Source organism: Budorcas taxicolor, chromosome 2 (genome assembly GCF_023091745.1).
Source record: "Budorcas taxicolor isolate Tak-1 chromosome 2, Takin1.1, whole genome shotgun sequence".
NCBI classification, from domain to species: domain Eukaryota; kingdom Metazoa; phylum Chordata; class Mammalia; order Artiodactyla; family Bovidae; genus Budorcas; species Budorcas taxicolor.
In genome coordinates this window covers 77,655,174-78,789,154 of record NC_068911.1, presented here as the reverse complement: position 1 = coordinate 78,789,154, position 1,133,981 = coordinate 77,655,174, and the positions used below count along the sequence as shown (strand labels likewise).

At 37.8% G+C, this 1,133,981-nt stretch overlaps 5 protein-coding genes and 1 non-coding gene across 6 annotated transcripts; 1 reads left to right on the top strand and 5 right to left on the bottom strand.

The window, feature by feature from the left end:
- Positions 1-78,892: 78,892 nt before the first annotated feature.
- Positions 78,893-84,724, bottom strand: GCG (glucagon). The gene is made up of 4 exons (XM_052636205.1): positions 84,633-84,724; positions 83,009-83,170; positions 80,612-80,749; positions 78,893-79,040 (listed from the first exon to the last, which is right to left on the bottom strand). The coding sequence occupies exons 1-4, from the start codon at positions 84,722-84,724 to the stop codon at positions 78,893-78,895; spliced, it is 540 nt and encodes a 179-aa protein (XP_052492165.1).
- Positions 84,725-110,516: 25,792 nt separating this feature from the next.
- On the bottom strand, positions 110,517-190,952 carry FAP (fibroblast activation protein alpha). Its single transcript, XM_052663568.1, is given in 25 exon segments — positions 110,517-110,888; positions 112,322-112,395; positions 112,656-112,728; positions 113,199-113,263; positions 114,423-114,522; positions 121,815-121,869; positions 127,464-127,658; positions 128,400-128,469; positions 128,934-129,032; positions 138,754-138,801; positions 143,137-143,261; positions 145,029-145,082; positions 147,544-147,614; positions 147,713-147,817; positions 154,484-154,528; positions 158,216-158,351; positions 160,150-160,253; positions 162,351-162,505; positions 163,399-163,519; positions 164,208-164,280; positions 168,111-168,163; positions 169,910-169,984; positions 170,894-170,988; positions 171,950-172,048; positions 190,862-190,952. Coding segments are annotated over 25 exon segments (2,283 nt in total). The 3' UTR covers positions 110,517-110,786.
- Positions 190,953-228,733: 37,781 nt separating this feature from the next.
- IFIH1 (interferon induced with helicase C domain 1) lies at positions 228,734-288,400 on the bottom strand. The gene is made up of 16 exons (XM_052635782.1): positions 287,945-288,400; positions 281,318-281,486; positions 275,657-275,797; positions 261,401-261,505; positions 256,250-256,470; positions 247,091-247,301; positions 245,843-246,060; positions 244,573-244,689; positions 242,454-242,577; positions 241,631-241,903; positions 240,114-240,373; positions 237,571-237,720; positions 233,185-233,346; positions 229,595-229,785; positions 229,013-229,106; positions 228,734-228,913 (listed from the first exon to the last, which is right to left on the bottom strand). The coding sequence occupies exons 1-16, from the start codon at positions 288,398-288,400 to the stop codon at positions 228,734-228,736; spliced, it is 3,072 nt and encodes a 1,023-aa protein (XP_052491742.1).
- Positions 288,401-313,833: 25,433 nt separating this feature from the next.
- On the top strand, positions 313,834-328,911 carry GCA (grancalcin). The gene is made up of 8 exons (XM_052635657.1): positions 313,834-313,860; positions 317,456-317,572; positions 320,084-320,153; positions 324,531-324,574; positions 324,858-325,005; positions 327,752-327,865; positions 328,182-328,240; positions 328,885-328,911. The coding sequence occupies exons 1-8, from the start codon at positions 313,834-313,836 to the stop codon at positions 328,909-328,911; spliced, it is 606 nt and encodes a 201-aa protein (XP_052491617.1).
- Positions 321,479-321,581, bottom strand: LOC128044008 (U6 spliceosomal RNA). The gene has a single exon (XR_008199001.1). It is a non-coding gene; the product is annotated as a U6 spliceosomal RNA (small nuclear RNA).
- An 11,941-nt stretch (positions 328,912-340,852) lies between the features above and the next one.
- KCNH7 (potassium voltage-gated channel subfamily H member 7) lies at positions 340,853-853,731 on the bottom strand. The gene is made up of 16 exons (XM_052662434.1): positions 853,656-853,731; positions 851,776-852,006; positions 494,820-494,975; positions 477,715-478,143; positions 472,430-472,450; positions 462,912-463,126; positions 415,754-416,179; positions 396,223-396,622; positions 388,564-388,763; positions 369,382-369,634; positions 365,991-366,196; positions 363,995-364,091; positions 354,729-354,992; positions 349,898-350,066; positions 342,473-342,665; positions 340,853-341,122 (listed from the first exon to the last, which is right to left on the bottom strand). Exons 1-16 carry the CDS (start codon positions 853,729-853,731, stop codon positions 340,853-340,855), a joined length of 3,606 nt encoding a protein of 1,201 aa, XP_052518394.1.
- Positions 853,732-1,133,981: the final 280,250 nt, after the last annotated feature.

Genomic DNA, 1,133,981 nt, shown 5'->3' with positions numbered 1-1,133,981 from the left:
TAGTTGCTTATGACACATCCACTTACCCACACCCACCTTCAGAGGCCCAAACTGAACTCTTTATCCTTTCCATCAGTCTCACCTCACCTTCCTCTGATGATTTCTGTCTTCATTAAAAGTACCCCCACTCACCAATTACATTAAAAGTGTCCCCACTCATCAGTTCGAAAAAGAGAAAGACTTGAGTCATCTCAGTTTTTCTTCTCCATTCTCCTGCTATATCCACGTGGCCATCATTTCCTCTCAGTTCTGCCTTTTACAAGTATTTCTCAGATCCATCTCCTGCTCCCTCTTCCAGCTGCTGGGAAAGGTGAGTCAATAGTGTGGCTGCAGCCTGTGAACTGGAGCTGGAAAGAGAGGTCATCCGACAAGGACTACAGGGAATGGCTCAGCGCTGGCCTCAGCTCTCACCAGTTTGTGCACTCAGCAATGGAGAAGGGAAGTCTGTACAACGGCCCACATGCTTAACCTGCATACCCTCACCGTGACACTATCCTTTCAGCAAGCCCCAGGGAAGCTGGCTGACATCCATGGGCAGATCATCTTGTTCTCTGGGAAGTATTCCACAAAACACAAATATCTCTACACTCAGTCAACTTCAAGAGATTCTTTCCTATATTTCTCCCACCTGACCTCTTTGTCACTAGTCTTTCCATCTTGCTCTTCCCAAGTTCCTAAGACACCAACTGGCCAACACATTAGCCACCACCTGTAAGTCAGTGTAAATCTTATGTTAGGCCATCTCTCTTTTCATGCACAATGGAAAACAGATGTACTACTCCAACTTTTCTCTGTTAGGAAGATTTCTCTTTCTACTCTATTTCAGAGTATCCCTGAGAGGGGCTATAATGTAGCAGCCATCATTTGTGACTGGTGCCAGCTTACTTTGCATAAGGCTGACTCTTCCCTTCTCTGTTGCTTGTTTATGAGAAACTGCTATGCAGTTATAGGTGTGTGTCTAGGGAAAAACACCAAGCAGTGGGAGAAGCACCATGGCGTCCAAGCTCATTGCTTATGTAATTTTCTTATGTCATCTGAACCACTTGTGCTCATCTACTGTGTCTATAGATACCATTTTCACTTACTCATGGGACATGGCTGAACATACTCAGCTTTATCATTTGGTGGGCCAGGTAATAACCAGTTTGTTATTGAAGTTCATGTTGTATAGTTATGGGTTGAATTGTGTCACCTCCAAAAAAGATATGCTGGAATCCCAATCCCCAGTAACTTTTCAGAAAGTTACCTTATTTGGAGACAAGGTCTTTGTAGAAGTCATCAGGTCAAAAAGAAGTCATTAGGGTGGGACCTAATGTAATATGAGTGGTATACTTATAAAAAGAGAAAATTTGAAAACAGAGACAAGATACACAGAGAGAGAAAATGGTGTGAAGAGACTCACAAAGAAGGCTATGATCTACAAGTCAAGGAGACAGATTTAGAACAGATCCTTTCGCTCAGGTCTCAGAAGGAGCCAACCCTGCTGATCCGTTGATTTCAGTCTGTCAGCCTTCAGATGGAAAGCATCACTGTCTCAGTGGACAGGCATTTGAGCAAACTCTGGGAGATAGTGAAAGACAGGGAAGCCTGACCTGCTGTACTCCATGGGGTCGCAAAGAGTCAGATACATCTGAGCAACCGAACAACAGCAACCCCAGCCTCCAGAACTGTCAGGAAATGAAATGCTGTTAAGCCAGCCTATCTGTGGTACTTTGCTACAATGGACCCTGCACGCTAATATACCAGGTGTTCTACGATCATGTTTTCAGTGTCTACCAGGGCCCTATAGAAAGAGAGGAACTGATTTTCATATAGTGAATAGTCATTGACTGTTGTAGCTCACATCTAAAATGAGCCCCAGAGTTTGGGTGTTACCTTTGTGCATGTGTGCTAAGTTGCTTCAGTCTTGTCCAACTCTTTATGACACTGTGGACTGCAGTCGGCCAAGCTCTGTGTCCATGGGATTCTCCAAGCAAGAATACTGGAATGGGTTGCCATTTCCTTCTCCAGGGTACCTTCCCCACCCCGGGATCGAACTGCAGTCTTGTGTCTCCTGCATTGGCAGGCAGATTCTTTACCACTAGCACCATCTGGGAAACCTTAATATACATCAAAAGATAACTAATATTTTGGCGAAGAGCATGACATTTTTCTAAAAATCCTAGGCAGATTATCTGTGATTTTCCTATTGGGGCTTGCCAGAAGCTTGCCTGCCACAGACACTTGTAATAACTATTATCTATTGGGTCATTAAGATCCAAGGATCAGGGCAGCTTGCACTATAGCCTAGACCTAGGGAGCCCTCTGTTGTTCTAGGTTCCATTCAAAACAGACAGCCATAGGTACTACTGAGCAAATAGTTTGGAAGCACAGCTGGTTGTGGTATATGGTGTCTCCAAAATCCAGAGAGTTCTGGCAAACACTATTCCTCTTTTTGGTGGGCACAAAGAGTGTAGTGACTTACCCATCATTTTAGGGGGGATATCGTAACATGTTCTAGATTGTTAAATCCCTTGAATCCTTGCAAACATTTTCATGGGATTTATCCTCTATTCTGTGGTCATATTTGTCTTGCTGAAATACATAAGGAACTTGCTACTTACTGTTCCCAAGGTCCAATTAGCTTGTCACCAATGTAATGGACCCATGTGATGTTCTATGGGATTTCAAGATGATCAAGATCCCAGGAGGCTATATTATGATAGAGAAGAGAGCTGGGGCTTCCCTGGTTACTCAGCAGTGAAGAATCCATTTGTCAATGCAGGAGACACAGGAGAAAATGCAGTTCTATCCCTGGAGAAAGAAATGGCAATCCCCTCCAGTATTCTTGCCTGGGAGATCCCATGGACAGAGGAGCTGGGAAGGTTACAGTTCATGGGGTTGTAAGAGAGTTGGACATAACTTAGTGATGAAACAACAAGATAGTTGACATTACCCTGAAAGTAATATGGTAAAATTATACTGCTCACCCTTCCAGGTGATGGCAATTTGAGATGGCCCTGAAGAAAAAAGAAAAGTACTCTTCAAGTTAATAGCCACAGATACTAGGATTGTATTGTCTGGTCCAGTGAAGTTACCATGCTGGTACAATGGGCATGGTTCCATAATCCATCTTTTGTCTGGGCTGAACAGGAAGTTAACTGAGTATAGGGTAGGGAACCTGCACTCTTGTCCCTTTTGGGTTTTTAAATAGTGACACCAATCTCTGTCCTTGTCCAGGGACACAGTATTCCTTTTAGCTTACAATATGGATGTAGAAGAACAGTTCCGGGGGCTTCCACCTAGCCTTTCTTACCACCAGCTCTCTCTGTGAGTGAGCGGAGAAATGAGTCAAGGAATGCAGCAGACTCTTAAAGCCGGAAAAGGTGAGGAAATGAATTCTCCCCTAGAACCTCTAGAAGGTATGCAGCTCTGATGACACCTTGACTGTAACCCAGTAGGACCTATTTCAGACTTCTGAGCTCCAGAAGTATAAAACAATACCTTTGTGTTGTTTTAAGCCACTGCTGCTGCTGCTGCTGCTGCTAAGTCGCTTCAGTCGTGTCCAACTCTGTGCAACCCTATAGACGGCAGCCCACCAGGCTCCCCCGTCCCTGGGATTCTCCAGGCAAGAACACTGGAGTGGGTTGCCGTTTCCTTCTCCAATGCATGAAAGTGAAAAGTGAAAGGGAAGTCGCTCAGTCAGGTCCGACTCTTAGCGACCCCATGGACTGCAGCCTTCCAGGCTTCTCCGTCCATGGGATTCTCCAGGCAAGAGTACTTTAAGCCACTAGATCATAATAATTTGTTACAGCAGCAATAGAAAAATTAATGTACCCTGGACACGACTGATGTTTTAACTCCATATCAATGGATGTTTTAACTCCTAGAGCCAGGATTTAATAACTCCCGGGAGGTCTGGTCATATCCCTTCTCACCGAGCATTCTCAAGCGTAGCTGCAAGTCCCATGTCTTTCTGAAGGAGACTCGGGAGAAGATTTAAGGATGTGCTGCAGGAGCATTGCGGGCTCTGGCCTCTGCTTCAAACAGGGCGTTTTGGGTCTATGGACTGATTTGAATCTGGAAACGATGCAAAGCCATGAATTTCTATTATGGCAACTTAAGTGAGATTTTTGACTCAGATCTAGAATTTTTCTAAGTGCTGAAATCAAACCATAACTTAGAACGCTACCCATGAACTTCGTTCTTAAGTACCCCATGATAAATGAAACACCACCATGGCAGGTTACACGTTTTGATTACCGTGTTATCCCTGGAGATATTTATAGTAATAGCTTCTTTAAAGAAACTGAGCCTTTGAAGTAGGGTCCCTGTGAGTTATTGCCCTGGAAGGATGCAGCCAATGTCAGATTGCAGCACAAAGCAGATAAAAAACAGACAGAATAAATACTCTGGCCTCTTTCTTCTTGTCTTTCCTGCTTCTATGTCCCAACTGAAGGCAGAGGACAAAGGATCCTAGATAATAGAGGATGTTATCTGCAGGCGTCATTTTCCTGGGGCAATGGGCAGGGAAGATAAAGGTGAAGGATGGATAGGAGGGTCTAAATTAGAAATAACCAAACAAACAGCCCAACACTACATATTATTTGTTAAATTGCCTCCTAATAAAGATTGGAGATGTTCCATTTGTTCTTTTATCTCTCTCTTCCATCCTTCTCTCCCCAGTGCCTCATTAAATGCCTGTGAAAAATTAAATGAGTAAAAAATAACACTGGGTCTTTCTCTGTGTTCTTGGTGGCTGCAACTGAAAGTGAGGAAAAAATGGGATCTCATGTGTGGCAAGAAAGGAGAGAGCGAGAATAACAGGGCTGAGAGCAGTGAGGGAGCTGAACAGATCTTACTCCTGTTCCTCTGCTCTGCAAGAGAAGTAAAGAAAGTACAAAGGTATTTATTCTTTTGCCCACTGCCCTCCTTGACCTCCACCTAATTACTCTGTCCACCTGTGTGGGAATGACTTTTTCTAGAATGTCCTTTATATTCCAGGTCAAAAGTCACTTCTTCCAGGTTACCTTCAACAATAACCCCATGTGTTTCCATACAATTTTCTGCTTTCCCTACCAACCAGAGTTTGGCAGATTATTCTGCTTGTGTTGTTGTTCAGTTGCTAAGTCGTGTCCAACTCTTCACGACCCCATGGACTATAGCCCGCCAGGCTCCTCTGTCCATGGCATTCTCCAGGCAAGAATATTAGAGTGGGTATCCATTCTCTTCTCCCAGGGATCTTCCTGACCCAGGGATTGAACCTGGGCCTCCTGCACTAGCAGGTGTATTCTTTAACACTAAGCCACCAAGTGAGTGTGTTATTTACAACCAAATTAATTTCCACCTAGAGATACAGAGAGGATAGTTAGCTAGGTGGATAATCCTATGGATTTAGATGTATGGAAAGAAGAAATTTCAAGCCAAAGGAATAACTGTACACAAAGGCTGAGTGAGAAACCTGGAGATCTTAGGGACTATCTGTTAGTTTAGTTTCACCAGGATATAGGGTATAAAGGTTGATCCTGGACATATCCTTTAGTCTTAAATTCAGTATCCAGTGTGTAGTAGGGAGCCACTTAGAGTTTTTGCCAGGTGAAGGAACACAATCAGACTTGACTTTAGATATAAAAAACAGGCAACAGCATAGGCTGGATAGCTGAGAAATGGAAGAACTAGAGATGGGATGAAAATCATAAACTTGGATGTTGCAAAATTAATTGGTCAGGTGCTTCTCTGTGTGGAGCTTGTCATAAAAGAATTTAAATCATGTTGATCTGTATTTGTTTACATACGAGTCTCTAAAAACTATTTCCCATGTGTAGTGCAAAATGTTTTCCTTGCCCCAATGATCAGTAATACCAAATAAGTAGTTCATCTTACACTTAATACATAATTAAGGTCTCTTGCTTCCTATTAGAACAGACATTAGCCAGAGAGGAGGCTTTTGTGCACTTCTTTGATTGTTCTTTGAATAGTCTATGGGTTTTTAAAAATTTGAACAGTTTGCTTATATTAGCTACTGACTTAAAGAACAATTATATGGTTTTATGAGAAAATATGTTTAAGATCCTTGGAGCTAGATTCTCACAAAATGGCCGTGGTTATGATCATTCCTTTATGGCTTGGGCTTCCCAGGTGGTACTAGTGGTAAAGAGCCTGCTTGCCAATGCAGAAGGCTTTAGAAGCAACCCACTCCAGTATTCTCGCCAAAGACAGCCTGTATTCTCGGACAAAGGAGCCTGGTGGGATAAGGTCCATGGGGTCACAAGGAGTCGGACGTGACTGAAGAGCCTGAGCATGCACACGTGCAGTCTGTGAGGTGATGTGGTGATGGTCATACATGTATATGAGGCTGGGATAGAGAAGGAGTGGAGAGGCTGACTAGTGGCTGCTCTCATTTTAGGAAAGAGCAAGAGCCAATAGCACAAAGCTAGGGACTCTAACTAACCTGAGATATCTAATTTGCCATGGGAGGGAACACATACTCTCTTCTGAGTGGTAGATAATCAGAAAGTTTTGTGCAGAAAGGCCTTCAGATTCACTGTACGCTGTTAAGAACGATAAGACAGGAAAAAAGACTTCATGTACACAAGGGTCTTTGCTATATGCAAAGACCCTGGCATTGGACTAGAGTGCAAAGTTAGCTTGTCATTTATTAAAATTGTAGTCAAATATACATAATATAAAATTTACCATCTTAACCATTTTTAAGTGTACAGTCGTTTCTTTTTTATCCGTAGTAGTCCAGTGATTATAGTGTAATTTTAGGGGATCAAACATACAGTGTAAAATTATATGACTCTCCTTTATCTTGACAAAATGGTGGAGTAAAACCACTACTCTCATTGTATATTTTTTGAACTAACATCTGTTTTCTGGCAATGGAAAAGAGTGACTATGTGGGAATTGGATCTTTTTATTGATATTACAGGGGAGTCTGGGATGGCTGTACAGACCTTTATTCTGGCAATATACCTAGTGCTTTGAGAGAAGGGACAGTAGTTGTATTTAGAACAGAATCTAAACCAACTGGGGAGAAATTTGAAGAGCCAGAAATTACCAGACAAAGATACTTCAAAAGGGAAGATCTGATGCTATTTAACTCCCTGGCTGAAACCTTTGTTTTAGGTAGAAGTATTTATCTAGGCTCTACAGCAGGTTTCTCAAACTCTTTATTTCCTTATTCTCTACCCTCTCCCCACCCTCACTTCTATTTCAGACATTGTTTTCCTGAGCCCCACATTCAACCTGAGTTCTGTATGTCTGTTTATGTATTACATGTTCTATATAAATACATATAATTATATGTTCTACATAAATCTGTGCTTCATACATCAGAAGAGAACATTTTTTTTGCCCCCAAGAACCACTCCCAAGGGGGTGATATTGCCCTCACTGAGAATGTATGCTCTATAGTGACACTGATTTCAGAGCGGACGTGGCAATTACTCAGGATCACCAGAATATAACTACTCTTTTAGAGTGCTGGTTCTAGCATAGGATAGAAATACTGAGTTCACTCTGGTAAAGCTAACGTATGAAATCTTAATGCTGAGAGACTGAACATGCAAATAAACAAGGGCCAGACAACTGAGTTCTCACTCACAGCCTCTACAGCAATCTGTCCAAAGTGGTCAGGTCTTCACTGATTGTCAGCTTCCCTATTTTTGCCCTTCTTTCCAACCCAGAACCAACCAGAAAAAGATGAATATGCTCATTAATTCAATCTTGTCAGAAGCTCCACTTCTCATCAGCCTGCCTCCTATTTCCCACAGGAGACTCATCTCCAGATCCAGCACACTGGAAGCCCCCACTACTTTTCACGGTAAAGCACTGCTACTCACTTGCTGACCTTTGACTCCAAATGTCGTTATGGGCTGGTTCTTGTTATATTAAGCTCTGAAAAAAATAGCCGTGGCTTGTTCTCATTTGGGTGATCTTTGTTTATTTCCATAATACAGAATGAAGATTGCAGCCAAGGAAGACCATACGTGTTTAAAGAGACACCACAGGTTTAATAATTAACTTCTCCATTTCAATGTTTCAGTAGCATGCATGGCTCCTCTGTTGATCTCTGTTTTCTTCAACCATCCCAAAGGCTGTTATTTATCTTATCCTTTATCAGTCGCACTGTGTGAATAATTTAAGTGATGTTTTGGCTATTTAACTACAGCAGTCATAACATTCAAAGATATTTGGAAATGCAGGCAAGTGCCAGAAGAGTTTAGTAAGTCATTCGATGGGAGTCTTATACATACAAAGACACTGTTACTTAGTTTCTTGAATATTTACGTGTTAACTTCGATTTTGATATGGTCTAGAAAAAGGCTCACTGCTCAAATGACTACTTCTTGAGGGTTTTACTACAAATGCTTTCTCTTTAGAGTTAAGACTTTTCTGTCATATCCACCAGTGGGCTGATAAGCTAAAAAAAAAAAAAAAATTCAGCAGTAACTAAAAGATGAATTGTGAATTCATGCGAATTGTGAGTAACAAAGCAAAGACCATCCAAAGACTTTTAGATAGAAACTAGGCAATGGCCATCAATATTGGGAAGAAAGCCTAATTGGTGGCTGCTCAAAGGTTAGCCTAGGAGTCTGGCTTCTACTAATGGGAGACCAAAATATTTCAATATGCCAAGTCTATTATGTAAAATACAAAATATATTTTAGATTTTTATTTTATTACTTATTTATTTACTTGCCTTTTCTTATTGTTATTGACTTCTAACTTAATTTTGTTATGATCAGAAAATAATTTTTAAGTTCTTAAGACCTACTTTATGGCTAAGCACATGGCCTACCTTTGAGAATATATAATGGGAACTTCAAAAATAAATGGGTATTACTAGTTGGTCTTCTAAAAATGTCAACTAAATCAAGCATTTTCCAATCTTATTCAGACTTTGAAGACTTATTTTTTATACTTTTATTAGTTGGGTACTAAACTATTCTACTAGATTCTTAAAAAATATTTTTACTGTGGCTGATTATTAATTTACATTTAACTTTAATTCAATCAAGGTTTGTACTTCTTGATGTGCTACTTTGCCAGGCAGTGTACTGGAAAAAATCACAGTGAACAAGTCAGATTTGATAGGGGGATCACAGTGTTTACAAAAACGTTTATCATTGTGAATCCATCCAAGCTTGTCAGCAAAACCCAAGACCAAATGTCAGAAATGATTAAGCTTTCATTCAGTTCAGTTCAGTCTCTCAGTCCTGTCTGACTCTTTGCAACCCCATGAATAGCAACACTCCAGGCCACCCTGTTCATCACCAACTCCTGGAGTTCACTCAAACTCATGTCCATCGAGTCCGTGATGCCATCCAGCCATCTCATCCTCTGTTGTCCCCTTCTCCTCCTGCCCCTAATCCCTCCCATCATCAAGGTGTCCAATGAGTCAACTCTTCGCATGAGGTGGCCAAAGTATTGGAGTTTCAGCTTCAGCATCAGTCCTTCCAGTGAAACACCCAGGACTGATCTCCTTTATGATGGACTGATTGGATCTCCTTGAAGTCCAAGGGACTCTCAAGAGTCTTCTCCAACACCACAGTTCAAAAGCATCAATACTTGGGTGCTCAGCTTTCTTCACAGTCCAACTCTCACATCCATACATGACTACTGGAAAAACCATAGCCTTGACTAGACGGACCTTTGTTGGCAAAGTAATGTCTCTGCTTTTTAATATGCTATCTAGGTGGGTAATAACTTTCCTTCCAAGGAGTAAGCGTCTTTTAATCTCATGGCTGCAGTCACCATCTGCAGTGATTTTGCAGCCCAAAAACATGAAGTCTGACACTGTTTCCACTGTTTCCCCATCTATTTCCCATGAAGTAATGGGACTAGAAACCATGATTTTCGTTTTCTGAATGTTGAGCTTTAAGCCAACTTTTTCACTCTCTACTTTCACTTTCATCAAGAGGCTTTTTAGTTCCTCTTCACTTTCTACAATAAGGATGGTGTCCCACTCCAGCACTCTTGCCTGGAAAATCCCATGGATGGAGGAGGGAGGAGCCTGGTAGGCTGCAGTCCACGGGGTCGCTGAGGGTCGGACACGACTGAGCGACTTCACTTTCACTTTTCACTTTCATGCATTGGAGAAGGAAATGACAACCCACTCCAGTGTTCTTGCCAGGAGAATCCCAGGGATGGGGGAGCCTGGTGGGCTGCTGTCTATGGGGTTGCACCGAGTCGGACATGACTGAAGCGACTTAGCAGCAGCAGCAGCTTCTGCATATCTGAGGTCATTTGCCATTCCCTTCTTCAAGCTTTCATTCAGTTCAGTTCAATCGCTCAGTCATGTCCGACTCTGTGACCCCATGAATCGCAGCACGCCAGGCCTCCCTGTCCATCATCAACTAGAGGAGTTCATCCAAAGTCAACTGGCCCCTAATACTGGATGAATCAAACTGGAATCAAGAATGCTGGGAGAAATATCAACAACTCAGATATACAAATCTGATACCACTCTAATGGCAGAGGTGAAGAGGAACTAAAGAACTTCTTGATAAGGGTGAAAAAGGAAAGTGCAAAAGATGGCTTGAAACTCAGTATTCAACAAACTTAAGATCGTAGCATCCAGTCCCATCACTTCATGACAAATAGACGGGGAAAAAATGGAAGGAGTGGCAGACTGGGACTGCAGCCACAAAACTAAGACACTTGCTTCTTGGAGGAAAAGCTATGACAAACCTAGATAGCACATTAAAAAGCAGAGACATCACCTTAACGACAAAGGTCTGAATAGTCAAAATCATGGTTTTTCCAGTAGTCATGTACCAATGTGAGAATTGGACCATAAAGAAGGCTGAGCACCGAAGAATTGTTGCTTTTCAACTGTGGTGCTGGAGAAGACAATTGAGAGTCCCTTAGACAGCAAGGAGATCAAATCAGTCCATCCTAAAGGAAATCAACCCTGAATATTCATTAGAAGGACTGATGCTGAAGCTGAAGCTCCAATACTTTGGCCACCTGATTTGAAGAGCTGACTGATTAGAAAACACCCTGATGCTGGGAAGGATTGAAGGCCGAAGGAGAAGGGGGTGACAGAGGGTGAGATGGTTGGATGGCATCATCAACTCAATGGACACAACTTTGCCCAAACTCTAGGAGATAGTGAAGGACAGGGAAGCCTGGGTGCTGCAGTTCATGGGGTTGCAAAGAGTTGGACATGACTTAGTCGCTGAAAGACAATAGTAGGCCTCTAGAAAGCATTTGGAGGGGGAGGGTGGGGTGGGAGAGGTTAGCCCCCCAGGGACCACAGGAGTGTGTTGGGCTGTGGATCCGATGTTTAGAGTTTGGTCGTCAATCCTCATGGCTTGTTCTTGTAGGTGCTCTTCCTTCTGTTTCCCTCCCAGGTCTTGCTGTCTCTTCTCTTTCATTTGCTCTTCTGTGCTATGGTATTCCTTTCAGGAATATCTGTTTTGAACCAATCCCCAGAGGCAGAGGCCCTCCTCCCCTTTCTCTTCTCTCAAGTTCCATCTATTCTGTAAGCAGCTTTTACTGGAGGTTGACAGGATTGACATAGGCATTTTTTCAGGACTTCTAAGGCCAGAAGCCTTCAAAACATTTTGGCAAATACACCTGCACATACCTCCATCACTCCCCTTACTATGAATGAAGCAAAAATTCATATTCTAAGGCAAGTTAAGTAAAATTTAAGCATACTATTTTTCTCTGCCCTCTGGCCATGTCTCTCCCCTCCACTATGCATTGTCTCTCCCCTCTACCTGCACATGCATCAACCAAGGTTCCTCATTGGCAAAAAAATACCTTCTCAGCCATAAACAGCAACATTTTTTGAACATCAATGAGATGATGTCCTAGGAGATAAGCTTCTTAAACTTGTAAGGGGCTTCAATGGCCCATGACTCACTACTCACTTTGTACTTACAGATCTGGGTTGTGCAAGCTATCAACATGATTTAATGTATAGCCCTCTGTCTCGAAAAGTTATACAACTATGCTTTGACCTCTAATGGGAAGAATAGTTCTCCGAGCTTTCTAAGAGGCTGTTCCTGGGTTATAATCCTCAATTTTGCTCGAGTAAAATTCTCTTATTACTTTCTTAGATCAAAAGATTAATTTTTTTCATTGACACCATATTGCGTTGACATTATCTCTTGGCTTTCTATTTCTCTTATCCTGTTTTGACTGTGGCAGGTATGTATCATTAATATTTATATTTCGAGAAACTACAGAAGTTGGACTTGGGTGAATTCAGCAAAGTACCAAAGCTAAGAACACAGAAATACCAGTTTCATCCAGCCAATCAATGTACAACCTGGGAGGCAGCTTGGAGAAGAGACAAGAGCAAGGCTTTTGAAGTCAGACATGCCTGGGTCTGTCATTCAATTACTACATGCCCAAGGGTCTTTTTTTGAAAAAGCTACTTCACAGAGTTGTGGAAATTTAATGAGATAATAACTAAGTAATCTCGGCCATTCTCTGAACCTTGCAAATTTATCTACATGCTGATGTATCTCTGTAGTTGGGATCTCTAGGCTGGATTCTGAGTCACTTGGATGTCCTGGCCTGGATGACTCAGAGGCCTATCAAGTGCAATTTATCCAAGAGTAAGTTAATTATTAATTATTGTTGGCACTACCCTGCTCATCCCCAACCCCATCTACAAAGTTCTGGCCTTTCCCTCATGCCCCACTTTGCTAAGAGGTAGTGCTGCCACATTGCCCAAGCCAGAAACCCAGGGGTCTTCCTCAGTGGCTACTCGGCACCCCACACATCAACCTCATTAGCATCTCTTTTATTTGTCTGCATCCCCTTAAGGTCACTCCATTTTTTTTTAGGCCTTTTTCTCTTCCAGTTCAGACCATCCTTCCAACCTCCTCTGATCTATTCAGTTGCTCAATCGTATGACTCTTTGTGACCCCATGGACTGCAGAACGCCAGGCTTCCCTGTCCATCACCAACTCCCGGAGCTTGCCCAAATTCATGTTCATTGATTCAGTGATGCCATCCAACCATCTCATCCACTGTCGTCCCCTTCTCCTCCTGCCTGCAATCTTTCCCAGCTGGCCTCTTTTCTTGTAATTTCACTCCAGTGCAGCCTCTATTACTTTCTTGTTTAAAAAGTTAGTGGCTTCTGATGCAGAATAAAGTCCAAATTCCTTAACGTGATCTGGTCTCTTCATCTTCCTTCTAAGCTCACCTCCTTAACCTGACACCTATATCAAGCGACTGGCATTTCTAAGCATTGCTGTCCTCTCCTTTACTTCCAGATCTTCAAACAGGATGCTCCCTCTCCCTGGTATTCCAGTTCCCTTGTTTTTCATCTGGCTAAATTCCAGTTACCCTCCCAGATTCCAGTACCATCCTCTCTAAGAGGCCTTGCCTACCACTTGTCCAAGTGAAGTGCTTTGCCTCTGTGCTCCCAGGGAACTCTGTGCTTACATCTTTTTAACAAAGCATTTGTCACTCAGTAATGTAATTATCTAATATAATAATTGTGTGTGTGTGAGTTCGTGCTCAGTCGCGTCCAACTCTTTGCAGCCCTACGGTCTGTATCCCACCAGGCTTCTCTGTCCATGGGATTTTCCAGGCAAGAATACTGGAATGGGAAGCCATTTCCTCCTCCAGGGGATCTTCCTGACCCAGGGATCAAACCTGTGATTCCTACATTGCAGGAGCAATCTTTACAGCTGTGTCATCCGGGATTTATGGACCCTATTTTACATGTTGGATGTTCCTTTAAGTTCTTGACTTGTATTAGCTCATTTAGTCTCATAAAAATCCTATGAAACAGGTACTGTTATCATCCTCACATTGCAGATGGAGGACATGGAGGCATAGAGAAGTATTAACAAATATTTTTTTCAGTATCACACAGCCACCATTTGAACCGAAGAGGTCTGACTACAGAGTCCATATGATTATCCAATCTACATTTTAAAAAATATTTTTAAAGATTTTTTTATGTAGATCATTTTTAAAACTTTTATTGAATTTGTTACAATATTCCTTCTATTTTATATTTTTGTGCTTTTTTTTTTTTTTTTTTTTTCTGCCAAAGACATGTGGGATCCTAGTTTTCTGACCAGGGACTGAACCTGTACCACCCTGCCCTGGATAGTGAAGTCAACCACTGGATGGCCAGGGAAGTCCCAAACATGCATTTTTGTATCCAATAATCTCCAAGGATTTTGTCTATGTGATTCACTGATGTACTCCCAGGGCTTAGAATAAAGTCTGGCATGTAATCAGTTCAGTTAAATAGCTCAGTCATATCCGACTCTGTGACCCCATGGACTGCAGCACGCCAGGCTTCCTTGTCTATCACCAACTTCTGGAGCTTACTCAAACTCATGTCCATCAAGTTGGTGATGCCATCCAACCACTCATCCTCTGTCACTTCCGTCTCCTCCCACCTTCAGTCTTTCCCATCGTCAGGGTCTTTTCCAATGCATCAGTTCTTCACATCAGGTGGCCAAAGTATTGGAGTTTCAGCTTTAGCATCAGTCCTTCCTATGAATATTCAAGACTGATTTCCTTTAGGATGGACTGGTTGGATCTCCTTTCTGACGAAGGGACTCTCAAGAGTCTTCTCCAACACCACAGTTCAAAAGCATCAATTCTTCAGCACTCGGCTGTCGTCATAGTCCAACTCTCACATCCATACATACTACTGGAAAAACCATAGCTTTGACTAGGTGGACTTTGTTGACAAAGTAATGTCTCTACTTTTTAATATGCTATCTAGGTTGGTCATAGCTTTTCTTCCAAGGAGCAAGGTTCTTTTAATTTCATGGCAGCAACCACCATCTGCCGTGATTTTAGAGTCCCCCAAAATAAAGTTTCCATTGTTTCCCCATTTATTTGCCATGAAATGATGTGACCAGATGCCATCATCTTAGTCTTCTGAATGTTCAGTTTTAAGCCAACTTTTTCCCTCTCCTCTTTCACTTTCATGAAGAGGTTCTTTAATTCTTCTTGGCTTTCTGCCATAGAGGTGGTGTCATCTGCGTATCTGAGGTTATTGATATTTCTCCCAGCATTCTGGATTCCAGCTTGTGCTTTATGCAGCCCAGCATTTCACATGTACTCTGCATATAAGTTAAATAAACAGGGTGACAATATACAGACTTGAGGTACTCCTTTCCTGATTCAGAATGAGTCTGCTATTCCATGTCCAGTTCTAACTGTTGCTTCCTGACCTGCATACAGATTTCTCAGGAGGTAGGTCAGGTGGTCTGGTATTGGGATCTCTTGAACAATTTTCCACAGTTTGTTGTGACCCAAACAGTCAAAGGCTTTGGCGTAGTCAATAAAGCAGAAGTAGATATTTTTCTAGAACTCTCTTGTTTCTCTGATGATCCAGCGGATGTTGGCAATTTGATCTCTGGTTCCTCTGCCTTTTCTAGAACTAGCTTGAACATCTGGAAGTTCATAGTTCATAAACTGTTGAAGCCTGGCTTGGAGAATTTTGAGCTTTACTTAGCTAGCATATGAGATGAGTACAGTTGTGCAGTAGTTTGAATATTCTTTGGCATTGCCTTTCTTTGGGATTGGAATGAAAACTGACCTTTTTCAGTTCCTGTGGCTACTACTGAGTTTTTGAAATTTGCTGGCATATTGAGTGCAGCACTTTCACAGCATCATCTTTCAGAATTTGAAATAGCTCAACTGGAATTCCATCACCTCCACTTGCTTTGTTCATAGTGATGCTTCCTAAGGCCCACTTGACTTCACATTCCAGGATGTCTGGCTCTAGGTGAGTGATCACACCATCGTGGTTATCTGAGTCATGAAGATCCTTTTTTTAGAGTTTTTCCATGTATTCTTGCCACCTCTTCTTAATATCTTCTGCTTCTGTTAGGTCCATACCATTTCTGTCCTTTATTGTACCCATATTTGTATAAAATATTCCCTTCAGTTCAGTTCAGTTCAGTCGCTCAGTCGTGTCCAACTCTTTATGACCCCATGAACCACAGCACACCAGGCCTCCCCGTCTGACACCATCTCTGGAGTTCACTCAGACTCATGTCCATCGAGTCCGTGACGCCATCCAGCCATCTCATCCTGGGTCGTCCCCTTCTCCTCCTGCCCCCAATCCCTCCCAGCAGCAGAGTCTTTTCCAATGAGTCAACTCTTCTCATGAGGTGGCCAAAGTACTGGAGTTTCAGCTTTAGCATCATTCCTTCCAAAGAAATCCAAGGGTTGATCTCCTTCAAAATGGACTGGTTGGATCTCCCTGCAGTCCAAGGGACTCTCAAGAGTCTTCTCCAACACCACAGTTCAAACGCATCAATTCTTCGGCGCTCAGCCTTCTTCACAGTCCAACTCTCACATCCATACATGACCACTGGAAAAACCATAGCCTTGACTAGACGGACCTTAGTCGGCTAAGTAATGTCTCTGCTTTTGAATATACTGTCTAGGTTGGTCATAACTTTTCTTCCAAGAAGTAAGCGTCTTTTAATTTCATGGCTGGAGTCACCATGTGCAGTGATTTTGGAGCCCAGAAAAATAAACTCTGACACTGTTTCCACTGTTTCCCCATCTATTTCCCATGAGGTGATGGGACCAGATGCCATGGTCTTAGTTTTCTGAATGTTGAGCTTTAAGCCAACTTTTTCACTCTCCTCTTTCACTTTCAGCAAGAGGCTTTTTAGCTCCTCTTCACTTTCTACCATAGGGTGGTGTCACCTGTATATCTGAGGTTACTGATATTTCTCCCAGCAATCTTGAGTCCAGCCTGTGTTTCTTCCAGTCCAGCGTTTCTCATGATGTACTCTGCATAGAAGTTAAATAAGCAGGCTGACAATATACAGCCTTGATGTACTCCTTTTCCTATTTGGAACCAGTCTGTTGTTCCATATCCAGTTCTAGCTGTTGCTTCCTGACCTGCATACAGATTTCTCAAGAGGCAGGTCAGGTGGTCTGGTATTCCCATCTCTTTCAGAATTTTCCACAGTTTGTTGTGATCCACACAGTCAAACGCTTTGGCATAGTCAATAAAGCAGAAATAGATGTTTTTTCTGGAACTCTCTTGCTTTTTCCATGATCCAGCAGATGTTGGCAATTTGATCTCTGGTTCCTCTGCCTTTTCTAAAGCCAGCTTGAACATCAGGGAGTTCACGGTTCACATATTGCTGAAGTCTGGCTTGGAGAGTTTTGAGCATTACTTTACTAGCATGTGAGATGAGTGCAATTGTGCGGTAGCTTGAGCATTCTTTGGCATTGCCTTTCTTTGGGATTAGAATGAAAACTGACCTTTTCCAGTCCTGTGGCCACTGCTGAGTTTTCCAAACTTGCTGGCATATTGAGTGCAGCACTGTCACAGCATCATCTTCCAGGATTTGAAACAGCTCCACTGGAATTCCATCACCTCCACTAGCTTTGTTCATAGTGATGCTTTCTAAGGCCCACTTGACTTCACATTCCAAGATGTCTGGCTCTAGATTAGTGATCACATCATCATGATTATCTGGGTCGTGAAGATCTTTTTTGTACAGTTCTTCCGTGTATACTTGCCACCTCTTCTTAATATCTTCTGCTTCTGTTAGGTCCAGACCATTTCTGTCTTTTATCGAGCCCATCTTTGCATGAAATGTTCCCTTGGTATCTCTCATTTTCTTGAAGAGATCTTTAGTCTTTCCCATTCTGTTGTTTTCCTCTATTTCTTTGCATTGATCACTGAAGAAGGCTTTCTTGTCTCTTCTTGCTATTCTTTGGAACTCTGCATTCAGATGCTTATATCTTTCCTTTGCTCCTTCACTTTTCGCTTCTCTTCTTTTCACAGCCATTTGTAAGGCCTCCTCAGACAGCCATTTTGCTTTTTTGCATTTCTTTTCCATGGGGTGGTCTTGATCCCTGTCTCCTGTACAATGTCACGAACCTCATTCCATAGTTCATCAGGCACTCTGTCTATCAGATTTAGGCCCTTGAATCTATTTCTCACTTCCACTGTATAATCATAAGGAATTTGATTTAGGTCATACCTGCATGGTCTAGCGGTTTTCCCTACTTTCTTCAATTTAAGTCTAAATTTGGCAATAAGGAATTCATGGTCTGAGCCATAGTCATCTCCTGGTCTTGTTTTTGTTGACTGTATAGAGCTTCTCCATCTTTGGCTGCAAAGAATATAATCAATCTGATTTCAGTGTTGACCATCTGGTGATGTCCATGTGTAGAGTCTTCTCTTGTGTTGTTGGAAGAGGGTGTTTGCTATGACCAGTGCATTTTCTTGGCAAAACTCTATTAGTCTTTGCCCTGCTTCACTCCACCTTCCAAGGTCAAATTTGCCTGTTACTCCAGGTGTTTCTTGCCTTCCTACTTTTGCATTCCAGTCCTATAATGAAAAGGACATCTTTTTTGGGTGTTAGTTTTAGAAGGTCTTGTAGGTCTTCTTAGAACCATTGAACTTCAGTTTCTTCAGCGTTACTGGTTGGAGCAAAGACTTAGATAACCGTGATATTGAATGGTTTGCCTTGGAGACGAACAGAAATCATTCTGTCATTTCTGAGATTGCATCCAAGGACTGCATTTCAGACTGTTTTGTTGACTATAAGGGCTACTCCATTTTTTCTAAGGGATTCTTGCCCACAGTAATTGATATAATGGTCATCTGAGTTAATTTCACCCATTCCAGTCCATTTTAGTTTGCTGATCCCTAAAACGTCAATGTTCACTCTTGCCATATCTTGTTTGACCATTTTTAATTTGCTTTGATTCATGGACCTAATATTTCCGGTTCCTACCGAGAGGAGCTACCCCACATCCAAGGTCAAGGGCAGAAGCCAGGAGGACCCATGCCCAAAGGGTGGCGGCCAAGAGGAGCTACCCCCCATCCGAGGTCGGGGGCGGCACCCAGGAAGAGCCACCCCATGCCCGAGGCCAGGGGCGGAAGCTGGGAGGAGCAACCCCACGTCCAAGGAGCAGTGGCTGTGCGGTTGCAGGAGAGCCTAGAGGAGCTATCCCACGTTAAAGGTCAGGAAGGGCGGCGGTGAGGAGATACCCTTCGTCCAAGGTAAGGAGCAGTTTCTGTGCTTTGCTGGAGCATCTGTGAAGAGATACCCCACGCCCAAGGTAAGAGAAACCCAAGTAAGATGGTAGGTGTTGCAAGAGGGCATCAGAAGGCAGACACACTGAAACCATACTCACAGAAAACTAGTCAGTCTAATCACACTAGGACCACAGCCTTGTCTAAGTCAATGAAACTAAGCCATGCCCATGGGGCAACCCAAGACGGGTGGGTCATGGTGGAGAGGTCTGACAGAATGTGGTCCACTGGAGAAGGGAATGGCAAACCACTTCAGTATTCTTGCCTTGAGAACCACATGAACAGTATGAAAAGGCAAAATGATAGGATACTGAAAGAGGAACTCCTCAGGTCAGTAGGTGCCCAACACGCTACTGGAGATCAGTGAAGAAATAACTCCAGAAAGAATGAAAGGATGGAGCCAAAGCAAAAACAATACCCAGTTGTGGATGTGACTGGTGATAGAACCAAGGTCTGATGCTGTACAGTGCAATATTGCCTAGGAACCTGGATTGTTAGGTCCATGAATCAAGGCAAATTGGAAGTGGTCAAATAAGAGATGGCAAGAGTGAATGTCGACATTCTAGGAATCAGTGCACTAAAATGGACTGGAACAGATGAAATGAACTTAGATGACCATTATATCTACTACTGCGGGCAGGAATCCCTCAGAAGAAATGGAGTAGCCATCATGGTCAACAGAAGAGTCCAAAATGCAGTACTTGGATGCAATCTCAAAAACGACAGAATGGTCTCTGTTCCTTTCCAAGGCACACCATTCAATATCACAGTAATCCAAGCCTATGCCCCAACCAGTAATGATGAAGACGCTGAAGTTGAAAGGTTCTAAGAAGAACTACAAGACCTTCTAAAACTAACACCCAAAAAAGATGTCCTTTTCATTATAGGGGACTGGAATGCAAAAGCAGGAAGTCAAGAAACACCTGGAGTAACAGGCAAATTTGACCTTGGAAGGTGGAGTGAAGCAGGGCAAAGACTAATAGAGTTTTGCCAAGAAAATGCACTGGTCATAGCAAACACCCTTTTCCAATGACACAAGAGAAGACTCTACACATGGACATCACCAGATGGTCAACACTGAAATCAGATTGATTATATTCTTTGCAGCCAAAGATGGAGAAACTGTATAGGGTCAACAAAAACAAGACCAGGACCTGACTGTGGCTCAGATCATGAACTCCTTATTACCAAATTTAGACTTAAATTAAAGAAAGTAGGGAAAACCGCTAGACCATGCAGGTATGACCTAAATCAAATTCCTTATGATTATACAGTGGAAGTGAGAAATAGATTTGAGGGCCTAAATCTGATAGACAGAGTGCCTGATGAATTATGGAATGAGGTTCATGACATTGTACAGGAGACAGGGATCAAGACCACCCCATGGAAAAGAAATGCAAAAAAGCAAAATGGCTGTCTGAGGAGGCCTTACAAATGGCTGTGAAAAGAAGAGAAGCGAAAAGTGAAGGAGCAAAGGAAAGATATAAGCATCTGAATGCAGAGTTCCAAAGAATAGCAAGAAGAGACAAGAAAGCCTTCTTCAGTGATCAATGCAAAGAAATAGAGGAAAACAACAGAATGGGAAAGACTAGAGATCTCTTCAAGAAAATGAGAGATACCAAGGGAACATTTCATGCAAAGATGGGCTCGATAAAAGACAGAAATGGTCTGGACCTAACAGAAGCAGAAGATATTAAGAAGAGGTGGCAAGTATACACGGAAGAACTGTACAAAAAAGATCTTCATGACCTCGATAATCTCGATGGTGTTATCACTCATGTAGAGCCAGACATCTTGGAATGTGAAGTCAAGTGGGCCTTAGAAAGCATCACTATGAATAAAGCTAGTGGAGGTGATGGAATTCCAGTGGAGCTATTTCAAATCCTGGAAGATGATGCTGTGACAGTGCTGCACTCAATATGCCAGCAAGTTTGGAAAACTCAGCAGTGGCCACAGGACTGGAAAAGGTCAGTTTTCATTCCAATTCCAAAGAAAGGCAATGCCAAAGAATGCTCAAGCTACCGCACAATTGCACTCATCTCACATGCTAGTAAAGTAATGCTCAAAATTCTCTAAGCCAGGCTTCAGCAATATGTGAACCATGAACTTCCAGATGTTCAAGCTGGCTTTAGAAAAGGCAGAGGAACCAGAGATCAAATTGCCAACATCTGCTGGATCATGGAAAAAGCAAGAGAGTTCCAGAAAAAACATCTATTTCTGCTTCATTGACTATGCCAAAGCGTTTGACTGTGTGGATCACAATAAACTGTGGAAAATTCTGAAAGAGATGGGAATACCAGACCGCCTGACCTGCCTCTTGAGAAATCTGTATGCAGGTCAGGAAGCAACAGTTAGAACTGGACATGGAACAACAGACTGGTTCCAAATAGGAAAAGGGTACGTCAAGGCTGTATATTGTCAGCCTGCTTATTTAACTTCTATGCAGAGTACATCATGAGAAACGCTGGACTGGAAGAAACACAAGCTGGAATCAAGATTGCCGGGAGAAATATCAGTAACCTCAGATATGCAGGTGACACCACCCTTATGACAGAAAGTGAAGAGGAACTAAAAAGCCTCTTGCTGAAAGTGAAAGAGGAGAGTGAAACAGTTGGCTTAAAGCTCAACATTCAGAAAATGAAGTTCATGGCATCCAGTCCCATCACTTAATGGGAAATAGATGGGGAAACAGTGGAAACAGTGTCAGACTTTACTTTTTGGGGCTCCAAAATCACTGCAAATGGTGATTGCAGCAATGAAATTAAAAGACACTTACTCCAAGGAAGAAAAGTTACGATCAACCTAGATAGCATATTCAAAAGCAGAGACATTACTTTGCCGACTAAGGTCCGTCTAGTCAAGGCTATGGTTTTTCCTGTAGTCATGTATGGGTGTGAGATTGGACCGTGAAGAAGGCTGAGCGCCGAAGAATTGATGCGTTTGAACTGTGGTGTTGGAGAAGACTCTTGAGAGTCCCTTGGACTGCAGGGAGATCCAACCAGTCCATTCTGAAGGAGATCAACTGGGATTTCTTTGGAAGGAATGATGCTAAAGCTGAAACTCCAGTACTTTGGCCACCTCATGCGAAGAGCTGACTCATTGGAAAAGACTCTGCTGCTGGGAGGAATTGGGGGCAGGAGGAGAAGGGGATGACAGAGGATGAGATGGCTGGATGGCATCACTGACTCGATGGATGTGAGTCTGAGTGAACTCCAGGTTTTGGTGATGGACAGGGAGGCCTGGCGTGCTGCAATTTATGGGGTCGCAAAGAGTTGGACACGACTGAGCGACTGAACTGAACTGAACTGAATGAAGATAATAGCAACCTCCTTCAAAAGGTCCCTGGCACACTGCCTCATTCAGTACCCCCGACCCTGCAGCAGGCCACCGCCAATCGATGCCTCTGCAAGAGACTCCTGGCCACTCATGGATCATTCTGGGTCAGTCTCTTTCAGGGTCACCGTTCCTTTCTCCTGTGTCCTGGTGTGCACAAGGTTTCGTTTGTGCCAAGAGTCTGTTTCCCCAGTCCTGTGTAAGTTCTGGTGGCTTCATGGTGGGGTTAATGGCGACGCCCTCCAAGAGGAATTATGTCATATGCAGGTCTGCTGCACCCAGAGCCCCTGCCCCTGTGACATGCCACTGCTGATCCGTAGCTCCAGGAGACACTCAAACACTCAAAAGCAGGTCGGGCCTAGTTTTTGTGGCACCTCCTTGTGCACACAATGTTTTGTTTGAGCCCTCTGAGCATCTCTGGTGGGTATGAGGTTTGAGTCTAAACTCGATTTTTCCCCTCCTACTGTCTTCCTGGAGCTTCTCCTTTGCCCTTGTACATGTGGTATGTTTTTTTGGTGGGATCCAACATTCTCCTCTCAATGGTTTTTCAGCAGTGAGCTGTAATTTTGGAATTCTCACAGGAGAAGATGATTGTATGTCCTCCTACTCCACCATTTTCCAGTAAGGATTGGCACGTAATAGCTGTTCACATAGTGTTTACAGATTCACTGAATGAGTAAATGCTAATACATTTGTGTCTCTTCCTACTAAGGGCCAGGGAGAAGGTTTTATTCCATGTATTCCCAATAAGTAGCCTGGTCCATGGCATGTAAAATCAATAAACTTGTCTCTCTGTAGAGCCTCAGTGTCTCTCTGAGTTCCAAGATTCCACTTCTCCTCTGTGCTCTTTTTGAGACCTTGCATCCACCCTGCCACGCCATAGCCCACTTGCTGCATGTGAATTTTCAGCCTGTAGAAAAGATCTGGCCAGCTGCTGCTTGACAGCTGGAAAAACAGAGCCACAGTGGAGGCAAACAGTTTTGTGTCTCAGGGCAGCAGGGAGGAGAACCTCCTGTCTCATGTGGGCATGTGGGTGGAGAGCTGAGTCACAGTTCTTCGAATTCCTTGGAAAAAGATAACTCAAAGGAATATTACACAACACAGAGAAATGGGAGAAAATGAGCAGAGATAACAAAAGGACCTAAATGTTGAAAAATATGATCTCCAAGGCTAAAAAATGGTTGCAGTTAAATTTGGAGAGAAGTAAGCTAGAGTCTGTATTCCAGTGCCCTGAGTAACTGTGCATACCCAAACTCCAATTTGCAGGCTTTTGAGCAGATGTTTCCAGGTGTCACGCTCTGGAGAGGAGTGTGCAATAGGGCTAGACTGCCCTTTGTCAGGCTGAGATATGGGGAAAGGGCCCGCTCGGGGGATGACAGATGAAACTTCTACAAAACATTATACAACAGTGTCCTGGAATATCCCGAGTGCTCTGGGATCCCACTCAGCTGGATGGTAGGTGACAAGTATTGATAGTGTTTCCTGGGTTGCTGTTGTTTAGTTGCTAAGTCTTGTCCAGCTCTTTGCAACTCCATGCACTGTAGCCTGCCAGGCTCCTCTGTCCATGGGATTTCCCAGGCAAGAATACTGGAGTGGGTTGCCATTTCCTTCTCTAGGGGATTTTCCCAACCCAGGGATCAAACTCATGTCTCCTGCATGACAGGTAGATTACCACTGAGCCACTAGGGAAACCCTTATTTCCTGAGTATTAGGTGTATTTTACATTTTTTCCCCTAAATGCCAATTGATTTTTAAAAATGCGTTGCAGAATTTTTCTAGAAACTTTTAAAACTGGATGGAACGAGGGTGGTGAACCTGTCAGACTTTCATAGTCGTGCCACCAAAAAAATCCAAGACAATTTCCATGTCTTAATCTCTGGCTCATTTGGTAGTTATTACATGGGAGACATGTCGATACAGTGAGAGAAAGGGCAAGGACTTACTCAGGCTATACCTCTTTGTCTTTTTTGAGCAGCACTTTGGTGCCTTAGATGGTAAAAAATCTGCCTGCAATACAGGAGACTCAGGTTCAATCCCTGGGTCATGAGATCCCCTGGAGAAGGGAAAAGCTACCTACAGCAGTATTCTTGCCTGGAGCATTCCATGGACAAAGGAGCCTGGCAGGCTACAGTCAATGGGATGGCAAAGAGTCAGACATGACTGAGTGACTAACACACCTGCAAGCTGTACTGTAAGCCTGATGTAAGAAGATACAGAAGATATGAAAGGGCAAGTGGTAGGCGCCAATGAGAGTGAGTTTATCATTAGTGCTTTTTGCTAGCATTGTTTTGTTAATATTCCATCTAAGACTTTAGAAGTATTGCCTCATGAGGAAAACTGGCTAAGGTAGATCCCAAAGTCAGTGGAACTTACAATTAGTATGAAGACACTGCATTGGTTTCCCAGATGGGCTCACTGGCTAAAAAGGGATTGTGAGAAGTGTTTTATCCAAGTTTGTTCCACAGCCGGTGTTTGAGCTCTTGAGAAAGGGGGTGGTGTAAGTGTAACTGAAATATTTAATGTCCCAAGAGAGGAGGGGAATTGTAAGGGAAGATGTATTCTCTAGTTCTTTTGTGTATAGTTCATCTTTTCTGCCCAAGAAAATATACACCCTTTATAAGCAGAGACCATGTCTTCGCATTTGTTTTTATAACCTTTTTTTTTTCTTTCTCTTAGTTTTCAGGAACTAAGAAGGCACATATGGATAAAACAGACCCAGAAATTCAAGTTACTTGTGTTGCTAAACATGTGTTGAGTTTCGTATAAATACAATTCATAAAACTATATTTGGCAAGATTTTGATACAATTGTCAAGAGTTTCTATCCAGTGACTTTGTGCAGTAGCAAAATACAGCAACCCTTGGCCCTGCAGGGACCTCCGCTCTGCACATGGAATCTCCTTCCTGGATCTCTGACACTCAGAGGCATGGTGTGCCTCTTGTTCTAGCCATGATGACCTGCTGTCTTCTCCAGATCCAGTTTTTTGAAAGAGGCATTCTTATTTTTGAAGGGAGTGAAATGAAGCAGCCTCGACAAACCAGGTTCTCTGATTAATGTTCATGTTTTCCCAAGAAGAGCTTCTGTTTTTCCCTACACTTTTTTATGAAGTCATTGCTGGTAGACAATTTTCAGTAGCTTTCTCTTTTTATTGTTTTGAAAGGTGTAATTGCTAAGAGATCATTTATGTTTAACAACTACCCTTTGAAGTTTCAGCCAAACACAGATTTACTGTAAAACAAGTAAGTCTTCATTATTTTAGTCTAAATCATGAGGTTAACTCAAACATATACAAAATCAGATTTCTGGACCTCTCATCCACTGAGTTTTTCTTACAAGTAGTTGATTTTTATGTATGGGTGAGATGGTGTGATCACTCACCTAGAGCCAGACATTCTGGAATGTGATGTCAAGTGGGCCTTAGAAAGCATCACTATGAACAAAGCTAGTGGAGGTGATGGAATTCCAGTTGAGCTATTTCAAATCCTGGAAGATGATGCTGTGAAAGTGCTGCACTCAATATGCCAGCAAGTTTGGAAAACTCAGCAGTGGCCACAGGACTGGAAAAGGTCAGTTTTCATTCCAATCCCAAAGAAAGGCAATGCTAAAGAATGCTCAAGCTACCGCACAATTGCACTCATCTCACATGCTAGTAAAGTAATGCTCAAAATTCTCCAAGCCAGGCTTCAGCAGTACGTGAACCGTGAACTTCCAGATGTTCAAGCTGGTTTTAGAAAAGGCAGAGGAACCAGAGATCAAATTGCCAACATCCGCTGGATCATGGAAAGAGCAAGAGAGTTCCAGAAAAACATCTATTTCTGCTTTATTGACTATGCCAAAGCGTTTGACTGGGTGGATCACAATAAACTGTGGAAAATTCTGAAAGAGATGAGAATACCAGACCACCTGACCTGCCTCTTGAGAAACCTATATGCAGGTCAGGAAGCAACAGTTAGAACTGGATATGGAACAACAGACTGGTTCCAAATAGGAAAAGGGTACGTCAAGGCTGTATATTGTCAGCCTGCTTATTTAACTTCTATGCAGAGTACATCATGAGAAACGCTGGGCTGGAAGAAGCACAAGCTGGAATCAAGATTGCCCAGAGAAATATCAATAACCTCAGATATGCAGATGACACCACCCTTATGGCAGAAAGTGAAGAGGAGCTAAAAAGCCTCTTGATGAAAGTGAAAGAGGAGAGTGAAAAGATTGGCTTAAAGCTCAACATTCAGAAAACTAAGATCATGGCATCTGGTCCCATCAGTTCATGGGAAATAGATAGGGAAACAGTGGAAACAGTGTCAGACTTTATTTTGCGGGCTCCAAAATTACTGCAGATGGTGACTGCAGCCATGAAATTAAAAGACAATTACTCCTTGGAAGAAAAGCTATGACCAACCTAGATAGCATATTCAAAAGCAGAGACATTACTTTGCTGACTAAGGTCCATCTAGTCAAGGCTATGGCTTTTCCAGTGGTCATGTATGGATGCGAGAGTTGGACTGTGAAGAAAGCTGAGCGCCGAAGAATTGATACTTTTGAACTGTGGTGTTGGAGAAGACTCTCGAGAGTCCCTTGGACTGCAAGGATATCCAACCAGTCCATTCTGAAGGAGATCAGCCCTGGGAATTCTTTGGAAGAAATGATGCTAAAGCTGAAACTCCAGTACTTTGGCCACCTCATGTGAAGAGTTGACTCATTGGAAAAGACCCTGATGCTGGGAGGGAGGGATTGGGGGCAGGAGGAGAAGGGGACGACCAAGGATGATATGGCTGGATGGCATCACAGACTCAATGGACGTGAGTCTGAATGAACTCCAGGAGATGGTGATGGACAGGGAGTCCTGGCGTGCTGCAATTCATGGGGTCTCAAAGAGTCGGACACGACTGAGCGACTGAATTGAACTGAAAATTACTGCAGATGGTGATTGCAACCATGAAATTTAAAGATGCTTACTCTTTGGAAGGAAAGCTATGACCAACCTAGCATATTAAAAAGCAGAGATATTACTTTGCCAACAAAGGTCCATCTAGTCAAGGGTATGGTTTTTCCAGTGGTCATGTATGGATGTGAGAGTTGGACTATGACAAAGCCGAGTGCCGAAGAATTGATGCTTTTGAACTGTGGTGTTGGAGAAGACTCTTGAGAGTCCCTTGGACTGCAAGGAGATCCAACCAATCCATCCTAAAGGAGATCAGTCCTGGGTGTTCATTGGAAGGACTGATGCTAAAGCTGAAACTCCAATACTTTGACCATCTCATGCAAAACTCATTGGAAAAGATTCTGATGCTGGGAGAGATTGGGGGCAGGAGGAGAAGGGGACGACAGAGGATGAGATGTTTGGATGGCATCACCGGCTTGATGGACATGAGTTTGAGTGAACTTCGGGAGTTGGTGATGGACAGGGAGGCCTGGAGTGCTGTGATTCGTGGGATCGCAAAGAGTCAGACACGACTGAGCGACTGAACTGAACTGAACTGAGCTAGTATATTTTTAGGTATCAGTTAATGAGCTATATGCTATATGAACAGTACTTCCTTTATGCATTCATTTAATGAATGGGTAAAGGACTTTCCTGGTGACTCAGTGATCAAGAATCTGCCTGCAATGAAGGAGACATGAGTTCAATTCCTGGACTTGGAAAATCCCCTGGAAAAGGCAATGGCAACCCACTCCAGTGTTCTTGCCTGGGAAATCTCATGGACAGGGGAGCCTGGAGGGCTACAGTCCATAGGGTTGCAAAAGAGTCAGACAGGACTTAGCAACTGAACAACAACAAAACCACTGCAAATTCCTCCTGATAATGAAAATGGATGAGAAAATCTGTATGGGAAGATTTAATTTGAACCATATGATATGGACCTTGACCATTTTTGATCTACGTAATTATGGTTTCACATAGTATAACTTAATATGACCAGAGTTTATTCATAATTCATTCTATACTCATGTAAAACTAGTGTTCTGATAGTAACACAATACACTTCAAAAAATTTTTAAATCTCCAAAATTCAAAAACTGTTTTAAGTACAGTTGCAAAACAGGAACATGATACCATAATTCCATAAGATAATAAACCAGTAGCTGACGAAAGAAGATCCAATTATGTTATTTTATACCGAGTAATTAAATATGAGCCTTATAATAATAAAAAATATATTGGTTTACTATTAGCTAGCCCTTAAGTCAATAACATTTTGTGAAGCAACTCGTTATTGTGTTCTTTGAGTCAGAGGTGAATGATGTTGAGGAGGTTTGGGAAATCTCCCTTTATCTCACTAAAGACTATGTATTAAAAAAAAAAAAGCTTCATTTTAAAAAAAACTACTTTGTACTGAATACAATGTGCTAATATACAGTGTTAATCAAATACAAAAGTTAATAATAATTTTAATGAACTATAATAATGGGAATTTCAAGAAATAGATGAAGCATTTTGGGGTTGAAAGTTTGACTAATGTTCAAAAGTAAACTCATTCGCTTATATTTTAGTCCCTGTACAGTGAGAATTCACAACTTTAAATTATGCAAAAGAGCTAATGCTTCTTCAGCTTGTGTGCATCCAATAGACAATCTTAATGAAGGAGATAATGAGTATCTGATGGTATGGTGCAGCGCAAACATAAGGAGGAAACTAAAAGGCTCACTAATTGTGGAGTAAATCTCTTTATATGGAAAACAAGAAAACGTTCCACAATTATAGAATGACTGCACCTTGACTAGAGAGGAAAGAATTGTTCCTGTCCTATCATAGGAAGTTAGATTAAGACCTCTGGCCCCTTCAAAGATAAACACCTTAAAATACTTGAGTCCTTCTTTACTAGAGATATTCCCTCTGGATGCTGCAGTTGAAGATTTTTAAAGGAGGAGTTATACTTCAGAGCGTCTGAGAAGTCTCCACTTTCACCCATTGGGAGTTTTCATTAATACTTGTTTCCTGTGGAGTTCTCTGTGATAGGATTTCACCTGCATTAATTGTTTTAGTTTTCTTGGGCTTCCCTTGTGGCTCAGCTAATAAAGAAGCCGCCTGCAATGGGGGAGACAGAGTCAGACAGGACTAAGTGACTTTCACTTTCACTTTCCTCTCAATTGTCCTGAGAAATTTAACAAAACGTCATGGACAGCCTACAGGGCTCTCTCCCTCCCTCCCCAAGAGTCCCTGCTCCCAGTTCCCAGGGCCAGTCAGAGCACAGCCACCACCCCTTCTCTTAGTGGTCCCTCGACTCCAGGCTCCCTGCCCTCCCCATCTGCCTCTCCTTCTTTAGTTCTCTAAACTCAACTCAGGGAAGTGAAAGTAAAAGTCGCTCAGTCCTGTCCGACTCTTTGCGACCCTGTGGACTATACAGTCCATGGAATTCTCCAGGCCAGAATACTGGAGTAGGTAGCCTTTCCCTCCTCCAGGGGATCTTCCCAACCCAGGGATTGAACCCAGGTCTCCCGCATTGCAAGTGAATTCTTTGCCAGCAGAACCACCAGGGAAACCCAGCTCAGGGAGATTATATTCAAATGCAATACTGATCCTTTCATTTCCAATCCTTTGAGCACGTCTATACACTTCTTTGTTACCTCGATTCCCTTCCCCTTCTTTCCTGCCACCTTCTCAGTGTGGTCCTGTTCTTCCTTCCCAACCTCTGCTTGTTCAGTACTGTTTTCTGGGAGCTCTCTCCCCAGCAGCATCCCCCATGTCCTGCATTACCAGAAGTTAAATTAAGACCACTAGCCCCTTCAAAGATTAAATACCTTACAATGCTTGATAACCTGGGTTAGCCCTCCTTGTTTGTTCAGTTCAGTTCAGTTGTTCAGTTGTGTCCGACTCTTTGCAATCCCATGGACTGAAGCACGCCAGGCCTCCCTGTCTTGTCACCAACTCCCAGAGTTTACTCAAACTCATGTCCATTGAGGAGAAGGCAATGGCAAAGCACTCTAGTACTCTTGCCTGGAAAATCCTATGGACAGAGAAGCCTGGTAGGCTGCAGTCCATGGGGTCGCGAAGAGTCGGACATGACTGAGCGACTTCACTTTCACTCTTCACTTTCGTGCATTGGAGAAGGAAATGGCAACCCACTCCAGTGTTCTTGCCTGGAGAATCCCAGGGACTGTGGAGCCTGGTGGGCTGCCATCTATGGGGTCACACACAGTCAGACACGACTGAAATGACTTAGCAGCAGCAGCAGCAGCAGCAGCAGCATGTCCATTGTGTCAGGGAAGCCATCCAACCATCTCATCCTCTGTCGTCCCCTTCTCTCACTTTCAATCTTTCCCAGCATCAGGGTCTTTTCAAATGAGTCAGCTCTTCGCATCAAGTGGCCAAAGTATTGGAGTTTCAGCTTCAGTTTGAAATTCCTCATTTGTTGTCTGTGTTTAAATGCTGCTTTCTCCAAGTTGCCTTCCCAGATCCACCAAATGTGAATCCCCCTTGCATATCTGTTCCCCTCTCCCTGTAGCGGTGACCTCTCTATATTACCACTGCCTTTCTGCTTTTCTGAACTTTCCATAGTCTGCGAGCTCCTTAAGGACAGGACCCCTTGTCTGTCTTGTTCACCATTGTATTCTCAGGGCCTAGGACAGTACCTGGCTCAGAGTAGACACTGACTGTATACTTATGGAATTAATGGATGAAACAGACAGACGGACAGTCAGATTCACAATGGTGCTTTGGGTAGAGCTCCTGTCTTTGAGGAGCTTGTAGTATGTAGTATTTCCTGTACATTGAAAGAGGATGTGGAATGACAGAAAAAAAAAAAACAAAAAAACTTTTTAAAAGAGATCTGGATTTATATCCCAGCATTATTATTTACCAGTCCTGTGAATTTGGGCAGTTTATCCAACCTTCTTGAGATCTAACATATGAATCAGTATAGCAATAAATGCCAACTACTTCATTGGGTTTTTATAGGTAACAACATAGGAGACATTAAACAAGTACCATCATAGACACAGGATAATGTTGGCTACCTTTTTCTCCCAACATATAGCCCAGCTTCCATTTAACATAAATCTCTACTCAACTTTCCAGTGGACTCAAGATGATCTTCCCTCGTGTGTATGATCACAAGTTCACATGATTAAAAAAAAATTATATTGGGTAAAGGTAAGAGAGTTTGTATTTATTAAAAACATTCATAAGTATAACACATTAAGAGAATATGTATATATAGTTTATAAATGTTTAAAACACTATGTGTCAAACATCCTATCCTAATGTACAGGATAAGTAAATTAAATATTAGATTTTGATGGGTAGAGCTCAGTTTTATGATGTGGGGGCTAAAATTTTAACTAGCTATGCAATTTTATAGTGCATTATTTTAAATATTGTTTATAACAGAATAAACTCCAAAAACACATTTTAAAATGTAACTTAAAAAATGCAATGGCATTATGTGTTTATACTTGTAATGATGACATAAATTTCAGATAAAAATTTTTTTGTAAATAATAATAGTAATTATTCATTTTACTTGACTGTGTAATGATTTAAGAGATATGCAGAGAAAAGATTTTTAATTCCTTCATTGTTATTATTTTTTCAGTGAAAACGTATTATACTCAAAACTAGTTCACATCAGAAAATACTGAGATAGTCTTTATTTCCACAAAATTTACAACCCAAGGGCTAGCTTTGTATGTTTTCTTCTTTGGTTGGATTGTAGCTGATCATGGCCAAGTGTTTTGATGCTGTTGGTTTGGCTCTTAAATGAAACTGGATCCTGACAACAAAGTTCAAGAATTATTGTCGGCTTCTCTGCATAACTTAGAAGCATCTCCAAAGGCATATGTACTATTGCCCTGGCAGACATATATACACGAGTACAGTATAACACCTCCAGCCTCCATGCTTGGCAAGTTAATGTGGATGTTCATTTTTATAGCCGCTAACTTATTAGCTGTGGATTACATTGTCACTCTGTGTGTTACATTTCCAAGCATAAGAAGTGTGAGTGAGTTCTAAGACATGTGAAATGAAGGATCAACTTGCAAAAGCTGGTCTTGAAGGCATCAGAGAGTAGGGATAAAGATTCATCATGCCGTTCACAGAGCTTGCCAATTCCTTGATTGACAGCTCTCTGTATGGCAAGTCTTGAGGGATTGGGTATTTAAATCTTAATTACAAAAAAGTGTTATAGAATACTAAAAATCATTCAAGGAAACTGGAAAGCTTATAATGTAGCATCCCTCTATTAATCTCTTATACAGAATAAATTTGATTGACAAGATCCATACAAATAGTGTAAAGGAATTTAGGAAATCAGTACAAAACTGAAGGGAAAATTTTAAACTATGTGCCATAAATGTGTCCTAGTTTATAAATTAAAATTGTCCCACAATTATAACAAAAATAAAACAGATTAAAATGAGTTTTATTATAAGATATCATCCTAACTTGTTTAAAGAACTAAAATCTCACTAACAAGATTCAAACAAACAAAAATACAATACAAATAGCTGCTTTACTCAGGAAAAAAAATCACAAAACTTATTTTAGGGAAAAAAACATGGATTTCAAAAAATAGAAATAAACTAATAACTAGAGAAAAAAATTTTAAAATAACAGTTGGGGAATATTCAAGAATAGAAGTAATGTTCTTGGTATTTTCATCCACGTCATTTTCTTATTAATTCATCAATTCAATAAATACTTATTAAAATGTTGTTGTTGTTGTTTAATCACTAAGCCATGTCCATCTCTTTGTGACCCCATGTACTTACAGCCTGCTAGGCTCCTCTATCCATGCGATTTCCCAGGCAAAAATAATGGAGTCGGTTTCTATTTCCTTCTCGAAGGGATCAAACTCAAGTCTCCTGTTTTGCAGGCAGACTCTTTACTGTTTGAGCTACTAGGGAAGTCCTAGAAGGCTTTTGCCAAACAAAGTGCATATGGAGATATTAATGGAGGGTGAATCCAAAAGGAAAGTAATCATGAGAAAGATCATAGCGTAGAATGTTGTTCAAGAATAAATTTAAAAACCCTGGATATCGTCTGTTCCCTTGCCTCCATATTCAATCTCCACCTTGCACTTTTCCCTGGGGAGGCTGATCTGAGTGGGCTATATCAATGGGTTCTTTTGCCCTTTGGCTTCTGGTTAGGCTCAACCAATGGGGACCCCGGCAGCAGATTGGAGGAAGGGATAGCTGAGGTGAGGTATCGAACCCCCCTTCTCCTTTCACGTGGGGCTGCCTGCATCTGTCAGCCAGTCATAGCTGATTTCAGCAAACGTCCTCGATTTATTCTTTCGACTGTGCCGTCTATTTCCTGCCAGACCCTACTGACACACTGTGGGAACACAGAGGAGAGGACTCTTTGGGGAATCCAGAAAGACTTTCACAGAAGTGGCACTGAGGATGGGTCTTTTAGAGAGAAGGGGAGTTCCTAAAGAGATGGGGGAGAACTTCAAGGTGGCTAGAACATAAAGCAAATGGATAAAGGGAAGACAGAAATCAGGATACTTTTGGAGTGGATACTTGTGTTTCCTATAGAGGTGTTTGGACTCAATCCAAAGGCAACAGGTTAATGGTGGGTTATTAAGCAGAAAACAGTATTTCCCAAATCTGGTTATTCCACGCATCCTTTTAGTAGAAATCTTTTTTGAAGACTTTTTCAGGATTGACATGTATTTTTATTATGATAGATATCCTATATGTATAAGCTTTGGCTAATTACATATAAATTCTTTTCACTTATAATTTTTATACAACTGAACCAAAATTGATTGATACAATAAAAACAAAACCATATGAATTCTAAAGTTCACATTCTCATTAACATGAAGGAGTATGTTTTGCTAAAATTAATTCATGAAAAAATTAATGTCTTTAATCATGAGATCTCAGCATGCTTATAATACCGCATGTTTTAAGATAATTCAATTCTTCCACATCTTTCTGTTGCTCAAGCTATTGCATATCTTTCATCTATATCACATGCTGTGAAGTTGTTTGACCTCCATTTGCTATAAGTTTCCCTCAAACTTAGCTGCTTAAATAGTCATTTTATTGTGCTGATAGATTCTGTGAGTCAGGAATTCAGACTGAGCTGGGAATGGCTTCTCTTTTCTCCAGGATACCTGGGGCTTAGCTGAGAAGACTCAAGGGCTGGCGATAACTCAACATCTTCACTCTGGTGATTGATCCTACCTCTGGGCTGGGACCTCAGCTGGGCAGTTGACTGGAGCTTCAGTACGTGCCTTTGCGGGTAGACTCAGCTTCTGCAATGCGTGGAACCCAGGGTAGTCATATCATTGGGAAAACTCTGTGGTAGCCCCCATTTCTTACATGGCAGCTCAGAGCTCCCAAGTGTCCCAGCTCACAAAGTAGAGCTTGCTTCACATTTTCTGTTCTGGCCTCAGCAGTCACACAAGGTAAATTCCTCTGTATTCTACGGGTTACAGTGAGACCACAGTCTATCTAGATTCAGGGAGTGGAGGCATAGACCCCACGTCATAATGGGAGGAGTGTTGAACAGGTTTCAGCCACATTTGAAAACTAGCACAGCTATAAGAATAACACAAGAAACAAACACGGAACATTAAAAAGGTATCTTTATATGGTAGTCATCTGGATAATCCAGAATATGCTTATTCATAGAATAATAACTAAGTTTTTTCCCTTAGGCTCTAAAATTAGCAATTAAGTTCCAAATTTGAGGACAAATAGGTGGTATCTCTCATTTTGGAGGGCTTACTATTAAACGTTAGATACACCGATCAGGACTAAAGAAACGGCCGAAGGCTTTGTTTTCTTCTTTCTCATGGAACCGAGAGTGTCATGAGGTCCCCATGGAAAGCCTCATAACACTTGTCCCTCTGCCACTATTCTGAGTGCTCAGCACAGCCAAGGTGGCACTCTGCCCTCTGTACCTGTACCTGTCCACTTCACCAGCCAGATGCAGACTACCCATCCTTGACAAAGTGCCAATACTGAGCACCATTCATGTTTTTATAGGAAATATCAATATCAGATTTGCTAAGGGAAGAAATACCATTTAGATTAGTTTATCATTTCAGCTGTTGGAAATGTTTGATTAGTTGAAAATAAATGAATTAAGTTTTTCTGTTGTCAGATCTCAAGAATGTGAAGAGATAATCATTTCAAAGTCTTATTCAGAGCTAAGGAGGAGTGAGGAAGACTAGGGGATGACTGCTTATAAATATGGGGTTTCTTCATGGGCTGATGAAAATGTTTTAAAATTTTAGATTGTGGTTATGGTTGCACAGTTCATTGATATATTAAAAGCCACTGAATTACATAATTTAGATGATTAAATTATATGGCAATATGAGTGATATCTCAATAAAGATGTTATTCAGGCATAAATCATCTATGAGGTTAGAAGTCAGATAAGATTTTCCTCTGTTTTATTATGCTGATAGATTATGTGAGTCAGGAATTCAGACGAGAATGGCTTCTCTTTTCTGCTGTAAGTGACTAGGAGGAAACACAAGCTAGACCGTGATGTTGGATTTTTATCTGGCTTTTGGCTGCATGGATGTTGCACTGTATGAAAATCTATCAGGCATTCTTCTGTATACATATTACACTTTAATAAATTTTACTTTCCAAAAATCATACAAAAGGGCTCTGCTAGTGGTTCAGTGGTAAAGAATCCACCTGTCCATGCAGGAGACATGAGTTTAAGCCCTGGTCCAGGAAGATCCCACATGCCGAGGGACAACTAAGTCCACTGGCCACAACTATTAAGCATGTGCTCTAGAAGCTGGGAGCCACAACTTCTGAGCCCACGTGCCCATGTGCCACAGCTACTGAAGTCCATGTGTCCCAGAGCCCATGATCTTCAACAAGAGAAGCCACTGCGATGAGAAGCCTGTGCATGGCAACTGGAGAGCAGCCCCTGCTCCCTGCAACTGGAGAGCAGCCCACACAGCAACAGAGACCCAGCACAGCCAAAGAGAAAGAAAGCAGCCACCACGGCTGTTTTCAAGCTTACCGACAGATTAACATCCTGCTCACAAAATTTCTAAAAATTTAACAATTGGCCAGTATGAACTGATTGCAGCAGATAATGGGATAAAGAGATGGGAATAAGTCTACCTGGATCAGATCTCCTATCCCCAGAATCAAATGGTGATGTGGGCCCTCCAACAAGAACACACTATGCCCCAAACTGAATTTCACTCTGCCCCCCGAAAGAGGCATCAGTTGGATTCCTGCTATACTGAGGGAGTGGATAAGTAACCAGTGTGGCCGAGAGAGAACCACAACAGCATCTTCAAGTAGTCCCCAGTCATCCCTTTCCATAACTCTTTTTCCTCCACCCACCTACACTTCCCAGAGAAGAGGCAATAATAAGGGCACCCTTGTGCCCTACAGATTTCAAGCCATAAAAGGTCAAGCAGCATGAGCTAGGAGTGGGAGGAAGGGAGCTCTATGAGAATAAAGTTTTAGCGGGGTTAAAATGAACTGGATTAGAAATTATCTGAAAGTAACTGGAAGACGGGTTTGTGTCCATGCATACTAAGCCGCTTCAGTTGTGTCCGACTCTTTTAGTCTCTAAAGAGACTCCTCTGTCCATGGGATTATCCAGGCAAGAACACTGGAGTGGGTTGCTGTACCCTCCTCTAGGGGATCTTCCCAACCCAGGGATCGAACCAGCATCTCTTATGTCTCCTGCATTGGCAGGTGGGTTCTTTACCATTAACGCCACCTGGGAAACCTGAAAGGAGGGTTTATCCTACCACAAATGAATGTGACAATTGGAGAAATAAATAAAACTGTTCCCAGTACAAATTTGTGTCAGGTTTAAGCTATTTGATAAGTCAATTATGCTCATTAAATAATTTGAAATTTATCATTGAAATAAAAACTAAAAATTTAATCTTCTGTATAAATCGCAGAAAGATACTTTATGAATAGACTAAAATGGAAGGATGAGTCAGGAAATTATTAAATGCCAGAATTCCAAGTTGATGACCTGATCTAAGGATGATCTGACCTTGGATGAGGACTGCGGCCAGATTCAAGAGGCAGTTACCTGATTGGGTAGCCAGTTTTTTATGGTGCATAATAAACAAAAGATATCAAGAGTGATTCTTGTTTTCAGCTTTAGAGGTCTAAATATAGTTTCACGGTTTTGGAACTAAGAGTTTTTAAAACTGGCATGAGTTTAGAAAACATTATTTTACATGTATGTATGTTGAAGTTGGAAGAGTCCTCTTTGAATAATAAACTAAGATAAAGATGATGAATATATCATAGTGCTAACATTTATTAAGATTCATGCTAATAATTTTGTTTTGCTTGTTTTAGAGCTTTATATAAATGGCATCATATTCAGTTTGGTCTTCTGGGACTTAATTATTCTACTCATTATGTTTCTAAGATTTCTCCATGCTCATTGTGTATTGCTATAGTTCATTCATTTCCACCAAATGAATATTCTATGCGGTGAATATTTTGTAATTCACTTATCTATTCTTTGTTTGATGGGTATTTATGTTGCTTTCAGTTTTGTGTTGTGATTATGTGTGCTATCATGTACATTCTCCTGGCGCACATATCAGGGATACAATGAGAAAGAGGACAGAGTATTCAAAATGTTTCAATTCTTAAGTTGTGGTGAACTTTTATTTTATTAATATGATTTATTATTTACATGTATATGTATATCATTTTGTATGCATTAAAATATTGCACTTTAAAAGAATAAAATAGGACTATGGATAACATAAGCAGAAATAGGGAATAGGGAATGTTGGTTTAGATAGGGAAGAACTGCGATTTTATCTACTTATTTTTTGACTGGACTGAGTCTTCACTGATGTGTGGGCTTTTCTCTAGTTGCACCAAGTGGAGGTTACTCTCTAGTTGTGCTTGGGGTCATCATTGTGGCTTCTCTCGTTGTGGAACATGGGCCCTAGGGTGTTCGGGCTTCAGTATTTGCAGTGCATGGGTTCAGTAGTGGTTCCCAGACTCAGCACAGGCTCAATAGCTGTGGGGTACGGGCTGAGTTACTCCTCGGCATGTGGGATCTTCCTGGACTGGGAATCGAACCTGTGTCTCCTGCATTGGCAGGTGAACTCTTCACCACTGAGCCACCAGCGAAGCTTAGAGCTGTAATTTTGAATGGGGAGGTCGGAGAAGGCTCACTTGGAGGGGCCATCTGGGCAAAACCTGAGGGAGGTGAGAAACTGGCCATGAGGAGATCTGGAGAAAGAGTGCTAAAATACAGAACTCATGTCAAAAAGCGAAAAAACACTAACAGCTATTAAAGGAATCTTCAGGGAGGAGCGAGAGGCATAGTATCAGTTATAATGGCTGTTTCCATCTTGCCTTTTGCATTTCTCCCCTGGCTGTCCAGTGAAAGCAGCTGCCGCTACAGGATTTTACAGCATCTAGAAACAGATTTCTTCAGCTAGCTTTGCCACAGTGAGGAAAATCCCCTTTCTTCTTAGCTTTTGGGAAACACACACACACACGGCTTTGCCGGAACACTTAAACATAGAAATGGATCCAGTTACAAAACACAGTCAGGTTGTTCTGTAGCAAGTAAAATATCACCTTATCTGGCTTCGGTGTCAATTCCGTACCGCACGTCAAACCTGTTTGGCAAATGCATGTTACTCCTTTGAATCTTTGAGTTGTCTCCTGTTCCGGTTTCTAACCCTCTTCGTTTGCCTTCAGACTTCACTCTCTTCAGGACTGGGTCAAATATCTAAAGTGTGGGCCCCCTACTTAGACAAACAGGTTCTTAGTAAGTTTACAGAGACCTTTCAAAGAAGGTTTCTTTGCCACAAAAACATCAGAAATGTATCCGGGCTTTTTCTCCACATCTCCTCATATCACTTGCCCTGGTACAGATGTTTTTCCATTCAGTTTACTATACTTTAGGGTTTTCAATAAGCCTTAGAGGAAATGAGTTTTTAAAATAAACTTTAAAGGAGTTACTAAAATCCATAATGGCTCCAAAAAAATAAAAGAAAAGTCAAACAGTAATTTTCCATAAAACTGAAAGTGATGCAGTTTTGTTTCCTTATAGATCTTGAAAATGTCCTCATTATTCTTTTATAGCAATAAATGATGATTGTGTTGACAGTGACATGTGGGAACCTTCATGCAGCTCAAAGGCATAATGAGTAGCCCATGTATTTGTTGGTGGTGGAAAAATATTTTTAGCAACAAAGCACCTGCTATGGCAAATACAATCAGTGTATTAAGTGAATGAAAAATAAACTGTATATCATGTTTTTCAGGCCACAGCCACCTTAGAGAGGATGACCAAGTTGTGTCCTACCCAGCAGGATTTCCATGACCCTTAAGCTCCTGTCCCCCAGCTCTCAAGCTGATTCTTTGCCATGAAATCTGGGGATCTTGGGTTTTCCTTGGCAGCCATGGCAGCCACAGTTGAGGTGCTAATACAGTTCATGACAACAAAAGATTTAGAATATTACACAAACCTATTACACTACTTGGTAAAGCAGCAGTAGTATTTGAGAAGATTGACTCCTATTTTGAAAGAAGTTCTACTGTGGGCAAAATGCTATCAAACAGGATTGCATGCTACAGAGAAATTCTTTGTAAAAGGAAGAGGCAATCAACAAGGCAATGTTCATTGTGTCTTATTTTCAGAAATTGCCACAGCCACCTTAACCTTTAGCAACCACCACCTTCAGCATCTTCAGCAGCCATCAACATCGAAGCAAGACCCTCCACCAACAAAAGGCTTATAACTCGCTGAAGGCGTAGATGATGGTTATTATTTTTTTAGCAACAAAGTAATTTTTAACCAAGGCATTACATTGTTTTATTAGCCATAGTGCTGTTGAATACTTAATAGACCACAGTATAAGGTAAAGAAAACTCATATGCACTAGGAAACCAAAAAAATGCACAGGGGACATTCTCTTTACTGAAATGGTCTGGAACCAAACTCCCATTATCTCTGAGATCTACCTGTAGATTGGAGAAATTCCAACCATGAGAGAAGGGGGATGAGATTGGGTAGATAGTTGCCTATAACTCCTTCTGCTCTTTGGGTCCTGCTGGAATGTCTGGTGGTGCTAAACAAATACTGCCTTAAATAGGATGATCTTTCAGCCCCAGGATTTTTACTCACTCACTTTGTACATTGATCACCTTAGTCTAAATTAAATGACAGGAATAAATGAGCCACAAATAAACATGGTGTTCTTTCGTGCTCAGGTTACATGTGCATTGTGCATCGTCTGGGGCTCAACTCTGAGAATTTGATCAATGACCCAGCAGTTACCTGGGGCATGCAGGTCTATGCCAGGAAAAAGAGGGTGGAAGAATTGCTTTAAAGCTTGTGTTGGGAGTTGACACTTGGCCTTCGGGTTTCCCAGGTGGCTCAGTGGTGAAGAATCCTCCTGCCAATGCAGGGGAAGCAAGAGATGCAAGTTTGATCCCTGGGTTGGAAAGATCCCCTGGAGTAGGAAATGGCAACCCACTCCACTATTCTTGCATGGAGAATTCCATGGACAGAGGAGCCTGGTGGACTACAGTCCACGAAGTCATGAAGAGTGGAACACAACTAACACAACTCTATTAGTCAACACTTTTACTACTTTCCTCTACTTACATTTCATTGGCCCAAGCAGATCATCACAGTGTTAAGCCTGATGTCAAAGAAGTGACAACTTCTAATCCTACAAGTGGTGCCAGGCAGCCAATATTGGAGAACAAAAAACACAACGTGACATATTACATGAACTTGAGCAAGACATTTTCTCTCTCTGAGCCTCAACTTTGTCTTGTGTATAGGGGAGGGTAATAATATTCACCCCTCAGGGTTGTACAGAGGTAAGATGAAGTAATGCATTCAAACGGCCTGTAAATGTGAGAGTGGAAAGGATTTAATTGCTGCCCCAAGCATGCTCTTTCTCAGATATCATCTCAAAAAAGTTATGCAATTTTCCCCTCTTCAATTTTTCATTCCAAACAGAAAATAAAAATTACATGTTTCAATAAAGTTATCTGCACATGTAAAAAAGTCTCTTGTTAACAATGACATTTTTTCTTCATTGGTTTACTTGAAAATAGTGGTGTGATTTAGCAATTAGAGTATGAATCTTCCTACAGCTTTTAATTCCTTATCCCCCTCCTCCTAAAGAGAGGTTAGGCTGTGCCTGCTTGTTATTTCCTCCTCCTGTTGCCCACCAGGTAGGTGGAATGTGGGTTGCAGAATTTGAGAATGAGGACAGGCAGCTAGAGCCTCAGGGCCTGGAGGAAAGGAGGGGGCGGAGTGGTTAGAGGCTTCCCTCTAATCATCAGACATTCCTTTCATCAGAAAGGGGAGATGTTTCTCTCTTGGGGCTGGGATTCTGGAGACTGCATGTAGGGAGGTGTTTCTCTCAGGGATTTTAGGACAGGAAAATGCAGAATGTACAGATTTGACTTTAAATTAGTTAAGATTATGTTTGGCTGCAAGCAAGAAAAACTTCTAAACAATAATAGCTTACATAAGATAGAAGAGATTGTTCCTTGATCACTTACAAAGTCCAAATGTAGGTAGTTTTTCACCATCATGGAAGTTCCAGACCATCAAGGACTTGTGATCCTTTTCCTGTTCCATTATCCTTAGCGTGCTCTCCCATGGTCCAAAATAGATGTTTCAGTTCCAGCCAAATCGTCCGTATTATTGCCAGCATAAAGGAAGAAAGGACACAGAGGGCCTGCCGACATTCTTTAAGGAAATTGCTTAGTCACTTAACCACTCCTGGGAACTGTCTGATTTTATTCTAGGTGTATATGTCTAATGAAGGAGAGGAAAACGCACATTGGAGGGGAGGAATAGCAGACATCCCATACAGAAAGAGAAGATAATTTTAAGGTGGTGCTGGGGACTGTGTAGCTCAATGTTTTTAAGAGTCCTTGAGATGTGAAGTGAAGAATCGGAGTTATTTTGAAATAAAACCTTGGTTTCTGTACTGAATGTCATTGTCTCTGACCTAGATTGGAGGCTGAGCCACATGAGCTGCGGCTCAGTGCTCATCTGGCCTCCACATTCACCAATAAGTCTGTGATTCTGGTTACCATGCCTGGGCTCCTGCCTCTGAAATGCCATCCTATTCCCATCTATATAACCATCTGAGACAGGAGAGCACTTCCTCACCATCAATATTTCAGTTCATTGAATCTTCAATGGGTGGCCTTGATCTCTTGCTCTCATACACTGTGGAGTCATACTGTATTTAATTATATTTACTCTTTCACCTTCTTTTATTCTCACAGTCCTTTCTGGAAACTTGGGACACACTCTCTTGGAACTAGTTCAAATGGTATCGCATAAGTAGTAGTACCCCATGGCCAAAACACTTCTCTTGAGAACTTTAGTGTTGAGGACAAGTCCAAGCCTTTGACTTTCTCCTTTGTCAAGATGTGGTTTCTGCCTTTAAGAGAATTTAGGAAATACCCTGTCGCTTTACTCCTCTTTCATAAGACTGCTGACACTGAAGTCCTGTGAACTACACTCCTGGCCACCTTGAGTCTTCATTTTTGCCGATCATCGTGCTAGTATTCCATGCTAATTTATTATCCTCTGTGGTGATTTTAGAAAGCCCAAGTCCCAGAAATAAGTATAAGGATTAGTTGTTCACTTTCCTTTTCTCTCAGCATGTTAGTTATAAATATAGTATACTTTTTCTTGTTACAGCAATACGTGTTCATTATAGAAAATTTGGATAAGTGCCAGATCAGTTCAGTTCAGTCACTCAGTTCTGTCCAACTGTTTGAGACCCCACGGACTGCAGTACGCCAGGCCTCCCTGTCCATCACCAACTCCTGGAATTTACCCAAACTCATGTCCATTGAGTCAGTGATGCCGTCCAGCCATCTCATCCTCTGTCGTCCCCTTCTTCTCCTGCCTTCAATCTTTCCCAGCATCAGGGTCTTTTCCAGTGACTCAGTTCTTCGAATCAGATGGCCTAAGTATTGGAGTTTCAGTTTCAGCATCAGTCCTTTCAATGAATATTCAGGGTTGATTTCCTTTAGGATTGACTAGTTTATCTCTTTGCTATCCATAGGACTCTCAAGAGTCTTCTCCAGCATAACAGTTTAAAAGCAACAATTCTTCCACAATAGCATGGCAAAACCAAAATTAGTAGTTAAAATTACAACTCTTATTTCAGAGTGTATTTAATTACTATAAGCTACTAGAGGTTAGGGACCATGCTTGTTTACCTTGGTTAGTTTCTAAAGACGACTCCCAACAAACCATGTCTCCCTGCATTCAGGATCTTGGGTAGTTATCTCCCGCAGTGAATCCAGTCTTGTCCTATGTAGCTAATACAATTCACTGGAATTGAGTCTGCATAACTTCTGAGGCTGCTGCTGCTTCTGCTGCTGCTAAGTCACTTCAGTCGTGTCTGACTCTGTGCGACCCCAGAGATGGCAGCCCACCAGGCTCCCCTGTCCCTGGGTTTCTCCAGGAAAGAACACTGGTAGGGGTTGCCATTTCCTTCTCCAGTGCATGAGAGTGAAATGTGAAAGTGAAGTCGCTCAGTCGTGTCCGACTCTTCGAGACCCCATGGACTGCAGCCTACCAGGCTCCTCTGTCCATGGGATTTTCCAGGCAAGAGTACTGGAGTGGGGTGCCACCGCCTTCTCTGACTTCTGAGGCTAGATCACAAGAAACCTTGCAATGTTTGCCTTGGTCTTTTGGTGCTCCGGAGTAAATTGATAACTCTGGTTACCTGAGACTGCCTGGCTATAAGGAAGCCTAACTTGGCTATGAGCATAGATCAGATGGTGAGAGAGCGATTTTGAGAGAGAGAGAGACAGGCAGATTTGGCTAGCTCCAGCTGTTCCAGCCATCCAGGTTGCAAGCAAACACCGTGTACTGGGCCGGTACATCCAGACCAGTCAAGTATTCATGTGACTTCAGCCCCAACCAGTATCTGATTGTAACTACATGAAAGACCTACATGACAACTACCCAGCTGAGCCTAGTCAACCTACTGAACTTATGAAAGATCATAATGAATTATAGTAGTAAGGTTAAAATTATGTTTGGGGGTGGTTAATTATACAGCATAGATAGTCACAACCCTGTTCTATTAAATACTCTATCTTCAGCCCCTAGCATGAGTTGGCAAACTTGGTATGTTGTAAATGATTGAAAAATGTTTGCTAAATGAGTAAATAAACTTACAAGATAACTTTCACACAAATACACATACACACACGATTGTGTTTAATTGTGAAAATTCCTTAGAATGCTAAAAAAAATGACTTTTTATTTTGTTGGTTTTTGTTTTTAAGTCTCATTTCTCACTGGACTGGATCAGTGATGACTGATTTGGTGTTTGTAAAACAGAGTAAAGCCAAATGTCATAAATGGCTTATTGGAGAATTTCCTGTAAGAATCACTTGTTTATGTAGTTTGGAAAACTTGTTTTTTTTTTTTTAAAGTACAGTTTGGTTTTGCTTTGAAATTCCAAAATTAAAAAAAAAAAAACTAATTGAGCATCCACAAAGTATGGAGACGGCGCTGCGTCCTCACTCATGTTTTTAGCGCAGTGCAGGGAGCACTGGTGAGGTGTGGCAGTAGAGGACTCATGGAGCCAGTGCTCCCTGTTTGTGCACCGCCATAGTTATGGCAGATGCTTAGATAGGGATGCTAAATACGAGAAAAGTTGTGATTTTTCATGGTTTGTGGAACTTGAAATAAGGAGAGAACTAGAATTGTTTCAAACATCCTTTGCCCAAATCCACTCTTTACTCTCTTGCGGTCAAAGATGGGTTTTAGAAAAAGAGCCAAGAAAATAGGGTGGAGGAAGAGAGATGTAGAAAGAGGGGGAACATGACCTTCTTGTGCAGCTTGTGCTTTCTTCAAGGAAGAAACCTTCACAGGCGTCACATGGAAAGCCAAGCATTGTTTTCTTGGTTCCTCTTTTCTCCCACTGCTCCCCTCTGTGTGAAGTTCAGTAGAGTAAGATAGCACACTAGCCTTCCCGTGAACCGTAGAAAAGAACCAGGACTCTGAATGAGGGACAGACATGTGTTCCTGTTCTGTCCCGAGTCAGGTGCCGTAGGGACAAGTTTGCAGGCAACGAGGGTTTTGTACTTCTGAATCAGAAAGTCCTGCTTCTCTGCCAAGATAGGAAATAATTAATGTGAAGAGGCTAGAACAGAGCAAATACTCAACAAATCTTTATCACTATTCAGACTGCGGCAAACAGGAGTCTTGGTGCAAATGCAATCAAGCCCCACAGTGTCCAAGGAGTTGACTTGTAAGTATGAAGTATCATCTGAAATAAGGAGGATTCTGTGCTATGGGCTATCAAAGCCTCTTTAGATGTTAGAATGGGCCCTGTCTTGTCGAGGGCATCCCTTCCACCTCAAACTTGTGCTATCTTGCTTCAAACACTTAAAAACATGACAAGCATAAACAAACCTTAGAACTCCTACAATGTATTCCCAGGACTGCCAATTTTATCCTGAAGGAAAGTTTTAGAAGGGATTACCAGCACCCATTTGAGACTTCTATATGTGTTTTGACATGAAATATACTGAAGAAGTGGACCTACAGAGGCTGTTGCCAGATTTCTAATTCACAAGGGGGTGTGCTTTTCTCAAGATTTTAGTGGAGGTCTGGCTGCTGCTGTGCACAATTGGAGATACGTGGAGATGTTTCTTCTCAGTTAAATTTTTTTCTAACTAATCTAATTCTGACTTCCACTTCAACAGTCCTCTGCTCAGATTATCTACTTTAAACAGACAACCCGGCTGACTCTTTTCTGTTCTCCAGGGAAATATGGGGACTGAGTGGCTTTCTGTGGTGTGTGCTACTTGACTTCACCCTGGTTCATAGATGATTTTGCCTCCTGCAGCTCCAAAAAGCATCTTTGATAAATTGATTTTTTTTTCTTAAATAGGTGCCCTCAGGGTCAAAATTTAATTTGTTTGTCACTGAAAGAAAAGGTGTGGCCTTGGGAGTTTTGACACAACCCCGAGGGCCTCAACAGCAACCTATTGCTTATCTAAGCAGAGAATTAGATGTAATTTCGTGTGGGTGGCCCCACTGTCTAACAGTAATTGGGGCAGCGGCTTTATTAGCACTTGAAGCTTTAAAAATAATTAATGGACGAAAACTTACTGTACTGACTTCTCATAATGTGAGTGGAATCTTAAATTGTAAGGTTAATATTTGGATGACAGACAGTAGGCTTCATAAGTATCAGTCATTGTTGTTAGAAGGACCAGTAACTAAGCTTAAAGTTTGTGGAAATTTAAATCCTGCCACTTTCCTTCCTGAGAAGGAAAATGAAACACCTGATCACAACAGTTTCCAATTTCTAATTTTAAACTATGCAGCTCGAGAAGACCTAATGGATACCCCATTAGACAATCCTGACATTGAAATATTTACAGACGGAAGTTCTTTTGTTCAGGATGGAAAGCATAAAGCAGGTTACGCTGTGGTGACTGCTGAACAGGTTTTAGAAGCAAAATCTCCCCCAGGGAACCGCTCAGTTAGCGGAGCTTGTGGCTCTGACCCGAGCTCTAGAGTTAAGCAAAAGGCACCGGGTAAATATCTACACTGATTCTAAGTATGCTTATTTGACTTTACATGCTTATGCTGCAATATGGAAAGAAAGACAGTTTAAAACGGCAACAGGAGCACCGATTAAACATTTCAGAGAGATCAAGAGACTTTTAACTGCTGTATACTGTCCTAAAGAAGTAGCTGTTATGCATTGGAAAGGACACAACAGAGATGGGAGTAAAGTAGCCAAAGGTAATCAGCTGGCTGACTGTCAAGCCAGAAAAGTGGCACTTTACGAAACCCCTTCACTACAGACGCCTTTGATCTGGACAGGTCCTGTGGAACAGGAAAAACCACAATACACTGAGGAAGAGTTAGAAAGACCCAAAGACTGAAAAGCTAGCAAAATCTGGATTACAACGAAGTGGAAAGTATCCTCGAGAGGACTGGCTAATTGATTTTACTCATATGCCAAAATCTAATGGATATTCTTGCTTATAAGTTTGGGAAGATACTTTTACTGGATGGATTTAGGCTTTACCCTGTCATAGTAAACAGGCTAAACAGGTTAGAAAGATTTTAATCCATGAAATTATCGCCAGATTTGGGCTGCCAAGGAGACTTCAGAGTGACAATGGCTCCGCCTTTAAAGCTGCTGTAACTCAGGGGGTGTCTAAAACTCTAGGAATAGAATATCACTTACATTGTTCCTGGAGACCCCAATCCTCAGAAAAGGTTGAAAAAGCTAATGACATTTTCAAAAGACATCTGTGCAAATTAAGAGATGTAGGACAATTGGATTAAAGTCCTATCCCTAGCTTTAATGAGGGCTTGAACTGCCCCCAAAAAGGAGGGACTATCCCCCTTTGAATGTATTTATGGAAGGCCTTCCTTATGCACAGAAATTATTATAGACCCTGAAGCCTCAAAATTAACTAGTTATGTAACTCAGCTCTCAGATTTCAACAGACATTAACAGAACTCCGGGAGACGACTCCTGCCTGACCCAGCCTCTGAGTCAAGCAAGCCTCTATTTGAGCCAGGAACCGAGGTCCTCATGAAAACACAGGGGCCTGGGAGCCCATCCTTTGAGCCCCTCTGGGAAGGCCGTCACCGGGTTATTCTTTCTTCTCCCACAGCTGTCAAAGTGCCAGGGATTGATTCGTGGGTACATCACACTTGAGTTAAGAGATGGCACCCTGACCAGAACAAAGTGACTTCATTTTATGTCTTTATTTTTATGCTCTGACTTTGTACTTTTCAGATGGGCCTGATAACCTATGTGAGCTTACTTCTGCTGACTCCAAAAATCCTGTGTCTGCTGTTTGATCCTCAAGACAATGCCTTTCTGTCCTGGGCTCACTCCTACACAGCATTTCACAATCAGTCTAACTGCTGGGTCTGTGGAGCACTCCCCTCTTCATCAGTGAAAGGCTACCTGTGGCGGACATCTCCACTTCAAGGAAAATACTTTCTCCAAGTCTTCGAATACCTTCCATAACAATCATATGCGATGCCTCTTCTTAAACTGATGACATCTAACAACATTAAGATGGAATGTAACTATGGACATAATGTGACTTTCCATTTTGATTTTAACTCGGTTTAATGACTATTTTGCCTTACGTCTGTAATTGTATAATGGAGTTTTCTAACCATCTAAAAGCTTTTAAGTTACAGATGGTTGTCCAAGCTCCTATGAGTGCCACAGACTCCTCCAAATATTACTTGGGGCCCCTGGATCCGAGACCCTCAATATGAGGGTTAGGAGAATATGTTGCTTCAACAATTTAGGGACTACACTCCTAAACAGCAGGAAGTGGTTATGGAATGAAAACAATGCCCCTTTCCCTTGGCAACATAATTCTCCTAAAAGAAAAGAGGGGAATGAGAGAGTCATTTCCGAGGCAGGTTGATAAGAAGTCTAGGGGTCCCCAAGGAGAGAGGGGGCTGGAATTCTCGAGGAATAAAGGACAACTTTTTGTCCCTCTACATTTCTTCAGTTCAGTTCACTTCAGTTCAGTTCAGTCGCTCAGTCATGTCCAACTCTTTGCGACCCCATGATCGCAGCACGCCAGGCCTCCCTGTCCATCACCAACTCCTGGAGTTCACTCAGACTCACGGCCATCGAGTCCGAGATGCCATCCAGCCATCTCATCCTCGGTCGTCCCCTTCTCCTCCTGCCCCCGATCCCTCCCAGCATCAGAGTCTTTTCCAATGAGTCAACTCTTCACGTGAGGTGGCCAAAGTACTGGAGTTTCAGCTTTAGCATCATTCATTCCAAAGAAATCCCAGGGCTACATTCCTTAGGATTACATAACAATAATGTATCCTGCTTGAGGACAGTCTCTGGAAAAAACTTTCTGGCTGATCCTGCTATCTTAAGGTGTAAATTCTGGGAGTAGGTCTAGTGAGGTCTTTACAACCTCCAGACATTCTTTTGTTTCACTGTAATAACTAATTAGAGAGTATATAACTCCATGGCTAACACTAGCTAGGGGGTACTCTTTCTGCCCACTTCTGATGCCTATGTCAGAAGCTTTCTATATCTCCTTTACACTTTAATAAAACTTTATTACATAAAAGCTCTGAGCATTCAAGCCTTGTCTCTGGCCCCAGATTGAATTCTTCTCCTCCGGAGGCCAAGAATCCCGGTGTCTTTGCATGGTTCAGCAACAACCTTTCATCACTTCTGGCTTGTTTTTAAATAAATTATTTTTTAACCACACCCACTAAATTCATCCAAAGAATGTCCAGTTTCCCCTTAAGCAAATAAGAAAAGCTACCCAGAGTATTAGCTCCAGGAAGGCTGAGAATTGTGGTCAGATGCAATGATACCACACTTGTTCTAGGATGTGCCTTCATCCCACCAGGTCAGAATAGTCAGCTATGAGCCCATCTGTGGAGTCTTATTGCATAAATGAGCCAGTTCACGTTGGGATAATTCTAAATGATCAAATTCAGCAGGTTCATTGGTGAAACAGTAGGCCAACTTTAGTTATTGACAGTGAATGAAATGCTAAGTCAGATCACAGGGTAACTGCTGCTAATAGGGATATTCCATCATCCACAGGATATTTATTGATATTAAGCCCAACATTAGTGTTCCTTTGAACAAAGCTTGAGAAGTGCTGAGTTAGACAATATGTGGATTAAAACAGTTTCACTAAATTATCTCTACTCAGGGTTCAGCAATGTATCACCTCTTCCAGGGAGCCCTGAACGCCTCCACAGCTGTGTTCCTGTATTGCACCACTCAGTCTGGAATGCAGTGTTCAAGTTCCCCATCTGCTCCCATCGGGACTGCATGCTCTTCATATGTACTAACCACAAGTTTGGCTTTGAAGAGTAAGTGAATGAGCAGATGGATGGATGAGTGCAGTGTCTGATTGACTGTCATATTGAAAGAGTGTCATACACAGCCAGTAGCTCTTGAACACAGGACTTCTTTCCAGTAATGGTGGATAGTATTACTCATCTTGAGAGGTTGTAGAGAGGAAAAAAATGAGATAAATAAGATGATTTTATTTAGCAAGTCTACAACAGTGAGTTAATCTGGAGCTAAATATTGTGAAAACATTTCCAGTCCTTAATCAAATGATACTGTTTCCATTTATATCATGACAGAATTTGGTTGGCCAGTCGCTCTCATCATTCATATACCAGTAGGCAGGGCAGATTTTCATTGTTCTTGAACATCCTGTTTTTGGATTTCCCAGGAAGGAGTTCACATTTTCTCATAGTTTACAGCTACTTCTACTTTGTAGTGCTACAGTGATATGGATGGTCCCTTAGAAAATCTGGACTGTGAGTATTTTGATATGCCAACTTATGATCCTGCTTGGTTCAATTTGGATTGGTCCAGGAAAATGAAAACAGAAAACAGAAAAAAGAAATTCACAAATTTATTTTTTAATAATGAAATTTAATCCCTTAAGTATACAGTGCCATTTTATTTTAACTTTTATTATGTTTGGTGTGTCCCAAATAATTGCATTTTCGGTATGGAAAACAAGTTTGATAAAATCTGAATTTATGTTTGTTTGGCAACTGGATACCAAAGAGAAATGTAAGAAATTTTTTCTTTTTTTAAAATTTATTTTTTGACTGCTCTGAGTCTTTATTGCTGCATGTGGGCTTCAGTAATTGTGGCGCATGGGCTTAGTTGCCCTGTGGTATGTGGAATCTTCCCGAGCCAGGGATCGAACATGCATTGGCAGGTGGATTCTTAACCACGGGACCACCAGGGAAGTCCAAGAAATCTTTTCAAGGTTGGAGATTATTTAGATTTTTTTAAAGTGTGTATTTATCTAGGTTAATGTTTACATGGCGTTGAAATGGTACATGCACTAATATATGACTGACATGAAAAGTCAGGGGATAAAAGACATCTTCACTGAGGAATGACTAAATATGGGAATTATCAAGAGTAGAGCAGACAGATACTTCAGTGACTTGTTGCACTGAATAACTTACTATGGTAAAAACAACATTTACTTTGAGAACATTCCTATATTTTTCAAAATAACTCATGACATCATTTTGTATAATAGATGAGCTTCTTTATGTGGTCATGGTTCCATAATTTGTAAAACCTAAAAAATGTCTAATGCAATAACACTAAATTGCTTTGGGTTGAGTGTTTTAAATTCTAAGAGATATGACTTCCAAAGTCACTAAACAAACGGGCGGAAAGACGAAGTCATTGGCCTCCAACAGCTGTTTAAGTCAAATGATGGATTGTACGTGATTACAGACTGGATTGTTGTTTTTAATTAACGAAAAGGTAGACCCTCATTTGCATAGAAACCCTGATATCAATATAAATAAAAATCCCTGATCTAAGTTCTAAAGCCACTTCCTTGGGCCAGTTTAATATACATGGTTGCTGGAACAGTAACCCCAAAACTGCAGTCGGGAAGGTTGTCCCATTGGTGAATGTACCTGAAAGGCTGCCTGTGGAATCAGGGCTGGATGTTCTGAGTGGCCCTCCTGTCTTGAGGTTAAAACCCTGTGAAGGGAGCTCTAATGTGAAAGATGATTAAGCTCTTTTTTTTTGGCCACTCCATGCAGCACGTGGGATCTTAATTCCCTGACCAGGGATTGAACCCATGCTGCCTGCATTGTAAGTTCAGTTCAGTTCAGTCCAATCACTCAGTTGTGTCCGACTCTTTGTGACCCCATGAATCGCAGCATGCCAGGCCTCCCTGTCCATCACCAACTCCCGGAGTTCACTCAGATTCATTGTAAGTGCAGAGTCTTAACTGCTGGAGAAGGAAGTCCAAGGACGATTATACTTTGACGGCGGCAAAGGTGCTAAAAGGCAGAAGCTGCTTTAGGAAGAGGGGAGACTTGCACTTGTTCTGGCCCTGTGCTGGTGTGGTGGTTGAAGCTTTCTCAGCAGAGCACAGGAGGACTCTGGTGTCTGAGGAGACAGGTTGTGTGCAGATGCTTGAAGAGCAGAGAAAGGGCAGGTGTGGCTGGTCTGCATGTCTTTCATCTATTGTGTCTGTAAATCAGGTTGTTGTACTTAACATGGCTGTGAAACAATCTCAAAATATAGTGGCATTAAAAAAATAATCTATAGCTATATTAACAACGAAGGCCGCTTGTTTCTATTAGGTCTGGAGTTTCATCCAGAAGATTGGAGGCCTGGTGGCTGGAGTTGTCTGAATGTTCCTTTACTCACGTGTCAGGTGGTCGACGTGACTATTGGCTGAGGGTCTTTCTAGGGCTGTCAGCTAGAAGAGGTAGACACAACTGCTCTGTTTAGCCTAGACTTTCTCTCCACATGGTGGCTGGTTTTCAAGGGTAAGCATCTTCAGCACATCTGGCTGGTGACCTCTGCATCGCACAAGGGCCCACACTCATCTCATGCTTGGTGTAGCGTTCTGTGGTACTTGTCTTAAAATTTTTAAGTTTTGCAAAAGGGGCTGCTTATTTTCATTTTGTATTGAAAGTGAAAGTGAAGTCACTCAGTCGCATCCGACTCTTTGCAACCCCTTAGACTGTAGCCTACGAGGCTCCTCTGTCCATGGGATTTTCCAGGCAATAGTACTGGAGTGGATTGCCATTTCCTTCTCCAGAGGATCTTCCCAACACAGGGCTCAAACCCGGGTCTCCCGCATTATAGACAGACGCGTCTGAGCCACCAAGGAAATCCCATTTTGTATTGGGTCCCACCAATTATGTAGCTGGTCTTGATTGAGAGCTAGAGAAAGAGAAGTTGCCAGAGGCTATATCGCCCTTTCTGACCTCATCTAGGAAGTCAGGCTCCCGTGACATCGCATTTTTTAGAAGTGAATCACTGAGGTTTCCCATATTTGGAGAGAGAAGGATAGATTCCACTGCTTGATGGAAGGATGTTAAGGTTATATGAGAACATAAATATTCCTATCGCATTTGGTGGAAAATACAATCTGCTACAAATATTCTGCACATATTTCTGCAGGTGCCACTTACTGGGTACAGTTTTTATTTTGGATAATCTTGTATACTAGAATGCTCAAATTAAAGTTAGAGACTGAGACTCCAATATAGACTTGAGATAATATTCCATAGCCAGAACACAATGTGAAAAGTTCACATCCTGTGTCTGAAACGCCTCAGTCACTTTCATATGGAGAGAGCTGATATGGAGGAGAATTTTGAAATGATTTATTTGGGAAGAGAAGTTGCTCCATTATAGGAAATGGTGAAAGTGAAAGTGAAAGTGTTAGTCACTCATTCTAGCCTGATGCTTTGCCACCCCATGGACTGTAGCCCACCAAGATCCTCTCTCCACGGAGTCCTCCAGGCGAGAATACTGGAATGGGTAGCCATCCCCTTCTCCAGGGGATCTTCCCGACCCAGGGATTGAACACAGGTCTCCTGCATTTCAGGCAGATTCTTTACCATCAGAGCCATCATCATTTCCTTTACTGCAACTTAAGTAAGAAGAGACTTCAGTGTGTCTCTTTGGAGAGTTTTGAACCATATTTCATGCAGTTGCAGTTCTCAGTAGACTAGTGCCCAATTCTCAGAAGACTTACAGTAATGGCAAGAAGACAAAGTGTTGTTTATTTTATTAAAAATCTTATTATATTAAAATTTGGTATTGGTTATTACTATTTTGCTTAAAATAACATTTTTATTTTATTTCAGTTCAGTTCAGTCACTCAGTCGTGTCCAACTCTTTATGACCCCACGAACCGCAGCACACCAGGCCTCCCTGTCTACCACCAACTCCCAGAGTTCACTCAGACTCACGTCCATCGAGTTGGTGATGCCATCCAGCCATCTCATCCTCTGTTGTCCCCTTCTCCTCCTGCCCCCAGTCCCTCCCAGTAGCAGAGTCTTTTCCAATGAGTCAACTCTTCGCATGAGGTGGCCAAAGTACTGGAGCTTCAGCTTTAGCATCATTTCTTTCATAGAAATCCCAGAGATGATCTCCTTCAGAATGGACTGGTTGAATCTCCTTGCAGTCCAAGGGACTCTCAAGAGTCTTCTCCAACATCACAGTTCAAAAGCATGAATTCTTCAGCGCTCAGCTTTCTTCACAGTCCAAGTCTCACATCCATACATGACCACTGGAAAAACCATAGCCTTGACTAGACGGACCTTTGTTGGCAAAGTAATGTCTCTGCTTTTCAACATGCTATCTAGGTTGGTCATAAATTTTCTTCCAAGGAGTAAGTGTCTTCTAATTTCATGGCTGAAATCACCATCTGCAGTGATTTTGGAGCCCAAAAAAATAAAGTCGGACACTGTTTCCACTGTTTCCCCATCTATTTGCCATGAAGTGATGGGACCAGATGCCATGATCTTCGTTTTCTGAATGTTGAGCTTTAAGCCAACTTTTTCGCTCTCCTCTTTCACTTTCATCAAGAGGCTTTTTAGCTCCTCTTCACTTTCTGCCATAAGGGTGTTGTCATCTGCATATCTGAGGTTATTGATATTTCTCCCGGCAATCTTGATTCCAGCTTGCGCTTCTTCCAGCCCAGCCTTTCTCATGATGTTCTCTGCATGTAAGTTAAATAAGCAGGGTGACAATATACAGCCTTGACGTATTCCTTTTCCTATTTGGAACCAGTCTGTTGTTCCATGTCCAGTTCTAACTGTTGTTTCCTGACCTGCATATAGGTTTCTCAAGAGGCAGGTCAGGTGGTCTGGTATTCCCATCTCTTTCAGAATTTTCCACAGTTTATTGTGATCCACCCAGTCAAAAGCTTTAACATAGTCAATAAAGCAGAAATAGATGTTTTTCTGGAACTCTCTTGCTCTTTCCATGATCCAGCGGATGTTGGCAATTTGATCTCTGGTTCCTCTGCCTTTTCTAAAACCAGCTTGAACATCTGGAAGTTCACGGTCCACGTACTGCTGAAGCCTGGCTTGGAGAATTTTGAGCATTACTTTACTATCATGTGAGATGAGTGCAATTGTGTGATAGTTGGAGCATTCTTTGGCAATGCCTTTCTTTGGGACTGGAATGAAAACTGACCTTTTCCAGTCCTGTGGCCACTGCTGAGTTTTCCAAATTTGCTGACATATTGAGTGCAGCACTTTCACAGCAGCATCTTCCAGGATTTGAAATAGCTCAACTGGAATTCCATCGCCTCCACTAACTTTGTTCATAGTGATGCTTTCTAAGGCCCACTTGACTTCCCATTCCAGGATATCTGGCTCTAGGTGAGTGGTCACACCATCGTAATTATCTAGGTCATGAAGATCTTTTTTGTACAGTTCTTCTGTGTATTCTTGCCACTTCTTCTTAATATCTTCTGCTTCTGTTAGGTCCATACCATTTCTGTCCTTTATTGAGCCCATCTTTGCATGAAATGTTCCCTTGGTTTCTCTAATTTTCTTGAAGAGATCTTTAGTCTTTCCCATTCTGTTGTTTGCCTCTATTTCTTTGCGTTGATAGCTGAGGAAGGATTTCTTATCTCTTTTGCTATTCTTTGGAACTCTGCATTCAGATGCTTATATCTTTCCTTCTCTCCTTGGCTTTTCACTTCTCTTCTTTTCACAGCTATTTGTAAGGCCTCCTCAGACAGCCATTTTGCTTTTTTGCATTTCTTTTCCATGGGGATGGTCTTGATCCCTGTCTCCTGTACAATGTCAAGAACCTCTGTCCATAGTTCATCAGGCACTCTATCTATCAGATCTAGTCCGCTAAATCTATTTCTCACTTCCACTGTGTAATCTATGCGGGATTTGATTTAGGTCATACCTGAATGGTCTATTATTTTATTTTATTTATTATTTTACTAAAATTACTACTATTTTTAAAAGGTGACAGTAATTATAGTTTTTATTATTCCACCATAGAGTAAGCAAGGTAGGTAGGCCCAGGGTAGTGTTATTTACGGGCTCGTCATATGTATCATAACGGTTATATACAGACATGACCAACATCGGTGAGGAACGTGTATCTTTTTGAGAAGCCCAAACCCAACACCTGTTGAGGCCTCTTGGCCATCACCAAACCCTCCCAGAGGCCATGGGAAGGAATCTGTTCCAATGGGCCCAAGACACACTTAATTCCTCTTGGGAACGGGAAGGGAAGTAAAAGAAGCTGCTTTTGGAGAGGACCACTGCAAATATTTGGATTCAGGCAGGATGGAGGGTTTATACCTCCAGATTTCAAAACAGCCAAAGAATATTTTCTATGGACCAGAGATGCGAATCACTTGTGTGGGTGAATCAATGTATGACTATCATTGATTTTATCTAATGCCCTAACTGAGTGAAGGACCAGAAGCCAGCAGTTGGAGTTGATATCAGATTCATGAAGGGGTACAGGGCACCTATGACTAGAATGCTCCAGCATTTTTGTTTTTCCAGGACTGAAGGGTTTCCTAGGACATGGGACAGTAAATGCTGAAACAGGGGTGCTACCAAACAAACTAGAATGGTTGGTCACCCTTTGCTTGACAATCCATAATAGGATGCATCTGCCTGTCTGAGACAAGGGAATCTCAGGGGAGGCATTCGGGAGAGATCCCACTGGAGACCTAGGAAAGTGTCCATGAAGGAAAGACTCACTTGTGAACGTTTTGATAATCATGAATGTCGATTGATGTCGTCAGTGGATTTTTCTCTAGGCATGTTCAACCAGGAGGGTGTAGGCACAGAGTAGGCAGACATTGTATTTAATCAGAATAGGGCTTTAGTTCAGGAGAATGTGATGAAGCAAGAGTAAGGCAAAAAAATTGGGAGCAAATTTACGGGAGTGATTATAGAAAGTGACCATGGAACTTAAACTGGATAATGGGAAAGTGAGTGAGGATACAAGGAGAACCAGTGAAAAGTTTGTAGGCTCAATGGATTGGAAGTGTTTGTGGAGTTGAGAGATTGTTGAAACTGGGGTATAGGAAGTGAACTGGAGGAAAAAAAACAAAACACAACAAAACAGTAGCTATTGGCCAGAAAGTAGGTTGTTTAAAGTTGAGACTGTGAAGAGTTTGCAGTTATTTGAGGGTATATTCATGGGAATGAGTAACCAGGGTAAAGGGGAGGGCAACATCAATGAAAGCAGGGAGAGCAAGGAATTGAGAGGCAGTCATGGAAAACAGCACATTTATGATAATGAACTCATCGAGAAGTATAAGAGGAGCAGAATTAAAAGAGTGAATCTTAAACTATCTTCCGAGTGGAACAAGGAGTAACTGAGCAGTGGTGGGTTTAGAGGGTAGGAGATGACGTCAACAAACCCAGTCACCTCTAGAGTGCCACACAGGTCTAGCTTAGAAATAGTCCCATTTGTTCCATGTAATCAAGTGGACAGTGAGGGACTGGACTTTATATTAGTGTTTTCACTCTCATCATTATTTTTCAGTTTCAGCTGAGTACCTGAGTATTATAACAGAGAGAGGAAAGAATTTGATGCTTGTTTTAATCCAACTTAGTAATGAATTTCAAAGTATAGACTGGGGTTGGGGGGCCCTGGAATTCCTCCAGAACTTTATCAAGTCATAACTTTATGCTTAAGGATACTAAGATATCACTAGCCATTTTTTCTTTTTGTCTTGCGACTCTACAGTGGAGTTTTCCAGAGGCTATGTGATGTATGAGAGCACAACAGATTGAGTTCAGAAGCAGACATGAGAATCCAGCTGGTTTATATTAAGCTAGAAATGAAATACATTTCAAAACATGGAAAATGACACCATTTGGGGAACTATATTTTTGTTGTTTTGGAAAATAAAGGATTTTTTCCCTCATATAAATTTGTTATTTATGTTAACTTGCAATGGGCTTAGTTTTAAATTTTTATTTATTTCTTTAAAATTTCACCCTTTTATTAAGTAAATTTGCTGATTGTCTACTGTATAATAATGTTGAAGATCCTGAGATAATTAGTTTTCTGTTGTTGTTATTGCTTAAAAATATTTATCTATTTGTTCGGCTGCTTTGGGTCTTGGTTGCAGCAAGATCTCTGTCGTGTCATGTGAAATCTTTTGCTGTGGCACGTGGACTTCTGTCTAGCTGTGGCATGTGGGATCCTAATTTCCCCACCAGGGATCAAACCTGTGTTCCCTGATTGGAAGGTGTTTTCTTAACCACTGGACCACCAGGGATATGCTGATTCTGAGATATCTTGTGCAGAGCATTGGATGATAGAGAAAATAGACACAGAAGCAAAATTCAAAGTTAATTATATGCCATGATAGTATGGTCTCTCTGTAGGTATAACTACATTTCCCACTTTCTGTTCCTTTTTTTTCAGAATGCTCCTAACCTCCATCTTCTCATGGCTGGTTCCTTATTATCTGGGGTCTTAGGGAAAATATCCTCTCTTCAGGAAGACTTTGCTTCATTCTATCAGATAAATTATTTGATGTATCCTATAGCCAGGGTGCTCTATATACACACATCTGAGACACTAACCAACTATGCCAAACGTAATGGGGAATAGGTGATTTGTGATTCTTTTACATAAGCTAATTTTGCTGGAGGTGCTCCATCTCTCCTTTGAGGAAGCAAGTGGCCATTTGGGGAACCCCATGTGTCAAGGAACTATAGATGCCTCAAGGGGCTGAGGATGGCCCCAAACCCACAGCCAGCAAGAAACAGTTCTGCCAACAACTCAAGTGAGACTGGAAACATATCCTTCCCCAGCAGAACTTCAGATGAGGCTAAAGTCTCAGTCACAATCTCTTTTTGTTCAAATTTCTTGTGGTATAATTAACAAATAAAATTGTAAGTCTACATTGTGGATAGTTGATACATGTCCACATTGTAAAAGGATTCCTTCATCAAGTTATCATATCCATAAATTCACATGTTTACCTTTTTTGGTGAGAATATTTAAATTATACAATCACAGTGTTATCAACTATATTCACCAAGTTATAATTAGATTCTCAGATCCTATTCATCTTCTATTCATTTTATAACTGAAACTTTGTGCCATTTTACCAGTCTCTCCTTATTCTGGTCACACCCCAGCCCATGCAACCACTTCTCTACTTTCTTTCTGTTCCTATGATTTTGTGCTTTTAAAAAATTCCACATGTAACTGATAACATGCAGTATTTGTCTTTCTGTGCCTGGTTTATTTCACATAATGTCCTCCAGGTTCATACATGCCACAAACCACAAGACACACACACATGCACACACACATTTTCTTGATTAATTCATCCCTTGACAGACACTTAGATGTGTCCATATCTTGGCTATTGCGACTAATGCTTTAGTGAACTTGGGAGAACATATATCTCTTTGAGATATGGTTTTGTTTACTTTGGATATATATCCAGAAGTGGAATTTGTTTTTGTCACATGGTATTTCTATTTTTCATTTTTTTGAGGGAACTTTGTAGCATTTTCCATAGTAGTTTGTATTCCTACCAAGAGTATAAAAATATTTCCTTTTCTTCACAACCTTGACAACATTTGTGATTTCTATTTAATAAAAGTCATCCTGACAGGTGTGAGGTGACAGCTCATTGTGATTTTGATTTGCATTTCCCTGATGCTTAGTGATACTGAACATCTCTTCATGTACCCTCTTGGCCATTTGTGCGTCTTCTTTGGAAAAATACCTATTAATGTCCTTTGCCCATTTTTATATTGGGTTATTTGTTTTTTTGTGTGATCGAGTTGTATGAGTGCCAATCTATTTTGGATATTAGCCCCTTATTGGATATGCAATTTGCAAGTATTTTCATTTTGTTGATGGTTTACCTTGCTGAGCAAAAACGTTTTAGTCTGATGTAGCTTCTCTTGTTTTTTTTGCTTTTAGTGTCAAACCAAAAAAATTATGATCAGGACCAATGTCAAGAAGCTTGCTTTCTGTATTTTCTTACAGGAATTTCATTGTTTCAGATCTTACATTCAGGTCTTCAATCCATTTTGAGTTGGTTTTTGTGCATTGTCCAAGACAGGAATCCAGTTTCACTCTTTCACATGTGACAATTCAGTTTTGTCAACATCATTTATTGCAGAGACTGTTCTTTATCCATTGTATGCTTTTGGCTCCTTGGTGAAAAATTAATTGAACATATATGTATGTGTTTATTTCTGGGCTTGGTATTCTGTTCCATATTGATTTATGTATCTGTTTTTGTTTCAGCACCATACTCTTTTCATTTCTATAAATTTGTAATGTAACTTAAAATTAGGAATGTGATGTGTCCAGCTTTATTCTTCTTTCTCAAGATTGCCTTAGCTATTTGAGGTCTTTTGTGACTCCATAGAAATTTTAGAATTGCTTTTTTTCATTTCTGTGAAAAATGCCATTGTCTTTTTTATAGGGCTTACACTGAATCTGTAGATCACATTGTATCATATAGACATTTTAACATTATCAATGCTTCCAGTCTATGAACACAGAATATCTTTCAATTTATTTGTGTTTCCTTCAACTCTGTTCATGAACATCTTAAAGTTTCCAGTTATAGAACTTTTAAATTATTCTTGTTAAATTATTCTTAAGTATCTTACTTTTTTCATGCCATAGTAAATGAGATTGTTTCTTAATTTTATTTCTGTTGTTTGTTGTTACTGTATAGAAATGCAGCTGATTTTGTATATTTAGTTTCATGTCATGCAATTTTACTAAATTTGTTTTTTTTGTTCTAATATTTTTTGGTTAAGTCTTTAGGTTAAGTCTTTAGTCTATATGCAGTTTTATGTCATTTGCAAATAGAGATGCTTTTATTATTCTTTTCAGTTTGAGTGACTTCAGTTTTTTTTTTTTTTCTTGAATAACTGCCTTAATCATTACCTCCAATACTATGTTGAATAAAAGTGGTAAGAGTATGCATCCTCTGGTGACAATCGCCACCAGCCCCTAGATGTATGTTACATTAGAAGCCTGACCTTCAAGCAGGAACTTTCAAAGTTTGCAGATGGACCCCTTTTATCAAAAGACTGGGAAATGGGCACTTTTTCCTTGCTCCTTATGTGCTGACCCTTGGGGAGGTAGCTGCAGTGAGTGATTGCTTGTCCCTTAAGAACTGTTTTGTTAGTTCCTTGTAGTCTCAAGGATCTCCACAAGCCTCATTGGCCTTCAGAGCTAAATTTGGGAGGCCCATCTTTCAAGCAAGAGTCTTAAAAGTTGGAGCACTAGGTGTGGGGTCCAAACTCTTCACTCTTCAGAGAGAAGTTGAGAGTTGAGTGTTCCCTCAGGATTGTATGCACTGTACCAAGGGTGAGGTTTTTCGACAAGAGTTTGTCTCAGCATTTCCCACCCAATCCAATGTAGGTATTTTCTAATTCACTCAGTGTGTAGGGCTTTTGAATTTCGTTCAGAGATGCTTTCTCTGTGTGCAGCTACACTTCATGTTCATGGGAGTAGGGGCATTCAGGAACCCCCAATGTCATCATCTTGGTCAACCTCCTCCTTATTTTTTTTATTTAAATGAATTAAAATAAATGTATAGAAATGTGTTTCAATTTTGAATATGTTAAATATTGATAAATATAATCTAAATTAAAAAATCTCTTTGGCATAGTCAATAATTTTTAAAAATATAAAGAGGCCTTGAGACCAGAAAGTTTGAGACCCACTGATTTCTACTGCTTACTGGAAGGTGAAGACCTGCTCTCAGGGAATGGTTGAAAGGTTGGACCTGTGCAAAAGAAATCAAAGTGGAGGGACTTTCTGGAGACAGTGACCTACAACTTGAGATTATGTCTCTAAGGGGATGGCAGGGAAACATATGGGAAAAAATTAACAGAAAGTAACTTTTTGAGCTATGGGAAACTTCTTGACTTTGAATAACACAAGAGTATTTTTACTAAAAACTGGTCAATAAATCAATCTGTATATAGATATAAAAGAAAATGATATACATTTGAAATCTCCATGAAATCTATTTGCTTTAAAGATTTAGAAGGTTTCTTTTTCTGATTATGAAATCAATACATGTTCACTATAGGAAATACAGAAAAGTCTGGAAAGTGTTAATAAAATATGAAATAGTTGCAATTCTACCTCCTAGATGGGATGAGTTAGCATAGATTCTATTTCCTTCTGTCTCTATTTTTAAATTGTTGTATGTATAATTTCACATCTACTATATTTACTTAACCTTTTATTATGAGCATTTTCTCATTTGACAATCATTTGAAATCACTATATGTGGTAGAGCAAAGTATTCCACTGAGATTATACAGTAATTTATTTAGCCCATCTGCTACTGTTGGACACAAGGAGTTATTTTTCTCCATTTAAAAAGAATATTTGAATGTGTCCCTCTCTATTTAATCATTTATTCTGTACACATACACACACACTCATGCATATGCCAAGAATTCTGCGTATGTTCTTATCTACATCTTTGGTTCAGAAACATTTATTGCATGAAAAGGAATAAATACTGCAAGGATGTAACCTCCTCAAAAATTAGCCTATACATTTATTGTCAAATTATTGTCAATTCCAATAAAAATGCTAGTAAATTTTTTAAGGGAATGAAATCATTCCAAATTTCATGTGGATAAATTAATGGATCAAAAAGATTTTGAAGTTGAAGACACAGTTGAGGAGTAATGGTGGTGATAAAAGATGTTAAAATGCCTTGTAAAACTAAAGTAATTAAAACAGCATGGTGTTATAATAAGAATTGACAGATAAAATAATAAAATTGCCTGGAAACGTGTAGCATATATAGAAATTTAGTATATGATTAAAGATAGTATTACAAATAAATAGTGACATTAATGAACACTCAATAAATGATGCAATAATTCTATTAACTCTCTGAAAAACAACAGGTAAAAGCAAATCCTTTTTCTCAAAACTAGTTTGAGATCAAATTAGAAGGAAAGATGTATGATGCCATCTAGTGGTGAAATAGGTAACTGCATATATATTGCTTAATGTTACATCTATTGACAGAATTTGAAAACAAATGGAAACAGGAGGGAGGTAAATTAATAAAAAAGGCTTATAGTTCATACTTCACGAATTTAAGAAAAGTTTTGTGATACTGATAAGATGATTTTACTGTTTAAGAGGGTATTATAAATGGTAGCCTATATAGTGATCATAAGTTAAGTTGTAAGAAATTACAGTTGCAGACATTCATGAACAAGCATGCCAACCTGTCATACTTTTTTTTAGTAACACGATGAAACAAAAGAACAATTTGAGTAAAAGCATACTGGTTAGAAATTCACATATGAGAGTAGAACCTGCCAGTAGTTATATCTTTGAATATGAACACATTCCCAGAAACCTGTTCTCTGGGTTGTAGAGCTTGATGGAGGTCCCAAGCTTGCTCTGGGCTTGTGGCTTGTGTGGCCATGTAGTTCCTGGGATTAATGGAGGCTTCAACTCTCCTCATGGACCCTAGATACAAGCTCCACCTTGTGTGCAAGGACATGTATGTAACCAAGTCCACACTGGCTGTGCCTCCAGGCTTTCCATTAATCCATCTAAGTTGTAGCAAAGCAACTCGGATAAATCTGCAAAGCTGCACTTACATATCTAGGAGCAAGTCCTCCTTCGCCTTCCAGGTGGCTGAAGCGCAGCTGCCTCGTTGTCATGCAGCTCTGCTCCCTGTCACAGTTTTGTGGTCAAGAGGTGAGCTCCTAGATTAAAGATGAGCCCGGCTGTCCCCTCCATTGACAAGTAGGAGTCATACTAGAAAGAACTGGCTCAGTCTGAAAGCTTACAATTTAGGAGATTTTGGTGACCATTAACAGAACTGGAGGAACAGAAAGAGCATTTGGAAGGGACAAAGCTCCAAGAGGCAATAATAGGAGATGAATGACGTACCGTGTTGCTCCCACACCAGGCTCTGTGGCTCCCAGCTAACCTCTCTGCCCTACACTCAGCTTGCATGTTCAGTTCCTACCTGGATTCCTTATATTCCCAGTATTCTTCTGAGAAACTCTTCCTTTTGCTAAAACAAATGTCAGTGTTTTCCTGTCCTTGGATTCAAAACCATACCATAATATATCTTTTGAAAGGGCAAACCTGATCCATATCTTTTAATAGCAGCTCATTACTTTTATGTAAAAGTCCCAATTCTTTAACATGGTTATGAGAGTTCTCATGATCTCTCAAGCTTCATTGCTGACTTTCTCTTGCTGTCTCCTTCCTCCCATTCACTTTCAACCTTCTCTTTACCCTCCAAGCTCCAGCCATATGCTAGGACACTCGATTCCCATACCATGGCACTACCAGCCTCCCAGCCAGACTGTTCCCTTTCCATGAAATATGCTTCCACCACCTTCTTCCCCAGTAACTCCCATTCATCCTTCAGATCCCAGCTTAGGCTTCATTTTCTCCAGAAATCCTCTTGCATGCTAAGTTGACTCAGTTGTGTACGACTCTTTTCAACCCCATGGACTGTAGTATGCCAGGCTTTTCTGTCCATGGGATTCTCCCAGCAAGAATACTGGAGTGGGTTACTGTGCCCTTCTCCAGGGGATCTTCCTGACTCACGGATCGAACCTGTGTCTCCTGCAATGCCTGCATTGCAGGCAGATTCTTCACCGCTGAGCCACTGGAGAAGCCCAGAAATCCTCTTCAGTTCAGTTCAGTTCAATAACTCAGTTGTATCCAACTCTTTTTGACCCCATGAACTGCAGCACACCAAGCCTCCCTGTCCATCACCAGCTCCTGAAGTTTACTCAAACTCATGTCCATTGAGTTGGTGATGCCATCCAACCATCTCATCCTAAAGGACCTAAGGGTCTCCTCAAATTGGGTTGGTTACTCCTTTGAAGTTAGCACCATGTTCCTAACCCCATTATAGCTTTTATCTCTCTGCAGCAAAATGGGCTGTTAATTTGTTTCTCCCAGAAGACTCGAAGCTCCATGAGGGAAGGAGTCTGCCTCACTGTTGCATTCTAATGTTTTGCATATAACCTAGAATGCAGTCAGTACTCAGATAATCTTTGAACGAACAAAATAAACATACACAGAGAACTGTATCTGTTACTTAAGTGACAAACACTGAGGTCCAAGTGAGTCATGAATCTTTTCAGAGCAAAGTGTCCAATTGGTCTAATTTCTGCTCAGAAGAGCTATTGCCTCAGATTTTAAAACCAGACAAATACTTCTAACATATGCAATTTTCTCTTATGCTAAATGAAAGCTAAATGCACATGAATCAATATAAAGATTATCTGTATTTTGTGGACATGGGTGGTCCAGACACCCATGAGGAGATAAATAAATGTTTGAGGTGGGTCCTTCAATGATTTTTACAACCGATGCCAATTTGGCAAGCTTGACCGGGCCCTACCAGTACGAGGAACCATGATTTTGGTATGATGTTGGGGAATTCGTGGCTTCCATCTGCTGGGTATCTCACAAAATGTGGAGCTGAGAAAAAATCACATACTGATTAAATCATAGAATCCCACACTTGGAAGGGACTTCATGAGATGATCTGGGCCCGCCTCCTGAAGGTCAATGCATAAATCATCTTGTGCAGATGGCTGTTTATACTATTTTTAAAGCTCTTTAAGGATGGAGATTACACAGCTTCCCTTGGTAGTCTGATCTTCATGGTCAAGAACTTCCTTTTTTAAAAGCCCAGCTTCTCATTGCAGTTTGGCCCATTTCCTTTTTCTCAGTTCTCTGTGAGTATGGAGAATACACGATCAACCTTTTCTGTTAATTATCTCTGGCTGGCACTCCTACTTTCACAATTAATTATTAAGATGTATGTTGTACCTCCCCCTCCCCCCACAAGCTAGAAAATTCACTTATTTTTCAGAAGACATTTTCCCCTTCTATGTATGATGATTTTTGTAATTAAGAATTTTCCTCCTTGGAGTCTATTCTATACTTTGCTATATAAAACTGGTAATGGCATTTATTCTTAAGTCCAAATCAGCTGTAAATAAACAGCATAGTTTTCTTCCTATCTTACCCCAGTATCATATTTGCTGTTTAAATTACAGCATTTCCTTTCTGTTTCTGGCACATATTATGCTCCACAATAAATCCCAAGCCTTTTACTGTCAAACTGCTATTTTCTCTATGTCATATCTGTGTAATTTGTCTTGGGTCTTGCTGTAGGCTGATGAATGGGCCCCTCAAAATTGCCACATCCCAATCCCCAGAACCAGTGACTATATTACCTTACGTGGAAAAGGGGACTTTGCAGATGATATTGAATTAAAGACCTTGAAAGACAGAAGTTATCTGGATTATCTAGGTGGACCCAATGTAATCAAGGAGATCCAACCAGTCCATCCTAAAGGAGATCAGTCCTGGGTGTTCATTGGAAGGACTGATGCTGAAGCTGAAACTCCAATACTTTGGCCACCTGATGCGAAGAGCTGACTCATTTGAAAAGACCCTCATGCTGGGAAAGATTGAGGGCAGGAGGAGAAGGGGACAACAGAGGATGAGATGGTTTGATGACATCACCGACTCAATGGACATGAGTTTGGGTAAACTCTAGGAGTTGGTGATGGACAGAGAGGCCTGGAGTGCTGCAGTTCATGGGGTCATAAAGAGTCGGACACGACTGAGTGACTGAACTGAACTGAATGTAATCACAAGTGTGCTTACAAAAAGGAGATAGGAGATTAAGGCTCAGCAGTATAAGAGATATGATGACAAGAGTAGAAATTGGAGAGAGACATTTGGAAGATGGAGAAAGAGGCAGGAATGCAGAGGAACGCAGACAGTCACTAAGAAATTGGAAGAAGGAGGGAACCAAAATTTCCCCACGGCCACTGGAAGGAGGGTGGTGCTGCCAATACTTTTGGCTTCTGACCTGCAGAAGTGTAAGATAATAAATTCGTGTTATAATAAGCCACGGAATTTGTGGTAATTTGTTACAGCAGGAATAAGAAACTAACACAGCTTTATTTATATATCTGTGCTTGTCTTGAAATTCATGATTTTATTTAATAGACCAGTTTTGGACTTATCAAGGTTGTTTAGTATTATGTTCTCACCATCCAAAGCCACAACAATACCAGTGGGTATTTACTAGACTATTGGTAACCTTAACAACTATTTTGAAATAATTTAAGTAATAGAGAGTCCATCCTAAAGGAAATCAGTCCTGAATATTCATTGGAAGGACTGATGCTGAAGCTGAAACTCCAATACTCTGGCCATCTGATGCTACGAACTGACTCATTGGAAAAGACAGGAAGGCAGGAGGAGAAGGGGACGACAGAGGATGAGTTGCTGAATGGCATCACCAACACGATGGACGTGAGTTTAAGTAAGCTCCAGGAGTTGATGACTCCAGTACTCTTGCCTGGAGAATCCCAGGGATGGGGGAGCCTGGTTGGCTTCCATCTATAGGATCGCACAGAGTTGGACACGACTGAAGCGACTTAGCAGCAGCAGCAGCAGCAGGAATTGGTGATGGACAGGGAAGCCTGGCACGCTGCAGTCCATGGGGTTGCAGAGAGTCGGCCATGATTGACTGAACTGAACTGAACTATGTGCCGGGGACAGCACCGTGAGCTTGGAATGTGCTATCTCAGTTAAGTGCCAAGACATAACCGTGAAGTAGGGGTTATTATACCATTTTATTCACCGACAGAGCTGTCATGCAAGTCTCAGTCTGCCTGATTTTAAAGCTCATCTCCTTTCAACTTGACCTGCCACTGCTCTCTGCTCTATTTCTCTCACTGGGATATAAAAATGTTAAGAATGCGAAGCACATGAATTTTCGAGGAAGATGTGTTACTCTAAATGTAACTTTTTTTTGAGGAAAAAAAAGGAAAAGTTAGTTTCCTAGAAATGCCACGCATTTGTTCCAGATGTCAGATAGAAATGATTTCAAACATCAAAATGCAATGAGAATTGTTGGGAAAGTGAGAGATCATTCAAAAACGTTAGAGGGAAAGTGAGAACTCTGCCTTAGCAAGAACTTGTGATTTCCTAGGGGAAACAGCATCTCTAAACAGCAAAACTTAAGCATTAGTTTCCAGAAAATTTATTGTTTAAACTGATGTTCTTCCCTGTGAAGGTAAGTCTGTGAACTCATGTTGTTTGTTCTTCAGTCATTTTTTGGTTACCTGTATAATTTGACCAGTTAGGTTAGGAAAGGTGCTATTTTATCTCTGTGTCTGCTTCCTTCTCCCACTTCTCTCTGTTTAAAAGAGAAGAGAGTGCAACTACTTTTGAATACCAACCTTTCCCAATTCTGCTTTCCATGTGGTCTGCACAGGCTGGGAGGGAGGGGATGCAAATTTGTTCTAAAGTCATCGCATCTTAACAAACCAACCAACAAATATTCTGACTCAATGGACATGAGTTTGAGCAAACTCTGGGAAATAGTGAAGGACAGGGAAGCCTAGCATGCTGTCGTCCACGAGGTCACAAAGAGTCAAACACGACTTAGCAACTGAAAACAACAACCACTCCTTGGTTCTACTAATTAGCCGTCTCCTTCCTCTTTTCACCATCTGAACAATTAGTAAATTTTCTCTGTTCCCTGGGGCTTCCCAGGTGGCTCAGTGGTAAAAGAATCTGCCTGCCCATGCAGGGGACACAAGAGACACTGGTTCGATCTCTGGAGGAAGTTTCCTTGGAGGAGGAAAAGGCAACCAACTCCCGTATTCTTGCCTAAAGAATCTCATGGACAGAAGAGCCCAGTGGGCTACATTCACAGGATCCCAAAGAGTCAAATACAACTGAGTAACTAAGAATGCATGTATGTTCCATTCTGCATAAAACATTATACAAAGATAGCATTAGCAAGCGTTTCCTCATTATTCCCCTCCCACCCCTTGATGATGAGCCAGTGAACGTTTACCAACACATTACTGTTCAACTCAGAAGTGGCAATTTCGGGTGTGGAGGTATTGCCAAAAGCGGGGGGAGGGAATAATGGGGGAGCAAGGTCTCTCATGGATGCCTCAGGAGGGAAGAAAGGCTGTAATCTATTAATAGGACACTGAGCAGGAACACAGTACCCAGAAGTTCCTGACCTTGGGCTCCAAGCATGTCAAGCTAGAGGCGTTTTGAGGAAGTGCCTTACTTCATGATTAGCATGATTTCAAATACATTGTTTGGCTTGAAATTGCTAACTTAAAAGAAAACACACAAAGTGAGAGTTGCAAGGTAAGTTTTATTTGGGGCAAAATGAGGGCTACAGCTTGTTAGACAGCATTTCAGAGAGTTCTAAGAAAACTCCGAAGAGGTAGGGAGGAGGTTTAGTCTATATGTGCTTTTGGTGAAGGGGGAGTACAGGCAATCAAGCACACATTTTTGCAGAACGTTTCTGCTAGTCATGAGGAGCAGATGTCACCGTGAAGGAATTTAGTGTTTTTCTAGATAGAAAGAGATGTAAGAATTGGGCTCATAAAATCAGCTCCTGAAAAATCCTGTCTGAAGACCTGTTCTGCCAGTTTTCCTCAGAGCACAGAGTGCCTCATTTCTGCGTTCCACCCTGAGCTCCTTTCAAGGGGGTGTTGAGGGTCAAAAGCTGTAGCAGCACATGATTTAATCCTTGTAGAAGTAGATGGCAAGTGCCAAATCGTGGTTAACAACATTGAGGTGAACAATGTTTAGTGCAGCCAAGCAGTTGGTGGGGAACTTAGGTTTTGCAAATGTTTTGATAGAGGCATGGTTCTTGAGGCAAGCAGATAGATATTTCATAAAATATCTATGTCTTCTGAGCTGACAGCGCATGTTCAGTCGCTTGAGTCGTGTCTGGCTCTTTGCGACCCTATGGACTATTGTCTGCCAGGCTCCTCTGGCCATGGGATTCTCCAGGCAAGGATGCTGGAGTGTGTTGCTATACCCTTCTCCAGGGGATTTTCCCCACCCAGGGATCAAACCCGCATCTCCTGACGCTCCTGCATTGCAAGCAGATTCTTTACCACTGAGCCACTGGGGAGGCCTATGTGATCTGAGCTGACCAACTGGAGGCGTTTTTGCAACTCATCCTCCAGGCTGATAGTCCCCACAGCCATCTCCCACCTGGCAGGGTGGATGCAAGAAGGGGGGCATCCAAAAGTCTAGTGGAGTTGAAGTGTGTTGGCTGAGGTGCTGGTGTCTCCAGTAGCAAGCTCCTGGGCTGGGGCTATGTCCTCTGAGTCTCTGGTGTCTTGGGGATGGTGGAGGCCAGTTCCAGGGAAGGTGACCTCCCTGGGGAGAGACTCATGGAGTGGCTGGCTGGTGTCATGTTCCGAGTGTGTATGCTAGAGGCCTGTCTCAGAGTGAAATCACAAGTGCAGGATCTAATGCTAGTTGAGCACATCTCAACGAGCTCTGTAGGATCATCAGGGGCACCTTGCAAAAGAGAGTGTGATATCTGTGACTCAGCTCTGTGGGGAGTTCCTCCATAATGTGTAGCTGCTGGGCACACTGATGGGTTAATTGTAGGAACATTTTGTCAATGGCAGCTTCACAATCCAGAGAGTGTCCCACTGAGATTACATATATAGTAGGATCATTAGAACACAAACCTGCCAGCCAGATGGGTCTCGTTTGATTACACTGGGAGGCCATTCTGCCTAGGATATAATCTGAGGCTTGGTATAAGGAGGGAACAAACGGGCTTCCCAGGTGGCTCAGTGGTAAAGAATCTGCCTACCAATCCAGGAGATATGGGTTCGATCCCTGGGTTGGGAAGATCCCCTGGAGAAGGAAATGGCAACCTGCTCCAGTATTCTTGCCTGAGAAATCCCATAGATAAAAGAGCCTGCTGCTGCTGCTGCTAAGTCACTTCAGTTGTGTCCAACTCTGTGCAACCCCATAGACGGCAGCCCACCAGGCTCCTCTGTCCCTGGGATTCTCTAGGCAAGAACACTGGAGTGGGTTGCCATTTCCTTCTCCAATGCATGAAAGTGAAAAGTGAAAGTGAAGTCCCTCAGTCATGTCCGACTCTTAGCGATCCCATGGACTATAGCCTACCAGGTTCCTCCGTCCATGGGATTCTCCAGGCAAGAGTACTGGAGTGGGTTGCCATTGCCTTCTCCAAAAGAGCCTGGTGGACTACAGTCTGTGGGTCACAAAAGAGCTGGACACCACTGAGCGACTGAACAACAGCAACAGTAGGAGGGAACAGCTCCTTATGTGTCACTTCCATTGGCGCCATTTAGTGTAGAGGGAGGTGAGCTCTGGGTCAGAATCCACACCTGGTGGCTCACTGGCTGAAACTCTTCTCACAGGGCTTGATGCTCAGCCACCCTCCCTGCAGCTGTTTACCTGGCTGATTTCCACAGGTCTCAGGGGTCTACTAACTGTAGGGATGCTATCATATAGGCTGTATACAAGTAAGAGCAATAACCATAACGAAGGAGAGTATTTGCATTGGCCCAGCTTGCTGGGGCCTCCTTCAGGGCAAGCAGTCTAGATACCATCAAAGATAGAGTTGCTTTGGCCCAGCAGCTTGTTTCGTCAACCCCCAAGATGCCTTAGTAACCTAGATTCCTGGGTTCCAAAGTGGATTTCACTTCCTAATGTGACTGGCATCTGGTCCCATCACTTCATGGGAAATAGATGGGGAAACAGTGGAAACAGCATCAGACTTTATTTTTTGGGGCTCCAAAATCACTGCAGATGGTGATTGCAGCCATGAAATTAAAAGACGCTTACTCCTTGGAAGGAAAGTTATGACCAACCTAGATAGCATATTGAAAAGCAGAGACATCACTTTGCCAACAAAGGTCCATCTAGTCAAGGCTATGGTTTTTCCAGTGGTCATGTATGGATGTGAGAGTTGGACTGTGAAGAAATCTGAGCACCGAAGAATTGATACTTTTGAACTGTGGTGTGGAGAATTCTTGAGAGTCCCTTGGACTGCAAGGAGATCCAACCAGTCCATCCTAAAGGAGATCAGTCCTGGGTGTTCTTTGGAAGGACTGATGCTAAAGCTGAAACTCCAATGTTTTGGCCATCTGATGAGAAGTGCTGACTCATTGGAAAAGACCCTGCTGCTGGGAGGGATTGGGGGCAGGAGGAGAAGGGGATGACAGACGATGAGATGGCTGGATGGCATCACTGATGGACATGAGCTTGGGTAAATTCCGGGAGTTGGTGACGGACAGGGGGGCCTGGCATGCTGTGATTCATGGGGTCACAAAGAGTCGGACACGACTGAGCTGAACTGAACTGAACTGAACTGAACTGAATGTGACTGACACCTACAAGGCAGAGGGCCTGTGTTCCTCTCTCTGAGATCCACACAGCTTTCCGCTAGTGGCTTCTGGAGCTATAATTTCCACTTGTTGTAAGACTTTTGATGATTTTGTTTAATTAATCAGCTTTTATCACCTGAATTATGAGGCAGAGTCAGTGACCTGAGCCTGGTGGCTTATACTGGGCTATCATGTGGGCCAATGATGACTGTATAATCATGATTTCTAAGCAGTTCGTTCCCTTAGTTTTCCTGTAATTACGGAGTCATACTGTACAATCCACCCTCAGTAGGGTTGCCAGTACCTGGAAGATGGCGAGATTATGGCAAAGTCAAAATGTTAAGGGGAGCATTTATCTGTGATTGGACGAGAGTGACATCGTCTCTAAGATGAAGGAAGTGAATGTTCCCTGGAGGTACCATCGGGGAGAGTCTTTGGAGAAGACTGTCAGTGATATGAGGGATTTAGAGACCAGGAGTGACTGGCTGGCCAGGAATTAAGCAGTATTAGAACTTGGGGTAAAATTTTTGTCCTTTAGGGAGATCATTTATCGTTTCAAAGCTTGAGGAACATGTCTCTGGGTAAGCCACCTCTCTATAAGTCTGGCCACTTGGGATCAGTAGGCTAGGTGGAAATTTCATATGATTCCACGTTCTGGGTGGATGTTAGCTAGATGTAGGATATGACTGAACAGCTTGGGAAGCAAAACGTTACCTTGATCTGACTCTACAATGTCTGGTAGGCCAAAGAGGATGAGCACATGCCTGCTGAAGAGGGAGATGACATGACAGGAAGCAGTGTTTCTGGAGGGAGAAGCCGGTGGGAGTCTAGTATGTATGTGGGGTTCCTGAATGTATGGAATGACATTTGATTTTCTCCTGTTAATCTTGTTAATTTAATTGTGCTGTGCTACACTTTGCCACCCCATGCAGCCCACCAGGCTTCTCTGACCATGGGATTTCCCAGCCAAGAATACTGGAGTGGGTGACATTTTCTTCTCCAGGGGATCTTCCCGACCTGTCGATCAAACCTGCATCTCCTGCCTTGGCAGGTGGGTCCTTTACCACTCAGCCACATGGAAAGCCCCTAGATCTGGGAAGCCAGGAGAACTTAGAAGGGTACAGGGTAGCAATTTTCCTCCCCAGCAATTACACTAATACTTCTGGAAACAAACCTATGTTTATGAATTGAAAATTTTTTCTTTATTCAGTGGCTGTACAGTTCTATTTCATGGATGTATCTTGATTCATTCAAAGGGTATTTTGTGGGTATTCAGATTGTTTTTAATTTTTTACAATGAATAATAAGTAATAACAAAGAATAACCTTGTACACAGGTAGATTTTTATTCTAAGTATGTATCATTAGGGTAAATTTCTGGAACTGGGGCTGCTGAAGAAAAGCGTAAATGCCTGAGTATTCTTGCATATATTATCAAATACTCCTGCAGAAGGGGTAATAACATTTTGTATGCTCATATGCAGTGTTTGGAAGGTTCTATGTACCCACATCCTTGTCAACAGAGTGTATTGTTAAGCTTTCAAATTAGAAATAATATCTCAGTACAGTTTTATTCACATAGATTTTTGCAGTTTTTAATTTATTTATCAAGACATTATTTATGTACACATGCACAGATCTTGAGTGCACATTTTGCTGATATCTGATAAATGTTCACATCCATGTAACCCACATGTTAATCATGAAATAGAGCATTTCCATCATTCTAGGAAGCTCTCCAGTGTCCATTCTACTCAGAACCCCACACTTTCCTCCCCAGAAACACCTACTGAGCTATTCTACCATCATTGCTTAGTTTGTGCTGTTCTTAAACTTCATAAAATAGAATCAAGTAGTATGGTCTATTTTGTATCTGGATAATTTTGTATAACATAGCATTTGTGAGGTTTATTTGTATTGTTGCCAGCATTATAATAATTTATCCTTTTATTGCTGTGTAATATTTTATTGGATGAACATGCCAGTTTTTCTGTCCATTCTTCTGTTTATGGACATTCGGATTTCCAATATTTTGGCTGTTATAAAAGTTACTAGAACAACCTGGTTCAAATCATATACACACACACACATTTTTCAATGGCTGTGCAGTTTGTCCATTTGTTGAAGCAACTTGATTCATTCAACCAGGGTCCTATGGATGGATGAGTATTTCGGTTGTTTATAAGAATCTTTTTCTTTAGGTAATATTTATAACACGCATATATTAACTTTATAACAAATTGCCAATTTTCCCACGTGACCATCTCATTTTTACTATCACTCAGAATATATGAGACTTCCAGTACCACATCTTTGCCACCATTTAGGCAGCTGGGTTTTACAAATTTGTTATAAACAGGTAATGCATTAAGTGAAAGTGGTAGTCGCTCAATCGTGTCCAACTTTTTGCAACCCCATGGACTAAAGCCCACCAGGTTCCTCTGTCCATGGAATGAATTCTCCAGGCAAGTATACTGGAGTGGGTTGCCATTTCCTTCTCCAGGGGATCTTCTTGACTCAGGGATTGAACCCAGGTATCCTGCATTGCAGGCAGATTTTTCATTGTCTGAGCCACCAGGGAAGCCCAACACTCTAATTCTATATTATTATATTTTTATATGCAGCCTGTGTGGAGATAAATAATAATTTTTTTCTTTTCAGATCTCTTAATATGGTATATTATATTAATTGGTTTTCTAATATGGAACCACTCTCGATAATTTTGGAATAAACTAAATTCAAGCATAGTGAATTATTTTTTTAATGTATTTTTAATTGGAGGATAATTCCTTCAAAATATTGTGCTGGTTGCTGTATAGCAACTTCCAATTAGCTATCTAATATTTTTAATATGCTGTTGAATTCTATTTTCTGGGATTTTTAGGATTTTTAAATCAGCCTCATACGTGAAATTAGATTATAATTTTCTGGTTTTTTTTCTTCTATCTTTATCAAGTTTAGGTATCAATTTTATGTTCTTTTTATAAAAAGACTTTGAAAATTCTTTTTCTTCTTTTCTCCCCTTAGCCTCTGGAATAAGTTATGAAGTATTGTGACTACCAGCTTCTTTGGAAGTTTGATAAAATTTCCATGCAAAACCATCTGGACCTGGTGACTTTTTATGAGATGGTTCTTTGATTTCTTTTTCCATTTCTTCTATGAAAATTGGTTTATATAAGCTCTTGTATCTGTACTAGTGTCAATTTTTACAAATTACTTTTTTTTTCAATTTTATCTATCTTTTCTAGGTTTTCAAATATATTTTATGTTAATATATCATAGACATTCTCAACCGTCTAATATTTGTTTCAATTTCATCTGTTTCAATGGTTGTTTCCCAATTCATTTTTACATATTGCTGTTTTCTCTTACTCCTTATTTGTTTGTACTGCAGTATTTTTTTTATATATTGCTAGATTTGATTCATTAATGTTTTGTATAGAATTTTTTTTAACCTATGTCCATGAGTCAGATCGATCTATTGTGTCCCGTTTCTATAAACTCTTTGTCAGATTTTTCACCAAGGTTATACTGGTCTTATAAAGTGACCTGGAAATATTTTTTATTTGCTCCTTATTTTGAAGAACTTAGGTAATATCGGTGTTTTTCTTCCTTAACTATTTAGAAGAATTCACCTGTTAAGCTATCTGGGCCTAGGGTTTTTTTTCTGGAAAAGTTTTTAAAATAACAGATTCAATTTCCATAACAGAGGACAATTAAGGTTTTCTTCCTATTTATGTCTATTTAAGTAACATTTTTCAAAGGAACTTGTTCATTTTATCCAGTTGTCAAATTTACCAGGCATATAATTTTTATGTACAATATACTTATTATTCTTTTATTGTTTGAGAGCTCTTTAGAGAGGCCCACTTTCATTATAGATATTTGTAATTTTTCCTCCTTTTTTTTCCTTGCCTAGTCTTGCTAGGGGTTTCTTAATTTTATTAATCTAGTCAAAGAACTAAGTTTGGCTTTGCTAATTTTTAGTGCCAAATTTTCTCCATTTTATTATTTTTCTCCTATATTTTTAAAAATAATTCTTTTACATTTTGAAGCTTGCTGTCCTTTTTTCCTTCAACTTTTTGAGGTTAAAAACTGAGGCTATTGAGTTTCAAATTTTCTTCTTTCCTAACAAATACATTTGAAGCTATGTTTTATTCCTAAATACTGTTTTAGTTATATTATCATTTGTATTTATTATGTTTTCATTATAATAGAATACAAAAGCATTTTTGATTTCTTTTATGATGTCTTTGATCCATGGTTTATTTAGAAGTGATTCCCCAGTTTCAAGTGGTTGTAAATTTTTAAGCTCTCTTTTGTTTTTTATTTCTAACTTAATTTCATTATGGTCCGAATGATTCCAAACTTAGAAATTTATACAATTTTTTTAACTAAGGTTTTCTTTGTGGCCAACTGTGTGGTCAATTTTTGTGACTTTTCCATTGCATTTTGGAGAATGTGTATCCTCTTTCATCAGAATTTATAGTTCAGTTTAGGCCTATGAGATCTATCTTATTGATTATGCTATTTAGGTCTCTGTTGCTTTCCTGACTCTATCTTGTGTTAAGGGAAAAAAGTTCAGATTTCCTTTTATCAGTTTATCTCTATTGCTTCTTGAATCTCATGTAGTTTCTGCTTTATGAAAGTGGTTAGTGTGTTATTGGGTGCATAAATATTAACATCTGTTATAGGTCTTCATTATGATTCAGAACACTTGGCATTTTAAAGTGTCCTTCTTTTCCTTAGGAATTTTTTGCTTGAGTTTTAACTTTTGGTGTCAAGAGTGCAACCCCATCAGATTGACAAGTTTTTCACCATAAATATACACAATATTATGTGATTATTATATCTATGTAATACAAGAGAGAAAGACAGTTGGCAATGTTGTCTGTATACAGCAAAAAAATACCCCTAACATGGCAATGAGCACCAGACTGGCCCAAAATACTGGACATTGCAGGACAGGAAGATGAAAGTACAAGCTATGATAGACAAACTTAAATGTCTGCAGGTGCCAGGCAAATAAGATATAAAAATAAACTGGGCCGGGGAAAGTGGCTACTTATGCGTATTACCTGAATGTAAATGTGTAACATACATAGATGTGTGTGTGTGTGTGTGTGTGTGTGTGTGTGTGTGTGTGTGTGTGTAGGGGGCACAATAGTGAGTTGAAAATAATGTGACCTTTCAGAAGGAGGCAACTGGTATTTATCTTTAGAAGAGATTTGGTTTGTGGGTCTAATATTGCCTGATGATCTAATTTTTCAAGAAACATGAGAAATCAACATTTTAATATAAAGTACCTTGGTTTTTTGATGTTGGCTGAAGGCATTAAAGTACTGTGAAGCAATTTAAAACATGAAACCATATCTGTGCATCAGATTTGGCTTATGGCTTACCAACTTAGGAAGCCAGAGTATTTGGAAAGAGTGGGACCATAAAGAAGAGAGAATACAGACACTGATGAAGAAGCTTGAAATTTTATTTAGTTTATCTTTTATATACTGAAAGCTGAGCATTTTTATGACAAAAGTTTCAAGGAGAAAATTCTCTTTCCCATCTCACAACTGTGGCTACCAGTCCTCCCCCTTATCTTATTATAATGCAAATATGTTGTGATTGGAGTAATTTATATATACAAATTATATCACAGAGAAATAATTTCATTGCTAAGCAGATTAGCAGAGGAAAAGAAATAGAATCTGAATTATCATATTTTAAAGCTGATATTTTAGCACTATTTTGACAATGGTGTATTCAATTTATAATCTTTTGGTTATACAATATTAAAAGGAAATTTATTTATTTGCATGCAAGCAATATGGCTTTAGAATACAGCTGTTAAATTTACAGAACTTAAAATTTTAAACATCCCACATGGCTGGCAGGTGATATTGTGAAGATGATCTTGAGTAATGAATGACACACTTACTTCCTAGAAATTAAAAAAAAGAGAGAGCAATGATTATTTAACATAGTATAATATATAGATGATACAGTTAACTTAGCCAGAAAATGTTTCAATGATTTATTTTGATAAAGACTGTTCATCTTCTCATTTTATGCATCCGTTTGTGTTTTGAACTCTTCAAATATTTACCTTCAAAGATGGCTTATCCTAACTTGTCCCTAGCGAGAAATATAAAGTGTATAGATAATTATAAAAAGTAATTACAACCAACCTATTACATACCTATTAATCCTGGCATTTAAATTTTACTTCTATACTTATTGCATTAAGTATTTAAATATCATATATACTGGTATTTTACTTTGTGCTATAATTTCAACATATAGAGCAATTTGCAATATTATTAATATATGACCAGCGGAACATCTCCATACCTGTATTCCTAATGACTTGTCCCTTACCAACATTCAGGAAAAGTATTTGGAATCAATGAGTGAAAGGATGAAATTGTAATGATCAGAAACAAATATAATAATATACTCTTGAATGATTCATAATTTTGATTGTATACCAAGAGAGTAAAGACTCTCTCCTTCATGTAGCAACAACCTATAGCAGTATGATAATACCTATGAAAGTTTTGATGGTTTCAGGGATGAACCAAAATACAGTCACCTGTCAGTAACTTTCGTCTGAAGCAACCAGTTTATAAAGTCTCGGGTAGCAAGACTATCGAGAACGGTGTTCATCTCATCAGAGAAAGAGCCATCGGCGTGTCTGCGGCGGAGTTCTTCAACGATGTTGACTTCTCCTGGGAAACTGAGAAATGGAGGGGTAAGATCAGCATTTGGTTAAACATTTCAAAGAAATGCTTATTGGTTGCCTGCTTCTGGTAACCTGTGTAAGGGTAACTGAGAAAACCATATGTTTCTATTTACAGAGGGCTTACCACAAAAAGCCTCATAACCTGAATGTCAGAAAAGGAATTAGGTAGACAAGTGCAGAGCCAGGACCTGAAACAAAGCCCTTTTCTGTATTCCAGCTGCTTCTAAGATTTTAGTGTATTGTCAACATAAAACTTATTATTGAAACTATTGATTTGACTGTATTCAGAAAATGGAGAAGGAAATGGCAACCCACTCCAGTGTTCTTGCCTGGAGAATCCCAGGGTTGGGGGAGCCTGGTGGGCTGCCATCTCTGGGGTCACACAGAGTCGGACACGACTGAAGGAACTTATCAGCAGCAGCAGCATATTCAGAAAAATATAATATATCCTATAAAACTAATGGTGAGCAAAACAGCCTTGTCAAGTACAGTCTTAAGGGATTAAACCTTAGTCTATATTAGATATTTCCTCTGGTTTGTTTAACAGAATTTGGGGTATCTCTTTAAAACACTATAAAATAATCTTGTGTGACTATTTTCCCATTGATTTTATAAATTTTATTGCTGCTGTTTTAAAGATCAGTGACAATACTAGTTCCCTTTTGTCTTGAGAGCTCCTTAAAATCTCAATATGCTTACTGAAAATCGCACTAAAGACATCCCTGATGGTCCACTGGTTAATACTCTGTGTTTCCAACTTCAGGGGGCCTGGGTTGATCCATGGTTGGGAAACTAGGATCCCACATGCCATAAGGTATGGCAAAAAAAAAAAAAAACCCACTAAAGATAAAAATAGAGTACAACATGAATTTCTTGATTTTCATAATTCGATCAAAATGGTCACAAGAAAATGAGATGGTCTGTTTGGTCTGTGGGTCTGTTTGGCTGTGGTAAGATCCAAGGAAGTACCTCAAGGTCTTAGGCTCATTTTCAACTGTAATAATTTAATGATTATCTCTATGGTAGTCTCATAAAAAATGGATACATCATTAAATAGTTGAATGTTTCCACATATTTTTGTTTTGAATGTCATTTCATTAAACATCTTTAGTTCCTTCATCGCATTTTTACCTGAATACTTACTAACACATAAACTATGTAAATATTTAAAATGAAACTAAGTTTTCAGCATTATTTCTTCTCTTCCCTTATCCCTAGTTTTTTTGGACAGTCCTAATTTAAGCTTATTTTCCTAGTGTAGTTATCAGAAGTACTCTGTTTATCCTCAGAAGTATCCTGGACTGGTACATTAATACCTAATTTTAACGCAACTAATAATGGAGGATAAATAGTAACCTGTGTGATGCTATCGTTAATACTTGCTCTCAAAGATAAAACAGATGAGACTTTTATAAACTGTCTCCCACCAACAGGAGTTATTCCCTTACTTTGTGAGACTATATTAATGGCTTCATAATGCAGATCCATTTATGGATAACTGTAATCTAAGTTTTCAGCATCAAGCAAAAAAAAAAAAAAAATTAAATAAGAATGTACAGACTTACTCTCGCCTTCCTCGGCCTTTCACCAGCCAAGCAATGAATTCCTTGGCAGCTTGGCCTTCCAAATAAGAACTTACATCACTGGTAAAGGTCCCTTCAGCATGTCTCTCAAATTCATCATGACGTTTGGCAATGTTATTCCTGAAAGAAATGTGAAAGTTAAATTGAAGATCTGTCTCTTTAGCAATATGGTTCTCACCTATAAGCAATGGCAGCTTCGGGTTCTGGATTCTGTGTGGAGGGGGCTTAGAGGGAGATTTGGGGAGATGAGGGTGTGTAGGAGACTCATCAGAAAGCTACATTAATTATTGGGAGTGAAGGTTGATGGGGGCAATCTAATGACAATTAAGGGAAGCTAAGCTCCCTCACTCCACCCAGTGACCCATTTTCACCTCTTCTGCTTGTCTGTGTCATTAATTCTTAAAGCTGCCCTTACTTCAGTCCAAAAGTGTGGGGGCTATCTACTGTGCCATGCCACTTGCTAACAAAGCGGCAGCTTGTTATTTGTACATCTGGGGTCGTGTGTGCGTACTCTGTCACTCACTCTGGGACCCCATGGACTATAGCCTGTCAGGCTCCACTGTCCATGGAATTTTCCAGGCAGGAATAGTGGAGTGGGTTTCTATTTCTTTCTCCAATACATGGGGTCAGAGTTAGTTTATTGAATCAAAGGAAAGCAAAGGAGTGTCACAAAATGTCATTGAAAGGACCACAGGATAATGGATTAAAGGAAATGTATGATGGTCTAGCAGTGAGGAAAGCTAAGAGAATGACCTTACATCACCCTCACGTGTGTACAGAATGCCCCATGGAAGGGGTTGACCAGAAAGATGGTCAGCTGCTCCATCATATATAAGCCCTGGAAGGTTTCATCTTAAACACAACAGAAACCACCTGGGAGCTAGGATTATTTTACGTTCATTTGCCAAGTTGTGACGTCGTCTCTCTAGAAATGAAGACAGTTTGCATTTTTTCAAATTTGCGATTTCTCCTGTTTCACCAATGCATGCTCAGTAGCTCAGTCATGTCCGACTCTTTGTGACCCCATGGACTGTAACCCGCCAGGGTCCTCTGTCCATGGAATTTTCCAGGCAAGAATACTAGAGCAGGTTGCCATTTCCTCCTCCAGGGGATCTGCCTGACTCAGGGACAGATCCTGCATCTCTTATGTCTCCTGCATTGGTAGGTGGATTCAATACCACTGAGCCACCTGGGAAGCCCCATCTGTAATCCTTAGCAAGAACTTCTGGTGTCTTCTTTGACGATGATCACCATCTTTCCTGTACTCTCCACTTTACGAATTTTTGGTCAACAATCCTCTTTAATTCTTCTTGCTGGTTTCTCTCTTTCTCTCTACCCTTCTCCATTCTATCCAGACAAATATATTCCCTTTTCCTGATTTTTAGATTCCTTCAGCTACTTTGCATGCATAACTCCCTCCCTTTGTGGGCCACCCTCCAAAGAAATTGTGAAATTCCACCATCCCTGTGAAACCCTGGTGGCTGATTTCCTCCAGTAGCCTCATGCAGCAAAAACCCCAACACTGTCAAAGAAATTCAACATTAAAATGTATGCCTTACGATAGGCTTGTGTTCCTATGTGCCTTCTTCTCTCTTTATGCTGTGCTGCTAGGCTGTAATTTTAATGTGTATCTTGGATTGTATTCTACAAGAAAAAGACTGCATCTGTTTCCATTTCTCACCGTGATGAACTTGGCTAGAGGATATTTTGAATGTGATCATAGTCATGAGTTTGAACCCTACAAGAGAATGTTGAATTTGCTCTTGTCTTTCGGTCAGGAATTAGATTCCTAACCTTGCAGTTTCACAAAAGTCAGCTTTCAGTTTTAAAATAAAATCGGCAACAGAGTAAATATTGCTAAGACCAAAGTTGGGAAAACTATTTAAAGTCTATGTCCCATTTGAGGGTAGGTAATGAAGGCAATGGCACCCCACTCCAGTACTCTTGCCTGGAAAATCCCATGGATGGAGGAGCCTGGTGGGCTGCAGTCCATGGGGTCGCTAGGAGTCGGACACGACTGAGCGATTTCACTTTCATTTTTCACTTTCATGCATTGGAGAAGGAATGGCAACCCACTCCAGTGTTCTTGCCTGGAGAATCCCAAGGACAGCGGAGCCTGGTGGGCTGCCGTCTATGGGGTCGTACAGAGTCGGATATGACTGAAGCGACTTAGCAGCAAGAGTTTTGAAGGGGTGATGGGTGGGACATGCAAAGGCATAATATGGAGGTTAGCACCACCAAGCTTAAACATTATCAGAATCAAATGAGTTTATGGGCATTATTTGATACGTATGATAACTTAAGAAAGTCAGGAAGAATTTTAGACATATTTAAGTAATACATTTGAGCGTACACTTCTGATGAGGTTCAAATTCTTACTTGTTTCTCTTGGTATTCATCAGCCACTGCACGAAATCCTGGGCGCGCCTGGAGTCCAGGTACTTGCTGTAGTCACTGGTGAATGTGCCCTGTGAGTGGCGCTTGTCTTCACTGATCTGATCCGGATCGCCGAGCGGGTCGGTCTGGGGAGCTGGGAATGAACTGTGAAGAACAGTGATTGGTGCAACTACATCTCTCCTCAAGAGCAGATTCACTTGAGAAGCAGCTTCTCTACAAAATATGGAACCACATGAAGCTGGAAGGCAGGTTCCCTGAGCATTTTAGTTGGCAGTTCAGAAAGACCTTAATTTGCCATGGGAATCCCATGGTTTTACCAGGGTTGAATATACTCTGATTTGGAATTCTAGCAACTGATTTTTCAACTGGCTTCTCTTTTTCTGAAATAGGATTAAATAAATCTTTTTTCAACAAATTCATCTACTCATTATGTTAATAATGCCAGAAGAGAGCAACACGCCTTGAATATTTTAAAAGAGTGAAGCGTCCCAAATCATTTTTGTTTGGGCAGCAGATTTATATTCCAAATTCTGTTTTGCATATATCACTATAAAAAAGTAGCTCCATCACCTGGCTATGTGGCAGCTAACGGAAAGACAATTGAAAGTTCAGAGAAAGAAAAGAAAAAGCCCACTTGCTAATTTGAAACTGTGTAGTGGATAATCCACATGCCAATAATCAACAGTTGGCTGGCATGGCTATGTGGGGAAATATTCAATATGATTAAGACTCAAAATAGAAATGAGATACTATTTTTACCTGTCAAATTAGCAAGGATTAAATACCGGGGAGGATATTGTGAGAGGAGTATTTCTATAATGCCAGTGGGAATGTGCATGTGTATTAGTTTTCTGGAAAGCAAGTTGGCAAGATATTATAAAAAAATTTAAACTCATTCAAATCCTTTGACATAATTATTTTACCACTAGAAATAAATCCTCAGAAAATAGTAAGAAATGTAGGAAAAATGTTATTGGCAGGCTTTTTGTAGGAAAATTTGAAGAACGCTTAAGTATTCAAAAGAGGAGGGGTAGCTAAATAAATATTGTACATTTATAAGATGGAATAGTATGTAGTCGTTAAATATCATATGTTTAATAGATATTTGTAATGTTATAAAAGTAATCTAACAATAACATGCTAAGAGAAGAAATACAATGCAAAGCTGTAACTGATCTGGGATGTATTTATATACAGTACCTGCATATTGTCTATCATGAATGTACATGTAAAATTTCTTACTAATTTTATAATTAGTAGGAAATGATGTTATTTTTTAAAATAAAAAGAAAAAGTTGGTGAGAATAATTAAAATGATCTACCATGCAGTGTGAGTAATGAATGGACAGACAGGATCAGCCAAAGATTTCAAAGAGCTATAATTTCCCATGTATCATATTTTTCAACATTCCCCACTCCCTTGGTTATGAAATAACCTACTCCTATATGTACTCCAGAAAAGCCTTTATCACAATGATACTTTAAACATCTGACAACTGTGCAGGGCGTTTATTCCAAATTACTGAGACCTATTGACTAGTCACAGTTATCTTGGGCTGTATAATAAGCATAGTGCTATGTTAGTTCAAATCTAAAGATTTAATACCTGGATTTCTCCTCTGTGTTCTGAAGGGAACGTTGCCAGCTGCCTTGTGCCAGCATTACAAGCAATCCAGCCACAAAGTAAAGGCTTTTCATTTTTGCTGCCTGTTGAAACACAGAGTCAAAGGAGACATAAAGACACTCAACCATATTTACAAGTGTCAGCTGAATTAGTTCAGTTTTCACTAAGTAAATATTGAGAGTAGAAAGAAAAAACTAGTCACCAATTTTATTCTGATTATATTTCTAGCTTAATTTAAAATATTATATTTTTCTTGCAGTTTTTTTTTTTTTTGGTGGCTGAAAAGAATACAAAAGATGTGTAGCACTATGAAACTTCTTCATTAGTGTAGGACACTTCTGTTAATAATTGGAAGGCTCATTTCCAGACTTGAAATTAAAAATGTCCATGATAAACATTGAAAATACCCACTGTAGATGATATGCTACATATGGTTAGCTTGAATGGCACCTTATCCATGATCCCACCCTCTTCACTATCAGTCTGGCTTTCAATTAATAGTCCTTCACTTCCAAGCGTTTACATTATACTGCATTTCAACCATCTTAAAGCAGCCTCAGGCTACAACTTGGCATACCAGCTGTCGGTTCAGATGTATTATTCATTTATATTTTAAATAGTGTAACTTGGTCTAGACTTTGTAATTATAAAGCGGCCAACAGATTTGAGGTATTTTAGGGTGCTTTGACCTGTTCTAAATTAAAGGAAAAAAATCATTTTAAAGACAAGCAATTTGCAACAAGAACTAATGCTTCTGGCAACTTGAACAATCACAACTAAGAAACTAAGAGATCACTGTCATAAAGAAAATTAATGCTTGCTTCTGAAGTCTTGAAAGTCCCCAGGTTGTTTTATAATTGGACTGAGTCCAGGATGTGTCATTCACTGCTAGTGACACCCTAGACCATGTTGCAAGATACCTTGCATCACAAGCAGATGCCCCGTGAGGCCATAGGATGCCAAGGACATGATGATGTACTGTGGATGGGGTGGGGTGGAACCAGCCTGAGTGTGGGGCAGAACGACCCCATAGGACAAGCACCTCTATTTTCTGAATGAAAACCTCAAATCCAGTGTTTGTTGTAAACTTCTCTCTGCTTCTTTCAAGTCTGACCATATTTACTTTGAGAAATGGGGATTTCAATCCAAGTTTGATTATGCTTATTTGCTAAAAATTTGACTGAGTATTTTTAGCAAATGGCATTTGGCTTGAAATGAGTATTTTACAAATATTATCATTTTAAACTATCAACCTTGTCTTTAACATCTTAGCCATATTTCCTATCTTTCTTTGGCACTAAAACATGAGGACTGTAAATACCTGGAGTGGTGTTTTTTTTTCCCCTTTGAAATATTGCCTTTAAGATTAAGTGATCAATTAGATAAAGCAACACAATAGGCATTACATGTTCATCCTTTATTTATCAATATTCAATTACTAATTTGGTGTGTTTCTGTGCTTCAGTTTATACAGTTGGCAAACTTTGGAAATCTTGCCAAATATATAGGCAGGGTCTTTGACTGCAATTTTTAATTATAAATTCATATTTTCAGAAACATAAAAAATTAAAGCAACCATTCCTCTTTAGGATTACATCACTATTGGAAAGTCAACTGAAAACTATAATTGCTTTCATGTAATGTCCCTAAAGGTTTTACAATATCTTCTATTATATTCTCTGGAGGCAGATATGGAACAGGTAGTTTCTGGGAGAGCTGGTATAAGAAACAACCACAGAGAAGTCAGTGTTTGAAGTCCTCCCCAAGCGGTAGAATATTTCTATTCGAATAAATAATTGATTTTTGAAACTTTATTTATTCATTGTGTAAAAGTCAACAGAATTGTGAAATATTTAAGTATAAGGATTTTTGAATACTGCTACTTGAGAAACCAAACATTTGCATCATTTTGTTATCAAAATCTTATTCATTAAGGAGAGACTTTCCAATTACTCTCTCACCCCTGCTTTAGCCTACAGAGAGAGTCTGCAGTTTAATAAAATCTACATTTCCACTCAAATTTAAAAGGAGATGTGGTACCAATCATATTTCCTAAATAGGAAGTCTTTTGCAAAGATTAATCTTTGATCTAGGCAAGGTGCCATATATTATATAATATATCCCTAAGTATACTGGTGCCATAGGCCAAATAAATTCTTTTAAAACTGGCTAGATAATTGCTTCTCACAGGTATTAATTAGTATGTGTGAAAGAAAACATACCACATGGAACTTCCCTGGTGGTCCAGTGGTTAAGAGACTGTGCTCCCAATACAGGGGCCACAGGTTCGATCCCTGGTTGGGAAACTAAGATCCTGAATTTGACAGGGAGATGTGAAAACCAAGAAACACAAAAAACATGATGAGATCATTTTCTCCACTGAAGATCTTTGTAAAATTGTTCCTTGTCCTTAAGAGTTTAAATAGGTACTTTAGAACATCTGATATTTTTTCTTAAGGTATTTACTAAAATTTCATTTTGGAATTTAGACATTTTAGATAGTTTATTTATTACTATTGGTCCCCCAAACATAGTAATTATTAATCTGTGCTTTTACTCAGCTCCATCCACAGAATTCCCAATAACTGATGACATTTCTTCTCTGCCCTAAATATGCTATGTCTTATCTACAAAGAGCTGATTTCATGGACTTTGATTTTTGATAGCCTTATCAGAAATTTGAATATTTGAATGATGATGTTGATTTTGCTCTTCTGGAAAACCATACGTTTTCATTGGTAAGGCTCAATTACTATTATAACCTCTTTAATGGGCACATTTCTGCTGTTTAAAAGGCGCCTTCTGTTCAGAATAGTATACACATTTATCAAATCCAAAGAAAAATAGCTGTTTTTCAAAGTGTTACCACTGATTTTTAAAATACAATTTTCATTAGTTAAATTTTGTATTAAGTGACTTGATTTGCATCTTTGTTTTTCTTTCTATCTTATATCTTTTCATTGACTTATTTCTTTGACTCGCTTTGAGCCTTTATTATGTTAACGTTTATTTAAATGCATTTTACATCACGTTTTCATTTCAATTCTGCCCCACATATTATAATAACAAAGTATAAGTTGAAAAAACAGCACTTTAATTCATAATACTTTGCCCCCTTATGAACACTTAACTAAATAGATGTACCCTAACTTAACTAACTGTACCCTAAATAGAATGTACAATCTTACAATCACTCAATATTACTCTTACCTTCTGACACCAGGAGGTGGAACAGAGCAGGTGGAGAGAGAGTGAGCCCTCGTTTGGGTGTGCAGTGTCTGAGCTCTGTAGTTGTGCACCAAAGCTTACTGCCTTTATATATTCTCCAGTGGTGTTTAGCCTTGCAGATATTACGCTGACAATATAAATTTTTCATCTGTGAATAATGGGTTTTTGTTACAAACGATTTCACTCGCCCACTCACTTTGCTCATCTGCATAATAAGCTTATATTGGGTGGGAACTCAGAAACCAGGAAACTTTTTATTTACTCTTGCTTTTTTTTTTTTTTTTGGCTGAGAATGGAAAGGGAAGTTTGGAAATTCACCTTCACTCTTGATCAGGAATGAAAATCACTTAAGTACTCTGATGTGAATTTTTATGTTGCAGACAAAAGAATGTGAAATTATATAGTCCATGGCCAACCTCTTTGAGCATAGCCTTATTTGAGGGTCTTATATGCCCTTCTTTGCTATTTAGTTATAATGAATTTATCTTAATAGAATAATTAATTCATTCTTTCATCTACCGAAATAATAAATCACTCACTCAAAACATTAGGGATCCTCTCATCAACACTATGTGAAATTGATTTGTATTATTTTGGCGAGGAATTTTAAAGAATATCAATTAAGACTTTTCAATTAAGAATGCCAATTAAGACTGTTGTTTAAAATGGGATTCGGGAAGAAAAGATAAAGCAAAGTGAGGATTAAACATCCAAGATGCTAATAAGACAAGGTCTAATATTTCTTTTTTCTTCCAATGCATATTTAAAGGCTAACTCTATTGATAAGAGACCCGGACACTAATTTTCAAAAGAATGAGTTACTAGGTATATGTCATATTACTGAGCTTTGTGATCTGCCACTTAAGACTTCAATATCTATGGGATTTAGCAGATTTGAGTCTGATCACCTTAGAGAAAGGGGAAAATGGGAAATGATCTGGACAGACAGCATGAGACAGTGTTAGTGTAATTAGATTTTAGTCTGGCTGCTGTCAATAAGCTGTGTGGCCTCAGTCAAGTCACATACTCTGTTTAAGCCTCAGCTTCCTGTTCAGAAATGAGAGTGTTGATTAAATGAATCTTCTAAACTAAAAATTTGTTTTCATTCAACAAAACCCTTGCAACCTTTGCTAACTAGATTCCAACACGCTAATATAATCAATTGCATGATGAAACTTGCACAGAAGTAAATCAGAGACAACTATAGAAATAGTCCCAATGAACTTAAACAGTTCCCTTTGTGGATTGGACCCACTGTTGGATGTAGAGCTATTTAAATAAGAGATCAGTTCTCTGTGAAATTAGGTAACCTCAGGAAGGGGCATTCGTGCTGGTAATTGCTGGTGGTGTATCATTAATGTTAGCTTTGCTATTAGAAGTGTGGTCCAAGCATCAATATAACCTGGGAGTTTACCAGAAATGCAGACTTTCAGGCCCAAGCCCAGACTTACCAAGTAATTTGCATTTTACCAAGCTTCCCAGGCAATTCATGTGAATGTTAAAAGTTTGAGAAGCACGACTGTATAAAATACCTGTCTCATTTTTTCACCTTCTCCCCGTGCTTGCTGGTGTTTTGACCTGAGGACTCCTTTCACCAGCAGAGGGGGTGAAAGAGCAGAGAACTGTGGCACACCTCAGGGCCTGGATTATCTCTGATACATCCTGTAATGACTTGAAAGTGTGGATTAATTTGACATAGGAGCAAATTGTTCCTCCCTCTGGCCTCAATCCTCATGAGTATATCAGCTATATTTCTCTTAATTGTTTGACATTCAGTTTTATTTTTTTCCCTTTGCCTCTTTGAATAGAGGTTTCTTACCCTCTCTCTGTCTCTGCCAGTCTGTCTCTTTCCTTTGCAGATGCTATTTGTTTGTGGGAGCAGCCCTAAGAAGGGGGCCCTGTGATGCTGTACGTAAGGGCCTTAACATGGCATCTGCATCTCAGTAAATTCCCTCTTCCAATAGCTCACCACAAAACTCCTTTTTAGCCCTCCACTCTACTTGCTTTCTATTATTTCAGAAGTGACTATCCTCACTTCTTTCAGGAAATTTCCTCTAGTGTCATCTATGTCTAGCCCAACAACATGGATTCTTGGGGGTCCCAATACCATTAATGACAAGCATTCTGAGAGTATAGAAGCACCAAGAGTCCAACTGGTTGCTCAGAGGTTAAAGCGTCTGCCTGCCATGTGGGAGACCTGGGTTCGATCCCTGGGTTGGGAAGATCCCTTGGAGAAGGAAATGGCTACCCACTCCAGTATTCTTGCCTGGAGAATCCCATGGAGGGAGGAGCCTCTTGGGCTACAGTCCACAGGGTCGCAAAGAGTTGGACACGACTGAGCGACTTCACTTTCACTTTCTCCTCCCCTGGAAGGGGAACTCAGGCTGCCTCATGGACATTTTATTGTCAGAAATTTAAGACAAATATCAAGTGCCGCTTGGGCTAGGAGATCTTCCAATGACTGTCCCAATATCAACCTCCACTTGGTATTCAGTTCCTATCATTGCAGTTATTCAGGCAGGAAAAGTGGTTACCTTCTATTTATGTAACTAGTATTAAAAAGCTTCTCTGGGAGCAGGAAAGTCCTGGGAGATGTCATCTAGAGTTCTCCCATCAGGCTGTGTGGGGGTGCCCGGGTATAGCCACAGGATAGCTACAATATGCCTTCCTGAAACATCCTTTAACTTGATGTGAGTCATTTCAAATATGAGTATTATATGGAGCAGTGTGCAAAAACACACATCGAGTTTTCAGGTAAAGTAAATGTCTACTCAAAGATCTCTTGTTTTCTTTATGATGTTTAAGGTGCTCAGCCTGGGCCATTGCATGGAGCCACACCCTTGGCCTAATGTTCTACTCATACCATCTTGAAATTGTTAATAATTTTTGAACAAAGACTCCACATTTTTGTTTTTCAGTTGATGCCACAAATTAAGTAGCAAATTCTTCTTAGGATCTCAGCTCACAAAATCATAGGGTGCAGGGGTTTTGCATGTTTGGTTTCATCAGTTGCCCATGAAACTTGGGTTGAAAGGTTTGCGAATGGCAAAGATCCAGGTTCACAGTGTACTCTGGTGGCAAGCTGATGGACCAGGGGAATGCTCATGCATTGCTGATGGGAGTCAAACATGTCACAATATGTTTGGGGCACTATTTGGCAATAGGAAACAAAAGTACAAATGCCTATCATCCTTCAGCCCAGTACAGCTGAAGCACCATTCTGGAAATTTATCCCATCTATATTCCTACATATATATGTAATGATATATATATATATATATATATATATATATATATATATATATATATTTTGCCACATGATAGAAGAACGATTTATTAGAATAAATTCTATGACAACTCATATAAAATAACCATTTTTTGAAAGACATCCGTAAGACCATCTGAAGACAAAGGCACAGAGGTGCCTTCAAGAATCCAGACAAATAAGTTACCGATCCCCCAAGGTGAAGGCTGAAGGGGAGAGGAGGACGAATTTGTGAATAAAAAAGTTGTACAGTGATCACCATGGGGGCGGGGGACAGGTGGTGGTGAGGGGGGTGTGGACCCAGGTGAGGTGAATGGACTGGTCACTGCTTGTTTCCAGGGGACAGCTGTGGGGGGCATACGGGAGGGGCACCAGGACTAGCGCCTTCTCCATGTGGGCACGGCAGACTCGCGGGTGGGGCAGGGCATAGGCCCCACTGACACACACAAGCAGCGGGGAGGGCCACAGCGCCTGGACCTTGGGCTCCACATCCGTTAAAGGTGGACACAGGCACACAGCATCACCCACCAGTGGCCTCTGGCCCAGCCTTGGTGACTCCACGCTCAGCAGTCAGTCCCTTCTCTCAGTCAGCATTCGTGCAGATGCCAGGCGGGGTGGGGGCACCCCAAGATGGTCTAGGTGGAGTGGCCCCACCCCATCTGCCACAGCCAATGGGCTCTTTGGCTTAGAGGCTCCAGAAATATCAGGCCCCCCAGGAGGGAGGGGGCCATGCTCTGCTCCCTGGCTCTTTCTCAGCTGAGAGAATCCTGAGAAATGAAACTGTTCCTGGGGGGCTGTCCCCACCACAACCCCACACCCACAAGACTGGGGCACAGAAGCCTGAGGTGCACCCAATTAATGCTGACAGAGACCAGAGGACTGGGGAGGGTGCGCTGTCCAGGGAGCTTCTGGAAGTCCGGGTTTTGGCCACTTTGGTCAACTGCTCACTCCACCTGGTGGTTCCCCAGAACCACAGGAACCAGGTGCAGGGCCTGCATCCCTCCCTGGACGTGCCTGGGGTGGAGTTGTGCCTGGGCTCACCGTGAGCGCAGACGTGTGCCTGGCACGTGTCTGTGTGCATGGTCGCCTGGCCCATATGCTTAATGAGTTTGGCAGTTGTGTTGCCACCAAAGGCTCAGAGAGGTGGAATTCCTGCCCCAAACATCTCCACAGGTTGCACCCCTGCCCAGGTCACTGGACTCTGCCCAGCCCAGCCCGACCTCTGCCAACCCCAAGTCCTGGGGCATCATGAAGTGTCCCCCGACCCTTGGCCCTGTGTTTGGCACTGAAAGACTGCACTGCCTACTCCCTCTTCCCCAACTTGGTCCGGGCCAGCACAGAGGCAGCAAGCACGTGTCCCGCCAGCCATGAGGGAGCACAGGGCCCTTCCAGGCCCAGGGAGCTGCTGCAATGGCACAAAGTACTCTTTCCTTGAAGCTAAAGACAAAATGACAGTGACGGAGGGGCATTGACATGCTGGCTCTTGGCTTTGGCCACAACTGGAGCTGGGCTAGGAGGCCAGTGGGGAGGGGGTGGGGGGCTACTGTGTTCTTTATTGCAGCATATGTATAGTAGAAAAAGGTTGGAGGTACTACAAGGGGCCATCAATAGAGCAGTTTCTAGAAAGAGAAAGAGGAAGCCATTTATTATTAATGTTTAGTCAATATGGAAAGACTCTAAGATATGTTGTTAGGTAAAAATAGGACGGTTTATGGATATATAGTAGGTTACCTTTTTTTGTGTGTTAGAAGACAGAAAAGGACAAATAGATATTTATTTACTCATCACTGTGATTTTAAAAATTGGAAGGATGCACAAGAAATTAATAAAAGTGCTTACCTGTAGGAGGCAGTGTGGAGTAGTGGGCTAGACAAGACCAAAGTACAAATAATACTTCTAAATACTGATTTTCCCACTTTAGGAAAAGGTTAAGCTTTAAAGCTAAATGTACAGCTACGCTTTGACCTAGTAATCCTACTTCTAAGTGTTTTACCCAAAAGAAATGAAAAAATATATCCACAAAGAGACTTGTACAAAAATGTTCACAACAGCTTTATTTAAAACAGTTAAAAGCTGGAAAGAACCAAACTATCCATCAACAAAAGGAAAAACGGACAAATTGTGGTACAGAATTCATAACATGAAATTCTACTGAACAACAACTGATATTGTTTGCAACATGGATGAATTTCATAGATATGATCTATGAATTTCATAGATGAGTGAAAGAAGCTGGACTCAAAACACTATATACAGTATGAATCCATTCATAAAAGTTCAGAAGCAAAACTAAAGTTAAATAAAATGCAGAATTGTGGTTTTCTCTCAGAAGAGGAGAATCATCTGGGGGTAACTTTCTGGGGAGGTGGAAGTATTCCATGTTGTGAAAGGGCAATGCTTTACCAAGAATGCCCAGTTGTCAAAATTGTGCAGCCAAGAGTTGTGATTTCAATTTATGAAAATTCTATCCAAGAAAAAGAATGGTAAAATTAAAAAGGAGCGTTATAGGTGGGTAGAGAGCATGGCAGAATATCGATAATTTTTGAAATTGATGAGTTATTACTGTGAAGTTTTATTATGTGATTGTAGTTATACCTGATCGGAATTTCCAAGCTAAAAAGTTAAATCAAAACAATAAAAAAATAAGTGTGGTGGGGAGCACCGGTTACTCTGGGCTTCCCCAATGGCTCAGTGGGTCAAGAATTCATTTGCAATGCAGGGGACACAGGAGATGCCGATTGGATCCCTGGGTCAGGAAGATCCCCTAGAGGAGGAAGTGGAAACCCACCCCAGTGTTCTAGCCTAGAAAATCCTATGGACAGAGAAGCCTGGTGGGCTGCAATCTGTGGGGTCACAAAGAGTTGGACTTGACTGAGCACAGCACAGCAGCAGCAATCAGTTACTCTGGAAGTAAAGGAGCTTGACCCTTCGTTATCAGAAATGAGCTGGGTAAAGTAAGTGAAGTTCAGAGACTCATGGCGGCCTCAAACTTGAAGGTAAAATGCTGGCACAGGCCCAGGTCTTGGTAACAGAAAAAACACTGCAATGAGGGTAGGACGTGAGAACCACCATTCAGAGGTAATGGAATAGTGATCCCAGCTCCTTCTCCACCACTTTTAAGGCCTGTTCTGAGAGTATGCCTCTGTTCTGTCACAAAAGACTCAATAGTGACCACTAACACTTTCTCGATGAGGAAAATTTAGGTTTGAGGTCCATTTTGGTTTCTCAGAGGTAATCCTCTCAATATGCATGCTATCCTCTTCGCCATAACAAGGATCTTCTGAAAATAGTCTGTGAGCCTGCAAAAAAATCACTCTCCCCTACCCCTCCAAATTGTCTATAGCATGTGAAAGGAAACTTTACATTAACTCAGATTTTTTTTTAACTTTGAAGAAAAAAATGTAGCCATTTAACAAAAGCCTTTGAAACTTTTGAAATTAAGTATATAGCATGTAATGATCAGATGCCTTTCAAGTCTCCTGAGTATCTTGATGAGTTCAGGGGTCCAGGGGCAATAAAAAAAGAACACCTGCCGGGTGTTGGGGGGTGTTGTTGCCAAAGGATGTGAGATATATTGTTACTGAGAGATATTTAAGAAACAGTCGGTGACCCATTATTCATCTGGAGTGATTCTGTGGAAGCCTGCTGGGTGGGGGAAAAGCAGACAGTTCCTCAATCCCTGCCCCCCACCATCCCACTACAACCCCAAGGTTCCGAGACCCTGTAGACAGCCTAGCTCACAAGTTGGATGAGGGGACCAAGCAACATCATGGCTTTGCATACGTTGATTTTATCTTTCGTTAGATCCCGGGTATAATGAGATGTTTAAAATTGTTCTAAGTTTCAGTTGTTATTTTTATTCATAAAGGGAACAAGAAAGAGAAAAACAAAATCACACTGATACAAAATAATCATATCTCATAATTTATATCAGAATATATATTTATATATATAAATACATATATATCATTGAATACATGTGTTATGCTTCTATTTTTTGCATATTGTAGCTATAAAAAACAAACCATATGTCATTACATTTATCCAACCTCTTGCTCATCTGGAAAGACTTTTTTCCCTCTAGCTTCTAAGAGTGTTTAATGTGAACCAATTAAACATTGCAATTTTTCAAAGGCTTCTGTAAAAGGAAGTAACTTCAGTCATTAAAATATTTAAAATTTGAAATCTCTATACTAAAAAATGCAGAAAATGCAAAATGGAGTTATAAACACTTTTTCTTATTCATGATGTCTTGTAATCATTCTTGCCCCCTGCCTGAAATTTGCTCAGTGCTGGTGCTGCCAACTCATATTTTATCAGATATATTGTAAAGATATGCCCAGTTTTGGGGGGTTTTTTGGTGATATTGAAATGATATAATCATAGACCAAAGGCTAATTTATAAAGTCCTCTAGGCTATTTTCCTATTTTTAAGTAGAATTTTTATCTAATTTAGAAGAATTCATTGTTTCACTATTTTATTCTTCAAACACACAGAATTAATTTCTACAATTTCATTTTGTAATAAATCACCCCCCAAATTTATCTTTGCTCTCATAAACAATTCTATGGCCTCAGTACTGTGTTCTCATCCTAACTCTTCCTGGCTGAAAAGTAAAGTGTTTCTTTGTTGCCATGTTGTCAGAGGAAAGGAAGTAAACACTGATTTCTCACTTCCATTTTAATTAAAGATTTTTTAATCTTTATAGAGCACACCAGAGCATTAACTGTGAACCCCTTGCTAATGTTGAAGAAAGATAGATTCTCCCTTGCTGCTGCTACTGCTGCTAAGTCGCTTCAGTCGTGTCTGACTCTGTACGACCCCATGGACGGCAGCCCATCAGGCTCCCCCGTCCCTGGGATTCTCCAGGCAAGAACACTGGAGTGGGTTGCCACTTCCTTCTCCAGTGCAGGAAAGTGAGAAGTGAAAGTGAAGTCGCTCAGTCGTGGCCGACTCTTCGCGACCCCATGAACTGCAGCCCACCAGGCTCCCCCGTCCTTGGGATTCTCCAGGCAAGAACACTGGAGTGGGTTGCCACTTCCTTCTCCAATGCATGAAAGTGAGAAGTGAAAGGGAAGTCGCTCAGTCGTGTCCGACTCTTCGCGACCCTGTGGACTGCAGCCCACCAGGCTCCTCCGTCCATGGGATTCTCCAGGCGAGAGTACTGCTTTCTCATAAATCTAGTCCATGGTCATCAGCATCCTCTATCATAAACATTGATCAGAGTCTGGATCTTATACCTTTTTCTCCACCTCTTTCTCTCAACACTAGGCATAATACATTGCAGAAAAGGTGACTGGCTGAATATCTTAACTTTTGCTTTGATTTATTAAGCACCAATTTGATTTAATGTTTTTCTGGACAATTATCCTACATAAATGTATCCTTTAGGATAGTTGGCATTAATGAAAACAATCATGTATAAATTATGATTTCAGGGCAATGTTTGATTTCACACCTGGATGAAAGTGTAATAGGCATTCATTTCGATGGGTTACCAACCACCTGATTAGGTGATTGCTTTCTTTTTTTTTTTTCATTTTCACTCGAAATTCTGATATAGGCTTAATTATAGGCAACAGATTTAGAAAATAATGATAATATGAAAATATTTCTATTGTTTAAGGACAGATTATTTTTAATATTTTAGAGATGAGGAGCAAGTCCTCTAAGATAATAGAGATAGCTACCATGTATGAATGTCTACTAAAAGCAAAAATCTCTGAATATATCACTGTCTAATCCTCATAATACACAGTAAATTAAATATTTTTGCCTCTGTATTACAAATAATGATCCAGGGGCTTAGAATAGGCAACCAAGTTGCTTAAAGCCACTTGCTATGAATCCAGATCATACGGCCTTTCTAGAGGGAGACTCTGCAAAGCAGTGGTGGGAGTCCAGGCAGGATCTCCTAACCCCCAAGAATCTGCCTTGGCTTCTGTCTGAATCCATTTACAACCACCAGATGGCCAAGACAACAAGAGGTCTAAAAAATAAACAATTGGCAATTCCAGGTATTTTATAGTTTAGCTTTTATTTCGAAACTGTATGATTCACTGGTTTTTGGTTTATTCACTGTGTTGTATAACCATTGCTACTGTCTACTTCCAGAACATTTTCATTACTCTCAAAATAATCCCTGTACCCTTAGCAGTTGTTCCCCATTTTCCCTTTCCAAGCCCTTGACAACCACTCATCGACTTTCTCTCTGTATATTTGCCTGTTCTGTGAACATCTTACATAAATAGAATCACTCAGTACGTGGACTTTTGCATCAGATTTCTTTTACTTAGCATAGTATTTTCAAAGCTCATCCATGCTGTAGCATGTATCAGTATATCATTGCCTTCTATGGTTGCATAATATTCCATTATGTGTTTATAACACTTTTTGTTTAACTGTTCATCAATTGATGAAAACTTGGGTTGTTTCCACTTTTGAGCTGTTATGAATAATGCTGCTATAAATATTTGAGTGCAAGTTTTTGTTTGGTTCTGTTTTTAATTCTCTCAGACAAAGTAGAATTCTAGAATTCTAAAGAAGAAGTCTAGAAGTAGAATTGATGGGTTATGTTTAACTTACTGAGAGACTGCCAAATTGCTTTCCAAAGTGACTGTGGAGGTTTCATTTTTTAAGAATCAGATCCATGAGTTTTGGAGATGTCACCCAATTGACTTTTCACCCTTTTCAACAGCTACAGATTTCACTTTCTGGTGAAGAAGCTGAAATACTGAAAGAGCATAGGGTTGAGAGCAGAGTGTGGAAATGGGACAGGTCTTGGCAAACAGAGCTTGTTCTTATAGTTTTCTGTAGATTGATGTGAAAAAAGAATGGGAGGAGCAAAGTAGGAGGCAGCTTGAGGTTGGCTATTTGCAAAAGTCATTTTGGAAGAACTGCTATGCTGAGTGCAGTTGAGCAGGAAGTTGGAAGAACAGAATTTAAGATGCAGAGAAGCGAATATCTGGTATTTGGAAAGTCTAAGTGTTTTGAATGCTCATAAGGTGTAAGGTATGACTGAAGGGAGTGAATTCTATGGGTTCCTCTCTTCTGTGTCCAGAGGTATGGAGGTGTGAATGACAATCAGTTAAATAAATATAACAAATTTTAATTTTTTAAATTGAAATTAGGAATATTCCTTTTATCAGCAATGGTGATGAATCAAAACAAATATTTATAAAGTACCCAAGAGCCTAATTTCCTGAAATATACTCTTCTCTTTGATGAAAAACTTGAGTCTATTGATTCTAGAAAGGATGTCATAATTATTATGCCACGCTGAAAATCTTTACAAATGGAGTTTCTTAAACTAGATTTTTAAAGCATTTATTGAAATTAAATTGTATGACAAAATCAAACTGTTTAAAGTGAACGATTCAGTGGCATTTAGTACATTCCCAATGTTGTGCAACCACCAACTCCACCCAGTATACCAAAACATTTCAGTCACTCCAAGAGAAAATACGCCTTATTCATTAAGCAGTTTCTTCTCATCCTCAGGCAACTACTAATCTGCATTCTGTCTTGTGGACTTACCTATTCTGAATATTTCATAAAAATGGAATCATACAGTAGCCTTTTGTGTCTGGGCTTCTTTCATGTAGCTTGTTTTTGAGGTTCATTCACATTGTGACATGTATCAGTACTTCATTTCTTTCTATGGCTGTGTTTCCCCGGTGGCTCAGAGGGTAAAGCATCTGCCTGTGATGTGGAAGACCCAGGTTCGATCCCTGGGTTGGGAAGATCCCCTGGAGAAGGAAATGGCAACCCACTCCAGTATTCTTGCCTGGAGAATCCCATGGACAGAGGAGCCTGGTGGCCTACAGTCCATGGGGTCGCAAAGAGTCGGACATGACTGAGCAACTACACTTACAGTAATTCTAGGTTTAACTTTTAGGAGAGCTACTAAACTGTTTCCCACAGCAGCTGAACCATTTTACATTCCTGCCAGCAATATATTAGGGTATCCATATCTTTGCTGACACTTCTTTTCTCTTCTTTAATAGCCAACTTGGTAAGTATTAAGTGGTATTTCATTGTGGTTTTGATCTACATTTCCCTAATGACTAAAGATATGGAACATTTTTTTCATGTGCTTGTTGATCATTTGCATAACTTCTTTGGAGAAATGTCTATTCAAGTCCTTTGCTCATTTTTAAATTGTGCTGTTGAATTGCAAGTGTTCCTTATATATTCTACATACTGAACCTTAAAAATATAGATATGTATGTATATACATATACATATGTGCATATGTATATTATACATATAAACACATAAACTATGTATATGATATATAAAATTCTTTTTTAAAAATGAATAAGATTTCAATGAAAAGATTATGCATTTCAATAAATTACACATATTAACAGTTGCAGACATAGTTTCCATGACTTTACTTATTTTCTGGGAGCTATGACACAGGAATATGTGAATATTGAATATCTAAGATATAAGGTTTACCACACATCTTTAACACTTTGATGATAAATTACTAATACTTGTTAAGAGGAAACACTTTGCAAAGACTCTATGTCAAGGAAATGATACTAGGGTAGCAGGTTTCACTAGGCACAGCTTTTTCACCAAAGATTATGTAAACAGTGTTTTATGGCTCCTGATACTGTAACTTGAGAAAGTAAATAACGAAAGTACTCCGGATATGTTGAAGGTGCTTTGGCAACCTGGAGACCCATGTGATTCTTTTTTTTTTAAACATACACTGAGAGCCACTAACTAAAAACAAAAGAGGTATACAAAATGCTTATTTTCATGGAACTTTGAAGTTTCCACATTTTTTTTGTTTCCTTAAAACCTAATCTGAAGGAATAAAACCTCAGGTTTAGACTTCCATTGTTTATTTTTGGAGCCTCTGCTTTGGCCACCTGAATGCTGTTGGCAAGATACACCCGATTCCAATTTGGGGCCCATTCCTCTGTGGTCTCTTAGAAGCTTCCCCCTTTCCCTTCCCCCTTCTGCGGCTCCACGGCCATAGTGTGGGCGCTGGTAGGAGGACAGTTGTGGGAAGGTACAAAGCAGGGGTAACGGCAGAGAGAAGACATCCAGAAGAAATTCTGATGAGTGGAGGAGAGGGGATGGGGAGATTGGAACGCTAACGACATTCTGAGTCCAGGCACGAACTGGATTTACATATTGGATGGCTTTCCTCTACATACACAAAATTTTGCTGGGGCCAGAAACAAGATGCAAACACTGTAGAAATCATCGAATTCTAGAGAGGGGCACCATACTCCATTTTCCAAGCCACCCTAATGTTTATTTAAGCAGTCACTTAATGGCTACTCCATTAACTGTACTTAAATTCTAATAGTGACTGAGGGCCTGCTGCTAGGGTTGTGTTTATTGATAATCTATACTGAACATTGACTGATGGCAGTAATATGTAACAACGCCACCTGAAAAGGCATTCTGCTTGCTCCTTTGGAATACCTGATAAAAGGCACTGTCCTTGTTACATGGAGTTGTAGGAAGACCATAGTCCAGCAGATTTGAATTTAGGAATCTTCAGTGGACTCTGTAATTTGATATAATTTTCCTAATAAGAAATACACATATTTTAATTTTTTAAATTTAAAACTATAACTTTACAGTTTGGAGAATTAAGTGGAATAATGTATATGGAGTACTTGATATGTAATTGACATTCAAAAATAGGCAATTAAACTATTACTTAAAATAGAAATTAATACCCATAGACCAAATCTGGCACACAGATGAATTTTCTTTACTCATAAACTAGTTATCAAGGGTTCAAAATTGAGAGAGAGTTTACATTTAACAGTTCAGTTTTCTGGCTTCTCTTGACAAAAATCAAATTGGGAAATAACAGGCCCATATTGTCACTAGCAACAGTTTGAGTCAGTACTGGTTATCCTTTTAGAAGCACTTGCCAGCTTGTTTGAGTCCCATCCTTAGGTTACTGAGACTCTGATGACCCCTTCTTTGGTTTGCTTCATTTATTCTGATTGCCTAGCTGACCTCAGCAGTTGCTTGAGATGCAGAACTCTACTCCAAGGCATCTGTCGCACTTGTCCAATACAAGATTCTCAACTATCAATTTAATTCATATAAAATCAATCTCACTAAGGAAGATGGTGAGTGGTGATGGCAATTCCTTTGTGAATATTACCATATTGTTGTTGCTGTTCAGTTGCTAAGTCATGTCTGACTATTTGTGACCCCATGGACTGTAGCATGCCAGCTCCTCTATCTTTCACTATCTCCCAAAGTTTGCTCAAATTCATGTCCCTTGAGTCAGTGATGCTACCTAACCATCTCTTCCTCTGCTGCCCCCTTTTCCTCCTGCCTTCAATCTTTCCCAGCATCAGGGTCTTTTCCAATGGGTCAGCTCTTCGCATCAGGTGGCCAAACTCTCGGAGCTTCAGCTTCAGCATGAGTCCTTCCAATGAATATTCACAGTGATTTCCTTTAGGATTAACCAGTTTCATCTACTTGTAGTCCAAAGGACTCTCAAGAGTGTTCTTCAGCACCACAATTAGACAGCATCAATTCTTCAATACTCAGCCTTCTTTATGGTCCAACTCTCACATCCATACATGACTACTGGAAAAACTTTGACTCTATGGACTTTTGTCCGCAAAATGATATCTCTGCTTTTTTAATACATTGTCTAGGTTTGTCATAGCTTTCCTTCCAAGAAGTAAGTGTCTTTTAATTTCATGACTTCAGTCACTGTCCACAGAGATTTTGGAACCCCCAAAAATAAAATCTGTCACTGATTCCACTTTTCCATTTGCATAAAGTGATGAGATTAGATGCCATGATCTTAGTTTTTGAATGTTGTTTTCTTTTTTTTATGCTTCAAAATATGATTTTATTGTGCTCTGTACATTTAAATTACTTCATTAATAGGACTCCATTAAACAAAGGGTTGTTGAACTTTGAAATATATGTCATTTTGCATTCCATCACACTGAGAATTTTTGTTCAGTTCTAGCTGAGATCAAAAGGAGAGCGATTCTCTGTGGTTCCACAGGGTCTTTCAGGAAGCCTCTCTGAGGGTGAACAATGCACCACTGCCATTGCCACTGCCGTTCAAGCTCTGCTTACTAGGAGCAGACCTCATACACAAACTGTCTATCAATCTATCAATGGGATGTGACTCAAAAGTGAATGAGCAGGTACTCTTTTGTATCTGGCTTCTTTCACTCCGCATGCTTTTTGGAGGTCAGTATTATGGTCAGTATTATCACATATAAATGATATCATATAGCATTTGTCTTTCTCTGTCTGACTTATTTAGTTACTTAGTGTAGTAATCTCTGGGTCCATCCATGTTACTGCAAATGACAGCATCTCACTTTTTTAACGGCTGAGTAATATTCCATCATTCCATATTGTGTGTGTACATGTGTGTGCATACCATATCTTTATCCATTCATCTGTTGATGGACATTTATGTTGATTCCATGTCTTGGCTATTGTGAATAGTGCTGCTATAAACAATGGGGTACATGTATCTTTTGGAATTAGAGTTTTCTTCAGATATATGCCCAGGAGTGGCATTGGCAGATCATATGGGTCAGTAGGGAACCTCCATACTGTCCTCTATAGTGGGCTGCAGCAATTTGCATTCCCACCAACATTGTGGGTGGGTTCCCTTTTTTCAACACCCTCTCCAGCGTTTATTTGCAGACCATGTCTACCTTTTAATTCTCTCTTTTAAGTATATGGAAGTGCAAAATATGAGTGTCCACAAAAAGCCTTCCACAGAGATATGTATAATAGGTTTTTTCATAAAAGCCCCCCAAAAACCCCTAACTAGAAATAACTACCAACAGCAGTATGGATAAACAAGTTGTAGAGTACTATATTCATACCATGAATGTTGTTTTCTAAGTCAACTTTTTCACTCTTCTCTTTCACCCTCATCAAGAGGCTCTTTAGTTCTGCCATTATACTGTATTAGCACCAATCAAAGTGCTGTGGTGGGTCATTGACTTTACTTTCATCATCCAAGTCAGGCAGAACACTTCAATCTCAGTGTTTCTAGGGGATATGATATTGTTTAAAAAAAAAAAAAAAAAAGGACATCCCTAGCAGTGAAGTGGTTAAGATTCTGTACTTCCAGTGCTGGGGACATGGGTTCGATCCCTGTTTGGGGAGCTGAGATCCCACATGCCATGTGGCCAAAAATAATAAAGCATGGTTATCTCACCCCATCTCTACAAATAGAGCCTGAAAACAGACCATGAAAACTCTATATTGAGAGGAAACAAAAATCCTAAATGTAACTACTGTAATCCCAGAAGGAGATAAGATCCAGGGGAGGGAAGAGTGAATTAAAACACAAGATTGACTCCAGTTGTCCAATTTATGGGTCTCAGTTTTAGGAATATGATTTGCTGCTGCTGCTGCTAAGTCACTTCAGTCGTGTCCTACTCTGTGTGATCCCATAGACGGCAACCCACCAGGCTCCCCCATCCCTGGGATTCTCCTGGCAAGAACACTGGAGTAGGTTGCCATTTCCTTCTCCAATGCATGAAAGTGAAAAGTGAAAGTGAGGTCGCTCAGTCGTGTCCGACTCTTAGCAACCCCATGGACTGCAGCCCACCAGGCTCCTCCGTCCATGGGAGTTTCCAGGCAAGAGTACTGGAGTGGTATGCCATTGCCTTCTCCTAGGAATATGATTTAGCACTTAGCAATTACCTTGTACTATCACCTAATGGAATACAGATTAATTCTTAGGGCTTACAAATCATGGATTTAGCCCAGTGACTGTGGCACACAGAGAGAAATGAAACTCAGGAAAAGAAGGAGCTTGTCCAAATCATAAGAATTAGAATTCGGTTGTCTTGATTCTGTTTGGCAGCTTTGCAGATATACAAGGCCATACTCTGCTGTATCGATAGGACCCTAGAAAGTTCAATTCACCCATGTTGAATGATCAACTAGAAAAATATGATCTTTAATTTACAACTTTTGAAAGACATATTTCTTTGGCTTACTTTTGATAACACCATGTTTATAATTTGAATTTAAAAGAACCAACCAGTCAAACGTTCTGGGTTTGAACTTATGATTTATCTGATCAGGAGAAAGAAACAGTGTAAAACATGCTTGTTTTATAATGCGAAAGAAACCACTAGTACTTAAAATATATTTACTAAGTAAAGTAAATTCTTAAAAACACTTTAAAAAGTGAAGGATGCTAAAATAATCGATAGCATTCCAGAGACTTCTATGACTTTTTTCAGTCTGAACATTTTGTGTTAAACTTGGTCTGTGGTGTCATCTAGGGGCAGTGAGAATTGGAGGTAGGACAGTGCACTGGGTTGGTTTCTATTTCCTAAGCCAATTAATTTTTGTTCCAAAGGCCAGCTCTTTAGATCTCTGGCTAAGATTCATGTCCTCCCTAACTGCATTCTCCTGACTGTGAATCACCTGTGACTCAGGGATTTTTTTTTTTCTTCCTTGCTTTGAAGGGGAAAAGACAAGTTTCTATTACACTCATTTCCAGAAAGGGTGAGATCTGTTTCCACGTGAGATCACACATAAGGATTCTAGTTTCATAGGCCTTTCTATCTGCAAAATGTGGAAATACATTCAGCAACGGTTTATCAAATTCCTTCCACCTTATTCCAAAGGCTATCAAGTTCCTGGGTGCAGAGAGGTGAAAAGACAGATAAGGTCATTGCTAACAGAGAGCTTATATTTGAGTAGGAGAACTAGGTTCCAAACATACATCTAAATAAATTTCTGATGGTTATATATGCGATCAAGCAAACAAAGTTAGATATTGTGATTGGAAGTCTGGCTGTGGAAGAAGAAACATTAAATCCAGTGACTGCTGAATCCAGAGAAGTTCTCTCTAAGGTTGTGATACTTGGCCTGAGAAGTAGATGGCAAGGACACAGCCAAATGAAAAATGCAAGAAATCCACAGTTGAGGCCCTGAAACAGCAATGAGCTTGGACTACATTAAAAAAAAAAAAAAAGAGAGGAGACTTTGTGCGTGGAGTTTGGAGGGCAGCAGGTAAACAGAACCAGAATGGAAGGAATGGTGTGGTGCTTTGCAGCTGTGTGTGAAGCTGGCTGAGGGAACTGTTCGTGTCTTTCAAGCACACTTTTCCCTGGTGGTCTGCTTTCCCCAAAGGTGTTTTCATTACTACTGTCAAATATTGACAATATTACTTATTGTCAAATGATTCATCAGGGTCGATGAGTTTCCCCATCATATTGGTTTTTTTTTAAAGGGCCGTATTGATTCAGAAAAAGACAAGAGATTCATTTTTAACTGATGGATGATTCTGATATTTCTACTAAACTCACTAATACTGGGAAGAAATTATAGGTTTCTGATTAAACTATTAATTTATTGAGAATTAATTTACTGAAGAAGCCAACTAAAAAGTGGTTTACTTTATGTATGTAGGCAGACTCCTACCAAATACTTACTATATGCCACTCTATGAACTGTAGCAATAGCAACTAAATTAAATCTCCAAAATGCCGTGGAGTAGGAAGTATTATTATCCTCCACTTCACGTGTAAGGAAGATGAAGCAGAAAGAATGTATGAAAGCTGACAACAGTTAGGCAGCTAGTATGTGGCTGAACTAGGATTCAAATCAGGTAATCTAACTTTAGTATTTGTGCCCTAATCTGTTACAGTCAATTACCTCTAAAATAAGTTACAATGAACATATTATTTTTAAAAGAAATGGCATGTGAGCCAATTCATTTGAAAGGAAGGTAATATTGCCAAGTGAGCAGCATTGTCTCCTGTTGGCATAAAAAGCACTTGCATATAGTAAAACATTGTCCCTTAAAGCTGGAAATTCAGCAAAATGTGTATGATAAAAGCAAATTTTTTGGCCTATATAAACTTTCTATTATGTCTTTTATCAGAAAGGATGTTTCCATAACAAACTGAATCATGAGTGAATAGATAGTAGCTTTTTAGCAAAGAAATAACTTTTATATCCTTTTACATGTTTCATTAAGACATTTCTTTCAACAATTTGCTTTCTATAACATAGGAAAAAATGCCTAACCCTATTAATTCATGGTTAGCAAAGATGCTCCTGTCTTTGCTGGTCTGTAAACAGTAATTATGAAAGAAGGAAGATGAACTTTCAAACCATGGTGGCATTATCTTGGCTTGATTACCCCTCCCTCTTATGCACATAATATGGACTCTATAACCACAGAGCAAAAGATGTAATGCTGCACCAAAGAATATTTGTAAACCATGGTATCTCAGCTGGTAAAGAATCCACCTGCAAAGCAGGAGACCCCGATTCGATTCCTGGGTTCAGAAGATCTCCTGGAGAAGGGATAGTTTACCCATTCCAGTATACTTGGGCTTCCCTGGTGGCTCAGATGGTAAAGAATCCACCTGCAGTGAGGAAGATCTGGGTTTGATCCCTGGGTTGGAAAGATCCCCTGGAGGAGGGCATGGCAACCCACTCCACTATTCTTGCCTGGAGAATCCCCAAGGACAGAGGAACCTGGCAGGCTCCAGTCCATGGGGTTGCAAAGAGCCAAACATGACTGAGTAACTTTCACTTCACTCACATATTGTCAGGCCATTTTTCAAGTGGGTGGAGAAAGTAATGGAGTATGAATTAGAGGCCAATAGAATGAAATCACACTGCTCTATCTTGCCAATGATATTACCTGTGTGTCAAAAAGAAGTGTCTGTGACCAGCATGCTAGTACTGCACGCCAGTAATCTGAGCAGGTGGCCAGTAGAGACTTTCGCTAGGAGCCAGATCTATTCCCCCGTGAATGGCTTGGTAAGGTCCAGGCACTAATTTCTCCCTGAATTAGAAATTATTTCACTTCAGATTGCCAGGATACCTGTTCCTAAAGCCAAGGAAGTGTTTTAGCAGTTCTTTCACAAGGTGGGAATGACTGCCTGTGTTCAGAATTTTTTAATCTGTTTTATTAGATAAACTCAAAATATCTACTTTACGGGATACATTTAAAATATCTGTTAGGTGCCATCTTTCTTCTTTACAAACAGGATAATTGAAAGCATTGTTTTCGTAGAATCTTCTCAGAAGACCACATAATCACCATTTAAATTAGCCTTACTTCATTTCACATTTGCTTATTTTACTGTTAAGTTTCCCAGAACTGTATTTTTTTTTTTTACAATTAGAACATCTGAATTTTAATTATATTACCATCAAGAAGCTCATTAAAGTCACTTAATTGGCAACATTTCAAAGAAAACCTTAGCTGGGTTTAATGTATTTTAAAGAGTTACTGTCAAAGTATAATTTCACCATTACAAACAGCTTGGCAACAACATTTGCATAAAGATCTGTCAGTTTCTGAAAAATGCTCAAATGTTGGGAAAATCAGATTCGTTAGGTTGCCTTCACTGAAACAGTCTAGAAATTGAGAACTTGTCACAAAAATTCATCTTTGTAACCCCTGCAGGACACAGAATACTGTCGTGCACAGCATAAGCACTCAAAAAATGTTTGTTGAAGGAAATAAATCATACATGTCATACTTTGAAGAAGATTTGAAAAAAAATTAAGCCTCAAAAAAGGTTCCCTCATTTGTATTAAATTTAGTAAGATACCCATTTTCTTATTGCTTCTTTCTCATTCATGCTAACAAATATATGATGGTCACTCAGAATTTTGAAACCTTTTGAAATACCTCTAAGGCCAGCATGGCAGGATTAAAATTCGAGATTATTTTGAAATGGCATCATTTTTTTATGGTTTTCCTCTAACACATACAAGAATCCCACCCCCAGAGTCCTGATCTCATTTAAACTTGAAATGTAGTTACATTCATTTCTTATCTTTACAGAATTTAAGCTCTGCCTAAAGATATGCATGCTGTTTAACATACATATCTTTTCTGGGGAGAAGGTCACCTATAGTACTTAAATCAGGGACTTGCAATTGCATTTGTTGAATGAATGCAGGAAAATCTCGAGTTTGCAATATATGAAAGATTATTATAACCTGTAGCTGAAACTCCAATACTTTGGCCACCTCATGAGAAGAGTTGACTCATTAGAAAAGACTCTGATGCTTGGAAGGATTGAGGGCAGGAGGAGAAGGGGACAACCAAGGGTGAGATGGCTGGATGGCATCACGGACTCAATGGACATGAGTCTGAGTGAACTCCGGGAGATGGTGATGAACAGGGAGTGCTGGCGTGCTGCAATTCATGGGGTCACAAAGAGTCGGACACCACTGAGCGACTGAACTGAACTGAACTGAAGGGTGAATTAATATGGTGGGACATCCTCCTTCCCAAATCTCATATACAAGAATAAAGTGTGGCGAAGGATAGTTATTATTCTAATTCACTTCCTGCAAATAGAAATGATGTGTAATTATCCCTTTTAATTTGGTATTTTCTACTAAAATCTTTGTACTTTATGTACTTCTTATTTTCCAAGCCAAAAGAAAAATCTGGTAAATCTGTACAAAATGTGAATGTTAAAAAAAAAAATTACAAAATAACCCTGTCACTCTCATTGCTTCCTTGCTCTGCTCTACATCCTCAAAGCCTTGCATAGTGTCAGGTATATAGACAAACTGGACAAATGTTTTTTGAATGGATAGATAAGTACATAAACACACACAGTCCCAAGGAGCTGCTGGATAATTCTGCCTGAGTTCTCGAAGGTTGCATTAACAGTGATGTAGAAAGCCTGAGTCTCCCATGAACACAGAGTTGAGTTGTTCAATCATTCACCAGTTGGCGAGCCTATGCAATATGCTATGTTCCAAGATATGGTCTGTGAAGATTCCTCTAGGACAGCACCACTGAATAGCACTTTCTGTAATGATGACAATGTTCTACATCGAATATCCACAGTATTATTTCACAGACCATGGAGAATCCTTAGAGATTTCTACTTGGAGAAAATGGCAATCTGTCTTATAGAAGTTACCTCTATAGTAGTGGTAGCCAAGGCTTGAGACTGGAGATGACTTTTTGCACATTGATATTAAATGCCAGCTTCACATATTTCACAAAGACAGAAAATAAGTGAAGGTAACAAGACTTCCTTATTATTTGTAATTGTCCTGGTATCTCCCTTGATAGAGTGTCAGGCAATGACTGTTGGCTAGTCTTCATTTCCTAGTTGTAGAGAGCAAATGGGGAGTAAATTATGCAGAAATGTCTTGGGTTTGCTTTGCAGACTGCTCCCTGTGGAAGAAAAAAGGACAGCAATAGCTTCTCTCTGACCCTCAGAGCATCAGCTGTTGTGTAGATGTGCAGAGGTGCTATGGCCAGTTCCGAATCTGTAGGGGTGTTGCCCAGGCCCCCTGACATCCACAGTGTGCCCTTCCTGACAGGTTAGGTGGGACTCTGTGACCTGAACGGGAGCATGATTTCAGAAAGTCATAGGAGAAAGAGTTCTGGACTGAGAAAGATCAGAAAACCCTAGAGGATGCTATGGTATATGACCTTTAAGGCCCCTTGCTGTTGTAAGTTTCCATGCCTCTTTTGGTTATATAGCATGACAGAGGTTGAGGGTCTCCCATCTACCACCGGGAAGGATCAAGCCAAGGGTGGGGAGAAATCATCCAGGGTAATCCAATGCTGGGAACCATGTCAATGAAAAGTCCCCTCAGTGGTGGCTTGGTGGATACTTTCAACATTCATAGAAGAGATACCTTATGGTGACCTGGTGTGGACCTTTTTAATTCTATGGTCATCACAGAGACGGCGCACTGTCTGTCTCTAATTGACAGGGGCAGCTCCTGGCAGAGCGTTGCCTTTGGGATTGCAGGCATTATGGTACTTCTGGTATTTTTTTCTTTTTCAAATAAACTTATAGAACAAAAACCCCAGAATAATCTCATAGATGTAACATTTTCCTTCTCTAGCTATTGATGTCCATTTTGTTTAATTTTTTGTTTTATTTAGTTTGGTGTGGCGTAGCAATCTGAAAACAGTTACCATTACTCATTCTAAAAAGGAATCTAAAATAGGAACATTTCCAAATTTGAAGCATTTCTTAAAAGGAGCCTGGATTCAAAATTCTGACTTTATCTTTATCAAATGCTTTTGACAATAAGAAACCTTCTGGGAGAAATTTAATAAACATTTCTTGGAGGGACAGCACAGAGAGCAAACGTCAGGGTGCCTCTACAAAATGTATTGCCAACCTGATTTCTGAACAATGCTTTCGCACACTCTGAGCTATTTTTTTTTCCCCAGCATTTCGAATTCTATTTACAAAAATCCAAAACTGCTTCTAGATTCTTCTCCTCCATGACCACCCTATTATTCAAGCACTTGTCTAACAAACCCAAGCATTTCTTTTTCTGATAGAAACTGGAACCTGAAATGAATGAACACAGAGAAAATAATAGCATTTTAACTTCTGATTTTATTCTTTTCCCCTCAAATGAACAGATAACAAAGCACTGTTTGTGTCCAAAGCAAAAGGCAGGGCCTCTTTTTCTCTTCTTTCACAGAGTGCCAGAAAATGTAAACAATATTTAGGTTGAACTTCTGAGTCCTCTGAATCTTCTGTCAGCCTTCAGAACAACATTGGTGTGTTTGTTTATACCAACATTTAACAGCATTAAGAGTGAAACAAGCAAACGGTCTGAGGCATTCATAGGAAGTGTTCAGATTGTGATACAGTCTTGTATCTGTATGGTTTTAGTCTGACAAAGAAAAACACTGCTTTAGGAAGTGGGTCATGTGGGTGTATAAGTGCTTCGTAGACAGGCCGGATAGGCCATGGTTCTGGTCCGAGTACCACTGAAACACAAAGGGAAGAAACTTACTTTATTCCTGCAACCCCACAGTGCCTCCGGCTTTGACTTTTTTGCGTTCTCAGAACCTGGTAATTTTTCTAATATTACCACTGAAATACCTAAGAATACGTGCATAAATAAAATAATTTACATGTATATGTGAAGAACAAGAAGATTTAAAGCCCTTTTACTAACTTTCACCATTGTTTCATATTTTTTAAACCTATATGTGAGATCACATTGGGGTGGTTGAGCTTTCACAGTGGCCAGAACCCTGGAATTCCGAGCCTGGATTCCAGAACTGGGGTGCTGGGTTGGTTACTTTGAATTTCCAGAGTTTGGTTTCCTCATTTGAAAAATGAGGGGGTTGGATTTCACTTCCTCTAAGGCACCTTCTAGCTAAAAAATTCCATGAAGCTTTTAGCTTCTGAATCTAATTCCTCTCTATTGTAGAAAATCCATAATACGTATAACCATAAACATCCTTCATAGGAGTTAAAAATAGTATTATTAAAAAAAACAGGGAGATGGTATTATGGATTTAAATTTTATTGCTGGAGAGATGTCAGTAAGATGATTTTCACTGAATAAAGTTGGCTAGTGGTTATTGATGTAATACTATATTCTTATGAGTTGAATGCACTTTAGGAGTCACAGTTTAAAAAATGGTAAAGGGGATAAAAAAAGACCAGAAAAGTCTCACCTCACCCTCTGTAAATTATTTTAAGAAGCCAAATTTCTGAAAGAAGGAGGGTTTCCTTTTCTAGGTTCTTGTGCAACATAAGCAAGTAAGGGAAAAGTGGAGAAGGGGGATGGAACCACCAAGGATTGTCTCCCTCGACTTGGGTTTTGCCTTATTTTCCTCTCTGTCTCCATTTCCCACTCCTCAAGCAACTGGATTTCACAGCTAGCTCATTCATTCATTCAGTCAGTGAAAATATGAGCTTCTGTGGTGGGCCAAGCACATGTCAGGCATTGAAAACACAGAGATAGAAGGATTCTCTAGCTCTGAGTGGAACCGCATGATTTCTGGGAGACTCTGAGGTCTCTGACAGCCTTCTGCGATGGCTTCTTACTGAATAAACAGAATCTTCTGGCTGCTTTGAGGTTTTACAGGGATTTGAAGCACGAAGCTGCACTCAGTATGCAGGACCATAGAACTGTTGGATGTTTGAGCTAGAAGAGCCTCTAATCTTGTGGAAGCCTTTATTTAATATATGACTCGACTGGGGTCAGCAAAGGTGGCGTGGCTTGCCTAGTGCCCCTCAGGGAGTTCATGGAAGATCCAAGAGTCATTTGCTAATGTTCTGCCTACTCTATTGAATAGCCTTCTTGTCAGGTTTCAGCAAGAAAAAAAAAAAAAAGGAGAAGAAGAAGTGTCCTCCTTTTAGCTTAGGGATCTAAAGCCATCAACCTGAATAAAATGAAATTATGTACCATTGCCTGGAAATCCACTTGTGCATTAACCAGAGCTTTAGCAATCTGCGCTGAGTTTTGAAAGTGCACATTATCTGCAACAAAGAGAGAGAGTTAAAGTGCTGCTAAATACCAGAAAGCAGAGTGACAATGTACTGCCTGGAAATGAACACCAACAATTGTCTAGTCATGCAGTTGACATTGTCAGCAGTGAGTAATCACACTCACTTATGGAAATGTCCCTGACTCTTAGGTACTGACCCTGAGCACAGGCATAGGAGGATGCTTAATGTTTCTTAAACAAAGTGATGCTGGCTCAGTATTTTTATGTGTAAGAGTCTTGCTTAAACCTCACCATCTGCTGTTCCGTGGATGAGAAGATAGTCTACATTTCTGAAATATTCTGCTCTTGCCATCACAGTTGAATTCTGGAAAAGGGGAAAAATTAACATTTTAGTTGCTGCAAGTTCTAATAGAAAACTAGCTAAATCATTGTGCAATGGACTTAGCACCAATACTGAAATTATGTATTGCTTTGGTTGATAAATATTTAAGAGTCAGAGCAACACATTTTCATCATCATTTGCATTACTTCCATCTGATTCTTAGTTTGAAAAACTGAAAGTTTATGTGTCATATGTTACATATGAGTGAGACCTTAGGCATAAACGATGCCCGCTCAAGCTGTGTGGGGGTTGGGGGTGGGGAGGAGGATGAGGAAAGAAAAAGTAGAATCCAAAGGGAGTTAATTCCTTCTAGTAAGGTGTTTTACAGCTGACAAAAGATCATCATATTTGCTTGTGGACCCAGCAGAAGTATAAACTCTGAATGACTGCTTTACAATTATTTAGCACATATGAAATAAATTAATGACCTAAATAAAACAGAAGATGCTTACTTTATAGTGCTTGAGATTATCATCCTTTGTTGGGAGCCCCATGAATCTCTCTGTGTAGACAGATGCTGTAAAATATGTAAGAGCATGAGGTTTGCATGTGATAACTCAGGCCGGATAGTGAATGCATTAGTCTCTCAGTCAGGTCTGATTTCTTGCATCCCTGCTAGGCTCCTGTCCATGGAATTCTCCACTGGAGTGGGCAGCCATTCCCTTCTCCAGGGGATCCTCCCAATATAGGGATCGAAACTCTGATCTCCTCCATTGCAGGTAGATTCTTTACTGTCTGAGCCAGCTCCTCAATCTCCCAGGGGGAGCTGCTGAGGAAAGGTCTTGCTTTCCTTTCTGTAATGCTCCACCCTAGTCATTTGCTCTGCTAGTTGTCTCTGGAGAAGAGATGCAGGAGAAGATTATGGAAACAGGAGCACCTAACAATAGAATGGACAGCTCTGCAGTTTTTTCACTTCTGCCCAAAGTTCTTTGATGGGGGAAATGTTGAGCTAGGAATGACCTCATTACATTTTTAAAGAAATCACAAATGCAGCCACCTCTAGTACTCTCATTGGTCTCTTATTTTGGGATAGAAATATGTCCCCCAACTCCTTCTCACCCCACAACACACTTTTTTCCTCTGAATAAAGATTCCCAAGTCACAATTGCCTCATTTTCACTTCAACACAGGGAAGAGGATCTAATGAAAGCTAATTTTTGTGCATTTATTATAATTAATTCCAAATAGTCATCCTGCATTGATGTTAATCATAAAAATAAGCACACATGGAAGATATACTTCTTGAACAAATTTTTTGTTTCTTTGACTTCTGGAGTAATGTATCAGGCAGCTGCAAACTGTTGTGTGGTGGTGAATTACTTGGCTTGGCCTGATTTTCCCTAAGAACTGCTTAAAAGCCAGTTTGGCTGCACCTGTGTGTCTGCAAAAACAGAGTTAGCTCTGATTTTTAAAGATTTGGTTTATCAGGGTGCACAAGGTTTCTAGGAGAATAACATTCATTGGGTTTTGGAAGAGTCCTTTCTTGTCTTAAGATTTCTTTGATTGTTGCAACATGATTATAATGAATCATATAAGCAACCTCTTTTATAGATTATATTTTTCCCAGTGATGCTGGGGTGAATTTTACTGCATAATTTGTTTTCCTAGCAACCTTAAATATAGAGTAATTATGTGTTAAATGTTTTTGCAGCAACATTTATGAAATGTTTCCATACCATAATATTCCCAGCTGGAGACCGGAGCCACAGCTATCCCACATTTGAAAAGACCAGTTCCTGAAGCAAGGGCCAGCGATGAAACATAACCTCCATAAGACTGTAGAGACATTATTAGGAGTCAGTCCCAGATTCACTCTCCTAAACTCTCCAACGTATTTGTATAATGATTCTACTCACAATAAGTGCTGATGGGAGCTGGGGAATATGGATTGGGTAGATTAAATGTCTATCTTGCACTCTTGGCAATAAGTTCCAATAATTTCATCCTAGTCAATTACAAATACCTGGTGTGCTGATCAGAATATGGAGGGGGCAGTTTAAGAGATAGATACAACTGCAATTTTTCTGCAAGAATTTCTTTACCCATGCCTCTATGTTTTTCCAACCAGGACCTTGCTATGGCAAAAGCAGAATTTTACTCTTAAAAAGTTCTCACACAAAAAGATCTTTTCCAAATGTAAAAGCAAGATACATTCCACAATGTACAACAGTAATGTGAGGCAAAACTTCTATCTGTGTATTTACTTAATCTGTTTTCAAAAGAGAACATCAAGGGAACGACACAAGAACCTCTTGTGTAGTTTAAGAGATGGCCAGAGTTTGTATATACGTATTCTATTTTGAGGATTTCTGGCATAGCAGCTCAAAGGAGGAAAAGCCATTCGTGCCTTAACAATCTTGCTTGCCCCTACCTCCTCAGGGAACACAAACACAAAAGGAGATACAAATTGCAGAGTCTGAAGCAGGTTTAGCACTCATCACTTTGCTTTACCAGGGAATCGGTAGGTGATTCAGAAATGTGACCCTGATAACAGAAGGAGATGTGTGTCTGTGTCACTCGGAAATTTGAACCTTTTCCTGAAAATGAAGAAATGAACAGACAACTTCATAAGAAAGCTGCATCTTCCCCGAGAAGGCAAATTTTGTCTACCTGTTGGGAGAGAGATGCTTCCTCTGGGCACATGGATTAAGCAGTGTCCGGGATTAAGCGTACCCCCACCCTCACCCGCACCAATGTCTGTGCTAGATTAGGATGTGATTATTCTTGCCCCAACACAGGAACGAACGTCCCTATAAATCAAAAGAGGGCAATATGGCTTTCTAACTAACGGGGTGCCTTGTTATTACCACAAACTTCTGGGGATGATCTGCTCTCAGGTCAGGAGAGATCATACCGTCTTTTGCCACAGAAAAGTCAGTCTTAAGAGAGGGTGGGAGTGAGAGCCCTACAGAGCAAGGAAGAGACAGAAGACAGACACGGTGAAATCAGGCAGCAGGTCCGTGGCCGGGGTCTAGTCTTAATCCACGAAGTACGGGGCCCGCAGGGATCAGCTAAAGCCTCTCGCTGAATTCAATTGTTAGAGAAAGAATGCTCGAACTGGTTTACAGTTTTATGTTTCCATCTCCGGGGAATCTTGCTGAGGACCCTTGGCTACAAAACACAGACTAAAAGAGGCAGCTCCAATTATACCGTGGCCTCCTTTCATTATACTTGGAGGAGAACTAAACGTATTTTAATAGAGGAAAAAATATATTTTAAAAACAGAAGGAAAATGTGGGTTTTAAAATCATTTTGATAAGTGAAAATTCTCATCAGGATCAAACTTTTACTTATAAAAATAATCTGTTTGGATTAGTAGGTTAGCAACAACTATTACTGAAATGAAAGATTTTTTTCTTCGTTCTTAATTTTAGATTTAAATGCATGTAGAGTAAGCCTGAGTCCTTTAGAAATTTGATCGTTTATGGTTTAATTGGAAAAGTATGTTCACTGCAAATTATAATACTGGGTTCTGCTTTTCCTCTTGTATGCCCCATAACACAAAATAGCACAGAATGATATTTGAAATTAGAGCATTTGCATATAGTAAAAAGGGTTTTGAACATCTCTGTCCCAAATCCTAGAAATTATAAAAATATTCATCTGTATTTGTTCACTGAGTAGATAAGAGTGTGGTATCTGAATAAAATCTTCACCTTTTCGATATGAACACATTGTCTCCAGAAATTTGTAAAAGCAAAACTAGTATAGCAGCAGCACAACAAAAGAAGGTGTACTTTAAATTCTCAGGCAGCTTAGAAAAGCTGTTTCTATTGTAGAAATAAAGAGAGGGGAAAAAAAAAAAAACAAAAAAAAACCACCCGAGTTGACTTTTTTCTGCTCTCCCATGGGTGGGGCTCCAAGGCAGAGTGGGTGGATGCAGTAAGAAAAGAGCCCACGGAGCAGATTGGCCATGAGAATTCTAGAATTTTGTCCTTTGCACTTAGATGCCTTGCCATTTTGTTTAAATGAAGAATATCTTTAAAAACTTTCTTAGAAGGGCACAGAATTTTGAGGGATTTATGGAACAGTATTCTGATGGAAGCTATAAATCAGACTGGACTATTTTGCCTACAGGTAATAATAATAACTAGTTAACATTTGTAGGGCTAAGGTCATTGCAACAGTCTCTGTGGTCCTACAGGCTGTCTCCTTTCTCCCCTACCTATCCCATCTCTCTTTGCTCACTGGCTCTCTTAGTGTTCTTTGAATTCTCCAAGCATGATCTAGCCCCAGGACGTCTGCAAATGCCACCACCCCCTGCTTGGAATTTCCTTGTCTCCACAATTGGCATGGCTTACTTCCTTCCTTTTTCAAGTCTTAACTCCAAAAAAAAAAAAAAAAAAAAAGTCTCACCTGTCCTTCTAATCTAAAACTGCATCAACCTTGTATGATGCGCCTTACTCCTTTCTTGTTTTGCTTTCCTCCATTGCATCAATCATTATTTAACATTTTATCTGTGCTATTTATTTATCTTGCTTATTGCCTTTCTCCCCAACCATTCCCAGCTTGATAAACGTAGAGATTTTTGTCCATCTTGTTAATGAATGTCCCCCCTAGCACTGATGATGCAATCTGAAACACATTGGGAATAGAATCAATATTTGTTTAATATATGACTTTCCTATTAACTCATCTAACTCTCATAGTGACTTGGTGGGGAAATTATTGTTGCATTTCATGATGAGGAAACTGAGGCTCAGAATAAATTTAGAGTAAGCGGTAGAGCTGAGGCTCAACAGCAGGACATCTGACAACAAGCTACTTCCTCTATATCCCTACATTAGAGCAACCCTGTTTGGAAGTTGTTAAGTTCAGAGTCTAATATAGTCTCATTAGAGGTGCATTTGTCCTACTTTTACATCGTTGATCACACATAGCAATTCAAATTGCTTATAATTAGTCACTGGAAGAGAAAGGAACTAAGATTAAATCACGAACTAATGCTTATTCAACACCACCTGGCTAGGTCTATATTAACAAAGCAAAGCCCATAAATGAGGTTGTTATTCTAATAATTTAGCAAAACCCCTGCTGCTCTTCAATTGTCACAATAATCGCTTTAATTTTTCTTCATATAAATCAAGGTTTTTCAACCTTGGCACTATTGACATTGGGGGCTGGATAATTCTTTTCTGTTGGAGGCTGTCCTGTGCACTGTGGGACATTTGACAGCATCTCTGGCCTCTACTCACTAGATGCTAGTAGCACTCCCCCAGTTCCGACAACCAAGTGTCTCCAGACATTGCCGAAGGTCCCCTGAGTGGCAAAATTGCCCAGGTCAGAACCACTGACATAACAGACACTTCCTAAGCATAGCGCTGAGTACATAGTACATAGTACATATCTATTAAGTAGCTAAAAACCAGGCTACTAGAATTTAGTTTGTGTGCCAGAAAAATGAAAGGGTACAATGAAAATGCCTTCTCTCCCCTTCTTAATCTGGATAATGGAGGGAAATGTATGATTTGTAACTTACTGACCAACTGGCCAAAGAAAAACTTGTGTAGTTAGCTTTAGTATATTTCTCAGTTTAGCAAGGTGTCTAATACTTTGTGGAAACAGATGTTTACAGAACACAGTAATAGGTAAACAAACCCAAATGGTCATTCTCAACATCTTTCTCTTTCCCTTCTCCAATTTCCCATAGGTCTCTGTTTATTATATTATAAAAGAACACACAAAACTATGACCTATTTTTGCCCCTTTCTTCACTGCATAAATTCAGGCCCTTGGTATTTGTTGCCAATATTACATCCCTCCTAATCCTTTGAACCACTCCTTCTCCCGACATCAGGCCATTCTTCATTCTGCAGCCAAGAGTATCTTCCTAAGACTCCAGTTTCACTCCCTATTGACTTCAAGACCACTTCTCAAAGAGGTATCCATGGAATCAAATACTTCTTGGTAATACTATATTAAAAAAAATGAACAGATTTCTTTACTGTTCTTCATGGAACCTATATGCACTATTATATAGAGTTCATAATTTACCAAATTATTAGACCAGAGAACGTTTGCCCCCAGATTTCACAGTACAACACATTGGAGGAACGTGGACTTACAGGATTAAATTCAGCTTAAACAGCCTCATAGATATGTGAGATGGTGAATACTGCACTAAGCATTTGAGAAACAAAGTTGAAAGACAAAGTCCATTCCACTGATGAGCTTACATCCTTGTGAGAGAAGACAATGTGCAAATAAGATAAAACGGTAATTCCTATAAGAGCAGTAATAAAGAGCTACTGGAGCATACAAAGGTCATATCTGAGTTGGGTCTTAAAAGAATAAGTAGAAATTTTGCATTTTGGAGAGAGGAAGACATGGGGCATGGAAGAAGAGGGTGGTCACTGAGGTGCATGAAACGGGCGTGATAGACTCATGGGAACAAGGAGACACAGACAAATCAAATTATTCATAAGGTGTGGGCAGAAGTAGAGGGAGATGAGACTGAAAAAGTAGGTTGCAATCAGATTGCCAAGGGCCTTGCATGCAAGTAAATGTGTCTGGGCACTAGGCTGAAGTCAGCAGGTAGCCCTAGAATATATATGAGCAATATAAGCAAAAAAGCAACATGGAAAGAATTGTGTTTTAGAACAATAATTTCATCAGCAACATTGGCGCTTATGAAACTAAAGCAAGGAGGCTAGCTAAGGGACAACTGCAAGATTTAAACCTGTACCTCCCAACCTATGGTCCATGCAAGTGGACTTTCATACACCACTCGAGTACAGAATCAGAAGCTCTGGTGTGAGGGCCCTGGGAACTGCTTTAACACGTTCTCCAGGTGATGCTTATATAAGCTAATGCTGGAGAAGCTCTGGTTTAAATTACATATAAAGAAACTTGAACTAAAATAATGTCAGTGAGGATGATGAGAATAGACTCAGATATATGGAGGCAGAATTGACAGAATTTACTAATCAATAGAATATTGGAGTCAGGGAGCTGGAGAAGTTGAAAGCATCTCTAGAGCTGAGAGCATCTCACCAGTTTGGGTGACTTGGTATACGCTGTGCATACTCAGTGGCTTCAGTCGTGTCTGACTCTTTGCAACCCTATGGACTGTAACCTGCCAGGCCACTCTGCCCATGGGATTCTCCAGGCTAGTATACTGTAGTGGGTCACCATGCCCTCTTCCAGGGGATCTTCCCAAAGCTGTGTTTCCTGCATCTCCAGTATATAGGCAGATTCTTTACCACTGAGCCACCTGGGAAGCTCGGGTATGTGGTAAGGTCCTTATTAAAGGTGAAGATTTGTTTTAAAGTAGACTATAATCTGTTTAGGGTTTCCCTGGTGGCTCAGTGATAAAGAATACACTTACCCAATGCAGGAGATGTGGGTTCAACCCTGGGGTTGGGAATATTCCCTGGAGAAGGAAATAGCAACCACTCCAATATTCTTGCTTGGAAAATCCCATGGAGAGAGGAGCCTGGCAGGTTATGGTCCAAGGGGCCACAAAAGAGTCAGACATGACTTAGAGACCGAACACCACCAACATAGTATGTTTAACTTCAGGAAATTAAGCTTGAGGCCTCGGTAAGACATTTGGGAAACATGATCAGCAGGCATTTGCAATGTGGCGCGCAGAAGAGAGAGATGGGGCTAGTGGCAGGCATCTGGCAGTCGGCCTCGTCTTTGACACCATGTGGATTTCCCCAAGAAAGTGAAGAACAATGAGAATCAAGACCAGATCCAGAAAAACACCAACATTTAAAGGATGAATAGAGTATAATGGTCACAGAAACAGAAAACTCAGAGGAAAAACATGTTACAGAGTCATGGATAAAGCCCACTCTCCTTCATGTGATGAGTGGGTTTCTTAAATCATCTACATATGTGGTTCTCTACCAAAGTACTTCAACCTAGAATGTTCTAGAAATGAAATTAAAAGTTCACTCTATGGTTATTTCAAAGCCTGAAGTAAAAGCAAAGTGAGAAATGTTCATGATTATATGTAAGTGTTCAGTTCAAAATGTGAATCTTTCAAGAATTTACTTTAGGAAATTTTATAAAAATGGATGGTAAGAAAAGTCTTATCTGAAATGTTTCACTATAAAATATTTCATTTATTTCCACCCATTTGAATTCCATTCTGTTTTGATACTTAACACTTGATAGTTTTAAGAAGGACCAAATGGCTCAAAGTAACAACTTTTTACAAATTCATAACAGCTCTTCATCTGGTCACTGAGCTGAGAGGAATCCTGCAGATTCCCTTCAATATTGGGTTTCATTCCCTCCATCTTGTGCAGGCCGCTCTCAGAAAACAGCCAAGAAAAACAACCCAAGCACAAATGGCTGCAAATTGACTTGCAAATGTACAAATTCAGACCAAAAAGTGAAACAGGAAATCTTCTTTGAAGGGTGATTATCATAATTTATAATAGGCGATTCTAAACTCTTTCCCATAATTCTCTGAACTTTCCAGTGACTTTATTGCCCAAGACTGGTAAATGTCACCACTTTCTTTCAGTATGTATTTAGAAAACCAGTATAGTTTCTCAAACTTGAGAAATGATTTCCATGACCTATAACTAGTAATAAGTAATTATTTCTTCCAGTTAGCAGAAATTAACGTTAGTTCAGGGAAAAAATTTGATTACAAAAATAAGAATCAAATAGCCAAGATATGACTAGGATAGACTGGGTCCTAAGGAATTTATACTTTGAAATTTCCTGTAATTTTCAACTTTATCTTAGCTTTTCATTAAAATGAAATGATGAAGTATAAAAAAATATGTTAACTCTAAAAAAAACAAAGGGAATAAAACTTCTGACAAATATGATTCAGTTTTATATACTCTAATGGCTGAAATTAAGTGAAAGAGTATCAATTATGAGTTAATTTTCTATACAAGGGAGAAACAAAATGATTTTTAAAAAAGGAACAAACACTTAAAGCCACCACTTTGAAGCCCAGATTATCCAAATTGACTGTTTCCATTGACAGATCAAATTATGTTGCAACATTAACATTTCATGAGAAATCTTATAAGCGAACACTTTAGAAAATGATGATTGCTGAACCAAATAACAGGCATAAAACATATAAAACAACTCACCCAGCCCCATATGGCTATTCTTTTTTCATCAATGAAACCCATTTCTATGAATTTTCTAAAGTAAAAGAAACAAATTTTTAGAATTTTAAGTGTGTACACATGACATTTACTTCATTACACAAGCATATTTAATCCAAAGATTTAATAGAAACGCTACATTTTCTTTGTTTAAACACATGCATAATAAGGTTGCATTTACAAATAATTAAAATAATATTATCGTTTTTCTGCAAAAGAATAAAGGAGCTGTTAAACTCTATGGTACATCTATTGAGTAGTACGCTCGTGGCTGTAAGGCCTCCTAACCCTAATTGTCCTGGTGAGTTACTTGGGGCTCAGATGAAGAAGCTCGTATTCAGCAAATGAATGTTGATCGAAAGGGGAAATAATTTTTTAGTGCACTGAACAAGTAAATGGTTAGTTCAGGTTCTCAGACTACAGCTACCTGTTTTTGAGTTTGATATTAAATGTAGTTAAGTTATTTATAAGTAAAAAAGAGACAGAGACAGGCTCATAGTAACACCAGAAGAAATAGCATTTTGAGTGGGACCAAATTTCCAAATCTGCAGGTTTTGGAAAAAAAAAAAAGTTTTGTTGTTCCTGTTTTAAATTTTATTAATTTCTTATGATTTTGTTTGCTTACATGTTAATGTGAAAGAATTTCAATCTAAAATGGGACTGAAAAATAAAAATGAAAAATCGCACACGGGTGCCCTCAGGACTTCGAGAGACTGATTTCCATATATGCCTGATGTACAGAAAACTGATATTACTGAAATTTTCTTAAATGATAGGGAGTTGGCCTCATATCAACCTTGGAAAGTTTTGCTTATGGTTTCCAGAGACCAGAACAAGAAATGACCCAAGTCAGGTTAGTTCTTCAAAATACATTGAATTGAGCTTTGTATGATGGGACTAGTTTTATCTGCCCAGGTAGTAGTCAAAGTTGGTCTCTGTTTGTTTTTGATTTTAACAGACTCTCACTGAACTCTTCCCTCTTTATATTCCCTGCCTATAATACAGCCTATCCCAAACCCTCAATGAACTGGCCTATAGCTTGCTATAGTTTGTGAGTCCAGAACTGCAATTCCTCTGCTTTACTTGAATAAACTCATTTTTAAACAATTTTGAGTTTGCCTCATTTTAACCTTTTATTTAAGTTGACATGCATTATAATTGGAGAAGGGCAGGGCAACCCACTCTAATATTCTTGCCTGGAGCATCCCATGGACAGAGGAGCCTGGCAGGCTACAGTCCATAGGGCAGCAAAGAGTTGGACACGACTGAAGCGACTTAGTACATACTCACACATTATAATCACTGTCTCATTTTTGGTCACATCCATCCATGGAAAAATATCTATCCCTCTCTCATTTCGTATTTAGATACCCTCTGTTTATCATGGTTTGGACAACTATATGTATCTTTTAGAATATGAACATGATTCATTCAAGCTCCATCACAAAAGACCCTTCATTTGAAATCAAGTTTGAAGACAAATCTCTCCTTAGGAGCAAAGGGCCATGCTTAATGGTGACCTTCAGAAAGTCCTGGGAAACTCTCAGACATCTAAGTGCATTGCTGGTACAAAGCAAGAGTGTTTTGGGCTAATTTACTCCATGCTTACCTGAGGGCTGGTGTTCGAGAGCCATTGTAATTTATTTAGGGAGTGATTTGATAGAAGAAACTCTCAAAGAAACAGAAGCAGTGGAAGGAAAAAGCAAAGTGAATGAGCCACTACCGAGGCCTGGATGGGACAGTGAAGGAAAAGAAGGGGGTGGGACCAAAGTGACACTCATGACCAGAAAAACTCTTTTTTTTCTGGTTGCCTTAAGTGACGTTAATGTCCTTCCTCATTCTTCTCTGGAACTAGGATGGAGTGATTTGCGTTAGTTGAATAATGGAATTTCTTAAAGGGATTTCACAGCAACCATTTTGCTCGTTGCATGGATTCAAAATGCACGTTTCTGCTGCACAGAGGAGTTGGGCAGATGCCCGGGACAAGCAGATGGGAAGAAGCCCCGTCAGTCACAGCTTACTCGACACTAATTCTGAAGGACACTGAGGCGTCTTCAGGGGAGAAATGCAGTAGTGAACGCAGAGTTGCTACCTGTGTGGATGCTTGTTCACAGTAGGTAGAGAAAACGGGCTGTCAAGTGTGGTATTTTGGCAATTCGCCCACAAACTTCAAAAGCCAAATGGAAGAAAAGAAGGTTCACTTTCTTTGTCAAAAAAAAAAAAAAAAAAAAAACCCAAACAAAGCAGTCTTGCTGCTAGTGCTTGAAACCAGTTTGAAGCCATAAAATCAATCATGATTTTATGATCTCCCAGAAGCTAGCAATCATATTGCCTTGCATCTGGGGTAAAAGCAAATAACAGGTGATACATGGGAACAGGAAATTCTTAACAGCTCCCTTCCTAGGTTTATTCCAAAAGGATGACATTTACAGGAAATGATAGCGCAATAGTTAACATGGAAATGAAACATTAACACTTAATGTGGCAAGACTAGGTTAAAGGTTAGCTAGATAATCTGAGCACTTTGAGACCAACCAGGCTTTATAAAATTTACCTCCAAAATTCTGAAGAGCTTTCAGGAGGGTTACCAGAAATACTGCCAATAATGCAGTTAAATCAACAAAATGTTAATAACAGGGGAAAAAGCATGTTTTTCTAATTTTGGAGACTGGCCTGGACTTTACAAATTTTCTCTCTTAAAAATAACCCTAGGCTAAAAATCAGTTTGAAACCCTATTGATTGATTATTATTCTATTTTGGAAATGTTTTTATTGGTATCATGTATAACAGTATATTGTTTCTCATATAATTCTTTCTTATCACTATCCCTGAAGTTATATAAAGTTTCAAAATTATGGGAATGTCTGAAGTGCCAAACTTACCCCAGATGAGCAGATTTGACCCTGTAACTACTGAAGCTTTAAGGGACTCACATGTGTACCACTTGCGAAGGAGACTGAAGAATGTAGGGCTCAGTTTTCCTTAAGCTTTGACCTCAAATGCATTTCATTTGGGACATTCAAAATTTGTGCCGCTGTAGGGCTTTTTTTCCCTGCTTTACTTCATTGAATTTATTTCTCAACCTTGAACAGTATTTATTAGTATTTTCAAATATGTACATATGATTTTTTTGCTATGTAAAAAATTTAGCCTGATTGCATTTCCTAAGAGATTCAAGGAAACAAATTTCTTTCTTTTTTTTTTTTGCAGGATGCGGTAATTTGAGGACCATGGACAGGGAAGCCTGGTGGACTACGGTCCGTGGGGTTGCAGAATCAGACACAGTTTAGTGACTGGACGACAGCAACAAGAGCTGGAGGGCTATCATAGAGGGATCCCGAGTCCTCAGGTCAGACATTCAGGGTCTGATTCCTAAAACATTTCTCTGGAAAATATGTGACTGAATTCTTTCCAGAATTATGACTACAAATCTATCCTCTAGCTTTTGTCTTCTCAAAACATCGGGCTTTAAGGCCTCCCTTATACTTTTGCAGAATAATGGTTGCAAGCAAGGTGAAGGCCAAACCCAGTTGGCATCTCCACTGCTGTAGATGCACTTTGCATGGGCCACACAGACACCCCTGTTCACTGAGGTAAATATAGAAAGTTCCATGTGGTTTATTTACTCTTCAGAAACTGTAAGTGCACTGAAAGTTGAGATTGTAAATTGCATGATTTTATACAGAGTATTGTAATTGCATATACTACTTCACCTGCTCTTGAATGGCTGAGTCAATGAGTGAACATATGTCTGATCTATAGTACAAAAACTTTCTTCAGGTTCCATCCAAAAATGGCTCAGAGGAGGTAAAGGTAGATAGTTACGGCCTCTGGTCCAATCTTCATTTCAGTTCTAAGCATCATTTATGTTATTGTGAAAAATCAATAGAATTTGTGGCTTCCTGTTTTATGTGTTGAACAGAAATAACAATTTATATTAAGGTCAATGCATGGATATCAGGTTTAAATTTTTAATTCATCCAAAGAAAAACATTAAGAAGTTATCTGTTCTATCTCTTCTGTTTCTTGAGTTATTCCTCTTAAATTTGAATGCCACATTTTTGGTGATGAATAATGCACAAACATATAATGATGTATGATGGTAATGATTGTTTTTAATCAACACCAAACAAATCACTTTTTAGCTCTACCAACTTTGGAAAGTCGAATTATAAACCACAGTTTCCATCTCTGTCCTTTGGATTACATGTCCCTGGTGTTTTATTGCATGGTTTAATACAAGCAAGTGTGACACACAGCCAGAAAAGAATTAAGTCTATAATGCTGGTAGCTGCGTTAATGTTTTTAAGGCATACCATAGTCTTATATGAGACATTGTATCTTGGGATTTTTCTTTGAATTACATTTCCTATGACTCTCTGTCACACAGAAGTATCTCTCAAAAAAGTTGAAATAGTGGAAAGGCCAAAAATCTGGGTGAGTAGGAAAGACAGAGCCTCCTAGAAGTTAAGTGTGAATGATGTCTACAGATTGTGTAACATTATTTAATAATTTACTTATTAATTTGTTAGATTTTATCCAAATAGACTTTGCTTTTAATTGAATGTTTTGTGTGTGTGTGTGCAATTAGTGTCCACAGAATGAAAATTTAAAAGCATATGATTACTTTTCTATTAAAAAAAAATCACTTGTGAGTCTAAACTCTTCTGTTTTGATTAGAGACAAAAAATACAGAAAAGTATTGTCTGGGCCTGGCTCCTAGTTGTTAAATACAGTCTGTGTTATGCACGCTACACTGAAATCAATAATCATTCGTGATATTAAGATGGTAAAAGAAACATACTAGTGAATTTTCTAAATTGGTCTTTTCTGTGAAGCATTGTTTGACCTTCAGCTGTCACGCATGCACGTATATCCACAACTAAGAGTGCAATCAGACTGTGTTAGTTTTTACATTTACAAGCTACTGTTCTCTAAGGTCACCTGCCTGACAGCTATAAGAAATATCCAGAGGAATCCTGCACAGTGCTGCCAAACTAGGAACAATTTTGGTGACTCTTGTTTTTGTTTCAGGAAGAAATGACTGAGCCATAAAATTGTGGTTGAAATTGTAGTTGGGAAGAAGTCAGATTATAAATTTGTATTTCTTCTAAATGTTTTCATAATGTAATTTCTATTGCATAAAATAAATTTTTTTTGGTCAAATGAAAGTAGGAAAACACTTTCTTGCTAATATGATAGCTTAATCATTAATGAATGTCTGATATCTGAAAGTACATAGTGCCGATGAAATCTTGAGCCATTTCTGAATTTATGAGGTAGAATCCACAAGGCTTGAGCACTCAGATGTCCTGTTTTCTACAGACCATTCCTAAAGTTATACAAATTTTTCTGTTAATTGTGAGCCATGTTAATGAAAGGCTATTAGAATGACTAAAACATGGAAAGAGAGTATTTATCATCTTTCACTATGAATTATTTTTCTACTCTTTTCCGTGAATAATTTTTTTCTCACATTGGGTAAAAATATCCCTTGATGATTAATGATAGCTTTAGATGACGTTAGGAAAACAGACAAAAAGAATTAAGGCATTAAGGATGGAGAAACCCAAAAGTTATTGCATAACTTTTCTTGACATCAGTTTCTGTTTGAATGAGAAGGCGCTCACCTGACAGCTGTGATCTGGTCCTCAACTTCATAAACACCCAGTTTTCGATACACTGCATACAGGAGTTTGTCACCTTGGAAAGCTGTTCCTCGACCATCCACCAAGGCAATGACTATCCCTTCCTTACTTGCAAGATAAGATATCCAACTAACAGCGAATATAGACCTTACACTCTGACTGCAGGGACCACCATACCTAAAGGGAAAAAAGAAAGAGAATCTCTGATGTTTTTGTGAAACTCAACTTCCCATTGGGGCCAAGAATTGCCTTTAGTATTTCCCAGTACATTCGTATGATAAAATTTCAATAACAGCGGCATTAGAACTGGCTCAGAATCAAGAGAGGACCAGGCTTTTCCCAGAGGTTTGCTACAAGGAAGTTGTTCTGGGACACAGCCCCTCCTATTCCCCAAAACGGATACATCTAGGGTTGGCATTTCAAGGAATATGTGTGGGTTTTTCGTCATTTCTGCCACCTGCCACTTGCTAAAAGCAGGCATAAGATATACTAAAAAAAATGCATGGTGTTTTAAGCAAATTGTGTGTAGGTCAGCACTGATTTGGGGTGTGATTCCACAAAATGTATTCCATTCCCTTATTTCATTTCTAACTCAATTACATAAGATGTGAAGATGATTTACAATATTTTTTTGGCTGCAATTTCTCTATCTCAAAGGTATTCTGACACATTAGGCAATTTGCCACACAAAGGAAATTCAAAACAGCAAATGCAAGCAAGTCCATCTAAAAATCTCAAAACTTTCTCAAGCTATTTTAAATAGCCATATTTTATTTACTCTGATTAGTTGGGGAATATATAAAACACCATCAATAGGAACTGTTACCAAGGAGAATGGTTCATTCTATCTCACAAATGTGTATTTAATACAGCATGCTTTCAATAAATAGTTTTTAAACCAAAGAAAATATTACATACACTTGAATTAGCAAGGGATACTTCTTTGATTTGTCAAACTGAGGAGGAAGAATCATCTTGTACCACAATGCTTGAAAAACAAAAACAGAGAAAAATCATTCCACTATACTCAGCATTACTTATTTTCTTTAATAATAATATATAACATAAAATCAACTTATAATTGGTAAATTGTGAAGAATCAAGACTATGTTTTTCTTGATTTTTATGTATTTTGTCTAATTTACAAGTTACTAGAAATATCGAACTATTGTTTTTCTAGAAGCACACATTCTAAAATTAAAATTAGATAAACTTTAAAAACAATCAGTGTTGAAATGGAGCTATAGAAAAAATATCAACCCTATTCACAAACATATGAAAGATATTTCATAAAACCTTATTGCTATAGTAAGATTTTAAAATTACGATCCTGTAATATTATAGGGTTACACTATTATAGCATTATACTTAAAACTATACAATTTTGTTTCTAAAAAGCAAGATAAGTGCTCAGCTTCATATTTATTCATGAGAAGCTTTTAAAGATCTTACTAATATCATCCACTTTAAGTTTCTTTATTTCTTCTTTGGGCAGCTGAATATTTTTCAAAGCATTTTCCAATTCCTTGTTGTCTTCCAGGATTTTAATTTCTTAAAAAAAGAAGTTCATTTTTAATTAGTAGAAGTTCTATAAAAGGTTTCTTTCTTAAAATGTCTTTCAATTTACTATGGATGAAACTGAAATGGTAAACGGATTGCTTAAGTATTTTCATATTGACAAGCAGATTTTTAACACAGGCTTTAAAGCAGGGATGAGCTTGTAAAAGACATCAATCATTGTCTCCTAAACTGACCCTGATGGCATCAAAACACATTTTGAGCAGAATCACAGAAGTAACAATGCTTATTCAGCCACATTTTCCTGTGTCCAACCTTTTTTTTAATAAGTGCCCTGAGTAGGTAGCATTTTGAAAAAAAATTTGCTGAAACAAAAGTGGTAGAAATAAAATCTATATTGCTGATACTTCATATTTAAAGCAATTAAGTATATAGCTATAAAGTTTGTTTTAAAATCTTCAATGAACAAGATCAAATATTAAGTCTGTGATTTTTTCATATCTATTTCTTTCTTAAACTCTTGCTGCTGTACCTGCTTAATATAGGATATTCTTTTTTTTTTTTTTTTTGGTAATTGAATTACTGTACATTCAATTCCTTCAAATCCTTTCCTTCAAGATAGTTATATATTTTAGTAGGACAACCATATATACACACTACGATCTTTGTCTTTCATCATAAAGTGTTAGTCACTCAGTCACGTCTGACTCTTTGTGACCCCATGGATTGTAGCATTCCAGGCTCCTCTGTCCATGGAATTCTCCAGGCAAGAATACTAGAGTGGGTTGACATTTCCTTTTCCAAGGGATCTTCCCAACCCAGGGAGTGAACCTGGTTCTCCTGCATTGCAGGCAGATTCTTTACCATCTGAGCCAACCTGAGACTCCTAAAGAGAACTGTCAAAGGGAGCACCTGGAAAAGATCTCCTAAAAAACTGCTGTTTAACTGAACAAATCCATTGATCTCCTGAGAAAAGTTAGGTTTTTGAATAATAAGTGATGCTTGTAGCTTTATTTTTAAAAAGAAGGTCTGGATGACTTCTGAGATACAGCAGGCCTGTGGACTCCTTGTTTTTGTGCTTTTTTAAAAAAGTGGACCTTGAAGATGGGGAGCTGGGGGAGTGCTTGTAACTACACTAAGTTTGCCAAACCACTTCTCTTGTAACTCTCAGTTTTCATGTACTCATGGCATTTTGCTCCAACGTGTTACATTTAATCTTAGAACAAGGATAGATGTTTTGGTATGAGTTGTATAAGATACATAATACATTTCATTTTAACTTTGGATAATCCATCAGGAAAGAGATAGTTGTGGCAATTTAAAAGTTAAAACTAGAAAAGGGAATAGCAGAAGATGGGGAGAGATAAATTAGGAGGTTTGGATTTACATACATGTACTACTGTGTATAAATAGATAAACAACAAGGACCTACTGTATAGCGCAGGGAACTATCAATACATTCAGTATCTTGTAACACCCTATAATGGAAAAGAATCTGAAAGAGAATATATGAATATATATGGACTTCCCTGGTGACTCAGAAGGTAAAGAATCTGCCTGCAATGCAGGAGACCTAAGTTTGATCCCTGGGTTGGGAAGATCCCTGGAGAAGGGAATGGGCCCCTACTCCAGTATTCTTGCTTGGAGAATTCCATGGACAGAGAGTCCTGGCGGGCTACAGTCCTTGGGGTCACAAGACTCAAACAGAACTGAGCGACTTTCACTTTCACTTTAAGGACGTTCCAGGTGATACTAGGGGTAAAGAATGCTCCTACCAACACAGGAGATGTAAGAGGTGTGGGTTTGATCCTTGGGTTGGGAAGATCCCCCTGGAGGAGAAAATGGCAACCCACTCCAGTACTCTTGCCTGGAGAATCCCATGCACAGAGGAACCTGGCAGGCTACAATCCATGAGGTCGAAAAGAGTTGGACACAACTGAAGTGACTTAGCATGCACACATAACTGAATCACTTTGCTATACACCTGAAACTAACACAACATTATAGATTAACTGTATTTCAATTAAAAACTCAAAACTAAAAAAAAATAAGTTAAATGAATACTCAGTTCTAAGTACAATGGAGCCAGTCCTTCATTCTCTATGTGTGGATTCTGATTGTGGAACTGTCAAGGATAAAGGGAATCTATGTGGAGCAAGCACACAGAGTGGCTGTAATATTTACTTAGACCATGTTTATCATTTTGCCAACAGATGCTGGAAGTCTGAGACAATACACGGATGTTGCCTGATTGGGTTGACCTTGATTCCTTCTCTAGTCTGTTCCCAGTTAAGGACTTACTGAAATGACAAGTTGAATAGAAAAGCTTATTAATGCTTCTACAGTCCAGAGTTGCATCTTTATGGATAGTAGATGAGCAATTTTCCTACCTCTTGGAGCAAAATAGAATTTCATAGGGCTGTGAAGAGAGGGAGGGGTTGCAATTGGGTTTCTCTGTGTGGCTTTGCATTAGGAGTATATAATATGGCAAGGCTTGCTAGAGCCCAGACTATACCTTTTACCTTCTTTTACTCATCATTGCATACTTGATGCCCAGCATGCTCAGTACCAAGTACATGATATGTGGTTGTGTTCTCCATATGTTTGGAGACTCTTCATTATGATGAAATCAAGGTGTAAGAATGATAGATTTCATCTGATTTATTTGTTAAAATCATATTAACTATGATATGTTATTCACTGATTAAATTATGTAAAGAATCTTCAGGAAACCTGATAAATAAGGCTATTCAATCAGCTGAGCAATATTAATGAAAATCTGCTGTGTCTGAAGTTCCTAAGCCTCAAATGGATCCTCCATGTCAAGTGTCAACTCTTCTATGTTTTTATAGCGTCTGGGTCAAGTGCTATCTGTTATTGTCCAATGACTTTACTTCACTTTGCAAAGAAAATATAGCCATTGCACTGTGTTCTACAAACCGTGGTAGGTGGATTCTTTACCAGCTGAACTATCAGGGAAGCCCTGTTTTCTACAAACTTTCTTAGAACTACATCAAAAATTTCCTCACTCTCCCTCATCACAAGGCCAGAGATTAATTTCCTCACCTGTCTCTGGACTCCACTTTACCCCGAGTGGAGGGACATCCACTCCTTTATGCCTTCAACCACGGTCTCCACATTTCTTCCATCAGCATTCAACCATTCTCAAATGTTTATCAGCTTTCAAAAGCTAATTTAAACCTCTATCAATCTCCTCCAGGATTATCCACCTCTTTCCTCCACTCATCAGTCAGACCTATTGAAAATAGTCTCTTTTTATTTACCTACCATCTATGCAAACCTAAATTTACTTCAATCTTGCTTCTACCTCCACTGCTCCACTGAAACTGTTCTGACTAAGCTAATGCTCATCATTACTTTGTTAAGCTCATTGATTTAGGGCAGGTCTTGTTTCACTCTGAAGTGCTTGATGCAGACGAGCACTCCCTTTTCTTGAGATCCTCTTCTCTGCTGCGTGCCATGAGTCCATACTCTCAAGGGTGTCCTTCTCCTTCTCTCCACCCTCAGTCTCCTTTACAGGTTCATTTTCTCTTTCCATTTCTCATGTTGGTGTTCTGCACAATTTTACTCTAGGCTCATTCTTTACTACCCTTGCCCACCCTCACTTTCCCCCTCTGCTCTCTCATGCATTTCCACAAACTTAGTAACCATGTATTCCATAAATGAATAACTTCCCGATAATTATCTTCAACTCAAACTAATCCTCCAACATCCAGATCCAAAAGTATGTCGCTCCAGGACAGCTCTTCTTGGATACGTGTCATCAGTACCTCAAACTCAATATTCAAAACAAAATTCATCACCTCTCCAAAAACGTTTTCTCCACAGTGGGTCCTATCTTTCAATAAAAAGCATCAGTGTGAATCCGTTTGACCAAGTTAGACATCCAAACAGCATCAACCTCTCCCTTATATTTATGAGTCTGAAGGTTGACGTAGTCATCATTAGGAAACATTTCTTAACCCCCTATTCCAGAGGAGGAGCCCTGCTAATATGCTCTCATGACTCTCTACTTTCCCTCTCTTAATACTTTAATCCCATTGTGTTGTAACTGTCTGTTCACACATTTGCATTCCCCACTGACCTGTAATCTCCTGAGAACAAGACCATGTCTAATGCAATATCTGTTCACTTTTAGGATGTATTTTCTAGCAAAGTGCCTGGTTTAATGTAATAGGTGCTTAATAAATGAGTATTGAATGAAAAATTTTGGCACTAAATGCAAAGAGAAACTACAAATAAATAGAAGACATAGCATCTGCTCTGAAAAGCTACTCTGAAACTTATCTGGACCCCACTCCAGTACTCTTGCCTGGAAAATCCCATGGATGGAGGAGCCTGGTAGGCTGCAGTCCATGGGGTCGCTAAGTCAGACACGACTGAGTGACTTCACTTTCAGTTTTCACTTTTATGCATTGGAGGAGGAAATGGCAACCCACTCGTGTTCTTGCCTGGAGAATCCCAGGGATGGGGGAGCCTGGTGGGCTGCCTTCTATGGGGTCGCACAGTCAGACACGACTGAAGCGACTTAGCAGTAGCAGCAGCAGCCCAATATAAGACTTATTAAACTGGAATTTTGAAGGCGGACCTGAGAATCTGTATTTATAATAAACCTCTCTGGAGAATTTCATCATGGGGCAAGTTTGCAGAACTGCACTATAAAAGAATTTTCATTGGTTTTGAGAGTTAAAAACATGTAAATACATATAACTGTTGGGACCTAACAAACGCCATGATAGGCTTCAGGGACTAAGGTAGGACTCACGGGAAAGGCTGAGTCATTGCCCAGTGAGTCATCCCTGCGGATGCCAGGACTTGTCTAATCAGCATACTCCCCGTAACCTGGTTTGAGTTTATCAGGATGTAAAAGACATCCCCCTGCAGCCAATAGCCAATTAGTAAATACCAGGAAACCCCTGCAGCCAATAAAGATTAGCCAATTAGTAAATACTAGGAAACTCCTGCAGCCAATCAGCCCTTGCCAACGCTCTGTTCTAAAACCTATAAATACTGCTGCAAATCTGGGCAAGGGGCTCCTTGCTCCACTCCACTGCATTGGATGTGGCAGGAGCCCCAGCTCAAACTAGAAATAAAACCCCTTCACGCTTTTGGATTGCTGTGGACGTCTTATTCTCTCAGTTTTGGGGACTCAGACTCTAGGCATAACATTTGGGGGCTCGTCCAGGATCCCTTTAACTGGGAAGAATAACACTCTCCCGGTAGAAGGGGTTTCCTCACTAGGAAGAGAGATATCTGAACACCGGTGTTAGTTCTGGTTAAGACCAGCGTAAGGCTGAGGCCCGGCATCGTGCTGGGGAGGCGGCTGGCTCTGTTCTCTGGTTAAGACCAGCGTAAGGCTGAGGCCTAGCATGGTGCTGGGGAGGCGGCTGGCTCTGTTCTCTGGTTAAGACCAGCGTAAGGTCAAGGCCTGGCATCATGCTGGGGAGGTGGCTGGCTCTGTGGACGCCTTGTTGGTAAAACTACCTCGAGGGAAAGAAAATTTCAGGGGGGCCCAGGAAGACCTAGTGCTGTGTTCTCGGCCAATGTGTATTTGTTATCTGTTTGTTGTGTCTGTGTGAGTGCCGGCATTGTCTCTGCTCTTTGTGTGTTCATTTTGTCTCCTGTGTTCTCTGTAATCATGGGGCAAGCGACTTCTACTCCTTTGTCCCTTATGACTGATGTTAGTACTTAGATCTGAAGTTCTGTGTCTCTATAGGAGGTTTTCTGAGAGACTGTATTTTTGTATTTAAGGGCTTCCCTGGTGGAGCCGAGGTTAAAGCGTCTGCCTGCAATATGGGAGACTTGGGTTTGATCCCTTGGTCGAGAAGATCCCCTGGAAAAGGAAATTTTGCTCTGTCTGGCAACCATGTGGTTTAGACCTGCCGCCATTTTGTTAGAACTTGATTTTCTTTCCCTGTGCCTTGAGACCAGGGCTCTCAGGAACACTTATCTGACACTGAGGAAAAAGGAAAAAAAAAGACTTGAAGCTAGATCTTGCACTGTGTCTGTCTAAATATGTCTTGGTAATATTTTTGTACATGAGCTCTATTTATTTGGCTTAAACAATAAATTCCAGGTTCATGCGAACTGGGAAATATTCAATGTTAAATATCTGATATTAATGTTTGTTTGTTGACCTATCTAATATAGACATGTCTTAGAATAATTAACGTTAAGTAGAATATTTTCATTGTACCTAGGATTAATCTGTTATGTGATATTAATGTAAAATTTAATTGAATTCTTGAAGAACACCCTAAGTTTGTTTCTGAAGCTTATCTCAGTAATCTGTCTTTGGATGAAGATCAGACGCCTCATGACCTGCAACCAGGACTGGAAAAAGACATAATTTAAGGGACTGTCTCCAACATGGATGGAAGGACTTTTATCAGCAGAAACTACACTATACCAGGATGAGAAGATGACAACATCAGAGGTAGCATATAAGTCAAATGCTTTTCTATCATAGGCCTGAGCCTATACTAGTTTTAAAAATCAATCCAACTGTTGGGTTTGTGACCAATTACCTGTGTCTAGTTCTGGGTTACCTTGGTAAATTTCTCTACTACCAGACTCTAACTGGTTGGCCCTGAGAAAATTTACTTAAAAAAAAAAAATTAAATCATACTAAAGATAATCAGTCTAGTAACACTAGAAAACTGGGCTATATGCCTTATAGATGGTGCCTATATAATTTCCCTGGAAGATAAAGATTCTACAGGACAGACTAAGTCAGATGACCTGAAGATATACTGGGCTACATCTAATGGAAGTTCTTAACATAAGTCTTGTGACTTTACTAATACTGCTGGCTGTGTTATTTGTATTTCCCCTGTCTTACAAAATTGCTGTTTCTTACACTGTCAAATGTGTGTATGAGGCCTCTAATAGAATAATATATAGTCCCATATGAGATCGATGATGGTAACAGTGTAACTCTAGATATGGCAAGAAGCAACAAGAGGGAATATTTTCCTGGACCAAGAAGCTAATGACAGGTGGTCCAGAGAATTTTGGATACTGTTTTATGGCCTAATCCAGTAACAGCACATTGAGTGGCCTGTCAACAAAATCTTTGCCAAACCTGAGAATGGACATTCTCAGCACCATGGGATAAAATGGTCATGAAGTGCCCCCCCTCATAATTATGGTCAAGTTTATGAGCAAAAAGGGGCTCTGCCAACTGAAGACTGACACTCTCCATCTGCATCTACAAAGATTAAATCATGGCCGCTGCAACTGCTGACTTTCAACGCCCCTGAAAGGAGTTCAGGGTGAAAATCGGGAATGAGGCACTCTGTGCTCTGGGAAAACTGGCAGAACAGGCCTTCAGATAGTTAGATCTTTTCAGGAGAAAATTTTATGAGTCCCAATTCTTGCATCTTCTCATAACTAGAGAAACACTGACGTCATTAACGGTAAAAATCTGCTTTGGCTATTAAGAAATAGTTTCCGGAGACCAGAGATGACCATCCTGGTAGGTCTCTTGTTTGGCCCTTGTCTATGTCATCTCTGAGAGGGGCCAACTAAATTGCTGCAACTACAAGGGTAAAAGCTGGTCTCAGATGTGGAAAACCCCAACTTAGATCAGGTAGAGAGACTTCTGCTCTGCTAGGCAGGCCTACGCCCATGCACAGCAGAAGAAGTTACAGAAGAAAGAGACCTCTGCCCCAATTCCCAAAAAGTATCTTGAGTATGAAGTCTCTCAGGGGGCCTATGTGCTGTGTTAGGGGAAGAACGTTGTTTTTATGTGAATCACTCAGGGGTAATCAGGGAGTCCCTGGCCAAGCTCACTCTTGGCCCCTGTATCCTAAATAGACTTATCACATTTGTTAAGGAGCGCATCAATACAGTCCAGGTACTAGTACTTAGGCAGCAATATCAGGCCCTGCCCCAAAATGCTGAGGAAGATTCCTCAGTATAACAAAAGACAGGGGGGAATGTTGGGACCTAACAAACACCATGATAGGCTTCAGGGACTAAGGTAGGACTCACGGGAAAGGCTGAGTCATTGCCCAGTGAGGTCATCCCCACGGATGCCAGGACTTGTTTAATCAGCATACTCCCCGTAACCTGGTTTGAGTTTATCAGGATGTAAAAGACATCCCCCTGCAGCCAATAGCCAATTAGTAAATACCAGGAAACCCCTGCAGCCAATAAAGATTAGCCAATTAGTAAATACTAGGAAACTCCTGCAGCCAATCAGCCCTTGCCAACGCTCTGTTCTAAAACCTATAAATACTGCTGCAAATCTGGGCTCCTTGCTCCACGCCACTGCGTTGGATGTGGCGGGAGCCCTAGCTCAAGCTAGAAATAAAACCCCTTCACGCTTTTGCATTGCTGTGGACGTCTTATTCTCTCAGTTTTGGGGACTCGGACTCTGGGCATAACAATAACATATATAGACACATGAACATTGTACCTATTTTGTAAGTATTGAATGAAATGATAAAAGTTTTGTAAGCAGTACAAAAATTGGTATCTAGCAGGAATATGAGAAGAATAGTAAGAAAGTGGAAATTCATTTAAAAAGAGAAACTGACCTTTATTTTGCAGTCATGCAATTACTTTCCCCAGATTCAAATGGCTAAAAGTTATCAAGATTATTTTATGCAAATCAGAGATTGTGTTCTCTTTTGAGAACAAATGAGAATTACACATTTATGGTGATTTCCATTAAAACAAAGACTTAGAAATTTGAAACTAGTCTTGCTTTAAAATTTCTCTCACTGAAGGTTGAAATGAGCCAAACTCAGAAATACAATCTGTTATTCTTTAAAGTATTTCATTATTAGACACAAGGTTAAAAAAAAACAACAAAACCCCCAAAACTTCAAAACGAAACTAAATTCACAGTTTCATTATTACAATGCTTGTCCTGTCCTGAGCTCCTGAATGGACTCTGATTTTCCTCATTGCCTTATTTTCACCTGTACGTAGGCCATTGAGCTGGCAGCCAAACTAATTCCAAAGCAGTCAGTCTCCTGACTTGTCACCAAAGCTGTCCAAGGACAATCACAGGCTTGAGTGCTGAAGTCCCTTTTCATCCTTAGATTCCATCAACTTCAACCCCACAACGTTTCATAGTAAATCAAAAGGTAACAGAGAACCGCAGGAAGAGCCTCAGGGCAATTATACACTTGTATATCTCCGTCGAGAGTAAAAATGGTCATCTTTGAGCTGTGAACTATTTTTGAACCAATATCACGAATACAGGATGGAGGAGATCTGCCTTGATAGCAGCTGAAAATGGAAAGAGCCTCCAAATTTCAGGGCCCTCATACATGGCAACAGTGTGATGTAGCTGTTAAAACAAAAAAGCTAGCATGATAGTCACCCTCTGCTTCGAACTGGAGTTATATCCGGAACTCATCTCCAGTTCAGGATGTTAAAAAAAAAAAAACAGGCCTTCTTATTTGGGAGGGAGAGTGTACTAAAAATCTTCAGTTTCCTTCCAATTTTAAGCTTCTGTGTTTTTATAAGGGTGATTGGTGAAGACAGGATTAATTCATCTTATATAACTAATCTGCTTTATGCCAGGTTCTTACTGCAAATAATAATTAACTTTCATATGATCAGGTTTGACAAAGAATAGGTTGATCAATATAATCATAAGCTATGCACTAAGCTATATGTCACTGCTCCCCTTGCTGGTGTGGGGAAGCTGTCTTGCTTCCTCTGGTGTCACAAGAGTCCAGGATTTCTTAAGACAACAGCATGTGGGAGACAGTACCTTGGTCGGTGCGGCCATCATGAAGGGTGGAAATGGGGAGGCCTGGGCCTGTGCACAGGATGAAACAAAAGCATGGCTTAGTTTTAAAATAACATTTAGCTTTCAATAAGAATTGCTGGTTGTATTTATGATTACTGTCAAGCTCAGTTACCTCTTTTACTTATGCAACTATTTTTTTTCCTCCCATAAAGAAGTAAACATCCCCTTTTAAGTTGCATTCAAACAATACATGAGACCAGAGCCCAGTCAAAGAACAGACATAAGAGAAGTATATATTTCCAAGAGTGATCCTAAATAGTCAGTATCTAATTACACAAATGGGCCCCAGAAGCTGCAGTGATAAATGGCCTTCTGGGAAGGTAGGCTATATGGGCCAGTTTTAGCTGTGTCTTTAACTTGACCAATACTCAGATTATATTTTCAATTTTGCTTCTTGGTTCAATGTTCAGTTTAGTTTGGTAGGTATAACTCAGCAACTTCTTTTTCTTTCACTTAATTGCTATGAAAGTTAGTCACACAGTTGTTTCTGACTCTTCGCAATTCCATGGACTGCAGCCTGTCCAGCTTCTCTGTCCATGGAATTCTCCAGGCAAGAGTACTGGAGTGGGTTGCCATTTCCTTCTCCAGGGGATCTTCCTGACCTGGGGATTGAACCCGGGTCTCCTGCATTGCAGGCAGATTCTTTACCAACTGAGCCACTAGGAAAGCCCCCTTAATTGCTATAGGCAGAAATATATCTATACAGAAAATATTTCCTGTTCAATATGCTGAGACAGGACACATTCCCTACGAAACAGAACTAGAAGGAGGTCTGTTTTGTGCACCAAAAGTTCATCTGGGATGCTGTATTAGGATCCCAGCTGTGGGGGAAGAGAAAAAAAGGTGGGATACTGAGGGAAAGTGGGTCGAGGTGCAGTCACAACAGAGACCTCAGCCAACCTCACTGGGAGCTCTGGAGCTGGCTGGCCTTCAGAGTTGTCTTGAATGGAGCCAACTAGTTTGCCTTTTATCTCCCAGAATGGAGTGATTCTTGATTTTGACCTGAGAGAAGAGCGATCTCTGGCCTGGGTGCAGGGGGCCCAGCTGTAAGCTTTTAGCCACCAGCTGTCTCAGCAGCTGGAGAAATGAGGACTCAGTCCTGAAGGTAGGGGATCTGAGTGGCAAACCAGTGTCCACCATATATTTCGACATGGAATTCAGGTTCTCTGTACAGAAATTGGCCTTTTTTTTTTTTTTTTAAATCTTAATTCCCCAGTCAGGGATCTAACTTTTGCTCTCCTGCAGTGCAGTGGAAGCATAGAGTCCCAGTCACTGGACTGCCAGGGAAGTCCAAAAATTGGTCATTTTAACAATATCTGTAAATATTTAAAAAACTATTACTTACTAGAACTATAGAATAAATAATACCTGGAAATATGTTTGTAAAGTTATTAGAAACCCTGGATGTGAGTAGTTCCTTCTTCTGCCTTGTTCCTGACATCTTTCGGCCTTCAGAGAAGATGCTTTGGACTTGCTTCTCAGTGTGCTAGAAGTGTTAAAAGTGGCAGGCCCCATGGGTGAAGCCAGAGGCTGTCTGGTTATACCCATATTTGTATGAGTAATTGTGATTCTGGGGTCTTAGTCCCATTTTCCAGTTAACCTTTATAGGCAATAAAGCTGATATTTTGATTTCCTGCCTGACTCCTCAATCTGACCTGAGAGCGAGGAGAAAGGATATCATTTAATAGGCTCCCTCAAAAACCAGCAATGCTTACTGTGTGGAATCTCAATTTGATAGAATTTGATTTCAGAGATTTTCATTTTGACTAGATTTTCTTCAACATTATTAAAATGTACAAATACATACTATAATTTTTGTTAGCATGTAAGGCAATGAGACATTAATCTGAATTTCTAAACTTTAGTCAAACAGCACCCACCTTATGGGATGTTCGTAGGTGTGCAGTTCCAATAGGGATAACTAGCTTATATCTTTTGTCCAAACTATGACACAAACTAATGACTGACTGCCCTTGAACAAGTGGCCTGAGGGTGTGGTCCTAGTGGCAGAAGTATTCTTTGCACTGCTTTTGTTCCATCAGCATCATCAATATGATTTTACCTACTTCAATCCTATTATCTGGGATTTACTCACCATCTCTCTCGGAGAGTTTGAAGTTACATAATGAAGCTTTACTCTTAGTCCTAAAGGGGAAGATTTCAAGGTTTTTCCTATGATGGTGCAGTGACTCATTTTACTGGAGCTTCAAAAACACCAGACGATGTGATGCTTCCCACACAGTATATTTTTTGCTAAATGGGAAATTACCATACTGCCGAGGAAGAGTGAGTGTGGAAAAGTCAGGCGATTCAAGTTCCAGAAAGGAGTCTTTCACCAACTTTTGATGAGAGATTAGTATTTGATTTTTTACTCTTCAGGGGGTACTTAGGCTCAAGCAGATCTTAGGAAGACACTAAGAAGTGGTATAGTGCTTTCAGAAAGCATTAAAGTACTGTACAAATGCGGAATACATAGAATATAAATGCGTTTGTATGAGTAGGGTCACTGATGTCTTTATCAGTAAATATATCAGCATAAAGGGCTTCCCTGGTGGCTCAGAAATAAAGAATCTGTCTGTCAATGCAGGAGATGCAGGTTTGATCCCTGGGTCGGGAAGATCACACGGAGAAGAAATTGGCAACCCACTCTAGTATTCTTGTCTGGGAAAACCCATGGACAGAGGAGCCTGGTGTGGTAGTCCATGGGTTGCATAGAGATAGATACAACTTAGCAACTGAACAACAACAACAACAAATATTAGTGTAAAAATGAGGCTTGGGGTACGCTTTGCAAAAAGCAGCAATGTTTCGATCTCCCCTAGTTACCTATGTTCATTCCACAAACATTCTACGTCTATCATGCACTAACCATTCTTTTTTGGCCTTATGAATATAAAGATGAAAGGAAAGTTTATTCTGCCTCCAGGAGAGAAAATAGACAACCAGATGATTCAGGACAGTTATTTCAATGATACCCTGTGCCTGGCATGTAAGCTTCAATATATGCTGCATGAATACGTAGCTTGAGATGAAAAATGTTGCACAGAAATTGAGAGGGACATTTAACGTATACCTTGAAATGCTGTAACCACAATTAGCACGTATGGTCATGAACAACAATCTTCTGACTTTACAGAGATGCCAAAGACCAAACCTTTTGTGAAAGTGTTGTATTAAAGTGGTATCTTGTGCCATCTTGAAGGAAGCATTTGAATTAAAATGCTTACTCATTTTCACATAGTCAAAAGCGCTGGGGTGAGGTTCTGGGCCCAGATGATTGGACTGAAGAAGAGGCATGTCAGGGTAACCTTTCTTTTGGCAAGTAAAGGGAACCTCAGGGTCCTCTACACTGAGCAGGGATTGAAATCAGTCAGAGATTCTGTTTATATTCTGAGCTGCCCACCAAATACCAGTGTCTGGTGTCACACCAGAAACAAGAATGGGATATGTTTTTTAATAGCTCCCTTTTGTTTTCTGTCCACCCTCAACTCACAAGGAAACTCAGGGATTAATAGTGGTGGGGGAAGGGGTGTCAGAACAGAGAATGGAGGAGTAGATATGTTTCAGATCAGTTTTCCAAAATCCCCATAATGACTAGCAAGGACCTAACATATTTCAATGATTTACTGGTTGCCTAACCCAACTTTGCTATGTGTTCAAGATACAGATGAAAGGTTATGCATAAAATAAAATTATCTGGATAGAAATTATTTGTTAAATGGACATATAACCAAAACAACCAGGAAACATCTAGTATATTTTATGAGCTTTTTTTTTTAATCCTTGGATGAATTACTTATTATGTTTCTCAAATTTAGAAAGGATATACTAGGTGACAAAAGCTTATTTTCCATACCCATGGAAGCTACAGTTCAAAGAATTGCTGGCCTCCAAGACAAACAGCTCAGATTTCTTTCCCTGGCTATAGGAGACTGTCATTTCTCCAAGCAAATGGGGCTGAAATCCAGGAACCATTTTATCAGAGGATGCTTCTTTTTATGATATTGCTCTCACAATACAATGTCATGGTGCTGTGGTACATGGTGGGTACGAGGTTGGGATTTACAGCCAAGGAACTCTTACTCCCATCTGGCTCTGATGCTTACCAGCAGTGTGGACCTTTTACAAAAGGTCTGTTTCCTCAACTGCAAAAAATGGAGATAATAATGCGTTCCTATCCTCCTTACATTTTTTTCCCGTAAGCATTAGATAAGATAAGGCAGATAAGGTCCTCACATATAACAGGTGCTCAATAACCTGTAGTTAAGGATTGATCAGATAATGATGACAAGGACAAGGAAAGAGGCAGAGAAGGGTAGAGCCTGTGTTAGGTCCGTTACCTACCGTAGCAGACGAGTGTGTAGTACTTGGCATAGTCGCTGAAACTTGCTGTGTAATATTGGCACCTTTTTCTCCTTAGATGGCAAGTAATGCACTTCTTACTTGGAGAATGGCTTCCAATGCTAATTCTGGAGGGAAATGAAAATAAAACTAAAAGCTGGAATTTTGAGATTGTATTTATCAAAATGTACTACTCCGTGCAAAATGACTGATTTACATATTAACATCAAGCTCACTATTTTTCTGTTGCCAATATCATTTAAAGTAAAGGGGACAACCACAGTATTTTGATTTATCTGATCTTCAATCCGTCTTCGCCTGAATAGGCACAGATGTTGACGGAGAAGCCCTTGGCGGTTTTCTGGCGGTGGGAAAAATATCTAGCACCTCAAACGGGAGCGAGGTAGCCACTTCTTATAGCTATCAATCTCTTACTTTACAAAGTGGCTGAGAATGCATAGTTCTTTCATATCTCATGTACCATCTCTCTCCCATCGGCTCAAAGCAAGTCATGTTAAAAGAACTCACACATTATATGAATAAATACAATGCCTGGTATACAGTACTAACTTAATGAATGTGTATTACATGAATTTTCTCAATTACCTCCACACATTAGTGTGCTCCCATGGCAAAACAGACAAAGATTTGGGCAGTTTTACCAAAAAAGGGATCTCTTGTCTTTATCATATATCTAGAAGGGGAAATTAGTAATAAGCCACAAACATGATTCTCAATAGCTCTCATGCCCTTCATTTTATTTGGCAGGAAATCTGGGTTCATGGAAGCTCTTCTTGGAAATGCCCCCCCCCCCCCCCCCCACCCAAATGGCCCTACACAAGCCAACCTGTACCTACCACACTGGCCCAACTCTCTGAGTAACTGGCTTTAACATACAACTTCCCAGACCTTACCCCAAACCCTCAGAGTCTCATCTGGGGAGGACCAGGTGGTTTTATGCCAGGATGCAGCCAGAGGCGGAGTCCTGATGTGGCTGGTAAGTGTACCTGCGGCCACTGCAGTGTTCCTTCTGCTGCTGCCCCTGACATTGCCTTGAGCATGGTAGAGGGTGATCAGAGTCATTGCTATCATCAGAGGGGGATTCTTCTCAACATATGAAAAGCTATGGTCCAGAAGCAAACAGAGGAATGCAGCAGAAGGAAGAATTCATTTTCTCACTACAGTTAGTAGCATTCACATTTATATTTTGGTGTGATCTTGGAAAACATTAGTAGGCGGTTAGCAATAAAGGGTCAAGTTCAGAATGCCCAGGTATAAATCCTGGCCCAACAACATCACTGACTGCATAGAGTTGTTGTTGTGATTAAATGAAATTACATATATAAAGCAGATAAAAATGTGCAAGGCCTATAGCAGACCACCAACCCATGGAAGCTATTGTTTTCACTTCCATATCCAGAAGGGACTGTTAAGGGCACCATTTCAATCACCAAGAGGGCCATAAACTAAAACACTAATATATGAACAGAGATGACTTCCTTCTAATCATAATAGTCTCAAAGCAAGTCATGTTAAAGAAATCACACATTACAGGAATAAACACAATGCATGGTATACAGTAGTAACTTGATGAATGTGTGTTACATGAATTTTCTCAATTGCCTCTAAATTTAGTTGAAATGTTTAAGGCCATGTTTATATCAGCATTAAAATTTCTTAATTTTTCTTTTTGAAAACATTTGGTTAGCTAGTATGTTAGGGGGCATATATTTTATAGTGATGTAGTATACACATTCTCTGAATATTTTAATTCATAAATTAATTTTATTACATTTCAGCTTTTTAAAAATATTTTATACATTCTGAGGACTCTGATAAGATTTTTACTCAAATTTCAATATATGAAAATATTAGAATGACTTGACATAAATTACCTATAGATATTTCTTCTTCCAGGGTAACCTTCAAATTCATTGCTAGAATAAAACCTGAAAATATATTCAGAAGTTATCAGATAATTATTGATGGCTAAATGGTGATAGAATTGTTAATATATTACTAATATAATAAATAGTATAGTCCAACTTTAATGGAATGAAGCAATTAATTGGCACTTATGTACACAGATTGCTGCTGTTTATACTTCTGAATTTTATGTACATACTCTGACTTATATATATATAATATATTTACACAAATATATTTATAAATTATAGGAGAAACATTAAATTATGTTGAGTATTCTTTTTTGGTTAAGCTAGGATGTTTGATTAATATCACCTCTTTCCTTTCCATAATTAACAGTTTACTGATTTCTTTGTGCTAAACTATTTAATTTTGTCTATGATTTTGAACATGTTTAGAATTTATTTTACAGAAGCACTGACAGTAGATCACTTTTTTATAAATCAGGAAACTCATCTACCCAAGGATTCCACACAAAGGGGCATGCTAATTTACCCAGAAGCAAAACAAGTCACAAGAGAGCATGCTTATTACTTGAGTATCTCGGTCCCAGTTCTAACCTGTCTTAACAAAGTGGGAAATCCAATTTAATGGGCATGATTTTCTCCTCTGTGAGTTCATCTGAATATAACAAAATAACTGACATTTAATTTTTAGGAAGAGCACAATAAAGTGTTAAAATTTTTAGGTTTGGTTTCTTATTTTTAATTCTCAGAACTTTTCATTCACCCAAGTACTTATATATCCTCACTGAAATAACGACTTTGTTATTCCCAGTTAAAGGCACCAGTGTGTGTGTTCATTGTGTCTGAATCCTTGGGACCCCATGGACTGTAGCCGCCAAGCTCTCTGTCCATGGGATTTTCTAGGTGAGAATACCGACGTGGGTTGCCACCTCCCCTTCCAGGGGATTTTCCCAGCCTATGGATAGAATTTGTGTCTTCTGCATTAGCAGGTAGATTCTTTACCACTGAGTCACCTGGGAAAACCCCCAGTAAAAGGAAAAGGCAACAGAATACACCTAATTCCTACTATTAACTTTACCTTCTAAACCAGCATCCTGCTAAATGTCTTTACTGACTTCATAGGATTCCAAACATCACTATACTTGCTCTTCCCACATCATCTCAAACTACCTGTGAATAAACTACTCAGATTTTTCCAAACTGCCTCCTACAGGTTTTTGTTACGTCAAAGGTTTCACAACTGTCTCTGTCTCTAACACTTGGAGCCCACATTCCCTCTTTCCCTTCCCTTTTCCCTCACAGCCACTGACTTACCTTTCCAGCCTCTGTCTCTCTTCACTGTCTGTCTACCCTTCCGCTCATTCATTTGACTATGCGCCAGGCACTATCCCATGTTCCAAAGATTTAAAAAATAGAGACATAATTTTCCCTTGGAGTCTGCGTTTCATTGCCACTATTCTAGTTCAGGCTTCCGTCCCCTCAGGCCTAGATTATGACCATACCAGGGTCTTCCTGCCTTCAGTTTCCCCCTACCTCCTAAATATATTATTCCTGAAATCTCCCATTAGGTTTTATCTTGTTGCTCATCTTACACGGGCAGTTTTAGTGGCTGCTCCATGTAATGGCTAAACTCCTTTGCTGACAGTTTAAAGAATTCCATGGATTGGCAACAAGTTTCTAAAAAAATTTTATCCAGTGAAGCTGGACTAATCTTTCTCTTTTGTTCTTAGAATTCAAGCTAATGGCAGGGAAGTTACAAGAGAGTGCCCTAGATTTGGATTTTATTAGAAGTAAAGGGGGGAAAAAAACTATACATTCTTGATTAGAGATGTTTGATCAAAAATGCTTATTTTAAGATGGTCTATTTAGACAGTACACAGGATGGACTGAAAAGGAAAGACCTAGAAGAAAGAAGCCCCATGATGAGGTTAATAATAAGAATCTTAGATTTAATATATTTTAGGTTTAAATCCTAGTTCTACCACTAACTAGGTAGCCTTGCCCAAGTTAATTAAATTTCCAAGTATCAGCTTTCTCATCTGTAAAACTGGGATTATCATTTCTATTTTATATTATGTGGTACACAGCAATCACTTAATAAATAATAGCTATTACAGATAATCTCAAACTTATACAACAATGAATCACTGCAAGAATGTTTCTTATCAAGGGGCTGCCCTCATGGACTTCTGAATCTAGCTTATTGCTTCAAGTGCTAGAGGGAAAATTTGTCTTTAGGACCAGTTATTATTCTAAAACTTTTATACTTTTAATGTAATTATATACCAACTATCAGAAGAGAAATAACCACCTACTAAATGTTCTTTCCAAAAAAGGAAATTGTGTTGACTAATTACTAAAGAATGTGTAATTTTAATGAAACCACAGCTGTCTGAACTACACTTTAGAATAAGTAACGAAAATGCTCTTAACTGGAAGCAGTGGTGCTGTAGATTTCATCCGTCCATCAGTGCCAATTAAAACCTGAATGGTGCATCAAGCTTCATGCAATACTTACAGTGAATCCTGTGTTACTCTGAATATATTTATGGCCTCCCACTTGCCACTTGTAATTTGAATAGCATTTTCCTATAAAAAGACAAACATTATGTTGTGTGAAGCTGAGCGTTATTTGAGCAACCTCAAGTGAATGATCTTTCAGGAGATAAATCTTGGAAGGAACATACCACAGTGTCTTTGATATAGTGAATATGTTTGTAGCCATCCTTGTCGCTAAATATTTTGTAGTATGAAATGGTATCATGGCTGAACACTGGTGTTGAAACAAAGAACTGAAAGAAATGAACAGAGGTTATATTCAGGAGACAAACCAAACTAAAATGATTGATTTTTTTTAAAGCCATGTGTAGTTACAATTATCGGGACCAGAAAGTCTTGCCTCCCCTGCCTTCCAGCACTCACACCCTAGATGCCTTCCTTTCAAATGGACAGCTCTTCTCATGCTTCTAACAGGCACTTATACATTCCAAATACTGCTTAATTGCTACTACATATCCTTGGGTTTATATTGCTTAGTTTGAATTTCTGTATTCTGAGATTACATGGTTTGACCTAGTTAAATAAAATTCACAAACGAATGTTGATGTTTAACCAAGTCAAACTTCAAAATGTTATATTTGACCAAAATGTGACTCTTCTGAATGCCGATAGCCTCTTGTAATTCTTGATTTGTTTGATGTCAAGCACCTAATACTGACGATGCGATAAAGACATTTTAAAGATTAAAATATCACGAACTGCTAGTCACAGCTTTTAATGGCAGAAAGGGACTTCTGGACTTGAGAGAAAAATGTAACCAATGACAAGACAACGAAAGGTGTACTCCTTGAGCTTAGGGAACAGACCAAACCTCACTGTTCACCTCTGACCTCTTCCCAGGGCCCATGCTCACCACCTGCAGGGAACTGCTTAAGAACCTACGGAGTTTCTGCCACAGGTCTAGTGTGTCCTGAACAGAGCAAGCTACAACTCAGCTTCCTGAAAGGTACAGATATTTAAAGTCCTGTAAATGTCCTGACATCAGATTTTAGATTTTTTTTCTCCCATTAGAAAAAGAGATTCATTATACATTTGCTGGTTTCCTTTTTTTTATCCTGGTCATTGAGTGGAGGAAGGATAGTAACGTGGTGAAGGGGCTCCATGAGGAAAGAGCTATTTTACATCATCAGATCAGTTCAGTTCAGTTCATTCGTTCAGTTGCTCAGTCGTGTCCGACTCTTTGCGACCCCATGAATTGCAGCAGTAGATATTCCCACAGTTATTCCAAACTAGATTTCTTAGCACGAGTGCTTCCACATGACAGTGTTAACACATTCAGATCCTTTACAATTGTCCAAGCAACAACAATCAAAAGACTACAGGTATCTTTCAGCTACAAACACCCAATTTGCTGACACTCATCTTGCTGGGACACACTTTACAGCAAAGTGAGAATAAGGGAAGTAGTTGTAGGTATTTTTAATGATGATCCTATATGTAATTTGACATAATGTTTTTTAATACAAGTCATGATTATGATTGAATGATATTAAAATGTAACTTTTTGATGTGGTATCTGTGGGGTCTAACTGCTGCTAAGTCACTTCAGTCGTGTCTGACTCTGTGCAACTGCATAGACGGCAGCCCACTAGGCTCCCCCGTCCCTGGGATTCTCCAGGCAAGAACACTGGAGTGGGTTGCCATTTCCTTCTCCAATGAAATGCATGAACATGAAAAGTGAAAGTGAAGTCACTCAGTCGTGTCTGACTCTTAGCCACCGCATGGACTGCAGGCCACCAGGCTCCTCCATCCATGGGATTTTCCAGGCAAGACTACTGGAGTGGGGTGCCATTGCCTTGTCCAGTGAGGTCTAACTAGTGTCCCCCAAATTCTTTTCCACCTAACCCAGAAGATAACTGTTATGGATTGAACGTTTCTGTTCCCCCAAATTCATATATTGAAACTCAACCCCTATTAAGATAGTATTTGGTATCAAGAGGTGGGGGCCTTGGGAGGTAATTAGGATTCGATGAGGTCATAAGGGTACAGCTCCCACGAATGGGATTAGCCCATTTACGAGAATTACCGGAGAGTGTCCTCCCGCTGCTCTGCTCTCCGCCATGGAAGATACAACAAGAAGTTGACAGAAGAGCGCTCTCACCAGAACCTGACTATGCTGGCATCCTCACCTCAGACTTCCAGCCTCCGGAACCGTGAGAAATGACTTTCTGTTGTTTATAAGCCACTCAGTGTAGGATACATTGTTATGACAGCTCAAACAGAGTAGGATAATGACCTATTTGAAAATAGCATTTTCACGGGTGTAATCAAGGTTAAGAACTGAGATGTGATCGTAGTGGATCCAAGTTGGCCCTAGAGCCAATGATTGGGGTCCTCATAAGCAGAGATGAAGGTGCAAAGAGACCCAGGGGAGTAGGTCATGTGAAGATGAAAGCAGGGGTTGGGGCTGGTGGAGTTCCAGCCAAGGAAGTCCAAGGATTGCCAGGAGACCAGAAGCTGGAAGAAGTGAGAAAGGATTCTTCCCTGGAGACATCTAAGTATGGCCCCACCAACCCCTTGACTTTGGACTTCTAGCCTCCAGAATGATGAAAGAATGAATTTTTGTTGTTTTAAGCCAAGTTTGTGGTAGTTTTTTACAGATACCCTAGGAAACTAATATGGTGTCCCTATCTCTTTGGCATAAAAATGATGTTTTTAATAAAATAAAAAATGGAATAATGAGAAACTTCTGCTCCTTACATGAGACACTAATCATAAGACCAGTTCTGGTAGGATTCTGGGTATTGACTCAGTGAAATTGAAAGCCAGGAGGCCCCTGAATAGGAAATTCTGATTTGCAATTTTGTGGTAGGAATTTCATTAGTAGTGGCCTGAAAAATCATTCTTTCATTTTAGAATGACGCTTCACCCTCTCAGCCAAGTGATTCCTTATTAGTAAACACTTTACAGTGTCCCCCTCTCCCCATCAAGATGAAAGATGAAAATTGGCTCCACATTTTCTCAACCACTGTAATGGAACTGGGATCACAAATACTATAAGGTACCTTAGTGAAAAAAACACTCAACTTTACATCTGCAGAGAGTTAAGGAACTCTAAAAATGGCTTAGTTCCAGATTAAAATAGAAAATTTCATTTTCATTGAAAACAGAAAATAAGAGGGCAGAACATTATGTTTCAAGATAGTAGAATCAGGCAAACAGGAAGAATATTTTTGTTAGGCAAAGTCTGTTATCTTCTCCCCTTTAATTGCACACATCCAGGACAGATGCTTTAGATGAACAGGTAACTTGGGTGAGGTAAAGAGAGTGTAAAATATTTCCGCATTCACTCTGCCAGAGTGAGATCCATAATGCATCCTGAGTTAAGTGCTCTGGCAGCAAGTCACGCCTGGGCCCTAGATAACCACATGTCACTAGGTGGTCCTCAGTTTAACAAGACATCCTCACGGCTCCCTTTATCATGCTTAGATGTGCTGATAAACTCCTCATCTCTACTTACAAAGTCATTTAAAATATTTTTCTTGGAAGGTAAAATGATTTAACACCAGTTAATTTTTTGCCACAGATGGTAAATAACCTGCTTATGGAAGGCTGATGCCTAAACTGAGTCCACATTTAGTCAAAGGCACAGACTTTCAAGCATCAAGTAGAGCATCCATTTATCTAAGGCACAGGATTTCACTAACCACTCAAATGTGATGCGGTGTATGGCTTAATTATTTTTAAATGATTTAAATGTGGCTTTGCATCCTAAACATTATGTGTTTAGTATTTGTTCTTCACATTTTAGTGGTTAAACACTATTAATAGAGTCTTTGATTAAGTCTTCCTTGTCTGCTCTCCACAGGACAAAAAAAAAAAAATTATTTGAAGTGAATTTGTTGTTATTTTTCTGATAAAATACCAAAGAAGAAATTAGAGTATTTCCCCCAAATTAAGACACAATATTTCATGCGGAAGAAAAGGAAGTGACAAGTAAAGTTCTCAAGGAAGTATTTGCTAGTTTTCTGCCTGAATTAATAGGTAAACTGCCATTTAGTCTCTTTTCTAGTTCATAGGTGATCTCTGAAGGGCTTTTTCATTTTAAACCTCTTTGACAAATACTAAAGGAAAAACTGATCTAAAATTGCTCTTTAAATTTATATTAATATGACTAGCCTGTACACTTTATCTAAAACCCTCATAAATATTATTTGAACAGATGTCTGAAAAACAAATATTTCTAGGTTACTTCTGGGTAATTTTATTAAGCCACTGGTTTGATTATGGGTCAAAGGAAGCTATGCAGCACATTATGACATATGAGCTATGACTATATAAAGTCATGACTCCAAAAGGCTTGTCAGGACTTATAAAATCTAATGAATGGCCCCCTTGAAAATAGCTGCCTTGGGGAAGTGTGGACTTACTCTTGAAAACCGTCACTTCAAAAAATTTTCCACAATTCTTCTAATATTCAGAAAGTTAATGACTATTGGATACATTTGGAGAGATTGAGATTAGCACACAGGAAAACTATTTTTTCCCAATAGAATTCTAAAACTATAGATTTTATAATGATCTAGTGTAAAATCATATTTTGCAGATACATATTTCATTTATTCACTAGATTTATTTTGGCATAATTTTTGATTTAATGTAGAGACCTCATTCTCCGTCAAAGGGCATGTATGCGCTTCCACTGAGGGTATTTAAAACAATGTTCAAAAACTTTAGAAGGCAATTCATTCATTCATTCAGCTATTGTTTGCTGGGATTACAAGACTGGTGCTATACAGACTATAAAAATTTATAAGATACAACTGTCCTCAACTTGCTTATAAACAGATTTCAAAACATGCATTTTAAAGTAGTTCAGAGTGTTCTGAATGGTGCCAGTATTTTCAGAATAAATGTGTATGGATTCCTAAGATCATGTCTTTGATAAGATTGCTGGTATCATGGTTTATCTATTTGTAAAATCACATCATTCATATTACTTTATAGAAACTCTAGCTATATCATTATCATGGAGAATACAACTAAAGATATTTTCAAGTATTCTTTCTTCTCTCATTCTTTACAGGAAATCTCTATAATGACAGTGAACTCATAAATTAAATTTTTCCCTTTTCTCAAGTTTTCAAATGCTGATTTAGGAATTATCTTTCTGGAAGGCAAGCTTCTGGTTGACCTAGAATCCAAAAACTTTAGAAAATCCTGTTCTTTCACTGACTTCTTTTCTTTTTTCCTGTTACTTATACAATGTTAAAGAGTGAAATAAAATAGGATTTTTTTTTTCTTTTTTTTTTTCCTGAATTACACACTTATCCTTGTTACCTTGTTAGGTGGTGCTAGTGGTAAAGAACCTGCCTGCCGGTGCAGAAGACATAAGAGATGCTGATTTTATCCCTGGGTTGGAAGGATCCAATGGCACCCCACTCCAGTATTCTTGCCTGGAGAATCCCACGGATGGAGAAGCCTGGTAGGCTACAGTGCATGGGGTCGCAAAGAGTCGGACACGACTGAGAGACTTCGCTTTGCTTCGCTTCGCTTTTGGAAGGATCCCCTGGAGGAGGGCAGGGCGACCCACTCCAGTATTCTTGCTTGGAAAATTCCATGGGCAGAGGAGCCCGGTGGGCTACAGTCCATAGGGTCAAAAAGAGTTGGACATAACTGAAGTGACACAGCCTGCACCCATGTACATTTACTTGCATAAAAAAATCAAGTGATAACTATTCTGTAGTTAGGGGCTTCCCTGGTGGCACAGACAGTAAGAATCTGCCTGCAATATGGGAGACTGGGGTTCAATCCCTGGGTCTGGAGGATCCTTTGGAGAAGGAAATGACTATCCACTCCAGTATTCTTGCCTGGAGAAGACCATGGACAGAGGAGCCTGGGGGCTACAGTTCGTGGTGTTGCAAAGAGTCAGATAAGACTAACCCCACAAAATTCTCTTAATGAAAAAAACTGAAGTACCTTTAACTGAAGATAGAAAGTGAATATATGTAAGCTAAAATTACTGGATCTAGGAAAGTATACAAAAAATAATTTTCAATACCTGAAGATGTTTACTTCACTCTCCATCTTAATTTAAATTTTTACAAGACTTAACATCTCAGAATTTACTTCTGAATTCTTTATTGTCCCTTGTCTTGTGTTAATGTGTTAAATTAGATAAGAGTTTCTTTTTTCTTTGCATGTGTCCAAATCTCAGAAGTAGCTTTTCTTTTTTTTACCCAAATGTTAGTTGAATTCAAACACATATTTGTGATAAATGGTAACATTCATACAATATTCATTTATTATTTGTCTTATTTTGTATTCTTTGTATAAGATATAAGATACAATTGATGTTTTCCTAAAACATGATTTAGTTTTGCACAAAATTGTTATAAATCACTGAATAAATCTATCCAAAATAATCCAGATATATATGATTACAAACTGTAACAAAACACATACTTCCCTAACTGATACCACTTTACTTAAAAACTAGAATAAATATGAGTATGTATGAGATTAATCTCCTCATTTATTTATATTAAATATAATGAGAGGTAGGGTTGTCTCTAAACCAAGGATAGCAAATGTAATTATTTTCCCTGGATTCAAATGGCTAAAAGTTATCAAGATTATTTTAAGTAAATCAGGGATTGTGTTCCCTTTTGAAAAATAATATTTATTACATATTTAAAGAAGCAATATTGGCTATAGATATCAGTTGGTTGAAAAAGTTAAGAACAGAACATGAAGTATATGATTCATTCTCAATAGAATTCTAGATATATGGACATTAAAACTGTCTGGCACAAAATTGCTGAAGGGATCACTACCTTTGTGTTTTTTACCTTGTTATTTTTCTATAAAATCAAGTAGTGTCAGTTTGGATACATTTCAAATAGTCCTTTAATAGCTCAGAATTTCATTAAAAGATAAGGAAAAGATAGCAATCATACTCCACCAGCCCATCCAGTTCTGCTTTCTTCTATATGTTCCTGGGTCTAAGAGGAAAAAAGAAAAAAAAAAACATCAAATGAAACACAGTATTAAGAGGACAGTTTTTCCTAAATATAACCTGGACATTTGAACAAGTTAAGCTGGCTGGTCAGAGTGTACTACTGTTGGTCAACCAACTACATACTTGAGTTGAAGATGACTAGATTCAAAATCTTATACAACATCACTGTCGCATACATAAGGATGATCTGAGGGCTGTATCTTATTGCAAATCATTCATAATTCTGGCTAAATTTTCCATAAGTCAGTGACTGGAATTATGACAATATCCATGGAGACCTACCACAAACCAAACTGTTGTCATGTAGGTAAAAAGGCATTTCCCAGTGGAATTTAGGTTAAATATTTTTGCCTTTCCTCAATCTTACAAAGTAGCTAGAAATCTTAAAATTTGCACTGAATCTTATTTTTGGTATATACTTGAGGATAGTACAATAAATCCTTTATTGAACAAATACTTAATAAGCCTAAAAATGAGTAGAATTTTATAAACAGTTAAATGGAAAATATTCTAGATGAAATAAATAGCATAGAGATGAGGCTAGCTTAGAAAACCACAAGTGGCTCAAGCTGAGTGGGGCCTGACTGTGGGAAAGAATTAGAAGATAAGGGAGAATGTAGGGGCATCAGCAAAATCATGGAGGAAATTTTATGCCACAATTAGGAAGTTTGGATTTCTCCACTGGATAATACATCCTTTGAAAGTTTTCAAAATCACAATTTGAAAAATATAATTGTGAACATGATACAGAGAATAGATAAGAAGTGGGTAACATAGTGGGAGGCTTCCCTGGTGGCTCAGCAGTAAAAAAATCTGCCTCCAATGCAGGAGATGTTGATTTGATCCCTGGGTTGGGAAGATCCCCTGGGGAAGGAAATGGCAACCTGCTCCAGTATTCTTGCCTGGAGAATCCCATGGACAGATGAGCCTGGCGGGTTACAGTCTTTGGGGTCACAAAAAGAGTCAGCCATGATTTAGCAACTAAATAACGACATTGAAATGTTTGGAAAAAAGATGCTGAAGACCCAAATCTAGACAGTGGTAGTGAGGGTGGAGTAGAGCAGATGTAGCCAGAGATATATAAAAGTTCAAATCCTCAGAATGAATTTGTGGGGCAATTTTCTTGTATTAGATAAAAATCACCTAGGAGAGTAACAGGGTGTTGGAACAGAGACTTAAGATAATTAGCAATCATTTACCTTCTGGTTTTGCTAGAACTTCAGGTAGGCTACATTTCCTAGGCCCCCATCCACTTGGATGTGGTCATGTGTAAGTTCTAACCCATAGCTTTCAAGCAAAAGTAACTGGTACTACTTCTATGTCTTACCTATAAAACCCTGTCATACATATCCTCCATTCTTTTTTCACTCCCTTGCTGGATGTTGATGACCAGCTCTGAATAACCTTGGAATATCCTTAGAAGTTACTGGATGAAGACAGAAATGCTATCAACCCGGGTTCCTGAATGACTCTGTGGAGCAGAGCACCTTTCCTTACCCTCACTCTTTCCAACTTACCTGGACTCACTATTAGATGGTTACATGAATGTGCAAACCTATTGTATTAACCCGCTGAACTTTTGGAAGGGTTAAATGCATTAACTTGGAGAATAAGATTTCTAGAAAAGTCAGAAGAGGAAGGGCTAGAAAGAAACAGTAAACTAGAAAGAGAACCATGAGAGAGTGTATTGTCATAAGAAGCAAAGGAATAATAAATTTTAAAAGCATAGTTTGGATTTTTCTTATAGGGATAGGCCAGTGTTTCAGAAAAAACAAGATAAGACTTGATAGAGTGAAATGTTTTATTCATCATTTCTAGCTATTAAGATAAAATTAATTTTAATTCTCTTGCAGAGAATAATATGATGAAGGATGTTCCTCCCCCAAACTATAAATTTATTAATATAGTTATATTACAATTAATTATTGCCAGTTTCTTTTGCTTCTTTATTTTGGGTATGACTCCCAACATGAATAAAGTGTTGCCACGTCTCTTAACCTTAAATGTTGTTTGTTTTCAAAACTAAACACACACACACACATATCAGTCATAAATATGGTTACTGGAAAATTCAACTCTGTTGTTCTTAAATTTGAAAAATATATTCCATGTACTTACCAGACTATTTTGAAACTGCAGTTGTTTTGAAATTTTAAGGTTATTCAAACCTGGTATTTTAAACTTAATCACTGATTTTGGCCAGAAAACTAAAGTTTATATTCCAGGGAATTCCACATCTTATTGAATGAGCATCTTACATGTTCTGTCAGTTTGGATTAAGTTGTCTCAGATTTGATAAATTAGAAATTCAAATTCCAAAGCAATTATAGTTTTAAATGCCTAGTTTTAAGAGCTAAAAATTTTATCTAAATGACCAATCTTATAAACTAATATAATTAAATCAATAATTCCTAGTATTGAGATTCAATGAAGACATTAACAATATATTCACCCAATTGTTTCTATTTAACTAGAAAAATTAAATTTATTCTATCTTTTCTTTTTGTCTATGACACTGCATTAATGCCAAAAATCTTCCTGCTTTGTATATCAAAACATAAATAAGATAAAAATAAGCTTCTAGCATATTCCATCAAAATTAGTCAAGCTTCTTACAGACACAGTAGTGATTTAAAAATATTTTTAGCCTGAGTAATGTTGACTATTATAGTCCTGATATATTTCCAAACAGATTCATATGACTTTCTTCTTGCAAAACATAATGTCCTAATTTCTAGATGGAATTTAGTGTTTTACTTTGATTGCTCTGTGCTTTTTTTCTTACTTTATAAAATAGGTTTATTCTATATTTGGTTTAATGAAACATTTCTTCATAATTAGATGTCTCATGAAATGTACCCATCAAATTTCCTATTTAAAGAAAACATTTTGTGTTTCTTAGTTTCTAATATGAGTACTTATGAACAGGCCTATTTTGAAGCTTTCCGATTGGAGAAGTAGCTTTCTGACTCATTAATTCAACAGATTATGTTTGGATTTGAGCAATAAAAACAATTAAAACTCAACAATAAATCTGTGCCTAGTTTTTTCTCCCTAAAATTAGCACAGTATTGAGCACTCTGCAAAGATAACAGGATAGCAGGATAATTAAATCTGTTTCATATGATTCTCAGTTACCTACTTTTGATTTTCAAATAGAAGTGTTTGGCTTTCCTTTGATAATATTTGTTTACTTTGGAATTCTTATTTTTCAATTTTGACATTGAATAGAACGTTTGCATTCGCAAATGCAAACATCATTGTTTGCATTTTTCTCTAATTCTTTTGAATAGAACACATATACTTCTTTAATGGATCCATCTTATGTTTTCATCATCATTATTTTGCTTTCTTGGACTGATACTTTTATAATCTCAAAAAGGATGGACTTCCATCGTAATTCAAAACCAGATGCCTGATTTTTGCAGCATGGCATCGTCATTTAATCTTTTTCTCCATTCACTTTCAATGCTAAAGTCATTCGAGAAAACAGAAGGTATCTTACTTGTTTAATAAAAATAATGAATCTTCAAATAGTGTGTTTTGCAAAGAAATCAGGAGTTGAATGCAGTAATTCTGCTTTATAATATAAAATGTTAGCTATAAATAAGTCCCCACTCTTGTACTTTTATCTTCAGAAATACACCTCTGTGGTTTTAATACAACATACCTTTGGACAGTTCCATGTCTGCCAGTCTTCCCTGAAATCACATATAGACAAGACTGAAACATTTTGGATTCTTTTTAGCCACTGCAAACATATTCGATCATCAGTAACCCACGTGAGCCAACTGAAATAATAATCACTGCAAACAAATCAAAACAGAAAGTCAGAACTATAAATCAATATCACATTCAAATAATTTCTTAATTTGTGTCTTCTAAAGGACATATTTTATTATTCTGAAGCACTTAAGCCACAGGTAAGGAATGCAAAATATTCTTTTAAACACTAAAAAATTTAAATACACCTGCTGAGTTTTAGAGAACATACAAGAGTCCACTGATCTAATAGAATTATTTTATAATTGAGTTTTCTCCCCAGTTGGGATTTTAATATCTTAGGAAAAAAATTAAGATACAAGGCCAAAGTTATTGGCCAACCTAGAGGACAAAAAGCATGAAATTGCCTACTTTTCCATAGCTGAACTCAAGTTTTCACTTTTTAACTAATTAAAAAAGAGCTAAGTGGATAAAAGACCATCTTTCTTTCCAGGCAGGTTTGTGTTGGAAGCTAAGTTTTAGCTACAGGTCAGGGGTTGAAATTTGGGTTAGTATAATAATCAGAGATAGTGTATGCAAAGTAACTCAAACAGTGCTTGGCACAAAGTGGATGTCGGTGAAAGGAAGCAATGATTACTTGGCTCTGAGGGTGAACGTGTAGGGAACAACAATGTAAATAAACCACAAAATGTTGGACCTTGTTACAAAAGGAATCACAGAGCTACAAGGGATCTCTGGTTCAGAGTCTGGCTTTATCTCCTACTAGTTATACTACCTTGACTAACATATCTGTGCCTCTGTTTCTATATAATATGGGAATAATAACATTACCAGTATGAAAGCTTGCTGTAAAGATTTATAAGAATGCTTAAAATGCTTACAAACTATACATACAACATAGTGAGTATGTTAGATATTATTACTATATTGTTAGTGTATTACAGATACACAAATGATGCTTTCTTTCATTCCGCTTGACTCTTGAGAAGAATGATGCATAAAAAAATCAGGTATATTTAGTCCAGTTTTCATCAACTAGATTAGGGTGGGGAATAATGAATAATTGAAAAAAAAAGAATTTTTGATTATCCGAGAGTGGATTCGCCTTGGCAAAGTCCGGCAGAGGCCTCTGATGAGGTGTTTTTTTCCTATTAATCAATCATCTGGCCCTGGCTGACCTTCCTTCCTAAAGCAGGAGAAGAGGAGTCAAGCCTTGTTCTGAGAGGATGTGGAAAGGAGTAAGGAGGCCAGCCAGGCAGGGCTTATGGACCCCTCCCCATTCTCCATGTCAACCAGAATGACCAGGATTAATCAGACAAGACCTCAATGGGTACCATGCTGGTACCTTTCACAGAAATGAAAATGCTTCTGTCCAGCTCTGCCTGCAGTTCATCCACAAACAGATAATGCTGCAACCAGATCACTTCAAATAGAGTGCATCCTAGTGAAAAACACTAATATTTGGAGGGGGTTGGCTTATCTTCTCCTGTTTGCCATGCACATATAATAAGCATGACCCACAAACGCTGAGAAAAAGTAGACCAGACTTGAAGCAAGCCAGGCTGAGAGCATGCATACATTTTACTGTCTCCTTCTTCGTCCCTAGCTTACACTCACACATCCAAGGGAAGCACCACTTAGACTGAGTACTCTGGTCATCTGTACATGTATGTAAAGGGTTATATGTTCACATCAATTTAAAAAACTTTTTTGTGAATTTTAATTTTGCTATATATTTAGCTTGACATGCTAATTCATTTATTTATTTTTGTTGTAGCATAGTCATTCCAAACTTGCTAGAAAAGAAATGCAAACCCTGATGAAAAAATTTCAGTGCTAAAATTCAGTTTGAAAGGTGGAGAGCGTCAGAGATGAATATACCTTGAGGCTATCATTGCTGGTACTGGCACTTCTCTGGGACCTACATGCTCAGGGTAAGTGGCATCAATGATAAAGATCCGAACAACAGGATTCTTAGCTCCAGCCTGTGAAGAAAGTGGAGATAGATAAACACAAAATTCTAATTATCACCAACATTTTAAAGACACTTTGGAATTTAGGCGCATTTTTATAAGCTAATAATTGTTAGGTATATTACTGTTGAAAACATTCTAATTATAACGTTTACAAATTTCATTGCAGTGTACTTACAAATATTGTGCAACCAGAGTGAAAATACATACTCTTAGTGATTAACGGGAGCTTTAATTCATAGGGAAAACTATCAGGGATTTTAAAATGCAGTTCCATAATTGATACTCTATTTCCTGACTTTTAAGACAGATAGTTTGCACTATTATTGTAGTTATTAGGATAATTGTAATAATATTTCTCCATGTGCCAAAGGGAGTGCAGAAGGAGCTTGATTTGGGGAAGGGAATGTAAAGAATAAATAATGAAAGATATTTTTTGCTTTTACCCTATAATTTGATCTAGGACAATTACCGAACAGTCTACTAGCTGCTTAAATTATTACTGCTTTCAATGCTCCCAAATTAGGAAAATTCCACCTCAAAATAAAATGTCATGTGATTTCCACTGTTCTTGCTTTGTGCTTTTTCCTTAGTATATGCCCTAGGTTTACACGACAGTGTAGTTCATGTTCACATATCTTCTTAAGAGTTCTGTTATTTAGCACAGAAAAGGAGAACCTTAAAATTGTCAAATAATTTAAATCCACAAAAATTAGGCATATAGGCTATATATATAGTTGCCTCACTTCTCAGTCCAGGGTCAGATGTTCAGCAGCTTCAGCTTCAAAGAAACGGGAGAATTTGGGTCCTGACTTCTCTGTCAGTGTGAGTTGCTCCTGACTTCTGGGTTTCTTCATCTCTTCCTGCTCCACACAGCCTTCTAAAGATCCAGGTTCTTTTCCATCTTTTGGGTTCCAAGGATCATACCTCTCACTTCCAATACCTCCAGCTTTCAGACTTAACACACAACCTTTGAAGGATCTTCTACCTAAACAGACACCCTCCCCCATACTCATTTCCTTTTCTCATATGATTTTTAATATAAGTTTTAGACTATCTGGAATTTCTATTTCTCTCACTGTGACCACTTTGACTTGCTTCAGAATCCACTTGTGATCATGCATGTCCTTCCCATCTTTGTCAATATAGGGACCTCTATAACAGGGTTCCCTTTGGCAAGGAAAAACAACAGTGACTTAAGAACAAAGAATTACATTCTAAAATCACTTCTACTCCTCATGCCAGAGAAGAATTTGTGATTTGATCTTTCAGATTTATTTTCTAAGTTAACTCAGAATACGACATTTCTTCACTGTGACATGGCCATTCTGGTGGAATTTATTTTCATGAGGCCTCTTATTTTCAGGAGGCCTCTCTTGAGACGTGAGACTGTATGTGAAGTACATAAGCTAAGAATTTTAGAATGTTTATGTAAGAAACATCGGTTCACAGCATGTCTAATTCCCTCAGAGAAGAACCTAGGCTCATAAACTTAAACTAACATGCTGATGCTGCTGCTAAGCCGCTTCTATCGTGTCCGACTCTGTGCGACCCCATAGACGGCAGCCCACCAGGCTCCCCTATCCCTCGGATCCTCCAGGCAAGAATACTGGAGTGTGTTGTCATTTCCTTCTCCAATGGATGAAAGGGAAAAGGGAAAGTGAAGTCGCTATAAACGTCCAGAAATGACCATAACTCCTACTTGCTTTGACCTGACAGGAACATCACATTCAACGTCTCAATTTCCCATTCTAGTTTGCATTTAGATCAGAATTCAAAAGGAATTGCAAAACAGAACTTTACCCTGAATTTGGAGCATGAAGTAAGAAAAAAATTAAAATTAAGTTAAGCTTGTTTTTCCTCCATGATCTAGACCATATGTTTTTCAAAGACTGCAATGGATTTTGCAAAGACTACTTCATCCAGCACAACCAGATGTCCAAAGCAACAGATGTCCACATAAATAATAGAGCACAGTACAATGTTTGCCTTACAATGCACAAGGATAAGAAGCTCTCCAAACTTGTTGATTCCACCTCTATTCACGGTATTGGTTGCTCATTTTGACAGCAGGGAAATGGAAGCATCTGCTAAAAGTATTCCACATACCTTTGGGTATGGAATATTTATTGTTCTAGGATATTGTTCATCACCATAATAGGAATAGGCAATAACTGGTATCTCTGTGTCATTAAATTCTGCATACGCCAAAAATTTTCCATTAGGAGACCACCAGAGAGCATATTTTGTAGCAAGCATTTCCTCTGAAAAATAAATACTAGCATATTATTATTAGTTACTGAGACGGCTTACTCAAAATAATTGTAAATACTTCAAAATACATTGTAGACAGCCATTTACTAACTGAAATAATTTATTTAATGTGGATGTGATATATATCATGCTTTGGTTATCAAAAGATGAATAATCTGGGTATAGAGGAATATTTTAACCTTATACCCTATATCAAACATCAATTAGTCTACTGGGGAATTGACATTAATCAGGAATGTATTTTTTTAAATAAAATCTCAACAATAATTAATTTTCCCTTTGGGGGGAGCTTCTTTACAGTCATCTAAAGTAGCCAAGACAAGGAAAACCATACTTATACTACAGAGCAACATAAATTTGAAAGTTAACTTTCTGTTCTGGGAATATTAAAAAAAAAAGTTTATTTAGTTATATATATATATATTTTTAACAAAGGCAAGGACTAGAAGACCTTTTAAAGTCCAGTTAAGTCCTGGATAATACATGAGCTAAGAAAGAGGACAAAATTCACGACAGCATTGAGAACTAAGACTATTTTCCTGCACAATAATATAGACAGCTCTTTAGTTTTGGATAAAAGGTTTATTTTGCAAGAAAAAATAAACCTGAGAAAATATACTCACACTGCTTCTAAGGACCATATACTTCTTAGAATATAAATTATTACTACTGCTTTATAATGCTCATGAAAATAAATTCCACCAGTCTGATAACAAGATTTCGTTCTTTCAGAATATGCACGTCCTGTTCATAACCTGATAACAGCTTTCAGAAATGCCACCCTCATCACAGTAACATACCACTCATTTAAATGTTACTAAATGCGTGTGATTATTTTCAATTAAAAGCCTAACTGCAGCAGAAGAAAAAGAATATGACGTACCTTCATAAACCCAGTCTGGGATACCATTAAATATTTTATTTTCTTTTCCATTATATGTTATTTGAAAAGGTGGGTTTTCTGGTCTTTGTTTCAGATAGATATTGTTTTGATAGACATATGCCTAGAAGTGGTGGTAAGTTAGTTAACAAGGAGAAATTTCATAAGAAACACAATAAAGTTTGCATATTTGTGTTAATTATTCACCTAATACTTTTTAAAAAGTGATAATCCAGATATGAAAAGACTCACAACTAAGATACCATTTTAACAGGTCAAAAAATACCAACCAACTCACATTAACATTATTTTTAACATATAAAAGTTATGATTTTAAAGTCTATATATTAAAGAATAATGTCTGCTATGATATTAGTTGCTTTTATTAACTAAGTAAATAATTGTGTATATTAACAGAAAGTCAAATAAATCTCTGAATATTAATAGCTAGCCAGATCTAATCTTTATTTAGAGTCCTTAAATAAGAGCTTGGACAAAATTTCATGTTGTCTGAAGCTAGTCTGGGAAACTTGTGAAAACCATATTTTTCCTGAGCTTTCTGGCACAACGCATTCTGGCTGAGTATAAGGATAAAGTTTTTGACTGCGATATTTAAAGAAGTCTATCCATGAGCTTGAGATTTTGCGGAATTCTCAGATGGGTTTCAATTTATCTAAACTCTTCCCATTTTTAACCACTTAAAATAGTCATAAATGTATTTTTTTTCAGGCAGGGAAATTTAACAAAGGCCAAAATCAAATGGCTCCTCTTTTATTTAAATGATTAAACACTTCTATAATTTAAACACTTACTAATTTACTCCCAACAGGCGACCAGCATAAATACTGAATTGGACGAGGAAGCTCATTTCTTCTTATAAACTCCCTAGAAGAAAAGAAAGAAAGAAAAAAAAAACAAATAAATGAATTTTGCTGTTCAGTGCAAATAATAGGTATGAAAAGAAAAAAATTTTAAAAAAATAAAAATAATGCATCATCATCTATGCTCCTGCAAACCTAATAGAAAGAATGTGATATAACACGAGACAGAAGACATGGGGTGGTAGTTGCAGTTCTTCACTAGTTCAGAGGTCATTTAACGTCTCTGGATCTCAGTTTTCTGACCTTTTATACTGAGGTGAATGGATTAAATGTTTATAGACTAAGTGGAAATACCTCGAGAAATTATCTAATTGAATCTCCCTAGTCTTGTGAAAATAAACATAAGATTAGAGAAATGATAGGACTTAAAAAAAATAATATTGCTGGTTCTTGGCAGACCCCTCATTAAACTCAAGTCTCTTAACCCTCAGAACTGTAAAATTTGTACACACCAGGCTGAAATGGTCGCTAAAGAGACTTCCAGCTCTGAAATTCTATAATTGCGCTAAAGTTTAATATGTACTCTTCCACATTTTCATTCACAACCCCCATCCCTGTGAATGCATATGCATTTCAAATTTTTGAAAATAAGATGCCATTTGACAATCTCCCCAGGGATCTGACTTGAAATCAGAAAAGGAAAGGAACATCTGATCTCAAGCTAAACTGAAAAACAGATCATATACTGGGCAGTATGCCTTAAGCTTGAAAGTCCTCCACCCATGGGGAAATTTCAAATATGCATGCTTGTGTGCTAAGTCGCTTTAGTCATGTCCGACTCTTTGTGACCCTGTGGACTGTAGCCTGCCAGCCTCCATCTGTCCATGGGATTCTCCAGGCAAGAATACTGGAGTGGGTTGCCATGTTGTCCTTCAGGGGATATTCTCAACCCAAGGATCAAACCCGCATCTCTTATGTCTCCTGCGTTGGCAGGCGGGTTCTTTCCCACGAGCGCCCCCTGGGAAGCCCAATTTCAAATATACTGCTGCTGCCGCTGCTGCTAAGTCGCTTCAGTCGTGTCCGACTCTGTGCGAATCTCACTTTGATGCTTCAAGTCACCCTGAAAATACTCAATTGACTGACTTGCACCGTGGAGATTTTGTAGTTCTTCAGCAAGAATATGCTCAGACTTTTATAAGTGTTAAAGAGTCATAGGATGTCGTGTTTAAATTTTGACCATTATCTTCTTGAAGATGAAATGAATAGTTTCATCAAGAATGCTTGTGTGGAGATGCAAAACAAGACTTGCCTCCAAGGTATAATGTGAGGCACCTGAAGGAAGACTCCGTGTTTGCCTCCTCCAAAAGCATCTCTCCAACCTGACATAGGCTTGCTATTTCTATTTCTCCCATCATTTTAAAGTTTGGACACTTGTGAACACTTATAACACATGTTACCTTGATTTAACTTATTACATCACAAAGTATGATGCGGCCTAGCAAACTTAAAGTATATAGAGGCCTAGCAAACAACGAGGGAACATGGCACTGGACAGATCAGCTTTGATTGTAGAAAAAGTGATGGCCACAGAGGAAGAATGTTGGTGTTGCAGTGGGAATCCTGATCGTAGAAGGCATTTTATGAGCACCAGGCCACTAGAATGTTCTGAACAGATCATCATAGGAGGGCAGAGGAAAAAGAATGTCCCAGAAGAGAAGACATTCGCCCCAATTTCCTGCTGTCTCAAATCAGTGTCCATGTTACCTTAACATCGTAACATTGCTTTAGGTTTCCATATCCCATGGAATCATCTATGCAATCATGCAGACAAGCTGAAAATCTCAGCCTATAGTCTCTTCATGGCTGGCAAGCCACCACAGCAGCCACTGTCTGTTTTTACAGTATGAGAGAAAATGGAGGACGGTTCTTTACAAAGGCTTTCATCTCTTCAGTTACCCTTCCCTTGCTTGAAACCAGAACTATCCTCATCTTCTCAAAGGTAGATTTTTTTAAATAAAACTTTCAGAGGGACATAGAAGACTTGGAATGAATGATATTCAGTCTTGCCTTGAATTTCAACAAATTTGTCATTCTTCACTCCTTAAATTATGGTGTATTTACCGGACCAAAAAACAATCTGGCAAATTAGATAGCTGTGCAGGAAAACAAACAAAACAGTGGTTTGATTAAATTCACTGCACAAAAGCTAAATATTTAAAATGCTTCTAGGCTATGAAGTTTATAGAGACCATGATTAAAATACTAGTATTGTCATCTTCTTTTGGAATGTTATTTAATTTGGTGAACCTCCACAGAGATAGGACTTGGAGAATTTTTAAATGATTAAAAGAAAAATAAGGAAATGATTAAAGCCTTGAGAAATTCTACTGAAAGGGTAAGGTTTCCATCTCACTAGTCTAAAGATTTTGATATAGAGTTACAACCTATAGGTTACCACCTATTTGTGTCTCCCTGTCATATGTCTGTCTGTGCTTGAGCTCACCTGCATCTGATCCTTTTCCACCCTTTGAACTGTAGCCCACCAGGCTCCTCTGCCCATGGGATTTTCCAGGTAAGAATACTGGAGTGGGTTGCCATTTCTCTACCCAGGGGATCTTCCCTACCCAGGGACTGACTCTGTCTCCTTCACTGCAGGCAGATTCTTTACCCAATGAGCCACTGGGGAAACCCACATAAGAGTTGCTCAATAAACACTTCTTGACTTTCGCAACAATGTGGATACAGAGGAAAAGACTCAGAGTGTATTGGATGGATTTAGAGTCTACATTATATAGCAGATCCATTTCTTAATTTGACAGTTTAAGAAGATCAGAGTTATTCTTTTCTGAAAGAAGTAGAAAGAATTTAAAAGAAGTAGAAAGATAGTTGTCTTTAAATTTTTGTGCTTTTGCTGGACAACAGGGGAAATAGACTGTAAGATTTTTAATACCTTTTCAAGCCATATAATTATTTTCCCTTTTATATAATAGCAAATAGGATATCACATTAAGATGAGTAACTAAACCAATTCATTGTCCATATTTAGAGTGATTTTTCTGAAGTGCAAATCTGATCATGTCATTTCCCATTTAAAACCATTCAGTGATTCCCTATTGTCATCAGGATGAGAACTAAACTCTTCTTAATGGTTTCCTTATTATTATTTGGCGTGTGATTTCTGGCCTCAGTTCCTTCCCAACCTTACACCACCTCCTATTAGTAAGCATGCCCTCCTCCAATTTCAACTCAACTGACCTACTTTGAATTTCCTGAACACTCTGTGCTCTCCCTTTTTTTTCAGGTCTTTCGTGTTGTTGCTTCTGTCGGAAATTCTCTCCCTCAGTCCTTTGCCTACCTACTCATTCTTTTAATTTTTTTTAAGCTGTAAATATTTCAAAAAATTAAACAGAGATACAGAAAATAATATAATAGATGATAATTTACTCGTCTAAATTAAAAGTATTAACATTTTACATTTAAAAACAATTTGCATAATATTAATTAAATTTAGGTTAAATGCTACATTTCCCTCCCTTCTGCTTCCTTCCATTGAAGGAGCCCCTCTCCCCAACACTGTGTATCATTCCCATGCATTTTTGGTACTTTTATAGATATGTTTACTTTCATAAATTAGAAATTTATAATTAGGTGTTCAAAAGTAGGAAAAACAAAACTACGTTTTGTATAAAAATGTTAAGATATCAGTCAAATAAAAACAGGTGAGTATTCCAAGGAAGTATTTCTTTGAATTTCTCAAGTTGCATAGGTATATGTTTATTATAAAGACATAAGAAACTAAGATTAGAAATGAGATAACACAGTCAATCTCAAATTAGAGTCTGGAGGCTCTATATGAGATTGAAGTTGTGTTAATAAAAAGACATGACATTTTACCCGTTTGTAAGGTCGTAGATGTGATATGTTGCTGTGTAAGAGTATCTCCAAAGCTGTCAGGAAGAAAAGAGGCAAAGACAAATTATGATTCACAAGAGGCTCAGGTCAATAAGGTAGAACCATAGATCACTGAGTTCAAGGTTCAGAATTATAAAAGAACTGTTTTCACAAAGCAATAGGAAAGAGATGTTTCAATTCCAAATGAGTGTCATTTAAAGAGTTTTACTGTAGACTTCTGTGCTGTTCATCCAAATTCCAGAACTAATCTCAGCAGTGATTCAACCCTTACTCCATAAAAAGTATATCCAAAGACATTTCTTAATATAAAAATCTTTTCTCTAACACACTCTATTCTAAAAATTGTTCCCTTTCTACTTAACCTTGATTGAAGTAAAATTACTACAATTTCCAAGTCCTGTAAGGATTACCCTGTACCTGAGTAATGATTATAATACCCTATAAAACTGGGTAAAGCTAATTTTATCCATCATATAGTTTTCTTGTAAAATGCTTGCTTTTTTTGAGCATAGTTTTTTAAAAATAATAGATATTGAAAAAATTAATTAAAAAGAAACAAAGAAAAAGAAAAAAAAGGAAACTGCTCTTTTTAACATTTTTTATCTGTACTGTTCAGTTCAGTTGCTCAGTTGTGTCTGACCCCATGGACTGCAGCACACCAGGCTTCCCTGGCCACCACCAACTCCTTTGAGTTTACTCAAAGTCATGTCCATTGAGTCAGCGATACCATCCAACCATCTCACCCTCTGTTGTCCCCTTCTCCCCCTGCCTTCAATCTTTCCCAGCATCAATGCCCTTTCAAATGAGTCAATTCTTCACATCAGCTGGCCAAAGTATTGGAGTTTCAGCTTCAGCATCAGTCCTTCCTATGAATATTCAGGACTGATTTCCTCCATGTCCAGTTCTAACTATTGCTTCCTGACATGCATCTGTAGTGTAGTTAAGTGAACAAATCAAGTATTATTTTGGATTTTATTTCTTAACGGGCTTTCAACCTTTTGGCAAAGAAACTCCAGCATGTTGAAACATGTCTTTCTGAAGATTGCAGGTGACCAAGACCTGGTCCAAGGGAAAATAACCAGCTGTCTGAACAATGAGGGAGGGGCAAGCTTGACTGTTCATTCTCTGCATTTAGGGAGTTTAGCATCTCAACTAAATTTGAAAAATGGCAGTTAAAAAAAGGTTCTTGATCTCAAAGTAATTATTAGAAGTTGAATTTGGTATAAATTCTTTGGCCAGTAAAAGTAAAAAAAAAAAAAGGTAATTATCTTCCCTCTACAACCTCATTCAGGAAGGGGAAATTAAGTAAGCCTAAATAGACCAGCTATGGATACTGCTACACTACACTAGGCTTTCAAAGACACAGATTAAACCGTGGTCTAACCACTGACTGTATATTATTGTGCTTGAGCAAGTGAGTTAAATAAGCTACATTGTGATAGTTCCATTTTCAATAATAATAAATATTTAAAAGGTTAAAATATGTGAGAATTGACTAATGATTTATGATGTCAAATAACATTTTTATGATGAATGTCAGTGCCCCCAAAATAAGTTTTTCCCTCAGGATGAAAGTAATTTTTAATACTAGATGATAACCAGATAAGAATGCCAAATTCTGAATTACTTGTATGTTACTGTTATGCTTTAGGGATTCAACTAGAATTGCATTAATTTCTCAAATATTTAGAGATAAAGAGACTCTTGTTTCCTCTTTTATAGACCAGTCTGTGGGTTAATAGGAAATATAATCAGACAAATCCAAATTAAATCACCAATACCTTTGAATAATCACTTTCTAGATATGCAAATTGCCGATCAGGTGATAAACCATAATTTGAAGCATTCACACTTTTCTGAAATTATGAAGAAGTTGATTAGAATACAGAAAAAAACAGAGCCATATACATTTATAGTTCAAAGAGAATATTATATCATTGATATACTCCCACATATACATTAAAAGTAATTTTTTTAAAGTTTCATTAATACCTACCATATACAAAGAAATTTACTACACTTTAAGGGATGACAGTGTGGCTAAATAAGATACATTTTGTGGTTTCAAGAGGCTTATAATATTAAACTTGTAAATAAATAACATTATAATTTAGACAGTTTTATAAGAGAGAGGTAAATACAGCATTGCAAAAATTTTGAGGGAAAAGTGATTAAATGCAAATGAGAGGATCATTTGTTGCTCAGAGAAGGAGAAATATCAGTCAAGCTTGACTAAAGATTACTAGGCTATTGAGGGTGGAGAAAGTAGGAGGTCCGAGGGTCTAGGACAGAAGAGTATGTATCATAGGACTAGTCACTGAGCACTTACTGAGCACTGTTCTAAGCACTTTCAAATGTCCCTTTATTTAATTCTTGTACTAACCCGAAGTGGTGTTGTTATTCCTACTCCACAGAAGAAGAATCTGAGGCACAATGAGGATGGTAGAATGTGGAACCCCCAAGGCCCCATAACTAGTAAATGAGAGCGAGGATCTGAACTCAATTTGCCTGGCCAGAAGAGCTGAGTGTGTACCTCTTATCTCACGGGATACTAGTTCTACAGAGGAAGAAAAATGCTAGTAATTGAGGAGGCAAGGATAGTAACCTAGTGTGGCTAGAAGAGAGAATTGGAGGATAACTATGGTGGGAGACATCTGAGAAGGCAAGCTGGGTCCAGATCAGGTGCTCCGAGTTGGAACTCTGTTCCTTGGTCAGTGAAGAGCTGGCAGCGGTTTTTGAGGAGGAAGATGATGGTGGATACATACCATGGTGGTATTACTCAAAATGGTATATGATTCTCCTGTTTCAATATTATAAAATACTACATTATTATCTGTAGATTGATGAAGATATTCTTGTCCTTTAAACAAGAAGGAAAACAAAACTTGAAATGATCTCCCTCGCAAGAAATACATTTATAACAAAGAACACCTCTCTTTTTTTATAGACAATTTTTTCCTCTCTGTCCAGTATACATTGCTTTGTCAAATTTAAAATAAGTTGAAAAAAAAAATAAGTTGATGGTGGAAGAGAGGAAAGGATGCTTTCCTCTACTTTATACAAAAATGCTGTATATGCCAGTAGAAGCTTTATTTTACCAGTTCAGGGTGATTAGGAATAAACTTGGATTTTCTCTGCATTATAAAGAGAATAAACTAGTTAAAATGGCATGTTTCTTTTGCAAATATATATATATATATATATATATATATATACACATTCCATTTAGGCTGTTTTTGCTTAGTTTAAAGACTATTTATATGCATGTTATTTTCTAAAACAAAAATATTCAACATTTAGTGGCATTTTGGATATAAATTATAATGTATGCAATTTAGTTTCTTTTACCATTTGTTTGATTAGATTCACTTAACAACACACTATTTTGAAAAACTATATGCAAATATCAATTTTATGGCCCTTAAAGGATTTGTCTTCAGGGTAGGATTTCTTCATTTCTTGGATTATCTAAGAATTTAACAATGGAATTAACAATGGAATTTCTCTTTGTAAAATTCTCATGACCTCTTTTAAATACGTGGTTATTTTCCATTCTGAAAAGCTATATAGCCTATGCTCAGCTTATTCTAACAATGCATTCTCAGATTTTACTGTTCTACTAAAACTACTACTGGCATCATTATTAGTGAGCAAATCCTGTCTAAGTAGTTCTGTCAAAAATGCTTTGGTGGCCACTTGACTTATCGAAATAATTGCTCTTTTAATCCATTTCAACTAAGGTGGTTTTGTTACAATAGAGATGTGCTGGCTAAAACACTAAAATCACACATTTAAAAACATATAAAAAATAATTCACTTACCTGAAATCCAATTTGGAAAAAATGTTTTGTAAGAAAATGTCCCATTTAAAATATCCTTCAGTGTAAGTGCTCGTGTTGTACTGTCTTCAGAGTTGTGAACTTTGGGGAAGGAGGAAACATATCATTACTTAAAAGAAGATTAATAACTCAGATAGCTCTCAGATATTATATACAGAAAAGATCGGCCATTGCTAAACCCTTGTTTTTTGTGTGTTTGCTCAGATGCTCAGTCATGACCTACTCTTTGTGACCCTATGGACTGTAGCCCACTAGGCTTCTCTGTCCATGGGATTCTCCTGACAAGAGAGAACCTGCTGTAGTAGGTTGCCATTTCTTCCTTCCGGGGATCTTCCTGACTCAGGGATTGAACCCACATCTCATGTCTCCGGCACTGGCAGGCAGATTCTTTACCACCAGCACCATTAACTCCCGTCCTAATGACTATGAGTATTATTTCCTTTCTTATAGAGAGGCTAACGAGGCTTAGAGAAGTAGTTTGATTGCCCGAAAAGAACATGTTGTAGGAAAAACTTGAGAAGTGTGAAGGAGATTATGCTGTGCAGCAGGGATATTATTCTTCAGGCAGTGAAGAACTTTCAGAGATTTTTAATAACGAAGGTGAGATGAGGCTCCAACAGCTCTAGGTCTTTCAAAACTGAGATTGCAGACCATGCATGCTTATTTGCTTCAGTTGTGTCTGACTCTGGAGACCCCATGGACTGTAGCCCACCAGGCTTCTCCGTCATGGGGTTCTCAAAGCAAGAATACTGGGTAGGGTTGCATTTCCTCCTCCAGGGGATCTTCCCAACCCAGGGATTGCCTCCACATCTCCGGCAGCTCCTGCACTGCAGGTGGATTTTTTACCACTGAGCCACTGGGGAAGCCCATGCACAGTTGACTAAAAACTCAGTCTTTTAAGCAGTTCTTTGTAGTTCCTCACACATGCTTGACTTAGATTTCTATTGCCTTATAAATAATGTATTTTAGCATCCCAATTGGTCAGGTGACATCAGCCAGAATCCTTACCTTCAGACATCTCAAGAGAGACATTAATGAATGCAGATAATTTCTTATCCTAGCTCGGGATTTTTATAAAGACAAAGTGGACCAGAAGAAAAGAAAACCACATCATCTATACAATAACTTTGGAAACTCCAAGAGTAGAGGTTTTCCATATAAGAACTAACTTAGAGTAGTTCGTAAACCACAAGCAAAACTCAGGTGTATTTGAACCCTCCAAGACAATTATATGTTTCAAATGTGATTTCCATTCGCAGACCAAATTCATTGTCAGTCAGTCAGTCAGTTCAGTCACTCAGTCGTGTCCGACTCTTTGCAACCCCATGAATCACAGCTCGCCAGGCCTTCCTGTCCATCACCAACTCCCAGAGTTCACTCAAACTCATGTCCATCGAGTCAGTGATGCCATCCAGCCATCTGGTCCTCTGTTGTCCCCTTCTCCTCCTGCCCCCAATCCCTCCCAGCATCAGAGTCTTTTCCAATGAGTCAACTCTTTGCATGAGGTGGCCAAAGTACTGGAGTTTCAGCTTTAGCATCATTCCTTCCAAAGAACACCCAGGACTGATCTCCTTTAGAATGGACTGGTTGGATCTCCTTGCAGTCCAAGGGACTCTCAAGAGTCTTCTCCAACACCACAGTTCAAAAGCATCAATTCTTCGGTGCTCAGCTTTCTTCACAGTCCAACTCTCACATCCATACATGACCACAGGAAAAACCATAGCCTTGACTAGACGGACCTTAGTCGGCAAAGTAATGTCTCTGCTTTTGAATATGCTGTCTAGGTTGGTCATAACTTTTCTTCCAAGGAGTAAGCGTCTTTTAATTTCATGGCCACAGTCACCATCTGCAGTGATTTTGGAGCCCAAAAAGATAAAGTCTGACACTGTTTCCACTGTTTCCCCATCTATTTCCCATGAAGTGGTAGGACCAGAGGCCATGATCTTCGTTTTCTGAATGTTGAGCTTTAAGTCAACTTTTTCAGTCTCCTCTTTCACTTTCATCAAGAGGCTTTTTAGTTCCTCTTCACTTTCTGCCATAAGGGTGGTGTCATCTGCATATCTGAGGTTATTGATATTGCTCCCATCAATCTTGGTTCCAGCTTGTGCTTCTTCCAGCCCAGCGTTTCTCATGATGTACTCTGTCATTGTAGAGCTTGGCAACAGTTTGCTACACCAGAAACTGTGGTGACCAACTCCAATCCTTCTTCACATCCATATTCCTGTTCTCCATTTCTCCTACCTTACCCCTTCTCCAGACCATCACTTATAGAATCAAAATGGAGGAAAGTGTCCTATACTCTGAATAGGATATACAAATCTGGTATTTGCTCATGTAAAAATAAAGCTGTCAAATATGAGCTTTAACTTTATCTTCCTGCTAAACTCTTCCACAACTTTCCAAGACTCTCAAGATAAATAACAAAACCATTAGTCTGGACGATAGGCCCTAGCTGATCTGGGATGACCTATCTCTCCAGCCCTTTCTTGCCCTTCTCTCACTACCTCTAGATTCCAAACATGCTGGGCTTTCTGTTCCTCAAATATTTACCTCTTTCTCTAGAGCCGTTGCACTTCTTTTCACCCTCTCCCTTCTCCGTATAACTTATTTTTAGCCCTTTGTGCTTAATATAAGAGCCACTTCCTCTAGCAAGCCCTTCCTGACCCCCTGGTTTAGGTCTGGTTCCCTTGTTATACAGTACCATAGGTCAGGTTCCCCTTTCAAAGAACATTTGTCTTGGTTTGTTATCTTGTATGCATTTGAGTGATTATTTTATTCACATTTTGTTACCTCCCACTGTATTCTCAATAGAGTCATGTAATGCCAGGGACCATGTCTAGTTTTGTTTACCACCATATCCCTAGGGTCTAGAACACAGTAGGCATTTAATAAATACTTGTTGAATGAATGAATACATGAAATGAAGGATTGATGGGCGGATGGATGACATTTGTGCACTCTTCTTGACAGAATGACTACCAATTTCCTATACTGGGTAAGACAATCTCTGGCATCACAGCTTGCTCACCTATAATGTAAAGGACTGGACTAGAAAATGTTGATAATACCTTCCAGGTCTACCACTGTAAATTTTGGTATTTGAGAAAAAACATGCTCTATTAACTATACAATCACATAAGTGAACTGCCATATGATAAGGTCCAAGGGACCAACTGGATAATAGCATTTTCGGAGGTTTTAACTGATTCACACTGAAGTAAGTATGCTTCAACTTTTTATTAGGACCATGAGTTATCTTAATTTACTAAACATTATCCTGGTAGCTAGAAGAACATGAGTGACTGATGAACCCCTTTGCAACCAGACACTAAATACTTAATGAATGAAATTAGATTATTCTAATAATCACATTTGTACAGGTACTTTGCATCCTAAGTAAAGTTCTACATGCTATACAATTGTTTGTAATGAAAGTACTTCTAATTAATTAAATGATCTTGTACAAAATTCATACCACTGATTTGTTAATTCCCATTCAATGAATAAAATACTGTTTTACTACAATAGCATTAGTATAATTGCTAAATATTTTAATTTGATTTTATTTAACTTTCAAGAGTAAATTGCAATGTTTCCAAATAGTCAAGGGAAAATTCTAGTACTATTTACAGTGGAAATTATTTTCTTCTGAGATATATTTAATTTGTGTCTTCACAATACTGAACTTACAGATGAAAAAAATTTACCTTAGTGAATCCCTGTATTATGAATACCAAGAAAACTTAGGTAATCACTTTTTAAAAACTTTTTTAGTTACTAATTCAATAAATTAATATAATCTTGGTGACATCTTTTTTTTCTAGCATGAATAATGCTTTGATTATGGCTAATGACATATAATATACTTTCTTATTTAAATATCCTTGAATATAATTTTCCTTATTTGCAATTATGTTTAATTGAGAAGTTCTTAGCTATAATTAGTCTTCATTTTTGTAGAAGGTTAAATTAAGTGAGCTAATTCAAGTGAAACATTTAACTCTATGCTTGGCAGTCAACAAATGTTAGCTTTTGTTATTGTCATAGCTCATCATATTCTTGAAATAAATATTTTTGAACTGTGTTTCCCAAACTAATTTGGCCACTGAGATTTTTAAAAATATCTACTAAAATCACAGCAAGGAGGGCATGACAATCCACTCCAGTATTCTTGCCTGGAGAATCTCATGGACAGAGGAGACCAGTGGGTTTCATATAGTCCATGGGGTCACAAAAAATCGAACGCAACTGAGTAACTAAGCACACAAAATCACATTATAGTGTTGCGGTCCTTTAATGGACCAGAGCCTGGTGGTGAGGAGTCAACAATAAGAAGCTGAAAGAGAGAAAGAGCTAGTATTCCCTGGGTTAGGCAGAGAACCAATAAAGCCCTAGGACAGGGCTTGTACCACTCACGGAGGCACAGGGCATCCTCTCGAAGAGGTCTTGAAAGCCTGGGCAGGAAAGTGAGTTTGGCAGGTTTTTACCCTCCAGAGAATTAGCCAGAGGGAGAGAGAGAAAGAATGACATGGGGACCCAAGTCTCTAGTGGAACAAGGGTATTTTATTAGCAGAAATGCAGGCTTATATATATTTAGTAAAATGATTACTCAGTCATTACAAAGGATGAAATCCCATCAACTGTAACAAAATGGATAGTCTAATACATACGAGGTCACTGACACTGAAAAGAGTCATTGAAGGGAGCCACTGAGAGGAATCCAGGCAGGTACCCTTTCCCATGATCTCAGTCCTGAGAACTGTGTGCAGCTCCACTTGTTCCCAGAATAGGAACTGATAAGGAACAGAGAATCCTTGAGAAATGGCACACAAAGGAAAAAAAGTGCAACATATTGGATTCCTTAAAGTTGAACATCCCCTGACAATATAGGAAATGCAGTTTCATATTAAACAATTAGTATATAAAGGTTAATTTTTATTCTAAAGTAATGGAATTCATCAGTTATACTTGGAACATCTTGGTCATCCTAGGGCTATAACTGAAATAGTCCAATCATGATCATAAGTACAGTTAGTACTAATATCACACATATGGATAAATAAATTTATTAAAAAACAAGAATTTCAAATTATTTTAAAATTCCTACTCATTTTCCTTTGTTTAACATTAACAATCACACTGATTCTTATCAGATTTCTCAAGAAGATTTCAAGGATTAGTTATTTACTCTTTGTAACCTCTAATTTAGATTATCCAAGAAAGTTATGTGAGAATAAGTGCATACGTCATATTACTTCTCAGCCGGTCATTTATTTTAAATGGGTGCCTAGTAGCTATGCAACTGTGGTGTTGGAGAAGACTCTTCAGAGTCCCAAGGAGATCCAATCAGTCATTCCTAAAGGAAATCAGTCCTGAATATTCATAGGAAGGACTGATGCTGAAACTGAAACTCCAATACTTTGGCCACCTGATGCAAAGAACTGACTCATTGGAAAAGAATCTGATGCTGGGAAAGATTGAAGGCTGGAGGAGAAGGGGACGACAGAGCATGAGATGGTTGGATGGCATCACTGACTCGACAGAGCATGAGATGGTTGGATGACATCAGTTTGAGTAAGCTCCAGGAGTAGTCAGTGATGGACAGGGAAGCCTGGCATGCTGCAGTCCATGGAGTCACAAAGAGTCAGACACGACTGAGCGACTGAACTGAACTGATAGTAGCTATAAATGCTAATGATCTAGAGAACTTAACATATGTCATATTGACTCAATATATATGAAACAATTTAAATATGCATTAACTATACTGCTAATTATCATAATGATAATAGTCCCACCAGCACCCAGGAAGAGATAAGATGTTATACTGAACACATCAAGAGGAGCCAGCTGTATTTATCTGGAAATAGGGTTTGTGGCACAGCTTTGGGATAGGTGATTACTCCTAATTTTGCATGGAGTGTAACCAGAGATCAAAAGGTGTCAGCCTGTCCTGGAGTCAGGCTGATTCTACTGAATCAGATGGGAAAATTTACATTAGGCATTCTTTTCTTCCTGCTTAAAATGACCACATGTTCATAATAGAATAGAGTAATATACCTGCTCTAAGATGATGGATTGGGTTACATATTAAGAGTTATAAAACATGTACTTAGAATTTCCAATCTAATCTCTGGTTCTTTGTACCAGCTAGGACCGTGCTCGGCATATAGTGGAAGAAAAATAAATATTTGTTCAATGAAAAAATAAATCAACTGTACAGATTTTATTTTAGGTGTTTTTTTTTTTTTTTTTTTTTTTACTAATCCTCCTCCAAAGATACACCTGCCCTTACTCTTTACCATCCTGTCCATGTTGTAAATTTCATATATAAACTCTTCTACCTGGACATCATTTTAAAGTATATCAAAATTTCGTCCTTGGAGTTAGCTGGAGCACTTGTTTGAAAAACAGATTCCTAGTTTTTATCTCAAATCTACTGATTCAGAATTGGGGAGAAAGCCCTGATTTTCATTTTTGTTCAAGCCCCACTGGTAAGTCTTCTTCAAAGAATCCAAATTTAGTGATTTCACTGAATCTACTTGGTTTAGTGTTTTCCTGTGCCTATCAGTTGAATTTCTCACTGCCTATGAACTCCTGGTAGGTGGCTAGATCTGGCCTGCATAGCAATTTACATCTCACAGACAGACTCCCCACAGCTAATGTTGATCACGGCTTTCAAGGAATGTTCAGAGTCTCCTAATGTTTCTGTCTCTGTTCAGTCCTCTTGCTCATTGCCAGATGGATTCTTCTTTAGGTACATTCCTTCTGCTGACTTTTAAGGAATAGAGAAAGGGCAAGGGGACTGATCTTGCCATAGCTTATATTTAAACAAGATAACAGGGAAACCAATGATAGGGGAAGGAGCCATTGTTTTCTAGTGTTTTGAATATGTGTGTGTGTGTGTGTGTTTGTAAGTGTAAATCAGTATAAAATGCATCACTGTGGCATCAATCACACTAAACAAGTTCTAGTCACCTAAAAAATTGAATGCGTGGATTTTCATTACTTTTTATAAATAATGTTTTAATACTGAATTATAATCTCTTGATTATTTTCAAAGTTTAGTTTTGCCATCTGAAATTTTTAAACTCAAAGTAGTTGAACAGAAGTAGAAATGAATTCTGAGAGCGTATCTTTCTTCCACTGGTAACTGACACTCGCTTAACACTTAATTCCTGATAGCGCCCTTAGAGTCAGTTTGGCTCATCTTTACAGTTACTCATACACTGCTTAAACACTCTAATTAACAATAATTATTTGCATTTTCAACTTATTAAAACAAAGATGGGAATTATTTCAATTACGAATCCAAGAACTTACAATTCACAGAAATAATTCACAAGTAATGATTCACTATTCTCCCAATTCTTTCTTAAAATTTTGTATTTATTCTTTATTAGGATTCTATTTCTGTCATTTAATTTTCTAGTCTTGAAAAACTGGCAATAACTGTCAGAGCAGAGACATCAGATGTCAGTTCTAATATTCATCACAAACTAAATGAGAAAACATGATTTATTAAGTGTGCTCATGAATGGCTGGTAGGTCTTTTTGTTCTCACTGTCATACTGATTTTGAAACTGATGCTTATGAGGCCATCTCAGCAGAGTGACATGGACTTCCAGGCACACTGCATCTGTCTCTCTGCTTGCTCTACAATGATACTGTCCTCAGTAGGCAATATGTCCAGCCATCTCATCGGGTCATGTTTATTTCTGGAGTGAGCACCATAGGCGTAAATGCTAGAAATAAAAGGGTGAGGAACAAACTATTTAAAACTAATATTATATTTGGGCAAAGGCTGACAACTTTGAAGAAATGGCACTGTGGTAGCTTTAGACCAGTAACAAAAAGTGGTATACTAAGTTCTGTGTATGGGGCACTCTACATGTATAGTCCCATGAAACACTCACAGCAAGTCTCTGATATATAAGTACTATTATCAACACCATTTTGAAGATTAGAAAATGGAAATTAAGAGAGTTAAAATAACTTGCTAATATATAACAGAGCTGGGGTTTAAATCCAGCTCCGTCTGATTTTAGAGACTGGGTGCTTTACCATTACCTTTTGATTTAAAGTTAATGCACACTGTAATAAAACAACAACAAAGCAAAACAAACACAAAAATCAAACAGCACACAAGGGGAGGTAGGATAATTATACCTCAAAACGAACATTAAGAGAAAATGAGACGATTTGATCTTCGTCAAATATTAGCAAAGAGGTTGCTATGAAGCTTTTAATGTCTCACTGAAGAATGTAGTAGCTCTTGGTTTTGAAAGAATATTTCAAGGTTCTCTCTGTAGATAACACTAAACAACATAAGTTATTCAAAGGAATTGTCAGGTTTTTAAAAGTTTATTTTGTGTATTATGTTATTGTTGTGCTATGTTAAATGGGGCTCCCCCCGCCCCGATCTCTAGAGCAGAAAGGGGCTTCCCAAGTGGCTCAGTGGTAAAGAATCCACCTACCAACACAGGAGATATAAGAGATGCGGGTCCAATCCCTGGGTCAGGAACATCCCCTGGAGAAGGGCATGGCAACCAACTCTAGAATTCTTGTGTAGAAAATCCCACGGTCAGAGGAACCTGGCAGGCCACAGTCCATAGGGTCGTAGAGTTGGACACAACTGAAGTGGCTGAGAACATATGCATGCACTATGTTCTTATGCTTTGTGTTGACCATACCCTGTGGTCTTCACTACTTTCCGTGCCTGCTAAATCACCTCAGTCGTGGGAGACTCTTTGCAATGCTATGGACTGTAGCTCACCAGGCTCCTCTCTCTGTGGGATTCTCTGGGCATAAGTACTAGAGTGGGTTGCCATGCCATCCTAAAGGGGATCTTCCCAACCCAGGAATCGAATCTTCGTCTCTTATGTCTCCTCCATTGGCAGGTGAGTTCTTTATCACTAGCGCCACATGGTGTTAAATGACAAATGTTTTGGTGACCCTGAAGATGAAAGTAAACCTGGTCTATATTTGAAGGCCCACTCAGTCTCCTTTGCCAGCTCATCTTCCTCTAATCTCTGTTTTAAATTGTAATGTAATTTTTATTGAATTTACTTGGATTTCTTCTTTGAATACTAGATGATATTTCCACTTGTGTATTTCACAAGCACTTCAAAATCAGTATGTCTAAAGCTCAGAAAAACAGGAATTCCATCCTGCTGCTCCAGATTTCTCCAAGTCAGTGGCACTATCATCCACTTCATTGTTCAATTTAAATACCTGTGAGTTATCTTTGCCTTCCCTCTTTGCTTACCACCTTCGTCTAGCATCCAGGTCTGACAATTCTATGTCCAAAATCTCTCTCTACCCTCTCTATTTCTACTACAACCTCCAAGGCCAAGCTATGTCTCACTAGGTAGGCTGTAATGGATATCTGTTTGCTACACCTGCAATTTCATTTCTAGTATTTCATTGCGGGTGTGTTTTTTTTTTTTTTTTTTTTTTTGGTTTTTATTGTTTGTTTGTTTGTTTTGGCCACATCTCTTGTCTTGGCACCCAAGATCTTAATTCCCTGGGATCAAACTCGGGCCCCCTGCAGTGAAAGCCCACATTCTTAACCACTGGATCACCAAAGAAATCCCTTCATTGTGATTTTGATTTATATTTTTCTAATGACTAATGATGTTGAGTCTCTTTTCATAAGCTCATTGGTTACTTTCATATCTTCTTTCCAGTAGTTATGTATGGACATGAGAGTAGGACCATAAGGAAGGTTGAGCAATGAAGAACTGATGATTTTGAACTGTGATGCTAGAGAAGACTCTTGAGAGTCCCTTGGACAGCAAGGAGATCAAACCAGTCAATTGTAAAGGAAATCAACTCTGAATATTTATGGAGAGGACTGATGCTGAAGCTGAAGCTCCAGTACTTTGGCCACCTGATGGGAAGAGCCAACTCATTGGAGAAGACCCTGATGCTGGAAAAGAAAGAGGGCAGGAGAAGAAGAGGGTGACAGAATGAGATAGTTGGATGGTTCACTGACTCAATGAACATGAGTCTGAACAAACCCTAGGAGATAGGGAAGCCTGGCATGCTGAGTCCATGGGGTCACAAAGAGACATGGCTTAGTGACTCAGCAACAAGCACAATATCTTCTTTAGGGGATATGTCTGTCCTTTGGCTTCCCGGATGCTGTGGGCTTCCCTAATGACTCAGTGGGTAAAGAATCTGCCTGCAGTGCAGGCAGATCCATTCTTCCATTTCAAGATAGCTAAGAATACACAGAAGAACTGTGCAAAAAAGATCTTCATGACCCAGATAATCATGATGATGTGATCACTAATCTACAGCCAGACATCTTGGAATGTGAAGTCAAGTGGGCCTTAGAAAGCATCACTACGAACAAAGCTAGTGGAGGTGATGGAATTCCAGTTGAGCTGTCTCAAATCCTGAAAGATGATGCTGTGAAAGTGCTGCACTCAATATGCCAGCAAATTTAAAAAACTCAGCAGTGGCCACAGGACTGGAAAAGGTCAGTTTTCATCCCAATTCCAAAGAAAGGCCATGCCAAAGAATGCTCTAACTACCGCACAATTGCACTCATCTCACATGCTAGTAAAGTAATGCTCAAAATTCTCCAAGCCAGGCTTCAGCAATACGTGAATCGTGAACTCCCTGATGTTCAAGCTGGTTTTAGAAAAGGCAGAGGAACCAGAGATCAAATTGCCAACATCCGCTGGATCATGGAAAAAGCAAGAGGGTTCCAGAAAAACATCTATTTTTGCTTTATTGACTATGCCAAAGCCTTTGACTGTGTGGATCACAATAAACTGTGGAAAATTCTTAATGAGATGGGAATACCAGACCACCTGACCTGCCTCTTGAGAAATCTGTATGCAGGTCAGGAAGCAACAGTTCGAACTGGACAGGGAACAACAGACTGGTTCCAAATAGAAAAAGGAGTACGTCAAGGCTGTATATCATCACCCTGCTTATTTAACTTCTGTGCAGATTACATTATGAGAAACGCTGGACTGGAAGAAACACAAGCTGGAATTAAGATTGCCGGAAGAAATATCAATAACCTCTGATATGCAGATGACACCACCCTTATCGCAGAAAGTGAAGAGGAGCTAAAAAGCCTCTTGATGAAAGTGAAAGAGGAAAGTGAAAAAGTTGGCTTAAAGCTCAACATTCAGAAAACGAAGATCATGGCATCCGGTGCCATCACTTCATGGGAAATAGATGGGGAAACAGTAGAAACAGTGTCAGACTTTATTTTTTTGGGCTCCAAAATCACTGCAGATGGTGACTGCAGCCATGAAATTAAAAGACGCTTACTCCTTGGAAGAAAAGTTATGACTAACCTAGACAGCATATTCAAAAGCAGAGACATTACTTTGCCGACTAAGGTCCGTCTAGTCAAGGCTATGGTTTTTCCTGTGGTCATGTATGGATGTGAGAGTTGGACTGTGAAGAAGGCTGAGTGCTGAAGAATTGATGCTTTTGAACTGTGGTGTTGGAGGAGACTCTTGAGAGTCCCTTGGACTGCAAGGAGATCCAACCAGTCCATTCTGAAGGAGATCAGCCCTGGGATTTCTTTGGAAGGAATGATGCTGAAGCTGAAACTCCAGTACTTTGGCCACCTCATGCAAAGAGTTGACTCATTGGAAAAGACTCTACTGCTGGGAGGGATTGGGGGCAGGAGGAGAAAGGGGATGATCGAGGATGAGATGTCTGGATGACATCACTGACTCGATGGACGTGAGTCTGAGTGAACTCCGGGAGATGGTGATGGACAGGGAGGCCTGGCGTGCTGCAATTCATGGGGTCGCAAAGAGTTGGACAGGACTGAGTGACTGAACTGAACTGATTCTGGATCCCTTGTATTTCCATGTGAATTTTGGAATCACCTTATACATTTCTGCAGAAAGTATTATCTGTGATTTGGATAGGGGTCATATTTAGTTTGCAGACATATTAGAGAATATTGCCATCTTTAAAATGCTGTTTTGTGATCTATAAATAGAGGATTTATTTTCGTTTATTTATATCTTTTTGTATTGTTTATTGCTAATGTATAGGAAACGATTTATATATATTAATCTTGTGTTTTGCAACTTTACTCAACTTGCTTGTTAGTTCCATTATTTTTTAGTGAATTCTTTAGGATTTTCCATAAACAAGATCATGTCATCTGTAAACAGAGATAGTTTTACTTCTTCCTTCCCAATCTGGATACTTTTTCTTTCTTTCTTTATCTAATTGCCCTGGATACAACTGCCAAAAAGTGAAAGTGAATGTCTCTCAGTCATGTCCGACTCTTTGCGACCCCATGGACTGTACAGTCCATGGAATTCTCCAGACCAGAGTACTGGAATAGGTAGCCTTTTCCTTCTCCAGGGGATCTTCCCAACCCAGGGATCAAAACCGGGTCTCCCACATTGCAAGTGGATTCTTTACCAGCTGAGCCACAAGGGAAGCCCATACAACTGTCAATAAGACATTTAATAGAAACAAGAACTAACATGCTATCTTATTCTTGATCTTAGGGGAAGAGCACTGACTTTCACCAGTGTGATATTAACTCTGATTTTTTTGTGTGTGTGGGTGCCCTTTATTAGATAGAGGAACTTCCTCCTATTTCCAGTCTGCTGAGTGTTTCAATAATGAAAGGGGGATGTATTTTGTTAAATCCTTTTTCTGTATCTATTGAAATCACCATATGTTTTTTTTGTCTCTTTTTCTATTAATATAACTCATTATAGTAATTGATTTTTGGATGTTAAACCTTATACTCTTGGGATAAATCTCACTTGATCTTGGTGAATAATCCTTTTTATACATTACTGGATTTGGCTTGCTAGTAGTATGATGAGGATCTTTCCATTTATATTCATAATAAATATTGTTCTGTAACTACTATTGGTCTGTAACTTCTTTACTTGTAACATAAAGAAGTATGGTTTTGGTATCACAGCATCTGGCCTTAAAGATGAATTGATAAGTGTTCTATTTTTTATTTTGAAAGAGTTTATGAAGGGTGGGTAATAATTCTTCTTAAAATGTTCTCTAGAGTTTACCAGAGAAGTCAACTGGGCTTGGGGTTTTCTTTGTGGGAAATTTTAGAATCATTAAAACAATTTTCTCAGTTGTTATAATTCTATTCAGTTTTTATGTTTACTCTTGAGTGAATTGTGGTAGTTTTTATCTTTATAGAAATTTGTTCTTTTCATCTAAGTTGTCTGGTTATTTTTTTTGACATACAGTCTTTCTAACCTGTTCCTTTAAGGAGTACTAGTGCATCAGTTTTTCTACCAAGTATAAAAATCATAATCTATTGGAGAAAATTTTAATTTAGATATGAAGCAACTCTATTTGTTTATTATTCACAGGGATAAAGGTTAATAAGGATTGTAAGCTATTCCATTTTTACTACATAATTTTTGTTAATTCACAAGGATACTGAAATTAAAAGTAAGTTCTTTGCTTTACATAAAATAAGAAATAAGTAAATTAATATTAATATTGATTATTAATATTGACTTATTAATATTGATTATCCCATGGAAATATTATTTTAATTTACCCTAGCATGTTCCTAGATTTTAAGGCTCAGTTTGATTGTCTCTTGTTGTTAAAAAACCTTTAGCCTTGATTCCATATTCCCTGTTAGAGCTTTAGAACCTGTTTTTTTCACGGTGTGTGTATGGCTATAAATTCTCGTGTAAGTTGTAACACAATTCACTTTGGAAATCAGAGACAGGTAAACTCCTCTGCAATATGGGAATCATCCAAAAACTTGGATTGTTTTCAAATTATTTAGAATTTGGCAAAACTGAAAAATAATTTGCCAAGATTCATCCTCTGTGATTTTAAAATCCAAGAGCAAAGTAGAGAAATATAATCTGCAAGGCTGATATATTTATACTCAACTCAAAAACTCTTTTAGGTCCATGAACTTTCTAAATCTTTTCCTCAGCCCTTTAGACTTCCCCATATTTCCTCCAAAAGAACAGTGAATAAATAAGCTTAAAACTCTTAAGATGTTTCAGGGAGTCTGTTTCACAGTTCTGAATGCTGATACTGGGAAAATTTTAAACCTTAAAAACAAATTCACATCTCCTTTGATGATAATTTGGTCTCATATATATCTTACTTTACAAAGAATGATTGTTGAGATTATAGTACTAGTAATAGTTACACTAATAGTAATAATAACAATGGATTTCTGCTGAAAATATAGGCATTCTAAATGATACTTGTCTTTATAAAATATTGATCCACATTCTGTCTAAATCATCTGTGAATTCAGATTCTCTTCTGAAATAATTATATAAGGTTATTACTTACCTAAGTAAGCAATCATTATACAGTTTATAAATGTGTATTATACTCATAAGTCTATATGTATATACCTATTTTCCTGTGTTCATTGGTTACATGATTTTGGCCGCACAGGTTGAACCTCCCAAATACTTGCTTACATCAGAGACTTTGTATCTGCATTTCCCTCTGCAGTGAGGATCTAGCCTCCAGTTTGCATCCTTCCTGCCCTTTAGGTCTTGGCTCAAATATCGTCTCAGAGAAGCCTTCCCTAGCCACTTTTGTTATGAACTGAATTTTGTCCCCTCAAAATACATACACTGAAGCTCCAATCCTCAGTGGAACTGTATTTGGAAATAAGTGCTTTAACAAAGTAATTACGATTACACAGGAACACACAGCGGAGCCCTAATCTGGTGAAGCTACTGGTGTCCTTACTGAAAGAGGAAGAGATACCAGGAGTGCACATGCACACAGAAAAAGTCATGTGAGGACAAAGCAATAAGGCATCCACCTACAAGCCAAAGAGAGAAGCCTCCAGAAAAACTAAACCCAGTCACCCCTTGATCTGAGACTTCCAGTCTCCAGAACTGTGAGAACAGAAAATTCTGTTATTTAAGCCACCCAGGCTTTATTTTGATTTTTATTATTATCACCCAGGTGATATTTTGTTATGGCAGACCTGGATGTCTAACACAGCCCCACTCCAGTTGTCTTCTGTAGCGCTTTTACAAATTTGAAATATTCTATTAATTCATTTATTTACTTGTTTATTGTCAGATTGTCCTTTTGTAAGGCCAGAGAATTGTCATTCATGCCTTATACCTGTGCCTGGTATCTGGAAGGTACTCAATAAATAACTGTTGAGCAAACAACCAAAGTATCCAAAAGTCACAGTGGACTAGGCATTGTGGATAATGGATAACTATGGGATGCTAATCTCTGTTTTCGTTTTTGTTTTATATTCAGTAGATGGTTATTTTTAATCACAAGAGGAACACTATAACTTCTTTGGCTCACGAGTTAAAAATCCAAGTGTTTATAAGGGTCAATTTGATGTTGTAAGTGAATATGTTATTTTATGCAAATAAAACTGAAAGTTTTTCTCCATTTTCTATTTTATATTGGGGTATGTAGCAAACTGGAGAATGCATTGCCAACCTAAAGACAACAGCTGCTTCTGGGTCCAATGTTGTCAGATCTAATATTTAAAAAGAAGTAAAAAAAAAATCTACATTTTTATGTGGAATCTTATGATTTTAAAAAATTGACAACTAATGCAAGTTTGTATAAAATACTGCAGGCCAAAACCAACAATAAAAAAATAATAAAAGGAAAAGTATGCAGAGGTCGATGAGAGGCCTTCAAGGAGATCTGAACCTACTCTAGCTAAAGGTGGCGCTCCTTTTACTGCAGGCACTGGAAGCCCTGCCTAGAAGAACCCGACTTCTCCACACTTCATAATCTCTCTTTCCTTTCTCCCTCACTCAGCCTTATTCTCTACTCCCAGCCACCTCAGCTTCCTTTTCCTTTCTTCTTCATTTCTTCTCTCCTGCTTTTGCCTTAGAGCTGCCAATATCCTTCCCTTGCAACCAAAATTCCTGAAAAAATTCATTTTTGATCCAAAGAGGTGGAAGATAGGAACACGGGTGCTACTCAGGGATAACTACTCCCTACTCTCAGACTTAAGAAGAGTACTGTTGAGAAAAAAAAAAAATACATCACACAGAGGGAGCTGTCATCTTTGTGTACTAGGATGAAGAACACAATGAAATGCTTCCTACCATTTATTAAGCTGCCACAAAATGTTAGCAATTTTTTTAAAAAAAGTTAATGTTTATTGAGTGTTTGCTCATGTAGTGAACTCTATCAGTTCAGTCTGAAATCAAGAAAAGTGCAGATAGCTCCCATAAGACCTTTCACAAAGGTTCAGGAATTCAGAAACTGTAAATCATGAAGCAAGGCCATATAGAATTTACTTGAGAAATTCTGGAGCCTCTGTTACTTTCCAATTCTAGTTTTTGCTTGTCTGGCTTTTATTTTGTCACTTCTGCATATCTCTCAAACCAAAAAGTCTTGTGTTTGTCCTCAGGGTTGGCGAAAAAGAGGGAAAGATGAGAAGCTTAGTTTCTACTCTTGGTGTGGTTGTATCTTCACATAGGATGAGGAATTATGCTTGGGAAGAAGAACCTCAAGAGAAAAAATAGACAGGAGAAAAGAAAGGGAATTGGTTGGAGGGGAGTAGGCCAATTAGGACAGCTTGGGTCTAAGGTGTGGGAACTCACGTGTGTTTCCCATTGGGTAAAAATAAAAAATGGGAAAATTAGGAAGCCCCAAAATAGTTATCTGTTATTTTTATTATTATGTGAGTGAGCTAAATGGATCTTTCTCATTTTACCATCCCATTGCCCTATTTGTTCCTAAAATCCTGCCTAATCCCCCCAAAGCTCTTTTAAGTTTCAGACTGATGTTCCTAGGACCTACCCTCTCCTTGGAAAAGCCCTTCCTCTTCTTATTTCACTTAGACCTGGTGATTTAAGTGACCAGTGGTCTAAGTGAATGCCTGATTCCGTATTGGTGGTAATGACTGAGCATCCATACTGCGTTCTTAATCGTGCTTTCAGATGAAAGTCTAAATGCAGTGCCCTTATTTCCCCAACTAGCACAACGATGGGCAGAGCTGAAACTCAATTAACTGAGTGGGACTAACTAGTGGGACTTCATTTGTCAATATATAACAATGATGAAGCTGAAGCTCCAACACTTTGGCCACCTGATGCAAAGAGCTGACTCACTGGAAAAGACCCTGATGCTGGGAAAGATTGAAGGCAGGAGAAGGGGATGACAGTGGATGACATAGTTGGATGGCATCACTGACTCAATGGACATGAGTTTGAGCAAGCTCCAGAAGATGGTGAAGGACAGGGAAACCTGGCATGCTGCAGTCTGTGGGATCGCAAGGAGCCGGACATGACTGAACAGCAACTAAACAACAACAAACACATGAAGGAATGTTTTGTAAGTGGGTCTTTAAGTTTCTCAAAATGTTCTTACTTTTATATACTATAACTGTCATATATTTCTTACTGAAAATAATGACTCAAATTCCAAAGTGCAAATGCAACTCACCCTTGCCTCTAGACACGGAGGCAGGTTCACCATAAAATCCACATACTTTTCCTTGACTGTTTTTTTTAGACCACCCTGAGCAGCATGCAGGATCTTAGTTCCCCTAAAATCCACACACTTGTGTTCCCCGCACATTTGTTTCTGATGGAGCAAAATATCCATTTCAAGTATTGGGGAGTTTCCTTTAAAAATTAGGTATTATTCTTGCATGTATTAGCATTCAAGGAATCAATAGGATAGGACCTAATCCACTACATGACCACTGCTGTTTTGAGAAAAATACGGCCCCAAAATGAGGTGAGACACTGGTCTGAAAACAATTTTAACTTGACAAAGTACAAAAAATACAGACTCACACAATCTCTTTCAATCAACAGCCTCAGAATAATCTTGTGCTAGCAGAGAGGAATGAGTATTGAAGATCTACACTGAAGACATATTGCCTTTATCTTATTGGTTAACTTCCTCATTTTGTAATTCTGTGCAAATCTCATGAGCATTTTTAATTTTTCAAAGTATTTTCCTATATTTCATTTTTAAAGCAATAAATAATTCAGAACTCATACTTTCTTCAGCTAAAGGCTTCTCACCGTTCTTCCATTATTGTCAGTTAGCTTTTAACCAGAGGTATTTCCCACTTCAGCTATCATAAGCTATCACAAGCTATCATAAGCTTTTAATGTTGGTGCAAACATTTTTCCTTTCCCTAGACTCCAAAGCTAGACATGTTATTATTGTACATTTTTCCTGTTTTAGATCGTAAGCTTCTTTACATAGTTTCATAAAAACCTATGTCCCTGATATCACAGAAAGGTTTATAAACAAAGTCTTAATTTAAATCCAAACTAGCCCCAGCATCAGTCTCCTGCATTTTAGCAAAGTGAGATCAATGTTATCTAAGCCTGTTTAAAAAGGGTCAATTTATAAACTAAACATAATGCTTGCTTAATAATATTTAGTCTTCTAATTTGATTTTCTTGGCTTTTGCATCTAGAACAACAATTTCACTTTTTTTATGCAGCTATTCCTGAGATCTCTATTCTTGACTGCCTCCCTAAATTTTTGGAAAGACTCATAATAAAAATTTCCATAGATTCTGTTTTAACTTTTCCATTCTTACTCATCTTTACTTTCCATGAGGCAATCCAATAATGAAAAGCAATGTTAGTTAAAAATACTGTCTCTAAAGGCCTGTCAAAGCTTGGAATTTAGCATGTATTTTGGAGAGACGTCGGGGTGTTACAGAAGAGTGCTCAGATTTTTCTATTGCAGAAGTAATACTGGAAATCTCTTGCTACCTATGCCTTCAATTCCTCAGTGATTCTGGTTGCTCAACAACATACCTGGGAGCTTATATGTCTTCTTAGAAATAGCAGAGTTACTCTGGAAAATAAGCACTTAGGAAATGTTCAATCTCTTGTCACCATGCTAGTGCTTTTTCCAAACTGTTCTAGGCAGACCGAGCAAAATAGAGAAAATTCTTACCTCTTGAAGGACGTAAGACAATACACATCACCAATAAAGCAAGCACAGCAGAGGCGGCAACTCCAAATACAATTTTTAACCATGTCTACATAAAATAAAGAAAATTAGACATGTAAATGGTTTCTGCTAAATAGTAGAAATGGCAAGATTTTGTTTACTCCTAAATCCTCTTTCTCCCTCCCCGTAAAGCTTTTGATTGTCTTCCACTGATCTGGCTATAATTGCTGGAATTCTTCCAGCTCTGCAAGGAGAAATGTTTCCACAGTATATTTAGAACAATTTCCCAATCCTAACCCACTCCAGGAAGTACATACTTACGTACAAATCCTCACCTTCTAAACAATAGAAAACTCTGATTGTGCTCAATTCAGCCAGCCCCCATCCTTTAGCAGTATCTGAGGCTGCATATACTAACCTTCATTTTTCCAGATGTTTTTGAAAGTTAGCTAATTCTGACTTCAGAGCGTGGGTCACCAGATCTGTGAAAACCGTTGAAAGAAGCAGGTCTGTCTTCGTAGTTGGAAGTCGAAGCTAGGGCAAGTTTCTTTTTTTTTTTTTTCTTTCCACGGACTTTCGAAAACCGTGCCAAATTTCAAAAGATTTCTGTAAAATTAGAAACAGATTTTGGGGGCGTTCTTGGCCTTGAAATGAACTGTGAGTGGCCCAAGGGAGGTTTTATAGCCTTCTTATCCTTGTAAATTCTACACCAACATCTGCTTAGGCTGACATACAGAGGTTTTTTAAAATATTTTTTTAACAAGTTTAGGTTTATGTTTCATTTTCTTCTAGAAATCACTTATGAATCATATTGGAAAGTCATGGGGTTTTGGATAACCTTTTTATGTGCAACCAAAAGAAGAATTTAAAATATAACTTTAAGGTGTGTATAATACACATATATCTAACTTTTAGCAGAGGAAGAAGATTAAAGCCACATAAGATTTTGTAAGACAGACTCCATGTTTCTGCAACTTTTCTTTCTCTGGGAGATTATGAGGTACTGCAGACAGAAATGTTTTTCTTTCAGCACAATTTCTTTGTCCATATAGCACCATATGCACTTTCAGTAAATACAGAAGTTTAAAAATTCAACTGTCTAAACCCACGACTGCTTTACTTTAAAGAATTAAAATGCCATCTGGTGAAATTTAGTATGGGTTAGGTGTGTATGCACAGGCCAGAAAGATGGAAAGATCAGTAAGAATAATTTACCAGCAGACCTTTGAAAGAATGAACATGGCTTTGCAAAAGTGATATTTTTGCTTCCCTCTCAGAATATATTCTGAGAGAGAACAGTTAGTAATTATAAAGCTTTTAAAATAAATAAAAAGCATTTGAAAAAAGAAGTAAGTCTTACATACAATTTCATTTTGGCTAAATTTGCATAAATCCCAAGCAATCGGTCAAGCTGACATCATCTGACATTGGTCTGAATTAAAACACACACACATCCACGTGCACACACACATACCAGTTTATTAGCACATGTTGGCTGGTTCAATGTAACTCTTTTGGATAGATTCTGTTGTTCCTCATAAATACAGTTGTTAACCTACTGTGTGTATTTTTCCCACTCATGGGTCTCAACCTGACTAAAACAAACTTCATGGTGAACTTTCATGGATTTTTCATGAATAATAATGAGGAAATGTTTCTGAAATCTTTTGCTGTTTGCTTTAGTCAACTAGTCTGACTACCATGGAAGGTTTTCTCCAGCAAAGTGCAGGACAGTGGCTTGTGAACTTCCTTTCAGACATTCTCCAGACATCCCTCCCTGAATTCCAGCCTTATGAAAATTCTGTTGAGGAAAATGAGTCATGAAGCACTTACTGGCAGCGAGATGTAGCCACCCTAGGTTGGAGAGGCGCCCCTCCCTCCTTGACAGTTGATGAGGCCAGCTCTTTGCAAACTGGAACAATCATTGAGATAAACATCCAAGTTGTGCTATATACATGTAGGCATCTCCGTGTGCTTGTGAAATCCTCAAATCCAAGATAAAAGCCACCAGCCAGGTTCCAAATGAACTGCTGCTACCATGTGGGTCCTCTCACATGTATTGCCTTCTTTGGAAAGTTCACACAGCGCATTCTCAGAAGTTCTGTTCCAGCTGCCAAGGCTCCAAAGTCTCCAAGTGCTTTTTAGTGAGTTATTTCCACTACTTTACATCCTGAAGAGAAACTGACTGTAGTAAATGATTAGGGCATAATTAAAATGGTTACTCTTGGCTTTAGCAATTAAAAATGCACTGACATGTGACTTACCTGGGTACCACTTAGGACTGCAGTCAAGTGTGGGTGTCTATAAAAAACTCATTTGACAGAATCTAAGAAGAAATCTGAGTGCTTTAAGAAGAAAAAGTTTTGATTGAAACTTTTAGTGAGAAGGGAAAATATGAGGCTAAAACATGTTTCTTTAATTTTGTTTGTTTTTTCCTTGGGTGGTTGGGTAATTCAAATTTTGGAAGATTCTGACTTGTTTGAAAGGTTTCAAGAAAAATGAGACTGACTACAGAAATAAAAGTGAGTTAGGGATACACTGCTTATAACAGAACTACACATATCCATCCCTTTGAGATAATGTGTAAGTGTTCTAATTTTCATCCAAACAAGTACTCCCACAAAAATAACTTACATTCTTTTAATATTATAGCATCTTTACTGACTTTTTCTCCTTTTAGAGTCAAAATGCAAATGTTTATGCTAACATTTTTTAAACATTAAGGAAACTCAATATATCCTTATTTTATATAGTTAGTTAACATCCAGTTAACATTTCTTGGGGAAAATAATTATGAATAAGCTATGTTCTGTGTCTTCAGGAAACTTACATTCTTCTACAAGCCTGGCAACTGTGTGTGTGTCTGTGTATGTGTGTGTGCACATGTGTGTGTGTGTGTATGCTTAGTCATGTCTGACTCTTTATGACCCCCTGGACTATATAGCCCATCAGGCTCCTCTGTCTATAGAATTTTCCAGGCAAGAAGACTGGAGTGGGTTGCCATTTCCTCCTCCAAGGGAATCTTCTGAACCCAGGGATTGAACCTGTGTTTCTTGCCTCTCCTGCATTGGCAAGTGTATTCTTTACCACTGCGCCACCTGGCAAGTAAATCCTTACATATTTGTTTCTTTTCCTTTCCTGGAGCCCTTGCTGAGAATGAACCTGAAGCTGGCTTTGTGTTTAGTAGGAAAAAGTGCCCAGGAGTGCCCTGGTGGGTTTGTTGATTGCTACATGGACCCAGGAAGAGAGACAGAAAGTCAACATGGCACATGTTTGTGATCCTTAATTCAAGTCTAAGTCTTATTTTTATTGAGACTGAGACTTTCCTCATTTAGCAATTCTGGACCTATTCATTGCTGATAAAATGGAAAGTATGACTTTGGCCTGTAAACAATTAAAAGCAAGTATTAGGTTACTAGAGACTAAAGTGAGCTTTTATCAGAGATGGAACTTACATGTTTTAATTCAAAATATGACTGCGTTTTAGTAAGCCCACTGGATAAGTTAACTATAACATAAATCCTTAGCTTGCTATTTAGTAGCAATAGAACTATTTACTAATAGCTACTGTGTCTGCCAAAATGATTTTGATTTAAGTGTTTTTCCAGAAAATATATTCAGCTGTATATTCCTTGAGTATGAAGGTTAAGACAATGTTGAAAGCATAAATAAGGATTTTGTCTTTTTAAGTTGGGGTAGGAAGATAAAGGGAGATGCTTTCATTAATCAAAAGCTAAAACATATTATTAAGGTTGAGCAATAACTCTAAAATAATAGTTTGCTCCCAAGAAGGCCATGCCTGTCCATTTGACTTCTCACATTCATTAAAAACTTCCTGTCAACTGTTTTGTACAAAGTGCATTAATACATTTCCTTTAACTCATGCAAAACCCATTTTAATGATCACATGCATGCATGCTAAGTCGCTTCAGTCGTGTCCGACTCTGTGCAATCCTATGGACAGCAGCCCCCAGGCTCCTCTATCCCCAGGATTCTCTAGGCAAGAATATTGGAGTGGGTTGCCATTTCCTTCTCCAAAAGAAAAGGATGAGCAGTATCTTATTAAAGATGGTATTCTTACACAAATTAAGTTCCCAAATGTGTTTCATACCAGTGTCCTGAATATTGGGGGAATAAAAGAAAGACCTCACATCTAGATGAAAACAAATGATCTGGAATTGGTTGCTAATATGTTACCAAACAAAAACTAGTTACCTCATTAGAATGATTCTCTAACAAGAGAACCAAAGGCAGAGAAGGAAATGGAGAACTGAAAAATTAGATAACTTGCCCAAGATTCCAGCAGGAACCATTGTTACTATGGTATACTGAGTCTTTGGGATAAGTCTTGAAGTTGATTCCAAAGCTTATTTTTTTTAATTTTAAAAAATATATTGATTAATAAACATATTCTTAAAAATTAAAAAAAAAAGTAAAATTTTTAATTAATATCTTACTGAGTTTTCTGTTGAAAGGCATCCAAGTATGATGGTAGAATAATTAGACTAAAATATGTATAGTCCTCACATCTTCAGAGAACACTGTTACACATGACTCCAAAGATCTCAGTCTTACTCTATAGGGTCTGCGTCCAAAATATCAGCTTGGTTAGAGTCTTATTAGAATTGAGGTCTAGTAATCAGAGCAATAGTTACAGAATGCCTAAGATCAGAAGGTATCCATCCAGGGATCTGTTTAAATTAAGGGATTCACCAGAATATCCATCATCAAAGATATGAGATCTAAACTAAGAAGAGCTAATATCATCCAAGCTCAGGGCAACTGTCACATAATTATAGATGTGGAAGATGTGATGTAACAGCATTGATGACAAATGATACAGCTTAAACTACTTTTGAGTCTGATCTATTTTCTAAAACTCCAGTTGTTTACATGAGGGGAATATGAAGCAACATGCCTTCTGGTTTGTAATTGATACCTACTTTCTTAATAAATGTTATAATTAGATGCCAGTGTTTATTATCCTCTAATAATTAGGGCAAGGTCTCCTTGGTGGCCCAGAGAGTTAACAATAAAGTTGGATTAGGAAATAAAAAGTAGAGAAACAACCTATTTCTTTGGGTGTTTGGATGCAGGTTAAAAATGCAAATATTACATTTTCCTAGAAGTAATAAATCAGTAGGCTTGATTATATTAAATAGTTTAAGTTGAGTGTGTGTTTTATACACTTTGATAAAACTTACTAGACAGAGCGACTGAACTGAACTGAACTGAACTAGACTGCTATTTCACTAGTATTTTTACAGTAGAGAATATTACTATTAATAGGTAATGCTTATTGAATATGTATTAATCCTGACATTTTTCTCAGCACTTTACTTGTACTTTCTCATTCCACCTTCAGAACATTAGTACCATTATGTTCTTCATTTGAAACACAAGGGCATGGATGCAAAGAAAATTTAAATAACTCCCTCAAAGTTACATAGCTTATGATTATGTGTTCATGAGCTATGTGGGTGGTAGAGACACCACATGAACCCAAACAGTCTTATCCTATAACACAATTTGATTGGCCCATGTTTAAGTTTCTGCTAGGAGGGTATATATACACAATATAGGTGTAGCGATTGGGGTGTGTGATCAAGACTGGATCTAGGAGAAGGTGAAACAGAAGGGAGAAATTAGGTGGTCTACTAAGCTGGATATCTTGATGAGACCAGTAATAGAATAGGACATAAAAAAGTTGTTATCAGAAATGAGCAGGTTTCAGTTTAAGATTTCAGTGCAAGGTGCTGACAAAGGTGTGGGTGTGGATACAGAAGTAAGTGGCTATGGTAGAGGAAAGAGGTGAAGGTATCTACACTATAGTTGCCAAAACAATGAGAAGTGAGGGAATCATTTGGGATGTATATGGGAGCTTAATTGATTCCATATTATGGCGATTATTGAGGAGGGGGAAGAAATACATGCAGTAACATTCTAAACTGTTTATAAAAGAATTATAGAGATTCTCAGGTCACTTCATTTCACGTCAGGTCAAAATGTTAGAATGAACATATACATCAATTATTTTGCTTCTAAAACGCGGTTAAACTGATTGGAAAAGGAAGAAAAGGATAAGACATATAACAATGGAGAGATGGAGAGAGCATGGGATTCAGCTCAGTTTAGTTCAGTTCAATTGCTCAGTCGTGTCCGACTCTTTGTGACCCCATGAGTCGCAGCACGCCAGGCATCCCCGTCCATCACCATCTACCGGAGTTCACTCAAACTCACGTCCATCGAGTCGGTGATGCCATCCAGCCATCTCATCCTCTGTCGTCCCTTTTTCCTCCTGCCCCCAATCCCTCCCAGCATCAGAGTCTTTCCCAATGAGTCAACTCTTCGCATGAGGTGGCCAAAGTACTGGAGTTTCAGCTTTAGCATCATTCCTTCCAAAGAAATCCCCTGATCTCCTTTAGAATGGACTGGTTGGATCTCCTTGCAGTCCAAGGGACTCTCAAGAGTCTTCTCCAACACCACAGTTCAAAAGCATCAATTCTTTGGCGCTCAGCTTTCTTCACAGTCCAACTCTCACATCCATACATGACCACAGGAAAAACCATAGCCTTGACTAAACGGACCTTAGTCAGCAAAGTAGTATCTCTGCTTTTGAATATGCTATCTAGGCTAGTCATAACTTTTCTTCCAAGGAGTAAGCATCTTTTAATTTCATGGCTGCAGTCACCATCTGCAGTGATTTTGGAGCCCCCCAAAATAAAGTCTGACACTGTTTCCACTGTTTCCCCATCTATTTCCCATGAAGTGGTAGGACCAGATGCCATGATCTTCATTTTCTGAATGTTGAGCTTTAAGCCAACTTTTTCACTCTCCTCTTTCACTTTCATCAAGAGGCTTTTTAATTCCTCTTCACTTTCTGCCATAAGGGTGGTGTCATCTGCATATCTGAGGTTATTGTTATTTCTCCTGGCAATCTTGATTCCAGCTTGTGCTGCTTCTAGCCCAGCGTTTCTCATGATGGACTCTGCATATCGCAGAGCAGAAATAGAAACTGCGTGTGACACACCTAGAATGGGACTTGCATGGAATGGTTCCAGAATTGAAATGACATTTACCACTGAGGGTAGGAGAGAGAACTGGCACTGGGAAAAAAGGGAGGCTGGAGAAAGAAATGGCAACCCACTCCAGTATTCTTCCCTGGAGAATCCCAGGGATGGGGGAGCCTGGTGGGCTGCCGTCTGTGGGTTTGCACAGAGTCGGACACGACTGAAGCGACTTAGCAGCAGCAGCAGCAGCAGTTAGATATGTATGTATGGATTCTTCACCTCTGGATGCGAAATAATCTGCAGCTGAGCATTTATTCCAGGCAAAAAAAAATAAAAGATTTAAGAGATATTAAACTATTTGTGGGGACTGTGAGAGGAACTTGCTGGGAGTCAGTGCAACAAAATAAATTCAGTTCTTTAATTCGATCGATTCCTGACCACTTATCCTTAAACAAAACCCACCAGCCAACAAGCTCCATCTGCATACCAAGTTCTCTCTGATCTTCCCTCATTCTTATATCTACTATGAAAACCAAGAATAAGTAGAGAAGAATAATATTTTAAAAAAAAAAAAAAAGATTCAAAATCTTAAAGAAAATGTAAAGACACTAAGAAAAAAGAAGTAAGAAAAAACAAAAAAAACTCAAGAAAAATAGGGGAAAATGACCACCAAGATATTTATGAGAACAGAAGACAACCATTTAAGCTTGAATTCAGTAATCCCTCTTCTGGTTCATGTCCAAAGGAAGTGAAGACAGGATATCAAAGAGGTATCTTCATTCCCATGTTCATTGCAACACTATTCATGATAGCCAAGACATAGAAACAACCTAAGTGTCACAGCAACAGATAAATGGATAAGGAATTATGGGTATACATATACAATGGGCTTCACTGGCGACTCTGACGGTAAAGAATCTGCCTGCAATGTAGGAGAACTGGGTTCAGTTCCTGGGTTGGGAAGATCCCCTGGAGGAGGGCGTGGAAACCCACTCCAGTATTCTTGGCTGGAGAATCCCCATGGACAGAGGAGCCTGACAGGCTACTATCCACTGGGGGGCTGAAAAGAGTTGGACATGACTGAGTGACTAAGCACACAACATATACAATGGAATATTATTCATCCATGAGAAAACAGGAATCCTGCCATATACAGTTAACAACGTGGATGGATCTGAGGGACGATATGCAAAGTGAAATAACCTCAATAAAGAAAGACATATATGTCGTGTTTTCATTTATATATGAAATCTTTTTTTAAAAAAGTCAGACTCAGAAATAGAGTAGAAGTGGTTGCTGGGGGAAACAGGGAGAGCTTGGTAAAGGATATAAACTTTCAGCTATAAGCTGAATAAGATTGAGGTGACATTTGTGCTTCCCATCTTTTGTTCCTCTTTCAGAACATTTATTCTGTAGCACAATAGGGAAAAGTGGATGAATGGTAAAACAAAACAAAACAAAGCAGTTTACTCAGGCAAATTCACAAGTGATAAAAAATATAAACCTGATGCTAAATTTGCTAGAAATCAAAGAAATGCAAAATAACATAACCAAATTGGATATTTTTAATTTTTTGTATTTGAGTCTGACTCTTTGCAACCCCATGGACTGTAGCCTCTTCTATCCATGGGATTCTCTAGGCAAGAATACTGGAGTGGGTTGCCATTTCCTTCTCCAGGGCATCTTTCCAACTCAGGGATCGAACCTGAGTCTCCTGCATTGACAGGTGGATTCTTTTCCACTACTGTCACCTGGGAAGCATTTATTGTATTCAGTTCAGTTCAGTCGCTCAGTCGTGTCCAACTCTTTGTAACCCCATGAATTACAGCATGCCAGGCCTCCCGGTCCATCACCAACTCCCGGAGTTCACTCAAACTCATGTCCATCGAGTCAGTGATGCCATCCAGCCATCTCATCCTCTGTCGTCCCCTTCTCTTCCTCCTCCAGTCCCTCCCAGCATCAGGGTCTTTTCCAATGAGTCAATTCCTTGCATGAGGTGGCCAAAGTATTGGAGTTTCAGCTTTAGCATCAGTCCTTCCAATGAACATCCAGGACTGATCTCCTTTAGGAAGGACTGGTTGGATCTCCTTGCAGTCCAAGGGACTCTCAAGAGTCTTCTCCAACACCACAGTTCAAAAGCATCAATTCTTTGGCGCTCAGCTTTCTTCACAGTCCAACTCTCACATCCATACATGACCACTGGAAAAACCATAGCCTTGACTAGATGGACCTTTGTTGGCAAAGTGATGTCTCTGCTTTTGAATATGCTATCTAGGTTAGTCATAACTTTCCTTTCAAGGAGTAAGCATCTTTTAATTTCATGGCTGCAGTCACTATTTGCAGTGATTTTGGAGCCCCAAAAAATAAAGTCTGACATTGTTTCCACTGTTTCCCCACCTATCTTCCATGAAGTGGTGAGACCAGATGCCATGATCTTAGTTTTCTGAATGTTGAGTTTTAAGCCAACTTTTTCACTCTCCTCTTTCACTTTCTTCAACAGGCTTTTTAGTTCCTCTTCACTTTCTTCCATAAGGGTGATGTCATCTGCATATCTGAGGTTATGGATATTTCTCCCGGCAATCTTGATTCCAGCTTGTGCTTCTTCCAGCCCAGCATTTCTCATGATGTACTCTGCATAGAAGTTAAATAAGCAGGGTGACAATATACAGCCTTGACGTACTCCTTTTCCTATTTGGAACCAGTCTGTTGCTCATGTCCAGTTCTAACTGTTGCTTCCTGACCTGCATACAGATTTCTCAAGAGGCAGGTCAGGTGGTCTGGTATTCCCATCTCCTTCAGAATTTTCCACAGTTTATTGTGATCACACAGTTAAAAGCTTTGGCATAGTCAATAAGGCAGAAATAACAGGGATTAAAAAATGGTAGCAAGGTCACCAAGAAATGCATTCTCAAGATCAGCTGCTGGCAGAGAAAAATACCACTCTCTGTGGGTCGAGCACAAAATGCTATTCCTGTTGTGGTCAAGCTCAAAGACCCGCACTTATTTCCACATAAGAAGCAGTATCCACTGAAACCTGAGGTTAAGGAAGGGCTAAAACCCATCATCGAAAATTTAAAGGAACAGAGACTATTAATTCCCTATAACAGTCCTTGCAACACTCCTATTTTGGGTATAAAGAAATCAAATGGTAAATAGAGACAGACTTTCTGGAAAGCAGTCTAGGAACAAACATCAAAATTATACATTTCCTCTGGGATAGCAATTCTACCCCGGGAGTATATTTTAAGGATGACATTGGATAAAATGCAAATACAAGAGTATTGTTGAAAGTCAGTTTACAATATCTAGAAACTGAAAAGCATCTAAAAGCCCATCTAGAGGGAATTGGACAAATCCATCATGGAACATAAGAAAGTGAATGTTGTAGGTCTAAATGTGTTGACATGAAAAATATCCACAATCAATCGCTCAGTGTGTATGGTATGGTTTTGTGTGTGTGTGTGTGTGTGTGTGTGTGTGTGTGTGTGTGAAAAGGAGAGAGAAAATGTTTATGTAGGGATATATGTAGTAGAAACTCTGGAAATGTATGTGTCAGAGCACTGGTTATGAAGTGGGGGCATGGAGGACATACTTTTCCCTGGAAGCAGAAAAAAGGGAATGCATATCTAGAACATATTTACAAACAACAAAACCTACTAAATCAATCTGCTTTTTCTTATCACCATACACAGCAGTTCTAAATAATTTTAGTAATAAAATTCTCCTTTCTCCTAAAGCAGATCATCTCACTCTCACCGTACCCCACTCTTCTTGTGCCATTCCATCAAAAGTTAAAAAGTGGACCACCACTTCCTTGGTGGTCCAGTGGTTAAGATTCAGAGCTTCCACTGCAGAGGGCATAGGTTCAATCCTAGATTGGGCAACTAAGATTGCTCAGGCTTCACAGTGCAGCCAAAAAAAAAAAATATATATTCAAAAAGTCGTATCCCAGTGTAAAAATAAAGTTACATCAGAGGGCCAACTGGCCAAAAAAACTGTGTAAAAGCACATGTCTTTGCAAGATCAAAAAATATATCTTGTGTGTTTACTATGCAAAGTCTATGACATGAAGTTTAAGACCCTATCATCCTTGTTCTGGTCTATATCTGTACTCTCTCTACTTTTCTACCCTACCTCATCACTGACGATTCAGCCCCTGGTCTATTTGGGAGACTTTCTGTCTACACACCTGCCAGTCCATGCCACAGACACAGACTTTCCCTTTCATGAATATAGGTTTTTTCTTGAGTCTTATGCCCATGACAAATTTGAATTTCAAAAGAGAAGAGATAATTATGCTGTGCTTTAATATAATGAATATCTTAATGGTATTGAACACAGGCAGCTTGTCTGATGGGGAAATCACATAGTTTCTTTAGGAAGTAGATTTTAAAACAGGAGAGGAACTGGGAGACAAAACAGGACTTTGGGGAGCACATCCTATGCCACACCATCTATGAACCAACCAGCTGCTACTATGAGTAAGGCCAGGTCTCCTAGGTTTTCAAGAGATAAATGATATGCTATTATTGAAAAAAAAAAAAAAAAGACACTGGCCTAGACCTGAAGTCTATGTAGTCTTAAACCCTTTTCTTATTTCTAATAGATAGCATCAGGAAAGATTTATAATAGAAAGTAAGATTTCTGGATCGGAGAAGGCAATGGCACCCCACTCCAGTACTCTTGCCTGGAGAATCCCACAGACAGAGGAGCCTGGTGGGCTGCAGTCCATGGGGTCGCTAAGAGTTGGACACGACTGAGTGACTTCACTTTCACTTTTCACTTCATGCCTTTGAGAAGGAACTGGCAACCCACTCCAGTGTCCTTGCCTGGAGAATCCCAGGGACGGGGATCCTGGTGGGCTGCCGTCTATGGGGTTGCACAGAGTTGGGCACGACTGAAGCGACAGCAGCAGCAGCAAGATTTCTGGATGAGAAAATAGGAAAGACATTGCCAACATGAGCTCAAGTTTTTGCTCATGTCACCTTGTCAGTGAGGCTGAATCACTCATTTAAAATGGATTTCTCTTAGCCTCCAGTTTTTCTTAGTTACTCTTCTTTTTTTTTTAATTTTTAAAATTTTTTATTTTTACTTTATTTTACTTTACAATACTGTATTGGTTTTGCCATACATTGACATGAATCCACCATGGGTGTACATGTGTTCCCAAACATGAACCCCCCCTCCCACCTCCCTCCCCATAACATCTTTCTGGGTCATCCCCGTGCACCAGCCCCAAGCATCCTGTATCCTGCATCGGATATAGACTGGCAATTCGTTTCTTAGATGATAGTATACATGTTTCAATGCCATTCTCCAAAATCATCCCACCCTCTCCCTCTCCCTCAGAGTCCAAAAGTCCGCTTTATACATCTGTGTCTCTTTTGCTGTCTCGCATACAGGGTCATCATTGCCATCTTTCTAAATTCCATATATATGTGTTAGTATACTGTATTGGTGTTTTTCTTTCTGGCTTACTTCACTCTGTAGATTTTACCACTTCCCAATATCATCAAATATGTGGCATGTATACATATATATTATTTTTATTGCTATTCCCCTTGATCTCATATTTTATCCTTAATTTTGGCTTGTTTCACTCATGTAGCCAAAGGACATAGAAACAATGTTCGGTGGATAGTAAGTGCTGAATAAATATTGCTATATGAATGAATGAATGAAGAAGAATATAGAAGATCAGGAGCTCACCAGCTCTCACTGTGGGCCCGAGATAGATACCGCCCAAGGGGAACACCTCTACATGTGATCAGTAAAGAGCCAAATGGAACCTTTCTTCTTCCAGCTAGACTCTACAATCTTTACAGCCCATGAGAGTTCTCCCTGTGGTCACCTAATTTTACTTAATTGAGTTCTGTTTATTAATCCTGTTTATTAATTTTTTTACACCAGGAACTTTTAGTTTAAAATACATACATATAATGCACTAATCGTAAAGAACCTATTTGTCAATTCAGGAAACATAGATATGTGGGTTTGATCCCTGGGTGGGGAAGATTCCCTGGAAGAGTGCATGGCAACCCACTCCAGTTTTCTTGTTTGGAGAATCCCACAGACAAAGCCTGGTGGGCTAGTCAGACACGATGAGGCAATTTAGCACCCATACACAATTTCATGGGTGTCAAAAATTATCCTCAATTATAAGAACCATCATTAGATTAACATCTAGATTTAGAAAAAAATCTTTGTGGGGTTCAGGGGCCAGATTTATGAGACTTTTTTGATGTATTATTGATTTATAATATTATACATTTCAGGTGATTCACTGTCTAAAATGACAGTATCCTCTACAGTGACAACTAACCACATGTATCAATCGAGTCCTTGAATAGTCAAGTTCAAGTTGAGATGTACTAGAAATGTAAAATACAGACAACAATTTGGAAACTTAATAGGAAAAAAAGTATTGTGAAGTATCTTATTATAATTTTATCTTGGAAACATCAATATAGTATTTTTGCTACATTGAATTTAATAAGTTATTATGGGGTCTGCAGTCCATGGGGTCGCAGAGTTGGACACAACTGAGCAACTTAACTGAACTGAAAATTAATCTCATCTGCTATTGGCAATATCAGTTCAGTTCAGTTCAGTTGCTCAGTCGTGTCCTACTCTTGCGACCCCATGAATCACAGCACGCCAGGCCTCCCTGTCCATCACCATCTCCCGGAGTTCACCCAAACCCATGTCCATTGAGTCGGTGATGCCATCCACCCATCTCATCCTCTGTCATACCCTTCTCCTCCTGACCCCAATCCCTCCCAGCATCAGGGTCTTTTCCAATGAGTCAACTCCTCGCATGAGGTGGCCACAGTATTGGAGTTTCAGCTTCAGCATCAGTCCTTCCAATGAACACCCAGGACTGATCTCCTTCAGAATGGACTGGTTGGATCTCCTTGCAGTCCAAGGGACTCTCAAGAGTCTTCTCCAACACCACAGTTTAAAAGCATCAATTCTTCAGCACTCAGTATTGACAAATTTTAGATTAATTGTATGGCTGGATGGCATCACAGACTCAATGGACGTGAGTCTAAGTGAACTCTGGGAGTTGGTGATGAACAGGGAGGCCTGGCATGCTGCGATTCATGGGGTCGCAAAGAGTCGGACACGACTGAGCGACTGAAATGAACTGAACTGAACTGTGTGCTTCACAGGTATTGGACAGGGCTGGTCTAGAAAAATCTTAAAGTCTAACAAAGGTGTCATGATCTCAAGCCATAGCCTCAGAGAGAGCAGCACTTGAAAGGGCTGCAGAATAAAGAGTATAGAACAATCTCCTCCACATTATCAGAAATTCATTTCCCTGGCCTCAGTAAAGTGGGAGGTGCCCCGAAGCACTTTATTTATCTTTTAAGAGACCAAGATGGCACATGGGGCATATAGCCAGTGTGTCCCCATTGGTAGAGTGGGAATGGATGGAGGAAGTAACCAAGAGGCATTGTGCTCTCCTCCATGGTAACCAGAGCCTTAGGGAAACAAAAAGTTTGCTTTATTCACAAATCAAGAGATTCTGACTCATTTCAAGCCTTTTCCTCAGGACAAAGGAATTGTATCCACCACAGCTCAGTGATATGTGTGGGTGGACCAGGGAACAGCTGGAGCCCAGTGAGCAAGTTCCTGGATGCAATGAAACAATGACTCCATATGCCAGGAACATGACCACACGTGGCACTAGATGCTGACCAAACAGAATTATGAGTCACACTGAGAACAAAAATAAGGTAACGTAAAGAAATGACTTGCATTTCTTTCTGTCACAAACTGTGTTGTCCTTTTGTATTTCTTTGCTGATTGCCATCAATTCAATGCCAGCCGTGTTTTCCTCAGCTCGTGACGTAATTTCAGCGTCATCTAGAACCAGTCATTTCTCTCACTCTCGCTGCCAAAGATCAAGTCCAGGTTTTCATCACCTCAGCCCGAATGACTGCAACCAGCTCCTTCCTTAATCTTTTTTCCTTCCAGTTTTTATTTCCTCAGGATGATTTAGCTTAACTCCCTGTAGATCATCTTGTCTAAAACATGTTACTCCACTGCTCAAAAAACTAGAATGACTTCATTTGTGCTGGTTACCCTGTCAAGGCCACACTCAGTCTGGCTTCACAATAGATGTACAAAACACATTCATTTTTCTTCTCTCTTCTTCCTCACTATCTCCATTTAGAAAGTATGCCCTACTCCTTCCCTTTTAAAATTATTTTAAAGAACTATGAACATTTATTCTACACAAGGCATTATTCAAATTCCTTATTACTCTAATTCAGAAGCTTTTCTCAATCCCTGACTTTTCAGAAGTCTAGAATATCTATAGTTTGTAAACCACACAGTTGTTGTATACCCGTATTTTTTCTGACAATTTTGTACCTATAGTCACTGAACTCTCAACCAATTGTTAACTCCCTAAGGTTGGAGATTACACCTTATATTAATACTTCAAGTCAGGAAAGGAAATTAATATTTATTGAATACCTGCTTAGTGTCAGTCACTGTAAAATATGTCCAGCGTTTGTTATCCAGAATTTCTCTGTCTCCACTTTTCTTTGTGTGTGTGCTCTCCCTTCATTGTTTCCATATTTCCCTGCCAGACCGCCCTGATGTCTGATGCCAAATAACACCAACTCAAGTATGTAATAAGCAGATTTACTGGTGTTTTGGGACAACGATGGTTGAATTTCCATTGGTAATTTCAACTCAGGCTGCAGCCTCCTGCCTTGCCTCTGGGATTCCCTCTCTCTTCAATTTTTTTTTTTCCCTTCCTCTTTAGCTCCTACTAAGCTGATTCTGTTTAATGCAAAACATTTGAACTATTTCTTTGACTCATTACCAATGACCTAAGAAGATCTCATCTTCAAAAATAAGCAAATATGTTAGCAAGGGTTCTACAAAAGTAGTTTTCTCTTGCTCTCTCTCTCTGAGAGTAATTCTGGTGAGTTTCAAGTATTTAAAATATATGTCATACACACATTTTCTCATTATATCCTCTCCACAACTCATTTCATGGTCTTTCATGTAAGATAGAGATTTGCAGCTCAGTTACTGGTATTATAAAGTGGATAGTTTAGATTCAGAAAATGAAATTATCTAGTTATAAAACACATTCTGTCCTGTTTCTAAATTTTTGGTTAGAGAATTGGTCAGATGCATTTGAGTAATTTCCAATGTGAAATTCAATGCTTAAACTTAAGAGAACATAACTGGATGTTTGAAAATGATAACTTCTTAAGAACTATTTCCAATATGCCTTTACATATTGTTGTGTGAATGTGAGTTTAGTCTGCTGGGAGAAAAACCACAGAGTAATTTGAACTTAGAATTTTAATATAGAAATGACTTATGACAATGGGTTTGGAATAACAGAGAATTAGCTAGGAATAAAGAATCCTAAAGAATATAGAAATAGTAGACCAAACCAGTCAGTCGGGAAGGAAATCAGCCCTGAAGATTTATTGGAAAGACTGATGCTGAAGCTAAAGTTCCAATATTTTGGCCTCCTGATGTGAAAAACCAACTCATTGGAAAAGACCCTGATGCTGGGAAAAATTGAAGGCAGGAGGAGAAGGGGGTGACGGAGGACGAAATGATTGGATGGCATCACCGGCTCAATGGACATGAGTTTGAGCAAACTCTGGGAGGTAGTGAAGGACAGGGAAGCCTGGCATGTTGCAGTCCATGGAGTCACAAAGAGTCAGACATGACTTGGCAACTGAACAACAGAGACATATGAAGCAGCTGCTTCTCTTGTGGTCGAGATAGAGCACCCAAGCTTGATTCAGACTATTGGAGAGGGCAATTGTAGGTTTCGGAAAGCAAGGAAGTTGCCATGGTGCCATCAGAACTTAAGTAGTCTACCTGTTAGAGCTTGCTGAAATTGTGCTCTCTGGGGACCAGGGAAAGCTGTTCAAGGGGACGTGTCTTATTGGAGGTACTCTAAACAAAGCTGCCTGGGAATATGCAGTTGCTGGCCACTGAGTACTGCTGGCTGCCATGCAACACACTGATACTGGAGAAAGTCACAGGTACTGCAGTAACTGGACACTGGAGAAACTACTCAGGTGGCAGAAGCCTGTCATATAAGCACACCAGAACCAGGAAATAAACCCTTTCTTCCTGTATTGCCTCTCCAGCATCCTCTCCAGGCAAACTTTAACGTCACGGCAGTAGGCAAATCAAAAATATTCAAAAGACCCAGATGTATCTTTAGGGAGCAGATAGAAAGGTTGAATTTGGAGATAAAAGGCAATACATTGATAATGGTCACTGTTACTTTCAGATATTCCAGGGACTAAAAATACTAATATGGATATTCACAAAAATTTCCCACCTCCCAATTCATACTTCCAAGGTGGAATAACCAATTGTGGTTCAGGCATCCATCAAGCCTAGGATAATAAAGAGAGGAAAAGAAATTGAGAGGAAAAAAAAAAATCCATGTTGATTTACACTAAAAAGAAGAGACTGGGAGAAGGAATAGGTGAGATAAAAAGTAATACAGGATGATTTAGGGAGATAATTTTGAGGAGTTTTGAAAAGAGGAAGATTGTGAAGCAGTTCTGATGTATAATGCAGAATTCTTAGGGAAACACCAAGTTTAAAAGGTTTGAAGATATTTTTATAATATGCAGTTTCCATCTGGATTTTTTGGGGGATGCCAGAAAAAATATTAAATTAATTTTTAATTAGTCTGGATATTGATGTTAGGTTTCTTGTAATATAACTTCATGCTAAGGGAAGCTACAAACAGAACCAGCTTTGTATTACACTGACCATAATATTTTAAACTTTTCAAATCTGTCAAATTTTTTAACATACAGATTTTTTCCTGTTACATACCAGAGAATAAACATAAGGGAACTTAGTTTAATATCTTGCACATAATTCTTTATTAAATTATTATTTCTACATTTATTATTTTCAATTCAGTTACTGAATGACCATCTTCTTGGTTTCTAATTATTTATTTTGCCTTCATCAAAGCATGTTTGAAAATCCCTTCTAGATGTCCCCATGTCCATCCTTAAATTCCAAACCCAGCTCAGCAGACAGTCTGATGATTGATGTCAGAGAATATTTCCATCAACCTCCTCCTTCTGTGCTAAGCTGTATCTTTTATTCATATTTACTTTCTTCCTGATTCAGAAGCAGCTGCAGCTCTCCTGCTGCCAACCTTTGTCTTTCCTGGGTTCTTGGTTTGATCTTTTTCCTCCTTCCTAGGCTTTTGTTTCAACAATTACACTCTCATTTATCCCTCTTGAGTCTTGAATCTCACCTTGTTTTTTGACTCTTACTCCTTGTCCTGTAAACAGGCTTGAAACTTTAGATTCCCTTTCAAAATGTCCTTCCCATCTCCGTCTTTTTGCGATTTTTTTCTTTTTTTTACCATCCCTATTCAGAGAGCATCTGTTCTCATTGCATCCATTCTTCCACCTCCGCAAACTCACTATCTGTTGAAGAGTGCCTAGTACGTTCACTTGTTATAGGTCAGTTCTCCTTCAGCCAAACACATAATTAAATCAAACTGAGCCCTCATCACAAAACATTTTAAAGAACATTTTTAACGCATCCCGATCACTGGATATTGTAAACAAAGATGTACGTGGCATTAACTATCCATCCCTTCATCCACCATCGTAGTCCCAGAGCAAGCTATGATTGTCTGGGCATTCTTTTCCTCAGAATGATTATGAGGTTATGATTATGACCTTACCTGGGCCAGAAGATGACTCTGCTGGTTCACTTGCTAAGCCCTTTGTCTAGGAGAATGCTGGAAAAGTAGGACTGCGTCTCTAGGCATCTTTTGAACAGGATGGATATGATCAGAACACAGGCATCTTACAATTCTTCTCTTGTATGTAACTCCATTCAGAGAAGTCCTGACCTTTCCCCATAAGCGCTATCCCAACAGTTCTCATCCTCTTAAATCAGTTCAGTTTCATTTCACACCTTTACAGAGGCACTGAATCTTTTGAAACAATTCAGCTATTTTATAATTACTTCAATAAAGCATAATGTTTTAAAATTAAATACTATGGTATCTATAAAAACTCTCTCAAACTTATTATACATTTTAAGCCAAATATATATTTTTTTCTGAACAGAACAACGTTTTGTTTTCTAATGGGAGGTTATCTACCCATGCTTGAAGGTACAATTCTCTTTCCTAAATTATTACGTGTTCTCCTTTTTTCTTATGTCTGCCCTACACACCCTTTCCGAGGTAGGCTAATCCTCAAAAAGACTTTGAGAAACCTCCTGGACTCGCCACAGTCCAGCGAAACCTGTTGGAAGTAATCTCTCTTCTCTGGCGTTGATCACTGTGCTTCGTATTGTTGATATTTATGATATGGCTAGTTTATGAATTTGTGAATGTGGCAAGTAAATCTCAAAAACAAAATTCTTATTTTACTCATTATGGAGTAAAAAATTCTTATTTTACTCATTATGGAGTAAAAAATTCTTATTTATGGAGTAAAAGATCCTTATTTTACTGTGCCTAAAGTATAATACCTTACAAATAGTCGGCTCTTATAGTTGCTTTTTTCTTTCTGCCATTAGAGTGGTATCATCAGCATATCTGAAGTTGTTGATTCTAGCTTCTGATTCATCCAGCCAGGCATTTTGCATAATGAACTTTCAGTTCGGTTCAGTTCAGTCTCTCAGTAGTGTCCAACTCTTTGTGACCCCCTGGACTTCAGCACGCCAGGCTTCCCTGTCCATCACCAACTCTCGGAGCTTATTCAAACTCGTGTCCATCTATTCGGTAATGCCATCCAACCATCTCATCTTCTGTAGTCCCCTTCTTCTTCCACCTTCAATCAGTCCCAGCATCAGGGACTTCTCCAATGAGTCAGTTCATCACATGAGGTGGCCAAAGTATTGGAATTTCAGCTTCAGCATCATTCCTTCCAAAGAACACCCAGGACTCATCTCCTTTTAGAATGGACTGATTGGCTCTCCTTGCAGTCCAAGGGACTCTCAAGAGTCTTCTCCAACACCACAGTTCAAAAGCATCAATTCTTTGGTGCTCAGCTTTCTTTATACTCCAGCTCTCACATCCATACATGACTACTGGAAAAGCCATAGCTTTAACTAGATGGAACTTTGTTGGCAAAGCAATGCCTCTGCTTTTTAATATGTGTCTAGCTTGGTCATAATTTTTCTTCCAAGGAGCAAGCATCTTTTCATTTCATGTCTGCTGTCACCATCTGCAGTGATTTTGGAGCCCAAAAAATAAAGTCTCTCACTGTTTCCATTGTTTCCCCATCTGTGTGCCATGAAGTGATGGGACCAGATGCCATGGTCTTAGTGTTCTGAGTGTTGAGCTTTAAGCCAACTTTTTCACTCTCCTCTTTCACTTTCAAGAGGCTCTTTAGTTCTTCACTTTTGGTCATAAGGGTGGTGTCATCAGCATATCTGAGGTTATTGATATTTCTCCCAGCAATATTGATTCCAGCCTATGCTTTATCCAGCCTGGCACTTCACATGATGTACTCTGCATATAAGTTTAATAAGCAGGGTGACAATATACAGCCTTGACGTACTCCTTTCTTGATTTGGAACCAGTCTGTTCCATGTCCAGTCCTATCTGTTGCTTCTTGGTCTGCATACAGATTTCTCAGGAAGCAAGTCGGGTGGTCTGATATTCCCATCTCTTTAAGAATTTCCCACAGTTTGTCATGATCCACACAGTCAAAGGCTTTGGTGTAGTCAGTAAGGCAGAAATAAATGTTTTTCTGGAACTCTCTTGCTTTTTCCATGATCCAACGAATGTTGGCAATTTGATCTCTGGTTCCTCTGCCTCTTCTAAATCCACCTTGAACATCTGGAAATTCACAATTCATATACTGTTGAAGCCCGGCTTAGAGAATTTTTACCATTACTTTACTAGTGTGTGAGATGAGTGCAATTGTGCAGCAGTTTGAACATTCTTTGGCAATGCCTTTCCTTGGGATTGGAATGAAAACTGACCTTTTCCAGTTGTGGCCACTGCTGAGTTTTCCAAATTTGCTGGCATATTAATTGCAGCACTTTCACAGCATCATCTTTCAGGATTTGAAATAGCTCAACTGGAATTCCATCACTTCCACTAGTTTTGTTCTTAGTGATGATTCCTAAGGCCCACTTGACTTCACACTCCAGGATGTCTGGCTCTAGATGAGTGATCACACCATCACGGTCATCTGGGTCATGAAGATCTTTTTTGTATAGCTCTTCTGTGTATTCTTGCCGCCTCTTCTTAATATCTTCTGCTTCTGTTAGGTTTATACCATTTCTGTCCTTTGTCAAGCCCATCTTTGCAAGAAATGTTCCCTTGGTATCTCTAATTTTCTTGACGAGATCTCGTCTTTCCCATTCTATTGTTTTCCTCTATTTCTTTGCATTGATCACTGACAAAGGCTTTCTAATCTCTCCTTGCTATTCTTTGGAACTTTGCATTTAAATGGGTATGTCTTTTCTCTTTGCCTTTAGCTTCTCTTCTTTTCTCAGCTATTTGTAAGGCCTCTTCAGAGAACCATTTTGCCTTTTTGCATTCCTTTTTTTGTGGATGGGCTTGATCATTGCCTCTTGTACAATGTCACAAACCTCTGTCCATAGTTCATCAGGCAATCTGTCTATAAGATCTAATCCCTTTAATCTATTTGTTACCTCCATTGTAAAGTCATAAGGGATTTGATTTCTGACATACCTGAAAGGGGTAGTGGTTTTCCCTACCCTCTTCAATTTGAGTCTGAATTTGGTAATAAGGAGTTCATGATCTGAGCACAGTCAGCTCTCGATCTTGTTTTTGCTGACTCTATAGAGCTTCTCCATCTTTGGCTGCAAAGAATATAATTAATCTGATTTCAGTGTTGACCATCTGGTGATGTCTGTGTGTAGAGTCTTCTCTTGTTGGAAGAAGGTGTTTGCTATGACCAGTGTGTTCTCTTGGCAAAACTCTGTTAACTTTAGACCTGCTTTGTTTTGTACTCCAAGGCCAAACTTGCCTATTACCCCAGGTATCTCTTGACTTCCTACTTTTGCATTCCAGTCCCCTACAATGAAAAGGACATCTTTTTGGGGTGTTCTAGAAGGTCTTACAGGTCTTCATAGAACCGTTCAACTTTAGCTTCTTTGGCATTACTGGTCAGGGCACAGACTTGGATTACCATGATACTGAATGGTTTGCCTTGGAAAGGAACAGAGACCATTCTGTCGTCTTTGAGATTGCATCCAAGTACTGCATTTTGGACTCTTTTGTTGACCATGATGGCTACTCCATTTCTTCTAAGGGATTCCTGCCCACAGTAGTAGATATGATGGTCCTCTGAGTTAAATTCATCCATCCCAGTCCATTTTAGTTCACTGATTCCTAAGATGTTGATGTTCACTCTTGCCATCTCCTGTTTGACCACCTCCAATTTGCCTTGATTCATGGACCTAACATTCCAGGTTCCTATGCAATATTGCTCTTACAGCATCAGACTTGACTTCCATCACTAGTGACATCCACAGCTGGGTGTTGTTTTTGCTTTGGCTTCATCTCTTCATTCTTTCTGGAGTTAATTCTCCACTGATCTTCCTTAGTATATGGGGCACCTACCAACCTGGGGAGTTCATCTTTCAGTGTCCTATCTTTTTGCCTTTTCATACTGTTCATGGGGTTCTCAAGGCAAGAATACTGAGGTGGTTTGCCATTTCCTTCTCCAGTGGACCACATTTTGTCCTAACTCTCTACCATGACCCGTCCATCTTGGATGGCCCTACAAGGCATGCCCTACACGGCATGCCCTACATGGCATGGCTCATGATGTACTTTGCATATAAGTTAAATAAGCAAGGTGACAACATATAGCCTTGACATACTCCTTTCCCTATTTGGAACCAGTCAGTTGTTTCACGTCTGGTTCTAACTGTTGCTTCTTGACCCACATACAAGTTTCTCAGGAGACAGGTAAGGTGGTCTGGTACTATAATCTTGTTAAGAATTTCCCACATTGTTTGTGGCCCATACAATCAAAGGCTTTACTGTAGTCAATGAAAGAAAAGTAGGCTTTTTTCTGGAATTCCTTTGCTTTATCCATGATCCAGTGAATGTTGGCAATTTGATCTCTAGGTCCTTTGCCTCTTCTAAACCCAGTTTGTACATTTGGAAGTTCTTGGTTCACATACTGCTTATGCCTAACTTGAAGGATTTTGAGCCTAACCTTGCTAGCATGTGAAATAAATGCAATTGTACAGTAGTTTGAACATCCATTAGCATTGCCTTTCTTTGGTATTAGAATGAAAACTGATCTTTTCCAGTTCTGTGGCCACTGCTGAATTTTCTAAACTTGCTGTGTATTGAGCGTAGCACTTTAACAGCATCATCTTTTAGAGTTTTAAATAATTCCACTGGAATTCCATCAGGTCCATTAGTTTTGTTCATAGTATTTCTTCCTAAGGCCCACTTGACTTCATACTCCAAGATGTCCAGTTCTAGGTGAGTGCTTACACCATAATGGTTATCTGGGTCATTAAGACCTTTCTTGTGTCATTATTCTGTGTATTATTGCCAACTTTTCTTCATCTCTTCTGCTTCTGTTAAGTCCTTACCATTTCTGTCCTTTATCATGTCCATTCTTACATGAAATGTTCCCTTGATATCTCCAGTTTTCTTAAAGAGATCTCTAGCCTTTTTCATTCTATTGTTTTCCTCTATTTCTTTGCCTTGCTCATTTACGAAGGCCTTAATCTTGTCTTGCTATTCTCTGGCACTCTGCATTCACTTGGATATATCTTTCCCTTGCTCCCTTGCCTTTCATTTCTCTTCTTCCCTTAGCTATTTGTAAAGGTTCCTCAGACAACCACTTTGCTTTCTTGCAATTATTTTTCTTTGGGATGTTTTTGGTCACTGCTTCCTGTACAAAGTTACAAACCTCCATACATAGTTCTTCAGTCACTCTGTATACCAGATCTAATCTCCTGAATCTATTCATCATCTCCACTGTATAATCATATGGGATTTGATTTAGGTCATAACTGAATGGCCTACTGGTATTCCCTACTTTTTCAGGGAACTAGAGAGCCTCTTAATGAGGGTGAAAGAGGAGAGTGAAAAAGCTGGCTTGAAGCTCAATTTTATAAAAAGCAACAAAAATCATGGCATCTATTTCCACCACTTCATGGCAAACAGAAGGGGGAAAGTGGAAACAGTGACAGATTTCACTTTCTTGGGCTCCAAAATCACTGTGGACAGTGACTGCACCCATGAAATTCAAAGACACTTGGTCCTGGAAAGGAAAGCTATGACAAACCTAAACAACATATTAAAAAGCAGAGACATCACTTTGTTAACAAAGGTCTGTATAGTCAAACCTGCAGTTTTTCTAGTGGTCATGCACAGATGTGAGAGTTGGGCCATATAGAAGACTGAGGGCCAAATAACTGATATTTTTGAACTGTGGTGCTAGAGAAGACTCTTGAGAGTCCCTTGGACTGCAGGGAGATCAAATCAGTCAGTCCTAAAGGAAATTAACCCAGAAAATTCATTGGAAGAACTGATGCTGAAGCTCAAACTCCAATACTTTGGCTACCTGATGCAAAGAACTGACTCATTGATGCTGGGAAAGAGTGAAGGCAAAAAGAGAAGAGAGCAACAAAGGATGAGATAGTTAGATAGCATCACTGACTCAATGGACATAAATTTGAGCAAAATCTAGGAGATATTGGAAGATAGATGAGCCTGGAGTGCTGCATTCCATGGGGTCACAAAGAGTAGGACATGACTTAGCAACTGAACAACAACAAAACAAATAGTAGGACTTAAAAATATTTGATTAGTAGATAAAAACAAGAATTGGCCATTTATTCAAACTACACATATCTCTCGGTAAATTCATTTTCCCTTCTTCCTTTATCATTTCTTTGTCTATGTGTTTTAGTGTGGGTGTCTTTTTATCTTCTTTGCTTCTGTCTCTATTGTTTCATTCATTTAGTTTCTACTCCATTTTTACCTTCATTTTCTCTTCTTTTTACTCTCCTGCTTGTAACACACTATTTTCCTTGGAATGAAACATTATTTTTGTTTGTTTCTTACAGTTATTTGAGTTCTATGTTTTATCTCTAAACAAGTGATAGAATAAAATACTAAACTAAGTTGTTTATTACAAAATTTGGAGAACCTTAAAGGATCTTTCCCCAAGATGTTAGTGGTTTTCAAAACAAGAAAAACCATTTAGTCTAATTAAACACAAGAAACATCAGTGTTTTAGAGAAAGATTTAAGATTCATTTGTCAAATGTAATAAATGCTTGGAAAGTCACATGAAGTTGCAGTTTTGAACTTAACAGGTTATTTAGGCATGAATTGTACAAAGTCAAGTCATGAAATTATAAATCTGGATCAAATGCCAAGGAAAAAAGTAAATTTAGTAGTAGAAATGTCAGTATGGTAGTGAATTGATATAAATCTCAGGTGGGCAACACTAATTCAAATGTTCAGGTCATTTTAGTGTTACACAAATCCTTAGAGCTTATTGAATTAAAATCATTTTCATGCTCATTAAGAGATTCAGAATGAATCTCTTTGAGGAAGGATTTAATGGCCAATGGATTTAACCATCCAACAGTCCAGTGATCCTGCGTATGTAAAATAAAATACAAGTGCTCATTAAAAACAGCAAAAGGCAGAGTTTGAAGGATATATTTAAGTTGAAAAAAGGCTCATCTTTGGTTCATTATTAGTTTACATATATAACTGAGTCAAACATTTAAATTTCTTTCATCTGTGTCTTAATGTCCAGTTTTGAAATTAGTGTGCAAAACCTTATATATTTCATTACGTATATTCAAGTTAAATAGTGCTTTAAATATATTCTAACAACTGCATAGCTAAATATTACTTCCTATGAACAGTCTGTTTCTCTTCTCACCCAGAATGTAGCCTTTAATTTGGATTTTAAATTATAAACTAATAGAGCTCAGCACTATCTGATGTCATCCTCAAACAAGATGCTTATGGAATGACTAATTTCCTATATAGAGAGACTTGGTAATACTCTATGTAGAAAATATCTAAAAATTATAAAGAATATCTGCAATGCTTTCCATATATATTTTATATTTTATAATCTATGACCTGAAAAAAATGTTTAGAGAACCTCCCCCTCAAAAAAAAAACAATTACAATTTGTGCTAGACAAAAATTACTGTTCATATGCTACAACAAAAATCCTTCTCTCGCTTGCTCTCATTTTTTCATGCAATTGCTGGCCTGCTCAGTATCAAATTATATTATTATTTTTAAATGTATATTCAGTTTAAAAGGTCATTTTCCATTTACTGTTATTACAAAATATTGGCTAATATTCCTGTGCTGTACAATATATCCTTGAGTCTATCTTAACCAAAAGTTGGTACTTTCTACTCCCTAACCTGTATATACTGCTCCCCTCTCCCCACTGCTGTAAACCCTAGTTTGTTCTCTATAGCATGAGTCTGATTCTTCTTTGTTATATGCATTTGTTTGTTGTATTTTTTATATTCCACATAAAAGCACTATTATACAATATATGTCATCTTCTGGTCTGACTTATTTTACTTAGTATAACGCTCTCTAAGTCCATCCATGTTTCTGCCAATGACAATATTTCATTCTTTTTTATGGTTGAATCGGAGAAGGCAATGGCACCCCACTCTAGCACTCTCACCTGGAGAATACCAGGGACGGCGGAGCCTGGTGGGCTGCCACCTATGGGGTCGCACAGAGTCATACACGACTGAAGCGACTTAGCAGCAGCAGCATACATACATACATATATATGTGTGTGTGTATGTACGTATACTCACACATAATGGAATATATGTGTGTGTGTATGTACCTATACTCACACATAATGGAATACTGCTGCTGCTGCTGCTAAGTCGCTTCAGTCGTGTCCAACTCTGCGCTACCCCATAGACAACAACCCACCAGGCTCCCCCGTCCCTGGGATTCTCCAGGCAAGAACACTGGAGTGGGTTGTCATTTCCTTCTCCAATGCATGAAAGTGAAAAGTGAAAGTGAAGTCACTCAGTCGTGTCCAACTCTTAGCAACCCCAGGGACTGCGGCCCACCAGGCTCCTCCGTCCATGGGATTTTCCAGGCAAGAGTGCTGGAGTGGGGTGCCATTGCCTTCTCCGTATATATGTATAGTATTTTTATACATTAGGTTGCTTCCATTATTATAGTCTCCTTGAAGATGAAGACAGGCTCTAATTATAATTGTTATTTATATGCTAGACCTACTTAACTCCTATAGTCACTTAAAAAAGTGTTGATCTTTATATTTTTCTCTTTGTGATTGATACCTGTCTTTGTGTTGTTGCATCTATAGAAGATTTGGCCATTAAATCCTTCCTCAAACTACACTGAATAGCATATTCATAGCAATCATGTGTCATTATAACTAATATTGTTGTTTAGTTACTACGTCCTGTCCAACTCTTTTGTGATCCCATAGACGACTGTATCCTGCCAGTCTCCTCTATCCGTGGGATTTTCCAGGGAGGAATACTGGATTGGGTTGCCATTTCCTTATCCAGGGGATCTTCCCAACCCAGGGGTCAAACCAGCATCTCCTGCACTAGCAGATGGATTCTTCACCACTGAGCCCCTTACTTCTTGAGAAAAGCCCTCTAGATAAATATTGAATGTTTATAATATTCATAATCAAACATAGGTCTCAAATTTACTCATTATGCTATATCCACAGCTGTGCTTCTACCACTGCTTCTGCTTTTCTGAAAACTCTTACTAATATATTCTATACATATATTATTTGGAAATATATACATATATATTTGGAGATTATACAAGAAACCAAATGCATTTAGCCCTTAATAGGTATGTTTTATGCAATATCCAAATTCTCCTGACAGTTCCTCAAGATTGGGATTAATTTCCTATAGTCTCAGAGATGTTAAGTGACTTGCTCAAGTCACAAAGCTAGTGAGGATCCACATCCAAGTTTGTCTCACTCCGTACTCTGCTAATAAAAACAAAGATGTAAAATTGTATGTCTAGTAGAACTAATTAAGGATAAATTCACAAACAGCAAACAAACTTACAGTCACTTCAAATTAACTTCCTAACTCTTAGAAGAAAATAAAATAATTTTCTTGTTTTTTCTTTGTTGCTATGACTCATGAAATTGTTTACCAGATTTTGGAAATGAACACTTTGTTATGCTCAGGGTGCATGAACATTGCTTTCCCTGGGTGTGCTCTCCATTCTAATTTTGAAAACGTGAACTGTGCTAAATACTGGGAAGTGACACACAGATTTTGTCTTTGAAAAATGTGAAGGATGTCTGCTGAAGAGATGGCAAAGAAGGGATTCTGCCTGCCTGCCTGCCTGCTAAGTCGCTTCAGTTGTGTCTGACTCTTTGGGATCCCATAGACTATAGCTTGCCAGGCTTCTCTGTCCATGGGATTTTCCAGGCAAAGACACTGGAGCTGGTTGCCATTTCCACCTCCGGAAGGGCTTCTATTTTTGTGCAAAGGCATCAGGGTGAAAAAGGATCAGGGTGACTAGAAAATTCTGTAGCAAGAACATTTTGTAGAATATATCATTAATACCCAATAAACAATTTACTTTTGAGCTGAACATTGCTAATTTTCTCACTTCCTCTTGTCCTTTTCTATTAGCACATAAACGTGTTCAAGACTCTTACATCTTAAAAGCAACAACAATGAAAAACATTGAATCCTCTTTGCCTTTAGGTTCAAACATTTGAAAACAATGTCAGAAGCCTTCCTTTCCCTAAGGCACAACACTCTGATATAGAGACTATTAAATTACAGAGAGGAAAATATTCACCTCTCTTATAGCGTTTTTCATTTCCAACAGTTGCTTGTGACATGTACTAATCATCCGTGGAAAACCATTTCTCATCCATTTATGTGTTTTCTCAATGCCTTACAAAAAAAATACCTGTATAAACCATAAGTTACTGTATCTTAATTTCATGGGATTTCACTGAAACGATCTGAAACTTTTGGTAGTAAGTCTTTACAGTTCTTATCCCCAAGGTTGACCAGTGATCTATTGGCTTGGAAATGCTGGTTGTTCTAAAATTTGCGGACCCTTTCAGACCTTTCAACCCTGCCTTGAGACGCATGACTCCAGTCTGTGAACCTGTTTAGTGAGACCTCTGCAATGCCCTTCAGCAAACAAGAGCTACCTTCAAAAGTGTAATGTAATGTATGTGGTAGATATCTAGCCCACAGTTGTTAGAGTGTTAATCACTCAGTTGTATTTCACTCTTGTGATCTCATGGACTATATAGCCCACCAGGCTCCTTTGTCCGTGGAATTCTCCAGGCAAGAATACTGGAGTGGGTTGTCATTCCCTTCTCCATGGTATCTTCCTAACCCAGGGGTCAAAATCTGGGTCTCCTACATTGCAGGCAGATTCTTCATCATCTGAGCCACCTAGCAAGCCCTAGTCCATGGTTGGTAATGTTAGGTAGGTAGAACAGGGAAAAGGAGTCCAAAATGGTGGTGGCCACAGACAAGGAAGGGAAAAGACCGCGAAAATGAAACAAAAGAAGGTCCGAGGACGAGGACCGGAGTGAGGACCTCAGGTAACACAAACAACACTCCTGGCTGGCCCAGTTTACATAGGACAGGCCCAGGGAGAGATAAACGTACAAATAGTGGAGCCAGAGCCAGCTCTCTCTCTCTCCCCGCACTCTGGGGCGCTCTTCTCCTCATCTCTTTAGATCAACGTGCCCTCATGCCTCGAAGATGGATTTTCCTGCTATCTTCTAAATAAAATAGAGCTGTAACACTGATTTGTCTAAGAGCTATAACACGGTCCATTCGAGACCTGAGAGCTATAACACGGTCTATCCAAGACCTGAGAGCTGTGACACGCCGAGGGGACTTTAACGTCCGTCACTCCAAATCTTTGTTGTGATGAGACAAAGAATCGAGGAACACACACTCGCGTGACAGTAATATCACAAATCACTAAACAAGGTCTCCATATGAGAGCAGCCAGGGAGCCAGAAGCATGAACAATGAGAATGCTAGAGTTATAAGGAAACTTCGATACCACTTAATACAACCTCTGATTTTTTAAGAAAGCAAACACAGGCTCTGTGAAATGAGGTTGCTCAGTTACCCAAGTAATTGAAGACTATATGGGGACAGAAACTCAGGCATCTGACATGATATCTACCTGTCATGAGGATAGTCTGTAAATGACCTTAAAATATTAAACTGTTCATCAACAATCAAAGTGTTACAATGATTACAATGGTTTTTGAATGCATCAAAGTTTGAGTTCAGTTACAGTGCATATTAAGTTTTATGTTACTTGAAACATGTATTTTAAAACTTTGCAGTAAAAATAATATCTCTTTATTGAAAACATACTGGAAAACATTGATGAAAAAACCTAATATTTGCTGATACTTCATAAACAGTCTACATATGTTGTGGTAGTATGTTTAGCTATTCTATGCATTTGATTTCTTGTATAATTTCCAAAATATTCTAGAAGAGAGCAATACTTTAAATAGAGTCAGCTGAAGTTTTAAAAATATCTTAAGAATAGCCTTCTTTTGTCCTCTTATATTCTGAAGAGCTCTGATTGGTTAATTTCATATTTGCTCAGGTCTTAATCAAAAGATTCAAAGATATTGTTAGATTGAATTTAATTAATCCAAAAACCACAGAATTTACTTTTTAGTCCCTCCAACATTTTGTTTCTCCTTAGTCATAGGAGGTAACTTTCTGTGAAGCAGACCATCTGTGAGACTGGGTAAGTGTGGGTTAAAATGGTCTATTGTGGTTCTGTCTCGATCATGTGGTTCTTCCATGACTTAAATTTACAAGAAATATGAGATTCTTTTCTGACTTCCCTTAAGATTTAATCTTCAAAAATGTAGAAATGACAACTTTTGTGTGATCTTAAAGAAATACAATAAGTGCTAAAGCTAAAACTCCAGTACTTTGGTCACTTCATGCAAAGAGTTGACTCATTGGAAAAAACTCTGATGCTGGGAGGGATTGGGGGCAGGAGGAGACGGGGACGACAGAGGATGAGATCGCTGGATGGCATCACTGACTCGATGGACGTGAGTCTGAGTGAACTCCAGGAGTTGGTGATGGATAGGGAGGCCTGGCGTGCTGCGATTCATGGGGTCGCAAAGAGTCGGACATGACTGAGCGACTGAACTGAATGCCCCTAACAAGGCCAGATAACCCACTCCTTTTTCATTACTTCTGTTATTACCTAAAGTGGGTCTATGACAATGAGATGTTTACTATTGGAGACACCCTAACCTGCTCTTAGGGAGGACTAGGGGAAGAAATCAGTGACTTACGATCCCTTAGAGCAGTAAGAGGACAAGGCTGATGACTGTCTCACTGGTTCCCAGTCTCAGGGCACAGGCTTGGACTGCTTTACATCAGGGTATCTATTCCCATCCATGGTGAACAAACTGGCAATGAGTTAAAATTTCAACCCTTTAGTCCTACCCAGCATTGGTCACGCTGGAGACTTTGGGGATACCCAACTCCCGTCCTGGGGTCCCAGGAGTCAACCTGCCTTGACCTCCTAGGGATCTGGTCCTCGAAAGGTTGTCATGCCTCAACCTGCTCGGGGTTCCACCAGTCCTGGGGTCCCAGGAGGTCATCATGCCTCGTTCTGCCCAGGGACCCAATTCTTGGGAGGCCGATCTGCCTCGACCTGCCTGGGGATTTGATCTCCAGGAGGCTGTCACGCCTCAGCCTGCCTGGGGATCTGCACCCTGACCCGGGGACGCCTGGCTCTCAGGTTGCAACAGTACTGGGTAGGATAAGCTTCAGAAAGACTCACCTCTAAGAAGTCCACCCATGAAAATAGAAGTCCCACAGCCTCGTAGGACTGTGCCCAGTCTCAGCAATAACTCAGGAGCCCAACGAGACCCCATTGCCTTTCTAGAAAGACTCAAAGAGGCCCTCCAAAAGTTTACCAATCTGGACTTAGACTCTTACGAGGGACAGGTGACTTTAAAGGACAAATTCCTGTCCCAGTGTGCATCAGATATCAGAATAAAGTTACAAAAGCTACAGCAGCAGGACCCTACTGCCTCTTTAGATGAGATGGTCCAGACAGCCACCAATACCTTTTATAACAGAACAGGAGAAGGAAGCCAAGGCCCAGGAGAGGGAGAAAAGGAAAGAGACAAGGCATGCCCAGATGGTGGTCTCCCTCCAGGGAAGCCCTATGGCAAGCCTGAGTCCTTGAAGGACAAGGCACAAGGCAAATGTATAATCTGTAGACAGGTGAAACATTGGGCCAAAGAGCATCCAAACCATGACAAGTCTCCTAAAATGGCTTGCTACAAATGCCATCAATTGGGACATTGGGTGGCACTCTGCCCTCAGGACTCAGAATTCTCAAAGTTAAGCACCAAGCCTTCCCTAATGATGGTTCAACAGGACTGAAGTGGGCCTGCTCCAGCCAGCTCGCCTGTCACAGATAACCATCACGGGGCTGGAGCCAAGAGTGCAACTGGATGTGGCAGGTAGGTCTGAAAATTTCTTGGATTGACATGGGGGCTACCCAGTCTGTCTTGATCTCCTACTCTAGAGGCTTCTCCTCCTAAATTTGTACCATTTTGAGTGCTACAGGAAAAACAGTTACAAAAAAATTCACCTGAGCCCTTTGTTGCTGAGATGGACAAATATTTTCCCACCAGTTTCTAGTGGTCCCTGACTGTCCTTCTCCCTTATTGGGAAGAAATCTCTCCCTGCCTTTGGAACCTTGCAGCTATTGCAGTCTTGATAGAATAGGCTTTAAAACTCTCTTTTGGGGGTAAACTAATTATTTTTACCAGCCACCAAGTGAAACAACTCCTAAATGGGAGAGGCCATTTAGGGATACCTAATAAAAGAATTCTCAGATATCAAGTAGTGCTGATGGAAAATCCAGGCCTCACTATATCCCCTTGTGAGGTTCTTAACCCAGCCACCCTCCTTTCTATCCCCAAGGGCTCTCTCCCCTTTCACTGTTGCCTAGAAATCTTCGCCCACTGGAAAAAACCCTGAGGGGGATTGTCAGAAGATCCTTTGACCAATCCTGAGGAAATCTGGTACACTGATGGAAGCAGCTTTGTCTTGGATGGTAAAAGAAGAGCCGGATGTGCAGTAGTCTCCAATTTTGAGACATTAGAGGCTAAGCCTCTGCCACCAAGTACTTCAGCCCAATTAGCTGAGCTCATAGCCCTGACTCGAGCTTTAGAGCTGGGAAAAGGAAAAAGAATAGCCATTTACACTGACTCCAGGTATGCCTTTCTGGTGCTACATGCACATGCGGCTATATGGAAAGAAAAGGACCACTTGACCACCCAAGGGTCCCCAATCAAATATGGTGATCAAATTCTTAGACTCTTGGAGGCAGTCCATCTGCCTGCTGAGGTGTCAGTTTCCCACTGTTCAGTTCAGTCACTCAGTTGTGTCCAACTCTTTGCAACCCCATGAACCGCAACACACCAGGCCTCCCTGTCCATCACCAACTCCCAGAGTAAAGGACAACAAAAAGGGAGCACTGAAGTGGTACAAGGGAACCAAGCAACTGATCAGGCAGCTAAGAGAGCAGCATTACAGAACAATGACCCAATAGGGGTTGCCACCTTAGTTCCGCAGACTAATTTGCCAGAAACTCCATCATATACTGAAGATGAGACTCTTAAAGCTAAGAGTGAAGGCTTTCAAGATCATATGGGGTTGTTCCAAAAGGAGAGACTTCTTTTTCTGCCTGGGAACCTCTAATGGAAGTTGGTTAACTCCTTATATGTCACCACTCATTTAGGGGAAAAGGCCCTCCAAAGATTACTAGAAAGGTCCTTCAGAAGAACAGGCCTCCAAACAACTATAAGGCAAGTGGTCTCCTCTTGTCCCACTTGCCAATTAAACAACCCCCAAGGAGCTCAAAGACCCCAGCTGGCCCAGCCTGTCCAATGATGTGGGGCCTACCCAGGAGAAGACTGGCAGATGGACTTCACCCAGATGCCAGTTTCTCAAGGGTATAAATACCTATTAGTCATGATAGATACATTCACAGGATGGATTGAAGGCTTTCCCACCTACTTTCACAGGATGGACTGAAGGCTTTCCCACCCAGACGGAGAAGGCTGAGGTGGTGGTAAAAAAACTGCTCCATGAAATCATTCTGAGATTTGGTCTGCACAGGTCATTACAAAGTAACAATGCAACATCATTTAAAGACCTCCCTGGGATGGAAGGAGACTTGCCCAATAGCTCTCCTCTGCACCCATATTGGCCCTAAGGAACAGGTTGGTTTTAGTCCTTATGAGATGCTATATGGGAGACCTCCATGTTAGAACTGGACATGGAACAACAGACTGGTTCCAAATAGAAAAAGGAGTATGTCAAGGCTGTATATTGTCACCCTGCTTATTTAACTTATATGCAGAGTACATCATGAGAAATGCTGGGCTGCATGAAGCACAAGCTGGAATCAAGATTGCAGAAATATCGATAACCTCAGATATGCAGATGACACCACCCTAATGGCAGAAAGTGTTGAAGAACTAAAGAGCCTCTTGATGAAAGTGAAAGAGGAGAGTGAGAAAGTTGGCTTAAAGCTCAACATTCAGAAATCTAAGATCATGGCATCTGGTCCCATACTTCACGGCAAATAGATGGGGAAAGAGTGGAAACAGTGGAAACAGTGGCTAACTTTATTTTTCTGGGCTCCAAAATCACTGCAGATGGTGATTGCAGCCATGAAATTAAAAGATGCTTACTCCTTGGAAGGAAAGGTATGGATGTGAGAGTTGGACTATAAAGAAAGCCGAGTGCTGAAGAATTGATGTTTTTGAACTGTGGCGTTGGGGCAGACTCTTGAGAGTCCCTTGGACTGCAAGGAGATCCAACCAGTCCATCCTAAAGGAGATCAGTCCTGGGTGTTCATTGGAAGGAGTGATGTTGAAGCTGAAACTCTAATACTTTGGCCACCTGATGCAAAGAGCTGACTCGTTTGAAAAGACCCTGATATTGGGAAAGATTGAGGGTGGGAGGAGAAGGGGATGACAGAGGATGAGATGGTTGGATGGCATTGCTGACTCAATGGACGTAAGTTTGAGTAAACTCTGGGAGTTGATGATGGACAGGGAGGCCTGGCCTGCTGCGGTTCATGGTGTCGCAAAGAGTTGGACATGTCTGAACAACTGAAGTGAACTGATGGGAGACCTCTTCCTAGATTCAGAGGTTCAGACACTCCAATCTTATGCCATGGCCATTGGTCAACCCAACAGGACATACGCTTTTGGGGTGTGAACCAGGACCCAAAAGGTTCTAAGGAATCACCACTATATGCTCCAGGGACTCAAGTCCTAATTAAAGTCTGGAAAGATGGGTTCCCAAAATCTCAACTCCAGCCCACATTGAAGGGCCCCTACCCTGTAATACTTTCTACCTCCACAGCAGTCAAGGTGCCATGACATGACTCCTGGATTCACTACTCAAGAGTCAAGCTGTGGAAGAAAGCAGAAGAGGACACTCAATACACCTGTGAGCCCCTGGGGGATCTCAGATACCTATTCAGAACTACAGATGAGTGTCATTCTAATAAACACCCCCAAATTCTAGTTTCTGGGGATAAGATTTCTCAGGACAGCTCTAAAGAGTCACCATAGCTTGGTAGCGGTTGTACTCCAAAACAGACAGGAGATAGATCTTCTGATCCCTGAACAAGAAGGGACTTGAGCCATCCTAGCGATGGGACTTTTGAGTTGGCTAATGCCCCTACTAGTCCTTGTTATGTCATACTGATGCTGCTTATGATTGTTCTATGTATTATCAATTATCTAATCTGTTTTGTCTCTGTCCAGGTCAATAAGCTACAACATGCAGTGCTGGTTCAACAAGGATATATAAAACTAAAGCTCACCATGGAAAATATCACTCACCCTTAGATGGACACCACTATAAGGACTCTGAGGCCTGAAACTAGCAAGAGGGGGAGGCCCAATAGTTGTCGCCATCCCAGTTCAGTAGGCAGTAGCCAGAAAGACCTCAACGCCCCTATTCCCAAAGAATTGGGCCTCCCATCTCTTAAGGGGGGGATGTTAGGTAGTTAGAGTAGGAAAAAGGAGTCCAGAATGGAGGTGGCTAAAAGGCAAGGAAGGGAAAAGCCCGTGAAAATAGAACAAAGAAAGGTCCGAGGACCGGAGTGAGGACCTCAGGTAGAACAAACAGCATTCCTGGCTAGCCCAACTACATCAGGCAGGCCCAGGGGGAGGAAAAAAAACATATAAAAAGAGGAGACAAAGGGCCATGATGGGTCTCTCTCTCTCTCCCATGCGTGCTCTTTCTCTCTCTGTCTCTCTCTTCTCTTATGGTCTTTTGGGTTGGCATACCCTCATGCCTTGAGAATGTATTTTCCTTTATTTGCTAAATAAAACTGATCTGTCCAAGAACTATACCATGGACTGTCCGAGAGCTGTGACGCGCCGAGGGCTTTAACGTCTGTTGCTTCAGATCTTTATTGTAATGAGACAGAAGTGAGGAGATTACAGTTCCCTGACAATACCTTGCCTTTCGTGGTACTTCATATTTTTCAAAATACTTTCATACATATGTATTTATTGTTGCTGTTGTTGTTCAGCTGCTAAGTTGTGTCTCTTTGCTACCCCATGGACTGCAGCACACCAGGCTTCCCTGTCCTACACTATATCCCAGAGTTTGTTCAAACTCATGCCAAACACATATATTACTTAATCATAAACACTGGGCAAGGATGTGGGAAGCAGAATTCTAAGAAGGCTTCCAGAATCTCTGCTGGTGGTATATATTCCCTGAAAATTCCCCCGACCTTGAATATGGGTAGGATTTGTGAATATGATGGGATTACAGTTAAAATTCCCATGATTGCAGTTAGACTGTCTTAGCACACTTGAGAGAGTCTCCTGCTGGCCGTGAAGAAGCAAGTAGCTGTGAAAGGCCCCGTGAGCAGGCCACATGATAAGGGTGACTTGTGGGGCTTAGAGTAGACAGTAACAAGGAAATAGCAGTAGACAGCTAACAAAAAAATAGCAATCCTATTCTTCAGTTGCAAGGAAATGACAGCCAACAACCTGAAAAGATTGGAAGTGATTCTTCTTCCAGAGTACCCAGGTGAAAACATCACCTGACACCTTGACTTTCAGACTTCTGAGGTGCTGAGCAACCTCTGGGCTACAGAACATGTGCATTAATAAATGGGTGTTGTTTTAAGCCACTTGTTGTCTAGTCGCTGTCATGTCCTACAGTTTTGTGACCCATGGACTGAAGCCTGTCAGGCTCCCCTATTCATGGAATTCTCCAAGCAAGAACACTGGAGTGGGTTACCATTTCTTTTTGCAGGGGATCTTTCTAACCCAGGGATCAAACACTGGTCTCCTGTATTGGCAGGCAGATTCTTTACCCCTGAGCCACCAGGGAAGCCCTATGAAGCAATAGAAAGCCAATAAAAGCAAAAGCAGATAGTACCATTACCATTTCACCAAAAAGGAGACTGGTTCAGAAAGATGAACTGATTTGCTTAATTTTATTCTGAAATTTAGTGACAAGACTGAGATTAGTACCTCAGATCCTTATTTATACTCGAACATCCTTCCCACAGCAATATACTGCTCCACACTAAAGGGTTTTGCTGGAAGGTTTTCATTTTTAACCTCTGCCCACCAACAAGGTAGAAATTGAAAGCATAATATATTGTCTTCTTTCATATAGCTCAATACAGAGTAAAGCATTGACTTTTATTAATGTTCACATAAGTTCTGTAGTATGATGAAAACAATCAAAATCATGTAAATGTCAAGTTGTTAATATTTTTAAAAGAAATCTGGAATCAAACATCAGTCCTCATCACTAAACAAACAATATTCCGAATAGTTAAGATCAGGAAATGTGATTGGTAATTCTACCCACTTTTTGTATTGTTTCTTTGGTAAATTATTTTGGAAAACCACTACAAAATTCTTTATTTTGAGACAAGGCAAATCTAAGCCTTTGTGCACCATCATCGTTCCCCAAGCCTGGAAAACAAAAGAGAGAGGGAGAGGAAAGATTAAATGCACATTCAATTAAGAATTCCTTTGGCCAAAGTAAAATTAAGCCCACAGCAATTTACTTACTTGGCCACATTTATTGCAGATTATCTCGCCATTTGTTTGATACTCAGCACACGTTGTTTGCAGTGCTTTGTTTCCTCTCACAAAGTACAGTTTCCTAAAATTATCAAGGAGTCAGAATTATCCCTGAGAATTCATAAAGGACCAGTACACAGCCCATGGCACACACTACTGGGCTTGCCAGTCATCTACATGCATGCACCGTTCTATACTTCACCCCTTCGGCCAAATCACTGGGCACACACCTCTCACGGTATGTTGCTTTTTATGGCTTCTTCCATGTCTGTTGATTATTTTAATTAGACTTAAGATGCTCAAGAAGTTGAAAATAAATATGAGCATTCACAAACTGATCTGGTTTGGATGAAAATGGCTTTGGGTCTTACACTTCTCCTTTCCTGCCTTTGTGTATATATTTGAAAAATGGACCCTTGAAATAAGGTTCATAATTTGGGGACTAAGAAGGGGAAGTTCTGGAAAAATAGTGAATCTCATGTGTACTATTTTGTTAGACCATTTACAATACAAACTGCTTTATCCCTTATAAAGAAACTTAAAAGACTTTAAGTCTTCTCTTGGACTTACTTGAACTCTGGTGTCATATTGACATGGTGCATCTTCTCAATTACGTAGATATCTTCTCCAGAGCAGGCTGGCACACTACAGTTTTTACACAGAAAATTTATTAATGATGGCTTGTCCTTGAACTGCTTTGCAATACTTCTCTTGGTTTTCATTTTCTTTTCCATTATACTTTGCATCTGTAATTCCAAAATCTGCAAAAGAATATTCAATGTGAGTTTTTTTTCATAGTTTCAATGAAGTAAGTTGCCTGGAATTCAGAGATCTTAGATAGTTATGAAAATATACACTTGACTTATAGTCTAAAAATAAAAGTGATGAGGTGATGGCTCCCAAAGAGTTTAGTATAGAATCTTCTCCTACAATCATGGAAATATGGAATCCTTAAGTGTGCAAAACATATCCCATTCCATTTTTTAAAACGCTCTACTGTGAGAAAATGTTTGGCAATATTTAATAAAGAAGAAGGAAACAATGACAAAAACAACGAAACTCCTTCTAATCCGCATCTCCATAGGTTTTAATTTTATCTCATAAAATAAGTTTACTCTTTCTTCCACATGAAGTCTCTTTAAAGAACTAAACATTCTTACTTCATCACCCTTAGTCGTTTCTTATCCATGATAAGCCTGCAGTTTCTTTCATTTCTCTTCATACAGTGTAACTTCCAGACTTGTCACTATTTTATCTCTATACAACTGTGACAGAAGATACTAGTTTCCCACCTAGGATCCATTCTTCATAGTAACAGAACTACAATTTTATTCTGAGTGGAAATACACCACTAAATAACTACATTTATGAGTCAGTGGCCTTTAAGACATAAGTCTATAAGATGTTGAACAAAATTTCCAGAAAGGATCTTTAAGTATCAGGTAGCTGGCATGGGCACTGTTGCTTTTTCCATCTTTCTCCTCCTTCCTTCTTAGAGTGAACATGCAGCAGTTGAAATTCTAAAAGCTTTGACCTTGAGAATGGGAGCCAAATAGTAAAAAGGCAGAGAAGAGAAAGGAATTTTGGCATCCTCATGACATCACGGAGCTATTGTGTTATGTCTAGATTACCCACAGTCTTCATATGAGAGAATAAAATCTTTAAATTTTTATATTCCCAATTCTGTGGCTAATGGAGAAACTTATTCATAACAGAAATAATATAATTTATGAGAGATATAAAACTTGAGATAGAGACTAGCCAGTTCTCATACTTATACAACTTCACAGTAGACAATTCTAGTTTTTAAATAATTTACCTCCAAACTAAACCTCTCAAAGATGACAAATTGATATCAAGTTGTGGAGGAAGCCATTGTTTTCCTTAAAATCAAAGGAAAGTTTTCAGGAAAAGTAAACTATCCGTGCTGATGAACAAAAACTGAATAGCCCAGTTCTCTGGCTCTCACCTCTGTTTTAGACCTTGACTTGAGGCAGCCATAGTTAGTACAGAAAACAGAACAAACCTTGCAAGTGAACCTGTGGGCTATAATACGATTTAATCAGATAAGTATGAAGACAAATTTCCTATGTAAATTATAACAGTATAATGAATTGAAGTATTCTGTTCTTTAAAAGTTTAATTAGGCTGTTCTTGCAGGATATTTACAGTTCAGTGAGCTGGTGAAAAGATGATCTGGCATAGGAACAGATACATATGGGCAATTAAGAAATAACTATGAATGCAACAGAAAAAAAAAGCAAACAAAACAAAGGTCAGTGTTTGGCTATGTAACCAGGACACTAGAAACCAAAAGAATAACTCTAAGCTAGTTAAGGATATGAAACAACTAAAAGGGCCAGAAAAGAAAAGAAATCATAACAAATATATGGGAGGCAGAGCTATAATCAGTCTGCATGCATGCTCAGTCGTGCCCAACTCCTTGCAACCTCATGGACTGCAGTGTAGCACACTAATCTCCACCATGGAATTTTGCAGGCAAGAATACTAGAGTGGGGTGCCATTTCCTTCTCCAATAATAATCAGTCTAATTCCAGCTAAAATGTAATCTGGCAAATGTTGTTGGGTCAAGGCCAGGGACAATGTTTAGTATCTTCAACTTACTCCTAGAAGTCTGATTTGATTGAAGAAGCTTGGGGTTATGCATAAACTCAGTATATAACATGGAAAATAGACCTCCCCTTATATGTCAACTCAAACTGTTTATTAGTGGTTGCCCCAATGTTATGTTGAGAAGGATTCTTAAATCAGTAGAAAAGTGTTTTGACCTGGTGGCAATGTGTGATGGGGCTTTGAACAGAGTAGTGGTGACACATACCCCATGTCATTGCCATCCCTTCTCTGGGTTTGTCTCCCTGCAGCAATTTTAAGAGAGTAGGTCTCTTAGCCAAAGGAGACCTAAATAAGATAGTCCATAGGGCCCCCAAAGAGACTGTGTCTTTTCTAGAGATTATCTGGAAAAGTGTGACTCACAAACTCCAGAGATGGTTCTAGAGTTTATACAAAACACTGGTCTTGAAACATCAATCTTTGAAAAACATCCCACGTGATTTATTCATTTAGTACTTTAAATGTAAAGTGCTAACTTTCCAGTGGTATTATATGGCTACAAATGTTTGATTTGACACCACAAAATGTTTGGTTTGCCTTATATTTAAAGGGGTTTTAAAATATAAATTCGTGTAGAAACCTGGCCAGGAAACCTTGGAGTTGGTTATAGCAATGCACACCAATTTGAAAGCATCCCTTCCGTGAAACTCTATTTAGGGTACAGCCAATTCCAATGTTAAGAAACTAACATTCACACCCATATGCAAGGGTGTGAATTTTCTTCTAAATGGATTGTTTGCTATTATAGTAGTTACAGTCTTTAATTCAGTGGTATGGGGGATTTCCTGAAATATTGTAGAAATACATTCTTCCTTTGCTGCATTCCTCTCACAACTCAAATGATTCTATGTTGGTAAACTGAGATGCAGCAAGATGGTATAGGATCTATTTTCTTAACATTCGGGGCTAGCCTCAATGTCTCTCCCTCTTAGAGAGGCCTTTCCCAAACACCTAACCTAAAGTGCCCAACTAGATGTTTGTTTCACATTGTCTTGACCTAATGCTTCAGCTCTCCTCTCCATACATGTATTACTTGCTTTATTTCTCTTTATCGTTTCTCCTCCTCAAATCTCACCATGTACTCACTCAAATACAAGTTTCATGCAGGAGGGATCTATCTGCGTTGCTTGCGGCTACATTCACTGTTTTTACAACAGTGTTGCCTGTTGCCTAACACGCAGTAGGCACTTCACAAATATTTCTAAAATGAAAAAAATTGTGCCTGTACAGATTAGATGGGACCAAAACAACCAGGTTGAATTGAATAAGTGAGTTGCACTAGTTTTTCTGGATCAGGGAAAATCTAAATTTATATTATCAAACTTTATAGAACAGCTCCCTGATGATTTCTGCCCACCACGGATCTTGAGTCTTTGTATGTGAATCTGGTCTCAAAACAGTCTTTCAAACTGGAATTTATAATTCAGCACAATTTCTGTTTAGATGCTTAAACACAAAGAGATATCATGGCAACCACAGACAGCCATTTAAAAGTGAAAACTAAATTCAGAGTTAGCCCAAATCAATACCTTACGAGCATACTCCTCTGGTTTCATATTTTGAACACGGTCTATAGCTTTATACATCATTTTCTCTCGGAAATCATTAACTGTTTCACGTTCAACAACCCCTGAGCCGCTTTGGGCAACCAGAACATAGGTGCTCTCATCAGCTCTGGCTCGACCACGGGCCTGAGAACAGAAAGAAATCAAGTCAATGAAGTCAATAAAGGGCTGTGCTTTCCTACAAATGCTCCTGTTTTTGTTCTGGAATGATATTCACTGCTCAATATCCCATCATCAAATGATTCCTCTATTCTCTGTAAGGTCAGTTATTATCCATTTTCTTAATAAGTTGGCTATTTGAAACTCAAAATGCACTTCAGTGAAAAACAATGTTGTAGAATGATGATGGTTAGGTTCCCACACGCATGCGTACATGCGTGCTATGTCACTGCAGTCGTGTCAGAGTTTTTGTGACCCCATGAACTAGAGCCTGCCAGGCTCCTCTGTACATGGGACCCTCCAGGTAATCATACTAGAGAGGGTTGTCATGCCCTTCTCAAAGGGATCTTCCCAATCTAGGGATCGAACCTGTCTCTTATATCTCCTGCACTGGCAGGTGAGTTCTTTACCACTGAGCCACCACGGAAGCCCACACTGGCCCTCAAAAGCCTCAACGACACAAGGCCATCCTGTCTTGCCCTTCTTTTCCCCAGGTACCCCTCTCAAACCCTACAAACCATCATCAGTGATTTGGGATGGGGAGCCCCATTGCCCACCTTCCCAGTAGGGGGACAACTGGGGAGAAGGGCCTCTCTGACTTTGACACCAGAGCTGAGGCGAGTGCCATTGTTTCTGGCATCTACCTTCAAAGTTGTAAGAAAACACATTCAGTGTGGTGGTACATTACTATGCTGTGCTCTGCTTAGTTGTTCAGTCATGTCTGACTCTTTGTGACCCCATGGAGTATAGCCCTCCAATCTCCTCTGTCCATAGGGATTCTCCAGGCAAGAATATTGGAGTGGGTGATAGAAGCAAGGTCTGATGCTGTAAAGAGCAATATTGCATAGGAGCCTGGAATGTTAGGTCCATGAATCAAGGCAAATTGGAAGTGGTAAAACAGGAAATGGTAAGAGTGAACGTCGACATTCTAGGAATCAGCAAACTAAAATGGACTGGAATGGGTGAATTTAACTCAGATGACCATTAAATCTACTACTGTGGGCAGGAGTCCCTTAGAAGAAATGGAGTAGCCATCATGGTCAACAAAAGAGTCCAAAATGCAGTACTTGGATGCAATCTCAAAAACGACAGAATGATCTCTGTTCATTTCCAAGGCAAACCATTCAATATCACAGTAATCCAAGTCTATTCCCCAACCAGTAACACTGAAGAAGCTGATGTTCTTGAAGTTCTATGAAGACCAACAAGACCTTTTAGACCTAACACCTAAAGAAGATGTCCTTTTCATTATAGGGGACTGGAATGCAAAAGTAGGAAGTCAAGAAACACCTGGAGTAACAGGCAAATTTGGCCTTCGAATACGGAATGAAGCAGGGCAACGGTTAATAGAGTTTTGCCAAGAGAACGCACCAGTCATAGCAAATACCGTCTTCCAACAACACAAGAGAAGACTCTACACATGGACATTACCAGATGGTCAACACCGAAATCAGATTGATTATATTCTTTGCAGCTAAAGATGGAGAAGCTCTATGCAGTCAGCAAAAACAAGACCGGGAGATGACTGTGGCTCAGATCATGAGCTCCTTATGGCCAAATTCAGACTTAAATTGAAGAAAGTAGGGAAAACCAACAGACCATTCAGGTATGACCTAAATCAAATCCCTTATGATTATACAGTGGAAGTGAGAAATAGATTTAAGGGCCTAGATCTGATAGATAGAGTGCCTGATGATCTATGGATGGAGGTTCGTGACATTGTAAGAGACAGGGATCAAGACCATCCCCATGGAAAAGAAATGCAAAAAGGAGAAATGGCTGTCTGAGGAGGCCTTACAAATAGCTGTGAAAAGAAGAGAAGTGGAAAGCAAAGGAGAAAAGGAAAGATATAAGCATCTGAATGCAGAGTTCCAAAGAATAGCAAGAAGAGATAAGAAAGCCTTCTTCAGCGATCAATGCAAAGAAATAGAGGAAAACAACAGAATGGGGATGACTAGAGATCTCTTCAAGAAAATTAGAGATACCAAGGGAACATTTCATGCAAAGATGGGCTCGATAAAGGACAGAAATGGTCTGGACCCAACAGAAGCAGAAGATATTAAGAAGAGGTGGTAAGAATACACAGAAGAACTGTACAAAAAAGATCTTCATGACCAAGATAATCACGATGGTGTGATCACTCACCTAGAGCCAGACATCCTGGAATGTGAAGTCAAGCGGGCCTTAGAAAGCATCACTACAAACAAAGCTAGTGGAGGTGATGGAATTCCGGTGGAGCTATTTCAAATCCTGGAAGATGATGCTGTGAAAGTGCTGCACTCAATATGCCAGCAAATTTGGAAAACTCAGCAGTGGCCACAGGACTGGAAGAGGTCAGTTTTCATTCCAATCCCAACGAAAGGCAATGCCAAAGAATGCTCAAACTACCACACAATTGCACTCATCTCACATGCTAGTAAAGCAATGCTCAAAATTCTCTAAGCCAGGCTTCAGCAATACCTGAATCGTGAACTTCCAGATGTTCGAGCTGGTTTTAGAAATGGCAGAGGAACCAGAGATCAAATTGCCAACATCCGCTGGATCATCGAAAAAGCAAGAGAGTTCCAGAAAAACATCTATTTCTGCTTTATTGACTATGCCAAAGCCTTTGACTGTGTGGATCACAATGAACTGTGGAAAATTCTGAAAAAGATGGGAATACCAGACCACCTGACCTGCCTCTTGAGAAACCTATATGCAGGTCAGGAAGCAACAGTTAGAACTGGACATGGAACAACAGACTGGTTCCAAACAGGAAAAGGAGTACATGAAGGCTGAATATTGTCACCCTGCTTATTTAACTTTATATGCAGAGTATATCATGAGAAACGCTGGGCTGGAAGAAGCCCAAGCTGGAATCAAGATTGCCGGGAGAAATATCAATAACCCCAGATATGCAGATGACACCACCCTTATGGCAGAAAGTGAAGAGAAATTAAAAAGCTTCTTGATGAAAGTGAAAGAGGAGAGTGAAAAAGTTGGCTTAAAGCTCAACATACAGAAAACGAAGATCATGGCATCTGGTCCTATCACTTCATGGGAAATAGATGGGGAAACAGTGGAAACAGTGTCAGACTTTATTTTGGGGGCTCCAAAATCACTGCAGATGGTGACTGTGGCCATGAAATTAAAAGACGCTTACTCCTTGGAAGGAAGGTTATGACCACCCTAGATAGCATATTGAAAAGGAGAGACATTACTTTGCCAAAAAAGGTCCATCTAGTCAAGGCTATGGTTTTTCCAGTGGTCATGTATGGATGTGAGAGTTGGACTGTGAAGAAGGCTGAGCACCGAAGAATTCATGCTTTTGAACTGTGGTGTTGGAGAAAACTCTTGAGAGTCCCTTGGACTACAAGGAGATCCAACCAGTCCATTCTAAAGGAGATCAGTCCTGGGTGTTCTTTGGAAGGAATGATGCTAAAGCTGAAACTCCAGTACTTTGGCCACCTCATGTGAAGAGTTGACTCATTGGAAAAGACTCTGATGCTGGGAGGGATTGGGGGCAGGAGGAAAAGGGGACGACAGAGGATGAGATGGCTGGATGGGATCACCAACTCATTGGAAGTGAGTTTGAGTGAACTCCGGGAGATGGTGATGGACAGGGATGCCTGGTGTGCTGTGATTCATGGGGTCGCAAAGAGTTGGATACGACTGAGTGACTGAATTGAACTGAACTGAACTGAGTAACAAAAATGTTATGGCCTTGGCCAGGAACCTCACCATCAATGCTATCATCCTCATGAAAAATTCATTCTGAGTAGTGAGGCATTTAACACATCAACTTCTGATATACAAGTATTTCTTAATTTGGTGGCTTTCTGATTATCTGGTTGATTTCTCTTTTTGTAAGAAAACAGATATATTTTTTAAACTACGTGTGCTGTTCTATTAAAAGAAATCAAAACACAGAAAAAAAGGGCTTCCTCTGTGGCTCAGCTGGTAAAGAATCCGCCTGCAATGTGGGAGACCTGGGTTCAATCCCTGAATTGGAAGATCCTTGGAGAAGGGAAGGACTACCCACTCCAGTATTCTGGCCTGGATAATTCCATGGACTGTATAGTCCATGGGGTCGCAAAGAGTCGGACACAAGTGAGCAACTTTGACTTTCCATTTCATGTGTGCTTTTACTAAAAGAAAACAAAACAAGAACACAAATTAAGAAATTAACATATTTGAGGTATCTGAATGTACCTGGACCATGGCTATTTCATTAGTGACGAGACCATAACGGATAACGATATTACATTCTTTAATATCCAGACCTTCTTCTGCCACTGTGGTAGCGATAAGCAGATTTATTTTTCCCGTGCGAAATTTACTAATGACTTCTTTTTGTTCATTCTGTAGAAACATTTTAGTAAATTAAATGTTATAATGCTAAACACATTAAAATCTTCTAATTAGGAAAAGAAATACTAAATTGCAACTGGTCAGTGTAAATGAAAGGATTAGATCATACACGGATTTGCTGCCATCTGTTTTTGGCATTGAACAAAGACATGATGGTGAGGCAACATTTGATTTCCAATCTGGGATTACCGCACAATAACAAAAATATTTCCATCCTCCAGTCTGGAGGTGGGAAGGCCATCATTTGTGCCAAGGAAACAAACTGATGGGTGACTTAGGAGGAAGAAAGAAGGAGATGCTTTCAGCTGAGAAGAGGATACAGCAATGAGAAACTAAAATAGGCTTTGCTTTTTACTACATTAACTTCAGAATCTTTAACAGTCAGAGAATAAGATGCAATGACACTTTTAAAGACAGTCAAATTTTGAGTCAGAGAGAAAATATACCCTGTATTTTGCATTTGGTCACTTTAAGAGTCATTCAAGCAAAGAAACATGAAGTATTCCTGGCAGAAACTGAAAGCGTTGGTTGCCTCCAGGGAGAGGAGCTGGGAGACTGAAGGACACCAGTGTGCCCTGTACCTTATTAATTTTTAAAGAGGTAAATATATTATCTGTTCAAAAGGATGATATAAATAAAAATGAAATAATAGGTTATTAAAAATGTAATTAAAACAGTTATATTTAAATTTTAAAAATCTGAATTTTGCAAGTTAACATAGGTAAAAGAATCAAATATTCACTTTGGCTCTTACATGGGAGGAACTGGTGAGCATAATCCTAGCTTGATGTAGCCAGTGGAGTTTTATTTTCATAACTATTCTTATCAAAGCTGTTGATCCAGTGGCCTTTGGTGTATATTTACCCTATCTTTTGCCTCCATACATTAAATAAAAATACAACTGTCAGACAGACTGTATGTTCTCCTATTCCCATCCAATTCTTTTCAGAGGCAGGATGACATATATCTTTCTTTTTGACTTCTAACTGCTGGAGAATCCTGCAGAAAGATCCCTCTCCAGTCTTCTCTGATAATTTCTCCTTCTTGCACTCATGCCCACTATTGATACAAACTAGACAGATCCTTGAATTTTAGATGTTTGTGCCTTCATTCAAAGGAGTAACTTTAATAGTGAGAATTTCAGACTCAGTGTCAGACCCTCCCATCATATTACATAAATGCCTAACTCCTCTTCCAATGAGTAAGTCCAAGTTAGTCTACAGGTGAGGATGTGGGGAATGATGAAGGGGGTGTGTTCTATATTTTGGCATTCAGCCACCTAGTCAAAACTGGATAAGCAAAAAGTGGCCTGAATGCATACTTGCCATTTGTAACCCATTTCTTTCCAAAGAGGAGCCAAGGCCAAATAGAATCAAAGTCTTAACACTAAAGCTAATAGAATAAAAACTAAAAAGTGGGACGAACAGTGAAAAAGTATAGGTATATGACTTATAGGAATTAAAACAGAAGCTGAGAGAATGAACTTCAGTTTTGCTATAAGTTTCCTGGCAGCTAGGGCAAAGAGGAAAACATATCAGGTAAAGCAGCTCTCATCATAAAGAAGGATGTAAACTCCTTACCTAAAGAAAACAGTGCTTTCTTTGGCATAAACTTTAGAGGCAACTCCAATATAAGTAGAGAGTTTACCAAGAGTTTTGGTGCACAATTTGAAGAACAACTTCTTTTCAATCAATGTTAAAACAAATTCAGTTTGTTCCAATGAACCAAATGATGATGACCTTAATGGAACTAAAGTGTCCCTTTGTCCAGAAAAACTCAGGACAAATAGGACTTCAGAAGACATTTTACACTAACAAGCCATTTCTATTTCACTTATATTTATAATCTCTATAAGTATCTTTTTTTCCTTCTTCCAAGCGTTTTTTATTGTTCACATAAGTAGTATAATAAATTAAAAGCAAAACAAAACAAAACTTGAAAAGAAAATCTCTCATGGTCCCAAATCTCTATCACATCAAATGTCTTAATTTTTCCAAGTTCCCTTAAAGATCTCATCCTATGCAAACATATTTTACATAGTTCTAATTATAATGCACACATTTTTGTGGAGATTTGACTTTTCCATTTGATATTATATTGTGACTGTTTTCCCATTTTGTTACTAAGTTAAAGTGTTAAGCATTTTTGCAAAAGAAACCCAATATAGAAAGTTCCTCCAAGATCATGGAGAAAGTGATTCCTAGAACAAAGTTCAGCCTATCAAACGCCACAGATTGATGGCTATTAAACTCACATTTTCTTTCAAGAACAATTGTTTCATTTTATTAAAGTATTTGTGGGTTGGTGAGAAGATTGATGAGAAAAGACTACAAGTGAAGAGAAATGACAACATAAGAAAAAAAAATCCAAAAGGATGTTTTCACCTGTGTCATGGGCTTGAACTCACTGCTGTGTCCAGCGCCAATAAGATGGTGGGCTTTGACTCCTACTTCTGAAAATTTTTCATTTTCAGTAATCCACTGGGAAAGGGCATATGCACTCTGTCGTGTTTTTGTGAAAATTATTCCTCGTGCTGACCCTTCAGTCCTTGAATATTGTTCCATTATGGTGTTTCTCAATTTGATGAGCTTTTCATTTTCATGTTCTGGGTTTTGGGCTAGTTTTTTCAACTTTTTCTTATTTCCTTTAAGAAATAATTCATTTATTTCCTTTTTTAACTCAAGCATACTCGATTTACAATGTTCTGTCAGTTTCAGATATACAGCAAAGTATACAGAAATATATATACATTTTTAAGTATTCTTCTCCATTATGGCTTATTCCAAAATACTGAATACAGTTCCCTGGGCTATACAGTAGGACCTTGCTCTTTATCTGTCTTATATATATATATGGATTGTAGTTTGTATATGCCAATCCCAAACTCTCAATTTATCCCTCTCCCTCTGCCTTTCCCCTTTGGTAGCCATAAATTTCCTATCTGTGTCTGTGAGTCTGTTTCTGTTTTATAAATAAGTTTGTATCATATTTGACTTTCCACATATAAGTGATACCAGATAATTAGTTGTCTTTCTCTGAATGGCTTACTTCATTTAGTATGATAATCTCCAGGTTCACCCATGTAGCTACAAATGGCATTATTTCATTCTTCTTTTATAGCTGAGTAGTATCTTTCATTGTCTGTGTACATGTATAGCTACAGACACAGATGATATAAATATAGATATAGATGTATAGCATCTTTATTATCCATTCATCTATTGATGTACATTTAGGTTGCATCCATGTCTTGGCTATTGTGAATAGTGCTGCTCTGAGCATTTGGATGCATGCATCTTTCCAAATTAGAGTGCTCTCTGGATATATGCCCAGGAATAGGATTGCTGGATCATATAGTAACTCTTTTTAGTTTTTTAGGGAGCCTCCATACTGTTCTCAACAGTGGCTCCACAAATTTACATTTCCATCAGCAGTGCAGGACAGCTCATTTTTCTCCACACTCTCTCTAGCACTTGCTATTTGTAGATGGCCATTCTGACTGTGTGAGGTGACATTTTATTACAGTTTTGATTTGCAAGAAATAATTAGCTTAAATTTATAAAATATATGAATAACTAACTGGAAGACTTCATATAATGAAGTACTAAGAAGTTCAGCTATAGTTAATCTTGTGCCATATCCAATAATCAGGCTAGTTTTTAAAATAAATTTATTGTGGTCAACCTAATAATAAAACCAGATGACCAAATGATAAATTAAGATAATACAGCTCATCGCTAGTTAATCTCATCAATTAGAAATAGCTCCAGTATGAATGGAGTTTCTTCTTTGAAAACGAGAAATTTTAAGAGAACTTTTTGAAGAGTTCTTAAGAAGCAGTGGGTTCATGCCAAAGTGATAAATGCATGAGTCCATGCAAAAATGTTACACTGATTCTTACCCAAAAATAGAGATATGAGAAAGTCATCTGTCTCGTGCAGCTTCAAAGGTGTCTTTCCATCACCCACATCTTCATTATCACCATCGTCATCACTCTCATCACTGTCATCTCCTAGGAGGACCGCAAACTTCTTCTCTTTCTCATCATTGTAGAAAGTTTCAAGGTGATTATATGCATCAATCATACGGATTGTGTCATTAATTTGTAGGGCCTCATTGTACTTCCTCAGATGTTCTGCACAAACACGATCTTTGCGATTTCCTTCTTTTGCAGCTATGAAAAATATGTTATGTACAATGAAATAATGGTAGAATACTCCCCCAAGTGTGCTGTGGACTTAAATATGTTAATATGTTTATGATACTGACTTGAAAATAGGCTTCACTTTGGTTTTAAAATGAGCAAATTAAGGCTCAAAATGTGCCATGAGCACAAAAAGGAGGCGAATTTCTGACTCCTAGGCTTGCTACTTCTATTCTGCATCAGCAAAAAAAAAAAAAAAAAACCACTTGATTCATGCTGACTCTGAGGAATAGCATGAAAAACACATTAGTTAAGTTTGCATGTGGAAACAGAGATGCTAATATTTATCTTAATACTTTAAATATATAATAAGTGAAAGACTCTGGAGATTAAGAGAAAATGGATGAATTTGTGCCTCTTTCCTTAGATAAGGAGTCAGGACATTTTTATCCTTGTCCTACTTAGAACACAGAAATTCCATTTGCTATTATATTTGCTTTCCGTTTGCTTGGGAACACGTGACCTGGAATCTTGGTATAAACATGGGATAAAGCAAATGTTATGTTAAAACCCAAATTACCTTTTTTTTCCATTTGAATGAGCCATTGTTCATAGGGTTGAGTTCCAAAATCTGACATTGGACTAATTTGGCAAAAAATTTGAATCTTTGTCATTATTTCTAGCAGCTTATCTTTAAATGGATCCTAAAAATAAATGATATACTTATTCTTATATGTTTATATTGTTGAATTAATAGCATTATCTTTAATAATTTATATGTTATAACAAATTTGATTCAGACTCATTGTCTAGACAAAGTAACAAGTTACTCTGATCACCTCTTTATGCATTCATTTTCTTTTTTTTTTTATCAGTTTCTATTTTACCTCAACCCTCAAGCCACACCACACCAACACTAGGTATCTGTGCTGGAATTTCCCGTTTAAAACTTAAAAAATAAAATTAATGAATGTCCTACATCTTGAATGCTCATAGCTATTTTAAAAATACATATTAAAGTTAATATCCCAATTATTTAAAAAGCCTGAACTTAATTTAAAAAAACATTCCTTGGTGAAGAACTGGTTTCAATATTATTTGTACCAAGATAAAATTTTAAAAGGTAGAGTTTTGAGAAAAGCCAGACATAGAAGAATACATACTATGGGGATTTCATTTTTTATTTTTGGCCACGCTGCTTAGCATGTGGGATCTCAGTTCCCCGACCAGGGATCAAACCCACGCTTCCTACACTGGAAGGATGGAGTCTTAACCACTGGACTGCAAGGGAAGTCCCTTGATCTGGATTTTGGTTATACAAGTGTTTTCAGTTTATGAAGATTCAGCAATCTGCACACTTATGAATTTGAACCTTTCTGTATGTGTGTTATATTAATACTTCAATAAAAAAAGTATGTGAAATGAAAGTCACTCAGTCATGTCCGTCTCTTTTTGACCCCATGGACCATATAGTCCATGGAATTCTCCAGGCCAGAACACTGGGGTGGGTAAGCCGTTCCCTTCTCCAGGGAATCTTCCCAACCCAGAGAGTGAACCCAGGTCTCTGGCACTGCAGGTGGATTCTTTACCAGCTGAGCTACCAGGGAAACCCAATAAAAAGTATAACTAAAGTTAATAAAGTTGGAGGAACCTGGAGGAGGGCATGGCAACCCACTCCAGTATTCTTGCCTGGAGAATTCCACGGACAGAGGAGCCTGGTAGGCTATAGTCCACAGGGTCGCAAAGAATCGGACACAACTGCATGACTAAGCACAGCATAAGTTAATTAAGTTAAAAGATAAGGTAGCAAATTCTTTGAGGATGCTGAGGATTAATTTTAATGATTATGATTAGAAACATGCATTTAAACTTATTAAGTAAAACTGAATGAAAAAAGTGAAGAAAAATCAGGTACAGTCAAACGTGCTAGTTCAGCTGGAACAGACAGTTCTATTTTTCAAAATTTCCAGAAAAGAATGACCTATGGAGATTTGTTGCTAACATTAGTTTGGTGCTTATATTTCAAACACAATATTATCTATTATGCATATTTCATAACTCAACATCCTTATGAGGTAGATTTGCAAAGATTACACTTACTATCAAGGACACACAGCTAAAATTTATGGTGCTTTTTATAGTTTACAAAAGAAAGTACTGGCATAATGTTCTAGTCACAACGTTCAAACTGACTCAGGTTGATTTTTATAATAAGATATTCATCACAAAAGCACTGTTAAAGTAAATATTTCACTTCTTTACTGTACATATTTTCCTAAGAAACTAAATAAGTCAATTAGGTGGGATACCTGTTATCATTGCCAACTGAAATCTGGTAGTCAAAAATGGCTCTGTTCAATGTTGGGAAAATCAATGCAGAAAAGTAAAACAAATAAAAGAAACTATGGTAATCTCTCTAGTTTAGCTTTACAACCTTCCCCACCCTTACCCTTTCTCTCCCACCACAACTGATACTTAGTAAACAAAACACTAAGCTACTCTGTACAAACTAGAAAACTAAAAGATTAAGAATTCACAGCAGTGTTTTGCTGCCTAATATCAATAAAAAAGAATAAAACAAACTTTTCTGCAAAAATTTAAAGTAATATTATTCAGAGTGTCAGTGTAAGATAATCTTTGCATCTTTCAGTTGAATATAGTATCATCAATCAAATAAATATAAAAATTTAAGCACATACTTTTTTGGTGTCATCTGCAATTACAAACTTTTTGCATGGCTCCTTTATTTGGTCTTTAAGTAGATTAATATTTTGTTTCACGGTTTTAATGGTAACTGCATCAAGATTGGCACATATCTGAAAAAGAGACACTTCAATATTCAAATACTATTCCTTTTCAATTGATTCAGTGTAGAATTTTTTCTTGTGTGAGAAATATGTAGCATGATTTGCTAAACACAGTATTTTAGTATTGCTTCACTGTGGGTCCAACCAGTAACATTCATCCTGATAGAGTAAAAACAGAACTTCTAAATCAAGCTGGTAGAAAATTCCAGAAAAAGTATTTCTTTTCATTTCTTACATTCCATTTTTCCAGATGGAAAAAGTAACATGGAGAGAGTACAGAAAATTGCAGAGATGCAAAAAGAATGTTTATAAGCTAACCATATTACACAAGGCATTTATGGGTCATCTCGACATCCATGAATCATATTACCACTTCCTTCTACACATGAAAGAGGACAGTGCAAAGATAGGAGCAGACAAAGCCCATGTACCTGGATTTAGATTGGAGTTAGTCCTTAATTCTAGTAATAAATAATATGTTGGAAAAAATAATTGTGCTTTTGTCTACTCTCTATGCTTTTTACCAACTTCAACTTAAAAATAAGGGACTTAAAATGCAAATACAATGCCTTCGTGTCAACATCTTCTGTGAATTACTCTGAATTCTTTCAGTGCTTGAGATCAACAATAGTACTATATGTGTTGTTACCATTTTGGGGCAGCAGACAAGAAATATGTTTTTAATTAAAGATTCTCATATCTCCATTTCTCATTTAATTTGAATTACCTGGAACCTGAGTATCACACAGAACAACAACAATAAAAAGGCACAGAAGAAACATGGAATTTTGAAATGCATAGAGTAGGTATGAAAATTAGAAACTTTCATAGTTTATGCATACTTCTATGAATAGATCGTTACATTTGACAGTTAGGGATAGATATTTAAAGGCAGGTATTTAATTTGTCCCCGTTTTTCACTAAGTTTGCTCTCCATAACGTTTTTGATATTGTTCTCTGTCACAGTAATTTATTAAGGCACTTACTGCTTTGTACAAGACTGAGTCTATTCACTTCAAAGCATATAGATTTCTTTTAACTCATGAGCATGGAATACCATCCTTCATGCATTCCACAGCACTTGGACTTAATCTTAACCGAGAAGCACTGGCATTTGCTCTAACTTTGGTTTTTTGACTCCTGCATAAAGTTAATGACTTACTTTTAAAATGTGTTCTTCTGCTTTGGCTTGCTTTTTGGCTCCTCCGACACCTGGTGAGGCTGTTAGTCCCACTATTTGAGGTAAGGGAATCACTGGTTTGTTTTCTTTCTTAAGTTTATTGTTTTTCAACTTCTGTTTCAAATAACGCCTCATGATGTTGTTATAAACCGCTTCTTTGTTGGTGTGATGGCATTCATCAATGATGATGAGAGAAAAGTCTTAAAACGAAATTAAAATGGTTTATTTGTCCATATTGGCAAAATATAGTGAAAAAGTACCTTTAAGTTAGTAAACTTAGCAGCCAAGTATCTCTCACTTTTTAAAGGGAAATGTAAGTATCCTAGCCACCTACATATACACAGATGTTTATGCATATTAACCATGAAACTATCCCTGTTATTATCCCCATTTAATAGGTGAGTTTCAGAAAATTTATAGATCTAAAAAGTGTTATGGGATGGATCAAATCCTGACTTACTCCACTCTCAGAATTACATTTTTGTTCTTTAACAAAATATTTAAAGTTGGCAAATTTTATCTTCATTCTATCAAATGAAAAACATTATTTAAAAAAGAATAATTTTACCTTATTTTAACATTGCATTTAATTATGATTTCATATACTTCCTTCCCTACTTTGCCCCTACCTTTTCTTCCCATCTCCCACAAAATAGAAAGGACTGTATTTATTCTACAGAGAAGAGGGCATATCTAACAGGATCCACTAAAACTTAAAAAGAACTTGTTGGTACTTAGAAATACTGAGCAAATTGGTTTGATTTAATAATGATATATTGACGCAGAATAAAGTGACCTAGTTAAAAACTTATCCCACTTTTTGCTTGCTTCCCCAAGGAAGAAGGTTTTTAATGAAAACTTAAGCAATGGAAGACAATCTAAGTCAAAATTATGGAGTGGGAGATTGGGGTTAGCAGATGTAAGCTTTTATACGTAGAATGGATAAACAACTAGGTTGTAGAAGAGTTATATTCAATATCCTATGATAAACAATAATGGAAATGAATATTAAAAAATAATGTATATATGTATACATGAATCATTTTGCGATACAGGAGAAATCAATACAACATTGTAAATCAACTACACTTCAATTAAAAATTGATAAAACATAAAAATAATAAACATTTAAATATTTAATCAACCTTTAAAAACTTATTTAACTAATACAGTCCCTGTTACTACTATCAATATTAATACTATTTTCTAAAAATAAACATTTTAACCAACCTGACAACTCTATACCATCATCTTCACCTTCTTCTGAGTTTAAAAGGGAGTTTTCAAGGATTTGAGCTGTACTGATAATAACATCATGAGACTTGACAACTTCTGGAAATGTTATTTTCAATTGGGTATCACCACTTAATCTAGTAACATGATACCATTTCTTCAAAAACGGTTCGAACTCTTTGCGGAAGAGCTGTTCAACTAATGGTACCTTTAAACATGCCAAAGTTAAAAAGAAAGAGAAAGTATTGTCAAACAAAAATAGTATTAATCAAAGGCCTACTATGTGCCAAGCATTAACAGAAATGTTTGCATTATAAGTTAATTAGATGTAACAGCCTATCCATCATTTCATTCATCCACACGTCAATAAGCATTTATTCAATGTCTTTTCATTACGTGTAGACATTGTGTCTGGAACACAAAGATGTTTAAGGTATAGCTGACAACTCTCAGGAACCCTTTCTAGCCGAGCACATGGATCAAGACTCAAGAAAACAAAACAAATGATCACAACACAATGTAATAATTCTTCCATGGAAACAAAGAAAGTGATAGCAAAATGGAAGAAGCAACTTCCATTTTGGAAGGGTTTAGAAAAAATTTTAATCTTGTAAACCGTGGGTTAGTGAAGAGATAAATAGAAATTAGGCCTGAATAAGAAACAAAATTTGAAATTTTAAAACAAAGTCAAGCTATAAAGGGCTATGAACACCAAGAGTATTTTAAATTCAATATAACAGTTCACAGGACCCTTATGGGCTGTAGAGTTGTTGGAGGATCATGCCAGAGCCAACCTGCCTAAGGAATTGGAGGATGCAGAAAACCAAAGGTAAGAAGGTTAAGATATTGTCTAGGAGAACAGGTGGAGTTGAAGGGATGGACTGCTAGACCAGCTTTGGTGGCTGAAAAAGAACAAAATATCAAGTTCCTTAAAAAAAATAAAAATAGAGTTACTAATGATTCAACAATCCTACTCCTGGGCATATATCCAGAAAAGACAAAAACCCTAATTTGAAAAGATACATGAATCTCAGTGTTCATAGCAGCACAATTTACAATAGACAAGACACGGAACCAAACTAAATGTCCATCAACATATGAATGCATAAAAAAGATGTTTTATGTATATATATATATGCATATAATAGAATATTACTCAGCCACAAAAAGAATGCAATAATGCCACATGAAACAACATGGATGGACATAGAGATTAACTTACTAAGAGAACTAAGTCAAAAAGAAAAAGAAAAATATCATATAACTTATACATGTAATCTGTCCTTGGAAGAAAAACTATGACAAAACTTGACAGCATATTAAAAAGCAGAGACATCACTTTCCTGAGAGAGGTCAAAGCATTCAGTCAAAGCTATGCTTCTTCCAGTAGTCATGTACAAATGTGAGAGTATGACCATAAATAAGGTTGAGCACTGAAGAACTGATGCTTTCAAATTGTGATGCTGGAGAAGATTCTTGGGAGTCTGTTAGATTGCAAGGAGATCAAATGAGTCAATCCTAAAGGAAACCAACCCTGCATATTCATTGGAAGGACTGATGATGAAGCTGAAGCTCCAATACTTTGGCCACCTGATAAAAAGACTCATTGGAAAAGACCTTGATGTTGGGAAAGACTGAGGGCAGGAGGAGCAGGGGGCAACAGAGGATGAGATGATTAGACAGCATCACTGACTCAATGGACATGACTTTGAACAAACTCCAGAATATAGTGGAGGACAGAGGAGCATGGCATTGAGGTTGGACATGGCTTAGTGACTGAACAACAATATATGTGTAAACTAAAAAAAATACAAATGAACTAAATGTAATCTAATGTAATCTAAAATACAAATGAACTTACTGACAAAGTAGAAACAGACTCACAGACACAGAAAACAAACTTATGGGAGCTCCCAGGTGACCTAATGATTACGATTCTGGCTTTCACTGCCCTGGCCCAGGTTCAATCCCTTGTCTGAGAAGTGAGACCTGCAAGGCTGGTACTGTTTTGCCCCTGAGCCTAGTGCTGAATTGGAGGAGTGCTGTCAGTTCTTCAGTCCTGCATTCACAATGCCCAGTGAGGTCATTACTCTGCATTCTACCTCACTTTACACTTAGAAATGTCCAGCCTCAGTAACAGCTGAACCTGGTCAAAGTGTTAAGGTTTTGTTGCTCAGTAGAGAACAAAGGAGTTGAGTGTATGTTGTAGTGACCTCTGAAGGTGACTGAGTTGACACCTCAAGGTTCTCACATCACCAGTCATTTAGAATAGCTCGATTACTAGGGAAAGGAATAACCGGGTCCCTGTTGTTTAGTTGCTAAGTTGTATCCATCTCTTAGCAAATTGAAGGACTGTGGCCCTCCAGGCCCCTCTGTCCATGGGGTTTCCCAGGCAAGAATACTGGAGTGGATTGCCATTTCCTTCTCCAAGAGATCTTTCCAAACCAGGCCATCTTGAAGGTTATATCCTACAAGAAGCTGTACAGTGGAAGCCCAGGAATGTGCAGCATGGCAAATAAAGTTGGCAGAAAGAGTTTCAAGGGCAAACATCAATGAATGAACATTACATTTCTCCTCATGCAATTATCTGATAATGTGATCAGTGGTTATCTTATTTAAAAAATAAGATTTTTAAAATGAGATTAAACTAGATAATGTAAGATTTTTAAATAAGATTTTTTTATCTTATTTAAAAATTTTAAAAATATTCATTTTTTAAATTTCGAGATGAACTCTGTTTATGTGAAAAATAAGGGCTGGCTGACCTTCTTAGTTGGACAGAACCAAGGAAGAACACTTCTTTGTATTATTATTTAGTAGAAATGATGAGGGCTTCTAAGAGTGAATGTAGGAGGGGAGAAGGGGCTAAAAGGAGCCCATGAATTCCAAGGAAACAAAGTAAATAAATAACAAAGTTTGGTAAATGAAATAATATAACACAGGGTTGAAAGAGAAAATTTCACTTCGTTGTTTTTCTCCCTCCAACGTGAGATCTCTTGTCTGTCTGTCTCTCACAAAATCAATTGAGAGATTTGGAGAACACAGACTCCCAAGCCCCGCTCAAGAACTACTGAACCTAGAGACTGACCATATTTAGGAAAGAGTCTTGAAGCCTGCACTTTATGAAGCTTACAATATGACATTTAAGTTTTCTCAAAATTTTTTTAAAAGAGAACCACAGCTCTTCTTTTCCTTCCACAAAGTCATTACTGATTCAGTTTTATAGGACTATTCTTTTCATTCTACTTATACGAGACAGAGGAAACAATCTAAGAAGGAAGTCAGCAAAAAAGAGTCTGAAGAAGTAAAAGAAGATTAAATGTAGTGGAGATTGCATGCTCCAGAGGAGAGAAAGTGAGCTCTGAAAACAAATACTCCAGCTACTTGCTTATTGTGTGACCTTGGACAAGCCACTTAAGCATCTCTTATCTCCAATTAACAAAGTCAGGAAAATATCAACCTGTGATGGAAGTGTTATGAAAAATAAATGAAATAGAGGCTGACATAGTGCCAGTACTCAGAAAACTTCCCTGGTATTTCACCGTCTTTTTATTCTAGTAGTAGAGAATGGTAGAAGGGAAGACCAGTTCCCTTCAGAAGAAAAGGGTTCAAGTCTCAGCTCTGCTGCAGATGACTCCTAACAGGCCAATTAAAGCCCAAAGCCTCAGTTTCCTGATTGCTAAAATGGTGATATTTATGGTTACTAAAAAGAAGCCTTGATGAAAGTGAAAGTGGAGAGTGAAAAAGTTGGCTTAAAGCTCAACATTCAGAAAACTAAGATCATGGCGTCTGCTCCTATCACTTCATGGGAAATAGATGGGGAAACAGTGGAAACAGTGTCAGACTTTATTTTGGGGGGCTCCAAAATCACTGCAGATGGTGACTGCAGCCATGAAATTAAAAGATGCTTACTCCTTGGAAGAAAAGTTATGACCAACCTAGATAGCATATTCAAAAGCAGAGACATTACTTTGCCAACTAAGGACCGTCTAGTCAAGGCTATGGTTTTTCCTGTGGTCATGTGTGGATGTGAGAGTTGAACTGTGAAGAAGGCTGAGTACTGAAGAACTGATGCTTTTGAACTGTGGTGTTGGAGAAGACTCTTGAGAGTCCCTTGGACTGCAAGGAGATCCAACCAGTCCATTCTGAAGGAGATCAGCCCTGGGATTTCTTTGGAAGGAATGATGCTAAAGCTGAAACTCCAGTACTCTGGCCACCTCATGCGAAGAGTTGACTCATTGGAAAAGACTCTGATGCTGGGAGGGATTGGGAGTAGGAGGGAAAGGGACAACAGAGGATGAGATGGCTGGATGGTATCACTGACTCAATGGACGTGAGTCTGAGTGAACTCCGGGAGATGGTGATGGACAGGGAGGCCTGGCGTGCTGCGATTCATGGGGTCGCAAAGAGTCGGACACGACTGAGCAACTGAACTGAACTGAACTGAAAAAGAAGAGCTGTGTGATTTCAGTGAGAGGATGTAAAGTGCAACACAGTAGTCATTATTATATTAATACACAGCTCTCATTTCCTAGACCATAGATTCCTTGAGGGCAGGCTCTGCATTTGATTTGTCTTTAAATAGTCTCATGCTGCTGAATCATTTAAGAATCTCCATACGATGGAGTAGAGAAGGAAACGGCAGCCCACTCCAGTATTCTTGCCTGGGAAATCCCATGGACAGAGAGCCTGGTAGGCTACAGTCCATGGGGTTGCAAGAGTCAGACATGACTTAGAGACTAAACCACCACCACCATGGTCTGGAGTGGCATAGAAACCTGAGGTTCTGCGCATAAAGGATGGGCTGAGATATTCAAAGAAGCAGCATATTTTGGTCTACAGAATAAAAAGACGTTGTCACAGGAGGTGGCAGGTGTTGGAAATCCTGAGACTCACTTTGGGTGGTATTGACTTCCTCCTGAAGGACACAAAGAGAGCCAGATGCAAGCCTGACATGGCTAATTGGGAGGTGTGTGGTCCTCTTGGAGCCTTTTCCTGAGATGTGACAGAGTGCCTGCCAAGACTAATCAAACCCAAATGCTACCCACTTCTGCTGAATCATATGGGGCTGTATTATAGCATGTAGGAACCTGGGATTTCTCTCTCATGATGTTGAAGTCCTAGATAGGAAATAGAAAGTCTGGGAACACAGGTGGTGTTTTCATTTCTCCCTGCATCTGAAGGCGATAACTTTGGAAAGGATAGAGAAAGGGAGACAAAAGTAAATGGTATTAGGAAACAGGATTTCTCCTTTCTAGGGTTATAATATTAATGCCTTGCCAATGGGCCAAATACAGAAAGCAGGTTATGTTGACTTACTGGGTCAAAGATTATCTGATTCAATTGAAAGAATTAAATTACTTTAGAATTCAAAGCAAAATTAATGATTATTAGGGAAGATCTAGTGGAGAGATGTCCAGTAATTCCTACGGAAAAACAAGAGGGAAGCAGATCAGAAATTGGACCCACAGCCTTAAATGTCTACAGAGCAATGCAATGGATATGAATAATTAATGAGGATAATTTCACATTTAAACATGGATGCAAATGTGAATTCATAAGTATCACCTTGATCCAACAGGATGAAAGATTCACAGCCAGAATATAGCATTGAGAGGATAAGGGGTTTTGAGATACACACAAAAATATGAGACTTGAAAAGATAAATCAAGATTAATAACATGAAAAACATAAGTGTAAACCTAAGTATTTGGATGTAGGCTCAAAATTAACCTCCAAAAATAACTTAAGAGAGGTCCAGTTTAACAGATCTTCAAATGAAAATAAGCTGAGACTTCTCAGGTTATGGAAAACTTCAGATGAGTCTGTGGGTGCCAGCGTTGGTGACAAAAAGCAAACCTGGTCATGGATCACATCTCATCTTTCCTGTATCGTGTACTGACTTTATCTATAGTATTTTGTCCAGCCCTAAACACTGTGTTTTAACAGGGTCTTATTGGCAATGGCACCCCACTCCAGTACTCTTGCCTGGAAAATCCCATGGATGGAGGAGCCTGGTAGGCTGCAGTCCATGGGGTTGCTGAGGGTCGGACACGACCGTGCAACTTCATTTTCACTTTTCACTTTCATGCGTTGGAGAAGGAAACGGCAACCCACTCCAGTGTTCTTGCCTGGAGTACCCCAGGGATGGGGGAGCCTGGTGGGCTGCCATCTATGGGGTCGCACAGAGTCGGACACGACTGAAGCGACTTAGCAGCATTAAGAACATATAAGAGAACTGGAGTATTTATCACAGGAAATTAAAAGAAAAAATCCCTCTGGAGTCATATGATGCTTGATGTCTTTTCTTTGTGAAGGGCTATCATAAGGCAGAAAAATTAAGATTTAGCTTACTCTGTATATTACAGAGGAAAGAATGCTAAGCAATGAGTGTGGATTATAAAGAAACAGATTTTGATGAATACGGGTATGTCTTTCTAACAGTGTCAGTTGTTCAAAGAGTGGATCAAGCTCTCTTGTTAGAAGGAGGACCTTCTTGATATTAGAAGTTACTCAGCAGAGGTGAGAGAACCACTTGGCAATAAATGAAAACCGGATCTTACAGGCTTCTTTCAACTCTAGTAGTCTATGATGCTGGATAAAGGAAGTAAAGGAAGCTGATAAATCAGAAGTAACTTCTAGGTTTTGAGGTTACATGCTTTGGAGGAGGTAATATAACCAACAGAGAGACAGACAAGGGAAGGAGAGGTCTTTGGGAGAGTAAATGAAGGGAATGAGTTTGAGGAAATGGAAGAATGTTCAGATTGTATCAAGAGCATCAGTTTAAGTCGGGTTGCCATTTCCTTCTCCAATGCATCAAAGTGAAAAGTGAAAGTAAAGTCGCTCAGTCATGTCCAACCCTCAGCAACCCCATAGACTGCAGCTACCACGCTCCTCCATCCATGGGATTTTCCAGGCAGGAGTACTGGAGTGGGGTGCCATTAAGGAATTGCAATGTATTAGTTGTTAAGGTGAGGAGGAAGGAAGGGAAGAAGTAACTAATATTCACTGAGTCACTCTTAGACTTTAAATAGATTATCTCATTTAAACTTCCAACCCTATATAGGGTAGTAGTATTTTACTCACTTACAGATGAGGAAATTAAAGTGAGAGAAGTTCATAATTCACCCAAGATCAAATTACTGGTAGGTAGAAATAGTATTTACACCTAGATTTGTTTTATTCCAAAAGATAATATCCTAAATAAGGAAAATATATGAAAAGCCATGGGAAAAAAATTCTAATGTATCACTATCACCACACATACAAACTGTTCTAACAGTGGACATGTAAGTATGAATAAATAGTATTTAGGCTTAGGGTGTATATACAAAATGCTTTTGGAGTTACATGATAGAAATCATTAAGATCATGGATTCTGAGTACATTTCTCTTATACTGAAAAGCAGACTACAACTAAAACTTTCAGCATGATAGAAATCCAAAAAATAGAGGAAAGTTACACATACAGTCTATAATTATTATTATTTTTTTTTTAAATTGCAAATAAAAAGTTTAATTTCAGAAACTGAGTTCACCATTTATAAATACACTAAAAACATAGTCAATGCAAATTCAGATTAATAATAGTACAGTATTTTAACAAAACAACAACTTTTCTAAAAGGTCATAGGCAAATCAGTGACTCGTTTCACCCAGAATATTTAACCAGTTTGAAATAAGAAAATGAATGCTTTTCTCTGTAAAGGAGCAAATGAGAATCTAGTCACCATTCATAATGGGAAAAAGATTGTTTTTGGTCATGGAAACTGTACTCAATTTTACTCCATAAAATGGTAAAAATTAATGTCCCCAAGTTACAAACTTATAAATTAATAAACTTTGATATGTCTGAATAAAGTTCAACTAGACTTTGTTTAAAATGGAGACTTATACCTGTTTATGAAGATAGACTTTAAAAATCCTAAGATAAAAATATTAAAGCAAAACCTCAGTTGCACTGAATGATCTATGTGTATATATATATTTTACATATATATAAACTATTTGAAAATTATTTCTCTATTAAACTTGATATAAATTAGTCAAATACTCACTTAATTTTCTCTTCATTTTCAGACCAAATTATATATATTCTGAATAAAGAGCACTTGCCACTTTTGACTGAGGGTCAGTGGTTACAAAGGGCTTCCCAGGTGGTAGCCCAGGTGATGCTAGTGGCAAAAACCTGCCTGCCAGTGCAGAAGACACAAGAGACACAGGTTCCACATGACTGAAGTGACTTAGCACACACACACTCATGCACGGTGGTTAAAGAGACTGTAGAACACAGTGTTAAAGTCTAGATTCTAGTCATATTTTGAGGTCATTTATGTCCATATGTAATGATAAGTCAGTACTAGTTCACCATAAAGAAAAGCTGGGTAAATACATTCTTTATACATCAGTATAAATTAGAGACATTATTAAAAATAGAGACATTACTCTGCCTACAAAGGTCTGTATAGTCAAAGCTATGGTTTTTCCAGCAGTCATGTGCAGATGTAAGAGCTGGACAATAAAAATGGCTGAATGCCAAAGAACTGATACTTTTTGAACTGTGATGTTAGAGAAGACTCTTGAGAGTCCCTTGGACAGCAAGGAGATCAAACCAGTCAATCTTAAAGGAAATCAACACTGAATATTCATTGGAAGGACTGATGCTGAAGCTGAAGCTCCAATACTTTGGCCGCCTGATGCAAAGAGCTGCCTCACTGGAAAAGATCCTGATGCTGGGAAAGATAGAAAGCAGGAGGAGGAGGGGATGGCAGAGGACGAGATGGCATCACCGACTCAATGGACATGAGTTTGAGCCAGCTTCGGAAGTTGGTGATGGACAGGGAAGCCTGGCGTGCTGCAGTCCATGGGGTCGCAAAGAATCAGACATGACATGACTGAGCAACTGAACAACAATACATTGGTTACGGCTCTTTGATTTAATGTTCTGGTTTAATAGGAAAAAAAATCTACTTTAATGGCTAATAATTTAGATATTAGAGAGAACTGAAAAAACAAATATTTAAAATAAATAACTCATTTTGACATTTTTCCTAATTAAATCCGTGTGATCCATTGTTACAAATATCACTATACAAATGCTTCAGAAAAAAATAATATGAAAATTAAGCATGTTCTATTTATGTGCTGTCTGAATACCTTATTGACGAGAACCATAACTTTTCCAGGTTCAGATGCTTTTTTCTTCTTATCCAAGTGATCCTTGGCAATGTAAACGGCCACTCTGGTTTTCCCACTCCCTGTAGGGAGGCATATAATGATGTTTTTCCCCTCCAGGGCAGGCTGGGCCACTTCCAGCTGGTAAGGCCTGAGATTCAGCTCTGGCTCGGGGGATGCTCTTTGAGCCACATTCTCATCATCTGAAGGAGGTTACAAGGAAGAAAATTAAGGAAACAGACAACAAAATAACGAAGACTAGGAAGCTTGAAATGGAACATGGGCCCCTTGCAGCTTAAACCTCCTTTCATATGGGGTCCAAACCAATCCATTTTCTGTTTTCTGCACCAAACGGGTCTCAGCTCTCTGTGTTTGCAGGACACAGCCCAAGCACTCTGGAAGTGGCCTAAGGCATGGGAATGGGGAGGGAAGGGATTAATAGGATGGAGGACTAGGAAGGGGCAACACAGAGAAGTCTTTTCAGAGAGTGAGCAAAGCCAAGTGGAAATGACTGTGGTGCAGGCTTGGCAGTTGATGATTCTTAGTGCTTCAGACTTGCCATTTCTTTGTGGAACCATTCTACCCCACCCAATTCTCTTTCACCAACAGATCAAGAGGGACGGGGAAAGTAGGACTCCTTGTTCCATATTCCCCCTCACTTTTTATTGCGAAGAAACACTAACGCTGATGCTACTTTCCTTCATGTGAAAAACTTTACCTGACAAACCAAATACCAAAAAGCATATCTATCTATCTTCTCTGTAGATCATCTATCTTAAATACCTAAAAATGGTTCCCCCAATCCATTTTTGCCATTTAAAGCAACCAGATTAAACAGAAGCTGTATTTAGGGAAAAGGTGCTAGCCTTTTCCACGCTAGCCTTCAATCTGTAAGTATGCAGTGAAAAATGAAAAACAATTTTGTTGGTTCATAACTGGATTGTGACTAACTTTGCTATTTAGCTTTGAATGTGATTTTTATCACTTTCTTATAGGTATGTCTCCACACATTCAAGTTTTCCTGAAACTCAAAGCACAATACATTAAAAATATTTTCAGCTAGCGTAGATATCTACATTTAAAATACCGATAAAATACATACTAACATACATTAATTTTATAAACATTAGAATAAAATCATTATAATATATCTTGGTTTAAATATACATTTTTTAGAAGTGAATGAGTTTATCCATATTAGCCAGGGGGAAAGATCTAAAAATGCGTAACTTATCATGTGGAATGCAGTAAAATAAATATTGTATCAATTTAAAAGCCCATCTTTTGCTTTATGCAATCACAAGGAAAAAAAAAAGAAATGACAGCACTTATCAGTATTGCATTACACATGAAGTAAGCATTCTCTCTCTTATCAATGAATGCAAGAAAATTAAACTAACAGAATCCCATTAACTTCAAAAAAAGTTGCTGATTGTTCCATTTCAGCAACTGGATGATTCTGTTTAACCAGGTTTTAACTTGCTGTGATAGCACTATCTGGACAGGTAGGAAAATTCACACCAAATACCACTTAGTAAGAGTCATCTACTAACCTGGCAGGAAATTTGCCTTCTGTATGGATGAGTAAACATATACACAATACATTTACCTTATCATTGGCTCATCTGCTGATTCATTTATTAGGATTGTCAAGAAGAGCTCATTCAAAATCACCAGCTTTTAAAAACACACATTGACAAGTTTTCTTTCCATGCTTGTCTTTGAACGCTACAGCAATTATAATAACCCATCCTCTATTATATTTACATAAGATTCAAGTTGACTTCAGAATATCATTGTGCTGTGCTCAGTCGTGTCTGACTCTGCGACCCCATGGACTGTAGACCGCCAGGCTCCTCTGTCCATGGAATTTTCCAGGCAAAAATACTGGAGTGGGTTGTCACTTCCTACTCCAGATGATCTTCCTGACCAAGGGATCTAAACCATGTCTCTTGTGACTTCTGCATTGGCAGGGGGGTTCTTTACCACTAGCGCCACCTGGGAAGCCCAGATAGCTCAATACCATCCATATTTTTTTGAGTCAAGTCTAGGAAACTTGATTGGTAGCCTCAAGTTTAAAAGAGAGGCACAGAGTGAATACGGAAAAAATCAGAGTTGGATTCATTGTGAGGATAGCATCCAAAGAAAAAGAGCTGGGTGAGTGCTAAATATTCAGCCTGATTCTTGCCTTATCACATCCTCTGACACAGGAATGAAAGAATATATCCACATACGCAATGAAAAGAGAATTTTCTCTTCTCTGTCACCAGAAGGAGAGAATTGGGCTGGTGTCAGGGAGCCAGGAGCCAATTTCCTTTATAAAAAAAAAAAAAGAAAAATGTTTGGGTTTTGTTTGTTTGTTGTTTGCTTCTTTTTGGCTCTCTTCAAAAAAGCAAAATTAATTAAATGCAATAATGAAAATGGTATTTAAAATATGCACAGGCTTTGAATAATATTGTGCCCATCCTCTACAATAAGTATTTATCAAAGACCTTAAAATTATACTATACCATACAAATGGTCAAAAAATGAAATCAGATAAGGCTTAAATAATAACATTCTATTGAAACTACACCATGTGGCAAATTTCATTCTCACATTGATTTTTGACAGCTGAGTTATTCTTGGAGAGAAAAGGTCTGTCACTGCATGTGTTTGAAAATGACAAAGTATTCCTTTACCTATAGTATGTAACCTCAGAAAAATATATCATTCCAGCTGGACAAATATTAATAGATATTACCTCAAGATAGTAAGGAAACACTTTCTACATATCAGGCCAATGTGCATTGCCAAAAACATTGCCACTTTGCAAGAAGCAGTATATCCCTCTGAGACTGAGGAACAGAAAAACAAAAAAGCCTCTCATGGTATAATTAAAATATTTAAACATCAAAAGTACCACTAATTATGCTTTACTATGGCATAATAATACTATGAAGGAACATAATGTCACATCCACGATTCTTATGCCTCATAATGTAACCTCTAAACGTGGACAAAGGGCGTGTGGAATAGGGTCCCTTTGATGTCAACTTCAGAAATTAAAATATAATCCCAAACACTGCAATGCTTTCAGTGAGTCAGTGCGTGTTTAACAATTTGCAGTTTACATAAATCTATCTTAAACTGATTTGTATGTCAACTTAGAGCATGCACATGAAAGAAAGGAATTTCACAATTTTATGATTTCAGAATTTTGCTATCCACTATGCAATCTTATATCTACTAGTCTTTATTCCTAAGCACTAACCATCCAGAACTTCAATGAGTTGCCCTTTAAAAATGTGTTTGCCTTCAAATGTATTTGCCTTTGGAAATGTATTTGCTTTTTAAAAGTAGGTTGCATTCAGATTTATCACGCCTTTCATGCCATATTGAAGACTGAAAATCAGTAAATAGTTGCATTTGCTAACAGTGCTAAACAGACAAAATGCCCTGCACATAGAGGATATCTATTAGATAGTAATTAAATGAATGAATATTGTTGAAAAGCCCTTACTCAGGCAAACAAAAATTAGGAGAAAGTCCAGAAGCTTAAAGCAATCATAAAAATGTTAAATATTAGCTAGAGTGTATTTTGAGTTCTAGTATCAATAGCATTTAATAAAAATGTTAATTATTAAATTTAACAGTTGTATAACAAGCACAGAAAAAACAAATAAAAGCCACAGAAATATGCACATGCCAAGAACTTAATATTAACACTGACTAAATTGAACGGAAAATTAATTAACCCTTTTTAATTAACATTAAAGTTATGACTGACATTCGGTGAATTGAGTTTCCTCAAATCAACTTGTTCTAAGTTATTTGGGGGTTATTAAGAGACAAGGGCATTTAAATAAAAGAGGTGGTACATTTCCTTTGGGAAAGCTTTTAGGGCAGATGCCATCTTTATGTAAACTGTCTTGCCCTTTTAGGCCTATTGTAGATGTAAATTTCTATAATCCTTCAGACAATCCAGGGTAATCTGAAGTACACAATATTTTCTAAGAGTTTTGTATAACTCAGTCACAGAATGAATTAAGAATAGTTTCTTAATCTGCCATTTTGCTGCTGCTTCTTTGCTGACCATATTGCTAAACACTGATTTTTGTTTGCACTAATTTGTTAATTTTAATTATAAAATATTTCAAACACACAAATATTAGAAAGACATGCAAGGGCCCATCGCCCATTCTTAACGTTAACATTTCACCTCAGTCGTAATAATGGAAATGCAAATTCAAAGGACAGAAAGAAGAGATAAGAAATGGATTAGACTGACCAAAGTTAGGGAGTCTGATAACAGGAAGTCTTGCTAAAGTGTGGAGATTGGGAAGAGGCCCTCTTATTTACTGTGTGTGTGTATGCTCAGTTGCTAAATTGTGACCGACTCTTTGTGACTTTATGGACTGTAAGCCTTCCAGGCTCCTCTGTCCATGGGATTTTCCAGGCAAGAATACAGGAGTCAGTTGCCATTTCCTTCTCCAGGAGATATTCCTGACCCAGGGATTGGACCTACATCTCTTGCTCGGCAGGCGGACTCTTTACCACTGCACTACGTGGGAAGTGGGTGGGATATTAAACTGATACAAATAACAATTTGGGAAATATCTAGTAAATTTCTCATTTAGTGATGAAAATACTTTGCAAACTCAATTAAAGGGATGTTTATAAATACTGAAATTCTTTTAACTATATGTGTATATTATAAAGCTTAAGAGGGACTCATTAAATGCCGTTAACTATAACTATCTCATTTATATTACCTTTATTTATAATGTATTTTAATTTCTTAAAATGCAGGGGTTGGAAATAAATGTATAAAATTGAGTATACAATTTAAAGGCAGTCAAATTAATTGAAACAGATCACATAAATAAAATAGATTACATGGTTCTATGGAGTGTGGCATATGCCAGACCAAAAAGCTATGTATCGGATCAAAATTAGAGACCTTGAGTCTAAGACTTGTAAGTTGTACTTTTCAAGAAACTGAATGGCAAAGTTCCAAAACTATTTCAACTGTAGAAAAGAATGCTTTAATTGCATAAATACATTAGGGAGGGTATGAACAGCCCCCATGCGTTCCACTATATGGTGTCTTATTTCACACTTTTTAAGGTTTACACAACAGTTAGGCAGTACCTGAATCACTTCCCATGGTGCCTGAATCACTGCCCATGTTGCTGTTATGTCCAAGACTTTCATCTAAGCAGCTGACACTTCCTTCTGCCAAACTTGTGTCTGATTCTGCAAAGGAAAACATTTTAAAATATTTTAAAAATATTTCTGAGAATAAACGTATTTTAACTGCACACCTCTACAGCACACAGTACATACAGTTCAATGCAAGTGGAGAAGGTACATCCAGACAATCACGAATAAAAGGTAAGAGTTTCTGGCAAGCAACGCTTAAAAACTCCACTGTGAATGAGCAGCTGTCGGGGACTGAATCAAATACATGTATTTACCTACTTAAAGTACCGTACATCCAATATGAGGGCTCATGCAAATTTGTAAGGACTTACAACTTTTGTTGTCCCCCTTTGTGTAAATTTTGTCCAAAAAAAAAATCTAAGCCTGATATTATCACTTAAGCATAAGTACTATGTAGAAACCATTGAGTCATCGGCATGTAAAATGGTAGAGAATTAATGTTACAGAACAATTAACGAATTAATGAAGAACATGGTTCTACTGATAAGTTATGAAAACAGCAACTCAGTGATACACATAACTAAAATCTTACAAAGAATTTACTCAGACTATCAGGCAAGCCTGACATCACAGGGGCACTAGAAGCTTACATGAGGTTGGAAATTATTTTTTTCTTTCTTGTAATTAAACTAAGCTTCCATCAAGAATGACAATTAATACAAGTGGCAAGGGCACATTTCACTTATTAATCCTGATTTTTTTCTTTTGTTCTTTATCAATTCCTTTTGAAAAACCTTAGGCTTCCCTCCTTATAGTTCATTTCCAAGGATTTATGCAATCCCATCCGCAAGGATCAGAACTATTGCTAAACTGGTAAAAATAAATGAAAGATGGTTACAGATGTTGGTTTTGGAATTAAAAGACTTGTGAAATTTGCTGTTGGCAATGCTATGAGCCTAACTTCCTTCCTCTTGTTTAAAATTGGGCTAGTAGAGGTACAAGTTATTATGTATAAAATAAGCTACAAGAATATATTGTAGAACACAAGAAATATAGCTGATATTTTATAATAGCTATAAATGGAGTGTAACCTTTCAAAATTGTGCACACCTGTAACCTATATAAGGTTGGTGGCCATAGTGGTAAAGAAACTGCCTACCAATGCGGGAGATGCGGGTTCGATCCTTGGGTCAGGAAGATCCCCTGGAGGAGGGCATGACAACCCACTCCAGTTTTCTTGCTTGGAGAATCTGCATGAGCAGAGGAGCCTGGTGGGCTACAGACCAAGGGTTGCAAAGAGTCGGATACGACTGAAGCAAATTAGCACACATGCACACATGTAACCTATATAAATATTGCACATCAACTATACTTCAATAAAATAAAAAATAAAATGGAGTCAGCACAATTTACTTCACAGTATTTGACAACCATGTAGTAATGTTAGGTACAACAAGTTCTTTGCACATACTTGTTGGTGATTGAAAAATGAAATAAAATTCAAGTAGTTGGTGGATTACTAAGGCAAGAGTGTCATTTAAAAATATTTGGGGAATTCCCTGGTGGTCCAGTGGGTAGGACTCAGTGCTTTCACTGCCTGGGCCTGGGATTCAATCCCTAGTCAGGGAACTATGAAGCCAGGTAGTGTGGTCTAAAATGAATAAATAAACAATAAACCATCTTTAAAATTAATATTTCAAAATATTTATACTTGTGAGATTATTATTTTATGCTAGAGTTCTCACATGCACTAAATAAATTATATTAAAGTAAGATTATCCTAAGTAAGGGCTTCCCAGGTGGTGCTTGTGGTAAAGAACCTGCCTGCAAAGGCAGGAGACACAAGAGATACGGGTTTGATCTCCTCATGCAGGTCAGGAAGATCCCCTGGTGGAAGGCATGGCAACCCACTCCAGTATTCTTGCCCAGAGAATCCCATGGACAGAGGAGCCTGGCGGGCTACAGTCCATAACATCGCAAAGAGTCAGACAACACTGAGCATGAACGCACCATGAAGCTAAGTAAAACTAGTCTGAATGTCACATACTTAAACTGGAATTAGAAACAGGTGATAAAGAGACACAGTATGTTATCAATAAAACATGTCTAAACATGGACAATATATAACTCCTTAAAACTACAGTATCTTCTTTTTCTTTAACTGGTTATTTATTTTTTTAAGTCTAGTGTGTTGAAATATAATTTCCATACTGTAAAAATCACTCTTTTTAGGTGGATAAGTTTGATGAGTTTAACCTCAAAATTTGTCCTCAAACCCCTTTATTGTCACTTCCCTCCCGCTGTTCCCTAGCAATTGCTGATTTGGTTTCTGTCCCTAGAGTTTTGTCTTTTCAGAATGTCATATTGATGAATTGAGGCAATATGTAGCCTTTATGTTTGGCTTCATTAATTTAGAATAAGACCTTCAAGATGCATTCACGTTGTTATTTATATCAGTAATTTGTTCCTTTTTATTGCCGACTACTATTCCATTGAGCATCTGTGAAGTGTGGCTGTGACATCTCCCTTCCAACTTGGATAAGCCTACTTAGCTTGGGAAACGTAATGAAATTACAGCCAATACAAATTAAATATATGAGATAGCTTTCTTAAAAGTTAAAAGAAAGCAGATAAGAAATTTATAAAAAAAAAATTCTCAATGGACTTGCATACTGTTTAAGTATATTAGCACAACACAAATATACTCATGTGAAAATACTGTGCTTATCAGTTGTCATAGATTAGCTCTGAAACTCAGATTTGAGGAATCCCTTATGATCACACGGGAAAACCTGTATATCTCACTGAGAGATTTTAAATATGGCACTTTGCAATTCCCAGAGGTATGCCTTGTTAGGAGCTCAGAGGCGAGTGTGGGATAGAACTGTCAAGTAGAAGAGCGTTTTGGGCAGATGCACTGATGAAAGAGAATATGAGTTGTAAGGAAAAGGCAAGGTGTAAAATGAGGTGGGGAAAATGTCATTGCAAGGATAATTCTAGATCTAGAAAGATAAATCAAGATTTTTAAGGCAAAAAAAGTGAATTTTGACATGCATTTTACTTGTTTTAAATGTGGTATAGAGAACTGAAGACAATGCCAAAAACACTGAAAAATACTAACAAATAACTGAACTGACTGATTATCTAAAATGAAACACTGTATCTTTAAGTTTTTCACTGAATATAATCCAGATGAAAATTATACTTGATTTTCATTTCATTTTCTAATCACTGGCAGTTAAGCCATTATCTTAAACATACTCCACGTATATGTAAAGTCAGGATTTTCCCCAAGCTTTCTTCTAGCATATATAAGGTTTGAGAGAGCTGCTTAATGCAATGTGCATGAATAATATATGACTATTAAAGAAAAATACTACCAAAATAGGATATTATTAATTACGTTCATTATCTGGATTATTTTGGTTTAGTAAACAAATCTACAATGTGTCAGAGGACACTGAGCTCAGTGCTTACACAGATGTAAATGATATTTTAAGCTCTCAGCATCCTCTGTGGTAGATACCTATTATCACCTCAGTTTCATAGGTGAGAAACCAAGTCTCAGAGAGGGTAAATCATTTATCCATATCACACAGCTAGAATGGAACAGAGCTGGGAATCCCATTTTCTGAATCCAAGTCTAATATTCCAGCGTTTTTTGCCCAATGCTAAGCATGCCGATGATCTGTTATAAGCTTTGTAAACAAGTGAACAATACTATATCCATAGAGTTAACTGGAATGATTTTTTTTTAAGCATACAAACATTTGCATTATAATGTCAGTTTTTCTAACAATCTTGAAGTAGCTTATCTTGCCAGGGAAAAAGTTAGAGATTATTTTATTTTGCTAACTACCATTTCTGATTTCATCCACAAATTTTCATTTGCTTTACTTTTAAACATCCACACTGTCTTTTCTTTTAAATTTTATATAGGAGTACAGTTGATTAAATATCTACACTAAGTTCTAAATATTCTCTGCACACAAATAAAAGAGGAACATTTCTATCCTTCTTGGATAAAATTAATTGTGGTAATTCTGCTAGATATCATTATTAAAATGAAAGTGAACATAGAGAGGTCTATATCTTTGTCATTTTAAGGATATATAAATCTCCAGTTTTTCAACACAAAAATAATTTTGTTTCCTCAGGAGCAATTTCTTATGCATTTGATATACTTTTCCTTTCATAGAAACAAAAGTACTAAAGGAAATAACCCTAATAATTAAAGAAAATATTTTGTTTCTTGATAACATTGAGAATGCTTTCTCCAGAGATTTTCTTCATGCATTTACCTAAAAAAATCATGTAACACACACACACACACACACCAAAAAGTCAGATCAAGAAAGTGTTATATGATGAAAAAATTAAACCAACCTATTGAATTTATAAACCAAGAGTTCCTGCAGTTGATTATATAGGATTATCATGTGTCATTCTTTGTACTTTTCACAGTATCAATCTGGATTTATGTCCTAATGACTAAAGTCATGTGTCTATGATTTTAAAATAGCTCAGATAAATAGTCAGTTGGAGACTGGGCATTCCCATGAAAATGTGCTGTGGAGTCAAACAAATTAGTCTCCAGATCTGAGCTCAGCCACTGCTAACAAGTGACTTACCCTTTTTACCTTTTTAAAATATAGATAGCAATTTCTACTTTCTCCTTTATTGTGAGAATGATTCTGTTAGATCAAATAAATAAATCTTTAAGAGAAAGAAATCTTAAATTCTCATGAAGTGGCTGTTTACATGAGCTATGAATATTAGAGTTAGATTATATAACAAGTTTAATTAACTTTTAGATAGGTGTCATTTCCTTTAGGAAAAATATCAAAGGTAGCCATGAAATGGATTAGAATATGCTGGTAATTTCTGTTTAAAGAAAAGCAGTTATTCCTATGAAACTGCTGGAATGAAGAAAAACAATATTTATTCTGTTAAAAGACAGGATTTTTGATAATAATTTTGTAAACAACATGATAAAGAACAGCTTTTCCTATAATAATAGTGTCTAAGACCAGTCTATAAAACATGGGGAAAAAAAAAAAAAAGCCTCATTTTACAATCACATCTTGAATAGTTTACTAATAAGGCAGAAATACTAACCTGAATCTGAGAAATTATATATTTAATGTCCTATGGAACTTTAAATACTTTAAAATATTTTTAAACCATTTAGAAGCCAAAAAAAAATTTTTTTTTTAATTTCAAATGGAAAAAAACCTCCTCCTTGAAGGCCTTTTTAGATCTATTTCAATGTAAAGTTTGCCCTCTGCTGGAAAAATGCTATATTAACAATGAGTTGATAAATACATTGTTTATTCAACCTAAGAACTGAGCTTCATTAGGTAAAACACCAATTGGTGCTTACTTCCATCCCTACCAGGTGGTGTTCCTCCTAATTTCAGCTTAAGATGCGTTTATAACTTCATAGAAGACTCCTCCTTTCTTACCCCTTGCCTCAGCCTTTCCTTCTCTTTGCTGGAAAGTGGTTTTTGCATCACATTAGGAAGGGGGCCAGAGCCTCAGAGCTACTGAGAAAGAAGGGCACCAGCAAAACCAATGGTTCTCCTGAGAGGCAGTGCTTCTAAAGTATGCAAATAGTCTGATTTCACTTGCCAGGTAATGGTCTATCTATTCTAGTTCTGACCTCTCGATGCACATTAGCTTCACTTCTTCAACTATCCCCTCCTTCCCTCTAGTTGCATAATCCCCAAAGTCTGGAACAGCAAAGATCATCCCAAGCTTCAAACACATGTGTATGTATGTGCGCTCACGCAGGACTCAGGCTCGTTACAAGTGTGCTTACTGTGCATACTACTAATAATACCAATCTCCTTTTCTTTTGAAATAACTATCTTTTCTGAAAGGAGATAGATGACTTTTATTTTCAGCTCTATGTATATGGATTTGTGCGTGCGTGTGCGCGCACACACACACACGATTACATTTTGGTCTGTCAGATTCTGCTCTCTGTGCCAGGGAACATGTGTTCCCGCAGAATGGAGAGAAGCCACCTCCACCCACCTTGCATATTCTCTCCTGGATCCAAGCTTCTAGGAAATGAGTTCCCCAAAGGAAAAAAAAAAATCTCCTAGAGCCACAGGCCCACATGGCTATCCACCGAGCGCCTCTGCTCCTGTTTATAGAATTCACTCTGCTGAAGTGTTTCAGCCAGAATTAAATTAGAATTGTGTATATTGATGTTGGCTTAAATTGTGTCATCTATGCCCTTTAGCCTTTGGACTTGAGTCTTAATGAGAAAGATAGTGATTTAAGTACAGGGTTGTAGGGATAGTCATACCCACTGCTACTGCTGCTGCTGCTAAGTCGCTTCAGTCGTGTCCGACTCTGTGCAACCCCATAGACGGCAGCCCACCAGGCTCCCCAGTCCCTGGGATTCTCTAGGCAAGAATACTGGAGTGGGTTGCCATTTCCTTCTCCAATGTCATACCCACTAGAGTGACCCATTCATTCACTGCTTGTCAGTAACAGGTAAAAAGTCTGAGAGCAGAGTCCGTTATGAGTGATAAGCATAATGACCACACGGGAAGTAGGTCTTGGCAATGCAGAGTGTAGGAATGCATGCTAGATGGGAAGTGGAAACCTCTTTGGTTGGTAGGTACCCTTCAGGAAAAGCTATTCAAGTTATGTGGATCTGAGGAAAGTATGGAGAGAGGTGCATTTAAAGGTATCCTGGTAGGGACTTTCCTGGCGATCCAGTGGTTAAGATGTTGCTTTCTAATGCAGAGGGTGAGGGTTTGATCCCTGGTTGGGGAGCTAAGATTCCACCTGCCTCGTGGCCAAAAAAACCAAAAACATAAAACATAAGCAATACTGTAAAAAATTCAATAAAGACTTTAAAGATGGTCCACATTAAAAAAAATTCTTTAAAACGATAAATAAAGGCAAATCCTGGTAAATATTCAGTAGTAGCTTTTGGGGAGGAAAAAAAAAAGTGACAATTTAAAAGTGTTTGCCACATTGATTTGACGACTTGATTTGTAAGTTCTATTTGATCTAATTTAATAAGACAAAGATCTAGTTCAAAAATAAAATAAAAGTGCTTGCCAGCATTGATGGTGTTCATATTCCCCACCATGACTGATTTCAAGCTACCAGCATGATGTCACCCAGTGGAGCTGGGAAGAGATGTACACGCTGGGCTCCTGCAAGCCAGAAGGAACCCGTTCCAGCACCCTGATGGATAAATCTCTGTAATGAAACACTCTCCTACAAACACCATCTGAAATCATCACACATGCTTTGGGCTAATATTCCATAACTGTCCGAATGATAAACATTTAAGAGGGCTTGTTTGGGGTTGTTTTTTTTTTTTTCCCCTCAGGACAAGTCTTTGTAAAAATTGTAGTAAAAGAAACCTGCTAATTTTCATTGATCCTAGAAATCTTACCTCCCACCCCCTCCTTCATAAATGCTCCTCTGGAATCCAACTGTTTCCCTACCCACATTTTTCACAGAATTTTGCTATGTTTATTATTAATACAACTGGATTTTCATATGTTTAATGTGTGGGAGCATGCTCAGACACTTGGTAGTGGCCGACTCTCTGCGACCCCATGGACTGTATAACCCACTGGACTCCTCTGCCCATGTGTTAATTATACCTGGATAAATTTTTATAAACTTTATTTTTTAGCAGTTTTAGGTTTCTAGCAAAATTGAGTAGAAGGCAGAGAGATTATGTATAACCTCCTCCATTATGAATACCCCCTAAAGCACATTTTGAACTTTCTTTATACCTGCTTTCCACACAATGGAAAGTGTTGGCTGCCACTTCTGTTTACAAATCCAACACAGGACCTTCAAAGCGCAGATGAACTGCCTTCCATTCCTCCTCTGTGGTAAGTCTTCCCAGGCTTCTCCTCTAACATATTCTCTTTTCCTAGAGACAGATTACTGTCTGTGTTTAGGGGCACGAAACTTGTTTTCTTGAACTGGATTATAAACTCGGGTGAGGACAGTACCCTAGTGCTTGGCCAGAACATATTCTCAGCTTCTGCTGCTGCTGCTGCTAAGTCACTTCAGTCCTGTCCGATTCTGTGCGACCCCATAGATGGCAACCCACCAGGCGCCCCTGTCCCTGGGATTCTCCAGGCAAGAACACTGGAGTGGGTTGCCATTCCCTTTTCCAATGCATGAAAGTGAAAAGTGAAAGTGAAGTTGTTCAGTCGTGTCTGACCCTCAGTGACCCCATTAACTGCAGCCTTCCAGGCTCCTCCGTCCATGGGATTTTCCAGGCAAGAGTACTGGAGTGGAGTGCCATTGCCTTCTCTGATTCTCAGCTTCTAGTCCTATTCAAATAGAGAAGATAACATCTAATGATCAAATTAAAATCACCACATTTGTTGAAACTCTGCTGAAAAAACTTTAAGCTTGTAGCCATATAAAAATCATGAAAATAAATCCAACACGTATTAGCTGCACAGCAGAGAGGTTTCTTTCCATCAAAATACTGATATTCTCACTCCTGAGATATGAACAGTAATCCTCCTAGAACTGTTATGCAATTGGGGGTCGTATAACTAACCTAGATGTCTCTCGGTGGGTTTCAAACAAAATACAATCCTAGATTTTCTTTTAACAAACACAAAACAGCAGTTGTAACAAACTCTCTCTCTCTTTCTCAAGTCAAAATAATATTTGCCTCTTGGATTTCTGTACTAGTATTTCTAGTTCCCAATAATTAATATAACTAAATTTAGAAGAGATAGAGATGTAAAGGAGAGCTATCTAAATTCAGAGCAATCCTATAATAATATGGGTGATCTCTCACAGTATTATTGAAGACTGCTGTATCAATTATCTTTCCCACTAAGCTCTCAAGTGCTATGTGGTATGTATTTCTAGAGATTCTAAAAATCTCTAAATTTCTAGAGGTTAGTACTAAAGAACATTATTCTGGTCCGCAAGTGCAAGGATAAATTTTGTGGCATTTTTACAGAGATTACTATAGACCAAGTCTAAGATTGGACTTTGGTCTATAAAAAGGCAAAACAAAACAACAACAAAAAGAATGCCCTAACAGATTGGGCCAGAAAGAAGGAGGCTGTTTTATAAAGGTCAATTTTTAAACCCCTCCTACAGAACATGATCTATGCAAAATATATCCACAATATATTCCAAAGCATAATGTCACCGGATAAACCTAAGGAGTGGAACATATGGGGGAATATGAAAAAGAAGGTATTAAAGTCTGAAAACAAGCAGGTTGGTAAGCTCATTAGCTGGGGTGGAATTTTAAAATCTTCACGTGAACGAATATATAAATCAAAATATACACATGCACTCACAGTCATGCGCACTATGTATTCACACATGGCACACTCATCCTGTTACATTATAATCGTTCACCCGGGAACAGTGACATTCTACTCTCTTTCTAAATGTCAAAGCGCCCTCTGCTGTCCAATCTGTGGAATTTGCATTTCCTAGTTTCATAACGGAAATCCAGCAAAGAATGGTAAAAGAAGTTTGGGGGATTATCTGTGGAACTCTGCATAAATGTAAGTTCATCCCAAACACAATAAATTTTATTATTTAGTTTTAAATCTCATTTGCTTTGTTTTTATATAATTATAGGGCACTAATTTATAAAATAGTGTATTAAAAAGGTCAACTTTTAAATAAGTAAAATAACTACTTATTTCCTTTTAACAAAGTTAACAGTAGAAATTAAAAATGATTGCATAACCAATTTTACCATAAGCCTATAAAATTAACATATATCAGATAACTATATTTTTATAGTTAAATTATTTTTAATAGAAGAAAATGAATGTGGGCTTTGTGTCCCTCTGATATTTTCTAGGGACATGTGGTCCAGAGAAACATCAAAGTTTTCCAATAGTTTCTTGTTAGAAAATGACCAGTGACTACAGAAGGCAGAATTATTACATCCAGCATGAAAATTCTATGAATAGTCTGAGAACTATTCAAATATCCTTTAGAAATTATTGTATTAGTGTGGGAAAAAAATAGATTATTGCATTAGTGTGGGTCTATCTTAATTATTAACCACTTTTTAAAGGGAAGCAGTTGAAAGGAGAAAGGAAGAAGAAATGCCAACCCCCGATGCAGAGGCATGACAAAAATGACTGTCCAGGACTGCCCAATAGGGAATTCTGATCTATCACCCCCAGGTTGAAGGACAGATGTGATTAAAATTAGTTTCACGGTGGGCTACTGTTACTAATGCTAGTGTGTCTTACCTGACAGGAGTTTAAGGAGTAAAAAAGGTTAAAAACAATATATAAAGAATCTTTGCCTTGAAACTATAAATATTTATCATTTGTATCCACAAAGACTATTGGGCACTGAAAAAAATATTTTGGAAATTGATTTGGAAATAAAACTTAGAGAAGTCTAATTTAAAATTAGAAATAATTCAAACCACATTTTTTTCTTTCTGCATATGAAATTTCATATTTATAGAATGTGTGTAGCTTAAGTAATAAGTTTCTTTCAATGCTACCTTGGTAACTGTACTTGAAATCTTAACCTGATGTACTGAAATTCAAACTAAAGATCATACATTATCAATATCAGTAAATGCACAAAATTATGTAAATTGGTATTATTGAATATTTTCAATATTGAATAGTTTCATATTTATCCTGATTGTTAAGCTTGCCAAAGAATAACAACGTAGGCAAAATCCTTCTACAGTTAATTTTGCAACAAAAACTTCTGTCAAAAGCATTCCAATAACTTCTTTGGGGGTAATGATTCTTTAAAAGTCATTTACATCAGTAATTCTTAGTTCTGAAGAACAACAACAAAAGCAACAAATAACTGGGATGATCTACATCTATCAGGAGCAGTGTCAAGGCCTGAAGCAGAAGGCATTATATTTTCGTAGCTCGGTTACCCATTCTTACTGTTCTGGGAAGGGCCAGAATGGATTGGATGAACCTGTTCCCAAGTCCACACAAGAAGTTCAGACAGCACAAGAACCTCACAGCCTAGTAGCTGTTGAAGTCTGAAGCTGATGGAGTCCTCAGATTATGGTACAGTTTGTTATACATGTCCTCAGACTAGTATACATCTTAACAGTCTGTACTTTTCTTCCACAGCACTTTGTGCAGTTACAGAGTGACTACTGCTTGGCTGACATGCCCATCATTGAAAGCTCCACTGGGGCAGAAGCCACTTCTATTTTGTTCCATCACAATATTTACAGTGCTGAACTGAACAGTGCATGCCTGGCACACCATAGGAGTTTAATAAAGATTTGTTACATGGAAGAAGTGAAAGAAAGGGAGGGAGGGGACCCCAAGAAAGAAAACAAACCCTTTCCTGTCCCTCAAGACCATTACTGTAAAATCCAGATTTTTTCACATGATGCAAATTTATGTTTTATATTAAATAGTAAGAAAACAGATTTTTTTTTTTTTAAGGCTGCACCATGCATGGCTGTGGAATCCTTGTTCCCTGACTAGGGACTGAACTCACACCCCGCTGAAGTGGACTCTTCTAGTCCTAACCACTGGATCATCAGGGAAGTCCCAGAAAACAGATTAAAAAAAAAAGTTTTGCATTTAATTTTGTCCTTGCTGAGACTCTGAATGTTCCACAGATACTGCCGGCTGACAAGATGCATTAGGCTGGCAAGTTTGATGAAAACCCTTCATTTGCGATGAAGATAGACTACCAGCCTCAGACCTGGGTTTAATTCTTTCTAGTGTGAATTTAGAAAATAGCCAGTAACCCACAGAGATGTCAGGTAGCCTAACAAGGAAGTTTATTAAAACGTGAAAAATCCACATTCAGGTAGTAATTTTGGCATTCCTATACAACCATGATTTCTGAAAGAAAGTTCAGCTGCTGAAATGAAAAAAAAAAATGATCCTCTAGAATTCAGGCTTGCTATTCTGTACATTAAATTGTGGTCCAAGACCAGCTGTAGCAGCATCACCTGGGACGAATAGGACAGAATCTCTGGCTCCACACAGAACCTATGAATCAAAGTCTGCATTTTAATAAGACCCCCTCCCCTAGGTGACTCATAAGCACATTAATGCTTCTGAAGTATCCCACTAAAAAAACCCAACACCTTAAATAAACAAGGCTAAATTGCAGGCAAGCTATAAAAGATCTTGGTACTGTTTATGACAAAGTATTGCTACCCTATATATTTAGCTAATTCACCTAAACCAGCAAGAAGAATATAAATGCCCTAAAAGAAAAATAGGCAATTAGCAACAACAACAAAAAGAATGAACTTGTAAATACGTTTTTCACTGGAAATTAAAAACTCAAATTCAGGTAGTAACATAGCAAATCGGTGAAGTTTAAAAACAGCATTGCCCACTCTTGTACAAGAGACTTCAGGACAGTAAGAATTCCCCTATATTGTTTGGTATAATTTCCTGGAGTAAAATATGGCATTAAATAGCAAGTGCTTTAAAACTATAGAAATCATTTGATCCAGAAATTTCAATTATGTAATATGTCTGTAAGAATTAAACTGAGTGGGGAGACAGATGAATTGAGAGCTTGGGGTTAGCAGACACAAATTATTACATAGAGAATGGATGAACAAGGCCCCACTGTACAGAACAAAGAACTATAGTCAATACCCTGTAATAAACAAACCATAAAGGAAAAGAATATGAAAAAGAATGCATATACATATATAAGGGAATTACTTTGCTGTAAGCAGATATTAAGACAACACTGTAAATCAATTATACTTCAATAAAGTAAATTTTAAAAAATAAAACATAAATTTAAAAAGAATTAAACTCAGATATAAAGACAAAGAGAGTTATTACAGCATTATTCATGATGTAGAAATTTGGAAACATCCTTAATGTTCAAAAGGTGGTTTATTAACTAAAAAGCATCTAATAGATGGAATTGTTATTCAATTGTTAAAAATCATGCTGTAGAAGAATATTTAATAAATACAGGAGAAATGCCATTGTATATAGACATCCAGGTATGTAAACAAATGAGAACAAATACCCAAATATGAAGAGCAATGTATTTTATTGGGAAAGGGGGAGTAGTTTTTTCCTTTGTTTTCTGTTTTCCAAATTTCCTAAAACACCAGCTATATTACTTTTCTGATTTGCAAACAGCGTATTTTGCAGTAGTGTGATAGAGTCAGCTTATACGGGCCCACAGGAACAACTGTTAAATGTTCTGGAATTTTGTGGAATTTTATTAATGTTAAGCACAAGCATCTTTACAAATTAAATGATATGGACTCACTAACTAAATTATATTAAAACAAAGGTAATGAATACTTAAAACTCATCATTTTCTAATCATTTTTGTAGGTTTTACAATCATCAGTGATGCTGAGGCTATTTAAGTCTATCGTCTCCATGTAATAAACGGCAAATAATGTACTGCACATCTATTCCCAACTTAGTGTTCTGTGACATTATGTGGACGCTTGAAAGTAGCCATGGTGCAAATATTTACACCGTGAAGATGGCATATCCTAAACATCAAGGCTTTTTCTTTTCCCTACAGGGCCCCTTGGTAAGCATTTACTAGTATATCACAGACTTCCAGCAACTATTTCTAGTGAAAAATGAATGTGGCCATTTGGCGGGGCAGAGCGGAAGGAGAGAAGGCTTCTCCTATTATGAGAAAACTAGGGAGGGAAAATGGTTAAATTTATTTCATTCTTCAAGCCTGTTTCATATCAAAAGAGGTGGATATGGTGGTTTCTAGTACCCACACCAATTAGTTACTGAAATTCAAGCAAACTCTTGTTTAGCACCCATTCATCTTCCTTTCTACAATCTTGGTTTTGGTTTCTACAATCCAGCCTAACCTTTCTGTGACACCCTGATCTATAGAAAAGGGAAAAGGTAATACCTTCATTTAATTCTCAGAAATTTGGATGAGTCAAACTGATTCATGTATTTGAAAGTACTTTGAAAATCATGGGATGCACTTATGATATTTACCATATGACAAGAACCATGGACATGTTTATAAAATAAAATTAGAACTGAGTGTGTTCATATTCATAACATATTAATATTGCATTAGCTTTAAAAGATTTTTAGCCACAAAGAGCAATAATTTTCATTTAATCTCCTCCAGAAATATTATCTGAATACAAATACAAAACCCCAAAGCCCAAATTTCCTCCTTCTGTTTAATAGACCCTAATGTTATCAATGCAAAAATTGATTTTTCCAGAAATCATTAATTAGTGCATGTAAAGTATGTGTGTGCACCAAGTACCTGAAACTATAGAAGAATCTGCAAGAGACGATTCCAATGAACTATTCTCTATGTCCCAGACCTCCAGATTTGGCTGATCCGTGGCTAAAAGGAGTGGCTCTTTGACTTCGAGACCATCTTCTTGTGATAAATTCTCAGACTCTGTGAACAAAAGTATCAAAAAGTAAACAATAGTGCCATGCAAGCTTTTATACAGTGTACATAACTGTCATTGTGTTTTGAAAACAAATAGGGGTTCCTAATAGAGATTAACCTGAATATACTTACATACTTTGAAATTCTAAACAGAATGCAAATTGCAATGAAATGCAAGTTTTTATACAATATAAAGAGCTGCTATTTTTATTTTGAAAACCAAGTGGGGTCTCTAGTAAAGATATGCCTAAATACACTTCAATGGTTTGACATTTTGAAAGGTTTGGAATATGTTTTTACGTTCTGACAGTATTTTTATTTTTAATATGAACACATTGGGTAATTCTTTTGTGATGACTAAATTTTATCTAAAAAGCCAATATAATATTAAGTATTATGCTAATCATAAGTGTGATGATTTCCTATCTGACCATCACCTTTAGCCACTTATTTCAGTGATACACAGTCACACATAAGACTGCATTAGTGAAAATGCAAATTTGGTGGTAGTTTTTCTTTAACTTGTGATCTTGCCATTTTTTTCTCTCACTGTGCATTCTACATGAGATGTACATATGCTTTAATGTCAGCCTACATTTATGTATTTTGAATTTCTGGAGATTTTTTAGAAATTTAATAAAATATTCTGATCATTCTTTTCTCTTTCCCTGTATTTCTTTCATCTGGCCTTTTTTCCCTTCAGCCAACACGCACTGAGTGTTTTCTTAAATGCTTTTGTGGGTTATGAAGAAAAACAAGAGTTTTGCCCTTCTTAAGTACAATCTGTCAGAGACTGCTGCCATAAAGAAAATGTCCTAAAGTATCATTTTTGATTAACCTGTCTTAAAGAATAAGGAGAAAATACGTGCTGTGTATGGAGAATTTCCTGAAGACAACTGTTCTGACTTTGGAGTTTGTCTTTAGACAAGATGATTTGATAATATTCATCAGTATATATTAAGCATATTTGGGGTTTATAATAATAATAGGCAATTTATTTTGTGCTTTACTAATGTTAAATCATTTAATCCTAAAAATAATCCTGATGGTAAGTCATATTATTATCCCTATTTCATAGAGGAGTAAATTGAGGCATAGAATGGGCAGGTACCTGGTGAAAGTCACAGATCCAGAGACTTGAAGGAGCCACGATTCAGTAAGTGTCAGGCTCCAGACCCCAGTCTCCTGTGTTAATCGGTGCAGGCCAGCTTGACAAAGCACCGTAGACCGAGCGGCTAAAGTAAAAAAAAGTATTTTATCATATTTCTGGAAATTCGAAGTCTATGGTCAATGTGCCAGCGTTTGGTCTCTGATGAGAGTTTATTTCTGAGATTGCTGAGCGTGACATCTTCACAGTGTCCTCGCATGGTGGGGAAAAAGAGACAGAGACCTCATTTTTCTTCTTCTTCTAAGGCCTTGGGCCCATCAGACTGGGTCTGCTCTGATGATCTCATTTAACCTCGATTACCTCCTAAAGACATATCACCAGGTACAGTCACAGAGGTGGTTGGGGCTTCAACCTCTGAATTTATGGGTTGAGGAGGGCACGATTCTGCCCACAGCAGCTCCTACCACATGAATAATCACAGCTAACTTTGTTCTGGGCATCAAGACTGGCTAAAAAATGATTAGAATCCCCTAATAAGATGTACAGATCAGCAAACAATAGTTAAATTCCTGAACCCCTGATTGGATTTTCTGAGGACATGAGAAGTAAGCCCTACTTGTTTAGAGTGAGTTTATCAGGAGTACCCTGACTGCTGGTAGGGGTAGTGAGAATATAAGAATGCTGAATCCCAGATGGAGATTGTAACTTCTATCCAACTTTTGAAAGAAGCATAGAGGACTTGCCTGGTTAAGTGGTTAAGAACCCGCCTGCTAATGCAGGGGACGTGGATTTGATCTCTGGGTCAGAAAGATCCCCTGGAGAAGGAACTGGCAGCTCACTCCAGTATTCTTGCCTGGAAAACCCAATGGAAAGAGGAACCTGGCAGGCTACAGTCCATGAGGTCAAAAAGAGTCAGACACATAGCGACTGAGCAGGAGCCAGGAAGATTCCATGTGCTACTGGGCAATCGAGGCTGCATACTGCAACTACTGAGCCCAGGAACCCTGGAGCCCGCGCTCTGCAACAAAAGAAGCCACTGCAATGAGAAGCCCCCAGGCACAGCAACAAAGACCCAGTGCAGCCGAAAATAAATTAATTCATTTAAAAACTTAAAAAAAAAGACGCTTAGAAACCCTAACCCTGCTCCCTGCCTTTTAAGAGCCCACATATCTGGGGCAACATCTATCATCATCCACTTTGGTTGAAAGAAGGAAAGCCCCAAATTTAAGAGGATCCTGTCAGGACACCAGGGAGAGTGAAAAGAATGAAAGACAATTAATTAGTGCCATATTTTTTTCTTTTCAGAAGGGCCTTTATTCCTTTTATAAAGTGCTTGACCTTCACCAGCCAATGTAAGTCCACAGGCAGGAGGCATTTGGATAAACTAGTCCCTAAGCCATTCTGAAATAGACACTTAAAGACAGTCATAGTCATGGCATATAATAAGGAAAGTAAAGAGGAAGTTTCGTGAGTATTAGATAGATGTATGTGATAGGTGCATTATTACATAGCTATTTCACGTGTATTCTTCATCTAGGGTTGCTATTGTTCAAAGAATTGGAATTTGAAAAGTCGAATTAGACTTCTAAAAGGCACCAAAATATCTTAGAAAGAAATATGTTATATGTAACTTGTTGCTCTGCCCCAACAACCATGCCCACAAAAAAAGAAAGCAATGCAGCCAGACATATTGTCTGTGTCATGAGAGCTGGAAGATACTTCCGAGCCAATCTTCTAGCCTTTTTCCTAAAATAGTACACAGCTGTAAGATGGGTAGTTACCATCTACTTTGGAGGATGGATGTAACAAGGTCTTTTGTGATCTGCAAGGCTGCTCTTTCAAATATCCATTGTCACACGGAGACCAAAATTTCCCAGGAAACAAAAAAATCGAGACTGTAGCCATTTCAAAGTTCAAGTCTAGAATGTCGTCATGGATGGAAATGATCCCATGTGGTCTTGAAAGGGAACTCATCATAAGGTGTGATGGAGTCTGGCTCATCCTTGAGGGATAAGGGAGACATCTGGCCCCATCATCATTTGTAAATTTGACCTGAAGTCCCTTTAGAAGTAGCAGATTGGCATTAGAGTTATGCTATAGAAATAATAGCTGGGCCATAATAAATAAATGCAAAAAAAAACACAACAACTATAATCTTGATATTGCAAGCAAGTAGTACCATTGAGCTCCCTCCAGAGTACTAAAGCAAAATCAAGATGCTTCCTATTGAGAGGGAATTTTCCTTATACAATTAAACTTTGCTGTGGAAATAGAGACAAATGACAGTAGGAACTAAGGAAAGTGCTAGTGGACAAATCATGGAATTACTCCCGGCTTTTGAAAGTTGGATTGACCGTCTTTGGCTGAATGAATCCCCTCGAACCCTTAAATGATTTCAGAGAGCAGAGGGAGCCTCTTGAGCTTTTCACTTTGTGGCTATTTTAAACTTATGACACCACACAGCATTTGTTTTGGGGTGAAACAAAAAGACCTTCCACAAATATGGAAGGCACTTTACTTCCCATGGTTCACTTACACACAAGTTTATTAACATCAACTTTATAGGGCTTTTTAATATCACATAGTAAAAATATTTGTCTGTCTATATATACACACAAATATGTAAACACTATTTTATATATATATATATACACACACACTGCTACTGCTAAGTCACTTCAGTCGTGTCTGACTGTGCGACCCCATAGACGGCAGCCCACCAGGCTCCCCCGTCCCTGGGATTCTCCAGGCAAGAACACCGGAGTGGGCTGCCATTTCCCTCTCCACTGTATGAAAGTGAAAAGTGAAAGTGAAGTCGCTCAGTCGTGTCCAACTCGCGACCCCATGGACTGCAGCCCACCAGGCTCCTCCGTCCATGGGATTTTCCAGGCAAGAGTACTGGAGTGGGGTGCCACTGCCTTCTCCATATACACACACTCCATCTTATTTTGGAAACAAAGGGATTGTCTGAGATTTTTATCAAGATAATTTTAACATTGCTTAGACAAATTGGAAGAAAATATTTTAGTGGTTATTACAATTATGCTGCAAAGTCTTCAGGACATTTATATAATACTTTGAGGAATTTATTAAACATTTGATAAAAGGTCTATAATTGCTAATGTATCACAATATTATTTTCTTTGAGTTTTTGAAAGTGTTCAACTATAATAATATAAATAGCATAGCTCTTTCACATATGTTATTTGTAAATACAGTATTAACTGCCACCTTATTTTTCTTTACAGAGTATGTATCCTATGTTTTAAAGAAGTATCAAATGACAGACAAATTAAAATATAATTGGCAATGAATGGTTACCAATATATAGTTGTTATAATTTATACACAATTATATATAATTTAAATGGATTGTAATCATTTCAAGCTTACTTCACTTCTTTTGTCCAGTCAAGCATTTAATCAACGTGTAACAAATACCAACAATATACCAGATACTGTTCCAGGTGCTGGAGATATGGAAATGAGACATAACGCAGTCTCTGTTTCCATAAACCATACTTTCTAATGGAATAAGAAACAGTTTTCTAAGTTACTTATACAAAAGAAAAAACAGATAATTACCAAATCATAAGAACAAAGAGTATATTATGATTTTATGTTGTATTATTTATGAAATAGCTTAATTTTGCTCAGTAGTTAGAAATACATGCTATATATATATGCACACATATATCTGTGTATATATATATATACATATAGTATGTATACACACTATACAAAATTAAGCTATTTACTATATATTGGTAACCATTCATTGCCAATTATATTTTAATTTGTCTTTCATTTGATACTTCTTTAAAACATAGGATACATACTCTGTAAAGAAAAATAAGGCGGCAGTTAATACTATATTTAGTAACAAATAACTATTTCACAAATAACATATGTGAAAGAGCTATGCTATTTGTATTATTATAGTTGAACACTTTCAAAAACTCAAAGAAAATAATATTGTGATACATTAACAATTATAGACCTTTTATCAAATGTTTAATAAATTCCTCAAAGTATTATATAAATGTCCTGAAGACTTTGCAGCATAATTGTAATAACCACTAAAATATTTTCTTCCAATTTATTTGTCTAAGCAATGTTAAAATTATCTTGATAAAAATCTCAGACAATCCCTTTGTTTCCAAAATAAGATGGAAAATGGAAAACATGTTGGATGAGGAGTCAGTGGCCAATATTCTAGCCCAGCTTGTTGAGTGTTATGGTCTTTGGGAGGGTCATCTTTTCCCAGGCAGCAGTTTCCTCATTTGTAAGGAGAAGAAAACAGATCTGAAATTCTGATTCTAAATATCCTTTTCTTTGGGCACTGTATCTATAGGCTTCATTAAACTCTAAATCACTAGGCAAAACACACAAAGCTGTCCTTTGCAGAATTAGCAATACCTGTATTGTCTTCACAGCAATTGGTGCCTGTTAACTCCCGGGCAAGCTCATCATTTCCCGTCTGCCTCAGAATAGTTAGAAATGTAGAAAACCAGTTTTCTTTCTGCACAATCCTTTTCAGTAGCTCTCTTACCCCTGCTTCATTTCCATTATTTTCTGCAGCAGAAACCTGTTTTCAGAGAAAAGCAGAATTAAAGAAGTCAAACATCTTACGAATAAATTTAAACAGATACTAGCATTTAGAAATATTGAACCATATGTATAAAGGTTCATATTAAAAGAAAACATCATTAAAGAAAACATCAATGCCACTTGCAGAAATTCTGGATTCTAGAGGGAGGAAATTTGCTGGGCCAATCCTCTTTTAAATGTCCACCATTTTTTAAAGCTTTTGAGATATTCAAACCTGACACAGGAAACAGATGTTTTACCTCTATCTTTCTGAATAAGGGGTGCAAAAGAAGGTGTCTTTAATCTCTACCTACATTATGTCTATTTGCATCAATTTCCTTCTGTATATCTAGGGCTTGCTATTTCTTTTCAACTCATGGAGTCTATAAATAGGAAATCAAACATTTGTTATCCAACCTCTCTTTCTTGACTCTTACAATTATGGAGTAAGTAATTACTATCACAGCTTTATATTCTTTAATATTTGTGCTATTTATCATTACTATAATATTTTTTGTGTTTACTTAATACTATAAGAAATGTATTTCTATATATCTTTTTTTAAAAATAGGGAAGAATTATTTGTATATCATGCATTCCTATCTTAAGCTTTCACTTAATTTCTTTTATAGATTAATCTAGCAAACCTTTTAAAATGTGAATCATTTGTGTAATCATTATTACAATGACTCCCCCCAATTCTTAATATAGACCCAAACATTTGGAGAAATGATCACATTTAGACCAGAAAGAAATTAGGCAGAACACAATCAGCTTGCTATGTCATTAGGCAAACCACTTCACCTCTCCAGACTTCAGTTTCTATGTGTGTAAAATTAAGCAATGGAAATGAAATTTCAGGGTTTGTCTGCCCTAGTTGCAGTTAGAATCACCTGAGAACTTTAGAAAATACTGATGTCTGAGATCTGTCCCCAGAGATTCTCATTTGTCCATGTTGGGAAACAAGAAATTTTTATCAAAAGCATCTCTTGATTCCAGCCAGCAGCTTAGGTAAGAAATACTGACTTACATACTCTCAAAGGTCCTTCTCATCATTTGTCTGTCTTCTAGTATAATATCGACCTTTCAACTAGATTGTTTCCTACAAATTTGCATATCTTCTAGTCCTATAAACATTCCCATAATCATCTAATATCAGGAATTTGCATTTTTGGGACAATGCTTGGTACAAATTCAGTGTTGATTATTATTATGGATAACCGGGAAAATCATCTGTCTTTATAAAGATGCTAGTTTCACCAGCAGACGCTACTTGGAACAAAATTATACTGCATATTTCTACCCAATGGATATGTTCATTTCATTAGCTAATAGTTAATTATAAAGGTTTTGCATATATCAACCCAACAACTCTGAAGAAGATACTGACATTAACCCATTTTACAGATCTGAAATCCAGGGCTCAGAGAAGTCCAATTACCTCCCTAACACCATAAAGCTAGTAAGCGGCAGAGGTAGAATTTGATCCCAGGCAATTGGCTTCAGAAGTTGAATGCTGCCTTCTTGAACTCTAATTATAGCTGGTAATTGTCTCTAATTTTAAGTTCATTTTTTGATAAAAAGTGGTTAAAATGACAATAAAGTTTAAGCAATGTTTCCCTCACAGCATTTCTAAGCAGATTCTCGCTCATTTCCTACTTTTCTCTAATTTCATTAACTTTCTAATGGAAATTATTTGCCTTCTCTTTAAGTGTTTGTAACATTTTTATTATTATCTACTAATTTAAGCAGTAGTCACTAAAGATCCTAAATGAGACTGGTTTGAGCACCTTCTTTTAACTCAACTATTTCCATTTTTAATTATTTCAGCCTTTAATCAGCTTTGAACTCATTCCACAGAAGTAATCAGGAAGCATTTCTCTAAAATGAACAAGGGAAGCACTGTAATAATACTTATATTTTAAAAAGCTAATATTATATTCACTAAATTTTCTTTGACTATTAATTAGTTATTTCTTTGAGTATACAATGATTTGTATTTGTCAAGCTTGCTGTGTCCTTACTCAGTTCAGGAATTTGAGAAATATTTTGCAATTATTTCCTACAAGTATTTTTATTATTTGAATGTGGAACCACATATAATACCTGTGCAAGTTTAGCAGCATCATCAAGGTTCCGAATTTTTAAGAAATCTTCCTAGTTTGGATGCTAGAAAGTATATCAATTTCCTTTAAAGCAACCATAAAATTTTTTTAAATTAATCTGTTCTCCTAAAACATAAGAAAAATATAAGATCCCAATACATACACTTGATTATTAAAATTCTTGGGAAGTGAATATTTCGATGAGACTGAAACAGGACATATAATGATTCCCACTCATATTTCTTCCCCATTTAATGTATTCTCTTGGCTATGAAATTAAAAATGTCTATGGATATATTATTAACTAATATATGGAGTGGAAAATAAATATGAATTTGTGGGTAATACAGTTCAGTGATTTCATATTCTGAATTCTTTGATCTAGTTTTTTCTAACATACATTAGTAGAGAAACCAATGATATTTCTTTTAAACCCTGGATAGCCAATACAGTTGTAAAGTTCAATAAAAATGGTTTTCTCCTTCAGAATAACCTCAGATATCTATTTAAAAGTAATGGTGACTTTTTAACATAGCAAAACTAACCCTCAGTACCAGTAATTCAGGAAGCAAACTCATATTAAAAACAAAGGATTTTAAAGAACAAGTTCTCTCCAAAAGTTAATGTCTTCGTGAATGAATAAGCATTGTCACACAGACACAACTAATTTCTTATTAGTACTTTTTATTGCTAAAAAAAAATCTTATCCATCTTAATTTAAGTGGCAATACAATGAGCTGGAAGGAGACTGACCCCAATACTCAACTTCATGTAAATAGAACTGGAGGGTTTCTAGCTAGACTGGTGATGCTATCTCTGATTCTTTGTATAAATGAAAGGTATATAAAGTCTTCCAGGACTATAGATGTTTAATGCTTTGAACTGGACAGGGCTGAGATATGCAGCTTACCTAAGCTGTTAAGGCACTGTGGAAATGTTTATATGATCCAGAGTTCATGGATATCTAAGTCATGGATGTACTAAGATGTCACTTAGCAGCCTAAATAGAAGCAGGTCAGTACAGGAGCACCCCTTTACTGTTAGGGATCATTCTATTATAACATTCTGTAAAGTCATTCTTGTATTTATTAATGAGTCTCCAGCATTTACAGTAGTGTCTCACATATACTACACACTTTTTACCTACATGTTAGAAGAATGAACATGGATCAACACGGCATCATGAACTCCGTGAAAGCACAGGCAGTATCTGTATTATTCTCCATTCTTTTCAGCACTAGCTTGGTGTCTGGTGCAACATGCCACTCCATAGTTTCAAAGGGAATGAATGAATAATTAATCAATTAAATCAATTTCTTTGGGTATCTGCTGGTCACAAAACTAATCTAGGATCACTTTTAGAAGCACTTGTGTAACAGGGACAGGGATTGGGTGGTGGAGGTGGAAATCCTAAACTAAAATACAGGCCAAGTAGAAAATGTCAACTGGAAAACAGGAAAAGAACAAAAATAAAATATTTTGGGAATTCCCTGGTGGTCCAGTGGTTAGGATAGGACTCAGACTTGCATTTCTGGGGCCCTGGGTTCAATCCTTGGTTAGCAAACTAAGATTCCACAAGTCATGTGGTAAAGCAAAAAATTAACTAATTATTTTTAGAAGTCTTAATTTCTTAGTTAAATGCTATTTTAAGATGTCAGAAAAGCAAACTTGGAGATCTTATATTCATTATCCAACCATTCTTCCTCCCCTCCCCCTGATGCCTGGCAAAGGAATTCATTACACCAAGCATTTTCATTTTATATTCTGGACAACTTCTTGGAAATTACTCCAATCAATTAATACTTATTAAGCACCAATATCATACTTAATTCTAACTAGGTCCTGGTTTCATCCATTGATGAAAAACAGTTTCTTCCTCAGCTCATAGTTTAATACATGGAACTTAGGAGGCAGATCTCAATTTCAACATAAGGCATTTACCTTAGTCCTTGAAACTTTAAATTCACAAGGAAATATAACCAAATAAATAATAGAAGTCATCATCATATCCAAACAGCTCTTTCTTATTAATAAAGCTTTTTCATAAACACTGTTTCTCACTCATGTTCACTAAAACACTGTGAATGAGAAGAAATTACTATTATATCCATTTTCATAGTACATTTAGGATCAGGAAACTTAAATAATTTGGCCCAAAGAAATAGAGATGGTAAGAAACAGAGATGTCAAAATCCAGGTCTTGCCATTCCAAATTTCCATGCTTTCCTCATTACACTTTTCTGTAATAAGATAAACATTCCTCAAGGAACCCATATCAACATGCTATGGATTCTTCTAAACCTAGTGTTTCCTTCCCATCGTCCGCCATTGCTTCCTTTTGTGACAGATGGTATCTTTAAGAATGATGTGCCAGGATCTCACATAGACACTACTGTTCCTTAGAAAAGCCTCCATATATTGCTCCTCCATTCTCCCCTATGAGGGAGAAATGGGGTTGCTTTGGCCTTAACTGCTACCAGTATACAAATGTCCTTTTACTGTATATCTTCTTTGTGTCAAATCCCTTGCAGTCCTGCTAGCTGCCTCCAAGCTTGCCAGAATCAAGAACTTGGATAAAATCTAGCTGGCGGAAATTCAATCCAGGCAAGACAAAAGTGATGCTGATAGGCAGACGTATTTAGAGTAAATAAGGAGAAGTGCTGTTTCACTGGCAATCGGGACATCATACCCACCAAACATAAACAGCTTTGTGGTGTTACTGGACTCTGTTGCTTCTGGACTTCCTAACAGCTACTGTGGCTGGAAATGCCATCTTCCATCTCCAGCTGGCTTGAAGGCTGCATACTGTCTTCCAAATTAAGATTCTGCCACAGTGATGTACACATTTGTCATATCCAGCTGGACTACTATAATGCGTTCTAGCTGGTTCTCAATACACAAAACTACATAAACCTTACTGACAACAGTGCAAAGTTATTTACTTGTTGGGAAAACCAGTCATCAAAATTAGATACACACTTAGGTCTTTGGACAGGCCCTAAGGCTGTCAAGTTGACAAAGGAGCATTAGCTTTAGTCACTAAAGATCAAGTCACATCATAGGCTGATAGGAGTCCTGTGCCCAGAACTTTGTAATGAGGATACAATTGATGAACTAAAAAGAAAGAAAGAAAATGTCAAAAATCATAGCATGTTAGACTTTGACCTCCCAAAATGGGTTTATTTGTCTACATGCCTTTCAAAATAAAACCTTCACTGTACACTCTTAAGTCAGATTTGAATAGGACAGAGTTTCTATATGCCACAGTACTTCCTTATTCACTGAAAATAGGACAGAGTTTCTATATGCCACAGTACTTCCTTATTCACTGAAAAACAATGAACAATAGAATGCTAAGTGTAATCCCCTGTAAAATTCTTCCTGTCAAAATGGCACCTAAAAAATCCATTATTTTTCTATTAAAATGGAAAATTACTACTGGCTACATATTTTTTCAATTAATTATCTCCAATTTTTGATTCCCAAAGAATGCTGAAACTTCTGTTAAAGAAAAAAAAGAGTGTGTGTGTGTGTGCGTGTATGTGTGTGTGTGTATGTACTACGTAATTTCCCCATTTGGACCAAAATTAAATGGCATAGTGCATAATACAGGCCAGAGATTGGAAAAATTTTTGTTTAAAGCCCAGATAATGAATATTTTAGGATTCTAAAAATATTAGAACATGGCTCTATGTTCAAATGCTCTTAATGCGCAGAAGCAATCACAGCATGTAAATGAATGAGCATAGTTGTTTCCAATAAAACTTTCTTTATGAACTGAAAAATTTAAAATTTAAACATCATTCTTAGCTTTCAGGTTGGATTTAGCATGGGTCATGGTTTGCTGATCCCGGTTCTATGCAACTACATATAATACAACATAAAATTTCACACCATCAGGAACTAAATCCTTACCTCTACCACTGTCTTCCTGGTAGACCTTGGGCAGGTTATTTAAACTGCCTCAGTCTAGTCATCTGTAAAATGGCACAGTTCATAATACTAGATTATTAACTAATAACTCAAGAGATTATTGTGAGCATGAACTCTGATAATAGGTTTTGCAAATGAATCTAATCGTACAGTGTTTAATAAATGCTGTCTATTAGCATACATTATTTTTCTAGAGTTCTTTCTTCTTTAGCTCATTTCAGTTAAAGAATTAGAAAAAATAGCTGTTTTGTTTTAAATTTGCAAAATTATGTTTTTAAAAGCCTAGACAGTCTCAAGGAAGGAGGGAACCAAATTTACCCAAAGATGTCAAAAAACGTTTGGAATGGGGCAAATGGAGGAACAACCCTAAGTAGCAATATCTGCCTTTAAGTCTAGCTCCATTTGAACTGACACCTACCCGATTTCTGTCTTCAACTGTCAACAGTTTCTCCTCCACACATTTATCCAAGACATCTGCAACCAGAAGCTTGTCCACCAGTGTGGGCTGAAGAAGGTTCAGCAGTTGGAGACACTCATCGTGAGCGTTCTCAAACGATGGAGAAGGCAAGTCCGTGAGCTCTGGGTTCACGTAGCGGGCGGCTAAGGGGTTGCCTGCTTGCCGGAGGGCCTCTACGAACATCGTAGCCCAGCCGAGCGGCCAGTTCCCCCTCTCCAAGGTGTTCAGAAGCAGATCAGCTGCCTGAATGTCCCCAGTGGTGGCGGCCGTCCTCTGAATATGCTCTTTCACTTCTGGAGATAGAAAAGTCAGGTAGTCCAATACTGGTTCCACCTGGATGTACCTTTTCACTCTGGCCCTGAAACACGAGATGAGATAGCAGAAATTCTTGTCTGCGAAACTCCCATCCGACGACATCTTTCTTCCTCAGAGGTGGGAAAAGATTCTCCCAGGTAGACGGAAAAGTTGTTCTCAACTCAGCGAATGATAGGTGTCTTCGCTGCTGCTTCGGAGCCGCAGGGCCTGCAGCAACGCACCTGACGACGGGGTTGCCTGCAGGACCCCCGGGCGGGCGCGCGGGGGCGCGGTGGCACCTGGGCAGGTGGGCAGGTGCGCAGGACACGGCGGCGGCGGGCGCTCGCGTGAGCCGGGGACCAGGGCGCCGGCTCTGCTCACTTGGGTGGGAGTTTCGAGGCCAACCCTCGGCCAGGCAGTTCTATAGTTGGCCTGACTTCGGTTTCTGTTTCGATTCTCTTCTTCAGGACTTTCCACACGTAATGCGCTGGGCGGGGAGTGTCTGTTTGGTCGGGGAGGAGCCACCTTTTGGTCGGTTCTGGTAAGGACAGTCCTTTGGCCCTGTGGGAAACAGAAACGGAAAGCGAATTCTCTCTTCCACGGAGTAAGACGGCAGCGCTTCAGCAACGCCAGCGGGTATTTTGTCGACTTTGCAGGGTTCGGCCTGAAAATTCAGACTTCCCTCCCCGCGACGGTCTCGCACCACCCCTTGTCAGCTAAGATCTGGAGGGCGTGCAAGCGTGATTGGGGACTTCCCAGCCCAGAGGTGAAGGGAGACTGCCACAGACCCTGATGGCAACAGGAAGTTAGTAGGCTTGACTGGCGAATGCAGGCAGCCCCCAGCCCCGCCCAGTGTGAGATTACAGGGACAAGCAGAGAGATGACACTAAGAAGACATCTCTTAGCGGAGATAAGTAGCCCCCCCGGGTGAAGTGAGCTCGTTCCAGGATAAACCTGCCCTCCTGTGGGTCCCCAAGAAGTAACTCTTTCCTCTGGGAATTTGTGGGTTGTTATGAAAAAGATGAAGTATGATAAACAGTGAATCAACTTTGTTACTTCACGCGTAGATTGTAATGTTTATTTGGCTTTGACCAAGGCCTGGTGACAAACGCGGAAGGACTTGAACTACCAACTCAGTTTAGGAGGAAGCCAAGACTGAAGGTTTTCTATCTCCCAGTATGTAAGTTCCCCATATTCTTTAATATACAACGTTCCTTTAATAAAACAAACAAAATCCCCAACAACTTATTTTTGATGTAGCTGCCATTCTTTTCTTGGATTCAATACAGCAAGTTTTGGCTGAAGCAGCCAGGAACTTAATTAGCAACTAATGTACCAACTTGTAGTAAACATCAACATTTGTCTATGTCATGAGGGAAAAAAAAAAAAGACACCCACACTGAAAAATGGCAGCTTTGGTTAAGTACAGAAGCCACATAAATGTGAGTCCTTCGAGTTGCTACTCACTCTGGCATTCTGCAGCCCTGGGTGACTATGGGTGGTAGTTTATCTGCTTCATAATGAGAACCTCGTGGTCCAGAATTATATGGAGGTGGAAGGGGTCATTTAGGCTACTGAAAAGATATATTTAGGCAATGTAATCAGTTGGTGGGCTTCCCAGGTGGTGCAGTGGTAAAGAATCCACCTGCCAACGCAGGAGATGCAAGAGACCCTCGGTAGGGAAGATCCCTGGGTCGGGAAGATCCCCTGTAGAAGGAAATGGCAACCCACTCTGGGATTCTTACCTGGAGAATCCCGTGGACATGGGTTAACAATGCACATTCAATGAAAAGTTTGGATAGGCCAGAGAAGTTTGGTTGTGTTTTGCACTGGGTAAGAGAAATACAGAATCTTTGTTTACTCGAGGATAGAAAATACCCAATTCAATGCGTTATAGCTGTTTTCTTAGTTTAGTTACTAACTACATTATGTAGCTAGTAATAGCTTTTTCCTCCCCAGGAATTGTAATATGCTTAAAGAAAAGACTTATTTACACAGGACCATTATAGTACTCTGCATATATGTAGGCCCTTACTGATTTCCCACCTGAATGGGAATTTTATTTGCCTTGACTATAGCAACTGGCTTAATGTCAAAACACATAGTGAAAGTTGCTGAGGTGAAGTAGAACATTGAGCTTACAAGTGAGCCTGGTTTATGCTTTGCTTTACTTTCTCTTCATAAAACAGTACCATATCTTTAGTTACTTTGGGAAGTTTATCTTGTAGGTAGAAGATAAACACATTATATGCTTAGTTATGTGTATACAAAATTATCTGTTAGGACTGTTAAGGTCCGCCTCCCCCTGCCCCCCGCCCTTTAGTTGCTTGCAGGTTGTATTCAGTATTTCAAAGCAAAAACAAACAAACAAACAAACCAAAAAACATTGTGTCCCATGGTACTCATCTTTAGTCCTTTAGTTTCAAACATTGGGGAATAAAAAGAGGTTGCTGATTAAATATAGAGAAATAATGTCATCTTCTTAATGCCACGAAATTGCTGTCCTGGTGAAACACGATCAAAAGTGGTTTAAGTGTTTGGCATTTAGATTATGTCATTCATTCATTCAATCACTTAAAAAAATAATTATTCAGAACTTACTCTATGACCAGTGCTACACTAGGGTCAGTTTATAAAACCTAATAACGTTCCTATTTTTCTGGATGTTGCATTCTGATGGGAGGAGGAAGACAGGAAATATGTAATAACCAGAAAATATACAATGTGCATGAGGACTTTGGTAACATCTAAATAATAATGCACATTGCAGTTTCACGGGTGCTTTTCCATATAGATGCCCTGTCCTGACCCTCACCGTTAGCATCACATAATACCCATCAATTATAATACATATTTACTCTCAGGGAAGAGTCGCCTTGCTGGATGAAGATTGAGTGATGAGAACTGATTTTGAGGGAAAATAGAAAGAAACCTCTATTTTTAGGAATCTACCATAGTCTTGATTGGGCCATTGCTGAAGGAAAGAAGTTGGGGTACAAGAAACCTAATCTCTCAAAATGTATCCTTTTTCTTCTGTATTTTTACAGCATGGTTTCATTTATTTTCTCCTTTTTGTTTTAATAGAGATTTTCTATGTCAAGTTTCTTCAAATAATTTTCATTTATCATCCTCCTCATTGCTTCTAAATGTAAGTTTCTGTTTTCTTTCTCCTTTGAGGTAGGAAATCATACTGACCTATATCTTTTCCTTTTTTCTTGAGCTGCCCTTTCTTTTTAAAGGCAAAATAAATATTTCCATCTCTATCAGTTTTAAAAGTCATCTTTTAGCATTTTGTTTTTTTAATAGTCACTCAGAAAGATACTAGATAACAAGTTCTTGCTGTTAACCACCTTACCATTTGAGTTTTAAGAAAAGTCAAAACTGCCATGTCTTCAACAAACTAGAACTATAATTTAATGGCCACACATGGCAGTCATGCCTTTTCCAAAGAAAATGACAACAATTTAATTTGATGAGGAAATACTTCTAGAATTGTCATTCTGTTTTTTTCACTTGTTTACTAAATTGTATCAAGAAAGATCCTACTCTGTGTAATTGAAAGTTAGATGCCCTTCCACTGGCAGAACAGTGTTGTGATTATGCTTAGAGACTGTGAGCTCAGGAGATCAGGATTTACATCTCAGCTGTTGCTGCTGAGTCGCTTCAGTCGTGTCCAACTCTGTGCAACCCCATAGACGGCAGCCCACCAGGCTCCCCCGTCCCTGGGATTCTCCAGGCAAGAACACTGGAGTGGGTTGCCATTTCCTTCTCCAATGCATGAAAGTGAAAAGTGAAAATGAAGTCGCTCAGTCCTGTCCGACTCTTAGCAACCCCATGGGCTGCAGCCTACCAGGCTCCTCTGTCTATGGGATTTTCTAGGCAAGAGTACTGGAGTGGGGTGCCATTGCCTCTTAATTGCTGTGTCACCTCAGGAAAATAACCTCAAATTTCTCAGTTGTAAAATGAGAATAACGATGATATCTGTACTATGTTAAAAGGTTGTTGTAAGCACTTAGCCCTAATCCTGGCATGTTACACGTGCCCTATACTTGACTGCCAGCAATTTTTTTGGACAAATAATGAGTAAGAGATAGTGCTAGCACTCAAATAATTCACAATTTATAGAGGAAACAACTTAGTTATATGCATAAACATTATACAATAACTGGCCATCTAACTGAGTTTTTACACAGTATCCCTTTCTGCAAGAAGCAGAAGCTGATAGGTTGATGCAGCAGAAAAGTTTGAAAGGATACTGTTTGTATTTCAAAAATATAAAGAAGTTGAAAATAGAAAAAAGAAACCAAGCTTACTAGGTCATGATAACCATTTCCCAATTATCTTCAAAAATTCAGTTTTAAAGTTTTAGTTTTAATAAAGTGTGCACTTTTGAAAGCTTTTCAACACAAATATTTGGGCAAAAGTATCAGGAGTCAGAGATACATTTTCCAAACATCCATTTTTTTCTAAATGCTTCCTCCATAGCTTAAGTCTTTTCAAATTTTACTTGCATATTTGCACATCTTTAAAATAACACCTTTGCTTCAAAGGCGTAGAATGACTGGGCTTCTTTTATTTTACAATAAATGTTCAAGAGCAAGCTACAGTCAAATGTTGGTAGAGTGCCTTGTCTTTTCCTTGAAATCCTGGTTGACATTTAGCTGATGGGCACTGTGGGGTTAGCAGTCTCAGCCTGGGTCCATTCTCACTGAAGAGTGGCTGTTTTAATTGCTTACTACCCATGCCATTCAGTTCAGTTCAGTTCAGTTTAGTCGTTCAGTCATCTCCAACTCTTTGCGACCCCATGAATCGCAGCATGCGCCATACAGCTAGTTAAATATTTTTATTTCTCTTCTGCTCTTATACAGATGACAAAGTCTTCAAATAGGCACAGAGACATGAGTTATTGCTGTAAAATGAATTATTGAAATCAAATATTGAGATAAATCCAACCACACTTCTGAATTGCTAAATAAGAGAGTTACACTAAATTTAAAAAATAAAGCATTGTCAATTACAAATTATTTTCATTATTAATGCACTGCTGCTGCTGCTGCTAAGTCGCTTCGGTCATGTCTGACTCTGTGCCACCCCAGAGATGGCCGCCTACCAAGCTCTTCTGTCCCTGGGATTCTCCAGGCAAGAACACCGGAGTGAGTTGCCATTTCCTTCTCCAATGCATGAGAGTGAAAAGTGAAAGTGAAGTTGCTCAGTCATGTCCGACTTCACTAGATTATATCAATTACTTTTAAAAATCTTGTTTCATTCTTATCTCATCCCTTACTTTTAAGTTTTCATTTGTATTTTACGGTATGTCATAACTGTACATGTAAAGGAAATGTATATTTATATATATATTAGGGGGTTCATGTTCAAAGATTTTAGCTGATAGGGATCAAGAATAAAGTACTTGACCTCAGCTCTAGAGAGCCTCCTAAGGGCTAGTTCAGTTCAGTCACTCAGTCGTGTCTGATTCTTTGTGACCTTACGGACTACAGCACACCAGGCTTCCCTGTCCATCACCAACTCCCGGAGCGTACTCAAACTCATGTCCATTGAGTCAGTGATGCCATCCAACCATCTCATCCTCTGTCGTCCCCTTCTCCTCCTGCCTTCAATCTTTCCCGGCATCAGGGTCTTTTCTAGTGAGTCAGTTCTTCACATCAGGTGGCCAAAGTATTGAAGTTTCAGCTTCAGCATCAGTCCTTCCAATGAACATTCAGGACTGATTTCTCTAGGATGGACTGGTTGGATCTCTTTGCAGTCCAAGGGACTCTCAAGAGTCTTCTCCAACACCACAGTTCAAAAGCATCAATTCTTTGGCACTCAGCTTTCTTTATAGTCCAACTCTCACATCCATACATGACTACTGGAAAAACCATAGCTTTGATTATATGGACCTTTGTTGGCAAAGTAATGTCTCTGCTTTTTAATATGCTGTCTAGATTGGTCATAATGTTTCTTCCAAGGAGGAAGAATCTTTTAATTTCATGGCTGCAGTCATCCTCTGCAGTGATTTTGGAGCCCCCAAAATAGAGTCTCTCACTGTTTCCATTGTTTCCCCATCTGTATGCCATGAAATGATGGGATGACACCACCCTTATGGCAGAAAGAGAGAAGAACTAAAAAGCCTCTTGATGAAGGTGAAAGAGAAGAGTGAAAAAGTTGGCTTAAAACTCAACAATCCACCATGATCTTAGTTTTCTGAATGTTGAGTTTAATATCTCAGGTTCTTGAGATTTCTCCTGGCAATCTTGATTCTGGCTTGTACTTCATCCAGCCCAGCATTTCTCATGATGTACTCTGCATATAAGTTAAATAAGCAGGGTAACAATATACAACCTTGACTTACTCCTTTTCCGATTTGGAAGCAGTCTGTTGTTCCATGTCCAGTTCTAACTCTTGCTTCTTGACCTGCGTTCTCAGGAGTCAGGTAAGGTGGTCTGCTATTCCCATTTCTTTAAGAATTTTCCACTGTTTGTTGTGATCCACACAGTCAAAGGCTTTGACATAGTCAATAAAAGGCTAGAGACTGTGATACGTTTGATGAGGAGTATTAACAAGAATGAAGGTGTGGAGGTGAAATGGGAGAGGGCTCCAGGAGGAAAGTGGAATGCAGCTTTTAGATTTTGGAAGTTGAACTTTCAAATTACTAGTGCTATTATTGCTTTGTGACAAATGTCAGTATATTAACACATGGAACCTGAATATATTTCAGAGCCTATTGCCAGACATGTGCTGTCCAGATGATTTGTTCCTGAATTGAATATTTTAATAAAATTAATTTTTATTTAAAAATAGTTTATATTTGCTGTAGAAATTTTAGGGGGAAAATCACGTCATATTGAAGACTATTATATGAATTACTTATAATTCCATCACCAAGAGGTAGGCATTATTAATATACTTCCTACCATTTTTTAATTGCATAAATGTATGTGTAAATGCATATGTGTGCATATATATATACACACTCAACATCTGTTAATTAGAGGGTGAACTGAGATGGTCTTCGCTGGAAGGAAGAGATCTCCAAGGAAGAGATCACCATAGCTAGATTGTATTGACATTCCAAAGGGAGAATCTGTGAGAGATTCCTGATGGCAGAGATGGCCAGAATATGACAAGTTCATTCCTATGTTTCATTTGCTGTACTGACCTTTAGTAGTCCCAGGTCTGGGCTTCCCTGGTGGCTCAGAAGGTAAAGAATCCACCTGCAATGCGGGAGACCTGGATTTGATCTCTGGGTTGGGAAGATCCCCTGGAGGAGGGCATGGCAACCCACTCCAGTATTCTTGCCTGGAGAATCCTCATGTACAGAGGAGCCTGAAGGGCTGCAGACCCAGATCTTCCATGAAAGTCTGCCTATGCAGGTCTTCCACATGTAATAGGTTTATATTGTGTTGCTTTGATATGCAGATGACACCACCCTTATGGCAGAAAGTGAAGAGGAACTAAAAAGCCTCTTGATGAAAGGGAAAGAGGAGAGTGAAAAAGTTGGCCTAAAGCTCAACATTCAGAAAAGGAAGATCATGGCATCCAGTCCCATCACTTCATGGGAAATAGATGGGGAAACAATGGATACAGTGTCAGACTTTATTTTTTGGGCTCCAGAATCACTGCAGATGGTGACTGCAGCCATGAAATTAAAAGACGCTTACTCCTTGGTAGGAAAGTTATGACCAACCTAGATAGCATATTCAAAAGCAGAGACATTACTTTGCCGACTAAGGTCCGTATAGTCAAGGCTCTGGTTTTTCCTGTGGTCATATATGGATGTGAGAGTTGGACTGTAAAGAAGGCTGAGTGCCGAAGAATAGATGCTTTTGACCTGTGGTGTTGGAGAAGACTCTTGAGAGTCCCTTGGACTGCAAGGAGATCCAACCAGTCCATTCTGAAGGAGATCAACCCTGGGATTTCCTTGGAGGGAACCATGCTAAAGCTGAAACTCCAGTACTTTGGCCACCTCATGCAAAGAGTTGACTCATTGGAAAAAACTCTGATGCTGGGAGGGATTGGGGGCAGGAGGAGAAGGGGACGACCGAGGATGAGATGGCTGGATGGCATCACAGACTCGATGGACGCGAGTCTGAGTAAACTCTGGGAGATGGTGATGGACAGGGAGGCCTGGCATGCTGCGATTCATGGGGTCGCAAAGAGTCGGACACGACTGAGTGACTGAACTGAACTGAACTGAACTGAGGGAGAGGGCAATGGCACCCCACTCCAGTACTCTTGCCTGGAAAATCCCATGGACGGAGGAGCCTGGAAGGCCACAGTCCATGGGGTCGCTGAGGGTCGGACACAACTGAGTGACGTCACTTTCACTTTTCACTTTCCTGCGTTGGAGAAGGAAATGGCAACCCACTTCAGTGTTCTTGCCTGGAGAATCCCAGGGACAGGGAGCCTGGTGGGCTGCTGTCTATGGGGTCGCACAGAGTTGGACACAACTGAAGTGACTTAGCAGCAGCAGCAGTGGCCCCATGTGGTGGAGCAGAGCTACATAGAAAAGTGTACCTGTAGAAAGTGAGAGAGGGAGCATAGATTGAGAATTCCATGCAGGGGAGACAATGAGAGCATAAGCCCTATAGAATTTGTCAAATATCTTATGAACTGTGCCAGACTTCACCATGCTCTGCAGGATAGGAGGGCCATTTCAGTAGGCATGCTTCCAGCTGTGAGGTAAAGATGACACTGAGTAAATGTGGCCCAGCAACAGAGAATTGACTTTTCACACTTAATAGAAAGAGCCAATAATTCACTGAGGTCAGAACTCGGGTGTGCCCTATGATTTTCTTGTCTTCTCTTTCACGGTTGCAAAATGACTGCTACAGCTCCCCACATCATTTCTTCCTACAACTCCAGTTCAAAGCAGGTTGTAACAAGATGAAACATAGAGTTTCTCCCATTTGCATTTTCTCAGAAAAAAGCCCCACGAGTCTCACGCAGAATTTTTTTTATATAGCTCATTGGCTAGAACTTGGCTGTGTTCACCTCCCCTAAAATAAAGTGATACCTGCTCAAAACACTTAAAAATTCTGATTTTTAATGCATTGGTTTTTTTTTTTAATAGGAGCTTAAGCCATTTTATTTCAAAAATAACCCAAGGCTGGCTAGAAAAATTTGTCTTTTAGATGCTTTCCTTATCCGAGCACACACATTGCCCTCCCAGAGAATCCCCAATAGGAAGTACCAGAGCAGCCACTCAGTTCCTTGTTGTGTGGCAAAGTGAGCTAGAAAGTTGCTCTCAAGCCTCGCTATATATTTGACTCACAGGCAAACACATATACAATTATCCATTGCATCAGAATCTCCATGATTGGAACTTTATTGTCAGTTATTTCTCTTTTCAATTCCACTTGTGAGACTAGTCTCCAGCCAGACTTGAGAACTAAGGATTAGGGCCTCTACTAGCATAGCACCGATGGAGAGTACAATGAAGTCTCATCGTCCACTATAAAATCACACTGAATTCACGAATACTGAACCACTGCCCCTGGGGAAGTATAAAATTAGGTTCCTGAGGTCATAATATTTCTAAAATCAATTAACACATAACCTTGTTTTCTGTGTGTTTCTCTTTAAAGACCGCTTATTTAATATATGTTGTTAATTCACTAATATTATACTCAGGGTCAACAATACTGTAACTCACCTGAATAAAGCATATCACATATTTCTCTTTGAGGCACATCACAGCCTTCCAGTGCTTGGATAAGCCAGGTTACACTTCAGGACTATGCTTGGGGTCATTTCAAACAGTGAAGTCACCAACTAATGTGCAAAACGATGAAACATTAATGCTGAACATGTGTTGAATAGGATGCTGGTTTGTAAGGTGAAAACTGAAACAAGAAGCAGAGCATCCCTTTTTTAAGCCTCAGCTGGGAAAATTAAATTTTATAACATTTTAAATAGAATAGCTCCTGAATACACCTACAAGAATTTAGTTTTTTTCCTGAATTCCTAATGAGAACAGGTGTATCCGAGTCCTGCATTTGTGTGTCTATTTGCACATTTGTGTTGAGGGTGTAAAGATCCAACAGTTCTAGGGGGCTTGCATGGTCTTTCCCACCCCTCAGAACTGGTACACAATCTTAGAACTTAATCAGAGGGTTCCATTTCATTGATTCTTTCTCCCTCAAATGCAGTAAAAATCTCAAGAGGGATATATTGTACTCTGTGGGAGATTTTTAAAATTTTAATGAAAGAGTAGTCCAAATTATTTTGTTAGTACAAATGATCTATTTAAAATACTTAAAGAATTTATGATTTTAATAGATAAATTAATGTTAATAAGGATGCAAACATGGACTATGAGTGTTAACTAATTTTCTACATCTCAGAAATGTTTTGTTTTTCAGGAATAGACTGCTTACATGCACAGGAATGTGCTGTGTGCCATTAATTAGGAATTAAGAATAGTATTTTCATTTAATATTTGTAGAACACCACATTTAGTATTTGTAGAACTGTAGAAAAAACCTGAACTTCCTCACAAAATGAAATTCTAAAAGCTGACCCAGGGTCTTAGGTGGGGCCAAACACTGCCTTTGACCTATTAAGTTCCCTGGAAGCTCAGTGACCCAGCTTCTCCTATGTGGAGCCGACAGACTCAAAGCAGCACCGAATCCTAGACTTTCAGCTGTAGGCATACCATTCACTTCCCTTGCTTCCTTCCTTAGGCTCTTCTGTACAGCGACTGATGGTGATGCCTCTGCTGCCACCTTGTGGGGACTTTACTATCAAGTCTTAATTGCATCACAACTGATTCGGCTGGTCTCAAGTCAAAAAAACTATAACTAGGTACAATTATAGATTTTTTGCCAGATTAAAAAAAAGGGAAATTATCTATATTTCCCAATGGGAAGATAATTTAGTATGAAGTATTATATTTTATAAAAACAGAGAAAACAGTAACAGGACTAATTTTTCTAGTAGTAGAGAATTTCACTATTTTGCAAAAGTAGACTGAGATTCATAGAGTTGTATTATTCTGCCCAGTGTCACACAGCCAGTAAATGAACTTGGAGTTAATGATCCGTCTGAAATATTTACTGCACAGTTCCTTCAAGAGTTAAAACAGACAATAATGACTAGAACCAATTGTTTTAAAATGTAGGTTTTATTGTTATTGCAATAGCATGAGGATAACAGATCAGGAGGTGATCGCCGAGTCGGTTACAGTTTCTAATAAGGGGGGCACACTAGACTGCATAGGGGAAGCACCAGGGTCAGTCAGGAGGTATAAAGAGCCAAGGAAAAGGATGAGTGGAGCCTGCATTTTGGTTTCCATGGGCAAGGCCAGGCCAGGCAGGGTAAGCAGGGTTAGAATTGGCTAGTTTGAATAATTTCAGGAGGCTCTGGGTCATAGAGGCTGTTTCTTCTAGTTGCCTGGTGTCTGGCCCCAGGGAGATTAGTACAGAGGATTCTGCCTCTTGACAAGACAGATCCAGAGAGAGGTGGTAGTTCAGAGTTCAGGCCCTAGATTACCTAGTTTGCCTACAAAAGACCATGTTGAGTCTTTTGCTGTCTTTAATAATTGGTTAGCCCCTGGGAAGGGCTTCCCTGGCATCTCAGTGGTGAAGAATCTGCCTGCAATGCAGGAGATGCAAGTTCAATCCCTGGGTTGGGAAGATCCCCTGGAGAGGGAGGTGGCACCCCACTCCAGTACTCTTGCCTGGAGAATCCCATGGACAGAGGAGCCTGGCAGGATGCAGTCTGTCCATATGACCACAAAGAGTCAGATATGACCGAGTGACTAAACACATATGCACAATTCCCTTTGGTAGGTTCTGGGCTTCCTTGATAGCTCAGTGGTAATGAATCCACCTGCAATGCAGGAGACACAGGTTCGATCCCTGGGTCAGGAAGATCCCCTGGAGAAGGAAATGGCAACCCTCTCCAGTATTCTTGCCTGGGAAATCTCATGGCTGGCTACAGTTCGTGGGGTCGCAAAAGAGTCAGATCGACTTAGTGACTAAACAAGTCCTGGGAGGGGCAGTTAGTCTGGCCCCAGATCCCAGAACTTCAAAAATTTAGGAAATAAGAAAATGTAGTTAGTGTACCAATTAACATATTCTCTTGAAATCAGAATGTGTATGTGAATGAATGAAATCAGTGGAGTTAATAAAGGGAAACTGTCCTAATTCTGTTATAGGTATTAATTTGTTTTCTGCATGATGTGGTTAGCTAATAGCGTTCTACATGAACATTTCTCAAATATCAATCAGAAGGAAATAGCAATATTGATCTAAATATCAACTATCTGGGGGGATTTCCGTGGTAGTCCAGTGGTTTAGAATCTGCCTTGCAATGAAGGGATGTGGGTTTGATCCCTTGTCAGGGGACTAAGCTCCCACATGCCTTGGAGCAACTAAGTCTGCATGTCGCAACTAGAAAGTTCGTGCACCACAGAAGATCCTGAGTGTGGCAACTAAGACCTGATGCAGCCAAATGAATAGACAGACACATTAAAAAATAAAAAATAAAAAAATATATAAACTACTTTTTCATTCTTGAATAACTATGATAAAGTCATAATAAGCTTGAAGATACATGTTTGCTTAGTTAATACTTAAGGTTGAGATTATAACCATTTAATTTTTCAAATTTATACTGAAAAAGCTCTATCTTAGGCACATGCTTTTCTAATAGAAATCAGTTTTTTATTTCCTTCTAAACAGTTTTTACTTTATGTGTACATTTATTTGAAATAATCTACAGAAAAACATTTTATACAGGAATTTTAACTTAAATAAATATTTGATCTTTCTTACCTACATATCTAAATATTTGCTATATCCCCACTCACCCCTTTTTAGTATACTTTCTCTTGATTTAATTATGTTTTCTGATATCACTAACTACCATTTTGACAATTATGAGCAAACTGTGGCCTAAAGATTCTGTTGCTAGGTTACATCCTCCTTTCTCCTCCCCCTCCCCTTTCTTCTGAGCTGGTTGCCATAGTGCCTCTTGTAATGGGTGGATCAAGTCTGTAATGGAATCATGGTGGCTGAATAAAAACCTAGGTTTTCTTTCATTCTCCGTCTCATCTCCATAGCCTAATTGCTCAGTCAAGCATTTGTTTTTAATGAAAGAGAAATTCACTATTCAATATAATCTTTCTATAAATACTAACTTTAAGCAATTTATCTGGATTTTTGCCTTACAGAAAAATTACATAAATTGAGTCTCTAATTGAAGAGCTGTTAAATTTTGGCAGGATTATAAATGTACTTTATGGAATTTGTTTCTCTTCACTATTTTTTATCTTTTCCACTTGCCTCTGAAGATTCATGCTCCACCCTCCCCTATACTGAACTACTCCCTGGGAGGCTGTTGTGTCCCTAAACTCCCTTTTTCTTTGGCTTTTGATGGAGATCAGTCATTGGAATTTCTGAAAGGAGATTGGAGACAGGGAAGAGAGACAGGGAACTCCCTTCTCTCCAGTGTATCTTACATACCTCCACTGAAGGTCATGTCAGGTGGCCCTCTCCACACAGCGGCTCTTTCCAGGTTTCAGTAGCTGCCTCCTTGCCTTGCCCCCACAGCCTAAGTGTGGTAATTGATTCTCACTGTTGCTTGCACTGATGAGCTATATTATCCCTTATTGGTGTCTCTTAACTATGTCAACAGCTTTGTAAATAGTGACTTTATTATAATCCCTCAATTACTGTTTGAGTATGCCATCTGCATTTTTAATAAATAAATGTACCAACAACTAGAGGGCTTCCCTAGTTGGCTCAGCTGGTAAAGAATCCTCCCGCCAATGCAAGAGATGCAAAAGCCATGGGTTTGATCCTTGGGTAGGGAAGATCCCTTGGAGAAGGAAACGACAACCATCTCTAGTATTCTTGCCTGGAAAACTCCATGGACAGAGGAGCCTGACAATCTACAGTCCATGGAGTCGCAAAGAGTCAGACACCACTGAGCACTCATGCACGGCAACAATTGAGATTTATGGGTAGAAGCCAGAAAACAAAGCAACAGTTTGAGATAGACTGTTGAGCAGATCTTGGATGGTGCATTAATTGAGTTTCTTATAACCACTCTGGTGGTTTTTGCAACATCACTGATCATGGATCCTCATCTGTGTTAGTATATGTCACAATTCCTATCCTCTGGGACCTTACAAGGGGTGTACTAAACTTTTTCTTTTACTTAATTTCTAATTTGGGAGAACTCAATAAAGTGCTTTATAGCTTAATTCTTAGCTTTTAAGCAACTTAGAAAGCTTAAGCCAGGAACTTCATTCATTTATTCAAAACCACAGGAGTGCTTTGGGTTATCATTTTCCAAACATGAAAATCAGTTAGGTCATGTTTTGTTTTAAAAATATTTTGTAACTGTTTTTTGGCTTGTGCCTACATTCACGATGCACCTTATTACTATCTTAGTTTCCTCTTAAAATTTATTGAATAACTGGTGCTATTTATTTCACAAGGTTGTTGTGAATATCAAATATAATATTCTTCAAAATAGCTGTGAAAAGTATCATGTGCTATATAAATACATAGATCGTAGGGGAATTCCCTGGTGGTCCAGTGCTTAGGACTCTGTGCTTTCACTGTTGAAGGCCCAGTTCAGTCGGCTCAATCTCTGATCTGGGAACTATGATCTCAGAAGCTGCACAGTGTGACTAGATTCATAAATATATAAACAACAAACATTTATGGAAAACAAGATTCTAATCTTTTCATTCATTCTTATTACCAGGTCATATTTCCACCAGCAATCTTATCTTCACACATGCATGTGTGGAAATGAGATGATCTCAGCTTTTAGGCAGCCGTGATCTATTTAAGAATTGGACCACTTTTATGGTTTCGATCAAATTATTTTAGGTTTTGGTAACTCAAACTCACATAATATATAAGTTACTGACTGAAGGGATAAGCACCAACCAAAAGTATCAGTCAATGATATTTCATTTCTATCTTTCTAGAAAGTCAGTGCTGTGAGTGTATGATCTCATGTTAATATGGCTCTGATATTCACAAGCATGAAACCTGTATTTAAAATTTAAGACAGGATTTCCCTGGTGGTCGGTTATTAAGAATCTGCCTTTCAGTGCAGGGGATTGGGGGTGGGGTTCCACTTCTTGTCGGGGAACTAAGATCCCACTTGTGGTGGAGCAACTAAGCCCATGAACCACAACTAAGTTTGCATGCCACAACCAGAGAGTCTGTGTGTCACAGTGAAAGATCCTGTGTGACCCAGTGAAGATTCTGTGTGCCGCGACTAAGACCCAATGCAACCAAACAAATTAAACAATAAGTAAACATTTAAAAATAAAATGTAAGACAGGTGTTTTTCCAGTATTACCTGAATCAGAGGTTAACTTCACCAAGGCGAATTATAGTGTTGGTGCTTTTATTGAGCATTAGTGATAGACACACACTGTGATTAACATTACACATAGCATTTCTAAAGAAGCTGTGTTGAATCCAGATTGCTTAATAGAGCTTTAGCAATCCAAGTATTGGAAGCTACCATTCTTCACCTTTCTGAAGAGCCCTGTTGATACTTTTCATATATGTATTACTGTTTATTAAATTGCTTTAAAGTTTGTGCTTCTGCCAACAGAGTACTTCATATTACCAGAATCAAAAACAGACAACTGTGCTGTTGAAAGCCTAGCTGAATAAGGTCAATTTGTAAAGTGGCTGGTTTCAATAATAAATGGTAAATAATATTCAGGTTTTTCTTACTTAGGAAGCTTGTAGCTCTCTGTCCTCCCTAGTGGGATGAACGTTAGGCAGTTGCTGAAAGAAACTGAACCTTTGGACTTTTAATGAAATTATTACCAGATGACTTCACTTTGTGCTGTCATATTTTTATACCCTGTGAAATTAACACATATAGAGCCTTCATTATTTCATGTTGAAAACACAATGAATAATTTCTGGAGAAAGTATGATAATTATTGCATGTCTATCAGTTAAAGCAATGGTGTGAAATCTATGTGAATATATTTTAGCATGAAATAAATTCTAGAGTGGAACCAAGGTGACAACGCAGCAGACACTTATGACTGTCCCCTCTTCCTCACCTTTTAGATGATTTATGTTATAGATAACTATGTTCCCTTAAAATTCATTTATTGAAGCCTAGCAGTGTGATGGCTCCAGCACTCTTGACTGGAGAATCCCATGGATGGAGGAGCCTGGTAGGCTGCAGTCCATGGGGTCGCTAAGAGTCGGACACGACTGAACGACTTCCCTTTCCCTTTTCATTTTCATGCATTGGAGAAGGAAATGGCAACCCAGTGTTCTTGCCTGGAGAATCCCAGGGATGGGGGAGCCTGGTGGGGTCACAGAGTCGGACTATGGGGTCACAGAGTCTATGGGGTCACAGAGTCAGACATGACTGAAGCGAGTTAGCAGCAGCAGCACCAGCCCCAGTGTGATGGTATTTGGAGATAGCATTATTGAATGGTAATAAGGTTTAGATGAGGTTATGAAGGTGTGCCTCTCAGAGTGGAATTTTTAGTGCTCTGATAAGAAACACTGAAGAATTCACTTCTCTGTCTCCCTCTGGCTAAAGGCCATGTGTGAAAACAGTGATAAGGCAGACAGCTGCAGCTCAAGGTGTCTCACCAATCCTCTGGCACCTTGATCTTGAGATTTCAGTCTCTAGAACTGGGAGAAATAAATTCCCATTGTTTAAGGAGTCCTGTCTAGGATGTTTTTGTTAAGGCAGCACGAGCTGTCCAAGACATTGGGTGTGCATAATTTCTCAAACTATGTGGATTTAAAGGTGGCCAGAATCACTTTGCATTTATAATAAGCTTCACCTTTAATTCGCTAGGTCATAATCTGTTTCTATCATTCATTAATTCTATGGAAAACAATGTCAAAGAGGCATGAATTTCTTGGGCCCTCTCACTTTCATTGCCAATAAGAATGATTTCCATTTTAAGGCCATTTTTGGAGGAATATCTCTTACAGAATTCTTCACTACTTCTTAACAGTTGCAGTGTATCAGGTGGGAAATAGAAAGGTTCAGTAAGAAGCAAATGCTGGGTGGTTGGTAGGCACTGTTCCCTCCAACCAGCCTCTTAGATCAACAACCTGCTTAACATTGTCACTTAGTCTCCTAAGCGTCTCAGATCTAACATGTTCAATATTGATTTTTGATTTGGCCATCCCAAATAGTTCTTCCTCCAGTTGCCACCAGTGGCAATGATACACAAAACTGGACACTAGTTAAAGTAGTAAGGGTAATTTAAATTGGTCATAGACTATTAATAATAGGGAAATTATAGGGAAAAGAATCTGATGTGAATTGAACTCAACTTTGATTTGTAGATAAGAGACTGTGTGTTTTAAAGGGAGGATGAGGGAATAAGGGGTGGGGGTAAGTGAGGGCCTTGTAGAATCTGGAAAGCAAGAAAAAATTACAAAGAGCAGGAAGAGGGGTCTAGCCCAAGCAAAATCCTTCAGGGTTTGCCAAGTGGCACTTATCAAAGTAGGCTCCTCCCCTCTCTCGGAGACTGGGAGATGGGACCCTATCTCCAGGTGCAGGCTGGAACAAGCCAGCCAGCAACAGTAAATTCTTTTGGAAGCTTTGAGTCTTTTCATATGGGCACTTTAAGAGGCCTAGGGTCATTCTAGGGATACAACCTTGAGCTGTTAGAAACTAAGTTAGTTTTTGTTCAAGTTTGTATGGGCCAGGGTTAAGAAGATTGCTCAGAAGAACCTGGCTAGAGTTTGGCCAAGACGAGAAACTTTGTCACCAAGCCAATAATGGTCAAATCCAAAGCATCAGGAAATCAAGAAGGCTATACCTTAAAAATTCAAAATTATCTGACCACTTCTCACCATCTCAACTGCTGCTCTATGGTAAGTCACCATTATTTCTAAATTACCAACAGATTGCTGATAGATCTTCTTGCTTCTCTACTAATCCACTTCAGTCTATTGTCAGCATAGCTGAAAGAGTGATGCTTTAAAACATAAATTATATTATGTCAGGCTAAAGCTCCAATCCCTTAAGTGGCCATTATCTTACCCAGAGGATGAAAGAATGTGCTTGCAAAGATGTATAAAGTCCTGATGTGATCTTCACCTATGTTCCTGCTCTGTAACCATTCTATGACTCACCTCTGGTTCAATCCACACCAGACTCACTGAGCTCCTTTCGTTGCTTTAAACAGGTAATCAGATTTCTGGATTATAGCTCTAGTTCTGCTTGGAATATACTTCCTACAGAGAATTTCATGTCTAACTTGCTCATGTCCTTTAATCCTTTGCACAAACATCCTTTGCTTTGCAAGGCTACTTTGGGCACCCCATTCTATACTGCCACCTACTTAGTCACCTCCCTGCCCCACCTCTCTTTTCATGTCCCTTTTGTTCCACAGCATTTATCATCTTCTAACTTATCTAGTCAAGGCTATGGTTTTTCCAGTGGTTGTGTATGGATGTGAGAGTTGGACTGTGAAGAAAGCTGAGTGCCAAATAATTGATGCTTTTGAACTGTGGTGTTGGAGATGACTCTTGAGAATCCCTTGGACTGCAAGGAGATCCAATCAGTCCATCCTAAAGGAGATCAGTCCTGGGTGTTCATTGGAAGGACTGATGCTGAAGCTGAAACTCCAATATTTTGGCCACCTCATGTGAAGAGTTGACTCATTGGAAAAGACCCTGATGCTGGGAGGGATTGGGGGCAGGAGGAGAAGGGGACGACAGAGGACGAGATGGCTGGATGGCATCACTGACTCAATGGACATGAGTTTGGGTAAACTCCGGGAGTTGGTGATGGACAGGGAAGCCTGGCGTGCTGCGATTCATGGGGTCTCAAAGAGTTGGACATGACTGAGCTACTGAACTGAACTGAACATACTATATATTAATTTACTTATTCATTATCTTTATTTATTATTATTCTTCCTTCTAGAATATAAGCTCCACAAGGGCAAAGACATCCTCCCCACTTCCACTGATGTATATTTTTTCCTTCTAAACTAGTACTACAATATAGATGTTAAATAAGCATTTATTGACTAAAATGAATTAGGCTATGTATGTGAAATTTCTTAGTGCTATAAAATAAGCTCCATTCATGCTGTTTTTCATTAGCTGGTATATCTTAGTATTTGGCATACAAATGATTTCTGAGAGGGGCAGATTCTGGCTCTGAAGTTTGCTGAGGAGCAGTAAATATTTACTGTCCCTGTTTTCTTATGTTTTCCATCTGTGAAGAGGGAGAGAAAGAAAAAATTCATTCAGAGAGAAAGAGAAAGTGAGATGGGCATAGATAGGAAAGGGAACCATCGTTATTTCACTGTTTATATTGTATTAGTAAAGGTACTGGTTAATTGAATATCTAAACTCACCCTGAGGCCAAGACCGCCAAGATTTGGAAGAAATACTGTAAGTAGACACAGTCATGAAAACTTTACACTTGTCAGAAAGCATGTATTTCCTGTGTAAGGGAACAAATTTTTAGCTCATCTTAGTCAAAACCATGAATTTTCTTGTTTATTTCTCTAGTTATTGGTGTGCCATTTTTTTCTGCTCTTTAAGACCTCTTCTTTAAGACCTTATGGTGCAAATAATTTTTGTTTTATTTTAAAATACTATGTGGGTAGAGAGAGAGTAAATGGGCGCTCTCCTCTAAAGCAAGGAGACCAGTGAATCTGGTGCGGATTGAGCCAAAGGTGAGTCATGGAGTGGTTACAGAGCAGCGGCACTGGGGAAGATCACATCAGGACTTTACAGGCCATAGCAAGCATATTCTTTCATCCTCTGGGTGAGATAAGGGCCACTTATGGGATTGGACCCTTAGCTGAACATGATGTAACTTATTTTTTTAAAGTGTTGCTCCTTCAGCTGTGATGTCAATAGACTGAAGTGGGTTAGTGGAGAAGCAAGAAGATCTATCAGTGAAATACAAAATTTTGTATTTTAAAATACAAAGCAAAAAAATGTATTGTTTAAGAGACCACATTCTGCAGCTAAACTTCCTGGGTTCTAACCTCAGCTTTGCTATGCTACCACTGCAATTATAGATAAGTGATATACAATCCTCCACCTTACTTTTTACATTTATAAAATAATAATTGTCTATACCTGATGGAGTTCTTTAGAGGAATAACACTTCACAAAACAGTGCCTGTTATATAGTATTTATTATTGTTGTTGTTTAGTCACTAAGTCGTGTCTGGCTCTTTGTGACCCTGTGGACTGTAGCCCTCCAGGCTTCTCTGTCCATGGCAAGAAAACTGGAGTCGGTAGCCATTCCCTCCCCCAGGGGATCTTTCGGATCCAACCATTGTCTCCTGCATTGGCAGGGATATTCTTTGCTACTGAGCCACCAGAAAAGTCCATTTACTCTATAAGCTATTTTTTTATGAAATAATGGAGTAATTTATGAAAAAACATGTACAATTTAAGATGGTTTTTATACATCCTATTTTCATAAAACGATACTGTTCATACCATACTCACTGAATCATGGAGCAAATTGTCATTACTGTTACTATTGAGCTGTACTATGAAGGCCTGCAAGCCTGTGCTTAACCAGCCTTAAGTCCAAAGAAATGTCTTTGATGTGTGCAACAGAGACATCAAAGGTTTAAGGGATGGGAGAGCTTGCACGTCTGACACAATATCCTTGAGAAATACCCTACCATGCCTGGAGGACTGCGGGCGGGACACCGGGCAGTCTTTGCTCCAGGGGCCGGGAGTTACCAATTATAGGGGGAATTGACATCAAGTTGACTCACTGGTTACCAGGGGAACCAGCAGAAGGCATGTCCCTTGCTGCCCCTTTTGATAAGCTATCGTGGTGGCTAAAGTAACAATTATTAGCCAGGGCCTGGGGCAAGTATGTGGGAAGGTCAGCCAGGTGAGCAGGGTGTAGGTGAAGCAGGCACTCACTGGTCAAGCAGGGGATATACAGAGAGGAAGAGAACAGCCATCTTGGGTTGCTGTATCATACAGTTACTTTTAAAAAATACTCCTATTAATCCATTTGAAATTTCAGTTCCTACCCTGGAAAATTTATTATATGAAATAATGGGTTTAGAGAGAGATACAGTAGACCATAGTGTTGAAAATCTTCTCTGCATCTCAAGTGATAGTGTAAGGGTGGTAAAATAATTTTCCATTTACCCTTCTGAGTTCTTGGCAGAGATCCCCATAATAAAAAACAGATGAGCAAGTGAAAAAAAGCCCAGAGGTTTACTAACACATATACTCATGTGTATGTTGGAGAAGGCAATGGCACCCCACTCCAGTACTCTTGCCTGGAAAATCCCATGGATGGAGGAGTCTGGTAGGCTGCAGTCCATGGGGTCGCTAAGAGTCAGACACGACTGAGCGACTTCACTTTCACTTTTCACTTTAATGCATGTGTATGTCGTTGTCATATGTGTGTGTGTGCTTAGTGGTTTCCAACTCGCTGCTGAGAGTCATTTTCAACTCTCAGACCCCACAGACTGTAGCGCACCAGGCTCCTCTGTCCATGGGATTTCCCAGGCAAGAATACTGGAGTGGGTTCCCATTTCCTTCTCCAGGGCATCTTCTTGACCCAGGGATCAAACCTGCATCTCCTGCAGGTCTCCTACACTGCAGGCAAATTCTTTACTGCTGAGCCACCAGGGAAGATGACATGGGAGATAATCAGAAAAATGAATAATTCTCAGAGGTGGCTTAGAACTTTGGCTTAAATGCCATCTTCAGCTAAAGAGAAAAGGAAGGTATGAGTAAACTACGTGTGGGGTAGTTACCAGGAAAAGAAGGATAAACAAGCATACGATTTGTTATATAGATTTAAGTCCCTGCCTTCGTTATGGTAAGGGTCCACACTTGTCTCAGAATACTCATCTCTGTCCTTCCTGGGAGAGAGTGGAGGAGTGTCACTTTAGTCCTGCTTTTACACAAATGGAGAACAGAGAATTTTTCTTGTATCTGCTTCTTCACAATTGCCTTCAGAATAATCCTTGTGCCAAGTGGCTTATTTTGGGGTGGGATATTCTGCTACCCTTCAGTAGGAGTTTCCCTGGGTAGTTCTTTCTCTAAGAAAGAAACATACTACCTAGAACTTCAAAGGGTCTGATATTTTATCCTATTTACCAGCTGACAAGTAGCTTGCCACAAATTCACAGAAGTTGACAGAAGAACAGACGAGGTTTCTCTGTCAGAGACAAAGGACTCTGTTACTCATAGCACAATAGGCTGTGGATTCCTCAGCCTGGAGGAATTCTCATGAATTCCTTTTGCTTCCAAGTTCCACTGAGTAAAATGAAGCTGCTAGATGGGTAATATAGAAGCAATGGGTTTGAATCACCATGGAGAAACTCTTAAGTTTAGGAAAATCCTGCTAGCATACACAAGCAAACTTTTCCCTGGAAGGAGAGTTTGTCTTTGCTATCCTGCAGCCAAGCTTCTCTCTGCCCTGGAAGAAAACAGTATTTCTATCTTGAAATTATGGGTTTCCTAGCTTTTGAACTGTGATGTTGGAGAAGACTCTTGAGAGTCCCTTGGACTGCAAGGAGATCCAACCAGTCCATTCTGAAGGAGATCAGCCCTGGGATTTCTTTGGAAGGAATGATGCTAAAGCTGAAACTCCAGTACCTCATGCGAAGAGTTGACTCATTGGAAAAGACTCTGATGCTGGGAGGGATTGGGGGTAGGAGGAGAAGGGGACGATAGAGGATGAGATGGCTGGATGGCATCACTGACTTGATGGACACGAGTCTGAGTGAACTCCGGGAGATGGTGATGGACAGGGAGGCCTGTCGTGCTGCGATTCATGGGGTTGCAAAGAGTTGGACATGACTGAGTGACTGAACTGACCTGAACTGAGGTGGCAATAGTGGTAAAGAGTTCGCTTGCCAATGCAGGAGACATAAGAAATGTGGGTCAGGAAGATCCCCTGGAGAAGGGCATGGCAACCCACTCCAGTATTCTTGCCTGGAGAATCCCATGGACAGAGGAGCCTGAAGGGCTACAGTCAGACATGACTGAAGCAACTTAGCACATCTTGAAATTATATACGTAGAAATGCAAGGGGCCCATGGAGTGTTGACACAATTGCAATGCATTGATAAGGCTAGTACAATGAAAAGAAGATGCACAAAAATTCTGACTAGAGATTTAGACTAAAATTGTAAATGTAAAACACTTGGTCCTTTCTGAGCATTTCCTCGAATATGTAGTTAATCAATTAGAATAAAACTTTGCAATGATTTTGATAGGGACAGAATGGACAAAGTAAGTGTTTAAATAGTGAATCACACTAGGGGATTGTAAATAGAAAAATACGGGAGACCCCTGTAAATTAAGAGGGTTGCTTAACCACAAAACCAAGCAGGCTTGTTTAACAACAAAACCATGAAACAGGATGGGATGGGACACGCCCCCAAACAATAAAACAATGGTGGTATGATATGCACATCCTGCCCTGTGAGCTCTAAATTTATGATCCCTAGGACATGCTCTCTGCATACATAAAAAACAATTTGTGGACCTAGTTTGATCACACAGGGACAAGAAAATGACCCTGTTCAACCTGGAAGAGGAACTAATGATGGAAGCATGACATCTACTCAAGAAAGACAAAGAAGGTCTTTTCCCCCTCCCCACCCTCTTGTAAGTCTCACAGGTGTCCTATTCTAATAAATCACTTCTTATTTACTTCTTTACTATGGCTGAATTCTTCTCTGCACTGAGCCATAAACGACTATGATTCCAGAGCTCTTTGGAGCCCCCTTGAAATGATATCAATTGGTTTCAATTTGTTTTGCTTTGTAATGTTTTATCACTTGATGCTTTAATGAGTCAAATGTTCTTTCCTGCTATCAAAAGGTTTTTACCATCCCCCTTTATCTATTTATGCCAATTGAGAAATGGCAACCCACTCCAGTGTTCTTGCCTGGAGAACCCCAGGGACGGCGGAGCCTGGTGGGCTGCCATCTATGAGGTCGCACAGAGTCGGACACGACTAAAGTGACTTAGCAGCAGCAGCTTAGAGGAGTGAAGAATTCGCCCAGGGTTATACGGTCAGCAGTGGAGAAGGCAATGGCAACCCACTCCAGTACTCTGGCCTGGAAAATCCCATGGATGGAGGAGCCTGGTGTGCTGCAGTCCATGGGGTCGCTAAGAGTCGGACACGACTGAAGCGACCATCCCATACCAACCTCATTGGACAAAGTATTTCTTATTGTGTTAGCGGAACCAAGGCACACTTTCTCAAGGGTGCTTTGTACCTTACCAATCTTCTTTTCTGTCTCTTTCTGGGAAAATTAGGTTTTACAATGTTGAACAAGTTCCTCCTCTGTAGGAGAGCTGAACAAGTTCCTCCTCTGTAGTTACTCAGCTTTGCAAGGTTAATTTCCCCTGCCAATAGGTAACACTTTCTTCCACATCTTTATTTATTTATTTTTTACGTCCTTATTTTTAAGAAACATTATAGCAGTTGTCTTATTCTTCAGAGGTTACTCAAAATAATATCATCACGATCTTTTTGTTTGTTTCTAAACTAAATTTACAGCTGTCCTTCCTATGTGTGTTTCCTTTTTTTCAGGCTGGAGCTGAAAATTCACTTGAGCTCCAGAGAAAAGCAGAACTGTTCAATGACTATTACTTAATAAATCAAAGTAATTCAGCATTTAACTTTTCACTGAGTGATTAAAAAACAAGCTGCTCCTTTCAATGGATATTATTAGGAGGCACAACTCAAGAGTTAAGAGTTTGCCCAAATGTTGAGTCATCTATTGGGTTACTAGATAATATATAGAATGCCTTGTATATTATCAGCCAATAAACAGCAAATCATTTTTTAGTACAAGTGTATATCTCATTCAACGTTTGGGACATACTCATTTTTTTTTTTAAATTCATTGTTTATTTGAAAATAAAATTGAACATCCTGTATTTTTTATTTGCTAGATCTGGCAACTCTTGTCACCATTTATCTACCAAACAAGCTATAATAACCTTTTTGTAAAATTTAGTGTCAAGAGCGTTTTAGCTTAGACGCACTATTTTTGGAGCAGAAGTCAGTTTCATAATTTTGGTGCTGCGGAAAAGAGATGTAAGTAACTCTGCAAGTTTTGAAATTCATATATTTCGTAGTCCATCTTTAAAAAAGTGGACGAAAAGGTAAAAAGAAGTCATGGGCGGGCTGTTCTGGGATTTCTAAGGTGAAAAGAAACCGGCCTAGAGAGCCTTTCCAAAAAGCGTGGAAGTTAACTACAGCAAAGGTTTCTTTGCAGTTTAGGAAGGCTAGAGCGCGAGACCTCTAAGCTAGTCAATAGGGGCGGAGTAGGAAAAGGCTGGGCTCGTGAAGCCAATCAGAGACGAGATGGGTGGGACTAGACGTGGGGGAGGGGCGGGCCTAGGCCGCATAGGCTGCGAAGGGCAGGTCTCAGCCAATCCGAACCGACTAGGGCGGGGCTGGACTCAGAAAAGGGTGGTCTCGAGGACATGAAAGGCGCTGCAAGTGCGTCTCTCACCCTCACCTGCGCCTGCACCTGCACCTGTACCTGCACCTAGAACTTTGCTTTTCTCCCAACCGGGCTGTCGCCTCGCAAGATTGTTATGGCATACCCGGGATACGGTGGAGGGGTGAGTCCTGGCCGCTTCGGCGCGGCCTCCACCCCCGCGGGATGTGAGGCCCCTGCGGCGGTTGCCGGGTTCACCCTCTGTCGGTCCTTGCTTACTTCTGCTTCTGATACTCGGCGGCGCCAGGACTTTGCGTAGTGTAGGAAGCCCGGGCTGGGGCCAAGCGGAAAGCCGCAGGTGTTCTGGTGCCTGATGGTCCCTTAGGCGAATCCTTGTGGATCAATGGGCATGGAGTGTTTTTAGAAATTTCTTTCTTAAGATAGAGGAACAGAGCATCCTCCTTGTTCCAGTATCTTCTTTGGTCCACCCTCCCTTCAGCCCTACTCCCCCGCCCCCCTTCCTCAGTTTTGCTAGACATCTTTTCCCTGAATTTTTTTGACCACTTCTTTTCAGTTCTTTATGTTGCTTATGAGTAAATTAAGATATGCTAAATGCCTTCTAATGTTTATTACTCTTCCAAGGGCAGTCTGTTCTAAACTTTGGGGGGCTGGGTTGTAGGGGAGAAGATTATACTTTCTTACCTAATTGTTTATCCTGCATCACCTTTGGGAGTTGGGAGTTGTAGCGTCGACATGGTAACAGCATATACAACAAAATTTATACGTATTTTTGAGGTAGTATTACAGTGTGGTCAGAATTTTCAAGCATAAGGATATATGTTAAGCATAGAAAACTTGTACAGACAAGCTATTCATGGAAGAAATAGAATGAAGAATAAGTTCCAAGAGTTAAAGAAAAAGGGTTAAGGGCTTCTCTGATAGCTCAGTTGGTAAAGAATCTGCCTGCAATGCAGGCGACCCGGGTTCAATTCCTGGGTGGGGAAGATCCTCTGGAGAAGGGCTAGGCTACCCACTCTAGTATTCTGGCTTGGAGAATTCCATGGACTGTATAGTCCATGGGGTCGCAAAAAATTGGACACAACTGAGGGACTTTCACTTTCAGTCATTTATAAATAAATGTTCCAGAAAAGCCTTTTCATCTCTCTTAAGAAAAAAAAAAAGGGTAGGAGCAAGTATCAGATCATTATACTATTTAGATAGCAAAGGATACTTACCAAAGAGTGATGTAAAACTTTATTTGAGATGCTACAGTAGAGGGTCTAGGTTCACTAAGTAATCCACTTGCCAATGCAGGCGACATAGGTTCAATCCCTGGTATGGGAAGATCCCCTGGAGCAGGAAATGGCAACCCACTCCAGTATTCTTGTGGGGACATCCCAAGGATGGGGAAGCCTGGCTGGCTACCATTGATGGGGTCTCAAAAGTCGGACACAACTTAGCGACTAAACAACAATAATATGCTTATACTTGGTTTGGCCTTCTTTCTTCTGTGAACCTTAAGGAGGGGAGCATCTCCAGTAAGCCTTAAATTCTTGAATATGCCCCAGGCCCTGATTGCCCTCCATGTCCTTGGAGGCCTTAGAACCAAAAGTCTAGGTGTTTGTTATTGCCTCAGAGCAAAAGTTGCTTTGGGAATTTTGCTAATCTTTTTACCTCTGGATCAAGACTTGTCCCCCAATACTGGCCTGAAACTTTCCCCCAATCAGTGAGGTAACTCAAAAAATAATATTTTATGCAGTTTTTAAATTTAAGGTTGATCTTTATATCATAGTTACCCTTATTACAAATAGGATTTTTCTTCCTTCAGTATGTTTTTGTAATTTAAAAATATAAAATAGTATAAAAATATACTGTAATTCAGTATAGTATAGAATTTAAATACTTTTTGAAGGTCCATTTAATTTACCTTTTCAAATGTGTTGGTAAAAAGGTGTTTATAAGCATTTGTTTATATATATATATATATATTAATTCTCTGTGGTTATATACACTTCTTTTTTTTTTTTTTTTCTGGAAACTGGCCTGTCCATCTTTTCAAAGAAGTAACTTTTATTTTTATTTATTTATTTTAAAAGATTTTATTTATTTGACTGCGATGGATCTTCATTACCGCCTGCAGGCTTTCTCTAGTTGCAGCAATCAGGGGCTTCTCTCTAGTTGCACTATGTGAGCTTCCCGTTGCAGTGGCTTCTCTTGCTGCGAGCATGGGCTCAGGAGCTCCAGCTCAGTAGTTTTGGCTTGGTCTTAATAGCCCTGTGGCGTGTCAGGTCTTCCCAGAGCAGGGATTGAACCCATGTCCCCTGCTTTAACAGGTAGATTCTTAACCATTGACTAGCAGGGGAGTCCCAAAGAAGTAATTCTTAAACAGTCACTTAAAAAAAAATTCATTATACTATTTTAACGTTTTTATTTTCTTTCTTGTACTTTATTGCTTTCTAATCTAGTTTTTGGTTGCATCCCTGAGCACATTTCCTGGAGTTCCCATATGTCATTTCTTTTGCCTTTACTGTTTCCCAAGCTGCAGCTTTTCAAACTGCTACAAAAAGGCTCCTTTTTGCCCCACCCCTTCCCCCAACCAGTACTTAGAATTCTTTTCCCTTTTTGCCTTCCATCAGTCTCTGCTCATTCTTCAAAGGTAGTCGGATATTTCTTCATTCTCCAGACTCATTAAAAACACTGAAAAAAAATGCCTGTCTGGACTTTCCTGGTGGCTCAGTGGTAAAGAATTCACTTGCAATGTGGGAGATGTGGGTTCAGTCCCTGGGTCAGGAAGATCCCCTGGAGGAGGAAATGGTAACCTACTCCCGGATTCTTGCTGGGAAAATTCCATGGACAGAGGAGCCTGGCAGGCTACAGTCCATGGAGTCGCAGTGAGTCACACGTGACAGAGCACCAAGTGCGCAAAATGCCTCTCAAAGGTATAAAAGAATGCATTCAAAGTTCCAGAGTAAAAAGGAAACAATCACCAGAGCCAAAGCAGGAAACAAACAGTATGTAGTCTCTACCTATTTTTGAATCATGGTTTACCTGGTACTAGCCATTTAACTTTAACTAATCCAGGAAACTGCTTGAAGTTTTATGTCCTCAACTGAAAAAAGGACATAGTACTTTGATACCTCACTGACTTGTTGGGAAGTGAGAAAGTAGTTAGAACAGTACTTAAGATATAACAAGCTCTCAGTAAGTATTAGCTATTATTATTGTTGGTATTCTTCTTGTTCTTATTTTGAAGATGACCTTGGTTTGAATTACCACCTGTTATTCTCTTCACTGGTGTCTTGCTTTATAAAACAATGCATGTTTTTTGGTGGATGTTTCAGTATGTTTCAGCCCTATGCACTTTCCCATGATTTGGTCATGGACACAGTTTCATTGTATTTACTATGTATTCTATGTATGTATCTTTAGGTTTACTTTTTCATTTTACTATAGGTGAAATTTTCTTATATTTTTTAACTTTTTGCTTCCGTGATGATGATCAACACTTTTTAAAAGTATGCCTCATTCTTAGAGGCTAGAGACTTCTTTTTTCCTTAAGACTTTAAAGAACATTGGATAATATTTGTTAGTGGGATGAATTAAGTAATGCAAGGCAACTAACAGTTTGTAGCTAACAGCTTTTGTGATGATTTGGGAAGTTTCAGTAACTCAATTTTTACTTTTCAATGGACTTCTCATAAATATGTTCTTTTAAACCAAATTTAGTGTATAATGGGTAATATTTATATTAATAACCTCCTCCCTTTCCTCTCTTTTAGTTTGGAAATTTTGGCAATCCAATGGGACAGCCAGGATACCCTGGAAACCCAGTTTATCCAGGCAGTATCTCAACAGGAGACCCCATGTGGAAATGCTTCCTTGCTATTGCTGGCCAGGTAAAATGCTAAGTATACAGCACAAATATCAGTTAAAAAAATTATTGCAATCTAAAACAACTGTCAAGCTCTTTTACTTAGTGTTTCATTTAAAATGTATATGAAATTTGTATTTTAAGCTAATTTAGTTTTTTTTTCTGAGATCAGAAATTAGGGTGGTCATAATTATCTTATTAAAAAGTCTGTTAGTTTGGTGTCTAACATGTTAGGAGAAACCAGGGTGGTGCATGGAGACTGAGCCAGATAGGATCTGGGAAGAAGTGATCTCTATGTAAATCTTCTTGCAGAAGCTAGGGCAGAGTATCACAGAGACTTGTACACTGTGGATGTTTCTGGGAGAGCCTTAATGGTAAAGCAGATCGGGAAAAGGTAAAGGAAATGGGGTGGAATGAAGGTGCAAATACCAAACTAATGAGCAGAGAGAGAGATTCACTCTTGAGTCTTAGACACAGACCATGTCTCTTTCCTTTTACAGTAGTCAAGATTTATTGAGTGGTTAGAATTTCAGAGAAGTTTGATAACATTTTCCATTCATTATTCATTCATTTAAATGTTCACTAGATCCCAAATGTCTTTCTAGAAATATATATACACAGAATTATTATATGTTGCAAACGCTTTGTTTTGACTACCCAAATTTCATTCAAAACGTCCTTTTCCCTTTTCATGTGTATTAGAGGTTGGAAAACCCTAATCCTGTCTCAGACACCTTTGTATAAAGGTAGCCATTGTGCCATAATACTGGCCATTGAGATGTAGGTGCAATTTCTTTGGGATGCTTTCCTTTTCCAAATGAGGAAAGCTTAGCTGAAACTAGTGTTAGCCCTTTTTCCTTCTTCTGGAAAGGGGAACACTTGGCTGGAAAGGGGACTTGAAGTATGGAAGTGCTGTAGCCATCTTGTGATCTGGAGGCCAGAAGCTTGAGAGAAAGGCCTGTGGATGAGGGATTTGGAAATATGAAAAGAGATTGATGGCTTTGTTAAGTCGCCACAGAGTCTAGATCTGCCTAGCCCCAGGAAGCATTTATTTCTTTAAGCCCCTTTGATAATATTTTCTATTATTTGTAGCTAAGTGCGATCCTGTTGCCTTATACCACTCTTATCAACAAGGAGCTCTTAAGTAGTATAATACTGGGAAAAAGTATGCAATCTATAGCTGACTATATAATAAACTCATTTTATAAAACTACAACTTAAAATATAAGAACCAGACATGTATATTTAGAGACCTTTATTTGACTTACAAACTATTTCATTGTAACAGTTGTCAACAATGATCTGCTATGATTGTACTATTTGACACTTTCATTAAATTTTTGTTTTACCAAATACTTGGGTTTATTTCCACAAAATAAGCAGATTAAAATGCAATAAATAAACTGGTATATACTTAAATATCTTAAACATTTCAGACCATCAGGTAAACCTAACAGGCTTGATAGACTTAATCAGGGTCAATATCAAGAGAGACAAATGAGGTGAATGGTACAAACAGGTTCAGAGCCTTTATTTAAAAACTGGATATTTTTTCACAGATTTTTTTGCATTAATTTTGTCTTTTTAAATATTGCATTAAAACATAATTTAATGTAACTACTGAGTTTTTTCTTCCTCAAATTTAAAAGTGAGTCTCTCACTTGCCTGATAATATTTATAATACTCCTTAGTGTTTATAATGCTCCTTAGATGTGTTTATAATACTTCTTAGTATTAGTTTGTGAAAGTTTTGTTTGTTTGTTTTTTTGGATTCTTGTAAATTACATGCTTCAAATTTGCCTCCTTAATCCTTTCCCAGAGCTGTTGTTTTGAATTCATGACCATGTATGAGATGCTTCCAAGTAAATTATTATACTCTTTATTTTTTTAGAAAAGAGGATACAGTACTGAAACATAATGAGAGTATTCAACCTGTTTCACTTTGATTGTGATTTCTTGTTCGTGATAAAAGATTTTTTTCTCATAAGAATGGCAAAGAATATTTGGACAAAACTCAGAAGTATAGCACCAAAATGTAGGGGGACTCTCAAGCTGAGAGTAAAGATGTGAAGGAAAATGAAATTTTCTCTTCCCAGTTAAAGATTCAGTATCCTTTAGAAATAAGCTCCCCTCAAAAGAAGCATGAAAGAAAAAATTAGAGACTTCTCTGAACGCATTTTAGGCATTTTTCTAACTTTTTATAGTGGAAGTATAATGATTCTCACAAGATTTTATATTGCATTATTATAGGACAGAGCGATTATGCTGTTTTTCAGAAGTAGAGAATATAAATTATATGTGAAATGCCTACATAATTTAATAGAATAAAATTTGATTGTGAAAAAGTATTCATGTTGTGTGATGTTCTCTAATGTGTCTTTGTCATCAGTAATTATCTCTATAATTTTGTAGATGATAATAGAGTAATATTTTGAAGACTGCATATTTATTTATTGGCCTTGAACAGCTAGTTAGCATTTTAGTATGCTTTTATACAACTTCTTTCATTAATCAGGTTGTAATTATTTTTTACCAGGATGGTGAAGTGGATGCTGAAGAACTTCAGAAGTGTTTAACACAATCTGGAATTAGTGGAACTTTTTCTCGTGAGATCTTTTTTTTTTTCTCCTTCTGTTGAAATTGCACTAGGAAATTCACTTTCTAACTTTTTTGTGTCCATACTTGAAATGTTTTTTAAAACTTTTTTTAATCACATACATTCACACACATAATGCAGAGTCAAATAATGCTAATCTTGTCAAGTAAATACTGTTCAGTGTGCATTCCCCCCCCTGACGTTAACCACTCTTAGAAAAAAATCTCTTTCAACTTCTTTCGGCTAATTCTTTTGAACTGTGCCTCCATATCTCAAACAGCATGCTTTTATTGCTGTTGATTTTCAGTTTTGATGATGATCAGTGATTGTGTCCTGCTGTGGACAATGAGGAAGGATGTAACCCTTTCAGCCGTGTCCCTGCTCTGTGCACAGGAGCCCTTCCCTTCCCGTCCATCCAGTATAGCTATTCAGTAATTTTCATTAGGTCAGTAATAAGCATTTGCTTTATTGTTAACTGTCTGAGTGCTCTTCCTGAGTCTTAGAATAATATATGATTAACTTTCCTTTTTCTGTAACTGTTTGCTTTTTCTGAAGTTAATCCCCATCCTGGGGCTTTCTGTTGTGCCTCGTTTTCTGTGCATTGCAGTCATGATGCTCTTATCTGGCGCCCTTTCCTCTCTCTCTTGAATTGGATCTCCCCTTCATTCCGTCGCTTGTTCTCATCTTAAATTTGATAAAATACATTATTAATAGATTCCTAATAAAAGTACATGAGAAACACATCTTTTGAGACTTCCTGTGAAAATGCTTTCATTGTGTCCTTAAGTGACTAGCCAGGTATAGAACTCCAGATTACAAAACATTTTGACTTAAGAGTTTTAAGCTCCATTGCTTCCAGCTTCCATTATTGTTTGATCTTTTTGTTTTCTGCCTGTATGTCATTTGTTTTTAGTGTGTAGAGGCTTGTGCAAGCTTCTCTTTGCCCTTGGTCTGAAATGTCATAGTGCTGTTCCTTGGTGTATGTGGGATGCAGAGGGAGTTTCCAATCGAGGCTCATTTGCTTTCATTCTGAGCAGTTTTCTTCAGTGATATTTTCTGCATTTTCTCTTTGTGGAAGCCTGCCATTTGGATTGGGTGATTTTTCTTTTTCTCTCCTGCCTCTTGGTTTCTTCTACTTCTGGGGAAATCCTGGGTGGCTTAGTGATAAAGAATCTGCCAGCAATGCAGGAGACACAGATTTGATCCCTGGGTCGGGAAGATCTCCTGGAGAAGGAAATGACAACCCACTCCAGCATTCCTGCCTGGAAAATCCCATGAACAGAGGAACCTGGCAGGCTACAGAGAACACACAACAACCTCAACTTTCTTTCTTTTTTTTTTTTATAACACTTCAGGAACTTGAGTGTCATCCTTGTGTAAAGGCCATGCTAATTGTCTCTGTATTGTTCCAATTTTAGTATATGTTCTCCTCAAGTTCTAGTGAGGCTTTCATTTCTCCTATCATGTTTTTAAAATCCAAAAGCAGTTGTTCTTTTTTTCATGAATGTGACATCTTTCCTTATCTCTCTGAGATTTTTAATCTTTTTTCCAGGTTTTTTTTCCTCCTGCGTAACCTACTTCTTCAATGTTTTTTCCCTGGTTTGTTCATTTGACTGTCTTTCATGTCAGCTGCCTTTCTCAGATGTCTGATGATGCTTGGTTGCTCATATTTAACTAAAATACCGGTTAGAAGCCCTGAGAGCTGGGCTGGGTGTTGACTCCAGACTTGAGAGCCTAGCGGTTCAGCTGGGCAGTTTTTCCTGCAACACTGGGTGTCAGGATCTTTAGGGATTTCTTTTGGGGCTGGTTGTCCAGTTGATCTGCTCTCTGGAGCCCAGGAGGGAGGACTTGGCAGGGTTCTCAGTCTTTTGTAAATTGTCACTTTATTTCCTTGTTTTAATAGATAGCCCTGTCTTCAACAGTGCCTGGTTTCCTGCAGTGCATAGAACCCTCCAGAAAATAAAACCCCAGATGTCTGCTGGCTTGGGAGTAGACATGGCAGCCATCCATGTGGCTGAAGCAAGATTAGGGCTTCAAAGGCACCTTACATAGGCATTCAACCAGTCCTTCTGTTTTTGTCTCTACATTCACACCAATTTGTAAAAGTTTGAAGTCTCCTCCAGGATAACGAGGCTGCTTCTCAGCTTTTCTTATTGCAGGGTCAGGAAGCCACTTTTCTCAGATGGAGGTTGTCAACTTATGTCCACCTACTTTTCAACTTGCAAAGTTTTGTTTCTAGGTTTCCTCTCTTATTCTCTAAAGGATTACAAATTGTAAAAATTCAATTTAATTCTATCCATTCTAATGTGGTATGGGGAGAGAGTGAAAATCTGTCGACTCTCCTAAAACTTCTCTTCTATTCTTTGTCAAGATTATTTACTTTTACATTTACTTGGTTCTATTTTGAAACTGATTGAAGAGCTGGTTATTTGATGACTGAATTTTTGTCATTTATTATCATCTATTCAGATTCTTCCACTTAACTTTATGTTAAGTGCTATGTTAACTTTAAGGCAAATTAGATCTAATTTACTGGACAAAATGATGGAATGCCATTCCAGAGATTTCTCCCTGTCCCTGCCTGAGAAGTTTTTGTATGAAAGAGTACTGGTCTCCAATCCTCTCTTTTCCACCTGTTAGCTCTCTGAACTTGGGAAACTTAATCTTTCTGGGCCGCAGTTGCTTTATTTGTAAAACTGGGACTAGTATAGGTTCAGTTCAGTTCAGTCGCTCAGTCGTGTCCGACTCTTTGCGACCCCATGAATCGCAGCACGCGAGGCCTCCCTGTCCATCACCATCTCCTGGAGTTCACTCAGACTCACGTCCATCAAGTCCGAGATGCCATCCAGCCATCTCATCCTCGGTCGTCCCCTTCTCCTCCTGCCCCCGATCCCTCCCAGCATCAGAGTCTTTTCCAATGAGTCAACTCTTCGCATGATGTGGCCAAAGTATTGGAGTTTCAGCTTTAGCATCATTCCTTCCAAAGAAATCTCAAGGTTGAATAGGTTAGGCATGTTTATGTTAAATCACAGAACATACACTACTGGTTCATAGTAACTGCTTATTCAGTGTCAATTGAATTACCAGTCTGAAAATACCATAACCATCTATTCTACAATTGATACTATGTGAAACATTAAAGAAAGTTTTTTTTTAATGTGTGGATTGTTTTATAATTTTCTTTAATGGATCTAAAATTTAGCTGAAATAGTTTTTTTCTTTATAAAAATTTCAAAATATTTTATCAAATAGCATAAATAATTTTAAGCATTTTTGCTTATTCATTTTTTTATCTTAAGGAGCTACTAGTAAGAATTTTGTAAACTTCACTGAACTGTACTGACATAAGATCTCCTTCATCAGGACTATGTATAATAAGTCTTGAGATAAATCAGCATGCTAATTGAATGTAATTATGATAAGGATTAGAAAAAATTAAATTTTGCCTAGTAAGTCCTCATTTATAGTTCTTTAAATATGGAAGTGTTAATATTTCTGATTTAAGATAGCCAACTATCTTATTATCTATATTTCTTCTTCCTTTCTTTCCCCCTCCCCCAAGAAAAAGCAGTTCCTTTCAGTTCTGAAGCTCATCTCTTTCTTACTTGGTTGAGTGGAGTTAACTTCCAAATGATTTACCTACATCCAGATTCATCGTACTTTACTCTCTATGTAGTCTTTCTTTGTCAACTACTGTTTCTGAAATGGAAATTTTAGAATTGCTCCTATGTTCCTTAAAATCCTTTGTTGTTGATTAGTCACTAAGTTATGTCCAATTCTCTGCGACCCCATGTGCTGTAGCCCGCCAGGCTCCTCTGTCCATGGGATTCCCCAGGCAAGGGTACCGGAGTGGATTGCCATCTCCTTCTCCAATCCATTAGTAACCTCCATTGGTCTTAAACCTGTAGGATATGGTCCTCATCTGAAGTCATTATATGCCTCTCCTTCCCATATGCCCTAAGCTTTAACCAAATCTCTAACAAGTTTTGTGATCTCAGTATGTGAGAACTACTTAAGCCGACTTGGCATTTGTGTTAGGAAGACTAAAGCCCTCTTTTCCCCTTGTTTGCTGCTGCTGCTGCTGCTAAGTCACTTCAGTCGTGTCCAACTCTGTGAGACCCTATAGATGGCAGCCTACCAGGCTCCCCCATCCCTGAGATGGTTTTCAGTATTTTATAACTGCTTATTTAATTACCCAAATCTCTTTAGTAGATGTATGAAGGTAGTAATTTTTTTCTTTTTTTTTTCTTTCACTATGCATGCCTAATAGAGTTTGTTCATTGAGTGATGTATAGTTTTGGCAGTCAGTTGGTAAATGTTTTGTTTTAAAAACAGAAATTGTTGTAATAGGGCAGAATTTAATTCAGATAATAAATATGTTTTATAGCCTTCAGTTTGGAAACCTGCAGAATTATGATTGCCATGTTGGATGTATCCTTGAGTAAAAACAAAAAATACTAGAATATAGAAAAATTACCCTTAAGGCAGTTGTTAGGTATAAATGATCATGGTAAACTAGACTATTTAAAAATACTTTGTAATATCCTTATTTGAATTCCATTCTTTTCCATTTTTATATAAGTCTATTTATATACTACATTGGCTAATTCTTGCAGAAGTGAGCTTACAATTTTTCAATCACTTATTTGGAATTTTGAGTCCAGGTTAAATTCTCTTTTGTATCAGAATTTATTTTCATTAATAAAACTATCAGAGAGATTACACAGGAAAAATGGGATTTAATGAATTCAAAGAACTCTGGGCAGCTCTTAACTCCTGGAAGCAAAACTTCATAACTGTTGATAAAGACGGAAGTGGCTCAGTAGAGCATCATGAACTGAATCAAGCCATTGCTGCTATGGGTAAGCATATTAAAATTCTTTAAATAAATCCAGGTTGTCTTTGTTCTTTGATCAGATGAATCTTAATTGTTTAAACTTGCTAAATAATAAAAGGGTATATTATTTCAGCAGCTATTGTCCAGTTTGATTTCAAGGTTATAGATACATTCTGATTAAATATCTTTAACAAAATCATTTTATTTGTGAGCTTTTGAAAGGATAACCTTTCATGCATTCTGGTTGATAAAAGTTTCTGAATTTCCTATGTTGAATATACTTAAATTTATTCTAATTGTTCGTACTCATCGTTTATATTGTATACTTTTGTAACTTAGTAAGATCTCTAATTTGATGGCAAAAGCTTATCTCAATAACAGGTCTCCATATGTAGTCTAGTTTTTCTTCTTCTTTATGTAGTATAGAACACACTGCTGCTGCTGCTGCCAAGTCGCTTCAGTCGTGTCCAACTCTGTGCAACCCCATAGACGGCAGCCCACTAGGCTCCTCTGTCCCTGGGATTCTCCAGGCAAGAACACTGGAGTGGGTTGCCATTTCCTTCTCCAATGCATGAAAGTGAAAAGTGAAAGTGAAGTCGCTCAGTCGTGCCTGACTCTTAACGACCCCATGGACTGCAGCCTACCAGGCTCCTCCGTCCATGGGATTTTGCAGGCAAGAGTACTGGAGTGGGGTGCCAGTGCCTTCTCCATAGAACACACAGTAGACACCAAAAAAAAAAAAGAAAACAACCCTCAAAATGAGAAATCTACATTTTAGAGTATCTCAAAAGACTAAATTTATTTTATCATATCTCTGATAAGCTAAAGTTCTCAGTCTGTTTTCTTTAAAAAAATGATAATATGAATGGTGTATAACTTGCTTGGGGCTTCCCTCATAGCTCAGTTGGTAAAGAATCTGCCTGCAATGCAGGAGACCCCAGCTCAATACCAGGAAGATCCTCTGGAGAAGGGATAGGCTACCCACTGCAGTATTCTTGGGCTTTCCTTGTGGCTCAACTGGTAAATAATCCACCTGCAATGTGGGAGACCTGAGCTCGATCCCTGAGTTAGGAAGATCCCCTGGAGAAGGGAAGGGCTACCCACTCCAGTATTCTGGCCTGGAGAATTCCATGGACTACATACAGTCCATTTAACTTGCTTACAATTTAAGTAGTTTTCATAATTGTATTTATGCTTGTGATTTTATGTACATTCATTTCTAAACAAAGTGCTTTCGTAACAAAACTAACTTTTGAAAGATTGTACTTTTCCGAAATCTGAACAAGTGTAAATTATCTCAAATTTCAGTTTAAAGTCAAAACCATGATTTTGTTTTATAAATAGACATTTTAATAAATTGTCATTTTAGGGATAGTCCTGTGCATATAAACTTGTGTAGTTTAATTATAGACTCTTAATTCCTAATGAATTAAACTTGGTTCTTAATTCTGTGCAATGTTGGAAAATTAATATAACCATTTAGAAAAAAGAAAACCACCAAAGAATTCACATAGGCAGTTGAGTGTAAGTAACAAAGAGACATCTGTATTATTCAAATTTTAGGTCTTCAGATATATTTTAATATATTCAATTTTTTTTTGATGAGAATGCTATGGAAAATCTTGTGAGTTTTATCAGTCCCATATCTACCCGGATCATAACTCTCTAATAGGGAGCTCAGGGTTTATTTGCATATAATAACATTTGCTTGCATATTTGACTTCTATTAATTTATACCTTTCCTTTCAATTACTTTTAGCAAGTTTCCTGGATTGCATTTCATTATAGTTATTTGTAGAATTATCTTCTATTGCGTTTTATTTTCATTATTTTTCCCTTTGCCTGGATGAATGTCTTTTGTCTACATCTAATCCAGTAATAAATAAAGACAACATTTCTAAGCCAGCATTCTTCACAGTGAAATATACACACCTCATTAAATACATAGGACCATCACTAGGGGGGACCACAAGTGAAATAAATTAATTTATATTTCTAATTACTTTTACTCCATTCTTTTAAATTTTAGTTTTTTATATATTTTAAAATGTAAATCATCAAATAGTCATACTTGTATAGAATTTAAGACTAAATAATATACATATAATGAGAGTGAATGATCCAAAACTTTTTACTCGAAGTATACATTCAAAAACTTTTGGAGACCATTGGACTAGACAGCAAAGAACCAAGGAAAGAGTAAAAATACCGGTTAAAAAAGGAAAAATTTATGAAGAAACATAATAAGGGTTATAGGCCAAAATGGAATAACATTTCACTATTTTTCCCCACTTTAAGTAACCATGTTGATTCTCAAATTTTCTTTGACTCTAAGACAATACAGTCAGTGGGAAATACAGATTTGAATGATATCAAAGATCACTAATAATCTTTGCTTTGATGTTTTTGAAGAACTATTAAATTACAGGGTTTAATAATTGATGAATTAAAAAACATGTCACTACATTAGACATTATTTCAAAACAAAAATATATTTTACAAGCACAAAAAGATAATTGTTTTCTTTTTCCTAGCTTTGACTTTTTATAGAGTTGGAATTGTGAAATTTATGTACCACTTTTGCTATTAGTAATGAAACCTTTCCTGATCAATTTCAATAGGAATGTGTTTTGTTTCTGATATATATTTTTATGTAATGAATTCTGAAAGTTAATGTTTTATAACTTTATTAACAAGAATACATTGTTGGTCAATGGTGTGCTTATGATGTGTAGTTTCAGAAGTTTTAATCTAGCAATCCCTTTTTCTAGGTTATAGGTTGAGTCCTCAGACAGTAACTACCATTGTCAAACGTTATAGCAAGAATGGCAGAATCTTCTTTGATGATTATGTTGCTTGTTGTGTGAAGCTTCGAGCATTGACAGGTATGGTCCATTTATGGGCACAGTATTAGGGGACGTTTCCTTCAGCAAAGTGATAGTATTATGTGTCTTCCCCTCTTTATTCACTGTTAAAATCTTATCAGAGTTCTAATGCTTCAAAACTTTAGGAATATAAATAGTGAAAAAATGTTATAGCTCAGTTTTGGAAAATTTTCTTCATATCTCAGTGGCCTGGGATATTTAAAAAATCACAAGATTTATTAGAGTATAAAGTTATTCCTTTTGTAATACCTGGGGGCACCAGTTATTTAAAACTAGATTTTAAACTGTAACACAGAAAATAACTTCTTGTTTAAAGATTTCTTTAGGAGAAGAGACCACTTGCAACAAGGGGTTGTGAGTTTCGTATATGACGATGTGAGTATCCTGTATTACACTTTTGATATTTATACTGTGTTCTATGTGTGTTCATAGTGATCAGAAAATGTAAATGATCTCTGGTTTCAGTAGTGGAGATAATAAATTTTACTTTTTCTATATTTTTCAGCATAACTCAAATATAAAATTCAGTAGTGGTATAAGTAACCAATTTGACTTGATATTAAACATAAAAATACTTTAAAATTTTATGACAGTGATTTTGGCAGTTTATGTTCCAAATCATTTTTAAGGGCAAATTTATAAAGAGTATTTTACTTGTGATGATCTTCCTTCTGAAAGAGATAGGAAATGTTCATCTATGATAGGTAATGGAACTATTCATTTCTGATTTCCATTGTTGCTATTTGGCTGAGTCCTTTTTTTTTTTTTTCAATTGACGCTAAAGGAAAGGTTATATTTCACATGTTCCTAAGTGTTTCAGGGTTTCATTTTATTTGTGTTATGTGGAAATTATAAGGTCAACTTTATCCTACTAGCATAATACTGGTTTGAGTTACAAACCTTAGACAGTAAACATTTCTCCTCTTGAGAAAATGCTTCTGTGGAATATAATTAGAGACAAAACATTAAAGACAAAAACCATATTGTTGTTACCAAACGATGATTTTGCCTGTTATTAGTTTTTGCAGGGCACAATGGCAGTTTGAATGTCTAGAATTTGAAAGCTGAAGAAATACTATGAGTTTCTCTGCTTACAAGAAATGAACTGGACTCCTTAGGATTAAAGCTTCTAAGGCTTTTCCATATTCCATATATTGAATCTCTTCTCTGAGTTTTTACTTTAGCTCACAGTGTAAAGCAATAAGAGAGATGTTTTTGTATTTGGAATATTATTGCTTTTAGTAAAGTTATAACTTTAGAGATATCTGCATAATCAACATAGGTGTATAATTAAGTGATATAAATACCTCTTAGCTTTAATTTTCTTTCTTAATTACAAGATAGATTATATATTTTAAAAAGATAGATTGTATAAGAAGCTAAATGATGCAAGCCTAGATAAAACTAATTTATACTTACCTGAAGGTTACAAATTATATTTTGAAAAATTTGTTTGTAGTTGTTGGTATTTGAAGGTGAGCCAGAAAGGGAGGCCTAGATTTTGTGCGATCTTTATAGTAGGTTTTTTTTTATTTGCTCACATAATCAGAAAACAGAAACTTGTGACTCTTTGCCTGTGAAGAAGAAAATTTTAGTTCCTAAAATTTTATCCTGAATCACGTTAGGTGGACCATAAATTAATCTACGGTGAAATAAAACTACAGGAGGCATTGTTTTTCCTTTTTAAATTTTTTTGCAATATATGTTTTTCTTCAGTGTGTTTTATTGTCTTCTGTGGAACAAAATTCTTAATGAACATAACTTCTTTCTCTGTATAGATAACCTAAAATGGCATCTTTGTTTAAATTTAGGTTTTCTGCAAATGGCATATTTTTAATGAAATCTCAATATTTCAGTTTGTTAAACTAAATTGTTTATACATATTGCTATTAGCTGTTTATAAAATTTTTAAAAAATTGAGTAATGTACCACTTTGTTTAAATGTTTAGAAATTACACGTTTGACTGTCTTGACAGCATTAGTCTGTGATTTTGACATTAGTAAACCCATAAGTCCTTCTCAGTAAGTGTGATGTGGGTCCTGAGCATGGTAGACAGAGTTTCTGAGTGGCATTACTATGAAAATTGAAAGTGGAGTCTGCAGGTTCTTAGCATTTTAAGATTACTGATATAAGTTGTAGTTAATCAGTCCCTTTCTTGGCAAACACGCCTCAGTCTTTCTAAATGAAGAGTTAGTAAACCACATACTTTTATTACACTTTAACTGAATATCTTCTAGCTTAAAGGTGAATACAAATTAACATAATTTTAATATGGTTTGTGATCAAATTAATAATATAGTTTTTCATAGAAGTTTCATAAAAATGGAGGATGAATGGTAGTATCTTAAAAAAAAAAAACCTTTTATAAAGATACAGAATTATAGATCAACTTTCACTTTAAAAGAACCTGGAAAGGAAGTAATGTATACTCTTGTTGATATTGATAATTTTATATAATTAGCTGTCAAATTCATTTGGTTAGATTTATAAAAATGTGTGAATGAATAAATCATGTAATTTTGTCCTCTCGCTGTTACCTTTTTTCATGAACATATATTTGATGATGTGAGAGCATATTAACTGGGCCATAAAAGATACAGAATTCTAATTAGCAGTGTTGTAGGAAAGAGATCACATAAACACACTGTGTATCCTTCGTAAGGGTGATACCGTGATTCAGCAGCATGGAATCTTAACATACACTTTGGACAGTTGGTTGAGTTATTGTACTATTCTGAGGTCAGTTATAATTTCCCTTATTTGGACGCTCATGGTTGAGGTAAAACTTTTAAAATGGTATGACATGAGTCACGTAAGTTTTGTCAAATGACACTTTGCGTTAGAACTTTTACACGCTTATCTTAACTCATCCTTTACCAAAGGTGTTCCTATGACTTTTGGTCATAGGAGGTCTGAAGAAGTTCCCAGCACCAAACATATTCGGGAAAGCCTTATCTTCCTCAGGAAGCTTAATAAAACGTAAGGTACAGAAAATCTCAATTTTATTTGACTCAGTTTTTTCTGAATTTTTTTTAACCTCAGAACCCTCCCTGTTAGCAAAACTGATGTTCTATGCCAATCCAACCTGGTTGTCAGACAGTTGTTTTGTACTTCACATTAGATAATCCTTTTTTTTTTAATCCATAGAATTTTATTTAGCCTCTTTTCAAATTTTCTTATACTAATGAGAACATAAATCTAGAAATAAGATTTGCAAAATCATCACTTTCTTTGCAAATTCCCAGATTAACATTATTTCAAACACTAGGGTCATTTTGGCTTTCAGGACAATTACATATTTTTCTAGTGCTTGGTTTTCTAATCTGTACACATTAGAAAATCTTATATAAACATTAGCCATAGACAATACATTACCAGGATTTTTCTGCTAAAATGCAATTCATATTTTTAATGCTTTTAAAATAATGTAAACAGAATCTATTACTAAGGTAAAAATTAAATCGTTTTATAATGAATGTGAATGTAGTGTGGTAGTTTGTACTAATTAACTCATGCCCCAGTTTTCTTATGATGATGTAAATTATTAAATCATGTACACTCTTAATGTCTAAGTGCTTTTATTTATACAATAAACATGTTTCCATGTCATTTTGAGAATTTTTTTAATAAACATTCAAATAGCTTGCTGTAAAGTTTTGCATCATACAAAATCTGTAACATATATATGTTAAGAGATACTTCAGTTCAAGTAACAGTGCAGTAATTCACCTATGCTTCAAAGACTGCCAAATGATTAAATGTCAGGTATTGCACTTCTATTTTGAGTGGCAGTTTACACATTTTAAATTACATCAGGGGGTGATCAATACTATTGGAATCTTAATTTGGTCCACTTTCAAGTGTAATTTCAAGGACTGTGCTCATTTGATCTATCAAGCATGCATTCAGAAACAAAATGTAATAGAAAAATGTCAAGAGATATGTTTATTTCCAGAGAAGGCATTTACCCTGGAAGAGAGTAAAATTTATTAATGTAGATAAAATCTGTGTAATTGAAAATATAAATTGTGATGATTTAAGTAAAATATATAAATCAAGGTCACTGTTATGGCATTACAAAACTGAACAAACAAATACTCTATGTCAGAAGTGTGCTTTTCTTTGTCCTTTTATGTTTGACAGACATAAATGATATGTTTTTTTTGTAGCAGTGTTCTGGGAAATTAATAGGAGTAAATTTGTTAAAATCTGGTAAATTAAATCTAGTGAGTAAAATTCAATACATTTTTCAGGTTAGTATATTCTTCTTTTCTCTTAAACTTTAAAATGCAACCAGTTTAAAGTAGTGTTTTATTACTTTGAAACATATTATAATATCACATTTTTGTTGGTCACAAATCATTTTCATAGCAAATTGAGCATTTTAAAATAAATGTATAATGCTAAGGTATCATCTAAGAGTCTGTCTTGATTTCATAATACTAGATGATACAAAGAAAAATATTTTGAATTTGTGTTATAGTGATGAATACAGGCAGGGCTTTTAAATGAATACTGTTCAAATAATTTATAGTCTAGAATAAGGTCATAAAATTACATATGTCTTTACTGAATTCAAATAGTCCTGTAATGTGGAGTTCTGAGCACAAAACTACTTTGCAGAAAACTGGGACAGTTAAGAAAAATTTCTCTGTCTCACTATCAGATCATTATTTGAATCCTGGGAAACTTGCGCTTTTGTTTTTTGCCATGTCTACTTATTTTAAAAAGCATAGTAAAGACAAGAACCTTATATTACTTAACATTCCTTTTCCCCATGTAGCTTGGTAATAAGCAGCTTTGTGTATTACTTTTTGAGCATTCAAATTTCAGATGTGCTTCTATATCTGAATACATAGTAAGTAGACATTGGCGGCAATTCTACATTGCTATGGTGTGCCCTACTGTGAGGGGAGCAGCAGGCTCCTTGCCTGTGTGCTACTTAGGTCTTTAGGTGTGCCCCTTCTGCAATGTCAGAGATGGTGGCAGTTTGGAAATCTTACAGGGAGTGAGAAGAATTGGTCTAGGTCATATTTAATAGCTATATTCAGAGACAAGTATGCCAGGAATCAGTACCCCTTCTTCTGATACAGTGTATGTGTATGTATCTATGTATGTGCCCTTGCATAAAGGGGGAGACAGAACCTTTTCTCAAAAGCATGAAGACACAAATATGTACTTTAGAGATACAGTTATTTGCATTTTAGTTGACTGTATTTAATCACATTTTATATTGTTATGATTACTGAAATTGCAAAGGATAACCTGAACATTGCTAATATGGATAGTCCAGAAACATACTAATTAAAGATCCATATTCTTTGGAAAATTATAGGCCATTTTAAAAAGACTTTAGGGTTAACTGAACTTGAGAATATGTATTTAATTTCCCAAAGCTATCTAAATGCATTACCCCTACATTTATCTTAAGGCAAGAGAATCTTTTAAAAAATATTTTGTTTTTTCATACTTTGATTCTTATTTTTTAATCAGCTTCACTTCTAGATAGTACAGTGCTTTCTGCTACTCTGTATTTGGTTTGGTTTTTTATTTATCAAATAGGGCAATGTTCTCTTGGTTTTTTAAACCTTAAAAGTGAATAGTGGGTAATTTCAACCCTAAACAGACTAAACAGCCCTTAGCTAAGAACATGCCGTGTTATGATCAATCGGTTTTATTTAAAAGTTTCCTTTAAAGATAGTTTGATTTTTAAAAAAATAATAGATAAATGATTCTAGGGGAAGAATTAAAAATGTATGAAACATAGGCAAATGACAATCATATCCCAGTATTTTCATCCTAGATGAAAAATATGTATCAAACATACATAAAAAAATTCATCTCATGTAAGTTAAAGCCTGATTAGTCATCGGAAAGTTTAAATAAACAGTAAGTATTTTAGTAAATTACTATTGTTTTCTTGAGAGGCAAAAAGTGAAGGGTTGTCGTTTGTTTATTTTGAAATTTAATGCTTTTACCACTCAGTCCAGCTTACTAGCGCCCCAGTGGAACTCAGTAAAACTGTAGCACTGTTAACAGTTATGTGATTTTGTGAAATATATCAGCACCACCATGCCTGTATCTATCTCTGTATCTAGTAAAATGTTGGAAAGAGTTGGCTTCCCTAATAAAAGTATCCTAAGTAGCTAATGAGATTTACTTTCTTTTTCCCCAAAATAATATCTTTTACAAATTCTTGAATTTTCATGTATAAATAGATCAGAAATTATATGCTTCATTCTTAAATTATGTATATATACTATATTTCAATACAACTTGTACACTTTTAGCTACCAAAATTTCGCAACCATTTTTACATGAAATTTACAGTTTTCTTATTTACAGTTATTTGTGGATGGTTATTGCAAAACTAGTTGTGCAAGTAGATTACATTGTCAATATCACATACCAATCTGAAGAAAATATTTGCTAAAAAATAAATATTTCTGCACAGAGTATTTCAAAAGCATCATGATTTCATGCTACATTATGTGCATAAAGACTAGGAAATATATGTGTTTTGGTAGATTGTTTCATTATGTTTAAAGCATTCCAAGGTACTTACTACTTAACCGACGTGAGCAAGCTTCTTTGTATCAGATGACTGACATTTTCCAGTAATTACACACATTGCTGTTTGAAATGTATTATTTAAACAGCAAACATTCTTGTATACATATTCCTACCAAAATTATAGAACATAAATTTCAGCTAAAAATAGGTAATTTGCCTTTAAATTTGGCAGGTGCCCAGATTAAAAACTAGGGATTCCCCAATATTTTTATCTGTTTCCTTAGTATTTGTTAGAAGAGTATCATATTTCAATGCTATTTTAATTATAGGGCCATTTTGATGAAACTATGTAAAGCAGTTAATTATAAGATTACAGATCTTTGAATTGTACTCCTGAATAACACAAAAATGATAGAATTATGTGGGATTTTCTCAAATACTCAATATATTGTCAGTATTTAAAAATACAGGTTAAATGCTAGCAGTTGTAATTATTTGATTATTTTCAACTCAAAAACAGCATTAAAATAACAGACAGTGGAAGTACAAAGAATACAGATTAAACATATAGTGCTTTAAAACCACAGTTGTGCTAAATTATTTTTTTTCTCTTAAAACATAAATTAATTAAGTCGCAGATGTTATGATTGCAATTCAGGAATGCATCTGAGTTTTCATATTAAAATTAGCTTTTCAAGAGTAACCATATTACTATTGCCACTTCTCAAAATAAAAATATTTTGTTGGGAGCATTTCTGTAGTATTCCTGGAATTCTCATTTGAAAGTTGAGTGATGATTAGTAGAACAATGAAATTGGTCAATTGTTCTAAACGTTGCATTTCTATAGATGTGTTATTCTACTTATAGTAATAATGTGTTACTTTTAAATAACTTATCTCTCTCAACCCCCACTTAGTAGTTTATATAAAGAAGTCATAATAATTTCTTTTTCATGCTGTCAATTATTAAGAATTCATATGGCCCAGAAGCTTAGTGTTGTGACCAGTTTTTAAAAAAGGAATAAAGGATCTTGACATAAAAAAAAAAAATTCATGTCTTCCTGTGGATTTTCTTTACTATATAGCATATTCTTACAGTGTATTTGTATCACAAAAGCATGTAATGAATTGTTATAAGCTTGGGCACTGATCAATCGCAATACCTAATACTTTATAAAGCATTTTAAAAGGATACCCTTTTAGTTTTTAAAAGGTTGAAATCATTTCATAATAAGTTAATGAGAACTACAAGAAAACAACTTTAAAGGAGAACACGTAAGTAAGAGGGACAAGGGGAAGCTATTGCATATCCAGAAAACAATGGCAATGTAGATATATTAATAATTTTATGGATCTTGGACAAAAGTAATATTGGACAAGTATTGGGGTACGCATGCATGCATTGGGGTGTTATGGCAGAGGAAGCTTCCTAATGCTGGCTTTCTCTTTTTCTGAGCAGATGGATCTTTGCAAGTTGCGTGAGAATCACCTTATAGATTTTTGTCATGAGGTTAAATTCAGGTAGTGTCAGGCAAGGGGAAAGGGCACTAGAAGGTTTTTAGAAGACAAAAGCAGTGCTGCGGCACTGGTACCCTAATACCACCATCTTTGTGATGATGCATTAAGTCTTATAGTTTTATTGTACCTTGTGGTTTACAAAGCACTTCCACAAATATATTTCAGAGACTCCTTAACACCCCTTTGAGGTACTTAAGATGTTATCTCATTTTTATAGTTTTGGATACTGGAGCTCACTGGGAGTTTGCTTTGACAGTGAGTAGAGGAGGTAGGATTTGAGTTCAGGCTTACCACACTGAGCCTCCAGCCATCACTCCTATTCCACACTAGAGTTTAGCAGGCTCATTCTGTACAATGTATCTGTGCCGTGAGGGAGTGGGCCTTGGTGTATGAAAAGAACCGTTAAGACCGTGAACTTCTATTTTCTGGAAAAACACATTCTTTCAAAATTGTATTTTGAAAACTATTTTAAAATAACTATTAGGGAATTATATGATGGATCAAAAGAGGCTTCATTAGGGAGCCAGTCTTCATGAAATACATACTAGTTGTACTGAATTCAACAGACCATTTTTGCACACTTGGCACTTAACATCCATTCAAAGTAGATATGTGTGTAACCATGAGATTCATACTCTCACAATTATTACTGTAAATAGTATCACTTTAAAGCTATAAACCTAACAGTGCAAACTACAATTAGAAGAAAGAAAACAATAGCTACACTTGGCATTTTTCTGAAACAAAAGCTTTAGTCGGTTCCAGCCATTTAGTTGGAGACGTTGCACATTGTGCAAAAGCTAAATTGTGGAAAATTGTTTATTTTCCTGATTGCTTTTAATGTTACGTTCCTGGATGAGAGCCAAAGAATCTAGCATTTTTGAGCACCTACTATGTGCCAGGCACTCGCCTACATGTTATCTTATTTCCTCCTCAGGTGTTTTCAGGGTGGGTACCATTATCTCTGGAAAAAGACTCAGAAGGGTTAATTAATTTGCTTAGGGTCACATAGCTATTAATGAAAGAACTCATGCTGAGACCCAAGTTGGTCTAACTGCAGAGCACTACATGAGTGATTCTCAAAATTTTCATGTGCATGAAGAGCATATGGAGGAGGGCTTGTTATAACAGGACTACTGGCCTCACTTCCCACCAAAGTTTCTGATTTAACAGAATGGGTGGGGTCCAAGAATAGGCATTCCTAACAGGTTCCCAGGTGGTTGGAGCTAGTGCTGCCAATTCAAGGGCCACCCCTGATGACATCCTCATCTAGTCTTCTAGGTGCCTCTTTGAACTCACTTGATACACACATTGGTTGTACAGCAAAACCAATTTGAAATTTAGTAACATTTAAAATTTTTGTAATTTATAATAATTTTGATTCACAATTAGAAATCTACTTAAACAACTGCTCTACTTTGGGTTTTTAACCATGGATAAGCATTTGAAAAACTCCAATTCACTTTTAGTAATTAGTTCTACCAGATTTCTTTTTTGACCATAAAAAGCATTCAGAAGAATATACTATTGTTAATAATTCCTATTTTAGATAGGCATTTCAAGTGATAAATTTTATCCTTAGATAACATATGATAGGATTTTACAATAACATTTGGATAAGGACCTTGTTCTTTTAGGCATTTAAGAACCATTGTTAATGATCAACCTCCAGAAGGACCGAGAGCAGCAGTCATATATACATTAAGAAAGAGAGAAAAGAAAGTGAAGTCGCTCAGTTGTGTCCGGCTCTTTGTGACCCTGTGGGCTGTAGCCTACCAGCCTCCTCAGTCCATGGAAATTTTCCAGGCAAGAGTACTAGAGTGGTTTGCCATTTCCTTCGCCAGGGGATCTTCCCGACCCAGGGACTGAACCCGGATCTCCCGCCTTGCAGGCAGACGCTTTGCCATCTGAGCCATCAGGGAAGCCCTACACACATTAAACCTGACACCAAATGCTTTTCTGCCTTAACTTAGTTTCCTTATCTTCTTATTGCAAGAGTCAGTAAGGTCATCAGAGTTAGCTCTAATGACCAACCTATTATAATGGACTTAAGAAGCTAAGCTGTCCCAGAGGTAACTCTTCCTTCCATATATGTTGAATGAGTGGTTCTTTTAAAACCCTGTAAGAATATGCTTTCTGCAGTTTTCATTCCTGGTTTTCTTCTCAACTAATTAAGAGTATGGGAGTCCCCTACAGGGTAGACTGGTAAGTCTTTCAAATTGATGCTCAGCAATTAATAACATCTAACCCAGATAAAATTTTAGATTAAGATGCCATTTTATTTAGACTTGGAGACCAGGTAATATTATTTTTAGGTGAAAGCCAAAAGGTGTTATGTTAATGCTTCTAATCACCTAGAAGGAGAGCAGTTGGTATACTGCCATTATTGGCTACAGCAGTTAACCTGGCTCTCAGCAGGATCCCACGATGGAGGGATCAGACTGTGAATGGGGAAAGTGACAGTGACTTTAGGGATTAGATATTTGGCTAGGACAAGAGGATGAATTTTGTAAATTAAGACAACTGCTTTGGTTTAATTCAATGTTAAGTCTTTTGATGTCTATACTTGACTCACCATATCTTTATATTGTTTGGGCTAAAAAGCTAATATCCTGTAGGAATGGACCTTCCTAATCCTGTCCCACCCTCTGAGACTTGGATTTTAATATCAAGAAATTCTTTTATGTTGAGGAATTACAAAGAAAAAATGTTCATGTTATACTAGAATTTAAACAAGCTGGATGCTTACACACCACTTCCCATCTTCATATTCCTTTATGCTTAGTTTTTATAAAGAAGTATAGAAGCTTTATGTGGGAGGCTGAATTTTATGTATGTCATACCAAATGTTGAAGCTGAAGCATTAATTAATCAAACAATCAGATCTGAATTCCTCACCTGCCAGATATTCTCTACAAATGAACATTCTCTAGTGAATTCAATCTGAACTTCCCTGGAGCTTGGACTGACAATCCTTCTGAAATTTGTTGCAGCTGCAAAAATCTGCCTACATACAGAAACAAAATCCCTAAGTTGTCCACTGAATCAGTTGGCCATTTCTCTTTCTCCTCTGCTAGACACCCATGAAAGTTTGTTGAGTGAGGAAAGGAAATCATCAGTTAGCCCCTAAATTTCTATCTGCATAACACCCAGCAATTTGGAAATCTGGCTAAAATTATTATACTTTTATTGAATTGACTGGTCTGTGTACACACACTGTTATGTGTATTTGATTGCTTATATTTTTCTTTTCAAAACCTAAGCAGGGATAAAATATGCCTATGCCTACAGATTGCCTTCCACACAGATTATCAATTTATGTGACCATTAAACAATATATAGGGAGCAATTTAAGGTCACTTGAATTATATTTTAAATAGTGCAAAGTTTTTGTAAATTTAAATAAGTTGCTTGTATTTGAAACTGATATACTAGCCAAAGGTAAAAGTAAATCAATAGATTATATTTCTATCATACAGGGACAGAAATAAATCCATTTAATAATATACACAGGTACAGTGTTTCTTTAAAAATATATGTAAGTGTAAAACTTAGTAAAAGACGAAGAAACTTTCAAAAGTTTTGAAATTTTGTTCAGAAGGAAAGTGTACAATGAACCAGTCCATAATAAATTTAAAGTTGTATTCAAATCAATTGAAAAATAAAACGTCTTAACTGGAATTTGGCTAATCAGAATCTTAAATTAACTTGAAACTTATCTGTATGCTGATTTTACGAGAGGCGTATGTCACCACTCTCCTAAAATATTCTAACAGTTGAATATATTAAAATATATTCCATCATATATTCTGATATTTTGAATCAATATATATTCAGCCCGATTCACATGTAATAGATTTTCAGTTACTCTTTGATTAGTAAATGTGTTTGAATAACCAAATAAAATTGAACTTCTTTTTCTGCTGGTTTGTCCATTCTCTTTATAGATAGGTGAATGCATACTGTTTTTCTATAGCTGGAATTAGAAAGTCACAGAACAACATACCCTTAATGGAAGCAACTTTTACCACATAAATCCACTAAAATTGCACAGTTTTTGGAAAGAAAACAATGTGTGCTAATTGGATCAAAAGTCTTACTGATCAAATTCAGTATTGCCCTACAATGTGAGTCAGAAGAAAGCTGTGGACATTAGTTGTGTCTGTAGCACTTCAGCAGTTCTTAAGATGACTCCCTTCCAACACCACCCACCAACAAAAAAGAAAATAAAAATTAGAGAAACTTGTTTCTAAGCACTTAAGGAAATGTGCCAATGGAAAATATTTTAGAGAATTTGTGAATACACTTGTGAATACAGTTGGAGAAAGAATTTTAAATAGAAAGGCCTTTTTGTCCTCATTAAAGCTGGCCTATATTCATGTATTTGGAAATGGTTTCCTATACTGTCAGAAATTTATAACTCTAAAACTGTATTTTTTTTTCAGTGTGCTAGAATGAATGTAATTATCTATAAACATCTCAATCCAGAAGGATATCTGTTCTCAAAAGTGACCAGGTTTCCTTTTGCCCCCTTGAACTTCCATGAGTTGAGGATCATCTGAGTTGCATCCATGAATAATTTTATCCTCTGCTTTCCTGCTTGGAAGGCATTTTCGTAGCAAAGTACTGGTTTAGTAAAAGCAATAAATAGGAGTCTCCATGCAAGAGAAATTGGAGTTTCCTAACATGCACATGATTCAAAAAATAAAAATAAAAAGTAAGGTGCCTTGAGATGCTGGCAGTTTTAACATTTGGAACAGAAGAGTTCATATATATATTTACATCCTAACTGCTCAATTTTACCTTACAAGCGTCAATTTAGGAAAATATACAGTACTTTTGCATATAATGGTAACTTGTGAGCCCCTGAGTCAAGTAGAGAGGATTTAAATACAAAAAGGAAAACAGCCATTAAAAGCACTTACATTGTATGTGGAATAAACAGTACAAAATGATTATTTCCCCGGAAGACCAGGATCAGAAACATGCCTATGAAGACCCAAGACTCCTACAGTGCTTAGGGATGAATCTGTCAAAGAGGGATGCCTAATTGGATGAAGGCAAGTTTTCCTTTGCCTTGGGGGGTGAAGCTCTAAAGAGAGATCACTGTCTTGTTTTAAAAGTGAAGTCAAGTTGTCTTCCGAAGCGGTGTTCAGATGCACTCCACTTGAGAGGGATTCTTTGGATTTAAGTTTGGATTTTTCAAGGTCTAGAAATTCAGGACACTGATGAAAGAAAAGAGATGAAAACACATTTTTATAATTCATTTGGACATATTTCTAAATGACACCATGAAATCTCAACATGCTTACTTCTCCCATAAATCTGTATTTGATTAGTGGTCTTAACCAGTCTTTCCCTCTCAAAGGTGGGTCAAGACATTGGAGGTCAAACGTTGGTTTAGATAATCTTACCCAGCCATTCCAAGATCTTTAATTTTACTCTGAAGCCATATCAGATTGTTATTATTATTTTAAACACAATATTTCACACTGAGTTTTCCAGATAAGTTTTAACTCAAAATTCCCAACGTAACTGGGATCAGAAAGGTGGGTCATTTGGTGAGTACAATTGGGGAACACAGAGAAACAAAAAGGAAGGACAATCAACCATTCCTTGGCAGAAAAAGTCATGTAAGTCCACTGAAAACAAAAAACAAGGTGCATGATTTCACATGTTTCCCAGTCATTCAAAACCAGTTAGAGATAAATCAATGTCTACCTTCATACTTTAGAGAGATTGCATTATTTTCCTTCAGGCACATTACTCTGTGCTGTTAAAATAGTTTCATTCCCCAGAGCATTTTCCGCTCAATCCCCAAACTTCTAAAAAAGTTTTCACAAGATTGTTCTGTAAATTTTTATTTAAATTGCTGTTCTTAAGTCCAGTTTGGCCACAGTATTTAAGTGATTAAGAAAGAGTCCCAAAATGGAATTCCAAAGGAATTACACTTTTCACATTAACAAAATCAGAGGGCTTCCTCACAGGACTTCAGAGGAAAAATAAAGAACACTAACATTTCTCCTACCATCATCAAGGTGAGAAACTTTTAGAGGTCCTTAGTGATGGGTGGGCACAGATGTGATTATTATCTGATTACTCCTGGTCTCAGGTCTTGTCTGGTCGGCTGCTATTTCTTGCCCCTTCCTTCCCCAGATCCTGTTCAAGAGTGTCTCTAGAGCAAATTACAAACCTTTATCTAAACATTTTTTGGACCCAGGGGTAGTCTTTAGTTTTCAATGATCTACCATTTATAAACTCAAGTAGATTATTAACTCTTGAAAAGGCTTTTTCTTAAATAAAAAAAAAAAAAAAAAAAACTAGTGTTTTAAGATCACTCTTCTAGGTCCACTGTTCTCAAGCTTTAAATGAGCAAAAGAATTGGCGAGAAGGGGTGGGATTGAGGGAAGCTTGTTTAAAACAGAAATTACAGGGCTCATTCCCAGACGTTCTAATTGAGTAGAGACAGAGATGGAAACGAGAGTGTGCGTTTTCTACAGCAGCCCAGGTTATTCGATTCTGATTCAGATGGTACCTGGAAACACCCCTCGGGAGATGCTCTAGTCTATACTCACCTGTGAGGAAGGACTGAAACTTCGATCTGTCTTGATGGACGCGACCGGATGACTGGTTCTCATCAGGCGGATGGTGGGTCTCTGATACTCTCCTCCTGCAGTGACCATACTATAGGCTGGTGGGACCACAGTGGTTTGTTTCTGCAGCAGCTGTAGGATGGTCTGGATGTCTGCAGTCATTTGGGATTCAAGTCTGCAGGACAGACAGAAATGGGGGAAGACAATCCTAAAATAGTTCAGGATTGCAAAACATTTGAAAAAAACTGCAGCACCACCACCAAACAGAATTGTGGCCTTGCTTTAAACAAGAAGGACAGGAGAGGGAGCACGGAGATGCTTGCTTGCTATTGCACAGTAATGGCTCTGATAATGATCCTTGCTCCTGTTCCTTTAATAAGATCCTAACAGAAAAACACCAGAATGAAAAGACTACATTTTCACAGTGTACATTGTATTACATTACAGTTAAGCTTTATTGATTTCAAAATGGAAAACACATTGAGAATCTATTTTTAATCAGTCATTCTCTTTGCTTTTAAGTCAGGTTTTGGTCAGTTTCTCATGAACATTTTATTTACTCTTTAAAAAAGAGATATTATAGCACATTTCTTTCATAATTGCAAAAACTGGATAATTTATTATGTGTTTCAAATTTATATTATCAATATTTTCTGTTACCTCTCTCCTATTCACATCGTGTTGTATATTATTCATTACATTCTTTCCTTACTGTTAAGTACTGTCAAATGCTAAATTCCTTTCCCATCTATAGTTCAGGGCCTTTGGTATTTAGAAACAGACCAAATATAAAAGTTCACTTGCTTTTATAGCCCATCTGGCTTGCAAAATACCAGCCTGATCATTTTTTCCCCAAAGTTCACAAGTAGCCAAATGGCCTGTTAATTTCATTTTCATTTTAAATTAAAATTCAAGAGAAAAAACAACAGAATACAATGGATCTGATTCCTCTCCTTTGCATGTGTTAACAGTATTAAAAAAGAATTTTGTGGGTATAAAACAGAAAATTTAGACCATATGCCTCTTGAGATAACTTTTAACTCTTTACTTGTTAGTGCTTACATTCTATTTCAATGGAAAATGCAAGAAAAAGGTAAATTTTACCAAAAATGTTAAAAGCATAGACTAATTTTGCCCAGTTATATACATGCTATATTTGTGAAGTTTAAAATGGAGAGAACTTAGCCTTTGATTTGAGAGAGAACAGAATAAACCTGGACAGCATGAGAAAAGATCATTCTTCTTCTAGTGTTTAATATTGACACTAGAAATTTTCCTTCTGAAAATCATGGTAACCTATACTTTGTTTGTACAGGTTTTCTATATTTGGTATATTTGGTATGCATAGCCATGTAGCTTAGTGTTTCTAAACAAATAGCTATAAATTATACATGACTGTACCTTACGGGTGTCAAAACCATACACCAAAAATTTGAATTATCAACTAGTTTATTACCTACTTGTTACCCATTGTTTTGATCTAATATTTTTATGGTGCTAACTAAACAGGGAAGACTCATTATTTTATTAAGCATCAATACTTTCTTTCATGCTTCAAAGTACGGCACAAATTTATCTGCACACCCAAATCTTACCTTATTCAGAATTAATTTCTCTCTCCTCTGAGTCCCCAAAGAAAATTCCATATTCATTGTAAATATTTCTGTATGAATTTATCCTATCATGAACAGCATTTAATATTTAGGGAGTAGCTTACACACTACATGTAGAAGGATTTGGGGGTGGACAGTGGAATAATAAAAACTTCATCAACAAATGAGATTAAAGACCCAACAGAGAATCACACAATATGATAATGATTTTGATGCCTTACAAAACCTTTGTCAAACAGTAGTCATCTTCAAGAAACAGCATCTCTATATCACAGATTCTGTCTGAGAAGGGAAAACCGATTGGAAGTGTGCCTTCAGTAACAGCAGCATGCGGCCCGTTAGTGGGACTCCTGAACAGAAGACCATCACGTGCAGGTGGGGCAGATGTTGCAGGGTGAGAACGAGGCTGTTTGTGCCAACATGACTTAGCTGAGACTGTAGACCACCTTTATCAACGTGACTTAGTTGCTTGTTTCAGGAAAACTTTGCCTGAGAAAAATAAGTCTAAGGGAATAAATAACTCTACTCCCTCAGGAACATTCTACAGATTAAGTCACTGGAGACAGCAAACTGATCTTGAGAGCAAATAACTTGCTTAATCAAATTTTATTTATTGATACTTGCTTTAAGATCCTCATGTCACTGTGTCCATCAATCCTGGACTATCATGTTATGAACTTAGCCCAAATCCCTCAGTTTTTTTGACCTGAAAGGCCCAAACTCCAAAGTCATATAAATACCCCACTTTTTACTTTCCTTTCTGAGATAATACTTAAGACTCTTTCTAGGTCAAGGTCTTCCCGCAGTGATTATGAATACTTAGTTTAGTTGTATTAATGATAGTCTGATCTTTTGCAATGGATTGAATGTTTATGTTGAAATGCTAATGGTGAAATCCTAACCACAATGTGATGGTAGTAAGAGGTATGGCCTTTGGGATGTAATTAAGTCATAAAAGTAGATCCTTCATGAATGGTATTAGTGCCTCATACGCCAGAGCCCCAAAGAGCTCCCTTCCTCCTCTCATGTGACACAGAGAGAAGACAGCCATCTATGAACCAGGAAACATGCTCTCATTAGATACAGAATCTCCCAGCACTTCCATCTTGGACTCGCCAGTCTCCAGAACTGAGAAATATCTGTTGTTTATAAACCACCCAGTCTACTGTATTTTTGTTACAGCAGCCCCCGAAGACTAAAACATTCAAGAAGAAGAATTTTAGTAAAGAATTTCTCTATTATGCATAGGTTGTATTTTCATGTTTAATGATTAGGATCTATCAGTTTAATTGGAATGGACTCTTCGGATGACACTAAATAATTCTATTCTACTCTGGAAGAATTAGAGAGAATTTTGAAAAATTCTAGCTTGGTCTTTAAAACAGAAAAGCTCAATTTTATAACTTTTTCTTTTGCCAGTGAAGGGTAGCAGCAGACGCCACCCCAAAATAAGCCACTTTGGCATATTGATTCTTCTGAGCTGTAGGCACTTGGAGAACAGCAAGTGTGGGGAGAGGCTTTCTCTGAGCTTCTCTTATCTGCCTAAAGGCAGATATTCCAGAAGGAACTCAGTTGTCATAAATCCCTTCCCTGGGAGATTCAACAACCAGGGAAGATTGAATTTTGTTACAGAATAGGCATCACACCAAGACAAACTTGGTCACAAACTATCATACCTCCCACCTGTTCTTTCAAGGGATCATTCATCTATCTTAAAAATCATTTACTCTCCTCTAAGGGACCTAAATCCCCCAGCTCCTTTCCCTATTAAGATGGTATTTAATCCTGAATTCTAAGGCACCTCAGGAAGTAACTCATTTTCCTCTGAGGATCTACCATGTGTATATGAGGTATACATGTTAATACATTTATGTTCATTTTTTTTTCTTGTTAATCTTTTATTATAGGGGGTCTCAGCCAGAAACTCAGAAAGGTAGAGGGAAATTTATTTTTCTTCCTCTCCATCAGCATAGCTAAACAGCTGTGTAAAATGAGTGTTTTCATTCACATATTATCAAAGGCTCACAGTGTACCAGGCACAGTGTTCTGCAAGGGATGGAGTCAGCACTGAAAGCTTTTATATCCACTCGGGCTTCCCTATACAAAGTGTGGTCAGATTTGGGAGCTTGTTAGAATGTGGATTCTGGACCTAGACTTAGAATCTACATTTTAACAAGATCCCCAGGTGATTCGAAAGCACATTAAAGTTTGAGAAGCATGGCTTTGGGATCAAGCGTTAGTGATTTTCCCTAAATATATATATCCGTAGGCATAATATATAAGTATGTAAGAACATTTCTTATATAAACCTTTAACACCATATAGAGTTTAATTGGCCATTAAAGCAAAAAGCAGCAACAGCCAGGATGACTCAAGATAGACTATTTATATTTGTTTTTATTGCACTGTGTACTTAATATGTGCATTTGGATGAAAGAAATGGGGTAGAAATTTACAGTTCTGCTACATTTGAACAGAATACTGAAGCTAAACAGAGCAGATCCAACTTAAGAAAGTATACCAGGATTCTCATCCTGCAAAGCTGAAGTTTAAACTGAGCTGCCTTCTTCAAACTTTTGCCTTCTAAAGTGGAGGAAACAGGTTCTTGGAGATGTCTGTGCAGTAAAAATGCAATATATTGGATTTTAAATCCAAAGAGGTTGAATCAGACAATAAAATGTTTTTGAGACCTACCTAGAATTTAGTAAATATGTTCAAAAACATACAGATGCTAGGACATGTCAAAAAGATTTAGTTGCAGTTTGGCCGTGAAAAAAAGTACTGTATAAAAGCAATTTTATAACTAACATAATAAAATGGTAACAGCTATTAGTATTAACAGTGTGTTAGTTGTTCAGTCATGCCCACATTTTTGTGACCCCGTGGACTGCAGCACACCAGGCTCCTTTGTCCATGGGATTTTCCAGGCAAGGATACTGGAATGGTTTGCCATTTCCTTCTCCAGGGGATCCTCCTGACCCAGGGATTGAACCTGGGTCCTGCAGGCAGTTCTTTACCAACTGAACTACCAGGGAAGCTCATTAGTATTAGTATTAATAGTAATACTATTAATGGTGATTGCAAACCAAATGGGAACTAGGTGTACATGCTCTTAAAATTTATACTTTCAGTTCCAGGACACATTAAAGGCAAGTTTTTTTCAGTGATCTTTGATTTACACCAGCAGCAATGATTGGCATCCATGACAAGGCAACAAGGGAAAATTAAAATCTCAAATTTCACCTTCAAGAAAAATCCAAATTAGGTAACATAGAAATATATGACGAGTAGAAGAATGTACTCAAACAAGTATCAGTAACAGAAATGAAGTTAAGTTCATCATTAATTATGTTTGGCCTAACCAAAACTCTTTCTATTTTGTAGCATATATACTCTCCACATGTATTAATTAGTCTTCACAATAATACTGCCAGTCAGAAGAGGTCGAAAAAGGAAACTGAGGCTAAAGAAATTTAAATGACTTGACCTAGTAATCCTGTTAGTAGTTAAGTAAGAGAGTTATAACTTTAAGCTGAACAATTGTTAAGTGCTGTGCAAGTACTGTGCTGAAGAAATCACTGTCCCTGTCATTCATCCATTCATTCAGTCATTTTTTTTCAATTACTCCAGGAATTGAATGCATATTGCATGGTGGCGCAGTGGTAAAGAATCTGCCTGCAATGCAGAAGATGAAAGAGACGTGGGTTCTATCTCTGGGTTGGGAAGATCCCATGAAATAGAAAATGGCAATCAGCTCCAGTATTCTTGCCTGGAAAATTCCATGAAAAGAGGAGCCTGGTGGGCTACAGTCCATGGGGTTGCAAAGAGCTGGACACGATTGAGCCACTGAGACACACACACACACACACACACACACACACACACACACACACCCACCCACCCAAACACACAAAGAAATACACAGGAATAGAGGAAGGTCAAGTTCAGAAATCACACTTTCATTTATCAGTTCTGTGTGTACAGTATGTATTTTGATATATATTATGGCTAAAAGATCAGTGTAGCTTGGTATAAATAGAAGAGAGAGATAGGAAATGTAGTAATTAACTAAATATGTTTCTCTGAGCAATAATAAGTATGATCATGTCAAGTTCTTATACCTTAAATAGGAATTACTGACTCTAAGTAAGTGATCATCTGTTTTAATTTTCTCAGATGCGTTTCAATTTTACAAGACTGATATTTGACACTTGAGAATGGGATATAGGTCTCAGTTTTTTAACTTTCAAAGTTTGATTAAATTGCATGAAAAAATACAAAAAATATCATCAGTTCATGCAGTATTGTCATACTTTTCTTTGAAATTAAGGCATATACATTTATTTAAATTTACAAATTAGTTGGTGTTCTAATTCCTTTTGTCTATTTTAACTGCTAATTCATCTTTCATGGTAATGTATATTTGTGTAGACACACATTTTTACGTTTATTGTATTATTTGACACTGCTCAATTCTGGCATAAAGATTTAAAAAAAAAACAATAAAACAACAAGCAACATCAAAAAAACACAAGAAAAAGTAAGCATAGTAGCTAGTTTATGTGTATAAGCAAAACACATAGAATGTGGTAAGTATAGATAATGAGTAAGCAAGTAGTTTGTTAGACATGGGCAGACTTCATAAGATGCATTAAATAAAAACAGCATGCTAGTAACCTGCAAGACATTCCGAAGATAGAACAGAAATGTGATGTAACAAACCAGAGTATGGCTTATACTGTGGCCAAGTGTACTTGACCTTACATCTCAGTGATGGAGTAAGTGTGTGTCATTGGTGTTGGGCAGTTTTTAATCTGTGGACCTTTTTTTGTGGAAATCTCGATTCTCATCCTCAGAACCACAGCATCAGCAGGGAAGGCTGATGAGAGAGAGATATATATAAATGTCATGTAAATCAGGATTCAGGTTGTGTGATTCTTTTACCAGGATTGTACGTATTGGAAATGTGTTAATTACCCCATCTGGCTCTCCTCCTCACTCACTGTGTGTTTTAAGTTGATTTAGTAAATCCTGTGATTTGAGCATCTCAGTTTAATCCATGCAGTTTTCCGTGTGTGACTATTGGAATACCTTGCCCAGTGGTGTCCTGGAGAATACCTTGAATCAAGGTCACTTTCCACACGTAACACAACTAAGACAGTATCATACATCTATTTTTCTTAAATCTGATTTATCAGTTTAATTTTAAGGAACTCACGTAGATTTGGGTTAAGGGGTTCTATCCTTTCTAAAACCAAAATTTATTCCTTATCTTAAAAGGTCATGGATCAAAGATGGAGGGAAAATGGAGAGGATCTGGACTTCAACTCAATCACATTTTTGCCAAGTTGGCTGAAAAAATAAATGTTTAAATAATTTTGTCAATATTAAAACAAATGCCATAACACATAACTAAGTTACCAGGAACCACCACAAACTATAAAAGGAGGATTGAAAGAGGAAGGGTGTTAGTCAACAAACTAAATATGAATTATTTGGGAGGATTAAAAAAAGGAAGTTTCTTAGGCAAGCAATGCTGATGAGATACTGATTTTATGACAAGTGAAGAAAAAATAGGATTCATGCTGCCAAAAGTGTGAAGTGTTCTAAATAAATGCTCCTTGCAAGACATTAATAATTCTGTCAACTTCTAGTCTTATTTTAAATGAGAAAGTGTATAAGGAAAGTGTATATGAGATTGATAGCAGGATGAATTTGCTATTTACAAAGCATAAAGCCAGACCCCACTACGGGCTTGGATTACGTTATTCCTTTGCCTGGTGATTGCTTATACCTGTTAAGCTGTTCCTGAAGCAAATCTAATCTTTGCTCCACTTCTCCATAGGTGAGGTCGCTTTCAGTTTCAGAGACTCCCCAGGCAGCTTGCTGAAGTGCTGAGGGACTAGGCTCATCAGCCTGAGTCCCAGTATTTTCTCTTTCCCAGCTTCTTGTGTCAGTGACATCTGTGGGAAACAGCAAAATAGATGTCAGCTTCTTTGAGTGCCCATTTATAGCTACAGAGATATCCACGATACAAGCAGGAAGAGATCCTGACATTTAACTGGAAGATAGAACCATAGCGGCTCAGGGACTGGTCGAGCAACTGCAGCCAATAGGTAGCTGACTCCCATCCACCCTGATCCTGACTGCCGCCTCCCCAACCTGTTTCCACACAGCTGGTTATGAGTCTTCAGTTCAATTTCCCTTTCTATTTTGTGCTAAGGGGAAACATGGATGGCCAACCCTAAACTCTAGTAAGAGAACAAAGACTTTGAGCTTTTACATCTGGGGAGAAACAGCACCGTATGTATGTACTGGTTCACCTCCCATTGAAGATTTTAAGGCTCTTTGGACATGACTTGCACATGGCACACCAATCCAGTGCTAGTGGAGTTGGGAGTTTATTTCAGAGAGAAAGGAGTATGTTTTCCTCACTCAGAGGACTGGTAGCAGAAAAAGACCGACTTCATTTTCACATGGAAATAACAAAAAGTGATTTTGCTGTGATAGAAAGACTTTTGTTTTTCCTTTTGGACAAGTACTTATGATTAAACACTGACAAAAGTTATGTAAAGTTATGGAATTTATATCTTTGGTTATTTAAAAAATTGGATAGAAAGTAACCCATTTGGGGAGAATTAGCTATGATTCTAGAGACAAGGAACAGCATTTGTAGGGTTTCTTGAAATCCCTTCCTTTCCTACAGTTTCTTCGAAAGTACCCCCTATCCACAGGTAGCAGACACAATTTCTGTGCCTCTTCTTCATGGGTTTTCTATCACTATACTTTTCTCTTTGAATGCACAGAAGTCTCTAATGAGGCGCCAACAATGTCTGCTTCACGTGGGTGAGGCTCTAACAAAGGGATTAAGACATCCAAAGATGGCATTAGGGAACATAAGGTCAGGGTTCCCTATGCTACTGAAATGGTTAACAGACCTTAGAGGAAATTAGAGTCTTCCTTATCTACCGAAGGGGCTTCCTTAGCAGCTCAGTTGGTAGAGAATCTGCCTGCAGTGCAGGAGACCTAGGTTCGATCCCTGGGTCAGGAAGATCCCCTGGAGGAGGAAATGGCAACCCACTCCAGTCCTCTTGCCTGGAGAATTCCTTGGAGAGAGGAGCCTGGTGGGCTACTGTCCATGGGATCCCAGATTCGGATACAACGGGTGTTTTGTTTTCTAAAGTGACAATATGTAATTTCCTATGAAATTGAACATCAAAAATGTTATGGCTGAACTTTTAAGTAATACATCAGCAGATTTTCACTGAAAAGTATGATTTCTTATTCACACACATGTGACTTTAAAATGCAAAACAATAATATAATGTTTTAGTACACTAGGTTTTCAATTTTGGAGAAGTAATGCCAAACAAATAGAACACTCATATAAATGGCTGGATGATGCCAATGTTTTCCCCTGTCTAGCCTTTTGCTAGACAATAAAACAAAAACAATAAAACTGACAGGATGGAAGTTACATATTATACTCAGAAGTTTTGTGCTGAGAAAGCTTACAGTATTTCCACGTATGCCTAATAGCTCTCTCATTCTCAAATCATATATAAGATATTGATTTTTAAATAACAGTAGTGAATTACATGCAATAAATTATGTAGGATTTTATTTTTTCTTCAGTGCTCAAGAAAAATACTAATAATCTCTTAGCAAAAAAGAATACTTGTAAACTATTGGGTAAAGCCTTCCTTGATTATAATTTACTCTTTTATTAAAATCTGGATATGTGTGATTAGCTTGTTTTAACAGCAATATGAAAAAAAAAGAGTTCAAAGGGGAGATCCTGCTTAGTGGTCTTAATCAAAATGAGCATCCTTTTAGATACTTTCTAAATATAGCTCAGAATCTGCACTTGGTTGCCTTGGAAAATGTTGCTATAGTTGCAAGACATGTTTCTGAAAATGGATGAATAGAAAGTAAACTTTCGTTTGGTTCTGGGTACACACTTTTCAACTTTTGACCTCAATCTAAGTAGGATCAGAGTGCATTTAGTTTGATTTTTTTCTTTTCAGTTCTGTCTAAAGGTGCTTCTCTGTTGGATTCAGCAGGACAAATGCTAGAAATGTAAGTGGCATTTCCTATTGATGATAAAACTAAAATCTCTGGGGGTTTAGTGGTTTGAATCACAACAGTTACAGTTACACCCTACACATTATTCAAATTCTTGAAAATTGCACAATATTTCACCTTAAAAAATTATTAGGGAAAGAAATTTGCATTAAATAAAGTTTTAATATTCTCCACTGGTTAGTCATATTAATTATCTAGGTTAACCATGTGTCACACTGACTGACTCTATGCAGCATCAATTATGCCTCTTCAATTGACGTGAATATTTAACTATGAGTTTTAAAGGCAACTGTTTTTTTGAACAGAAATGTCATTATATATTTTTGAAAATTAAAAATTGCAGATATTACTTCAGATTTTATAGACTACTGTCTTTTATCGTGCATGTAAAATAGCTAATTAAAAATAAGTGGCAAGGAAAAACATAAGATGAAGGGCATGAGAATTCATTGTCAGTGAGAGTCATCATCAAGTTGAATAAAATCTCCCAAATATATCTTTAATAACTAGTCACTTGAGACTTTAAAACTCAAGAGGAAAGCAACAAGAAGTATTTTGAAAAAAACCAGGCCCACTCAGTTATACTCTTTTGAAGACAGTAGGATGGTTCAGCAAGTTCTTCAGAACTTCTGACTTCCATGATGCAACCTTTTATTATTTTTAGCACTTCCCAGAATCCGTTTTCATAAATAACTAAAATGGGACATTTAGTAATCACATCTAATATTCCATTCTTCCATTGTGATAAATGAGGTACTATTTTCATTCACTTCATCAAGATTTTAGATTGTCCAGAGAACATTTGCATATATTCTTAGCTTACTTCAACTTGGGGTCATGGCAAAAGCTGATTTGATAAAATAAGGAAAGTAACTCTGGACAAATGTAAAGCCTAAACATCCTAGGTTCAATAAAACTTTTGTTATGAGATACAGTCACTTTGAAAAATGGTGACAATGGTAAGTAATATTTACTTACACTGTGCCATAATTTGTATCCTGTCAGTTCAGGAACATCCTATTTTGCCCTCATTTTTGTTATAGTTTCTTTATTTTTTTTGTTATACTTTCTTCATCTCTACATTTTTATCTGTCTAGGACTATATTCAATGATTAAAGTGTTTGAAAGTAAAAACTGTAAGAAAATACTAAACGGAGTTGGGAATTTTATTTCAGGGGAAGGAATGATGCTAAAGCTGAAACTCCAGTACTTTGGCCACCTCATGCCGAGTTGACTCATTGGAAAAAACTCTGATGCTGGGAGGGATTGGGGACAGGAGGAGAAGGGGAGAACAGAGGATGAGATGGCTGGATGGCTTCACCAACTCGATGGATGTGAGTTTGGGTGAACTCTGGGAGTTGGTGATAGACAGGGAGGCCTGGCGTGCTGTGATTCATGGGGTCACAGAGTCAGACACAACTGAGCGACTGAACTGAACTGAATTTATGCAATTATCTTTGTTTGATGATCACAACAGACTAGTTGGTTAGAACATATTATTCCTATTTTGAAGATGTTCAAACTGAGTCTTAGTAGGGTCTGTCAAGACATGTAGAGAGCATATCACAGACTTGGACCTGGAACCCTGGCAGTCTGCCCATGCCTGTTCTTACATATTCTTCGTGAGATAATAAGATCTGTAGATCTAGCTCCTGTTATGCTAAGCTAATTGTTCTTTCATGTAGTAGTCCACAAGTTTTCCCAAGTTTTCCGTCCTTTAGCATCAAATCTGGATATATCTATTGAACGCAGTTACACAGCTCATGCATATTGTCTAAAACACAGCCCATATATTTGGGTATCCCTAATAAACAAATGTGTTCCAATGAGTTGAATCAAAAGCACATTTTATTTAGGGTCATTTATCCCCATTTTCTCATAATTCCCAGTAAACTGAAGCTCTTTTTTAGTATTTATTGTATTTTGATTGAATTGGCCTTTCATGCTATAAAAACTGGTCTGGGGGTGGGAATGGATACAGAGGGCTTCCCTAGTGGCTCAGATGGTAAAGAATCTGCCTACAGTGCAGGAGACCCAGGTTCAATCTCTGGGTCAGGAAGATCCCTTGGAGAAGGGAATGGCTACCCACCCCAGTATTCTTGCCTGGAGAATTCCTCGGACAGGGGAGCCTGGCAGGCTACAATTCACGGGGTCACAGAGTTGGACATGACTGGGTGACTAATGCTTTCATTTTTATGGACACAGAAGATACATATAAGAAGCAATGGGTTAGAATTCCTCAAATACTCATTGGTCCCTCTCCCATGGAATCACTACAAAAGACATTCCTAGAATGTTCTATGTGGCTCGTGTTAGGCCTGACTGACCACACAGAACCTCTTATGTTGTAATTGGGAATAGTGACCACTATCCCAGAATCTTGCAGACACTTTGTAGATGATCTAAGATTTGATCTTTGCAAATACGTCATGAAATTGCAGATTCGATTAACATGTGGTATGGCTTTTCATTTGTACAACGTCAGCATTTTGTGATTAGCTCTGACATGAGACAAACCGATTCCTGAGAAACTTGGTTACCTTTGCAAGAGTGACTTCTTTTATCTATGTGAATCCTTCCTGAGGTGGGCCCTGTTTCTTCAAGACCGAGTCCAGTTGCTTTCCCTATCCCTGGAGGAGAATCAGCAAGTCCCGAGAAGAGAGGCTTTTGTTCATCATCAATGGAGGAGATGAAAGATGAAGACCTGCTTTTTTTCTCTTCGAAGTGCTTTTTGGAACTCTGGTAATGTCTTATGGTATCTACAGAGTCTTCAGGGTCATTTGTAGTGCTTCCTTTGCCAAAATCTATCAAAGAAAAGTTATTTTATAGAAGATAATCAAATATGAGACTCTACGCATACTACACTGTCTAACTACACAAACTAGCTTTTTCATAGTGTGTTTTTGAATAACTTTAACACAGAATTTTTTTAAACTTCCAGAAACGTTGTTCTTTTTTTTTATCCTACTGAAAATGTAGCTATTTAAGAAGATGTTTTAAAAATCTTAATTCACAGGGCATTAGATTACTGTCATGAAATACATTATTCATTTCAAAATAAAAGAATACCTGTGACAGTAATCACATTTATATCTCAGGAAAAAAAAACTATAGGGTAATTTAAACCTCATTTATATACACTCAACAGTCATTTGTATTCTTAAAATCTGATGTAGTATCTCTTTAAGGAAATGAAACAGTGAAGAAAAACGTGTCCCAATTCTAAAATATCACCACCATGGTGCTTATTGCTCGTTTGTTTTAACCCTCATGCCCTCTCATCTGTGGTGGTCATCTGCTCATTGTGAAGGTCAAGTCCAGAAGCCCGCTTACGGTAAAGGCTGGCAGGTGGAATTTCAGCCTTAGTTCGATCCGTATAATGGCCTTGACATACCATGCAGTTTGGTTGTGCAGCAAACTGCAAATAATATAAAACTTGAAAATAGTAATTAAGGTAGGTTTACCTAATTGCATTAAAGCCAGTAGTGTACATTGGCTGGTTTATACTAAAATGTCAGGATAATCTCAGCCCTGAACATTGTGTTGGAACATATTTCAGCAGGAAAAACTCTAAGAGACAAATCTCAGAACTTGTTTCCATTAGTGTCCTGGGGAGACAGTATAATTCTCCATCTGGTTACCACTAATAACTAACCAACATACTCCAGAAGGTATATCATTTTCTAGAGAAATGTTTAAGACAGTGTCTCCATCTACTCTCTGCCTGATTATACTTACTTTGTTATTTATAGAAGGCCAAATGAAATGATTTAAGGCCACTCCAGAGAAACTTCCAACTGTTTTTTAAAATTCCCATATGGCACAAAATTAAACAGAGATCTTTTTCTTTTATTTTTAAAAAAATCATAATTTAAAATTTGAGAAGCCAGAAAGCAGCCCAAGGTACAAATGGATAAAGTTCAAAAACCACCTTCATGTGACATGGTTTATTAAGGAGTTAGTTGCTTACATCCTGCCAATTAAAGTTGAATGCAATGAAAGCAGATTGCTTAATTTATTTTCTTTAAGATTTCTCACTTGCGCAGTGATTTCATCATTACTGAGAAGACTACAGACTTTTCTAGTCTCAAGCTCTGTAGACATCTTGATTACTCAGTGTCCCTCATATTTCTCTTTAGTGCCCAACCACTAATCTAGTTGGTTGTAAATTCGTCTTCTTACACAAGCTATCTATCTCCATTGTCAATGACACAGCCCTCCTTCATTCTTGTCATCTCCTCCTGTTTTCTTTGATTTTAACTTCTTCCCACCTGAAAATCTGATCATTTCTCTCACTTTATGAATGTACCATTTCATTCTTCAAAACATAATAGTTTCCAATTTTATGCAAGTAAATGTTAAAAATAGAAAATGCTTCATTTCTCTAAATTATCCTCATACCTGCTTAGTGGATTGTGTCAATTTGTTGCTTCTAAGTAAACCTTTGTGCAGTTTGGGCACCAGGAGGACTGAATCAGCAAAGGCTTCTCATTTTCCCTGAAATTCTCTTCTTTTAAACACTTTCATGCAATCTTTTCCGGCAGAATCAAATGCAAACTAAATTATCATTTAATTCATAATTCTAATCTAAGTAAGGATAATGCTAAGGTGGACACTTGTAATGAATGCACATCCCAAGTTATTAAATCACATGGTTTTTTCAGCTTAGGCAGTCTTAGGAGTCCTCTGTAGATCTGTAAATCCTCATACATAGTAAAATGTTCTGCCCCACCTACCACATGGACCTTGGTCTTAGTTTACTAACTTATGGCTTGATTTTGGATGTTTAGGTAAAAATTTATCAGTTAACATATACTGTTAGATTGAATTAGAACTTGCTGATTTCAACTTTGGATGTGTTTACAATGTGGTGAATGGGGAATTATTATTTAATTCTCGTGAAATGGAGCAAATTGTTCTATATACATGATATCTAAATCCTTTAACAAAAATCTCCAGTAAATGCAGGATCATGAAAGAATTAGAAAAAGTTTTATATTCTTGATTTTTTCAAGAATATAGGGGAAATTACTCCATATTTATTTCTGTGTTCCTTGCTACTGAATGATTAGCCAGATGCTTTTCGGAACTCAGGCCACATGAGCAACTTCTCTGACAATCCCCAACTGCAACAACATTTTTCTGTTCCATACTAGATAAAACAAAGCTTCAAATTTGATCATTTAAAACACAGCTGAAATGACAATCTATTTGTGGATTAACAGTGGAAACCACTCAGTCTTAGGCTGGAGGTTGGCTAATGGAATACATGAAATTAGACTGAAATGCTTTATAATTAGCTTCCAGTTACCTCTAGATTTCTATGGCATATTCCCTTTCTGCCTTTTTCTAGTTAAACTGGATTTTTTTTTTTTTTTTTTTTTGGCAGGGGGCAGAGCACTTCTGGCAGCATGTGGGAATCTCAGTTTCCCAACTAGGGATGAACCTGTGCCCTCCTGCAGTGGAAGCATGGAGTGTTAACCACTGGATCTCCAGGGAAGTCCCTAAACTGGATTACTTAATAGACATTAAATAGCATTAGGTGGTATTTTTTCTTAATGTTATTCTTAGTGCTATTTTATTATTATTATTTCTTAAAGTTGCTTTTTTGAATGCTATGTAGAAATAATGTTCTGAATAGCAATCAGAAGTTTTTTACATTTTCCCCTTTGCTAGAAATGAGAATGTATAATCATTCCTGTTCCAATCATTGTACAAAGGAAGAAGTTGGCCTGTTTAATTAAGCTTGGAGTTTTTCTGACTTAGATGACTGAAAACTCTAAACAAACCCCCCCAAAAACCTTGTTTCTGTATGTTGACAGTATATCTCTCCCCATCTCTTTCTCACAGGATACAATTCTAAAACATTTATGAATTGTCTTGTGGGTGTCTCTCTGGGTCTGGATGGGTTGAAGAGCATAGAGTGAATGTCTTGATGGAGAGGTTGACCCATCTATCTTCAGAATGATTATACAAAATTTTTACATTTCAAACACTCTGGGAACAAATGCCTGTGTTCTCTCCATTATTTATGGAGTTTTTCTCTCAACTTATTTATCATTTTTATTTGTCAGACCTAACAGGTGGGCCCAACTTTAGGTAAAAGAGAGGCATTTAATATGCTCTCTCATCATTTAAGATTTCCCACTGGTAACAATTTTGAGATAAGTTGAGCATTTTCCAGTCAAGTGCATTAAAAATTTTATTGCATTGGAACACTGGAATCTAAAATAAATGTCATTTGATTTCAAGTACTTTAGTTCCTCTCTAGCATCAAAGAAAGTTGAAAACAAATTAGCATCACTTTTCTACATAAATACAGATAAAAATCTATCTTAAAAATATAAATAAAGATATATTTATATATTACTGAAATGGATAACAAAAACTAATCATTCTTTATTATTGAAGAAGATGTTTCTAAGAGGTGCCAGATTATAACAGCAATATTGTTAAAGGTTAACTTCACAAAATTAGAATTTGACCCATTCCTATTTTGTAAAAATAAGTCTAACAATGTATATATTTATTCTTAACTTCAATAACTTTCATAGAAGTTATTTTGGAGAAACACTTGCTAGACTTTACCGACTTGTATGACAATGTGAAATCACTAAAACTAATATTAGAAAAAGATAATGTTTATTGCTATTCTTTGAAACATAGGTATATGAGTTAAAGACCTCTTTCCATTCTTATTTTCTGGAACATTAGATTTTTTTCAGTTGAATATATATAAAATTTAATAAAAAACACATGAGTGGAAATTGCTCTTAGAATATATATATATCTCTTAAAATGGGTTCTTTTTTTATGACGTGTAACAACCATCTAAATTCAATGTAAAGAGGATGTTGAACATTTAACACAGTTCAATTTTCTTTTTTGGGGGTGGGCTATTAATTGATGCTCTCATTGAATTAGTGTCTCTCAAAAGGTAACTGACTCCTTAAATTAGCGTTTAATAGTGACTTTGATATTGCATTTTCTGTTCATAGAAAAAGCTGAGCAGAATATTCCAAATATTCAATCACAAAAGAGCTATCAGTAAAAACATGTTTGTGTGTATGTATCTCATGGGCCATTATACATGCTATTGTTGTAAAATTTATGAGTATTATAAAATATACACACTATAACATTTTATTTTATTTATTTTTTTGGCCACGTCATGCAGCAACATAAAATTCCTAAAAATTTCACAGCATAACATTTTAAAAGAAATATTCTCATATTCAATAGACTATACTGGCACACTCTGAAGTAAGTACAATCCAACTTTGAAGAGTACTTGGACTATTTTCAACATGTTCTAAATGGTTATAGCTCATTTATTTCTGTTCTGTCCAACTATCTTTTCAATGCTTGTGATCACTAAGGAAGTCATTGAAGATACACTTTTATTCTTCACAGTCTGTAACAGTAACATTCTGCTTTCATCTCAGAAACTGTAACACCTCCCCCTACAATAACCACAGTCAAGTTGGGAAGGTCCTGGGTACCTCTATGTCAGAACTTTACGAAGGAAAGAGAACTTCTTGAAAATATCCTTGGGAAAAAAAAATACAAAGTGTCCTCAAATTTGGACTTGAACTGGCAATTCTTTCTATTCAAGAACCGAGTTTATTTCCTCGGAAGTGCACAGCCTATGAGGACAAACCACTTTCACTTACAAATGTATTTTAGGAGAGAAGAGGCCCAATATGTTAAGCTTCTATTTAGCTCAAATCAACCTTCAAAGTTTCTATATATATCTTTCATTTTTAATATTTCTTTTTGAATGTAAACTCATTAGCACCGCATGGTAGACACGGTGGGAGGGAGGTATAAGTGGGAACTGAAACCTGAAGAGTCCCGGTGTTTTGCTGGGTAGGTTGTGAGCAGTAATCGTAAGATTCAATGTGTCTGTCACCAATGGCCAACCATGTGCTCTTCCCTCTGGTTCTTGATGCCTCTGCTGATTAATGCACAGTCATCAGCACTCTTGGATATATGCCTTCAGGGTATGGTTTCAACTAAGCAGTAAACTAACTCTAAAGTAATCAATACATTTCATGGGCAGCTTTTAATTTATGTAACCTTCATATCATTTGGGATCAGTTATCTTCTGAACATTCTTTATTCTTTGTACTTGCTTATATGCGTTTTTTTTTTTTCCCTCCAAGATATTGATTCTATATCAAGAAGTACAGAATGGATGGCCCCTTCAGATCTTTAGATTGGGGTGATTGGGACTAAATTGGTTTCAGCAAATTTTAAACTTCCCTATAGCACTGTGGAGTCCTGAAGACTGGAATAGGCTCCCAGGCTCTGGATGGTGGTTTGGTTGCTAAGTCCTGTATGACTCTTGTGACTCCATGGACTGTAGCCTACAAGGCTCCTCTGTTCATCAGATTCTCCAGGCAAGAATACTGGAGTGGGTTGCCATTTCCTTCTCCAGGGAATCTTCCTGACCCAGGAACTGAACCTGGGTCTTCTGCATTGCAGGCAGATTCTTTACCAACTGAGCTACACTTTAGACTGGAGTTAATTGTGTTTTCATATTGACTTACTCACTGTTACACCAGGAAACTTCAAAAAGTTACAGGCAGGCAAATGCCTTATCATCAACATTTTATATAAAATGGGTCTTAGAGACTAAGCCTAAGATTAAAGGAAAAGTCTTCAGAATCAATAGAAATGTCTAGTAGCATTAGCACAATATAAATTGTGACATGCTTTTAAGGCCTTATCTGGAGATAAAAACGTTAGATTATTTAGCTTAAGAATGAGGAAACTAAACAAGATTGAAAGGAGATTTAATAAATCTTCAACTGTATGGGTGACATTATTATATAGACAGTATTGTTAAGCAGTGTTTTATTTTTAGTGAGATCAAAATATGAGATTAACTTCAGGATAAGGGATTTAGATTAAGTCGATAGAACAGCTTGGCTGTTATGGTTCTGGTTTTAGAAAAAGTCACCAGGAGAATAATTAAGGGCATTGCAGAAATAAATTATCACCTAGCTGCGAGTGGTTTATTGTTCTGCAATCAGCCAGAGGATTCAACAATTAGCCCAATTCAACAGATATTTATTCACCGTGCTTTGCTAAAGGAGTCTACTATTTGACAGAGAAAAAAACACAAATATGCCAATAACCATTGTACAGGGCATATTTTAAAAATAAAGATCTTCCTTGAGTTACTATGGGGTTACAATACAATAAACCCACTGTAAGTTGAAAATCATAAGTTGAAAATATATTTAATCTACTGAACATGATAGCTTAACCTAGTCTAAACATGCTCAGAACATTTACATTATGCTATATTGGGCAAACTAATTTAACAAAAGCCTATTCTACAATAAATTGTTGAGTATCTCATGCAATTTATTGAATACTGCATTGAAAGTAAAAAACAAAATGGTTTTAAGTATAGGGGCTGTTTCCCTTGTGATCATGTGGCTGACTGAGAGCTGCCACTGTCCAGCATCATAATAAATTACATTATGGGATATCACTAGCTGGGAAAAGATCAAAATTCAAAATTTGAAATATAGTTTCTACTAAATGGGTATTGTTTTGCACTACTGTAAAGTTAAAATATCACAAGTTAAACCATTGTAAGTCAAGAACCATCTGTATAACAAGATAACAAGAGGGAAGTGTCTTAAGAATTCATAAAAAAAGAAAACCTGTATTTTTGAGAAAATCAAGAAAGAGCTCACACTGAATATCCCTGAAGTTTAACCTTGAAAAAAAGTAATTTAATTGATTAAAATGTGGTGTGGTATAGTTTTGTTTGTATGTGTGCATATATGTGTGTTTGAGGACAGGGAGGTAAACTCTGACTAAGAAAAGAATATAATCAAAAACACAAAACTGATGTACATGGAAGAAAGGGCAGCTGAGTTCACTTGGAATAAAGAGCAAGTAAAAGCTTAGAGATGAGCTCCCCTTGGGAGAGAATTCAGAGGAAAGAGGACAAAGAAAAGAACTTTGATTAAAAAGGCAAAATGAGGAAAAGAATCACATGGAAGATGCTCAAATGCTAGTTCATGAATTCATTCATTCTTTCAGCAAATATTCGTTGAACACTTGCTGAGGCAAGCACTGAAGCTTTAGGCGACCAACTATTTCCCATGAGGTTTATGATTTACAGGCAGACATCACTGATTAAATAATGATGCAAATAATATGGAAGCGCAACTGGAATAAATGTTGCAAAAGAGAGGAGCTGGTAAAGGAAGGATGCTATGAAACAAGACTGAAAAGGTTGGGACAGACTCACCCTATGAAGAATTTAGGGAATGGGAAGTCCTTAGAGGACTTTAAATATATAGCTGGCATAAACCAAACTGGATTTAGAAAAAAAAAAAAAATTACCAGTGGTCCAGTGTGAACAATAGATGAAACAGGGGCAAGTTGGCAAGGTGAGTTGAAATATGTTTCAGCCACCCAGAGTTGTGATTATGAAGATGGAGAAGAGTGAACCAAAACAGACCTGGTCTGAAGAGTAAATGACTGTGTTGGAGGTACTAATAACAAGACTTGTTGCCAAGGCTGATGGAGAGGTTGAGAGAAAATTGGTTCCTAGAGAGAATGTCTAGTCTGTGCAATGTGTTGAATGGTGGTGCCATTTAGAGACATGGCAACTGATGGAGAGAGAGGTTTCCAGGGAAACTAATGATTTCAATTTAAGAAGTACCAAGTTTGAGTTGCTGTTGCAATTTCATATAGATGGTTTAATAGGCATTTGGATATAGGAGGCTGAAGTTCAGATGTTCTGGTATGCGCATGCTAAGTTGGTTCAGTTGTGTCTGACTCTATGCAACCATATGTACTGCAGCCTGCCAGGCTCCTCTGTCCATGGGATTCTCCAGACAAGAATACTGGAATGGGTTGTCATGTCCTCTTTCAGGGTATCTTCCCTACCCAGGGATCGAACATGCATCTTTTATGCCTACCTGCACTGGCAGGTGGATTCTTTACCACCAGTGCCACCAGGGAAGTCCCTAGATATTCTGGTATTAAGATGTAAATATGTACTTCTCTGGAGCTTCTGTGGTAGCTCAGACGGTAAAGAATCTGCCTGCAATGCAGGAGACTCGGGTTCGATCCCAGGGTCAGGAAGATCCCCTGAAGAAGGGAATAGCTTCCCACTCCAGTATTCTTGTCTGGAGAATCCTATGGACAGAGGAGCCTGGTGGGCCGCAGTCCATGAAGTCACAAAGAGTCGGACATAAGTGAATGGCCTAACACTTTCGCACTTTCACTTTCATGCACATCTCCTACGTGAAAATAGAATAGGGCTTCCTAGGTGGCACTAGTGGTGAAGAACCTGCCTGCCAATGCAGGAGACAGTGCAGGAGACGCGGGTGCGACCCCTGGGTTGGGAAGGAGGAGGGTTCTATCCCTGGAGGAGGGCATGGCAATCCATTCCAGTATTTCTGTCTGGAGAATCCCATGGACAGAGCAACCTACAGTCCATAGGATCACAAAGAGGCAGACACAACTGAATCGACCTAGCACACACATGTATGCAAAAAATATAACTGAACTATGGGTATAAATGAAATTACTTAGGGGAAGAGTATGATATAGAATAAGAAGAGAAGAAAAGGGCCTAGGACCGGATCTTGAGAAACACTGTTGAGAGTTATCAATCAGAAACCACATCATTAGCTACTGAAAAAAGCAAAGGATTTGCCTTCCTAAAATCTGAATTAAGTTTACCCTTGAAGAAGTACAACGAGCATTTAAATAAGCAGGACTAATATTCACAGGCTCCACACTTAAACTTTAGAAAAGAATGAATTACCTTTGTCTCCTTCACTATCAAATGACAATCTCCTTCGCAGTTTACAGTTGTCTGCTTCAGAATCATTCATGGACTGTGATCGTAGTAAGAGATCAGCCTTTGTTAATGGAACGTGAAGATAAAGTGGAAGATTATTCAGTTTGAACACAGTGTATCATCAGTAAACTCTACTATTTCATATCATTTCAACCACTAAGACTTAATTAATAGATTGCAGGCAAATAACTACAACACTTTGCTTAATGATTTTCTCTAAATTATAAAATAGACAGAGAATAATTCTAGTAGTTTAACCAGGGAAATCATAGTTGTAGAAGTTATTTATCAGAAATGTTTGGGCATGATGTCAACACTTGCAGACAACATATACTTCTTCCTGTGTAATATATTTTATGTAACTTGGAAAAGTTAAAATAAAAATAGCAATAATTTAAAAAATTGAAAAATCTGTATCATTGCAGAAAAAAATGTGTAATTATAGTTAGCTATGATGTTTAAATTACATGGTAAAGATCGCAAGGTTAAATTTCGCAATAAATACAAGGTTGAATTCAATTAACACTATGCTCTGAAGCCTATTTTGTTCCCCATTCTTCCTTCCTCCCTCTCTTGTAAACAAAACTGGGGGTTTCCAAATAAATAAAACAAATGGAAGCTTCTGTTTTGTTTATTTTGTGTCTGCCTATAATTTTTACAAAGAAGTTATCTGAGGTAGATGCTTGAAGCATCTTATTTTGAAACAAAATAAGAATGAGGTCAGTGATATTAAACTGCAACTTGATAAAATTCTTACAAAGATAAAATTTTTACAAAGAAGTTATCTGAGGTAGATGCTTGAAGCATCTTCTTATTTTGAAGCAAAATAAGAATGAGCTCAGTGATTTTAAACTGCAACTTGATAAAATTCTGAATTAAAATCATTATAAAAAGCATACACTCTTGGTAACTTGAACCTCTTACCACCTGATTTTTCAACTTTCAGCATTTTGTAAAGAAGTAATTATCTGAGCTGGTGCTTCGGGTTATCAAATGGTACTCTGGTGACCTTAAATTCTTTAAGTCTCTTCTCTCACAGTATCCTGGCAATGACTATAACTCTAGGGAAAATGAAATCTACCGAGTTTTACCTAACTATTGACTTGAGAATCTTACTTTCCACAGACTTTATTAGTTAACATTAAAATACATTTGCAAGTGTCAAAACATTTGGTTTCTGGCAAGAAATGTATTTAGAGATGGAGTTAGGATTATGAGTTTGGTGGGGAGGGTGAGGAGATAGAGAATGACCTAGTAATAAACTGTGGGCTGCAACATAAAATCTATTCTTAGAATACTCTCAGGGGATAAGGACACATTTTCCTGGTGGAGGAGGGTGAGTGAGGGCCTTAAGGGCTACGCTCTCGAAATTGATCCTATGTTAAATCACATGTAACATTATTTAAGATACTATTTCTACTAGAGTATATGTTATTCATTCTGCCTCAATAATTTTGACTTAGGTATAGGCCTGATTAATTTATACTTCTACAATTTAGAAACTGTGTTAAATATGTACCTAAACTTTAAGAATTTAGCTTCATGATTATTGAAAAGATACTGCTAACCAATATACAGTGTAAATAGTATCTGAGAGAATATTTTAACCTCTGTATAAGATAAATTCTTTTTAGGTGATTTTCAATAGCCTAGAATCACCCATTTGTAACAAATAACTGTCACATTCAATATTAAAAAAAGGCTATCATAGATCAAGTATAGCTCCTAAAAGTTCCTAAAAGGTCAAATTGAACTACTAAAGTTATTCCACATACTTGAGGGCAATTAGACCTAATTCCTTCTTTATAATTGAGAAATTCTAACATTAAGTTGGCTTTTCCTTTCAAATAGTCACAATTGTTTAACTGTTTTTGCTATTTCACTGGATCTTTCAGAGGTCCTTGGGCATCTAAGGATAAAATAAAATGTCAGAGTCCAAAACTGAGCAGGTAACATATACCTTCGCACTCTCATGCCTCAGGTTGAAAGTCAGCTCTAGGTTTGTGAGAAAGTGATCGGAAAACTCAGGATACATGTCCAAAACCTCTAGCAAATCTTCTCTCTGAATCTTATGCAAGTCACAGTATGTGAGTGCTCTTACATCTGCGTTAGACTTTCCAGGTTTGGCATAAAGATGGACCATTTCTCCAAATATATCATTTTTTCCTAAAAGATCAAAATGAGAAAAGAAAAAAAAAAAGAAATGAAAGAAATCTGAACTTAATGTTTTACTTCTAAAAGTTGAAGGGGACCACTGACCTATCCCTGAACCAAACATTTCCCATGTAAGACCTGACTGACAACAGACACTTGGGCAGCACAGTCCTAGAGCCACGTACGGACTGCCTCAGTCTCATTTGTTTGCTGACCAGAATCTTACCTTTCAGAGCCCTGGTCCTGGTATAATCCCCATTATTTCCTAGTTTTGATTCTAGGCTAAGCATCTGGAATGCAGCAAACATGGCTTTGGTCTGCTATGTTTTTGGCAGGAGTCTGCTGCTGCTGCTGCTAAGTCGCTTCAGCCATGTCCGACTCTATGCGACCCCATATACGGCAGCCCACCAGGCTCCTCTGTCCCTGGGATTCTCCAGGCAAGAACACTGGAGTGGGTTGCCACTTCCTTCTCCAATGCATGAAAGTGAAAAGTGAAAGTGAAGTCGCTCAGTCGTGCCCGACTCTTAGCGACCCCATGGACTACAGCCTTCCAGGCTCCTCTGTCCATGGGATTTTCCAGGCAAGAGTACTGGAGTGGGGTGCCACTGGCAAGAGTCTAGTGTGGTCTAATTCTGTCACTCTGCGAATAAAGGAAAGGCTGCAGTGAGTCACAAACTTTCTATCTCAGAATGGTCTCAGGAGGTGATGCCAAGCATGGGTTACGGTAGATCTCTTTTAACTTAGAGGACTAGGGGTACAATTTGAATATACCCAGTTGCCTTTAGTAACTACTTTTGGAACTACCCTTAATAATACATCTAGTTATATTTTCAAACTGTATGGCCTGTATTCCGAAGGTGTGTCCTTCCTGCTCTTTTGCCAAGCCTGGGGTTATTTCAGTGTCTGGTTTCTGATGGGCCCCTCCCATCCCCTCTGCCTAGCCACGTGTCACTTCTTTCCTAGGTCTCCTTCAACTGTGAGGAAGGGAATGACAGTAACAACAAATGCTTATTGAACACTAAGCAGGTGTCAGGCTCTGCCTCAGATGCTTAGCTGCAGTATCTCACTTGATCCCCAAAATAACCTAATGAAAAAATTACTAATTATTATCCAAATGTTATGAAAATGAAAGAGGATTACAGGGTGTAAACGGATTAAGTCAAGGTCACCTTCTTAGTTGGGTGAGACCAAGGTAGAGAGAGAGCAGCCATAACTACATCCCATGCATTCTGACTCCAGTTAAAATCTTTGCACAGTTGATATATCTCATCTCCTCCCATTCTTTTCCCTGAATGTCACGGCCACTTAGATCTTTCTGTCTCTGAAGCCAAGATACTTAAAAATTGTACCTATGAAATACACGTGCAGTAACTACTGATGGAGTATTGATTATGTAACTTTGAAAGGTAGGAGATGGCAGTGTAAAATGTACCTTCTTACATATATACATATATCCTAAAGCTACTTTTCAGATTTAGAAAAACCTTAGTGGACCTGTTACTTATCTTTTTGGTAAACAAGTCCATATATACCCAACTATGGAAACTACCAAAGACTTTTAAACAAAAAAATTCGAGGTAAAAGAAAAACTCTGTGATGTTCTTATTTTAAATGTGAATGTAATGGGGAGAAATCAGATGCCATATCTTTATAAGAAAAATTCATGTTGGAGAGAATACTTTAACTTTCATTTAAATAAATACTTAGCTTTTAAAAAAATTGAATGAGGAATCGTAATTTCTGAGGCTTTTAAGTGAAGATTTACATGGAAATGGAGACAGGAAAGGAGAATCTCTTGAAAGTCTTTATAGTTTTGATACATTAGTACAGATATTCTCAGAGAAAAGCTCTGAACTAAATTCAGCATGAGCTTTGTATTTGTATTTTACATGATTGTAAGTGAGCAAAGAGTAAGCCAGTCACCATGTACAGCCTAACTACATTCTAAAATTACTATTTTATAAAGCAAGACAGCTTGTTACCTTCCTGTAGAAGTTAAGCCTGGCTGATTTGAAGATCAGGAATGCAATGATGCATGCTTCTTCCTTGGCAACAGACTAGAACTGTCAAGGCCAAATCAAGTGAAAATCTCACTTTACTCTGTAGCTGCTAAGTGATTTAAAATATATTTTTATTCTTGGTCTGCTTATTGGATTATAAACCAAATTGTACCTCTGATCAAGCTTGAGAAAATTTTTAAAAAATTTCTCATCATAATATAATTACCAAGATATATAAATCTCTCAAACATCTTCATTCATGTATTGGGTTCTGTGTTATGCCCACTGGTTCTATACAATAGAGAAGAAAACAGACAATATCCTCATCCTTTGGATGTTAACATCAAGAGTCAAGTAAAAGGAAATCATTGAATTATGTGCTTTTTATTTAAATAGAACCAGATTTAATCCATGGGGAAAAAATGAGTGCACATGTTCCTAAACATTGGGAGTGGGTGCTCCCAGGGAGACAGAGCCTTAAACTTACTGGCTAGGGGATAGGAGAGAACAAAAACTGATCTCATTTCTCTCTGCTCCCTTGTGCTTTCCCATTGTTCTAATATTCCAAAGAAATCCTACAAGTTCACACTGACTAAATTTATTTTTGAAGAGGCAGACTGGAGAGATGGACTTTCTTTTGCACCCAAACCAGTTTAACTTATGAATTTTTATCTCCTCAACACCTTGATCCTTGTGTGTTGTTTATGGCCGTATATTACTCATAACCTAGGTAAGGACTCATATAATTCTATTTGATGGGACACAGTAGTAAAGTGTACAGCAAATAGATGAATTCATCAACATACAAACCCAGTTCATGACAGGCGTTGGCACATGCTAGCAAGTATGCTTATTACATATACATTTTATTTAAGGTGATGAGGACTCAGCATGAATCCACGATCCTGTAACATGAAAAGGAAAATGCCATTTTCATATATTTGGCCTCAAAGGCTTAAGTGGCTGCCAAGAATGGAAGCATTTACACACCAGAGAACAAGTGAGAGAGTCAAGAAAATGCATTTTCTGCAAGGTTAATTTGATTTGAATTGAATTTTAAGTAAAGCTTTAAAATTATTCATCAATCTTAAACAGTACTCATAAATAAATAGGAAAGTCCTGTCTTCTGTCATTTTAAACTATGCACTACACTGGCTAAAAGCTGAATTTGTGACTGTCCAATTTTAAAACACTCACCCAGAATAGCTACCACAATGTCATCTTTGAGGATTTCAATGGAGCCTCTGGATAAGAAATAAAGAGCAGTGAGGACATCCCCACAGTGAACCAGGGTGTCTCCTGGAGGTGCATGGGTGGTCTTGAACTTCATTGCCAAAGCTCTAAGGCAACCTTTACTTGCCCCCCGAAAGGCTTTGCAGTTTTGCAGCAAAGTCTGGTTGAGATGTAGACAAATGTCAGCTTGTAAACATTCTGGGAAACCCTTTAGGACCTGAAGAAAAAAAGAGAAAGAGTTTCATACTACCAGCACACAGAGGACCTCCACCTGAAATAAAGTATACTTCTTGTTCACAGCACTTCAGGTGTAGTAACTGTCACACAGGAGGTCTCACAATGCTTCTACTTCACCTAACTTGCTGCATATTTGGTTTGCTAAACATGTCAGAATTTGAACTCAAATATGTGTTCTCTGAATTAACTGCAGGCATTCAGACTCAACACAAATGCTGTCTCATTAAAATATAATGCCTACAACATTTCACACTGCTTCTCATTGCCTGCGTTATGTTATGTAGCACCATACTGTGCACAGAGATAATGCAATGTGACAATTAATAAGACATAATTAATGAAAGGTGGTACAACTAGAAAGACAGCCTTCTGAAGGAATCTCAAGTCAATTTGGACTGCTATCTCTGGTATACATCTCAGTTATAATTAATATAAATGATCCTGAAATAGCCATGGTATTTGCAAATGTCATATACCAGAGAGGGCTCTTAGCTAACAATACATTGAGTATTTACATTTCATAAGCACATTATTTTACACTAAATATTTTGATAAGTACTGAAAACAGAGAAAGGAAAGGAGAACAGCAAAAGTACTTTAAAAGTGCAGTTCAGTTTTCAGAAATGGAAATTGTGCCAGAATTTATGATGCATACATAAAGCTTCTAACATCTAACAGCTCTACGGTATTGACAACCTATTCAGTGACTAAATAAAAATTTGTAAAAAAGATTAAACAATAACTTGTGACAAATGTTACTCACTTTAAACTGAATAAAATTTTGTTATTAAAAAAAATGTCCCATATACAATGAGTCAAGGTACCCAACTCTTGCTTCTCTGTATTTCTTAGCTATTTTGGGTGGCATATAGAGATTTTTAACTCTCAGGTTGACTTTCCTCTGTCAGTAAAAATAATTCATTTAAATATTCTTTGGAGTAGAGGGAGGAGGCATTATAAGTGCTTGATAATATAATTTTAGGATTTCTGACCTTTTGGGGTCAATCTTGTTATTGCTGTACACTATAGCTAAAGTAATAATAAATTATTTGTGTATGTAATTCTAATACATGTGACCCATAGAAGAACTTCAAATTAAGTCATATTTTAGTTAACTTATATATATGAAAGCATCTGCAGGACTACTGTGTGAAGCAATTGGTCAGACTGGCTGTGACATGATACAAAAGAATCATTGAAAGCCCTGAAATACTACAGCCACTGTTTCCCATCTTGCTTCCTTCATTGTAGAGTCACTCACAGAAATAGCTCAGGAGTGTTTTAGAAGAAAAGCCACATTCTATGTGTTCTGGTCATGAATTTGCCACAGGTTGATGCTTGTGCAAGTCACTTTATCCATCTGTGTTTCTTTGACAGAGAATAAGAGCCTTTGCAACACTCAAATTTGTCGTAAAGTACCATCTATTGTGTGCCAGTTGCAAGACACGGCTTACCCAGCTGCAGAAACCCAGACTTTTATCCTGAAGTTCCTGTAGGACCTAGCTCAGACCCAAAGAATGAGCTCTCTCTCCCCTTAACTGTAACCTTCAGGCTTCACCTCCATGACTGGACTCCTGTCGCATTTCCTACTTAGACCAGAGATCTCTCCAGAATGATAACTCTGTCCATTTCTGCCTTTGGGGTTGGAGACCTTTTTCCTACTCTGTTGGGATTATAAGCAACCCAGCTCCTCTCATGGAAGTAGTCCTGAAGTTTGCTGATCCTTCTACCAGTCTAAACTAATCATATTGGCTTTGGCAAGTGATGTTAGACTAAAGATAAGCAGGTTTGGATACTGTCTTCTGCTATGGTAGGAACAGACTCCAGTTCACTGGCTTCTTTGCATATGATTTACTTTTCCTGGCTAAAGCCCACTATTGTGATCTCAGCATAACTCTCAGGTATCCTTATACAAATAAAAACATAAGGAACATTATTCCAAGAAACAAGTTGGATATGCCTATTTTTCTCTTAGGATTTATCTATAATATGGTACAAAAAGGCATTTTATATTTCACACAAATTGTGGAGATACTGGGCTTCCCCTGTGGCTTAGTGGTGAAGAATCTGCCTGCAATGCAGGAGACTCTGGAGAGGTGGGTTCCATCCCTGGGTCAAGGAGATTCCCTGGAGAAGGAAACGGCAACCCACTCCAGTATTATTTCCTGGAGAATCCCATGGACAGAGGTGTCTGGGAGGCTACAGTCCATGCGTTGCCGGGTCGTACACGACTGAAGCCACTGACCACCACTAGTGGAGATACTGCTGCCATTATAGTAGTCAGAATGAGGATGTTGAACTTACAGCTGCTAGCTTTGTATTTTTCCTGAGGTTTCCAAGGTATATTTTCTGAGTATAACCTGGTTATAGAAGAAAACATTGTGCATGCACCCATGTGTGTATGTGTGTGTTCATGTGTGTGTGTGTGCTTTGAGCTGGAGATGCACATGAGATCGAGGTAGGGGTTGTACACTTACTGGGTGTGATATGAGCTATGGAATCAGATAGGCATGAGTCGAAGTTTTAGTTCCATCCCTTACTAGCTGTGACTTTTATCAAGTCAATTACCTTTTCTTGAGATTCATTTTCCTTTACTGTAAAAATAATATCTACCTCACAGTGTTGTGCCCACAATTAAATGTGATAATGAATGTAAATCATCCTGTGCATTGTAGACATTCAATAGAAAGTTTACTTCTCACTTTTCCTGTGAGTTTTTTTTCACACATATTTATTGTTCCTAAAGAACTGTTACATTCTCTTTGCTAGAAATTGAGAGATACAGTGCCCAATGTATTTTGTTGGTCTCATTTGGTGACTAGGAAATGCACCACTAAATTTTGTGTTCCATTGCCTCAAGAGAGTTTTAATTATTTTTCCTTTCATCTAACTTTTGTTTCCTCTTTATGACTTGTGTTAAACATTTCGGCTTGTAATTTTGCACTCAGGTTTTCACTGTGAGTTGTCTTAAATCCTTTTTGAAAGTAGTCAGTTACTAAATCAATTTAGAACGATGTTTTTGGAATTCCAGTATTCTTAGAGTCATCCATGAAGCCTTAAGGGCACTTGGGAAAGTTTTTCAATATCTTTCTCTTATCAAGTGTCTTTCTCATGTGTTGTCAGCTCCTAACACCAATCTTAATAGAAGTGACAATCACTGGAGAAAATAACTCTAGTAGGAGGTACCATGGGGCTTCCCTGGTGGCTCAGAGGCCTAAAGAATCCACCTGCCAATGCAGGAGACGCAGGAGACAGAGCTTTGTTTGGTACCTGGATTGGGAAGGCTGCCTGAAGGAGGAAATGGCAACCCACTCCAGTATTGTTGCCTGGAAAATCCTAGGGCCACAGGAGCCTGGTGGGCTACAGTCCATGGCTACAGGCCATCACAGAAAAACTGGACATGACTTAGTGACTAAACAACAACTAAGGAGGCCCTAGAGAATTCTGTGGAGAGGCCTTTGTTTGTATGTAGCGGGGGTAAGATTCGCAGATCTTGGCGTGAAGGACTTGCTTAGATTAAGGAACCCTCCTATGATGTTAGCCCTTAACTGACTTCCTTAATTTTCTTAAGTCAATTACATAGAACTCAGTAGAAGCTAGGATTTATTCACTGAATCTCTTCCTAGCCCAGAGATTTGGAAGTCCTAAGTAAGTCAGCGGCGTTGGAATCTGGGTTATGCCTAAGTAAAGGGATTTTACAATGGGAGTTATAAGAGAGGGAGCTGTATTGAAACACAGGTAGCGGCACATTGAAAGGGTGGGAAGAAAGGGTAGGGTTTAAGTGGGTATTTATCCAAGGCACCCCTTTGGGCCCAGCCATGTTGCCTTTCTTGCTTCCAGTTGATTTCCTTTTCTGGTCAGGTGGTTCCTCTGCTGAACTACCTGATTTGGAACTTCCTCATTTAGCATTCGAATAGTGGCATTTTATTGAGCCTTAGCAGATAAAAGCCTTAGCATTTTATTTAGTCTTTAGCCTGGCTAAAAGAGAATCTATTTCAAATACATAAGTACAAACCGGGACACAGGTTGGTTTAATGATTATTGCAGTCATGCTGCTACACTCTACACAAGCTTCTTGTCTGTCAGGCTCTGGAGCTGCTATGAGGGTACATAACATCTTTTGCTGTGCAGATGGAGCCATTGTTGTACCGAGTTAGCCTGATGTCAGACTAAGGCCATTGCTCAGTTTCATGGCCTGCAGCTTGGAAAAGCAGTCTTCATTCTTTTAACAAATATTTATTATCTACTGTAAACCAGGCACTATACTAGGCATGAGTGCATAACAATGAATAAAACATTCTTAAAATATCTCTGGTCCTCAAGCCTCTAAATGCCCTGATTAGAAAAAATATATATAAGGTTACTCAGAATTTCCCACATTTTCATGCCAAATCAGACTTTTATAATGCAAGTTTTCAATACTAATGGCTGTTCAAAGGAACTATCAAGGTAATAGTTAATTTAAGGTGAGTAAAAAGTTCCTGAAAGTTTCAGAACATTTTTTTCAAGGCCGATAAAAATTCCATATCTTAATTATGATATAAAGTCACTTGAATATTTTATAAATGCAAAATTAACTTCCTTTTACTTGAATGTAGGTAGATAAAATTCTATGAAACTCTCAAATTATATAAGACAAATGACACATTTGTTCTTTTAAGTGAGTAATAAGTGCTTTCTGTGCCTGTGCAATCCATCCTATAACTTAGTACTAGAGAAATCAAATTTTAGGGACATTCAAACAGAACCACCCAACAACCACAAAACAAGATAGAAGTATTAAATCAAAGTCAGACTGAAGAAATGACAAATGGAGACAGCAAAAATGTAAATAACTATTCCATATTAACCATCTATCAAACGCTATTATTCCTTCCTCAGATTGAAGATACAGGATACAATGTTTGCTGTTTCTTAGCTTGCATTGCAAAACACTCTCTTTTTGTGGTGTGTATACTGTCTAAGTTCGGTTGGAAGAATGTCAACAATTGAGTTTTTACCAAAAAAATAAACCAAACCAAAACCCTCCTTCCATAGTGTTTTGAACTCTTGTATTTTATTTTGAAAAAAAAAAAAAAAAAGATCTAATAGAGGTCCCCTATTTAGATAGCATTGGAAAGCTGACCTATGCTGTAATAAATGGCTTTTGGTTTGTTTCACTTAGCAGGGCTCCAGAGAGGGCCATTCCTAAAGGCAGCCTGAAGAGGGCACATGGAGAAAGACAGTCTGAATGTGGCAAATGGTTCCCCTAAACAGCAAATTAATCATAGAAACAACTTTGATAACTGTGATAACTAACAGTAGGAAATCTCCTTGGGTCCTTAAATATACTTAAATCTTGATAAACTAGTATTAATCAAAACATAAATTAACACTCATTAATGAAACATTAAAACTCAAGTATGCTTATCAAATAGATTATGCAAGAAATATATCAAATCTTAAATCTCCACTCTAAATCACAGCCTTAATATTTTATAGCATTTAAAATATTCTAATATAATTATTACATACTATGTGAACATTCTAGATTTGATAACATCTTTAAAAGATACTAAACCTCACTTTACACTGTTTCTAGAAGATAATGTTCCTTAATGGATTTCACAATTTTGAGGTCATCCCAGATTATATTATTTCTATGATTATGGTTTATCATTAAGGGATAGGGAGAACACATCTTTCATCTTTCCTTGGTGATTACCTGTTTATCCACTGATCAAGTCAGGTACATTCTTTTAGCAGTTTTAAACATACAAATATATATAGTCTTAGTCTGAAATCTCAAACTGCTTTTTCATCTCCTTTCTTATTTTACTTTCATGTGGCTAATGAGAAGAAAGAATTGTTTTAATGCATAGCACTATCACATGTGGTCAGATTGCGGGCAAAGCAGGGTATTAGAGAATCCATGACTAAGGGTTTTTATAAGTCTTGTGAAAATTAACTAATTTTCTGCATGCAACTTTTCAACATATATCATATGGTTACATCATTTAGGCAAAAAACATATGAGCAGAACAAAATGCTGCTGCACACAGACATGGAAAACTGTCATAAATCCTGAACCAGTTGTGCTACAGGTAAATTTCCCCTGAAAAATGAAAACAGAGTCCTCCTTCCTGCATCTTTCCCTTCTCCCTTCCTTGGCCTGCAGTTCCCATCCCCAGTTAATAGCTTAATTATGATATGTTCCTTTGCTTTCAGAAGGACACTAAAACTTTAACCTGATCCCAGTTAAGTCAGGGCCTAGGATGAGCTGCAGTGTGAGTGATGATGTATAGGCAGAGGGCATTTACTACTTTTACATACATATTCTTGCTACTCCAACTCTGGAGCCCTTCTGCTAAATCAGCAACGGCCTGACTTAAGAGGCTACACTAGGATTTTTGAAATAAGGTCTCGGGGAAACCCTGGAACTCAGGAAAGTTTCCAAAAGCAACAGAAGGGATCTGCATCCTGAAAAACAATTTCAGGACCTTCCCCTCAACCTCCCAATTATTTGAGAGAGGGAGTGAAGGAAGGGATGAAGGAATACTTCATAAATACTTTTTAACAAATGGACTGATTTTAGATGAGCTGAGCTTGCCTACAAATTAAGGAAAAGGGAGGTGCAGTCTGCCATGTAATGAAAAAGTGATTTAAGTACCACTTCACATTTGATATACCATTTTGAACTTGAATCTAGCTTTATGTTTCAGAAAATTTTCTCATGTGTAATATGTTACAATCATGTTTTGATTTATCAGCTTTATATAAAGAATATAGAAGGGTGATTTCCCCATTTTTTCACATGAAACTAAAGAATAAGTGCATGAAGGGTTTCCCTGGTGGTTTCGTGACAAAGAATTCATCTGCCAATGCAAGAGATGCAGGTTCAGTCCCTGGACTGGGAAGATCCCCTGGAGAAGGAAATGGCAACCCACCCCAGTATTCTTGTCTAGGAAATCCCAGTGACCGAGGAGCCTGGCGGGCTATAGTCCATGGGGTCAAAAGGAGTCGAACATGACTAAGTGCATAAACAACAACAAAAAAGTTCATTAAGGGATTTTATTTGTGGAAGAATTAAGACTCTAAACTTAGTCCAGGATTCCTTCAACCCTTGTGACTTGCCATAGCTGTTCATCAGAGTGGATTTCTAAAGTTACTACTAGTATGGTGAAGTACAAAATGTTTTCCATTCATTCATCAGTTTTATCAATAAGCAACAAAGAACAGAAATGTGGCATAAACGCTATTTTTTTTTGTACTGGTTATGGTATTTGTTTCCCAGAAAGATTAAAACAATTCAGTTGTTTTCTAGGGAAAGTGATGGTTCTATTGGCAATTTTATAACTTTTTTAAAAATAGCAGAAGCTCTCAAAATAGCAGAAGTTTTCTTCCTCCATCTATTAGACTCCGCTTCTGTAAAATGTGTTTAGTCTTGTTACCCAACACTCCAAATGTTCCATATTGTTGTGTCCTTGTACATTCCTACTTCTACAAATTGAGTTTCAAACCAGCTGTGTAAGTTCCAAAACATATGTACGTCAGCTGTACTTGTTCATGAAATCACATAATTCAATTGTATTGCACATAAAAGAATGAAGTAAGTATGACTAAAGAGAGAGAGCAGGGTTCCCCCATCCCCATGAAAATAAAACGACATGTTTTGGAAAACTTCATAAAAGTGAGTCCTTGTAAACAAATGCAGTCATAGATTCATTTTGTATTAGGTGTGGGTACTTAAACATTTATAAAAGTGGAAATGTTATATAGACCATTAACTCCAGAAAAAATAATTAAAAAGTGACTAAAAATCAGAAACATGAAAATTAAGAACAACACTCTATGATAACCTTTGGATCAAAAAATACGTAATTTAGAATGCAGTAGAAAAATTCAAATCAAAATCCACAGAACCACAGAAAAATTTACATCAAAAAGAAAATATTAGTCTTAATGTCTTAGTTACTTCAGAAAGAAAGACTCAAAGAAACTTAAAACAAATGGTAAAAATAATAGAACAAGACAAAGAAATAAAAAAGAGGGTAATGAAGGCAAATGCTGAAAATGAAAAGAATAGTAGCAATAATAAATTAATCCAAAGGCTAGTTCATAAAAACACAGTGAAATAAGTGAATCTTTCAAAGGCCTGCTAAAGGAAGGAAAAAAGAACAAAACTAGGCAAATTTAGCAGTGATAAGGCAGAGGTATCTACTCATATGGAAAAGACTGAATAAATGAGTTAAAAGAGAATCTTTGAAGCCATTTTGTAACAACTTTGAAAGCCTAGATGCAATGCATGAATTTTTTCCCAAATATGAATTATCAATATTGACCAAGAAAGAAACAGAATAAATAATTACCATAGTAGAGATTGAATGGTGGTTAAAGAACTACTATTAAAACCACCACGACCACATAGTTTAACAGATGATTTCTTTAAAAAGCTTGTAATTATAGAATAATACCACTGTAAAATAGATGCACAGTTATGAATAATTTACAGGCTAATACAATCAACAAAATATCAAAAATATCTGTGACCAAGCAGGATTTATTTCAGAAATGCAAGGATTTTTTTAAACTAATAGTTTTAATGGTAAAGTTATTTTCAAAAAGTCCTCTACTACCATTCAAAACTATTTTGGAGAATCTAGTGAATTCATATGGAAAATAAATAGGATTTTTCCAAAAGAGAATGGATGTATCTCTTTTTGTTGCTGATATGATACTTAGAACATCCAAGAGTAAATCCTCAAGGACCTCTCCTCCTGTTCAAACAAAGCCAACCCAAATTAGACTAAAACAAACTAAAGGAAAAGTCCAGTAAGAGTGAGGCAGATAGGGAATTCCCTGAGAGTCCAGTGGTTAGGACTCTGCACCTTCAGTTCCCTGGGGGTTGGGGTTCAATCTCTGGTCAGGGAGCTAAGAGCCTGCAAATCGTGTGGTAAGGCAAAGAACAAATGAAAAAACAAGACAGATAATATGTTAGCATGACTATAAGGAAGAAAAATAGCAGGTAAAAATGGAAATGTATAATGTATTTCATTTGGTTGACTAAGATATATAAATTTAAGAATGAATTTAATAACAAAGGTAAGAATTTCTTAGAGCGTTAGAAAAATCTTACTGAAGGAGACACAATTATTTTAGGCTCTAAATCAGTGGCTCTCAATCCTGGATACATGTTAGAACAGACATAAAAATACTGATGCTCTGACATAGCTATAAGCAATTCTGGTAGAAGTGTTGCAGAGTAGGTCTGAAGCACTAACATTTATATATTCATATGATTTTAATGTGCAGCAAGGAACTTAATGTTGAAATTTCAAAGTCATGTAAAAATTAATATAAAATTCATAGAAAGAAAAGGGTTAGCAACAGGTATTTGATTCATTTTCTCTCCTTCCTGAGTAATACCTGGAAAGAAAAGTGATTAGATAATGACAAAGATTAATGGCCTGCTCTTCACAAGCACACTAAAAGTGTGGGGCAGCTCTTATCTATGGAGTGGCATTTATCTGTGGCAGTGTGTCTAGTTTAAATTGCTTACAGTAAACAAATATTTCATTGATTTATAGGACATTACTTTTTAGAAAATGTCCTGTAAGCTATGTAACTTCCAGACTCTAAAATGTGCATGTCTGATGACCAAAAGTGCTTCGTTCTGCTTAAGTGTTATGTTATCACACACATGGTTTAGGGTCCTCCTATGTTAAATCTGATTTGACTTTTATGCAGGATACTTCAAGTGAAGTGCTTGGCTGGATGAATCACAAGCTGGAATCCAGATGGCTGGGAGAAATATCAACCACCTCAGGTATGCAGATGATACCACTCTAATGGCAGAAAGTGAAAAGGAACTCAAGAGCCTCTTGATGAGGATGAAAGAAAAGAGTGAAAAAGCTGGCTTGAAACTGAACATTCAAAAAACTAAGATAATGGCATCTGGTCCCATCACTTTGTGGCAAATAGAAGGGGAAAAAGTGGAAACAATAACAGATTTTATTTTCTTGGGTTCCAAAATCACTGAGGGCTGTGACTTCAGCCATGAACTTAGGATGCCTGCTTCTTTGAAGAAAAGCTATGACAGACCTAGATTAAAAAGCAGAGACACCACTTTGCTGACAAAGATCAGTAGAGTCAAAGCTATGATTTTTCTAGTAGTCATGTATGGATGTGAGACTTGGAAGAGTGAGGCTGAGCACCAAAGAACTGATGCTCTCAAACTGTGGTGCTGGAGAAGACTCTTGAGTGTCCCTTGGATAGCAAGGAGATCAAACCAATCAACCCTAAAGGAAATCAACTCTGAATATTCATTGGAAGGATTGTTGCTGAAGCTGAAGTTCCAATAGTCTGGCCACCTGATGCTATGAGCTGACTCACTGGAAGAGACCCTGATGCTGGGAAAGGTAGAGGGCAAAACGAGAAGGGAGTAGCAGAGGATGAGATGGTTAAATAACATCACTGACTCAATGGACATGAATTTGAGCAAACTCTGTGAGACAGTGGAAGGCAGAGGAAGCCAGCGTGCTACAGTCCATGGGGTTGCAAAGAATCGGACATGACTTGGTGACTGAACAACAGCAATGTTAAACCTTAGAACACATACTAGAAGAAGGATCTCCATGCCTTGATTTGTCTGATGATTACATATATTCTTGACTAAACTTTGATATTGGTTACAAGTTCTGATTTTTGTGTGCTAGAAAAAACAATCTGATCTCTGGGTTATCTCAAAAGCTCAAATGGAATATGTCATAATTGAACTAAGATAGTCATATATTTTCTATGGAATAATAAATACTCTCAAATGCCCCCCAAAATAAGAAAAGCAAAATTAGTAAGAGTTGACTTGCCTTGTCAGATATCAAAGTGTGATATAAAGCTATTAAGCATAAATCAGAATTTATATTGCCATGTGCGTCATCGCTCAGTTGTGTCCGACTCTTTGTGACCCCATGAACTGTAGCCTACGAGGCTCCTCTGTCCATGGGATTTTCCAGGCAAGAGTACTGGATTGGGTTGCCATTTCCTTCTCCAGGGGATCTTCCTGACCCAGGGATCGAACCCAGGTCTCCTGCATTCCAGGCAGACGATTTACCCTCTAAGCCACCAGAGAATAGAGCAATATGGGAGTAAAGATATTTGTGCTGAGTTGCATCTGACTCTTTGAGACTCCATGAACTATATAGCCTGCCAGGCTCCTCTGTCCATGGGATTCTCTACGCAAGAAAGCTGGAGTGGATAGCTATTTCCTTCTCCAGGGAATCTTCCCTACCCAGGGATTGAGCCTGGGATGCCTGCATTGCAGGAGGATTCTTTACCATCAGAGCCATCAGGGAATATATATTGAAATTATACCTAATAATTTAATGTATAAATCGGGTGGTATTTAAAACCAAAAGTCCTATCCTCCATCCATGTGAAGAAAATTTATAAAACTTCAAACAGATTCAGAATTTTCTTCCTTGATCATATAACAGAGCTCAAAGCCTAGAAAACTACTTGTGTAATCCACAGGTTTAGTGGGACCTTTGTGAAACAGGACAGGATCTCTGAAGTATACAGGAAAAACTGACTAATTGGATGATACTAAAAAACAAAAAAATTAAAATCCAGACAATATCCTAAACAAACTCAGCATATTGGAAAGAGACTAGGGATAAATTGCAATCTAGATGAGAGACAGAGCATCAATGTCTATCAATGACAAAGAATTCTTTAAAAATGGCAAGGAAAGGGTAACCAAAATCTATACAAAAATGTTATGAATAAGTAATTCATAGGAGTGACATCTCAGTTAACCATTCTTGCCTTATTATAATAAAGCATTCTGAACTTGGTTCTGGTGTGGCCTACTCCAGCACAGCTCATACATAAGGCAGGTAAAATTAGAATTAAGACTCTGGGCCAATGTTCCCATCTTAGAAAACACGACTAAGCCCTGTTTTCCTAGTGTCCACACACTGACTCACAGATAAAACTAGGTAAGGCTAGCTGTGAACCGCTATGATTCAAGCACAATAATTACACTTGTATGGAGTGAGTCTTTGGTTTTCCCTCCCACCACGGTGGCTGTTTCTCACTACTGACATGTTTCAGTTCTGTGTGAATTGTCGAGCATTCTGAGTTAAGAAGATGGCCAGGAGAGTGAGGAAAATGATTTAGCATGACTCCAGAAGTGTTAAAATGCACTATACAAGGGACTGGGCCCAAAGTGAGGAAGATTCTTACCAGATGGTCGCTAAACTGAGTGTAGAGTTCTTGGGGTAGCACACCTGACTAACAGCAGCCCAAGATGCAAACGAAAAGATTCTTTTGGAATATCTGGCATGAAAGAGGCATGATTATATATCATTTTTTTCCATTCACACTCATCTTCATGGATAGTAATATGTCTAACCATGAAAAATAATTAAATGTAGTTTTCCTGAGCCTGCTGCCTTAAGGCTATATGGTTAATTGGCAAAGATGAACTACTTGTGCTTATTTTTGCCTTTAAAAAATGATTTTAAAATATCTGGTCTAGTGGGTGGAAATTTACATATCCATTTTCAATATAAATTCTCAAGCTCTTGGTAATGTCTTGGGGAATTCTTTAACTAAATACTGGACTTTTATTTTGGGATAAATTGTGGATGGTTTGATTCCATTAAGTTTGATAAGTGCCAAGTTCCTCTAATATTTGAATTTAATGGACCTAAATTCATGTTTCCAAAGAATATTTTAAAAGTGAACATTGATGTCTTTATTTTCCATTATTGGCTCACCTGCACTGATTATTAATTGATTCTAAACTGTACTGAGCTTGAATTATTCCTGTGTTCCAAAGAAAGCATCTAGAAACATAGATCACTCTTTAGCATAAGAGACTGTACTTGAATCCTGTTTGAATAGTACCATAAATTTTGGAAGTTGAAAAAAACTTGAAACATTATTTCCACCTTCCTACTACCATAGGAAGAACATTAACAAACAGAGAAACTGAAGCATAGAAGTGTGTTCATTGCCTCAGTGTGGTATTTCTGCAATGACTATTTTTCATGTGTAATGCCGCAGACCATGCTGCCATTATTTCTCTTGACTCAGGAATGGCTCAGGATCAGATCCCACTGTCGAACTTGATTTGCTTAAAGCAGTTTGGTGCTCAATGTAAACAAGTCTTTCTTAATAATGGTTGGAGACCAGCCTGAAGTGACCGTCATCATTTGTGAACCATGATTTAACATATACCATTTGTAATCTGAAAATACCAGATGCTTGTCTTAAGCTTGATATTGTTCATGTCAGGGGGCTCCAGATGGTATAATTATTGTGCTCTGTGGCATTTTTGAGACTTTAGGATAAAGAGCCTGGAGGAAAAATAAGAAGGACATGAGACTTGTCCTCTCTTAAACACCTGAGTTTCAGGTGCTAAATACAATTGTCAAGTATGTGTGTTAATAGTAGATTTCTTGCAAGTGGAAAATTTCACATATCTAGTTTCTGCTGATCCAGGCAATTCCTGTCAACTAATCAGCATGATGATGAAAATATCTTTTAAGGTTCATTGTAGACAGCCATTACTTTAATTCCACTCTTAAACAGCAACTATTTCTTTACAGAAAAATAAAAGATGTCACCAATCCTCAGTGTCATTATCATTTAAATGCAGTTTTGGTTTTTTTTTTGCCAATTCCCATGCTCCCTTTTTAAATATGTGGATTTACACTTTCCTATCTAAGTGTAGAGAAGGAGCATATGTCTTTCATATTAGGAGACATTTGTAATGCTCTCTGTACCTTGATTGCTAATTTTGAACTGATGCTTTTTTGTTAAACTATTACTGATCAAATACAATTATCAATCTAAATTGTAGGCTCACCTATGCAAGAATTGTACTATGCTGCTTATATCTTTAAACATGAGTGTTTTTATTTTCTGAAGACTTCTTGGTAACAGGGTCCCTGCCCATTGGATGGCTAGTCAGACTTGAAAGGCATCATATTTGTAATCATTTTATTGTAGCCTTATAATGAAATAATCCAAGGCTTTTCACTGACTATATCAACTTCGGTATATAAAGTATCATTAGAAAAAAGTGAAGGGTAATAAAAATATTATGGTAGAGACAAGATATGCTATTTTATAAATTTTGCTTTATATCCTGTGTGGCTTACTGTCACAAGGATTATTTTATCTGAGTTGCTGAATTAGACATTGAAAGAGCTCAAAATCACATTTCACTGCGGTGTATTAAAATAAGACATTAGTGGAGTATATTTGAAAGTGACAGTCTGGCACAGATGAAGTTATTTAAATAAGCATAGGGAATGGGTGCAACAATAGTTTTGATGGAATGCAGTTAGACTGTAGATGCAGGTTAGTGTTCGTAGTTTCTAGTTAAATAGATGGTAGTTAGTAGTAGCAGCAAGCAGTTAGTAGTAGTAGTCTGTAGTCAGAGTTATCAGATAACAGAGGAGCAGGAAAGGAGTCAAGGAAAGAAATGAAATCAGACTTTTATTAAAGCGTCCTTAGAAATCACATCAGCCCCAAGAAGTAGGACTTTCTATTAAACAGTATGTCATTCTTCATGATTCTCTTTTCTCTTTTCATCGGCTTTGCTCATTTGGTCCATTAGAAGTGTGTGTTTTGTCACTGAAAGAGTCCCACCCTGGGGCTTCCCAGGTGGCTTGGTGGTAAAGAATCTGCCCGGCAGGAGTCTTACTGTGATTCTAAGCAATTTTAGCCCACTAGGTTGTTCTTGATTGAAATCTCTAAATATTCTCCCTTGTTCAACTCTTCTCTGACCCTATACCTTCTTCATTCCGAGGAATTAGTCTCTGCTTGACCGAAGGGGCTGGACCATGTGGTACGTACGAGTGCCATTGAGTCGCCTTCTTTATTCCTCAAAACCAAAGCCTCCATCATTTTTCTTTCTTCTCCTACTTCTCTTTCAGGAAACTTTGTCTATCTGGCTGCTAAAGAATGTATTCTTCTTTTTTAGGTTCTTATGTCAACTCCTTTCTATATCTGTTTCTCAAATTTTTCTGCATCAACACCCCAGACTAAAATACTCAACTGTTCTCCCTTCTTCTTAAAATAAATTAAATAAAGTTGTTTTTAGATTATCTGCCTTAATTCTGCCTTGGATGTCTCAAAACAGGGCCTCTATTCCCGTCCTTGTCTTTACCTGAAATGGTCTCCTTGGTTTCTCTGCCATCCACAATTCTACCATTCACTGACTTCAGTGGTTTTTGAATAACACTCAACACAGAAATAACTGTTCCACAAAGGAGACTCAGAGGGAGCAAAACAGTGTGCAGCAGGTAGCTTAGACTCTACATCCTCAAGCAGAAAAACTCCCAGAATAACTGCTTCACAGATTTAGCAAGGGCAGTTCTGGTGCTTTAGAACTATTTGAAAATGACGTGTTTAATGAAATTACAGACAGGTTAAGTGACTTGTCCAAGATTAGTGGCATACTGATAGCTAGTACTTGGGTCCTCTGAATTTTTATTCTCTCTATATTTTTTCTATTATTCAGGCATTATTAGAGGGCCATTTTTAGGTAAGGAGTAACAGTTTTCATTGAATGTTCAAAAAGGCTTTTCTTCCATGCAAATATAATTTTAAATTATGGAGTGGTTTCTGTCATTAATGATTTATTTCTCTCCATCCTGAATGATGGATAAATCGTGGTTATTGGTGTCCTTATTCATCCAAGCCACGTTCCTTCAGGTGCATGGCTTGATTCTACAATGACACGGAAGGTGATTTTCAGTTTTTGGCAGTGTTGTAACTAAAATCAATGTTAGATAATGTCTGAAAGTTTCAGATTGGGTTATAAGACAGCTTTGATTTTTGGGGGGAAATCCATTGAGGAACCTTCAGGCCTAATCTGAAAAAGTATTGCAGAAAGAAAAGTATTTTCCAAACTTGACCTATGGACATTTCTGAGCTAATTTTTCTAATTCTAAACCTGACATAATTTGCAAAAGGACATCTTCCTTTCACTAGCTTCATTATTCTGACTACTTTCCTTTTGCAATCTGAACCATTTGGCTTAACTGAGAGGAAGCCCATAAATATTCCCAGAATGCTTTTGGTTCTGGAACATTCTGGTAATAGATGTTCCACTAAGAGCAAAAAAACAGGGAATAAGGAATATGGCTCCATGTTTTAGGTAACTTCTTTGTAATGTTTTGTGACCTATCAAGCAGTCAAATGTGTGGGGCTATGAAAAAGAATTTTCAGTCAGTTAATAGAGTGTGAATAAACATCTTGTACTTCATCTGGACATGGTTAAACAGCAAAAATGGCCTGAAATGTTTCATGATAAATCATATTTAAGGTTATACTCAAATGAAATAACATGGAATGCTGATGTAAAATACAACAGTTTGATGTATTTTTATGTATCACAGTACATAAAGTTAAGTTGCATTAAATTGTTATTAAATCACAATTTAGTTGACAATAAAACTAATAAGACACAGGGATTTAACAATGTGGTGTTAGAGGTAAAAAAAAAAAAGATTTTTTTTTTAACCTCTCAGTAGTCTAAGAGTAGGGTTGCTTTTTTCTAATCAACTTTCTTTTGCACATTGTGCTTAATTAGCAAGCATCTTCCATTCGCTGAGTTTTCAGAGTTATATTGCACTTAGATCTTTTACTCACATTGCAGTCACAAGATGAGAAATGTAGACACTGTGTACAAACAAGAAGTTCGTGCAAAGTCAAGCTCTCAAAACCACATGCAAGACTCAGTGGCACATGGTTTAGAGCTCACACAACTCCTGGATCATGTAATACAGGCATGCAGATGAGAGGAAAGAAAAGCACCTACATCATGAAAATAGAGGATGATGAAAGAGAATGACATTTTCTTTATGACAATTATCTAATGCAAACCGTATACCCATAACCTTTACCAGAGTGGAGGAAGGGGCAGATAAGTGACTTTTTGTGGGTGGGTTGGGGGGGAAACGCTATATAAATATTATTAGAGGTCAAGTTGTTCAAGTTAAGAATTTCTGTTCTGTACTTGGCCTCTTCCAGGTTATCTTCCCCAGTTTCTTGCTTTGTATTTCCTCTGCTACACCATGCAAAAAAGATCAGAACTAACATTGGAAATCATTTAACAAGCTCTAAACCTGACAGATCACAAGGGTGTTCTCCACAATTTACACGAGAATTAAATTGGATATAAATACCTCCTGTTCTTACCGGTGGGTGTTGTGATTCCATGTATTAAGGTGTGAAGCAGACAGGAAAGAGATAAATCTTTCATAAGTACATTGTAAATAGGCAAGTGGTATATAAACCAAATTCATAGGTAATAGAGTCAAACAATGAAAGGTAAATAGTTTTTACAAAATAGACTTTATCACAAAAAAAAAATGGTCACAAAACTAGAGTAATATGGAGAGGGGAAGTAAAATAAATAAATGTTTAACTATTGTTATTGAAATAATCTGGCAGAATGGAACAACAAAATTGAGTGACATGTGTTTTGATTAAAGGTTCTTGACACTGCTTGAGCCAACCCAGCTTTAGAGAATCCCCTGTAGTTTCTGAATGTTGATATCTTCATTAAACAATAATATGAATGGAAATAAACAAAAGTGACCAATTTGTAGGTACTTTCTTAAGAGATTAAAGTGTTACCCTGGTGAGATCAACTTTGCAAATGAATTTTCACAAGTAAATATGGGATAATTAGAAATAACTCATGGAATTAAGTTATGGTTTTGTATGAAATGTGCTGATTGATTAGTTCCTCAAATTAAAAATTTTATAATGGCATGCCATTATTTCTCAATCAAATAAATCATGCACAGCTATGATAAACCTATCATATGTAAATATATATTTCAAACTGGCAGTATTTGCAATGCTTTCTGTACCTTAACTGCTAATTTTGAACCTTTATTTTTTTTGTTAGGCTATTGCTGATGAAATAAAAAAATGTCAATCTCAACTGAATAAGTTGTATGAAAGAGTTGTATCATAATGTTACTGTCACTAACTTTGAAAGATTTCATTTTCTAAAGAACTCTTAGAAACAAGATCCTTGCCCAGCGGAGGAATAGCTAGATGGGAGGGTATCATAATTCTAATCATTTTTTAATAGGTCTATGATATGCTATTGAATTTGTATTTATCGTATAATTTATCTTTAGTAATCAACATCTATAGCCAAATAGCTAGGTCAAAAAGATATATGTAATTTTCCTAATAATAAAAGGAGCTCTTTAGATCAATTAATTTTATTAGTTGTATTGATTTTTAAGCATTGATAGAGGAGGGAAGGTTATGAAAAGTTGATGTTGAATTTGTTTAAGAGTTATGAAAGAATACATATTTCCCCCTTGAAAGGAAAGATGCATTATACCAGATACAGTAAAAGGGCACATATTTAATTCATGAAAATATAGAAAAATTGTCCTTAACAGAAAAATGAAACTTCCTATTATAAAATGTTTATGGTATACTTAAGTTCCTTAACCTCTCCCACAGATCCTTAAAATGTCATATTTAAAAAAAAATTTCTGTTTGGAGGCATTATAGTTATTATTGTTTACTTGTAATATCTTAATGCACATGGATCCATGTATTTTGCGGGCTCTGGCAGCTAGGCCGTGTGGTGAAAGCCCGAGTCCTAACTTAGCAATGCTCTCTCTGACCAGAAGTGGGCGCTCTACTACACACAGTTATATCAGTTTGCATCATGTTATGCCTTTGCCACACAGTATAACTAGATATAGCACCATGCAATGCCATGAGTTGAGAATGAAAGACTATCTCCAGGGGAGAAAATAAACATCCGAGAAAGGAAAACAAAAGCAAGGGGTTCAAAGCTGGTGAAACTGTTTTTTTCATTTTGGCTGTAGCTATAATGCCTGAGGGGCTCCAGTTTTGGAAAACAGTAGTACATACCATGTTCATGTCAATGCCATTGGTGTAAGTCCATGCGTGCTGGAAATATTCTTCAAGCCGCTGCCTCAGAGGGTTGGGGATTTGGTGAAAGCGAATGAACTCCTTTACTCGCAGCATCTGCATATGGTACCTGGCAGTTCCCGAGTACAGTCTTTGGATAATTGCAGATACATTCCCAAAAATGCTTGCATACATTAGTGCTGGATTGGATAAAAAAACAAAGTTATGGGGGAAAGACTGCACTTGGGGATATTATATCTTATCAGAATCTCAAAATGCAGATTTTTTTTTTTTTTTTTGTAATCTCAATCCATTTGTGAGGGGTTATTACTGGCCCGTGGGGAATAAAGTAGTTAAGTCAATACTGTTGTAAAGTTTATAATTTTGATGTTAAATCTGGAGAGGAAAAATATCCCAATTCATCATGGATTCTATATTAAAGTAAAAACTCAGACCGTTTACAATATTGACCTGTAACCAATCTAGACTATTGACTAGAATCAGCATTTTATTTGTAATGTAACAAGAAGGTACGTCATGGGGTTACCACAGATCTGTATTCTGGAAGTGGAGTAAAAGTTTTTAAATTGTGACAACTCTACCTCAGCCTCAGGCCTAACCTGGTAATATTAAAAGTTTACTATAAAATTTAGGGATTTGCTAAGGAATAACATTTTTTGAATTATTTACTCATTTATTTGGCTGTGCCAGGTCTTCACTGTGGTATGTGGGATCTTTGCAGCCTGTGGGATCTAGTTCTCTGATCAGTGATCAAACCCAGGACCCCTGCATTGGGAACCCGGAGTTTTAGCCACTGGACCAACAGGAGAGTCCCCATAAATTGTTTCAGGGAAATCACAGTTTCTTTAGAGTGCTTCTTCATATGTAATTTTTAATCTACTAAAATTTATTTTTATACTTTCTAGATGAGAAATATATCTTTGGCTTAGACTATGAGAATATAGTTTTATTTTTGCAGAGAAAAATAGAATGACTTCTTTGTTCTTTCACCTATGGGAAGAAAAAAACCTAACATTCATTACTTAGAATGCCATTTCTAAAGCTTCCTGGGCAAAATATTTATAATTTAACATAAGCTCTTTAAATATCTTGTCTTTCTTTTTATATTTGTGTTTAGTTTCTAATAATCCTAAAAAAATTCTGTATTTTATACAGAAAGTCACATGATGACAATGGCCTACATCTTGCTTTGGGCATATTCAGACACTTAGAGAGGAGGTAATGGAACTGTAATGTATCAAGCAGGTGGGGGGGAAGGAAAACAAAAACAACAGCAACTCCTCGAAGTATTTGTTCAACAATAGTCACCCAACATATTTTTTTCCACAACATATTTTACAAACCATTGCCTATATAAACCACTTGATCATTTTTAAGGTAAATTTTGGCCAGATTTAGTCTGTGTTTTAAAATGATTTATCTTCTTGGTCATTTGCTTTCTTTTCCATATTATTTCTGTCTCTTGGTTAGCATGGTCCTTGTTGACCATAGATGTCCCAAGTAAGAGAATGTCCCAGACAAATGGGTGGTGCTTTATCTATGTAAAGGGAAAAATATTGGGGAAATCTATAGGAAGGCTGAATTGGGGTTTGTGAAAGACAGTAAGTCTCATTAATATAGAAAACCTGTTTAGGTTGTATCTTCCACAGGCGTGAAAAAGAAAAAACAAAACAAAACAAAACTTGGGCATAATTTGAGTAAATGAACACTTAAGAAGGGAGCTAACAATATGTGCCTGAAATGGATTACCAAGATTCAAAGAGATTTATGTAAAAAATATGTTTTACTCTGCCTAACTTTAGTGTTGGAAATATTTATGCTTGCTGATAAGTGTCCAAAGTATCTATCATGTTCTCAGGAAATGGTTTGGTACAGATTTTCACTTGATTTAATTAGAGGGCCCATAATCAATGCTAGTTATTTTACTTAAACCACATAATTATGCAAAGAAGAGTCAGGGAAAACATTCTTTTTTTGTTTTTAATAAATACTGTGTTTTTATCTCCATACTGCCATAAAAATGAACCAAACATTAGTTTGATCATAGACAGGTATTTCTACTCATTGATAGGACAGCAAAATCTAGATCATAAGTACATAGTTGAATACATGAATAGCATATATTTCTCTAAGGAAATTCTATGCTAATGACTTTTTAAATTATAATAAAGGCATACATTTTTTTTCCCCATATTTTTAGGAGGCAAATGGAGCTAAAGGCAGTAAGCAAGAAAAAAAGCATAAAATGATTCTATTTTGTATATATTATTTAGCTAATGCCCATCAACTGGCATAAAATATGAATCAAAAGCAAGTTGGCAGACCATACAATCATTTCTCTCAACTCAGTATTTTGTTTAGCCTTCCTTAACAGGAAATTCTTCTTTCACCAAAATGATTTGCTTCACCTTGAGGTACTATACAAATAAAATAGGTATAATTTAAAACTTCAGCACGCCACACTCAAAATCTGAGAAGCTCACCAAACTAATGAATTTAGAAAGTGAAAGTGATGTTGCTCAGTCATGTCTGACTCTCTGTGCTCCCATGAACTGTAACCTGCCAGGCTCCTCTGTCCATGGGATTTTCCAGGCAAGAATACAGGAGTGGGTTGCCATTTCCTTCTCCAGAGGATCTTGCCAACCCACAGATCAAACCTGGGCCTCCCACACTGCAGGCAGACTCTTCACCATCTGAGCCTACCAGGGAATCCCAGTGAATTTAGGGTCATCGGGTAATAGTTGAAACATACTGATGAAATAAAAATGCTTTTCTACCTAGTATGCAAATTTAAAAAGATAAATGTTGATGATGTATAATTTAGGTACAACAAAATGAATCTGTTTTAAATGTACAGCTCAGTTAGTTGACAAACATACACACCCCTATTAACAGAATCAAGATATGGACCATTTTCATCATCCCAGAAGATTCCACTGTGTCCCTTGGGTGCTTGCCCACTTGTTTTCTAGGCTAACTCTAGACAATCACTGAGCTCCTTTACATCATTACAGATTAGTTTGCATTTCCTAGAGTTTCATATAAATAGAATCATAACGAACATATTCATCTATGTCTGACTTCTTTTCCAGTCATATTAGTTTTGAAATTCTGTTTTGTATGTGTCAGCAATTTGTTCTTTTTTTTTTATCATGAGTAGATTTGCATCACATGGTTCTACCAACTTCATTTATCTCTTCTGTTGATGAAATCTCACCATTTCTAGTTTTTGGCTATTAGGAATAAAACTGTTAGGAACATTTGTGTACAAGTCTTTGTGTGGGCATACATTTTCATTTCCCTTTGAAAGAATTAGAATTGCTGATCTGTGTGGTATGTCTGGACCTCCCTGGTGGCTTAGTGGTAAAGAATCTGCCTGCCAATGCAGTAGACGAGGGTTTGATCGCTGGGTGGGGAAGATCCCCAGGAGAAGGTAATGGCAACCCACTCCAGTGTTCTTGCCTGGGAAATCCCATGGACAGAGAAGCCTGGGGAGATACAGTCACTGGGGCTGCAAAGAGCTGGACATGGCTTAGCCACTGAGCACACACGCCGGTGGTTATGTTTAAGGAACTGCCAAGCTACTTCCCAAATTTGGTGTGATTTCACATTCTCACCAGCAATATTTGAGAATACCAGCTGTTCTCCAACCTTCCGAACATTTGGTGTTGTCTTATTTTAACCATCATAGAGCATTAATTGCATTTCCGTGACAACTAATAATATCTCTCCATGTATTTACTGGCCATTGACATATCTTCTTTTGTGAAACGTCTGTTTAAAACTTTTTCTCATTTTTTAAAAATTGAGTTGTCTTCTTATTATGGAGTTGTAAGAATTCTTGATATATTCTAGATAAAAGTCTTTTTCTAGATCTAAGTATTGAGAGTATTTTTTTCTAGTCTATCATTTGCTTGTTCCTCTTAACAGTGTCCTTTGGAAAGCTGAAGTTACTAATTTTGATGAAATCCAAATGCTTTGTTTAATTTTCTGATATTTAAAAGAGAAGTTATAGGAGTATTGTAAGGTTTCAGTTTCTCCATCATGGTTAGAGGCAGAAATCCAGTTACTTTGTTTCACACATTATAAAACCAAGAAATTCTCCTAAGATGTTTGTCAAGCAGGTCAGAGATGAAGTACATTTGCCTTTATATACTGGTTTATAGGTTTTAAAAAATCAAATGTATATTATATTTATAATATTTGAATAAAGATTATACTTATATATTAATATCAGAACAAATAGATATAAATATGTGATCTCAACTTACATTCTCACTTATTTAATTCCACTTATACTTTTATTTTTCATCTTGAATTGTATATATTTTTAAAAAGAATTCTATGGTTACTATTCTCTGTACATATTCAGCAGCAAAATTGGTGACTGCCTCTGCAAATAGAAGTTTTTAAAAATGTATCTATAGGTACCTGAGTTATTTGAATTTAATTAGATGATAGCCTTTAATATTTAATTTTTAGTTTCCTTGAATTGTGTTGCTGCTAAAGGGATTGCAGATTACTTTTTTTGGCTTAAAATTTTTATTTTAGAATGAAGATTAGTTTTAAAGAAGCTTTGGGAAAAAAAGTTCAACTTGATAACTGACGGTAACAACTTTAACTTGCAGTAGTATATATACAATACTTTACATTTATATTTGGATATTTTATTTTATTTTTAGGTTTAATCAAACCACTCATATAATTCAAGGGTATGTACTTAGTATAAAAATAGACCTAAATACAAAATATTAAATCATTTCTTAATACAGTTGGGTCTAAATGAAAATATCATGTGTAGATATACACAAATACATTAAATGGCTATGAAAATTTCAAGGCATGCTTATTATTGCTGTTTCCAATCTTATTTTACCTTTTATGGCATAATAGCTCATGATCCAATTCTCTAGGAATATGTATAATTTTTTTTCCTGTCTGATGCTAAGCTTTACATAATCCCATTTTGATTAAGTTTTGTAGAAGCAAGTCTGTTACTCAAATGAAAGATATTATGTGGAATATGGATATATCTTAGTCAACCCAATTAACTAGAGTGTTTTTTCTTAAAAGATAGAATTCCTCTGCAGGAAACAAATATTCTTCCTAAACAAGCAATAGAAATAGCATAATGTCATATTCAAAAAGGCAAAAATATAGGAAGGAAGGGAGGAAAGTAGAGAGGGAGGGAGGAAGAAAAGAAAGAAAAAGGGAAGGAGAAAGACACAAGGAAAGGAAGAAGAAAAACTGGCAGTAATCCCTGGTTTAAGGATTAGATGTTGGGACAGATGAGCCTGGCTGGCTACAGTCGACGTTGTCACAAGCGACTAAACCACCACCACCACAGAGCAAGCAAAGAACTGAGTCTCTAATTTAAAATAATTTACACGATAAATAGTACCATGCATTTTACTTAATCCTCATAAGAGGTGAGGATTCCTATGGGGTGAACATGTTAAACTTTAGTGCTCTTAATATAAGAAACGAATCGCCAGTCCAGGTTCGATGCATGATACTGGGTGCTTGGGGCTGGTGCACTGGGACGACCCAGAGGGATGGTACGGGGAGGGAGGTGGGAGGGGGGTTCAGCATGGGGAACACGTGTACACCCGTGGCAGATTCATGTTGATGTATGGCAAAACCAATACAATATTGTAAAGTAATTAACCTCCAATTAAAATAAATAAATTTATATTTTTTTAAAAAAGGGCTTCCCAGGTGGCGCTAGTGGGATAGAACCCTCAGGCCAGTGCAAGTTAGACATATAAGACAGTTCCATCTCTGAGTGGGGAAGATCCCCTGGAGAAGGGAATAGCAATCCACTCCAGTATTCTTGGCTGGAGAATCCCACGGACAGAGGAGCCTGGCGGGCTACAGTTCATAGTGTCACACAGAGCTGGACATGGACTGAAGCAACTTAGCATGGCACAGCTCTTAAAAAATTCTTCCTTGGAAATTCTGTTTCAAGATTCAAGTACTGTTTTCTTTTGAAAAGAGCATGCTAAGCTGCTAAGTTACTAAGTCAGTTCAGTCATGTCCGACTCTGTGTGACCCCATAGACGGCAGCCCATCAGGCTTCCCCATCCCTGGGATTCTCCAGGCAAGAACACTGGAGTGTGTTGCCATTTCCTTCTCCAATAATTTATACACAGATATAGAAATATATATCTATATATATGAAAAGAGCATATATATATTTCTATATCTGTGCATAAATAATTAAAAACATACTGTTTTTCTTTTCTTTGTTACCAATGCCACTAAAATTGATAGCCACTGTAAAGTATTATTCCCTGGTGGCTCAGAGGATAAAGCATCTGCCTGCAATGCAGGAGACCCAGGTTCGATCCCTGGATTGGGAAGATCCCCTGGAGAAGGAAATGGCAACCCACTCCAGTATTCTTGCCTGGAGAATCCAATGGACAGAGGAGCCTGAGCGGGCTACAGTCCACGGGGCTGCAAAGAGTCGGACACGACTGAGTGACTTCACTTCAAAAAGTATTTACTAGCAGCTGCAATCACAGAATGGTTGGGACTGTGTTTGTTCTGTAAGATTCAGTCTCTCTGGAATGAATTTTTCTTTTTCCAGTGGGCTCCACTTCCATTTCCTTCTGAGTGTAATTCTGCTTTTTGGTTTGTAGCAAGACTTAGCCTGAATTTTCAGAATATTTTAAGAGTTATTTAAATGTAATGTTATTTGCCTATACTAGTTATTTCAATATACTAATATGAATCTATTTAAGTTTCATAAATAAAGCTTACCTAGCACATTTTATTACTCAATATATTAATATTCAAAAATTAACTCTCTGGATCTATTTTCAAATTTGTATGCAACCTAAGGGTGATGATGCTCATTTTCAGACTTTAAAATCCATCATGCTTTTGTCAGTTGCTGCATGGTATAAACAAGGTTATTTTTAGTGGTTCCAAAGTGTGATTTTTAAAAATTAATATTAAAACATCTTTAGTTTTACACAGTTTTTTTCTTATTCCAAAGAATATAACTTTTAAATGATGCTCATAGCATTACCCTGGAGAAGGGAATAGCAATCCCTGTAGGGTAAAGGGCAATCACTTAGGTCCTTGGCATAATGTCACAGACAAAGGAATTTTTAGTCAAATGACAAGGAAAAATACATACATACATATATATATGTATGTATATGTGCATATGTGTATATATTAGTAGGGTGATATTTACATATCTATATCTATCTACCAATGTCTGTGTATCTAGTTATGTGATGTAAAACAGTCCTTCCTATTCTAATCTGGTCTCAGCTTGAAATATTACAGAATATAACCATTTGTAATAAATTACAGACACATTTTTTTTTAATATAATACAGACACATTTTTGCATCAGTAAAAGTGGACTTCAAGCCTCAATTCCTGAATCCCAAGGACCATGTTACTCTAGCTTTATGTTCACAGTTTCCTGCGGTCATGCAAGATCTTTGGTGTCTCCCCTCACAGAGAGAATCAGATTTGGTAAAATAAAATACCCATATATTTAATCCCATTATCTCTATAACTTTCTATAATTTTTTCTTTGCCTTCTTCTAAATGTTTTAGAGACATTGATTTTGTACTATTAGTTTATCCTAATAGATAACAAAAGCGAAATCTACTTACAGCCAATCAACATAACACAAATCGAAAAGATTTTCTCCGAATTGGTGTTAGGAGACACATTCCCAAATCCCACACTCGTTAAACTGCTGAAGGTAAAATAAAGTGCTGTGACGTATTTATCTTTAATGGATGGTCCAGAACTTGAGTCACTGTCATTGTAACGTTTCCCAATTTGTTGTCCTAAGGAATCCAACCAGCCGATTTTGTCAGTCAGGTAGGGCCTTTCTACATTCCCAATGGCATACCAAATGCAAGCCAGCCAGTGAGCAATCAGGGCGAATATGCACATTAAGAGCATTAGAACTGCAGCCCCATATTCTGAGTATCGATCAAGTTTTCGGGCCACTCTCACAAGACGAAGGAGTCGAGCTGTCTTCAAAAGACCAATTAATGTTGTTGTCTGTGGAAATAAACGTGCATGATCAGAAACAGTTGGTAGACAATTCAGTGTGTGCTCCTGTGTAGCAAACTAAGTAGAAATAGGTTACAAAAATATGGTAGCACTGAAGATAGTTGCGTATTTGAATTAAACATCAAGGTTAGCTTTTTTCTTTTTTTAACATTAGCTTTGGAAAGTACTTTGAAAGTGTGTGGTACACTAATTCACTATCTCGGCCTGTTATTCTTTTGGGACAGAGACCATGCTTTGTTTTGCACTTTAACCATTTGCCTGGCACAAAATGGGTACTCAGTAAATCATTCATTCACTGACAATCATCCCAGTGTGTTACTGGTGGGCCCAGCAAGTGGGATTATAGTGTTGAGCAAATGGACATGGTCATTTTTATAGTAGAAAAAGATATTTATTTATTAGACAAAGTGTCACTTTTTATAAAGAGAAACAAGGCCCACTGTCTATTGGGGAGGAAACAAACATTTTTAAAACAAATAATAAGATCATTGCAGAGAGTGAAAAGTGTGACAGTGATAATAAAAACAGAGCAATATGATAGAGGGTGTTCAGGAGCTTGGGTTGGGATGAGAACCGTTTTAGAAAGGAAAGCCAAAGAGAATCTTGCTGACAAGCTGACATTAGAGTTTAGCAGGGTTTCAATGAGGAGCCAGTCAAGCAGATTAACTGGGAAACTTCTTGGATGATTGCATGCATGCATTAAGTACTATGTTCAGATTCAGTTTTTCCTTTTTAAATGTGTTGAATCGATAAATTGTTTCTTGATATCCCAATGGTATTATGTATTTTGCTTTGGGATGTGATATGGGTAACTAATTGCATGACTATTATTGACCAGGTATCTAAAGATAGGACACTTCTAAATAATAACAGGATACTTAACTGGTTGTTTGGATTTGAAATCTGTAAACAAATTTGGATTTGAAATTTGTTAACAAATTGCAAGTTCATTTGTTAGGTTTCCTAAATAATGTCAACTATAAGTACTATATAATTCGCAGGGTATATAATTATTCCATGTTACATGGTATTTACCAATCAATTATTGAGTCATTTTATGTGTTCATTTTGGTGTTTATTTCTCAAAGCACATCCATTTTTGTTAAGAACACATATTTTAATTAAAGAAATAGCATGTGGCAGAACTATCACCGTATATCTTCATATTGATTTGGTGAGAAAAGAGCTCTAAATATCAAGAAAATACTTTCATTAACATTCTAAAATCAGGGTTACAGTTTTTTTTTTTTCTTTCTTATGCCAGAGTGGTCACAAGGGAAGGAAAGATTTCTGTCTCCCCTGAATTCTTTTCAGTTAGCATTCGAATCTTCTAGAAAGGAGTTTGGGTAGTTGTGATGGTCTTATTAAAATTTGGATTCTGCTCATTGCTCACTTAGAAATGGGAGAGGTGAGTCTTCTCTGTTCCCAAAACTGAGTTATTATTTTTTAGGGTGTAGTAAGGGAAACTGTTTTTTCATCACAAATTTAAAATTATGTCTCTTCAATGAATAAATGGTGAATTTAAATGAGTATGAGGTGGGTTCCTGGGAGAAAAGATAACTTTCTACTATTTATATTATCAAAGTTTCAGTGTAGCAGTTATGAGTTAGAACTTCGGAACAAACTTAAGTTTGAAATTCTGCTTCCATAACAGTGTCACCACAGACAATTTACTTATTTAATCTTTAAGCATCAATTTCTTCTTTTGTAAATGGGCATAATAATGCCTCCTTCTAGCATTGTAGGTAATACCCAGTACATTGTAACTGTGTTTTTATTTTAATATCTCATATGCTTTTATTTCCATCACTAAGCAGTAACTTTGTATTGTAAAATGGGTTGTTAGAGCTACATATTTCCCAAACTTGTTACACTGATATCAGGAATTTTGAGTGGAAGCTTTTGAACACTGGTCTTTCAGCTCCCCTGGGAAATTGTAGGTATTTTCCAAAGACAAGACTATCATCTAGATGCACTGACTGCTCAGACTCTTTAACAGAAATCAACCTGTTTCAGCGTAACTCCATTTCTACACTTCAGAGCTTAAGTTTGCACATTTATTTTTCCTCCAGTTTTGATTCCTATTTACTTATGTGGAGAAATCAGAAATACTTGAGGGTTATTGTTCAAAACTGCCTTTTTTTTGGAGCAATTTCTGAAACTCAAGATAAATGAAATATAATGAAATTTGTATAGGTATTTTGTTAATGAAGTGAAATGCTTCAGAATAAATAAGCTGTTTTAACAACATGCTGTGATAAAAAGTACTAACAACTCTTTTGGCTACAAAGATGGTAGAGCAAAATGATGCTATGAAAAGGAAAGGAATCCAATCTGCTGTATATTATGCTTCCTGTTTGCCCTCCTCTCAAAAGAAACCTCTGGTGTTTCTTCTACAATTATGTCAAAATGAGGTGAAATCTAGATGACAGTAAGTTTCCTGAGAAGGTAAATAAATATAATAACACACAGTGACATATTTTCTGTACCAAAAAAGCTAAAAAAGTAAGGTACATGATAAAGTCCCACAGGAGCTGACACAAGGAGCTGCAGAAGGAGGGGAAGAGTGAAAGTGTTGGGGGTAGACAGAACTTTCAGTTGCATTTTAAGGATGAGTGAATATTGGCTTTAACAGTCAAAGCCATTCTCTTTTGATTCTATAACTCGTACCAAGTAACAAATGCCTTTTCTGTGGTTATCAAGATGCTGCTAATATGCCTGGGCACTCTTCCTTAGCTGTGTACAGCACACCTTATAGATGACATTTAGGCTAGCAATAACTCTTTTTTCTTTCTTTAAATATCTCTTTAAAGATTTAGGGTGTTTTGCCTCAGATAATACAATAAAGAGAAGTGATTGCACCAAAATCTCGGGAAAAAATGGGCCAAAAAAAAAAAAAAGATCAATCCCTTCTTTTTGATTTGTCAGGCTATTAGTTTCCATTGTTTAGTTCAATGAACTATCTTTGTATTATCTGCAAGTCAAAAATGGGACCAACAACTACCTTATAATTGGTTGTTTTTGGCTTATTAGAATATTTTCAGAATGCATAGTTATCTCACAGTATATCTAAGTTCATGTAATACCCAGACATACTATGAAAATCTACCTTAGTGAGTGTTTTTTCAATTTTTGAAAATAGAAATAAAACTATCTTGAAACTAATGACAAGAACTTTGAAAATAGTAGAGGTAAAGAAGTTTCTCTTAGGTGGTATTTCTTGATTTTTTTCACTGGTTTTAGAAAAATATTCTTTGTTTATTGTTAACTTTTGGTAGAGAGTGAAAAGCATATAAACGCTCACTAGAGGTAAGAGTAATCATTATGATATAATATAAAGACAGAAAGACAATAAATAAGATCTAGAAAGAGGTGACCTGTTTTGCAGTAGGTCAAAGCAAGGTCCATTGTTTTCCAGTACTGTCTATTAATATATAACAAAAGAGATACAATACACTTTAACAAGTCAATTTTCCACCTCAACAGTACCTGTGCTAGTTCAGAATTCAACTCCTTTACCCTGATTGAACGACATCTCAAACTCTTTTTGCCTGAATACCACAGTAAAGAAGACCATCCTAATACTTTCATTTTGTCACAATTTTTAAAAAATGTAAAATGATTCTTCCCCTGGAAATTTAATTTTTCAAATTTCTGAGTAGCTGATGAATATCATCCTATTTCAGTTTTTTTAAAAATCTACCCAGATACTTTTTTTTTTAATATATTGAGGTAAAAGCTACTGTCCCTTATTAAGTACAACTTTCTTAACTGAATTTTATATTAAGAATATATACTTTAAACAACTACAATTTTGTCAATATGTTAGATAACAGGCCCAGACTAAAAAAACTATGAGTTTTTTTTTCTACTAGATATTTTACAGTAGTTCAGGCATTCTCTCTTAATGTAAATAGAATTATTTTTGAAGAAAAACAATGTTTTTTTGAAATTAAAATAGGTGAAGTATTTAACAACTCTCTGCTTATGAATAAGTCTGGCTATAGTTAAACTGAGAAAGCATCATCAATAGGAGGAAATCTCATGTTTGAGCATTTTTCAAAACAACTTTAAAAAATAATTCTCTTTAGTAAGCATTAAAAAAAATCTTACATTGAAAATACTTTATTTCAGGGTTTAATCTCTACAATCCTTGCCTATTGTAAATAGATAGAATTATTCTTCTATGAATGAGGAAATGTAAATATGTGCTCTTTGGTTCTGGCTGCTGGTTGTTAGATGAACGTCACTGAAACTTTCTACTTAATCCATCATTCTGTCCTGTTTATCAAGTGATGTATATTTTTAGTCACTCAGTTGTGTCCAATTCTTTTTAACCCCTGGACTGTAGCCCACCAGGCTCCTCTGTCCTTGGGATTCTACAAGCAAGAACACTGGACTGGGTTGCCATTTCCTCCTCCAGGGGATCTTCCTGACACAGGGACTGAATCTGTGCCTCGTGCATTATAGGCGGATTCTTTACCTGCATAATCTGGGAAGCATAACATTTGGGTTCAAATGGGAAAAGGGGGTTCCTGGGTGGCTCAGATCATAAAGAATCTGCCTGCAATGCAGGAGACCTGTGTATGATCCCTGGGTTGGGAAAATCCCCTGAGAAGGAACTGGCAACCCACTCCAGTACTCTTACCTGGAGAATTCCATGGACAGAGGAGCCTGGTGGGCTACAGTCCATGGGATCCCAAAGAGCTGGACATGACAAAGCAACCAACACACACAAGGTGGAAAAGGGAACACTTAATGAGTAATAAATTTCATAATTCCACACTCATGGTTTGTTTTAGATTTCATTTCTATTCCCATTAAGTTCTAGTACTTGCAAACATCATTCAATAAATTGCCCAATAAAACACAATAATACTGAAACTAATTTTTTTTTTGTTCAGCTTGAGTCATATTATTTTAATATCTCTAAAACACATTCACTAATACAAACAAACAGCTGTATTTTGAGTCTGTAAAAAACCATAGTGGGAGGGGCAACTAGCTTAGCCTTTCTTTATTTGTACCAAACCTCATACATTTCTCAACAACAGGCTTTTAAAAAGAAGATTTTACAATCTCCAATATGTAACATCCTTTACTCTCAAGATACTTTTATTTTTATTTTGTTTTAAAATTAACATTCTATGTTGCTGCATTTTGATCTTACTTTCTCTTTAGTTATAGTAACACAGAAAACTGATCATCAAATTATTCTAAATAGTAGTATGCAAATGCTGCAGTAAATAAACAATTATGAATAATATGTTATTTTTTATAAAACATATATACGGAATTTGGCTTGTTCTGGAAACATTTAACCAAAACTTATTTTGTCTTTAGCAAATGTTAGTCAGTGGATCACATATAAGTAATGGATAACTGAAGAACTTAATGCAACAGTTATTGATGGAATACTCTTATTATTCCTTAGTTCAAGAGGTATTCCATTGTGGATTCTTTGTCTCTTAATTGTCATGCCACAGACTTTTAAAAACATGACCAGACACCTCAAATACAATCAGTTGAAACTTCTGCTATAATTGCTAAAAAGTACCTAATGAGAGACATAGTTACTTTATGTGTAGACACATATAAGCATGCAGGCCTGCAAAATGTTCATTGTTATTTCAATTTGAACATGAGTATGTCTAATGTTTTAGAAATTCATTTCAAACAAACTAATGACAACTACTGTAGAGATCAGGTTCAAAAGGAATACTGACAAAATGATCAAAGTTTCTATAACAGAGGCCTGCTTTGCTTTCCCTTGTAACCATTCCATGATTTATGTATCACACTAATGAAGCAAACATATCAATGTGAGCAGAAACAACTCCTCTCTGTTAAAACTCCCTGTTAAAAGGCCTTGCCTGCATTCAGAATTCATGAAAAATAACAGTGAAGTGTGAAAGGGGAGAGGTCAATTAATTAATCAAAATACTACTACAAATTTTCAGGGGAGTAAGAGTTTAATGAAACATGTAACTAAACAGAGAGCTTTAGAGTCTAACTATTAATATCTCTGAAGTAACATTTAACAAAAAGAAGCACACTATGGAAACATTTGAAGCAGATAATGAAAAGTTGACTTTTTGGAGACAACCAATAATACTGTTGTTGAAATAACTCCAGAAAATTGAAGAGACAGAGCCAAAGAGAAAACAATGCTCAGTTGAGGATGTGACTGGTGATGGAAATAAAGTCCAATGCCATAAAAATAATACTGCATAGTAACATGGAATGCTAGGTCCATGAATCAAGGTAAATTGGAAGTGGTCAAACAGGAGATGACAAGAGTGAACATCACCAGGAATCAGTGATCTAAAATGGATCGGAATGGGTGAATTTATTTCAGATGACCATTATATCTACTACTGTGGAAAACAATCCATTAGAAAAAAATGGAGTAGCCCTCACAGTCAACAAAAGAGTCCAGAATGCAGTACCTGGGTGCAATCTCAAAAATGACAGATGATCTCTGTTCCTTTCCAAGGCAAACCTTTCATATCACAGTAATCCAAGTCTATGCCCCCAAGAAGTAATGCTGAAGAAGCTGAAGTTGAATGGTTTTATGAAGACCTACAAGACCTTCTGGAACTAACACCCAAAAAAGATGTCCTTTTCATCATAGAGGACTGGAATGCAAAAGTAGGAAGTCAAGAGATACCTGGAATAGGAGGCAAATTTGGCCTTGGAATACAAAACGAAGCAGGTCAAAGGCTAACAGAGTTTTACCGAGAGAACACACTGGTCATAGCAAACACCCTCTTCCAACAACACAAGAGAAGAATCTACATATGGACATCACCAGATGATCAGTACTGAAATCAGATTGATTATATTCTTTGCAGCCAAAAATGGAGAAGCTCTATAGAGTCAGAAAAACAAGACTGAGAGTTGACTGTAGCTCAGATCATAAACGGCTTATTGCAAAATTCAGACTTAAATTGAAGAAAGTAGGGAAAACCACTGGACCATTTGGGTATGACATAAATCAAATCCCTTATGATTATACAGTGGAAGTGACAAATACATTTAAGGGATTAGATCTGATAGAGTGCCTGAAGAACTATGGGTGGAGGTTTGTGACATTGTACAGGAGGCAGTAATCAGGACCATGTCCCAAAAAAAGAAATGCAAAAAGGCAAAATCGTTGTCTGAAGAGGCCTTACAAACAGCTGAAAAAGAAGAGAAGCTAAAGGCAAAGGAGAAAAGGAAAGATATACTCATCTGAATGCAGAGTTCCAAAGAACAGCAAAGAGAGATAAGAAAACCTTCCTAAGTGATCAATGCAGAGAAACAGAGGGAAACAATAGAATGAGAAAGACTAGAGACCTCTTCCAGAAAATTAGAGATACCAAGGCAAACTTTCATGCAAAGATAAGTACAATAAAGGACAAAAACTGTATGCACCTAAAAGAAGCAGAAGATATTAACATGAAGTGGCAAGAATACACAGAAGAACTGTACAAAAAAGATCTTTAAGACCCAGATAACCAGGATGGTGTAATCACTCCTCTAGAGCCAGATATCCTGGAATGTGAAATCAAGTGGGCCTTAGGAAGCATCACTACGAACAAAGCTAGTGGAGGTGATGGAATTACAGTTAAGCTATTTCAAATTGTAAAAGATGATGCTATGAAAGTGCTGCACTCAATATGCCAGCAAATTTGGAAAACTCAGCATTGGTCACAGGACTGGAAAAAGTCAGTTTTTATGCCAATTCCAAAGAAAGGCAATGCCAAAAAATGTGGAAAGTAACACACAATTGTACTCATCCCACACGCTAGCAAAGCAATGCTCAAAGCTCTCCAAGGAAGGCTTCAACATTACATGAACTGAGAATGTCCAGATGTTCAAGCTGGATTTAGAAAAGGCAGAGAATGAGAGATCAAATTGCCAACATCTGTTGGATCAACCAAAATGTAAAAGAGTTCAAGAAAAACATATACTTTGGCTTTATTGACTGTGTGGATCACAACAACTGAAAAATTCTTCAAGAGATGGGAATACCATACCACCTTACCTGCTACCTAAGAAATCTGTATTCAGGTCAAGAAGGAACAGTTAGAACTAGGCATGGAAAAATGGACTGGTTCCAAATTGGGAAAGGAGTACATCAAAGCTGTGTATTGTCACCCTGCTTATTTGACTTATATACAGAGTACATCGTGAGAAATGCTGGGCTGGATGAAGCACTAGTTGAAAGCAAGATAGCAGGGAGAATATCAATAACCTCAGATATGCAGATGACACAACCTTATGGCAGAAAGCAAAGAGAAACTAAAGAGCCTCTTGATGAAAGTGAAAGGGGACAGTGAAAAAGCTAGCTTAAAACAACATTTAAAAAACTAAGACCATGGCATCTGGTCCCATCACTTCACGGCAAATACATGAGAAAGCAATGGGAACAGTGAGAAATTTATTTTCTTGGGCTCCAAAATCACTGCAGATGGTGACTACAGCCATGAAATTAAAAGCCACTTGCTGCTTGGAAGAAAAGCTATGACGAATCTAGACAGCATATTAAAAAGCAGAGACATTACTTTCCAACAAAGGTCCATCTAGTCAAAGCTTTGCTCTTTCCAGTTGTCATGTACGGATGTGAAAGTTGGACTATAAAGAAAGCTGAGCGCCAAAGAATTCATGCTTTTGAACTGTGGTGTTGGATAAGACTCTTGAGAGTCCCTTGGACAGCAAGGAGATCCAATCAGTCCATCCTAAAGGAAATCAGCCCTGAATATTCATTGGAAAGACCAAAGAACTGACTCATTTGAAAAGACCCTGATGCTGGGAAAGATTGAAGGAGGAGGAGAAGGGAACAACAGAGGATGAAATGGTTGGATGGCATCACCGACAGGATGGACATGTGTTTGAGCAATCTCCAGGAACTGGTGATGGACAGGGAAGCCTGGCCTGCTGCAGTCCATGGGGCTGCAAAGAGTCGTACACGACTGTGTGACTGAACTGAACTGAGTAATATTGTTTGCATCAATATCATTTGCATCAATGATATTGAGGTAATTTGCTATGGATGGCATGATGTTTGATAATATAAAAATTAAGAAATAGAGAATCTTTTCCTTGATGTCTGGATGGCATTAGCATTAGGAAGATATTAATGACACTGGGAAGCCCCATTACTGCCACTATTCATTTTCAGTGGCAATAGATCTTGTGTTATTTGTATATTACATACATGGCACAGAGCACAGCTATATCAGTCAACATTTGTAGTTATCACTGTTCTTAGGTATATAAATATTAATATATGCAGATAAACTTTTCTATTATTTATATAAATGCATGTATATATGTGTATGCAATATACATGCATAGCTATGAAATCCTTTATTAAAATGCAAATTTAAAGAACTAACATTATCTTGTTTAATATTTAATTTATTGTTTCATTATGGGCTTCCTCATTATCACTAGGTACAAACATGAAATTAGAAGACCACTGCTTCCTGGTAGGAAAGCTATGACAAATCTAGACATGTGTTAAAAAGCAAAGACATCACGTTGCTTACAAAGGTTCATATTGTCAAGGCTATGGGCTTTCTTGTAGTCATGTACGGACATGTGAGAGCTGGACAATACAGAGGCAGAACACCAAAGAACTGACGCTTTCTAACTGTGGGGCTGGAGAAGACTCTTGAGAGTCCCTTGGGAAGCAAGGAGATCCAACCAATGAATCTTAAAGGAAACCAACCCTGAATACTCTTTGGAAGGACTGTTGCTGAAGCTCCAATACTTTGGCACCCGATGCAAACAAGTGACTCATTGGAAAAGACACTGATGCTGGGAAAGATTGAAGACAGAAGGTGAAGATGGTGAAAGAGAATGAGATGGGTGGAAGGCATCACGGATTCAATGGACATGAACTTAGGCAAACTCTGGGAGATAGAGAGGGACAGGAAAGCCTGGCATGCTGCAGTCCATGGGGTCACGAAGAGTTGGACACGGCCTGGCAACTGAACAAGAACAAGTATCTGATAACTTTGCTGTATCTTTTTATGCAGCCATGCCTGAAGCATTTACACAATCAGCTAGGTATTTTGTAATGAACATTTCTTTTGTTTTTCCTTTTTTATTAAAGATGGGTATTATATATTTATGAAATTATGTGTGTAAGAAGGCTATATTATCTATGACTTTCATTTAACAATAGTAGAAAGGGTCATTAAAAATATCTGTTATGTTGGTTCTGATAGGGCTGGGAACCAACACCTTATACCTTTATGCCTCTAATGGGCTTCTCTTCTAACTAGCCTGACCCTTATACCTGGAAAACTCCCACTGGTAATCAAAAACCTCCTCTTCATGCTCACATGTCCTCCTATACATAGTAATATTAGAGCTGCCATCAGATAATACTCTGGGGGTCATTTCTCACTCTTTCCTATAAACTCAGAAATGGCAACCCACTCCAGTATTCTTGCCTGGGAAATCCCATGGACAGAGGAGCTGCATGGGCTATAGTCCATGGGGTCGTAGAGTTACACACAACTTATAGACTAAACAACTACAACAGAAAGCACGGTTCCCAGTAAATGCTAATAGAATGAAAGAATCTACTTGAGAAGGGAGTTACCGTACCCTCTCCTGGAGATGAAAAAATTAATTAAGTCAATTCTTATTAAAATTTACTTGAAACTGTAATCGGTAAAGCAAAAGCAGATAAAATTGGGTTACTCTTTTTATAGTGGAGGTGGATGGTTCTGAGTCTTATCAGCCTGTCTTGCTGTCAATCCTTGAGGGCCTCTCAGACCCTCAGGCACCTCCATGAACCCTCAGTTTGAAAAACACTGAACTAGATTACCCCTCATCAGAATGACCTCAAGTTTAGTGATTTTAGATCTTATCATTCAATTTGGGGACCAAAATCCAAAGAAGTTTTTTCCTTCATATTCATATGATGAAACTTCCCAAATTAATCTTTTACTTTGAAAGTATTTCTTTTTTCCCTGGTGGCTCAGATGGTAAAGTATCTGCCAATAATGCAGGCGATGTGGATTTGATCCCTGACTCAAGAAGGTCACCTAGAGAAGGGAATGGCAATCCACTCCAGTATTCTTACCTGGGACCCATGGACAGAGGAGCCTGGTGGGCTATAGTCCATGGGATCTCAAAGAGTTGGACATGATTGAAACTCCAGTACTTTGGCCACCTCATACGAAGAGTTGACTCATTGGAAAAGACTGATGCTGGGAGGGATTGGGGGCAGGAGGAGAAGGGGACAACAGAGGATGAGATGGCTGGATGGCATCACTGACTCGATGTACGTGAGTCTGAGTGAACTCTGGGAGTTGGTGATGGACAGGGAGGCCTGGCGTGCTGCGATTCATGGGGTTGCAACGAGTTGGACACGACTGAGCAACTGAACTGAACTGAACAACAATATGATATATTATACCCTTTGGGGAAAATTTCATTCTGAAATATCATTACATCTTGAAAGGGCTGATTATAGTTATAAAATATAGTTTGCATAATAAGGAGTAAATGTATCATGCAGTCCAATCCATCACTGGTCTTGTTATCCTTCATAGTTGATTCTTTATGCTCCTTTCAGACCACCCCTCCCACTTGCTAGTTTTGATGCCCACATACTTCTCCCTACCACATACCCCAAGCTCCTGTGCTTTGCAAGACACTTTGAGTTGCTTGTGTGTGTGCACAGTTGTGCTGGACTCTTTGCAATCTTATGGACTGTAGCCTGCTGGAAAACTGTCCTCAAAAGATTTCCTTCTGTCTCCTATTTTTCCAGGAATCCTAACTGCAACTAGCTAATCTAAAGACTACTATACGATAGTAGACACCTGATAAATCTTTGTCGAATAAGTGGATAATTAAGGTATTTATGGATTAATGTGGTAACATTTAAGTTTTAAAAGGAATACTTCTTAAAATAACAGGGATTTAATCCAAAGGGATGGGAAGGATAAAAAAGTAACCTTTGGCAAGCGATTACTATGTACCTGGTACTGGTCTAGTCTTCTCACATACACTGCTTTATGTTTAGATATCACAAGAATCTACTTCTCATCATATAACAGAAGAGAAATGAAGTCTTAAATGAGTTAAAATATATGAGTTAAAATGCTTAAATATAGCAAGCAAGTGGCACAGAGGTGAATTAAACTCAAGTCTGTCTGACTCCAAAGCCAGGATCCTTCCCATATCATATCACATTTTAAGAGTGAGGAGCAGGTTTGGAGACATGGGGGGACCTTGGAAATAACATGTAACAGAGTAAGGAACTGGCATTGCTTTTCTTGATGCAAACTTCACTTTCTCTCTGATACTATACGAGAAAGGTTATCCAGACACCATTTTTTTCCCCAAGATTATTGCATCCTATACTAATGTGAACCACATAAATTTACTCTTGTTTCAGCTCACTTGAAGTTCTGTCTGAAACAGTGATAACCTGAATTACTTATTTTAGGAAATCTTTATTTTCAAGTAATATAGTAACTGAATCTAAACTGATCATGTTGCAATCTAGAAATTATCCTAGAATAATCAGCATATTCTAATATTCACTTGTTTGATTGCTACTTATTAAATATCATTAGTAAATTAACTTCCCATAACAATCTTGTTTGTCTATTTATTTGTTTCCCACTCTTTCATTTCACTAAGCTGAAATTTATTTAATGTTGGTGTACATATTTTAAAATTTGAAAGAGTGAGATTTTACTCTTTATCAATAGGAACTTATTTGGTATAATAACATGGATTTACCCATAATAAGAGGTTCATAAAGATAAATACTGTTAAAGAAGTATTTTGCTTTCTTGCCCTTTAGTTAAAAAACAAAGTTAGGAGTATCTAACATTAAAATTTCAACTAGTTTAACAGCAGCTGATTTTGAGTAGTTTGCTGAGTTTTACATATATTATATTTCATTAGAGTCTCAAATTAAAAAAAAAACTTAAGGGAAGTAATATTATCATCCTTATAGATGAGGAGAGTCAAGTTTGAGACTTTGTCTAAGTTTTGTAGAATCCAGGAAGAATATATTGTTTAACTAACCTGCTCTTTATTCATCCAGTTTGATGGGCATGTTCTATGGGAGACAATTTACCTCTAAACCTATTGTCCCCATAGCTAAGGAGGATTCTCTTGCCCTCAAGCCCTAATAGGTCAGAAGCAACCATCTACAGAGGGTGTTTGTTTATGATATTTGATCTCCTCTTGGGAAAAAGAAGATAGTGAGGTCCTAATGTACTTGGAACATGCTCAAGTTCCAAGCTGAGTCATACCTGACCAGGCGGGTGTGCGGGTGCAGAAGGGCTAAGAGGAGCTACTCCACGTTCAAGGTCAGGAGGGGTGGCTGTAAAGAGATACCCCTCGTCCAATGTAAGGAGCAGCAGCTTCACTTTGCTGAAGCAGCCGTGAAGAGATACCCCACATCCAAGGTAAGAGAAACCCAAGTCAGATGGTAGGTGTTGCGAGAGGGCATCACAGGGCAGACACACTGAAACCATAATTACAGAAAACTAGTCAATCTAATCAGACGTACCACAGCCTTGACTAACTCAGTGAAACTAAGCCATGCCGTGTGAGGCCACCCAAGACAGGCGGGTCATGGTGGAGAGGTCTGACAGAATGTGGTCCACTGGAGAAGGGAATGGCAAACTACTTCAGTATTCTTGCCTTGAGAACCCCACGAACAATATGAAAAGGCAAAATGATAGGATACTGAAAGAGGAACTCCCCAGGTCGGTAGATGCCCAATATGCTACTGGAGATCAGTGGAGAAATAACTCCAGAAAGATTGAAGGAATGGAGCCAAAGCAAAAACAAAACTCAGTTGTGGATATGACTGGTGATAGAAGCAAGGTCAGATGCTTTAAAGAGCAATATTGCATAGCAATCTGGAATGTTAGGTCCATGAATCAAGGCAAATTGGAAGTGGTCAAACAGGAGATGGCAAGAGTGAACATCAACATTCTAGGAATAGGCGAACTAAAATGGACTGGAATGGGTGAATTTAACTCAAGTGAAAGTGAAAGTGAAGTCGCTCAGTCCTGTCTGACTCTTTGTGACCCCATGGACTGTAGCCTATCAGGCTCCTCTGTCCATGGGATTTTCCAGGCAATAGTACTGGAGTGGATTGCCATTTCCTTCTGCAGGGGATCTTCCCAACCCAGGGATTGAACCCAGCTCTCCCGCACTGTAGACAGAAGCTTACGGTCTGAGCCATCAGGGAAGTCCTGAATTTAACTCAGATGACCATTATATCTACTACTGTGGGCAGGAATCCCTTAGAAAAAATGGAGTAGCCATCATGGTCAACAAAAGAGTCTGAAATGCAGTACTTGGATGCAATCTCAAAAACGACAGAATGATCTGTTTGTTTCCATGGCAAACCATTCAATATCACAGTAATCCAAGTCTATGCCCCAACTAGTAACACTGAAGAAGCTGAAGTTGAATGGTTCTATGAAGACCTACAAGACCTTGTAGAACTAACACCCAAAAAAGATGTCCTTTAGATTATAGGTGACTGGAATGCAAAAGTAGGAAGTCAAGAAACACCTGGAGTAACAGGGAAATTTGGCCTTGGAATATGGAATGAAGCAGGGCAAAGGCCAATAGAGTTTTGCCAAGAGAACACATTGGTCATAACAAACACCCCCTTTCAACAACACAAGAGAAGACTCTACACATGGACATCACCAGATGGTCAACACTGAAATCAGATTGATTATATTCTTTGCAGCCAAAGATGGAGAAGCTCTACACAGTCAGCAAAAACAAGACCAGGAGCTGACTGTGGCTCAGGTCATGAACTCATTATTGCCAAATTCAGACTTAAATTGAAGAAAGTAGGGGAAACCACTAGACCATTCAGGTATGACCTAAATCAAATCCCTTATGATTATATAGTATAAGTGAGAAATAGATTTAAGGGACTAGATCTGATAGATAGAGTGCCTGATGAACTATGGATGGAGGTTTGTGACACTGTACAGGAGACAGGGATCAAGACCATCCCCATGGAAAAGAAATGCAAAAAAAGCAAAATGGTGGTCTGGGGCAGCCTTACAAAGAGCTGTGAAAAGAAGAGAAGTGAAAAGCAAAGGAGAAAAGGAAAGATATAAGCATTTGAATGCAGAGTTCCAAAGAATAGCAAGGAGAGAGAAGAAAGCCTTCCTCAGCGATCAATGCAAAGAAATAGAGGAAAAGAACAGAATGGGAAAGACTAGAGATCTCTTCAAGAAAATGAGAGATACCAAGGGAACATTCCATGCAAAGATGGGCTCGATAAAGAACAGAAATGGTATGGACCTAACAGAAGCAGAGGATATTAAGAAGGGGTGGCAAGAATACACAGAAGAACTGTACAAAAAACAACTTCATGACCAAGATAATCACGATGGTGTGATCACTCATCTAGAGCCAGACATCCTGGAATGTGAAGTCAAGTGGGCCTTAGAAAGCATCACTACGAACAAAGCTAGTGGAGGTGATGGAATTCCAGTTGAGCTATTTCAAATCCTGAAAGATGATGCTGTGAAAGTGCCGCACTCAATATGCCAGCAAATTTGGAAAACTCAGCAGTGGCCACAGGACTGGCAAAGGTCAGTTTTCATTCCAATCCCAAAGAAAGGCAATGCCAAAGAATGCTCAAACTACCGCACAATTGTACTCATCTCACACGCTAGTAAAGTAATGCTCAAAATTTTCCAAGCCAGGCTTCAGTAATACACGAACCGTGAACTTCCAGATGTTCAAGCTGGTTTTAGATAAGGCAAGGAACCAGAGATCAAATTGCCAACATCCACTGGATCATGGAAAAAGCAAGAGAGTTCCAGAAAAACATCTATTTCTGTTTTATTGGCTATGCCAAAGCTTTTGACTGTGTAGATCACAGTAAACTGGAAAATTCTTCAAGAGATGGGAATACCAGGTCAGGAAGCAATAGTTAGAACTGGACATGGAACAACAGACTGGTTCCAATTAGGAAAAGGAGTACATCAAGGCTGTATATTGTCACCCTGCTTATTTAACTTCTATGCAGAGTACATCATGAGAAACGCTGGGCTGGAAGAAGCACAAGCTGGAATCAAGATTGCTGGGAGAAATATCAATAACCTCAGATATGCAGATGACACCACCCTTATGGCAGAAAGTGAAGAGGAACTAAAAAGCCTCTTGATGAAAGTGAAAGAGGAGAGTGAAAAAGTTGGCTTAAAGCTCAACATTCAGAAAACGAAGATCATGGCATCTGGTCCCATCACTTCATGGCAAATAGATGGGGAAACAGTGGAAACAGTGTCAGACTTTATTTTTTGGGGCTCCAAAATCACTGCAGATGGTGATTGCAGCCATGAAATTAAAAGACGCTTACTCCTTGGAAAGAAAGTTATGACCAACCTAGATAGCATATTGAAAAGCAGAGACATTACTTTGCCAACAAAGGTCCGTCTAGTCAAAGCTATGGTTTTTCCAGTGGTCATGTATGGATTGGGAGAGTTGGACTGTGAAGAAAGCGGAGTGCTGAAGAATTGACGCTTTTGAACTGTGGTGTTGGAGAAGACGCTTGCGAGTCCCTTGGACTGCAAGGAGATCCAACCAGTCTATTCTAAAGGAGATGAGTCCTGGGTGTTCATTGGAAGGAATGATGGTATAGCTGAAACTCCAGTACTTTGGCCACCTCATGTGAAGAGTTGACTGACTGGAAAAGACTCTGATGCTGGGAGGGACTGGGGGCAGGAGGAGAAGGGGTTGACAGAGGATGAGATGGCTGGATGGCATCACTGACTCGATGGACGTGAGTCTGAATGAACTCCGGGAGTTGGTGATGGACAGGGAGGCCTGGTGTGCTGCAATTCATGAGGTCTCAAAGAGTCGGACACGACTGAGTGACTGAACTGAACTGAACTGACCCTTTGTATTGTAACCCACCAAGTTCCTCTGTCCATGGGATTTCAGGAGTCAAACCCTCATCTCCTATGTTTCTGCATTGCAGGCAGATTCTATACCTGCTGAGCAATTGGAAAAAATCTCTTAAGTGGAAAAGGACCCTGAATTTTGGTTTCTTTTGTATATTTTCTTTTTGGCCATGTTTTGTGGTTTGTGGAATCTCAGTTCCCTGACTAAGAACTGGAATATTTCCTCCCATATCAATAAAGAAGAGTGCCATGGTAATCAGTAGCCATGAGGCTGCAGCCCATCCCTAAGGAAAGCCCTGAGGGACTCAGGATGTGAAACACACAGAAGATTGGCTCCAGACAGCTTTGATGCATATGAAAGGAATGATTTCAGTGAGCCCAGACTCTTACATCTTCCTATACATAGAAAAGTGCTAAATTCCTTAACTGCAGCTCCAATACTTTGGCCACTTGATGCGAAGAGCTGATTCATTTGAAAAGAGCCTAATCCTGGGAAAGACTGAGAGCAGGAAGAGAAGAAGGCAACAGAACAAGAAGAGGAGGCGATGGTTGGATAGCATCACTGACTCAACAGACATGAATTTGCCCAAACGCCAGGAAATAGTGAACAACAAGGAAGCCTCGAGTGCTGCAGTTCATGAGGATGCAAAGAGCTGCACATGATGAGTGACAACAACAAACTCCTTAACTTGGAATATCTAGTTTTCTTTAATTAACAATAATCTTTTGATGTTCAGGCTACCTGCCCTTTTTGGCAAAACTATATAACCTGGCTCCTCCACTCACCTCCTCAGAGCAGTTCTCTCAGGGTTACCTGACATGCTGTCTCTTGGGCATGATGTGAAGTCCTAAAAATTCCCACTGCATAAAACATAACTCTCAACATCTAGGTTGTGCATGTTTTTTAAGTTGACCATTACCAAGAATTGATCGCGGGACCACAGCGGTGAGACATCAGGTTGCAGTGACAGCATGCAGTCCTAACCACTGGACCACCAGGGCATTCCCAAAACTGAATCTTAAAAGTTCAAAACACCAAGCTTATCTTTCTCAGTCTAATCCCTTAGTCCTACTTTCACACAAAGTTTCTATAAAACTTTCCATTAGAGAATCCAGGAAATTTATTTACAAAAACTTAGCAACTAAGCACAGTAAAGAATCTGCCTGCAATGTGGGAGACCTGGGTTCGATCTTTGGGTTGGGAAGATCCCCTTGAGAAAGAAATGGCAACCCACTCCAGTATTCTGGCCTGGAGAATTCCATGGATTGTATAGTCCACAGAATCACAAAGAGTCGGACACGGTTGAGCGACTTTCACTCACTCACTCACTCAGCAACTAAGCACAGCACAACACATGCAGTGGCAATAAAATAGAGGAGATTTTAGGAGAACGTGATTTGTTTTGGTTCAAAGAACCATTTGAGAAGAATCTGATTAAAATTATGGCCTTTTTAACCCAGAAAATGCACATCCACTGTCAAATTTCCTTTAAATTTCCAACTTTATAAGATATTGGAGACACAAGAAGTATTTTCAAACCTAGATAGTATTTAAGAGAAAGGGTTCTGGATTAAACATCTCAGGAGATTCCTCTTACACATAATTTGAACATAAAACAAGTCCCTCCTCTCACAAACCACAATTATGAGTTAAGAAAGAAAGACGCATTTTCATCTTAGATAGTTTTATATCTATAAAGTTGATATGTAGAAATTATACATCCTGGGAATATGCCATGGTCTTCCCTGGTAGCTCAGATGGTAAAGAACCTGCCTGCAATTTGAGAGATCTGGGTTCAATCCCTGGGTTGGGGAGATACCCTGGAGGAGGAAATGGCAACCCATTTCAGTATTTTTGCCTGGAGAATCCCCATGGACAGAGTAGTCTGGTGGGCTATAGTCCATGGGGTCTCAAAGAGTTGGACATGAATAAGTCACTAAGCACAGAATGAAACACTTGTCTCAAAGTTTAATTTGTTTTTTAAAGGATAGTCTTTATGTTTCTTAGCAAAAATAGAAAAAAAAATGCTAATCATTTGCAGTGGCAAAAAGGTTTCATTTCATTTTATAGCATTTCCAGTTGAAAATGAATTTTATCTGTGAAATATAGAAATTTGTAAAGCAATAACTTATTTTGTAGTTAAAATAGCTTCACTTTATACTTTCAACCTTTTAGAAAATAAGATTCTTAAGCAGCTCTTACCTCATCAGAACCCGATCCAAAAATCAGCAAGTCAAAAGGAATTGCTGCAACCATGTCAATCAGGAACCAGCCTTTGAAGTAGTGTATTGCTATTTTGGCTGGATCACTTACCACTTCTTCATTCTGATTTACATATGTTGTTCTGAAGTTGATTAGAATATCTATGATAAACATAATATCCACAATCAAGTCTACCACATTCAAAGGGCTACAGGCATAGCCACATTCTCGTCTTTTCTGTTCTTCTCTATCGTTGAGGAGAAAGGCTGCAGAATAGGGCGTGAATATAGCAGTGTATATGACCAGCAGGAGGATAAGCCAATCCCAGACGGCCTTGAAAGGACTGTAGTGCAAGATCGTGAACTTGTTGATGCGTGGCGTCTGCAGCTTATATTCTGGTAGAACATCTGCTCCTAAAGAGAGAACCTGAATGAAGAAAAGAGAACCATACACTACATAAAAATGTGATTACTTAATCTACAAACCTATAAAAATATTAAGCTGATTATACAGCAAAATCTTTTAGAAAAACCTCATGTAATTATGAAGTATGTACGTTTAAAGGAACCCCACAATTTAGTATATTTGACCCCAGGAAACTTCATTGGCATTCCTTGATAAATATGATTTTTACTAAAAAAATAATGAATATTGTCTCTGAGGTACTAAGGAATGATTATTGGTTCCTTGGGAAATAAAAGACATTGCTATTTTTAGAAATTCATAAAATCAGTTTGATACATGGACATTTCAGTTTTCAAACTTAAGAAAGGACTGACTGCAATGATTAGAAACAGCCTACTTGGATCCATGGTCTTATTTAATTTAAATATATTTAATTTATAATTAAGCCTTGATAAATTAAACCTAATTCATTCAAATCTTCAATGAAAATTTCTCACTTGCAAATCTTTTTTAATATTAGAAAAAGTGACATGAGATTAAAATAAACAAAATGAGTCTTTTCCCTAAAAGGCTGAAGGAGTATTTTATATTCTGAGACAATTACACTTTCACTTGAACTCCTTCATCACATTTAGGGAATTGTGTAGAAAGAATGGTGCAAGGAGACATTCAGAATATTGATCTGGAAAAGCTGCAAGATTCTCAGCCACCAAGGCTACTTAAACTCTAAGATTTATTTTATTTAATAAAGCATTGCAAGGATTAAAATCGTTCACCTTTAGAGCTTCAGTTTCTATGAAAAAATGAGAGCTAAACTTGAATTGCACCCTACTCAGTAGAAAATTTCCATGTAGATTTTAACTTGATTATAATAATTTCAATTTTAAATCTTATTTTTATATACCATATGAAATTGTCATATACTATATCTTTTTTTCACACATAATGAACCATTTTAAGAATTTGAGAAGTTAAATAACCCCAACTGAGATACAACAAGACTTTTAAATACAACCATAGTTCAGTTAAAATGGACAAAACTGTTTTTAGATTAACAGCTATACTAATTCAATTAGCTTTGGAAAAAAATAATAAAGAAATGAGAGCAAAGCCCAGAGTAAATCTGAACTACAATTATATAGTGGAAAAGGTATTTTTTATTATGAGAAGTGATAGGAATTAATTATTAGTAGAAGAGAACTCTGAAAAATGTGTTTATGAAATACTAAATATCTTCAGAAACCAAGATTTTTATCAATATCTATATGTAACTCCCAATATCAAAATAAGAATAATGTTTAGAGAATCTGTCAGTTCATAAGTGCAGACAACTCTATCCTGTTATGCTTTGTATAAAAACCAGTGTATGATATTTTGGTCTGGAAGGAATGGATCATCTTGTAAGGTACCATTATGTCATGTTCCTTTTTCAAAAACAATGAACTACTCAGTATTTAGAAAGTAAAATCCGAAACCTTATTTTGACTCTCAAAGTCATCTATAATATAGGCCTGTTCTACCTTCTCAGTTCCTTTTCCTGTTAGATTCCTCTGTGCACTCAGTGTACTCTGGCAAACCATAACTAAAATTTCTGAGCTCTTCCCAACTCTCTGAAGTCACGAATTTCTCTCATTAAAGAAAGGGTAGATAATCATCCAAAGGAAAAAGAAAGTTATTTTTAAATATATGGGTATATCCTGATCTTGCTTCCTGTTTAAGTTTCATGCTCTTGATAGCGATTTTCCACATTGGACAATTTGAATACTTGTTTTAGCAGAAGTGTATGTTAGAGTACATCCAGCATCGTAGAGTTGCCCTTGAGATGTAAAAACTGTGGGTAGAACTCTTTGCATCCCAAGTATGCAAACTTTCTGTAACAGTTGGATGACTACTATGCTAAGAGGGGAGTCTGAAAAATTAGGAAGACATTGTTCCTGACATCATAGAATCAAGTGTTTATTGGGAGAAATATGAACAAGAAAATGGGAGCCCTACTGAGGTCCACCCAGCTCCTGAGATTGATGGTAGTGCTGATGGGATGGGGGAGCAGCCTTCATAGAGGAATTTCAGGAAAAGATAGCACTTGAACTGAGCCTTCAAGTAGGAAGTGGTTGGAGACGATGAAGTTGGAATGGGAAGGCACTTACAGGCAGAGGAAACAGAATGAGCAAAGGCAGGGATGCATAAAATGCTATGTTGTGCATTCAGGAGCTATAAGCGCCTTATCTTGTTGACGGATAAAATGCAAGGGAGTAGTGGTGAGATGGCAGCAGAAGTTAATGTAACGTGACTGGAACCTCAGGCTTTCGCCTTTAAGTTAGGGTTACTCACATTTGAATAAAACAGACTCCTTTCAAAAGGAAATACTTAGTACAGGACTCCAATGATTATTATATTATTCTTATTTATAATGTTAGGTAAATATGTACAAGGGGCTTCCCTGGTGGCTCAGTGGTAGAATCTGCCTGTGATGCAGGAGACTCGCAGGAGACGTGGGTTTAATCCCTGATCTGGGAAGATCCCCTGGAGTAGGAAACGGCAACCCACTCCAGTACTCTTGCCTGGGAAATCCCATAGACAGAGGAGTCTGGCGGGCTACAGTCCACGGGGTCATCAAGAGTCGGACACGACTGAGTGACTAACACTTTCACTTTTTTTTTCACTTTCAAGCTGTCTTATATGGATGTTTAGCACTCCTAAGAGAGAAGTAGAACTATCTAGTCCTCTTAAAGTCAAGGACTAGAAGTGGTAGAGCATTACTCCTGTTATATACTGTTGGTTAAAGCAATCATGGCCTAGCCTAGATTCTAAAAATGTGGTGAGTAGGCTTTACCTTTTGATAGGGGAATGGTAGGAGTGTGGAAAGAAGGGATCAACTGGAGCCATCTTGGAGATAAGCTGTCACAAAAACTGTTGACAAGTATTGTTTTTAGATGTGATCATGATACTGTGCTATGTTTTAAATAATAGTCTGAGATTTTAGGGATACATAATAACATATTTGTGGATGGAATACTATATGAGGTGTGTTCCAATAAACCCAGAATGAGGGAAGGGAAAGGTGAATGGAAAAGTCTGGTTATATGCAACAACAATAGATGTATGTTGACTTTCATTGAAATTGGGCGAAGGTATATACAATTCTCTCTACTTTTACAATATGTTTAAACTGTTTACAGTAATAATAATAATAATAAAAATAAATATAAAATCTCACTCAGAAAAGGCCAAGATATTGAGGATCGGTATCAGTTCAGTTGCTCAGTCATGTCAGACTCTTTGCGGCCCCTTGGACTGCAGAATGCCAGGCCTCCCTGCCCATCACCAACTCCTGGAGCCTGCTCAAACTCATATTGAGGATGGGCCTACACATATCACAGGGTCTCACTCCTATCAGAATTGAATTGTTTCCTTGTTAGACAATTAGGAATTCCTTTTTCTACAACAGAATGTTTACTTTGTTCTCCTTCTATTCAGTCCACGGATCCTATACATAATCGCAGTGATGCCCAGCCTTGAACTGTTTCTCCTTAAATGTTGTCAAATTGGTGGCTGGGACAAATTATGCTTTAAGATGATAGTTGGACATGCTAAGTCTGAAGATGCCCATTTCTCTGAGTATACTTAGCTACATTGCTCACCAACTTACATTAAAATACAGCCACTTTTCAAGACTCAACAGGTTAGGCCTCTTCTTAAAATACTTTATCAGTATTTTATATTCAAACTTTTTTCTGGATTGATACAAGAAGCATCTTTCTGCATTCTTTCCTCTTAAAACAAAATGTTTATGTTGTTTAATGTCATTTTTGTAAATATTTGCATTATATATATTTATAATTCATTTCTCTATCTCTTTTTTATTTTTTTACTTTACAATACTGTATTGGTTTTGCCATACATTGACATGAATCCACCACAGGTGTACCTGAGTTCCCAACCCTGCTCCCCCCTCCCATCTCTCTGGGTCATCCCAGTGCACCAGCCCCAAGCGTCCTGTATCCTGTATCGAACCTAGACTAGCTTGAGATATCAAAAGTTTTCATATCTTTTTATTTAAATGATATTGAGTTATTTCATTACTTTTTTTTTAATCTTGAGAAAACCTATATGAGTTTAGAATTTCAGTACTATTATTTCAAAGGCTTCCCTGGTGGCTCAGCGGTAAAGAATCTACCTGAAAATCCAAGAGATGCAGGTTTCTGGGCTAGGAAGAGCCCCTTGAAAAGGAAATGGCACACACAAAAAAACAAAAACACACACACACACACACCAAAAAAAACAAAACAAAAAAAGGAAATGGCAACCCACTCCAGTGTTCTTGCCTGGAAAATTCCATGAACAGAGGAACCTGACAGGCTACAGTCCATGGGGTTGCAAGAGACAGACAACACTTAGTGAGAAAACCACCACCATTATTTCTATTTCCCTTTATATTATTTTAATTGCCGTAATGATTTAAATGCATGTATCTTTGATAATGACACCTCATACTTACTTTGGAATTGGATAAATGTGTGAATTGTAAGTTCCCAAGAAAATAAAATTAAATATGACAGTGCCTGGGAGTCATTCTGTTGGAAATAAAATATTAGATAGGTAAGTAGTTGTTCTAAAAAAAGGTAAGTAGGACTCTAAGGGGTCAATGGTTGAAGAGAAAAAGTCTGCTACACAGTCTATTAGTCTATTACATTTCTTTAAGAGCCAACTTCTCCCACACATTTGAGAAATAGAACATTTTAGAAAAATAAAACATGATTAATTGAACTATTGTAAGGATTTTAAGAGAGAAAGCAAAGGAGGGAAGACACCTCACTGTATAAAAAAGGGGAACTCCATGGTCTCCAAAAAGACACATTTTCTTCCCTCAAACCACCAATTAATTGCACAGTATAATACAGCCTGAAATATGGTTTTCTTTACTAAGTACAGTTTTTCTCTTTGCTAGCACATTACTATTTGTTTAACCTCGAATGGTTAAAGTGTTATATAAAACCAAAATCTTTATAGGAAATAGCACTATTTATTCAATGAAGATCTACTGTGAAACTTTTGTGCAAACACCAGGATTAATAACCACTCTTCCTTTTTGAAAAGTGCAATAGGGAACGATTAAGCCTTCTAAAAGATTATACAGTACTCTGGCAGCTGTTAAACACCATGCTGAGGTGTTGGTAGAGACTGCTCGTCTGTTATTTATCCTTTACTCGGGACTCGCAGTTAACTAATAGGCCAGCTATATTTTTATCTATCAAGAATAGTCAGTAACAAAATGAATCAGATAGATTATATAGCATCAGAAAAGAAACTCCCATGGCTTTTAAGCATTTGACTTGAGAAATAAAGTAAAACCTGAGTATTTTCACTGAGTCGAGTAGTTCCACAAATGATTATCAGGATATTTAAATAAAAAGATGAAAAACAGTTACACAATAAATCAAATCTGTAGCATAGGAAATTTTTAAAAATAAATAAAATTCTAAAATCAGGTAGTCGGATCACTGTAGCATTCTGTATTCAAATAATTTTCTAAAGCTTAGACATTTAATCATGTGTGTGTTTATGTGTGCACACACACGTGTATCTCTGTGTGTGGATTGGATTCTGAAGATTGTATGAATTTGTGAAAATAAGAGTCATCTAACTAAATGCCAGGTTTAGTGCTTTATTTTTGTATGTTCCGTGTATGTTAATATGAAAAATATCTTTTCAAAATACGTGTGACTCTCAGAATATGAAAGAAATAGGTTAGATAGTATCTTAAACACTTGTAATACTCTGATGTTACTTCAATATATGCATATTAAAAAATGACAGGCTCTTCCAGAACCATAAACTCCTTTTAACTTCCACACCACAGCTAGCTGGGCAGTGGCCATTGGTTCTGGCTCCATATTCAATTAATTTTGAATCAGCCCCTCCCCTGTTGCAGCTCGTCTGAGGAGCTTGGGGTATCACCTTGCTGCTGATACCAAATGCTTTCTGGCCTAACGTTTGCTTCCTTATCAGCCTCTTCTCTCTTTTTTTTTCTCTTGGAAACTGTACGCATGCACTCTTCTCTCCATGTATTTTATCTTTCTTTTTAAATGGACACAATTTAAGAAAAAATGGAAATCTGGAAAAATGGAAAACTGGCACACCAGTTCAGAATCACAGAATGAATAGCCTTAAAGACGGGAGAGAGAGATACAGGGTTTAGATAGGACAGTTTGAGATAAACGTGCCAGATACCAGTTTAAGGAGGTGCCTGGTAGATGGTCAGGACTGGGCTCCAGAAGAGCTTGGAGGCTGACACTTCATTCTGTAGAGACAGAGGCTGAAGTTCTGGAAAGTGGACTCATTTGCCAGGAAGGTGTAAAGACAGAGAGAATCCACTAGAAATAATTAAAATGTGGGATGGAGAATAAAGGCAAGGGAATATTTCTGGGGCTTAGCAATTTACCTGAATATACATAGTAAACACTCAAAATAGTTGAACGGACATGTTTGTAGCTTAAGAAAAAGAGACAATGAAAGTGGCAAGACAGAAAGTTCATGAGAGAAAGGATTTTGATAGAAACAGCTGCTGTTGCCAAAATTTGTTGTTCTACCCTCCATAGAGTAGAGTTGTTGCTAGAATGTGTCTGTCCAGCCAACAGTATGTTACTCAGCTCCATCTGCATCTAACTATAGCCATCTGTCATGAATAGTATTTCTTGGCCAAATCCAAGCAGGTGTGTCCTTCCTTATTCACTCTCTTTTTCCTTCCATGGCATAAAGCCAGATGCTTCCAAGTCTTCAGGTCCTTAAATCCTATGGGGTAGGAGAGTCATCAAGTGTAGGAAACCTGGGTCACCCAATCATCAAGTGGAGGAAATTATTCATTGCACAGAGACACTAGCTTCTGCTATTGCTTGAGGATGAAATATAATATTGTAAGCCTCAGTGATATGGGCTTCCCAGGTGGTGCAGTGGTAAAAAAATCCACCTGCCAATGCAGGAGACACGGGTTCAATCCCTGGGTCAGGAAGATCCCCTGGAGTAGGAAATAGCAACCCACTCCAGGATTCCTGTCTGGAAAATTCCATGGGCAGAGGAGTCTGGAGGGCTACAGTCCACGAAGTCACAAAGAGTAGGACACGACTGAGCACACACACACCTCAATGATATGAGGGTTTATTACTTCCAGGAGCTAATATTACTCTAATACTTGAATCTCTAATAAGACAAAGATCTCAAACAGGCAAGAGAAAAGTATCAAGTCCACAGTGTATCTCATCTCTTCCCTCTGCTCTCCCTTGAGATTTAGTTTAATAAAGTCACATCACTGGTGTTAACAATGAGTGTAAACGTGCAAAAGATCAACAGAGCCACATCTAAATCTAGCTAAAGCACACGAACCAGCACACTCATTAGTTTGGTGACTTTTTCAAGGGTGGAGTGAGTAAGGAGTAAAGAAACCACAGTGCAATAGATAGGCTCAAGCTCACTTTGCTCAGTCAGACTCTTTCTGCCCAGGAACCCCCAGAATCATTATCACTGCCAAGAACACAATGGGGAGTGAGGTGCTTTTTCTAACACCTCCCTCGTGCAGGGGAAGACCACACTCCCAGCTGCAGCTGCCACCACTGCAACTGGGAAGGAGCAGAGCTGCCCCCCTCAACGTCCTCTGCAGCCTATTTGGGCCCCTGCTTTTCTTCCCTTGAAATATGATGCACCTGATGACACTGGATCCTGAGAGAGGACATGTTCAGCTCATCAATGCTATCTCTTGGAGAAAGAGGAGCGTTAACATTGAATTAGTTACCAAGGCGGGTATTGAATTATGACATTCTATTCTCTCAACAGCTCTTTGAAATAAACATTGTTATCTCCATTTTTATAGACATGGAAACTGACTTAGAGAGGCTGAATAATTTATTTGAGGCCCCAGAGTCAACTATAGTATTATCAATCATAATAACTCTTAACTTTACTGAATGCCTATTATTTACTAAAGGCTTAGTAGGCACTATCACTTTTAAATATGACAATTTTTATATTGGAGGTGCTTGTTATGAGTTCAATCATGTCCCCAGCAAAAAATATGCTGTTGTCCAAATGCCCAGTATCTGTGAGTATGACCTTATTTGGAAATAAGGTCTTTGCAGGTGTAACCAAGGTAAGATGAGGTCATACAGGATTGAGGGGAGCTCTATCTAAGGACTGGTGTCCTTAGAAGAAGAGGGGAAGAGAACACAGAGACAGACACACAGGAAATGCCATGTGATGATGGAGGCAGAGATCACAGTGGTGTGTCTATAAGCCAAGGAACATCAAGACTGCAAGAAACACAGGTGCTGAGACAAAGGCATGGAATAAATGTTCCCGGGGCCTCCAAATAGAGAAGGGTCCCCGTTAACACCTAGATTTGAGCCTTTCAGCTTTCAGGACTGTAAAAGAGTAAACATAGGTTGTTTTAAACCACCTAGTTTGTGATCATTTGTATGACAACAAAGGCAAGTAAGACAATGCCATTGTTCATTCCACTCTACAGATTGAGAAAACAAGGTTAGCTCACTTGCCAAGGTTGTCTGGTTCCGTGAGGCCTGTGTTCTGATCTGCAGCAGCATGTGTGCCTCTGTTCTCAGTTGTGTCCCACTCTTTGTGACCCCCTGAACTATCGACTGTCAGGCTTCTCCGTCCATGGGATTCTCCTAGCAGCAACGCTGGAGTAGTTGCCATTTCCTACCCCCGGGACCTTCTTGCTCCAGGGATGGAACCCACATCTCCTGTGTCTCTTGCATTACAGGCAGATCCTGTATCACTAGTGCCACCTGCCATGCTAGTGTTAGTTGCTCAGTCGTGCCCACCTCTTTGCAACCCCATGGACTGTAGCCGGCCAGGCTCCTCTGTTCATGGAATTCCAGGCAAGGATACTGGAGTGGGTTGCCAATTCCTCCTCAGGGAAAGCTTCCCAACCCAGGGATCAAACTCATATCTCCTGCATTGGCAGGTGGACTCTTTACCACTGAGCCACCAGAGAAATCCCAGATGGCCATAATGGGCACAAAAAATTAATAGAAAGACCATTTTAAGTTAGAAATCCACAATCTGTCAAATATTGCAGAATAAACAAGACTCCAGACTAAGACAACCCAGTTACATACCCCAGCTCTACCATGGCCATTTCAAAAATCTCCTGAGTATCAGATTTCTTAACAGCAAAATGAGGACAGCAATCTCCACCTCACAGGCATCTGTAAACTAAGTAAGGCAAAAAACATAAAGTTCTACATATAACTCCTGTCTCACTATAAACATCCAGTAAGTGAGTATTACTATTATGTTTTAGGCATATTTAACTGGAACAGCTCTCAATTTAATTATAAATAACATTCAATGTCAATTTAATTAATGACTGAACCCAGTTCTCTGATGTGATTCTTAGAGCAAGTCAACTATGTAAAGATAGATAGATGGTTAGGCCTCTTGCTTGTGTGTGTTTGCTGGTAAGATAATATTTTTTTCTTTATGAATATCTGTTATGCTATATTGGCCTGTGGATCAATACACAGAGTGGTAATTTAGAGAATCAACTATTTTTTAAGAGTCCTCAACACTTTGAAAAGACCCAGTTTAAGCAAGCAATTGGATATTTCCTCATAAAGTAGTACATGTTGTGGGACTAGGGAACATTTAGGTGGCCTTGTTGGAATGCCTGTCATAAAGGAAACTGAACATCTGATGGGCTGTTGGAGAAAATTACTTTTGAGATCTTCAGCAATACTCTATTTTGTTCTATTTTACTCTATTCTCTATTTTGCTATAGGTAAGGAAATGGTCCTCTTAAAAAATGAATCAGTAAGTATCTATGGAGTCCCTATTTGTTTTAAATTTTGAGTATACTTTCTGAGGATCCTGTAGAAATTATACATGCAACAAAATTGGTGCAGCCAATTTCTGAGATTCTATAATTCTACTATTTTGCTTACCTTGCACTGGTTTTTATTCAGTTACACTCAGTTAGATAAACATTAGTATGATTTTGCTGTATTTGATCATCTACAGGACAGGCTTAATATATTTCAAGGAAAAAAAATCAGGAAGAATCTTCATAAAACTCCAGGATAAAATTCTCATCACAAGGAGATTTCTTCTTATTGTATCTATATGAGATGATGGATGTTGGCTGAACCTTTTGTGATAATCATTTCACAATATATGTAAATTAAACCATCGTGCTATATGTCTTAAACTTGTGATGTATGTCAATTATTTTTCAATAAAATGAAATACAAATTCCAAGATGATGGAGAAATGAAAATGAGTGTGTTTGTATATGAGCAAGCACAAGATTATCTGATGAAAACTATTACCTTGGGATATATGAGTGGGTTTGAAATTATTTTTAAAAAATTAAGGTGCATGGTGTTGTTTACTTCTCAGGGACTATGTGTTTATGTTCCTTTTTGGGATTCTTAAAGTCATCCAGGACTTATAATAGTTAAAAATCCTGACTTAGGACATAAACTTCTATGTGCCTCTGAATTCCAAGAACCACAACACATTTATAATATCAAGTGAGTGGACATAAGATAGAAAGACAAAAGAGAATAAGAATTATTTAGACGGGAAAGGAAGTATAAATTGATGGGGGGTGGCACTAGCAGGAAATGTGCTCAAAGTTAAAGTCAAAGAAGGCGTCTTGACTGAAGCACAGGTGAGCTGTTTCTTCATCGACAGAGATTTTCTGAGTACAGTTGACCCCTGAACAATGCAGAGGTTAGAGGCACCAACCCTACTCCCAGTTGAATATCCATGTATAACTTTGATTGTCTATATTCATTGTTCCTCTGTATCCAAGGTCCCATCCAATGGCAGATTGTGCAGGACTGCACCATTTGTATTTCTTTTTTTTTTAATTTATTTTTTTTGGACTGTAGTATTTCTATTGAAAAAATTCTGCATAGTATTTACTACTAAAAAAAGAAATTCTGTGAATAAGTGGACCTACACATTTCAAGCCTGTATTGTTCAAAGGTCCAAATGTATTTACAGGATGAACAGCCTACTAAAAATCTAAGGCTTGTGCTTTGCCTTTAAATAACTTGGCTTCAAAGATGGTTTCTCATTCCTGCAAACTTTCCAAATGAGAAATGCTATTCTGTTGAGGTTGAGAACATCCAGTTTTCAAGTAGCCTTAGCAACTGTGACCTTCCTACCAAATTTGCAGTAGACAGGTTTTCCTTGGTTGGGGCATGTCTGATGACTAAGAGTCGGTAAAACTCGACTCTAATGGCAGGAATCCAGTCCAGTTGTTTACTTTAGAAACAAGTTCTTGGAAGGCCACGGTTTGCCTCCTGGATTTGTTCTTTTTGGAGGTCTGACAAGTTTCGTTAGGGACCCAGAAGTGCAATGAATAGAAAAAGACAGAATATCTATAGATCAGCTCAACACGACCAAAAGAAGTAAAACAAGATGGCTTCTGCAAAAACAGGTGTTAAATTACCAATTTTTCCTTTACTTCCTTCCTCCTTCCCCCGTATTTTTTCTCCTTTTTATCTCCCTCTCTTCTTTCTTTCCAAAATGAAAAGGTTTAACAGAAGTCAAACTTTTGCAAAGAGGACTTATGAATTACTTCATAAATTCTTTACTGTATTCTAAACTTCCTGATGGGTTTAACCATGTTTTCTATATGTATCTTTTTTTTTTTTTTTTTTTTTGCACTTCAAACCGCACTATATCTATCGCTGCTTACACAGTAAATACCCAATATGTATTTTTCCTTGGATGATTATCCTGTGACAGAAGTGGTCAAAAATACATAAGAAGAAAGTTGGTTATGTGACAAATTATTTTCTCGTTGTATTACATTCAAAAGGCTTAAGAAAAATGTCTTTCTAAGACTCAGAAATAGGTCCTAAATATGGTACAGTCAGCCCAGTTACTAAAATTGGGATTGTTTTCTCCATGTTCAAACAATGACAAAACAAACAAACAAAAATGAAAAAACTCCTCACAAACAGCAACAACAAAAAAGGTTGAAAAGAACATTCTATATACTAAAAATTACTGAGTAAACCTGCACAATAAGAAGAAATTTGAAAATGATAATAAATTTTAATTGTGATATATTCTCTCTTCTTCTAAGAGAGAAAACAGGCCAAATGTTTCACCAAAAACCATGACAGGTCTTGAAATTTAATCTGAGACTGATTCTATCATAGCTAAAAATAATTATATTTGAATGCTGGCTAGAAGTGGCAATGAAATAACTTTTTTTGAGAGCTAAGTATTAATCAAAGTCTTTCAAAGTCATGCAGAGGCATCTTGGGTAGTTCATTCAAGAAAATCACATTTGATTTTTTAAGTACATAACTTTAAGGCAATGGGCATATGAATTATCTGAAATAAGTGAAAAGAAATACATACGGCACTCTTGATTACTTAGGTGACTTGATGTGGAAGCATAATTTTGTAGCAGAGATTCATTAGTTTCTTATTTTTGTGTATCACCTGACAGGAATAACTTCCTAGGAGGTAATTTATCTTGATTTTAAATGGTTTTGAATTCCATTTTGAAATACTATACTTTATATCTCATTAGGAATTTTTCACCTTGACATTCTTTGAAAAACACCTACTATTTGACTCCTATTTATGTCTCCTGGGGTGAGGCGTGAATTTGATAATGTCAACCTGAAACAAAAAGGACTATGCAAGTGACACAGAACAAATGAAAACTAAGCCAGTTTATGCCTTCTGATGACAAGTATGACTTTCTCCATAACCTTTATCCTAATAAATATGTAGTAGTATGATTATATTCATGCTTTAATCGCCCTTATTTCTTTGTTCTTACAACTTTTATGTCTTATTGATAGATAAAATATGCCAGTTTTTAAAAACTTACATTTTCTCTTTTGTCAGAGACACATATGAATAGCAAAAGACTATTTCATTTGAGACTTTTTGTCACATTTTATATGGTAAATAGAAGCAATGTCCTATTAATGGCTCATTTCATATATAACCCTTCTTACTAAACTTGCCTTTTGATAAATTTGTGTATCTCATATATAAAGTGAAAGTTGCTCAGTCATGTCTGATTTTTTTTTTTTGTGGCCCCATGGACGGTAGCTTGCCAGGCTCCTCTATCCACTGAACTCTCAGGCAAGAATACTGGAGTGGGTTGCCAGTCCTTCTCCACGGGATCTTCCCAACCCAGGGATTGAATCTGGGTCTCCTGCATTGTGGGCAGATTCTTTACTCTCTGAGCCACCAGGGAAGAGACAATGGAAGAAATTTTATACTGGCATCTAAATCAGTGGTTCCCCAAGCCATGTATTTCACAGTTTGGTAAATGTTTTTTAAAAAATGGGGTGTATTACAGGGTTGCCAGGATTTTATTTAATCAATTACAAAGTTAGGGAAAGCAAGTGTCTTTTTCTTACTTTCATCATCACTTCAGAAGATATATTAATATATAAATTAAGGAAGGACAAAGTCTTAGAATAAAAGATAATAATATTACATAAGTAAATTTAATTATATGGAAAACTCACTATTCTGCTTCATCTTGCTTGTTTTTTTATGGACAGTGCAAATAGTGTCATCATCAAGTACTGCTCTGCAGACCAGGGTTTTGAAAAATTGTCATATAAATTATCTCAATTATAAAATACATGGGTCCAGTTAAGTGATCTCTAAAATCTCTTCCAGCCCTAACATACTCTAAGTTTCTGATTATTACTGCATTTTGGTACTGAAATTTACTCTACTAGTCAAGAGTGGTTATTGTGTTGCTGATATTGAATACAAGCTCTATTGTGAGCATAAAGATTTCCAAAATATAAATATGTTTTTTTTTTAAAGCTTAAGGATACATCTCTACACTTACTGCCTAGGCATTTGCTTGGTAGAGAAGGACTTGGTAGTAGCAAGTCATTGAGTACAAAGATTTGTGCCCAAATATATTTAGTGTTTAATCCCGCTGCCCTAAAGTGAAAGGTGCCTCAGATCAATAATTTTGGTCACAAAGATTATTCTGTATAGGGCCAACTCAGTGAGGTATGCTGAGTAATGTTGTGTTTATATTTCTGTTGAGGGTATAAGCAGGACATGACTATAGTTAACTGTATATTAATATTATGCATTTACTCCCAATCCACTTACTATCACATAGATGTACATACTGCCACATAGTCATGCATCTCTTCATTCCATTTTCATCTTTTCCTTTATGAATTTTTAAGTAGCAATGGATCCAGGAAGAGGCATTTATTTTCCTAGATAATAGACTGGTTGCAATTCAATTATTTCACAAATCTATCTCCAATATTTTTCTTTATAGAGTGTTCCTTTGAGTTAAACTCAATCTCTGAAGTCAATCAGAATTTACTCAGCACTGCACAAAGTCAAACATCTCACTAGTGTGATGTCTTATCTCTCTTTGCTTAACTGGATTCATCTACTTTGCCACTATAAGCACAGAAGATAGGGGTTAAACTTATAAAAGTGGATTTGAATGAATATATAAATATAATGTGCATTGTGTGTATTAATGTTAATATGTTGGCTATTATCTGAAAATAGCAAGAGAGACAGTACATGTTAAATGTGTTAGGGAACTCTTGCTTGGCAATGGTGTATCATGAAAGAAAACTTAGAAGATATCAAAAACACATTTCAGTAATCCATTGTACATGTTGTATACTTGGAATGATTAATTCTTGTGTAAAGTGGCAGCTCAGGCTGCCATCTTGGCTAGTATACTTCTCTGGTAACTAGTTTTGGTTTCTTACTCAATTTGAGGACTGGTAATGGGCTTCCCAGGTGGAGCTAGTAGTAGGAAGGAGCTAGTAGCTAGGAAGATCCCCTGTGCGAAAGCATGGCAACCCACTCCAGTATTCTTGCCTGGAGGATCCCATGGACAGAGAAGCCTGCTGGGCTACAGTCCATGGGATCGCAAATAGCTGGATACTACCGAAGCAACTTAGCACACACAGGTGCAAATGGACTTTACTTGATTGCCACTCAGCAAAAATACTCAAAATTATCTAATTGCAAGTCAATTTTAGAATAATTTAACTGGACACTAAGATTATAAATAAGCTGTGGAATAAGGACAAGTAATTCTAAAATATTAAATATCAAATAGAGTAATAATGAATAATAATAAAGGGAAGAATCACTCACAAATGAAGAGAGATGTTGTTTTATCAATCTGCTCTTTAGGGAAAGAAGTGGATTACCCCATAACCAGCATGTCATTTCCAAATAATTCTTTTTGACTTCAGGGTGGATTTTAATTCCTTCCTATGACAGTGAAAGGTTTTGTTCCGGGAATTCAAAAGATATTAAAAGAGAAACTATATAGCCTAAAGGATCCCGCACTGACTGAGGACTTGGAAGGCTATGTAAATTTTCTGTCTTTCAGGGAGAGTATAGTCAGAAGAAGTCATCATGTCACGGAGAAGCCAGAAGTGATTCTTTCACCAAAGCTGTGAAATCAGTGTCAACTGAATTCTAAGTATAATGAAACAAGCTTGATCAGCTGGTGGCCTTGCACATTTCAGCTGCTCAAGTGTTTTGATGCTACATTTCTTGGTCTTCTGCACCTTAAGAATAGCCACTTTGACAGTGGTGGGCTAAGCAGTGACTCCATTTAAAATGTGTTTGGTTATGCATCTTGACATTTGTTTACCTTAAATCTGAGAAATCTGCTTACTGATTACTTAATATACTCCAAGTTCTAGTTAGAGAAGAAAACTTAAGCAGCAATCTTAAAGCATTAAAATAATTTGGAACACCAAAATATAAATAAAAATACCAACACATTCTGACCTTATGCCTTTGCATTAAGAAATATAAAGCTATTAAGTCAACACAACTGAAAGTTGTAATTTGAAGTTAATTATTCCAAATTATGCAAGATTATTGACAAAATGTCATGGCAGAAGAATTTAATTAATTTAAAAGCTTTAAAAAAGCTATTCTTTTTTATAATGTATTGAAAAGTTAAAGTGGCATGTAGTGGCTAAATACTGTTGTATAGATGTTTTAGAACATTGAGAAAATGTCAAGGCAAACTTTTTAAAGACATTTTTCTTAGAAAGTATTTTTAAGACTTTTTTGAGGGCAAAAGTATATTTTAATAGTTAAAATTTCAGGAAACATAAACTGAGCAATGACTACTTTTGACCTTGTGCTAGAAATGCTGTCAGAGATGTCCCTGCACTCAAGTTGCTCTTGAACTGACCCAGGGAATGATTGTACAAACTAATAATTTTCATAAAATGTGCCAAGGGCCAGACAAGCAAGACCCATCAATTGCTGTGGGCCATCTAGGGATGCTTGACAAGGGTGCTATTTGAGTAAATTTTGAAGGCTAAATGGGACTTTCTTTTTTTTTAAGTTGGAAATGACATGATTTTCAGGAAGAGGTCATGACAGTAGTAAAGTCTGGAGACATGCTTGTCAAGATCATTCAGCAGCACAAGAGCTGTGGTCTTTGAAGCTTTCTGTGAATAGGAACTACCTAGAAAGCTTGTCAAAGGCTGTTTTCCTCTCCTTTGCCCTCTGAATCTAGGTGAGACTCAGGAATATGAACTTTATCAAGCATCTAGAGTGAATCTAAAGCAGTGTCTCCTGGTATATAGTTATGTGTTTGAAGATGCATGTATTTGTGTGTGCATCTATGTTGTATGTGTGTTTAGTCTGTGTGTGTATGCAGTTGAGAATGGGTAAGAGGATGCGGAGATGGTATGGATGAAGAGATCTGTGGGGGTACATCATGCAAAATGCCAGGCTGGCATCACGCACAATTCAGGGCTGGATGAAAAGAGAGCACATCATGCAAAATGCCAGGTTGGATGAATAATAAGCTGGAATCAAGATTTCAGGAGAAATATCAACAACCTCAGATATGGAGATGATACCATTCTAATGGCAGAAAATGAAGAGAAACTCAAGAGCCACTTGATGAAGGTGAAAGAAGAGAATGAAAAGGCTGACTTGAAACTCAACATTCAAAAAACTAAGATCATGGCACCTGGTCCCAACATTTCATGGCAAACAGAATGGGGCACACAATGGAAACAATAACAGACTTTATTTTCTTGGGCTCCAAAATCACTGCAGACAGTAACTGCAGCCATGCAATTAAAAGACGTTTGCTTCTTGGGGGAAAAAATATGACAAACCTATACAGTTTATTAAAAAGCAGAGACATCACTTTGCCAACAAAAGTCTATATAGTCAAAGCTATGGTTTTTCCAGTAGTCATTATGTATGTGAGAACAGAACCACAAAGAATGCTGAGTGCCAAAGAATTGATGCTTTTGAACCTTGGTGCTGGATAAGGCTCTTGAGAGTCCCTTGGATAGCAAGGAGATCAAATCAGTCAATCCTAAAGGAAATCAACCCTGAATATTTATTGGAAGGACAGATGCTGAAGCTGAAGCATCAGTTCTCTGGCCACCTAATATGAAGAGCCAACTCATTGGAAAAGACTCTGAAGCTGGAAAAGATTGAGGACAGGAGGAGAAGGAGGTGACAGAGGATGAGATGGTTGGATGGCATCACTGACTCAATGGACATGAGTTTGGGCAAAATCTAGGAGATAGTGAAAGACAGGGAAGCCTTGTGTGTTTCAGTCTGTGGGGTCGCAAAGAGTCGGACACAACTGAGCCACTCAACAACAACAGGAGACTATGCTCTGTGTATAAAGAATCTTGTATGCCCCATTAAAATGCTTAGACTTGCTCCTGAGGACAATTATCACCTTTTAGATGACATAAGATTTGCTGATTTTAAAGACCACTTTGCTACAGTAAGGATAGTTTGGTTGGAAGGGATCAAAATTAGGATCTAAGACTAATTAGAGGTTCAGTTCAGTTCAGTTCAGTCGCTCAGTTGTGTCCGACTCTTTGTGACCCCGTGAATTGCAGCACGCCAGGCCTCCCTGTCCATCACCAACTCCCAGAGTTTACCCAAACTTATGTCCATCGAGTCTGTGATGCCATCCAGCCATCTCATCCTCTGTTGTCCCCTTCTCCTCCTGCCCCCCAATCCCTCCCAGCATCAAGGTCTAAAATTAGAGGTAGTAGTTATAATTTCAGAGAAATGCTAAAGCCCTGAATTAAGTCCCTCAGTGTGGTAGGCAGCCTCTGTGATGGCCCCCAGTGATTTCTGTCTCCTAGGAATTAAGGTCTTCATGTGATCCCTTCCCCTCTATTTGCCTGAGAAAGGGATGTTACCCATTCAAGTATTCTTGCCTTGAGAATTCCATGGGCAGAGGTGCCTGGTGGGCTACAGTCCATGGAGTTTCAAAGAGTCGGACACAGCTGAGCAATTAACACTTTCACTTCCCCCCAGGTGTAGGCTGGACAAATCAATTTGCTTCTAATGGATAGAATATGGCAGATGTGAAGGGCTGCCTCTTTCAGTATTAGGTTACTAAAAGCCTGTGGCTTCAGTCTTGTGCGTGCTCTCTCATTCTCTCTTGGACTGCTGCTCTGGAGGAAGTCAGCTACCACGTGTGAGGTAGCAGTGTGGGAGGGGCACATGGTGACCTCAGCAGGGAATCTCCTGAGGCCAGGCATCAGCCTTGTGAGTTTGAAGCAGAGCCCTCTCTAGTCTAGTTTTGAGATGACTGCAGCCAAGACTGTCACTTCACTAAAGCCTCGTGAAAGACTCTGAGCAGAACCACCTCCTAATTAAGCCTTTCCTTGATTTCTGGCCCATAGAAGCAGTGAATAATACATGCTTATTGTTTTCAGTCACTAAAATTTTGTAATTCTTTTTTTTCTCAGCAAAAGATAACTAATACATTGAGAATTTGCATCCTAGTCATCATATATCCCACAGGCCCCTGGAGACACTTGGTATATATGTGTGGGGTTGACGCTGTTTAATGATGGCATTTGTGTACAGAATGCTCTGTAGGAGGATTTTTCCAGGAGGATATTACTGCCTCTAATTGACAGTAAAATTCTTTCAAATTGCCTTATAATAATCTAGTTTTGTCTATTATTCTAACAAAATATATTTTTGTAATTTCCAGTACAGTTCTGGAAGACCTTATAATGAACTTTTGATAGCTAGCATGGCAAGAGGCCAGAGTATGGGGCCTGCATTCCCAGACTCCGCCTAGCTTGTCCCTCACCCTGGATATCAAGCCAGTTCTTTATTTATGTAACAGGTGTTACAGTATAGCTGTTATTGGAGCCAGGGACTGTTGAGATATACTGCACATTCTTTATGATAAAGATGATATTATTATGTACTCCTATAGCTGAATTTCACAACTTTATAGGATATTTATAACTCTTAAATAATTGCCTTTTGTTATGCATCTCCCCCCAAACAGTTGACAGAGAAGAGGGCAAATTTAAAATGGAGTCCTTGAAGGCCCCCACCCGCCCTCAATGTGTACTTGCTCAGTCTCATGAGTCATGGACTGTGTGCATACAGTTGGCTTAGATGAGCTGGCACCCTTGAAACTGTAGCAGCTGCACTAAACAATTACCAGGCTCTGACTGAGAAAATTTCCCACGGGGGACAAACAGCCAGCTGGGCATTGCTGGTGCTGTCTGGTGGACGTTTGTTAGTTTGTATGAACACTGAAATTCCTAAGGCAGCAATCGATGGGTGAGATAATTCAGCCTAGAATACATTAACCCAGAAAACTGCAACTGGAGAAGACCCTTTTGTGGGGAGGGAGGAACTCTGCTTTCAGCAAAGCAAATTGCCAGGGCTTGTCCTGAACATTTAGAACCTGGATGAAACCTCTGAAACTTGGCATCTCATTAAAGGAGTCTGGCGCCCATTAATGAAATTCAATCTATCAGTCCTCAGCTTTCTCATTGTAACCTGCTGAAATAATGTCCTTAAACTTTCTGGTCAAAATTGCACTGGAATTTTATACACAGAGCAAACTTCTAGTGTTAATTTTCCAAGACATATTCATTATACCAAAGGCTGTATCAAAATATTAATATTTGCCTGGATTACTGTCAGATAAGAATACCTCAGAGCACCTTTAATGCATTTGGTAATTCAGAAAAACTCATTATCTTGAAACTATCATTTACATTGTTATGAAGACAGATGCTGAAATGAGGTGATTTTTATAGCAGATTTTGTATCTTTAATGTAATATATATTTAAAATAAAAGTTATAACTCTTCAAGTAATTAAGGATTTCTTACCAGTTCATTTTAAATTATTTCTGTTTTGCTAAGCTATATATCACTTGCTCTGTATCTTTAAAAGTACAATGCATCTTATTAGCACATTTAAAAACATCTTTAAATACAACTAATCTCAAGATCATCAGTGAAGCAGCAGTTAATGCCTATACTGTCTGCAGAAAACATTATGTATCATTACCTTACGAGTTGAAGAAAAAATACTTTTCTAGAGAATATTTGCAAACTTGAAGCTTCAAAAAAATAAGATCTAGTTGTTACCTCTAGTAGCAACATAGCTTCTCAGATGATAAAAGTGGTTATGCATATGACTGCATCTCACATACAAGCTTTTATTACAGCAATAAAAATGTGCATTGGTCAGGAGCAGGAGAGGCACCCCCTGAATCTCATTTACGTTTCATTTACCTCAGGAGTTAGGGAACAGGACAAGAAAGGCTTAGGCTAGCCACAGAAACCCTGTCAGTCACTAGCATCTATTAAAACTATATGTAAAGGTAGATTTTCTAATTTTAAGGAGAAGAAAAATAAGAGTGAAAGAAAGGTATAAAATTCCTGCCCCCGTGTTGTTCAGTCACTCAGTCGTGTCTGACTCTGCAACCCCATGGACTGCAGTACCTCAGGTCTCCCTGTTAAAGGCAGTATCTTGAAACCTTAGGAGTTTATGTTCATTCCTGCCAATGTATCTCTTAGGGCGGGGAGTTCACTTCCTCTCTTGGACTCACTCAGCAGGAGACTAGGGCCCAATATGCATCACAAGCTTTCAGAGCTTAATGAATCTTTGGGGAGTAGAGGAGCAGAGGGCTCAAGAGGCAAAGCCAAGCCATAGGGTTTGTGGAGTACAAAGGTGCCTGGCCGCGGCCCCAGCCACATTCTTATTCTTTTGGCTCTTTTTCCAGTTCCAGTTCTATCTTTCCCAGCAAGCAGACTTGAGGGGAAAAAAAAGAAGAAAAAAAAACCCAACAAAATAAAACTCCACAGGGTCTTCCCTGTAGGCTTCAGAGATAGAGTAGAGAAGGAAAGGTTTAAAATGGGAGACGTTCTGCTTTTTATATTTTCTTATTTTTTTGCAGTTGGCAAGCCCTAAAAAAAATCAGCCTGCCGTTTCTGTCTTCACAAGGAATAATGTACATATATGAAGTAAAAATAAACTCTACAATGATATATTGCTCTAATACTTCCTTATTTTCAGTCTCTTTATATTACTGGATAGAATATTGTTCAGCAATTAGAAGACAAATGGCATAACAGATTTAAGAGGGAGCTTAGCTGAAATCTGGTTCTACCTTGCCTCCTCATATACCATCTAATAACTCTTCCTATTAACCATCTAGCCACCCACCCATCCACCCATCCACCCATCTACCCGACATTTATTGAGCACCCACAGTGTATCAGATACTGAGAAAATCACGGAAAACAGAAAAGACCTCATCTCTGTCTTCACCGAGTTTACATATTAGTGGGGAAAGGCATAACAGAAAAAACTATACAAAGATTTGATTACAAATTGTGATACATGTAATAAGTGATAAAAGGAAGAGAGTGTAACACTGGATGAATTTAGCTTAATCTGGTGGCAGTTGAGGAAATGGTATTTAAGCTGAAATGGGTTAGGTATACCGTGGCACACAGATGACCCTAGAGACAGGTCAGAATCACATACCTGGAATAACTGCCTTGAGGCTCCCAATCATTTCCTGGACCAAAGATCTACACTTCTTCTGAAAGAAGCTGCCTCTATCTCCCATTAATACTTCACCTCTTCCCACTTAGTAGCTCTTGACAGCTTTGGGAACTTCAGTGGTTTTCCCATGTGGATTACAGTATTGCAGATTTTTAGAGATGGAAGTGGGCTAACAGCTTTTCCTGTGAACGTCATGTTCTGCCTTTGTGGGGGGCATCCTGTAGACTCCATCTACTTGCTTGGCATACAATTTTTATATTTAATATGAATTATTTGTAATTAGCACGTTCATTCCGTGGCTTTTCTAAAGTAATCCTTGAATGTCTATTTTGGCCTCCACTCTAATAAGCTAAACATTTCCTTAACTCCTTTTGCAAATTCTCTCCCACACTTCACCTCAATCCACTTTAGAGAATGCTGGAAACTATTTTGAACCAGGTTCATCATTGGAATGAATTCAAATTCTAAATTGCATAAGTCGGAGTGAATTTGGTTTTTAAGGCTTTATTACACATAGCTTCCAGTCCAATATGAAGCCACTGAGTCATGAGTCACTGCAATTTATAGTGCTGATTTAATTTCAAACCTGCTTACCTTTGGTCTAAGGTAGGCCCTTGGGCAGGTTAAGCTCCTGACCTACTTCAGAGTTTTTTTTATGCTTTGGAATTCAGCACATTTTATAGAGCAGGTAAATTCCAGAACAGGTCATTAATCATTGTAGCTCCCTGGGCTTCCCTGGTGTTTTTAAGAAGGAAGCAGAAGTGATACAAATAATACAGGTGGGGAATTTTTATTTTGAAAGCTTCAGATCTATTCACAGAAAGCACTAGGGAGGGGAGAGAGGTAGCGTACTCTAAATTTAGGTGAGTGGAGATGACTCAATTACTGGAAAACATTAACTTCCTCTAACAGTAATGGAAATGAGGATGCAAAAGTGTTCTTTTAAATTATATAAAATGTCATTCAATATCTTGGATTTACATCTAATATTTGCAAATTGAATAGAAATTATTTATCTTTTAAAACGAGTGCTATTTGTTAGCTAAAGGATACCCTTACACATCAATCAAGATTTTATATTATAGTAACAATCCGAACTTGAATTTTTCACGAAATGGAAGGCTTTATGCACTTTATATGGGCTTCCCTGGTGGCTCAGTTAGTTGGGAAAGAGTCCACTTGCAATGTGGGAGAGCTGGGTTCGATCCCTGGGTTGGGAAGATCCCCTGGAGGAGGGCATGGCAACCCACTCCAGTATTCTTGCCTGGAAAGTCCCATGACAGAGGAGCTGGTGGGCTACTGTCCATGGAATCACAAAGAGATGGACACGACTGAGTGACTAACACTCTATGCACTTCATATAGTCTTGTGGATTTCAAGGAGGCATATTTATTATTAATAAGAACAAATGATTTGTACCCAAAGCACAACTCAAAATTCAGTTTGAATGAGCAATTAGCTTTCAAAATGTAAGCATAAATCAAGTAATAATACATAATTTGATCCTTCATCAATTTTTATAGATTAAGTAAAATTTGTATGTACAGTCATAGGACAAATAAGCACTCCAGGGACATTCCTCTGAGGAGACTCTGAAGGACCTAAGATAATTTGGCACAGAAAATAAAAAGTAGGAGGTCATAATGACAATTATTATGAGAAAAGAGCTTTGTTCTGGATGCTCCCTTCTCAGTTCCACTGCTTGGCCTTGGCCCAGCCTCATCCTCACGTCCATAGCACCCTCTCCACTATTCCAAACACTGCTCATCATTCACGGTCCAGAACAAGTTCTCTATTTTCCATGAAGTTTCTCCTGATCATGCGGATAAAACCTTTATCTGAATGCTAATTTCAAATATAGCCCATACATGTTACTCTTTAATTATAGACAACTCTGTAATGTATTTTCTAATTATGTCATGTGTTACAATCTCCCTACCTAGACTTATCCGAGGAAGTCACTGTGGGGGACTGCTCATGCATAGCAGGTACGTAGTGTCTTGTGTCATGTACACAACAACTGATGTCTCCCAAGAACAGAGGCAGTGGAATTAAACTCAGAATATAATGTTAGGAATCATGTGTTTGTGCGTGCATGCGTGATACATGTGCGTCTTGTGAAAATTGTTCTGGCTTGTATAGAGTATAGACTGAAATCAGAACTTCAGAGCTGCATTAAATATTTTAACTACCTTGGGATGCTTTTGGAGAGATCTTGATATGATCCCTACTGATGCCTTTTTAAAGTTCTATTAATTCCTGACTTTTTGTCATTTTTAGAATGGAAATAAGTGCAGGCTGATCCTCAAGATAGAGGGACAGAATTCATTTTAATTTCTACTTCATGACAATGTCATTTTAGATTTTATTTGAAGGTATTGCAAATGAAACTTGATATTCTGTGAAGAATGATTTTGCCAAGGAGACCATGATTTCTCAAGGGTTTAATGAAGCTATTTCAAGACTTTAGGAGAGGAAAGAAAATCTCTAGTTGAAGGCAGGTTTTAGATTAAGCTACGAAAAATGGAATTCTGATTCATTAATATAAAATTTTTTTAAAAAAAATCTAGGTTTATTGAAATGCTATTATTTTAAATAGCCACTTGTGGTGTATGTACTTTTCTTAGTTTTCCTGATGAGTCACTATATTGCAAATGGTCCAGTCTATAGTGAACGCAGGAAGTCCACCACATTTATAATTTATTTTGAATCACTAATGCCCATTCTTAGGAGAAGCCTGTGTTACTGAACCCCTAACTCCTTCTGAGAGTACAGAAAGGGGAATAATTATGCCAAAGGGGATTGGGTGGTGGAGTGGTAGGAGGTTGGGGAGGATACAGATAGAACCAGAAGGCTTGCTTTTTAAAAATATCTTTTCTTTCACCACTCATCCCTTTACCCCCATCCCCCATGTTTCCATCAATTAAATATTCATTTGAGTTAATGAGTTTTGGTTTTAAGGCGCAAATATATCCCAGTGAGAATAAAATTCCATTTTCCAGGCACCTTTTATTTATTTATTTGGTGGCCCAGCACAGCTTGTGGGGTCATAGTTCCCTGACCAGGGATTGAATTTACCCCACCCGCACCCCAGTGAAAGTGCTGAGTTCTAACCACTGGACCATAAGGGAATTCCCTCATGCACCTTTTTATATGAAATACTCTAATCAAATTAGCGACATCCAGAAACGTGTTTTATTTTTTTTTTTAAACACAATGAGATGATCTGAGGGAATTTATTTTTAAATAGACTCTGTTAATAATATATTTATTTATACATAAGTTTAGAACATGTGGTTAGTCTATCAGAGAGTTATCCATGAGAGGGAAGGAGTGTAAGGGAGTGGAATACAGACCAGGTAGAAGGATCTACCTTAGAGAGCCAGAAGTACTAGGTTTAAAAGTCTCTGCACTGTTCTCTGTGTACACCTTGTGACCTTGCTGCGCATGTCTCGAGCTGGTTCCCATCCTATACCTTCTTTTGTGTTGCAGTGTGGGCATTCCCTCCTCTGTCTCCTCCAGACTAGATACGCTGTCCCTTCTCTGCTCACTGTTAACTCCTTTCTCCACAGTAGAGTCTATCACAATTCATTGAGGATCCTGCTAATCGTCCTATTTTTGCCCAGTAGATCTGATGGCAAAGATATGCCACCATTGTAACCAGACTTCCTAACACCATGGCCCGTCAGAGCAGACATTCCACATGTATCTGGAGAATGCCTTGGACCTAAAGAGTGCCTACATGAAGAAAAATATTATTCTGACTTAGAGGCTACTTAGGGATCCAAGACAAAGAAGGATCAAATAATGTAGCCAAGAACACTGGCAGTATTGAGTAACAAGGGCTAGAACTCGAATCCAGGCGACATTCTCTTATCTTCACTCAGAATAATGGTATCAGAGGCTCAGTCTCTCAGCTCAGTCCAGACTTTCCAACTTAAGGTTTGTTGTCTGGCATAGTATCTCCCCATTGTTTCTTGCCTTTTCCCTTATTCGTGAAAAATAAGAAAACATATGAAAGGAGAAATACAGTTAATTTTCAAGTGTCTTATTTGACCTGCTTAGCACTTATAAGAAACTCAGAAATATTAAATGAATGGCCAAATGAGGTCCTTATTCCTTCTTACCACAAAAACATCATAAGTTAGAATCTTCTCTTGTGAGTGCCAAGGATGTACCATGTAAAATGACGTTTTATTTAGCCTAATTACCAGTTGATCGAAATTCTAGGTTCTTTGGGGGCATATTTTTAAAAGATGTGATATGTTCTATTTCTCAAGGTATAGGGAGATGAAAGAAACTCATGCCCTTACACATACATACAAATTATCTATCAACTCTTTCCAACCCCAGAGGTTGTAGCCTGCCAGACGCTTCTGTCCATGGGATTTTCTAGGCAAGAATACAGGAGTGGATTGCCATATTCTCCACTAGGGTATCTTCCTGACCCAGGGATTGAACTCACATCTCCTGCATCTCCTGCGTTGGCAGACAGACTCTTTTTTTTTTTTTAGCACTGATTCACCTGGGAAGCCCATCTATCAGTTATCCATCCACTAAGAGATACAAAGCATGTGAAAATAAATTATTTAGTTGTGTGGAAATAAACCAAGTATTCTTAGAGTTTAAAGATGGGAGAGATTGGTACTTCCCTGGTGTGGTGGCCTGGTGGTTAAGACTCTGAACTTTCACTACAGGGGACATGGGTTCGAGCCCTGGTCAGGGAACTAAGATCCCACAGACTATTTGGTGTGGCCAAAAAACAAGAAGAAAAATGATGGGAGAGCTCAATGAAAGCTGTGAAGCCTGAAAAATTTACCTGGAGATAATACAAAGTTCAGGAATGGGTAGGATTTGATATATAAAGAAAAGGATGATAATCCTGCAAGTCTAGGAATCACCTGGAACAAACCTCCAGGCCTTGTCATAACAGGAGCAAGTGGAACTGAAAGGGGATTGTTGCCTAGTATGCGTCTGTGAGCAGTGAGCCTACAAGAGGCAGGGAAAGGGGGAAAGCACACATAGGGTTAAGAGGGCTTTGAGGAGAGGAAATATTCAAATGTCTTCTTCTGTGTGTGCCTGTCTTTGCTTTCCAGAAAGATCAGAAGAGTTGGTTCCAAAGGATATATGTTAAAGTTACTTCATGTGGGTTCTAGTACAAAAAAGGAATTAACCATTAAAATAAAGTTTTCTAAGACAGTGTTGCAAATAACTGTTTCAGACAATTCCAGTACTTTTAAATAGATACATTAAGCTACAGGTTGAACCAGAATCAAGGTGTGCAGCAGGTCACTCAGGTTAAGCATTAATCCAAAGCAAAAGAAGAGAACGCTATAATTGATGTCTGCTGCTTTCTACAGTTACAGAACCTTGGGAAATTGAAAATGTTACAGAAGCAGGTGCTCCTAGGCCTTTTAGATAATCAGGAAACTTTCTTTTCCTCTACTGGGTACCCACACTAAACTAAATATTTCCCTGAAAATATCAAAGTCTATTCTCAATGCTTTCTGGAACACAATCTGAATATCAAGTGCCAACTGAACATAATTATTGCAACATATTTCAACTATTATCAGGTTAATTTTTACATGTTGTAACTTAAAATTCCTAAAACTGTTATGCACTAGTGATTGTGCTCTGAGTTTATTCTCAAGAGTTGATGATGAGGAAAGGATAATAAGGAATTAACTCTCCATAAGCTGTGGAAATAAAAATAGAAGGCAGAACAAATAATGAAGCATATTTCTGATCTTAAAATGTTCTCAAATTTCATTTGTGAATTTCATAAATTTTAAAATAGTTAATTTCTATTCCATATGGATGAGAAGCAAAGATATGTGTGTTTACCACGTCAAACATATTTTAATAAAAATCTTATATTAAAACCAATAATTTCAAAATGTTACACTATAACCTTTTCAAATACTGTGGACAAGGGGCCATGGTGGCTAAATCAAGTTTCAGGTTATTTATTCCATGCACAAGGCATGTATTTCTGTATTTTGTTATTTGGTCTTCTTTTTCATTTTTATTAAACTTTTTATTTTGTATTAGTGCATAGCTGATTAATAATGTGAAAGTTTCAGGTGGACAACAAATGCTATGTAGTCTTTTGATATGAATTGTAATTTTACATACAATGAAAGTGATCAATGCAAAGAAATAGAGGAAAACAATAGAATGGGAAAGACTAGAGATCTTTTCAAGAAAATTAGAGATACCAAGGAAAATTTCATATGAAGATGGACACAATAAAGGACACAAATGGCATGGACCTAACAGAAGCAGAAGATATTAAGAAGAGGTGGCAAGAATACACAGAAAAGCTATACAAGAAATATCTTCATGAAGCAGATAACGATGATGGTGTGATCACTTATCTAGAGCCAGACATCCTGGAATGCAAAGTCAAGTGAGCCTTAGGAAGCATCACTATGAATAAAGCTAGTGGAAGTGATGGAATTCCTGCTGAGTTATTTCAAACCCTAAAAGATGATGCTGTGAAAGTGCTGCACTCAGTATGCCAGCAAATTTGGAAAACTCAACAGTGACCACAGGACTGGAAAGTTCAGTTTTTATCCCAATCCCAAAGAAAGGCAATGGCAAAGAATATTCAAACTACCACACATTTGCACTCATCACACATGCTAGCAAAGTAATGCTCAAAATTCTATAAGCTAGGCTTCAATGTACGTGAACTGAGAATTTCTAGATTTTTAAACTGGATTTAGAAAAGGCAGAGGAACCAGAGGTCAAATTGCCAATGTCCACTGGATCATAGAAAAGGCAAGAGAATTCCAGAGAAACATCTACTTTTGTTTTATTGACTATGCCAAAGCCTTTGACTGTGTGGATCACAACGAACTGTGGAAAATTCTTCAAGAGATGGGAACAGCAGACCACCTGACCTGCCTCTTGAATAATCTTATGCAGGTCAAGAAGCAACAGTTAGAACCAGACATGGAACAAGAGACTGGTTCCAAATTGGGAAAGGAATACGTCAAGGCTGTATATTGTTACCCTGCTAATTTAACTTATATGCAGAGTATATCATGTGAAAGGCTGGGCTGTATGAGACAAGCTGGAATCAAGATTGCCAGAAGAAATGTCAATAACTTCAGATACTCAGATGACACCACCCTTATGGCAGAAACTGAAGAAGAACTAAAGAGCCTCTTGATGAAAGTAAAAGTGAAGAGTGAAAAAGCTGGTTTAAACTCAACGTTCAAAAAAAGATCATGGCATCTGGTCCCATTACTTCATAGCAAATAGATGGGGAAACAATGAGAGACTTATTTTGGGGGGCTCCATAATCACTGCAGAAGGTGACTACCACCATGAAATTAAAAGATGCTTGATCCTTGGAAAAAATGTTATAGCAAACCTTGACAGCATATTAAAAAACAGAGATAATACTTGGTCGACAAAGGTCCATCTAGTCAAAGCTATGGTTTTTCCAGTAGTCATGTATGGATGTGAGATTTGGACCATAGGAAGCTGAGTGCCGAGAAACTGATGTTTTTGAACTGTAGTGTTGGAGAAGACTCTTGAGAGTCCCTTGGACAGCAAGGAGATCCAACCAGTCAATCCTAAAGGAAATCCTGAATATTCATTGGAAGGACTGATGCTGAAGCTGAATCTCTAATACTTTGGCCACCTGATGCAAAGACGTGACTCTTTAGAAAAGACCCTGATGCTGGGAAAGACTGAAGGCATGAGGAGAAGGGGACGACAGAGGATGAGATGGTTGGAGGGCATCACCAACTTGATGGACATGAGTCTGAGAAAGCTCTAGAAGTTGGTGATGGAGAGGGAAGCCTGGTGCACTGCAGTCCATGGGGTCCCAAAGAGTAGGACACAACCGAGCGACTTAACTGAACTGATAAAAATAAAGAGAGATTCTGCAACATGAATTACTGTTCTTGACAATAATTAGCAATTCTTTTTTCAATGATAAAAATAATATCTTAAGAAACAGAAACTCACTGCTTTTTCTGTTGCCTTTTTATATTCTTGTATATTGTGTCTCTCCTTGACATTTAATATTAAGTTTACATTTGAACCTGTTGGCATAAAAGTAGTGTTAGATTCTTTTTTTCTGAGAATATTCTTGGAACAAATGAGTAATAACAGTCTAAATTTTAGTGACTGTGTTGAGAAAAAAGTTGTTTGCTTCCCCACAAAGTTAATTTTATGTTATCAGTTCAGTTCAGTTCAGTTGTTCAGTCGTGTCCAACTCTTTGTGACCCCATGAGTTGCAGCACGTCAGGCCTCCCTGTCCATCACCAACTCCCAGAGTTCACCCAAACTCATATCCATCAAGTCAGTGATGCCATCCAGCCATCTCATCTTCTGTCGTCCCCTTCTCCTTCTGCCCCCAATCCCTCCCAACATCAGGGTCTTTTCCAATGAGTCAACTCTTCACATGAGGTGGCCAAAGTACTGGAGTTTCAGCTTTAGCATCATTCCTTCCAATGAATATTCAGGACTGGTCTCCTTGAGGATGGACTGGTTCTGGAGGCAAATAATAGACTGTTGATGTTCATAAGAGTAGCCTGCTGTCTGATTGCTTGGTTTTAACTAGTTATGAAAACTCTGATTTCTTTTGGTAGTATCTCTGTTTATACTTCTTGAGACATTCATCTTGTGGAGAAGAGGGTTGAGGTTTGAAGGAGTTGTATCAGCAGACTGATGGAATTCTGGGACTCTGACAGTTTTAATGGAAAGGAGAAGATGCAGGAATTAAAATGGTCTTGCTCCTGAGTGGGAGTGTCAAGTGAGAAAAACCCTGGAATCCAAGCAGAAATTAAAGTTCTAGTCTTGGGTGTGTAGTTAACAACTTGTGAGGCTCTGAATAATTGACTTAACTGAAAGTTTTCTATAAAAATGGGAACTTGATGACCAGAATCAATGAAAAACTCTAAGCAGTTTTGGTAATGGAAAGCAAAAAATAAATAGCAGAGCTGCTAAGTCGCTTCAGTCGTGTCCGACTCTGTGTGACCCCATAGACGGCAGCCCACCAGGCTCCCCTATCCCTGGGATTCTCCAGGCAAGAACACCGGTGTGGGTTGCCATTTCCTTCTCCAATGCAGGACAGTGAAAAGTGAAAGTGAAGTTGCTCAGTCATGTCTGACTCTTAGTGACTCCATCGACTGCAGCCTATCAGGCTCCTCCGTCCATGGGATTTTCCACGCAAGAACACTGGAGTGGGTTGCTACTGCCTTCTCCAAATAGCAGAGCTAGACCGAAGTTTGTTTAGAGTGCCTGGCCCTTTCTAGTTCTTTAAGATCCACACACATACCCTTAAAAGAAGGCTAATACATAAAAAGCTACTGAGAATGAAGCTGGTTTGACTGAATTGGGGGGTGGTATGGAAGTCCCAATGCCCCATCCTGCTTATTGGCACTTAGCACTCTAAAGAGCACTAGTTTCAAAACTATTGAAACAATCGCATTAAGGCAAGTTTTATATTATGTAAAGCAGGTTTCCTTAAAAATAGCATTAGGATATTTCAATTACATTGTTTTTTCTTTATTGCTAAGTCAAAAACATGGCAAAGAAACCAGAGAGACCACTGTCAGGATGGACCTACGTGATCTAATGTGGGAGAATTCTTTCCTTGGCAGTTTAATATGCCAAAAACACTGCATGGAAATGAAATAGGGACTATGGCATCTGTGTCTCTGTTGTTTTCCTGGACCTTAAAAAAAGGGAGTTTGACGATTCAGGATGGAATAAAACTGTCTCCAAAGTGAGAGTCTTTCAACCTCCCTGCACGGTGATTGTTTACGTCTCTTCCTCAGTGATTCTAAAGGAGTACTTTGGATGCAAAAGGAAGACAAATTTGGGATAATGTGTGTAAGAAACATATTCAAAATCTTAAAATGGCTAATCAGAAGAACAAGCCACACGGTTATTCTAATTTATTATATAAATAATATTAAACAATTCTAAAATGCAAAAATATGGTAATGAAGACTCTCTGTTTAAATATCCAGGTTTATTCATGCCTTAGCTTTTACTCACTTTTAAGTAATAGATTGCGTAGAGTGGAAAGGAATACTTATTCTTTGGAAAAAAAAAATTTTTTTTAAAGTTAGCTTTATACTGAAATTCCATGTTCGCAGTTGTCCGTTTACTAGACTTAAAGTGACGTGTTCATCAGAGTCTATTCATTCATTTCTAAGAAAGAAGAGCTAGGAAAGAGAAAGAAGTCTTTCTTCACAGGAAACAAGGAGTAGGCTGGTAGGATCTGACAATGGTAGAAAAAAAAAGGAGGGGGCATGAGAGGTAATAGAGTAGTCAGTTTTGGAGGTAATTGAGGTGCCTGCAGGTCAGAAAATGTAGGTGCCTGAAATCACTCTTTCCCAGTACCAACCCATGAATAATGGATATAGCTATGGGCATAGTTTACAAATGACAGCTTATCACCGGAAACAGGATTGTACAGCTCAACTGACAGCTGCCAGTTAACCATAAAACTAGATTATTTCTCACTCCTACATTCTTTTCCCCTTTTGACTTACATTGCTCAGTCTCGCCTAGTGTTGTTCCCATGACCTGAAAACTAAGCCTATGTTCCTCATGATGGTATAGGGGTTTCTCAGTTTGACTCTTCACTTCAAATGAAAGAAGGATCAACAGGCACCAGAAACTAAATCTGGCTGCAGACTTGTTTTTAGTATTTTCTGCAACATCTGAAATGGAGAACTGAGACACCCACAGGAAACTGAGGAGCCAAGGAAATGTGGAAAAAAGCATGGTTACGTCCTCTGGTTCTCACACTGCAGGTTCTCTCATTCTGGTTCTCTCACCTTGTCTCCGGTCCCACCATTATGGTAGCATCTTTAGTGCCACTGACCTTAGGACACGGCCAAGGAGCAGAAAAAGAGGGTTCTCCATTCTCAGCTCTATGGCCAGCTTTAGCTATGGTAATCTCAGAAAAAAGACTTAGACACTTTTTATGTGTGACTTTGCATCCCGTATTTTTCCATTTCTACATTGAGTAGGCTTCAAAATACAGGTGTACTTGTAACCAATACATTTAAAACAGAAAAAGATATTAAACATGGTGTTTAAAACAGAGAAGAAACTATGTATGGTGCTTTTTTCCAGGTATTTTAAACTGAGTTGTGTATTTGGTACATGGTTAGGAAAAAGCCTGAGTGGACTTCGTTAAAGCAAGGACGAAAAATGTACTTCCTATTACATACTGTCTACTTCACATCACCATTACCTCACGCTAATCCTAACCTTCTTTCTTTTGAAAGTTTTAAAATTTATAATATTATACATGCTTGTGTTGAATACAGCCCTCAAGTTACCTGCAAAGAAAACATTTTGTCTAGGCTAGTATTTCCTAAAAAATCCTCCCTCATATATGAGTTCAGGATATTGATAGATGTTATATAAAGAAAAAGACAATTAGAATGGATTCTGTTATCAAAAATGTTCAAAAAATGTTGGGTAATTTTTTCAGAGTTCTTTAATTTAGGACTTCACAGAACTTTTATTGTGTTAATTTTCCTAGTTTGCCTTAGGCAAATTGTCTTAAATGGACATTGTTTCTTAGAGGGTTTACCTGAGAAATCAATATGGCAGTACCATTTCCTGGACTCAGTAGCTCCCCCATGGAAGTAAGCCTACTTCTCCAACATGAATTGTGTAAATATGAATTAGTATGTTTTACTTAAAAGACTACTACTACTACTACTACTACTAAGTCACTTCAGTCGTGTCCGACTCTGTGCGACCCCATAGACGGCAGCCCACCAGGCTCCCCCGTCCTGGGATTCTCCAGGCAAGAACACTGGAGTGGGTTGCCATTGCCTTCTCCAATGCATGAAAAGAAAAGTGAAAATGAAGTCGCTCAGTCGTGTCCGACTCTTAGCAACCCCATGGACTGCAGGTCACCAGGCTCCTCCATCCATGGGATTTTCCAGGCAAGAGTACTGGAGTGGGGTGCCATTGCCTTCTCCGACTTAAAAGACTAGTAGATTGTAATTTAAACATCACAAAGATATATAACTGAGCCAGTTACCTCATTGAGAAATATATGGAAAGAGTAATAATGCACAACAATAATGAGGAAATAAAAAAACTAGGTCTCTACTGGGTTCTCTTTTCAGCTCTAACTTTATAGGCAGAATAAAAACATTTGGCCATATCCCTGTTTCCCAAATTTGCCTGATCTTAATAACGTGGAATGGGAATTGTTAAAAATTCACAGTTCTCAGGCTCCATTGAAACTGAATTTCCAGAGGGTGGCAGGACAGGGAGAGAGGAAGGGAGAGAGAACCAGATGATTCCATTGATCAAGAAGTTTCAAAAAATAAACCAAAAACCTAGGGAAGGTGATATTTAAGTTTCCTTTAAATTTTACAATTCTGTGAAGATTAACTGCTTTTTAAAGAACTCTTTTGGAGCAATTGAGTTTTAGAGGCTTTATTATCTAACTACATATTTTCCATTGTAAATGTGATTAGCATAATACAGAGAAGAAGAACTAAAGGGGAAAATATATTATTTTTACCACAATTTACCAGCAACATAACCAATGGGATCTTTTATTATTATTTTTATTTTTTTATCTTACTTTCTTATTTGGGATTTTCTTCAAATTAGATGCCATGGTTGAATTTCCTTACTCAAGGAACAGTCCACAACCATTAATAGTACAAGACGTTGGGTTGCTTGGGTCTGTGACAATTCCATGCCTGTTCTGAACTTCCATACCTGATAAAAATCCTTTAGTTAATTCTTATCCTATGAAACATGAAAAATTTACTGCTTCTGCCCACTCTCATTTGGCAACTCACCTTGAAGTATATTTGTCCCAAACTCTAGGCCATCAGGCAAAAGTACATAGGAACTCCCAGTTCAGTGCTTCCTTTCTGTCCCAGAGTTTGACTTTAACCCAAGGCTTATACTAATGGGGGGGATAAAAACTGAACCATCTCAGCAACAGATAACTGCAGTCTCTGTCTTGGTTGCCATAGGAACCAGGCTATTGCTCTGTATGCTAAGCTAAATTATTTTTACCTGTCTATTCTGGCCATTGGTATTTTACTTCTTTATTTCAATCATCTATTTTCAATCTGATTTCTTTGGCTAACAGAACTTTTTAAGTGGGTATTTTTCGTCCTTCCATTAAAAAATGTCTAATGAATGTAGAAAACCAAACAGGTGCTTTTAAAAAGCAATTATACATAAATGCTTCCTTTACATGGTAGGGTGAAGTGCCGATCAGTGATGTTATTCCTTCATCATTTAGAATATAGAGAAGTATAACCTTTGAGGTAATTTAGATGTTTAAAACTGAAATGAAATTTTATTTTAATTTTGAATATGTCAGCAAGTGATCGATTTTGACGTGCATATAGAAATTAGTAAAAATAGAAAATTAGGACTTCCCTGGTGGTGGTGTGGGCAGAAACATGCTTGCCAATGAAGGAAACATGGGTTCCATCCATTGATCCTGGAAGATTCTACCTGCCTTGGAGCTACCAGGCCTGCAAGTTGCAACTACTGAGCCCATGTGCTGCGACTACTGAAGCCTGTGCACCCTACGACCCATGTTTTTCAACAAGAGAAGGCACCGCAATGAGAAGCTTGTGCACTACAGTTAGAGAGTAGCCTCTGCTTTCTGCAGCTAGAGAAAGCCCACACACAGCAATGAAGACCCAGCAGAGACAAAAAAAAAGAGAAAATTAATGTTGCTTTTTAAAATTATACACTTTTTTCAAAGTAATGAACATCATCTTAATATTTAATATGTATATAACATACAACATGTTTGCACGAGTCAGTTGCTACCTAAATGCCTGGCTACATTATGTCTTCTCCTCATCATTGACTAGGTTATATAATATATTTATTTGCCCAGGGAGAACTAGAAAATATAATTGAAGATCTCAGAGATCCAGGCTTTGTATTCAATCAAAGGCCCCTAAAGGCAAAGACATTGACGTATACATTTCTGTAGCACCATTGTACATACACTTTGACTTATATTTAGTAAGCACTCACGAATATTGAATCAATAATTATCCTGATGAGTGTGCTTTACTCCTACTTACAATATTTACGTATATTGTTTTCCATTTCAGTTTAGACATAGACCAAATCCAGAATATGGGGAAAATACTAGATGGTGATTTCTGTTTTTCTGAACCAAGTCTGATGGCATTCTATAAACAGCAATAAGACAATAGATGCAAAACTAATGTCATACTAAACTGGAAGTGTTCAGAGGCACTTTGGGACTCCTGCATTACATTTCAAATTTTACTTGCTCTTTTGTGATTGTTAACTATTTATGGAGAAGGAAATGGCAAACCACTCCAGTATTCTTTCCTGGAAAATCCCATGGTCAGAGGAGCCTGATGGGTTACAGTCCCTGGGGTCACAAAGAGTCAGACATGACTAAGCAATTTCACTTTCACTTTCTTTTCATGGTAGCTCAAGATGATTGGTATGGTTTTTTTTGAGGTTTGCATGCTCCATGAGTTTAGGCAAAAAATGAGGTTTACGAAAACATTTAAATCATACTGTAGAAGTATTATGTATGTTGTTTTTGTAATTTCAAGACTACAACATCAATGAGGATTTATAAAAATACTGTTGAAAAATCGACTTTTCAATTAAGTGTTATTTTTAATTCATGACTGTGATAACTGATTTATAAGATATACATTTAATCATAGGCCCCAATCCTGGACCAGAACTCTTAAACCTTTGGAATTTCTTACATCAATGAAATGATTTTGAAAAGACTCTAAGTCACCTAAGAACAAAGTGGGGGTCAAGAAGGAAGCAATCACTTGATCAAGGGTTGGAATTTTCAGGCCCCCTCCTGTGCTCCTCACCTCCAGGGAGGAAAGGGCTGGAAGTTGAATCCATAGACAATAGTCAATGAAATAATCATTCATGCCTATGTAATGAAGCTTTAAAAAGAACCCTAAAAGGAGGGGGTTCAGAGAGCTTCCAAGCTGGTGAAACGGAAGTCTTCCTTATGCCATCAGCTGAGCCCAACCATTGCGGGGACAGTAGTGCCTTCATTCAGGGTCTCACCCTATGTATCTCTTCACCTGGTTGTTGATTTGTAACATATTTTGTAATAATTGGTAATCAAGTGAATAAAAAGGTTTCCTAAATTTTGTGTCTCTAGCAAGTTAATGTAAGTAAAGGAGGGGCTGTAATCCAATTTACATCCACTTGGTGAGAAACACAGGTAACACCTAGAATTATAATTGGTATCTGAAGTGGGGGGCAGTCTTGAGAAAGTGAGCCCTTAATCTATGGCATCTGACATGATCTCTGGGTAGACAGTGCCAGAACTGAGTTGAATTGTAGAGCACCCAGCTGGTGTCAGAATCTGAACTGCAGTCAGAATTAAAATGACATTATTATTGAAAAGTATTTTTAACTTACAGTTGCATCTGGAAGACATTTTTATTACTGTCATAGAAGAAAGTTTAGGGCTAAGTTTATCTAATTTGAGCAAAACTACAGAAAGCATTACCAAATTTTGTACTATTAAGCTTGAGATGATATATAATTTTTTAGATTTATGGAGGTATAATTGATATACACAAATTACACACATTTATCTTTTTAAACATTAGCTAATAATATGAAATCAATGCTGTCTCTCCATTATAAATCAATCTCCACTGATAAATAAGTACTGAGTTACAAATACTGTTTTGGAGTTCTGTCAAAAGTAAGTATAAACTGGGGGCACTGAATGACATGAAGAGATAATGAGCATATTTACAATGGAAAAGGTTCAGTGGAAAGTGAAATGCTATATACTTTGAGCTCTTTTTGTCAGTTTTATTAGTGTAATTTTGCTTTTCCTGCCACTAAGTGGCATGCCACCAACAAAAAACAAAACCTTTATCCTAACAAAAAATTAATTTAAAAAATGGGATATGAACTTAAACAAGAGATAATGAATCATTAAGGATCACTTTATTTGGCTTTTTGAAGAGTTTGAGGAATTTTAGAGAAAATATACCACATTCTCTTATTTCTATAGACTCACTCCTCTAATTAGTTACTAGCAAACTTTTAGATTATGATATTTTTCCATACTGCCAAATGTTACAGGCATTTTTTACAGTAGATTTAGGGGACAGTTAGGAAAACAAAACAGAATTAAAGAGGATATACTTTAGAGATTAAGAACTTCATTTTGGAGTCAGATGATCTCAGTCTGAAAGCTACTTTTGTCTTTTACTGTGTGACCTAGGCAAGGTGCTCCCTTCTCTCTAAGCTTGATTCCTCTTCTATGAAATAGAGATGATTATAATAGTATCAACTCATAGGACTTTCATGTGGATTAAAACTGATAATCTGTTAAACCACTTGGCATACAGTCTGACACAGTAAATGCTCAATCAATGTCACCTATTATTAAATCTATCTTAATTCTATTTTCATGCCAACAATATACTTAAATAAATCCCAAATAATGAGAATTTATTTTAGGTTTAAAGTTGAATGTATATTTCAAAATTATATGACCTTCCAAACATTCAGAAATTTCTTTCTTGTGATCTAAGTTTCTGTTGATTATTCTGAAAACTAATTATTTTGAGTATTCTCCTTAATAAAGCTCTAGGAAAACTATACTTGTGGACTAGTATTCTCCTCCTCATTATATGTTTTTTCTTTCTGATGATCACAATATGGGTTTCTATTAAGCTCACCAGATATTCTTTTTAAGTAATAAAGTAATAAGTTACAGAATAACTTGCTCATAATTTGGCCAGTACTATATATATAGGAAACTCAAACTACCTTTAGTTTCATAATATGGTCCTGTAGCATTTATCATACTAGCATTTGCAAATACTATTATCATATATTCTTGTATCATTTTTCTCCAGGTAGTACTTGACTGCTGGTACTAGGTTTTATGGGCTTCCCAGGTGACACTTGTGGGAAAGAACTCTACTACCAATACAGGAGATATAAGAGATGCAGTTTCGATCCCTGGGTCGGGAAGATCCCCTGGAGGAGGGCATGGCAACCCACTCAAGTATTCTTGTCTGGAGAATCCCATGGACAGAGGAGCCTGGTGGGCCACGGTCCATTGGGTTGCAAAAAACTGGACACAACTGAAGCGACTTAACACACACACACACACACACTAGGTTTTATACTTCTGTGTCTCTAGAGCTTATCCAACATATTTATTTATCAAGTATATGTGTGTGTTTGTGTATATGAGACACTGTTAGTCTGAATTCTTATCTTCAACAATGTAATGGGCCACTGTTGTTTTGTTTTCCTTCCATGGAGCCCTTCATCCCCCACTGTATTTTTCTGGTGTGGTCCTCAGTCAAGGAGCTACACTTCTTCCACCACAAGGATGAGCATAAGACTCAAGCTGGCCAATCAGAGTTCACTTTCTCAGAAACTGATGTGGACACTGGTGGAGGGAAAGCCCTTCGTATCAGATCATGAACTGTGAGCATTATATAAGACAAGAGAGTCTAAAGACATGCTTCCATCAGATGGAGAGTGAAGTTATTAATGAGGAAAGCAAGGCAGAGAAGAGAGAATTCATCAGCTATTCAAAAAATGAATGTAGTCATGGCCCAAAGCATCTGCCCCTGCACTTTTTGGTTATGTCACCCTGTAAGCTGACCCTCATCCTTTCATTTTTTGCTTAAAATGGTTTGAATCAGGCTTCTGTAACTTGCATTGTTACAGCATTGACTGATAGGTCGTATGAGACTAGTCAATAAAGTTTTAGAATCCACAGTGCCATCTTCTTAAACCTGACATTACAAAATTTTGTAACAGCTAAATCTGAAAATGAAATAGTACATTTTATATAAAATTTAGCCTAACATTTGAACTATAACTAGCCTCAGTAATAAGAGAATCATACAAGGTTACAAAAGTTCAGTTTGCTTTTATGGAAAAGGGGGCAGAAATAGTCAAGAATTTGATCTTTTACTAAGAACCACAGTGGAAGTGAGAAATAGATTTAAGGGACTAGTTCTGATAGACAGAGTGCCTGATGAACTATGGATGGATGTTCATGACATTGTACAGGAGACAGGGATCAAGACCATCCCCAAGAAAAAGAAATGCAAAAAAGCAAAACGGCTATCTGGGGAGGCCTTACAAAGAGCTGTAAAAAGAAGAGAAGTGAAAAGCAAAGGAGAAAAGGAAAGATATAAGCATCTGAATGCAGAGTTCCAAAGAATAGCAAGGAGAGATAAGAAAGCCTTCATCAGTGATCAGTGCAAAGAAATAGAGGAAAACAATAGAATGGGAAAGACTAGAGATCTCTTGAAGAAAATGAGAGATACCAAGGGAACATTTCATGCAAAGATGGGCTCGATAAAGGACAGAAATGGTATGGACCTAACAGAAGCAGAAGATATTAAGAAGGGGTGGCAAGAATACACAGAAGAACTGTACAAAAAAGATCTTCACGACCAAGATAATCACGATGGTGTGATCACTCACCTAGAGCCAGACATCCTGGAATGTGAAGTCAAGTCGGCCTTAGGAAGCACCACTACGAACAAAGCTAGTGGAGGTGATGGAATCCCAGTTGAGCTATTTCAAATCCTGAAAGATGATGCTGTGAAAGTGTTGCACTCGATGTCAGCATATTGGAAAACTCAGCAGTGGCCACAGGACTGGAAAAGGTCAGTTTTCTTTCCAATCTCAAAGAAAGGCAATGCCAAAGATGCTCAAACTACCGCACAATTGCACTCATCTCAGATGCTTCAAGTAATGCTGCAAATTCTTCAAGCCAGGCTTCAGCAATATGTGAACTGTTAACTTCCGGATGTTCAAGCTGGTTTTAGAAAAGGCCGAGGAACCAGAAATCAAATTACCAACATTCGCTGGATCATTGAAAAAGCAAGAGAGTTCCAGAAAAACATCGATTTCTGCTTTATTGACTATGCCAAAGCCTTTGACTGTGCGGATCACAATAAACTGTGGAAAATTCTGAAAGAGATGGCAATACCAGACCACCTGACCTGCCTCTTGAGAAATCTGTATGCAGGTCAGGAAGCAACAGTTAGAACTGGACATGGAACAACAGACTGGTTCCAAATAGGAAAAGGAGTACATAAAGGCTGGATATTGTCACCCTGCTTATTTAACTTCTATGCAGAGTGCATCATGAGAAACGCTGGGCTGGAGGAAGCACAAGTTGGAATCAAGATTGCTGGGAGAAATATCAATCACCTCAGATATGCAGATGACACCACCCTTATGGCAGAAAGTGAAGAGGAACTAAAGAGCCTCTTGATGAAAGTGAAAGAGGAGAGTGAAAAAGTTGCCTTAAAGCTCAACATTCAGAAAACCAAAATCATGGCATCCGGTCCCATCACTTCATATGAAATAGATGGGGAACAGTGGAAACAGTGTCAGACTTTATTTTTTGGGGCTCCAAAATCACTGCAGATGGTGACCTCAGCCATGAAATTAAAAGACGCTTACTCCTTGGAAGGAAAATTATGACCAGCCTAGACAGCATATTAAAAAGCAGAGGCATTACTTTGTCAACAATGCTCCATCTAGTCAAGGCTATGGTTTTTCCAGAAGTCATGTATGGATGTGAGAGTTGGACTGTGAAGAAGGCTGAGCGCCAAAGAATTGATGCTTTTGAACTGTGGTGTTGGAGAAGACTCTTGAGAGTCCCTTGGACTGCACACAGATCCAACCAGTCCATCCTAAAGGAGATCAGTCCTAAAAGAGACCTAAGTGTTTATTGGAAAGACTGCTATTGAAGCTGAAACTCTAATACTTTGGCCACCTGATGCGAAGAGCTGACCCATTTGAAAAGACCGTGATGCTGGGAAAGATTAAGGGCAGGAGGAGAAGGGGACGACAGAGGATGAGACTGTTGGATGGCATCACCAACTCAATGACATGAGTTTGGGTAAACTCTGGGAGTTGGTGATGGACAGGGTGGGCTGGTGTGCTGCAGTTCATGGGGTCTCAGAGTCAGACATGACTGAGCGACTGAACCGAACTGAGAACCACATAGTGAAAGCGGACCTTTGCTCTTTACCCACCCAACTTTTCTTCCAATCCAATTGTTTTCTCTTCATCATTCCATTGGAATTTGGTAGGAATTAGCCAACTAAGAGGCTTCCCATGTGATTCAGTGGTAAAGAATTTGCCTGAAATGCAGGGGGCTGCCTGCCAAGCAGGAGACACAGGTTTGATCCTGGGTCAAGAATCCCCTGGAGAAGGAAATGGCAACTCATTCCAGTATTCTTGCCTGGATAATCCATATACAGAGGAGCCTGACAGGCTATAGTTTTGGGGGTTGCAAGTGTTGAACATGACTTAGTGACTAAACCACCACCATCAATACTGTACATGTTAATCCTGCTGCTGCTGCTGCTAAATCACTTCAGTCGTGTCCGACTCTGTGCGACCCATAGATGGCAGCTCACCAGGCTCCTGTCCCTGGGATTCTCTGGCAAGAACACTGGAGTGGGTTGCCATTTCCTTCTCCAATGCATGCATGCATGCTAAGTCGCTTCAGTCGTGTCCGACTCTGTGCGACCCCACGGACAGCAGCCCACCAGGCTCCTCTGTCCATGGGATTCTCTAGGCAAGAATACTGAGTGAATTGCCATTTCTTTCTCCACATGTTAATACTAGCTCTCAATAAATGTTTGCTGAGTGAATAAAAAATACATAGATGTATGAATGAATGAATAGCAGTACGGTCCCTCTCAATGAGCTCACTCTATCTGGAGAGGCAAGTAATTAATTGGCTAACTAGTAATCAGCCAATGTATGATAGAGATAAGATCCAAATGGTGAGAGAGCATAACATGAGCAGAGATGAATTGTTCCTTTCACTTATGCCTTTTAAAAATATCTACCCTATTGTTTATGCTCAGGGGAGTGTTTAGAACTCACTACTGAATGACTGATGAACAAAACTCTGAAATCTTTTGAAAAAAGGATTGCCATACAAATTTATTAAAATAATAAAACAAATAAGAATGTTAGATAAAGGAAACACTTCTGGCTGCCTACAGCAAATAGGTTGAGAATATCTTGACATTCTACAATCCAAAGTGTCGCAAAGAGTTGGACATGGCTGAGAGACTTGTCACATAGGCAGGCACGTTGACAAAGAGGACTTCTACACAGTCATAACAAAGAGAATAGCAAAGTCTTTGAGTTGCTATCAAGTCATTTCTAGATACGGGGGAACAAGTGATACTACATTTGTGAATATGGGTATCCCAGTGATAACTATGATCAGGAAACTTCATAAACACCCAGTGAGGAAACAATTATAGGGTGTCTCTGCTTCAAGTGTGTGTGTTTTTTTTTTCCTCAGAGGCTATTGTTACAAGAGGAATATCTCAATATTTGATCTCCACCTTGTATTCTTGCCTCGAAAATCCCAAGGACAGAGGAGCCTGGTGGGCTATAGTCAACAGGGTCGCAAAGAATTGGAAGCGGCTGAGCATGCACACACATTTGTTTGGTCTGACATGTGCACAACAGGAAGGTTTGCTGCTGAGAGCAAAAGGGGGTACTAGTTTCCAGTCAGAGAAGGCAACGGCACCCCACTCCAGTACTCTTGCCTGGAAAATCCCATGGACGGAGGAGCCTGGTAGGCTGCAGTCCATGAGGTTGCAAAGTGTCGGACACGACTGAGCGACTTCACTTTCACTTCTCACTTTGATGCTTTGGAGAAGGCAATGGCAACCCACTCCAGTGTTCTTGCCTGGAGAATCCCCGGGATGGGGGAGCCTGGTGGGCTGCCGTCTCTGGGGTCGCACAGAGTCGGACACGACTGAAGCGACTCAGCAGCAGCAGTTTGCAGTCTCGACTGTTGTCCGGTTTCTCATCATTTCTGGCTAGATTCACAGCTACCTAAGTGTTCTGCCTCCAGAATGTCCTTCCGATCACTGTATTTACATTGGTAAAAATAAAGTGATCCTTTATAAAACAATATCCAATTCTAACCTCCCAGCATCTTAAAAGGATTTTTGCTTGCTTCTCCAACTGGGATATTTTGGAAACTGTGGGGATGGGCACACCATGATGATTTGGATGAGAAGTATGAGAAGCTGTTGGAAAACTATGGGGCCTTGTGAGCCTGAGTCCTTCAGTGGTAAGTAGTTTAAAACTTTTTTTTTTTAATGGTAAAACAAATAGTATAATGTTATAGATTTAAATATAAGAGTCTTGGAAATTTTAAAGAGAAACATGAGACCTTAAAAGAATGCCAACGTTTTGATAGCAGCTATTGCATTTTACTCAATCTCGGACGCAATTTTTGGGAGAAAGGTAATGAAGAATCAACTAGAGGGGAAAGTTCCAGCAGCTCCTGACCTGTAATAAGCCCCTGCTCAGCTGTGTATCTTCCTGGCCCAACCTACTCTTTCTGAGAAGACACTCAGACTTTTCTACCTCTGCAACTTTGTTCTTGTTTTTCCTCCACCTGGGGGTCTCATCTCTTGCCTCATTTGCTTGACAGCTTCTTTTGCCTTCCTTCCTTCCTTCCTTCAACATTTCATAAGCTCTACTCTGCAAGGTGTTTGACTAGATCCTAGCAAGGTGTGGATTATCCTACAATGATGGTGATGAAGGCAGGGGGAAGTCATACAAGAACACTGATAAACAAAATAATGGCTGATGTTGCTTGTCATGTACATAGCACCTTGGTGAACACTTTTCACATATCATTCTACTTAATTCTTATATCAACACTGAGAAATAAGTTGTGTCATAACTAAAACTTTCCTCAAAGTCACACAATAAATGACTCAGTCAGAATTAAAGCACAAGTACATGGGACTCTGTTATGCTTTTAAACATCATTTACCACCCAATTTGATAAGTAATCTTCTAGACTCATCTTAAGTATCTCATCTCATCTGTTTTTCTTCTCTGAAAGTTCCCCCATTAAAGTATAATGATTTTCCCCCACTCTGCTCCTGCGTTCTTTATCACCATGACTTCACTGGGGCCATTTGTATATGTTGCCTCTCTCACCAGGCTCAGAAAACGCCCAGTATGGGTGCCACCTCTGAGTCGTGGGTATATCACCTCCACCTGGCACAGTGGACCTGCTGAACATGGCAGGACAGGGTGGGCCCTGCAGTGAACCAAGCTCATGAACACTTTGCAAAGATCAAGCTTGTCTTCCCACAGGCCTTAAGGTGTGTTTTGTTTGGTCTGCAGAAGCATTTTGAACTAGCTTGCCAACTTTTAGTAATAAAGAGTTTATTTTCAAATCTGGATTTCCAGATTCTTTTTAGAATTGAAAGATTTGAAAACATGGGTTAATCCTTCCTTCATGACCACAGTTGGTTGGAGCTGAGTGGCAGCCATCTGCTCTGATGTGCTGTAGCCCCCACCATGCCTGGTCTGCTATCATGACTACCTCACTCATTTATGCTACTGGCAAGACCAACGGCAAGAACTGCAACCAGACTGCTGTGCAGTCTCTAAAACCTCTTACTTCCTATACATCCATATGATGACTATAGTCTACAAATAGGATAATTTTTAAGGTAAAAACAATTGCAAGTAAAATTCAAAGCTACTAAAATGGTGCCAATACAACATGAATAACAGTAGGCTATTCACATACCGGCCTTCCCTGGTGGCTCAGATGGTAAAGAATCTACCTGCAATGTAGGAGAACTGGGCTTGATCCCTGGGTTGGGAAGATACCCTGGAGAAGGAAATGGCTACCCACTCTGGTATTCTTGCTTAGATAATTCCATGGACAGAGGAGCCTGGCAGGCTACAGTCCATGGGGTTGCTATGAGTCGGACATGATTGAGCAACTAAGCACACACACATACATTCATTTACCACTGTTAAGTCCAATTTACTATGAATAAGTTAAGAAAAACAAAATGTCAAGTGTAGACAGCCTCATTACTACATAAATATCAAAATATGTATCTGAGTATAGGATGTATAAGCTCTTATCTCAAATAATCAGAGACTCTCAGGCTTATTTACAACCAACTCATGGCCTTTACATGGCTGTTTCAGCTCACACATAAGATGGTATGTACAAACTACTATAGTGTTGTTTTAGTAATTACAATTACAAAACCTTTGTTAACATATGATCTTCAATGATTGAGATAGATATTAGGGTCAAGTTTATCTTTGTATTGTGACAGTTTATAAAATGACTTGCTAAGCAAATATACTAGGTTCAATTGTTTATTAAAAAAAATTGTTTACTTGACACAAATTTTAGAGTCATGAATTCCCAACAATGTAAGTGCATTGTAAGCAAAAGCTGGGTACTGCTTAGGTTGGTATTTTGATATAATAAGTACAAATCATTTTTATCTATTCTTTACCACAGGAATCTTGCTAGACAGTGCTTTTTTTTTTTTTACCCTAGTTAGATGTGCAATATTTATCTAAAAACAAAATACTGTTCCTGAGAAACATATTGTTTTACTCTGACTTTTCTTCAACTCAGACAGTTCTTCCCCCAAGTCCAGTGACTTACACCTCACTCTACTTAGTGGCATAAGTGCAAAACAGAGGGCCACAGTTAAGAGTAAATCCCAATTAGTCAGCTAAACTTTCAATAGACATATCCATTATATTAAAATACCATGCTTTACTAATGCAAGGATTCGTAGCAAAACAATAAATGCCTAAATGTGATGAATAGCTGCTTAATCACCTCTGCAACATAGGGAACAAATAAACCAAGCCAGCCCATTTTTGCTTAGTCCTGTAATAGACAAAATTAGAGTCTACAGTTTTATTTATTTGTTACATTAGAGGGTCACCCAACATCTGAAGATAAATTTGAGTGCAAATAAATCGCTTACCTCAGAAAATAACCTTAAAAACAGTGAAAATTGATAGCAAAATAATGTCCTACCTGGGTAACTTTCTCTGTCACATTGTGTGTTCGATCTTTAACTTTGGGCGCAATAATGGTTTTATCTGAAGAAGGAGGGGATGCATTCTTTTTTTCAGCTTTGACATCTGAAAAATTCAGAGTGAGCTGTGGAATCTTGTTAATGGTGCTGTATTTGTTGAGGTTTGAATCCGACGTGGATCCCAGGAGGCTTGACTTGATATGATTAAAAGGCCCTAAAAAATTGGAAAGTATTTGTAAAAGCAATATCAGGAAAAATTAAGAAAGAGATGGTCTCGAATGACCTGTTGGTAATTCATGACCATTGTGACCCTGATTCAGATGGGACTAAATGCAGCTGGTTGATACCTGCTCACCATCCACCATATGGAGCTGCATGTGAATACCCAAGGATAAGATCATGCCCTAGGTGTGCACTCAGGGAGCAGATGGCAGCTTTAGCTATTAATTGGCTTCTTTCATTAGAGGCTGGAATAGAAGAAAGAACACTACTCCCTATTATTGTCTAAACTCTATATTCAAAAGTTTCTCAAGAACTTTTTTATAATTTAACAATTATTCAAGGAAGGACTTTTATAATTTATGAGTTAATCAAGGAAGGTGAAAATCATGTTGGCCATGAAATATCTGAATAGTGTCTAATCTGCTTTTATTTGTATTACTCCCCACTCTGCCATAACAAGTGACAAGCCAGTTGCATTCTTCATATGCTTCTAAACCTGTTTAAGATACTTCACAGTGATTCTAGAAGTGTTAAGACCAGACAGAGGAATTTCAGGTAACAATGAGAAGGACAAATGCCATCTGTGTGCATGTAAGGGGTCGCAAGAGAAGGAAATGGCAACCCACTCCAGTATTCTTGCCTGGAAAACTCCATGGACAGAGGAACCTGGTGGGCCCCAGTCCATGGGGTCACAAAGAATTGGACATAGCAACTGAGCATAAGCATGATGTGTTGCATGGACTGAATTCAATAATTTGGATCCTATGTGGGATTTTTAAATCTTTCCTTTCTTTTCACTTTTTCCCTTTTATTTAGAATTAATGTTGGCCACTTTTTGAGGGAAAAAGACACAGCAGAAGAGTGCTTTGGCAAACACAACTGAAATGATTGTCAGTGAGTGGGTTTGGGGTTGGTAGTACTTAGTTATTTAAAAAAAAAAACAACAAACAAACATGCTGTGTATTAGATACCCAGAACTTATTCTTGGACGTTTGGACTCTTTGACCAACTCTGGTCACTTCTCACATTCCTTTCTTACAAAGACAGTTTGGCACAGTGTCAAGATCCTGGACCCCTTCATTGACGATAAGTACACTCACCAGCTACATCTTCCTTTGAGACGAACCTATCATCTGTTAGTGGCTCAGACAGTAATGAATCTGCCTGCAATACAGGAGACCTGGGTTTGATTCCTGGGTTGGGAAGATCTGGAGAAGGGAATAGCAACCCACTCCAGTATTCTTGCCTGGAAAATTCCATGGGCAGAGGAACCTGGTGGGCTACAGTCCATGGGATTGCAGAGTTGGACATGACTGAGCTACAAACACACTACTACTATTGTCTGTTGGTTACGGAGAGCCAAAAAAAAAAAAAAAAAAAAACCCTCCAAAAAGTTTCTTATACAATTGATGATATTACTTATAAAACTATGTAGCTCTTGAAGATTAGCATTAGGAAGAATGCTATACAGACATTAACTTTCTGCCTTGAGAGTGCTTGAAACGTACAAACTGCATAAATGAACTTGTTAACACATTTTGCCTTATGCTGTTGTTTCCTCTATTTAGTATGAAACTAGTACATTTTGGAGATCAAAATGTGCTTTATGCACCAAGTGAGGTATAAAGCCTTAAAAATTAAATTTATAGATTGTGTATTTTGGATCACAACAATTAATCAACTCAGGTCAAAAATAATCCAAGAAAAAAAAATGCCCATCATTTAGTTCATATTCATCTTAGAGAAAAAAAATCACACTGCATTCATTTATAAAAGTTTTTATTTGGTTATTATAGAATACTGAAATGATTTTAAGAGATTTTTTTTATTTATGTAGGAAAGAAAGTATGTATTCTCTGAGGTGCATGTCTATTCATTCCATGAGTTTTACCCCTGATGATGACCAAGTCTATCCAAGTTAAAAATGTCACTGTGCTCTCTGGGCATATACTTCCAAGCATTTCTCATTTGAATATAGATTCTCATTCTCTTTTCTATTTCTACGACAAGAAGAGATATAAGAGCCCAAAGTTAGATTAATCTTTCCTTCAGATAGGTCTCTGGGAAACCCCACTGTTTGTAAAACCCTTCTATGCACACCACTAATTTGTTACTGTAACTTATGCTGAATAGTGTTTCCTTTTTTTGCATCATTCTATGGCTACATTCCAGACCTATAGCTTAATATTAAATTTTGAAAAATATTCTAGGACTTCAGATTTCTTAGATATTGCCTTTTCCCCAACTCTGATGTGATATTTTCACTGTTTAGGTAACTTTGTGGAGAAGGAAATGGCAACCCACTCCAGTATTCTTGCCTGGAGAATCCCATGGATGGAGGAGCCTGGTGGGCTACAGTTCACCGGGTTGCAGAGTCGGATACAGCTGAGCGACTTCACTTTCACTTTCAGGTAACTTTACGGCACACGTGAGATTGTAGAACATTGAGTTCAAGCATAAAGTTAAACTGTATTTCAAAACCTTAACCCCACCTTTCAATCCTCTTTCTCTGTTATCCTTCTATATGTTGGAATTTTGTAGCAGATGGCCTAGAAATATGAATCATCTGTAATGTTGTTAACACAGAAAGGTACTGTGGTACTTTGCTTGTGTTTGAGGCCACTTCAAATGAACTCCAGTGAATCTGCTGCACAGATAAGCAAATATTATCAACTGCGACAGTACTTCACCATCGAGGCATCTGTGGGGGTGTTTTTGTTTTAGAGATGGGAGGTGTCTATTCTCTTACCTTGAAAAATTGACCCAGATGCCTCATTGGGCATTCATGTAGGTGAAAAGCCTACTTATAATGATTTGAGCCTTGAACTTGTTTTACATATTTTAACATATTAATACAATGAACCTTTCAGAGCTGCAACTGCCATATAGAATGAATATTTTTACAGTTTTTCTTTCTTTTATTCAGAACTTTACCAAAAGTTGTTCACCATTTCAGAAAACCTAATCACTGGGAGCTACACTACTTATGTTACTTAAGTCACCAATACAAAATTTCAGACTTCAGGTTACAGTCTGTGTGTGTAGCTGTAACATGCAGACATGTAAATAAAGAAATCTGAGTATTTTTTTAAAACACTGTTGGAATCCAATATTATTAAATTTACAGATGATTATAGGAATCACACAAAATTATTGATTAAATTTCTTCTAAAATATTTTATATTATTGATCTCCTATATATGTAAAATGATGTATGATATAACAAAATAGTTATATATTAGTTTTTAGGTAAAAAAAATAAACCCTTGGAATGACTTAATAACTCCCTAGAGATTTGCCACAATGCCTCCATAATGTCTTTTCTTTATGGTAGTATTGTTGATTCACAATATTAGATTAGCTTCAGGTATACAACATAGTGATACAATATTTTTATAAATGATATTCCATGCTTCACAATAATCACTTTATTCCCCTTTGCTGTACAATATATTCTTGCTCATTTATTTCATACAGAGTAGTTTGTATCTCTTAGTTTCATACCCCCATGTCAGCCCCCATCCTTCCTTCTCCCTACGGGTAGCCACTAGTTTGTTTTAATGTCTGTGTTCTACAAATGTTTTGATTGCCATTTCTTCTTCTGATCCATCTTCTGGTTCTTATTGCTTATGAAAGTGAATAGTCTGCAAGGTCTTTCTTAAGTATTGGAGGATATATATATGTCCTTAGGAGTAGTAGGATGTCTTTCTCTTGTGCAATGCATTATTACTGTACATTATCCCATAGGGAATCATTTTGATACTCTACTGAAAAGCAAGGGCCAATTCATTTGTGAGGATATTGCACTTTCTCAATTTCTCCCCAGCTGATTTTGGCATTATTTATAATTTAATTTTGATTATTCACTATTTAAAAATGTATATATAAATAAGTCCCATCTGTCACTATTTATTCCAATAGTGGTTTTAACTTTTTTATCCCTTCACACTCCTGCTCTATCATTTTACCCAGTACTTATATGGAATGTTTTATAATGCCTTTAATGTTATTAAAACAAAATATTTTTTCATATTTCATATTATATCTTCTAGGGTAGCTATATTTGAACATTCAAATATTGATAGAAATATTTTATTATAAGCTGCTTTCCTTTTACTCCTCCTGTATAATTAAGAAATTATGTTGGCCTTTTAAAAATAGGTTATTCATCTCTGAATATCATTTTAGGATAGTCAAGTGAGCATAACAGGAAGTTGAAACAAGAGGACCTTAGTCTGATAGGGCTAAGAAACCACTGGCCAATACACATCACACTAAGATTTGGCCTCAGAATATTACAAGTTCATTGCAATCTGTATTTCATATTCTCTTACTTTCTAACAGAAAACATTTCTAAACTGTTAATCTATTCTGTTTTTAATGCTAGGTTTCCTTTTAAATTTATACATTTAAAGACTTCAGCAGAACTTAAAATATATTACTTAAAATAATTCACACATGTTTAGATTCAAAATCTATTTCATCTTGTATAACAAAGATCATTATGCTCTTCTCCACTCTTTTTGAAGCAGGTGTTTATATGCAGCAGTCTGTTAAGTGTCGGCAATGAGTATCAGGGTCAGTTTAAGTTTCTCTGAAATCTGTCTAAATTCTAATGAAAATAACTTCTTACATTTTAATTAAGGAAGGTATTAGTAATATCCTCATTTTTTTCCCAATTGTAAGCCTAAGCATACACAATAGGAGGCCAAAAGGGAATAAGAATCAAGCACCAGAAATTAGAATGCAGGGCTTCCTACCTCCTAGGTCTATATTAAGAGAGGCCTTGGTTGAGGATTTAAAGGTGAAAGGAAGCCTCCCTGAGAGTGATCATAAACAGATGGCATTTAAAATGCTAATGAAAGAAAGGAGAATAACCTGTAAAACAAAGTAAATGAATTTAAAGAAAATAGGTGCGCAGAAATAAAGGGAAATAGTAGATGTAATGGGGATTCAAGGGTGGCTCATGGTAAAGAATCTGCCTGCCAGTGAGGGAGACCCAGGAGATACCGGTTGGATCTCTGGGTCAGGAAGATTCCCTGGACAAGGAAATGGTAACCCATTCCAGTATTCTTGCCTGGGAAATCTCATGGAAAGAGGAGCCTCGAGGGGTATAGCACATGGGGCTGCAAAGAGTCAGACACCACTGAGTGACCGAATATGCACACACTAGATTCAACAGAAAATAATAAAGCTCAAAAGTATTTAGGAGGACTTGACAATTTTTAGAGAAACATTTGCAAAATGGATGAACAGACAATTTTCTAATATTCTAGTAGGATATGGAAAATAGGAGATCATGAAGACTAAACTCACCTAGAGTCAGACATCCTGGAGTGTGAAGTCGAGTGGTCCTTAGGAAGCATCACTACAAACAAAGCTAGTGGAGGTGATGGAATTCCAGCTCAGCTATTTCAAATCCTAAAAGATGATGCTGTTAAAATGCTTCACTCTATACGCCAGAAAATTTGGAAAACTCGGCAGTGGCCGCAGGACTGGAAAATGTCAGTTTTCATTCCAATCCCAAAGAAGGGCAATGCTAAAGAATGTTCAAACTACTGCACAATTGCCCTCATCTCACAAACTAGCAAGGTAATGCTCAAAATCCTTCAAGCCAGGCTTCAAGAGTACATGAATCAAGAACTCCAAATGTACGAGCTGGACTTAGAAAAGGCAGAGGAACCTGAGGTAAAATTGCCAACATCTATTGGATCATAGAAAAAGACTAAACTAACAGCTGGATCAAGATCATATATATCACAAGTGGCTGATTACATATAAAATAAGCCAGGTTCCAGCTACAAAGAAGTATCCTGCATTTAAAGATCAAGCTACAGGCTAAAGCAACATCTGGGAAGAATTTTAGATTAAAGGTATTTAAAATTTTTATGATGAGGTTATTTGAATTTATCATGAGTTAAAAGATGCTAATGGAGAGGGAAATGACAACTCACTCCACTGTTCTTGCCTGGAGAAACCACAGACAGAGGAGCCTGGTGGGCTGCAGCCCATGGGGTTGACTGAATTAAACAACCCCACTAAGCAACTAGCACGCATATGTACACAAGATGCTAAAGGAGAATATATTGTCCTCAAGATGCTGCTGGATTTCTGATAAACTTTTTAAAAAATAATGCTATTAAAAAAAAAAAGAAGATTATTGCTCTTGAGAGCCAAAGGGAACAGAAAAGGAAACCAAAAAGATTAAGAGTGTTTTCAAATCATCTTTATACAGTATTTCTTACAGCATGAGTTTATTTGGCTAAAGTTTAATAAAACCTAAATTGCTGAAGTGGCTTAACATTAAAGAAAATGCGAATGTAGTGTTTAGTAATCGGGTTTTGTAAATGACCACTGTCAATAAGCATAAGATAACCAGTTTGACGTTAAAAATATATCAGAATTGTTCACCAAATTATTTGTAATCAATATCCATATTGTTTGGTTCTGTGCATGACATACACTTTACAGAAGAAAACTGTCACAACTGAAAATCAATTTGCAAATTCTTGTAAGATCACAAACACTTGGTAACAGCCAACGTAGCATATGAGATAAAAGTTATATTAGATCGGTTGATTTCCTTTGTGTATCTGATAGCTTTTGTGATTAGAGGGGAGGGGGAAGGACTCATATGCCAGATTCATAGATGACTTAGAAACTGAACATACCATTGTCAGTGGAGTATAGAATTACTTGGGATAATGAAGAGGTGGAAGCTATAGAGAGCTTTTTAAAATGACTTTTAAAATGACTTTTAAATGACTTTTTAAAATGACTTACTAAGTGGTGTAAGTGGGGTTAAGTTTTATGGTGACTTCGGAAGTAGAATAAACAGAATAACCACTAGAATTGAGTTCATCTTTCGTATATTAGAAAAATTGTTTAAATATATGATGTACACATTCACACATACATGTAAGCAGCATGTGCAATTTATTCGAATTAGCTTTTTCACTCTTTGATAATGGGTTATACTTTTGCACACTCTGAAGTCTTACTTCAAAGTCAGAGTGTTAAGGGAATTTATTAAAGGAAAATAAAACTGATCCTAAAGAAAAGATTTGAATACCAATTTGCTGTTTTTACACTGTGATGTTACATAAAGAATAGAAGTAACCAGCTAGTATCTCAGTCCACTCAGGACAGATGAAGGGAAAACAATTACATTTCAGCAAGACGGATTTAAATTAGCTTTTGTATAGGCAGGAAAAATAGATTTTCCAAGAAAGTTAAAGAATAGGATCCTCTAGAGATAAAGATGCTTCTACAACCTGTGCAAGATATTTCACCAATATTCTTGCCTAAGGGGAATAAACTAGATGATCCTGAAGGCCTTCCAAGCACATTTCTAAATCATTTATTTTAGTTTGTTAAAGAAATTATTTTTGGTTAAGTCAATATAGAAAAAAACTATAATTATGTATTTGCATACAAAGATGTATGGAATTTTTTTATTTTTTAAAATTTTCATTTAAATACGGTTTAGTAACAAGGCCTAAAAATTTCTAAAAGGCACCCTTTTTATGCATTGTCCTGTGGCTAATTAGCATATTAATTACTCTGTGAAAATCTCAAAGAGCCAGGCACTTAAATATTTTTAAATAGTTTTCAAAATCAGAGCCTGAACAAATAATAAAGACACTGGAGGGCACATTTACATTAAATTTTTATTAAATTGCTCATGTTTTATCTTTTAACTTTATAAATATTAATATGTGAAAACTTCCTAGAGTGAGTTAGAGTTTCCCCATTCCAAATTCTGACTTTTATGATTTGTTTTTATTCAAACAGTGATGCTATTAAGAAATAGAGGACTGAAGGAATGGGTTAGAGATTAAACGGCTTAATCTATAAGGAAAAAATGAATTAATGTAGCTTGAATGACATGAAAACTATATGAACCACTAGTCTGAAAATTAGTAAGCTCAATTTCCTGTTTACTGAGGAAAATTATATTTGTTTCTTACTGCATTTAAAGATCACTAGAAAATTAATGTCTAATAATTTATTGTTAATTGCGAAATGCTAAAGCCAGTCAAGTTTCACACAGGCCAGTTGTCATGAGCTGTCTGTACTCTGTTTTTTTGAGGTTACGTTCTGAATTACATCAACTCAAATCACTACCTACAGCTGACACTAATTTGCTCCCTTTTAGAAATCTCAGTGGAAAGGCCAAGGATAAAATAATCACATATACGAAATTCCATCCTGTAATTGGAGGTCACCTGCACAGACCCTTTTTGAAATACTTAGAAAATAAAGTTAGGATGGACAGAAGCTGCCATGATTTCTCTTATTTTCAAATCACCTGGGATGCTGATGAGCAAACATCTTTAGTTTCTAGTGCTCTTAATTCATAATCATCACCAGCTCTGAATTAGTTAGGGAAGCATTTGAGCAATCAATATACAAAACTTCACAGTGATCAGAGTAAAGGGACACACGGAAGAGGCCAAAACAGTGAACTCTAAGTAACGATGGTCACTGATGGAGACGTGTCCATGCAACACACATGCGCAGATGAGCAGTCGTCACCATACGGACGCCCACGGCAGCATGCATAGCGTACGCTACAGGACTAAGTCCCACAAGTTTTCAACTGGATGAGAATAATACGATTTTCATACTTTGTGGTTTTTGTATCTAGTAAAATAGAGTAAAAAACTGAAGTGAATTTTCTATTTTTAGTCAGATCCAGGTTTATTCACAGGTATTGCCCAGTTAAACCTACATTAGCTTTAGGTCATGCTAGTGATTTCAGACTTATATAGGACACAATTAAAAATGATTGAAATGTTATATAGAAAAATAGGAAATGACCGTCATGCATATACAGTTTACTGCTACAGTAAGCTTAAAACCATACCCCCTGCCATCCAGGAACGTGAAACTAGTGTTAAGGAAACAAAAGAGGAACAAGTGAAGTGATGCTGTCATGTAGCACTTTGTTTATTTTATTTAATCTGGTACTCAAAAAAGATTTTTTTTGGCTAAAATATATTTAGCTTAATATTTGCTTCTTTCCAAATTATTCAAACATTTAGTGAGTCTTCATTGTCAACCTAGGCTTATACTCTTTGCAGGAAAAAAGAGTTCTTAATCATTTTGGTGACACAGTTGAGAAAGTAACAACATCTCCACCAAAATCAAGCCATGATGTCTCCACCAGGCAGCTGGACTCACTAAGGGCAGCATGATGTTGCATTGAACAGGGCATACAGCAGGCAAGTTAACATGCCGAGTAAGGGGGCAATTTAAGCATCAGATGATGAAACTTGAGTTCATACATTACCTTTAATATTGCGACCATTGTCTGTTTTGAGCACGTAGGGAAAAAAAAGAGAGAAATATGAAGACTACAATTATGTTATATGCACTGAATAACCTCTGTAACAACAATCAGAGAAAATAGGATGCAATGATTGAAAATGTATCTTTGAAGTTAACATTCTGTATTCTTCAACCAAGTAAGATGCATATGCTAAAAATAATATCTGCCATCATAAGCATCTGTGTTCAAATATGTGAAACATTAATCTCACTTAATTTCAATGGATTTCAAGATCCAGATATTATAATTATGACTATTTGGAGAAAGCCATATCTATATGCCTAGAATTGGGATAAAAACTTTCAACATTGTCAGAAGTCAATTTCAGTGTAGGTTCAGCCACCACGTACAAAGAACTACACAGCATTTTGTATGTTAAGTAATGTTTTTCATTATAAACTAAACTAGTGTGTTAATAAAAAATGGTGCTAAAACAATGGTTTAATAAACCAACTTGAATTATTAATCACAATTTTATGAACAATCCATCTCACAAATGCTCTTCAATGTATATTCTGAAAATACGAAGCAGCACTCTAAGAGCCATTCTTAGGCAAAAATAATTATAAGAAATCAGTGGAAGATTCTACTGTTTAAAGGTAACGTGAGATTTAAAAATGTATGCTGTCCACAATACACTTAGTGTAATACCTAGATTTTTTAGGAAATTTGTTTATAATAGGTTTGTCTTCAAATTTCAAAATGGAGTGTTTTCAGATTTATTTTGAGATTAGCAATCTGACACTGTTACATATTGCTACTAACAAAAATATTCATTACTAGTTTTGAAACAAAGAAGCTTAATATTAATGACATCATGTTAGAAACTTTCAAATATAACCAAGATTTGAAAAATATGTTGCCAACACATATGCTAATGCTATTCATATTTAAAATCATAATTATGATTTATTATTTAAAATATATTTGAGATATATCATAATTGTTTCAAATTCAACAATTCAAGCAATTTCAATAGTGTGGTATGCTGAATTGCTGTCATAGACATTATCTCACACACAGATGCACAAATAAAATAGTGACCTTATATGTCAATGCTCTGCCCTCTTTGAGGGACTATAAGAAGCAAATAGGGCTAATGGAAGAGACTTTGATTACAAGGAATTAATTATCTCCATCAGAAGCTGGGCTCAACAATCATTAGGAAAGTAATAACTGCTTGTGAGCAAGTAGTTAAACATTATAACTCCATCCATCAACCTGGAAATTACATGTAAAGAACTGTAAGTTCCAAAGACAACTGCCCCAAAGTGATACTATGCAGTTAATGCTGCACTGACATTCTGAAACAAAGCATGTGGTCTTTGCGCTGGTGCTTGTTATTCCTCCATGACAGTATAAGTACAAAAATTAGAGTAAGCATTTAGAGTCTTGTAGCAGTTTGACAGAATAATTTTACATCTGTTCAGTTTAATAATACAAGAATTGGAGCTTATATTTTTATGTCTATTTTTTAAAATTTCATTTTCCATATAGCACATTATTACTGTATTTACAAATATATTGGTTGGTATGTGGTAGATAGGAAAACAAAAACAAAACTTCTGGTCCTTCACCACAAATGGTTTGAGAACTATGGTTCTAAGGTATTTGGTAATTTAGATTAGGTGAAAAGATAATGTAAAATAATATGCACTGATATATTTGCAAATTATTTCAAGTTCTATAAAATAACCTATATAGGAGGGAATTTTCTTCTTGAGTGAAGAGACAACAATTGAAACCATTAAATAATTATATAGTCATAAAATTAAAATCAAGTTTTGAAAGCTTTCCATCTTCCCTATCAATGCCTCAGTTTCTAAAGCATATTAAATTACGTAGCTTTAGGAACTATAGTTTCTTCTATACTAAAGAGAGGTTTTGTATCTAAAATTGCTCTAATGGTGAAGTACAAAATACCTTCTGAATTATCAATTGGTAGTCAGAAGCCGACTTTAGCATCTGTAAAAAAATGATACAGTTTCTGAAAACAACATAGCTTGGGTAGGAGAAGAAAATTGAGGATGATCTCAATTGTCCCTCCTGTCCATAAATAGAACCTGAACTGAGAAACCCAAAATACTAACACATCCTTTTCCCATAATTGCATCAGTAAGTGTGTGCTAAATGAAGACTACATAAAATTGAAAACAATAAAGTTAAATCATGAAATCCGATCTAACTTAGTACTGCTGTCAAAACACAGGTTAAGTCTGTACCATGCACTGAATATGCATCATTTAATATTGTTTCTGAATGTTATTGCACTGTAACTCAGGTTCTAGGCAATAAGGCCAGTCTCTGAAAAGTCAGTATGTTTGCTAAAGAAGACTACACTAAGTGGGACTGACTAAAATATATGCTGGCCATTTGAATTACTATATTGGATTTACTGCTATTCAGCTATAGGATCTATTGCTTAAAGACTAAATTTCAGAAGTTTCTTTTAGTCAGGAGATAGTGAGCATGATGTGACTAGATGGTACAGAGTTTTAGACAATGATCGGGTTTGAAAGTTGTTCTTGACTTTATTTTCCTTTTTCCTTTTGACATTCTTTGGGCGACAGAATAAAATCAATGTGCTAATTGCTCTTGTACCATATCAAATCCATCTTACAGAAAACTGTTCTTTTTATTTCTGTGATACTGATTTATCTCTCTTTGAGCTTTTTCTTGTTAATTCATTTTCTTTCACCTCTTCTGTCTTCTCTACTTCACTGCACTCTTTAAATAGAGATCCCTCACATGATTCAATCCTATGATTTTTGCTTAAATTGCAGAGTACTAATGAATAGATAACTCATTATTGCCTGATGTGTATGCTTCTGTAACAAAATTCATGAGCACGATGCTCTTAAAGTCACATCAATGCTTATTGAGTTCTTGCCGCAAAATAGGTGACTGCTTGAAACCAAAGCCATGGAGACAACCATGCTAGAAGTTCAGTCCTAGAGAAGGTCTCAACAACATCATCATCTGTGTGTATATCTAATAGCATCGAAAGACATAAAATGTGGAATAAATGTAGAATAATAAGAAATAATAATAAGAAACGCTATCATATATGTAAACACTGTTTTATACACTTTTAGGTATGAAACCATTTGATTCTGGTTTGGAAAGGAGAAACGGGTCCTTATGGCTATGAGTAGCAGTGTGAGGAGGGACAAAGTGCACGTTGAGTATTCCCAGCAGAACAAAGCGATGAAGGAAGAAAATGCACGAGATATTTTTGGGAAAAGGTGATTATTTTTGTGCAGGTTTAGAATTGAGTATATAGAAGGGGAGGAGATCTTGCCGGGGCTAGAAATGAAGCTTGAAAAAACTATGGACAGCTGGATAAGTGTCTAGTACCCTACACTAAGGAGCCCCATGATCAGATTTATGTTTTAAAAAGAAAACCAGCAGCAGCATGGATGATGACAGGTGGTCACAGGAATAAATACCACAGAGAGGACAGTGGGCCTCTCCAGAACCCAAATCTGTAGAAAGTGAGACTGATATATCCATGCAATGGGTACTGTGGAGCCCTATACCAAGGTCAGAGGTGTGGAGCCCTGTACCAAAGTCAGAGGTTAAAAATCTCTGGAACTGACCAAGGAACTGTTGCCATGAGTCTCTGGATCGAAACCAGCCAGTTCCCTGACTCCAAGTTAGGTAAAGTACCTATCCTATTATCCGCCTTTTTTCATCTTGGCCAATCACCTAATGCCACCATTGCAGTAGAAACTTTATCTGCCTTGAGACTACAAAAATTGGCTGCCCAGCTGTGAAAGGGTTTGCCTTTCCCTTGAGCCAGCCACTGTTCTAACAGTGTCTTCCACTCTAATACAGTTTATTCTCCTCTCATTTTGCCTCCTGTCTGGAAATTTTTTCCAACACATGCACAGACCATGACAGGTACCCTGAACCTTGGCCCTCCCTGGAGAAGTTTCAGTGAGTCAACATTTCCTTGCAGTAAGGTTTCGTGAAGCATGCATCAAAGAAGAACTACATTGAATGGATGGATTGTGGATTCTGGCGACCAGTCTTGGGTTTGAAAGGGCTCCCCTGGTGGCTCAAATGGTGAAGAATGAGCCTGCAATGCAGGAGAACTGGGTTCGATCCTTGGGTCGGGAAGATCTCCTAGAGAAGGGAATGGCTACCCACTCCAGTATTCTTGCTTGAAGAATTCCATGGACAGAAGAGGCTGACAGGCTACAGTCCATGGGGCTGCAAAGAGTCAGGCATGACTGAGAGACTAACTCTTTCTGGTACTTCATAACCTAGGACCGGATATTTATGTAACATATCTAAGCCTTGTATGCTAAGTCACTTCAGTTGTGTTCAACTCTTTGCAACCCCTTGGACTGTAGCCCATCAGGCTCCTCTGTCCATGAGATTCTCCAAGTAAGAATACTGGAGTGAATTGCCATGCCCTCCTCCAGGGAAGCTTCCTAACATCCTGATGCAGGGATTGAACCCTAGTCTGTTTTGTCTCCTGCATTGGCTGGCAGATTCTTGAGCCACCAGGAATGCCTCTAAGTCTTAGTTTCCTCATCCATTAAATCCTGGACTTAATAATAGATTTTAATTCATAAGGTTATTATAAGAATTAAATGAGTTAATGTTAATGTGTGCATCTCACACATGTAAATACTCAACAAATGTTATCATTATCATGTTAATGATGAGTTGTTTTTTTTGTCCTGAAGAGGGCAGAGAGAAATAATGAATTTTGACTTTGCATTTCATGTTGCTTTTGGTTGAGCCCCTTCCCCCTTCCTATCTCCTCCCTACCCCCAATTAGCGTATAGCTTTCTTATCACTCAGTATATCATATTTCATACACCTTTTCTTTTCAGAAAGAGCTGGTCAGTAAAATAGTCCTATGATCGCGCACCAGTGATCTTTTTGACCAGTTCTTGACTATTTACTAAATGCAGCACAATGTATTATGTTTGAGATGATAGTGTTATCACCTAAACAGATCTTATGTTAAGCATTAGTTATTTAACACTCCATAAAGTAAGTAGATAATAGTTATCATTCTACCTCAGATAAAAATGCCAGAAAAAAAAAAAAGTCACTAGGATTCAAGGAGGAAATCAGTAACAATTCTGTAGAACTGGTATTTTTAATAGATTCTACTCACATTTCTTTTTCACAATATAAGGATTAATGTTGCAATTAAACACAATACAGAAATTACGTTTCCTTACCCCTTAATATAAGTTTCCGTATTAAAAAAATTACTAACATACCTTCACTGGCGTGTCGGTCTCTAAATATGTTCTTGGGATGGACACTGAATCCTTCTATATCATGAACCGAGGAAGCCCTCCGTATACTACAAAGGCTTTCCTTTGATCTGGAATGAGTCAGCTGGGAACTTGACTGCAGCATGTCAGGGTAGAGTCGGTCCCATTGCCTTTTAGGAGAGGAATGGTCAAGAGGTCCAGAGATATTCACCAAGGGGGAACACTTGCTGGGCTGTATCAAGGCTTTTGTGTCATCTGCTTCCGAGGGGCTGCAGCTTTCTTTTGTTGGAGACTTCAAGTGCTTCATGGCTACGGAGTCGTCGCTGTGTTTAGATGATTCAATCACTACCACATCAGGATCTTCCTGTGGTAAGGACTGCTTTCTGTAAGTGAGAACTCTCAGACCAGGGAATTTGAACCCAAAAAGTTTCCCTACAAATGGAGATAGGAAAGAGCATTATTACAGGACAAAGGATATATATCCCTTCAAACAAACAAATAAACATTGCTGACACATATTTAACTAGCATGTAAAAAGTTATTAACAAATGCTTAAGTCATTTAGAGTTGGAATGTGGTTTATGGTAGAAAACGTCTCTGGGACTGATATAAATTATCATATAAGCTGTAAGAAAATAGTGAAATGATTTTACCATGTTTCTGATGGTTAGATATACTCCACTGATACAAAAGCATTATTTGGATGATTTTTTGTTTTAATAAATTACAAAATATGTTCACTATACATCCGTTTTCTTAAAGGGAAACAGAATTAGAGTACAGTTTAGAAAGAAAAAGAAGGGATGGGATACTATGTGTAAAAGGGCCAGACACAGGAAAGATTAGAGTGCATGTGTGTGGGAGGTCTATGGAGGGGAGGATGCCACAGTATTGGAAGTGGAGGAAAGGGAATGAGGCTGGAGTAAGGAGTTGGCCCGACATATTCTAAAAGATTTATATTGGATGATATTGTTAGTCTAGCGTTGACGTGAAAAAGTGGAGTTAACTGTGTGTGAAACGGTCCTCATTCTGCTTGGAATTCCTGAAAAACATTGGGTTTCAGAGTGGGTTGTAAACATAAGAATTTCTTTGCCTTGATTAGTTTTTGTACCAATATCTAAGAATATGGCATGGAATGTTATATGTATCTCAGAATGGCTGATGCTTAGAAGGGCAACTAAATAAAAACATTAAAATATTAAACATTAAAATATTAGCTAATAAACACATAAACTTATTGGTAGTAAAATCCAACCCCTATTTTTTCAGTCAATGGCATCATAGTCCATCTAGTTGTATAAGCCTGAGATGAGTGCTACTCCAGTAGTTACTATTCCGTCTTACTCCATCCTTCATATCCAATTAATCTGCTGTGTTCATTTTACCTCCTGAATATCTTTTTAATGTTTTCACTTCTCTTTATCTCCATTGCTCTCACTCTGTGGAGATAATCAAGGTTCACCGGATTTCTTACAATAAGATACATATCATTTTCCATATTTGCATTATATTGTCTATCCTTTAAAAATTATATATTAAAAAAAAAAACTTTTGACCACATAGACTGTTGCTTAACCTTTTACTGCTCCCAGTAAGTTCTTGCTTTGGGCATGAAGATAATACTAACTCTACTATCTGGAGCTTGATTTTTCCTCTTTCCTTTCTTGGACCCAGCCACATGAACTTTATAATTCTTCCAGAGGTCTATGCTTCTTTTAGATTCAGGGCTTCCTTGTGCTTGATAATTTTCACTCTTCCTACTCAGTACATCCTTTAGGATTTTCTTTTTATGGAAATCTGTTGCACTTCTTTCTTCTTAAAAAATATTTTATACTGGAGTATGCATGTGTGTGTGCTAAGTCACTTCAGTTGTGTCTGGACTCTGTAACCCTGTGGACTGTAGCCCGCCAGGCTCCTCTGTCCATGGGATTCTCCAGGCAAGAATACTGGAGTGGTTGCCATGCCCTCCTCTGGGGGATCTTCCCAACCCAGGGATCAAATACTTGTCTCTTACCTCTCCTGTATTGGCAGGCAGGTTCTTTGATTAATGAAAGTGAAAGTGAAGTCGCTCAGTCGTGTCCGACTCTGTGACCCCACAGACTGTAGCATACCAGGCTCCTCTGTCCATGGGATTTTCCAGGCAAGAGTATTGGAGTGGATTGCCATTTCCTTCTCCAGGGGATCTTCCCAACCCAGGGCTCGAACCCAGGTCTCCCGCATTGTAGACAGACGTTTTACCATCTGAGCCACCAGAGAAGTCTTGTGATTAATAATGTTGTGTTAGTCTCAAGTGTGGAAAAGGCAATGGCACCCCACTCCAGTACTCTTGCCTGGAGAATCCTGTGGACAGAGGAGCCTGGTAGGCTGCAGTCCATGGGGTCACACAGAGTCGGACACGACTGAGCGACTTCACTTTCACTTTTCACTTTCATCATTGGAGAAGAAAATGGCAACCCACCCCAGTGTTCTTGCCTGGAGAATCCCAGGGACGGGGGAGCCTGGTGGGCTGCCGTCTATGGGGTCGCACAGAGTTGGACACGACTGAAGCCACTTAGCAGCAGCAGCAGCTGTTGCAGGTGTACAGCTGAGTGATTCAGTTATACATAATCTATAAAAACAACCTTCAGATTTTAGCTCCAAAGTCATTTCCTATGGGAAGCTCTTCTTTCCTTCAGAACTATTAGTATCACCTTTGTAATTTTCACAACAGCTCATAGTTGTACACTTACTGATTTCTGATTAACATTTCTCTTCCCTAGTGGACTGTAGGCAGGGCCTCTGTCTACTTTGCTCACCAAATCCCAGTTCTAACAGAATGCTTGAGCATGGTAAGTGAATTTTCACCAGCAGATCCTAAACTGATAATGTGCTTCAGTTTTGACTGTGGAAAAACTACGATATTCAATTGCTCTGACCAACTTATGTAGACCATCTTTGCCTCCTAGTAGACTTCCCAGGTGGTGCTAGTGGTAAACAACCTGCCTGCCAATGCAGGAGACATGAGAAGCAGGTTCAGTCCCTGAGTTGGGAAGATCCCCAGAGGTGGGCATGGCAGCCAACTCCAGTATTCTTGGCTGGAGAATCCCATGGACAGAAGAGCCTAGCTGGCTATGGTCCATAGGATCGAAAAGAGTCGGGCACAACTCAAGCAACTTAGCATATATACATAGCCTCCTGGAACTGTATTTACTCATATTCATCAAAATAACTGAGTAGAATCCAATAGCTGATGAAAATGGTGAAGTTTATATCATGCCCTTTATACCTGATACAACACATGCAATTAAGTCACCTTTTTTCCAGAGGTTATTAATTGCTATCATTCTGATTCTACAGCATACAAAGAAGTGTTTTCAAACTCCTCATCATCTAGTAAATTTTATGTAAAATACCGATTATAGAAAATTTTAGAATTAAGCAGGCTAAATTCTTACTGTTAGGTTTTGTGTGCTAGTAGTTAACAGTGGCAAATATAATTGAAATAGAATTTATCTTTCTGATAAAAGACAGGACACAGTGCACAAATTCCAGGTACATTCAACATTAAGCTCTGGATTAATTAGTAGGTGACAGTAACCAATGTCTGCATATATGATTAAATAACAGTACATCACAGTATCTCTTTTGCAAACATTCTTATATAATGCTACTAACAACTTTTATATGCTCAAGTAAATTGCCAAGTTAAAAATCAGTGAACTGCATCAAAGTCATTTGATTAGTTTTTAATGCACTTGGAATTGACTTATAAAGCAGTTTACAAATCAATTCTGCAAGCTTATTACAATGCACTGAGGTCAGTGCCTACTTTTATTCATTTTTCATCCATTACATTACCCTCCACATTTAAAAACAATTCCCTGCCTTTCTTAAATTAATGACTGCACAAGGCATTTAGATTGCTCCTACAGTTTAGTCATATCCAAGGTGGTACAGATGGTCTTTTCTGCATCACTAGGTTAATATGACCATGTTATATTGCATTACAGATTTAGTTGTCTAACCTCAGTTCATCCGGAAAGAATAAACGTTGAGAATTTTGGTCAATGCTAACACTTTCAGGCATCAAATATAAAACACAGATAAGTATAATCTTATGATTCTTAACACTAAAAAACCGCCTTGTAAGTTGCTTCCATATTTTAATATATTTGCTTTCTAATTTGAATAACTAAAAGAGATACTATTTAGCTTACTATCTACTAAAACGTTCAATAGGCCTGAAATAATAATAGAATCGGGGCAGGGGGGTTATACATCTTTTAACACATTCCCGAAAACAATTATATGTATTGATAAACTACTGACATGAACGTAATTTTGTTTAAAGGCATCATTTTTCACTTGAGAGAGATATTTCTACTATACATGAACTTATAATTAACTATCATGACAATGTCTTTCTCAGGACATGTACCTTCTATGAAACTGCTGAATATAAATTTGTAAGCTGCATCTTCATACACCCTGTGTTAACACTTAAATAAGAGCTGTTTACATCTCAACCAAGAAGATACAGATATTCCCAGTGTCCTTCTGTTTTGAAACCTATAATTATGACTTCAATCTATATATGAAAAAATGTTAAATACTTTTCCCAGGGTCAAATAGGAAATCAGGGTGGTAAAATCAAAATAAAACAGCAGCTTCCTTGATTTAATTTCAGTTTTACCCCAGATTTCATGCTTTCTTGTTCCATAAATATTCACACAACCATCTATTGAGAATCATAAATCTCTCCTCTAAATAAATGTAGATAAATGCATACACACATTTTTTATAATCCCAAATGTTGAATAACAAAATCTCCTCCATCTGAAATTCTTCCACTAACCTCCCTTAGAATCCTCTAGGGCTAGCTGACTCTTAAGAAATATTCCTTACATTTTTGAGTTTCTTTACATCTAGTTTTAGCTAATCATAGTTCTCACAGAATTACAATGATCACAACTAAATTTCTATCATCTCCTGCAATAATGGGACTTTAGGAAATGGTTTTATCAAAATTACCAAATTGAGAAATTTTTACCAATCTGAATTATTTCTCTGTCTCTCTCTCCTCACCTCCCTCACTCAGCCAGAGCTGATTCTAATCTAAAATTTGGAAGAAAACTATTGTGCTAATTTTGACATGAAATAAGATGCTAACTTAAGACTATACCTAGGAACATTAGAAATAGTACATTTCTTGCAGAAAACCCAAACATTCCTAAAAAGTTCTCAATATATTGCTAAATCACTGAATTTCCTCACAGTTATAGATTCCCCATTCCCTTGGTTTAATTTCACATAATTTCCACAAACTCTTAGAACTTTTGACTACTTAATCATTTTACTACTAAACTCAAGTTAAATATAAATTAAAAGATATTACCCTTGCTTGGTTCTGCTTAGCTGGATTATAAACTGAAAAGTGGGAAACATTTTACTCTCAAGAAGTCACGCAAACCAGAGACTAAAGTGGGGTACGTAGAGGACATGTGTGTGTGCATACGGGGCTGGGGGGCAGGGTTGTGAAGGTCACAGCCAGAGATACTTCCCCTCACAAAGCATTTGGAGTGCTGGGAAGTATCTTGATTGGATCTGTGAAAACAGACTGTGCAAAAGAGTTTTGGGGATGCGTCCTCAGGAAATACTCCTAAAAGGAAAAAAAGAAGACAGGATTGGTCAGAGGAAGTTATTTAAACTGATACAAAAACGCAGCTAAAACTTCAGCCTGTTCTCTTGGGCGCTGTGGAGCTGGACTTGTCCTTCAGAGTTACGCCAAAATGAAGTCAGGTATCTCCCTGTTGCAGCTAGTCACTGGTTACAGGTATCCCATGGGAAGGGCCATGACCTTGGATAAGGCAGGTGCCTGCCTTTGACTACAACTCCCAGTGAGGGATGGAGCTGTGTACCTGCAGGGGCCAATATTTTCTGCATCTGTCCCTGCCTTGAGCGGAGTGTCAGGCACAGTGCCTATGGTACAGATGGGGAAGGACAGTCAGTCTAGGGTCTGAAAAAAATGATGATCTGAGTAAGCTTCCCTGGTAGCTCAGATGGTAAAGCATCCACCTGCAATGCGGGAGACCCGGATTCGATCCCTGGGTTGGGAAGATCCCCTGGAGAAGGAAATGGCAACCCACTCCAGTATTCTTGCCTGGAGAATCCCACAGACAGAGGAACCTGATAGGCTACAGTCCATGGGGTCGCAAAGAGTCAGACACGACTGAGTGACGTCACTTTCACTTTCACTATCACACAAAAGAATTCATGAATTAATATCAATGTATCTTTCCATAACCAGGGTATTCACACATCTGGCATTTAAATTGGAAGCCTTAAAATCACTGTGGGACTTTTCTCCAGCCAACTAGCTCTGGATGTGCAGAGAAATATAATTTTAATCTCTGAGTCAGAGAGAGAAACATATCAAATTTGATGGGAGAAACAGGGAAAATAATTAAAATATCTGACTTTCCTTTTCAGGAAGAAATTTCCACAGAGGCACCCTGAGGGGAGATGTCTAACTTACTAATGTGTTAGGAGTCTATGATGACGCCCATGGGCTGCTAGAGCAACCCATAGTATTATCAAAGAAGGCAGCAGCTAGCAGTTTGACTGGGGGAAAAAAATAAAAAAAACATTATTCAGAGTGAACTCAGTACTGACCTGGATAACCTGATTAGTGGGTGACAAATGGGGCAGTGAAGCCAGTGCAGTCCTGGTGTTCGTGAAAACAAAAGGTCACCAGGTGTCCATCAACCTGGTAAAACTGCAACTAAATCTGGGACCCTTTAAAGGAGCAGATGTGATCTGTAATGCCTTGAAAGACTTAGACTTCTGGGACATTTCCTGGGGTGAGAGATACTGGAGAAAAAGAAACATTTCACAGTAAGGCATTAAGTACAGGACAAGACAGGAATCTTGAAGGAATGTGCAAAGATCATGTGTGTGGAGATCAGGGGAAGTTACTGATGTAGCAGGAGTGAGAATAGCCACAGGAGTCACAGCAGCAGCAGAGAACTTCTGGAACAAGTTCACAAAGGCTGACTATGTCTGAGAAGCACTGCTTCCAACCTAGCTAGCTCCTCCTGAGGGCGAAGAAGCAGAAAACACAAGTTTAGAATAAGGGAGATAAGGCAGAAAGTGGGACAGGCTGGTGGACTGCTCTTAGCCACCCAAGGTCAAAAATCCCTCCACAAGGAGGCATTGGAAATGAAATCAAACACATTAGAATTATAAATACCTAAACGGGTTTCCAGTATTAACTGCTTAATAAATTGATGTATGATTTACAATACTGCTATTTTGTTTCTCTTTTATAGAATTCTTTCTTTTCAAAATGCCAAGTTAAAGAGTCCATTCATGTTATGCAAAAGTAATGACATTTGTACCTAGTTTGACCCAAGATGACCATGTATTAATAGTTGTTGCAATCAACAGGAACTTTTTGATGGAGTGTTCTGAGCACAAATGGTACAGACACCTGTTACCCTCATGCTGTGTAAATAGGGACTGTCCCTAATTTGGGTGTTGCTAAGTAACAAATTCTTCCAAACGGTATGCACACAGGGACTTTGATGTGGACATGCTCATTTAGGCTGTCATTAACATTCATTGCTAACAAAAGGATAATGCATAATTTTTTCAATGATTAGTAATTATCTTGATCTTAGAAACATGTATTTTGCCCAAATCCTGGGGGGGGAGGGGGAGATGATATAAAGTTGATTGCAACTTATGACTGAACTTTTCCCAGATTTCTTTTAGCAACAATGTCATGGTTCCTTTTTCTATGTCAAATTTAATCTTTTAAAACAGGAAACTTCCAAACACATGATAATAGTAAACATTAGTTATGTTGTAAAACCTTTAATTAAATTCATCTGAATAAAGGATTGTTTCTATAGTAATGCTTGCTGAGTGGGAAACTCTATATTACTACCACAGCTCTTCATCTTTGAATTAAAGAATGACTTTCAGCTCCAATGGAGAATAGTAAAAACATTGTGAATGCCCTTTATAAACCAGCTTTACAGAAAATGTCTTTGTTCCTTAGCTTGAGGTCTGAGCACTGAAATACAAATATGAGGGAGTAACATAGCTATTCAGGAAGATACATGTTTTATGTGTCAATTGTTCAGAATACTGAGTCCAAAGCACACGAATACATTTTACTGGCTTAAATTAGCTAGATAATTGCCTAAATTACCAACTGTATTCTCTGTGTATAGACTTTGCTTCAGTCAAAGCTTTCAGAGTAATTCAAATTTTTATTTTAGTAAGCATAAAAGTAAAAATTCTCTTTGGATTTGGAGAGTATATTTTTAATCATTTCAAAGATGATGGAGTCCCTTTTATAGTACCTTAATGAAATTAAATGAAAAAGTTCACTTTTGAAAATAACTGTGAGAATAAGATACCATAAAATTTTAACTTTATTTTTATGTTTAGTTTCATTTAAAATGTATCTTTATATTTTTATCTAACCATTAATAACCTAGAACTGCTGCTGCTAAGTTACTTCAGCTGTGTCCAACTCTGTGCGACCCCATAGATGGCAGCCCACCAGGCTCTGCCGTCCCTGGGATTCTCCAGGCAAGAACACTGGAGTGGGTTGCCATTTCCTTCTCCAATGATGAAAGTGAAAAGTGAAAGCGAAGCTGCTCAGTCGTGTCCGACTCGTAGCGACCCCAGGGACTGCAGCACCAGGCTCCTCCGTCCATGGGATTTTCTAAGCAAGAGTCCTGGAGTGGGGTGCCATTGCCTTCTCCGAATAACCTAGGACAGTAGTTCTTAAACTTCAATGTGTCAGCGTGACCTGAAGAGTTTTTCAAAATACAGATTGCTGTATTACAGGTGTTCTACCGTAAGGGCCAACAAATTACATTTCAAACATGTTATAAGATGATGTTGATGGTCTCAGTACAGGAGAATCACTGACTAATGCTCATTCAGTAGGAAAAATGACTTAATTACTCAATACAAAGAATAACTTATTCATAAATTTATACATTCTACAAATATGCATTGTTATTGTTGTCAGTTGCTAAGTCGTGTCTGACTCTTTTGCGACCCCATGGACTGTAGCCCCCCAGGCTCTTCTGTCAATGGGATTTCCCAGGCAAGAATAGTGGAATGTATTGCTATTTCTTTCTCCATGGGATCTTTCTGACTCAGGGATTGAACCCATATCTCTTGCATTGGCTGGTGAATTCTTTACAACTGAGCCAACAGGTACTCACTATTTGCAAAATGGGGGATATGGAAGAAAATACAACATTCCTCCTATGAAGTAGAGTTTAAGTGCTCCTGGATACTTAAAATAAGGTGAACTTCTTTAGTTTTCCATAGTCCTCACCTCTCTTGCTCTTTATTTGTCACCAGGAATGAGATATATTTGTTGAAGGTGGGCTGATGAAAAGACTTCCTTCAGCCCTCTGAGATGTGGAAGGTGAGGTGTTCTGTCTGACAAAGGAGGTGGATTTGAGAAGAGAGTCATGAAAACCTTGGTGAAGTTTTGAAATACTTATTAATGGAAAGAGATGAAAATTATCTATAAAAATTAGGATTTTATGTGCAATTTTTACTTGTAGTGTAATCACTAAATGATAAAATTCATTATTTTTCTGTGACTAAAAAGACTTAAACATGGGCCTGTTTTCTTGTTGAGATATGTTTCAAGTTTAGTAAAATGAGGAAACTTCATGGATTTTTGCCTGTGATGGAAGCAGTAGATTAAGTAGACAAACAAAAAGCTATTTTAAATTGATAAGAGGAGTGAATGTGATTAGTTAAAATTTATCTGGGGATATGAACTTAAGGTCAGCATTTATAGTGGCTCAAACTGACTTTTTGGTTTTAAGACATGAAAAGAAGATGGAATGTACTTATTTTCTGTTGGCTTGTATATTGTTTTTGTTTAATTTAGGTTTCCCAAACACCTTAAAGAGATTTTTAACAATGAGAATGTGTATGTGTGTCTGTCTGAACCAGAGTGGTGATCCTAGATTTCTGTTATCAAATAGAAGAAATACTAGATTTAAATATACTTGTAAAATGAAACTTTAAAATATTTTATTTAAAATAATAAAAACAAAAACCTCCTAAACCTGATGACAATTAACTTTGAAATAAATAGTGTAAGCATGAACACATAATTTGGCTATCTTCCATGTTGTACAAATATTTCATAGCAACAGATATTAGAGCAGGAAAAATAGAGGACACGTTTTCCCATTGCTGCATTGCTATTATTTCCTTTAGATGTGATCCCCTTTTATTTGGTAGGAAAGTAGATTTTTATCCTGCACTCAGTATCATTTCCACTATTCAGATTACAGAGTTTAAACCATCAGTGAGAAAAGGTTTAATTATATATTATAATTGGTATTTATATTCATTATGGAGTAATTAATCAACACAATTGTGCAGTTTTTACTAATTTGATAGTTAGACCTACTAGATAATACTCTCTCCTGTACTTTCTTCTTTCCAGGAAAACTAAGTCATCTACTTATGGCTGGTTCTGTATCTTCAGCAGAGATTAAGTTGATGAAAAATTAATTCTTCCCAGAGAAAGCTGCTTACTTTCGTTGTGTTGTGTTCCTGATTCAGAAACTAGATATTCGTACTGAGAACTGATTCACCTTTTTATTCAATACAAGTCTCTAAGTTTCCACAGTTTACTCCACCCAATTTATCACAGTGTCTTTTCATGATGTATCTTTCCTATTGTGTATTTACTAATAACTTCTTTTCTATTACTTAATATTCTCAATTTAATACTTCATTTCCTTTTCATCTGTATTTCTTGTCACTTCACATTTTTTAAAAAATTTTGTCTATATTTCAGGAGAGGCAGTTAAATTTATAGACACCCACATCTTCTCAAATAAACAGTAGCCTTTTCCTATTATTTTCATTTAAATACCAATACTAAGGGCATGCATACACCCCCAGACACCCACTTAACACACACTTTTATATTCCTTATTTAAATAAGAAATTAAGCTTTTTGAAAGATGAAATTTTTCTGCAGAAAGGGGTGTATCAAAATTTGGTTTTCTCTTATTTTTCATTGGTTTATTTGTTTTGTGGCCACCAACTGAGCAACATGGAGAAGGCAATCGCACCCCACTCCAGTACTCTTGCCTGGAAAATCCCATGGATGGAGGAGCCTGGTAGGCTGCAGCCCATGGGGTCGCTAAGAGTCAGACATGACTGAGTGACTTCACTTTCACTTTTCAGTTTCATGCATTGGAGAAGGAAATGGCAACCCACTCCAGTGTTCTTGCCTGGAGTATCTCAGGGACGGGGGAGCCTGGTGGGCTGCTGTCTATGGGGTCGAACAGAGTCAGACTCGACTGAAGCGACTTAGCAGCAGCAGCAGCAGCAACTGAGCAACAATGTTTGATATAGCCAATATATTATTTTACAAAGGTAGCAAAATTATGCTTTAAGGAAAAAAAGAGGAATTTTCCAAAGATCAGAAATGATATAAAGTAGAACTTGGATAGTATCAGAAGCTACCAAATATAATTTGTCTGTCCTAAACTTTTCTGCTTGATTTAATAATCAACTCTTCAAAAATTGACACCAAGTAAAAAGAAATTTAGAGCATATAATGACAGAAGGTATAATCAAAACCAGTATAATGGTTGTAAATAATAGGCCTTTGTAATGCTCTGGAAACAACTGTATCTGCGTATTTGTACTCTCTCTAATGATTCCCTGTCTGAGTGACAGCTGCAGTGTAGGGAAACCACTCATGTTCACATAATAAGGAACAATCTCTACTGAATTTGCTGTGACTTGCACAAGAGATGCTATTTTAATCATAGTATAAAGTTGCATATATTATGTATGACACTCTGGGAGGCTACTGTAGAGATTATCTTCCATTCAAGAAATCAAAGCTTCAATTATCCGTTTGCATTTCAGTGTGAAATGAATCCTTTTTTTTTTTAATGCTTTTTTTTTTTTTGCCATACAACTAATACACTACTCCCTTTTTTCACTCTCATCCAATCTGATGGACCATGAAAGACAACTATTCTGGGGGAGAAATGAAGACTTTCTGAAGACAAAAAAGAAACAAAACTAGGCTTCCCCCAAAACAAATTATCTTATTGACATTCATGATCAAAATACAACCTGAAATTGCCTAAAGTATATTCTTGAGAACCATTCAATAGTGATGAAGTTTGTTAGCAGAAAATATAATGAAAGCAAAAATAGTAATCAACTTAAAGGAACAAATCTTGGTATTATACTAATTTTTTATAGTACTTCAGTTTTGTTATAAATGTCAACTGGGAGACTGACAAATTTGTGGTTTGATAGTTTTTCCCAAGTGTGATATCGTTCAGAGTAAAATATTCAGAATATTGGAATTGTATTACACTAATATATTATTTAACTTCTATGCAGAGTACATCATGAGAAACGCTGGGCTGGAAGAAACACAGCTGGAATCAAGATTGCCAGGAGATTTATCAATCACCTCAGATATGCAGATGACACCACCCTTATGGCAGAAAGCGAAGAGGAACTAAAAAGACTCTTGATGAAAGTGAAAGAGGAGAGTGAAAAAGTTGGTTTAAAGCTCAACATTCAGAAAACGAAGATTATGGCATCCGGTCCCATCACTTCATGGGAAATAGATGGGGAAACAGTGGAAACAGTGTCAGACTTTATTTTTGAGGGCTCCAAAATCACTGCAGATGGTGACTGCAAACATGAAATTAAAAGACACTTGCTCCTTGGAAGAAAAGTTATGACCAACCTAGATAGCATATTCAAAAGCAGAGACATTACTTTGCCAATAAAGGTTTGTCTAGTCAAGGCTATGGTTTTTCCAGTAGTCATGTATGGATGTGAGAGTTGGACTGTGAAGAAAGCTGAGCACCGAAGAACTGATGCTTTTGAACTGTGGTGTTGGAGAAGACTCTTGAGAGTCCCTTGGACTGCAAGGAGATCCAACCAGTCCATTCTGAAGGAGATCAGCCCTGGGTGTTCTTTGGAAGGAATGATGCTAAAGCTGAAACTCTAATACTCTGGCCACCTCATGTGAAGAGTTGACTCACTGGGAAAGATTTTGATGCTGGGAGGGATTGGGGGCAGAAGGAGAAGGGGATGACAGAGGATGAGATGGCTGGATGGCATCACGGACTCGATGGACATGAATCTGAGTGAACTCCGGGAGTTGGTGATGGACAGGGAGGCCTGGCTTGCTGCGATTCATGGGGTCGCAGAGAGTCGGAAACAACTGAGCGACTGAACTGAACTGAACTGAACTGAATTGAATATATTATGTCCCAGTATTGCCTTAACAGGATAACATAATGTCATTTAGATGCAACAAAGAAAGCAACTGATACAATGAAAATTTTTTAGCTGGTGTACATTTGATTTAGTATAGCTCATTTTGCAACATAGGCTTTGGGACTGGGTTTTTTATTTTACATATATTTAGCTATCTGATTTACATATAGTATAACAATTTTTTTTTCAATATTAAAGTTTTGGGATAAGTCTTCCAGTTTCCCACAGATGACAGTAACTTAAATTTTCATTTGCTCATAGATCCTCCTAAAAACTACAAAGATCAATAAGGGAGGCAAATAAAAATACTTATAAACTATGCCTAAAGAGTAATTAGAGCAAGACATTACCAACTTTAATTTACATGTAGCCAGGGAAATAACTGCCCCAGACCAAAAGAATTGCTTAAGAACACAATACAATATTAAGCAGAAAATAAGTGGAAAAAATGGGAGCACCAATGTCTCCTTAGAGTAATGGAACACATATCAAATAGAGTTTACTCTCAGAAGAAGACAGTTTTACACTGAGTAAGAAATACTGAGAGAAATTCTGTGACCTTAATGGAGAAAGCATTGGTTAAAAGGGGGATAATAAAAGTGGCTAGAAAAGTGCACAAGACCCAGATGTAAGCTTTGGAAAAGCACTACTTCTTGGAGAGAGGGAAGTATCTTCAAAGGTGGAAATGTCCCTTGGAAGCTCGGAAATAAGGAAGCAGATAAATATAAGTTCTCCATATTCACATACAAAGGAATAGAATAATCAGAAGACAAAAACAAGCAAACAACAAAATCAATTAGTGTCATATATTTTAAAGAACGAGAAACTTCCTCCACAAAACCCGCACATTTACAAACTCCTTGCTATACACAAATTAAATTTTGAACTGAAAAATTTAAGAAGCCACTCAAACAAGACCTATTCTCTCCCCCCCGCCCCCAGATACTTCTCATTAGTGATCGTCCAGGAAAATCCTTAATGAATGGATTATCTGTACAAAGATATCTCTAATATCTGTACAAAGAAAACTCTAATATCTGTACAAAGATATCATAAGAGAAAAACAGGAAACAGGAATAAAAACATGCAGAACAAAGTGTGTTATCTATCTGGCTATAAGACAGAATAGGTATATAGCACCCCAAAATAAATTTAAAATTTTATACCAGTAATTAGAGATATGAAATAAGATTATAAATTAGGAATTCAAGAACATAGAATAAAATCTGGACAAAGAAGAAAATGCAAAACAAGACTGAAAGAATACAGGCAATACATTCAAGACAGAAAAAAGACACAATTATCTAAAAAAATAAGATCAAATTACAAGCAAACCATAAGAATATAGGTCAGAAATGAAAGAAGTTAAGAAAATAAAATAGAACAAAGGCAGAAAAAAGGACTAGAAAGGAAGTGGTGGATATGGAAGATGGGCAAAGAAGGTGCAACATTACTTGAGTTTATTTGAGTCCCTGAAGAAGACAAATAAACCAAATGAAAGTAGCTATTAAAATTATAATTCAATAAAATTTCCTGAACTATAACATGAATTGAATGTACATATTGAAAGGGCCCACCATACATCTGGAAAAATTGACATAGAATGTCAAACCTAGACATATAGAAGCAATAGTTTTAGACTTTAAAAGTCTGTTTTCATTTGAAAGAAAAGTAACAAAATCACTTACAAAGGGCACACAAGGGTTGGCATCAGATTTTTCATTAGGAAAATTTGATGCAAGAAAAGTGGAACACTATCTGCTAGGTTCACAGGGCAACAAAGTGTGGACCAAATAGCTTATATCTACCCAGGCTGTCCTCAAAGCGTGAAGGCTACAGAAAAACCATGTTGATTTACTTATGAACATCTCCTGAAATGGATGAACTTTTCCATGAAGTTTGTTTGGCGAAACTTCAACAAAAAGCCAAGTGGTGAGCACTGAACACATCTCACTAGAAATTTAAGGCAAAACCAAAGTGAGAAGTATGTAAATTACATCCTCTGAGAAGCCAGAAGTACCGCAACCAAAGGAATGGAGAAGGAAATATAAACTCATCAAATGCCTTGTTGGTAAAAATGGGGAATGAAATAATATAATTTAAACTGACAAACTGAATGGTAAAAGACTAAGCATGCAGAGGAGTACAAAGGTACTGATGATAGTTGATTAGGATAATTTGAATAGTCTAATCTCTGGAGGAACAGTGACGGTGAAAGTCGTGCAGTCGCGTCTGACTCTTTGGGACCCCATGGACTATACAGTGCATGGAATTCTCCAGGCCAGAATACTGGAATCAATAGCATTTCCCTTCTCCAGGGGTTCTTCCCAACACAGGGATTGAACCCTGGTCTCCCGCACTGCAGGTGGATTCTTTACCGAGATATCAGGGAAGCCCCTCTGGAGGAAAAGAAATGTCAAAAAGCTACTCCACAAACAAGTACCAGGTTTACATGATTTCACAGGGGAGTTATACTTACGTTTTAAAGCCCATATAATTCTGGCATCACAGACTCAATGGACATGAGTTTGAGAAAATTCTGGGAGTTGGCGATGGACAGATATACCTGGTGTGCTGCAGTCCATGGGGTCACAGAGTTGGACAAGACTGAGTGACTGAACTGAACTGACTGATAATCCCCAAACTATTTTTTATTATTACATATCATAGAAAATAGAGAAGACATGACAAATAATTTTCTAATGTAATTATAATGTTGATGATAATACCTAATGAAATTGCACATATGCAGTCAAAAATTACAGAGCAATATTCCTGATGAGTATGGATGCAAAATCCTAAATTAATTTTAGATGAAATGAATTCAATATTACAAGATAAAATACATCATGCCCAAATGTGGCTTCTTTCATGGACAAAAGAACAGTTCCATGCTGAAGCTCCAGTACTTTGGCCACCTCATGCAAAGAGTTGACTCATTGGAAAAGACTTTGATGCTGGGAGGGATTGGGGGCAGGAGGAGAAGGGGACGACGAGGATGAGATGGCTGGATGGTATCACAGACTCGATGGACGTGAGTCTGAGTGAACTCCGGGAGATGGTGATGGACAGGGAGGCCTGGCGTGCTGCGATTCATGGGGTTGCAAAGAGTTGGACACGACTGAGCGACTGAACTGAACTGAACTGAACTGAACTGAACTGAACTTTATGAATAAGATTTACCATAAAAATAAGGAAACAGAATAGCAAATTTGTTTCCAAAGATGATGAAAAGGTAATTTACAAATTTCAACACCCATTAATAAATACAGGCACATGAAAACGTCCATAAAATTACAAAACATGTTCTACTCGGCCATATGTCATCATTTGAATTAACGGGGATCACTGGTTGCATTCACACAAAAATCAGGAATAAGTGATGTTCACTATCAATTTCTTTTTAATAATACGTTGTAAGGTAATAGCCAGCTCAATTAGACAAGAGAAAACTATTAGATGTATAAAAATTGGAAAATAAAATGCAGTCTTTATTTGATTAAAACAGTTGAAAAACTGAAGTGGTTATTTATGTAGCATGGAAAATAGAGAATAATTTCTAAATTATTTTCCAAAGTAATTATAATGTTGATAATAATACCTAGTGAAATTGCCACATACACCCTCAAAAATTACAGAGTGATTTTCCTGATGAATATCGATGCAAAATCCTAAATTAATTTCAGATGAAAAGAATTCAGTATCACAAGATGAAATGTAAAAATAGTTCCATGTTAGCAACTCTGTTAATAAGATTTACCATAAAATAAAGAAACATGTACGTGTTGTCATTTACTTACGGTTTACAGTTTTGACTGGTAATATTGGATTTACCCTCTCTGGCGAAGCAGCATTTTCTTCATCTCTCACATATTCAAAATTAATGATGAACATCATAGCCACGCCCTCTTGGTTTTTCACTGGAATTATGTGAGTATTACAAATGAAAGTGGACCCTAAGGAGATAAAAAATGAGTATAAGGTCAAAATTATGTCTTCATTTTGAAGTGTCAGTAATATTAAAATTCTAATAAAGCCCTGTAGAATTTTCTATCCTAAATGATCAGTGAAATTCAATTTAAAATTTAATTTCTCATTTCATATTTTATTGCATATATATTTACACAAAAATACACAAATTTGCCAGAAAGATTTTACAGGCAAATTGAACTACTACATTATGGAAAGACAGAATATCAAATCTCATTTGTTCTTATACTCACCACTTTAATTTTAAAAAAAGGACAATTTTTTTACATTTCTAGAAATAACTCTTAGCCTTTATATATTTTGATTAATTCTGAATCTATATACAGTATAGCTGTATAAACAATAAAGATAACTCAGTTTTTCTCATCTTGAAAAAAATCTGAAATTATTTCCTTTTTCTTCTTTAATTTCTTGAACATGAAACAGTAAATTATTGATTCTGTCTTAAATATGTCCTAAAAAAAAGAATTATTAGGACTTATTTAAGACAGAATAAATAATTTACTGTTTGATGTTCAAGAAATTAAAGAAGAAAAAGGAAATAATTTCAGATTTTTTTTTCAAGATGAGAAAAACTGAAATATGTGAACTGTGAACTTCCAGATGTTCAAGCTGGTTTTAGAAAAGGCAGAGGAACCAGAAATCAAATTGCCAATATTCACTGGATCATCAAAAAAGCAAGAGAGTTCCAGAAAAACATCTATTTCTGCTTTATTGACTATGCCAAAGCCTTTGACTGTGTGGATCACAATAAACTGTGGAAAATTCTCAAAGAGATAGGACTACCAGACCACCTGACCTGCCTCTTGAGAATCCTATATGCAGGTCAGGAAGCAACAGTTAGAACTGGACATGGAACAACAGACTGGTTCCAAATAGGAAAAGGAGTACGTCAAGGCTGTATATCGTCACCCTACTTATTTAACTTATATGCAGAGTATATTATGAGAAAAGCTGGGCTGGAAAAAAGCACAAGCTGGAATCAAGATTGCTGGGAGAAATATCAATAACCTCAGATATGCAGATGACACTGCCTTTATGGCAGAAAGCAAAGAGGAACTAAAAAGCCTCTTGATGAAAGTGAAAGAGGAGAGTGAAAATGTTGGCTTAAAGCTCAACATTCAGAAAACGAAGATAGATCATGGCATCTGGTCCCATCACTTCATGGGAAATAGATAGGGAAACAGTGTCAGACTTTATTTTGGGGGCTCCAAAATCACTGCAGATGGTGATTGCAGCCATGAAATTAAAAGACGCTTAGTCCTTGGAAGGAAAGTTATGACCAACCTAGATAGCATATTCAAAAGCAGAGACATTACTTTGCCGACTAAGGTCCATCTAGTCAAGGCTATGGTTTTTCCAGTGGTTATGTATGGATTGTGAGAGTTGGACTGTGAAGAAAGCTGAGCGCCAAAGAATTGATGCTTTTGAACTGTGGTGTTGGAGAAGACTCTTGAGAGTCCCTTGGACTGCAAGGAGACCCAACCAGTCCATTCTAAAGGAGATCAGTCCTGGGTGTTCTTTGGAAAGACTGATGCTAAAGCTGAAACTCTAATACTTTGGCCATCTCATGTGAACAGTTGACTCATTGGAAAAGACTCTGATGCTGGGAGGGATTGGGGGCAGGAGGAGAAGGGGACGACAGAGGATGAGATGGCTGAATGGCATCACTGACTCGATGGACATGAGTCTGAGTGAACTCCAGGAGTTGGTGATGGACATGGAGGCCTGGCATGCTGCATTTCATGGGGTCGCAAAGAGTCGGACATGACTGAGTGGCTGAACTGAACTGAACTTAATATTTCTTTCCTTTTTTGTGTAAAATTCACAATGTTCAAATCACAATGATTTTGTTTGGTTTGTATTTTGTTAGAAAATAAGAACAAAATATTTGTCTACATTATTGTGTTAATTCGATCTCTTTAACCAAGAAGATGACATTCTTTTAAAAGCACAATTATAGGGCTAAAAGATACATTTTATTAAAATCTCCTGGAAATTAAATGAACAAAAAGATGACTCAATTTACAGCTAACCACTGCCATCCATCCTTGAACAGAAAACCCAAGATCCAAGATTTAGGGAAGACAGTAAAGAAGCTAACTTTTCATATCAACCGACTTCTGCCTGATTTCTTAGCCTGATTACTCAGAGCAGTTTCCTCACACATTTACCCTCTGAATATTTTCTTTAGTTGTGGTTATGGAAATCTTATGTGTTAGGGATTTGTTTGGGGTAAAAAAATATTGAATGTTTTAAAATGCAAAAACTTCAGGAACAGTTCAATCATTCAGACAATAGAGTATTTTGATTGCTTTCCCTCTCTTAAACAATTATCTGGGAACATCTTGACTTTTGAGAATGATGGTTCAATGTAGAAGCAGGATCGAAGTGTGAAACTTCTAGTGAAGTCACTCAATTGTGTCCCACTCTTTGCAACCCCATGGACTGTAGCCTACCAGGCTCCTCCATTCATGGGATTTTCCAGGCAACTATACTGGAGTGGGCTGCCATTTCCTTCTCCAGGAGATCTTCCTGACTCAGCGATTGAACCCCGCATTGTATGCAGATACTTTACCGTCTGAGCCACCAGGGAAGTCCTTTTCACCAAGTGAAACTTGAAGGGAAGTTAAACTCTGAAGAAAAGATGTGCAAAAGTGAGAGTGTCACTGCAAACCCACAGGGTCCATAGGAAAAATAAGATGGAATCTAGGTGTTTATATAAAGTCTAAGCTCTTCTTTCGTGCTTAATTTAGATTCACTTGCTAGTAGGATGCCTCAGGCAGAGGCCTTACACTCAGCACTTCAAACCAGAGTTGCTAGTGCAAAATGGCTGCACCTAACACGGCAACTCCCTAGGCCTGTGCGGAGTCACTGTATCCCTAACACGACAATATGGAGGCGGGAGTAGCATAGCCCCGCCCCACTCACCAGAACTCCACCCCTTTCCCCTGCAGCCCCTGGGGCTGCTGCTGCTAAGTCGCTCCAGTAGTGTCCGACTCTGTGCAACCCCATAGACGGTAGCCTACCAGGCTCCCCCGTCTCTGGGATTCTCCAGGCAAGAACACTGGCGCGGGTTGCCATTTCCTTCTCCAATGCAGACAGAACCCTATAAAGACGTCTTACCCACAATGTTTGAAGTGGGTAGGGCTTGGACTCTAAAGCAGGTGATTGCACATCTCCATTCTTAGATCAAAGAATAAGTATTCCTTTGCTTCTGAACTGAACCTCAGTCTTCTTTTATTGGCTTGAATGACACTGGGCAGGATCAACCCAGGAGAGTTGGTAATAGGAGGAACCCAAGAGGCTGGAGACAGTTGCACTGCGGTATGAGAAAACTATTCCCTTTCTTCACATTTCTGAAACTTGTCTCTTGCTGCCAGAACTGAGAACAAAGGCTATTGCTAATATTGCTATAGATTGAGACATTACAGGTCAAAGGGCTTTTGAGGGTGGCCCTGGAGATCTAATTGTTATTTATGAATTATTTCATAAATGGGTTAATGTGCTCCAATTTCCAATGAATAGATACACAGATACACTTTTAAAAGACATAGTCTTTGTAGGTTGGGGAAGACTATGTGCTAGTTATATTCAGATTTTCAAATGTAGATAAGCCTCCCTAATTTGAAATGTAGAAGATCTTATTCATAATTAATTTCATTTTTTTCTACAGATTGGTCATAGTTCTGCAGTTGTCAGAAAATACGTTTTAAGAATGACATGCTGCACCTTCACAGTCTTCAGCTACATCTTCAATTCATTTAATAAAATAGTTAGTTGGAGCAGTTGTCATAGTTTCCATGGTAACAAACAGGATGACTTTAGTAAACAGAAAATAAGCAATTTAAGACTGTTCCATTAGAACTAAAAATAGAATTGCTTCAGGCCAGGCATCACAATACAAAATGGTTAAACAGAAAATCTGAGGAGATGCTAGAAATAGCCATTATGTATTTTGCTAATGAACCAAAATACATATTGATTTTACCACTTAAAATGACATTTCCTGGATCATTTAGAATATCATTGTGAATTCACAGATTTGTTACTTAGCAGTTTCGAATCTTTCAACATATGAGGTTTACTGCTGACTGTATAATAAAATATGAAGGACAGATTTTTGAGAAATTAATTAATAAAAGATGTAGGGATAGACATCTACTAGGTTTGCAATAGAGCAGAGTAATTTTGCTTTCGGTAATAAGGGGCAAAATCCTGTGTTTTGACACTAATGCTTGCACATTTACTGTCCAGTGCAAAAAATCATGAAATGATAGTGCTTTGTAAAAAAGTTTGGCTATATGAATTAGCTCTATAGCACATTGAGTAAATGTAATTAATCTAGGATTTACTGCCCACTATCATTGTTCCCTGAATGTTTCTATTAAGCAATATATCTCCTTTAAAGTCAACTGAAGACTCACATTACATTTTTTTCTCTTTTAGTTTTTGAATTTAATGTCTCCATCAATCTTGCATAGACTCCTGGAAAGCAGATATTGAAAGGAGATACATGGAATTTATAAGAGGAGAAGAATCAAATGCATTTTACAGTGCAAGAACAATTTAGCTTGCATAATGCTACAAACTCCAAGTTCTATTAAGACACTACTTTTGTAAAGCAACATTACCCTAAGAAGTCATTACTTTGTCATCCTAAATATTTTTGTTAAGTGCAACAGTGGAAGCAGAGAAATGGAAGCATAACCCAGCAAACACTAATTTAGCCATGAAGACAAAATAGACATTTTCTATAATGTTTAAATAAGAGAATTTTTAAAAAATCTAGAATTAAAGAGTTCAGACCTTGTTGAAAGAAAGTTATATTATATTGGTTATATTAAAATGAAATTAATAATGTTTTCTAAGAAACAGCTTATTTATAATAACATCAAATAATTATAAAATTATACATGCAATTATACTAATTTAGTAAGACTCAGGTTCATTTCCATGTTTTGTCTCCTGAGTGAAAACATTGTCAAGGCAGGAAAGGCTGCTTAGAAGGAATGCTGCTCATTTTAATAAAATGCCTAGAATATTAATTTCTAATGGTAGCCATAGAGTAAGCAAACTTGGAGTAATCTGAATAATTACTCTTTTATTAATAAACTCCTAGCCACATTTTAAAATAAAATGTCAAGACTCCTCCCTTTGAGCTGCTTTAGAGATGCTTTATTCTACAGTTTATACTCACGGGGCATTCTTACCCTGAAATAAAAAAAAATGTGTGGGTGTGTATGTGTATGCTGTCGCTTCAGTTGTGTCTCACTCTCTGCAACCTGATGGACTGTAGCTTGCCAGGCTCCTCTATCCATGAGATTTCCCAGGCAAGAAAATTAGAGTGGGTTGCCATGCCCTTCTCCAAGGGATCTTCCTGAGCCAGAGATGGAACCCACATCTCCTGCATTGCAGGCAGATTTTTACCCACTGAGTCACCTGAGAAGCCCCCCAAAAGGTACACTGAGCACCTAATATTGGGTCAGGTACTGTTCAAAGTTCTCAGATGGTAATGAGAAGAACAGCTGTGAGAAAACAGATCAAGGTCCTGAACTTGTGTAACATATCCAACTAAGGGAGACATATTAGTAAACATATAAGTATTCAGTCTATCAAGTAAAAAATTACAATGAAGAAAAAGACTGGAGAATAAGATGGTAAATAATAATAGTGTCAAGGGAATGTTTCTCTTTCAGAATGACATGTAAGCAAAGACATTTAGGAAATGGTAAAATGGGCTATATGACTTTGCCAGTGCAAAATCCTTTAGGTGGAAGCACGATTGTAAGCTAAAGGAACAGTGTGGAAGCCAGTGTGGTTTAGGCAGTGTGGTGTTTGTGGCATAGAACAGGCTTGAACAGCAAATAGGGTAGGGAGCCACACCTTGTAGATCGTGGGGAAGGGATAAAGGGTACGAAGTTCAAGCTGTTTTCCCATTGCTTTAAGACCTGAAGTTGGTTGGGAATTGTAATTTCATAATTGAGACCATTTTCATAACAAAAGCTGACCTTTTATTGACCTATTATCTGAGAGTGACCTCATGAAGGAAGGCTCTGCCAAACACCATCCAAAGTCACTGTTGAATTACTTGGGTGAATACAGTTTAACTGGAAGATGAAAAATAAAAGTAAGCTGCATTTTATTCACAGTCCAAGCTTCACACTTCTCAGTTGAACTCTTAGAACAGTACCTGTCATAGAGCAAAAGTGAATAATGTGAGCTATTACTTTTGCTCCTTGATGGAGGGTCTCCAGAGGGGCAAGCTAACTCTCAAGTCTCTACATGTAATTTCCTCTAGTCTTTTACTTTTCTAGGAACCACAAGCTACATTGTTTGTATTTCTCAGCACCTCGTGGAGATTTTTCTTCTCTGAGTTGAGAGGTTTGGTGAATGTCACAGAGTTTTAAATTCCTTTCTTTTCAGTAGACTGGTGGGGAAAGGTGGTCTTTGAAGATTTAAAAAAATACCATTTGAGACCTGTCCTAGAAGAAAAACTAAACATAGTGATCTTGGGAAACAGAGGCCTTATCAAATGGGCTTGTTTTTTAACTGAAAAGCCTATTAGAAAAGCAAAAAGGACTGTTACACTTCTTAGATGGAGAAAGCTACCCAGTCATGAATGATTTAAGATATTGTCAAGTGGAGGCACAAGTGAGAAACAAGCAAAATTTGTACTTGACTTTTCAGTATGTAATGCTTCCTATGGGGGCTTTCCCGGTGGGTCAACAGTAAAGAATCCGCCTGCAATGCAGGAGACATGGAGACCCAGGTTCGATCCCTGGGTTGGGAAGATCTCTTGGAAAAGGGAATGGCTACATACTCCAGTATTCTTGCCTGGAAAATCCCATGGACAGGGGAGCCTGACAGGCGACAGTCCATGGGGTTGCAAAGAGTCGGACACAATGGAGCAAGTAAACATTTCCTTTTATTTTTTTCAAGAACCTCTTCCATTTTCCTCTGCTCTCTCCAAGCCTCCAAGATGAAAATTATGAACCTCTTTTTATCAGTGAGGGGCATCATTAGAAATATTAACCTCTTATAGAACTCCTGATAACATTATGGATTACCACCTTCAGGATAATTTTTTTTAAGGGGAATAGTGAAAAACAACAGTTATCCCAAGATGAGTTCTAATGCTGCCTCAATATAGAAGAAATATTTTGGTTGTATGGATAAGACCTTTCATGTATCCCTCAATTCACATCTTATAAGTCATTGTTTGCTGATATCAATGCTGCTTTTGAACAATTTATGACCTAAAGAATGAGAGAAAACTATTATGGAGTCTTAGAATAAGACTTACCTCCAATGTGTCTATATTTAGAGATAGGGACTTACAAGGAGGTAATTAAGGTTAAAGGAGGCCATAAGCATGGGGTCCTAATCCAGTAGGACTAACCTTTTCTTTTTTTTTAATTGGAGGATAATTGCTTTACAATGTTATGTTGGTTTCTGAGCACAACATTATGAATCACTTCTTATAAGCAGAAGGAAAGATATAAGGAGTCTGCACACCCAGAAGAAAGGTCATGTGAGGACCCAATAAGAAGGCAGCCATCTGCAAGCTAAGAGAGCTCTTACCAGAAACCAATGTTGCTAGAACCTTGATTTTGGACTTTGATTCTCCAGAACTTTGAGAAAATAATCACCTGTTATTTAACCCAGTCAGTCTGCAATACTTTGTTATGGCAGCCTGAGCTGACTAGAATGCCCTGAGGTGGAACATGTCAGGGCAGGAAGCCAGTGTTGCTAAGACAGATTAAGTGGAGAGGAAAGTGGTAAGAGATCCAGGTCAGAGAGTTAGCAGAGCCGGGAGTGGGTGAGTGGAGGGTGGCTAAGGAAGCATCACCTTGTGGGGACTGCAAGGACTTGCGCTGATGAGGTGAAGCCACTGGATGGATTGAGACGGGGAAGTGGTAGGCTCTGGCTGCTGTGAAGACATGGACGCATGAAATATTTTGTGTTTGTTTGTCAAGTAACTTGGTTTAAATAGAGTAATAGTATACTAGAACATAGAGTGTCAGCTCTGTTCCAGGATGGACAAGGCTTGAGCAGTATAGGAGGTCATGGCCTGATGGCCTTCTATGTTCTTGAAATGTAGTTTTTGGTGTTGAGGATGCAGTGATTGTTTTAAGCATGAGAGTATCTTCAGAGAAATATTTTAGTGTACAGATAAAGACATAGCTATTATAGGTCCTAATGATGTGTTAGAGAAGTAATTTCAAAAGGAGCTATTTGAAGAGACAGAAGGCACATTTAGAAAGACTATTTAATAACTCTTATGGCTTTCCAAGTGGCTCAGTGATAAAGAATCCACCTGCTGATTCAAGAGATGAGGGTTCGATCCCTGGGTTGGAAAGATCCCCTGGAGAAGGAAGTGGCAACCCACGCCAGTATTCTTGCCTGGGAAATCCCATGGACAGATGACCCTCTGTTTGCCAGGTTACCGTCTATGGGGTCACAAAGAGTTGGACACAACTTAGTGGCTCAACAGTAGCAGCAACAGAGGAGTTCTTTGAAGAGACAGAAGGCACATTTAGAAAGACTACTTAATAACTCTTATACAATATCATATTAACAAGAATAGGTAGGTCCCATGAACTCATATAGTCTGGCTATGTGAGCGAACAGAAACACTTTATAGAGAAGCATTATTAGCAAAAGGACTGAGCTGTGCCTCTGCTAATGCATTAGCCTAAAGAAATGACCTTATCATAATAGTCACCAACAAACACAGACAACATAGCAATCACCAACATGATTAAATTGTAACAACTGTGGACATAATTAAACAGTCGAAGTACTTGATGGAATAACATGGGACTAGAAGTATCCTTTCCGAATTTCTAGGAGAGATTACATATATGCCTTTATTTGCAAAAGGAACTAACCTAATTTACACAAGCCTGGTTGCCACACTCGTGCTCTCTGTGGCAGTATTAGCTCTGTCTGAGATGTGAACAGCATGAATGATTTATTTTTAATTACCTCTTATTTAAAACAATTTTTAAACATTCAGAAAATGTTGAAGCAATCCCAGTGAGTAGTAAATTCCTTGGACATGTAGCTCTGTGTAGTCCCTGAAATTAGACAGACTTGAGTCTGGTATTCTTTGCTGAGTGACCTTGGACAGATTAATCTCTCCGAGATTCAGATTCCTCATCTGTAAAGTAATGAAAGGAAGAGAGAGTACCACACTTCACGGCATTGTTGGGAAGCTGAATTTAGACAATGCCTGTAAAGTATTTAGCAGCCTATCATGTAGAAAGTGAGCAATAAACAAGTTTTATAGTAATTAAATGGGGGAGGAAAAGCACTTTCTCAACTTGAACTGGTGGTTAAACTTCCTTCAAAGGTTTGATGATGAAATCATCATTCACCTCTTAAAGAACTTCAGAGATAAATCCATCAACTTAATCCCCTTGACTTCAGAGGAGAAATTACATCAAACAGCAATTTGAACAGAATGAGAGCTTAGTAGATGGAAGATTCTTTTATCTTCTAGTGTCTTAAAATATGTCTCCTAACTTTGTAGTGATGAGGCCCTTAGTTTGTTTCTCATATAGTTCCTGTCCCTGGTGGACTGGCCTATTGCCTTTAAAAAGTATACTATATACTAGGTAACTTTTGTGATTATAACAGAACTCTGCCTCTTTTGGCAAGCCCCATAGAGAGTGGAATCTGATATACAGTAGAAATTTGTGAAGTAATCTTTATTTCTGGATTTGCTTGAGAAGTACTATGATCAGTATTTGAAAGCACATTTTAGAAAGAAAGGTAATAATAATAGGTAACATCTATTGATATTTGCATGTCAGTCACTGTTCTAATGGTTTTCCATGCCTTAATATATTGGCATCTTAAAAAAACTCAACAATGGCACCATTATTATTATTGTGAAGATGAAAAGTAAACCATACACAGTCTCATCCTGCCCTTGATTTTTGGCATTTCTTCTCCTTTTTGCTGGGTTGGATGAAGCACAAGCTGGAATCAAGATTGCCGGGAGAAATATCAATAACCTCAGATATGCAGATAACATCACCCTTATGGCAGAAAGTGAAAAAGAACTAAAGAGCCTCTTGATGAAAGTGAAAGAGGAGAGTGAAAATGTTGGCTTAAAACTCAACATTCAGAAAACTAAGATCATGGCATCCGGTCCCATCACTTCATGGCAAATAGATGGGGAAACAGTGGAAACAGTGACGGACTATTTTTCTGGGCTCCAAAATCACTGCAGATGGTGACTGCAGCCATGAAATTTAAAGATGCTTACTACTTGGAAGGAAAGTTATGACCAACCTAAACAGCATGTTAAGAAGTAGAGAGGTTACTTTGCCAATAAAGGTCCGTCTAGTCAAGGCTATGGTTTTTCCAGTGGTCATGTATGGATGTGAGAGTTGGACTGTAAAGCTGAGCACCAAAGAATTGATGCTTTTGAACTGTGGTGTTGGAGAAGACTCTGGAGAGTCCCTTGGACTGCAAGGAGATCCACCAGTTCATCCTAAAGGAGACTAGTCCTGAGTGTTCATTGGAAGGACTGATGCTGAAGCTGAAACTCCAATACTTTGGCTACCTGATGCAAAGAGCTGAGTTACTTGAAAAGTCCCTGATGCTGGAAAAGAGTGAAGGCAGAAGGAGAAGGGGATGACAGAAGATGAGATGGTTGGATGGCATCACCAACTCAATGGACATGAGTTTGGGTGAACTCATGAGGGTTTATGAGTTGGTGATGGACAGAGAGGCCTGGCGTGCTGTGGTCCATGGGGTCACAAAGAGTCGGACACCACTGAGCACCTGAAATGAACTGAACTCCTTTCCATGACTCGTGGAATACATAAAGAAGATTCCAATTCTTTTTTTATGCCAAGCCCCTGAATTCCATGATTTTTAAATCAGTTAAGTTCTAAGAGATTTTTATATTTTATAAGCAATGGCCTGATAACTGAAACTCTTCCCACTGGCTTCACTCAGTCTTGGACTTTTCTGCGGCTCTTCTGGATTAGGCAGAGTCCCCTTCTGCCACCTGGGAGGCAGGAAGGCATCATCTACTTGTCCAGCCATGCCCAGCCCCACATTCCATTTGTGTCCATCCAGTCAATACTGCCTCATGAGCATTTTCTAGCTCTTCTTTTGATCAGCTCTGGGCTTTCTAAGAGTAAAGGAGCCCTACTCTGTTCCCTCAATCCTTGTATACTATATTTGTTACTATAATCAAAGCTATGGTTTTCCCAGTGGTCATGTACAGATGTGAGAGTTGGACCATAAACAAGGTTGAGAACTGAAAAATTGATGCTTTCAAACTATGGTGCTGGAGAAAACTCTCCCTTGAATGCAAGGAGATCCAACCAGTCAATCCTAAAGGAAATCAGTCCTAAATACTCATTGAAAGGACTGATGCTGAAGTTGAAACTCCAATACTTTGATGCAAAGAACTGACTGATTGGAAAAGACCCTGATGCTGGGAAAGATTGAAGGCGGGAGGAGAAGGGGATGATAGAGGATGAGATGTTTGCATGGCATCACCGACTCGATGGACATGAGTTTAAGCACACTCTGGGAGATAGTGAAAGACAAGGAAGCCTGGTGTGCTGCAGTCTGTGGGGTCTCAAAGAGTGGGACATGACTGAGGGACATGTACTGAAATGAACTGATTAGCAACTATATAATTAAATCATGGCTATTATTTTCGGAATGTCTTCTATGTGCCATGTTTCTCATAAGAAAACTTGATCTCGAAGTTTCTCAAATATGTAGTAGGACCAGGCTTTGAAATGAGACCTTTCTCAGATCTTTCTCCTATATCAGTGTTTCCCAAACAGTGAGATGATAATTGACTTTCCTGGAAAGGACTTTCTGAAATGATCATTTGGGAAATGTTCTCCTGTAAAAAAAGATGCTCAATGTACATTATTGTATTAGAAATTTTGTAAAAGCAAGTACATATTTACTTTGTTTAACACAGCACTTTCCAAATTAATTTGATTCTGAAATGCTATTTTAGAGAAATTGCAATAACATCCAGCTCCTTAGAAAGCCATTGGAAAACACTAAATTGGGTTATTTCCCTCCCTCTTTTAAAGACATCCTTCTGAGAGGGAGGAAAGTAAATATCAGTAAATATCATAGGTCGCCTAGACACTTATTGGAGAGGAAGGAACTATAGGCAACATGGGGCTGAAGCAGGAGGGGAAAGACAATGGCAAAGGTGATATCACCTACTCAATATACTCTGCTTGGTGTTGGTCCTTGTTTGAGTTCTCAGAAATCCAACTAAAATAGCATCAGCATATTTTATAATACATATTGTAGCAATTATTTTCCCCACAAACTAAAAGGTTACCACTACATGAAATATGATATAGTGTTTCACAAACAAGGTCCAGTTCATACTATATGAGAGAGATCACGTTTTAAAGCACAAAAGCCCTCATTTGATAATCCATTACTATTCTGCACCAGATATTGCATGACTGACATGTACAAGGAAATATTTTCACACTGTTTCCTCACAGTCTTTCTTCTTCCTTTTCAAAATGTGAACATATGTGAACTTATAATAGTTTGTGGACTCTTGCTCCTTGCCACTGACACATCCTCTTTTAATATTAATGCTCAAGCGTTAGGCTCTCATCATTCTTGTAAACTTGACTATTAGGGAAAAAAGCAAGTTCAACTGTGTTTCTAGACTTGATAAACCACTAAGAAATCATTTTGGAATTAAAATAAGGAAGAAAAACTTTTACACCATGTCTGACTCATAAATTACATAGTCTCTTTAGATGTACCAATAGGCTTTCCCTGTGGCTCAGCTGGTTAAGAATCTGCCTGCAATGCGGAAGACCTGGGTTCGACCCCTGGGTTGGAAAGATCACCTGGAGAAGGAAAAGCTACCCATTCCAGTATTCTGGCCTGGAGAATTCCACGGACTGTATAGCCTTTGGGGTAGCAGAGTTAGACATGACTGAACGACTTTCACTTTAGATGTACTATTAAGATTACCCACTCCTCAGCCCTGGCTCTCATTTAATTTTTGAGCATTTTGAATTGAATTACTGTATTGAGACAGATGAGTGTTAGAACAAGCTGAGGCTGATTTACAGGCTAACCAAGTCTACATTTGTAATCAGGAATTTTAGCCATGTTTGTGGTAAGTTTTTAGTACTTTGTGGCTTTTATACCCAGGTAAACGTTTATTTGGTTCATTTTTTTTTTTTTTTAATATGACATACTCATGTTAGTAAACCTCTGATCTACTTAAAGCAAATCCACTCACCAAACTGCCTTTTATTCAATAAAACTGCATGAACACTGAAGCAATTTGACTCAGAATTTGAGAAAATCTGTACATCAGCCTTGGTATGTATACACTACTATCAAGGTCAAACACAATTAGAATCCTGAGGCCAGTCGCCACCTTGAGGATGTCGTTGCTAATGAAGCCTGTACACAGCCATATGCCTAGAGTGCTCTGTTCATGGTGTATTCGTGGTTGTTGAAAGCAAATATTATTTGCTCTCACTGTGTTTGTACAGATCTTGAGAGGGGTTAAAATTAGGCTTTGTAGGCCTGTCTTGAACAAAAGGTGACAGAAGCAGAGAAGGTGAAACTGAAGGTATTGCTCTAGATAATTTAATCTTATCTTTTCATAAAAATTCCTATCCTATTTGACCATTATAACTTGGGATTTTCATTTTTATCTGTAAAAAGCATGGGATATTTTTTTACAGAATAGCAGAGGGAGAAGAAAGGATGTCCTGTCCTGGAAACCAGTGAACACTGGGCTTTTTCTTCCCATTGGCAGTGTTAGTGGGGAACACCCTCTCCTGGGCTTTGACACCAGGCTTTGGGGCATGTGGCTACTACAGATATTCTCTATTCCTGAAGGCTGCTGGAGGCATGGACCTTATTGAGGGACTGCTTTGCAATGGTTCATCTTGCCCAGCAACAGAGAGAGAGGTTCTATTTAAAAATCACCCAGACCACACTTCTTGTTGCTTCTGTGTTTTACCCATACCAGGATTCATGACCAAGACTAGTGCCCTTTTAAGGTAACAGAGTGGTGACTGCCTTGGTCCAGCTATAGACCGAGACCATAGAGAAAGATGCAGGGTTGGATGATCTGATTGATACACACAGCAAAATGCTAATCTGAGGGTTAAGATGTATTTTCTGTATTCATCAGTAAGTGTATAGTATAATGGTTAAGCATAAAGCCTCTCATCAGATTGTCAGGGGTTAATTGCTGGATCTGACTTTGACAGGGTTCGATATTAGAATAAGTTACTTAATTGCTCTGAGACTCATTTTTTTTTCCTATCTGTAAAATCAGGATGACGATATTATCTATTTCACAGTTATTGGGAGGATGAAATAAACCAACATCTGCAAAATTTTAAAATCTTGCCTTGCATATAGAAAAAAGTGTCATCTGTTGTTATCATAAAGAAATGATCAAAGCACACTTTTGAGTTTTGTAGCCAATAAGATAGAACAAAAGACAGAACAATCAAATTTTTAAGTTGGGGAGAAGGGAGAAAATGTGCTTCTAACACATCCATTTCCCTTGTGAATATCTGCCTACCCACACTCTGCATTTCCAGTTCTATTCTCCTCTAATTTTACAATTCTCTTCCCAGAACTGGACTCTAACTTGCCTTTATCCCTGAACTTCTCCTGTCTTACCTTTTATGAAAATTTACTAGCCCATGTGTTAATAATGGGTTGATCAAAAAATTCATTTGGGTTTTTCCATAAGATGTGCTGGGAAAACCCAAATGAACTTTTTGGTCAACCTGATATATAACCAAAGGTCTTGCCTAAGCACTTGCTGACAGAGAAAGATGGGACTTAATTTGCAGATAAATCTCAGCCCTGGTGTTTGAAATTTTTTGGCAGATAAACCCTCTGTTCTTTAGTTTTACCCATGAATAGAAATATGTTGGACATAAAAGCTGGGGTTAATTCCATTAGCCTAAGGTTAAGTCTTTAGCTTCTCTAAATAGGAACTTCCATCTAAATGTCAATGCCTCTTTCTTTTTGCCTGATGACTTTGAAGCTGATCAGTGATTCTGTATGTCAATATGTTACCTCTCTTAGTTAATCTAAACCCACTTAATGGGAATTTCCAGAAGATAAGGTCTTATATCAGAGAAGCTTCTTTAAAGATGGAAATTTCAGGCACTATGCTGAACCAAAGGTAGACACCTTTGGGTGGCAATGGAGACTTTTATCTCTCTTCAAATGGTAAAGAAGAACTGAAAAAGAAAATATTAGATTGAACACACTGGTGAGATTTCAACAGACATTATAAAACCATTAGCAAGGTTGATCTACCATGTATTACATTTGAGAAGAAAGATTCAAACTTTTAAGATTAAAAAAAAAGATTTTCTAAATTCCTTTCTTTTACTGTCATTGTAAATTTCTAAGGACAAAGAAAACAGACAATATTATATACCATTAATGCTAACAAGAACAAGGAGGGAACCAACATTGAGTCATCTAGCAACATCACTGAAAAGCACAGTAAGAAGGCCAAAAGCACAGTAAGAAATTCCAAAATTTTGATTGACAAGAAGATATTGGATTGATGCCACTGATAAATCCTTTAAAATGCTCTTCCTTCTAAGAACGGCCCCTGAGAAGCAATCATGTATTTCAAAGTGTCTTCTTGTGGATGTTATGGAAAGCTTCCCAGAGAGATGACATCAAGTTACATCTTAATGGAGAATGCGTACGTATTTCCAAACTCATCTCAGATGCCATGGTGATAGGGAATGCTTGGCAAAGTATACAGACAGTGAATGGTATTTTCCAGCCCAGCTGGAAGGAGCGTAATTGAAAAATGACACATGCTGCTCCTAAGACACAATGTCTCTAATAAGGCATTAAGAATAGCAGTGGTGTTTCTGCTGGATTTCTTCAGTTTTCTCTTCTAGGCTCCCTCTTCATCCTTCTCCTCCTGTTCAAGTGAAGAGAATATGCTGAAAGGACTCCCTTATCCTCTGGATTTCAGCTGAAGTTTATCTGGTGGAGATTTCCGGCAGGTAATCAGAGGAAAGGAGGTGTGACAGAGTATTTATTCCCTAGACTACAATTCTCCTGGTCTGCAGATGGTTGGATGCATCCCTCACTGAACTTGACTTTCTGGCAGCCCTCAGCTCTGTCTCAGGGTTTCAGTAATTATCACTCCCTCGGCTTGTCCCTTCCAGTGTCCCTCGGCCTGGGACACTGCATTGTCCCTTACTGCACATTTATAAAGTTATTTTCTCATTGTGTTCTGCTCAGTCATGTCCAACTATCTGTGAGCCCGCTAGGCTCCTCTGTCCATGGGATTCTCCGGGCAAGAATACTGGAGTGAGTTGCCATGCTTTCCTGCAGGGGATCTTCACAACCCAGGGATTGAATCCTTGTCTCTTGCATTTCCTGCATTGACAGGCAGATTCTTTATCACTCAGCTACCTGGGAAGCCCCTATTTAACTCTCTTCAAATTCCTCAATTTGAGTGTTCAGAAACACCTGAATACTGATTCATACATGATAAAAATACTACTGGACAAGGGAAGTAAGTGGAAACTTGATAAGCAGACATTCCATATTTAAGGAACAAAAACGTAGCAGAACACTGGGATAATGAGAATAAGTAAGAGATGTTAAATAAGACAACGGGAACCTAAAAAATTAGGCCAGATAATAGTAATAAGGCACCACATTTGTCCCCACACAGGTTGGCAGAAATCATAATCTTGACAAAAGATGGGTGTCAGGTATCTGGATATGATAAATGACTTTTCAAGATTAAATTCCTTTAGAACTTAAAAGGGGAATGAAATATAATAGATTTAGTTCTGAGCCTTGGTCAGAAAAAGTGGCAATTACTAGGTTATAATAGCATGATTAAATTCAACATTTTGAAAAAGTGAGGGCAACTGAAAATATCTGTCGGAAGGAGGATATCTAATGATGGGTGGGAAAACAAACACCAAAACTGACAGAACATTTAAAACATTTTTTTAAACTACTTGTTAACATCCCAAGGTAAACTTTTAAAGTTATTTCAAAGTACCATAATGTATTTCAAAGAAAGTAACTTGATCACAAGTCCTGCATGACTATGTGGTAAAACCACACCCTTGAAAGAAGAAAACCACAAATTAAGACATTTCCACAGCGAAGAAATTGTGAAAAAGAACCAGGGAACTGAGTAAGAGTTAAATGTCAAGTATAAAAAATTCAGCTAAAGGGCACTTCCCTGGTTGTCCAGTGGTTAAGAATCTGCCTGCCAATGCAGGAGACACAGGTTCAAACTCTGGTCTGGAAACTAACTACTGAGCCCATGTGCCCTGGAGCCCTCTCATCACAACTACTGAAGCTGGCAAGCCCTAGAGCCCATGCTCCACAAGAGAAGCCAGCACAAGGAGAAACCCGTGCACAGCAGCTGGACAGCAGTCCCTGCTCACTGCAATTAGAGAAAGCTTGTGTGTAGCAACAAAGGCCCACAGAAACAAACAAACAAAAAACCTAAAAGTAATTCAAGGGACACTTGCAAAGAATTTCTAAGCAATTGAGTTTAAATAAGTTACTGGACAATTAAAAAAATAAAAGAAGATGAACTGGGGAACAAATTTTATCCCTGATGTTCTACTCACTGTAGAAAAGGAAACTCTGCTAAAAATTCTACTAGATATGGAGGAGTCTGGAATCACATTATATAAGTAGAGTACACTAAATGTGTTAATTATAAAAACAATATAAATAAACCACCTTCCAGGATCAATATTTAAAGTGCTCAAGGTGTGCTGCTGGTATGTGAAGTATGCAATTTATTGTTTAGATGATCAGTGCTTTGGTCAGTGTGACTCCCATGATAAGAATTTTAACAGAGATCAATAGATTAGAGCTCTTCCCTACCAGGCAAGGTGTTGGCAATGGCAATAAACTGTAGGATACTATAATCTTGTTGAGAATAATGTGTTGGTGGAAAAGTAACAGTTTTCTGTAAGGCAAAATCTGATCCATTTGATCTACTGGAGACTTTTGTGTTTAAATGAAAACCAAGCAGAACCAAAATGAACAGATAAATAAAACAAAGGAAAATGAGAGAAATTGTTAGCTGGCTACTCTGGACCTAGCATTGTGGTAAGAATTTTGACACACTTATTAAATATTGACAGTTTCAGGGGTGGAAATTACTGTCTCCATTCTACAGAGGAAAACAGGCTGAAAAGTTTCCATAATTATATTGCTAACTGGCTAGAGTTGAATCACCATGCAGAAGGAGAATCCAGACTTTTGTCCAGGTTTGGCTGGTTCTAAGTAGCCTGTTTATTTAAGAAATTCATTTAGATTTTCTTTAAAATTTTAACAGAAATTTCTTTAAAATTTTAAATCTCTCTACTTACCAGAGATTTTAGAAAGTTTTAAAAATTGAATGACAGTCTAATTTGGACAGTATTTGACAAAGATAAGGAGTTGATGGGAAAATTAGAAAGAAAAAAAGGAGAGAAACAATCAGGCATTTCAATGCCTAGGACTTTTTAACAGTGTTTGGTGGGTAGAATTCTAAGATGGTCCCCAAGATTTTCTGCCTCTGGTGTACACACCCTTCATAATTCTAGCCACAGTGAATATCATGTTTCTATCACATGGCATAGATGAATTTAAACGGATATTATTTAGGTGAGTCTAATGTAATCAGCTGGGACATTAAAAGGCAGAAAATTTTCTCTGGCTGTGACAGGAAGGGAAGTCTTTGCTGGCCTGGAAGAAAGCAAACACCCATATTAAACTGCTGAGACCAGAAGCCCCTAGAAACTGAATGTGGCACCAACTGACAATTAACAGGCATTGCAGGGACACCGTCCTACAACCACAGGAAGTGAATTCTGCCATAAACCAGTACATTTGAAGAAAACCTGAGCCCGGGTGAGAACCACAGCCTGGGATGATATTAATAGCTTAAATTCAGCCTGGTAAGACCCTGAGCAGAGAACCCAGCCACGATGTGCCCAGACTCCTGACCTCTAGAACCAGAGGCTAATATGTAGGTCATTGTTTTTAGTTGCTAATTTGTAGTATTTTATCAGGCAGCTGTAGGAAACTAGTAACAGAGCAAAAACTACTTCTAGAATTTGTCTTATCTGACATTTTTTACAAAACTTCAGTAAACTTAGAAGAAACTTCTGCATACAGAACAATTTTGGCCTGTGGGGAGTATACTAAATAGAGATTTAGTTATGTTGACTGTGTGAAATGGTAGAAAAAGTTTCAATGTATGTTGGAAGGCAAGGCATTTTAGGAAGAATGAATCTAGATGATATGTACAGCATGATAGATTAGTCTCAACCAGCAATTATGATTCATTAAAAAGCTACAGTGAGCATTTTCATTGCTCCCCATAGACATAGGGTTAGCATGCTCCTATTGAGAAGACCAACAACATTTCTGAGCATCCTTGGGAAAGGTATTGGAAACTGACTAGAAACAAAAGGTCTGTAAAAATTACAGGGTTAATCCTTTCCCAGGATACTGTAAACAGTTACCCTTCTTAACGAGACAGCAGGAAGTGCATAAGTGATAGACACGGTTCCCAGATGTACAGCTAAAATGAGCAACAGGTCAAAATTTCTTAGGAAGTACATCTTACAAATATACCACTTTTCTGGAGAATTAAAGATTGAGGAAGTATTCTTAAGGTTTACAAAAACAAATAAAAGGACTGCATATTAAGTGTACTGGCAAGAATCTGAGAGTCCAGTTAGTGGGGAAACACTGCTTCTTTCCTTTCCAGATGTTTCATAACCAGGAAACACTGCTTCTTTCCTTTCCAGATGTTTCATATCCAGGAAGTGAGATTCACATAACACTTCTGAGTCCTCTTCATCCCTTTGGTCATCTTGCCCTTGAGAAGGTAGTGTGATTTAGCTCCTTGGCAGAATTGGGATAATATGTTGGGTGTGCTTGACTCACGTCTTCACTTTATCTTTCAAGAATAAACCTGATTTAAAAAAAAGTACATTTTCTTTTTTGCGTGTCTCTAACTAAGTAGATGGATGCACGCATGCATGCCAAGTCACTCGGTTGTGTCCGACTCTGCGACCCTATGGGTCATAGCCCTCTAGGGTCCTCTGTCCTTGGGATTCTCCAGGTATGAATATTGGAGTGTGTTGCCATGCCTTCATCCAGGGGCTCTTTCTGGCCCAGGGATCAAACCTGCAGCTACTGTCTCCTGCCTTGGCAGGCAGGTTCTTTACCACTAGTGCCACCTGAGAAGCCCAACCAGATACATAAGGCTGTTTTATTCTGGGGTTTGAATGTCTCAAAAATATAACCAGTAAATGCCATTCTAGAACTTTTTGAGTAGTAAAGGTGAAGTTTTGTTTCACGAATAATATTATTTTATTTTATTTTTCTGCTAGACTGAAGTTTGTTATATGGTAGTGAAAGAGGTGCTATTTATTGGGTCTCTTCAAAGGTCTTAACAATTAGAACAAAATCGTTCCTCTTAATGTTATAAAAAAGAATTCTTAAAATTGAAACTAAAACAAGGCATAATTTTATTCATAAGTATTAGCATATTTAAGAAATTTGTTACTTCAAGATGTGTAGGATGAAATTACAAAGGACATCAAAAAGTGTTTAATGAACTTAATTATTATACATTTAAAAAGGATTGATTCCCACATTTCTGAGGTCATATAACTGGGTTATTATATAATTATGTAGTATCTCTGGTATATTTTAATTCATTTGCTCATTATTCATGCAGCAGCCTAAACCCAAGTGGCATTTTTCAACATTTGAAAAAATTTCCAGCATTGGAAAGATTTTTATATTAAAATATAAAGAGTAAAAGTCACCCTTAAGCCTCAACATGGAAGATTTGCAATCCTAGTTCTCTTCTGTATTTTTTCTTATTCACTACCATTTTACAACTTCGATTTTTAAATTATTAAATACTTGCAACAGAAGGTGAATTTTACATTTCATAATTCTTCTAGAAGTTGTGTGCACTATGGAACCAATGGAAAAGTATTACAAAGAGCAATTAACCTTTTAAACACAAATCTCCCTAACAAGACAGTGGCAAAAGGAGGTCTAAAAGGAAGATCCTGACTAATTGGCCATGTTAGACATCTCATTCTCATCGTTTCCTGGAGAAAGATACATGTTGCTTTTACCTAGAAAACACAATTTAAGGTTGTTTCTTTTCTTTTCTCCTTGCAGAAATCTAAGGAGCCAAGGGCAATATATCAGACAATCCCAAAGGGCTCTAATTACCTTTTTATCTGAATCTCCTCAGCACTTTTAAAAAGATTCTGCACTTTATTATTCCATTTCATACTGATAGTCTATTTCACAGGATTCTCTTGCATTATTCCTGCATACGTTAATTTCCCATCTTGAGTATAAGATGAAATTAAGCCACTCTTGGCTTCTTTATGTTTATTAAAGCCACATAACCTTTCCACACAAAGGTTTGGATGCAAGTTTAATGAATAAATAAACTTCCAATAGTAGAAATAACAGAAGCCATATGGCTATGACTCACACTGGGTCGGATCTGATCTGAAATAACCATGCTTGTGTTTGTTTTCACGCCCCAGGTGTACTTCTCTATAAGGCTTAGGGAATATTTGATTATCAGTGACTTGGGGGTTCTAGCTCCAAGAAACAAGTCATTTCATCCTTGGCATAGCTACAGAGATAGCTTCAAATCATTATTACACAAAGCAATAAAAGTAAGATGTAGTTTACTCTGTACCCTTTGTGACATTTTGAAAGGATATAACTGGAATGAAACTTACACATGAATATGGAGGAAAATAAGTGAGGATTATAAAGAGAGGGGTAAAATATTTGTGTTCTCATTAGAATTTAGCATATTGTGAATACTTCTATGACAAGTATCTCTAGCTAGTCACACTCTTCTTAAATGTTACATATTTGCCTACTTTACTCTGAAGAAAGCAGCAATAGAATTCATCACAACATACTCACTGAAGTATATTAGTTTCTTATTGGCGCTACAACAAATTGCCACAAGCTTAGTAAGACAAAGGGCTTCCCCGGTGGCTCAGAGGGTAAAGACTGTGCTTACAAGGCAGGAGACTCAGGTTCAGTCCTTGGGTTGGGAAGATTCCCTGCAGAAGAAAATGGCAACCCACTCCAGTATTCTTGCCCGGAAAATCCCATGAACACAGGAGTCTGGCAGGCTACAGTCCACAGTATCTCAAAGAATCAGACATGACTGAGCAACTAAGCAGCAGAAGTAGTAAAACAAAACAAAAAGAATTGATTATTGAATAGATCTGGAGGTCAGACTCTAAAATGGATTGGCAAGGATGCATTCTGGAGGCCCTAGGATGAATCTGCTTCTTTGTCTGTTACAACTTCTAGAGGTTACCTCCTGGCCCCTTGCTCCATTTTCAAGCAAGCAATGCAATATCTTCTAATCATCTTCATTTCTGCTTCCTTCCCTCTGCTTCTGGGGTCACATAAACTTGACTGACTGTGACATTCCTGCCCCAATTTTATAAAGATTTTTGTGATTACACTGGGCCCACATGGAATTCCAGAAGAATCTCCACATTGCAAGATCCTTAACCTATCTTAACCTATCTGCAGAGTCCCTTTTGCAACGCAAAGTAATATACTCACAGGTTCTGGGGTTTATGGCATAGACCTCTTAACAGGGCCATTATTTAGCCAACTATAGGGGATGTACTTTATTTATGTGTCTTTGTTTATAAGACTCCTAGAAAGCCAAGACTTCATATGACACTGAGAATCCAAAAGCTTCTGGTAAAATATTTCATGCATGTGTCCACATGATTCTATGTAAAAGACTTATTGTGTTAAAGTTGTCAAACAGCTAGCAGTCAGGGGAAAACCAGAATTGCTAAATGAGACAAGCTTAGGTGATGAAGAGCATCAACGAGGAAAAGAAAAGCAAAAAGGCAAAATGGCTGTCTGAGGAGGACTTACAAATAGCTGAGAAAAAAAAAGAGATAAGAAAACCTTCCTCAGTGATCAATGAAAATAAATAGAGGAAAGCATTAGAATGGGAAAGACTAGAGATTTCTTCAAGAAAATTAGAGACACCAAGGGAACATTTCATGCAAAGGTGGGCACATTAACAGACAGAAATGGTATGGACTTAACAGAAGCAGAAGATATTAAGAAGAGGTGGCAAGATTAAATGGAAAAACTATACAAAAAAGATCTTCATGACCCACATAACCACGATGGTGTGATTACTCACCTAGAGCCAGACATCCTGGAATGTAAAGTCAAGTGGGCCTTAGGAAACATCAGCACGAGCAAAGCTAGTAGAGGTGATGTAATTCCAGTTAGCTATTTCAAATCCTATAAGATGATGCTATGAAAGTGCTGCACTCAATATGCCGGCAAATTTGGAAAACTCAGCAGTGGACACACGATTGGAAAAGGTCAGTTTTCATTCCAATCCCAAGGAAAGCAATGCCAAAGAATGTTCAAACCGCAAAATTGCACTCATCTCAGTTCAGTTCAGTTCAGTCGCTTGGACGTGTCCGACTCTTTGTGACCCCATGAATTGCAGCATGCCAGGCCTCCCTGTCCATCACCAACTCCCAGAGTTCACTCAGACTCACATCCATCGAGTCCATGATGCCACCCAGCCATCTCATCCTCTGTCGTCCCCTTCTCCTCCTGCCCTCAATCCCTCCCAGCATCAGAGTCTTTTCCAATGAGTCAACTCTGCATGAAGTGGCCAAAGTACTGGAGTTTCAGCTTTTAGCATCATTCCTTCCAAAGAAATTTCAGGGTTGATCTCCTTCAGAATGGACTGGTTGGATCTCCTTGCAGTCCAAGGGACTCTCAATAGTCTTCTCCAACACCACAGTTCAAAAGCATCAATTCCTCGGCGCTCAGCTTTCTTCACAGTCCAACTCACATCCATGCATGACCACAGGAAAAATCATAGCCTTGACTAGACAGACCTTTGTTGGCAAAGTAATGTCTCTGCTTTTCAATATACTATCTAGGTTGGTCATAACTTTGCTTCCAAGGAGTAAGCGTCTTTTAATTTCATGGCTGCAATCACCATCTCCAGTGATTTTGGAGCCCCAAAAAATAAAGTCTGACACTGTTTCCACTGTTTCCCCATCTATTTCCCATGAAGTGATGGGACTGGATGCCATGATCTTCGTTTTTTGAATGTTGAGCTTTAAGCCAACTTTTTCACTCTCCTCTTTCACTTTCATCAAGAGGGTTTTTAGTTCCTCTTCACTTTCTGCCATAAGGGTGGTGTCATCTGCATATCTGAGGTTATTGATATTTCTACCAGGAATCTTGATTTCAGCTTGTGTTTCTTCCAGTCCAGCGTTTCTCATGATGTACTCTGCATAGAAGTTAAATAAGCAGGGTGACAATATGCAGCCTTGATGCACTTCTTTTCCTATTTGGAACCAGTCTGTTGTTCCATGTCTAACTGTTGCTTCCTGACCTGCATACAGATTTCTCAAGAGGCAGGTCAGGTGGTCTGGTATTGCCATCTCTTTCAGAATTTTCCACAGTTTATTGTGATCCACACAGTCAAAGGCTTTGGCATAGTCAATAAACCAGAAATAGATGTTTTTCTGGAACTCTCTTGCTTTTTCCATGATCCTGCAGATGTTGGCAATTTGATCTCTGGTTCCTCTGCCTTTTCTAAAACCAGCCTGAACATCAGGAAGTTCACGGTTCACATATTGTTGAAGCCTGGCTTGGAGAATTTTGAGCATTAGTTTACTAGCGTGTGAGATGAGTGCAATTGTGAGGCAGTTTGAGCATTCTTTGGCATTGCCTTTCTTTGGGATTGGAATGAAAACTGACCTTTCCAGTCTTGTGGCCACTGCTGAGTTTTCCAAATTTGCTGGCATATTGAGTGCAGCACTTTCACAGCATCATCTTTCAGGATTTGAAATAGCTCAACTGGAATTCTATCATCTCCACTAGCTTTGTTCGTAGTGATGCTTTCTAAGGCCCACTTGACTTCACATTCCAAGATGTCTGGCTCTAGATGAGTGATCACACCATCATGATTATCTTTGTCATGAAGACATTTTTTGTACAGTTCTTCTGTGTATTCTTGCCACCTCTTCTTAATATCTTCTGCTTCTGTTCGGTCCATACTATTTCTGTCCTTTATCGAGCCCATCTTTGCATGAAATATTCCCTTGGTATCTCTAATTTTCTTGAAGAGATCTCTAGTCTTTCCCATTCTGTTGTTTTCCTCTATTTCTCTGCACTGATCGCTGAAGAAGGCTTTCTTATCTCTTCTTGCTATTCTTTGAAATTCTGCATTCAGATGCTTATATCTTTCCTTTTCTCCTTTGCTTTTCACCTCTCTTCTTTTCACAGCTATTTGTAAGGCCTCCCCAGACAGCCATTTTGCTTTTTTGCATTTCTTTTCCATGGGGATGGTCTTGATCTCTGTCTCCAGTACAGTGTCACGAGCCTCATTCCATAGTTCATCAAGCACTCTATCTATCAGATCTAGCCCCTTAAATCTATTTCCACCATCCAAGGAGTGGTGGCTGCGCTGGCACAGGAGGGCCTAGAGGAGCTATCCCATGTTGAACGTCAGGAAGGGCGGTGGAGATACCCTTCGTCCAAGGTAAGGAGTAGCGGTTGTGCTTTACTGGAGCAGCTGTGAAGGGATACCCCACACCCAAGGTAAGAGAAACCCAAGTAAGATGGTAGGTGTTGCAAGAGGGCATCAGAGGGCAGACATACTGAAACCATACTCACAGAAAACTAGTCAATCTAATCACACTACGACCACAGCCTTGTCTAACTCAATGAAACCAAGACATGCCCATGGGGCAACCCAAGACGGGCGGGTCATGGTGGAGAGGTCTGACAGAATGTGGTCCCCTGGAGAAGGTAATGGCAAACCACTTCAGTATTCTTGCCTTGAGAACCCCATGAACAGTATGAAAAGGCAAAATAATAGGATACTGAATGAGGAACTCCCCAGGTCAGCAGGTGTCCAATATGCTACTGGAGATCAGTGGAGAAATAACTCCAGAAAGAAAGAAGGGATGGAGCCAAAGCAAAAACAATACCCAGTTGTGGATGTGACTGGTGATAGAAACAAAGTCCGATGCTGTAAAGAGCAATATTGCATAGGAACCTGGAATGTCAGGTCCATGAATCAAGGCAAATTGGAAGTGGTCAAACAAGAGATGGCAAGAGTGAACGTTGACATTCTAGGGATCAGCGAACTAAAACGGACTGGAATGGGTGAATTTAATTCAGATGACCATTTTATCTACTACTGTGGGCAGGAATCCCTCAGAAGAAGTGGAGTAGCCATCATAGTCAGCAAAAGAGTCCGAAATGCAGTACTTGGATGCAATCTGAAAAACGACAGAATGATCTCTGTTCGTCTCCAAGGCAAACCATTCAATATCACCATAATGCAAGTCTATGCCCCAACCAGTAATGCTGAAGAAGCTGAAGTTGAATGGTTCTATGAAGACCTACAAGACCTTGTAGAACTAACACCCCCAAAAGATGTCCTTTTCATTATAGGGGACTGGAATGCAAAAGTAGGAAGTCAAGAAACACCTGGAGTAACAGGCAAATTTGGCCTTGGAATGCGGAATGAAGCAGGGCAAAGACTAATAGAGTTTTGAAGAAAATTCACTGGTCATAGCAAACACCCTCTTCCAACAACACAAGAGAAGACTCTACACATGGACATCACCAGATGGTCAACACCGAAATCAGATTGATTATATTCTTTGAGCCAAAGATGGAGAAGCTCTATACAGTCAGCAAAAACAAGACCAGGAGCTGACTGTGGCTCAGATCATGAACTCCTTATTGCCAAATTTAGACTTAAATTGAAGAAAGTAGGGAAAACTGCTCGACCATTTAGGTATGACCTAAATCAAATCCCTTATGATTGCACTCATCTCACACACTAGCAAAGTAATTCTCCAAATTCTCCAAGCCGGGGTTCAACAGTACATAAACTGTGAACTTCCAGATGTTCAAGCTGGATTTAGAAAAGACAGAGGAACCAGAGATTAAATTGCCAACATCCACTGGATCATCGAAAAGGCAAGAGAGTTCCAGAGAAACATCTATTTCTGCTTTATTGACTATGCCAAAGACTTTGATTGTGTTTATCACAACCAAATGTGGAAAATTCTGAAAGTGACGGGAATACCAGACCACCTGACCTGCCTCCTGAGAAATCTGTATGCATGCCAAGAAGCAACTGTTATAACTGGACATGGAACAACAGACTGGTTCCAAATTGGGGAAGGAATACATCAAGGTTATATACTGTCACCCTGCTTATTTTACTTATATGCAGAGTGTACCATGTGAAATGCCACACTGGATGAAGCACAAGCTGGAATCAAGATTGCTGGGAAAAATATCAATAACCTCAGATATGCGGATGACACCACACTTAAGGTAGAAAGTGAAGAAGAACTAAAGAGCCTCTTGATGAAAGTGAAAGAGGAGCATGAAAAAGTTGGCTTAAAACTCAACATACAGAAAACTAAGATCATGGCATCCATTCCCATCACTTCATGGCAAATAAATGGGGAAACAATGACAGACTTCATTTTCTTTGGCTTCGAAATCACTGCAGATGGTGACTGCAGCAATGAAATTAAAAGACACTTACTCCATGGAAGGAAAGCTATGACAAACCTAGACAACATATTAGAAAGTGGAGACATTAATTTGCTCCATCTAGTCAAAGTGAAAGTGAAGTCGCTCAGTTGTGTCCAACTCTTTGCGACCCGTGGACTGTAGCCCACCAAGCCTCTCCATCCATGGGATTCTCCAGGCCAGAATACTGGAGTAGGTTGCCATTTCCTTCTCCATCTAGTCAAAGCTATGGTTTTTTCCAGTAGTCATGTATGGATGTGAGAGTTGGACTATGAAGAAAGCCGAGTGCCAAAGAATTAATGCTTTTGAACTGTGGTGTTGGAGAAGACTCTTGAGAGTCCCTTGGACTGCAAGCAGATCCAACCAGTTAATCCTAAAGGAAATCAGTTCCATCTATTCATTGGAAGGGCTGATGCTGAAGCTGAAACTCCAATACTTTGGCCACTTGATGCAGAGAAGTGACTCATTTGAAAAGACCCTGATGCTGGGAAAGATTGAAGGCGGGAGGAGAAGGGGAAGATAGATGATGAGATGGTTGGATGGCATCACCAACTCGATGGACATGAGTTTGAACAAGCTCTGGGAGTTGGTGATAGACAGGGAAGCATGGCGTGCTGCAGTCCATGGGGTCGCAAAGAGTCAGACATGAATGTGTGACTGAACTCAACTGAACTGAACTGAGGAACTTAGGGGATGCAACTTGGTTAGAAGATGAGGGCTAGGAAACTTACTTTGGAGATGTGTTTTCATTAGCAAGCTTGATATTTTACAGGGATCTTATGGGTATTTGACGAAGCTTGAAATCAGAGACTAATGAAACTACTGGAGTCAAATTCCAGTAGTCAAATTCTTCCCTACCTGTCCTCCATCAAGCCAAACCTCTTGGCTCTACCACTGTGAATGTTTGAATATCCTGCTTACAGGAGCAGAGAAGAGATGATAGGCAGGTTGGTCCTGCTGTGTGAAATTTACTTGAGCTTAATACCAATTAAATAACTCGCTCTGTTTGACATTCTATTTTAATCTTCTTGTCAAATCAATGTTAGCATGCTAATATCTCAGTTTCACTCAATTTCTCAGTATCTATGATTTAATATTCTTAACCCAAATTCTGTCTTCAGATATTCACATATATTTGGAACTTACTTAGTCTTTAATTAAAATTTTACATGATATAATGAAATAAATATTCTCTTCATGATGTGCTGAATATAATGTAGGTGCCCAGAGTCTTTAATTAAACTTGACTATTTAGGGGTCCTGATAAAATTATGGGGATTGTATGTTTTTGGTTTTTCTAGTTTTTGTGGTCCTTAATATATATTGATTTTATTAGAATTTTATCTGAATGTAGACGAGCAGATTCATGGTTTCTATAAGAATTTAGAGCTAATAAAGCACATACCATATGATCAGAAACTATTCTGGTTTATTTGTGTGAAATGTTCCTTACATTTTAAGATAATTATTTTTTTTCCTGGCTTTCTTGTTCATAAAATCATTGCAGTGTTTTATATACTAGTTCATACTGTAAAAAAAAATTCAAATAGACTAGGGTTATATTTTACAAATATTATATTTTTATAAATTAGGATACAATGTGGTTGTGAGAGGAATGAGACTTTTCTATATACTGTTATAAAACCATATTCAAGTGATAGAGTGAAGAGTTAAAAACTAGCTTGAAAGCTGAGCATTTATGATTTCATAAAATTTTGCTAAAAATGTACACATGTAATTATGCATGCTTAAAATAAAAATCTAGAAGGAAACACACTTATATATCAAACTGTTACTAATTAAAACTAACATATTGAAGACATTTTATTCTAGGCTAGTTATAAATGTTTTGTATGTATCATTTAAAATAGTCCCACAGCAAGCCTATGAATTATTATTATCTTGATTTTGTAGATGAAACTGAATTAGAGAGATGACGTAACTTGCCAAAAACACTTCATTATTTAACACTATCTTTGGGATGTGAATATTCAAATGACTCTTACTTCTACTTTGTTTATAGTCTATGCTGGAATTCTCAATGATGAGTGTGTATTACTTTTACAATTATAAAAAGTAAGAAACATATTTTTCATTTGGGGAAAAAAGATTTCCACCAAAGAGGAAATCAATGAGAAATACCTGGTTTCAGTTTACCAGCTATGAAACATTGTTTAGAATGTAAGAAAACATACTTGAAAACCTATCTTACTGAGTCTTTGAAAATCCATTATTTTTTTAAATAAATTCAGTTTAGATCCCCAAATCTCCACACAAATAACTGAATAAAAACTCAATATATTTTAAGTCTTCACATGCTAGTTCTATCTTTTCCTAAAAACTTTTACAATGAGCTTCAAAGTATGTGAAGTCTTCATTTTAAAATTCGTTATACAATTTTTAAAACACACAGCATCAATATGATGAAATCACTACACAATTACAAAGATCATGTTGGTGTTAGTTCATTTGTGTTAATGGATTCATATGAAACAAAGGGCAATCACGTTTGGGGAACTATGCAATAGATAGTGTTCTGGGTATCTATTGCTATGTAGCAAACCACCCCCCAAAAATGAATCATTGATTATTATTTTGCATGGTTCTGTAGGTTAAATTCTAAGATGACTTGTTCAAGCTTATGTTCCTTCATGTTTCAGTTGGATTTCAGTTATGATTGCAGCCACCTAAAGGCTGAACTAGATTGACTATCCAAGATGGTGCACTTTACATGGCTGGCAGTTGAAGCTGGCTGATGGTTGGGAGCTTAAGTAGAGCTACTGACTGGAATGCTTACATGGATCTTCAAGTGGCTTGGGCTTCTCAGAGAATGGTGCCTTAGTTTATAGAGGAAGCATCCCAAGAATGAGTGTTTGGGTTGAGCTTTACAAGAGGCAAAATGTGGAAGCTGTCAGGCCAATGACAGGCTAAGTCTGGAACTAGGATAGCTTTATTTCTTTCAAAGAGGTCACAGGTTCACCTATATTCAAGAGAGTAGAGAAATAGGCCCCCTCTTTGATAGGATAGTGGCAAGAGATGGAAGATAGGAGAGATATTGGGGAAGCTATTTCTGGAAAATGCAACCTGCTGCAGTTGCTTAAAAAGCAAACTTCACCTAGTATTTGCAAAATATATTTGATGCGAAAAAAGTTATTCTGTTATTGACAAGTAAAAGTTAATAAACTCTGGGATATATGATCTTGGTTACCACAGGTTATCTCTTTCCAACTGATAGTGTTTATTAAAAAATAAAGCTGACTAAGCCTCTTTCCATTTCTGACTGTCCATTTTTCTGCCCTAGTTTTTTTTCTTTTCCTTTGTTTTGATTGCCGGTGATTGGGAAATGGAGTATGCAGATTGAGAAAAAACAGTGTTGGCAATAAAGAATGAATCCACAAACAGAAATTTCTAACTTAGCAGATACTTGCTGTTGACCTACAAAGTTAATAATCAAGAGGAAAGATCATTTTTTGTATATAACTGGGTCAATAGACTAAATCAGTGTACCTTATACTTTCTAAAGACCTTTCATGTATATTTCTTGTTTTGAACCTGAATCACACTCATTTTATGGCTCAGAAACCTGAGAGGTTTAGGAAAGGCAGAGGAACCAGAGATCAGATTGCCAACAAGTTCGATCATCAAAAAAGCAAGAGAGTTCCAGAAAAACATCTACTTCTGCTTTATTGACTATTCCAAAACCTTTGACTATGAAGATCACAACAAACTGTGGAAATCTCTTCAAGAGATGGGAATATCAGACCACCTGAACTGCCTCCTGAGAAATCTGTAAGCAGGTCAGGAAGCAACCGTTAGAACTGAACATGGAAAAATGAACAGGTTCCAAATCTGGAAAGGAGTATGTCAAGGCTGGATATTGTCACCCTGCTTACTTAACTTATATGCAGAGTTCATTATGCTAAATGCTGGGCTGGATGAAGCACAAGCTGGAATCAAGATTGCTGGGAGAAATGTCAATAATCACAGATATGCAGATAACACCACCCTTACGGCAGAAAGTGAAGAAGAACTAAAGAGCCTCTTGATGAAAGTGAAAGAGGAGAGTGAAAAAGTTGGCTTAAAGCTCAACATTCAGAAAATGAAGATCATGGCATCCATTCCTATCACTTCATGGCAAATAAATGGGGAAACAATGGAAACAGTGACAGATGTCAATTTCTTGGGCTCCAAAATCACTGCAGATGGTGACTGCAGCCATGAAATTAAAAGATGCTTACTCCTTGGAAGGAAAGCTATGACCAACCTAGATAGCATATAAAAAAGTAGAGACATTATTTTGCTGACAAAGCCCCATCTAGTCAAAGCTATGGTTTTTTACAGTAGTCATGTATGGATGTGAGAGTTGGACTATAAAGAAAGCTGAGTGCCAAAGAATTGATGCTTTTGAACTGTGGTGTTGGAGAAGACTCTTGAGAGTCCCTTGGACTGCAGGGAGATCCAACCAGTCCATCCTAAAGGAGGTCAGTCCTGAATATTCATTGGAAGGACTGATGCTGAAGCTAAAACTCCAATACTTTGGCCACCTGATGCAAAGAACTGGCACCTTGGAAAAGACCCTGATACTGGGAAAGAGTGAAGGCAGGAGGAAAAGGAGATGACAGAGGATGAGATGGTTGGATGGCATCACCGACCCAAGGGATATGAGTTTGAGCAAGCTCCGGGTGTTGGTGATGGACAGGGAAGCCTGGTGTGCTGCAATTCATGGGGTTGCAAAGAATCAGACACAACTGAGTGACTGATCTGAACTGAACTGAACTGAACCTGAGAGGTAAAGTAAGTTAATTGATGCCCTTAAAGTCATTTAGCTAGTAATGGAGAGTGAGACACAGGTCTTCTGTCTCTAAGTCCCTCCCCTTTGCATCACAGTACCTTTATGGGCTTTTACTGCCAAAACTGAAGAGCAGGGAAGAAACAAAATGAAGAGTGGGTAAGGGTGAAGACAGACATGTGATTTGGGGCAAATAACTTGATCTTTTTAACCTAGAAGAGAAAAATGCCTTCCAAGTATAATTGTTGGATAGATTAAATATAAAGTGTAATAAAATCAAAGAGAGGTGTTATTTCCTACTCCTATTACAACAATTACCATTATGATTATTTAAAGTGACAATTTGGTACAGTAGATAAAGCACAGAGTCAGACAGATCTAGTGTCTATTTTTCAGTGGAATCAGTACAAATTTCTACATTGTTTAAGGCAGAAAGCCACTGCATGAGAATAGTCTTCTATTAAAATTACCTGGGAAACTATTGTTGAGCTCTGACCATATATTAGTCATATTTGGGCTTCCCTGGTGGTTCAAAGGTAAAGAATCCGCCTGCAATGCAGGAGATGCAAGAGATGTCAGTTCAATCTCTGGGTCTGGAAGATCCCCTGGAGAAGGAAATGGCAACCCACTCCAGTCTTCTTGCTGGGAAAATACCATGGATGGAGGAGCCTGTCAGGCTATAGTCCACAGGATCCCAAAGAGTCGGACGTGACTGAATGATTAAACATGCAAACACAAAAAACAGTTTCTTCAACCTCAGAAGACTACGCTGCGGATAAAGCAACTTCCCAAGTCTCAGTAGCCCACTCCAAAAAATGGCTTACTTTTTGCTCCTATTAAATGTAGACTAAAGCAGCTGTGGGTTTTCATTTGCTCTACTTCTGTATCCTTCCTTATTCCAGGATCCAGGCTAAAAGGGACTGTCACTATTTGAGGCACATTGTTTTCACGGTATGGGAAAATTCAACAAGTAAACCACACAATAGCTTTTAAAACTTTTGTTCAAATGTGATATATATCACTTACACTCATATTTCATTAGCCGAAGATGTATTGTACAGTTAAGTTCAACATCAAAGTGACAAGCATGCTAAATTCTTCTGCAGGAAGATGATTAAATAATTAGAAACAACCAAACAGTATATTATAATGCAAGACAGGAATCTTGTGACTACTAAAGTGAAAATGTCTGGGGGCAAAGAAGTCTGAAATATTTTTAAGTATTTGTTTCTCACTGCCTAGCACACAGCTTCATACTCTGTATGTCCTCATTAAATATTAATAGGTGAATTCATGACACTCACAAAGATTCACATGCAGCAAAACCTTGCACTGTGACCCTTTATCTCTCCAAGCTCCAAATTGAAGAAGCAATGATTAAAATTTAAATTTTTGTTGTTAACCTAGATATGTATTAAAATATACTCAGAAAATGGGTAAGACACCCTTTATATGACTGCAATCATAATGGAGAGCAAGCTATTACATGTAATTAAGTGAAATTAGAGTAGTTAGTTTATTCATTCAGTTCAGTTCAGTTCAGTTGCTCAGTTGTGTCCAACTCTTTGTGACCCCATGGAGTGTAGCATGCCAGGCTTCCCTGTCCATCACCAGTTCCCAGAGATTACTCACACTCATGTCCACTGAGTCAGTGATGCCATTCAACCATCTCATCCTCTGTTGTCCCTTTCTCCTCCCACCTTCAGTCTTTCCCAGCATCTGAGTCATTCATTCAACAAACAGGTTATTAGAGCTTTCTACTGCCAGGCATTGACAAAAAATTGTATTTAAGGATGAGTAAGACTCAGATACAGCCCTTGCCCTTAATGAGTTGTAGTGACACTTTAGCAGGTTCATAGCAAGACTGATGGTGAAAAGTTTTGCAGATTAATTTGTTGATTTGATTTTGAATTTTCAAACTAAAGTGAGGGAGGTATGTTTGTGTAGGGATATAGAATTATTTTAATTAATCTGCTTTATTTGATGTTTTATTTGATATTTATTTTAATAAATCTATTTATTTTAGGTTAGGTCCACCTAATCTAAAGAAAATGTTAATTTTTTCTAATGTCCCTAAAAATAGGAGGTAGCATTGCGTAGAGAGATAGCTCAAGGATGCTTCTTAAATCATGAGCAAAATTATCTTTATATTATAGGAAGCAACTATTTATAAGCATATGTGTTGTAAACAAAGAGATTTCAACCTTGAAAATCTGCATCATTTTGTGAAGGGAATTTTAAACTATTTTGATAAGACATATGTATGTTCAGAAAGAATAACATGGAGTGCTTTAATTGGCACTTTCTTCTGCAAAGAGATAATATTCAAGAATTTTCCATTTCCTTTTCTTTTCGTAACATAAGAAGACATATCTCAGCTATATACCCAAGAGATATCCAGAGACTAATGAGGGTATAGAGTGAATACTGGTGGAAACGAAAGGAACGTTTCCAAACCTAACTTAAGCATTAAGAGCCAGAGAATTTAAGGAACTCGATTCCAGAATAATAGGCATTTTTAAAAGAACTCAATTACAAGACCACATTTAAAGAGCTCTGTATTAAACAACCTTATTTGAAGAAAAATCAAAGTGAAGAGTCAGCTGTGAATTGAATATAAGTTGATGAATAAAATTAGAGTTTCCAAAATCTCTTCCTAATTAACAACCTATTACAGAAAACAGGTGGGTTTTTTGACATTCAAATTGTTTAACACGCTATTAAAAATTACAAAAGACATATTAGTTCCCTGACCAAACAGTTTTACATTTAAAAAGTATTCTTAAACGTGGCTTATTGCTTTAATGGTGGGATTTATTTCTGTGGTTATTGACATGACATTTGATTTGCTGATAAGAAATAACACACACAATGCTTTTAAAATTACTGTAACTTGAGGTTATTTACTTAGATATAGATATCTTTAGCGAAGTTTATAAGCAGTGCCTTTAAAATAAATGCGTTTCCCCCTCATATACTACAGAATAACTTTGGACATAAAGAAGATCCAAAATTAGGTTATTCATCTTGCATGCCCACAACCAAGTGAGGACTGTGCTGGGGCTGGTATTCACAGGGACACTTGCAGTGTGTGTGCCACACAGGGACCCTGCACCCCAGCAGCTGAGCTGGGGCTGCTTTTCCTCCTCACAAGGGCTTGAGCTGGGTTCTACTCTTTCCAGTTGGCTCTCCCATCTCTCTACCATAAGATGACAGTGCTCTTGATCTGAGTCACCTGTCTATATTCTGGGTCATTTTTGCAAAGGCTTTAACTCTCTCCTTCCTTCTATCTCTCTGTCACCTCTGCCAGAACTGGAATGAAACCCAGCTTAGGTGAAAATCAGAAGAATCCCACTCTCTCCCTCAAGCTGCAATTACCCCCTGCAGAACATAATGTATTGGGTATTCCACATACCATGGGCTATGGTATGAATGTATGCTTTGAGTACAAAATCAAAATCTGAAAAGAAAACCCATATCAAGCTATATTAATTAGTGAGTAAACTGTGGAATATAAGTTAAATAAGCAGGGTGACAATATACAGCCTTGACATACTCCTTTTCCTATTTGGAACCAGTCTGTTCTTCCCTGTCCAGTTCAAACTGTTGCTTCCTGACCTGCATACAGATTTCTCAAGAGGCAGGTCAGGTGGTCTGGTATTGCCATCTCTTTTAGAATTTTCCACAGTTTAGTGTGATCCACACAGTCAAAGGCTTTGGCATAGTCAATAAAGCAGAAATAGATGTTTTTCTGGAACTCTCTTGCTTTTTCCATGATCCAGTGGATGTTGGCAATTTGATCTCTGGTTCCTTGCCTTATCTAAAAGGTGGAAGGAGAAGGGGATGGCAGAGGATGAGGTGGTTGGATGGCATCACCAATGCAACGGACATGAGTTTGAATAGGCTCCAGGAGTTTGTGAGGGACAGGGAGGCCTGGTGTGCTGCAGTCCATGGGGTCGCAAAGAGTCAGACACAACTGAGTGACTGAAGTGAACTGGCCTGTAGCTCACCAGGCTCCTCTGTCCATGGGATTCTCTAGGCAAGAATACGGGAGTTGGTTGTCGTGCCCTCCTCTGGGGGATCTTTCTGACCCAGAGATCGAACCTTCATCTCTTATGCTTCCTTCATTGGCCGGCAGGTTCTTTACCACTAGCTCCAACTGGGAAGCCCCTATGATTACAAATAATATATGCCTTTTAAAATTTTACTCAAACTTGAGTATCATTTTATGTACCCCACTTTTTATATGTCTTACTCAAATTTGGAGTTCATAAAAAATAAAGCTTGCTTTGAAATTCTTATAACCAAAGCTCTGTTAAACAAATCATTTTATAGATATCGTGAGGTCTTTGAGTTATTTTAGATAAAGTTTAGTCTGTATACAGGTAAAATATATAAGCAAAAGAAGTCAATAGTGTGGGGGTAGGAAATTCACAAATAAGAATTAAAAAATAACTATACAGAAATGAATTCTGGGGAGTTCATACCCAACCCTAAACTTTTTCTTTTTGCTTTGATCCACTAAAGGCAGGTGCAAGGGAATAAGAATAAAGTGCATGAAGTTCTGATACAAACCTAAAATACAAAACAAAGTGTTTTTGTAAAAGAGCTGTAGCAGTCTAAAAGAATAAATAGATGGTCTACAGGTAGGAAAGGTACAAAAGCCTTTTGAAGTCAAATGGCGCAGATGTCATGGAACCAGAGCATTTTAGAACTCATCATATTTAGGCTCTTTAACTAACAGATGAAGAATCTGAACCAGTGAATTTAAGGAAGTAAACTCCAGAGTAATGAACAATCCTTAAAGAACTCAATTATAAGACCAAGTTGAAAGAATTCCATATTGAAGAATCCTAATAAACTGCAGAAAAAAATCAATGTGAGTCAGCTGTGATTAGCAATGGCAGAAGTAGCAATAAAGGTGCTGAATTATGCCAGAAGCTGCCTAAAATACTTCTAATATTTACCATTACTCCGAGAACAAATATTGTTATTTGCCAACATTTTAGAATGTTGAAAAGCAAGGAATTAGGAAACAAAAGCTACCCTCTTTATTAGTTTATCATTTCTATGACTTCACACTTCACTACAAAGATACTCATGACCATTTTATAACATTTCCAAGTTGCCCAACTGTTTCCTTTGTGTCATCACCATTGTCAGTCTTTGTTGTAACTGCTTTAAAATTGAGACTTCATTGAATGCAACATGAAAACATATGGGACCAATGAAATGATGATGATATTTATATTGATGGGGTAAGGAAGCCATCTAAAATGTGACCACAAAGACTGTATAGCTGTATAGCTGAGTTACAGTTGTGTCTATTTGGACAATGGTAGGTAAATGGTGTGTGTGTATAACTGAAATACATTTGTCTCAATGATATTTAATATATGGAATTTGAATTGTGTGAACATAACTTATAATGCAGAATTGTTTCACAAAAGTGTATTGGTTACCAAAACAGGAAAGAACTTGTCCTGTTCTTTAAAAATGACAGCTACTGTGGGCATTTGTTATAGCTTTCTAAAATAATTTCTGGCATATAAACTTTGTCTGTGATGATTCTCTTTGGGGGTAAACTCCAAAAAATGGTGAGGATGCCTAATATAAGCATAATCCTTGTGTGGCAACTAGCCAGGACATCGTGTTTCCCAAATTCAATAAAGTCAATGCCAAATTTTATTGCCACAAAATTTATGAATCAAGGAACCAAGTTTTCCTCTGTGTTTGGAAGAGTTAACATTCCTGAAGCATGTTTCTGCTATTTCAATATTTCTTGTGAATGAAAGGCTCTGGTCTTAGAGATGTCTGAGCTGAAAAGATTTTTCACCTCCCTGCAAGAAGGTAACTTGTAACTACAACATCAGAGCAGCGGCAAAAGTAGCACACCACTCTGGCCTCAAGGAGAATTCATGAGAGAGTAGAAGCTGTAGGTCGGAAGGGAAGGCTGTTCACACTTGGCCAGGCTGGGGCCATCTGGGAATCAGCATACAGCTGGGTGACTAGCAACCAAGATTACAAAGAGGAGAGAGGGACAAAAGACGTTACGAGATGCTCCAGCTCTGTTGCACCTTTGTGTATAAAAAGATGCCATCAATATTCAAGGTTAGGAATATCATGCCTTTGAATTACTGAAGCCAGTCAAGTGTGAAAAAGTAGTTTTTTGAACACATAGTTTGAATGTCTATATCATACATTCAATACTGAAACTGAAGGAAAAAACAGATAAAACCAACTTGATTTCCTGAGCCGTTTGTTCTAAATAGAAATTCTACTTTGCAAGTAATTGTGACTTAGATGTTGCAGAGTTACAGAAAATTAAAGGGGTTGTAATCAGACTTCTTGGAAGGTGACTCTCAAGGCAATGGCTCATTCTCTGAGTCACCCTTCTTGAATAACTAAGTATGAGGCCATATTCTCCAGTATGTGTTTCTGTAAGGTTGTCTGCTCTTAAAATGGAATGATTCTTACAGAAAAACCAAGGTAATCAGGCAACTTCATACTTAAAATACAGAATTGGAATAATATTTTTTATAACTTGGAAATAATGATAGTTCTACTGACTCTTAATTTTCACAGCATCAAATGTTTTTGCTCAGTAGGCGATTTCTCTCAGATTCTGCAACTTTTATTTACATTCCAGCAAGACCATCCTTGGGCTTCCCTGGTGGCTCAGACAGTAAAGAATCTGTCTGCCATTCATGAGACCCAAGTTTGATCCCTGGGTCAGGAAGATCCCCTGGAGAAGGGACTGGCTACCTACTCCAGTATTCTTGCCTGGAGAATTCCATGGACAGAGGAGCCTGGCAGGCTATAATCTATGGGGTCTCAAAGAGTCGGACACGACTGAGTGGCTAACACACACACAAGATTACCTTATGCATCTAATTTATGTTAAAACCCATGTATCATATGATGTATCATATAATAGGTATGCCCTCCCTTCTCTTTTCCCTTTAAGCACTTCTCTTTCATTTATTTATATTTTTGCTATAGCTGTTGCTTTTTCTATGAAGTAGTAGTTGTCATTGTTGCTGAAAAAACAGAATCTCATTTCCTTTAAAACAATTCTAAAATTTTAATGTGAAAAATAAAAATTTGCCCTTTCATTGCCATTAATTAAAATGTATTATTGATTCATAATGTGGGTAATTTTATTAAAATATTGCTCATATACAATTAAAGAGTTAGGTAACTGAGACAGGCTTTAGTTGTAAGGATATGGGTTTCATAGTGTACAGACAGCTCCTTCAGTATATGTTGCTGCATGAACACTGAACCTGTCTCTTACATGGAGCTTGGTTGCCCTGGGTAGTATTCTGAACTGGCTCAGCAGTGGCTTGAGGGTAATTCTGAGCTGCTGTGCGAAGGCAAAATATAAAGGAGTGAATATTTTTGGTGTTAACTACCGAGAGAAAAGACGTCCATTCTCAGCTCAGATGTCACAATGTGGGAGGCAGACTAGTCTCTTTGTGGGCTTGGCCCCGGGCTTTGAGAAAGCTTAGAATATTGCCAAGTGGTCAGAGAAGGGTGGCCTCTGCCAAAGAGAAGCAGCTTCTTGGGAAATTTCAAATGGAAGGGGATCTTGCAAACTGGCAAGATCTTCAATGTCTATGTCATTTTCTTTGTGTTGCCCATGTTGCTGTTCCTGGGTCCTCAGTAAAGTCTAATTTAATTATTGTTAGTATCCAGGACTTCTCTGACGGTCCAGTGGTTAAGAATCTGCCTTCCAAAGTAAAGGACGTAGGTTTGATCCCTGGTTGGGGAAGTAAGATTTCACACGCTATCAGGCAACTAAGCTCACATGCTATAACTACTGAGCCCAAGAGCTGCAGCTAGAGAAGCTCATGCACCACAGCTAGAGAGAAGCCCTTGCATTGCAATGAAGACCCAGTGCAGTCAAAATACATAAATATAAAATATATATTAAATATAAATAAATAAATATTCTGCACAAACTCAGCCCTTTTAGAATCCATGTTTCAGTTGGGTGTCCACACCTGTGACACACAGCCCAGTGGGACCATGGAAATAGGAATGCTTGTCCTGGTGGAGATCCTACTGCTATTGCTAACATTTGAGGATAAGGGTAGAGCTTTGGTCTTTCTTCAAACTGTCACTTATCTGACTCAGAAACACAAGGTCACCTTTCACAGAGTAACTATTTTCAACGCTTGTAATTTAAGTGACTGCCACTAAATGAAAGATGGCATATTCACTGAGCTTAAATGTGCAGTGATAAGCACCTCCCAGGCAAGGACAACTGACAAGGATTTGAGTTTGGTCTCTGCCACATACTATCTGAGGAAACTTGCTTACTTCATCTAAGAACTCAGTTAATACTCCCTGGTGGGTGGTTTTCAGCATGAAATCATATAATGACTTACAGGAAAGTGCTAAACACATAAATACTATTTAGTAAGAAACAACTGATAAAAGTTCTAAGGCATGCATGCATTTACATTTTAATTACACTATCTCATATTATATTATTTATTGATTAACACAATATGGAAATTTATACACACACTTTTCAGTGATAGTTTTATTTGCATGGCTTAGCACATAAGGTGATTATGCTTCCTCTAGCTAGTAGTAAAGCTGGGATGAAATGGCATAAATCTATTAGATAAAAAAATGTCTTCACAAAGATTCAACAACTTCCTGTGCTGTGTCCTTGAATTTCCCAGATATGGCTCCTTACCTACTATTCTTTAAAAAAAGTAAAAACTCAGTTAAAAGTTCATAAAGTGCAAACTAGAAAAACGAACCCGCATGCTGTTAGATGAAAACATATAATTAAAGTTCAGCAAATGAGATTCTTTTAGATATTAAGACTTCATGGCATTGTCTCCTTATGGTTATAGACGTCAGTGTCCATATCTAAAATCTCTCAAGTTAAAAAAGGATTAATTCCTAGTTCTTTCTTTTTCCCTTAACATTCTCTTGTGCCTAGTGTTTACAACAATGATTTATTGTGGAATTATTTAATAAATATATTTTCCAAAAAAACAGCTACTATTATCAGAGGTTTAACAATTTATCTAGAATAAAGTTTTTATTTGTTAATAGCAATAAAGAATTAAAGTTCAAAATTACTTTCTTTCATAGCTTAAAATTTATAAATTGCATTTTCTTTTACAGCCTCCTCTCCAAGTACAATCTATTTTTAAAACAATTACTACTAACATATGATACTTCTTTCATCCTGTTCTTACTCCTCCATTTTTATCTTTTCTTTTTTTTAAAACTTCTTTTCCAGAATCCCTATGTACCATGGCTAGAACTTGCATTTTTTTCTACCTGATTTATAGATACGACCCAGAGAGTTTAAATGGCATGACCCAGGTTAAGGAACAGGGCAAAAATTTCTCAGAGGCTGAGTCCCAGTTAAAAGCATTAGTGCAGATCTTGAAAGAGAATTGTTCTATTTGCAAATTCTCAGTGAATTATTTTTAGCTCTGCCAACGTGAAACAGGCCATGCACACTTGAGGTCTTAAACTGAGGTCCAGAGAGGTGAAAGGGAATTCACCAATCCTTAAAACTGCTTATACAATTGATCTGTTCTGCTTTTCTTGAAAAACCTTGGGAAGACCCTTTGTGGTAAATTTAAAGAAACACTTATACAGGTTATTTTTCCTTATTAGATATAACAGAATATTTTATAAGTGACCTTGATCACTAATTCTTTGTAACATTAAGGATGAGAAGGATTATTGGTTTAGGATTAAGGAAGTACAACATAATATTTTAGCATCTGTAAAATTACTACATGATTTTACTTCCGAGGGTCATTAAGGGCTAGGTCCGCACTCTATTGTTAGCATCCTTGGATCAATACATTGTCTTCTGTACTGAATTTATTATTCCATATTTGATGAGCTCAGAAAATTTATAATAGCTTTCGACAGTCTCCCCAAAGACCCACCTGGTTAAAATAAGTTGAGCCTTAGGTTAAACATGTTACTGGGAGCAATTTTTATTTCTGAAGGCTAATTCAGCTCAGCAACAGATTAACTATAGCATATCCCCTGAACCTCCAAAGTAATTTGTTTTTATGTACTCAGCTTGGAACCATGCCTGCACTATTAATATTTCATACCAAAAAGTAGGGGCCTCAATACGTCCTTCTGTCAGACTGGCATAATTATTTAGTATATTCCTCCACTGGGATGGAATATGTTTTACATATATTAGTAGCATGCAAAATAACCCGATAAGAAATACCAAAGGATGACAATTTTTACTGAATGGCAAAGTAAGATGGGAAGGAAAAATAGCAGAATTATGCTGCCGTATGAAGGATCTTAACATGTCCCTCTAAGCAGTCACCTGTTGAATGGAGGTTCAGTTACTCTGATGTGGTAGAGTGGAGACTTCTTCCCATGATTCTAAGCTGTACTATGACACAGCAAATCTAACGTCAGTCCTTGGTCTTCCAAGATCACTACAAGGAATGTGGAATTATATTTTAAAAATTTCATCATCTGAAGAGTTTTCTTGATATTTTTAAGTTTGGAAGCAGAAGAGTGGGTAGGAATGTGCTGACACCTTGGATTTAATTCCTTTCTTTATTCTGAGGTGTTTGACCTTGCATAAATTACTGGATCTTTTCTGTTTCCTCATCTATAAAACACAAGGAAAATAAAGGTTTTGTGGGGATAATAAACAATAATGGTTATAAAGTGCTTAGTATACTAAATAATTAATAAATATTAGCTTATTATTTATTGCTTTAAGATATTATAAGTCACTTTCATCTATCTGGGAACCATGCCCTGCCCTATTAATGCTCACAGTGGAGAACAGAATGTCTTTGAAAGACATTAACCTAAGAGGTCACTGCCTTCTGTGGAGTCCACCAGCATCAATGTTTTCTTCCTGAAAAGAGTCATCTGGTTTGTAACTCTGCATTTTCCCTTTGCACCATATTTCAAATTGTTCACTAGCCTCACAGTCAGAACACCTATCTGGATTTATTATATTTTCTAAATCTATTTTTGTATAAAACATGGCCACTTTGTCTTAATCCAATTTTATTTAGGGATAGTATAATATTTTGAAACTTTTCAGGTGCTCTATAAAAGCTTCGTAGGTATTGTCAGCTCATTTATTTATAATAAGATGAGAATGAGGCTTCCTCAGACAGTCCCCTGTGGCCTAGCCTGTGGGCAAAAATGACCTGCCTAAATTGAACGGGTTGTCTTGAAAAATACAATCGCTAAGTACAGGAAGGAAAAATAAGAGACTGTCATTTTGCCACCTTATGTAAATATTTATTCATTAGCTTATTACACATTTAAGCAGGAACCATGTATTAAGTACTTAATAAAGACCAGGCACTTTTTGCTTGAAGCTGCAAAGACAAGGCAGTAATTGCCGTTGAAGGGTTTTCATTCTGGTGAGCAAAGCTGAGGGTCAGGAAGAGATCAAATTGTAAGCACCAAAGAGTAACATTTTCATTTCAGCAGCTCTGAGTGAATTAGAGCCATATCCAAAGGAAAAGTGGAACAATTCTACCTGGGTGGTTAAGTGTTGGGAAGTGCCTTTATTGTTCAAATAACTTTTGGGGAGCCTAGACTTAAAAGATGAGCAGAATTTTCTCAGTTGAAGGGAGACAGGGTAATCCAGGCATTCAAAAGATACAGTCTAACCAGGACATGTCAGTAGTGTAATTTTTCACTGAACAAAGACAGAACTATTACTGTATCTGTTTATGGCATGAACTCAACACATACCACAAGAAAACAAGATAACTGAAAAATATGATCATTCTTTAGGCAGAAGATGACAATTATAAAATTATCAGTTTAGCTATGTTCGATACTCCAAAATAACTCTTTACACTCTGAAGTCAAATCCTTTTCTAATAAAACTGGAGTTTACAGTGGGTTCTGGACAGATAAGACAACTCCTTTTAACCCTCCTTCCTGTCTTTCTGAATTAGGCAGCCCAAAAGCCATTAAGTGAGGTTAAGTGCAAAGTAAAAGAGAAGTGAAAATGTTAGTTGCGCAGTTGGGTCTGACTCTTTGCGATCCCATGGACTGTAGACCACCAGGCTCCTCTGTTCACAAAATTCTCCTTGCAAGAATACTGGAGTGAGTAGCCATTTCCTTCTCTAGGAGATCCTCGCAACTCAGGGATCGAACCCTGGTCTCCTGCATAGTAGGCAGATTCTTTACCATCTGAGCCACCAGGGAAGCGCAAGGTAGGCACCACCTATTACATATAATATTGGAAGCTGGAATTGAGTAAATTGGAGAATAATAGGTGTTGTCACTATCATACATGTTAATTGTTTGTACCCTCCATGAGGGCTGATTTTTTTCAGACTTCTTCCTACATCTGCCCACCCCCTCACCTCTAGCTGAAAACCAGTGTGGTTCACAGGAAGCATCTGAATGATTATGGTAAAAAACGCTGTAAGTTACACACACTCTTAAATTTTATTTATGTTTATTGTTAACCTCTCTTCTCTAGAATGTATGCTTTATAGTGTAAGAACTTTTACTCTTCTTTTCATTGGCTAGAACAGAACCTGACAGGCAGTAAGATCTTCATAAATAATTTTCAAATTTTAAAAGTGAAAAGAATGATTTGTACAATACACACGCATATGAAACACTGTCATTTCTTTTAAGGTCTTTAAGGTATTAAGTTAAATACTTTGTATAATTTTCTATTTCCGGTTAAGTAATTGCAGCATTATAATGAAACAAAGTTTAGTGACATCTCAAGAAGCATTTTTTTCTTTGTTCAGAATTTATTGTTGAGCTGCACTGGTGAGCAGACTCAGAGTTTTAGGTATCTATATTGTGAAGAATGAAGTGAAAGCTATTAGATAGTATAAAAAGAAAAAAAAAATCTAAAGGTATACAAGAAATAGGTAAAGGAAAGAAGTCTAGCCAGAGACAATGAGAAGAATGTAAGATTTTTAGGCATTTTATGAACATTAAATTAAATCAAATGTAAATAGATCTCAAACATCATAAGTCATACTTATCTTTAAAAAAAAATTGGCTTCTTATAGTATCTTTACAGCTTTTCACAGATATTGCACATATGACATAAATACAAGTGCAATTTTAAAAGAAACCATAACTTTGGGTTCTGAAAATAATTGTCATGATACACAAAAATAGCCTACAAGCTTTCAGATGATTTCTGAAACCAATACCTTCAAAAATATTGCAAACATTGTGAAAAACTATATAAATTAAATATCTTAAATGGTATACTACACAGAAGAGTCAAAAGGGAAATTTTTTAATATGAGAAGGAAGAATTCTGAAATCAAGCCATGATTGGGTGAGAGACCTTAAGGGTAAAGTTAATTTACCCTTAAAGTTAATAGCTCATTCCTGTCATGTGGCCTTATCTAGCTTCCAATGTCTGAAAAAGAGATAAATGAATATTTCCTGAAGACATAAATTAAAAATGAATGAAAGTTTCCATTTAACAAGGGTACTATAAATAACAGTTAAAATATAAGTAAAAATCAGGTGTAGAGATTCAAGGTGAAAAACCTTTGTAAACAGAAAGCTAATAAATTACTTTGCTTGGGAATTTAGACAAATTTTATGTACTAATTACATTTTCACAGAATTGTTATAAAATATTTATTAATTTAACATATATCTAGAGAATATTATTTTGTTCACCCAACTGGATAAGTACAAGTATTTTCATTACCTTTTATTTTGTGTCAACATTGTATAAATCTAAGTTAAAAAAGAAAAATTATTCCAGACTCTGGTTTGGAAGAATTACTCAACACGTTATCATGTTCAATAAAGGTTACTTAACTATTTTACAGATATTTTACTATATAGTTAATTACCAAGAAGTTTTTGTTTCAACTTGTAAGGAAAAGTTAAAGAGATATTTGGTTTCCTGGGTAGCGCAGTGGTGAAGGATCTGCCTGCCAGTACAAGAGATGCAGAGACCCAGGTTCAGTCCCAGGATCGGGAAGATCTTCTGGAGAAGGGAATGGCTATTCACTCCAGTAGCCTTGCCTAGAAAATTTCATGGACAGAGGGGCCTGATGGACTACAGTCCAAGGGGTCAGGAAGAGTTGGACACAACTGAGTGATTGAGCACACACACACACACACACACACACACACGGATATTTGTATCATAGTTTAATATGTATGCAACTACATTCCTGCATATGTTCACCAGGAAAAATATGACTGGGAGAATGAGTTGCTATATAAAGTATGAATATGTTATAAAAAGGGCAGAAGAAGCATATTTGTGAATAACAATTTGTCATTTGTTTAAATTATCATCAAACCTCTTATTCTAAATTGGGTAACTTTTCATGAATTTGAAATTTGTCTTAAATTTTGGTATTTAACTGTCTTCAATCACATAATTCACTGACTATCCATTGAACGAATCTACAAAGCACAGGTGTATTTTGCATCTCTTTGGCATGGATATTTAAATCTTTTATAGGATACTACAAACTACATACACTATAGAATAATTTTGAATGTTCTATACAGTGCAAATATTACTGATTGAGAGTGGACAGTATGTTCTGAGTTTTCATTAGCCATTCTTCAGTTTGACAGAAGAGCTTGTCACAGCTCATTATTGCAGGGTTTTAATGGTCTCTTTTTAACTTTAGCACAGATTTTTTTAGCCTTAATTTCTTCTCTTTAAAGAGAAAGGAACAAAAACTCAATCATATACCTGTTAGAGAGTTGGCTCAATAGAAATGTAATATTCCTTTATTATGGTCTCTTAATACAGTTATATAAATGCACTTGAAATCTAGGCTATTTACTTAATAAATTGTAATGACTTTCTGAAGCAACTGAGGACAAAGTCCTCTTTGTGTTCTTCATTTGAGCATTCAACGCTACGAATGCCATGTGAACTGTCTAGAAGAGAAAGCCCCAGATCCTTTAGTAGTGTTTAAACTTTCGAGTTTGGGAATGAAAATATAGAAAGCTGGGGCTGAAAGGAACCTGTGAGCTCACCCTGTTTTTGTCTCCCTGACAAAAACCAAGCTGGTTGGTGGCAGTGACACCACAGACAGCTACAGCAGGTCCAGGAAACCTACTCCTTACAGATTCAGTTCCATGTTTTTTTCTCCGCATAGTATTATTAGGCTGGTTTTACAAACGTAGACCTTTAACTGTTGTTTCTTATCATGATGGAATAGTTTTCAGCTAGAATACTAAAGGCTTGGGTAGATGGCAAGAGTAAATGTCACATGAGCAAAACTTGGTGTAGAATATCAGATGCCAGTGAAGCACTGGCATGTGAGAATTCCACTCCCCCGATTTTATCCTTATTGTGATAAAGTTGTAGTGCTCCTTCAACTCCAGGTAGTGCTCCAGGTGTGGCTTCAGGACAGCCTCAGTGCCTTCATCTCTAGCTAAGTCAGTAGGCAGGCAGGTTTAGCCCAGGATCCAGAGCTGGGAATCTGACCCGGGCATGGGAGGTTTAGAGCTGTAAAGCCTTCTATTCAGGGACACAGGATCAAATCACATCTGCTGCTGGTTTGCTCCTGACCTTGGAAATCAAGCAGAGTACCTGGCCTTCTGCCTTATTCTCCAACCCTGTGCCCTTTCCACACTTATCCCACGCTGCCTTCATGTCTGAATCCCAGCCTTTGTAACTTGCTTTGGTGTCTACTCTTCTAGGATAGTCCCCCACTGGGAACTCCTGCTTCTCTCTACTTTCTGGGGCTCTGCTGCTTGTAGACAGATTTGCCCAAGACTAACTACTCACCTGCCTGCCTGGAGTTCTCGACACTGTGCTTTACTGCCTGTCCAGTCACTGTCTTAACTTTGGTTAGATCCCCTCAGCCAAATGACATCCAGGATAACCATCCGGCCATATTTCCTGAATGTTTTCATTTATTATGGTGCTTCTCCCTGCACCAGAAGTGGCATCTGACACAATAGAGGGTGACATTCCCAGGGAATAAATAGAGCTTCAGGTCTGGCCACTATTGTCTGCCCCATTCTTTTATATGTGACTACACTGCCTGGCTACATCCCAATGGCCTCACCAAATATTTTCTTATGCCTTTTTTTTTTAAAACAATAGCATTTATTTGGGGGAAGGCAATGGCGACCCACTCCAGTACTCTTGCCTGGAAAATCTCATGGGCAGAGGAGCCTGGTAGGCTGCAGTCCATGGGGTCGCACAGAGTCGGATACGACTGAAGTGACTTAGCAGCAGCAGCAGCATTTATTTGTGAATTTACCAGGAGTAGGTGCAGTGGCAAAGAATCTGTCTGCCAATGCAGGAGATGCAAGAGATGTGGGTTTGAGCCTTGGGTAGGGAAGATCCCCTGCAGGAGGAAATAGCAACTCACTCCTGAATTCTTGCCTGGGAAATCCCATGGACAGAGGAGACTGGTGGGCTACAGCTCATGGGGTTGCAAGGACTCAGATATAACGGAGCGACTGAGCACTGCACTGCTGCTGCTGCTGCTATGTCGCTCAGTCGTGTCCGACTCTGTGCGACCCCAAAGACGGCAGCCCACCAGGCTCCACCGCCCCTGGGATTCTCCAGGCAAGAACACTGGAGTGGGTTGCCATTTTCTTCTCCAATGCATGAAAGTGAAAAGTGAAAGTGAAGTCCCTCAGTCGTGTCCGACTCTTAGGAGTATGCACTAGGAGTATAATATTTACTTCGAAACTAAGAAGATTACGTTTAGGTGACTTGAAACGGGAGAAATAACTTTAAAAAGAGCAGTCTTTCACCAAATCACTACTTTAGTTAAAAATAATCCAAAACTAGCTCACGAAGATATTTTACTTTCTCAGTTATCCATAGAACTGTAAAATTAATTTAAATCAAACAATTATTTTTGTAGTGCTTGAAGTGTTGTGAATGATGTTACAGACAGCTGACTCACTTGCAGGAAATGGGGTTTTGCTATGCATAAACAATTTTGAGAACTACATAATTTGGGTTGGATTTAAAATTGAACCCATCAGTTTTTGAAAGAGCTGTGAATTTGGCAAAAGTGCATTTTTCTAATAGCAACATTCATTCTTTGCATAAAGAGAGATCATGGCTGCACACCAAGTAACTGTTTTTTTTTCTTCTTCTTCTTCTTGATTGATGCGAAGAATTCAAATTTTTCTCATGGAATTTTCCCTGTGACTTTACTAACCATTGGTTTGTTAACTTTTTTCCTCTAACACTATTTGAGGGTAAGAATGAGTTCTTGAGGCAAAAGACAAGAAAAATTGCCACTCCTTTCACTTCTCTGCATCTTTGCTTCAGTTAGGTAACCTCTCTGGCTTTCTTTTTTTCATTCTTTAAAATTAGGAGCTTGAGGAGAGAGGGAAGAAGATGAAATGTCTTTCAACTTTAACATATGAAGATTTTGGAAGCTAGGGAACTTGAAATGGAACCCATTCCTTATTGAACTCTTCCATAAAAGGAGAAAACAAGAAAACCTGGGACAATTATTAAAATCAGCCACTCTTTTGTATATGGTCTTAACTTTTCCCCATCTCTTTCTTAAGTTTGTTTTTTTCCTCAACAATGTACCTCATTTCACTTCCCCTCAAAAGTCCATCATAGCCACAAAATATTTGTATTTTTCTCCCATTTTGGCAAGAGGGGATCCCAGGTGGCTCAGATAGTAAATAAGCTGCCTGCATTGTGAGAGATCCCAGTTCGATCCTTGTGTCAGCAAGATTTGCTGGAGGAGGAAATGGCAACCCACTCCAATATTCTTGCCTGGAAAATCCAAAAGACAGAGGGATCTGGTTGACTATAGTCTGTGGCATTGCAAAGAGTCTGACATGACTGAGTGACTAAGGCTTCACTTTCCCTCCTGGCAAAAGGGTATAAAGAAAAAAAGCAGTGTATCATAGATTTTTAGACCTAGCAGAGACTATGAGAATGACCAAAGAGGTATTGTAAACTATAGATGAGAGGTGAAAAAATTAGACTGGAAAGAACAGTATCTTTCTACCAGAACAATGTACTGTAATCTCTTCCTGCAATTTCTGCCCTCCCTCTCCCTCACTTAATGCCATATCAAATTATATTAATATCTTTAATATCACAGACAAGGGAGAAAGCAGGATCGGTTATATACTGAGAAACCAAAAGAGATTTCAAAGTTTGCTACTCTGGAAACGTCTCTGGAAGGTGGCCTATTTTGGGGAAAAAACAAAAACAAAACTGGTGGGCCTTAGGTCAAAAGCCTTGAACTTTGACCTTGGACTCTTGACCCAGCTTGGCCATTTGTATGCCTTTTCCTGAAACTTTAGCCAAGGCACTTAACCTAATTTCAATTATTTCTACAAAACAGAGAGAATATAACCAGTTCTTTTCCTCACAGATTTCAATGAACTTAGATGAGGAAGATTTCTAGGGAGAGAATTTTATAAACTTCAGAATATTCTTACATCAGTTCAGTTCAGTTCAGTCGCTCAGTCGTGTCCGACTCTTTGCGACCCCATGAATCGCAGCACGCCAGGCCTCCCTGTCTATCACCAACTCCCAGAGTTTATTCAAACTCATGTCCATCGGGTCGGTGATGCCATCCAGCCATCTCATCCTCTGTCGTCTCCTTCTCCCTCCCAGCATCAGGGTCTTTTCCAATGAGTCAACTCTTCTTACATAGAAAGTGAAAGTGAAGTCGCTCAGTCATGTCTCCTCTTTGCGACCCCAGGCTCCTCCATCCATGGGATTCTCCAGGCAAGAATACTGGAGTGGGTTGCCATTTCCTTCTCCAGGGGATCTTCCTGACCCAGGGATTGAACCTAGCTCTCCCGCATTGTAGGAAGACGCTTTGCCATCTGAGCCACCAGGGAAGTCCCTTTTACATAAAGGACCTTATTTAATTATTCTTCCTGGAGTAGAGTAGACTTGCTTAATCCTTACTATAGTAGTATGATTTTATTTAAAAGACTGTCTTTTCTAAAATTTCCTGCAAGCTCCTGACTAAATGAATTAACAACAACAACAACAACAACAAACTTCACATATTTATATTACCAGTGCCAGGTTCTTTCCAATGAGACACTGCTATTTTCATTTTATAATTGAAGCCATAGAGTAAGGTTAAGTCACCTGCCCAAGGTGATCCACCTTCAGAGCTCCTAAGTGGCTAAGATACGATTCCAATATGCCTAATTTAAAGTCTATGATTCTTCCACTAGGATTGTGCCCTTTGATTCCAGGGAATACTGAGATAAGTCCCGATGCTGCAATACAGACACAGGTCAAATGTGCCCTAGTGACTTGGGACATTTTCCACAGAAAGTGTTTCTGTAGCATCTCTAAAGCATGACACTCATTGGATATTCTTCCCCAGTCATTTTCACTGATTTATTTGGTGCTGACTCAGATCCTCTATAAGCACTGAGTGAAATCAAGATTGAGAACTGACCAGAACAAAAGGCAGAGACATTTTTATTTATTTTTTTAATTTTTTTTTTACTGGAGAAAGGTCTGTGATTTTATTTTTTTATAATTTAAATTTATAATTTATTTATTTTAATTGGAGGCTAATTACTTTACAACATTGTATTGGTTTTGCCATACATCAACATGAATCTGCCACGGGTGTACATGTGTTCCCCATCCTGAACCCCCCTCTAAAAAGATGGGGTATATCTGAGGGAAATTATCAAGGTGAGCATGTGTTTACTCTTGCCCAGGGATCAGTCTGCATTTTTTCTCTCTTTTAGTCCTTTTTTCCTTATGATCTTTCCCTCTCAGAACTAATTCTCATGGGCATCTGTTTTTGTTTATATTTTAGTAGGAGGAAATTTGGTTATTAAGCAACCTTGCCCTGGGAATATTCATTGTCTGTAATTTGGAGTGAAATAATTTGTTTCTGGATAGAAGAATATCATGAATCAAAGGAGTGGGAGAGGGCTTTGGAGTGATATGTGTGTGTGTGTGTGTGTGTGTGTGTGTTCATTCATTTATTGATTTACTTATTCAGTGAGTGCCTTCGAAATGCCAGGTCTTGACAAAGATGAACAAAATAAATATACTCCTGGTCCCCATCGAGCTTGAAGGCAAGTAAGTGGTTAGGCATGCATGCTCAGTTGTGTCCAACTCTTTGCGACCCCATGACAGGCTCACCAGGCCCCTCTGTCCATGGAATTCTCCAGGCAAAATTACTGGGTTGCTATTTCCTCCTCCAAGGGATCTCCCCAACTGAGGGATTAAACCTTGCATCTTGAGTCTTGCATCTCATGTAATGCAGGCAGATTCTTTACCCACTGAGCCACCTGGGAAGCCAAGAAGGCAATAAATAAGCAATTACAAATAAAAGGTAATGAATGTCATGATGGAATGTCATGAGAAAATACTGACCTTGCAAATCTAGTGTGTGTGTATGTGTATGTGTGTGTGTTTGTACACTTGTGTCTGTGTGATTTCTGGAAAATAGCAGGTTGTTCAGCATTATCTTAGACAATAGCAAAGGGGGAGAGATGAAAGTAACATTTCACGAACAATAACTTTATTTGGCAAACCAGTATCTATTGAGTCAGGCAGTCAATATAAATTATTACAAGGTGTTTAAATATTTATATTTATTTTGTTCTTTACACTTTCAAGCATGTTCCACACATGTATTGTCATTCCTCATTATAGCCCTGTAAAGTAGGTATTATCATTCCCAATTCACAGAGGTTAATGACATGCCTAAAAAGTGACAAACCAGTTAGGGACTCAACCAGGACTTCTGATCCCCACATTTGGACTCTTGCTAGTGTCTGAAGGTCAATTCAGTGTTCACGTATGTCAGACAAGGTAGGGCACTGCACCTAGGACCTCAGGAAGAAAAGGCTGAAGCTTAGATGACTCTGAAAGAAGAAACTGTAGTATTTTCCTCACATCAGGGATTTTCTGTGGACTGCCTCTGAAGGTGGCACCCAGAGAGATCATGCCATCTCACTTATGATATAGGAACTGAGGATTGGAATATATCCATTTACATATGGAAGAAAGAAAAGTAATTTCTGGATATGGAGGTGAGACCTACTTCTTTTAATAAGCATTCTTTGCTATCATTTGAGAAAACAAATAGAGTTCCTATGAAGGCAGTCCTAGCAAATTATATTTTAAGTTTTATTAAGAACAAAAATTAAATTTGCATTCAGTTTTCTGAGATTCTTTTTACCTAGCAAGGTATCAATTTTACATTATATATGCCTGTCTACTGAAATACCTACACTTGGATTGTTTAGAGAGTAAAGTAATTCTATGTTTTGGTGAAATTCCAGCCACAGCACTGAGAAAAACATATGTCAGACTTACTTTTGTCTGGGGTCATTTATGAGGCTTATGGAGGCTGTGTGAATCCCTGAGTGACATAAACTATTTGAGCAGAAAGCATTTCTCATCTGTACTGATTGAGGGGGAATGGAACAAAAGGAGGCTGTCACTGCTCCTGAGTAGGAAGCTCATTACCCACCAAGAACCAGGATTATATACAACTAGTCATGTGGCTCCTCTGTGGGCTTGAGCTCCTCTTTACCCATTCCTGGGCGATGGAAAGAGCATCATCAGCTCAAGTGTGGCTTTATTCAACTTCACTTCCTGTAGAGGGAGATGCAGTATTTCTTGGCTGATGGAAGTTTATGGAAAGAACAAGTGCAATCACATTTTCAAGGAGAGGATATTCTCCTGTTCCTCCGCTATGTCAGTGTGAAGATGTGGTTTCAGGGAGCATCTTGAGACACTTTAAGCTCCCTCATGTTTGATTTATCAATACCTGCAGAGAAGTCTGTCAGGTTTCTCATCCTTGGTGAAATGAAACAGCTGGGGAGCAAGTTCAGGGATGTTAACAGATAAACTGCTCTTGCTGAGCTCACTCCTCACGTGATGTGTGTATCTGAACAGTGCATAGCCTTTCTGGAAGTCTATATGACAATAGAGGTGGTCGTTTCATGAGGAGCTCTACCCACAGCAGATACATAGGGGATAGAATACCTAATCATTGATAGAAAACACTTTTTCTCCAGAAAGGTTAGCAACTGGAACTGGGAAAAAGTGTACAAAGAGACAATGATTTCTTACATGTGAAATATTCTGGAAATTATTTTTAAATGAGTATTTATGGAAAAGTAAACTTTGCTTTTTCTGGATGAAGAAAAAAGATAATACCCTCATGAGTAGCTGCTGCCACTTCATGTAGTAGTTCTCCTTCATTCAAAGTGGACTTGACCTCAATTACATGAACTCTAGACTGTTCTCTAGAAAGTATGCAGATAACGCAACTCTGTGAACTTCCCTGGCTTGTTATAGACACCACAGCTCAAAGCCAGGAAGGTCTTTCTAGGCTGCAATTGAACTCCTGTTCTCTGGCAGTGCTGATGTGTTTACACTATTTACGGTACACTGCCCATATCCATCACTCAGAAATGGTATAAGTTGTGTTTACAAACAGTTACCAAATGGCTATAAGGAATGAATAAGACCTGGTTTACATCCTTCAGGAAGATATAATATTTCATAATAGTGATTTTTTAAAAGTTAAAAGTAAGGAACTATGAACCCAAGAAGTGAATCTTAGCATCATAAGAGTACAAACATGGAAGGCTGCAAAGAGGCAGAGTTTAGGACCAAGTCATCCCATTCTAGTCCCTTCCATTGTAATCCAATCCATTCCATTGCACTCATGTCAATTTAACTCACTTCAATTTTCTTTGATCTTTAATTCTAAGAGCTTTCAAGTGTTGCTGTATAAAGGAGGTCCCCAGAACACCCGGTATCTTGGAAGATCAGTGTATGACTTGGGTGAGAAAACGAGTACCTGCTAGGAAAAATGATCCAACCATCCCACCATCAGAGATGAATCTCTTTTAGCAGAAAAGCACCAGGGAGAAGGAGACGAGACCTTGATTTGGGGCAGAAAGCAAAGAATATAGCCTGAAGCTATATTGAGAAGGATGTAGGAGAAGACTTTAAGATTCCTATATAGAAAGGGTCTCAGAGTGCCAAGAGGTCTGTGTGATATCCTTTCAGAGAAAGGACAGAGTAAAAGTAAGAGATTTTTCAAAAGTATGTAATTTCTTATATTAGCTACACACAATGAGAATCATGAAGTGTTCATTGTTACTGTGTACTATAACTAAAGCTCAGAGAGAAAAAAAAACACATGCAGCAACATGGTTTTCCCAAGTTTTGAAGAATGTGGAGTGATTAGGATGGGTAATGATAGCAGTCTTCAGTTAAGTGAATTTGGTAAATCCCTGAATTTTAAAAGCAGAACTTTCAGTTTGATTTTAAATAATAAAGTTGTGTCCTTATGTATGATAGATTCAAGTCAATAGACCAAATAAACTCAAACTATAAAGCCTGTTCTTTTTTCAAATTTCAATCCAAGTATGGTATACTATAGAGCTTACTTTTCTAGTTGCACTTTTGTATCCATAAGCAATAGAAGAGACTTTAATATATTAAAGAACAATGGATAGCTATTTTCAGAACTGCATGGAATATATAAATGGCTAATACAACAATCACTTCTATAACAGCTTAACAAAAAAAGAATCATTGTTTTTTTTTATATCCATTACCAAGATATTTGGTTCACATTTTTTCGGAGGTGACATTCTCTCTACTTTGTTATAAGAAGAGTCATTGCAGGTCATATCTCCTGCTTGTCCTTCAGGATGTGGAAAATAACCATTTGTTTTGCTGTGATTATTTTAGTTTTTTTTTTTAAGTATATTTAAATTCAGATTTTTTTCCCAAGATGCAAACTTTGTTCTACATAATGGTATTATTGGATCACTAGACTGATGGAAAATTAATATTGATTTTGTTGAGTAACATTTACAATTTTTGGGAAAAAATATGATCCTGAATGTCAGGAGTAAAACCACAATGTAATGTCATATATTTTAACTAATTAGAATTTGGTTTAATTTATAGTTAAGAAAACTGCAATAACCCAGAAAGATGCTCAAACCATTTTTATGGCAAAGGAACCCACCAGACTTGAGAAATAAAAAAGCAGTGATGAGGTGAGATACTCATTGTTTACGAATAAGACTGCAGTGTTGGAATCGTATTCATTCCCCACAGGCTTCTCATTTGAAGATGATGAGTGCAGCATCTGATTAAAGGACCAGAGAGATATCCATGTCCAAGCCAGCTTGCAAAGCAAAACAGCTAGATAAACTGAAGGACATTTCAGACAGGGTTGGATGAGCATGGCTGCACAATACCACCCTTTGCAATGCAATTTGAGATTTATGAGAAAGGTGGTTCTAAAAGGTTAGGAAGATCTCAGCCGGGATAGGACATGAGACACCATTTGGCCTCGCACATGGCTGGCTGCCTAAATGATTGGTTTGGGAGGATGTTAGGCTGAGATTTGCTGCCCTAAACAATTTGCTATTCTTTCTTAGGACTGAAGAAGGTATTCTGGAAACCTTTATAAAAATTTAAAATCAAACCTGAGAACCGTTCCCCTAAACCCTCTTACATGGTGTGATGATACTTTAGCACAGTCCTTACTTACCCTTTAGTGAGAATTAGCAGGGATAAAATGTTAGGATTGGTGAGAAGCCTGCTTAGAAAAACTCCTCTATTCAGTGATTTGGTTGAGGTTTCCTGTCCTTTCACTTGCAGGATAAGGCCAGGAACGCACAGTCCCTTTGCCCTGCAATCTAATTTTCAGTGACTCAGCTTCGAAGCCAGCCCTGCTGAAAGGGGGTCTGGCTGAGTCAGGCTCTTTGTTCCTGGGCTCAACTATTGCTTTGTCGTTTGGGGACAATTGATCTTAAGCTTTGGGGCAGATAAGTTCACTTCCTTCTTAGATTTAGAGCACAGCATTTCAACTGATAACAAAACTTCAAACATTTGGACTCAGAAGTGAGGGGATTTGACTCTGACACTAATTAGCTGCGTGATCATGAACAATCTAAGAAGCCTCTCAAAATCTCATTTTCTTTCTCAGATCAAAGGGACCAAATGAGATTGCTCTACCATCATTGCCTTGGATACTAGGTGACACCTGTATCTAGAAAGTAAAACCGGCACCAACTCAATGTGAGGTTGCTATAATTGCTTGCTTATAAATCTTCCCACAGGGAGGAGCATTTTAAATGTTACATTTTAGTTGCTTAGTAAGAGTGAGATATTTATCATCTATTTTTGGCATAGACAATGAAGATATATTCTGCAGTAAGTACTATATTTCAAAATTGCATCCCTGGTTGTATTTTTTAAATTTATTTATTTTTAATTGGAGGACAGTTGCTTTACAATGTTCTGTTGGTTTCTGCCATACATCAACATGAATCAGCCATAGGCATACATATGTCCCCTTTCTCTTGAACTTCCCTCCCACCCCAGCCCACCTCTCTGAGTAATCACAGAACAACTGGCCTTATTTTTGAAGTTTGAAAGCATCCAAACTATTTAAACAAGACTGATTGACTAATAGCTGTAAATTGTTTGTAATTACTTACTATATATTTAGAGAACTTTTCATTTCCCAGAATCTAAAGATGCTTCAGATAGGTGACCAGATGTGTAGCAGCACAGGTAGGCTGGATATTTGTTTGTTGCAAAGAGAAGATATAGATATCCTATAGTAGAGAGACTGAGATTTTTCAACAGTAAACAGATTGTATATAAAGTGTAGATATACCTTCATGATCATTTTACAAGCAGTAAAAATTGTTTTCCCTGATACACAGCAAAACATCACAGTTACACTTTAGGCCATAGCTACACTTCCCCCTGTGAAGAAGGCTGAGTGCCAAAGAATTGATACTTTTGAACTGTGATGTTACTTTTGAACTGTGGTGTTGGAGAAGACTCTTGAGAGTCCCTTGGACTGCAAGGAGATCCAACCAGTCCATTCTGAAGGAGATCAGCCCTGGGATTTCTTTGGAAGGAATGATGCTAAAGCTGAAACTCCAGTACTTTGGCCACCTCATGTGAAGAGTTGACTCATTGGAAAAGACTCTGATGCTGGGAGGGATTGGGGGCAGGAGGAGAAGGGGATGGCAGAGGATGAGATGGCTGGATGGCATCACTGACTCGATGGACGTGAGTCTGAGTGAACTCCGGGAGTTGGTGATGGACAGGGAGGCCTGGCGTGCTGCGATTCGTGGGGTTGCGAAGAGTTGGACACAACTGAGCGACTGAACTAACACTTCCCCCAGAGTAATTCTGTCAGTATATAAAGGTTTAAAATATTGAAAATCACTCCAAACTACTACCTTGTTATCCTTGTTCTAGTTAATAAGTATAATGTTAAACAAAGTTTTCCAACGATGATTAATATGCTTATTTTTAAACAAGCAAAGAAAAAAATCTAGTGAGCCTTTCAGTGTTGACCTAAAAGGCTTTTATTAAAACATTACAGAAATATATAAAGATATAAAATTCAGGACAAATTTCAAACTTCCACAATTCTTACCACATTTGCAACCCAAATGCATTTTTAAGTTTAACACAAACAAGTCAAAGAAACATCAAAGGGACTTCCTGGTGGTCCGGTAGTTAAGAATCTGCCTTTTAAGGCAGGGGACACAAGTCTGATCTCTGGTCCAAGAACTAAGATCTCAAGTGCTGTGTGGCAATGAAGCCCTCAATAACTGCTGAGCCTGAGCACCTCAACTACAGAGAAGCCTGCACCCACAGCAAAGAGCCCTCACGCCACAATTAAGACCTGATGCAGTCAAATATATAAATATAAAAAAACCACACACACACAATGAAAAGGAGCACCAGTAATTAAATATGGCCATTGGTGTTGCTGTGCTGAAAAACACCAGCGATGAGAATAGGACACTAATGTCTCAATAAAGCTGTCACTGAAAATAGAGAATAGCACATTGTCAAGCTGATGCAGATTCCTTTGCAGTATCACACCCATATGAGTGCATAACCCATCCTTTGAAACCACTTGGCAAGATCTATTTTAGAACAGTCTTTCAGATTTTAGAAAGAGACAGTACTCAATAATGAGGCATATTAATCTCTGCATAATAATAGTATGACTACTTATATACTCACAGTAGAAGATATAAATGAATGAAAATTACAAGTGGCCTTTTTTGTACAGGTCAAGTTTGTTAACAAATGAATCAAAAGAATTTATATTACTTGGTTTTTTTTTTGCCTTTTGGAACTTATTGCATCTAGAATTGTGGAAACATGTCTATTGTCCTCTGGATGTGAAAGCTGGACTGTGAAGAAAGCTGAGCGCCAAAGAATTGATGCTTTTGAACTGCGGTGTTGGAGAAGACTCTTGAGAGTCTCTTGGACTGCAAGGAGATCCAACCAGTCCATCCTAAAGGAGATCAGCCCTGGGTGTTCTTTGGAAGGAATGATGCTGAGGCTGAAACTCCAGTACTTTGGCCACCTCATGTGAAGAGTTGACTCATTGGAAAAGACTCTGATGCTGGGAGAGATTGGGGGCAGAAGCAAAAGGGGAAAACAGAGGATGAGATGGCTGGATGGCATCACCGACTCGATGGGACGTGAGTTTGAGTGAACTCCGGGAGTTGGTGATAGACAGGGAGGCCTGGCATGCTGCGATTCATGGCGTCACAAAGAGTCGGACATGACAGAGCGACTGAACTGAACTGAAGTTATGTGATAATCTACTTTATATTCTGTAAAACCTTCCTTCACACAGCACAATGTGAAATTGTTTGGTTTTCATAGGATGGGACCATCATATATGTATTAAGCAATACGTATATTGCTAATATAAAAACAATTTTGTTTTTATATTAGCAGTGTCAATATGGTCAAAATAATCTTTGTAGAGTATCTGCTTACACTCAAAAATATGTCCTTGAACTTCCCACACTTAGATCCTAGCGTGCGAAATGAACCAATGTCTAATAAATTTCAGAGACAAGAGAATCTCAGATACACCAAAAGTGATTCAGCTCTTGAAATAACCAAAAGGAGCTTGTTATAAAATGGTGATAGTTGGTCTTGTGGCCTAACTCTAAAGCTATGGTAGGCTTAAAACTCAACATTCAAAAAATTAAGATCAGGGCATCCACTCCCATTACTTCATGCAAATAGGTGGAGAGACAATGGAAAAAGGGACAGACTGTTTTCCTGGGATCCAAAATGACTGTGGATGGTGACTGCAGCCACAAAATTAAAAGACATTTTCTCCTTGGAAGAAAAGCAATGACAAACCTAGACAGCATATTACAAAGCAGAGACATCACTTTGGTCAAAGCTATGGATTTTCTAGTATTCATGTATAGATGTGAGAGTTGGACCATAACGAAGGCCAAGCATCAAAGAATTGATGTTTTCAAACTATGATGCTAGAGAAGACTCTTGAGGGTCCCTTGGACTGCAAGGAGATAAAACCAGTTAATCCTAAAGGAAATGAATCCTAAAATAAATTAACCCTGAATATTCATTGGAAGGACTGATGCTGAAGCTGAAGCTCCAATACGTTAGCCACCTAATGCAAAGAGCTGACTCATTTGAAAAGACTGATGCTGGGAAAGATGGAGAGCAGGAGGAGAAGGGGACAACAGAGGATGAAATAGTTGGAAGGCATCACCAACTCGATGGACATGAGTTTGAGCAAGCTCCAGGAGTTGGTGATGGACAGGGAAGCCTGGTGTGCGGCAGTTCATGGGGTCACAGAGAACTGGACACAACTGAGTGACCGAAAGACAATCGGAAGGGATGGAGGTATCTGAGAAACTACAATTCCTTCTGTTTAAAGACCTCTAGATAAGATTTGCCAACATGATCAATTCCAACACAAATCTAACCTGCTTAATATTAATCTAACAGTGTTCCTGAAATTGCTCTAACTTTGGATCAATAACATTTGGCACTGAAAACTGTGCATTATTTAACCTTTTATCCAGTTCTTTTTTATGTAAAGGTTTATCCAGTTGTGTCCCTTTACACTAGAACTCATCCTTTTGTCTTTCCACACATTACCTCATGGCGAAACTATTACAGCTGAGGAATCCAGATTTTATGGTCATATAGTGTGTTATTTCAGAGCCATTGCATTTTGCAGTGCTTGTGAACTAATAGATGTTTTTGAAAAATTAAGCTTTTACCCACTGATCATGCTGCTAATTTGCTCCATATAGAAAAATGAAAGCAATGGAATGAGTTCATGGCCTACATTTTGCTGTAATTCTGTCTTGTTTTAATTTTTCATTTAGCTCTGGGCAAGTTACTTTCCCTAATTCATCTCCAGTTGCTTCATCTCTTAAACAAGGGTTCTACCTGTATCACTGAATGCTGTAGGATTTAGTGAGATTATGGATGCCAACAAAAGTCCTTTGTGTAAAAAGACATGTGAGAATCTGAGAGAATATTTATCAACCACCACACTTCTAGGCACCAGCAAAGACTAGGCTAGCCCGTGCTCTAGTGCTCCAGACACTGATTTCAATGCTGGGAGTGGGCTTTTTCCTTGTTCTTTCAACTCATTCTTCTCAACAGGGTGATTCAAAAGTGACCAGTTTGGAAACATAAATAAATAACTTTCAGTTCAGTTCAGTTCAGTTCAGTCGCTCAGTCGTGTCCGACTCTTTGCAACCCCATGGACTGTAGCACGCCAGGCTTCCCTGTCCATCACCAACTCGTGGAGATTGCTCAAACTCATATCCATCAAGTTGGTGATGCCTTGCAACCATCTCATCCTCTATCAGTCTCTTCTCCTCCTGCCTTCAATCTTTCCCAGCATCAGGGTCTTTTCCAGTGAGTCAGTTCTTTGCATCAGGTGGCCGAAGTATTGAAGTTTCAGCTTCACCATCAGTCCTTCCAATGAACACCCAAGACTGATCTCCTTTAGGATGGACTGGTTGGATTTCCTTGCAGTCCAAGGGACTCTCAAGAGTCTTCTCCAGCACCACAGTTCAAAAGCATCAATTCTTCGGTGCTCAGCTTTCTTTATACTCCAACTTTCACATCCATACATGACTACTGGAAAAACCTTAGCTTTGACTAGATGGACTTTTGTTGGTAAAGTAATGTCTCTGCTTTTTAATATGCTTTCTAGGTTGGTTATAGCTTTTCCCCAAAGAACAAGCATCTTATAATTTCATGGCTGCAGTCACCATCTGCAGTAATTTTGGAGTCCAAAATAATAAAGTCTGTCACTGTTTCCATTGTTTCCCCATCTAACTTTAAAGCCTGTATAATTCTAAAGACTTTATATTTCTTGATTTCTATTTTTTGAACATCTTTGTACTATTTCTGTGCTCATTTCTTATCAGTAGATTGAAAACTCTTTTGATCAAGATTGGTTTATTATTTACTACATTTCTCACAGTCTCACTCCTGACCCATGAATATTAAATTTCTTCTCATACAGCACCAGTTGAGTAATTATCTCTGTTTAATAAAATATAACAAAATGAAGCATATAAAACCTTTAAAAACATCTAAAAACCCACTTTCCCCAACTTTGGAAAAATCTAATCATAATGAGATTTTATTCTAATAATTCAGATTTGGGGAGATAATCAAATTTAAATTAATTTTTGATGATGAATAATTTCTAAATAATTTCTAAAATGTCCTCTACTATATGACTGAATAATAGTCTTTATCTAGTGTAAGTGGACACAACTGGATAAACCTTTACATAAAAAAGAACTGGATAAAAGATTAAATAATGCACAATTTTCAGTGCCAAATGTTATTGATACAAACTTAGAGCAAGGATTTTCAGGAACACTGTTAAATTAATATTAAGCAGGTTAGAATTGTGTTGGAATTGATCATATTGGCAAATCTTATCTAGATGTCTTTAAACAGAAGGGATTGAATGTATTATATAATGCAACAGGTGTTTGAGTTCATAAAGCCATAGAAAGGTTTTTCCAGAAATCAGAATATTTAAAACAGTTTATCAAAACATGAAGCAAACTTTTATACAATAAAATTCTTTTATTTAAGCAAAAATTCAAACTTTCAGGATTTTCTTCCTATGTATTCATGTTTGGGTTACTATTAATATACCCAAGTACTATTCCTTTTTTAAATTTGTTGATTGTGATAGAGTATAAAATATGACCCTAAATTCCTCCTGTCCTTATTTCAAAGTGATGCTCTGCTCATCAAATGGTGGAGTCTCTTTCTTATCTCACCCCTCTCCCAATCCTTGAATCTGAGCTGGCCCTGCAACTTGCTTTGATCAACAAGAGTATGCCACAGGTGACTCTGTGCAATTTGAGATGAGATGTCAAAAGGCCCCATATCTTCTGTTTTATCCTTTTCGAATTCTGAGAGCACCATGCTCTGCAGAAGTGTGGAAGAGGAACCAGATGGAAAGAAAGCCCCCTCAGCCATTCTAGCCATCTCAGCAGAGGCCTCAGAGCTAAAGCCATGTTAGGCATCCCATCACCCATCAATCTATCTGATGACTGCAACTCTGTGAGGAATGCCAGACAATCCAGCTAAAAACTGCCCATGTGAGCTGAGCTCAAATTGAAGAATTATGAGCAAATAAATGATTTTTCCTTTGTTGCTACATTAGATATGGTTTGAAATGTCTAAATAATTGATGAACCAAATAACAGATATATTGATAATGATATCTTCTGTTTTCATTTCCTTCCTAAAGACAGAAAATTGGGGTTTGAAATCAGTATGAGTTGCAAGTTAATTTGAAATTAGAAATAGAATGATATGGATTTCTTAGTACAACTAATTTTCATCATGTCATAAAATCACTCTAAAATTTTAAGATGTAAATAATAAATATTTGTATCAACTTTATTTGCCAAGTCATCTATACTATACCTATTTGAATCTATTCCCATCATTATGATGAGGAAAATTTAGTCAAGACTGCATGCCCAATTTAAAACTTGATTTATACATTAAACGTACATTTTTCTTCCCCATAAAAAGAATAACTCTATGTCCTTTCATCTCAAATTTTACTGCTTAAATGTTACTTGTAAGCAAAGCTTTTGGTTGGTGTTAAATGAATTCATGTGCATGAATCCTGTCATGGTGTGGTTGTAATTTTTTTGCTTGTAATTTATGTATTTAATTTGCTGCTTCTTTATTATGCTATTTACTTCATATTTATGAGTGATCTGCCGGTACCATTAGGAAAACGTGTATAAGCTTCATCAAACATTTCGACTACGTTTGTTTTTCAGCTGGAGATATTTTAAAGTACAGACTCCTTTCTGGGAAACTGTCACTGAGATTTTGGACCCAAGAAAAGCTTTTAGAATACACTGTAATAAGTTCTTGTTTAAAATGTGTGTTTACCTCCTGCATTCTGTATGATGTGCACTCACAGTAACTTCTCTCATCTATTACAAGCTTGTGGTGACAGAATAAACACAGAATCAATTTTACTGTGGGGCCTTTGTCTTTAGAGCATTTAGATATTTTAAAAAATATAAAGTAGCAGAAGCAGCAGAAACTTTTATTTTTAGTTATACACATATTTGCTGTGTCATCTATATACCGTCTGTGTTCTTACGATTCTATTTTGGTTTATATAGCTTCCTTTCTCCAGCTTTGTTCAGAGAAGACATTAGCATGTGTGTTGATAAACAGCAAAAAAAAAAAAAAAAAATCTGTCTTTTTGCACTGTAGTGACTGGTAATAACTTTGGACTGTTCAAACACTTGATTCTTTCCTCAGTATATATTACCTTTCATTTGTCTTGCCTTTGTATCCATAAGATGCCAAATTTATTTAGCTATGTCTTTGTTTTTTTTTTTAATCCCCTAAGAACACATGAGGAGTCAGTGTACATAACAATACAGGGAAGCACAGCAGAGAAGTTCTGCTGAATAAACCAAAAAGAACATTTTCCAGGAAGCATCTTTACATCTGTAATTGCTGCCAAGACAAGGAAACCAGTCATACTATCAAACAGCAACAGAGATGCCATTGGCCAACCATCCCTTCTTCCTCTTACTGCTCTTGCTCTGAATGGGCTAGTAAAAGACCATGGAATGTAGACAAGGAGAGCACTGTCACGGAGGTATCACATGAAAAGAAGCATCAGTCAATGGCAACTCAATTCCTCACCTTCTCACTTCTGAATATAACCCAATTAAGATACTTGAAGGAAAAGTTAGGAAATAATTGAGAAACAGCACAAATCTAAACACAGTCATCTTCCTGAAACCAAAGATAATATATTTTCTTGATAACTTTACCCAGTAAGTTATTTGTTTGATATAGATCCTGGTGGTTTCATTATCATATATAATGTAAAAGAGATCTAAATATTAATGAATTTGTTACTATTCATTATCTGAATAATTAATATGCTACTATGATTAGTATGTTACTATCTCTATGGTCTTTTCCATACACCTCCCCAAATACAAAAGTTAGGTGTCTGTCAAATTGAGATCTGTGTAATAAAATTATGAACTCCTTGTTGAAGTCAAAGTTGATTGTCGTAATTCATTATTTATTTGGGACATTCTAGATTCAGTTGTCTGAGAATGATGATGAATTGTCACTTAACCTGTTTATCTTCTTGCCTCTCCCTCCACGTAATCAGTGGCAGGTACAATCCCAAACCTGCATCGATAAAGTCGAGAAGTAAAGCTTGCCTAACCAGGTGGTATGCCATGTGGTTTTTTGACACCCTGCCTCACCCCAGCCACATTTTCATGAGTAGATAATATGGAGAGTTAACCTTTCTCCATAAATGTGATCTAAAGTTCTTCACGTTTGACCCTGTACTAAAGATTTCATTCCTGTTTACCTCACCAGGCTGATGCAGACATAACTACTAGAAGCATTCTAGGTGGAGAGTGGCAAAGTTGCCATAGTGCCCTAGAACTTTCTAGGCTAAACAACCCTCAGTGGAGACCCTACAGTACATGAATCAGGAGAACCGTGGGGATGGCTCAGAAGGCTGGCCTCATTATTTATAGAACAAAACTCCACTTCTGAAGAAGGTGGGTCTTTTAGATGTTTACTGGGAGAATGTAACCTTCTTCTTAGTATTAACAGCATGATCTTAGGATTCAGAGGGGAGTGTGTGTGTGTGTGTGTGTGTGTGTGTGCTTGTGTGATATGAATCATCAGGATTATTGAATTTTAGTCACACAAACATAACATGTAGGGAAGTTTCCAAATTTGACATTTCAAAGAAATAGATCTAGAGTAATTTTTTTTTTTTAGCACTGAGGTATCAAACTGCATTTGTTGAGTGTGAATTTTCCTGTGCATGAGTGTCTCAAGCATAATCACAGGGCACACAGAGGAGGCTGAAAGCATGGCTCATCTTCCTCTTCCATCAGAGCAGCTCTCCTCCTGTTTACTTCTCACACTGGGAGTTGGGGCCCCACATAGGATTCTGTCTGAGAAACAATTCCAATGGTAAAGTAAGTTTCAGAAGCATGGATTTGATAGTTCTATTCCTAGTTTTTTAAAGGAATCTTCATATATTTTCTCCATAGTGGCTGTACCAATTTACATTCCCACCAACAGTGCAAAGAGAGTTACTTTTTCTCCACATCTCTCCAGCATTTATTGTTTGTAGTTTTTTTTTTTTTTTAATGATGGCCATTCTGACCAGTAAAGCAATTATCCTTCAATTGAAAAAAATCAAGCAAACATGGATGTAACATGAGAAGACACTATTCTCAGATTTCATACCTGGATGGGTTTTGATAGAAAAGATAACTATAAACATGATTTATAAATTGCCATTACTGCTATTAACTCTATTATTTACTGTGGTATATTCATGGACACTCACTATCCATTAAGCATGCAGTGTGTTGTTGTTAAAGTATTTGTATGTGCAGGTAAGAACTGATGCATTGAGGAATGAATAAAGGAAAAATGCAAAATAAAAAAACCCACACATGTAATATGGAAGCTTCCAGAGGTTAAAGCGTCTGCCTGGAATGCAGGAGACCTGGGTTCAATCCCTGGGTCGGGAAGATCCCTGGAAAAGGCAATGGCAACCTACTCCAGTACTCTTGCCTAGAGAGTCCCATGGAAGGAGGAGCCTGGTAGGCTACAGTCCATGAGGTTGCAAAGAGTCGGACATGACTGAGCGACTAAACTAAACTAAACTAAACTAAACTAAACTAATATGGAAAGCTAGACTAGCTATTCAATGCAAAAGATGTTGGTTAAATGATAAAATCCGAGATGGGCACTACATATGCAGCTCTGGATGGAATAGGAGAGTATAGGAGGGAAAGGAGACATTCAAGTATAGACACCAATGCAACTGGAGAAAATGGACTTTTAGAGTATTTTATAGGTGTAGAAGTACACCTGAAGATAGTGTGTCCTGGTAAAATCAAAGCAGCTTTGAAAGTTCCCAACCACAGCCTGGCAGGAAAGAAGACATCTTGTGCTAGGCATTTATTCTAGCGCATCTGTGCAGGAGGAGAGCTGCACCTCCTGAAATTCTGGTAAATGCAACAGCTAGGGTGAGGAAAGAGTGCAAATATTATAAAACCTGCAATGGGAAACAAAGTCAGAAGAAGACTTTGAGTTTTACGTTAGCTCTAACATAGGAAAGAGACTAGGGTTATACGGATCTAAATGAATCAATGCCTAATTGGAGGTGGATTGGAAGATGACAAAGAAGGGGACTTAGGTCGAGGAAAATAGCAAAGGGACACGAGTGAAAGGCTATGTTCTCTAGCCTTCTTCATGCTCATGGCAAACACTGGAGTCCATTCTTTTCCTGTCATCCAAACTGCCAGCACAAGGTTTCTGTTCAATCTATCAGCTGCAAATCTTTAGGTTATATTTCTAAAATACATGCTAAATCCACTTATCAATCTCCATTTCAACTATCATTACTCTAGTGACTACCTATGTAGCCTAGATGACTCTATAGCTTCACTTCTACTCTTCCTTCATTTGCCCTACTTTTCTAGAACATTTGCCAGAATAATTTTTAAAATATTTAAGTCTAAGTATGTCTTTAAAGCACTCCAATGGTTTCCCAATAAACCAAGAATAAAATTCAAACTCCTAATCCCAGTCCCAAAGGACCATGATCTGGCCCTTGTCTACCATCTGTCCTTATCTTAATTATGTTCATTCCTACTCACTATTTCAACCACAGTCAATGTTCTGTTCCTGGAACATGTCCAACCTCAATTTCCACCAATGGATATTTGCTGGTCCCTCTCCTTCAAATGCATTTCCTCAGCTCTTCAATAGCTGGTTCCATCTCTACCTTCAACACTCTGTTAAGACTTTCACCTTCTCAGGACAATCTTCTTGAACAACCAAAGCACCTCCCCCAATGGTTATTTTCCTTGTATATCATTCAATTTATTATCCACATGACATTACCTGAAAGTATGCATTTCTTTTAGTGTTATTTATGGGCTGTATCTCACACTGGAATGTAATTACCCCAGGGCAAGGATCCTCTTTCACATATGTCTCTGCAGTCTATATATCTGTGTCCAGCCATATTATAAGTATATAACAAGAGCTCAATAATTATTTATTTTAAAACATATATAACATCTAGTCATTCTGCTTATTTCAGAATCCCACCTTTACAAAAGTGATTTTTCTCCAGAATTAAACAACTACAGATATTTTATAGAAGATATAAAAAGCAAGATAGAAACCACATATGGTATGAAAAGAAATAGCAGGGAGGACATCATTATTGGAGAGTCCAGCCTAGAAAATATAGTCCCCTGGCATGTGTCGGGGAAAATGGAAAAACAGTGAGCATTCTCATTCTATCAGGTTTTCTCTGCGACTGGTCTTCCCACAAAAATCTAGTGTGTTTTGGAAAAACTGGATTCTTAGCTAGGGACAAGGGGCAAGCTTAGATATTTAACAGCAAGAAAAAGGATCAAGATCTGGCTCAATAGATGAATTTTTACAGATGAAAGCTGCAAAAATTGACTGCAGCTAATGTTTACAATCTTTCCCTGCAGTGATCTTTAGTTACTTATTGGACAATTTAATACTACTTTATTTGTATATCTGTAATTGTGATGATGTTCACATATATTTACACACATACATATATTTTATTTTGTGGCTTCTATTTCTTGACTTTACTGGCAAAGGTTTGCCTTATAAATTTTTTTCTTTTGTTGAGCCAGACAAGTTTACAAACACAAAAACTTATTTCTTCTGGATATCAAAATACAGGATGTCAAAATGTTTTTGACATTACATTAATGAATTCTACACCAGAAGCATATTATATAGCATTTTGTACATTAAATGAGTATCTGTATTCCATTTCTATTTTCTAGGTTTAAAAATTCCATTTTTATTCAAATCATTGAATTTACTAATAATCAACCACTTAAGTTAATTTTAAAGGCACTATATTATTAATAGCCCTGTAAAAGGCTTCAGAGTAAATATTTTAGTTTTTGTGGGTGACATAAAAATCTGTCACTGCATAATGAAATAATCCCTTGGAAATGTAAAAATCATTCATATTTCTAGGGCCATATAAAACAATAGGCTGCAGACTGAATTTGGCTCAAGGACCTTGATTTTCTGACCCTTGGCATAAGTAATGGGAATTATATTTAAAAATTTGTTTTGCTATAACCAAATAACTTTGCTTTTCTTCTTAGTATAATAAAGATAATAATGTAGGCAGACAGAATTGACAGGTACTCTGTATGGTGGAGAGAGTAGGGATGTTGCTGCTGCTGCTGCTGCTAAGTCGCTTCAGTCGTGTCCGACTCTGTGCGACCCCATAGACGGCAGCCCACCAGGCTCCCCCGTCCCTGGGATTCTCCAGGCAAGAACCCTGGAGTGGGTTGCCATTTCCTTCTCCAGTGCATTAAACATTTCTAAATGCCTATAGCAATGTAGTCAACCTTAGTCTAGCCTAGTAAAACCTGAAAACTTAGAAAAAATGTGGCCCAATTTGACACTGGTAGCAATTTTTTCTTTCCAGAAAAGCCATCCTATGTAATTCTGAAATATCATCTTTAATAGTGTTCTTTGTTTAGGTTTGAGTTGGTTGGGCAGGTATAAGAACTGTCACTTCTCATCTGTGATAATATGATTTTCCACCTCTTTTTTCCTGATTTCTGGCCAAATCTTCAGTCTTGATAACTAATCACAACAATAGGGCCACATTCCTATTTGATGTTTTTCAGTTTGCAGAGTTCTCATTCCTAAATGAAAATAAATCTGCTTTTGTTTGTTTGTTTGTTTCTCAAAGAGTCAATCTCATAGTTAAGGAGAGATAGTTGAATCAAATTATCTTCAATACATACCAATGTATATGTTTATTGACTCAATGTACCTCAGTATACCCAAGGACAAACTCAGATATTGGGCACTTTCATTCAATTATTGTGTAACTGTCTAGTGTTAAGTTTCCTGTCTTGCACTTGATTGGCTAACCCTACGTACGAAGAATGAGGAAAGGACTATGGCCTTAGTAGAATCACACTGAGCAGGAATTTCTGTCTCTCATGACCTTTTGAAACCTGTTTTTCTCTCATCTGCTGCAGTTTTCTCTGGTTGTATAGCATTCATCTACTTTATTGTACTCCAAATTGGACTTGTAATCTGTGAAGGCCTTGAGAATTGCAGGCGGGAGTGGGCACAACCCTATCACTGTCTTTCAGGAGAAGATTGTAGTTTAACTCACAGAGATGTTATCTAATAACCAGTGAATAGTCTTCTTGGAACTACCGGCTTTGTGCAGTTGCTTCAAACATGTTTAATCTTTGTCAATCTCTCTCTCTCTCATATTCCATCCCTTCTCAATCCGAGCAAGGTTTCTTACTGAGGGTGAACACTGAGATGAGGGCAAGGGAATGGGAAAGTAGCCCAACCTAATTAACATTTTAGGAAATCTATTTTTTCTTATTATTGGAAATAGGATACTGTCAGATATTCCTTGAATCAGATATGTAAGTTGTGATGAAATCTAAGTTAGAACTGTTTTCAGGTACTATTTCCCAGAGAGCATTTTGACCCCTAAATCCTAGTATTTCCAAGCAAGCCCCTGCCTCTTTGTCCACCCTTTACCAGTATTCATTGTTCTCTTACTCCTTCTTTCTTTTTACTCTCATGTCAAGGAAACAGCCGGTGCTGCAGATATCAATATTTCTCCTATGGTAAGGAAGCTAGTGAAACCAACATTGCACACACAAGTTAAATTATTCAGAATCCAGCTGTGTGCTAAACAGGAATTGTGGTAATTCCTTTAGAATACCTATGAAGTTAATGTGGAAGTTACCGTAGAGCTTTTCTTTGTTTATAAGCTAAGGATTACACAAAAGAGATGAAATCTTGTAAAAAAAAAAGTGACATTTTACAGCAAGTTAAGGACATAGTGAGGAAAACCCCTATAATTATAAAAAGAATCATCTGAAGGATATTAAATGCAAATACAACCTACAGATATTCAAATACATAGTCTTTTGAACTGCTAGAATCCAGTGTATATGTGTCAAAAAAAAAAAATCCCTATAGGTATTTTAGAAGGCTTCCCAGGTGGCTCAGTAGTAAAGAATCCACCTGCCAAGCAGGAGACTCAGGTTCCATCTCTGGTTTCAGAAGATCCCCTGGAAAAGGAAACGGCAATCCACTTCAGTATTCTTGCCTGGGAAACTGCACACAAGACCTGGCAATCTACAGTCCATAGGGTCGCAAAGTGTCAGACAAGACTTAGCAACTAAACACCAGGAACAGATATTTAAGAAATGCAGTATTTAAAAATCATGATATTAAAAAAATACAGCTATATATTTTATTTACATTTAAAGAAATTTAAACATTCCTTTACTGAGTTATTTGGCCAACTAAAAAATGTCACTGCCTCTGTGGGAGAGGAAGAGGGTGGGATGATTTGGGGGAATGGCATTGAAACAAGTATTATATCATAAATGAAACAAATCACCAGTCCAGGTTTGATGCAGGATAGAGGACGCTTGGGGCTGGTGCACTGGGATGACCCAGAGGGATGGTACAGAGAGGGAGGAGGGAGGGCGGTTCAGGATTGGGAACATGTGTATACCTGTGGCAGATTCATGTTGATGTATGGCAAAACTGATACAATATGGTAAAGTAATTAATCTCCAATTAAAATAAATTTATATTAAAAAATGTCACTGCACAAAGAAGAGAATTGTATGGCTATCACTTCATGGATTTAAAATTATTAAAAGTGTTGCTATACTATATTTGCCAAGTGAAGTGATTGATGGAGTTAGGTTAAAAGTCTTTTCTAGGTTTAAAGTTTTGCAGATAATATAGAAGATTCTACATCAGTTTTTCTTACCATACGTACCAGAGATATAATGGGGTATCAGCATTGCTAAGGAATGTCACATATTCTTTGTGATGTTCTACATCAAATAAGAGTAAAGATTTTATGAAAATTGTGAAAGATTTTTATAATTTTTCAATAGCTGGAGTAATAATTCTGTAATCACTTATTATGAAAGTTATGCAACTCAAACTATTCTTACAAATTAGCATAAGCATCTGAATGCAGAGTTCCAAAGAATAGCAAGGAGAGATAAGAAAACCTTCTTCAGCGATCAATGCAAAGAAATAGAGGAAAACAACAGAATGGGAAAGACTAGAGATCTCTGCAAGAAAATTAGAGATACCAAGGGAACATTTCATGCAAAGATGGGCTCGATAAAGGACAGAAATGGTATGGACCTAACAGAAGCAGAAGATATTAACAAGAGGTGGCAAGAATACACAGAACAACTGTACAAAAAAGATCTTCACGACCAAGATAATCACGATGGTGTGATCACTCACCTAGAGCCAGACATCCTGGAATGTGAAGTCAAGTAGGCCTTAGGAAGCATCACTACGAACAAAGCTAGTGGAGGTGATGGAATTCCAGTTGACCTATTTCAAATCCTGAAAGATGATGCTGTGAAAGTGTTGCACTCAATATGCCAGCAAATTTGGAAAACTCAGCGGTGGCCACAGGACTGGAAAAGGTCAGTTTTCATTCCAATCCCAAAGAAAGGCAATGCCAAAGAATGCTCAAACTACCTCACAATTGCACTCATCTCACACGCTAGTCAAGTAATGCTCAAAATTCTCCAAGCCAGGCTTCAGCAATATGTGAACCGTGAACTTCCAGATGTTCAAGCTGGTTTTAGAAAAGGCAGAGGAACCACAGATCAAATTGCCAACAGCCGCTGGATCATGGAAAAAGCAAGAGAGTTCCAGAAAAACATCTATTTCTGCTTTATTGACTATGTCAAAGCCTTTGACTGTGTGGATCACAATAAACTGTGGAAAATTTTGAAAGAGATGAGTGCTGGGAGCCAGCATGAGGAGTCCCGCCCATGGCAAAGGTCATGAGGTTAAGGGGCCTGACAGGCAAAGGCGAGTCGGGCCTTAAGGGAGCCTCGCTGGATCTGCTCCTGCATCTACCCCCAAAAGCAGAGTCTGCCTGCTTTACTGTGTTATGCTTTCCACCTACTCTTCTGACATTAATGGGGGGCTATCCCCCACCACCTCTCTCTGAAGAGGAGTTAACTTAGGACTCCAGTTAATAAATCTCCTGGGCATAATAAGAGCGTTTCAATCCAAAAACCTCTCTGATGGCTTTCTAGCCTGCCTACCGGACTCTTACAGCTGCGCATGTGATTGTTTGCGGCCTCCCAACTGTGAGAGGCACAGGAAGCTTAAAACATCTTAGGGATGTAGGGGCTTCCGAGGAGTCAAAATCATTAGAATAGGACTGATTAAGGGTTTCACTTGTTGAGCCAATACTTGCTGCCAAATTTTCATATCTTTTATTTGTTGATATAGTTGGTATGTAGAAGAAACAGGTAGTAGCCCTGGTATTAGCAACACTAGATCTTTGAGTTAAGTACTTTCTTTGTTATAACCCACTGCACCTTTGTTCTACAGGAATGTAACTAACTTTATTTAGTACTTTGAGGGTGATACAGATTAAAGAAAAACACTTCAAGGGAAAAAGAATTTTCTGGTTGATAGACATTTATCTAGGAAAACAGCCATAAAAACGTTAACAGGCCCCCCGGCCAGAAGATGATGTAAAACCACCTGAGACCTTTTGTATAAGGGAAGGTACGCAAAAAGAAAGCCTGGTCTCAATAAGGGTCAGGACTGCTGCCCCTGCATAACTCTGTATATTCCATTATTTCTTTATGTACAACTTGGGATATATAAGCTGCTTTTGAAAATAAAGTTGTGGGTCTGGCACTGATGCTTGGCTCCCCCATGTCGTCCTTTTCTCCCTTTTCTGGCTGAATTCCCATCTGGAACGTGGAGGCTCGCCTTGTCTACTTACTTGCCCTGGCTTCTAAGACCCACGCGAGAGGGAGCCCAAGGGGGGGCACCCTCCGCTATTCAAGCGGGCGCTGGTGGCCTACATAGATGGTGCAAACTCCTTGTCTTGGAGTTTTATTGGTTTTCCACATAAACCAAAGTTATTCAGCCTCTTTTCTCCACTTATTTTCCTACTACACTATTTCATTCTAATCTCCCTCCATGTCTTTAATTAAGCAATTAATTCCTCAGACACCGACGCCGTCGCTGCTTTGAATTCCCTGGATCTATCGGGGCTGGACCCTGGCAGATGGGAATACCAGACCACCTGACCTGCCTCTTGAGAAATCTGTATGCAGGTCAGGAAGCAACAGTTAGAACTGGACATGGAACAACAGACTGGTTCCAAAGGGAAAGGGAGTATGTCAAGGCTGTATATTGTCACCCTGCTTATTTGTCTTATATGCAGAGTACATCCTGAGAAACTGGAATCAAGATTGCCGGGAGAAACGTCAATCACCTCAGATATGCAGATGACACCACCCTTATGGCAGAAAGTGAAGAGGAACTAAAAAGCCTCTTGATGAAAGTGAAAGAGGAGAGTTAAAAGGTTGGCTTAAAGCTCAACATTCAGAAAATGAAGATCATGGCATCCGGTCCCATCACTTCATGGGAAATAGATGGGGAAACAGTGGAAACAGGGTCAGACTTTATTTTTTTGGGCTCCAAAATCACTGCAGATGGTGACTGCAGCCATGAAATTAAAAGACGCTTACTCCTTGGAAGAAAAGTTATGACCAATCTAGATAGTATATTCAAAAGCAGAGACATTACTTTGCCGACTAAGGTCCATCTAGTCAAGGCTATGGTTTTTCCTGTAGTCATGTATGGATGTGAGACGTGGACTGTGAAGAAGGCTGAGCGACAAAGAATTGATGCTTTTGAACTGTGGTGTTGGAGAAGGCTCTTGAGAGTCCCTTGGACTGCAAGGAGATCCAACCAGTCCATTCTGAAGGAGATCAGCCCTGCGATTTCTTTGGAAGGAATGACGCTATAGCTGAAGCTCTGGTACTTTGGCCACCTCATGCAAAGAGTTGACTCATTGGAAAAGACTCTGATGCTGGGAGGGATTGGGGGCAGGAGGAGAAGGGAACGACAGAAGATGAGATGGCTGGATGGCATCACTGACTTAATGGATGTGAGTCTGAGTTATCTCCGGCAGTTGGTGATGGACAGCGAGGCCTGGCTTGCTGCGATTCATGGTGTCTCAGAGTCAGACATGACTGAGCAACTGAACTGAACTCAGAGAGAGAAATTAAAAATCCACAGAAATATTACATGCTTACAAGATCACAGAATCCTAGTTTTTTTGCACTGTGGAATTCAGGCAAAGCTGTAAATTAATTTTCTGGATTGACGTCATCTCTAGAAAGAACATTTCCAAAGAAAGTTAGAGTTTATAGCATGCAAGACCTTTTTATTTATGGCCTAAATCCTTTATGATCTTAGTTAACATATTTTCTCACATCTCTTTGGACAGCTTGCACTCACAATATTTCCAAATAGTTTTTGTTAACATTTCCTTACTTTTTCTACTTTCCTTGCAAATATTTTCATCCTAGGCCTCTGATTCTTTTCCAAGGTTTCTAGGGTTTAAATACCTCATAAATTACATGGGAATGCTGTTGTTCAGTTGCTAAGTCATGTTTGACTATTTGTACCCCATGGACTACAGTGCCCCAGGCTTCTCTTTCACTATCCTGGAGTTTGCTCAAACTCATGTCCATTGAGTCGCTGATGTATCCAACCATCTTATCCTCTGTCACCCGCTTCTCTTGCCCTCAATCTTACCCAGCAGCAGGGTCTTTTCCAATAAGTTGGCTCTTTGCATCAGATGGTCAAAGTTTCAGAGCTTTAGTATCAGTCCTTTCAATGAATATTCAAGATTAATTTCCTTTAGGGTTGACTGATTTTATCTCCTTGCAGTCAAGGGACTCTCAAGAGTTTTCTCCAGCACCACAATTCGAAAACATCAGTTCTTTGGCATTCAGTCTTCTTTATGCTCCAAGCTTCACATCCGTACATGACTACTGGAAAAACCATCAGTTCAGTTCAGTTCATTTCAATCGCTCAGTTGTGTCTGACTCTTTGTGACCCCATGGACTGCAGCACGCTAGGCTTCCTTGTCCCTCACCAAATGCCAGAGGTTTCTCAAACTCATGTCCATTGAGTTGGTGATGCCATCCAACCATCTCATTCTTTGTCATCACTTTCTCCTCCTTCTTCAATCTTTCCCAGCATCAGGGCCTTTTCCAGTGAGTCAGCTCTTTGCATCAGGTGGCCAAAGTATTGGAGTTTCAGCTTCAGCATCAATCCTTCCAATGAATATTCAGGACTGATTTCCTTTAGGATGGACTGATTTGATCTTGCAGTCCAAGGGACTCTCAAGAGTCTTCTCCAACATCACAGTTCAAAAGCATCATTTCTTCAGTGCTCAGCTCTCTTTATGGTCCAGCTCTCACATCCATACATGACTATTGGAAAAACCATAACTTTGACTATACGGACCTTTGTTGACAAAGCGATATTTCTGCTTTTTAATACGCTGTCTAGGTTTGTCATAATTTTCCTTCCAAGGAGCAAGCGTCTTTTAATTTCATGGCTACAGTCACTGTCCACAGTGATTTTTGAGCCCAAGAAGATAAAATCTGTCACTGTTTCCACTTTTTCCTTATTTATTTGCCATGAAGTGATGGGACCAGATGCCATGATCTTCATTTTTTGAATGTTGAGTTTTAAGCCAGCTTTTTCACTCTCCTCTTTCACTTTCATCAAGAGGTTCTTTAGTTCTTCTTCACTCTCTGCTTAATAATTAATCTGCATTAGTTCATGAATAAAACTATATACTATACTTCATCGAATATTTGATTATACATTGTGTTTTTTGGTCAGCAGAACAAAGTCGACGTAGTACAGTTTACAACTCACTAGGTAACAACCACCATCTGCTCAACTATCCACTTCAAACTTGATTTGTGCAGTCTGGGGTGTTGTAAGTATGTTGCTGCACCGTTGATTTTAGGGAACTCAATTTCATTTGCTTATAATCATTTTTCAAACTGTCAAGGTCATTTTTAATTCTAATCCTGTCTTTCAAGGTGCTCACCCATCCTGATGATGTGATATACTTGGCAGATTTAATGACTACTCTCTCCAGCTCATAATCAATCACATGTAGAGATGTTAAATGCATCCAGGATTGCTCTCTGCAGAATATCACCTGTTAAGGGCTTAGGGGTGATGGTTCTATGCTGTGTTATTCTTAAATTTTCATGATTGCCTTATTTTCCATCATAAGCCTCAGAGAAAGAAAACTACAAGTTTCTCTAAGTTAAATGAGACCAAAATGATATAGGAATGTGATTACCCTTGGTGGGGGTGGGGGAGGGGGCATTTTCCTTCAGAGCACTTTATAAATCATGGTACCCTACTTGGATATTATTTCATGGACACACCAGGTAATTTGAGGGTGGAACATTTTTGCCTGTCCTAAATTTACTATTCTTTTGATTTGCAAGACAAGCAGCATGTTGCCCAGTATTTAGGAAAACTTTATTTTGCCCACATGAGAAGAATCAGTTTCAGTCACAATCGCCTAAATGCTCTATTGTGTACAGTAAAATGATAGAAGGAGTCTTTCAAATTGCTAACTCTGTATCAAACAATTCTACTTATATGGTTTCACTCAGGAATCTGAGCAAAGGTGATTAAAGTTTTACTTCCTGTTTAGAGAAATTTGCTTTCAAAATTATAGATTGACTCTCCAACCCAGCTGCAAATGAGATCTGGATCTCTGTTTCTTAAACTGTGAAATGGAAATTTGGACTAAATCAGGTACAGCAGGTGGTTTTTACCTGGAGTAACAACTGATTGGAAGTGGCTGCCCTTAAGTGCTCTGCTGCAAATTGTGAACTGGATTCTGTTTCATGGGAAAGAATGTTAGAGGAAGCAGTGACCTCTCCCATTAGAGGACGAAAAGAAGGAAATGATACTATGTATGCTATTTATTGTCTCTGAACTAGATGGTTTTCAAAGTCCTTTTTTGCTCTAAGATTGAATGAGAACATATCCAAAAGAAAAAAAAAAAGAAAGAAAGAAAATGTAACATATTATTCATATCAAAATGCTTGAGAGAATATTACTTAGCTGGAGTTCTGCTCCACCAGCTGGTTGAAGAAGAGTATGTGTTTTCAGTAAGATCAAGTAAAAATTTGTGACCTACTGGTTGCCAGTGGTGTACAGATGTAAGGACAAATGATATCAGCTGACCAGAGAACCTTTCATTTAAGATGACCCTGTGTGTTCACCCTCCTGGATTCTTGGCATTCAACTCTAATTTCTTTCATCAGCACTCATTTGAGTACATTTCCTCTTTCTGACTTTCCAATTAAAAATACTTTTTTTTTTTTTGGTGTTTTTAACATTTTTCAGGCTAAACATCTAAGTAAGGGCACAAGTGACCTTTAATGATCTTGCCATTCATTTTTCAATTTATTCTTAAATGTCACATTCTCTAACAAACCATTCAATTAATCTCTTTTAACTTTTTATTTGGCCCATCAGTGACAAAGTTTATTCTAACTTGTCTTCTTTGAAGGTTAATAATTCATGTAATTATCTGTACAATGAAGGATGCACTCAGTCATAGCTAATCAATGTAAAGCTTTGAACTTTATTTTATCAGTTAAATGAAATATTGCAAACGTTTGGGTGTATGTATTCTCCCTTACATGTGTTAAACAATAGATTGCATCTTATTTTCCATAATAACCTTGACATGATCTCTTTAACTTTTATCAAGAATGAACAGTTTGAAAGATTTTATGAATTTATGTTCACCGACAAGAAGATTAATGCAGAATTTAGGGGGGAAAAGTGAGAAAACTTTTGTTGTAAATTAAAAAAAATTTATATTCTAAATATTATAAACCAGACATGGAAAAATTAAATGCTCCTGGATCTGAATAGGAAAGGAACTAGAATTGAAAGTGTCCATGAGGATGTGGAGGTTGTTGCAGACGAGGGGACTGAGGTGACAGTGCAGCAAGAAACCCATGGAAGAATCTATTACAATATTTTGGGAAAAAAATGCAATTTCATTTTCTTTTATTCTCTACTTCCAAATGGGTGAACCAGGTTCAATAATTTGATTAGAAATTATATGGCTCAGAAAGAAACTTACAGCAGGAGTCTCTCAAGTGAGAGCTAAAACCCTACAGGTAGAAAGATAAAATATGACAATAAAATAGAACATGGTTATTTTACTCTTTATTGTTTTCAAAAAGATCTATATGGAAGCACTGACAATGCACCCAAATTTTCATTTTGTTCTCAGATTTGTTGTATTTCTGGAAGACTGACTTTTGTTTCTATATAAGTATCATACTTTTATTATTCATTTGGGCAAGAATGTCTTTCTACTATATGTTTTTAAATATTTAATGAAAGGTGTCAGAAGTGGTTGTGGAATATTATTTTTACTCTCCTCAAGAAAAATAACAGAATTTATAGAGGTTCTAGATATTTTTCCACAAATTTCCATTTAAGAAACAAACTATGAGCTTTCAGAAAATATCTCTATTCCAGATTACTCTTTTTCCTATTCTTTATGTGTTGTATGATTAAACCACATCTTTAGTCTAGTCTTCAGCTAGAATTTAAAAATTTAGTGCCAGGATTCATTAACTTATCATTCGTTAATAATTTTAGTACTGTTTAAAAATATATATAAAACAAACATGCAGTGCTGGCTTATATTTCTCATAGATAGTAGGATAATACTAACAGTTAAATATATATACCTTAAAATAAAATCTCAGTGAATTTTTAATTCTTCTTTCACTAGCATGAAAATAGAGGAATGGCAAACACATTCGTAAGTGAGAATTTACATACTTAGCTAGAGAAAGTTGAGTTTTACACTAGGCATTTTCTTTCAAATTTGACTCAGGAAGAAGGCACATATTTTCCCAAGTTATGCCTGTTGGCCTCCTTCTCTCTTTAAGAATTTAATAAATTTATGTTGTTCATGATTGGTGAACAAGAAAGATAGTAAGAACAAGATATGGACATTCTATAAAACCCACTTTTGGGTTCAAAAATGGATTGTTCATTGGCCCCAGAATTTTTTAAAAATATATATTTCATTGAGATAATAAGCAGTGATTTATAAACCATGGCTATTCTGCTGTACTGTTCCCATTCAATCCTATGGATTCACGACCTTTTAGGTGATGAGTTTTCCCAAATCTATTTCGTCACCCAGACCTCTCTCAGATACCCACCTGCCTAACAGACTGCCTCTTCCACGCACGCTTTGTAAACAATATATCCAAAGCTGAACTATTTGTTTTCTTATCTAATTTCTTCTCTTACTGTACTTCCTATTCTTACAAAAGGTGCCTTTAGCTGTCCAGTGTCTAAAACAGAAGCAAGCCAGTTACTCTGGAAGCATTCCTCTTCTTCACCTTTGCCTCACCTCAATTCTTAATGAATTTTTTATTTTACTTTCTCTAAATTCTTCATACCATTCTCTCTTTTTTTCAAGCTATTACTTGAGATATTGTTGCTTCAGCAAAAAGGAAAATCACATCAACTTGACCTGTCAAGCAGGAAAAGAGTCCCTCTCCCTAATTTTTTATACTAAGAGCTGGGTTTCAGGATCAGTATATCATAACCAAGTGCTGATGAACAGCTAAAAATATTGTTTTTACCTATCTATCTTAAAAAATAGTAGCACTTAGGGGAAAACAACCTCAAATATGTAGTATTTTTTTCACATGTTAGTCCTAAAATATCATCAATTTATTATTAATGTTTTTATAAGCTACCATAGAGGTTCCTGATTAATTCTTTTTTTTCCTATCAGGAAATAGAAAAGTATCTGATTTTACATGAAACTGAAATGAGAATTGCAAAAGGGAAATGCCTACCAGAAGCTTCATTTTCTTGGGAGAAGTTGAAAGTGTGTAAACATGCCAATCTCTCTTCATCCTGTGTGGTTGAAATGAACGAAACTCAACACATTCACATACCTAAATTATTACTAGTTTCTTGGGCTGAGGACAGAAAGAAAGCTAAAGCAGCATTAATTACTGTCACAGACTACATGATAGGCTAGAGTTCACCTTTATAGAAGCAGATTAATTTTGCTTTTCAATTTAGTCTGCTCTATAGCTATGACAAGATAAATCATTTCAGAGAGGGTTTGTTACATCTGATTAGGATTCTTGTTTTAGCAGCTATCAAACTTATAACTGGAGAAGGCAATGGCACCCCAGTCCAGTACTCTTGCCTGGAAAATCCCATGGACAGAGGAGCCTGGTAGGCTGCAGTCCATGGGGCCGCGAAGAGTAGGACACAACTGAGCGACTTCACTTTCACTTTTCACTTTCATGCATTGGAGAAGGAAATGACAACCCACTCCAGGGTTCTTGCCTGGAGAATCCCAGGGACGGGCGAGCCTGGTGGGCTGCCGTCTATGGGGTCGCATAGAGTTGGACACGACTGAAGTGACTTAGCAGCAGCAGCAGCAGCAGCAAACTTATAATGGTCCAGTGGTCAGCAGTAAACAGATGCCAAGAAAGTAACAACTAGAAATCTTTGGGAATGGAATACAGAATGCATTTTTATTCTTCAGATCCCTAGGAAAATGCAAAACCATCACTCTTTTGAAAGAATTTCTTTGTTGTGATTTCTAGGTGCCTAGAAGGTGACAGATGTGAGCACTAAAATCCTGCTTTCATTTAAATTCCACATCATTTCTCAAACGGATAATATTCTAAATGAAAAGACATTATGGTTGTTTCAAGTTTCAGTTTTCAGCTTTGACCCTTTTTCCTTGTAAGCTTGCACCATTCCTCTTACCTGGATAATTTGCTTTCCTCATTATTAAAAAAGACCCTTAACAAAGTCAGTGAGAAAAATTCCACAGAAATCTAGGGTTCCACTTAGAGCTTACACACACCTAGGATTTAGGATAATTACTCAAAATCTACTCCAATTTACCAAAACTTTTTGTATTGCTCTGTTAACATATTAGGTGGGCACAGTAAATGTCTTTCTAGCAAATTGCATGCATGGTAGTTTTACTTCAGTTGTGCTAAAAAGATTAATATTCTGTTCTGGAAAGATTTTATTAGCAATGGCTGACTATACAGTAGAGGGTCCCTTTCCATATAAATAAATTCCTCTCACTACCTTTAAATTCTAAAGATTTTTTTCTCTGACTCATGAATTTTTTTTTTTCAGATCTTTTTTGGCTGCTCCGAGGTAATAGGCTTGAATGTATGGCATGGGTGATGTAGTCTGGAACAAAAGGCATGAAGTGAAAGAAAGGTGTAACAATGTACAAATCTTCAGTGAGAATTGCAGTTTAGGATTTCAAAAGTAAAAGCCAAGCTAAAAAAAAAAAAAAGACCAAAATAAGTTAAAAATTGTTGTGTTAATTAAAATCCTCAGTGAATTAACTCAGAGCAAATTAAAACTTGATTAATTTTTAAGTATTCACTTAATTACAAGGTGGCATTTACTGTTATCATTTTTTAAATTATTTTTTCAGCTCAGTGTTTTAAATTCTAAATTCCATTCAGTTCATCCAAGAGACAGATGTACTAGATGATATGAACAATTAATAGAAGCAATGCAAATGACTTTTAAGTATGAAAAATGTTCCACCTCATTATTATCATATCAATGTAAATTTGAGCAGATGATCATTTTCTGACCACCATTATAACCAAAATAAATACATAGTGCTATTGAGCATTGCAGGTTCATACACCTGAGAATAAATTGTTAAAAAAAAATCTTCCTGAGAAGCAGATAAGATAACCTTTAACATTCATATATTTTGATTCAGTAATTCACCTAGATATCTTTTTAAAATAATCAGAACCTTAAACAATAGATGTGAATAAATATATCCATTAAATATTAATTTTAATAGAAAAAACTGATAGCCTGATACTACTAAAATTGCTAGTTTTCAAGAGTACATATTTACTTGGAATAATGTTCAAACACTAATACAAAAAGTTGTTAAAACATGAATATATAATGGCCTCAAATTTTAAATACAAACATATATATATTAGAAATAAGAGTAAAAGTGACTATAACAAACTATAATTACTATAAACGGTAATTATTTGTGGGTGATGAGATTACAAATTATGTTTCCTTCATGTCTTTATTTGCCTGTAACACATTTATTTTAAAATTGGGAAAATAAACATTTTTGAAAATTAATAGAAAAATGGTATACATGATCTGATTTGCAAAGCAGAAGTGGAGATGAAGAGAACAAACATATAGATACCAAGTGGGGAAGAGGGGTGGGAGGAATTGGGAGACCAGGACTGACACATACACACATTTGATACTACGCATAAACTAACTAACTAACAAGAGCATGCTGACTAGCACAGCGAGCTCTACTTGGTGTACTGTGGTTACCTGAACGGGAAGGGAGTCTAACAGGGAGGAGGCGCATGTATATGTATGGCTGATTCATTCTGCTGTACAGTAGAAACTAACAACATTGTAAAACAACTATACTCCAATAAAAATTAATTTAAAAAATGGTTTGTATATTATCAGGAAGGAAGCTGACTGCATAGCTGCTTAATTTGGAGTGAAAACAAGTTTGGTAAGAGAAAAAGCCTTGAATTATACCTAATTTTTAATTTGCGTCAAATAGACATTAATGAAAAATAATATAAAGTGTTTGATATTATCATTATTAACAATATTTCAATGCACTTAATTATATACTGAAGTTGAATGAAAATTCTAAATACACTGCAGTTTATTCAAATAATTTCCCAAACTTATAATGGTTAATATTTTATATTTCACATACCTTCAAATAAAAAAACAAAGTTTTAAAATACTAGACTTCACACACATACACAAAAACACTGATCTCCTTCCAGTCTAACAAATTCAGCCAGCTTGATAATATGAATATGATTACAAAGTTCTGAAAATATAGACTGTGCTGCCTTACAAGGTTTCTTAATTTATAAAATCTGACTCCTTTAGCTGTTTCTAAACCTAACAAATATTCCATACTTATATTTCTTAGGTTCATTCTGCTATGTTAGATCCCAAATTGAGTTAGTGTAGGGGGTTGGCTTGACTTGGGTGTTTACAAAAAGAACCATATTTCAAAGACAGAATGTGACTTCTGTTTATTGACCACATCTATACACAGGGAACAAAAAGGAATAGCCCAGCCCTTGGGACTCCACTTCTGCACTCAAGAGGTTGACATTCTGTGTGAAGGGTTGATGGTGTGATTAGCTATTGTGAAATAAGCAGCTGGCAGAATTCGGTACTCTCAAGTCCAAAGGAAATTTGTTTTAATAGTGTTAAAGTTTGTACTACAGGCTATAACCAGGGCACTACTAGTGTGGGCTGCAGCTGGGCATAAGGCGGCCACAGTTCTGTGCTGAGTCAAATTCAGTTCACTCTCATTTTCTAAGTTAGTGCAATTTCCCATTCTTCCCCACATGCAAATGGGGGACTTTTTGGAGCTACTGAAATTCTTCTTTTTTTATTCAGCAATAAGAGGAAGGTATATTTAGAGATGTCAAATTTTGACCAGTGAATTCCTATTCATACCCTGACTTTAGTCAAAGAGGCCTACCTACAGTTCACTGAAAAATTCATGCATTCTCTGATTGCCTTTGATCACACCATGAAATCTACTAGAAATTCCTTATCATTGTACCCTCCCCACATGTATTGATGCAGCTCTTTCCAAGTAACACATGTCAATCCACCTCTGAAGTTAGAACATTTTATTTACCTCACACCATTGGCCATTTCACTTGGTATTTTCCATGATAACTTCTGACTTGTAAGTGACTAGAAGGTTTTATACTGCTATTCCAATGTTCCCCAGGCAGACAGACTGAACTATTATTAGTTTTCTGAAAAGGTGTTCTTACTCTAACTTCTGGACCTTTACAAGTGTGATTCTCCTTGCTCATACCATTGTTCTGCTCTGACTCAATTTAATCATGGCTCAACTACATGCTAGTGCATACATGTACACACACACACACACACACACACACAGAGTTATGCAGAGAATCTTCAAATTCCAGCTAGGACACTTTTTCCAAGAAGACAACTCCTTTTTCCCACCTGGGAGTTGGTTGGGTACTCTTCCTACATGAACCCAAGTATCCTTTGCACTCCCTATTGTGGTTCCTTGCAGTTGTGAACCTCATTATCTTAAGTAAAGCCCCAGAAAACATGAATAAATGAATGACTAAACGAATGGACTCCTCAAATAGTATTTAACTTTTCTTGCATGTAGGTCTTCTATATCGAATATTGAAGTTATAGAGACTAGGGAATGTATCCTTTATTTATTTACTTATGTTTTTGAGTTCTCTCACTCATCACTTCACAAATAACAGATTCTCAAAACTTACAGAATTTTTTTGAGAACTAGATTGGATTTTTCTGTATGTTGTTGACCTCATATGAAGTCATAGAACTCTTCTCTAAAAGTGTCCTTAGAGATCACTTAGTCCAAACTTTTCATTGATATTTCTTTTGGATTTCGCTGTGAGGGTATTTTAGGTATTTTGGCCCAGAGGCAAGATGAGTTAGTTAAGGGAGAAAGTGCTAAGAGTGCATAAATGAAGTTAGGCAGACTTTTTATCGCTTTTTCCTCCTTTTGAAGGGAGATTAGGCAGAAAGGAAAGGAAAGGGAGAGCAGAATTGGGGAATGAAATAGCCACAACTGAAAGAGATGTGAATCTAAGGATGAGTCTGGAAGAATCAAGGGTTCAAGTGAGTGGAGTTTGAGAGAGAGGTGATATAGCTTCCATCATAAGACAATGGAGGCTTCCCTGGGCTGGGGACAAATCAGATAGAAAGTTAGAGTTTGTAAGAGTCTGAATGCAAACCTAATTCCGTCTAGTTCAGGCTCAAAGCAGACCATCCCCAGGAGCATGGAGATTCTACACTCTCCTTCAAAGAATGGACAGGTGCAGGGGCTTTGAGGGGACTGGGGAAAAGAGGGGGAGGGTTGGGGATGATTACAGTCACTGTGTGTCTCTTTCTCTCACCAGAATTTTATGGAAGAAAGACAGGTTAAACTGAACATCCAAATGAACTTGAAAGGAAAACAGGAACATACCATCCGAAAGTTGGAAACAGGGTCAAGAGAGTGCATGGGGCTTCCCTGGTGGCTCAAATGGTAAAGAGTCTGACTGCAATGCAAGAGAGCCAGTTTCAATCCTTGGTTTGGGAAGATCCCCTGGAGAAGGAAATGACAAGCCACTCCAGTATCTTCGCCAGGAGAAATCCATGGACAGAGGGGCCTGGAAGGCTACAATCCATGGGGTTGCAAAAAGTCTAATATCACAGAGGAGCATTGTTCTTAACTACTGGAAAAGTACACGGTAACAATATAACTTGACAGGTTATAGTGCCCAGGCAAGGAAGCCTCAATTGACTGCCTAGGAGGACATTTATGTTTTTATTGTATGTATCAGTAAATACACAGGTCCTTTAGGGACAGCTAAATGAGGTCTTTTTCCCACGTAGATCTGTCTATCCACATCGTTTTCAAGAAGCACTACCTCTGTGGAGTTCTGTTCTCCCAAAGCCTAGGATTCTGGGAGATCAGCTGAAGTCACTAAAATTGCCCTCGAGCCAAAAATAAAAGTAGTTACAGAATTGCTTTTATATGTGTATTTCTGGAAACATCAGACTCCTAATTTTATTAACTTACATGTGACCCACAATTTATTAAAATATCTTTCAATTTCCTAGTCCCAGTTTGCTGATAATATCATGCAAACAAAGACCAGTGATTTGGCAATTTTTATTTTCATTTGTCTTGTCACTGATAAGGTATTGATATAATAACTGGGCGGCTGCTGCTGCTGCTAAGTCGCTTCAGTCGTGTCCAACTCTGTGCGACCCCATAGACGGCAGCCCATCAGGTTTCCCCGTCCCTGGGATTCTCCAGGCAAGAACACTGGAGTGGGTTACTATTTCCTTCTCCAATGCAGGAAAGTGAGAAGGGAAAGTGAAGTCACTCAGTCTAATATTCTGAAAATTATTGATGTGCTTTCTCTTTTGCTTTTCTGAGTATGAGACCTCCACTTTGCTTGCCACAGGTAAGGAGTGAGAAATGTGGTAAGAATTAGGGTTTGCCGGGGCTTCCCCGGTGGTTCAGTGGTAAAGAATCCACCTGCTAATGCAGGAGACATGGGTTTGATTCTTGGTCTGGGAAGATCCTACATGCTGTTAGACAACAAGTTCACATGCCACAACTATTGAGCCTGTACTCTAGACCCTGGAAGCCGTAACTACTGAGCCCATGTGTCATAACTACTGAATCCTGTGCATTCTAAAGCCGGTGTTCCACAACAAGAGAAGTTGTTGCTACAATGAGAAGCTCGTGCACCACAGCTAGAGAGCAGCCCCCAGTTCGCCACAACTAGAGAAGAGCCCACACAACAATGAAGGCCCAGCACAGCCAAAAATAAATAAAATTTAAAAAAAGAATTAGGATTTGTCATAGAAGGTATTAAAAGACATGCAAAAAATAAGACTGCTATGTGAGACAACAGATTTGAAATCCAGGTTCACTAAAAGCATAGAAATGGCCAAAATAGGAAGGTGTGTCAGACAGCTGAAGCATAGGAAGACTTCAGATCCTACTCCCTGTAGGGATCATGAAAAGAAACCATACTAGTTTTTATCAGTGAGGAGTACAGAGTAAGATAGTAAAATTAATGACCCTGAGGTTTTAACTTTTCAAGTCATCTTCAGTCCCACTTGGCATGGATGCAAATTGGAGAACCGAGGAGCCTACCACAAGGCTCACTGTGATGGCACTGGAGAGACAAGATCTTAAGCTACGCAGGCCTGACCCACTATCTAAGCGTTCCAGCTCCAGCAGGGTAATCTGCAGTCGAGTGAACAAGAGACCTAGCCTGCCACATGAGATGGCATCACACCTCTAGACTTTGACTGTTGCTCTCTGATACAAGGTTCTGTAAGATATACTCTACTCTCTGATACTTTGACACCATTCTCAGATGGAAGTGAGGCAATAATAATGAGCTAAGTGACAGGAGATATTAAGAATGTTTTCCTGGACAATAAGATGCGCCAAGGCTTCGGTTGCGACCGCCTCTCCACGCACGTGTGAGCCTCGCCAGCCCCTCCCCCAGGAGACCGTTGCAGTCGGCCAGCCCCTGCTCCTTGGTAACCACGTGTGACTGAAAGGCTGGGATCAAGAATGCCGAGAATGCCGATATGTCAAAGGAGACGCAACAGGACTCGGCGGAGTGTGCTACTCAGGCATTGGAGAAATATCATATAGAGAAGGACACTGCAGCCCATATCAAGAAGGAGTGCGACAAGAAGTACAACCCCACCTGGCACTGCATCGTGGGGAGGAACTTCGGTAGTTATGCGACACAGGAAACCAAACTCTTTATCTACTTCTACTTGGGCCAAGTGGCCATCCTCTTTTTCTAGTCTGGTTAAAAGCATGGGACTGTGCCACACACTCAGTGATCCACCAAAAAACAAGGAATTTAGACTGCAGCTTAAATTCCAAATACCAGGGACTGAAGCCTTCAGCCTTGCCTAAGGGAACACCTCCACCTCTGAACCTTTATTGTTTTTTGTACAGGGCATTCTCTGTACTAGTTTGTTGTAGTTATAGAGCAATTAGCAAAATAGCTTACATTTGTATTTATTTTCTATTCCATACCTCCCTGCCTCATGTTTTTTCTCTTCAAAATCCATTCCTTTAAAGAAATAAATCTGTTGGAGAAGTGTGTGCTAATAACCATTTGTTCAAATAATATAAAGTTGAAGATGGCCTATTATTTGATCTTGGGTAAGTTGGTGGGGGTGATTCCTTGAAGTTTCTATGGGATGTAACAGACTAGTCTGTTCAACACACTTGAGTTTTATTCTTGCCCATCCTGTTCCTGTTGTGCATGGAAGAATACCGCTCAGAAGTGCATGTTGAGAAATGCATGGCAGAGAAACTACTGGATTAACTCTTACTCCTAATCTGATAAATACATTACTTAAGTGCTCCTTTGGGATAACTGCTATAGAGTGTTCTGGGCCTTAGGCCTCAGAGATGATGAATGTGTAGTGAAAAGTGAAAGTGAAGTCGCTCAGTCGTGCCCGACTCTTTGCGACCCCATGGATAGTAGCCTGCACCAAGTTCCTCCATCCATGGGATTTTCCAGGCAAGGGTACTGGAGTGGGTTGCCATTTCCTTCTCCAGGGAATCTTCCCGACCCAGGGATCGAACCCAGGTCTCCCGCATTGTAGACAGACACCGTCTGAGCCACCAGGGAAGTCCTTTAAGCTTTCTATGGCTGCAAAATGTAAATAAGCTGGTGAGAAAGTTGGGCTATTGAGAAATTTGTTGGGCTCTAGACATTTCCCTTCCCTTGCCTTGGCCAAAGTATACTCTAAAGATTAAAGGTGGTCTTAAAGGGAAAAAAAAAAAAAACTCTTGAACAGTGGCCCTCCATGTGATTCTAATAAAGTTTTCAGGAAGTTTTTTTTGTAAGAATGTTTTCCTTGACAATAAACATTATTTAAGGGCTTCCCTGGTGGCTTAGTGGTAAAGAATCCACCTGCAATGCAGGAGATGAGGGTTTGATCCCTGGGTCGGAAGGATTACCTGGAGAAGGAAATGGCAGCCTACTCTTGTCTTCTTGCTGGGAAATCCCATGGACAGAGGAGCTTGGAGGGCGACAGTCCATGGGGTCACAAAAGAGCTGGAAATGACTTAGTAACTAAACAACAATGGCAACAGCAACAAACATTATTTAAAGGGACTAATTGAAACTGAGATTTGAAAAAAGAGAATTGAATAGATCAGGCATCAAATTAATATTCTAAAGCTGTGGTATGCTTGAGGTTAAGGGAAAAGATAGTGTTTGTTATGGAAGAAAAAAGAGTTGTATTGTCTTTGCACATTTAAGCATAGTGTAAGTTAAACCTTTTTTACACAGTTCATGGGGTTCTCATGGCTAGTATACTGGAGTGGTTTGCCATTCCCTCTTCCAGTGGATCGTGTTCTGTCAGAACTTTACACTATGACCCGTCCTCCTTGGGTAGCTCTACACAGCATGGCTCATAGCTTCATTGAGTTACATATACCGATTCAATGGACATGAACTTGGGCAAACTCCTGGAAAGGACAGAATTTCACTTTCATTTTTGGCATTATGGCATATTAGATAATTCAAAAAATTCTGGGTACAAAATATCTAGGAATGTTGGATAAAATGTAGCAAACCTTCATTTTAGACTCAGAACTAAGCTTCCAAGAGAGGAAGGGGAATAACCAGGAATCAAGAGTGAAAAGGTAAGCTAAAATCCAGAATGAAAGCTGATGTAGACATCCTGGCTGCTTTGGAAAGGTTTCACAATCTTAATGACTAAGTATTAATGGTTCTATAAGCTTAGGGCAGAAAGCACCATGCAAAGAAAGATCCATGAAAGACTAGACTCCTGGTGAAAGATGGACTTGATGAACAGGTGAATTTATGTATCTTGAGCTGAGCTTGAGTGGAAAAATATGTCCTCCTGAAAATCCATTATTGTTAGCTTATATTCACATGGGTTTAAAGTTCAAATCTATACTCTATAGATGGTCTTAGAGGCCCTAAATTAAAAATTATACTCAGTGATTGGTATTCATTGATTCATATTATAACAGGACATTGGCAGAAGGAAATGAAATGTCTCAAGGATCCCAGAGATAAGCCCTGCCAAACATGAACCCAAAGTACACAATTACAAAATAGATGAGAACGAATCAGCAATGTGCTCAATTAAAATCAGACCTGCAAGTACAACAAATAATTTAGTTACTGAATGTAACAGCAAATTTGGAAAACACAACAGTGACCACAGGACTGGAAAAGGTCAGTTTTCATTCCAATCCCAAAGAAAGGCAATGCCAAAGAAAGCTCAAACTACCACACATATATTTAAAATGCTTAGAGAAAAATAGGGTGAAACATGGGACAGAACAATGTCTTTTTCAAAGACAGTCATAAATTTGAAAAGAAGTTATATGATAAATACCTATTAGGGATGTAATGTACAAAAAGGTTAATATAATTGATGCTGCTCTATATTGTGTATGAAAGTTGTTAAGAGTAAATTCTAAGAGTTCTCATCATAAGGAATTTTTTTTTCATTTTCTTTTATTTTGTATCTGAATGACATGATGGATGTTTACTAAACTTATTGTGGTACTCATTTCATGATGTATGTAAGTCAAATTATTATGCTGAACATCTTAAACTTATACAGTGTTTTATGTAAAGTATCTCATGAAAACTGGAAGACAAAATAACAAAGAAATAAAGAATATTAATAAATTAAAATTTAAAAATCAATTGAAGGCTTAAATAACAGGTTTACCAGATACTAGCTAAAGGGATAGCTAATAAATAAATAAATATTATGTTTCAAAAGAAGTATGCAGAATTTATCACAGAGGCACAAGATGAAAAATATGACAGAGTGCTTAAGGGATCTGAAAGAGTGAATGAGAATCGAATTGGGCTTCTGATAAAAAATTCTGCTGCTGCAGCTAAGTCGCTTCAGTCGTGTCCAACTCTGTGCGACCCCATAGACAGCAGCCCACCAGGCTCCCCCGTCCCTGGGATTCTCCAGGCAAGAACACTGGAGTGGGTTGCCATTTCCTTCTCCAATGCATGAAAGTGAAAAGTGAAAGGGAAGTCGCTCAGCCGTGTCTGATTCTTAGTAACCCCATCGACTGCGGCCATTCTATATAACGAAAAAAGGTAAAAGAGAGAAAAAAAAAAACATGTTTTGTAGAATTAAAAAACATGGATCTTCAGATTGAGGGAAGCTACTAAATCGTAATGAAGTAAATAAAGAGGAATACATAGTTAGGTATAAAACATCATGGTGAAACTACAGAACACTGAATAGAACAACTACTTCAAAAGCAGCCTGAAAGAAAGGCAGATTTTTCTCCAAAGGACTATAATTAGAGTGACTGTAAACATCTCAACAGCGTCATTAAGAATCAGGAGACATTGGACCAGTTCTATGTACTATGAGAAAATGCTGTCAAGTAGAATTTTACTCAAGGGAAAAATATGCTTAAGTCAAAACAGCACTAATAATTTGCTATCGAATTTTCATGTTTTTCAGTGAATGAAAAAAGTGCTAAAGCACTAAAATTTCTCAGTTACTAAGAATAAAATTATTTCAGAGAAAAGACATGAAGCTCAAAAGGTACGGGGGGCGGGGGGATGGTTAAAAAGGGGAAAAATGGTTAAAATTTAAGGTGATCCAGACAATCACTGATGGCACGAAACAATAACAACTATTGATTTCAATGGTAAAAAAATTGAGATGGAAAAATATACTAGATAAAAATAACATGGAGGAGGGGAGCGAATCATTGTAGATAAGTACACATATTAAACACTTGAAAGTCCATCACTGAAACAACAGAAATACAGCCTTTAAATTCTATGATAGAGAGGAAGAGAAGTAGGAACTGAATAATCTCTACACCAAAAGAAAGTTTTCCAAAAAACCATGAAAAAAAGAAAAAGAATATTTAGAGTGCAGGGGAACAGAAAGTCTTTCATGTTTCTAGTGTGAATCTACATCAGCACAACAATTCTGAAGCACAACTGGCAATATTTTAAAGATTAAGTATTAATCACTTCCTGGAAACACAATTCTATCCCAAGGTATGTAGACTAGAATAATACCTCTTCAGCTATCTATGATTTAAAACAAGTTTTACAATGTGTAATCCACTGCAGAACAATAATTTTGCAAAAATGCAAAATCATATGATGTTGCAGCAATGTCAAATTGCTGTAAAAGTTTTCACTTGCTTACTCTCAGTGCTTGTACTACCTCACCAGAGATAATTCACTGATACTGGTCCACACTATATTTTGAGGAGCACTGCTTTATACAAAGTCTTAAACACATCCGTAGGGAGAAATATATCACAGTAATCAATGTAGCACTGCTTGGAATAGCAAAAGAAAACAATATAGCTAAATGTTCCCCAAACAAAGAATGGATACATTGCAGAATATTCATATATCTAATAATCTTTAGTGATGTGAATAAATGATCTAGAAGTGAAGGTATCAGAGTAGATAAATGTTAAAAAGAACATAATGCTGAGTATAAAAAAGCAATTTGAGGAATTCATCTCATATGATAGTGTTTTGTAATATAAAATGAAGTCATGGTTTCTTAAGGAATATATATTTTTAGGGAGGTATAAAGACATGCATAGGAGTGATAAGCACCAAATTCAGGATAGTTACTACTTCTGGATGGTGGGAAAGAAAGAAAACACTACTGGAGAGTGTTTATGGACTCTATTTGTATTTTTGTACTTCAGTTGAGCAGAAGTCTCAAGTGTGTTCATTATACTACTCACATATTTTTGTATGTTTGAAGCATTTCATAATTTAAAAAGGAAGAAGATACATTGATAATTTTATTTATGGCAAAACCAATACAGTATTGTAAAGCAAAATAAAGTAAAAATTAAAATTAAAAAAAAATCTCTTAAATTGAGAGTAAAAATTACCACCATGTAGCTTAAATGTCAGCAATCATTCAGATCTGCTATTCTTTAACATACTTGAAGAGTTTTGTTTTCAGTGTGCATGCTAAGTCACTTCAGTTGTGTTTGACTCTTTGTAACCCTATGGACCATAGCCCACCAGGCTCCTCTGTCCATGGAATTTTACAGGCAAGAATATTGGAGTGGGTTGCCATTTCCTACTCCAGGGATCTTCCCAACCCAGGGATTTTTCACGTTTAAAAAGAAACTCAAATTGTGTTCATTCAGTATCTCAAGCTAGTATAAGTGTAATACCTATAGCTCCTGGGCACTTATACTCTGTGTTGAGTCCTACCTTTACACAGATCAAGTTTTTCTAGGTACTAGTGTGCTCGCAGACTGGAGGCCATCAGAGGAGATTTTCAAAGGGAGGAAGATTCTAATAACACAGCAAAGTGCTATGCCTCCCACACTGGGATTCAAGCTTAACTAATACACGCTTTTCATTTTCTTATTCAGCACTTATAAACATTGCCTACAAACATGTTAAGTGTGAGTAAATAGGCAATTGTTTTACTCTGTTGACTGTCTATATAAGAGACATTAAAAACATATGACTCGAGGGACTCAGTTAACAATTTAACACTAGTTAGGATTTGCCTCATTGGTCAGGATGACTTGCAAATTCTTTTTTCAATTCTCCTGAGACTTAAAATATGTAGGAAGATTCTCAAATGTTAGGTGATGAGGCAAAGTCACAATCTTATCCTTAAGAATCATATTATCTGTACACACAGGAAGTATTATATATCAACTGTTACTCTTAATTATATTTACTTATATTTATGCAGCAGTCTTAATCCAGAGCAACTGAGTCATTTTATTTATTGATAAGGTAATAAAACAATGAGGTTATTAAACTCTCCCATTGCTATCCAATATTCTCGTTCTTTTTAAAAGACTGTGATCAGCAAAAAGTCCTAGCTCTGAGAGAATGTTTATAAATGTAATTATAATTAAAAAAGGACATGCAAAAATGTACAAATGATCCACACTTTAAATACACTGGCAAAAAAGTACAACTTTTTTCCTAGATTGCTTATAAGTTAATTTTCAAGTAATTAACAAGATGATTTCCTATTTCACACTAAATTAGAAGTTGCTGAATTAGAGATAGGAAAGTTGCTGAGATGAGTTGCTAGTACTATGGTTTTCTAAACTGCCTTCAAATCCAAAGTATTCCTAGAGTGGAAATCAGGTATACTTCAAAAAGTAAAAAGCCAAAGATTTCACTTGTATACTGGTTATGACAGGTATGATTTGCCACTTTGAACTTTTCCACAGTAGTCTTATTTGCATTTTTAAGGTTTGGTTTAGTACTCTTGCCTGGAAAATCCCATGGATGGAGGAGCCTGGAAGGCTGCAGTCCATGGGGTCGCTGAGGATCGGACCCGACTGAGCGACTTCACTTTCACTTTTCACTTTCATGCATTGGAGAAGGAAATGGCAACCCACTCCAGTGTTCTTGCCTGGAGAATCCCAGGGACGGGGGAGCCTGGTGGGCTGCCGTCTATGGGGTTGCACAGAGTCGGGCATGACTGAAGCAACTTAGCAGCAGCAGCATACCTCAATGGAACAAAAGAGTGAAATTTAACTTCATCTAACCTATGTAAACCGTCCGTTCTTTACATGCTAACCTATGCATGCCTGCTCAGTTGTGTCCTACTCTTTGCAACCCCATGGACTACAGCTTGCCAGGCTCCTCTGTCCATGGAATTTTCCAGGCAAGAATACTGGAGTGGGTTGCCATTTCCTAGCTCAGGAAATCTTCCCAACCCAGGTATCAAACACACATCTCCTGTGTCTCCAGAATTGGCAGGCAGATTATTTACCACTGAGCCCAAAGCCTTTGACTGTGTGGATCACAACAAACTGTGGAAAAAACTTCAAGAGACAGGAATACCAGACAATGTGACCTGCCACTGAGAAATCTGTATGCAGGTCAAGAATCAACAGTTACAAATGGACATGGAACAAGTGACTGGTTCCAAATCGGAAAAGGAGTGTGTCAAGGCTGTATATTGTCACCCTACTTATTTAACTTATATGCAGAGTGCATCATAGGAAATGCCAGGCTGGATGAAGTACAAGCTGGAATCAAGAGTGCCAGGAAAAATATCAATAACGTCAGATATGCTGATGACACCACCCTTACAGCAAAAAGTGAAGAAGAACTAAAGAGCCTCCTGATGAAAGTGAAAGAGCAGAGTGAAAAAGTTGGCTTAAACCTCAATATTCAGAAAACTAAGATCATGGCATCCAGTCCCATCACTTCATGGCAAATAGATGGGGAAATAATGGAAACAGTGATAGACTTTATTCTTCTGGGCTCCAAAATCACTGCAGATGGTGACTGCAGCCATGAAATTAACAGACACTTGCTCTTTGGAAGAAAAGCTATGACCAACCTAGACAGCTTATTAAAAAGCAGAGACATTACTTTGCCAACAAAGGTCCGTCTAGTCAAAGCTATTGTTTTTCCAGTGGTTGTGTATGGATGTGAGAGTTGGGCTATAAAGAAAGCTGAGCACCGAAGAATTGATGCTTTTGAACTGTGGTGTTGGAGAAGACTCTCGAGAGTCCCTTGGACTGCAAGGAGATCCAACCAGTCAATTCTAAGGGAAATCAGTCCCGAATATTCATAGGAAGGACTGATGCTGAGGCTGAAACTCGAATACTTTGGCTACCTGCTGCAAAGAACTGACTCATCTGAAAAGACCCTGATGCAGCCTGGTGTGCTGCAGTCCATGGGGTCGCAAAGAGTCGGAAATGACTGAGCGACTGAACTGAACTGAACTGAACTGAGCCGCCCGGGTCACTGACTTGTTTTACAGTTTCAGTCAAGTTCCATGTTTGCCTCCCTGGCTCTTGGACTCCTCATCTGTGAAATGAACAGATCAGATTACTTGAGCATCCATTCCCTTTCGGTCTTCCTACACTGTCAGTTGTGCTGGCCTATTTGTCCTGACAGGGTGTGTCATTGGCTGCAGTTTCACCCTCTTTACATCAGGTTGGTCTGTGTGGCAGAATGAAAGAAAGAAAGAAAGAAAGAAAAAGCAAGCAGCAAAGAAATGCAAATTCTGTAAAAGTCTATAAAGATGATCATTGTCCTGGGGGTTTCTCTTTAGCACAAGGAAAACATAAAATGGTAGAAAATATTTGTACAATTTATATTACAAAGAAAATGTAGTTCTACTGAGAAAAGTATTCTATTTTTTTTCCCAAAAATGCCTCTTGCTTCTCAGCTTTAAAGAATTATAGTCATTCTAAGATTTTCATTCTAAAGGGGAAAATTCAATTATCCTATCTATATCTGCAGCGTGGACTTTCAGTTTCTGTATGGTTCTCTTCTTTTTAGTTTTGTAAGTGTGTTTCTCAGGTTTATATTAAGTGATAGTCCAATAAAGGTGAAGTTAAAGGCCAGAGAACACTGTGATTGATAACCAGAGGAATGAAAGAAGCCGAGTGAGAGAGAAGCGGAGACCCACGTCATGGCTTTAAGAAGATAGACAAACTGAAGCCACAAGTCTCCAGCAGAGATTTCTCTGGCATAGATAATACAGGAATGATGGGCAAGACAGAAAAACACAAAACAAAGTCATAAATATAAAGCTGAGCTGAGTGAGGATTTCAGAGCATTAACTCTGTTCTCAAATCAGATGTACAAACTGTGTTTGGACAACACTTGCCTCATGACCAATATGAGTGCAATCTTTCTAATGGATTAAGTGTGTTATTCATGTACAACATAATAATGGCCTTTTGAAATTCAATGTGAATTAGTTTTCAATGCAGTAACTGTTAAAATTCAGTTTATTAGTTCAGTTCAGTCAGTCGTCCAACTCTTTGCAACCCCATGGATAACAGGAGACCAGGCTTCCCTATCCATTACCAGCTCCCAGAGCTTACTCAAACTCATGTCCATCCTGTCAGTGATGCCATCCAACCATCTCATCCTCTGTCATCCTCTTCTCCTTCCAACTTCAATCTTTCCCAGGATCAGGATCTTTTCAAATGATTCTTTGCACCAGGTGGCCTGAGTATTGGAGTTTCAGCTTCAACATCAGTCCTTTCAATGAATATTCAGGACTGACTTCCTTTAGGATAGACTGGTTGGATCTCCTTTGCAACCCAGAGAAGAGAAGAGTCTCAAGAGAAGATCTCAGAGAAGATCTCAAGAGTCTTCTCCAACACCACAGTTCAAAAGCATCAATTCTTTGGTGTTCAGTTTTCTTTATAGCCCACCACTCACATCCATACATCAATACATTAGTTTATGAATAAGGCAAAAAACCTTGTGCATTCATGGAGATCCAACCAGTCCATTCTGAAGGAGATCAACCCTGGGATTTCTTTGGAAGGAATGATGCTAAAGCTGAAACTCCAGTATTTTGGCCACCTCATGCGAAGAGTTGACTCATTGGAAAAGACTTTGTTGCTGGAAGGGATTGGGGGCAGGAGAAGAAGGGGATGACTGAGGATGAGATGGCTGGATGGCATCACTGACTCGATGAACGCGAGTCTGAGTGAACTCCAGGAGTTGGTGATGGACAGGGAGGCTTGGCATGCTGTGATTCATGGGGTCGCAAAGAGTCGGACGTGACTGAGCGACAGAACTGAACTGAACTGAACTGAAATTCTATGTACCTTAGAATTTTTTCCTAATTTCCTTTTTTCCATTTAAAGCTCTTATACATGCACCCCAATGTTCATTGCAGCACTATTTACAATAGCCAGTACAGGGAAGTAACCTAGATGTCCACTGACAGATAAATAGATAAAGAAGCTGCAGTACACATATATAATGGAATATTCAGTTCAGTCGCTCAGTCGTGTCCAACTCTTTGCGATCCCATGAACCACAGCACGCCAGGCCTCCCTGTCCATCACCACTCTGGAGTTCACCCAAACTCATGTCCATTGAGTTGGTGATGCCATCCAACCATTTCATCCTCTGTCATCCCCTTTTCCTCCCACCCTCGATCTTTCCCAGCATCAGGGTCTTTTCAAATGAGTCAGCTCTTTGCATCAGGTGGCCAAAACATTGGAGTTTAGCTTCAACATCAGTCCTTCCAATGAACACCCAGGACTGATCTCCTTTAGGATGGACTGGTTGGATCTCCTTGAAGTCCAAGGGACTCTCAAGAGTCTTCTCCAACACCACAGTTCAAAAGCATTAATTCTTCGGTGCTCAGCTTTTTTTATAGCCCAACTCTCACATCCATACGTGGATGGAAAAATCATGGAAAAACCATACCCTTGACGGACTTTTGTTGGCAAAGTAATGTCTCTGCTTTTTAATATGCTGTCTAGGTTGGTCATAACTTTCCTTCCAAGGAGTAAGTGTCTTTTAATTTCCTGGCTGCAATCACCATCTGCAGTGATTTTGGAGCCCAGAAAAATAAAGCCAGCCACTGTTTCCACTGTTTCCCCATCTATTTCCCATGAAGTGATGGGTCCAGATGTCAATATCTTAATTTTCTGAATGTTGAGGTTTAAGCCAACTTTTTCACTCTCCTCTTTCACTTTCATCAAGAGGCTCTTTAGTTCTTCACTTTCTGCCATAAGGGTGGTGTCATTAGCAATCTGAGGTTATTGAATATTAGTCAGCCATAAAAAGGCAACACATGTGAGCCAGCTGAACTGAGGTGGATGAATCTCTAGCTTGTAACACAGAGTGAAGTATACCAGAAAGATAAAAACAAATATCATATATTAACACATATATATGAAATCTAGAAAAATGGTACTGATGAACCTATTTTCCAAGGCAGGAATAGACAGGCAGACACAGAGCACAGTCATGTGGAATCATCAGGGGAAGGAGAGCATGGGTCAAATTGAGGGAGTAACGTTGACATATGTACACTATCAGATGTAAAGCAACACTGACATATAATACTACTATATATAAAATATAAGTTAGACAGTGAATGAGGAGCTGCTATATAACAGAGAGGCCTGTCTCATGCTCTGTGATGATCTAGAGAGGTGGATGAGGAGGTGGAGTGGGAGGGAGGGCCAAGAGAGAGGAGATAGATTAATATATATAATTATGACTGATTCATGCTGTTGTATGGCAGAAACAAATAAAACATTGCAAAGCAATTATCCTCCAATTTAAAATAATTAAATCATAGAAATACATATAATTTTAGCCTTCTTAATTCTGATAATCATAAGTCTGAAAATTTATCGAGCATTTTAATGCTTATCTATGTTTATTTTTACAATAAAAATGAAAGAATATATTAATGTTAATATTTCCAGTTAAATCTCCTTTTAGTAAAGCAATATTAATCTATCCTATTCAACTATCCTGGACTAGAGGAGGTGAGGCCCTGGAGCGGTGGCTACAAGGCGCTGGAGTGGCTGTGAGGAGATACCCCCAAAGCCAAGGTCAGGGGCTGTGGCCACGCTTTGCTGGAGCAGCTGTGAAGAGATAGCCCACGTTCAAGGTCAGAAAACCCCAGCAAGATGGTAGGTGTTGGAGCCGTGGCTGTGTGGTGCTGGAGCAGCTGTGAGGGGATACCCCACAACCAAGGGCAAAGGAGAAGCCCCAGCAAGATGGTAGGAGGGGCGAATTTGATTTAGAATCAAACCTCATTCCCACCAGAGATGCTCAGAGGGCTCAAACAAATCTTGTGCACAACAGGACCCAGGGACCACACAGAGACTGAGACAGAAATGTGTTGGAGCATCTCCTGTGAGGAATGGGTCAGCAGTGGACTGCCACAGGGGCAGGGGCTCTCAGTGCAGCAGACTTGGGTATGGCACAAGCCCTCTTGGAGGAGGGCACCATTAACCCCACCATAGGACTGCCAGAACTTACACAGGACTGGGAAATAGGCTCTTGGAGGGCACAAACAAAACCTTGTGTGCACCAGGACCCAGGAGAAAGAAGAAGTGACCCCAAAAGAGACTGACCCAGACTTGACCGGGAGTGTCCAGGAGTCTTGAGCAGAGGCATAGATCAGGGCGGTGTGCTGCAGAATTGGGGGCAGTGAGTATAGAAGTACATGCATGGGATCTTTTGAAGGAGATTGCCATTATCTTCATTACCTCCACCATAGTTTCAATTAGTTGAGTCGCTCAGTCGTGTCCAACTCTTTGCAACCCCATGAATCGCAGCACGCCAGGCCTCCCTGTACCACATCACCTCCTGGAGTTCACTCAGACTCACGTCCATCGAGTCCGTGATGCCATCCCGCCATCTCATCCTCTGTCATCCCTCTCTCCTCCTGCCCCCAATTCCTCCCAGCATCAGAGTCTGTTCCAATGAGTCAACTCTTCACATGAGGTGGCCAAAGTCCCGGAGTTTCAGCTTTAGCATCATTCCTTCCAAAGAAATCCCAGGGCTGATCTGCTTTAGGATGGAATGGTTGGATCTCCTTGCAGTCCAAGGGACTCTTAAGAGTCTTCTCCAACACCACAGTTCAAAAGCATCCATTCTGCGGTGCTCAGCTTTCTTCACAGTCCAACTCTCACATCCATGCACGACCACTGGAAAAACCATAGCCTTGACTAGATGGACCTTTGTTGGCAAAGTAATGTCTCTGCTTTTCAATATGCTATCTAGGTTGGTCAGAACTTTCCTTCCAAGGAGTAAGCGTCTTTTAATTTCATGGCTGCAATCACCATCTGCAGTGATTTTGGAGCCCAAAAAAATAAAGTCTGACCCTGTTTCCACTGTTTCCCCATCTATTTTCCATGAAGTGATGGGACTAGATGCCATGATCTTTGTTTTCTGAATGTTGAGGTTTAAGCCAACTTTTTCACTATCCTCTTTCACTTTCATTAAGAGGCTTTTTCGTTCCTTTTCACTTTCTGCCATAAGGGTGGTGTCATCTGCATATCTGAGGTGACTGATATTTCTGTTCGAAATCTTGATTTCAGCTTGTGATTCCTCCAGCCTAGGGTTTCTCATGATGTACTCTGCATAGAAGTTAAATAAGCAGGGTGACAATATACAGCCTTGACGTACTCCTCTCCCTATTTGGAACCAGTTGTTGTTCCATGTTCAGTTCTAACTGTTGCTTCCTGACCTGCATATAGGTTTCTCAAGAGGCAGGTCAGGTGGTCTGGTATTCCCATCTCTTTAAGAATTTTCCACAGTTTATTGTGATCTACACAGTCAAAGGCTTTGGCATAGTCAAAAAAGCAGAAATAGATGTTTTTCTGGAACTCTCTTGCTTTTTCCATGATCCAGCGGATTTTGCCAATTTGATCTCTGGTTCCTCTGCCTTTTCTGAAACCAGCTTGAACATCTGGAAGTTCAGGGTTCACATATTGTTGAAGCCTGACTTGAAGAATTTCTAGCTTTACTTGACTAGCGTGTGAGATGAGTGCAATTGTGTGGTAGTTTGAGCATTCTTTGGCCTTGCCTTTCTTTGGGACTGGAATGCAAACTGACCTCTTCCAGTCCTGTGGCCACTGCTGAGTTTTCCAAATTTGCTGGCATATTGAGTGCAACACTTTCACAGCATCATCTTTCAGGATTTGAAATAGGTCAACTGGAATTCCATCACCTACACTAGCTTTGTTTGTAGTGATGCTTCCCAAGGCCCACTTGACTTCACATTCCAGGATGTCTGGCTCTAGGCAAGTGATCACACCATTGTGATTATCTTGGTCTTGAAGATCTTTTTTGTACAGTTCTTCTGTGTATTCTTGCCACCTCTTGTTAATATCTTCTGCTTCTGTTAGGTCCATACCATTTCTGTCCTTTATCGAGCCCATCTATGCATGAAATGTTCCCTTGGTATCTCATCTCTAGTTTTCCCATTCTGTTGTTTTCTTCTATTTCTTTGCATTGATTGCTGAGGAAGGCTTTCTTATCTCTTCTTGCTCTTGTTTGGAACTCTGCATTCAGATGCTTATATCTTTCCTTTTCTCCTTTGCTTTTTGCTTCTCTTTTCACAGCTATTTGTATGGGGCCACCGTAGTTTGGCCCAGGAAAATAGCAGGGAGGGAACATTGCTTCACCCATCAATAGAAAATTGAATTAAAGATTTACTGAGCATGGCCCTGCCCATTAGAACAGGACCTAGTTTCCCCCTCAATCAGTCTCTCCCATCAGAAAGCTTCCATAAGCCTCTTATCCTTCTCCATCAGAGGGCAGACAGACTGAAACCACGATCACAGAAAACTAACCAATCTGATCACATGGACCACAGCCTTGTCTACCTCAATGAAACTATGAGCCATGCCACGTAGGTCCACCCAAGATGGACGGGTTATGGTGGAGAGTTCTGACAAAATGTGGTCCACTGGAGAAGGGTAACGGAAAGTTACTTCAGTATTCTTGCTTTGAGAACCCCATGAACAGTATGAAAAGGCAAAATGATAGGACACTGAAAGATGAACTCCCCAGGTCAATAGGTGCCCAATGTACTAGTGGAGCTCAGTGGAGAAATAACTCCAGAAAGAATGAAAAGACAGAGCCAAAGCAAAAACAACACCCAGCTGTGGATGTGGCTAGTGATGGAAGCAAAGTCCAATGCTGTAAGAAGCAATATTGCATAGGAACCTGGAACGTTATCTCCATGAATTAAGGCAATTGGAAGTGGACAAACAGGAGACACAATAGTGAACGTTGACATTCTAGGAATCAGTGAACTACAACTAACTGGAATGGGTGAATTTAACTCGGATGACCATTATATCTACAGCTAGTTGGACACGACTGAGCGACTTCACTTTCACTTTCCACTTTCATGAACTGGAGAAGGAAATGGCAACTCACTCCAGTGTTCTTGCCTGGCGAATCCCAGAGATGGGGGATCTTGGTGGGCTGCCGTCCATGGGGTTGCACAGAGTCGGACATGACTGAAGCGACTTAGCAGCAGCAGTAGGCAAGAATCCCTTGGAGTAGCTATCATAGTCAACAAAAGAGTCTGAAATGCAGCTCTTGGATGCAGTCTCAAAAATGACAGAATGATCTCTGTTCATTTCCAAGGCAAACCATTCAATATCACAGTATCCAAGTCTATCCCCTGACCAATAATGCTGAAGAAACTCATGTTGAAGGGTTCTATGAAAACCTACAAGATCTTCTAGAACTAATATCCCCAAAAGATGTCCTTTTCATTATAGGAGACTGAAATGTAAAAGTATGAAGTCAAGAAATACCTGGATTAACAGGAAAATTTTGCCTTGGAGTACAGAATTAAACAGGCAAAGGCTAACAGAGTTTTGCCAAGAGAACACACTGGTCATAGAAAACACCCTCTTCCAACAACACAAGAGAAGATGCTACACATGATGTCACCAGATGGTCAATAATGAAATCAGATTGATTATATTCTTTGCAGCCAAAGATGGAGAAGCTCTATACAGTTGGCAAAAACAAGACAGGGAGCTGACTGTGGCTCAGATCATCAAAACTTGTTACGGCCAAATTTAACTTTAAATTAAAGAAAATAGGGAATACCATTTAGGTGTGACCTAAATCAAATCCCTTATGATTATACAGTAGAAATGAGAAATAGAATCAAGGGATTAGATCTGATAGACAAAGTGCCTTATGAACTATGGATGGAGGTCCATGACATTGTACAGGAGGCAGGGATCAAGACCACCCCAAGAAGAAGAAATGCAAAAAAGCAAAATGGCTGTCTGAGGAGGCCTTACAAAGGGCTTTGAAAAGAAGAGAAGTGAAAAGAAAGAAGAAAAGGAAAGATATACCCATTTGAATACAGGTTCCAAAGAATAGTAAGGAGAGATAAGAAAGCCTTCCTCAGTGATTAGTGCAAAGAAACAGAGGAAAACAATAGAATGGGGAAGACTAGAGATCTTTTCCAGAAAATGAGAGATATCAAGGGAACATTTATGCAAAGATGGCCACAGTAACAGACAGAAATGGTATGGACCTAACATAAGCAGAAGATACTAAGAAGAGGTGGTAAAAATGGATAGAAGAAATATACAAAAAATGATCTTCATGACCCAGATAATCATGATGGTGTGATCACTCACCTAAAGCCAGACATTGTGGAATGTGAAGTCAAGTGGGCCTTAGAAGCATCACTACAAATAAAGCTAGTGGAGGTGATGGAATTCCAGTTGACCTATTTCAAACCCTGAAAGATGATGCTGTGAAAGTGCTGCACTCAATATGCCAGCAAATTTGGAAAACTCAGCAGTGGCCACAGGACTGGAAAAGGTCAGTTTTCATTCCAATCCCAAAGAAAGGCAATGCCAAAGAATGCTCAAACTACCACACAATTGCACTCATCTCACACGCTAGTCAAGTAATGCTCACAATTCTCCAAGCCAGGCTTCAGCAATATGTGAACCATGAACTTCCTGATGTTCAAGCTGGTTTTAGAAAAGGCAGAGGAACCAGAGATCAAATTGCTAACATCCGCTGGATCATGGAAAAAGCAAGAGAGTTCCAGAAAAAGATTTATTTCTGCTTTATTGACTATGCCAAAGCCTTTGACTGTGTGGATCACAATAAACTGTGGAATATTCTGAAAAAGATGGGAATACCAGACCACCTGAGCTGCCTCTTGAGAAATCTGTATGTATATGTGCATACGGAAACCTGTATGAAGTTAGAACTGGACGCAGAACAGCAGACTGATTCCCAATAGGGAAAGGAGTATGTAAAGGCTGTATATTGTCACCCTGTTTATTTCTATGCAGAGTACATCATGGGAAATGCTGGGCTGGATAAAGCACAATCTGGAATAATCAAGATTGTGGGGAGAAATATCAATAAACTCAGATATGCAGATGACACTATTCTAATAGAAGATAATGAAGAAGAACTAAAAAGCCTTTTGATGAATATGAAAGAGGAAAGTGAAAAAGTTGCCTTAAAACTTAACATTCAGAAAACTATGATCATGGAATCTGGTCCCACCACTTTATGGCAAATAGAAGGGGAAACAGTGGAAACAGTGAGAGGCTTCATTTTCTTGGCCTCCAAAATCACTACAGATGGTGACTGCAGCCATCAAATTAAAAGATGCTTACTCCTTGGAAGGTAAGTTATGACCAACCTAGACAGCATATTGAAAGGCAGAGACATTACTTTGCCAACAAAGGTCCATCTAGTCAAAGCTATGGTTTTACCAGTAGTCAGGTATGGATGTGAGAGTTGGACTATAAAGAAAGCTGAGCACTAAAGAATTGATGCTTTTGTACTGTGGTTTTACAGAAGACACCCGAGAGTCCCTTGGACATCAACGAGTGCCAAGCAGTCAATCCTAAAGGAAATCAGTCCTAAATATTCATTGGAAGTACTGTTGTTGAAGCTGAAACTCCAATACTTTGGCCACTTGATGAGAAGAATTGACTCATTGGAAAACACTCTGATGCTGGGAAAGATTGAGGGTAGGAGGAAAAGGCGATGACAGAGGATGAGATGGTTGGATGGTATCACCGACTCAATGAACATGAGTTTGAGTGAGCTCCGGGAGTTGATGATGGACTGGGAGGCTGGCATGCTGCAGTCCATGGAGTTGAAAAGAGTCTGACATGACTGACGGACTGAACTGAACCTAATTGATGAAGCAGGATAATGAGAGAAAAAAGATTTATTATATTTTTATAAGTAAATGCTGCCTAATAATAGTAAAGTAATCAAAAGGTCATCTAATCATAGATCATGGCAGCCACAAGAACTTCATCTATCTCTTTCTCCCATTATTTAGTCTCAGGCTGCTTTCTTTTGTAGATGAGAAATATCCAGTTTCTCTTGCAGGTGGTTGGGCTAAGAAAGATAAAATCAGAATACAGGCTTAGTTCTTGATGAGACTCAGGATTGAGGGAGCCCAAATATGGCAACTAGCCATCGGTTCAATTCAGTTCAGTCGCTCAGTCGTGTCCGACTCTTTTTGACACCATGAATCACAGCACGCCAGGCCTCCCTGTCCATCACCAACTCCTGGAGTTCACTCAAATTCACGTCCATTGAGTCAGTGATGCCATCCAGCCATCTAATCCTCTGTCATCCCCTTCTCCCTCTGCCTCCAATCTCTCCCACCATCAGGGTCTTTTCCAATGAGTCAACTCTTCGCATGAGGTGGCCAAAGTACTGGAGTTTCAGCTTTAGCGTCAGTCCTTCCAATGAACACCCAGGACTGATCTCCTTTAGAATGGACTGGTAGGATCTCCTTGCAGTCCAACGGACTCTCAAGAGTCTCCTCCAACACCACAGTTCAAAAGCATCAATTCTTCGGTGCTCAGCTTTCTTCACAGTCCAACTCTCACATCCATACATGACCACTGGAAAAACCATAGCCTTGACTAGATGGACATTTGTTCGCAAAGTAATATCTCTGCTTTTCAATATGCTATCTAGGTTGGTCAGAACTTTCCTTCCAAGGAGTAAGCATCTTTTAATTTCATGGCTGCAATCACCATCTACAGTGATTTTGGAGCCCAAAAAAATAAAGTCTGACAGTGTTTCCACTGTTTCCCCATTTATTTCCCATGAATTGATGGGACCAGATGCCATGATCTTTGTTTTCTGAATGTTGAGCTTTAAGCCAACTTTTTCACTCTCCTCTTTCACTTTCATCAAGAGGCTTTTACATTCCTTTTCACTTTCTGCCATAAGGGTGGTGTCATCTGCATATCTGAGTTTATTGATATTTCTCCTGGCAATCTTGATTCCAGCTTGTGCTTCTTCCAGCCCAGCATTTGTCATGATGTACTCTGCATATAAGTTAAATAAGCAGGGTGGAAATATACAGCTTTGATGTACTCCTCTCCCTATTTGGAACCAGTTTTTGTTCTATGTCCAGTTCTAACTGTTGCTTCCTGACCTACATATAGGTTTCTCAAGAGGCAGGCCAGGTGGTCTGGTATTGCCATCTCTTTCAGAATTTTCCACAGTTTATTGTGATCCACACTTTGGCATAGTCAATAAAGCAGAAATAAATCTTTTTCTGGAACTCTCTTGCTTTTTCCATGATCCAGCGGATGTTGGCAATTTGATTTCTGGTTCCTCTGCCTTTTCTAAAACCAGCTTGAACATCAGGAAGTTCACGGTTCACATATTGCTGAAGCCTGGCTTGGAGAATTTTGAGCATTACTTGACTAGCGTGTGAGATGAGTGCAATTGTGTGGTAGTTTGAGCATTCTTTGGCATTGCCTTTCTTTGGGATTGGAATGAAAACTGACCTTTTCCAGTCCTGTGGCCACCGCTGAGTTTTCCAAATTTGCTGGCATATTGAGTGCAACACTGTCACAGCATCATCTTTCAGGATTTGAAATAGCTCAACTGGAATTCCATCACCTCCACTAGCTTTGTTCATAGTGATGCTTCCTAGGGCCCACTTGACCTCACATTTCAGGATATCTGGCTCTAGGTGAGTGATCACACCATCATGATTATCTGGGTCATGAAGATCTTTTTTGTACAGTTCTTCTGTGTATTCTTGCCACTTCTTCTTAATATCTATGCTTCTGTTAGGTCCATACCATTTCTGTCCTTTATCAAGCCTATCTTTGCATGAAATGTTCCCTTGGTATCTCTAATTTTCTTTTTTGTTGTTGTTGTTTTTAAATATATTTATTTTACTTGGAGGTTAATTACTTTACAATATTGTATTGGTTTTGCCATACATCAACATGTATTCGCCACAGGTATACATGTGTTCCCCATCTTGAACCGCCCCTCCTCCCTCCCTGTACCATTCCTAGTCTTTCCCATTCTGCTGTTTTCCTCCCTTTCTTTGCATTGATCACTGAGCAAGGCTTTCTTATCTCTCCTTGCTATTTTTGGAACTATGTCAAATGGGAATATATTTCCTTTTCTCCTTTGATTTTCACTTCTCTTCTTTGCACAGCTATTTGTAAGGCCTACTCAGACAACCATTTTGCTTTTTTGCATTTCCCTTCCATGGGGATGGTCTTGATCCCTGTCTCCTGTACAATGTCACGAACCTCCATCCATAGTTCATCAGGCACTCTGTCTATCAGATCTATTCCCTTAAATCTCTTTCTCACTTCCACTGTATAATCATAAGGGATTTGATTTAAGTTATACCTGAATGATCTAGTGGTTTTCCCTACTTTCTTCAATTTAAGTCTGAATTTGGCAATAAGGACCTCATGATCTGATCCATAGTCAGCTCCTGGTCTTATTTTTTGCTGACTGTATAGAGCCTCTCCATCTTTGGCTGCAAAGAATATAATCAATTTGATTTTGGTGTTGACCATCTGGTGATGTCCATGTGTAGAGTCTTCTCTTGTGTTCTGGAAGAGGGTGTTTGCTATGACTAGTGCATTCTCCTGGCAAAACCCTATTAGCCTTTGCCCTGCTTCATTCCATAATCCAAGGCCAAATTTGCCTGTTACACGAAGTGTTTCTTGGCTTCCTACTTTTGCATTCCAGTCCCCTATAATGAAAAGGACATCTTTTTTGGGTGTTAGTTCTAAAAGTTCTTGTAGGCAAACCACTGCTGTATTCTAGCCTTGAGAACCCCATGAACAGTATGAAAAAGCAAAATGATAGGATACTGAAAGACGAACTCCCCAGGTCAGTAGGTGCCCAATATGCTACTGGAGATCAGTGCAGAAATAACTCCAGAAAGAATGAAAGGATAGAGCCAAAGAAAAACAATAGCAGTTGTGGATGTGACTGATGATAGAAGCAAGGTCCGATGCTGTAAAGAGCAATATTGCAATGGAATGTGGGATGTTAGGTCCATGAATCAAGGCAAATTGGAAGTGGTCAAACAAGAGATGGCAAGAGTGAACGTCAACATTCTAGGAATCAGTGAAGTAAAATGGACTGGAATGGGTGAATTTAACTCAGATGACCATTATATCTACTACTGTGGACAGGAATCCCTTAGAATAAATGGAGTAGCCATCATGGTCAACAAAAGATTCTGTAATGCAGTACCCAGATGAAATCTCAAAAACGACAGTATAATCTCTGTTCATTTACAAGGCAAACCACTCAATATCATGGTAATCCAAACGTATGCCCCAACCAGTAATGCTGAAAAAGCCGAAGTGGAACGGTTCTATGAAGACCTACAAGACCTTTTAGAACTAACACCCAACTTGGCATACTGAGTATGAAAAGCTGAAGGAATTTCGGAAGTGGCATGTACAGGGAGGACTTTCTGACTAATCTCTGAAGCAGGTCATAAAAGCCTCATGTGAGAGGTTCCTTTCCTAATTCCAGAGGAAAAAAGCATCCTTATCTCTGAAGACAAGTTGATGCAGAGGGGAATCTGAGTGGTAAGCCTTGCTAAGTTCCCTCCATGCATGCATGCTTAGTCACTCCGTCATGTTGGACTCTTTGCGACCCCATGGACTGCAACCCACCAGGGTCTTCTGTCCATGGGATTTTTCAGTCAAGAATACCCGGGTGGATTACCATCTCCTGCTCCAGGGGATCTTCCCAACCCAGGGATTGAACCTGCACCTCTTTTATCTCCTGCATTGGCAGGCAGATTCTTTACCTGTTGAGTCATTGGGGAAGCTCAAGTTCTCTCTAATTTCCTACAAAGGGTTCTTTGGCCTATCGCATCTTTTGACTGTTCATCAAAAATCTAGCATAAAACACATTGATTTAACCATTTCTCCTAGTCTTCATTTCCTTACGAAGGCTCATGCAAAACTTCTATTAAGTACATTTGTGTACTTTGCTCCTTTTAATCTGTCTTTGTTTGTCTAATTGCCAGACCCAATCAGAGGCAAAGAGTCAAAGAAAACTTTTTCCTCCCCTACATCCCTAATACTGACTTTTATCATGTAGACCCTATAACATTATTTAATTGGACAATTATTATAAAATCTGCACCTTAAAGAACATTTTAGAGGACAAACACACAGGTACACACATATAGAATTTTAGCTTAAATGTAAACAAAGAAATCATAAGCTAAAAAATTCAGTACTAACTTAGAAATAAAACTATATCAAATTTTCTTTTGGGAAGACAAAGTAATCTTATTTTTCAAACTCCAATATTATAAACTGCCACATTTGTTTTAAACATTTTTTTTGTATTTCATTACTTGTGATCTGTGAATATATGTTAATTTATGGTTGTAGAAGTAAATGGGTTGATGAATCAATAGAATATTCTTTCAAACTGATTTAGCTTATTAAGTGTCTCTGATTCTTTTCCACATGCGCTATAGAAGGTGTGGAAAACTGCCTAACACAGCAAACTGATTTTAAGTTGCATTACTATATAAACTAATTAAGTGAGAATGCAATAGTGGATTAGCTACTTGGGAGATATTAGGCTAGGCAGTGCTGCAATAGCTCATTAACATCTTCAGATCTAGGCACTGTTAAGGATACAGAGACTAAAGGAAAACCTTCCTGTCCTTTAGGATGCTATCATCTTGGTCAGCTTTTGTTGAACATTCAGCTCATCTCTCTGTCCATTCATTCATTTATTCATTCATTCAATTACTCTTCATCAGTTATTATATGTCAAGAGCTGTGCTATTCAGTCACTAAGCATGAAAAGTACAAATTTCCTAGTTAAAAAAATTATCCACCTTGATAAACATGACATGCTCTACTTTATTAAGATCAATCTCAAACAAATAGCAAAGCTTGAGAAGATAGTGCTAAGAGAATGAGGACAAAAAAAGAAAACATCAAATCTCATTAACTAGCTATAGCCTATGGGCAGTCAGGACAAAAGACCAAGGGTGATATTGAAAAGTTCTTTAAGGAAAACTAATTAAACCATTTATAATTCTCCCTAAAATGGAAAGACAATCAGAGCTAGCCTTTTGGTCCAGGATGCTTGATTCTTTTCAAAAAACAAATCCCTTTCCCTAATCTCCCTCTAGAAAACACTACAAAATCGATGCCAGATGACAATTGATCTATTAGTGTTTTCCTCGGTGACAACTCAAACTGAAGACAAACTAGAAGGCAATTATGTCCTTCCACCAAAGGGATTCTTTTAATAGATAAGCCAATGTATATTCCTATCATTGATGAAATAATTCTTTTAGCTCAAGAATTTGCTGACAACTAAAGACTTTGTTGACAATTGCAAATTAATCTCCAAATCCTAAAAGATGCTTCAAAGAAATTAAGCCCATCTTTTCCCAGAGCTGGTTCCAAATCAAATAGTTTTACAGTCTAATTCATTATTATTTGTTATTCAACTTTATACCTGACTTTTAAAAAGATATAAGGAGTTTGCATAAATACATAAATTTAAGTATAATACTCCTGAACCTTTTATTTTTTGGAATTTCACCAAAACTTGTCCTATGGAAACAAATTAATTATAATGGAGTGCTGGGTCCAAACTCCTGAGAGATTTATGGTCAGTCCTCAGATTCACTGTTTTGTAGTTAGCTGACCCTACAATGAATCATTACATATTCCTTAGAAGGATGGATAGATAGACAGATAGATAGTTAGGGATTTCTAGGTAGAGATAGATAGACAGAGACATTGGACTCCAAGTAGATACTATCAGTAAAGATGCTTGACTCCAAGATCTCTACAGGCTCTTCTAGAAATTTAAATGTTAACTTGGTCCAGAAATTTAAAGTTTTGTGTAAAATCACCTATGTGCTAACGGTTTCAAAAGTGTATTTCCTGTTTCTTTACACTCTTACTTGTTGATAATCATACAATATTACAACTTCCTTGGCTTGCCACTTTAGATCCCAGAAAATGATATTTTAGATAGTGAGCTCCTTATTTTCTCTTTAAATATTTTTTCCAACATTTCAACCCTCTTATATTTACTAAGTTCCCTTCGGCTCAGATGGTAAAGTGTCTGTCTACAATGTGGGAAACCTGGGTTCGATCCCCGGGTCAGGAAGATCCCCTGGAGAAGGGAATGGCAATCCACTCCAGTACTATTGCCTGGAGAATCCCATGGACAGAGGAGCCTGGTAGGCTATAGTCCATGAGGTCGCAAAGAGTCGGACACGACTGAGCGACTTCACTTCACTTCACTTCTAGAGTCACAACTAATATGTACTTCTGAGATCTTTTGCCCATCATAATTTATTTTAAATCATTTTAAAATTCTGTAAGTTACCCCTTTATGAGGCTTTATGGATCCTCCTCATTATTTGTGTCTTAATCACTAATAACAGTCAACTTATGTATAAACAAATGGAAAAACCTCTCAGTTTGTCCTGTCTCCCTTTGTTCCAGGCATCAAGAAATCACAGAATAATCTTCCTGTCACAGACACTCTGTCACATAATTTATTTGCTCAGTAACATGCAGGATACCTCTAATACCTAGCATTAGTATGATGCATTATTCAAAATGGATATTATTCTGGAACAAAAGGCATGAATTGGGAATGTTCCAGTCAACTGGTGATATATGGTCACTTCAAAAAGAAATGGTCCAAATTCTTTTTCTCTGACTTGCAAATGTCCTCACCAATTAACTTATCTCATACTGTCTTTAATTTCACACATTTTTCAATGTGTGTTGTTCTGGTTAGACAATCTTTTTAGTTACCCTCATTGGTGGTGGTGGTAGTTAAGTCACTAATTCATATCCGACTCTTGTGACTCTGTGGACTGTAGCCTGCCAGACTCCTCTCTCTACGGGATTCTCCAAGCAAGAATACTGAAGTGAGCTGCCATTTCCTCCTTCAGGAGATCTTCCCAACTAAGGGATAGATGTGTCTCCTGCATTGGCCGGTGGATTCTTCACCACTGAATCACCAGGGAAAACCCAGTTACCCCCCCATTAAAATATTGCTAATTTTCATTTTATAAGCAATTCTGTAATTTTATTTTTTGATTTCTGATTTTTCCTATGCTTCAAATTCTGGGTAAAATCATTGCTAAAGTCAGATAATATGTAAGGGTTATCTATGGCATGGGGGACACTAAAGGTGGTCCTTGCTGGCAAAAATCTTCTAGCTAATAAAGAACCAGAAGACATAGACACTGTTCTCAATTGAGGATGCTACTCTGCTCTGTCACACTTGGGAACTTATGAACTTTTCTCCTGTGTTCGAGAGCAGAGTAGGGGCTAGAACCTTTTTCCAGGTTGTGTACCCTATACATGCTTCTCTGGGATTTTTAAAATAATTTGTGCTTAATATATTTGCCTTGATAACTGACTATACACCTTTAACCATGTAGCTGGTTAAAATCACACAGAATATTACATATATAACACATGATATATATGTATAAAATATGTGAGATATGTCACAGATTTCAAATAAATTCCACAAGTACACATTCTGTATCTACGGGTGCTGCAGGGATATGTATAGAAAAAGCAAAAGATTAAATATTAATTGCTGGTTAAATTTCACTAGATCTGAAATTTTCTGTAAAACCTTGTTTTACTGAAGAGGTTGTTCAATATACAAAGTATGCTCTTCTCACAAAATTAAAGAGGCTTATTTAGTTCTATATATTAAATAATTGGTTTGCATTATTCTCTGCATCATTATTAGTTACATGCATAGCAGAAATATTTCTCTTATGAGAAATGCTATCAAAATACCAAAAGACAAAATTGCTCTTAAAGGGTAGTTTCCTCTTGCCATTTCTCATGTGAGCCTTTTTAAAGAATATTCAGTCTAATTTTTCTTGATATATAGTTTGCTATTCTATTTCTGCAGAATGAGAACACTCTGCACTATTCATTCTCCTGCTACTTTTAGAAACTGCAGAAAGGCTTAAATTAAACACCTAAAGAAACTGCCATTCTTATGTACAGTTATCAAATATACAGCACTCCTGTGTTGGCCGCTCACAGGAGTTGTTCCAAGCTGTGAGAGTGGTCAACCCTGAATTCATATAAAGCATCATGAAAAGCAGTATTGAAAGTGGGTCAGTACCATGTCATCATGTGCTGATATTCAGGCTACATTTGTGGCAGCGAATGTGGTTAAAGAAAGAGAGTACTGACTTGGCATGCGCACATGCATGCGCAGACCACCCACTTACAATGGGAAGGACAGGCGGAACGTTTCTTTGGCTTTAACGTAACTATATTGGTCATTGTGCTGTACTGTGCTAAGTCGCTTCAGTCCTTTCTGGCTCTGTGACCCTACGGATTGTAGCCTGCCAGTCTTCTCTGTCCATGAGATTCTCCAGGCAAGAATACTGGAGTGGGTTGCTTTAGAGGATCTTCCCGATCCAAGGATTGAACCCTCTTCTCTTAGGTCTCTTGTTATTGGCAGGTGGATTCTTTACTACTAGCGTCACTTACTGCAAATCAATAACAAGTGTTATCAAACCAATCTATCAAGGTTGACAGATGTCAAATGAAGTTAAATTAGTTTAGCCTTAACACAGATGTGTGCCAAAGGAAGCTTTAGTGCGTCCCTTGGTTTCAGTCTTATACTTTATTGGAGATGGGGTGAAGGATGGAATTGATCTTTCAGTTTTATTCTAGGTCTAAAATTTTGTTTTTCAATGCTTAGACTTCTGGACTGGAATAGTAAATTCTTCAATTTGTATTTATGTATGTGCCGCTAAAGCCCTGTTGTAACTGGTCATAAAATCTGATCATAGATGTCCTAAGAATAAAAAGCTCTGATGCCCAGAAAAGCAAAAGCTATCAGGGGATGTAATTAGGAAACAATATAGAAAGCTGGCATGGAATTTGTCCTTTGAGTCTTGGCTTTGCATCTCATATATTTTGTCTCACAGAGTTTTGGTTGTTGATGATGATCCATAGATTTCTATTTTGTAAAACAAAGAAGCATTTGGAGAATATTGCACATTTTTATTCTATGATATTCATCATTACTGAAAAGTATTATTAGTCTAAAGATGGAAAAGGGGAAGCAAACTTGTACTTCAGAGAAATTCCTGCATTATTTATGGCTGAGATGCGTAGACTACATAATAGAGTTATTAATAGATAGAAGTTTGGGGCTCAAAACTTCCTCACATTGTGAATTGTAAGGCAGTTTATAAAACATCATGGGTTGTCTGTCTTTGTATTCTGTATTTGATAAGAGGTGATTTGTACTAGGGAATGGTGATTTTCCATAATTTAACCTGTAGATGGTTTTTCCAGTAGTCAGGTATGGATGTGAGAGTTGGACTATAAAGCAAGCTGAACACTGCAGAATTGGCACTTTTGAAATGTGGTGTTGGAGAAGACTCTCGAGAGTCCCTGGGACAGCAAGGAGATCCAATCAGTCCATCCTAAAGGAAATCAGTCCTGAATATTCATTGGAAGGACTGATGCTGAAGCTGAAACTCTAATGATTTGGACACCTGATGCAAAGAACTGACTCATTGGAAAAGACCCTGATGCTGGGAAAGATTGAAGATGGGAGGAGAAGGGGACAACAGAGGATGAGATGGCTGGATGACATCACCGACTCCATGGACATGAGTTTGGGTAAATTCAGGGAGCTGGTGATGGACAGGGAGGCCTGGGATGCTGCAGTCCATGGGGCTGCAAAGAGTTGGACATGACTGAGAGACTAAACTGAATTGAACCTGTAGAAGTTGAAAGGTCTTCCCATGTCTCTATTTTCTATTAAAAGAAAGCATCGTCAATCACTTACAGGCTTGCTATTAAAACATTAGACTATTCGGAAATGCTTGTATGTCACTGAGCTGTTTGCTTACAGATACTGTATATCCATAACCATGTTATGTCTCTTATTGCCAATTTTATCTCTAAAATCATTGACTATTAGCTATTTCAAATAATTATTGATATAATTTAAATGTAAAATATATATGATACATATTCTTATTAAAGGATCTGATAGGTTGAAAAAAATAAACTGGTTTGACCACAGAAATTTTTTTTTTTAAATGTGGTCTATTAATACTAGAGATACACACTGAAAAACAGGACTTAATTAGAATTTCTCTTTCCATGGTTTAGTACGGAAATTAATTCTGTGGATTGACGAGCTAGACTACTTGGGTTCAAAACCTAGCTCTGTGAACCTGTCATATCACCTTGAGAAAATTACATAAACTCCTTGCACCTCAGTTTCTTATAAAATGGAGATAATACTGCTACTATTGGGACTCTAGTTTTCTTTAATTTTCTTGGAAGAAAAGCTATGACAAACCTAGACAGCATATTAAAAAGCAGAGACATCACATTACCGACAAAGGTCTGTATAGTCAAAGCTATGGTTTTTCCAGTAGTCATGAACGGATGTGAGAGCTGGACCATAAAGAAGGCTGAGCACTGAAGAACTGATGTTTTTGAACTGTGGTGTTGGTGAAGTCTCTTGAGAGTCCCTTGGACAGCAAGGAGATCAAATCAGTTAATCCTAAAAGAAATCAACCCTACATATTCATTGGACGGACTGATACTAAAGCTGAAGCTCCAATACTCTGGTACAAAAAGCCAAATGATACAAAGAGCCGACACATTGGAAAAGACCCTAATGCTGGGAAAGATTGAGGGCAAGAGGAGAAGGGGGCGACAGAGAATGAGTTGATTGGATGGCATCATCAACTCAGTGGACATGAGTTTGAGTAAACTTCAGGCAATAATGAAGCCTGGAGTGCTGCAGTCCATGGGGTCATAAAGAGCTGGATGGGACTGTGGTAAACATTAAATGAGCTAAGATTTATACAATTTTAAAACAGTTAATATACCTAGATTATGCTGTTTAATGTGTTAGCTAATATCATTATCTTTTGACCCAATAATTTGAGGAGTTTTTGAAAGGCAGAATTATAGATTACTAGTAAGGCTATAGGATCAGAGAAATGAAAACTTGAATCTTTAATCCTTTAAATCTGTTTCTCCATTTGAAAAATGGGAAGTGATAATGCTTATAAATGAACAGTGTAAAACTAAATCTGATTTCATTCCATGAAAGTGTTATCAAAACTAAGGAAAATGGCAACTCATTCCAGCATTCTTGCCTGGGAAATCCCATGGACAGAAGAGCCTGGCAGGCTGCAGTCCATGGAGTTGCAAAGAGTCAGACACGACTGAGAATCTGGGCACACAAAAAACTAATTAGAGAAATCCGTATTTATTTTAATAATACTGTGATTAATAAGCTTGTGATTTTATGGGCTGCTATTAAACAGATTTTCCCAGTATAAGGAACTTTAATTATTTTTTGTAATTCCCTATTTGATAACCTTGCCAACTCCTTTATTTCTAAAACTTTCTTCTCATCTTCTCTAATTCCATTGTCAGTTGCATAGTGATTCATTTCATTGTACCAAGGCAAGTTTCAGGTAGTATTAAGTAGCATGGTGGTTAAGTGTTTAACTCCCTGGCTCTGTTACTTACTATGCCTTGGGCAATTTACTTAACCCTTGGGGCCTTTGTTTTCTCACCTATAAAAGAAGGGGGAAAAGAGGCCCTGCCTCTTAGCAGTGTTGTGAAGATTAAATGAGTAAATGCAAGTAGAACACATAGAACTTTACCTGGCCTGTGGTAAGTATTCAACAAATGTTGCCTAAGTCTTCTCATTTTATGAAGTAGGAACTAGATGGTGGCTCAGACAGTAAAGAGCTCAGAGGTCTCTCTGCAACCCAGGAGACCCAGGTTTGATCCCCAGGCTGGGAGGATCTCCTGGGGAAGGGAATGGCTACCCACTCCAGTGTTCTTGCTTGGAGGATCCCATGGACAGAGGAGCCTGGCCAGCTACAGTCCATAGTGTTGCAAAGAGTTGGACATGACTGAACGACTAACAGAAGGGAGTATGGGGGCCAGTGGGAGATGAATTTTATTAATAGAGACAAAGCTGCTTTAGGCAGAATCAAGGTCCAGGCAGCAAGACCCCTTTTGAAGAAACAGATGTTCTATAGTTATTACATGATTAAAAAATACAATTGCATAACCAAAAAAAAAAAAAAAAAAGTCAAAGAATCTTCACAACTTGATCCCATCCCAAGGGGTTTGTTATTCAGCTTTCTAGTTTTCTGTAGAAGAGCTGCAGAATTAGGGATTATACTGTTTAGCATACACTGAAGAGAGGAAAATCCATAAAAACAACAGAGTTTGTCAAAAAAAGGTAGGGGTAAGAGCTGGAATAAAAAGGCAGTGACTGAGTTGTAGATGAGATTCTTGGTCACCCTGGGGGAAAGAAAAAGGCTTCTTAAAAGTCTTGCTGTGGTAATCTTAATATACATCTTAAATTAAAAAAAAATTCTTTTTGATCAAGTAAAATTCATTTGAATGTGATTCTGTCACAGACCTGGGACTCTAAGGCAGTCTAGTTATACTCTGTTAAAACTTTTGGTATAGTGGTATGCTTTGGATATAGAGATATTTCATTTCTATTAACATGTGATGGTTTAGCTCAATTTTCAATAAAAATACTCTGTCCATATGGTATGCAGTTTCAGTTACATTTCCAAATACAAAATTTTAATTGTGGGGAAAATGACAGCAAAAATGTAAGCAAACACAAGCGATTTGTTAAGATAATAAATATTTAGAGACAGAGTACCTACTGAAAGCTTTGACATATTTGTATTAAGGCCTTATATAAATACTTGGGACTTAAGTTTTATACTCTTTAAAATACATTCCCAATGTCTCATAAAGTAACTATAATACTAATATTATTCATAAGATAAATTAGAAAAATAGGAGATGCTGCTATTTGGCAGAAAAGACGAGTAGTTAATGAGAGAAAGCTGGAATTTTGAATATCAAGAAGTAGACTGATACATTCTCTGTGATTAAAAATTCAAAGTTTCTTCTATCTACAAAAATAAGTGAAGAAATCTTGTCACTTGTGACAACATAGATACACCTAGAGGGTACTATGCTGACTGAAATAAGTCAGACAAAGAAAGATAAATGCTGTATGATTTCACTTATCTGTGGACTCCATAAAACAAAACAAATGAACAAACACAACAAATCAGAAAAAGTTATATATTCAGAGAATGAATAGGTGGCTGCCAGATGAGAGGGGGTCTGGAGAGGAGAGAAATAGGTTAGGGAGATTAAGAGGAATAAACTTTCAGTTACAAAAGAAATAGTGATAGGTGCGAAATGTACAGATGTACAGTGTGGGGAACACAGTCAACAATTATGTAATATCTTTGTATAGTGGACAGATGGTAACTAGACTTATTATGATGATTGTGTAGAAATATCAAATCACTACTCTGTGCGCCAGGAACTAACATAGTGTTGTAGATCAGTTATACTTCAAAAATAAACATAAAAAAGGCTATCAGATTTGTGGTTATCAGAGGTAGGGTATGAGAGGAGAAGGAATTGGGTGAAGGTGATCAAAGGTAGAGACCTCCAGTTATAAGACAAATAAGAACTATGGGTGTGTTGTACCACATGATGGATATAATTAACACTGCATGCTGCACGCTAAGTCACTCCAGTCTTATCTGACTCTCTGTTACCTCATGATTATAACACGCCAGGGTCCTCTGTCCATGGGACTCTCCAGGCAAGATTAGTGGAGTGGTAGCCATGCCCTCCTCCTCCAGGGGATCTTCCTGACCCAGGCATCAAACCCACATCTCTTAAGTCTCCTGCATTGGTAAGCAGATTCTTTACCACTAGCACCACCTGAGAAGCCCCATAATTAGCACTACTGTACATTGTATATTAAACTTGTTAAGAGAGTAAATCCTAAAAGTCCTCACTGCAAGAAAAATGTCTTTTATTCTGTATCTATATGAGATGATGGATGTTCGCTAAACTTACTATGGTAATCATTTCATGATCTATGTAAGTCAAATCATTATTCTGTACCAAAAAAAGTGACTGGCATATGTGAAGAGGGTAATCTAAATTCAGTTTGAGGGGTAATGGATCCTGTGACATAACAAATTCAGTTATAATACCTGAACTGAGATTGCTGCTACTGCTAAGTCACTTCAGTCGTGTCCAACTCTGTGTGACCCCATAGACGGCAGCCCATGAGGCTCCCCCGTTCCTGGGATTCTCCAGGCAAGAACACTGGAGTGTGTTGCCATTTCCTTCTCCAATGCATGAAAGTGAAAAGTGAAAGTGAAGTCACTCAGTCGTGTCCGACTCTTTGCGAGCCCATGGACTGCAGCCTACCCAGGCTCCTCCGTCCATGGGATTTTCCGGGCAAGAGTACTGGAGTAGGGTAATTTTTCTGAATTGTAGGCTGGATGGCAACCCATTCCAGTATTTTTGCCTGGAGAATTCCACAGACAGAGGAGCCGGACAGGTTACAGTCCATGGGGTCGCAAGAGTTGTAAACGACTTAGCCCCCACACTGCCACTAGCACCATCACTGGGCTTCCCTGGTGGCTCAGTGGTGAAGAATCTTCCTGCAATGGAGAAGACTCAGATTCCATCCCTGGTTCTGGAAGATCCCCTGAAGGAGGGCATGGCAACCCACTCCAGTATTCTTGCCAATAATCCAGTATTGGTTGCCACGGCAACTCAGTCAAGTTGCTAGTATTTAACCCACTTCCAGTATTCTTATCCACTCCAGAATTCCATGATGCAGGAGCCTGGTGGGCTACAGTCCATGGGGTTGCAGGGTCAGACATAACTGAGGCGACTGAATGGCAGCACCGTCATTAGGATTAGACGCTTCCCTGGTGGCTCAGACAGTAAAGAATCTGCCTGCAATGCAGGACATCTGGGTTCAATCCCTGGGTCGAGAAGATCCCCTGGAGGAGGGCATGGCTACCCGCTCCAGTATTTTGAACTGGAGAATCCCATGGACAGAGGAGCCTGGCAGGGTACAGTCCCTGAGGTCCCAGGAGTCGAACACAACTGAGCAACTAACACACATACACGTTATTGCATAGACAAATTCAATCTAAACTGATTACAGATCAACATTAAAGATTTATGTAACGACAAAATGTTTTAAAAATGAGAATTAAGAGCTTGATTCTCAATAAAACCAACTGTGGACATAAAGGCAATTAGTTGAAAATTAATTTTCAATAGAGGAAATACATAAACTCATAGAAATTCAATGTTGTGCTGCTTTATTTTTCCAAAACCTTAAGAGTGCGCTGTGTTTTTCACTCCATGCTCTAATAATAAGAGAAGAATTTTTTAAAATATATTGCCTTAGAGTCCCTACACTGTGGCAACTTAAAGATCATGCTCATAGAAGAAGTGAAGTGAAGTTGCTCAGTCGAGTCCGATTCTTTGCGATCCCATGGACTGTAGCCTACCAGGCTCCTCTGTCCATGGAATTTTCCAGGCGACAGTACTGGAGTGAGTTGCCATTTCCTTCTCTAGGGGTCAGGGATCGAACCCAGGTATCCCACATTGCAGGCAGACACTTTACTGTCTGAGCTACCAGGAAAGCCCCATGCTTATAGAAGGAAAATATTTGTTGAATTATTGAGTGAATTCCTTCAGAGTCCTAAGAGAGACTTCTGAACCATATGCATTCTTTTACATCTCTGAGGAAACTAAAGTCTATTGTCTCATGTCATCCAGAAGCATTTAGCCTGGGGATTTGATTTCTCCTCAATCTGAGACTTTTGAGAGTGCACTGCAATTGACACTTACTCAGGGCTCTAGATTCAGGCAGCTGCAATGATTGCAAAGGTCCACGGTTGGCAGCTGACTTCCCCATCTGTCTGCATTGTAACTGGTGTCACAAAGAGGGTGAGATGGTAAATAAAATATTAATTTTGCCATATTGAATATATGAAAAATATAAAATCCATGTACACTGACGCTAAACTAACACACATTTCCTTGAATGAACTGTATTCCTAAATATGCAGTGAAGCAAAACATTTGGGATAACTGAACATTTTAATTTGTTTATGAGTAAGAAGTATTTATTGGAGAAGGAAATGGCAACCCACTCCAGTATTCTTACCTGGAAAATACCATGGACAGAGACGTTGGATGAATTACAGTCTTTGGGGTCGAAAGAGTCAGGCACAACTTAGCAACTGAGCATGCACGCAGTAAGTACTTGGACAATGTGAGCAATACAATAGACAATAGTCTATAGAGATGATTTAAACTCACGGCTAAATATTTTTTAAGGAAGTAAAAACTGAAAGATATGAGACTATCAGTGATTTTCATATCTCATCGTGTATATAATGAAATTCTAATGTCTTTGACATGAAGCTACTAAAGAACTTGTGGTAGTTGAGTGACTGGCCTGGACTGTGGAGTAATCTGGCCATGACCTCTGTCACTTTATTGACTGCCAGGGTAGATCTGGCTAATTGAATGATTGACACAGGCAATATTTAAATTTTTCTAGTGACTAAAATCCTTGAGAGCAGAAATCATATCTTTTTTTTTTTTTCCTCTTTAGTTTCAGAATGTGGTAGTGACTTGTACATATGGATATTTGGAAATTGCTAGTCAACAGAATGACTGATTAACTGACTATATGATTTAAGGAAGTCGCATATGTGTACTGTCTTTGCAGTTTCTATTAAAAATATCAATTGCATAAAAATTTTAAAACAACAAATTATAGAGTTGTTAAAAAGAAAGACACATTTGTGTACACACATATTCCTCTGTGATTCCAAATTTTCGATGATAGCTAGCTAGCCAGATAATCTTTTAATGAGTGTATAACATTAAGAGGAAAATACATTTATTTTCTTTCTTGTGGTTCTAGTGAAAGTAAACTTCCCTCCCTTTTTGAAACATACCCTACCTACCAGTATCATATGGAACAAAGAAACTAGGTTACTGATACCATAGAAGAACAGGTTTTTCATCCTTCCCTTGCTCCAGGCAGAGATGCAATATTAACCAGTAACAGGGAAAGGGTTTTCAGGCCAAAGAAATTTTATGATTCTTTAGTTTCTGGTGCTTTATCCACTCTTTCCACACACCATCCTCCTTCTGTGTGGGGTGTGGAACATTCAGTCTCTTTCCTCACAGGAATCTTTATTCCCAGAGACTCTTCACAACAGTTTGTAGGTGTTTCTGAACGTGGGAACCAGTATGCACTGCAGATGTTACTATGTTACTAGCTCTGTGTATTCACATTTCTGTTTCTATACATTGGGGAACCTGCATTTTTTCCTGTGTCTCTGAGTATCTATGAAACCATAGGATTATTGTGTGTGACAGGGTAGTTAACATATGGTATCTTTTCAGAAGCTGGTCTAACAAAGTGAAAACAATGAAATAAAAATATGTCTTCATAAAATTTTAGAGAAAAATCTCATCAGAATATTTCCTATGAATGGATATGTATAATACCTAACTCGTAAGTGTGAAGTTCAAATAAACTTATAACATATTACTTTAAATTTTAATTTATAATATTTTGTTTAAATATTAAATACAGAAAAATGTGAAAAGGAAAAAAAAGGCTTATTTTTAAGTTATAGAATAACATGACCACTTCAACTTCATATAAACTGGTAAAGATAGCTAAAATACACCCAAAGTATCTGAAACATCGGGAAAAAAAGGAACCATAAGAAAAAACACTAGATGACAGTGAATTACAGAAAGAATAAAATTGAGAATGAATTTGAAGTCAGAAAGAGTGAAAAATTAACAGAACATTAAAATAAGTGAAAGTGTAGTTTGAAAAGAGAAACAGATTTAATCACTGCAAGGAATTTTGTTTCAAAATGTCATCAATTGATTAAAATAATTAAAACAATAAAGTGCTCCTTTAATTTTATTGTTCCTTTTTTCTCCGTAAAAACACTGAACAGAGCTTTTCTTTCTGTTTTACATGATCCTGCTCCACCAATTTTCAGGCCTCTATGTTGACAAAAATTATAATGTGCCTTTCTCCTACTGAATCGTCCCAAGGGTGGGGAGTAGTTTGAGAAGGAGGGAAAATTTCTAACCCTGATGGAGATTACCATGTTGAAAAAAAAAAAATCATGCTTGTGGTTAAATATTAGAAATATACCTATTAATAAATATTAAGGAAAATACTATTATCTAGCATCATACTTAGATCCTCTTCAGGCTTCCCAGGTGACTCAGTGGTAAAGAATCCACCTGCCAACCCAGGAGTCTGGGTTTGATCCTCCAGCTGGGAAAATCTCCTGGAGGAGGAAATGGCAACTCACTCCAGTATTCTTGCCTGGGAAATCCCATGGACAGAGGAGCCTGGGTTTGCAGTACATGGAGTCACAAAGAGTTGGATACGACTGAGAGACTGAGCACGCATGGGTAGGTTCACTTCGTTTAAAGGAAAACAAGGATAAGAGAAAGAAGGTATAAATATTGGGAAGGAAAATGCAAAAATTTTAATACATGAAGATGATAAGATTATCTAGCAGTAATAAAATAGATTTTCTATAAAGCAAAAATATCCAATCAGAAAATATAGTGGGAAAAGTATATCAGTTGTAATAGCAACAACAAACAAGAAACATAAAATATTTGAGAATAAGTAAAGAAGTGCATATTAAAAAGCAGAGACATTACTTTACTGACTAAGGTCCGTCTAGTCAAGGCTATGTTTTTCCAGTGGTCATGTATGATGTGAGAGTTGGACTGTGAAGAAGGTTGAGCACCGAAGAATTGATGCATTTGAACTGTGGTGTTGGAGAAGACTCTTGAGAGTCCCTTGGACTGCAAGGAGATCCAACAGTCCATTCTGAAGGAGATCAGCCCTGGGATTTCTTTGGAAGGACTGATGCTAAAGCTGAAACTCCAGGACTTTGGCCACCTCATGTGAAGAGTTGACTCATTGGAAAAGACTGTGATGTTGGGAGGGATTGGGGGCAGGAGGAGAAGGGGACAACAGAGGATAAGAAGACTGGATGGCATCACTGACCCAATGGATGTGAGTCTCAGTGAACTCCAGGAGTTGGTGATGGACAGGGAGGCCTGGCGTGCTGCGATTCATGGGGTCGCAAAGTCGGACATGACTGAGTGACTAAACTGAACTGAACTGAACTGAACTGAAAGAAGTGTATTATGATTATATGAAGAAAATAACTAGTTTATTGAGTGTGTGATGCTAAAAATAACTCAATTACTAGAGAAATATATCAAAGATTTTAGGATTTAAAATCTTAATTTTTTGGAATGTCAATTTTTCTTATTCTATAAATTTAAAGCAATCCAATCAAAACCTCATAATTATAAAACCTGATAACTTATTTCAAAATTCATATAAAAAATCCCAAAATAGAAACTTTCAGTAAAGCACAATGTCCTAAAACAGATCAAAACACAAGGGCATAGTAATACAATAAGGAAGATGTCTGAGGCACAGATAAATAGATCAGTGGGAAAAAATAAGAGTCCAGAAAAAATTACCTATAAAAGCATTTTAACAGCTTGAATAAATGGCATTTAAAGTTTTGGAAGGGATAGACTATTCAAGAAATAGTGTTGTGACAATCAGCTAGTCATTTGAAATTAATAAAAGTAGATCATCTACAGTGCCCTATGCTAACAAATATTGTATGTATATGAATTTTAAATCACATTATTAGATAAAAATAGAGGAGAATATTTTTATAATCAATCTGAGGAAGCTGAAAAGAAGGCAAAGCCTCTAAATAAAATGGGAAATCCAGAGACATGAAGAAAACATCTGATAGATTTGAGTAAATAAAAATAAAAACATTCTTTTGCAAAGGACAGTAAAAATAAAAGTGAAAGCAAGTAATCATCTTGGAAAAATGAAATATTCATATGAGATAAAGAGTAATATTAATATTCATAACCTATAAAGTCACATATTAAGTATATTTACTCTGTTATTTTTAATCACCATCTAATGTGTTATATAATTCATTGATATTTTTCAGTGATATGTATTTATTTTTAACTTTTTATTTTACATTGAAGTATAATTGATTTATATCATTATGTTAGCTTCAGGTGTATAGTAAAGTGATTCAGTTATACATATATATCTGTTCTTTTTCAGATTCTTTTCCCATATAGGCCATTACAGCATATTGAGCAGAGTTTCCTGTTTTATACAGTAGGTCCTGTTTAGTTATCCATTTTATATGTAGTAGTTGTTGTTTAGTTGCTAAGCCGTTTCCAACTCTTTCGGACCCTTTGGACTGTATATAGCCTGCCAGGCTCCTCTGTCCATAGGATTTCCCAGGCAAGAATACTGAGTGGGTTGTCATTTCCTTCTACAGGAGATCTTCCTGATCCAGGAACTGAAACCATGTCTTCCACAGTGGCAGGAGGATTCTTCACCACTGAGCCACCTGGGAGCTCCCGTATAGTAGTGTGCATATGTCAATCCCAATTTATCGCTTTCCCCTTACCCTCTAAGGAACCATACATTTGTTTTCTGCATCTGCAACTCTTTTTCTGCTTTGTAGACAATTTCATTTGTACCTTTTTTTTAGATTCCACATATAAGTCATATCATATGTAATCCTTTTGATGATGGCCATTCTGACCAGTGTGAGGTAATACTTCATTGTAGTTTTGTCTTGCATTTCTCTGATAATTAGTGATGTTGAACATCTTTTTGTGTACTTTTGGCCATTTGTATGAGTTCTTTTGAGAAACGTCTGTATAAATCTATCCAGTTTTTTGACTGGGTTTTTGTTTTGACACAGAGCTGCATTTGCTGTTTGTATGTTTTGGTGATGAATCCTTTGTCAGTCACTTCCTTTGTAAATATTTTCTCCCATTCTGTTGATTGTCTTATCATTTTGCTGATGGTTTCTTTGGCTGTGCATAAGTTCTTAAGTTTAATGAAAAAGGAGAGGTTACAACAGACATCACAGACACATAAAGGATCATAAGAGACTACCACAAACAAGGATATGCCAATAAAATGGACAACCTAGAAGAAATGGACACATTCTTAGAAAGGTACAACCCTCTCAGATTGAACTAGGGTGAAATAAACATATAAACAGGCCAATCACAAATCCTGAAACTGAAACAGTGATTAAAACACTTTCAACAAAGAAAAGTCCCCGGCCAGAAAGGTTATAGGTGAATTTTATCAAACACTTAGAGAACAGTTAATACTTATTCTTCTGAAGCCCTTTCAAAAATTGCAAAGGATGGAACACTCCACACAACATGTTCTATGAGGCCACCCTCACCCTGATAACAAAACCAGACACGGATACCACAAAAAAATAAAAGTATAGGCCAATATCACTGATGAACATAGACACAAAAAATACTCAACAAAATAGTAGCAAACTGAACCCACTATACACTGAAGTTTTCTGTGATTGTGGTTTTCATTCTGTCTGCCCTCTGACAGATAAGGATAAGAGGCTTATGGAAGCTTCCTGATGGGAGAGACTGACTGTGGGGAAAACTAGGTCTTGTTCTGATGGGTGGGGCCATGCTCAGTAAATGTTTAATCCAATATTCTGTTGGAGGGCTGTGTTCCTTCCCTGTTGTTTGACCTGAGACCAAAGTATGGTGGAGGTAATGAAGATAATGGTGACCTCCTTCATAAGGTCTTGTGTATGCACTTCCCCGTGCAGTGCCCTGACCCTGCAGCAGGCCAGTGCCAACCCATGCCTCCTCCAGAGGCTCCTGGACACACACAGTCAAGTCTGGGTCAGTCTCTTGTGGGGTCACTGCTCCTTTTTCCTGGGTCCTGGTATGCACGAGGTTTTGTATGTGGCCTCCAAGAGTCAGTTTTCCCAGTTCTGTGTATGTTCTGGTGGCTCTATGGTGCAGTTAACAGCTTAAATTGAAGGAACTAGGGAAAACCACTAGATCATTCAGGTATGACCTAAATCAAGTCCCTTATGATTATACAGTTCAGTTCAGTCGCTCAGTCATGTCTGAGTCTTTGTGATCCCATGGTTCATCACCAACCCCTGGAGCTTGCTCAAACTCATGTCCATTGAGTCGGTGATGCCATCCAAGCATCTCATCCTCTGTCATTCCCTTCTCTTCTCCTGCTTTCAAACTTTTCCAGCATCAGGGTCTTTTCCAGCAAGTCAGCTCTTTGCATCAGGTGGCCAAAGTATTGGAGCTTCAGCTTTAGCATCTCTCCATCCAATGAATATTCAGGACTGATTTCTTTAGGGTTGACTGGTTTGATCACCTTGCAGTCCAAGGGACTCTCAAGAGTCTTCTCCAACACCACAGTTCAAAAGCATCAATTCTTTCGTGCTCAGCTTTCTTTATAGTCCAACTGTCACATCCATACATGACTACTGGAAAAATCATAGCTTTGACTAGATGGATGTTTGTTGGCAAAAATCATACAGTGGAAGTGACAAATAGATTCAAGGGATTAGATCTGATAGACAGAGTGGCTGAGGAGCTATGGACAGAGGTTTGTGACATTGTTCAGGAAGCAGTGATCAAGATTGTCCCCAAGAAAAATAAATGCAAAAGGCAAAATGGTTTTCTGAGGAGGCCTTACAAATAGCCGAGAAAAGAAGAGAAGCTAAAGGCAAAGGAGAAAGGGAAAGACATATCCATTTGAATGCAGAGTTCCAAAGAATAGCAAGAAAAGATAAGAAAGCCTTCCTCAGTGATCAGTACAAAGAAATAGAGGAAAACAATAGAATGGGGAAGACTAGAGTTCTCTTCAAGAAAATTAGAGGTACTAAAGGCACATTACATTGAGCAAAGATGGGCTCAATAAAGGACAGAAATGGCATGGACCTAACAGAAGCAGGCGATAGTATGAAAGGGATGGCAAGGATACACAGAAGAACTACACAAAAAAATCTTCATGACTCAGATACCATGATAATGTGATCACCTACCTAAAGACAGACATCCTGGAATGTGAAACCAAGTAGGCCTTAGAAAGTATCACTACAAACAAAGGTAGTGGAGGTGATGGGATTCCAGTTGAGCTATTTCAAATCCTACAGGATGATGCTGTGAAAGTGCTGCACTCAATAAGCCAGCAAGTTTGGAAAACTCAGCAGTGGCCACAGGATTGGGAAAAGGTCAGTTTTCATTCCAATCCCAAAGAAAGGCAATGCCAAACAATGTTGAAACTACCATACAATGCACTCATCTCACACACTAGCAAGTAATGCTCAAAATTCTCCAAGCCAGGCTTCAACAGTATGTGAACCATGAACTTCCAGATGCCCAAGCTGGATTTTAGAAAAGGCAGAGGAACCAGAGATCAAATTGTCAACATCTGTTGGATCTTAGAAAAAGCAAAAGAGTTCCAGAGAAGCGTCTACTTCTGCTTTATTCACTATGCCAAAGCCTTTGACTGTGTGGGTCACAACGAACTGTGGAAAATTCTTAAAGAGATGGGAATGCCAGACCACCTGACCTGCCTCCTGAGAAATCTGTATGCAGATCAAGAAGCAACAGTTAGAACTGGACATGGAACAACAGATTGGTCCAAATCAGGAAAGGAGTACATCAAGGCTATATATTGTCACCCTGCTTAGTTATTTATATGAAGAGTATATCATGTGAAACGCCAGGCTGGATGAAGCACAAGCTGAAATCAAGATTGTTGGGTAAATATCAATAACCTCAGATATGCAGATGACACCACCCTTAGGGCAGAAAAGAAGAAGAACTAAAGAGCCTCATGATGAAAGTGAAAGAGAATGAAAAAGTTGGCTTAAAACTCAACATTCAGAAAACTATGATCTTGGCATCTGGTCCCATCATTTCATGGCAAATAGATGGGGACACAATGGAAACAGTGAGAGACTTTTATTTTCTTGGGCTCCAAAATCACTGCAGATGGTGATTGCAGCCATGAAATTAAAAGACACTTGCTCCTTGGAAGAAAAGCTATGACCAACATAGACAGTATATTAAAAAGCAGAGACATTATTTTGCCAACAAAGATCCATCTAGTCAAAACTATGGTTTTTCCTGTAGTCATGTATGGATGTATGTGTTGGATCGTAAAGAAAGCTGAGTGCTGAAGAACTGATATTTTCGAACTGCAGTGCTGGAGAAGACTCTTGAGAGTCACTTGGACAGAAAGGAGATCAAATCAGTCAATCCTAAAGGAAATCAGTCCTGAATATTCATTGGAAGGACTGATGCCGAAGTTGAAATTCCAATAACTTTGGCCACTTGATGTCAAGTACTGACTCATTGGGAAAAACCCTGATCCTGGGAAAGATTGAAGGCAGGAGGAGAAAGGGATGACAGAGGATGAGATGGTTGGATGGCATCACAGACTTGATGGACATGAGTTTGAGTAAGCTCCAGGAGTTGGTGATTTACAGGGAAGCCTGGTGTGCTGCAGTCCATCGGACTGCAAAGATTCAGACATGACTCTGTGACTGAACTGAACTGAACTGAACTGAACTGATACATTAAAAGGAATCATACACTGCAATTGAGTGGGATTTATCCCAAGGATGCAAGGATTCTTAAATATTTACAAATCCTTCAGTGTGATATATACATTAAGAAACCAAATAATAAAACCCATATGATCATCTTAAATGACACAGAAAAATTTTTGACAAAATTCAACACCCATTTATGATAAAAGCTATTCAGAAATTAAGAATACAGAGAATTTACCTCAACATTATCAAGGCCATACATGATAAACCCACAGCTAAGATCACTCTAAACAGTGAAAAGCTGAAAACATTCATTTAAAGATCAGAAACAAGGCAAGGATGTCCATAGTCACTTTTAACTAACCTGAAATATGGGACTATATTTTCTTTTTTGGATTTCTTACTTAATTAAAGATGATAAGTTGGGAAGTGAGGGTGGATACTAGTAAAATAATATTAAACTAGCAGGATACAAAACAAATACTTTGTATAGCCTTTATTCTTTTGCAAAATTTGCACCACGTTGTCCCACTGTGGTTACATAATTTTATGTTTAAATCATTTAAAATTAAATAAAATTAAGAATGCAGTTCCTCAGTTGCATTAGCCACATTTCAAGTGCTTAAAGTTACGTGTGGCTGCAGCTGCCAAATTGGGCAGTGCTGAAATTTACCATCATTACAGAAATCTCTATTGAGCAGTGTTAATTTAGCATATCTCACCCAAACTTTATATTCTGGACTTGCTTTATCATTTCATTTCCTCTTGGATATTTAACATGCACTATGTACTAGGACACATAGTTTTTGTTGGAGATACAAAAACTGGTAAGATACAGTCTCTTTCCAGAGGTTTCTCAGCATCCATTGGGAAATAAATGCAATGAAATTGCCATTTGGGGAATCATAATAAGTAATATTAATAATAATAGTTTCCTCAAAAATTATTGTCCTTTGTCTGGTCTCTTCCCCTGTGGAATTTTTGACTATTTCAGATTGATTGGGGTGCTCTGAATTATGATATCCATTGCCCTAAGATTTTATGAGTTTAGTTCTGATTTTTTTGCCTTAAAGTTTTGCAAATCTAGTGTTGCTTTTTACACACACCCACACAGTCCCAGAACTGCTGCCTTTGCAGCATACATCTGAATCACAATTTCTGCTAATTCTTTTTAGATAATAATCTGTGTCAAGAGTGATCTATTCACATCTTCTTTGTTTTTGTTACCTAATGAAAAATAGAAAATCTTGACCTAGAATACCCCCACTTCATCCTGCACAAAATAACCACTGATGAAATTACCAACAAAACAGTTTGATTCTTTACAATGAATCATTTGAAATTTCTCATTTTGGAGAAGCTGCTGGAAAACCCTGCTGTTCTCTCACTGTATGAGAAAAAGCCTGTCCTCCCTATGAGTTTCCATGCACAAGCCAGAGGGGTTTCTGGAAACATCTTGCTGCCAGAGAAAGCTATCAACTATGACCCCTATGTGAGCTTTCTCTTCACTCACTGTTAGTAATTCTGTTGTTCACTTTTAAAAAATACAACAAAAACTCACTTCACCTTTGCTGGAAGAGTCATCAGGGCCTCATTTTTGCGCTTACTTTGATTTTGGGTATTTTAGAATCCATGCACAAAACGTCTCCTTTCCAATTTGATGCTTGGTTGTATTTATTTCTGGAGAAGGGAATGGCAACCCACTCCAGTATTCTTGCTGGAGAATTCCATGGACAGAGAAGCCTGGCAGGGTACAGGCTGTAGGGTCGCAAAGAGTTGGACACGACTGAGCAAAGTACACTTTTTTTTTTTTATTTGCTAGAAGAACATTTTATGGGGCATTATTTCTTGAAAATAGCGTAAAATTAGCATTATTTAAAAAGGGGGTAAATCAGAACCTTGGCCAGTGTCAGAAATGGAGATAATTAAATGTATCTAAACATTCCTCTTCCTCTGAGGAAAGATTTGTCACTGAATGTTGTTCAGCTTTTACCTGAATCACTCTCCCTGTTTGTAGGCCATTCATTACAGCTGTTGCCAGGTGCTGTAAACCAAAGAGCCAATATCATGCTGAAATTGCCGCTTTCTGCTACTTGTTTGACCCTCATTGTCTTTCTTAATCCATGCAAAATCAGACTTGACAGTTTTGTTACATTTTCTTCCTCTTACTGTCTAGCTAAAAGTGTTCTCTTTTGTTTCCAGCCCTGCCATATTTAAGGCCCCAGTACTGTAATGCCAAGCAAATGACCAGATAAATGAAAGTTCAGTGACATGACATAATCATCACATACTATACATCACACAGTGGGTTTGAAAATAAGCTGACCACGATGACCTGCTTTTTGTGTATTGTTTTCTTTCATAAAAATGGAAGCAATATACCCGCTGACATGAATAGAAGCAAATAATCCCACAGGGTGAACTGATAAATTCCTTGAGAGCAGGAAACAAAGACTCATGGATACTAAGTGGGGTAAGGAATGTGGGACAAACTGGGAGGTTGCTATTGCTGACATGCATACACTACTATATATAAAATAAACAATGAAAACCTATGGTGCAGCACAGGGAACTCTAGTCAATGTTCTGTTGTGACTTAAATGGGAAGGGAATTGAATAAAGAGGTGATACATGTGTATGTATAACTGATTCACTCTGCTGTACAGCAGAAGCTTATACAACAGTTGTAAGGCAACAATCCTCCAACAAAAAATTTATTTAAAAAACGAACAACAACAACAAAAGACCAAGCTGCTATTTTCCTCCAATGATCCAACTATTGCAGTGTGCTTTCCAAGGCCAGCCTGATACACACTGAGTAACAGAGCTTGTGTTCGTCATTTGCAGTTTAACTCCCTCATTTAACCTTGCCCCAATCTATTCCTCACTGACTCCACAGGTGGCCCAGTGGTGAAGAATCTCCCTGTCATTGCAAAAGACATAAGAGATGTGGGTTCAATCCCTGGATTGGGAAGATCCTCTGAAGGAGGAAATGGCAACCCACTCCAGTATTCTTGCCTGGAAAATTCCATAGACAGAGGAGCCTGGCAAATACAGTTCATGGGGTGACAAAGAGTCAGACACAACTGAGCGATTGAGCATGCATGCAATCTACTTCTCACATAATCTAGGGCTACCAGGCTGTTCTGGTAGGATACCAGGACAGAGGATACCAGAAAAACATCTGCAGCTGCTAAGTCGCTTCAGTCGTGTCCGGTGCGACCCCATAGACGGCAGCCCACCAGGCTCCCCTGCCCCTGGGGTTCTCCAGGCAAGAACACTGGAGTGGGTTGCCATTTCCTTCTCCAATGCATGAAAGTGAAAAGTGAAAGTGAAGTCACTCAGCCGTGTCCGACTCTTAGTGACCCTATGCACTGCAGCCCACCAGGCTCCCCTGTCCCTGGGATTCTCCAGGCAAGAACACTGGAGTGGGTTGTCATTTCCTTCTCCAGGGGATCTTCCCAACCTAGGGATCAAACTCTGGTCTCCTACACTGCAGGCAGATTCTTACAGACTGAGCTACAGGTAAACTATAAATAATTACTATCATCTATCTAAATCAGGTTTCCTTAATGTTAGTTCCATTAGTATTTTGGGCTCCCTTCATTAGGGAGGGCTCTCCTATGCAATACCCTTGGCTTCTATCAACCAGACACTATTAGCAACTCCATCCCCTGGTTGTAGCAGCCAAAAACGTCTCTAGACATTACTAATGTCCCTTGCATTGGGGATAAGATCAATCCTCTTGCCCCACTGAGAACCACTGATTACATTGTTATAAGTAAATATTTCATTTGACACTCATGATCTAATAATAATAGTGATAATCAGTTCAGTTCAGTTCAGTTCAGTCACTCAGTCATGTCCAAATCTTTGCAACCCCATGAACTGCAGCATGCCAGGCCTCCCTGTCTATCATCAGCTGCCAGAGTTTACCCAAACTCATGTCCATTGAGTCGGTGATGCCATCCAACCATCTCATCCTCTATTGTCCCTTTCTCCTCCCGCCCTCAATCTTCCCAGCATCAAGGTTTTTTCAAATGAGTCAGCTTTTCACATCAGGTGGCCAAAGTACTGGAGTTTTAGCTTCAACATCAGTCCTTCCAATGAACACCCAGGACTGATGTCCTTTAGGGTGGATTGGTTGGATCTCCTTGAAGTCCAAGGGACTCTCAAGAGTCTTCTCCAATACCACAGTTAAAAAGCATCAATCCTTCGGTGCTCAGCTTTCTTTATAGTCCAAATCTCATGTCCATACATGACTACTGTAAAAACCATAGCCTTGACTAGATGGACCTTTGTTGATAAAGTAATGTCTCTGCTTTTTAATATGCTATCTAGGTTGGTCATAACTGTTCTTCCAAGGAGTAAGCGTCTTTTAATTTCATGGCTGAAATCACCATCTCCAGTGATTTTGGAGCCCCCCCAAATTAAGTCTGACACTGTTTTCACTGTTTCCCCATCTATTTGCCATGAAATGATGGGACTGGATGCCATGATCTTAGTTTTCTGAATACTGAGCTTTAATCCAACTTTTCACTCTCCTCTTTCACTTTCATCAAGAAGCTCTTTAGTTCTTCACTTTCTGCCATAAGGGTGGTGTCATCTGCATATCTGAGGTTATTGATATTTCTCCTAGCAATCTTGATTCCAGCTTATGCTTCCTCCAGCCCAGCGTTTCTCATGATGTACTCTGCATATAAGTTAAGTAAGCAGGGTAACAATATACAGCCTTGACGTACTCCTTTTCCTATTTGGAACCAGTCTGTTGTTCCATGTCCAGTTCTAACTGTTGCTTCCTGACCTGCATACAGGTTTCTCAAGAGGCAGGTCAGATGGTCTGGTACTAGCCAGAGGTAATACTGCTAGGAAGAGATAGAGCATGGAATTACGTCTGCCTCTGACTAAATCCAAAGCAAACACATGTAAGCAATATATTACAAAGTCTTTCAGTACAGTCTTTACTTGACCTGTTACAAAAGCAAATAAACAAAAAACATTAAAAACTGACATAATATTAGTCATAATGCTAAGATTTATATAGGAGATGATCTGAAAGACTGAGTGCCTTCCTTCTAACATTAGAAACAAGGCAAAGATGCTCAGTTACACAACTATTTCAACACAGTGCTAGAAACTCTAGCCAATGAGATAAGGCAAGAAAAGAAAATACAAGGAATCCAGCCTGGAATGCAAGAAATAAAACTGCCTGTATTTGTAGGTGACATGATTATCCATTTAGAAAATTTGTAGGAATCTGCCAAAAAAATGATAAACTATAAGGGAGTACAGAAGATCACAGGACATGAGATAAGCATACAAAAATCAATTTTATTTGTATATGTTAGCAATGAATCAGAATTAGATATAGAATGCCTTTCCCAAACGTCCACAAAACATAATATCTATGGGTAAATCTAATGAACACATACAGAACTTCTGTACCAGAAACTATATAATGCTGATGAAAAAAATCAAAGATTTATATATATACATACACATTTATAAATATTTATAAAAATTATAAAAATAAAATATTTATACATAAATTGAGTGATTTATTTGTTCATGAATTGAAAGACTCAATAGTAAATATTTCAATTTCCCCAAACTAGTATAAAAATTTAACAGTACTCCTAACAAAATATCAGCAAAAATTTTTAAAGTAAATATAGACATGAGTTTTCAATAATTTATGTGAAAGGACAAAAGAAGTGGAACAGTAAAAACAATTTTGAAAAAGGAAAATGAAGTGGAAAGGAGAATTTTATATGATTTCAAAGCTTATTGCATAGCTATACTTATGAAGACTGTTATATTAGTGGAAGCACAAATTCAAACATCAAAGGAACAGGACAGGGAAAGGTATTACATAGAAAAAAATTGAGAGTCTGAGACATTTAGATAAGTTTAACAATTGGAACACTGTAAACATATATATTTTTTAATTCATTCATTTCAATAGAGCCCAAATAAATTTCTTTTTTGTCTCATAAGGAAGAAGGATACCAGGCCACCTTACCAGCCTCGTGAGAAACCTGTGTGCAGGTCAAGAAGTAACACCTAGAAGTGAACATGGAACAGACAGGTTCAAAATTCAGAAAGGAGTATGTCAAAGCTATATACCCTCACCCTGATTTTTTAACTTATATGCAGGCTGGATGAAGCAAGCTGAAATCAAGATTGCCAGGAGAAATATCAGCAGCTTTAGATATGCAGATGACACCACCCTTATGGCTGAAAGCTAAGAGGAACTACAGAGCCTCTTGATAAAGCTGAAAGAGGAGAGTGAAAAAGCTGGCTTAAAACTCAGCATTCAAAAAACTAAGACCATGGCATCCGGTCCCATCATTTCACAGCAAATAGATGGGGGAACAATGGAAACTGTGACAGACTGTATTTTCTTGGGCTCCAAAATCTCTGTGGATGGTGACTACAGCCATGAAATTAAAAGACACTTGCTCCTTAGAAAAGCAATGACAAACCTGGACAGCATATAAAAAAGCACAGACATCACTTTGCCAACAAAGGTCCATCTAGTTAAACCTATGGTTTTTCAGTAGTCGTATGGATGTGAGAGCTGGACCATAAAGGAGGCTGAGTGCCAAAAAATTGATGCTTTCAAATTGTGGTGTTTGAGAAGACTCTTGAGAGTCCCTTGGATAACAAGGAGATCAAACCAGTTAATCCTAAAGGAAATCAACTTTAATATTCATTTGAAGGAGTGAAGCTGAAGCTCCAACACTTTCGCCACCTGATGTGAAGAGCTGATTCATTAGAAAAGACCCTGATACTGGGAAAGACTGAGGTAGAAAGAGAAGGGGATGACAGAGGATGAGATGGTTGAATGCCATCACCAACTCAATGGACATGAATCTGAGCTAACTCTGGGTCATGGTGATGGACAGGGAAGCCCAGCATGCTGCAGTCCTTGGGGTCGCAAAGAGTTGGGCACAACTGAGCAACTGAACAACAACAAGAAAAGGACAATGATGTAGCTATGCAGAGTATCTCTTTCAAGTGGAACTAAAGACTCCTTACCCAATAATTTCCAGTAAGTATGTTTAAGGTATGGAAAGTTTTGCCTTCATTAAATTCCCTGTTTCAAGCCCTGCTCATCCTTAACACAACAATCCAGTTCTAGTTTCCTGAAGTTTACAGAGTGATGGCTCATGTCTGGACTCATTTGCCATTCCCTTCGCCAGGGCATCTTCCCACCCCAGGGATCAAACCTGGGTCTCGCACACTGCAGGCAGATTCTTTACTGACTGAACTACCAGGGAAGCCCATAAAGCCCTCAGGTGTACATTAATCATGGCAATATAAACTGTCTATCTCCCATACTGTAAGGCCTTGAGCTAGAACACACTAAGTACCTTTTGGATTATTGTCTTGTCCCTTGATTTTTGTGCTATTTAATTTTCATTTGTGCATCATTTTAAAAAAAAATAAACTTGTAAGGTTAATCTTGTCTGTGTATCTGTCATGACTCTTTTGTGAATGTCTCACATGCAGTAGGCATACAGCAAATATTTTTTGAATTATATGATTAACTGAAAGAGTTCCAACTATGTCTGTATAGTACTTTCACTCTTGAAAGGGTGTATTGTTGTTAATATTTGAACCATTCAGGCAGGCTCGTTTCTGCTGCTAGATTTTTTTTTCTTTCTTTTTCATTTACTTCCCTTTGTTGACTCCTCAGAACAAGAGAGCACCTGGCAACAGAAATTCCTGCACATGTCTGCTGGAAGTCACAGCTGTACTTTAGGGACGCAGTGACATTTGCTTAACTTAAAATCCATATCAGCATGCAGTTGTTTTCTTGCTGATCTTATGGCAGGGAGAGTAGATAACCAGGAAGCTGGAGTCGCACTAAATAACGAGAAAAGCACCGTGTAAAATGCAACAGATTTTAATATGTTTGCTCTTATGCTGAAACAATTAAACAAGGCAAAGCATAGTGGTCATATTATGGGCATTTAGGGAAGTGTAAGAGGAAAGAACGCTTATGGTTTGAGAATTTTAAAAATACTTTGTGGAGTGCAATGAAGAGAAAATAGAAATATTTATGCAATTAAAATTTGAAACTGCACACAGCTCAAGCTGTTACTAGAAGAAACCCCTGAGTTAATAAAATTTCTTCCATTGAAATATTTTAATGACTCCAAGAACTGCCCTCCTAGTGTTTTTAATGGTGATTTTTATCAAATAATGATAAACCAGCTTAACTTTCAAATTTATTGTATCAATCTGGACAGCTGGCTGGCTCCAAGCATCTCTAATTGATGATCATTCCGACTATTGATTTTACTTTAGACCCCACATTCAACAATTTCTCAGAACCTATTTGCAAAAAATGTCCCAGAATATATTCTTTCATCCAAATTATACAGTAAATGTAGGTATAAATTTTAGGAAAAGTACAGGTGAAATTTTATAGTCAAAATAAAATTGTACTTACAACATGGAAAACAATGAAATGGATTTAATTATTTAAAGAAGAATGCTTAACAAAGTAGATTGATATACTATTTGATAATGTTTATCTGTACCTTTAAAAACAGTAGCTCTGATTCTCAGAGGATTAGGGAGACATACTGGAAAGCTGTAACCAGTGGGCAGGTAGAGTGGTGGTTCCACAGTGTGTGACCTTGACGTTATCACTATACTGCTTTTTTTTTACTTACTACATTTTTTTTTTACTATATGCTTTTTTTTTTTCTTGTCTGTATCTCTCAATCCCACACCATCTGTCCAGTTTTTAAGAAAATCCTTGTGGGTAACTTCAGAAAAAATAGGTTTGAGAAAATTCAGTTCAGTTAGTTCAGTTGAACATTCAGTTCAGTTAGTTCAGTCGCTCAGTCGTGTCCAATTTTTTGCATATCTGAGGTTATTGATATTTCTCCCGGCAATCTTGATTCCAGCTTGTGCTTCACCCAGCACAGCATTTCTCATGATGTACTCTGCATAGAAGTTAAATAAGCAGGGTGACAATATACAGCCTTGACATACTCCTTGCCCAATTTGGAACCAGTCCATTATACCATGTCCAGTTCTAACTGTTGCTTCCTGACCTGCATACAGGTTTCTCAAGAGGCAGGTCAGGTGGTCTGGTATTCCCATCTCTTTCAGAATTTTCCACAGTTTATTATGATCCACACAGTCAAAGGCTTTGGCATAGTCAATAAAGCAGAAATAGATGTTTTTCTGGAACTCTCTTGCTTTTCCATGATCCAGCAGATGTTGGCAATTTGATCTCTGGTTCCTCTGCCTTTTCTAAAACCAGCTTGAACATCTGGAAGTTCACGGTTCACGTATTGCTGAAGCCTGGCTTGGAGAATTTTGAGCATTACTTGACTAGCGTGTGAGATGAGTGCAATTGTGAGGTAGTTTGAGCATTCTTTGGCATTGCCTTTCTTTGGGATTGGAATGAAAACTGACCTTTTCCAGTCCTGTGGCCACTGCTGAGTTTTCCAAATTTGCTGGCATATTGAGTGCAGCACTTTCACAGCATCATCTTTCAGGATTTGAAATAGCTTAACTGGACTAGCTTTGTTTGTAGTGATGCTTTCTAAGGCCCATTTGACTTCACACTCCAGGATGTCTGGCTCTAGGTGATTGATCACACCATCACGGTTATCTGGGTCATGAAGATCTTTTCTGTACAGCTCTTCTGTGTATTCTTGCCACCTCTTCTTAATATCTCTGCTTCTGTTAGGTCCATACCATTTCTGTCCTTTATGAAATGCTCCCTTGGTATCTCTGATTATCTTGAAGAGATCTCTAGTCTTTCCCATTCTATTGTCTTCCTCTGTTTCTTTGCATTGATCACTGAGGAAGGCTTTCTTATCTCTCCTTGCTATTCTTTGCAACTCTGCATTCAAATGGGTATATCTTTCCTTTTCTCCTTTGCTTTTTGAGTCACTTTTTTTCACAGCTATTTGTAAGGCTCCCTCAGATAGGAATAAATGTACGTTATCTTTGCTATTTACAATGACTAACTCAGTATCAATGGTCTTTTGCTCCAAAAGGAAACCATGGCAAGTAAAAGTCATTTATATGAGAGGAAATTGGTGGTGTTATATCTTTTGTGTGCTAAAGCATTATTTAAAAAAAATTATTGGAGTATAGTTGCTTTACCATGTTTTGTTAGTTTTTGCTGTACGGCAAAGTGGATCAGCTATATGCACATACATATTCCCTCCCTTTTTTTTGATTTCCTTCCCATTCAGGTCACCAGAGAGCACCGAGTAGAGCTCCCTATGCTGTATAGTAGGTTCTGATTAGTTATCTGTTTTTTATGTATAGCAGTTTATATATCAAAGATTAGTAGTGTATATGTCAAAGATTAACAGTGACTAATGATTCTAGAATGATATCCAATAGTCTTATATATTGGATCTATCTGTTTTAATCAGCCAGAAAGTTCCCTTGATTTCTATGAAAATATATCTAAAATTCTTTCTCAACAAAACAGTGAGCTAAGCCATCCTGCCCTGAGTATGAGCAAAAAGGCAGTTCAGTGTTTGAAATCAGAACAATATTAATGCTGTTAATGAACAACATCATAAACTCTAAAACATTTAGAGTTTTTCCAAGTCAGAAATATAGGATATTATCTATCAGTATCTCTATAATGAAAGATAACAGGCATTCATTTTTACTATTACTTATAGTTAGGCAAAGTGGCTATTCAGAATAACTTGTGGGTTTTTTGGGGTACCTGATGCTGGGAGGGATTGGGGGCAGGAGGAGAAGGGGACAACAGAGGATGTGATGGCTGGATGGCATCACCGACTCGATGGAGACGAGTTTGAGTAAACTCTGGGAGTTGGTGATGGACAGGGAGGCCTGGTGTGCTGCAGTTCATGGGGTCGCAAAGAGTTGGACACGACTGAGCGACTGAACTGAACTGAATGTGTCATGTATCTAAGAAGAAGGGACTTCTTTGTTTTTGCTATTTTAAATAAACTGTCACCAACTGCTTTCTTCAACTATCCTATTTCTTCCTGAATTATTTTAATTATCTTTTCTTCTCTGAAAAAATTTGAACACCCTTATGACAAATACTACACTCAATTCATTGCTTTATTAAAGCTCAGATATTGCTAAATATGGTAAAGAGTCTGCCTGCAATGCAGGAGACCCAGGTTCAGTCCTTGCATCGGGAAGATCCCCTGGGGGAGAGCATGGCAACCTACTTCAGTATTCCTGCCTGGAGAATCCCATGGACAGAGAAGCCTAGTGGGTTACTGTCCATGGGGTCACAGAGTCAGACACAACCGGGCGACTAACACACGCGTGCACGCGCGCGCGCGCACACACACACACACACACACACACACACACACACACACAACTAAATATAGAGAATATCTCATTGATGGGGGTTTCTTGATGTAGAAATTAATAATCATATAAATTCAACTTAACTGGTATATGTATATTTAATTTTTATAAAATACCACTTTGTTTACTCCTATATAACCTGTTGCCTTTACAATTAGTAAAACTTTTCTGCTCAGTTTTAGTAGAACCAGTCTGCTTCAGAAGATTAAAAAAAAATGTATGGCATTAGTATGTATTGTGTTTAATTGCATTTGTATTTACTGAAGCATTTTTATAATCCGTATTTATTTTGTCATTTCACATATAACAGGGAAACAAGTCTCTAGCTGAGGTCGTCTGCAATTTTCATGAGCATATGCTGCACTCTACCACCTCTGTAACTGTGAAACTTAAAGAAGATATTGCTCTTTTTGGGCATCTGAAATCTTAGAAAAACTATCTAGATTTTCTGAGGCTATAGCCATGCACATTTTTCGTCTGCTTTCCTGGGGACATCCCTTGTAAAAGAGGCTAAGTCAAGTTGTAAGTTTTCCCTATACATTGAGTATGAGTGGAATGTACAATGGTGTTTCATTGCTTCAGGTTTTCTGTTTTCTCTCTCAAATGAGGTCACACTGAGAGTTCTGGTAACACAGAATGTATGTTTTCCTGAGAAAGCTTTTTACATTGATATATTGAGAATTTGAATTCCTGTATGACACATCTTTCAACTCATATGAATCATCTCTTTTTCTGGGGTTGATAAGCCAATGACAGTTATTTGCCCAGATAATTCTAGAAAGACATAAATGATGGCTTCTAAATACCAGGAAATCTCTAGAGGTTTAATAAAATGATATGTCATACACCTGAACACAGCATTTGTAAATAAGCTATGTGTGTGTGTGTTCAGTTGCATCCAACTCTGCTGCCTCATGGACTGTAGCCCACCAGCTCCTCTATCCACGGAATTTTACAGCCAAGAATACTGGAAGGACTGGTTTTGTCGACCCAATGCATGTAGCAAAACATGCCACATTTTGATGTTCAAGCCATTAAACACAAGAGTCCCATAAGCTCTGTTTGCAAATCTGCATATCTATGTTTTAGCCTCACGGAAAGTGAATGAGAATTTCTGTGAGTGTAAAAGGTTTTTTTTCTAAAATTCAACATGATCACATCTGCTTCTTTTAGATCTGTCACGAGTCCATGACACTATAACAAAGAAGGACAGAGTCACCTGATAGAGGATGTACTTCATGGAGCCTCGATGTGAAACCTATACTACTCAGTCTTCCTCCTCTTGATTATTCGTTCACTGCTCTGCTTCTGCTAGTCTCTATTTGTCCCCACTCTATAGCACAGTAGGTAGAATCTCCAAAACAGTCCCTTCCCACAAAAAAGTCATGTTGTCCTCAAAACTTGGAATTTGATGATATATCATTGCAGTGATCATGTTACATTAAACAGTGCAATTAATCTTAAGATAAGGAGTTTATCCAAGCGGCAGATTGGTCAAGTCATAGGAGCCCTTGAAAATGGAGTGCTTCCTCTAACTGTTGGCAGAAGGGGAAAGCCAAGAGATGCAAAGTGTGAGGGCTTGATGGTTTGGTGATACAGGAGGCTCTGAAAGAAGGAACAGGAATGACCTCTAGGAGCAAAGAGAAGCCCTCAACTGACAATCCCAGGGAAAGAGGAACCTAAGACTATCAACCACAGGGGGCTCAATTTTGCCAACAACCTGATGAGCTTGGAAGAAGATTTTCCCTCACATCCGCCAGAAAAAACCCCAGCCTGAGTTACATCTTGATTTTTGCTTTGTGAGACCTTCAGGAGAGAACCCAACCGAGTTCATGCAGATTTGTAACCAACAGAGCTATGAAATAATAAATGAATTACTGCAACCTGCTAAGTTAATGGTAATTTGTTACTTAGCAACAGAAACCGAATACATATGGCCTTCATCTAAAGCCTGTCAGTAGCATTATAAATACAGCAGGGCTTCAGCAGTGGCTTCTCAGAATCATGAGGCTGGCGTTCTAAGCCAAAAAGGGATGTAGAGCCTCAGAGTATGTGTCTACCCCATAGCATCTGGGGCAATACATGGATTAGTTAAGTTGTTCCAGGTTCAAGCTGCTGAGAGAGTTACTGCTCTTTGACTGCTAAACTCCTCTCTCAATCAGATCTCTGAGAAATGTGTGTGTGTGTGTCTGTACATGTGTGTATCTGGGTGTGACTTAGAGGGATAGTTACAGGCGATGGATACAGTAGCTACTCTTATTACAGATAAGGCTTTTGCAGAATGTTTGATGATTTTAAAAGCCTGTAAGGGGTCATTCCTAAGTTTGTGTGGCTGCAATTCACAAATTCTTCATATTGATATCCTTTATCATCATTTATGATACCTGACTGTAAATCCATAAGGAATAAGAACTATATGTTGTCATATTTTTAGTTAGCCTGTAGTGAGCACTGAACAAACGGTTCCCGAAACCATGATGGTCACAAGAAGCAGTAAATCATATAGGCTGGAATGCAAGATTTGCAGTCAAACTCCAGACAGCATATGATCGGCCCATACTGAGTATTTAATTGCTATTCTTGTTTAGTCGCTAAGTCTTGTCGGACTCTTTGCAACCCCATAGACTGTAGCCTGCCAGGTCCCTCTGTCTATGGGATTTCCCTGGCAAGAATACTGGAGCTGGTTCTCACTTCCTCCTCTGGGGGATCTTTCTGACCAGGGGATCGAACCTGCCATCTCCTGCATTGGCAGGTGGATTCTTTACCACTGAGCCACCAGGGAAGCCTTTAAGCATTCAATAAATGGCACTAATAAATGACGTATTATAAACCTGCAGTGCTTCTCATTAACTGAAGTTTAATACAGCACATTAAACTCTCCATGATCTGGCTTCTAATATATTTTCAGCTTCATCTCTCTCTACTTCCTCTCATGCCTTTTCACATTCAAAGAACACAGAATTCTGTGCTTTTGTTTTCTCTCAGCCCAGAAAATCTTAGTCATTCTTTAAGTCAAAGGTTAACAATGTCCTGCAGCTAAATGCTGCCCTTCACCTGTTTTTTGTCTAGTCCACATTTTATACATTTTCAAAAAGCTGCATTTTCAGTGGTCATATATGTATTAATACCTACATAACATCCTCAATATTGCTTCTTGGCCACAGAACCTTAACTTTTTACTATCTGGCCTTTGGTTTTTAAAGGAAGTTTGCTCACCTCTTTCTTAAGTCCAATTCAAATGCCACCTTCTTCACGAAGCCTAGCTAAATTCTTCCAAGTGGGAAAAAAGTCTTTCAAGTCTCTTAGTAGACTGTTTTAAACTTTATTAAGCAGTTATATCACATTGCTTTAATTTTTACTACATAATGAAATACTCAAGCATGTTCTTCTAGGTTTTGACTGTTATACATCATTCTTGTCAGTGAATGCACAATTAGACATACGGAAACTACTTGAACAGCATAATGTCAAATTGAATATTTATAAAATCTCTATTCATATCTGACATTTATTCAGATTGCTAAAAGTAGGCCTCGAATTTCAGTACATACTATTAATGTTTTGCATATTTTGCATGTAGTAGTGTACAAAATTGTAAGAAATATATGAGTGCTTATTTAATGATTTTTGTACTTTTTAGAATATATACATTTTAATTTAAAAGTTTTAAAAGAACAAAAATAACTGAGCCATGTACAACAATTTTCAGAAATCACGTAAGAAATGCTAACAATGTATTAGAAGGAATCCAAACCCAAGTCTCAAAGACCTTGAGGTCCCATGATGTGATGGTGAAGATGGATGAGAACACTGAAAACAATAAGCTAGTTGCATATGAGCAATAACAGTGAAACTCTTTAATATTGGCCAAATCAAAGCATCAGATATCAATAATCAACAAGTTGTGGTCAGCATGAAAGGCTGTAATACGGAAAACAATGCTAGAACTAAGAGATGTTGGGGCTTAGAGCTGAACACATCAAATCAATATATGAAATGCTACAATAACACTTTTGATTTGGCTTCCTGTCTCAGAAATCTACTCTCCTACATAAAGATCGTTACAGGAGATATATTCACAGCAAAACCTCAAAGAGAATCTAAATTAGAAAGCAACTGAGAAGTGCCATCTACATTTGTAGCATCAGTAGTCCTTCACTGCCTGTAAACGGTCCATGTGAGTTTAAAAACAAAGTTAGATAAACAGATTTTTAATATCTTATTAATAGCTATTAAGATTAACCCACTCACTTCTATTAGTAGAGGGCTAGTAAGTATTAGAATTATTTGCTAGGCTGTCTCTCAGGTAGATTTTGAGCTTATCTTGGACAGACAGTATGTATTATTTATATCCATATCCTATCTGTATCATCTTTGTATAAAATAATTCTCAAACTGAGAGTTCCATGGCACTTCTTTCTAAAGCTTCAATTTTGTTAAAATATTTGGATAAAATCACATGGATATAGAACAACTATGTATTGCTCCATACAGTATAAAATTTACATTAATTTTTAAGCTAAACAACAAAAATTTGATGGAATGTATAGCTGGTAAAAGGGATTTTTTTTTTCCCAATTGCATTCAATGACACATTTTTATTAAGTTCTGCTACTAGGAACCTTTTGGTGAGAAAGTTTGAGGTGCCTTAACTTAAATTATGAGGGAGAAGAGAAATAGAGACAAAACAAACAATATTTTGTTTCTCTGAATTCCAAAATATGAAGCCTAAATGGAAGCTAAGTGTGATATGTATATTAGAACTCTTGGCTATTGGTGTTGAGATCAGAAGTTCAATCCCCGAAGGTTAGTTAAGATCCAGCACTTACTAGTTAATGTTTCTGAGACTTATCAACACTGTGTGTTAGTCACTCAGTCATGTCTGACTCTTTGTGACCCCATGGACTGCAGCTCAACAGGCTCCTCTGTCTATGGAATTCTCCAGGCAAGAAAACTGGAGTGGATTGGCATTCCCTTCTCTAGGGGATCTTTCTCCCACATTGCAGGCAAATTATTTACCATCTGAGCCAACAAGGAAACCCCTTACCAATACTAGAGGCAAGTTTATTTTATTAATAAGTAAGTAAGTAAAGTAGTGTGGGTGGATGTTTCAAGGTAGTTAAGACCTTGGGTGTCAGACACAGTTGATCAAGTCCTGTTTTTTTTTACTAACTAGAATTATGATCTTTGGCAATTTAGTCTCTAGAAACCTTATTTTTACTCATCTGTAAAGTGGGCTCAGTAATATATAGATCAAAATAATGTAATACATAGAAGAAATAATACACATAGAGGACTTATCATGGTACCTGGCATAAATTATTCAATTAATTTTATTCACTAGCATTAAAAAATTCCCTCAGGAGGACAGAGTAGTGATTCCTAAATAATCTGCTAATAAATACTGGCATCTTCTTTAGAAATGTATAGTTTCCTTATAGCAGCAATAATGTTAAATAATGCTTAACAGCCTTCAAGATGCCTCCAGCTAATGTCTGACCTATTTATTAGGAAGGGAGCTCCAATAATCTGGCCTTTGCAAAGGCTCTGTTTTCCTGGATGGAGGAAATTGCATAATTGCTACTTTATACATTGCTATAGAATGATTTCAATTATATCAAAGTACTACAATCCTCAAAGTAGTTAACTGGTTACAGTTCCTAAATTTATCCTTGTTAGCTCATTATAAATGTCAAATCCCCAGAAGAAAATATAGTAAATGAAAGTTTTATAAAACATGCTCATACTGTGGATGTTATCATTAATAATGATACTCTAGAGTAATTAAGATTAGCTTTAAAGAAATGTTACAAACACCATACAACTAAAATAATATAATGTTAATTATATAATATACTTGTAATAATATACATTTTAATAGCCACACCAGGAATAACCTCTCTGAACTCTGAAGTGTCCAATGAGATCAAAATCAAATTATTATAGTCTTCTACTCTTGAGATCACATTTAGAGGGATAATTGATAGAATAAAATCCTAAGGGAAAGAGGCAACAAAAGATTTTGATTTGGAAAGAAAGACCTTATGAGGAATGGGTGAAAGTGTTAAGAAGGGACAAGAGAAAAGCTCCCCAAAGGGCCATAAGAGCTGTAATCGGAGATGAAAGACAACTGTGGAAGAGAACGAAAGAATTACTGTAATTCTAGATGGACGAACTGGGACCATAAGTAAAAGTTACAAACACCACGGCTCAAAAATGAAATGGATAATTTAGGAGCAGTTTGGGGCTCCCTGTCCTCGGGAATTCCAGCAGATACCAGATCACTAGCCTGTCATATTAAGTTGTTATTTCCTTGGGATTAGATGCTAAGGATACTCTTCCTTTATTGTCTCTGATTTGGTGATCCTAGAATATTAGGTAACTGAAATTCATTTCTTTCTGGGCTTGAGGAGCTTCAGAATTGTAAAATAAAAACTGTCAGAGTGGGAGTGGTCCTAATATTTGAGGATTCTTTCTAAATGTTATGATTCTATTAATGATTATTTTGTGAACTTTATTTAATGAAAGTGTAAATTAATCCACTTTCAAAGTGGCAGTTTTGAATTTAAATGACTCCTCAGAACACCTGCAAAACTAATCTGTTTTAATGAAATATTACCACTAATAATGTCCAGTCTTTGAAAAACAAATACTCATTTAATTTAAAATGTGTCAAGCAAGAACACACAATTCTATCATGAGAATGGTCTCTTTAGCACTGCTCGACTGGTATTAATATTATTTGAGATTAATGGGGAGAGATTAGTGTTTGAAAAAAATTCCAATGCAGATACTTTACATTGCTAATAAGAAGTTGCAGCTCACCTATGCCAGGGAAGTGCACACATCAGTATTAGATGATAATAAAAAATAATAAGTACAGAACTCATGTTTCAGGAAGATGGAAATTTCCTTAAGATTCTATTTCCATTATCAATTATTAAATAAATTCACCTGAGTGTTTTCTTCTCCTAATGTATTCATGACAAAACCTTCTCAGAAGAAGAGTATGTTCATTGTTATGCATGAGCATATTTTGAAATAAAAGGCACCAAAGCCTTCTTTTGAATGCTAAAGATTTCTTAGAGGTTATATTTGAATAATTATGTCACAAGGCTTTTTGTTTAAGCAAAAGCTCAAATCTACACAAATGGTAAATTGTTAGAGAATACAAAGTATGCCAAAAAAATCTAAAAGTGATTTTTACTTTTAGCTTTATAACAACCGTATGGTACTATTTCACATTCAATGAATTGTTAAATTTTCACTTATTATTTTGAAGTCAGTTGAATATCCTACCTCTTGAGAAGTCACACTGACTGTGCAGAGTAGTATGACATGTGTTTTCTTGTTCTGGGCACTGGTACAAGAGAAGATGCCTCATGAGAATTCATTGGGACAATGGTAGAGCCTGAGAACAAACCCTGGGTCTTAATTTTCTCTTTCTGCATTGAAAGACTTCTTTGATGATGTATTGGTGTGGAACAGTCATTCCAAAAAAAGAAAGAAAGATAACCCAAACAACAACAACAAGAACAACAACAAAAACCCAGATGATGGGATTTTCAGAGGTTATTTGCAACTCAGAGTGTTTCATGCTTAGACGTTCAGTCACGAACAACTCTTTGTGACCCCATGGACTATAGCCCACTAGGCTCCTCTGTCCATGGGATTTTCCACACAAGAATACTGGAGTGGGTTGCCATTTTCTTCTCCAGGGGATTTTCCTAACACAGGAATTGAACAGGGGTCTCCTGCATTGGAGGCACATTCTTTACCAGCTGAGCCAGCAGAGTAGCCCTAGGAATATTTACTGCAAGTTAAAAAGGGATTCTGTTATTTCTCTTTGTAGGGTCAGTAACAGAGCATAATTAAACATCACTGCATTTACATTCATCGATACAGAAATGATAATAAATACTTATGTTAATTACAGAATTATTTAGTGACATATCTACTCAGATAAGATAATTAATGCATTTCTAATATATTGAGACTTTAGGTAAAGCCAAATAATGCAGTAAGAGTACTCTTTACAGAAGAGTAAAGGAAAAAAGTAATGTTCTCACCTTTATGTTTTCATAGCACTTAAATAAGCTGAAGCATTTGACCCCTGGCATAATTAGACAGTATTTCACTCATTGCTCATCTTTAGTTGGACTTTATAGTCTCTCAGAGCACAGGAGCTTTATCTTACATTTCACGGAATCTCTAACATTTGGCACAATTCTTGGCACACTGTTGTAACAATTCGTGAGGTCTTTGATGAATTCACACAGCTAAAGCTTGTTTATATTTCTATAGGGCATACATTAAAAGTCAATAGAGATGCTTCATAAGTGTTTCTAGGATAGGATGATAAAAAATCCTTTTGTATATGTAAAGATACATATGAAATGAAGACTTTTTTTGTAACTCAAACAGTTCATTTACAAGTCTTTAGTGGGTCTTTTTCATAATTTAGAACTCACATGTTCAGTTATACTCTTGACAACTATGTTTTAAATATATGATATCAATGAAAGAAGAATACAAATATAGAAAAATGCTAACAAGAAGCCTTGGCATACACTGCTACTGTGAGGGGAACTTTTTCTTCTCTCTTCACTTGTTCAATGCCTATGCAGTCCTGAGATGCAGGTTTAAATGTTACCTCTTCACCAAAGTCTCCAAACCTTCTGGTTAAATTTTCTTGTCAAGTACTTTCACACACAGTACCATTTCTGTCTTGTGGAACTTGTCTCTGCTGCCAGTTTGAATCTTTAGAGTGTGATTATTTATATCATTCGTGTGTCCCCCACTAGGCTTTCAGTCACACCAAACTAGGGGCCATGTATGCTTTTGTATCACTCGCTTAGCAAATATCTGGTATGCAGGAGGGCTTTCATCAATATTCACTGAATGAGTGAATAAGCAGAAGAGCCTATGAAGATTCAACTAAGACTCTTACTTAGCAGCAGTGGTGGTGGTGGTTGGTAGTTTAGTGGCTAAGTCGTGTCCGACTCTTGCGACCCCATGGGCTATAGCCTCCAGGCTCCTTTGTCCATGGGATTTCCAAGCAAGAATACTGGAGTGGGTTGCCATTATCTTCTTCAAGGGATCTTCCTGATCCAGAAATTGAGCCCAGGTCTCCTGCATTGGAGGCAGGAGGGAAGCCACCAGGGAAGACTTTGGAGTGGGCATATATAACTAAAGCCATACCTTCCCCCAGAACATTCTGAAAAGAACCACACCATAAGTAGTATTCAAAGATAGCAAATTAAAAATATAAAGAATTGTTTATTATGTTGAAAAAATGTGCCAATTCATATAGAAGAAGGACTGCTAAGTTTTGGAAACTTGTGGAGGAATAAAATTGCCCAAATACATACTGACTATATTTTATTTAATAAAAAGTAAACTGAGGTATTCTTTTCCCTGTATGTTCAAGATAAACTCTGAAATATGAATACACACAATGTGGGAGACAACTTAGAGCATGATTTTGTTTACAGAATATTAAGCAAAAGAAAATGTTTTGTTTCCTAAGCATTTCATAGTTATCTCCAGTTTTAATCAAGAAAATTCAAAGGCAGTATACTTTAAGTTTGAATGTGGTGGAAAGAGCATAGACTTCACAGTCTATCTGGATGGATTGAAAACCACACACTTGCTGTGTATTCATGGGAAAATCTAAGTTTCTAAGCCTTTAACTTTTCATTTTTAAGATGGAAATAAGAATACCACTTAGCAGGAGTGTTATGAGAATTAATAAGATATTCTGACTAAAATACTTCATTCTGTGGGCTTCCCAGATAACACTAGTGGTAAAGAACCCACTTACCAATGCCAGAGACATAAAGAGAAGCAGCTGAGAGCCCTAGGTGGGGGCTCCTGGAGGACAGTATGGCAATCCATTCCAGTATTCTTGCCAGGAAGACCCCATGGACAGAGGAACCTGGCAGGCTACCATGGAGTTGCAAAGAATCAGACATGACTGAGGCAACTTAGCACACACTCACCTTGTTCTGCACATATTTTATAAAAACGAGTTCCAATTTCAATATCTTTACAACATTTATCAACAGTTGTTTTTCTCTATACAGCAAGTACTTTAAGGCCCTGAAAATATACAGACTATTTGAAGAATGGTAGGTGTCAAGGAGGGCTTCCCTGGTGGCTCAGATGGTAAAGAATCTGCCTGCAATGCAGGAGACCGAGGTTCAATCCCTGGGTTGGGAAGATCACCTGCAGAAGGGAATGCCTACCCACTCCAGTATTCCTGCCTGGGGAATCCCATGGACAGAGGAGCCAGTGGGAGTAGAGTCCTTAGGGTCACAAAGAGTCAGACACAACATACAACTTAGTGACTAACACTTTTAACTTTCAGACATCAAGAAATCTAGATCCAGGTAGCACCTTTCATTTTATCTTTGGAATTAACATAGCTACAGATACCACAGAATTCCTGTGTGCAGGGCTTTACTTTACGTCATTTAATACCCACAAAAACCCAGAGGTGTAATTCTGTTTCACTTGGAAGAAACTACGGTTCTTAAAGGACAAGTCTGACTCTAACATCATAGTCTTTAACCTTGTTATAGTAAGTTTTAGACAAGTAAAATGCCTAAAGCTCTGCCTTTAGAATGCACCATGATGGCACTACTAAAGATATGAAAGTTAAGCATGTGCTTGTTTTTTGTACATTGACACAGGTACTCTGTTTAACCTAACAGAAGTTACTTATGGGATTTTAATATTTTTAAAGCACCAGGATTCGAAGTCTTAAGGGCCCAGTATATTAGGTTATATTCCCAACTCTGCCATCAATTTGCTATGAAACTCTGGATTATCTTCATCTTTAAAATGGAATAAATGCATGTAATTCCATTTTTATGAATATGAGAAACAGGGTTATTTTGATTACTTATAGAGACAGAGGCCATAAATTCTCGCACAGTGCCTGCCACATGGTAGTTCTCAATACATGTTTTTAATAATGATAATAATAATAGCAACTGTAACATACATCTTAACATGAATAATTTCCTGGTCAAGTAGTTGGCATAAATACCAATAATACAATGCATGGAAAAGGATATAACCATACGTATCTATAATCACTTTAAAATGTATTGTAAATCTTCCTTCTTGGAATCTGAAACATTTGTGTAGATGGATTCAGTTCAGTTCAGTCACTCAGGCGTGTCTGACTCTTTGCCATCCCATGGACTGCAGCACACCAGGCTTCCCTGTCCATCACCAACTCCCAGAGTTTACTCATGTCCATTGAGTAAGGACATCCAACCAATGCCATCCAACCATCTCATCCTCTGTGGTCCCCTTCTTCTCTCACCTTCAATCTCATGCTGGGAACAGTATAAGTCTTTTCAAATGAGTCAGTTCTTCATACCAGGTGGCCAAAGTTTTGGAGTTTCAGTTTCAGCATCAGTCTTTCCAGTGAATATTCACAACAGATATCCTTTAGGATGGATTGGTTGGATCTCCTTGCTGACCAAAGGACTCTCAAGAATCTTCTCCAACACCACAGTTCAAAAGCCTTAATTCTTCAGTGCTCAGCTTTCTTTTAGTCGAAATTTCACATCCATACATGACTACTGGAAAAACCATAGTCTTGACTAGATGGACCTTTGTTGACAAAGTAATGTCTCTACTTTTTAATACGCTGTCTAGGTTGGTCATAATTTTCTTGTAAGAAGCAAGCATCTTTTAATTTCATGGCTGCATTCACCATCTGCAGTGATTTTGAAGCCCCCCCAAATAAATTCTGCCACTGTTTCCATTGTGTCCCCATCTATTTGCCATGAAATGATGGGACCGGATGCCATGATCTTCATTTTCTGAACGTTCAGTTTTAAGCCAACTTTTTCACTCTTCTCTTTCACTTTCATCAAGAGGCTCTTTAGTTCTTCACTTTCTGTCACAAGTGTGGTGTCATCTGCATATCTGAGGTTATTGATATTCCTCCCAGCAATCTTGATTCCAGCTTGTGCTTCATTCAATCCAGCATTTCTCATGATGTACTCTGCATATAATTTAAATAAGCCGAGTGACAATATACAGAGTTGACGTACTCCTTCCCAGATTTGGAACCAGTCTGCTGTTCCATGTCCAGTTCTAACTGTTGCTTCTTGACCTGCCTACAGATTTCTTAGGAGGCAGGTTAGGTGGTCTGGTAGTCCCATCTCTTTAAGAATTTTCTAGTTTCTTGTGATCCACACAGTCAAAGGCTTTGGCATAGCCAGTAAAGCAAAGTATATATTTATCTGGAACTCTCTTGCTTTTTTTGGAGAAGGCAATGACAACCCACACCAGTACGCTTGCCTGGAAAATCCCATGGATGGAGGAGCCTGGAAGGCTGCAGTCCCTGGGGTTGCTGCGAGTTGGACATGACTGAGTGGCTTTGCTTTCACTTTTCATTTTCATGCATTGGAGAAGGAAATGGCAATCCACTCCAGTGTTCTTGCCTGGAGAATCCCAGGGATGGGGGAGCCTGGTGGGAGGCCGTCTATGGGGTCGCACAGAGTCGGACATGACTGAAGCGACTTAGCAGCAGCAGCAGCAGCTCTTGCTTTTCTGATGATCCAATGGATGTTGGCAATTTGATCTTTCATTCCTCTGCCTTTTCTAAATCCGGCTTGAACATCTGGAAGTTCATGGTTCACATACTGTTGAAGCCTGGGTTGAAGAGTTTTGAGCATTATCTTGCTAGTGTGTGAGATGAGGGCAGTGGTGAGGTAGCTTGAGCATTCTTTGGCATTTCCTTTCTTTGGGATTGGAATGAAAATTTACATTTTCCAGTCTTGTGGCTACTGGTGAGTTTTCTAAATTTGCTGGCATATTGAGTGCAGCACTTTCATAGAATCATCTTTTAGGATTTGAAATTGCTCAACTAGAATTCCATAACCTACACTAGCTTTGTTTGTAGTAATGTAGTAATGTTTCCTAAGGGCCACTTGACTCTGCATTCCAGGATGTCTGGTTCTAGGTGATCACACCATCATGATTATCTGGGTTGTGAAGATCTTTTTGTACAGTTCTTCTATGTATCTTGCCACCTCTTCTTAATACCTTCTGTTTCTGTTAGGTCCAAACAATGTCTGTCCTTTATTGTGACCATCTTTGCATGAAATATTCCCTTGGTATATCTCTTTTTCTTGAAGAGATCTCTAGTCTTTCCCATTCTATTGTTTTCCTCTATTTCTTTGCACTGATCGCTGAGGAAGGCTTTCTTATCTCTCCTTGCTATTTTTTGGAGCCTGCATTCAAGTGGGTATATCTTTTCTTTTCTCCTTTGTCTTTTGCTTCTCTTCTTTTCTCAGCTATTTATAAGGCCTCCTCAGACAACCATTTTGCCTTTTTGCATTTCTTTTTCTAGGTGATGGTCTTGATCCCTGCCTCTTGTATGATGCCACAAACCTCTGCCTATAATTCTCAGGTACTCTGTCTGTCAGATCTAATCCCTTGAATCTATTTCTCACTTCCACTGTATAATCATAGGGATTTGATTTTGGTCCTACCTGAATGGTCTAGTGGTTTTCCCTAATTTCTTCAATTTAAGTCTGAATTTGGCAATAAGCAGTTCATGATCTGAGCCACCGTCAGCTCCCGGTCTTGTTTTTGCTGACTCTATAGGGCTTCTCCATCTTTGGCTGCAAAGAATAGAATCAATCTGATTTCGGTGTTGACCATCTGGTGATGTCCATGTCTAGAGTCTTCTCTTGTGTTGTTGGAAGAGGGTGTTTGCTATGACCAGTGTGTTCTCTTGGCAAAACTTTGCTAGCCTTTGCCCTCTTCATTCTGTATTCCAAGGCCAAACTTGCCTGTTACACCAGGTTTTTCTTGACTTCCTACTTTTGCATTCCAGTACCCTCTAATGAAGAGGACATCTTTTTTGGGTATTAGTTCTAGAAGGTCTTATTGATCTTCATAGAACCCTTCAACTTCAGCTTCTTCACCATTACTGGTCAGGGCATAGACTTGGATTACTGTGATATTGAATGGTTTGTCTTGGGAAGAGATCATTCTGTCATTTTTGAGATTGCATCCAAGAGCTGCATTTCAGACTCTTTTGTTGACTATGATAGCTACTCCATTTCTTCTAAGGGATTCTTGCCCTTACCAGTAGATATAATGGTCATCTGAGTTAAATTCACCCATTCCAGTCCATTTTAGTTTGCTGATTCATAAAATGTTGATGATCACTCTTGCCATCTCCTGTTTGACCACTTCCAATTTGCCTTGATTCATGGGCCTAACATTCCAGGTTCCTATGCAGTGTTGTTCTTTACAGAATCAGAGTTTACCTCATCAGCAGTTACATCCACAGCTGGGTGTTGTTTTTGTTTTGGCTCTGTCTCTTCTTTCTTCTGAGAGTTAGTTCTCCACTGATTTCCAGTAGCATATTGGGCAACTATCCACCTGGGTAGTTCCTTTTTCAGTGTTCTTTCTTTTGCCTTTTCATACTGTTCGTGGGGTTCTCAAGGTATGGGTACTGAAGTGGTTTGCCTTTCCCTTCTCCAGTGGACCACAATCTAGGAAGCCTAAAATGATGCCTGTTTTGTTCCTGAGAAATTTCTCTGGAGAAAACACCAACAATAAATTCACTGACTTGAGTTTCTATGCAGCCTTAGTGTCAGTCTACATAGAACACAACATAGTGTGTATGTATATCAATATTTACATATATGTGTGTGCAATTTTGAAATGAACATTCAGAGGCGGTCTCTTGAATATAGTTCTCTTCTTCCTGTTTGTCTTTCCCTTGCCTCCCTATCCATCATTTTTATGAAAAAAGAAATCATAGACTGAAAGCATACAGGGCATACATAAAAGAATGAAAAGGCATTACTTTGCTTTAGTAATAATGATGAAGAAAGAAAGGTGAGTGTAAGAGCCACAAGCCATCTCTTCTCCTCTCCATTTCTCTGAGAGTATATCCAGCCCTGGTAGTAGGACACTGTATTTTAGTTGGCAACAAATTGGTTTGATTCGATAATATAAAGCAGCAAACCAGTTAGTGAGCAGATTGTATCAATGGTGAAACATGTGAAATGTTCATTATGGAACATGAAAAATAGAGGGAAGAAAATTACACAGGAAAAATGCAATGGTTTGTTCAGCTAGATTCAGCTAAAAGAAATACTAAATATCAGAGATGATTAATTTTAAAGCTCAAGGGTTACAAATGCAAATGACTACAAATGAGAAAAACTGGAAACAAGCTAGAAGGGGCTATAGCAATTTGAAGAGTTAGATAGCTCTAACAGATGGCTACTAGAAAAAGGGATACTTGTGTAGAACTTCCAATTTAAAAAAAAATACCTATATTTTTGAAGTAGTTTTAGGTTCACAGTAAAACTGAGCAAGAAGTGCAGAGTTTTCATTTATCCCCTGCCGTCACATACACAGAGCCTCTCTCATTATTAACACTTTACACAAGAGTAGTACATCTGTTACCATCTATAAACTTACAGTGACATGTTATTATTTGTTGGAAAGGCTGTCTTTGTTCCACGTATCGCTTTTGCTCCTTTTTCAAAAATCACCTGGCTGTATTTGTGTAAGTCTACTTCTGGGGTCTCATTCCTGTTCCATTGATTGACTTGTTTATTCTCTTGATAGTACTTGATTTTCTCAACTACAGCAGCTTTATAGTAAGTCTTGATGTTGTCAGTTCTGGAACTCGGTTATTTCCCTTCAATATTGTGTTGACTAGCCTGGGTCTTTTGCCTCTCCATACACACTTTAGGGTCAACTTGTTGATATCCACAAAATAACTCGGCAAATTCTATTGGGATTGTGTTGAATCTATTGATTGAAGTTAAAAGGCCTTCCTAACTATAACATTGGAATAACTCTCTATTTAGTTAGCTGTTCTTTGATTTCTTTCATCAGAGTTATAACACTATAATGTCTAACACTATAACACCAAACGTCACAAAGTTATGACATTTTTCTCATATAGATCTTGTATATATTTTGCTAGATTTATACCTAAGTATTTTTGAGAGGTACCAATATGAAAGACATTGTAACATCAAGGCATCTGTTTATCATGAAAAGTGTTGGATTTTGTTAAATACTTTTCCATGTTTATTAATACAGCCATGTGATTTTTCCCCTTTAGTTTGTTAATGTGAATTGATTCCATTAACTTATTTTTGACTTTTGAACTAGCCTTGCATTTCTGAAATAACTTCCAGTTGGGTGGTGTAAATTCTCTATAATTGTCAGGATCAATTTTCTAGTATTTTGGTATTTGACAAAACTCAAGACTCTTCATAAAAACTCTGATTTAACTAGGAATTAGAGAATAAATTCCTCAAATTGATAAAGCGTATCTATGAAAAAACCTACAACTAACATCAGACTTGGTGAGAAACTTGAAGCTTTTCTGCTAATATCAGAATGGGCAAGGAATTCCCCTCTCAATACTTCTTTTTAACAACCTATGGGAAGTCCTAGCTAAGGCATTAAAACAAGAATAAGAAACAAAAATTTGGGATGGGGAAGGAAAAAAAAAACTTGTCTTTGTTTGCAGATAACACGAATGTGTATGTAAAGAAATTCAGAAGAGTCAGCAAAAAAAACCACCTTCCTGTAACTAATTAGTTATAATAACAAAGTTATGAGATGCAAGATTAATCTACAAAAGTAAACCATTTTCCTGCATACCAAAAATGAACAATAGGAATTTGAAATTAAAAACACTGTCTTTTATATTGGTACCCCTCAAAAAGTACTTAGGTATAAGTCTAGCAAAATATATTCAAGACCTATATGAGGAAAACTTTATAGTGTTATCACATTTGTAAGCATAGGGTTGTTAATAACATCCCTTTATTATCCTTTTAATGTCCATAAGATCTGTAGTGATGTCTCCTCTTTCATTTCTGCTATTAGTAATATGTTTTGTCCTTCTTTTTCTCCATTAACTTAAGTCTTACCAATTTTATTACTCTTTTCAAAGAACCAGCTTCTGGTTTTGTTATTATTCTGTATTGATTTCTTTAACAAAATTCATTGATGTCTGTGCAAATTTTTACTTTTATGTTTTCTCTGCTTCCTTTGGAATTTGATTTTTTCTTCCTTTTCTACTTTCTTAAGATAGAAGCTTAGATTATTGATTTTAGATTTTTCTTTCTATTTAATATATGCATTCAATGTTATAAATTTCCTACTATATAATTTTCCTAAATTGTCCAAATTATTAGAAGTTACATTTTCGTTTAGTTTAGCCTTTCTTTTCTTTTTTTTTTTCTTTTTCGGTTTATGTCTCTTAATATATCTTCTTTGACCTGAGTTATTTAATCTTCAAGTAGTTGGGGATTTTCTTGATATTTTTCTGCTATTAATTTCTCATTTTAATTTCATGGTGATCTAAGAATAGACATTATATAATTCCTATTTAAAACTTTTAAAGGTATGATCTACGGTTTAGAAGGTGGTCTAACTTGGTGAATATTCCATTCAAGCTTTAGAAAAATATTTTTTTTGCTGTTGTCGGGTAAAATATTCTATAGATATCTAGTACATTCAATTGATTGATGGTGTTGTTGAATTGAACTATGACATTTCTGATTTTCTGTCTTCTAGATCTGTCAAAAAACATCGAAGTTTTAACTTTAGAAATTAATTTACTTATTTTTATGTGATGGCAAGCAAAAAACACATATTGTGAAATGTTGTGGTTCAAATTTAAATCTAATAAAACTTTAAAATTATGTACATAGATATTAAGACCAAGAAAATGTATTTCCTATACCTATTCAAACCAGTCAAGCCAGTCAATTCTAAAGGAAATAAACCTTGAATAGTCATTGGAAGGACTGATGCTGAAGCTGAAACTACAATACTTTGGCCACCTGATACAAAGAACTAACTCATTGGAAAAGACCCTTATGCTGGGAAAAATTGAAGGCAGGAAGAGAAGGGGATGACAGAGGACAAGATGGTTGGATGGCATAACTGACTCAGTTGACATGAGTTTGAGCAGGCTCTGGCAGATGGTGAAGGACAGGGAAAACTGGTGTGCTCAGTCACAAAGAATCAGACATGACTGAGCAACAGAACAACAATAATTCAATGGTGAGACTGAAACAAGGACTTAGTCCATAAGACCCCAGGAGACTCAAGTCTTATGTTCAGTATAAATGACTGCTGATGAGTCTCAATAAAAAAAGTTCTGTTTAATAATATAGTACTTTTCTTTGGCAAAGAGATCTATTTTAGGGGAGTTTTAAAATAATTTGATTTTTTTTAACTTTTGAAGAACCATGACAAATTAAAATTATTCTCAACACACTTTGGAAAAAAAAAAGACATTTTCCACATGCAAGATTGAATGTGACAATACTATGGCCCCAGTGTCCCAAGAATACCGTGCCTGTACCAGTTCACATGAAGAAGTGCTCCATTAATGGAAACACCCTGAATCTTCATCTATTAGCAAAAACAAAATCAACTGTTAACCCCACTTTTGCAGAAGCTTACCAAAATGCTAAAAGTTGCTCTATGAGACAGGAAAATGGAAAGGTAGAGAATTTCAAGTTGAAGGAAAGACACTGAAGAAAAAGAAAATTTATAAGAGATCAATTAGATAGTAAACTGAAACTTTGAATATGGCATCTTTAACAAAATTCAATGTGGAAATGAATATGGTTGGGAATATTTAATTTTTTCATATGTTTTCTGTATTCAAGATTATAAAAGGTTATTATATACAATAGAATAATTTTTATTTGAGAATTTAAACAACTCAACCAAATCATGAATTTCTTGGTAAGCTATGTGTTCCAATTGTCGATATCACAGAGGCCTGTTTACTGTGGTAAGTAAAGGGAACTGTGAATTATAATAGATGGAGGAAAATGACACTGTAGTAAGATATTTTAGGTAATAAAAATTTCATAAATTTTATGGAATAAAGGATACATGCCACTGAGGAGACAGTCCTGATTTAGAAGGGATATGGGAGGCAAGAATTATACAGTACACTTAAAGATGTTTCCAATGAGTTATTTCATCAGCTTTCCTTTGATGTCTGCATATGTCATTATAACAGGTCTGAATGCTAATTGGTTTAGTTCTAGGTAGATAACAATTTAAAAAAAATGATAATATAGTTGCATGCTTCCTTTTATAATTTTTAACAAAATTTAATGTGCATTAAAATTCTTATTTTTCATGTATAAACTTTATAACTAGGCAAAATGTACTTATTGTAACCCTCACACCTACACACTATGGAATATAAATATATATATATATATATATATATATATAGTCAAGGTTATGGTTTTTCCAGTAGTCATGTATGGATGTGAGAGTTGGATGGTGAAGAAAGCTGAGTGCCGAAGAATTGATGCTTTTGAACTGTGGTGTTGGAGAAGACTCTTGAGAGTCCCTTGGACTGCAAGGAGATCCAACCAGTCCATCCTAAAGGAGATCAGTCCTGGGTGTTCATTGGTAGGACTGATGTTGAAGCTGAAACTCCAATACTTTGGCCACCTCATGCGGAGAGTTGACTCATTGGAAAGACCCTAATGCTGGGAAGGATTGGGGGCAGGAAGAGAAGGGGATGACACAGGATGAGATGGCTGGATCGCATCATCAACTCGATGGAGGTGGGTTTGGGTAGAGTCCGGGAGTTGGTGATGGACAGAGAGGCCTGGCGTGCTGCGATGGGGTCGCGAAGAGTCAGATACGACTGAGTGCCTGAACTGAACTGAACTGACACACATATATTTTTTTCTAGGAAATATTTTCAAGTAAAGTAAATTGGTGATTGATACTCAATATACTAGTGTACCAATTTGTGTGATCTTTTTATTCGATAGGCACATTTCATTATCTGTGTAAAAAATGTCTTTGATCATTGTGTTCATTTGGAGTTAATAAATCTATCCTCTTTCATATCTCAGAGCCTTTGCACATGCTCTTCCATCTGGCTGAAACATACTTTCTCTTTTTATAGATGATTCCCACAAAGGTCCTCTCTGATCACATTGTTTCTTTACTTTCAATGAGTTGCTTTTTTTCTTCATAGTTTCTTGCTTGCTGGTTTATTTAAAATTTGTTTCCCATAATAATTTATAAACTCTGTTAGAACAAGGGTCATGACTATTTTGTTCACCATGATTTAGTTAGGATTAAACTAGGATTAGTGTTTAACGTGTCTGGAAAAATATTAGGTACAGAATAAATATTCTTTTTGAAAATAAATGAATAAATATGACATATTATAAACAGCACTGAATTTAAGGCAAAGAGACATGGGTTCTTACATCTGTGAAAACTTTCTATATCTCATATATTGTCTTGGCCTTAGTTGTCATTTGTGTCAAATATGAATAATAGCAATAAGGCTTCTCTTAGATTGTGTTTGCAAGGATTTAAGAGAAAAGATAAAAATTAATAACACATGTTAGGCACTTGGCAAATATAAGTTGCAACTGTGTAGTTTTGGCTAAATCATAACCTTCAGAGCTGCCATTTACTATTTGTAAAATCAGGAAATGAGTTACTATGAAATTAAGATTCCTATAAGCTTTGTGCTCGGCACAGAGTAGACATGAAGTAGATGTTTGCTGAATACGCATTTTCGGAAAGTATATTGTCTAATACTCATCCTATAATTTCTCATACAGCTTCATTTTATATTTTTGAGAAAAAAATTAACATTTGAAGAAATTTTGCTTATTATGGCTTAATCAATGTTTCTGCTTTTTTCCCCATATTTATTCTAATCCTAAGATATGTTTTGATGACGATGTTTGATAACTTATTATCATAAATGAACTCAAGCAGAATTTCTCTTATTTACTTTTCTCTCAGAGGAACACATACTTTTGAATATCGCTGCTGCTGCTGCTAAGTCACATCAGTCATGTCCGACTCTGTGCGACCCCATAGACGGAAGCCCACCAGGCTCCTCTGTCCCTAGGATTCTCCAGGCAAGAACACTGGAGTGGGTTGCCATTTCCGTCTCCAATACATGAAAGTGAAAAACGAAAGTGAAGTCCCTCAGTCATGTCCGATTCTTAGCGACCTCAAGGACTGCAGCCTACGAGGCTCCTCTGTCCATGGGATTTCCCAGGCAAGAGTACTGGAGTGGGGGTGCCATTGCCTTCTCTGTGAATATTGCTAAATTCTTTTTAATAGAGGGCTGATTAGTTTGCTTTTTCAGATAACCATCAATAACTTTTTTTGCCCACTCTTAAAAAAACGTTCAAGAGAATCAAATGATCAACTGTCAGAGAGAACAAAAACTGACATGCAAGTTTAAACATTTAACCTGTGTATGAAAGTCCTCTCTGAATAAGCTTCATCAAATTCTAGTATCAGTTTTTGAGAATAAGTAACATCAGACAAATGATAATGTAATGGTGATGAGACAGCTTAAATGTCTCAAAATGAGGTAGGAATATCAATATAAAATGCTTAGTACAGTAAGCTGAACTATGTAAATAGTTCTGTGTAACAAGGAAAGATAAAATGGAAGCAATTTGAAATATAAAAGCTTCCCAGGAATCCGTTAAGAGTAGCTGCCCTTACTGCAGACCCCATTACAAAGCTTTGATGTTTTCTACTTGGTGGTATTAATTCTGTCTGACCTTATCTACTCATTCCTGCCAACACTACCTCCTTCTTCTTCAATATCATATCAATGCTATAATCTCTTTTCTCTGTGAATTCTCCACATTAGTTCCCCCATTTAAAGTCATGAGTCTCTGCTTAGTTGCTGTCCTTATTCCCTGATTCTTCATCTGTTTCTATTTCCATGCCATTGCTTCTGTCTTTTGCCAACTTTTCTTCAATCACATTTTCTTAGCTATTTTAAATTCAAAACACTTTTTAAGAATCTTACAAATGCTGCGAACCCTTTCTGAAGAAGAGTGTGTATACAGAAACCAGTTTTACTGAGCAACTTCATTTTCACTTTTCACTTTCGTGCATTGGAGAAGGAAAGGGCATCCCACTCCAGTATTCTTGCCTGGAGAATCCCAGGGACAGGGGAGCTTGGTGGGCTGCCATCTATGGGGTCCCACAGAGTCGGACACGACTGAAGCGACACAGTAGCAGCAGCAGCAGCACTTGAACTTTAGGGAATTATTGGACATTGTATGGATCAACCACGGATGGACTCCAGGTGAAGAACACACCTTTAGCAATCCCCTTCCAATTCTCAGAACAGTAGCAGTAGTTGCCATTTATTGAGTAACTGTCATACACTTGATGCTATTTTCTGTTCTTTGTCTCTAAACCTAATGAGCCTCATTTCACAGAAGATGAAGTTGAATGTTGAAGCTGAAGGTTTTTATCCAAAATTACTATCAGTTTATAGTGGAATTGGGTTGTGAATCCAAATTAATTTTAAATACATAATTTTCCCTGTACCTCATGAAGTGGTGAGAAGAATGAGATAAAGAAGAAAAACAATTGAAATACCACAGATTTACAGGTAATAATTGGAGCCTGTGCCATTGTCCTATATATAGTATACAGTATCCATATAGTTATCCTTATATGATATCCATATAACTATGGAATATGGATAGTCATTCCATATACAGATGATAGAACCTTCCTGAATAGGGGTGTTAGGAGGTGATGGCATACTGTTTTGTAGCTACTATGCAAGTAGAACATGCATACTGGTTGTTAAATAATAAAAAACAATATTTACTGGTAAGAAAATATTCAGCTCTAAGTTCCCTAAGTGCTCTTCTGGATGATCCAGTTCCCAGCCTCTCTCAAAGAACACCCAACAATTAAGGAATTAAGGTTTATCATTGCAGTGCCAAGCTATGACCAGTTCAGATTTGTAGATGTAAAATATTTTGAACATCCCTTACAAACAGAACATAAATAAACTGCTCAGTTCTTCCACCTGAAATTACTCCACTTCTTTTACTTCAGGTCACATTCAACTCATACTTTTCATCAGCTATGATAAACTTTGAAAGTGTACTTCTATTTATAGAAAAACATTATTAACATGGAAAAATGTCTTTGGATTTTACTCCCAATTTTGATATCTATTCCAATTTCCTAAATCTCTCATTTCTTTCCTTAAATCCTGATAATTGATTTAAATCCTTAAATAATTGATTTTAAATAGCATAGAAAAAAATCTTGCCAAAGTCATGCCAGATTATAATTGTGTTCATTTTCTTATCTCTATTGAATGTTAAAATTTTAAAAAAAATTCTCATTTTTATTATAGGTACCATGAAAAAGTCCAAAGCTACTTTTAAGTGTTTAGTTTTTTATACAAACTAGAGTCTATGTACAACCAAGAATTTTAAAACTCTCTTAGACTTTAAATAAGAACAAAAAATTTTTAAAACAGCTCATTATTTTTATTATTCATGTAGTTTGATTTAAAAAGTGATGTTTAACTGGCTCTAAATATAGTGAAATTATGAGAAACCCTGAATTTGCCCTTTTTTTATAAAAAAGAAATCTTTTCCTAAAACCATCCGTAAAAAATGAAGAAAGAAAAATATTCAAAATGCTCATTGAAACCACTGCAAACTAAAAGATGGAGTTGTTTCTACCTCCCTAAATAATCCTCCGTTTTCGCCTGTGCTCTGGCAGACAACCAGGCTGAAGCCAAGTAGCATGCTCCAACTTCCAGGACTAATTCTATCATACCTCACACTTCCTTTCATCTCCAACAGAATCAGAAGCCCAGTCTTCTCAGAGTCTCTCATTCTTCTTGATGATCATCTTCCAAATCCTAATACATCCTGTCCTTCACCTCTCCCCACCACTACCTTCTTGAATCATTCCAATTCTGAAAGAATGCCTTTCAGAATTCTCATTGTGTCTTTGAGCATTGCAAATCTTTCATCCTGTGATCCTACTTCCTACAAGAACTTTCTTATCTATACTAGATTTCTTGATCCAGTACTATAGTCACTTTTTTTTTCTTTTGCGAACATCATAACTACCTAATCCCTTTCTACTGCTATGAAAATTGTCTAATAAAACCCCAGCCCAGATTAATCTAACTATACACTTACTCTACACCACTGCACCTAAAAGTTGAAACTGGATGGACTGGACTCACTTTAATTTTATGGACACTTATCTGAAATGTACGCTCTCTGCCTGGTTTTCTTCTCCATTTTCATTTGCTGGTATGTTCCTCTCTACTACATCTATAATTGCTGAATTACTCCTGTTCTTTGCCATTAGTTCTTTCCTGCCCAGGACTCATTCTCATTGCAAGAAATCTCTCTAATTTAAGGGCTTAAAATAATACAAAATTTTGATGATGCTCAAATTTTATCTTTACTTTAGACTTTTCTCTAGTTTTGGGCTATGCAATTTTCTTATTAATATATGTAATTGGATATCTAATAGACATCTCAAACTTAAAACATTAACAAAATAACTACTGTGTATGAAAAAAACGTATTTTCTATCAAATTTCCATATTTAAGTACATACCATTCTGGGAGTCAGCCTGTATTCTTTACACCTTTAATTTATTAGTTATACTTCCATGTTTATCTCAAGCCAACCTTTATTACTATCACCACCTCTTCTCTAACCCTAATGCAAGTTCTTCTATGACCTTGTGTGGATTACAAAAACCTTCTTACCAGTCTATCTTTGTTCTTGCATCCTCCAGTACCATCTTTACATAGCAGTTTAGGCTTTCTTTCAGAAGTGTAAATCAAACTCTCACTCTCATGCAAAAAGCTTTCCAATAATTCCATCTTACTCTTTACTGAAATATCCAAATCCCTCATCATGGCCTACATATTTTATTATGTTCCATGTGGCTTTATATCTCTCTACTTATCTTCTCATCTTCTGGACTTAGCTAGAATAGATACGTTTCTTTCCTCAAACTCCAAGATAATTTGTGTCTCAGGACCTCGCAATTCTTTCTGTTTGGAACACTTTGTGCCTTTGAATGAGTATTCAGTTCTCATCATTCAGGGGTCAACTAATATTTCACTTCCTCAGAGTAGCTGGTTTTAACTCCTAGATAAATCAGGCTCCTTGTTCCAGATAACTCTATCACATCATCCTGTTTTATTTTCCTTATGGCACCCATTGGTATCCAAAGTTCTCCTTTTTATGTATTTTGTTTTGGGTTTATATTTTCCTCCCAATAGAATGTAATAATTTATTATCTTCTAATGACCTTTAATTTACATAAAGAAGGCATGGATTCCGCCTTTTAAGGTTTTGAAAACAGTGGCACCTATCAAGTCATCCAGTTAGGAAATCTGATTGAAGGTACCTCCAAATCTGTTTGACCTAAATAGAAAGTGATCTTTATAAGTAAATGGGTTTATTTCACATTATTATTCATTTATGAAATAAACATAAATTTGTGATCCTCTAGGACATAAGGCTTAGGGAACCAACCAGGAGAAAAGCCAAATGTTCCAGTTCCTCTGTTCCTATTGACATAGTTGCATAAGACAGTAACTAACAAAAAAAGATAAAACAGAAAGAACAAAATTAAATTTTCACTAGAAGCAAGTCAGTTACAATTTCTATTTCTATGTCTAAGAGATGTGCAACTGCCACAGCTGACATTTCCTGGAGCTTTTGAAGTAATTTTAAATGAAATCCAGAGCTAAATGGTGCAAACAGAAGTACCTTGGAGAGTTCCAGTAGTTACTACTATCATGGGTTTTAAATTTGAAATAAAAATGAAGTCTTCCAAAGTAACTTCACAGAAAACTCTTCTTGCTCTGTACTACCACACAAGCTTTATTTTGTGATAGAATACTCACTGTCTAACTTCATGTGTCTTATGTTTCCCTGAGAAACATCATCCATGCTTAGAGAATTTGCAAGGTTATCATTTATGAAAAACAAAAGCAAACAATAAAAAAAATCTTTAACACCATTGGTTATAGAAAACATTTTTTATCTAAATGTAAAAAAAAAATTCTAAAACATTACTCTATAGCACAAATTCATTATCCTTATCTGGTAATTTTTTTACTTGTGCTGAACAACTTTTTTAACTGAACATAAAGATATTTGCATATTTATGTTATGAATTGGTTCTTGTTAATTTTGGCAGGTTATATAGCAGAAACTACAGAGGTCTGGAAATATGTACTCTGAAAATGCTTAATTGTTTAGTCCATTAACTAATTAATATTTAGCTTGGCAACGTCAGGCTTCCCTGACGGCTCAGACAGTAAAGAGCCCACCTGCAATGCAGAAGATGCAGGTTCAATCCCTGGGTTGGGAAGAGCCCCTGGAGATGAGCATAGCAACCCACTCTAATATTCTTGCCTGGAGAATCCCCATGGACAGAGGAGACTGGCAGGCCTTAAACACTTTCAACCCCAGTCCTTTTGGGTTTTCCTTATAGCTCAGTTGGTGAAAAATTCACTACAATGCAGGAGAACTGGGTTTGATTCCTGGGTTGGGAAGATCCCCTGGAGAAGGGATAGGCTACCCACTCCAGTATTCTTCGGCTTCCCTTGTAGCTCAGTTGGTAAAGAATCTGCCTGCAATTCGGGAGACCTGGGCTGGATCCCTGAGTTGGGAAGATCCCCTGGAGAAGGGAAAGGTTACCCACTCTAGTATTCTGGCCTGGAGAATACTATGAACTGTATAGTCCATGGAGTCAAAAAGAGTCGGACACGACTGAGTGACTTGCACTGCACTGCTGCCTCTATATTGGACTTTTGTAGTTTCAGGGAGTTTTCCTAATTTTTTTTTTCTCTTTTTAAAATTTTAATTTATTTAAACCTATTATTATTTTTCTACATTTATTCCTCTGTTTGTTTTTCTTACTGTTCTTTTCCCCTTGCACTTAATCTTTCAGTTCAGTTCAGTTCAGTTCAGTTGCTCAGTCGTGTCTGACTCTTTGTGACCCCATGAATCGCAGCAAGCCAGGCCTCCCTGTCCATCACCACCTCCCGGAGTTCACTCAGACTTGCGTTCATCAAGTCATTGATGCCATCCAGCCATCTCATCCTCTGTCGTCCCCTTCTCCTCCTGCCCCCAATCCCTCCCAGCATCAGAGTCTTTTCCAATGAGTCAACTCTTCACATGAGGTGGCCAAAGTCCTGGAGTTTCAGCTTTAGCATCATTCCTTCCAAAGAAATCCCAGGGCTGATCTCCTTCAGAATGGACTGGTTGGATCTCCCTGAAGTCCAAGGGACTCTCAAGAGTCTTCTCCAACACCACAGTTCAAAAGCATCAATTCTTCGGCGCTCTGCCTTCTTCATAGTCCAACTCTCGCATCCATACATGACCACAGGAAAAACCATAGCCTTGACTAGACGGACCTTAGTCGGCAAAGTAATGTCTCTGCTTTTGAATATGCTATCTAGGTTGGTCATAACTTTTCTTCCAAGGAGTAAGCATCTTTAAATCTTCTTTACTTACTTCTATTTAACTTTGCATATCTATTCTTTCTTTTTTTTTTCTTTCCTTGCCTCTCAACATATTTGTTGGTTTTATTTTCATTGCTTTATTCCTCAGTTGTCACTTTGCTTTAGTTTTGTTTTCCAGTTTGTGCTTTAGTTAGTTTAGTTCTGGTAGATATAGGTTTTGGTTTCCTTTGTTTGCTGGGTCAATCTATTGCACTTTATTTTTGCTGGTCTGTTTTGATTTTGCTTGGTGTATATGGATATGTGTATATTTGATTATTTTAACTACTATTTGCCTGATTTTGTAACTGCCATTTGTCTGGGGTTAATCTTTGGTGTCTTATTTTTGGGTATTTGTTTTAATCTCCCTTAATGCCATAACAAACCACTTGTGCAATCTTCGTTCCTGACCAAAGATCAAGCCCTGAGCCTTTGGAGTGGGAGCACTGACTCCAAGACCCTAGACTACCAGAGAAATAACCCCAGGGAGTATCGAATAGTGAGAACTCACACAAAGGAAACCACCTGAGTACAAGACCCAGCATCACCCAACCACCAGTAGCACCCTATACAGGACAGGTCATCTAAACCACAAGCCAAAACAAAAATACAAACCCAATCATCAGCAGACAGGATTACCACCTCACTCAGCCTTGCCCATCAGAGGAAACACAAACAAACAAACAAAAATTCAGCACAAATCTCACCCTATATGAAACTTACACAAACCACTGGACCAATCTTAGGAGGGCAGAAACCAAAAGAAAAAGAATTCAACCTTGAAGCCTGGGAAAAGGAGACCTCAAACACAATAAGTTAAAATAAAAATACTGAAAAGGCAGAGAAATACTACACAAATGAAGGAACAAACTAGAAACACGGTAGTCCAAATAAATGATGAGGATATAGGCAAACATCTTGAAAAAGAATTCAAAATAACAACAGGAAAAATGATAAAAAAAAAAAACCTTGAAAACAAAATGGAGAAAATGCAAGAATCAATTAACAAAGACCTAGAAGAACTAAAGAATAAACATACAGAGTCAAACAACACAATTACTGAAATTAAAAATACTCTAGAAGGAATCAATAGCAGAATATCTGAAGCAGAAGAAAGAATAAGTGAGCTGTAAGATAAAATGGTGGAAATAACTTCTGAAGAGCAGAATAAAGTTAAAAGAACAAAAAGAACTGAGGATAGTCTCAGAGACCTTTGGGACAATATCAGATGCACCAACATTCAAATTATAGGGGTCCCAGAAGCAGAAGATAAAAAGAAAGGGTATGAGAAAATTTTTGAAGAGATTATAGTTGAAAATTTCCACAACATGAAAAAGGAAATAGTCAAGTCCAAGAGTCACAGAGTCCCATAGAGGATAAACCCAAGGAGAAACATGCCAAGGTAGATACTAATCAAACTAACAAATGCTAAATATGAAGAAAGAATATTAAAAGCAGCAAGGGAGAAGCAGCAAGTAACATACCAGGGAAACCCCATACACTTAACAGCTGATTTTTCAGCAGAAACTCTGCATGCAAGAAGGGAATGGCAGGATATATTAAAAGTACTGAAAGAGAGAAATCAACAACTAAGATTTCTGTATATGGCAAGGATCTCCTTCAAAATCGATGGAGAAATAAAAAGCTTTTCAGACAAACAATAGCTAACAGAATTCAGTACTACCAAACCAGCTTTACAACAACCGTTCAAGGAAATTATATAGTCAAGAAATACAAGAGAAGTAAATAGATCTACAAAATCAACCTCAAACAATTAAGAAAATGGCAATAGGAACATATATATCAATAAGTACTTTATATGGATTAAATGCTCCAACCAAAAGACACAGATGCTGAATGGATACAAAAACAAGACCCATATTTATGCTGTCTACAAGAAATTCACTTCAGACCTAAAGACATATTGACTGAAAGTGAGAGTATGGAAAAATATATCCATGCAAAGGGGGAGCAAAAGAAAGCTGGAGTAGCAATCTTCATATCAGTCAAAATAGATGTCAAAATAAAGAAGATTATAAGAGATAAGGAGGGACACTACATAATGATCAAGGGATCAATCCAACAGGAAGACATAACAACTGTAAATATCTATGCACCCAACAAAGGAGCACCTCAATGCATAAGACAAACACTAACAGACATAAAGGGAGAAATTGACAGTAACACAATAATAGGAGACTCTAACACCCCGTTCACACTGATGGACAGATCACCAAAACAGAAAATTCATAAGGAAACACAAGTCCTAAATGATATATTAGATGAGATGGACCTCATTGATATCTTCAGGACATTCCATCCAAATGCAGAAGAATAAACCTTCTCAAGTGCACATGGGACATTCTCCAGGATAGACCACATCTTGGGTCACAAACCAAACCTCAGTAAATTTAAGAAAATGTAAATTGCATCAAGCATTTCTCTGACCACCATGCTATGAAACTAGATATCAATTACAATAAAAATAACTGTAAGAAACACAAACAAATGGAGATTAAACAACACATTTCTAAATAACCAGGTTATTGAAGAAATTAAAAGTGAAATTTAAAAAATTCTAGAAACAAATGACAATGAAAACACGACAATTCAAAACAGCAAAAACGGTTCTAAGAGGGAAGTTTATAGCAATACAATGCTACCTCAAGAAACAAGAAAAACAACGAATAGACAACCTAAATTTACACCTAAAATAACTGGAAAAAGAGGAACAAATAACATCCAAATTAATAGAAAGAAAGAAAAGATCTGAGGAGAAACAAATGAAAAAGAAATGAAAGAAACAACAGTAAAGATTAATGAAACTAAAAGCTGGTTCTTTGAGAATATAAACAAAATTAACAAACCTTTAGCCAGACTCATCAGGAAAAAAAGAGAACAATCAAATCAACCAAATCAGAAATGAAAAAGGAGAGGTTACAACAGACAATGCAGAAATATAAAGGGTTATAAGAGACTATTATGAACAACTAGATGGCAATACAATGGATAACCTGGAAGACAGATTCCTAGAAAAGTTCAATTTTCCAAGACTGAACCAGGAAGAAATAGAAATCATGAACAACCCAATTACAAGCACTGAAACTGAATCTCCCAAAACACAAAAGCCCAGGACCAGATGTCTTCACCGGATAAATCTATCAAACATTTAGAGAAGAGCTAATGGCTATCCTTCTAAAACTCTTTCAAAAATCTGCAGAGGAAGGAACAATTTCAAACTCATTCTAAAGGCCACCATAACCCTGATACCAAAACCAGACAAAGACAACACACAAAAAAGAAAACTACAGGCCAATATCACTGATGAACACAGATGCAAAAATCCTCAACAAAATTTTAGCAAGCAGAATTTGGCAACACATCAAAAAGCTCATACACCATGATCAAGTTGGGTTTATTCCAGGAATGCAAGTATTCTTCAGTATATACAAATCAATCAATGTGATACACCATATTAACAAATTGAAAGATAAAGATCATTTGATATTCTCAATAGATGCAGAAAAAGTCTTTGACAAAATTCAGCACACATTTATGATGAAAACTCTTCAAAAAAATGGGCACAGAAGGAATCTACCTCAACATAGGAAAGCATATATGATAAGCCTACAGCAAACATTAGTCTCAGTGGTGAAAAACTGAAAGCATCCCCCTAAGATCAGGAACAAGACAAGGGTGTCCACTTTCACCACTATTATTCAACATAGTTCTGGAAGTCCTAGCCACAGCAATCAGAGAAGAAAAAGAAATAAAAGGAATCCAGATTGGAAAAGAAGAAGTAAAGCTCTCACTCTTTGCAGATGACATGATACTGTACATGGAAAACACTAAGGATAGTTTCAGAAAATTACTAGAGCTAATTAGTGAATTTAGGAAAGTCACAGGATACAAAATCAATACACAGAAATCATTTGCATCTCTATATACTAACAATGAAAAATCAGAAATAGAAATTAAGGATTCAAGAAAATTCACCATTGCAACAAAAAGAATAAAATATCTAGGAATAAACTTACCTAAGGAGACAAAATAATTGTACACAGAAAATTATAAGACACTGATGAAAGAAATCAAAGATGACATAAGCAGACGGAGAGGTATTCCATGTTCCTGTGTAAGAATAAATATTGTGAAAAAGACTATACCACCCAAATGCAATCTACAGACTTAATGCAATCCCTATAAAATTACCACTGGCATTTTTCACAGAACTAGAACAAAATATTTAACAATTCATATGGAAACACAAAAGACCCTGAACAGTCAAAGCAATCTTGAGACAAAAGAATAGAGCTGGAGGAATCAACCTTCCTGATTTCAGATTATACTACAAAATTACAGTCATCAAGACAGTATGGTCCTGGCACAAAAACAGAAATATAGACCAATGGAACAAGATGGAAAGCACAGAAATAAACCCATGCACCTATGGGTACCTTATTTTTGACAAAGGAGGCAATATACAACGGGGCAAAGACAGCCTCTCCAATAAATGGTGCTGGGAAAACTGGACATCTACATGTAAAAGAATGAAATTAGAACACTTCCTAACATCATACACAAAGATAAACTAAAAATGGATTAAAGACCTAAATGTAAGACCAGACACTATAAAACTCTTAGAGGAAAACAGGGAGAACATTTGATGACACAAATCAAAGCAAAATCCTCTATGACCCACCTCCGAGAGTAACAGAAATAAAAAGAAAAATAAACAAGTGGGACCTCATTAAACTTAAAGGCTTTTGCACAGCAAAGGAAACTATAAGCAAGGTGAAAAGACAATCCTCGGAATGGGAGAAAATAATAGCAAATGAAACAACTGACAAATAATTAATTTCCAAAATATACAAGCAGCTCATACAACTCAATGCCAGAAAAACAAACAACCCAATCAAAAGTGGGAAAAAGACCTAAACAAATATTTCAGCAAAGAAGACATACAGATGGCTAATATACACCTGAAAAGATGCTCAACATCACTCATTATTAGGGAAATACAAATCAAAACTACAATGAGGTATCACCTCACACTGGTCAGAATGGCCATCATCAAAAAGTCTACAAACAATAAATGCTGGAGAGGGTGTGGAGAAAAGGGAACGCCACTGCACTGTTGGTGGGAATGTAAATTGATACAGCCACTATGGAAGACAGTATGGAGATTCCTTAAAAATCTAGAAATAAAACCACCATATGACCCAGCAATCCCACTCCTAGTCATATACCCTGAGAAAACAAAAATTGAAAGAGACACATGAATCCCATCGTTCACTGCAACACTATTTACAATAGCTAGAACATGGAAGCAACGTAGATGTACACAGACAGATGACTGGATAAAGAAGTTGTGGTACATATACACAATGTAATATTTAGTTCAGTTCAGTCGCTCAGTCGTGTCCGATTCTTTGTGACCCCATGAATCACAGCACGCCAGGCCTCCCTGTCCATCACCAACTCTCGGAGTTCACTCAAACTCATGTCCATCGAGTTGGTGATGCCATCCAGCCATCTCATTCTCTGTCGTCCCCTTCTCCTCCTGCCCCCAATCCTTCCCAGCATCAGGGTCTTTTCCAGTGAGTCAACTCTTCACATCAGGAGCCCAAAATATTGGAGTTTCAGCTTTAGCATCAGTCCTTCCAATGAACACCCAGGACTGATCTCCTTTAGGATGGGCTGGTTGGATCTCCTTGCAGTCCAAGGGACTCTAAAGAGTCTTCTCCAACACCACAGTTCAAAAGCATCAATTCTTCGGCGCTCAGCTTTCTTCACAGTCCAGCTCTCATATTTATACATGACCACTGGAAAAACCATAGCCTTGACTAGACAGACCTTTGTGGCAAAGTAATGTCTCTGCTTTTGTATATGCTATCTAGGTTGATCATAACTTTCCCTCCAAGGAGTAAGTATCTTTTAATTTCATGGCTGCAATTACCATCTACAGTGATTTTGGAGCCCCCCAAAAAACAAAGTCTGACACTGTTTGCACTGTTTCCTCATCTGTTTCCCATGAAGTGAAGGGACCAGATGCCATGATCTTTGTTTTCTGAATGTTGAGCTTTAAGCCAACTTTTTCACTCTCCTCTTTCACTTGTTCAAGAGGTATTTTAGTTCTTCTTCACTTTCCATAAAAAGGAATGCATTTGAGTCAGTTCTAATGAGGTGGATGAACCTAGAGCCTATTATACAGAGTGAAGTAAGTCAGAAAGCAATGGAGAAACAGACATAGGGACAGAAAACAACAAAATTCTGTAAAGCAATTATCCTTCAATAAAAAAATAAATTAGAAAAAAGTCATTTGTAACAAGTGCTGCAGAGGGTGTGGAGAAAAGGACATTCTCCTACATTATTGGTGGAAATGTAAGTTGATGCAGTCATTATGGAAAACAGTATGGAGCTTCCTTAAAAAGCCAAAAACAGAGTTGCATAAATGAGCTTATCTAAGGAATAGAAATGGACTCACCAACATAGAGAACAGTCTGTGGTTGCCAAGCGGGGAGAAGGGGAGGGATCGAGTGGGAGTTGGGGGTTAAGAGGCAAACTCTTAACAAATAGAATGGATAACAACAAGGTCCTACTGTATAGTGCAAAGAATTATATTCAATATCCTGTGATAAACCATAATGGAAAGATAAATATATGTATATCTGCCATATGTTAATGTTAGTAGCTCAGTCTTGTCCAACTCTTTGTGATCTCATGGACTGTAGCCTGCCAGACTCATCTGTCCATGGAATTCTCCAGGCAAGAATACTGGAGTGGGTTGCCATTTTATATATATATATATATATATATATATATATATAGGCATATATATGTATTGCAAAGATTTGGACACAGCTGAGTGACTCGCTCAGTTGTGTCCGACTCTTTGCAATCCCAGGGACTGCAGCCTGCCAGGCTTCTCTGTCCACAAGGATTCTCCAGGCCAGAATACTGGAGTGGGTTGCCATGCCCTCCTCCAGGGAATCTTCCCAACCCAGGAATAAAACCCAGGTCTCCCACATTGCAGGCAGATTCTTTACTGTCTGAACCACCAGAGAAGCCCAACAATACTGGAGTGGGTAGCATGTCCCTTCTCTAGGGGATCTTCCTGATTCAGGAAACAAATCAGGGTCTCCTGCATTGCAGGCAGATTCTTTGCCAGCTGAGCTACCAGGGATGCCTATATATATATAAAGAATGAATCAGTTAGCTGTACAGCAGAAATTAATACAACATTGTAAATCAACTATACTTCAATACATTTTCTAAATGATAGTTGTTTTCATTTTAATTACATTATCTACCTTGAGTTTGAAGTATTTAGAACTTTGTTAAGGAATGATGGTACCCTTGAATAAAACTGACCTCAATATCCAAACCAACCAAGGAAAAACTTGTTGGTAAAGGTTTTCATCAACAATGAAGACTTATTTCTAATAAGAATATCTTTAAGTAATTCTACACACACTGGGAAAAAGAACAGTTTGTGAAGCTTACCAATAACTTTAGAATACTTTAGGAAAGACTGAGGATTATACCTTCATCAGCCGCATTGCACAGTATGTCAAATTCTGGAGGCTCTGTCTATGAGGATTTTGCTTTAGAGCCTCGAAGAGTAAGAAACTTCCTTAACCCTTAAAATTGACAGACTTTGTAGACATATGTTTAGGTTGCATAATCTAACAACCTACTGATCACGGTCAAGGAACTCTTCCAAAGTTCTTGGGGTAGGCATTTTCCTAGAATATTGGACATATTTATTTAGGGGATGAGTATAACATTAGACATGTAGAATATTTATCCAAATACAGAGTAAGAAAAATCTAGAATCTTGAGACTGATGGAAAAGGTGATTACACATAAACACTGAAAAATTAACCTAAAGGTCTTAAGTAAATACAATAGATAGCAGATGTCTTTGTAGGAGTTTTACAATCCAATGCGGACTTTAGGCAGTATAAATATATGCTGGGGTTAAATCTAAAATAACAGATCACAGATATGAAACTGGAAAAATAGCACCATATAGATCATCCTGGAGAGCAAGTATTCTGAAACAGAATGGCTATTTTTAGCCAAATTGATAATAAGCCCTTGAGATACAAAGGGAAGGGAAGAGCCTCATACAACAGGATTAGTAAACAGCAATTTCCCAGAACAGTCATCTTGCTTGTGTAGTTCTCAGAATAGAAAGAACCGCTATCATGTACCCATATCTTTAGGTCATCTTAAACCATACCTTCAAGTCAACATTAAGAAATATTCAACAAGTAATATTGCAATATTTTCAGGTTTGCATGTGTAAGCTAATGTGTGTATATTTAATATATTAGAGTGTATTGGTAGATGACTGAGATATATTATTTTCATTTAAATTACTTGCATGTTATGCTTTGGGGAAGGCAGATTACTAAAGCTTAAAAAACTCCCAAAGTTAAGACTATCATTCTATATTAATGCATCCCTGATGTGCTAATTACTGAAACACTCTGAGCAGTTGTTTAAAATGTAGGAGCAATTTAGAGTGTTAAATACAGAACAACAGCATCAAACTATGCATTTTCTTGCTATTATGTTAGAAGTCTCACATTCAACTTTTCTTTTATGTCATTATCTTCATTCCTCATCCATTCACTAACCCAGGAGTCATATGAAAAATACCTCACAGTGTTGTTTTTAATTATCTTTCTTTCAGGGTGAAAACCAAGGCAGGGTTCAGCTTTGTGTTAATTAATGTATTGTGCCTTATTTATGTCTTCACCTCATATTTCTCAATTTTAATGACCTGAAATACCTTTCTGAATTTCATTTAATTTTCTTTGGAAAACTCATTTAAAAAACTTCTTTGATAACATTTAAAGTATGTGGTATCTTTGGAATTTACACAATTTCAGAACACTGAAAATTAAAATTTTCTGTACAGAAGGAGAAAATATACCATATTTAAACCTACTGCAGAAAGAAAATCATAAAGAATATGGTATCTTCTAGATAAATAATACCCATATGTAGCTAACTGACATTATGCAACCTTAATGGGTTTTTGGTATTCAACATTACAGTCTCAGTATTTTGTGCTGTTTCACTTTTAAGGGTCAAAACTGAAAAAGAAGCATTTTTTCCTAGAACTTTACCAAAATTATTCCCAGAGAAGAGGGGAAGACAGGGTGGTGATCACATGGTCACCTCCGTTTAGTAATATTTCATTCAAGTAAAACCAGTCTGGCAGTCTTGAGGAAGAAGAGAAGGCAGAGAGGACATGATTAAAAAAGCAACCTACAGTCAAAGAAATGTGATGATACAGAAACAAAAGACAGTTGCTGTACAGGTTTCTCACTGGCAGAATCAGTAGGACTTGGGAAGGAATGCAAGGAGTTAGATTTATACAGGGTCTATATACACCACATAGAAGAAACAAGTCTTTTCTGTTTTTTCCATGGCTTCAGCTGGATGTCTATAAAACTGGTAAACATATAAATAAATATTCAGCCTCCAGCCCATCCACCCATCTATCTAGTAGATAGGTACAGTCACACCTGGGAGGTATTGAGGATCAGTTCCAGACCACTACAATATAGTGGACGTCACAGTAAAGTGAGTCACATGATTTTCTTGGTTTCCAGTGCATATGTTATGTTTACACTCTACTGTAGCTTATTAAGCGTCCAACAGCATTATGTCCAAAAAATGTATGCATATGTGCTAAGTCGCTTCAGTCATGTCCGATGCTTTCCAACCCTACTCACCAGGCTCCTCTGTCCATGGGATTCTCTAGTCCAGAATACTGGAGTGGGCTGTCATGCCCACCTATTAATTAAAACAAAACAAAACAAAACAAAAAAACATATTGCTAAAATGTGCTACCCATCATCTGAGCCTTCAGTGAGTTACAATCTCTTTTGCTGGGGGAGGGTCTTGCCTCCACATTAACAGCTCCTGACTGACTGAGGTGATGATTGCTAAGGCTAGGGTGGCTGTAGCAATTTCTCAAAATAAGACAAGGAAGTGGCTTATTTTATTCATTTTATGAAGATCCTTTCACAAAGGATTTCTCTGTACCGTGGATTACTGTTTGATAGCATTTTACCCACAGTGGAACTTTCAAAATTGCAGTCAGTCCTCTCAAAACCTGCTGCTGCTTTATCAACTAAGTTTATGTAATATTCTAAATCTTTTGTTGTCATTTTGACAATTTTCATAGCATCATCACCCACACTATTTATTTTAAGAAGCTACTTTCTCTACTCATCCATAAGAAACAACTCCCCAACCATTAAAGTTTTATCATGAGGCTGCAGCAATGCAGTCATGTCTTCACTTATTCTTCTGGTTTTCTTGTTATTTCCACCATATCTGCACTTACTTCCTCCACTGAAGTCTTGAACTCCTCCAAGTCATCCAAAACAGTTGGAATCAATTTCTTCCCAACAATTTTCTTAATGGCATTGAGAATGATAAACCCTTTCCAGAAGGTTTTCAATTTACTTTGCTGAGACCCATCAGAGGAATCACCATCTATGGTAGCTAGAGTCTTATGAAATACATTTCCTAAATAATGAGACTTGCAAGTCAAAACTACCCTTTGATCACGGGCTACAAATGGATGTTGTGTTAGGTTGCATAAAAACAAACTGAATCTTAAACATCTCCATCAGCAGTGTTGGGTGACCAGGTGCATTGTCAATGAACTGGAAGATTTTGAAAGAGCCTTTTATTCAGAGCAGTAGTTGTCAACTGTAGGCTTCACATAATCAGTAAATCATGTTATAAAAAGATATGCTGTCATTCAGGCTTTGTTGTTCCATTCATAGGTCACAGACAGAATAGTTTTGGCATAATTCTTAAGGGCCCTGGAATTTTCAGAATGGTAAATGAGCACTGGCTTCAATTTCAAGTTATCAACTGCATTCGTCCCTAAGAAGAGAGTCAGTCTGTCTTTTGAACCCTTGAAGCCAGACACTGACCTCTCCTCTCTATCTGTAAAAGTCCTAGATGGCATTTTCTTTCAATAGAATTCCGTTTCATCTACCTTGAAAGTCTGTTGTTCAGTACATTCACCTTCATTCTTTTTTTTAATCTAGATCTGAATAATTTGCCATAGCTTCTATATCGGCACTTGCTGTTTCACTTTGTGCTTCTATGTTTTAAGGTGGCTTTTTCCCTTCAACCTCGTGAACCAACCTTTGCTGGCTTCAAACTTCACTTTTGTGGCATCCTCATCTCTTTTAGGCTTCACAGAAGTGAAGAGAGCTAGCCTTGCTCTGGATAAGGCTTTGGCTGAGAGAATGTTGTGGCTGGTTTAATCTTCTATCCAGACCACTAAAATTCTCTCCATATCAGCAATAAGGCTCTTTTGCTTTCTTATCATTTGTGTGTTCACTGAAGTAGCGCTTTTAGCTTCCTTCAATAACTTTTCCTTTGGAAACACAACTTGGCTAACCATTTGGTGCATGAGGCCTAGCTTTTAGGCTATCTCAGCTTTCAACATGCCTTCCTCACTGTTTGATCATTTTTATCCAAGTTGTTTCCTTTTATTAAACTAAATTTTATAATTTTATTTTGATTGAAACTGATAGATGTGTGAATCTTCCTTTCCATGAACACTTAGGGGCCATCATAGGGTTACTAACTGGCCTAATCTCAATACTATCATGGCACAGAGAATAGGGAGGCCCAAGGAAAGGGAGAGAGATGAGGAATGTAGTTGGTGAAGCAGTCAGACACACACCATATCTATTAAGTTCTCTGACTTATATAGGCAAGGTTCACGGCACCCCAAAACAGTTACAAGTCTGACATCAAAGTTGACTGATCATGGATCACAATAACAAATATAATAATAATGAAAAAGTTTAAAATATTGGTAGAATTACCAAAAGGTGACATGGAGACATGAAGTGAGCAAATGCTGTTGGAAAAAAAAAAAAAATAGTGCCTATAGCCATATACGGTTGCAAGAAACTTTCAATTTGTAAAAAAATGCAGTAAATCTTTATCTGTAAAGTGGAGAAAGCAGAGCACAATAAAATGAGGTATGCCTATACTGAGCTTCAATAACAGAGTAACTAGAGTAATGTATAAGATACATATGTGTTCTGCCTTCATGGAGTTTACAAGATAGTGGGAGATGTGCAAATAGGCTACAAATAATTACGCAATTATTATCATGCTTCTTCCATAAAAGTTAAGTTCTAGATGCCAGACAACTTTAACAGATCTCAAATCGGGTATGGGAGTCTAGGAAAAATAGTGTGGAATAGTGGGTAAGAGCCTGAGCTCTGGAATTCAAGTCCTGAGTTTGGTTAACTTACTAGCCATGTGAGGCTTCCCTGGTGGCTCAGGCGGTAAAGAATCTGCCTGCAATGCTGAAGACCCAGGTTTGGTCCCTGGCTTGGGAATATTCCCTGAAGAGGGAAATGGCCATTCACTCCAGTATTCTTGCCTGGAGAATTCCATGGACAGAGGAACCTGGTGGGCTACAGTCCTTGCGATCTCAAAGACTTGGACATGACTGAGTAACTAACACTATTTTTCACTGGCCATGTGACTCTTAGATTTTAAATATTCTAAGCCTTAATGTACTCACTTCAAAACGACTATTACACTAGTTGCTACTTAACAAAATTTCTGTAAAAATGAAAGAGAAAACACTCTGAGGAAGTGGAGATGGAAGATGTAATTAGTAGAAAGCCCATGGAACTTTGGGTTGGTAATGCTATGCTCCCTAGGTTGCTAGTGAATCATAACTAATGACTATCATGCTGACATATCACATATATTCTTTTGTGTTTATAAAATTTCTTATGCATAATCTTTAAAAACAATTTCTACAAAATTTAAAGACAGTAAGACGTCTGAAAAATTTTACATGTTATCTCTGTGGTATAGGATTACAGGAAACTATTACTGTATTATTAATTTCTGAATAGTTTTAGTTTCTGAAAATAAAGTACAATATCCATTTAAAAATGATTCAGAGATGAAAGAAAGATAAGTAAAGAAGATACTAAGTGTAAAATCTCTGAAGATTCAAGTAAAAATCCTAAGCAAGGGGGCTCAGACAATGCAGGAAACTTGAAGAATATGGCTGATGGTCAGGAGCACAAGGAGTGGCCAACCCTGGGGCTGCAAAGCTGAGAGAGGGAAGGTCATGAGAGTTTTCTTGGCCAAGTCAAGGTTAGAGAAGGTAGTGTTTCAAGAAGAGAACAGACAGCTGTAAATAACTGCTAAATCGATTAGAATGTACTGACTGATAAGTGCTATCCAAAGAAGAGGTTCAGGTTTATAAAAATTTGTATAACCTCAATGGTTCTTTAAGTTTTTTTTTTTCCTATCAAAGAACCCACTGGACATTACTTTTTTTTTTAATTTTTAAACATAATGCTTTTTGAGTAAACTATGAAACCTTCATGTATTTAAAATTAACAAACTCTAGGAATGACTTTACCAAAGGCAGGGAAAAAAAGAAAAACAAAACAAAACATACCTTAAACCAATATAAAGGTAAAAACAAAGAGGAAGTTTGAGTGCTAAATTATGGGATGCTTAGCATGGTCACATCAGCTAGGGTGCTACCCAGACATCCATCATTTCACCTCTAAAGGCATGCCTGATAATCACCACTTTTGGCTAAAGGATAGAACTCAAATGATTCAGGGAGATGGGGCTGTGAGTGCCCAACTGCAGATACCAATATGGACAGAGGCAGACACTGGATGAGTCAGTAATTTTCATTAAAAAGAAGAGCAGATTGTGCTTCTCAAGATACTCTATTAGGATCTACTTTCATTATTTCTCTATAAGTGATTTTCTAAGTCATTCATGTGAAACTTTGATCACTTGTAATATATTATGGCAGCAATCTTTGTAAAGTATAGATCATGTTTGACTAAAGAATATCCAATAATACTTGAAATTCATTTTTGTGTCCGGTAGGTACAAGATGTCTAATATAACTTAACAATTAAAAATAATATTGAAAGATAACAGTCAGTATCTGTCTTTAGTTACACATTCCTTTACTGATAGTTGGTGAATCATTCTGTAATGAGCAAGGTATAGATGATCACTCTGTGTGATTATGCTCTGGTCAACTGGCTTTTGTAAGAAATGATTTCTCATTACTTAAACTCAGTTTCTCTCAGACAGGGGTCACACATATATTTGTTTATATTTAAGGGAGGGAGAGCTTCAAATTTTCTGTGTGAGAAATTCTAAAACTGACTTTGAATTTCAGTGATAATCTAAAAAATTAAAATAGCTATCTATCTGATCATGTGAATTACTATTTTATAATTGTACTACCAGAGGGTGCCTGTGCTATAAACAGTTTGAGTTTTACATGAAGTTGGTGCCACACAGGATTTTTGAGAATATTTAAATTTCAAAATTTTAAGATGGCATAGCAGGGTAGATAATTAAAGGCATAGACACTTGGAGCCAAGCCATTTGGGTTTGAATCCTGGAACCCCAATTTACATGCTATATGATATTGGGTAGGTTATTTACACTCTCTGTGCCTCAGTCTTCCTGTCTGTAAAATAAGAATAAAAATAACTGCTTTGTAGTCTTATTTGAAGATTAAATGAGTTAATTCTATGTGAAGCACGTAGAACAGTATCCAGCATGCAGTAAGCACATGATAAATGCTAGCTACCATTATTAGTGGGAACAACGTGGACTTAAATAAACAATAAATCTGTATCAAAATAAAAAGGCAAATTATATCAATGTTGTAAAAACAAAAGTTTCATCATAGTTCAGGAAGAGAAGAAAGTGGAAATTGGTTGAAAAGTGCAGTAGTGGAAACATTTCACACACACAAACTGGTGCTGGGTAGTCTTTAGAAGGAAGGTGGAACTAAAGACAGAATCAGACGGAGGGGACATGGGTGTACCTACAGCTGATTCTTGTTGATGTATGACAGAAAACCACAAAATTCTGTAAATCAATTATCCTTCAATTAAAAAACAAATAAATAAAGTTGCTTAAAAAAAAAAAAAGACTGGGATGAGGTACAAGGGAGGTGTCTGAGTTGATGGTAATGTTCTACTTCTTGATCTGGACTATTGTGTGGGTATGTTCATTTTGTAATAATTCAGAAAACTCGACAATTATGAGTTGTGCAATTTATTTATGTCTATTTCAATAAATAATTAAAGTGAAAATACAGAAGGGGCAGACTTCGGCCTCTGTTCCCACCCTACTCCTTACTACCCCACCTCACCCCCAGCCAAAGGTGATGGCTTGTTGGTCAGCCCTGCATCGATGCTCTTCATGTTATGAAAGTGGTTTAGTTTAGGGAAAACAAAGTCACCCCATTAGTGTTGCTGATTGAAAAGTTCTTAGTTTTGTAATTTTGCTTGGAGTTAATATACATTTAGATTTAATAATTATAGGTGAACTAAAAGTGTAACAGGAGTTTGCAAATAGCTTTAAGCCTATACACCTTTAAATAACATAAATTCTACTCGAGAGTGTGAATTATTTTTACTTTAAAAGGAGTTCTTATTTATTTATTTGCTTTTGCGTATTTGGGGAAAAATGGGTTTAAAAACAAACACACAAGAGGCAAAGAAAGTTCTGGAAATCTTAACTCTTTAGCACTTATCCTTTGCTTCCTGTTACTGAAAATTGTTTTTATTCTCCTTTTTTTTTTTTTCAAAACTAATTTTCTTCTTATAGGGACTGATTGGAATGAACTTATCCTCATGATTCTTTCAGAAAGATAAAGCCAGAAAACTGTATTTTTGACCATGCTAAGTGATGCATCATTTCTTAGACTTCAGGCCCAAAGTTGGGATTCCATGAAACTTCAGTGAACAGCCAGACTTTCCATTGTTTCAATTCAATATGTATCCATTCATAGAATAAATATATACGTGATGCCAAATAGATACCAGGTATTAGTCTAAGCAATGGAAAACTAGGAATGGTAACACATTCATATTTTATACACCACAGTGGAAACTCGTTATTCAAGAACCATTTTCAGAAACATAAAGATGGAGAAGCTCTATACAGTCAGCAAAAACAAGACTGGGAGCTGACTGTGGCTCAGATCATGAACTCCTCATTGCCAAATTCAGACTGAAATTGAAGGAAGTAGGGAAAACCACCAGACCATTCAGGTATGACCTAAATCAAAGCCCTTATGATTATACAGTGGAAGTGAGAATAGATTTAAAGGACCAGATCTGATAGAGTGCCTGATGAACTATGGATGGAGGTTCATGACATTGTACAGGAGACAGGGATTAAGACCATGGAAAAGAAATGCAAAAAACCAAAATGGCTTTACAAATAGCTGGGGAGGCCTTACAAATAGCTGTGAAGAGAAGAGAAGTGAAAAGCAAAGAAGAAAAGGAAAGATATAAGCATCTGAATGCAGAGTTCCAAAGAATAGCAAGGAGAGATAAGAAAGCCATCATCAGCGATCAATGCAAAGAAATAGAGGAAAACAACAGAATGGGAAAGACTAGAGACCTCTCAAAGAAAATTAGAGATACCAAGGGAACATTTCATGCAAAGTTGGGCTCGATAAAGGACAGCAAATGTATGGACCTAACAGAAGCAGAAGATATTAAGAAGAAGTGGCAAGAATACACAGAAGAACTGTACAAAAAGGAGCTTCATGACCCAGATAATCATCATGGTGTGATCACTCACCTAGAGCCAGACATCCTGGAATGTGAAGTCAAGTGGGCCTTAGAAAGCATGACTACAAACAAAGCTAGTGGACGTGATGGAATTCCACTTGAGCTGTTTCAAATCCTGAAAGATGATGCTGTGAAAATGCTGCACTCAATATGCCAGCAAATTTGGAAAACTCAGCAGTGGCCACAAGACTGGAAAAGGTCAGTTTTCATTCCAGTCCTCAAGAAAGGCAATGTCAAAGAATGCTTAAACTACCGCACAATTGCACTCATCTCACATGCTAGTAAAGTAATGCCCAAAATTCTCCAAGCCAGGCTTCAGCAATACATGAACTGTGAACTTCCAAATGTTCAAGCTGGTTTTAGAAAAGGCAGAGGAACCAGGGATCAAATACCAAATTCTGCTGGATCATGGAAAAAGCAAGAGAGTTCCAGAAAAACATCTATTTCTGCTTTATTGACTATGCCAAAGCCTTTGACTGTGTGGATCACAATGAACTGTGGAAAACTCTGAAAAAGATGGGCATACCAGACCACCTGACCTGCCTCTTGAGAAACCTATATGCCGGTCAGGAAGCAACAGTTAGAACTGGACATGGAACAACAGACTGGTTCCAAATAGGAAAAGGAGTATGTCAAGGCTGTATATTGTCACCCTGCTTATTTAACTTATATGCAGAGTACATCATGAGAAACGCTGGGCTGGAAGAAGCACAAGCTGGAATCAAGATTGCCGGGAGAAATATCAATCACCTCAGATATGCAGATGACACCACCCTTATGGCACAAAGTGAAGAGGAACTAAAAAGCCTCTTGATGAAAGTGAAAGAGGACAGTGAAAAAGTCGGCTTAAAGCTCAACATTCAGAAAACGAAGATCATGGCATCTGGTCCCATCACTTCACGGGAAACAGATGGGGAAACAGTGTCAGACTTTATCTTTTTGGGCTCCAAAATCACTGGAGATGGTGATTGCAGCCATGAAATTAAAAGACGCTTGCTCCTTGGAAGGAAAGTTATGACCAACCTAAATTGCATATTAAAAAGCAGAGACATTACTTTGTCAACAAAAGTCCATCTAGCTGAGGCTATGGTTTTTCCAGTGGTCATATATGGGTGTGAGAGTTGGACTGTGAAGAAGGCTGAGCGCCGAAGAATTGATGCTTTTGAACTGTGGTGTTGGAGAAGACTTTTGAGAGTCCCTTGGACTGCAAGGAGATCCAACCAGTCCATTCTGAAGGATATCAGCTCTGGGATTTCTTTGGAAGGAATGATGCTAAAGCTGAAACTCCAGTACTGTGGCCACCTCATGCAAAGAGTTGACTCATTGGAAAAGACTCTGATGTTGGGAGGGTTTGGGGGCAGGAGGAGAAGGGGACGACCGAGGATGAGATGGCTGGATGGCACCACCGACTCAATGGACGTGAATCTGAGTGAACTCCGGGATTGGTGATGGACATGGAGGCCTGGAGTGCTGTGATTCATGGGGTTGCAAAGAGTCGGACACGACTGAGCGACTGAACTGAACTGAACTGAACTGAAAGTCTGCTGTTGCTTTATCTACTTCCTGCTCACTGTAAGAACTGATTTATTAACGTGTTAGCAGTAAAGAATCTACCTGCAATGCAGGAGATGCAGGATACATGGGCTCAATCCCTGGGTCAGGAAGATACCCTGGAGGAGGAAATGGCAACCCACCCTAGTATTCTTGCCAGGAAAATCCCATGGACAGATAAGCCTGTCCATGAGTCACAAAGAGTTGGACATAACTGAGCTACTGAGCACATACACACACTAGTTGTTCATGGCAACCCACTCCAATGTTCTTGCCTGGAGAATCCCAAGGACAGGGGAGCCTGGTGGGCTGCCGTCCATGGGGCCACACAGAGTCGGACACGACTGAAGCGACTTAGCAGCAGCAGCAGCAGCAGCAGCATAACAAAATATTAGGTCTAACATAACATGGTCACAGTTTAGTCATTCTGTATTTCAGAGTTTGTACAAACAGGTATGGGTTGATAAAGTGACTTTTTTTTTTCCCCAAAAGACACAGGTATTATAAAATACTGAATGAATATTCAGCAAAATGTGATCCATGTTTATTTATGTGTGGTGGGTCATATATGATTTTACTCTGTTCTTTCTGCAATTTGCAATCTTAATAAAGAGACATTAATTGTTTTTGTAATCAGAGGGAAGCAGTAAATTATAATTTGCAGACCTTGAAGCAACCTAGATGTCCATTGGCAGATGAATGGATAAGAAAGCTGTGGTACATATACACAATGGAATATTACTCAGACATTAAAAAGAATGCATTTGAATCAGTTCTAATGAGGTGGATGAAACTGGAGCCTATTATACATAGTGAAGTAAGTCAGAAAGAAAAATACCAATATAGTATGCTAATGCAAAAATATGGAATTTGGAAAGATGGTAATGATGACCCTATATGTAAGACAGTAAAAGAGACACAGATGTAAAGAACATCTTTTGGACACTGGGGAGAAAGTGAGGATGGGATTATTTGAGAGAATAGCATTGAAACATGTATATTATCACATGTGAAACAGATCGCCAGTCCAGGTTCGACGCATGAGTCAGGGTACTCAGGGCTGGTGCACTGGGATGACCCTGAGGAATGGGATGGGGAGGGAGGTGGGAGGGGTGTTCAGGATGGGGAACACATGTACACTCATGGTTGATTCATGTCAATGTATGGCAAAAACCATGATAATAATATAAAGTAATTAGCCTTCAATTAAAATAAATAAATTAAAAAAATGTGTAGACCTTGAAGCTAAGTTTTAAAATGTACTAATAGACCTGCTTGAATTTGCAGTGGTCAATATCACAGTATTTAAATAAAACCACAGAGAACCATCATTTCCTGATGGTTCATTCAGGATAAACACAAATAATAAATAATTTGCTAATCAACACATTTCAGCTTCATAAAAACTTTCTTATATGGTATCTTGCACTGAAATTGGCTTACTGAAAAATGAAAGTATAGATTATTTTTCATTCCCCTTCTCAAGGACATGGATCAAAGTACAGGCTCAGAAGAAAGATGATATTGAAATAGGAAGTGCTGAAGAACACAATTAAAACTTTAAGTATTGTGGATAGGAGAACGTGTAATACAGAAATGGTTTACCTGCTGAATGACCCAGAACTTTCTACAGCAGGGCACGGAAAAGTGATGGTGTTTTTATTTATTGAGAGAGACATTATTTTAGTTTGTAGACATCCACAGTCCTCTATGAAGTAAATCAGAATGTCTAGTTTTTGAAATGTACATTTATCACTCAATATTAAAATAAAGCATACAATTTCTTATTCAGATAAATGCAGATATTGAAAGAATTAATTTAAAATCTTTAGACCTCCAATTCAAAAGTTCCTCATTTATAAAAACTTCTCACTTCTAAATTACATTGTATTAGAGCGGAACATAGTCTTTGGATTCATCACTTAAAATTTCCTCATTTTTGAGATAAAGACAATGATGATAGAGAAATTAGTTGATTCCATCAAAGTTATCTTAATGGTTAAAGACAGAGTCCACTTCTGAATCTTATTCTAGTCTTCTCCTGCTAGCTTTCTGTTAATCTTGTCTAAAATGATTCTTATTCATTCAAACAACCTCTTAAAATATACCATTTCAACAGCTTACTTTTTACAAGTATTTTTACACTTTGATTTTCTTTTTGTTTATTTATAATCTAAAATCATCCTTATCATGACCTCATTTAGCTCTGCTGAAAGCAACTTAAGGTTTCAAGTAAGCTACTGAGTAAGTATGTCAGAATTCACAGATGGGAGACTCAATGAAGTAATTTCTAAGAGGAGACGTGAGGTCACCTTAGGAAATGGCCTAATGTTCTAGTAGAAAAGGACTTTCCTGCATGTCCAAATTTATTTAGACATAATATTTCTCTAATTCAATAACAGTAGTTTCTGGTAATAAGTAATTTTTTTTTTTTAGCATTAGCCAGGTAACTCAAAACTAATTAGTAAAATCGATATAAAAATTTTCTTGGACCATACCTTCAGGATAGCTAGTATGTTACTTAAGAAAGAAAATCTCCAATTAGAAAATGAGTAGTATACAAGATAAGATACAACAAAAGGCTACATGAATATATTCTAGTGACACAGTGTATACCAGGAAGATGTGTTGTTATGGACAGTCCGAAGGAAATGAAGGAATTATTGGGAATGCTTCTATGATAGAACTGGAACTGAGTGGTGCAGGGGGACTGGAAGTTTTTCAATGTGGAAGTATTATTTTAGCAAGAAAATAGAAGCAAAGGTAGATGGGCAGTGATAGAAGTGCCTGGTGGGAGTGGCTATTTCACATGTACTAAGGCAAATAAAATGACATCAGAGTGGAAACTTAAGCAATGGATAACAGAGGCTAAATGAGGCCATTTGGGGAGGATTGTACCAGGACCTGGCTCACAGAGCAGAAAGAAAGGGACATCACTAAAAATCAGGAGAAAGGGTAATTAGATAGGAAATAAAAATAGATGGATTTACTCAAACCTTAATAATGATTTATTGTCACTCATCCAGTCAGGGAAGATAAAACAAAGCAGAACAGAACAATAAAACAGATGTCCCATGCTAAAACAAGAATCATTCAGCTCACTGAATCTTAGCCTTTCCTTTTTTCTAATCAGTTGAGATTGATAATCTAACACAGTGGAACAAAAACAGTTTAGCTATTGTTCTCTGACATTACTGTCCACATTATAAACTAGTTTTAATAGAAGAAACCAACCAGGTCAAGGAAACGGAGACAGAAAACAGGAAAGCGCATTCATCTGGAGAGCAAGAAAAGTTTAGTGTATAGCAGGGTAGTGACTTTGCCTTCTGATGGGCATAAAAACGATCTTAGAGGATTTGCTGTCATTCTATAACTCCTCTTTTATAGCAGAGGAGTTAAGCACTAAAATAGTAAAAAGCAATCTTCCAATTACAAAACCCAAACTTAAATACATGTTGGCTTTCTTCTTTAGCTTGGGTTTAAAACCCAAATAATCCAAAGAGGTTAACTTAGTTGCCAACCAGGGGAGTGAATATACCAATCAATTTTTAATCCTGAGTTTTTGCTAATATTGCCAAAATAATAATTTTCATTAACCAGAATTAGTGAATGCAAACTATCCCCTACTTCAGTGCCAGAGGCAATATATACCAGCCTTGGCTAGTCATGTTACAAATGAGCGTCATGGTATGGTCTTAGGAAGTAATCAGAGAGAGAGAGAGATACTATGGATGATATTCAGCAAATCTCACTCTACAAGAGATGCAAATCAGTTTACACCTTAGGAGAGGTTAGTGAAGTGAGTGTACGTCGCTCTGTCGTGTTCAGCTCTTTGCAACCCCATGGACTGTAGCCTGCCAGGCTCCTCTGTCCATGGAATTCTCCAGGCAAGAATACTGGAGTGGGCTGCCATTTCCTTCTCCATACGAGAGGTTGGGAAGGGATTTATTTAAAAGTCAGAACAAAGCATCACATCTTAAACAAATGATCTCTGTTCTTCTCCCTTGAAATACCTCAAGTTCCTTCTGCAATTTTTTATTTTCTTCCCACATTCCACCTCTTCTTAAATGAGCTGGTCCCTTATAGGTCCAAACCACTTTCACAGACTGCCTAGCTAGTGTGAGTTAGTGTTAGCGTTAGTCATTCAGTTGTGTCCGACTCTTTGCGACCCCACAAACTGTAGCCTGCGAAGCTCCTCTTCCATGGGATTCTCCAGGCAAGTACTCTCCTAGCTAGGCCCAGTACAAATTCTTGAGGATCATTAACCTGCCTGGTATACAAGCTATCTCAGATGAAATTTCAACCTCTGCTTCATTAGAGACGAAAAGTTTCCACTAAAGCCCATTTTCAGCATGGGGAAAGTTGTCTGTTTTTTGAAAAGAAAGCATTTTTATCAGAGTAGTTTAGCCATTTGCTGTCCCCAAGATTCCATGACTAGATTATCAAGGTTAATATGAGCACGGAGAATCCAAAAATGTAATATTCAGTCATCTTCCCCCAACAATTAAATGCCCACGAAGAAGAACATGGCTGATAACAACTTCAGACTTGAAATTCATCCTGACTGATTAACTTTGGCCCATTTTCAGACAGTACTGTCTTCCTTTTCTACTTCCTCATTTTCAAATGATGCTTTGCATTGCTAGGCAGTTATAGATAAAAAGATGTGCTTAGTATCAGTGGGGGGGACCACTGCTTAATACCAGCTGGGGCTGCTTACACTGCCTCATTCTAGGTCACAGTGACTCTCAAGAAGTGATTGCTAAATTCTCAGGATGACCATGAGACAGACAGTAGTTAAACACGGCTATTGTTGTTGTCCTGTCACTCAGTCGTGCCTGACTCTGTGTGACCCCATGGACGGCAGCCCACCAGGCTCCTCTGTCCATGGGATTCTCCAGGCAAGAGTACTGGGGTGGGTTGCCATTTCCTGCTCCAGGCGATCTTCCTGACCCAAGGATTGAACCCAGGTCTCATGCTTGGCAAGCAGATTCTTTACCACTAAGTCATCACAGAAGCCCAAGCACAGGATTACTGAAAATTAAATTACATAAATTTAGAATTTGATAAACTATAGGAAAAACAAAGGACACAAATAGCAGAACACTCAATTCCTAATTATTTTATAACATTTAATCATCTATACTCTTGAGGTTATTTATATTACGTTATCTGTATAGCAGAAATACTCCATAAGGTATATTACTGTGTATGTCTTCACAACTCTGAGTATAGTGATATCACATTGGTGATGAAGGAGCAGCCACATTGGATGTATTTACCACAAAAATTGGCAAACACTACAAGTTAGAGCACCCTTCCTCACCAGAAAACCACTTGTGAAACATTTAGTAGCATGCCACTAGTTAAGAACCCTAGAGAATTCTTGCCTAGAGAATCCCAGGGATGGGGGAGCCTGGTGGGCTGCCGTCTATGGGGTCGCACAGAGTCGGACACGACTGAAGCAACTTAGCAGCAGCAGTTAAGAACCCACTATTTTGAGGGCTGAACCACTGGACAGAATAAAGACTATGTTAACTTAATATTCAGCTTTTTTTGTGTGCATGATAATCACCAGACTGATTTTCTCTTAGAAGTATACATTCAGAAGATGGGTTTCTAAGTAAAATGGCCCAAGAGCCTTTCAAGTAAATAAAAACTACTTGTGTGCAATCGGAATTACTTTAATCAAGGGTTTCCTCAAGAAATTTTAAATTACAGCACATTTCACTGCACAGGGGAACAATTAAATAGCAAATTTACTAGTGATGGTTTACCTGATATAGGACTAATATTAAAATGTTGAAAATGAAATAAAAACTCATTAAGCAATTAGGTTTATAGTTCCCAGCAAGCTATCTCATTGCATTAGGTAGGAGTACAGGGCTATCTCTCTTTAAGACACTCAATTTAAAGTGAATTCACATTTTTTCCAGTGGAGCTATGCTTACCAAGCAATCAAAGGCAATATACACTTTAATGCTGAACATGATACAAGTATTTTTCAGGTAGTTATCTGCTTCTATGTTATCTCTTTACTAACTTCTGCCCTGATTCTGTTTTTCTTTTCTTTTTTGTCTTTGCTGTCTACATTGTATTAATATTAATTTAAAACTTTCCATCAACCTAACTTAATAACATTGGAAAAGGTGATGGCACCCCACTCCAGTACTCTTGCCTGGAAAATCCTATGGATGGAGGAGCCTGGTAGGCTGCAGTCCATGAGGTCGTGAAGAATTGGACACGACTGAGAGACTTCACTTTCACTTTTCAGTTTCATGCATTGGAGAAGGAAATGGCAACCCAGTCCAGTGTTCTTGCCTGGAGAACCCAGGGACGGGGGAGCCTGGTGGGCTGCCATCTATGGGGTCGCACAGAGTCGGACACGACTGAAGTGACTTAGCAGCAACTTGATAACATGCTGCATTTCCCTGTTATTCACCAGGTGTGTAAAAGTGCCTTATCTCCCAGAGTTTCATAAACTGCTATAGTGCAAAGAGTTCAGAGAGAGTCAGAAATATTTGAAATGAATCCCTTCTCTGCCACTTAATAGCAGTGTAACTTTTGAGTCTTGATTTTCTTATCTATAAAATGGGCATATCACCCGCTACCTTGACAGAGTCATAAACCCTAATAATAATGCAATAATACTCAACAACTTCCCAAGTCAATCTCTGGCACAGTTCATTTCACGTAAATAGTATCTATTATTCTACTTCTATGATACTAAATATTGAAGACAATACTTAGTTACTGTATTATATTTAATTATTACAGTTATTCAGGCTTATGTATTACTCAGTAGCACTGAAATCTTAAAAGAAAATATGCCTCTGAAAAGACAAAAATGATGCCTAATATAAGTAAATTCGATTCAAGAGCTACAATATGCAAGGATCAGTTAAATCTGCCTGTATTGTTTCCAATTAAAATGTATTTAGTGTTTTTAGAGCCTTATTAACTCAAGTAAACAGTGGTACTTACCTATTATGCATTTCTCCAGGGTTGTGACATGACTAATTTAATCTAAAACTAAATGGGTTCCTCTCTATTATAGAGAAATGAACATTCCAACATCCCTTTCAGATACAAATATCTGGAGAGGATGGAGAGGATAAGCATAGCTATCTTATGTATAAGCAGGTGCTCTAAGAATAATCACCATCTATACGGACTTCCCTGGTGGCTCAGAAGGTAAAGAATCTGCCTGCAATGCAGGAGACCCCGGTTCAAGCCCTGGGCTAGAAAGATCACTGGAGAAGGGAATGGCTACCCACTCCAATATTCTTGCCTGGAGAATTGCTTAGACAGAGGGGCCTGGCAGGCTACAGTTCAAGGGGTCACAAAGAGTCAAACATGACTGAGTGGCTAACACTTTCAGGACTTTTTTTTTTTTTTTTTTTTTAACATAATCCAACAGAGGGAAGTGCAGGAGAGAAGAAATCTCTGTCTTTAAATAGTAGAATTTGGTCTATATTATTGTCTCAAATAATTGGCATTTTAGTCACGCTTTTATTCAGAGAGAGGAAACTTTCACAGGATGGATGTAGAGATGGACTGGTACATCAAAGCAATTACAACAGATTCTAAATCTCTCTAAATACCAAACGTGAGATTAAATGAACATACATCTTAACATAATAGAATGCATGTTGATATGCCAAAATCTATAGAAAAGGTGAAGTGGAGGTTTCCTCTGGATTATTTTATTTCATTTTCCTAGGACCATTGTTAGTAACTGTCTTCCTAAACCAGTGCTATTTATTTTTTGAGCTTTATATGCTGTCTTTTGTCACTCTGGGGCTTCCCAGCTGGCACTAGTGGTAAAGAACACGCCTGCCAACGCAGGAGACCTAAGAGATGCAGGTTGAATCCCTGGGTTGGGAGGATCTCCTGGAGGAGGGTGTGGAAATCCAACTCCAGTATTCTTTCCTGGAGAATTCCACCGACAGAGGAGCCTGGAGGGCTATGTTCCATGGGGTCCAAAGAGCTGGACATGATTGAAGTGACTTAGCGCATACATCACTCTAGGCCAGTAGTTAACTTTCTAATCTGTGGAGACCTTAGTTTGAATAAACTTTTATCTCTAAGCTTAATTTGAAAACAGGCTAAAAGGCATTATTCATCAGGTGAGGTCAGAGTTCTGTCCCCACTTTGTTCAGATTTTATATACATGGCTCTCACTACTACAATTATTTTCCCATGAAAGTGTTTACAGTAGCAAACTATGAAATAATATGTTTCTCAAAACATAATAATTATTTCATATGTAACTCTATATAACCCAACTAAGTCCACTATAGCAAGTTCTGCCTGGTTAGGTCATAGCTACACACAAAAACAAACAAAGATTATATTTGGCACATATGTTTGAGGTCCATCCTAAAATTCCACTGCAATAAGGCTAAAAACTGTACCGTGGTTATACATTGTCTTCACACAACTTCAATTAAATAACAAACTAAGATTACTGATAAAATTTGAAACTGCCTTCAAAAAATACCTTTTAACAGATAACCTCACATTTTTTCAAGTCAAATATCACTACTCTATGACTTGCAACCAATTAATTTTAAGAAATGCCAGTTATTTGAAGGCATGTGCAACAATCTGGTCTTTGAGGAAGACATCAAATACCAACATTCCTAAGATTGTTAGGACAGGATCATAATCTCAATAGCTTCAAAGAAAAACCGTACTGTTTTTTCTCCAGTGATTTCTAGGACTGCTGGTCTACTGGAATCATGAAATAATGCATTGTGTTTAGTTTTGAAAATATGATAGCTTGCAGCTACTCATTATTAACACCATGACACTGGTGTTGTCTAAGGAGGATTAATCTTGACATGAACATTAGATTTTTGTAATCAAAGCTACATCATGACTACAATGAACCTCACTGGATCTCAGAATTGTGGATCTCAGAATTCACGTAGGACTTCTATAAACAAAATCTCCTAGTGAACATAAGCACACATACTCACTTATATACCCAAGACACACATGTTTTTGTATCTGCAATGTCAGTTAAAGTGACTACTTTAATAAAAATACAGTATACCAAATTTGGAAAAAGACTATGTGACATCAGGGAACAGACTGTTTGCTTCTTCACTGTTTTACTGAAAAATCCAATAGGTACAAGGGAGTCTCCAGATAATTTGATTTTTTTTTCCTTTTATCGATATTTTAGACTATATGCTGGTACAGCACTCTTAAGGAAAAAAGCAGTACCTGAAGTGAGATGGCAAAGGTTGGAAAAAGTTCATATTTGTGTTTTATTTTAAATCATTGAAAAAGAAAACAAATACTGGTGTTCAAGAATTAGGGGCCACATGGGAGAATTTGGAAGCCACTTCAAAAATAAATGTAATCCAATGAACGTGAACACTGTAAAGTCGCCAGCACACTGCAAGTAATCCAGCAAATGAAAACGTGTGTGCCAGAGAGATACTGATAAGGAAGAAAATGCCAAAGTTTCAAACCAAAACTTTTAAATAATCCAGAGAAATGAACCAAATAAGTAAATGAAATAAAAATGCATGCTCATTTATTTTGTTTAATGTATAAAAAACTTAAGTGGTCAGATTTAAATTATATCTAGGTAAGCCTGGAGGAGGAAATGGCAACCCACTCCAGTGTTGATACCCAGACAATCCGTTGACAGAGGAGCCTGAGGGTTATAGTCCATGGGGTCGCAGAGAGCAGGACACAACTGAGCAGGAGCACACATGCAACTCTCGTAAGAATGCCAAATAGTTTGCAAGTAGGCCGAGAAAGTGAGGAAGAGATGTTTTTGAAGGAAGGAACTCAAAATAGTTTACCTACATAGATCATTTAATAATGGCCTTTTATGTGTTTAAAATTGCCTATTGGAAAAAATAAATAAATAAACTAAAATTTCCCATTGAAACACATTGCAAATCCCTTAGCTTGACTCTGATTCTTCATCTCAAAGGAGCTCTTGGGTAAACTGACTACTGAAAAATGACCACATTCAGCACATAGGCATCTGGACATGGATATATCTTAAAATAATACCTTGATATAGCTTAAAGATAAAAAGTTATAAAGGAAAAGAAGTCACTACATTTTCAAGGGGGATATGGTACGTAAGGTTAAATCAGTGGTTTTCAGCTCTAGCATGAGATTGTTTTTTCTCCAGATGAGCTCTCATCACACATGAGAACGCCATATATTCAGGAAGTATTACAAATCAGTCGGGTAACACTAAAGAATTATTCCATGTTTAAACAGCATCAGATCAGTGGGAGGTCATTTTCAGTGCGTAATGTGTTATGACATGGGTGCATACAACCAACTGCAAATCAGAATAGTTAAGGAAGAGAAGAAACACTGAAAGCAAGAGGTGGAAGGTTGAGTAGGTATTGGCAATATGATGTCTCTTACGAAAAATGTCGACAAGAGTGGCAGGAGACTGTTGATCATGTGGGTCATAACACATAACATAACACAAAAACCTTATTAAAAGCAGATGACATTTCTGAGTTTATGAGTGAAAAGAATAAGGACAATTTCCAAATTCAAGAAACACATGTGGCAATAAACGCTGAACATGAATATTAAACCTTTCTCATGTTAACAAATATGGAAAGTAGAAAGACTGGCTGTTATCTCAGAGGAGATTACAGATAATAAGGAGTCAATTAAGATATTATGGATAGAAGAAACTGTATTGTATTGCTGCCAATTTTGAATGGTGCAGTGATTTCATAATAAAGCCTATGAGGATTAATGTGAGAGTATTTTCAAAGTCCCTTAGAGAAAAGTGTTATACAAGCATAACATCTAGCTATTAACAAGTGTCTACATATTTTAATAATATAAACTCTCATTCTGAAAACACTTGAGGAACTATGTTAACAATCTCCACTTTAATTCACATACTTGTCAGTAATTTACATAGTATATTATTAAGAACTCTCATCGGCACATCAGAACTTGAGAAATAGTGAACAGACTTCTACTATAGTTTGGAGGCTGGGCTTCTACAACTAATATAAAAAAGGCATCTGATATGATTGAGAAAGCTATCTAGAACAGGTAATTGTTATGATAACATAAAACTCAAATTTCTTTCTCCACCCTAGCAATTCAACTTTTAATAGGGTTATTTCACTCTGGCAGAGAGGCAGTGAACTTTCACAGATCTTTGCAGTACTGAACACAACCCTTGGAGAGCGTGTGTATGTGCCTGTGTGTATGTGTACTTGATACTCACATAAGTCTGAACTCTCATGTGTCTTTAAGCCTCTTAGGAATCTGATGCATAGTCTTTGGGAATGAGTATGTATGATCAGAGGCTATATGATGGGTTCTTGCTCTTTCAAGGAATTTGCTTCCCAGGAATGGAGGCCAGGTTATGACAAAATTTCTAAGAGCAGGTCGGGAAGTAGAAGCACTCCTCATAGCCAAGAGACTGCCCTAGCGCAACTCCCATCTGACTTAGAATTAAAATACACACACACAACACACACACACACAAAAAAAACCCCTGAAATTCTTAAAGTATTATTTTCTCAATTAGTGGAAATTTTTACTAAATCTAGATATCCTTACTTTGCAGTGTTTTTGGATATTAACAATAATAATTTTTTCCTTTCCCAAAGGAAGAAAATTGTGACCCCATTACTTGTGTAATTTATGTAAGTCTATTTTTCTGCTATCAAGTAGAGTATTTTATATTTCACGTCTGTATTCAATAATAAACAGTTATTGGATTTTGGAAGGGTGGAAGTTTCATCAGTACCTAATAGTTTTCAAATTTCAAATTGAAATTCACTGTTCATCACAAAATACTATAAAAATGAAATGAAATACCATAAAATACTACATTTGGAAAATGATAGGAAGCCAATTCACTTTATCTTGAAAACTGATACCCCTTTTCCCATTGCCTTCCACTTCCATTTAATTCTGAAGGGGATTAAGTGAAAGGGAAATGAAAGAAACAAACAACATGACCTACAACACCAAGAAAAGATAAATATCTATTTCCACTAAAGTAATGGTGATACCTTACAGTTATGATCAGTCTTTGAGGTTGACACCTGCCTCTGCAGTATGATACTAAGGATAGTAGGAAAAAGCCCAGATTGATAAATCTTCATGTATTTCCTTTCTTTTTTAAAAAACAGCATATTAATAAGACTTGGAAAGATTAATTTATATGTAATGAAAATAAAAAAGAGGCAGATTGTCGTTATCCAATGAAACGAAAACTTATCTTCAATGATCCAGAGAAAAGAATCAGAAGCAGGAGGAGTAATTAAAAATGAGATTTAGTGCTTATAAGTTACATGGCTTTTTATCCATAATCTTAAGTGCTAGAGTATATATCATTTTAAGAAAAGGGAATTAATTTTACAGGATAAACCTCTCTTTCTTTCATTGATAGCTGTAGTATTCCATTCATATGTGTGAAAAACTGTCTTCTTTTAGGAATTAAATGTTTTATGCATCTGAAGTAGAAATAGAAGAGTAACAGGCTTAACAATAAGGAGAGGGAATTAGAGAAAAAATGAGCCAGAGGCTGTGATTTTCTAGTTTACTTACCCCAAGTGTCTGAGTTTTGAATCTAATTTGTAAGTGATATTGACTACTAGGAGAGTAATAGGGTGGCTTTTTATATAGTTAAAGGAGCCTCTTGGTGAGAGTGAAGGGGAAGAATAAACAAACTGGCGTAAGTCTGAATATTAAAAAAAAAACAACAACAACCTAAGATCATGGCATCTGGCCCCACTACTGCATGGAAAATAGAAGGGGAAAAGGTGGAAGTAGTGACAGATTTCCTCTTCTTAGTCTCCAAAATCACTTCGGACGGTGACTGGAGCCATGAAATCAGAAGACAATTGTTCCTTGGCATGGAAGCGATGACAAACCCAGACAGTGTGTTGAAAAGCAGAGACGTTACTTTACTGACAAAGTCCATATAGTCAAGGCTATGGTCTTCCCGGTGGTCACATACGGTTGTGAGACCTGGACCATAAAGAAGGAAGAATGCCAAAGAATTGATGCCTTCAGACCGTGGTGCTGGAGAGGACACCTGAAAGTCCCTTGGACAGTAGAGTCAAACCAGTCAAACTTAAGGGAGAGCAACTCTGAATATTCACTGGAAGGACTGATGCTGGAGCTCCAGCATTTTGGTATCTGATGCGAACAGATAGCTCATTGGAAAAGTCCCTGGTGTTGGGAAAGATTGAGGGCAGGAGGAGAAGAGGGCATCAGAGGCTGAATTGGCTGGATTATATCACTGATGCAGTGAACATGAACTTGGGCAAACTCCAGGAGATGGTGAGGGACAGGGAGGCCTGGCGTGCTGCAGTCCATAGGCTCACAAAAAACTGACACGACTGGGTGACTGAACAACAACAATAGGGTGGCATTCATTTTAAGAAACCTATAATCTTACACTCAAACTGTTAATAATCTACCACAGGAAAATTAGCATTCTTAGTTTTCATGTTCAGAAATTGACTCAAATAAGATGAAGCTATTTTTCTTAGATAGAAAATCAGAGATTAGAGAAAAGTAGAAACACAGGAATATAAGGAACCAATACCTCTTCATATCCTCATTCTCAAATAAAATTTTTGGTTAAAAAGATACAGTAGAACTGCATCAGGTATGCATTCAGTAATCCACAACTGACTAAGTGATGAAATCTATTCTTAGTTCAGATTGTATCTCTTCAAACATTCATATTTTAAATTTACAACACTTGAGATCTACTTGAAATCTGATAGCCTCTGTTTTACTTGCTTTTAATTTAGTAAAGGTTAACTCACACCCAATAATCACCTCTAAAAACTAGAAAAAAATGTACTTTTCTCCTGTTTATGGTGAATGGTTTTCTCTCTCACAAAATTTCAAAATAAAATAAAAGGTTTTCCTTTGCACAAAACAGAAAGAGCCATTCAATTCTACAGCTCTAAGACTGTGTATCTCTTCCCACTGCCCTCCTCTTAAGGACAATGCAAGTGAAAGGTAAAGGAAAGAAAAAAACATGACCTTAGGAAAGCAAGAGAAGTGTTCATCGCTCAGTCGGTTCGACTCTCTGTGACCTCATGGACTGCAGCCCGCCAGACTCCTCTGTCTGTGGAATTCTCCAGTCAAGAATACTGGAGGGGGTTGCCATTTCCTTCTCCAACCAAGAGAAAATATATACATATATATTTCCATTAAAGGTAAGAGTGATACCTTGTAGCTATGACCAGTCTTTCAAGCTGGCATCCACCTCTATGGTATGATACTAAGGATGGTAGAAAAAAAACTAAACTTGATAAATCTTCATGTATTTACTTTCTCTTTCAAAAAAAAAAAACAAAACTTGAGAATTCCCAATGAATATGTAAATATATCCCTTAGCTGGAGTGAGTGCTGTGATGGTGGAGTGGGAACTGGTGAGTTTTGGGGACACAGGTATGCAGGTACAACATCTCCTAGGGCCTCAGCCAAGAGGAAGAAAAAAGACATCTTAAATATCACTCTAGGATAACACCAAAAGTAAACACATTCATCCATTTACAGTTTTGCTGTGGAGTCATGAGATGCTACTCAGAATCCTTGCTCATGCTGCAAACTGACCAACCTTGTAAGTAGAAAGTTGAAGAGCAAGCTCCACAGGTCAGCCTCTCTGCTTTCCTTTCAGGGAGTAAATTTCTACTCTTTAAGGATCATAATGTGAAATGCACACTTTTGGTGTGCAAGGGAAAGGGAAAGAGGCTGAATAAAATGTGGAACTGCCATCCCCTGCTCTACCAGACAACCACTCCAGAAATCTACATGTAAAAATGTAAATGCTTGCAAGAAGCCTCTTCTTTTAAAAAAATCCATTACTTTCTGTCAGCATATTTGAAAAATAAAGATCCTTTCCAATTTCTTTGAAGCTAACAGAATCTGTTTCTTAGTGATTGTGTCAGAGGTTTCAAAACTGTTGCTCTCAGTTTTTTCCTTAACATTTAAGAATCTGTTTCATTTTTGAGTCTGTCAAAGACTTTTAACAAATTGGAATATTGTTGCTCATTCAGTTAGATTTTTTTTTTTTCCTGGATGAACAGGATACAACAAATCTGTTTTGGTGTCTTTAAAATCAGAGTTTTGGCTTATTAAAATAGTGAAATATCAGTTGCTCTTTTTAAGGTTTTGGGGTTTCTTTCAAAACTGAATTATTTTTGTGTTTGTCCTCTGTGTCAGGGCATTGCTTTTATAACTAAGTGGACCAACAATTTTCTCCATAATCAGATGCTCAGTTAATAAGAAATGGCAAGCATATTATACTCCTGGCTCTTTCAGAATTATCACAGTATAGTCAATGAATTGTTACTAAGGACACTGTCGAAATATAATGATTTTAAGGACTCTTTGGGGAACAGCAAAAAAAAAAAAAGACATTTTGAATATTATCAGATATAAATGACTAGGACACATTCATTCTTGTGGTTTAGATTTTATTTATGTTTTATCTAGTGTAAAGTCTGAAAAAAATGTTTTCTATGAAAAAGCCTCTTGATGAAAGTCAAAGAGGAGAGCGAAAAAGTTGGCCTAAAGCTCAACAATCAGAAAACGAAGATCATGGCATCTGGTCCCATCACTTCATGGGAAACAGATGGGGAAACAGTGGAAACAGGGTAAGACTTTATTTTCTGGGGCTCCAGAATCACTGCAGATGGTGACTGCAGCCATGAAATTAAAAGACGCTTACTCCTTGGAAGAAAAGTTATGACCAACCTAGATAGCATATTCAAAAACAGAGACATTACTTTGCCGACTAAGGTCCGTCTAGTCAAGGCTATGGTTTTTCCTGTGGTCATGTATGGATGTGAGACGTGGACTGTGAAGAAGGCTGAGCGCTGAAGAATTGATGCTTTTGAACTGTGGAGTTGGAGAAGACTCTTGAGAGTCCCTTGGACTGCAAGGAGATCCAACCAGTCCATTCTGAAGGAGATCAGCCCTGGGATTTCTTTGGAAGGAATGATGCTAAAGCTGAAACTCCAGTACTTTGGCCACCTCATGCAAAGAGTTGACTCATTGGAAAAAACTCTGATGCTGGGAGGGATTGAGGGCAGGAGGAGAATGGGACGACAGAGGACGAGATGGCTGGATGGCATCACGGACTCAATGGACGTGAGTCAGAGTGAACTCCGGGAGTTGGTGATGAACAGGGAGGCCTGGCATGCTGCGATTCATGGGGTTGCAGAGTCAGACACGACTGAGCGACTGAACTGATGAAACATGCACAACGAAAATGCTGCTAGTGAGATTATCACTGATGAGTAACCAGGAGAATTATTATATTTAGCAAATGTATAAATATATCTATTTATTGTAATTATCTACGTTATATGTTGGAAATGCTTAATAAGTGCTTATACACTATTTCTCAAAATTTACCCTGATTAAAATCAATTTACATAGTATTTTAATCTCTTTTAAGTAACTTTACTATTTTCAGCACCAAAATGCCCAGAAAAAGATGATATTGATGGAAGAAGCCAGATATGCTGGTTTCTGTCAGAAATGGCTATTTTGGGCACACATAACCTTTTCTTCAAAATTACAATCTCATAACCCCTCAGAATACCTCTAAAAGTCAGTACCTAGACAATTTAAAAAGAAATTTTAAGGGTTAGAGTTTAATCTCTTAAATATTTAAGATCAAATTGAAGATTCTATCTAGATGCTCATCAGCACTGTATAACTCAAACAATTTCAGTTACTAAAGGACATTAAAAGGAGATAAAATATTATTTTAAATTGTTAAGTCCTTTTAAAGACAAATAGGAAGAGAGAAACATCAGCCAGGATGAATCACAGACAATATTCAATATATTATCCTCATCATTGTTATTACTGATTTTGATAAGCATAATATTCACAACAGTCAGACAAAGTAAGACTTCATTCATTATCTCCCTTCTTCCTGCTGGAGTACTGAATTCTGAGGCCATTACACTATGTTATGCATAGATTAGCCACAGTAGTAAAGTAAGTTATATGATACCAATTTGTTCTGTCAAATAAATGACCCACCATCAGGTAGAGACATCTGGTTCCTACCTTGAATATAATGTGTTATCACTTTAGTGCAATCAATGAAATATTGTGCCTCAAATGATATTACTCATCACTTACTGGAATTGCTTAAAAACAGTCTAAAAATAATTGTAACAATTACCCCACGATAATCCGTCAAACAGTTAACGCTATGTAGATGTGATAGGAAAGAACGCAAGACATGTGTTTCAATATTTGAAGGAAAAGAAGTCAAATTCCAAGTTAAATTATTATTCGTACATCTAAAGCACTGCATTTCTGATTCTGTTTTCTGTTAGTGCTCTGTCCCTTACAACAAGTGGATACCTTTGTCTGGAATACTCTCTCTTAACTGTTCCTTTAACCAGGTTAGCTGGCATTTTTCAATCCTCTTTAGTCATATTAATTGTAAATCTCTGCAAAATTTTTTCTTCCCAATTAACCCGCATATTTCCTGAGGAAGTGTGTTTGATTCATTTTTGGGAATCTAGGGTTCCTAAGATACTAGGTCTTTATCAGAACTCACTAAATGCTCCTGAACTACTGCAATATACATGCTGCGCTGTGCTCAGTCGCTTCAGCTGTGTCTGACTCTTTGTGACCTTATGGACTATAGCCAGGCTCCTCTCTCCATGGGATTTTCCAAGCAAGAATACTGGAATGGGTTGCCATGACCTACTCAGGGGATCTTGCTGACCAAGGGATCAAAACTGCATCTCCTGCATTGCAAGTGGATTCTTTACTGCTGAGCCACCGAGGAAGCCCACAATATATATTGGGTGGGCCAAAAATTTGTTCATTGTTTTCCATGTCAACTTACAGAAAATATACAAATAAACTTATTAGCTAAACCTACACACACACAGACAGACACACACACACACGCACACACACATATTGCAGTAGTTCAGGAGGGCAACAAGGACCCAGATTAATATTGGGTGGTATTAAAAACTTTAAAAATGCTGGATATGATAAATATTAAAAAGGATCATTCTTTATATCTAATTATGTACAGTAGTTGGAGGTAAATATCTATAATAGACAATAATATTCAGTAGTGGATACGACTATTCACCATGCAGTATACAATATCTCATTTGATCCTCACACTAATCCATGAAGTAGCTAGCATTTTCTCCACCTCATATATGAGACATCTCATTACAGAGAGCATAAGCATCTGTACTTGACAGAATACGTTAGGAGAAATATGAAATATCAGAGAAGGAAATAATTTGGATGCATACATAATGTCTCTATCATCATATTTTATGGAGAAATTTCAAAAGACACATCCATACTTAAATAGAGATAATGATAAACCTTATATATAATGTCTATGTTATATATATATATCTCACACACTACTAAAGTAATGCTCAAAATTCTCCAAGCCAGGTTTCAGCAATACGTGAACCCCGAACTTCCAGATGTTCAAGCTGGTTTTAGAAAAGGCAGAGGAACCAGAGATCAAATTGCCAACATCTGCTGGATCATGGAAAAAGCAAGGGAGTTCCAGAAAAACATCTATTTCTGCTTTATTGACTATGCCAAAGCCTTTGACTGTGTGGATCACAATAAACTGTGGAAAATTCTGAAAGAGGTGGGAATACCAGACCACCTGACTTGCCTCTTGAGGAGCCTGTATGCAGGTCAGGAAGCAACAGGTAGAACTGGACATGGAACAACAGACCAGTTCCAAACAGGAAAAGGAGTACGTCAAGGCTCTATATTGTCACCTTGCTTATGTAACTTATATGCAGAGTACATCATGAGAAACGCTGGGCTGGAAGAAGCACAAGCTGGAATCAAGATTGCTGGGAGAAATATCAATCACCTCAGATATGCAGATGACACCACCCTTATGGCAGAAAGTGAAGAGGAACTAAAAAGCCTGTTGATGAAAGTGAAAGAGGAGAGTGAAAAAGTTGGCTTAAAGCTCAACATTCAGAAAACAAAGATCATGGCATCCGGTCCCATCACTTCATGGGAAATAGATGGGGAAACAGTGGAAATGTGTCAGACTTTATTTTTGGGGGCTCCAAAATCACCGCAGATGGTGACTGCAGCCATGAAATTAAAAGACGCTTACTCCTTGGAAGGAAAGTTATGACCAACCTAAATAGCATATTAAAAAGCAAAGACATTACTTTGCCAACAAAGGTCCCCCTAGTCAAGGCTATGGTTTTTCCAGTAGTCATGTATGGATGTGAGAGTCGGAATGTGAAGAAAGCTGAGCGCCGAAGAATTGATGCTTTTGAACTGTGGAGTTGGAGAAGACTCTTGAGAGTCCCTTGGACTGCAAGGAGATCCAACCAATCCATTCTGAAGGAGATCAGCCCTGGGATTTCTTTGGAAGGAATGATGCTAAAGCTGAAACTCCAGTACTTTGGCCACCTCATGTGAAGAGTTGACTCACTGGAAAAGACTCTGATGTTGGGAGGGACTGGGGGCAGGAGGAGAAGGGGATAACAGAGGATGAGATGGCTGGATGGCATCACTGACTTGATGGACGTGAGTCTGAGTGAACTCCAGGAATTGGTGATGGACAGGGAGGCCTGGTGTGCTGCTTATTCATGGGGTTGCAAAGAGTCAGACACGACTGAGCGACTGAACTGAACTTATAATGTCTATATGATAGCAATCTCTTTTTAAGCAGCAGAAATTTTTAAATGATGAAACAAATAAAGAAGCATAAAACTTAAATTTAACTACTTTAGAATTTGGCCAAAGTCGAACACTGACTTCTTCTAGACAGGCGTTACCTGTCTCCACAGTTATAACAGAAGACATTTGAAACGGTGACTGAATTATCTTGTAGCTAGAACTTTTAGCACTTCTGAGGCATCATATATGCTCTTATGAAAATGTCAGAAATAGTAGAAGATGCCTTAATCTAGTAATCAACCTGCCAACTGTTCAAAAATCTTATGTGAGTTTCTCGGGAAAAGGCAGAGAAAAGGATAATAGAATGTTTTTTATTCACATGGAAAATGTAAAGGTACAAGGTATAAGTTTATAGTAATACTATTACTTCTGCTACTCAAATATAGCTTAAAGGATTATCATTAAAACTATAGTAGCAAATAACTATGTAAATGAGATTTTTGAAAAATATCGTTATAATATTTTCCAGAGTATAAATATAGATTTAGATGTCCTGTTATGCCTCCCTAGCCACTAAAATTATGTTTGACCTTGACTAAATCACATAATATTTCCTATATTTTAGTTTTCCTGAGAAATATGCCAGTTTGCAGGGTAGGCAGGTGTTGATAGATTTGAAAATTAAAAAGGTGCAAACTAACGGCAAAGCATTATTCTTACTTTACTGTGACCAATAAAAAAAATAAAGTCAATTATGGAAGCAATCAAATTATTGAAATCTCAGGGTAAGATGGGATGGACATTGTTTTTTGTTTTTTGGTTTTTTTTTTCTCCCATGAGTTTAAACTGATTAAAAAAAATGCAACATTTGGCTGTATAGAAATTATAGCCTGTATTTTATCAGTTGGCTTCTCTTAGTTTAGGGTGAAAGTAGGGGTCGAATTTTCAGAAGCTTTTGTCACTTTGGAATAATTATTATTTTTAAATATATGATTCAAAAAAAAGAATCCACAGCTTTATCCAGCCAGAGTTTCTCTTTCCAGCTTCGTAAAATAGGAAAGAACCCTACTGGGCAATGAAAGAGACAATTTCTTCCAATGCTTCTTCCAAATTCCCTGTTGTTTTGAGCCTGGGTATTAGCCAGCTGTCTCAGAAATCCCAGCTCCCACTTGGCATCTCTAGGTGATTAAAGGCAAAATGACTTTATGGCCAGGTAGAATATACAAAGATACCAGAAACCTAGAGTATTTGTCTTGGAGAAAAAAAAAATGTGTTTCTTTTTTCTGTATTATTTATTTTTTTAAATATTCATTGCAGTATAGTTCTTTTACAATGTTATATTAGTTTCTACACTAAGAAAACGGAATCATCTATACCTATACATATATCCTTTCTTTTTTTGGAATTTCCCTTCCCAACACCACAGTGCATTGAGTATAGATCTCTGAGCTAGGTTCTCATTACTTACCTATTTCATACATAGTATCAATAGTGTATATATGAATGGGGGAAGGGGGTGATGGTGAGATAAACTGGAAGATTGGCATTGACACATATACAGTAAAGAATATTTTTTATCTGTCCTCTTAATTAAAGCTTAATTTGAAGTAGAATCAAAAGTAAGGAAGAAGAAATTCAGGGGGAAAAGGTTTATAGCAAAAATGATTCTCATAGTTTTGAAAATTTGTGTTTTGCAAAATTCAGATGAGTAAAACTTAAAATAAATTAGTTAATTTTCCTAACACTTCTGAATAGTTTCTCATTATGTTTCTTTTGAAAATTATATTTGTAAATCATAATTCATTTATATTACTATGCATTCTATTCACAAACTGAAAGCTATACAGAAATCACTAAATTATACTAGAATCAAGAGAAAAGCTGATAAAAAATCCTTTTATAATAATTAGAAAATTTATTCCAAAACAATCTAAAAACTAAAACATGTATATATTACAGAATTTATATGCAGATAACATAACATATTCAGTAACAGGGTTGTATTGGAACTATAAGCACATGCTCTATGCTTATTTTTTAATGTAGAACTAGAAATAATATCTATTTTTGTGGAATAAGGTATGGGGTGGCATATTTTTTAAGTATTTAAAGAACAGAAACTTTGAGTAGCTGAAGAGTGTAGTGGCAGTTTTATTATTGCTAGGGCCTTGATCAAACAGATAAGATTCATAAATCTTGAACTATCCTCCTCATTTGTGGGAAGACTGTAACATTTGCCTTTTCAGAACACTGAAACAGCCTCAAAGGGAAAAACCATGTCAGGACACAATTTTTTTTTGCCTCGCCTTGTGTAAATTATTTATAGTGTAAATTGTAAAATGTTCTACATTGATGTTTAGAGATTTATCCTATTAAAGATATCCTTTGTTATTCTTGGGCTGATAAAATGGATTATGTTGTATTACAGGGGACCAGGAAGACCCACCTCAAGTAATTTAAGATTTTAAATTAGCCTTTGCCCATTTAAACTTTACTGTGAGCATCCAGCAAAAAATTGCATTTAATAATAACAACATTGAATCTTTCCTTATCAATGAATTTTGGGGAATGAGTTGGAAAAATCCTTCAAATGCATTAAAAATTGAATTAAAAGACTCTAAACCAACTGTCAGAGAGTGCTTCCAGCTGGAGCATTCATAATGCAATAAAATTAGAATGTTGGGAAGAAAAACACACTCTATACAAATGTACTTGATTTAAAAGTCAGACTTCACATTTCTAAGTTCCTGATATTTCTGCTGAGCTTCTGCTGTGCATGCCCACAGAGGTACAATTTCAAGTCACAGAAGAGTGTCCTGCTAAACGTAAAATCTTTTGTGCTCCATTACCCAAAGACAGGAGGACTCAGGAAGCTTTGTTGAAAACCATGGTGCTTTGTTGCCATTAAGATGACTTAACCAAACAAGGAACCCTGGCAAATATTTAAAGTTTACCTTTTAATCTACAGAAACAAGAAACCAAGAACCTCTCCAAGAAAAAAAAAAAATGCAGAGGGCTAACTATAATCTAAAAATATTTTTAGCCATTTTGTAGATGACCTTGATAATAATATGAATGATGGTGATGAGAACAGTTCTTATATTCTGAACGTCTGCTACATACTTAATGTCCACACTTCAATCCTTATAAAAACTCTAGGGTAGGTATCCCTGTTACCTCCATTTTATAGAACAGAAGACTGAAGAGCAGCAATGTTAGGTTATCTGACAAGTCACAGCAAGCACATGGCTGAGCCCACTCAGGAGCTCAGACAGGCCTTCCGACAAAGTTGTTACCTTTGACCATCATACCATTTCACATAATTAAAGATATTCAAATTGCTTCCCAGAAAATATATTATCTGTTATCTCTGTAACATATTTTTATTTCAGAAGTTTGCAGAGCTCCTGATAAACTATTTGCCTCTAACTGCCTCCACCCACAGGGAAGTCACCTCCGAAATGCAGCTGACTGCAAGAGGAAAGAGGCTTGGAATCATGCTCGTCCACATAGGAAATAAAAACAACTTTAAATTGCTTCTCATACCTAAAAATGTAACAACCGCAGTTTAGAGGTTGGTCTGGTCATTTAAAACCACCCTTTATTTTTTTACAATGTGTGTATGGAGATTTTTAATGAGCACAGTTGGAGTGGGGAAGCTTTCTATTTCTGAAAGCCTCAGAATAACTCCAGTTTCTTGGTGTTCCCTCACAGCGCATTAGAATATGCATCCACTTAAGCCCAAGGACACAACTTATTGACACATCTTTTGACAGTCCATATTTCGTCCCCGAAGAGGTTTCACATTTAGGGAATGTTATTTCTTCTCCTTGCATTAGGAAATCAAAGGAAGAGGATCCAAATCTATGTGACTAAAAAATATCTAATTGATTCCATTTCTGTTGAGCTGTTTTTTTTTTTTTTATCTTGGCAATAAATTTGAAGTTACATTCGGAAACTCATTTAATACTCCTTTTGATTTAAATGATTGAGCACAGAATTCATAAATTCAAAAAGGTAAAAAGCACTAGGATAATTATCCTTTAAGGAAAAGGCTTTGGCATCAGTAGATAATGACCAAGTTTAGATATCATTCTGCTTCAGACTATGGAGTATATGAATTATACTGCTTTTATCATAAACTGTGTAGCTAGCACCCAATATCATCTAGAAAAAAATTAGCTGAAATAATTTTATATATGTTTAAAAAGAAATGCTTCATTTAAAAAATGTATTTGTTTATTGTCTTTGGCTATCCTGGGTCCTCCCTGCTGCACAGGCTTTTTCTCTACTCACGGCGATCAGGGACTACTTTCTAGTTGTGGTGTGTGGGCTACTCATTGCAGTGGCTTCTCTTGTTGCAAAGTACAGGATCAAGAGCATGTGGGTTTCAGCAGCTGCAGCTCCCAGGCTCTAGAGCACAGACTCAATAGTTGAGGTACATAGGCTTAGTTGCTTCACAGCATGTGGGATCTTCCCAGATCAAACCCACGTCTCCTGAACTGGCAGGTGGACTCTTTACCCCTGAGCTATCACAGAAACAAAAAATACTTTATTTCTAAAGTGATATTTAATTCAATTTAATTCCACTACTGGATCAAGCACATCCACTGTATCAAAAAAAAAAAGAAGGGTCTGTGAGGGATGTAATGATGAATAAGATTATACCCTACTGTAAAGAAAATGATGTTCACACAAAGGAGATGGGTCATGAGTATAAATAGCTTTGATGTAGAGCATAAGAAGTAACCCCAAAAGGTAAAAGATACGGTGGGACAGACCAGAAGCTAACTGCCATCTTCTGACACATCTGACATCATCTCTTCCTGCCACTGTCCCCCTCAGTCAGCTTCAGGCAGATTAATCTCCTTATCGTTTTGTTGAATAATCAATTCTTTACTCTTGGTAAAGAATCTGATTGCAATATGGGAGACCCTGATTCAATCCCTGTGTCAGTAAGATCTCCTGGAGAAGCAAGTGGCAACCCACTCCGGTATTTTCCTGGAGAATTCCATGGATAGAGGAGCCTGGCGGGCTACAGTCCATGGGGTCGCAAAGAGTTGTATATGACAGAGTGACACTTTCATTTCTACGCACTGAACAGTTATTTATTGATTGCATAAATGCAGTATTGACTAGTTTTAGAGGGATTATTTGGACAAAATAATAAAAGGCTTAGGATAGTAGCTTGAATATTATAAGGGTACAGAGAAAGTCTGGGTTTACTAAAACTAAGATAAGGTTAAACTCATATACCAAAGAATATGAGATAGGGACTGGTGAAAGAAAAAAAATTAAGAAAAATGAAACCATTGAGAATCAAAGTCATGAAAAAATAAATTTAAAAAAAAAAAAAAAAGGACACCGGTTTAGAGGCATAAGCAGAGCAATTAGCTTCCTCTCTAGGGGAAGACCTCATCCCTTAAGACAGGATCAGAGGACATGAGACAGATGGTGAGGATAAAGAGGAACTTACAAATGTTAGAAAAGCAAAGCTAAGGAAGCCCATTTTCTCCTAGGCCATTTACTAAAAATGACAAGTGTAAAGATGAACAAGGAACTGCTGAGATGGTAAAAGACTGGAATAGCTGTTCAACAGAGTGCAAAAGAGAACTACTTAGGGATAAGTAGAATGACTTTTAAGAGTAGTGGGTATGATATGCTCCTAAGAGGAGTAAAGCAGCCACCTTTTATATGTTCCCTATCATTCTGAATAAAGACCAGAGAAAGAATACTGTGGGTGTTATCCAGGTATGGAGACAGGGAAGCTCAGACTGACAGAATGCCAGAAGGGACAACTATGAAATAGAAAAAGGGAGTATATTCTTAGAATCGCCTAATTTTGGTTTCAGTACATATTATGGAAACACAGGGTAGGCACCTAATAAATGATCTTATGTTGTTGCTACTATTTAAAGAATCACACAGACGAAAGAATCAAGGTTAGATTTAGTGATAGCAGTGGACAGTAATATGCTAAAGCTTGTCATCAGTATAATCCCAATAATCCATAAGGTTCAAATATGGCTCAATTTGCCATCTATCAAATTGATGCTATATAACCTATATGATTTATGCGATTAGGTTTATTGTGATGATTAAATGGAATTCATTCTAATCCTGGAGAAAACAAATAAATGAAAATTGTTAAAAATGAATAAAAGTTTAAGATAAAGCGTCTAAAACAGTGTCTAGCTTAAAGTAAGCACTATAAAAGTGTTGACTTTAAAAAAAAAAAAGAAAGAACACATGATGGTGAAGTGTTGAGAATGCCTGGACCTAGGTGCCAGTTCCTTGGTGGTGGTGATTGAGCAAAATCCTGAAAACCAAATCTCTCCATCCAGTGGTTATTGGTGTTTTCTTTATTCCCTAAAACAACTGAATGATAAGACGCAACAACTTGTAACAGTGGTTCATTAGAGAAAAGGTTCTTAACTGCTCATGTAGAAGGTGCAGTTGGGGATGTCAGAACACTTCAATATGGCTGAAGGCAAGACAGCATGGATGGTGTTGTCTCTGTGTGTATGTCTGATGTAGAGCTATCATAAGTTTTGTATCCTTATTAATACCCCAACTAGTCTTCCTGTGGTTTGCTTATTTCTCTTATGATTAATTCTACATTTTGATCTCTTCATTCATGCTTGTATTTTATCACCTAGAGAACAGTGTTTGTGGTATATAACATACTTAATGAACAAACTGGAATGAAAAAACTCCATTTCTCCACTAGCTGCATAAAAGCTATGTCATGATTGTTTGTCTGAGACTTCTGTGGCTATTTCTTGTCTATATAGTATAAACGTTGAGCTCTTAAGCTTGGAATTGAAGGCCCCTTCAATTCCAAACCTTTACTCCAGCCAACAGATCTGTTCATGCTTTTCCCAACATCTCAAGCTCCCTATCTCTAAGAGTTTGGTTTTCTCACTGTATGTGTTTGGAATACATTTGACTGGCTTACTAGTCATCATTCCCTCTGCTAATGTTCTACTCAAGTCATTCCTAAGCACTTCTGTGCCTTCAACCCTTAGAAATACCCCTCTCTGCTGAATGTTTGTGTAACTTAAAATTCATATTCTTGGAGAAGGCCCAGGGCATTACAGATACTCAAAAATATGTACTGCCACAAATTCATAAAGTTTAGCCATTAAACAGTGGATGTTGAAGGAATTAAACATGTTCATTTAAGAGTGGGTTTTGAAGGGAATTCATCCTTCTGTGCATGCATGATTATCAAACCGGATAGATAACGAGAAAAAAAAAAAGAGAGAGAGAGAGAAAAGAATGAGGAGGAATACACTAGTTTCAGAGTGACCACCAAGGATTTCCCCATCATGGAGCAGAGGTGGTAAAATGTTAAATAGCTCAGCTTCATAGTTATTATAAAATAAATCCAACATCCAAAATTACATCCAAGATTCAAAAGGAGCTTTGAAATCCAGTTGTTCAGAATTAGCCCAATAAATTCCTTGTGGACTCTAAAGCACTAAAATGTCTATGGGGACCACCATAGTAATTCGAAACAATGCTAACCCATTATAAAGCATGCATGTATGATAAAATTAGATTAGTTTATTTCTACATGTTTTTGACCAAGATTCTGGATTTAGTTTATTTTTTTAATTTTTTTTAATTAATTAATTTATTTTTTTTTAATTTTAAAATCTTTAGTTTAGAACTTTCTGTTTTTGTTTCCTTCTGATTTGCTGACCCAGGCTTATTGTTAGTATTTTGGTACTGACACTGGAAATTTGAATGCAACCAGCAACAAAATTGCACAAGGTAATACCATAAACCAGTGTGTTCACCTATACACACTCAGAAACTACAAACTAGTTAGCTCTATTGTTCACTAATATTTGGCAGAAGACACACTCCAATAGTAATGCTTTTCTGGAACAAGGATCACACATTTTTAAGTCCTCAGAGCAGGTGACATGCATGAGTCTGGTGGGAGGTGGGCAGGTTCATAACACATGACCTGTCTAAGGACCTGGATTGGTATCAGGGATTCCGGTCAACACTGGCCAGACTTGCTCTTTAGTCGCTTAGTCGCTTCAGCTGTGCCCAATTTTTTGTGACCCTATGAACTCTAGCCCACCAGGCTCCTCTGTCCAAGGGTTTCTCCAGGCAAGGATACTGGAGTGGGTTGCCATGCTCTCCTGCAGGGGATTTCCCGACCCAGAGATTGAACTCGTGGTGCTTTTGACTGTTGCATTGGTACACGGATTCTTTACCACTAGTGCCATCTGGGAAACCTTGCTGTTACTTGAAAGTGAACGTTGCTCAGTCATGTCCGACTCTTTGCAACCCCATGGAGTATAGTCCATGGAATTCTCCAGGCCACAATACTGGAGTGGGTAGCCTTTCCCTTCTCCAGGGGATCTTCCCAACCCAGGAATCAAACCCAGGTCTCCCACATTGAAGGTGGATTCTTTACCAACTGAGCTATCAGGGAAGCCTTGCTGTTACTTAGCTCAAACCAATTTTGTCGTTCGAGAATACAACCCTAGTGTCTTCTAGGAGGCCATCCAAGTTTTCAGGAAAAGCTGCAAACCTCAACTTTTAAAAATGAAATTTAAAGAATATAAAAGTTTTCTCAAATATTTCTAAAATATTACAGATCCAGCTGAACACATCTGTGGTCCAGATATGGCCTGCAAAACACCATTTTAAAGCTTTGGATTCCTACAATGACCCTCTTCAGTGTCACTTCAATATTAAAAAACTCACCTATCAGATGTTTAAAACAACCATTGCATTTTTTATAATACAGTTTTACACAGCTGAAAATATCCTTATCTAAAAATAATAGGAACGGCTTTGAAATGATATGTGGAAACCAAGTGGTAAGGGGCAGAAATTTTTAAGGGGAAATGTAGATTACATGATATTCTTGCCCCATTCCATTCAACGCATGCCCTCTAGGCTGAATATTTTCCTAAAGCAATATCCAGATATCATTTCTGAGCTTTCTGTATCAGCAGAGATTTTGAGAGGTACTGTAGTTTTAGAATTCTTTCACTGAGGCCGCTATTGCCCCCATTTATCTCTTAGTCTCTGCCTTTGCCAGGGGGGTACTATGAAAACAGTCTCTGGGGAGCAATATCTTGATAAAGAATAAATGGGTGAAACAAGGAAGAAGGTTATACCTGTAAAAGGATTTTGCAACTTGCATTGCTCAGCAAAAGTCACAAAACATTGCCCTCTCCCACTTACATCCTGCATTTTCATTGAGAGATTTCAATGGGAATTTTGCTCATATTCTTTTCATTAAAAGAACAACTCTAGAGCTATTGTGTGCCCGTACATTCTAACAGAACACTTTCCTAGTGACCAAAAGTCATGTTTTTCTTCAGCAGTTAACATAACTCAAAAATTGCAAAGGGTAAAATACGCTCTCAACTTAGAAGCCAGACAGCCAGAGTAAGTTCTGAATGCTTCACACAGTAAGTGTGCTTTTGTTTCCATAAAAGAAGAAGCACACAGCAGGCACCTGGGTTCCTGCTGTGAAGCAGCTTTACAATAGCTATTACTTTCAAGAGGAGAGGGGGAAAAGGACCAAATTAACACCCAAACACACACATACTATAGGCAGTATATCTGAAAAGGTAAAAAGTGAGAAGACAAAAGGAGCACAGGTTCCTCATCCTCTCTTCCTATCTGTCTTTGTCCCCTTTTCATTGTTGTGCATTTAGGATGCTGCATTTTCTCTTCAAAGCTTCCCAACAGGACCTGAGTACTTTGATCAGAGGGTGCTTTGCCCTCTTGTACAAGACTGTTCACTTGGCACTTTAATTGGTTACACTTTTTTTTTTTTTTAAGGCTTTCCCCCTCATATTTTTAGCCAGTGAATTTTTGGCATCTTTAGAATTTAAAAAACAAAGTGAACAATTTTAACGTCAGGGAAACAAAAGCAGATTTTGAGAATCACAGAAAAATGCTTCATGCTGAACGCTCTTCCCTCTGTGGTTCTCAGCACACATGTCGATGTTCTTTGTGAGAATGTTTCCTGCTTTGCTTGACTATCACCTTCAGTCCACCTCCACCTCACTCAGTAAGGCAGCTCTCCAGCACTGGAAGAGGGTCTGCAAGAGTCCTTCTCCACAGCCCCTCCACTACTCTCTCCTCATGCTTTCCATAAACAAGCAACTGGCTCTTGCTGCTTAAGGGAAAAGTGACTGAGATAAAATGACTCATCTACACTCAGAGTGGTGTAAAATCATAAGAATTGGAAATAGACAACTATCAGAATGATTTTCAAACACAGGAGAATGAATGATAAGGTGAACAAACCATTCTCCAAGCTTTCTGGAAATAGGTTAATTAATCCTTTTTAAAACATCTATGTTGATATTTTATGGTACATGAATGCCTCAGTACTATTCTTCTACCTGCTCATTCATTGTGAGTTATTCCACTGAGAGACATGTGAGATCTCAGTTCCCTTAACAAGGATAAAACCTGGGCCCCAGCAGAGAAAGCACCGAATCCTAACCACTGGGCCACCAGGGATTCCCTCAACACACGTGGTTTAAGTTAGCCTTTAAAAAGTATCTGAAGCCTTTACATTTTAAACATCACTTATTAGAGCAATTCCCTGAACTTTACTAGGAAGAAGAAAGACAGTTCCTACTTTATTTAAAGTAAAGGGGAATCTATCTATTCATACATATTTTATTCTGAAACGCCAGTTGAATGCTATTGTTGCAAGATGTAGCTACCTGGCTCTACAGTATGTAGAAGGTGTATAAATTTCAAATAACTGGTTTGGGATGTTGGAATGACAATTCTTTACGACTGGAGAAAGTAGTCATAGATAAATCATTCACTGTCAGGAGTAGAAATAAGACGGAGATTTCTTATTTTACCAGTTGAGAGAGAGTGACGTGACTGGGAAGGCAATTCTGAGACAAAGAAATGATAATAAAAATTCTGTCTGAGCCAGAAAATCTGATTGGCAGAGGATATGCCTTGTGGCTAATAGCTATGGGCCAAATTGATGGTATTCTGATTTCCAAATGCAATGAACACCTAGAACCTTATGTTATTATTGAGGGCAAGCCAATTCAAAGTAAGAAATGAAAGCAAGTTATAAAGGAACTTTATAATCAAGGCCATGGATAAAAACAGTATTATATAAAATTACTCATGCTAGTCTAGTGGCTGTTCATTACATCAAATATGTAGTAAAAGAAAGCACTCCAAATTGAAGGTCAGTATATATAAGCATAATATTATGCTTAAATGTAAGGTTTTAACTCTCATGTGTAATTATCTAACAAAACATTATATATTTAATTTCTTGAATAAAGAGGAAATGGAAAGCACAAATGTAACCTAAACATCTAATGAACTATGCCTACAAGGATGATATAGTACTCTTCTCATATTTACAGTCAGAATATCTGAGTTCTGCATGAGGCTATTTCTTTTACTAACTATCCACTTATTTCTGAGGTGCTCTCTACTTGGAGCCGGAAGTGTTAGGGCAGAGCCAGCAGGCTCCAGCTGGGGGGTTGGAGTTCTTGCTGTTTCTGACAGATGGGAGTATTGGCGGGGTGCTTCCAGAACTGGACTTCTCCTTGAGATGAACTTTGCAGGGAACAACTGGTCACTGAAACTCACATCAGTTAATTGTCCAAACCTGAGCTGCAAGGACACTGCAGAGAGGTAGCCAGCTAGTGTGAAGCTGAAAGACCAAATAAATCGAAAAGAGCAGTGAGGGAAAAGAATACTGTAGGAGTTTAGCTGACAAAGCAGGTACATTATAAGTACTGTTAGTCAAAAGTCATATAACTCCTGACCCTTTCAAATAGTCACTGAAGGATTTGAAAGGAATGATGCAAATAACTATGCTAGACTTCTTTAGGAATGTCTGTTTAAAAACCTAAGATCCATGTAAGTATTCAACAACAGAGGGCCAGCAAACTTTTTCTGTAAAAAAACAGATAATGAATGTTTTATCTGCTGTGGTCTACATAGTTTCTGTTGCAACTACTCAATTTGGCCACTCTAACATAAAAGAAGCTATACTCAAATGTAAACTACTTAGCGTGGCTGTATTCCAAGAAAACTTTATACACACTGACATCTGAATCATTATATAATTTTTAAATGATACAAAATATTATTACTAAAGTTCTTTTTACAACCATTGAAAAACATAACCCCATCATTAGCCTGAGGGCTGTATAAAGAGAGGCAATAGGAAAAATGGGGCCCAGGAAACAAAGTTTGTTGATCCTTGTTCAAAAATTATGTCAGTCAAGACAGCTTTATTATAAATGCCATTTTAATAATGAGAATGTCTATAAAAACACAGTGGGCAAAATATACTATAATTTACAAAGGGCTTTCAAGTATATATTATATCTTCACAACAATCCTATGTAAGGGGCCCCTATCTTTCAGTTTTCCTTGTATCCATTCTCATTCCCATGATTTTGCTGCTTTTCATAGCAAAAATTTGGAGTATATTCCAGTGCCCCGTACTGACCTCAGCCATGATATCTGCTTTGACGAACAGTCTCTTACTTATTGTAGCATAAGCAGAAACTTGAAAAGTGTTTGAATGTTTCCACTTAGTGCATATCTCTCAGTGTTAGAGAACACGCTGGAGGTAGCCTGCTGATGCATAAAATAATACAGAGTTGATGAATGATATTAAAGAATAATTAAATAAATGGATAGCTATCCTATGTTCATGGATAGATTCAATATTTTTAAAACATCAGTGCTTTCAAACTTAATCTAGGTTAAATGTAATTTCAATGAAAATCCCAGTAAGTTATTTTGTGGACACTGACAAACTGATTGTAAACTTTACATGAAGAAACAAAAAAACCAGCATAGCCAACAGAGTTTTGAAGAGAAAGAACAAACCTGGGAAACTGACACTACTTGACTTCAAGGTTTACTATAAAGCTATCGCAATTCAAGACAGGTGTGGTATTGGTGAAAGAACAGGCAAACAGATCAGCAGAACAGAATAGAGAGCCCAGAAGTACACTGCAAATACACAGTCAACTATCTTTGACAAAAAAACAAAGACAATGTGTGGAACAAAAACAGTCTTTTCAGTAACTGGTGTTGAAATAACTGGACATCCACATGCACAAAAAATAACACAACATTGATACCAGACCTAAATGCAAAATGCAATACTATAATACTCCTAGAAGATAACATAGGAGAAAACCTAGACAACTTTGGATATAGTGATGACCTTTTAGATATGTGTACTACCCATGAAGTATTGATAAGCTAGATTTCATTAATATGAAAAATTTCTGATTTGAAAGGCAATGTTAAGAGAATAAAAAAGACAAGCCATCAACTGGAGAAAACATTTGCAAAAGCTATACAAGATAAAGGACTATTATTCAAAATACATAAAAAGCTCTTAAAAGTGAACAATAAGAAAACAAACAAGTTGATTAAAAATGAGCTGAAGACCTTAACACCTCACCAAAGCAGACATATGATGGCAAACGAGTTTATAGAAAGTTGTTGCACATCATATGTCATCAGGGAAATGAAAATTAAAATAACGAGATATGAATACCACTACATATCTATTAGAATGGCCCAAATCTGGAATACTGACAACAGCAAATGCAGGTAATGATATGGAGCAACAGGAATGCTCATTCATTACTGATAGGAATACAAAATAATTTAGTCACTTTGGAAGATGCTTTAGCAGTTTCTCATAAAACTAAACACACTCATCTATGATCCAGTGATTGTGTTCCTTGGTATTTACCCTGAGGAGCTGAAAACTCATTTCCCTCAAAAAGCTGCAGACATATACTTATAGCCAACACATAAACTGCCAAAACTTAGAATCAATCAAACTGTCCTTCAATATATGAATGTATAAACAAATACAGATACACCTAGACAATGAAATACTCTTTGGTGCTAAAAATAAGTGAGATACCAAGCTATGAAAAAATGTGGGAGGAAACTTAAATGCATATTACTAAGTGAAAAAAGCCAATCCAAGAGGTTACATACTATATAATTCTAAATGTATGACATTCTAGAAAGGCAAAACTACAGGGACAATAAAAATATCAGTGGTTTCCAGGGAAGAGGGAGGGGGAAAAGATGAACATGTAGAATACAGAGGAATTTTATGACAATAATAACACTGTATAATATAAAGATGGATATATGTCATTACACATTTGCTCAAATTCAGAGAATGTACAACACCAAGAGTGAATCTGGGTGATTATGATGTGTCAGTGTAGGTTCATCCTTGGTAACATATGTGAGTGAGGTTGATAATTGGGAGGCTCAACACATGGCAGGGGTGAGCAGTAGCAAGTATATGGGGAAATCTCTGTTCAGTTCAGTTCAGTCGCTCAGTCGTGTCCAACTCTTTGCGACCCCATGAATCGCAGCACGCCAGGCCTCCCTGTCCATCACCAACTCCCGGAATTCACTCAGACTCACATCCATCGAGTCAGTGATGCCATCCAGCCATCTCATCCTCTGTCGTCCCCTTTGCCTCCTGCCCCCAATCCCTCCCACCATCAGAGTCTTTTCCAATGAGTCAACACTTCGCATGAGGTGGCCAAAGTACTGGAGTTTCAGCTTTAGCATCAGTCCTTCCAAAGAAATTCCAGGGCTGATCTCCTTCAGAATGGATTGGTTGGATCTCCTTGCAGTCCAAGGGACTCTCAAGAGTCTTCTCCAACACCACAGTTCAAAAGCATCAATTCTTCGGTGCTCAGCCTTCTTCACAGTCCAACTTTCACATCCACACATGACTACTGGAAAAACCATAGCCTTGACTAGACGGACCTTAGTCGTTCCTCTTAATTTTGCTGTGATCCTAAAACTGCTCTAAAAATATAAATTCTTCACACACATACAATCAGAACTTTAAAGAGAAGATTTATTTTTGACACTAGATAAGATAATACAGAAAAAAGAATTAACTTGTGGAAATCAAGCTTTTTTAGACCTGTTTTATCTAGGTCAATATACTTCTTGGAAAGTTTTAAAGTAAGAAGCACAGAAGTAGAGGGAAAATGTTAAGGAATAAAAAAATCACTTTAAAAACTGATAAGAAAGGCATACACAGACTGAAAGACATGTCCCTACATGAAAAGAGTTATACTGTAAAAATGTCAGATCACTTCAAATTTTATTAATTTAACACAATTTCAACTAAAACGGATGCCAATAATACACTTAAAAATTTCATACGTATTTACTTTGATTTTTTAAATAATTTCTTGAGATAGTCATAGTTTCAAAAGCAGTTGTATAACCTACTGGGAGATCCTATATAGCCTTTACCTAATTTTCCCTAACTACCGTATATAATCACAATCAGAATATTGTCAGTGGTCAGGACACACTACACTTCCATCATCACAACTCTCTCATGCTGCCCTTTTTAGCCACATTTACTTACCTCAACCCATAGCGTTAGTTGCTCAGTCATGGCTGACTCTTTGCAACCCCATGGACTGTAGCCTACCAGGCTCCTCAGTTGATGGGATTTTCCAAGCAAGCGTACTGGAGTGGGTTGCCATTTCCTTTTCCAGGGGATGACCCTGACCCAGGGATCGAACCCCGGTCTCCCGCACTGTAGGCAGACACTTTACAGTCTGAGCCACCAGGGAAGCCAATATCACATCCTTCAGTTCAGTTCAGTCGCTCAGTCATGTCCGACTCTTCATGACCCCATGAAATGCAGCACGCCAGGCCTCCTGTCCATCACCAACTCCCGGAGTTCACTCAAACTCACGTACACCGAGTCAGTGATGCCATCCAGCCATCTTATCCTCTGTTGTCCCCTTCTCCTCCTGCCCCCAATCCCTCCCAGCATCAAAGTCTTTTCCAGTGAGTCAACTCTTCGCATGAGGTAGCCAAAGTACTGGAGCTTCAGCTTTAGCATCATTCTTTCCAAAGAAATCCCAGGACTGATCTCCTTTAGGATGGGCTGGTTGGATCTCCTTGCAGTCCAAGGGACTCTCAAGAGTCTTCTCCAACACCACAGTTCAAAAGCATCAATTCTTCAGTGCTCAGCTTTCTTCACAGTCCAACTCTCACATCCATACATGACTACTGGAAAAACCATAGCCTTGACTACATGGACCTTTGTTGGCAAAGTAATGTCTCTGCTTTTTAATATGCTGTCTAGGTTGGTCATAACTTTTCTTCCAAGGAGTAAGCAATCTTTTAATTTCATGGCTGCAATCACCATCTACAGTGATTTTGGAGCCCCCCAAAAGAAAGTCTGACACTGTTTCCAGTGTTTCCCCATCTATTTCCCATGAAGTGATGGGACCGGATGCCATGATCTTTGTTTTCTGAATGTTGAGCTTTAAGCCAACTTTTTCACTCTCCTCTTTCACTTTCATCAAGAGGTTTTTGACTTCCTCTTCACTTTCTGCCATAAGGGTGGTGTCATCTGCATATCTGAGGTGATTGATATTTCTCCTGGCAATCTTGATTCCAGCTTGTGCTTCTTCCAGCCAAGCGTTTCTCATGATGTACTCTGCATAGAAGTTAAATAAGCAGGGTGACAATATATAGCCTTGACGTACTCCTTTTCCTATTTGGAACCAACTCTGTTGTTCCATGTCCAGTTCTAACTGTTGCTTCCTGACCTGCATATAGATTTCTCAAAAGGCAGGTCAGGTGGTCTGGTATTCCCATCTCTTTTGAATTTTCCACAGTTTATATCACATCCTTAATCCCCAGGAAAAGCTAATCTGTTCTCTATTACTATATTTTGTCCTTTCAAGAATATTATATAAATTGATTCATGTGACATGTAACCTTTTGGGATTGAGTTTTTTCACTCAACATAATTCTCTGGAATTTCATCCAAGTGGATGCATGTATCAATAAATGGTTCATTCTCTTCTCTGCATAGTAACATTGCATGTTATAGGTTACCCTCAATGTGTTTAATCACTCATCTGCTGACAAACAAACGAGGTATTTCCAGTTTTCAGCTATAATAAATAAAACTTCTCTGAAGTTTCTGTACAGGTTTTTGTGTGAACACAAGTTTTCATTTGTTTTCTCTGGGGAAAAAAAGCCCAGGAATGCAATTACCAGGTCATAGGATAGTTTCACGGAGAAGGCAATGGCACCCCACTCCAGCACTCTTGCCTGGATAATCCCATGGACGGAGGAGCCTGGTGGGCTTCAGTCCATGGGGTCACTAAGAGTCGGACACGACTGAGTGACTTCACTTTCACTTTTTACTTTCTGCATTGGAGAAGGAGCTGGCAACCCACTCCAGTGTTCTTGCCTGGAGAATCCCAGAGACGGGGGAGCCTAGTGGGCTGCCATCTATGGGGTCGCACAGAGTCGGACACGACTGATGCAACTTAGCAGCAGCAGCAGCAAGGTAGTTTTCATGTTAGTTTTTAAAAGAAACTAGAAAACATTTTTCCAGAGTGGCTGTAGCATTTTGCACTCACACCAGCAATTTATAAGTGATCCAGTTTCTCAGCACCCTTGCTAACATTTCACAGTTACTTTTTGTTTTTTTAATTATATTTTCTGATATTAGTATAATAACAAATCTTTGTGTTTTAATTACATTTTCCCATAACAGCTAATGATGGTGTAGTGGAGGAAAAAATGTGAGGAATAAATACTTTCTTTTGAGTTTTGGTAAAATATATACACACATACACACACTTACAGAGAAAGACATGAAATTCCCAGATAAAAAGATTTATCATGTAAAAATGCCACATTTTCCAAATTCACGTAGAACTTTAACACAATTCCAATAAAAAGCTCTCAAAATACTCTTTTAGGTTTAACTGTCCCTTTTTCAGGGATCTTCCCAACTCAGGGACTGAACCCAGATCTCCCATATTGCAGGCAGACTCTTTACCCGCTGAGCCACAAGGGAAGCCCAAGAATACTGTAGTGGGTAGCCCATCTCTTCTCCAACAGATCTTCCTGACCCAGGAATTGAACTTGAGTCTCCTGCATTGCAGGCAGATTCTTTACTAACTGAGCTATCAGGGAATCCCTTCAAAATACTTTTTTAGGTTGATAAAATAATATAAACTTCATCTGGAAATACAATAGGCAACAATTAAACAAGAAAATTATGTTAAGAAGCAATAATCTATAATTTAATTAAATAATTAAAATGTCCTACAATATATTTAAACCTTATAACATTATACATCACATATATTTATTTTTAATATCAAATCACTAAAATAATGTCATATTGGCTCAGGAATTGACAGTTGAAGGAAACAGAATCGAAGTCCAAAAACATATGTAACTGATTTTCACATATTTAGTGTTTGAAAGAGACTGATCTTCAACTTAGGAATGAGCTATATTGTGTCTTTGAAAGAAAAATTGAAGTTAGATCCACTTTGAACCATACAGTCTTATAAAATTGAGATAAACTAAAAAGTCCAATGTAAAAAAAAGTCATGAAATATGATCAAATCTTTACTACAATATTAAATCACTGGAAGTGGCTAAATTTACTAATATTTACATGATTTACGAATCATATGGAAAGGTATTTTCTGATTATAACTATGATTATTATTTTATTATATTTATGTTTCTGTGCTCTAGAAAGTTTTCTTTTAACAAACAAAATAATGCGTTTATAAAAAAAAGGCATAAAAATTATTTAAATGTGTTTTTATAAACATCTTGCACTGAAGATTGTTCAGTCACTAAGTCATGCCTGACTCTTTGCAACCCTATGGACTGCGGAAACCCAGGCTCCTCTGTTCTCCACTATCTCCCAGAGATTGCTCAAATTCATGTCCACTGAATCGGTGATGCTATCTAACCATCTCATCCTCTTTTGTTCCCTTCTGCTTTTGCCTTCAGTCTTTCCCATCATCAGAGCCTTTTGTAATGAGCCAACTCTTCACATCAGGTGGCCAAAGTCTTGGAGCTTCAGTTTCAGCAACAGCCCTTCCAATGAATATTCAGGATTGATTTCCTTTAGGATTGACTGGTTTGATCTCCTGCAGTCCAAGGGACTCTGAAGAGTCTTCTCCAGCACCACGGTTTGAAAGCAACAATTCTTTGGTGCTCAGCGTTCTTTATGATCCAACTCTTACATCCATACGTAACGACTGGAAAAACCATAGCTTTGACTATATGGACTTGGTCAGCAAAGTGATGTCTCTGCTTTTTAATATGCTGTCTAGGTTTGTCATAGCTTTTCTTTCAAGGAGTAAGTATCTTTTAATTTCATGGGTGCAGTCACTGTCCACCTGATCTTGTATTTTATACTTGGGTGTTTATTGCCAGCTTCTTCCACTAGGAGGTAATTGACTATTTTAGCTATATTCCTAGCATCTAAATGAATAGATGAGTGAGATAATAGCTGTTCATGGAGAATGAATTCAGTAGTACCTGAAAAGGACAGTTTTAAAGATGATCTTTAAAGAATGAAATTCTTTAACTGTCATATAAAAGAAGCTCTATAAACTCTGGACACTGATACTTGATCTTAAAACTCTGTGTCACATTTAACAAAATCTGCTTTGTTCCTGAGAAGTAATTGTGACTTGTTAAATGAAACATAACTGGTAGTATACATCTAAGTAATGTTTCCACCTCAAAATCAACTACTTGTCAAGCAGTGCACTGACTCAGTGACTCAACCATTGTTCAAACATGTTTCTTACACTCTTAGCCATTACCTTCAGAACTTGTGAAAATTTAACTTTAATATACTCAGTAATGGATATTTTTATCTATTGAGAGTAGGCATGGTCTCGGAAACAGCCAGAAGTCATTTAAAGCCCACTGTGGGGAACATGATGTGAACAAAGCTGATCTTATGAATTTTTCATCAAAGAAGTGATGTGACTAGAACATAATGAGACTCCCTTTTTCACTGATTGCTCATAAAGTGTCTCTGGAAGAACTTTCAAAAAAGCATGTGAGACTCCTTTTGAATGTTGTAGTATAACAAGAACTATGGTACTGACTTTATTTGAAACAACACTCATTTAGATGTTTAAATTACATATGTTTGATTTCTGTTAAAAATGTCAGTCTATTTTTACTAAATATAAAGAGAGTTTAGGATAAAACATTTTTTTCTCCAATTTATATGTATCCTTTATTTTCAAATGCCTGTGATTCTGCTTATGGATATATTTTCAGTTACTCTCTATAAAATCATATTAACTAGGTAGGTGGATAACTTCATTTTGCCCAGTGGATATGTTTCTGGCATACCATATAGAAACCCAATTTCAATAGTCAGAATGTCATAAAATTTTAAATACAGAAAAGAAATTGGCTCTCGGAAAGGAAAAACTACAGAGACACAAAAGATTAATAGTTGCCAGAAGTTGTTGTTGGTGGTGGTGGTGGGGGGTGGTGGAGAGAGTATGAACAGTGGGAGCATGGAGGATTTTTAGAGCAGTGGACTACTTCTGATGATATTATAATGGTAGATATATGGCATTACACATTTGTACAAACTCATGGACTATAACACCAAGGGTGAACTCTAATGTAAACTATGGTCTTTGGGTGAGTACGACATGTCAGTGTAGATTCTACAATTGTAACAAATTACCACTCCGGTAGAGGATGTTGATAATCGGGAAGGCTATGCATGTGTAGGGTCAGGAGGTATAGGAAAAAATCTATGTACTATCCCCACAATTTTGCTGTGAACCTAAAACTGCTCTACACATATATTATTTGTTTTAAAATTTTATCTAGAAGGACACTTAAGAAAATATAATTACTTCTGAAGAGTAGGGCTGGGAGCTGAGATTATTTGAAGGTCGAATTTCATATTTTAGTGTATTCCTTTCCATATTGTTCAAATAGTATGTTCATGGTTTTCTCTTATATAAGACTTGTAGGGAATGTCACACACTTGCTAAGTTTCAATCTAATTTTCTGCTAGCTTTATATAAGGTAAATTTCAATATTTAAAAATTATATTCATAATGATGTTTTAAAAGGATTACAACTACTTAAGTCTTTTCTAAATCATTTTTCAAAGATAAAATAAAATATAATTTTATATCAAGAGTATTTTATGTTCTAATTATTTGAAAATTTATTATATATATAATAAACATATATATAATAGCTGGTAACACTCAATTAACCTGAACATTCCCTTCCCCAAATATTTAGGATAAATAAAAATATTCAAAATTCTTAAAAAATGAAAAAAAAGGTCCCTTATCTCCCACCTATCTTCAAATTCAGTGATAACATCACTCTCACTGAAAAGAAGGTACATCAGGAGACACAAGTTCTTCTGCCAAATTGCAAACAGACTTGCTGTAGATCTCAGAGAAGATACCTAACTGTTCTTCACCTCAGTTTCTATATTGTCAATGTGAATGCAGGACTAATCATCACAGTCTCTTCCAGTCCTAGACATTCTTTTATCCAGTGCATTAGTGTGAGCTTGCTATTTCAAAAACCTTACAGTAAAAACCGTTGTAATGTTAATCTATCCTTAACTTAACTTTAAGAAAATGTAGTAAGTCCACATGAAACATGATAAAGTTACATAGTTTATTTTCAGTGCCTACAATTAAATGTGTAAGTGACAGAGATTTTTTGTCTTTTCTTGATGAACTAAATATTTAAACCCAAGAGTGCATTCTAAAAGGTTGATATATCAAAATGCTAAATAACCAAGGATACTTACAAGAAGATTATTTTTAAGTGAACTGAGTTGTAGTCTATTATTTTCTAATATACCACAAAATATCTCTATTTTCTGAGGAATAAAGATTTCATCATGTTTTAGCAAGAAGCATTTTATGATATTAAAAGGAACACCCTGACTTCGCAAGTACCAGTTTAAAACAGATGGAGTGAAAACCCTAATTTTTGTAACCTTGCTTTTAAATAGGAATATGTGGGTTAGATACTAAATATGAAACCATGACTTCAACCTACTCACTAACCCAAACTGTTTGCTATTTTCAATCACATCCTCAGGTTCAAGAAAAAACAAATAAATAGACAAAAAATGGTCTACCTGAATTTGTCATCCTGACTTACCATACGCCTCCCCTTGTATTAACAACCTTTGTTTGAATGGTTCCTTTCAAGTTTATAAAAACATATATATATATATTTCAGGTGTACAGCATTATAGTTCAACACCTATAAACTATACAAAGTGATCACCACCACAATTCTAGTTGCCATCCATCACCATTCAGTTGATCTTCACCCATTTGCTTGTCCCTCCCAACCCCCTTCCCCTCTGGTAACCACTTATCTGTTCTCTGTATCTGTGAGTTTGTTTTAATTTTGTTTTATTTTGTTTGTCAGTTGTTTTTTGTTTGTTTATTTTTTAGATTTCACATATGAATGAAATCATATGGTATTTGTCTTTTTATATCATTGCTGGAGGAAACAAACAAAAGTCTTGTTTACTACATATTCAGAAACGGTCTCTGTATGGATTTTAAAACCCAAATGTAAGAGGTAAAAGTATAATTAGAAAGAGATAGTGTCCTTGGCCCAGGAGTGGAGAAGGACTTCTTAAAAGAAATACAGAGTACATAAAAGAACATTAACATCTTAATTCTAATGCTATAATTAAGGGCCAATTCACACAGTTTCAAATACAAGCCCTTATTAAGTTTTACTGGAAAGATGCTGTATTTGAAAAAGACTGAGTTGAAAAAGTTAGAATTTTTGTAATAACTCTAGTCTAAGTTTGAAAATGAGATAAAGAAAATCAACAACTTTGGAGTAATAGGTTAACACTGAAACAGTAAATTCTCCCTGTCTAAAATCTTGCTAGCTGAGAAAAATAGGTGATTTGCTAGATCAATTAACATATGTACATTTACACTGTGTGTGTTTGTATAACACACAGCATTAAAAATGAATATATAGAAATAGATACAGTGGCACCTGACTGAATTGAAGGGAAGGGTTAAATCCCATGGAACATCCCTGGAAGACACTTTTTTTTTTTTTTTTCATGACTCACTGAAAGTGTGTTTTATTTTTGGATGTCTTCTGAAAAGCTACGGTCACATTAGCCAACAGCTTGCTGATGAACATTTCTGCAATTTGAAAAAGAAAACTTAAACCCCAAATTTAGCCATAAGTGTGGTGTTCTCAATATAATTGTATTTTGATTAGAAGATTATTTCAAAGGTTTCTGATAACACAGTAAGATTTAGACAAGATTTCATAATCCAAATACAGATTGTTATTGGCAATATTTTATTTAGAAATGAACATATAGATATGCTATTTCACATTGATTATTGCTTCCTACTTCAATAGTTTAACATATTCCATATTCACATATTTCCATGCTTATTTCTTAAATATTTTCTTTAAAAACTACAACTACAACATTGTTATGATGCTTATACAAATTATCACTATTTCTCAGATATCTCATCAATAGACTAGCTTTCCGGATTTTAAGTCCATTTGAATTGAGATACAATAAAGTCCAGTCACTGCATTTCGTATGTTTATATTTTATCTCAATGATCTACAGATTTTAAACTATAAATTTTAATGTACACACCTAGAATCCTCTTTTTATTCTTTATATATATATATATATATTTTAAAAACTGGGTCATTTTTTCTTAGGATTTTCCATAGTTGGGCATGATGCTGTTTTTTCATGCTTCTTTGTCACCTATATTTTCTGTAAATAGATGATTAAATCATGAAATTCAGAGACTGACTTGTGTCAGTTTCCAGTTTTTTGTACTACTTCTTAGGCACTGTTGTGTGCTTTAATCAGGAGATATGAGATATCTGGCCATCTCTTTTTTTAATGTAAAAAGTTTATAATCAATGATGAGATCCTTCATTTCATAGCGGTTTCAAAAGCTGTGTTTTTATTTCTATCACTAATTTTTAATTTATTATCTGGAATATTTCTTTTAAAAAATACCTTCATCAATCACTTGGTCACAGAACGTAACCAAAGGTATAATTAATACAGAAAACAGGATAAGTGTTTGAGCGTTATCTCTGTCTTTCAGTTTTCAAAGCAATTGAGTTGCTTTTCTTGAATGCTAGTGAATGAGGTTTTATTTAAGTATTATTATAAACTCATATTTAAACATGCTTGAATTTATGGAGATTATGATTCTTTTTTCGTTTAGACTGTTCTATCTTCGGCTGCTGCTACTGCTAAGTCGCTTCAGTCGTGTCCAACTCTGTGCAACCCCATGGACGGCAGCCCACCAGGTTCCCCCGTCCCTGGGATTCTCCAGGCAAGAATACTGGAGTGGGTTGCCATTTCCTTCTCCAATGCATGAAAGTGAAAAGTGAAAGGGAAGTTGCTCAGTCGTGCCCGACTCTTAGCGACCCCATGGACTGCAGCCCACCAGGCTCCTCTGTCCATGGGATTTTCCAGGCAAGAGTACTGGAGTGGGGTGCCATTGCCTTCTCCATATCTTCGGCTAGTGGGAGCCAAAGACGCATCAGTTGGGTCCAGTGTCTTTTTATTATGTCCTTAGTGGCTTTAAGTTTCCTTACTTTCTGACATGACTCACATTCCTCACTCTAGATTTGAGTAAAATCAGCATTCTCCAAGGAATGTTGGTTTGTTTTAGTAGGAAATTATCCTTAGAGATTATAAATATCAAGCAAGAGGCTTATCATTGCTGGATTAGTCCTTAATTTTAGGGTTTTCTTTTTAGTGGATGAAGTCTAATATTTTTTAAAAAGATAAAAACACCATGAGTTCATATAGACACTTACAATTTAAACTTAGTACTACCATTTTTCACTTAAATCTATCTTGTTTATTTCTCCAAGAAACCTGGTTTCCAAAACAACAAAATTATTTCTCCATTATATGCTAGTTTATCTATAAAACTCTAAGAATAATAATATGAACACTACAAACAAAAATATGACATCAGTGAAATTTATGAAACAGAAACAGACTTACAGAAAACAAGGTTATCAAAGCAGAAACAGGTTGGGGCAGGAAAATGAGGAGTTTGGGATTAGCAGACACAGATTACTATATATAAGACAGATAAACATCCAGGTCCTAGTGTATCACACATGGAACTATATTCAATATCTTGTAATAAGCTATAATAGAAAAGAATACGAGAAAGAGCACATACATATACCTAAATCACTTTGCTGTATACCATAAACTAATACAACATTCTAAATCAATTATACTTCAATAAAAAATTTTTCTAAGATGCCTAAAGTTTGAGAAAAGTTTATTTTAATGGTAGTTGATTTATATTCTGGGTGGGTGTTGAAATATGTTTTGAAATTTTTTTTGCATCTATTGAGATATTCATATGCTTTTATTTTTTAGCAATAAAATCAAGCCTATAAAATAAGTAGATTTAGATGTACTGTAAATAGAATGCAGAACTGAAAATATAGAAAAAAATCAAGACAATACAAACATGGAAAGGCTGATTTAAAAAATATATTTTGTGGAAATTATATTACAGTTCCTGAAATAAGAAAGTTAAGGTGTGACGTGAACATCTTACTAGATACAGCTGAATTAGGAAACTGGAAGATTTTAAATAAAAAGAGACAGAAAATACGAAAAAAATTAAAAATCATGGATCCAAATGATTCTCATATTTCTTGAAAGAACAGAGATTGAAGCATGAGTTGATATTGAAAATTATTGTAGTGGTGGTATAGGCATGATACCCTGAAGTAAGCAGATTCTACAGCCATTGAGAGGGACTGTGTGTGAGGAAGATGTAGACATTCGTTTTCTATTTCAGTACGAAGTGGTTCTCCTGAACTGATATTAGAAGTTAAAAGGACATTTGACTGACTATGCCTCTGATGCAAGTAGTTAGAATGCCAAAAATGATCCAAGACTCCTGAAATCAATAGGATCTACATAGAAAAAAAAAAGAAAACCTGATATATACAAATATTCTATTCTCTCATATCCTTCTTGGAAGGATATACCCCCTTGAAGTTTATATGTTCATGAGGATAAGCAATGCTTCACATTTATTTAGTTACTGGTTAAAGAGTGTGTGTTTATAAAAGTCATATATTAGGGATTCAGCAGGTAGAATTAAGGCTTCCCTGGTGACTCAGTGGTAAAGAATCCACCTGCCAAGAAGGAGATGTGGGGTCGATTCCTGGGTTGAGAAGATCCCCTAGAGATGGAAATGGCATCCTACTCCAGTATTCTTGCCTGGAAAATCCTATGGACAGAAGACTCTGGTGGGTAACAGTCCATGGGGTCGCAAAGAGTCAGACATGACTTGGTGACAAAACAGCTGAAGCAGCAAGTGGAACTAAATTGAATGTAATGTATAATGGGAATAGAATTAAGGATTTGTTGACTTGTGTTTTCAATTATAAGATATGTTCATCTCAACAAGTGGCTTTGTTCCTTTGAACTTTCATATCCTTATATGTAACTATAAAATTATAATTGTTAGCATCTATTTCAAAGAATTACGGTAAGGTTTGGAAAAGATGATGGGATATGGGAAAACAACTTTGTACAGGCATCTGGTACTTTTATTATGCCTATTACACATGAGTATACAGATAGGAAGACAGGCAGACAAATAAAATGATAGATAGATGACAGATAGACTGAGCTAAAATACTTCTCTAAAGGATGTAGCTAAAATCTTTATCTCTAAGTAACCCAGTCATTCATTCAGGCCAGGACATCCAAATGCAATGAGTAAAATAAATTAAACTTGCACTCTTGTTCTCCAGGATCTATGTTGCTAAATATTTAGCATATTAAATGGGGGAGGCAGTTGTTTTGATAGAGAAATCTATATTATCCTGAATACGAATTCATGTAAGAAGATATTGATCATCCATTTTGTGTCATACGCTTTGCTGGTGATGAAGATACAAGGATAGATAGAATGCAGTGTCTCCCCTTTACCCAAATGTTCATACATCAAATGTGGCCTTTGTGGTCTTAATTTTAGATCACAGCAAGGACTAGGATATCTAAGAGACAGATATGGAGGAGGGAGGGTCTTTATCTCCATATGCTCAAGACACAAAATGCAAGATCTTTTGAGATATAAAAGGAAAAATGAAATTCAATTAGCTGATTTTAATTTACTGTGAGCGATTTCTTATTATGGCTACTAGCCTCTGTTTAACTTCAATTGTTTGATAGCCCCAAGCTTTATATCCAGTTAACACACTTTTTTGCCATGGTTTCTCTGGTACATTAAATTTAAAACTGCATTAATATTGATGCCAGCCATCTTTATAATTTCAAACTTTTAGATTGCCATTGCATTATGAATTTATGAACATTTACAAATTCAAATTTAGAAAGAATGTAAAATACCAGTTGATCACTGTTCACTTTTATTCATTCTATCATTGTAAATGTTTTGTGTGGTGGAAAAAATCCTTTACGTTCTATGTAAACATTCTAGACTTGTCTGTCACACAAAAATGAGGTCCTTAGAAGTTGGCATTCCCAGACAATAGGACAAGAAAACAGCCTACTCATCCATCATGTAGCAATCTGACAGTATGTTTGATTACCCCCTTTCAGAAGCTGCCAGTTCAGGACAGTGGAGAGATTCCAAACTACAGCATCGTCATATTCAGACAGTGTGGTCAGTGAGTCAGATTTTGCCCAAATCATGTTTTATAAGTCTGGCATGGTGTTTTTAAAATACTTGAATATATTGATGATATTAAGATATATAAATCTTTTATATAAAAGACAAGATTCCAACCTGTCTTAAAAATGTGTGTTTAGCAACAGTGAGTGTATATTCTTTCCAGTCCTGGCATATTCTTATGTTACACCTGGTATTAGCATTCCAGAGGGCCGGGATGCATCCAGAAGCTGGGTTTGACTCAGAGAATTATGAACAGACACAGTCCCCAGTTCCCAGCTTCTTCTGAAAACCTCTACCTGGCACCACTGGGTCTATAATCATGCATGGCAGCAAATAATAGGAGCTGAGTAGACAGCTGCCAATACTGCCCACCATTCTCTGTAGTTTATATTAATACCTTATCCTCTTTACACTCACCTACTTTTGCCCACTTTGTTAGACTGTGTTACCGTTCACCATATTTGTTACCTCTCCCCATTGCAGGATTTTTTTTCTTCCCAATCCAGTGACATCAGGCTTGGCTACTAACTCGCTGTGGCCAATGAATTGGGACATAAGCCACTTCCAAGCAGAAGCCTTAGGAGCTATCATGTGGCTCTGCCTTCTGCATTTCCCCGTCAGCCAAGAGATCAGGATTCCCCAGATGGTGGCTGCTTCTTTGGTCTCAGAGAGAAGATGGATAAGGAACAGAGCTGAAGCAAACTTGTGATGTGTATGTAGCGTGAGCAAAAACAAGAGACTGTGGTGTGTCGTATTCTGTTACAGCAGAACTTAGCCTGAGAAAACCGGACATCTTTCTAGCTCCTCTAGCCATTTTATTCAATCCAACATCAGCAACCATCTCTTGCCTGCCTAAAAAAGAAGACATATTTGATCCAGTGATCTAAATCTGAATGTTTTGAGAAACAGGAGTGTATAGAGCATGGTAAAAATACCCAGTTGTTACATCGGGTTGGCCAAGAAGTTTGTTCAAGTTTTTCCGTAAGATGTTATGAAAAATCCAAACAAACTTCTTGACCAACCCAATATAAAATGGCATACATGTTTCCTCCATAGTTTTATAATTTAGAGTGAAATGTATATAAATTAATATTAACTGAGTATTACCATGTGGTGGGTGTTTTTCATGCTTTACCTTATTTTAAAAGACCAACATCAATCACATGTATAGTTAGTATTCTTTTCAGTTCTCAAATAAGTAAACTGAGAAATTTAGATAAATGTTTGTATTTGAATATGTGTGTATTTCATAGTCCTAAGCTTATGTTCTTTTTTACTGTGTGTGTGTGTAGTAGCCGCTCAGTTATATTCAACTCTTTGTGACCCCATGGACTACAGGTTCCTCTCTCCATGGAATTCTCCAGGCAAGATACTACAGTGGGTTGCCATTCCCTTCTCTAGGGGATCTTCCTGACCCAGGGATCGAACTAGGGTCTTCTTCATTGCAGGCAGATTCTTTACCATATGAGCCACCATGAAACCCACTCAATTCTTGAAAGCATAAATTCTAGGAAGTCTTGTTCAAAAACACTCTACTCAGTAATATGACAGCATTTAAGTTTCACTTGACTTGAGTAGAAGCAGTGATTCCTTCATGCATCTGTGTCATCCCATGATAAAGTTGTATTCTATCCCTCTAGACATGGATAAATGGTATAAACAGGAAAATATGGCATCTTCTTCCTCCCAAAATGTTCCATAAAGAGAGAACTGTCCCTTATTTTTAGTTATGACCTTTTCATGGTCTTCTGTGGGAAATGACACTGGCCATAGATGTTGATTTTGTGCAATGTCTTTATCTGGAAACATTAAGTCACTATTATGTAGTCCTCATTTTCTGTTATCACTGCAATTGCCCTGCCATTGTCTTGTGGGGCGTGTTTTGAAACAAGAAAAACTACGCTATTTTTCTGCCCCCTGTGATCCTTTTTAACGTGAAAGCCCTCCTTGCCATGAAAACTAGCCATCAGGCACTTTTTCCCTCAGGGGAAGATTATGTAAACAGAAGTGAAGTGTTTTGAGTTTTGAAATGGACTTTTAAAACTCACAGCATGGATAATTTAACAGTAATCTTTTTAAACCTCAAAATCATGGCTTTAAATATTAAAAGCCACTACTTAGTAGAACTCAAAATGTAAAGCTTATATCATAAGCCATAATCATGGAAAAATCTTTGATTGGTTAGAATCAAATTTTCTTACAATCTTTTTAAAGTTAACAAGTATGAATAGTGACAGGAGACAGGTATTAAAGAAAAGAAAACACTGTGGTTGCCAATGGAAAAGAGGGTGGGAGAGGGATGGATCGGGAGATTGGATTTAGCAGATGTTAGCCGTCTATGTGGTCGCACAGAGTCGGACACAACTGAAGTGACGCAGCAGCAGCAGCAGCAACCATCATATACAGAACGGATAAACAAGTCCTACTGTATAGCACAAGGACCTATATTCAATATCCTGTACCCATAATGGAATGGAATTTTTAAAGAACATATATATATATGTTTCAGTGGATGTGTCTGTAACTGAATCACTTTGCTGTGCAATAAAAATTAACACATTGTATATCAACTATATTTCAATAAAAGTAAATAAATAAATATAAAGAGTTACAAACGGGATTAAGACATTTAGATGTTGACGTGAGCCTTTGAAAAGGAGCTTTGTCTTTCCTGTTCCTCAAGCTAGTTTGTGGGGATCTTTAAGCCAACAGCACTAGTGCCTCCCTCTCTGGGAGACGGCAAGACTTACAGTCAGTCTCACATGGTGTGAAATAGCAGGAAACGGCTGTGATATGTCTAGACAAGCAACCTTCACAGAGCCCCCTATCAATCATTTCACTGCCTATAGAACTTTCCTTGAGCAGAGCTTAGAGTTAGTGAGAAAAAGCCAGTAGACCTGAAGGGCCTGTGGTCAGGAAAAGGAGGATGCTGAGTGACTAGTGTGAGCCAGTGACTTAGGTATGTGAAGAATGGACATTCTGGATGGATGTCTGTTGTGATTGATGTTGGTGACAAAACAAACAAAAAGAAAAACAGTGCAACTCTGTTAACTGATACCAGCCTGGGCTGAGGATGAAGACGCTTGACAAGTCTCCTGACATGGCTTCAGGAGAAAGGAGGGAACCACACACTTAAATCCGAACTGGACCAAGGGGACTCTGAACACAATGAGCTGCTAATTGAATAGAATGGAGGCCCATGATCAAAATTAATTTTAGCTGTCAAAAAAAACAAGGTTAATTTTTACATGTATCATTATACGAAATCCATTTCTGCCCGTTACATATAAACCCCTAACATCTGCCGTCTTATAGCTTTTGATGTCTGTTTCACTGTGGTCCCTATCAGATATGATTTACATCAAAATAGACGATTTTGTGTAGTAGCATCCTGTATAATAAATGACACAAGGTGACTGCTCTTATAAAGCAAAAGTGAGAGGTTATAGAATGAAAAGGGAGTTGCCAATTTGGAAGTTACTCAGAAGATAAATGATTCACTTATGGCTAGCGAAAAAGTGAAAGTGTTAGTTGCTCAGTTGTGTAATGGAGTGGGCAGCCATTCTCTTTTCCAGGGATCTTTCCAATCTAGCGATCAAACCCAAGTGTCCCTCATTGCAGATGTATTCTTTACCATCTGAGCCACCAGGGAAACCCCATTTACGGTTAAGGGATATTTACACAGCTCACCCATCATAGGTGATGCACTGTTTTCCAAAAACAGGAAATAAAATCCCAGGAGAAATGGGTGTATTGGACAGTGATGGTTAATAAGAGGAAGGTAGGAAGCATCAAGAAATACCTTCAGAATTTAAAGAATGACAGCAAGAGGTGTTGGGGCTTCCTGAAGCAAAGGGGCATAGGATAAGGACCATTGCCAAAAGATTTAGTAGGAGGTCTGCTATTTTCTCATATGCCATTATTTTTATAGTGTTTTCTCATACTGACTGACAATTAAACATTTTCTTTAAAGACTCATATTCTCATTTTGAGTATTCAACAACTAGGGCAGCTTTTTTTGGGAAAGTGCAGACTTTTTATGACCCAAGTATATCCATAGGTTCAGACATCTACAGAAACAAAACTACCTAGAAACCCAAGTATTATAGTTCTGGGAAGAAGATGCTCCAAACCCTGTAGCTTGGAAAGAAAGAAAGAATCTCACCAAAACCAGTTGCGGACCTAGAATTTGATCTTCTACTCAACAGTAAGATGACAATGTATACAAATTCCCAGCGAAGCATAAGGCCCATTTTCACCTTCCTATGGATTTATCCTTGACATAGTGTGCCCAAGAAGATAAAATTTTGAAGTCCTTTCAGAGGAAAACTGAAAGCCTTTATAGTTTCTAGTGAGAAAAATACAGTGTTTTGGAGAATGTAGTTTTTGTTTGGAACCACCCAAATTTGAACAGCGAGTGGTTGCAAGTATGCTCACATTATGTGTGGCACGATAGGCCTTTGGCCAAGTGACTTAAAGACTCGTGTTTCAGTATGGACTCAAGTCTTTTTTGAGCCCATCAAAAGCACCTGTGAAGGAAAAGGTACTCAATCCCAAGGATGGCTGAGCTAGAGACTGTTTTCCTGGTCTGTAGCAGGTGGCTTTTTCTGCCTCAGCTACATGGGAGCTCAGAGTGGTAGGTGAGGGTTTGTGAGTCCCAAAGCAGGAGACCCTATTCATGGTCCAGGATCAGAACAGTAACAGACCAGTGCCTTGTGACCAGTGTAGGCAAAGTGTGATCGTCAGGAACAGGAAGGAGGGAATGAGACATGGCCACAGGGCATTGTGAAGGTCTGAGTACCCAGGGATTCTCGAAATAACACACAGAGGTGTCAAGGTTCTGCTGTCATTCAGGTGAGAAAGAAAATATTGACATTTGAACTATGTATATTAAATTAATTAAGAATCCACATGGGGAAAATATGTACAAAGACTAAATAGAGTAACACGTGGAAACAATGCTTTGATGATCACACACTGTATTTAAAGAAAATGATATTAATGACTGATTTAAACAACAACATCAGAGATGAGAATAATACTACTCAAAGTGAATCACAAACACACTCTGCACCTTCACTGCCTGAGTCTAAAACATTTTGCTTGCATGCCCATTACTGTACTTTTACTGTAAGGTCAAGAGAGTCCAACTCAGGATTATACTGCGTAGCTTTAGAAAAGAGTTGTAAAAATTGAATAACTCTACTTAGTCCCTGCTTCCACGAAGTAGAATATTTCTATAATAAATCCCTTTTGTAAAATTCTAAGCATAAAAGCTAGTAGCCAAGCCACCATCAATTCTGGTGATATGTGTTTGTGTGTGTACATGTGTGTACGTGTATCTACCTACATATACACCTATGAATAAAACTGTGCTCTTGGTTCACATTTACAAAGTCCCTCCTCCCTCTGCGTGTGACTCTTTGCTGAGTGAGGTCTTGGTGAGCCTCCTTAGTTGACTACCAAGCAATCTGTCCCCACAGTGCTCTTTAGCACAGAGAAGCACCCCTTTTATATGTTCAGATGATCAGTGCCCTATAACTTTTGACATTTCTCAAAGGATGAGCTTGCCCTGGTAGTTTTCATTTAGTCAGGGTTCTGTAGAACTTGCTGACAAAGGCTTTCTGACTCAGTCAGGAGGCCTCTACACTCCATTAGCTTCATGCAGAATGCTGCCTAATCTGACCCAGTTGTTCCCAGCAAAAAAGAACCCTAAAGGAAACACTCGAACCGAGTCAGTGCCAACACAGCACAGTGGACAAATGTTAAAGATGAAGCTTAGAGCCCCGTCTGCCCTGTTTTCTATTATTCGTCTGGCTGTTAAGTAATTTAGTCTTACTGAGACTAATCCAGAAAATGAGGGAAACATTTACCTCCTGTGGGCTCCGAAGAGGCTAAGAGAAATGATGAATATAAAATAACATCTAATGCATCTTAATTTCCACCCCTCTCTTATTGAGACTGAGATAATCAAGTTGTCTACCTGCCTTCAACCCATCTATGCTGAATTTGGTAGAAGCAGAACACTGATTTCATCAGGTCTAAATCAGACCCAGCCCAGTTCCTGCTCCCAAATCCCTCCCCATCAGATTCCTGCCCTGAGAGACACAGTTCTGCCTCTGCTTCTGCACATGAGCTCAACTTCCCCTGATCTCTCCATGCCTGCTGGCCTTTAAGTCCTTCTAACATGCCTGCTGACATCTAAGTCCTTCTAAAATACAGATTGCCCATCTTCTTTGGGAGCCTCGGGCTTCCTCTGCCCTGTATGTTCCAGTTCTTAGAAATGCACTTTTGCCCTGATGACTTTCTTTGATTCCTCTTCCAGACCTCCTCTGTAGGCAGACCTGTTCTTGGGTCCAACTTTCTTTGTTACTATGTTCACCTCATTTCCTGTCTCAAAGGCTGTGAGACATTCTGCTGAATGGCTAAGACCCACCTTCCAGCTGATTCATCCCAAATCAACTGTCTACTGCCTTTTCTAATTGCTGTCACCACAGATCCTCAGATATTTCATCACCATCACACTTTTACTTTGTCTTGAACATGTGGATTGCCAGACTGCCACATGCACCTAGATGCCTTCTACTTTTGCCCTACTACCTGGGGCACCATGTCTCTATTTTTTCTAGTTGCTAGTTTAAATTTTTTAATCATTTATGCCATCACATCAGTGGCATCCTTCCTGCGCTATTAAGGGTGACTGAGATATTGTGTTAGATCCTGCATAAAATTTTTCAAAGTCTTTTCCTTGGAGACGGTGAAAGCACTCCAGGTCCAGTCATAGTCCTATGCAAGGGCTGGTCATTGGGAGCACCTCCTCAACATTTTTCTGTGTAACTCTAGTGCCTCATCAGGAATTTTCTTTTCTCTTTCTGTTACCTTCCCAAGACCTGCCAAGAAATGCTATAGCTCTTATGGTCACTGTGTATCCATGAAGCACTGTTTTGGGCTTTGGACTGTTAGTTTGCTCTATATGATAGTTTGAAATCCTCTCAAGGACATAAATTTTTTGGACTTCTTTCTGAATCTTAATTCAAAACCTTGTATATTATGGATGTTAAATATACTTTTTGATTTAAAAAATCTATAAATAATAAATGTTGGAGAAGGAAACTTCTTTCACTGTTGGTGAAATGTAAATTGATACAGCACTATGGAGAACAGTATGGAGATTCCTTAAAAAATTAGGAATAAAACTACCATATGACCCAACAATCCCACTATTCAGCATGTACGCTAAGCAAAACCATAATTGAAAAAGACACATGTATCCCATGTTCACTGCAGCACTAGTGACTTAGCAGCAGCAGCAGCAGGACATGGAATCAACCTAGATGTCCACTGACAAATGAATGGATAAAGAAGATTTGGTACATATATACAATGGAACATTACTCAGCCATAAATAGGAATTCAAATGAGGTAGATAAACCTAGAGCTTAAATTTATAAAGAGTAAAGTAAGTCAGAAAGTGAAAAGCAAATAGTATATTTTAATGCATATATATGGAATGTAAAAAGATAGTACTGGTGAACCTATTTCCAGGGCAGCAATGGAGATGCAGATATAGAAAACAGACTTGTGGACACACTGGAGGAAAGAGGGTGGGACAAACTGAGAGAGTAGCATTGAAACATGTACATTACGATAGGTAAAACATTAGACTGTTACAAAAGTAATTGTGGTTTTGGACCATGAATTTTAAATCATTATAACTAAGCTCAAACACATCTTTATTAATCAAAAGAGGAATCAGTAGAAGCAACACATTTTTGCCAATGATAAAGTTCATTTATTCCTGTAGCATAAAAATCCATGCTCTGGGATTTGATGAACTCTTGGAAAGCATTTTCTGCCTCCATGCATTTTCTTGGAGAAAATGTGGAAGCATTTTCTCTGCAGAAAGCTCTTGAGATGCTTGAAGAAGTGGTAGTCTGTTGGTGAGCGGTCAGGAGAATATGGTGGATGAGACAAAACTTGGTAGCGCAATTCATTCAGCTTTTGAAGCATTGGTTGTGGAACATGTGGTTGGCTGTGTTATGGAGAAATGGGCCCTTTCTGTTGATCAATGTCGACTGCAGGCATTACATTTTTCACTGTATTTCAATGATTTGCTGAGCATAGTTCTCGGATATAATGGTTCCGTTGGGATTCAGAGAGCTGTAGTAGGTCAGATCTGGCAGCAGACCACCAAACAGTGACCATGAACTTTTTTTTGATGCAAGTTTGGCTCTGGGAAGGGCTCTGGAGCTTCTTCATAGTCTAACCACTAAGGTGTCGGCTGTCATACAAAATCTACTTTTCGTCACGTTACCATCCATTTGAGAAATGGTTTGCTGTTGTTGCATAGAATAAGAGAAGATGACACTTCAAAATGATATTTTTGATTTGCGGTCAGCTCATGAGGCACCCGGACTTCCCTGGTGGCTCAGCAGTAAAGAATCTGCCTGCAATGTAGGAGACCCAGCTCTGATCCCTGGGTCAGGAAGATCCCCTGGAGGTGAGCATGGCAACCCACCCTAGTATCCATGCCTGGAGAATTCCATGGATAGAGGTGCCTGGCAGGCTGCAGCCCATAGGGTCGCACAAAGTTGAAAGTGACTAAGCAGCAGCAGCAGCATGAAACATCCACTTACCAATCTTTTTCAGCTTTTCAATTTTCTTCAAATGCCAAATGACCATATAATGATTGATATTGAGCTCTTGGACAATTTCTCCTGTAGCTGTAAGAGGATCAGCTTCGATGATTGCTCCCAATTGGTCACTATCAGCTTTCCATGGACAGTCACTGTGCTCCTCATTTTCAAAGCTCTCGTCTCCTTGTCAAAACTTCTTGAACCTCCACCACACTGAATGTTCATTAGCGGTTCTTGGGCCAAATGCATTGTTGATGTTGTGAGTTGCCTCCATTGCTTTACTACTCATTTTAAACTTGAATAAAAATAATTGCTAAAATTTGCTTTTTAACTAATATCATTTCCCTAGCATAAAATAAATATAAAATGAACAGCAAGTAATAAATCATTGGAAAAGAATGCAAGAAATGTGCATTAAAATGGTGCATAGCATAGCTACATTTATTTAAGAATGCCTTCCAATATCAAATGGCAAAGTTCAACAATGAAAAACCACAATTACTTTTGCACCAACCTAATAGCTAGCCAGTGGGAATTTGCTATATGATGCAAGGAGCTCAAACCGGTGCTCTGGGATAACCTAGTGGGATAGGATAGAGTGGAAGGTGGGAAGGAGGTTCAAGAGGAAGAGGACATATGTATACCTATGGCTGATTCATGTTGATGTATGGCAGAAACCAACACAATACTGTAAAGCAATTATCCTCCAATTAAAATAAATTATTAATAAAAGAAAAACATTTGATGATGAATTGGTCATGCTTACCAGACATAAGTTAACTGAATATTCTCAAGGTAAAATTCAAGCAATGTTTCAGAGGCAGGGTGTTGGTATTACACAACAGCATATTGGTTTGGTTACACTATACATATGGTATGTTAATGGTAAGTTAAAATATTGAAGAAAGTAGGGAAAACCACTAGACCATTCAGGTATGACCTAAATCAAATCCCTTATGATTATACAGTGGAAGTGAGAAATAGATTTAAGGGACTAGATCTGATATATAGAGCGCCTGATGAACTATGGACTGAGGTTAGTGACAATGTACAGGAGACAGGGATCAACCATCCCCATGGAAAAGAAATGCAAAAAAGCAAAATGGCTGTCTGAGGAGGCCTTACAAATAGCTGTGAAAAGAAGAGAAGCGAAAAGCAAAGGAGAAAAAGAAAGATATAAACATCTGAATGCAGAGTTCCAAAGAATAGCAAGGAGAGATAAGAAAGCCTTCCTCAGTGATCAATGCAAAGAAATAGAGGAAAACAACAGAATGGGAAAGACTAGAGATCTCTTCAAGAAAATGAGAGATACCAAGGGAACATTTCATGCAAAGATGGGCTCAATAAAGGACAGAAATGGTATGGACATAACAGAAGCAGAAGATATTAACAAGAGGTGGCAAGAATACACAGAACTGTACAAAAAAGATCTTCACGACCCAGATAATCATCATGATGTGATCACTCACCTAGAGCCAGACATCCTGGAATGTGAAGTCAAGTGGGCCTTAGAAAGCATCATTATGAACAAAGCTAGCTCCAGTTGAGCTATTTCAAATCCTGAAAGATGATGCTGTGAATATGCTGAATTTAGTACGCCACTAAATTTGGAAAACTCAGCAAATTTGGAAAACTCAGCAGTGGCCACAGGACTGGAAAAGGTAAGTTTTCATTCTAATCCCAAAGAAAGGCAATGCCGAAGAATGCTTAAACTACCACACAATTGTACTCATCTCACACGCTAGTAAAGTAATGCCCCAAAATCTCCAAGCCAGGCTTCAGCAATAGATGAACCTCCAGCAAACTTCCAGAGAACTTTCAGATGTTCAAGCTGGTTTTAGAAAAGACAGAGGAACCAGAGATCAAATTGCCAACATCTGCTGGATCATCAAAAAAGCAACAGAGTTCCAGAAAAACATCTATTTCTGCTTTATTGACTATGCCAAAGCCTTTGACTGTGTGGATCACAAAACTGTGGAAAATTCTGAAAGAGATGGGAATACCAGACCAACTGTGCTGCCTCTTGAGAAGTCTGTATGCAGGCCAGGAAGCAGCAGTTAGAACTGGACATGGAACAACAGACCGGTTCCAAATAGGAAAAGGAGTACGTCAAGGCTCTATATTGTCACCCTGCTTATTTAACTTATATGCAGAGTACATCATGACAAATGCTGGGCTGGAAGAAGCACAAGCTGGAATCAAGATTGCCGGGAGAAATATCAATCACCTCAGAGATGCAGATGACACCACCCTTATGGCAGAAGATGAAGAGGAGCTAAAAAGCCTCTTGATGAAAGTGAGAGTGCAGAGTGAAAAAGTTGGCTTAAAGCTCAACATTCAGAAAACTAAGATCATGGCATCTAGTCCCATCACTTCATGGGAAATAGATGGGGAAACAGTGGAAAGTGTCAGACTTTATATTTTGGGCTCCAAAATCACTGCAGATGGTGACTGCAGCCATGAAATTAAAATATGCTTACTCCTTGGAAGAAAAGTTATGACCAACCTAGCAGAGACATTACTTTGCTGACTAAGGTCCGTCTAGTCAAGGCTATGGTTTTTCCTGTGGTCATGTATGGATGTGAGAGTTGGACTGTGAAGAAGGCTGAGTGCCAAAGAATTGATGCTTTTGAACTGTGGTGTTGGAGAAGACTCTTGAGAGTCCCTTGGACTGCAAGGAGATCCAACCAGTCCATTCTGAAGGAGATCAGCCCTGGGATTTCTTTGGAAGGAATGATGCTAAAGCTGAAACTCCATTACTTTGGCCACCTCATGTGAAGAGTTGACTCATTGGAAAAGACTCTGATGCTGGGAGGGGTTGGGGGCAGGAGGAGAAGGGGATAACAGAGGATGAGATGGCTGGATGGCATCACTGACTCGGTGTATGTGAGTTTGAGTGAACTCTGGGAGTTGGTGATGGACACGGAGGCCTGGTATGCTGCGTTTCATGGGGTCGCAAAGAGTTGGACACAACTGAGCAACTGAACTGAACTGAAAAAACTAAAAAAGCAAAATAATTTTTAATTTGTTATGTATTTTATTATATATTAAATAGGGTCATTATGTATTTTCATTAGTATATAATGTTACATTCCACATGCTCTGTTATATATTATATATATACATCATCAATATATATATATTATATATATACTACATCTCTCTATGTAACTGGTTATAGGTGTTCAGTTCAGTTCAGTTCAGTCGCTCTGTCGTGTCTGACTCTTTGCGACCCCATGAATCGCAGCACGCCAGGCCTCCCTGTCCCTCACCAACACCCTGAGTTCACTCAGACTCACATCCATCAAGTCCGTGATGCCATCCAGCCATCTCATCCTCGGTCATCCCCTTCTCCTCCTGCCCCCAATCCCTCCCAGCATCAGAGTCTTTTCCAATGAGTCAACTCTTCACATGAGGTGGCCAAAGGACTGGAGTTTCAGCTTTAGCATCATTACCTCCAAAGAAATCCCAGGGCTGATCTCCTTCAGAATGGACTGGTTTGATCTCCTTGCTGTCCAAGGGACTCTCAAGAGTCTTCTCCAACACCACAGTTCAAAAGCGTGAATTCTTCGGCGCTCAGCTTTCTTCACAGTCCAAGTCTCACATCCATACATGACCACTGGAAAGTACATGTTATTTATTTTGTACCTCTATCACTACCGTTTTACAAACATGTAAAGGACTAATTCCATATTAGTCAATAGTTTTAATTGATTTCAGCGTACAAATTTTCAGAATGAAAATCTGAACTTTCATAATCTCTATGGTGACCTTCAGAAGAAACAGGGATAGCTATCAACACATACCATAAAAACAATGGTGTTTACATTTATATAAACTTTACAGAATACTTTACATTTTTCAAGATACTTTCATACATTAGCTCCACTTTAAAACATCCTCAGATTTCCTTGAAGCAAAGTGGGATATGTATAAGATTCTAAAACCTAGTTTAAAGATTAAAAATTCTTGTTTTCTTACAGCTAAAATAATTTATTTTCTTTGAAGCAATCTTATTGCCTGTGAAAAAGATTTAAGGCTGCAGAGGATGGTTGGATTTAACTTTGTTTTGGAAACATATTTACTTTATCACTTTGGATAACCAAAGTTCAAAGTGATTGTATGGAGAATTCCAAATGCTGTCTTCAAGACCAGGAGGTAACTTCAAAGGTCCAAATTATGACAGATGCTCTGAGCCTGAAAGCCACATCTCTGGGAGATTGTGTCACAGATACAGATTCAAAGAATGAAAGGACCCAGAACCAGGAGTGGTCTGAATAGTTAAGATCAAGATGACCTAAAAATGGTCCAGAGCAATGTGTATGATAAGAGTGACAGAGGAAATTGTTTTCATTTTTCTTTTAATTTAATCCTGTATTTGTTAATAGAATAATAGTAAAATGGGCTTCCTCTCACTTCATTTCTGTATTTTTAAAGATTATATAAATTTTTCTCTAGTTTCTTTATTGAGTATAAATTTTTAAAAAAAACTGTTTTTCTTATTTTTAGAAGGTAACTGTTAACTTGAATCTGTTTATTAATTGCATCAATATATTTTGCATATTTTATCCTTTTTGTTAACTACACTATTTTGCATATTATACCTTTCATATTTCATTCCTTGGTAAAAACAAAATGCTTTCTTTTTTTCCTTCTTTCTTCTTTCATTTTTCCTCTTGAGAACAAAATTTTTTTTAAAAATAAATTTTTTCAGAGAGGACAGAATTTTAGACAAATTATCTGCAATTCAACTACCTGTATGAATACACAGTACAGATGTTTTCATTTTAGGCTTCCATCCTTTCACCACACTGCCCCATGGTATTAAACTTGCTACTAGAAAAGAGGAGAACAGAGACAGAGAGAACTCTCTATGGTTGACAGTACATTTGAAACTTAGCAAAGACACATCTCTTTTTTGTGACAAATGATTTCATTGATTGATCCTGTCAGCTTCTGTAATTTCCTTTCCTCTCCCGCCTTCCTTCTTTCTAGACGATAGAATCTATCATCTACATCTCTCTATGTAACTGGTTATAGGTGGTAACTTTCAGCAAGTGGAACTGGATGGCTGGAGAACAGATGTGAGAGCATTTCTTACATTGCTTTTAGCACTTTGCATTTTATGCCTTGGGTGTTTATTCACCCAAATTAATAATTTAAATGAAGCTCTAGAAAGAACAGTTCTTAAATAATAACATAATGAAAAGGAAAGGAAAGAGAAGAGAAAAAAGAACAACAACAACAACAAAAACGGAATGCATCCCAGGTGGCACTAGTTGTAAAGAACCCTCCTGCCAATACAGGAGACACAGAGATGCAGGATTGATCCTTGGGCTTGGAAGATCCTCTGGAAGAGGGCATGGCAACCCGCTCCAGTATTCTTGCCTGGAAGATTCCATGGAGAGAAGAGTCTGGCAGGCTACAGTCCGAGGGGCTGCAAAGAGTCAGAGAAGACTGAAGCAACTTAGCATGCACTTGAGATTAAATAAGGAAGAGAAATCTGAAGCTATTTTTGAAATCAAAATTATATAAGATAATATAGAATACTAGCAAATGGAAAAAGGGAAAATGACAGAACACTAACTTACTAATATAAATAAAACTTGGTTGATAACTACAATCTAAATGTAAGCTCATTGACTAGAATACCAGAGTCATCATATCTCTGATATTAAAGATTAAAAGTACACAACGTTTTCATGCAATGACCTGGTACATCAACAGAGACTATAAGGGGGCCAAGATTTTAGTAGTTTGGAGAAAATTGACAACAATGACAACAAAAATAAAAATAAGAATGACTCACTACAAAGAAGTTCTTAGAATTTACATTGTGCCCTTCCAGAATGTCATTCATAAAAACCTTAATCACAGAACAAACAGTAAGACACATTATCAAGAAGTGTGTCTAAACAGCATGTATTTTATAATATTTCTTCACATATATTAGTACTAATGTGACAAAATTAGTTGTAATTTGTCACACTGGAAGGACTGATGTTGAAGCTGAAACTCCCTCTGCTACAAAATTACACAGTAAATTTCACATTTACCTAAATTCTGGTGAAATGAATTATTACAAGAAGAGCCATTTTCTCCTTTTCTACTTCAAATTCCACATAATTGTTGGATTCACCATATCTCCCAAATGTTGATACCCAGAAGTCATTAGTTTTTAGTGAAAGTCACTCCATTGTGTCTGACTCTTTGCAACTCCACAAACTGTATAGTCCATGGAATTCTCCAAGCCAGAAGACTGGAGTGGGTAGCCGTTCCCTTCTCCAGGGGATCTTTCCAACCCAGGAATCGAACCAGGGTCTCCTGCATTGAAGGAGGATTCTTTACCAGCTGAGCTGGTAGACTAATCAATGAAGAAATAGGAAAAACGTTATCCTCACAAACACACCCCTTTGTCATGTTTTTCATACTGTTCATGGGGTTCTCAAGGCAAGAATACTGCAGCTGTTTGCCATTCCCTTCTCCAGTGAACCGCATTCTGTCAGACCTCTCCACCATGACCCGCCCATCTTGGGTGGCCCCACACTGCATGGCTTAGTTTCATTGAGTTAGACAAGGCTGGTTCCAAATAAGAAAAGGAGTACGTCAAGGCTGTATATTATCACCCTGCTTATTTAACTTATATGCAGAGTACATCATGAGAAATGCTGGGCTGGAAGAAGCACAAGCTGGAATCAAGATTGCTGGGAGAAATATCAATAACCTCAGATACGCAGATGACACCACCCTTATGGCAGAAAGTGAAGAGGAACTAAAAACCTTCTTGATGAAAATGAAAGAGGAGAGTGAAAAAGTTGGCTTAAAGTTCAACATTCAGGAAACTAAGATCGTGGCATCTGGTCTCACCACTTTATGGCAAATAGATGGGGAAACAGTGGCTGATTTTATTTTCTCGGGCTCCAAAATCACTGCAGATGGTGATTGCAGCCATGAAATTAAAACATGGTTACTCTTGGAAGGACAGTTATGACCAGCCTAGACAGCATATTAAAAAGCAGAGACATTACTTTGTCCACAAAGGTCTATCTAGTCAAGGCTATGGTTTTTCCAGTAGTCATGTATGCATGACTGAACAAAGAAAGCTGAACACAGAAGAATTGATGCTTTTGAACTGTGGTGTTGGAGAAGACTCTTGAGAGTCCCTTGGACTGCAAGGAGATCCAACCGGTCCATCCTAAAGGAGATCAGTCCTGGCTGTTCATTGGAAGGACTGATTTTGAAGCTGAAACTCCAATACTTTGGCCACCTAAAGCAAAGAGCTGACTCATTGAAAAAGACCCTGATGCTGAGAAAGATTGAGGGCAGGAGGAGAAGGGGATGACAGAGGATAAGATGGCTGGATGGCATCACCGACTTGATGGACATGAGTTTGGGTGGACTCTGGGAGTTGGTGATGGACAGGGAGGCCTGGCGTGCTGCAGTTCATGGGGTCGCAAAGAGTTGGACATGACTGAGCAACTGAACTGAACTGAACTGTCATGTTTTGAAAAACTGACAAACACATCTGACAACTTATATCCCAAATCACAGAAGATTTAAAACACCATATTGGTTTACGTCAGTGAATGTTCTATAAATAGTCCCAAGTTACAAATTGCTAAGGAAAATGATATCATTCTTACTGCATTAAACAAGTGCTAATTTTTAATAGTTTCTATAAGATATGTAACTGCTGTCCGTACAAACTTTTAAGATTAAATACCAACCTTTTCCACCTCCATGGTTCTGGTATTTTCCCTTTTTATTCACTGTATTTAAGTTCTTTCCAGACAAACAAGCTTCCCTACCAGGCAGGTGTTCCCAGTCCTTCCTAGCTCTAATCATCATAACCCATGCAGTTTTATTTTAATTTACAGTACTTTTACCACAATGACCTGTGATTCCAGAAAAAAAGCCTGGCGGGGCAGTTCTGCTAAGATGCAGATCCCAACACCCTGCAAGAGTAGTAGGTGCTACTGCTCATTGATTTTTACCCATCTCGTTTCTGACATTCAAGGAACAAAAATGCTCAAAGATGCTTTGTCCTTGGAAGGCATTAAAACATTGAAATTTGAGGATATCCTTGTACAATCCTTGACTTTATATGACCTTGACTAGTAGAGCTTTTAGTCATTTTACAGACAGAGATGACATATAGAGGTCTTGTCAACAATCATGAAATATGAAGCATTTTGATTTAGTAATTTGTCAGTTCAATCTCAACTCTGTCCTTAAGGTTCTTTTTACCTTAACAAGGTGCACTTACATCTATTCAACCACTGTATTTGACCTACTTTTTATAATTTGACAAAATGAAAGTATGACTACCTCAGTCAGTTCAGTTCAGTCACTCAGTCATGTCCAGCTCTTTGCGACCCCATGAATCGCAGCACCCCAGGCTTCCCTGTCCATCACCAACTCCTGGAATTTACTCAGACTCATGTCCATTGAGTCAGTGATGCCATCCAACCATCTCATCCTTTGATGTCCCCTTTCTCCTCCTGCCTTCAGTGTTTCCTAGCATCAGCCTCTTTTCCAATAAGTCAGCTCTTCACATCAGGTGGCCAAAGTATTGGAGTTTCAGCTTTAGCATCAGTCCTTCCAATGAACAGCCAGGACTGATCTTCTTTAAGATGGACTGGCTGGATCTCCTTGCAGTCCAAGGGACTTTGAAAAGTCTTCTCCAACACCACAGTTTAAAAGCATCAATTCTTCAGCGCGCAGCTTTCTTTTTCTGTTTTTTTAAAGGCTTTTTCTTTTTTTTAAAGGCTGTTCAAACCCCATGAACAGTATGTCACTACCTAAAGCCTTAAAAAAAACAAAAACCTAGAGTCTAGTATGAATGATCAAGAATATTAAATGAGATATTTGACTGAGGTCAAACTTCCTGAGACTTTTCCTTTAGTTTGAAAATAAGAGTCTTATCAAGTAATCCAAGTAATTTCAATAAAAATTCACCTTAAGAAATAGTAGTTACACTACTCCCGTAAAAGTGTATTCCCTGAAAAGTTACATTCCTCACAGAAGATATTTCCTAAAGGAACATTAAACATGGAATAAAATCATACATAACAGTGTGTTATTTCCTACTTCTAAAGAATGTTTGTTTAATCACAATTCAAAAAGACCAAAGCAAACAGAAAATGACAATAAATATTTTTATTCTAAGCATGCACTAGATAAAACTTTGCAATTGCTTTTTTCTGAGTTTTTTTTCCAAAAGCTTTCTGATTTTATCTTAGTTCCTTTATTTATTATAAAGGTATTAAGAAACATTTAAGTGTATTATAGCAATAATTTTTTTTCTTCAGAAGTCAAATTCTACCGCCTCCCACACTGATACTTGGAGCTGATGAAACTTTATAAAAGCCACTGTTTTTAATGTATGTATAATTTTCAAGACAAAACTCATGAGCTTGATATATTCTAAGTTAAAGGGCTATTGTTCTAATTTTTACAACTGGGTATCTTTTAAAACAGGTACATAGCAATGATTTCCCTTCAATTTCCCTTTCCTAGGATATTTTAGTTTTCAGAGTTTTCAAGCTAGAAGCACAATATAAATATGGGAATTAATATTGTTGGAAAAATGGGATTAATAACTGCAAAACTCTCACTAATTTTGCATTTCAGCCAAATCATTCTTAATAATGCTACAGTCAATTTATGGTCTTTAGAGTAATTTGTCGCTGTAGCCTATAAAAAGATGACTGCTTTGGACAGTAACGTTGTAAGTGTTCATATATAAAAAAGAATTTGAGTTAGAGGTCAGAAAATATTTTTATCTTGAAAATATTTATAGTGAATGTGGCTTCAGTTCCTGTGGGTTCTTATCCCTTGAGGATTTCTTTGAGATCCAGGTTTAAATGAACCAGAAAACTTAAACTCAAAACTCATCTCACACTGCCAAACTTTACATGGTTTCTGCCTGAAGTAATAAATCAAACTTGAAATTCAGCCCAGATTTGTTTAAAACTCCAATTTCATGAAATCACCAAGGTCTTAAAACTTAAATAAAATTTGCTATAAGCCTAAAGCTAGTATGTAAATCAGAAATCAGGTAAAATAATAATAAATCCATACAGTCAATATGGATCAAATTTTTAGTAAATAATCTTCACTCATCAATATTTCTACAGATTATATATGGGGACAGCATAGATAATTAACATAGGAAATTCAAAAGACAACATTTTAAACCTTAAACACTTGAAGTTACCTATAAAGCTTCTCAAAATAGCACAGAAAAAGAAATGAAAAAAAAAAAAAACCAGACTCTCTCCTTCATCTTTCTTGGATTATCATGAAGTTCCAGATGATCCTGTCATCAACCATTAATAATAATTCTGCCCATATGGAAGCAATCATAAAAACAAAGTAGCAAAAAGGAAAAGAAATATGAAAATTCTTAATCTTTTTATTGAATAAAGATATAAAACTGCCTACAAAATCTTCTTAATGCATTTATTTTCTGAGTTTTACACTTTAACTTCAGAGTATCACTGACTGAGTGAGTGTTCCATTGCACGGAGGAGGAGAGAGATGAAATGATAAGAAAAAAGTTTTAAACATAAGGTAGCAAAAAAGCCATCTGGTGGGAATAGCAATTGAATGAGTAAGAAAACTGTGAATCTTAAAAAGAGCTTTCTCTAAATGGGGGTTAGATTCTGAGGGTTTAACAGTGATGAAAGTCAAAAGGAATTTTAATTACAATAAAACATTAAGAATTTTTTATGTATTAGCACTGACAAAGACAGAAATCAGTATCAGCTCCTGGGAATTATTCCCAATAGTCTTCAAAAGCAAGTACATATTCTCTACTGTTCATAGCTGAGAACAAAGTGCTTGTATTTTTGTTGCTTTTTTGTTGACTATTTTAGAAGTTTTATTTGCATATTCTAATTGGCTGTGGGTGTAGAGCTGGGATTTTGTGGAGTGACAACAAATATGTGGGCAGAACTGAACTCAGTATCTCATCCAATAGGCTACTTCAAGATGGTAGAGTGGCTTGTTATTTGAAGTCACTCTACCAGCTGCACTGACTTCTCAGTAAACAGAGCACACTATTGATGACAGAAAGCTACCAAACCTAATCAGGTTTAATGATTGTAACTTCCAGTGTAGAACTGGATTCTTGATATTTAAATGCACCCACTATTCATATAATTCATTTTTGGAAAAGGGCAATGTGCTGTATTACCTAACGGCTCTTAAGAACTACTTATAGTGCATCCTACATTGGCTCACTAAAATGATGGAGTGATTTATATCACGTGTCTCTCTTTCCTATGAACAAACACACTCATTCTGACTTTTCATTCATACTCTTCTTGATAGCTCTTTGGAAGTGTAGAGAGTGTGGTTGGTGTGGTTGTCTGAAAGTCAAAGCAAATAGTAGATTTGAATTGATAATCTTTGGACATCAATAAAATCATTTTACTCTGAAAAGTCTTCAAAAGACAATAACACAGTATGTATAGATTTGCACAAAGGAAATGCAAATGCCCTTGTGGCCTTAGTATTTCAAGGCCATCAGAGAAATCACCAGGACAACACTCAACACGTTATGATTCCTAATGCCATAGTATTGTTATGGCTTCTGGGAAATGTGTCTTGAGTGCCATCAGTGTAGGTTTTAAATTCTATATGCTTCCCAGTGACTAGAGAATGATTCCATTTTGTTTGTCAAGATCAAATTTGAGAAGGAAAACAAAATTATGAGAGGGAGAGAAAGAAGATGCCTGTCTAACTAGCCATATCACCTAAATCACTGGGACTATGTAATACATTTAGACAACCCTCATGCATAAAGAATGCACTAAATCCCAGATTGGATTTTCCAGAACAACAGTCCTTTTGTTGAGATGAGCTATACTAGATTTTTATGCTCTTCCCCAGATTCATTTAACTTCTCATTTTCCAGACTTGTCAACCTGTTTAATGAACCATCCTATTATGTGTATGTGAAATATTGAATACCTATGCCAACACATTGATGATAAAAGGAAAATAGCACATTCTTTATGCATGAGGGTTGTCTAAATGTATTACATAGTCCCAGTGATTTAGGTGATATGGCTAGTTAGACAGGCATCTTCTTTCTCTCCCTCTCATAATTTGGTTTTCCTTCTCAAATTTGATCTTGACCAACAAAATGGAATCACTGTCTAGTAGTAGTATAGAAGTAACTAAATGCTTTTTGCAACAACTTTCAAAAAACTATTGAAATTATGAACCTGTGACTGTGAACCAGGGAGATATGACACTAACAAAGCAAGATTTAAAGTCAAAGGGCATCAATTTTCTTTTCTTTTCCTTTATTTCTCCCTGCTTTTATTCCCTTTCCTCTGCTCTTCTCATCCTCCTCCTTCTTCTCTGATTGTATATCTATCCAATTTAAATTTAAGTACCTTTTTGGAAACACACTGCACTATATCTTAAGCAGCACGACAACAGGGCATGCTGTAGAAGACTGACATTATTCATCCATTCTACAACTATTTCTGGGTCACATATTATATTCACTACTCTTCTAACTTCATGGGATATATTAGTGAACAAAATAAAATTTTCCGTCCTTGGGGTATTTATCTTTTAATGATAAAGGCAGACTTAAGACAACATCATAATAAAAATACAAGCAAACTTTACAATGTGTTGTGGAATGTGACAAGTCAAATGTAAAACATTCAGCAGGCTAAGGGGGTCAGGAATGTGGGCACCCTGGGTGAGAAGAGAGGTGAGTAGCAAATAGCATTTGAAATATTAAGCCTTTAAAAAAAAGCTGACATTTGAGCAAAACTATGAAGGAATTAGCCAACCCTCAAGTCAGACAACCTCCAAGATACTAGAAGCTATGGGCAAGAAGTACATACGTAGACTAAATATGACAGAAAATACCGAAAAGCAATATATCTCATAGAACACATTGGTAGAATACAGTGGCTTTCTGTGGGTGCTGAGGAACTGCATAGCACAGAAATAATTCGAGTATAATATGATAATAAGGATTGAATGAAGGGAAGAGAACATTCCTGCTGAGACCTGAGTAGAGTTTAAAGGTAGAAAGAAAGAAATGCTGTGATAGGAATGAGCACACCTTTTTAGTGAGTCAACTTAATTTCATCCTACTGATGACCTGGAAAGACCTTCAAATTGGGGCTTCTCTACTTTCAAACAAGAAACTTTACACTGGGGATTTATGTGAGCCTAGGAAGGTTAATCAGATTAATTAAAAGGAATGACAAATCTGGATTCAACCTATTAACATAGAGGAGATAAGGATGAAAACTCTAAAATTATTAATGATGGTAAATCAGGTTTTGCAAAGCCAGGGAGTCAACAAAATACCCTAGGGTGTCAGCTTCAAGGCAGTGGTGCCACAGGAAGAAGGTGGCAGTGGAATGGGATAGAGAAAGAACTGCAATCTTGCTGTGTTTTAGATGGCAATACACACAGATGGCACAGAGGGTGTCTTGGAACTGAATTTTTAAACTCACAGAAGAAAAGAAAACACTTTGAGCAAACAAATAATGGATAAACTTTAGCTTATGTAGTGAAAGAAATGATAAGATAGCAATTCCAGATAGGCTCAAAAATGGATAAAATGCTACTAATATTGATGCTGGAAGGGATTGGGGGCAGGAGGAGAAGGGGACGACAGAGGATGAGGTGGCTGGATGGCATCACCGACTCGATGGACGTGAGTGAGTGAACCTCGGGAGTTGGTGATAGGGATAGGGAGGCCTGGCATGCTGCAATTTATGGGGTCACAAAGAGTCGGACATGACTGGGCAACTGAACTGAACTGAACTGAATATTAGATACACTTTAGGCTAAAATGAATAAAATAAGTTATAGAGTTCAGAGAACTAATATAACTCAAAGTGTATCTGAGAGAATTAGAATAGTTTATACAATATTTTCCAAGTTAAGGCCATATTTAATGAATGAATTTATATGAATACCTATAACAGATAATTTAGAGGTACAAGAAGTACATTAAGTCATTTATAAAAGTTAAAAGGCAAGTTAATAGATACATTTAACACTGTAGAACAGTCTGCTTTATATAATTTTCATCAGCACTTACGTTTTGTTTGACTTGGGTTTTGCTGGTATATGGAAGAATGTGTCACCTTGGAATTACTTTTGCTCAAGTTCTCATGCATGGGATATCAAGAAGGGGAAAAAAAGTTATACCTCCCAATATTTTTATAGAAAATGTGCCAACTCGGAAAGAATCTCATGAAAATCTATACCTCCTTCTATTACACTTAATAAAAACACATTTTAAAATTAAAAAAATTAACTGGCTTAGTGTTTTCCTTTCCTTTGAGGAACCTAATTCACTTATATTCAACTTCAAGGCCAATTAAAACAAATTCAAAATCAAGACAACAACAACATCAACAACCAGTTATTTCCTGATCACATGACTCTGCCCCCAAGATCCTTTTACTACCAGAATAATAAAGTCTCAGAACAGTATCCATTGGTGTGACACTCTGGCCCTTCTGATTCTGAAAGTATTGGATTTCTTATCCTGTGCAACATTATATTTAACCTTACTTTTAAGAGGGAAGCAGTCATAGTTTCCAAAGAATGAATTAAAATGGAAATTCATGATACTCTCTACACAGATGAACTACTTTTCACCAAAGTATTATATTGTCATTTAATGTTCTACAAGAAGAATGATGTATAAAAGAGATAAGGCAAAATAAATTAGAAAAGCAATTTAGGTTTTCCTGTTTATATTAAATTCCATAGTGGCTTTTCTTGTTTCTTTCTTGCCCATTTTCTTACAGTGCACGCATGTTTGTGTGTTCAGTTGTGTCCCACTCATTAAAACTCCACGGACTGCAGCCTGCCAGACTCCTCTGTTCATGGGATTTCCCTGGCAAGAATACTGGAGTGGGTTGCCATATCCTCCTCCAGGGGATTTTCCCGAACCAGGGATCAAACCTGTGTCCCTTGTCTCCTGCATTGGCAGGTTTCCCACTGAGCCATCTGGGAAGGCCCTTCTACAGTTGTTCAGTTGCTCAGTTGTGTCCAACTCTTTGTGAGTCCATGGACAGCAGCACACCAGGCTTCCCTGTCCTTCACCATCTCCTGCTGCTGCTGCTGCTAAGTCTCTTCAGCAGGTCCTAGAATTGCTCAAACTCATGTTCATTGAGTTGGTGATGCTTTTCTACAGTGTAAGTCAATAAAAATCTGTTCTAGGGACCCAAGATGGAGACCAGTCATAAAATAATCCATTACAAAAAATATTTTCTCAAAATTATTAAAAAGAAAGTACTTATATAACCAACTGCATTTCCAGCAGTAACTAATAATATTTTAATGCTAAAACAAAACCAAATACCTCTCTAAGGACACCAAACAATGTAACTATCCAGGACCATGGAGAACACAGAGAGATTTTCAAGAAGAAAATAAGACTTGTTCCTATATGTTTGCTTTCCATCTTTTAAAACACAAGTCATCTAAAGTCCTCCTTATGTTTGTTTAATGGTTTCCTTGTCAACTTTTTAACAAGTCTCTTTTCAGCTGAAAACATCAGGTTAGAATAATTACACAGAAATCACCTACCTAATTTCTCTGTTTAAGCAGGATCAAACTTTGAAGTTTTGAGACAAAGGATTTTTACCTGTGATTCAGGTAGTCCAATGAGGGTAAAATTTGACCACAACACCATGAAAAATTCTTCAACTTTGTTACCAATAGAAAGTAAACATAGTTTCATATCAACTACAATGTTGTAAATAGCTCAAATGACTATTTATACTCATCACCTTTGATCTTCTAACTTAATAAATTATTAAGAAACATATATTTATATATTATAATTTCATATTCTAAAACCATTTAAATAGTTTCATAAGAAGGGGTAAGGAAGGTATGGAAAGTATTAAAGAATTAAGATTACTAGCAAAGGTGAAATTAACAGATGGATAAGAAAAATGATGAGGAGAAAATGATAAAAAATAAAACAGTGCATTTTAATCACTGAGAGGTTGAGGTGTGGATAAGCTTTCCATTTAGAGATGTCCAAGAAATCAGGACTGGGCCTGTAAATTTATAAATTACATAACAGATGTAATTACTGAAATAATGAGACCAGAAGAGTTAAGTCTAGGAGCAGAACTTTGGGAAATTTATATTTATTTTTAAGATTAGAGGGAAGCTTAAGAGATAGATAGAGGAAGAGCAGCTGGAAAAGAAGATACTGAGAAGAGTCAAACCTCAAAGAATGCAATCCCTTCCAACACAAATGAATAAAATACGAAGGAAAAAAAAAAAAAAAGAAGCTATGAAGAAGCCAATGGATTCAACATAGAGCAAACTTTTGGAAACTTGTGAGCACAGCTTTGGTAAAGTACAAAGAATAGGAATCACTCTGCAAGGACCTCATATTGACCCAAATTAAACATATGAATTACCTGGCCACCAAGGTCCCCATTGAGTGGGAAATCTACACCACTCTCCATCTAATGACTGCCACATAGCTGTCTGAACAGAAAGAAGTTTCATACTTTACAACATTCTTCCTGTTTATCTCTGTCTAGCATTCTGTCATTTTTTTCTATAGAAAAATAGCAACAAAAGTTGTACTCAACAACAACTGAAAAAAACAATTTTCTTTTGATCAAAGGATATTTCCTATATAGTTGATGGATATTTCCTATACAGTTGATGCTTAAATACACATTTATTACATAATAAATGTCCCCAATTTTATCAATCTGCTTTATTTAATGTAATTTAATACAGGTTTTCTCAGGAGTGTTTGGTTAGAATCCTCACGTGATACTGTGTGAGTGGAGATTTGAATCTTAAGATGATCAGAGTGAACAGTTTCCAGCAAAACATGTTGAAAGAGATACAGTATATCTACCTTAAGATGTAATGACAAAAATTTCAATCTGCTTGCAGACACATCCAAACATATTATCATTTCATTATTGACAAGAAAATCTTTACCACACTATTTATGTTATGACATGAAACACTAATTATGAGGCAAATCTAAAAAGACAATTTTAGAGAAATCTGGAAGTAGAGTATACTACAACCAGAAGAGTCACATTTATAACTGCCTTATTGTTGCAAAGTAAATTGCAACCTTAATAGTAACCTATTTATATTAACCTTAATATTAATCCAAAGTTAAGAGAAGTAGTCAAGAAAGGCAAGTGATATTTTTAAATTTAATGTTTCACACTTTATCTTAAGGCCCATGTTCTATTCTAATTATATTAACTGAAGTAATTCTGAGTTTTCATCATCATAAGTTCATCATCATAAACGAGTTCTAAAATACACATTAAAAGAAATACTAGTTTGATTATTCAGCAGACTTCAGAAGACAGAGTTTCGTATATCTTCATTTCAAAATAAATCAAAATTTCAAGAATATAAACTTAATGCGACACTAGTTTTATTTACCAAACAGCCACAAGTGGTAGAACGACTTACGAAAGACCCAACCGGATTAAAAGTCTTAGGTTTGAATGTAAACAGTGTGAGAGCAAAGACCTAGCCCATTTGTTCATTGCTGAACCCAGAGTCTAGGACAAATCCTGCTGTACATTAGACTCTCAATACTTGTCCCACTTCAGACTCCTTTCTATCACATCTGAGGAAAAAAATCTCATCTCTTGCTTTCAGTGGGAACTCTTAACTAAACTAAATCAAAATATTTAGAGGACTTGTTTTAAAGAACAATTTGTATATAGGATGTTTCTAAAATGGGATTTGATCATAGAAATGCAAATTTTAAAAAATAACAGCTAATCCTTTAGCTAAATTTTAAATTGATAAGGCTTGAATCTATACTATTTTTAAGAAAAGTCCAAGTTAGTCATCAAAATAAAACCAGTGGTAAAATTAGGTCCTGTTTACATTTCACTGTGGAATTTATTTTTCACCATTTGGGAGCATATGAGGGGGAAAAAAAATCTCTTAGTTTAAGAATATTTTCTATGCTTCATTTTAGTTCTGTATTTTTCATTTTTAGATTATTATTTTTTATTTGAATCTGTAAAGCTGTTAGAAAATGTGGAATAAATTACTGAGGTAATCATCTGCTGTTTTACCATTTCCTTCTGGTGCCAGCTAAAATTAAAATGGGAATATCAGTGTTTAGAGGTTTAAATGTTAGTCATGATTGAAATAGTATCATTTGAAAGAAAGGCTCCCAGAAAAATCTCTCAACATGTATTGAAAAGGCAGTTGATTTTAATGAATACCCTTCAGGTTCCCCAATTAGTCTATTTAATTCATTTTTGCCTTTCCAAAGTGCAGTCTTGATCAGACTACTGATGAAATGGTATAGCTTTATTGCTAGAATTTAAATCTGGTGAGAAATACAAAATAAAATCTTCCTAAAATGTCTAGAGAGTTAGCTGCCTTTCTCCCCCAAAATGTGTATTTCTGGTAGGTTTTAACCACAAAGTTATCAAAGTTACCAGAATTTCTGAGCTAACAAACATGCTACAAAGGTAGGTCAGCTGGTAAAGATTCTGACTGCAATGCAGGAGATCCCGGTGCCATTCCTGAGTTGGGAAGATCCCCTGGATAAGGGAACAGCTACCCAGTCCAGTATTCTGGCCTGGAGAATTCCATGGACTGTACCGTCCATAGGGTCACAAAGAGTTGGACATGACTGGGCAACTTTCACTTTCAATTTTAACAAAGACTAAGGTGAAAGGATTACACCCCCTTCCCTGCATCCCCCACCACCCCATGTTCTGGAATCAGACCTTAGATTTCTGAAAGATAATAAGAGGGAATCTATCTCTAGTGTATATAGCAACTGAAGACTGTTTATTGGGACAATTGTCAAGTTATACAATTTCTCCAATTATTTTGCACATATATCAGACATATTGCCATTGAGTGCTATGTTTTCAAGGACTCAGCCATTCAGCCCATATGAGTTTGTACTACACACTATCAAGATGTCCTTATTCTCAAGGAGTTCACCATACTTGGTCAGAACCAAAGCTTGAGTCACTACAATGAAAAAGACTACAAGGACAAAGGATATATGTAAATTTCTTGTCTGTTAACACTGAGAGAAAAGGGACAAAAATCTATCCATTGTCTCTTATTTCCGTGAGACCCACTGTGCCTGAAATATAGTAAGTGAACTGAACATAGTAAGACCTGAGCAAATATTTGTTGAATAAACAAATGGATGTTTCAAGGTTTGTTCTAGGAAATGTGGGACATATAACTTGAGATAAAAGAAAGTCAGGAAAATCAGGCAATTTTGTGCTAGATTTGAATTTTAACAATAAAGCCATATCATTTTATCAGTAATCTGATCAAGACCACATTTCTCTCCCTGTGTGAGCTCATGGATAGACATTAAAGACTGAACAGAATCTAGTATGAGCATCAAGGTTATATTGGTATTGGAGGATATATTTTCATGCATGATAAGTCACTTTAGTCGTGTCTGACTCTTTGTGTCCCTGTGGACTGTAGCCTACCAGGCTCCTCTGTCCATGGGATTCTCCAGGCAAGAATACTGGAGTAGGTTGCCATGCCCTCCTCCAAGGGATCTTCCTGACCCAGGGATTGAACCCACATTTCCTGTGTCTCCTGCATTGCAGGTAGATTCTTTACCACTGGCGCCATCCGGGAAGCCTTTAGCCAAACTGAAAAATATATATATATATATTTTTGATGTAACCAGCAAGCCAAAAGCTATTAGAAAACTTCTTAGCTTTAGGTACTAACTCAATTTTAGTTGCTTTTAAAATAATATTTCTATAGCTGTGTTAATCCTTTAGACACCAAAATATATGCAAGTGGCTGATAAAGCATTAAATTTAGAAGGAATGTTTTTTACACTAAAGGCTTTACCATTGAAGCCCCCTTTAGACTCATCCTATATACTTAAACATGAGTCAATTTACAGGATTTTCAACAAAAACTGAAAGCAAGCAAGCAACAATAACTCTATTGTCTTTCAGCTAAACTTTGAACTCTCATGATTAGGTATGCACAGGAGGAAATACAGGGGTACCATATGAATCCATTTTGAGGCCAAAAAAATATAAAGGGAAAATGAGTAATTATTTAAGGAAGCAAAGGATGACATGACGAATATTCAAATATAGTGTAGCAGACTGATCCAAAAAGAGTCCTTGTTGAATGATCTAAGAAGTTCTTGTCTCCTCAAGAGAGAAGGAAGGCATTTTCCCACTTTCCCAGATATGTACATAAGGATTGGGTCTGAGCTTCTTTTACCTCCAGGAACAACAGTTTTTTGTTTTTGAAAATGTAGCTGTCTGAAAGCATTATTCAACTGTTTTTGCCTATATAAAGAAGTGACTGACTAGAGCCTTGGGAACAGAAAGGGAAGTTGCCCAAGACAGAGAAGTGAAATAGTGTCTTTTCTGTAATGGTGAAGACCAGCAACCGAGCCTCACACGCACATCTCAGGAAGTGGGGCATCCCTTGTGTTGCATGAACGTTGTTAGAATCTGGGGAGAACTGCTGGTGTGGCACTGAGTGTATAAACTCAATAGCAGAAATGCTGTCTTTTAAGTAGATCCCCAGGCTAAGTCAAGGTGCATCTCCAGTGGTGACCATAATATATCAACCAGTCACAGCTTCTCAACCCATTCTCTCAGCCTATGTAAACCCTAGGATCTCTACAGCAAAGAAGAGGAGCGTGAATTAAAATGATTGCTCTTTCACATGCAGGGGCTGGAAAGAAATTGCAAGCCAGGTTTGATTAGATTAAGGATCAAACATAAGAAAGAAAGGAAGAAAAGGACAGAGAGAGAAGGGGCAAAGGAAGAAGAGAAGAGGGGGAAAAGGGGATAAGAAAAGAAAGAAAAGCAGAGAAAACAACTTAGAATTCTTAAAACCAGAGACTTGAAATAATTTAAGCCTGTTACAAACATATCAATACGTACTTTCCAGATGATAATGAGTATTTGTTTCCATTACCTGTTCTCATCTTTGCTATTAAGATTGCGGAATTAGGCATCAACATGCTCCCCTAGTAAGCCATTCAAAACATACAAAGACCTGAAGAGTCAATGTGTTGCTTTGTGTGCAGCCTGTTTACTGAAAACAGGAAAAAAATCAAACAGCTTAAGTGCAAAGAGTTCTCCTATTTTCACAATGCTAACTTTGGCAGGCGGCAGATAATTTCTTAATGCTTTAAATTAATAACACTTATTATGTTAGAACATTTATGTATCTTCAACAGTTTAGAAATATGACACATTTCAGTGAGATTCTAAAGCAGGAGTTTCAAACCTTATTCCAATTTGAGAATAACTTTCCATAATTTTTAAAATGTCTCAGGCTCACATATAATACTTTGTTATATATATATATATATATATATATATATATATATATACACACACACTAGAGAGATAATTAATACTACAAAATACTTGTTCAGTAATTAATTTATATTGTATCAGTCAACAATTTCTCCTTATTTTAGAAAGAATACACATGTATGCAAGACATTTTTATCCAATCTTCAGATAATACTCATTTCTCAAATGAATTTGAGATAATTCTGCATCCCCTTAAAGCCAGTGACATACAGGTTAGAAAAGTACAATCACTGTTACCTTTAAAATTGAAAAAGAGTATACATTTTGCTTTGGGACTAAACGATATTAATTTAAGAAACCTCCTTTGGTTCCTTAAATGGTTTCTTCTGATCATACATATACTAGCATTTTTAATGTGATCAAAAGTAGTGAACCATTTGTCTTTAAAAGCTAATTATACCAGAAATGTTAAGTGTCTGGTAAGCATACAAATAAGCTTAGCTTCAACATTTTATTTCATTGTATTTGTTTCACTGCAGCATTTGCTTAAAAAGAATTTCCTTTTTAAGTGTACACTTTATTGAATGCATAAATATGCTATTTTTTTGGTACAGCACACTTCAAATGTCTTTGGATGTACATGTGATAATACTTCCTTAGAAAGATCAGTACAGAGAATTATTCTTTCAATTATGAACAATACATTATTTACATGTAGAACATCAGCTGAGTATTAGTTAGGTGACTTAGATGTCATTCTAGTTGCTTGGCAATGCTTTCTAAGTTTCTAATTAGAGATTTCTAATGCATTCTAAAAGTTCTCTATACAAGAATCAGATTGATACATTACAACAAAAATAGTTATTTCTTTCTATGAAGAGAAAACAATCTTTTGACATGTAATATTTATCTAATTGATGTCTCTATCTGTCTTCATTTACTTTTATACCTATATTTACATCAATATCTATACCAGGGATTCATTTAGAGACCTACTCAAGCAAGTTTAATTGAAGGGAAATTTTGTATAGATTTAGGATATTGTTAATATCGATCTGAGGTGAGCATTAATTTCTTGATCAGCTCAGCATCGCTCCCATCTCTTTTCTAGAAATATCCCTCCTCTCCGGACTTCAAACTTTAGTCCCAAAGTCCCTGTATCCTTACAGCCTGAACAGATGACTAACTGGTGACTTTCTCAAGCTGTTTTCAATCCAGAACCTAGCAAAGAGACTGTCTCTCTCAGGAAACAACACTGTGAGAAGTGAGTTCCCAAAGAAAAAATATCAGTTTCAATAACAAAAATAGTTGATACTTGTTGGGTTTAAACACTCTACTAAACATTTAATATGTTTACAACAACCCTTTTCATACTGGTCATACTATTCATGGAGTGAGAAAATTTATTTTATTTTTTTTAGGGGGGAGGGGCTCCAAAATCACTGCAGATGCTGATTGCACCCATGAAATTAAAAGATGCCTGCTTCTTGGAAGAAAAGCTATGACCAACCTAGACAGCATATTAAAAAGCAGAGACATTACTTTGCCAACAAAAGTCCATCTAGTCAAGCTATGTTTTTTCCAGTAGTCATGTATGGATATGAGAGTTGAACTACAAAGAAAGCTGATGCCCAAGAATTGATGCTTCTGAACTGTGGTGTTGGAGAATATTCTTGAGAGTCCCTTGGACTGCAAGGAGATCCAACCAGTCCATCCTAAAGGAGATCAGTCCTGAATATTCATTGGAAGGACTGATGCTGAAGCTGAAACTCCAATGCTTTGGTCAACTGCTGCGAATAACTGACTCATTGGAAAAGACCCTGATGCTGGGAAAGACGGAAGGCAGGAGGAGAACGGGATTTTCACCACATTTTATAGGTGAGGAAACTATACTAGAGTTATTACCCAAGTCTTAGTACAAATGAGTGTCTGGTGTTTGAGGTCAGGCAGTCTGATCTCAATCTGGCCACTTTCAAAAGTACATTCCTTTCCAAGCAGCAGGATGAATGAAACCCAGTGAGAACGTGACACACATCACAGAGGAATCACACAAGACTGTCTGGTGGCATTTATGTCTGTGATTCCAATGGCTTCTGAGTTATGGCTATATCAGCTGTCCAGCCTCTGCCCCTCCTCCTGTTTAAACATTCCTTTCATTCTGACAGAATCTCAAATTCTTTCAATAAATTTCATTTTTTTTTCTTCTGTAAGCTAGTTTGAGTAGGGTTTCTGATACTCCAAGGAAAGGGAGCATAAAGGTTCATCCCTTAGTGATGGATAGGGGGTTTGGGAGGCCAGATGCAGTGGTTCTCTGCCTCTCTCCAAGGACAGCAAGGACTGCCTCTCTCCCTTCCTTTCTGCATCCTTCTGTCTCCTTTAGATCTTACTCCCTCCCCAACTAGTTTCCCAGTCTAGGCATTTTATTTTCCAGGGATAAGACTTTCCTCACTTTCTAGGGTCTTTGTTGTTTTTCCCTACACAGTACATGAGTTCTTTTAAAGATATCATGAATTAATATAAATAAGTCTTCATTGTAATACCTGGGCAGTGAATTATTTGAGTTAATGAAGATCTTATGGAAGGAGAAGAAAGCTGAGGATGGGGGGTGGGTAAGTTGGGAGCTGTATGGGGGGAAGTTCTATACCTTTTGGAGGAGTTAGGTGAAAGGGCATGGTTTTTAGATTCACACTGATCTAATTAGCAGAGAAATCAACAAAGCCCATTCCACGGTACAAACTGAAAGACTTCCTCTCAATACTAAACCTATTGTACATATAGTTCATTCAGAATTTATTCTGATGTCCCAAGTGTGTGTGTTTTTACATCCTTTTGAAAGTTTGGGCTCCTTTCTTTGAGTTTGAAGAAAGCTCACCAGAGCTGCCAGAGTTGGATTTTAGCCATAGTATCTCTGTGCCTCCTAACTCAGTGTTTCCACAATAAGCATACTAACTCCTGGACAGACCACTTCTTAAAATTGTGAGATTAAAATTATGTAATTAATGTGAACATTCTAGGAAAACTGTAAAGAATTAAGCATGGGCGATATGATTCTTAATCTGTGTTTTATCCAGAATAAGTAGTCAATATATTCTATGCATTTAAGACACTATTATTTCAGCAGTTTTTTTCAACTTGACTGAGAGGAAAGAATGACATTCAGCTATTAAAATAACAGATTTATAATGACACCTTGAAAGCATTTTATTATATGATGGATAGAATAAAGATGATAAGATCTATCACTGCTACTATAATTTTTTCTTCTGTCCAAATTTTATCTGCCTTTCTAATGTAGTTCAGGAACCATATCCCCAAATCCCTTTCAACTGACACATTTCTTTAAATTTCCATAACTTTGTCTGAATTATACAAATTGGTTTTGACAAGATAATATATACTCCTTTAAGTCAGTGACCATAGTTCACTGAGCAGCACTCTGAGTACTCAATAAACACTAAAAATTTTATTTCTGAGTCACTTTTTAAACACTCATTTGGTCACTACTTTAAAGTCTTGTATCTATATTTAGCCAAGTAGATATAGTTTGTTCATTGTAGACAGCATCTAAAATCAACACTATTGATTTTATTATTTAAAACTGCAAGTTACTCACTACAAGTTATACAGTACTCTTCTTTCTAGTCTCTATCACCATGTTGATATTTAATCAGAAAAATTCTAAAATTGGTAGGAAATAAAGTAGTCAGAGCTTTATGTCTCAACAGAGAATAAATGTTCAACTTAATGAGGCCGGAGAAATAAAGGAGATATTAATAAGTAGTTAAAATAAATGAATGACAAGGGACATCAGAGGGCTGGTGATTTTGCCCGAGATAAGTCGATTATTTGGTGGAAAAAATAACCTGAAGGAAAGCATTTGCAGCAGGAGTGTTTTATACTACTTGTGCTTGCTGGTTCCTTCATTTACTACAGGGTTATTTGGTATCTACTATGTGTCAACTGGGCTTCCCTTGTGGCTTAGCTGATAAAGAATCCGCCTGCAATGCGGGAGACCTGGTTTGATCCCTGGGTTGGGAAGATCCCCTGGGGAAGGGAAAGGCTACCCACTCCAGTATTCTGGCCTGGAGAATCCCATGGACAGTACAGTCCACAGGTCACAAAGAGTCAGACACAACCGAGTGACTTTCACTTCACTGTGTGTCAGCTAACTGTGTGTCAACTACTCTAATAATCTCTGGAGGTAATTTAGCTTCTTTGTCTTTATCAGAGAGATGTGCAGAAAATGTGTCAAGTACTATAGTGAATCAAGGAGAGGATAATAAAGGTGCAATAGATGCCTTAGGGGTGTGTGTGTGTGTGTGTGTGTGTGTGTGTGTGTGTGTTGGAAGATAAGGGAGTATCTCTGCCTTAAGGAGATTTTAAACCAGTAGACAGTGTTTGTAACCTTCTTTCTGTCTAGTGCCCTCCCTCCTAGATACTTATCTTTTCATTTGCTATATTTTCCATATCAGAAGTGGGTGAATATTATTCAGTAATATATTACATGACTATAAAATTCCTGAAGGCTTCATGTAAAACAGAAGGCGGAGAATTGTAAGACAGGAACTGGAAAATCTGCCTGGTATACCAGAAAGTTTCATTTTATAAAAGAAAAGCATCAACATCTGTAAGAACCAGTGATGCTTTGATTTTACGGCTGGTGTGACTATAAAAATTTAAGCCACAAAACAGTAATATTCTCTATCAGAAACTAAGAAGAAAATATCCGATATTAAGAAGAAAATCCTTTCCAAGGGAATATTTTTCACCATGTGCCTTCCTTTGTAATCTTTTACAATTAAACGGCACATTATATGTTCTTCCCTAAATATCTAAACATCAATGAAGTCAATAAACTCTAGTATAAACTATCAAAAGTATTCTAAGTTATCATTAGGAACTGCCAAAAATGTGAACTAATACATAAATGCTTTTTAAAAAAATGGTCAAACAGACTGATTATTCCCCTTGAATTATGCCTGGGTATAAATAATCACTCCCTCTACAAATTACTATGAGCACAACAGCTAGAACCAAACTGACAGGGGACAAAAAATGTAGGCTTGAATATAGATATCTAAAAAACAATTTATGAATTATTTCTCAAAAACTAAATGATATTTACCCAATTAAACATAAATATCTCTAAGGAGATGCAGTTTCAATTTTAAATTTATTTCCCCAATCCACAACATTTTAGCATGTTATGAAGCATCATGAACCTAGCCAACATATTTTGACTAGCTAAAATAATTTTTAAAAGTTGTTATATTTTTAAATTGTTAGACATACATTACTATATAAGCATCAAATAGAACCATAAATAGAAATTCAAAAAATATTACAAATGGCACGATGCTGACAAGAATATTTACACTGACTCTATCTAGTTTGATGTTACTAGGGAAAAATATAAAGGGAGGCAAAGAATACAGGTTAGCAAAAAATAGACTAGTCTGGTACTAATATCAACATTCAGCAATAAATTTACTCTTCAGGGTCAGGTGGAAGAAGTGGAAAAAAGCCTAAACATATCTTAATTCAAGGTGTAGGAAGTGGAAAATTAATAGGAGATATAAATGTCAAAATTCTTTTAGCAGGGTACAAATGAACTCATATACAAAACAAAAGTAGAGTCACAGATGTACAAAACAAACTTACGGTTACCAAAGCATAAGGGGAGCGGGGGGCAGCAAGGGATAAAACTGCGGCACCAGTGGTTAAAAAAAAACAAAAAAATCGCCTGACAATGCAGGTAGATGCAAGAGATGCGGGTTCGATCTCTGGGTTGGGAAGATGCCCTGAAGATGGAAATGGCAACCCACTCCAGTGTTCTTGCATGGAAAATCCTATAGACAGAGGAGCCTGGTGAGCTACAGTCTATGGGGTCTCAAAGAGTCGGATATGACTGAGCACACACACATGAATGGGCTTGACATAAACACACTGCTATATATAAAATAGATAACTAGTAAGGGCAAACTGCATAGCACTGGGAACTCTATCAATATTCTGTAATGCCACATGGGAAAAGAATCTAAAACAAAACAAAATAAAACTTTAATATGTGATACCTGAATCCTGCTATATGTCTACAAGTTCAAAACCTACATACACATGTATCTTGTTATCTATCTAAATATTTAAATACCAATCAGTTTACTTCTGACACTGTTGAAAAATGAATCCTAAGATTCTTGAGGCTGAGTATGTACAACTTGACCCTCACTCTGTTATAATTCTTCTGAATAAGTTTCAATTTTCAAAATTCTTTAGTGCTTCTTATATATGGTAGGTGCTTTACTGTGTATTCAAGTGTCCTCTTGATAGAGGCTGGAGGTGAGAGGTCCTACTTTGTTGACAACACATTGTTTTCCTAACAACTGGTGTTTGTAAGCATAAGAAAAATGTTTACTGAGTATAGCGGAGGATGTGGTTACTACAACTGAAGAGTGATCACAGTATTGTCTTTCATAGAGTTGGTCCAATAAATAATGAAAAATATATAATAAATGAATAAATTTCACATAAGTGAAATCCATGATGATGACAAAATTCTCCATATTCTTTCCTTTTATAACAAATTCTCTGCTTTTCATATGATTTTCCTCCCTTCCTCCACTTTGACTATTAAAAAAAATCTTTATATTTTGTTTACTTTCCTTTATCCCACTTTATCCTTAAAAAAAAAAAGAATATGTGTGTGTGTATGTGTGTGTGTATGTGACACAAAAGGGCATAAGGCTTGAAATTATTGATGCCCCTTATCAACTGGGAAAGTTCACTGTTAGCACCAGCCAAAGTCACTCACATTTGTGCATGTACCTCAACATGAAGCAGAAGTTTATGTACAATAAAAATCCAAATAGAAAAAGGGTATTTTGTATATGTGAAAGTACTGATTATTAGTAAAAGTCTCACACGGGGAAATGAAATCCCTTTTACTAAGTTTCCAAATCTGTCTAACACCTCTTTGTTGTCAAAATATTTTTTAATAAGTCCACGTTTCAGAATTGATTAAAAAATCAACAGTTTTTTCAACAATGAAACAAAAATGTATGGTCAATACAGACCTGATTTTAAGCTTGGCTCCTATTTAGTTGGCTTTGTTATTCTTCACATTTGTGATAACATAGAATTATTTTTGTTTTGAAATATATTACTTGTTTAATTCAACTCATAAATTTCATCTAAAGAAAACAGTTTCCAAAGATAGGCTTATATCTAGAAAGCACCAAAAATATGTCATGACATAATGATATACTAAGGTTGATCTTGTATCTAGTAATTCTATTTTTTTAAGAAATATTTCCTCATTTATTTATTTAATTTAAAAATTAATTCAGGGAAACATTAAATTTAGGATGCAATTTTATTTAAAAAAAGAGCACGTCTACCCTCATAGAAATTTATTTTTTAAGCAGAAAATTCAGTATAAAAGAATATGAAATAATGAATCAAAGCTTATATTATGCTTTCAAATAACAATAAACCTTTTCTGGTATATATAAAATGGAATCTAAACATTTTTTTAAAACCATAAATATTACTAAGTAACTGACAATACAACTAGAATAAAGCTTGCCAAAAGAGATTGAGGTAAACCATCTCTAAAAACAGTAAATAATTCTGAAAGCACCATTTCATTAAATCAAGACAACTTATTTAACTCTACAAAATATTCAATTACTTTTAAAATTTAATATACTTGAAACACGTATAAAACACGAGGGAAGATATCACTACAATTGAAAAAAAAAAAAACCTCAGATGACTGAAATACAGTTATGGACTCGAAATTCCTAGTCCAAACACATTTCGGCAACTCTTGTCAAAAAGACTTTAGAACACAGCATTTGTACAGGCTCCCATCCAAAAGGTTAATGTCAAACTTATAAAGCAAATGATCAGGGAACTCTACCTTGTGATTTCAATTGTACAGTACTTTAAAAAAATGTTTATGACTGTATGTCTTTTATTTATGTAAATTTCCCCCATTTTATTGAGATATAATTGACATGCAACACTGTGTAGTTTGTAAAGTGTATAGTATAATGGTTTGACTTACTTACATTGCCAATCTGTTTTGCTTTTTTACAGATATTTTATTGGAGTATAGTTGATTTACAACGTTGTATTAGTCCCAGGTGTACAGCAAACTGAATCAGTTATACACATAACCACTCTTTATAGATTCATTTCCCATATAAGTGTTGAGTAGAGTTCCTTGGGCTCTACAGTAGGTCCTTATTAGTTATCTGTTTTATATGTAGTAGTAGTGTGTACATGCCAATATTTTATCACTGAGACTTTGCATTTTATACTGTATATACCAAGGAAAATAGAAAGTAAGTTAACTATTTTGAAATTGTAAAAAAAAAAAAAAATTGGAGCATTTTGTAGTAACTCTTAAAAAGTTTAAGCAGATACTTGACATTTGGTCTGTCTGATATCAATCACTCAAGTTGGCTGCATATGGGTTTATTTCTGATCCTTGGTGTCAATGAACATTTGTTGAGTTACTACTAAACACATAGCTGTATTAAATGATACTTGGTTGACACCAGATATGCCTCAAAATTGAGGAGCAAGTTTCAGGTGAGCACCTCAAAGTTCTTTATTTTGCTTTGTAAAATTTTAACAATTGATCTTTGAGATTGTTTCCTATTAGTTTATAAAGAGTTGATAAAAAACCTCTCTTCCCTCATCTCTCTCTCTCTGTCTTTTTCACAAATAGCTGCCTCTTAGTCTATCACATGACTGTAAAATAATTTTTATCCCATATCATATGCAAAAGTATAAACAGAATTCCCAATCTTCTGGTGCAGTGAATAACCATGTATTCTATAATTCTTGGTGTGTCTAACTGTATCTGCATGATGCATTTTTAGAAGGTGAATTACTGAGTTAAAGGACATGTATATTTTAAAGTTCAAAAGCCATACCTGAATTGTTCTTCATACAATTTTACCAATTTATATTCCTTCCAGTAATGGAGGAGAATATGTAGTCTCCAAACCTTTATCATTAATATGAATAAAAATATAAGCTTTTCTTTTCAATTTAATAGATGAAGTGATTTTCCAACATTCTGAAAATATTTTTCCCATGGTCTTCACTATGACTGTAGTTTCAGTTTACATTTAACAACTGTCCATTTTGGAATTTACTATGATGTAGGATTTAAGATGTGCATTAATTTTTTCCTCAGATAATTACTAAAATGGTGTACATTATTTGTTAATGAATTCATCTTTTTTCCTTGCAGACATGGAAAGCTCCTTTCATCATGTACTACTGCTGCTGCTAAGTCGCTTCAGTCGTGTCCGACTCTGTGTGACCCCATAGACGGCAACACGCCAGGCTCCCCCGTCCCTAGGATCTCCAGGCAAGAACACTGGAGTGGGTTGCCATTTCCTTCTCCAATGCATGAAAGTGAAAAGTGAAAGTGAAGTTGCTCAGTCATGTCCGACTCTTTGTGACCCCACGGACTGCAGCCCACCAGGCTCCTCCATCCATGGGATTTTCCAGGCAAGAGTACTGGAGTGGGGTGCCATCACCTTCTCTAAAACCTCACAAATAACTGGACTGTCTGAATTTTTAACTTGTTTCATTGACCTGTCTTCATAGTTTTACATATAAAGCTTTAAAACATGATTTAATTACTGGTAAGACTGTTTCTTCACTACTTTTTAAATTTAAGATTTTAACTTTCCATGTAAACAAATTTTAAGAGTTAAGTCCCAAGTTAGAAAGCGTACTTCAAGATGTTGTTGGGTTAAGGTAGGTCTTTTTATAAACAATCATGCTATACTTTAAAAAAGACTAATATCCTACAACATTTCCTTGCCAAGATAAAATATTTAAGTGATACGAGGGATAAATAGATTAGTCTTAACAAGAGAGCCATGATTTGTGTCAGCAGGACAGTTAGCAAATAATATCTATATCAAAATATTTTCCAAGTTTTAAATTACTAACTTGAAAACCAATTTTAAGTAGCTAAATTACTACTTAATGAAATGAAATGAAAGTGAAATGAAAGCTGACAACCAAAAGAGATATAAAATTAAAGATATTTTTGATACATCAATCAAAAGAAAACTTTGTGGAACATTAAAACAGATGAAATGACTTAAATTTTATTTATTTTAGGCTTACTGAAGCTAGGTTAATCTTAATAAAATATGTCTGCATTTTCAACCATGTGGAGAAATACAATGATAACCTTGAGTGTCTAGCACCACTCTTTTACCTCTGAAAACAAAATTGTCCTTATCTTTCATACTTTTCAGTAGCAACTGCGGAATTAACAGTCTACATATGGTATTCAGCCATGCTGTGGGCTCCAGGCACATAGACATGGGAGAAAAGCCAATACAAAAAGCAGAAGTGCAAGAGATAACATTGTTTCATCAATGTAGAAAGTGAGACACCAGCAGTATTTTTTGAGGAGGATAAAGAAGAATCAGGGAATCAAGCAAGCAGGTGGTCTGGAATCAATTCTGCTGCCCTTTCATAAGTTTTGGCCAGGAGCAAGTCTTCCAGCTCTTGCAAAGTGTAAGTGTTCACCCTGCTCCACCCCATCAGGTGCAGTCAAATCACCAATCATCGTTTTTGTCCAAGGGCAGTCCACACTGGTACAGGAAAGGAGAAGAGGGAGAGTGAAGAGAGGAGGGATTGGCTAGTGTTAAAGGAGAGCTTTTCTGCAGAGTTCTATGGTTGCTATAGTAACAGCTTCTTTTGTTTGTACATATTCAGAACAGCTGCCTCCTTTGGGCTTCTGGTGGCAGGGATATTATGGAGGTAACCCAGAGGGAAAGAAGCAGCACACTGACCATGGAAAATAGTTTCCATATCAGATCATTCTTGTTTAAATGAGTTGAACTTTATACTGGGGTTAAATGTGGGTTTTGAATGTTGGGAACAAGATCTTTTAAAAGAAAAATTCCACCAAGCAAAGGCCTAGGTGTGTTGTGATCTGCAAGATGCCTTGAGCTAACCTCAACAACACACCTCCACTCTTTTGTGCCCTTGGGACTTGAAACCCTCCATTATCTTTCTACCTGGTGTACAGGCAACCTGTAGCTCAAGCTCTCTGGGAGGTATTTTTCTCAACAGGAAACAGCACTCCTTCCAAATACTACAAATCCCCGGTCACCTTTCCAAGTCCTAATTAATTCCTCTAATTAGAGCTTTTTCTGGCAGAAACCATTTACAAAGTTGAGTTGCTGCTCAAAACAAATTGATGAATATTCAGAAATGTTGACTGTTGCGGACACCTACTGCCCTTAAAACCAGCCTACTAAGGCCTTTCATAGGCCTAGTAAAGATGGGTCATCTCCAAGGGAAAGGTAGAGAAAAATGTGGTTTCATTCTAAGGAGCAAATGCCCTATATACCTATCTACGTAAAAATGTAGTTTTAAGAAACAAGTGTCTTATAACATATACAAAAACACACACATATATATATATCATACACACAAATATAGATGCATATATACATATCTAGTTATATATATACACATATGTATATACTCATATATATATGTGTGTGTACTCAGTCGCTCAGTGATGTCCAACTCTGTGACCCCATTGATTGTAGTGTGCCAGGCTCCTCTGTCCATGGGATTTCTCAGGTAAGAATACTGGAGTGGGCAGCCATTTCCTACTCCAGGGGATCTTCTTGACCCAAGGATTGAACCCATGTATCCTGTATTGGCAGGTGAATTCTTTACCACTGAACCACTCATAAAACTATACATATATACATATATCCTGGGTTTTCATTGGAAGGACTTATGCTAAAGCTGAAACTGCAATACTTTGGCCACCTCATGCGAAGAGCTGACTCATTGGAAAAGACTCTGATGCTGGGAGGGATTAGGGGCAGGAGGAGAAGGGAACGACAGAGGATGAGATGGCTGGATGGCATCACTAACTCAATGGACATGAGTTTGAGTGAACTCTGGGAGTTGGTGATGGACAAGGAGGCCTGGCTTGCTGCGATTCATGGGGTTGCAAAGAGTCGGACACGACTGAGTGACTAAACTGAACTGATACATATATCTGTAAATTCATGGTATAAAGTAGAAATCCAATGGGTTAAAAATAAAGCATTAAAAAAGGCATATGCTGGTTGAGTAGTCAAATTTTGTAAATACAAAAATTTAAGATGCAAATAAGCAAAGCAGAAAACGCAGATGTCCTTATAAGCAAATTGATACTGAACATAGGTTTACTACTTGTTTCTAACCCTTTGGGATTTTGGAAAAGTGTAATAAGCAAAGTGATACTCTTGTTTCTAAATTAAAATTTACTCATAATCTGTCTAACGAAGTGCTTTTAAACTTTTAATTTTGGTAAAATCCATGAAATATTTGGTTGGTTTAATTTGCCACCAACAGGTATCCCACATGCTGTATCTCAGTTCATGTCAATTTGACTGTGTATTCGCTTGTGAATTTTCACAGCAAACAACTCATTTTATCCTGCATTGAATTTCAGTGCATTTTATACTGCATTGAATCGGAATGAATAAACTTTGACTGATTTAAATTGGAAGGTAACAACAAAGATGTTTAGATTATTTCATTAAATATGGAAGTCCTGGATTATTATTAAATCTCATGAATAAACACATTTATTTCACTTATTTAACAATATTTTTGAACCCAAAGATCTTGTATTAGCTTCAGTTAATTCAATTTAGAATTAACTAAAGGTGATAGTCTGAGTCCTAAAATAAGCACAAGTATTACAATTTCTGTGCCTTTGGACTGTTCAATTTGGGGCAAATTATCTAATCTCTTTGAGCATAAGTCTTACAAACTGTAAAACAATGATGTTTACACCTTTGGGACACATTTCTAAGAGAATCAATTAAAACAAGATGTAAAAATTCATGCAGAAACTGCAAACATCATATGATGCTGTTACAATAACAGAGAAAGGAACTACTATTTATTATTTGTTCATCTTTAATTGTTTTGATTTCACTTTTATCTTCTTATATTCTTTTTATTATCAATATGGTGATAACATTAAAATCTCTAAACTTAGTCAAATTTTTTCCCAAACTCCAGACCTGGATTTTCCAAATTTGTCACTGAAGTTCCTTTCAGTATCACAAACACGTTGGACCCAAATCTAAATAACTCATTTCATTTTCAAAATTCCTCTGCCTTCTACCATATTTCTAGTAAAGGCATTACCTTTCCTCCAGTTACCAAGGCTTAAAAGTTATTACCTTTTCTTTATATCCAGACTATTAAGTTTTATACTTTTACAACCTGGAGCTGTCTCATGGATTTGAGTTCTCATTTTCATTCCTATTCAACTCTTGTTGAAATAACATGAATTTGCTCAAACTACTGCAGAGAGTCTCCAGAGCTCCAAGTTCCCCAACATATTGCAGATCAACTCTTTTTCCCAAACACATTAGTCTTCCTCAAGTAACGATAGTTTCTGGCTTCCAAATATACAGTTGAAACTTCTTAACCTGACCCGTAGGACATTCCAGAATCAAAATCCAGACTAACTATTATTGTTACTCTCATTGTAAAATAAAATTTCTGTTGATCTCCTAACATAATTCATGGATTTAAAACTCTGCTTTTTGCAAGTCTTTGCTTACTCTGTCTCCCCTGCATATGCAACTTATCCTTTGCCCTAACTTCTTGAGATCAAATACCACTTTATAAAGTTTTTCTTAATTCTCACCCTTGTATTAAGATAGACCTCCTTGGCCCATCCTCTGGCACTTACATTTGACTTTATGTCACTCTTATTTTTGTGTATTTCTGACTGCCTTGTGATATTTTTAGATATATTCTTTATTCAATTCAGAGTTCCCTATAGCAACCATTACAATCAACTTTAATATGAAAGGTATTTTAAATGTATAAAATTTCTACAAATCTCTAAATAGTTTATAAATGATTGTATAAATTCTTATCTATCAATGAAGTAAATCTCAGAGTGAAATTCAGATTTTTTTGCAACCTTTTATCTGATTTCATACTTTTAAAAAAATTTCATACGTTTAATCTTTGGCATATTTCTATCGGAATACATCAATAGAATGTATTCAAAACTATTTGTACATTGCTATATAGTTTACACCTTCTCTGGTGGCGCAGATGGTGAAGAATCTGCCTGCAATGCAGGAGACCTGAGTTCAATCCTTGGATGAGGAAAATCTTCTGGAGAAGGGAATGCCAACCCACTCCAGTATTCTTACCTAAAGAATTCCGTGGACAGAGGAGCCTGTGGGCTACACTCCATGGGGTCACAAAGAGTCAGACACAACTGAGTGACTAACACACATACGGTTTACAAACAAATATTGCTGAGAATACATAATGAGTGGTCATTGCTCTTAAAAAGACATGTGTAAGAAAGACAATCCTTTCTCTTTTTGTAGACAGCTGATGCTTAAGACTGAGGTATCTACCTAGGGATCCGGGAAGTGACCAGCTTAAGAGGACAAGCCTATAAGCTGAGGTAGACATGCATAAAGATAACAACCTGGGTCCATGGCGGCACAGAAAAGCTGTTGAGTTACCAACTCTGGATCTGTTCTACCTTAAAGCTTTTTGTTATATAAGTTAATGAACTTCTTGCTGTAATCAGATTTTATATTAATCCTGGCTAAAAAAACAAAAAAAGGCCACAGGAATTCAGAGAAATGACTTGATGACAGACACAAGATCACAGGGAGAGAAAGAGGCAGATAAGGAGAATAGTCAAATTTTATGAGAAAGGCTATACTTCTTTTGATTAGCCCTTAATTTCCTTATTTCTTTTAAAAATATATTCTTATTTTATTTGAATTAGTAAATGGATTTCAGGTTCTTGAATCCAAATATATCTTAAAAAAGAAAATACACATTATCACATTTAATTAATCAATAAGCAATTAATGACAATATTAATGTAAGTATGATTACAATATTGTCAATTATTATAATAATGACAATATTAATAGTAAGTATTAATGACAATAAGTAAGGAAAATATTAGTATTCCCTCTATTTTAAAGATAAAAAAATTGACGGCTGCAAAGATTTATAGCCAATATCCTAGGAAAATTTGAACTTGAACCCAAATTTTCTGACTAAAAAGCTGTTCTTTTCCATCATGTTATGTCCTTCCCGTCGCAATCATTTTTAGATCATTATAGTCTTTTATTTCCAACTTTTCCCATAACATCAATTATATCACCCTTTGACTTCATGACAATGAAATTCTTTTCTAGCTCAGTATATATATTTCATGCCTCAATTCATTCAAAATAATACAGTTTTTCCTCTTGAAGTATTTCTTAAATCTGCCTTCCTTTCCCCCACTGGTCACTGGCCACAGGTACTGTGAAAATCAAGCAAGTATCAGAGTAGCCAGCTAAGATACAGCCGCAAACACATCAGTCTATTTCACACTTAAGATCCTCAAAGCACACAGGATCAAGAAAAAATTAGTTGCTCAGTAGTGTCCAGCTCTGTGTGAGCCATTGTCTGTATAGCCTACCAGGCTCTTCTGTTCATAGGATTCTCCAGGCAAGAATACTGGATTGGGTTGTCATTCCCTTCTCCAGCAGATCTTCCCCACCCAGGGATCGAATCTGGGTCTCCTGCATTTCAGGCAGATTCTTTATGGTCTGAGCCACCAGGGAAGCCCTTCGTTTTCCTTCTTCAACAAATCAATATTAGAGCTCAATTAGGACAATAATTAATCTAAACATGATTCTAACTTTGACATCTCCAGCTTTTTGTCTCTCTTTTCTTTCTCCTGCATGCATGTGTGCTAAGTCACTTCAGTTGTGTTCAAGTTTTTGTGACCCTATGGAATCTAGCCCGCCAGGCTCCTCTGTCCATGGAGGTTTTCCAGGCAAGAATACTGTCTGCAGTGGGTTGCCATGCCCTGCTCCAGGGGATCTTCCTGACCCAGCGATCCAACCATATCTCCTGTTGATCTTGTACTGCCGGCGATTCTTTATTGCTAAACCCTGGGATAAACTCTTCTTTCTCCTACTTCAACAAATTCAATGTGTTTATTTGTTTATTGTGTGCCAAAGTGAAAGATTCCATTCTTGTCTTTGAGAAGTTTATACAGTAGAGGAAAGAGACACAGACAACTCAGAGAAGAAAAACAAAGGGGACTATTTTCCACTTTTTTTGAAAACAGGAAAAATTGGTCCCTACACAGGACTAGCCTTATCACTCTTCCTGAAGCTCTGAACTATCTTTTTCCAAGTGACTGTTACCAAGTCTAAATTGGATCAGTTCACCTCAGTCACTATAGTGACCTTTCATATACATTTATATACAACTGTACTTGGTTAATTTTCCTCCTGGGTCAGAGTTCTTACTATAGCCTTTTTCTCTTAATTTCCTCATTTTTAAATCAGTACTTAAAATATTTTATTTTATGTTCAATTTTCACCTTCAACTTGAATAAATTCTTGTTCTCTTTTTATTCTCTTATATTGCACTGATTTTATCACTTGCTCTTATAATGATCAGCAAAACAAGGATCAGAAGTGGAGAGATCTTTTGTACTCAACAGAGAGTGGGCAGAGTAAAGGACTTGGATGAAAACATTTGACTCTATGTGGCTGTGAGATAATAGAAAATGAAATAAATATTGGTCTTGGTCCCTGGTCCCTGACACAGGGCTCCTAAACCCTTATAAATTCCTAAATGATAAAACGCTGGGTGGGCTTGCAGGTAACTCCTGGATGGGGCTGGTCACCAGAAAGACCAAGACAACACCCCTCATTCTCCAGAGACAGGGGAGGGGAAAGAAATGGAGTTAATAATTGATCACTCTTACATGAGGAAGCTTGCATAAATTCCTGATTGTAAGGGGTTCCAAGAGCTTCCAGTTTGGTGGACACTTGTGCATGAAGCTGTAGGAAAGCAACTGATATCTTCCTAAGGAACATACTTATGTAGTTTCAAGTATGCTAAGTTTCATACATAGGAAGGCCAATCCATTGGCTAATACAAATGACCCGGGATAAAACCTGCTCCTCTCTGGGAATTGTACTTATAATAGTGAAATACTAAGCCAATTACATCCTTGGGTAATGGGCTAAAAAGATACATTGATTTCAATACTGCATGTTGAACCAACTACAAGTGAAAAATACTGGGTTTGTATGGGGGGAAAGAGAGAGAGAGAGAAAAGGAGAAAGAAAAAAGGCAGAAGTGAGAAAGAAAAAAATAGAGGGAATGAGGGAAAAGAAAGAAAAAGAGAAAGAGGAGTTTCAGAGGGTGGTCTGAGAAACAGGTGAGAAGGACGAAAGGAGAGAAGATGGAAACCATGTAGCCTCTGAGAGAGAGCAGTTCAGGCTAGGGCTTAGCGATTCCTGATTTCCTTTTCCGTGGGGTATGACTGTATTTTATTCTCTTGGATGTCAGTGGGATTTCCTCTCCTGTTCTTATAATATCTGCTACTGTTTCACTGTCATTTTTACCTGAGATATCTATGTGTAATTTTGTCTCTCATTCTTCATTCTCATTCTTTAAGTTTAATTAAGGCCATACACTGAATCAGTGGACATGAGTTTGAGCCAACGCTGGCAGACAGTGAAGGGCAGGGAAGCCTGGGGAGGCTGCAGTCCATGTGGTGACAAAGAGTCAGTGACAATTGAGTAAATGAACAACAACACAGCAGATGAATATGAAGCAACTTCCTGGCTCGGGCAAGGTGGAGGCAGGGGGCCAGCTAGTCCACGAAAGCTTCCTATATAAATCCCTAAAAACTACTGTCTCTCCCTCGATCCTTGTTTTCGGTTCTCTGTTGTTGGAGTTGTACTTGGAGCCCAGTGTCCACTCACCATCTCAGGCCCCATACATATAAGCTGAGTGATTTATTTTACAACGGGATTCTGGAATCTTTATTATTATTCTGCTGGTCACTAAACAAGTATCATCAGTACAGTATTCTCTTTTAGTGGAATTAAAAGGAGGAGGGTAAATATTAAAAGTGAGGAGACTAGTATGTCTTATATATGCTATTTTAAGTACTTCATATATACTAATTATATTACCAGATTTTACCCTCCAGCAACTTTGTGAGGTTTGTACCATCTTCATAAAGAAGAAAACTGCCAGTCTCAGTAAAAGGAAGCAACTTATCAAAGGTCTTAAGGACAGTAGCAGAGCCATGGGATTTTAACTCTGGTAAATTTACAACAGGGTCCAATGGAGAAGACCTACCAGGAACTTTATTTGGTTCCTTATGTGAAACAAGGTAAACTTGTGACATAAGTTAACCTTCATGAATTACTATACTGAATACAACATTACATTGAAATAGATTTTAAAACAGACATCATTTTTCTAAGACTTGTTCTTGTTATTTGTTGAAAAATATAACTTTGGCCTATGTAATGATCCTTGTTGGCATTCAAGTAAAAGGATCATTAAATACAAACCTAATGTGTGCACCAAGAAAGATTTGAAATTAACAAAGAGTAAGCAGTAAGTTTAAACCCACTGCCAACTGCTTAAAAAGATAAATCAAAATGCACTAAAGACAGCAATGTATATATGAAACAAGAGGATGAGTGCTCAGTGAGCCAGCAGAGAACCCATCAAGGTGAAATCATACAATAAGTGAAACCATGCCTGCATGAGGGATAAAACATTAGCAATAAAATAAATACCAATGTCAGTGGTGTGATACATCAGAATTCAGGACAACTGAAAATACTTTACACACAAAAAAATATGCTAGAGGAGACCGGATCAAAAAAGAGACACAGTATCAAAATGGACTGACATAAACATGACATTTCTTTGCTTCAGAATAACGTGGGGGCATTAAGCTTGCTAGTCTTCTATTCACATATGTCTAAAGGTCAGAAAGAGTTCTGAGAATAAACTGATGTTCTGGGTACCCACTTACTCCCTTACACTTAATGTTTCCATGTGGAGAAACTTTCTTTAGATGAACTTTCTTGACCTTTCACGCCTCTGCTAAGTGGCAATGTCTAAGGTTCAAATGAACAAGAAGCATCATCAGGTCTATTTGCTTGCATCCAAGCGAAATCTTATTTGAATATTCACTGGAAGGACTGATGCTGAAGCTGAAGCTTCAAGACTTGGGGCACCTGAATGCGAAACACCAACTCACTGGAAAAGACCTGATGCTGAGAAAGACAGAAGGCAGTAGAAGAAGGGGGCAACAGAGCACAAAATGGTTGGATGGCATCACCAACTCAGTGGGCATGAATTTCAGCAACCTCCGGGAGACGGTGAAGGACAGGGAAGCCTGGCATGCTGCAGTCCATGGGGCTGTGAAGAGTCAGACAAGACTGAGCAACTGAGCAACTACAAAAAAAGCCAAACCTAGTGCTCATCAGCAACAAAACTGACCCAGTCATTTGACCACTCCAACTAATTCTCAATTCATTTCTACATCAGGTAGGAAAGAAAAAGTATTCTTTTTACTTCCTAAATGTCTAATGGACTTCCTAAATGTCTAATTATGTGGGTGTGAATGTGTATATGTGTTTATACCTTAAAAGCCTTTAAACTGTACATATGATCATTCATGTAAATGTAAGACCTCTTCACTGACATTACATTAACCCTAATCCTTTATCTTAACCCTAACCCTGTATATTACATTACATTATCTATGTTTAACTTTAATTTTGCTATTTGATTCATGGGTAGTATGTAACAAACAAACAGAATGACCAGTAAGGTTTAGAACCTCAAAAAGACAAAAATTTTCTAGAGGAATTCTTGGTTGACTAGGCAGGCAGCAATGCCAATCTAATTATGTCCTAGGATAGATGTAGAAAGAAAAATGATGAGGTTAAAGCATTTATTAAAAAATAAAAATAAATGTGAAGTTGGAATACTAAATTTTCAGTAGAGAATAATCCATTTAATTCTTTTAAAATTATACCAATTACAACAAATAATTCTGTAATGTTAATAAATCATTTTAATTTATTCTTCAATGCCACAGAAATTGGTATTATGCCAGTAAGTTTCCAACTTGGACATTTACATGCCAAATTGTCTATCTGTCTATTAAGAAAGGAAGTATGAAAGGAGATGATAGAATAGTAAGAAATAGGCCAAAGGGAAACTAGAGGTTCGCTTTTGACACACATGAAAATGAAATCTCCTTTTAGTGTAATGTAATACTTATAATGATGGCTTAATTTCCATAATCCTTTGAAATATAACAACTTTATGGGCAATAATAAGAGTAACTTATTATCACTACAATTGCCTAACATGTCCCAAGTACAATGTTAATTGTATGTCATCTCATTTGACCTCCTCAAAACACTCCAGTGCAGACACCGTTACCCTCATGTTACAGAAAAGGAAACAGTCTGGAAAAGGTTATTTTTCCCTGGTCTCATGTGTACAAGTAGAAGAGCTAGAACTCGAACCCAGATAGAAGATCTGAAGTCTATGCTCTTCCCACTGTGCCATATTTAATACATTATTTATTTCTAAAATAAACCTCCATTTTCCTCTATAGTATTTCCTTTCTTGACTTTCTTATGTCTTTACTCATCCACCAAGGTCCTTGGGATCAGCCTTGGGTATTCTTCCACAACTGTGTTCTGTCAGTTCCTAAGTTCACTCCTATCCCTTCCTGCCTAGTCCTACTTGGCTAGGTTCCCACCACTTCTTTCTTGCAATAGCAGTATAAAAGTGAATGAATGTGAAAGTCACTCAGTTGTGTCCAACTCTTTGCAACCCCGTGGACGATACAGTCCATGGAATTCTCCAGGCCAGAATACTGGAGTGGGTAGCCTTTCCCTTCTCCAGGGGATCTTCCCAATCCAGGGATCAAACCCAGGTCTCCTGCATTGCAGGTGGATTCTTTACCAGCTGAACTACAAGGGAAGCCCAAGAGTACTGGAATGGGTAGCCTTTCCTTTCTCCAGGGGATATTCCTGACCCAGGAATCAAACCAGGGTCTCCTTTATTGCAGGCAGATTCTTTACCAACTGAGCTATTAGGGAAGCTCAATAATTCCCTATAAATTCATCCTGCATGAGCAACGTTAACTGGCTCATATACATCTATGTCTATACATAGTTATTCAGTTACATTTGACTCTTTGTGACCGCATAAACTGCAGCATGCCAAGCTTCCTTGTCCTTCATTACCTCCCAAATTTGCTCAGATTCATGTCCGTTGAGTTGGTGATGCCTTGCAACCATCTCATACTCTCATCCTCTGCCACCCTCTTCTTAATCTTTTCCAGCATCAGGGTCTTTTCCAGTGAGTCAGCTCTTTGCATCAAGTGCCCAAAGTATTGAAGCTATGGCTTAAGCAACAGTCCTTCCAATAATATTTAGGGTTGATTTCTTTTAGAACACACACACACACACCATTTTATATGTTCCACATAATCCACTTCACTTGCTAACAGCTTTCAACATCTTTTTATTTTCCCTAAGGTAGAAGTAGACAAAGTTATTTTCAGGAAAAAACCAGATAAAAAATATTTTAGGCTGTGTGGGCTACATAGTCTCTCCATCAATTGTGCAAAAGTAACCACAGACAATATTAAAAATATGAGGCACAGACTCACAGAAGTGAGTGTGCCATAGTTCAATAAAACTACTTAAAACAAGAGGGCAGGCTGGATTTGACCCACAGGCTATGGTTTAACAAACTCTGGTATAGGATAAACAAAAAATAGGAACATCAACTTGTTCTTCACATCCTTTATAAATTAATAAATAAAATAAAATAAATATTATTAATCAAATATTTATTTCAGTGAGTCAGGTTGCTGAAATAATATCAATATCAATAGTAATACCAATAACCTCACTGCCCCTACTCCTAGCTTTTCTCCTTTTTTTTCTTCTTTTTAAATTAACGTTATTGGAATATATTTGCTTTACAATGCATTAATTTCTACTGTACACCAAAATGAATGAGCCATACATATACATGTATCACCTCCCTTTTGACTTTCCCATTCAGTTCACCACATTGCATTAAGTAGAGCTCCCTGTGTTACATCATATGTTTTTATTACTTATCTATTTATACATAGTATCGAGTGCCTGCTAATTGCTTCAGTTGTGTCAACTCTTGGTGACCAGATGGACTGTAGCCTCTGTCCATGGGACTCTCCAGGCAAGAATACTGGAGTGGGTTGCTGTGCCCTCCTCCAGGGGATCTTCAGGCCCAGGGATTGAACATGAATCTCTTATGTCTCCTGCATTGGCAGATGGATTCTTTACTACTAGCACTACCTGGAAAGCCCATACACAGTATTAATAGTGTACCTGACCTGACTCTTGAGAAAACTGTATGCAAGTCAGGAAGCAACAGTTAGAATTGGACATAGAAAAACAGACTGGATAGGTAAAGGAGAACGTCAAGGTTGTATATTGTCACCCTGCTTATTTAACTTCTATGCAGAGTACATCATGAGAAACGCTGGGCTGGAAGAAGCACAAGCTGGAATCAAAATTGCTGGGAGAAATATCAGTAACCTCAGATATGCAGATGACACCACCCTTATGGCAGAAAGCGAAGAAGAACTAAAGAGCCTCTTGATGAAAGTGAAAGAGGAGAGTGAAAAAGTTGGTTAAAGCTCAACATTCAGAAAACTAAGATCATGGCATCCAGTCCCATCACTTCATGGAAAATAGATGGGGAAACAGTGGAAACAGTGTCAGACTTTATTTTTCTGGGCTCAAAAATCACTGCAGATGGTGATTGCAGCCATGAAATTAAAAGACGCTTACTCCTTAGAAGGAAAGTTATGACCAACTTAGCATATTAAAAAGCAGAGATATTACTTTGTCAACAAACATCTGTCGAGTCAAGGCTATGGTTTTTCCAGTGATCATGTATGGATGTGAGAGTTGGACTATAAAGAAAACTGAGCACTAAAGAATTGATGCGTTTAAACTGTGGTGTTGGAGAAGACTCTTGAGAGTCCTTTGGACTGCAAGGAGATCCAACCAGTCCATCCTAAAGGAGATCAGTCCTCGGTGTTCATTGGAAGGACTGATGTTGAAGCTGAAACTCCAGTACTCTGGCCACCTGATGTGAAGAGGTGACTCATTTGAAAAGACTCTCATCCTGGGAAAGATTGAGGCCAGGAGGAGAAGGGGACTTGGATGGCATCGCCGACTCTATGGATATGAGTTTGAGTAAGATCTGGGAGTTGGTGATGGACTGGGAAGCTTGGCATGCTATAGTCCATGCAGTCCCAAAGAGTCAGACACAACTGAGTGTCTGAACTGACTGACAATGATTCTTCTGCTCTCTCAAAGAAATCCTGCACAATCTAGTGTCAGTGTTTTGTTCTTTAATTCCTTTCTGTATCTTAATTAATTGCATCATAAGTAATTTCTCAACAAACTTATATGTCCTTTTAAACCCTCCTCCTCTTCCACTCCCAGCTGCCTCCACTTTTTCTAGGTGTATGTCTGTTTTCTCCTTCCATCTATTTCAATTGTGAGTTAAAAAAAAAAAATCTTCCTAGTGTGTGATCGAGTATTATCCATATAAATGTATCCAAGGAGACAGTAAAAACAAATTTAAGCTTTCTTATTAACCTCAGATATGCAGATGACACCACCCTTATGGCAGAAAGTGAAGAAGAACTAAAAACCCTCTTGATGAAAGTGAAAGAGGAGAGTGAAAAAGTTGGCTTGAAGCTCAACATTCAGAAAACAAAGATCATGGCATCTGGTCCCATCACTTCATGGGAAATAGATGGGGAAACAGTGGAAACAGTGTCAGACTTTACATTTTGGAGCTCCAAAATCACTGCAGATGGTGACTGCAGCCATGAAATTAAAAGACGCTTACTCCTTGGAAGAAAAGTTATGACTAACCTAGATAGCACATTCAAAAGCAGAGACATTACTCTACTGACTAAGGTCCGTCTAGTCAAGGCTATGGTTTTTCCTGTGGTCATGTATGGATGTAAGTTGGACTGTGAAGAAAGCCGAGTGCCGAAGAATTGATGCTTTTAAACTGTGGTGTTGGAGAAGACTCTTGAGAGTCCCTTGGACTGCAAGGAGATCCAACCAGTTCATTCTAAAGGAGATCAGCCCTGGGATTTCTTTGGAAGGAATGATGCTAAAGCTGAAACTCCAGTATTTTGGCCACCTCATGCAAAGAGTTGACTCATTGGAAAAGACTCTGATGCTGAGAGGGATTGGGGGCAGGAGGAGAAGGGGACCACAGAGGATGAGATGGCTGGATGGCATCACTGACTCAATGGACATGAGTTTGAGTGAACTCTGGGAGTTGGTGATGGACAGGGAGGCCTGGCGTGCTGCGATTCATTGGGTCACAAAGTCAGACACGACTGAGCGACTGAACTGAACTGAACTGATTAATTCATTTTAATGATGAACTACAAAAATAAGTCTCTCTCTACTTTCCTTGTTTCCAGAAAAGCAATTCTCTTTCTCAAAGGTTGTATTACACAGACATAATCATAGAAATATCTTCCTCAACAGAAGTTATAGCTTATAAATCAGATTTTTCTGTGCTTTCATTTCCACAATACTGTATTTTCTTTTTCTCTGTTTTCAATTGAATGATAATTGCTTCATAGTATTGTGTTGCTTTCTACCAAACATCAACGTGAATCGGCCATAGGTTTACCCATGTCCCCTCCCACTTGAACATCCCTCCCACCTCCCTCCCATTTTCACAGTAACATATTTTAGTGATATTTTCATTTAAGTATACAAGGAGCTGCCTGATCCTTTTTAAGGGCTGCATACTATTTCACTGTACAGTTGTGCCTTGTTTATGTAACAAATTCTTCACTAAAGGATTTTTAAAGTTTCTAATATTTTGCTACTATAAAAAAAAAATGTACTGTGCCAATGCTAGGGTAGTTGTGCGCCAAACACATAAAAACAGTAACTGAGTCCTAAGGGTAAGGGGAGAAATATTCACTGTTTTGAGATGTGATTCTTGAGATGAAATAAAAATAAAACACTAGTACCTTCAGTTTTGTGACAATATCCAAACACAACTTTCAAACTCTACAAAACCATTTTTATCACATCTTTTTAATAAAAAAGTTAACTGAACTTTTTCCCAAGCATGGAAAAAATGACCTCTTCTCTGATCTTATATCCTTGTAAAAGGTTTTAGAGTTCCAAACTCAACAAATTCGAGGGCAGGATCTATTTCAAAGGATGGTATTTCAGAAGACACTATTTCAATTACTTATTAAACAAAATATCTTACAAATATAAAATTTGAAAAGGGTACTACCTTAAATTAATATGATTTGCTTCTTTCTTAAAAGAAATAACTGTTAAAACTAGCTAATAGCTATGCATAATGACTGTAATAAATTGGTGTGATGATTACTGTCATTGTCCAATTAATTTAAAAGATTCAATACGGATTACATTTTGTTTATATATCCAAACATGTGCCTTTACACATATAATCTGTAATTCTGAAATACTGATTTTCAGTATCAATAATCTGAACATTGATTGTAACACAGATTTAATGTGTGCTATGTCTTCAGCATTATGCTAAATATCTTATGTGTATTTACTCATCTAATCCTCATTAAGATAGAATCTATTATTATCTATTACTATTTAAACAGATAAGAGTTAAGGAAATAAAAATTTTCAGAATGTTAGACTGCAGTAAATGGTAAAGCAAAGAGTGAATTTGGGTTGTTAATTTTAGTTCACATTTTTATTAAGTCCTTATGTTTATTAACTGACCCCAAATGCAAATCTCTTAATATTATTTGCACAGATGCTCATGACTAGGAAAATGGGAGCAACTAAATGTGGCAGAAGAGAATGAGGAAGATAAAAATTGGATTGAAATTGGAAAAAAATGAAAGGAATAGCAGAAGAGATGAGAAGAGTGGTATAATACGTAAGTAAAGGTGTTTCTGGATTTAGTTATATAATTTTTACAAAAGTTCATTTTGGTCATGGGTTCCCTAAAAATCGGGGCTTCCCTGGGGCTCAGATGGTAAAGCATATAGCTGCAGTGCAGAAGACCCAGTTCAATCCACTCACACTTCCACTTTACTTTGCTAACAATTAATTAGTGGCTGCACAGTCAATGTAAGAAATCAGCCAGTAAATCTAGACAACTGGTTTTGAATTGTCCTCCCCATAAGTCACCAAGGCCAATCTTTAAGATTTAAGGGGGATCACTTAGAAAAGTGCCTAATTTAGGGCTTTGAGAGGAGACCAAATTTTTTTTACCAGGACTGAGAAAATCCTTTTGTGATTGGCTGTCACAAAGGTAGAGATTTAGATAGCTAGGTAAATTCAACAAACATTCCGTCATGCTTCAAGTCTCATCATTAGTGACATAAAAGGTCAGAATGAAAAACTAATAGGAATCTAGATATTTCAAGTGTAATTAATTTTGAAATATGGCATTTAAAATTATTCCTTGCATTCAAAATACAAAACCCCTCACAATCTTTATGAACAGAACAAACAATTCTGTGACTCTGACTATTTCACTGAATATATTCACCAAATATTTGTCCAGTTCCTACTGAATTACCTGTTCATCAAGCACCAGGCACAAATTTCTGCCCTCATGGAGCTTACATTCTAGAGTGGGAGAAAAGAGAGCACACAAAATACATATGGAGTATATTATATTGTCTGTTAAATAATGAATAGGACAATGAGAAAAACAAATCAGGAAAGGTATACAGGGAGTCAAGGGTATAATTTTAAATAAAATAGTCATGAAAAGCTTTTCTGAGAAGTTGATATTTGAAGAAAGACCAGAAAGAAATGATGGAATGAGTCATGTGGCTATTTTGGAGAAAAGCATTCCAGGAAAGGCAAATGAACAGGCACTAAGGCAGGAGAATGTCTGACATTTTTCAAGAAAACCTTGAGGGGGCCAGGGTGATTGGGATGAGGGAGGAGAGAGAGGAGCCTGGGGGATAAGGTCAGAAAGGACATCGGGAGTCCAAGCTTCAAAACCTTTTAGGTCATGGTAAGCTCTTTGGCTTAACCACTGAGAAAGAAATACAAAAATCACTGGAGAGGTTTAATGAAGAAAACACCCAAGAAATAAGAAAATCAATAGCTCCAAGTGTTTCTGTTGAATTATTCTGACAACAGAATAAAGTCAAATAGCTTCAAAAGAGATTAAACATCCTTCACCAAAGACAGCAATGAAACAGGCATCCGTAATGTGGATTATGGAGCATACTGTGATTTGTACTGTGTATCCGGTTAAGTTAGAAACTGTGTGTCCCAAACTCCTTTCTCTAGTGTGACTGCCCAATATACCTGACCACAAGGGGAGTAGGTGTGAGACCTGGAAGGTGGAAGGAGGGCAGTCCAGTAGTCATTACTCTGTGAGGGTCTCATCGTCAGATGCTGTGGTAGACGGGTGAAGAGGTACCGGGCAGACTTCAGCCAGTTCTAACTCTCCTCCATTCCCCATCTAGCATCTTCCTGGTCACTAGTCCTGTTACCCAACAGTGGCTGGAGTCACCGAGCACTTCACTGTGAGGCCACAGAGGTGGTGAGGTAATAAGTGCCTATAGATTCCACCCCAGCTTGCCCTTGGCAGTCCAACCTGATAGCTGAAATGCGTGTTATCTCAGATTGATTCTCTGCTCTGATGATCCAACTATCCTTCCTTCACTTCCACAGCTCCTTCTGCAATAGTGGAAGGCCTAATTTTTATGATGAATCCTTTATCCCATAACAGTCATTAGTGACTCTGCTCCTGTGCCCGGACTTGCCCAATCTCGCCCATCTACAGAAAACTGTCCGTTTATTTTGACATTTGATAGGTTTGGGTGAACTCCAGGAGTTGGTGATGGACAGGGAAACCTCGCGTGCTGTGATTCATGGGGTCGCAAAGAGTCGGACACGACTTAGTGACTGAACTGAACTGAACTGAGCTGAAACTTAGCTAAAATCGGTAAGTTCGGGAAAGTTTGTAAAGTAAAGTTAAATCCTTTGCAGGACGTGTTTGGTTCAAGCCAATAATGTTTTAAGACTTTTTCAGAAAGGCTTTCTCTGCAGCAGACGGAATGTGGTTTTATAGGCTGATTCAAGGTTTAAGAATAACATCTAATCCCAAATTCTGCTTCCGAATGCTGTCAATTTGGAAAATGAGAGCAGATGTTGACAGAGATGTATTTGCCAATCTGATGCCTCAGCAAACACTTTGAAGGAAAGACAGTGTGAGACTACATTGAATAAATATCCTCTTTTAAATTTATTTTAAAAACCCTTTTGGCTGTACACCCTAAAGGTGACATCTCTCAGATGACAACTACAAAAGGGTGTTGTCAGTAAAACATAGCAAAGTTTTTGTACTTTAGTATCACAGCTACAACCTAAGAAACCCACATTAAAGAGAATCTTTCTGTATGTTTCCGTTTGCAATGTAAATGAATGTCTGATTTATTCATCAGTGATTCCAGACTTCAGAGTTTCTCCTTTCTAAATGTATTGAGTGCATTCAAGTTGCAGCTCAAAGAGCTTATAGCTGGTATGTCTGAGTAAGAGATGTGTAGATACACTTTGAAAAAAAAATACAAGTTGTGTGGCACCATCTTGATTTTTATTCAAGGAAAACTCCCATTTAATCTGAATTTGCACTGTTCGTACAACTCAGTGTTTGGACTTTGTGAAATGCAGAATGCCTGCAGAAGAGCAAGAGTCTTCAACAAATTAAAGATTAAAAAGAAAAGTCTTATGTTACTTGTTAAGTATTGATCCAAAGTCAACAACAATTTTTTGAGTTAATATACTTCAGAAATTCTCTATTACAATGCTTTATTAATCTTCCTGGCCATCCCGTGCCCTGACTTTACAGCATATGGACATTCGGAGAGAGTAAATATCATGCATATTCTTAACACCAGTGAGGGGCTACGTGCCTGCGTGCATGCTCAGTTAATTCACGTGACTGAGTTATGTCCAACTCTTTGTAACCCTATGCACTGTAGCCTGCCATGCTCTTCTGTCCATGGGATTCTCTAGATAAGAATACTGGAGTGGGTTGCCATTTCCTCCTCCAGGGGATCTTCCTGACCTAGGGATGGAACCTGCAACTCCTGTGTCTCTTGCATTGAAGGCAGATTCTTACCCTGGCATACTGACTACCAATGAGAATTCCTTTCTTCAATCTCTGTCATAGTAATGTGTAAATAACACTACTGACCCCAATATTTATTTCTCATTTAATCCTTACCAGAAATGTGATAATTCTCCTATCCTCAATCATGAGTACTGAATAATTAACTTCTACTTGAGTGGTTTCATATTAAATTTTATTTAAATTTCTTTTCTAATTCCATTAAGGAGTACAAAGAACTTAAGCCAGAGGATTCCACATGCACCCTTTGGAAACTTGGCAACATTGCGTGAGTGACTCTCTAAGCTCCATTGTTCTCATCCACAAAAATAGCAGCCAGATCACCTTACCCCAGGATTGCAGCGAGGGTCAAATGCAGTCAGATATTCAATACGCATTAGATTCACTTCCTTTCCTAAAGGTTTCAGAAAATAGCACTAGTTGGGATACATTATTTGATTTGGATAGTTTCAGCAAATACTTAAAAAAAAGGAGTCTTTGATAAAATTAGCCTATGTAAGCCACAATATATTTTACAAGCTTCTAATATAGAATAAAGTCTGGACCAGTGGGGTACAATGCTTTTTAACTGCTGGTTAATCTCCACAGATTAACCAGTTACAACCAGTTCTCCAGGGGAGGAATGGGGAAGGGGGAGAGGAGATAAGATGGTTTTGGAATCATTGTATCCTAGGTATCTTCCAACTTGGGCTCACATTTGTAAGAGCTGACATGGGCCCCAAAAGAATGACTCTGTTATGCCAAGTCTGTATTATTTTCTAATTTTTTAAATCAATCTCAAATGTTGTCATTTATGTATATATTTCACTTTTAAAAGAAGATTTTAGCTTGTCATGAAATAGCATAAACCAAAATACTACCAGTCTTTTTTTTAACAGCTGGGAATCAAATTTAGCTGGAGATAAATATACCAGTTGTGAATCCCATACTTAAGATTAGTCGTCTTAAATACAACACTTTATTAAAAACCTTATATTTCTACTAACTTTTTATTCTATTATTATAGCTCTTGCTTAATATAGTTAGTTTTAGAATGTCACTACCATTTAGTAATTTATATCAAGTTTTCCAACATTTCACCGATTTATTGACCTATGATTATAGTATGCTATTAGTTAGATATCTAGACTTCTTTCTTCAAAGTTTTATTTTTTTCCTGCAGTTACTTATATTTAACTTGCTTTAAAAAGAAATCATCAACAAAACAAAAGTCTATGGAACGGGAGAAAATATTTAAAAATGATGTAACTGACAAGGAGTTAATTTGCAAAATATACAAATAGTTTACATAATTCAATATCACAAAAACAAATGACTCAATCAAAAATGCTCAGAGACCTAAAAAGACATTTCTCCAAGGAGGACACACAGGTACACGAAAAGATGTTCAACATCACTAGTTACTAGAGAAGCATAAATCAAACCCACCCCACAATGTAGTATCACCTCACATCAGTCAGATGGCTACCATCAAAAGTCTACAGATAATTAAGGCTGGAAAGAGCGTGAAAAAAAGGAACCTCTCCTAGGCTATTGGAATGCCAACTGGTGCAGTCACTACAGAAAGCAGTATGGAGACTCCTCAAAACAATATAGAGGTTTATGGAGGTTTCTGAGAATAGCGTTTAGAGTTCCTAAAAATAGAGCAATCCCACTCTAGGATTCTTCCAGAAAAGGACATACATCTGGAAAAGATGAAAATTCTAATTTGAAAAGATACATTACTGCAGTGTTCACAGCAGCAGTATTTACAATAGCCAAGACATGGAAACTTGAGTGCCCATCAACAGATGATTGGTTTAAATATATGTGGTATACATATTAATACAATGGAATATTAATCAGACATAAAAAGAATGAAATATTGTCATTTGCAATAATATGGACATAGAGAAAATTATACTAAATAAAAATATTATATATCATTTACAGAATATAAAAAATAATACAAATGAATCTATATATGAAACAGAAATGGATTCACAGACACAGAGAACAAACTTATGGTTATCAAAGAGGAAAGGTAGGAGGAGAGCGATAAATTAGGAATATGGAATTAACAGATACAAACTACAATAACAGATAAGCAACAAGGATTTGCTATAGAACACAGGGAATAATATTCAGTAACTTGCAATAACCTATAATGGAAAATAATCTGAAAAGAATATATATGTAATACTAAAGTACTTAGTTATACACCTGAAAATAACACAATGCTGTTAAGTCAACTATACTTCAATTGAAAAAATAAAATACCTAATTTGCTTTAGACATTCAAGTAAGTGAGGTAAAAGGAAATCTTTTCTGCATTTTGGATTTTCTTCTGACCTCAATTACCATTCTTTACTCAGGGTGCAGGTGGAGATTTTTGTTTTTGTTTTGCAAAGGTTGGAGAAGGCAATGGCACCCCACTCCAGTACTCTTGCCTGGAAAATCCCATGGGTGGAGGAGCCTGGTAGGCTGCAGTCCATGAGGTCGCGAAGAGTAGGACATGACTGAGCGACTTCACTTTCACTTTTCACTTTCATGCGTTGGAGAAGGAAATGGAAACCCACTCCAGTGGTCTTGCCTGGAGAATCCCAGGGATGGGGGAGCCTGAGGGCTGCTGTCTATGGGGTCACACAGAGTCGGACACAACTGAAGCTATTCAGCAGCAGTAGCAGCAGCAGGAAGTATGTGGGACTTTGTTTTCATTGTTTTTATTTGTGGGTAGTTTGGGTTTAGGGGGACAACTTTCTCAGGAAAGAATCTGAAACCAGTGCTGCTTAGAAGCCCCTGAGAATGGATACTGAGCTGTGACTGCATCAAATCTATTGGGGCATTAATTTTTCAATTATTTAATGAATTTCCCATTTTAATGGCTCTGAAAACCCCTCTTGGGCTTAAAGCTCAACATTCAGAAAACTAAGATCATGGCATCTGGTCCCATCACTTCATGGCAAATAGATGGGGAAACAGGGGAAACAGTGGCAGACTTTATTTTCGGGGGCTCCAAATTCACTGCAGATGGTGAGTGCAGTCATGAAATTAAAAGAAGCTTACTCCTTGAGAGAAAAGTTATGACCAACCTGCTGCTGCTTCTGCTAAGTCTCTTTAGTCGTGTCTGACTCTGTGCAACCCCATAGACGGCAGCCCACCAGGCTCCCCCGTCCCTGGGATTCTCCAGGCAAGAACACTGGAGTGGGTTGCCATAGCCTTCTCTAAAGCATGAAGGTGAAAAGTGAAAGTGAAGTCGCTCAGTCGTGTCCGACTCTTCGCGACCCCATGGACTGCAGCCTACCAGGCTCCTCCATCCATGCGATTTTCCAGGCAAGAGTACTGGAGTGGATTGCCATAGCCTTACTCCGAATGACCAACCTAGACAGCATATTAAAAAGCAGAGACATTACTTTGCGAACAAAGGTCCGTCTAGTCAAGGCTATGGCTTTTCCAGTGGTCATGTATGGATGTGAGAGTTGGACTGTGAAGAAAGCTGAGCACTGAAGAATTGATGCTTTTGAACTGTGGTGTTGGAGAAGACTCTTGAGAGTCCCTTGGACTGCAAGGAAATCAACCAGTCAATCCTAAAGGAAATCAGTCCTGAATATTCATTGGAAGGACTAATGTTGAAGTTGAAACTTCAATACTTTCGCCACCTGATGTGAAGAGCTGACTCATTTGAAAAGATTGAAGGCTGGAGAAGAAGGGAACAACGGAGGATGAGATGGTTGGATGGCATCACTGACTCAACGGACGTGAGTTTGAGTAAGCTCCAGGAGTTGGTGATGGCCAGGGAGGCCTGGCATACTGCAGTTCATGGAGTCACAAAGAGTCAGACATGACTGAGTGACTGAACTGAACTGAACTAAAAACTCCTATCAAAACAAGTAACATGAGCCTACACTCACAGAGTATCTATTACTCAATAGGCACTGCTTTCTTTGTCTTGACGTGTATCAACTCCTCCTTACCACAATGCCAGTAGTAGGTAGTTACTGCTGCTGCTGCTGCTGCTAAGTTGCTTCAGTCATGTCCGACTCTGCAACCCTATAGATGGCAGCCCACCAGGCTCCCCAGTCCCTGGGATTCTCCAGGCAAGAACACTGGAGTGGGTTTCCATTTCCATCTCCATGCATGAAAGTGAAAAGTGAAAGTGAAGTTGCTCAGTCGTGTCCGACTCTTTGACACCCCATGAACTGCAGCCTACCAGGCTCCTCCGCCCACGGGATTTTCCAGGCAAAAGTACTATTACCCACTTATTCTATACACAAAGAAACAGGCACAAAGCTAAGTCAGAGGACACACACGGAAGTCACAGAGCCAGGATTCAAGCCTGGGAGTGCAGCTTCAGAGCCTCGTGCTTCTGTGAAAAACAAAACAAGTTTAAAAATCCTTGGTTTTATACTGAGTTGGCCAAAAAGTTTGTTTGGGTCTCTCCGCAAGATATTTTATTTCACTAAAAAAAAAAAAAATGTTGTATAATGTCTTTGAAAATGTTTCAAAATTTTAAGTATATTCTAAATAAAGCGTTTTTGAACTGTTTTCACTTTAACCAAACATTCTGAATATAAGCTACTGTCCAACAGAAGTGCACTTTAATTTACCATGCACAAGTGTGTTAAATCTGAGGATTATCTAGATGTTCAACTTTTAGGCTGAATGATTAAAGCAAAACTTGCTGTTTGTTACTTGTTTCTCATCTCAGAATTTTGCAGGCATAATTTCAGATATGTTAAAAAAAACACTTAGCCTTCATATTGAATGAAAATTCTATGGTAAAATAAAGAAGTAAAAACTGATGAAAGCAAATCTGAAAAAGAATGGTATAGATGATCTTATTTACAAAGCATAAATAGAAACAGAGAGATAGAGAACAAACATACGGATACCAATGGGTAAAGGTGGGGCTGGGATGAATTGGGAGACTGGAATTGACATATATACACTATTGACACTGTGTATAAAATGGATAACTGCTGAGACCCTACTGTGTGACACAGGGAACTCTACTGAACGCTTGATGGTGACCTAAATGGGAATGAAATTTTAAAAGTGGGGATACCTGTACGTGTATGGTAGATTCACTTTCCTATGCAGTAGAAACTAACATAACATTGTAATACAACTATACTCCAATACAATGTTTTTTTTTTAAAAAAAGATTCATGAATGCATAGTTATCTAGCTAGGTAGTAGAAAAAAAGGAAGAAAGAGAGAGAGAAAGGAAAGAAAGAAGGAAGAATCCAATCATTTGTGTACCAGAGACTAACTTAGGTGTATCATATACCTGGTGTTTGGACAGGCAAAATCACTCCATGTTCTTTCCCACAAAAATAGGCACACTGCAGATAGCATCACTTTTTCCCTCCTCAAACACAGTTCTATTCAGTGAGGGACTAGAAAAAGATCTGAGAGACACTGGAGAAAAGATTAGAGCTGGGGCATCTATATATCCACTCTAATACTCATTCCTTAACTGCCAGAATAATCTCCACAAGCATTTAACCACTGTCCGGAAATGGCAACCCACTCCAGGGTTCTTGCCTGGAGAATCCCAGGGATGGGGGAGCCTGGTGGGCTGCCATCTATGGGGTCGCACAGAGTCAGACACAATTGAAGCGACTTAGCAGCAGCAGCAGCAGTCCTTGAAATGTTTACTCTTTCTTGTTTTCTTTCATGTATATATTCAATACACATATACTCTTAATCCTTCAATACACATATACTTCTATTGCACATATGAAAAAAGAGTCTCCGAGAAGTTTTACTGCAGTGAATTTGCCCAAGGTTGCCCTACTAATTAAGCTTACTAATAACCAACCTTTATTGTACCATTTATGTATTCTGATTATTAATACATAATAATGCCTTCAAAAAAAGTCTAACTTCAAGCCATAATATGGTTTATGTCCTAGAAAAATTTGACATGGAAAAATGACCTTATTAATATGTATAGAAACACATTAATTTTATTTCTTGATATCCTGCAGTTTTAATAGTTTTAAAAGTTCTAATTCATGACCTTGAGTAAAATACATATCAGAGTTAGTGAAATTATACCGCTTTTTTTTTCCTTTTTTTTTGCCCAGTTAGTCGGTAATTAAGAACGTGCTTTAATTTTTAACATCATAAAAGTGAATAAGTAACCACAAAATCTAAAAATCTCTTCTCAGACAGTTAACTCATTTCACAGATATAAAGGGATTCATTAATTAGTTGTAGATTAAGGTTTGCCTTGCATATTATCAATGATTTGATGTTCTATGATTCGGTAATTAGATAATATAATTACAATATATTAAAATCTTTTTATCATTACAGAATTTAGTGGATAAATTGGAAGAAAATTGTTTAAAACTTTATAGTTTCATGAGAATTTGATGGTGAAGGGGCAGAGAGAAGACAGACAAGGAGAAGCAGCACAATTACGAGGAATCTAGACTATACCAGTGTGGCTCAAAAAAAGAAAAATTTTTAGCTCCAGGGACACTCGCATTTTCAAAGGCCATCCCCCTCAAATGGAGTCCTTCTGGTGAAAGCAGCGTGAAGTCTATCCTGAGGACAACCCCCCAACTACTGACTTCTTACAGCCCTTGTGTCCTATCTTCAGGATCCACACTTTGACATTCACTATTAGCTCTGAAAATCTCCAATTTCAAATCTAGTAAACAAGAAGAATGTCAAGGAAGCTGTGAAGAAGGTCCTCATCTGCATTCAGATTCTGACACTGAGGACCCCTGAAGTTATACTGAGAAGCATCACGAAACCGCCTCTGCACCACAGGGACCGTTTCTTTGAATCTTACCTTGAGACATCCCCAGAATAGACGTGTACATCTGCAGGATCCATAAACAATTTAAGACAATAATTGTGGACATCTTGCTCTGATCACTTCCATTTCTACAGTGAGAGAGGAACGAATCCTGGGTCCCTCTTATGAGCAATTTAAAGAGCAAGGGTCATGCACATACTCTGTGTACAAACTCACCAGCAGATATTGGCTATTTTACTTCCATGAAGTAAAAGGAAGAGTGAATAAAAAGATGACGCAAAGAAGAATACAGGGTGAGAACGGTGCCTCAGAAAATCAATTCCAAGACAAGCACTATCAGGTCCAAGGAACAAACAAACAGGAAATTTGAAATTCTAGAATAAGTTTGCTCATACCAGTAGCATCCATGTTTTGCTTAAATGAAAAGTTGTTTATGTACACTGCAAATGACAAGAAAGAAAGAGCATGGGCACTGAAATCAGAGGCCAGGGCTTGAATCTCATACCTATCACTGATGAGCTTCATGACACTGGGGAAGTCGTCTTTCTAAACTTTAGTTTTCATACATGTAAAATGGGTATAACAACATGAATCTGAAAGTTTTCTTGAGAGAATAGAACATGGTAATGTACATGAGGTGCCAAGGAGCTAAGCACAGAATAGGTTTGTAGCCAACACTCCTTGACAAGGAGAATTTCCCACTGATGTTGAGTAACCCAGAATGCACTGGTATGCTCAAACATCTGCCTCTGGTGAGCTTAGTGGGCTCAAGACTTCCCAATGATAGCCAGTTTAGAGGCTTTCTCCTCATGGAATCCAGGTAATACAAGCGGTCTATAGTCATACACTACCCAAGCGACTGAACAGCTTGTCTTAGATAACGTAAAATGGATAACAGTATTTCACATCTCTTATTATCAGAAAATGTTTCTGAGGACAGGCACTGCCTGGGGTACCTAAGCAGTAGCATCTATCTACACCATATTCTATATTGCACTTAGCATAATGCATATGTGAACATTTCCTCTAACGAGCCACAGTTTCTATGCACTAGCAACAGCAGGGTATCTGAAAGAGAGCTGTAGCTCCAATAAAATAAATTGTGCTCATCACTCAGGAGTTAAGAATCGGTTTCTGCTTAATAATGTTTTATTTTTAAATTTGGAATCCCTTTATAGGTTAAAAAGTTGTAGCAGGAGACAGAGAGTCAAAAAACTTGGCTTAATTTCATTCCTATTACCTAGGCAGCTTTCCATACATAAAGCTCTGAGATAGGTGCCACAAGTTATTTAGATAATTTGAATGCACACCCACCATGTTGGGTTACAATCTAGCTGAAGAACGGGGTGGGGGGTAATATGGCAAGCACATAATTATAAAGCATAATATGGTAAATTCTTACCGATTGGAACTACAGAAGTTAGACAAATGCTAATCTCTCATAGTCCACGGCCACCAGTAACTAGAGTCTCTCCCCATACTTGGATTTGGTCTCAGAAATCTTGCCAACACGATTCACTGTCAAGCCAGCAACCTTGATCAGAGTCAATAATCTATTTGGTATCCCTAAATCATGATATTGCTGATTCTTGCTGGAAATACACAAATGACCTAAGAGAATTGATTCATTCATTAGTAGTTGTTGGGATATTAACATTCCTTCTTTGGACAGAGAGGTCCAACATTACTCAGGAGAAAATAAGAGCTTTCATAAGGATGAAGAACTAACATATCTTGATTATTACCAAGGTGAGTAATGATCAGAAGTGGAAACAAAAATTGGTGGACTAAGGTTACTGTAAAATAGACACAAAGGCATTTAAACAGAACATTGTCAAAAACAGAATGAAAGCAAACTGAAGGATTTTTTGGGCTACTTCTAAACCATGGGCCATTGTTTGTAAATCCCTGACCTGTGACCTAAATATTAAACATATGGGAACAAAATCATCAATGCAAATCTTTAAACGTGATAGCACAGTTGACAACTCTGACCCACAGGAAGTCCTTAGTAGAGTTCCAGGGACCAGAAGTAAATTAATCACTTTGCCAGAGGCAGCACCTAACTTTTAAAGCTGGTAAATACACTTTCAGGCCAAGTTACAGCTCTGGAAATCCAGAAAAAGTTGTGTGTGCTGTGCTAAGTTGCTTCAGTGGTGTCTGACTCTTTGCAATCCTATGGACTGAAGCCCACCAGGCTCCTCCCTCCATGGGATTCACCAGGCAAGAATACTGGAGGTGGGTTGCCATGCTCTCCTCCAGGGGATCTTCCTGATCCAGGGATTGAACACACATCTCCTGCGTCCTCCGCATTGACAGGCAGGTTCTTTGCCACTAACACCACATGGGAAGCCCGGAAATCTAGCAAAGGTTAGAAGGAGATAATAGGAACTTAGCAAATTAATGAAGTGTATAACGTTATGGAGCTAGAAGTTTCAACTGCCTCAGTAGTTGTCTATAGTGACCCATTTCAGAATCAAATAGGAAACTAATTTTGATCTTTTTTCCTACTTGATAGAATGAAGAATATTGTGAATAATGGTTGCTGTTGTTCAGTTGCTCAGTCGTGTTTGACTCTTTGTGACCTCATGGACTGCAGCATGCCAGGCTGCCCAGTCCTTCACCATCTCCGGGAGTTTGCCCAAGCTCATGTTCATTAAGTCCATCCAACCATCTCATCCTCTGTCATCCTCTTCTCCTGCTTTCAATCTTTCCCAGAATCAGGGTGTTTTCCAATGAGTTGGCTCTTCACATCAGGTGGCCAAAGTATTGGAGCTTCTGCTTCAGATTCAGTCCTTGCAATGAATATTCAGGATTCAGGGTTGATTTCCTTTAGAATTGACTGGTTTGATCTCCTTGCTATCTAAGGAACTCTCAAGAGTCTTCTCTAGCACCACAGATTGAAAGCATCAATTCTTCAGTGCTCAGCCTTCTTTATGGTCCAACTCTCACATTCATGCATGACTACCAGAAAAGTCACAGCCTTGACAATGTGAATAATGGTAATAATAATAATACTCTTTTTAATGTGCATTCAAGCAATCTTTAAAAATACATAATTTTTTTGCCTTCAGTAAATGAAAAGCAAAAAGCTTTGTTGCCTTGTGCCTCTATATACACTATATACAGATATAGGTATAGTTTATAGCACTTTTCTGTTTTCCTTACTAGAAACTTCCTTTCTAGAGACAGGAGTGTTTTATCCAGAAAATGAAGGTAGTTGGCCCTATGGCTTTTTAAAATTTACTTTTTATTCCCCTATGAATTTTATATCCCAGAAAATTGCTTAAGTATTGTAGAAAAAAATTTTCAAACAAGCTAATTTCTGCCAAAGTTTTTATTTGCATTGTAGTTGGTGTTATTATGGTAAGATTCCCAAAGAGATGCATGAATTTCAGAAAATTTTATGTGAATATTTCCAAGGATTCATTGAACATTCTACATTTTGTATGACAGAATCTTGAATAAACTTCTAGAATTTATTTTCTATGAATTTTTTGCTTCTCTAGTATAGAAATATAATTACAGATCTCCTCCAAACACATAATAGTTGAAATTTTGGCTCAAATCAATATAATCCACAATATACATTGAATCCTTCTTGTTTGTGTTTAATTTTGTTACTTTCTTTAAAAAAGGCCCTATGATAAATCTTTCTTTCAAGATTTTTTAAAAAATATTGTCTTCAAACAATTTTTAAGTTTCAAAAGAGAAAAATGTCCCATAGAATGTGCTGCTGGAAAATCTATAACAATATTTGCATTATTTTTATTCTTATCCAGTACTTAATTATGTGTTAGGCACTACACTATTAATGGAAAATGGTTTGCACCCATAATGAGCTTCAGATTCTTCAATGGAGATAGAAATATAAGTATAAAGTCGCTGTCGGAAACCAGATATCATGCTTCATTTCAGGCCGTGTGTCTTGGATCTGCTACTTAACAGTGCAACATTTGTAGGCTAGAAAAATGATACAGATGATCTTCCTTACAAAACAGAAGTAGAGATAGAGACACAGAGAACAAACATAGGGACATCAAGCGAGGAAGCAGAGGTGGGATGAATTGGGAGATTGGGACTGATATATATACACTACTATGTATTAAACAGGTAATTAATGCGAACCTAATGTATATACAGGGAACACTCCTTAGTTCTCAGTGGTGACCTAAATGGGAAGGAAATCAAGAAAGAAGGGATACATGTATACAAACAGCTGATTCATTGCCATCTTTCTAAATTCCATATATATGTGTTAGTATACTGTATTGGTGTTTTTCTTTCTGGCTTACTTCACTCTGTATAATCGGCAATGACGACCCTGTATGCAAGACAGGAAAAAAGACACAGCTGTGTATAACGGACTTTTGGACTCAGAGGGAGAGGGAGAGGGTGGGATGATTTGGGAGAATGGCATTCTATCATGTATACTATCATGTAAGAATTGAATCGCCAGTCTATGTCTGACGCAGGATACAGCATGCTTGGGGCTGGTGCATGGGGATGACCCACAGAGATGATATGGGGAGGGAGGTGGGAGGGGGGTTCATGTTTGGGAACACATGTAAGAATTAAAGATTTTAAAATTTGAAAAAATAGAAAAAAAAAACAAACAGCTGATTCACTTTACTATATAGTAGAAATTAACACAACATTGTGAAACAACTATACTCTAATAAAAAGTAACTTAATAAAAGTCACTAGAAAACAAAAAAAAAACTTGGCTCACTTAAGATTAAAACTGACATATTCTTTAATTTTTTATGTAGTAAAAAAACATTTAATATGTGATCTATCCTCTTAAAATGTTAAGTGCACAATACAGTATTATTAGCTACAGGCACGATGTTGTACAATTCATCTCCAGAACTTACACCACTTAAATAACTGAAATGTTACACTCCTCAAATAGCAACTGTCTACTTCCCTTTCCCTGCCCAGCCCTTGGAAACCACCATTCTACTCTCTGTTTCTATGAATTTAACTCATTAAGACAACTAGGTGGAATCATACAATATTTGTCTTTCTCTGACTGGTTTATTTTACTGAGCATCATTTCCTCAAGCTTAGCTCATGTTGTTACATAGTGCAGGATTTCCTTTTTAAAGGTTGAATAACAGTCCACTGTATGTCTATACTGCATTTTTCTTTACCCATTCATCTGTTGATGGATATTTGGGGTTTTCCACATCTAAGCTATTGTGGATGATGCTGCATTGAACATGGGAATGTGAATATCTTTTCGAGTTCTTGATTTCAGTTCTTTTAGATGAATAGCCAGAAGTGGAATTGCTGGATCCTATGTAGTTATATTTTTAGCTTTTTGAGGAACCTCCTACGGTTTAGGAGTTGCACCATTTTATATTCCTATCAACAGTGCACAAGGCTTCCAATTTCTCCACATCCTTGCCAACACTTGCTACTTTTTGGGTTTTTGATAATGGCCAATATTCTTGGTTTGCTTCTGTTATCTAAAAAAAAAAAAAAAACTGCTTCCCAATCAGTGACAGATAATTCCTGTATCTCAAATTCTGGCAGATAAAAGAATTTTAAATTGACTAATTCAGCCACATAAAACTGAAAAAATGGGAATAACAAAAGATTTTGAAAGATATTCTTGATAGAAATTCTTAGTTTGTTCATGATTTTCATCTATGGACCCTAAAAGAAATGAGCCCTGTTACCAGGTTTGCTGTTGGGTAACACTGGAGTAAATTCAGTTATATTTGTATTACCAAAGATCCTTTTGGTAGAAACCCACTGGAGAAATATCTTTTATTCTTTAAGTACTAGGGAGAGCTTTGCTTCCCTGAGAAACAGATGTTTTCTCCTTTTTTAACTGGCCCTTTCTACATTTCCCTTAAGCTGTCAAGAAATTCAGTGCCAAATTCTGTGTTCAAATATAGCGATTGAGAGGTCTGAATGGTCTTTGTGTTATTTTTTCTCCATAAATTTTTCATTTAATTTTTGGAGAAAAGTAAGCTTCTGTTTAAAATTTGGAAAAAAAATTTATTATTAAATTGCATATATTTTTGCTAAAGTGGTTATATATTTCTTGCAGAATAACATGAAACATGAGCCATAATTAATCAATTCGTATTTTTTCTAAAATTAGGTAAACATCAATATCATCCATGATTATAACCCAGATATTAAATATTTAGAAGATTGTTTTGTGTGTCACTATAAATAGTTATGGAGAAGGCAACGGCACCCCACTTCAGTACTCTTGCCTGGAAAATCCATGGACGGAGGAGCCTGGTAGGCTGCAGTCCATGGGGTCACTAAGAGTTGGACACGACTGAGTGATTTCACTTTTACTTTACTCTTTCATGCATTGGAGAAGGAAATGGCAACCCACTCCAGTGTTCTTGCCTGGAGAATCCCAGGGACGGCGGAGCCTGGTGTGCTGCCATCTATGGGGTTGCACAGAGTCAGACACGACTGAAGCGACTTAGCAGCATGAATAGTTATAAGTAATCTTTCTTATTTTATCAAGTAGTCCTATTCAAAAAAGTATCTTATATTCATAAAATTAAAATGTATCTCAAGTCAGATGTAAGAGTATATAAATGGGCAGTTCCTTTTCACCCCTAGAATACTCAAACATTTTGAAGCTAAAAAGTATGCCAAGGGCCAAATTTCAGTCAATTTGTGTATTATAGCAAAGCACAGGTGCAGCTGGAACAAACTGCTGTCATACAAGAAGACATTTTCATTTTTGGTAAAACAATTGGCATGTCTGGATTTCACTTCAAAGCTTTAGAAAGTCTAGGGCATCATCAATTATACATTTGCCTTTTCTCTAGTTTGTACTACTAGTGCGTACCTAAGAGAAGAGTCTTTGTAATATAAACATAAAACACTTTGTTTCACATGTATGGATACACACACACATCTATATGCATATGTACAAATACACTATAAATACTCAGAATTGGCTTCAAATGCCATAAAATATAAATTGTACCTATTTTATCTTTTGTCAGAGAAATAGATCTCTTACTAGCCCATCACCATAACAAACAATGGGGCATTGTGCCTGGGGTCATATACTACACCCTCTGAAAAGAGGAAAGAAGCACTGTTGGTGGAAAAACTTATCACCAGGTGAAGCACTGTAGAAAATGAAACTAAATAGCTTTCCTAGAGCTTTTACCAGATCATTTTAATGAAAGTCATGTACAGTAACAGTGGGTTTTGTTTTTGTTTTTTTTTTTTTACTGGGCATGCTATTATCACCTATGTTAATCTGCACCCATCATCATCAGAACTCTGATTAAAACAGTTTAATTCCAGGATACCTCAAGCTCTGATTCCAAACACTCCATTAAGTGCCCTTTGAAGCATCTAAGCCCACCTGTCATGGTAAAGAATAGCACTTCTCTTTCATGCACTCAAAATGGACTATAGCATTTTGGGGTCAAATACTACATTTTTGACAAGGTATTAGTTATGCACATGAATAAGCACAGCACTTGTTAACATTAATGAAGAGAAAAGCTGCAACAGCTTTTTATTAATCCTATGCTTTAGATGACAAAATACAATAGTAAGCCTTGCTGGCATAGATGCTATCTGCCAGAATATGAGGTCTTTGATACCGTCATGATGTTTAAACTTCTTCGAAGAATTCCTAGCTGTAAAGTGGTAAAAGTAATGCTGTGTCCTTGTACACTTATCCTGTTTATTTAACATTTCTGTCTTGTATGTTGAAGTAGTGCTTGGAAAAGGAGGCTATAGGGTTGACAATAGTTAACAGAGCTTTCTTGCTGGAATTTATCTCTGCATAAGAAGGTGAAAATGTACTCTAGTAGTGCATGCATATATTGACTTTTTATTTTACATTTTAATGTAAAATTCATATTTCAGTTCTTTTAAATCCATATTTAGATTTATGTTGAGATTGAGAAAAAGGCTATCCATTTTTAAAAGAAGGAAACATTCATTTTGATATATTTGGAACTAATTTTAAAAGGGTAGATATGTTTAGAAAACAGGTGCACAATACTCTATAGACTTGATAAAACCATCCAAAAAAGTAAATGAACAATAAAAGAGAAAGTAGATTATTGGGAATTTAGAATACAAAAAGGATAAGCTTTTCCTTCTCAACTTAAGTATTTAAGCTTATATATTGAGAATGCTAAATATAACAGCAGGTATATCAAAAAAGTAATTTTCTTTTTAATTTTAACTTACACAAGCAAAACTGGAATAAAAAATTAGTCAGATTTTGAAGTGATTTCTTAAAACACCCTTTTTTCCTTACCAAGAATGTCACATCCAAAATAATTTAGCACCATAAAAGTTACATAATCATTCTGACATTCTCAAAAAGTAACACAAGAGTGCCTTAAAACTAACATATCCCATTCAGCAATTCTATGTACACTATGAAGAGCAAAAGCATTGTGGTCTATTAGACTCCTGTCACAATAAACCAGGAGTTGCTTTAGGATGCTAAGCTGCTGCTGCTGCTAAGTCGCATCAGTCGTGTCCGATTCTGTGCGACCCCAGAGACGGCAGCCCACCACGCTCCCCTGTCCCTGGGATTCTCCTGGCAAGAACACTGGAGTAGGTTGCAGTATACTCCATTAAAGCAAAGAATACTCCATTAAGGCAACTGATAACTAAATACTAAACCAAGAAAATCCTTATCTAGAGGTCTTCATGAAGACTAATGATTTAATACCAAGAAGCTGCTCGAAGTGGGAGTCATGATTATGACTGTGCATTAATGAGCTCCTTACAGCTTCAGTGCTTAATTATGGCTTTATAGTTATAATTATCTGTTGACTTACTGATATCTCAATCGATTAGTTAGTAGGACAGTTAGCAAGAATATTATATTCCAGTACAAGAATGTTATATCCCAGTGGTTCACAAACTTTAGTGTATCAAAATTATCTGAGGAGCTGAAATTGGAGGTTCCTGATCCCAACTCCCAGAGTTTCTGATTCGGTACATTTGGAGTGGGGCTGGAGAATTAGCATTTGTAATAAGATTACCAGATGATGCTGATGAGGTTGGTTCTAGCACTACTTTGAGAATCATTCTTATGGTTTAATAACTTTCTAGTTTCTTTTACAAAGAATGAGAGATACAATATGATCAAAAGTTTCCCAATAGTCAAGTGAATCAGGAAAACCTAAGCTATTACAGGTTAGGTAAAGCTGTCAGTCGGAGAAGGCAATGGCACCCCACTCCAGTACTCTAGCCTGGAAAATCCCATGGATGGAGGAGCCTGGTAGGCTGCAGTCCATGGGGTCACTAAGAGTCGGACACGACTGAGCGACTTCACTTTCACTTTTCACTTTGATGCATTGGAGAAGGAAATGGCAACCCACTCCAGTATTCTTGCCTGGAGAATCCCAGGGACAGGGAGCCTGATGGGCTGCCGTCTCTGGGGTCACACAGAGTCGGACACGACTGAAGCGACTTAGCAGCAGCAGCAGCAAAGCTGTCAGTAGCACTCTAGCTAAAAGACAGTTTTATATACTACTTGCTAAGATTAAACTCAGTAGAAACTTCTGAATCAGAATTGTGTAAGAGCCGGCAACTTTTGTTTCCTCTGCCACAAACTACCTTTGCTCTCCCAGGTCACATCCTAAGCTTCGTTTGACTTATCTGGGACTTGATCCTCCCAGTGGGGGATTTTTTATTTTGCCATCTCTCTATATCATCATTGTCCAACAGAAATAGAATGAAGGCCATAAGTTTAATTTTATATTTTCTAATAGCTACAGAAAAAAAGAAAGAAAACAGGTGAAATAGATTTTAACAATATATTTTAATCTAACCCAGTAAATCAAAAATATTATCATTGCAGCATGTTATACAAAAATTGTTAATGTGATATTTTACTGTTTGGCACTAAAGCTGTGAAATTTTGGTATCCATTTTATACCTACAGTACATTTCAATTTAGATGCTAAATTTTCAGTGGTTTACATTAAAATGTAATTTGACAGAAACAATAGTTTAGCCTTAACAAAAAAAGTATTTAGACTGCTTCAAGTTTACTTAAATCTAACTGAATAAAGATTGAGGGCAGGAGGAGAAGGGGATGACAGAGGATGAAATGGTTGGATGGCATCACCAACTCAATGGACATGGGTTTGGGTAGGCTCCGGGAGTTGGTGATGGACAGGGAGTCCTGGCGTGCTGTGGTTCATGGGGTCGCAAAGAGTCGGACACGACTGAGCAACTGAACTGAATACAAAAAAAAAAAAAAAAACAGAAAATAACAAAATTCAGTTTCTCAGTCATGCTAATCTGATATTTAAGTTCTTACTCGCTACATATAGCTAAGTGTGCCATAAAGGACAGCACAATTCTATATGTTTAACAACCACATGGATCCATTTTTTTTGGTAGGGAACTTGCGAGAGCCTTGAAACAGGTAACTATATTAGGGAAATTCTTGAACTTCCCAAATAACCCACAAGCTCTACGCAAAGTGGCAGAGGAAGAACTGGACAGCTTGAAAAGGAGTAAACCTCTGTGATGTGACATCGCCAGTCAGAAGAGGAAGGACTCTGTCCACACTGAAAATGTCTTTTGTTTAAATAATAAAGCACAGCTGAGAGTATAAAATCCAATGATCCCACACAATTTATTATTCTACTGTATTCTACTTAGCGTCTCCCAAATTTCTATTGTGAAAACTAAACACTATTCTAACCTAAGCAAGAATAATTTTACAATTCAAATATCACTAGTGAGATAGCCTGGAGAAGGTGATGGCACCCCACTGGAAAATCCCATGGACAGAGGAGCCTGGAAGGCTGCAGTCCATGGGGCCGCGAAGAGTCAGACACGACTGAAACAACTTAGCAGCAGCAGCAGTAGCAGTGAGACAGCCAACTTATTTACAAATAAAATTCTAAAATTCTCTATAGACTTCTTCAGAAGGGATAATTAAACTATTTAAATTGTATTTCAATTTTAGATCAATTTCCTTGAGAAATTTACTTTAATTAATATAATTTTAGAAATAGACAAAAGGAAAGAGGGAGAATTTTAAAATACTTCTGGAATAGTTGCCACCGACAATATGTTTACAACCAACATAAGGCATTTTTATGGACATACTTCCATGAGATACTTTAATTACAACTTTGGATTTACCTCTCCACTCATAGAGCTTTGCCTGTTTTAAAATGAGGAAACTGAGTATGTGATTTTCTTAAGGACACATAGCTAGGAAATCTTTTCTGCCTGCAAGTAAGTAAGTAAAGTCACTCAGTCGTGTCTGACTCTTTGCGACGCCATAGAGTGTAGCCTACCAGACTCTGAGGAGCCTCTCAGTCCATGGAATTTTCCAGGCAAGAGTACTGGAGTGGGTTGCCATTTCCTTCTCCAGTGGATCTTCCCAATCCAGGGATTGAACCCGGGTCTCCTGCACTACAGGCAGATGCTTTACTGTCTGAGCCACCAGGGAAGCTTACATTTTTTCTACTTTAAGACTCTGGTACCACAAACTAGCAAAGAACTTCATTTCTGAAGAATATCATTCACAGGCTGATAATCTGAGAACTAAAATTATTGACAAATATTTCATTATAATCAGAGTACTTCTGGAATCTTAGTGTTTGAAGAGAACAGTTTTCACTTTGGTATATAATTCACAGAGTAGTGTTTAGGGCAATAAAAGAACAAAATAATTTGCTGCAATTTGGACCTAAGCTGATGCTGCACTTAAAATTACAAGTGTTCTCGCCTCATGTTCCCTTGTCTTCGTGCCTTAGTTACAGAACATGTGCGCAATGACATATTCAGTAGACATATTGAGGTGTCTCCAATTTTCTCTGAAGAAAAAACCAAGGAATGTTCCTCCAAAAATGTTTTAAAATCTAAGTAACTTCATTTCATTTTCATCTCCCTCACAGGCAATTATACTATTTCTGAGACTACCTAAATTCACAAACATGAACTTCTCTAATATCACTACATCAAAGAATTATGCAGATTTATAAAACCACTCTAAACTAACTCTAAGTTTAGGTAACTCCATCTTAGGAATAGCAGCTTGTCTCTTCATAGTTCATCTTGAATAGAAGAGCTTTTGGATGAAGATAATAAAATGCTCTAACTCACAACTTATTGAGTTCTTACTATGTGCTCTGTTCTGTGATACCAGAAAATAGCAAGTGCCTTTGAATTGTATCTGACACAAGTTGTTAGTGTACTTTATAGATTTCCTTGTCTCAGTAATTCATGGGTAGAGAGCAGGCAATTAAAAATAGCTGTCATTACTGTCAATAGAAAAGGAAAATATTTGGCTTTCTAGTCCTCAAATTTAGCTCTTCAGCAAATTTACATTGTACTTTAGGGCATTCTTATAAAGTCATCAATGAGGAAATATTAGTAGTCTGAGATAATACTACATAAGTTGTACTAATAAATACTTTGTATTCCATTAGGAATTCATACCACTGGCAGTATTATATGTTTGAATAAAATTTTTGATTTCAGTAAAACTGAAGTTGTGGGAGTAAGGAGTATTATTTTCTTAATGAGGTCAAAACAGGGAAGGAATAAATAATTACTACTAATTAGATAAATCTTAAACTGGAAGTACTAGTTAAACTAGCTGATATTGATCATATCATATGTTTAAAAATACTATATAGAAAATCACTAACATAAAAAGCTATAGTATTAGAAATAGAAATTGTAGCATAGAAATAAAAAATAAAGTAATATTAATAGAATTGTATAGAAACAGAACATAAGAAACTGCAGTAATAGAAACACAATAGATGAATAATAAATGCTTTCATGTAAAAAATGTTAAAAAAAAACCACCACCACCAACAAAAAAAACTTGTAAAATATTTACCTCAAAGTGTTAACTTTAATAGTAACTGAAAATTCAGAAAACAATCTTGGAGTTTATTTGCATTTATAAAACAAAGTCTAACATCCCTCTGCATCCATCTACAAGTTGAAAATAAAGAAGACATGATGTAGAAAAGTGATTTTCTTTCTTTTTTTCATGGTTTAATAACTCACTTCTTTTTAACACTGAATAATATTCCTTTGTATGGATATACCACAGTATATTTATAATTCATCAACTGAAAGACATCTTAATTGCTTCCCATTTTTGGTAATTATGAGTAAAGCTACTATAAACAACCATGTACAGATTTTACTCTGGACCTAAGTTTTCAACTCCTTTTGGAAAATACCAAATAACATGATTTTTGGATTACATATAAGAGTACATTTAGATTTGCAAGAAATTGTCAAACTATCTTCCAAAGTGGTTGTACCATTTTGATTTCTTATTGGTAATGAATGAGAGTTCCTGTTGTTCCACATCTTCACCAGCATTGAATATTGTCTGTGTTCCAGATTTTGGCCATTCTAAAAGATGTATAGTGCTATTTCAACATTTTAATTTACATTTCCCTTATTTGCCATCTGTATATCTTCTTTGGTAAGATGTCTTTTAAGGTCTTTGACCATTTTTTTCATAGTTTCATTGATGATCTTATTGTTGAGTTTTGAGTTCTTTACATACCTTGGAAAAGAGTCCCTTATGCTTTTTGCTAATGTTTTCCCCCAGCCTGTGGTTTGTTTTTTAATTCTCTTTATTGTGTCTTTTACAAGACAGAGTTTTGTTTTTTTTTTTAATGAAGCCTAACTTATATAACTTCTGTTTTTCTTGGGTCATACTTTTGGTGGCACATATAAAGAGTCAATGCCTAATCTAACAATCTAGATTTTCTGCTATAATATCTTCTAGAAGTTCTATAGTTTTTTTAAGTTATACATTTAGGTCTGTGATTTGATTTGCAATAGTTTTTGTGAAGGGTGTAAGTCCTGTGTCAAGATTCTTTTTTTTTTTTCTTAATGTAGATGCCCAGTTGTTTTAGCACAACTTGCTGAAAAGACTATCTCTGTTCCATTGACTTGTCTTTGCTCTTTTGTCAAAGATACATTAACTATATTTATATGAGTCTATTTCTGGGCTTTCTATTCTGTCCCATTGATCTATTTGTTTATTCTTTTGCCAATACCACACAGCCCTGATTACTATAGCTTTAAATAAGTCATAATGTCATGTAGTGTCAATCCTCCAGGTTGTTCTTCTCCTGCAAAACTGCATTAGCTAATTTGGATCTTTTTACTCTCCACATAAACTTTAAATCAGTTTTTTGATACTGAAGATTAATTTGTTGGAATTTGATTGGGATTACATTAAATCAAATAGATCAAGTTTGAAAGAACTGACATCTTGGTAATATTGAGTTTTCTTATCTATGAACATGACATATCTCTCCATTTATTTATTTCTTCTTTGACATCCATTCTATTTTTTCAATAAATATTCAGTGAATGCCAGTATATACCAGACACTATGTGAGGCTCTGGATCCATGGTGACAGTCTTTATCCCACAGAGCTTTTAGTATAGAAGCACTCACAAGAGGCTAGCTAAAAGGAGTTACTCTTAAAGGTGTACAGCTGTATTGCAAAGGAAGATAAGTAAGACTCTGACTTTTTACTTTATACTACTCAGCCTGGGCTTCTTTTATAACTAAATGTTTATTATTACAAATGTATTTATTTTTTAACTTAGAAGTTGTCAATATCCATGTAAAGATCAGGCCAAGAAGAAATATAACAATGGAGTACGAATGTTAACAGATTTGAAAATGTGAGCCACTATCTTATGCCCGATTTCTCCAATTTACTTCCATTTTAAAGTGTACCATATATACGCATGAAGGTCAGGAAGCAACAGTTAGAACTGGACATGAAACAACAGACTGGTTCCAAATAGGAAAAGAAGTACATCAAGGCTGTATATTGTCACCCTGCTTATTTAACTTAAATGCAGAGCACATCATGAAAAACGCTGGGCTGAAGGAAGCACAAGCTGTAATCAAGATTGACGGGAGAAATATCAATAACCTCAGATATGCAGATGACACCACCCTTATGGCAGAAAGTGAAGAAGAACTAAAGAGCCTCTTGATGAAAGTGAAAGAGGAGAGTGAAGAAGTTGTTTTAAAGATCAACATTCAAAAAAAGAAGATCATGGCATCTGGTCCCATCACTTCATGGCATATAGATGGGGAAACAGTGGAAACAGTGGCTGACTTTATTTGGGGGGGCTCCAAAGTCACTGCAGTTGGTGATTGCAGCCATGAAATTAAAAGACGCTTACTCCTTGGAATAAAAGGTGTGACTAACCTAGACAGCATATTAAAAAGCAGAGACGTTACTTTACCAACAAAGGTCCATCTCATCAAGGCTATGGTTTCTCCAGTAGTCATGTATGGATGTGAGAGTTGGACTATAAAAAAAAGCTGAGCACCGAAGAATTGAAGCTTTTGAACTGTGGTGTTGGAGAAGACTCTTGAGAGTCCCTTGGATTGCAAGGAGATCCAACCAGTCCATCCTAAAGGAAATCCTGAATATTTATTGGAAGGACTGATGTTGAAGCTGAAACTTCAATACTTTGGCCACGTGATGTGAAGAGGTGACTCATTTGAAAAGACCCTGATGCTGGGAAAGATTGAAGGCAGGAGAAGGAGACAACAGAGGATGAGATGGTTGGATGGCATCACCAACTCAATGGACATGAGTCTGAGTAGACTCTGGTAGTTGGTGACGGACAGCGAGGTCTGGCAGGCTGTGGTCCATGGGGTTTCAAAGAGTCAGACACGACTGAGTGACTGAAGTGAACTGAACTGATATATGCATGCACACACTTGTACATGTATACATGTGCATATTTATACATGTGTGTATAAACATATGAGATACAATCATTCTATTTTCCATAAAGTAATTTGGGGATCAGTTTCCATTTTATAAATATATGCAGCTGTACAACATAAAACAGCAGGAAGAAGGGTGCTGGGTGGTGAGGTAACAGCACTTGGTAGTTGAATTTTACTCAAGATAAGCCATCGTGCTAGCCCTATTTTAGACAGTCCACTGTTTGCTCTGCAAGGCTCAGTGCTTGGAGAGTGAGCATTGTCTGTACGCTACTGATCAGCCAGAATCTCCTAACAGATCTTTCTGATTCATTAATAATTGAATTCGGCAGACAAATCTGAGTCATGGCTGAGATGGAGTCATTTTTGAGATCCATCATCCAACAGTTAGTTTAACTAAAGAATGATTATTATCACCGACTACACAGTGATATGAAGCTATATTATTTTATGAAGCTTTTTTTTATAAAAGAAAATTCAAAGAAAAAAAAATTATCTGGCTACTCTTTCCACCCATTTCTTGAGGCAATCTGAATAAGAAATTCTAAAACTTGTATTTTCTACTTGTACCATTTATGTCATATGTCTGTTGACATTCTTTACTTTCTCATTTCTTATGATATGAATTTATTAAGAACTATATTTTTTTCAGAAGATGCTACTCCTTTAACTTGGAACACTAAAATGTTAGAATGACATTTTAGAAATTCTTCTTATGCCTCTTCCTAAAATAAAGTCAATACGTCATTGATACATAACTCAATCTCACTGACGGCAAAGCTTTATTCAATATTTATAACGCCTATAATAACAATGTTCATTTTACTAAAAAACAAATGTCAGATTATATATCAGAAGCAAATTTTGCTGCAAATATTTTAGGAAGCATAATAGAACCATTAGATCTTACAAAAAATAAAGCTTTATTAAAGCATCTTTCTTTTAGGCTACCCAAGATAATCCAGGTTTAACTATTCCATGTCATATAAAGATTTCTAGAGATTTTTAGGTTAATAAATATATAAGAAAAAGATAATTTGCAAATTTTCACATTACTAATTGACAGGATCAGAGGTAATCTGGAATTTGAATAACACTAACTGGTGCATTTGAATCTATAAATGTTTTTATAATTTTTGATTGCTAAACATTCAAAGATTTTAGAATTCTTTTGTAAATCATTTTCACCTATTCTTGAGAATTCTCACTTATTATTGATTATATATACATTTATAATAACATTTATAATAAATCTATACTATAATATTCATATAATAGTTGAATAAACCAAAATCAATTGAGGTTATGCTTTTAAAAGGATGATACAAAATAAGTTTAGAATGTTAAGAACATATTTCAGAAATTCAGAGAAAAATAAAATCGAGATACAAAGTGGGTGTCGGAAGAAAGTCTATCAGAAATATATCATCATACTAAATGTTACATGTTTACCACATATAATAAAAAAAATGAAACAGAAAAGAAAAAATAGGTTATACTGAATTTAATTTGAAGGTAGATAACTAGTAAGGAACGTCATATTTATATTCATGTAGCTTATCTGACCCTTCTTTAGCCTTTGTATCTGTAATAAGTCCCTACTGCTTATGCCATCTAACTGATTCTAGATAATTTATGCCAGCAAGTTCCATTCTTGGGAGACTTGGTGAGTAAAAAACTATTTTTTAAATTCAAAATGCTTAACAGACATGATTTTATGTGTGTCACTTTCCTTTTAATCTGCATATATCATTGCAAGAAAGTTGAAAATGAATTTAAATTTAGTTCTAAAATCTGATGCAATATGTGCCTCTAAAACTTCGTGTCCTAGTTTATCTTAAAATACAAAACCTTCCTTTCACAAATTTAAAATAAAATAGCATCTCATAATTTATCAAATAAACCAGTTATGCTAAAGGCCAAACTACCACCTTTCCAAAGATAATGAGGAATTAGCTCAAAACATTCCCTTTTTTATTGCAGAAACTTTTTTTTATTTTTAAGTGAAACATACTTAAATCAATTTGATTGGCTATAATTAACCTTCAGAGATTGTGGCCACAAATCTTTCGAACAAACATTCTTCTTCAAAGGAAACCTGATATAGAAGTTAGTTGTATCTACTTGCTCTAGAACATTAGAAAGTCAGGCATTGAGTGCTACATGGGGAGACAAGAACCTGAAGACATCCATAATATTCCCACTTATTGTTCATCTGAACTTGACTCAAGCATAAAATTTAGAAAAATATGTCTAGTGGGTAATTGGCATAATCAGAAAAAAGTAACAGGAAAAATAGAGAAAGCATTACATTTGAAAATATTATAAACAAACAGAAGGAAAACTAAGCAATAGATGTAATAAAATGTTTATGCACCAGGGCAGGATTTTAACAACAAATATTCATTGGGCCTCTAGGTACACCAGAGGTTTTCAATGAGCCTTCTCATTTTATCTTTTTGGCAATTTTCTAGTTAAGGATTTCATCCAAGTTCACATTTTACAACTAGAAGAGATAAGATTTGTCTTTAGACTTCTGAAACTAAGTTGTTTTCACATCATCACTAGATCCAGCAGTTTGAAAAATGAATTTAATACTCTTTTATTAATATGTCAATATTAAAAGTACTTAATATCATTATTTTGACGACTTAGACTGCTGTAGGGAACATAGTGCAATTCTTAATCAGTTTACAAACTAGATAGTCAGAAAATATAAGGTTTACTGTTATAATGCAGTTCAGTCACTCAGACATGTCCCATCCTTTGTAGCCTTATGGACTGCAGAACGCCAGGCTTCCCTGTCCATCACCAACCCCCCAGAACTTGCTCAAACTCATGTTCACAGAGTCAGTGATGCCATCCAACCATCTCATCCTCTGTTATTCCCTTCTCCTCCTGCCTTAAGTCTTTCCCAGAATCAGAGTCTTTTCCAAGCAGTCAGTTCTTCACATCAGGTGGCCAAAGTATTGGAGCTTCAGCATCAGTCCTTCCAATAAATATTCAGAACTAATTTCCTTTAGGATTAACTGGGTTATCTCCTTGCAGTCCAAGGAACTCTCAAGAATCTTCTCCAATACCACAGTTTAAAAGCATCAGTTCTTTGGCACTCAGCTTCCTTTATGGTGTCACATCCATACATGACCACTGGAAAAATCGTAGCTTTAACTATTCGGACCTTTGTCGGCTATATAATGTCTCTGCTTTTTAATATACTGCTTAGGTTTGTCATAGCTTTTCTTCCAAGGAGCAAGTGTCTTTTAATTTCATGGCTGCAAGTCACTATCTGCAGTGATTTTGGAGCCCCCCCAAAATAAGTCTGTCACGTCTCCACTGTTTCCCCATCTATTTGCCATGAAGTGATGGGACTGGATGCCATGATCTTCGTTTTTTGAATGTTGAGTTTTAAGCCAGCTTTTTCACTCTCCTCTTTCATTTTCATCAAGAGGCTCTTTAGTTCTTTGCTTTCTGCCATAAGGATGGTGTCAACTGAATATATGAGGTTATTTATATTTCTCCCAGTAATCTTGATTCCAGCTTGTGTTTGCTTCATTCAGTTCAGCATTTCTAACAATGTACTCTGCATATAAAAACTAAGTGTTGTGACATTAGACAGCCTTGACGTACTCCTTTTGCAATTTGGAATCAGTCCTTTGTTTCATGTCCAGCTCTAACTGTTGCTTCTTGACCTGCATACAGATTTCTCAGGAGGCAGGTGAGATGGTCTGCTATTCCCATCTCTTGAAGAATTTTCCACAGTTTGTTGTGAGCCTCTCAGTCAAAGGCTTTGGCATAGTCAATAAGGCAGAAGCAGATGTTTTTCTGAAATTTGCTTGCTTTTACTTTGATCCAAAGGATGTTGGCAATTTGATCTCTGGTTCCTCTGCCTTCTCTAAATCCAGCTTGAACATCTTTAAGTTCTGTTTCATGGACTATTGAAGCCTGACTTGGAGAATGCTGAGCACTACTTTGCTAGTGTGTGAGATAAGTGCAATTATGTGGTAGTTTGAACATTCTTGAACATTTTTTGGCATTGCCTTTCTTTGGGATTGGAATGAAAACTGACCTTTTCCAGTCCTGTGGCCATGGCTGAGTTTTCCAAATTTGCTGGCATATTGAGTGCAGCACTTTAAAAGCATCATCTTTTAGGATTTGAAATAGTTCAGCTGGAATTCCATCACTTACACTAGCATTGTTCATAGTGATGCTCCCTAAGGCCCACTTGACTTCACACTCCAGGATGTCTGGCTCTAGGTGAGTGATCACACCATTGTGGTCATCTGGTCGTGAAGATCTTTTCTGTACAGTTCTTCTGTGTATTCTTGCCACCTCTTCTTAATATCTTCTGCTTCTGTTAGGTCCACACCATTTCTGTCCTTTATTGTGCCCATTTTTGCATGAAATATTCCCTTGGTATCTCTGATTTTCTTGAAGAGATCTCTAGTTTTTCCCATTCTACTGTTTTCCTCTATTTCTCTGCATTGATCACTGAGGAAGGCTTTCTTATCTCTCCTTGCTATTCTCTGGAACTCTGCATTCACATGGGTATATCTTTCCTTTTCTCCTTTGCCTTTCACTTCTCTTCTTTTCTCAGCTCTTTGTGAGGCCTTCTCAGACAATCATTTTGCCCTTTCTCCATTTCTTTTTCTTAGGGATGGTTTTGATCACTGCCTCCTGTACAATGTTATGAACCTCTGTCCATAGTTCTTCAGGCACTCTATCTATCAGATCTAATCCCTTGCATCTATTTGTCACTTCCACTGTATAATCGTAGGGATTTGATTTAGGTCATACCTGAATGGTCTTGTGGTTTTCCCTACTTTCTTCAATTTAAGCCTGAATTTGGCAATAAGTAGTTAATGATCTGAGCCACAGTCAACTTCTGGTCTTGTTTTTGCTGACTGTATAGAGCTTCTCCATCTTTGGCTGCAAAGAATGAATCAATCTGATATCGGTATTGACAATCTGGTGATGTCCATGTGTAGAGTCCTCTTGTGTCATTGGAAGAGGGTGTTTACTGTGCATTCTCTTGGTAAAACACTGTTAGCCTTTGCACTGCTTCATTTTGTACTCCAAGGCCAAACTTTCCTATTACTCCAGGTATTCTTGACTTTCTACCTTTGCATTCCAGTTACCTCTGATGAAGAGAACATCTTTTTTGGTGTTAGTTCTAGAAGGGCTTGTAGGTCTTCATAGAACTGTTCAACCTAAGCTTCTTCGGCATTAGTGGTTGGGTCATAGACTTGGATTACTGTGATACTGGATGGTTTGCCTTGGAAATGAACAGAGATCATTCTGCATTTTTGAGATGGCACCCAAGTACTGCATTTCAGACTCTTTTATTGCCTATGAGGGCTACTCTATTTCTTCTAAGGGATTCTTGCCCACAGTAGTAGATACAAAGGTCATGTGAATTAAATTTGCCCATTCCGGTCCATTTTAGCTCACTGATACCTAAAATGTCAATTTTCACTCTTGCCATCTCCTGTCTGACCACTTTCACTTTACCTTGATCATGTATCTAGCATTCTAGCTCCCTATGTAATATTGTTCTTTACAGCACTGGACTTTATTTCCATCACCAGTCACATCCACAACAGGGTGTCGTTTTCACTTTGGCTCAGCCTCTTCATTCTTTCTGGAGCTATTTCTCCACTCTTCTCGGGTAACATATTGGGCACCTACCAAATAGGGAATTCATCTTTCACTGTCCTATCTTTTTGCCTTTTCATACTGTTCATGGGGTTCTCATGGCAAGAATACTGCAGTGGTTTTCCATTAGCTTCTCCAGTGGATCACATTCTGTCCGAACTCTCCACCATGACTGTCTGTCTTGGGAGGCCCTACATGGCATGGCTCATAGTTTCATTGAGTTAGACAAGGCTGTGATCCAAGTGATCAGTTTGGTTAGTTTTCTGTGATTGTGGTTTCCATTCTGCCTGCCCTCTGATGGAGAAGGATAAAAGGCCTGTGGAAGCTTACTGATGAGAGGGACTGGCTGTGAGGGAATCTGGGTCTTGCTCTGATGGGTGGGGCCATGCTCAGTAAACTTTAATCCAATTTTCTGTCAATAGGTGCTATGTTCCTTCCCTGTAGTGTGGCCTGAGGCCAAACTATGGGGCAATGACAATCTCCTTCAAAAGGACTTATGCCAGCACTGTTGTAGTCAGTGCTCCAGACCCCATGGCAGGCCTCTGTTGACCCACACCTCCGCTGGAGACTCCTGGACACTCACCAGCAAGTTGGGCTCAGTCTCAGTTTTTCACTGTTATAAAACCACTACAAAATCAGGAGAGGATTATGGGTCATCTTGGGCAGATCTGCTTGGGTTATATATGTTGTCCTTCAGGAATTAGAGATTTTTAAGAGCCTAAGCTGGCAGAGATATCTTTATGATTAGAAGATACTTGAATTGGAAAAAACAGGAATGAAAACTCAGAAATGAGAGTTCTTGTGCTTATAGGGTAGAGATGAACTCTCCTGGAGAGAGTCAAGGAAGTAGAATGTGAAGAGGTGAGAAATCTGAGAAGCTGGACCACTTTAAACTATCAGATCATGACAGGAAGTCAGTTTAGGGGCTCAGAAACTTCACATTTTAAAGGAAACAAAAAAGAAAATAAGAGTAAATTATATGTAGCTTATGTAAATATTATTTCAAGAAAGATATTTCAATTACATGAGTGTAAAAGAGTGTGTATATATGTGTGCATGCACACAAACACTCAGCTGCAATAAAAAAATTTTTCTCTGGTTATTGTTAAAAAGTTTGACAAACATCAGGCTGGAGAGTGGAGTTCGTTCATGGGAGACCTTGAAATTTAACCTGTATCAAGAAAGACTTTATACAGAAAGATGAAAGAAATGGGAAGCCCTTGAATATTTTGATAAAAAGGGACACAAGTGAAAACAGGGTCAAAGTGAGGTCAGACTGGCAGTGAAATACAGGACTGAATTGCAATGAAGTTTAAATAACCAATAGGCATTAAGCAATGATACTTTTTTCTTTTATTGGAGCACAGTTGGTTTTCAATGCTGTGTTCATTTCTACTGTACAATGAAGTGAATCAGCTATATGTATACCTGAATCCCCCTAAATCCCCTCCTTCTTGAGGCCTCCCTCTCATCCCCCATTCCACCCCTCTGGATCATCACAGAGCATGGAGCTGAGCTCCCTACGCTATACAGCAGCTTCCCACTAGCTCTCTCTTTTGCACATGGTAATGTGTATGTATATGCACACATATATGCATGTCAATCCTACTCTCCCAATCATCTCACCATCCTCTTACCCCTCCATGTGCACATGCCCACTCTCTAAGCCGGCATCTCTATTTCTGTCTTGAAAATAAGTTCAATTTGACTAGACATGGAGACAGTTCTATAGGTAGGAATGAAATTAAATTACAGATGAAAAGAATCAAAAAAAATAATAAAGAATTAAGGTTCAAAGATAGCATGAGATGAGAATCAAAGAAACAATCAGAGGGGAAGGACACTGCAATATCAGGAAAGGTGAGGAGAGTTGTGTGGGGTATATTCTGAAGAAGACCAGGTCGACCCTGCTGCGAAGAGATCCTTGGTGACCTGTGTGAGTACAGTGTCTTGAGGATGGCTGGGATTCAAAGATTTTTGAGACTCAAAAATGGAAAAGGGAGTGAGGAAATGCAGAGATGGTAAGAAGAAGAAATCTGATAATTCTTGGGTGGAAAGAAAGGGCCAAAATCAGAGAGGAACCAACAAGAATAGATCTCCTCTCTACCCTCCTTCTAAAATGTAAGAAATGTCTTAAATGTTCAGAGTCAGACAAGACAAAACTTCAGAAACAGGGGATTGGAAATGTTAAAGTTGAGATATAAATCAGAAAATGTAGTGGCCTGTATAGTTAGCATAGATATCTTTCCTCCCAGAACCCAAGCAGGCCCAGGTCATTTTCAATTCATAGAAAGATAAAATAATCATTCCCAGGTGGCTCAGTAGTAAAAAATCTCCCTGCCAGAGCAGGAGACACAAGAAATGCAGGTTCAGTTCCCGGGTTGGAAAGATCCCCTGAAGGATGAAATGTGAACCCACTTTAGTATTCTTGCTTGGAGAATCCCATGGACAGAGGAGTCTGACAGGCTACTGTCCAGGGGTTACAAACAGTCAAACATGAGTTAGCGACTCAGCACACAGCACACAAAATACCTGTAGATGAAATTTCAGGCCAGATTTGCATTCTCTCCTCTTCCAGAACAGTCTTGTCATCAGGCACATTTACTGCATAGACAATAGTGTCACTGAACAGTAGTGAAATGTTAGACTTCCACTGAGGTTGATTGGTGAGGCTCATCAAAACTTGATGAGACTTCTAACACCTTTAGATGACACTTTATGTCTCCTATTCACTCAGTTTTTCATGGGAAAAGCTATTCGGGCACTGAGAGACTGAATTACTTCCCACCCATTATAAGCCACTGCTCACCAAGTTTTACAAATACAACAATTCACCTGAATTTATCTTAAGTCTATCCCTAGAAAAATTAGATTTTAACATTTTTACATTTTTACCACCCTAAACATGACAGGAACATCTAATAAGCCATGTCCTAGCATTGTTTAGAACTCTGGAAAAAATGAGACTTACAATGAATTATCTTGGCAGTAATATCATCTATCCCTTTCAAGATAGTTCTAGTAACTTCTAAACTTCATTTTCCAAGAAACCTCTAAGCAGATATATAAAAGGAATTCACAAAAAATTCTTAAACTTTTTATTTGAATAGCTATTACTGAGACAAATTCAGGTATGTTGTAACAATTCAGCTATAGTAGAAGAAATTGTGAATCATTCCATCAAGACATTCTTGATAAAAAAGAATTTTAGATATAAAAACCTATCATCTCATGCATGAATGGTACAATCTTCTACATTCCCTCACCTAATAAGTAACTCCCTTCCCCAATTCGACTCTAGTGAATTTTCTGCGGGAGCAGAGAAAGAAATTTACCATATCAAGCTTTCCTAATGGAGACTTGCATTCAAGAATGAAAATCACTCAACACTGTGTAGCCACTAGTAGTCCACATTTCAAGGAATTTTGAAACCATGGTATAATTAGAATTCTAGTGAATATTAGGAGACAATGCTGGACTTAGCTAATAAATAATAGTTTCCTCTCATTCTAGACTTAAACCAAGCAAGACAGCTAGTTACATTGTTTATACTGAGAAAAAAATCCACATGTGTAATTAATAGACATAATATAGAAGGGGGAGGGGCAATATACGGGTAGGGGACCCATAGGTACAAACTATTATGTGTAAAATATATAAGCTGTAAGGATATATTGTATCACACAGGGGAACAGAGCCAAATAGCTACAGATGGAGAATAACCTTTAAAAATTGTGAATCACTACATTGTACACCTATAACATAATATAATAATCAACTATATCCCAATAAAAATAATGAGGCATAGTGTGATATATGTATAAAATCAACACATACAGTATATGATAATTTGGTAATTACATGCAGTATTGTCATTCCTATTAATAAAATTCTGAAGTACTTCTGCATACTTTGGCAAACAGCCACAATCACAGCCCACTGAATGTTGCCCACACTGCTCTGGCTGCACTGGACCCCATGAATTACCGCATTATCCAATTACTACAGGTTTATTCCTGGCGCAGCAGGGGCCTCCAGGAATCTGATCCTGTCTACTTTGGATGGCTCTCTATCTTTCTGGGAAGCAGTCTTTTCTGACTGATGGTCTAAGCCCATGTCATGTGTGTTTGTTCAGTCACTTAGTCATGTCCAACTCTTTTGCGACCCCATGGACTGTAGCCCACCAGGCTTCTCTGTCCAATGGCTTTCTGAGGCAAGAATCCTGGAGTGGGGTGCCATTTCCCACTCCAGGGGATCTTCCTGACCCAAGGATCGAACCTACGTCTCTTATGTCTCCTACAGATCAATTAATATTTCATCCTTCTCATGTAAATAAAAAATTTTAAAAACAGCCATATTATTATTATGATTCCCATCTTTGGAATATCTTCATCTTCTTAAATACTATACTGCATTATAGCGGCAGATACACAGGTTTAGAATTGCTTTCTAACAAAAGTTAGTAATAAGATTTACATTGAAAGCTACTTCGATAATGATCCCCTCCCATGTTTAAATGTCTCAAAGACTTTGTGCATGAGTACATGCTCAGTCACTAAGTTGTGTCCGACTCTTTGCAACCCCATGGGCTTTAGCCTGCCAGGCTCCTCTGCCCATGGAATTCTCCAGGCAAGAATACTGGAGTGGGCTGCCATTTCCTTCTCCTGGGGACCTTCCCAGTCTAGGAAACGAACCCACATCTTCTGCATTGGCAGGTGGATTCTTTACCATAGCATCACCTGGGAAGCCCCCAAATATCTTGTAATACAACATAAAAGTAAATGAGAAAAATACTGTATTACCGAAATACTATATAAGTTTCTTCACCATTTAGGAATTAATTTAAAAAATTATTTGGAGAAAAAATGAGCCACAGACACATACACCTTTGAATAAAAAAAATAATATGATTCTCACAGAACACTATTATTCTTTATTTAAAGATCTAAGGCAAAAATACGTTAACAACATACATATACAATAATATCAGGGTAACAAAGACCTCATCTACCAAAGGAGGGTAGAGGCAAATGGAATTGTGTATTTTCAAAATTCTAACCAAACACCCTATCAAGAGATAGAGTTTTAAAAAACTGAATGTTTCATTGTTTATTAAAAGTATAGTCAGCAGGGCAGATCATACAGAAACTAAAATATCATTAACTGGGGTTTCTGTAATTGTGCTACCACCAGTTTCTTCTGGGGCACAACTGAGAGCCAAGAGGGCAATGGGTAAAAATAATCTGTAGGATGGAAGTGCTTCAGCTAGAGCATAATGTCTAAGAATTGTATTCAATTTCTGAAACTCTACTGAGAAAAATACAAAAAATACACGAACTCAAAAAATCTAGCTATAACTAGAATGTACTATCCTCATTTGATTTTCCTTTCTCCACAGTGAACTTGAATTGTCTTCATGGCATAGATAAGCCTGGATGATATTAGCATTTCTTATGGACACAAATACTAGCATTCTCTAAAGTTCTCTGCAATAGCTCATTAACCAAAAGTACCAGCGGGAGCTCATAAAACAGAATAAATCAGATTCACCAACTCAGATCAGCATTTTGTTTCATTTCTAATGCCCCTATAGACGCACTGTAAGAGGTGAGTTCCCTTCTTAGGATATTGCAACATCATTTTATGGCAAATACTGGTGCCCTATTATTTTAATATACAGTACAAATAGCACCATTCCTTCTCGAGTGGCTTAAATCAATTTATAGATTCATACACTACACATATTATATTGGGGAAAAACAGTGTCATGAAAGGTTGTATAAAAAACACCAGAAGAGCAAATGAAATGCTCAGGGTGGAAATAGAAAGCTATGGGATTACTCAGATTCAGTGAGAAACACTGCTTTGAAATGCAGGCAGAGTGTTCTTCATCATGAAAAAGAAACTAAATCTTTATTTATACTTATAAGAATATTGTTTGTTTGTGAACATGAGCAAGAAGACAAGGCTTCCACCATTAAATGGGAAATCCAGTCCCATTTTAGAAACTGTTAAGATCTGAGTCCTCATGCCAAGTGAGCCTGGACTAGTTGCTTGGCCTTGGTTTATTCATTCGTAAAATAAAGGCTGTTGAAGGAAAGAAGAAAGGGAGGAAAAGAGGTAGGAAGGCAGGCAAGCAGGAAGCTAGTTAGTGAGCATTTTGGGGGCACTCACTCTGTGCCACTTCCTAAAAAAGCATTACAGATGATCCCAGTTTCTTACCATCTTAAAATTCTGTGATTCTGCAGCATTTCATCTCTAGACCTTATGTTTTAAACTGACTCAAGGGAAAAATGTCACTGTCATTAGTATCTTGTTTTCCACACAGTTCAAGCTAGTTGCTTCACCAATGAGGTGTGGATGGCAAAATATGCCCCCAAGTATCAGCTTCTACTTCTAGAATAGTAATCTTTTGTTTGTAACAGAGACCTGTTATCTCTCGAGGGGAAGTTCTTTCATCTGTGTAACTGTCAATATATGGTTCTCACACAATAAGATATAATGAATTCCAGTGCTGCTGCCTTTGTTACAGAAGCAATTAGGGTGTCCTCTTATCCATTATTCATCACTCTTGCCTCAGCTCCAAATAGAACAGTAAACAGATCTAAGGAATAAATATTCTTCGCACTGAAGAATTCATCCTTCTAGGATCATGGTGTCAGTCTCAGATAACCCACTTGAACTTCTGCGTGTCTGAGATTTCACTGGCATGTTTTCTTTTGAGGGAAGGAAGTAGCAGTCTTTTTTTTTTTTTTTCAGTTCTTTCTATTATTCCCTCATTATCTTGAAGCAGTTTTCCTATCTTATTTTCTTATTTACTCTCCACTACAGGCTTTTATATATATATTTTTTTCCACTTCACAGTTTTCCTACATTTGAATCTTCTCTCCTTTTCTTTCTTTCCTTCCTCCCTTCTTTCTTTCTTGGCTTTCCACTTCTGTTTTTACCCCTTCCAATAACTGAGTAGCACACACAAATCTTGTCTTTATACTCTGAAAAATCTCATTTTTTTTGCATAGAAAGTAATCTCTCCAAATATTTTAAGTTTAAAGACCACAGATCTAAATTTAATGTTTACTACAATTAAAGGAGAAGCTATGTCTTATCCTCTTATGTATCTAAACATGCTAGTTCAGTTTATAATTAGAGGAACAGTATGAAAATAAAGCCTCTGTTTAAACAAATAAAATTCTAAATATTACAAACTGATAGAAATAATCAGAATGAAAAAGTAAAAAATGAGAGACATGATTTTTCCCAATAAAAATATAAATATGTATTCAATTATGATTAGTGGCCTACCATGTGACAAAAATTAGAATATAGTTCAATTCTTATTACGGTAAATGTGAGTATGTGCACTGGGTTTAAGGTATGGTTTTGAGTTGATTTTGAGCTATTATACATAAGTAAAAATAAAGAGAAAGACAAAACTTGGGTCAGAATGCCCTGAAGAATAATGCCTATTAGAAAGCAAAGTGGGCACGGAGGGATGGCCACATGAAGCCTGATTGCCTTTCATGTCAATGTCAAAGTCAATAAAATGTTAAGTTTGCATCTCTAATTGGTCTGTGGTGTTGGAGAAGACTGTTGAGAGGCCCTTGGATGGTAAGGAGATCAAACCAGTCAATCCTAAAGGAAATTAGTCCTGAATATTCATTTGAAAAACTGATGCTGAAGCTGAAGTTCCAATATTTTGGCCACTTGATGCGAAGAACTGCCTCACTGGAAAAGACCCTGATGCTGGGAAAGATTGAAGGCAGGAGGAGAAGACAGCAGAGGATGAGATGGTTGGATGGCACCATCGACTTGATGGACAGGAGCTTGAGCAAGCTCCAGGAGTTGGTGATGGACATGGAAGCCTGGCCTGCTGCAGTCTATGGGGTCATAAAGAGTCAAATATAACAGAGCAACTGAACTGAACTGAACTGGTCTAGCTCAGCTCTGACAGCGTAAATAAACTTTTCATCTAAGATATATTAATAAACTCAGCCAATATCATCTCTTGGGGAAAGTCTTATTGATTCCATATAACTATACATTTAAACATGATTTCTTTCAATCTTCAAAGAAAGTTCTATCATTCTGGGCTTCTTCTGGTGAAGAAGCGTCTGGCTACACGAGTAGCATGTACGTATCTCTTGGATTACATAATTAATTTTCTCATAACTTTTATCCTCCAGATTAAAAAAAAGCCTACTTAGAAATCCACCCTACCAAAGAAACCCTTTGTCCTATTCTTGTTTCCTTTCTTTACTGACCCATGTTTTCTTTTAGTAGAACTCTTTGGCTCAGCATCTAAGAAAAAATGACTTTCATTAAAATGATCATTTCTGCTCTTCCCCATAAAATTGCCTTGAAAACTACAAGCAGAAATCAATAGCAAGCACTCTACCCTGAAGGGTTCACAGATTACTAAAGATTCACTTTCCACTTAAAAATAAAAATACCCTTAAACAAAACTGAAATACCACTGATTAAGGAGAAAGACTTAAATGCCATTGGTTTAGATGTAGTTTTAAGATGAAATGTTGAATTCAAAGTTATAAAATACCACTTTTACAAGGGATGAAAGTGAATAGAAATAGATCAACATATAATAAAAAATAGATTTAGTTCCTTTGAGGCATTTCTAAAATCTAGGAGGCCACTAGGGAAAACAGACAAAACTAGCTGCTAAGCAAGCATGCAACCTTTTTTCCTAAATCCTGGCCGGTAATCATGATGTTACTAACATCTTTAAATTTAAGGAAAAAGGTGGAAAATGAGCTATGGACTGTGATTTTATTGCTATGACAAAAATCCAATCAGTGCAATATTAATCTTGAAGTCTATATAAGTGAAACTGTGCAGTATTTATTTATTTATAAAAATAAAGCTTTTGCCCGAGTTTTGAGAGCCACTCATTAGCTTTTTATATCAATATTTTATTTATTGCTGACTGGTAAACTGCTGATGACTATTTGTTGCTGTTGTTCAATCACTCAGTCGTGTCTGACTCTTTGTGACCCCCATGGACTGCAGCACACCAGGTCTCACTGTCCCTCACCATCTCCTGGTTTGCCCAAGTTTATGTCCATGCATCAGTGATGCCATCCAGCCATCTCATCCTCTGATGCCATCTTCTCTACCATTTATTTAGCCATTTTCCTGTTGGTGAATATTCACATTGTTTCTGACTTGTTGCTGTTCAGTCACTAAGTCATGTCTGATTGTTGCAAGTCCATGGACTGTTACCTGCCAGATTCCTCTGTCCATGGGTTTTCTCAGGAAAGGAAGCTGGAGTGGATTGCCATTTCTTCCTCCAGGGGATCTTCCCAACCCAGGGATCGAACCTACGTCTCCTGCATTGCAGGCAGATTCTTTACCACTGAGCCACCAGGGAAGCCCACTTCCTGACTTGGGCTATTACAAATAAAGCTACTGAAAACAATTTATACAAATCATTTTATGGATATGAATTTTCATTTCTCTAGGAGAAAGACTTAGGAGAGGAGTTGCCAGACCACAAAGCAGGTACAATTTCATTTTCTCGTGAAGCCTAAACAATTCTTCAGTATTAATTCTATTTTATAATCTTACTAGCAATGGATGAGAACCTCAGTAGCTCCACATCCTTACCAACATTTGATATTGTCAATATTTTAATTTTACCTATTCTGCTGGGTGTTAAATAGTATCTTCCTTTGGTTTTCATTTACATTTCCATTTTCAGGTGCTTATTGGCCACTGTGGATCTTTCTTTTGTGAAATATCTATACAAGTCTTTTGACCATCATTTTCATTTATATTTTATTATTGATTTGTAGACACATACGTATATTTGTTCTATCTACACACAAATATAATTACTTAGTCAAATAAATGCATTGATGATATTTTCTCCCAGGCTATGTTAATTTTCATGCCTTTAATGAAATTTTTTAGGTACTACATTTAAGTTTTTAATTTTGATGATGTACAATTCATTTTTATTTTTAAGGGTAGGGTCCTTTATATACTTTCTAAGAAACCTTTGCCCAGTGAAAGTTAAAAGACTTTTTGGGTGGTTATTTCTAAAAAAATTATAACTTTAACTTTTATGTTTATGTCTATAATGTTAGTTAGCATGCATGCTCAGTCATGACAACTCCTTGCAATTCCATGGACTGTAACCTACCAGGCTCTTCTGTCCATGGAATTTTACAGGTAAGAATACTGGAGTGGGTTGGTTTCCTACTCCAGGGGATTTTCCTGACCCAGGGAACGAAGATTCTTTACCACTGTGCCACATGGGAAGTATATTTAGGTCTATAAACCACATTAAATTAACTTTGTGCAAAGTATAATGTAAAGATCTACTTACTCGCATGTATTTTTTCAGTTAATTTAGTGCCTTTATTGAAAAGCCTCATCTTTTCCCAATTAAATTATCCTGGTGCCTTTATCAAAACTCAGTTAACTATATATGTGAGGATCTATTTATAAACTATTCTGTTCCATAGATCTCTTTATCTGCATGTATGCCAATAGTTAGAACTGGACATGAAACAACAGACTGGTTTCAAATAGGAAAAGGAGTACATCAATGCTGTATATTGTTACTCTGCTTATTTAACTTATATGCAGAGTACAGCATGAGAAATGCTGGGTTGTAGGAAGGGTAAATTGTAATCAAGATTGCCAGGAGAAATATCAATAACCTCAGACATGCAGATGACATCACCCTTATGGCAGAAAGTGAAGAGGAACTAAAGAGATCCTTGATGAAGGTGAAAGAGGAGAGTGAAAAAGCTGACTTAAAACTCAACATTCAGGAAACTAAGATCATGGCATCTGGTCCCATCACTTCATGGCAAATAAACGGGGAAACAGTGGAAACTGACAGACTTTATTTTGGGGGGCTCAAAATCACTGAAGATGGTGACTGCAGCCATGAAATTAAAAGACGCTTATTCCTTGGAAGGAAAGTTATGACTAACCTAGACAGCATATTAAAAAGCAGAGACATTATTTTGTCTATAAAGGTCCATCTAGTCAAGGCTCTGGTTTTCCCAGTAGTCACGTATGGATTTAAGAGTTGGACCATAAAGAAAGCTGAGCACAGAAGAATTGATGCTTTCGAACTGTGGTGTTGGAGAAGACTCTTGAGAGTCCCTTGGACTACAAGGAGATCCAACCAGTCCATCCTAGAGGAAATCAGTCCTGGGTGTTCCTTAGAAGGACTGATGTTGAAGCTGAAATTCCAATACTTTGGCCACCTGATGCAAAGAGCTGACTCATTGGAAAAGACCCTCATGCTGGGAAAGAATGAAAGTGGGATGAGAAGGGGACAACAGAGGATGAGATGGTTGGACGGCATCACCGACTCAGTGGACATATTTTGGGTAAACTCCAGGAGTTGGTTATGGACAGGGAAGCCTGGCATGCTGCAGTCCATGGGGTCACAAAGAGACACGACTGAGCGACTGAACTAAACTGAACTGACTGATGTAGGCCAATACTCATTTTCATGATTGGTGTAATTTATAGTAATTCTTAAAATCATGTGGTTCGATTTCTCCAACTTTGTTATTGTTTTCTAAGATCTTTTTGGCTATCTATATTCTTTGCATTTTCATATAAATTTCTGAATCAGCTTGATACTTTATATCAGAAATCCGCTATAATTTTGTTAGGATTACAGGTCAATTTGTGAAGACTGGACATCTTTACAACATTGAGACTTGCAGTTCATTAACGTGGAACATCTCTCTATTTACTTATTTGCTCTATAACTTCTCTTAATAATATTTATTATTATTTTCCTGTAGATATCTTGCATGTTTTTATTAAATTTATCAACAATAATGGGACAAACTGACATTACATGATTCTGGCAATTCTGAAAAGGATACAACATACAAAAATTTTCAACTTGAATCAAGCTGTGAGGACTCATCAAACAAATCCAGACTGAGCATTCTACAAAACAATGAATTTGTACTCTTAACGAATATCGATGTCATAAAGAAGGAAAGGCTGAGGAACTGATTCAAATTAAGAGATTAATGATGAAGTGGGAGGTTGGCATGAGCAGATGTAAATTATTATATATAAAATGTATAAATAACAAAGTCCTATGGTACAGTACAGGAACCATATTCAAAATTGTAGGATAAACCACAGTGCGAAGGAATATTAAAATCTTAATATATATATAACTGAATCACTCTGCTGTATAGCAGAAGTTTATATAATATTATAAGTCAACTATAATTCAAAAAATAACTTTCAAAAAAGGAGACTGCAACATATGATAATGGTTTAAATTCTGAACTCTTAAAAACTAATTAGCTAATTACCTGGGTGAGTGACAAGCTGGAATCAATATTGCCAGGAGAAATATCAATAACCTCAGATATGCAGATGATATACCACTCTAATGGCAGAAAGTAAAGAGGAACTAAAGAGCCTCTTGAAGGAGGAGAATAACAGAGCTGCCTTAAAACTCAGTATTAAAACAAAAAAAACTAAGATCATGACATCCAGTCCCATCACTTCATGGAAAATAGAAGGTGAAAAGGTGGAAGCAGTGACAGATCTCCTTTTCTTGGGCTCTAAAATCACTGTGGATGGTGACTGCAGCCATGAAGTTAGAAGGTGATTGCTTCTTGGCAGGAAAGCTATGACAAACCGAGACAGTGAGTTAAAAACCAAAGATATCACTTTGCTGACAAAGGTTGGTATAGTCAAGGCTATGGTCTTTCCAGTAGACATGTATAGTTGTGAGAGTTGGGCCATAAAGAAGGCTGAGCACTGAAGAATTGATGCTTTCAAACTGTGGTGTTGGAAAAGACTCTTGAGAGTCCCTTGGACAGCAAGGAGATCATACCAGTCAATCTTAAAGGAAATCAATCCTGAATACTCACTGGAAGGACTGATGCTGAAGCTAAAGCTCCAATACTTTGGCCATCTAATGTGAAGAACTGATTCATTGGAGAAGACCCTGATTCTGGGAAAGACTGAAGACAGAAGGAGAAGAGAGTGACAGCAGATGAGATGGTTCGATGGCATGACCGATTCAATGGACATGAACTTGGGCAAACTCTGGGAGATTGTGAAGGACAGGGAAGCCTGGTATGGTGCAGTCCACGAGGTTGCGAAGAGTTGGACACGACTTGGTGACTGAACAACAACAATTAGCTAAAAGACAATATTGGGACAACTGACAAAATTTGATCATGGGGTGTGTTAGATAATAGTACTGCATCAACATAAAATTCCCTGAATTTGATAAGTAAGCTGTAGCTACCTAAATGTGTTTCCTTTTTATTAATTTATAAAGCACTGAAGTGCTTTATAAGTGCTACTCAAGGATGAAGGGCCATGATCTGTGCAGAATTTTCAAATGGCTTAGCAAAATAAGTAAATAGACATAAGACAGCAATGTGTATATATGTTATACGGAAAATACAAAGATAACGCAAAGGTGGCAACTTGTAAAACAGGTTCATCTATATCAAGGTAGTGTGAGAGTTCATTGTAATATTTGGCAACTCTTCTGTATGTCTGAATATTTTTCAAAATAAAACTTTTAATTAAAATTATAATAGTAGATTAAAGTATCACTTTAAAGTGATAATCTTTTCTGTAAATTTTCAGGAATAATGCTAATTTGATTGTACTTGAAAGAAACCAGTAAATTTTGCCCTTTTCAGCTGTCAAAGATTTCTACCTTGTCTAGTTCACTTTTCTTTGTTTGGAGACAAGACAATATGTTTCTAGAAAAAGGAACAGAGGAAGAATTCAGGGTAAGGGACTAGAAGAAATCACTCCTTAACTAAGGATGCTCTTTTCTATAACTTTTCATTAAGGATAAATTGACAATAATGTTGACAAGATCTGTGTATTTCTTCTATCTTAGTTCATTAAAAAGGGGATGGACACATTTTCATTGAAAAATATATGACCACCCACAATAATGCAACTTCTATTTCCACATATCATATAAGTTCTTCAATATATTTATTCAGGTATTTCTTTATTCTGTGAAATTTTATTTAGCAATTATAAAGTGAATGGGACACCGTAAGTCAAAAGGAAAAGAAACAGATAAATGTGAAGGGTATAATTTCTCATGCCTTAATATTTTTGCCACATCCTCCTGGTAATGTTTTATCATGGGCAGTGATCTCAAAAACCAGGGGTAATTTAAAATGAATAATTAGTTGGATCTGGAAGGGAAAAAGGATTTTTGTGATTACTGTTATTCATAGGCTTTTGTCCCCTTTTTGAATTGTAGCACTGCAAAAGCTAAATTTACTTACAAACTCAATTTTCACAGACAAAGATAATTTCCTTTATGTTTGTGCTGGATCTGGGAAAACACAAACAATAAGAGAATACCAGCTGTACCACTTTCATCTAACTTTCTTCTGGAAAAATAATTCTTACTCCTTAATTTTGATTTTCTGATTCTTGCACTTTCTCCTCAAATTTGGAGATCAATTTCCATTTAAATTCATGAGAACTAATAAGTTCACTTCTGAACTTATAGTCAAAATATGAATAAATTAACTAACTACTTTTTAAATTGTTTTCATTAGAATGTTGATAACTTTATGCTTAATGCTATTTGTGCCAACTGTTCTGGAGTTGTCCTTCCTTCTTAATTTTTTAGACAATTAATTTTACACACAAAGCAAGGCTAACTGTATCACAGGATTACAAACAGATAAATACATATGACTAAAGCCTAACAGAGAAGATAGAAAAGAGATGGCTGTGCATTCATCCTGTGCACACCCATGGTTTAAAAAACAGATTCAGAGATAAGTATCCTTTATAAGATCTTTGAAAGTCAAAGATGTCCTTTAAAGAACTGGTGGCATTCAACAAGGAACTCAGTCTCTTTGCCTTTTGTCCATTCTGCTCTCATGACTCACCATGGTCCACAAAGTGGTTAAGGTTAATTCCTTTGCTGAGAGCCTTTAACATGGTATTTATAGAAAGATTCATTTGTAGTCTTGTTTCAAAGAGGTCAGCAGGTGCAATATATTCTTTAGAGGAATTCTGACTCATTTCTCCAGATTGCAAGATACTGCCTTTGTCTACACAGTAAGCATTTTAGGCATCACAAGAATGAATGGCTACATTTTTAAGCTCATCATTCTCAGGAATCTAAAAACTGCTCTTGAAAAATATGTACTATAGAATGGATTACGTTTTGAAAACCCTGATACACAGTGACAGATATAGGTTGTATTCAGAGTACTCATTCATTTAATTTGTCTGGACAGTCCTGGATTTCTCCTGTCCTCCTGTTATAATTATTAATAACTTGCCCTTTTACATTAAAAATAATCTTGCTTTGGATTATAAATGATACGGTCACCTTAACTATGGTGTCAGTATTTGGGTATTTATAGTTACATATTTTCTCCAAATCAGTAGGTTTCAATTAATTCCACATATTCGTCTTAAATAAGATTTATCTTGATTTCCACTAAATGTAGGGAGGAGGAAAGGTAAACTGAGCTAACACTTCAGTGTGACTTGAGGAACTATTGCTTTCAAAATGCACTGGTTTCTGGAATACTATTCTGGAACTGGTGCAGTGTAGCTGAAAGATAGCTGTGCAGAGAAAAATTGTAAAAAATTACCCAGACTGCTGACATTTTCAGGGCAACTATACCTAAAACAAAATGAGCTTCAGCATTTCAAAATAGGTATAAAAATAAATTATACAGAATGTGATTAAGGCCATAATCTCCAGAATAACGTCCCGGGAATTTCACATTTTAAATTTTCAAGAAATACATTTGATATCTTCTTTTACCTACTGACGTCAAAATTTCATTCACATTTTTTACTCAGTCACACATGCGGCTCCAAATTTCCTTTTGAGCATAACAGTCAGTAAGCATATCAACTATACAAGTATTTTTAACCCAATCTCTTTTTCACATTTTTTTTCAAATGTTAATATAATTTTATTTGTTAACACTTACATTGCACTTACTGGGTACCAGGAGCTTCTGTAAGTGCTGTTACGAATATGGACAAATTTAGTCTTCATAAATCCCTGCAGGATAGGCCCTATTATCATGGTTCCCATTTCACTGATGATGAAGCTGAGGACAGGGCAACTAAGTAACTTGCAGATCACACGATGAATATTTCAGGATTTAGACCCAGTCACCTGACTACGGAGTCCATGACCTTAGCCACTATGCTAGGTTTCTTTTTTTCTGTGCTTTTGTTTTACCATTTTAACCATTTTTAAGTGTACAGTAATGTTCATTATGTGCATACTGTTGTACAACAATCTGTGGAACTTTTTTTATCTTGTACAACAGAAAGTTGATATCTCAAACAACTTCACTTTGCCTCCTCCTACTATGCAGAGTACATCATGAGAAACGCTCGGCTGGAAGAAGCACAAGCTAGAATCAAGATTGCCGGGAGAAATATCAATAACCTCAGATATGCAGATGACAGCACTCTTATGGCACAAAGTGAAGAGGAACTAAAAAGCTTCTTGATGAAAGTGAAAGAGGAGAGCGAAAAAGTTGGCTTAAAGCTCAACACTCAGAAAACGAAGATCATGGCATCCGGTCCCATCACTTCATGGGAAATAGATGGGGAAACAGTGGAAACAGTGTCAGACTTTCTTTTGGGGGGGCTCCAAAATCAATGCAGATGGTGATTGCAGCCATGAAATTAAAAGATGCTTACTCCTTGGAAGAAAAGTTATGACCAACCTAGATAGTATATTCAAAAGCAGAGACACTACTTTGCCGAATAAGGTCCATCTAGTTAAGGCTATGGTTTTTCCAGTAGTCATGTATGGATGTGAGAGTTGGACTGTGAAGAAAGCCGAAGAATTGATGCTTTTGAACTGTGGTGTTGGAGAAGACTCTTGAGAGTCCCTTGGACTGCAAGGAGTTCCAACCAGTCCATTCTGAAGGAGATCAGTCCTGGGTGTTCTTTGGAGGGAATGATGCTAAAGTTGAAACTCCAGTACTTTGGCCACCTCATGCGAAGAGTTGACTCATTGGAAAAGACTTTGATGCTGGGAGGGACTGGGGGCAGGAGGAGAAGGGGATGACAGAGGATGAGATGGCTGGATGGCATCACCGACTCGATGGATGTGAATCTGAGTGAACTCCAGGAGTTGGTGATGGACAGGGAGGCCTGGCGTGCTGCGATTCATGGGGTCGCAAAGAGTCGGACACAACTGAGCAACTGAACTGAACTGAACTGAACCGTACTCTGGCAATCAACATTCTAGTTTCCATTGTTAAGAGTGTAACTATAGTCGACACCACATAACTGAATTATTTCACTAAGAAACTGTCCTTGAGGTTCATCCACGTTGTAGCATGTGTCAGAATTTCATTCTTTTTCTCAGGCTGAACAGTATTCACTTATAGGTATACATGATGCTTTTTCATTCATCTCTTGATGGACTCTAAGGTTGAGTCTACCTGCTGGCTACTGTAAATACCGTTATGACAAACATGTAGGTATGAAAATGTCTGTTCAAGATGCCAGTGTTTCTCTTGAAGGAATATCTGAGTGGTATGCTCCTTCTTTATCATCCCTTTCAAACAGGCAAACACATTATTGAAGAAGTAACAGACAGATCAAATGGTTAAGAGAGTTTGCTTCAGATTTAATTCATTTATATATTTATTTAAAGAAATTATTTGTTGAGCAACTACTTCAGGCATGGGGGAAACAGAGGTGAATTTAAAGTATTTCAGAAACATCAGAAATACGTGTTTACTTAATTGCATTTGAGAGAAAATTAGGAGCCTCAAAATTTAAAACATTTAAGTGTCTAAAATCCAGAAACAATTTACATTTTTCTATTAAGATGGCACTTAACTCTAATGTCAAATTTGTGTGCACTGTGTGTTTTAGAGAACTTACATGGACAGGTGGGGGCCTGAGGTGGTGCAGTAGAGTTCTGAGGGCAGAGGCTCCGAAATAAGACAAGCTACACCTAAATCACAGCTTTGTTATGTTTCACTTGGGTAGCCCTGGGAAAACTTACTGACTTCATCTTTTCAATCTATAAAATGGGAATAATCAAATACCTACTTCATAAGATGTCCTGAGGATTGGGGAAAAAATGAGATTTCACAAGATTAGTGGCACATGGTAAGTACCCAATAAATGAAAGTTATTAATATCAATTAAAGTGCTCATACCACAGTCTACTACTTAATTCATCCCAGTTACAGAACAACATGTATGCTGCTATAGATAATTTCGGAAGCCTAGACTTTGAACTCATTAGCAAGATACCAGAGTACACAAACGTAAATAAACTAAAAGCAATAAAAAGAAAAAATTTCAAGATCTGATTTTTACTTGAGTTATGATTAAAATGGGTGTGTGGAGAGAAGAGGGGTGGTTATTCTAATTCTGGAACAATGGAGTTGGTAGCAAGAAGGCCCTGCCTGGTTATAATTCATTTCTTTAGAATAAGTTTTCTGGGTTTTTTTAGTGCATGTTTGTTGAACTCTTTAACAGAATTAGCATGATTACTTCTTTTAGAATGAAAAGATAATGCCTGGAATTTCTTCTTTGTTTTTTCTCAGGATTCTAACATGCACCTAAAATAATTAAAATGTCAGTTTCATCCTCATTTTTTATATTTTAATATTTTAATTCTATAACCTCAGATATTGTAGCTAAAATCTCTAAGTACTCTCTTCTGAAAAAAATTTAAAATGTTACTCATTATGTTTCACATGTCATATATGAAGTATTTATGAAGCTTCTCTTGCCTATTTGTTTACGGTTGAATTAGCATGATTACTTCTTTTAGAATGAAAAGATAATGCCTGGAATTTCTTCTTTGTTTTTTCTCAGGATTCTAACATGCACCTAAAATAATTAAAATGTCAGTTTCATCCTCATTTTTTATATTTTAATATTTTAATTCTATAACCTCAGATATTGTAGCTAAAATCTCTAAGTACTCTCTTCTGAAAAAAATTTAAAATGTTACTCATTATGTTTCACATGTCATATATGAAGTATTTATGAAGCTTCTCTTGCCTATTTGTTTACGGTTGAGGTTAATTTTCATTTCTGTAGCTGAGCTGTAGTTCAAACATTTAGTTTTATTTTCTATTAGTGAAAAAAACTCAAGAGTAGTGTAAAATTCTTACTTGGTAAAGATTTAGAAAACACATTCACCATTCCTCATATTTTCATAAAAATTTAGATTAACAACAAAAAGTACTAACTAACAGAATTCTTTTAAATGAGTTATGCTCCAGAGGGAAGTTCATCATTTAAGTTATTGGCATCCTCAAAGGAGCCAATATTTAAAACAAATGCTGTGTAACTCACACTGCACTCACATTGTTCTGACCTTATTTAAAATAATGAACTTTGAGGGGTATGAAATTTTAGTAGGACACCTTCTGCTCAACTCTAGAAACATGAACTGTGCAGAGAAACAAGCCCTGCAATTTTAGAGTGAGAACTAAATAGACGCCAATGAATAAGACAGTTGAAACTATGCATCATTAGTGGAATTTTTGTGTAGTCCTTCCTTCATTCAGGGAGCAGATTCTGAGAATAGCAATTTGGGAATCCATAAATCCTACAGAGTCTTAGTTAAGTGACATTCATTATAAAGAACACCTGGAGGGAAAACCTGAGAAGTGAGTCACAGCTAGAAAGATCAGATTACCCGAGCTCTGCTTGTCCTGATTAAGTAAAGCAGCCTAGGAAGAGAATGATCTTTCACTGCAGTCATTTCAATAGTATTATATTGGGATAAAGTTAGCAGTCTATTTAATACTATGTTGAGTTTCTGTTGCTTGTATATTTCCTCACATATTATTGTGTAATTTTGAGTAACTGATATCATTTATAGTTATAAGTACATTTTGGTTGAATGGCATCATTGACTCAATGGACATGAGTTTGAGCAAACTCTGGGAAATAGTGAAGGACAGGAAAGCCTGGCTTGTTGTAACCCATAGGGTCGCAAAGAGTTGGACACGACTGAGTGACTGAACAACAACATTTCTCTTACATGGAATCCTTGCTGGAAGTTTATTATGAATTTATTACTTTTCATGCCTATCACTTGAATCTAAACAAAGCTATAAAATTTGAGATGTATTTACATATATGACTATATATTCATATGCAAACTACTGAATAAAAACTTTTCACTAATCAAGACTTTCATCAGAGTTTACACAGACAATAAGCAATACTGAAAATAACTTAAAATCAAACTCGTAAACAGAAAGAAAAAAAAAACTTCAAGGAATGCTGCTAAACAGTCAATAATTGGGATGAGTTTGTGAATTTGAGGCTTGGAAAACTGCCAGAAAATCACTGAAATGAGAATGTGAATGTGAAAAGGAGTTTTTGGAGAGAGAACCTGGTGTAGGAAGGGGCATTTAGACTGGGCAGTCCTACAGCTCCATCAGCTCAGTTCAGGGCCCTCAGTCGTGCCCAACTCTGCGACCCCATGGACTGCAGCACAGCACACCAGGCTTCCCTGTCCATCACCAACTCTGGCGCTTGCTCAAACTCATGTCCACTGAGTCGGTGATGCCATCCAACCATTTCATCCTCTGTCGTCCCCTTCTCCACCTGCCCTCAATCTTTCCCAGCATCAGAGTCTTTTCAAATGAGTCAGTTCTTTGCATCGGGTGGCCAAAGTATTGGAGTTTCAGCTTCAGCATCAGTCCTTCCAGTGAATATGCAGAACTGATTTCTTGTAGGATGGACTGGTTGGATCTCCTTCCTGTCCAAGGTACTCTCAAGACTCTTCTCCAACACCATGGTTCAAAAGCATCAATTCTTCAGCACTCAGCATTCTTTATAGTCCAACTCTCACATCCATACATGACTACTGGAAAAACCACAGCTTTGACTAGACGGACCTTTGTTGGCAAAGTCAAGTCTCTGCTTTTTAATATGCTGTCTAGGTTGGTCATAGCTTTTCTTCTAAGGAGCAAGCACCTCTCAATTTCATGGCTGCAAGTCACCATTTGCAGTGATTTTAGAGCCCCTCAAAATAAAGTCTCTCACTGTTTCCATTGTTTCCCCATCTATCTGCCATGAAGTGATGGAACCAGATGCCATGATCTTAGTTTTCTGAATGTTGAGTTTTAAGCCAACTTTATCATTCTCTTCTTTCACTTTCATCAAGAAGCTCTTTAGCTCTTCTTTGCTTTCTGCCATAAGTGTGGTGTCATATCTGCATATCTTACATTATTGATATTTTTCCTGGCAATCTTGATTCCAGCTCCTACTTCATCCAGGCTATATAGCTCCATAGGCTCGGCAATATTGAGCACTGTTAGAAATGGCAACCCACTCCAGTATTCTTGCCTGGAGAATCCCAGGGACGGGGGAGCCTGGTGGGCTGCCGTCTATGGAGTCGCACAGAGTCGGACATGACTGAAGTGACTTAGCAGCAGCAGCAACAGCTCTGAATATTTTCTATACATTGTCTGACAGAGATTTTGGAGTAAATTCAGTGATCAGACAGTAATATACTATTTAATGAGTCAACAAAAATGAAAATGAATACCAAGTTTTATTATACACAGGAAATATTTATTCCATTAATAAATGGAATATAATTTGACAAGAGGAACCAAAGTTTTGGAAAATTCCATGAACAGAGAATCCTAGTGGGGTATATAGTCCATGGGGTCACAAAGAGTCTGACATGACTGAAGTGGCTGAGCATGCATGCACACATGCACCAAAGGTTTTTAAGGTACACTTACCATTTTGCTCAGCAATTATATTTCTAGACATACACAGTAAGGAAAAATTAGTATGTTTTTACAATTGTGAAGAATTGGAAGTGTCAGTGATCAATAATAAGATATCGTTGGTAATATGTTACTTCCTTCAAGGTAACATTTTGTGACTAATAAAATAATTTATAGACTTGCCATGTAATACATATTGTACAATCATTAAAACACATATCTGTTCAGGATAAATTTTTCAGTGAGGGAAACAGGATAGAGTTTGGTATATATAGTGCTATTCTGAGCATGTAAAAAATGGGTGTGCACACATGTAAGTGCATGTGTGCATGCACATTATTTGTATAGAAAAATTATGGACCGTACGCATGCCATCATTTCAACAATGGCTATCTCTGAGGTTCGAGATTATGTCTTTTATTCTATTTGTTCTCTTCTCTTCTTTTTTTTTTTTTTGACAGTGGAATTAATCCACTTTGAGAGATTTAGAGACATGCAAGTCTTGCCGACTGAAATCCTGTGTCAGGATATGACTGATGAAGTGTCTGCTGATACCATACAGACCTTACAATCTCAATCCATGACTCAGAGTTGGGGTAAAAGAATTAAATGTGTTTGGAGACACATGTAAGTACCAGGCTGTTTTCAGTGTGTGAAGAAAGATAGCAGAAAAAGACATCAGAATAATTGCAAGGTTGCTGAGAGAAATATCAATAACCTCAGATACGCAGATACCATGACCCTTATGGCAGAAAGCAAAGAACTAAAGAGCCTCCTGATGAAAGTGAAAGAGGAGAGTGAAAAAGTTGGCTTAAAACTCAACATTCAGAAAACTAAGATCGTGGCATCTGGTCCCATCACTTCATGGCAAATAGATGGGGAAACAATGGAAACAGTGAGAGATTTTATTTTGGGGGGCTCCAAAATCACTGCAGATGGTGACTGCAGGCATGAAATTAAGACGCTTTGCTCCTTAGAAGGAAAGCTATGACCAACCTAGACAACTTATTAAAGAGCAGAGACATTACTTTGTTAACAAAGGTCCGTCTAGTCAAAGCTGTGGTTTTTCCAGTAGTCATGTATGGATGTTAGAGTTAATTATAAAGAAAAGCTGAGCACCAAAGAATTGATGCTTTTGAACTGTGGTGCTGGAGAAGACTCTTGAGAGTTCCTTGGATTGCAAACAGATCCAACCAGTCAATCCTAAAGGAAATCAGTCCTGGATATTCAGGACTGATTGGAAGGACTGATGCTGAAGCTGAAACTCCAATACTTTGGCCACCTGATGCGAAGAACCAACTCATTGGAAAAAGAAAAAAAAAAAAACTCTGATGCTGGGAAAAATTGAAGGCGGGAAGAGAAGGGGACAAAAGAGGAAGAGATGGTTGGATGGCATCACCGACTTAATGGACATGAGTTTGAGTAGGCTTCGGGAGTTGGTGATGGACAGGGAAGCCTGGTGTGCTGCGGTCCATGTGTTTGCAAAGAGTCAGACATGACTGAGTGACTGAACTGAGCTGAACTGAAGCTTTTATAAATATTTTATCATGTATATTCAACTAACAAGATGCATGGAGAGCTAGGATGGCTTACAAACTTGCATTTATTATTACAAGCATATGTAGACATATTCTCCCTTTTACTAACCTGTGTTTGCCCCCACCAGAATCAACTGACTGTGCAGGTATTAAAGATTTATCTGGACTGTCCTGACCACTTCTCTCCTTCTAGGTGACCAAAGAAGGCTGAGTAGTTGTCATATCCTTTAGAGCTACAGGTATTAAAACAAATTGCTTCATAAAATATAAGCTATATGGCAGCAAATTAAGCTCCTCAACTAATAAACAACATATGTTGGTAATTTTTACATCTCTCATATCTAGATACAGGTTGTTGAATGAGAAAGACTTCTCTAGAATGTGCTATCTGACATTTTCATCAGCAAACAAGTATATTTCTTGGTTCCTTAAATTTATTTTTTTGTTCTCCTTCCATTTCTTTCCCTTTTAAAAATAAGTGCATTGATAAGTCCTTTCAGACAGTTTGACTCTGAGTGGAAGAGACAGACATAGAAATAAATTATAACAAGGCAATATCATAGGTGTTCTTGTAGAGACAATGGGAAAAAATGTTAAGACAAGGTTGGCTGAGAAATTTAGAGATCATGTAAAGGAGAGGATGGCAACCTTTGGGAGGAGCTGGGAGGCACAAGACAGTAAGGTGTGTAGCAGAACTGAGTCTGATGTTTGGCCCAAGATGAAAAAAACTGGAGATGTTTTAAATAAAACAAGGACTCCGCATGCCAGTACATTTATGATTCCCCTCTTAAATATTTTGGTAAATTTCATTAAATCACATAATTTTGTCAAGAAATAAAACCTTCCTTGTAGGAAGGAGAAAGGATATGAACATAATAGGGCTTCTGCTCCTGAATCACACTAACACACACAGTTCTTTCTAGACCTTCTGGATAAGTACTGGACACATAGTAGCCGAGGGGTCTTTCAGTACAAACGTCCCCCAAACCTAAGTTGACAGTCCAAAGCAGAGATACTTTTAAGAGCAAAGAAAGAGCACCATTAATAATAATGCAAAGATTATAAGCACACAATAACTATCCTCACCCTACCGAAATCCAATTATCTGCCAGATAAAGATTCATGCTGAATGACGGTCCTATTTAAAATACAAATTGCCCAGGATGAAGTCTGCTTCATTCATTCACCCTTTGGTGAAAATTAATCAGATTCACACCTCATACAACCAGTAAGAATCTATAATTAATAACTAGGATTTGGACACATAGGATGTGATAAAGTTTAAAAGTATAAAATATTTGAAGGCAGCAAAGTTTGCAAGCATAGAAAATTCTAGATTTTAAATCTGAACTCCACTTTGCCCAATGATCATCAGTTTTCTACTCTTTATTTTAATCTGTAACATGGGATATCTACTCCCAGAGCTGTCATGAAAATTAGACAAAGTAATTCACATAGTCAGTCAAAGAAATGGAACTCAATTAATCCTTTGGGAGAAGATCTATATTGGGTGAAGGATTATAGCTCATATACTACAGCCAGGAGAATTAAAACCTAGAGTGCACAACTGTGTGTATAAAAGACCTAAAATAAATGTACAGCTAAACATCAACTGATTAACATGATTAAAGAAAATGGATGGTGTACACAGAAATTTTTAGCAAAAGCAGAAGAAATTTTAAGTAATTTAGCTAAGAGAAATAAGTGGGAACCTGATTAAAAGTTATTCACACAACATATAATGTTATTTGGCTCTACTATTGATTTTATTGAATTAATGGGATCTTAATTATACCCTAAGGATATATTCAAAACACTTAGGGCTCTGATTTCAATGAGATCTTTTCTAACACAAATAGTGTTCCTTTTCTTTTTTAACATATAAGTACCTTGTTTAGTTTTTTCCTAGATTTCATTCTTTATTTGATCATTGAAAAATTGATTACGAAACCACCATCAATTTTATACTTTAATTTTTGTCATCATGTCCACCATCTTGAGTCATTAATACAGATTTCTTGGAAAAGAAACACAAATGTTATTTTGAACACAAAGGTTAGTATGAGAAGAGATTTTTAATGACAGAAGGTCATTTTAAGTTGTTTTGAACCCATGCAGTTATTACGTGTTTCTCAAAAGCAATATTTCAAACAACAAATAAGAATTAATGTCCTATCAAAACAATGAATGACAACAGAAACGCTCCTAATGATTCTCAGGAAAGAAAGAAAAAAAGGAGACAATAAAACCAGCAATGGTGAGATTTACCTGCTGTCTTCTGACTCTTCATCCTGGAGGAAAAAATCAGGTAAACAAAAGCAGAGTGGCCTGGGCAGCCTTGCCAGGCTCACCAGTGTGGTTTAGTTTGAAGTTATTTTACAAACTGAGTGCAACTAAGTGCCAAAATGCACCCCAATCCTCTCTCACTTCTTCCAAATTCTTGCTCACCAAGCACCAGTCCAGGCTATTTTACCCTTTTTAGAAGTAAAAAGTAGGACTTCCTTGGTGGTGCAGTGGACAGGAATCTGCCTGACAATGCAAGGGACATGGGGTCTGATCCCTGGTTGGGTAAGATCCCACATGTCATGGGGAAACTAAGCCCATGTGCCACGACTACAGAACTTGTGCTCTGGAGCCCACAAGTCACAACTGCTGAGCCCACGTGTCACAAGTACTGAAACTCAGATACCCTAGAACCAGCAAATCATAACTCCTGAGCCTGCGTGCTGCAGCTCCTGAAGCCTGTGCACCTGGAGTCTATGCTCTGTAACAAGAGAAGCCAATGCAACGAGAAGCTCACACAGCACAAGCAGAGAGCAGCCCTCACTCTTGCACCTAGAGAAAGCCCTCATGCACCAATGGAGACCCACCATAGACAGGAGTAAAGCAGTAAACAGAAGGAAAAGTAGCGTGAGACACTCCACCCAACAGTGGAAACCACACACAGGAGAGCTTGTACACACCCGTGTCCATTTAACAGACTAAAGGGCACAGGGGCTGCCTCTGTCCTAATTTAAACTGTTCACAGAAAGAGTGCCTTGGTTTTTTTCAATTAGATATTTTACATAAATTATAGAAGCAAGAGGACGATACGAAATAGTCATGGCAATAGAAGGCTGGTACTCGGTTTTCTTGTAACCCATCTGTGACAAGTGGCAATTTGACCTTCCTAATTGTTCAGTAATAGGACAAATTTCTTCACTATGGTGATTAATGTCTTACTGCTGCCTGATTCTATTGCTTCTTGGTGGTTCTATAATTTTGCTAAATGTAGACAGCAGACTAAAGAGAGAACACGTTCATTTGATAGTAACAATTAAGAATTATTACTTATATTTTTATACGCTAATTTTATAATTTTAGATTTAACACGCATTATTGACTGACCCTGAAATCAAGCTTCACCGTCAATTAAGAATTCTCAAAGAAACAGTGAGGAATGAGATGTTCTACTAGGTATAAATGCCAGTACTATCTAACTTGTAAGTTCCTGTGGGAGCTATGTGAAATACAGCAATGAATTCAAGTTAGAAAAGAACTTTGGCTGCTATACGGATATAATTGGAGACACCAGTAAGCATCATTTTGATTTACTGGTGAGTGAGTGACATGGGTAACTATTGATTATTACTACTAATTATTGAGAATTCCCGATCAATAGCTTATCATTTTTACTAAATATTTTTCTAGCTATCAGCATAGCTACAGACTATGAAGGTTATTTAATACCTTATTAAGCAAAGAAACAGGTCCATTAATATAACGATGTTGGAAATTGTTCTTAACACTTTAGAAGTATTCTTAAGAAGATAAGAAAAATCAAAACATCACACTTTCCCTTTAATTACACTTTTCACAACCTATCCTGATGTTGATCTGTTTCTTGTTTCCCCAATTTTATGGTTGCATTTCTAATCCTCTCTTCATTCTTTGTGTGAATGCTAATTGAGCACATAGTTCATACCAGACAGTTTTCCATACATTCTGAACTTAGAAATTAATAAGACTTGGCATTTTCTTTGAATGAGCTCAAAATTAACAACAACATATAATGACACGTAGTACACTCCGGGTGCTACACTGGAGTTGAGAACCAAGGGAAGGGAGAGTTGCTGTGGTTCAGGAATAAACAGTGGAGGCATCAGAAGACTTGTTTTGATCTGCTTTTGGAAAGATGATAATGGTTTCTTCAGGGTGAGAAGCTGAGGGAAAGACAATCTAATCATTGGGACTTTATTATAGATAAAGGAAGACTTCTGAAGGGCGAACAAAGCTGTGGTGACATAAAAGGACATGGCTTCTTTGAGAAACTCTTGAGCAGTGAAGTATTATGGGAACGTAAGATTTATAAGAAAAACAAAGTTGCCAAGATTCAATTAATTGATACTTATCAAGCACAGTTTATGGGCAAGAAATCATACTAGGAATAATGCCATGTACTTTGTTCTATATAAAACAATCAATCAGCCTAACAAAGTAGATGTTATTTTCAAATATACAACAGAAAAGAATATTGAGGCACCAAGAAGGTAATCTTGATTGAGTTTACCTAGTAACTGTCAGAACTGGGAATCCACCTAGTTCTCTAAACACACTCTACTTAAAAACCCAAGTGAGTTAAACTCTGAAGGCACCAAGTATTAAAGAGTCCAGAACTTTATTTGTGAGAGTTTTAAGGAGATAAGATAGCTTTTAAAGCCAAAGTATGACCTGAGTACATTGAGCAGAAAATACGAAAAAGTTTCTAAAAGCTTGGGCATCATCACTTAAGTGTGACTTGCTAAGTTCATCTCTATGGGGTGTAGGGTTCTCCTAAGGATAATAAGAGCATGTATCTTACAGGATTGTTGTATTCGTTATTTAGTATATGAAATTCATTTACAGGGATGCCTGACTCTGATAATTATCACTGTTTATTTCAGAAATAGCTCTCTGCTGGTATAGTGGAGAGTGAATTTCAAAGGGAGAGAAATGTCTGTTCTCCTTCAGAAGGATGAAGAGGGCTTCAACAGGGCACTTGGCACTGATGGGAATGTAGGGTTGCCATTAGGAAATGTTTCAAACGTAAATAGTGAAAGGAATTAGTGAACAATTGGTTTAGGGAGAAGAGAGAGAGGAAACAACAGAAAATGACCCTGAGGTTTCTAGATTAGATGGCCAAATGAATGTTGATGTCTTAACATCTCATACTCCAAACCGCTACTTCCCTATGAATCAATTATTCTAGGACTCTCTCTGCCGCTGACTGCTAGTAATTGATTTAGTGACTATTTATAGCCAAAAAATAAAAATGAAAACAACACTGGAAGCCAATAGAAGCCAGAGAAATTAGTTCCTTCCACTAAATCTAGCATATGCCTACAGCCCTAAGCTGACCCTGTTCTCAAGCCCCTTGGGTGAAAAAGTAACTGAGCAGTTATTTCTCAGGCTGGCAGACAATTCAGCTTCTTTCCAGCACCAAACCTGCTTAGAGGTGAACAGTGCACACCCAAATTTTTAGGATATTTTGTTTTCACTTGGAAAATGAAGTAAAGTTTTCAAACTATGAGGAGGAGTGTTGAGAAATCTTATTTTATCAACAAATACAACTGATCAAATCTAAACTCTAGAAAATAACTACTGCTAAGTCACTTCAGTCGTGTCCGACTCTGTGCGACCCCATAGATGGTAGCCCACCAGGCTCCCCTGTCCCTGGGATTCTCCAGGCAAGAACACTGGAGCGGGTTGCCATTTCCTTCCTCAATGCATGAAAGTGAAAAGTGAAAGTGAAGTCGCTCAGTCCTGTCCGACTCTTAGCGACCCCATGGACTGCAGCCTACCAGGCTCCTTCATCCATGGGATTTTCCAGGCAAGAGTACTGGAGTGGGGTGCCATCGCCTTCTCCTTCTACTCCTCCTTCTACTAGAGTCTCCTTCTACTAGAGTCTATGAAATATACTCTTTGCAACCCCAAGGACTTCAGCTATCTATAGAATTCCCTAAGCAAGAATACTAGACTGCGTAGCCATTTCCTTCTCCAGGGGATCTTCCCAAGCCAGGGATTAAACCTGGGTCTTCTGCATTGCAGGCAGATTCTTTACCATCTGGGCCACTAGGCAAGCCCAATGAAATTTAGATATGTAAAAGAAAATGTAGTTTATGTTACTCTTGTTACTAAATACTATTGGACAGAACAGAAAAATGTACAAACTGAAAATTTAAATGAACACCAAAACAAATTCTAGGCAAGATGCTCCCTGGCAAACTTTCTTGTTGCTTGAATTACACACACACAAAATATGCTTCAATTTTTCTCTCAAAACTACCATCTTTATCTCTACTACACAATTCAGGAATTAAGAGATCTGAATATTGGCATGCAATATAACTTTATAAAGCTATTATAAAATTTATTTTGAGCTATTAAAATTTTAACTAAACTTCATTGCTTCTTTAATAAGTCTGTATCATTCACAAATAAAAAATAAGAGGAAATATATGTTTATTTCAGGTTTTAGGAATAAAGAAAGAATGGTAATTAACCCCAAGTTCTTTTCTTCATTAATATAAAAGCTTCTTCATTTCGTAGTCTATGTAGTATTTTTTCTTTAAAAATAATTTCAAGAAAACTTCTTGGGATTTAGAAGATAGAAATGAACTTTAGTCACCCTATGATAAAAACATCCGGAAAGTAGAGATAAGGTTGGATAATCCTTCGCATCTCCTCCTACTATTTCTCAGGTGCCTGGAGAGAGGTGGCACTCAGTGTGCGTCTTCAGTTTTACTCCTAACAACACAGCATTTTCCATAAGGTCTTTTCAAAGAATTCTTAGAGATGGTAGATTCAGTGTTACCAAACCAAAACCTATCTTGAGTTGATTTGAATCAAATGATACCTCTGGAACTTGATATGACTGCGCTTCCCTGGTGGCTCAGACAGGAAAGAATTTGCCTGCAGCGCAGGAGATGGGAGTTTGATCCCTGGGTCAGGAAGATCCCCTGAAGAAGGAAATGGCTACCCACTACAGTATTCTTGCTTGGAGAATTTCAGGGGTAGAGGAGCCTGGCGGGGTACAGTCCATAGGGTCACAAAAAGTCAGACATGACTGAGCAACTTTCACACTTTTCACAACATGACTAGCGCCCTGTCTGTATCTGGTCCCCATGTACATCAGGAAAAGACTTCCCTCAGCCCTTTCTCATCATTTAGTCCTTTACAAGCAATACAAAGAAAGGGGCATGTCTGATTTGCTAACAACAACAACAACAAAAACTGGCTTTGCACTATGTCTGAAAGTATAGTGGCAAAAATACAGAAATGCTCTAATCTCTAAAAATAATGCATTTTAAGTCCTGTTCTTCTCCCGAGGTAAGACCTTTACTTCTTTTGGAGAAATTTTATCTTTCCAAATGTTTAGAGTGGCTTGATAATTTAAGGTAAAAATTACATATGTAGCTCTGATGGAAATGGTTTAGCACTTCAACTAGCCAGCTCCGTTCCACGACACACCCCAAAGCAGATGAGCAATAACTTAAAGGATGACCAACTAAATTGTTCTTCTGTTACCTTACCACTAACATCATCTCCAAACTATGAGTGGGTTAATAATTGAAGTGTTTGCTATTTCTCAATCACTTTTGCTAAAAAGGTATTTTTAAAATGCACATATTATGCTATTAAAATACATGCTTGTCCTTATATAAGCTTCAGCATAATTATAGTTTTGTATAATTAGAGTTTTATGTCAAAAGATTTACAGCTTTATCACCTCAAGCAATATTTCACAGCTGCCAAGAATGATTTATGCAATAATGACTTACGCTGTAAAATAGAATCCTCAAAGGAAGGGCTGTCAAATATTCCTACTGCAAATAACCAGGTTTATAAAAACTGATATTCTAGTAAACAGCAAGCCTAGTTGTACCTGGTTAAAAAAAAAAAAAAATCGCTGGAAGGAGCATGGTAGGAAGCACTGCTTCACAATGGTGACCATGTGGCTCACATAATCAACGTGAACTCATCACGCAGATAAAAAGTTTAAACTACTTATGAGCCTCTGGGCCACTGTGGGAAACAATCTTTCAGAAATAAGGCTATGCTCATATTTTTGCTACTCCAATGTGAGTGAATGGAAAAAGTGGAAAACAGCATATCTCAACTTTTTGTTCAATTTGCTCATTGTGCATACTGCATCACAATTCATATCCCAGTGAAGTGCTAAACAAAGAATCAGTAAAGGAAGCATTTGCCATGTACACTTAAGAAACCAAGAACCTGTCACAAGTAAATGACCTCAATAATAAAGATTTAGGGAAACTTTTGGAAACAAACCAATGAAAACGTTAGTGCTTGTCCTTCCCTGCTTTTATAAATGTAGAGCTGGCTGGCAGGTCTCTAAGAGATAAGACTTTCAAATCATTTGAACTTCACAAGCTCTAACTGATTTTTTAGTTGCCATGTGAATAAAACCAATACACTCAGAAGATTCTATTCAAGGCAGTTGTATTAGTAGCAAAAACACAAGTTGATTACATTCAGAGAAATTAAGTCTGTCTGTGTCTTCTCAATTTACAAAGGTCATTCAAATTAATATTTTTCTTTGGGGAGAAAAAAAAAAAGCTTGGCCCATCACCTCATGTTCCCCAAATCAAAAAAAAAGCAAAATAGGCAACATTTGTCATTGATTCTAAAGATACTCAAGTCCTTGTAGACTGAGTCACATGTGAAAATGAAGCCAACAGAACCAAAATTATCAACAAAAGTTGATATTTGTATGTCTAAACAAGCTTCCAAATAAAGACTCCTTGTCTAAAACAAGATTTTAATTCATTATAACCAAGCAATCACTGATAGAAAGATTTGCCTTAGTCAATGTACCAGCATCTTCACTGTAGACATTTTTATATCCATGTTTGTGATTCCACATTAAAATGTTTTTAAAAATTGTTTTGAGACCATTTTACACAGTCACATTGTACAAAATAAACTAAACATTACCATTTACTTACAGCTTAATAAGTAACACCTTTTCTATCTGAAAATATAATTTGAAAATTATAGTTATCTAAGTGAACTATATAGTCCATATTAATTATATACTTAAATTCTATAAGCTGAAAAAATTCTGAAATGTACCAGAAAATATTATGACCAATACACTGTACAGTAACCACAATACAGACAGTGGGGACATCATGACAGATATTCATAAGGGCAAAATATCAAGACATTCAAATTATTCCTAAAGTCCAAACTGTTGGCATCACATACACACACAAAGAAGATGAGATCCATTTGGGTAGTGAGAGCTTTCGTCCAAGAAATGCTTTCAAGACAACAGGGCAACTGGGCTATTTCTAGCATGCCAACCCTCCTGATTAAAAAGTAGTGGGGAAATGAGAACTTTAAAAGACTCTATTTGATTGATAATGATATAACTGGTTTCATTCCAGATTAATCCAAAGTTATACAGACCTGTTCCAGTCATACTTTGTTACTCATACCCATTCAAATTGATGTTAAGGATAATCTAGTAGTTTAATAATTGTATGTTTCTATCATGAAATATTTAATTATAAGAAAATAGGAGGAAGAGCTAAACCTTTTCCCTGTTAGAATGCATCTTACCAAATGATGAGTCATTATAACACATCACTCATTTATAAACTTTAAGAGTTACCTAAATATTTGATTAGATAACCCTCTGCCTCACTGATTTCTAACAATAGAATTTTAAAAATGATAATGCAATATCAATAAATCTTATACCATTCATTTTTAATCTATTTGCCTTTAAGCTTCAAATTGTCAGATATCATTAAGTGTACACATGAGAAAGTATATACTTCAAATGGGTATATCTGAATACTTATACACATAAGTTCATATATATATATAATATATTTAAAGAATGCATGCCCACTAAATGTGTACTTCTTGGAGAACTATTAGAGGTCTAATGTACTTATGCTCCCAAAGCAATCCTAAAAGGAGAAGTGCCCTTGAAGTGGAGGTATGACCTTAAGTTTCAGGTGCCAGTTTTGCTGCAGCTGTAAAAATGAATACCAATAATTCTACATATCATAGTTCCTTTTCTCCATTTCTTATTTTAGAATAAATCTTGAACACATGAATAGACTGTTATTTGAATATACATAGGTTTACTAGACCAGTTTTATAAGTTCCTATATGTCATCCTTAATCTTGCATAAAAAGCATCAAAAAAAAACAAAATGTGTTGCCTATCAAATAAAGCTGAAGAGCCAAGAAATATCTGTAACTATAACAGTTTTAAAATCAGATAGGCATTTTTCTGTAAGACTTTGCTTTGCCTGTAAGTCCCTAGTTGAAATAAAACTCTGTATTTCTCTCCAACCAAATGCATATCAACACAACCAGTAAATTACTAGCCTTTATCCCTTAGGGAACAGTGAGATTGATTTATGGCATTTTGTCTTCAGTGACATTAAGTTACTTCACTTTTGAAGAGTACAGAATACTCATTCAAAAAAGAGATTGCACCTACTATCCACTGAGGAGAGTCTCCACATTCCTTGATTTCTGCAACACTATAAACAAATCATGTATCTTCAACTGACCCTTTGGGGTTTCTCTGCCTATGAACTTTCAGTAATCAACTGTCAAAATTTCATCAATGGAATAAAACACAAGGAATCCTAAATAGATCAACTTTACCATTTTTGTGGTAGTAGGTGACCTCCACTTTCCTCTCCTCTGACCCCAGCAACGCCTGGGCAATTTGAGCAACATCATGCCTCTTGGTCTCAGGCCCATGGAGAAAGTCACAGGTGCACGGCTTTTGCATGACATCTGGCCTGGAGAAACCAGTCATCTCACAGAACCCATCATTGCAGTAGATGATGGCACAGTTCTGCACTCTGGCATTTGCGATGATAAATTTTTTATCTGAAATAAGAAGAGAGTATGGTATCATTTACAAAGCTTCCTCAAGATTCTTATAAACAGTGAAACAGTTTGTTGCATAACAGGAAATCTGAAATGCAGGTACTTCCCAAATCACTAACTGCCTGGACACAGACACCCTAAAACTAAAATGAATGGTCCCCTGAGTAGTTTTAACAAAAAGTACTAACAAGCTTTTCTTCAAATTTGAAGAATATCATTTCCCAAATAGTTTAGTTCTCAAGCCCTATAACTCTCTTTGGTCCTAATGAGCAGTCAGACAAGCAGCTGGCACACTGATATTTCCAGAATGCCATTTAATTGTAAGGTAAATATTTTCAAAGCCCAAACACTGAAGCATCCTGTAGCTGTCAGGTTCCTCACTTCAACCTTGGCCCACAGAGTACAACTTTCTTAAAGTAGTTATTATTCCTGGATTTGGCTTTTCTCTAGCTCTCTAAGGCATATGACACACATCATGTTAAAAATAACAAATCCTGAAACTACTAGCAATGAAACTGTTTCACATTAATTAGCAGTTCAATAATGCAAAAGTTCACCTTTTCATAATATATATTACCCAGAAGACAAAAATATTTACACACACACAGTAAATATCATGTTAACTACCTTTTCACTTTTACTTTGGGTGACCTCACAGTTTTGTGTAGTAGTAGGGACTTTAATACAAAGAGCTTCTTAATATTGATCATAGATTATATTTACTATTCCCAAATAAAATATGAAGCAAGATATACAAGTTTCTTTTGAACACAAGGTACTATATCCTCCCGCCACCAAATGCAGCACCAAAATAACTGCACAATGTGCAAAATTAAATGTGTGTTAATGGAGTTTAAAGGAAACCTCAGATATAAATTAACTAGTGTAGGATCTAAAATCAATATATTTATATAGCAATAATTTATTCCCTATAATTAGTACACACGAGAATACTAAATTTCTCTGCATTCAGTCTTTGTGGGATTTACTTATTACAGTTTAATTTTTAAATTTTCAGTGGAAATTTAAGGGGGTAGTAAAGGGACACAAATATTCTTAAAATAATGAACTGTTTGCCTTGGGAATCAACATGGATCAGACACTGCTTTCCCCAAATTCTCCTGCTTGGGATTTGCATTGATTCAATGCAAAGTTTAGCTTCTATAAACTAGCAGCAAGCAAGCATCCCTGTCACACCACAGCCTTGCAATTTAACCGAAGTAAAATACAGCTTGCATAGACATTTACATCGCTGCTACCATTTACATTCTCTCGTTCCAACAGTGTGCTCTGCCCTGCTCCTGACTTTCAAAAAGTCTACAATAAAACAGCCACGAAATATAAACCCATTACACTAGTACGTTCCCTTTAAGATAGTAGAAGAGTAGGACATTAAGTAGCAAGGCAGATAATGGAGCAGTGGGAGAGGAGGATCAAATTGCCTCCTATAATGGAGACCATAATCTAAAATGTAAATCAAAATTAATATCACGGGGAGAACACTTGCGCTGCCATTTGAACCTCCTGGCTCCGTTTCACAGTCTCTGAACTTGACGGAGCCCCGAGTCTCCTCAGCTTGGAAGCGGCAGACGCCAAGTGCACTACCAAAGCGAAAAGCGAGGGAGAGAGAAGAGAACAAATGAACTTACTTTGCCCTTCAAATTTCCGTATGATGGTCCCCAAAAATGTGTTTTGTGGTGCCACGTGCCCCCTGCGAACAGGCATGTTGACCCCGGTCTTCCGAGGAGCGCTCCCCGCGAGCTCTGGAGTTCTCCCGGGATCTCTCCTCGGCTAGAGCCCAGGCCAGCGCGCGAGCCGCTCTTTGTGGCAGAGCATCCTCTTTTGAAACCAGAAATCTCTTCCCATTAGCACCACTTCTAGACACCCGCTTTCCCTACCGGAGTCCAATCCATTCCCCTCACCTTCTGGAGGGGACCTCGCACCGGACTGCCGCGGGTGAGAGGGTTTGGGGGTGGGGAGAGGGAAGGAGGCGGGGTGAGGGGAGGTGGCGGAGGAGGGAAGGAAGGAGGGAGCGGAGGGGGTGGGGATGGGGAGGGGGGCGGGGAGTCACAAGGGCAATCGATCTGTTTCTCTTCTCCCAAACAGCGTCAATTTCCCAGTGCAAATGGGCTTAACCTGGCGGTTGCCCAGAGCTGTAAGGATAGCTGGGGCGGGGAGTTGGGGGGAGTGGGAGGTAGAGGAAGAAGGGGGTTGGGATGAGAGACTTGTGCAGCTTTTGCAGGAAGGGGAGAAAGAAAAGGAGGCTGGGGGTTGGGGGGGGGGGCGGGTGATGGTTGACGTTTCTATCCCCGCCCTCTCCCCCTACACACACACACACACACACACACACACACACACACACACACACACACACGCTCCCTTTATCCTGGCAGCTTGGGCGCCGCCACAGCTCGGATTACTCAAGCGTGCTTTAGCGGAAGCCAGCCAAGAAATCTCCAAAACTCAGTGACAAACAGCTATACTGGGAAGGTGATCTCTGAGGCCACCAGCCACAGGGCCCCATTCCTGAGCTCCTCACGCCGCAGTAGCTAAAACACCCTTAGCCATAAAGAAAAGACAGGTGGGAAAAAACAGTTCCTGGGTGAAGCTTTGGTGGCTCTAAGCTTTGGTGGCTCAGGAGGTTGAAGACTGAGGATGAGCCACTTAAAGGTGCAGCTTTCGCCTCAGGGAGCAGCTCGGATCCCTGGGCTCGGCGGCGGAGGTGGGCGCTGAAGCCTACGCTAAATTGGCACTCCTGTCCCAACCCCGCGCTGAGCCGCGCCTCCGAAAGACTGGAGGCTGCTGGCTCCGCCGCTGAGCATGCTCAGTTTCACTGCTTGAGCCCCTGAGGAGTTGCAAGACTTGGGGTTGATTAGGTCTCTCAGAGGTTGCGAGAAAGATGGGAAAGCCAAAGACTGTGCAAGCAACTGGTACAAATCAAGGAAAGAGTTTGAAATGGGTGAGGCTGGGCAAGAGGGGGAAAGAACAAAAGGTGGGTGGGGCTAAGAGTTACCAGCCTTGTTGTGACCTCCCGTGCCACTCAGCTCCTGAACGCACTAGGCACACCATTCTGCTCTCTTATACCATGTCTAAGAAATCATCTCGTATAGGATAGAAAAGGGTTCAGGGGAGAGACTAGTCCTCTGTGTTCCTGATTTGCAGAGCCTGCTAACTCGGGAATCCCGTGGTATACATACACTTCTGTCCAAATAGTCCTGGAGATTTGAGAAATCATGTGACAAGCCATGCCAGGGGTTGGTGTTTTCTAAGTTGTTTTTCTATTTTTTCTTGCTTCCTTCCCTTTCCTTTAACCTAACAGTCAGTCCTCTCCACGCCCCTTTCTCTTAATGGAATTTGCCACCACTACTGAACTAGAACACTGACAAACCTCTTGTTTCTACTGATGATGAAGTCCTATCAAAATATCTAGTTGTGTAATAGAGCTTTGGGTGTTCTTGCAGTCCGTTAGCCAGCTCTGCTGTGCCTTGAATAACTCGAGTTCTTTTTTTTTTTTTTTTTTTCAGTTCCAACGTTAAAGCCTGAAGTGGGAAAAAAAAGAGAATGGAACTGCATAGGGCTGAGAAGGAGGGTTAAATTAGGAGGGTGATCGTGTGGATTGCAATAAATAAAGAGGAAACAAACAGAACTTTTCATTTCTGCTCCAGGAAACACGAGCCAAGAAAAAAAAAACAATTATCAATCTTTCATATCAAAGTAACTAAAATAAATCAGAGACATTTGCCTGGGAATGTTGCATTTTCCAGTTAATTAGCTTTACTTAAAAAAGAAAACAAAAAACATAAAACACTCTGTGACAACCCTTAGGCTCTTATGGTAACTTGAGCTTTCTTGAATCCGTAAAGTTCCCTCGCTCGGAATATAAATAGGCACGCTCCTCCTATGTATGGCTTTATTTTCTCCCGGTTTTCAGTAAAAGCAGATCTGATCGCTAGCTGCAGCAGAGCTTATGAAACGACGAGTTCCTCTCCCAGGTACTAAACGTGGGGAGCTATCCATGGTGCTGACGCTGACTCTGCCATTAGCAACTGCACTCTGGAGGACACTCAGCCACAGACAACAGAACTGCGAACTCAGGCGAGTGTCCCTGATATATTCAAATACCTTACTTGTCTTCACTGAATGTCCACAGAAACACAGAACGCTATTAGCCGCCCATTTCTAAAACACCTTCTTTTTCTAATTAGCTTCTTAGTGAAACTCAAGCTCAAATGTATTCCTCCCAAAATGCATCAAGGGCTCTAGAAATAAATGAGTACACCATACATTGTGTGCACTGCAGTTAAAGTTTCATGTACACTATAAAGGCATAGTAACATAACATTAACTTAGAGCAAGATTGTGTGGTAAATATATTTTTCAAATTACATGTAAATTCAGTGAGTGAATATTGCTTTAGAGGGAAATGGGCTTTTCCAAATGCAGTTTAAACACATTTTTCTGTCATATGACAAGATGTATTGGCATGAAAAAGATAACAGTGAACAATGTCTCTAGTTATGAGTCTGATACAAACTTTCACAGATTACTAAGTGTGGAAACTCTTGAAATTCTACCTTTAAGGTGGAAAAGTGGCTTCTTCAAGAGAAAACCTGACTCTCTGTTTCCCAGAGCATTCTTTCTTACTCTACAAGCTTTAGTGTGGTCTCTGTTCATTCATTCTGGATAATTAAACATATGATGGTTAAAGTTTCATTGTCTGTGTTCATATGAGCAATCACTGTGGGCTTCACATTTTTTTCCAACCCCATTTAGTTCTAAGATTAGTTCTATTAAGGATTCAGTGTAAGATCATAGGACATTCTATAATCTATGTATTGTAATTGATTGATCTGAGCAGAAGATTAAAGGCATCCTGTTTCAAATTACCCCAGTAATTGTGTTCATGCATTATACATTGGTACAGTGGAGACAAGTACATCAGTCTATATTCAGCCAATAATAGAATCAAATAGAAGATGGCAATCATGGCTGCTCACTGGCTGGAAAATCACCCCTCCCTTCATCCCCACCCTCTACAAAAATGAACTTTAGATTCATTTTTGTGTTGAAGCCAGGTTTCATAGCATTTTAGCAATTTGGAATCATTTTTGGAAGTCTGCGTATTGAACAAAGCACATATGTTCTACCACTGAAATCCTATCAAGTGCACAGCTTAATGCTGAATGCAGTATACTTATGGGCAAGGATATAGAACAAATTCTGATGTATTCTTAAAATTACTTATCTCTGTTACTTTAAGTAGTTTAGGATTCACAGTATTTTGAAACTTTAATAATGCCTACCACATAGTAAGTACTCCACATATTTCATGCATACAAAATTATGCAAGCCCACAGAATTAATGCAGCCCTGCCTAAGAATCCTACTTTAGAAATTATTTAAGTATCATACATTAATGCTTGAATCTTTAAACTAATAAGCCAGTAATAATTATGGGCTACTTAAGTGGCATCCTTAAACTGACAGAGAAAGAAATCATTTCAAGATCAAATCAACAGTATATTTTGCTTCATATTTTTCAATAATGTAGAATATAAATCAATGAAAGTAATGTGAAGTTTTTTCAGTTTAGCAAAAATAGTTTAATGATCTGATGACCACAATGCAACATTATAAATGCTATTTTAATGTGGCCTTCTATGGGAATCCTGGGTATTATCTTAGTAACTGGGTCACATTAAACCTAAGAAACATCTGACTTTATAGTTACAAGTTGGGCAAATTTTAGCTTGTATTATCATATGTAGCTCTACAATATCTTAATAGGCAGAAATTTTGAGGTCATTAATTAAAACAGCAATACTTCTCTGCAGTATGAATTAGTAAAGAAGGCAGGAAAAAAACTGCGCTCTAACTTGAAACTGTCATTTACAGCAGAAACCAACAAAAATAGTGACACTCATAGCTTCATTTCTATAATCAGTATAATCCCAACTTTCTGTTTTGTGTAAGGAATAACTAGAAAAATAGATATAAAATGCTTAGTATAAACTCTGACAGGTGATGAACATTTAAATAACAGCTGTTTGACAATCTAAAATTAGTGAATTAATAATATTTACAATAACATATGGGATTTAACTAATTTATACTAAGGCTGTGCTAGGGGTGTGTGGGAGGGGGGGCATGAAAAGTTAAGAATGGAGTAGGTGAATTATACTCATACTCATTCACCTAAGTGATTTGGATTGATACCAGTGACTGTTCCTAATATACTAACGTAAACATATTTAGTTAGAAAAGTGGATATTGCTTCAGAAAATTTAGATGCTTTTTTGATAATGTTTTATATATTACTTTTAATTCAAATGTCTACTATTAATTTCACCTGAGATAATTTTGTGATAACATACTCTATATTACAGGTTTTATCCAAATGGCTAATATTTTGGCTCATCTTATTGATTACTTGTAAGCCTTACTATAAGTTTAGATGTCTTCTCTGTGAGGAATAATGTGTTGGTAGATAGTTCCCTAAAACAGGCCACCTATATCTGCAAAAAGAATTTTTTCCTATGTGCAGTATTAAGGCATTCATCAATAACTGATGTAGAAAATAGCTAATGACTCAGCTGAGCTCTTTCAATTTATGAAAAAATAAAATACACCTAGAAATTTGTTGAAAAGATATGTATATATATTTGGAGATTTGATGAGGTATTTGGTAAGGTTGTTTCAAAGAAGAATTTCTTTACTCAAATTAATAAATAATTTAACACATTGGTTTAAAAATGGGCCAGTTGTTATACATTACAGCTTTTTAAAGACTAAGATAGTATATGAAATTTCTTTTATATCAATAGACCTTTAAATCATTTCTTAGTTGACAAGTGCACTAGTATCATTATCTAGATTATTTATTATTTTCATTAAACCTAATTTTAATTGATCCTTTATCTTGCAGAAATATTTTTCCTTAGAGTTACACTAAGTTAGATTGCTTTTTTTTTCTGGAAGAAGTTGGCTTTAGTTATTTTTAAAAATTGTCTCTATATCTGTGGACATATTTATTCTACCATACAAATTCTATAATGTTACAGCAAACTTTGAGAGATGGTGAGGAACAGGGAAGCCTGGAGTGCTGCAGTCCATGGGGTCACAAAGAGTCAGAAATGACTGGGCAAATGAACACAAAATAGCAAATCTATACACTAGTAATTAACTTTTTCCTAAACTTAAATAAAGCTGCCATTTGGGCTTTCCTATCTATTCATGACAAAAGTACTGGAATCAGGTATAACTTCTCACTTGTAACAGCTATATAATTGGACAAAATGTAGAAAACAACACTGTTCATACACTGGACAACAAGAAGTGCAAGAGACTGCTCCCTGAAAGAAGAGCCAAAACAAGGTAAGCTCTATTGCCCTGGCTTACCATCTAAGAATTCCCAGATCACAGCAGATGAAGTAGGAACCCTTTCAGAGCTCAATGAACTAAATTGAGGAAGCAAAGTTTGGAGTTCAGGGAAATCAATGCAACTTGAATTTGCAGAACAGAATGTTGGAAGTTGCAAAGAAAGAGAAGTCCAGATATCTACACAGTGTATGTAAGGAAACCATCCAAGAGCAAAGGAAAAAAACTAAGAAAAGTATTGCATGGAACAACTACTAAAGCTTATATGGGGTTGGGAATAGTTGCTATGCTTCCATTTAAAGTGAAAACCCTACCATTGCATGGAACACTAGTTAAAGTCTTCATAAACTTGTTGCAATTATATAAAGGGGTGAAATTAGACCTTAAGGAGAGACTGATCTACTAAGCTCAAAAGCAAGTCTCAAAGGGATTGTATTAGTATACTTGTAGGTCAGGAAGCAACACTTAGAACTGGACGTGGAACAACAGACTTGTTCCAAATAGGAAAAGGAGTAAGTCAAGGCTGTATATTGTCACCCTGCTTATTTAACTTACATGCAGAGTACATCATGAGAAACACTGGGCTGGAAGAAGCACAAGCTGGAATTAAGACTGCCAGGAGAAATATCAATCACCTCAGATATGCAGATGACACCACCCTTATGGCAGAAAATGAAGAGGAACTAAAAAGCCTCTTGATGAAAGTGAAAGAGGAGAGTGAAGAAGTTGGCTTAAAGCTCAACATTCAAAAAAAGAAGATCATGGCATCTGGTCCCATCACTTCATGGCATATAGATGGGGAAACGGTGGGAGTAGTGGCTGACTTTATTTTGGGGGGCTCCAAAATCACTGCAGATGGTGACTGCAGCCATGAAATTAAAAGATGCTTACTCATTGGAAGGAAAGTTATGACCAACCTAGGTAGCATATTCAAAAGCGGAGACATTACTTTGCCAACAAAGTTCTGTCTAGTCAAGGCTATGGTTTCTCCTGTGGTCATGTATGAATGTGAGAGTTGGACTGTGAAGAAAGCCGAAGAATTGATGCTTTTGAACTGTGGTGTTGGAGAAGACTCTTGAGAGTCCCTTGGACTGCAAGGAGATCCAACCAGTCCATTCTAAAGGAGATCAACCCTGGGGTTTCTTTGGAAGTAATGATGCTAAAGATGAAACTCCAGTACTTTGGCCACCTCATGCGAAGAGTTGACTCATTGGAAAAGACTCTGATGCTGGGAGGGATTGGGGCAGGAGGAGAAGGGGACGACAGAGCGTGAGATGGCTGGATGGCATCACTGACTTGATGGACATGAGTTTGAGTGAACTCCGGGAGTTGGTGATGGGCAGGGAGGCCTGGCGTGCTGCAATTCATGGGGTGGCAAAGAGTTGGAGAAAACTGAGTGCCTGAACTGAAGTGAATTATTTTCTAGACCAAGACCCAGCTATCTTTAAGGAGTACAACAAAATCTAGTACCATAAGACACAAAACTAACAATCTCCAGCATTCAACCAAATATTATTAGGTATTTAAAAAAGGAGAAAAATCAATCAATAGAAACAGCTAGGAAAGCATAAAAGGTCATCACACAGTTATTGTAAATATACACCCACGTCCAAAAAAGTAGAGGAAAACATGAAGGGATGAAGAACATGAAGAAAGAAGTGGAAGATATAAAAAGATCCAAATCAAACTGTACGTATGTAAATATAGCATCTCAACTGAAATACATATCTCTCTTTCTATACTAGATGAGACTAAGGGTAATTCAAGAGAACAGAGTCAGAGGACGAGATGAGCATTACCAAAAGAAACAAGAAGAAATTCAGTGAAATTGAGGACATAGCAATGGAAACTCTCCAACAATCAAGTGATCAAATATACATATAACTTCATATAACTAGAGTCAACAGGGGAGAGGAGTCAGGATAAGAAAATTATTTCAAAAATAATGTCTAAATATTTTCTAAATATTATTTAAATTTTTTGAATCCAGAGATATGCAAACTTCAATTAAGCTCAAACTGAAAAAAAAAAAAAAAACCATACCAAGACACCAATTATAATCAAATTAATGAGACTGTTTGATAGAGACTTTTTAGACCTTAGAAACAGTGATTAAAAAAAAGACATAGTCCATAGAAAGGAGAATTTTCATCAGAATCTATGCCAGTATATATATAATCTGCCATATTCATCAAGTACTTAAAAAACAGTAACAATAACAACAAAATAAAATCTAAGAAAAAAGCTGTCAAAGATTCACTATACAGTAAAAGTTTAAATTGTTCAGGCAAATTAGAGACTTTTTCAGACAAACAGAGCCAAGAGAATTCATTACTAGCAGACTTGTAGTAAGAATAGTGGTGAAAGAATACCTTTAGAAGGAAAAATTATATCAGAAGAAAAACTGCATTGGTACAAAGCAATAAACATCACAGAAATGGTAAAAGTATCAGTTCAGTTCAGTCAGTCGTGTCCAACGCTTTGCAACCCCATGGACTACAGCACACCAGGCCTCCCTGTCCATCACCAACTCCTGGAGTTTACTCAAACTCATGTCCATTGAGTTGGTGATGCCACCCAACCATGTCATCCTCTGTCATCCCCTTCTCCTCTTGCCTTCAATCTTTCCCAGCATCAGGGTCTTTTCCAGTGAGTTAGCTCTTCACATCAGGTGGCTGTGGTATTGAAGATTCAGGTTCAACATCAGTCCTTCCAATGAATATTCAGGACTGATTTCTTTAGAATGGAATGGGCGGATCTTGCAGTCCAAGGGACTCACAAAAGTCTTCTCCAACACCACAGTTCAAAAGAATCAATTCTTCGGTGCTCAGCTTTCTTTATAGTCCAAATCTCACATACATATATGACTACTGGAAAAACCATAGCGTTGACTACACGGAACTTTGGTGGCAAAGTAATGTCTCTGCTTTTTAATATGCTGTCTAGGTTGGTCATAACTTTCCTTTCAAGGAGTAAGCATCAGTTTCTAGGCTGCAGTCACCATCTGCAGTGATTTTGGAGCCCAAGAAAATAAAGTCTGCCACTGTTTCCCCATCTATTTGAAGTGATGGGACCAGATGCCATGATGTTAGTTTTCTGAATGTTGAGCTTTAAGCCAACCTTTCCACTCTCCTCTTTCACTTTCATCAAGAGGCTCTTTAGTTCTTCTTCACTTTCTGCCATAAGGGTGGTGTCATCTGTATATCTGAGGTTATTGATATTTCTCCCGGTAATCTTGATTTCAGTTTGTGCTTCATCCAGTCCAGTGTTTCTCATGATGTACTCTGCATATAAGTTAAATAAGCAGGGTGACAGTATACCGCCTTGACATACTCCTTTTCCTATTTGGAACCAGTCTGTTGTTCCACGTCCAGTTCTAACTGTTGCTTCCTGACCTGCATACAGATTTCTCAGGAGGCAGGTCAGGTGGTCTGGTATTCCTGTCTCTTTCAGAATTTTCCACAGTTTATTGTGATCCACAGTCAAAGGCTTTGGCATAGTCAATAAAGCAGAAATAGATGTCTTTCTGGAACTTTCTCACTTTTTAGACGATCCAGTGTATGTTGGCAATTTGATCTCTGTTTCCCCTGCCTTCTCTAAATCCAGCTTGAACATCTGTAGGTTCACTGTTCATGTATTGTTAAAGCCTGGCTTGGAGAATTTTGAGCATTACTTTATGGGCATGTGAGATAAGTGCAATTTGTGGTAGTTTGAGCATTCTTTGGCATTGCCTTTCTTTGGGACTGGAATCAAAAGAGACCTTTTTCATTCCTGCTGAGTTTTCCAAATTTCCTGGCATATTGAATGCAGCTCTTTCACAGCATCATCTTTCAGGATTTGAAATAGCTCAACTGGAATTCTATCACCTCCACTAGCTTTGCTTGTAGTGATGCTTCCTGAGGCCCACTTGACTTCACATTCCAGGATGTCTGGCTCTAGGTGAGTGATCACATGATCATGATTATCTGGGTCATGAAGATCTTTTTTGTACAGTTCTTCTGTGTATTCCTGACATCTCTTCTTATAATATCTTCTGCTTCTGTTAGGTCCCTACCATTTTTGTCCTTTATTCAGCCCATCTTTTCATGAATTGTTACCTTGGTATCTCTAATTTTCTTGAAGAAATCTCTAGTCTTTCCCATTCTATTGTTTTCCTCTATTTATTTGCATTGACCCCTGAGGAAGGTTTTCTTATCTGTCCTTGCTATTCTTTGGAACTCTGCATTCAAATGGGTATATCTTTCCTTTTCTCCTTTGCTTTTCACTTCTCTTCTTTTCTCAGCTATTTGTAAGGCCTCCCCAGACAGCCATTTTGCTTTTTTGCATTTCTTTTTCTTGGGGATGATCTTGATCCCTGTCTCCTGTACAATGTCACCAACCTCCGTCCATAGTTCATCAGGCACTCTGTCTATCAGATCTAGTCCCTTAAATTTATATTCACTTCCACTGTATAATCATAAGGGATTTGATTTAGGTCATACATGAATGGTCTAGTGGTTTTCCCTACTTTCTTCAATTTAAGTCTGAATTTGGCAATAAGGAGTTCATGATCTGAACCACAGTCATCCCCCGGTCTTGTTTTTGCTGACTCTGTAGTGTTTCTCCATCTTTGGCTCCAAAGTATATAATTAATCTGATTTCGGTATTGACCATCTGGTGATGTCCATGTGTTCTCTTGGCAAAACTAGATCAGCCTTTGCCCTGCTTCATTCTGTACTCTAAGGCCAAGTTTGCCTGTTACTCCAGGTGATTCTTGACATCCTACTTTTGCATTCCCCTATAATGAAAAGGACTTTTTTTTTTTTTTTTTTTGGTGTTAGTTCTAAAAATTCCTGTAGGCCTTCATAGAACTGTTCAACTTCAGCTTCTTCAGCATTACTGGTCAGGGCATAGACTTGGATTGTTGTGATATTGAATGGTTTTCCTTGGAAACGGACAGGGATCATTCTGTCGTTTTTGAGATTGCATCTAAGTACTGCATTTCAGGATTTTTTGTTGAGTACGATGGCTACTCCATTTCCTCTAAGGGATTCTTGCCCACAGTAGTAGATATAATGGTCATCTGAGTTAAATCCACCCATCCCAGTCCATTTTAGTTCACTGATTCCTAAAATGTTGACGTTCACTCTTGCCATCTCCTGCTTGACCACTTCCAATTTGCCTTGATTCATGGACCTGACATTCCAGGTTCCTATGCAATATTGCTCTTTACAGCATCAGACCTTGCTTCCATCACCAGTCATATCCACAATTGGGTGTTGTTTTTGCTTTGGCAAAGTAAAGATTGAAAAAAAAATTTTTTACCTACAAGTATTAAAAACTTTCTTAGAAAGATAACTGAATGTTTATTTGAGGTCTTTTGTGTTTCCATACAAAATTCTAAATTTTTGTTATAGTTCTTTAAAAACTGCCATTTGTAATTTGATAGAGGTTGCATTGAATCTATAGATCCCAAATAGTAAATGCTACAGACTGTGTGGAGAAAAAAGAACCCTCCTACACTTTTAAGAATGCAAATTGGTATAGCCACTATGGAGAGCAGTATGGGGGCTCCTTTAAAAACTAAAAATAGAGTTATCATATGATCCTGCAATTCAATTTGTAGACGTGTACCTGGGGGAAACTATAAAAAAATTTGAAAAGATATATTCACCTCAATTTACAATTTGAAGCACTGTTTACAATAAGCTACACATGGAATCAACTGAAATGTCCATCAACAGATGAATGGATAAAGAAGAGCAGTATACACACACACACACATACCCCACTGGAATTATGCTAATCCATAAAAAAGAATGATATAGTGCCATTTGAAGCAACGTGGATGGACCTAGAGTTTACCATACTAAGTGAAGTAAATCAGACAGAGAAAGGCAAATATCATATGCTATCACTTTCATGTGGAATCTAAAACAGAAAACAAGACATAAATGAACTTATTTACAAAACCAGAAACAGACTCACAGACATAAAAATCAAACTATGATTACCAAAGGGAGAAGAATATATTAGGAGTTTGGGATTAACATATACACACTACTATATATAAGGCTTCTCCTGTGGCTCAGCTGGTAAAGAATCTGCCTGCAATGCAGGAGACCTGGGTTGGATCCCTGGGTTGGGAAGATCCCCTGGAGAAGGCAAAGGCTACCCACTCCAGTATTCTGACCTACAGAATTCCATGGACTTCACAGTCCATGGGTTCGCAAAGAGTCGGACAGGACTGAGCGACTTTCACTTTTATATATAAGGCAGACAACCAACAAGGACCTATAGCAGTATAGCAGAGGGAACTGTGCTCAATATTCTATAATAACCTATAAGGGAAAATCATCTGAAAAAGAATAGATGTATGCATGTATGATGGAATCATGGTGCTGTACACCTGAAAATAATACAACATAGCTATACTCCAATAAAAAAAATCAATAAGGTAATTGTTTTTAAAATAAAATTGTAAGACTAAGATGAAAGAATAACTCTTTAAAGTAAAATAATAATAAATTTTGAGGTAAAACAATATAGAATTAAATAACACTACAAATAAGAAAACAAAGGACAAGAGGGGAAAATGAAAAGTTTTTAAAAGTTTCTTATAATACTTGCAAGATATTGTATTATTTGAACTTAGATTGTAATAAGCTAAAAGTATATACTGTGGACCCTAGAGCAACTACTATAAAAATAATAAAGACATGTAGTTAAGAACAAAGATAAAGTAGAATTATAAAAAAATTCCAAACAAATGCAAAAGAGGAGAAAAGAAATCAAGAACAGGAAGAACCCCCCAAAAATAGCTACATAATTGACTGCACCAATTATGCCAATAATTATATTAAATACAACTCATCTACACATTCCATTAAAAAGGCAGAATTTGTCAAGCTGAAATCAAGATTAACTATTGTTGGTTGCGACAAATCCACTTCAACTGTAAAGATGCAAATAGGTTTAAAATTTAATCAGCAAAAGATAGAGCATACAAGTTTTTAAAAGCGAGAATTGCTATCTTAATATCAGAAAAGGGCTTACCTGGTGGCTCACATGGTAAAGTGTCTGCCTGTAATGTGGGAGACATGGGTTCAATTCCTTGGTTGGGAAGATCCCCTGGAGAAGAAAATGGCAACCCACTCCAGTACTCTTGCCTGGAAAACTCCATGGATGGAGGAGCCTGGTAGGCTACAGTCCATGGGGTCACAAAGAGTTGGACAGGACTGAACAACTTCATTATCAGAAAAAGTGAATATCAGAACATGAACCATTATCAGAGATAATGAAGGGCATTTCATAATGATAGATATTAAAACATCAAGAGAATATAATGATCTCATTCACTTACAAGTTTTAAAATACATAAATCAATAGCTAATTGAAGTGATATATTCATACAATAGATACTGTTAGGCCATAAAAAAGAATGATATACTGATATATACTACTATAAGAATGAACATTGAAACCACTATGGTGACTGCAAGAAGCCAACCACATAAAGCTACATAGGGTATAATTCTATTTATGTCAGATGTCCAGATTAGACAAGTCCCAAGAGTCATGAAACAGATTTGTGGTTGCCAGAGACTAGCAGAGGGATGAATGGAGAGGAATCTCCAGTGAGTATAAGGTTTATTTTTGGAGTGACAAAAATGTTCTCAAATTAGATTAGTGATTGTTGCACAACTCTACGAATATGCTGATTAAAAAACCCAGTGAACTGTGCATGTTAAGAGGAAAAATCTTATGGTGTGTGAATTATATCTCATTAAAACTGTTATTACAAAATTTTAAACAAAATATTCACAGAAGGGAAGAAATAGACCAGTCTATCATAGTTAGAAATGTCAACACTCTTCTTATAATAAAAGATACAAAATGTGTACAAAACTTCAATAAGGATATAGAAGAATTGAACAACTTTATCAACCAATTTAAGCTTTTGACATTTACTCAGCTTCACCAGAGAATAATAGAAATCACACTGTTTCAAGCACTTAAGGAACAGTTACCCAGATCACCAAGATAAGCTCTATAAATATATTTAAGACATACAAAATATGTCTTCTGACTAAATGGGATTAAATTACATTGCAAAAAGAAATATGTATAAACAATCCCCAAATATTTAGAAATTTAAAAGTTTATTCCTATACAATTATTGGGTCAGTGTGATGATCAGTTTATGTGTCAACTTGGCTACACTACCATTCCCAATTATTCAATAAAACACTAATTGAGGGTTGCAGGGGAGGTATTTTACAGATGTAATTAAAGTTTGTAATCAGTTTACTTTAATCAAGATTATATATACAAGAATGAGCCTGATTCAATCAGCTAAAAGGCTCTAAAAGCAGGATTGAGATTTCCCTAAAGAAAACTGAATTCTGCCTGTGAACTGCAGCATTAGGGCATACACAAGTTCCAGTTTGCCCTTCTTGATGGACTGCCCTACAAATATAGGACTACCCAGTCAATCACACAATCACTTAAGCCATTATATTCCTTGACACTAAATATTTTTACATATAATTTATCTATCTATCTACCTGTAGGTGTTTTCTCCTAGAACCCTAACTGATACAGTCAACAAGAAATCTAGTAAACTTAGAAGATAATTTGAACTGATTAAGAAAAGAAAAATGACATGTGAGATTCAACCAAGGTGGAGATGAAAGGGAAATTTATAGAATTCAATGTACATCAACAATAATTGAATCACAAATCTAAGCTTCTCACAAGAAACTAAAAAAACAAAACAAAACACTTTAGCAAACAAAACCCCTAAAAATGTACATAAGGAGGAAAATAAAAATAATAGCAGAAATAATAAAAGAGAAAAAATGGAAAACTATAGAGAAAATCAATGAAAACAATAACTGACATAAAATTGGTTAACTTTTAGTCAGATAAATTAGGAATAAAGAAAAGAAGCACAAACTACCAATGTCATGAATTAAAGAGGGATCAATGCTTCAGATCCTATAGACATTTAATTTGAAAAACTATGAAAAAAACTTTATTCCAACAAATTTAGAAAATGCACCCAATCTTGAATGACAGAATGACATAAATTAAGAAAATCACTCGAAAAGAAGTAGATAACCTGAATTCCAATTTATCATTTTTTCTTTTATACTGTAGGCTTTTTTTTCCCTGTGTCCTATTTGAGAAATCTTTGTCTAAGCCAAAATCACTAGGATTTTTTACTATATTTTTTGTACAAACTTTATAGATTTAGCTTTCATTTTAGGTCTATGACCTGTTTTGAGTTAATTTACATATAACCTGTGACAGAAGCATTGAAGTATTTTTGTTTGCTTTTTCCTTATGACTTTCAACTGTTCTCATACTAATTATTGAAAAAAGTATCCTTTCTCCAGACCTCCCAGTTGGATGATTTGTAGAGAATCTGCCTGGAAATGCAGAAGATGCAGGAGACATGAGTTTCATATCTGGGTTGGGAAGATCCCCTAAAGTAGGAAGGTGTGTCGTCTTTGTTGCTTGACTAACCCAAAGTCTCTTCAGAATGAACTTCTTTATGATAATATAATGGGTTATTGAAAGAACTGAGATCTGCAAAGAGGGCAATTCCTAATTGTGATAACGACTAATATCACAGCAGGGATGGGCTGCTCACTGCCTGTATTAGATATCACAAGTGGTCTCTGAAAGCAGAGATGGATGATAGAAAAGAAGCTTAGTGCACAAGCCTCATTTTTACAACCCATACCTCTTTTTCCATAGTCCTCTATATGATTTTACTACATTTTAAATTTCTTCTTCCACCTTGGACACACATTTCTCTCCTGGAATACCATGTGATATTTATTTAAGGATTCCTAATATTTGGCATGCCAATAAGTACCCAATAAATGTTTGTTATAAGAGAAAGAAAAGGAAAGCATATAAAGCATAAATGGATGAATGGATGTATGGAAGAGACACAGTATGCATGAAAGGAAGAAAAAGATGCGAGCAGGATCAATGACTGGAGTTGAGCTAGGACCGATAGGAAAGGCAGGAGGAAATGAGGATAGGAAGGAGAAATATTAAACACTAACAGGAAGAAAGGAAGAGAAGGAAGGGAGGGGGGAAGCAAGGAGAGGATAAAGAAAGAGATGGAGGAAGAGAAATGGGATGAAATACAAGAGGAAAAGAGAAAAAGGAAGAAAACAAGGGTAAAAGTAAGGAAGCAGGATTGGAAGGAAAAGAAAGAAAAGAAGAATGAAGTAATTAAGTACTCACGAGCCCACCATACCTTTGTGGAAGATTACTGAATAAGCATTGCACAATCCAACAGTCATTTAAAATAGCGCCTCCAAAAATCTGCACAGTTTCACCACAATGACATGAAAGAACTGTCTTATTTCCTATATATCAGTAAGATTCTATTTCTAAATAGATGTAAACAAGTTTCATTCAGGTTGATATACAATTGTATCATATGCCTGGTATTATAAAAGTGCCTAGAAATAATTTACTGCAAACTTGACATCTATTTTAATGACATTATAAAGAAGAATAGCATGTGCGTATAATAAAGAAAAATACTTATTGGCAATATAAAATCCATGCCACCTTGAAACCGCTGAATGGAAATATATATTTGCAATTAATAGCTGTACTTGACTATAATTTACTATAAATCAAAGATGATCAGAGTTGCAAATAGTTGTTACTACAGCAGTAAAATCTAGGGCTTATACAATCAACACCATGTGCATTCATGTTTGGTTTGAATTTCTTTTCCTTTTCAACTTTCTCTGTACTGACTTTGAAGGGAAGTTCCTGCCCGTGGGATGAGGCAGGTGAGGGAACAAGGACTGTCTTCTCTCTCAGCTCACTTTTACACCTAGGGAAAATTGAGATCAAGAGATCTGTTTTAGGTCACAAAATGAGTTCAGCTCAGTTCATTTTCCAGCTTTGTAACTAATATGTGAATCTCATACCCTTACTAACTGCTAAAACAGCCTCCCTCTTCCAAATCTGTTAAATTTCTAAATTTGATAACTAATTTGAATGTTTCTTTTTAACCAACCCTGTATATCTAAGCCATGCTGCAACATTCATGCACATTTTAGTAATGTTTTACAGAAGTTTGGATCTTGAAATTCTTTGAGCTGCTTTTACCCAGTATGAACGTATTTAATCTTTTCAAAGACAAATTTTCATTTCTCTTTCTCTAATTTGTCCTAAATGAATATTCTGTCTCTTTTTGAGCAAAATATAATTATGAAACTGTATGACACTAATCTTTTATTTCAAGCCTTCTACATTAAATTCTTTTGCTGAATATTGTTAATGCATTTTATACAGGGAGTTATCTAAATAGCAAAACTGGTGTTCCACTGAATTAGTCATTAACATTGTTAGCCCTGGATAAAATTAAGCACTGGAAATAATTCTCATCTACTCCTTATGTTCTTCATACTATATTTTTGAAGATGTACTTTCTCACCACTTTTTATCTGAATTATTGTTTCATACCCTAATACCCCATGTGTGTGCTCAGTTGCTCAGTCATGTCTGACTCTGTGACCCCATGGAATGTAGCCCTCCAGGCTCCTTGCCCATTCAGTTCTCCAGGCAAGAATACTGGAGTGGGTTGCTATTTCCTCCTCCAGGGGATCTTCTGGACCCAGAGATGGAACCTGCATCTCCTGTGTCTCCTACAATGGTATACAGTTACTTTACCACTGGGCCACTTGGAAAGCCCATACTACCAATTAGTAGCAAATATACTGGATCAGTTTCTTTGGGAGACCATTTTTCGCTGTCATTTCTCATTATGTTGTCAACCATAATCTAAGGAATAGATTCAGGCCAAGAAATTCCTCTTTCAATTCTTCTTTCTTTTGTTTCATGATACTTTGTCATGCACCATTATGGGTAAAACAGAGTTTCTTATACCTTATCCTGGAAGACATTACATTACAAAACACACTAAAAATAAAAGTGAAAGAAAAAAAGATATTATAGTAGTGGTGACTTTTTTCTCTAAATAATTATTTAAATAGTCCATGAAAGAAACCATCCTTGGGCATTATTTGGTTCATGCGTGATAGTTTCTGTGTTGAGTATGTTTTCATAATAATTCTTCAGGATAGTCCTAGAATCCTTCACCTTTACAAAGACTTTCTAACATTAGTATGGGTATTAAGCAACATGGCTTTGGCACTCTTCTGGGGAGTTTCAGGTGATATCAACTTTGGTGTTGCAGCAATATCAGCAAGTGATGGAGAAGACAGTTCTCTGCACGGTGTGATTGAAAGTGTATCTGTCAGAATTGCACTTGGCTGCAAGCAACAGAAAGTTCTAAACGAATGTGCTTGACTCATAAGTCTCTGTGTTAAGCCATAAAAAGCCCTTGTTAGGAAGTTCTGGACAGGACAGCTCAAGTATACACCAGCGAAGGTACAGAATTATCACATCTTATACTTTATTATTTTTCTTCCATTTGTTTCTTTATGATTGCAAGTGAAAATGAAAGTGTTACTCTCTCAGTCACGACCGACTCTTTGCAACCCCATGGACTGTAGCCTGTCAGTCTTCTTTGTCCATGGAATTCTCCAGGCAAGAATACTGAGTTCGGTTGCCATTTCCTTCTCCAGTGGATCTTCCCTGCCCAGGGATTGAACCTGGGTCTCCTGAATTGTAGGCAGATTCTTTACCATTTGAGCCACTAGGGAAGCCCCTTATGGTTGCAAAATAGCCTCTAATTAGTATTCCAGGCAAAATGAGTTAGGGAAAAAGAAGAGAAGAGGCAGAAAAAGAGCAGAAAAGGGTACACCACCTGAAACTGCCCTCTCTTAAAAAATGTCTTAGAGATTCCACCTACTGCACTTTACGTTATGATTCCTGAATCAGCACTATGAGTCACGGTCACCCTCAACCAGAAGGGGACTAGAAAGATTCTTAAAAAGTTGTGCTTGACGTCTGAAGTTTTCCCACAGTTTAATTTCTCTCCATGAAACGCAAAGACCTCAAGAAAGTATATACGCACTCAGGCTACACAACACCTTCATTCTATACTCTTCCTCACATTATTTCCCATAGAAAATATTCTGGCAAACACGTTTTTCTAAGATGTTTAGTGACCCGAAACTTTGCAGAAGCCCTTAAAATTTTCATATGTAAATCAAAACTTCATTCCAAATAGTAAAGTTTTAAAAATACATTGGGAAATTTTGGGGAGAAAATTCTACCTTTCACATGTCCCACAAACTTGTTTCTTTAAGGCTCAAATCACATTAACAAGACACACACACACAGAACTACTCTTACCTAGATTATGATTTCCAAAAGTTTCACTTTCTTTCGTTCTGTCTTAATGTTAGGGTAGTCTAATGATTTTTTACTATTTTCACCAAAACTCAGTGTCAAAAGTTAATCAGTCTCAAGGATCAAGCACATGGTGACTCACTTGATGTGACCAGTATTTTGCTGCTTTGTCAATTATGCTATGAATGGAACTTGGTTGTATATAGTCCATTATTTGCTAACCAGAAAACAGTAACTATGACTTGGGAAATGCAAAATTTAATATATCTGCTGGTGCAAATATTTTAATGGTTTATAATTTTACACACAGATAATTCTGGTAGCTCAGTGGTAAAGAACCCACCTGCTAATCCAGGAGACCCAGGTTCAATCCTTGGGTCAGGAGATCCTCTGGAGAAAGAAGTGGCAACCCACTCCAGTCTTCTTGCCTGGGAAATCCCATGGACAGAGGACTCTGGAGGGCTACAGTCCATGGGGTCGCAAAGAGTCAGATGTTACTTAGTGACTAAACAACAACAAAATTTTACATAAACCTCCTTGGTTATTAAGTTGTATAGCTTTAAGAGCCATTACTTTTGCAGTTAATGAACATTCAGTTAAGGTTATAAAACATGTTTTCAAATCCCTATTGTGAGTTGTTGGGAAAGAATAGATGGGTTAATGTAATTTCTAACTTTTGCAAAACTTTATGTTAAACCATTTTCTCTGTTTCCATCTCTTTGTTTTTATAATTTATTTAGTAGACTGACAACTGGCAACTTCCTCTAACTATATTACTTGAAAAGAGTAGTTCACGATATGCAAATATTATTCATGGGAGACACTGTTGCACTTAGAACATTTGACATGCACCAGTATATTTCAAGATATAAATAAAATTCTAAGTAATTTATTATTTATACTTTCCAATTTTTGGATAAAGACCAGATTAAAAATAGAGTAATAGTGTTAAAATCTGTGGTACTTGCAAGTACATATCTTAACATCTTTACAACTTACAAATAAACATTTGAATAAAAAGGGAGAAAAATATAGCCAATTATTTAGCTCAGTGTAATTCTTATGATTGAGCAAAGTTAGATTTTTGCTCTTAGTCTTTAAAGGGGAAAAAGCAAATGGAATCTGTTATGTAATTTTTATTGATTGATGAATAAGTCAATATTTCAAGGTAAACCAAAATTAACTGGGTATAAATTCTAAAATTAATATACTTTGGAGAAGGTCTTTGAGAGGACATGACTGACCTTGACCTGCAGGAGGACAGGATGGGGCAATGCGAGATTTCTTACTCTTTTCCCTGTGTCTGGAATGTAGGGTCTGCCTATTGTCCCTGTACTAGGAGTTGCTTCTAGGATGCATTTTTGAGAGAGTAATATTGTTGAGACCATCTGCATTGTATATATTTCTCGACCCCATTAGGGCCTCTCCATAAATTCTCAAGATTCTAGAGGGCAGATGTAGAGATCTATTTATCCTATGGCCACCCAAGAGGAGCTCATCAGTAAGTTCCCTCGTATACTAGCTCTGTCATCTACCCATCTTGAGTGGCATGCCTCTTTCTTTGGTTTCTCCTTGCCCTCCCTGTACCAGGATCAGTTACTAGTTTCACCCCAGAAATTCTTGAGGTTGCTAACCAATACTATATCATGTGGTTATTCGTCTCAGAGAATCATACAAATGGCTACAGACACACAAAATGAGAGAGAAATTCTGGTCTGAAGATAGGGAAACAAGTCCTTAAGGGAAAAACTTAATTTTTGATAGACAGGGGGAAGGTTTTAGTAATTGATTCAACAGTTAACTGACATTTCATATATTAGCAGATTATTTTTCAGTTATTCTATTTCAAATCATTGATTGTATATGTATGATCTCCTTTTAAGAAGAAGTGACTGAATATAAATATTTTGGCTGCAAATGATGTAAACACCTCCAGTTGTGGTGAAAAGAAAGTGGTCTTGTAAAGGTCCCTCATAGCCTCTTCTTAATGGACATAATCAAATAGATTTATTTGTCCAACCAAAATACTTGGCTGAGAGAAAAACTCCATACTTTCTAATATCTGCTTTTCTGCTGTGTCATTTTCTCTTCCTGAAATGTTATCTTCTCCAATCTTAGACAAACACAAACAAAATAAACAACCAATCACAACCTCATTCTATAGGGGTTAGCTCAAATATTTGTTTTATTCCCAGAAGCATTACTTGTTTGTGTACAGTTAGTATCACCTCAAATTCCTGAGTCTAGGAACTTAGAGTTACAATTTTCTTTTCCCCTGTGTTTCCTTTAGAACTAGGTCAGAAACTTCTTACGAATGTTGTCTATTCCCAATGTATCGTTTTTTCCCCCATAGTACCTTTCATAGTGCTTTTTATGCACTTGGTATACCAGAATAATAATTAGGCTGTCTGAAAATAATTAATGATAAACGTCTGTGTCTAAGATTCTGTCCATGAAGATTCATTTTAAGTTCTTAAATCTTTTTGTTCTAAATGTTTGACATTTTGATTAATAAATATCTACATGTTGAATATGTTGATAAAGAGGCTTTTGGCAAACTCATAAAAGGAGCCAACAGATATTCATAAGTGCACCAAAATTGAAATGGTGACTAAATTAGTGCAATTCTCATACTAACATTTGAAAAAGCTTTACAACTCCTCTTAAAGTCGTTGATTTATCATAGAACAATATAAAAGACTATGTTGAGCATTAAAATTAAGGGATTTAATACCTGATTTTCCCAGAAAACATATCTTAATCAAAGAGGTAATGTGTGGAACTAAACTAAGCACAAGTTTGGCTGAAGTTTAGCTGTTAGGGGCAATGTTCTGTATCTGTGCAAATTATTTATATCAAAGCACACACACATGCATTTGAGTGTTAAGGTTGAGGCTCTGATCTACATATACAATTTCATACTTGTTTATCTAGTATTAAGTAAACACTATAAGAATTTATAGAAAATTAATGATATTAAAAAAATAATAATATTCCTTAATTTAACACAGAACTTTTTAAATTCCATATATAAATTTTAGATAAATGTATGTACTGTGTAGTACTTTGTCACATAATTGACCTCTTGTATTAATAAATCAATAAACTATTTAGATGAAGCTTTTGGTTATGAAATTTGAAATCTACTAGAATGCATCTTTGGCATATGCCAAACTATTTTATAGTTCTATCTTATACTCTCTGTATATGACATACGTAATCTCCAGGAAACAAAGGTGTTTTTGAGTTTGTTATGGTTACTAGTATTAAATATATCCTCAAGACTAAATGGTCCTATCAGATGGTATTTAAAAAATATTAATTTCATTAAATAGCAATCATAAAGTACATACCATATTAAACACATAATTACATTAAAGTAAATACAGTTAACAAGTATTTATAAAGTATGTATGCATATAATATTCCTATAGTTCTGCCAGGACTTACGAATGCTTTGGATGATACTGAAGCCCTTATTCTATCTGCCTCCACTAATCCATTCTCCAATATTTTCCACCCTGTTCTTTGTCCCTAGAGGCAGATCTACATGGATTACATTAATAGGACTCCCTTGCCTTATGATTTTGACTGAATCTGTCAATAGCAGCATCAACTAAAGTGAGACTAAGGTATTTATTCCCTTCTAAGGTTGACTGTCTCTCTTAAACAACAATCACTGCTCCTCTCAAGACAGCTGATCACAAAATATTCTTTTCTTCTGAGTTCTGGTATCCATTCCTTGCCTTTTATGTCTTCTTGCTTAGGGACTGTATTAACTTGCTAACAATATCCCAAGGTTATTCCAATAATCCCTTATGCTTCATCGACACACTCACAGTTATGTAAATTATTCTTTTGTAAATAAACTCTACTCAAATTATCTTACTTGTGTGTACCATCTGTTTCTGGTTGAGACTTATTACATAGCTTAAAAATTACTTGGGAAGATAAGCTTGTCCCTTGGACTGCAAGGTCAAACCAGTAAATCCTAAAGGAAATCAACCGTGAATATAGATTGGAAGGACTGATGCTGAAGCTGAAGCTGAAGCTGCAATACTTTGTCCACCTGATGCAAAGAGCCAACTTATTGGAAAAGATCCGGATGCTGAGAAAGATACAACTAAGGAGGAGAAGGGGATGACAGAGGATGAGATGGTTGGATGGCATGACCGACTCAGTGCTTATGAATCTGAGCAAGCTCTAAGGCAATGGTGAAGGACAGGGAAGCCTGGTGTGTTGTAGTTCATGGGATCACAAAGAGTTGGACACAACTGAGTGAATGAACAACAATAACATCATGTTAATCAACAGTACATAAAAAAACTATGTGAATGTATCAGTGTATTGATAAAGACTAGTAATATAACATTTCATTTGAGAACAGGACATTTGATAAGGACTAAAGTGACCAGGGTGACAATATACAGCCTTGACGTACTCCTTTTCCTATTTGGAACCAGTATGTTGTTCCATGTCCAGTTCTAACTGTTGCTTCCTGACCTACATACAGATTTCTCAAGAGGCAGGTCAGGTGGTCTGGTGTTCCCATCTCTTTCAGAATTTTCCACAGTTTATTGTGATCCACACAGTCAAAGGCTTTGGCATAGTCAATAAAGCAGAAATAGATGTTTTTCTGGAACTCTCTTGCTTTTTCCATGATCCAGCGGACGTTGGCAATTTGATGTTTGGTTCCTCTGCCTTTTCTAAAATCAGCTTGAACATGGAACAACAGGCTGGTTCCAAATAGGAAAAGGAGTAAGTCAAGGCTGTATATTGTCACCCTGCTTATTTAACTTATATGCAGAGTACATCATGAGAAATGCTGGACTGGAAGAAACACAAGCTGGAATCAAGACTGCCGGGAGAAATATCAATAACCTCAGGTATGCAGATGACACCACCCTTATGGCAGAAAGTGAAGAGGAACACAAAAGCCTCTTGATGAAAGTGAAAGTGGAGAGTGAAAAAGTTGGCTTAAAGCTCAACATTCAGATAACAAAGATCATGGCATCCGGTCCCATCACTTCATGGGAAATAGATGGGGAAACAGTGGAAACAGTGTCAGACTTTATTTTGGGGGGCTCCAAAATCACTGCAGATGGTGACTGCAGCCATGAAATTAAAAGATGCTTACTCCTTGGAAGAAAAGTTATGACCAATCTAGATAGTATATTCAAAAGCAGGAACATTACTTTGTCGACTAAGGTCCGTCTAGTCAAGGCAATGGTTTTTCCAGTAGTCATGTATGGATGTGAAAGTTGGACTGTGAAGAAAGCTGAGCACCGAAGAATTGATGCTTTTGAACTGTGGTGTTGGAGAAGACTCTTGAGAGTCCCTTGGACTACAAGGAGTTCCAACCAGTCCATTCTGAAGGAGATCAACCCTGGGATTTCTTTGGAAGGAATGATGCTGAAGCTGAAACTCCAGTACTTTGGCCACCTCATGTGAAGAGTTGACTCACTGGAAAAGACTCTGATGCTGGGAGGGATTGGCGGCAGGAGGAGAAGGGGACCTCAGAGGATGAGATGGCTGGATGACATCACTGACTCGACGGACGCGAGTCTGAGTGAACTCCGGGAGTTGGTGATGGACAGGGAGGCCTGGCGTGCTGCGATTCATGGGGTCGCGAAGAGTCGGACATGACTGAGCGACTGAACTGAACTGAACTGAAAGTGACCAGGAAAGGCTCTTTTTGAAAGTGGATGTATTTGAATTATGTTTGAAGAAAAAATAAAATTTGATGTAGAAACTATCCAACCTCCAGGGAAAGGATCAGCAGAAATAAAGGTGTATGAGGGACTTAAGTATATAATTATTTTACAGTACAGTGAAAAAAAAAATCACTGGGCTAAAATCAAGGTGTCGGAGCACTGGTTTTCTCCTCAAAGTTCTAAAGGACAATTCTTTTCTCTGGCTTTTCCACCGCCTAGAGGCCACCTACATTTTCTCACTCATATTCCCTTTTCTTCATCTTCAAAGTCATCCCAGTAAGTCAGATTCCTTCTCATGCTACCATTTCTGGTTGTCTTTCTTCTGCCACCCTCTTTCAAATTTAAGGATACCTGTGATGATATTGGATAATTCAGAATGATCTCCCTATACCAAGATCAGCTAAGCAAGAATCTTAATTCCACCTACACCTTTAATTCTCCTTTGCTATATGTATTAATTTTCTAGGGATAGCATAACAAATTACCACAAACTTGGTGGTTTAAAACCACAGAAATAAATCATCTTATAGTTTAAAAGTCCAAAAGTATGAAATAAAGGTTTCTGCAGGGGTGAGTCCTTCTTAAGGCTATGGGAGAGATATCATCCCAGGATTCCTGTCTAGCTTCTGGTGGTTGCTTCAGTCCTTGGTGAGACTTGCCTTGAGACTTATCATCCCAATCTTTGCCTCCATCTTGTCATCTTCTCCTTCGCTGCATCGCTTCTGCCTCTTATAAGGACACGTTCATTAAATTTATTTTTTTAATTATAAATTTATTTATTTTAATTGGTGGCTAATTACTTTACAATATTGTATTGGTTTTGCCATACATCAACATGAATCCACCACGGGTATACACGTGTTCCCCATCCTGAGCCCCTCTCCCACCTCCCTCCCTGTACCATCCCTCTGGGTCATCCCAGTGCACCAGCCCCAAGCATTCTGTATCATGCATCAAACCTGGACTAGAGATTCGTTTCATATATGATATTATATATGTTTCAATGCCATTCTCCCAAATCATCCCACCCTCTCCCTCTCCCAGAGAGTCCAAAAGACTGTTCTATACATCTGTGTCTCTTTGCTGTCTTGCATACAGGGTTGTTGTTCATTGGATTTAGTGTTTACACTTTATACTAAGTCAATATTATCTCATCTCAATCCTTAAGTACATATGCAAGGACTTTATTTCCATATAAGGTCACATTTTGAGGTTCCAGTGGACATGAATTTTTAGGGGTTACTGTGCAACCCACTCTATCACATAACCTAGTATATTCAATCTAACATATTTCTGATTAAAATGAGAATATATTTCAAGGTCCATTGCTCTACCTACCACGCTCAGAATCTCCCCTGATAGAACCCATGCATGTGAGCTAAGAGGAGATTCTGGTGCAACAGTGATGTATGGCATAACAGTCTAGATCCCCTGGTGTGAAACATGTGTTCCCTTGGCCCTCCTTCTGATTCAAAATGACCCACTTTGGGGCTTCCCTCATGGCTCATTGGTAAAGAGTCCTCCTGCCAATGCAGGGGACACCGGTTCCATCCCTGGTCTGGGAAGATGCCACATACTGTGGGGCAACTGAACCTGTGTGCCATATCTATTGATCCCATGCTCTGAAGCCCAGGGCCACAATTACTGAGTCCATGTGCTACAGAAACTGGAGCCCCCACACCCTAGAGGCTGTGCTCCACAATGAGAGAAGCCACCACAATGAGAAGCTGGTGCTCAGCAGCTAGAGGGTAGTCTCTACTCACCACAAATAGAGAAAAGCCTACACAGAGATAAAGACCTAGCACAGCCAAAAATAAATAAGACAGATATTTTAAGAAACGGAACCATTTCCACCTTATTATGGATTGCCCATGGGTCCACCTGATTTTATGACTTGACAGGTCTGGTGGAACTTTGCTGAAGATGAGCTGCATGGTTGCTTGATGATACTTAGGCTGTCTCTACCAAGGCCCAGAATCACTCCAGAGGCTGCTTTTCAATTGGCATGTACTTGTCTGCTTTCTCCAGAACCACAGGAGTATGTGTTGTAATTTTTCTACTGGGACTTGTCACAAACTCTGCTACACAGCATCTTTTCTCATCACAGGTAACTCTTCTATCAGAGACTCTGCTGGGTCATATGTCCAAAGTGGCAGAAGTTCATGTGTTGTACAATAATTTCCAATGTATTCGTCCCTTATCATTTGATCTGATTAATAGCTGGATCAAATATCATGTGAAGTGTTCCACTGTTTCAGGTGCCTTGGACTATATTATGATAGAGACTGAGGGGATTAACATAGCACTTGTGGAAGATAATAAATATGTACTTCCTCCATCCATTTGAATGTGAACTAATTTGGGTTCCTCCTTCCCCACAGACATGTAAAAGAATGCATTTGCCAGACCATTGGCTATATACCTGAGACCAGGTATATACCTGCTGCTGCTGCTGCTGCTAAGTCGCGTCTGACTCTGTGCGACCCCATAGACGGCAGCCCACCAGGCTCCTCCGTCCCTGGGATTCTCCAGGCAAGAATAATGGAGTGGGTTGCCATTTCCTTCTCCAATGCAGGAAAGTGAAAGTGAAAGTGAAGTCGCTCAGTTGTGCCCGACTCTTAGCGACCCCATGGACTGCAGCCTACAAGGCTCCTCTATCCATAGGATTTTCCAGGCAAGAGTACTGGAGTGGGTTGCCATTGCCTTCTCCGAGGTATATACCTATACCTATTTTAATACCTATTTTCATCTATTCCAGCTAAGATACTTCATAAGGTACCTCAGATGTAAATAAAATATTAATTGGTTGTTTGAGGTAATCTACTGTATCATCCTGTATCTGTCTGGCTCCTGTAGGAGTCAGACTGGTAAACCAAATGAGTATCTGATGGGGATATTACCCTTGTATATATTAGACATTTAAAAATTACACTAATCTCTATATTTTTCTCTGGGATGGAAAATGTTTTTACTCATTACTTTAGCAGAAGATGGAGTTGGCAGCTTTTGCAGCTCCCACTTTCAATTCCCCATGGAAGACAGGTCCTACCTCATAAGGCAAGGAACCAATGTTTTGCCAACTACCTTGTAATGTACTTTACAATTACATACTCAGAAACAGAAATGATCACCAGTTCAGTCTACAGACCCAGATAACCACTGTGAACTGAGGCTAAGTCAGGACACAGTTTATTACCGGCTCCCACATAAACCTCTACCTAACCAGTGGGCAACAGTGATGCTTCAGGTCCCTTAGGATAAAGTCAACTTCAAACTGTGTCCCTAAGTCCTCTAAATGTTTGGGCATTTTGTCCAGTGAATAGTAACCTGAGTAAATTTACATGTCACTTTGAAAAAGGACTCAGAGAATTATTACTTCATACTCTTGCCCTGGTGTTACTGTATCCTATCTCATGAGGAAACAGCTATTTTTCTCAAGTCAATGGATTTGAGGTTTGCAAATTAGCTCAGGTAGAACTGGGTAAAGAATGTAAGTTCTCAATGGACAGAGAAGCCTGGCAAGCTACAATCCATTGGGTCACAAAAGAGTTGGCCATGGCTTAGTGACTAAACAACAAAAATGGTAAGTGATACAGTTTTTCTCAGCATTATAGACATTCATTCTTCTATATATTAAGCAATATTCTTGCTAACTGTCCAGTGTTAATCATCTCCACGGTTTCTTGCATGTCAAGCTCCTCAGCTGTGACACAAATCCCTGTTGGATGCTCTAAAAGATACATACAAGAATGTTCATAGCAGTGTTAGTTATCATATCCTCAAAGTGAATACAATCTAGTATATATTAAAGGCAAAATGGATAAATAAATGGTGGCTTAACACAATGGGATAATAATTAGCATTAATATTAACTTTACTACAACTGTAGGAAATCATATGAATAAATCTCACAAACATAGATTGAAAAGATGAACCCAAGAGAACATATATTTTATAGTTTCACTTATATGAAATTTACATACATTTTTATAAATATATATGATTTTATAAGTCAGACAGTACTAATCCTATTGCTTATGGATACATGCTTAATTAGTAAATCTATAAGGAAAAGTAAAGAAAGATTTGCCATAAAATTCAGAACAGTGGTTACCTTTTGCAGAAGGTAGTGAGAAGTGACAGGAGGGGGCTGAGTGCTAACATCGTTCTATTTTCTTGACCTCTGAGGATGCTAACATGGATGTTTCTCTGTTATAAATAACCTCTTTCAATGTACTTTCTATGAGAGTTCCACTCCCCAAAAGTAAAAGTGTATTTACAACCAACTCAAAGGAATACTACCCTAAACCTTTTCAAATGAAGATGTTTGTGTTCAATTCTCAAATTCCAAACTCATTCCATGAGGCTACCATCACCCTAATACCAAAACCTGACAAAGATGCCACAAGAAAAGAAAACTTTCTGAAAATTTCACATCAATTCCCACTCACATCTTACAGGTCAGTATCTATTCACATATTCTCACTGGCCACACTCTGAATTTTCTTATCTGTATGGCAATGTGCCCAAATAAATATATCAATATTTAATATTAATATATAAATAGCATCAGTGTTTTTCATTAAGGTGGCATAGCCAAAGGGATACTGGGAAGCAATTAACACTCTTTGTCATAGACTAAGAAAAGAGAATTCTTAACAGCAAGACATAAAGCAGGTGATAAGATAGAAGTGTAAATATATTATGTTGAAACATTTATTATAGAGTGCTACTATGTTTATTTTTATGAGATTGGAGAGGAAAACAGCCTAGGAAAGCAGTTCTCAGTGAAGGAGATTTTCTCATTCCTCCTCCTTCTGGGCCCTCCTTAGATCCCTATAATATGTGATAATATCTAGAATCATTTCTGGTTATCACAACTACAGGAGGTGCTTCAGGTATCTAGTGAGTAGAGGCCTGAGATGCCAATATATATATTTCAAAGCACAGGTGTGCGTGCCTGCTCAATCGTGTCTGACTCTGCAACTGTATAGGCTGTATATGGTTCTTCTATCCATTCGATTATCCCAGCAAGAATACTGGAGTGGGTTGCCATTTCCTTCTGCAGGGGATCTTTCCCACCCAGAGACTGAACTTGCATCTCCTGTGTCTCTTGCATTAGATTCTTTATCACTGAACCTTCTGGGAAGCCATCAAAGAACAGGACTACCTCTCAAATAAAGAATTATCCATGACAAAATATCAACATCTAGGTGAAGACCTAGATATTTCTCTTTCTCTTTTTTTTCAACAAGATGAAGTCAATATCCAAAATGTCATCAATTACACTGAGAACAGCAGCAGCAACAAAACAATATTGAAGAGAATTGTAGTAAAGAATGTATACTACTTAACATAAAGTAACATGTCATAGTGAAAAAGTTGGCATAAAGCTCAACATTCAGAAAACCAACATCATGGCATCCGGTCCCATCACTTCATGGCAAATAGATGGGGAAACAGTGGAAACAGTGGCAGACTTTATTTTTTTGGGCTCCAAAATCACTGCAGGTGGTGACTGCAGCCACGAAATAAAAAGACGCTTACTCCTTGGAAGGAAAGTCATGACCAACCTAGACAGCATATTAAAAAGCAGAGACATCCCTTTGTCAACAAAGGTCCATCTAGTGAAGGCTATGGTTTTTCCAGTAGTCATGTATGGATGTGAGAGTTGGCCTATAAAGAAAGATGGGCACGGAAGAATTGATGCTTTTGAACTGTGGTGTTGGAGAAGACTCTTGAGAGTCCCTTGGACAGCAAGGGGACCCAACCAGTCCATTCTAAAGGAGATCAGTCCTGAATGTTCATTGGAAGGACCGATGTTGAGCTGAAATGCCAATACTTTGGCTACCTGATGCGAAGAACTGCCTCATTTGAAAAGACCCTGATGCTGGGAAAGATTTAAGGTGAGAGGAGAAGGGGACAACAAAGGACAAGATGGTTGGATGGCATCACCAACTCAATGGACATGATTTTGAGTAAACTTCGGGAGTTGGTGATGGACAGGGAGGCCTGGCGTGCTGCAGTCCATGGGGTCCCAAAGAGCTGGACATGACAGAGTGACTGAACTGAACTGAACTGAAGATGTCATAAGCTCAAAGTGTTATAGGGACCAAAGATGTAATGTAAGTAAGGGAAAGTAAGATGACAAATGACCACTAACACTTAGCTGTGACCCCTTAAAATCTAGGGGTGATAGAGTGATCTCCTTCAATTGAAGATCACAAGCCCCATCACTGCTGCTGCATTAGTATCCTAGGGCGGCATAATGAAGTACCACAAGTTGTTGATTGGCTTAAAACAGTAGAAAGTGGTTGTCTCACCCTTCTGGAGGTTAAGAGGCTTTCCAGGTGGCACGAGCGGTAAAGAATCCACCTGCCAATACAGGAGACACAAGAGACACGGGTTCAATCCTTGGGTTGAGAAGATCCCCTGGTGTAGGAAGTGGCAACCTCTCCAGTGTTCTTGCCACAAAAATCACATGGACAGAGGATCCTTGTGGGCTATAGCCCATGCAGCCTCAAAGAGTCAGATGCGACTGAGCTACTGAGCACTGGATGTTAGAAGTCTAAATAAAGGTATTGGATAGGCCATGCTTTCTCTGAAGGCTTCAGGGGAAGAAGATAATTTCCTGCCACTTCCTAGCTAGCAGTCTTCAGTGGTCCTTGGCTGTAGATGTATCAGTCCTATCTCTGGCACAATGATGCTCACCCTGTATCTGTGTGTGTTCATATGGCATTCTCCTCTTTGTGTTTCTGTGTCTGGGTCTAAATTTGCCTTTAGAAAAGGACACCAGTCATGGGCCCACCTTGACCCGGTATTACCTCATCTTACCTTGATTACACCTGCAAAGTCTATTTCCAAGTAAGATACATTCAGAAGTACCAGGAATTAGTACTTTAATCTATCTTTGGGAGAGATGCAATTTAAACTGCAACAGTTATCAGGAAAGAACTTGGGTTCTAGGTTTGTTGGAAATTATTTTTCATGAGAAACTCAAAATTTAGCTTTTATGTTAAATTCTTAAATTGTTATAATTTGGCTTCTGAAAAATACATTTGTGGGATGGATACAGTTTTTGACTTTGTCAACTTGCCACCTCTGTGCTTCTGTGTAAAGAAAGTGTGGAGTATAACTTGCTTTTCTTCAGGAGCTAGTACCACTAGAGAATTAAGAAAGGTGATGATATAAATGAGAATTGTGGAGATAGAGAGAAAATATGGAATTCCTGGGATATCTCAGAGAGAGAATTTTATGACTGATTATAAGAAAAAAAAAAAGGGTCAAAAATAGCTGTTCTGTCATGAACAAAATAATATCAACATATAAGATAGGCATAAAGATGTTCCAGGCAAAAGTTCAAGTAAGTTTTACAAACAGTATATAAACTTGCATCCAAGGGCTTATTTGCATGGACAAATGACATTATATATCACTGAAAGTAATGAGCTCATTCATAGATTAGACTTTTAGGCTATAACACCTGCTGGATATTTAATAGACATTTTAGCTTCGTTGATATATATGCTAAAGGAGTATACAATTTCACTTCCAATCTGACATATTTTTGGAAAACATACACCAAATCTGAAGCATTTTAGATTTCAAAGCTTCCACATTCAGCATTGGCAAACAAAGTTAATTCTTATATTTTCAAAATCAATATGTCCATCCTTGAAGCCAAGTGTGGAATTAACTCCACCTGAATCAGACGGACTAGGAATAGGAGAGGGTGATTTCTATGGACACTACTACCAGAAGGATGGCTGAATGGGCGAATGAAAGCTGGGCTGGCATAATAATGCATCTATCTCTCTCTATTCCTCACTCTCTTTTTCTCTTCCTTTCTTCCTGCCTGCCTTTCTGCCTTCCCTTCTTTTTCTTCCTTTCTTTCCTCCTCTCTTATGTCCTTGCATTCTTATAACTATCGAGTGACAAGCATCTGGCTCTATTCTAAATACTAAGAATACATCAATTAAAAAATAATAAAACAATAGAAAAAAAAACAGCCCATTGCTAGAAGGAGATCAGTTGACCAGCAAGATTCAATCCACTGCAAACAGGATAATAAGTAACTACACAGGCATATATGAGTTGCAAAGGAAACAATGAAGAAGAACATTGGACTGTTTGCATATGGTGTCTCTGTTGATTTTCTAGGGAGATATGATTTGAAATATGTCATAAAATATAGGTTGGACTTAACCAGGTGAAAAAGAGGAATACGGAATTTACTAAAAGAATGAATAGAAACTATGATAAGGAAAATAAAGCAGTCAGGTTACTTGCAAACAATTTGATATGGTTTCCTGTTTATAGATGAGTGTCTAGTGAAGCTGGAAACTAGTGCAGGATATAAGAAGTTTGGGTTTTATCCTAATAACCAGTAAAGGATTTTAATAAGGCAAGGGAGATGAAATGAGTGCTGTTACATGCCAGTAGGAGAGGCAGCAAGCAGAAAGAAGGATTGGAAGTTCAGCCAACGAGTGGAAGAATACTAATTGGAAGAATTTTGAAACCATATAGATAAAAAATGATAAGGTCCTACTCTAAGGTCACAACAATAGGAATGAAAAAAAGAAGGACTTGATGCAGTGAGAAGAGGAGATCACAGAGGTTGAAGGAAAACCAAGAGAGAATATTAATGAAGTAGTGAATATGGCTAGAATTTAAATAAGAAAGGAGGAAAAAATGTTAGTGGGGCAGAGTTAGAGCAAGGTGACTAAAGTGTGTGCATTGAATGAGCGATGTTTCCATTTAATGGAATGCTAGGGATAAACGAGAAAAGTTGCAGTGAACTGAGAGGCATGGAGGGAAACTGAGCAAATTGGGATTCTCACAGCCACGGTGATGAAGGTAAAAGGAGACAACTCATTAGCAGAACAGGGATTTGCGGTGACCTATGGACCTTCAAAAAAAAAAAAGAGAGAGAGAGAGAAAAGGAATTATAGCGTGTAACTATACCTAGGAGAAAGAAGCAATGTACTGAGAGGTTAAGATCACTAAGCCCTATGAACAGGAACAAGGAAGAGATGAATCTTGATTTTTAAGCTTTCCCAATTCCCAATTCACATACTTCCTCCCCCTCCTCTCCTTACTGTACTGCAAGCTGCAGCCTTATAGCTAAAAAAAAAAAAAAAATAGTCTCTGGATATTTTCAGGCACATGCTATTAACAAAAGCTTATTGCTTCCCGGTTCTATTCTTTATTAATTGCATGAACTTTTTGCCTCAGAAGGAAAATACTTGTCTTAGGACTCTCAACTTGGATGTATTTTCTTTCCTTTCTTTCTTTTCTTTAAAAAAACTCTTCTGTACTCTAGAATGAGGATAAATGGCTCACTGAACCCATGGCGCCCTGTTTTCCTAAGGATATGCAAAGGTGGCATTGCAGGCATAAGGTCGTATTTTGGTAGAGGTCATCCAGGTATAATTTAGTTGTAGAGCCAGTCACAAGTATTCTTACTCCTAATAGTCATGATAGCTAAGGCAAATGTAAGTAACACTGGGGAGATGTATTTACATCTACATATTGTGTGTGATTCGATTTTTCTTTAATTTCTTTATGGGAAATGTAATTCGATAGCAACTGGTGCTATGAAGGTGCAGATGCTGAGTGTCAGGCAGATCATATTACCTGCAAGGACAGAGTCCAGCTTGCCTTCGACAGTTGTATTTGGCCTGCTCTGCTTCTTTGAAGTTAGGGTAAAAACAGTATCTCTGAGTCTTTAGGGTTTCTGCAAAAAAAAAAGAATGGAATGGTTATTTTTCATTTATTACTTATGACAGAAAACGAAAAGAGGAAGAGCTGGCCTGAATTCAGGAGAGACAGTAATTCTGGATGAAAGCTTCACCTCCCAGGAGAACAAACAACCATAAAGGTGTGCATAATTCAGAGATCATTTTGTAGTTATGTCAAACGTTTGGCAGAAGCCAAATGATAAAATTCTTTTAATCGGTCAGTTAAATATCCACACCAGCTGCTGTGATTTCAAATGATTCCATGAATAGAGAGTAACTCCATGAACACACGGCACCCCAAAAGCCAGCCTGCCCCCAAAGCCTTCTTTCCTGGCATGGGGACTTAATTGAAATTGAATGTACCGGCCGGTTCATTGCCTGTTGAGGCTTGTGGCCAGTCCTTGCTATTGGATCTGGGAGTTTTTTCTGACAGCTTTTCACTGATGAGGCTAGCGGCTCAAATAAGATCTGCACGAATAAGAATGTCTCAGATGAATTTTTTTCCCCTCATTCACATGTTCCTAAATAAAACCCTGAAACAGTCATTTCTATGCCAATATAAAAGATTAAGTTTCATTTTCAGGTTCCTCCTTCTACCTGGATTCTAGGGAAGAAAACATGAAAACTATGGGCTTGTGAAGGTTTGTTTCTTTTTCAGATTTTTGTCTGGTGGGAGAGAATCCCTCACTGATAGTTCTTGACAGAACTCAAAACTCAGCAGTGAAATCCCAAGAGTTAGTGCACATTTCTGTGGGGAAATAGCTGTGTTCTTCCATCAGAGAATTCGCTACAACTTTTTTCTCTCCCAAAGTTAAGAGCTTTAATTGCCCAGAGTCTTTCCTGTAATTGTATGTATAAGCTTTAAAGTATAAAAGCTCAGCGATCAAATGATGACTGCTAATTTTAATTTTCTGGAATCAGTGTAATGTTTAATTCCATTAATATCTGCTTAATATTTAATGAGGGACATGGTAGAGTACATGGTGGCATTTTTATAAACCTCTTACCCCTGTGAATACACAAATATGGATCAAATCATGAGAATAAATAGGTCGCAGAAGACACAAAACAGACTCACTATTCATTTTAATAAGACCTCTCCCAACCTGGTGGCTCAGGCAGTGAAGGAGCTGCCTGCAATGCAGGAGACTGCAATACAAGAGAGCGGGGTTTGATCCCTGAGTCGGAAGTTCCTCTAGAGAAGGAAATGGCAACCCACTCCAGTATTCTTGCCTGGGAAATCCCACGGAAAGAGATGCCTCCTGGCAGGCTGCAGTCCATAGGGTGACAAAGAGTCAGACACGACCGAGCGACTGAACCACCATCCTGCCTTCATAGAACCATTAGTAGAAGTTTGGAGTGGAAAGTTAGCATTCTCTGAAAACAGTAAGAAACCTAAAGCTATGAAATCTTCAATAACTCAGGCATCTTGTTGTGTTACTCCACTTTAATGTGGTTTACTTAGATTCAGCCAATACAGTTCAGTTCAGTCTCTGTCACGTCTGACTCTTTGCAACCCCATGGACAGTGGCAGACCAGGCTTCCCTGTCCATCACCAACTCCCGGAGTTTACTCAGACTCATATCCATCAAGTCAGTGATGCCACCCAACCAACTCATCCTCTGTATTCCCCTCCTCCTCCTGCCTTCAATCTTTCCCAGCATCAGGGTCTTTTCAAATGAGTCAGCTCTTTACATCAGGTGGCCAAAGGATTGGAGTTTCAGCTTCAACGTTAGTCCTTCCAATGAATATTCAGGACTGATTTTCTTGGGATTGACTGGTTGGATCTCCTTGCAGTCCAGGGGACCCTCAAGCGTCTTCTCCAGCACCACAGTCCGAAAGCATCAATTCTTCGGTGCTCAGCTCTCTTTATAGTCCAACTCTCACATCCATACGTGACTACTAGAAAAACAATAGCTGTGACTAGACGGACTTTACTTAAAGAAAGTTAATCAATATCTATTACATACTAGGTAGGAACTGTGCTATAGTGCTGTAGGTCTAAATGTTAGCAGTATATGCAACTAAGACAGGTGCCAAATATACCTCTCTGGGGAGGGGGCAGTTTAATTCATTAAAACCCACCTTTGTACTACTTATGAGCCAACAACTACCAAAGCTATAGATGAAAAGTCCAAGGAGAGAATGCTACACATATACCAACTTAAAATGCCTTTCTACAGCTGCTGTGGAATTCCTATTTGAAGAGGTACTATGGACAGATAGGAAAAATACACACGAGCAGCATAGGGACAGCAGCAGCCACAGTTACCTTCTAGGCATAAAAGCTAGGAAGATTCTAGGAATGAATGTCCCAAGGGTATGGGTCATGTCTTATTTATCCATATTTCCAAGTTCTAAAACATAATATTAACTTGAAACTTGATCATTGAATAAATGAATGAGCAAAGAAAATAATTGCACGAATTTGTAGATTTGGTAATAGTAGATTGTAACCTCTTGAAATCAGTTAATCATTGTTTTCTCCTTTTCAGTCCCTATAATTGAACAAGTTACTTAACCTCTCCAAAGCATCAGCTTGCTCATGTAAATGGAATAAAAACCATACGAACCCACCAGCATTGTTGTGAGGATTATTAACAGAATATTAATCAATTATATAACACTGCCTGATACAGAGTGAATTACTATTATTGTTGATATAAGTCAGTGTTTGTTAGCCAGGGCTACACCACATTTTCAGCTGAAGAATTGTTTTAAAATGCCCAGGTTCTACCTCCAGAGATTTTATTTTAATTATTTTAAAGTGAGACACAAATATGCCTCTTTTTAAAAAGCTTTCCAAGTGATCCAGGTGACATGTGAAGCCGGAGTAGAAAATCATAGTTGTATGAGAAATACACACCTGCACGCATAATCCCTCAACACGTATTCATTTTTTCTTCTTAAAAGATAAACCATTCAATAAAATCACACATCCATTTTATGAGTTAAGTTTCCTTTGTACATCCATCATTCTCCATACATTTCTGGGTAGAGTTATAATTAGATGCCCTTTTCTCTTACAGATTTGTTTACTTGTTCAAGTTTTCTGTTCACTATAACTAGACCATACAGATCTCCATTCAATCTTCTGGTGGTTTATTTGTTAAAGATCAATTTTGAGTAAGAACTGAGTACTCCTGTCCCTGTATTATGGAATCAGAGAAGAATCATAGTTCAACAATTCAACATTTGATGACTCATAAAGACTGAATCTTTTAACTTTTTTTTTTTCATTTTTCTATCAGCCTGAAGATATATGATATTCTCTTTTTAGTAAGGCAATTTCCTTGTCTAACTTGTAGACCATCTATTATAATGCTTGAATTTCTGCAATACTTTAAATCATGATCTGAGTGTGTGGTTTTCTTTTATTATGCTTCTCATGCTTGCAACTATGGTAGACTTTTCAACCACATTTGTTTAAAAAACACTATCCTTTGAAAATTAAACTTAAACACACAAATGGAACATACTTTGTAAGAAAATGCTCAGTGTTTGTTGAATTAGAAACTCAATTATCTTCAAATATATTTTTATAGTTTCTATATTATATAATATATTCACTTAAAGACAGTTTCATCTGCTTATGAGCAGAGTTACAAATAAATGTATTGAATAAAATATGCAGCATTTCAGTACTGTATAGAAATATGAAGTTTTTCATTACATTAACTATTCATATTTCTTGGACTTTCAAAATTGATTTTACTCAGTTTATCAGATTCTCTTGCATCTTTTACATAAACGTTCCCCTTTTATTCTGAATACCTTCTTCTAAAACAGTAGCTTTTAGCATACATTTCCCCCACACACAGGTCCCTTTTCTATATTTTTTGCATAAGTCTCTGCTCTCTTGATGGAGAAGGCAATGGCACCCCACTCCAGTACTCTTGTCTGGAAAATCCCATGGACAGAGGAGCCTGGTAGGCTGCAGTCCATGGGTTGGTGAAGAGTCAGACAACTGAGCTACTTCACTTTCACTTTTCACTTTCATGCATTGGAGAAGGAAATGGCAACCCACTCCAGTGTTTTTGCCTGGAGAATCCCAGGGACTGGGGAGCCTGGTGGGCTGCTGTCTATGGGGTCGCACAGAGTCAGACACAGGTCAAGCGATTTAGCAGCAGTAGCTGCTGCTCTCCTGAGAATGTTTTAGCCTCTGCAAGCTACTGTTAAGTGGTTACTAGGTGATACTTTCTATTTTTCTCCCCAGGCCATTTATTGCCCTCTCTATTTTCTTAGATACTGAGTTGGTTAGAATCTCTTGGCACCTGGCAGTGTCTTCTCAGTTCTGAGTCCTGGCCAAAACCCACTCACTTCTCTTGCCTACAAGCAATAGGGTTACATAGCTTTATTTTGCTTATGTGATCAGACATGACTACTATTTCATTAAAACACATACACATGCATGCATGCATGCACACACAAACACACATACACACAATACCCAGGAATGATTATCTATTTATAAGGCTGAATTTTTAATTTGTTGTTTTCTTCAATTTCTTCTCTCCTATAAATCAGTTTGGTATTGCTCTGAGTTTTATTTGTTTACTTGTTTATTTTATTAAAACTCTCTTGCACAGTGCTAGGAATAAGATAGGTCACCATGTACTGGTTGAATGAAAAGTAATTGTAACTATATATAACTTTAGATAAGGGAATTCAATTTGCAAACATTAGTAACACATATTGTTCCCAATTAGTGTTAATGTCACAGCAGTAAAGTCATTGGTAGGCACCAAATAGAAGATAGGGTAGCTTTGAAACTCAGGTGTAATACCTAGCAGTATAATGTTAGGTAATCCATGGTCAACTCTATTTATCTTAGAGGACCTGCCTGCTGCACAGGTCTGATGATCCGCAAGAATCTTGTGAGTTTCATGTTTTCTTCTCAATAATAGCTGTTTGTAGTAACTACTATCTGACCAGCATGGTGCTAGGAGCTTTGCATAAATTAACACTAATCCTCTTATGAAACAGAGGAATGTGTTATAGTTCTAATTTTTCAGCAGAGGCCATGTCATACACCTAGCAAAATCCAATACAATGTTCTTTACCTCTTTCATACCTCCTCTGGGTGTCTTCAGGTGCCTGCTAACTTTCCTTAGCCATGTTAGATTTCAGTGGACATTTACCAAGCAGGGAAGAATTGCTCCCATCATTTGTTGTGTTGTGTTGAAACAAAGTCTGGTGTTGGAACTAGAATTCTTAGTTTCAATAATTCCCCAATTGTCCAGTTTATGTTTCTATTTTCTTATTTACGAGATAAGGTTATTTAGTTCTATTTCCCCCATCCTTCTCCCCCATGAGTGATTTGAGAACGAGATGCAATAAAATATGTAAAGAAAACTGGTAAAAGCAGGAGAGTTACCATAAGGGTAGAGTCTTAAAGTTCTTACTATAATGACAATAACAAAATGGTAATTATGTGAGGTGAAGAATGTGCTAACTAACTTTATTGTTGGAACTATTGAAACAACGTCAGACTTTATTTTTTTGGGCTCCAAAATCACTGCAGATGGTGACTGAAGCCATGAAATTAAAGACACTTGCTCCTTGTAAGAAAAGCTATGACCAACAGAGACAGCATATTAAAAAGCAGAGACATTACTTTGCTGACAAATGTCCGTCCAGTCAAAGTTATGGTTTTTCCAGTAGTCATGTACATGAGAGTTGGACTATAAAGAAAGCTGAGCACCAAAGAATTGATGATGATGATGCTGCTTTTGAACTAAGGTGCTGGGTAAGACTCTTGAGAGTCCCTTGGACTGCAAGGAGATCCAACCAGTCCATCCTAAAGGAAATCAGTTCTGAATATTCATTGGAAGGACTAATGCTGAAGCTGAAACCCCAATATTTGGCCACCTGATGTGAAGAACTGACTCATTGTAAAAGACCCTGATGCTGGGAAAGAGTGAAAGAGAGAGGAGAAGGGGACGACAGAGAATGAGATGGCTGGATATCATCTCCGACTCAATGGATGTGAGTTTGAGCAAGCTCTGGGAGTTGGTGATGGACAGGGAAGCCTGGCATGCTGCAGTCCGTGGGGTTGCAAAGAGTCGGACACGATTGAGCGACTGAACTGAACTGTACTGAACCTTACTGTAGTAAACATTTTGCAATGATTTACAGCAAATCATTACTTTATATACCTTAAACTTACACAGGGTTATATATATATATATATTTTGATAAATCTATAAAAATGATGCACTAATTTGATAATAAATGTATACAGCATGTGGATTCAAAAACTCAAATGTAGAAATACATCATCAGTTCAGTTCAGTCACTCAGTTGTGTCCGTCTCTTTGTGACCCCATGAATCACAGCACGCCAGGCCTCTCTGTCTATCACCAACTCCCAGAGTTCACTCAGACTCATGTCCATCGAGTCAGTGATGCCATCCAGCCATCTCATCCTCGGTTGTCCCCTTCTCCTTCTGCCCTCAATCCCTCCCAGCATCAGAGTCTTTTCCAATGAGTCAACTCTTCGCATGAGGTGGCCAAAGTACTGAGAGTTTCAGCTTTAGAATCAGTCCTTCCAAAGAAATCCCAGGGCTGATCTCCTTCAGAATGGACTGGTTGGATCTCCTTGCAGTCCAAGGGACCCTCAAGAGTCTTCTCCAACACCACAGTTCAAAAGTATCAGTTCTTCCATGCTCAGCCTTCTTCACAGTCCAACTCTCACATCCATACATGACTACTGGAAAAACTATAGCCTTGACTAGACGGACCTTAGTTGGCAAAGTAATGTCTCTGCTTTTGAATATGCTATCTAGGTTGGTCATAACTTTTCCTCCAAGGAGTAAGCGTCTTTGAATTTCATGGCTGCAGTCACCATCTGCAGTGAGTCTGACACTGTTTCCACTGTTTCCCCATCTATTTCCCATGAAGTGATGGGACCGGATGACATGATCTTCGTTTTCTGAATGTTGAGCTTTAAGCCAACTTTTTCACTCTCCTCTTTCACTTTCATCAAGAGGCTTTTTCGTTCCTCTTTACTCTCTGCCATAAGGGTGGTGTCATCTGCATATCTGAGGTGACTGATATTTCTCCCGGCAACGTTGATTCCAGCTTGTGTTTCCTCCAGGCCAGCGTTTCTCACGATGTACTCTGCATATAAGTTAAATAAGCAGGGTGACAATATACAGCCTTGACATACTTCTTTTCCTATTTGGAAGCAGTTTGTTGTCCCATGTCCAGTTCTAACTGTTGCTACGTATGAATAACTTAAACAGAATATCTATGCTACATGGGGCTTCCGTAGTGGCTCAGATGGTAAAGAATCCACCTGGGTTCGATCCCTGGATTGGGAAGTTCTTCTGGAGGAGGGCATGGCAACCCACTCCAGTATTCTTGCCTGGAGAATCCCCATGGACAGAGGAGCCTGGCTGGCTACAGTAGGCACATATGAAATAATTTAGACAAATGTTGAATCCTGAACTGAAAAGCTCCTCAGATAGAAAGAGTAGACCATAGAAGTCAACCCTGATAATCCATGAAATTCATTCATTAAAAGTAAAACCTATTAGAAAACTTTGAGCAATAAGAGTCAAAGTGATATTCAGTATTATTATTTTTAAATACATATTCTTTCAAAGGATATAATGAAATTTCTAGACATTAAAGAATAAAATTAGAGTAGCTAGTAATGAAGACTAGACACTAAAGCTAAAAATAGTGATTTAAGTTATGAAGATTTTAGTTCAGAAAAGACTTAGGCCACAAAGGGAAGACAGGAGCTATATTTACTTTATTTCAAAAATTTATTTATTTTAATATATTTTAAAAAATCAGGATACTTAATTTCCTTTATTTACGAAGAATGAAGTCACACAAAACTGAGAATTTTCAGCAAATCTTATCCTTGAAATTTAAAAGTTACTCAAAGAAAGCACTCTGAAGTTATATGTTAATAATTAAAATAGATCTTTTAATATGTTAGTATATTCATTTTTTTCAATAATTATATATTATTTCATTCTTTATTGTTACTTAGGATTATGTGTATATTTCATTGAAAGAATCAAACCCCAGATACGGAAAATGCTTCTACTAGAAGTCTGAAAAGAATGTTCAAGAACATGACATGATTTTTACGCTATGGGAAATGACTTTCCATCTGGTGGGTCATCCATCTTTGTTTTGCTGGTTTTTCTATACTCTTGCCACCAGGTGGCAGTGAGAAAACACATAAGGTTACCATGTAATTTTCCACATTTTAGTATGAATAGGTGAAAAAAAAAAAAGATTGAGGATACTACAAATTAATCAATCATCAAAGGCCATATAGGGATATTCAGAAGATATAGGCAGTGCCAATTAATAGGTCACACACACAATGACACATGCAGAAATGCGTCTATGAACACACACAGAAGTATACAGAATAATCTTACTTCTAGTTAAACTGCAGCATCATTGCCAATGAGCATTATTGCAATGATTACAGATAGTGTACCAAAGAAAAAAACTAATTTTGAAATTATAAGGAAACAGAAATAACCAGAAATTCATGGCTATCTAAATTACTACATAGTGTGTGTGTTAGTCACTCAGTCATGTTCGACACTTTACAACCCCATGGACTGTGGCCCGCCAGGATTCTCTGTCCATGGAATTCTCCAGGCAAGAATACTGGAGTGGATTGCCATTCCCTTCTCCAGAGGATCTTCCCAACCCAAGGATCAAACCCTCGTTCGTAGACAGATTCTTTACCGTTTGAGCTACAGGGAAGTCCATTGCAACAGTACTCATAGCTAAAAAGAGCCTTAAAGATCAAGTATTTAGACTTATCAGTTCAGTTGCTCAGTTGTGTCCGACTCTTTGCGACCCCATGAATCGCAGCACGCCAGGCCTCCCTGTCCATCACCAACTCCCGGAGTTCCACTCAGATTCACGTCCATTGAGTCGGTGATGCCATCCAGCCATCTCATCCTCGGTCGTCCTCTTCTCCTCCTGCCCTCAATCCCTCCCAGCATCAGAGTCTTTTCCAATGAGTCAACTCTTTGCATGAGGTGACCAAAGTACTGGAGTTTCAGCTTTAGCATCGTTCCTTCCAAAGAAATCCCAGGGTTGATCTCCTTCAGAATGGACTGGTTGGATCTCCTTGCAGTCCAAAGGACTCTCAAGAGTCTTCTCCAACACCACAGTTCAAAAGCATCAATTCTTGGGTGCTCAGCTTTCTTCACAGTCCAACTCTCACATCCGTACATGACTACTGGAAAAACCGTGGCCTTGACTAGACGGACCTTTGATGGCAAAGTAATGTCTCTGCTTTAGAATAGGCTATCTAGGTTGGTCACAACTTTCCTTCCAAGGAGTAAGCGTCTTTTAATTTCATGGCTGCAATCACCATCTGGAGTGATTTTGGAGCCCCCAAAATAAAGTCTGTCACTGTTTCCACTGTTTCCCATCTATAACTTTCACTAATTATTAAATAATGTGGCTATAGAAGCATACATTAAAATCATAATTAAAGGAGAAAATGTTACCATATGTCCATATTTAATTCAACCACCCTAAAGTAAAACTGACATTTTTGTGGGCCGTATATGACTGTACAGTTCATTCTATTGTGAATGGCATCTATCTGGTGAAAGATGGGTGATAACACAGGAAAAGTAATACATTTTTCAAATATCAAGGTAATTTGAAATATTTTATGGTATGGCCATCATAATGCTCTTACACTCTGGCAAAGTTCATCTATGAAAGGAAAAAAATTTACCTTAGTTTTAGAAACAAATTCAAAAAACACATTTATGGAAAATTTGATAACTCTGAAATTTTGATCACTTTTAAATGACTCAGATGATATTCAGCGAACATTTTTCCAAATGTAGGTCTTTCATAATTTATTTCAATTTATATATGGTTTTATATTTCAAACACATCTCTTCAAGATTATAAATAGTTTTATCCTTTCTTTCTCCCTGGTCTGATATCTCTACCTTTTATTTAGAGGGCATGATTCATTTACATTTAATATAATTACTGATAATATGTTTTCCATCATATTGCTCAAGTTAAAAATCCCTCTTCTTTTCCTAGTTAACTGCAGGGTGTTTTTTCTCATATCATGAAGAGCTTTTGAACTTTGTCAAAATGTTTTTCTGCCCCTATTGATGTAATCATGTGTTTTGTTCTTTATTCTATTGATATAGTGTATTGCATTAATTGGCTTTCACATATTCAACCAATTTTGCACCACTGGGATGCAACTTAGCCAAGGTATAAGATTCCTTCTTTTTGTCTATTGCTAGTTTCAATTTGCTAGTATTTTTTCTTTTTTTGAGGATTTTTATATTTCTATTCATAAAAGATATTGGCCTATGGGTTTTTTTTTCCTCGTAATATCTTCATCTAGTTTTGAAGTCAGAATAATACTGGCCTCAGAATGGTAATACTGTCCCACCGAGAATGTGTTTTCATATTAGGGAAATAGAAGCTTTGTGCCCATTTTCTGTTTCACTCATGTGTTATCAAATGAATTTCATTTCTATATTTTATGGGTCAAACAATTCAATTGCTATATACACAATTTTACACAATTGCTTTTAAAATTAGTTAAGAGAATACAGAAGAAGAAATACACATTTTGATTTTGCAGTCATCCTGATATGACAGTGTCTACCAGGATGATAGTCGTCTATCTCTGATGTTTCTGTTGGCATCATAGCAGTCATTAGGCTCCACTAATTTCCAGCTGATTGTCCTATTGTTTTCAATAATGCCCTGGAACACAAACTGCTCCACAGTCTGGTCGAATTAAACCCCAGGTCCCTTTGCAAGGGTAGTTTTTAAGGCCAGTCAATGAGGCTTTATTTCCCCTCACTCTAGGAGGGCTCTTCTTAACTGTCTTTTTTTTCCAGATTCTCTCTGGTAAACTAGCCAGCTGACAGTTTAGCTCTTACGGAGTTACTAGCCTCTTCTTAATTGCTTACCACCAAAACCTTCATTATTTTTAAGCATGCCTTTAGGCTTGAACTTTCCCACACTCTGTTTCAAATAAAGTAGATTTCTTTGGGGAGAACTTTGGATCACTCTGTTCTTATGGCCTGCCTCTCGCCTAAGGCAAAATCTCTGCAGTGGCTGTGGGTACAGTAATCTGCTTCTCTTAGTTCATAAGCACTCTACTGGGTTAGCGTAATAGTCTCTACTTGTCTTGGCTTGTCTTTTTCAACAGGAAACCTCCAACCTATGAGAAAGCAAACGAGTGACAGTGGTAGTCGCTCCATTGTGTCTGACACTTTGCGACCCCATGGGCTGTAGCCCTCTGTCCATGGGATTTCCCAGGCAAGAATACTGGAGTGGGTTGCCATTTCCTTCTCCAGGGAATCTTGCTGACCTAGGGATTGAACCCGTGTCTCCCGTGTCTCCTGCATCAGCAAAAACAGATTCTATACCACTGAGCCACCTATGAGAAAGTGAAAGTTGCTCAGTCCGTGTCCAGCTCTTTGCAACCCCATGGACTATATAGTCCATGGAATTCTCTAGGTCAGAATACTGGAGTGGGTAGCCTTTCCCTTCTCCAGGGGATTTTCCCAACTCAGGGATCAAACCCAAGTCTTCCGCACTGCAGGTGGATTCTTTACCAGCTGCACCACAAGGAAAGCTTAACAATACTGGAGTGGGTAGCCTATCCCTTCTCCAGCAGATCTTCCCGATCCAGGAATCGACCTGGGGTCTCCTGCATTGCAGGCAGATTCTTTAAAAACTGAGCTATGGAGAAAGCGGGGTAAGGGTAATTAGGGCACCAGTATTCCCCATCTGGCATCCATCCTCTGAGTGGAGATAGGTGGTAAAAATAATCACCAACCTCTTGGTGACATGTACCAGGAAGTTAGCCTTTGAAACTCAAGGTGCAGTGGGGTGTAAGAAGTGCTGGAGACATGCTTCTCTTCCTGAAAAGATACAGTATCCCTTGACTGGGAGCTGGGTGGAGACAGAAATGACTTGTTCCCATCTTCTTGGCCACATTCACACACAGCAGAGCTTCTGTCACACTGACATGGATAGGGAGCAGGTTGAAGTTCAAGTTCCAAGGACTCTGACAATTACTCGCAAAATTTAGCAGATTTCCTTTAAAAAATGTAGCTTCATTTTCGGTGTACCCTTAGGATAATTTCCAGAGACCTTAAACATTTTTAAAATATATTTTCACCTATTGTTTAGATAGAGCGTGAGTCCATGGAATTCCACAGAAGTCGTTCCAGAGGTTGAAATTATCTTTCTCTGTGTTTTCATTTTAAACAGTTCCCATGATTTGTCTTCAAGTTCAATGATCATAGTTTTTTGTTTGCAGTACCTGACGTTTTCATTAGTATATCCACTAAATTCTTCTTTTCCAATATTGTAGGTTTTAACTATAACATTTTCTTTAAAAAATAATTTAAGTGGTATCTTCTAATTCCCCAAATCTATCACCCTCCCTTCCCCTTTGATAACATAAGTTTATTTTCTATGTTTGTGAGTCTGTTTCTGTTTTATAAATAAGTTCCTTTGTATCAACTTTTTAGAGGTCACATAGAAGTGACATCATATGATATTTGTATTTTTCTGTCTGAGTTATTTCATGTAGTACGATGATCTCTAAGTCCATCCACGTTGCTGCCAATGGCATTATTTTATTCTTTTTATGGCTGAGTGATATTCTGTTGTATACATATACCACATCTACTTTATCTATTCATCTTTCAATGGACATTTAGCTTGTTACCCTGTCTTGGTTATCATAAATAGTGCTGCTGTGAACAGAGGGTACACTTATGTTTTTGAATTGGAGCTTTCATCTTTTATGGATATATGCCCAGGATATATGTCTATAACCTTTTAAAATTATTTATTACATTATTTCGCTTTTTGGAGTCCCTGGTGGCTCAGAGGTTAAAGCGTCTGCCTGGAATGCGGAAGACCTGGGTTCGATCCCTGGGTCGGGAAGATCCCCTGGAGAAGGAAAATGACAACCCTCTCCAGTTCTCTTGCCTGGAGAATCCTATGGAGGGAGGAGCCTGGTAGGCTACAGTCCATGGGGTCGCAAAGAGTTGGACACGACTGAGCGACTTCACTTTCACTTTGCTTTTTCACAAGTCGAGTAATTTTTAAAAATTTATTACTGGAGATGATGGATGATAATAGGCATTCAATGCTGTATTCTTCCTAGAAAAAGAATTTTTTTTTGTTCTAACACATAGAGAAGTTATTGGAGATGCTCTTGAAACTGTCCGTTTTCCTTTTTTGGGGGGGGGAAAGGGGATATTTCAGTTTTGTCCTCAGTTGTAAGGTATAATTTTACTCTAGGGTAGGATCTTTAATCCTAAAATCTATTCTTTCTAGGGTCTTATTTGAATGTCCACTGTACTTTGTGACATTTCTCCACTTTGGATGAGCCAGCATTTCAGCAACTTTGGCTGTGTGTTATCTCTGATAGTCACATTCAAGTTTCAGTTGTACCCCATCTGCTCTCTGTTAAGCCTCAGTGACTTTGTCCTGCTCGTGCACAACCCAGCACACACCTAGGACCAGAGGAAAACCACAAGCATGTTTCTGCACTCCTCCCTGCATTGCTTCTTTCTCTCAATTGCCCTCTTGTACAAATTCTAGACACTTCAGTGAGTCCAAACTCACATCTCTGACTTCTCAACTTACCAGTACTTCTGTTCTCTCCTTGGACTCATGTTCTGTGTCCAGAAAATTCTCCCAGGCAGAAATCTGGAAGAACTTGGTTCTTGTTTTGTGCATTTCTCCTCTCTGAAGGATCACAGAACTGCACTGCTTGATATTCAGTGCCTCAAACAGGTATTGTAGGTTCTTACATGCAGGTTCTTACATTTTGGCCAGTTTTGTACTGATGAAGGCAGGAAGGTAAGTTGGGTACCTATTCCTCTATCATGATGAGAAGCAGAAGTCTCAGCAATTAGATATTTTTAAAAGACTGTTTAAATTCTTAGAAGAGTGCCTGCATATGCTAAAACTGAATCATGTAATAAATGTCCTCTATTTTCTGCTTTTTATATTGGAGAAATAAGCCTAAGAAACAAAGTGGGGTTGAGATTTAGAATTATAACAAATCCTAGAAGCTCCAAATGGGAGCTCTGTGAGATTAGAAAAAATGTATTAGTCCTTCTAATCTTCAAGTTCTCCATCAGAAAAAAGGGAATTATAATGGTTTCCTTATAGGGTTGCTATGATTCTTAATCAAGGTTGTGTGTATGTGTATGTGTGTGAGTGTAAATAAATAAATATGTATCACACAAAATAGAATTTTATGAAGAATTGCAAGCTTGTGTTTGCTCACAACTCCACTCTTGCTCATTCTGTGACCTCAAGTTATTTAACTCCCCTGAACATTGGTGTTGCACACAATAAATGAATAGGTAGGATATATCTCAAAAAAAAAAAAAAAAAAGGCAAAAAACAAACCTCAAAAAGGTGTAAACCACTAAGTTCAGTGCTTGGCACAGAATAGGATCTCAATAAATTATAATTATTATTCTAATTATCCTTTGTAGTTCCCTTTTGAGAGCATAGTTAACAAGTACTTTTAAAATTTGTCTTGCCAGATCACAAAAGAAATCTGCTAGTATATCATATCCCTCAGTAAGATACACGCCACAGCTGCTGGAGGTAAAGTAAGATAAACCCACAGCATATGGGCTAGGGTTGCCATATTGTCAGTGATGCCTAAAGGGATTGAGTTGAGTTTTGTGGAGCCCACACTTGAATAAATGTTCTAAAGTTTCACCAAGATGCTGAAGAAAGTGATAAGGGAGACTCCCACATCCCCCGAGTAATAAATATGAAATCCAAACATCCTCAGACTAGTTTTGGTCAATCTCTGAGAGTCCATCTTCCTGATTGATTATCATCACTAGTCAAAAGGGACCATGTTTTCTTCTCCAGTTTCCTCCAAGTTAAGAAAAACAAAACAAAACCTCTGCCATCCAGCCAATTGCTTAAAGCAAAACCATGAGTCATTCTTGATTGCTTTCGCTTCACTGACTTCCTGCACCAAACCCCAAATTCATGCTGCTGACTCCATCTCCAATTAGATCCTGATCCATCTATGCTTTATTTATTGCTATTCCCCGTGCACCATCATCTTACATAGATGACTCTGATATTTCCTAGTAGCCCTTGGCACTTCCTCTCTTGCTTCCTACAACCTACTTACCACTTGGCAGTTAGACTAATACTTTTTTAAAAAATAAATTATGCCATACTCTGATCTAAAGACTTCTGGTGTTTTTGAGGACTTCCTTGGTGGCTCAGATGGTAAAAAAAAAAAATCTGCCTGCAGTGCAGGAGATCTGGGTTGGGAAGATACCCTGGAGAAAGGAACGGGTACCCACTCCAGTATTCTCACCATGTATTGTTCCATGGAGGAGCCTGGTGGGCTACAGACCACAGGCCATGGTGTGTTTGAACTTCATTTAGAACAAACCTAAGCTCTCTACTAGAGCAAATAAAGCCTGTGGGTTTTATTTCTGCATTTCTTTCTGGAGGCTCCAGCGGGGAATCTGTTTCCTGGTCCTCTGGGTTGCTGACAGAATTTAGTTCCTTACAGTTCTATAACCAAGTTTCCCATTTTCTTGCAGCCTGTGAGCTGAGGGCTACTCTCAACTTTTAGGGGCTGCTGCATTGCTTGTTCCCCACCCTCTTCCTCCATCTGCATCATCAGCAACAGCAAGTTGACTCATTGTCTCATCTCTCTGACCCACTCTTCTGCCTTCACTCTGAGTTTTAGGACTCATTGATTAGACTGGGCGCATCCAGGATAATCTCCCCATCTCAGAGCCCTTCAGTTTAATCACATCTGCAAAGTCTGTTTTACTATGTACGGTAACATAGTCACAGATTTTGAGGACTGGGCCATGAACATCTCTCAGGGCCATTAATTTCCTTACACACTGATTTATTCCCATTAGTTGGATCTCAGAAAATGTTACCTCCATAATGAAACCATCTCACCAACATCACAGCTATTCTCTACTACATTCCCTGTAGTATATTTCTTTCAAATCATGTCTTTTTCTGAAAGATCTTGTATCATTTATTTGCTCATGTATTGTTCTCTCACCCAACTGGGATGTAATTTTTATGAGGGTAGATATGTTTCTTATCTGTTCACTTTCCTATCCCTAGCACCCAAAATAGGACTAGGCATTTAGAAGATTCCAATAAGTCATTTTGAGTTGAATGAATGAATGGTTTTAATTGTTCAAAACTCCATGATTGCTTTGGTGAAAACAAGTCTGTTAATTTCTCATGGGGTATACTATTAAATTCAATACCAGTTATAGCCTTCCTTTTTAATTCCTTCTGACTGGTACAACTGAGTCCTGTATTAATTGACAGAATTTCTGCATTTCTTCTTTTTGACTCCTACTACCCAAAACAGAACTGGAAAGTTTTATGCTTTCAATTTGCTTACTGAGACAGTAAGATATAATGCCTTTCTTAAAAACCATTTAAAACTTGCTTGCCTGGTCATAACTTCTCATTAAGTTTCTAAAATGATTTCACATTCATGGATATAAAAGTCACTGGTCAATGCAAAAATATTGTTTTTAACTTATTTGCTTAGAAGTAACCCCAAAACTGCTGTAAGAGCTCACGTATGTAAAGGTATATCAAACCTCTCTGGAACTAATCAGTTCATCTTTAGCGTAAGAGTTGACATTATTTCCCTTAATACCTTGAGTATCTATTCCATATCAGCATAAGTCTGTGTCCTTAACTTTTTTTTAATTTGAAAGCCTGTCTTTTTACAAAGGAGAAGAACTAGGCCTCATGGAGGTAAGTGATCATACCAAGTCACTGGCAGAGCCAACACCATACTCCAGGAACACCAGAGTGCACTCCAGTGTTCATCCCACTGCACTCCACTGCCTCAGTGAAAATGGGGAACCACGTAATGAATTGTAAAGTAGTGAAAGTGAAACTGTTAGCCACTCAATCACATCTGACTCTTTGTGACCCCATGACCTGTAACCCATCAGGCTCCTCTGTTGATGGAATTCCCCAGGCAAGAATACTGAAGAGGGTAGCCATTCCTTTCTCCAGGGGATGTTCCCGACCCACGATTGGAACCCAGGTCTCCTTCATTGCAGGCAGATTCTTTACTCTCTTAGCCACCAGGGAAGCCTGAATTGCAAAGACCTGTTTGTAAATACTTTCAGATGAAAAGCAAAAAAGAAAAAAAAAAAAGTCCAGATTTAATTTGTAAAGTGCCAAGGTGGTGAGAGGGTTACTAAATGGCTTTTGTTCTTAATGTGTATTAATGTTGGCCTTCTAAACACCATTCAGTTTAAAAAAAGAGAGAGAGAGAGAGAGACCAGAAATGTCTAGTTTGTAATTGTAATCCTAAGACTAGTTAGCAGTTTCAATTATAGTTGCAGGACCAACTCACTTCATGCGTTCATCACTCTGGGCTCTGTTATTCTGACATGATTTTGCAAACCTTCTCTGCTACAAGTGAGATGACAAAACAGATAGAGGAAACAGCCAGTTTCCCTGTGTCCAGGCTTGGCCAGGTTGTTGTTGCGATATCACACAGCAGCCCACACACTCACAAATACACACAAATGCAGCTGGCCTCATTATGTGCATTCTGATTACCGTATATTGGACAATCAGGTGAACAAGTATGGTGATGGTAAGATTAGAAATTTACTTAGTACAATGCTGAATATAGTTATATGAAATGGGATTTCATTGTTTTTTTTTTTCCTACCTCCAGCAAGAATCCTGTTAGGTCAGTTTAGCTAGAATCTCTCCTTATCCTTTATGATACATCTTAGTAATTTTTCATCCACTGACCCCTGCCCTGCTCTTTGGCTATAAATTCCCATTTTTCTTGTTGCATTTAGAGTTGAGCCCAATCTCTCTCCCCAAGTGCAAAACCCTCTTGTAGTAGGCTTTATACTTACTGTCATAATGCCATCTTCAATAAAGTCTCCCTTACTCTAACATGTTTCATGTAACAGTTTCTTTAACACCTTAAAGAAATGAAGTTGCCTTTATGATCAAATTCGAGATGTTGCTAAATCAGAAGTGTTTATTCTAATGACTAGCTCAAACCAGTTGTAATGCATGAATCATCATTGACATAAAATGTATTGATCTACTTACAGATACCAAGACTGAAGATAAAATTGTAAGCAAGACAAATAAATTCCTGGCTTTCCTGGAAACCATATTCTGATGGGGATCTAAGTTAAAAGGCATTGGTCCATTAGAAAGATGTTGGGTGGAAGAAAGAAAAGAGGATGTTATGAAGGGTTAAACTTAGATTATTGGCTCATGTGGATCTTCAGGGATTCAGCAAATAGAATGTGGGGATTATGTTTCAAAGGATCTAGGAAAGATGCTGATAAGGAAGAAAATCCTTCATGTAAACTTGACTCCTTCAAAATTCTACCCAAGATCTGCTTTATACCTTCTTTCTTTTATTAGGACAGTTATGAGACTAATGTGAGCAATGAATTAAGTATAAGACATGATCCCTAATCAAAAGAGTTTTACCAAAAACAAAATCCTCAAAATTGATAATGTAAATTTTTCTTAAAAGTTAGATTTGGAGAGTTCTACAATTTGAAGAGTTGACCTCCTGTCCCTTTTTTGTTGTCTCCAAAGATTCACTCAAACGAGTTTAATATGTGAATATAGAATTCAAAAGATAAGCATGAGACATTGCCTATGAAAAGACATCCCTGCCAGACTACCATCAGCTGGGAGTGTATTTCAACTTGTTTTCCCATCTGTGTTACACAGATGCACCCTTTCCCTGCTTTATAGATTTCTGGAGGTTGGTTGGTGTCAGAGGAGGTAGGGGCTAGCCAGGAAGCAGCCAATTTAGTTAATCCTCAATTTCGTTAAGAGCGGCAATTTTTTGACTATGGTCTTACATGCAACATAATCTGTTTTTTTTTTTTTTCCCATCAGTAAAAGGAGCTGAAACAAATGGATTTTGTATCTGCACATAAAATATGTTTTGTCCTGCATTCCTCAGCAATTAGAACATAGATCCTAGTTCCAACTCCCTAGATTTGAAAACAATCTGCTAGTCAGCCTCAAGGGTCTATATTATATAGACTGTGCATATTTATACAGTCTCTGTTCCCTAAACTGGGAGAACTTTTGAATTAGCTGTGGATAAAATCCAACAAAATACATTCAAGAATTGTGCAGTTCAGTGTACAGCGAATATCCTGAAAAGTAAGGAAAGAAAGAAGTAACCAAAATGTTGTTAATTAGTGGTTGTGAATTTTTTCTATTCATCTCACCTGTCAATGGGCTTATTTCTCTAATTAAGTCAATATTAATGAAATAAAACTCAATTCATAGTGCAGTATAAAATGAGGCTCTCAAATGGAAAGAAATTAAGGCTTCAGAAAGAGCAGGTTGATAATTCAGCAATCTTTCTCACCTGCTCAGAATACTATAATTCAAACATGTTCAGGTATTTATCATCATGCATTTATGTCTGAACTGGATTTCCAGCTCTTTCTTTACTGTCACTTTGCCAATCTTCCATAGTTTCTTGGCTTGGATTGAAAAAGAAAAAATACAAATGAAGACAGCTTTCAGCTTCCTACCTTGTCAAATATCCATTTGGGAATAAATATTGCTGAAAAAATAAGCAAGGTCTGAAAATGTGAAATCAGCCTACAGATCCTCTGACATCTTGCAGTATTCTTTTAGGAATTGCTTTTACTAGTTATGGGGTTAATGGGAATATTTAGTTCTGACATGTGCCGTCCAAATTCAAAACCTGCTCAACAAGTTATTAAAATCCCTCTTGGAGTATTTTTTCTTCTCTCTCTCTTTTTTTTTTTTTCCAAAAATTGTTTTGGGGCACTGATTCTTCTTAAGTGGGTCTGGAGGGAAGAAAATCTTCAAGTGTTTTTCAACGTCTGAAAATCTAAGTCTCCCAGCCACAGGGCCCTTATGATACCTTTAAGATTCCCCAAGGACAACTGAAGGACTTCTTGCCTAAATCTATTTAAGCCTCCCTATTTCTGGATGCTTCTTCTGAGTCCCCTTGCAGTGGCGTTCTGATCTGTCTGTATTTCTCAACACCAATGCTGCCTCCCAGTCATGGCCCAGCAGTGACTATATAACAGACCTCACACCTACCTCCCTCAGCTCCTTCTCTGCCAAATAGTTCTGTTAGTGTGATTCCAAAGACAAAGCTGGTGATGAAATTACATATCTCACATGCTTTTCCATATTTATACTGACTATATCTAAACATTATATTGTTGAGAATAAAACATAAAAAGAACATTTATTCTAAAACTCTTAAAACTGATTTGAAAACAAGGTAAATGACATTATGAAAATAACACATAAATTTAAAAAGCTTTATGCACATGTTTTATTCTGGTTGGGCTTATATCATTTGCCTGGTGCATAATGTCAGGGCTAATCAATTTCTTTGTTAAATTCCAGGTAGCTAATTCAAATATCCAATATTCAACACATAGGACTCACTATATAGGTATATATAAACTCACTAAATGTAAACCTTAGAAACAAATATAAATACATTTTGGGTAATTGAATCTCTTTTTAATATACTTGAGAAATTGGCTATTCAAATTATTCCTAGGGTGAATATTTCCTTGAAAATAATTAACAGAAAATCTAAACCACAATTTCAATCTATTAATTATGCATCAGGAAGAGTATTTTTTAGTCAAAAACAAATCTATTTTAAAATAAGCCCTTGTTGACACAAAAACTTTTCATAGTATTGAGTGCCATTTAAAAATTTAATTTATTTTAATGCTGCTGTTTATTTACATATTGCCTACTAATATTAATTTAAAAAGGACTTTCCTAGAAATGCTTACCTAAATGCTGAATTTCAAGACACACATTCCACCCTCCATTCTTTTTTTTTTTTTCCTTAGAGACATTATATTATGGAAAACAAGTTGCTTTTGTTTTAAACCAATGATTTTAAACTGAAGAAAGTAATTTATTTTCTAAACTTAAAAATACTGGTATCTGTCTTTGCAGTAAGTATACAGTTTTCAATAGGGTGAGTCTGGTCCAAATCAGTTTATCATTTTCTTCATGGGTAATGTAAAAGACAGTTCACAATCATTTTTTTGGTTCTTAAAGTCAACATGCAAAGCTAAGTGTTCAACAGTTTCTCAGCCTTGCAAGTTCATCTGTAAATTCCTTTATGCTTCTGTGTCTTTTCTCTTGGAAACAAGATTTGTAAAATGATTTCTACAAGTGTAAGTAAATGAAAGACGCCTAGTCCTAATCTTTGGTCTACCACACTGTTTATTTTCTTTCATGGAGCACTCTAAAACTTGGTTCTTATGTAATTTTTAAATAAAATTCTTGCCTTCAAACTCAAATGTTATATTGTACCCTGAAAATAGCACAAATAAAGGAATTTAAAAAAAGAAAATCTTTATGTGAGAAGGAGATTATCTCTGTCTAAAAGAGATTCAAGAAATTGCTACTCTTTTCATAATGTATGATACATATTATTTTATAGGAATCTATTGCAAGATCTATTAAGTTATCATTTCTTAAAATCATAGACTTTCAGAACTTTAGAGGACCTTAAAGCTCTCTTGTATAACTAATTCTCTGCACACCCTAGATGGGTCAGCAAAAGGCTAGACCTTGCCAGCATTTGAGCCCAGCACTTCTGACTCTAGTCAATTATGGTCCTTTCCTGATGGCACAAATTTGTGCCACATATAAATAATAATCAGTATTAGAGCTGGCACTCAGTGAGCATCAGCTCCATGTTAGTGATCAGACAAGGCCCACATTATCACTTATCAAATATCACTAATCTGATAAGTGATATCAAATATTTATCTTTTTAAGTTTATCTGAATCCTTCAGGATAATAAATAACTCATAGCTTTCATAAAAATAAGAATGAATGAAAACATATGAAGTATTTCTGTAATCTCTCATATCCATCTACCTTTTGTATTTTCACTTGCTAATCTAGGGCATTGACATCATACCTTGTTTATCTCAATGATCTCTTAACTGAGATCCTGTTTAGAGTATCTCTTCAATTCAAGCTGTACCATGTACCACACCAGGTTGATATTCTCAAAACTTTGCTTGTACCAATACTCTCTTTTCGTATAAATCAAATATTCCTTCTGACTTCCAGAATAAAGTTAAAAATTCTTCAAGTCTGGCATTCAGAGTTCTCTACCACCTGATGCAAACTCTCTGCCCAACTTCATTTCCTACTGTTCTCCAATTTGTACATCATAATTGTCTATTCTGTTCAATCCATCTTAAATATCTCTTGCTCATTTATTTATCTCTAGGATTCAGTTCCCCCTGTCTTGCATTCTGACAATTATTTTAACCTCTTATAAGCTGCCATTTTCTCAAGTTCCTCTCACACATAACTGTACATCAGTATGACTTGCAATGCTAGTAGAATGCAGGATCCATTCTAGAAAATTTGAATCTGAGGTGGCTCCCCAGAATCTACATTTTTAACAAAAAACTGCAGTTGAACTGCTCTGGTGAATCTGTGAGTACACTCCTAGAAACATGGCACAGCATTAATTGTCTAGTTCATTTGAGTCTTAATCACTCTCATTTGCAGTTTGCATATTTTCTCTAGGCACTCTTCATTTTACTGTACTTCACTTTACTGAGCTTTGCAGATGAACTGCATATTTTATAAGTTGAAGGTCTGTAGCAACCCTGAATTAAGCAAGTCTATCAGTTCCATTTTTCTAGCAACATTTGCTCACTTCATATCTGTGTGTCACATTTTGATAATTCTTGCAAATTTTAAACTTTTCATTATTATTTTATTTGTGTAGTTATCTTTGATGCTACTATTGTAATTATTTTTGAGGCACTAGGAATCTGCCCTACATGGCAGCAAACTTAATGGACAAATATTGCATATGTTTTGACTGCTACTCCATCTCTCTCCCTCTCCTTGGGGCTCCATGTTCCTTAAGACACAATATTGAAATTAAGCCAGCTAATATTTGCAACAACATGGATAGATAGATCTAGAGGGTATTACGGTTAGTGAAATAAGTCAGGGAAAGACAAATAATGTATATTTTCATTTGTGTGGGAAATCTAAAAATAAAGCAAACATATAACAAAATAGAAACAGACTCACAGATGCAGAAAACAAACTAGTAGTTACTAAAAGGGACAGGGTGAGGGGAGGTATAAAAGAGATGAGAGGGATTAAGAGGTACAAAACACTAAGTGTAAAATCATAAGTTACAAGGATGTAATGTATAGCATGTGGCATATAGTCAATATTTTATAATAACTTTATATGGAGTATAACCTATATAAATATCAAATTACCACTCTATACACCTGAAACTGATGTAATAAGTCAACTATACAACAAAAAATTAATAATAATTCTACAATGGCTTCCAAGCATTCAAATGAAAGGAAGAGCAAACTTCACTGTTGTCTTATTATAGCCTCGCTAAACTTCAGCAACCACACCCTGATCAGCAAGCAGCCATCAACATTGAGGCAAGACCCTCCATTAGCAAAAAGAGTTCAACTCACTGAGGTCTCAGATAATGGTTAGCATGCTTAGTAATAAAGTATTTGTGTGGGGGTATGTTCAAAAATCACTTTTACAGTCACTCCTCAATTTTCCCTAAAAGATTAATCCCACTGCAGCACATTTTATATTTAAGTTCACAGGCCCTTAGATGCAGCTATCCTTTTTATTTAATTGAAGAAATAAAGCATTTTAAAATTAAGGCATGTACATTTTTTAGACCTACTGATATTACACACTTAATAGAATACTATGTGTAAACATAACATTTTTAAACACTAGCAATCCAAAATATTAATGTTCCTTTCTTTATTGAAATATGCACCTTATTGTGGCTGTCTGGAACTGAACCCCCACTATCTCTGAGATATGTCTGTATTTGTCTCTGATTTCTCCAGTAAGATTGTAAATTCATTGAAGTATTCAGAATAAACTGAAGCATATTAAAATTTTTACCAATTTATTTGAGCACAAGTCTATTCAAATGGGATAGAACCAAACAGGATGTGGTTAGGAGCCTCCAGGGACAGGAAACAGACAGGAAATTGTGGAAGTAAAGAGAGGAAATCACTTGATTTGTTATAACTTAAAGTCTGGTTGGTTGGTTGTGACTGATTGTCCTTGGTTTTTTAAAAAGAAGAAACCATGTTTTATTTATCCTATGTCTTTAAAAAAATTGAACCAGAGTTGATTTACAATATTTCAGATATACAGCAAAATGATTCAGTTACACACACATACATTCTTTTTCAGATTCTTTTCCATTATAGGTTATTACAAGATAAAGAATATAGTTCCCTGTGCTATGGAGTAGGTCCTTTTTAACTATTTTATATATAGTACTGGGTATCCATTAATCCTCAAATCCTAGTTTATCCCTCTCTTCAGGTGATAAAGAATCCACCTGCAATGTGGGAGACCTGGGTTCGATCCCTGGATTGGAAATATCCCCCAGAGGAGGGCATGGGAACCACTCTAGTATTCTTGCCTGGAGAATCCTCATGGACAGAGGAGCCCGGTGGGCTACAGTCCCTGGGGTCACAAAGAGTCAGACACGACTGAGCAACTAAGCACACACCCATAGGTTTGTTTTTTATGTCTGAAAGTCTGTTTCTGTATTATAAATAGATTCATTTGTATCATTTTTTGTATTCTACATATAAGTGATATCATATGATATTTGCATTTGACTTACTTCACTTAGAAGGATATCTCTAGGTCCATCCATATTGGAGCAAATGACATTATATTATTCTTTTCTATGCATCCCTAGCATTTTGAGGCATTTACAGGCTTAGATTTCAGTTTGTTTATGATCAGGACATCAGAATCACATCAGTCTAATAACCTCTATGTTTAGTTAATTTAGCAGAGGATACAGACAGAATGTATTTTTTTTTGTATTCCACTCAATACTTAACATATACTTAGAACTGTTGCCCAATAAAATGTACTAAATTATCTTGATAACATATCTTCATTACTAAATTTCTGAAATTATCCCATATATTTATTTACATGTATTTAATATTTGTACCCTTCCATAAAATATAATCTTGAAAGTAGGACTTTTATTTACATTTGAATTCCAACAGTCTAAAATGAGACATTTTTACTCAATAGGTGATTTTTTAAGCAAGTCAGTAAATAACAGATGAGTATCTTTCTTATTTAAATAATTTTATTCTAGTCACATTTTGAAAACAACTAGAATAGGAACTATTTACATTATTTTGCCCCAAATTTTTTTTCCATCCTCAGTTTGAAAAATGTTCTTTCAGCTATAATGGATCGCATCATGAAATAGATGCTATGATGCATCATCTCGATCACATTTTTGAGTGAAGGATTTTTTCCCTAGCTGTTGGAATGTGTCTTCAAATTTAGTTCTCTTTAGAATTACCTTTAGTTAAAGAAAATTGATTCATTTAACTTCATAGTTTCTTCCAGGAAAAGCTTATATTCAAAGACATATAAATAAGGAGCAAAAAGCCCCCTTGTCCCAAGTTGGTCCAACTCTGATGGACCATTACATGTCCAGAACCCCCCATTTTGTCAGCTTAGGCTTCTGTTGGAACTTCATCCTAGTCTCTCTTCTTCCTCTGCCTGTGCTGTGCTTAGTTGCTCAGGTATATCTGACTCTTTGCCACTCCATACACTGTTGCCTGCCAGGCTCCTCTGTCCATGGGGATTCTCCAGGCAAGAATACTGGAGTGTGTTAACATGCCCTCCTCCAGGGGATCTTCCCAACCCAGGGATCAAACCCAGGTCTCCTGCATTGCAGGGAGATTCTTTTCCATCTGAGCAACCAGGGAAGCCTGCCCACTGCCTAATCACAATTTATTTCCTGAGTTTCCCTCCACAAATGTTGATCCTAAATGTACCCCTTATAAAGCTGCTCCTGCACATTAATCTCGATCTCAAAGCCAGCTTCCCAGGTCAACCAACTTTGCTACAACAGTACTGGTCAGAGAACCAGACACGAACAGGCATTATGAAACTGGATCACCTGTCCCTGATTGGTGTAGGGAATGAGGAGTCCATCTTCGGTAGTAGGTGAGCATGGACAGCCCTCGAGCACAAGTTAGCAATACAATTATCAAAATTTTCATCAGCAGCAAACTGGGATGTCATACTGTGAAGAGACTGCATTAGCTTGGGTGATGCATTAGACACTTGGGAATATGCAGGAAATGGTAACCCCAGGCCATTGGAACTGGGTCACTCTCACCAAGCTCTGTCAATCTTCTGGAAAAAATATAACAAGAGTGATTAAGAAGCAATTAAAAGTTAAACATCAAAGCCAGAAAGCCTGCTTGGTATAAAGAGGCTTTCATCTCCTAGAACAAAAGGGCAGAGAAAGCTGAGGGCCAGGCCCAGCACTGAACTGGTTAGCATACCAAGCTCCAAAATAAGGCTAAATTCCCAGTCAAAGGAGATGTGCCATGCCCAAATCAGAGTCTTTGCTGGGGAAGAACAAGACACTGACACCTGGAATGGAGATACCTGAGGTGATAGATCTTTAATCTCCAGATCTCCCTGAACCTTCCAAACTTACAGAAATGGCCCAGCTAACTTAATTAAAATTAGAAATTCCCTTTCGTCTAAACAAAACGCAGAGGCACCTTTCCTAAAAACCAACATGTCTTCCAGATATATATTCTTTCCACCTTATGGCCACCAGGAAAATAATTTAGGCAACAATTTACAACAATCCAGACAGGGAAGTGCTAGCCTTGCTAAGGAGGAAAAAGAGTTTAAGCCTCAAAGGAACAGTTGGATCTGAACACCATGTACCAAGATGAGGTGGAAGGATATGCTTGAGACTGGATTCTGAGCATGCTGAACCAAGGGGAGGGGAGAAAATAAATTTGGTTAGTACTCTTTGGGCTTCCCAGATGGCTCAGTAGAAAAGACTGCCTGCAATTCAGGAGATGGAAGAGACATAGGTTTGATCCCTGGGTCAGGAAAATAGTATAGAATTTATCACCATGGTAAGGTCCCTGGGAGATGATGTGAACACACAGCTAAGATGACATTACTAACATGCCAGTTAGATGGCTAATCTAGGTGAGGTGGAAATGTCAGAACTGTCATGGCAAATGATGGACTAAGAGGTAAAAGTCTTAGAGATATGAGTATGTTAGAGGGGACATATTATAGAAAGTGAGAAATCCCATTAGACACTTCTGTTCCATGGGAGGGCCAGTTTTTGAAACATTTAATGAATATGCTGGTGAGACTGGTCCTAACCTCACTGAGAAGTTCATCTATTGCTTTCTTCTCTAGGCCAGGTGAGTGGAAAATACCATCATGGAACTGAAGGGGCATCATAAGACCCAGCCCAGTAGAGTACAGGTGGCAGCACACAAGCATCAGTAGGCAGATGAGTATGTTTGCTGTAAAGAGCATTAAGATTGGAGTCAAGTTCTCAAAGAAATAAAAACCAAACTTATGGGTAAAGGGGAGGATAACTAGGAGCTTGGGATTAGCAGATACATACTACTATATATAAAATAAGTGAACAAGGTCCTACTACTCTATATTAATGAACAGGAAATTACATTCAATATCCTGTAATAAACCATAATGGAAAATAATATAAAACATTATGTATATATAATCTTTTATATATGTGTGTGTGTGTATATATATATATATATCTGAATCACTTTACTGTATACCAGAAAGTAACAGAACATTTAAAATATATATATAACTGAATCATTTTGCTATATACCAGAAACTAACACAACATTGTAAATCAACTCCAGTTTGATTAAAAAAAAAATTGAAGTCGAGTCAAAGGGCCAAGAAAACCAAGTCACAGAGAATTATGGTGATGGTTAATAGAATATAGCATCCCTTTTTAAAATTAATTAATTAATTAATTTATTTATTTAAAAAAATTTTTATTTTTACTTTATTTTACTTTACAATACTGTATTGGTTCTGCCATACATTGACATGAATCCACCACGGGTGTACATGCGTTCCCAAACATCAACCCCCCTCCCACCTCCCTCCCCATAACATCTCTCTGGGTCATCACCGTGCACCAGCCCCAAGCATGCTGTATCCTGCATCGGACATAGACTGGCAATTCGATTCTTACATGATAGTATACATGTTTCAATGCCATTCTCCCAAATCATCCCACCCTCTCCCTCTCCCTCTGAGTCCAAAAGTCTGCTATACACATCTGTGTCTTTTTTGCTGTCTTGCATACAGGGTCGTCATTGCCATCCCAAGGGGAATAATAGGTAACCAAAAAGTAAAGTACTATATTACTCAGTCTATAAATTCAATAATAAAAAAAATCAGGAAACTGAGAGTAAGGGTAAAAATACTGATAAAATTCATAATGTCTTAGCCAGTTTTTACCCCAAGCCAGTTTTGGAATCTAAAACCTAATGACTGAAAAAGAGACTAGGTCACCAGGAGAAAGAGCCCTGCCAAGCCCCAGCAACTGTACATTACTATAATTCCCAAGTTTTGTCTCAAAGGGACCCATAAGAATTTACTAAGGGCTTCCCTCATAGCTCAGTTGGTAAGGAATCAGCCTGCAATGCAAGAGACCCTAATTTGATTCATGGGTCAGGAAGATCCCCTCGAAAAGGGATAGGCTACCCACTCCAGTATTCTTGGGCTTCCCTTGTGGCGTAGCTGGTAAAAAATCCACCTGCAGTGTGGGAGACCTCGGTTTGATCTCTCCGAGTTGGGAAGATCCCCCGGAGAAGGGAAAGGCTACCCAATCCAGTATTCTGGCCTGGAGAATTCCATGGGTGGTCCATGGGGTCACAAAGAGTTGGACATGAACACGTCCAACGTGTCATGTACAGATGTGAGAGTTGGACTGTGAAGAAAGCTGAGCACTGAAGAATTGATGCTTTTGAACTGTGGTGTTGGAGAAGACTCTTGAGAGTCCTTTGAACTGCAAGGAGAGCCAATCAGTTCACCCTAAAGGAGATCAGTCCTGAATATTCATTGGAAGGACTAATGTTGAAGCTGAAACTCCAATACTTTGGCCATCTGATGCGAAGAGCTGACTCATTGGAAAGACCCTGATGCTGGGAAAGATTGAAGGCAGGAGGAGATGAGGACAACAGAGAATGAAAAGGTTGGATGGCATCACCAACTCAATGGACATGAATCTGAGTAGGCTCTAGGAGTTGGTGATGGACAGGGAGGTCTTGGCCTGCTGGTCCATGGGGTCGCAAAGAGCTGAACACGACTGAGCAACTGAACTGAACTGATCTGAACTCTATTATAGTCCCAAGTGGCACTGGTGGTAAAGAACCTACCTACCAATGCAGGAGACATAGGAGACATGGGCATAATCCCTGGGTTGGGAAGATCCCGCGGAGGGCATGGCAACCCACTCCGGTATTCTTGCCTGGAGAATCCCCATGGACAGAGGAGTTTGGCAGGCTATAGTCCACAGCATTGCAAAGAGACAGACATGACTGAAGCGACTTATCACACACACTCTCTGCTCTAGTGGGATCATATGAGGACAGCTAATAAACAGGGTTCTAGCCCAGTCATAGTTCACAGTGTGTTGACTGGATTTGCAGACTCACCCAATGGCAGTTTCTAGAGTCCCTAAATGTATAATGGTTATATTTGCTGCGACTAACACTTGCACTTTCACCAACCCATATAATGGGTTCTTGGCCTGTACTGTAAGAGCTATGAAGGCCAAGAGGGTGTCTCAAACAGCGCTACCTACACACCTTGCTAGGAGAGCAAACAAGTCACATCTCCCATGGCAGGGGAAGAACAGAACTTAGCATCACCCTTAAATACGTAAAAGGTGCAGAAGTAACAGCTATCCTCCTATCTCTGTTACATACATGTCATGTTCCTATAACAAAGAGCAAAGACAACAAATATTGAAGAGTAAAGTGAATTACTGTAAACTCAAGAAAATAGTAGCTCCAAATATTGCTGTGGAGCCAGATGAGAAATATTTGTTAGAATGAATTAGCATGTCCTCAGGAACTTGGTAAGTGGTCGCTAATTTGGTCTGGTGAATGTTTTCTTTTGTATCTTTGTCAGAAGAAAGAACCAAATAATAGAATATATTTACGTTTTTATGCTAGGGCTCTGGTAGCTAGTCTGTCCTTTATCATCACATAGTTTCCAGGATGTCTGAATATCATCTTGTTTCACTATCATATAAATGACATTATTCCAATTGGACTGCATGAGCAAGAAGTAGCCAGCATGATTAAAGTCTTGTAAGCCATACATCCTCCAGAAAGCACAAAACAAATCGTAGGAAGATTCCAAGGCCCACCAAGTTAATAAAAATGTTTGCGGTCTCCGTGTGTGAGGACATTCTCTCCACAGTAAAGGAGAAACTATTGCATCTTGTGCCTCCCACCATGAAGAATGAAACACAGTGGCTGACAGACCCAGAGGTAGCATATTTTCCACCCGGGGATATAGCTAGTGTCTGAGTGGATCCCAGATCACGGAAGGGCTCTGCGGCAATTCCAGGCTTCAGTACAAGTAACTCGGCTGCTTGGGTGGTGGACATATGACTCAGTAGACCCTGTGGTGTTAGGTAGAGATATTAATGGTGGGAAGGGATACCCATACTGATTTTATGATAAGCCCTAGTGGGAGAATATCATGCAGGCTTCTGGGGTTTTGGAGCAAGGCCATTGCATTTACAGTTGAGATTTATGGCTTTGGAGAAATATTTCCTATTGTGCTGCTGGGACCTGAGGCTACTACCTGGGGCTAGTTTATCCCACTAATCTTTCTGCTTTATTTTTCCTTTCACCAAGAGAAGGAAGATGTTCCCAGAACCTATAAGAAGTGATTCCAAGTGGTAGAAAGGGTAGATTATGGTTAATGTAAGATGCCTTGAGCTCCTCTCAGAAATAAAGGGCTTATTATAATGTTAAATACTTCGCTGGCTGATAGGTGTGATGTTAGAGGATAGTAGACAACTATTGGTGTTTTGAGGGGCTATCCACAGGAGAAGAAAGCTACTTGTCAAGTCACACCTCTTTTCAGGTGTGCCCATATCCAGTGGATGATCATTCCCAGGATATACAGCCTCAGCTCCTTCATCTGAATTCAAGACATCTCTGAAAGAGCAGATGAGTTCCAAAGCTATATCTGGGGTAGGCTGAGGTCTGGGGCTTATAAATTAGTTCAACTATGTCCCCCTGTTTCCTTTCCATAGGTATTGATCCTAAGAGCACTCTCTGATAAATATCCTGCCGATCGTTGCAGAGTCCACTTCTCAAGTAACCCAACCAGTGAGATACATACCTTATCCTTCTTTGGCTGACAAATAGTAAGCCAAGGACACAATTCAATGTTTCACATTGGCTTCAACAGGAGAGAAAGAGACAGTCAATAATCAGGTCTTTATTGCTTTCTATCTCTTTATTTCTTTCTTAACTACAAGTTTCTAATCCTTTTGCCATTAAATCAAATTTAGTCATCTTACCTGAAATTTGTAAGTAGAGGAATTTCTCAAGCATAAATATCATCATTTATTTTTTAAAATAATTTTCATCCTCACGACTCTCTGTCAGTTATATACATAAACCTTAATTTAATGTATTTCTATGTTTAAAGGATCAGTATCTGATAAAGATCAGTTCAGTTCAGTTCAGTCGCTCAGTCATGTCTGACACTTTGTGACCCCATGAATGGCAGCACACCAGGCCTCCCTGTCCATCACTAACTCCTGGAGTTCACTCAAACTCATGTCCATCGAGTTGGTGATGCCATCCAGCCATCTCATCCTCTGTCGTCCGCTTCTTCTCCTGCCCTCAATCCCTTCCAGCATCAGAGTCTTTTCCAATGACTCAACTCTTCTCATTAGGTGGCCAAAGTACTGGAGTTTTAGCTGTAGCATCATTCCTTCCAAGAACACCCAGGGCTGATCTTTAGAATGGACTGGTTGGATCTCCTTGCAGTCCAAAGGACTCTCAAGAGTCTTCTCCAACACCACAGTTCAAAAGCATCAATTCTTCGGCGCTCAGCTTTCTTCACAGTCCAACTCTCACATCCATACATGACTACTGGGAAAACAATAGCCTTGACTAGATAGACCTTTGTTGGCAAAGTAATGTCTCTGCTTTTGAATATACTATCTAGGTTGGTCATAACTTTCCTTCCAAGGAGTAAGTGTCTTTTAATTGCATGGCTGCAGTCACCATCTGCAGTGATTTTGGAGCCCCAAAAAATAAAGTCTGACACTGTTTCCACTGTTTCCCCATCTAATTCCCATGCAGTGATGGGACCAGATGCCATGATGTTGGTTTTCTGAATGTTGAGCTTTAAGCCAACTTTTTCACTCTCCTCTTGCACTTTCATCAAGAGGCTTTTTAGTTCCTCTTCACTTTCTGCCATAAGGTTGGTGCCATCTGCATATCTGAGGTTATTGATATTTCTCCTGGCAATCTTGATTCCATCTTGTGCTTCTTCCAGCCCAGCGTTTCTCATGATGTACTCTGCATATAAGTTAAATAAGCAAGGTGACAGTATACAGCCTTGACGTACTCCTTTTCCTAATTGGAACCAGTCTGTTGTTCCATGTCCAGTTCTAACTGTTGCTTCCTGACCTGCATATAGGTTTCTCAAGAGGCAGGTCAGGTGGTCTGGTATTCCCACCTCTTTCAGAATTTTCCAGTTTATTGTGATCCACACAGTCAAAGGCTTTGGCATAGTCAATAAAGCAGAAATAGATGTTTTTCTGGAACTCTCTTGCTTTTTCAATGATCCAGCGGATGTTGGCAATTTGATCTCTGGTTCTTCTGCCTTTTCTAAAACCAGCTTTGACATCTGGAAGTTCACAGTACATGTATTGCTGAAGCCTGGCTTGCAGAATTTTGAGCATTACTTAGTTCCCCCTAAATTTCCCACCCTGAAATAACCTGAGGCAATCATAGTTTTTCAAAAAGAATGGAAATTTTTATACATACATGTTGTGAGAAACATGATTATTTTCCCCATTCCATCAGTTTTAGAGTGATAATATTTAGGGTATTAATCTAAGTACAGATAATATCTAGAAGAAATAAAACTAATACATGGTTTTTGATTCAAGTCATTCATCTAAGAATATTTGTTTTTTCCTGTACTTCCAAAGTCATGTTAAAGTACTTAAAATAGTTTTTAAGATAAAAAAGAATATAACTGGGAATCCATGAAGAGTTTGGAGACATTTCAGGAGCTAGGTAGAGACTCAGGGCAGATAAAATAGCAAACCTGTTTCAAGTTGTGCACTGCACAATTCTGGGGGTCTCCATTCACACAGAAATGTGCCCAGTTCATCCTACACAAACAGCCAGAGAGGCCCTAGAGAGAGAAGCCTATGATACTTGAGTACTAATTTTCCCAAGTGATTCCTAAAGGAGTGCTAAATTAAAGCCAGCAAATTCTAAGAACAGAAAGTGGGCCTTGCAGCCATCAGAAAAAGTCATTACATAATTGATAACAAAAACGCTGAGTCACTCCTTCCTCTCTTGTACTGGGAAAAAAAATAAGAGGAGTGACTTGACACAAAGTATTTTGCCATCTGGATAAAATCCTGACACAAACTAAAGAAAGTTTGTAATCTGTCTGTGGGGGGTTTAAGGTCCTAGGAGAGAGGCACACTGGAGGTTTGAGCACGTCCTGACTGCCATATCAGATAAGGGATGAAAGTTTGAGTGTTAGTCACTCAGTTGTGCCCAACTCTTTGCAATCCCATGGACTGTGGCCATCAAGGCTCCTCTGTCCATGGAGTGGCAAGTGGGTAGCCACTCCCTTCTTCAGGTGATCTTCCCCACTCAGGGACTGCACCAGGGTCTCCCACATTATGGGCAGAGTCTTTACTGTCCAAGCCAGCAGGGAAGCCCAGATAATAGGAACTGAAAAATCCAATCTGTTGTTGAGGGAAATAACTTATCTTGCTCCATCTCCAGAGTCAAGCCCTCCTTTCGGCAATTGGTTAAGTCTCCAGGCTCCCTGACTATATTAATCAATTTATTCACTCAATTAAAGTGAGCAATCAAGATTAAGCAGAGAGCAGAGGACAATCAACATCCTGAGTGACAGCAATAATAAAACTGCCTAGGAAACAAATCATTGAAAGAAAAAAAGGTAGTTAAAATATACAATGAATAATTTCATAGCTTTTCAAATGGCACTGCACTTTTAAAATAAATCAGGATGACATGATAAAGAAAAGAAAATCAAAGGAAAATGTAAAGTTCTTGGAAATTCTTATTTTCAAAAAGTGAAATAGTGAATTTTCTGGTTAATAAAATAACTGAAGATGAAATATGTAATCCAAATTAAAGAAGTTTCCTAGAATATACAGTAAAAGATTAAGTGTAAGAAAGTATTCAAGAAAAGTTAACAATATATGGAGGATAGATTCCAAAGGCACAGAGCATAGAAAACAGGGTTAATGAAGGAGAGAAAACATTTAAAACTAACAGAAAAGTTTCTAAACTGAAGGAAAACATAAATATTTATGTTGAAAGGACCCATGGAATTAATTGAAAAAATACAAAGAAACCCACACCTAGATAAATCCTGAAAGATTTAAGACAAAGAGGGAGAATAAAAAACATATATCAAGAAATAAAAACCACATTTACCTCAGACTTTTCATCAGCTATATGAAACTGAATTATAGAAGATAATTGACTACTTTAAATTCTAAGCCGGCAGTTCTATACCTAGTCAAATCATTAATCAAGTGTGAGAAGAAAATAACACTTAGGATGTATTAAGGGACTCAGAAAATTTCTGAGTTCATTTTAATGCCCTCTCACTGAGATATCCAGCAATTCCCATTGGTCTGTGTCTTCCCTACTGCAACAAATAATAAACCCAACATGTTCAGCAGTGGGATGTGTTCCTGGTCATCTAAGGAAGTATTAACAGGATATGAAAAATAGGAGTATTTGAAAAATATCCAGAAGAAATGGATACTCAAAATGAAAATAAAAGAGAAGCCATGAGGCTTGTCTTTTGGAATCTCCAGTTACACACCATTTTATTGCTCCTTTTATGGTCCAAATATCTTATTTTGTGGCAATGGCACCCCACTCCAGTACTCTTGCCTGGAAATCCCATGGACAGAGGAGCCTGGTAAGCTGCAGTCCATGGTGTCACTAAGAGTCGGGCACGACTGAGCAACTTCACTTTCACTTTTCACTTTCATGCATTGGAGAAGGAAATGACAACCAACTTCAGTATTCTTGCCTGGAGAATCCCAGGGACAGAGGAGCCTAGTGGGCTGCTGTCTATGGGGTCTCATAGTCGGACAGGAATGAAGTGACTTAGCAGCAGCAGCAGCAAATAAGTATATTTAGATGTGGGTAAAATACACATTATTTATTGGTTTTTACCTTTGAGAAGAAACCTAGAAATAAAAAGAGCATATTTAACTATAATATGTAACTCAACATACTAGGCAATATTATTAATCTCAACGTTGGAAAAATGATTTAATCAATAGAAATTGAGATATGATACGGAGAAAAAGAAGATTTAGAAAAAGATCAGTAGGTTAATTAATTTTCTCACTTTTCATAAAGTGGAATCAGTAGATATTGTCAAAAGTTGATAAAGGAAGAAATAAAAGCTTGAGAATATATTTTAAAGTTAAAATTAATACATGAAAAGCTAAAACTAAATCAGAAAATGTTGCCTAGTTTGTGGCAGAGGAATGGAAGATGAAATAAATGCAGTGAATTCTCATCTTTTATTTAAGGAAGTAAATAAGATAATCTTTAATGTTGACAGATGAAAAAACAGAGGTGTAGCACAGGATTTAAAGTTGCAGTGTTAAACTCAGTGTGATTAATGCAATAAACTTATTAGCAGTGATTGCAATAGCAGAATGGAAATGGGGCCATGGGAAAAGGGATATTTTATTCTGTATTTCATAGCTTTCTGCAAGCATTCTTGACTATGTGCATCTATTACTTGCATAATTTAAACAACTAATGGTACACCCATAACACATATTTGCACTAGATAGAAAGTGGTTTATAAGATATTAAGTGAAAGGTAAGTTTCAGAAAAGTATGTATAACATGATATCATATATGCAAATATATAAAGTATATATTTCCAATTAATATATAATGTACATGTAGCAAAAACATATATTGCATTATACCTTATGCTATACACACTTATTAATAATTTTGGAGAATGGGTGGCTTGAGCTGATATAGTGGCTGTGGAGAGAAATGAATGGATTTGATAAATGTTTTGAATTTTTATGGCTGAGTGATTGAATATAAAGAATAAGAGAATACCAAGGAATAAAAGAGAACTGCTAGCATTTTGACTTGAGCACTGGATTGACAGTTGTTCCAATAGCTAAAGAAAAAAACATTGAGAGAATATTTGGGGTATTTGTATATTAGTTTGTATTTTCAGAGTATGGGATGAGCAATAATTAGTTTGATATTGAAGAAATTAAGTCCTAGTTTGTATATAGTACAAAGAGTCTGCCTGCAATGCTGGAGACCCTGGGTCGGTTCCTGGTTCAGGAATATCCACTGGAGAAGGGATAGGCTACCCACTCCAGTATTCTTGGGCTCCCTTGTGGCTCAGCTGGTAAAGAACCTGCCTGCAATGGGGAGACCTGGGTTCAATCCCTGGATTGGGAAGATCCCCTGGATAAGGGAAAGTCTATCCACTTCAGTATTCTAGCCTGGAGGATTCCATGGACTGTGTAGTCCATGGGGTCGCAAAGAGTTAGGCAGGGCTGAGAAACTTTCACTTCACTTTGTTTATAGTACATCTAATTGGGCTTTCTCAGTAGACAACCCAATATACAGGTTTGAAGTGCAGAGGAGAAATTTGGCCTCCCAATACAGAGGGATACTTGTTAGCTAATAGGGCCTTAGAATGGGCACTTGAAATCACAGTGTGGCTAACAAACACCAGAAGTTTACTTCTCACAGTTCCCGAGGCTGAGAAGTTTAAGATCAGGATGTTGGGAGATTTGGTGTCTGGTGAGAACCTGCTTCCTGGCTCACAGACATGTACTCCCTGAGGCAGCTAAACAGTTGAGTTGCCAAGAGTATTAGAAGCAATCAGGTTATGCAATCTAGAAGTGAGGGGGGTGGGAAATATTTAGGCCCCTCCTTTCCTAGTATATTGGTGAGAGGTGAACCAGAGAAGCAGATTTTGGTATAGAAATTTGATCTCACACAATGTGAAAGCAGTCTCAGTAAGACTACTTCCTTTGTTTTGGGATCCTGGAGATTGAAACACACAGGCTGCAGATGGTCTGGAAGAGAAGATGACTCTAAGTGAGAAGTACAAGAGCCAGCTGGTATCTATCAGCACCCACCAATTATTACTCTATGAGGACAGAACTGGGACCTAATTATCGTGGAGCTAGGCACAGTTCTGTCCCAGGAGTCAGACACACTGAAGGAGAGTGAGGGGAAGGTGACGCAGTTGCGGGCTTGGCTACTCACTCCTCCCAAGGTGAGCCATCAAGTAAGTGACAATATGCATGAACTACAAAACCACTTGCCTTGACCTGAGCATGAAGACAAAAATGGCTGCTGCTTCCCTCTTGCCTTCCAAATCTCCCACGAAAAGACTTTTTTTCCCCACCCTAAGCAGAAACATGCAGAGAATTATGGGAAATATAGTTCAATTGACACATTTAAAGGCTATATAATCTAGTGATTAAATTAAAGATGTAAAACTAGTCACTAGTAAGTTCTTTTCCAATTCTCTCAGCCCACAAAATCCCTGGGGGTCCAAACCAGGAAGTGCCTATCAAACGCCTGAGCTAAATAATCAGTTTGTAGCCACCTGATCCACCCCCACATCAAACAATTCCCCAGTGCACCTAATCTCAGGAAGCTTCAGGAAGTAACAGAGTATCCCACACAGCACTCTACAAATGCCTGTTGAATGCTGGATAAATGAATGGATCAAGGTTGAGTTAAATCAAATTAAAATATGAAACAGTGCTAGCAATGCAGAAGACAATGTAGAAAGCAGAAGCAGCAGCAGAGATACTCTCTAGGGCTTGACACCTGTCTTTGAATTTTGACTCCATCACCCTGGCTTTGGTAAATCACTTAACCTTTTTCCGAGCCTTTGCTTGCCTGCATCTTAAATTTGATTAATAGTATCATACCTCACAGGCTGATTGTAAGAATAAAATGTCTATCAAAATGCTTGTTACTTAGCAGTCTCTCAACAGTGATTGGACACTTTTGGTAATTTTTGAAACCCAACAAGAGACTTTTGGCTTTTGGTCCAATATTATGCTACATGGAAAATTCAGCTAGCTCAGGAGGAATTTTTGGCAGTGGATCACCAAGTAGACATATCAGCCCAATCCAGGAGTGTGAAATACTACCTCCCCTAAAATACCTTTTTTTTTTTTTTTGCTTTCACACCTTTTCACTTCTGCTTCTGAATTAATGTCGCTCAAGACTGACTCTTTGTGACCTTATGGACTGTGGCCCACCAGGCTCTTCTGTCTATGGAATTCTCCAGGCAAGAATACTGGAGTGGGTTGTCATTCCCTTCTCCAGAGGAGGGAGAAGGGAATGATTCCTGACCCAGGGATTGAACCCAGGTCTCCCACACTGCAGGCAGATTCTTTACCATCTGAGCCACCAGGCAAACCTCTGAATCTACAAGCTCCCTAATTGGGGAGCAAATTCTTAGCTTTTCCTTAAGAGCTAACACAGTATGGGAGTAGGGAAAGGGCAGGTGACACTCAGAGAAAATCAGTGGTGTTGAGAGGCAGCAGGGAAAATTACAGGCATTTTTATCTATGGGTCAGTACTAAGTCATGGGCTGCCAGTAAATATTTAGTATTAGCTCCATAAGGATTATCAGTAGGTTCCAATCTGCAAACATACGGTTACCTGACACTGTCAAAATTGCTGCCTGGTAAATTCCCTTTACTAGTAATTCTGTAGGAGTAAAGAAGAGAATGGATTGAGTGCAATGCTGCACTTAGAAACCAGTTGAAAGATTCTTATTCAGATAAAGCCCCCCTTTTCCAGCATCTTACCTTTAGTATTGATCTGTCATTCAGCTTTTGGGTTGTAATTCACAGGAAGTTTGTTATATCTTATGGTGGCCATTTGTTCTAACTTTCCCGGCATTACAAAATAGTCACAGTCTCTGATTTACCCCACAGGTTACCTATTCACTTAACTTTTTATTGCTCTATTTTGCTACTGTTTTGCTTTCTGCTCCATTTCCTACCAGCATAGAAACTACCCATGTTCTAAAGTAGTGGGTAGTGGAGACATGAGAAAATGCTAATGTTCTCAGACTTTGACCTGATTTGTGTAAGTTTTTCAGTAGTAATTACCATCTTGTTATTTGTGATGAAAGTTTGCAGACACCTTATGAAATTCTAGCTATACCACCACCTTCAAGCATCCAGAGTTACAAAAATGAATCATGAAAATAGAATAAGCAATTATTAGACTCATTCACTATTATTGCTGTCTAACTTGCTACATGGAACTTTTTATTAACACAACATTCAAAATTTACTAATTATAAGATACTTAGTTCAAGTCATAATTTTACAGTGTCAAGGGTATAATTTATATCTGGTAGATCATTCAGGTAAAGTAATCAGAATTTAGAACCAAAGGAATTGTTCCTTAGGCAAATGGATACAAACCCATCACTCAGTTCAGTTCAGTTCATTTCAGTCACTCAGTCGTGTCTGACTCTGCGACCCCATGAATCACAGCACGCCAGGCCTCCCTATCCATCACCAAATCCCGGAGTTCACCCAAACTCATGTGCATCAAGTCGGTGATGCCATCCAGCCATCTTATCCTCTGTCATCCCCTTCTCCTCCTGCCCTCAATCCCTCCCAGTATCAGGGTCTTTTCCAATGAGTCAACTCTTTGCATGTGGCCAAAGTACTGGAGTTTCAGCCTCAGCATCATTCCTTCCAATGAACACCCAGGACTGGTCTCTTTTAGGATGGACTGGTTGGATCTCCTTGCAGTCCAAGGGACTCTCAAGAGTCTTCTCCAACACCACAACTCAAAAGCATCAATTTTTTGGCACTCAGCTTTCTTCACAGTCCAACTCTAACATCCATACATGACCACAGGAAAAACCACAGCCTTGACTAGATGGACCTTTGTTGACAAAGTAATATCTCTGCTTTTTAATACGCTATCTATGTTGGTCATAACTTTTCTTCCAAGGAGTACGTGTCTTTTAATTTCAAGGCTGCAATCACCATCTTCAGCAATTTTGGAGCCCCCCAAAATAAAGTCTGACCCTGTTTCCTCATTTATTTCCCATGAAGTGATAGGACCAGATGCCATGATCTTAGTTTTCTGAATGTTAAGCTTTAAGCCAACTTTTTCACTCTTCTCTTTCACTTTCATCAAGAGGCTTTTTAGTTCCTCTTCACTTTCTGCCATAAGGGTGGTGTCATCTGCATAGCTGTGGTTATTGATGTTTCTCCCAGTAATCTTGATTCCAGTTTGTGCTTCTTCCAGCCCAGCATTTCTCATGATGTACTCTGCATATAAGTTAAATAAGCAGGGTGACAAAATACAGCCTTGAATTTCTCCTTTTCCTATATGGAACCAGTCTGTTGTTCCATGTCCAGTTCTAACTGTTGCTTCCTGACCTGCATATAGGTTTCTCAAGAGGCAGGTCAGGTTGTCTGGTATTCCCACCTCTTTCAGAATTTTCCACAGTTTATTGTGATCCAAACCCTTCAAAGGCTTTGGCATAGTCAATAAAGGAGAAATAGATGTTTTTCTGGAACTCTCTTGCTTTTTCGATGATCCAGCGGATGTTGGCAATTTGATCTCTGGTTCCTCTGCCTTTTCTAAAACCAGCTTGAACATCTGGAAGTTCATCACTAAGTACCAACAAATGTCCTCGATGTAAGGCTCTACTCCTAAAGGTTAAAAAGTAAGAGTTCTATTTTAATATCCTTTTAGCAAATTCTTTGTCAAACCTGAGTCTTTCTTTTTAAAAAGCAGCTATAGAGTTGCTGCTTCTCACATCAGAAACCAGCACTAATAATGGCTAACGCTCAGCACGTTTGCAGCCAGGCTTGAAAAGATCCAAGTGTGACTCATGTTCCTTCCCAGGCACTCACATATAAACCTTGGCTCTCTTAGGACTATTCCTAATAGACTCTGTGCCCATAATGCTAGAGCTTCCATATTTCTCTCAAGGAGACAGAGAGAGATTGAGAGACAGAGAGAGAGAGACAGAAAGAAAGAAGACAGAACACCAGATGTTTTGTGTCTTTTAGACTCAAGAATCAAATGTACCTTTCACTGACTGTGTGTCATTTTGACTCAGTGCCGTGAGACTGGCTGTGTTCCAGGCACTATGCTGTGGGACTCCTGTCCTGCCCTGGAATTTTGAAAAGGATCCCAGGTAAGGCTGATGAAACAGCTGTGCAAGCGTGGTGTGTTATCTGTAGCAAGTCCAAGTCTGGCATGTGTTTTAAAAACAGCAAGATCTGCAAGTAGGTTTGTGAAAAGGTAATATTTGAAAGTCAGTGATGTTTGAAAATACTTTAAAAAATGAGAAATGTGTAGTAAACATACGCATCCACTAAAAATGGGGGAGGGGATATTTATAAAAAATTCTTTCTGTGAACAAAAAGTTCCTGAATATTTAGAGAGTCTCAGCTGAACATTAGAAAACAGATTTGCTACCAGATAACATCTAAAAAATATTCCAGATTTGAGGGTAAAAATTTGACTTTGAGATAAGTTGCCACAGAGCTGAGGGCCTCATTGAACTCCTGACCTTGGAAGTTGACTACAAGTGATTGTTGGGCTTCTCTGGTGGCTAAAATGGTAAAGAATCTGTCTGCAATTTAGGAGACCCAAGTTTGATCCATGGGTTGGGAAGATCCCCTGGAGAAGGGAATCCTTGCTTGGGAAATCTCATGAATAGAGGAGACTGGTGGGCTACATACAGTCAATGGGTTCGCAAAAAGTCAGACATGACTGAAGCAGCTTAGCACACAAATACAAATGATTGTTAAATTCCCCTGACTCAAAAGCAGTTCAGATCCCATTATTCTTTGCTCCATTTCTACTCAAGCCATGTGGATATGAGAAAAACATAGACTCGGCATCTTTTTTTGAAGGTTCATTTATCTGTACACTGTTTAGTCTAGTCGTTATTATAAGGCAAAATCTAGTTTATGCAAATTACAAATTATATTTCAGCCATCTCCATCAACCAATCCATATTATTAATCACCTGCCATGAACATGCAAAGTGCATTTAGCACGATCACAATCTTTCTGACATCCTATCATTCTAATGGATTTCAAAGCACTTTGTAGAAACACTAATACAAAAAGTTGATATAGTCACATGCATGTTTATATATATACACACTTTTATACATGTATACATACATATGTGCTTCTCAGGTGGCGCTAGTGGTAAAGAATCTGCCTGCCAATGCAGGAGATGAGAGTTCACTCCCTGAGTCGGGAAGATACCCTGGAGGAGGAAATGGCAACGCTCTCCTGTATTATTGCTTGGAAAATTCTATGGACAGAGGAGTCTGGTGGGCTACAGTCCCTGGGGCTGCAAAGAGTCAGATATGACTGAAGTGACTTAGCATGTACATATATACACACATGTATATTTACATACATACCATTATTGCTTTTAAAATTGAAGCATATTCAACACTTCACACTCCACTTTTCCCAAATATGTAGCGTCCATGGATCCATGAAATGGGCCATCCATATCAGTTCATAATATTTCCATTGCTGTGTATTATTCCACAGTCACTATGTGACATGAGTATTGTGTTAAATGCCTTTTGCTTGATGACCTAGATTCTTTCTCCCTCTGTTTCTACTCTGCACTTTGGGAGGCAGACTCTTATGGCTTCCCTTACTCTTGGTTGGTTCTGATTGAGGAAACAAATAGGCAGCCTTGGCAAGAGATGAAAGAAAAAAGGCTGAGGGCAGGGTATTTATTTCCTGGATTCCTCCATCCAAGTTTGCCTCTGCCTGGGTGTGTCCCTCAGCTGAAGGCCATTTCTCCCAAAGAGGAAAACTTCTCCTCTGCTGCACTTTCCTTCTGTGCTCTGGTCACAGATTCCTCACTTTGAGCCCAGGAAGGGAATAGATCTATTCCTATTCAAACTTTGTTATTGAAATAGCTTTTCCCTTGTTGTCATTTTTCAGTAGATAAGTTGTGTCTGACTCATTGCAACTTCATGGTTTGTAACATGCCAGTTTCTCTGTCTTCCACTATCTCCAAGAGTTCACTCAAATTCACATCCACTGAGCTGGTGATGCTATCTAACCATCTCATCTTCTGCAGCCCCCTTCTTTTTCCTTCAGTCTTTCACAGCATCAGGGTCTTTTCCAATGAGTCGGCATTTTGCATCAGGTGGCCAAGGTATTGGAACTTCAGCTTCAGCAAAAGTCCTTCCAATGAATATTCAGGCAAAGTGATGTCTCTCCTTTTTAATACACTGTCTAGGTTTGTCATAGCTTTCCTGCCAAGTAGTAAGTGTCTTTTAATTTCATAGCTACAATCACGGTCTGCAGTGATTTTGGAGCCCAAGAAAATAAAATATATGACTGCTTTCATACTGATTATACTTTTAAAATACCGCTTTTGTGAATAAACTTCCCTCAAATTTCCATGACTTATTGTTTTTCTTGGGACTCTGATAAAATTATTTAATCATTCCCTTGCTGATGAAAAATCACTTTATTTTCAGCATTTTTGCTGAAATAAACATCCTTCTACATATATTTTATTAAATAACGGTGCTCTTATTTCTGTGAGGTATTTGCCAAAAGCAGCAATACTCAAAGTTTAAGTGAATTTTTAATGATTCTAGATATTTCCAGATAACTTTCCAAAAGATTTGAAACAATTCACACTTGCAAGAGGAGTTTATTTTATTGATTGATTTTTAACAATCATTTTAAAATGCTTGCTATAAGCCAGACACTATGAAGGGCTTGGAAGTTGTGAAAGTGAAAGTCGCTCAGCTGTGTCTGACTCTTCTCAATCCCATGGACTATATAGTCCAGGAATTTTCCAGGAATACTGTATTGCATAGCCTTTCTCTTCTCCAGGGGATCTTCCCAACCCAGGGATCAAACCCGGGTCTCCTGCATTGCAGGCAGATTCTTTACCATCTGAGCCACCAGGCTTAACAGTGTATGAGCTGTTACTCAAATAACAGTATGTGTTATGAGCTTTCTCATTCTGTATATGCATATCATCATGGTGTTATTAATCTTTTGCAATTTTTCCAGTCTAATATGTGCAAAATGGTGTTGTATTGTTAAATTTGCACTTAGTTGGCTATTAATGAGGCTGACTACCTATCTATCTATACATGGTCTAATTATTTTCTTCTTTAATGAATTGGCCATTTATATCTTTTGCCTTTCTACTGGATGTTTATATTAATGAGACAAATTAAATCAAGAGAATTTGAGTGAGTGGTTGAAATCAACAAAATTTAATAGACCGTAAAATAGATTGCAAGAGAAACTGGACCCTTCCCTGGTGGCACAGCAAGAGCCACAGGAGACACAGGTTCCATCCCTGGTCAGGAAGATTCCCTGAAGAAAGGCCTGGCTACCCATTCCAGTATTCTTGCCTGGAGAAACCCATGGACAGAGGAGCCTGGCAGGCTACAGTCCCTAGTATCACAAAGTGTTGGACATGACTTAACACACACAGTGAGAAATCAGATGATGTACTAAAAAAATATGCTCTCCTTATACCCAGCTGGTACTTATGCACTGGAGTATGATCAGAAGAAACACTTTACATCTTAGTGACAGAATGTGGGACATCTTATAGGTTGAGCAATTGTGAAAATTTTCCTAATAAACCATTTATGAGGTGATAGGTGTCTAAAATATGAGAATATGACTAGATAAAACTTGAAAAGATCTGGAAAAAAATTCAGTGAAAATCTTTACATTTACAGATCACAAAACTGAGTCTTCTAGAAACACAAATGAATAATGACATTCAAGTGGAAAGAATCTTAAATTCACAGAAAGTAGATGTTAACTGCATTGAGCCTTTACTTCTCATTCTTGAGAACTGAAAAAACAATATGAGTTCTTCTTGGCTGAAAACATGGTTGGGAAGATTGAATGAGACCATGGGAGTTTGAGTGTTTTAAAATTCTAACCCACAGTAGAAAGGTAAGGCATTGATTGCTCTATGGTAAAACTAGGTCTAGAATTCAGTTGTTCTAGCTCATTCTCTTTGTCCAGCAGTGTGCTGCCTGATACAGGGAGTTCTGTTCATAGTCATTTTATAGATCCTGGTGAAGCAATATGTCAAGGCTGAATATTGTCATCCTGCTTATTTAGCTTGTATGCAGAGTACATAATGTGAAATGCCGGGTTGGATGAAGCATCCATCCAACAAGCTGGACTCAAGATTGCCAGGAGTAATATCAATAATCTCATATATGCAGATAACACCACCCTTAAGGTAGAAAGCAAAGAAGAACTAAAGAGCCTCTTGATGAAAGTGAAAGAGGAGAGTGAAAAAGTTGGCTTAAAATGCAACATTCAAAAAACTAACATCGTGGCATCCAGTCCCATCACTTCATGGCAAATAGAAAGGGAAACAATGGAAACAGTGATAGACTTTATTTTCTTGGGCTCCAAAATCGCTGCAGATGGTGACTGCAGCCATGAATTTAAAAGACACTTGCTCTGTGGAAGAACAGCTATGACCAACCTAGATAGCATATTATAAAACAGAGACATTAGTTTGCTGACAAAGGTCCATCTAGTCAAAGCTATGGTTTTTCCTATAATCATTTATGGACGTGAGAGTTGGACCATAAAGAAAACTGAGCACTGAAGAATTGATGCTTTTGAACTGTGGTGTTGGAGAAGACTCTTGAGAATTTCTTGGACAGCAAGACATCCAGACAGTCCATCCTAAAGGAAATCAGTCCTGAATATTCATTGGAAGGATTGATGCTGAAGCTGAAACTCCAATACTTTGGCCACCTGATGTGAAGAACTGACTCATTGGAAAAGCCCCTGATGCTGGGAAAGATTGAAGGCAAGAGGAGAAGGGGACTACAGAGGATGAGAAGGTTGGATGGTATCATCGACTCAATGGACATGAATTTAAGTAGGCTCCAGGAGTTGGTGAGGGACAGGAAAGCCTGGTGTGCTGCGGTCCTAGGGTTTACAAAGAGTTGGACATCACTGAGTGAGGACTGAACTAAACTGAGATCCTGGACAACTTGGACCCAGGCATGCCAAATACTTCTTCAGGTAGCCTACAGTTTCCATGAACCTAGAAGTCTTCCAGTTTATAGATACCTAACTTTTCTTTTCTCTTTCCTCGGGGCTCAGCAACAGAGGTAATAGCGAAAGCAAGCATCTAATATTTTTAGCTAAAAGGTGCCAGATGGGAAATAACTCCCTTCAAGGGGAAAATTCAAGTCTGAATGTTCACTCACACTCTACACCAATTGTTTTTTTCCACCATCACCCTGCTACCTCACATAAAGCACTTAGATGACGACAGAGCAGAAGCTGCCACCCTGCTAAGAATAGGTCATGCTAAGCCAAAGTGGATAATAGCAACGCAAGGCCACATAATGAGATGCATCTGATGAGAGCCTCACAAGCTGTTCCCATTAATAAGTGGTTTTTATTAATGAAAATTCAGGGAAAGGCAATTATTTTCAAGCTCCTAAACTAAAAAGAAATCAGATTTTCGTTATATATGTAGTCTGATCTGTGACTCTGATTCATTATTTTAAATCTATGATATGCATCTTTTTCTGCTGTAATTTCTAAAGACTGAAGTTTGTAAATTAAAAATCTGTACAGTTCAACTATACAGAGGAATGACCCTCTTTTGAAGATCAAAATGCACTTTAAAGTAAAATATAAAGAGCCTCTTGATGAGGGTGAAAGAAGACAGTGAAAAAGCTGGCTTGAAACCGAACATTGAAAAAAAACAAACTAAGATCATGACATCTGCTCACATCACTTCATGGCAAATAGAAGATGAAAAAGTGCACATGGTAACAGACTTTATTTTCTTGGGCTCCAAAATCACTGTGGATGGTGACTGCAGCCATGAAATTAAAAGATGCTTGCACCTTGGAAGAACAGCTATGACACATCTATACACTGTATTAAAAAGTATAGATATCTCTTTGCTGACAAAGGTCTATACAGTCAAAGTGATAGTTTTTCCAGCAGTCATGTACAGATGTGAGAGTTGGATCATAAAGAAGGCTGAGCATCAACAAAACGGTACTTGCAAATTATGGTGCTGAAGAAGACTCTTGAGCATTCCTTGTACTTCAGGGGGATCAAACCAGTCAATCTTAAAGGATATCAGCTTTGAATATTCATTGGAAGGACTGATGCTGAAGCTTAAGCTCCAATAGTTTGGCCACCTGATGCTTAAAGCCAGCTCATTGGAAAAAGACTGATGCTGGGAAAGACTGAAGGCAAAAGGAGAAGGGAGTGGTAGCAGATGAGCATCACCGACTCAATGGACATAAATCTGAGCAAACTGTGGGAGATAGTGGAGGACAGAGGAGCCTGGCTTGCTACAGTCCCTGGGATCACAAAAGTCAGGCACAACTTAGTGACTCAACAACAACAACAAATTCTACTCAGAGGTATGAAAGGTACTTCATTTACTAAGTAAAAAACAAACAAACAAACAAACAAAAAAGCTGTGTAAATGCTGGTTCCAGTTAAGATGGAGTAAGAAATTTTTACTCTATCTCTCATAATAAATGAAACTAAAATCTCTGAATACAATTCAGGCAGAAGCCCTCTAAGAGCTCTGAAAAATAATTAGTGAGTGGATTGGAAAAAGAAACCATAATTTGAAATATCATTGAACTAGGGGAGTTTCCCATTTAATTTTTCTTCCAGTGATTCCCAGGCAAGACTCAAAGGAAATCTGAGCCCTGTAACTACTCACTATGTTGAAGAAGACGCTTGACAGTGTTTCAGTCTTAGATTTGTTCAGATTGGCTTAGTACATGAACCATAGTGGAGAATGTCCCATGCTCACTTGAAAATAATGTTTCCTGAAAAGAATGTATTTTGCTGCTTTTAGATGAAATGCCCTATATGTAGACAGGAAGTGGGCAAGGGAAGGCCTGTCTCTGATCTGAGGAGTGAGGAAGAAAGCTCTAATGAGTCAGAGAGTGATGGAAAACACCCATATTTTTGTTCCACCCATTCTCTTCTTTTGTAGCCCCAGGCGTTCCTATGGCAGTGGGGGCAGCAATGGAATCGATATTTGATCAGACTCCAGAAACTCTATAATTATAAAGACGTGAACCCTTCTCTCTGTCTAGAGGAACTGTGTTCCTCAACGTGCGGAGAGGGTGTCTATTGCTTTTTATTCTCTCTTTCCATTCTCTCATCCCTTAGTCTCAAAGGCAGTCACAATTATTAACAGTGTGCCATGGACTGGGGGAAATAAAACCCTGGCTTTCTAGCCAGAGGGCAGGGAAGTGGGGATCCTGTGAAGTGAAAACTCAGGGAAGTCATAGAGAAGACTAATAGCCACATCAAGTGGCGTTTTCCTAGGAATGTAATGTTCAGACATTAATTAAGGATTAGAGATTAAAAAGCAGATGTAATAAAGAAGATGTCCATTTTTCATTATTGAGTATGATGTTGCCTGTAGGTTTAGCATAGCTGGCTTTAATTCTATTGCAGTATGTGCCTTCTATAGCCACTTTGTTGGGAGTTTATTTAAAATCATAAATGGATATTGAATTTCATCTGCAATGTTATTTGAATCTATTGAGATGTTTGTATAATTTTTATTCTTCAATTTGATAATGTAATGTATCACCTTGTCTGATTTTCAAGTATTGAGCCATTCTTGCATCCATGAAATAAATCACACTTGGTCATGGTGAATGATTATATTAATATGTTATTGAATTCAGTTTGCCAGGATTTTGTTGAGGATTTTTGCATCTATGGTCATCAGTGACATGGGCCTGTACTTTTCTTTTTTGGGGGGGATGCCTTTGTCTGGTTTTAGCATCAGGGTGATGTTGGTCTCTTAGAATGAGTTTGGAAGTATTCCTTCCTCTGCAATTTTTGGGAATACTTTAAGAGGATAGTGTTAACTCTTCTTTAAATGTATTGTAGAATTTATATGTCAAGCTATCTGGTCTTGGATGTTTGTTTATAGGGAGGTTTTCTGATTTTCTTTGTACTGCTGATACAATTTTAGTAAACATACTGTCAAAGTGAGCACCAAACAATTTTAAACAGTGAAAATCACAAAACCAAAGCCAACAATGAAACTTGCATCACTCATTCTAAAATGCTGGAGACAGATCACGGTGTGTCTTCTTCAATAACTGAAATCTCCCCTATCTTCCTATACATTAAGATTCCTACAATACTAATTAAGGATTATGAAAATAAGTTCTCTAATTCTCTGTTAATATATCAATATATAAGAGTTAATGCTATCCATTATCGACAATTGCACTTGGTATGTGAACAGAATTATCCCTTCTATTTTTTTATTTTTAATAAGAGAAATAGTGGAAATTCATATTCTTTCCTTCATATGGCTTCATGTTATAGGAAATTCTTTATCCAGAAATACCTCCTCTGCACATTTTATTTATTAAAACTAAGATAAAAATTTATAGTAAGAAAGATCTGAGCTTTCTTTAACTTAACTTGATTTTCAAGAAAGCCAGATAAGAAGGAAAGATCAGAGAATATGATACATACCACATTTGGTGGTTTCTTAAAGACAGCAGAGTTTGAATATCAAATAAGAAATCTTCAGTGCTTTTAGAGATTTGAGTAAATCAACCAATACTTAAACTTGCATGCAGTACTGTAGTAGTCTTTTTGATGTGCCAATTTGGCTAATCTCCAGTTATTTTTTCAAACACTATTTTAGGGGTTGCTGTGAAGATTTTTGTAGATGGGATTAAAATCTATAATCAGCTGACTTTAAAAATAGAATTTATTTTAGATAGTTTGAGGGGGCCTGATTCAATCAGCTGAAAGGGGTTTAAAGCAGAGCTGAGGCTTTCATAAGAAGAAACTATGTTGACAAGGCCTTTATCCTGGGCCTGAGTGTTCCAGCCTGACCTTCCTGACAGCCTGTCATACAAGTTTCAGACGTGTGTAGCCAGACCTCTAAACGGTGTCAGTCAGTTCCCTACAGTAAATCTCTTAATTTATGTTTCCTTTATAAAAGGAAAGCATTCTGCTTCTCTCATTTAATCAAGATTTATAGAGTTACCTGGATTTTAATTCCAAACAACATTAACCAATGAATTATGTTAAGACCGAATTGTATTTCCTAACCTTCATGAAAATACTGTTATATCTTAAAAATTAATTAAACTCAGAGATTATGTTTCATTGCTAGAAAGTATCCTGTCAGTTTTGTGAATATTTATTGTAGCTACAGTCTGATTTTCCTGGGTCAGTAACTGTTTGTAAGCATATGGGATCTTGTTTTCTTATATATTACTTTTGATTCTTATATAGATCTGTGTATACCGTTAATACAGAAATGTAAAAATATAAACAAGAGGACTGACTTTACTGGCATCCCAAGTTCTTAAATATATATGATGGAAATTTTTGTTTGAATAAAGCAATATAGAAACTAGATATTCTGCTATCTTTTAAAGCAAATTGTCACACTCCACCACAATCTCTAGAAACAGTGGCAGATTTTATTTTTTGGGACTCCAAAATCACTGCAGATGGTAACTTCAGCCATGAAATTAAAAGACACTTACTCCTTGAAAGAAAAGTTATGACCAACCTAGACACAGACATTAAAAAGCAGAGACATAACTTTGCCAACAAAGGTCTGCTAGTCAAGGCTATGGTTTTTCCCTAGTCATGTATGAATGTGAGAGTTGGACTATAAAGAAAACTGAGCACCGAAGAACTGATGCTTTTGAACTGTGATGTTGGAGAAGACTCCTGAGAGTCCCTTAGACTGTGAAGAGATCCAACCAATCCATCCTAAAGAAATCAGTCCTGAATATACATTGAAACGACTGATGCTGAAGCTGAAACTCCAATACTTTCTCCATCTGATGTGAAGAACTGACTGGAAAAGACCCTGATACTGGGAAAGATTGAAGGCGGGAGAAGAAGGGGACAACAGAGGATGAGATGGTTGGATGGCATCACCGATTCAATGGACATGAGTTTGAGGTAAACTCCGGGAGTTGGTTAACTCCAGAACAGGGAGGCCTGGCGTGCTGCAGTCCATGGGGTCACAAAGAGTCAGACACAGCTGAGCGATTGAACTGAACTGACCAACATCTCCAGCTCCACCATACAGACAGAGATCTTTTGTTTATAAGATGCCCTCCAAGAAGAATTGGACCAAAAATATTTCAGTGGTCTCCTTGGAATTTTTTTTTCATTTTTGCTTATGAAACAGTCATTTTTCATGACCCAGAGCCTATGGTGTTAGAAATGGTAACATTTGGATGACCATTACTCATCCAAACCAGAGCTCTTTTCCAAGTATTTAACAATGATAATGGAGCAATATGGGTTTCCCAAGTGGCACTAGTGGTAAAGATCCTGCCTACCAATATAGGAGACTAAGAGACATGAGTTCAATCCCTGGGTCAGGAAAAATCTCTGGAGAAGGGCGTGGCAACCCGCTCTAGTATGCTTGCCTGGAGCATTTCATGGACAGCGGAGCCTGGAGGGTTACAGTTCATAGGGTCAGATACGACTGAAGCAACTTAACACATACACACAAAATGGAGCGATTTAGTGTCTCACTACTATCATTCCAAGGTTGTTTCTATTTTTAAATTAGCCTCATTTTAAATGATATTTTTTTTTAGTTCTTAAAGTTTGTTTGTTTGTTGTTCTTACTTTCCATCATAAATGCATTTCCAAACTCACATCAAGGTTAAACACCCTCTCAACAGCACTTTAAATATATACATATATATATATATTTGGAGCACGTGGTTCAGAAGGATAAACCCAATCTACCCTGATGAGGGGAAAATTACAGTAAATCTTCTGACTCACTGAGTTATTTTTTCCCCTTTTTTCAGTATTAGCTCTGGGTAAGATTTTATAATTAAAGCCCAAAATTTATCTTACCTTAACCCCTATGGGCCATATTTCTGATTGGGTGTAGTGATGACATTTATTGGATCAGGATTTTGAGCTCTAAGGGCTTCCCTGGTGGCTCAGAGTTAAAGCGTCTGCCGGGAATGCAGGAGACCCGGGTTCGATCCCTGGGTTGGGAAGAACCCTTGGAGAAGGAAATGGCACCCCACTCCAGTACTCTTGCCTGGAGAATCCCATGGAGGGAGCAGCCTGGTAGGCTACAGTCCATGGGATAGCAAAGAGTCGGACACGACTGAGTGACTTCACTCACTCACTCTTGAGCTCTAGAATTTTCATTACAGAGCTAAAAAAATAAAAACAAAAAAACCAGCCTTGAGATCAATGCTAGAAGACAGTGGGTGAGTGGTATGAATAAATCATGTGGTGATGTATTAGTAAATGTTCAGTACTGAATATGCAGATGTAATATTAAGATATTGTGGCTGGATTTCCAAATTCTGCTACTGGAATATTATCAATACTGCTATAAACTATTTTTAAAAATAAGAGCCATCATGTTATTAACATTAGTAATTGTATACTTCAGTTGTGTGCTTTGGGGCACTAGCTGATTGCCTGTAGGCCGAGAGGGATACCGTTACCTAAACTGGGAAGAGAAAATTTATTAATAGGATCATGGGTCTTTCACCTAACTCTGGTTCTTGAGGGTTTTTAAGTATAGCCAGAAGCAGAATAGTCAAGTGAACAACTTAACAGATCCAGTGGGATAAATTTGGTATTTCTATTAGGGACAACTGATTCCTGGGTGCACTTTTTTTTCTTTGTTTATTGTCTTCAGTTTGCAGAAATAGGATAGCACTGAGGAGACCTATAATATACATTTTCCAAAGTATTCTAAGAGCTGCTTCTTTCAAAAACCTATCTGCTTATCTTTGATGAAATCTATAGCTAGTAAAACCTTATAAAACAAAATTATAAGGGTGAGATGAAATTGGCAAGAGTCAAACTCCATTCTTCCCTGCTCCTCTATCCATATCTCAACTCTTTCAGGCAATAGGTATGTTTTTATATTTTGAAACACATGAGCTCTTTGAAATATTTATTTTTGAGTAGTATGGCAGAGAAGAGTAGTGTCAGGAATTTATTGAAAGTTAGATATCTCTTGCCAGTAAGACAAGGTGTCCCAGAGGAGTTTGGCTTGAAGTGAACCTCAAAACAAAAAACAAACAAACAAAAAAAAAGATACAAACTGTGCAGCAAAGGAGACAAAAAAATGTATAGTGTCTTTTAGTATCCAGGTCACAAACTTCCTCTACAATATATCAGGCTGTGAATTTCAGAAAATAGAGGCTCATCAAATCTTTGGAAAACTAGAGAACAATTGCTCTTCTTTATAGTATTCAAATTAAAATGAAGATCTATGGGGTCTTTCTTTTCCAAGTAAGATGAAATAATTTTCAGAAGGCTAACACTCTTAATGTGAGAACCCAAGAAAATCAGATAAATTATACAAATCATATTTTAAAGACATCAGAGAGCTGTGAATGCAAGGAAGATTAGAGGAACCAAATATTTAGAGAAAAATTTGGAAGATATTCAGATATGAGCTCAGAATTTTCAGCTGTCTTTTCATGGCAGCATGTGATAATTTTGAGAATCTGGGCTTCCTTCAGGGAGAAAACCAATGAGAAGGGATACACAAGCCAACAGGGTTTTTAGTAGTCATCGAGGGCTGGAGAGTTAAATTGTCTCAAACACATGGTCAGTTTCTCTCACAAGAACACAATTTATAGATGGGTACGGTGAGTATTTAAAGAACTATGTTGGAAACTGTATTTAATTTTTTACTGACTAGTGAAATTTACTGAAGTCTCTCTGCTAGAGGAAAGGTCCATAAAATAATTTTTAAAGGTACTGGAGAAAGCAGTGAACTGACGCTGATATTCTATTAGCTTTTCTCTCCGGGAATGTTTGCTTATTCTGAATACAGCTGGAGAGGACTTTCTTGGCAGTCCAATTGTTAGGACTCCAAACTTCCATTGCAGGGGCACAGGTTGGGGAACTAAGATCCCATATGCCCTGTGGGTGGCCTTAAAACAAAGGAAAACAAACACAATAAAAACCATACAAGCATTTTGTCAATCAAACACCACCAGAATTTCTCATAACTGCTTTTCAAAAGCTGCACAGGACAAGACTAAGTGCACTGGGATGACCCAGAGGGATGGGATGGGGACGGGTGCGAGGGGGGTTCAGGATGGGGAACACATGTACACCCATGGCTGATTCATGTCAATGTATGGCAAAACCAACACAATATTGTAAAGTAATTAGCCTCCAATTAAAATAAATAAATTTATGTTAAAAATTTTTTAAAAAGAAAAACTTTGAAAGACAGAGCAAGAATTCCAACAGTCTCCCAGAGGTGAGAAGAAAAATCCTTTCCAGACTCTCAATTAAAAGGTCTTGGTGGGTGTACTCTAAGAATAAAGACAAAGTAGAAATAGAGTGAATCTTGATAATCAAGTGCACTTTTGACCTGGCCCCATTTCTGATTGGATTAGAGTGATTATTTCATTTCTTAGAACATTGCTAGTGAAAAAAATGGCATCTATAATATGAATCTTTACATTTTTTAATGTAATAATGAAAAAGATAAGACCATATGATCAGTAACCAAGAAGAAAAACAAACAATAGAATCAGACTTTCAGGTGATCCTAATACTGAAATCAGAAGTCAATGACCGTGACTACCCAAGAAATTATGGGCAATATGGAAAATTGGTAACATGGAGAAATTCAATATACTACAAGAATAAAATGAATATTGTGGAAGGAAAAGCACAACATCTGAAAATGAATAAAATAATGAACAGTTTTGACTTAAGTTTAGACAGTAGAAGACAGGTCAATAGGAAATACCAAATCTGAAGTACAGAATAACAAAAAAAGAGCATAATAGACATTAGGGACTCCATAAAAGTCCAACATACATGTAAATGGGGCAGAACAGATCCTTTCAAAGAAATGTTAGCTGAGAATTTTAGAAAACAGATGAATATCATCGACACAGATCAAAACTTAGCAAACCACAAGCAAGATTTAAAAATATATTACAATGAATTTTATAGTCAAGTTGTGGATTACTAAAGACCAGGAGAAAGTCTGACAAGTGGCAATTAATCAAACAGTTATTATTCCCAAAAGAACAGAAATAAAACTGACAGATGACTTCTCATCAGAAATATTGGAAATTGGAAAGTAAGTAGTTGATATTTTTAAGGTGTTGAAATAATTGTTAGTTTAGGAACGTATGCTTAGAAAAATATTCTTCAAAGGCAAACATGAAATTAAGACGTTCTCAGCAAAGAAAAACTATGAGAATGTCATTAAAAGGCATTCAGTTCAGTTCAGTTCAGTCGTTCAGCCGTGTCCGACTCTTTGTGACCCCATGAATCGCAGCACTCCAGGGCTCCCTGTCCATCACCAACTCCCAGAGTTCACTCAAACTTGCGTCCATCGAGTCAGTGATGCCATCCAGCCATCTCATCCTATGTTGTCCCCTTCTCCTCCTGCCCCCAATCCCTCCCAGCATCAGAGTCTTTTCCAATGAGTCAACTCTTCGCATGAGGTGGCCAGAGTATTGGAGTTTCAGCTTTAGCATCATTACCTCCAAAGAAATCCCAGGGCTGATCTCCTTCAGAATGGACTGGTTGGATCTCCTTGCAGTCCAAGGGACTCTCAAGAGTCTTCTCCAACACCACAGTTCAAAAGCATCAATTCTTCGGGTCTCAGCTTTCTTCACAGTCCAACTCTCACATCCATACATGACCACTGGAAAAATTATAGCCTTGACTAGATGGACCTTTGTTGGCAAAGTGATGTCTCTGCTTTTCAATATGCTATCTAGGTTGGTCATAACTTTTCTTCCAAGGAGTAAGCGTCTTTTAATTTCATGGCTGCAGTTACCATCTGCAGTGATTTTGGAGCCCCCCAAAATAAAGTCTGACCCTGTTTCCACTTTTTTCCCATCTATTTCCCATGAAGTGATGGGACCAGATGCTACGATCTTAGTTTTCTGAATGTTGAGCTTTAAGCCAACTTTTTCACTCTCCTCTTTCACTTTCATCAAGAGGCTTTTTAGTTCCTCTTCACTTTCTGCCATAAGGGTGGTGTCATCTGCATATCTGAGGTTATTGATATTTCTCCCAGCAATCTTGATTCCATCTTGTGCTTCTTCCAGCCCAGTATTTCTCATGATGTACTCTGCATATAAGTTAAATAAGCAGGGTGACAAAATACAGCCTTGACATACACCTTTTCCTATTTGGAACCAGTTTGTTGTTCCATGTCCAGTTCTAACTATTGCTTCCTGACCTGCATACAGATTTCTCAAGAGGCAGGTCAGGTGGTCTGGTATTCCCACCTCTTTCAGAATTTTCCACAGTTTATTGTGATCCACACAGTCAAAGGCTTTGGCATAGTCAATAAAGCAGAAATAGATGTTTTTCTGGAACTCTCTTGCTTTTTCCGTGATCCATCGGATGTTGGCAATTTGATCTCTGGTTCCTCTGCCTTTTCTAAAACCAGCTTGAACATCTGGGAGTTCAGGGTTCACATATTGCTGAAGCCTGGCTTGGAGAATTTTGAGCATTACTTTACTAGCGTGTGAGATGAGTGCAATTGTGCAGTAGTTTGAGCATTCTTTGGCATTGCCTTTCTTTGGGACTGGAATGAAAACTGACCTCTTCCAGTCCTGTGGCCACTGCTGAGTTTTCCAAATTTGCTGGCATATTGGGTGCAGCATTTTCACAGCATCATCTTTCAGGATTTGAAATAGCTCAACTGGAATTCCATCACCTCCACTAGCTTTGTTCATAGTGATGCTTTCTAAGGCCCACTTGACTTCACATTCCAGGATGTCTGGCTCTAGGTGAGTGATCACACCATTGTGATTATCCGGGTCATGAAGATCTTTTTTGTATAGTTCTTCTGTGTATTCTTGCCACCTCTTCTTAATATCTTTTGCTTCTGTTAGGTCCATACCATTTCTGTCCTTTATCGAGCCCATCTTTGCATGAAATGTTCCCTTGATGTCTAATTTCCTTGAAGAGATCTCTAGTCTTTCCCATTCTGTTGTTTTCCTCTATTTCTTTGCATTGATTGCTGAGGAAGGCTTTCTTATCTCTTCTTGCTATTCTTTGGAACTCTGCATTCAGATGCTTATATCTTTCCTTTTCTCCTTTGCTTTTCACCTCTCTTCTTTTCACAGCTATTTGTAAGGCCTCCTCAGACAGCCATTTTGCTTTTTTGCATTTCTTTCCATGGGGATGGTCTTGATCTCTGTCTCCTGTACAATGTCACCGACCTCCGTCCATAGTTCATCAGGCACTCTATCTATCAGATCTAGTCTGTTAATTCTATTTCTCACTTCCACTGTATAATCATAAGGGATTTGATTTGGTTTTCCCTACTTTCTTCAATTTCAGTCTGAATTTGGCAATAAGGAGTTCATGATCTGAGCCACAGTCAGCTCCTAGTCTTGTTTTTGTTGACTGTATAGAGCTTCTCCATCTTTAGCTGCAAAGAATATAATCAATCTGATTTCGGTGTTGACCATCTGGTGATGTCCATGTGTAGAGCCTTCTCTTGTGTTGTTGGAAGAGGGTGTTTGCTATGACCAGTGCATTTTCTTGGTAAAACTCTACTTTCTTTGCCCTGCTTCATTCCGTATTCCAAGGCCAAATTTGCCTGTTACTCCAGGTGCTTCTTGACTTCCTACTTTTGCATTCCAGGGCTTCCCCAATGGCTCTGAGGGTAAACCATCTGCCTGCAATGCAGGAGACCTGGATTCAAGCCCTGGGTCAGGAAGATCTCCTGGAGAAGGAAATGGCAACCCACTCCAGTACTCTTGCCTGGAAACTCCCATGGACGGAGGAGCCTGGTGGGCTACAGTCTGTGGGGTCGCTAAGAGTCAGACACGACTGAGCTACTTCCTTTTCACTTTAAAGTTTCATGCATTGGAGAAGGAAATGGCAACCCACTCCAGTACTCTTGCTTGGAAAACCCCATGGACAGAGGAGCCTGGTAGACTACAGTTCATGGGATCGCAAAGAGTTGGACAGGACTGAGCGACTTCACTTCACTTCACTTCACTTAAAAGGCATTAAGAAACATAAAAGGAGTTCTTAAGCAGAAGTTAAATAATTCCAGGCAAATAAATAGAACACATAAAGGAATTAAGAGCATTGGGAATGGTAAATATTTGTATAAATATATACTGGTTGTATAAAAGAATAATTTATTGTCATAAATTTTGTAGCATAAATACAATCTTAGAATGCATTAAAACAATGATCCAAACATGAGAGGTGAATTCTTAAAAGTGTCCTAAGATGCTAGCATTACAGGGAAGTGAAACTATTAAAACCTGTATTTGTTGGTAATAAGTCAATGATGAATCTTTAATCAGTAAGCACTAAAAGAGTAATTTTTTAAATGTATAATTCCAAGATAATAGAGACAGAAAATATAATAACAAAAACATTCTGCAAATAAAAAAAAAATTAAATGGAGAAACCAAAGGATAAATAAGACAGAATGGAGAGAAAGTAGTAAAATCGAGGTTTAAATCTATGTGGCACTAGTGATAAAGAACATAAGGGAGATGTAATTGATATGGAATACAAGAGGCGTAAGAGATATGGGTTCGATCCTTCGGTTGGGAAAATCCCAACTCCAATATTCCTGTCTGGGACATCTCATGGCCAGAGGAGCCTGGCAGGCTACAGTCATGGAGTCACAAAGAATCGGAAACAATTTAGCAACTAAGCAACAACAACAAATGTCAGTAATTGGCTGCCCTGGTGGCTCAGTGATAAAGAATCCACCTACAAATGCAGGAGATGCAGGTTCAATCCCTGGGTCAGGAAGATCCCCTGGAGAAGAATATGGAAACCACTCCAGGATACTTGCCAGGGAAAGCAAATGCCATGGACGAGGAGGCTGGCAGGCTACACACTTGGGGTTGCAAAAGAGTAGGACATGACTTGGTGAGTAAACAACAACAATAAAATTATCAATAATTACATTAAAGGAAAATGGAATTGGTATTTTAATTAAAGTATTACACTTGTTAGATTGAAATCAAGCATAACTTTTCTGCTAAGAAGAAAAATGTTTTTAATATAAACACATAGACATGGTACAAATTAAAAGATAGGAATTGATGAATCATAAAAATACAATCTTAAACAGTTAAAGTGCTTCACTCCACTTGCCAGCAGATTTAAAAACTCAGCAGTGGCCACAGGACTGGAAAAGGTCAGTTTTCATTCCAATCCCAAGGAAGGACAATGCCAAAGAATGTTCAAACTACCACACAATTGCACTCATCTCACACGCTAGCAAGGTCATGGCCAAAATCCTTCAAGCTAGGCTTCAACAGTACGTAAACTGAGAACTTCCCGATGTACAAGCTGGATTTAGAAAAGGCCGGGGAACCAGACGTCAAAATGCCAACATCCGTTGGATCATCGAAAAAGCGAGAGAATTACAGAAGGAAAAAAAAAAACAACACAACCCATCTACTTCTGCTTCACTGACTACACCAAAGACTTTGACTGTGTGGATCACAACAAACTGTGGAAAATTCTTCAAAAGATGGGAATACCAGACCACCTTACCTGCCTCAAGAGAGACCTGTATGTAGATCATGAAGCAAGAGTTAGAATTGACATGGAAAAATGGACTGGCTTCAAATCATTAAAAGAGCACATTAAGGCTGCGTATTGTCACCCTGCTTATTTAACTTATATGCAGAATACATCGTGAGAATGCCAGGCTGGATTAAGCACAAGCTGGAATCAAGATTGCTGGGAGAAATATTAATAACGTGAGATGTGCAGATGACACCACACTTAGGCAGAAACAGAAGAGGAACTACAGAGTCTCTTGATTAAGGTGAAAGAAGAGAGCTAAAATTTGGCTTAAAACTCAACATTCAAAAAACTAAGATCATGGCATCTGATTGCATCACTTCATAGCAAATAGATGGAGAAATATGGAAACAGTGACAGACTTTATTTTCTTGGGCTCCAAAATCACTGCCGATAGTGACTGTAGCCATGAAATTAAAAGACACTTGCTCCTTGTAAGAAAAGCTATGACAAAACTATACAGCATATTAAAAAGCAGAGACACTACTTTTCCAACAAAGGTCCATCTGGTCAAAGTTATGGTTTTTCCAGTAGTCTTGTGTGACTGTGAGAGTTAGACTATAAAGAAAGCTGAGCGCCGAAGAATTGATGCTTTTGAACTGTGGTGCTGGAGAAGACTCTTGAGCCCCTAATCACTGCAAGGAGATCCAACCAGTCAATCCTGAAGGAAATCAGTCCTGAATATTCATTGGAAGGCCTGATGCTGAAGCTGAAACTCCAAAATTTTGGCGACCTGATGCGAAGAATTGACTCATTGGAAAGACCCTGATGCTGGGGAAGATTGAAGGTGGGAGGAGAAGGGGACCACAGAGGATGAGATGGTTGGATGGCATCACCTACTCAACGAACATGAGTTTGAATAAGCTTTGGGAGTTGGTGATGAACAGGGAACACTGATGCACTGCAGTCCATGGGGTCGCAGAGTCGGACACAACTGATCAACTTAACTGAATTGATGGCTCTCTCCCTTCATTTTCAAAGCCAGCAACTCTCCAATCCTTTTTGCTCTGACTGACTATAGCCACTGACTATTTTCCACTTTTAAGGATTCATATGATTAGATTGCATCTGCCTGAATAATCCATGATCTCTCCCCATCTCAAGGTCTATTTCCTTAATCACAGCTGCAAATCCCATTTGCTAAGTAAGGTGATATATTCACAGAATCCAAGTTCTAGAAGTTAGAATGTGGATATCTTTAGGGGACTATTATTCTGTCTAGCAGTTTGTGCATGTATTTATATTTTTAGTAAAATTTCACTTAGGGCTCTTAAGTCCTGATCAAGTCTCTTGACCACCTTTTATAGTGGAAGAATATATATGGATTCCATTCTTGATTCTGGGCATGTGATTGTGCAAATTGTTGTGCAAATTATTTCACTTAACTTCCTCAAATATCATATAGGAAGCTAGACTATTTGAGCTCTAAATTAACTACCCATATCTAGAACTGATGTAATCATATTAGTGATAGCAATATAAAAGACTTAGATGTTATCTTTCATCTCAATAATTTAAAAAATTCAACTTTTTCAGTTATCCATGAATTATTCCCTGTGGGAACAAACTAAGCAAATATTTTTTATCCTATCCAGTCATTCTCTGCTACCTATCATGTTTCTTTTTCTCCATCTGTCAATCAAGACATGACAATTCACGGTAACAATTCCAAAGATACTTACATTGTCCAAAATATGTGTAAGATATTTCAGCTCCAGTATGGATGATTTTGGGAGCTGGAGTGATCATTCCAGGTCACGAATATCTTCAAGATGGATCAACATCTACTGCAATTCAGGGAACAGTCTACAGCTTTTCTTAAATGTGAATGTTCCTACTATAAACAATTTGCTTCTTCTTATGCTTCAGTTGTCATACATCTTCAGTTTAGATCCCAGAGGGTTCTAGTTTTGCTATATCCCTTTCACAGTGCCAGTTTATCTGTCAGTGTGTCAGTTTATTTCAAGTGAATGGACTCCAAAATTACAGTAAGAAATATGGAAAACACAGTAGGTCATTTTCCAAACCTGAAATGCTAAAGTAATGGCATCCCAATGTTTTATTTTATCTAAGTGAGACATTTGATCTCCCAGAGATCACTGGACACTTCTGAGTCTTACTTTAATGCTGGGATATGATGTACTGTTTTCAGAAGCGAACTATTAAAATGCAAAACGACTTTTTTCGCTCAGCACTCCACGTAATAATACAAGGGTTACAAAAATGCACAACCCATTCTGGCACATCCTATTGTGATTTTTCTTACCAAACTTGTTCAGTTCTTCGGGTCATTAACCTTATATTCTGAACTTCCAGTAGTCTAGAGAGTTTTCAATGTATTCAGGCAAAAAGAGCCAGGGCAAGAACTTCTGGTTACTGTGGCTTACTTTCTAGCTCAGAGAACCAAAACCCAAAGGAATTCTACCTCCACATTGGAAATAGAGCAGCACATTGCTTACATTTCACTCTGGAGGAGACTAGGATAATTAGGAAAGATTTATTCATCCAAGAAAATGTAACCTTTTTGAAAGTTCAGCTTTAGAAATTTTAAATCTAATAAATTTGTTAAGAAATAGTCTTGGTTGGTCAGTAAGAAATTTTGGAACATTTTATGTCAACTCAAAATCACTTACTTTTTTCTATTTGTGCCTTAAGAGATGATACATAAATTCTGTATTTGTAGAAAAATGTAAAGGAGACGCAGCGCTTGCACCTGGATTGCATTGTTTCTAGGTTAAAATACACCAAGCTGCAGAAAGACTTTTAAATAGTGGAGTTTATAGAGAGGTTGACTCCTCCTTTGGTTAGTGATAATAGGAGTAAGCAACCTACTTTTGGCTGTCTTTAGAAGTTTAAATAGAGTTCTCCTTCAAGTAGCCTCCCTCCCACATTACCCTGTGTTCTGACACTGTTGAGAATGGTGTAATTAACTTGTGTCACTGCTATGTGTGACTTTGGTTTCAGTGTAGTTTGTAAGACACTAAGATGAGGTTTTTGTGTAAACAATCAAACAGTCTCAGGCTGCTATATCGGGCAAGCAGCTCTGCCAAGAACACAAAGAAATGGAACAGAAGAGCCAACAATACACCTGTCCTTCCTTGAAGCAGTCAGTCTCGAGTCATCGTCTATATTTTTCTTTTGCTCTAAAGCAGTGGCAGTGTATGCACTAAAGATATCAATATTAGGCATAAATGCAATCATGAGGATACATTAGATGATTTCAGGGAAGCTTATGAAATAAGAAATAGTAGGTTGTAGAGCATCAGACTAAATACTACTGCATACCTCAGTACAATGTGTGTGAGTGTGTGTGTGTGTGTGTGTGTTCTGAGAACAAGTGATTGGGGAGGCTGTAGGGAAATTAAATATTTAACAATTTAATTTTTCCCCAGATTATAATTTACTAAGATGTTTTCACCTGCACAGCAAAAGATAAATGTACTGGGACACAGCTACATTTCCAACAGCTCTATTTATGTAGGGAAAAAATAAATGACTTAAAATGTTTTAGTTAAAAACTTTTTAAAGCTATATTTGAATAGAAAATAAAACAATATTCTGTTGAAACAGTCTATAAGCACATATAAAAATGTTATTCTTATGTATGCATAAATAATATATTTATATGGACTTCCCAGGTAGCTCAAGGAGGTAAAGAATCCTCCTGCCAATGCAGGAAGGATTTAATAATTTATTCGATTTCTAGATCAACATATATCAAGTATTAACACTCAGATGGTAAAAAATATACCTGCAATGCAGGAGACCCAGGTTCGATCCGTGGATTGGGAAGATCCCCTGGAGAGGGAAATGGGAATCCACTCAAGTATTCTTGCCTGGGAAATCCCATGGACAGACAAGCCTGGTAGGGTACAGTCCATTGGGTCCCGAAAGAATTGGACACAATTTAGTGACTAAACAATAACAACAGTGTATTTATGTATCTTTTTCTTTAAATGCCCTTATCAAGCACTACTTTCCTTGTGCAGAATAAGCTCTGTGTTTTACCTACATCATCATAGTTGTCCTCACAGCAATCCTGAATGATAGCAATTTTGATCCCACCTCAAAGGTGGGAAAATAGAGTTGGGGAGTTAACCAACTGTCCCTAATCCATTAAAATGCTGATCGATGACCTATTATCTGTGAAGTATTGTATTCTAAATAGGTTCATAAATATCTTTTTTTTTTTCATTCAATTATTTCTTTCAGATAATTTCCTGGAAGTTGAATTGCTGGGGCATAGGGGAAGGGGCAGGGAGTCACTATATTAAAGACTAAGGATTTTGCTCTTTATAACCTTATGTTCATACCAGCAGTATAGGACATCATTAGCTCGTACCTTTACTAACACAGAGTATTATGATGTTTTAAAATGCCATTCTGGGGTGGAAAAAGAAGTCACACATGTTCTTATTTGCATTTCACATGATAAAAGTTACATATGTACCTTACAAATATTCCTTGGCTATTTTTATTTATGTTCTTTTTCTTTGCATGCTACATTTAAACCTTTGCATAATCTTCTATCAAAAAAATTGGTCATTTACTTAGTGATTTGATGTAATAATCCTAACAATAAGTTAATATAATGCACAAATAAGAATATCCATGAAAACTTGGGAAAAAAATAGAATGGGAGATATTTTTTCTTTTATATATTAAAAAAAATACCACAATTAACACTTTGGGATTTAATAATTTATTAGGTTTCTAGAACAGTATATCATGTATTAACATCTTTACAGCTTTGAAATTTCTAATTCAATAGCCTCCATGTATTCAAATTTTATTTTATGTGCCATAATAAAATTTATTTTCTTTTATTAGTTTTATTTTACTATAAATCCACAATATTCATGTTTATTCTTAAATTATATTTTGTTACTATTGTAAATGAAACATATTTTACTATATTTTTAAGTACTAATATTTTTAACTTTATAAGTCATCATTTGAATCCTATTTCTGTCATTATTACTTTGTTTTACATATCTATGTACATATTTTCATGGACCTATTTCTTCTTTTTTCTTGCTTTTTGTCATAAACTATATGACATAAACTAGATGAACTCTGTAGATCTGGTAGATGTGTGTATTAGACTAAGGAAAGAATAAAGAAAGCAAAAAAGAATGGTGGGAAGAAAAAGAGAGAATAAAAAAGTCCATAAGCAGGCAGGGCCATTTTTGTTAGTTGTATTGGAAATTGTGGATTTGCTTTGTCTTGTCACACAGAGGTGAATGGACATGGAGAATCTTTCTGGACATCTTAACTCTTACATGCAATCATAGCAAGTATAGGAATCCTTGCCATTTGACCCTACATGCCTGCTTTTGCAATATGACTATCAAGGACAGATAAACATCCTTATAGAACACAGGACTCTTCCGTTAATACTTAACCATTGGAACTCCAAGTCTAAACCTCCTGCCTATCTCACCCTCCTCTCAGCCTGTAGCACGAGACTTCTCATTAAACAGCTCTCCCTTTACTCGAGTAGAGCATTTCATCAGCATCCTATTCTGCACTTGGGAAAAGTGGACTAACAAAGCTGATTCTACTACTGTCTTCTACTCAGTCCAGTGGAGAAGGGAATGTCAAACCATTTCAGTATTCTTGCCTTGAGAACCCCATGAACAGTATGAAAAGGCAAAAAGATGATGCAGAAAGTTGAATCCCTGGGTTGGTAGGTGCCCAATATACTACTGGAGATCAGTGGAGAAATAATTTCAGAAAGAATGAAGAGATGGAGCCAAAGCAAAAACAACACCCAGTTTTGGATGTGACTGGTGATGGAAGTAAAGTCCAATGCTGTAAAGAGCAACATTGCATAGGAACCTGGAATATTGGGCCCATGAATCAAGGCAAATTGGAAATGGTCAAACAGGAGATGGCAAGAGTGAACATTGACATTTTAGGAATCAGTGAACTGGAATGGCCAAGTTTAACTCAGATGACCATTGTATCTATTACTGTGGGCAAGAAGCCCTTAGAAGAAATGGAGTAGTTATCATAGTCAACAAGAGTCCAAAATGCAGTACTTGGATGCAATCTCAAAAACGGTAGAATGATCTCTGTTCATTTCCAAGGCAAACCATTCAATATCACAGTAATCCAAGTCTATACAGTGGCTTACTATATTTTGGGGGGCTCCAAAATCACTGCAGATGCTGATTGCAGCCATGAAATTAAAAGACGCTTACTCCTTGGAAAGTTATGACCAACCTAGACAGCATATTCCAAAGCAGAGACATTACTTTGCCAACAAAGGTCCATCTAGTCAAGGCTATGATTTTTCCCGTAGTCATGTATGGATGTGAGAATTGGACTATAAAGAAAGCTGAGTGCTGAAGAATTGATGCTTTTGAACTGTGGTGTTGGAGAAGACTCTTGAGAGTCCCTCGGACTGCAAGGAGATCCAACCAGTCCATCCTAAAGGAGATCAGTCCTGGGTGTTCATTGGAAGGACTGCTGTTGAAGCTGAGACTCCAATATTTTGGCCACCTGATGCAAAGAGCTGACTCATTTGAAAACCCTGATGTTGGGAAAGACTGAAGGCAGGAGAAGGGAACAACAGGGGATGAGATGGTTAGATGGCATCATTGACTCAATGGACATAAGTTTGGATAAACTCTGGGAGTTGCTGATGGACAGGGAGGCCTGGCATGCTGCAGTTCATGGGGTCACAGAGTCGGACACGACTGAGAGACTGAACTGACTGACTGATGCCCCTACCAGTAACAGTGAAGAAGCTGAAGTTGAATGATTCTCTGAAAACCTACAAGACCTTCTAGAACTAATACTCAAAAAAGATGTCCTTTTCATTATAGGGGACTGGAATGCCAAAGTAGGAAGTCAAAAGATACCTGGAGTAACAGGCAAATTTGACCTTGGAGTACAAAATAAAGCAGGTCAAAGTCTAATAGAGTTTTGCCAAGAGAACACTCTGGTCATAGCAAACACCCTCTTCCCACAACACAACAGAAGACTCTACACAAGGAGGACAGGGGATGAGATGGTTGGATGGCATCACAACTCAATGAATATGAGTTTGAGTAAGCTCAGGGAGTTAGCAATGGACAAGGAAACCTGACATGTTGCAGTCCATGGGGTCACAAAGAGTTGGACACAACTGAACAATTGAACTGACTGACTACTGACTTATATGTGGTAGATAAGCCTTTCCTCTTATTAAATCCATGGCAATGAGCACCTTGAAATGTTTAAGAATTTTTTTCTTGATCAACAACATTCAAGATATTCACCCAATTAGGTCTAGTTTTCTGTTTCAACTTTTTCTTCAGTTTATATTTCATAAACTCATTATACAGTTTTAACCTGAAATTCACATCACTTGCCCTCTTCTACCCAGGATCTAATCTGTATTTTTAAAATATCTATAATAATTAGAAAATTAGAAAAGTATATTGTCAATAATTTAACTAAATATACTTTCTAGTTTGGAAACCCTCTAATAAGAAGCAGTGAACTCTAAATCTTTAGTTTAATTAAAACCCAACAATACTTATCTAAATATAAATTAGGTTAATGATAATCTAAATAATAATCTAAACCCAACAATAATCTCTTAGCCACCAGACAGTCTTCCCAAATTATGAATACAGAAATATCTCAGTATAGTTTTTGTTTGTTTTGCCCAGAAGTCCTCAAAAGATGCACACTTGTGCCTGTTCATGTGTGTGGTGGTTGTGGTGGTGGTGTGGTAGTTTAGTTGTTCAGCTGTGTCTGACTCTTTGAGACCCTAGTACAGTAGCCTGCCAGACTCCTCTATCCATGGGATTTTAGGGCAGGGGGAGGGTGGTACTATACACTAATCCCTTGGAAATTTTTAAAAAATCATGCATGCCTCCCACCTACAGAGATCTTGGTAAATATTCTATCCTCCTTTCAACTCTTCCCTACCAGCCTATCACTGAGAAAAATTGCTGCCAGTTTCTTGTATCCATCAGTATATAAAAAATTGAGAACAGTAATTATAATCCCCACAGTCAGCATCAAATATTGTAGCTAAATTTATGCCGAGATTCCTAAGGCCTTTAAAATATTTTTCACAAATGATAATTATTCACATTCACATCTGTTCTTCACTATGGGGGAAAATCATCTTTATAATTGCATTTTTTTTGAGTTCTTTTTTGTACCCTTCCAACTTCCTTGCCAATAGTAATCATTTAAAAATACTTATAAGGTGAATGAATGAAAGGAGTAAAATGTTTAAGTAAGTTGTCATTTTAGAGTGTAGAAATATTTCTTTTTCTGTGAGCATATAAATATTTACTTCATGTCCAGGGAAAATTCATTGTATTAATATATTCCATCCATGCTTACTTGCTTATCAAGCTCTGCAGGCTTGCAAAATACAATCAGCTTCAAAGAGCTGTAGGTATTCTGGCCCATAATCTCAAGAGGTTTAATTCCCACTTATATACTAGGGACTATAATTTTCAAAAAAAATCACAGTAGTCTGGAGCATGTTGGAGAACAAGATAGTGTTACCCAAAGAATGGATCACAGAATCATGGAAATTCAGGGTTTTAAAGAAAAATCCCAGGTGGAACAGTGGTAAGGAATCTGTCTGCCAGTGCAGGAGATGCAAGAGACTGTGGGTTCAACGCCTGGGTTGGGAAGATCCCCTGGAGAAGAAAATGGACAACCCATTCCAGTATTCTTGCTTGGAGAATCCCATGAACAGAGGAGCCTGGAGGGCTACAGTCCCTGGAGTCACAGAGTCAGACACAACCGAGCACACCCACACAAATTGCAATTACCATCTATTTTTAAAGTTCAGTTCTGTGCTTATAAGATTCCAGATCAGAGAGCCTTGAGAAGATCTACTTGGTCATCTGTTAGGTTTCCAATTTCCTTGGAAGGCAGTGAAGTTATCTTACATTTCTATTTCTTAGTAGGGCACTTAATACTGGTGCAGTGGCTGAGAACAGGGAACTCCACAGATGTTTAAACTAGACCAACAAAAGGAAATGATGCAAGCCAGGAGCCTCATGTAAAGACACATGGGTTGGTGAGGGTGCATGACAAGGTCTTGCTGAGTCAGCAGGGAACATAGTGTTATATTAGAACCAGTCATGAGAAAGAATTATTTCTCAGTCAGAATCACACTTTTCTAGTCTGGCTTGTCCTTTATATCAGTAAGAACATTCTTTAATATGGGATGGGGCAAAGCCTGCTAGTGGCCACTAAGCAATCACTTATAATGGTTTAGCACTCACAACTGTGAGGCTCCTGGACATCTCAGTCACCTTTCAAATGCCTTATCAGCCATCTTTGATCAAATCCAGAGGAACCAGAGATTGAATCTGAAACTCCAATTTCTACTTTATAAAATAAAGGAAAATGTTGTCACCTACATCCACCCTTCTGCAGACTCCTCAAAAGGAGACTATTTCACCCACATCTCAATGTCTGCTCCTGTCAAAATTTCAATTACTGACTCTAAGACATTGTTTCTCTATTTCCTTGTAACAGCCCATCTTTGGAGGTGAATAATGCAAGCCATTTTCCCTCAGTCCTCCTCACTACTGTCGCACACAACCCAACTGTATTTACGTATACATAGAAGGAAATGGCAACCCACTCCAGTGTTCTTCCCTGGAGAATCCCAGGGATGGGGGAGCCAGGTGGGCTGCATCTATGGGGTTGCACAGAGTTGGACACGACTGAAGCAACTTAGCAGCAGCAGCAGCATACATACATGTACGTGTGTGTGTGTGTGTGTGTGTGTGTGTGTATTCCTCACTCACTGGAGATTTTAGTGTCTGTCTTCTTTTCCACTCCAATTCTTCCTTCATGTTGAGGGACATCTGCCTCCACAATGACAAATCATTCAGCTACCTCGGTCTCTTAGTATTTTGATCTTAACTCCAATAAGCCTCACCATTATTCTACTTTAGCCAATGTTTCTTAGACATTTTTAATGTAAATGTTTGCTTTTTTTCTCACAGCCCACAGTCTCTCCAATGACCCTGATGGATAAGTTTCACAAAATTGCACAAGTTATAACTTTATGGTTATCATCCCCAAATGAGACTTCAGTGCTACTAGATGACACTTTTATGATGAGTCAATGCTTTAATATTCTCAAGATTTCCAATGAATTGGAAAACAAGCCATTCCAACCTCCAGATCTCTTCACTGCAAGGCCTTCTCCACTCTTGTAAACATTGAATTTAAACATATATCTCCATTTAAGCGGTTGAGAAAGTAGAAAGCATCAGATTAGCATTTCCTGATTTCCTATAGCTATGAACAAACTTATAAACTTCCCTGCATGTACATTCATCTTTTTTCACCTTTCTTCCTTTTAAAATGCAATGTATCAGTTGCTTCATTTGCTATTATTTTCTCCCATTCCGAAGGCTGTCTTTTCACCTTGCTTATAGTTTCCTTGGTTGTGCAGAAGCTTTTAATTTTAATTAGATCCCATTTGTTTATTTTTGCTTTTATTTCCAGTATTCTGGGAGGTGGATTATAGAGGATCCTGCTGTGATTTATGTCAGAGAGTGTTTTGCCTATGTTCTCCTTTAGGAGTTTTATAATTTCTGGTCTTACGTTTAGATCTTTAATCCATTTTGAGTTTATTTGTGTGTATGGTGTTAGAAAGTGATCTAGTTTCATTCTTTTACAAATGGTTGACCAGGTTTCCCAGCACACTTGCTAAAGAGATTGTCTTTACTCCATTGTATATTCGTGCCTCCTTTGTTGAAGATAAGGTGTCTATAGGTGTGCGGATTTATCTCTGGGCTTTCTATTTTATTCCATTGATCTATATTTCTGTCTTTGTGCCAGTACCATACTGTCTTGAAAAATATACAAGTAACTTATGCAGCTCAATTCCAGAAAAATAAATGACCCAATCAAAAACTGGGCCAAAGAACTAAATAGACATTTCTCCAAAGAAGACATATGGATGGCTAACAAACACATGAAAAGATGCTCAACATCACTCATTATCAGAGAAATGCAAATCAAGACCATAATGAGGTACATTTCACACCAGTCAGAACGGCTGTGACCCAAAAGTCTACAAGCAATAAATGCTGGAGAGGGTGTGGAGAAAAGGGAACCCTCCTACACTGTTGGTGGGAATGCAAACTAGTACAGCCACTATGGAGAACAGTGTGGAGATTCCTTAAAAAATTGCAAATAGAACTGCCTTATGACCCAGCAATCCCACTGCTGGGCATACACACCGAGAAAACCAGAATTGAAAGAGACACATGTACCCCAATGTTCATCGCAGCACTGTTTATAATAGCCAGGACATGGAAACAACCTAGATGTCCATCAGCAGATGAATGGATAAGAAAGCTGCGGTACATATACACAATGGAGTATTACTCAGCCATTAAAAAGAATACATTTGAATCAGTTCTAATGAGGTAGATGAAACTGGAGCCAATTATACAGAGTGAAGTAAGCCAGAAAGAAAAACACCAATACAGTATACTAACATATAAATATGGAATTTAGAAAGATGGTAATGATAACCCTGTATTCAAGACAGCAAAAGAGACACAGATGTATAGAACGGACTTTTGGACTCTGTGGGAGAGGAAGAGGGTGGGATGATTTGGGAGAATGGCATTGAAACATGTATACTATCATGTAAGAAACAAATTGCCAGTCTATGTTTGGTACAGGATACAGGATGCTTGAGGCTGGTGCACAAGGATGATCCAGAGAGATGATATGGGACGGGAGGTGGGAGGGGGGTTCAGGATTGGGAACTCATGTACAGCCGTGGTGGATTCATGTCACTGTATGGCAAAACCAATACAGTATTGTAAAGTTAGATAAAGTAAAAATAAAAATTAAAAAAAATAATAAAATGAAATGTATCTTTTCTTATCTATCTTGATTTTACTTGATCTTGATCTTATTCTCTCTTAAATCTTTGTTATATAAGTTATTTTTGTTCCTTTTTCTATACCTAATTCTATTCCTTGGTATAATTCTATACCCAGATGTAAACATTTTCTAACTTCAGTATTTCTATGCTTAAAAAAAATTCTCCCTTGAAATTTCTTCCTAGCTACTGTATTATCCTAATCCTCTGTTCACAGGAAAGTTATCCATAGGTTTTTCAATACTTATACCCATGTTTCCCCTTGCAGTCTCTTTTCAACCCATAACAATTAGGATTTAGCAAATCTACCTCCACTGGTATTGTTCACACCAGTTACCAAGAGCCTGTGTGTAGCTAGATCCAATAAACCCTTCCCAAACCCTTGCTTAATCTCTTAAAATACATCTGAGGCATAACTGACTCCTGCTTGCAAATGGTCTTCCTTTGACATTCATGCCACCGCGTTGTCCTGGGCTTTCCTTCAGCCTTTCTCGTTTCTATATCTCAGTATCTTTTAAACACACCCAGTGTGTTCCTTGGCTGTTATGGGTCCTCTGTGTACTCTTCTCTTTTGTCTCATTTCTTCTTACAGCCTCCCTACCACCTTCCCCACAATCTAGCCCAACACCCTCTCTCTACATACTCTGACCTTCTTCACTGAACTGAAAATCTATCATTAGGACCTCCAAACATGCTGATTCCTCCACATTGATTATCCTTGTCTTTACTTAACTACCACCTATTGATTGTATCTCAGGTGAGATCTAAAATCCTCTAGAACACTTTTATTAGCCTCAATAAATGATCCTTCAATGTGCTGTCAAAGTTGTACTATTCCTTTCTTATCTTTTCTACCAGTGTGTTTAAGTTGACTATTTAAATTTTGATTTTGCTTGTAAGCCTGTAAGCGCCTAGAATGTAGAGAATATACTTACCATCACATTACTAGAACCTAGATGCGTAGCTGGTATAAAGTAGATGCTTAATGATATTTATCTAACTGAATGAATCAATAAATTATAGAATAAATATGTATCTACAGAATTCAATATGAAGCCTTGAAAAAATTCTAGAATAAATTATTAAATAGATCAGTTGTTTGCACTTTGAAAATAAAATGATATGACTAGAAAACCCCATGGTTTTCTATAGAAAACCAGATGAGAATGCCTTCCAGCAGATAAGAATTCCTTAGATGGAGCACCTAGATTTTTCTGTTTAGAAATGCTTTTACTTCAAAAGTATCTAATAACTTATGTCTTAAAATCTCTTATGTCATTGTGGGCAAGGTGATGAGATTCGGTCAAATACAAAAGAAAAAAATAAATAAATGATGGAATTTTGATGTTTCTAATAGGTCTCCAGTGCTGTGGACTTAGCATTTGGCTCTGCTTTTTCAACAATGTTACAGATGCCTTAGATAGGTATAGAAGAAAGTCTTGTTTTGAGTGGATTGCTATAGAATGGAATGCTTGCAAAGCGTTCAGTCTGGGTGATAATTTCTGTCAGGGATATCTTTGTCAGAGAAGGTATTTCCATTTTGAGTGGGAGGTGGCTGAATAATTTCAAAAGGATTTTCCAAATTTAAGATATCATGTTTCCATGAAGGATTATCATCTCTGAGGATGTTCTGAAGATGCCTGTATAATCCCAGAATGTTCTACAAAGAACAAATTACAGAGTAGATCACTGATGAATGAGAAAGTTACACTTTATGAACCTGGGGCCTTTCAGGGAAGGTAAGGCAAATAGAACCCAAATGAAGATTTTACCTACATCATCTAACAATAGATCTTTGGAAAATAATTAGGGGATATACTCTTCTAAAATTCATGTATTTTAGGTAATAAAAATTTCAACTATTCCACATAAACAGAATTTACCTGGAAAATATTCAATTATTGGAAAAATCCAGAAGTTAAATAGTTTTTATCTTGTTTTAAGGACTTTTACAGTTTTTTTTTTTTTCCTCATTCCTGTCATTGCTCTTGCCACCTACAAAGCTGACCTCTCTGGACACCACCACCTAAAAGCATCCAACCAGCTAAGTAGAGCTTTTAAATTCATAACCTTCATGTTTTTAAAATCATTTTAAATGATAATGAATCTGTATTGCCTTAGAATTTAATGCTATTTTCTCTCTTCAGTACAGACAGAGGGTTCTCTCCTTGTCAGCTAGTATTTGGAAAGGACATCAGAGGCCAAGGAACATTATTGACTTGGATGAGATCCATGGGTGAAAAGGCCTAATTAAGAGGGCTGGCTATATTTTGCTAGGCAGCATCTAAGTGAAAATGCTGCTTCCAAATTGTGTTTGAATAATTATATCCAGATAAGAAAGCTTTTCAGGTTTGACTTGTGTGGCCTTTTAAGTGGCAAATTGTCACACATTTCAACTGAGCTAATATTTCACCAAATCAACTTATTTGAGACGTCTGATCACAGTTCAATGATAGAAGTACCAAAATTAATAAGAAGCATTTGCAACATGTCAATTCTTTCATTGAATACCTCCTGCATGGGACCTTTTCTTTCTATTTCACTGTCATGATCCAAATTCAGACCCTTAGGTTTAGTCTCTTGTGGCAATTTCCCAACTGATTTTCAGTGCTCCGATTTCTCTCCCCTCCTATTAATCCTATATAAACTATTAAGTCAATTTTCTCTAATACTATTTGGATCACAAGTAACTTCCCTCTAAAAGGAGGGTCTATATTCTTGCCTGGAGAATTCCATGGACAGAGGAACTTGGTGGTCTGCAGCCCACGGAGTCACAAAGAGTTGGACACAACTGAGCGACTAACACTTCCATTTTAATGGGTCCCCGTTGTTTCTAAAATAAAGCCCAAACTATTCAGCATGTTTTCAAGTACCTAAGCCTAGCTATCCTTTCCAAATATCCCATTCCTAAAAATTAAATCATTTAATATGACTGTTTTAGGACTCTACCTCTAAGCATTTAATGACAAAATGCTTCTCCCTTGGAATGTTGCCTTCAAGTTATATGAGGTTCTTTTGCCTTCAGATTTCTGTCCTTTCCAACTGAAGGGATCTGTACCTCTTTGAGACTCAGAGACAATATTATCTGAACAACTCAAATTCTTATGCAATTAATATTCTGTAATCTTATGACAACTTTTCTATTATGAGATGTTGAACTTTATTGTTCCTTATTATCTCCTTATGAATATGTCTGTTGGAAAAGAATACCTTAATCCCTTTGATATCTTTGATTATATATAGCACTGTGTCTGATGATCTTCTTGGGCCCTATCCAGGAGAACTTTAAATAACTACAACTGAAATTCACATTATCTTCCACTTGCAATAGCATCCTTCCCATCTTTTCTGTAAACTCCAGTTTGGGGATAATAATATGACTCTTGGTCAAGGAAAAGGTAGAAATCATTAGTTCAGTATTATCAAATCATTCAGAAGATTATCTTCCTAAGTGGGTAATTATTAATATTTTCTAATGACCTTTATTCTTCTTCTATGACAGGAGGCCAAGTTCCCATCCCACTTAGAATGGATGGGAGCATTTTTCATTGCTTTTACCATTCCTCTCAGACATGGATAGGTTTTCCTGTCTCTGTCTCCAACTATAGGTTGTCTCTGGTCTCAAACCTGACTAGTCCTCCTCAACAAGCCTTTTTAATTTTGTCAGGGCCTCCATATACTGGCTAGTTCTGCTGCCTTTCAGGAAGTCATTTTTCTAGCAGTGTCTTTCACATAGCAGATATTCAAGAAGTATTAGTTCATTTCACTTGCAAGTAAGTTTATCAAGCAGGCCAGCATTCTTAAACAACTCAGATTTCTAGTGTTCTTTTTCTGTGACTTGAAGCTGGCTGTTGAAAATTGAGCAAAGGATATGATCAAATGTGCAGAATAATGTGCTAGGTAATGATTAGTTTTCCAACTTAATCTCTTGTTCTCCTTTTCCTGTTGTTTTGTTTTTGAGACTCTTTTCTTGGTCATTTTCTACTTGATTTCTCCAGTTCTCTCACTGAGAATAAGAAATTGGATTTAAAGTCATATTATCTAGTATATCTTTTTAAATTATGAAGTAAATGTTTCAAATACACTAATTTTGAGATATAAAGCCTTGTACATTTTAATCAGTGGTGATTTTCTGGTTGTAAATACTACATTTTACAAGTGACCGAGTTTTTTAGTTCATGAGCGTAATGATGTACACGGACTGCTCTGCTGTTTGAAGGTGTTAAAAAAAGTAGGTTGCTTGATCTTGGGAAGGCATGTTATACAAGAGACTCTAGAACAAATCTGTGATTAAACTACATCACTGCTGACTCTGAATACACATCAAAATCACCTGAAAATATTTTTTTAAATGCTTGGCATTTCAAGTCTCACCTCACTCCCCCTCCTTCTCTCACTCTCTCTCATAAATCTTCTTCTTCTTGTTGCTTAGTCACTAAGTCATGTTCAACTCATTTTGCAATCCCGTGGACTGCAGCCCACCAGGCTTTCTGTCCATGGGATTCTTCAAGCAAGAATACCTGAGTGTGTAGCCATTCTCTTCTCCAGGGGATCTTCCCAATCCAAGGATCAAACACACATCTCCTGCATTGGCAGACAGACTTTTGTACCACTGAGCCACCAGAGAAGCCCTTCTCTCACGTGTGTGTGTGTGTGCATGTATGATTTGATTAAATTGATTGAAATATGAAGATGGGAATCAGTTAAGATCAAGCACTTAGACCTAAAAGTTTAATTCCAGCCTGAAAATGTCTTATTTTGTCATTTTATAATTAAAACAGTACTAATCTTTGCATCCTAATATGTCTGTAAATTCTATTACAAGCCTATCATTAGCATGTTGAATTAAGGTGGCTATCAAAACCAAAATAGCAGCAATCCCTTCAGAACACTAGGAACCACTAGATTGAAATGATTTTTTTTCAATTTTAGTGTACCATAAAGTCATTTTTTTCCAAAGCAAACTTCTATTGCTAGTGAGAGCTTATTCAGAATTTATATTTGTCAGGTATTATTGTTTCCTAACATCAGGGGTACAATCTCCTCTTTGGTCTTTGAATCCACTTGCTAAAAAAGCACTTCGCTTGGGTAACCATGCACTGACTGTCTTCTAGTTGTCCAAGGCTCTGCAAAGTCTGATACATGGACAAAGGAAGTGTCTGACCCATTTACATTCTCAAGAAATTTGTAGGGAAGAGAGGTGAAATTTACATATATAAAACAATTATGGAACTATGTGAAACCATCCTGTGATTAAATAGAACTTAACACCTTGCCTTTAAGGTGTGTGTGTGTGTGTGTGTGTGTGTGTGTGTGTGTGTGTGTGTGTGTGTAAAATGGCTGATCAGGAAGACAAAGGACCAAAGGCATCATGGACAGCCTAAGGCGAGAGGGAATCAGGTGAAAAACAATGGGGTCATGGAAAGTAAGATGGCTAGAAAGAAACTAAGGAAATGGGAGGAAGGGAAAAAGAAGTCAAGGAAAAGGGATGGTTGAATGTTACTTTATTTACTTTTCTGATGTGGACCATTTATAAAGTCTTTATTGAACTTGTTACAGCATTGCTTCTGTCTTACATTTTGGGTTTTGGCCAAGAGGCATGTGGGATCTTTGGGACTGACTAGGTATTGAACCCAGACACCCTACACTGGAAGGCAAAGTTTTAACCATGGGACTGCCAAGGAAGTCCCTAAATATTATTTAAATGTTTCCTTATTCTGAATAACCATCTGCAAAACATCTAGAAGATATTTCTCTGGCATAATTAGATATGTCAGTTATATTTGATATATCTGAACCTATCTAAGATACCTGGACCTAACAATTTCAACTCGCAGTTCATCAAAAATGAGGTACAAGGCTTTAGACCTCATATTTTTAAAATCCACATATTTATAATGTGGTCCATGGTATTTGTTACTATTCTGGTGGGATAGAAATGGTAAATTATGAGTCTCACATTCCAATCTTTGAATCATCCATGGACTAAGCTGGGTAAATTATTTCTCTGGGTCTCAGTTTCCTGATTTGCAAAACAGGTACAATACTGCTCTAACTTGAAAGGAAATGGAATATCCAGTTGTTTGTAGATAATAGATGGGTTATAAGATTCACTGAGCTGTTTATTGTGTGACTAGCACTCTCTCTGGAAGAGGCAATGGCACCCCACTCCAGTACTCTTGCCTGGAAAATCCTATGGACGGAGGAGCCTGGTAGGCTGCAGTCCATGGGGTCACTAAGAGTTGGACATGACTGAGCGACTTGACTTTCACTTTTCACTCTCCTGCATTGGAGAAGGAAATGGCAACCCACTCCAGCATTCTTGCCTGGAGAATCCCAGGGACAGCGGAGCCTGGTGGGCTGCCGTCTATCGGGTCTCACAGAGTCGGACACGACTGAAGTGACTTAGCAGCAGCAGCAGCAGCAGCAGCACTCTCTCTAGCACATTGTAAGCACTGACTAGGCAACAGGTCTTATTATTGTTTTTTAAATATTATTTGGTTAATAGATATATTGTGTCTGAGTAAACAGAAGCAGTCATGTTAAGCGGGCCTATGGAATTATGAGAACAGAAGGGGAGTTTAGAATTAACATGTATTTAAAAGCAAAGGCCTCATAGCCATCTTTATGACACTGCTCAAATTTTTAACGTTATGTGACAGGTAGGCCTATGTCACATAGGCCTACCATAAAAAATGTTCTAAGTAGGAAGTCACCTTTATCTCTGAGGCTAAGAGAACTACATTGTGCACTCCAGGTTTTTTCCATTCATTTGCTCGAAGATAAGCGGCAAGCTATTACTCTCTTTCGGGGCTGTCTTCAGAGACTATTTCTAGCCACCACTTGTGGGAATGCTTGATGAAATGTCAGCCTGTGTGAGTAGAGATAGCACGGTTTGTCATGGGCAGATATAGCCCATGTTCTGCTATGAACTGATGGCTTTGTCTTTTACCACTGTCACAGGCTTATTTAACAAGCTGTGACTCTGTGGTTCATCACAAAGAGAACTGTCATCCCCAGACACGTGGCCTGAACATCCTCTCATCTTCTGAGCCAGTAGGACCTGTCGTTTGACATCAAGCAGACCAGCAACTCCAGATGGACCATGCAGGCTGCAACTTGGTAACAAGGGAGGGTTTGCATTGGCGTAGATCCAGGGTTTGCACCTTTGATTAGATTACACAAATGAGAAAAACATGTGTAAGCTTTTAAGTTATGTATGCGGATAATATGTCATAAATATCACTTGAAAGGAAATGGTACAACCAGTCACCTCTAGGTGATAATTATTTATCATAGTGTTATTCTGAGTAACTGATAAATGAATTAAGATTGATTTACTCTACTATCCTTCCGTTCTAAAAACTCTTCTTATTGCTAGCTATTAATAACAGTTAAATTTTGAAGCAACTTTATCACTTTAATTATAGACAGTACTTCAAAATTGATTATTAGTTTGTGTGTATGTGTATAGCAATTGTGTAGTAATTCTGCAAATACTGACTCTCCCACTAGTATCAATGAAGGGATAATAAATCCAGAGATCTTAACAGAAAATTCTTTAACATTTCTAAGAGAACTCTACATGTGAGGGCTGAGGGAGATGCTCATTTATAGACTTTTTCCTCTAAGCCTGTAGGACATATCCTCTTGTCTACGGAAACTGAGCCCAACCTGCTGAGTTCAGCACATTGCCCAACCCTGGGACATAGTACTCTACTGTGGCTGTGGCTTGGCAGATGAGATTAAACTACTTTGGGGACATTAAAGTATAAATATTTCATGTGTACCTTCATGGGATTGAATTTAAGCTAAAATATTTAAAAGTTTTCATTGTTGGGTCTCAGTGGTGATTTCTGCTTTTTTATTCTTTTTAAATTTCCACATTTTGCAAAGTTATCTCTTAAAGAGTTTAGCTTTGTCTTTTTGCTACTGTCCTTTTCTTGATAAATATAAGCATGTATAATGCTAGAATCTTGGCTGCAGAGATATAAAATAAGGGTAAGGAATCCATCAGTTATCTGGTATTTCTTATGAAATGACAAGAATTTTTTAAAAATTGAGAATGCATATAATGATCATATAGCAGAGGGTGAACTTAGGGCCCTTATGCATACTAAATACAGCAGAAAGGCACCAGCTGGGGCTATGAGTAGGGACTCAAATTTAGCCAGTGCTCATCTCACCAAGCACCATGTCCATCGGAGTGCTTCTACCAAAACGAAGGCCTTTTCCTAATTAATTACCCAGAATGGGTACGTTTTCTATCTGCACGGATACCAGATAGGCTAGCAATGGAAGGCTAAGTTAAGTAGTTGTTGTTTAGTCACTAAGTTGTGCCTGACTCTTTGGTGGACCCCATGGATGGTAGCCCGTCAGGCTTTTATGTCCAGGGGACTTCCCAGGCAAAAATACTAGACTGGGTTGCCATTTCCTTCTCCAGGGGATCTTCCAAACCCAGTGATCAAACGTATGTCTCCTGCTTGGCAGGTGGATTCTTTACCACTGAACCACCTGGGAAGCCAGGCTAGCAGTGGCCTTGGATAAATTTAAGGCAGACGTTTAACAAATAAAACATCTGCTTAAATAAAAGAATTATACTAAAGGACTCTAGGACTTTGGGGGAGAGTCTTCAGAATTTGACTGGAAGTTAACTGTAAATATTTTCCTAAGCATTTAAATAATATAACTAGACTTTGGACTTCCCTGTAACTGAGATGGTAAAGAATCTGCCTGCAGTGCAGGAGACCCAGGTTGGATCCCTGGGTCAGGAAGATGCCCTGGAGAAGGAAATGGCAATCCACTCCAGTATTCTTTCTGGGAGAATTCCCTGGACAGAGGAGCCTGGTGGGCTACAGTCCATGGGTTGAAAAGTTTTCAGGTTTAATTTTAGAATTTTAAGTTTTCTTGGTAAATTTATATAGTGTCCAAGACTAGGTTTGATCCTTTTTGATATTCCACTATTTTGAATAATGGGAAGTAACCATATAAGTAGATAAAAATATTTATTCTAATGAATAAACCTATCTAGTAAACTACCATTTATCTTTATATAAAAGTGATATGATTAGCTTTGATAATGATTATGTTTCAAGTTTGGCATTCCCTGCCTTTGTCAAGTTTGGCTTTTAGTATTTCAATAAACTAGTTTTCCAAATATGGTGAATATATTCATGCTACTTAGCACATAGTATAAATAGAAAAGAGTACTTTGTGAGAAGTTTCAGTTATAATCTCGACTAGATTGATGGCCTCTTTGCTATCTTGGGCAAATAATTTAACTCTTCTGTTCCAGATTAGGAACAGCAGATGAAAAAGGTACTGAGACATTTTCTCCAGAGAGTAGAGTGTACTTACTCACTAACCGTATAGTACACTTACTCTATTTTTTCTTTAAATAATGTGTCTGTATGTAAAGATCAAATATACTATAATTAGATTAAAAACTTATGTCCAGATAAAAAGATTTTTACTTGTTGAACACAATATACCATCTATAAAATAAAAAATGTGAGCCAGAAAAGCTTATTTATGATATCGCAATTGATTCTACTGTGGTCTTGAAAAAACAACCATACAGAATCAAAGAGAAAGCTAAGGAGTCTATATATCTAAAGTCTTAGTCTCTCAGTCATGTCCAACTACGTATGACCCCATGGACTGTATGTAGCCCAACCAGGCTCCTTTGTCCATGGAATCTTCCAGGGTAGAATTCTAGGGTGGGTAGCCATTTCCTTCTCCAGGGGATCTTCCCAACACAGAGACTGAAACCAGGTCTCCTGCATTGCAGGCAGATTCTTTATTGTCTGAGTCACCAGAGAAGCCCTGTACATAACTCCTATATTAAGTGTTCATGTATAATTAATCACATGATGAATTGGAGTCAGTTTCAATTAAAAAAAAAAAACAACAAAACTATTTGACAGATTTCTTTCATTTTGTTGACCAAGATAAAAACTTTGGGTGTAAACTGAACAGCAAATGTCAAAGCTTAAGTATTTGCCATTTAGAACCCATGTTCTTGCATATTCAGGAGCACCCAGAAAAAACGTGAGCCAAAGTGAACCATGAAGATCTATTTCAATCAGAACATGGTTAAAATGATTTTCACCTGCTGCACATTGATTTCGCCTCAGTTTACTAGCAGATTATAAACAGTGAAAACAATATATGAGATAAAGATACAAATGTGCAAGTAGATGTAGGGCCCGCCCCCACCCACTGCCCATAGGAACTAGAGTTCCCTAGTTCTCCCAAGTTTTGTGGTTAGCGTAGCTGATGCAGAATGAGGCTCCTGGGAGATAAGAATGGCTGATAGCTCACTGCCGTTTGCAGTATTAGGTTGGGTGAAGGCCATGTCAATACTCAAATCTAACTACTGCAAATAAAGGAATTCCTATGCTCTTTTACTCCTTTTACTGTCAACAGGACAATAGCAGCTCTGACCATGAGCTCCCGTACAAGGCCTGACATAAATGAGACGTCCTCTTACATTTTGTTGAGTTGACTCATCAGAGATTAGGCTATTCACAAGGAGTACCTCTGCGAGATCATGCTAATCTACTAGACTCTCATGGTTAGAATAATCCTTGATGCTGTGGTTACTAAGATAGGAAGAAACTTGAAAATAACAAATGAGCTGCTTTATTGCACTACAGTCGAATTTCCTTACTTCTCTTTCGCTTCACACAGTCTATGTCTCATGACGGTGGCTAAAAGATCATTACCTTGTTCACACTTGTCAGGCTTAAAAGTACTCAGGTTCAGAAATAGAATTTTTTTAAATATTCTTTGAAATTAGATGATATATTGGTTTTATTTCCAGACAGTAAGTTGCGATACCTCTAGTGGCCAGTTTTTCATTTTTCTCCTTGATTCAAGTTATTAAAATATGAATCAGTTAAGCACAAAGGAAAAAAAATGTTAGAAACCTATCTTGGAAAGCTTTCATAAGTACCAACTATTCCCAGTTGGAAGTGTCTAATAGCATTTTTCACAGGGTGTTTCTATGTGTTTTACTGAGAGATTAGGCAAGATTGATCAGATCACCAGTGTAAAGCTATCATATTAATGATATTAATAACAAAAATTTGACTATACTTTCTTTTATATAGCCAAATGTTCCCCAGATATTTTATTTTAGGACCTTATTTTTTTATTAAAATATCAGCTGTATCACTAAAGCTAAATCTACTTATGATTACTGATTTAAACTAAAACCCCTGGCATATTAATATCACAGTGAACACACAGTTCTATGAAATAAGACTCAGAGAAATCTGGATGACAGCCACAATTCTCTGAACCCTAATGCATGGCTTCTATGACCAAAGTCCAACTCGTAGATGGGTCAGCCACAATCTACGGCACCTACGGTGGCCCAGTCATGAAGACGCAGCTCTGTTTTCAAATGTTACTCAACAAGTTAGAGAGGTTAAGAGATATTTTGCACTGAGTTTAGAGTTGTTTGGTAAGTGATAAAAATTGCATAATTTGTTCTTGCCAAGTGAAATAAAAAAATTTATTTTAGTGTTTTCTTTTTTCCCTTTTTTTTAAGATCAAGTGAAGGCTTCTGGCTCTCATTTCAAGTTACCCAAGCTTACATCTCATATAAAGGAACAATAGCAGATTAGTACAGGAAACAGCTTTTTTAAAGTTGTTGTGCAGGATCATGTTGGTTCTATTCTCCCAGAACAATAGCTTTTTTTACTGTCTCATAGTTATTCTTCAATTGACTTGATTCACTGACATCTGTCTCAGAATAGCGAGCATTTTGTATTCACCTTGTCTGTGTTTTCTAAACTCACACCTCTTTTGTTTTTCCTTGAGGAAGATTAGAAATGCAAAGATGAATAATTAGCCTCTCTGTCTACCTGTTTCATGGCAGGTAGGAAGCTTGAATTTTGCATTCTATATGTAAAGAGCTTTAATGAGAATGCTAATAACAATTTATAAAGTGCTCCAATCAAAAACAGAATCTGGGATGCAGTACATCACAATAAACAAGAAGAAGCACATGTGCACACATAGTCCTGAGTGCACACACGTACAGATGCACACAACACACACACACACACACTCTAAACTGAGAACACTGCCCAGGAAAAGGCAAGGTATGGCAGGGAGAGGGGCATGCAGTATGGGGAGATGAAGAGAATAGAGAGGCAAAACATTTAAAATCCAAAAAAGGGCATTCAGAAAATGAAAGGAAATTTGTCTGCCTGTGTTGACTGAAAGGAAATTCACAAAATGTAATTTAAGTTAATAGTGTTCTATGTCAAGGTTATACTATTCATTATACATTTATTATATCCAGCTTACCTAATTGGACGCAAGTCAGTTTCCTGAGTTCTGCCCTTACAAGCATTATAACATCCTCAACCAGCAAATAAACTTGTAGCAGAAATGTCATGAAGCTAGGAAGCAGAAACTTCAAATTCTAGTCTCAGGTTAAACATGTCTGCTATGTGACCCTAAATAAGCTATTTAACCAAATTATACTTTGTTTCCTTCTTTATCAAGCAGGAGAAAAATTTTTGAGATTTCAATTATATGAAAAATGCTTTCAAATGTATAAAATGTAGCAACAACTATAATTTGCAAATATATATGCAAACATATATAATTGCAAATATATAATTATGCACTTATGCATAATCATAATTGCAAATATATAAAATTGCATGTATAAAATTGTAAATATATGATAGATAATGGCAAATATATAATTATATGCATATATACAAAATATTTATATATTTTTGTTTAATGCTCAAATATTTTTGTTTATAAATGTTTAGATATATACAAAATGACTGCATATAGTCAGAATATATTCAAGTATAAATTTTTAAGTCCGAATTTTTATGATGCTTTTGTGTGTGTGTGTGTGTGTATGTGTGCCTGAGAGACATTTGAAGTAGGAAATATTTACAACATTCTAATTAAATGACAGTGAACTAAATATATTTTTAATATACAGCAATCATGGGAAAGGCCAAGGTCATTCCTATTTATTTTCCTATAAAGTCTATGATATACAATCTGAGCAAGTTTTCTTAGCAACTTCAGAAAAATACAGCTAAAATAGGAAAGTGAAGTGTAAAATACTTTACTTTTGTTTCTCATATGAAAGGTCAAGAAATTCTAGTCCCAGAGCAATATAGAGAAGTAATTATAAAAATGAGTAGTTGGAATCAGAGAGAACATTAACTGCAAATCATTAATTAAACCACAGGACAAAAATTTTTTTTGCATCACAGACAAACCTGTGCTTTTTCTATTAAGTAAAGTTTTCCACTGTAGCAATAAACTAGTCTTAAAAATCATTACATAATAAACCAGAACAGGGGTGAAGTAGAGGATTATATATATTTGTTGGTATGTTTCAGTGTATGTATGTGTGTATGTGTAAGGGCAGGGTTACAATGTCAATTTACTTACCTTTTTTTGGCCACTCTGTGCAACAGGATTCTAGTTCCCCAACCAGGGATTGAATCTATGTCCTCTGCCAAGAAACAGAGTCTTAACCATTGGACCTCCAGGGATGTCTCTTTTACCTGTCATTTATGATCAATCACGAGATTATTGGTATTTCCTTTCTCTCCTTATATCCCTTTAAAATCAAGAAAGACAGATGAGGCCTTTCAAAGTATTATTTTGAAACAAAATAAAATAGTTTCAAATTATTTTGGTGACAGTTTATGTTTGAGTTCTATTCTAAAATTAATGAAAACAGCTAGACATCGAGTAACTATAAAATTCATATTTTGTATCTCAGCAATGTGTCTATAGCACATTTAGTATCAAAGACACTATTTTTTAGTGTTGAAATAACTCACATTTTGTCAACAGTGGTCAAACTATCCGAAACAGGTTGATATACTCAATAAATATTTGTGGAATCTAGATACGCTTGAAGAATGGACGAAAGGAAAGAAGAAAGGGAGAGAAGGAGCGATGGAGGGAGAAAGAAAAGGAGAAGTTATAGAACACTATATTCATGTACATTTTTACAAGGCTGCCTTAGGAATTTAGGCTAACTATATTAAGTAGACAGATATTTTAATAACAGCTCAGCAATTTATTATTGCAGAAAGAACTCTAACGATCTTAAATTATACTTTCTGATTTTAAACAGAATCAACCTTATTTAATAAACTCTAAATTATCTAGATAATTTTGTGCTTGGCTTCTATCAAACAGAAATAAATATAAGAAAATCAGTGGGTCTCTGGAACTTAACCTTAAAGACAGTTTTCTGGCTCTTTTGATGGAATGTTTTCTACCTCTTCATTATTCAGTCTTCATGAGTCTGCAGATCCCTGAAGCATTTCAAGAACATGTGTTGGCAAGGAAAGTCTCAGGTTGTTTTCTTTCTTACATCAAGAAAATGTACAGATATACTCACAACTTGGAAATTGTTTAAACTTATTCAAGTTTACCAGTATAGCTCAATTCTTCAGCAACTTGGTCTATCAAGTTTTCCATTACATTTAAGAACTACCACACCCTTTGGGAAAGGATCCCATGTCTACATCCTTTGACATATTTAATTTCAGTCTATATTTCTAAGGCATTCATGATTCTTTCAATAATTGTAATATTTTATTTACAGTTCCAATACCATAAAAAGATAGAATTGGTTTGCTGAATCAAGCAATTTCTTAAGAATAATTTTACTCTACATGGTTAGCAGTTACATTAATCTACTAAGCTATAAAGGGAATATTTAATATTCTACCTTCTATAATGATTAAGTTATCCATTTAAGGAATATTATTTTCTTCAAGTGTAAAAACTAGTATCCCTCAAATCTGGTCTAGATACTTGAAACTTCTGAAGCCACTAGAGAAATATTTTCCCTAAAGACAAAGAATTCACTCTAACTACAAAATTCCACTACCCCTGTCTGCTGCTGTGTTTTGGTTGTTGTGTTTTGTTTTTCTCCTTCCACTTCTGACCTGTCTCTCTTTTAAGTTTAGACTGCCAGAAGAGACAGGTGGTGCATGAAGTTTACTTAATACCATGCCAATTTTAGCTTCCACAGCAAAGGCGGGTCAAATCGAGTGGAAAGTGATGCCAAGGTGGGAGAGAAGTAGGAGTGTTAGAAATGGCATGATCTTTTTCCACCCTTCAGGTGTCTTTGGCATTTTCTCTTGTTCTGCCTAAATAAACAAGAGAGGCCTCTGAAATCGAGATTAACAAATTGTATTACTGATAAACTTCTCTATGAGGCACTACAATATAGCATCTCATTTAGTCCTCACAAAACTCCTGTGCGATATATAACTATAAAATATACAACAATAAGTCCTCATAGGGTTATAAGGAAAAAACATGTTATACAGGTTATGTTACACATATTATAGATGAGGGATCTGAGGCTGAGAGTAGTGGTGTGACCTAACTAAGATTTTGAAGAGCTAAAAAATGACAAAAGTGAAAGTGAAAGTGAACGTGAAGTCGCTCAGTTGTGTCCGACTCTTTGCAACCCCATGGACTGTAGCCTACCAGGCTCCTCTGTCCATGGGATTCTCCAGGCAAGAGTACTGGAGTGGATTGCCATTTCCTTCTCCAGAAGAGCTTCCCGATCCAGGGATCGAACCCGGGTCTCCAGCATTGTAGACAGACGCTTTACCCTCTGAGCCACCGGAACTAACCACCGAAAAATGACAAAGCTCAGATAGAAATAGATCAATGGTAGAGCATTTGTACTCAACTAGAGGCAATTTTTGTCATTTAGGGGACTTTGGTAAAGTCTAGACACATTTATTGTTTTCACAACTGAAACAGGGGAAGTAGTAGCATCCAGGATATAGAGGCTATGGATACTGCCAAACATCCTGTGATAGAGAACAAATAATTGTCTTCTGTATAATTAAAGAGTGGCAATACAATTGGTGCCTTAAAGCGCCAATAGTGCTGAGCTTAAAAAACTCTGAAATAGATGTGTTCAAATTCAAGGCTCAGTGTTCTTATCATATCACTGTTTTCTCCTCTGAAGCTAATAATGAAACCATCAAAGCAACAATATGAACACAATTTTGAGATGCTATGTTAGCTACATTAACAGGGATGGTCTGGCCCAGAACTCAAAATAGAAAACAGCAAATGGAAAACAAGTACATCATCATTTATTCAACCCATTTGTGAAGTCCCCAGATGGCTATCTGGAGATAGATGTAGTTGTGCAATGAAAATTCAGCCTTTGCTTTCCAGTGGAAAGAGAGTCTGTATGTGCGTGTATGTATGTGACACACATATATATATATGAATATATATATGATACACACATATTTGCATATAGATATATAGAAAATAACCATACAGTTAGCATATGCTGAGGGCAAGTATAAAATAGGTAATAAAAAATAAACTCTAATATTTAAAGGTTGTTTATCATGTGCCAAGTATACCTGTGAGGTGGATACTATTATCATCTCCAATTTACAATGAAGAAACTGAAGTTCAGAAAACTTAGCTAACTTTCTCCCAAATTACATGTTAAATTATAACACTGATATAAGCCCATTCACCTGGCTCCAGAGTCTATGCTGTAGGAAACCTATATTCTACAGGCTACAGCAGGAATTTATAGGAAAGGCATTTCTAGGAGAAGGCCACACTGACTTAAGAGGAAAGGGAACACCCTAACAAATTTAGAGGGAAAAGAGGCACCTAAGATAAAAGGGAAAGGCTACAAGGCAGAAAGGTGCTGTTGTGCTTAGGAAACACTGGCTAGAGTGCAAATTATGAAGGGACATAGTGGGAGACAGACCTGCAGAGAGATGAAAAGTAGGCAGAATATGTTCAGCAGATGACCTCACTCCTTTTTCAATGAAATATGAACATCTTCTGATGTAATCTACCTTGTCTCATTTCAGCACACCTCAGAACTTCACTGTCTCTTTCTCCCTCATAAGGCTGATCCATCTACGTGTCCTCAAGACCGGTGACTCTTACATTTCAATGTGCATAGGAATCAGGTAAAAAGCATGTTAATACCCAGATTCCATGGTCTCATTGGCAGAGATTTTGATGCAGTGGGCCTGAGAATTTATATTTCTGCCAGGCTCTCAGGTGGTGCTGATGCTGCCATCAGTGAACCATACTTTGCATCACGCTGCTTAAATCCCATCTCCTCCTGCTTCCCTTGAAAACTCGTTCTATCCTCTACAGAATATGGACTCCATGAAGCCAGAAATTATATTGAGTTCATCACTGAATACTCAGAAACTAGCACAGTTTCAGGTAGGAAAAACATAGTGAAAAATATATATGTCACAGTTAGGGAAGTAGAGGGTGCGATGAATTGAGATAATAGCACTGAAACATATTCATTACCATATATAAAAGAGATGGCCAGTGGGAACTTGCTGTGTGACACAGGGGGCTTGAACCCCATGCTCTGTGACAACCTAGAGGGGTGTGAGGTGAGAAGGAGGTTCAAGAGAAAGGGCCATATGTATACCTATGGCTGATTCATGTTGATATAGGGCAGAAACCAATATAAAATATCATAAAGCATTATCCTCCAATTAAAAATAAATTTAAAAGAATATATGTGTCAAAACAATGTATTTTCTTTTTCTTCCATGAGAACCTTCTCTGCCACCTGCAAACATGTTTGGGTCCCCTTATCCAGACAAGTTTTTCCTGATAGTACTGGCATCTTAAGCACCTGGACTCTCATGCTAAAGTCAGATTTTTTTGCCAGAAGTGAATCTTAAAATGTATAGTTGTTAGAACTTTTGAATTTTGGAGTTGTGACAAGAGTCTATGAACCTACAGAGCATAATTTCAATACTTACTAACTGTGTAAGTTAGACGAGTTTCTCAACATCTCTATGCCTTAGTTTCTTCATCAACAAAATGACTATACTAATTACATACTTCATAGGATTATTATAAGGAAAAAACGGTGTTATACATGACAGTGCTTGACAAACAATACGTGTCCAGGATCAAATATATGCTATGTGAGAGTAAGCTACTAAACCTTTTTGTCTAGTGTTTACTATTAATAGGCCCTCCAAGAGATAAGTACCAAATGACATAAACACCTACCCAGAGAGACTGGGATTAAGGGAAGGAAATGCAGTTTGGAGAATCATCCACATCACTGTATAACTGCAACTATTATGTAAGGATACAGGAGGGTACCAGGGAGAAAAGTTTAGCTAATCAGAAAGTCAAAGGGAGAACAAAGAGCATAAAGTGTTTTCAAATCTTGATGGAACAGATACTAATGAAGAGAGTGAAAGTGAAGAGAAATGAAAATACTATTATAGAAAAGTAAAACAAAGTACAGAATCAAAGTACCAAAGTTAAAGACAAGAACATATGTTAATTTTAACAACGTCTTAAAAGGTCCTCTGTTTGTGACAAAGTGTGCCTGCATGCGAAGTTACTCTGGTCATGTTTGACTCTTTGTGACCCCATGGACTGTAGGCCACCAGGGTCCTCAGTCCATGGGATTCTCCACGCAAGAATACTGGAGTGAGTTGCTATGCCCTTCTCCAGATCTTCCCAACCCAGGGACTGAACCTGCATCTCTTATGTCTCCTACACTAGGAGGCAGTTTCTATACCACTATTACCACCTGAGAAGCCCTTGAGAGCATGTACTCTGTTTTTATAGTATTTGAAATTTACCACTTTAAAATCAAATTTTTACAAACTGCATTCTCTATTACAGTCATTTTCTCATTAATTATGTCTTTGACACTTGTGGACATCAGTAAATTTGGTATTATTATCCCCATTTTTACATATGAAGAAATAAGGTTTAGAGGTTTAGTAAAATAACTGGTAATTGCTTGGGCAAAAATTCAAGCCCAGGGGTTAACTAGTCCATATCCAGATATCTGACTACTTTATGTGACAAAGAAGGAAAAAAAAAAAAACAAAGATAGTCCAGAAGTGATATAAGGCATATGGAGAGATGATAATTTTATATGTGTACTTCTTCCCCTTCCTGGGAAAACTTTTCAGAGAGAAGTCTACACCTGCTGACTTTATTTCTGGCCCTTATTTAACGTGCAGTCTACTCCATTCTGGGGCTTCCCAGGTGGCAATAGTGGTAAGGACCTGCCTGCCAATGCAGGAGACATAAGAGATGCAGGTTCGATCCCTGGGTCTGGAAGGTCCCCTGGAGGAGGACATGGCAACCCACTCCAGTATTCTTGCCTGCAGAGTCTCATGGACAGAAGAGCCTGGCGGGCTACAGTCCACAGGGTTGCAAAGAGTCAAACACAACCGAAGCGACTTAGCACACGCAACCACTCCATTCTAGCTTCCACCCACAGGACTCCTCTAATACGGTCTTGTTAGCATAAAGTATGTCCATGTCCAATGTATACTCTTTCCCACATTGTATTTAACCTTTCAACAGCAGTCATCCTAGTTTACTGATTTCTGTTTTAGAAAACATGTCTTCCATTGTGATTTGTGATAGCATAGTGTTCCTCTTACCTTTCTAATTGTATATTCTCATTTTATTTTCTTCTTTCATCTTCATTAACTAAACTTTAAAAGTTGGAGCATTTTAGGGCCAAATTATAAAACATCTTTCATTCTCTCTCTATTCCCTAGAGATAATATTAGTTATTGCATGGCTATAATTATTATCTATTTAGCTTCTAACAAATTTATTCTTCAGCTTACATTTCCAATGATCTACTAGATATTTTATAATCCCCTTAAAGTCTACATGTCCAAGGTAGAACTCCCCATTTTCCTCCCAAATCTCTTGTTTTGCCAATCTACTCCAAGTCATTATCTCATTTCCACCATTCCAATAATGTTATAATTGGTCTCTTTGATTTTTGATATTATTACACCATAGGCTAAAGAATGACATTTTTCTAACAGTAATGGGCTGTCTGACCCTAAAAGGAAAGAAAAGAAAATAAAAAATAATCTTCATTATGCTTAATAACCACTTTATCAGCCTCCCCCTTTCAACCACAGCAAAGAAATATCTGGGGCATAAAAATCTAGGTATAATGTTTTGATGCTACCTCTTTTTTGTAATTTTAAAATTTAAAAAAAGCCAAATTGTATTTATTATTTTATTTACTTAAAAAATATTTATTGATTAAATATCATACACAAGACCTTGCATTTTATGTGCTGAGAAACAGTGACAAAATGACAAACCTACTCTTTGCTTTGAAGACAAACCTACTCTAAGCTTGAATTCCAGAGAAAGAAATATCCAAAAACACAAATAAAATAATACATAGCATCCTACAAAATTGCAGTATGGAAACAAGAGGGTACTGTGAAAAAGTAAGAGGAACTTGCTGATTATCCCATAAGGGTCAGAAAAGATACTTCTGAAGAGATGAATCTTGCACAAAACACAGTCACCCAAATACCAGATGGAATGACATCCCAGAGAGTGGGAATATTATGTGCAAAGATACTGATACGGGGAAAATGTAATCTATTAATAGAATTGGTTACCAAAACCTAAGTTAAAGTGTGGTATTAAATAAACTGGGTTATTGGCTCCAATTCTTTACCCTTACAGCCACATCTGCTGTCACGTAATAATGCATTTCCATGCACTAAAGGCTGAGTATATCTTCATGTTTCTTGACTGTGCATTCAATTATGTGACTTTTTTTGGCCAGTGGGATATGAATGGAATTGGTAATGTGCCAGTTCTGAATCTAATCCTTAAGAACACTGAATTCCCTAGTTTTCCCGCTTATACTCCTGCAGTCTTCATGCGCTGTCCAGTCCACTAGTCTAGAAGGATGGGAGACACAGAAAACAAGGCCACCTGCCTTACTGGCAGACCTTAAGTTTGAATCAATGCTGGCAAGCTAATTCTATCTACCAACTCCACCCAAGCCCAGTCCATGGATGCCTGAAAAAGCCCAGCCAAGATCAACAGAGCCACTCCAGCCAATCCACAGACACTTATGAAACAAACTTTAATATTGCATGCCAATGGAATTTGGTACTTGTTTGTTACACAGCAATAGCTGGCCAGTGTAACTGCAAGGTATATGAGACCAAATTAGACTTCATAGAATATCACAACACATTTTGATAAGTCAGAAATGGAGATCAAGCTATAGCAGCTGGGGAGGTAAGAAAGGAGATAAACAAAGTGAACATTGGAATATGGCATCATGAGAGCCACGATAGAAATGTGATTCACAAAGAATAGTTCAGCTGTGAAAACCTAAGTCCACCGAGTGAAAGAAAACTAATAAATATTCCCTGGATTTGGGAAACATTTCTGACCTTGGCAACGGTAACTAAATTGAACAGTAGAGGAAAATTGAGAATGGGCTGAGATAAAGAATAAACGGGGGATGAAGAAGTAGAGGTTTTATTTATAAACAACTCTTTCCTCAAGAGATACATTTTTTCCTCAGTTTTAAATAAGAAAAATTTTCCTTTTCACACATATAGTAATTAGCTTATAGCCATGTTACTTAAATTTAAAGTCCATAATACTTCTAGATTTCCTAAGAAATCAAAGTACTCTCTTAAGAGAGTGTATCTTGCATTGGCAAACAAAAAAATTTAAAATTTTAAACACATTTTCAGAGTAAGTCACAGTAAAAACATGTTAAACATATATTTGTAAATAATAAATAAAATAGACATGTTAGTATTTCTAAGTCAATTTGTGTAATAAAAAAGAAAGCTGGAAAAGTATTACCACTCATATATTTTAAATGAAATATCTATTTTGATGAATTTTGCTCTAATAGAAGGAGAAAATTTATCTTGGAGAGATAAAGCAGTAAAAGAAAAACAGGATTTTCCCAGATGGATGAAACTATGTATGGAGGAAACAATAAACAATGAGGAACCTTGTAGACAGATGCTGAGATTAGTTTAAAGCCACTAGATGTGAGAGGTAGTTTGAATATCAGTTCAGTTCAGTCACTCAAGTCATGTCCAACTCTGCGACCCCACAGACTGCAGCACGCCGGCCTCCTGGTCCATCACCAACTCCCAGAGTCTATTCAAGTTCATGTCCATTGAGTCGGTGAGGCCATACAACCATCTCATCCTCAGTCATTCCCTTCTCCTCCTACCTTCAATCTTTCCCAGCATCAGAGTCTTTTCCAATGAGTCAGTTCTTCCCATCAGGTGGCCAAAATATTGGAGTTTCAGCTTTAACATCAGTCCTTCCAATGAATATTCGAGGACTGATCTCCTTTAGGATGGACTGGTTGGATCTCCTTGCAGACCAAGGGACTCTCAAGAGTCTTCTCCAACACCACAGTTCAAAAGCATCAACTCTTCAGTGCTCAGCTTTCTTTATAGTCCAACTTTCACATCCATACATGGCTACTGAAAAACCATAACTTTGACTAAACAGACTTTTGTTGGCAAAGTAATGTCTCTACTTTTAAATATGCTGTCTAGGTTGGACATAACTTTTTTTCAAGGAGCAAGTTTGAATATAGAGTGGTAAAGAATCCTTAATCAAAAAAGTAACTATATAGACTCTGTTTCATCAAAGCAAACAATGGAAAATTTAAGAACTACTTCCTTTCTGTATCTATTAAGCCATAAGAGTAAAGTGTATTCACATTGAAAAACTAACAGGAAAAAATATGTCTTATTTTCTATTAGGTAAGACTTCTCATAAAAACTTCCAAGAATAAGATTGGATATGCATCAACATTCAGAAAACTAAGATCATGGCATCCGGTCCCATCACTTCATGGCAAATAGATGGGGAAACAGTGGCAGACTTTATTTTTGGGGGGATCCAAAATCACTGCAGATGGTGATTGCAGCCATGAAATTAAAAGACCCTTACTCCTTGGAAGGAAAGGTATGACCAACCTAGACAGCATATTAAAAAGCAGAGACATTAATTTGTCAAAGGTCCATCTAGTCAAGGCTATGGTTTTTCCAGTAGTCATGTATGGATGCGAGAGTTGGACTGTGAAGAAAGCTGAGTGCTGAAGAATTTATGCTTGTGAACTGTGGTGTTGGAGAAGACTCTTGAGAGTCTCTTAGACTGCAAGGAGATCCAACCAGTCCATCCTAAAGGAGATCAGTTCTGGGTGTTCATTGAAAGGACTGATGTTGAAGCTGAAACTCCAATAATTTGGTCACCTGATGTGAAGAACTGACTCATTGGAAAAGACTCTGATGCTGGGAAAGATTGAGGGTAGGAGGAGAAGGGAATGACAGAGGATGAGATGGTTGGATGGCATCACCGACTCAATGGACATGGGTTTGGGTAGATTCCAGCAGTTGGTGATGGACAGGGAGGCCTGGAGTGCTGCGGATAATGGGGTCACAATGAGTCAGACATGACTGAGTGATTGAACTGAACTGAACACATATTTTTGATGTGGGAAAACATAGACATTAAGGTGCCAAAGCACACCCAGTCAGTTGGTGACATTTCTTGCTTTGAAGCACAGAACCTTTATATTACTGCCAAACCTGTGAATCTTTTTAGCATGGCACCTCTCCAGTTTGATAGTTATTTTGCCAGCCTACATGCTAAAAGGGTAGATTAAAAAAAATTGGAAATATAATACATGAAGGTTGAAAGATATGCTAATAATCAAAAAAAAGAAACTGATAAAATTCCGGCATGCAGGTACCTAAAATATCACTAACTCTAATGGTGTATTTGCCAAGGCCAGTCTAGATACTGCTGCCCCTGAATGTCTAACATGTTAGCAACAAAGACCAACACTGAGCCAATAAGATGGCACAGTTCCTCCAGGTGATGAACGGGTCACTTGATGCAAAGTTAACTGCACTGGACCTTCTGTCCTGGATATGCCAGTTGTTTATCCTGATAGAGATGGATACCTCTCTGAGAAATTGATTTTTCCCTTCTTGCCTACAAATCTTTAGCCAAAACCACTATTCACTGGTTTAGGGAATGCCTGATCTTCAGGCATTAAATTGTATATAATACAGTTTTCAACCAAAGGACCCATTTTACAAGAATGGGCCTATAAGGTTGTGACCCACCTGTTAAACATCACGTACTGCAATATACAGAAGCATCTAGTCTCATCTCATATAGGGATGGCTTACTATTAAAAGTGCTAGATTGGAAGGAATACTCTGCAAGAACTTGGTGTCCTCATTCAGGACTCATAAATACGTACTGCATTAGAATTGTACATGGAATTGTGATCCCAATAAGAATGCATAGATCTGAGAACTGAGAGGTGCTATGAGGATTGGCCCCTCTTACTGTCACTCCCAAATACCTGCTTACAAATCATGCTCTCTATCCTGGCAACACTGGTTGCTACAGGGGTGGAGGATATAGCCTCTTAAAAAAGGTGATCTTGGAACACTGCAAGGGGCTCTCTGAACTGCAAGCTACAGTTGTGTCCATGGCTGTTGGATTCCTTGTAACCAAGGGCCAGCAGGCAAAAAGAGTCATCATCACATTAGCAGAGGCAATAGACCCTTATTAGAAAGAGATCTTCCCAGGTGGTGCAGTGGTAAAGAATTCGCCTACCAATTCAGGATACGCAAGAGATACACATTCAATCCTTGGGTCTGAAAGATCCCCTGGAGTAGAAAATGGCAACCTGATCCAATATTCTTGCCTGGAAAATCCCATGGACAGAGGAGCCTGCTGGGCTACAGTCCATGGGCTCTCAGAGAGTCGGACACAACTGAGCACATATGCGTGCACAATGGTGCTTTTACAAAATGGTGGTGTCTTAGCTCAGGCTACCATCAAGATATCACAGATTGGGGGGGCTGAGCAAGAGGAATTCATTTCTCACACTTCTAGAGGCTGGCAGAGTGCCTGCATGGTTAAATTTTCATCAAGGATATTTTCCTGGCTTGCAGATGGCTGCCGTCTCAGTGTGTTCACATGGCTCTTCCCTGATACTTGCACATGGACAGAGATCTCTTTCTCTCTCTCTTCCTCTTATTGTTAAGGCCACTAATCCTACCAGATTGAGACTCAATCCTTATGGCCTCATTTAAGCTTAATTGTCTCCTAAAAGCCCCATCTCCAAACATAGTCACATTGGGGATTAGGGTTTCAAAAATGAATTTTGGGGGAAATGCAGTTAAGTCTATAGCAGGCAATGAAACCCAACTGATCCACCTGGGTTCACCTTTGTACCTAATTATAACTGAAAAGAATACATTCAGCAACCCTGGCTAGAGAAGTTAGGGATGTTTAACATTTCAAGCAAACAATTGACTCTCTCTATATATATTTTTTTTGCTACTTTACTTATTTTTAATTGAAGGATATTTGCTTTACAGAATTTTGTGGTTTCTGTCATGCATCAACAAGAATCAGCCATACATACACCCATGTCCCCTCTCTCCCAAACCTCTCTTAAATCTCCCTTTCTATCACACACTTCTAGGTTGTCACAGAGCCCCTGTTTGAGTTCCCTGAGTCATCAGCAAATTCCCATTTGGCTATCTATTTTACACATGGTAATATAAATTTACATGTTACTCTCTCCATACATCTTACCCTCTCCCTCCTCCCATCCCCCTGTGCCCATAGGTCTGTTCTCTATGTCTGTTTCTCCATTTCTGCCCCAAAAATAAATTCATCAGTGCCATCTTTCTAGATTCCATATATATATGTCAGTATATATTTATATTTCTCTTTCTGACTTACTTTACTATGTATAATAGGCTCTAGGTTCGTCCACCTCTTTAGAACTGACTCAAGTGTATTCCTTTTAATGGCTCAGTAGTATTCCATTTTATATATGTACCACAGCTTCTTTATTCATTCATTGTCAATGGACACCTAGGTTGCTTCCATGTTCTACCTATTGTAAACAGTGCTGCAGTGAAGATTAGAGTACATGTGTCTTTTTAAGTTTTCGTTTCCTCTGGGTATATACCTACTAGTGGTATTGCTGGGTCATATGGTGGTTTTATTCCTAGTTTTTTAAGGAATTTCCATACCACCTTCCATAGTGGCTATATCAATTTACATTCCCACCATCAATGCAAGAGGGTTCCCTTTTCTCCACACCCTCTCCAGCATTTATTGTTTCAGGTAAACAATTGACTAAAAACTATAGAAAAAATATATATATTAACACTTGCAGAAAAATTTGGGGGAGTTAATGCCTATTGATACATTACTTTACCAACAAAAGTCCCTATATTCAAAGCTATGGTTTTTCCAGTAGTCATGTATGGATATGAGAGTTGGACCATAAAGAAGGCTGAGTGTCAAAGAATCGATGTTTTTGAACTGTGGCACTGGACAAGACTGTTGAGAGTCCCTTGGACTGCAAGGAGATCAAACTAGTCAATCTTAAAGGAAATCAATCTTGAATATTCATTGGAAGGACTGAGGCTAAAGCTGAAGCTCCAATACTTTGGCTACCTGATGCAAAGAACTGACTCATTGGAAAAGACTCTGATGCTGGGAAAAATAGAAGACGTGAAGAAAAGGGGATGACAGAGGATGAAAGGGTTGGATGGCATCACTGACTCAATGGACATGAGTTTGAGCAAGCTCTGGGAGATGGTGAAGGACAAGGAAGCCTGGCATGCTGCAGTCCATGGGGTCGCAAAGAGTCAGACATGACTGAGCAACTGAACAACAACAATGCCTAATGAATTATAGCTGTACTTCTTTATCTATCCAGTTATAACACGTTTAACATTTTGAGTTAAGGATTTCAGGAAATGTATCATTTATTTATTTTCTTTCAATTAAACTGAATGCAGCAGAGGTCAATGGAGGGCCCTCACGTGGTCTGTTGAGAAGGAATTAGAAGTCAATTACTTCTGATGTTCCTTCTTTTTTCCAGGATTGGGTAAAATGCTATACTTTTCTATTACCATGATCTAGTAAATAAAAATATATAAATAAAGCAGTTTACAAAACACCTTTAACATTTGTTCTTACAGTAACTTCCTTGTTCTTTAAGCCGATGACCCCAGATATCCCTCACACACTAAACACATACAATGAAAATGGGTCTCTGATCCTGAAAGCATAAGTTTATCGCAAAGAGTGACATTGGTAATATAGTGTGTATCATAATCAAGATGTACCACAAAGCCAAAACCAAAAGCAACCCAATTGTGGGTCTCCCCACAAATCATGAACATTTACCTAAAGCACAAGGACATAGTCTACTCCCTGGAGTTTGGGCAGTATTGATTTTTTTTCATCTGAAATGTTTATTGATTTTGATATTTTGCACAGCATAAAGAATTAATATGTGAGTTGAGTACATCTTGTCTCTAAAAAATTCTTAAAAGCCACAACTGTTAAAAATATAGATATAGCAAATAAGATATACTGATCATACCATACGATGATGGCGAAACTCAAGGATATTCTTGTATGTTATGTTATGTTATGTTAAGTCACTTCAGTCGTGTCCGACTCTGTGCGACCCCATAGACAGCAGCCCACCAGGCTCCCCAGTCCCTGGGATTCTCCAGGCAAGAACACTGGAGTGGGTTGTCATTTCCTTCTCCAGTGCGTGAAAGTGAAAAGTGAAAGTGAAGTCGCTCAGTTGTGTCCGACTTTTTGCAACCCCATGGACTGCAGCCTACCAGGCTCCTCTGTCCATGCGATTTTCCAGGCAAGAGTACTGGAGTGGGGTGCCATTGCCTTCTCTGATTCTTGTATAATAAATTGCAAAAGTTCAATTTCCTTCAGAGGAATAAATAACTATTAACAGTTTATGCAAAGCATGCAAGAAGTATATCAATTAAAATTGCACTTTGAGGAAGAAATCTGTTTTAAATTCAAAGTATAAATGTCTAAATTTATATCATTAGTCTTTATGAACATTAGGAAGATCATTAGAAAATTTGAACTTATAGTGGAGAGGAACGACATTATCTGGCAGAAATGAGTTGTCCACAAATTAAGGTTTGCAAGAGATGTCTTCATTCTCTATTTTCTTTTAATTTAATTAAATTAAATGGAGATCAAAAAAGAGCCCTTGTCTGGTTGGCCTGCTGGGAAATTAGAGCTCAATTACTTCTAGTGTTTGCTTTACTCCAGAGAACCACATTAAATACCAAGAGTCTCATACAGTGCATTTGAGAGTATTCCATCTGGTTTTCTCTCCTGCTGCTTATCATGGAGATGCCCATTTGTCCTAGCCAGAAGGGTCTCTTTGAGTCTTTATAATCCACTGACCCAGTTGAAAATGGTATGTTTGGTGGTTTCTGCCTTGAAGGGGATGGTAAAAATAAAGACATTTCACCTTTTACGACCCCAGTTTATGGTAACTAACTAAGAGTAGACATACATGTGGAGAGTGTAGAAAAACCAGACATGTGTGGCCTTGCTTTCTGTCTTTCAAGGTGGGAAACGAAGGGTGTGAGAATAGAGTGGGAGAAACATGCTGACATGGATGGGGACTGGAGAGCACTGGCAATAGCCAGTGGCATATCTTTCAAGGAAGAACACAAGCCTCTGTGTGTAACAACACAGTCACACCCATCATGATGTGGGAATGTTGTATAGCATGATCAAAAGGAAGTGTCTAGAAAAATCTTTGCAATGCTTGGGTTTCCAAGCCCTGTGTGAAGCACAGGGAGTTCAGGTGTTCTGTATGGTCTGGTTGAAGAGCCCAGAGACACTGCTAAGTTTGGTAAATCTGCAAAGGCCTGGAATCCAGACAAAGCAGCCACCCCGTGTGAGGTGTGAGGACCTTCAGACTAAGGACAAGGGGCTGAGACAAGATGGCTTTAATGGCTGGACAGGACCAGCAATTACTGATTCAGAGGGAGGGTAGCCTAGATAGGCCTCGCCACAGCATCTGCCCAGGAGCATATAGGGTACCATGTGAATCAAAGGTCCAGTCATCATTCCCCACTCCCCTCAGATACAGCGTCACACAAACCTTCTTTGTCGCTTAGCTTTTGTAACACTCCTCTGCAGTAGTGATTATTATATACATTTTATAGATGAAGTGTCTAAGAGTTAGAGTAGTAGAGTGACCAAACCAAGGTTGTGTTCAGTTGCTCAGTCGAATCCGACTCTGTGCTCCATGGACAAGAGCCCGCCAGGCTGCTCTGTCCATGTGTTTTCCAAGCCAGAATACTGGAGTGGGTTGCCATTGCCTTCTCCAGAACCAAGGTTGCAAAGGACTGAACAGTGACAATTCTCAAATATAAATAGATCAATGGTATACCAGTTACTCTCAACCAGGGCCAATTTCGCCTTCTGGGGAAATCTATCAAGGAAAGGAGCAGGGAGGAAGAGGAAGGTATCTTCAAAATTTGTTTTGATCTGAAAGAGATAGAGACTAAATTATAAGATTGGATCAAGTTTGCCAGACTGAATTACCTCTAGTTAGTCCCCCTACCGCCGCCCCTGCAATAGATACAGGTGGAAAAGATATATCTTTATATATTAAATATATATATTAATTGTGTATGTATATATATATATATATATATATATATAATTTATTTATTTATACCAGTAGAATGGATATATATGTAATGTGGTGGTGGGATGTTTTTAAGGCAAGTTAGATATACTATAGAAAGAAAGCAAAGTATATTTTCTGAAGAGGACCTGCATTTACTATGAGCATCTCAGATGTAGAAGGCCTTCCAAACAAAGAAATGAAAGTGTAATTTACCAGAAGAATCATGAGTACTTGATTAACAATAATAGCAAAATGTACTATTAATAGGGGCTTCCCTGGTGGCTCAGACAGTAAAGAATCTGTGTGCAATGCAGGAGCCCTGGATTCAATCTCTGCATTGGGAAGATCCCCTGGAGAAGTAAATGGCAACCCACTCCAGTATTCCTGCTGGAGAATTCCATGGACAGAGGAGCCTAGCATGCTACAGTCCCTGGGGTCACAAAATTGTACGCAACTGAGCGACTGACACACACGCACACACACACACACACACGCACACACACACACTATTAATAAAGCATTCACTATGAAGGAATGATGCTAAAGCTGAAACTCCAGTACTCTGGCCACCTCATGCGAAGAGTTGACTCATTGGAAAAGACTCTGATGCTGGGAGGGATTGGGGGCAGGAGGAGAAGGGGACGACAGAGGATGAGATGGCTGGATAGCATCACTGACTCGATGGACGTGAATCTGAATGAACTCCAGGAGTTAGTGGTGGACAGGGAGGCCTGGCGTGCTGCGATTCATCGGGTTGCAAAGAGTCGGACATGATTGAGCGACTGAACTGAACTGAACTGATGTGTTAGTCACTGAACTAAAACCTTTGCATGTTTTCTTTGCCAGGTCTGTGAAGGTGTATCAGTAAGGCAGGGATAAGACAATTTGGAGTAGAAGGTCATCCTAGGATACTCAACTCATATCACTTGGTGGTGATGAACTTCAATACCATCTCATCTGCTTTAGGAGCCATGCTTGTGTCAAGAGTCTTGAATCAAACCAGCTAGTTGCTATGTGCTATGCTCTTCAGTCATCTGGGTACCTAAAGATCAAAGAAGAATGGATGGGCTGAAAGCCTTTGCCAGGTGTTAATTCAAGTATCTCCTCCAAGTCATTCAACCTTCTTTGGAAGATAAAAGGCATTGGACAATTAAGGATGTGGTTCTAGTAAGGCTTTTTGCAATAGTGAGAATGTCCATTAATAAAAAACTTTTTCAGAGTCAAGTAAACAAGTAAATTACCGGTGAGTCTTATGGGAGTTATGAAAAAGGTCAGTAGTTGGTCTAATCTGAATCACTGAGGAGAGATGGAGATGGAGGCGAGTCATTTTTTGAAGTATGAGAGAGGGCAGGTCCTTCGTTGTTAGGTTAGCCATTCGTTGAAACATAAAATGATGAGGAGATACAAAACAGTGAGAGGAAATCGTAATTGTTTGATGTTTCCTGGAAGTAAATGACTCAGATAAAGATCAACACAGTCAGTTGCTTCATCTTTTTCATGTTGGTAAAATAAAGCTATGAAAAAAATAATGATACAGTGTAGTGAAAGTCTGAAGTAATTTCCCCAGTTTCTTGATGTCTTGATTAACCTATTTGACCAAGAGCACATTGTGTCAGTAATAGGGCTTTGTTTCTCAAGTAGAAAATAAAGAATTTCAAACATTTATGTACAGAGAATCCCTATTGTCACAGAAAATTTAACTTGAAGACTAAACATATATTATGGTAAAGAAGTTAGTATAATAAAAATGACATTTTTAAAAAGAATAAATATAAATTGTTTTAAAAAGTTACATTTATGAAGATAAACTTATGAGGTTAAGTTTGAAAATTACAGAGATAAATTTCAGAAGAGTTTAAAGTAAGAAAAAGAGATGAAGAACAGGGGAGGAGCTGCAGCTACTGATGGGTTTTAGTTCCATACTTTTCCATATGAACTAATCCCATTAGTCTCCCAACAGCCTCATTCCTAAATGTGCAAAAAAATAGAAAGATTTAGATATATATCAGTTCACTCTCATAAAAAGGGTAGAAGAAGAGCTAGAGAAATTGTATCTTAATGTAATTAAAAAAAAAATTCCATAGCACCTGCTTTATTGTCCAGAACCTGCTCAACTGATAACAGTTCTCACTTTTCAAATTTTAGTGTAGGATTTCTTACAAATGATATTCTGGCTCTCTTCCTAACTACACAAATGCAAACACCTGCCATTATACTGAAGCTAATTAGCAATTAGCAAAACAGTTAAGTCAGTTTGGCTTCCCTACTGTGTCCATAAAATTCTTCAAAATCAGCACAAATGTTTAATTACTGACAATAAGCTCGACAATAAGCTCATCACTGTAAAGGTGATGATCCACAAGAATGAATTCACTGCTAAAAACCATAGGATCCATGTGAGATGACCTCATTTCCCACTGTAGCCTTTCTTGTCTTCTCTGCTTTCCAACATTTTCTAAACAAAGTCTTAAAGATGGCACTCAGTTATTCCATGTTTGTTCTTTTCTTTAAAATTACTCACATCCGCTCAGTCTATATTAGTTGACTGGTTTTTTTCTCTGTTAGCATGGAGTCAGATACAATTTGGTTTGAATGAGCTCTGTGAACTTGGGAAAATTATAGACTCAGTTTCCTTGTACATAAAAATTGGATAGACTATCACATATGATTATGGTGACATGAGTAGGATAACATGTAAAATGTGCCAAAGAGTGATGACATGTGGACACTCAAAATGTCATTTCTCTTGATCCATCCTTTCTTCCCTCTGTTTCTTTCTTTTGAATAAGATACCTTAAGTTTTAGGAGCCAGTCTATAATGAATGTTTGAATTTGTGTCCCTTCCAAATTGGCAAGAAACCTAAGGCTGAGAATATATTTCATTTTTTCTGCACTAAGAGTTGTTAATCAATCAACATCATGATTGTGACCACCTTCAATCACAACAACGCAATGTTAAAGCCATCATTATTCCCTGAGAGCCTCTACTGGGGACTTAAAGATTCCCAGGGTCATTTTAGATGCTTTATCTGTACCACCTGTTGCATTTTTATATCACGCTTGTTGATCTCTTATCCTACTTGCTGATTCTTTCTTTGAAAATGCTACTGTTTCCCATTGTAACATGATTATTATTTTACCCAGGTTGGCTCATTTTTATCCTTCATGGATCAAGTCAGATGTCTCCTTCTCAGAGACCTGCCCTGAATCCTCCCTAAAGTACCTCCCCTATTTTTTCCTTTAATTTCTCTCATCACCCTGGCTTCTTCCTACCTAAAACACCACAATCTGTCTTTATCTTGTTTGCTTGTTGTTTGTTCACTTATTTGCTTGATCATAGTTTTTCTACCAAATTTGTATGTATGCTCCCTGCGGGCAGGAATCTGTTTGTCTAAACTTGTTTCCCAGAATTAGAGCCTGAGATAAGCACTTGGGAGTGCAAATTGCTAATGTGAAAAATGATCCAAGGAAGCACAAATAAAAGAGTGTGAGAAGTGAGGCAGGGAAGAAAGAAAAGCCATTTAACCTGTCTGTTAGCAAGCAAGTCACTGATTGGCCAATTGGGATTCACTCTTTTGGGAAACTTCTTAGAAACAGAGTGTAGAAACTACAGTCAGATCTGATAGAATGTGGCATATGTGTTCCTAAAAAAAAAAAAAATCGCTTTGCTATACAAAATCATACAATAAAAATCACAGGGCTTATGGAGGAAAGTGATGTTAGAAGCACAATTCTCAAAAGCTACAGTCACACATAAGAAGGATAGAATCCTTAAAAATGGTAACACAGTGTCACACACGTTAAATAGTTAAGAAATAAGTAAAATCTACAATAAACACGGCATTTGACTTCGAAGGTATGATGTTTGCATGTGGTAGCGCATGCTGGAAGGGTTGCAGTTTGTGAGTTACTACAAAGTGGTACAAGAAGAGTTATGTGAAATCTGATAAAAAGTTGGAAGGCGTTGGAGTGCCTGAGCATGATTTATAATGTACCCAGTGCACGAGGCCACTGGTGGATGTTCCAGGTGTGTGCATGTGTGCTTTTTTTTTTGCTTTGGTCAGCTGCATGTTTTCTTGCATTCACCTAATCAGAGATTATCATATTTTTTTTCTTAAAGGATCAATAGAATAAATACTTTCAGTATTGAGGGTCATATAGACGCTGCCATAGTCACAAAAAGGGTTTCAAAGAAACAAACATGTTTCTTCTGCTCCAATGAAATCTTATTTACAAAAATAAGCGATGGGCTGGATTTTGCCAATCCTTAATAAATGTTTCTCATGGAAGAAATCATGCATAAACAAAAGATTGAGATCTGTTCAAATCATTCCTTAACATGTTGATTGTGTTGGAATAAATCCACATTTTCAAAACAAGCATTATAGCCAAACTGATGGTACCTTGGAATTTTCTCATTGAGGAGATTTCTCCTGCTAATGTTCCATTCCTAGTCCTCCTGGGCTGTCAGTTGTGTGGGGTGAATAATTTCCTGAGTTCTGGAGAGAGCCTAACGTTTAGACTGAGAAGCAGTTATTGGAGTGGAAAAGCTGTCAGCCTGCCTAAGAACTGTCCTCTGCAGCCAGAGGTTGAGGAGATATGGGTCATGGTTATTACCTGCATCTAATTCACTGCATAATCCTCAGTGCCTAGAATGCACTAGGCACTCAAAACAAATGGCTTACCTTGGCAAAGGGGTTTGATAACCAAGGAAACCAGGAATGCAATCATCATGGTCCTCTCTTAACTTAAACCTTTACCCTACTTAGTCAGACAATGTGTCCCAGAATGCTCCATTTTCACAGTTACAACAATGCAGAAATCCTCACAGTTTCTTCTCACTCTCTCCTGTGTCTTCCTGTATCTTACTAAGACCTCTTTTACCTCTATTAACTTGGTAAATGGTACTTCTAGCAACTCAGCTCACATTTTCAAGCACAATAATCACACAATTATACCTTTCTAACCCTCTCACTAAATACATTCTATATTCATTGTTCTTAATTTGCGTGAGTGTGAAAGATTTCCCATCTCCTCCATAGTACTGGTAGAAGTTCCAGGTGTGTGCACACGTGCTTTTTGTTTTCCTTTTTTCTTTGCTTTGGTCAGCTGCATGTTGTTTCCTGCATTCACCTAATCAGAGATCATCATCTTTTTTTCTTAAAGGATCAAGAGAATAAATACTTTCAGTATTGAGGGTCGTCTAGACCCTGCCATAGTCACAAAAAGGGTTTCAAAAAACAAACATATTTCTGCTGCTCCAGTGAAATCTTATTTATAAAAATAAGCAATGGGCTGGATCTTGCCAATCCCTCTTTTAATGTTTGAATTAAATTCCTCTCACCTAAATGTGGTGAGGTATCATTCACAGTGAGAATAATAGATATCCCAAGAGAAACTCGCTTATTACTAAAATTCTGCTGTAAAATGAGGTTGTTATGGATAGAACTATCTCTCTCCCAAATTCATGTTGAAGCCTCAATCCTCAATGTGCCCATATTTGGTGACAGGCCCCTTAAGGAGGTAGTTAAAATTAAATGAAGTTAAAAGGGCAGGCCCTCATCCAGTGACTAGTGTCACTAGAAGAGAAAGGACAAGATACCAATGAGCTCTCTCCCCAACTCCTGAGTATAGGAAAGGTCACATGAAAACAAAGGAAGAGGGCAGCCATCTGTACGTCAGATGGACAAGGTCTTACCAGAAACCAACCCTGTTGGCACCTTGATCTTGGATTTCTATCCGCCAGAGGTGTGAGAACATAAATTTCTCCTTTTTAAGCTGCTCAAGTTGTGATATTTCATATAGCACTCTGATATGCTAATTAATGCAAGCATATTAACATCGGGGAAAAATGAGTTAAGACAAGATTTCTAAAGTAACAAAATATTCTTAATATTAAGAGCTGTCAGAAGCAACTATGAACACAAGCAAAACGATTCAATCAACATTTACTAAGCCCTGAGTCTAGAAGACGTTGCTGAGCACTGTAGTCAATAGTCATGGTCTACTCTCACACACTCCCCACCACCACTTCTGCTTTATTGCTAGCGTAACCGGTCTCCTACTAGAGAGATATGCAAGTAGTAAAAAGATAAAATGAAAATTCAAAATGCTTGGTAAGCTGGGTTCATACTGTGGCTTTCAGCAAGGACAATACAACAAAGAGAAATTTAGCCAAAAAAAGGTTGAGCTTAAAGGACAAACGAAAGAAAACACAACCTTGAGAAAGAACATGCTTTCTGTCTGTTACAGGCTTTCGAAGTAGACTCAGTCCCTTCATCTGGAGCTTTTCCAGGCTTCTAAAACTAATTTCTCTATCCTTGAGCTGAAGCTCATACCTTCAGAGCATCAGGAAGTAAGCAATTCTGCAGCAAATATGGTCATTGAGAGTGAGACCCAAGCCTAACCCAGGTTCCTTCACTGGGCAATCTTCACCAGGCAGAACAAACAAACTTGGTTAAGAAAAAAAATTCAATTTCTGCTTATTTGTTCCTGGACTCGAGGCAGAGGCCATTAAACTAAACGTTAGCTGTGGGGATAACACGGATTGTAGTCAAAATCTTGGTTGCAGTTACTAGCTCAACAAATCAGTGTTATAGAATACTGTTAAGTTTCTGAGGGAATTCTACTGATGAAAGATATTTAAAGACCTGACAGTGTGTACGTGTTCAATCCTAGGGCCCCTGACTCAGCACAACAGGAAGGGGGCTCCTAAAGCAGCATAGACAGAGAAAGAGTCTCTCTGTTGTGGCCACAGAGGGCAATGCAAAAGGAGCCTCTTCCCTGAGAGCAGGACCAGTGCATAATCCTATTCCCCTGGCAGGCAGTGACTCTTGACTATTTCTATTTAGTAGGAAATACTTACTATGGAGAAGAGACTGCTGTATTTCCTAGTCTGCTCTTTTTCAAGCAGGTGCCATTCTTATTGGTATTGTGTTTTCCTTCCACCATTTTCTATCCTGTGTTGTGGAGCTGAGCTGTCACAGACAGGTTAAAGAACTTGCCTGCTGCTGCTGCTAAGTCGCTTCAGTCGTGTCCGACTCTGTGCAACCCCATAGACAGCAGCCCACCAGGCTCTCCCGTCCCTGGGATTCTCCAGGCAAGAACACTGGAGTGGGCTGCCATTTCCTTCTCCAATGCATGAAAGTGAAAAGTGAAAGTGAAGTCGCTCAATCATGTCCGACTCTTAGCGACCCCAGGGACTGCAGCCTACCAGGCTCCTCCGTTCATGGGTTTCTCCAGGCAAGAGTACTGGAGTGGATTGACATTGCCTTCTCCTAAGAACTTGCCTAAGTCACAGATTTGAGAGGTACTGAAGCAAAGATTTAACTTTAATCGCCACATTCTGCAGTATAATGTTGGCCTATAAATTTCACAGAAAAGTTTTAAGGAAATCCATTCATTTAATTAAAAGCCATGAGACTAACTTTGAAATAATTCCAGAAGTTAATAAGGAAATAGGATTAAGATTACTTATACAGGAGAGAAAAAACAGACAGGAAGCACAAAATAAAAGAAATACATGCCAACATTAAATGTTATAGCTCCAAAAACCAAATAATTTCTCCAATTCCTTCAGTCAACAAGTATGTATGACACACTAGGCAATATTTCTGGTCCTATGTATAGAGTGATCATTATTGTTGTTGTTTGGTTGCTAAGTTATGTCTGACTCTTGCTGTCCCATGGACTGTAGCCCTCCAGGCTCCGCTGTCCATGGGATTCTCCAGGCAAGAATACTGGAGTGGGTTGCCATTTCTTTCTCCAGGGGATCTTCTTCCCAACCCAGGGATCAAATCTGCATCTCCTGCCTTGGCAGGAAGATTCTTTACCACTGAGTCACCAGGAGAGCCCATAAAGTGATTAGTAGACAGAAATCTCTTCCTCAAAGCATGTTCATTTTGCTAAAGTATGCTGGGAAATGGCACATATTAAAGAGAAACTGTGTCAGGGGTATTTGAAGACTGGCAAGTAGGCAACTATAGCTACAGCAGTGAGCTCGAGGATATCTGCCCATGAAGTCAGAAGTTCCTGAAGAACCAGGTAATGTAAGGCCTGGCACATCAGGGTTGGAATTCAGATTGCTTAAAAAAAAAAAAAAAACAAAACTGAAAAACTAACAATTATCATTTCATAAGAATTACTTCAAAAAGAATGAAAGAATTTACAAAAACAAAAGAATATGTAAGGATCTAAATTTTTTTTAAAAAAAAGCAAATGCAAAGCTGGGCCTCTACTACTAGCAAAGAGAACTCAGAACAAATTAATCAAACCAGTCAAAGCAGGTCATTTTATATAAAGAATGGTGTAAGTTGTAACAAAGAGATATATATATTGAATTGTTGAAATGCAATGTGACACTGACAAATATAGTTGCAGTGAGAGATTTTAAAATACTGGTATCATTCAAGAGCTGAGTAAGTTAAAAAAATGATTTAAACAATACAATTAAGAATCAATATATATAATCATTTTTCTATTATGACTGTAATAGAAAGCCCAACTCAAAAATAGGTGTTGCATTGGGACAGATCTGGCTTCAGAGTTCCCTGAATGAAGGACTTAGGTGATGCCAGAATCTATTCTGATTCTTGGTTGACTTTCTGCATCATAACTGGTATCTACATCATGAAATGCCTGGTTCTCACACTGCAGAAGAGAGCATGTCTCACCATCATGAGTCGCTCCTCTGATTTGATCACAAGTACGTGACAGAGTTGGAGAAGACTCTTGAGAGTCCCTTGGACAGCAAGGAGATCCAACCAGTCAATCCTAAAGGAAATCAGTCCTGATTATTTATTGGAAAGATTGATGCTAAAGCTAAAACTCCAATACTTTGGCCACCTGATGCGAGGAACTGGCTCATTGGCAAAGACCCTGATGCTGGGAAAGATTGAAGGCAGGAGGAGAAGGGGACGACAGAGGATGAGATGATTGGATGGCATGACCAACTTGATGGACATGAGTTTGAGCAAGCTTCGGGATTTGGTGTTGGACAAGGAAGCCTGGCGTGCTGCAGTCCATGGGGTCACAAAGAGTCAGATACGACTGAATGACTGAACTGAACTGAACATGACAAACTAATATGAGAGCTTCTTGGCCAGACCCATGTCAAGTATCCACCTCTGGGAAAGCTGGGTGAAGAGACCCAAACTGAGATTCTGCTCAGGACTGAGATCGGGGTAAGAAAGTATTCCCCTAGAACAAAAATGTGTTTCCTTACCAGGAAAAGTAGAAATGGTACACTAGATGCCAGACCACAGCAGAGTCCACTCCCTGGATGTATATGACTTGTTTCTGGCCTACTTCTCTAACTACTCTCTGCATTGTTCCAGCCAACCTAGTCTCCTTTCCATTTCTGAACAGGTCATATTTATTCTGGTCTTATGCTTCTGCTCAGAATGTGCCTCACTATTCCAGTTAGTTGGCTCCATGTCAATCTTTGATTCTTGGTTTGAATGTTATCTCTTCAGACAGACCTTCTCCATGCCTTACCCTTCTTGCTATACAACTTGGTATATTCCCTCTATAGGATGCAACACAAACTGAAAAACTATTTATGTTTATGTGTTTATTATCTGTTTTCCTCTGTTACTTACATACATAAATACAGGCCTTATATGATTTGTTCACTACCATTTTCCCAGCACTCATATAATGCTTGGTACATTATAAGCTAGATAAATATGTATTGAATAAAGAATTTTATATTACATTTTCTAATTTGAAAGAATAAAATTTCAAGTGACTTTGGGGTATTTCCAACCATAATGATATTTTATTGTTGTTTAATCATGTTCAACTCTTTTGTGACCCCTTGGACTGTAGCCCACCAGGCTCCACTGTCCATGGAATTTTCTAGATGAGAATACTGGAGTGAGTTGCCATTTTCTTCTTCAGGGGAACTTAGTGATGATCTAAACAGAAAACTTCAAAATATTGTGCAATTGCTTTTTGCAATGAAAAAAAATTTTTACAGTATAAAATCTTAAACAATATATGGAAAATTGTAATTGTATTAGATTTCCAGGCTGCTCTAAAAAAGTACTACAAACCGAGTGGCTTAAATAATAGAAATGTATTGTCTCATACAATCCACTGGGCCTCCTTGGTGGCTCAGAGTGTAAAAAATCTGGCTGCAGTGTGGGAGACCTGGGTTTGATCCCTGGGTTGGGAAGATACCCTGCAGAAGGGCATGGCAACCCACTTTAGTATTCTTGCCTGGAGATTCCCATGGACAGAGGAGCCTGGCTTGCTACAGTCTACGGGGTCTCAGAATTGGACATGATTGAGTGACTTTTACTTTCATTGTTCCATAGGCCTAAAGGCTAGAAATCTGAGCCCAAGCTGTCAGGATTGGTTCCCACTGAGGGCTGTGAGGTAGAATCTATTCCATGCCTCCCTCCTAGTTTCTGGTGATTTGCTCTAAATCTTACATGCATTGCCCTGATCTCAGTCATCACGTTCCAGTGGTGTTCCCGCTGTCTACATGTCTACCCAAGTGCATGAGGCTCCTCTTATGAAGGATACCAGTCATATTGGATTAGGGGCTTACCTCACTCCAGCATGACCTCATCTTAACTATATCCACAGTACTTCTGTTTCCAAATAACATTACACTCCACGATACTGAGGATTAGGATTTCAACATAAAAATTTGAGGAGAACACAATTCAACCCAAAACAAAACCATCAATACAATTCCAGATAATTCAGAAGAAAATCATATTTTTTGACAAAAATGTGAATGGTACCCAAAGCTGTACCTATTAATTCTTAAATTTAATTATATTATTGTGAAAATGAATAATTAAATGAGATAAATATTCAACTCCTTAAAGTAACAAATGATGAAGAAAATGACAAGGAAACATAGTAAAGACAAAATGCATTATAAAGAAATACATAGTAAAGAAATGCATTATAAAACAATAAATAGATAAATAAGGGTTTTTACACCCCCCAAAATTACAGTCATCTGGAAAATCTAGTTAAGGAGAGAAACAGATAATACAGTCAACAGGTGATATAACAAGAAGTGTAGGCAAGATATTATAAAAGTATATTTTATATTATATATAATTATCCATGGAATATTTTAAAATTTGAGTAAAATTTTTAAAACTTCTATGTTATATGCAAAATATATCAAATACATTATATATATTATATAAATATATTTATATTATTTATACAGAGAGAGTGAGAGAAAGAAATAATAAAACAGCAGAATTTTTTAACATCAGATATCAATTCAAGAATGCTCTCCAGAGTTTGACAATTTTATAAATAACATATTCAAACTTTAAAGGCTTAACTAATGCCAAGTTGCATAATTTAAGTAAAATAAAGATGTGGAAGGTATTTATCTCATAAGTCAAATGTTTATATCTAATTTAATATCAGATAAAAGTAAATTTCAAAAGTAAAGCATCTTAACAAAGGTTTTATTACCTATCCAAGAAAACTAAACAGTTTAAAGTTAGTAAAAGAATTCTCTAATTGTCTGGGCACAAAAATATCAGAAAATTATTAACTTTTATTATTCTAACAATGCCTTTTTAGAATATACAATAGGTATAAAATGAAAAAGTTATTAAATACCTAGAAACAAAATACAAGGAACATATGAAAAATAACTTATGTTGAAGAATTCTTAAGTTTAGTTTATTGGCTTAGTTTAATCAAAACCAAAATCTTCACCAAATATAGTTTCTGGTTAAAGATGACAGATTGAACCCACCTCCCTCCTTCTGCTCCCTACTAAAATCTCACTATATTACAAGTAAAGAAAGTTAAATTAAAAAGTCAAAGAAGTAGAGTAGAAAACAGCAACCAAATTTTGGATACTGGAAAGCATTTGAAACAAGGGTAACTAATTGGCTACCCTAAGAAAGCTCAAGTCTCAAAACCTAATATATAGGAAGTTGAGAGCAATAGAATTTGTGCTAACCACTCCTAGAAAGTCTCGAAATACATTAGCAAAATGAAAAATTAGTTGAACACTAGTTTGAGAAAAATTATACATTCCACCTCTCCTTTCTTATATTACAAATCCAAATAACTATTCTAACACCAGCATAATTCCTTTGAACCTCAGTTCCTTATCTAGAAAGTTGGGACAATGATATTAAACATTTAAAGAGTTGTATCAATTGAGATATACATTTGTAAAATAAATGCATTCTGTGTATTCTAAGGAGAAGGCAATGGCAACCCACTCCAGTACTCTTGCCTGGAAAATCCCATGGACGGAGGAGCCTGGTAGGCTGCAGTCCATGAGGTCGCTAAAAGTCTGGACATGACTGAGCGACTTCACTTTCACTTTTCACTTTCATGCATTGGGGAAGGAAATGGCAACCCACTCCAGTGTTCTTGCCTGGAGAATCCCAGGGGCAGGGCAGCCTGGTGGGCTGCCATCTATGGGGTCGCGCAGAGTCGGATACGATTGAAGTGACTTAGCAGCAGCATGTATTCTAAAATATATATATGTTAGTTACTTAACACATTGTATAATCAGGAAGTGGTTGTTTTCTTTCAAAAATCCATTTACCTTAATTTTGAGACCTCATATATGTCTGTGTCTCTTGACTTCAGTTTCTAATTTAAAATATACCTTTGAATTTTTAAAGTATGTTTTATAATATGTTTTTTACTGCATATAGAAATAAATATTATAAACTTAGCAAAACAAAGAAAGTGTCAGTATACAGTGATGTTTATTAAGAATCTCTCGCTCCAAGGAAGTCATATTTTAAAACTTCATTATTAATAGCTAAAAATTTGTTAAATGTGATCTGAACACAAAACAATAAAGGAAGTAAGTAACCGTTAACAAATGGCTACAAAAGCTTAAGTGTTGGAACACAGTGGCAATGCCTGGCGCTTGTTCACCCATAGAGTTTGGGTGCCTATGACTGCCATTCAGTTCAGTTCAGTTGCTCAGTCATGTTCCACTCTTTGCAACTCCAGGGACTGCAGCACACCAGGCTTCCCTGTTCATCACCAATTCCCAGAGCCTACTCAAACTCATGTCCATTGAGTCAGTGATGCCATCCAACCTTCTCATCCTCCGTTGTCCCCTTCTCCTCCCACCTTCAATCTTTCCCAGCATTAGGGTCTTTTCCAAGGTATCAGTTCTTAGCATCAGGTGGCCAAAGTATTGGAGTTTCAGCTTCACCATCGTCCTTCCAATCAATATTCAGGATTGAATTTCCTTTAGGATTGATTGGTTGGATCTCCTTGCAGTCCAAGAGACTTTCAACAGTCTTCTCCAACACCACAGTTCAAAAGCATCAATTCTTTGGTGCTCAGCTTTCTTTATAGTCCAGATCTCACATACATATATGACTACTGGAAACACCATAGCTTTTACTAGATGGATCTTTGTCTGTACAGTAATGTCTCTGCTTTTTAATATGCTGTCTAGGTTGGTCATAGCTGTTCTTTCAAGGAGCAAGCATCTTTTAATTTCATGGCTGCAGTGACCATCTGCAGTGATTTTGGAGCCCAAAAAAATAAAGTCTGTCACTGTTTCCATTGTTTCCCCATCTATTTGCCATGAAGTGATGGGACCAGATGCCATGATCTTCGTTTTCTGAATGGTAAGTTTTAAGCCAACTTTTTCACTCTCCTCTTTCGCTTTCATCAAGAGGCCCTTTAGTTCTTCTTCGCTTTCTGCCATAATGGTGATGTCATGTGCATATCTGAGGTTTTTGATATTTCTCCCAGCAATCTTGATTCCAGCTTGTGCTTCATCCAGCCCATTTTGCATGATGTATTAGAAGAATAAAATGTATAAGCTAGAAGGAAATCTAGTCAAAATATTGTAAAAAAAAATAGTGCCAACTGGTATTTTTTAACCTCACCTGATATTCCTTTGGAAGAGAATCATTTTGAAGGTAATTGGTTTTCTGAAGCTTCTGTGACCAGCATGGAAAGACTCACCCATCACTATTTTTTCTCCATGAGTGTGTTAAGTCAGAACACTTCCCTTACCACTGTTGTTATCTGATGTGAGTAAGAACTGTTCACCTATGTTGTCAGTAGAAAGGTGAAATGACTATTTGATGTGTAAATCTGAGCCAATTCACCAGGCGCTTAACTCACTCCTCCCTTCCTCTCAGGTGGAAGCTGTCTGCTGCAGAAACAATCCTTCCACTGCTGCCCCTGGGCTGTTGTCTCTTCGGGATGGTGGCCTGTTCCAATTATCCAGTGTTGCCAGTACCTGCAGCATGATGGGAACATTTATTTTTGAATTGAACAGAATCTACTACCATAATCTGTTCATTATCAGTAACAAAGGTGATATTTTGGCTCTCATGTTATCATTCTTTTTCTATTTCTCAAATTATTCAGAACTTGATAGGAAATAATGATGCTATATAAAAGGACCTTTTGGAAATTGCAACAAGAATGTCTCTGGGATGTTCTAAGGAATACCAGATATTTAGAGACTAATGGATGGAAGCAAGTGATGAGGAACGAGGGGAAGGACAATATAATCCACACCTGCACACTACTGGAGCCACCATCACAAAGTTGCTTTATTGAGTGTGTGCTAAGTTACTTCAGTCATGTCAGACTCTTTGTGATCCTATGGACTGTAGCTCACCAGGCTACTCTGTCCATGGGATTGTCCAGACAAGAATACTGGAGTGGGTTGCCATGCCCTCCTCCAGGGGATCTTCGCGACCCAGGGATTGAACCCAAGTCTCTCAATTCTCTTGCATTGGTAGGCAGATTTTTACACAGTAGTGCCACTTAGGAAATCACTTTATTATCAGTTTAAAAAGGTAAAGGCTTAGAATAGCCAGGAAAGAGTGTCTACTGAGCTAGGTTAAATTAGCTACACACATCCCAACAAATAAGGCCTCAAGGTACATTTCAAGATTGATAATAGACTTCTTAGGGAACCGTTGACCAAAACCACTTGCCTCAGCCAAGCATGATAATAACCATTTGTCTGAGTTGTCTCCAAAGGGGAGAACTTGAGAGGGGCCGAAAGGAGGAGGGCAGAGAAGGTATGTCTTGCCAACCCCCTACAAACACTCATGCTGGAATTCAACTTGGCCTGGAGATGTGCGTGACACCAGGAAGAACCCTGCATCAGACCAGATATGGAACAAGCAAGACGATTGGTCAGAGACAACCTGAAAACTAACCCTATTACCATTAAACCTGAGAAGGCAAGCCATGTGGCAGGGTAGTTCCCTTACCCTGCTGCTCTTGGCTTGGACGTCCCTTCTCAATAAAGTCTTTTTTAAAATATAAATTTATTTATTCTAATTGGAGGCTAATTACAACATTGTATTGGTTTTGCCATACATCAACATGAATCCACCACGGGTGTACACATGTTCCCCATTCTGAACCCCCCTCCCACATCCCTCCCTGTACCACCCCTCTGGGTCATCCCAGTGCACCAGCCGCAAGCATCCTGTATGCTGCATCGAACCTGGACTGGCGATTCATTTCATATATGATATTATACATGTTTCAATAAAGTCTTTTTCTTTGTCAATATGTGTGTCTCCTTGGACAATTCATTCCCAAGTATTACATAAGAGTCCAAGCTTGGGCCCTGGAATGGGTCCAACTTCCTGCAACAGACCTATGTTTATATCTTACAGCTCGTGTAGCAAGATTTGGGCTGACCTGGTGGCTCAGTCAGTAAAGAATCTGCCTGCAATACAGGAGTCTGGATTGCATCCCTGGGTTGGGAAGCTCCTCTGGAGAAGGAAATAGCAACCCACTCTAGTATTCTTGCCTAGAAAATTCCATGGACAGAGGAGCCTGTCAGGCAACAGTCCATAGGGTTGCAAAGAATTGGACACAACTGACCTACTAAACCAAAATCCCTATATTTACTTATTTAGTAAAGGGATGAAAAATTATGAAATTCTTGATCAGTAAGTTGGGTCACTTAAATAAGAAGGCAGGAGGAGAAGGAGATGGCAGAGGGTAACATGGTTGGATGGCATCACCAACTCAATGGACAAGCTCTGGGAGTTGGTGATGGACAGGGAGGCCTGGTGAAGTTCTGCAGTCCATGGGGTCACAAAGAGTCAGACATGCTGAGTGACTGAACTGAACTGAACTGAAGATGGGTTACAATAAAAGGACTATACATAACTTCATCTCAAACTTAAACCAAGCCCAACCTGGATGGATCCAAAAAGTCATAGTTTTAGATCACTCATTCCTTTTCCTATTTGTTTTCATGTTGTTGCCGGCCAAAATCTTGGCTTTCCCTGCCCACTGAAGCCGAATAAAAAATATGGAGCCAGAGTTTGGAAGCAATAGAAATGTGGCTTTAATTCTCAGCTGGCAGAGAGGGGAACACAGTTGGCTCATGCCTCAAGAACTGCCACCCACCCCAAGGAGGAGTCTAGGGTTTTATATAAGCTAAGGGCTCTCAGTCAGGAGTCGTGATGAGGAACAAATGTCTTAGGATCGTGACTTCTTCCTCTTGCATTGTTTCAAAGGCAGTCAGTAACCCAGTAATTGAGCCTGGCAGTTTGATGACTCTGTGGCCTTCTTTCTGATATATAACTTCAAGGGGAAGGGTGTTGAAAGGGTAAACACCAGATACAGGATGTATTTAGCATAGAGTCAAAGGAAAATAAGTGCAAAGTATAGCTCCTGCTGAATTAGGGGACAGAAAAGCAAACTTAGTTACAGACATGCAGAGATGCAAGCAGTTAAAAGTAAAAAAAAACTAGGAATGTTCAGGCCTGCTCACTGTTCTCTCTATCTTCTTTGTTCTCAGGAAAGGGAAAGAAAAAATAACTCATTCCTCTTTTTCCTTTTCACTGCATCAGTATCCTCATGTAGTTAGAAATAAAGCAGAATTTTACTCTTAAAAAATCAGACAATAAAACGTATATTATGGTAAAGAATGATAGTTCTTGCTTGTCATTTGCTTTTAATTCTCATATGTCTAGCAGCATGCAGAAATTCTAGAAAAATAAATGTCGGCTAACTATTTTTTAAATGACAGTTAAATTTGTCTAATGGCTTGCTCATGACATAATGAGTTTCTCATCATTCCCAGAGCCCAAGCAGAAGCTGAGAGTGAAAATTGCTCAGTCCTGTCTGACTCTTTGCGATCCCATAGATTATATAGTCCACAGAATTCTCCAGGCCAGAATAATGGAGTGGGTAGCCTTTCCCTTCTCCAGGGGATCTTCCCAACCCAGGGGTTGAATCCAGGTCTCCCGCACTGCAGGCAGATTCTTTAACCAACTGAATTATGAGGGAAGCTAAAAGAAGTTGAGTGACTGATAATTTGGTAGGCACGCTGATGATATATGGGCTTCCCTGATGACTCAGGCAGTAAAGAATCTGCCTGCAATCCAGGAGACCTGGGTTTGATCCCTGGGTCAGGAAGATCCCCTGGAGAAGGGAATGACAACCTACTCCAGTATTCTTGCCTGGAGAATCCCATGGACAGGGGAGCCTGTAGGGCTATAGTCCTTGAGATTGCAGAGTGGGACACGACTGAGCAACTAATACACATACAATGATGATCTACAACTCAGTGTTCAACACTGACCTCTTGATATCTTTCTTATTTTTAAAATTTGAATTTATAGATATTTCATAATTTCTTCATTCCTCTTTGTTCAGGAATACTAAATAATATTTCACATCTGTCAAGTGAATTTTTTTTTAACTTTTTTGTTTTGATAACTTGAACTATGGAAAACCCTTTCTTATTATATATGTTAGTCTCACTAACATATATATACACTATCTTTATGTACACATGAAGAACTTTATTTAACACTATTTAATATTTTCTACCTTGGTATTTTAAACTCTTCTTGGTAAGCTGCTTATAATATCTATGAATAATTTAAGGTGTAACTACAGTCATGAGCTCATAGTCTCATACTGTTAGGAAAGTGAACGAATTGTATAAATCAATAGAGCTTTGGTACACACTAATGTTTGAAATGGAGAAGGCAATGGCAACCCACTCCAGTGTTCTTGCCTGGAGAATCCCAGGGACAGGGGAGCCTGGTGGGCTGCCATCTATGGGGTCACACAGAGTCGGACACGACTGAAGTGACTTAGCAGCAGCAATGTTTGAAAGTGAACAGCAAAAGGGGTGCCTTCTTCAAGGGCTGCCCTTGACTATTAATCCATTACTATTTCTTTTCAAGAAAGAGCAGGCCCTTGACATCCTACTCAACGCGGGACAGTATAGAAGCAATGCTGATGGAATTAATTTATCCCCTGATCAAGAGACAAAACCTAATCACAACCTAGATTGTACATCGTGCCAAACATCTCTTGGTATAATTTTTAAATTAAATCATTGTTGACATTGCCTCTTAAATATTTCAACAAATGTAGAGGATTTAAACAAGATGAATGTGACTCTAGTTCTGGTAGGCAAGCACAGTGGTAAATAAATTACAATAAATGGCAAGTCCCTTTGGATGTCTGATAATTATGAATTAAATAAACTTGACCCTCTTAAGTCTGAGGAAGCTATAAGTAACAAAATGCCATGTTGCATGTGGCATTTGAATGAAAAGTATTGAGTCACATTATATAAATGCAATGCAAAGCTGGGCAAATATTATGGGATGGACAGGTGACAAGACATATTCAATCAAAGTCTGCTGTTGCTTAAGTTTATTAGTGTGATTGTTATTATATAAATACCACAATTATTTTAGGTATCTTAGATAAAATATGTGTTAAAATATTCCAAAATATAAAACAGAATAGTCACTAATATGTGTAGGAGCAGATAGTAGGATTTAAGAGTTAAAATACAACTACAATCCTTTGTGTCATATACACTGCAATAAAGGTTCAACAATGTACAAATTCCTGACAACTGTAGATATACTTTAGCAGAAACAGTGACAAGCACAATAAATATTAAGACAGATGAGGACCTGACATCATAATTTTCGCAAAAGAGCCCAGTTGTACATTTTTCTTCACCCAATGCGTACTTTCTTTCTTTCTTTGTTGAACCAGTAGGTGTAAAAGAAATACCATGAAGTCCAATATTGCTCTACTTGATTCATAACTGGTGGGAGGCGGTGGGGGTTGGGTAGGGGTGTCTTTGTGTGGAAATGTTTGACAGTAAATAGGATTTCAAAGAAGACTGCGTTTAGTGAAGGGATGACTGTCTACCCAGAGAGTATGATGAATCAGAAAGACGGTCACTAGCAAAATCAACACTTATGAAATTGAAATGATAGACTGAGGTAGAAGAGGGAATTGGAAAGAGAGGGAGAGCAAGAGGCATATGATTAGGATAAGAGAAAGAGACACACACATGTATATATCCTATGTGTAAGATAAATATCAAAATACTCATTCCAATCTTCATGGAGAGAAATGCTATAATGGAGCCACATAGAGAGACAGTGTCCAAATATGTGATCTATTTGACCAATACTGAAAAGTTCTTATCCAGGACCATGTTGAGTCAGAGTTACTATTTGAATTCTATTTTGCATAGAAATCCTCCCAAAATGAAACTGTTAGGAATAAAATACGTATACAAATTTAAAAAACAAAAAAACACTATTTTATGAAGAGCCAACTTAATAATATTGATTTTTCTATTTGAAACTTAAACTGCATAATATTTCTGATCTATTTTATAAAAAATAATGCATTGAAAAAATAAAGTATGAATACAGATTTATCCCATAGGGTATAGTAGCTTAGCTTAAAGGACTACAATTATGCACATAATTCTTATTATTTATCTTTAAAAGAAGCACTTAATCATGTAAAAGTATTTTTCCAGAAAATTACTTTTTAATCCTCCCAGAGGCAGCCTTTCAGTATATTTGCAAGCCAAATAAGACAGCTTAAGAAAAAAGGACCAAGCTTAAATAACAGAAAAGACAGGCTACAACATTGGCATAGTTAGGAAATTTAGTTTAGGCTGAGAGAATTATTATTTTACTTTTTGAACATAATTGTTTTTCTATGTAATTCTATTTACTAAAATGGATTTTATAGGAATAGTTATAAGGAAGAATTAGTTTTGATTCCTGAAATTACGTATGGAAGCAAAAGAAAATTGCCCTGAAATCACAAGAGTAGAAATTTGGCTTTATGAAACTGAGCCTCCTTTTCCACTCAAGGTGAACTAGCTGATTACTCTACTCTCTGGCAGTGAAAGCTATTTGCAAGTAATTTGAAGAATACAAGGATTTTGAAAAAGAACATAAAATTTCATCTGTAGACACCAATTGTTCCTCATGAATATCCCCTAAACATGTAGTTTTTATGTTTAGCAAATGCAGTTGCATACACTGATCACTGCCTGACATTTTATTATTGATAGTATAATTCTGTAGTCATAAGAGAAATCTTGATTTTCAGAGAATCTGATAAAAAATGTTAAATGTCCATCTTTTTTTTTTTTCCTTTGAAGTTTCATATAGAGTAACTGAAACTGTTCCATGTAGCCTTAGAAGTAGCAAACTTGGTGTGAGAATCAATCTAAAAATCCAATTTCAGCATATAGCATTAAAGTAAAATTCCATATTTCTCTGACTTTTTTCTGTTTTTGTTGACTTTTTTCATAGTCTGAACTACTTGAAATTCTTAACATTTATTCAAATAAAAACAAAACCAAATAGCTAAAACTAAAAAATCCACTAGGGAGGCACTGTAAATATTGTGTTGTGTTAGTCACTCAGCCATGTCTGACTCTGCAACCCCATGGACTGCAGCCTGTCAGGATCCACTGTCCATGGGATTTTTCAGGCAAGAATACTGGAGTGGATTGCCATTCCCTTCTCCAACTTTAAATATACCATTCTAATAATCAGTAAATTGTTATAATTAATGCTTCCTTCTATCTTCATTTTTTTAATAGGTTATTTTCTTTTAATTACAAATACAAACTAAGACAAGTTTTAGTTTTGGTGTGTGGGAATAGCTTTTATTGATATAACTTCATGATCCCCCAGATAACAATTATAAACTCTACCAAAATGCCTTTTAAATAACTAATTGAGGGAATAGACAATCAAATCAAGACTTGAAATTTAAGAGGGGTTATATTTTAACAGTGAATTCTACCTTTAACTATAACATGCTTTAGTCCATACGGCATGAAGTGACTAGAACTCAAGCAGAAAACTGCTGTCTCAGTGGTTTAAGGTCATAGAGTTGCTGGAAATTGAGCATAAAAATCCTGGATAAAAAGAGGGCACTGAGAGAATAGGCCCCAGATCTGCATATAACCATCCTCATAACATTGACTGTTCCCTAAACTGTGCACATATGAAGAAGGCTTCAACGATCACAGTGGAAGTCATCAAATGTAAGGCTGAAATAACACATATTTCAGTTTCTTCCCACAGAAGAAAAATAAAATTTTGAATTTGGGTTCTTTTCAGCAAAATACAAAAAGATCATGCCTTAAGGCTATATAGATCATGTAGCAGACTAAAATATCTATCTTGAACAAAGATAAGACAAAAACCGATCTCTTCTAATAAAGCGTAAAACCAAGCCTCCATCATTCAAGATTAACAGCCAATAATTTACCATCTGAAAAATAAAAATCAACGTTCTTTGGAGGAAGTTAATGGAATCCAAAATTTTATCAAGTGTTATCTATAATATCGAGATGTACTTTAAAAAGCAGGGACATGTGGCCCGTATTTTTTTTAAGTCAATAAAAACAGATTTCAAGATAACCCAGAAGCTGGAATTTCTAGAACTTTACAGCAGTTATGTAAAACCTATTCACAAATCAAACGGGAACTATTATCAAAATGAGTGAAAGATAAGGAAGATCTTGGTCTCAGGTGGGCTTGGCCTGCAACGGCTTGAAGCAGGGGTTGGGTTCCCAGCCCGTGACTGGGCTGGGTTGCGGTGGTAAAAGCATCAGATCCTACGCTAGACCAGTGGTCAGTGACAAGGGCCCTGGCCCTTCAACTATGCAGAAAAGAACTCCCACAGTGACGGAAAGTAGTAAAACAAGTATTTAGTAAGAGGAGAAAAAGCACAGTATATGTGGAAAGACACAGGGGCAGACTCAGAAGGAGAGTCCCTGAGTCCCACATTTGTGGCAGTTTGAGTTACTTTAATGGGGTATTTCTTCTGGGTTTCCTTTGGCCAATCATTTTGATTTTCCTGGATCACAGTCCATATTTAGTATATCTCAGGATCCTCCAGTCCTCCGATGTGTGTGACAAATCTCTTAGCCGAATTGGATTCTGCCAAAGAGGCCTGTGGCTAGCCTGGTATTAGTTAGCATCACTCCCTTTTGACCTCCAAGAAGCTTTTCTGTGCAAGTGTAGCTTAGGAGGTAAGACTTTGAGAACAAGAAATATGTAGTCTGGGGTGGGCCCAGCCTCCTCCCTTAATTGTCCTGCTATTCTTGTCTTGGGCTTCCCAGGTAGTAATAGTGGTAAAGAACCTGCCTGCCAATGCAAAAGGCATAAGACACAGAGGTTTGATTCCTGGTTTGGAAAGATCCCCTGGGGGTGGGCATAGCCACCCATTCCAGTATCCTTACCTGGAGAATCCCACGGACAGAGGAACCTGGCGGGCTATAGTCCATAGGGTTGCAAAGAGTCAGAGTCAGACAGGACTGAAGCAATTTAGCACACACTCACGTCTTAAGAGTTTCAGTCCGCAGGGAATGAATCTCCAATTGCTTTACCCTGGGGGAAGGATTCATTTAACTCCTGCCTCAATCTCAGTAGAGAAATGGGAAATATATTTTAAAAAATAGAAATTTTAGATTTTAGAAGCACACATTCTGAAAATAAAAAAGTTCACTGAAACTGATCCACAGATGGTTGGAGATGGCCAAAGAAAGGGATCAATATATGTAGAAAATGTTCAACAGAAATTATCTGACAATTCAGACAGGAAAATGACAAGCAAATAGAAGTGCCTCAGTGATCTGTGACACAAAATCAAGTCATCTGTTATGTGTAATTGGAGTTCCGAAAGGACTGGAGAGAGAAAATGGGGCAGAAAAAAATGCATGAAGATTTAAGAACTAACTTTTAACTTTTTTTCGAAATTTGGTGAAGAACATAAACTACAATGAGCTTAGCCAATACAAAATAGTATAACACAAATTAGGCCATATCTAGACATACAGCCAAACTGCTGAAAACCAGAAGGAAAAAAAAAAAAAATATATATATATATATATATTATATTATAATACAAAGAGAGATACAACTTTACAAATGTTGGATGACATTTCACCAAATACAATAGAGACCAGAATATAATGACATCTTTAATGTAATGACATTAAGACAAATAACAATAAAGACTTCCATTTCTGGGAAGATAGAGTGTATATACTTTTCCTTATTTCCTCCTCTAACTACAACTAAATTCCTGGATAAATGTGTATGTATACACACACACACACACATACACACACACACAGAACCACCTATTAGCCAAGGAGAGAAGCCTGAGAAGCCAAATCTGCTGACACCCTGATCATGGACTTCTACCCTGTAGAACTGTGAAAGAATATATTTGTTGTTTAAGCCAGCCAGTATATGGTACTGGTTAAGACAGTTCTAGAAAACTAAGATAGGCAGTAGATAAAAGGATAGATAGGTAAGATAGATCAGATAGATTGTGTGTATGTGAGAGAGAGATTGAGAAACTCTAAGAAGACTCTGAAAGGTAGCAAGAAGAAGGGAGAGCAGCCAGGACTTCAGGACCAGAGGGATAACAGGATGGTAAGTTCTCCAGGGTTTCTTTTGGCTCATATCTTAGACTTGGAGTTGAGGAAGCTGGTAACCTAAAAAATGAAATGGTGCAGACAAAAAAAAAAAGTGCCCTAAGAGCCTCTTCTCTCTAGCCAAGGTGCCAGGAAAGGGCAATCTAGAGGAAGAAAATTCTTAGACAATAAGTAATCTACTCCAATTAAAAATGAAGGAGAAAAACAACAACAACAACAACAACAACACCAACTATGGCCATACCCCTTCCATACCAGCAAAGGCTGAGTGGGAAAACTAGCCTTGCATTCTTAAGAGGCAGCAATGAAATGCTCTGACAATTCCTCTGAGGTGGTGTCAGAGATGGTCAAGTAAGGAGGTAGGATCTTCATCTCAATTATCTGGTAGTGAGCCCCCTAGAATTAATGGAGACCACAGCTTGGACTTTCACGCCCACCCAGCAGTAACGAGGCACCCCTCCCTATGGGTGTCATAGCAGACCCTGCAGAGACTCAGGACTCTCACACAGCAGTGATGAGGCCATCCCACTATAAGACCAGTGAACTCCACATGGGGAGCTCAAACTTGCATGTCCAAATTGTAACAAGGAACTTTGCTCTTTGGTTGTCAATAAAGGCTAAGTGCCGAACCTACACTTCTATCTCCATCTGGAAGTAATAAGGCAACATTCCCCTTCTTTCTCTGATGAAACAGAAAATACAAACTTTAAATAAGATCCAAAGTCTGAGACCATAACAAAAAAATGTCCAGATTTCAACTGAACACAATCATGCCTCACACCAAGAACAAGGAAGATTCCAGATTGAATTTTCAAAAATACAAACATTAGATGTCAAGACCAAAATGATAGAAATGTTAGAATTACCTGACATAGGAAACCTGAATAAAACCCCAGAGATTATGCGAGTGGAAAAAAAAAATCTCTAAAAGTACAATGTACTATCTCATTCATATAACATTCTTGAAAAGATGTAGAAATAGAGAACATGTCTGTGGTTGACACTGGTTAAGCAGAGACCAGGGACAGGAGAGAAGTGGGTATGGCTATAGTGGCAACATGAGGAATTCTTGTGATGATAAGCACGATCTATATCAGTTGATGGTCTTCAGACAAAAATCGAGGTTTCATGGAGAAGACGGAATCCTGCCTCAAGACTGTAACAAAAATCCAACCTGAATTTCCAACTTCTTGGCCTGTTCTACAGATTTCAGATTCAAGACAACATCAACTCCTGTGGGAGCATCCAGATTTACCACTAGTCAACCCTCACAATCACATAGGCGAATTTCTCAAAATCAGTCTCTAAATATAGCCTATTGGTTTTGCTTCCCCAGAGAAATTTCACACATACAGAGACAGATCTAATAAGATAAATGATGATGACATTATAGAATCAAAAGTGTTAACTAACCAAAAGAAGTCAGGGCATGAAGGAAAAACAAAAACAAAAACAAAAACAAAAAAAACAAAGAATCCATGCCAAAGGGACCATGCCTCCTGGGCTCATTTGGGACTTTCGGGTGTGAGGCAGGCATAGCTGCCTGACTCTTACGGCTGCTCCAGCATCTTGGTGCCCATGTCACAGGGGAACTGGTGGCCATCAGGCTCAGGAGCCACTAGCCTGTAGCATTGAAGATCGTGGATTTAGTGTCCCACACCCTAAAGCCCTACATGCTCCTTGTGTGGTCACACAAGTCCTTTGGAACCTGACAGATATGTCTGCAATGTACCTGGAGCATTGATTTGGCCTTTGAACCAGGTTGTTTTCCAGATTCATACACAGTGTAACTCTGTGACTCTGGAGCTGTTCTGATACATGGAGCAGATCTGACTGTTAATGACATATGGGACCAGGACTGCAATAACATGCATAGCTCTGGGAGAAGCTTTCTTACTTCTTGTCATTATCCACCTGCTTATAAAGAATTACATACTGGCCTTAATTAGCTCAGGGTTGACATTTAATTGAGGAACATTACTTGGATAGTGTGCTTTCAAGGGCTCCTGTGATCCATCTGTTTATCTGCATCTTTATTTTTCTAGAATTATACAGACATATATTTGATACAATCCACGCCCATGTCCAATACTTTAGCCACCTGATGTGAGGAGCTGACTTACTGGAAAAACACCCTCATGCTGGGAAAGACTGAAGGCAGGACACAACTGAGACTGAGATGGTTGGATGGTGTCACTGACGCAATGGACATGAGTTTGAGCAAACTCTGGAAATGGTGAAGGACAGGGAAGCCTGGCGTGCTGTAGTCCACAGGGTCGCAAAGAGTCAGACACGACTTCGTGACTGAACAACAATGTCCTTGGGAAAGAAAGATGTTGTTCTGGTTGTCTCAAGTTCCCTGCACTGTGGCTCAGTGAAAATGCCAAGCAGTGGTTCAGTGGCTTCAGTGTCCTGCTGCTGGAGGTGCTGAGCCTGGTGGGAGTGAGCAGTGACCAGACCACTTCACATAGCACTGCTCTGACCACTGGAGACCATTTACCTGATCAAATTTACACTCTAGACAGCCACAGACCTTATGATTATGGGAGTAAGCTTACCTGCCCGTAAACAATAGGACAAATAAGCTTTTTTTTTTTTAAGGATTGTCCTTGGGAATTGGTAGAAAGGAAAAAAGAAATATAAAACAAAGAAAAATATAGATAGTAGAATAAAATTTTGGCAAAGTTTATGTAGGAATTTTTAAAACAAATCTTTACAAAACACTCTCGGGTCTTTTTACCACATAATTAGATATGAAAGCAATCTGTTACCATATATAAAAAAAATTAAGAATCAGGAGATGTAGATTTAGTACATATTGCTTGAATTTTAGTCCAACTATTTTCTATCAAAATAATTTCCTATCACAGCATCCAGGGACTCGTAAGGATTTAAGATGACCTTGAGTATTTAAGCTGATGCCTTCTTTGACTTATGATTCTCCTCTGAAATAAAGGAAATTGAGTTTTGGCATTTTAGGGAAGAATTTCATGTGTATTAGAATATACTTCTAAATGAATATCTCTGTAGGAAAATGAACTTTCTTTTTAGAGAAAAATAAAAGCTGCTATGGAAACTTGAGGTTTAATGTTTTTTTATTGTAACCTTTACTCACTGCCAAAAACTGTATTTCAGGAAACCATTCTGTTTTTTATATTTTAGGAAAATTTAAATAACCAAATGTTTTGCCAACTATAGGGAAAAAAACACATGACAAAAAACAAAACAGAGAGGAAGATTATAGATGTAAATCAAGTATATTGATAGTTACATCAAATGTGTACGATCCAAGTGCTCCAATTGTAAAACAGAGAAGAATAAGACTCAACTACAAGTAGTCTACAAGAAATCTACCTTAAAGACAAAATTATGTTTAAAGTAAAAGGATAAAAAGTGATATACCATGTAAGCACAAATTAAAACAAAGTTGGAAAGGCTATAAAAATAATTAGATAAAGTTTCATTTCAGACTAAGGAATATTATGAAGGATAAATCATATGTTTCATAATGTTATAGGGTCAATTCATAATTGAGTTAAGATGGTCAAAAGACCATTTTAAAACTTCTAGTTATAAGATAATAAGTAAACATACTGGGGATGTGATGTACAACGTGATGAATAGGGTTAAGACTGCTGTATGGTATATTTGCAGGTTGCTAAGAGAACAGATCCTAAAAGTTCCTATCACAAGAAAAATAAAACTTTTTTGTATCTATATGAAATGATAGATGTTAGCTAAATATATTTATATTTATATTTATTTAGTGCTGTATACCAATTGTTTCAATAAAGCAGGAAAAATGGCACAATTCATCAAAAGACACAAAATCCTGAATATATATATGCCTAATCTTCAAAATATACAAAGCCAAACTGGCTTCAGTAAGATCAAGTGCCTTGTTACCTGGTGGACAGTCTGTAAGCCTACATTTTTCTTTTCCTTGCTCAAACAAATGGCAATAAATGAAGGGGGAGGCATACATTTCTTCCAGTAACATGCACTCAGGGGCCAAAACTAAGTGCATACTTGGGGAGAAAAAGTTTGGATTATAGTAAATAGAAAGACCTAAAATAATCACTGAGGGTAAAAGAATTAACAAAGGAATTATTCATAAATGAATGAACATTATTTTGTTATCTTGAGAAAGACAAAGCCAAAAAATTATTTTCTTTCTTGGCTTTGACTCAGATGTTTATAAGGATATCTCAGATGCTCCGTCCGTACTAGAACAAAATGCCATGACCTGGGAGATAACATTAAACAACATTGTTATTGGAATGGCAATGTCATATGCTTCAATAAAACAACAGAAATTTTCCTGATGTCTAAACAGAAAAATCCTAACATGGTTATGTCTTTGGCTCTCGTTTTATAGATATTTACTATTAGGACCCCAAATGAGATAATTTCTATGGGAATTTCTTTCCCTTGGTCAAACACCATTTACTCTGTTTTATGTTAGAACTGAAGATCATTGTGTACCTATAAATTTTAATGAAATGTTAAGATTATGATTATATCATATTATGAAATGTTAAGATTATAATGAAAGGCATTATTTGCCTAGTATGTCATAGTGTTATGCATCAATACCTTTAAGGAAAAATTAAAAGAACAAAGAACGTTGGTGTTATTGAGGTTGACCAATCCATACTGCTAACCTAGCAGTTTGTATACCAGAAATACAGTATCTGCAGTTTAGACAGACTACCTATGGCAGACATTCTGGTATCCGCAAAGGTATATATAGGAGTACTCACTTTCCATATGACATTATCCTGGGAAACAGGGCATATTTGGCTGCAAGATACGCTTCCCAATTACACATGGGCAGTTAGCAGCAGCAGGAACAACAAACACGATGCATAAAACATTTACTACCAGACCAGAGAGCACTTTAGTGGGAATAAGAGAAAGCCTCAGCTTAGGAATGATCGGACGGACAAAATTTGCTTTAATGAAGAGAGTTTTCAAAGAAGAAAAAAAAATCTTGCAAAAAAAAGGTGGCTTGGGGAGTTTTCAAATTTTATGAAGTAGACATCAAGCTGTTTAGTTTAATCATGCAGTTTCAACTAAATAGTTTTTACAAATGGAACAAGGTTAAGACAACAGGCTCGACCAACAGGGAAAAAAGCTTTGCACTATGACACAAGCAAGAGTTTTAGATGTATTATGTCAAATAGAGGCAAAAAAAGGCAATCCCATTGGCCTGGCATACAACTGACAAAATACAGGTAGTTCATTCATGGAACTATATGGATCCCCTCATTAACACAGTTTCCAAAAGGGGAATATATTTCACATCAGTCTTTTTAACAGCTCCAGCAAAATCAATAGACCAGAATACTCCAATTATACAACTTGTGAGCATAGAAAAAATGTCAACTTACATGAATACTACAAAGAGACAGTTAAGGGGCTTTCTTAAAAGATTCCTTTCATTTGAAACCCATTTTGATCTGATCCTTTGTGATGGAAGGAAGGTATCTTCATTCAGAACACTTAAGAACTCCACATTTAACAAAAACATCGTCTTTGATAATATGTGTGTACGTAATAATATTTGGCATACAGGAAATAGTTATTTCAACTGGGGAGTAACAAATGCTACAGTCATAATTTCTGATTTTTGTAACTATATTTTTAATATTTATAGTGATACTACAATTTAGTACAATACTGAGATCACTGGTCAACTGGTTAATCAACTATTACCTATCAGTTTGATAGGTGAAAATTAGACATGGTAATACAGACATAGTTGATCAAATGCACAAGGAAACTGACTTAAAATCTGCTTAGGATGCAGTCTCAATGGAAGATGTGGACCTGAAGAGGACTTCTGTCTTATTAATAATGAGTTATTCATTATAATCTATAAGCATAAGCTTATAGCAAAGTTCAAATTACAGTAGGCAAAGACTGTAAGAATAGTTAATTAAGTTGGTGCAAAAATATGGTAAAAATTTTCACAGAAATTGTATTAGTTTGTCTTCTTAAATTGATACCCACACTTAACCGGCACGACTGAAGTGACTTAGCAGCAGGAGCAGCACACTTAACCGGTACTGTGTGGATTTATTTCAGCTGGGCTGAATTGATATCATGCCTATCTCTAGAGTTACTGACCCCTGGGCAATGTTATGGAATCTATTGTAAAATAATATTCTGCAACCATGGGTCTGTGAATTGTTTCAGAACAGGATATAACAGCTTGACAATGTTGTTTAGGAATACTAATTGGATTTATAATTTGTACCTGGTTTCAGGAAATGGTGGTAATAGGGGCTCCAGTAGGGCTGGTCACATAACTAGAATATGCCTACAAAATCAGCCTACTTCAAAAAACCTTCACCATGATAGACCTTGGGCTTCCTGGTACAAAGATGCTTTGCTTATAGGCAAGCTTAGGATGCTTTGAGGTCTTCAATAAAAAGTTTTTTTGTGAGTAAAAACAGTTTGAGACCTGTGAGTCCTGTTGACAACTGAACAGTTAAGTGATCAATGGGAAATCAACTCAATTGTATATTCCAATGCCAATATCTCAAAAATGGATAGAACAAGTATAAGCATACATATGAATTGAAAATCATCCTCAACTTTGTGGCATTTATAGAACTGGCATTTATAGAACATTCTGTTCCATGTTAGGTGAATAAGCATTCTTTTAAAGTGTATACAGAACATTCATCAAATCAGTTCATATTCTGGCCCATAAAAGATCAAAAGAAATTTAAGAGGACTGAATGCTTACAAAGTATGTTCTCTAAATAAAACAAAATTTAAAAGATATCTGGATACTTTTCAAATATTTGAAAACTAAATAACACACTTTGAAAAAACGCATAGTCAAAGGAGATATCACAAGGCAAGACATAAAATAATTGGAATTAAATGAAAAGAAAAATATCATGTATAAAAATATAAGGCACAGAGTTAAAGCATTACTTTCAGGGAATTTTATAGCATTAAATTAAGTGATCATTTTAGGAAAGAAGAAAAAAGTTTCAAAGCAGTGATTTAAGTTTCAACTTAAGATACTGGGGGGGAAATCAAACTAAATCTATAGCAAGGAGATATAAGGAAATAATAAGAGAAATTAGTGAAATAAAAAATCAAAAAGTAGAGAAAAAGAATTCAAAAGCTGTTTCTTTAAAAAAGCACAATAAATGGATAAAATAAATTTATTGTTAAAAAGAAGAAAATGCATATTACCAATATCAGAAAATAAATTAGGGGCATCACCACAGACAATTGATAATTGGGTATCTTATGAAAAAAATTCATGCCAATAAATTTGACTACTTGCAAGAAATGAACAAGTCCTTTCAAAGATACAAATTACCAGAACTAGATCAAGAACAGAAAACCTGAATAGCCTGTTAGCCCTGAAAGAAACTGAATTCATAATTAAAAACTTACCAAGAAAGAAAACTCTAGGCCCAGTGGATTCACTGGCGAATTTTACCAATCATATGAGGCACAAACAAAGCCAGTTTTACAGTTTTTCAACTCATTTTATCATTATACCGATTTCAAAATTAGACAGAAATATTACAAGAAAATATAATTCAATGTCTTACACACACACACACACACACACACACACACACACACACACACATACACACACAGCTCTACAAATTTCAGAAGATTGCAGCAGGAGAGGAAGATAGAGACGAGGCTGAGGGAAGACAGCTTGCCAAGCCCTGTTCCAGGCGCTGAGGAATGAGTTCTGCTCAAGGCCTTAAGAACCTCTCAGAGGTCAGTCTGTCACCAGCTGCCCAGCCTTCACATCTGTTAGTGCATTTTATAGTCAAAGAGACTCTGGGAAGGGAGAGCTCTCCAGATGGACCTTTGTGTGACATAACCAAGTAAATTCCAACATCTCTGAACCTGCTGCCCATGCTGAGCTTGGCAGCCCCTCACCACTCATGACAACTACATTTAAGGCTCTATCTAACCCCTTCTTAGATAGGTACCTGAAAATATGGTCCAGATACATGAAGATGGAATATGGGCCACCAAGGCCCTCCTGACTTGAAGTGTGCTCCTGGTGTGTCTCACAACACCTCACTGTCTATACCTAGTTAGTTCAGGCAGCTCCCTGAGCAGGTTTAACCACTCACCATCAGCTAATTGATTCCACCCCAGGACAATAACTCTGCCTTGCAGAAAATCAGCAATCTGAGATTTTCAAAACCTTTTAGCTGTTTACAAAGCTCCTCGATCAACTATGTGTCTGCTGGGCTCCCCTGCATGTAGAAAAGGAGGGTGTTGGCGTATATTAGATGTGAATCATCTCATTCAAAACTCACACTTCTCAGCTGGGGAAACTTTAAGAACCAGAGGGTGCAGCCCCGATTCTGGTTACCCCTATATGCAGTGTAACAGCAGAACACAAGTCCCGCTGCAGAGCTTCAGACCCTTACAGCCCTACAGGTAGGGCTTATCATACAGGGGGCCATGTCTGGATGCTGCATATTTAGGCCATCATGGTGCAAAGTCTTGAGTAGGTACAGGGTAGGTCTCTGTCTCTCCTCTCTGCCCTCTGAATGCTAGGAATGTATTTATTCACTGAAATTCTGACCACTAGTGAGCAGTCAGTGGGGAGAAATAGAGACAGGGAAATACCTTGCTCCCAACCCACTTCCTCTCTTCAGTTCAGTTCAGTCACTTAGTCATGTCCGACTCTTTGCAAGCCCATGAACTGCAGTATGCCAGGCCTCCCTGTCCATCAGCAACTCCTGGAGTCTACCCAAACCCATGTCCATTGAGTTGGTGATGCCATCCAACCATCCCATCCTTTGTCGTCCCCTTCTCCTCCTGCCCTCAATCTTTCCCAGCATCAGGGTCTTTTCCAATGAGTCAACTCTTCGCATTCAGCTTCAACATCAGTCCTTCCAATGAACACCCAGGACTGATCTCCTTTTAGAATGGACTGGTTGGATCTCCTTGCAGTCCAAGGGACTCAAGAATCTTCTCCAACACCACAGTTCAAAAGCATCAATTCTTCGGCGCTCAGCTTTCTTTATAGTCCAACTCTCACATCCATACATGACTACAGGAAAAACCATAGCCTTGACTAACAGGCCTTTGTTGACAAAGTAAGGCCTCTCTAGTTTTTTACTAGGGCTTCTTGCTCAAACCCATCCATACTATGATGGTTACAAACTTGCCAACTCCTCTTTTCCTCCCAATGTGTTACTTATACCTTCAGTTGAGGGAGGAAAACCACAGACTTAGGATAACACAAGAGTGTGGGAAACTGTCAGTGAAACACAGGACAAGTAGGAAAATATCAGATCTCTTCCAAGGCACAGCTTTATAAATTTAGTAAGTACAAAAATTTAAAATCAGGCAAACTCATCACATAGTTTACACTAAATATGTGCAAGCTTTCTGTGCCAATAATAACTCAAAGTAGTTTTTTTAATTGACATAATTGACATGTAACATATATAACAGTATTGGGGTACATCACAATTTGATACTGTGATCATTTCTCAACATACAAGTAAGTCTAGTAACATTACCATACATAGTTGCAATTTTTTTCTTATGATAAGAACTTTTAAGATTTACTCTTAGCAACTTATAAGTACATATTGCATTATTAATTATAGTCACCATGCTATATATTACACCAGGACTTATTTTATAGCTATACGTTTGTTATTTTTAACCGCTTTCACTCATTTGCTCCCCTCTCTCCAGCCCCTACCTCTGGCAACCACCAATCTGTTCTCTATATCTGTGACATTTTGTTTTTTAGATTTTACATATAAGAAAGATTATACAGTAAAAAAAAAGTCAATATAAAAGGGACAATAATACATCATGACTTAGTGAGTTCATCCTAGGAATGCAAGCTGAATTTCAAAATTTGGGGGTTTAAAGATGAAAACCAGACCATGTATTTCACCTCAAGAGACAGAAAAGCAATATCATATTAGCAGATGCAAAAAAAGTATATAAAAAATTCAATGTATATTCATAATTAAAAACTCTTATATAAGAAACAAATCACCAGTACAGGTTCGATACAGGATCCTTGGGGCTGGTGCACTGGGATGACCCGGAGGGATGGTATGGGGAGGGAGGTGGGAGGGGGGTTCAGGATGGGAACATGTGTATGCCCGTGGTGGATTCATGTTGATGTGTGGCAGAATCAATACAATATTGTAATTAGCCTCCAATTAAAATATATAAATTTAAATTTAAAAAAACTCTCAGTAAATAAAAAATACAAAGGAACATCTTGAATCAAGAGAGTAACCTGCACGACTTCATTTGCATCATACTTTATAATGAAATCCTCTAAGATTGGGGACAAAGAAAGGATATCCAACTCTCACAATTTTGATTTGGCATAACACTGGAACTTCTAAACAGAGTGATAAATCAAAGAAAAGAGTAACAAGCATTCAGATTGAAAAGAATACATTCATGAATGTAATGACAATATAATTGTCATTATTCAAGATAATTTGATTATGAATATAGAAAATTCTAAAGAATATACAAAAACTGCTAAACTTAATAAGTGAATTTATATCAAAATTACAAGATATAAAATAAAGGTAGACAATTCAATTGTATTTCTATATGCTTGCCACAAACAACGTGAAATCAAAATGTAAAAACAAATACTGTTTTAACATCATAAACATATGTCATACATAGAAATAAACTTACAAATACTGTTTTAACTTCATAAACATATGACATACATAGAAATAAACAACAAAATATGGTTAGATCTATTTGTGTTTGCTCAGTCGTTCAGTCGTGTCTGACTCTTTTCAACACCATTGGACTGTGTCCCAGCAGGCTTCTCTGTCCATGGAAGTTCCCAGGGAAGAATACTGGAGTGGGGTGCCATTTCCTCCTCCAGGGTATTTTCCTGCGCCAGGGATTGAACCCACATCTAGTACATTGCAGGCAGATTTTTTACCACTGAACCACTGGAAAAGCCCCTAGATTTAATGAAATCTATAGTCTGAAGTCTATAAAAATCCTGATCAGGGAATTATAGAAGACTTAAACAATATGTTCACTGATCAGAAAATCTAATATTACTAAGTTGTTAATGCTCCTCAAAATGATATATAGTCTTTGATGTAGACATTAAAAAGCCACTTCAAAAATTCTTTTATAAACATAGAAGATCTAGAATAGCAAAACATGCAGCAAAGTCGAATAGAGTTGGAGGGGTCACAGTACATGAATTCATTAATCACTTTCAGGCTACAGCAATTCAGACTGTGTGGCATTGGTATTAAGGTAGATATATAGATCATTGGATGAGAACAGAGTCCAGATACAGACTCATACAAACATGGTCAATTGGTTTACAACAAAAGTAACTCAGTGAATGAAATGATAGATATGGTAGGCTGAATAATGTCTCCTCCCAAAGATGAACGTGTCTTAATCCTCTAAACCTATGAAATATAACCTTATATGGCAAAAAGGACTTTGCTGATGTTGTTAAACCCACTCCAGCACTCTTGCCTGGAAATTCCCATGGATGGAGGAGCCTGGTAGGCTGCAGTCCATGGGGTCGCTAAGGGTTGAACACGAGTGAGCGACTTCACTTTCACTTTTCACTTTCCTGCATTGGAGAAGGAAATGGCAACCCACTCCAGTGTTCTTGCCTGGAGAATCCCAGGGACGGTGGAGCCTGGTGGGCTGCCGTCCGTGGGGTCGCACAGAGTCGGACACGACTGAAGCCACTTAGCAGCAGCAGCAGCAATGTTGTTAAAGATCTTTGGACTTCCCTAGTGGTGGATAAGAATCTGCCTGCCAATGCAGGGGACACCAGTTTGATCCCTGGTCCAGGAGGATTTCACATGCCAAGAAACAACTAGCCCATGCAGCAGAACTACTGAAGCCTGTGCCTAGGGCCTGTCTGTGCTCCACAACAAGATGCCACCACAGTAAGAAGCCCACCTACTTCAACAAAGAGTGATCCCCATTTGCCACATCTAGAAAAAGTCTATACAAAACAACAAAGATCCGCTCAGCCAAAAATTTAAAAATGAATAAAACTTACTTTTAAAAAAGATCTTTATTTTCTGGGTAGGCACATTTTTTTTTTTTTTTTGCTTCCCAGGTGACTCAATGGTAAAGAATTTGCCTGTCAATGCAGAAGATTCAGGAGGCAAAGTTTCAATCCCTGGGTCAGGAAGATACCCTGGAGTAGGAAATGGCAACCCACTCCCATATCCTTGATTGGAAAATTCCATGGACAAGAGGAGTCTGCAGGCTATAGTCCATGGAATTGCAGAGAATCAAGACATGACTGAGCAACTGAACATGCACAGTGATTTTATTCTGGTGGGTAAAATGTAATTATAAGGGTCCTTATAAAAGGGAGACAGAAGATTCAGAGTGAAAGAAGGCAACATGATGACAGAAGCTGACTCAGTAAAGTAGATTTGACAGTGCTACACTGCTGGTTCTGAAGATGCAAGAAGTAGCTAGAGGAGGCTAGGCAACCTCTAGAATCTGACAAAGATAAGGAAAGGATTCTCCCATAGCAGAAGTTCAAGAAGAAACCAACATTGCCGAAACCTTTAGCTCAGTAACACTGATTTTGGACTTCTTACCTCCAAAACTATAAGATAATAAATTTGTGTTATTTTAAGCTAGTAAAATGCTTGTAATTTGTTGTAGCACTAATAGAAAACAAATACAATAGCATTTTGAACAAATGGTGCTGACACAAAATTGGATAACCATATGCAAAAATGAACCTCATGCCTTACCTACACCACTATGAATTTAGAATAAGAATGAATAATAAACATAAATGTAACAGCTAAAGATATACTGTGGAAAAAAATGCCATAGGAGAAAACTGGATTAGGCAAATATTTCTTAGGATACAAATCATGGACTAAATAAATAGATAGGACTTCATCAAAATTAAAATGTTTTGCTCATTAAAATATACTATTTTAAAAAAGAAACAGCATGATATTTGCAAAACAAATCATAAATTACTTGGATTTACATAAATACTTTCCCTGGGGTTTCCCTGGTAACTCAGACAGTAAAGAATCTGCCTACAATGCAGCAGAGCCGGGTTCAGTCCCTGGGTCAGGAAGATCCCCTGGAGAAGGGAATGGCAACCGACTCCAGTATTCTTGCCTGGAGAACTCCTTGGCCAGAGGAGCCTGGTGGGCTACAGTCCATGGGGTCACAAAGAGTCAGACAGGACTGAGCAATTAACACACATAAGTATTTTAAAAACACAAACAACTTAAAAATATATAAATAGACAATCTCTTATCAGATACTTTATCAAAGTAGTATACATAGAAAATAATCACACAGAAAAATGTTCAACATCATGTTATTGAAGAAATACAAATTAAAAACCCTAGATAGCTATGCCACAGTTCTTATAATGGCTACAATGAACCAAACATTCACACACAAGTACACATCAAACTGCCAGTACCAAGCTTATTAGTGACTACGTAGAGAAACGCTGGGCTGGAAGAAGCACAAACTGGAATCAAGATTGTCGGGAGAAATATCAGTCACCTCAGATATGCAGATGATACCACCTTCATGGCAGAAAGTGAAGAGAAACTAAAAAGCCTCTTGATGAAAGTGAAAGAGGAGAGTGAAAAAGTTGGTTTAAAGCTCAACATTCAGAAAACAAAGATCATCATCTGGTCCCATCACTTCATGGGAAATAGATGGGGAAACAGTGGAAACAGTGTCAGACTTTATTTTGGGGGGCTCCAAAATCACTGCAGATGGTGATTGCAGCAATGAAAATAAAAGACACTTACTCCTTGAAAGGAAAGTTATGACCAACCTAGATAGCATATTCAAAAGCAGAGACATTACTTTGTTGACTAAGGTCTGTCTAGTCAAGGCTATGGTTTTTCCAGTAGTCATGTATGGATGTGAGAGTTGGACTGTGAAGAAAGTTGAGTGCTAAAGAATTAATGCTTTTGAACTGTGGTGTTGGAGAAGACTCTTGAGAGTCCCTTGGACTGCAAGGAGATCCAACCAGTCCATTCTGAAGGAGATCGGTCCTGGGTGTTCTTTGGAAGGAATGATGCTAAAGCTGAAGCTCCAGTACTTTGGCCATCTCATGCAAAGAGCTGACTCATTGGAAAAGACTCTGATGCTGGGAGGGATTAGGGGCAGGAGGAGAAGGGGACAACAGAGGATGAGATGGCTGGATGGCATCACTGACTCGATGGACATGAGTTTGAGTGAACTCTGGGAGTTGGTGATGGACAAGGAGGCCTGGCATGCTGCCATTCATAGGGTCACAAAGAGTCGGACATGACTGAGTGACTGAACTGAACTGAACTGAACTGAACTGAGGTGGAGAAACTGAAATTCTTACACGTGGCTAGTGAGAATTGTTGGTCTGCAAACTCAGCCCCATAGTACACAGAGGGCAGGCATCCAAGGCCAAAGAAAGCCAGGCCACTCGGGATCGTTAGGTGGCACATTTAATAAGCAAGGAAATTTACATAGGAGGCTTGCCTTTAGCAACCCAAAGCCGAGATCTCCGCACCGGACCACCAACCTTAAAAGTTTATACAGAGGCTTTACTGGGGTTCAGTCAGCAGATTCAGTCCAGATGGTCTCAACTACACCTTGCTTTCTCAAGGCTGTGCTCTTGGGACAGTGCCTACTGTGGGAAATGGTGGGTGGAATGTATTGATACATTCCAGGGACAGGGCAGGGTGTGAAAAGCCTCAAATTGCTGGAGTCCAGCTTGCGCGGCAATCAGCTGTCATGTCCCTTCCGTGACCTCCTCCAACAGGAATACAAAGTTGTACAGCTAAATTGGAAAATGACTTGTTTATTTCTTATAAAGTTAAATATAAATTTACTGTACATTATACAACTAGTCAGTTGTATAAATAGAAAAAAAATGAAACTAATTATCTGTAAAATATTTGGACTTTAATGTTCATAGAAGCTTTATTCTTAATAGTTTCAAACTGGAAGAAGCCTAAACTATCTGTCAACTGGCCATAGTAAAAAAAAAAAATCATGATATAGTCATATAATAAGATACAATAATATAATACTTAGCAGCGGAAAAGACCAAATTACTACATTTCAAAATGAGTGAATTGTAAAAGCATTATTTTAAGCGAAAGAAGTCAGACACAAGACATTACACAATCTGTAGCTCTATTTTTATAAAATTCTAAAAAAGGCAAAGCTATAGTGACAGAAAGAGATCAGTGTTTGGCAGGAATTCAGGGTAGGGAAAGGTGTTGACCATAAAAATGTATGTGGGAAATGTTTGTGGTGATGGACATAGTCTATGTCACTGGGTGATGGTTACACGACCATGTAAGTTTGTTAAAACTCACTGAATTATACATTAAAATCTGAAATGTTATTTTAGGTAAATCACCACACAATAAACTTGATTTTAAAATGAACTACTAATACACTCAAACTACCAGTAAATTTCTAAAACATTACGTTAAGCAATAAAATAAGACACAAAAGAGTAAATACTCTTATTATTCCATGTATATGGTGTTCAAGAAAAGGCAAATATTCTACAGATTTAAAAACTAAAGATAAAAATTTTAAAAATTGAATAAACAAAAAATGAAAAATCAGACAGTGACTGTTCAAAGGGATGTTGTTTGACTGGAACCCTTCATCAGAGTATGTTCTGATGTGACTGAAAATTTTTTGTATCGTTACTGGTGTGGTGTTTATGATGATATATTTCGTATATACATTATCACAGCTCTCAACCTATACACTACAGAGGGTTTTTTGTTGTTGTTGTATGCAAATTTTACCTCAATAAGAAAGAATGATTTTCCCTACTAGAACCTAAACTAAAAGTGCACAGTTTGGCACGCTGTTATGTTTTCTGACCATTTATTTTAGGAGTTATCAAAACACTCAGTTGTTTCATGGTTTGCACTTTCCAAACGTCAGAAACAGAAAGTCACTTAGATGAACATGCTAGACCGAAAATCTACAGCTTTCAAATTCCCTGTTTAAGCTCTTTAAGGTAAAATCACGATAATTTATTTATTTAATTTTGGGCTGTGTCAGGTCTTCTTTGCTACGCAAGCTTCGCTCTAGTTGTGGTAAGCGGAGGCGACTTTCCGGCTGCCGCGCACTGTGTTCTCGTTGCGCTGGTTTCTCGTTGCTGAGCACAGGCTCTGGGCACACGGGCTCAGTAGCTGTGGCTCCTGGGCTCTAGAGCACCAGCTCAGTGGGTGTGGCACTCGGGCTCAGTCCCGCCAAAGCATGTAGGATCATCCAGGGTCAGGGACCAAACCTGGGTCTCCTGCGCTGGCGGACGGATTCCTTACTACTGAGCCACCAGGGAAGCGCTAAGGTGAAATAAATGCCTGAGGTCATCTCTATAAAATTTCCTGACCCTGGAGTAGCATCCTATGTGAAACAGACACATTTTATTGAAAAACAACAGAAGTATACAGAGGTGTTGTTTCTGCATTAGTCTTTCCATGAAGGGGATGAAATCTCAGACTCCTTTTGATATAAAAACGGTATATGTTTTCTACTGGGAAATTCTGCAGTTAAACTGAGTTTACCCTTAGAAAATTTCAATCACTTACAGAAACTGCTTCTGTTTAGTTTAACACAATGTCCACTATAATTTGCTGCATTCTCTTTATATCATATATAGTTTCTTTCAGTGATTTGTTTAACAAGCAAGGGTTTATATTTAGAAACCTGGAAACTATGTCAATCTATTATTTAATTGTGTAAGAAACACAATCAACCTAGTTTAAACAGGAAAGAGAAGGTACTGGCTTGCCCAACTGAAAAGTATATAGTAACATTTCAGACACTGATAACAGCCACTCAGATATTATCACCAGGACTAGATCTTCATTTGCATCTCTCAGCTCTTCTCTTTTCCATGTTGCTTACTTCTCAGCCAGTTCCCTTCCCAGTGGTGGCCCCTCGAAGCTTGATGCCTGTATCTCAGTGTGTGTGTGTGTTTTGTCACACTTGTGTCTGACTCTTTTGCAATCCCATGGACTGTAACCCTCCAGGCTCCTCTGTCCATGAGATTTCCCAGGCAAGAATACTGGAGTGGGTTGCCATTTCCTTCTCTGCGGGATCTTCTCAACCCAGGAAAAAACGTGTCTCCTGCATTGCAGGCAGATTCTTTACCACTGAGCCATCAGAGAAGCCCCTGTATCTTAATATTTCATGTAAAAAGTAATACTAGTTTCCCTTTCTTAATAGCTTAAGCAAAATGTCCTGAAATGATTGCTGTTATCTGGTGTGGGTAAATCTCTGAACCAGTTAGTGTGCACAGGGAAACAGAAATTCCGTTCTTGGCCAGGTGAGTTGGTCATGGCTCATTGCTAGTACTGAGGTATGGTTAATACATGGCAACCACTTGAACTGAGAGTTCAGAAGTTATGATTTTCAAAAAGCAAATCAATATCCTCCTAAAGCAAGTTTGGGATTAGAGGCTACTCAATCCATAAATATATCAAACATGAAAGAAAAGCAACAGACTCAATCTGTCCTTTGCAGTAATTTAACAGGATGCTTAAATAAATCCTTTGCACGGAGTCATTGCTTAAGAAATATTTGTTCATTGAACACTGTAATGCTTACTTTTTCTGTGTAAACTCCTGTTGCTCTTAAAATTGGAATGATTTCTCTCAAAATAAGCAAATCTTCCTAACTTCAGAGTTTTTCTTTTGGCGTAGGAGAATTCTAAAGGAGATCCATGAAAATTATTCTCCTCATTTGTCTTTTGCTTCCATATTTCTATTCCACTGATACATTCTTTTTGTGTATCTAGTAATTAGTGCCAATGCTGTTTCAAAGAAGCTAACTTTCCTCATCCTAGTAAGTCTCTGGAGAGCAGGTCTGGAATAAAGCCAAAGAAATGGCCTATCAAGTCCTTAAGAGATCAGTGGTACAGAATATACCCTATTTTATTATTATATATTTTATATATCCATATCATCTTACATGTTAATAGAAAAGAAAGATTATTATGCATCATGCTCAATCTCCATCCTGATTCATTTTATTATCAAAAGTAAAGCTTTGTCAGAATGCTGGCCAAAATTATGAGAATCATGGAATTTTTCTTCAATAAAACTAGTCTAATCAGTTTGTTACTCAGTCTCTTGACTTCATAATCACAAGCCTCCTACTGACCAGGCAAATATTTTAAAAATCAACAGTAAAATATATTGGGACTTTGAAAACAGAATACTGATAAGCAAAATTCTTTTGATATCTATAATATCCTTTTCCGTTAACAATAGGCTTATAAGAATTAACTTCCAGTGTAAACTATGCTTGACTCAAACCATCATACCATCTGTTCTGCCCTTAGAACTGGATAGATGACCCAAATCAGGCCAACAAAATGTTAATCCTGCCATGGGCCCCAAAAAGAGCAAAATGCTTTTTCTTTCCTGCTGGATAAGAAAAGTTTTGATTTCGGTGTTCCTGGCCATTGTTTTACGGCCACAAAGAAAGACGGTGCTGCAAGACATCAGCATTGAGTTGACAGTGGTAAGATGGGTGAGGAAATAGAGGATAATATTAATACTAAGTTCTTATTTGAGTTCCAGGATCAAGCTTCTTTGAAGCAATAGTAGTTATACTATCATTTGCTTTGAAGACTCAATAAATCACCTTTATTGTTTAGCCCATACTGAGACTTTCTGTAACTTGCAACTTAAAATATTCTAATAGACTCATATTAATACATATCAATATTTTAAAATTATTTTTTAAAGAAGAAAATAAATCAACACAAAGATATAACACTAAACAATATGTCAGGGAACCTCGGGCCTTGATTTCCAGGTAGCCAAGCTGTCAGCTTTTTTTTTGGTGGGGGGGGGGCTTTCAATCTTTTAAGCATGAACATGGAACAAAAATCTTGTACTGAACTTAATATTAAGGCTTAAATGATGCAACTTCCATGAAAAATCTTCACAATATCTAAAATTCAACCTAATAATAAAATTCAACTTTGTTGCTAATGAAAGACTAACAAATGTTTTAAAAGCTCTCTGGACCAATGGATTTATCTGACTACTTATTATGTTTGGTGTGCATGAGCAATGAGGACAAATTTAGACCAACACTCCACTAACAAGAAAAAAAATCAGGTCAATTCCCTAGATAATTCAAATAGCAAATTTACCTGCTCAGGAAATGATCTAATTCCTTTCACTTCCCTGGTCAGTTTGCTTAAGTATGGATAGCTTATCACCATCTCCTGTCCAAAGAGAAAAGGGAGGAACCTTTTTCTCTTCTCTTGAACTTCACTCACTCTCAGCTGCCAGACTTCTGATGGTCTATTGATAATCCCACAATACCTTCTTATGTGAATAGAAAGTGAAAGAAACTAAAATTTAAAAAAAGCTGGCATTGAATCCCAGAAAGTTTTAAAACTTTGCATGGACATAGTTTGTGTCCTGGACTACTGACATAAAATTCACCAAAGGCAGTTATGCGATTTCCTGGTCCAGCCTCCATATCCATAGATTCCTATCCAGTAGGCATGAGATACAGCTCATCAAACTACAATTTTGCTCAGCCTTCAAAGTGACTTTTAGGCCCATGAAAGTTTGAGAAACATTAACACATATCAAGTCAATGCTTTTCCTCCCCTTTCTAGCTAATTATTTGATCTTTATGTGAGTGCATGTTAAGTCGCTTTAGTCGTGTCTGACTCTTTGCGACCCCATGGACTGTAGCCCACCAGGCTCCTCTGTCTTTTTAGGATTCTCCAGCAAGAATACTGGGGTGGGTTGCGATTTCCTTCTCCAGGGGATCTTCCTGACCCAGGGATAGAACCCATGTCTCCCACATCTCCTGCACTGGCAGGTGGGTTCTTTACCACTAGCACCACCTGGGAAGCCCTTTGATCTTTATAAAAGTAAAAGTTGCTCAGTTGTGTCCAAATCTCTGCGACCTCACGGACTGTAGCCTGCCAGGCTCCTCTGTCTGTGGAATTTTCCAGGCAAGAATACTGAAGTGGGTAGCCTTTCCCTTCTCCAGTGGATCTTCCCAATCCGGGGATCAAAGCCAGATCTCCTGCGTTGTAGGCAGATTCATCACCAGCTGAGCTACTAGGGAAGCCCAGTGATGTTTACAGTTGATTCTAAAGCTGATTATATCACAGAGTTTTCTGAGGTGATCAAAAAGAGTCTTAGGAGATACTCTAAGTAGTTTTCCACCACAAATGAACATTTCAATAGGCAATGGGGGCTTTATTGTCATGACTACAGAGAAAAAATAAATAAGCACCTATATGTTAAATTGACATTTCTAAGGGAGACCATGCATAACACATATTTATGGAGAGTATATTAAGCAAAGGAGCATATTTGGTGATAACATACCTTGTGTGATTTGAAAACAAAAAACACAATTGCATTAGTTCTGTTTTTAAAATAGCAGATCCCAGTTACTTTGTGAGGTTACTCATCCAAAATTTTTGTGGAAATTTTTAGCACAGACATATTGTACATGCATGGTGCCAGGTTATTTTGGCGCAATCACATCGGATTAAAGATCTGCTGAGACATCCTGCAAGCCTATATCAAACAGCTCCCAATATCTGCAACTGTCAATGACAAAGCTCCAAATGCTCACGGTCTTCAGAGCAACAGTAACTTATATGACAAAATACAGATACCAAAGAATGTACCCAAACACTGTAAACTAGCTGTTTAAGGCAAGAGAGAAACATGAAACAAAATAGGAATATGATCACCCCAATGAAAGCATCCATCTTATATGTATATCTGTGCTGGGCTGTGCTTAGTGGCTCAGTGGTGTTGGACTCTTTGTGACACTAAGCCCCCCAGGCTACTATGTCCATGGGGATTCCCCAGGCAAGAATACTGAAGTGGGTTGCCATACCCTCCTCATATGTACATCTATCCTAAGATAAAGATGGTTGTTCCTGTGGATATAATTAAATTACTTTCACATATTTGCCTGTATATTGAAAAATAGTATTATTTTAAAACCATAATGAATGAATAGGTGAATGGATGAATGGATGGGAGGGAGAGAGGAAAGGAAACAAGGACAAATTATGGTTTTAAAATAATACTATTTTTCAATATACAGGCAAACATGTGAAAGTCATTTAATTATATCCACAGAAACAAACTTTTGAGCCAACAGACAGCTCTAAAATATGTATTTTGTCAATATCAAATAGTTTTAACATCTGATTCAAACCCTTGAATCATATAAAAAATTTCAAGTGCCACATAACACATCTGGTTTCTAGATGAGTGAGAATTATTTTCATAATGAAGAGCAGTGGTTTCATCTGATTTCCTCAGAGCTCCCAGGAATACAGCATAATTAAGCCCCTTCTGTGGATTGTGCTAACATCCTCTCTGCCCATTTCAATCATTTTTCCTTTAAGTGTGGGCCCAGCTCCTGAGATCTCTGTGTTGCCAAGCTGGCAGAGGAGAGAGAGAGAAAGGACTGGACTGATGACTACAGATTAATATAGGTTTTCATCTTGGCATACAGTTAAACAGTTTTGGTGGAGCTGATTCAGCAAGAGCACCCAATATGAGCACCTGCTTTATGTCAGAACCCACATGTATTTCAGTGAGATACTGTCCACGTTAACAATAAATTACAATGTGGTGGTGGGATTGTCCTTTCTACACTCCATTTAGGATGACTTGACTGCAATTCTTTTCGTGCTGACATTTGAGAACTTTCTTCTTTTTGATAATCTTCTGTCTCCCAAGCTTTATTTTTATTATCTTAAGAAATGTCTTCCTCTTACTTTTCCTTTATATACAACTGTTTTGAAAACAAGTCATCCCTCAGTGTTTGTATTACTTACCTTACCTGAGAGTTTGACCTCTGCTCCCACCATTTCATTGAAATCACTTTTGCCGATGTCCTCAGTCACCTCATCGATGGGGGCTTTTTAGTGCTTATTTGAATAAACCTCTATAGTGTACATTATAGTGCTGGTTGATTCACTCCTTTAACATTTCTTGAGTGTCCATTTAGGTTCAGACATTGCTCCTGGTGCTGGGGATGCAGCAGAGAGCAAGTCAGGCAAGTGTCTTGCTCCAAAGGAGCTGATATTTTAAGTGAACACTCAATTTGGTTTATTCATGAAACCACTTTGCTTCATTGAATGCATATTGTTGGTTCTTATTGTACCTTTCCAATCTTTCTATTCTTTTCCCTTATAGTACCATTTATTCTATCCATGTCTTGAACATCAATGCTCTTTACAAGGTTTTGCCATCAAACTATTTTTATTCTTCCTCTCCATTTGCTCCAGAAGTGATTTCATCTGCTCTACTACCATTTACTGATCCTGGCTAAATGTCTATATCTATCCCTGAGATTTCTTTGAGCTTTGGAATTTCACATCTCAGGTGGAAAGCCCTACCCATATGTCTTGAAGAACCTTCAAATTAAAATACCCCAAAGATTAACTCATTATGTTCCTTTGCCTCCAAGCAATACCTTCTGTATTGCATCTAGTGATATCATTAACAATTCCAACCTTTGCAAAAAATCTTAGAAACATCCTCAACTCTTTTCACTCTCTCAGTTGTCTCTGTATACAATTAATCATCAGTTCAGTCCAGTTCAGTCGCTCAGTCGTGTCCGACTCTTTGCGACCCCATGAATTGCAGCACGCCAGGCCTCCCTGTCCATCACCAACTCCTGGAGTTCGCTCAAACTCACGTCCATCGAGTCAGTGATGCCATCCAGCCATCTCACCCTCTGTCGTCCCTTTCTCCTCCTGCCCCCAATCCCTCCCAGCATCAGGGTCTTTTCCAATGAATCAACTCTTTGCATGAGGTGGCCAAAGTACTGGAGTTTCAGCTTTAGCATCATTCTTTCCAAAGATCATCCAGGGCTGATCTCCTTCAGAATGGACTGGTTGGATCTCCTTGCAGTCCAAGGGACTCTCAAGAGTCTTCTCCAACACCACAGTTCAAAAGCATCAATTCTTCACTGCTTAGCTTTCTTCACAGTCCAACTCTCACATCCATACATGACCACAGGAAAAACCATAGCCTTGACTAGACGGACCTTAGTCGGCAAAGTAATATCTCTGCTTTTGAATATGTTATCTAGGTTGGTCATAACTTTTCTTCCAAGGAGTAAGTGTCTTTTAATTTCATGGCTGCAATCACCACCTGCAGTGATTTTGGAGCCCCCCAAAATAAAGTCTGACACTGTTTCCCCATCTATTTCCCATGAAGTGATGGGACCAAATCATCAGAAGGAGCCAATTTACATCTTTAGTATTTCTTGAATTTTTCTCTGATTCTTTCTCCATCATCTTTCTCACAGCCTGAGTAAAGTTTGGACGTTTCTAACCTGGACTATGGCATCATCTTCCTGATGAGATGATTGCTTCAAATCCACAAATCACACAGCATCCAGACTAATTTCTCTGCCTGAGACTCTTGAATACTATATATCAACAAAAATTCAAGTAAACATTCCTTGATTCACAGTAGGTATATAGCAAATCTTTGTCAAACTAGATTTCTTTAGGCCATGGTAAATATTCCCCCCAGTATCCTATACATTTTTTGATAAATAGAGCACATACTCATACAGAATAAAACAATAAAAAGCCAAAAGGTGGTACATGATTACTAAATAGTCATTTTAGTTCTGCTTACAAGCTCTGAGGATTGAGTTTTAGGAGGAATAAAGAGACACATAACACAATTTTGTTGAGTCAAAATCCCAAAGCATGCAAATTTGCCTCAGGACATAATTTTTTTATTGGGAAAACTAGCCAAATTCATGATACCCTGCTATCAGACCAGAAGTAGACATTACTTAAAAAAAATAAAGTTGGGATTTTCTTAAGCTTATTTTAAAGGATACATGTTTCTATAGGCAATATATTTTATCAGTTAAGAAAATTTGGAATTACTTGTGCACATAAAATGTTCTCAAATAAAATATTCATTCATTAATATTCCAGAATATAAATGATGATTTAAAAATATTACTAGGATGTGGAGTGCCCAACTACTTAATACCACAAGGCCTGTTCTCTCTATAAAAACATTAGCAATAATGAAATCATAGAATTCATTAAATAATTTAAATCAAAGCTTGTTTGGTGTTTTCCCTTTCTGACCTACTCAGCTGCTCCCTTCATTCTTTTATACTAAAGATTAAGTCAGATGTTTACAGAAATGACTCCTCCACTTGACCCTAGGTTCGTCTTACTATTATTCTTCATACTTGAATGAAGGCATGTGTATTCTAGTGATAATTTTTGAATAAGTAGGTTGGGTATCTTTTTTATGTGGCACCTCTATGGTGATACTGTATTGGTGTATTGTCATTCTGATGATGTCAGTAATTGATGTGGGCCCAATGTGTGTGTTCATTTTGGAAGTTTAAAGGATGTGTCATTCAAAAAAAATCAATAATGCTACCGAGTATATTAGTCAGCAAAAGTGTCAGAGCTACAGGTTGCCATGTTGAATTCTAGTGGTCATTCAACAAACCATGTCCTTACATCTGACATGTTAATATTATCTTCAGGAACAACAACTTGGTCTACACTTTACATGAGGCTGGCTCACTACTATCATAGGGTAGAAATAATCATCTAGGCTTGTCTGTTCAGTGAGGCATCCTCGATAACTTCCTTTTCAGTATGATTTCAAGCACATGAGTTTTTAATATATAGAGAAACATAAACAAGAGTCTCTGTGATAAATTTAGAACATCTGAACTTGGCTCCATAATTTTTTCTGTTATGTAATTTTCCTGAAGGAAAAGAATAAACACATCGTGGCTGTAACTACCTTCTAGTAACTTGATATTCATAAGATGTTTGCATGGCTAACATACACATATTTTTACCTTAAGTCCAAAAACAGCACTCATTTGATATTTCTTTGTTAATATCATCAACTTTGCTGCCTAAGGCAAGGTCTTGAAATTTTTACCATAATGATTTTTGTTTCAACTTGGTTTGGAGTCACAGCCCTGGAAGGAGTGTGGCCTTAATACTTTAAAATCTCCCCCAGAGCATAGGAGGGGTCGATGCTAGAGCTGGGATTAGATCCTGTTGGCCTTATGTTATGGCGCTCATTACCAAAGGCTGTGGTGTTAGTCTTCTCTGGTTATAAATGCTGTCATTGTCTTAATATTCCCTTTAGAAAAAAGCTGGAGACCGTAGTGTGAAAAGGCTGCATATGTTCAATACTCTCGGCACCTCCCCTCTTGTTAGGTTCATGTGACAGTCTCAGTTGAATATTTATCCGTGACTAATAAAGACCTCTTCTCTAGACTCCAATTGAGTCACTGCATTTTGAAAAGGCCATGATATTGACATTCCAGTTACCACCTCTGGAACTGCTTCTCAAGCTGAAAATAAGTGTCTGCTGCTCTGTTCATGTTAGACGCACCTGTGTGGAAAAAAATACATCAAATAAGCCAAGGCTTTCATTTCTATATTTTTCAGACTTGAAACATTTCTATCATATTTCTCACTACTACACTGATAAATCAAAACAGGCACTCTCTCACTCATACACACCATGTGTGTTTCAGTGCTTCTAAAACTTGCTCAAGATTTCCTCTGGCAGAGATGTTTTTGTCCATATGTTCATAGGTTACTGATCCTTCAAGGCCCAAGTCAAATGTTGTTCCATCTGCAAAGCCTTCTCTGTTTTTTGTTCCATAGCAGAAAAGATTGGGCTTCCCTGGTGGCTCAGACAGTAAAGAATCTGCCTGCAATACAGAAGACCTAGGTTCAGTCCCTGGGTCAGGAAGATCCCCTGGAGAAGGCCATGGCAACCCACTCCAGTATTCTTGCCTGGAGAATCCCATGGACAGAGAGGAGTTTGATGTGCTATAGTCCAGAGGGTAACAAAGATTTGGACACAACTGAACAACTAATGCTAGATAGAGGAGAATACACGCTTTCTCTTCTGGACCTCCACAGAACTGTATCTGACTGTTTTATACCTTGTGTAATCCATTGCTCTTGTCTAATAGAGATATTTAGAATTATTTTACCTTTTCCCAATCCCATTTGTATTATAGTCATTACTGTCCAAATATTATCTACTCTTTGAAACTGTACATTATAATAGCATCGAAACTGATAACTTTAACTTTTCCTAGAACCAGTACTTAGTACTAAAGAAAGTGAAAGTGTTAGTGACTCAGTAGAGTCTAACTCTTTGCGACCCCATGAATTATAGCCTGCCATGCTCCTCTATCCATGGGATTCTCCAGGCAAGAATACTGGAGTGGGTTGCTGTTTCTTTCTCCAGAGGATCTTCCTGACCAAGGGATCGAACCTAGGTCTCCCACATTTCAGACAGGTTCTTTACCATCTGAGCCATCTGGGAAGACCAAGTGTTAAGCACTTCATATAAACTTATTTTATCCTTACAGCAATCTGAAAGTGTTTTTATTATTCTCATTCTTTAAAAAGGAGGAAATAAAGATGCAAAATATTTAAGCACCTTTCTGCAAAATTCCCTGTAATTCAAGGCACAGGAAGAAGCCAGAGCATAGTCTGAACTACTAATACTGTGTGCCTCTATCTGGAAAAGAATGGGAATTAAATAAAATTACTCCATTATTTGATGAATTCCATAGAAGCTGAAGTTTTTAATCATTTTTATTTATTTGGGTAAATTTTTAGAATTTTGCCATGTAATTTTTTCCCTTGTAGTCAATACTCTGTGGGCTTCCCTGGTGGCTCAGTGGTAAGGAATCTGCCTGCAATGTGGGAGACACAAGTTCGATCCCTGGGTCAGGAAGATCCCCTGGAGAAGGAAATGGCACCTCATTCCAGTATTCTTGTCTGGGAAATCCCATGGACACAAGAGCCTGGCAGTCGACAGTCCATGGGATTACAGAGTTGGACACAACTTAGCGACTAAACAACAACGATGCTTTGTAGCATTAATTTTCAAAAGGCTAACTGCATTAGAATTACCACACACTGGCTGATTCTGGGTCAGTTTCCTACACCTCCAGAATCAATTACTTATAGGAATGTGGGTTTACAAGCTCCCTCCACGCTTGAAACTTGCGGAAGCTCTGGTTAAAACAAAGTGCAGTGTGTTTTCTTCTCTGTCTATTGTGATGGGAGTTGATCTTTCCCTGGTTAGAAGCCAGCTTTTATGCTTTCAGGCTGTCTGGTTCCAGGCTATGAAGGTGCTACTCTGATACAAGAGGTTGCAACTTACAGCCCATGCCATTCAGTTATGCAGGGACTGTGACGTAAAGTATCACTCCAAACAGTCTGCCTCCAGATTCTGTGCTCAGACTCAGAAAGTGTTAGATCCAACCAAAGCAGCAGCTTCTCAGAGCCCACCACAGCTATGCTCGTTGCCTCTCTCATATCCTTGGAAGTGAGAATAGGTAAGAAGAAAGCAACAGAGGCTTCACATATTTACCTTCTAGACAATTCTGGTGAAAGAAGACAGTTTTATTTTTTCACCAGTGACTTGTTTTTATTAACCTACAACTCTTTAGTCAAGAGGTTTTTGAGTTGTTTTTTTTTTTTTTTTCTCATTTAACTTTTCATTCATTGAGCAAACATAAAATACCAGTATAGGCAAGGCATGGTAATAAGAAATGGTGAGTGAAAGATGGGTCAAATATAATCTCTGCCTGGGAGGAAATGTAGCAGTCAAGCACAGGAACAATTAAATTACTCTCTATTATAAGTCAAGAGACTTCCCTTGTGGCTCAGACTGTAAGTGTCTGCCTACAATGCTGGAGACCTGGGTTTAATCCCTGGGTCAGGAAGATCCCGTGGAGAAAGAAATGGCAACCCACTCCAGTATTCTTGCCTAGAAAATCCCATGGACAGAGGAGCCTGGTAAGCTACAGTCCATGGGGTTGCAAAGAGTCAGACATGACTGAGCAACTTCACTTTCACTTTTCACTTACAGAAGTCAAGAGTAGAAAAACCGTATGGTAGGTGAAGTCAAGAAAGTCAAGAGCAGGAGAAGAGAACTCCAAGTAAAATAAATAGAATGTGCAAAGAAACTGGGGCATGACAAGTGTGCTTAGATCAGTGAACCTGCAGGTAGAGGTTAGGGCCAACTCTTTCTGAAGCAATTTAAAACACATTCTTCACTTTTGTTCTCCAGTTAGTTGCACAGTCATGTATAACTCTTTGCAATCGCATGGACTGTAGCTTGCAACAGTTCCAACCCAGGGATCAAACCTGCATCTCCTGCATTGCAAGCAGATTCTTTACAAAATGAGCTTCTGCTGCTGCTAAATAGCTTCAGTCGTGTCTGACTCTGTGAGACCCCATAGACGGCAGCCCACCAGGCTCCCCTGTCCCTGGGATTCTCCAGGCAAGAACACTGGAGTGGGTTGCCATTTCATTCTCCAGTGCATGAAAGTGAAAAGTGAAAGTGAAATTGCTCAGTCGTGTCCGACTCTTCGCAACCCCATGGACTGCAGCCTACCAGGCTCCTCTGTCCATGAGATTTTCCAGGCAAGAGTACTAGAGTGGGGTGCCATTGCCTTCTCCTATATGAGCCTCTAGGGAAGCCCAAAGGCAATATAATCACCTCTATTAATCTATGATAACCAAAATCATGGAAAGTATAGACAACAACATCCTGAGACAATTCTTAATATTGACTTTAATCTATTTCTCTCTGAATTTTTACCAAAATACTTGAAAAGAAAAATTGAAAAATTTTTGTCTTACCTTTCTTTCTCTTTTCTTACCCCTATAGGATAGACATATTAACGTGAAGTGAAATCCCAAGAAAATGACAAAGAAGTGTAGTTGCACCAAAAGAAAAGGTCCTCTATATACTGGATGCAGATAATGAGCAATCATAGTAAAATCTCTTCATGCTCCATATTAGAGGGCCTATTATGTGCTCAGACAGTGATTCATGATATTGACATTCACCAAAATTACCTGGGGAGCTAGTTAAGAGAAAAGACCAATGCTCAGGAGATTTCATATGGTAATTTGGGGGGGTGGGTATTTATCAGTTTAACACGTTCTCCAGGTGGCTATGATACTAATCAAAACTTAGCCGCTTTGTTGGGTAAGTATAATGATCAGTAATAGCAAATTTCATAATTTTAGCTTATCAACTCATGTGCAGGATTAGGTAAAGAGAGAATTTCAATCTGATTTTACTGACTCTATTACCAGACTGAACTACTGAGCTGTTTTGACTTTTGTTTTTATTTAATAAATTTTCACCAGATTGTTTAGTTCTATCATAATATTTAAGTTTCTACATTTATTAAGTAGATCTATAATGACTTTGGTAATTTTTATAATAGAAGGAACCTGTTGCTTTCTTTTCTTTCTATCTCTCTAGGTTTGTAATTCGTGTTTTCTAAATAGACCATCCTCAGTCAAGAAATCAAAGGGAGTAGTTGCAGGCTTTTCAGAAGCTTCCTGTGTTATAAAAAGAACACAACACTATGCCTTCCTTGGGGATCAAAATAGATTTTCAAATCTATTTGAATAGATCAAATAGATTTTCAAATAGATTTTGAAATCTATTTGACCCATTCATTGGTCAGCTGTCTCAAAAATTGCACCAGGACCAGAAGCCTGAATGAAAAGAATCATCAGTATTGATAAGTCCCTAATGTTCAATAAAAAACAAATTGTGAATTTCAGTTTATATATTCCCCAAGATGTGTACTGAACATTTGAGCAATTAAGTAAAGCAAATTGTACACACTCAGCACACTTACCATCAGGCATGTGTAATGCTTTATAGTATACAGTGGTGGAAAGTTTAAAATGGAATACCAGAGCAACAAAAATCAACAACTAATTGATTTTTTCCCCCAATTTCCATAAGAATGGCAAACATGTATCCTATGATGATACACTTGAGTCTGGTTTCCAAGGTAATTTTCTAATTGTCAGCTTACCTTTGCAGAGATATTTATTGATATTTTTTACTAAAATGGAAGTCTGGAATTAAGATTAAAAACAATCTGTTTTTAAAAGGAAACATGATAACTGATGTAGAGATAATATTGCATTAAATAGGGTTGCATGTCTTTTGCCTTTCTATGCAAACTTGAGTCAGTTTATCAACACTAAGTAGATCCTTGGTATTTAGATTGGGATTGTACTGAACCTGGGACTTCCCTGGTGGCTCAGACGGTAAAAGCATCTGCCTACAATGCGGGAGACCTGGGTTGAATCCCTGGGTTGTGAAGATCCCCTGGAGAAGGAAATGGCAACCCATTCCAGTATTCTTGCCTGGAAAATCCTATGGATGGAGGAGCCTGGCAGGCTACAGTCCATGGGGTCGCAAAGAGTTGGACATGACTGAGTGACTTCACTTCTTTTTTTATATTGAACCTATAGATCAAGATGATTGAACCTATAGATCAAGATGTACATCTTGACTATATTGAGTCTTCCAGTCCATGAACATGAATATCTATCCATTCATTTATTTCATCTTTAAATTCTTTAGCAATGTTTTACAGTTTTTCACATATAGATTCTGTATACATGTTGTTAAATTTGTGCCTAAGTTTTTGACTTTTTTCTATTTTTGTAAATGGTATTTTTTTAATTTCAGTTTTTCATTACTGGTACTTAGGAAAGCAACTGACTTTTATATATTGACTTCGTATCCTGCAGCTCACCAAAATTGCTCTTTAGCTCTCGAGGTTATTTTAAAGATTCTTTGGCATTTTCTACTTAGACCATTACTGTATCTGCAAATATAAACAATTTTATTTCTTCCTATCCATTTTATAAATCTTTTCTTTCTTTTTCTTGTCTTGTTGCATTAGTTGGGACTTCCAATTTAAAGTCAAAAAAAGTGTTGAATAAAGACATTCTTGCCAGGTGCTTTTAATGTTATAAGTACATTTTACTTCAGTCCAACATTATTTTATGCTATAACTGACATGTTTTATTTATAATAAATATAACAAAATTTTCTTTTATTATTTAATTTGGTTTTTCAGAAAGATTCTGTTTTGTTCTAGTAATCTTTATATGTGTACCAGTTGTAGAGCCCTTCATTTTTTCTTAAAAAAAAATTTTTTTTAACCATCTAGTCTGTCAGCTTTAAATGGAACTCATTGACACTCATATATACAATAGTTACCTTTGTCAAATTTCACACCTTTCCCTCTCCTCCCAGTTTTAATGGAATAACCACCAGCAATCTAATTACCGAGGTTTCCTCAGTATGTGCTGTTTACATGAACTCGTTCTATAGTACATTCCTCATGAATGACTCGCCTATAAAATAGTCTCTGCTTTATTGCCAGGCAAAAACTATTCACCTATAGACTTGATACATTAAAGACAGTTTGGCTGTATGTAACCTGGTTAACTTTTCTTCTATGGAATATTTTGAAACTGTTGCTTCACTGTTACTTTGCATTATATTGTACTCTTGAGAGGCTGTTGCTGCTGCTGCTAAGTCGCTTCAGTTGTATCCGACTCTGTGCGACCCCATAGACGGCAGCCCACCAGGCTCCTCCGTCCCTGGGATTCTCCAGGCAAGAACACTGGAGTGGGTTGCCATTTCCTTCTCCAATGCGTGAAAGTGAAAAGTGAAAGTGAAGTTACTCAGTTGTGTCCGACTCTTCACGACCCCATGGACTGCAGCCTACCAAGCTCCTCCATCTATGGATTTTCCAAGCAGGAGTACTGGAGTGGGTTGCCATTGCCTTCTCCATCTTGAGAGGCTAGTGCTAGACTAATATTCTTCTCATTATAATTTTATTGTTTGTTTGGAAGACCTGATGATTTTTTCCCCCTTAAAATCTAATCATCTTACTAGCATATTTCTCAAAGTCATTTGTTTTGAATAATGTTCCCAGGTACAAGGTAGGCCATCTCCACATGTAAATTTAAGCTAGTTTTTATTTCCAAATGGTTTTCTTGTTTTATAGATTTAAATATTTATTTCTGTTGTGTTTCTTTTTCTTTTCTAGTAATTCTAATTATAAAAAGAGCAAAAGTTTTTTTCTTGCCTGCCTGGTATTTCCTCCATTTTCTCCTTAAACTTTTTCATTCAGCTTTTAAAATTGAAAATGTACTCTCTTGCTTGTTTTTCTGCCTTTCCTCAAAGTTCCTTATTAAAATTTTATTCCAATCTGTACTCCCTTGGGCACGCTCTAATTTGTTTTTCATTTTCTGGTTAACTTTTTCTTCAATTTCTTCTCTGAGCTTGATGACTTTCATTGCATTTTTCTTTGTGTTTTCTCTTTTTTTCGTCATTAGTTTTTAAAATTTGTTTCAGGGCATTTTTAATATTGTTGTTTTAAAACTAATGGCTTGTTTAAGAATATTTAATTCAATTTAGAAGTTTGTTACCATGTTCTTCTGCTCCCTTATTGATTTTCAGAAAGAATATCTATCACAGGAAATATTTTAATTGGAGTTTTCTATTTACTTTTTGCAGTACTTTATACTGCATTAACTTTTCTTGTTTTAATTCTAGGCTTTCTGTTAATAACTTTCTTGGCTCAAGAATGTCCTCTTCTATTAGTACCAGTATTTTAAAATGTATTTTAAAAATGTGGTTATGTTGGTGATGATGCGGATGGTGACAGGAAGAGCAGAGAGAGGCTTTGTCATATTTGTCTTTGGTTTCTGTGGAATCCTTAACATTCTCTTCTTCCCCCTTTTTTTTTTTGTCACTTGTTTCTTTTCACTGATACCCCTTCTCTATCTGGCAAACTCTTCCCCCAAAGGTAATGTTTCCCAAGGACTAATACCTAATTCTTGTTACTTGCTAGTCCAGTTCTTGTAACTGATGCTGGGAACTGCCATTCTTCAAATTTTGTTTAGCATTTTAGTGCTTACTGTTGGAATTTCACTTCCCGGAAGTGATTTTGTTTGTCTGCATCTCCTGTTATACTCTTCTTTTCTACAGAATCACTTAGGATTGCCTTCCCTCACTCTTCATACTTCCAGACTTTCACCAGTCATGAAACCTTGTTGGGATTTGTTTTACATTTGTCTACTCATAAGTAATTAAAACTTTGTGGTATTCACTGTCCCCTAGCATATCTAAAGAATGGCCAGTAGTAATTTTCTGTTCTCAGGAGGCAGATCAGGTGGTCTGGTATACCCATCTCTTTAAGAAGTTTCCACAGTTTGTTGTGATCCACACAGTAAAAACCTTTCACATAGTCAATAAAACAGAAGTAGATGATTTTCTGGAACTCTCTTGCTTTTTCAATGATCCAGTGGATGTTGGCAATTTGATCTCTGGTTCCTCTGCCTTTTCTAAATCCAGCTTGAATATCTGGAAGTTTCACAGTTCAAGTACTATCGAAGCCTGGCTTGGAGAATTTTGAGCATTGCTTTGCTAGCGTGTGAGATGAGTGCAATTTTGTGGTAGCTTGAACATTCTTTGGCATTGGAATGAAAACAGATCTTTTCTAGTCCTGTGGCCATGGCTGAGTTTTCCAAATTTGCTGGCATATTGGATGCAGCACTTTAAAAGCATCATCTTTTAGGATTTGAAATAGCTCAACTGGAATTCCATCACCTCCACTAGCTTTGTTCATAGTTACACTTCCTAAGGCCCACTTGACTTCACATTCCAGGATGTCTGGTTCCAGGTGAGTGATCTCACCATAGTGGTTATCTGGGTCATGAAGATCTTTTTGGTATAGTTCTTCTGTATATTCTTGCCACCTCTTCTTAATATCTTCTGCTTCTGTTAGATCCATACCATTTCTGTCCTTTATTGTGCCCACCTTTGCATGAAATGTTCCCTTGGTATCTCTAATTTTCTTGAAGAGATCTCTAGTCTTTGCCATTCTCTGTTTCTTTTCATTGATCATTGAGGAAGGCTTTCTTATTTCTCCTTGCTGTTCTTTGGAACTCTGCATTTAAATTGGTATATCTTTCCTTTTCTCCTTTGCCTTTAGCTTCTCCTGTTGCCTTATGCATGTCAAGAAGCAACAGTTAGAACTGGACAAGAAACAACAGACTGGTTCCAGATTGGAAAAGGAGTACATCAAGTTTGTATATTGTCACCCTGCTTATTTAACTTATATTCAGGGTACATCATGCCAAATGCTGGGCTGGATGAAGCACAAGCTGGAATCAGGATTGCTGGGAGAAATCTCAATAACCTCAGATATGCAGATGATATACCACTCTAATGGCAGAAAGCAAAGAAGAACTGAAGAACCTCTTGATGAAAGTGAAAGAGGAGAGCGAAAAAGTTGGCTTAAAACTCAACATTCAGAAAACTAAGATCATGGCATCCCGTCCCATCACTTCATGGCAAACAGATGGGGAAACAATGGAAACAGTGAGAGACTTTATTTTCTTGGGCTCCAAAATCACTGTAGATGGTTACTCAGCCAAGAAGTTAAAAGACAATTTCTTCTCGGATGAAAAGCTATGACCAACTTAGACAGCATATTAAAAAGCAGAGACATTACTTTGGCAAAAAAGGTCCATCTAGTCAAAGCTATGATTTTTCCAGTGGTCATGTATGGATGTGAATGTTGGCCTATAAAGAAAGCTGATCACCAGTGAATTGATCCTTTGAACTGTGGTGTTGGAGAAGACTGTTGAGAGTCCCTTGAACTGCAAAGAGATCCAACCAGTCCATCCTAAAGGAAAGCAGTCCTGAATATTCATTGGAAGGACTGACGCTGAAGCTGAAACTCCAATAGTTTGGCCACCTGATGTGAAGAACCAACTCATTGGAAAATACCCTGATGCTGGGGATGATTGAAGGCAGGATGAGAAGGGGGCAACAGAAGATGAAATGGTTGGGTGGCATCACCAAAGTGATAGACATGAGTCTGAGTAAGCTCCTGGAGTTGATGACGGACAGGGAAGCCTGTCATGCTGCAGTCCATGGGGTCACAAAGACTCAGACATGACTGAGTGACTGAAATGAACTGAACTGAACTAAATTTTCTGTTCTTTGTGTTGTTTTACTTGTCATTTTTGATTTTGTTGTTTTGGGAAGGTATATAAAGAGATTCAGATTTATGTGGTTACCATTACATTCTAGCTGGAAACTTACCTAGGCATAGATGTAAGCAAGAAAATGGCATTTTTAGAAGCTGAGTGGAGGTACTATTGTAGAATTGAAAGAATATAACTGGGGATCAGCAATAATTGTTCTGGTCGGTGAACTGACTCAGTAAGAAAGTGGCAGTTGAGTTTAGAAGTGAGGATGGATTCAAACTGCAATCAAAACAATAAGGACTAATGCTCAATTTCTTAAATAAATTTTCTCTTTTTAAAATAGAGTTGTCTGTGGACTTAGTTTTCTCTTCATAATAGCAAAATAATCAATTCATGAGTTAAGATCACTCCCTACCAAAGCAATCCACTGGTCATTGACCTTCAGGAAAACTCCAAAGGAAGAGCTATTAAAAATGATTATAATAACATCATCATCTCTTGATTCATCATGCCCAATTTTCATGATATTTTCATTTTTAACAGATTATTTTTTTGTTTTGAGTCAAATAATTTGGTTTAATTTAGTTGAATTTTTTATTGTTTGTTTATAATTTAATTATTATAGTACTTAAAGACAAGACATGATGGAGTATTTCTACTGAAAAAGTAAGGTGATTTGGAGTAAATTGTAATTAATATAAACTGCCACCAATATGACTATTTGGAGAATTAAATAACCTCCTTGAGTCACTGTGATGACTAAAAAATTGATAAGTGTAAAATGCTTGGAAGTGTCTGTTAACAATTAAATGCCTATTAACAGTTATTGAGTAGAATAGAAACTGATACAACCAAAGAAAATAAAATCTGTGGACAAATTTGGAAAGTCTGAGTTCTGAGAGACCTCAAAATCTTTGTCCAACATGAAAGCCTGTTGGTCCAAATTTAACTTCAATGTGTTCCAATTAGAGAAACACCTATCATATTAGCTCCTACTTGATGCTGACTACTGAGAAGAAATACCTTATTCTTTGGTTTAAAGAAGTAAATCCTCAAAGGGGCACCAAGGGCTAGGAATATTATTTTTGGCACTCAATTATAGACCTTGTTTTCTTGGTAAGTTTGTGCTTACTAATGGAGAAATAAGAAGGATATCACCTTCTACCTCCAAGGAGTCCCGAGAAACTTATCCATAAATATCCAAACCTACTTTCCCTGCTTGCAGGAGAAAGTAGGGAGCTGAAGTGGAGAGAGAGAAGCACCGGAGACTATACATAGAGGCCCATTTTTATTATTTGCAGCCCTGCCAGTGGTGCAGACATTTCTAGGTGCTTCCTAACATCTATGACAGTTCTGTAGATCTTAATGACTTAGTGATAAATGGTAATACATATTAAAAAGAAGCTGGGAATCATGTTGGTATTATAAGCTAAAGGCTTTGTAGGTGATAGAGTGCTAAACATCATTGTCTTTAGATCATTATTTTATACAAAATGCAGATAAAAGAAAATCTTGCAATAGAAAATGAAAATGAACAGATCACATATTTGGTAAATAAACTATATTTGTGACAAAAATAAAAATATATATAGTTGCATGTTCAATAAAATCTCACTATAATATTGCCATAAGAAATTATTAGCTGAATAACAAATTCTAATTTTAAAAACTTAGAATGAAATATATTTTGCTTTAAGGAATTTTTACTATAGACTGTATAGTTGATTCCTTATCAGAAACTGTAGCTCACATCAAAAGTTCAATTTAAACCTCGAATTTGGTGGTAAAGCACATGAAAATACTGCTGAATGTCCTTAATCATCACTTCTTTGCACTTTGGGGAAAGAGAATCAGAAGAGGTAGTGGGTGGGAACAGATGCTACTTAAGTAGAATTTCACATGATCTATTTTTAAGATGTAAATCCATTCAATCTGAATTTTTGATTAATGTTCTACTCATGTGGTGTGATATTACTGTATTTGAGAAACGGAAGTTTGGATCACAAATGTTCAGCATAAACTGTATATTCTTTTCAAATATGCCATCAGCTAAATAGCTTTTGATAAATTGCCCAGCTTTGCTAAGCTTCATTTTATTTCATTTGAGATGGAGATAGTTCTCATCTTATATCCTAACATATTGTCATAAGAATTCAAAATGTATCTACTATACATTTGAACTATCATTGAAATAGTTTGTTTAAAGTCCTAGTAATATCACATGATATCACTCATGTGTGGAATCTAATTTTTTTAAATGATCTAAATGAACTTATTTACAAAACAAAAACAGACTCACAGATTTTAAAAACAAACTTATGGTTATCAAGAGGAAATATGGTTGGGGGGAGATAAATTAGGAGTTTTTGATTAGCATACACACACTGCTATATATATATAAGTAGATAGCCAAAAAGGATCTACTATTTAGCACAGGGAACTCTATTCAATATTCTCTATAATCTATATAGGAAAATAATCTGGAAAAGAATGAATATATGTACATGCAATTTGTTGTATACCTGTAACTAACACAGCATTGTAAACCAATTATACTCCACATTTTTTTTTTAAGTTCTCTTTCACGCATTCATCCTGAATTTGTGGATTTCCCTGCGCACATCTTTCCTGCTAGTTATTACACTGGAATAACAATATCTTTAGAACCCAGCCTTTCAAACTATAGTGACAGAATGTGATCGCTTTTAATAGCAAATTTATTTTATTTGTATTTTAAGTAAAAATCTCAAGATACAGAATATTAAAAAGTTATAATAATAAAAACTGAAGTGTAAAGGTCAAAATTATCCCAAATACCATAAAAATAATTACTGAGTTAATTAATTAGGACACATAATCACGTGTTGAAAAAAGTTATTTGCTTTTATAAGGAGTGTTATGAGGTCATAGAACTAGCTAGATTTGAGAAATAAATACAAAAAATAATAATTTATGGAAAGGTCAATAAAACTCAAGTATAGAAGTAGAAATCTAAACTGTTTGCAAAAAGGCAAAGAAGTAGTGTTTAGTTCTATAGGCAGAACATATGGGAAAGGACCAATTTAAAGGCTACATGATAGAAAACTTTGTAAAACTAAAATTATACAGTATAGAATACAAGATATTGAAGACTGTATGATATTAAATTTATTAAAGCTTGAAAAGGTCAGTTTTCATTCCAATCCCAAAAAGAGGCAATGCCAAAGAATGCTCAAACTACTGCATAATTGCACTCATCTCACATGCTAGTAAAGTAATGCATAAAATTCTCCAAGCCAGGCTTCAGCAATACGTAAACAGTGAACTTCCTGATGTTCAAGATGGTTTTAGAAAAGGCAGAGGAACCAGAGATCAAATTGCCAACATCTGCTGGATCATCGAAAAAGCAAGAGAGTTCCAGAAAAACATCTATTTCTGCTTTATTGACTATGCCAAAGCCTTTGACTGTGTGGATCACAATAAACTGTGGAAAATTCTGAAAGAGATGGGAATACCTCTTGAGAAATCTGTATGCAGGTCAGGAAGCAGCAGTTAGAACTGGACATGGAACAACAGACTGGTTCCAAATAGGAAAAGGAGTAATTCAAGGCTGTATATTGTCACCCTGCTTATTTAACTTATATGCAGAGTACATCATGAGAAACGCTGGGCTGGAAGAAACACAAGCTGGAATCAAGGTTGCCAGGAGAAATATCAATCACCTCAGATATGCAGATGACACCACCCTTATGGCAGAAAGTGAAGAGGAACTAAAAAGCCTCTTGATGAAAGTGAAAGAGGAGAGTGAAAAAGTTGGCTTAAAGCTCAACATTCAGAAAACGAAGATCATGGCATCCGGTCCCATCGCTTCATGGAAAATAGATGGGGAAGCAGTGGAAACAGTGTCAGACTTTATTTTTGGGGGCTCCAAAATCACTGCAGATGGTGACTGCAGCCATGAAATTGAAAGATGCTTACTCCTTGGAAGAAAAGTTATGACCAACCTAGATAGCATATTCAAAAGCAGGGACATTACTTTGCCGACTAAGGTCCGTCTAGTCAACGCTATGGTTTTTCCTGTGGTTATGTATGGATGTGAGAGTTGGACTGTGAAGAAGGCTGAGCGCCAAAGGATTGACGCTTTTGATCTATGGTGTTGGAGAAGACTCTTGAGAGTCCCTTGGACTGCAAGGAGATCCAACCAGTCCATTCTGAAGGAGATCAGCCCTGGGATTCCTTTGGAGGGAATGATGCTGAAGCTGAAACTCCAGTACTTTGGCCATCTCATGCAAAGAGTTGACTCATTGGAAAAGACTCTGATTCTGGGAGGGATTGGGGGCAGTAGGAGAAGGGGACGACGGAGGATGGGATGGCTGGATGGCATCACTGACTCGATGGACATGAGTTTGAGTGAACTCCGGGAGATGGTGATGGACAGGGAGGCCTGGCGTGCTGCGATTCATGGGGTGGCAAAGAGTTGGACACGACTGAGCGACTGAACTGAACTGAACTGAAAGCTTGAAAAGATTTAAATTACTGACAAGATTCTTGAGAAATATATACACTGGGCTTCCCTGGTGGCTCAGATGATAAAGAATCTGCCTGCAAAGCAGGAGAGCCGCATTTGATCTCTGGGTTGAGAAAATCCCTTGGAGAAGGAAATGGCTACCCACTTCAGTATTCTTGCCTGGAGAATTCCATGGACAGAGGAGTGTGGCAGGCTACAGTCCATAGGGCTGCAAAGTTGGACCAACTGAGTGACACTTTCATAGCAGAACTACTGTAGATACACCAGATAGAAGAGAGCCTAAAAACATAAAAATCAACTGAGTGGAATCATACATATCTGACTATGAGCTAATAAAGGCTTTATCCTTGGTAGGTGCCTGTGGAAATAGAGACACACTTGTATTCAGAGGCCAAAGAGGTTGCAGGTATATGTCAACCTGGGTATTGGACGCATGGTGTCCTATAGTTGAAGAGATGCAGACAGAAGGAATGAGAAATTAAAATCAATTTGGATTAGGTGATGCAAGAGTAAACCATTTCATTTGGGACTTTTCGGTTTTAAGTAACGGGTAGACAATACAAGTGAAAATGTATGAAAATCATTTGAAAAGTCAACAGGTAGTTCTCTTAAATATACATTGGACTTAGCGATATAGGGTTTTCATAGAGAAAAGCAAAATGTTTTATAAGCTATTTGCATCAATGCTAAGTTTGGCACATTCAGTAAATATTTACTTTGTAGCTACTTTGCATGGGGGCCATGCAGTGTCTGGGCACAACATGAAATATTCAATTTTATATTTTTGCATTTCCATAGGTGTTATTCTTGCCTGTAATGTCCTTTCTTTTATATTTTCCTTCTCAAAACAGCAACAAACTGTATGGTTCCATGGGGTATGAATTTCAGACCTGTAAGAACTACATTTTGTTTCTATAATTGTACTTAATTTTTATTTCTGCTGTTTTTCTAACAGATTGTATGGAAATTTAATTTCAGTAGTTCTTTTGTGCCCTGTGTCTATAACATGGGTTTCTATATCAGCGTGTAGAGTTAATATACAGTGCAAATGTGTAAGAAAGGGGGTAAGGTTAGGTAACCAGTTATTGCATAAAAGAAATCAATTTGTATCAATTTATATTTGAATCATATGATAAAGCTAAACTTTAAAAAATGAATATTAAACAGGTCCCAGTGAAAAGCATATTTTTATTCATGGAGTGTTGTTTTACAACTGGTAACAGAAGAGAGAATTACTAAACTTAGCTACATTGGTATATAAATAAAAATGCAGGCTATAGACTAAAATAGATCCAACCAGGGAGGCTTGTGTATATATTTCTGATGCTGGAATTAAGAGCTCCTTTATATCAAGTTACATTTTCCAGTATATATTTCAGAAATTCCAGTTGCCTCTGTGTTTCCACTACGCCTTGCATTTTCATGCGTTCTGTTCCCTCACTTTAGCTAAATGCATTTAATCATTTGTCACATTAGTTACTGTGTATGTCTATACACAGTGTGTATGTGTATGTGAAAGGAAAAGGCACTCAGTCATGTCCAACTCCATAGACTGTAGCCTGCCAGGCTCCTCTGTCCATGGGGATTCTCCAGGCAAGAATACTGGACTAGGTAGCTGTTCCCTTCTCCAGGGGAGCTTCCCAACTCAGGGATCAAACCCAGGTCTCTCACATTGCGGGCGGATACTTTAGCTTCTGAGCCACCAGGGAAGCCAATGTATGTGTGTGTATATATACATATACACATATATATACACACATGCACATATACAGGCATATTTTCCCAAGATGAGTGAAAGCTGTACATTCTGCAAAGACAGATGAGACTCAGTAAACTCAAACAAACTTGAACTCTATATTTAGCTAAGATTCATTTAATTCTCTCAAGATGACACACACTAAAACACTCCAAATTTTTGATGAATGACAAATATATACATTTTCTTTATACATTACAACTAACAATATTTGCTTCTTTAAACTCTTAAATGCAAATACCACATATGTTCATATACAGTGAAAAATATATTATTGTTTCTTTATACATATTTGTCAAATTTTTGCCTTGAACTTTGAGAGAAAAAACTAGTTTATCTAGGATCCCAAAACATAAGATACCTCACCCCCATTTTATAGCACCATACAAAGATAAACTATTTGATGAAGTTTCTTAATTCAGTTCTAATACATTCTAAAATACATTCAGAATTAAATATTAATAATTTATATCATTTATTTAATATTTGCTTATTTTTATTGTAGTAATCAATATAAGGAAATAAATTTATCCAGCCCCTACCCTGAATAAAGTACGATATTCACAACTGAATGAGTATTGGAGAGGCGTTCTGAAAAGAGAAGAAAATATGGCAATGCAAAGATTGGGAAGATTACTTTTTTTCCTGTATACCTCAAATTTATTTTGTGAGGACCAAATGATATACAGTTAGTTGACCCTTGAATAACTTGGGGATTAGAGATGTTGACCTCTCTACCCTGTCCAAAATCCAAGTAAAACTTTACAGTTGGACCTTAAAATCTGCAGTTCTGCATATGTGGATTCAAACAATCATGGACTCTGTGTGTGTGTGTGTGTGTGTGTGTGTGTGTGTGTGTGCATGTGTTAGTCATACTGTACAATGTATGTATTGGAAACAATATCTGAGTAGAAGTGGACATACACAGTCCAAACCCCTGTTGTCTAAGGATCAACTGTAGTCAAATTAGCTGAAGCTGACACATGCTGATGTTAGAAGCTTTCTTAAAAGCTATAAGAATTTGAATGACTGTTTCAAAACCGTATAGGTCTTTCAGATACCAAGGCCTTCAAGCTTGGTTAGTTCAACCTTCAGCTCCTCACCTAAATAAATGTAGCAACTGATGTCAAATTCTTTGATTTAAGATCTATCCCTAAGCAAACTTCAAGAGTTAAAAAGATAATTCCTTAATACATGAAACAGTGAATTTGTAGTTTACAAAAATGATATTTACTCCATTGGGAAGATTACTTTAATGATGGCATATGAAAAATATTTTAGAAAGCAGTGATACTGGTGACACACCTATAAGTAAAATTATATAGAATAAAATTAGTACAGTAAAAAATAGAGTGCAAGGTGACAATGTACCAGACTCAGTTAAATTTAATAGAAAGCAAAACAAAGGAGAACCATAATGATTTGGTGACTGGACACTCCCTCCTCCCCACAAAGAAAGATGAATACTTTTAAATATATATGTGGTTTCCCCAATGGCTCAGGGATAAAGAATCCATCTGTGATGCAGGATACCTGGGTTTGATCCCTGGATTGGGAAGTTCCCGTGGAGAAGGAAATGGCAACCCACTCCAGTATTCTCGCCGGAGAAATCCCCATGGACAGTAGGGACTGGCAGGATACAGTTCATGGGGTCACAAAAAGAGTTGGACATGACTTAGTGAATATATTATACACATATATGTGGTTCATATGGTTTATCTTTCTACATTTACATATACATGAATATATTATATGACCTATATATTATATATATATATATATTATAAAGTTTGGTTACTCAAAGAACCCTATAAAGCATTGTTGATTAGTCCTTCAGTAGAGACACATACAATATTCTTATACAAAGGATATTGATAACAGTGCTGGACAACACTAAAATAAAATATAAAATTAATAAAAAGAAAAGTAGAACAATCTTATTTATGGGCACAGATGTAAGATTATAGATAAAATATTATTGAGTTGAACAGTGTACTAACAGATTTGATATTGTAACCAAGTAGCATCTGTCCTAAGAATGTAAGAATAACTCAACACTAGTGAATCTATTGGAGAAGGAAATGGCAGCCCACTCCAGTGTTCTTGCCTGGAGAATCCCAGGGGCAGGGGAGTCTGGTGGGCTGCCATCTATGGGGTCACACAGAGTCGGACACGACTGAAGTGACTTAGTAGCAGCAGCAGCAGTGAATCTATAGGGAAATTAAGAGTTACAAGGAGAAAAACCAGCATGAGGAATTTGACAGTTTTTTTTAATGGTAAATCAGAAACAGAAGGAAACTTCTTAAACTGATAAAGTGACATTTTCTCAAAAGACAGAGGAGGCCAGGCACTAAATAGTAAAAGCAAAATTGCACACTATCACCACTGTAGTCAACAGATATGAGAGGTTCTAGCTAATTCCCTTTTTAAAAAAGAAAAGAGATAAAGAGACAATTGTTAGAACTGAGAAGAGACAATGATAGACAGATTTTCCCACTCTCCAAATGATAAAATTTACTTCAATAGAGAAAGTAGTAAGAATGTTGACACTGGCAAGATGTGCTGAGAAGGGACCCTATACCTACCCTTATGTTGATCAGAGGTGAACACCAGAACTGCTAGGTAAGTTCAGAGACCAGATAGTGGGAAAGACCTTTATTCTCCCTCCTGCCTAAGGACCTAAAAGCTAGGTAAATGTTCTTGAAGTTCTGCATGCTACCATGTCACAGGAGAATAGAGTAGAAATGGCTACCTGGGGGTGCCTAGGCAAATGGACCTATTCCAATCCCAGAGTCCCCATAGGCCTCTGCGGGAGAAGTACATGAAAACGAACATGTTTCCATATGGCTGCAAACAGCAAAGAAGCCATTAGTTCCAAATATGACCTAATATCCGAGCAGATGAAGTGATGACCAAGCACTAGTCTTCTACCGATATCATGATTTTATGTAAGTTATCTCTGAGTCAACTGAGAAATGTCTGAATTGACTAAGTTTTCCATGAACTTGAAAAATAAGTTTTCCTTTACTGGGGAAAAATGGGGATACATATAAAGTTCGGGTACAAAAAAAGTAAAGAAAGGATTTTTTTCTCCACAACAAGGTTTTGGAGACATTTTGAAAATTCATATAGAAGTTTCTATCTGTATATCTAAATCTGCATATAGAACATTCATCTATCTTACATCTCACTGTTGTTGTTTAGTTACTAATTCATGTCTGACACTTTTGCAACTCCATGGACTGTAGCCTGCCAGGCACCTTGGTCGATGGGATTTCCCAGGCAAGAATGTTGGAATGGGTTGCCATTTCTCCTCCAGAATCTACATATATAACTATTTAAAAGCTACACACATAGAAACAGAAAAATATCTGAAAAGGCATGTAACTAATTACTAACTATAAAGGGAGATAAGGAATTGTTGAGATAAGCAATGTGCAACGAATCTCCAGTATTTCGCTATATTTGTTTTTATCATTGTGATATTTTATAAGACAGAATATTTATTCCTGATTTGTTTAAAAAATTAAAAGTAGTTAATATCTCAAACTTATAGTTGCATACTGTGTTGTAATGGAAGAATGCAATGTAATATAATGACACAAAATGGAACTAAAGAACCTCCTCATGAAAGTGAAAGAGGAAAGTGAAAAAGCTAGCTTAAAACTCAACATTCAAAAAACTAAGATCATGGCATCTGGGCCCATCACTTCATTGCAAAGAGATGGGGAAAAATGCAAACAGCAGCAGATTTTACTTTCTTAGGCTCCAAAATCACTACAGACAGTGACTGCAGCCACAAAAATAAAAGATGCTTTCTCCTTCGAAGGAAAGCTATAACAAACCTAGATAGTGTATTAAAAAGCAGAGACATCACTTTGCCAACAAAGGCCAGTATAGTCAAAGCTATGGTTTTTCCAGTAGTCATGTATGGATGTGAGAATTTGATCGTAAAGGAGGCTGAATGCAGAGGAATTGATGCTTTCAAACCATGGTGCTTGAGAAGACTATTGAGAGTCCCTTGGACAGCAAGAAGATCAAACCAGTCAATCCTGAAGAAAATCAACCATGAGTATTCATTGGAAAGACTGATGCTGAAGCTGAAGCTACAATACTTTGGCCACCTGGTGCAAAGAGCCAACTCATTAGAAAAGACCCTGATGCTGGGAAAGATTAAGGGCAGGAGGAGCAGGGGATGACATTTGGATGGCATCACTGCTCAATGGATAAGAGTTTGAGCAAACTCCTGGTGATAGTGAAGGACCGGGAAGCCTAGTGCGCTGCAGTCCATGGGGTTGCAAAGACAGGAACACAACTTTGTGACTGAACAACAATGTGCTGCTCTCTGAGTTTAAGAATCAGTACATTTTGTGATTAAAAAATAGTAAACAGAAAAGACTGTTTTAACTGAATATTGTGCTGTGCAAGCTCAATCATGTCCGACTCTTGTGACCCAATGGACTGCAGCTCGCCAGGCTCCTCTGTCCATGGGGATTCTCCAGGCAAGAATACTGCAGTGCCTTCTTCTATGAGTCATTTGCAAAACTTGTAGGTTTTCCAAGAGCACTTAGCAATAATCATGGATGCCTCTCAGTATAATGGATTTAATAGTTTTGAAAATGACCTCTATTTGGTTTAGAAGACAGAGTTCTGTTTCATGAATTTGACTAAGAATGACTTAAAACAGTGCTTTCCTAAAACTTTAACATTTGAGAATGGCACCTTTATAAGAATGTAGATTCTAATTCGATATATCTGGGGTGAAGCCTGAGAATCCACATTTCCCGTAACTTCTCAGATGATGTCTTTGCTAAGAACTCCTAAAAGCAACAAAGTACTCTAAATAAAATTAAAACATTAATTAATCAATTAATAAATGAATTAATTAAAAGGAAAACAAACTGAAAGATATATATCTATAGGTATGGATATAAATTAAATCTTTTATTTCCATTGGATTGTTTAAAATATCTAAATGACCATGGAATCATGTATCAAAGATCATTTGACTGTCTTGACAGGTTTTTTGACTCAGGGTCCATTAGCTGCAAGTAAGTGAAACGAGAAAAAATAGGTTGGAAAGAAGTAAGGCAGCTCACAGATTTTAAGAAATTAAAAAAAAATCATAAAATCACTGGGCTTAGAAGTGCCAGGTCCAAGGCAGCTGTCAAAATCTGAAAGAAGCTGACAGTGTTTTTCAGGATGCTATCTATCAGTGTTGGTGTTTTTGATGGTGTTCAAACTTCCTAGGTCATGCTAGTGGTAAAAAACTCACGTGACAGTGTAGAAAATGTAAGAACACAGGTTTGATACCTGAGTAGGGAAGATCCCCTGGATACATAGCAACCTATTCTAGTATTCTTACCTGGAGAATCCAATGGACAGAGGAGCCTGGCAGGCTACAGTCCATAGGGTCACGAAGTGTCGGACAAAACTGAAGTGACATGTGCTTCCAAATCCAAAGAGACTGCCTGTAATCACCACTCTCAGATCTGCCAAAGCAAATTTGTTGTTGTTTTTTAGTCACTAAGTCATACCTGATTCTTTTGTGACTCCAGGGATTGTAGCCTGCCAGGCTTCTCTGTCCATGGGATTTTCAGGCAAGAACACTGGAGTGGGTTGCCACTTCCTTCTCCAGGGGATCTTTCTGAGGGTGCCGTTAACAGATGACCACGAAAATGGGTGGCAAAACAACAGATGCCTATGGTGTAATTATGCACAGTCATCAATTGCCAGGTAACTGGAAAGGACACTAGACCAAAGTGCTTCAATTCATTTTATAAATGCGAACAGGCAAATTTGGCCTTGGAATGCGGAATGAAGTAGGGCAAAGACTAATAGAGTTTTGCCAAGAAAATGCACTGGTCATAGCAAACACCCTCTTCCAACAACACAAGAGAAGACTCTACACATGGACATCACCTGATGGTCAACACTGAAATCAGATTGATTATATTCTCTGCAGCCAAAGATGGAGAAGCTCTATACAGTCAACAAAAACAAGACCAGGAGCTGAGTGTGGCTCAGATCATGAGCTCCTTATTGCCAAATTCAGACTCAAATAGAAGAAAGTAGGAAAAACCACTAGACCATTCGGGTATGACCTAAATCAAATTCCTTATGATTATACAGTGGAAGTGAGAAATAGATTTAAGGGCCTAGATCAAATAGACAGAGTGCCTGATGAACTATGGAATGAGGTTCGTGACATTGTACAGGAGACAGGGATCAAGACCATGCCCATGGAAAAGAAATGCAAAAAAGCAAAATGGCTGTCTGGGGAGGACTTACAAAGAGCTGTGAAAAGAAGACAAGCAAAAAGCCAAGGAGAAAAGGAAAGATATAAGCATCTGAATGCAGAGTTCCAAAGAATAGCAAGAAGAGATAAGAAAGCCTTCTTCAATGCAAAGAAATAGAGGAAAACAACAGAATGGGAAAGACTAGAGATCTCTTCAAGAAAATTAGAGATACCAAGGGAACATTTCATACAAAGATGGGCTCGGTAAAGGACAGAAACGGTAGGGACCTAACAGAAGCAGAAGATATTAAGAAGAGGTGGCAAGAATACACAGAAGAACTGTACAAAAAACATCTTCACGACCTAGATAATGCCAATGGTGTGATGACTCATCTAGAGCCAGACATCCTGGAATGTGAAGTCAAATGGGCCTTAGAAAGCATCACTATGAACAAAGCTAGTGGAGGTGATAGAATTTCAATTGAGCTATTTCAAATCCTGAAAGATGATGCTGTGAAAGTGCTGCACTCAATATGTCAGCAAATTTGGAAAAATCAGCAGTGGCCACAGGACTGGAAAAGGTCAGCTTTCATTCCAATCCCAAAGAAAGGCAATGCCCAAGAATGCTCAAACTACTGCACAATTGCACTCATCTCACACGCTAGTAAAGTAATGCTCAAAATTTCCAAGTCAGGCTTCAGCAGTACGTGAACCGTGAACTTCCAGATGTTCAAGCTGGTTTTAGAAAAGGCAGAGGAACCAGAGATCAAATTGCCAACATCCGATGGATCATCGAAAAAGGAAGAGTGTTCCAGAAAAACATCTATTTCTGCTTTATTGACTATGCCAAAGCCTTTGACTGTGTGGATCACAATAAACTGTGGAAAATTCTGAAAGAGATGGGAATACCAGACCACCTGACCTGCCTCTTGAGAAATCTGTATGCAGGTCAGGAAGCAACAGTTAGAACTGGACATGGAACAACGGACTGGTTCCAAATAGGAAAAGGAGTACGTCCAGGCTGTATATTGTCACCCTGCTTATTTAACATCTATGCAGAGTACATCATGAGAAACGCTGGGCTGGAAGAAACACAAGCTGGAATCAAGATCACCAGGAGAAATATCAATAACCTCAGATATGCAAATGACACCACCCTTATGGCAGAAAGTGAAGAGGAACTCAAAAGCCTCTTGATGAAAGTGAAAGTGGAGAGTGAAAAAGTTGGCTTAAAGCTCAACATTCAGAAAACGAAGATCATGGCATCTAGTCCCATCATTTCATGGGAAATAGATGGGGAAACAGTGGAAACAGTGTCAGACTTAATTTTTTTGGGCTCCAAAATCACTGCAGATGGTGACTGCAGCCATGAAATTAAAAGACACTTACTCCTTGGAAGAAAAGTTATAAGCAACCTAGATAGTATATTCAAAAGCAGAGACATTACTTTGCCGACTAAGGTCCATCTAGTCAAGGCTATGGTTTTTCCTGTGGTCATGTATGGATGTGAGAGTTGGACTGTGAAGAAGGCTGAGCGCCAAAGAATTGATGCTTTTGAACTGTGGTGTTGGAGAAGACTCTTGAGAGTCCCTTGGACTGCAAGGAGATCCAACCAGTCCATTCTGAAGGAGATCAGCCCTGGGATTTCTTTGGAAGGAATGATGCTAAAGCTGAAACTCCAGTACGTTGGCCACCTCATGCGAAGTGTTGACTCATTGGAAAAGACTCTGATGCTGGGAGGGATTGGGGCAGGAGAAGAAGGGGACGACAGAAGATGAGATGGCTGAATGGCATCACTGACTCGATGGATGAGAGTCTGAGTGAACTCTGGGAGTTGGTGATGGACAGGGAGGCCTGGCGTGCTGAGATTCATGGGGTTCCAAAGAGTCGGACATGACTGAATGACTAAACTGAACTGAACTGAAGATGTGTTCATATGTGTATGTGTGTTACAAAATACTAATTATGAAAGCATCCTTCTTTCTTTAGAGTATTTGTATTCAGTTCTGTTCAGTCACTCAGTCGTGTCCAACTCTGTGACCCCATGAATCACAGCATGTCAGGCATTCCTGTCCATCACCAACTCCCGGAGTTCACACAAACCTATGTTTGTTGAGTCGGTGAAGCCATCCAACCATCTCATCCTCTGTCATTCCCTTCTCCTCCTGCCCTCAATCTTTCCCAGCATCAGGGTCTTTTCCAATGAGTCAGCTCTTCGCATGAGGTGGCCAAAGTATTGGAGTTTTAGCTTCAGCATCAGTCCTTCCAATGAACACCCAGGACTGATCTCCTTTAGGATGGACTGGTTGGATCTCCTTGCAGTCCAAGGGACTCTCAAGAGTCTTCTCCAGCACCACAGTTCAAAAGCATCAATTCTTCGGTGCTCAGCTTTCTTTATAATCCAGCTGTCACATTCACAGGTGATCACTGGTAAAACCACAGACTTGACTAGACGGAATTTTGTTGGCAAAGTAATGTCTCTGCTTTTGAATATGCTATCTAGGTTGGTCATAACTTTCCTTCAAAGGAGTAAGCATTTTTAATTTCATTGTTGTAATCACCATCTGCAGTGATTTTGAGTCCCCCAAAATAAAGTCACCCTCTGTTTCCACTGTTTCCCCATCTATCTGCCATGAAGTGATGGGACCAGATACCATGATCTTCCTTTTCTGAATGTTGAGCTTTAAGCCAACTTTTTCACTCTCCACTTTCACTTTCATCAAGAGGCTCTTTAGTTCCTCTTCACTTTCTGCCATAAGGGTGCTGTCATTTGCATATCTGAGTTGATTGATATTTCTCCCAGCAATCTTGACTCCAGCTTGTGCTTCTTCCAGCCCAGCATTTCTCATGATGTACTCTGCATAGAAGTTAAATAAGCAGGGTGACAATATACAGCCTGGACGTACTCCTTTTCCTATTTGGAACCAGTCCGTTGTTCCATGTCCAGTTCTAACTGTTGCTTCCTGACCTGCATACAGATTTCTCAAGAGGCAGGTCAGGTGGTCTGGTATTCCCATCTCTTTCAGAATTTTCCACAGTTTATTGTGATCCACACAGTCAAAGGCTTTGGCATAGTCAATAAAGCAGAAATAGATGTTTTTCTGGAACACTCTTCCTTTTTCGATGATCCATCGGATGTTGGCAATTTGATCTCTGGTTCCTCTGCCTTTTCTAAAACCAGCTTGAACATCTGAAAGTTCATGGTTCATGTATTGCTGAAGCCTGGCTTGGAGAAATTTGAGCATTACTTTGCTAGCGTGTGAGATGAGTGCAATTGTGCAGTAGTTTGAGCATTCTTGGGCATTGCCTTTCTTTGGGATTGGAATGAAAGCTGACCTTTTCCAGTCCTGTGGCCACTGCTGATTTTTCCAAATTTGCTGACATATTGAGTGCAGCACTTTCACAGCATCATCTTTCAGGATTTGAAATAGTTCAACTGGAATTCTATCACCTCCACTAGCTTTGTTCGTAGTGGTGCTTTCTAAGGCCCACTTGACATTCCAGGATGTTAGGCTCTAAGTGAGTAATCACACCATCATGATTATCTGGGTTGTGAAGATGTTTTTTGTACAGTTCTTCTGTGTATTCTTGCCACCTCTTCTTAATATCTTCTGCTTCTGTTAGGTCCCTACCATTTCTGTCCTTTATTGAGCCCATCTTTGCATGATATGTTCCCTTGGTATCTCTCATTTTCTTGAAGAGATTTCTAGTCTTTCCCATTCCATTGTTTTCCTCTATCTCTTTGCATTGATCACTGAGGAAGGCTTTCTTATCTGTCCTTGCTATTATTTGGAACTCAGCATTCAAATGGGTGTATTTTTCCTTTTCTCCTTTGCTTTTCACTTCTCTTCTTTCACAGTTGTTTTTATGTCCTCCTCAGACAGGCATTTTGCGTTTTTGCATTTCTTTTTCTTGGGGATGGTCTTGATTCCTGTCTCCTGTACAATGTCAGGAACCTCATTCTATAGTTCATCAGGCACTCTATCAGATCTAATTCCTTAAATCTGTTTCTCACTTCCATTGTATAGTCATAAGGGATTTGATTTAGGTCATACTTGAATGGTCTAGTGGTTTTCTCCACTTTCTTGAATTTCAGTTTGAAATTGGCAATAAGGAGTTCATGATCTACGCCACAGTCAGCTCCTGGTCTTGTTTTTGCTGACTGTATAGAGCTTCTCCATCTTTGTCTGCAAAGAATATAATCAATCTGATTTCAATGTGAACCATCTGGTGATGTCCATATGCAGAGTCTTCTCTTGTGTTGTTGGAAGAGGGTTGACATAGAGAAAATTCTTTATAAATTATAGTTGTACTAATGATAGTGTTAGTAATGATTATACATTTATCTGAAATAGTTATCTTGTTCCATTGCACAAATGCCAACAATTAAGTTAATCTTACCAGTGTAGTTTAAAACATTACAGTGGTGAAATTTTGTGATCCAAATTATTTTATGAAATTCAAGGAAAATAAGACTTCCTGATTTATTTAATAAATTGCATTTTTTCTTTTTGAATATAAATTTTAAAAGGGAATAGGCAACGAATAATTAGAAAATAAATTCATTTACAGTTTGTTTCATGATAAGTTAGAAAGTATATTACAACTTTCTTTTTAGAGTTTATATACAAAATTTCCTGTAATTAAAATTTAGGACTAGGAATAAAATATATTTAAGAGAGGACTAGTTAAAAAACAATTTATACTGTTCTGAAGACCCTTTGAAGAGGAGATGAAACTCTTCATGGGTAGTTTGGGGCTTCCCTGGTGGCTCAGACAGTAAAGAAACTGCCTGCATTGAAGGACCCAGGTTTGATCTATTGGTTAGGAAGATTCCCCCGGAGAAGGGAATGGCTACCCACTCCAGTATTCTTGCCTGGAGAATCCCCAAAACAGGAACCTGGTGGGCTGCAAAGTTGTTGGACACAATTGAGCAACTAAGCACTCAGGCACGCATGGGTCCTTTGTCAGTAGTGGGCGTAGGTGGCTTTTTAAAAATTTGAGCAAAGAACTGGGCACGCTTTCATTTCTAAATAGCTTTTAAATGAAGATTAGAAATGTAGTTGTATAGAGCAACTTCTAGAAAAACAAATCACCACATAAGAATAACCAATAAAACCAACTTATAATATTTGTTATTTGCATTTCAGTTGTTTTTTACTGGTACTTTCTATAACAAATAGTGAAGTATTACTAATTCTAATATAGTTCATTAAACATATTTCTTAGAGAATATGTGCAAACAATGTTAAGAGTCTGTTTTCCTCCAACAACTTGCATTATACAAGGAGTCAATTAATAAGGGTCTGTTGCTTATTTCTTTCAAACCTGGCTAATTTTCATATTTGGCTACTAGTTTTCCTCACATTACTTTTAGCTTTTCTAGTCCCATTATCAGAGAAGGCAATGGCAACCCATTCCAGTACTCTTCCCTGGAAAATCCCATGGACGAAGGAGCCTGGTAGGCTGCAGTCCATGGGGTCGCTAAGAGTCGGACATGACTGAGCGACTTCACTTTCACTTTTCACTATCATGGATTGGAGAAGGAAATGGCATCCCACTCCAGTGTTCTTGCCTGGAGAATCCCAGGGACAGGGGAGCCTGGTGGGCTGCCATCTATGGGGTCGCACAAAGTTGGACACAACTGAAGTGACTTAGCAGCAGCAGCAGTCCCATTATATTAGCTGTGCAGTTAGAAAATTTATAAACAAACACTGCAATGAATCAGAATAAGTAATAACTTAATGCTGCTTCATTGGGTAGGTCCTTTATACAATACACTTTCTTCTTTTGTAAATGCATAAAATCCCTGTAGCTTATAAAAAACTTCTTGAGCAACACTAGATATTTTAAGAATGTGCTTATTTGGTATTCTTTATACAGAAAATATGTTAATTATGGACACAGATTTAATAGAAACTATTGGAAAGGTCACAGCACATACAAACATACCTATGAAGACCAAGATATGAACATGTATATATTCAAATAATTTGCATATGTTAGTAACTGATGAACAATTTGATAGAGTCAATAAAATCTGTAAAAATAACACTGGGATTTTATATAAAATTTGCTAGATGAAAAAATATATACAATGAAGTAGGGCTTCCCTGATGGCTCAGTGGTAAAGAATCCACTTGCAGTACAGGACACAAAGGAGATGTGAGTTTGATCTTCGGTTTGGGAAGATCCCCTGAAGGAGGAAATGGCAACCCATCCTAGTATTCTTACCTGGGAAATTCCATGGACAGAGGAGCCTGGTGGGCTACAGTCCAAAGGGTCTTGAAAAGTTGGGCATGACTGAGTGACTGAACAGGAGCATGCAATGAAGTGTAAGTTATGAAGCTAATTAAAGGGCAACTAAAAATTGCTGGTACTACCAATGAAAAAAGGATTTTTAAAATTAATTTGTTTAATTGGAGGCTAATTACTTTACAATATTGTGGTGGTTTTTGCCATACATTGGCATGAATCATCCATGGGTATACATGTGTCCCTCATCCTGAATCCCCCTCCCACCTCCCTCCCCATCCCATCACTCTGGGTTGTCATCCCAGTGCACCAGCCCTGAGCACGCTGTTTCATGCATTGAACCTGGACTAGTGATCTATTTCACGTATGGTAATATACATGTTTCAATGCTTTTCTCTCAAATCATCCCACCCTCGCCTTCTCCCACAGAGGCCAAAAGTCTGTTCTTTACATCTGTGTTTCTTTTGTTGTCTTGCATATAGGGTCATCATTACCATCTTTCTAAATTGCATATATATGCATTAATATACTGCATTGCTGTTTATGTTTCTGACTTACTTCATTCTATATAATAGGCTCCAGTTTCATCCACCTCATTAAAACTGATTCAAATATGTCCTTTTTAATAGCTGAGTAGTATTCCTTGTGTATATGTACCACAATTTTGTTATCCATTCGTCTACTGATGGACATCTAGGTTGCTTCCATGTCCTAGGTATTCTAAACAGTGCTGCTATGCACATTGGGGTACACGTGTCTCTCTGAAAGAGGATTTTATCCTTCCTTTTTGCTGTGTGATTATAAAAGTTTCTGAATCTGAGAGAGCTGTAGATTGAAACAAAAAGTTATTTCATCCTTAAATATTTTAAAAGACTGTTTTTAAAGGGAAAGAACACATTGATCTTATAAATAATTCTTAAAACTACCAAGTTTTTAAAAAGATTTTCTTCCAGTTTTACTGAGATATATTGACTTGCAGCACTATATAAGTTTAAGATGTACAACATGATGATTTGGTTTTTTTGGATGTTTTTGTTTATTATTAGAGTATACTTGCTTAACAATGTTGTATTAGTTTCTGCTGGGCAACAAAGTAAATCTGCAATATGTATACAAATATTCCCTCCCAGGCCCCCGATTACACACTACCAAGTTTTGAGAGGTATTGAATTTTGTTTTTGGAAAAATGTACAAAAATAAACTATAAGCAAACTAAGAAATAGAAACCTCAAAACCCAAAGAGTTTACCTAAACTTTCAGTGCTTTAGTTAAGCTGAGACTCCAAATATTTATCAATTTGACTTAGATGTTTCAAATAATTGAATATAGAACAGTGGAATTTTGTGTGAAATCCTACAATATTAAAAGTATTTAAATAGACGTGATATTTGATGGATACTATGAAAGCAATTTAGAGGGGCTTGTGTTGTTGCCACTGGAACTTGGGAAGTATGTGAGCAGTGCAGTATAAAGAATATGCCGTTTAGTTGTGTTTGGTAAGGATACAGTTCATAGACTAAAAATCAATAGTATTGCAATTTCGTTGTCAGGATTCATTTCTGATTAACCACAATCATGCAACAAATTAAGAGTGATACTTGTTTAAACATGAGAGCCCTGTATCTGCTACAGAGAAATGTGAACCTCAGTTGGTTTCCATCTTAATGAGCTTTGACTCTTGTGCACCTGTTTCTCATTACCCAGTAAGAATTATAGCGACTCTGAAAGACAGAAACAAAAACAAAAAGTCAAGTTTCCTGTAAACCAAAAAGCAGACTGCAACTCTCCAAGAGCTTTACAAAAAAATTTACATTTGTAATGGAGAAAGCATCAGTTTAGAATGTTTCCATTTGTCAATGCAAATGTGAAATGAACTTTTAAAGGCATTATGCTTGAAAATGTTTCAAGTATTAAAAATATTCTGTCAAGGAAGTCAATCAGCAGTAGAAATACAACATTGTAAAGCAATTATACTCCAATAAAAATATCCTGACAATAAATAAACTATTTTCAAAAAAATTTGTAGCACAAAAATGAATAATATCAATAGCCTCCAATGGCAAATTTTTCCCAAATACCATGCTGACATCTTTAAAGGAGGTTTTGTACACATATATTCAGTTACCTAAGTTAAATACCACATTGACTTCTTCTTTCCATACATGCAATGAATTCATAAATAGAAAGTTATATTAGTATAACCTAAATCACTTTTTCAGTCATGTATATTTAAATTCTGTATTTTGTTATAAATCTTAATATAACTCTTTTAAGTATTAAGCATTGAATTTCTATTATGTACTAGCCACTGTTACAAGTATTTAATAGGCATTGTCTCATTTATTTTCTCAATAATTCTGTAGGGTAACTGCAATCATGTATATTTTACAGATGAAAAAAAATATATATATTATTAAATTGCCCAAGGTCTCAGAGGTATTAAGCATCACATCCAGAGTAGTAACCCAGCTCTATTAATTCCAGAACTTTTCTTCTTAACAACTGTACTTTTGTATAATATTTACTCAATTGCTGATAATTTAGGTGTTTAAAGAACACACTTCAAAATTTTATTATTGATAGAAAACAGATCAGCACTCTGTTCATGGTTTTTCAAATTATTTTTTTATTCTTGGACAAAAGTCATTTTTACTGTCAGAGACTATTAAAAGCAGCAAATATCTGCTTTGCCTACTGTTTGTTTTTTAAATTAATTCATTTTTCATCGAAGGATAATTTCTTTACAGAATTTCGCTGTTTTCTGTCAAACCTCAACATGAATCAGCCATAAGTATACATATATCCCCTCCCTTTTGAAACTCCCTCCCATCGCTCTCCTCATTCTACCCCTCTAGGTTGATACAGAGCCCCTGTTTGAGTTTCCTGAGCCATACAGCAAATTCCCATTGGCTTTCTATTTTACATATGGTAATGTAAGTTTCCATGTTCCTCTTTCCATACATCTCACCCTCACCCTCTCCTCCCCTCTCCCCATGACCATAAGTCTATTTACTACATCTGTTTTTCCACTGTTGCCCTGTAAATAAATTCTTAAGTACCATTTTTTTAGATTCTGTATATATGTGCTAGAATACAGTATTCATCTTTCTCTTTCTGACTCACTTCACTCTGTATAATAGGTTCTAGGTTCATCCACCTCATTAGAACTGACTCAAATGTGTTCCCTTTTTATGACTGAGTAATGTTCCACTGTGTATATATACCACAACTTCTTTATCCATTCATCTGTTGATGGATATCTAGGTTGCTTCCATGTTCTAGCTATTGCAAATACTGCTGCAATGAACAATGGGATACATCCATTTTGGTTTCCTCATGACATATGCCTAGGAGAGGGATTGCTGGGTCATATGGTGGTTTTATTCCTAGTTCTTTAAGAAATCTCCATACCATCTTCCATAGGGGCTGTATCAATTTACATTCCCACCAACAGTGCAAGAGTGTTACCTTTTCTCCACACCCTTCCCAGTGTTTATTGTTTGTAGACTTTTTGATGATGGCCATTCTGACCAGTGTGAGGTAATATCTCATTGTGGTTTTGATTTTCATTTCTCTAATAATGAGTGATGTTAAGCATCTTTTCATGTGTTTGATAGCCATCTGTATGTCTTCTTTGGAGATATGTCTGTTTAGGTCTTTTTCCCACTTTTTGATTGGGTTGTTTGTTTTTCTGGTATTGAGTTGTATGAGCTGCTTGTATATTTTGGAAATTAATCCTTTGTCAGTTGTTTCATTTGCTATTATTTTCTCCCATTCTGAGGGCTGTCTTTTCACCTTGCTTATAGTTTCTTTTAAGTTTAATCGGGTCCGACTTGTTTACTTTTGTTTTTATTTCCATTACTCCAGGAGGTAGGTGATAGGGGAGCTTGCTTTGATTTATGTCATCGAGTGTTCTGCCTATGTTTTCCTCTAAGAGTTTTATAGTTTCTGGTCTTACATTTAGGTCTTTAATCCATTTTGAGTTTCTTTGTGTGTGGTGTTAGGAAGTATTCTAATTTCATTCTTTTACATGTAGCTGTCCAGTTTCCCCATTTATTGAAGAGGCTGTCTTTGCCCCCATGTATGTTCTTGCCTCCTTTTTCAAAAATAAGGTACCCATAAGTGCATGGGTTTATTTCTGGGCTTTCTATCTTGTTCCATCGGTCTACTTTTGTGTCAGTACCATACCATCTTGATGACTGTAGCTTTATAGTATAACCTGAAGTCAGGAAGCTTGATTCCTCCAGCTCCATTCTTCTTTCTCAAGACTGTTTTGGCTATTCAGGATCCTTTGTGTTTCCATATGAATTGTGAACTTTTTTGTTCCAGTTCTGTGAACAATGCCATTGGTAATTTGATAGGGATCAAATTGAACCTGTAGATTCCATTTGGTACTATAGTCATTTTCACAATTTTGATTCTTCCTATCCAGGAATGTGGAAGTTTTCCTCGCCTCCCCCCCCACCCCCCATGCCTCATTTTTCATTCTTCTTCCATTTTTTCTCTTTTCTCTTTTTTATAATTTTAAATTTTTAAACCTATTAATTTTTTTAACATTTATTCTTCTGTTTGCCCTTCCTACTGTTCTTTTCTCTTTGCAGTTAATCTTTAGTGTATATAAATCTTCTTCATCTACCTCTATTTCCCTTTGCATATCTATTCTTTCTTTCTTCCCTTTCTTGCCTTTCCTATCAACATATTTGTTAGTTTTGTTTTCATTGCTTTATTCCTCACTTGGCACCTTGCTTTAGTTTTTTTTCCAGTTTGTGCTTAAGTTAATTTTGTCCTGAACTGATAGACACAATTTTTTATTTCCTTTGTTCACCGGGTCAATCTACTGTATTTTATTTTTATTGGACCTTTTTCACTTTGCTCATGGGTGTATATGTATACGTGTATATTCCATTATTTTAATTATTAGTTGCCTGGTTTTGTAACTGCCATTGGTCTGGTGTTCAACTTTGGTTTCTTGTTTTTGGATATTTGTTTTACTCTCCCTTAATGCCATAACAAACTACTAGTGGCATATTCGCCCCTGACCAGAGATCAAACCCTGAGCTTTTGGAGTGGGAGCACTGACTCCAAGACCCTAGACCACCAGAGAACTAACCTAGGGAGTATCAAATAGTAAGAACTCACACAAAGGAAACCACCTGAATACAAGACCCAGCATCACCCAACCACCAGTAGCATCCCATGCAGGATGCTTCATCTAAACAATAAACAAAACAAAAATACAAACCAAATCATCAGCAGACAGGAGTACCACCTCACTCAACCTTGCCCGTCAGAGGAAAAACAAACAAACAAATAAAAACTCAGCACAAATCTCACACTATTTGAAGCTCACACAAACCACTTGACCAAACTTAGGAGGGCAGAAACCAAAAGGAAGAAAGAATTCAACCTTCTTCAAGGAAAGAATTCAACTTCCCTTGAAGCCTAGGAAAAGGAAACCTAAAACACAATAACTTAAAAAAAAAATGAAAAGGCAGAAAAATATTGCACAAATAGAAGCAACAAACTAGAAACACAGAAGTCCAAATAAATGAAGAAAGAGGAAGATTCCCTGAAAAAGAACTCAGAATAATGATCGTAAAGATGATCAAAAACCTTGAAAACAAAATGGAGAAAATGCAAAAATCTATTAACAAAGACCTAGAAGAAATGGATACTATTTTTAGAGTCGTTTTTAAAAAGGAAGGAGTTAACGCATATATGTGCTGAGTCGTTCAGTAGTATACTACTCTTTGCAACCCCATGGAGTGTTGCCCACCAGGCTCCTCTATTCATGGGGATTCTCCAGGCAAGAATACTGGGGTGGATTGCCATGTCCTCCTCCAGGGGATACTCCCAAGCCAGGGATCGAACTGAGCCAGGTCTCCTCCATTGCAGATGGATCCTTTACCGTCTGAGCTACCAGGTTGTAAAATGTTATGAAAGCTTATTGTATATAATTTTCACATATTAAGTGCTTCTATATCACTGACAGTAATTATTGGGTTAAAATCTTTTGACATAAGATCTCAGTGAAGAGAAATGCCTGCTTGTTTCAAGAGATTAACTATAGCACAGACAGATCATTATACTGTATGCCAAACCCAGGAGCCTTCCCAAAGTCCCAAGGCTTTTCCTCAAGTTAGAGTAGATGAATGTAGGTGGAAATTCATGGTGAGGATTCAATTCATGGATTCACAGTGCCTGTGTCATTCCTGAATATGAGCCTTCTGTTTATATACTCACATTAGTTGTATAGCATGTATTTCTGAGCTCATTATATAGAGAAGTAGTGATAAATTACAATGACCTAAAAACTGATGTTTCTCGATTCCTCTCCTATAGGTCTCTTTATACACCCTTTGATGCCTGAAAATCGATGGCAGTTTTTATATCTCAAACTTCCTTTAGAGCGGGAGTGGCAAACTTTGATGGCAAGTGACATGCAAAACAGACCAAGTACAAGGGTTTGGGTGATGTACTCTTCAGTTCTTTGTTGACGCTAAGAAATGTTTGGCTCACTATCATCAGGTCCTCCAATTTAAAAAAATACTTGTATTTTTCAGCTTTATTGAGATAAAGTTGACAGCTCTGTGTAAGTTTAAGTTTTACAATGTGATGATTCGATACATGCATATATATAGCAAAATGTTTACCACAGTAATGTTGGTTAACACATTCTTCCCCTCAATTACTACTTTATTGTTATTGTTATGGTGAGAACATTACAGTTCTACTTGTATTGTGAGTACTCAATTAAAGTATACAATACAGTATTGTTATGACCCTTTGGACTGTGGCCCACCAGGCTCCTCTGTCCATGGGATTCTCCAGCAAGAATACTGGAGTGGGTTGCCATTTCCTTCTCCAGGGGATCTTCCCGACCCAGGGATTGAACCCAGGTCTCCCACATTGCAGGCATACACTTTAACCTCTGAGCCACCAGGGAAGCCTAACTATGCTAACAATGCTATAATTACTCATCTCGTAACTAGAAGATGACCAACATTTCCCATTTTCTCCACCCCTCAATCACTGGCAACCACCATTCCACTCTCTGTTTCTATAAATTCATTGTTTTTAGACTTCATATACAAGATCACACAGCATCTGTCTTTCCCTTTTGGCTTATTTCACTTAGCACAGTGTCCTCAAGATCCATTCATTTTGTCCCAGATGACAAGATTTCCATCTTTCTGATGAATGAATAACATTCTTGTCTGTGGTTATCACAAATTATTTATCCATTTACCCACTGATGAACATTTAGGTTGTTCAGATCTTCCAACTTTTAGGAGATGGCAGAAATTGAGTGAAACCCTTCCAATTCTTACGTGGCAGAAACAAACTCAAATAAAAACAAGGCAAGCAGGAAGGACAAAACAATTTTTTTCATGCGATTCATTATGCAGTCTCCTGATTCATAATCTCTATCTGTTTTTTATGGTACAGTTCTTACATTATTCTCTACAAAATAGTGTCTCATTATCATTTGAAGCTTACTAACATCATGTATTTCTTCCCATGGAAGGCAACTTTGAAACATTTTCAAGGGAACACAGTTCAGCAGCTAGTCCCAATTATTATTGTCAAAGGAATCCTTTATTTCTGGTTCTGGCAGAAATGCCAGGTTTTAGGTTCTGTACAGAACTCATGCTGCCTTGGGGTCTCTCTCTACTCTCCCTCTTTTGCAGCCTGATTATTATGTGTGGATATGGCTGGAATTTTGCATGTTTAAGGAGCAGGTGCTTTGCTGGGAGAAGCATCAATTAAACAAGGTCTAGAGATGCTCAAGGGTACTTGGCTATTGCTGTGGTACATTTGTTACCATTGCTGAGTTACATTTATTTTCATAAGCTTCTGTAACAAAGCCTGAGACTCCGCAATTATGTAGACCAAATGTTTGTGCAGAGTGGGATTTTCTTACTAAGTTTAGAATGACACAGGCCAGCTTCTCTAAAAACTCCCTGGTGCAATGTGACCTCTCTTACAATAGAAATGATACTTCATGCCACTGTTGAAATGATTCTGTGAAGGAGAAGAAAGAGAGTTAAAGCTTTCAAAATATATTGGTTTCCATAAGATATAAATCTCTGATGTGAATCTAGAGTGTAAGTATCAAATGACAGACTAATGCCAGGGAAAATTTCTACCCCTTTCTCAGCTCTGAGATGGACTTTCTCAATTTAACTCAAGTTCTCAAACTTCATTCCACACATTAGACTTTTCGTTGATGAGTCATCATGAAAAGATTGAGGCAATTTCTGGTGGAATTTTGATTAACATCTTTGTGTGGGATTTCCCAGTAGGAGCTAGGAGAGGAGCAAATAAAGAAAACAGAAATATAGTCTCTTGAACCCATGGTCACCTCTATTAATTTTCTAATTTCCACCTTGAAAGGTCTTTGCAGACTTTCCCATCCTGCCCATTTGATGCCCTTTGAAGGAAGCTTGATGCTGTATTAATTGCAAAGATGTCACTGGTGGTGTTGAAGTTTCAAAAATTAAGTCAGCATCCTAACATATACTATGCTTAATGTTTATTTCTGAAGATTAAAATACCTTAACTAGTTTTGGCAAAGGTCAGTTTAAATGTAGATTGACAATCCAAAGTGGAAAGGTATGAGTAGACCCCCACTTTCAAGGGGAAGCTTAAATTGATTTGAAAGATGACAAATTTTGAATATGGCACATTTATTAACACTCTGTTTAAACCTCAGCAAACACACAACCAAGTTTATAATTAGAGAAACATAATTTCTTTTCAAGAATGAGAAAATCTAAATAACCACTATCAGAGTGCCTAAAAGAAATAATGTCTTATCATCAGTGACTCATAGATTAGAGAAATATTATTTTCAACACAATTTTTATGGCTTTTCCATTTAAATTGCCAACTTCAAAAAATTTAATTTTCAGTTGATGCAGACCCAGCAGAAGGCAATAAAGCAATCTTGTTATAATCCTTGTGTATTCCTGTATATATCTGTGTTTATACTGAGAACACATGGTTGTCAGATTTTAATTCCATTTTGGAAAAAAGACATCAGGTGGCACAAAGATAACTGCCAAACTTTAAGAGTCAGATGTACCAATTATTAATAGATCAATGTTACTCTTTACACTCTCTAAATTATATCTCAGAATCTTTACCATGTGAAATTTCCTTTCAAGGTATCTTGGAAAAATAGACATGGACCATTCTATTTTTATTAGTGTGCCAGCACTGTTTATAACCCAAATCTGTATTTTAACTCTTAATGTGAAAACCAATGAGCATGAAACCTAGAATAGATTCTCTAAGGTACTTCTAGGCCACACAAGAATATCAATATACTCTTCTTATTTTAGATTCAATACTTTTTCTGATAGAGAGTTAATGGAAACGGTAACCCACTCCAGTAATCTTGCCGGGAGATTTCCGTGAACAGAGGAGCCTGGCCACCCACTCCACTAATCTTGCCGGGAGATTTCCGTGAACAGAGGAGCCTGGCCGGCTACAGTTCATGGGGTTGCAAAGAGCCAGGCGTAGCTAAGAAACTGTCACTCACTCACACTTTTTTGCTTTATTATGCCAAAAAAGCAAATACTGTTCATAGAGATTTTTGTTTTGACTACATAAATACACACACATATGGAAATGTAATGATATTTGCCACACTATGTGTGTGGAATACCAGTTCTGTCATGAAAAAGAAAATAAAGAATTAAAGAGTTTTGTACAATGACGGAAACTATCAACAAAACGAAAAGCCCTACTGAATGGGAGAAAATATTTGCAAATGGTATATCTGATAAGGAATTAACATTCAAAATATACAGGTAGCAAACACAACTCAACATCAAAAAACCACATGATTTTTAAATATTTGAATTGATATTTTTCTAAAGAAGACATACAGATGTTCAACAGGCACATGAAAAGATGGTCAACATCACTAATCATCAAACATAAATCAAAACCACAGTTAAGATATCACCTCCCACCTGTGAACAGCTATTATCAAAAAGACAAAAAATTGCAACTGTTAGCAGAATGTGGAGAAAAAGGAATCCTCTCAATTATTGGTGGGAATATAAATTGATGCATGGAAAAAATATGGAGAGTCTTCAAATAATTAAAAGTAGAAGTACCATATGATCCAGACATTCCACACATACGTATTTATCCAAAGGAAACAAAAATGTTAATCAGAAAATCTGTATTCAAACCCCCATGTTTATTGCATCATTATTTACAATAGCCAAGATAGGGAAACAATCTAAGTAACCATTAATAGATACATGTAAAAGAAGATGTGGCATGTATGTATACAAAGGAATATTACTCAGCTATAAAGAAAATGAAATCTTGTCATTTTCAACAATATGGATGAGTCTAAATGGCAAAGGAGTACATCAAGGCTGTATATTGTCACCCTGCTTATTTAATTTATATGCAGAGTACATCTTGTGAAATGTTGGGCTGGAGGAAGCACAAACTGGTATCAAGATTGTCAGGAGAAATATCAATAATCTCAGATACACAGATGATACCACCCTAATGGCAGAAAGCAAAGGAGAACTAAAGAGCTTCTTGATGAAAATGAAAGAGCAGAGTGAAAAAGTTGGCTTAAAGCTCAATATACAGAAAACTAAGATCATGGCATCCGGTCCCATCACTTCATGTCAAATAGATGGGGAAATAGTGGAAACAGTGGCTGACTTTATTTTTCTGGGCTCCAAAATCACTGCGGATGGTGATTTCAGCCATGAAATTAAAAGATGCTTGATCTTTGGAAGGAAAGTTATGACCAACCTAGACAGCATATTAAAAAGCAGAGACAATTACTTTGCCAACAGAGGTCCATCTAGTCAAAGCTATGGTTTTTCCATAGTCATGTATGGATGTGAGTTGGACTATAAAGAAAGCTGAGAACCCAAGAATTGATGCTTTTGAACTGTGGTGTTGGAGAAGACTCTTGAGAGTCCCTTGGACTGCAAGGAGATCCAACCAGTCCATCCTAAAGGAAATCAGTCCTGAATATTCATTGGAAGGACTGATGCTGAAGCTGAAGCTCCAATACTTCGGCCACCTGATGCAAATAACTGACTCCTTGGAAAAGATTCTCATGCTGGGAAAGATTGAAGGCAGGAGGAGAAGGGGATGACAGAGGATGAGATGGTTGGATGGCATCACCGACTTGATGGACATGAGTTTGAGTAAGTTCTGGGAGTTGGTGATGGACAGGGGAGCCTGGCATGCTGCAGTCCATGGGGTCCCTAAGAATCAGACACGACTGAGCTACTGAACTGAACTGAAACAGTATTACGCTAAGCTTAAAAAGTCAGAGAGAGAAAGACAAATACTGTATGATTCCATTCATATATGGAATCTAAAAAACAAAATAAATGAACAAACATAATAAAACAGTAGCAGAGCTATGGATATGAGAGCAGATAGGTGGTTGCCAGAGGGAACAGGAGTAAGGAGAAGAAATAAATACATGAAAGAAATTAAGAATATGAACTTTCAGGTGTACAATAAACGAGTCATGTGTTTGAAATGTACAGTGTGAGGAATACAGTCAATAATTACATAATATGTTTGTATACTGGCGTGACTAGAATTATCCTGGTGATCATTTTGAAATGTGCAGAAATACCAAATTATTATATTGTATTATATATTGTATAATAGAAATAAACATAGTGTTGTAAGTAAATTATAATTCAAAAACAAACTCAGAGAAAAAGAAATCAGATTTGAGGTTACCAGAGGTATGGGCTAGGGTGAGAGTGAAATGGATGAAGGCAGTTAAAAAGTACAAGCTTCCCAGTTGTAAAATAAATAAGTACTAGAGATGTAATGTACAGTATTATAAATATATACCCTATATGAGACGATGAATGTTCCCTAAACATTCTATGATAAGCATTTCATGTTGTGTATCAGTCAGTTCATGAATCTGACACCTTTAATTTATACAGATACAGTGCTATGTGTCGATTTTGTGTACCCATGTGTGCTCAGCCACTCAGTTCTATCCTACCCTCTGTGACCTTGTGGACTGTAGCTCTCCAGTCTTCTCAGCCCTCGGAATTTTTCCAGGCAATACTGAACTGAGTTGCCATTTTCTCTTCCAGGGGATCTTCCTGGCCCAGGAATCGAACCCTTATCTCTCTTTTCTATTGGGAATCAGATCCTTTGCCACTGTACCACAGTAGAAAGCCCTGTATATCAATTATATCTTAATAAAATTGGAAGAAAAGTTTTTTAATTTAATTTTAAAAAAATAAAGCGAATTCACAATGCAGACTACTGCATTAAAGGCTTTGAGAAACCTTGCAGAGAATCATCTGCTGCATTTATCACTGACTATTTCACAATTGTGGGATTGCTTTGTGAGTATGCAAATACAGTGTAACATGAAATGAAAGTCCCACGCTAGGGAAAAACACTCAAAGCCAAATGGTTATTTAAATGATAGAACAAATGTAGATATACTAGAGTTTACAAAACTTTTAAATAGGAGTTGAGGGCTTCCCTGGTGGCTCAGACAGTAAAGAATCCACCTGCAATGTGGGGGGCCTGGGTTTGATCCCTGGGTTGGGAAGATCCTCTGGAGGAGGGCATGGCAACCTATCCAGTATTCTTGCCTGGAGAATCCCATGGACAGAGGAGCCTGGCGGGCTACGTCCTTGGGATTACAAAAAGGTAAGTGACTAAGCACAGCACAGAGAGATTTTACAGGGGAAAGAGGGCTTTTGCACCCAGGCAGGCTGATTCATGTTGAAGTTTGGCAGAAACCAACAAAATTCTGTAAAGCATTTATCCTTCAACTAAAAAAATAAATGAATTTTTTAAAAAAAGTTCCAAATATTACTCATAAAGAAGGAAAAGTAAGATTTTTTTTTGTAGGGGATTGAAATGCTGAAAAAAAGGGTGCTGGAAATTGTTAAAGAAAAAAAGACAATAAGCCCCAAATGTAGTCATTTCTGCTAAGTGCCTTGTCACCAAGCTGAGACTTAATCACAGTTTTGGCTCTCCCAAAAATGACATCTCAAATCAATCAATGAGGAATGGCCTGGCAGCACTAGTTAGGCAATCTGCCTGACAGATCTCTGCCGTCCCCTAAAGGAAAGTAACCTTCAACAACCAGTCTGCTTTTGTGTCTCCTGTAAATTTCTTGTTCCTGCTCCCTTCTGCCTATAAAAGTCCTTCATTTGGTATAGCTCTTAGGAGCTCCTTTTGGTCTGCTATATTGGATGCTGCTTGATTCAAATTGATTTTTGTTCAAGTAAACTCAAAACTTTTAATATAGTTCAGTTTAACAGGATGGAGTTCCAAGATAAATCCTTGTAGATAAATTCTTTCTGAGAGATAAAATTTTAAGCCATGTTTAAATTTTTTAGAGATCATTTTTAATAAATAATTAAAATAGTTTGCATTTTAATAAATACAAGAAGTATTTTTCAAATATATGTTACATTAGATATTTTTGAGGGAGAAAGAAAGGAAATGATAAAATGTAAAGAGGAAAAACAAATATAACAAGATGAGAGATTGAGAGAAAGAACATTTAAAGACTATAATGAAAGTGCAAGGGAGAGGTGCATAGAAGGAAGACAGAACAGAATGTGACAGAAAGGTAGACATCTATAGTGAGCAATTTCTATGGTTCCGTGTGTAAACTACTATGATTACAGCTATGAAACAGTTGAGCTCTGAACTTGGGGGACAAAAATCCTCCCACTGAATTCCTTTGAAATGATAATTAACCAGTCCAGCTGTGTCTGCGGCTCTTCACTTGCTCTTTGTGCTTAATTCTCAGAGAAACTCTCTGAATGAGGCAGAAACAAAAAAGTTCAGTAGGAGAAAAAGTATTTTTGATGTTTCTCAGGCAGTGGCTGGAGAATTCTGAAATCTAGTTAAGATAAGAATGCTACTTTGAGAAAATTCTAGAATGAAAAATAAATTTCAAAGGAGAGAATATTGAAGTGGAAATAAAGGAAACCAGAACTGAGAGGTGGAAGTGAGTAGGAGGAACAGAGTTTTAGAAGAGACCTGACCCTTGCTATTCATATTACTGTCTCTTGCTGCTCCTCTGGGCAAACCTTGGGCTCCTTATTGGCAAAGTCCTGTTGACAGTTTGAAATTCACGTAGTGCCACTTATTGTGTCAAGATGTGTGATCTTGACAAATTTACTAAATTTTTATGCTTCAATTTTCTCAACTTTTAAAGAGGAACAGCAGTAGTTACCAATAAAGCTGATCTCCTTTTCGTTTGTAAAGTTTGTGTAGTATCTCCATTCCCTTGACTATACAGTTTTCCCACCTGCTCTTGAATGAACATTGTATCTGCTCTATCACAATAGAACTCACATTGTACCTTTTCTAATTCACAAAAATCATTTTCCTTTTCTTACACCTCCTGTGCACATACTGCACGAGCTAACACTGATGCATATAACTTTTAAAGTTCTTGACTTAGTTCTCTGTTGTAAATCTCCCTTCTTTAATTGGTCTGTAATGCCTTAAAGTTAGTTGAGTACTGTCTGTTTTTTAAAAAGCACAGTCAGTACAGTAAAGAGTAAAAATAACTGGTGAGGGTTCTTAAACCCTAGTTTAATATCAAGGGTGATTTAAGGTAGAATATAAGGACTTTCTGCTTCATTTTATTCCCTGGTACTCAATTAACTTCAAAAAGTGTTAAACGTTAAAAAAAAAAAAAAAAAAAAACAACTTGAATTTGGTAGAACTGAACTAAAAGCCACTGTCTGAATTTATTTCTTTTTTTACAAATATAAAGTATGAACATAAGAGCTTGGACCTTCCTGCAACTAATCGAAAGAAATAAAGATATTTTCTGAAAACACTATTAAAATTTCTATTTTCAGAGTGTGTGTTTGCACATAGGGCTCTAAAGATACAGGTATTGCAGCACTCAAACAATATTAGAGAATTTATAGTTTCTACCAGTTCCAAAATTACATAGCAGATCAAGTAATCACTGCCTTTTCAGATGTGCTTTCCAGCATCCAAGAACAAAAATAAATGAATAAACAATAAACAAAAAGTCTATAGTAGGAAAGCTCACTTTCATGTTATTTATCTAAGATCTATTTCTCCATTGCTGCTTCTTATAAAGGAGGAAGTTAAAAAAATCTAGGTATGTTATATGGCTGACTTATGGTGGAATGACTGTATTATACTCTATTTTATAATCATAAGATTCCTGAAGATCTTATTTCATAAGCATATCTGTAATATATGCGCAATCATGACATCATGTGGTCTAATTGTGTAAAAGGCTAATTTCTTTCTATTTTTTCTCTTATGAGAAATGAGATGGAGGAAGTCATTAAATCAAGTTCAAGGATTTTCTTAATGAGATTAAGTGTTATATAATGCCAAGTTTTCTCTTTCTTTAGTAGATGTAGACAGCACTAGTAACATAGTCATAATTTCCCTTCTATACTCAACCAACCTAATTTCTGAGCAAATCCTCTATTCTAATTTTCTCTTAAAAATTATTTTGATTCTAAACAACCTTCTCTTTTATGTGAGTGTATAAGCTGTCTTTTGGGCTTCCCTGTTGGGTCAGTGGTAAAGAATCCACCTGCCAATGCAGGAGACACTAGAGGCTTGAGAAGGAAATGGCAATTCATTCCAGTATTCTTGCTTAGAGAGTCCCATGGATAGAGGAACTTGAGGGGCTACAGTCCGTAAGGTCGCAGAGTCAGACACGACTTACTGACTAAACAACAACAAAGCTATATTTTAAAATATTTTAATATGTATGTGTAAATTTATGTGGGGTTTTCCTGGTGGCTCAGGTGGTAAAGAATCTGCCTGCAATGTAAGAGACACAGGTTCAAACCCTGGGTCGGAAAGATTCCCTGGAGAAGGGAATGGCTACCCACTCCAGTATTCTTGCCTGGCGAATCTCATGAACAGAGGAGCCTGGCGGTTTACAGTCCATGGGGTCACAAAGAGTCAGACATGACTGAGTGACTAAGCACAGCACAAGCATGCATGAATTTTATGAGTAGAAAACAAGAGTTTTGCATGGCATTTTGGCTAGGTGGATGAGGATCCCATGTCTTATATTCTTTTATATTTGACAATGAATTAAACTTTTTATCCAAATCATTAGCATGGAGATGGTCTACTCTTACTAATGGTAACCTGTTTTCATTCCACTCTTCCAATCATTCAGAAAAGTATTTTCAGCAACTATTTCATTTAAATAGTTATGATGACTAGAAATATTCCATATGACTGAACTTTTGGAAAGGAAATAGAAGAAATCACTGTCTTGTTCAGAATTTATAAATGTTGTTCTTTCATCAATAGATAGAGAAACACAACAAAAAAGGTAAAACCAAATAGTTCTGCTTCTTATCTATATAGTGTTTTAACAATACTAACCAATAAAAGAAATATAAATATAACTTAGATATTTATGTGTTATATCTAAGATTTATTTCTTGATCATCTAATTCGTATGTTCTTTTTCTTTCTGTTGATCTAAAACAAGCCTTTTTTCTCTGGAATAAATTATAGATTGCATTAATCCCAATATATTTCAGGAACATATTGTCAAGATCATATATCTGTAGTAATTTGCTTCCAACTCATTTTTAGAGGATCCACCACTACAAATTCTAATTCATTATTCAGAATAGGCCACAGGCATGAAATTTCAAACAAGTTTTCTGGCTGGTTCTTTAGATTTAATCATGATCACTTCTCTAGATTATGTAATTTTTTCTAATCTGTTCCTTGGCCAACTTTTCATTTGATTTTTACAAGTTTGAGGGTGGTTTAGTTTCTTTAAACCACGTGGGTTACCAGCTAATCATAATCAGATTATTTACTTTGCCCAGCTAGGGGCATAGGTTACAATTAGAGCCCTATTCTATAATCATATTCTGTCCACCAATTTTCTGACAGAGGCAAGAAGCTGCGTGTAACCAGAGAAAACAAACTAAAAAGTCTGATTAAGATTGAGGCAAATTTATGGTTACTGATGGACTAGGAGCTCAGACCACATGTAAAATCTAGGTTTATCATCCCTGTTTCCTGAAGATTACCTTTAAAGTCTCACGATGTTCACACTTCATATACATTATTATCACTATTTTCTTTAAAATGACTCACTTTCTAAACTTAAATACATAAGGAAGATGTATATCACTACCGTGAAAAGAGGATAGTAACGTTTCCATAAATGGAAGATAATTTTTAAATAAATGCAATAACACAAAAATAATATTTTGAAAACCTAATGAGGTATTGTACTACTGGTAACTACCTAGTTAGGCTTTAAGCTTGGCGTTCTCTTTCTCTAGTAAAAGCGAATAATTGCAAGTAATGAAAAGTGTTAAATGTATGCCAATACAAAATGAACTAACAAATATAAAATGAGCTAATTAAACTATCCCTCACATAATTCATAGTGGTGGTCAAACTTGAATTTTTGAAGCATATTAAAGTGCCTCAGAATCTAGATCTGAGAAGCCAGTAAAATAATTTTCACTACAGAAAAAATTTTTCAGGGAAAGAGACATATTGCTCATTGTTCATAAACATGAACATGAACATGAACATTCATGTGTCTGTGATGGATAGATGGTAATTCATATTTCTAATATTTACTTCCATTAATTCTTTGGGTCACACTGAAAAATAAACAATGTGATCTTCAATATTCTTTCAATTCCTCTTAATTATTTTCACCAAGGAGCATTGCCAGTGAATATCTTGAATCTTCTCACTTCAAAGTTGCTAATCAGAGACTCTGGGGTTTGTCCTTCAGACCAAGGAAGGTCCAGAGAAAAAGGAGTGTGAGAACCTAGCTTCTTCCTTAAACTAAAAAACTAGGCTCAAATCAAATCAATTCCCAAAAGTAGTAACAAAACTATTTTTTGCACTGACCTTGGTAAATTATTTTCCTTATCATGCCCTCCCCCCAGAACAAGCCTACAAGTAATTTATATTTCCAGGGTATGTCAATCAATTTGACAAAATATTTTCAAAAAGTAAGAGTGACACAGTGTTACTCAAGAGAACCTGCCAATTTCAGGGATAGCATTATCACTAAAGTCTAGCAGAACTTTTATTCAGAATATCAGAACTACGTTGTTGCTGGAGCATTTTGAAAGATGGAGGGACAGAAACAAAAATCTGGATTTCATGAGTGTAAACATATATTCAAACAAAATCCATAGAAGGGAGTGTTGACCTTTGGTGCTAATGGAAAGAGAAAGAACCCCAGTTGAACAATGCTCATTTTTAGGCTGCTACATAAATATTTGAGAGAGCAAGAGAAATAGTTATTTCAAGTTTCATGAGACTTCTTTCTGAATAGATCTGTCATTTTAGCCTTTCCTAACCACCTAGCTACAGAGGGAGGAAAGCCTTAAGTGCTGAAAGGGCACAAAAAGAGACAAGCTAAAAATAAAGTTTCTTGAAATACATAGGAGCATGTGATGCTAGAATTTCAGGCCAGATATAATATTGGATGAGTTAGGTTCTCATGAAAAAGTCCCCTTATAAAAATATATGTGACAATTTCATTTGCAGCTAATGAGAGAAGAATGAGAAAGGCCAAGAGGGAAGACTGCCCTTTGGCTGGCAGCCAGCCATCACTGCATAGAGCTTCTTATAGCAGCTGAAAAGTGATACAGCAATAATTAATGCCACCAACTTTACTAGTTTTCCTTAACTGGACGGGTGTGGGGAACGCATGGGGAAAATAATAGGAAAATAATTATCTTTTTCTTCTCTCACAATTAAATTAAAATGAAAAAAATTAAACCATATTAATGCCTGAATTCTGTCTTCAGTTCAGTTCAGTCGCTCAGTCGTGTCCGACTCTTTGTGACCCCATGAATCGCAGCACGCCAGGCCTCCCTGTCCATCACCAACTCCCGGAGTTCACTCAGACTCACGTCCATCGAGTTGGTGATGCCATCCAGCCATCTCATCCTCTGTCGTCCCCTTCTCTTCCTGGCCCCGATCCCTCCCAACATCAAAGTCTTTTCCAATGAGTCTTACTGGCTGCCTAAACACAGAAAGGCCTACTCTGTTTTTCCTATAATACGTAGAGAGCATATTGTTTTCACACACATACAGAAAGAAATGGGTTTTAAGGACCAAATATTTTCAAAGTAAATATGTTAAGTAAAGGTAAGTTCTTACTTTAATATTTCTATGAAATATTTTAAAGAGAATTAAGAATTTTTTTGTGAATTACAGATCTGGGGTTAGATTGATTAGTGTATAAGTTTGCATGTTGTTATTGTTTTAGTTGCTAAGTTGTGTTTGACTCTTTGCAACCCCATGGACCATAGCCCACCAGGTTCCTCTGTCCAGGGGATTTCCCAGACAAGAATACTGGATTGGGTTGCCACTTCCTTCTCCAGGGGATCTTCCCAACTCAGGGATCGGACCAAGTCTCCTGCATTAGCAGGTGGATTCTTTACAACAGAGCCACCTGGAAAGCCCACAAGTTTGTGTGTGTGTGTGTGTGTGTGTGTGTGTGTGTGTGTGTGTGTTAGTTGCTCAGTCATGTCTGACTCTTTGCTACTCCATGGACTATAGTCTGGCAGACTCCTCTGTCCATGGAATTCTCTAGGCAAGAATACTGGAGAGGGTTGACTTTCCTTTCTCCAGGACATCTTCCCAATTCAGGGATCAAACCTGGGTTTCCTTCATTGCTGCCATATTCTTTACCATCTGCGCCCCAGGGAAGCCCATAATCACCTATACTTCTATATAAAATAAAAAGTAAAAAAAAAAAATGTGTTCTGCTTTCAATAATGACAAATCAGCCCACCATTCCTTAGCAATTTTAATTCTTAGATAACTTATTTAAATTAATTTCAATTTATGCAAGCCTCATTGTCCTGAAATTGAAAATAAGTCCATATCCAGATTTTTCCTGTCGTTCCAATAATGCCTATTTTCTGTTTCTTTTCAATCTGTGATCCAATCAAGGATCAAATATTTCATTTACTTACCAATATTACTATGTTTCATTCTTTTGTTTCTATTGTTTTTCATGTAGGTGTTTGCTTCTTTTGTACTCCTTTTGACTTATTGTATTTTTAAATATTTAAATTATTTACAGAGTTTACAGTAAATTATTTATATAGTTCCAATATGAAAACATGGGGCTTCTGTGGTGGCTCAGTGGTAAAGAATCTGCCTACAGTGCAGGAGACCTGGGTTTAATCCTTGGGTCAGGAAGATCCCCTGGAGAAGGGAATAGCAACCCATTCCAGTATTCTTGCTTAGAGAATTCCATGGGCAGAGAATTGTGGGTTACAGTCCATGAATTTGCAGAGTCAAACATGAGTGAGTGACTAATACTTTTAATTCAGTGTGAAAATATATGATTAGAAGAATTTGATTCCAAACCCATTTATTTTCACCTAATTATTACTACTCCCTCTGTATAACCATTTTCTTTACTATCTGGTTATTTCTTTTTGCATTTGTTTTCTTTTTAATATGTATAAATATTTTATTACCTTCTTTAAAAAAAAGTCTTACAACTAATATATTTTCCAAATCTATTTTTTCCACTTCATGAAATACCCTGAAAATAACACGTGATTGATTCATAGAGATCATTTTCCTTTTTACTACATCTGCTAACCTGTCCATTTGTGCAGAATTAACATATTTTATTCAACCAAGTTTTATAAATGAGAAATAAATATTTTGCTATTAGAAATATTACTGCAATTAATATCTCTGTGAATATTTGCTTAGTTTTGTTTTCCTGAATGTATTTTAAAGGTAAATCTCTAGACATAAGAATATGAAGTAAAAAAGCAATTTCATTGCTGATTACTTTTCAGCTATTGATCAGTTCAGTTCAGTTGCTCAGTCGTGTCTGACTCTTTGCGACCCCATGGACTGCAGCATGCCAGGCTTCCCTGTCCATCACCAACTCCCAGAGCTTATATCCATTGAGCCGGTGATGCCATCCAACCATCTCATCCTCTGTCATCCTCTTCTCCTCCCGCCTTCAATCTTTCCCAGCATCGGGGTCTTTTCAAATGAGTCAGTTCTTTGCTTCTGATGAATTCTTCACAGTGATTTTAGGTTTTTATATTCCACCAGTAGACAGCACATTTTTAATGCAGAGATATCACTTTGCCTACAAAGGACCATAGAGTCAAAGCTATGGTTTTTCCAGTAGTCATGTACAAATATGAGAGTTGGACCATAAAGAAGGTTGAGTGACAAAGAATTGATGCTTTTATAAATACTGGAGAGGGTTTGGAGAAAAGGGAACCTTCTTATACTGTTGGTGGGAATGCAAACTAGTATAGCCATGATGGAGAACAGTGTGGAGACTCCTTAAAAAACTGGAAATAGAACTGCCTTATGACCCAGCAATCCCACTGCTGAGCATACACACTGAGGAAACCAGAATTGAAAGAGACACATGTACCCCAATGTTCACCACAGCACTGTTTATAATAGCCAGGACAGCAACCTAGATGTCCATCAGTAGACGAATGGATAAGAAAGCTGTGGTACGTATACACAATGGAGTATTACTCAGCCATTAAAAAGAATACATTTGAATCAGTTCTAATGAGGTGGATGAAACTGGAGCTGATTATACAGAGTGAAGTAAGCCAGAAAGAAAAACACCAATATAGTATACTAATGCATTTATATGGAATTTAGAAAGATGGTAATGATAACCCTGTATGTGAGACAGCAAAAGAGACACAGATGTAAAGAACAGACTTTTGGACTCTGTGGGAGAGGGAGAGGGTGGGATGATTTGGGAGAATGGCACTGAAACATGTATAATATCATGTAAGAAATGAATCACCAGTCTAGGTTCGATGCAGGATACAGGGTGCTTGGGGCTGGTGCACAGGGATGACCCAAAGAGATGGTATGGGAAGGAAGGTGGGAGGGGGGTTCAGGATTGGGAACTCATGTACACCCATGGTGGATTCATGTTGATGTATGGCAAAACCAATACAGTATTGTAAAGTAAAATAAAAAAATTTAAAAATTAAAAGAGAATTGATGCTTTTGAACTGTGCTGCTGGAGAAGACTCTTGAGAGTTCCTTGGACAACACGGAGATCAAACCAGTCAATCCTGAAGGAAATCAACCCTGAATATTCATTAGAAGGACTGATGCTGAAGCTAAAACTCCATTATTTTAGCCACATGATGTGAAGAACTGACTCATTGGAAAAGACCCTGATGCTGGGAGAGACTGAGGGCAGGCGAAGGGGGACAGAGGATGATATAATTGGATGGCATCACCAACTCAAAGGACATGAATTTGAACAAACTCTGGGAGATAGTGAATGACAAAAAAGTCTGGTGTATTGCAGTCCATGGGGTCGCAAAGAGTCAGACAAAACTGAGTGACTGAACAACAACATTTACACCAGTCTAACATACTTTCTTCAAGTATATTTGAACTAGTAACCATTTTGCTCTTTGAGATAGTTCCAAGGAGCTTTCCTTCTGGTCCCAAGAAATTCAATGGTCCTTCTGGCCACTGGGTCAAAATGATTCTCCATTTTAATATTACTGTATGTCAGGTTTAATTTTAGGAAAAGTCCTCAACAAAAGGAAGTTTTCTGAATTGATGCACCTAACAGTACTTGGGTTGATGCACCTAACCATTATACCAATTTGCAAAAGGCATCTTTCTGTAATTTTATAAAAAGGATAGTAATAAAAGAAAAATTTGTCTGAATGGGCTATAACACTTTTTAAGTTTCAGGAAACTGACTGCATTGAGATATATATATATGTCTTTCTTACTCTCTTAAAAGAAAATAAATTTGTAAATCTTGTAATATATCTAAATTCAGCTTTGACAATTGAACCAAATGTCTTTCTTCACTACCCTCCACACATATTTTCAATACAGAAGAAACAGAAAGTGGAAGGTTTCAAATTTAGGTTGTTTTATTCTTTTAATTTCCATTCTGTATATTTCTAAGATCAAGAATCTAAGATGTAAGATGAATCATCTGACTGTTTTAAATCTCAAAAGTGACTTGCTTTTCAGTCCAACTAGATTTGTAAAACCATATCTCTGTAAGGCTAGATCTTATTTTAACTTGTTTTTTATATATGTCCAAAGTTTGGGATATGCATATGCATATGTATGTATAGCATATTTATATATGTCTATATTGAGCAAGGGCTGTATGAGAGATTTAATGTAGGAATATGGTTTCCTGGTAACAAGAGTCACATGATAGTTTTTCAAAGAGCTTCCTCTCTACAATCACAAGCTTTCAGTGTATTAGCAAAGTAAGAGCTTTTCAGAATCAGCTCCATTTTCTTCACAGGGTATCTAATAATCAAAGTAAGGGTGTAATTATAGTATAAAGAACAGAAAAGCTAAATAGATCCTCAGGAAGCAAATTTCTTAAGCCAAATAGATTCTCAGGTGGCAAAATTCAAAAAGTCACCTAGAAGGAGATGCCTATAATAATCAATAGTATCACCAAAATGCTGCACATTGCATAGGGCTTGAGAGGTTGAAGTTTTATCTTCAGAGCTAGAAGTTAAAAAATTGTTTAATTATCATGTGTGGTTAAATTAATGAGACTTATAAATAAAAAACTGAACGATGTTCATCTTCTTTCTTTCCCCACAGGACAAATGAGACTAGTTCTAGATTTCAGAGATAAAAGGCAATTAGCAAGTAATTTTTAAACTCAGTTTCAGGCCTGATAAAAGACATTGGGTGCTAAGAGAGACAGATTTTTGTCTAACATTTTTACTTCCAAGTTTGCAGTTATTGAGCTCTTTCCTACAAAAAACTTCCTGCTCAAATGCAAATGAATTGTTTGTATTAAGATTTTAAATATAAAGTTGATCAAGATTTTAAAATACAAGCATGGGTAATAGAAAACAATGAGCTAGGATGCATCTCTTTATCTGTGCCAAGCATGAACCAATGGAACATTTAGTAATTAGGATTCCCAAATTCTAATCTGAGCTGTGTCAATCTTTACATGCTCCATCATCTTTTCTGAATTTTATTTTCTCACCAAGGTAACTAGTTTCTAACTAAAATTAGCATCAAATATCCTGTATCACTCTGTATTATAAAAGGATTACACAAAGTATTCTATTTGATTTATACAAAGAATGGCATTGAGATCCAAAGCAGAATTAGAGGGGATCCAATTAAGGAGACTGTGATGGATTAGTAGAAACAAAGTTTTATTGGAAGGCAGAATATCAGAGTCCAAGTCTTGGCTCCATCACCTGCTATCTGTGGGTTTGGTTTTTCTTTTCTGGAAAGTCACCATAATCCCTTTAATATTCTAATTCTATAATCTATAAAATGGAGATATCGGCATGCTACCTTAGAGGGTGGTTAAGAGAATTAGACCATGTAAATATATGTGAAGTTTATTTGCAAACTAAAATTTATGAATGTGAGATATCCTTAGGAATAATCATTTATGTTGAATAAGTATGTAGATCTTTTCCCAAGACATTTAGTGCTGCCTTAAATAGTCATATTAACCTGAACAATTATAGAGTTAAAATTCGAGAGTGGTGCCAAGAGACATCAGAAAAATGTTAGCAACTTCATTAAATACTTGGATAAATATGACTTGAGATTCTTGATTGCCATCTTTCAAGTATCTGTTTGTGTAAATTTTAGCATGCTTATTGCATAATAGCTAATATTCTTTAAAATAATGGCATAGCTAACTTCTGAAGCTCTTATTCATTTGTTGTACCAACAGTCACATAATTAAGAGGTAATTTGCATGCAAATGAATTTAATTTTAGTAAAATATTTTAAATGTCTTAGTTCACTAATAATTTGAAAATAAAGAAAATAAAAGCGATTGAAAGCTTCTGGCTTCTAGCAATGATAGAAAAACATATAATGGATGAACTCATCTGCTGCTAGTGATTATAAACTATGAGCAAAATATAATATGTATACACTTAAAAGTAACTAGAGAGTAACAGAAGCAAGTGCAAACTGGAGGAGATTTAACCCTGGAAGAGTAGAAAAATTCTGTGTAAGAATCCCATTTATGTGATTTTTCCCCTGAGGGAACTCTTAAGTCTACATGACATGTCTTTGACAGAACTCAAGTGAGGAAAAAAACCCTACTGTCTTATTGGTTTAAGGAGTCAGACAATAGGATTCATGACCTAAGAGTGAACAGAATGTAGGGGAAGAATCTCAGAAAGGAAAGAACCACAGAAATTGTGCTTATAAACTCCTCTCAAATCACTGAACCCCAAACTATGGTAGTGGTGGTTTGGTCGCTAAGTTGTGTCTGACTCTTGTGACCCCATGGACCGTAGCCCACCAGGCTCCTCTGCCCATGGGATTCTCCAGGCAAGAACACTGGAGTAGGTTGCCATTTCCTTCTCCAGGGGATCTTCCCAACCCAGGAATCAAACCCGGGTCTCCTGCACTGCAGGCAGATTCTTTACCAACTGAGCTATGAGGGAAGTCCACAATAAGATATCAATAGGCCCATTTAGTGAAAAGAACATCTGGAAGGCTGAAAGACTTGTGTTAGATATTAGTAGCTGCCTCTGCTGGAGAGAGAGGCTTGCCATGTGAATCTCAACACTTTGAGGGGATTGGTAAATATCTCAGAGTCTCCAGTGAAACAACCTAAGGGTAACACCTTCTGAATAAAAACTGCATCCATGAATTGAGAGATTAGGATTGACATATATACACTGTTATGTATGAAATGGAAAGCTAATGAGAAAAAAAAATGGTTAAGATGGTAAACTTTATATTAGGTATGTCTGGAAATTCCCGTGGACGGAGGAGCCTGGCAGGCTGCAGTCCATGGGGTCTCAAAGAGTCGGACACGACTGAGCAACTTCACTTTAACTTTTCCCTTTCATGCATTGGAGAAGGAAATGGCAACCCACTCTGGTGTTCTTGCCTGGAGAATCCCAAGGATGGGGGAGCCTGGTGGGCTGCCGTCTATGGGGTCACACAGAGTTGGGCACGACTGAAGCGACTTAGCAGCAGCAGCAGCAGCACAATAAAAAATTAACTAATTAAAAAAAAGAAAACAAGACTGCATCCAAAGACTAAGGAGTTTACTAGAAGACTCAAAAAAAAAAAAAAAAAAAATTGACCACCTTAAGAAAACCTACAAATAATTCTTTCAAAGATTAAGTAAATGGCATGTAGTTTAACTGCCTGCTTTTACAAAATACAGCACTTTTCAGAAGACAATAACAGATTCCAGATTCTCTAGAGTGCGTAATGTCAACTATTGAAAAAAAAAACAACCCAGATATGTGAAGAAAGAGGAAATATAATTCACTAAAAAGAAAACTGCATGTGACCCAGATTTCGGATTAACAGTCAGGACTTTAATATAATTATGATAAACCTGTTAAAGGAATTGGAGACAAATGTGGGTAGAACTGGTGAGGCAATAGGAAATTTCAGAAAATATACAGAACAGTAAAGAACAAATGAAAAATGTAAAACTGAAATAGAAATCAATATCTAAAATCAAAAATTCATTGCATTCAACTAACAGGTTGCACAAAAGAAAAGAAATAGTCTGTTACATAAAAAGAAGTCAACAGAAATTATCCAAACCAAAATACAGTGAGCAGGCTGACTGATAATAGAGACTCAGTGGCCAATATATGACAGCATCAAATGGTATAACATACATGTAATCAAATGAGAAGAAGGAGAAGAAGAAGGGTTGTAGAAAAGAATATTTAAAGAAATGCTGGCTGTACTTATTCCAAATTTGATCAAAAAGAGCAACTAAAATACAAGACACTCAGTGAATCCAAAACAGCATTTAAAAAATACATCTAGGTACATCATAGTCAAACTATTGATAATGAGAGGAAATTATGTCCAGTGGAACAAGGACATTAAAATATTGCCTGCATCTTTTTTAGAAATAGTGTAAATCAAAAGATAATGAAATAACAGTAATTCTGAAAGAAAAAATTCTATATCCAGGAAAAATATCTAAAATTTCAAGGTAAAAGAAGAGACATTTTCAAGTAAAGAAAAGTTGATAGCACTACAATAGATATACACTAAAATATGGCTAAATAAAGTTTTCTGACTAAAGGTAAATGACTCTAGAATTGAAATCTTTATATATAGGAAGGAATGGTGAATATTATTTCTTTTCTTAAAATTTTTTAAAAGTAAATTGATCATTTTCACAAATAATAATAATGTATGTGGTGTTTGGAGCATATATAGAAGTAAAACTAATGACAATATAGCTCAAAAACTAAGAGAGACATAAATGGAATTATACTATGTCTTTTAAATTATATATATAATGATATAATATTAATTTGTGGTATACTATTATTATCAAAGAATGTTCATTGTATCCTTAGACCAATTTGGAGATTGTCGAGAGAGACATTTTCTTGTCCAAATTGTTGGAGTAATTTATTATTCCTCTCTATCTTATTCCTTTTAGAAGAACAATTTACTTGAGAAATAAATATTTATATATGATGAAAAAGATTTTTGTACTCAGTTGATCCTTGATAGAAGTCAAACAAACTTTTCTTCCTGTCAATAGACATTTCTGAAGAAAGCCCTCTGTGCTGGTCCAAAGAATAAAAGATGAATCAGAAAATATCACTGTCTTTTAGAATACAGTATTTTGTACAAATTTGGAAAACATTCAATTTCCAATATTAAAAGTAAATTCCAAATTTTCAAAAAGAATGAAACCTATTTGTTTGAATACTGTAAATAAAAAATACAAATATAGTGTCACCCCACCACCTCCTTTCATTTATAACCCTTAGTTGTAAGACAAGATATTCTCTTATACCATCTTTAGTTCTAAGACAAAGTGTACTGAGTGGATAGAAGATGAGACACCACACCTCATGGTTCTCAGCAGTGTTGCTAATGTAAAACACAGGGTCAAAGTGCATAACAGGTCCAAGGAATCTAGAAAATAACCATGATGGTGGATTTAAAAGTTTTCACTTGCTCTTGTCATCTGAACCTGGGACACATCTTTCACTGGATCATGTTCCCTAAGGTACCCCATCTGAAGTAGGAAATTACCTGCAAGAAATTTATTTGTACAAGTGGCCTTTTCATAAGAAAGTGAGCACAGTTAGTCACTGATAGTAGAAATAGCATGTTTTCTGGTTGTTTTTTCTCAAGGAACACTTGTTTCAAATATTTGTTTGACACGAATTGGAAGAGTCAATAAAGAAGAATGAAGCTCTCTTGTCAATATCTAAAGTGCGGAAATTATTTAAATGGTTGAACAGAGACTTCACTTGCTTTAGATAATATTTCATTAAGTAATTGTGTCAACATACATCATTGAACATATGGTACCATTGTACTCTTGTGAGAAGACAGACTGTAGGAATAAGTTCCAAATAGTTTCTCAAAATGATCTCCAAATTTGTCCTAAAACCTGGAGAAGCATGAACATGAAAGCTGTACAATTTTAAACACAGGTATAAGCAATAAGAAAATCTCTACATGACTGTAGTGGAATATCTGAACTTGAAGTTCACAGATTTTGTTGAGCATACCAGAATATGTTATCTGCAAGCTGTACTCTCAAGTTTCAGCTTCATAAATTGTTGAGTAAACTTCGGATGGAGTGATTTTGTATTGTCTGTCTCAAAACTGGGAAATTCTCATGTTGAAAACACTCAGCTTTTGGTGTAGTTGCTGTGACAATACTGTTTTTAAACAATCTCTTAAGTACATTCCAACTTTTAAGAGTAAAGAAATGTGATTAATGATTATGTTCTTAGGCTATGTTGGGACATCTTGATCCAATATATTTAAAAACTAAACTAATTTGTTTATATGAGAAAAAGAGATTAGAGTCAAAATAGAATTATAATTTATTCCATTTAAAATGATTCATTTATCTTTCATTGAGTCATTCTCACTCCTTCTGATTCTGGTAAAATATCATTATTGAGACATAAAAACTATAGGAAAAAAAAAAACCCTCTGAATCCATAAAGCTTGAAAAATAGGAGGCTTCTCTTTATGGAGCTGGAAATAGAGGAAAGATTATAAATATGATAAAAGTCTATTATATCTCTTCAAAGTGAAGATATGTGTAGAGAAAAGAGGTTTTACTGATGAATAAAGTAATGTGTGATCATCATAAAATGCCTTTTGTAACACTGCACATTTTATTTTCAAAGTAATACATAGTCATTGTCAACATTTTGGTGAGGAATCTGCCTGGGGTTTCCAACATGTACACAGCATATCTATCATTTTAAATGATCAGAAATGTAGTCAGTATGCTTTTGAATAATATGTTCATTTTTCAATAATAAATTATAGACATATTTCTAGCATTCATTTTCATAAAGATGAAACAAGACCTCTCAGTGCTCAGGAACTGAACATTAGCTGATATATAATCATGTGGTAAATGGTGGCTTAATAGCATTATAACCTATTGCAATAAAAATAATTTGAAAACATTTAGATAGCAAAAGAAATATTTAACTGTTTTAAACTTTATCTATCAAATGTTTTTATGCCTGATGGTTTTTCCAGGCTTCAACCAGGGCAATAGTGAGGGTTTAACAAGTAATGAGAAATCATAATATGGCTATAAATTTACAAGAAATAATTTAGATAGTTGTCATCAGATATTTGTGATTCCTTGTGTTACCTGAGAAGTGCCATGAGTTATATCCCAAATTACCTACTGAGAATTTTATTTTAATTAAAAACTGACATGGTTTATAAGAGGATATTAACTATGCTGCTTCCTTTGAGTTTCCTTTGGGAGACTGACTTATAAACTGTTTCTTCCTTTTAAACTATTTAACACCTATTGTAATAGGAGAACCTATGTCTTATTTATATAAGAACAGGCCAGTTTTAACCTTCTCACAATATATTTAATATATCAGAAATTATTAGTAGAAATTGTCATGACTATTTTGTCCTATGGGTTTCCCTGGTGGCTCAGACAGTAAAGAATCTGCTTGCAATTCAGGAGATCCAGGTTTAATCCTTGGGTTGGGAAGATTCCCTAGAGGAGGGCTTGGAAAGCCACTCCAATATTCTTGCCTGGAGAATTCCATAGACAGAGGAGTCTGGTGGGCTAAAGTCCATGGATTCACAAAGAGCTGGACACAACTGAGTTTTATTCACTCACTCATTTTGCCCTATACTGGGCAGAGGCTTTTGGTAACAACTGACACAAATGTTGGCAAACTTAAACATCCATGAAACTTCTGTGTGTGAAACTTTTTACTATAGTTTTACAAATGTTATGCAACTAATCTTTAAGTGGCTATTTTATAGAGTTTCTGTTTTAAAAAAGGGCAAGAATAGAGGGCGGTCTTAAGATGGCAGAGGAATAGGATGGGGAGACCACTTTCTCCCTCACAAATTCATCAAAAGAACATTTCAACACTGAGTAAATTCCATAAAACAACTTCTGAATGCTGGCAGAGGATATCAAGCATCCAGAAAAGCAGATCATTGTCTTCAAAAACAGGTAGGAAAAAATATAAAAGATGAAAAAAGAGACAAAGGAGGTAGGGAGGGAGCTCCATCCCGGGAAGGAAATCTTAAGAAGAGAAGTCTCCAAACACCAGGAAACACTCACTGCCAAGTCTGTGGTGAGCCTTGGAAGCACAGAGGGCAACATAACAGGAAGGAAAAATAAATAATTAAATCCAGATTACAAGCCCAACAGTACCTACCCTAGCGGAGAAGCAGCGCAGATGCCTGCATCTGCCACTAGCAAGTGGGGGCTGGGCAGGGAGGCGCGGGAGGCATGGGCTGCAGTACTTTGTCAGATTCGGGCGAAATGCCCCACATGTAACCAGAACGAACTAACTTGGGCTAGCAAACCAGACTGTGGGATAGCTACCACGCGAAAAGCTCGAACATAAGACACCACCAGGACCGTGCACAGAACAAAGGATGGAACAGAAATAGCCAGCTGCAGACCATCCCCCTCTGGTGACAGGCAGCCAGAGTCGTAAGGGCTGGAAGGGGGCAATTGCAGCCCAAGAGAGACATTACTACCAAAATGCAAGCAGGCTTCTTTGCTAACTAAGACTTCTGGGGATTCTGGACAGCCATCAACTGCCAGAGAAGGGACGCCAACGATACACCCAGAAAACTGAGCAACAGAGATGGGAAAGGTGATAAGTCACAGCGACTGCGCTCGCCAAACACCTGAGCTACTCGGACCTGAGGAGGGCACAAAACTCAGGCCCAACCGAATCTGTGCCTCTGAGGGCTACCTGAGCGCCAAGCCTGAGCGGCCTAGACCAGGGAGGTGCATGCAGCCTAGGGCTGGCCTCAGACGGTTCCCAGCGGAGCAACGTAGAGCCTGAGCGGTGTGCGCCACGAGCAGGGGCAGGCCCAGTGGGGCTGAGACACTGCAAGCACAGACCAGTGTTACTCGTTTGCAGCATCCCTCCCTCCCCACAGCGCGACTGAACAAGTGAGCCTAAAAAAAAAGTGTCCACCACCGCCCCCCCCCCCCCCCCCCCCCCCCCCGTGACAGGGCGGAAATCAGACACTGAAGAGACCAGCAAACAGAAGAAGTTAAACAGAGGGAACCGCCTTGGAAGTGACCCCACACTGTCCACAACACCAGAGAAAGGGCCAGATTTATCTTTACTATTTTTACGATCATTCTTTTTGTTGTTGTTGATATTGTTGTGTGATTGTTTTTTCTTTTCTTTTTCCTCTTTTTCTTAACCTTTTAAAATTTTTAAGTCCTCTATTTCTCCTTTAATTTTTATTTTTATAACCTACTATTACTTAAAAAAAAGACCCTATTTTTAAAGCAAACGCCATATATACTCTTTTTGTGGTGGTTGTTGTTTTTTAATAATTCTTGTGGCTTTTTTTTTCTTTCTTCTCCTTCTTCTTCTTCTTTTCTTTAATATTGTATTTTTGAAAATCCAACCTCTACTCTAGATTTTTAATCTTTGCTTTTTGGTATTTGTTGTCAATTTTGTACATTTAAAAACCCAATCTTCAGTACCCAATTTTACCTGAGAGTGAGATTACTGGCTTGACCACTCTCTTCTCGTTTGGACACTTTTTCTCAACCAGGTGGCCTCTGTCTTTTCCCTCCCTCTTCTCTTTTTTAGCCAACTCTGTGAATCTCTGTGTGTTCCAGACGGTAGAGAACATTTAGGGAACTGGTTACTGGCTGGATCTGTCTCTCCTTTTCATTTCCCTCTTTTATCCTCCTGGCCACCTCTGTCTCCTTCCTCCCTCTCCTCTTCCCTGTATAACTCCGTGAACACCTCTGAGCGGTCCAGACTGAGGAGTGCACATAAGGAAGTGATTACTGGCTAGCTTGCTCTCTCCTCTTTTGATCCCACCTCATCTCATTTCAGTCACATCTAACTACCCCCTCCCTCTTCTCTTCTCCATGTAACTCAGTCAACCTCTCTGGGTGTCCCTCACTGTGGAGAAACTTTTCATCTTTAACCTAGATGTTTTATCATTGGTGCTGTATGGATGGAGAAGTCTTGAGGCTACTGTAAAAATAAAATTGAAAACCAGAAGCAGGAGGCTTAAGTCCAAATCCTGAGAATATCGGAGAACTCCTGAATCCAGGGAACATTAATAGATAGGAACTCATCAAACGCCTCCATACCTACACTGAAACCAAGCACCACCCAAGGACCAACAAGTTCCAGAGCAAGACATACCACACAAATTCTCCAGCAACACAGGAACACACCCCTGAGCTTCAATATACAGGCAGCTCAAAGTTACTCCAATCCATTGATGTCTCATAACCCATTACTGGTCACTCCACTGCACTCCAGAGAGAAGAAACCCAGCTCCACCCACCAGAACTCCAACACAAGCCTCCCTAACCAAGAAACCTTGACAAGCCACTGATATAACCCTGCCCACAGTGAGGAAACTCCATAATACAGAGAACTCCACAAATTCCCAGAATATAGAAAGGCCACACCAAACACAGCAATATAATCAAGATGAAGAGACAGAGGAATACCCAGCAGTTAAAGGAATAGGAGAAATGCCCACCAAACCAAACAAAGGAGGAAGAGATAGGGAATCTATCTGAGAAAGAATTCTGAATATTGATAGTGAAAATGATCCAAAATCTTGAAATCAAAATGGAATCATAGATAAATAGCCTGGAGACAAGGATTGAGACGATTCAAGAAAGGTTCAAGGACGTAGAAGAAATAAAAAAAGAGTCAATATATAATGAATAATGCAATAAATGAGATCAGAGGCACACTCTGGAGGCAACAAATAGTAGAATAACGGAGGTAGAAGATAGGATTAGAAGATAGAATGGTAGAAATAAATGAATCAGAGAGGAAAAAAGAAAAACGAGTTAAAAGAAATGAGGACCATCTCAGAGACCTCCAGGACAATATGAAACGCTCCAACATTCGAATTATAGGAGTCCCAGAAGAAGAAGACAAAAAGAAAGGCCATGAGAAAATATTTGAGGAGATAATAGTTGAAAACTTCCCTAAAATGGGGAAGGAAATAATCATCCAAGTCCAAGAAACCCAGAGAGTTCCAAATAGGATAAACCCAAGGTGAAACACCCCAAGACACATATTAATCAAGTTAACAAAGATCAAACACAAAGAACAAATATTAAAAGCAGCAAGGGAAAAACAACAAATAACACACAAGGGGATTCCCATAAGGATAACTGCTGATCTTTCAATAGAAACTCTTCAGGCCAGGAGGGAATGGCAAGACATACTTAAAGTGATGAAAGAAAATAACCTACAGCCCAGATTACTGTACCCAGCAAGGATCTCATTCAAATATGAAGGAGAAATCAAAAGCTTCACAGACAAGCAAAAGCTGAGAGAATTTAGCAACACCAAACCAGCTCTCCAACAAATGCTAAAGGATATTCTCTAGACAGGGAACACAAAAAGGGTGTATAAACCCGAACCCAAAACAGTAAAGTAAATGGCAAAGGGATCATACTTATCAATAATTACCTTAAATGTAAATGGGTTGAATGCCCCAACCAAAAGGCAAAGACTGGCTGAATGGATACAAAAACAAGACCCCTATATATGCTGCCTACAAAAGACCCACCTGAAAACAAGGGACACATACAGACTGAAAGTGAAGGGCTGGAAAAAGATATTCCACGCAAATAGAGACCAGAAGAAAGCAGGGGTAGCAATACTCATATCATATAAAATAGACTTTAAAACAAAGGTTGTGAAAAGAGACAAAGAAGGCCACTACATAATGATCAAAGGATCAATCCAAGAAGAAGATATAACAATTATAAATATATATGCACCCAACATAGGAGCACCGTAATATGTAAGACAAATGCTAACAAGTATGAAAGGGGAAATTAACAATAACACAATAATAGTGGGAGACTTTAATAGCCCACTCACACCTATGGACAGATCAACTAAACAGAAAATTAACAAAGAAATGCAAACTTTAAATGATACAATAGACCAGTTAGACCTAATTAATATCTATAGGACATTTCACCCCAAAACAATGAATTTCACCTTTTTCTCAAGTGCTCATGGAACCTTCTCCAGGATAAATCACATCCTGGGCCATAAACCTAACCTTGATAAATGCAAAAAATCAAAATCATTCCAAGCATCTTTTCTGACCATAATGCATTAAGATTAGATGTCAATTACAGGAGAAAAACTATTAAAATTCCAACATATGGAGGCTAAACAACACACTTCTGAATAACCAACAAATCACACAAGAAATCAAAAAAGAAATCAAAATATGCATAGAAACAAATGAAAATGAAAACACAACAACCCAAAACCTGTGGGACACTATAAAAGCAGTGCTAAGAGGAAAGTTCATAGCAATACAGGCATACCTCAAGAAACAAGAAAAAAGTCAAATAAATAACCTAACTCTACACCTAAAGCAACTAGAAAAGGAAGAAATGGATGAACCCCAGAGTTAGTAGAAGCAAAGAAATCTTAAATATTGGGGCAGAAATAAATGCAAAAGAAACAAAAGAGACCATAGCAAAAATCAACAAAGCCAAAAGCTGGTTCTTTGAAAGGATAAATAAAATTGACAAACCATTAGCCAGACTCATCAAGAAACAAAGAGAGAAAAATCAAATCAATAAAATCAGAAACAAAAATGGAGAGATCACAACAGAAAACACAGAAATACAAAGGATCACAAGAGACTACTATCAACAATTATATGCCAATAAAATGGACAAATTCTTGGAAAAATACAACTTTCCAAAACTGAACCAGGAAGAAATAGAAAATCTTAACAGACCCATCACAAGCATGGAAATTGAAATTGTAATCAGAAATCTTCCAGCAAATAAAAGCCGAGGTCCAGACGGCTTCACAGCTGAATTCTACCAAACATTTCGAGAAGAGCTAACATCTATCCTACTCAAACTCTTCCAGAAAATTGCAGAGAAAGGTAAACTTCCAAACTCATTCTATGAGGTCACCATCACCCTAATACCAAAACCTGACAAAGATGCCACAAGGAAAGAAAACTACAGGCCAATATCACTGATGAACATAGATGCAAAAATCCTTAACAAAATTCTAGCAATCAGAATCCAACAACACATTAAAAAGATCATACACCATGACCAAGTGGGCTTTATCCCAGGGATGCAAGGATTCTTCAATATCCACAAATCAATCAATGTAATTCACCACATTAACAAATTGAAAAATAAAAGCCATATGATTATCTCAATAGATGCAGAGAAAGCCTTTGACAAAATTCAACATCCATTTATGATAAAAAAACTCTCCAGAAAGCAGGAATAGAAGGAACATACCTCAACATAATAAAAGCTATATATGACAAACCCACAGCAAACATTATCCTCAATGGTGAAAAATTGAAAGCATTTCCCCTAAAGTCAGGAACAAGACAAGGGTGCCCACTTTCACCACTACTATTCAACATAGTTCTGGAAGTTTTGGCCACAGCAATCAGAGCAGAAAAAGAAATAAAAAGAATACAAATTGGAGAAGAAGAAGTAAAACTCACTGTTTGCAGATGACATGATCCTCTACATAGAAAACCCTAAAGACTCCACCAGAAAATTACTAGAGCTAATCAATGAATATAGTAAAGTTGCAGGATATAAAATCAACACACAGAAATCCCTTGCATTCCTATACACTAATAATGAGAAAGTAGAAAAAGAAACTAAGGAAACAATTCCATTCACCATTGCAACAAAAAGAATAAAATACTTAGGAATATGTCTATGTAAAGAAACTAAAGGCCTATATATAGAAAACTATAAAACACTGATGAAAGAAATCAAAAAAGACACTAATAGATGGAGAAATATACCATGTTCATGGATCAGAAGAATCAATACAGTGAAAATGAGTATACTACCCAAAGCAATCTACAGATTCAGTGCAATCCCTATCAAGCTACCAGCGGTATTTTTCACAGAACTAGAACAAATAACTTCGAGATTTGTATGGAAATACCAAAAACCTCGAATAGCCAAAGCAATCTTGAGAAATCAAGAAGGAATCAACTTGCCTGACTTCAGGCTCTACTACAAAGCCACAGTCATCAAGACAGTATGGTACTGGCACAAAGACAGAAATATAGATCAATGGAACAAAATAGAAAGCCCAGAGATAAATCCACACACCTATGGACACCTTATCTTCGACAAAGGAGGCAAGAATATACAATGGAGTAAAGACAATCTCTTTAACAAGTGATGCTGGGAAAACTGGTCAACCACTTGTAAAAGAATGAAACTAGATCACTTTCTAACACCATACACAAAAAGAAACTCAAAATGGATTAAAGATCTAAACGTAAGACCAGAAACTTTACTCCTAGAGGAGAACATAGGCAAAACACTCTCCGACATACATCACAGCAGGATCCTTTATGATCCACCTCCCAGAATACTGGAAATAAAAGCAAAAGTAAACAAATGGGATCTAATTAAAATTAAAAGCTTCTGCACAACAAAGGAAACTATAAGCAAAGTGAAAAGACAGCCTTCAGAATAGAAGAAAATAATAGCAAATGAAGCAACTGACAAACAACTAATCTCAAAAATATACAAGCAACTCCTGCAGCTCAATTCCAGAAAAATGCACGACCCAATAAAAAAAATGGGCCAAAGAACAAAATAGACATTTCTCCAAAGAAGACATACAGATGGCTAACAAACACATGAAAAGATGCTCGACACCACTCATTATCAGAGAAATGTAAATCAAAACCACAAAGAGGCACCATTTCACACCAGTCAGAATGGCTGTGACCCAAAATTCTGCAAGCAATAAATGCTGGAGAGGGTATGGAGAAAAGGGAACCTTCTTATAACTGTTGGTGGGAATGCAAACTAGTATAGCCACTATGGAGAACAGTGTGGAGATTCCTTAAAAAATTGCAAATAGAACTGCCATATTACCCAGCAATCCCACTGCTGGGCATACACACCGAGGAAACCAGAATTGAAAGAGACACATGTACCCCAATGTTCATTGCAGCACTGTTTATAATAGCCAGGACATGGAAACAACCTAGATGTCCATCAGCAAATGAATGGATAAGAAAGCTGTGGTACATATACACAATGGAGTATTACTCAGCCATTAAAAAGAATACATTTGAATCAATTCTAATGAGATGGATGAAACTGGAGCCGATTATACAGAGTGAAGTAAGCCATAAAGAAAAACACCAATACAGTATACTAGCACATATATATATGGAATTTAGAAGGATGGTAATGATAACCCTGTATGCAAGACAGCAAAAGAGACACAGATGTATAGAATGGACTTTTGGACTCTGAAGGAGAGGGAGAGGGTGGGATGATTTGGGAGAATGGCATTGAAACATGTATACTATCATGTAGGAAACAAATCACCAGTCTATGTTCGATACAGGATATGGATGCTTGGGGCTGGTGCACGGGGATGATCCAGAGAGATGATATGGGGTGGGAGGTAGGAGGGTGGTTCAGGATTGGGAACTCATGTACACCCGTGGCAGATTTATGTCAATGTATGGCAAAACCAATACAGTATTGGAAAGTAAAATAAAGTAAAAATAAAAATTAAAAAATAATAAAAATTAAAAAGGGCAAGAATATAACATTCACTCATTCTTTATTTTGCTCATCATTCATTTATTCATTCAATTATTTAATGACAGTAATAATTATATATTTACCGAGACCCAACTATGGACCCGGGATTATTGCAAATGTTATGGATGTTAGTGTAAACAAGACAGATATGATCCTTCAAATCATATATTTATAGATTCTAGAAATAGATATGGACAAATAAGTAATTAGGTACACAATGAGAACAGGATAATATGGTAGCATTTATGTTCTGAACCGAATATGTGGTTGGCTACAGCTTCCTAGAACAAAAAGTGAATTAAGTTTAAACCAGATGATCTAGTAGGACTAGCCAAGCAAGAAGAAAATAGAACTGCTCCATGTCAAAGAAAAAGCATGGGGGAAGAACTGGGATCAAGAAATGGGATTGACTCCAGCTGACCTTGGTTATTTGTTTTCACATTCTGCCTTAGAGCCAAGTGTACACTATGCTTCCTATCCTACAGAAGCTCCTCATTAAAAAAAGGGGGGGGGACAAGGAGTTTGAAATTAAACTAAAAACATTTCTAATATCTGGGACTCAACATTCTAGTGGATAAATACTAGAAGATGAGAGTAAAGTGCGATGTGGGGGCCCAGGTCAAATGGTCCCCAGAAAGACACAGAAAGAGATTGAACAGTCCTTGGAGGATTTTTAAGTAATAACCTGATGTGATTTTTTTACATTAAAAAAATCCCATTCAGCTAAGTTGAGGGCAATGATCTTAATTAAGAGAGAGTTGGATAAATTATATGAGAGAAAATAGTCTGAATACATGAGGTAGCAGTGCAGAAGAAGAGAACAGGGTGATTTCCACAAGCTGTTAATTGGATATGGCAATGACAGACATAAGGCTGGAGATAGCATGACAGTCAAGCATTATGTGAGGATGAAGACTTTTTAAAAAATTGAGGGACAATTGTCACACAAAACTGAGGAACCAATTTTAGGAGTAGAATTAGAAGAATTAGGTCAAACGTACACATCTATATAACTGTCATTCCAACTGAGATACAGCCCAGTAATTTTCTTCATGGCATTTCTAGTCTAACCCCATCCCCAAATGTAACTGCTCTTCTGATTCCACCATTTTAGGTTTGCTCCTTCTTAAACTTCATAGAAATGGGATTACATATTATGTGGTCCTTTGCCTCTGACTCCTTTCACTTAGCAAAAATGCTTTAGAGATTAGCCATATTGTTGAGCTTATGACTAGTTTGTGCTTTTTCATGCTGGGTGGTCTTCATCACATTTTTTTTTTTAATTCTCTTGTTGCTGGATATCCAGATTGTTTTCAATATTTGTGCATTATGGGGAGGGTGGCAGAACTGATATAAGCAAATATCTAGAAGGATAATCAGCATATCAAAGGCTATGAGCACATTTAAGTTTATAAGCTAGTACCAGGCACTATTCTAAATACTTAAAATGCACTATTTCATTTAAACTTCATAGCAATTCAGTGAAGAAAATTATTATCATTATCATCATTTTGAAGATAAAACTTATTCAGAAAGGTTGAGTTACCTGTCCAAGATCACATACTAAATGATGAAGCTAAGATGTGAACATAAGAAAAAGTCAGGAAGTACAGCCATAAAAATATTAATAGTGGTTATTTTTAAACGGTGATATGGGTAATTAAAATATTTTTTACTTATATTTTCTAAGTTCTCTGAAAGAAACATGTGGAGGAAAAAGGAGGAAAATGGAAACTCATGTTCAACTTTTTGCGACCCGTGGACTGCAACACGCCAGGCTTCCCTGTCCATCACCAACTCCCAGAGCTTGTTCAAACTCATGTCCATCAAGTCGGTGATGCCATCCAATCATCTCATCCTCTGTCATCCATCTCATCCCAACCTAGTGCTCCTGCATAATATTTTTCGCACTGTTGGATTATATTTACTGATATTTTATTGAGGATCTTTGCGTCTGTGTTCATGTAAGATGTTGGTTTGTAGTTTCTTGTAATTTTTTTTTTTTAGTTTTGACATTAGGATGCTAACGCTAACCTCATAGAATGAGTTATGCAGTGTACACTCTGCTTCAGTTCTCCGGATAATGTTATAGATAATAGGTATCATTTCTTTCTCAAATGTTTGGTAGACCAAATAAGCTCTTCACATATATTTGTAGGGGAACACAGGGAAGTCAAGCTTGTGTCCAAGCATACAAGGCTTTGGACACACTCAAATGAGGTGTTGTGTGTTGCAGTCTGCCTTTCTTAGGAAAAAAATCTTTGGTAGAATTCATCAGTGACACCAACTAGGCCTTATACTATCTTGTTTGTAAGACTGTTGGCTGTTGAGTCACTTCCTTTCATAGACGTGGGCCTGTTCAGATGGTCTATCTAATAGTGTAATTTTGGTAGATGTCTTTCAAAGAATTGGTTCATCTGAGTTACATTTGCGGGCACAGCATTGCTCATTACATTTTTATTATACTTTAATATCACAGAATCAGTAGCAATGGGCCTTCCTACATTTCTGATATTAGCGGTTAGTCTTCTGTTTTTCTTAATTAGCTTGGGTAGAGATTTATCAATTCTATTGTTATCTATAAAGAACTAGCTTTTGGTTTTATTTATAATATTCATGTTTCAATTCCATTAGTTTATGCTCTAATTTTTATTTCTTTTCTTGTTTTAGGTTTACATTGGTCTTCATCCTCTTGTTTCTTAAGGCAGTAATTTAGATGATTGATTTTATATTTTATTTCAATTCTAGTATATGAACTCAATGCTTTCAAATTTCCTCTAAGCACTGCTTTTGCTGCATCTCATAAACTTTGATGTTATCCTTTCATGTTCATTTTTTGTGTATATTGTGTATGACTGCCTTAAGGTGTGTAGTATACTTCTGCAACTATCTAAGTCCACTTTCAAATAACTCTATACAACTTCATGGGTAGCAGAGTAAAACAGAGTATTCTCAATTTCTCTCTTCCATCCTTTATAACATTGCTGTTATGCATCTTGTTTATTCATAAAATATAATCATCCCATACATTGTTGCTATGTAATTTTGAAGCTATCTTTTAAATTAGTTAAGAATTTTTTAAAGTTTTTTTTTAACTGTTATTTATTCCTTCTCTAATGCTTTTCTTTCCTTCATGCAAATCTGAGTCTCTGTCTATACCACCAACAGAATTTCACTTAACATTCCTTGTAGGGCAAGTCTACTGACAACAGATTCTATAGTTTTTGTTTGTCTGAAAGTCTTTATTTCTCCTTCAGTTTTGAAGGACAATTCCACTGGATACTGAATTCAGGATAGGTGAGCTATTTTTCTTCTTTCCAGCCTTTAAATATTTCACTCTACTCTCTTCTTGCTTGCATGGTTTCTTAATAAAAGTTTAATGTAATTCTTCTTCTTTTTTTTTAAGGGTTTTGGCCAAGCATTTTTAAAATTTATTTATTTATTTTAAAATTGTGGCTTGTGAGTTTTATTTAGTTTTTTAAATATAAATTTATTTATTTTAATTGGAGGTTAATTACTTTACAATATTGTATTGGTTTTGCCATACATCAACATGAATTCACCACAGGTATATACGTGTTCCCCATCCTGAACCCCCCTTCCTCCTCCCTCCCCATAGCATCCCTCTGGGTCATCCCAGTGCACCAGCCCCAAGCATCCAGTATCATGCATCAAACCTGGATTGGTGATTCATTTCATATATGATATTATACATGTTTCAGTGCCATTCTCCCAAATCATCCCACCCTTGCCCTCTCCTACAGAGTCCAAAAGTCTGCTCTATACATCTGTGTCTCTTTTGCTGTCTCGCATACAGGGTTATCATTACCATCTTTCTAAATTCCATATAAATGCGTTAGTATACTGTATTGGTGTTTTTCTTTCTGGCTTACTTCACTCTGTATAATAGGCTCCAGTTTCATCCACCTCATTAAAACTGATTCAAATGCATTCTTTTTAATGGCTGAGTAATACTCCATTGTGTATAAGTATCACAGCTTTCTTATCCATTCGTCTGCTGATGGACATCTAGGTTGCTTCCATGTCCTGGCTATTTTAAACAGTGCTGTTGTGAACATTGGGGTACACGTGTCTCTTTCAATTCTGGTTTCCTTGGTGTGTGTGCCCAGCAGTGGGATTGCTGGGTCATAAGGCAGTTCTACACCTTATCTTTGACAAAGGAGGCAAGAATATACAATGGATTAAAGACAATCTCTTTAACAAGTGGTGATGGGAAAACTGGTCAACCACTTGTAAAAGAATGAAACTAGAACACTTTCTAACACCATTCACAAAAATAAACTCAAAATGGATTAAAGATCTAAACGTAAGACCAGAAACTATAAAACTCCTAGAGGAGAACATAGGCAAAACACTCTCCGACATACATCACAGCAGGATCCTCTATGACCCACCACCCAGAATATTGGAAATAAAAGCAAAAAGAAACAAATAGGACCTAATTAAACTTAAAAGCTTCTGCACAACAAAGGAAACTATAAGCAAGGTGAAAAGACAGCCTTCAGAATAGAAGAAAATAGTAGCAAATGAAGCAACTGACAAACAACTAATCTCAAAAATATACAAGCAACTCCTGCAGCTCAATTCCAGAAAAATGCACGACCCAATCAAAAAATGGGCCATTAAGAACAAAATAGACATTTCTCCAAAGAAGACATGCAGATGGCTAACAAACACATGAAAAGATACTCGACATCACTTATTATCAGAGAAATGCAAATCAAAACCACAATGAGGTACCATTTCATGGCAGTCAGAATGGCTGCGATCCAAACGTCTACAAGCAATAAATGCTGGAGAGGGTGTGGAGAAAATGGAACCCTCTTATGCTGTTGGTGGGAATGCAAACTAGTACAGCCACTTTGGAGAACAGTGTGGAGATTCCAATGTAATTCTTATCCTTGTACCTCTATAGGCATGTTTCCCTCTTTCCCCATCTTCTTTCAAGATTTTCTCTTTGTGGTTGACTTTCTGATGTTTGAGTATTATATACTTAGGTGTACATTTTTGGTATTTATCCTGTTGGGGTTCTCTGAGTACCTGGATCTGTGTTTTAACATATGTCATTAATTTTGGAAAATTCTCAGCCAGTATGCCTTCAGATATTTTGCTCCTTTCTCTCTTACTTCTTCTGCTGGTACTCCCAATCCCATTCTCTTCTGTAATTGCCCCAGTTTTCTTGGATATTTTATTCCTTTTTATTTTAATTCATTTTTTCCTGTTTGAACTTTCAGACTTGTTTTAGACATTTTTATTGACATTATTTCCAACTTTACTAAGTTTTCACTTGTCTATTTCCAGTCTACTGTATTGATTAGTTCATCAAAGGCATTCTTCATTTCTGTTACAGTGTGTTTTGTTTTTAGCATTGTGTTTTGATTATTGGAGTTTCCACCTCTCTGCTTAGATTAACCATCTGTTCTTGCGTATTGTCCATTTTTTCCATTAGATCTCTTAGCATATTAATTGCTTTAAATTCCTGTTCTGATAACTCCAAAATATCTGCCATATCTGAGTCTGATCTGATGTTGGCTTTGTTTCTTCAGACTGCCTATTTCCTTGCCTGGTAGCATGACTTGTATTTTTCTGTTGACTATTGGACACAACAAATTGTTTAATAGGAACTGAGGTAAAGCAGGCCTTTAGTTAATGGTTTCATGTTTATCTGTATAGGACTTAGGCTGTATTTCATGTTTGCCATAGGTGTCAGGGTTTTCAGTTCCTATAGGTTCCTCATATGTTTTTACTCTATTGTGTTTGGATTTCCCTAGTAACTTCTTAAAGGAAGTCTATGTCTTACAACTCTCTTACGTTGTTGTCTTCTACAAGAATAGAAGCACCCTGATGACACGATGTGAAGTATTGGGAAAGGGAGGCATTCTATAATCATAAAATAAAATCTTCATCTGGAAGAAGGGGGAGGGCAGAATCCCTGGATTATGACCTTCAGAGTAGTTTCTTAGCCTTTTTATTTCTTGACTTTTTTGAGACCGGAAGGCTTGAGGGGACTGGAGTTACCTTATTGTCCTTCCCTCAGGTCAGGTAAGGCTCTGGTAGTTCCCCTTGAGGATGGACCTTTGTCCATCAGAGACATCAGAATGTTCTAGGTGGATCTCAAAAATTGTTACTTATCCTCTCCTCCAGCCATAAGCACAGGAGGGCTTTTCTCCAATCCATGGTAAGAATCTGGTAGAGTTCCAGAAGTTAAAAGTAATGAAAGTGAGGGGGCCTATAACTGGGCCTCTAAGTGTTGATTTTTAATTTTTTTTTTCCTTGTGAGAGTACGAGTAAGGATTCCAAGTTCCTTACATGTCAGGGTATAAAACTGTTATTTTTCATGAAGGAAGAAAAATAATCTGTATGTGGCACTCTATAACCATATGAGTAGGGGCTCTATTCCCAATTTCAAGTCTTTTATGAGAAGCTTAAATGTTTAAACAGACCCAATATTACTTTGTGATGGCTTAATATAACACAGGGAAAAATGAAGAACTTAGGGAGTTCAGAGGAATGGATACTTAATGAATATCTGTACCACCTGTAAAATATTCCAGCTCAAGTGAACATTTGGCAAGTATTAAATCACAATCAATTCACGATTGAATTCTGTGACAACAGCCTGAAGTGATTATATTCATGTAATTCATTAGAGAGATCTGTGCTTTAGGTACCAGATGTGCAGGTGTAGAATTGGCACTCTGTTGAAAAAATTGTGAAGTATTACTTGTATTCTTGTCCAGAAGGGCCATTCCATAGGGATACATGGCAGTCTACAGTATCAGAAAAAGGATGTATGAACCAGTCACCTTGCAAGTTATTTATTATGGTAGGTGAGCATGCAGCTGACTCATATAATATCCATTAAAAAACATATATAAGGATAGATAGATATAGATATACCTACTTTCAAATCAAAGGCACACACACACACAAACTTAAATTCTAATCAATTATTACATTAAATGTTTAGTTTCCCAGAGGATCTAAGCCAGTCAATGTATCAGAGTATCAGAATACCAGTTAGAATTCCTTAAAATTATTCATATCTGCCTTATATTGCATGGAAAATGCATAGCTTTTTGGTGTACCACGCTTAAGAGTTAATTTGTGGCACTATTTATCCAAAAGTTGAAGCTCCTTTTTCAGGTCACAACTGAACACTCATAAAAAGCATAGAGAAATGTAAAAGCAATGCTCACATTTGTAGAACACACAAGTAACTTCTTATAAATAACTTCATTGATCTCTTATCTCATTTAATACTTACAACAACGTTTGAGGGCCTTTGAAGTGTGGTGTTGAGAGTCCTTTGGACAGTAAGGAGATCAAACCAATAATCTTAAAGGAAATCAACCCCAAATATTCATTGGAAGGACTGATGCTTTGCCCATCTGATGAGAAGAGCTGACTCCCTGGAAAAGACCCTAATGCTGGGAAAGATTGAAGGCAGAGGAGAAGGGGACAACAGGGGATGGGATGGTTCAGTGGTATCACTGACTCAGTGGACATGAGTTTGAGCAAACTCCAGGAGATGATGAAGGACAGGGAAGACTGGTATGTTGCAGTACATGGGGTCACAAAGAGTCAGACACAACTGAGAGACTGCACACCAACAACAATTATTTTCCTCACTTTGAAATGGAAATAATTAGTATCAAGATGTAGCCATTCCTTTCTCCAGAGGATCTTCCCAACCCAGGGATCGAACCTAAGTCTCTTGCATTGCAAGCAGATTCTTAATGTCTGAGCCATCAGGGAAGCCCAACTAACATACATCCATGATTTCTTTCTATGAAATATAGGGTTAAAAGATGATATATTATGTGAAACTTCTCATATTTTTCTTGACCAATTTTCTGGTGAGAAGAAAGTAAAATATATCCATGTTCAAAGGAAAACAGGACTTCCCAGGTGGCACTAGTTGCAAAGAACCTGCCTGCCAATGCAAGAGACCTGGGTTGGATCCTGGGGTTGGAAAGATCTGCTGGGGAAGGAAACAGCAACCCACACAGTATTCTTGCCTGAGAAATTCCATGGACAGAGGAGCCTGGTGGGCTACAGTCCTTGGGGTGGCAAAGAGTTGGACACAACTTAGCAACTTAAACAACAATGAGAGCAACAGAAACAAAACACTTGCTTGACTTTCACACTTGAAATATAAACACATCCATGAAGGCAATATGCATACCAGATAAAACTATAGACTTTAAACCCAGACAGATCTATTTTTGAATTCTGGTTCTGCTTATACTTGCTTCATGACCTTGGCCAAATTACTTAACCTCTGGAAGTCTCTACTTTCTCATTTGTCAAATAAAGATAATACAAGTATATTTTCTTACTTGTCATATATAGTTAATAGTGAAAATTGATATATGTAAGGTTATTTACATTTATATGTTATTAATTTATTGATATAGAATATGGTAAATTATGTACTTCTTTTACCCTCCAGACTTGGTGAATACATTATTTATATACATTTTAAATTTTTATTGGTTACTGATAGCTATGGAAGCTAGAGGTAAGTTTAACAAAGAATAGTGTTATGTTGTTTCCCTAGTTATTCTGTATACCATTGTGTTTTTAAATACTATGAAAGAAAGAAAATAAACAAAATTGTTCTATTTGCTATTCAATGCTTTTTACTGCAAGAATTCAATACTACTCTGAATTTAAAATCAAGCTATAAAATGTTGTGGATTGGGATGTCATGAAGCTAATTTCTTTTTCTAATTTTTTAACCAAATGAGGTGGTTGCTTTTACATGTATATGCAGAGCATTCAGGTTCTAGTGCAATATTTTCTAATGAAGAATATGTATCTAATCTCTGAAAGATTTATTATCTTACAATGTTCATTAAGGTTGCCTAAGAAAAAGCTTAAAAAAATCTTTGTCTCAGCTAAAAATTTAAATCACTATACAAAGATCACAAAATTACTAAGCAATCAATTGAGAAAATTACACAAAATATTAAATGAATCTGATTCCATTTTATTTGTATTGAATGAATTTTCCTGTTCCTTTTTTCATGATATAATATAGACAAATCATAATATGCTTTAAAGAGCACAGACTATGTTAACTATAAGAGATAATAAAAACTAAAACAGTATTTCTTATTGGTCTTTAAATCAAAGATCCTTATTTGACAAACACATTCTAATGTAAAGGATGAACTTCTAATGTGATTTAGTGAAAATAAATGATGCATTAAACCTTAACTCCTTAATTATTTTTTATACCCAATTGGAAAATAACTTTAGTTTAAAATCTATAATTACCTTGTTTTCTCTGTATAATCAATAAACATGGTTTTTCAATACAACTTTAATGTAATTGATGAGATTTTAAAATATTTAAATAGACTGCATCATGTATGCAGTCTTAACTTTCTTCTTTAGCCACTATTAGATAAGAACTCCTTTAAAATTTAGTGTAGCCTTATGCTAAAGCACCACAGCATAATCAATAAATATTTCTTCTCATATGTTTGGTTATTAACAAATAAACTTTATTTTGGAAGCACTTGTTTATTGAATTTAGATTGTCTTTTAAATTAAATCATTGCATTTCTTATTTGTTATTCGTGTAGTTAAATCAAGTTAAAAAGAGATGCGATGAAAATAACTTGCTGATACCACAGAGAGAAATCAGAGAAGTAAAAAAACTGAAAATCTAGAGGAAAATGTGGTATCTATAGCAACAGACTGTATAACTTAGAAGAGTCCTTTCTTGTCCAATTTATCAAATAAAATAGTGCTTACTGTAATCAAACACCAGTGGCAACAACAAACATATATTAATATCTTCTGTATGTGAGACACAATACTAAATGCTACCTGACAACCTAGCTGGAGAAAGAAGATACACATATGACTGGAGTGAAGAGGACATAATGAAGAGCAATAAGATAAAGAGCAATGTTGTATGAAGACATAGTATAGAAGAATTTGAAAGAAGAAATTAATGCTTACTGAATGCTTACAAGGATTCAGGCACAGTACTGAGTCCTTAAATTCAGAAGGCACAGCTTCAATTCATCACTAAGGAATCTGAAATGATGGCTTAAGTGATGTTGTACCTGGGCATTACATCTGGTAACCCTAACCCTAATCTTTTCTGATGTTAATGTTATCACTCATCAAATATGATGCTTACTTGCTCCTGCTATTAATCAAAATTTGGAAGGACAGCTTAAGGTAATCAATATTTGGAAAGATAAGATGAGGTAAATATCTTACACCTCATCAAAATTTTATTCTAGATTTAGCATCCATTGGTGATTCTTGCCTGAACAAATCTTTGCTAAGATTACATGGTTTATATACATAACTTAATGTGGTTACAAAATGATTTTCTAACCCCAGCATTCTTTTTATGTTTGCTAATTAGCTCTTTTGTAATGATACCTCAAGAAACTGTAACAGATTTAGTAATGGTATATGAGTAGACTGGTATGATAGCTGTAAAAAAGGAAAGGGTGAATAAAAAAGTAAATAAGTGGAAAATAAATAGAAGAGTGAAAGATTAGGATGCAGTGAGCCCTGAGAAATGTTTATAATTAAGAAGGAAAAAGAAATGCAGATGACCTAGAATAAATGAATATGCTATCAGAATGCTGGAAGCCACATCAAGGTAGTGATCACTAAGTTCATAGCACAAGGGAGTTTCACAAAAGGAAAGTTTGGTTGAAAAAATAAATATAGTCCCCAGGTCTAGGCAGATAAGAAATGTCATTAGAGTAGCAATAGATAGAATATTGGAAAGTGAGCATTTTTCAGAATAAGGTCAGATGTAAAATTGCAGAGGTTACAGCTGATAAAGATAAGAATTAAAATGTTGGGATATTAACACATTTTTCAGTGAAATAAAAGATAAAACTTGGCAACTAGGTATAAGTGTGGAGGGGCAAAGGAAAGATTCACTAGTTTTTGTTTCTTTGTTGTCTTAAGAGAAGAAATATGTATTAAAGAAGGAGTTGCTCAAGAGAAATAATAGTTCAGAACTAGATAAAGGATCACAGCTTTCTGATGTCAGGAAATGATGAGATCAAGAGCAAATGATTATGGATTACAAAGATTGCTACACCTTCTCCTGTAATTATCTTTCAGAAAATATGAAAACAGATCAATGAGAATAGATCGATCCACAAGTTTCCATTTCAATGAAGCTAGAGGTTAGTTCATCCACAAATAGCGCATGTGTGAAATCAGTGAGTTCAAAACTTAGAGGAAAGGTATGATTACTAGTGGGGTCTTCTGTGGTAAACCAGAAAGCAGGAGGACTCCTACTGATCTGGTCTCCGTACCACATGAAATCTGCATGGCTATCTATCTTCCTCTGGGATTACTCTGTGACTCAGAACAAAAACCGAGAAAGCCAGTATGAGATTCAAAGGACAAAGATTTAGAGAAAAAATGGAGCAATAAGAGGAATAAAATTGATGAACATGAAGTTCAGATGATGACATCTCAATTATCTGAAAATGAACAATCAGCAAAATTTGGATAATTTGAGATATAAGGCAATTCTTTACTATTTACATGGTTATGTGTGTGGATGACTTTTTACATTTATGATATGTATAGTTGAGTAGGTATATGTAGTTGTATAAACTAAATAATATACTGAGATCAGATGCACCTTATCTCTGAAATCTCTGGAACTAATGCAAAGGACTGTGCTACATATTCTGAGAAAAGATTCATTTTAAACATTGACAGCTGAGTCAGTGACGCTTATGACCCCCTCACCTCACCTTCATTTTCCTCTCTACACTTTATTCAGTTTCAGTTCAGTTCAGTCGCTCAGTCATGTCCGACTCTTTGCCACCCCATGAATTGCAGCACGCCAGGCCTCCCTGTCCATCACCATCTCCCAGAGTTTACTCAGACTCACGTCCATCGAGTCAGTGATGCCATCCAGCCATCTCATCCTCTGTCGTCCCCTTCTCCTCCTGCCCCCAATCCCTCCCAGCATCAGAGTCTTTTCCAATGAGTCAACTCTTTGCATGAGGTGGCCAAAGTACTGGAGCTTCAGCTTTAGCATCATTCCTTCCAAAGAAAATCCAGGGTTGATCTTCTTCAGAATGGACTGGTTGGATCTCCTTGCAGTCCAAGGGACTCTCAACAGTCTTCTCCAACACCACAGTTCAAAAGCATCAATTCTTTGGCATTCAGCCTTCTTCACAGTCCAACTCTCACATCCATACATGACCACAGGGAAAACCATAGCCTTGACTAGACAGACCTTAGCCAGCAAAGTAATGTCTCAGCTTTTGAATATACTATGTAGGTTGGTCATAACTTTTCTTCCAAGGAGTAAGCGTCTTTTAATTTCATGGCTGCACACTTTACTGGTCCCTCATTAATCGCCCATCCAGAAGAATGGCAGGAAGGCCATGACTGCCAAACTGGAAGCCATTGATTGGGAAATCTTGTAGGTGGCTTTTGTTCAGAAGTTCTTTTAAATTACAGCAGGAATAATGAAGTTGGAATAGTGAACATGCTATCTAATACTATAAGCTGGAGTTGATTGGTGCTTCAAATAATAATTTTTTGGAAAGACCTGGACTCGTCATAAAATTGTTATTTGATGATGAATGTCATTACCTCATTGGGAATTGCAGCCTAATGTTGTTTATAAGTTACAAGAAAACAGATCAGAATCTCAATTGGATAGAGGGACATTGGGCTTCCCTGGTGGCTCAAACGGTAAAGCATCTGCCTACTATGTGGGAGACCTGGGTTCGATCCCTGGGTTGGGAATTTCCCCTGGAGAAGGAAATCGCAACCCACTCCAGTACTCTTACCCAGAAAATCCCATGGACGGAGGAGCCTGGTAGGCTACAGTCCATGGGGTCGCAAAGAGTCGGACGTGACTGAGCGACTTCACTTCACTTCACTTTAGTATTCTCACATATACTGAAAGATGTAGATATTTAGATAGGCCAAATTAGAAATTAATTTTAGCTATTAAAAGTATTAGATAATTTATATGAAAAGCACATTCTTTCTTTTTCCCTAGCATGAGGTGAAATTTGTATTTGGTAACTATGTAGGTTTTTTTTTTTAACATCTATGTAACTTTTTAAAATCACCAATGTAAGGTATCTTTAATTCTTCAAGTCCAAAGAAATTCTATATGTAAAGTTTACTTGCAGAAAATCCTTAAATTCTATTTAATTGTTGCTTCTTAGGTACACTGGAGAAATGGTATGAGAAAATGTAAAGCTTAAGAAAGTCAAAGTATCACGATTAACATTTAGGGAAATAAAACTCATCCTATAGAGCTGACAATATTTAATGAAAAATTCCTGATTTCAGCAGCATCCCTCTGCCCACACTCAGTCTCAAAGATAAGAATAAAATTAAATTGGAACATCACATAAACAAGTCCCTCCCATATTCTAACAATCTGAAAAATAATAGAACCAGCATTGAAGAAAGAGTATTTGCATACCATCTAGTGGTAGCTTCAAAAAAAGGCAAGAGTTTTCCCCCGATTTTTTATTTACCTAGGAATAGTGTATATGATTATACTTGTCTTGAATATAAATCTCAGAACCTGTCATTTCACTTGTTCAAAAATCAGGTGAAGAGTGCTTTTGTTCACTCCTGACACACCCACAAATAAACTGCCATCAACTGAAAGTTATGATTTCCTACTTGTCTAATGGGCTTCAGCAGTGGCTCAGAGGTAAAGAAGCCACATAAAATGTGGGAGCCACAGGAGATGTGGGTTCAATCTCTGGGTCGAGAAAATCCCCTGGAGGAGGTCATGGCAACCCACTCTAGTATTCTTGCCTGGAGAATCTCATGGACAGATGAGCCTGCTGGACTACAGTCCAAAGGGTCACACAGAGTTGGATACGGCTGAAATAACTTAGCATGGCACAGCACTTGTCTAATATTTTAAAAGGTATCAAATACAATGACTTTGCAGTTGCTGCACCCATTTTTGTTTGAGATTTATTTTTGTTCTTAAGCTCCACCATACCTTGAAGAGGGAATGACCTTACACTAAATTAAGTTTAAATGAAGCTCCATTTTTTAAAATAACATCAGACAACAAGATACAATAGTCAAAATTGTTAAGTTCTTTCTGAAAATTGGGATCATATTGAAAGCAAAAGCCTTCACATGAACACTTCCTCTGAAGCACATAATTGGAGACAAACACTGAATGACCAGTTCTCCAACTTCTTGTGGGTAATTTCGTAGTACAGTCCAGTCATATGGCTGATCCCTATATTTTTGAAAAATAAGCTAACTGCTAATCTCTTAAATAAAGAATGAGGGTTTGGGAGAATATTTTTTCCCCTTAGGGTAATGTAAATCAGAAGTGTCCAGACGTTAGACTGTGGCTCATTCCCAAAGCCAGTGCTTGCTGTGGTATGCTTAGTCTGTGAGTCGTGTTTGACTCTCTGTGACCTGTAGCCTGCCAGGTTCCTCTGTCCATGGGATTCTCCAGACAAGAATACTGGAGTGGGTTGCCATTCCCTTCTCCAGGGGATCTTCCTGACCCAAGGATCAAACCCCATCTCCTGCATTACAGGTGGATTCTGTAGAGCCACCAGGGCGGGCCAATACATAATATCCTGGCAAAGAAGAAAGGAGGCATGGCTTCTTGACACATGCAGAGTGTGCAGTAAGAGGAAGATGCCAGTGGCAATATGGCTATCAGTGACCGGGCCACGTGTTTTCTGATGCCACAGAAAAGTCAAAGGGATGGGAAATTCCTAGCATGTTCTCGTGGAATGGATCACACTAAGAAAGGGAAGCTGAATTTCATGAAAAGTAGAACAGAGCACATGAATGGAAGCCTCAGTTGGGGGCCTACATAACTGAAATGTGAATCTGCCTTAAGGCTGAGTCTGTGCTGGTAAAACATGTGGGCAGAGGTGTTTTCTGCCCCCCCCCCTTTTTTTTTCCTGCACAGAGCTCTAATTAGGAGAGATGGAAAGAATATAATCCTAAAATGTTCTTACAGCTCTGGGGTGTGGGTTGTGAGCAGTTGAAATTTGGGCTCCACTCATTCTAGTTTCCTTCAAAATTGGAACACATGGTATTCACTTCCTTCCCTACAGTGCTTTGGTTCAACTATTAATTTTTGGAGTCGGAAGTACCTAGAATTCTTTTTTTAACATAGAGCCAATCAAGGAAGTTAGGTTACACAAAATCAAAGGCCTATAGTTACCCTGCGTTCACCTAGGCTTTTCCCAGAAGGCAGAGCTTTAATGAGAGCTTCTATATGAGTGACTTATTTCAGAAGTGATCCCACAGAAAAAGAGCAAGAGATTGGAAAGAATAAAAACAAAAAGGGGGAGAACAGGATGGCGGAGGAGTAGGTGGACATGGAGTCATCTCTCTCCATGGATGCATCAGGAATACACTTTCAGTCACAGAAGTGCATGCAGAGCACCAGCTGAGAGCAGACAGGAGTAACTGACCAGTGGAAAGAATATATAGAACCACGCAAAACTCGGTAGGGTGAAGGAACTAGGGGGAAAAACATTAGTGTTAGTAGGACTGGACCTGCCCTCAGTGGGTGGGGGAACTGAAGCAGGGGTCTGATCCCCACATTGGGGCAATTGTCTGAGTCAGAGAAGAAACATTTAAGGCTAAGAGTGAAACAGTTGATCTGTGGCAGCCTAAATGGAATGAGAATCAGACAATCCTTGCTGCAGCCATATATACCCTAGACAGGGACTTAGATCCCTTGGAAGGTGAAGGAGCTGGGAGCTGGAGTTTAGAGATTGTGGAGCAATCCCAGGGCAAGGGCTGCTGTTGACTGTGGAGAGACAGATCCAAGAGATGTGAGGGAGGAGATTTTGGTGGGAAATGCCTGTAGAGGAAAGCCGGGCAGCCTTGGAAGCAAGGTGATACTGCTGAGTCATGTGTAGGGGGTGGAGCCATCACCGTAGCCTATCTCCCCATACATGCTAGCATTGGCAGCGGAACAATAGAGAGGCTGGCCAATCAAATGCCTGATGCATTGAGTAAGACCACACCCAGGGTGCCCCTTTAAGTGCCTGACATGCTGATCTAAAGTGTAGGACTCCAGCCAGGGGGCCCCTCTATGTGCCTGACATGTTGAACAACAGAGTAGGATCCCAGGCAAGGGAGCCCTCTAAGTGCTTGGACGGGTGGAGCTATGTAGAAAGACTGGCCAAAGAGGCCTTCTGATTGCCAGCTATAAGAGGCTGGAAAAAAAGACTCTGATAGGGCCATAATTCCTGTGGTGGAGGCAGTCTGGGTCCCTGCAAGCCAAGCAGCTGTGCGACCTTCATGCTTCTAACTGGGGCAGAGATGCCACAGGCAAAAAATGTCTTGTGTCTATGCATGCAGGGTCACTTCAGTAGTGTCCGACTCTTTGCAATCCTGTAGATTGTGGCCTGCCAGGCTTCTCTGTTTGGGGGTGGGGAGGGGGTTCTCCAGGCAAGAATATTGGAGTGTATTGGCCAATACTGGTTGCCATACCCTTCTAGAGCACTATATTTCCTGCTTCCCTTGCTGCCAACTCCCCTGAGTACCTGGTGCTGCCCGAAACCCTACAACCCAAGCAGCTGCACCAGCTCCACACCTGGGCCTCACAGGGGCAAACCCATATCCTCCAGGGCAGCCTCAGGAGTAAACCCCAGTGGATGACACACATGCAGAGGCGGAAATAAAACCACAGTTGAAACCCAGGGGCAGTGTGACCAAGGAAGAAGACCCCAAATCTTCCCACCAGCTGTACAAGCTGTGGATTAAATCCACACGATCAACTGGGCAGACTCTGTGTCTATGGAATATATAAAATGTCATTGAGAGCTCCAAAAAAAGAAGATGCACTAGTTCTGAGAGCTGTGGACATTGGAGGCAAGAACACAGAGGAGTAGGACCAGATTAGAATCCAAGCTGCCCCCACAATGGGTCTAGAGATCAGCAGTGTTTGAGGGCATCCTAGGGAGGTGAGGTGGACTGTGACTCCAAGCGAGGGAAAGGACTCTGACAGCAGTGACTCAAGGAAAACATTTATTATTTTTATGTTTTGACTTGTTCTGTAGATTATTTTGGATTTCTTTCTTCTTGTTTTCCCCCTTCTGTTGTAATAGTCAGTTCTGTTGGCACTATGAAATCTAAATAAGCTTTTGAGCATTTTTTTTTTTTCTTTTTTCCCCCTCAGTCACATTTTTTTATTGTTGTTATAAACTCCTGCCTCTACATTGGGCTTTTGCAGTTCTGAGGAGTTTTCCTTCTTTTTTTTTCCTTTTTTTCTTTCTTCCTTTTCTTTTTAACTTCTTTATAATCTTAACTTTTAATTTTTAAAAACCTATTATATTTTTCTACATTTATTCCTTTGTTTGCCTTTCCTACTGTTCTTTTCTCCTTGCAGTTAATCTTGTATATAAATCTTCTTCATCTACCTCTATTTAACTTTCCATATCTACTCTTTCTTTCTTTTCCTCTCAACATATTTGTTAGTTTCGTTTTCATTACTTTATTCCCCACTTGGCACCTTGCTTTAGTTTTGTTTTCCAGTTTGTGCTTTAGTTAGTTTTGTTCTTCATTTTTTTTTTCTATTAAAATATCATGATTTATTAAAACACAGCATTCTGTACAACAAAGGACCTTAACAGTTGTCTATTCTCAGCCAAATTTCTCTACAAGTTAGTTTCCCTTAATAAAAAAATGTTATACTTTAAATTAGTAATTTAACTGATGAGGAAGCTACCATAATACCTATTTTAACATTGAACAAACCTAACCACGTATTGGACATTAATGTAAAATCCTGACATAGAATTTGATTTAAAACTTCTCAAAATAAATTCATTATAACAGGCTCCCTGTGAAAATATGTAAGAATGAAAGCTAGCATAATAACAGGTGCAGTCTTTAAATTTTATTAACCAGAAAAGATACTTTTCTAAAGAGTCTAATAGAGACATTAACTGTACAAAACCTGATGAGATTTACAGTCTTAAATACAAGCACCAACACAGAAAGGATATTTGTCAGTTCAGTTCAGTTCAGTTCAGTCACTCAGTCGTGTCTGACTATTTGCGACCCCATGAATCACAGCACGCCAGGCCTCCCTGTCCATCACCAACTCCCGGAGTTCACCCAAACTCATGTCCATTGAGTCGGTGATGCCATCCAGCCATCTCATCCTCTGTTGTCCCCTTCTCCTCCTGCCCCCAATCCCTCCCAGCATCAGAGTCTTTTCCAATGAGTCAACTCTTCACATGAGATGGCCAAAGTACTGAAGTTTCAGCTTTAGCATCAGTCCTTCCAATGAACACCCAGGACTGAATTCCTCTAGGATGGACTGGTTGGATCTCCTTGCAGTCCAAGGGACTCTCAACAGTCTTCTCCAACACCACAGCTCAAAAGCATGAATTCTTTGGCGCTCAGCTTTCTTCACAGTCCAACTTTCATATCCATACATGACCACTGGAAAAACCATAGCCTTGACTAGATGGACTTTTGTTGGCAAAGTAACGTCTGTGCTTTTCAATATGTTATCTAGGTTGGTCATGACTTTTCTTCCAAGGAGTAAACATCTTAATTTCACGGCTGCTATCACCACCTGCAGTGATTTTGGAGGCCCAAAAAATAAAGTCTGACACTGTTTCCGCTGTTTCCCCATCTACTTCCCATGAAGTGATGGGACCAGATGCCATGATCTTAGTTTTCTGAATGGTGAGCTTTAAGCCAACTTTTTCACTCTCCTCTTTCACTTTTCAAGAGGCTTTTTAGTTCCTCTTCACTTCTGCCATAAGGGTGGTGTCATCTGCATATCTAAAAGTCTATTAATTCTACACTTAAGAGGATCATTTCTTTATGTAAACACAATCTCATTTAGGAATTACACATGATATGTAGTTTAGGATCCATCTACATTATGCTTGTAACTGCCTGCTGCTGCGGCTGCTGCTGCTAAGTTGCTTCAGTCGTGTCCGACTCTGTGCGACCCTGTGGACTGCAGCCTACCAGGCTCCTCGGTCCATGGGATTTTCCAGGCAAGAGTACTGGAGTGGGTTGCCATTGCCTTCTCCTAGTTAGTTTTGTTCTTAACTGGTAAATATAATTTTTTATTTCCTTTGTGTCCTGGGTCAATCTACTGTACTTTATTTTTGTTGGACTGTTTTGACTTTGCTCATGGGTGTACATGTCTAAGTGTATACTCCATTATTTTAATTATTATTTGCCTGGTTTTGCAACTGACTAGGTCTGGGGTTCATCTCTGGTTTCTCATTTTTGGATATTTGCTTTAATCTCACTTAATGTCATAATAAACCACTTGTGGAATCTTCGTTCCTGACTAGAGATCAAGCCATGAGACTTTGGAGTGGGAGCACTGACTCCAAGACCCCAGACTACCAGAGAACTAACCATAGGGAGTATCAAATAGTGATAAATCACACAAAGAAAAACACTTGAATACAAGACCCAGATTCACCCAACCACCAGAAGCACCCTGTGCATGATGCCTCGTCTAAACAACAAGCAAGCCAGAAAGAAAAACACCAATACAGTATACTAACACATATATATGGAATTTAGAAAGATAGCAATGACGACCCTGTATGCAAGACAGCAAAAAAGACACAGATGTGTATAACGGACTTTTGGACTCAGAGGGAGAGGGAGAGGGTGGGATGATTTGGGAGAATGGCATTCTAACATGTATACTATCATGTAAGAACAGAATCACCAGTCTATGTCTGACGCAGGATACAGCATGCTTGGGACTGGTGCATGGGGATGACCCAGAGAGATGTTATGGGGAGGGAGGTGGGAGGGGGGTTCATGTTTGGGAACGCATGTAAGAATTAAAGATTTAAAAGTTAAAAAAATAAAAAATAAATAAATAAACAACAAGCAAAACAGAATACAAACCCAGTCATCAGCAGACAGGATTAACACCTCACTCAGCCTTGCCCATCAGAGGAAAAAACAAACAAAAACTCAGCACAAATTTCATCCTATTTGAAGCTCACACAAATCACTGGACCTACCTTAGGAGGGCAGAAACCAAAAGAAAGAATTCAACCTTGAAGCCTGGGAGAAGGAGATCTCAAACACAATAAGTTAAAAAAAAAATAATGAAAAGGCAGAGAAATACCACACAAATGAAAAAACAAACTAGAAACACAATAGTCCAATAAAATGAAGAGGAAGTAGGCAAACTACCTGAAAAATAATTCAGAATAATGATCGTAAAGATGATCAAAAACCTTGAAAACAAAATGGAGAAAACGCAAGAAGCAATTAACAAAGACCTAAAAGAATTAAAGAATAAACATACAAAGACAAACCACACAATTACTGAAATTAAAAATACTCAAGAAGGAATCAATAGCAGAATATCTGACGCAGAAGAATGACTCAATGAGCTGGATGATAAAATGGTGAAAATAGCTTCTGAAGAGCAGAATAAAGTAAAAAGAATGAAAAGAACTGAGGATAGTCTCAGAGACCTCTGGGACAATATCAAACACACCAATATTTTAATTATGGGGGTCCCAGAAGAAGAAGAGAAAAAGAAAGGGTATGAGAAAATTTTTGAAGAGATTATAGTTGAATATTTCCCCAACATGTACAAGGAAATAGTCAATCAAGTCCAAGAAGTAGAAAGAGTCTCATACAGGATAACCCAAGAAGTTTAAACTTAGATTTTAAATAAATTTGGGCTTTAATAAACTTGGGTTTTAAATAAACATGGAAAGACACATAAAATCAAATTAACAAAGGGATCAATGCAAATAAATAGAGGAAAAGAACAGAATGAGAAAGACTAGAGATCTCTGCAAGAAAATTAGAGATACCAAGGGAACATTTCATGCAAAGATGGGCTCGATAAAGGACACAAATGGTATGGACTTAACAGAAGCAGAAGATATTAAGAAGAGAGGGCAAGAATACACAGAAGAACTGTACAAAAAAGATCTTCACGACCCAGATAATCATGATGGTGTGATCACTAATCTAGAGCCAGACATCCTGGAAAGTGCTGCACTCAATATGCCAGCAAATTTGGAAAACTCAGCAGTGGCCATAGGACTGGAAAAGGTCAGTTTGCATTCCAATTCCAAAGAAAGGCCATGCCAAAGAATGCTCAAACTACCGCACAATTGCACTCATCTCACATGCTAGTAAAGTAATGCTTAAAATTCTCCAAGCCAGGCTTCAGCAATACGTGAACCGTGAACTTCCTGCTGTTCAAGCTGGTTTTAGAAAAGGCAGAGGAACCAGAGATCAAATTGCCAACATCCGATGGATCATGGAAAAAGCAAGAGAGTTCTAGAAAAACATCTATTTCTGCTTTATTGACTATGCCAAAGCCTTTGACTGTGTGGATCACAATAAACTGTGGAAAATTCTGAAAGAGATGGGAATACCAGACCACCTGGCCTGCCTCTTGAGAAATCTGTATGCAGATCAGGAAGCAACAGTTAGAACTGGACAGGGAACAACAGGAAACAAATAGGTTCCAAATAGGAAAAGGAGTACGTCCAGGCTGTATATTGTCACCCTGCTTATTTAACATCTATGCAGAGTACATCATGAGAAACGCTGGGCTGGAAGAACCACAAGCTGGAGTCAAGATTGCCAGGAGAAATATCAATCACCTCAGATATGCAGATGACACCACCCTTATGGCAGAAAGTGAAGAGGAACTAAAAAGCCTTTTGATGAAAGTGAAAGAGGAGAGTTAAAAAGTTGGCCTAAAGCTCAACATTCAGAAAACGAAGATCATGGCATTCGGTCCCATCACTACTTGGGAAATAGATGGGGAAACAGTGGAATTAGTGTCAGACTTTATTTTGGGGGACTCCAAAATCACTGCAGATGGTGACTACAGCCATGAAATTAAAAGAGGCTTACTCCTTGGAAGAAAAGTTATGACCAACCTAGATAGCATATTCAAAAGCAGAGACATTACTTTGTTGACTAAGGTCCGTCTAGTCAAGGCTATGGCTTTTCCAGTAGTCATGTATGGATGTGAGAGTTGGACCGTGAAGAAGGCTAAGCGCCAAAAAATTGATGCTTTTGAACTGTAGTGTTGGAGAAGACTGTTGAGACTCCCTTGGACTGCAAGGAGATCCAACCCATCATTCTGAAGGAGATCAGCCCTGGGATTTCTTTGGAAGGAATGATGCTAAAGCTGAAACTCCAGTACTTTGGCCACCTCGTGTGAACAGTTGACTCATTGGAAAAGACTCTGATGCTGGGAGGGATTGGGGGCAGGAGGAGAAGGGGACGACAGAGGATGAGATGGCTGGATGGCATCACTGACTCGATGGACATGAGTCTGAGTGAACTCCGGGAGTTGGTGATGGACAGGGAGGCCTGGCATGCTGCGATTCATGGGGTCGCAAAGAGTCAGACACGACTGAGCAACTGAACTGAAATACAAGGAAAGAATATTAAAAGCAGCAAGGGGGAAGCAACAAGTAATATACAAGGGAAATCCCATACACTTAACAGCTGATCTTTCAGCAGAAACTCTTGTGGTCAGAAGGGAATAGCAGGATATATTTAAAGTTCTGAAAGGGAAAAATCAACAACTTAGATTACTGTACCCAGAAAGGATTTCATTCAAAATTGATGGAGAAATAAAAAGATTATCAGACAAACAAAAGTTAAGAGAATTCAGTACCACCAAACCAGCTGTACAACAAATGTTAAAGGAAGTTAATATAGTCAAGAAATACAAAGAAGTAAACAGATCTACAAAAGCAACCCCAAACAAATGGTGATAGAAACATGCTGCTGCTGCTGCTGCTGCTAAGTTGCTTCAGTTGTGTCCGACTCTGTACGACGCTGTAGATAGCAGCCCACCAGGCGCCTCCGTCCATGGGATTCTCCAGGCAAGAACATTGGAGTGGGTTGCCATTTCCTTCTCCAGTGCATGAAAGTGAAAAGTGAAAGTGAAATCGCCCAGTTGTGTCCAACTCTTAGAGACCCCATGAACTGTAGCTCACCAGGATCTTCCATCTATGGGATTTTCCAGGCAAGAGTACTGGAGCGGGGTGCCATTGCCTTCTCCAATAGAAACATATATATCAATAATTATTTTAAATGTAAGTGCATTAAATGTTCCAACCAAAAGACACAGACTGCCTGAATGGATACAAAAACAAGACCCATATATATGCTGTCTACAAAAAAAAAATCCACTTCAAACCTAAAGCATATATAGACTGAAAGTGAAAGGATGGAAAAATGTATGCTATGCACAGGGGAAGGAAAGAAAGCTGTAATAGCAATCCTCACATCAGACAAAATAGACATTGAAATAAAGAAGATTACAAGAGATAAGGAAAGAGACTACATAATGATCAGGGATCAACCCAAGAACACATAACAATTGTAGTAGAAGCTCTATACAGTCAGCAAAAACAAGACTGGGGCTGACTGTGACTCAGATCCTGAAATCTTTATTGCCAAATTTAGACTTAAATTGAATACAGTAGGGAAAACCACTAGACCATTCAAGTATGACCTAAGTCAAATCCCTTGTGATTATACAGTGGAAGTGAGAAATAGATTTAAGGGACTAGATCTGATATATAGAGTGCAATATGAACAATCGACGGAGGTTTGTGACATTGCACAGAAGACAGAGATCAAGACCATCCTCATGGAAAAGAAAAGCAAAAAAGCAAAATGGCTGTCTGGGGAGGCCTTACAAAGAGCTGTGAAAAGAAGAGAAGCAAAAAGCAAAGGAGAAAAGGAAAGATATAAGCATCTGAATGCAGAGTTCCAAAAATAGCAAGGAGAGATAAGAAAACCTTCCTCAGTGATCAATGCAAAAAAATAGAGGAAAACAACAGAATGGGAAAGACTAGAAATCTCTTGAAGAAAATTAGAGATACCAAGGGAACATTTCATGCAAAGATGGGCTCGATAAAGGACACAAATGGTATGGATCTAACAGAAGCAGAAGATATTAAGAAGAGAGGGCAAGAATACACAGAAGAACTGTCCAAAAAAGATCTTCATGACAAAGATAATCACGGTGGTGTGATCACTCACCTAGAGCCAGACATCCTGGAATGTGAAGTCAAGTGGGCCTTGGAAAGCACCGCTATGAACAAAGCTAGTGGAGGTGATGGAATTCCAGTTGAGCTGTTTCAAATCCTGAAAGATGATGCTGTGAAAGTGCTGCACTCAATATGCCAGCAAATTTGGAAAACTCAGCAGTGGCCACAGGACTGGAAAAGGTCAGTTTGCATTCCAATTCCAAAGAAAGGCCATGCCAAAGAATGCTCAAACTACCGCACAATTGCACTTATCGCACACACTTGTAAAGTAATGCTCAAAATTCTCCAAGCCAGGCTTCAGCAATACGTGAACCGTGAACTTCCTGCTGTTCAAGCTGGTTTTAGAAAAGGCAGAGGAACCAGAGATCAAATTGTGCCAACATCCGATGGATCATTGAAAAAGTAAGAGTGTTCCAGAAAAACATCTATTTCTGCTTTATTGACTTTGCCAAAGCCTTTGACTGTGTGGATCACAATAAACTGTGGAAAATTCTGAAAGAGATGGGAATACCAGACCACCTGACCTGCCTCTTGAGAAACCTGTATGCAGGTCAGGAAGCAGCAGTTAGAACTGTACATGGAACAACAGACTGGTTCCAAATAGGAAAAGGAATACATCAAGGCTTTATATTGTCACCCTGCTTATTTAACTTGTATGCAGAGTACATCATGAGAAACGCTGGGCTGGAAGAACCACAAGCTGGAATCAAGTTTGCTGGGAGAAATATCAATCACCTCAGATATGCAGATGACACCACCCTTATGGCAGAAAGTGAAGAGAAACTCAAAAGCCTCTTGATGAAAGTGAAAAAGGAGAGTGAAAAAGTTGGCTTAAAGCTCACCATTCAGAAAACTAAGATCATGGCATCTGGTCCCATCACTTCATGGCAAATAGATGGGGAAATAGTGGAAACAGTGTCAGACTTTATTTTGGGGGGCTCCAAAATCACTGCAGATGGTGACTGCAGCCATGAAATTAAAAGACGCTTACTCCTTGGAAGCAAAGTTATGACCAACCTAGATAGCATATTCAAAAGCAGAGACATTACTTTGCCCAGAAATAAACCCATGCACCTATGGGTACCTACAATGGGGCAAAGATACCTCTTCAATAAATGGTACTGGAAAAACTGGACAGCTATGTGTAAAAGAATGAAATTAGAACACTTATAATACCATGCACATAGATAAACTCAAAATGATTTAAGATCTAAATATAAGACCAGAAACTATAAAACTCTTGAAGAAAACATAGGCAGAACACTCAATGATATAAATCAAAGCAAGATCCCCTATGACCCTCCTCCTAGAGTAACGGAAATGAAAACAAAAATAAACAAGGGGGACTTGATTAAACTTAGAAGTTTTTGCACAGCAAAAGAAGCTATAAGCAAGGTGAAAAGACAACCCTCAGAATGGGAGAAAATAATAGCGAGTGAAACAACTGACAAAGGATTAATTTCCAAGATATACAGGCAGCTCATACAACTCAATACCAGAAAAACAAACAACCCAATCAAAAAGTGGGGGAAAGACCTAAACAGACATTTCTCCAAGGAAGACATGCAGATGGTTACACACATATGAAAAGATGCTCAACATAGCTCATTATTAGAGAAATGAAAATCAAAACCACAATGAGATATTACCTCACACTGGTCAGAATGGCCATCATCAAAAAGTCTACTAAATATAAATGCTGCAGAGGGTGTGAAGAAAAGGGAACACTCTTGCACTGTTGGTGGGAATATAAATTGATACAGCCAATATGGAAGACTGTATGGAGATTTTTTAAAGAACTAGGAATAAAACCACCATATTACCCAGCAATCCCACTCCTAGGCATATGCCATGAGGAAATCAAAACTGAAAAAAGAACATGTATCTCATTGTTCACTGCAGTGCTATTTGCAATAGCTAGAGCATGGAAGTAACCTAGAGGTCCACTGACAGATGAATGGATAAAGAAGTTGTGGTACATATACACAATGGAATACAATTCAGCCATAAAAAGGAATGCATTTGAGTCAGTTCTGATGAGATGGATGAACTTGGAACTTATTATAGAGTGAAGTGAGTCAGAAAGAGAAAGATAAATATTGTATCCTGTATGTAGAATCTAGAAAAGTCTGAAGAATTTATTTTCAAGGCAGGAATGGAGAAACAGACATAGAGAATAGACTTATGAACATGGGGAGAGGGGATGAGAGGGTGAGATGTATGGAAAGAGTAACATGGAAACTTATATTCATTTCAGTTCAGTTGAGTTCAGTTCAATTGCTCAGTCGTGTCCAACTCTTTGGAACCCCATGAATCGCAGCACGCCAGGCCACCCTGTCCATCACCAAGTCCTGGAGATCACTCAAACTCACATCCATCGAGTCGGTGATGCCATCCAGCCATCTCATCATCTGTCGTCCCCTTCTCCTCCTGCCCCCAATCCCTCACAGCATCAGAGTCCTTTCCAATGAGTCAACTCTTTGAATGAGGTGGCCAAAGCATTGCAGTTTCAACTTCAGCATCATTCCTTCCAAAGAACACCCAGGACTGATCTGCTTTAGGATGGACTAGTTGGATCTCCCCGCAGTCCAAGGGACTCAAGAGGCTTTTCCAACACCACAGTTCAAAAGTATCAATTCTTCGGCGCTCAGCTTTCTTTACAGTCCAACTCTCACATCCATACATGACTACTGGAAAAACCATAGCCTTGACTAGATGGACCTTTGTTGGGAAAGTAATGTCTCTGCTTTTGAATATACTATCTAGGTTGGTCATAACTTTCCTTCCAAGGAGTAAGCATCTTTTAATTTCATGGCTGCAATCACCATCTGCAGTGATTTTGGGGGCCCCAAAAATAAAATCTGACACTCTTTCCACTGTTTCCTCATCTATTTGCCAGGAAGTGATGGGACCAGATGCCATGGTCTTCGTTTTCTGAATGTTGAGCTATAAGCCAACCTTTTCACTCTCCTTTTTCACTTTTATCAAGAGGCTTTTTAGTACCTCTTCACTTTCTGCCATAAGGGTGGTGTCATCTGCATATCTGAGGTGACTGATATTTCTCCTGGCAATCTTGATTCCAGCTTGTGTTTCTTCCAGTCCAACGATTCTCATTTAACTTATATACTCTGCATAGAATTTAAATAAGCAGAGTGACAATATACAGCCTTGACGTACTCCTTTTCCTATTTGGAACCAGTCTGTTGTTCCATGTACAGTTCTAACTGCTGCTTCCTGGCCTGCATACAGGTTTCTCAAGAAGCAGGTCAGGTGGTCTGGTATTCCCATCTCTTTCAGAATTTTCCACAGTTTATTGTGATCCACACAGTCAAAGGCTTTGGCATAGTCAATAAAGCAGAAATAGACATTTTTCTGGCACACTCTTGTTTTTTCCAGGATCCAGCGGATGTTGGCACAATTTGATCTCTGGTTCCTCTGCCTTTTCTAAAACCAGCTTGAACAGCAGGAAATTCATGGTTCACGTATTGCTGAAGCCTGGCTTGGAGCATTTTGAGCATTACTTTACTAGCGTGTGAGATAAGTGCAATTGTGCGGTAGTTTGAGCATTCTTTGGCATGGCCTTTCTTTGGAATTGGAATGCAAACTGACCTTTTCCAGTCCTGTGGCCACTGCTGAGTTTTCCAAATTTGCTGGCATATTGAGTGCAGTACTTTCACAGCATCATCTTTCAGGATTTGAAACAGCTCAACTGGAATTCCATCACCTCCACTAGCTTTGTTCATAGCGGTGCTTTCCAAGGCCCACTTGACTTCACATTCCAGGATGTCTGGCTCTAGGTGAGTGATCACACCATCGTGATTATCTTTGTCATGAAGATCTTTTTTGGACAGTTCTTCTGTGTATTCTTGCCCTCTCTTCTTAATATCTTCTGCTTCTGTTAGATCCATACCATTTGTGTCCTTAATCGAGCCCATCTTTGCATGAAATGTTCCCTTGGTATCTAATTTTCTTCAAGAGATTTCTAGTCTTTCCCATTCTGTTGTTTTCCTCTATTTTTTTGCATTGATCGCTGAGGAAGGCTTTCTTATCTCTCCTTGCTATTCTTTGGAACTCTGCATTCAGATGCTTATATCTTTCCTTTTCTCCTTTGCTTTTTGCTTCTCTTCTTTTCACAGCTCTTTGTAAAGCCTCCCCAGACAGCCATTTTGCTTTTTTGCTTTTCTTTTCCATGAGGATGGTCTTGATCCCTGTCTCCTGTACAATGTCAGGAACCTCTGTCCATAGTTCATCAGGCACTCTATATATCAGATCTAGTCCCTTAAATCTATTTCTCACTTCCACTGTATAATCATAAAGGATTTGATTTAGGTCATACCTGAATGGTCTAGCGGTTTTCCCTACTGTATTCAATTTAAGTCTGAATTTGGCAATAAGGAGTTCATGATCTGAGCCACAGTCAGCTCTCAGTATTGTTTTTGCTGATTGTATAGAGCTTCTCCATCTTTCGCTGCAAAGAATATAATCAATCTGATTTCAGTGTTGACCATCTGGTGATGTCCATGTGTAGAGTCTTCTCCTGTGTTGTTGGAAGAGGGTGTTTGCTATAACCAGTGTGTTTTCTTGGCAAAACTCTATTAGCCTTTGCCCCACTTCATTCCGTATTCCAAGGCCAAATTTGCCTGTTACTCCAGGTGTTTCTTGACTTCCTACTTTTGCATTCCAGTCCCCCATAATGAAAAGGACATCTTTTTTTGGGTGTTAGGTCTAAACGGTCTTGTTGGTCTTCATAGTACCATTCAACTTCAGCTTCTTCAGCGTTACTGGTTGGGGCATAGACTTTAATTACTGTGATATTCAATGGTTTGCCTTGGAAACGAACAGAGATCATTCTATCATTTTTGAGATTGCATCCAAGTACTGCAGTTCGGACTCTTCTGTTGACTAGGGATTCTCGCCCACAGTAGTTGATATAATGGTCATCTGAGTTAAATTCACCCATTCCAGTCCATTTTAGTTCGCTGATTCCTAGAATGTTGATGTTCACTCTTGCCATCTCCTGTTTGACCACTTCCAATTTGCCTTGATTCATGGACCTAACATTCCAGGTTCCTATGCAATATTGCCCTTT

Coding starts and splice junctions, on each gene's coding strand:
- GCG (XM_052636205.1), bottom strand. CDS start 84,724: ATGAAAAGCCTTTACTTTGTGGCTGGATTGCTTGTAATGCTGGCACAA. Junction 80,750..83,008: donor ATGAATACCAAGAGAAACAA/GTAAGAATTTGA, acceptor CATTTCTTTCAG/GAATAACATTGCCAAACGTC. Junction 79,041..80,611: donor AAAGGCCGAGGAAGGCGAGA/GTAAGTCTGTAC, acceptor TCCATTTCTCAG/TTTCCCAGGAGAAGTCAACA.
- IFIH1 (XM_052635782.1), bottom strand. CDS start 288,400: ATGTCGTCGGATGGGAGTTTCGCAGACAAGAATTTCTGCTATCTCATC. Junction 261,506..275,656: donor AGATTCTTCTATAGTTTCAG/GTACTTGGTGCA, acceptor TTTCCTTTGCAG/AATCAGACACAAGTTTGGCA. Junction 247,302..256,249: donor TTATGGTTCTCGTCAATAAG/GTATTCAGACAG, acceptor GCATGTTTAAAG/GTACCATTAGTTGAACAGCT.
- GCA (XM_052635657.1), top strand. CDS start 313,834: ATGGCATACCCGGGATACGGTGGAGGG. Junction 313,861..317,455: donor ACCCGGGATACGGTGGAGGG/GTGAGTCCTGGC, acceptor CCTCTCTTTTAG/TTTGGAAATTTTGGCAATCC. Junction 328,241..328,884: donor TGAGTTTCGTATATGACGAT/GTGAGTATCCTG, acceptor GCCTGTTATTAG/TTTTTGCAGGGCACAATGGC.
- KCNH7 (XM_052662434.1), bottom strand. CDS start 853,731: ATGCCTGTTCGCAGGGGGCACGTGGCACCACAAAACACATTTTTGGGG. Junction 478,144..494,819: donor ACCAGTCAAAACTGTAAACC/GTAAGTAAATGA, acceptor CTCCATTTGTAG/GGAAACTTTTTGGGTTCAAA. Junction 342,666..349,897: donor CTTCAGGAACAGCTTAACAG/GTATAAGCAATC, acceptor TCTGTCCTGCAG/ACTTGAATCCCAAATGACTG.